General features: G+C 36.4%; 3 protein-coding genes and 2 non-coding genes across 9 annotated transcripts; 3 read left to right on the forward strand and 2 right to left on the reverse strand.

Annotated features, from left to right (window-relative positions):
* Positions 1–831: 831 nt before the first annotated feature.
* Positions 832–99,887, reverse strand: LOC149078230 (uncharacterized). The gene is made up of 17 exons (XM_089241834.1): positions 99,448–99,887; positions 70,734–70,960; positions 55,331–55,724; positions 46,220–46,504; positions 42,055–42,492; positions 41,795–41,929; positions 37,313–37,524; positions 35,721–35,858; positions 31,728–31,822; positions 29,532–29,808; positions 22,816–23,014; positions 14,203–14,325; positions 8,696–8,790; positions 8,473–8,597; positions 6,582–6,853; positions 4,290–4,359; positions 832–2,908 (listed from the first exon to the last, which is right to left on the reverse strand). Exons 1-17 carry the CDS (start codon positions 99,518–99,520, stop codon positions 1,357–1,359), a joined length of 4,710 nt encoding a protein of 1,569 aa, XP_089097960.1. The 5' UTR covers positions 99,521–99,887; the 3' UTR covers positions 832–1,356.
* A 56,805-nt stretch (positions 99,888–156,692) lies between these two features.
* Positions 156,693–156,811, forward strand: LOC149078231 (5S ribosomal RNA). The gene has a single exon (XR_016193940.1). It is a non-coding gene; the product is annotated as a 5S ribosomal RNA (ribosomal RNA).
* A 17,368-nt stretch (positions 156,812–174,179) lies between these two features.
* Positions 174,180–174,263, reverse strand: TRNAL-UAA (transfer RNA leucine (anticodon UAA)). Its single transcript has one exon. It is a non-coding gene; the product is annotated as a tRNA-Leu (tRNA).
* Positions 174,264–223,210: 48,947 nt separating this feature from the next.
* On the forward strand, positions 223,211–799,176 carry LOC149078233 (uncharacterized). 4 transcript variants are annotated; one of them, XM_089241835.1, is made up of 16 exons: positions 223,211–223,714; positions 385,125–385,215; positions 460,779–460,927; positions 525,641–525,904; positions 533,887–534,178; positions 554,149–554,539; positions 555,983–556,214; positions 558,960–559,209; positions 595,515–595,592; positions 606,427–606,503; positions 626,831–626,932; positions 654,655–654,681; positions 703,881–704,062; positions 770,288–770,429; positions 771,677–771,945; positions 793,014–799,176. In XM_089241835.1, the coding sequence occupies exons 3-16, from the start codon at positions 460,802–460,804 to the stop codon at positions 793,249–793,251; spliced, it is 2,670 nt and encodes an 889-aa protein (XP_089097961.1). In that variant the 5' UTR covers positions 223,211–223,714; positions 385,125–385,215; positions 460,779–460,801; the 3' UTR covers positions 793,252–799,176. The 4 variants fall into 4 exon arrangements, with proteins under 4 accessions (XP_089097961.1, XP_089097963.1, XP_089097964.1 ...); XM_089241837.1 differs by lacking the exon at positions 703,881–704,062 and adding an exon at positions 703,228–703,361 and having other exon boundaries at positions 223,213–223,714; XM_089241836.1 differs by lacking the exon at positions 223,211–223,714 and adding an exon at positions 322,229–322,567.
* Positions 799,177–808,461: 9,285 nt separating this feature from the next.
* COX6B (Cytochrome c oxidase subunit 6B) lies at positions 808,462–921,851 on the forward strand. Of its 2 annotated transcripts, none has more exons than XM_089241839.1 (4): positions 808,462–808,603; positions 834,931–835,019; positions 877,577–877,691; positions 921,698–921,851. In XM_089241839.1, the coding sequence occupies exons 2-4, from the start codon at positions 834,934–834,936 to the stop codon at positions 921,749–921,751; spliced, it is 255 nt and encodes an 84-aa protein (XP_089097965.1). In that variant the 5' UTR covers positions 808,462–808,603; positions 834,931–834,933; the 3' UTR covers positions 921,752–921,851. The 2 variants fall into 2 exon arrangements, with proteins under 2 accessions (XP_089097965.1, XP_089097966.1); XM_089241840.1 differs by having other exon boundaries at positions 808,542–808,677.
* The last annotated feature ends 231,582 nt before the right edge of the window (positions 921,852–1,153,433 follow it).

Here is a 1,153,433-nt window from a genome sequence, read left to right on the forward strand (position 1 = left end):
ACTTAGAAACATTTCGTCCTACATTTGATGAGTCAAACATGAGTTTCGTATTTCCAAATGGAACTCATTATTACGCAGAAATTTGTTAATGTAAAAACCGTGATTTTCATCAATTTCAGCACATGCTTTTCAGTGAAAGAACGCTAAGGAGGGTCCAGCAATGAGGTAAGCAAAGTTAGGCAAAGATCCCGTCCGTTTGTTTGAGAGCTAAACACATTTGAAACTGTGAAACAAATGTAGTTCCGATTCAAAGCAGTAAAAGTCAAACAGTTATTTAAAACAATACCAACATGCTCTCGATTTTTTGATGCCCCCTTACAATATGTTAGGTGGTCCAATGTACGAAAAGATGGATAAAAAATACCGCCCACTGATCAGGATCCCCGGCTCTCACAATTGCTATATAAGAGTACTTTAAACCTTCTGATGAATAATCCACAGCAGAGAAAGAAAAGTCAATGACAAAAAAGTTCACATCTTCCACATTCTGAAAACCAATGTAATTATATTAATTAGACTGAATTTTTTCTCAAATATTTTAATGGTTATCAATATGCGTGATAGCTTAGTGAATACTTCACTTGGGGACATGACAGAACTTTCTTCTGTTTGACTCATTATACGCAAAATAAACAAGTTATGTTGAGAGGGGTCATGTATAAGAAATGAAATAGGTATCCTAAACCCTAAATGCCATATCTTATATGTGCAAATCTTTTCTACTCGCAAGTATCACTCCATGATCAATGGTTCAAAGATCCATTTAACGGGTATATTAGGGCTTTACTTTGCACTCTGTGTGTGAGCTTCAAACAAAAAAGAATCCGAGAATACAGATTTGATATAATTTATATCGTAAGTATTTATGTACAAACATAATATATGTAAACAATGATTTCATTGCACGCTTGCTCATATTTGTGCTCATTGAGCAGTTCTGTTTTCTTCACAGAGAGTCAATTCTCACATCAATAAATGACGAGAAATATAAAAGAAAGGTAGAGTTAAGATGGATTGCTATTTACAATTGGGAAACATGACATGTTTCGAGTTTATCTAAAAGCACTTAATGAATGGCGATGGGTGGTGTACTGTTCATGTAAAGACATAAGTATAAGTCGAGTCAAGATGCATTGCTAAAACACAATTCATAGGCTCCTTGAATTACAAAAATTACTTAAGCTAATGACAAATGTACATATCTACAACAACGGTCTTCTCTCGGTCTCTCACGGCCACACGCACCCAAGTACATCTCCGAACTGTTTACTGTAATTTTGTAGGCAATTCTTTACATCTTTTTATCCCAGTAGATTCGATACACCAAAATGACACACCCTGGCGCAATAAAGCGTTTCATAGCCTGGACGCTGCGGAATCGATGAACATGGCTTTGCTCGGCGACACCAACCCTTGGCGCTCCCAAATGCTGAACGTATCTACTTCTGGTAGAATATCACAGTCTCCGAAATACCGCGAACTGAAGGTCTGGCTTTCCTCCTGGGGACAAGAAGGTGATTTAGATGAAGGCACGAGATCGGGGCAGTTTTCCGTCCACTGCACTCGACGTTCGGCAGAATGTTGTTGTGCGCTTCCTCTTTTCGAAGCATCTCCGTCATAAGACGCTGCCGAATCAAACGGAGTCCCGAGGGGAGTTGAGGAGGAGGTAACGACACAATCGTGGCAGGGCGTCGATCCCTGCGATCCCCGCTTCGTTTCCGATTCTCGACTTTTCATCGAATCCACATTTCCGATCGACGACGGGGCATAATGAGGATCACGTGAATCTGGAGTCAGCGGTTGCCTCACTTGCAGTGGAATTATCTGGAAGAAGTGTTTTTCCGGACTCTCTATCAACGGACTATTCACGGCAGGGGACACAATTCTTTTGGGAAGAGTTCCCGCGTATTTATTGTCCGACAAGAGCGATTTTTCTAATTCTTTGCCGCTTGCGAAAGAGCTCAGTGTTCGCGGCCACGAATTCAATTTGTCAGTGTCGTTGAAAATACCCTCGGGTGAAGCAGCGTTGGTGGGGCGAGAAGCCGCTTCCATGGATGTCACAATTCTCTCGATTCTGCCAGTTTCTCTGTCGACGAATCCACCAGGGGATCTGTCGGTTGAAGCATCCGTTACCGTCCCACCGTCACTTTTCAGCACGCTCTTGGGAAAACCGACGAACGAGTCGGAGGTTTTGCGAACCGGAGCTGGGAATTTTTCCGAACTCGAAGCTACACTTGAAGGATTTTCGTGGTCTTCTTCCGATTTCGCACCTCGACTGAACGTCAGAAGCTGAGACGATCGAGCCGAGAAATCCACGTCGTTCTCCGGCTGCTGGTCATCGTATAAATTATCGCCTTCTTTCGAAGAGTTCTTGTTCCAGAAGTTGGCGTTGAAAGCGACCGCACTCGCATCTGCACTGCCCAGTCTGGTGGTTGTCGAATGACCATTCTGCTTGTTTTGACTCGAGTTCGAATTTCCAGACCAGCTGCCAGGAGGTATCATTCCCCTGTACTTCTTGAAAGTTCCTGTTTTAAGAAGTTGGCACCAAGCACTACGAGCTTCAGGGTATTGTACGCATCGGACGAGGAATATCAAGAACCCCTGCAACGAATTGGCGACGCAGAACAGGTATTGGAAGACCAATCTGGCACCACCAACAGCGAACGCTCCAAACACCCAAGAGACACCTAGTAACACCATTACTGTGAAAGCACCCCTGACTTGAGCGGCAGTCACGACGACCTTCTCTTTCTTCTGGATTGTTGCAGCAGGCTTTGACACATTTCGAGGAGTGAAGAGTACTCTCGTCACCATGATGAATACGGTTAGGTTCACCAGCAGGATCAGACAGGATGGCCCCAGGTAGCTGATATAGTATACGTACGGGTTCGACGCTGAAAGCATACAACTGGAAAAAAGAAAAGAAAAGGCGATTTTAAATGACAAAAGAAAGTAAACATATAAGAAATCAACGAAACCTTTCAGCAATTAAAAAAGTTGATCAATTTAGTGAAATTTTCGCCAATCTGTATGCATTTTTTGTTCAATAAAACTTCTCTGAAGGACCACCACTATAAAGAGGTCATCTCCGAATAGAGTAAATTATTTCTGCTCCTAAAATTATTTTCCCTCTCCGAACGTTATAACACCTCCATGAAAAAGGGCCGGTTTTGTCGAGAAATAAAGGGTGGTTCGTATTTTCAATGTTATACGCATAGAAAATGGGAAGCCATCAGGTAGGTGATTGGTTATCCCACCAAACTCCCAGTTCACTTCGAGAAGAAAATTCGAGCCGATCGGTTAAAAAGTCTCACCACAAAGAGCAATACGGTACAAATATTCAATCATTTCACTTCTTTCTAAGTGTAAAATCAGATGGCAGCACTAACTTCACTCACGATTCATTACACAAACATCCTGTTAAGCACGCAAAACGTCCGACGCAACTCGCTTAACCCCTATCACTGGAAATGGGGTTAAACCGAATAGCAAACTGGTAAAATAGTAGTAAATTGCCAACAATGGCGTTAGACTTGGGTTACAATCGGCTTAGAAAAAGAAGGATGAGAAGTACTCACGTTGCTTCTGATCGTATGGGAAATAATGAAGACAATCTCTTCCACTTTTCAAGAATTTTTTTTCAGAGAGGATTCGCCGCAACATCCCAGTGAAAATGGCTGAATAAATCGGGTTTCATATGGCTCTTGAGGACAAATTATTTTAATATTAATTTTTTAATATAGCCCATATTTGAAACACTTTACAGCCCAATAGACAATGACGCTTTCTTGAAATTTAGGATTTGAACGAAAATTCCGAGAAAGGCTGTTTCATATTCTGTTACTCGTAGCACAATCAGTGCTTATCAATCAATGATAGAGTGACCTACAGTATAATACCCCAAATTAATCTGCATTTCCGAAACATTTATCATTCCATTTGTTGATATTTATTTTCATCGGGATCAACAGCTTTTCTTGTTTAACAATTTTATGCCGTCTAACTACTTCAAAAATCTCTTACACTGAGATATTGGCGTGCATACCTCTCGGTATACCATACGAGGGGGAAGGAAATAAAAACCATGGGATAATCAAACCAGAATCTGCCATAAACGACAGATCTCGCTCTGGATAATTACGTCATTTTAACCAGGGTTTATCAAGATGGCCTTGCCAGATAGTATAAGCCGTTCTAGTATAAAACTTTTTAGCATCGCTTTATTTAATTATTAATTACTTTAAATGGATAAAATAAAAGCTTTTTTTAATGTTCGTGTTCTAACTTACTATTCGTTTTGATTTTCGTAAACTCCCCAGTCAATCAACACAGTCACGCCCACAATTATGAGTGGTATACCTGTAAAAACAAAAGTAAAAATTAGACGCACATACACATATACACAGAATTGCACAGCCATAAAAATTAAATAACAACAAAAGAGCGTGCCAGATTACTTACTAAATCATTACAATTAGTTTACTATGACAAGATAGTTATAGCTATCTATTTTCAAATGTAATTAAGCACTGAATTCAAGTATTTAATGTATTCAGGGTGTTACATACAGACTTTAAACAGACGGTATTCAGTTTAATGTCTGTCTGGAGGTGGGTGTATGCAACCGGATGCTGCTCTTATGATGCGAAGAGGTTGGGAAAGGTAAAAAATAGTTCAATTTTCCTCCACCAGGTGTAAATTGCAATGCGTAGTACTTTTTTTAATGTATAGGCCTATGTACGTGCTCAAGGCGACAAACTTTTTCCTTTTTTGTTTTTTCGGTTCTTTTTAGTGCAGCGATTCTCAACTTTTGTCTCCCGCAGCTCCCTTACCCTACTCACAATGTTCCCTCGACTTCCAGAACAGTCTAACAAAACCGCTTCAAACGCTGAACAGGTATCAATCAATATCACCAGCTCGCCACGACACCCCTGGCAAAAGTTGGCGACACACACTTTGAGGAACTACTGTTTTGATGTCTTTTTTCGTTTTATTTCAATTGAACTTAGTGTACATGTATGTGTGTCACTTGCTTCGTTGAAAAGATTAAACGTATTTGAAACTTAATAGTTTTCGATACGTATTGAGATAGAAGACATGTTTACATGTCGGCGATACAAGTTATATTGAACTTTTCACGAGCAAGCATGCTCATCAGAAGAGGAGAAGGGTGCGCTATCTATATGTACTACATATACATTATGTATACCAGCGTTTCTTAACCTTTTTCAGCTCATGGCCCCCATGGATCAAATTTTTATCTCGTGGCCCCTGTCCTATCCAGGTCCCCCTCTCTACCCTCATCCAAGAGTGAGATATTTTCTATTTTTTTATAATGAATGAAATTTTAATAAATCAGATCAATCTCTGGAATCCTGAAAGTAGTAATATCTTTCAACCATGTTCCACATATAGGACTTTTCCTGTTCACAGCTCTCTATGACTCCTTACACCACCTGTCGGGGATCACCCTTGTTCTGATTTTCACCCGTGGCCCCCCCTAGAATATCCCAGGACCGCAAGGGGGCCATATGGCTCCAGGTTGAGAACCACTGCGAACTATGCGCACAGTTTATTATACACAATATGGAAAATATAGTTTTGTCCCGCATCCAGTACCGCTCCCAAACAATTGTCGAAAAAGATTGGTCCGTGAAGGGTTGAAAGAAAAAAAAAGGGAAAGACACATATTGGAATAGTATCATTACAGAGCCATATTTTCCACCTGCTAGTGGATATCAAAACTCGTTTTTTTATTCTCTTCGCCAATCTTTTCCGCATCATCTAAATACCACGTTCTGAAAATTTAATTTGTGCCGATTGCTCGCGGGGTAGTTATAACCACACTGTATAATGCACTACGCACTGCTTTTCCCGTAACAAAATAATTTATTTGTTTGACTTAAAGAAAGTTTACATATACAGGGTGTTGCGCTTTGAAGTGACAACAAACTAAGAGGGTTTGATTTTAGGCATCAAGAGGAACAAAAATTGCTATCGGTGAAACTCAGAAAAATACTTATGAAGGGTGTGACGTCGAGTGGAACAAAAAGGTCAATAATGAGTAGGAAAAACTATAGCCTTTAGAAAGAAAGCATTTATTTGACACCATGATTACAACACAGCCCGTGGTGTACAAAATAAGATACAATGTGATAAGTAAATAAAAGTAAAATAAATACGTACTAACCATATTTATTTGTAATCATGCTGTCAAGTAAATGGCTTTCGTACTTTTATTTATTTTACTTTTTTGTACACCACGGGCTGTTTTGTAATCATGCTGTGAAATAAAATTTTCTTCTACTTATTATTGTCTTTTTGTCCCACTCCAAGTCACACCCTTCATCATGCTTCATAAACATCTTTGCGATTCTCACCGACTAAACGTGGTTTACGATACCGTGTTCTAGGAAAGTTTTGTTCCTGTTGATGCCCAATATCACCTCACTGAGTCCTTCGCCACCTCAAGGCAAACATCCTGTATAATTTGTTATAAAACATATGTCGAATCTAGCAGGTGTGCTAGATTCGAGATTGGATTAAATTATGGTTACATGAAGATTATCGAATCACATTACCCCAAGCCAAGATCGATCTCTTCAGCATGAAATGCGATTCAGACGTAGCAAAGACGTGAATCAGCAACTGATACATGTTGGCGGCTTCGACCCCCATCCAAGACAGCGTGGTGAGCAAGAAATAATGGACCAAAACGGCCACGGCCACGCACACGTCGACGCCGTAGAGCTCGTGGCCTCTTTGCGATCCAGCCACGAAAGTCGCGTTCATCAGAAGCATCGAAGTGCACAGGTGAAGCAGGATCTGGCCTGGTTGGTCTCTGTTGAGGCACCTATACAAAATGAGAACGGTCTTAAAATGTACGCATCAGGTAGATAAAAATAGCTATGTATAAAATGGCAATAACAACGGTAGCAATCGCCTAATGTTAATGTACCGGTTCCGTACGAGTGCATAACATATAAAAGAAAAATTAAGCGGTAAACTATTATTCGTAACTTACATCTGAACCAAGAGCACCCTTTATACCCCACCTATATATATAGCATCCTTATATTTGTATTATTCGCTATACGCTTTTTTTATCCTCCAACATGTAATTTTACCCTTAAAGGTCCTATAATTTGAAATTTCCAATAAAACGAAAAGTGCTCTCTTAAAAGAACGAAAACAAGGCATCTTTTGGCAACGAGTGGCCCTCATATTGTCGCTGGGAAGAAATGGGCTTTGATATAATGTGTACATTCACAAAGCTACGTATCCGAGTAGCTTCTCCGAATGGCAGCCATTTATTTTATTTGAATTAATGGAGCTCATAAAATACATATCGAAGACATTTATCGACGGACATCACGCAACATAGGAATTGCCAAATGGATAATGTGAACGTTTTCGTCATTTCTGTATAAAGTAAAGGTTTGATAGATATGGTTAAAACGTGCTCCAGACTGATAATGACAGGCAAAGTTTTAGAAAATATATGATCAAACAAGCCCGTGAGCTAAATGTGGCCCCCCCAAAATCATCAGATGTGGACCGTGACCTCAAGCCTATTTTTGTAAAATGAACAAGTGACACATTTTCAGATTATTAAAGTGACGCACGGCATATTTACACATTACTTGAGGGACCTGCGGCAAAGTTACAGAGCGCTTAAGTGACCCGCGGCACATATACCAACGACTTAAGCAGCACGGTTCTAGATCACTTAAACAGATCATGTCATAGATCACTTCTGTTCTGAAGTTCTAGATCACTTCAGAACATTTACGTGACCCCACGGTGCAGTTCTATCATTCAAGTGACCTACGGAACAGTTCCAGATCATTCAAATGGCCCGCTGCACATTTACGGATCACGTATATAAGTGGCTTTCGGCATATTCCCAGATCCCTTAAGTGACCTCTGGTGCTTTTTCAGACCACTTAATTGTCCCGCGACATATTTACAGAGCACTTAAGCTTTTAAGCGGCAGTTAGAAATCACTAAACCCCTTTCAAAATGTCATATCGTTTTCAATGAAGAAGGATTTCTCCCGATGTTCTCTTCGGGGGTGCAAACTAAGGGGTAAAGGGAAATTTTTTCATCGAGAAATCAACTTTAAAAAATATCTAGGCTTGTCAATGCTAAATAAGAAGCTTTTATGGAGGCGATGTATCTCGTCATTGCCGATTAAAGAGTAAAGTGGTCCGCGGCATCATTTTAATGCCCCGTGGCATATTTATAGATCATTTGAGTGATTCGCGGCACAGTTGCTGATCACTCACGTTAATTACGTGGTCCACGACCCAGGTTCTCAATGAAATGGCCCGCACTCTCGTGAAGGCTGTAAAAACACCCTTTATTTAGAGCATATTCATTATATTTTCCGAAATTTTGAGATTTAAAATGTTTGGAAAAATTTTTAGTTTCGAAATTGATATTGTAATCAAGTCACGTGCACTGTCTCACCTGAACAACGAATACGTAATGATAGTCAATAGAAGCCCAATCATGGACAATCCACAGCCGATGTACGATATCACTGAGAGGGCCAAACGATGACCTTCGGATACACCCCTGTCAGGGGTCGGATCCTAGAAAACAGAAGCAAAATATTCACACGAATTTCGCTCGAAACTCTTCCAAGAGAAAGAAAAAATATTAAAAAATCGTATGGATTTTTTTCCCTTACCAACAATATAGAGAAGGCTGTCATGTGGGTGGAGAAACATGTCGTGGTATTGCCACTTTGGTTTGTGATCAGTCCCTCTGTGGACCAGAAGCGGTCTAGATAATAGAAATAATAACGATCAAATTATTCGTACGTACAATTTGATTCAGAAATATACACCCACTCTGTGAACCTTTATTAATTTATTTCAACAAAATAAATTTACTGCAGAAAGACCCATGAAAAATTCTGCTCTGAGCAGTGTCGGGATTACGAGGGACGGGGCTCTTTAGTCCCGATTTTATATATTTTATACGAGAAGGAAATCGGCATCCAAAAATTCATACGTACAATGTACAGGAATGGACACTATTAGGACTGGGCGATATTGAAAATTTTGCATCGTGATACATCGTCAACTTTACATCACGATGTAATGATGCATCGATATATGCAGAGCTCCCACTCAACAAATTATAAAAAGTAGGAAAAGGGGAGGGCGTACCTCTTTAAGACAACATAATCGCAGCCTTATGGGGAAAAAACCCGAAAATTTATTATTTTTTTTAATTTTTAAATTATTTTTTTTACTGTATTAATTCAGTATCCTATAAGATTGACTCCAGTCAAAGCAAAATGGCAGAAATGACTTGGTAACAAATACAATTTTAGGCCAAAACAATGTACTAGCAACCCCAAATAACTCTTTACTCTCTCTCTCTCAAAATATACCTGTATATTGTGAAGAAATGGGGGGGGGGGGCGCGTATCACTGAGTACGTGTATACTATACACAAACTCAGTACTCACTGTTTCGTAATCACAGTCCACTACATCTATATATATAAAAACGAATGCATGTCTGTCTGTTTGTCCTTTATGCATTACTACACCATTCATCCGATCACCATGAAACTTTGGGAAGTTGTTGAGCACACTCCCGCGAAGGTTTCTGACATAGCTTTTTTTCCATTTCCTTCATAATTTCCTTGAATTTCCTTTCTTCTGAGATCGCAGCAACGCGTGACGGGTAAGCTAGTTGCTTAATAAAACTATCCGCAGAATATTTACAGTACAACGTTCAGAAATCAAAGACCTGCCATTATCTTCAATCTAATTTAATCTATGCATATATAATTGATTTTCTGTTTCTGTGTGTGTGTGTGTGTTCTCTATACAAATCTACAATTTTAGATCAATCGTCGCCAAATTTTGCATATATATATCAAACGGGACCCGACTTAAACGATAGGCCACTTCAAAAGTTTCTCAGAGCAGGGAAAATGCCCGAAATGCTCGAAAACTGTCGGGCAACAATGGGTCCTGAGCTTCAACAATAACTTTCAGAATGTTTACTTTGGTTACAGTGGTTCCCTAGCAATGTGCTTCAGACATGCATATGCCTTTAGAATGGATTGTCCCTTCTTAATGCTGCCAGTATTACAACTTAGCGCCCGAGTGACGCCGTAGTAAGCTGCTCGTCTTTCACTATGAAGGTTACCATCAAGGTCCATGAGTTCGAATCCGCGCATAGAACGTTAGAAACAAGGTAGTCGCCCTACCGAGCCTAGGGTGACCACCGATGGATGGAGCCTTCATTTCCCACCAAACTCCTCTGGTTGAAAATTGCCGTATGGCGATATGTGACCGGAGTTGGTGTGAGGTAAAGTAGAAAGTATATAGTATTGCAACATACATCACAGTATTAAACTATTATGTACATAATAGTTTATTCCTTTAAAATGGTTTTTGTCACTTTTTTCAATCCTCCCAGTAATTGAAGGAAATCTGGGCAGCGGCAGGTTTTCTTCAATCACTGGGAGTTATTAAGCTAGTTATTCTAGCTAGTTTGAAATATATCTCATGACCAATGGCGTACGTGGGAGAAAAGAGGGAGGCCGAGATTGCAGTTGTTTCATTTTTAGTAAAAAATCCAAAAAAAAACCCTTTGGATGAAAAGAAAAGATGGACTCCTTCTTAGAAAATCCTGCATCGGTCACTGCCCCTTCCTTCCAGGCACTGATGGATTGACGGACTAACGGATTATTAAAGGAGGATGCCACTTTCCCCTCCCACCGAGAGGAAAAAAAAGAAGGAAATACAGTCAAACCTCGTTAATGAGTCACTCTTGGGAGAGCAAAAATATGACTTAGTAAGCGGAGTGACTCGTTAAACGGAGTAAGACATAGCTGTGCCAATTCCTGCCTGAGGACAATTGGGACTTCCAAGAAGTGACCCGGTAAGCGGAGTGACGTGTTAACCAGGTGACGCATTAACGAGGTTTCACTGTATTCTCCGGGAGATATCCCATACCATTCCCCCTTTTTGTTCACCTTCTAACCAAGAGCCCACCCCACAAAATCCGTCACTGCTTCCGGCGCCGTGGCACACTGTTAGGGAATCCACTACAGTATAACTGTTTTAACAAACTCACGTGAAGGCACGGATCTATCGGTGTGGGCCTAAGCAAAATGGTAATATTCAATGGTAATGCATTCAATCAATCCATTGAAAATCACTTATATCAACGTTTTTGATTAAATAACAAATTCAAGAAAACTTCGACTGAAAAACAGAAACGACTCAAAAAGTCGGGACGAAGAAGAAAATACGGGACCAAATGCGTGACGTAAGGTCATTATATTCAGCGTGACAATTTTTTTTTGCAATTTGTAAACTAGCCACCCCTTCCCCGCCTCCAGATCCTCTCATGTTTACATGTGCATGTGTTGAAACATTGTGCAAGAAATCTGAAAACGTACATCATAATTTATGTGAGGCAGAGTTTATCCCCCAAATCTAGTCATACCCGTTGAACACTAAATTTATCAAATGCTTTTTTTTATTACCCGTGTTTCCACCCCTCCCGTAAAGAACGCGCTATATCGGCATCGGATTCCACCGATTTTAAACATCGCGCAAGCGCACTCACAATATCGGCATCGTCATTTCAACTTCGATGTTTAATATCGGTGAAATCCGATGTAATGACATCGCGCAAGCGCATTCACTATATTGGTAATATCGATGTAACCACATCACGTAGCGCATTCGTTATATCGACATCGGCATTTCAACTCCGTTGCAGTTACATCAGATTCCTCCGACATTAGACATCGGAATTAACGATACATCGCGTTCAAAATCGTGAATAGGGATAACAATGTCGGTTATGACATCGTTGATTTATTATAAATCGATACGTCGCCCAGTCCTAGACAATTAAATTTCATTGTTTTACCCGCTGTGGTGGTCGCGTGGTCATAGTGACGGTCTCGCATCGCGAGGTCACGGGTTCGAACCCCACCGTCGCCGTAGTGGTGATCGGCTGAAGTTGGTATTCTGTGGTTCCCAGCTTCGAGGTGCGAATGCAGCGATCTCCCCATTGAAGTCTCGCCGCAGAAAGAAACGGGCCTACAACGGTAAAATCTTCTAACATCGCACTTCACTCATAGTTCGAAAAATATGTGGTAGATGGCAGCACTATATAACAAGCATTACACAGAAACAAGTTTCCCGTTAGGTGCACATTCCAACATGTACCAATTCGTTAGAAGTTCCGCAGAGGAATATGGACGAGGCGCATGTGTGTGGTAGTAGTAGTAGACACAATTAAATGTAAATTAACAAAAAAATGAAAATTTAAAATTGATGAAAAAAATACAGTGTGTTTATAACTACACCACGAGCAATCGACGCTAATTAAATTTTCACAACTCACGATATTTTTTTCAGAAAAATGGAAGAAATACTTTTACAATTGATGAAAACTCAGAATTTATAAAATAAATTATTATTACCGTCCCCTTCTCCAAATTGCAGGCCCCAGTGTGGGTGGCACCTGCCGCAAACCCCCTAAGGGTGGCACTGGCCCTTAGCACCGGTCTCTCTAACTACTCTACTACACAACATTCATTTGGAAAATATAACGAATCAGTGCCTCCCGACTTTGCAGCCATAACGTAACAAATGATGTTACAGTTACGTGTTTGATGTTCCAGATATGTCCTGCCATCTGTCAGACTATTACCACACCACACGTGTATCTCTTAAGCCACACACGCTCAACAGGCGACCCGCGGGCCAAATGTGGTCCTCGGAGTCATGATGATGTGACCCGTGAACTCAACGCTAATTCTGTAAAAATGAACTAAGCGTCAGATCGCTGAGAAATCGTGGAGCAGTTCAACGTCACCTAAGTGATCCACAGCACATTTTTAGATCACTTTCGGATCACTTAAGTGGATCATGACATGTTTTCAGAGATAAAGTGGCCTGCGATATGTTTTCTTAGAGAAAGTGTCCCGAAAGTGTCCAAGGATGCCAAAAGGTTGAGCATCCTTGTGCCTTGTATTTGTGTTAATCATTCCTCTCAGTGCGTGCCAAGACGTGGTGTATATATATATATATATATATATATATATATATATATATATATATGTTACTGCTAAAGTGCAGAAATCAGTTATTCTAAAGATTATCTAGGTATCAAATCAGTTAATCTGCAGATTAGCTAGGTAATGTTGTGTACATTAACGGCTTTCGAGCTTTAGCGGTAACATATGTACTCCTCAACGTAAAAAGTCAAACTCGGTAATAAGAACATCGTATGTTTCTCGAAATTTTGTCGTTATAAACGGAGTTGATGGTTTTAAGACTTTTTTTCGACAAAAAATATAATCAGATGCAATCAAGTACTGTATAAAGAAGTTTATATTTCATAATAGTTATTATCATATGAAATAGTTATTTACCAGCAAGGTTCAATACCACATTTGATCAATAAAAATACGGGAAATTGTGATAATTAATACGTAACATCACCGATTCTCATCATGTTGCCAACTGTCAGTGAGATTGCGAAATATTATTCATAAATGACTCTTTGCGCAAAATACAGTGCTATAGCAAGTTTGCTAAAAAGCATGTCACGGGAAAAGAACGAACATTCCAAATATGAAAGGATTCGTTCATAGCCATATTCATTATGGCACAATTTATAAATTATGTAAATTATCTTCAGGTTTCGGTAAAGATTAGGCTTCTCTGAAAAAACTGGGCATTTTTATTTCCCGTATTTTTTGCCCACTCAGCAAGGGCAAAATACGGGAATGTTTCATACCGGTAACATGTCAATGAACAAGTCGAGGCATTAGTCATGTAATAAGCTCTAAGCTTCGGAATTTCTTAGGAAAATGTCAACTGCAGTTCACGTCCAAACAAAAGTGACAAAAAAATCTGTCATTATATCCGATGTGGTTCCTTTCTATCGACATTATAAGCGAGGTTCATTACCATTATTCTCTATGGGAATCAGGACGGACCGCCAATTATTGGCGTTATAGCCGGGCTGTCGTTTAATTGACTACGTACAGTTTGCCTGAGTATCCACGTAATCATTCAGTCTGAATAGTGTAATGTGTGAGTTTGTTCAAACAGAGGATTCGAGGTCCGGTGAGTTAGTTTAATGGGCGAGTTGTCTCTTTGAGATGACAATGAGAGAAACGCACAATAGACATGGCACTGACCTCGTTCGTTCCAGAAGGCGCAATACACTCTCTGGTGGGCTGGAGACGGCAGCGTGTAAATCAACGGATCTGAGAGGTTTGACACCGTCGTGTTGGCGATGCTCACTTGCAGAATTCGTCTTTCTGAAATGCAACAAGGAAAAATCAGTTATGCTTACAGGTTACATATTTTTCGCTACCCTTGCATTAAATTCTCATTAATACACTGGTTTCCGAAAATTAGTCTTTTAAACGGTAATGGCGAGATATCTCGCACTACATAAAAGTCTCATATTTTAGCACCGGCAAGCCCAGATATTTTGTAAAGTAGATTTTTCAATGGTAACTTTTCCTATACCCTTTAGTTTGCACCAGCTGAAAATCAGAGGAGGGGGGTTAGTCAAATCTAATAGCCGTTTAAAGGGGTAAGTACGTGATGGCTTATATTATATAACAACTACACCACTTTAATCGTGTCCCTCTGGATTGAACAGTTAGTGGAACACAAACACATACTACTCGGGCGTACAGTCACTTCACGTGGGACGTTCGTCGCTTACTTTTGGAAGACAGTATATATATATATATATATAGCACGTTATATATATAAGCATATGTATGTATGTATATAGCCATTATTAATTTAAAACTATACTCCCTTAGATGAAGCAGAGGACTAAACAAGCCGAATACAAAGCCGGATCAAGAACATTGTGTCATTAATATACAATTCCGTTGGTGATTCATGTCAGAATTAAACTGCATTAAAATACTTATTGTAAACAATGGTAACAATTAATGAAATAAAGAACATTTCTAACCTGATGATGTGTTGTGTGTGTGTGTGATTTCATTCTCGTTAACATATAACCTAATGAAGCCGAAGTAAGAAAATTAGCCTATATGTAGGCGGTCTTTTTTTTTTTTATGAAGATTCAAATACAAATACAAATACAACGCCACAACAGGCAAAATGCCCAACGAGGTGGCTGATAAAAAGATGCCCATAAAAATATGGATGTCATATGTTTCAAAAATACAGCAACCCAATTAAAAATGCAATTAACACAAATTACAAACAATATATACACATGATAAAATATTATACAATGCCCATAAAGAATACTTATGGTTGTCTTATTCTAAGAATGGATAGCTTCTCGATTTACCCCAACATGTTTATCGTATTTCTTTTTAAACGTGTCAATTGTGTTACAATTTACTACCTCCGGGGGTAAGCTATTCCATTTATTAACAACCCTATTGGAGAAAAATTCCCTGCGACACCATAACCTTGCATTGTCCCTCACCAATCGATACTGGTGTCCCCTTGTAAAAGCAGTCGATTGGCGGTGTACTAAAAGTTCATGGTCCATCCTATCCATCCCATTGAAAATTTTGAACACTTCGATCATATCTCCTCGACACCTGCGTTCATCCAATGTAAACATATTCAAAAAATGAAGTCTTTCTTCATAACTCAAGCCCTGTGTGCCAATAAGGACACGCGTAGCTCTTCTCTGCACCCCTTCAACCAAGTCTATTTCCTTCTGTAGGTATGGTCTCCAAAACCTTACAGCATACTCCAGTCCAGGACGAACTAAGCCTCGAAAAAGCGGAAGAATGACTTTAGGAGAACGCGAAGAGACCTTTTTGAAAATGAGACCAAGCATTCTATTCGCTTTTTTGACAACCGCTGAACAATGTTCAGAAAACTTAAGTCGCTCGTCAATGAGAATTCCCAAATCGGTGACTCTAGTTGCATCCGGGATAGTGACACCATTCAACTCGTACCAAAACTCTTTCTTTTAAACAAGTTCTCTCATTTACTCAAAAGCAATCTTATTCCTTACCCAGATCTAGTATATTCCATCCCATCTTTTATCTTATCCTGTCACATATGCAATTCTACTTGGCCGCACTTGAATATCAATCTCCGGCTTAGATATCAATTTTTCAGTCAGGCCATTTTAGCACAGTTTCCCTTTGCAAAACATGCACATTTGTATCTTCATTGACCAGTTGGATGAAACATCGTGTACAATTACCGTGAAGATTCAAAACAACCAGACCCGACACAAAAGCCAACGAATTTTCGAATGGTGTGTTGGATGTGCCCCATGTGAAAAATAATCCGAGTTTCTTTTTTCTTTTCGTGCCCATGTCGTGACGCAACGCCATTTACCAGAAATTCCACTAGTTGGAATTTTTAAAGCATAATCTCTTCTTCCAGCGTTTGGTGTAAGAAAATTGCACGTTATATTTTCTACGATAAACATAATCTCATATCTCTTGAATACATTATACTCGCACGATATAGCTCTTTTTTTTTTCTTTCGAATTACGTAATTTATAGTTCAATTTCGTTTTCTTAATAAGAAATAAAGCGGCTCATATACACGGTTCATAGGAAAGTCCCTTTACCCTGGAATAACACACGAACCGTTAATTCTAGAGGCATACTATAAAATCCCTGAAAATATGAATGACTACGTACCAGGTCTACACGTTATTTGGATACTTTTTTCCGATTGGAAGTATGCTTCTATGATCAGTATTCATAGACTAATTCAATTATTTCAGGGTAAACAGACTTTCTCCTGCGTACTCAGAGGTGGGGAGGGGGGTGGGGTTGCTCAGGAGGCCTGTGCTCTCCCAAGTCCATTGTGTCTCCTCGAAAGGTCAATCCTGCCTAAGCCCCTGTATGTACCCTGTATATGAGAGCGTGTTAAGAATTACTGCATTTTAATTTTGTGTCGTACACAGAAAAGTGACAACAGCGGTGGCTCCATTAACCATCTTGGACAAAAAAACTACTTAGTTATTCAAAAATATATTGAAGGCTATTTTGAGCGATGCATAATAAAATATCGCTATAGAGCAGGGTGCATATCGTCCAACTCACCAACGGATTACACCCGGTCCACGAAAGGCATTTAGGTAGAATAGTATGTATACACAATAAAACCTCGAGAAGTCGTCACCGCAAGTTATCGAAAAACTATGACGGCTTAAGCGGAGTGCCGTCAGTTTCAATGTGCAATGTTGTGAAAATCGTATAAATTTAAAGTAATATGAAATTTATTAAAGTATGAATCAAAATAACAATATTAATAAAATTTATAGATCGCGAAAGAAAAAATAATAGCATTTTTTTTACCTTTTTTATCTCCTATTACTTAAATTATTGTGGTAAAATGTACTGTACATACACTTTGATTTATACTAGTAATTTTTAATTTTGACTGACAGTTGCTCTGTTAGTCTAAAGATTTAAGTAGCTTTTCTTCATAATAGAACTCCCTATTGCACATTAATTTTACATAGACATCAAATTTAATTTTTTAGTAATTTAATTCTTCATCAGTAGTTCATGATACAACTACAAAGTAATCTCGAACACTTTTGACTTGGTGGGGAAAGCCTTGCCTGGGCAGGGAAAAGTAACCAGAAGATCTCAACTTGGGAAAGAATGTCTAATTTTTTTCAACAAAGATATTTTGTTTAAATTTCAAGCCCTAAATAAGTAGAGCCAATGCTTTCTATGATTATTTATTATCCGTGCACTTTGTCTTCATTAATTTGATTCTTCGATTTACATAATTTTTGATTTCCTTGCACTATGTGTAATCTTTGACGTATCAATAAATTTTGGTTTTGCCGGAGATGCCCTGGTCCTCCCCCCTGAGGGGCCGAGGTGCTTACGTTGCTTCTTGCGACAGAGCCTGGGTGTCTCGCGGTATCTCCAGTTTCACCAGTAGTGCCCATGCAGAGAGAAATGAGATCTAGCTTGAACAGTCCCCAACGTTCCAAAAACCTTTTCGGCAAATGAACTTCCCCAGCGTAACTTTCGTTACTAAAACTGTTCCGTTTGGGTATATAGGACTTTATGGTGACTTTTAAGCATATGGCAATGCAGTTAACAAGCTATTTTTTTAATGGGAGCCATAAAAACAGTCTGTTCCTCTTTCTCAAACGTTTTCATAGTGACAACTTAACCGAAATTAGCGATGAGTAAACAAAACTAACATTGTTGTCTATGAGAGGTGGAACGGCCTGAATAAAAATGACGACTTATCAGGGTGACGACTTAACGAGGTTTTACTGTATATATATACACACAAACACCGCGGATAAATACCTAGGCTGACTACCTTCATGAAAATATGGGAAACCGGGATACATGCTGGGATATTGCCAATTATCACCAAAAAGTTGTCAAATGCAAGCTAAGTTGTCATCTTTTACTGAAATTGCTGAAAAGCTGTCAATGGCGGAGGGCTGTTGCAAGTATCAATGACTAAAAACGTAATTCACACATCAAAAAAGCGTTCATGTTTGACGAATACATGAGATGAATATATTTATATGAGTATAACTAATTATGTTAGACTTCGTAAATTATAATAAAATAATTTATAAGTCGCGAAAATAACCTTGATTCTTGACTTCAGTGAAGAATAAGATTTCGGAGTAAGCCTCGTTGAAAAAACGGGACATTTTATGTATAAGAAAAGTCAAGACGTGGCCAAAATTATGGGAATGTCCTGTCAGTGGTCAAATGGTCACCATACACACACACACACACACACACAAGTTTCTTGTCCCTTGTACTGCAAGGGTTGTGCGCTTCTGTAACCATTTCAGACCCGAGCATTTATTTTTGAAAATTTTCAAAATGTTTTTGCATTTTCGATGCTTAAAAATTGCATTAAAAACAAAAATGTCAGCAAATCTTTCAATTTAATTTACAAATTTTCAATTTTTTTTGTGAAACAATAACTCACATCGTTCATATTTTTTCAGCCAAAATGCTGCAAGGTATTTTCACATGAAAATTTTTCCCAGACTTTTATTGCTAAATTTTATGCAATATAAATCACACTTTTTCCGAAAGTACTTTCTCCTGGAAGTCATCTTAAAAACAATTGAAAACTCAATTTTAAGTGCCACCCTCTGATGGAAGTTCCTAAAGTTCATAATCGCCATATTTCCAACTCAAAATTTGCGTAGTCCTTTAAGTCAGGGTTCCTGAGGTCAAACGAAAAAATTGTATAGTGAGGAAAAACAATCAACACATTTGTGACAGCAGGTTCTAAAAGGGTTATAGAAAGATTTATCGTAGTAAAGAGTATCGTTGTATAGAGCCGAAGTCATCAGTAGATAAAAGCCAGTTTCAAACAAGATTCCAAAAAATATAGTTGTATACAGATCTTTTGTTACATTAAAAACCCGTTAGGTGTTTAACTATTTTACTGTGAATTTTAGTTAACGATAAAGTATTTTAACTCAATGCATTGAAAACCAGGATTTGGAAAAACATTATAGATCTCATACTACAGGCTGTACAAGGAAATAAAAATCGAAAATCCAATTGGAAGAACGCACTTGCAGAAAAGAGATGTGTTTTATATGCACGTGTTAAATATAATTTATGTTAAACTCTTCCTATTTTTGGAGAAAAATTATTGAAAAAAAATAAATGTCAGAATTTTTTAATTACAGAAATTACAGAAAACAATTGTGAAAAACTCATGCGCTATTGAAGACCAAAAAAAAAAAACATTCATTCAAAATGATCAATTTTTTTCATTCCCTTTGTGATACAGAATGGTTTTTTTCCCCTTTTAATTTTTTACGCTTTATTAATGCAGTTGAAATTCTCCGCAAGACACTTTATCCGATTATCGTATTAATTTTTAATTACTTTATTCATTTTGGATTCTCGAAGATCTAGATAAACATTAGAAAAAATATATATATTATCTTTTAATATTAATAAACAAGGGAATTATTATTATTTTTTTTATGATGGACAGAAAAAAGTCTTAGGACAAAATGGTCAATTTTCTGGTGTTTTTATGGAAATTTTTTTTCGTTCTTAACATCGGCCCAAAATGTTTGGAGAGGAGAGAAAAGGAAATATATCCCAACAGGGACAAGTTACGAGCACAAATGCTCAGTTTTCCCTTCCCGAGGCTTTTTTTAATTTTTCGTAGATGATATCTATGAAAAAATTAATTAATATTGATACAAAGACGATGATGGTAGGTTTTGAAAGTAGGGAACGAGACTGAGACACAGAGCTTTAGAAAAGATGTTTTTCTTCTGCCTGAAAACTAGGGAAGAACAACTGTTTTCAATGTTTCATGATTGCTCATTCACGCATGCTCATAAGATGTTCGAACTTCCAGTTCAAAATTCGATGTCATTCTACGAGTCGATGTCATTTACATCACACGACACGAAACGCATAAACGTTTGATGTGGTTCAAAATGTGGATATTTGGCTCGGACGACATTGCGCATGCGCAGAATTACGAACATACTTGTTCTGAAGTGATATAGTAAAACACCTCCTATATGACGATAAATCTACTCTATAATTTAAAATCCACTAACACGAAAAGTGCCATTTTCCATGCAACGGGAATCGGTCACGATTTTGGGTCAAGTTTTCATTTAATTCCTGAATATATCGGGAGGTTTGACCTGTCGGCACCAAGTTATGTGTATCTTCCGAGAGGTGTGTATATGTATATATCACATATCACCAGTGCTCCCAACACATATTGTTCGGGTACCCAGGACGGAGCATTTGACAGATACCTCCATGAGGAAGTTGACAGATTTCATTTCGAGGGCCCCCCCGGATGAATCTCTTTGTTTTGTTGTTACTTTAACGTTAAAAATTTTACAGCAGTGGAAGCCCTAGATTAATCCAGTTTAGGACCCCGCTAAAAATCTGTGAATTGGGTCCCGGGTCCTTGGTGGGGGCCCGGGGTTTTATTCGTTGATAAAATAAATACAAATTAAAGTTGTTCGTGGCCCTCACTGGGGGGATGTCCGACAAGACTCCGGGTCGGAACCCCCCCCCTCCCCCATGAGAAAGTTGACAGGTTTCATTTCGGAGGTTGCTTTTGATGAATCTCATTGTTTTTCTGTTGTATATAAAATTTAAAAATTATAAAATTATGAAATTTGCTTCGCGAAAGCGGAAGCTCGAGATAAATGCAGTCAGTCTCGCCCCCCCCCACACCAAAACACTGCGTATTACCTTCCCGCTCCTTGGTTGGAGGTCCTTGGATATTCTGCGGTTCCCAACTTCGAGGCGTGAATGCGAGCCAACCTCCCCGTTAAACGGAGAGCAACAGGCCTGCAACCTTAAAATTATTCATTCATTACACTTCACTCACTATGAGTTGAGAAAAAACTCATAGTTTCAAAAATTTGATTGAAGATGGCAGCACTACACATAACAAGCATTAGGTTCACTATACGTACACACACATTCCAATATGTACCAATTCGTTAGAAGTTCCACAGAGGATTATGGACGAGGTGCATGTCTGGTTTAGTAGTAGTGATTCTTGGTTAGTAGTAGTGATCATTGGTGCAATGAATACAAATTAAAAATTTCGTACTTTTCATAGCACTAACGAAGTGGGACGATATGATGTGAAGAGAAAAGGAAGGGGGATTGCCATCGAAAGCAGCAGGGGTAATTTGCCTCTCTAATTATTCTTCTCCACCAGCATCACTATCACGTTCTCGTTTGCGATTGGCTCCGCCATTTTTCTTTTTTCTGTCCTCCTCCTCTGCTCTTGTTGCCGGTTCATTTTGAATTAGACTTTTTTGTCTACAATAGCGAGTTATTCCCGCTATAAGGAGTGTTTTTTAATATTTTTCTGTGTTTCTGCTACTGATGAAGGAACTTCCTATAGTTACGAAACGCGTATAGCCGTGCTTCTTTTGCAATTTTGGGTTCAAATAACATCGGTCATCAATTGTCTCATCTCCCCAACGCATACGTTGTTCCGAAGAAAAAAGTATTCAATGTTTTACTCAAGGAAACCAGAGACCTATCACGTAACGAATTAATGTAGCGTATAGTTACGAAAGAGTTAGCATTATACAGTGGTTCCCACTTATAACGTTTGTCAAAAAACAGTCATGAAAAAACGTTGCAAACGGGAAAACTTTTGAAGGGGAAATCTTGATAAACGTTGGATCACGAAAGCAACTCATATTAAAAAGCAAAACGTTCTAAGCGGAATCGAGAGTACATAGGCGGAGATAGACTTGGAAGTCTGAGGGGCACGATGATGGTTATGTCAATTCATATATGCCTTTATACATTAGATAGGTCAACTTCACCTTTGATGCTGGGGGGGGGGGGGGCAATGCCCCCCACGTCCCCCGTATTCCGCCCATGCGAGAGTAGAGGAAATGTATCGGGTCCAGAAATAAAAAATTACCGTTATATAGGATTTTCATTGCGATTCTAACATGTTTCCTAGTAATAATGACGGTAAATTTTGCATATTCAATGGTTCTTATATAACTCTAGAATGCTTATCCATTCTAATATTTGTTATGGGCATCTTTTTCTCAGCCACCTCGTTGGGCATTTTGCTTGTTGTGGCGTTGTATTTGTATTTATAGATGCTAAGTTTGATACAATCCTCACCCAAAAGGTTAATACGATTACAGATCACACAAAACCGAATAAACTTACATAGCAATAAAAAAAAATTCATTTCTTAATTTTAATGAGCTGGTGCCGCGATTCTATTCACGGAAGCGAAACAGAATTAAAGCAATGCTTATATTAGTTAAGAAGTTTCACCTTACCTTCGATTTTGAACAAGTCCTGTAGCTGGCGATTCGTGCAACCGTACGCTGGACTCTCGTGTCGTCGCCAACATTCTCCGTACTGCTTGGACAGGAAAAACTTGTCGTTCTTGTAAGCGACGAATTTTATTCGAACGTCTTGATAAGTTTGGTTCTGAGCCATCAGCAACGCTTCGTAAGGGACTATCAATTCCGTATCCTGAGAAACGATCCAAAAAATGCGTTATATAATGAGATTACGTAAGCATCGCAGATTATCTACAACAGAAAAAAAAGCAATTTTCTCACGACGAGGATTCTCTATCAATCAGTGGCGTCACAAAAAATTCTAAGGGGCGCCAAAATCGTTTTACGTTATATAGTATTATGATGAAAGTAGGGCTAGGTCCTAACATTCATAAGTAAGTCATTCACATTCGCTCGAATGTAACCGATACGTCTATCGGTTGCATTTTCAAGTTTTATAAAAGAACTTTAATAAAACTTTAATGGTGTAATCCCGGCCTAATATATGAAATAAATAAATATATATATATATATATGTTACATTATTTTATTTATTTAATTATATTCTGATTTAAAAGATAGAATAGGCTTAGAAATTAGACGGTAGTATCAGTATCCATGGGCGCTTTTTTCCACGGGGCCAGAGGAAGCATTATAACCTGTGTAACAAAACCATCCCTTTTCTTCTTTTCCCCTCTAACTACCAAGGTTCTCTCTTGCCAGCGCGGGATCAAATGCGCCCGCCGAGCCTTGGTAGTTATGCGTCATATGCTCACCCATGTTTCTATTTTACGGAACAGTTTTCTTTTAATCATTGCTCTCGAAAATATTTCTTTTCTAATTTTATCAAATTCGTTTGATTAAAAGCAATTCAGTGCCATTAAATTGAAATCAAATCCGTATAAAGAATTAAATTAATGACTTGAATTTTTTTTTAGGGTGGCGAGTGCAATGTTTGTCCAGTCGGGCAGCCTCTTACCGACGAGAAAATCAGAGCCAAACAAGTTTTTTTTTTCTTTTCAACTATAAATTATTCCGCAACTGAAAAATTCCTTATGGGTTATTGTTTGTATGAAACATAGACTAAAGATATAATAGACAGCGCACGCTATTCATAAAACTTGTCGAACGTGAAGAAAAGATGAGCAGTATTGTCGGGGAAAGAACAGGTTCTGCGCTATTACATTTGGCTCGTTTTCGCAGAACATAGTGATTTCGTGTTAATGCTAGGATGTTGTTGTAACGAAATTTGACTCGATCGAGTTGATGTTGTTGTAACGAAATTTGACTCGATCGAGTTGATGTTGTTGTAACGAAATTTGACTCGATCGAGTTGATGTTGTTGTAACGAAATTTGACTCGATCGAGTTGATGTTGTTGTAACGAAATTTGACTCGATCGAGTTGATGAAAACTTTAATTCATTTGTTCAATGAATTTCATTCATTCTTTTGTAAAATATTTAGGGAATGTGGGATTTGAAAAAAAAAATCAATTCTATATAATATAAACAAATATTGAAAAACGAAATATTTTGATTTTCCAAAAGGGATAATTTCTAATAATTTAAGACTTGAGTTTTTAAATCTTATTATATAAACTATCTCTTATACATACAGCCTATTTCATTTATATTTTTAAATATTCTATTCTCATTCACTTTGCCACTTTTAATTTCGAAAAGTTGTTTTAACTAGGGGTTATTAAAATATAAAAATTACATTCCAAGAACATTAAAATTACTCTAATCATACATTTATTTGGAGTATATAATTATAATGCATCATATTATTTTATGTAATGTAACACATTCACACTCATACCATATTTAGTCATGAAATATTTAAATAATAAGCAAAAGTTTCATTTCCAACATTCCTGGAAAACCTTTTATAACCTTATCACACAAAAATGTAAACACTTACATAATATTTCAGGAATAAAATGAATTTTTCAAGAAAATTGTAATACCTCTCATAGTCAGTACTTTTCTAAATTATAAGAAATGAAATTTCGTGTAGCGTATATATGTAATAATTTAGAGTACGTAAATGTGTATGTTACATGTGACATATGTGTAACCTCTTCTCTCCAGAAGTATACATATGTGAATCTTCATTTTTTTAGGCGTTAAGCAGTTTTTAGAATGATTCTTTCTTCAAGTTAACATCTGAGGTGCACATAGCGACTTCAGATCTTAACTCAGATGGTCCTAATAAAGATATTGACTGAAAATTAATTAATGAATTAATAAATTGATTTTCTTGTTTGAGGGCAATTTCACATACAACAATCAGAAATTAATCAATAAAAAAAGTTCTTTTCTGTAATAGTTTTATCTCAGGCGTGAAGAGAGGTAAAAATACTATTTTTAGAGGTAGTTATACATTTTTATGAAAAACTGCCTTTGTCTAGAGAGGGTGAGTTTTCATTTCATTCTATTTAAATGAAATATTTGTCATAAATTCCTCATTCTGAAAATCATATTTTCTTGAACTTGAGCGAAACTCGAATGAACGCGCTAGTTCGCCAAATCTCGCCAAATCTTGCGAAGACGTATATTTCAGTTAAAAGTTAATAAAACTCATTACTTCAATCATTTATTACAAAAAAATTCTATTAAAACATTTAATAATGGCTTATGACATTTGAATTTTACAAAAACTTGGAACTTCAATTGAATTAAATCCAAAATGGAATCGTTAAAAACTGCGAATACGTCAGAAATCCATTGAATCGTCAATTTAATATTCCAATTTTTAATTTATAAGAAGGGGAATAAGCAAAGAAGTATTCCTTTGTGAAAGGATAGTGGTCCCCCTTACCAAAACCGTTCAGAACATCCGAAAGCTGCGCAAGTGTTGATCATTCTAATCAAAAGTAAGACAGCATGTGGATATCGTCGTATGAACAGCCATAAGGAAAGCATTGCCAGCGAGATTCCCTGACCAGCCTTTTGACAGGAGTCACGTGACTCCGATCTTTGCTTCACATTGTAACCACTCGCGCGATCTCTATATTATTCTAACTACGATTCTAACTACTTCTACTCTGTGGTATAAACAGTGTTCTATCAGAAACGCTGTTAGATAAAACTGTGATTGTACAGCCATCTGTGAAATATCTCGATCAAGTTCACATGGACATGCTTTTTATTTATTTTTTTTAACATTACAATTCTAAGAAATTTAATGTAAACATATCTCTTGTTTAACATTAAAATTCTCTTCGCCATCACCGTTCGTTGAAGGAGGAAAGAATCGACAGACTTTCGTGAAAATAATTTTTTTAGCATGGGGGGGGGGGGGGCTGAAACGAGATTATTATTAAGAAATATTTCCAGAGCGTGAAAATAAAGATGGAAGAAGCTGCTCAACGATGTGAGGTTAACGCGATTAGGCAGTACTTAGCGACACGCGACTTTTCTTTTCTCCCCAATAATTTCAGTTTGTCCTAAGAATGACATGCATAGCGTTATATGGTGTTTGCTTTTCCTACTACTTTTTACCATTTCCTCACATTGCGAAAGATCATTCATTAAATTCCCGATCGATGAATGTGTTGCGCATCTTTTTTGAAAACCCCAACACATTTGCACTGATAACCGAAGGATAAGTTCGACAAATCAACATATATTGACGGAAAATGAAATCCTAACACCCCCAAAGATAGTTGCGATGGATGCACTGTAATTATGAAGCGTATTCATACACTTGAAACATAGGTAGCGTCTATTAAAGTTTCGAAATTCCAATATACTTTCATCGAAATAATTTGCTTTTTAATAATTTAAATAATTGGCGCCTCTCAGTAGCGTCGTGTTGAACATACGTTAGAATAGAATAACCGAGTAAACTATTGCACGAATGATTTTTTTTTCATCTGACTGAGGATATACCAGACAATGGATTTCCTTTCCGTGAAAGTAGGGACGGAAACGAAAAAATGCACGTCAAATCTCGTTAGCAGGTCACTCAGATAAAGCATCACTCCATTTACCGGGTCACTTTTTGAAATACCGATTTCCCTCTCTACGGCGTTCTTATAATATTGAACTCCTGATAATGCGTCTCCCTACCCGCTTGAGTGGTAAATTTTGTGAAAGCAAGCCTTTGCAAATTTACTTAAAAATCGGAAACTCTTCATACAATATACACGACAAGCCCAATTCTCATTGTTGGTGATTTTCCTGCCGTTCAATGGAGCATTGTCCACTCCCTCCCACATAAGGAGATGGATGGGCCTTCAGCCCGGCTCTGAGATAAGAAGCCCTGTGGCAGGGATTCCCAATTTTTATGTTGATGCATTCCTTCTTTACTAAACTGTAATTGTCGGTCACCGATAATATTGGGAATGATTCCCATTCATAATATAATAATCTTGTACACGATTAAAAAAATTAAAAATTACTACAGTAAAACCTCCTCTAACGGCCACCTCCAAAGTCTACATTTTTTGGAACCGAACGCGTTCCATAAACTTAACATTACAAGGAATCTCCGAACAACGGCCACTTTGGAGATGGAGTCGGGGAAGAAATACGCATATCACGATGAGAAATAATGGTTTTAAAGCTGATTTTTAAGGGAGTTTTCCCGCTCCTTCGAACTTTATAGGGGTAGAAAGATTATGTATGCTTTCTACAAAATGTTCCTAAAAATGGTGCTTGCAAATAGGAATAGAAAAATGTCCAGCATATTAATTTTTTCAGAGGGATGTGTCTATTTTTTTTAAAACAAGAATGTATGACAGTGCCTATGTTTTAAACTATCGGATTGGACTAGGGAACGCCCTGGAAAGAAGGTCTAGTTGAAAAGGTCCAGTGTGAATAAATAACTACAGTCGAATCCCGTTATAACGAATTCCAAGAGACCAAAGAAAGCCCTTCGTTATAAAGAAATCCCAAGTTTTTGCATTGTTCCCATGCAAACTGTTCCCCAATCTGGGGAATTAGAAAAATGTTCGTTAAAACGAGATTTTCGCTATAACGGTATTCGTTAAAACGGGATTAGGAATTGTATTTAAAGTTGCTGGTACACCGTCTTTTGGTACATATCAGTTTTTCTCTCGTTGTGTTCTACCTGAGCACTGCAAGTCAGAATTTTAGGATGCCACAATAGTGCTGTGGTAGTATTACAAAACGGTCGAATCTCGTTTTAACGAACACTTTTCTAATCCCCTAGATACGTTTCATAGGAATAATACACAAAAACCTGGAATTTTTTTATAACGAAAGGGTTTCTCCGGTCTCTTGGAGTTCGCTATAACGGGATTCCACTGTATTACCAAAATGTAATGATATATTTTAATACAATCAATTATATAACTATCGTAACCAGTTATAGAATGGATTGACATTTCACATGCGTAATTTTAGGTCTCCCCCCCCCCCCCCAGAAATAAAACTACCACTTCCAATAACGACCACCTCCTAATAGCGCCCACATTTCCTCGGTCCCCTATACTTACTGTATTTTCTTTTGATTTCCTTCTCATTAATACGGGGCCCCCATATTGCCCTGGTGGGCGCATGCGTTAACACAGCTCATCAAGTATATCCACTTTGGCCCCAGAGTGAAATTTTCGCTCCTTTTGGCATTAATTTTTTTTGTAAATCAAAATAAAATTTCTTGGTGTTTTCTCCTTTGAATTTATGGTTGCTCATAATCTTGAGGATTCTCTACCAATTTTTTTTTTTTTGAAAATGAAGAATCAGGCAATCATATGAAAGTCATGAAAGTATTATTTATTATATTATCGATGATGTTTTGGTGTTTATTGCAATTTATTCCGCTTTCATGAGAAAATGACTACAAAAGAGTATTAATTCAAAATCTTTGAAAAATGAACACAAATTAGTCTGAAAACTCTTTTTCGTGTTTCTTTCTAGTGAAAAAACGGATAATTCTTTCAATTTCAATTTTAATCAAAAATTACTCGTTGAACATATTTTATCGTTATTCCCTTCAATACATTTTTACGGCCTTGAACTATTTTTCTATTATTAGTTACGAGAGTAGTTTTCAGCGTAAGTACTTTAAACAGTAGTCGAAATGACCTTATCTTGGTTTTTGAGAAATCCCACGATCTTGGGATAGAACATTAAAGTGAATAATATATGAATTGATATAAATAACTTTAATTGTGATAAATTTCCAACACTAATTTTATGAGAATAATTAAAAGTTGGTTTTATGTGCCAAAATACAGTGGGGGACAGGAAGCAGAAGGGTACGACGTACTCCGTTTATCGGGCCACTCCACTTACACCGTCATATATTTGCTCCTCCAAAAGTGACCCTTAACGAGGGTTGACTGTAGACAATAATTGCACCTATTATTGACGAATTAGTGGTCCCTAGAAAGCAGTGTTACAAGAAGAACGTGATCCGAGTGGACCCGGTCGGCAGCACGAGAAAAGATTGCGTATTCACGAGATATAACCCGATGGCATACATACGCGACTGAGATTTTAGCTTCTATGAGCAATGGCTTCTGGAAATTACCATAGAGATGTAGTGGATTACCTCACTGATTTCTGCGACAAATATAATGGGATTATATTTTATGAAGATTAAGATTATAAATACACATTTAATATATTTCTTTTACACCCATCTTTATAAAACTCAAGAGCCAAATAAGCTGTACCAAATAAATGACTAGAGGCGAATACATAATGACTAAATGATACATAAATGAGGTACTCACGTCATAATCCTCGTAGTTTTCGAGCTCATTCATATACGTGGAGTATGAGTTGAGAAGCTGAGAGTTTCGATGTTTGCTGCGTTTTCCCAGGCCACTTCTCTTTCGGGCTTTCTTGTATCGGACGTTGAACAAAAGGTCTCCGTCGCCTTCTTCCATGTATGTTATATCGGGATCCCAAGAAACAGCTTTCAGAGCGATGTTTTCTGTTTCCAGGCTGAACACTTCCCCCTTTTCGAGTTTCACTTCCGACACGAACCTCTCCACAATGCCCGTCAATCTAGAAACGCAAGACAAAAATCATTTGCGCGCTTCTATTTTTCCTCTCTTACAAACAGTACGTTTTATTTACCATAAAAAAATTCTCATCTTCGCCCCTTTTGGAAATTATGCAAAGAAACTTCGATCATAATAAATACAGTTATCCCTTGCTTTACGTGGTTTCGCTATAATGCGATTCGCAAAGTTCGTTTTAGACACGCAAAATTTGGTGTGCAGTTCGATTTTTTAGTCCTGAAAATGGGCTTGCAAATTAGAAGCTGGCGTAATTAAAATAACAAAATCCGGCGGATTTGTTGATATAGATCAGACATATATGGAAGAGACGCTCATATCCATCTCGTCAGATCTCACTAAGAAGCATCTTTTGGTAACACATCGACAATTTTATCAGAATTTTAATCAAAGAAAACTAATGAATCTATAATTGCCATATTTGCGAGAGATATTCAGAATTCTATAACTTCGCTCCCAAAGCTTTCATAAAGAAACGAAAAATGCTACTTGTCAACTGGATCTCGATTGCTTTCATTAAAAAAGTTTTTCTAAAAAAAATGCTGCTCGAAGTTGAGCTTATTTTTTTCCCCCTTATAATTTTGAAGAAAACTCCTATCCCTATTATGCCCATGTTAATTTCTACTTACTTACGCGATCATTTTGTGGAACTAATTAATCACGTAAAGCGAGGGACCTGTACTAGGCATTTGACCCAACTTTTACTTGGAGTGATATGCAGAGCTAGCATAAGTCAGCACCACGACTTTGGGTAAAATATTTCAAAATACGGGACACATATTTGTCGGAAAGTTTTTCCTGACGAATATTTCGAACGAGCTCTGAAATAACAAAACTCGAAATGGGAATTTTCGTTACTGACGAATCAAAAATTTATTCACTCATCAACCCTCCCCCCTTCCTCTGGGTGATCCCATAGGATCTTATATTATATCTTTAACTCTTACCGTCCCCCGGAACTTTTAATTTTCCCTCCAGAGGGCATTACCGCCCACTTTGAGACACACTGCTCTAAAAATTGAAACACTGGATGAACAAGTACACTTGAACATTTCTTCAAGATAGAGGTCATTGATGTTTTGTTACTCAAAAAATATATTATGTTGTTTGAATTTTGTCCCTCTAAATTTCACGGCCTCTGGTCATAGTTCTCCCCTCAAAGAGGGAGGAGAAGCTCTAATGAACCAAAGCTCTAATTTCAAATTTTAAAAAAAGTTCGCTATAAATTGAATATAATGTATATTCTTGATCAAATTGTCCCTGATAGATATGGGTCACTGAAAATCCTTGCTTAACATCCCGTCAAAAATACCAGCTTAGAAGTCAACGCTGTAGGATAGGTAGACCATGGCTTTACAAAGGCCAACACCTAGAACCTATGTTAAGAATTTTGAGCTCAACTTCTCTAAAAACCACCGTACAATACAATACCTCCGATTCGAGGAGAACGATTTCCATGTAAAATTATGTATAATAAACGTGTATGTATTTTCTTATCACTTTTCGAAGAAAATAGAAACAGGAATCGCGCGTTTATACGTCCAAATATATACTAGTAGAATAAAGCCCCCCCCCACCACCCGTAGCTGGGAAATTGTGAATATCGTCACCTCATTAAATCGATGTAGTTTCTCCTCCTCCTCCTCTCGTGAAGAGAAAGAAAAAATTCCTGCGATATATGCTAAAATGAAATATGAGCTCAAAATTGTGAGAGGGGTAACAGCTGCTATTCACTTTCGCCAAAGAAAAAGACAGCGAAAACTCGAGCTATCCTCCCTCTCCTTATACGTCTATTCTTATACATATTCATAAATTACCGGCATATTATTCAGTCCACGTTTCAAACCCGAAAATACCTCCGCTTTGGCCATTGCTCGACGAATACATACTTAATAAGACGCTCACCTCGTGGCAGTAGTTCCGTTCCGGTCCCCTTCCGAGAGAACAGAGTCATCAACATCCATCATGTTGCTGATTATTGAAATCATGTTGTGAGCGATCTGAAAACCGATACGTAAACGAAAAATAAGAATTTCGCAGCATAAAAAAAAAACAACAAGTAAATAAATAAGCGCTTTGAGAAATCTTTATGGATATTTGAAAAATCTGGCACCATTTCAAAATTTTTATTCATTCCCGATACAGGAAATAGCAACGGCTGCTTAAGTGCAACCAATTCTAATTAATCGTCATTAGAAAAGAAGTAGAAAAAGAACGACTCGAGGAATTTTCTACAAAATTCGCCACGCAAATTCATACTCAATATTACAGTAATACCTCGGCTAACGAAGATAATTCGTCAAATTTGTTAGGCATAACGCGATTTAGCACAGGTTCCTATGGAAAATCGTTTAGTTCGTTCTGTCCAAAATGTAAAGATAAGATTTTTCTCAAAACACCACGGAGCACTAAAATGAGTAAAAACTGATGGGAGGCAAAAATGAAGCGCTTTAAAATTGAATAAATGAAAATGTGTGAGGTACTAATCTTTTTATTTTACAATATAACAATTATTTATTTTACACAACCAACACCAGCTTTCACCTTCGTTCACCGAGTGATAGTGGGTACTCGTATGCCGGGCACGATGCGGATATGTGTGTTCATACCTTAAATCACGCTCAAGTGACAGTAACTCTCTGATGATTGACGTGAAAATTCAGCTAATAACGCAGATGTTTTATGGTAGCGCGTACATCCATATCAGCGAAAATGTTAGTTCATAGAGCAGCGCCTATGTTTTGGTTAGGAGAAGGAAGGAATCGAACCCATCCTTTCGCATGCCGTGCGATAGCGCTGCAGAGAAGTTACGAACTTCTTTCATCGGACCGTGTATGCGCTGAACCGACATGGACAGTCAGACATAACGGATAGCTCACATACGCAAACAATTTTGCTCTCCAGATAGCGACTTATCCTAAGATCTAAAGGAAGAAATTCGTTGTTTCTGTAGCGTAGTGATCTGACGCACTCGCCCTGCATGCAAGAGGACGTGGGTTCGATTCGTTCTCCGTAGAGGCATGTGAATTTTCTTTCTTGAATTCATCTTCGTATCATCCAGCTGTTACGAAGCCAAACTTTCGTATTAATTTTATAGCACTCGAAAATAAATAATTACGATAGATTCAAGAACATGTTTAGGGTTCACTGCACATTTGGAATGAAGTTTTGTGTTTTATATTTTGTTTTCAATTTAGAAAGAAAAAAAGTAAAAAAAAACACATGAATTTCAAAGAAACAAAGAGAGGGAAAATTCAAAAGAACAGATTTAAGCAAATGAAACTTTTTTGTAGCATCAACTCCGTACGAATCTTGCTCAGCTTGAATTAATTTTTTTCTCGTCATACGAATAAATAGTGAATGTATATGAAAGCAAATTTTCCTTTTCCTTCTTTTTTTGGTCGAGCTTTTGTTGTTTGTAAGAATGTAACAATGCACATGTGCTACTGCGTTCCTACCCACTGAGACACCGAAGCTGTCACACACAAAATTATTTGTTTTTCACTGAACACACACACGCATACAAAAACTGTAAATTTTATCCTGGTATTTCCATTGTAACTTTTCTCTCATTTTTATTTTATATTAGGATTGTTCGTCGTTATAGCTCTGTATTTTATGTCTTGCCATACATGTTACGTGCACTTGATATCTAAGCAAAACAATGCGGTGTTCGAAAATGTTTACACGACTTCGAAAGTGAATGAGGAAAAAAGAAAAAATTTAGCGACAAATTCACTTTCTTGTCGCATTTTTATTGGGGAACCAGCAGTTTTTGCACTTGTAGACTAGTTGCATATTTTGCCAGTGAATGGCGAGCTGTAGGTGAGGTTCGAAGAGATTTTATATCAGAACTTTTCTCAACCCTTTTTTGCCATGCACCCCCTTTTTTTCCTTCTCGTGACCCTCCGGCTTATCCAAACCCCCCCCCCCCATATTCAGAAGTTAGATTTTTCCATTCATGTTATTTTGAATAAATTTACAGTAAGCAAACGTTTTATGCATAAAGTCGATCGCCAGAGTCATGAGCTTTGAGCCCTGGGAAATGCTCAGATGGACCAATGGGGGCATATAATCCTAGATTGAACTTTGCAGACAGCCTAGGGAACGCCAACCACTAGTGTAGTGCATACAAACTACGAAGTTTGGCGTTTTGGTCTGGGGAAATTTCACTTGCAGGGTTTTGGACCATTGGTGTTTGTTCTTACAACCATGAAGGACGATGAGTACATTGACGTTCTAGATAATGACGTCCTTCCAGCACTTTGTAAATATTACGGAACTAACGGTTGTCTTCCCTAGGATGAGAATGCACTGTGCTATAGAGACGCAGCTATGTTTTGCTACGGGCATAAAACGATTGTTGTGGCGCGCTTAGGGTTCCGATGGTTCCCGCTAGAGTCCCTGGTCAAGTATTTTGAGGATGAATTTGAACGGCAGTTAAAATCCAGACCAAGTTCAGCAGCTCAACTGGTAATGAAGAAAAAATGGAGATAAATTCCACTTGATCTAATCCAGAAATCGACTGGAAGTCTTACTAGGAGAATGCAGTACTCTCTATAATCCTGTTTACAGAGTAGACGCCTCGGCCCTCACCCGCTCCCCACTAAAAACAATAAGAAATGTATTCATATATTTCTTTCCAGCTTGTTCTGACGGTAGTGGAAGCAGTGGATCTTTCATAACGGGGATACATCCCGTTAAAGGACACTTTTGAAGACTGTTGAACAGGGCCTTCAATGTACAGTCGGCCCCACCTCAATAGGATATCAACGATTCCAGTACACAATATCCCTTTATGCGGGGAACAATTCAATTGCCATATCACAACCACAACGTTAGTATAGTTTGTATATTTGAAAACTGATGAAAGATGAATGTTAATAAAGCTTCTCGAATAAATCAGACATAAAAAATGAAATGGAAAATATATTTAACTAACTATAACACCCGGAGCTGCCCGGGTTTTCTTCAATTGCTGGGAAGATTACGAAAGTGTCAAACCATTATAAAGGCATATAAGCTATTATACATATACTGACAGGATTAAAGAAATGACACACCATTGTAAAGGCATATACTGTATATGCCTTTGCTAGTGAACCACTGCAACCAAAGTAAACATTCCGAAAGTGATTGTTGAGGCCCGGGAATCATTGTTGTCCGGCAGTTTTTGCCCAGCTCTGACGAACTTTTAAAGTAGACTATAGTTTAATCCGGGCCCTGTTTGGTATATATGATATGCAAAATTTGGACGCGATCGATCTAAAATTGTAGATTTGTATAGAGAACACACACACACAGAAAATCAATCGTATATATATAGATTACAACGATCAACAATACCTAAGACTTTTACTTTTCATTAGGAAAGTTATCGCCGTATATTTTTCACCAGAGAATAATAATAAAATGAAGACAATTTGAATACTTGGATGCTAGTACCAACTCTTAAATGTATTTTTTTAAAACTTAGTAATATATTTTCCATTAATTTCAAATGTTCTATTCAATAAAAACATTGTGTATATTGGTTGATGTGCATTAACAGTTGACGCGTGAAGCGCAATATTCGATAAAACGAGGAAAAGTCGTTGAAATTACCATATTAGGCGGGGAATTTTAACATTATTGTCTCTATGGAAGAAATTTTGGTGCCGGAAGATTTTATCCGTTTAAGCGAAGTAAAAGTTAAAAAGTGGAGTATCCGTTTATCCCTTGTCCGATTAAGCGGGAACCGACTGTATTTAGCTTTTTTCCAACGGACACTCCCCGTTAGCGGACAAAACATTCGGTCCCGTGGTGTCCGTTATCAAGCGGTTCCACTGCATGAGTAACGATCAAAAATAAGCCAGAATATGCTGTAATAGAGAAAAATAGAAACAGCATTCAACTCACTTTCTTGTCTTGAATGGCAAAACTCAAGATGTTCTCGATCTGTTTGGCGGCTTCTTGCAACCTCACTATATTCAAGTGTTTCGGATCCTCGGTCAACATCTTCAGTTCCCCGGTCAAGTCTTCGGCGTTCTTGAATCCCTGCCGAAGCAGAAACATCATTATTCTTACTACCCCATGGAGAACTGTCCTTATGTTCGTTTTTTGACCATAATGAGGTTAAAAAAATTGATGCAAATCTCGTATACCACGCTTCCCTTTCCGTGCGGCAACTAAGAGAGGAAGGCTGCCAGTAGGGGCGGCTCTAGGGCTGTGCGATGTTTTGCCATATCCAGGGTAAGAGGAAAAACAATTACTGACAGTAGAATTTGGAAAAAATGTTTTGTCTCTGCAATGCAAAGTGTGAAAGCGTTGAACGGAATAATATACAGAAAACACCAAAAAGGTTCTCGCATTGGTGAGTTTTTTGTCTCGAGTCGCTCTTTGATGCAGGCGGATCTGGTGCTCCGAATGCTGGATCAGGAAAAGGGACTGAATCGCCCCATAACCTTCATTCAGCATTATAGGGAGACTGCCAAAATGTATGCTTCCTCGATTAACCGAGCATCTAGTTGTAATTCTCAACGTATTAACAATTTAAGTGGGTTTTCAAAATTTGACTGATGCATATTATAATTGCCACAGTGGTATGGGCGGAGATATGGAGGCATGAGGTGCATTTCGCCCCCCCCCCCCACCAGCGTCAATGACAGAGCCGGTATATGAATATATATGAATTAGCATCATCATGTCTCAGCTTTCATATTCGTACCCCCGCCCCCAATTTTTCATGTCTATCTCCGCCTATGCACAGACAGACAGACAGACATGACCACCCATACACGGTGGAAATAACTGAACTCCGTAAAAAATGCCAACTTTTTTCAAGAATATTTTTTTCCTATTTTGTGCAGCTGTGATACTCTATCTCTCTCTCTCTTATCTTTCTCATTATTTATAATTTTCGCATATATACGCCTATACTACCCCGAAAAAAAACCGCCGCCCCTATCTCTCTCTCCCTGCGTAGTCGAACTGTGAACAAATTTGACTCCACTGATTTAGTAAGTTGAACGAAAGGGAAAATTTGTCACCAGGAGAAGAAAATTTACAACGGTATCTGCGTTTGGCATTGCCAAAATAAGAGGGTTTTAAGGAAGTGGGATATCTCGTCATTTTTTGCCGCTGAGAAGGTTAAATTGGATTGATATCCCATACAATAGCAAGAAACACCATCGATAGCTGGTGTTAAATTTCGTTACTTAGAAACCTTTTTCGTTATTTTTTTACCGCAAAACTTAGTTTATAATTTCGTTGATTGCTTCTATAGCAATATACCTGGGGCAGAAAAAGGGAGAATCATGTTAATTACGTTTTGTAGTTTCGTGAAGCTAAAATCAGGGAATTAGTTGCAATGTACATTTGCAAAAATGTTGATGCAAATTGCAATGGTAGGATGAGGAAACTCTGACATTATTTTTGAAATGTATCAAATAATGAAAGTTGCGTTTGAAACTTTATATTCACGTATAACAAAAAAATATGTATTTTGTCACCTCTTCCCTGCAGCTAGAAAGATCCATGCGACCCCAAGCAACTGATCCGTTGGAAAGCAAATAGCAGCGTCTTTTGGCGTATCCTGTGGCTCCTTCCGCATCGTGGAACACCGATCCGAAAGGGCATTCGATATGGTAAGCTCGGCCGTGAATAGTAGAATTCCAACGAAACACCCCCTTACTCGTTTGAATCGTATGCGCCACGCAGTGCTCTGTGGAAAGAAACGCGGCCAGCGTGAGTCACAAAACATATATAGAAATGCAAATTTCGAGTATTTTCGGACCTTGGCATGGAAATTCACCATTGCAACTAAATTTCGTATGATCTGTCAGTTCATGGGGCGCAAGTTGGCTTTAGCGCCATGAAGCTATCGAGCGGGGCGTGGAATAAATAAACATCAGGTTCGGCACGAAACGCTTTCACGAATGAACTGGTCCTTGAATAATTGATAAAACCTCGTTTCATGTTAGTGTATGTGTTATGGTTCGTGTCACCGACTACACACCCGTGCTTTGAAGTGCTACAGAATGAGTTAGTTATCTCGTAGTATCTCTAGTCAGTGTCATAATCCTTGTTACATGATGTACGTCCTCATGTATGACGATCCGATATATTCGCTTACAACGGTTTGTGACGTGACCCTTCAAAAAGTCAGTTTCTGCTTAAGTGTTTGAATGTTTCGTCGTTCCTTGAAATAACTTTTGCCTCAAATAAACGCACTAAATGCAAAGATTCTGTCTGTCTATATCCATTAGTATATGCTCTTGACTCCAGAGGTCCACGTATGTGGACCCTCAGGTTTAGCGGTTTTAAATGGTTTTTAACGATTCTTTTTTTTTTTTTCAAGTTAACACCTGAAGTACGCATATCTCTACTTAACCCCAACGGTTAAAACCAAATTAATTTATTTAAATCAATTAAAATTAAAAAAAATGATGAATTTTTCTTTTGAAGGAACATTTCCGAGTACAATGAACACAAATTTTCCAAAAAAAAAAAAATAATCTAAGCCAGTTTTGGCTCAGGGTGATACTCAGAGGATTTACTAATTACGAGGATAGTTTGATACGTATGGTAAAAAATGGGCGTTCACCTTTTGGAAAATTTCTGTTTCATTTTTTAACGCAGTCTCCCTCAAAAGCTCCACACACTTATTACTAAAATTACTTATTATTATTATTATTATTATTATTGCTTAAAGGTTTTCATTTTTTAAAAAAAGTCATTTATATACTGCTCTGCAATGACTTCTTCATTTGATGAACAATTTTATCCACTGAGCGAAACTTTTAATATTGAGGGCGGGATAAAGTTACATGAGGCTAAATCTATCGAATTTGTGCGAAGCCTAATTCATGTAATTTGGTCATTATGTATCTTATGAGATGGAATATTGACTTTTGAAATACTGATATTTTTTTTTGGCTGTAAATTCAAATCAGCCGTTTCATCTGCAGCTGTGCTTTCAAATTTCTCAGAAGTATGGCATAATGTTTTCCAATTATGGTCTGACCATTGTGGTAGCAGTTTATACAGACAATGGTCTGAGAATCAAAAAAAAAATGTTACTATCGCTTTTCCAGCAGACAAAACATCCTTTGCTTTGTTTTGCACCGTTTCACACCGCTTTGGCTGTTGTTTTGACTCTGGTATATAGTGGTCGATCCATGTTTCATCCACGGTCGAAAACCAGTGCCGAAAGTCCTAAAGATTATGAACAGGGCTCGGATGTTGATAACATTTGCATTGTTTGAATTTTTTGGCCTTTTTTCACTTTAAGGGCATTTTTCAAGTTTCGAGGTATCGTATGGCATATTTAAGATGTTCTTCACTTTTCTAAAAAAATTACCGAGTATAAAAGGTGAAAGAAATTAAATATATGTGTGTGTGCTAATTACATTGAGTAATATTATCGAAATATCATTTATATAAAACGCTTCATTAAAACCACTTTTAATCAATTAAACTACGACTTCGGTCGGGATGAAGGAATCCAATTTAAACAAAAAGCAAAGTACACATTACAAAAAAATATTCGTCTGAATGTGGGAACCATACAGAAGGGAGCATGCTTACAATTTGGCTGCAATAACAGAGGGAGAAAATACAACAACAGATTGCATTGGTATATGGACTTCAAAAGTGTTCCGCCGGAGATAAGAAGTCAATTAAGTCGTTCATCGGCAAGAGAATGCAAAGCAAGTGCATTCTATATATTAATGTATCGAAAAGAAATTAAAAACATAGCCCACTACTTGGGAAGGGTTCTCACCTCACGATAGGTGTCTCTTGAGCAACAACATTTTTTTGCCCTCAGGGATGAGCTAGAACGCAAGGGACGATAACTTGAAATTTTTCTCAACCTTGTGTGCTGAACCAGGATTGTAGAAATTTGAATAATGCCCAGAAGCAAAACATCTAAACTTTGTCTCTTGCAAAAGCTAGAGTGGGAGGGACGTGACACTCAATCATTCCACTATCTGTCAACTTTTTTACAGAAGCATGAATGTTTTGTAGCCAAATGATGTGGAGCACAATAATATTTTACTTTTCTTGACTGATGCTACTCCATATATGATAAAAGCAGGGCAGGCGATCAGAAGTTCCTATCCAAAAGCTGTACATGTAACTTGCTCATGCAATGCCTAGCATTTGTGAAGAAATTCCATCACGTTTTTCGAACATTGACCATCTTGTGTCCAATGTGAAAAATCTCGTTATCGCAGACGCTTTTCAAGCCAAACTCCTGCATTAGCTCTGCCTCCAAATCCCGTGATTACGCGAAAGGGAACATGGCTAAATGCTTGTATATCCTATAGTGACAATTTTCAAATAGTCAAATCCATATTAAATGAATTCGATAAGTAAGTGCTGCATGCATTGAATTTTCACAAACTTTGTTTTGCCAAGGGAATATTGAAGGGCACAAGATATACAGAAGACTGGATGTTGTGAAGATATTTATTATTTGAGATGTTAATTTTTTTTAATGAAGGAAAAAACTCATCTCTGCCTCTACCGGGTCCCTCGATTGCCGGACGAGTGATCTGACCACTAAGCTACAGAGGAGATAGAGATTTTCCTTTTCTAGAGCGTATATGTGTCGAACGGAACCGTGCAATGGACGGTGAACGATCAGCTAATAGCTCATGGACGACGAGCCACCAGATGGCTATATATCTTGTATTAACAAGGGAGAGCGACATTCATGTCATATATTGAAGGACAGTTGGAGTACCTAAGATGAAACTTCGCTATTTTGCTTTCCGCTATCCAATCCTTCAGATGCGCTTTTGTCATTTTTAGAAATCTCTTTTCGAGTTTTTAGGGCATTTTTTCGAGTTTTCAGGGGTTTTTTTTTTGAATTTTCAGGGAATTTTTTCTGGTCATTTTTTTGGTCAACAACTTTGGTTATGAGCCAATATCAACAAATTTTCTTTTGAAATGTTTTTTCGTTCACTTTTGATCAATCGTCAGCAATCGCGGCGCCCATGTCCTGCACAAAGCTTTTTCATTTCGAATTTCTTATGGAGAATATTGGGAACCTGTTCCATTTAAATATCCATAACATCAGCTATCTCAAACACCTTCAATTTGCGATCTTCCATGACTGTACCATAGAATTTTTCAACGATTTCTCGAGTGGTGGCGGAACACTTAAACCGGGTGCTAGGACCTCTTCTTGGTGAATGTGCGACCCGTTCAAATCGGTTGATCCAGAAATGAACGGTCTTAAATTATGGTATCGAGTGCGGAGTTTTCATGAATTTATTTAAATTCAGCTTCGATCTTGGCAGCTTTCAGCATTTTTAGATAAAAAATGTTATATATATATATATATATATATATATATATATATATATATATATATATATATATATATATATATATATATATATATATATATATATATATATATATATATATATATATATATATATATATATATATATATATATATATATATATATATATATATATATATATATATATATATATATATATATATATATATATATATATATATATATATATATATATATATATATATATATATATATATATAAGAAAGAAACAGGGGTCCCTATTCCAGAACTTGCAAAGGCATGTTAGAAAAATCACGGCTGTTGAAATTCAAAACTCGCATCTTTCATTCTATAAATCAACTAGAAGATTTTATGCAAGATTTAAGAGCATCGAAAATATAAAAAAATGAAAGTTGAAATTTTACAAATTAAATGGTTTTCGTGATCGTTTACGTTTTATACAAACACCAGTTGCAATAACGAGAAAACTGGCATAGTGAGTGATATTATTCAGTACATTTTTATACTGATGAAATGGATAATTCGAACTTTTCTGCTGTCCCCTTTAGCTCCGTATTATCCCATTTCGACTGTAATTTAAAAGTGATCGTGCTATCTCATACAAATTGACTTTCTTATTGAACGACCCGCGTAGATGTGTCGAAAGTAACTTACCGATCAGATGGCATCTTTTTCCTCTATATCCAGGTGCACATTTGCAATGGAAACTGTTTATGCCATCCAAGCAAGTTCCACCATGTTTACAGGGAGATGAAGCGCATTCGTCCACGTTCATTTCACATTGCTTACCTGAATTGAGTTTGAGGGAAAAAACTTGATGAAACAAGACGTGATTAAGAAGTAAGAAAAAATGTCTGTTAGAATATGAATGTCTGAAAAAAAAGATCAATAATAATAATAATAACTGTTCTGACCAGTGTATCCGGGAACGCATATGCAAAGGTAATCCGTCTCCGATATGTTCTGGCATCTTCCCCCGTTGCCGCAAGGGCTGATGGAGCAAGGGTCGTACAGCTGGCAAGTGTTACCGTAGAATCCCTTCGTGCAGTAGCACTGGTAGTTGTGACTGGCGGTACTTTCGCATCGGGCCCCATTGTGACAAGGCGACGGCCTCAAGGCGCAAGGATTGAAATCACTACAGTTCTTCCCCGAAAACCCCGAAAGGCATTCGCAACGATATTCACCATCTGATATGTTGCGACACGATCCGAAGTTCTCGCAGGGGCTCAGAGTGCACGGATCGAACTTTTCACAAACCTCGCCGTAGAAACCGGTCTTACAGTCGCAGTGGTATCCAGGCTCTTCGTTAAGAACGTGACAGTCTCCGTGTTGGCAAATATTCATCTGGCAATCTGGAACAAGAAAAAAATGACGAACGTTAGAAGTACTTCGCATGCGAGGATCAGAAAGAGAAAAATGTCAGGTCACTCACTGTTGTACAATGCATCAACATAAACCAGCCCTCCAATTTTATTTCCCTCACACTTTGTCGCAAATGTATTTTTCTAAGCACAGCCCCCCCCCCTTCCTTCTCCTCCTGCAAAGGCAATCTAGAAGTTTAAGAATAAAATCTGTATGCTCTGTACCATTCATAGACCAATACGGGGAGGTCGAAAGGGATGATGCCCGTTCAATAAAAAATATTGTATTATTGACATTGGCGGGAGGTGAACATTCGCCTTCCTCCGTTCTCAAAAGACACACCAATAGTGATTCCATCCCGAAAGGGATATGATATTTCACACTTCGGGAGTTCTTGGTAGTGTTTCAGCTCAATTATTACTTCACTTCTCGGTCGAGACTGTCCCTGTACTTTACCGCACACCAACTCCGGTCATAAATCGCTACATGGTAATTTCCAACTAGTGAAGTTGGGTAGGAAATGAAAAAGCCATCTATCGGTGGTCGAACCAGGCTTGGTAGGAAAATAACTTGTTTCTGATGTTCTTCCCTGGAATCGAACCCGTGTATCTTGACGGTAACCTTCATGGTGGAAGACGAGCATCTTACCACTCGGGTGCAAGTCTAGGTACCGGCATGGTAACATAAGACTGAGCGAGAATGTAGTTTTTGTTACCGGGATGTTCTTTCACGGGTCCTCACATATTTTGATCAGTTGACAGTTGGTTAAAGCAGTCAAAAATGGCAGAAATTTCACATCACAATATGATCCGATATTGACAGCAACACAATACGATATTCAATAGTTTTTTGAAGTGCCTTCGGCACTTCCGAATATAAAAATTTGGGACTAAAGGTAGGTTACCGTTGAATGTGTGCTGGACGTGTAGGTGGTACACGCTTCTGTACTCTCAGTCTATTAAGTGTTTAATGGTGAACTCGAACAAAAACAACAGAGAAAAGGATAAATGAATGGCAGGGAAGAAAAAAGCAAGTATATTAGGGAAGATATAACTTTTGATTTTTCTCGTTTGAAACAGAACAGGCGCACATACGGTAGCGGCAAAAGAACTTGTTACCCAAAGACTCTTGCTTGCGGTGGTGGCGAACTATCGATCGTAGTGACCGCCGCATCTGGTTCCGGGGCTATAGAATTATCGTGATATTCTAAAATTTGTGTGTTGTTCTTTGATATGTCTTTTTTTCTAACATATACCGCAGCAAAACTATCGATGATGCATGAAGTTCACGCTGTATAATCCAGAAGGAAACGGGAAAGGAAATAACGTGCAAATAATATAATCGCATCGTGTGAAAGACCAAATGAGCAAACGGGATATTTCGCATTGCATGTGATGTTTGCTTACCCTTTAAGCGCCACAGCAGAAATCCCTTAACCCCCCCTATAAAAAGCTATATCTTTTTCAATTAAGTAGGCCTTCTTCCGATTTTCAGCACATGCAATGTCAGGGCGTTGAAAAAAGTGTTCCATCGAGAAAAATCAGCTTTACAAAATATCTAGGCTTGAAATAAAAGGTCTCTAAGGTCCCTAAATGAGATAAAATAATGGGTCTCTAAGGAGGTGAGATATCTCGTCAATGCCTCTTAAAGGGTTAACATGAGAAGATGCTCAAAATTTACATCGCACGTATTAAAGAATGTCTAGGTTTGCCGTAGAATGGCTAATCAACCATGATCCAAAAGCGTGATGTTGATCGCAGCATGGAGACAGACACCTTTTAGTGTAGACACTCCTGTAGTAAGTGGGCATCGCCATACCCAATCGCAATCTAAGGGTGTGAGAGAGAGGTTCTGCGAATGCCAACCAAACGGACTTCAGCGATCAGTTTGGATATGACTTCACACATTTTGGTTCGAACGTTATGGGTTTTGTGCTGTGGGTCTGTGGGCACTATGCTATGCTCCTCTTCCCCCTAGCAAGCATGGAGTCGTCGTCGTCCTCTGCAGAGTTTATGCGATTCTTACAGTTGCTGTATTTTGCAGAGAAAGGTGTGCTCTCTACTTGTTAGTACAAGATATACGGAAAACTGGCTATGTGTAGAGATGATGAGTTTTTCAAATATATATTTTTTTTCTATAGCTAATTGGTACTCGTCCGGCATACGAGAGGGCGTGGTGGCAGAGATGAATTTTTGTCTTTCCAAGAAATCAGCATTTCTTCAAATATAGCCAGCTTATCTATTTTTGTAGGGAGGGAAAGAAAAACTTTTGAACTCACACCTAAAGCATCGTCTACCAGTGGATTTTCAGCTCCATTAAAAATAATAATTCATACCTTTGAAATTGTACGAACGCTGCGACCGTTCGGAAAATGGCGAGTTATTTCATAAAATGAATGCATGACTGCTCGTGGACAATGCGAGTCACGGGACGTTCTTCGTTCGGAGGCGCGATGACATTGTTAATTATTCACAGTTGGGATACCGCGAGAGTATGTTCATCGCGTTAACCTAACGAAACGCTGATGATCATGATGGATAGTGCTCTGGAGGTGCTGACATTTATCCTGATATTTTCGCGTCGATTCATTGAAAACGCGCCCGGAATCAGCGATGAAGCTAATTTCTCTTCGTTCAGATGAGACAACGCGCGGATCAAGTTTCAAAAATTCATTATCTCTCTCTCTGTCTCCGTTTCAGAAAGCTTCGCAGATTTGAGTGAATGAGTGTCAGATTTAGGCTGTGCTAAATGAATTATCGATAGCGATACACAATAATTCCTTCCTTCCTTTCCTAGAGCAGATAACGAACCAAAAGCGGTGAAGAGTATCCTCGCTATTAGGGCCACTTCAATTCCTCCGGCACGAAATAAATGCGGATTAGAAATTCATCTCGCCGTTCTGTACCGCGTAATATCAAGAGAAAGCGCATATTGACCGACCACTTACAAGATAGCTTGATTCAAATTATAGTCCAGTGTGTTTCCAACTAAACTTCCCCGTTATTATAAATGCTAGTTTTTAAGAACCTTTTCGAGTGTGTAAAGTTCGGTAATTTTTCGGAAATCCCACTTCTACTGATGGAGTACTCGTCTTATTTAGATCTTATTCATAGTTCCGACGGGAGAGACATGACACATATCTAACAGAAGCGATAGGAACATGCTTATATTTGATTGCATCGGTATTATCCCATAATCTTATCACTCTTACCTGTGCACTGAATAGTAACAGCAGCATTATAATGTCGGCTTATACCTTAAGGTGCGTTGTCCTTGAGTGGTTTGTAGAAATTTCCCATCAACGTGCACGGATGTTACGAAATATTTCATTGTGAGCCAAGCAACGCGTACAAGACAAACGTAAAACTTGGGAGGACCCACGAACGCTCGGTACATCGTAGAGATTTGAGTTGCGCCTTTTGGATTAGGTATAGCGAATTCCATGGCGCTGCGATCAGTATGATGGGGGAGAGTAAAAAGAAAGAAGAAGGAAACAAAGTATGGTGTATTTATTAATTACCCCTCAAGGCCAAATGACTAAGCATATGGGGGTGGGCGTACCTTCAGAATGTACTGCAACGCATAAAATCGAACATGCTTTAAAACTTGCCTCGTTCAGTTTCTTTTTCGTTAACTATATGTCCTTTATAAAAGTAACAAACATGATGACGAAGAATCAAAACAAGAAATAAGAAAAGAGTACGAGACAGTACGTACAGTCTGGACGCGTTCCGAACCTCCCCACGGAGCTTCCTTGCCCAGTTTCCATAGTGTTCCACCCATAGACTCGAAACTCATAATCCGTCCACGCCTTCAGGTCGACGAGAGTCGTGCAAGGTGCTGTTCCGTTGGACGTCGTGTTGTGAAAGGATGGAGAACCGTGGGGGTCTCCGACTTCCCGGAACTTAATCAAGTAACCCAGTACCTGGCCGTACTTGGGCTTACTCCAGCAGATTTGTACGTTCTTCCCAGTGGCATTGGTGTGGCGCACGTCACGGGGCTCTAAAGAAACACAGATGATGAGAAACAAAAGTTAGAACCTATATATACAATATAGGGAAATCGTTAATATGCATATTGAAAATAAATTATAACAAAACGGTAATTTAAAAGCTTCATAGCCATTCCTATCTGTAAAAAGGAGCTTAACTCGCTCCAGTAAAGCAAAAGGGATTAAGATATTATAACGTACATTCGGATCGATTTATAGAGATTTTTTTGGTTTGAAAAAAAAATCAAGCCTTTTCTTCAAACAAGTGAATGAGTGAAATAATTCCCATTAAAGTTTATTTCGTTAAACGACTGCCTGCATATGTACCTAGAATATAATCCATAGAGAACAAGACTTAGAAGGCAATAATAATAAAAAGATAGCAAAGAAAGATCTTCAAGAGGCGTAAAAATATATAAAACCTTTTTTTTTTCTCGTTATCACATATTTCTTATTGAAATTATAAATAATATGCTACGGAAGAGTAGGTAAACTTTACCTTATAATACTAAGAAAAATGACCAACGAAAAAAGCAAATACAAGAAAGAATACAAAGCTCCTAATGCATTTCGACACGCTGTATGGGTGTCGTCTTCAGAGGATATAAAAAAATATGACGCTGACCGAGGATTTGTTAAGCAAAAAACATTAATTATCCCGCCCCTGATGGCATACGTTGAGAGTTGAGATTTCTTATCAAACGTTGTTCAGCGGAAAGAAAAAAATATACGTCTATCCGAGTCAAACGTCGTGTGAGATTGAAGCTGAGCGCTTCATTCTGGTCACCTGATTGGTAAGCAGCCAATCCTGGCATTATTACACTCAAGCGACCAGCTTCACGTTCTGGTCACGAAGTTTGACTCGGACAGACGTATATTTTTTCTTTCCGCTGAGCAACCGAGCTTTTATTGGTAAGCAATCTTAACTCTCAGCGAATGCTCGCAGGAGCGGGGTAATTAATGTTTTTTGCTTAACCAATCCAAGTGGGATCCTTGGTGAGCGTCATATTTCTTATCCTTTGAAGACCACACCAATAGCTTGTCGAAATGCATTAAGAGTTTTGTATTTTCCTTGTATTTGCCTTTTTCGTTGGCGATTCCTCTGGTGCTAAATTCAGTAAAACAAAAACAGCTTTTCTCTATGACGTCACTGCTTTCTGATGGATTGTTTCCATAGAATGTATATAATTATTTCGTTTGTTGAATAAATACGAGATGCTTTCTGACACGACCCAGCCTCCTAGGAGGTGAAGAGAGAAAGTTGGCTTGTACAATAGCTCGTGGAGTGAGCGGTGATAAATAAAACAATCTATCACGTCACAGTTCTGGGATACACAACTATCACACCAATATAAAAATGTAATATTGATTGGTTTTAAATAAGTTTTAAAAACCTCTCAGATCTTACTGATGTTTTCCAGTTAATGTTTCTGCAAAAACACTTAAATTGGTAATATATTTCAAACGTTTTAGGTACATTTGATTTGGAGAAATAAGATGAGGCTGCTTTTCTTCTTGTGAAGTGTATCATCAATCTCCCTGATTAAAAACCAACATTATTACCCTATCATAGAAATGTTCCAATGTCTCTGGATGCTGCATAGTAAGGACCCCTTGGTAAAAGCGTTCGAATTGTCCATTGCTAAAAGCACCTAAAATTTCTGAATGAAATCAGAGTACACGTGCATTTTTGGTGACATTTTGGTTCCCACGTTCTTGTTGGTATCTAACAGATCACCAACTATAGAACATAGTTATCGTCCTTTCTTTTGCCAAGAAAGCCGTAGATAACAATTTAGAAAGAGAACAAAGCAGCAAATTCATGATTTCTCAACTTGGTATCGAAAGTTGGATCTTTCAGCAGTTTACTGATTTCATGTCCAACAAATATGCTCCCTTTCGGCCTTCCCTTGGTAAATTTGAGAAATATTTCGTTCACATTATTAAAAAACTGACCTTCATCAACAGCTGTAACGAAATTCTCATTAAGGCCCAACTTGATATGAAGCGAAGGCAAAATGTTATTTGGTTTAATCAGTGGAGTATTGTGTGTTTTTCACATTATCCTTTCTAATGATATACGATTTTCTTACGGGCCACTCCTTGGCTTCTTAGTGGCTTTTGGTGTCTCTGCTGCCCCATAGACGGAGAAGAAAGCAGCAGTATTTTGTGAATCCATCCTGTAAACAGGTAAAAAGTGCAGCAACCATCGCAACATATCTGCACTCCTGATTTTCATATCTGATCATATCCATAAGAGATGGCTGTTGGTACCAAACGGAAGAGCAAGGCGAAAAAAATTTTAGTGAAAATTGTCCTGTATAATGTTTTTGAATGCCCGACATATGCCCCACTTTGGGTCAGCAAGACGATGCAAATTATTCAGAAGGCTGGCGGATTTAAGTAAGAGCTCAGATACATGTTTGACGAAATTCAATTTCTCGTCAAGATATGCCCCAGAAATTTTGTGTCGTGCTTGATTAGTTTGGGAAGTTTTATTTATTTATTTATTTTTGTTCGGCCAGAGGTATAATATAATTTCGATCATTCAATCTGTAATTGATATATGAACAGCAAATCATATATACGGGTGAGTGATATTTTTGCTCGCTCACTGATGTTTTTCAAATCGGAATCTTTAATAACAATTTCCAAATCATCTGCATATGCTCGGATATGAATATTTTCATCTGACAATTATAATAGTGAGTTTAGTGCCAAGTTCCATAAGAAGGGGAACCTCTGGAGAGATTGTGATTGACAGATTCACCATCGAAGTCTAAACTGACGGTGCGGCCTGTCAAGAAGTTCTCGATGACATGCCCTAAATTTTGATGTAATGAAGGAAAGAAAGTGAATTTTTTTTATTAGATTATGAGATATAGTTTCGAAGGCTTTAGTCTAGAGTAACTACTGCAACAAGGCATTCTTGGCGTCTGAAGTTCTCAAGTGTTTGAATTAGATGATGTAGGGATATTTCACAGGAATTTTTTGCCAGTCCTGAAATCATATTGCCTTGGGTTAAGCCAATCATTGGATTTTACGTGATAAGTCACGCTCGATCAGTACTTTTTCAAACAATTTTCCGAAGGTTGGGAGCAGTGTAATCGGTCGATACGATGACATCATTACTTAAATTTGCCATCCCTTCGAACTTGCTTCCCTTGACTATAGCCCGCTTAGCGCCCCTGTAAATGTGCCATTGGCAAGGACAAAAAAAGAAATTTGAAGCGTCCATATCCAGTACTATTTATATATAGAACGTTACTGTTTTTCATTCTATTCATCTGAGTACCGTACCTAGGAATACGGTACTCATTTTTCATCAGCTAGGTTAGATCAATAGCTGTAACACATGAAATTATGCACGATGCAACTTCTTATTCCACAATGTAATTCACGTGATCACAGTGGTGGCAGATTTTGTTTGAGGTAAAACACTATAGTTTTTGTTAGAGGTAAGTCACTATCTTTCAGATCAGTCAGGGATGTAAAATTTATCATTTTTCGCCGAAAGTCAGGAATCGTGCCAATTCGAAATTTCTTCGAGGGAAAATAATACGAAATCAGAATATTTCCAGAGCATCTATAAATTTTTCGAGATTCATCTCTTCAACATCTCCTCTCTTCTTCCATGTTTCCATTACCCACAGCCAACAAAGTAGACGACTTCGCATCTATCTTGTATATGTATACACACGTGCGCTTACGTTGCATTTTATGTAAATTCTGATCCACATCCAACCGTACAGATAATGAGATTAGAAATTAATGTTTCACACAACGCATCGGAATGAAAATAATAGCGTTGCACCGGTATAGAGAAGGAGGCATGCTACCGAATTCCCTCGTAAATTCTGAAATTTCACAGTGATGTTTGACATCGGAAATTCCATTCAAAAATCATCGAATAAACACGAGTCCTGGAAATTAGAGTCCTTTCTTTGAATTTAAATCGAATACACATAGACAATCGATTATCACATACTCAATTATTTGACACAATCTCTATTCTACGTACACTAGTATGCAAAATTCTTATATCTGAAAAAACACTGAAAACGTAGTAAAAAATTTAATTTCGTCAAATATATGCTATATATATTACTATCTTATTAAATTATATATATTAGGTAAAGAACAAAGTTCTTGCCAGAAATGATAGGTAGCGCCAGACGAGCTTCAGTAGTCGTGTTTACGGTCTAATTTGCAGTGTATTCTAGTACTACGCAGAATTTTGTTTGTTGCTTGCCACTTTCAGGTGTAACGTGGGACGTGTAAAATGTGTGTTGAAAAATCTAAAATTCGTCACATCATTTGGTTCCAATGAAAATATAAACTTAGAGCTTTCAGAGCTCCAATCGCGATAAATTCCGTCTTAGGAGAGTCCATTGTAAATGCCAGAATAGATACTGTTTCTACTATGGATATTCCTCTTGATAAATCCAGCTTGAAATTGCCCAGTGCGAGAGCAAAAAAGGTCGCCAGACGCACACTGACACACAAGAAGGCCATATTATCTACCTGGTGACATCACCGTAGACTAATCTTCTACGACTTTTATTGTGATCTGATCCGAACTGAACTGATCACGAACGAAGTTGCTGTTACGTTCCTAGACAGTAGCACCAGCATATATAAATTGAGTGTACACCCTTGTAGCTCTTATCCTGTTACCCATTCATATACTAATATATAGTAGTTCAGTTAGGGGATCATTCTTATTCCCTAAATTATTATTAAGTTATACATTGACGTTCTCTTGCCTGCGCGTTCTCGGCCGCAACTCAACAACTTTCTTCCGAAAAGCTATTTCTTGCTTTTTTGTATCTTTTTCGCAAACAATAAATCTCTGGCAACAGCGTTTTGTTCTTCACACCAAATATATATTTTTTACTTAGAGCAGTAACCAAAATTGAATATTATGTGAGTAGCTGTGCAACTCTTAAAATATACGCCCCGTGTCGGATTATATACTACAGTTATATATAACTCAAATTATATTCGACGCATCAATACGGCATGAGGGAAATTGTGTATTCCATTACGATAAGAGTTCAGTTCAAGTTAACCGAACATGCATGCATAAGTGCCGGAACCCAGGAACTGAGGCTATTTGAGCATCTCCCCCCCCCCCCCTTACCAATAATTTTAGGAAGAAAACAATACAATGCATCCTCCCTCTCCGTATACATGAGAAAACAAACAACTTTCAGCCCCCCCCCCCGTTTTCTTCATGTCGGCGCCTATGCATGCATGTATGGGGGTTTAGGAATGCATATGGAAACATTCTGGAAGTTAGGGTGCAAAAAAGCTGAATTTGACACGTATAATAAACAATGTAGGTCGCGCGCAACGCCACTATGTGGTAGATGGCGTTGAAATTGTGTGGCTGAAGTTACTGAAATGATCCCTAGCACACCAGGATATTTTCGAAATGCATGTGATTTCACAGGATTTGTGAATCGTGTTACTGTGCACCAACTGTAAGCTCAATGCATTTCGCAAACGATATACACGGTGATTCTAAATTCATGCTACAAACTTTGAAAGGTGATATAAGACACCTAAACAAGCATTTTTGGTTATAAATTGCGTTGTCGAATCACAATAGCAAAGACGGTAGAGACTTATTTTTGGTGATTTTGTGCTGAGTGCACAACAGCATTTCATCATAAGCAAATAAATTATTCTGACGGATTTGCTGCAATAAGTGTTATCAACTATTCGAGGGGTGCAGGGTATTATAATGTGGTAGGCCTTCTTATGGTACAACTTGAGTAACGTAATTTCTATCACAAGCCATTATATACGGTTTGATCATTGTTTGGCACAACAAAACCTTGATTGCTCTCGTACCAGTAGAAAACTCCAATCCATCCGAAGGTGCATGTGCACCCTCGAATGGATGATAGAATATATCGCAGCCAAAGCAGTCGGAAAAAATATGATGTTTGCTTTTGGTGAAGTGCTCCTGTGCACTCTCTAAAAACACCTTTTTGCCTTTGCTATTGCTATTCGACCGCTCGCAGACACACACACACATTCTATGATAAAAAATATCATCTCTTAAAGTTTTGTTCCATGAATTTAGAATCTACCTGTAATGTGGGACCTTTTAGCTACACCTGTGTGTGACGGCATGCGGTAAATATTTTCCAGCGCAAGCAAATTGCCTAATGCATCATGGTGTATGTGGCGCATACGGCGCTTTGAAAAAACAGTTCCACGCACACATCAAATTTATAGGGAACGTTATACAGCGAAACCTCTCGATAATGGATCGCATCTCCACACTAATATGCAAAGTCGAAGAACAAGTCGCAGAACACGTGTTGCGTGAATTTGTATATGAAAGTGGACGTGTTCTGAGACATGTACTTTTATCTATGAAAAGTCGCAGATCACCCGATTTCTTATGCGACTTTGTATATGAGTGTGGACATTTCCTAACGGGCAGTGACGTTAACACACGACCTTTTCAAAAAATTAGAACATCCCAGAAATTTACGAGTAGTTCATGTATTGCTCAAGCTGGAAAGCCCAAATTGACAGTACGGTTGTAATTTGTATTTTCATCTTCTTTGAGGTTCTTCGTAAGCATATCGGGGTCGAAAAAATTGCATAAAGTAGATTAAATGCGTCTTGAAATGATCAAATTATTTTTTCCGCTTTGTTTCAAAAAAATAAAACACCCCCAAAAATTGTTTCAAAAAATTATAACATCTGACTAAAAACGAATTATTACATGAATATTTTCATGCAAATTTACATCAACTTGATCAAATTCGAGTTTTATGTCTTTCCTCGTTATTTATGTAAACCTATATTCGTTCAATCTAAGTGATACGGGTAAAAAATAGGACATTTCTGCTAACGCAAAATTACATGTGTATATGGTAGAACAGTATGAGGAAACGCATGCTGATATCGAACGAATACATTGTAGTGTGGCCATCTTTGACATTGACCATGAATTTTATGCATCAAAACATGCCCGTTGCCAGAAATATCGTTTGGAGGGAGGGATAATTGATATAACAATATATTTGGCCATCATTTCCCCCTTCACAGTCATTTTCTCACATTGGGGGTCTAGTCCCCTTTCCCTCGCTATGGCCTTGAATCAAGACATTGAATTTATGCCTCTCTCTACACACACACACACACACCAATAAACCAATGAATAAGAAGACTTCGCTGGATGGAGGTGCATAAAGGCTGTCTACCTATTGATTCTAGAAGTTGAAGACTTGTACGGAGAAGGAGTTTCCATTTGCCCTCCAGATTTTTCCTATCTCTGTAGCATCGATATAGCTTCTTAGACATAGTCAAAATCGTGATGGCAAGTGAAATTTCCATCTCTGTACAAGTCATCAACTTCAGGAATCAAAAGGTAGACATCCTAATGTACATCTCCATCCAGAGAAGTCTTCTGATTCATTGGCCTCTATTTTTCTGGTTCCAGTTGAAGTTTGAAGGTAGAAAACGCAGATCAGATCAATAATTCGTCAATTTACACCAAACATCATCGATATATCTATTGGTGGTTTCGTGATATCTGAAGATTATACTTAAATGCTGTTCCTACCAAGAGATTGTGGTGTCATGCTAAAGAAAAAGCTAATTAATTTTGCAAACCAGCTGCTATCAGCTCTACAATAGTAAAGATAGCTTAGGTAGCACCTTCTATAGCAAAAAGCCTCCGCACGACGCTTTGACGTCACTGAAGTTGTCCATTTCACTTGTAGCTATTGGACATAGCAGTCCGACGTTTGCGAAACCTTTACCTTTTTTGCAGTATAAGGTAAAATGAGCGACTTCAGTGGCATCACGAGCTTCGCGCGGAGGCTTTCTGCTACAGAAGGTGAGGTCCAATCCGGAGGTCCAATGTCTTGATGCATAAAATCCATGGTCAAGGTCAAAGATGGCCACAGTACAATATATTCGGACGTTATCATCACGCGTTCTCTCACACTGCCCAAGCGTGTAATTTTGCCTTTGCAGAAATGTCCCGATTTTCTACCCGTATTGTGTAGATTGAACGAATCTATGTTTGCATAAATAACCAGGAAAAACATAAAACACGAATTTCATCAAGTAGATGTAAATTTGCATGAAAATATCCACGAGATAATCCGTTTTTAGTCAGATGTTCTAATTTTTTGAAACAAAGAGGAAAAAGTAATTTGACATTTCAAGACGCATTCAATCTACTTTATGCAAATATTTTGTTGCCAATATGTTCAAGAAGAACCTCTTAGAAGATGTAAATGCAAATTATACAACCGTACTGTTAATTTAGGCTTTCGCTTTTGAGCATTTCGTGCTCTGCTCTCATAAATTCCCTGGGTGTTCTAAATTCTAACAAAAAAAGTGTATATTTATAATTGAGGCTCAGTTCAGACTACAAAAATGCCCATTAACGGAGAATGCCGTTATATAGGTTGCACTGCAATGAACATTTCGCTGTCTGGCGTGTTTCTGTCGCACTTTACTTTTATGTTTTGTTGTTTTTTTCATTTTCTTTGTCTGATGCTCTACTACTTGAAGACGTCGTTTATGACCCAGCATTGCCAATTTTTCTTTGTGCATATTTTGCTACGAGTCCGAGGTCTCCGCGAAGTGATAGGCCTCTTCATACAGACAGTCTTCAAAGATCACTTTCGGAGGTAACCAACCAGTTGCTAGCTGCTTCACGAAAATGCTGGATTTCGGACATGGACCATAGCATATCTACTACCTGCACACTCCACTCCTAGTCTATTTGGCATGCATTTCTGGAACACGCTGTACATAAGAAGCAATTTAGTTTGAGAAAATTCACGATTGATTACCGGATATTGTCTTGACAAGAATTTCGATCTTGGCACTGTCAGATCTCTTCGGTGACCCTCCATCTTCGGCGACGACACCCATTTCTATGACGGGATCGAGCATCGTCGAGTCAAACCCTTTCGAAAGCACCAGGGCACCAGTCAGCGGATCGAGAGTGAATCTGCCTTTGGTGTCATCGGGATCTAATCGGTAGTAGATCTCTGCATTGTAGGGCAGTGGATCGTTATCCGAAGCTCTCACCCTGAGCACCGTGGCACCGACTTTGGTCTTGACGTGGATTTCACTCCTGTATACGTCGTGCTCCAACGCAGGGTCAAAGTTGTTATACTCCGTCACGGTTACCTGCAGTTGTCGGAGCTTCGTTTCCCCTTGACTAATAGCCACCGCTATAATCTGGAAATAGAAAATAAGAAATATGCAAAAGGTCTGAGATTACACAACGTAAAAGTAACTATGATCTCTGATATGAGTGTTTGTTGATAAGTACATTCAACACCCATCCCCCCCCCCACTAACATTAAACACTCATTAGAGCTATTTTTCGAAACAATTAAAAAAGTGGTGTGATACGTGGGTTACTTCAAGCTACCAAAAATTTTAAAACTAATTCAACTAAGATGTAAACGCTGTTTCTATGCAATCTCAATCCTTTAAGCGGTTTTTGAAATTTTCTTGATCCGCATTAAAACTGCCGCAGTTGAAATCGTTAAACTTTCTAGAAATTGCCACCTATTTTCAAGAATGTTTTTTCCGAATGTGTGTGTGGGTGGGCGTGCGTGAGCTGATAAATGCTTTGGGGCAAAGCAACACCGATAATAATAGTAATAATAATAATTTATTTATATATATATATATATATATATATATAGAGAGAGAGAGAGAGAGAAGAAATATATATACACGCGTATACACGTATATATATATATATATATATATAGAAGAGATGGCGGGAACTTTTTAAGAGGTCATAGTACACCCAAACACAAACAATTTTCATCGAAGAATGCATGGTCTAAAATGAAATTCAAACGTGCTATGGGGCGCAACATAGTAAAACCGAAGATACGAATGGAAAACGCAAGAATAACGTATACGTTATAAAAACAATTTTAGCTAGGCAACAATTCTTTCTGGGCCTCAACAATCACTTTCGGAATGTTTACTTTGGTTACCGTGGTTAAATAGCAATTCGTTTTACACATGCATATGCCTTTACAATGGCTTGTTACTGCTTTAATCCTGTCGGTATATGTATGTATAATAATTTATGCCATTATAATGGTTTGCCACTTTTTCAATCCTCCCAGTACTGAGGATTTTTGAATTGACGTCAGAATCATCATAGGCTTTAATTTGAGGGTCAGGAAAAGGATGAATAATTCAACAAACAGCACAATGGACAAAACAGACAAAAAAAAAAAAAAAATTAAACAAACACTTTTCGACCCAAAGGGATATAAATAACCTTCCATGGGTTGTATTGATACATTACATAAAGAATTTCTGGCAACATACATAGATATATTTTACTACAATTGCTGCAGGCAAGTCACACCAAATATATTACTTTAAAATGTTAAACTATAAATGTTAAACATAGTCTGATGTGACGAAATACAGATATATTTTCTTACACAACAAAGATATAAACAAATTTTACTCCTTATATCATTTGCAATTTCATTAACTATCGAACGAAACAAACCGCTCCATATCTGCTATTTGCAGTATACGATCTTTTATAGTCTTTTTAAACATATAAAACGATTGCTGTTGTCTAATAATATCATCAAATTCTCTACATATTCTTGGAGCAAGAAAACATATTTTTTGAAATCATTTTTTGACGGATGATCCCCATAGAAATCAGTGTTAAAATTGCCGATTTTACTGTAGAAATGAGGAAATTCAGTGGCGTTTTCTGTCACATCAATCATTTTAAAATTGTATTGAATTCTCTATTTTTGAAACATTGAGTTCGCTTAGAGTTATATACGAAGCTTAGGAGATTAACTATGAAGTAAATAGCCGGACCTGCTTTTTTGAGTTGGATATTCATGCACTAACATTGATTTCAACTTTTTATTTATATCTTCTCAAGCATGAAAATTAATGCCTTCGTATTGTCTTTAATTATTCACAACTGCATACATTCATACAGTTTGTTTTAAAATTAATTATGGGCCCGTAAACTACATCGAAGAAATGCCACAGCTTTAATTAAGCATTATTTTTTGAAGCAGAAGTAGGCAGATGGATAACTTGAAGTTTGGGGGGGGGGGAAGGGAAGGTGGAAATCGAAATACCTAGCGCCTCTCGAAAAAGGAAAAAAATGCAGGTTGTTTAAAAAAGAATCACCCGATTTGAAATGTGTATATTACGAAAAATATTGAACATAGATACTTAAGATTAATTTTGTATTACATGACTAATCAAAAAGTGTTTTCGAAAACTAAATTGAATGTGCTCAATACGTCCACCTTGGGATGCACGGCATATGTCTATACGGTAGTCAAATTCGTCCCAAACTTTTGCGAGCATGTTTGCATCCATTGCTTCCACGGCTGCTGTTATGCGTATCTTCACTTCGGCTAATGCAGCTGGAAGGGGAGGCACATAAACGTAGTCTTTTATGAACCCCTACACGAAGAAATCGCACACTGTGAGGTCCGGCGATCTTGGCGGTCAGTGGCGTTTAACTGAATCGTCAGGTCCCGTGCGACCGATCCATCTTTTAGGAATGCGATTGTTCAAAAATTCTCGAACGTCCAAGCTCCAGTGTGGTGATGCCCCGTCCTGCTGGAAAATGAAGTCATCCGAATCGGTTTCTAACTGTGGGAAAGACAATCTTGACAAACACTGAAGTGGCGGCCGAAGGAAGAGCGTTAGCTCTACCTGTCGAGAACTGCGTAAAACTCGAGATTTCCCTCTTTCTACGGTTACACATTATTCTTTTCATTTACGTGATCCAAAAAGCCTCATTGCAGAAAACCCGGGCAGCGCCGGTTATTATAGCTAATTTGGGGTCATTCAAGTATTACGTCAGCATCGATGGGGGGTTTCCGATTTGCTGACTCTTGATGACGGGGGGGGGGGAGGGATTTCAATGATGCTTACGTCATCAACCACCATTTATGAAAATATGAAATATTCTTAATGATGGTATCGTATTCGGTGCGCCAAAAACGAGAAAATCTTTCGCTAGTTTGTGGGCACCTGAACTAACATTCTCCCAAATATAAATCCGTTACACTGCCACTTCAGTGATCTCTAAATGTTTCACGGATCAGGAAATGTCTCAGGAAGTGTTTCCGGACAGCTTAAGTGCTCTAAGTGCTCCCCAGCAGCAGCCGAAAGTCTTACGATTAGGTGTACTTCACAGTCAACAGGAGTCTCATACACCGGACTCTTCAGCTGCCTCCACAAAAAGAAATGCAGACAGGACAGATCGGGCGATCGTGGTGGCCAAGCTACAGGACCACCTCGCCCGATCCATCGGTTTGGAAAAGTGACGTCCAAATAGTGAATATAATAACTCTCGCCCAAAATAGGTTGGAGCTCCATCGTGCTGGAAACACATTCGTCACCGGAGGGCAGTTGGAACATCCTCCAGCAAGTCTGGTGGCACCTCTTGCAGAAACGTCCGGTATTTTCCCTCGTCAAGGTGGTCCGACAAAAGATACAAAGATGCGGTCTTATTAGGTGTCGCCGATGATTCCTGCCCAAACATTCATGGAGAAGCGTCGGTGATGCGCGTATGAATTTACAGACGCCAGACATGTTTATTGTGGGTATTAAATGCACCATTTCGTGCGAAAGTGCCGCAAAACAGTTGCCGCAAAATATGGGCGTGCTGCACTCTGCTGCAGGAGCCAGCCGGTGAAGTCTACGCGACGAGCATAATCTTCATTCAATGCTTGGAATCGTTGAAAATGGTATGGGTGCAACCTCTCACCCTTCAGCACTCGCCATGTCGTGGATTGTGACACACCAAGGCTACGGCTGCCACCATCTCTAAAATCTCGTCTTCCACAACCTGCCGTTCTGGCAGTCCTTGTACCACCGGCACCAGACCGTGAAGCAAGAAAGGATCCCGTTTCGCACTGCTGCCGATGCAAGCGTGCAAAGGGTTTCGGATTGGGAAACCGCCTGTGGGAAAAACGCTCACCGTACATTCGTGCGCACCTCTGTGGTACTTCCGTTTGCAGCTCCGTAAATGAAACGCATATCTGCTTTTTCAGTATTACTAAAGTGTGATATTATTCCGTACGTTACAACTGTTTGAACGGTTGCACGCGGGAATAACTTCGCAGGGCTGGCGTCTGCGCCTTTTATTCACTGTGACACAGATTCGCATACGGTTTCTTCTTCTTCTTCTTCTCCCTGGTTACATTTGCATACGTGGTGTTCTTTTTCTCCCGATAAATTTCAACAGGATTGCCGTTTTAACGTTTGCGGAGCGGCCGTTTCGAAACACGCTAGCGCGTTTGCGTTTCATGTTATACCCATGATGACAATTACTATCATCTCTTAAAGTTTTTCCCATCTTTTCTGAATCTCCCTGTACATAACGATTAATATAATTTCAGTTTATTGAAAATCCGAGCTATAATATCTGGGCAGGTTATTAATAGACCTCCGGCAACAGAGAGAACAAATCATTGAATATAATCAACGATAATTAACTCTAACATTGTGTACGTGGAGTAAAATCGGGATATTGCTTTTGACGCAATTAACACGTTAGAAGGAGCGTAAAATACGAGTACTTATTCGAAATAGAAATACGATTCCTAAAAACGCTCTCCTTCACTTTTCCTTCGAGCTCGACTTGGAATTCGCCAAATGGAATAAATAATAATAAACAGTAGCGGCGGCGTATTTAAAATTTCCGTCTGGTTCTTCGCAATACGTTTGTTATATGGCACATGCTTTGGTGAAAAACGAATAAAAGGCAAAACACAAATGAATGGATAACAGCAATTGTGAGAGAAAAAGAAAAGAAATTTAAGGTTGTGTGGGGAGGGATAAGAAGGAAATTCTTGAGGAAGAAGCACTCAGGCGATCTTATGAGGCTTAATGGCCTGTTTTACTGCGGAAATTCAGTTTCCGGAAAACTTACACGAAACAAAAGCGACCCTCCGTCCACCCCGCCAGCCAACTTTTTCCAAGTTCCAGGCTTTACAACTACATCAAAAGAGGAGCACCAGTAAATTACTCTCGCTCCGGCAAGTCTCGCTCGCCAAAGATTTCCACATGTACTTTCTCGGTGCTTCCTTCCTTTTCTTATATAGAGCTCTTCCCCGTTTTTTCCCCAATACTAATATTATTATATTCGAGTCTATATCCGAGAGATCTTTTACGACTATCAACGAAGTAGGCCACTGCATTTTATATATATATATATGTATAATATGCCAGTTCCGGTCAGAAATTATTTTGATTAATATTGCATTAGTACGTAAAGGATGTCTGGAAAATTACAACTCTCAGGAGGCGGGGGTAACGAAACCCGGTATTTTTGGGCAGATAATACACGGGGTTTCCGTACTGAATGGATAAGCAAACAACTCATGCCCCGTCGATGAAAATGCCCAAGTAGGTGTTCTTAGTTGCATCGAAATAACTACTTTATTCAACACATAAATGAAGCGTAGGTTATTCGAACCAAAATGAGCGATCATGTACTTGTTAACGCTGAAATTCCTGTTCCATTCCATAGTCCAGTGTTTCTCGAAGTGTGCGTCACGGCTCCTAGTGGCGTCACCAACCTTAGCCAGGGGTGAGCTGAAGTTCCTCTGGAGCCTCTCCCTATCACTTGGATTCCTGTCTAAACTATTAACTTCACGTCATCTGCGAATTTGCGAACAATTCCATCGGTACTCCTGATCGAGTTTATCGATAAAAAGTGAAAAAAGTATGGGACCAAGCACACCAATTTGAGGGACTGCACTTGTTACACCTGTCCAATCGGAAAATTCCCCGTTCAGCATAACCCACTGTGCTGTATCTCGCAACCACGATTCTATCAAAATGCCACGAATCTATCATCGATGCTAACAAAAGCTGTCCCAATACCTACCTCATGTAAGAGCGCTTCAAGAGTTTACGATGTTGAACCCAATCGAATACCTTTTCCAAAACTATATAAACAACGCCGATGTTTTTGCCCTCATTTTAGTCATATGATCAGATTGGTTAGACCAGCTATCGGCAAACAGTGACTCCCGAGCCACATGCGGCTCTTTGGCCCTTTGAGTGTGGCTCTTCCCCAATATACCACGTGCGAGCGCACAAAAATTCCAGATTTTTGCAAAATCATGGTTAGACACGCATTTTGGCCATTTTGTTCCCTCTCCTTTCAAGTGAGTCATCTTTTTCACGGTTTTTTGCCGAAAAAAATAGTGAAAGCCCGACGGAAGTGACACTTCCGCAACCAATTAAAACTGGATTTTGGGTCGAAACTGGGAAGTTCGGGAAAAGTTGTCGAAAACGAGGCATTTTTCCTAAGGTACTCGGGGTAGATAGACACAAAAGACGAGTCTCCTCTCAGAACATGGGGGGGGGGGGATAGACGAAACAAGTATACAAGAAGAGTGTGGTGGGAGAGTTGGAAGGGGTCGACCTCAGCGAACGTACCTCAATCAGATTGAGGGCGTTTTTAGCAAAGGCCAGCTGAGAAGTACCTTAATTAAGTTAACTATGTATCTACCTATATACACTGCTCAAAACAATTAGGGGAGCACATGGTTTTAACAGAATTACGCAAAGAGATAGAAGACCGTTTGGGTACCTGCAGAGTCACTAAGGGTGCTTAAATTGAACTTTATCAACCTGTAAATGAATTTGAGGAGTTGTTCCAGCACCTCTTAGAGATAGAAGGCCTCCGCACGCTGCTAGTGACGTCAGCAAGTAGTCCATCCTCACTCATAATATTCAAAGAAAAAATTTCGGTGCATGTTCCAGTATCATCGTTGTGCGGAAAAAAATATTTATTTACAATAATAACCCCAGAATGCATGAAATGCATTTAAACTGGGAAAAAAATAAAAATAAATCAGCAATCGGGCGATTTTTATGCCCCCACATCCAATCAGCATGCGGTATTTATGAGCCAACCAGGAATATTCTACGCCAAAATATGAAGAAACGAAATAGGATGCTACTACTACTACTTAACCGATCATGTACCTCGTATACATTCGGAATTTCTAACGAATCGGCACATTCCGGAATGCGTGTTGTGAGTGTATGCTTGGCCCTAACGTATTTATGATGTTGAGTTGCGCTTGTTTAGTGTTCATGCTGAAAAAATGGGATGATGTGGTTCAAAATGTGGCAAACATGCTAGGTAGTCTTAATGACGTTACAGATAAACTTGACAACCCTAGCGGAGTCCTTCTATCTCTAGGAAGTGCTGGTTGTTCTCATGAATGTAACTTAAATTTATGATTAATCATGGCGATTATTTAACTTAAAGCCGTTACTTTAGGATACCTTTGTCCCGGACATACTGAATGGTTTCAATCGCAATCACTACGTGAAACTTACAGATGGTGATCAAACTTGAATTCATTCACCGTAATTGTCGTAACAATTAGGACACGTAAATTGCAAGGTTTTCAGTCTTGGAAAAGTAAGAAATAGGTTTCTTGCTCACTCGTTTGTCCTAAACACTGGAAAAAATACCATAAAATATCATCTACAAAGGAAGTTAGCGGTGGCAAAAGTGTTTTTTTTTAATATTGTTCTAGAATTTCTGATGTCTTATCCCGAACGATAAATTAAAAATATGATCACGTTACTTCACAGTCCAACTCCATTGGATGATATAACATGGGAATTGGTAAAGGGCTATTCATTACATCTATTATTTCATTTATGCCACATTAAGATAGTTTTACGCATTCGGGAACTAATTAGAAAGGAACCTACGGGGTTATTCATAATGTTGTTATTACTTTTGTTCACACAAGGAAGCGGGGATTTTTTTTCAGAACTTCACTGGTGCGGCCTTGAGCGCCAACGCGCACTTATTGGATAGTTATGGTTATTATTAACTCTGCGGGGATATTCGTGTGGCTCCAGGAAATAAACAAATCTGAACAGAAAAAGAAATTTCTTTGTACTTTGCTCACATACAAAATTAGATAGATGATGAATTTTGCTTGTTTGAACGACTCGAGGACATTCTTTCATCGATCACTCTATCAAAATAATAGATTTTTCTCCCGAAATCATTGTAACAACCGGATAAAATTCTTCTACTCTGAAAAAAATCGTTAAACTTATCTAAGAAAGTCATAAAAATTGATATAATTGTTAACCCTTTCAGCAGTATAAGGCTGGGATTACACTATAAAAGTTTTCTAAAAGTTATTTTATAAAATTTGAGAAATTCAACTAGTAAAATTATCGGTTTCATTTGCTTGAATGTAACCTATGAGGTTTATTTGCTGGATTTTTCAAGTTTTATAAAGGAATTTTTTTGAACTTTTATAGTGTAATCCCAGCCTAACAGAAATAAAATGTATAAAGACCAGTTTATAAAGATTACTTTTAAAAGGATATTAAGATTAGCGCCTAAATATTAATGTTTCTTAACCTTGTTTTTAGCTCATGGCTCTCTTTGGACCATATTTTCTTCTCCGGGGTCCCCACGGGCCCACAATTCTCATCCAAAGAAAATTGAAACTTTCTATTTATTGAATTGAATTAAGTCATAATTTAATAATGAACAAAAATTTAAAAAATTTTAATAGAGGTCGAACTCTGGAACCCTGGGTTGGCCAAGCACGAATCCCTAAGTTAGAGATCATCATCCATCCCAAGAGCTGAATTATATGTGCAAAATGATCTCGATAAAATACGGGACGATCCAACGAATCTACACAATAAATCGAAGCTCTCGATACCTCATCCTGGGTCCACGCCTACCCTGGACTATAGTTCTGTGAGCTTCCTTCTTGTGGGGGGAGGGGGGAGAGCCTTGTCAACTCATGTCATCCTAGGCGAAGTGATGTTCTGCGAGGCCCTATACTTATCTAGTAGTAACAGCTTACATATTTACATAGTATTTACACTCGGAAATCATAGTGCCAAGCATAGACGCATACGGGGGGGGGGGGGATGTCCCCAAAAACGTTAGTATTAGTAGCATAGGCAAGAGACGTCCCTCCCCCGTTCCCAATACAGCCTCTCTCTATCTCGCTACCTCTCTACGTTCCAACAGCATGTATCCGCTTATGACACCAGGTCTAATCATGCATGCCCCCTTCGAATATGCGACCCCACCCAGGTCACATCCCCATGGGCTCATGTGTTAAGATGGGCCTGTTGTTTCTGTGGACAGCTTTGCTGATTTTGAAAGTAATCACATTTTTCCCACTGTAATTCACTTGAAAGCTTTATTTCTTCACAGCTCTCTGTGATCAGTTTACTACTTGTCGTGGCTCGTCCTTCAATCTGGTTTTCACCCGTGCCTCCCCCCCTCAAGAGAATTTCAGGACCACGAGGGGACATATGATCCCAGGTTGAAAAACACTTGCCTAAATGTTGACCATTTGACTACTTTACACTACTACTTAGCCGTACATGCACCTCGTATGCATTCCTCTGCAGAATTTCTAACGTATTGGTTATATACAGGAATATTGGAGTATATTGGAGTATATTGGAATATTGGAGCATATACACTGCTGGCCACCGTAAATGCAACACCCTGAAGGAAGCATGCAAATAATATGAAATTTACAACATGCATTAGCGGAGGTGAGATATGCAAATGATTAGAATTTCAGCGCAGACGCACATCACGCGTGCCTGTGGCGCCACTTCAAAGCGCTATTTAAGGCCTGGAGATTTCGACGATAGAAAACATGTGGTCCATGGCGTGGTCCCAGATCTCCAACAATGGCGGCTACTCTGGCTACTCTGATTTTGGCAGGAACCACACTTCACAGAAGTCTATAAATTTAATCATTTGATGCTTGGTCAACATGTTATCTACAAAATAAATATTGTTGCGATATCTCTTGTCTTTCTTGGTGTTGCAATTTGGGTGGCCAGCAGTGTATATGCAAAAAATGATTGAATTTTCATAATCCGTAAGAGTATCACGTCGAAGGTCTGTCTACTGGCTGCGGAGAGATTCTTTCGAAAGGGAGGCCAGCTTGCATTCACTCCTCGAAGTTGGAAAACCACAGGAAACCAACTTCAGCCGACCACCAATGGGATTTGAACCTGGATCCTTACATATGATTAGTACTGATACTCTTGACTGTTATTGCACCTCGTACACATCTTCTGCAAAATTTCCAACGTCTTGTGTGAATGTATGTGCATGCATGGCCCTACCGTATTTATGTTGTTAGACTTGTGCTTGTTTCGTGTTCTTTCTGGTGCTGTCATCCATATTTTTAAGTAAAGATGGTAAATTCTTATATTTTCATGTCATGTAAGTATCATGTTGAAAGTCTGCCTGATATGACTAGCCCTGCAAGATATCCCGATTGGCGTGGTGGTAAGATGCTCGTCTACTACCATGAAGGTTGCCGTCACGATCCCAGGTTCAAACCAGAGGGAGGATATAGATAATATATTTCCCCCCTCTCTAATGGCCACCACCGATCGATAGCACCTTCATTTCCAACCCATCTCATAATGGCAGTATATAGCGATAGGGCCAGTGTTGGTGTTTGAAGTATTACTGCAGGATGATAAGGAACTTTACTTTATCCTTAGAGTATTTTCACTGAAATGTTTTTCAGCTGTGTCACTACCGCTGTCATGACGTCGTATCTTCGATGCTCGATAGATTGTGGACCCACCGTGTATCCACCAATTTTATTCGGCAACCATATCAGCACGCGCGGGCATATGTACAGTGTTACATTATACACGATTTTTCGGTCACATGTGGCTCGAATAAAAACTCCTTAACATTTCACAATGAAAAGACTCAGACGAGACCAGAGTCTGCGTGTGTAGAACTAACTGACAGGATTATGCTGGACGTATCGTCACTGTGAATATTGACCATCAATGATAGTATTGCAGAGTTTCTGCATCCTAGAATGGTGGAGGGGCAATTGTTGACTTTTATTTGGTGCCAACGGGACGACTCTGACGAACTTACGCAAATCGCCTGGTTCTCCCACTTATAGATTTGACCTGGTCATTCTGCTTCTCTGATCTAACTGCTACGGATTCCGCCCTCTAGTATTATCTTCGCGGACCACTGACTACTTGAAGACTGTCATGCGAGCTATTTCCACGGTATATGTTGAGACGCATGTCTGAAACCTTTCCATATCAGAGATAGGATTCTTTTTCACAGGTTGCACTGATGTCCGTAATGTACATATTATATATATTGTATTAAATGTCTGCGCAGGTGCTTTTATTTTAAAGCCATATAAATTTATTAAAAGCAATCACACTTTTCGGGTTCTAATTTGAATTTGGCAGATGAACATCCCGTAGAAAAGTCGGGAAATTTTAAGTAATCTGTATCTTCAGATTATGCCTATGCTGTCACAAAACTCACCGAATTTTGGAATTTTTTGTAGATGTACAGTGGACACTCCCCGTTAACGGACACTTTTCTGATCCTCGGTCTCGTAGAATAGGGCTTTAATGTATGTCACTCCCCCCCCCCCCCCCCGTTAGCGGACACTCTCGATAGTGGACAGTAGAATCAGGCAAATTCTAATTTTTTTTCAAATTCCAATTTGTGAGTTTTTGTTCATAAATCGAGAATTTATGATATTCAACGGTGATTATGCATAATCTCAAGCTGGTATTGGTGGATATGACAATCCGTCAATTAATTATTTGATTAACTGAACATAATATGGTCCAGAATGTTGATTCCAAATGGTAATGTTGATTTTGTTTGCACATGTTGATACGTGTGAAGAAAGCTAACATGACTGATCATGTTTGTGAACGTTATTTCTCCTTCACACTTACTTTAATTATTTATCAGACTTTATTTCGGAATTATGCATAATCACCGGTAAAAGTGATAAATGTAGTGAATTTTAATCAACCTTTTTTTTTATTGTGGCGGTTGATGATTATGCATAATCGCCGGGGTGTATCATTTTTACTCACAGTAACATGTAGGAAACGTCGTATGAATGTGAGAGTCGTATAAACGAGATTATACTGTATATCATACCTTCCATTAGCGGACAAAAGTTTTGGTCCCATGGATGTCCTTTATCGAGAGGTTTTATTGTATTCATCTTGGCATGCACACCAACATTTCAACAGAGAGAGTCGTAGAAGAAATTATTAAATAAATACATGCCACCAGTTATAAAAATGTTTTTCGAAAGCTAGCGCGACACCTGTGTCCAGGCTGGCCTCGTGTCCTCATTCGCAAATATTTTATGTATGTGGTTCCTTTATTTTCAGGCAGATGGCGCTATCATGTATCGTATTACGGCTATTGGACATTTAGGCAGTTCGCAGTACTCACCGCGTCATTGTTACGATAGTATCTGTGTAATCGTGACCGTTATCAGCATATATTTGCGTACGCTTGTAAAGAAATAGGAAGCATTGGTGACCGAGGATTAAAGAAAAAGAAAAAATACCGGAACCGTATCCGTTTCAGAGATGGTTATGCGAACTCAACCAGTAAGCACCGCACCGTTTCAGTTTCATTTTGAACAGTTCGATGAATCCGTAGAAAATTTGAGTAGCTCACCGTTCACGATGTACCCGAAGGAAATAAAGCATCGACTATGCTAAGTGTCATCGGGGCACCCATCTACAGGATCCTAAAGAGCCTGGCCACTCCGAGTCTCTGTCATGTGGAAGTGGGACCTGAAATCTGGAGACGCCATGTCGACCAAATCTGGAAATGCGGAGAAGCTATGAAGGTCGAGATAGTGATGAACGAAACAATATTCGAGATGTGCCTCCTCTTGCCACTTCGGGAGAACAGTCAATGGCCACTCGTAGTAATAATGATCAGTTTTGTTTTTCAGGTTCTCACACACTGGTATTGACAGCCGACCTGGAGTGGAAGATCGGCCACACACGGCTGAGTACGAGACGGTTGGAAATGAGACTGGTGATGTTGTGTCATCGGGTTTCGAGTCAACGCCACCTGCCCACCCTGTGCTTCGTATGTCCACCCGAAGAAGAATACCTCCGGACCGACTTGGACCAACTTTGAAGGTGACATTTGCAATGCTAAGAAAGGGAGGAGATGTTATGTATGTGGTTCCCTTATTGTCGTACAGATGACGCTACCATGCCATTGTACCGTATTAAGGCTATTGGACGTTTAGTCAGTTCGCGCCGCGTCATTGTTACGATAGTATCCGTGTAATCGTGTGTCCGTTATCATCATATACTTGTGTATGACTGTAATCAAATTATCTTAATCAACTGAATCAATAAAGAAGTGGAAAACATATTTGCTTCCAATGTGACCCCCCTCCCAACTACAACGAAGCATCATCGGCATATGCTGGCCCAATGTTTCTTTGCGAATATTTACTTCCAGAACACTTTCTATGTAGTGGCTGTTGGCGTTTTTTGGCCAACTTGGAAGATTGGAAAGGATGGTGGCTCCTTTGATACTACTACACATGATAAACATTAGCACAGATACAAACTTCCCGATAGCGAAGTTTGTTTCTGTTCACACGCTGGTTCAAACATGTACTAATTCGTTAGAAGTTCCACAGAGGAATGTGAACGAGGTGCATCTATGGCTCTGTGGTAGTAGTAGTAGCCGACAAAATTTGACGACTATTGCCAATGGTGGAGCGGCTACACCACTAGTACCAGAACATATCTTAGAACACTTAGGACTATGAGTGTGGCCCTAGCTTAAGCCGTGGAATGACAACTGCATATAACACTGCTAACTTACTACATTATCGAAATTCGATACTTGACAAACACTGATTTCTGTCAATATGTTTGAATACGTCGAATAGCGGGCTCAATAATAATAGGACCAAAAAAAATACTGATATTCATCCGAAAATGATTTTGCGAGTAAATGTATCAAATATTAGTCGCAGTTTTTTGGATGATCTTTTCCGATAGAACTCTCATAAACTTCTCTAAAACTAATTCGTTATCATGTATAGCTTGTTTCTGTTTATAATCTCACTATAAGCTGCCGTGGTTCGCACTAAACGGATGCTAATCGATAAATATAGATGGGGAACAAAAAATTCCAATCCGAAGAACTCACAGCGGGACTGAACCTAATAAATATACGGCTATACGGAGCTCATTAATATATACGAGAATAACACACACCTGACATCTGTCCGGATAAAAATTTCCCAACTTTTCCCATTTTATTTTAATACAGATATTTTCCGAGAATAACGTATCACCACGCGTATCGCTAGGACAAATATTTATCATTATTTATACCGAAATCAAGATTTGCAAGGAAAATCGAATTCGGCTCAAGGTTTCAGTTCGTCTCGTAGGAAAAAATATATTTGATAAAATTTCTCCGATTTCAGAATTATACGAGGTATGCATTTTACGTTTGCGGGATGCTTCACGAAGGGTGTTCGAAAAGAATAAAAATTTTACACAGTGATTTTTGATTCTAAAATTTTAATAATACACGGTGGACGAGATGCCATGGACAAATCAACCAATCGCCATAAAAAAAGTGTGATTTATACTAAAATACTTACGGGGGTTGGTTTTCTTTTTTTTTTTTTTGATAAGTTAGAAAAAATTTCAAATTTCACTCATAGGGGGCAGTGTAAAACGAAAACTTTTTACATAATACATGAAATTGCACACACTACATAATTAATGTTTATGACAAATTGCGTTATATAAAACTATCGCATTCCTTAATGTACGACCTTTCTAGCTCGGGCTACATCATAACTGGTGGGAGGGTGCTGTTGTTGATGTATGGATGTTTTATGTAATGCAAAAATTGTCATAAACATTAATTATACAGTGTTTGTGTTAAGTCAGCATTTTATGAGTTATGTCAAGTAGTACATTTTACAGTGTCCCCTGAGTGAAATTTGAACTCTTTTTTTTTTTTTTTTAATTTACCAAAAAAAAATTTGGGCTATTATATTAGTATGGCCATATTTTAGTGCAAATCGCACTCTTTCATGACGATTGGTTGATTTTTCATGAATTTTTAAAATGTGTGCAGGACTTCTCGTGTACCCTGTCCTCAATTAACTTTTACGGAGATGAGGTTGTTACAGTTAAATTTCCTTAGTTCTGCAATCATTCCTCATGTTTCATTTCAATCTTAGAATCAACACTAGGACACTCTCCGTGAAACACTCTGTATGCATTAACTGTCCGATACAAAATAAAGTCAGTGAAAAATCAACCACACAACGAATATATTGGGACTCACTCACTCACACTAACCTCGTAGGTGTCCCCGACTTTCCTATCGATCGGTTTGACGGTGGTGATGTTACCGGATTCGGGGTCGATGTTGAAGTACAAGTGATCCCTGACATCCAAAAGGCTGTACATGACGGATTTCTGGCTGGCTTGAGGCTCGTAGGCGTGGATCGTCGTGACGTGAACGCCGGGCAACGCACTACCGTAAATTCTGGCATCGTGCAGGGGATTCCGGAAAACGAGTTTTCCTTAAAAAAATAATGATAATAAATAACAGCATTGAAAAAATCAGAAAGTTGCACATCAGAAAGTTGCTAAATACAATATCAATAATTTTTTTCGTAATGCCCTTTAGTGCGGTAGTAAGGGATGGCAAAACAAATTCTACTGATGGAATGCCACAAATTTTAATTTCAGCAGAAAACGAAACAATTCTGAAAAAGAAGTGTGGAAACAAATACAGTGTCGACGCTCATTATAACGACCTACATGATGAGCTACACGTGATTTCCCGAAGGAGCCCACGAAGTTACAAAAGCCTTGAACAGAACCTCCACCCCAGAAGGAGGCTTACTGAAGTTTTGCTCAGGGGTCGACCGCACGACCGTTATAAATACATTTTTTTTGTTAATTAGATGCTAACTCGAAAAAATAAAATTAATAAATTGAAAGGGTTTCGCTACCAGCCAAATGAGTATTCATGTCGGGGGGAGGGGTTAAGTGATATCAAGTTCGGATGAGAGGCAAATTTAGGGAATGTGTAGCGAGAAAAATTAGATTAGAGCGAAGGAGGGCGACAAAAACACAAATTCCCCTCTGCTCCTAAATTCCTAAATGAGGATAGAGGGAAGGGGAGGGGGCTCCTGGATAAGACTATTACTACTACTTAACTGTACATGCACCTCGTTCACATTCCCCCGCGTAATTTCTAACGAACAGGTATATGTCGAAATATGTGTTCTGAGTTTGCATGTGTGGCTCCAACAAAGTATTTATAGCCCCGTTCACACATGTGCAAAGATTGCGGTAGCATTGGGAGTGCTAGGGAAGATTGACGACTTTTTCCCTTCGTAAGAAAAGAAATGGAAAGCACTAATTGGTGAAAATTCTTGAAGCGGGTTTTAAACCCGCCTTTTCTATTTCCCATGTGAACGGGGCTTATGTTGTTATAGTTGTGTTTGTTTCATGTTCTGCTAGTGCTGCCATCTGACTTTCATAGTTTGGAATGAAGATGATAAATGCGTAAATTTTAATTTTATACCTTTCAGACCCTGCATGTCCCCACACAAATGTGGTGGTAGCTTTTTTCTCACTGCAGAATTTTTTTTTAACCTCAACGAGTTAAGCCCTGACTTGAACGATTGTGTAAGTTTCGAGTTAGAAATATGGTGAATATGAACTTCGGGGACTTTCATCAGAGGGCAGCACTTGAGGGAACTTTCGGTGGTTTTTAAGATGACTTCCAAGATAAAGTGCCTCCCTTAAAAGTGTGGTTTATTTCATAAAATATAGCAATGAAATTCGGAAAAAAATAGGGTGTGTGAATATGAATCTGCATCATCTTGGCTGAAAAAATTTAAACAAAGTGAATTACTTCTTTTGTAAAAAAATCGAAATTCGAAAAATAAAAATATTTGCCGATATATTTTTGTTTTTTAAGCTTTGTTTTCTTTTCGTGTATTAAAAATGCAAAGACATCTTGAAAATGATAAAAAATTAATGCTCAGATGTGAAAGGTTAAGTAACAGGGTGAAGGTCTGGTTTCTCTCTAAAGCGAGACTTTTTTCAAATGGGAGATCTGTTCGCATTCTCGCCTCAAAGTTGGAAAAACCGCAGAAAACCAACTTCAGTCGAGCATGATTGCGGCACCGACTCTGGATCCTCATGATGAGAGTCCAGCACGATGCTCACACGAACTCACAACACGGCTTCCTAGATCAGACAAAACAGGGAAACGCGAGAAGACAAAATTTGGCCCCATCCCCAACAATAGTCAGCGACAGAGAAATTTTCTTTTGCCGTTGCTTTTTGCTGTTAGAAAGAATTTTTGGTTGCCAATGAAAAATTCCATAAAAATACAGATACGAACAAACAGAAAGATTTTTAAATGGAAAAGAAAGATTAAAAAAGTTCGAATAGAAAATTGAATTGAAATTTTGTTGAGAAGTATTTAGACATATTTTTATCTTCTTCGCAACTATCATTGTAAAAATCACTAAACCCCCCCCCCCCAAAAAATGGCATATAATGCAGGCCAGTGTTTCCCAAAGTGGGCAATATCGCCCCCTGGTGGGTGATGGAATGGTCCAGGGGGCGATAAAAGCTACAGGTTTAACATAAGATCCTATGGGTTCGCTTGAGTAGGGGCGATGAGAGAGAAAAAAATTCTGAAGAAGGGGGCGATGGAACAAATAGTTTTGAAAACTATGATGTAGGCTTTCTTCCGATTTTCAGCAATTGCAAAATAATGGGGTGTAAGGAAAATTGTTCCATTAAGAAATCAACTTTAAGAAATGACTGGGCTTATTGTGCTAAAAATAGAAGGGGAGAAGATATCGTTATGGCCGCTAAGAAGGGAAAAATTAGTAATTAGCCCTACATATGCAATACTGAACAAGAGCAATGATAAAAGGTATCACACGTCTCAATTTATGTATTGGAAAGTGGCACGTGAAAGATTTCTGACTATGATATGGGCACGGGTTTAGTGCCCATAGGGTTAAGTTAAAAAAAATTAGTGACCACTGCCGCATAGACCAATATCACGGAAACCTGGAGCGTTGCGACTTTGCGACTGACTGTTTGAGAAGCACTGTCTCTGTACCCAACGACACTCTGATTTTTCATGAGATTGAAACTGGCGCAGCCTCCCTACCTTTTCTGACTCGTTGAACTATTTCCATTTCCCATAAGACAAATGGCGTTAACACGACCACTTACTGCTGCTGCAGCTAAAATACAATACTTATCGATCTGCTGTTGTTAGTACTTACACTGAGGTGTTAGATTGCCAAACAGTTGGCGAGAGACGTGGGAAACAGCGCCGTCAAAAAGGGTTACAAACACTACTACTACTAAAACACACGTGCGCCTCGTCCATATTCCTCTGAGAAACTTCTAACGAATCGGTTCATGTTGGAATGTGCATGTTGTGAACCTAACGTGAAATTTGTTTCCATGTAATGCTTGTTATTGTGCTGCCCTTTACCAACAATTTTTGAACTATGAGTGAAGTGTAATGATTAGAGCCCGGAAGTTTAGCATCAAGGCAGTCAAGGCATTTATTATTTTCGGAAGGAAGAGAAAACAAAGATATTAAGGGTCCAAAAACTAGCTTAAAAAATTGGTTCCACTTAATTCGTCTACTGTTTTAATTATAATTCGTAATAACTGCATTATTATCCTCGTTAGATTGATTTCAAGATAAAATGTTTGTAGACCCTCAGGATTAGGCCAATTCTAGGGCCACCATTACCATACGCGAAGCCGGTAGCGAAAATGATCTGTGGGGTTCCCTCGTGTTGCGCAATAATTCTGGTTTATGTGTTGATTATTATTTTAAATAATCATTTTCATAGTTTAAACGTGGCCATCTTGTTGTATTTTTTGTAAGAAAATTTAACTTATTTTATATTACCGAGACCCCTTCAAGTGTGGGGCCCTGTGTGGCCGCATCTGTCACACACCCTTGAGGGCGACTCTGGTGAATTAGATAGAAAACTAAATATGTATGTTTAATAAATAGCCATGGCTGTTTACAGTGCATTTATGTTGCAACAAAACAACACGGGCCCCAGAGCCCTGTCTGCTCTTACCCCGTGTGAGCTATGACGTCAATTCATGACCTCTTCAGACAGTCATCCTATACACTATACAACATACACATACAACGCAGTCCAATGCCTGAGAGAGACATTATGTGAAGCATGTGGAGAAAGAAAAATTTCTAATTTTTCTCTGTTTTTCTAACACGGGCTGCTCTCCCACCCCTCTCTCTCTCTCTCTCTTTCTCTCGGAGAAGATGGAGTCATTAACAATGTAGGTCTAATCAGCCCCCGTGTGCATAAAATTGCCGTGGTGTGAAAAAAAAGACCAAATGAGTTGTGCTAAAAAATTCAACATTTGCAATTTTCTCCCTTTACCGAGATTTCCATTCCGAAGATAAATCGGCTACCTTACATACAGTTTACGTGTTGTTTACATAGCGTTGGAGAATAATGTAAATCGGTTTGAATCTCTTGTAGCTTATTTATTTATTACGTTTCATTTAGCATCTCGTGTCATTACAGTTCTCCGTATTTCAGATGTGTCACGAAAGGTAAAGAAGGAGCAAAGATCAGAGAAAGAGAGTTTTTCTTCTTGTATACTATATGGCCGTTCGAATCATCGCTCTTTACTGAACCCTAGATCACTGGCACTGAATCATAGTCAACTTGGTAGATGTATGTTGTTCGTTTCTGCGGGAAATGATTCCCAGTAAGAGATGGTTGGCCAAAAAGTGAGAAAAATTTCTTCTTTTTCTACCATTTTTTTTATTTGCTTGTTTTCCGCCAGCACTCGTGCGAGAGGCGGTAATGGATGCTTTCAGATACATACCAGGGATCGGGAACACGGATCGGTTCACTTTTTACCCGCCTTGACAAATTTGCTGCAGGCTGAAGTTTTGTGCGGCGGAATGGTGTAGTTTGTCCTCACTCTGTACGAGCCATAACTCAACGGGACAGCCGCTAATACCGGAAGCACGGAGGGAACTCCTCGAGCAAGGGAAAAGGATAGACGGATGGTGATCATAATGGTGAGTGTTCCAGCGATGACTCAGGACGCCGTTGTGATTGGGACTAATCCACCCTCCTATACATTGCAACCGATTCAGGAGGAATTTGTAACTCCTTGTCGTTGTATTTCCAAATGAGAAGCAAAAAAGAATGAATAAAATTGAACGCTTTTTTTTTCGATGTTCCTTTCCATGAAAGAAAATCATGGGCTGGGCGATGATTCACTGCGCTCTTGTTCATTTCCGCGTTATGTGTGAATTCTCAAGCAAATCACTGCGTTTATTCGTGGCATCTCCAAATTCGGAACGTTCCATGCCTTTGTAATATGGGTAATTAGGACGGCTCGACGTAGCTTTCCGCTGTGAATGCGAATCACAATTTTTTGAGATTTTTTTTTCTTTTGAGAAGAGGAAAAGGAATAAATCTAAAATCCTGCAGCACGTACAGATATAAAACGAAATAACCATAGAGACAATCGTCCGCACAAGGAAAAATTGCTCAGCCATTTGTATCATGTTTAATGAAACTTGCGAAAATTAGCGCTGTGATTTGTGTAACTGTAGAAAACGGAGGAACGCAGCACAGTCATGATTGAGGAGATGATTCTTTTTTCTTCAGTAATCCCGTCTTTCTCGTTATGGGGTCGTAAAATATACTGAATTTTCCAGAATACAAACCGATTGCAACAACAACCACTACTACTATACAATACACGGCGGTTGTTAATATTTTTTAAAACTTGGCGAGTCTCCAAGTTTAATATGTGGATTACCCACAATCTGGAGCTCAACTTTAAAAAGGCGGCAGATTATGACTGTTTCCTGAATTTTATGGTGTGTTCTTCCCAGGAGAGAAAAAAAGAATATATTTTTTGGTAGACAATATTTCCCGTTCGTTATAATTGAGGCAAAGGAGTTGTAAGTTAAATTCCGCCTGATGGTTAGCTTACCAGAAGCATGTGATACAATTTTATTTTGAATTTTTCTTGAACTGCAGGGGCAAATAGCTGAGACTTGTAGTTAGAACCATTCGGGCAAAATGTAGGACAAACATGCTCAACCCAAGGCCCGCGTTCCAAATATGGCCCTCATAGTCATCTGATATGGCCCGTGGCCTCAAATCTAATTTTTTAAAAATGAACTAGGCGGCGAATTTCCATATCACACTCAAGGGACCCGCAGCATATTCCCAAACTAATTGAGTAGCCCGCGATTCGGTTTCACATCATCTAAGTGACCCGCAACATATTTACAGACCACTTGAGTTACCCGCGGCATATTTATAGATTACTTGAGTGTAACCCCCGCTACCCGTAGTACATTTACAGATCTCTCAAGAAGCTCGCGGCACATTTACAGATCACTTACATGACCTGCAGCACAGTTCCAGAGAGCTATAGCCGCCCACGACAAGTTTTCAAACCAGGTCGTGAGTGGCCCGCACTTTCGTAAAGGTTGAGCAGAGCACCCTTGATGTAGGGCACCCTTGAACATGGATATTATATTGCAAGAGTAGTTGGGCTAGGCAAAAAAGTTGAGAAACAGGTCAATATGAGGTCTCCTAACTTTTCGAGTCACCTGCACCGTTTCTGCGCAATATATATCAGAGGCACAATAAACGGCAACTCCATCTACATATACCTGAATCCGGGCCAGAAATTTTGAAAGGGTTAGTTTTATTATGCTAGTAGTGGTTTCAGAGCAATACGACCTATTCACAGGGCTCCAATCATCAATTATAAAAGTTTTATAATTGATAATTGCTGTCCTATATGAATGTTAATTATTAAGTTGCAATTTGTAGTCATTTTACAGATCCAGGATAGATTAATTGGATAATTCGAGTATTTTTTCCCCCAGTGACTTCGAATTAACCGAGACGAACTAACTTGGATTTTTGGGTTTGTACTCTCTGGAATGGCGTAGAATCGTTGCAGATCTCAAGATGTGCTACAAACTAGTCAAGGGAATGGTTTATCTACCACCAGGAGAACCTTTCTTCGAGATCATGGATGATCTTATTGAAGATCCTTGTTCATCATACGTGTCGCTCTTGTGCACGAGAAGTTCGTGAGCTCTTTGCCATGCAACTGCTTGTATAAGTACTGTTCGAGTCCCATGTCAGGTGAAATCAAAATCGGAAAACAAAACTACCAATTTTTGCATGGGTTGCGCGTCAACATGCACTAAATGTACAAGAATCCTGACAAAAATTTGCTCCAAACTGCTCATCATAAATCCTATTTATCGGTAAGAAATCAATACTTATTTGACTGAATCATATTATAGACTTTCTCAAACTTAATTCTACAATTAATTTGGCACGCCTATTTTATATTTTTTTGTTATATTAGGAGTTTACTGAAAAACGTTTTGGTATTGAACAGTGTAAATACTGTATAGAAAATCTTATTTTTACTGAATTACATCATTTTTTAGCTAAATTTGACGCCCATTTTGTTTCCATAAACACAAATATGGGTCTCCTTTATTGAATACATAATTAAACAACGTTAAATAAGAGTAGGAAAAACCCAGGAACCGAAAATAAATTCCTGTTTTCGCTACGGAACACCGTTTCTTTACGGTTTGGGTCAATTTGACCCAATCCTCGGCTCTAGGTTTAAAGAAAATGCCGCGGGGCTCTAGTGTTAAGCGAAATAAAAACATTATAAATTTCAAATGATCTTGAATAACTCCTGAAATATGGCAGATATAGTCATGAAACTAACAATACGAGCACGTTCCAAGTGTTAAGAAAGGTTAGAACACCACCTGATTGTGTGAAAATTTAGGAACTTTTTGTCTTATTTTGAAGTTAGAAAAAAAAATTTCAACAACCAGATCGGTTGATACAGGAAAAACGTGTGGCGTGTGTGAATGTGTACATGCGTGGCCCTAACGTATTTATGTTATCAGAGTTAAGCTTTTTTCATGTTCTTGCTGGTTTATTCATCTATACTTCAGTTTGGGAACTACTACTACTTTACCTCAGGCTTGAAAAATCCTCGGCACCAGTTCACGACGGCAATTAGAAAATCGGTATTGGCGCCTAAAATGTTTCGCATTCAGTTCGTAAATTGGAGCTTGAGAATTGTGAGAAGTGAGTGGAAAGGAGATCTTAAGTGTAGAAAAAGTCGAAAATACATTATTTAAGACCATTTTTATTGAGCAAAAACCATGGTTGGCACCGAATTTTTTTTTTTTTAGATTTGTCAAGCCAATTTCTGATAAATCGGTACACGTAGTGTGTGTATGTGCACATGCATGGACCTAACATATTTATGTTGCCAGAGATGTGCTTGTTTCGTGTTGTTGCCATCGGTCTTCATATTTTGAAGTGGAGATGTTAAATGTTTGAATTTGTTTGGGCACAACAACTACTACTAAACCAGACATGCATCTCGTCCATATTCCTCTGCAGAACTTGTAACAAATTGGTACATGTTGGAATGTCTGCGTGTAGTGAACCTTCCATGCAGTTTGTTTCTGTGTAATGTTTGTTATGTGTAGTGCTGTCATCTGCCATCAATTTTTATAACTATGCATGAAGTGTTATGATTGAATAGTATATCGTTGTAGGCTTGTTGCTCTTTCCGGCGAGACGGGCTCACATTTGTGCCTCGAAGTTGGGAACCACAGGAAACCAACTTCAGCCGACCAACACTGTGGTGACGGTGGGGTTCCAACCCGGGTCCTCGCGACGTGAATCCTTCACTATGACCCCTCGACCACCACAGCCCACCACAGCCCACCACAGCAGCCTTTTTTTTTGGGGGGGGGGCAACTGCTGTACATCACACATCCTCTTTTTGAACAAGATCACAAGTACTTGCGGACCACCAGCGATCGGAAAAACACTGTTGAATAGGGAGGCTTAATATAGTATGCTGAGCCAATTTATATAGTAATAGTGTATTGTGCATAGAGAAATATTTCAGTAATTAAGATGAAAATATCTCTTTGCAAGCCTAACAGATGTCGGACACCTCAAGGTGCCATGACACACTATTTGGGAATCATCAGAATACGACTAACACGAGGGGAAAAGGGGGGAGGGACGAATGATGATTTTTCGAGCAGAGTGACTCTTTGTTTACTACGAATCAAACTAACAGATCAAGTTCCGTGAGCTTGAACTGTTTTGTATATATATATATTTTTTCGCACTCAATAGTGTACGCGGTACATGAGTGCGGCGTACACTGTATTGAGTGCTCCCGTGAACACCAGGCTAAAGACGCTCACTCTAGGACGATAGACCAAGGCCGTGGGAGTTTCACGCACACACAACGTCTTCGTCCAATAATACTCGTATTGTTTGAATAATCAATATATGACGAGTAAGCAGGAGAAATGTATGTCACGGGCGGAGAAAAGGACTGCGGTTCTTTGTTATCGAGTCGTGGACAAGGGTTTTAAGCAGATGAAAAAGATGAGTTGAGATGCTTACGATATGATATGTGAAGTTTCAGACATTTTTTTGCCTCTTCTCAACGGAACGGGAGCAAGTTGAGAAAATACCGTAGGTCCTTGTTTGGCTGAACACAAAAGACTCATAAATCTCGCGGCGCCACACAATGTGGCTGTTACCAACTCCAATTTGCAAGTCAGATAAATTCGAGGACGAACGAAACTCGCGAAATTCTGTACTACACTCGAATCAATCTCGAGATCAACGGAGACACTAAGTTTTGTTCGGAAGTTCAATCGATGAGACTTCCAGTATTATGCGACACCGGCTTTATTCAAAGAACTACCTCTTGTGTCGTTATGGCCAAACATTTGCTGTTTTGGGAGTTAACACATTTTTTTTTCTTTAAAAGAGGGAAGAAAATGTACACACACACACACACACACATACACACACATACAGTAAACTTCTCTAACAGCCTCCCCCCGACCCTACTTCGAAATCGGTCTTCTAGATAGAAGGCTCTAGTGGAGGTGAATTAATGTATAGGAGAAAAGAGTTTGAGACTAGAGATTTGCTCTATTGGTAGGTCGTTCTTTATGTAGAGTTAAGTTGGTCCTTCAGAGGTGTTTCGCTGTAATCGTTGTATAGTCGATTATGCGGGGAATCGTTCGTTTAAAATTGGGCAAATGTGCTCACGGGTAAAAACAAAATTCACTGCTAAAATAACTATAATACAATAATGACTACATTATGAGACAACCATAACTTTTTATGGACAGAAGTATATTTATATGTCATCATAATTATTTTTATTGCTCTAATTCTGTTATATTTTTGATAATGTATCCATATTTTTATGGGAATCTTTTTTCAGCCACCTCGATGGGCATTTTGCCTGTTGTGGCCTATATATTTGTATAATACTATACAGGGTGTCCTGTAAATCCTAATGTCGCCTTTATCTCATCAACCGTGCGTCGCAGAGGTATGGTTTCAGTTTAAAAAAAATTTTCAAAATGTGTTCAGAAATCACTCTGTGCTAGTCTCAAGAGTGAAAATACAGTCTGTCATAAAGTGAAAAAAAAATCTAAATTTTATACGCCTCCCCCCCCCCCTCGTCCTCTAATTTTTAAATATCTCAGCGACTATCGCAGTTAGAAAAGTGAAACTTTTTCCTTTGGCCAAACGTTGGACACAGAGGTTGGAGAACGGGAGACCGTTCGATTTCTTTTTATTTTATGTAACACTGTATTTTCCCTATTGAAACTGGTACAGCGTATTTCCTGAACACATTTTTTTTAAACATTTTTTTAAATTAGAACCATACCTTCGAAGAACGGATGATGAAAAATGTGGTTTCCTCTGTAAAATGTGGTTTTTTCTAATGATCCCACGGACCTCTTACAAAGTAGTCGCGAACCTCCGGGGTACGCGCACCACAGGTTGAAAAACACTGGTATAGAGAGCATGGATTTCCAATTGGTGTTCCGCAGAATCCTAGTGCCTCATGACAGTTTTTTTTTTAAATTCCGCATGATCAAACACCACGAAACCCTTAAAAATCACGGAACTCGGAGAGCTTTCGAAGAAAGAAACTGCTTTCTTGTGCTGATACTCACAAATCTGTTCTTTCTTTTGTATTTTACGAGACAGTATCGTTAAAAAATATCCAGTCTGCTTGGAGGGCTGACCTAGAGAGCGCGAATATGTGAGTAACCAAAAGCATGATTTAGTGAGCGAGAAACAAAAACAGCGACTTAGGGTAGTATTCACCGACATGGTTAACTTTAAACTGTAGTCACAATTTTCTGATAAGAGATCGACACGGATATTGGTTAAATTAAATTCAGGTTTTTAACTAATCTATGTTGATCACTTATCCAAAAACTGTGACTACAGTTTAAACCGCGTCGGTAAATATGGCCCTTAGAGGGTGAGAACACACGTGAACGGCCGAAAGAGTTACTCAAACACGGAGGCATAGTTAGCATAGTTAGGGCTGCGCAGACTAATTCCTGACTACAGGAAGTAGTCAATAAAAAGTAGTGAATAAAACCAGACTAGAATGGGCGAAAGGCATCAAAATTTGTGTATAGCCCACAGGCGAATACTTGCCTCTGGAGGGCGGGGACCCCTGGCGAAACTCTAATCTCAGGGAACCCGTAGAATTAGGTGGCCATTGCCAATTGTATGAATTTTTGAGTGGAAAAATGAGACTTTCACCCAAGGGGCATCTGCTATTTATCATAGTACCTGATCCAATTATCGTAGAGTGTCCATGGTTCCTATGCACCCGACAAGGGCCTAGGACCTCTAGGCCGTACTTAGTAGTTTATTAAAGTATTATATATATATATATATATATATTAGACAATATCTTTTCCTTCTTCAATTCAGAAATAAACAAATTGGTGGAACAACACTCAATGTCTGATTTTAAAATAAACATCCTCCGTTAAAAAAAAAGCTACGTGCGCAAAAGCGGTTCTGTTTTGGTTGGAAAGCAATTGTGTTGTTTAATGTTGGCGTATTGGCTTCATACGTTGTAAACACATGTAACGAACACAGCCAAATATAAGTGTGTATGTGTCCTCATGTCGAAGTTTAGGGATTTCTGTTAACTCTATACTAAAATGCTTTGTCTCACGCATATTGAGTACTTGAATAATGAATAATATCGTTACATACGCACATCGGAGACCCCCCCTGCTCTCATCTATTGAAATATAAAAAAATATCAAACTATAAAAATATAAAACCTGCTTAGAAAAATCAGCTGAGATGAATAAAAAAACTTATTTTTGTGGTGCCAAAGAGAGGTTTTTTTTCCAGATTTCCTTTTTCCAGTCCCTTTTTTCTTCAAAAAGGGTGGTTGATGACGTGAGCAACCTTCAAACTCCCTTCCCTCTTGTCATCAAAAGTCAGCAAATCCGAAACCCGATGTTGACGTAATTCTTAAATGACCCCCAACCAACAAACGAGTAAAAATAAAAATTCATCAACAAAAAATATGTCTTCTAGAAAATATTGAAAATAACTATACAGTACTGTAATTATATTGCACGTAAAAAAACAACACATCATTGAAGTAGCTCTTACTACTTCACCAAACACCAACTCTGGCCATATCGCTATATTGCAATTTACTGCCATTAGTGAGATGGGTTGGAAGTGAAGGCGCTGTCTATCGGTGGTCGCCTCGAGTTCGTTAGGGAAAATATGAACCCTGGACCCTGACAACAACCTTCACGATGGCAGACGAACATCTTACCACCATGCCACTCGGGCGCGAAGTAGCTCTTACGCTCACCTATCAAATAAAAGGCACAACTGTAATAATTAATTTAAACTGTTAAACAGTTTTTAATTAATGTGCCGAATGAAAAAAAAATGTGGTATGATAACAATACATATTTTTTGAGCAATAAATGTAAATTAAATTATCAAGTTTACTGCAAAACTTTAACAGTTGCTGTGCTTGTGTGCTGTAAAATAACATTTGTAAACTCCGGAAATATTAGTCAGTATTTATGACTTAAATGTTAGTCAGTAGTAATGTTAGTCAGTACCCTGGGTTGATCTCTGCCAGCCCCACAGACGGGACCTCAATTGAATAGGAAGTTCCACGATAAGATCTGGCGCAATGGTTAATGACAATAAATATGTATATCAAGAGGTGTGACGAAGCCCTCTTTCATTTTGCCCTATGGCTATGATGCTGTTGAGACGCCAGAAGGGACGAATTTTTTTTCGATAAATATTCAAAAACTTGTATGAGTCAAGGATTTCGCAGAGCAGTCTTCAACAACTATCAAGGATTCCTTTACGTTGAAACCCCCTGGTCTCGAATATGTGTTAATCGTGCATATGGGTGTTCTTTAACTGCCGGTCCGTGGGAATTTCCTGCTGGTGCGTGAAACTTTTCGTCCAATTCTTAAAGCCACTACCTACATGATTGTTGCGGGAAGAGAAGGATGCGTTTGAAATTTCTATTTATGAGGGGAAAAAAATGTGCAGAGAGCCATGCCATGTCGGTAATAAAATGTACATAATACGAATCGAACGAAAGTTATAAAAAGAAGCTATTTATATTCCAGAAACAACACTGAAGCCACGAATATAAAACTTCTTAAAGAAAAAAGTAACGGATATCCAACTACTAAAAAGTAATTCGGCACACCAAAAAAGAAAAATTGGGGAAATTCTGCGGCATTTAAAATTTTTTTCCTTTCTTTTTCTAGTGCTATTTTCAACATTTCTTTCTTATACGTCTTTAAACCATTACGTAACCAAAATGTTGGCCATCTTTAACCACCACCAGCCCCCCCCCATCCCCTCATTAATCAATTCCAGAAGTCATTGGCTACTTGAGTTTCATGAGCTATTAAGTTTTATTGGAAATGAGGGAAGATATATGTTCCCACTCTCACTGATGTTATTGTATCTATTAAATTCATTCATTCGATTGTCTTCAACTATAATTTTGAGTAAATATATTATTATATTATTAAATATTATTATATTTATTTCCTATTTTTATATTTTTTAACCCGATTGCTCAAGTAATCATTACGTTCGAACTTTCCCAACCCCAACTTGTCATTTAAAGTAAGCAAAGGCGGACCCTCCCTCCTTTCCCCATTGGTGCTTACGTCATAGTATTATTTGAATGGTCCACTATGAATAGAAATTAGAGATGTCTTCTGTGTTCTTCCAAAGTGCTTTTATGTGGAACCGAGCTAATCCGCATACAAGTTATCGTATTATATTTTTCAGGGTAAATTTCGAGCGAAAGTATTTAATCGTTGTGTCTGGAACCAATACTATTTCTGCAAAAATTAAAAAGAAGAAAAATGCCTCCTTATTATATTGGAAAATGAACTCGTCAAACAATTTTTACGAATGAGTGGATTCATAAAACCGGACTCTCTTTGCTTGTCCAAAGACGAACGAAGAATCTCGAACAAACAAAGAAGGGCTCGTGCGTACGAACGCACATTCCTCCACCGACGTATGTACCCAGTTCGGAGGTCGCCATACAAACTGAAACCAACCCAACCGGTAATGGTATATCGACAATGATAATTAGTATTAATTACCAGGCGCACGTATATTAGTCATGATATCGGTGCTTCGAGAAGTGTAATCGGTTCTTGTGTGAGCGAAGACAATTATTATCCAGTTTGAAAATATATCGACGTTAATGCTGATAAAAATCATTAGCCCCGCCGCTAACCTCGTTCCAGCGAAGGAATGGTCTTTCTTGTGTGACAGCTGTACGAGTTTCCTTAATTGTAATGACGAAGAGGAATAAATGTCATCATCGTCGTCATTCCTTGCCTTCTTCCTGCCACACATTTCTCGTCTTTTCTTCTTTTTTTTCCACCGACTTCCTCCGCAATCGAGTCATTTGAATGTTCCCGAGAACTAGTTATGACCCTACACGTAACTGCCAATGTATGGAAGTCATCGTAACGTAAGACATATATTTCGTAAAATTGACGAATCCTTCATTGCCAAAATAATAACGGTTATTACCTAGTTTTTTTTATCATTATTGTCAATGTTATATGCTTTCTTTTTTTTCATTCAATAAGATTTGAAATATCGGTAAAGAAGAACGCGGCTCGACAAAACAAAAAAATAATAAATCACTATATGTTTGTTGCACAGAAAAACAAGTCCTTGTGTGGATAAGCAACAAAATTCGTTGTTTGGAGCGAAAGTGTTTGTTGATACAAAAACCGGGAAGCTATGCGAACGAGATGACGTATGTGTGAACCATCAAGCGCAGATACCCGGTGGATAAACTGTAACGAAGAAATATTCTACGTGATTTCCAAAGGCAATTCCCAAAACACTCCTTCCCAATTCGCATACCTTCCAATTATTGTGAAGTATAGAAACTATCAAGTACCAACATCAATGTCGAAAACTTGGTTGAGTATGTCGGATTGGTCCGGTGACTTATGTTGAAGGAAGTATATAGGTCTAGTATTCGACAATCACAGGAAATAGCTGGAATTACTATTGATGAACACAAAAATGAAGTCTGGATCGATTATATAGAAAATTCACTTTCTTAATAGAAAGTAGGGGACCATCTATGAAAGTGGGATTTATTATATTATGTGATTTATTTATCCCCCCCCCCCCAGTTCGGGGAGGGACGAATCACCTAAGGATGCATTTTGAACGGGTGCGAATGTGCAGTTCCGCCTTCCCGCCTAGGCTAAAAATAATTCCCACTGAATGGGAGCGGATAGCCCCTTCCCCTATATCCGCATATGAGCGGCAGTATACTTGAATTCGCACTTGCGCACCGTGTGCGTATGTTTCCCGCTCTGCAATCGTGCAATTCAATATACAGCCACCTATAAGTCGCTGCACAGATTCCATCTAATCTGGCACATGTCTTGCTATAGTTACCGCGCATTCTAAGTACTTGTATGTCTAGAATATTTCATCTGTATCCCCGTGAGAACCCTTGCCAGGGACCCCCATATTTTTCTTGTGCATACTTGAATTTGCACGTGCGATGTTTTTAGTCATATTCTAGCACATATCTTGGTTTGCAAAAAATATTTTGTAATGTTTGTATGCGTAGTGTAAGTTTTTGTCTTGTTTTTTCACAAGTGTATTTTTGCACTCCACTCTGTATAATATACAAGTTGAGCATATCTCCAAGGTCACCGCTGTAACCTCCCCTAAATTCTTTTCTGCACAGAATATATCCAGAATGCACATATTCTTAACATGTTTTGGTCTCGCGTATGTTCCGCTTCGCACTTCTGTTTTTCACAATAGCTTTTTTTTGGCGTACAGATAGTTAGTTCTAAATGCATATGCCCTGTATTTTTTATGCTTTTCCACAAGTTGATCTGCTTTTTTATAGCACGTTTAATATGTATCATATATATATACATATTTGCTGTCTATAAATGTTGTGTAAAAAAGGATAATATTTTTGCGACACGCCCTCCGGGGAAATGCCCTTAAATTGCGCAAGTGACAGAGCCTGATTGTGCTCGGTAAGTAAGTATATCTAACTGATCAATTTTCTGTAAAATGCTGATAAACTTTTCGTCGTCAACGTCGCATGAAAAACAAAATCTTGGGTGGTAAGCACTCGTGTGCGTTTGAGTTGATCCTTAACGTTTCTCAAACATCGACGTTTGGAATCTTTAGGAGCTTTTTTTATTTCCTTTTACCGCGCACACACATCTGGCGATTGAGCAATCCACTCTTACTATTATTTATCCTGATAAACATTCTTCTCTGGAATTTCTAATGATTCAAATCTGTTAACCAAAATGGAGCTGGGCTGAGAAAGGTAACCGAGGCAGTTGCCACTACACAAATACATTCAGGTGTTTGACACCTTCTAAACCAGTGTTTCCCAAAGTGGGCAATACCGCCCCCCTGGTGGGCGATGGAAAGGTCCAGGGGGCGATAGAAGCTACTGGTATAATATAGGATCCTATGGGTTCGCTTGTGTTGGGGGCGATGAGAGAAAACAATTTCTGTAGAAGGGCGATAGAACAAAAAGTTTGGGAAGCTACGTTCTAAACCGACCATAAAGCCGGTCTACCGCAATTGGCAAGCCATTTAATACCGTTTCACCCACTTCCAAGAGTAAGTAAGTTGCGTGCTGGTGTTGTGCTTCAGGTTAGTGCTGCAATCTATGTTTAAAATTATGAATGACGAGTAAATATTGAATATTTGTAACCGTTGAGGGCTAGTTACGCTCTGTGGCGAGAGTTTTCAACGGAAACTTGGCTCGCGTTCACGACTTGAAGTTACGGAACCCGGTTCTGTCTCTTCCAAAGCCGCTTGTAAGTTACTCTTGATGCAGAATTGGTCTCTTCAGGGCAACGGCTAAAATTGACAACTGCGATAGTGATTGAGCCGCGTGTAGTTTGAAAGAGGGAAAGAAAATCAAGACCTCACTTCTAGCCGCAATGTGGTCGTATGGGCATCGTGATGGACTCGAAATCCCAGATTCGGTCCTCGTAGACACCACAGTAGCGATCGGCTGAAGGTGTTTTGCAACTCTGATGCATAAACTCGAGCCGATCTCCTCATTACAAAATCTCACCACAGCTAGGAGCTGACTTTAAAAGATCTAAATTTAAATCAAAAGAATATAAAAAAATAACATTTGTTGCCAGTCTTTTCTTTAGAAAACAGGTGGTAGCACCTGGAAAAAAAACCATGCACGAAACTTAATGAACAATTAGAGTCCACAATAATCAATTGCGAAACAGCCACGTCTTGAAAACTCTAGACGCACATTTCGGGAAATCTTCCAATCGAGGACGTTTACAATGTGAATATTGCCTGATTGTATAAAAAAAACTTATCCATAACCTCAGAGTAAAAATCAATGTGATCAGTATTGTCAGACTCTTTGCGCGTATATAATGACTGGTCATTCGCAATAATGTTCAGAATTATTATTTTTTTTTATAGTTTTCTCTATCAACAACAAAAAAAAAACCCCATCGTCATTTTAAGAGCATTACGAATCTTGGTGCCTTTGAGAATAGAGCCTCAGAGGCCACCACACAACATTGGCAATCTGCCCAGTTTTTCGTTAAATAAATGAGTCAGAGATCTTAGCATCTTCTTGTCTTACCACCGCTCGACTCTCGAGGCCTCAACGCCTAAAATCTGGTTTAGAAACCACGAGTGCTTATGGGTTGATCTTTTGCACCTAAAAGAAATATATACATATATATATGTTTCGCACTTGGATATTTTCCCCCATTTTGAAGAAGGGAAAAAAATAATGAGCATTTTTTTTTTTTTCGCTTTTTGTTTCGGACCGTGTGACGGTAGAGAAACGCAGAAATTCGGATTTCAGCATTTCACCACGCTGGCGAGCTCAATTCCTTCGAACACAATTGATACTAAGTATACGCCTCTCTGAATTCTCTACGGTTCTGATAACACCCTAAAATATTGTTTCGCTTTGTAAAACCTTATTTCGCTCGAGAAAGGATCAGGAACAAGTGTTTATATTCGCTCGAATTGCGCAGCTCAGAAATGTCCATCTATAATGAATAGTCGGCTTGGTCACTGGCAAAGCCTTTCTAAAGGATTGAAAATTTTCACGAAGAAACGTAGATACAGACTATTAATGGAATAGAGATTCTGCAGCTTTTGAAATGGTTTCTCCTCGACCAGATGAAAAATATTCGGACGAAAGAATTTTTATAGTATGCTGCCACTTACTCTATTTTTTCTCGGATCCATTAAACTCTCAAAATTGTAGGTGGCGGGAGTAAAGTTCATGACCATATCACGTGTGAATAGCCACTTGAACTAAAAAACACTTCTTTGCTCTTCTCCCGCTATTTATTCCTCCCTTTTCTTCTGCCTGGGCAGCAGCATCTTTTCGTGCCAACTCGTATCTGTTGCTGAAAATATTTTTATATATTGTGCTTGTGTGTGAGAAAACTGGGCCTGCTTTACGCATGACCACGGAAAAAATCTCGTTTCGAGACGCTCTTTTCTCTCTCGCTCCCAACATCCCACGCAACTCTCTTCATATTTTTTCAAGGTTTAAGCAGAAACTTTCCCAATTTAGGGTAACTGTCTAATTTGATATTTTGAGTGATATGGAGGTGAGGGCATTTTAGTGGAGGCGGAGACATCCAACTTTTACTGTCATTCTTCTCTGCCAATCACTCATCCAGAAATTTTCCCACACGTTAGGTTCTAGTTGTTTGGTCGGGTTCATTGCTTGGAACTTACAAGATGAAGTGTAATAAGAGGGTTCTGCCCCGAGGGTTTGCGGAAAGCAACTGGTATAGGATGGGAGATCGATAGATAACCTTCTGCTTTGCTCGAAGACTTTTTCTATGTTCTTCACACTGGTTTAACTAATGTTATTTGTCCTTGGAGTACATTACATACATCTGTTGGAATTTTTGACGTGAATGCGTCTTTTAAATAACCTGACAATACTGGATGCATTCTCAAAATGTTTCGAAATGCTTTAAGCGTTCGTATCTCAGGAAGTAGTCAGAATATATCAGTGTTTTTGGTGTCTGCGGGTGGATCCCAATAAGACAAATCCAATTACACACATCATTGGTTTCAATACCTCTACCGGTCTGCGCACCAGACTCACAGCCTGCTTTAGTAATGAAATTGTTTTGCACTATATCTCGGGGGGGGGGAAGGGGTGATCGAGTGGTCATAGTGACGGGCTCGCATCCCGGGTTCGAGCCCCCACCGTCACCACAGTGGTGGTCGGCTGAAGTTGGTTTTCTCTGTTTCCCAACTTCAAGGCGCAAATGCGAGCCGATCTCCCCGTTAAAAAGTCTCGCCACAGAGAACAACAGGCCTACAAACAGTACAAGTATTCAGTCATAACACTTCACTCACTTCACTTCTGAAATATAGTGGCAGCACTGAAAAAATCACACAGACACGACATTAGATACGCACGCACACTTACACTTCCGGCACAACTCACTGTGTAGTAAATTGCTCATGGCAATAGACCTGAGTTGTGCTCGGTTTAAAAGAAACACACATCTCGGGAGGTTCGTGAAGCAAGCAAAAGACAATGACGTTGTCTGATAAATATTCGTAAGACAAATCCAATTACACTACTCTTGTTTCAAAACCTATAATACAATAAAGGCGAGAATATTCCATAAGATTCGAAATAACTCTCTCATCAATGAGCTTATTGCCTTCTAGGGCTTAGTTTCGGCGATAAGATTCCTACGATATGCGTAGCAGAGCGTTTAGTTTCGATTTCTGTGAGCACTGAAACTAGTTAATATAGGTTAGTCGAGGGAAATCGTTATTCATAATAATATTTAATTTCTTTCAAAATTTCAATTTAAATATTAAATAATAATATAATTTCAATTTCGAGATTGCATTTCATATTTTCGCAATTTCATGATAAATTTCATTAAGCCAGTACCTACTGTACCACACGATTCATTCAAGACACAAAGAATTCATCTCACAACTTACGGCCGTGCCTATGGCATCGCCTACTCAATTTTTTTTTCTCAGATGACCAAGAAATTATATTGATCCTCACTTTATGTGTAGTTAATTATGAAGCAAAATGAATCGACAATAATCTTATCATAAATATTGCTAATAATCTCTGTTCATTTATTTACTTCTTTCTTCTGCCAGAGAAAGAAACGAGTTGAGGAGTGGAAGAGGAAGCGGATCCCGACAAATCCTCAATCGGACGGACTGTCGTGCACCTTGTAGTATTTATGCTATCCAAGCTGCAAATCAGATAAAAAGCGCTTAGCGCCTGGTAATCCCTTCAGAGCCGCAACATTCGCTTCCAGTTCACAAAACTTGCTATTTTCTTGTGTGTGTCTTTCCCTTCATGTATACATATATTCTTCTTCTCACGGATCCTATTTTTTTTCTTTTAGGGAAGTTTTTTTCTTACAGTCAATCCGTTTTCTTTCCTTCTGTCTGAAGCACGTACCACCTTTATATTCTTTTCTACTTTTTTATAGCTCTTGCATTGCTATGTTTATCTTGTTTTTATTTCGTTTATCGCATGAAATGAAAATTGTATAAGAAATAAAAAAATCACAAATTCATCGCAGATCAGTGTCTTATGATATTCACTATCCGTGTCTATTGTCAGTTGGACAATTCATTTGTAAAAAAAGTGAGTGAATTATTTGTTTTTTTCTGTGTGGACCCCCAACTGTGCATGCACACAACTACAGTAGGTTATATTAGTCGTTCTCATCTATCTTTCAAATCGAAAGTGAGAATTTCGGAGATAGCTTTTCACCTTCTGGAATGCATACGACGCTAAAAACTCCATTCCTAATTCTGATGTTTAGCTATAATTTTCAGTTTCATAACGTGTTGAGTGGGGGGGGGGGGGGGCTTCCAGCCTTGTCACCGACTGGAATTTTTCCCGACACAATCACGTTCCTCGGGACACAGTGTTTGAATCACTTCGGTTACAGAGCGTCTGGTCCTGCCCGGTCTACATCCCTCCCCCTATACAATTATGAGAGCATGACAATATTGCGATTCGGTGTAGTACCAAAGGATATTATGTTGATACTGTTTATTACAGATCCTTATTATAACCTTATTTATGGCTGTGTAAATATGTCCAATTCAATATTCATGCAAAATGGAAAAAAAGTAAACGTACGAATTGCAATGGTCAAATTTGAACAGTTACTCGAGCAAATCTCACTAGATGGTGGGGACCAAGGATACAATTGGGGGAGGAGGTGAATAGAAGTGATTCATTCAAATTTTGCCTTCTTTTGAATATTCGTTAAGCAATATGGTGTGTGGGACGGTGGGGGGGGGGGGGTACCAACAACACTTATACAGATAAAATACAACAGACAAAATGCCTAACGAGGTGGCCGGAAAAAAAATTCTCATAACAAATATGGATGTCATATATATTTCTAAAATACAGCACACCCCCCCCCCAACAATTAACAGTGCAATTATAAAAACTAGAAACTATATATACGTGATAAAATATAATACACTGCCCATAAAAGATATTTATCTAAGCATAGATAGCTTCCAATACGTTTATCGTGCACCTAACATGCACCTCATATACATCTCTCTATGGACTTTCGAACGAAGTAGTATAGTTTATCAGTGCCCGACAAATCCCAGGTGCCAGGTCACCATGACGACTAAAAATTGGTGCGCACATATTCCGTGTGATCACTATATCTGAGGGCAACACAAAACTTTCAAATTTTATGCCTGCACGTCGACAAGCACGGAACTGATGACTGAATTTTGAGGGAAAAAAAGGTTTACGTAGGACCATATACTTCTTCGAGAAAAAATGTTTTCTCCTGAAACATTTGGCTACACCTACATTTTTTTCTAATTTCTTAAACCATGTAATGCATACTGAAACGTGTGCTCTCAGTATATGTGTAAAGAGAAAGGGTATGAAAAAAATCATTAATTTTTTTAATAAAAATAATCAGATTTTTTTATTTGAATTAGATTTTTTTAATTTAATTCAGTTTTTTTAATCGAAATTAACTGACTGCTTATTAATTAAAACCAATTTTATTAATCATTAAGAATGCACATTTTCATATCACCTAACTCGTTTTTTCTCCTAATCTCTCAAATTTAATTTAGCATTAATGAATAAACTACAAACGAACTGTAATCAAGAAATGTGAACACCAAAAATCTGCTTATGTTACGTGAAAGGTCATTGAGCCCAAATTAACTTCATGGATTAGCTTTTTTTTGTAGAGGAAAGTGTTTTTATTCATGTCCCCCCCCCCCCCTTCATTAAAGCGAATGCGCGGTGGCAACTCAGTATTACACATATGGTGCAGGTATCTCAATTCACTCGATGTGCAACCAAATAGTCATTCGGCATTAACTAAATAAAACAAATTCTATTGTTTGTTGATATTTATTGATTGTTTTTTGCACAATTGGTGGATGTGTTTCCGACTTGGATGATGTTGCTTAATAGTTTACACATTTTTATTCTGCCACAGATTAATGAATTTTAGTAAAAATTTTAAGCTAAATTATAGCACGAAAAGTAAAGTCAAAGGCCCAATGATATTTATGTTGGTAAAGCATCTATTATTATTTTGAATCGGCAACTAGGGCATAGAATTCAAGGCTTTATACAAAAAATAATTCCACTGTTTTTTAATCGGAAAAACACACATTGTAATGCATCGAAAATTCTTAGTGCAATTTAGCTAAGTGCTAAATGCAACTCCTATATTTGCAATTTTTTCCATGCTTAAAATCTAGAGCTAGAGCAGCTTTCTTTCTGCGCAGCATCTAGGGATAAAGTTCAAGTTTATATTTGTCCCAAAGATCTTCTATACTTCTTTTAATCCTGAATTTTAACACATACTAGTAACATGCATAATAATTTGATGATTTTCTTTACATAACTTCAATATAAAACAGCCATGTCGTGAGCTGAATTCACGCGCCGATAATAATAAGAATTCCTCTCATTTGAGTCCGATTCGGTTTACTCATGTCCACCTAGGAATCTTTTCCAGATGTACCTCCTCTTCTCTTTCTGGAATTTTTCGAATCAATGAAAGATTCAGCTAATATAAAAATGCATTTGAAAAAAAAAGAGTATGTTTTCAGAGCACGCTTTCTGCCAATGTAAGTATCTGAACATCAAACTGAACAGTCTGGATATTGCAAGAGCTTATCTTTTCTATCTGCATGTATCAGGCATCTGACCACATCACAAATGGATGGGACACTACGAATTGGACTTGGTTTTGTCAACACCATCTTTAATAGGTGAAAGCTGGTGTTGGTTGTGTGGGTGCGTACATTAGTGTAAAACAAAAAGATCTTCAGCATCTCTTATCTTCCTGTATATTCTCATTTGTGCAACTTTGAGGGCTAATTTAGCCAACGTTTTTAGTCTCCAGTCAGTTTTTGTCCTCTTGATAGCGTTCCTCTGTGCTTTAAAAAACAACTTATCTTGCAATTTTGGACAAAACCTGGAATGAATCAAACAATTTTCCATAGAAACCTATGGGAAGTCACGTTTCGGCTTACGAACATGAATCCAGAACAACTCATCTTCATTATCTAAAGTATCACTGTATTGTGGTGTTGTCTGTCTGCTTTTTTCGGACAGACCGGCTCGCATTCACGCATTGAAGTTTGAAAACCGCATAAAACCAACTTCAGTAACTATCACTGTACACCAATGGGGTTCGAATGGGAATACTGAATGAAACCCATTCTTTCTACAGCTGACCATATATCTAGCAGGGACGTAGCGTGCATTCTTGGGGCCGCGGGGTAAACTATTTCTTTGGGCTCCGACTGAATGGTTTTACTCAGAAAAAGAAGGGAGTTTCTCCTTCCCCCCCCCATTTTGCAGTATATTTCAAAAAATTACCAAAATTTCTAACAAATATGCAAAATAAATGTATTTTTTGTGGGGGGGGGGGGTAGGAGGACATTGTCCGGGTTGCCCTAGCCTAGTTACGAGCCTGGCATCTAGTAATCCTTGTGGCTCTGAATGCGATAGAATGTGGAAGCTCTCGACACGAAGAACAAGCGATCTGTCCTCGGAAATATGTCGATAAACAAAAATTTGTAAATATCCTGAATCCTCGAACAGAGCAATACTGATACAAAGCAGAAACGAACTTATACCTAACGAAGGAAAAACAAGTCACGTGGCCTAGATTGATTTTTGAATAACGCTCTTTTGAGATTAACACTGCGAATGACCAACTTAACGATCTCCGTCATTAATTGTAGATTTGCAAGAGGCACGAAAATAAATCCTCTCCCGACGAGACCCAAAGACGTTGTAGAGGTTAGCATTGCTGCAAATATAAAAAGATAGAGCGGGAGTAAAAAAAGAAATGGACGTCGTCCGCAAACGACAAATTAATTGGATTTGTTATCAAACGTTGTGCGCTCCGCAATTTTTTTTTTTCCCTCGGTGTGTTGGTCGAAACGTGTACCACAAACGCCTTAAAGAACGAAGAAAAAAAATTCAAGCATTACTTAATAAATCAAGGGTGTTCAACCTTTAGAAGAGTGCACACAGGCCACTTCACTAATCTTCCAAACGTGTCGCGGGCTACTCAACTAAGAGATCTGTAACAGTTCCGCGGGTTGCTTAAGTGATCTGTAAATGTTCGCGGGCTACTTCAGTGCTCTGGAACTGTCCCGCGGTTCATTCAAGTGATCTGTAGTTGTACTGCAGATCTCTTTAGTTATCTGGGCATGTACCACGGGGCCACTAAAAAATCTGTAAATGTGCCGTAGGACACAAATTATATGAAAATGTATCACGGGACATTTAATTGCTGTTAAACTATCCGCGAGTCACTCAAGTGATCTGGGAACGTGCCGCGGATTTCTGAAATGATTTAGAAATGTGACGCTTAACTCATTTTTACAAAATTAGGTTTGACGTCTCGGACCACTTCTGACCCGCGGGCTAAGGACTACTACAACTAAACCGAGACTGAGCGTGTATGTAATGAATGAATGCCCAACTACTTTTTTATTATTATTATGTTGTGGCATCGAAGACGATTAAAAAACAAATATTAAACATCCTTGGGGTGCAATGGAACTGACTACAAGATGAATAACCAATTTGATAATTAAATCCATCAATTTTCGGAAGAAAAGAAACATATTCGTATTGCAGCGCACGTGAACAAACACAATAACAATACGGTATTCCGTTTTAAGAAAGTTTTCCCAACATTACACATTTACTTCATGTGTTGGCGACAAAGCATTGTATACCAGTCTGAACTGGTTCCACGTTCAAACACTAATGGTTTTATTCATTTTATTTTTCGTTTGGGAACGACTGATCATGAAGTTCATCTACCAAAAAATCAACATTTTTCGAGTGAAAAGAACTGGTTTTTATTGAATTGCCGAATCGATCAAAAACTTGCATTTGTGAGAGATTGAAATGTTTGCAAAAAAAAGAATCACCACGTGAAATGGTTTGTCGTTTCGTCGAATTTTGTTGGATACATTAGAAGGAGGATGTTGGATATATGTTACGGTAAATGCGATAAATCGGTTATTATGCATACTTAAAAATCTACTTGGTAAGTTTTATAAATCTATCACTTTTACCGGCCATCATGCATAATAACCACCAGTGCCGTAAGTAAATTTGATAAATACTTGAAATTTATCGCCTTTATCTGTAATTACGCATAATAAATACTCTAGTGTAATTAGTGAATCTGGTAACATGAAAAAAATTACAAATGAGTCTAGTACGTGTGATGTATATAATCCGACCCCGATGTTGACAAATTTTACGATCGTACCCCGATATAATTATACAATATATGTACGAATTATCATGTATATTATACCATATACATAGTACGATGTTTACCAACGACACGACGCTTGGATATTACGCACAATCACTGGTGAAAGTGATAATTTTTTAGTACTTATTATATTTACCACCGACGCTTGAGCATTATGCGTAATCACTGGTAAAAGTCAATTTGTGGAATTCATCAAACTTATCCAAAAGCTTGATAAATACGCATAATAACCGGTTGTTATGTAAAACAACGGGATTTATCATATTCACCGTAACATATACATTAGGAGTAAAAGAGGATGGATGGATTGACCCTTAAATGAGTATTACACGGTTTCAAGTTTGCGCACAACACCTTAATACAATCGTGAAAGAAAAATAAATGAATTCTTAACTTTTATTGAGTTTTTCGTTTTTCGTGTTGAACACGCTCCTCATTTATCTCTGACAGAGACGGGAAGAGTACGATTTTAATTACGCTTCTCTGTCTCTCTATCTCCCCCCCCCCCCCTCCCAGCTCATTTAACACTTACTAGAAAAAGAGATCCTACTCAGACGGGGTTGCATTCACACGTTTTGCACATTATTATCACAAATTTCACTTCATCCGTAACATTTCATGATACTGGGGTGCAGGTCCGTAACTTGGGGTGGGGGGGAGGCAACTGCTCCGGGCAGTAAAATTTAAGGTGTGGCAATTTTAGGTAGTAACAAAGAACACCGTTATAAAATTATCGAAATTTAAAGTTGTGGGGGCGGCAAAAATCCTATAATAGTTACGGCCCTGCTGCGGCGTATGAAGGGCATTTTAAGAGCCTGACATACTGGTGAATTGGAGAATTGTGAGGCAGAAGAATTTCCCCCAGAAAACTTTTTGAGTTACTGACGTTCAGGAAAGCATTTTTAAATCAGTAGAAATTACATAAAACAGCATATAAAGGGTTTTAAAATATTTTTTTGACATTTTTAATTTAAATCTTTGATCATCTTGAGGGGAAGCTTGCATGGGGAGGGGTACTCTTATGCGTATGAGTCTGTCATCATGATTATTTTACGCATTACGTCGGAGCTAACTAAATCGGAAGACAGTTTTGAATTGAGTCCGAACAGTCTTTGGAACCAGACCTGTCGAACCGGAAGTATGGGAGGCAACCACACTCTTCCCCAAATGCAGTAATGAAGGTTTTGAACTTAATCAGCATGAATGAAATTGACTTATATTATCATATAATATTAATAGCTAGATAGAAAAATAGCTGACGTAATTCGTTTCCAGCATTGATTTATTTGAAGACTTTGTCTCCTCGGAGTCTCGATCCTACAAAGTTTGAGTTTTTAGGAATAAGTTGGATGGTGGACCATGTGATCCATATTTTACGTAACAAAATTATTTTTTTCCATGTAATTCGGTTATCTCACGTTTAAGTGGAAACGTTCATTTCTCCAAGTTTTAAAAACTTAACTTGAATATTTTCAAATCGAGGAGAATCTCGATTCAAAATGAAATTTTAAGGAGAATCTCGCTGATATACACGCGTGATTTGTGATTGACAAAAGCTAAATGTTACAAAATATAAACTAAGATACAAAAACTATTCAGCTATAGCGAGTAGAAAACAGAAAGTGTTTGCTATAACGTCAATAAAATTCTCAAAAATGGCAAGAAGAACTGAATGGCTTTTTAAGAACTGAACATAATTACTCTTGTCATGATACATGATCCTCGTAAAAATTACTCTGAGGTGCTTCGAACAAAAAAGTCAAACTGTTTGAACCCTTTCTTCCGGATTTTAGACTTCATCACTATACACATGTGTTATGTGATGATTTTTATTCGACTTTAGTCTTTTCCAGCGATCATAAGAGACCACAGCACCAGCACTTCCAGTTTAAAGTCGTTTCCGGATGACTGAAAAAGTCGTGCTAAAAAAATATTTCCGATTAGCGGGAAAATGTGGACGACTCCATACAGCTATGGATGCAAGCATTAATATAATAATTGAAACTTTTAATTGTTCAGTTGATCGACTAAATCGCTTGGATAATACAAAATTCTATACAAAAATGTCATGGAGAATCAACTGCTCTGAGACAAAGAATTCAATTTCATGACTAAAGTTCATTCGTCAATATTGGAACGAAACGATCTAGATTTCAATGCAGATAAAGTAGTGATTAATTTTATAGCGATAATAGCGAGACAATTTTATAGCCTGACAGAGGAAACTATGGAAATTCGCTTATAACGAGAAGTGCGTTATAACGACAATATTTCATGTGATTGTGAACTGTAGTTATGACGGACTTTAACTGTATTGACAAAAATTCTATATCGATAAAATCTCCTGTTTTTTTAAATTCACTCAATTCCCCGAAAAACTGCCTCTTTTGCAAAACTGATATTATAAGATAAATAAATAATCGCCTGCATAAGATATAAATGTCGTTGTTAATTTCCCGCTAATTTTTCGGATTAAGATATCATAGAGCTAATAGAGTGCATTAGGAATATGCTTCGCAACTATTAGAAATATCCCACAAAAATAACTTAAATAAGAGTAAAGTAAAAAAAAATATCGTGCATGATAATCCAGTTGCTGCCATAAAAGAGAAGAATAGGATAACAGAAGAGGAGACAAAGACAGAGGATAGCTACTCCAGATATAGAGATAAATGTGTTTAATGGGCTTACCTAGTGTTATCCTGAGTAAACAAAGAGCGAGTAACAAGGAGAAGACGGTCACACCCGATGACGTGAGCTCCATCTCTTTCTTTCACCCACGTGCTTCTTTCCTTCTTCTTTGTTTATCGAAGAACCTTCTTCACCAAACAAAAAAAAAGATACAAAGCACGAGGTTTCTTTTATTTTATATATTTTCCTGTTACCTCAGGAGAAGTATTTGAGAGAGGCAGTGCGATTCGCGTTTTCCCGCAAAGCATGAAATAAACACCACAAACACAAACGACACATTCACGTACGAGTAACACCGTGGATGAGGATAATCCCTGGATCAGATGTAAGCCTTTCTTTTTGTAAGTTGAGAAATTTAGTTGTCCGCCTCCGCACTGAGAGAGGGAAAACTCGGTACTGAACTGACCGTGGAAGGACCCGTCAGACCAGTGACTGTATCTCAAGTTGCGAATTTCGAATTGAAGGAGGAGCGATTTTATCGCCGCGCGACATCTACCGGAAGACTTCTTCGTTTCCTTGGAATTAATTCTTTTCTTTTCTTTCATTGTTCTTGTTCCGAAACTAAATTTCAATGCTATTTTCTCATTGTTAATTTTCGTTTCGTCATTCCGCGTCCATTTTTGACAGTGGTGAAGATTTAGCATTTGAAGAAGCATCGCTTTTTTTTTCACGTGATGGGATCTCGAGTTTTTCTTTTCTTTTTCAAATGATTTAAAAAAAATCTGCTTTTGTGAACATCATCTGTATTATTTGTTGTTATGCAAATTATTTTTCAAAGGAACATCAAATGATGTTAACTCTGCTCGAAAGATCTCAGTCTTCACGACAATTAGAGATTAATCAGGGCAGGGGTTAAGAAAGTCCGAAGAGTGCTGCTCTGCTGTACAAGGTTTTACTGTTATAATTGAACTGTTAAAAATAGAACTAAAATAACAATAATTAAAATTGTTGTTGCGTGAAAATTATAATAAAATGTAAAGTATTGAATTAAAGTCCGTTTAATAAATTGTAGTTTTGAAAACTATAATAACAATGTAAAAAAAAATAATGGAAGTAATGAATGTATTAATAGGGGAAAAGTATTATTAAAAATAGAAATTTAAAAAAAATTGTCGAAAATGATAAAATATGATTGAAACATTGCAATAATCATATTGTTTGTTGATGCAAAAATTGTTGGTTCTTGATTACACGTACCTCTCGAGCACACGCAACGGCTTCCATCATTTACGGAAAATAAAACACCGCATAGCGGTCACAAAAAAAACCTGATAAGCATTTTTCTTGCCATTAAATTTTAATGTTGACTAAAAATTAATTTTACATACCTTATCGACTATCACCTATAAGTACTGTTGTTCAAGCAAGTAGCACAAGAATTCAATTTAAATCATAGTTTCTTAAAATTTTTGTTCTATCGCCGACCTTCCTTAAAAAAATGTCTTTCTCATTGAGCATGACTTTTCTTCAGCATGCTCAAAGTATGATTTAACAAAACAGTTCATGATCATCTGTTACGAAACTGTTTTCAAAATTCTACTCATCATTCTTATGCTACCAAGGAAATGTACTTTTATTAACGTACTAGCTATAATACCCGGGGCTGTCCGGGTTTTCTTCAATTGCTGCGAAAGGATTGGAAAAGTTAAAAACCATTATAAAGGGATAAACCACGGTTATACATAAACTGTATAATACATAATACTCCAACAGACCAGACACGACCCAGGCTCTGTCCCTCCCGGGATATAAGCCTTTTACCCATGCGGGTTGGGTCGCGCTGGGCGAATATTATTATTATACATAATACTGCCACCATTAAAGAAGTGATAAACCATTTGTAAGGCATATACATGTGTGAAACACATTGCTAGGGAACCACGGTATCCAAAGTAAACATTCCGAAAGTGATTGTTGAGGCCCAAGAACCATTGTTGCCTGGCAGTTTTTTTGTCCATTTCGGGCATTTGCCCAGATCTGACAAACTTTAAAAGTGGCCTATCGTTCAAGTCGGGTCCCATTTGGTATATATGCAAAATTTACCGACGATCGATATAAAATTGTAGATTTGTATAGAGAACATACACACACACACACACACAGAAAAACAATTTTATATATACCTATATCTTATATATAAATGTGAAAGTATGTATGTATGTATGTATGTATGTATGTATGTATGCTCTTTATACAAATCTACAGTTTTAGACCGATCGTCGCCAGATTTTGCATATATACCAAACAGGTCCGGGATTGAACCGTAGGCTACTTTAAAAGTTCGTCAGAGCTGGGCAAATGCCCGAAATGGGCAAAAAACTGTCGGGCAACAATGGTTTTGGGGCCTCAACAATCACTTTCGGAACGTTTACTTTGGTTACCGTGGTTTCCAACAATGCGTTTCAGACGGGAATATATGCCTTTACAATGGTTTGTCACACCTTTAATTCTGTTATTATAACAGTTTATTCTTTTATAACGGTTTGTCACTTTTCCAATTTAATTGCAGAAAACCCGGGAAGCGCCGGGTATTTCTGCTAGCCTATATACAGGTTGTTCTGTAATCCTGTAAGTGATAATGCGGCCTTTATCTCATCAACCGCCCATCGTATAGGTATAGTTTCAATTTAAAAAATGCGTAAAAGGCGTTTGAATAATATTCGCTGCACAAGCTGGACGTATGACGTCGCTAACAACAGAGAACAACAACTACGCTGACAAAACTGGGAATAAAAATGTTCAACGCCAACTGATGAACTCAATGCTTGCCTCAAATCATCAGCACTCTGGCACGAAGTTAAAAAATTATCATTATCCACCAACATGCGAGTTCAACTGCAAAATGACTCAGCACCGCTATCATTTTCACATCAGTTGACCAATCAGTAGACCCCAAGCACTGGACCGATTACGTTCCCAAATGGATTTTGCCAGTTGTTAAACTCAGTTCAAGAACTTGCAGACAAAGTCTTCCCAAAAATTACCAAAACCATGAGTGGCTTTCTGAGAGCGATTCTGGCACCGAAAAATGACAGTGTGAACAAGATCAACGAAAAAATCCTAAAAATTATTCCAGGAGACTCCACATCTTACAATTCGGTTGACACTGTCACAGACACAGCGCAGACATTTAGCTCTGTATCCTGCAGAATTTCTGAACTCCTTTGGATATTCCGGGTGTGCCACCACACAATTTGACCCTCAAAGTCGGAGCACCTATAATGCTTTTAAGAAATTTGGACACACCGAGACTCTGCAATGGCACCAGACTCTGCGTGAAGAAATTGCACAATTGCATCATTGAAGTGACGATTCTAACTGGATGTGCCAAAGGAGAGAAGACGTCTTCGTTCCACGTATCCCAATTATCACTGAAGAAATGCCATTCACTTTCAAGCGATCACAGTTCCCGATTCATTTAGCTTTTGCCATGACAATCAACAAAGCGCAAGGCCAGTCGTTAGCAGTGGCAGGTATCAACCTACTTGAGCCCTGTTTTTCACACGGACACCTTTTCGTCACCTGTTCACGTGTTGGTAATAGCAAAAATTTGTACATCTACACACCAGATGAAAAAACAAAAAATATTGTGTATCCACAAGCGATTGCCTGAAGATTTTAATTAAAATATTTAAAAATAAAAGTAATTTTTTCTTACTTGATGCAGAAATTTTTTTGAGTAAGAAATAATTAATAAGCTATACATATATAAATTTTTTACGGGGCGGGCAACGTCGCCGGGTATCAGCTAGTAGGTTATAATTTGTACTTTCAATACTTTTAATGATGATAAAAAATTCAGATTTTGAATGCTACACTTTGATCCATAGATTGAACAACATAATTCGTATCATTCTTGATGTACTCCAGCTGAACAATGTTAAAATGGGCATTAAATTATCAAAAAAAAAAAAAAAAAAGAGTAGAGGAAAAACAGGATTTTGAAACGTTTTATTAGTTTTTTAAGATTTGTTTTTTTTAACAACTTTGGTCGAGAAAAATAAAGTCTTCCTGTAGAATTTTTCAAACTGAATTTGCTCAAACAAAAACCATGATTTTCTCCCTTGATCTCCAAATTGCCCAAAAGATTCAAATAAAATTCCAACTAAACAAGAAATTTCAACATTAACTTGGGTAGAAAACTCAAGTGAAGTTCGTAAGAGTCCGTATTATCCAAAAGTATAATTTAAGAAAACTACTGTAATTAATTTAACAATTATTGTACGATATAGAGAAATGAACAGATCAGAGGTAAATTAATGGAGATTAATCACAAAAAGTAGCATTCCAAAACGCATGGGAACGACACCGTGCATTCGGTGTGAAACAGAAAAATATAGTGTTATGGTAAATCTGACAAACCCGGTTATTATACATAATAACTTGTTTTGCGTAATAATCGGTTATTATAAATATAATCACAGACCATTGTGGCAAGTTTAATATACTGTATATCATTGCATTATCACTTTTCCGGTGATTATATATAATCTCCAGCTCGCAGTATCAGTCAAATATGATAAATCGTCAATCAATTATTTAGATTTTCCGGAAATTACGCTCAAATTTCAGTTTCGTGATGACGAATTTGATCGGTTATGTTTGTTATGGTTGCACATGATAAATACTGAGAAAGCCAACATGAACAAGACCGATATGAAAAAAAAATATATATTTTTCTACTTTCTTAAGAATTGTTTCAATTTAATTTAATTTTTATGGACAAAACTGTTGAGTTAATAAGTGATAAGTGTTAATAAGAGAATAAAGTGATATACTTCTGAATCATTTCTTCCATGTTTATCAAACTTACTAACGATATTTGGAAATTATTCATAATCGTCGTAATCGTAAAAGTGATAAATGATCAAAAAACATATAAAAATCCATAATTACTGATTTATCACATTCATCTTAACATATATAGGGTAATTCAAAACTCAACGTACAAACTTTTAGAGGAGGTCGAAAACACAAAAACAAAACAGAATCACAATTTTTTTTTTGCGCATAATTGTGGATGGTAAGAAGATTCAGCACTTGCTGTGAAACTTAACGTGTGCACGTACTGTCCTCGTGTAAAGTACTGCTAAATAAATCGTTTTTCCACCAGTTATTGGCTTGTCATTTCTGTATCTTCGTTTATCCTCCAGCTGATCAGGTTGGGGTTTCCGGTCATACATTCCTATGTGATTCTGTTTTGTTATTGTGTTTTCTACCTCCCCTAAAAATTTATACGTTTGAATTGCCCTGTATATAGGAAAGCGCCTTGATGATGATACTCAAAGGACTGGAGAAACGTATGGTTATAAATGAGTAATCGTTATAGATGGAAAATGAAAACCACTATGATAAGTACATCGGAATCAAAGTGTAATATCATGACAAAAGGCTATTATCGATATAGATGGTATCGTTGTATGGGATTTCACTGTATATGTTGCGGTAACTGTGATAAATCTGTTAAATTATGCAAAATCGTCTTTACGTCTAGGCAAGTTTCATAATCTCATCACCTTTATCGGTGATTATGCATAATATCAATTTTTCGTTGGAAAATTTGATATATACAAGGATGATGTCACTCTCCGCTACCATACGAACCTTCGTATGGTAGTGGAGAGTGACGTCATCCTTGTATAAGTCGCCATCTGGTGGCAGCGTCAGCATTTGTGAGCTTGACCTGAGTCTGGTCCGGCCGTCCATGTACGGTCCAGTGTACACGAGCTCCAAGGAAAGATTGAGAGATTCGGTGCCTCTGTAGTCTAGTGGTCTAGGGCGTTCCCCGGAAAGTGAAAGGACGTGGGTTCGATTCCCCGCAGGGGCAGTTGAAAACTCACACACACCTTCGTAAATTTGATTTGGAGTATGATCGTGAAATTTGTTAAATAGAAATTCATGGTATCGGTATAGAATCGTAAAATTTGCTAAAAAAATTGGTTCGTTATATCGAGGTCCGCTTGTAGAATTCGTTAAACATGAGTTTGTTTTTAATTGGTCTGATTGTATACGCACAAAAACTTACAAAAAATTTTTAAATCGAAGAATACGTTAAATGATAGTTCGTTATATCGGGGTACAAAGGTAAAACTTGTTAAGTATGAGTTTATTATATCGGGGTGTGATTCGTTAAATAAGAGTTATTTCGAGGATGTTCGGAACAATTCTTTAAATCAGAGTTCATATCCAGTTCGGATTCTGGCTCACAAGTACGACCATAAATAATGAATCTTATCACGGCAATGGAACCGATTTATCATATGTATTAATACAAAATGGTGAATATGCATGATAACGGTGAATGTGATGAATTCAGTATGATTTATTATGTTTATACCAACGACGCTTGGATGTTATGCATAATCGCCGGTAAAAGTGATTTTTTTTCAGGAAAATTGATCAAACTTACCGAAATGTTCGGTGATTATGTATAACAACCAGATTTTTCACACATTTACCGTAACATATACATTACCATGAAGATCTTTAACACTGAAGATGAAAGAAGAACATCCAAGAAAACAAGTCAGCGCGAATCATTCATAGAAATACTTTGAGAGACAAACTTATATCCCTAAAAAAATGGTTCACCATAAAATGCTACAGAAGGCGAACTTCAAAAGGAACAAACAGAAACGGAAAAAAATATATAAAAAGGTGAAAATTCTGTTTTATTGAAGATAACTCGGGCCTCGTTTCCGATGATATTGTGCGTGTGCCCCCGTAAACAGAAATGATGACCCCACGACTTCCGCTGATTCTGTTTTATTCTCTTTTATGTGGAGAAATAGCCTTCTTCTTTTTTCCGTTAATACTTCAAGTGAAGCTTTTATTTGAGGCTTAATATCACGCTTACCATTTACTACCAACAATTTCCTCAAGAAAAAATTACGAGCGCCCATTGCTACGGTCAATCCCACGAGCGTGCTTACTACTTGGGAAGAAGACAGTGCACGCTTGCTCTCTTCCAGATACTTACTCCAATAGCAGCACTAGTACTCAATGACCATAACAGATCGCGCGGCTCTCAATGAGATATCCAGCGAGGGAAATTCGGAGACATCAATTGGAAAGGACAGCAAAAGCAAACACGATGGCGGTTTAGAGCAAGGGCATTCAACATACCATCTGAGTTCGGGCCATTTAATTGATTTAAAATGTGTCTCAGACCATCTAATTAAGTCACTTAAGCGATGTGTAAATGTGCCGCGGGCCAAATGAGTGATCTACAACAGTGTCGTGGGTCACTTTAGTAATCTGGAACTAGAGTGACCACGGGCCGCTTAAGTGATTTTTAAATATGTCGCGGGGACTCAAGTCATCTGTATCTTGGGCCCACTCAAGTGATATGGAAGTGAACCGCTGGTCACTTAAATGATTGAAAGCGGGCGTGAAAATATTGAAAAATAATTTCCCTAGAATTAGTGGAAAAAATAATTTATAGAAATTAATGAAAGAAATAATTTATAGAAATTAATGAAAGAAATAATTTCCCTAGAATTAGTGGAAAAAATAATTTATAGAAATTAATGAAAGAAATAATTTATAGAAATTAATGAAAGAAATAATTTATAGAAATTAATGAAAGAAATAATTTATAGAAATTAATGAAAGAAATAATTTATAGAAATTAATGAAAGAAATAATTCAGGATTTTTGATGAAATAATTTTAGAATGAATAAAAAGAAGAGCACACAAACATTAGAAATAATTCAAGAATAAATTAAATACTTTTTTTTTGCTACAGTCAATGAAAGGAATATTTTCGAAACAAATTGACTAAAACTCGGAATTATTGAAAATATAAATTCCAAGAAAATAACTGATACAGTAGAAATACTATAAATCAATAAGAGAAATACTTTCGTAATTTCAGATAGAAATTATTTCGCTTTCAATAAAAGAGTAATTGCATAATTATTGAAAGAAATAATTTCAAAATACATTGAAAAGGAAAATAATTTCAGAGTTTCTGCAATAAACATAATTACAGAATCATTTAAAATGATTTCAGTTTAAAATTAATCTCAGAATTAATTAATTCAATCGGTAATTGATCAAAAACTTTTCAGAATTTAGTGAATTTTTTTTTTCAGAACTAATCAAACTTCGTTATTATTATAAGAAACAATACAAATTGGATCACTTCACGTACAAATTTGGATCATCTGTATTTGATGAATCGGCGATAAATCTGGTAACCTTGTCCTAACCTGACCACACGTTAGAAAAAGGAAGAAGGGGAAAGAAAAAATACAGACGGAAAAATTATATTAGATAAGGTAGATAAGAGACTTTTTTAAAGTCCTCTTTCCCCCCCCCCTTCACCCTATGTGCTCTCTTTCGCTCTTACATGTATCGAAAGATACGTCGTATGAGTGGGGAAAAAATCAGAAGTGAAAGGAGAGGAAGAAAAAGCAAGGATTACTATAAAGCTTCACGATGGTGAAGAGAGAGGAAAGAAGACACAGAGAATTTGTTTGGATTTATTCCACTGGTTTTTGGGCGTAATATTACACCCGTGATCGTAAAGAGGTTAAGAAGAGACTAAATTGCATGAGTTGATGTCTCGCGCGCTTCGTGAAAAGTTTCAGTTAGGCCCGCTGTGCATGAAAAGTTAAGACCCCTTAGTTCAGAGAATCGCAATGCAATGTAATTTAATATATATGAATCAAATCATACTCCCGTATTCGTGAATGACACCCCAAGTCTTTGGAGTGGTGGGTGCTCGGGGATTCTCGTGGTCGCTGCCTGGGGTTGGCACTGCGTGACGCGTTGCCTGCTGCGCTGTGGCGTCAGGCGGTGGTCACTGTTGGGGCCCACGGTGGGATGTTGATCTTACATTCTGGCGGTGACCTTTCAGATTCCTTGGAGTATGGACTAAGTCACCGTTCGGTTAGTACAAGGATGTTCAACCTTTATGAGTAAATGTTCCACTTCATTGACTTGAAAGCGTTTATCGGGCAACTTTATTGCTCTAAAAATGTGTCACTTGAAAAACGGGGCACTTGATTAAGTGATCTGGAACACCACCGCAGGTTACCCAAGTGGTCTGTAAATGTGCCGTGGGCTTCTCAAGTAATCTGGAACTATGCCGTGGGCCAGTTGAGTGATATGGAACTGGCTCATTCAAGTAATCTGTAAATGTGTCGTGGGTCACTTAGTACAAATACAAGGCAAAATGCCCAACGAGGTGGCTGAGAAAAAGATGCCCATAACAAGTGTGGATGTCATATATTTAAAAAATACAGCAACCCAATTAAAAATGCAATTAACACAAATTATAAACAATATATACACACATGATAAAATATTATGCAATGGCCATAAAGAATAGTATGGTTGTCTTATTCTAAGAATGGATAGCTTTTCGATTTACCCCAACATGTTTATCGATATGTCAACAACATGTTTATCTGAAATGTGGCGCGAGTTGTTTGAATGAGCTGAGCTGTGCCGCGGATCAATTAAGTGATTTGCAAATGTGTCAGGGGTGGCTAAAAACATCTGGAACGGTGATCTGTAAATATACCGTGGGTCACACTTAAGTTATCTGGGAATGTGCCGTGAGCTACTTATATACCGGTAACTGCTCTCGGAATGCGTCATAGGCCACTCAAGTGATGTGGAACGGCACCGCGGGTCACTTAAGTGATCTGGAAATGTCCCGCGTTATTCAATTCTAAAAAATTAGTTTGAGGTAACGGCTCACGTCAGATGACTCCGGGGGCCACGAGTTGAGCATGTGTGGGTAAGAATGTATTCGTGAACGAAATATTACGGTAACTAAATGCGAAGTTCCAAAGAGAGAAATCACTTAGAAGTGTCCAAGTGCTGTAGATTGTTCTTCAATGAGGCACTTATGAGACCAGATATTTTCGGTCGTTTTTCTTTAGGCAAAGGGGGGGGGCGGCATGTGTATGCTTATCTTCAGTAAAAGGGCCATGTGTTGTATTTCCAAACGCTCGCGCGCTAATTGTTGAGGAAAAACCGAATGATGGTCGATCCACATACGAAATACTTCCAAAAATACACGCGATATGTTTTCCCACAATCTCGACGTGTTTCATAAGACAAAAAAAAAAAAAACGTGCGTGCCTAATGTAAATAAGAATCGGTAAAGTTGAACAAATAGCATCGTGGCCCACTTTCTCGCCAGTCCAGTTATAGGCTTGTGTGAAGCCAGCTTCCAATGTAATTCGATCCGACGACAGGACTTCGGCTACTCGAACATTGAAAAGTAAAACGTTCAATAGCTACTGTGCATGAGGGAATCGGAAGTCGTTTCTACTGAAATATCAAAGTAATTTCGCGCTATTACTCCTTGCACTTACAATAGCATACCGTCATGTAAATTGTTGTGCAAAATCCCTACCACTGCAAAGTTATCTTATTCGTCTTCACTTCATTATGGTGGCTTGTTTAGACTAGTTTTCCTCAACCGGAGCAAATAGTTGCGTTGTAAAGAACTCTAATATTATTTCAATACTTCCCTAAATCGGTACTACTCCAAGTATTTTCTAGGATCAAGTTTTCCACTGGAACCTTGGAGTGGCGAGAAATTTATGGATTATTGCTATCGAAAGCTATTAAAGTATTTCTTTTCTGATGTTATGGCATTCCTCATTTTTGGAGGTTATTCGTGTTGTTCTTTCTTTTTTTAGTTGCGTTGGAATATAGGTAACCATCTTGTTAACAACTTGCTACTGTGAACTAAAATGTTGAGAATTTCCGCTCTATCACCAATATTTCTCAGTTGATCCTCGAAACACATATACGAGACGGGGATTCCAGAGAACATTGATACACTGAACAACAAATTTTGACAAAGTTTACGCGTCCGAAACAAAAATAGACATTTCTTATGCAATTCAGTTTTTACATTTTCAACATAAATTTGACCATAAAAAAGGCGGATCACCTAACGGTTTTCTCTGAAACTGTTCATTTAATACACATATAATAACACAACACATTGAAATACTACATGAATATATAGAAAAAACTAAACTAACACCAAAAAATAAATATAGAATATTTATTAACGAATTGCCCTCCGCAAATATAGAATATTTATTTTTATAAAACCCATACATATATAGAAATTTCACCAACGTATGGACTGCACCAATATAGAGTGTGATTCGGAAAAACATTGCAAAATGGAAAGGCAATTCGGACATACGATAACAATCCAAAACCACGTAAGAACATAGGTGCGCAAACACCATTCGGAGCCGCTAGTTGTGGCTTTGCATACTTTTAGGGGCCGTTCAAGTATTACGCAGCAAATTTTTAGCAATTTTTGCCCCCCCCCCCCCCCGTCAGCAAAATTTCGTCAGCTCTGCTCTTACCTACCAACGCATATTGGGAGTAGAGACGTACGCGCTGGGGCATGAGGGGGGAGGGGCGCTATTTGAAAGCTAAGAACTCAAAATTAATAATAATAATAATATAATAAATTTTATTGATTTGACCAGTAGGTCCTTCAATGAGTGGCAATTCATTGTTGCCACATTTTACAATCATATTTACAAAATATACCATACATTGGGAATATAATGGAGCACATATGTTGGTGTCAGAACAGTTAATACAAGGTAAGGGGAAATAATGAATGAATGATAAGCAGACACAGAATAAGCATTATAATATACCGACAAATAAAAATAGGTAATATACATACAGAGCGGACAAAAAGCAAGTAATAACAATAGAAAAATATGAACTTCAGTCCAAACAGAGCGAGCGTAGGCGAATACATGATAAGATAAATAGATATATTGAGTATAAGTTATCAGTGATCGAAAGTAATTGAGCAATATTAGCGGGACCTGAAGAGAGATTTAAATATTTGGATCCGGGATTAGAGTAAAAAGGGCAGTGAAAAATTACATGATTCCAATCCTCAAATACCAAAAGGTTGCATGCAATACGTACAATTGCTGATGGGATCTATAGAAAAGTTTTTACCATTAACAAAAATTGATGTCTGATTAAATCTTAGTTGGGCAAAAACCCTTTTGACTGAGATATGAAAAGGGAGGAAAAAAATAGTCTTCCATCAGGAAAGTTGTTTTTATATCTTTATAGTGAGAAAAATTTTTACTATTCACAATACGGGAGAAATCAGTTTGGATACTCTGGTTTTTTATGCTCTCGATAATCAGTGGAAGATAAGCTTTTACAAGACTCGGATTTTGTTGAACCCAAATAAAACCGAAGCCAGCATTGTCAAGAATATTTTTAACGTGAAATGCCCAATTATTTTTATTATTAATGGACGAATTACAAGATTGAAATAGTTGGTCATAACTTATTCTTGTCAAACGGGATTGTTTCATTTCAAGCAAACGTATCCAGAATTTTAAAATATATTTTTTAAACGAAACACTGAGGCTTGGGCGGCCAAGTTCAGCTCTCAGAGCGTACCCAGGGATATTTCTAGAAACTATCAATAGCCTCTTAGCGAAAATACTAAATATTTGATCCATTTTATCAATAAATTGTAATACACAAATGGGAGATGCATATGAGGCTGTTGAAAGCAAGAGGGAATCAAAAAGTTTTAAAGCCGTGACCAAGGAATTATTATGAGCTCCTCTAAGTATATTTATTACTGGTAGTATAGCTGTTTTGGACTTTGCCAAAAAGTGTAAGTATGCTGTATAAAATTTGCCGGAACTTGAAAAAGGGACCCCCAAGTACATGTAAGTCGAAGTGGTGGTTAATTGTTGACACCTAAAGTACCATTTATCATATTTTGACAATTTACCTGATTTTTTGAATACAATAACTTGGGTTTTATTAATATTAAGGTCAATCAAAAAGTCGTCACAAAAACCCTGGAGTATATCTATTTTTCTTTGCAGGTTTTTTGGGGAATCTGATAAAATTACGGCATCATCCGCGTACAGAAGAGCATGTATACCAGTGGCATGATTTATAAAAACTGGTGAAATACTAGAGGAATTTAGACGGTCTGTGAGTTCTTTAATAAAAATTGAGAAAAGTGAGGGAGATAAAACTTCACCCTGCAAAACCCCTTTAGTAATATTTATTGCAGCAGTTAGCCCATCGAGGGTTCTAATTCTCACTTTTGCTTTAGCATACATGTCAGAGAGTATCTTGATAAATTTATCACTGATACCTATGGATCTCAGAACATGCCAGAGTAGGGAATGGTCAACACTATCGAAAGCCTTCTTGAAATCGATAAAAATAGCATAGAGTTTACCCCTAGGTTTAAAAATATACTTCTGTATGAGATTATTCAAAATAAAAATTTGATCAGTGGTTGAAAAATTAGAACGAAATCCAGCCTGTTCCCTTGGAATAATGTCTTTCTCATTTAGCCAGGTATTTAATCGATTATTCAAGATAGAGGTAAATAACTTGGTCGCGACTGAGATCAAAGAAATGGGTCTGTAGTTCTCGGGTTGGGTGGGGTCACCTTTTTTATACATAGGATTGACTTGTACCTCGATCCAGGAAACTGGAAAACATGATTTTTCAAAGATATCATTGAAGATTTTTAGAAGCCTTGAAAGATTCGGAGGTCTCAAACTCTTTAAATATTCAGGTTTTATGAGATCACCTCCATGAGCCTTTCCACTTTTCATATTCTTGAGGGCAAACAAAAGTTCTTCCAAAGAAAACGGGTTGTCCAAAATAGGATCCGTATGTGCAAGAGCAGGCTCGAAACTGGAGGGAAAAATTTGTACTTGATTGTTATCAGTCGGGGAAAACAGATTTGAATAAAACTGGTACCATGTTGCTGTAGGAACATTATTGAGATTCGAACGTCTAGGTTTAAAATTATTAATTATTTTCCAAAATTCAGAAGAATTTATCGCAGAAATCAACAATCTATTTTGGTTTGAAAAAAAATCTTTTTTTTTCGTTTTACAGAGTTTTTTATACCTTAATTTTAGAGCCCGAAAAGTTAAAAAAACTTCTTGAGAGTGAGATTTTCTGAGAGAACGAAGAGTTCTATGAATATATTTTTTTAAATTATGGCAGTCCGCATCAAACCATGTTGATCTGTTATGGGAAAAGTCGCGATTGTGTACGGTACGAATAAGATTCAATTCAGTAGCAACATTAAAGAGAGTCTCAACGAATATGTTAGGAGTTATTTCTAAATCGGGAATCCTAGAAAAGGAATGATTAACTTTCGTGTCAAACTCATCTGAGCAATCAGTATTCCAGAATGATTTTTTATAGCTTGTTAAAAATCTTTTGTTTTGAGGGACAGTAGCTGAGATAAATTTAGCACTAATTGGAAAATGATCGGAGAAACAATCATCCAAGATTTCAAAGTCATGAAAAAATTGTATGTATAAATCATATGAGATAGCAAATAAATCAACCGTGCTAGCAACATTGTAGGAATAATATGTGAACGCGCCATGTGTATCTCCCCTTGAATACCCATTCAATAAGATCAGGTTATTAGTTAAGAAAAAATCATAAGCAACGACCTCGCTCGTTATCTATCCTATCCATTGAAGCTCTAGTAACAGTATCATTTTCATCATGCATAATAGGAAAATATGTCTTATCAACTAATCTAGCGTTAAAGTCCCCAGCAATTATAACATTATCGAAGTTACAAATCAGTTCAGACAGGTCTGATAAAAACTGTCGAAAATTAGTGTTATATTCTTTGCCAGGAGGGAAATAGCCAAAAACTGTTAAACATTTTAGATCACTTGTCAAAGAAAATTCGGCAATAATAGAGAATCTAGTTTTCGCTACAATTTTTAAATTTTTGATTTTATCGGCTCTATAACCCAATATGATTCCTCCGCTCGCCCTGCCTGTGTTTGAAGTTTTGACACCATCAACTTGAACGGTTGAATATGCGGATAATACATTAGGGAGAAGGAAATTATCTATACTCCAAGTCTCAGCAAGACAATATATCATGAGATAATAAAAGTCTCGAAAAATCGGGAAATAAAAATTTACTAAAAATACCCGACATTGTAAAATAAAATTCCTAGATAACTTACTGTTTCATCAGATCTTGAGGGTGTCATCGGTGGGAGAATATTGCCGCCCACGGGGACCGATTTCAGTTTAAATTCGAACTTTCAATTTTTAGTTCCTCGATTGAATCAGAGTTTGCGACATATACAAATGTTTTGCCATTCACTTTAAGTTTGTCGAAATAGAGGCGGGGTTTCTGTCCAGGTAATTTAATTTCTTGTCCGATAGCCCAAAGTTTTTTTCTTATTGTACGCACACGGACACTAAAGTCATCTGATATCGAAAATCCGGATCCTTTCAGCTTCGAAGCAGATTTTTTTTATAGTTTCCTTATCCTTGAAGTTCAGGATACGACAGATAATTGGCCTTGGGCGATCCGCACGTACTCCTCCCAGTCTATGCACACGTTCGAAAAGTATGTTTTCAAGAAGCAGATATTTTTTACAAAATTCTGTGAGTGTATGTTCGGTATCACTCCATGATGTCTCATCAGCTTCAGGGACTCCAAAGAATAATAGATTATTACGTCTATTACGATTTTCTAATTCATCAATATTAAGTCATTGTATACATTAGTTGTGGGGTGAGCCGTTGATTCAATTATTCCAGTATGCTCCAGACGTTCGAATGCAGAGAGCCTTTCATCGAACTCAGTAATTTTCTTATCAATATTTTCGGCCCATGCATCGAATTTTTCCATTCTCTCTGTGAGCAGAGATAAATTTCGCTCCAGTTTTTGTGTGGTTGAAACATGCAATTTGATCAATAAATTGATTCCATCTTTCACATCACCCTCAGGGTCAGCAGCGTATTCCATCGCTTCCGTCACTTCGTAGGATTCCAAATCTGTCACCTTAGGCGAGTATTGTCCCGTTTCAAATTATCTGTAGGTTGCTCGATCGGTGAGCGCTGGAGTGAAGATTTCGGTGAAAAAACTTGGGTATAATTTTCAATCGAACTTTGATTCATGACCTTCTTTGGTGGTCCTGGATTTTGTTCGACTCCACCAATAAGCAGTAGTAGGAAAATGAGACCTCCAGGTAGTGAACCACATCTCCGTATAAACGAATTTTTCATCACATTTCTCACGATCATATATCCAGATGAATGCCGCAACCCAGAACCACGCATCGAAAGATGAAAGGTGACTAGACACTGATCAACACACGATTGATTTAAGTTCGAGAAATACGTTTTTTGCATTGATCGATCGTTTCTCACTATTAGCATTGTAGAAACACAAAAAAGCAATGCAAAACATGGTGCTAACATTATGTGTCGAGGGATCCTGCGGGCCCGAAAACACAAGAAAAATTAAAAACAGCAAAAAAAAAAAAAAAATTGGGGGGGGGGGGGGAATAGAACCATTAAATGGTGGGAGCTAAGAAAAAAACCGTGCGTTCGACACCGCTATCTCGTTGCCACTCCGATGGGGTCTTAATGTGGGGGGCAATAGGGTAATTCTTAAAAAAATCCTAAGAACTCAAAATTTCTTTTTAAGAAATTCATTGCGACCCATCCTCAAAGCCATATATGGTAAACCCTTGGCCTGCTGACCAAATGTTGCCCTAGGGGGTTAATTGATGTGGACTGCCACCTGAAACCTAATTTTGTAAAAATGAACTAAGCGGCACATATATACACTGCTGGCCACCGTAAATGCAACACCCTGAAGGAAGCATGCAAATAACATGAAATTTACAACATGCATTAGCGGAGGTGAGATATGCAAATGATTAGAATTTCAGCGCAGACGCACATCACGCGCGCCTGTGGCGCCACTTCAAAGCGCTATTTAAGGCTTGGAGATTTCGACGATTTGAAGTACGGCAATTGTGTTTTTCTTGTGGTTTTTTCAAAAAAACGATAAAGCTGCGTTATGCACCGCCACACTGGTCCTGCACCGGGTATTATGGTATGGGGCGGTATTGGATATAACTCTCGCACTCCTCTAGTACGCATTGCCGGTACTTCAAAAAGCCAGCGCTACATCTCCGAGGTGTTGGAGCCAGTTGTCATTCCTTACCATCAGGGCTTGCCCACAGCCATATTTCAACAGGATAATGCGCGACCACACGTGGCACGCATTGTCCAAAGGTTCTTCGTCAATCGCCAGATTGAATTGCTTCCCTGGCCAGCTCGCTCTCCGGATCTTTCGCCGATAGAAAACATGTGGTCCATGGTTGCTCAACGATTGACCCAAATTACATCCCCAGCTGTCACACCCCAGATCAACTTTGGCAACGCGTGGAAGCTGCTTGGTCTGCTGTACCCCAAGAACACATCCAAAGTCTCTTTGAATCAATGCCGAGGCGTGTGGCAGTGGTGATCTCCAACAATGGCGGCTACTCTGGCTACTGATTTTGGCAGGAACCACACTTCACAGAAGTCTATAAATTTAATCATTTGATGCTTGGTCAACATGTTATCTACAAAATAAATATTGTTGCGATATCTTTTGTCTTTCTTGGTGTTGCAATTTGGGTGGCCAGCAGTGTAGATCGCTCAAGTGACCCGTGGCACAATTCCAGATCATTTAATCGGCCCGGGGCACATTCACAGATCACCTAAGTGGCCCACGACACGGTTCCAGAACACTTAAGCGATCCGTAGCACATTTAGAGATCCCTGAGTGACATGTGGCACAGTTTTAGAGCCCTTAAGAGGCCCCGAGTGTGGTTCTACATCACTCAAGTTACCCGCGTGCACATTCCTTCCGCGGCACATTTTTAGGTTGCTTTAAAATTAAGTGATGCAACAACTTCCCGTAGCGGCACCCGATGGCGTTTTGCCCACCTATGTGAATAGGTGATTTTGGATTGTTATCGTATGCCTGAATTGCTCTTTCAGTGTGTCGATGTTTTTCCCAATCACCCTCTATAGAAACTTCAGCACATACATAGCGACACAATAAAAATACATAGAAACGCAAACAGCGTAATGTAGTTCATTTATCGACGCCTGAGACGTACTTGCGTTATGCATTGTGCTTGTACTGGACACAAAAGCATCTCCGTCACAATCGTCCAACCAGCAGTATAATAGTCAGCCAGCATCGAGATTGACCATTTCTGGTAACGGCCCTGGTAACGTTGTTCTATGGTCGACCTTAAAATCCCTAGTGGACTCATCGTTCTTCATTAATGTGCAATCAGGGAAATTAAATGAAAATTAATCTAGAAAAATCAAAATGTGGAGAAATAATGGCTCAGTATATAGCTTAGAATATGTAACAACGGTGAATGCGGTGTAAAGCGATAATACTGACGTCACACTTTGCACACTAATGGCGGATAATGAGTCGGTCTGAGATTTCCAATGGGTATTGTCGTTACCACTTTTACACATACCATAACGCTCTTAAAGCAATTTTAATCTGTCAATAGGGTTATGTATATTGTCACAACGATTGTATGTATAACGATTAACGAATAAATACTGTACCTATGAAAGGGGCCCTCCGATCTCCCTCCTTGTCTTTCAGAATTTTCTCCGGCACGACCGAGGCCTTCGAGGGCAATGAGCTGAAATCACGTAAGCGACAGAGCATAGTCGTGCTCGGTCTGTTCTGTCAACATGGTAATATTCCGAAAATAAGAGCTAATAAAACTTTTTCATTGTGATATTCGGACTGTAAAAAAAATTACTGAGTGTTTTTAACTCATTTCAAGTAGTGGTTTATCCACTTCACCGGTCATGCAAAATACAGCAATATTGGCTGGTTTACAAAATGTGTTTACTCTATAATTTATTAGAAAATTATGGCGTATATGGCTGTCTGCATGTCAATTCCTACTACAAATACACTTTATTTACTGTTTTCTGTGTGAACAAAGGATATAGGAAATTAATAAAGAAATTAAATTTCTAATGTTATTTGCATTGCTTTGAAGATTCGTTATGAAAATAACATTCATATAAGAGGTTTCATCCACTAAAACGTTATCCAATCTTTCGTTTTAGAATCCGAACGAGAGAGAGTTGTATATAAAAAATTTTCCACTCAACGAGCCTCCTTTTTCTTTTCACAGAGGTTCGACTGTATATCATACGCTCCCGACAACATAAAAAAGTATTTCAAGGGTTCCAAAATGGCAAAAAAGGGGCTGAGATACATTGGTTCACTAAAAAAAAACACTTGTGGAGAAGACTCCAGTCGTATACCCTCTGTCCACGTTTGATTACAATTTCGTACCACAAGTTCGATATTTAAGAACAGCCTCATCCTAGAAATCGATAGGGTCGATCGCATTTTTATCGTAGAATAAATAGCTCTACTCCTCGTGGGGATTGTGTTGTTGCAAAAAAAAGCAAAATAAAACATGGTGGAAAGGTGAAATTTATCGCGGATCGAAGTTGATTAACATTCTATTGGATACACGAGTTTTTTTGTTTGGTTTTTTTTGCACTTTTTTCCGTACAAATTTACACTATACGGACTGCAAGCGCACACACGGCATCGCTTTCTCCTATAAAGAAGACCAGTGGCTTCCCGGTCACGTAAAAACTCGCTCCGCTATTTTCCTATTGTTTTTATGCCTCTTAAGAACGGTGAGGGATGTCGTGTTCCATCTCACACGTCAGTTTCTGGTCCCAATAGACCGACCTTTCAAAAGAAATATTTTGAAGCTTGTCTCCTTTCATATAGGGTTTCTGAGTGTTAAAGATGACACCTTCCACAAAAAAAGAAAGAAAAAATCCCAATCTTGATTTGGGATAGGTTACATCCGAGGTTCTCAACCAGGATCCATATATAGGGTTACCAACCATCCTCCTTTTTGATGTAATTTCAATCGTCTTTCTCCCCGTACGTTTCAGAAAATTCACCATTATGTCCTCCTTTTCAGGTTTCCGGAATTATTTTTCTTTTTTCAATGGAGAAAAATGTGTTTTTTCTCCCTTTGAACCATATTTCTTGAACCATATTTGAAGCATTCCTTCAATGATATGAGTGTTTTTGAATTCCCCCCCCCCCCCACGCATTCACCAATAGCCGCCGAAATTACCAGAATTTTTTCTTTCTACCTTTTTTAGCAGTTCTGTTTAAAAGTTTGGAAAAATTATTGTAATAGCCGTTTTTTTTATAGGAATAGTGGTGCCATCTATTGTGAAAATTGGGAAAAGTGACGTCACTAAGGGTGTGCGGAGGCGTCCTCAGTTCAGTTTTCGAATCTGCTTCTACTAAACCAGACATACACCTCGTCCATATTCCTCAGCGAAAATTCTAACGAATTGGTGCATTATATATGCATTTAATATGGCAAGCTATTAGTAGTGTGGGAGGAGAGGCACAGAAAGCTGTGAGTAACTGTTTACTCTTAGGATCAAGATCAAGTTCACCCATATAGAACCTCTAAAAGTGGGACGTTGATGAGACTCTTGACCAGTAATTAGGAGATCGATCTTATTTACAATAAACTTGCACTATATAAATTTGATCAGAAATCGATTTTATAGAAGTAAAAGTGTTTTGTTGCTGAATGCGGAGGTAATCTGGTTAAGATAAAAGGAGCAAGAAGAAATTATAATCCGAAATGAGAGCCATGGGCTAAAAAGTTTAAGAAACACTGGGCTACACACACATTACAGATTTCTCTATATGTTTTTGACTGATTTTCTTTCTGCGTTTGCGAAGGCTGTAAAATAGTTTTCGTACTGAATGAATGAACGCCAGGACTCCACCGCCGGAATTACCTCGTTGTCGAAATTTCTTCCAGACTAGCTTCATGGCAGGGTCAGGAACAAATTTTGTGTATCTAGCAGTCTGAGTGCGTATCGAGTGTTGTGTCTGATTTTTTTGGTGCTGCCATCTATATTTCAATTTGTGAGTGAAGTATAATGTTTGAATATTTTTACCGTTGTTTTTGTACTGAGAGATGCGTTATTAACGTAGGACAATATGAATACTTTTTAACTGTTCAGGAAAACAGATGAATCTGAAACCAAATTCGAAAACCATAATTTCTGGTTCGTTGTCTTGTATTTATTTCACCTTCTATCTAATTCACACACATTCTACACATTTCAGTGCATTATAGTGAGGATCCTTCACAATCGTGGCCATTGCGCGAAATCATAACGAAATGATTCGTTAATGTAAATGAAAAGAATTATAATTTAGGAAATTACGTGTTCATTTGTCTTTCACAAGTACAAGTGGTTTCGGGTTTCTTTTTATTCTCTCTCGTTAGGTTACAGTTTGTTTTCTTCTTCTGAGATCAGCTAAATTTCCTAGAATTTTTAGCCAAAGCGAATCCACGCTGTTCCTCTATGCGCTGTCACGACGTAAAGCAGAGCTCCCCGAACTTATTCGTCCTAATGATTCCCCCCCACTCTCCAAATTCAAATCTTTTCTCTCAGGGATCATCTCAATTTTATGTGGAACCCATGATGTCCAACTCCTGTTATGTTCCAACTGTTATGTTATACAAAACGGGAAACACGGATATAACCGGACCTTATCATTCGTAATGGATGAATAAAATTTAATCGCTGTTCGACGAAAATCTCTCTCTCTCACACACACAAACAGAAAAACAAAATAGTGTCTCTATAGAACGAAAAAATTGAAGTTTAATTCAAAAACGATGCGAGAGAAGAAAAGATCGAATAACCCAGGATTTACTTTAGAACGATTTGCATTTATATTGTCTGAAGAAGCGGTTAATTATTTTGACGTCTTTAATTAGTCGAAAGTCGGATGTTCCGAGTCGGAGCTGCTGTAAATAATCAAAATCACTGTGTTGTTGTTTTCATTATTTATTATTCTTGCTGAATAAACAATTCACTATTTATCTCGATATACAGTTTCAGTTTGTTTGAATAACTCAGATTCAAACCAAATAGCAAAGCTAATTCCACACAGAGATAGCAAATGCCTATACACGATTAAATTGTAATTATGCATCACGATATTTCCAAATCACGATATTTCTAAACAAGTGTTTCTTGACCCTTTTCCGCCAATAGGCCCCATTAGATGCTTGCTACCCTTGTGGGGGGGGGGGGCATGTGCAGACCCCCTTGACAAGAGTGAGCTTCTTAAGGATGTTTTACACTATGTCTTCTGAACATCATGGGCTTGGTGATGTTCTGGGGTTCCGTACTTGACTAAAGGCAACTGCAGAAATATGTATATAATGACTGTCGGAAACCGTAGTACCAGAATTTATCGTGTAGACCCCCAGGCAGTGTATTAAGATAAGCAGGGGCCCATGTAATAAGATAACCCTGCCACATTAAACAGTTCTGCTGGATTCAGTAATGTAACTTTTTCCCGCCATATTTCATTCAAAGAAATCTATTTCTTCAAATCCGAAACTTTTTTCGCAACTTTCTGTGGTTATCGTAACCACGTGTCCTTTAAATTTTTGCGAAAATGCAAAGGACAGAAACATAATTTATAGAAAGTTTTGTCAAATGTCCTGATCGATTATCTTTCGTGCCGTGGGTGCACGAAAATTTTCAAAACACACCTTTTGCGATTTTCAAATACTTTACTTCTTCTGCTTCTAACTGCGTTGACGTTTTTGTTCTATCTGCACAGAAAGTATTCTTAATATGTTGTTACGAAGGGTAGGAATTTGAAGAGGCTTGGGGAACGCATGCAAGGTCTGCGTGGCATGCGATTGTTAGAATAGAAGAATGAGATTCTAAATGAACTCAAACAGTAGAATTCCAAGAGAGAAGACGTTTGTAATGCTGCTCTAGTTTTAGCAATATTTTTAGTTTAAGTGAATAAAGCTGTTTATTTGTTCTCGAATCTTCATTCCTGTGAGTGTCTACCCATTCTCAAGTCCTCCGCGAAGAACCCCGGGAGACATCCGTGTGACGGGACGAATCTGGTGAAGGGAGGTTTGTCCAGACCCAGCAACGGCGACGCGACACAAACTGGCGTCAGAAATGGCAAGTTGCAAGGACTTGGATGTTCAAGACAAGAAGTATGAAAAAGGAAGGGGTGGAAGAACACTTCAAGCAGCTGATGGAGCTGATGGCTCAGATGAAAGCAGGCATGGACAAACTGGAGTCAAGGAGTGCCGGCAAGAACGATCTCGCTGCTTTCCGAGAAGACGTCTCCTCATCTATTGCGAAAGTCAACACGTCCATCGCTACCGTCAAGGGGGATGTCACGAACTCCATTGCCTTCATGAAGCAAGCCATCGCTGCTGCTCGTGAAGGAAGTGCCCTAGGTCGAGTGTACCATGGCTCACAGCGGCATGGTGGGGAGCGTGGAATGTATGTAGAAGGCGAACTCGAGTTTCCGGATGGGCATCGGCCCTGGAGCCAACGTCAGAATCGTTTGGAGAGACCTGGATAGTAAATTCCAGCAGTGAGAGAGAGAGAGACTTCTGTACGTGTCACCGTCGTTGACCCTACAGGCAGTCACGGGAGAGAAGGTGACTACGCGTGGAAAGTTGGAAGTCTCAGCGAGATTGGCGTCGGTCACCTATCGTCATGCCGTCTTCGCAGCCGGCATCCAGAACTCGTACATCCTCGGACTCGACTTCCTGAAGAAGCATGGATTCTCTTTGGACACTTGGAGTGACCAGTTGCGTACAATGAAAGAACAGAACTTCATCCTACTTGGAGGTTGTTACGACGAAGTGCTTCAGCGGAAAAATGATGGCTGTTCCAGAAGAAGGAATCCCCGATGGGACGTGGACGATGGCGGGATCAGAACCGTTCTCTTGAGAAGGCCGGGGAGCCGTAAGAGACGGATCCAGCATCATAAGGGAGCATCGCGGAGAGATGCCTGCTCCTTATCGAGGAGACCATGGCCACGGAACTTGTCTCAAGGTGGAAGAAATATACGAGTCTGCAGACCCTACAGCGAGACAGCTAACGTCTCAGGACTTGAATGACGATTCTTGTAGCGATGATAACACCCGAAAGGCGCTCCGAGAAGATCCCAACATACGAGTGATCGTACACTGGAAGGAAAACAGTGGGAACAGACCAGCGTGGCAAAACGTCGTTTCTTCCAGTCCGACCACGAAGAGATATTGGACCCTCTGGGTCTCCTTGGAGAGGAAGAACGGCATGCTCTACCACCGTTGGGAGTCAGAGGCTGGAAAGACTCTCAGATGGAAGGCTCTTGAAATTTCTTTTCCAGCTTCTGTATCCTTTTTGAGAGCTTCTCATCGACAGCGGTCATGTCTGGGGAAAGTTCTTCTTTCACCCCAGCGACGGCAGTGTTTATGTCATCCTTCACCCCAGCTATGGCAGTGGCGACGTCATTCTTCAACCCGGCTATGGCAATGGCGATGTCCCCTTTACAGTGGCGACATCCTCTCCGACGGCAGCAATGGAGGTAGCAACAAGCCTACAACGATACAATTATTCAAACATTACACTTCACTCATAGTTAGAAAAAACTAGTGGTATATGGCAGCACACTACACATAACAAGCATTACACAGAAACAAACTTCACGTCAGGTTTCCCTACTCGTACGCGCACATTTCAACATGTACCAATTCTTTAGTGGTTCCGGAGAAGGAATATGGACGAGGTACGTGTATGGTTTAGTAGTGGTAGTAGCAATGGAGGTGGTGACATCTTTGACGGCAACAATGGAGTTGGTAACATCTTCTTTGACGGCAGCGATATATGTGGTGACGGCGGTTGCATCTTCTCTCATGGCTGAGCTCGTTGACTGGATCTTATCCTCAATAAAGTAATCTTCAGGACTTCACGGATTTATTTCACGGAAAACAGCTATTTACAGTTATTGACAAATAAGAATCTCGCACACTGACTACTCTTTCTATTCCTCTCATCGTTTTTAAAGAGAAATTTTCCAGAAATTCTAACGTAGTACCAGTCTGGTGGCGCCACCTATACGGTGGTCAACGAAGACCTTCAAGATCTCTCAATCTTTCCACACGATTCGAGTCTTTATCCTTGCTTTTCGGGTTTGGTAACAGGAGATTACTCTCCCGAGGGGTTCTCCGAAAATTGAGCTGCCGGTATTTTTCGTAACAGTATTTAGTTGAAAATAAGTGCACACAAAATGAATAGAAAATTTTCAACCTTCCTTCAAACACAGGGATCTTTTCATTGGATATCATTGGACGTTCCCCCCCCCCTCTTAAATAAATCAAGTTAGTTTGCAAATTGCAATGGGGAAAGTTCAATCAAAATTTCAAAGAATTTTAATCGAATCGATCAACTCGATTTACTCAAATAAAACTTTTAATTGAGATCAAAAATGAATATCACCCCAATTATTATTCCCAATTACTATTCACCAGAATTATTCCCAATGCTTGAAGCGTTGTCCGTGGAAAGAAGGAAACTGCGTTTAAAGCATTTGCGAAAGGAATGCGTCTCCTAATAAGAAACATGTATGGGGGAGACCATTGTACCTACGTGCATTTTATTTTAAAATTCGAAAACAGGTGGGAATGTGTGGGGGGGGGGGTAGTCCTATCGGATGTAAACTAGTGATAGGCTCTTGCTCACAAAATGTCGGCTCGTGGAAAACTCAATGTAAGTAAATGTAATATTTTTACTCTTTTTTTTTTTTTTTTTAAATGTCAAAGTACAAAAAAATTACATATCATCTTTGTTTTTTTTTCTTTTCCTCTAATTTTTTTATGATTATTTGTCATAGTCGTAGTTTATTATCGAGGTTTCGATGATTTATTTTTGATTTTAAAGTCATCGAAATCTTGACTTACCTGTTGCCATCTTCCTTCAGAAAAAAGAAAGAAAAGAAGACTCCCTTTGGACAAAATCGTTTGTGTCCGCAGTTACATCGCCCCCCCCCCCAATTTTTTTTTACAGTGGAACTTCGGTGAACGAGCAAAATTTTTGATTCGATTAACGAGCTATGATTCACATTACGAGCAAAAAAATTTTGGGCTTCGTTTATTCATTTTCACGTTATCACTACTGAACTCGCTTTCGGCCACATGCGTGCTTTGAAATTGTGGGTAATATTCTCCCCTAGTGTTCGGTCAGCATACCTAACTCGAAAAAAGAACACCTATACGAACGTGGCTGTTTACGATACGCAACTAGATGTAGATGTCAAATGTAGATGTAGTACTAAATGTAGATGTAGTACGGTCATTGTAACCACGCGTATGATTTGTTGATTTTTTTGAATGATTTTTTTGTTTTTTAAACTCTGCTTGGAGAAAACTGTAGGCTGGTTGCCTTATTGAACGTGACGTCAGGGCTAACTCATGAACAAGGACCATCATTTCTGAAGAGATTGTGTCATTGAGGATAGGATAGTGTATTATTTTTGGCTTTCTGTAGAATCCATATAATAACATGATTGTAAAGTTATAAATAAGTTATAAGTCCTATGAGTCCTTATAAGTCCTAAAATATATGCAAGAGGATTTTTTTTTTTTTTTTTTTTTTTTATTTCCAAATATTTATTTGTTTCCAAAGTTAAATAATACATGAAACAGTGAAATCTCAATATTTGTTGTCAAGAGGCCTGAGCCTGTACAGAGCAACTAATTAAAGATAAAGACGAAAGAAACAAAAAAATAACACAAAACTTATAATAAAAATAAAAAAAATAAAAAAATAAAGAATAGTTAAATAATGAAATGAATTTTCAAATAAATTTTTCTAATAATTATTCTGATATACAAGTTCACATTTGATATAATAACAATTGATATGAGGCAACTACAGGCGTATGGATAATAATATAATTCGCTTCTGTAATTGAAAATATACATCTATATCGTCTATTGCTATTAGAAATTCAAAAAGGGATTTTTTAAATGATGCAAACCTAGATATATTCTGCATTACCAACGGTAAAGCATTAAATAGTTTAGGAGCAAGGTAGTAAAAATGTTTGCGGAATATTTCTTTTCTAAATGAGGGTATGCGATAAATTTCGTTTGGTCTTCTCAATGATATGGACTCTCTTTGAGTGCATATTGATTTATTACGATATATGTAGAGTATGATTCGGTAGATGGCGTTATGTCTTATGGGGAGTAGATTTAAATTTCTATAAATTGAGATTTGAGAACGAGCACTGTAAATAGTTTTAAAACATCTGTTTTGAATAGAACAAATAGGCAGCAGATTTGTCTTGTAATCGCCACCCCAGATGATGATACCATAATTGACAATTGAATAAAACCAGGCATAGTAAATCTCTCTCAGAAAAGAGAGAGAACCAATTTAAACCAATTTTTTTAGCTACCAAATTGGTCGGCGATTATGTGCTTGTGATTGCTAGGAAAAAAAATTGATTATCATTTTGTGGCATTATGTGCACAGGTAAATCCGTGTGTGTCCGTAGGTACATCCAGTTGTTGTACCTTAGGACGAAAATTACACATCTCCAAATTCTGAATTTTCTGAAAATTCAGTATTTAAAAGATATGACTTCACAAAAGTTTAGAGCATAAAACACGCCTGAGCATTTTACTAAGTGAAAATTTCATGTTTCTCAGTGACTGAGAAAAATTAAAATGTGAATTTGGCCCGTAGGTTCAAATGAAACGATAAAACTCTGCTTAAAATAATTTTTTAATGACTTTTTTTGCAAAACAAACAACGGTATAAAAATGATTTTTCAAAAAATTTCAAAATTATTATTATTTTTTAAATCTTGGAACGACTATTATGGGAATACTCAAGATATTTGAGCAAAATTAATGCTACACGTAGTTTTTAGATCAATTTAAAATATGATACTTTTTTCAATTATGAGATTTAAACAAGTTTTTAATTATGATTTAAACATTTTTTTAATTATGATTGAAATTAATTTTTTTAATAGAAATAAAACAACATTTTTCAATTATGAATGAAATGAATATTTTTAAACTATGATTGAAATAATTTTATTTAAATGATTGAAACAAATTTTTAAATTAGATTAAAATGTAGTAGAATCCGACTATCCTTCTTAACGTGGCGGAAAGACGGGCCGAATAACAGGAAAAAACCGGACAGGTTGGAGTTCTATAAATGTTGACTTCCTACACCCACCATATCATCAAAAAAACACCATTTTAATACTAAAAACCACTCCCATATATTTTGTGATCTTTTGGTAAAGGTCAGTACCCCTTATACATAAATGTAATACACTTTATAAATAAATGTATGTGTTACTGCCAAAGCCCGAAATTCGAATTCGCCAATTTCATTGCAAATTGATCCCTAGCCAAAATCCGATAACAAAAGAGACATGATTCGGGGTCATCGCCAAATTTGGCGTATTTTTCGTAATAGTTATGTCCACGTTAGCTATGACAACCCATTAATAGCAGTTACGATGTGGTGATGAAAAAAAAATGATTTTCAGACGTGTATATATGCCTTTACAATGGTTTGTTACACCCTTAATTCTGACATTATAACAGTTTATTCCTTTATAACGGTTTGTCACTTTTTTAAGTTTCTAACCAATTCTCCCAGTAATTCAAGAAAACCCGGGAAGAGCGCCGGATATTTCTGCTAGCCTATGTACGGAGTATCCTGTATATAGGCTAGCCTTTATCTCATCAACCGCCCATCGTAGAGGTATAGTTTCAATTTCAAAAATGCTTTAAAGGCGTTTGAATAATATTCGCTGCAAACTTGGCAATGGAAAAATTCCCGTACAGACCCAAGCACTGGACTCATTACGTTCCCAAAGGGATTTTGCCAATTGTTAAACTCAGTTCAAGAACTTGCAGACAAAGTCTTCCCAAACATTCAACAACATCACCGAAACCATGAGTGGCTTTGTGAGAGAGCGATTCTGGCATCGAAAAATGACAGTGTGAACAAGATCAACGAAAAAATCCTAAAAATTATTCCAGGAGACTCCACATCTTACAAATCGGTTGACACTGTTACAGACACAGCGTAGACAGTTCTCTATTCTGCAGAATTTCTGAACTCTTTGGATATTCCGGGTGTGCCACCACACAATTTGACCCTCAAAGTCGGAGCACCTATAATGCTTCTAAGAAATTTGGAAATCGAAGCACCAATAATACTGGATGGGCCAAAGGAGAAGACGTCTTCATTCCACGTATGGGGTCATTCAAGTATTACGTCAGCAGCGAGGGGGAGGGGGTTTTGAATTTACTGACTTTTGATGACGGGGGGGGGGGTTTGAAGGTTGCTTACGTCATCAACCACCTCTTTTTCAAGGTATGAAATATTCTAAGCTGCTGACGAAATTTTGCTGACAAAAGGAGAGGAGTCAGTGTTTTGCTGACTTTTGCTGACAAGGGGGAGCGAGGGGGGTCAAAAATGGCTGAGAGAAAATCTGCTTACGTAATACTTGAATGGCCCCTGTCCCATTCACTTTAAAGGGATTACAGTTCCCGATTCGTTTAGCTTTTGCCATGACAATCAACAAAGCGCAAGGCCAGGTATCAGGCCAGCAGTGGCAGGTATCAACCTACTTGAGTCCTGTATTTCTCACGGGCAGCTTTTCGTCGCCTGTTCGCGTGTTGGAAATCCCAAAAATTTGTACATCTACACACCAGATGGAAAAACAAAAAATATTGTGTATCCACAAAAGCGATTGCTTCAAGTTTTTAATTAAAATGTTTAAAAATAAAAGTAATTTTTTCTTACTTGATGCAGAAATTTTTTTGATTAAGAAATAATTAATAAGCTATACGTATATAATTTTTTTACGGCACGGGCAACGTCGCCGGGTATCAGCTAGTCTCATATATAAATTTGAAAGTATGTATGTATGTGTATATGAATGTTCTTTATACAAATCTACACCTTTAGACCGATCATTGCCAAATTTTGCATATATACCAAACACGGCCGGGATTGAACCATAAGCTACTTTAAAAGTTTATCAGAGCTGGGCAAATGCTCGAAATGGGCGAAAACTGTCCGGCAACAATGGTTCCTGGGCCTCAACAATCACTTTCGGAATGTTTACTTTGGTTACCGTGGTTCCCTAGCAATGCATTCCATGCCGCTGTGGTGGTCGAGTGGTTATAGTGACGGACTCGCGATGCGAGGATCCGGGTTCGAACCCCACAGTGGCGGTCGGCTGAAGTTGGTTTTCTGTGGTTCCCAACTTTAAGGCGCAAATGCGAGCCGATCTCCCCGTTAAAAAGTCTCGCCACAGAGAGCAACAGTCCTACAACGATAAATCATTCAATCATAACACTTCACTCATAGTTAGAAAAACTGATGGCAGATGGCAGCACTACACATAACAAGCATTACGCAGAAACAAAAAAAACTTTACGTCAGGTTGCACTACACGTACACGCACATTCCCGCATGTACCAATTCATTGGGGGTTCCGGGGGGGGGGGGAAATGGCTCGGGGATCTATGAGGGTCTTAAGTCAGCCACCTCGTTGGGCAATTTGCCTGTTGTGGCGTTGTACTTGTACATGCGCATGCCTTTACAATGGTTTGTCACTTCTTTAATGCTGCCGGTATGTATATAACAGTTCATTCCTTCATATATAATGGTTTGTCACTTTTTCAATCCTCCCAGTAATTGAAGAAAGCACGGGAAGCGCCGGGTATTTTTTACAAATAATTCGTTATTAATATTCGTTATTTAGAAATAAATAACGAATTTATACAGCCATGTGATTGAGCAATTAATTCGGAAATTTGATTGTTTGGTCTCTCAGCCGAATCGATTTGAGAACACGAAATTGTATGCAAAATGTCTTTGAGAATCAACTGCTGTATGCTCCCCCCCCCCCTCCATAAGGGTGGAGATAAAAGAGCTCCCGTCTGAGGCCCATCGTTTTTTCACTCTATAAAGTGGCTACAGAGGCCCCCTCCCCCGAAAATTCTGACTTGGGATCCTGCTGAAACACGTGACGGCCATGAACTACTGTGTGACCGAAAATCAATTTTACGACCAGACACCTGTTTACTAGAATTTTTTACTAGTTTTTCCCCTAGAAATTTACTTCAGTTCTGTATTCGCTAATAACTAGAAAGAAATTTAAAACACAATTATTATGTAGATACAGTAGAAAGTGTTTTACAATTCATAGAGGCTATCAAAAGCAAACGATTTAAATCCGCTTATAACGAGGGACCCGTTATAACGACAATTTTCCTCACTAGGCTCTCGTTACAACGGACTTGAAAATGTTTCTTATTAACAAAATAAAGAACGTTTCTTTCTGTTCTATTTTTTTGTTGTGAATGTGAGACGATTTCTCACGTAGTTTCAGAAAGGAAAGTAAATACCTTGTCTCACGCGCGTGTACCAACTCACACAGTGAGTTACGTACACGACACGTTAAGAACATATTATATTTATATTTAGAATTAGAAAAAGAGAGAAAGTTGTGTGCATGACCTCGTTTTAAGTATCCCTTATCTAAATCGTGTGAGAGGCGAGTGCTAGTCCATCATTTTCCTTCGATAAGTTAAAGAGACTCTCTAATAATAGGATTTCGTCTTTTCTTCGGCACACTAATATATTATTTAACGGAGTTTTAGGAGGCTTTGCGATTTCTCCCACGAAAGTTCCGAAAAAGAGGTCCTCCACCCTTTTATCTGGAATGGCTCGCTAGCAGACCGTCACGATAGGGCCCAGCCCCGAAACTCTCGGAAAAGGCGGATTTCACAAAAGAGGCCAAGAAGCCCTTTATTCATCCGTTTCTTCCTACCTTCTCCCACACACACACAAGCTTTCTAGTGGATTTCTGTATTTTAGATTTTTTATACTTTCCTTAAGTATTTTTCCTCGCTGAAGGACGTGACAAATGAGTTAGAAATGATCGATATTTAGTGTATGTTATACGGGGTTTATCCAGTGCTAATGGGCAAGAGCGTAAATTAATGCATTATAAGATGTAACGTCACAAGGCCGAAACTAAACGAAGTTTCAAAAGATTTATTGTCTATTCCTATATGGTCAGAAATTACTCGATTACTTCTTGCTGCTCATTACTGTATATCAGAAAAATCGTATCAAACCGTACATCGATGCAAAAGATATGACTCATGGGCAACACAAGATTAAATGCATTTACTGCCACAAATGATACGCTATTTTGAGGCTAAACTATACAGCTGGCGAGGGTGCGTGAAATTTGTTACAATTCTTGTTTCGTGAACATGAAATAACGTTGTACCTCGGAGTGATAATTTCAGCAACATCGATATATAGTCCGACAGTCGGCGTAGTAAAAATCATGTCTCATAAGTACATAATTTTTTTTTCATTTAATAAAAGAAGCATACAAACATACACGAAAATGGAGAAAACTTGTCATCCGAAGTGAACATAATATGTTGCATACCGGGTGATATATTGTGTTTCTCATAAAAACATGCACAATGCGGCGGCGGGGGAATAAATAATATCTGTATATACATATATATACGGAGCAGGGAGGTTGATAATGAGTCAAACATCAAATAAGTGGATGGGTGGTGGGGGGAGGGACAGAAATAGTAATTCTCAATGTCAAGGAAATCATTACTCACTGAACGCCACTTGATATGATTACATCGGGGCTCAGGTTCCTGATAACAATAACTGATTGATAACTATATAAGAAAACCCAGGTCGAAAGTATAGGGTGACCATCATATTTACCGTTTAGTCTAACGGGACATATAGGAAAGACAACTCCGTTTTTTTCCCATATAACATATTTCAAAATGTTAAAACCTTCATTTTGTATCAGTTATGGTATTATTTCAATTACACTAAAGTATTTCGGTTTTTTTTTTTTTTTGTTATTTTGTTCACTAATTTGTACTCATGTTAGTTGTTATCATTACAAACTTGCAATGTGTCAACCAGTATGAATCTCTGGACACCTTGGCTAATATTTTTCGCCATCTGGAAAATTTATGTAAGAAATGAAATCAACAAAACGAAATCGAAACCGAAAAAAAACGGGGAAAAAAGTTTTAAATCAGGACTTCCCTTCCCCCTAAAGTACTTTTTTTATTCAGAAATGGTGAGGAGTTGAATTGTATTACGATAATTAAATAATAATAAACTAGTACTATTATTATCTGTATATATTTGTATTACTGTTTATTATCTATTGATAATTAGATAATAAACTGTATTAGGATAATTTTTTCAATGTTCGTAATTGAAGTCTTCCGGTCGAAGAACTGGGAATGTGTGTGTGGCCAGCTGCAGGAATCTGGCCACATAACTGAAAAAAGACTTTTCTTTGCTACGCGTATATGAATCATAGGTCCGATTGTGAACTGAGTACGGAAATTTTTTCAACCTTCTTACATAGTCTTGCAAATTGATAACAATAACTACACCCTTTATATCCTGACGGTACTTTATAAAGTACCGCTTCAATCAAACGCTTATATCTTTGTAATATGACCACTTTTACTGACGGTATCTACAAGGACACCATGAGTGTAGTTCCGACAGCAGGCAATAGCTGGCAGTAAAGGCACAAATCGTTTTTCTTTTTTCCTGTGGAAATTTTATTTTTGCTATGCAGCATCAAGAAGTTTTGCAGTAGAGTTGATTTGCATGACGTTTATTTGATTAAATTTAGTGATTAATTACCAGTTTATTGGTGCTATCATTTTTTTAGTTTATTATCTTCTATACTGTACAGGTAAGCATTCCCTGCATTTTATTTGAAAATTACTATTTTATTTTCTATGATAGAGTCAAAAATGTATGCCAGTACTGCAAAGTACCACCAGGAAATGAGAGTAATTGTTTTCCTATAATAAAAATTACTTTGATGTGGAAAACAAAATAATGGGGACGATTTTTTTACTAAGACAATTACATGTTGGGGTAAATCGAGAAGCTATCCGTACTTAGATCAAGACAACCATAAGTATTCTTTATGGGCATTGTATAATATTTTATCATGTGTATATATTGTTTATAATTTTTGTTAATTGCATTTTTAATTGGGTTGCTGTTTTTTTAAAATAATATGACATCCATATTTTTATGGGCATTTTTTTCTCAGCCACCTCGTTGGGCATCTTGCCTGTTGTGGAGTTGTATTTGTATTTCTATTGTCTTCGAGATCGAGATGGGACGAAAAGAAACATTGTAGCACCTATGATATTCACCAATGGGCGGAGTGGACAAGGCAGATACGCTGCGTTCAGTATATGACAGGGACGGAAAGTCAAAGAAATGACACAAACTGTTCTTCGCGATGCTTGAAATTGCATATGCCAATACCTATGTCATTTATAAAGAAATATATGGTAAACTTTCATTATCGAAGTTTCTTGGATCTATTTTTGAAGAAACTTGGCAATGCGACTCATAGCCCAAGGAAGTAGCCTACCAAAGAAGAGAGGTTGTGTCCTGCTGTCAGCACCACACCAGAACAGCCAAAAAAAAAAAAAAAAAAATGAAGAGTAAATTTTCTGTACCCAAAGACATCAGGAAACAATTTCTTGGAGCTGATTGGCCTATATTTTTTCAGCAGAGGCAGCAGAGGGGAAGATGTGAGATGTGCTCCATTTGAAAGTTACAGTCCAAACCTCACTCAAAATGTTCATTTTGCAATGCATTTCTCTGTTGTAATGAAAAAAGAATTGTTTTCGGAAGTGTCAACTCGAGCAGTGTATGGAATAAAAATGTGTGTATTTTAATTTTTTTTTCCTTACATATTACCCATATTCCTGTCCGTACTTTTAAGTACCAGCTGCATAATTAATCGCTAAATTACTGTAAAAAGTATTTTACTCTTTTTTTCCTAGGGTAATTCTGCACCAAAACTTATCTAATGACGCAAAATGAATAAAAAAAGCAATTAAAAAGTTACTGGTAAATTAATTCAGAATATAAAGGGTTAAAGGTAAAAAATAATGTGGTTCAAGCTAAGATCCAGACTATTTGAAAATAAAAAAGCTGAAAGAAAAAAACGTTGATAACATAAACCAAGTCCCTATAATTACAAACGAATTTGTTTTCTCATGTTATGATATTAGTCCTTTCCGTACATAGCGAAAGTAATAATTATACTCGAATGATAACATTATCTGTGATTCTAATAAGCGGCGGCTACTGTATGTAGCCGCCACTGTATGTGATAACTTCTTACGGATTCATATTTTATAATTGATAATAATTATCTCAGGTGGCATTCATGCATTAAGCATAAATTTCAAATATGCCTAGAAGTGAAGATATACCTGCAGCACATCTAATTTCTCCCCTCTCAAAAATTATCGTTCTTTCTCTCATCGTCAGTTCGGTTTAAAGCTATGATATGGATCTGGTGAGTTTCTCTTGTCTAGACATTGTCTAGAAAACACTGTCTCGATATTTTTTCTTTTCCTACCCCAAGTTTCCAGAATTTCCCGAATTCGGAAGAGGATATATAATATGAATGTCTATACGTCAACGTAAATTTCATCCTCGTCGGAAAATAAAATGACGGATGATCGATTTTTATGACCAAAAAAAAATTATCAACGGAGATGAAAACGTCCTCGCATATGGCAAAAATATTCCTTCATTTATTGTAGTTTTTTAAATTTTATTGTTATAATTTTTTTTCTGTGGTTTTCTAACTTCGAGGTGTGAATGCGAGTCGATCTCGTATTTGAAAAATTCTCTCCGTAGAGAGCAGTCAGACCTTCAACACGATACTTACGTACGAATAAGAATGAAACAAAAAATAAACATGCTGTTCAGTACACTGGATATAACATACGGTATTGCAGTCTCCGAATTTCGGTCTATTCACTTTCATACATGCTCGCTCCTGTTATTACATAACCCGCTTAAAATATGCACTGTGGATATAACCTAACAAAAAAAAAAACTCTTTCAACCTTGAAAATAATTCGTATATAGCATACTGCAAACGAAAACCTGGAAAAATTGAAGCTCAAAATTGACTTATTTGTGCAACATGTATAGTATGCAGATGATATCTTGATGGGTTCCTTTTTGACAAAAACTGTGAAAATTTTAATAATAATGAAAAATTTGTTGTCAAATAATTACATCACGGATAGCACTATACCGGTTTGCAGTTAAAATCATCACCTGTTGATAATATAACTATTATAATAGTAAAATATTTTGTGCCATTTAAACAAATTTCATGTTTTTCTACGAGAAAACTTCACGGATTATGGTTTTCAAATAATTATATGTTTTACTTCCAATGTTACTTGTGGATCACTTGGTGGATCGCAGTGAGATAAACGATTGTTGTTATTTTGAAAAGCTGGAATCCGCCCTGTTTCAAAAGAAATTGAATCTCTGTCTATTAAAATACTATTTAAAAGCATGTTGATTTTGATGACAATTAAAATTCATAAACATTAGCTGATTTTCCTTTTTTCAGTTTAGTGTATGAATGCCGAAAACTTCGAATAAAAACCACTGGCATGATCTCAAATAAAACCAGTGAAATCAATTGAATTAAGAAAAAATTTAAGCATATTCTACGTATCCTGGGTGTGTGTATATACTCCAATAATGTTTCAAAATTCTTCAGGAGGTATCAACCAAAACCTATATTCATACGCTATATTAAATTATAGCTATCATTACATCAATCGCACTATATTTCATGTAAAGCTAATGACTGAACATTTGTCAATCATACATACGAAGGTGACTTCGAACACTAGCCCACCACCCCCCTCCCCCTTCCGTCTGATGTGAAGACGTTGGCAGATTCCCTAATATTTGAAGTGGCATTAAACACGCTTAACCGATTGAAGGAAGGGAGCATCGAGTGGAAGCAAGAGGAAGGAACAAGTCAAATTGACCGTCAAAAACCAGTTCTGTTAATCATGCCTTTGAATAAGATGAAACTCGCGATGTGGTCGAGAAGGAAGAAAAGAACCCACAGGAATTTCTGTTGTGATGGAACAAGGTCAGGCACAAAACATGCCTCACACAGTTCAGCAACACAAAAACCGCGAGGCGTTCCTTCGTGTAGACGCGCGCCTCGGGCACCCCTCAGTCACAATACTATCATTTTTTTATATTTTTTAATTACGACTATTACTTGTACTTTTTTGTAACTCTCTCTCTCTCTATCTTTCTTAGATATATTTATTTCCTCTTAAAAACAAATCTCACTGGATTCAAGGTCATGTGGATCAGATTGAGCTGGTTTTCCGAAGAGAATCGATTTCTTTTGATCAAATTAATCGATTAATCTCAAAATACAAAACAAAGTTATTGAATAATGTTTGATCAACGTCTTCCGATGACGAAACAAGGCACGGTTCATTTTAAAAGCTCGACTTTTTTTCTTTATTGGATGTAGGTTATAAGGTAGTACTACTACTAAACCGGGCGTGCACCTCGTCCATATTCCTCTGCGGAAATTCTAATGAATTGGTTCACGTTGGAATGTGTGGGTACGTATAGTGAACCTTCCGTGAAGTTTGTTTCTGTGTAATGCTTGTTATGTGTAGTGCTGCCATCTGCAATCAATTTTTTTAAACTATGAGTTTTTCTCACTCATAGTGAGTGGAGTGTAATGAGTGAATAATTATACTGTTGTAGGCTTGTTGCTCTCGGCGGCGATTTAACGGGGCGGTCGGCTCGCATTCGTGCCTCGAAGTTAGGAACCGCAGAGAACCAACTTCAGCCGACCACCACTGCGGTGACGGTGGGGTTTGTACCCGTATAAGGTAGGCTATAGGATGTAGGGCGTAGGCTATATTTTATTGACAGGATTCTGAAGATGGTGCTCGTCTCGATTAAGGCCGTAGCGAGAGGATCGGATTACCTACCTAACCCCCCCCCCCCATCCGCCCAGAAATGCGAGAAGAAGGCTGCTATATGGGGAATAACATGGTCTATATATTGCAGAGCTGGACAAATCGCAAAAAAAGCTAGGCGATAAAAAAATTTGAACCCGAAGAAAAAAAACCCAAAATAATGTGTTTGTTTTTTACTTTTTCAGGGCATAGTGATCCCTTTTCATGTTGGCAGATATGCTTCTATAAATTCCAAACATTTTCTGTTGTTCTCAGCCTGCAATTTAGAAACTACACAAAGAAAATTTTAGGCGCCAATAGCAATTTTTTAGTCACCACGGCAACCTGGCACCTGGGATTCGTTCAGCTTTGGTCTGTTGTTCTGTAAATTTCGTCTACTCTTCCCTCAGAAAGAAATTTCTGGCTACGGCTCTGCTTGCGAAGCTGTTTGTAAGCCAGTTCTGTTCTGGCCATAAACCAGAGGGAAACTCGTCATAGCTCCTTCGTTTCGCTTTTTTTCTACAATATTTTGCGTCGTACTGTCTTCAAAAAAATATACTTTTATACGTCATTTTTTAAATAAGTAAGTTCAGGAGCACGTATATCCGTGAATTTCAAGCTGGTGTCTAGAAAAGACCACCCCACCTATTTCTCTAACTATGAATGAATCGTAATAGAGAGCCATGCACACATATTCGTTGAAACCTTCCATAACGTAGCTTCTTCCATAGCTTTCGCATTTGGAACAGTCAAGATAATAATTGTTACACGGGCTGATACCATGACGACTTTCAGCCATGGAAATTTTTCATTTCCAATACGGAAGGTAGATGACAGCAGTTCTCAAAGACGAAATGCGCATAAACCTGACATCATAAATATGTTATGGCCAGGATCAACACTTTCCAGCACACGCCAATTAGTTAAAAATTCCTCCCCCCCCCCCGGATAAAGTAGGGTTCATTCCACGATGACTAAGACAAGAGACGCAAGTCATGAAGGTTTGAGAGACTTGCCATAAATTGATCTTTGCTATATTTTCCTGTAAAGATTTGACAATTTAAGGCATAATTCATTGGTGAATGGGATTTGGATGGTTGCCTGAACAAAATTATGTTCACGCGTTCGTGATCATATTCACTTGAGTCCAATAAGTCCTCTATATGCTTAAATTTGTATCTATATTTATGGAGATAATTATAGCTTTATAGGAGATATGAAGCTGATGAAAGTCACCTAACACTGAACCTTATCCGATAATTTAAAGACAAGTATTGTACACCCACGCTGAGTTGGCCTCAGGCTACGTCATGAAACGTCCCGATGTTTGATTCCATTTGTCTTCTTTCGGTAAAACGGTCGCAGGGAGAAAGAGCAGGTTGGTATTTTCCGTTCGCGTCTTTTGCGCTGTTTTTGTGGGGTTTTTTCCCCTTTTTCGCCTCGTTTCCCCTCCTTGGAAAATGAACCCTCCCTTCGCGCGTCAAGGTCAGACGTCAAATCAGTATGGGCATACAATACTTGTTGTAGCCGAGTAGCCATTGCGAATTGATATTTTTTGTGTGTCATAGCTATTTTACACTACACGCTATCAGAGATATAACAGGACAGATACACACTATCGACCGACCAATAATTACACTCGTGATTCCTTGTGAAAAACTAATATAGAAAAGTGTTTTCCGTTTCGGGATTGGACGAATATTTAAAGGGTTATAACGTTTAAAATTTTTATAACGGTAAATTACTCACCAAAAAACACCCATCGAAATTAAATTTCTCCCCCATCAGAGGGTTTCAGCTTTTTGAAAATGAACCGAAATATAAAATTCCGTTGGAAGCCAAGTTCGATCGACTTCTTTCATGATTGGAGCTTTTCTCTCCATGTAGAAAGATGCCATAACCTTGTTATTACATGTTATCTTCACAAACTATATTGAAATTCATCATCAGATTGGAAACGTGTTAGGCCGGGATTACACTATAAAAGTTTTGTAAAAATGCTTTCATAAAACTTGAAAAATACAACCAATAAGCTGATCGATTACATTCGAGCAAATGAAACCGATCTGTTTATTGGTTGTATTTTTCAAGTTTTATAAAAACACTTTCACAAAACTTTCATAGTATAATCCTGGCCTTAGACAAAAATGAGATCTAGTTATAATGATAATAACAGTTCATTGAAGAAAAAGTAGAGGAGAAAAATCCTCTATATATATATATATATATATATAGAGAGAGAGAGAGAGAGAGAGAGGTTCATGTGTGTGTGTGTACACACAATATTCTTCTCAAGGGATCGCTTGATCCGTCCAAGTATACAAGATACAATGTTTTTGGTGGTGGCAAACACTTTCATAATTAATGTTAAGCACTAAAACAAAATATAAAATAAACACAGATATTATAATGGCCTTGATCTGACAACACTGCATACTGGGGACTGAGAAATATTTTATTATTGTAATAAAAGATTAATGCATATTCGTGGACTGTATATGTTTGATTTCCAATAGCTTGACTAGTTCTCACCAGAGACAGAGGATCGTGTCATAAGTTCTCACCACTATCTAGTAACAATAACAACTATTTAATTCCTTAAACAACAGCTTACTAAACAACTATTTTTAGATGAGCGAAGGGAGGCCCGTAAAATGCGTGCGTATCTCTCAAGGAGAAGATTTAAATTTAACGTATTGAAGGGAACGCGCTGTAAGAGAAAGAAGAAAAGAACGAACCTCCCCGGAGTGGTCGATACGCCACTCTCTCCTAACGCGCCTCCCTACGGCGAATCACTAATACATGGATGCTTACATACGGACTCTAACAATTAATATAATTAATTATTAGTTTTTTGAAACCTCTCTTAATATTCATTTTCCTATTTTATTTCATTTGGCAAGTTATTAAAATATAATGGAGCCAAATATATGAATTCGCTTTTGGGTAGATGTTTTTTAGGTTGTATAATATTATATTGAAAACCTCGACAGAGACGCGTATTTGTTGGGCATTGTCTGATTTCAAACCAAGAAGGATTTTTATAAATAAACATTAGACTTCGATATACACTGGTGAAATAAATTAAGAGAATTTGCATATTTTATCGAATTTCATGAAAAGAACTGAACTGAATGTAAAACCACTGCTTCTAGACAAAAATGCAAATCTTGTACGTCAAATACGTAAGCGTACACGTGTGTGTAGGCGGAGCCAGTAGAGAAACAGGCTTTATAAGCGCGCGTAAGTTAAGACGCATTTCGTTCGCTAGCACACCTCGGCGAATTTCTTGGTGTTATTTTGCAGCAATCGGTTAATTTCAAATTGAAACAGTAAAAATGAGTAACCACCAACGTTTAGATGATGGAATGAGGTGGCGAGTTGTGGGGATTCTAGAAGCAGGCCAATCTCAAGTCCAGATTTGTAGAGAGTTCAATTTAACGCCCAGTTCCAGGATACCGGATCCATCGAGAGAAAGCCTGGGCAAGGTCGTCCAAGAGCCACGACGGCCAGTGAAGATCGCCATTTGTCGATTATAGCGAGGTGTAACAGGAGTGCTACAGCTTCTCAGCTCTCTCGTGACTTGTATGCAGCTACAGGAACCCGTGTATGAAGGGTAACTGTTTCCAAAAGACTTCATGAGAGAGGGTTGTTTGCAAGAAGACCTGCTGTTTTCGTCCCGCTCACTTCTACGGACAGGAGAATCCGTTTATCATGGTGCAGAGAGCATAGAGATTGGAGTATGGATCAATGGGCGACCGTTCTCTTCACTGATGAGTCCCCGTTCAGCCTAAGCACCGATTCCCACCGTACGTTAATATGGAGAGAACCAGAGACCCGCTACCTACCCTCAAATGTCCGCGAAATCGACCATTATGGCGGAGGAGGTTTAATGGTCTGGGCAGGCATCATGTTGGATGGCCGCACACCTCTCTATGTCTTTGAAAGAGGCACTGTGACTAGTGTGAGGAACCCGGGAACCATCCAGGGAATGAAAACAGCGTTGCTGAACGAGTGGGATCAATTGCCACAGGAAATGATAAACTGCCTTATTTCGCAATTGAGCAATTTTAAAATTTCATTCAAACTGTTACACGCAAATCTTCAGTGTGAAAATGGTAGAAGGGTGACGGGGGTTAAAACAGTAAAATAATAACAACGATTCAACCAGAAACTTTTGATCAAACTAGTTATTGCCACCCCCGCCAGTTATCAACTTTTAAAATGAAACCTACCTAAAAAAAAAACGAACCCTGACATTGATGTGTGTCTTCAACACTTGTGTTCAACCGATTCTCGAGTACGCATCGACCAGTATGAAACTCTCATTTGATTGATAACATCATCGAACCAAAAGCGTTTCACGAAGTGCTTGCAAGTCTCCGGGACCTTTCTTATCCTCAACGGCTGCAATTCTTGGAACAGCATTTCTCTCTATAATGGCGCAGACTCATCAATGACTTGAGACTGCTGTATAAAATTATCTATGGCCTTACTATGGTCTATGGCAGTGGTACTAAACCTAGGGCCATATGGCTCCCTTGTGGTACTGGGATATTCTAAAGGGGCCACGGGTGAAAATCAGATGAAAGGGAAGCCCCGACAAGTGGTGAAGGGGGCCACAAAGAGCTGTGTAGAAAAAATAAAGCTTTCAAGTGAAATATGGTGGAAAAAAAATATGATTTCTTTCAGAATCCAATAAAGCTGTCCACAGATTCAGGACCATCTTAACATATAGGCCCATGTGGGCAGGAATCTTGTACTAGTGATTTTCAAATGTAAATATGTAAGCTGCTTCTTCGAGGTAAATATGGATCCCAGGACGTCAATTCACCAGATTGAGAGATAGATTTTGAGACGACCATACATAACTCCCCCCCCCCCCCCCGAGAAGGAAGCTCACTGAAAGGTCGCCTAGTCCAGAGTAGGCGTCAATCCAGGTTGATGTGTCGGGAAGTTCGAAAGTAGGTGTCCTTTCCATCGCCGGCTGAGGGGCGAGGGTAAACATCACTTTCGAAAACACTGGTCTAACATAAAACATTTACTCTTTCGTCGAACATAAAGTTCATGAACTTTCGCACCAGAAGTCATTAGCTACGCATACGCATTCCATTTGCGAGAAGGATTCATTTTTTATCTCGGTCGGGGCAACACCATCTATAGCAGAAGGCCTCCGTGCGAAACTCGTGACGTCACTGAAGAAGTTATTTCACATGTAGCCATTGGATATAGCAGGACGACGCAAGCGATATCTTTACCTTTTACGTAGTAAGTTCTACCGTAATGTAAGTGCAACCAAAATAAAAAAAAATATTTTTTCCCGTTTGTTCTTCTAAATATGTGTGGTTATGAATAATGTTTCATATATGCACACTCCTAACATAAATGAGGTACCGTAAAAATTTATGTATTTGTTAGACTCTATCATGATAATTTGTAATTATGATCGATATCGTTCAAAAAGCTCATTGTCTTAATCGAGTTAATATTGTTAACATTATCAACACGGCTTTTGATTGCGAGTGCCATAATTATAATCAAAAGCCGTAATATGCAACGTGTAAATCTTCGAAAACTTCTAAATTGGAAGTGGGGAAAAAATCTCATCTCAAAGTTATTAACGATACTTTTTTCATTTGAACGAGATAATTTAAGTGAACAACAGACGTTGAGCAACTTAATCAACGAGAGAAAAAAAAATTTTTTTGGGCAGAATAATCGCGTAAAAATTTGGATGCAAGTTATAAAAACCTGGTATGTACATCTTTCGTTTTCTCGATTTCTATGAAGGTTATAGCTTTATATTATCAGCTTCAAAAGGCCAAGTTGCATGTTTGGTGTACATTCGGTGAATTTGGCGGGATTTGGAAGTGACGCAATCGATTTTTAGTAAACGTAGATAATTATTTTAATCGTAATTTTAATGAATAATTATTGGTTGATTAAATGAAATTTATATTCCTTTCAATCAGGGCCGTCATTTCAACTTTTTCCAGGGGGCAACCTTTTTTTAAGGGGGGGGGGCAAACAACATGTACTGAATGTATGTATATATATACCATTTTTAGTGTATTTTCAAAAGAACCCCCCCCCCACCCCAAATGACGGGCCTGCTTTCAATACATTTTTATTTTTCTCAACCATTTTTTTATTGTTATTACTCGGGTAGTTTTTAGCACAAAACTATAAACAGTCGAGTTTTGCAAACCTTGAGCTTTTGCAAAATTCCGCGATTATATGATGGAAAGGAAAAGTAAGGTAAATAATATAAATTAATATGTGTAATTAACTTAAATTCATAAATTTTCGAGACAAGTTATTTGAATAACGAAAGGTTGATTTACGTGATCAATTGTTGAGAGGAAAAATAGCAAGATCATCATGTCATGCATTATACTTTCATCATCGGGTCACTCCGCTATAACGGGGTCATATTTTTGCCCCCTCCCCCCTCAAGACCCATCGACGTGGTTTGACTATATTCATATATTCAAATACTGTTGTCATTATTTGATACCTATCAGGACAGCTCACGTTCAACAAACTCTATAATGGAAGTTTCTCGAGTCAGCGACTGATGGGTCATTTATATATATATATATATATATATATAAGATATTATGAAAAGAATTGAAATTATGAAGAATTGAAAAATTTCAAAAAAAAAGGAAAAATATGGAACAATGAGGAAGTCGTTCTCAAGGGGGAAACCCCCACATTGCTCCAAACTGCAAAAATGTTTCTAATGATGGTGAAGCCAAATAGGCATAAAATTACCATCAGTTCCCCCGACATTTTTCCGAAGAACAAGCTTTGGAAGTCAAAAAACAAATATGAGAGTACACAATTATAACCAAAAAAAATATGAAAATCAAATGAGTAGTACAATATAAAATATATATACACAAAGTGTGTTAATATATATATACATATATATATATATATATATTATTTTTAATCGTGAACGACAATATTTCTGGGGGTTGGGCACATGCAACGAATGTGCTCTCCATCATTTTGCTTAGAAAATATGGATTCCTTTCGAGAAATTCAGTTGACATGTGAATGTTGCTATCCATCGATAAAGCATATCCGATATGCAGCATTCCGAACCCTGTATGCAACGTTCTTACCCTAGCAATGGTGGGCTTCGTGATTTTATTCTCGTGGAAAACCGGACTTGGTTCAGAGACGTTTTATTTGTTGCGAACCGATGGTATATATGAGGTGAAAAATATAGAGCATCTGAAGAAGGAATCTACGGCCGAAAAGATCAATATCATCAGCCATTTATCAGTTTCGCTTCCATTATTTCTTTTTCTTTATAACTTCTCCCCCTTTATATTTCGAGCTGTCTCCTAACACGTTATAATATAGAGAGAATGCGCTCTCTCTCTGTCTGTCTGTCTTTGCCCTTTCACGGCACTTTCATCTTCTTCCGTATAAAAGTCTGGCCAGGCACCGCCGATGGACAATTTTGTGTTTGCTCTTTCCGCAACTCCAAACAACTCTTTTCTCCAACAACTCTTACTGTAAATACGACTTATATCTCTTCTCTTCTTTTTCAGATTTTTATTGTTTTCTATTTTTGTATTTCCCGTTGCCACCTTTCTCCCCCTCCCTTATTTGTTCTTGAGAAGGGCCTTGTGGTGCCTTTTACTCGAAGACGAAAGAGTCCATTTCTCTTTTATCTCGAGATCCTTCAATTTTATCATTATACTCGGCGTTCACGGTAATGGACCAAACCAATTTTATTTCGCTCGATCATTTTTGCACACCATAGTCTTTATATATTCTACGATATATATTATTTTACTAGGGGGGCTCTGCTCCCCCACTTCTCTTCACAACATATCTTGTTTATTTCGTCCCATTTCATCAGCGTGCTATGGAAAGAGACGCGTGAAAGCACCAGCTTACTGAAGAAGCGAATTTTAATAAAAATAATGATAAAGCAACAAAAAACAAATGAGATTCATCAAGCACCCCCAGAAACTGGGGCCCCAGATTCAATTCGCTGAATTTTAGTGGGGCCCACACTGGATATATCTCGGGCTACCGATGTGTTGCAAATTTTACAATGTTATACAACAAAAATCAATGAGATACATCTAGGGCTCCGAATCAGAACCTATCAACATTCCCATGGAGCACTGACCTGGAAGCTTGTCGGACACACCCCTGTAAGAGGCCGCGAAAATTTTTCATTTTTTTCAATTTTGCAACGAATAAAATCCAGGGCCCCACATCCAGTAGCGGGAACACAATACGCAGATTTTTAATGGGGAATCCAGACTGGATTTATCTCGGTCTTCCGCTGTTGCAAATTGTATAATGTTAAAAAACAAAAAGAATCAGATTCATCCAGAGCCCCAAAATGAAACCTGTAAACATGGGGCCCCCGACTTGGAAGCTTGTCGGTCATCCCCCACTGCGAGTGCCATGAAAAATTTTCATTTGTATTCGTTTTATCAATGAATAAAAGCCAGGGCCCCCAATCAGTTGCCCGTTGTATTCGCATACTTTTAGTGGGGCCCCAGACTGTCTTTATCTCGGGCATCCGCTGTTGCAAATTCTGCAACAGAAAATAATGAGATTCATCCAAGGCCCCCAAAATGAAACCTGTAAACATGGGGGATCCCGACTTGGAAGCTTGTCAGTCATCCCCCGCTGCGATTGCCGTGAAACATTTTCATTTGTACAAGATATACAGAAGACTGGATGTTGTGAAGATATTTGTTATTTCAGATGTTAATTTTTTTTTTTTTTTTTTTTTAAGGAAGGAAAAAACTCATCTCTGCCTCTACCGGGAGTCGAACCCGGGTCCCTCGATTGCCGGACGAGTGCTCTGACCTCTAAGCTACAGAGGAGATAGAGATTTTCCTTCGCTAGAGCGTATATGTGCTCTAAATGTGCTCTCTCTCTTTCTCTGGAAGAAAAATCTCTATCTCCTCTGTAGCTTAGAGGTCAGAGCACTCGTCCGGCAATCGAGGGACCCGGGTTCGACTCCCGGTAGAGGCAGAGATGAGTTTTTTCCTTCCTTAAAAAATTAACATCTGAAATAACAAATATCTTCACAACATCCAGTCTTCTGTATATCTTGTATTAACAAGTGGAGAGCGACATTCATGTCATATTTTCATTTGTATTCGTTTTACCAACGAATAAAATCCAGGGCCCCCAACCTATTACCTGGGTCACCAATTCGCATACTTTTAGTGGGGCCCCAGACTGGCTTTATCTCGGGCATCCGCTGTTGTAAATTCTACAACAGATAAGAATGAGATTCATCCAGGGCTCCCAAAATGAAACCTGTACACATGGGGCTCCGACTTGGCAGCTTGTCTGTTATCCCCCGGTGAGAATGAGATGAAAAATTTTCATTTGTATTCGTTTTACCAACGAATAAAATCCAGGGCCCCCAACCTATTACCTGGGTCACCAATTCGCATACTTTTAGTGGGGCCCCAGACTGTCTTTATCTCGGGCATCCGCTGTTGCAAATTCTACAACAGGAAATAATGAGATTCATCCAGGGCCCCCAAAATGAAACCTGTAAACATGGGGGCCCCCGACTTGGAAGCTTGTCGGGCATCCCCCGCTGCGAGGGCCATGAAACATTTTCATTTGTATTCGTTTTACCAACAAATAAAATCCAGGACCACCCACGCAACTACCCGTGACCGAATTCGCAAGTTTTTTGGAGCCCCCAGACTGGATATATCTTGTGCTTCCGCTATCGCAAATTTTTCAACATTAAAGCAGCAAGAAAACAATGAGATCCATCAAGGGCCCCTGGAAATGAAAACTTTTAACTTTCCCATGAAGGTATACGTACAATCCCCCCGGGTACCCCGACCCTGTATGTTGGGAGCACTGTTGTTGTTGTATGTATATTATATATATCTCTCGGCATGACCCCCCCCCCCCCCCACAAGGGCAGGGCTGACAGGACCAGAACGATTCTTATCACTTTTTGATTTTTCACACTATAAATTAACCACAGAGGGGTCCTGAAAAGCTGGTTTGGGGGCTCGCCATCTGAATTCCAGCCTAAGGGCCCTGCTGTAGGATATGGGAGCCTCTCGGTACATGCACATAACATGGTTCCGATGGGTCAAATGGGTCCCAATATGTGCTAGAGTTAAATGAATATTTGACCCAAAATCGTAACCGACTTCCGTAACACAAAAACGTAACAGATTTCCGTCACTCAAAAACTTCACCCACTTCCGTCACTCGGTTGCTTAGCAACAGGCCCTTTTCGAGTTTGTGATTTTATATTATAGAATAGATATTCACGAGCTTGACCGGGTACTACAGTTCAAAGCCGGTTCCTAATTGATATGCACTTTTGTGCTGCTCATGCCCAGCTCTATACGAGCTACATCCTAACCTTCAAATACAAAGATGAAAATAGTCATCAATATAAATCTTGAAAAAACGATACAAATAGCTCGCGTTTCAGGCACAACTTAGATAACAAAACAATTTCAAACAGCTGATAAAAAAGAAAGAAAATTTGTACATTCGTGCATCTGACGCATGCGGTGGACAATATCAAGTTAGTACTTTTGCAGGGTGGCTTAGAGAGAATCACCCGATTTCAAAATTGTACATTTCTTAAAAATTAAAAACACAGAATAAAATAAGTAATATGAAAATATAAGGGGGAAAATGTGTCTACAACTCCAGTTCAAAAAATTAGAATAACTTGAAAAATGCATGACATGATTTACAAATTGATTTCATTTCACCGGAATCATAAAATGTCCACGATTTCCAAACTACGTTGACTGATTCTACATACTTTGCAGAAAAATGTAACATAAATAAAAACTGAAACTTTACAAATTTAGAAAAAATCGGCATTTCGGAAAAATCACAAAATTACAATAATTTTTAACTTGATTCAAAAAATTACGATAATGTTACGAAACTTATGAAAAGAGAAGTCATACAAAATTAATTATATTGAATATTTTGAGTCATCTCCCTTAGCTTTTATACACTCTCGCAAATGATTTTGCAAAAAAGCACTGCAAAAATTTAAATTTTGAATGAAATTTGAACTGCAGTTTCAAATCAGATGATTCTTTCTTAATCACCCAGCATACGAAAATCAAGGGCCATGCACCTAGCTACACTTCCATCTTACATAAGGGATACTAAGTACATCAAAACACAAAGTAATAGTTATGATATTAAAAAGAAACTGAGTATCTTTGGAAGTGAATGTTTCCTATATATAGTTAAAATCGAAGCAAGCGTTCCGGAAAGTGCTTCAGGGATGGCACATTTACTGGCAAAATATCGGAATGACCTGTTTTTACGGGACATATAGTTAGCCTATATAGGGGTCACCAATAAATTTTATTCTTCAAAAGGGGGATCGTGCTTGAAAAAGTTTTAACGAATAATGAGTATGTGTCAGTGTTTGTGAAGAAGTTGAGTAATACACACACAAAGCCCAAAGTTAAGCGACTAAATTTGTCCGTGTTTCACCATATTACTTATTGCGGCTTATATGGCACGGTGAAATTCCAAAGACTGGTTTCACCAAGGCGAGTTGGTGAAAGTCCGAAAAACGCTTGTAAACGTTTTCATTTCGGATTTTTACCAAGTCAAAGTCCGTTTTAAATCAATCAATTAATCAGCATTAATTTAATAGTTTCCTACCAAATAGTTGATAAATTAATGATTGTTTAATAATTTAAATTCCTAATTAGCTTAATTTAATTTTTAATTGTTTAATTACTATATTTATTTATTAATAAGCGTCAAGAACTAATAGGTTAACGATGGTTTATTGACTGAATAAAAACGGGCTTTGACTTGGTAATGAGTCCGAAATAAAAAGGTTTGCAAGCATTTTTCGGACTTTTACCATCTCACCTTGCTCCGAGCTTTTACCTTGAACCGTGGCATATGGGACCGTGATGCAGCAACTGAACATTATATTGGCCCTCGAATAGAAAGAATTTGGCCACCCCCATGCAATGAATTAGTTCAATCTAGACCATTTCAGATGATAAGTAAATAAATGTATCATTAATGTGAACCACCAAATCCAGTGATGTGATATGACAGGATTTTTCAAAGTGTGCTCCGTGGCTTCTAGGGGCGTCCCGGCGACATATATTTTGAAAAGATATTGATTTTTTTTTTGTGCCTCTTTTTCCTTGTAATTGGTTCTTTTATAAATGAAAACACCACTTAACTATTCTCGGGTGGAGCAGCAGGAAAACCATGAACTGGGAAAGTGAGCCGCGGGTAACATAAAACTCGTTTTCTATAAGGCCTTATAGTGCCTTTTCGATGGCCCCCAGATTAGACTTCTGTTTGGGGTAAGAAGGGGGGTCTATCCAGACTTTTTTTGCAGCGTCCTGTTTTTTGTGAGAATTATCCTTATTTTTGTAAAAAGGGTCATTAATTTTGTGAGAAAATTTGTACATTTTGTGAGTAATTTTGTGGGAAGTGAAATGATCTAGTTGATCTATCATAAAAGAAATGAAATTTCAAATTTATGGATTCATTATTTTTTTATTTCGTGAAGGGTTCGTTTCTCTGATAATCCGGAATTTTGTGTAGAGTCCGGAAAATGGACCCAAATTTTGGGTGAACAGACCCCTGGTAAATGAAAATTTTTGTGGGCCCCATTCGGCTCGGAGCCCTGGGACAGTGCCCTGGTTCCTCAGCCTAGTTATGTTCTTGATTTTCTATCATATTTATTGTTGAAAAGACTTTTTTGTTTGAAAAAGTTTTTTTTAATCCAAGAAATACACACAGAAGATAATCTTTTTTTTTTCTCCCCAGAGAGAAGGGAGTGGCAAGTGAGAGCAGAAGGTGACGTGGAGAGAAAAAGAACAGGTTTTTGAAGAGTTGAAGCCAGATTTTCCCAGTAGCAGGCTTCTACAATGCTAATGTGAAAACGCTGATTGGTCAAAAAACCTGAATTTCAGGCTTCATCAATTCAGCATTTTCACGCTGCACACGGCGCAGAAATTCTACTCCTAGAAAAACCCGGATTTATACGTCACAGTGTGTCATGTACGTATTCATTGATCATTTTTGTCGCACCACGGTCATTTTCTGCACACGAGGGCTAATTAGACCGGGGCCTACAATTTATTGCCGATTCCGAACGGCAGGTTTGTTTTTTTTATACTCGTCGAGGGGTTGGTGCGCTAACCCCTCGATGGGGGCTGCCTGCGGTAGCGGTTTTTTCTGCGGTCATGACGCCGTTTCTATTGTACCCGCGTCAGGAAAGTTTTCTGGCTAGGACGAAGCGGGTATCGAACTCGCGACACCTTTAAACATCCTTTGGTACTTGAGGCAAGTATCTTATCGACCTGTGCTACCGCGCCCCATGTACGTATTTCAGCGATTGAAGCCGCATTATAGGAGGTTCATCAGCATAACCATTTTCATCAAACATTGATGAGGGGGCAATATTTGATAAAAGATTTCCTACCAGATATAATGTATTGATTCCCAGTCAACCATCTCAGATGATAATGAAATAAATGTATCATCCATATGAACTAACAAATCCAGTGATGTGTTATGTATAAACAGTCGAGCCCGGATATAGCAAAGTGGCACGTGAACAACATTTGACGTATCCGATATTCGTGAAAACCGATAAACCATGAGTTTAATGAGAAAAACTCACTTCTCAACCTATTCGCGATGATGAAACAGGTGGTCCCCTTGAACAGACTTGATATAACTATAGAATTATTTACATATGTCACAAGCATTAAAGATATTCACGTATAAAATATTAATATCAATACCCGTGTACTGTAATTCAGTGGTTCTCAAAGTGTGAGTCACAGCTTCTAGGGGGTGAGTCACCAGACTTTATCAGAGGTGAGCTGTCTATGTTGATATGATACTGTTCAGTGATTTGAAGTAGTAGTTCAAGTATTCTGGGGAGCCGTGGGAAAACGTTGACTGAGACAAGAGAGCCATGGAAGAGGAAAATTTTAAAAAACGTGGCTGTACGTTGTACATCGAATTGTTGTCGATATTTTAATGGTTAAGACGTTTAGAAAGACTTTCTTACAAACCCAGCACAACTCCGGTCTCCAACAGTCATGGGCAAGTTACTACCGAATGAGTTGTGCCGGAAATGTGGGTGTGCACTTAACAGTCTGAGTGCCTATCTCTAGTGTTCTGTCTGATTTCCCAGTACTGCCATCAATATTTTAAATTGTGAGTGAAACGTAACGATTGAGTATTTGTACCGTTGTAGGCCTGTTGGTCTCAGTGGCGAGACTTTTAACGTGTGATAAACTTGCATTGAGGGATCGAAGTTGAAAACCAACTCCAGCCAACCACACGCGGTGTGTGTGCGTGTTGATTTAATTGTAAAAGTGTATATTGATATTAATTTCAGAAAATTACTGGCATTCCTATGGGGAATAGTTTTTGCCAGTTTCTTTTCTAATATTTTTCTGCACTATTATGAAAATCCAATTTGTGGAAAAATTTGTAGTTTTCGATACATAGATGACGTAATTATCTTGAATTTTTAGAATTTTCATGAAATCTGTAATAAAATATATCCGAACACATTCCATCTAAAGAAAATCAACGATGACCATATTTCAGAGAATTTTTTGGACTTGGAAATCAAAATTCACAACAACACAGCTTTCATTGGTATTTATGACAAAAGGAATGACTTCAAATTCAGAGTCAATTTTTTGATTAATTTTAATCCTAATATTAACAAAAAAAATTAAAAATATAATTTTCTCTCAACTCAGCAGAATAAAATTCATTTTTAGTAACACTGGGAATGATTTTGATGCAATAGACAACTTTAAGAAATCCATAGTTGATGTTACACCTTTCCTTGATCGAAATAAGGAGTTTCGTTGGTGATTTTTTGAGTCAAATTTGGTACTCTGGTAAATTTGGAAGTGGTAATTTGGTAAATTTGAAAATATTCAGAGAATCGTTCAACATCAGTTAGTAGTTAGGAAAAAATATGACGATATCACCGTATGTTTTTTTTTTGTCAACGAGAACTTCATCAAAATATTTTTAATAGTTATAAAATAATTATACCAGGCCTATATTTGTTTTTTCCAAAGGCGGTAAAAACTCGTCAGAGGTAAATACCGTACCAACCCCACAGTTGACATGAATCCATTTTGTGATCTGTAAGGATTTTCTGTCTTCCAAATCAATCCAACAGATTGATTAAAAATAATTAATAAATATTTCAATAAATAATTAATAACTATTTCAATAAATAATTAATAACTATTTCAATAAATAATTAATAACTATTTCAATAAATAATTAATAACTATTTCAATAAATAATTAATAACTATTATTAATTAACGAATAAAAGGTGTTTATATTAACTCAATTATTATTATTTATTTAATTGAACCTCTTCCCGAGTAAACTGGCCCAGAGTAGATAAATTGGCGATCTCTTCCCCACACTCCTTCATACTTTATGGCAGGAATGGCCAACAGCTGGCCCACGGGCCCCTGACAAGGAAAAATTAATTACCGAATTAAAATTAATAATTTACAAGGTGTTAAATCAAATTTGTTATCATTATTTGAGCTATTCTCCTTCAACAGCGGAAAATTACTTACATTTATTTATTGTTAGTGACGAAAATAATTTACTATGTTATCAGCCTCTAGAAATAGCAGTCCTTATATCCAGTCGCCTTAGTTATTGCCAAGGTCCGGATATTGTTGCTCTAAGAATCTTTAAAAATGACTCGAAAATTGTCCTAAAAATTGGAAAGAAATGCAATCAAAGTGATAAAACAAAGTTCTCTTGAAAAACTGAATATGTTCGATACGTCGAAAGAAAGTTTTGACAGCATCAAAATCATGTGTCAATTTTTTGCTCTCCCTCGTTTGGTTTCCATCAAATTAACAATTTTTCTAATAAATGAGTTACAATTCATGAATCGGTTAGGAATATTGGCGTTATGGAACCCCTTCCCCCACAAGGGTGGCGCTGACAGGGTTCCGACTTGGAGGGCCCGAGACGAATCTTATTATTATTATTTTTTTTTTCACAAGAAATTCAGTATTAAGAGTCCCGTGAAATATCTGATCAGAGTTGTTAGATTGCGGGGGGAGCATCACTGGTGTACTGGAGGAGGGAAATATGATTTTTTCCAATAAAAAACGAAAAATGAACCCCCGCCCCCAAGGAAATCCTGTGTATGCATGCCTATGCTTGGGAAGCCAAAAAAACATCTTTTATTTTTATTTTCCAAGAAATTCAGCCATATTTTTTTCATAAGGGCTCAAAATGTATAATTAGTATTGATATAATTTTCTCAATCTTTCCAATGTCCAAAAAAATTTAAAAGTGAAAAAATATCGTGAAAATGCCACAAAACTAAAAAAAATGCTCTGACAGTGGAAAAAAAAACAACATAAAATGCAAATGTCATCAACATCGGGTCGTGGGTCAACCATACCCCTTTTCAACGACACAAATTGCTAATAAAACCTGACACATAGGCAATTTGTTTTCCTATTTTTCTGCCACTTCGTTTGACAAATTGCCTAGTATGCCAAAATAAGAATTGAAAAACAATTGGAACACATGTTTCGTTGTGAGAGAAATTGAATCTATGAATAGATTTGATGAAATAATTTGCAGAAGAAACTAATTTTTGATGCATCACATGTGGCTGGAAACGAAACCAAATAAACAATGAATATTCTTAATACAACGCGTACAGTATAAAAGTCAAAAAAATCGAAACTGGCTTTCTTTTTTCTTTACGTCAGCATTTTTTTTCGATTTTTTCCCTCCCGCCGGTTTGACGATTGATAAAAAAATATACAGTATTAAAGCACAGGAGCGGAAATATCCGGCTCACACACACACACACTATGAGCACCCTCCCGGCACGAGTAAACCACATCTACTACCTGATTCGAAACCAGGATGCACTATGTTCGTGCCCTTATGTGCTCAGTGGTTCTCTGCAGGGCCATTTCCAGAAATTCATTTCGGAGGAGGCGACTAGTATTTCGGGGGGGGGGGGGATATAATATGATATGAAGAACAGCAGACTTTCTCAACCATGTTATTCCATGGAAACCAGTTATTTTCCAACATTTGGGGGTGGGGGGGGGGGAGGATTGACCAGAACCCCTCTCGTTATTTCCTTGGTTCTCGGGGAGCTCTGAGACATTAAGGAAGATGAGGGTGTTGTGGCAGGAGATCAAGGAGTCTTCAAAGTGCAGTGAGATAAAGAAAATAAAGTTTATATAATATAAATAAAAAAACTTTTGATATGTTTTTCATTTTATATATTCTACGCAGACACCCATTTACGAATTTCTGATTATAGGAGGTCACGAAATATTCGATCGGTAGATGCAGCTATGATTATCTATCTATCAAGCCTATCAGATCATTTTATTTTCATTACCCACCTTGGATTTATTTCATTTATTCAGTCATCTCACAAAATTCGCTAATTTCAATCCAGTCATTTCCGATTTGAAATGACTCCGATGAAAGAGAGGTCCCTACTGTAATAATGTCAACAAATTCGTTCGAAGCACTAATATTTTTTACTGCCAAATCGAATACTCAGATTCGGTCGAATATATGAAGGCGAGCGTCGTCCAAATGGCCATCCCATGATTGATGTAAAATAATAACACCTTAACGATTATATTCACTTCGCTCTTCTCAAATATCTTGTGGATAGATTTATAATAGTCTATAACGAGGCTATCGTTTCCCATTAAATCACATCAACGAGAGAGACGAAAATGCGTGTCTGCGGTATTATTATTATATAATACGTAATGATAATAATACGTATGTACATAACTATTAGGCTTGCTTAAAATGAGACGATCCTCATCGTAGGAAACACGAACGACAACAACACGAACATAATGAGAGCATCGCAATAAATGACCGAACCACATGGTTAATGAGTGAGGTTGTATGTGTCTGCTGTTGTTCATCGAGAGATACCAAATGATACGCGCGGTCGGGATTTGTAACTTGGGGTAAACGTGAGCCTTTCCGAAATTAAAATCGAGCAAACGACTCCGCGATATAACGAGCAGATATTCCTTCATATTAAAAGTAATCTAATACTCGTTCCATGCGCATTACTACAAAAATATATCATACATTTACGCTTATCCTTCTTTTCATTTGCGAAACCGCGGCGAATGTCTTAGGCGTATTAGCTATTCGTAAAGCCCCATGTTCAATTACGCCATGATTACGTTCTCTCCCTTTTTCCTGATCTAGTCTTTCATTATTTCTGCTGTACGATCAAAATCGGAATTATGCATATGTTTATTAAGTGATAACACGGAGCACAAAAATACAGGGTGTTTCCGGGAAACCTACTCCTGATTTCAAAATGGTATAACTCCGAAAACAGTGAAAATTAGAATTGTAAATAACAAGTGATGTTAAGAGTGAGCAGGGCGCAAAACACGGGTGTTTGAAAAATTAGTTGCGACTTCAGCCAATTGATAGCACTTATCGATCACCGTGTATTGCCAGATGAGGGTTCCACAGTTTTCAGTAAGAACGTTGAAACTTCGTAGTGACACCAGTAACAGTTTGTGCCTGACACCAGAATCAGCTTTGCTGCCTATGGGCATACATTTGTATTACATTTTGTACTAGGGCTCGACAAATCTCCAACCGGGCATGTAAATTAAATAACAGATGCTCCAATCAATATTTTACATGCCCGAAAAATATTATAGTTGGATTTACAAAAATTAAAATCAAACTGCTTTTTTTGCTTAAAAAATATCGAAACTGATCTAATTTTATTTAAAATAACCGAAATCGTGAAAAGAAATACGAACATCAAAAAAGAATGCGTCACCAAAAATCCACAAATTATGATTTTCTGCGCTGTTGGTGCTTGGAAAGAAGTCACCAATATTATTCACCTCACTCATAGTCGGTCCACGGTACGGGACCGGTTCTGGGGCAGTCACGGCCGAATACAGATAGGTTGGCCGAATACAGATAGGTTGGCCAGATCATGCGACTGAGAAACCGGGACATCTTGAAAATTTTTATTCAGAGGGCATTACAGTGTCGAATCGTAAAGCAACAGATAAAAATACTATCGACACTATAAAGCCTGGGTCTTGTACGGTTCAGTTCAGTGTTCTTCAATATTTTCTAGTTGTAAACCGCTGATAGTAAGTGAACATTTTTGTGCGATCCCGCATGAATGGGAAATATAATTTGCGAACCGGTGAAAAAAATATATCAGAAGGGAAATCTCCCGACCTTCTGACTGATATATTTCGTATTTATACTTTGCTATTATAAATACGAGAAACCGCGTTAAGTTAGGACCCCTGCTGTCATCTATCGAATAAAAACAAAATTATCTGTTTAAATTCTTAAAACGAAATGGTTGTTGTTTTTAAATTGATGTGCAGCAAGAAAATTAACAACAAGTGGTATGAAACTATGTGGTACAGTTTAAGCCTGATTACGAAGGGCAGTTTCAGCATCGTTCAAAGCAGGCATATGCAATGTTTTCTACGGGTTAGATCTGCAAGATAGCTACCGTTCAAGACCTGTACGGGATGCACTACTGCTAACGGCCATACCATGCTGAAAACACCGGTTCTCGTCCGATCACCGAAGTTAAGCAGCATCGGGCGCGGTTAGTACTTGGGAGGGTGACCACCTGGGAACACAGCATGCTGTTGGCATCACTTTACAGAGCCTGGGCCGTGACTGGTTTGTCGGATGCACTTACTATCTCCTATGGCACTCCTAAAAGTACCTTGACACAGGGCCGGAACTAGAGGAGGCAAGGTGTAACTGCCACGGGTGGCAAAATTTAAGGGGTGGCAGTGGTGGGAACAAAAATTATAAAATTATCGGATTTTAAAGTTGTGGGGGGAACGACAATATCATGTTTGCCCCGGGCGGCACTGGTTGAGAATCGCAACCCTATTGCTACGTTCGATAAGTTTATGTTCGAAATATCTATCTGCCTCACTGACTGATCTCGCGCATGCTGTTTGGGTATGACCCCCACTATGGCGGCATAGTGGTGATCAGCTGAGGCTGGTTTTGTACAGTTTTCCAGCTTCGAATTGCTTGTGAGAGCCGCTCTCCCATTTGAAGAAGTCTCTCCTCTCAGAGAGCAAGAAGACATCAACATAAAATTCAAGCATTTACCATCTTTACTTAAAAATGCAGAAGACACTAGGCGTAACATGAAACAAGCACAGTTTGGGGGGGGGGGGCACAACACATACCGATTCGTTAGAAATTTCGCAGATGGATGTGTACGAAGTGCATGTCCAGCCAAATAGTATTAGTAATTATCGACGGAAAAATCTTTTTTTTCTCTCTTTTCTTTTACGTGAAAGAGCTGGACAATAACATGAAGATTTATGTAGTCACGAAAAATAAAATCCAGGAGTAGTTTGAGAGATAGGGAAATGTTTTTTAAAGTTGTTGCAGTAGTATTTTGATGACAATAATAATTATTATTGCTTCATTTTCACGACCACACGTTAAATTAACGAGTGAGAGCAGTTTCACAGAAATCCTTAATTTACACAACTTTAGCATTTACTCATTTTACACAAGACTGAAGAAGAGTATGTAAAGATGGCTTTTTGGCCGTTCCCTCTCAGAAAAGATGAGCCAACGCTTCGAAGATGGCAGCAATTTTTGATGGTGGTGGCCCTTCTTTTTAAGTGAAGGAGAAACTTACAAGACATTTTCCTCGATTCCTTATTTTAATGGCACAACAACACGGACTGCGGGAAATGAAACTTTTGATGAGCAAGCAGAGGAGCGGGAAATTACTTCAGAAGTTTGGCGGATAACTTTTATCGTTAAGCATTTGCCAACATTTTCGGCGACGACGATGTCGACGAGGCTGGGCCCTGTCCCTACGGCAAATAGAAAACGAGGTCATTATCATTATAACTTTACTTTCGAGTTAAAACTGTTCATTCAATCTCTATGGAGCAGAAATTAAGAGATTGCGTGATTAAGCGCCATCGATTCTCAATATTCTGCATCCACGACCCCATTCATTCATTCTTTTTAGCGATTTTCTTTTACTCCTCCACATATTGCGGGAGTATAAATTTCTTTGATGGAACGTTGTATGCATGTAAAATGTGCACACACGCATCGGGCTCTCGACGATGTAAATGATATTACTCCATGATGATGATAATGCCTCACTCGCTTGCGGGTTTTTTTTAATCAAAAAAAGGAAAAAAAGACAAGATACGACAAAGTCTCTCTTCCGAGACTCGATTAAGAACCAAGTCAGAGACGCCCATCGATATCAAAGGGAATTAAAAGTATAGTCATCTTCGCTCATCCTTTGTATGACCTTTGATATTCCTGTCAAATATGTATTTCCCTTCACGGTGGGTTTACATTTGTTACTATAAATGTGATAAATCCGTTTATTATGCATATTAAAACTCAGTTGGTGAGTTTGATAAATTTATCACTTTTACCCGCGATTATGCATAATACCCAAGCGCCCTTAGTGAATGATAAATCCCACTGAATTCACATCAGATTTGCCGGTTATTCTGCATGATCGCCGTTTCGTATTGGTAGATATCTTAAATCGGTCCCATTCCTGTGATAAGATTTATTATTTAGATGACCATACGTGTGAACCAGAGTCTGAACAGGACATAATGAACCCTGGTTCAACGAATGTTTTTCCGAAATAACTCCTATAATTAACTCCTGTTTCATAATTTCTGAAACTGGATATAACTTATTCCCATTTAACGAATTTTACGATCATATCCCGATACAACGGACTCCCATTTCACAAATTCTTTAACTCAATGAATTTTTGCAAGTTCTCATTCAACAGATTCGCAATGGGGCATGAATTCAACAGAAAATCGTTAAATCGCGAAATCAATTAAATATATATAAGTTCGTTATATCCCGGTCTGACTGCATTCATCAATCACACTACCGAGACTCAGTTGGGAATTTTTTATGAATAATCACCGCGCGGTAAAAGCAATAAATTTTTCAAGTATTTATTAAATTTACCAGATACGCTTGGGGGTATTGTGTACATTCACTGGTAAAAGATATATTTTTTAGCATTTATCAAATTTTCCAACACTTGGGTATTATGCATAATCATAACCAGTAGGAGCGATAAATTTGTCCAGCTTACCAGAACGATTCGTGGTTATTATGCATGATAACGATTTATCACATTTACCGTAACATATCCAAGCTTTGATTGCATCATTCTTCTTTTGAAAAAATGTCAATTCTTCTTTTTTGATAACTTTCGTTATTGCAAAATTAATTTGGGCTTTCCGGGTTGACATGATCGATAAATTTTTCTAACTGTTTCACCGGTTCGAGTGGTAACTCCTGAACACGCGATGATGACGAGGGTGGCGCAGTGGTAAGATGCTCGTCTATCACCATGAGAACGGCCGTTAGGTTCACGGGTTCGATCCCCGGAATGGAAGTGGGAAATTCTTTCCCTATCGGAGCTGAGGTGACGACTAATGAATGGCTTCTCAATTTGCCATTTGCTTTATGCCAAAATTCCTCTCCACCCCCGAAATTTTCCACCCATCTCAATCGGTAGTAAATCGAAGTTGGTGAGCGGTAGAAAGCTCCTGAATATATATGCTCAGCCTGTATTCTCCGAGAAAAATGCATCGATAGTTATTAGATGAACAACCCAAATCACCTTTCTATGATTGAATGGCTAAGAACGTTTTAAATGCTTTGGCACTTTGTATGGTTTTGTCTGGCACTATATGGCGTGTGCGGTTTTTTTTGCGCCAGATGAATCCAGTTCAGATTTGTGTAAAAAAAGAGAATTATTTATTTATCACACAGTATAACACAGTCGTTAAAAAAAATAAATAATAATTCCTAGGTTTATATGTCGCCATGGAATCCAAAGGTTCCGCGGAACAGTGTTGGAGAAACCCTATGCAATCAGACATGGGTATGTATAACGCCACCTCTGGGGAATACTACTAAACCACACATGCACCTCGTCCATATTAATGTGCGGAACCTCTAACGAATTGGAACATGAGGACATGCGGGAATGTGCGTGTACGTGTAGTGAAACCTGACGTGATGTTTGTTTCTGTGTCTTGCTTGTTATGTGTAGTTCTGCCATCTGCCACCAGTTTTTCTAACTACGAGTGAAGTGTAATGATCGAATAAGTTATAGTTGTAGGCCTGTTGCGCGACTTTTTAATGGGGAGATCGGCTCGCATTTGCGTCTCGAAGTTGGGAACCACAGGGAACCAACTTCAGACGACCACCACTGCGGCGACGGTGGGATTCGAACCCTGATCCTCACGCTGCGAATCCGTCACTATGACCACTCGCCCACGGGGACTGGATAAAATTGACTACTTAAGCGGGATGACTTGATAACGAGTATATAAGAATACTTATGTTTATGGGCCGAGGTTATGTTTTGTAGAGCCAAGTATGAACGAACCCATGCCAGCGCAGTGCTGGTCGGCTGAAGTTTTCTGTGGTTTTCCAACTTCAAGGCTCGAATGTGAGCAGGTCTTATATTCGAAAAATTTTCTCTTCAGAGAGCGGGCACACCTTCAACACGATACATAATACTTACATAACACGAAAACATGGAAGACAGACTGTAGTGCCAGTATGGCACCGTCATTTCCGACTCTATCGGTAGTAAATTACGACATGGCGAAATGACCGGAGTTGGTGTGTGATAAAGTGGCGTAACACGAAATGAGCATAACTCTAACAATATAAATTAGTGCTACGCATGAGCACACACAACCCGACCACGTTACTGCATATCATATACCAATTCGTTAGATATTTCTTGTGCATAGTGTGACTGCAGGAAAAAAATAGACTAAGGACAAAGCTAATCTGAAAATCTGCTTGGGCACATTTTCATAAACATAAGATTGCATAGACTGCTTATCCTATTTTGCCAGTCCTCTCTTTTTTTTTTTGAAGCTCGCACACCCCCCGTCACGAGTTGAATAACAGGAACGTGGTCTTCATAACTTGGCACGGTGTCTCGGTACTTGGAGACACCTTCCTTGCAATGCACGAAGGGAGGAAACAATTTAAATTCGTTATTCGTGGCTTTATTTAAAATTGGATATGAAGCTCATATAGTATGGTTGGGTGGCAGAACGGGAAATGTAAATACGATAATTTTATCATTTTATTGTATATAATTTTTGATGAAAGATTTGAGATTTCTAATCGAAATTCGTAAAAGTAACTCTATTTTACCTTGATAAATTTCTTATTTACCCTTTTATTCGTGGTTGAATAGACAAAAGATCCAAATACAGGATTTTATAATATGGTACCGGATAATGTCTCTCCCAAGCACTCGAGATGGCAAATCACGAAGCAATTTCAACGACAACACATTTATTTTACAGAATAGCTATGTGTACACATTCACGAGCAGCGAGTTGACAATACACGCTAAACAGAGAGCCTCGTGAAAGTGGCTTTCTAAAGGTACGTCCACATTCAGCAACAAGTTGAGCAGCATATTGCGCAGTACCTGCTGCGAAACTTTTTATATAATTGGACGTGTTCCGAGACTTGTTGCTCAACTTTTCAAAGTTACCGAACACTGTTGCCTTTTCACACACAAGACATCTCGTATGCAGAAACTCAACAAGCTGCTCATAGTTGCGCTCTGGCTGTGGAAGCTTCTGGAAAGATCTTTTGGCGTCATGACATCACCAAATCATCGGGGGGAGCTGTCGTCAAATTCACCCAATTTGGCGAGATTTACTGAGAAATGCGTTAATGACTATTTACAAGTGAAAACTGACATCATAAAGGATAAATATAATGACTATTTATATAATTTTCGTAACAATATGATTTTCTGTTTTTAAAACGTCTCCTTCTTAGCTGAAACAGAATTTTTTGTATAAAAGAATACTTTTTAGAATCGTTTTTGAGAATCGAAGTTTAGTTTATAGATTCCAAAAAAATAAAAATCCCACCACCAATAAGTTAAATATATTCTCTACTCAGTGTTTTATACTGTTGTAGTTTAACCCCTTCACTCACAAGCTATTAGCAAGAAATTCAGATGCTCTTTATTTGACGAATCGGGGATGAATATAGTAACCATGTCTTAACCTAACCCCACGTTAGAGAAAGAAGGAGAAAAAAAGCGGAAGAAACAAAATGAAAGAGTAAAACAGTATAATAGATAAGTTGATAAGAATGGAGGTACAAAGTAGATTTCTCTTTTCACCCTCACCTTATCCCTGTTCTCTTCACTCTTATAAGAAAGATAGATCATACGTGGAAAAAGAAATCACTATCAGGGTACAAACAGGGTTGCAACAAAACTTCGCTATGATGAGAAGAGAGGAAAGAAAACAAAGTGAGCTTGTTTGAATTTATTCAACTGGCGTTTGAATAAATTCAAACAATTGGACGCAATATTGCGTCCTTGATAATAAAGTGGTTAATGAGCAAATTTTTGTGGGAAGAGGTCGTTTGATTTTGCCCAAAAATATCCTTCCCGCATGCATGCGCGAAACCAGAGGGGGCGATCCCTCCTCCCAAGAACCAAAAAATCAGGCCCCGTAATTTATCTGCCCCGTAAAATGCGGGATGATTCAACGCACCTGATGGTGAGTGCCTCGGCTTTATTTGCAGCTGAAGATGCCTGCCTTTGTTTTATTCGCAGCTGAAGATGCCTGCCTTTGTTTTATTCGCAGCTGAAGATGCCTACCTTTGTTTTATTCGCAGCTGAAGATGTCTGCCTTGGCTTCATTTAAAGCTGAAGATGTTTGCCTTGGCTTCATTCAAAGCTGAAGATGTCTGCCACTGCTCCATTCGAAACGAAGCCGGATCGATTTCATTCACAACTGACAGTGTCTGCCTCCGCTCCATTCGCAGTTGGAAATGTCTGCCTCCACCTCATTCAATTGGTGAAGGCGTCCACTTCGTTGCATTTATAGTTGATACTAGTAGATAAAACCTCACTTTTTGACTTTATTCACTACTGAAGATGTCTACCTCGGTACATACGCGGAACCAGAGGGGAGCGATGGACCTCCTTCCAAGAGGTAAAAAATTGAGAAATGTATCTCTTCTGTAAAATACGGGGCAATTTGAACATTATATAGCCCCTCCCCACCACATCGCCCTAGATCCGAGTGTTTATGCCCACATAAACACTTTTCTCACAAAAATGTTAAATAATTTAAAATTTTTTGGAATAAATTGGCTTTTTGAAAAACCATAAAAATTCACAGCACACGCATACATCGTAAAAAATTTAATTGAATATTTACAAAACTATATTTCTCATCAACTTCGTTTTTGGAAATGCAGAAGTTAAATATATTTTTTCATTCTGAAAGCAAGGCGTGAAAAAAAATCGCCAAATGACGCCAAAATCATATTCAGTCTCAGAATTCCGAATAGTCAATTTTAAAAATATTCATAGTGATATGATATTCAGTATAGATAGATCTGCCACCCAACCATACTATATGCGCTTCATATCTAATTTTAAATAAAGCCACGAATAACGAATCTATAATAAATTGTTCCCTCCCTTCGTGCATTGCAAGGAAGGTGTCGCCAAGTACCGAGATAGCGTGCCAAGTTATGAAAACCATGTTCCTGTTATTCAACTCGTGACGTGGGGCATGTATATTCAGTTGAAATGAAGCGCAATGATGATGATTCTAATTTACATGAATGATTCATTTCTAAGTATTAAAAGGCGAGGAACGCACTCTTTTGGAAACAAAATATCGAGCGAAGAGTGTAATAAAGAAAATTTAATTGACTAAAAATCACTGTTATTCCCAAAAAATTTAAAATGAGGCTATATATAAGGCAGTTATATATTATATCATTGCATACAACTTCAGGAAAGATACGACGCTTCTCACTTTTTGTGTCTTTCTCACGACACAACAGAAAAACTTAAGCGTGTCATAGCTTGAAGTGAAATCAGCCTCTCTTGAGAGAGAGAGAGAGAGAGGAAAAAAAAGAGAATTCAATTTTTTCCTCTCGTTTCTAAGTTGAGAGATCGATCCTGGAAAATGACTGACTTCAATCCACGAATTGTTGAACGTATTCGGAAAGAATTATCCCTACGAAGATGTAAAAAACCAAAATAAAATTAAAAACCAATAATAAAAGCATGTTATAAAGCACATTTCAAAAATGCTTTCTGTCGAATCGATGGAATCAGTTCGTGAGTGGATGGAAAGTCTTTCCTCACTGGTGTCAAGCTTTAGTCTAGACTAGGTCTAGACGAGCGACTGCTCGTGTAATTCTCCCAAACTATTGACTATCTTCTTCCCACCTGCCCCCTAAGTAACATTGCTTCACCATCGAGTTGAATGCCTTCACTTACACTCGCTTCTGTCACCTCCGTCTCTTTTTGTGATCCCAGAGAAAACATCGGATTCCCGGATTTCTTTTTACTTCGTTGTAACGTGAAATCAAAAAAAAAAAAAATAATAATAAATAAATAAAATATTTTTCAACCTACTCCCTCCTCCCAGAAAATTTGAATGCTACACGTGTATGAAAATAAACCTATGGCATGAAATTTTGAATGGTGTCAATTCTTTTACAGAATTCGAATAAAATGTTCGCACCTTTTCTTTGATGTGAAATTTTGAACAAAATTATTGTTATAAAAGGCATGATTTCTATTTTAACATAATTTTTTCTTTCCGAAATTAGTCCTTATGAATTTCCTTCTAAAATGGTCATTGCCTGTTTTAGAACAGCAGAGCCACTTAACAAAAACATGTATTTTGGGAAGAAAATACAGTATTAATGTCGAAATATTTTATGTCGGGTAAGACGATGTCTTTTTCTACTAGTCAACAGCAGCGTACCGGACCGGAGCATGAGCACTTTATGCCCTCTTGTGCGTGTGCATCTGTGTATAAGTAATGACAATATTGGGGGCATATAAATAACTTTTACATTATGTAAATATAATGCTAATTCCTTATACCAAGAAAAAGACCGTAATGAGGTGTTGAATTTATCATTCCTATCATTCCGTTCAGCAGTGAGCAACCAAACTTGAACGGCGCTATTCACTACATGATCAGAAATCGACTCGGATATGTGAGCCTCTCCTATATCTCATTCTCCTAGATATCATCACCGAATGCATAACTCCTCCCATGATACACAAACCCCGTTAACGGACACTTTCGAATCCCGTGAAACAGTCTTCAATGCTGTTTGATATGCAGCATAGTTTCCCAATTTTTTTTGTAATATCGCCCCCTTCTTCAGAAATGTTTTCTCACATCGGCCCCAACGCAATCTAACCCATAGGATCCTACGTCATACCCGTAGCTTCTACCGCCTCCCTAAAACTTTCCATCACCCCCAAGGGGGCGTTAACGCCCACGTTGGGAATTACTGTATATTATACAGGGTGGACGAGAAATCCTGGACATATTTTAAAAACCAACCGATTGACATGAACTTGTGTGGTTTGCACCAAATCGAGGCATCGATTTTTTTAAAATAATAAATAAAAAATAATAAAATTTTAATAGATTTTTAAATAAAAATAATAAACAGTTCAAAATTTCTGCATCACAAAAAACTCGACATGACGTAGAAGAAATGTGACACAAACAACATATAATTAATGCTTATTATGACTTGCATACGTTGATTTGCTACCACGTTTAATATGAACACCCTTTTCACTCGTTAAGATGTAGCTCGGGTTAGAAAATGGCGCTCATGATAAAAATTTCACGGAAAGCAATTTACATAATTATGCACTGTTTGTGTCGCATTTCATCTGTTATGTTGAGCGTGTAGTTTCAACCTATGGTGAAAAAAAAAAATTTGAACTTTTTTTCATATTATTTATTTAAAAAAAAACTCGACACCTTGATAAATATTTTGATAAAAACCGCACCATTTTACGTAGGTTTGATTTGTTAGGGTTGGTATTGGTTGATTTTTAAAATATGTCCAGGACTTCTTGTAAAAGTCAAAGGAGTTTGAAGGAAAAAATCGGTTTTAACAACCTACTAGTTTAACGAAAACCCCACATTTGCCGCTGTTAGTCCGTTCGAGCGAGGGTCTACCATTCCCCGACGTACTTCCGAAACGTTGGGGTTCTGTAAAAATCACCTCTTTCTCTTCCTTTAACTTTTATGCTCTCTTCTATCCATCCTTTGCCTTCGCTCGGGATAAGACACAACATATCACGTGACTCCAGGGCATAGGCGGAGATAGACTTGAAAGTTTGGGGGGGGGGGGGACACGGTCTTTATTTTTGGGGGGGGGGGAAGGGGCAGATGATGATGATGTCAATTCATATATACACATATACATTAGATCTGCCCACTCTACTTTTGACGCTGGGGGCAATGCTCCCCATGCCCCCCACCCGGTATCTCCGCCCATTCTCCAGGTCCAGGACATACATGTTCAACCTATAGATTGAACATGTAAACCAGTGTTTCCCAAAGTGGGCAATATCGCTTCCCGGTGGGCGATGGAATGGTCCTGTGGTGCGATACAAGCTATGAGTATAACATAGAATCCTATGGGGTGGCATGAGTCGGGGGGCGATGAGAAAAAAGAAATTTCGGACGAAGGGGGCGATGGAACAAAAAGTTTGGGAAACTGATGCAAACCGTATTGATTTTTTCCGTATTTATATTTTAAGTAAATTTATTTACGTCAACATTTAAGGAAAAAGAGCTGCAAATGATGCGCAGTTGCAAATACTTTGCAGCAAGAAATTCCGATTTTTTTTTCTTTTTTTTAACACGGGTTTAGCCACACATTCAGGAAAATACTGTGTAATTATTATTTTTTAATCTTCCGTTTCCGTTCCTTTTATGAATCGCGAATGAACCGAACTGCTGCTGCCATCTAATAAATAAGTTATGATATGGTAAAACTACCTGTTTGCTTCATGAGATACAGATGGCAGCACAACCTACTATTTGTGATCTGCTTCTTTTGATAACATGGTGATTCTAATTTAATGAAAAACCTCTGCAGCACACATGTTTTGTATCCCCTTCGACATCTTATTTCTACGCCGCTGGTTAATTAAATGAAAAACAATCGATTATTTTTTCTATGATATTATTCACATACGGGGGAGGGGGGGGGGGACTTCTGCATTTAATTAGAATCGGTCATCTAGAGGCCCCGGTGCAAGAACTGTTTTGCGGCCCTCTTTATTTTTTATATGTAGGCTGCCCCTTCCACCCCCCCCCCCTTCTACCCACGTGAGATAGGATAAGGATTACACTTAAAGGTTAACTCACTTCATTTTCGCTTACACTCATTCATCGAAAATCAATTTATAGGGCTTCTAAAGGACTGGGAATTCGGGTCCATCAAAGAACATTTCCAAGGAAGTTCCAGAGTGCAGGACCGCCTTAACAAATGGGCATAGGCCCGTGGCCCCACAAGGGTGGGGTGCGGGATCCAGCCCAGGGTCCCGGGATTGTTATTTTATTTTTTCACGCCATATTATACAGGAGCCTGTCAAAATTTTGGTCTGGGGATACACCAAAGATTCCAGTCTAGGGGGCCTTGTTGCAGGATATGGGGACTATGCATATTCCCGCTGAATAGTTCAGGTAGATAGGGAGCCTCCTGTTAGTGACACACGTAAAAAACAAAATTATGTCTAAGGCTAACTACCAGGGACGGCTCGTAATGAAGGCGTGTGCCCCATAAGAGAAGTTCTAGGCACTAGTTTGATGCTCTAATTTATCTGAATATTAATTCAATTTATCAAAACTGATATATATCCGTTGGGTTTTATTACGGTTTGATTGAAAAAAACATTCTGATGCGAAATGTGGCTTCCATTTGCAGAAGAATTATTTAGAACTTGTAGCAAGAAATTCAATTAAAACAGCAAGTTTAGTTCATATTTTCGGTGCACAAAGAGTAGCGCCTTCTTCCTCGGGGATCTGTAAGTAGGGATGTAGCAATGGAGAGGGAACTAAAAGCTCCATGTGGTTTGTTATGCCATTTCCGGCGCGTTGGATCCCGTGCCACAGTGACGGTAACTATAGTGATGAATTTTCCATATCCACGGAAATAATTGGCTAAAATTGGTATACGTAGCAATTTTCTTGACATTTGTGGAAATTTTGAGTTCAAATGTATACATATACGCTTATGCGTGTGGAGTTAGGACCCCTGCTGTCACCTATCGAATGGAAACAAAACTATGTGTTATCATCATTATAATTAAATGATTGTTGATTTTAAACCAATCTGTAGCATTAATATACACGATATATGGTGCGAAACCATACATATTTTTAAAATCTGTGCTGCACACCGACATAAATTTCATGCGCCAAAACATCGATTACTATAAGTTTTCAGAAAAGAGAAATTTTACAAATGACATATCTTTGAATCATACTTCGAATTAAACAAGTAATTTCAACATTATAATGAATGGAAAACTCAATGGAAGTTCCCAATATTCGAACAAAACAAGTTTGAATCAGCCAAGTTCGCTTGTATCTCAGTTTTAATTCCAATATATACTGTAATTTAAGTGTATTTTGACAAATTAAATAATTTAGTTATATTATTTTGTACCCCGTAAATTCAATAGAAAATTAATATATTGGACCTACTGATAATTTTAGCCTAGCTGTGAAAGCCATGGGTGAAGGACACAAAAGTGTAGAAGACCATGAATCTATCTATCTATATATATAAAATTGATTTTCTGTGTGTGTGTCTGTGTGTGTGTGTGTATGTTCTCTATACAAATCTACAATTTTAGATCGATCGTCGCCAAATTTTGCATATATACCAAATGGGACCCGACTTGAACGATAGGCTACTTTAAAATTTCGTCAGACCAGGGCAAATGCCCTAAATGGGCAAAAAACTGTCCGGCAACAATGGTTTTTGGGCCTCAACAATCACTTTCCGAACGTTTACTTTGGTTACCGTGGTTCCCTAGCAATGCGTTTCAGACGTGTATATGCCTTTACAACGGTTTGTCACTTCTTTAATCCTGTTAGTATATGTATAATAGTTTATGCCTTTATAATGGTTTGCCACATTTTCAATACTCTCAGTAATGAGGCTTTTTGAATAGACGTCATAATCATCATCAGCATCGCTTTGAAAGTCAGGAAAAGGGTGATCCTCATAGAAATCAGTGCTAAAATTGTCGATTTTAATGTAGAAATGCGGAAATTAGTGGGATTTTCCGCCCCATCAATAATTTTAAAAATTGTATTGAATTCTCAATTTTTGAAATATTGAGGTCGCTTAGAGATATACGAAGCCCAGGAGATTAAAAATGAAGTAATTAGCCGGACCTACTTTTGAGTTAGACATTCATGCAATAACATTGATTTCAACTTTTTATTTACATCTTCTCAAGCATGAAAAATAATGTCTCCGTATTGTGTCTTTTGATATTCAACTGCATTAATTCATAGTTTAGGATGTTTTAAAATGAATTATGGGCCCGTAAAGTACATCGAAGAAATTCCACAGCTTTAATCAAGCATTTTTGAAAGCTGAAACAGGCAGATGGAGAACTTAAAGTTCGGGGGGGGGGGGATCGAAATACCTAGCGCCCCTTAAAAAAAGGAAAAAAAAATATATTCGTTTCTATGTTTCTTTAAATCTAGATTTGTTTATTTCATGAAGTCGCTCAGGAAGTCGTCATATTGGTTAAATTAGACACGGTTTGCATGTCCCTCAAAGAAAGAGGGAGATATCACGTGATTCAAACAGCCTCATGGAAGAAAACCCGGGCAGCGCCGGGTATTATAGCTAGTCTTATATATAAATGTGAAAGTATATTATGTATGTTTGTTTGTTCTTTATACAAATCTACAATTTGCGACCGATCGTCGCCAAATTTTGCATATATACCAAATGGGGCCCGACTTGAACGATAGGCTACTTTAAAAGTTCGTCAGAATTGGGCAAATGCCCGAAATGGGCGAAAAATCGTCGGGCAACAATGGTTCCTGGGCCCAACAATCACTTTATCAGTTTCACTTTCGCATGTTTACTTTGGTTACCGTGGTTCCCTAACAATGCGTTTTAGACATGCACATGCCTTTACAATGGTTTGTCACTTCTTTGATGCTGCCAGTATACAAGTTATTCCTTTTATAATGGTTTGTCACTTTTCAATCGTCCCAGTAACTGAAGAAAACCCGGGTAGGGCTAGTAGTGTATGCTTCTATACTAAAATACATAGGCGGGATAGGTCATTATTTCTGGGGAGGGCACGATGATGATGATGTCAATTCATATATACATTAGATCCGTCGACTTCACCTTTGACGCTGGGAGCCCCCCCCCCCCCCTGTATCACCGCCCATGCCAAAATATTATATTTTGTATTTTATAAACTGGCGAAGAAATATTGTTTCACCAAATTAAACTCAAGTGCTTGCCAAAACTGGATCAGTTAGTTCAATTTGCTATTTAAGAAAAGAGGAGAAAAATCGTAATTTATCGGAATCGTCCATGCTAAATTGGAATTTTGTCCGCAGTAAAAACGTGATGCAGTCGCCATCTGTAGGAATCAAATAAACTCAGATACATGATTCTCAAAGTAACCTAGGGAAAATGATCGTTATTCAACGATTGATTCCATCACTGAAACTTTCGCGCAATATCAGAATTTTTTTGAAGTTGGAGAACATTGTGGTAGTAGGGTGAACACAGGGTTACAGATACTCGACAATCGTCCAGCTAAGATTTGTTTAAAACGTCAATAGCTGACATAAATATTGAGCGGCTTAAAATGAAACGTTCTCCCCCCTAAAAAAATAAAACGACTAATTTCTGTCATGAACGCCTTTTCAGCAAAAGCTGACCAAGAACCGTAACTCGCCAAGAAAAAAAATTCCAGCTGAACCATTCGCAAATAAGAAATAGTTCAACGTTGAAAGAATCTGTCAACAAGCTTACAGTGAAATGGGAGGGGAGAGTATGGAGGCTTCAGTGACTTCTGCTTGAAATGCTAAGTAGATCTTTGACGTGGTAAGATTGACCGTTGTATATTGTATGACTCACCGTGTATATTGTATGAAGAGTTCCGATTTGAATGGTAATTTTCGAAAGAGTGCTTTCACAAAAAGTGACTCTTCAAGCGGAGTGGGGTAACGCATTATCAGGAGTGTAATCACATTAGAACCCTATAAAGGGCAATTTGAATTTCCAAAAAGTGGCCCGGTAGCTGAGTGATGCGTTACCCGGGTGACACACTAACGAAGTTTGAGTACATGACGATGGAAAACACGAAGAACTTCAGAGATTGATAAAATAAAATAGGGATGTCAAGAGTTAACTTGTCATAGATCTTGTATGTCTGTGTTTATTGATAAAAATAAAGTAATGAAATTTGTGTGTGAGATACGAAAGCGAGGCAGTGAAGAGTCTTGTATCTGTGAAGATTGGATAATCAAATCTACCATCTCTAATTTTACGAACGAGAAGGAAATCAATCACTGCATATTAAAGTTGTTGAAATCTATTTATCTATGTACAAATATGTATGTGTGTGTAAAAAGCTGAATCTTACATTTAAACATACTGCAAAAAGGGGAATAAACAATCATAAATGATAGTGTACAGTAGATAAAATAAGAGTTAGAAAAGGCCGCGAAGTATTTACCTGACGCGAGCTCTCTTTCCTAAGTAAAAAACAGCGACAGCGACGACCTGGAATAATATACCGTGAAACTGGTGTGTAACGCTACTGTCTATAACGATATTTTCTTCGTTCCCGGCGGAATCAGTTCCCGGAATAATTATCGACAGGTTTTACTGTAAATATAAGTATACATGTAAACAACATAGTATGAAAGCATATAGTCAAGTAACACACAATACAATAAAAAAAAACTAAACTGATTGTAAAACAAAACAAATTCTTTGTTTTTTTATTTAGTACGATTGATTATATTGATATTTACGGTTAGTAAAATGTTACCTTACTTTTTTTTTCAGCAGATCACCAAGCCTATTCACGGTATGGTCTGTTTTATTTAAGAGCAACGTAGATAATTCCTGCCAGTGCGATGAAGAACGTTTTGAATAGAGATCACATTATGCGACGTGGTCTGGCTTCTGGAATGGAATTTGGATTAGCATATATATTGAAACCACATTCATGTGCTTTGGCCACGGTCTTAAAAAGGTATTGTCGGGATAAATTTGAAGCCAGAAACTCTGAAGACATGGGCATTAAGCAGAAGGATAAGCAACACAAACACATGAATAAATGAACGCCAGAACTTTGCCACTGGACTTATCCTGTTGCCGAGATCTCTTACGGCCCAGCTTAGTGGCAGAGTCTGGAACACTTTATTTTGTGTCAAAAAAAAAGAAAAGGAAAAACATAACATAAAAGATTTTTACAGCACAATTGGGTACTGTCGTGATTAACAAATTTTGTGGTGATTACAGACGAGATGAGATTACAGGGAGTTGGAGAAACGTTTCTGGGTTTCGTAAGACGGATGGATGTACGCATATTAGGATGGAGGTATGTTTTAAAAGCAAATGGAGGGGGGCCACATGCCATCTCATCTGTTAACTTACAATTGCCATATTATATACACAGGATACAAAAAAAAACGAAATGAGAATCCCCTATTATGAAATGTAAAATATCCATCGGAGCGAGTCATCTCGTTTAACACCTTATTGGTGAGCGAATGGGTTTGATAGCTTGCGGACTAGAGGCTAGCATCAGTTTTACTGATTTGAGCTCACTCCCTCCGGTAGATTTGATGAAAAAAATACAAACTACAAATATTGTGTGGGGGGAATATATACAATTATGAATCACCCATGCATTCTCGATTGGCACCTTATTGGGTGAGCAACATGAATACGAATGAGTACGCACGTGTGTTTTAGACATGAAATGCATGAAGAACTTGAATAGAAGGAAGAGAAATACACATATGCATAGATATAACTGCCAGGCCGGGTAGTCTCGCTCTAAACTTATTTTGGTTAACAATGTGGGATTAATTTAAATGGGAGATTGTCTGGAGAGAGCCTTAGCTGAGGATTAGCTTCGGACTTGTTGTGTTGGATGACTCGCTCTCTGACTGGTTATATTTATTAAGGGGCCGTTCAAGTATTACGTAAGCAAATTTTTAGCCATTTTTAACCCCCTCCCCCACCCCTTGTCAGCAAAATTTAGTCATCAGTTCTGCCCCTCTTAATCCTAACGCATATTGGTGGGATCAGAGACGTACACGGGGGGGGGGGGCATAGGGGAGCTCGTGCCCCCCCCCCCTCCTCCCACGATCAAAAATTGATTTTTTTAATGCAAAAAATAATAAAAAAAATTTTAAATTGAAATTCCGGAAGAAAATACCTTTATATGTTATTATTATAATAAATTTCTGTTAATTTCAATGTTATTTGAAGGCTATAAACTCATTGCCCGCGGACCAAATATGGCCCTGGAGGTTATCTCATGCGGTCTAAACTCCTCGAACCTAATTTTGTAAAAATGAACTGAGCGGCACATTTACAGATCGCTTAAGCGTCCCGTGGTACAATTCCATGACATTTAAGCGGCCCGTGGCATATTTTCAGATCACTTAAATGACCCGGGACACGGTTACAGAATACTCAAGCGATCCGTGACACATTTAGAGATCCCTTGAGTGACATGTGACGTAGTTTTAGAGCACTTAAGTGGCCCCTCCAGTGTGGTTCTACATTACTCAAATTACCCGCGGCACATTCTCAGAATATTTGTGATGCGTAACACAGTTTCAGAGCACTTGGATCTGCGAAACATTTAGACATCACTAAAGTGGCTCTGTAGGGCACTTATCAATAGGGGGAATGTTACTTCAAGTGTCCACAAACTATCGAAAGGTTTCCTCGTTTTTGGCGTACCGAGTAAGATGTCATTAAAAATATTTCATATAGGGTTGTTGATGACGTAAGCATTATCCTCCAGACCAACCATGGCCCTCGCTCTTTTCCCCTAGGAGATATAAGCTGGTTCGTCTCAGAAAAATATCCCCCTCATGTCAGGAGTGGGGTTCGAACCAACGCTCTCTTACGAGAACCAGAGCTTAAATCTGGCGCCTTAGACCACTCGGCCATCCTGACACCATAAGCGCTATCCAAACCCCCCTCCCCTTTGTCATCAAAAGTCAGCAAATCGGAAACCCCCCCACATCGATGATGATGTAATACTTGAACGGCCCCTAAAGGAAAAAAAATTAATATATATAAAATAGAAACTACATGTAATGGTTATATTATGAAACCATTCGTGTTCTCCCGCCTAGCACCCCGCTAGAAGACCTGAAAGGAGGACACTTGTATTTATAACGTTTACATCATTGTTACGGGAATGTCGTAAAAGTTCTTGTTCGGGTCCCGTTAATACATGCTATATCTTGTACAGTTAATCTTGTACATGCTATATCTTGTAATAGTTATATATTAGTAGTGGCAGTCGTGTGGATATAATTTGTGTTGTTTTATCTATTTCTGTTTTTCCCTTATATTTTTGCGAAACCTAAAAAAAATTATTTTCTAAATCTGGTGGACAGATTTTTTTGGTTTTCGTTGGCGTGTGAATATATTTGACAAGGCTTATAATCCTTGCTGCTGTGTTTTTGTTTTTGATCATTTGAGTGAACCATTGTTTTCTATTGTTTTCGGAATATTTGTACATGTGTAGATGCTTTGTAAATTTGAGCTCGGTGGCATAGTGAACTGGAGTACCCACCATACCGGAGGGACATTTGTCTGTTAGGCAGCGTTTCCGTTCATGTAGATATATAGGGAATGGGCCGTGCCCTGTTATGAACATAGTTACCTCCCTATTCTAGTTTAGTGTGTGTCAAAATCTACAGGTTCTGGTTGAATGTTTTTCCTAAACCTAACTGCGTTTTTTTTTTTTTGGAGCTGTTTTTTGTTGACTGCTTCCATTTGAAGCTTTAGTGGGCAGTTGCCTGTGATCACCTTCAGTCCGAGTGTGGCTGTTGTGTCGTAGAGTCCCCGGTTATCGTTAAAAGAAATTTCCTCTGTGTGCTATCTAGGGCCTGTGTTGTGTTTTTTTGGTTGGATGCATATACCAAGCTGTGCAATGGGCTAGGAATTTCTCGACTACCGTCCTGTAGATGGTGTTCCAAATGCTTTGTGAGATGCCCCAGGATTTTCCTGCTATTTTAGTTAGTTTAAAATGGAAGCCAGTTGCTTTTAATTTTCGTTCATTGATGTACGATTCCCAGCTTTTTGGATGGTTACGCCTAAGTATTTGAGATTGTTTACACATTTAATATTTTTACCATAAATTTTAATTCCAAGGGGGGGATGTTTATTTTTTGTGAAACAGAGAAATTGTGTTTTTCTGTTGAGATTTTGATGTTATGTTCATTAAGTTAATTCGAAAAATCGTTAAGAATTTTAGTTGCTTTTATCGCTAGCTGTGATAAATTAACTGGCCTTATCACAAAGGCAAAGTCATCAGCGAAGGCCTGGATATGGGCATCTTCCGGGTGGGGATCTTTAGGGCTTGACTGGTCACAAGATTCCACAAAGCCAGCCCTTTACACGAACCCTATGGACAGCCAATATCCTGTTTTCTGACTGTCAGGCCTTCCGGAGTTGTGCTTAAGACATGTCTATTTGCTAGGAGGTCCGAAAACATTGATTTAATGTTGTTAGGGAGAGGAGCTTGGGACAGTTCTTGGTTGATCGAGGAATAGGTCAATTTGTTAAAAGCTACTTCAATATCGATACTTGTAAAAGTAACATCCAGTTCTTTGTTCTTGAATTCGTTTATTTTAGGGAGTATTAGGTTGAGGGCATCGTCTATAGAATTGCCTGACCTAAAGCCGAATTGAAGGTTAGAGTTTATAGTTTTGGGATTCCAAGTGCAAGTTGAGTCTTTGAGTCAAAAGTTTTTCTAGACCTTCTACCGGCAAAAGGGTTATTGGGCGATACGAGTCGATTGCGTCAGGTTTTTTTTTTTTTTTTTGGTTTGTGAAAGAGTGTTACTTGCCCTATCTTGAAGATGTGGAGGAATGGTTTTATTTCGAGTCGTTCCGGAGTTGTGCTCAAGATATGCCTGTTGTTGAAAAGCGTGTGGAAAAGGGGTCATTCAAGTGTCACGTGAGCATCGATGGGGGTGGGGGGTTTTCGATTTGCTGACTTTTAATGACAAGGGGGGGGGGAGGGTCGGTTTGGTTGATGCTTACGTCATCAACCACCCTTCATGAAAATATGAAACATTCTTGATGGCATCTTACTCGATGCGAAAAAAACGAGAAAAATCTTTCGCTATTTTGTGGGCACCTGAACTAACATTCTCCTTAATTATAAATCCCTTACACAGCCACTTCAGCGATCTATAAATTTTTCACGAATCCTTCAAGTGCTCATGAAATGTTTCCGTACCGCTTAAGTGCTCTGGAAATGTTTCCGTACCGCTTAAGTGTTCTGGAAATGTTTCCGTACCGCTTAAGTGCTCTGGAAATGTTTCCGTACCGCTTAAGTGCTCTGGAAATGTGTCCGGGCCTCTTAAATGCTCTGGAACTGTGCAACGCATCACTCAAGTGATACGTAATTATGCCACGGATCACTTAAGTAATCTGGGAATGTTCCGCGGGTAACTTGAGTAATGCAGAACCGCACTGGGGGGCCGCTTAAGTGCTCTAAAATCGTGCCACATGTCACTCAAGGGATCTCTAAATGTGCCACGGATCGTTTAAGTGTTCTGGAACTGTATCGCGGAATCACTTAATTATCATTATCAGTATTAATTATCACTTAATCACTTAATTTACTTGTCTTGAAAACGTGGCAATTTTTGTATAAGTTATAAAATTTTGCTCTTTTACATTTAAAAATTAAAAAAGTCTGGGGTTTTCATCAGAGGAGGCTTTTTGTGTGCTTAGCTGTAAGGCTTTGAGTGTATTTTGCGCTGCATTTACTTGGGGTTCCACCGGGAGATTTTGATATTGAGTTTGGATGTTTTTTTTTTCCAGAGATTTATGGCAAGCCTAGAAAATGAAGTTTTCCAACACTTCAGTTTGAGCGCGTTAAGATCCTGTGAGGTTCGGCAATTATTAATTAAAAAAATAATTTGGGGATGTCCCTGAGATGCTTTAGTAAGTTTAGAGAGAGACCAAATTTACTTCTGAACCTTGTGAGTGAGATAGCGCTAGAGGAGATGTTCAGCTCTATCAGAATGTATTTATGAAGGTTGGCTGAGAAGAGAGTTTGTTGTTATTTTCAATTTAGACATTGCTTTATTTCTGTATTTGTTGAGTTTGAGTGATGGAGAAAAAGATCATGTCCACCAAAGAATTGCTCTATCTCTTTGCCTCTACCGTTAAGCCTTGAATAGTTCCATAACGGATTTTGTCCGTTTAGATCAGATCCGATCATGCGCGTTTCGGTTTGATTGCATCGAGGATAATTGCAATTTCAGCGAGTGTTTCTTTCAGGTCATCATGGGGAGGGACATACGCTTAAATCAGAGTACGCGGCTCGTTGTCGAAAAACATTTTAACGGCAACTGTGTAATTGAGGGTCTCAATAAAAATTTGTTTTATATTTTGATTAGGACAAATTATCGGGGCTTTATTTTTTTGCGAGGCAGACCGACCATGATTTTTGGGTATTGGGTATCTTTATATTGTAGATGTAGGGCTCCTGCATGAGGAATACAACACAAACAAGAGATGAAAATACGGATTTGAACAGACAACAAAGATAGAAAAGAACTTCATCAACTTTACAGAATTACACAGAACCCCTGAAACTTGAAACTCTCACTTTTTTGCACATTTTGAATATTGATACAAGCAGATTGTGTCCCGACAACATGAATATCGACGATGCAGAAATTGGTAGAATGCGAGTGAAAGATTTTGAGAATGAATGGCCCAAAAGAGTTTCTATGACCGGTTACCTCATAAAGTAACAAAAATGGTTGTTACAAAGAAGCACTTTGAAGCTGGCTCTCAAAAGATATGTGACGCCTAAATAATTTACTCTTATGTAGTTGGTCTGCAAGAAAGTTCGCCTTATATATAGTAAGAGTCCGTTATGACCCGTTATGATAAGTAAGGCTTATAACGAGAAAAACGCTATTGCGAGTAATGCGCAAGTGATGGTCAACAGCTAATCTTAAACATACAAAAAATATCCACTTATAGCGAGTTGTTTATGGATGAAAATCTCTGAATACATTCGCTGTAACGACAACGGAAATTCCCTTAAAAAAATCATGTTTTCTTTTCTCCTTTCTTAAAGAATTATACATAAAATGGACCGAAAAGAGTGGCATTTTTTAAATTTCTGCACCCTATTCATAAATGCTTATAAATGGTGCATGTCAGCTCCTCCCAATAGATAAGAGACTGGTTTGGCAGGTGGTACACGAACCCTGGTTTTGACATCACTGTTATTTCCCTTGAAAAACCCCCCCTTCCCTTTCCTGGAATCTTCCAAAACTGGACACGATAAATCGGTCTTAATCATTTTCCGAGTCGTAAGGTGTTTTTTCACTGCCAGATCTTGCGGGTGTTTTTATATCGAAATTGCACAAGTGAGATAGTCCATGATATAGGATTTTTATTTATTTATTTATTTTTAGTCATTGCTGACGGAAAATGTATCCTCTCCAACACTGTAAGTGGTGACATCTATCGCTTCATATCTGCACTCATAATCAAACTACAGTTAGGCGATGTATACTTGTTTTTTGATTAGAATAGTACTTTCAGCACCAAAGATGTTTACCAGCTATCACTGCTATCTCCACTTCCATCACAAAAAGTCACAATTACGTTAAAGCAGAAACAGTTGTTAAATCTTATTTGCAGCGATCTTGTACAAAATTATTTTCCACTAGAATTAGCAATCTAGTGGTTACAGGGAAGGACGAAATCCAAAATGAAATATCAGGTTCAAGTGTTTTAAAACGGCAAAATTTAGCACCTCTGCATGAAGAGGCAGATGTTATAAATATTCGACAAAGTTACAGACTAGGATAAAAACGAGACAGGCACAGGTGACGGTGTTGTCTGATGACACTGATGTTTTGTACCTACTTTTACCTTCTATTTAAAGTAAGGCATAACCATCCGAATGTACATGGAATTGCCTATCCGAGAAAGCCGTCTGAAAACATACTGACATTCATACCAGATATCTTGGACGGACATGCTCTGAGTGGATGTGATATCACAGCTTGCCTTTTTGGCAAGGCGGAAGGTAAAGGTATTACAAAAAAAAAGAGTCATTCCTTTTCATTGGTGGGAGAAAAATCAGTAAGCGTATTGAGGATCTGAACAACCATCAATTTTCATCTGCTATGGTTACCCAACACGTTTGACACTTTCGGATCTAGTTAGAGCCTGTGTGGCTCTCTAAAATGAGAAGAAATAACTCTTCACAACCTCCAAGACTCTGTCCACTGCCAACGAATGATGAATCTGTTTTTGAGAATGTAAAACGAGCACAACCAGAGGCGGGATAGTGGGGTTTCCGCCTGTGGGCTACATAAACGTTGTCGATTTTTTCCCATTCTTGGCAAATTTTCTTGTCCAATCATTCTTCAAATTATTTTCCACCTTCGGCTACAGTCCGCTTTGCTACTTTAGGTTGTGAATATAGTGCATCCGTATTTCCGATTCTGGAAACCTGCGTCGTCTGCGATTGGTTAAAAACCCGAATTTCAGACTAAAATAAGTGGAAATTCGGGTTTTTAACCAATCGGAGACGATGCGGGTTTCCAGAATCGGAAATACTGGAACACTATGTTCACACCCTTACGCCGGTCCCAGTAATCCGCCTCTGTGTGCTCCATAAGAGTGAATTAGAGACCTAAGTCACTCTTATAGTCACATGTTAGCAAACTTTCTTGGTCACTCATTTTCACACTCACCGACTTGGTCCTTTGCTCTCTCGATGATTTTAAGTCGGAAACAGGTTCGGTAGTAATGATCTCCTATGCTGGGACCATTTGCGTATGAGTTTACCTATTTTTTCTGTATTCGATTTGTAATATAATGTTTCTGGTTTTTTTTGTTTTGCGAGTACCATGTTTCCGGAACTATTGGAATCAAGAAGTTATAAAATTTCACCGCTCTGATAACGTCAAATGTGACACGCGATCCCGGAAAAAAAATTATATTGCAACATTGTATATATTTTTCTTTTGTCCTTCATTATTTTTCATCATTTCATGTTTTCAATATATGAAGAGTATATCTTTTTTTCGTGAAGAATATCAAGTACAAAGTTTTGCGTTAACTAGATAGAAGGAGAATTCCAATAAAATAACCCGGAAACATCAAATTATTCACTCTATGTAACGGTGTTATCCTGTGACGCGGTTTCCATTTTCAAACAGCGCGTGTTTTAGGGCATTCACGTGACTTCATTTCTTTTTATTTCTTTTAAGTTGAAAAGCGACTTCAGCAACATCTCCAAAAAAATTCAAGTCGCTAAAAAAGTGACTCGTAAGGTAATAAATTTCCACCATTTGCTCAGGTGTGAAATAATTGTTTGAAATAAAAAAAATAAAAGACTTTTTTACGTGAATAAATATAAAAAAAATAAATTCTCATTTTTTTCGGTTCTTTCTTCTGTTTTAACAGCATATACTCTCGATAAATAAAGAAATGAAATATTTTTAATACGTATAAAAAATTTCTCTAAAGAATAGCCAATGAGAAAAAAAAATCACAAAGTGTTTCGTCCCGGGGAGGACAAGAGACAAAATGGAACAAAAAAAAATCGAAGCGGTACGTGTCACGTATTTCTATTTAATCAGATTCTCGTGTGTGTGTGTGTTTTTTTTTTGCTACGAGTTGAGAAAATAAAAACTATTTAACAGTGGTTGAATTATATTTCTTTGAAGCAAATCTGCCAGGCTAGTCATTAACAAAAATATGTTTCATAAAGACTTTGTGAGCCTTCATTAGTCAGCCAAAGGAGAGAGATATTGTAATGTTGTGGGTTGAAGAATAAGAGCGGAAGGAGGAGACCACACATGCATTCAGAGAGAGAGTAAAAAGTCGGCCTCTGAAGGGTAAAAAAATGGTTGAGGGAAGAAGGAGCGGTGCCAAAAGAAAGCTTCGTGATTCAATTAATGAAGTGATTTAATTGTTCGGGTGGACCTTTTCCGTTTAAATCCAGCTTTTAATTTTCAAAAAACATTTTCTCTCTCCATGTCTTCAAAATCGCGCCTCGCAGCCGCAACTGTTTTACATACACACATGCCGTTCACCGCCACGCAGTACCCCCCCCCCCCCCCCTAAATTAGTCTAAAGAAATGACTAGCGAAAAAAATTATATATATATATATTATTTTTTACGCTATTGAATTTTAAAAAAAAATGACACGCCGTAGTGAAATATAAGAAATAAAAAAAAAAAAACTCGCACACTCGAGCATATTATTCCAAATGTGTGGCGGCGGTTCCACATAATTTTTAAAAGAAAAATTAATTTTTTTAATTATAAGTCTCCCCCCTCTTTGCTCTAGTTCACTCCCTTTATTTCTTTACGTTTCTGTAAATGAAGAGAAGAAAAAATATCAGAAGAAATATTACGCATAAAAGAAACGGACGGACTTTTTTTTTAAAGAGCTGCCTTAGCGAGCGCTAAAGTTTATCGTTTTCGAGAATCATCGAGTTTTTACGTCACGAAAACAATAAAGCAAGAGCCATTCGGAACATTTTGTCACGACAGCGAACTTATTTAATTGCGTATTTTTTAATTGCAAATTTTTACATCACGCGGGGATAGAAAAAAAGAGTGAATTTTTTCATATATAATGTCTTTTCTCTCTTCATTTTGCGTCTTTTTTATAATTCGTATAAAACGTTGGGGGGAAGGCGATGGAATATCCAAGTATTTCGAATAAGAGCACCTTTGTTCAATTTTGTTTAAAATGATTCGTTTCGAAATGAGCGCCCCTAACTAAAACTACTACTTTCCGAATACGTCTTTTATTACAATATTTTTACACCAGGCTATCCTAAAGGGTCTGCGGGATGAATTTGTAAATTCTACAACTAGGAAAGTAATACTAACATCACTGCATGTTTATGTCGTTATTTATCCTTAAACAACTTGGTGAATTTTCAGTTTTCATGCGTTGATCAAATTGATCATGATTTTCATGATTCGTCGATGTTTGGCTTTTTATTCGTCAAAGTCAATGAGGTGTAAAGGAAGAAAAGCGCCCGTAAACAAGAGCTCTGATATATATGCTTCAACTGAAATAATGATGATGCTAATCGTTGAATTATAGGGTGTACGCGGAGAAGCATTCTCAGTCAAGGCCGTAGCGGGGGAAGGGGGGGGGAGGGGAGTTGGAGGTCTGGTCTTCAAGTCCAAGACAAAATGACTGAAAAAAGGGAAAAGATAGCCAAATCTATACATCGTTCATCGCTTTTATCCCCCTCCAAACGAAATTTCTGGTCACGGGCCGGTTATCAGTCATTCTCATTCTCTAAACACACAATTTTTGTAAACTTATGCACATTAAAAAAATGATGCCTTTCTTCGTTACTTCTGTTCAGAACCAATAGACGGACTGAAATATAAAATTTTCAACAAAAAATATGCTTCTGCTTTAAAAAATATTAAAAATTAATATATAGTACAGTATTACTGTATAGTATATGCAAGAAACATCACTGAAATGCAACTCCCACCCCCTGCTGCTACATATAAAATAAACAATACAACTCTCATATATCTTCGATTTTTTTGGTGGTAAGTTTTTGATTAATGTGTCGCACGGAAAAAAAAGACAATATCACACAAAGTGTGACCCTCCTTGACTTTGAAATTGTAATAAAAGAGGATTGTGATAACAGCTCAGCGGGATTTTTTTAGGCGGGCTGATTTTTATTAAATTTATATTTCATAGAGGGCAACATGGGTTCTGTGATGTAAAGACAATATTGCTCCGAATAATTTTTCCCAAGTCCTTGAAATAAGCAGAGGATGGAAACACTTTGCAAGACGTTACAAATTCATTTACAAAACAGCAATTTTTGCATGTATTTACAAGCAGAGAGATATACGCTAAAAACGTGATCAGAGTTCTGTTATTGAGCGTCAAGTCCAACAACTCTCTCCGTTTTTATAGATACGACGAAAAAAAGTTTCTAGAATTCTATAGTTCCGGTTTTGTGGCGCCACCGTCTGGAGACCTAGATAAATCTAGAAGCTTCGAGCATATCTTGACATTTCTGTTTTGGCAACAGGAGATTATTGTCCCGTAATACTGCCCCTCCCCCTTTTAAGTTGTTCGTCCCGACAATTCAGTCCTCAAGTCGGTGGGTCGCACTTAGTCATTTACTGTGGTAGGGAGCCAGTCTGTGCAGGTGGACTACCTTGCATTTTGACAATGGAGTCGTTTGAATCCAAACTACCAAATCATTCAGTTTTTTTTCACGACTGTAGGGTTCTTCCCAAGATGTCTGGAGTTTCGGGCAAAGTCCCTTCCGACGCTTCGGGTTCCAGAGACAGACGAGATCTTTTTCCTTGAAGTTGTGGTACGTGGCCTTTGCATTGTAGCGGTTCTTCTTTTCGGAGCCGATGCTGATTCTGTCTCTGGCGATTCGCACATCCCCCCTGGAGACGCTCCTGGAGTCTCTCGACGTACTATTCTGGTGGAAGAGGAGCATGTGGCAGTCGCCCAAACAGTAGGTCACCCGGCAGCCAAAGATCTCGTCCCATGAGCATCTGCGCTGGTGAAAATCCGATGCTCTCGTGGACGGCAGTTCGGTAGGCCAGCAGGAAAAGCGGTAATTTTGAGTTTCAATCTTGTTGGTTCCGCGACACGAAGATCAAGAGGTGGTTCATGATGGTTCTGTTAAATCTTTCAACCATCCCGTCAGATTCCGGATGAAGCAGCAATGTTTGCGTCTTCTCCATTTCCAGAAGCTTACACATACCGCCGAAAACTGCTGAAATGAAGTTCCTTCCCTGGTCGGAATGGATCAGCATGGAGACTCCGAATCGAGACACACAATTTCGCACTAAAACTTCAGCCAGCGTCACTGCTTCTTGATCAGGAATGGGATACGCTTCCGGACACTTGGTGAAATAGTCCATCACCACAAGTATGTACTTGTGCCATTATGAGTTCTGGGTAATGGTCCGAGGATGTCCAGGGCGATTCTCTGGAACAGCGCACCAAAGTTCTAGCGTTGAAGGCCGGCCTGGGTACGTTTCGGAAGACCTTTGGGAGCTGTGCAGGCGTCGTACTTCTTACACCATTTTTCCACATCGGTCCTGGACTTGTCCCAGTAGAATCGTTCACGGACCTTCTGGAGAGTCTTAGTTATACCGAAATGTCCACCGGTCGGGCTCCCGTGCAACTCGTTCAAGACCTCTTTCACACGGCCTCTGGATAGGATGAGTTGCCATCTCAACGTCTTTTCGTCCTCCGACTCCCATTTGTGGTACAGCACACCATATCTCATCTACAGGAGTCCCATAGCGCTGAGTATCTTTTGGTCATCGGACTGGCGGAGGCTGCATTTTGCCACGTTGGTTTATTTCACGTGGATTCCTTCAAGTCCATTATTGGTCGTATGTCAGGATCTTCTAGTTGGGCTTTCCGGGTGTTCTCGTCGCTCCAAGAATCGTCACTTGAGACTTGAGATGTTATCTGTCTCACTGTCGGATTCACCGGGCAGTACTTCTCTTTGAGGACGAAATGAGGACAGTTCTTTTGACACGGTTTTCTTGATAGCTCGTCGGCATTTCCGTGCGATGCTCCATTACGGTGCTGGATCTCCATGTCGTACTCCTGCAGTCGTTTTATCCATCGAGCTACTTGACGCTCGGGGTTCTTGAAATTTAACAGCCAGCTCAATGAGGCGTGGTCCGTGCGGAGGAGAAATTCCCGACCGTAGATATGGTGATGGAAATGTTCTATGGCTTTGACGATTGTGAGCAGCTCCTTCCTAGTGACGCAATAATTCCTCTCGGGTTTGGACAAGGTTTTGCTGAAGTAGGCAATGACACGTTCTTTGCTGTCCACTTCTTGCGATAGAACAGCTCCAATCTCGTTGTTACTTGCATCCGTGTCGAGGATGAATTCCTTCTCTGCTTGTGGAAACGCCAATATTGAAGCCGATGTTAGGGCTTGTTTCAGTGACGTAAAAGCTCTTTCGCACTCATCAGTCCACAAAAACTTTTTGTGGAGGGGTCTCGCTGTCTTAGAGAAGCCTTGGACGAATTTCCGGTAATATGTGCAGTCTCAGAAAACTCCGAAGCTCGTGCACGTTCTCAGGTCGCTTCCAATCTTCCACGGCTTTGGTCTTCTCAGGATCCGTCCTTATTCCCTCTCGAGAGATGATGTGTCCCGAATTGTCCCAAATAGGTGACTTCGTGTCTAAGCAGACGCACTTCATGGAGCTCAGTTTTAAATTGGTATCTTTCAGCTTCTGAAGGACTTTGCTAAATTTTCTAGATGTTCCGAGAATGTTCTTCCCACTATTATTATGTCGTTCAAGTATACTAGACACGATTCGTAAGATAGTTCATGTTAAACGGTCCCCATCAGCCGTTCGATGACATCACCTTTAACTGTCACAGTCCTTGCCCGGTAGTGAAGGCCATCTTTTCTCGATCATCCGGGTGTATTTCCACATGCTAATATCCACTCTTAAGGTCCAGGGTAGAAAACTACTGATGTCCGGAAAACGTGTCAAGAGTGTCGTCGATTCTTGGCAACGGATAACTGTCTTTTTTGGTGACGTCTTTAAATCTTCTATATTCGACACAGAATCGGGTGTAACCGTCTTTCTTTCTCACCAGTACGATGGACGACGCCCAGGAATCGTTGATGGCTCGATTATGTTGTTGAGTCGCATTTCCTGTAGCAGTTTACTGACTTCTTCGTGCTTGGCAAACGGGAATCTTCTATGATGTTGTTTAATTGGTGAATGGCCCCCAGTGTCGATGTGATGTTGCGTCAAGCTGGTTCGGCTAACATCAGCTGATGAGGTAGAGAAAACATTTTTTGTAGAGAAAGAATTTTTCGATTGCCGACTGAGCACGTCTTCTCTTGTCAGGATCCAGCTGGGAGAATCCTATCAGGTTCTCGAACAATTTTACAGGATCCTCTGGCTGATTTCTCGACGATTTACGAACCACATACGTAACGGGAACACACGTAGCGATATCTTCACCCTTCCGAACCTCCTTCGGCTTTCGCTGATATTGACAAATCTGACAGGGATGACGTCCTTCGATGAATCCACCAGAGCGGCGGCTGTCAGGCCATTCTTGTTTTCGCTAGGAAAATCTACCAGTCCGAGCTGAAAGTCCTTGGCTGTCCCAGCTCTGCCGTGGATGATGCTCCCCATTCTTGGCGGAATCGTAAAGTCCCGAACAGCTAATATCTTCCGGGAAAGGACCTCTTCGTTTTTGCATGCGAATAGGGTGACGTGCTCTTTTGGCGTGTGCAGCCGGTTGTTTTTCAAGTCCAAGGAAATCCCGTATTTTCTGAGAAAGTCTAATCCGATAATGCATGGATCTTGAATATCAACCACGAAGACGGTGTGACGGTAGGAGACCGCAACGAATTTCACCGTGGCCTCCATTTTCCAATGTTCCGTCGTGTTGCCCCCAGTAACGGTCTGTAGCGTCAGGCCACGTACAGGAGTAGTTGTCGGAATTTCAGAGCCAAATCGCTCCGTACGATCCTCACATTGGCTCCGGTGTCGATGACCCTCCGGCAAGGAAATCCGTGGTTTCCCCCTTGCAGCTATGGGATGTGGTAAACATTTGATGGGGATTGCCTTGACGGCTCGAAGTTTCGAGGAGTGTCCCATTTCTAGGGAACTATCATTGGGCAGGATCTCCGCAGGTGACCTTCCTCATTGCACCTCTAGTAGACCAGGGGCTTGTCTTTCCGATTTTCACGGTCGTTCCTGGCACTTTTCAAGAGTTCTTTCAGCTCTCCGATGATACCTGTGTGGCGCGGGCAGCAACAGCACCGCTGACCACTCGTCGTTCTCTCCTCGAGGCTTGATGGGCTGCTTCGAACTTGAAGCGTAGACCAGGGCACTCTTTACGTCCTTGTATTCTCCCAGACGCAACGATTGTTGGATGCCCGGATCCTTGATGGAATCGATGAAGCTTTGCAAAGTCCATCCATCTCTGATGCCCGGTGGGCAATCAGGGTAAGTCAACTGCGAGAGCCTCTCGATGTCCATGGCCGTCAAACCGAAAAATACCCAGGCCATATGGCAATATGTGATCCGGAGTATGGCGTTTTTAGAAGTGGGCACAGCCATGTGCTTTAGATGGGCAGTTAATTTACATGTTGTCAAGTAATGGATGGGAGTACCGATTTCACCACAAATGATCTGTTCCTCGTTTTTCGAAGCGGTGAAGGTAATTTGGGAAAGGGTCCGTGATTGGTTGTAAAAAATACAAGTTCTCTGCTCCAATATTTAGCGTTGTATGAAACTTTTGGTACTATTTTGTGGACACTTCTTCCAGTTTTGGCATCATTCCATCGGTTTGCCATAGATTATTTCTTTTCTTGCCTTTTGTTTTGCTATAGATGATGATAATAATATTGGCATTGATTGTTGCTGCTTTGGCTATTGCATCTGCTTCTTCGTTCCCACACTCACTCACGTGCGCTTTGATCCAAGATATGCGAATCTGTTGGCTCTTGTGAAGGTTCTGCCGCATATCCCTAGCCATGGCATGAATAGTCATCGGGTTCTATATTGCACTAGCTATAACACCGGGTTTTTTTCAATGAGACTTTCTGGATCACGTGATATCTCCCTCTTTCTTTGAGAGACAGACAACCCGTATCTAAATTAACCAATATGGCGACTTCCTGCGCGACTCATGAAAGACACAAATCTAGATTTAAAGAAACGTAGAAATGAATACATTTCTTTTCTCGTTTTTAAGGGTCACTAGGTATTTCAATTCCCCCCCCCCCCTGAACTTCGAGTTATCCATCTGCTTGTTTCTGCTTCAAAAAATGCTTAGTTAATACTGTGAAATTTCTTCGATGGGATACTTTATGGGGCCCATAATTAATTTCAAAACATCCTAAACTATATGAATTTATGCAGTTGAATATTAAAAGACAAAACGGAGACATTAATTTTCATGCTTGAGAGGATATAAATAAAAAGTAGAAATCAATGTTATTGCATGAATATGCAACTCAAAAGTAGCTCCGTATCGGGGCTACGTATCTCTAAGCGAACTCAATATTTCAAAAATCGAGAATTTAATACAATTTTTAAAATTATTTATGTGGCGGAAAAACCCACTAAATTTCCGCATTCTTATTTATCGTAAGAATTGGCAATTTTAACACTGATTTCTATGGGGATCATCCTTTGCCTGACCTTCAAAGTGATGCTGATGATGATTCTGAAATCTATTCAAAAAGTCTCATTACTGGAAGGATTGAAAAATTGGCAAACCATTATAAAGGGATAAACTATTATACATACACTGGCAGCGTTAAAGAAGTGGCAAACCATTGTAAAGGCATACATACGTCTTAAACATATTGCTAGGGAACCACGGAAATCAATGTAAACGTTCCGAAAGTGATTGTTGAGGCCCCAAAACCAGTGTTGCCCGACAATTTTTTGGCCATTTCGGGCATTTGCCGTGCTCTGACGAACTTTTAAAGTAGCCTATTGTTCAAATCGGGTCCCGTATGGTATATTGGTGACGATCGGACTAAAATTTGAGATTTGTATAGAGAACACACACACGCAGAAAATCAATTTTATATATATAGATGTATGCACTAAAATCTAGTAAAGCAACTTCGGTGTTATGATTAACAAGAAACCCGTGTTGGGGGGGTTAGGAGAAAAAATATTAGTATGAGAAAGAAATGAGAGTATACTATTTTTCTTTAGAACAGTTTCAAAAATCTTGGAGATAGAAGATAAAATGGAGATAGGCCTATAATTACTTAAATAATCATGATTTCCCGATTTGAAAATAGGCAAAACAGTGGCGGTTCTCAAAGAGTTAGGATAAACACAATTTAGTATGCAGGTATTTATAAAATTCGTAAGTATTATAACTAAATGATAGGGAAAACATTTAAAAATCAATGAATTAATCTCATCACTAGAAACCGAATGAGATAACCGATCAGCAATAGAAATAATTTTTTCCGGGTAAGTTGGGAGAGGAAAAAAGATCTGTTAGAATAGGGGACATATTTTTTGTAGTTATCCGTAGGTGGAATATATGATGAAAGAATGTTTACAAAATGATCATTAAATTTATCAGGAAGCAATTGGGAATCAATATTATCAAGGATGGGATTGCTACGATTTTTACCAATTACCTTATCGATAAACTTCCATCGTTTGAAGGGAGTATCACATTTTGAAAACTGTTAAGAAAAGCAAAATTGTTTAGAAATTTTGATTTTGTATTTTAGGTAATGAGCCTGATCATATAGATATTTTTTAGTTTTTAAATAAAATTTGTTTGATTTCAATTAGATGTTTTATCTCTGTTGTAATAAAAGTTTTATCAGTCCGTCTGGAAAGGTCAATATCACGATATGATGCATGGAAAAATATGATGTTTATTCATGAATCTTTTGAAAGTGTACTAAACTATAATAATACCCATCTGATATAGTGCAAATGAAGCAGACACCTGTTATATCAAGTAACAAGATGTGAAAAAAAATTCATTAGAGGTTTTTCCCCCATATATATTTTTACACGATAAACATATTTTTTTCCATTCCACACGAATAATAATAGCGCCGTAAAAAAAAAACACACACACACACACATGCAACGAATAATTAATCCACGAACAAATTAGTGCAGGAAATTTGCTCGTTAACGGTATTTAGAAAAATAATGTGTGAGCCGAGATCGAGAAAAAAAAAACCATGGGAATCAGAAATTGCTTCGGCAACGATTTATTCACATCCGAAGTTTCTTGCAGGAAATTGCCTAATTCAATACATTATTTACTTTTGCTTGCAAAGATTAGTTTTTTCCCCTTGCAATACTCTTTCCGTGTTTCTTTTTTTCTCTCGCTTTAGAGCACGCTTGCCACCTGATGATGTCAACCTGGTGGTATTTTTTAAACCTATTCTTCCAATATAAAAAGGAAAAGGGCATGAGGTGGCTGATTTATTGTACGCAAATGTGATTATATATGAAGTCTAGTCACTTATATGTGAGATTTAGAGATTAACATCAATATTAAGTTACTGATAAATGGTGTGGGTGGGAAAATTCAAGTTTTGTATTTAACCAGCGGTTATAAATCGATCCACAGTCTATTCCAAAACCAATCTTGTTAACAGGAACTGCCGTTTTATATTAAAACTTCCAAAATTTCAAATATTTCTGTCTAGCTTTACCAGCATCGATACCATTACGTGGACCACTTTACTAATTCAATCGTAGCATTATTTTTAACATTATCTTCTCTCCCATCTGCAGGAGCTTGTAGAACAATTAGTGCGGCGAAAAGAAGAATCTGAATCTTTCACTTTAACCGGCACAGCAGAAATCATTGAACCACCTGTAAAATGTCAAAACCTTTTTTTTTCGCTCGAATTCATGCTAAAAAAATTGCGCTTGCTCGAGCATCCACAGTTTCAACGTCAATGACTGTAAAGACTCACTTTTCGTTTTCAGCCACCCATTAAATGGCATTTATGCTCCGTATTCTTCTCCAGAATCAAGCGTATTCATTCAATGAAACGTATCAATTTATTTATTAAAAAGTGTAACAGGCAAGCTGTTAACAAGGATGTACAGTAATACTTTATTCACGAGACACGTGAGATTTAAGTTGTATCGAGAGACGAAGACATTCTAGAGAGTTCAATTTTAACCTTCATCACGAAGGGTTGTGTGTTTCGCATGTTTATGCAGAATAAAGGAATGCTTCATGTTCGTCGCTTCGTATACACCTCACCAATCGTCACATTGGCGCCCAACGTTTAAAATAGACGCGTGAGTGTTTTAGCTAAGCGGACATCCTAATTAGGTACCAAGTGAGTGAAAATGGCATACTTGGCGAAATATCGAAAAGACGAACTCCGTCGCCTTGCCGAAGAGATGGGCGAACCTACCGAACCCGAGATGAAAGTGATAGAGCTGAAGAAGCTGATTACGTCCAGTAAAGAATACGATGAGGTCTTCGCAAAAGGAGTGCTACAGACCCTCGTAGAAGAGAGAATTCGACAAGAAGAAGCAGAAGAAAGAATTCGACGAGAAGAAACAGAAGAAAGAATTCGACGGGAAGATGCCGAAGAGAAAGAAAGAATTCGACGAGAAGAAGCAGAAGAAAGAATTCGACGAGAAGAAACAGAGGAGAGGATTCGACGGGAAGATGCCGAAGAGAGGAACCGGCGAGCAGAAATGCAGTTCGAACTCGAGAGACTGAGGATAGAAGCGGAGAAGTGCCAAGCTTCCGTTCGACCGGCTGTGACAAATCGGGACTTTCAAGTGTCGGTTCCGCGTTTTGAATCATCAGATGACATTTCACTGTTCCTGGTCCTGTTCGAACGACACATGGGATTACACCAGATTCCGGAAGAATTGTGGATTACGTATCTCATCAATAGCTTACTCAAGGTATCTCAAGGAACTGCTGTTAAAGCGATTTAAGCTACATGCGGACAGATTTCGACAGCTTTTTGTAGAGCATCGGAAGAACTCGGAGAGTTCATGGCGTGATTTTTATTTTGAGTTGAAAACGTATCTTGAAGGGTGGTTAACAGAAGTTAAGGTCACAACATTCGAGGACTTGATTAATCTAGTCATAGCTGATCAGATGAAGAAGAAGTGCCCTCCACAAGTGAAAGAACATTTCATCGATGTATGGGCCATGTTGATCTCCCCATCGGAACTAGCGGAGAAACTCGACGCGTATGAAGATGCCAGGAGTACTTTCCCAAAGAAATTCAACCAACAGTACGATGTCGAGGGTCGTCGAAAGCAAACACCGAGGAAATATCCATGGACGTCATCAAAACCAGTGATTCATGCAGATGAACAGACACTTCCCATGATCAGCCTGGATGAACAGCGACCTCTAAGCTGCTATGGATGTGGATATCCGGGGGTAATTAGAGCGCAGTGTCCGACCTGTAATCCCGAAATGACAGCGACAACCGCTCAGTTTGGTCAGTTGGAACTGAATCTATGCTCTTCTGTAACAAAACCCGTAGCATTGTTAAAAATTCATGTAAATGGCAAAGTGGGAACTGCCTGTGCCGACAGCGGTGCTACGCACTGTATCGCAAGTGATACTCTGCATCGTATTTTGAAAGAGCAAAACGCCAAATTCCATCAGGAAACTATCGAGATGCGTCTTGCAAACGGACAGCAATCAACGGTGAATGTGTGGACCACAACGGTATTGGTCAACATCCAATGGAAGCGACTAAGGACGAAATTTATAGTTCTTCCTGGAATCGTCGGTAACAGAACTCTTTTGGGAATCGACTTTCTAGAGAAAGCTGGTATCGTGTTGGATCTCAAGCGAAGGCAATGGTTCTTCGGGGAAAATACTCGGAAGCGATTCCACTTTGTGAACGAGTCTACGATTAAAACTGTTCAACATGTAGTAGAGCATGTTAACTTGAATTCTTGCCAACTACAACAAGTTGAAGGACAGCAACGGAAACAAGTGCTGAACAGGTCGTGGAAAAAGAATGAAAATTTTTTCAGTCCAGGGGGAGGAGACACTCCCGAAGGCGAAGTTCACCATGGTGATATGGCATCGGAACCTCAGTGGTGCGATCGGTTTAGACGTCTCATGAACCAAACAGGTCGCGTCCGTGACTATCCACGTCATGTTTCTGGCTATCCACGTCCTGCTGTCCATAGCGAAATCCACCGATCCGCAAGAAGCTTTCATCACCAATCGGTGCAAAGGCAACCACGAGTTACTCCGACAGGCAGGCAAGTACTAGACTTACGTTTCCGCAGGAACGAACGAGTCGAACTTTCCGGTGCCAGGCGACGCAGTCCAGGATCACCAGGATATTATCACATACTGCATCGTTGTAAAATGCCAAGCCAAACAATAACGTCTAGCAATAGCTTCCATGAGTCAAGGACCCAAACAAGTATAAGCAGTGCTAGAGAAGGGAACGATAAATGCAGGGGGAGCGGCATTAAATATTCGGATCAAAACCCTAACGCGCGTCGAGCAGAAGGTCGCAGCCATGCCCAAAGAAGTCGTGAAAACAGGTTGACTCCCATGCAAAGCCTTACAAGAGTTTCTGTGAAGCAGAAAGTGGAACAAAAACGGGATGAACGCAAAGGTTATGTTGACAACGGTTCCAAACCGAGTTCTCGAAGGAAGAACTGGTCGACAAAGTTCACGCCACAACGAGATGGACCGTACCCTGTGCTAGCCCAGAGATCGCCTACGAGGTACATAGTCGCTGATCCGGCCAAATCGGGTGTCTCTGTCAGCGTATATCGTACTTCTGCTCTCACACCATGTGCGAAACCGGATGCTGTATCCATAGTGTCATCACGAAAGAAGGGACGACCACTCAAAGTTGGAACTAACAAGAACACTGAACAACTTCCCATAACGCCTATTGCTGGTTCCTTGCCGGGACGTCCGCGAAACCAGAGGGGGAGTATGTAACAGGCAAGCTGTTAACAAGGATGTACAGTAATACTTTATTCACGAGACACGTGAGATTTAAGTTGTATCGAGAGACGAAGACATTCTAGAGAGTTCAATTTTAACCTTCATCACGAAGGGTTGTGTGTTTCGCATGTTTATGCAGAATAAAGGAATGCTTCATGTTCGTCGCTTCGTATACACCTCACCAATCGTCACAAAAGTATATTTTACAGTGAGAGATTGTACAGTGTACCTATCCAATGGATATTTTCAATTTCTATGAAATTGAAATTTATGATCGTCTCGATTTTGGTTTTGTTTTTTACCTTTTTTGATTAAAAAAATTAAACTGAAGTCCGGCACAATTTTTATCAAATCGATAATTTACTCATGACATCAATTCGTAAATAGTCAAAAAAAAAAAAAAATAATAATCGAAGGAATTGGAATATTTGAAGGCAGTTAGCAAAAAAGTTATTCTCACGTAAAGGAATATTTTTTAATTCATGGAAGAAAAATTAGTTAAAATGTCAATAGAATGCGCTGCACAGAAGTCAGGCAAGAGTGAATGGACTTGGACCCTTTTTTTTTCATTCTTTTCTGTGCCCGAAACATTCACAAGCTTCGGCCGGCGTTTCGCGGTTAAGGTAAAACAACTTCATCAAACTGCTTAATCCATCAACAACATCACAATGAAAACCTTGTGCAAGTGCCAATAACAGCATAATTCATAAATGAGCTGTTAATCGCACACTCCTCATTTTATAGCACTCCGATTCGCATATTTTCTGTGCAGTGTCCTCTATCAACGAAAATTTGAACTTTTTTCTCTACAAAAAAAATTCCTCATTCATGAGAAAGTATATTTGAATGCAGTTTGTGAAAAGGCAATTTCCTTCAATTTTTATTTATTTTTGAACTATTTACGAATTTATGTGACACCTTGTACAGCATTGCTATTAAATGTTTGAACATTTTTTCCACAAAGACAAGGAGAGAGACTTCCGGATATTAATTACAAAACTAAATTACAGTACTATGTATTTTTCATTCATATTTACCGAATATTTTGATTTTCCAATAGAAAACGTTGTGATATAGAGGAACCCTTCTGCGCAGTTTGTTAATGGTTGTCTTGCAGAGATTGGATAGGTTTTTTGTATCGAAAGCTATGTTTATCTTAGATTGCAAAGAAAATGAATAAGAATTCTTGCATAAGTGTAAAACTGCTTTCTCCTTTTCTTTTTCACTTCACGTTAGGCCTTGAATAAAATAGATTTAAAAAAAAGGTTGCATGAAAAGAAGGAAAAAAAATGTAGCACACATTGATAAAGAAAAATACATTTGTTAGTGAGTATCATATAAATTTATGAATTTTTTTTCTCTACCAGGTATGATACAGGTAAGCTGGCGCTCGAAAATAAACAGGTCTCGATTCGAGAAAGAATTCCTTCTTGTTTCTGCTTTTTTTTTATTTCGTGAACATGCACGCACGCACATACAACTGAGTTCAAGGTTATGCAGATGATCACATGATATACATATTTATTGTAGCGGAATAATAAAAAAATGAAGCAGAATCTCTGATCGCCTGCACCGTACTATATGCAAAAATGTAATATAACCATTCTTTCCTCTTCATTTTCTCGGTTGTTTAAACTCTTTCACAAGAGAAAAAATTAACAATTTCGAAGGAAAAGGTGCTTGTATAATTCAAGTAATGAACTTACCTTTCATATACGCACTGCAGAATAAAAGAAGCGAGTTTCGTAATCTTTGTCTAAGAATTTCATTCGTCCACAGGAATGGTTTGGAAACAAGCACGTCAGATGGGAGGCGTGTGCGGAAGATTCACGACAACAATTCACCGCCACGCAATTCACTGAAAGGAAAATTTACCGCTGAGAAAGTTCATCGAAAAAGTGACGTAGTGAGTTAGCAGATCACTTGACAAGTGAGTGAATAAGTGAACAGATGATTATGTCAGCGAGTGAGTGAGTCACTCATACGGTCACTCTCACATTTATGCTGTCACTCACTTTATAACTCATACGGTCACTCTCACATTTATGCTGTCACTCACTTTATAACTCATACGGTCACTCTCACATTTATGCTGTCACTCACTTTATAACTCATACGGTCACTCTCACATTTATGCTGTCACTCACTTTATAACTCATACGGTCACTCTCACATTTATGCTGTCACTCACTTTATAACTCATACGGTCACTCTCACATTTATGCTGTCACTCACTTTATAACTCATACGGTCACTCTCACATTTATGCTGTCACTCACTTTATAACTCATACGGTCACTCTCACATTTATGCTGTCACTCACTTTATAACTCATACGGTCACTCTCACATTTATGCTGTCACTCACTTTATAACTCATACGGTCACTCTCACATTTATGCTGTCACTCACTTTATAACTCATACGGTCACTCTCACATTTATGCTGTCACTCACTTTATAACTCATACGGTCACTCTCACATTTATGCTGTCACTCACTTTATAACTCATACGGTCACTCTCACATTTATGCTGTCACTCACTTTATAACTCATACGGTCACTCTCACATTTATGCTGTCACTCACTTTATAACTCATACGGTCACTGATTCATAGAATCGCTCACTCACTCGACTATTCGTGAGTTTACTGATACTGTCGCTCAATCACTCACTTATCCACTCACTCAGTTAGATACTCGATCACTCATACGGTTAGGGGTAATTCAAGTATTACGTCAGCATCAATGGGGGGAGGGGTTTCCGATTTGCTGACTTTTGATGACAAAGGGGGGAGTTTAGATGATGCTTAAGTAATCAACCACCCTTTATGAAAAATATGAAATATTCTTAATGGCATCTCATTCGGTGCGCCAAAAACGGAAAAAAACCTTTCTATGTTATTGAGCACCTGAACTAACATTCTCCCTATTGACAAGTCCCCTACAGAGACACTTTAGTGATCTCTAAATATTTCACCGATCCTTCACGTGCTCAGGAAATGTGTCCGGGCTGCTTAAATGCTATGGAAATGTTTTCGCGGATCACTTGATTGATGCGTGGCATAGTTCCAGAGCACTTATATATATATATATACGTATACATACATACACACACATATATATATATATATATATATATATATATATATACATACACACTCATGTCCATAAATTAAAGATAATGCCAGCTCCGGCAAATAAAGGTTCAGAAACAAAACAAACGTTACTTATTCATAAAGCCCATTTATTAAACAAAAGATAAAGAACAAAAACGATGGTGTATGTATGATACCATTCATAAAAATTACGATTTTTGCTCCCTGGAGCAATTGTAAAAAATATCTCCTTTACAAAAACTTACTATTACATGGTTGGTATGATGGTTAATACATTATATGTCTCCCATGCGATGAAATACAGTCCGTACAACGCCTAGGCATGCTGAGTATCCAATTATCGATCTGATCTTGGGGAAGATCACTCCACTCAGCAAGCAATGCTCTCCGAAGTTCCGGTGCACATGTAGGATGTGGTTGACGGGCTGCAACTCGTCGTCACACATGCTCTATCGGATTCAAATCAGGTGAGAATGCTGGCCATTCCATACGGGTTATATCCTCAGATTCAAGGCATTCGTTTACGATGTTTGCTCGGTGAGGACGGGCGTTGTCATCCATAAACACAAATTCTGCGCCCATGGCACCCCTAAACAAACGTACACGTTGTTCCAGAATGATGTCCCGATAAATTTGGGCTTTAATGGTTCCGGTTTGAACATGCAGATCTGTTCTGGAACTCAGTATAATTCCACCTCAAACGAGCAATGCTGCACCACCGTAACGGTGTCGTTCAATGATGTTGTCTTGGTGGTAATGGGTACCTGGCATTTTACATAAGAAAGTCCGACGTGAATCAGACTGCAGGCTAAACCTGGACTCGTCGGAAAACATCACACAAGCCCACTGTGACGATGTTCACATTACATGTTCTCTACTCCAGGCTAATCACTGCCGACAGTGAGTTGCCGTGAGCGGAACACATCTGACAGACCTGCGAGCATATAGACCAATATCTCCCAAACGTCTGTACACGGTTTGCCTTGAAACTGTGGTACCCGTGGCTGCAGATAGCTGACGAGACAGGTCGGATGCTGTGTTCCGTCTGCTTCTTTTGGCAGTTACTGCCAAATACCGGTCTTCATTCGGCGTTGTAACTCGGGGGGCGACCTGTACTGTAACGTCTACTGGCATTTCCGTTATCTTGGAATCGTTGCCAAAGCCTAGAGATGACACTTTGGGCATTTCCAAGTTCCTCGGATATTTCCATCTGAGTACGCCCACATTCCAGGCGGCCGATAATTCTACCACGTAAAAAATCATCCACATGCGTCCTCTGTGTCATAACTATTCGCTTATGGCCCTGAGCGCCTTACAGAACTCTTGTGAACAATTTTACTTCTTTGCCACCATTCCTTATATACCCCCCCTCCTTACACTCTCGTCATTGTGACGTACTATCGGCATCATCTGGTGGCTTCCTGAAATTTGCATATCATTCTTGCAGACGTGTGTGATAATTCTACAGGTGAAATTGGCACAACAGAAACGGTGACGTGAACACAGAAAAAGATTACTACCGCAGGGAGTCCCACACCGAGAGATTAGCGCTAACTTCTCGGTGAGTATAAAAAAAAGGCTGCCTTTCGGAATCAGCAATAAATTGTGGGTCCCGGTCTAATTAACCCTCGTATGCAAAAAATGACCGTGGTGCGACAAAAATGATCAAAATGATCATGATTATTTAGGTCATCCAAACATGGTTTGCTTAAATGGCGGTAGTTTAGTAATGAGAATACAGAGAAGAAAAGAGAAGCAGAAAACGATGATCGTTTGTAATGAAGTTCATGAAACAAAATTTTTGTTGCTTTACTATCAGCAAAGCTATATGGCAAGGGCTGTTTCACTCCATTGAAGTCACGCTTGTTGCCTTGGCTTGGTGGGCGTGGTCTCGGAGCTGCTGCGTGACGTCACTGCTGTGATACTTTTTTAGCTGAGTGCATCATATACGTGCTATTCATGTGCTAGTTTCTCATTTAACTGTTAGCACAGCAGTGGCTCCCAACCTGGGGGGGGGGCACACATCTAGTGGTGCGGGAGAACATTTTCGGGGGCGCGAGATGGAAGATAAATTACAATATGTTGACTGATTAATAAGGAAGATTAAAATGATGATAAAAATTAAACTTTTCAATTCCGAAAAAATATTAATCATACATATATTTTGGCGCTCTATCTTCAGACTTATGTTTGCAGAATTAGTGCCACACGAATTTTGCATTGTAAAAGTTTCTTTTTCGATTAGCGATCTTACTTGTTCTTTGTTTCGGTTGACAAAAAATACCATTATTTACCTAAACTATTTTGTGGTTTGTTATTGGTACTTCGTGTTATTAGCATGTTGTGCTTAGATTTGATACTGTCGTGAACACACGACTCGAAAAACGTCAAAAAATTCAGTCAAGTGTTAAAGAAACATCAATTTATAGTTGAGGCTAGAATCAATAATTGAAGAAATATTCAATGAATCTTTTTCCCCCAAATCTCAAAAAATGTGAAATAGTAAGTTTTTTTAGTTTTTGAATTGTTAAAAAAAAATTGAATTCGAAATTAAATATTAGCCGTAGCCGGAAATGCATTAAATAATACGTAAAATGATTCATAGGAATTAATTATTGGATAATTAATGCAATCAATTTCCGAAAATAAACCTTTTCTAACATATAAAAACGTATAAATCCAAAACCACTGGTTTATAGTGTTGTTTTAGTGTGAGTGGTTTGCGCATGTGGTATGTATTTTGGTGATTCTTACGTTAATCGGTGAGTAAGATTTGTTGTCTGAACGCATGGGTGCACCAGGGCCCGTGAAAAGTGTTCCTGAAGAATGGTATCAATGTACAAAATATGACTGGTATACCGGTTTTTGGCCAGATGCGATGCAGGGCTATATATTAGGGGGGCGAATTAACGGGGGTGTATGGTGAATATACGTCCCGTATTTTACGGAATGGAACAATTGTATTTCTGCCCCCCACCCTTCCCGGACAACCACTAAAAAGTAATACAGTAACAAGTTTTTGATATAAAATATAATTTAAAAAATAAATTTCAACATTTTTATATTTTGATGTTTTTTTCATATTTGCTTTCTATGGAATTTTATTTTCGCTATTTTATGTTTGCTTTATTGGCAGTAACAAATTCAACGTTTCTAAAAGTCACACCTAATTCAAATAAAACCGAAAAGATATTTAAATATTATGAAAAAATTCAAAAGACAATTGAAATTATGTTTCTCGAGTTTGCTTTTATTCAACCAATAAAATTTGACGTTCGTATTTCAACTGAAATGGAACCGAAAAAAGTATTCTTAGTGGAAGTTTCCTCATAAGAAAATACCGGAATTTCTTATTTTAAATGTTTAAAATGTTAAAAGAAACAAACTAATAAATATACAGATATTAATGGCAATAATCGAAAATATAAATTTGAAAAGAATTCAGCAAAGTTGGCAGTTGAGCGATTGCAAATTATCGTGATTAGCAAAGTATAGTAAAGCGGGATTACTCGGTTCTGTCAGAGCAGTGATGTCACGTGTAACATCAGTTTGTACCGACCCCGGCTCATCTTGAAACAGCCCTTATTATATCGCCCTGGCCAAGAGCTACGGATTTTAGAAATAGATTTTGCGTGCTTTCTCTTGCTTTGCTTAATCTAAATTTTAATTCTTCAAGATGAATGATATAAAAATACGAATTGAATATTAATTTTGAACGAGTAAATTGCATAAATATATTTTTCATTCGAACCATTTGTAACTGCTGTTATGCCAGAGCTCATTTTTTTCTTGTTCTTGCCTGTTTAACCATGGTTTTCAATTACCCTTGTTTGTCTTCCCCATCTGTACCCAGGATAATTGAGGTTCTACTGTATTGTGAATCTGAGGCTTTTGAACCTTGTCTATTTTCATTAATTCATTCGGTGTACCGTCACTTCACCCTAAACAAAACTTTAGTCCTGAAGTCCGATCTTATTTTCCCAAAGACGGGAGAAAAATTAAGATATTTTGATAGAGAAATTTTAATAACCTTTGAAGGGATAAAGATATGGTACACCCTTCTCTCAAATCTCGCAGGAATATTGTCCATTCAGATTTTCTTACATCCAGTAACGTAGTTACGTTCCATTGGTATTCGTAACATGAAACTGTGCATGTCTAATCGGTTTCGCTCGCGATGCTGACGTCAGATCCTCACTTCACCATATTAATCAATCAATCAACCACAAGCACTCCACCAATCATCCCGCATTTCTAAGGTATAGGAAGAATTGAACATTCAAGTAAAAAAAACATGATCCGTGCTGCACAGTATTATGAAATTTAAAAAAGAAAAAAAGAAGAAGAAAGGAATGAAAAAGCATGTGATTGAACAATACCGGCCGGTTGCATTTAGTCGGAAACTCGATTACGTTCGAGCGCGTTAAATCTTTCATCTAATCTCGAGCTAAGAAAATTTCTTTTACGTTACGAGAACGCGAGATTTGTTTTGCACCGATTGATCCATCGTTAAAAGAGTATGTAAAAATAAAATAATAAAACATTTTTTTTTTGTTTTTTTTTTCTTTTTAAATACATTATTATTAATCTTTCCAAATGCGAAAGAAAAAAATTCTCGTTAGGATTGACTTTCAAAAAGGGGAAGCACATTCAAAGATCATTTGCTTCCTCGAATGAGTTAAGACGCTTTTCTGATGTGGTTACACAACTGCCAGGCGAAATGAAGCATTTGAGAGGCATTCGCAATAAGATATGAGCCTACAGAACACTATGCAAAAATTGTTTCGCGTGCGCAGGGAAATGCTGTCCGTCCATCCACTTCTTCCATCATCAACCTCTTAAAGAACAATGAATGCATCAGCGTCTTCTTTTGACAACACACAATCTGTGCTCCCTCCTTCCTCCTCCTTCGTCCTCTTTAATTTCTTTGATATATATATATATATATATATATATAAGTGAAAAAAGAAGCAGTTTTTCGTTTTCATCACTTTTTATTACAAATTTTGCTTTCGTTTCATTTCGTTCGGATAAATATGTCGTTTTTCCTCCCTCCGTGTGAATGATTTGCATGGCGTTCGCATTTTTAATCCTTTCGAAGCGATGCCTACCTACCCTTCCTCTCTTCGCGCGCCGATTTTTACATAAAACTCGTCTAGATTATAATGACATTTGCACAAAGCTCCGGTTTCTGGGATTATTGGAAGGAAGAGAGCGGGACGCTCATACCGGGAGACGAAGGAAACCCTTAGCAAACGTTCGGTGGTCATTAAAAGGGATGGGGGAAAAAAGAGGATAAAAAAAGGAAAGAATTAAGCGAGCACAAGTACAAGCGAATGAATGAATGAACGAAAATGAAGGAGAGCTGAGCCAGCAGCAGTTTCAGTGCATGATGTGTTAGTGCTTTTTCTTATAAACGCACACCCAAGGACACAAAGATTCCAACTTAAAAAAAAAATACACATAAAATGAGAAGAGAAACTAAAAAAAAGGGCAGATGGGCCTCGCATATTTATTCATTACGAATGTTTTCTCCTTCTCAATCTTCCATTATCAACATAAATCGGATAATCGATTAAATGCAAAAGACCGTCCAATATCGTCCTTTTTCTTTCTCGTTCCCATACGACCCACCCTTTTTCTTACTTACTTCTCCACCAACCCCTTAACAAATGAAGGAATATGCAGAATGAAGAAATTCTCCCCGTGTGCAGTTAAAGGAAGAAAACGTACACACACATGTATATAAGAATAAGTAAGAGAGACCGAGAGAGTAAAGAGTGGCTGGTGGCGGACACATAGCAGATAGGACTTGTATGTATCCATGAGATTGGACGTTGTTCGTTCTTCAGGAGGTTGGTTCGGTTGTTGGTGGATATCGCGGGTGTGCAATAGCGGCGTGATGAAGAAATTTCGTTCGTTCATCGATTACGAATTTCTTCTCTTTTTAGAAGAGGAGAAAAATTGCAACGCTAAAGTGGTAGGTAAAGTAAAGAATAAGAATAAGATAGAAAAAAAGAAGCTGCTCCCGACGCTAAATAAAAAGCGTTCGTTACTGAGTCAGTCATTTTCCCTTTATGAGGAGCCGAGGGTTTTCTTCGATTAAGAGTTCCCTTCCTTTTCCTTGGCTTTTTTTTCCCGATTTCTTCTTTTCAATCTTATTTATATATATATTAGTTGCCAGACCAGTAGCAGCAGAAGCAAAACTTTATGAAATCGGAAGCTCTCAATAACCAAAGTTCAGTTTCGCGGAAAAACTCCTGACTTTTCTACTATTAATTAGAAAAAGTTTTTCCTTTTTTTTTACTTCACTTTAAGGGAAGAAGACTCGAAATGAAAAATAACAGATAAGAAGGAAGACGAAATAAACTCCAAAACTTAGTGTCGACCAAGTTTTTTTTCTTGATCTTCTTGTTTTAATTTGAATTTAGCCGTGGATCCTTTACCAAGTTTGGATTTTTATTTGTTCGTTATTTTTTTTCCTTGAGCAGTCAGTGCTACACAATTCCAATACGAAACTCTTCTGAATGCTCCCCAATTTGGACGTCCATTATTATTTCTTGTTGTATGAAGCGGTAAAATGAAAAAAAAAAAAAAAAGACTAACGGATGCGAAGCCCGATAAATCGAAAAGTGGAAAGAAGACAGCGAGAATATTGGTATAAGACAAATACATCTGACACTGAGGTGACTTCTTGATGGAAAGAGGAAACAACTATAAATCATTTGGATGATGAATATAAGAGATGCAATTTTATTCAACGTACGTATTTATTCTTTCACGGTAGATACGGAAAACGAGCTTGTTTCCCCACTGTCTTTATTTTTCCTTTCCGTCTTGGACTATCAAAAGGATCAAGTTGCTCTTAGCGATATAGCTCTTCATGATGGAGAGCTTGTGATCCCGATTCATTGTCGGTAACTCCTATGCTTCTTCCATATATTCTTCCATAGTGTCGTCACCCATCACCTTTGAAATTATCATCACTTGTGGACGGCAATATTAATTTCAAAATGAATCGGCAATTGTTTCTATGCAATTTGCGTTGAATTACTCCACATTCCGTTTCAAATAAACGCTTATAGAAAATAGAAATTTCGAAAAACCACATATTAGGCTACTTGAGATGCACAATTGAAATTGTGGCCAACCCTGAATATACTACGGTTACGAAATGGATCAATACCATAACCCGGTAAAAAATTGTTTCCAGTGGTTCTTAACATGGGGCTGTAAGATGGAAAAAAATCAACATTTTGATTGATTCAAGATAATTGAGATAATAATAAAAAAATGTTCAATTCTTAAAAAAATATGAATCATACCAATATATATCGACGCCTCTTCTCTCGGCTTTCACTTGCAGAAATATGTCACGCGAAATTTGTGCTGTAAAAGTTAATTTTTTAATTAAAGATCCTATTTTTTTTTATTTCTGTTGATAATATATATATATATATCTCATCACTTACCTAAACTACATATTTCGTTGTTTGTTTACGTTGGTGCCTGGTGTTATTAGCACGTTGTACTTCGGTTTACTACTGTTGTGAAAACGTGACTCAGGAAAAATGTCAAAAAAATAAGTCAAGTGTCAAAGAAACATTGATTTGTGGTTGCTGCGGCTGGAATCAATAAGTGAAGAACTAATCAATGAATCCCTTTTCTCAAATCTCACAAACATTGAGAATTAGTAGAATTTATTCAGTTTCGTTTTTGAAATAATTTCGCAAAAAAAGAATAAAGCCAAAATTAAATATTGACTATAGCCAAAAAAGGCATTAAATAATAATTAAAATAATTCATATCAGTTAATTAATTGATGTGTGTGTGTAATTAATTACAGAAAAAATATCGAATTTTTTAACCGAAAAAAGCGCATCCGAGAAGGTGTGGGATGGTGAGTCGCATTGCACTGGGGGTGAGGGAAGGAAAAAAAAGGTTAAGAAACCCTCCACTAGACAGTTCCATTCTTCTTCTAACACCTCCCAGTTCCTCAATAAAAGAAAGGATTTTAATTTAAGTGGCTGGAGGGGGGGGGGGTAGTTTTAAGAAGAAATCATATGCAGAAGGGCACGATTTAATATATTTTGATCTTTTTTTTCTTATCCTTTTTTTCTCTCACGTGTGAAATGATTACATAAAATGTCAGATGTAAACGTGTAAATATAATAATAGCGAAAGGTAAAACGGTCTTTAACCCTATCGCTTACAAGCGATTAACAAGAAATTCGGATGATCGCTGTTTTACGAATCAGCGATAAATATAGTAACATTGTCGTGTTAGAAAAAGGAAGGAGAAGGAAGAAAAAAGTATAAAAGTAACATAAAAAAAAAACAAATGAAAGGAAAACAGTATTATAGATAAGTATAAGAAATATACTTATTTATTATAATATACTCTCTCTCTCTCCTGTGCAATACTTATAGATAAGAAAGTAGGTACGAAGTAGATTTGCCTCACCTACCTCTCTGTTCTCTTTCGCTCTTCCATGTGTATAGTAGAAGGATACATCATGGAGGTAAAAATAAATTCCTTTTTACAGGGTTGCAATAAAGCTCCGCGATGATGAGGAGAGAAGAAAGAAAACAGACAGAACCTGTTTGAACTTATTACGCTGGCGTTTGAACGCAATATTACGTCTTTTATAGTAAAGTGGTTACGGTATGAAACAGTATTGCACTCAGATTTTACTGTATACTCCCATTTTTTCGGAGTCTCCATAACTGCACTATTCACTGCAGTTTTTCCAAAAATGAGCAAAATCCGAGAAGGGGGGATGGAACAACGAATATGTGTGGAAGTCTCTGATAAACTGGATAAGACTCAATAATCTCCTAGACGTGGTACGATTGGAAAGTAAATGATAAAATGATTAAAATGATTAAATGAAATGAAATAAAATGATTAAGTGAAATGAAATAAAATGATTAAATGAAATGAAATGATTAAATGAAATAAAATGATTAAATGAAATAAAATGATTAAAATGATTAAAATGATTAAATTATTAAAATAAAATGATTAAAATGATTAAATTATTAAAATAAAATGATTAAAATGATTAAATTATTAAAATAAAATGATTAAAATGATTAAATTATTAAAATAAAATGATTAAATGTCCGCAAGAATAGCACGCACTTGTGTTTTTTGTTCATAAGAGAGAGTATGGGGTCATTCAAGTATTACATCAGCATCGATGGGGAAGGGGGTTTCCAATTTTCTGACTTTTGATGACAAAGGGGGTTTGGATGATGCTTACGTCATCAACCACCCTTTATAAAAATCTGAAATATTCTTAATAGCATCTTACTCGGCGGGCCAAAAATTAGGAAAACTTTTCGCTAGTTTGTGGGCACCTGAACTAATATTCTCCCTAATAATATTAAAGTCCCCTACAAAGCCACTTTAGTGATTCCTAAATGTTTCGCGGATCCTTCAGGTGTCCTGGAAATGTGGAAATGTTCTGGAACTGTGCCACGCATCACTCAAGTGATCCGTTATTATGCCGCGGATCACTTAAGTACTCTGGGAATATGTGCCGTGAGGGTAACATCAGTGATGTAGAACTACACTGGGAGTAGCTTAAGTGCTCTAAAACTGTGTCACATGTCACTCAAGGGGTCTCAAAATGTGCCACGGATCACTTAAGTGTTCTGGAACTGTATCGCGGGTTACTTGAGTGATCTGTGAATGTTCCACGAGCCTACTTGAGTGACCTGAAAATTCACCATTTCTTAAATGTTCAGAAATTGTGTCACGGGTCATTTAAGCGATCTGCAAATGCGCCGATGAGTTCATTTTCACAAAATTAGCTTTGAGGGGGCTGGCCACATCAGATAACCTTTAGGGCCACATTTGGCCAAGGGTTTACCATCTATGGCTTAGAAGGTGGGTCGCAGTGAATTTCTTAAAGAAATTGAGTTCTTACCCTTCAAATAGCATTGAAATTAACAGAAATCGATTATAATAACATAAAAAGGTATTTTCATTCGAAATTTTAATTTTTTTAAATATTTTTACATTAAAAAAAAATTCGTTTCGGGGGGGGGGGGGCACGAGCCCCCATGCCCTCTTCCCGCGTACGTCTCTGATCCCACCAATATGCGTTAGGAGTGTGGGGGCGAAATTTTACTGACAAGGGGGAGGGGTCAAAAATGGCTAAAAATTTGCTGACGTAATACTTGAACGGGCCCGTATCAGCTCGATAGATAATTTCGAGCTTTTTTTGTAATTTGCAAGCAACAGTTCTCTGGTGCCTTCAAGGAATGAGAGATGAAATTCTTTCAAACATTTGGCGACAGAGACTTCTTGGCGGAAAGTTGCGGAGAAGATTCTTATAGCAGTTGGCGGAGGCCGCTCACACATACATAAAATTATAATGAGACGATCAAGGGTTGCGTAATCGAACAACAACAACAAGGCGCAGCAAATCTTCTTATAATGCCACGAAGAAAAAGAAAATGTAACTTGACACTCTGATAATCGGGAAAGGTCAATGCCAAACGGGAGGGGGAAGAAGGAGAGCTGAACTGGACTTTATTCTCAGGCAGTGTGGATATAACGTCATTTGTTTTATTAGCGACGAACAGCGCCGCCATTCGCCTGTTTGTGTTGTCAACACGCATGCATAAAAGGGGTACAGGTAAACACGGACGAAACAACTGGCTTATTACAGCGCGGCCTTGAAAAACATTTTATCTGTTATACCTCCGCCACTGCCACAATACTTCCTACTGCTGACTGCGCGCCCAGAAATAAGAAGGTCTACCGTAGCGGTCAAAAAGGAGGAAAGACAATTTTTGCATTGTGCACAACCAGAATAAAACGCTGCTCCGATAATAAACTCCAACGGCTCGATTCGCATTTCACTAGCGATTGGACCACACAAATTAATGCACACGGGCTCCCTTTTTTTCATAATTACTGGCATTTTTCAACTTTCACTGAGGGATCCTGCAAAGAAAAAAATGAATGGCAGGGGCGACTGTATTTGGGTAAAAACCAGGAGTTCCCTCTTCCTCTCACTTGAGTCAAGTAACAGAAACTCTAAAATGTACGAGTACCGAAGAGCACATGGATATCAATTCAAAGGTTCCCTTGAACATGAATAGGGTCTATTATTGTGAAGGCTCCGCAATTCGAATCGGAGGAATCCATAAGATCTTCTTCAGTTCGTGTGTTTTATCAGATTTGTGGCGAGGGTTATGATTCAAACCACAAATTGGCAGCTTTGTGAATTTTTCCATATCGCAGGAAAGGAAAAAAGTACGTACACATCATAATGGAAGGCAAGCAGTTTCTAATGAATGCGTTCATTCTATTAATCATGTGACAATGGAGGTCTCAAATACAGTCGACCTTACTTAAACTGATATCAACGGTTCCAGCAAATAATACCTAATTAAAGGAGGTATTCAATTATGCGAGAACCATTTACTTACCGTTTCACATCCCTTTAGTATATATTTTTAAATACATACATACATTAAGAAGAGTGTCTGTTTGTTTGTGTATAATTTATATACAAATCTACAGTTTTATTCACACTTGACGTTCAAAGCAAGAGGAAGGCCACTGTCTACATAAGATTTCAAACAACCCCCCCCCCCCCATCAAGTAGGGTTACCGAATTCTAAAACTGAGAAAGGAAGACGCCTGCGGATGCACCCTTAGTGACGTCACTTTCCTCAATTTTAACAACAGATGGTGCCACTATTCTGACTGATAAAAAACCGGCCATGACAATGTGGCCACATGGATGTGGCCTCAAGAAATTATTATCTAGAACCACATGCTGATAACAAATAATTTACTCATCTGACTCCATGAATTGTCACTACTCCAGATCATGATAAATCGGTTCACTTATTAAAAAACATTACTTCAAAGCAAACTGATTGACATGTTAAAAATAATTATATAACTTAAAAAGGATAACAGGGATACATAATGTTAAAAGTATAAATTGAATACGAAGAAACGAGTCGTCAAGCGCATTTTTATGCAAAACTACTGGTGACGTCCCATCGACATAACATAAGGTGTGATGACGTTACAGCAATCATGGAATTGTCACAGCGACACCTACAACACTCCCCACGAATCCGGAGGACGATATATGAAAAAATTAAATCATTTCAGTAAAAATCTAACTATATGGCAGGACCTCGTGACATAGGGTTTAGGTTCAGTAACAGTAGGATCTAAAATTATAGAATCAAATTCATTATTAAACATATAAGCAGGTTTTGACGTATCTATTGAAATAGTTTTGACTTCATTATTGATTTGAACTTTGAAAAATTTATCAGTCCTTGGAAGAACTTTGTAAGATCCTTGACGAGGTTGCTGAAGAGAACGGTGAACGGAATCTACTCGGACGAAAACGTGTGTTGATTTCGCCAGGTCCTTGTCGATGAACACCTTGGCTGAACTATGGTGGCTAGAAGGAAATGGACGTAGTTCGGACATCTTTTTGAGAAGTCTCAGAACGAAATCTGTGAGAGACAAATTTTTGCTAGTCTCTGAGGGAATCGAAAAGATGTAGAGTAGTATCATAGATCATTTCGGCTGGAGTGGAACTGATGTCCTCCTTGAAGCTGGAACGGATACCGAGCATTACCACTGGTAGGACATCTACCCATCATTCAGTAGCATAGCACATTATGGCAGCTTTGAGTTGTCGATGAAATCTTCCAACAGCACCATTGCTCTGTGGATGGTACGCTGTCGTGCGCGGTTTACACTAAGCAGTCGTGCTAGGGACATGCAGAGTTCGGATCCAAACTGAGTTCCGCGGTCGGTGGCAAGTACTCCAGGAACACCGCAGCGTGCAATCCAGTTGGCAAAAAAGACAGCAACAACAGTCTCGGCGGTTTCGTCAGGAATTGGTATGGCTTCAGGCCAGCGAAAAAATCTGTCAGAACACGTTAAGATATAACTTGCGTCTGGATAGAGGAACAGGGACGACTATATCTAGATGGATATGTGAGAATTTGACTGAAGGTAGGCCAAACTCTCCTATGGGATATCTAGTATGCCTTCCGACCTTAGAGTGTTTTCAATGAAGACATGTTCTGCACCATTCTTTGCGGTGCTTTACGAGAGACGTCCAAACGAATCGTTTTGATATTATTGCTACTGATGCCTTGTCACCTGGATGGGATAAACTATGAATTGAATCAAACACTTACCTTTCAAATGTTTTAGGAACGTAATGGCCGCGCATTTTCAGTCAAAGTACATCGGAATTAGCGAAAGTCATCGATCTAAGCTCGAGACCAGTACCGGAACAGATAAACCGGCGTTCCCAGCCTGCGCGAGCCATTTCCCTAAAATCAATTACAGTAGGAACTTCAATTTCGGCTATGCGTGAAAGAGCATCAGCGACCGAATTTTGTTCGTCTGAAACGTGTCTGATATCAGTCGAAAATTACTTATGCAATCGAGATGTCTTATTTGATAAGGGCACATTTTTCAGCTTTCTGAGTGAAGGCATATCTCAGAGGACGATGGGGAAGTTACGGGCTTCTAGCATGTGATGAAAATAAAGTACTGCTGAATAGTTCACGATCGTATACATTGTACTTTTTCTCAGTTGTTGGGAGTTTACGTGAAAAAAATTCGAGTGGTTGGACTTGTTTTTTCCACTATTTGATGTAAAACGCTCCCAAGGACGTATCCGATGCATCGATGGTAAGCGTCATGGGTGCATCTAGCACTGGGTGCGCCAAAGGGGCGCAATCAGCGATCAATTTTTTGCTCAACGAAAATGAATTTTTTGTTTCCTCTGTCCAACTGATCGATGTTAAATCTTTTTTGAGTTTCCCTTTCACAAGTTCGTGCCAATTTGCCTAGAGCATGAGCAGCGCCTTTCAAAAATCTGTGGTAAATATTGATCAAAGCGAGAAATCTTCTCAGTTCATCCACAGTTTGAGGCAAAGGATAATCAAGTAATGTTTGAACTCTATCGGGAATAGGAGAAATTCCTTCACCAGTGACAGTTATGACCAAAAAATTGATTTTATGTTCACCAAAAACACACTTTTCAGGATTAATGACCAAATCATGATCACTGAGTCGTTCAAAAAGTTTTTTGAGATCACTTTTGTGAATTTCTTCATCAGCGGATGCGACGAGCAAATCGTCTAAACACGCATAGAAAAAATCTAAATCGGATAAAATGCTGTCGATAAATCGCTGGAATGTTTGAACAACATTTCAGAGTCCGAAGGGAATGCGAATGTATTCAAAAAGTTCGTGAGGTGTGTGATCACTGCTGTTTTTGGAATATCTTTCAGTTCAACATACATTTGGTGAGAGACCTTCACGAGGTCTATCTTCGAAAAAATTTATTTTCCAGTAAGAGCAAATGGAAAATCTTGTATGTGTGGTAGGGGATAACGATCGGGTACAGTTATGGCGTTGAGCGTACGATAATCTCCACAAATCCGCCACTCACCAATCTTTTGGGTACAAGATGAATTGGGCTCACCCATGAACTTTTTGAAGGACGAACGATGCCCTCCCGTCGCACTAACGGGGGAGGGGAAGGCTAGTCTGTTTTCTCAATATAGACATGGTTGCGCGCATTTATTGGCTTTTTGACCAAATTTTTTGCGGTACAATCCCTGGTAAATATATATCCCTTTTGTGAACGATCGTTACATTTTTTTCTTCTTGCGTGAAGTTGATCGGCTGTGATCACTTCGATCTTTGTTTGAGAACGAGATGGAGAGTTGCTTAGTTGCTTTCGACTTGCTTAGTCAAGTTTTCGATTTGGCTCTGCAGTGATTCGAGAGTCGTGGGCCTACGCTGAATACAACTGAGTATGAAGGAGCAGCCTTTATAATTTTATCAGCAATAACAGCCAATGATTTGAGAGGGTCCTGGCATACCGAGAGAATTTGTTGTACATTTACTGGTAGCCGTTGTTTCCAGTGTGGCTAAAAAATAATCGGACACGATTCCCCGACAAATTTTGCATTTCGTTCAAGAGTTTTTAAGGCTTTTTATCGCCGAATTATGGCTCGAAATAACAATTTCAATCTCGCAGATTCAGAGTGTGCAAAACAACTCAAAACTCGATCTTAAAAAGTTACAGTTTTTAATGGGGGAGGAGAGTGAACCAATTACACTCACGTACGAGAGTACTTTTGCATCTAAAACTGATACCACACAATGAAATGGTGTCAGATCGGCAGTGATTCATGCTGTGATAAATTGGCTTTCAAGTTGCAAAAACCATAAGTCAGGATCTGAATTCCAGAAAGGTGGTGCGCGAAAAACGAGGCGAGCAATCCCGGGTTCTCCAACCACGTTGTCTGATTTTTCTGGCATTTCTGCAAAATAGATTTTTTTTTAATTTACCAAAAATTTAAAATTTGCGATTCCATATAAATTTATCTACGGTAGATAATTTCAGTGAGATGGACAGCGAACAAGACCGAAAACCGCTATCCGGAACGAATCGAGACCTGCACGTGTCTCGAAAAAAGACCAAAAAACTTTCACTTACTGACTAAAAGTGTCCTTCTGCAACGTTCAGCAACGTTGACGTCGGACACAGTCGCTTTAGAACTGGTTAGGGCGCGGTAGCCCGGTCGATAAGATGCTCGCCTAAAGTACCAAAGGATAGTTAGAGGTGTTGCGAGTTCGATACCCAGTTCGTCCTTGTCAGAAAACTTTCCTGACACAGGGGTACAACAAAAAACGGCGACTTGACCGCAGCAAAAATTGCTACCGCAGGGAGTCCCCCATCGAGGGGTTAGCGCACCAACCTCTCGATGAGTATGAAAAACAAGCCTGCCGTTCGGAATCGGCAATAAATTGTAGGTCCCGGTCTAATTAGCCCTCGTGTGCAGAAAATGTGCGTGGTGTGACAAAAATGATCAAATGATTAGAACTGGTTAACTTGAAGCAGCGATGAAAAGTACTCGAACTGGCTTTCCGTGGTCACCATCACAATTTGCGAGTCCGGTTTGACCATTTGGAAGTCCGGTCAATCATTTTGTGAGTCCAGGTCACCATTTTGTACCACCATGGATGTGACCTCACGAAATTGTTATTTTGGACCTCATGGAGATAACAACTAATTTACTCATCCGACTCCATGGATTGTCACTACTTCAGATTTTTTGATAAATCGAGAAAACGATTAATTTATTAAAAACATAACTACAAAATGAACTGGTTAACGTGTTAAAAATAATTATATAACTTTAAACGGATAACAAAGATACATAATGTCAAAAGTAAAAAGTTGAATATATACGATAAAGCGAAGAGCGAGAGGTCAACCGCATTATTATGTAATACTAGTGGTGACGTCACATCGACGTAACATAAGGTGCGATGACGTTACAGCAACCATAGTGTCACAGCGACACCTGCAACATTAAGGAATTTCGACGTCTATTGGCCAATGGAAAAAGAACCACAAAAGCACGCCTGTTAATGAAGATATGTGTTACAAATTGGGGAAAAAAAAGAAAAATAATTCCCGAAACCTAAAAAGGGGGACAATATGAAGCAGGGTGCTTGAAATGACATAAAAAAGGAGGACATCTGGTAACCCTACCCCCACGGAGTCCACACTCAGGGCGAACGTTACGCTCACGACACTCATCTTGGGTTTGCGTTCCCGCTATCAGTGGAAGTCATACATGCTAAGCAAGGAATTTATAATTGACATGAATGTCGCTCTCCACTTGTTAATACAAGATATACAGAAGACTGGATGTTGTGAAGATATTTATTATTTTAGATGTTAATTTTTTAAGGAAGGAAAAAACTCATCTCCTCTGTAGCTTAGTGGTCAGAGCACTCGTCCGGCAATCGAGGGACCCGGGTTCGACTCCCGGTAGAGGCAGAGATGAGTTTTTCCTTCCTTAAAAATTAACATCTAAAATAATAAATATCTTCACAACATCCAGTCTTCTGTATATCTTGAATTTATAATTGTTTTTCGAAAAAAAAATATATATATATTTGTGCAGTTTCAATTTTGAAATCACGTTGCCCGGGCAACGCCGGGTACTTCAGCTTGTGTCTTATACTGTATAAGTTAGTTTGCAAACATCATATTGTTTTTTTGCTGTCATCTGTCTCACCAGGCCAGAAATTTCGTTAGGAGGGGGAACACTTTCATTTCGGGGGGGGGGGGGGCAAAGTGATAGAACAATAGATTTGGGCATCTTTTTTTCGATCATTTTCTCACATTTCGGGGGGGGGGGGAGGACAAGACTCCAAAACCCCCCACCGCTACGGCCTTGGGTCTCATTTTGAAGCAGGAAAATTTTCGTAGTTTCCAAAATCTTCGAAGATTTTCCCCGCTTTTTGTGTAGTTGATTTTTTTATCTTTCCACATGATACAATAGAAATTAGTCGACTCACCCCATCGATATTACACTTTTCCTTCCGTATTCTGATCCAGTCTAATCTTTCATCAATCTTCTTCAATTCCACCAGAATTTATCTTAATGCTTGACACTAGAGCGTGAGAAAATCCATGCTCTTCAGCAATTGGTTTTTTTTACATAAAATTTTTTGTAAATTTTTACAAAAACTCTCAAATCCCTTCATTTCGCGATCATCTAATTTTAAGACAGGGCATGGAGCCATATGGCGTTTGAGTGAATTTTTTCTATTTTTTTTTTATTATTATTGAGGAAATTAGCACCTTATGGGCTCAATAGAGTTTTCAACTATAGTATGGGCTCAACAGAGATCAAAAATAAAATTAGATAATTAAATGTACTGAAGACAGCTTGGATTCTTCGAAGTTTTTTATAGGTCTTAACTGGAAGCATATTTGACGTAATTCTCATACGTTTTATCTAATACAAATATTATGCGCGTAGTGGTTAATATAGGGCTGTTAGAAAAGCCCCTAGGCCACATTTTATTGGTAAACCGTTGATCCTAGAGGTATATTTCCAATCAGAAAAATTATGCAAATAACGTGGGGACTTTAGATTCGTCATTCACATTGCAACGGGTTGTATAGTTATTAAAATACAAAAACCAACATTTTATACGGACACCCTGCTCTCAAAAACCCAATTAGAAAGGTGTTGCCCCGTCTCTCCTGAACCCAAAATTATGAATGACGCAAAACGAATGACGTATCGGAGGTTTACACGTTATTTGTATACGTTTGCTATGAGTAACCGTATGGGTAACTGCATGGGTGAGTAACCGCACGAGTTTACACGACAAAATAATTTATTTTCCTGTATAAATATATTATGTGATGCATTCAACATATATATATATATAAATGTGGAAATCTTCATGACGAATGAGTCGCAAACACACAAATGTGCCACTGTTCATGGGAAAAAAAAAATATATATATATATATATATATATATAAAGGAAAAATAAAAAAGAGAGACGTGTCATAAAAACTTAGCCCGAAATGATCGAGACGCCGCATAAAGAGCATTCTGATGAGAAACAAATTTGACCTGTATCGAACGAATTACACACACCACAAATATATATCCGTTCTCTTTTTCTTTTCTAATTCTAGAACTGAGAAGAAGAAAAGAAAAACACACACCAGGAGAGAAGAGCCTCTGCTTGGGGTAATGCTGCGGCAAATCTTTATTACCTGCGAGACAGAAGCAGCAAAATAACCGTTTAATGAGTAGCCAGAGATGAATATGATTGCATAATCGATATATTGTTTTCGTGGATCATTTTCAATAATTTAATACAGTTTTGCTTGTTTTCAAATGATGTTCACTCGTACGTAAGTACGGATTTAATCATGCGTGATACCGAAGACACGACCGCCTACTCTCGTGCGCTTCTCCCCCTATTTTATTCCTCTGATCGATCGATCCATCAAAAAAGATGTTTCCCCCTCCCAAATGCATTGAAATGATTATAAATATAATATGCTTATTGTGTGCCACACACGCACACACACACAGCATTACACGCATAAACTCGTTTAGAGGGTGGACACTCGTCGATTAGCATCTTTCCTTGCAAATTAAATATTATGTAAAGTTAATGTTTCCTGCGTGGGATTTCGAGGTTATATTTCCAGTTGCATATATCCCCTTGCACCACAGTGGTGGTCAGCTGAAGTTGGTTTTCTGTGGTTCCAAATAAGGCGCGATCTCCCCGTTGAAAGTCTCGCCACAGAGCAACAGGCCCACAACGATCCAGTTATTCAATCATTACACTTCCATCACACTTAGAAAACTTGATGGTAGATGGCGACACTACTCATAACAAGCATTACACAGAAACACACTTCGCGTTAGTTTCACAACAAGCGCACGCCCATTCCAACATGTACCAATTCGTTAGAAATTTCGCCACGGAATTCGGACGAGGTGCGTGTATGGTTTAGTAGTAGTAGTTGCATCTATACTCAGGGAAAATTCGTTCATGAGATTCAATGTAACTTCTTTAAGCGATTCACCTTGAATTGCATACAGAAATGTCCTCTGCACTTATCAATACACGATTCATTGAAAGACTGGTTATTTGTAGAGATGAAGATTACAAGGAAGAAAATTCATCACTGTCCCCACGGGAACTCGAACCCCGGTCTAACGCTTGCCGGACGAGTGTTCTATCATCTAAGCTATGGAAGCAGATAGAATATTTCAACCTTGGAGCGCATATATATATATATATATATATATATATATATATATATAATATATATATATATTATATATATATATATATATATATATATATATATATATGCGCTCCAAGGTTGAAATATTCTATCTGCTTCCATAGCTTAGATGACATATATATATATATATATATATATATATATATATATATATATACACACATACACAACAATCAACTAATAGCTCGTGAATGACGACTTGAATTCCCGAGTAATGCTGCCATTTCAGCTACACACGGTCCCCCTCAAATAGATCAACTAACACAAAGAAAAATCGGGCTAAAAAGAAAATTGCCTTTATAGGTTTGAGAAAGTTTTAATGTATACGACATGAATTCCACAGGTATTGAGAAAATGTCCTCAGTCAAATCGTCAAATATGCCCCAGCATAAGCAGAAAGCCTCGCGTGAAGCTCGTGACGTCATTGAAGAAGTTCGTTTCAGCTATAGTCATTGGATATACTGCAAAAAAAACAAAAAAACGTAAAGATACCGCATGCGTCGGCCTGCTATATCCAATGGCTACAGTTGAAAAGGACTTCTTCAGTTACGTCAAAGCTTCGCGCGGATGCCTTCTGCTATAGATGTGGTGTTGATCCTCCCCTTTCATTGAAATATCAAAATATCGGTTGCTTTATTGTTATATTACAGGATTATCGCGAGTGAACGCCACAATTTTTGACAGAAAAGTCCAATGGAACTATTTATTGCCCGTCGTTCTGGCGTAATACGTAAGTAACGAGATGGCTAACATCCGTTCTGTGAATGAATAGGTTGTCACGTCACAATCCTAGCGTGAACTCAAGATGCACGTAAACAACTAAACATGTACGTGCCAGATTATTTTCTCCGTTTCAACTAGAGTAAAATAAAGTGCTCTCTCTCTCTCTCTCTCTAGTTGCAACACTTGTACAATGCTCCAATCTGGGAGCAGCTGTAAGTTTCGATCGAGATCAAATCATCTGACCTCCACCAAATTGAACACTCCATTTCCTAATATTATGCCTTTCCTTTCGAGGTGTTTCCCCCCACATCATATGAAACATTCCTTTAATTTCCATTGGCTATTGCTTCTGCAAAGGCCTGTCAAACAAGAAAAAAGTTAATACAAAACTGATTTTAAGTTGATTTTCCCTTTCCTTCCATTCCCACATAATTCCACATAGATCCTAACACGTTAATTCAATTCTGTCGTGAATTGTACCGAGAGCACATCGCAGTGACAACAAGTAGGACGCTCGGCACATCATATCAAAAAGGAAGTCCTTACTGGAACACAACGGCCGCAAGTCGATCGAGTCCAGTGATTCTGCTGGTTATGCATGCAAGCAGAGTAAAAATCACGCTTAAACTCACTGTTAGGCAATTACTGCACATACATATATGTTCATACGACGTCCTGAGTTTCATGATCTAACATTGAATCATTTTTGGTGGCTACATAATCACCCCACGTCATGTTCACCATTGAATGTTTCCGCATCAATGAGCACTTTCTTATTAAAATTAATCAATAATGATTATAAATACATAAATAAATAAATTAATTAATTTATAATCATTATTGACGACAAAAAGTCTGATTCACATTTCACGCATATTATGCAACAAAAACTGCTCGTAAAAGGATGAAACCACTCAGAAGAAAAAAGAGATGAAACTTGTGTATTTTTCAATTTTTTTTTTTCGACAAGTTCCTGCATTATTTTCGCGTGGCGTTTCAAATAAGTACGTACTTTTAACTACGTACGAGAAAAAAAACACGTTTCACAACAAACTAGGACTGGAAATCAACTAAAATTTTTAACTGGTTAATCAAAAAATTTTAATCGCTCAACCGACTGATTATTCAATTTTAATCGAATATTTTTCGTGACTACATAATGTGTTAATTTCGTGCTACAAAAATATATTTTATTTAGTTTATTTTTACTTATTTGCCAGCGTTGTACACATATAGGAATAGATTAAGAAATTAAGGCAACCTGTTTGAAGCAAATTTAATAAGCTGTCATATCCATACGAAGGTTTTTAACAGTTGGTTGATGCGAAGATGAATTTAGGAAAGAAAGGAAATTCACTTTCCCTTGCAGGAAATCGAACCCACGCCCTTTCATTTTCCGCGTGAGCACATCAGACTGCAAAGGCAACGAATATATCAACTCAATCTTTCCGTAGAGCTCGTGTGAGCTGAACGGAACCATACATAGACGGTCGGACAAAACTGAGGCCGAAGCCTTTCAATCACCGACACTGCCACCAGATGGCGATTTATTCAAGGATGATGTCACTTTCCGCTATCTATACGAAGGTTTTTCACAGTTGGCTGATGCGAAGATGCTTGGAATTCATTGCCTTTGTGGTCTAGGGCACTTACACGGCAAATGAGAGGACGGAGGTCCAATTTCCCGCAAGAGCAGTTGATATTTCTTTCTATCCTAAATTCATCTTCGCATCAGCCAACAGTTGAAAACCCTCGTATTTTAGGTTAGTCACTGATTTCGAAATTGCTAGACTCTCCTCCCAAATGATACTCGGAGAGAGAGGAGTTAATGGTGATGAATACGAAAACTGCTGTTCACAGTGGAGACAATAAATTTTGATTTTTTCTTCTAAAATTCCCATCAAACTCATTTTGAAACTGAAATCATCAGTTTTAGCGTTAAATCGACTTCTAATTCCCCATGCCGAAGAATTTTATCAAAATATTGATTCAAATATTTTCAAATATCTGAAATGTTATGTATAGGAACATAATTCGCGTAACACATTTAAGTGGTTTTGTCAAACAAATCAATTTAATTTAATTAATTCTGAAGCAATTTTAACTGGATTGATCGAGTCCATTAACGTAACCACAATTTTTAACCGATATTAACAATTGATCGATTACCAAATTAATCACACCAGCCCTACAACAAACATCAACGGAACACGAGTAGAAATCCAAAAATTGTCTGTATTAGGCTGAACACATAATAAGACGGAGAGCAAAGCAATGAGGGAAGAAGAGATCCAAGCAGCGAAATCAAACACACAGATTCAAATGCGCCTGCGTATAGTGACGCGCACCGCAGCAAGGCGGGAACTTCGCAACAAGCGATAAGAGCAACGCATTCAAGATATTTTGTTTTCGCTGCTCTGCTCGCTTGTGTGTAGTTTCAAGATGGCCGTCGAAGGGCTTGTTTTCGCTGTGAAAATGCGGTGTGAGGTCAAAAATGTCACCAGAATTTTTGATGTTAAGTTCTCGACGTACTTCAAAATGGTGTGGACGATCAAATCGAAACCGAAATAATGAAAGTACCGAATAATTTTCCTACATTTCCCGTCAAACTTTTTTCGTGCGCACGTGCTTAACCAAACCGAAAATTATTCATATTTTGAGTTTATAATATTTATATTTTCAGTTTAAACTAATTTACCATGCACCGTGTGTGGGAAAATGTATTTGAGTATTTGGAATTAAAAATCATGTATGTTTCTGTGGAAAAATTTGCGAGTTTTATTTGTTTGTTTATTTTCTGTGTACCGTCAATATTTCTATATTGGAAGTGTACCGAATGTTTTTTATGCTGGATTTTTGTGTGTCAATAATTACGTTTCTTTTGTAAGAAAAAATGAAACCAACAAATATTTATACAAAATTAAGCTATTCGAGCAGGGGGAATTTTCCAATTCTACCCTCACTCCTATGCTAATAATGCAAATTTAAACGCTGGGGGCTTTGATAAACTTGATATTTTTCTCAATTTTTTACTCATAAATTTAGTAGAAAATATTTTCTATATATCTTTATAATATATATCTTTCGAGAAGTGATCGCACTCAAGTATCGCGGGAAAAGATGTAGGGAGGAAAGAGACCAAAATGTGAGGAATATTTCCGTAGTTATATTTAAAAATAGCGATATTCACACAACACCATTATTTCTAAACTGTTGTCTGAGCAATGGATTTTATAATTATGAAATTTTTGAACAGTTTAAAGCATATTTTTATTAAAAAAGGCAAGCTGATTCAACCTCACCTGTTGTTGGCTGATTACGAGTTTCTATTCGATATTCTCTGTTGTATCAAACGGCCCCACTATGTTCCTTGTTCGCAGCTTATATTCTCATCTCCCCAATCTTCCTCCTCATTCGTCGCTTTGCCCCCACTATGTTCTTGAAAAGATTTTTTAGCCTAAGAGAATGTGACGAAGATGAATATGGGATGACATTTTAAGAAGCTCTTCTTGGGTACCCTTGTACTTATTGTTCTTCTAATACCAATAACAACCCTTGTCTTTCGCCATTATGGGCGTGCAGTATGTATGTACCTAAAAATGGGCATGCTTATCTAGTGTTACACGTGAAGTTACTGTTGCTGCCTATATTTCAAATCATGAGTGAAATGACTGAATTTGTACGGCTGAGGGGTCTGTTGTACTCAATGCGAAACTTTTTTAACACTTTTGGGTCTAAGCCCGAACCTGACTCGGGATGCCGTTTTTGTTCAAGGGAGCTAAGCCCGAGTCTGACTCGGGCGCAACTTTTAACTCTCGTAGCTATAAAATGACTGAAATATATGTGTGCCAAGTGTTTTTGAACATAATCTATAAATCTTCAAGTTCCAAAAAAAAAAAAAAAAAAAAAAAAAAATATATATATATATATAATAGATATACTTATAGATGGCAGCAGCCAACAAATATAGTGTTATGAAATGATGTAGAAGTAAGTATAGTTGAAACACATTGTCTTCCTAGGTAAGGTAGCCATGTTTGTTGATGACAAGATGACTTTTTTAAATAAAAACCATTCTTAGATATTTGTACAACATTTGGATAAGTTTTTATTCAGGATTGTTTGAAATTTTATGTTAAAAAATGATGTTTTCTTATGCGGTACTTTTTTAAAACTCTAAAACACACTTTTTAATTATTTCTCATTAAATATTAATTATTAGCACCTTTAAATAGTGGCTATATTATGAAAGAAAAATTCTAGTTAAAAAAACTGTTGAGATATGTATATTTTAAGTATTTAAAAAAAATCATGAAAAGTGCCAAAAACCCTCAGTCCACAGGTACAAATATAATCGAAATATCTCAGACCCGAAAGTGTTAATGGGGCGATTAAACTCTAAACCAGTGGCTTTCAACCAGGAGTGTAAAAAATAGTTATTGATTCCCTGATTATTCTAAAGGGATGCAAGAGTTAAAATTGAAGCTCACTGTGACAGCGCGAAAATTTGAACTGAAATTCACTGGGGCGTTACCCAACGAAAAGGTTGAGAATCACTGCCACTAGAACTTCAAGAAGCCACCTCCTTCAAGGAAATACACATTTTCTAAATGTTCTGCCGAGACGAACTCAAAAAGGTAAACTCATCCGGTCTCCATCGGGAATAGCACCCATTTCCTCTTGAAAACCGGGCAAGTGCGCTACCATACACACCATTGAAGACATGATCCGGGCCTACCTTATTATACCTCTTTAATTTCAACGTTAGTAGCTTCCCTTAATTTCAACAAGTGGCCTCCAGATGCGACGGTAGAGACAGTCAGACGGCTTTCTCCCAGCCCAATTTGTCAAGGAAATAGACATTGGTAGCGCTCTTGCTCGATTTGCAAGAGGACCTGGGTTCGATTTCCGGTGGAAACCAGGTGGCATTTTTTTACCGAGTTCGCCTCGGCGTATCCAGAAAATGTCTGTCTTAATATATTGGGCCGAGAAAATGTCGTCTCGCTCTGTCTATTTCCTTCCTTATTAATTATCACGGAGACATTACCTATGTCTCCAAGCGTGCGCGGGTTTCGCAGAATCCAAGGTTGAGGAAATGCAACTCCACAGTTTCTATACAGCTTTACGGTCATCCTTAACGAAATACCACTCACTGTAAACGAACTCTTCACGGATGCACGTCTGTCATTATCTGGCTATCGGCTCAAGTTCAAAGGAAATTTTGAAGTTTCTCCAAAATTTCGTTGGTTGCCGAGCTCAATCATTCCGTACGAGCCTCGCAACTCCAGTTTATAAGTTATAAGACGAAGGAGGAAAAAAAGAACCGAAAAAAAGAGTAAGAAAAGAAAGGTATCATTCCTCGTTGAAAGCTCGTAAATTTACCACGCCATTTGAATACATACAAGAAGGAAGCATTTTCAAGGCCAGTGGCGGAAGGAGACACTCGGACAGTCCGCGTGTAGATACACCCGATAGCTGCCGGGAGAACAAGTCGTTGGTACATGTGCCGCCGCCTCACATTATAACGGACAACCACAATCATCCAGAGAACAAAATAATAAAAGAAAAGTCGGAATCCATTTTGAGAAGGGCTCTTGGAAAAATAAACCGACTTTTTCTTTTTTACGTCGCTCCAAGAAGTTTAAACAAAGTCGCAGGCAAAAGCTTAACAAAGTTTTATCATCTTCTTCCTCCTCTTTTCCCTTTACTTTCTAAAAGGAAAAGAAGAATAAATAAAATAAGGGAGAGAGAAAAAAAGAGTTGAAAAAGAAGCGTCTGCGCTGTGTGTCTGCTGCTGCTACTCCAGAGAGAGAGAGAGAGAGAGCCGTGACCTTGTATCTCTCTCTTTTCAAGCCCAGGATCTATATTCGTCTGCTGTCTCTCTCTCTCTCTCGCTTCTCTGTTTACCCAGCAGGTGCGCGTGACGTCACTGGCGCATCACGCCAAGAAATAACATTCCGCATCCGCGTCGTTATATAGTTCCTCGGTCTAAACCGTTTCATTTGCAAACGACGAATTTTTCCAAATGACGTTTCGAAAACGTTTCTAAAATCAATCGAACATATTGGCTTCGTCTTTGCTCGACGATCACCGCGACGTTGTCGTCGTTCCGTTCGTTTCTGTTTTTTTCCCCGCTCGCGAACGGATCTGTATTTTTATTTACATTCGCCGGTGGGAACACGCGAGAGGAGATCCGGAGGAGAGAGAGGAGCTTTCTTATATACAAAACCCTCTTCCTCCCGAAAGAAAATATAATCAAAAGTGCGTTCATCGCCCACGCGGTTTTGCTTCTCCCGACCGTCGTCATCTGTCTTGGTGAGAACCACCAGCGAACGACGATCCATCCGCTGTGAATTGTCGTTCCAATGTCGGTTTCTGACGAACCGGTAAGTGCCGTTTATTTTTATTCCACCTTAATTTTTTTTTTTTTTTTGAATGCTTGTTACTGAAGGAGATGATACTACCAAACTCCCACTGTCTCCGACGTCGTGTGACAGTGTCGTCGTTGTCGTGCGGCAAAGCTAACGGTTGTCCGGAGCAACCGCCGGCAACCGGGAGAAAGAAAAAGAAAAAAAAACGTGCTTCCATCTCTTGGAGCCGGCATTTAAATTATTGCGTAACTCCTTCCAAGACGCCGCCGCAGCAACGTTTCGAAACATTCGTGTTTTTTTTGTTTTTTTTGTGATTTCGCATTACATCGGCGATCCTCTGAGACGTTTCTCTACGAGAATATGATATCTCTACCGGTATGAATATCATACATACACATCAAGAGGGCATATTCTTAATGATGATGCAATGATTTTAACATTCGAAACGCAACTAGAAAAAGGAGAAAACGGGGGGGGGGGGGAAGACACAAATGTATATATTGCTCGTTGTTTGCGCATATTTTTCCGCGAGCAGGTATTGATTAATTATATCTACGCTCATCCTCGTGTTCGTCATTAATTTTCTTTGCGGGCTCATTCCAAGCGAGCAACACTGTTTTCGGAGTTACTAATACTGTCGAATGCACTGAGGGTTTGTGTTGGCGCGCGGGGGTCCAGTCCTTTGTTTGCCTGTGCAGCTGATCTTGGGGCCCCGTGGGGAAAGATGATATCATAATCCGGCGGTGACCTTTCAGTAAGAAATTCCTTGGAATATGGACTGGGTCACCGTTCGGTTAGGATGTCCAATGCATCACCTCAACCGGGTGTCCTCTCACTAGGGGTTCCACTAAAAGTGCACTCGGCGCCGCTTAATCTGGTAAAAGACAATTCCTAACTCGAATGAAAATTCTCCCATACAGACAATGTTAAAATTAATTGAAATATTTGAAATCGGTTTGATATCAGTTTAAAAGAGATCAACTGTACTTTTGGTTAGTTGAGTGTAATCATAAGTGGGGATTCAGCCCCCTCCCCGAACACGGAAAGCCAATAACAAAGTTCTTTTCACTGAATGGGGGCGATAGGAGCGATTACCACCCTCTGAACCGCCAATGGCACAGTTTCCCAAACTTTTCATTCTACATTGCCCCCTTCTTCTCATTTTTCTCTCTTATCGGCCCCCAAGACAACCCATAGGAATCTATACTAAACCCATTTCTTTCACCGTCCTCTGGACTGTTCCTTTGCAACCCGGAGCGATATTGCCCGCTTTGGGAAACACTGGCCTATGGTGACAATCAGATTTTCCCAAATCAGGCTTTTCAACGGCGTTGCTCATCACAGGCGGAGATAGACTTGGAAGTCTGGGGAGGCATGGTCATTATTGCTGGGGGCCATAACGATGATAATGTCAATTCATATATAGTCATATACATTAGATCAGTCGACTCCGCCATTTGACGCTGGAGAGGGGAGGGCATTGCCATGCCCCCCCCCCCCCGTATCTTCGCCCATGCTTGCTCATGGATGCGCTCACGATTTCTTGAAAATTATATTCATTGAGATCAAGTTTTTTGTCAAAGTTGACTGTTGGGCTTCCTGGCCCCTCCAGTAGAGAGAAAAAATTTTCACCCATGAGCTATGAATTTTGCGTTTTTCTGTTCATGATTATGATTTCAGCAACACTATTGAATGCCACTATTGATCACCCAAATCGACCCACCAGTTGGAATTTCTTATAAAATGGCTTGATTGAGATCTCACCTGATCTTTCCAAATAGTCAGAGATACATGAGAAAATACACAAACAAATGTGAAAATTCTAAGAAAAGGAGCCAAATACAAATATTATACAGTGATAAACCTCGGCTAACGAAAATGATTCATTCCGGAATCACTTTCATTAGCCGAAACTTAATTTCCCACAGGTTTCTATGGAAGATCGTTTGATTCGTTCCAGGTTCTACCCAAAATTCAAAGACACGTTTTTAAAACACCAAAGAATTCTATAAAAAAAAGAGAAAATCTGTTATCGTAATATTTGAATCGCCCTATGTACACAACCAGCAACAGCTTTAGCCTATTGAAGGCTGATGCAGACGCCACTCAATCGAGTTCGTAGGTGCCCCATCCGTTTGTGATTTGGTCTCTCCTAGAATGTCCAGACTGTTCAACTTGATGCTAAGATTCTTCCACCTTAAGAACCCCTCCCCCCCCCCCTTTCCGTGCTCTAAAAACATAGGCTCCTTTTTTTTCAACGCATTTTATATTAACTGAATCTTTCATTTTACATGAAATGGTTTGAAGAATTTCAGAAAGAGAAATGTAGGCGCATATAAAAAAAAAGATTCCGCGATGGACATGACTTCATCGGGCTCTGGTGACAGTAATTCCGATCATGATTAGTGTAAAAATTCAGCTCACGCCGCGGTTACTTTTACGTTAGCGAATGCAGCCACATATCAACGAAATGTCTTTAGCCGAGGCAGAAAAATCACGAAAAAATGTTCGTTAACCGAGAAATTCGTAAACCGAGGCGTTCGTTATCCCAGGTATTACTGCATATATCTCTTTATACACGCAACGGAAAAAAATTATTGTGTTTTTACCATAAATTGTATATGTTTATTCAAATCAATTATGAATTGAATCGCTTCGTCCACGAGCGATGAAGGCGGGCGGTTCAATGTTTTTACACTCCACATTAAACTCACTAGCTATAATACTCGGCGCTGCCCGGGTTTTCTTCAATTACTGATTGAATGGGATGATTGAAAAGATGGCACACATTATGAAGGAATAAACTATTATGCATAATACTGGCAGCATTAAACAAGTGACAAACCATTATAAAGACATATGCATGTCTGAAACGCATTGCTAGAGAACCACAGTAACCAAAGTAAACATTCCGAAAGTGATTGTTGAGATCCAGAAAAACCATTGTTGAAAAACCTCGACGGTTTTTTGCCCATTTCGGGCATTTGCCCAGCTCTGACAAACTCTTAAAGTAGCCTATCGTTGGATCCGGGTGGTATATATGCAAAAGTTACCGACGGTCGGTCTGAAATTGTAGATTTGTATAGAGAACATACATACTCACACACACAAGCACAGAAAATCAATATTTTATGTATATAGATTCACACATAGTGGATCCTGATAAGATAAGGGATTCGTCTCCTCCAGCTCCTGTAACTCCGGTACCAGCGCCGTTAAGGAGATCGCCTTAAGGCTCCGCATCCGCACATACAAGTTTTAACAATTGGGTTATTCGGAGCTATTCACGCGATGCGGATGCGGAGCGAATTCGTCCGCATCTTTGGCTACTTTTTAAAGATGATTTTGCACGGAATTTTTATAATTATTTGCAATAAATATACCCTTAAAAACACCGTACGATGGTCCCTGCTCATTAATATAATGTACCTACATACGTCTATCCCTCCGTTTCCTTCTGAGATGGAGATATAGCAACTTTAACTGCCTTTTGTCCATAATTTACAATTTTATACAATAAAACTTGTCAACAACGGCCACTGACGGGACCAAAGTTATAAGCCGTTCTGTTCATTACGAATATTTAATTGACTAAATACTTTAATAACATCAAAATTTAATGTAAAATAATTAATTAAAAAAATGCTTTTATTAAAAGTGCCGGCCCTGACTGAACACCGTACGTGGGTACCTTGAAAAAAAGTGAAATTTTATATTTCAGAAGTGACTAATCTAAAGATGGGATTTCACTTTAAAAGGTTTATGAAAGTTATTTTATAAAACTTGGAAAAAACAATCAATAAATTTATCGGTTGCATTCCAGCAAACGCAACCGATCAGCTTATTGGTTGCATTTTTAAAAGAATTATTATAAATTTTTTCTAGTGTAATCCCGGCCTTAACCCCGGATTACACTATAAAGTTTTTAAAAGATACTTTATAAAAGTTGAAAAATTCAATCAATAATAGGCGCATCGGTTGCATTCAACCAGATGCAACCGCTGATCTTATTGATTGAATTTTTCACGTTTTATCAAAGAGCTTTTACAAAACTTTTATAGTGTAATCCCGGCCTAAGACACTAATTGTGATGTGAATATTTCTAAGCACAGACATTTTGAAAGTCTCCATCCCTCCCCTTTTTTTCTACTTGCAAAGTCTTTGATATCTCTTGATTTTTGTTTTTGGAACATCGATGTTTTGGATGTTTTTGGATTGGATTTTTCGAACATTGTATGTTTTTAGAATTTTTCTTTCATACTTTTCCGAAGACAGATTTTTTTCAAAATCTTTTGAAAATATTTTAAGATATTTTCTCCCATCGACTACTTGTGAAGATCGGAATGAAAAGGCATCTTTATATCCATATATTCTATGGGGCTCGAGATTAAACAATCGAAGAATGGCTCTATGCTGCCTAGGCACGAATTTCAAATTAAAGATGCGGGCGCAGTGCTCGTGTGAAAGGGTATGCGGATCCGCATCCGCTCCGTGTGAAAGGGGCCTTATTCTCAATGGGAATCGCTGGGATCGCCGCTTATTGACGTCGTAATCAATGTGATACGATAACCGAGTTTGAATATTTATGTAAATAACAGAGATGTAGTCATATGCTATTGAGAAGACTCGAGGACGATTTAAGTGATGCCTATGAATTAGCTACAAGGTAAATGAAAAGTCAAACGATATGACAAGTTTTAGGCTGGCGATTTTTGCCAGTTTTGACTATATGTTTAATAACTAAATTTAAATTTTAATATTGTAAATATGCGTATGCCACGTTTTTAGGAATGACCATTACCTTTTAACAAATAGATACATCCACACTAGAGCAAGTGCTGTAATAAACGAGGCGCGATAAGATGCGAGTTGATACTGGCTCAATTTGTTTTTCGGGTTGCTGCCACATCGAAGTTCACGTGCGACGGTTTGAGAACTGCCTCTTGTATTGAAAGACCTTGAGATGAGTAATCAAGAAAACTGTCGATGAATCAAGGATACATAATCTGGGAGCTCAATCAAAATAGTCCCTTGTATAGAGCTTAATCTTCAAGAGTAGTAATGTGAAGATCGAAGAAAAATTATATAACCTAATTTCAAGAAATTCTTTATCTACCACATTATGAAAAGTAGAATAAAAAATGATAATAAATGAAAATAAAAATATAAATGCAATGATGATAATAATAAATAATTATCATGTAAATTATTTGGTAGGTCATTTCAGTTCGAATTCATTCAGTCATTCAGTTCAAAAACAAAAACCTTTTTCAAACAATTAGTACATAAAAATTTTTCCAACCTGGTACTTCGAAGTACCGTCAATAAATTAAAGGTTAATAATAAAGAGATGAGAAATCATATGCCAAATATTAGTCATAAAAACATAATGAATAATTTAACGATAATACTATAAATGAAGTCATATACTAATACTTATATAATACTAATGAAGTCTTTTATTTTATCGTTTCCTAAAATGGATGATATCGCCCCCGGGTGGGAAGCTCCGTAGAACGGACAGTAGGTAGTGGGCATGGTTAAAACAATAAATGCGACATGAAAATTGGCATAACCCTTCAACCGACTTAGAATAAATCGCTGAATTCCTCGTAAAATGTCATATTTTTTTATGAAGTTGACGTAATGTAAATTTTGTAAATTCATAATGTGAAATTAGAAAATCAATATATTCATCTTTGCCCTCCCCAGAGATGAATATATTATCTATGAACATATATATACATGTCGTATACATAAACCCCCTCGCTAAACCCCGGAACTTTTCTCCAACTCCCAACCCCATCTTGCCTGTAAGCACCACAAAATTTGTTAATCGCGACAGTACCCAATTGTCCGGGGAAAATATGTGGTATTTATTTATTTTTTGACACAAAATAAAGTATTCAAGACTGCCACGAAGTTGGGCTCTGGAAGAGATGATCTCGGCAACGGGATAAGTCCAGTGGCAAAGTTCTAGCGTTCATTCATACATTCGTACCTCGCTAAAGGAATTGGCGGGAAAATTCGAAATTTCGGTTGAGTCATGGAGAGCGGTTTCAAATTGATTTGTGATTCAACCAAAAAAAATATTGTACGATCGGAAGAATACGGAGATATAATAAGGTAGAAAAAACGAGTTTTCAAACATCAAAATCACAGTAGTATATTTTGAATTGTGAAGAGAACGCGCTTTTGTTATAAAATATATTTTTTGAAAATCATTCACGATGAAAAATTTCATTTGAATGAGGGTTTAAAAGAAAAAAAAAAGTACATCTGGTGAATTTACTTGTTTTTTAAACTTTTAATTTTAAGATTGATTTTCAAAATTTTCAGATTATAACTTTATTAGTTCAAAAAGATACTATATTGCCCCTCATAAGCCGGCATGCCGAATAAGATCACTGGACACCAGCTTTTTGAATGTTAGTGTCTGGGATGTGGGAAAGAACGAGACTTAATGAGAATCTCCGAATAATTCAAAACACCATTATCAATTTATATTGATCATTAAATAAATAAGCGAATCAGAATGAAAAAGGTATTTTTCACTGTAGCAAACCTATTTTGCCCAGAAATGTGATAACAATGATGAAAATTGAACATTTGGACGGCTGTTATATAAAAGAAATCAAGCGCCATTTTTAACATTATTGAGATATACCGACATCTGAACTGTTGAAAAAGAGGTGGGATTTTTCATATAAATAGAACCAAGTGACAAATAGACTGTGATGTGGTCTGTGTGCACTTGAAGCAACTATCAAACTGAAGAGATAACTGAATCGAAGATAACTTTAAATAGCTTTTTCTCAGTTTTGATTTATTGGCGCTTGGTTCCTTTTCATATAAAAGCCGTCCATTTATTTTTTTCTCTAATTTAATTATCGGCAACTTAATGCTAAATACAGATATTTCGCAAGTTTTTTTTTATTTTGCATGTTTAAAGAATTATGCCGTCAATTTTCCATTACATTGACATGTTTTGCCGTGTAATTATTTGTCTTTTTGCTGTGCTTATTAAAATTTTGCACACATGATAGAGGAATAAAAAAAAATGCTTCACACAGTCTATTTATATCTTCATTTAACTCTCTTAATCTACGCTGATAGATATGCTTAGTACCCACTTTATGTTCTTGCGACAGCAAAAGCGAACATAAAGCATAATTATCGGATTGTAGCACATAAAACAGAAAATATTTATAATATAGGTTCAAATCAGCCAATTCAACGGTTTCTTATAGTGCAGATATTTAACTTCAACGTGCTCCAATCATCCAGGGATGACGAGCGTAGTTGCGTGCTCAGAATGATCTGGGCTTTTTTTCGAGAAATTTGTTAACACACGAAGTTCTTAAAACGACGTATAGATAGCGAACGCACATATATTCTAGGTTTGCTTGTACCATGTGGGACGATTATATATTGTTAAGTGGTGGTAGAGTGTCCGCATGATTCCTATCGCTCTTTTGATGGTGATTGTGGGAACCCAGATTCTCTGTATCGCGCCTTTTTTCTCGATTCTGTTATACAATGAAACCAGTATAAAAAGGAAAGTCAAGAAACGCAAATAAGGTTTCACTTTAGACAGGTTTCCATTTTATAAAGGTGCACACACGCATGAAAGCATTAATCAATGAAGGGACTACTTTTTGATTCCATCGAAAACAGGTTTCCGTCTCAAAGGAAATTAATGTGGAAATAATATTATTTCCGTCCGTATTTGCAACGTATGAATTTGAGTACCATCTATCTTTCGCAAACGACAACTGGAAAAAAAGAGGAAGTTTTTTTAATCCGCCGTTTTGAGCATCATTTTGAGACTGTTCCCGTAGCTTAGTGGTTAAGGCAACCTAGTGGTTAAATATCCGGCATTTGCATATCGAATTTCCCGGCATGCCAGAAAACACGAGTATTTCTGGCATGCCAGCTAATGCGAGGAAATACGGTACAATACTCGGTAGATCTATATCCATAGTGCCGATCTATATTTTAGAAATCCATAAATCACTTGATAACCGTGGATAAACGATATGGTTCCAAACTTTCACTTATTACTAAACTTTTCAATTTGCTGACTATCAGTATAATTATTATAAAAAAAACATGATAAAGAATTGCTTGATGTTATGAAATGTTCTCCGATAAAAATAATTTTTACCATTTCAATAATTTTGTAGAGTAACTTTCGTAAAAAGGTCCGTAAAAAAGGCATTCGGCACATTCACATACATACACGTAAATTATACTGTATTTCTTCGAATTAGCCGGCGTAACAGAAAAATGCGATGTAGACCTTCATGCCGGGAAATACGACTTATAAATTCCTTTTAATTGTCTGAACTGTAGAATTGGTTAATTTTAGCTGATTTAAATCTTGGTGGTATCTGTGTTTGAACCTCATATTGCCTTTTGTTACCCCGTAATTTTGATTTATTAAACATACATAAATCATATGTTTTTTCCTTAAATATTATCAAGTTTCCTTATATGTTCTTAAGTTCTTGCAAAATTTTATGAATTAACCCTTTATATGCTGACAGTACTTTAAAGTACAAGGTTAGATCATTTGTTTTGAACCAACTCATTGTCTCAAAAACATTTTTTTTTTGCCTTTAATTAGAACTAAAATGACCTACCAAATTCAATGTATATACATGATAACTATTTATTATTATCATTACATTTTATACCTTTATTTTAATTTATTCTAATTTTCTTCTTATTCTACTTTTCACAATGCCATATATATAAAGGGTTAAAATAGAAAAGGAGTAGTACCGTGAAGTTTTTTTTTTTGCATTTCTCCATCACGTGTAGAAGATTAAATGAGCCACGCAAAAAAATGAAAAAATTGCAGTCCGAGCGTGATTTTGGAATGCAAGAACGGTGATACGTCAGAGCTTTTCAATATCTAAAAGAAATCTTACATCCTAAAATTAACCGAAAAAAAAAATCTTAGTTGATTCTGAAAGCAATGTAAGGAAATTATTCTCAGATTTAGATACGCTTTGTGTGTGAAACAAATGTGGAATCAAATATTTTTGCTTGCAAATGGAAATAGATTTTTCCCGAAATCCGGAAAACATATCCATCTGTTGTTTCCTTACTCGACGATATTTCAATAAATAATAGCTGCTTTTCAGAAAGTTTCTGGAATAATAGAAGAATAACTTGACGTTAACTACGGGAACAAATCAAGCCCGAATAGCGAAGAAAGTGAGTTATAGAGAACATTAAATAATTACATCTTATATTATCATGATTACTGAAGTATAAGTGCGAATGTTAAATTTTTATCAAATTCCCGGTTTAAACAAGTGCTAAAAATAAAAATACATGAACTGTTTTTCATTTCGTTTTTATTCGCGTATTTTCGATTGTCTAATTTTGTTTTCTAATATCAATTGGTATCGGTGCTTTAAATGTATTCAGCGATTTTTATAATGAACCTCGCTTTTTCCGGCATGACCCGGAGAATGCACGATGCAAAATGTGACTCAAAAATTTGGTGCCTTGGGGATGCCGGCTGATACGAGGAAATACGATTTCCGAAACAATCTTTTGTCATCAAGACACGTAATGAAGTGTTTTCCTAAACTTTGGAAAAAAAACTTTATAAAACCTCTTTGTTTTAGAAATCTTATATTGCGATTGTATCCACGTACGGGTTGATTATAAAAAAACTATCCCGACATATGGGCCTCTAACTATCATACCATTCACAGAAACTGAATGAAATTTTGGCATAAGGTATTTTGAGGTATGTGCTCAAGAATGATATGGAAAACAACGGTGTCAGTTACGGTTACAGTGAGAAAATTTCGAAAATATCAAATGGCAACACCAAGTTTTTTGTATTGGAATGCGATCTCCATACTGAAAAACACTAAATAGCGTTGGAATGGCACCTGTAGCACGAAAAGCCCCGGAGCTAGGCAAGGAAAAAGTAAAAAGGACTTTGCCGTGCACCAGAGCATTAATGTTCGTTTCATTCGTCACACCGTTTCTTCGGCTGAGATCCCAGCCTGATTAGTCCTCCACAAGATCATGTGGAGAATTTGTGAAACACAATAAAATGCTTTATTTTATGCTGCTTCTCTGTCCTTATTGGTTGTCCTCACTTTTAGCCTATTTACCGCCGGTGATTTTCATGCTACAGTTGCCGTTCGAACGCTATTTAGGGTTTTTCACAATGGAGATCACATTCCAATACAAAAAACTTGGTGTTGCCATTTGATATTTTCGAAATCTTCTCACTGTAACCGTAACTGTTAGAGTGACACTGTTGTTTTCCATATCATTCTTGAGCGCATACCTCAAAATACCTTATGCCAAAATTTCATTCAGTTTCTGTGAATGGTATGATAGTTAGGGGCCCATATGTCGGGATAGTTTTTTAATAATCACCCTGTATTTTACTCTGAAGTGAATTTATGGTACATTCAAAGTGGTATGCATATTGAATTACGTGGTACATTGGGGCAATCCTCAAGCGAGCCCGAATTTGGATAAAAGCGTCCAGCAGTTTTGGTACTTGAGTGAGCGCAGTAGTGCTCGTGAGCAACAGATTAAAACTGCCTGGTTCAAAATAGCAAACACGATTGTTTAAGGCAAATTCTACGGCTTGTTTATTACAGTAGTTAGGTTAAGACAAAAAATATTTAAAAAAGTCATTACGGAGCTTATATATATATATAATTTCTTTTTAATGAACAAGTGCTTTTTGTTTCTCGTGAGCATTTGTGACTCCACCGAACCAGTTGGCAGTTTTGTTCGTCAGATTTTCTGGCAACATCACCGAGATTATGGAAAATGCATTTTTTTCTGGGTCCTCATCTAGTTTTCTAGTCCACTTATCATCCATTCACTCATCTGTACTCTGTGTTGGCGAGATGGAAATATTCCCGCTTTCGCTTCTCTGCCAAGTTCTTGATTCTATATTTGTCGCTGCCTCTGGCTTTTTTATATCTATCTATACAGTAGCTCAACGAGGTATATCTGTAGTTGTGGAGAAACATTATTAGGATCTGGAAGTCTATAATTATAAATATTGATTACCAATAACAAAATTTTATAATAAAAAAGTTTCTTTGTTTTTCCAAAATGAAAATTTTTCTTCTTTTGTAAATATCATAGTTTTCACGTTAGTAATCATCTGCATTCTTTGGTCATCGCTTGCTTTGAGAATTCCACGGCGGCGGAAGAGAGTCATTATTCACTTGTTTCCGTATTGAGACGGATGCTGCTTAGGAAGATATTTTTTTTCACGATGAAGGTAGATCTCTCCCATCGATGGTGTAGTCCTTGGTTGTCAGAAACTCTTAAACCCGATTGCGGTCGCACCATCGCACCTCAGGGTTAATCAAAAAGGCAAAGATTGGAGCGAAATATTTAAAATTCCTAATCTTGGTTCCAAAAATATTCCCGAACGTAAAAGTGTAACGTTCTTTAATTAAAATCCTATGTAATGACGATAAATCAAATCATATTCAATGACTCTATAAGTCACTATAACGATGACTTTATAACGATAATCTTTATTACAATATGACTCTCTGTACACGATGCACTCTTCATATTTTTAATATATTTTAATATATTCTCCTATAAAGATACACTTCTCCGGTCCCTTGAGTATCGTTATTTAGGCGTTCGATTATATATATCACGACCATTTTGGTAAGTTTTATCAATTTTGTTTATATATTGCGAATTTATCACATTAACAGGTGGTTATAATCCCCAGGTCGTATTGGTAAATGCGTTATTTCCCAAAGGGTTCGTCGTGGCTCCAAGGGGAAGATATTGATCTGTGAGCCTATTTACGATTTCAAGTGGTTCTTTTAGTAGTGTGTTACTCTACTAAACTCGGATAGAGCGGAGAGTGGCATCATCCTTGCTATCTGGTGGCAATGTCAGTATTGTGAGCTCAGAGCTCAGGCAGGTCTGGCCGCCCATGTACGGTTCCGTTCAGCGCACGTGAGCTCTAAAGAAAGATTGGTGTTCGGTGCCTTTGTAGTCTATTGCGCTCACTCGACAAGTGAGAGGACGTGAGTTCGATTCCCCGTAAGGGAAGCTGAATTTTCTTTCTTTCGTGAATTCATCCTCGCATCAGTCAGCTGTTGAAAACCTTCGTAACTACTAATAACGATTTTTAACCGTCACACATTAGATGTTTTCTCCTCTGAAGACGATGGAATATTCCAGATCATCCACCTACTCCTCTCCTAAATCCGATTAAGGGCCTATGACACTCATTACAGAGGAATCAGTCTACTTTTCCTACATCCACCAAGGATCCCGCGCGAACTGTTTTGAGGACCCGCTGACGAATCATGAATCGGGAAAAGGAGGCGCGACTAGCTAAAGTTTCACTGAGTAAATGCTACTAAACCATACATGTACCTCGTCCATATTCCTCTGTGAAATTTTCAACGAATTGGTACATGTTGAGATGTGCATGTCCGTGTTGTGAACCTAACGTGAAACTTGTTTCTGTGTAATGCTTGTTATAGTGCTGCCGTCTACCATATATTTTCGAACTATGAGTGAAGTGTAATGTTTGAAGATTTTATCGTTGTAGGTCTGTTGCACTTTGCGGCGAGACTCTTTAATGGGGAGATCGGCTTTTGCATTCGCACATCAAAGTTGGGAACCACAAAAAACCAACTTCATCCGACCACCACAGCGGCACTGGGTAAATGCTATGAAACTTCAATGAAATAACGAAAATTATCCGGAATCAGATGAGAAAACAACTAAATGGCTTTTAAGTAGTTAATCCCAAAATCGTTTTAGGTCACTTTTCTCACCGACATGCTTGCATAGTGCATACTCTTTTGATTATTCATATCGCTTGCGAACTCTCTAGTTTACTCTTTTATTCGTTCAGATACTTGCACATGCTTTACGTGACACTTTTGGTCATTCATGAGACTAACCTGGTCCCTAGCTCTCTAGGTCATTTTTTTGGTCATTTACATGCTTGTACACGCTCATCAACCTGGTCCCTCTCTCTGTAGACAAAGGTAGATTTATGGTTTTCTCTTGTTTTATGTTCCCCCTGTAAATACGCCACTGTATATGATTATATGAGAGGAGCTTATTTTTTCAAAAAGAACATTTATTTCCATTTTTTAAAAATTCATTTATTGAAATTCATTTTTCCATTGAACTTTAACTTTATAACATAGTATTTAAATGTTCTTCTCTATATTGGTACCTGCATACCCAGCAGGTATTCATGGTACCTGCTGGGTTATTTCCACTTTTGAAAAAGCTTCATTCCGGAGGATTACTTTTTTACTTTTACTGTAATTTAGTGGAAATATTCCGTTTCGAAAATAGGCTATATATACACTGTTTCCAAAAGTCTGTCTTTTGTGGAGTTTAGACATTTTCTCGAATTTCTAGCAAAATATCGGGCGAATCGTTCTGAAATTTCGGTCACGTGAACCCTATGATTGTACTCATGATTTCCAGTGAAAATTTAGTCACGAGCGCATTTGGGGCGACAAAAAATAAAAAAATAAAAAAAAAGTTTTTGATCAATCCTGTATGATAAAAACTTGTGGCTTTTACAAAGTATTGTGCTAACTTTGTGCAATACTCGTGTGTATTTTCATGAGAATAGCATGGATATTCACAAAGATACAAATGTTTTCTATAAAAATTCCCATTTTCGTCTCTTGTTTTTCGCTTATAACATGCGGATTTCCCAACCAATTTTCACGTAATTTACAGAAAAAATTGGCACTGCGCATGAAACATGCTGTGTATGAATTAAGAACGTGACAATTTATCATGAGGTATGAACATTTTTAGTAAATGATTTTTATCCTGTATGCGCAGAAAATATCGACTTATTTTCATAATTTGATTGCCAAACATATGTATAATACAATGTATATAAAAATACAGTTGAATGCCGGAAAAACTCAGAAAGATATGTGTGATATCGGGATATCGGGTAAAGGGATTTTCCCCAAATTGGTATTTCCATTATTTTATGTTATTTGATTATTTTATTTTCTAATAAGAGGAATGCTTGAACTGAACGCACATGTCATAATAAAGAAACTGAAGGGAAATAATCTAATGGCAGAAAATAAATTTTTTGAAAAATCTCTTATCATCCAGGTACTTTCAACCAGTAACATAAATTACACCTCTCGATACCATATACATTTTTTTGAATTTTTACAACATTCAACTGAAATTTTTATATAGTCTCATTATATGTCTGACAACCAAATTATTGAAAATAAAATCGATATTTTCTGCGCATGCGCGATTAAAAATCATTTACTGAAAATGCTCATATGTCATTGAATTGTTACATTCTAAAATCATACAATCATACAGAGGGCGTTTCATGTGTAGTGTCAATTTTTCCGTAAATTTCATGAAAATTGATTAGAAAATTCGCATGTTATAAGTGGAGAAACACTCGATGAAAATTGGAATTTTTATGTCTGGTGGCGGAAGTTCATAATATCAAGGCAGATATTAAGAAGACACCAACGAATAAATACATGATGAATAATTTTCGTGTATTTGCCTTATTCGTTGGTGTCTTCTTAATATTCTTGGATAAAGTTAATCAACTGATCCATAAGGTATGAGACTCTGACATCTTATCAAAGTTGCACTGGGCCTGGTCCGTCCTTGCATAGTGCCAGAGCGATCCAGAATCTCCACAAAGTTAGTACAATATTTTGTGAAAGTCACAAAGTTATTTGCATTTTATTAATCATACAGTGTTTATCAAAAAACTTTTTTTCCTATTTAAGTTTTTGTCGGTCCCCCAAATGCACTCGTGACTAAATTTTCACTGGAAATCATGAGTACAAGCATAGGGTTCACGTGACCGAAATTTCAGAACAATTTGCCCAGCATTTTTACTAGAAATTCGAGAAAATGTTTAATTTACAAAAAGGACACGGACTTTTGGAAACAGTGTATAACTGAAAATATCAATTTCTCACTCGATTTCATAATCTCAAATAAATAAGAAATACTGGTATGAAAACCATTTCGGTGACTATGATGCCGCAGATGTAATTAAAGAGCACCGTGCAATGCGCATTGCATTATGTCCTCGTAGCTTCTATTCGATTTTTATTGTCGTTTAGTCACCGAAGGGAACATTGCCATCATGATATGGAGATTTTCTGCTCTATCTGCTGGTCTTTGCAACACGGGCATAATTCGCGGACGTACAAAGTGTGTGCTTCGGTAAAACTTGCTTGAGAAGAAAAACTTGCGGTATGCATAAAAGATGCGGCACTTGGATGTCTCTCCACCTCCAACTTATTTACGCCGTATCTACCCCAAAGATTGTTTTCGGGAATGTATTTCCGTTGTTGGTTATTGCTTTTACCGGAAATCCTGCAGATTGCGACAGAATAACTCAGCCTCGTTTATTTTCCTCTCTCATTCCAACGCGAGACTAAATTTGGTTCTACAAATAGCAAACATGATGCCACTTATGGGTGTTCCTGTAACTTACTCGATAGCCCACTCACGTGATTGTAGTTGGCTTCTTGTGAAACCCTAGATATGAACCAGATTCGAGTATCCACGTGCGAGTAGAGATTATGTTTACTTTTAATTTAATTTTTGTAAGGTAAACTGAGGTAAGTGGAAATTGGGGGTAAGGGAAAGCCCACGATTTCTAAAAGTTCAGTCAGTTTGTGGGAATGGTCTTCCCATGCTGAATTTTTCCCATTATTACTCCTATTTTTCAGTAAAAATGTGATTGGTACCATCGCTGTTCATACAAAGTTGGAAGAATTGTTTTTTCTTTATTTTTTTCATATGGAGAAGTTAGGTTTGTAGGTACCCACCCGTTTTGCCCTTTACATTTCGAATATTTTTAAAAGTACGAGGTGGCGTAATATCGTTTTTTGGTGTCGATTTCTTGTATTTTATCTTTCATTTCAATGTAATTATGGTATTTCTTTTGGTTACGAAATTGAGAGAGCTTCACATTTGCCTCATTGCTGAGGAAAATGGAACCAAATGCATTTACAATAACCTCGCACCTATTTGCATTGGCTTTATCAAATGTGGTACGAATGTAAAGAAAGAGATAAAGCTCTTGAATCAGCACTAACTGCAAGAGATGTGTCTTGATTTAGAGGAAGAACGAAATTTCATTGACATAATGTCATAACATTTCAGATGCAAAGGTTGGTGATTGAGTTCTCGTCGAATTCTCAAATAAAAAAGTCAGTAAAGATGTTCGTTAGGCAACTAAACCTAAGTTGAGCAAAGCGGAAGCAAAATTTGGGGGAAAAAATCGTTACCCCACATCAACCTTTCAATGGCCCAACAAAGATGGTTAAAATATCAATAGAGGTGATGAAGTTCTGTCCTTTCTTTCACCTTCCAAGTTTTATAGTTCAAAGAAAAAGTTCTCATTTCTTTTCTCATTACGTACTCCCATAGTCTTATCGTGGAGCTGATGCAGGTGGCCCCAGGAACTTGACAAGACCTATAAGGCAGCGAGAGTTCATAGGACTACCAGGGGTCCTTATCTTCCAGGCTAAGGTATGAGACTCTGTCATATTACCAAAGTTGAATTGGGTCGTCCTTGGACACTGCCTTGCATAGTGCCAGAGGGATCCAGAATCTCCACAATTACCGGCATAGTGAGTTGAGCGATTAAACCATTCTAAATAGACTGAAAATGCGCCGTGTTCTGTGACCACTGTTCACTACTATATTTTCTTTGGGCCAAACATTATGTTGCCACCTGACCAGTCGTTGGATTTTTTAGGCGTCTGTATTGGTCTGCTTCTTTAACCTTCTTATCGGTACTGACGTGATATCTCGCCTTCTTAGAAGTTGTTTTTTTTCAAAAATGATAAGCCAAAATATATTGTAAAGCTAATTTCTCAATGGAACACATTTTACTATCACCCCCCCCCCCACTTTGCATCTACTGAAAATTGAAATAAAGTCTACTTCATAAAAGAAAAAAAAAGTATTGTTCCGGATAAATACCCCCCCCCCTCCCCTCTCACAAGTCCTTGAAATAAGCAGAGGAGATGAAAGAGTTTGCAGAACGTTACAGATTTATTTAGAACAGCTATTTGCGCACAGAGATTTGACGAAACACGTTAAAAAGAGAGCGACTTCTCTCACATTCTCACATGCGAGATATTGTATTTAATTCAACTGTTTCACTAAACCGCTCTCTAGTTTCGCTTTAGCGGCGGTTTTATAGAGTCGAGAAAATTTCTAGAACGTTCTCCACGGTTTTCGCGAGATCCTAACATTTATACATTTATCTTGGCGCTATGAAGTTTATTTTAAACTTGGCGAGAGAGAGAGAGAGAATACAGAGAGAGAGAGAGAGAGAGAGAGAGAGAGAGAGAGAGAGAGATGCTTAATTTTTATTTTTACGTAAGATTATGACTATTTACAGGTGAAAATAACATAATAAGTGATAAATAAGGACTATTTACATAATTTTCGTAAAAATATAATGATTTACAAAGGGTTTAGATGTGATATTGTTTTGCTATGCCAGTCAAAAACATAATTTATTACTTTCTGCCAGTAGTCAGTTATTAAAATAATTTACTATTTATTAAAATGTACAGTTACCACTATAAATGCATACAGACAGACATAAACCATCTGATGTATCACTTAAGTGATCTACAATCGATTGTTATTCAATTCAGGATAGTGTCGAAAGAGCTTTTAAGCGCAGGGCAAATTTCTTCGTGTGCAGGAATCTGTGTTGTTTGTGTTTGTGAGATACTTACCACTATATATATATAATAATAATTAAAAAATTGCAGTGCGAGTACTGGAAACGGTGAACGCAACCAAATACGTGACAGACATTGTTACAGACCGGGGATACATAACCTTTTCAGTCCGCCGGCCAGATATGCGGAATTTTTGCTGCTCTCGAGCCAGAAACGTGTATGTGTATAGGGCAGGGGTTTTAAACTAAAAGCTTCTCCTCTGCAACCCTTGATATGAATCAATATAATGATGTTCTGCGAAACCCTTGATGATGATGAGGCTGTTTGTTCTCTGGAAATGAAACAGATTTTTGAATATTTATCCAAAAAAAGTGTCCCCACGCCATCTTCAGCAATATCAGAGCCCCCCCCCCCAGGCCAAAATAAAAGAACTTAGGGGGCACCACCTCTTAATATACATATTTATTTTCATAAATCATTGCGCCATATCTTGTCTTGGAAGCCCCTATAAAACTAAGGTTCCAGCATCGACTCTACAAGGAGAAGAGGCTGAGAGGGCTCCATCCCAGGTGCCCGAGATTATAATTTTTTTGGGGTTTTCTCTCTATAAATTTATAATAGAGGGGTCCGTGAACCTGTTGGGTCCACGAAAGATTCCAGCCTAGGGGCCCCTACTGTTTTTTTACTTTTATTTCCAGACGCACACCGCTCTTTATCCGATACAGACACCAGAGCGTTCCCGAAGGTCGGACACGCCTGAAAATCCCGCCAAATGCAGTAGGGGGGGGGGGGCTTACTACTACTAAACCACACATGCACTTCTCCCATATTCCTCCGTGAAACTTGTTGTTGCACATGTTGGAATGTGCCCGTCACGTGTCAACCTAACGTGAAGTTGTTATGAAGTTAACTATGTAATGCCTGTTATGTGTAGTGTTGCCATCTATGAGTGAAGTGTAATGATTGAAGATTATGTAGGGTTATCAGATTCGAAAACTGAGAAAGGAGGACATTTTCTCGCACACCCTTACTTCACTTATCCCAATTTTCATAGTAGATTGCGCCATTATTCTGACCAATAAAACCGACCACAGCAATAATTTTTCCGAACTTGAAAACATAACTGCTAAAAAAGCAGAAACAGAAAATATTCTGGGAATTTCGGCGGCTATTGGTGAATGCATGAGGGAAAATACAAAAAACATTCATATCAGTGAAGACATATATGTTAAAGTGGGAAAAGAGAAAATTCCGGAAACCTGAAAAGGAGTACAAAAGGGTGAATTTCCCGAAACGTAGGAGGGCGCTTGAAATGACATCAAAGAGGAGGACATATCTTCCTAAAGGAGTACGGTTGGTAACCGTAGCTTATACCACTGTAGGCCTGTTGCTCTTTGTGGCGAGACTTTTTAACGGGGAGATCGGCTCGCATTCACTCCTCGAAATTGGTAACCACAGGAAACTAGCTTTAAGTTCTGGAATCCAAGAATCCTCACCTTTGGTGTATAAAAAATTTTCAAAAAACCAAAAAAACATCCTTTTTGCAACTTATCATGACCCTGGTAAATCGGAAAATGACAAAAATTCGAATTTTATAAAGAAATGAATGGTTTTTAAACTAGACATTTTCGGGTTTAAGAGAGAAATTTACAAGTTTGGCAATGTTCTAGCATCTGTAGGCTATTTTATATTCTAAGATGGAGATACACGGCTTTTTTCCTCTACCCCAAGAATATCAAAGAAACGCATTTTTTGACTTTTCTCTCTGCTTTCCCTCGGCATGATATTCAGAAAATTATTGTTTCCTTAATATTCTGAGATGGGTTTTCTTTCCTTTGAAACTAGGATTTCAATATTTTGTAGAGTAATAAGTGAGGACTTTCGGTGCTTTTTTTAACGTACGGGCCTCACCCGGGGGCCTCGGATGCGTAGGAAGTCTTGTAATTATTTGAGATCCGGTAGTAGGATTTTCAAGAGAAAGTATTGTTACGAAGATTATGTAAATAGTCGTCGTTTTTCACCTGTGAATAATCGATAGCGCATTTTGTTGAGAACACCTCAAAAATTTCAAACTTAACACGGCTATGAGTCAGCAAGGTCTTGTTGCCAGAAGAGAAATGTGAAGGTGCAACGCGAAACATCACAGATTCTTCTGCAAGGTTAATTGTGGTTAAACAGGGTTAATTGTTTAACCAAGTGGCGCCGCCAATTTGGTACTATGAACTGGAATTCTCTCGAATTTTTTTTCTCGAGCTTCTCTCGTACCTATAAAAAGTGATATCACCATAAAGGAGTCAGTTGTTGGACTTTATCCTCAATACGAGAAGCTTATTTGTAGCGCTAGTTCGCTCTATGGTTAGCATGTTTTATCAATATCGCTGCTTGTGAATAACTGTAAAAATTGTTTTTCTGTGGATAAATCTGGGATGTCCTGCATTTTGATTCATTCTCTGCTCAATTCAAGGACTTATGTGTTACAGTATCCGGAACAGTATGTAAACTTGTAGGTTGTGAATTTTTCAACCAGGTAGGGACACTTGAGGGCATCCCGGGCAAGTGGTGTTCAAAATGGCCCTAAAGTTGATACGTAACCACGAGGTTGGGGACCTGTGAGCCTATAAGGGGAGACATATTCATGAGTTCAGAGCTTTAATTTCAACCATCACCAGAAGAAAAGCATTCGTACAAGAACTCTGACTGAAACTGAAATAATCACGATGCGAATCATCGAATTACAGGGGGTTTATCTGAGTTGTCGGTAGATAGCTCCTGATTACGAAATCAAGCAATCATCCTCAATGGTTTAAAAAAGCAACATGACTTCCCCACCCGACAAGTTAAGCCTAGAGGGACTCTAGCATGGGGGCCCGGGACAGATCTTATTATTATTTTTTTTTTTTTTTGTCTTTTTTGACACTATAAATTCACTATAGAGGAGGGTCCACCAAAGACCGAGTCCGTTGTAGGGGTCAACGGGATGCTCGCAGAAAAGGAAAAATTGCTAAGAAATGTGCCCTCTAACTTTTTCCCCCGGGGATAGCGAGCACGTTCTCTTTTATTTCACTGCTCCGACCTGTTATTTCTCTGCGCACAGAATTTTGACACCTCGGTATTTGTGCTTAATGACAAAATAACACGATACCTTATACAATATGTGGTAATTTTTTTTTTCTGCTCAGCAAAGAAATCTCTTCAAGCATTCTCAGACTCTAAACGTCCATACTTTGCAAACTCATTCACCATGAACAAATGGTACTTTTCTTTGTTACTTTTGTCCATAACCAACAAACGGGTAAAAATAAAATTTTATCAGCAGAAACGTACCTTTCTAGATTATATTGAAAGAAGTATACAGTACAGTATTATAGAAGCTGGTCTGGAAGAGATCTCGATCAAGTCCGGTCGCAGAGTCCTGGCATTCATTCATTCGGTACAGTATTATATTACACGTAGGAAACTCATAATTGAATTGGAATCATCCCTATGAAATAAAAAATAAAACTGGTGTGATTCGTCCATTGGAAATTGGTGACCGGTTTCCGATTAATGTGCCGCATAGAAAAAAATCAGTGTAGTGTGATATTAATGAATATTTTATAAGCAATAATATTAGTTAAATTTTCAAGTTTGCTTCAAAATTTTAACAGTTGCGGAACGTAAACTAACGTTAGAATGTAGCACACGTGGCTTTTGAAAGTGAGGATTATAATCCTCGCATATTACTAACATTAGTTTTCGGCCGGCAAATGACTTTTAAATTTTGAAGCAAACTTGACAATTTAACGTATTGTTTCTTATGGAATATTAATTCATATCATACTGCATTATTTTTTTTCAATGAGGCACATTAATCAGAAACCGGTCTAATCGAATATGGTCAAACTCGCAGTAAAGGTGCTCTTCTTTCGATTATGGGTATAGCCAGTGCTCGCGACTAGAAGAAGGTTGAAGACCGTTGCTCTATACATTCCACCATTGGCGATTTTTCAGCCAAATTCTTTTGGTTGTGATTGGAAACTTTCATGCATTTGATTTGACAATGTTTTATTGGCGATATCCTATATGTATCCCGATTTCCTGTATTTTTATAAAGTAAATATGGGCAGTCTAGGCATTTAAAATTGTGTTTTGTGTATTGACACTTTTCTTTCGGAACCACCTTTCGTGGGCCAGATAGAAACCCTTGCTTGCGGTATTTATCCCGCCTGCCGAGGTTGGTCGCTCCAGTCTCATTTCTAAATATTTCGTTCCTCTAGTATAGCGGTTCTCAACATTTTTTGATTTGCGGAGCTCTTTTTGGTAAAAAAATTCTATGGCGGAGCCCCGTAGGCCCATTTCTTAATTATTCATCAAAGTTACTGATTTATTTTTACTATTTGAAAATATTTATATTATTTTTTTTATTTTTCTCAAGTGGCTGAGGAGCCCCTGGAGAGTGCACAAGGAGCCCCAAGGGTCCGCGAAGCACCGGTTGATAACCGCTGCTCTAGTAGCAAAATAAGTGCATGTTACCTCTGACGAAAGATTACTACGCTCTATTTTTTTTCTCTCCTTTACATCATTTTCGTGGTTTGTTTTGACTTTCTTTTCTGTCCTTGTAGACTTGATGTCGTCTACTTGTCGGTTCACGCCAAGGCGGTATTGTGATACTAGTGATCATAGAAATGTAATCATATACGAATTTCGAACTGCCTCCGTATTTATTATTACTCTTGCTTCGGAAATTTCTCATTTATACCAAATCCATTTTCACGGTAAAAAGGAAGGATCGCAAATAATAATAATAATGCGCTCAAATGCTTGGTTTCTCTCTCTCTCTCTCTGTTTTTAATTTCTTTCATTCTTATCTTTTATTTTTTTTTGTTTTCATTATTTCTATGTTTTCATCGTAGTCTTTCCCTCATTCGTTTATTGCAATTTTACATCGTCGTTTTACTTTAACAGTATATATGCGAATATTTACCGCTCTTTCTCATTCTTCTTCTTCTGGCTATCTCGATTTCGCTCCTTTTTTTGTGATAGTGAGTAGAGGGTGTGGGAGGTTGTGATGCATATTTGCGCACATACACATAATGTGCGCGTGAACGTGATCCGTTGTTCGTCGCCAGGGCAACCATTGTTGCTGCACAGCGAACCGAATGTTTCCAATTAAAGCGGAGGGCACGGCGAAAAACTTTAATCTCTCGTCGTCTTCGTCATCTTTTGCTCAATATTGAAAACTTCATTTATAAAAATAATAACAACTAAAAACACTCTCCCTACCTAATTCGTTCTCCTCTTTTTTCTTCTACTTCGTTATTTTCTCATATATGTATATAATAGCCGTTTCTTTTCGAAGAATTCCGAGCATTTGTTCATTTGGAACTCTCTTGTGAGGAAAGAGGAAAAGTGCTAAAATGTATAACCCTATCTATGAGTGAGGTACGAGGGGGGAGGGGCATCTTACGCATGCCGATGAATTTTTAACATTTTTTGCTAAGTGTTCTTATTTCTATCCCTCTATTTTCACGTAGAAATAATATACGTTCATTTATAACGTACTCTTTCTCGTTTCCTTGAATTCACTTCGGTGTGATGTAACTTTCACGTGCTGCTTTGTAAACTCGGAGAAATTCTTTAATCAGCCTTTTTTTTTTTGCTAATTTTCAATCTTGCATCATTTCATCAAAGAAAAAAAAAATCAAGAAAATGAGGACGCACTCTGTAGAAAAAAATAAGAATTTTTTGTCACGTCATACGTAAAAATCGCTTTCTTTCACTTATAATATTCAAGGCAAATTAAATACTCGTAGATTTGAGACAAGAAGAAGCATCAATCACAGGAGTGCACAACCTTTCGCAGGTATTTCTGCCGCGAGTGAGCCAGAAACTGGTATGTACGTATGTAGGGTTGCCATGTGTGACCCGTATTTTACGGTGCATTCTCGTAATTTTGGCCGTCTTGACTTCTCTTTATAAAATGTCCCGTTTTTCCCATATTATTCCGAATTGAATTATACTTGAGCTATATTTCAAGCTTACTTGATTTCTTTTTATAAATGTTTGAAATCGAGGGTTAAGATTACTTTCACAACTTATAAATACTGTGATAATTATGGCTAATTATAATAATTAATTACAGCCGTATAAATATATTTATCTTACATATTTGTCACACATATTCATTTTTCTCATCAGTTACATTTTAATCTATAGCGACTTGCATTAGAGTATTATTTCCCGCCATTGGCAATTTTTGCAGTAATATTAGCGTTAGTTCGCTGAGAAGAAGGCACATAAACTGGGGTTCAAATACTCATTTAATTATATTGATCATCGAGAATAATTTGTGTTTTACCGTGACTTCAGTACAGCATCATTTTTGTCTTGTATTCAGGCATCTGGCATTTTCACTTCTAAATATGGAAGTGAAAAGTTTTTATTGATTTCTGTTTATTTCTACTTATTTTTTTGTACATCCATGTCGTATTGGAACATGTACGAAAATGGAAATAGTGTATTAGAGGGATGCGTGCCATCAACATTTCACAGAATGAATCGCGAGTAATAACCCGTTTATTCTCCTTAATTTTACATATGCGGGACAAATCGAGGGAGGGGTTATATTTTTCATTTCAATGAGCTTAATATATGGCGCTTTCGAGGGGACTTATTAGACCAATTTCGACTCTCGTTTTTCGTAGCCTTTCGATGTGTCTAATTTTCCAATCTTTGCCGAATATTCCTCTCTCGCGAAATGACATCAACTGTTCAAAATAAGATTGCGTATAGCTGCTATGCATAAGTAATGCAAAATAGTCCTTTTATGTCATTATTCCTTCATTCTAGTTTAGTCTCCTCAGATAGTATCTCTTTTCTGAAAATTGCGCATTAGTCCGGAAAGCGCCATTTTGCCGGGCGTCTGAATAATCCTGTGATTAACTACTACGCCAGATATTCTCTTTAATCCTGGCCCCGGTAAAAATAAGAAGGGGGTGAACGATGGGAAATAAGAAAAAAATCGAGAGAAAAACGTTAAGAAAAGCGCACATTCCTTCCCCTTCACCCCTAGCAGAAGTGTGTGGATCAAAAAAGAGAAGAGCGGCAGCAGCAGCATATAAATACTCGTTCGAACAAATTGGCCACGAGATTGAGGAGCAAAGCGCGACCCCACCCTCAACTTATTTTTTCTTTTAAACACACACACACACACATTTTTTTTGCTCTTTCTTTGGACTTTCGTCGATAATTTTTCTCTTTGGCCATTTTTTTTAACCCCTAATTTCTTCGCGTCTTTTTTTTTTGTTCGTACCTTTTTTTTTGCCCATTCCCCTTAGGTCTTACTTTTTTTTTCTTACGATTGTCGCATTTTGTCCCATCATCAGCTGCTCGTGTATCGCGCTCATCTTCATCATCATCATCATCGTCATCGAGTTGGTTGAAGGGCCATACATACCTAAATAACCTATTCGCAAGGACACGCCCTTAAAGTCGCCCTTTCCCCCCCCCCCATATATGCATACATATATTCTGTGTGCTACGGAATCATCGTGCCGCGTTCTTGTCATTATCACCACGAAAGAAAGAGAAAATTGTGCATAACCTGGGAATTAAAAGACATACGGTGAACGGCCCTTCTATAATAATAACGCAAAAAAATATATATAACGGGAAACTCAGGGCCGTCATTTCAATGACGCCCCCCCCCCCACAAATGACGGGCCTGGAAAAACTTGTTAAAGAAGCCGCTGCTTAGAAATCTTCTGTCAGAGGCGTACGCGGGGGGGGGGGGGCACGTACCCCCTGTGCCCCCAAGCCAACCAAAAATTAGGGGGGGGGAGGATAATATTTCGGTGAAAAAATTAAAATATCGAAAGAATATACCCTTTATATGCTATATTAACCAATTTCTGTTCATTTAAATGCTTTTTGAAGAATGGCAAGTGAAAATGGAATCACAGTGGGTTCGAAAAGGGCATAAGTCCACAAAAGTTAATTTTCGGAAAACAACAAAAACTACAAACAAGTTTTCAGTTAGACTTAAATGATTTCCCTTCCCCCCAATATCTATTATTATAATTGTGCATAAGATACATTTTTTAGGTCATAATAACTCTTACCGTAAGTCCGTAAAAAGACAGGAAAATGATGACATGAAAAGAGTAAATACTTTGTAACATTTTTAATATGCAATCAAAATTAAACCAATAAACAGAACAGGGAGTATGTACTAAAGATGTACGATGGAACTATATCAAAACTATGTCAAAACAAACTTTTATTCATTGTCCTCACCGTCATTAGTTGGCCAATTAGATAGTGGCTACTAATAACGGGGACTTCACTGATGGCAGAAATACAGTAGAACCTCGATTATCCTGGTTAATGTTGGGAAAGGCGATCATGGATAACCAAAAAATATGGTTATACTTTTCCTGTCACAGTTTTAAAATGTGTAATGAGAATGGCACAAATATTGAATTGCGCTGGTCCAGCCGAATAGTCATGCCGTCACGCATCTGAAGTTACCATACTTGCGCTTTGTCTTTCAGTTGTAAAAAAAAAGCAATACATTTCAACTAACAACTATACATGAGAAGCTTTTTCCAAGAATACATGAGACAGTGGAGGATTAATGTCGGTCGAGGCCACGGGCGCAAAAGAAAATATTGGGCTCTTAAATTAGAAAATAATGTGAAATTTGGTTTTTTTGGGACCCTTTAGAAATCGGGGCCCCGGGCGAGCGCCCGGTGCGCCCGCCCGCCTCTGACATGAGAATCATCACCTGTAATTGGCTGCACATCTTCAAATGTCCATCACCCCAAGGCAATACGGTTCTTGTGTGCCTATGGGGGCTGCCGTTTGAATGCGTTGACATGTGACTTCACCTCTGAGAATGGGGAGAGGGGTTTTGTAAAATAATGAAAAAATTCAGCAGTTCTACGACATAGGGAATGTGTTTTCATTACCAAAACCTTCACGAAATCTAATGTAACGAACGGAAAAAAAAATCTCCAACAACTACAACAATACGGATATGGAAGAGCCAAACATGAAATTAAAATTTTCGAAGTATGGGGAATCCGCGCCCGGATAACCGAGGTGCTACAACTGGCAGGTTTAGAAAACAGAAAACCTCGAGTGAAATAGTCTATCTTAATGGTATTCATGGAAGAGAAAAACTCAGTTTTTCATAAAAACGTAAAAATATATTTTTCCAAAAATAATATACTATATGACCCTTTTATACAACATATAAAGAGTCCGAAAGAGATAAAAATTCGGTGATTGATTCTGGAAATTATAGGAATTCGTATTAATTGTTGGGAATTGTAGGTATACTTCTTCACAAAAAATGGGGGCTCCTGTTGCCACCTACCAATGAAATACTGAACTATATGTTATAATTTTTTAGGTAAAGTCAATTGGTGGTTTCAAAGCGGTATGTACCATGAAAACGAGCAAAATGTGCTATAATACTACATATTATTTATTTTTATGCTTTCTTTTTTTCTTTCAAACCGAGCACAATCCAGGTCTATCACCATCTATGGGCGATTTACTACCTAGCGAGTTGTGCCGGAAGTGTAACTGTGTGTAACGGCCTGAGTGCTTATGTAGTGTTGTTTGATTTTTCAGTGCTGCCATCTATATTTCAGAAGTGAAGTGTGTGATCTGTTATGATTTTTTTTTTCATATTTTTAAATTTGGGTCCTTCAGAAACAACTCCTCGTGTTCCACAGAGTATGCCACGAGGCTTACAAACATGTACGGTTCAAGAAACTCAAAAATTGCAATTCAGGGTAACACAAAAGAAAGGATAAATCAGATCAGTATGCACAATAACAACATACGGATGCAATTCGAAAGCGCAGTATTGCACCAGTGAATGCCATACGGTATCAATGCAAATGTCAAAAAAAAAAAAAAAATTACAATGCACATACATGAATAGAAAAAAATACGACCACACATAAATATGTATACACACACATATACATACATACATATACACACACATACATATACATACACATATATATAAAGATAGTGAGAAAAGATAAAATTAAAAATTAAGTAAAAGGAATTAGTACTTAAATGAAAATTTGATTAATTCTTCAAAAATCAAAAAACAGCACTTGCAAGGAAAATGAGCATGTACACAAGTACACACTGTATATACAATAAATAAAATTTTTCGCAAACATATTTTGTACATATATTTTTGGAATGCGAAGGACTTCCTTTGATCTGACCAAATTGGACAATGCAGGCGGCCAAAATAGGCAGTTTCTTAAGTCCTTTTCTGAAATGAACCCTCTCCTTCGTTAGATTTTTGCATGACAGAAGAAGATGCGTAGGATCTTCTTCATCGGTTCCACATGTACACAGCGAACTATATACTGGCAAGTTTCTTCTCTCTTTACCGGCCTGGAATTTTTGGAACTGACATATTCTGTGTTCCACTGATGGATTGATTTGTGTCGATAAACATATTTATGGTGAGATTTTGGGACTTTCACACATTTTATATAACATTAAAAAGTGTAGCAAACCGTGCGAGATCATCTGCCCTCTCATTCCCAGTGATGTGTTATGATTGAATTACATTTGCACTGTTTGTAGGTCTGTTGCTCTCTGTGGCGAGACTTTTTAAAGGGGAGATCGGCTCGCATTCGCGCCTATTCCTATTCCAATACTTTATTTAGAAATTTCGATTTTTTAAAATTATATCATTTAATAAAGAGTTTGAGAGTTTAATTTAAAAAAGAAAATCCACGTTTTCAATCAAATTGAAACAATAAGTTCGATAATCTTCGTCGATATTTTGTTGTTGTTGTTGTTCCCTTTCAGAGTTCTTGCTCCCTCCACTCACCTTGTCACCTTTCGAAATTTCCCGCGATTTGTTCTTTGGACACAAATGAGATGGGCTTTCGCCCTCAACCCCACGATTTTTGCGTTATTATCTTCTCTAACAACGATTTCCTTGAAGCAACAGGTTACGCGTGCATTTTTATAACAATCAACAAAAATGAAATTTAGTCAATTTAATCATTTGAACTCGCCCTATTTTTCAATTTCCTTTTACTGAAAATTTTCACCATCGTGAAATCGTAAAAACTTTCTAATTCAAATAATTCACCAAGCACAAAGCGTTTTTATAATCAATTTTAGTTGCAATAGAAGGAATGTACATATACTTATATACGGTAACCTCTCACTTATATACCCTGTCTTTTATGCGTTTGTTTCAGTTATGAGACAATTTTCTGCATTCTAGGCCAAAGATATAAAAAAATAATGTTATTTCTTCTTTGTTTAAACGACTTTCATCTGTAAAAGGATTTTTCCATTTATGCGACTCATTTAGCAATTGAGTCTCGCTAAAAATTTCGATTTATTTTTCTCCACAAAAGACGATTGCGGAAAGATTACCAATGAAGAAGCTATTGCCTGTTACATTTGTGTCAAAAAAAATTCGTGTATCCCCTTTTCTTGGGATATACGGATCTTTACAGCTTTCTTCCCTTTCAGAGTTCTTTTACACTTTGTACACCGCAGTGTGACTGAAGTATCCATCATCATTTTGTCCAGTGGGGCTTATCTGTGTTATAGACGCGGGGTTCCTAAACTGTGTTCCGCCAAAGATTTCTTGGTGCTCCGCGAATAGATGGGAAAGTAAATAAATTTTCAGAGAGAGAGAGTATTCAAAAATTCACATTTATTCTAGGTTGAAGCTGCGAGATAGTTTTTTTGTCTTTTTTATAATCAATGAAACAAAATAATGTTATTTTTAATATAATAAAATATTTTGGATCAAATATTGGAGGTTTCGTTTTTGCACTAAACTGCATTTATCCAACCAGCGGGTGAAAAATTCTAGGGTATTTCTTCCGGTGTTGGGCACACGCGTTAAAACGGCCCTGCATCATACAAGTATGTCATCACTGATCACACTGCACTTTTACTTACAATTTTTCAAACCACTTCCTGAAAGAATTCTGAAGCTATTCATCTGAAAGGCTGTTTAAATCATATTTGCCATGATGTCCATATAGATTTTTTCCAAAATATTAAGTTCTAAGAGTTTCTATTGTGAGGTCATTGTGATCGCCATAGTTCACAAAACAATTAATGGAAACCTGACTTTCATCATTGCTCCAGAAATTTATTGAACCCAGTGGGCTAGCTCACTTCTCAGTAACATTTTCAGGTAAGAGAACTTTTTCCTATTGAGGGATGACAGGCACTGCTCGAGAATTGCGAAGTAAAATGACGATCATTTGCTTCACAGTTTTATTTCATTTATTTATTGTAAGATCTGGTTAGATTTTTTGAATCAATTGATCTCCTATGCATGAATCAAGATTTCATCGTCTTTGACGGTATAGAAAACTATTTTTAATTACCTCTGTGGGATTTCTTTAGAAGAAACTGGCACCTAACTTGTACGATTTAGATATTTTTTTCCACGGGAAAAGCGGTAAATGGACTTTATAAACAATATCTCGATGAGTTGATTCCTTATCGAAGAGTTACGAAGTAAATTTCTTTCCGTATAAAAAAATAGCACACATTTTTACCTATTGACCTCTTGTTGATTGAGGAACATAAACATTCTTCACAATTTTTATTTAACCCGCGGAACGCAATCTCATATCATTAATACCAATCTCATAATCACGAGGCCCCCTCCCCCGGGTCCCATGCATCGCCAGCCTTGTAGATAATTTTTATTAAAGGTGTTTTGGTTTCGTTTTTAATTTTTTTTTTTTCAAACCGAGCACAACTCAGGTCTATTGCCATAGGCAATTTACTACCTAGTGAGTTGTGCTGGAAGTGTAAGTCCGTGTTCCTAACAGTCTGAGTGCGTATCTAGTGTTGTGTATGATATTTCAGTGCTGCCATCTATATCTCAGAAGTGAGTGAAGTGAGTGATGTGTAGTGACTGAATATTTGTATTGTTTGTAGGACTGTTGCTCTCTGTGGCGAGACTTTTTAACGGGGAGATCGGCTCGCATTTGCGCCTCGAAGTTGGGAACCACAGAAAACCAACTTCAGCCGACCACCACTGTGGTGACGGTGGGGCTCGAACCCGGCCCCAGCGGCCGTTTTTAATTTTGAAAACAAAAGTGTAAAGGGAGAATTAGGGATCGGAAGAGGAGGCTAATTTGCTGGACGTCTCATTTGTATGAAATTCAAGGGTGGCTCCATGGATCAATTGTATATTCGTGAATTATTGGGAGAAGGGGCGAGGGGAGTACACCCTAAAAGCCTTCGAATTCCAATGTCTGCGCGCAACATATATTGTACATAAAATAAGCTTCTATCAATGCACGTTCACCTTTTACATTATGGGAATCGAATTAGTGATTGAAAAACCAAAAGAATGTTTCTCAAAAACGTGACAAAACGAGCATTTTTATGGAAACAAGAAGGCAGCCAAAATGCGAATTTAAGGCATATCCAGTAAAAGCGGGACGATATAGGCGAGTAGAAAATTATTTGCACTACGTATTGCTCATAAAATTGATTACTCCGTGTGTTTAGGTCGTATAAATGCCAGGTGCTCCGCGCTAAACTTTTTACAAAAAAGTGCTCCGTGATCTGAAAAGTTTGGGAACCACTGTAATAAGCCATACCCTTTTCACAAGTCTGAAATAGCAAGTTGAACTGATGTGATAAGACAATGGTACGAAGTTGCAACCAATAACAATCGTTTTAGAAAGTTGGGGCGTTTTCGTTTTTGCTAGGGACACTTTGAGTTCTCATGCGTAATCTCGTATTAACTTTGCTACATTAAGTTATCAATTTCAATCACAATGAACGTGATAAAAATGTTTAAAAAAGCACCTTCGGCCAAATAATAATTTTCCCATGTTTTATAAACGTATGCATTTCAAATCCATGATTAGTGATCGCCCCACTTTTACGGACGAATTTCCCTTTGTCCCGCCGGTGACCGCAAAATAAAGGCTTTACTGTAGTTGGAGGAACCTAGAAATGTCCCTCCTCCAAAGACTATGAACTTCGAATTACTGAGATAGAGAGAGAGAGAGAAAAAGTGGAGAGAGAAATTCCGCGTGGATTATGGAGCTCATGAGCCTTGAAAGTGCATGTATTGAAGAAGGCGCTGTGGGACACTGGAAATGTCATTTGCCTATTTAATTAAAGATAACCAACTCTAAAAGACATTTTTGCGATTTTTTTTTCACCCTGCAGTGTGATAGAACGTTTTTACATAATGATGTCGAGCAAAACTCAATGGTGGGAGAGAAAGTAAAGAAAGACTTACTGCTTTTTTTGCAGTGATGTAACGCTGATAGTTCTGAAAAATTTTCCCTTCTAACTTAAGGCGTCTCCGATGCTTCTCAAACGAGAAAAAAGTTACAAATCATATTAATACTTTGATGTACTTGTGTCGATCAATTTCATTTTATATATCTATATTTTTCGGTTGCATTTTTCTTGAATTTCACTTATACGCCTCTCTCACTTATGCTTCTTTTTCTCTCGTTCTCTTGCACTGGCCCGTAAGTGAGAGACTCGCTACTACTAAACCACACATGCACCTTGTCTACATTCCTGTACATAATTTCTAACGAATTGGTACATGTTGGAATGTGCGTGTACGTGTTGTGAACCTAACGTGAAGTTTGCTTCTGTGCAGTGCTTGTTATGTGTGGTGCTTCTATCGGCCATTAATTTTTTTAACTATGAGTGAAGTGCACTGATTGATTGTACCGTGTTAGGAATGTTGCTCTCTGTGGCGAGTGAGAGGTCACTAATTCTTTCACTTGACGATACTTTAAAGTGTAGAACTAACTTTTAAACCCCCCCCCCCCCCGTAAAACATTCCTGTTATACGTTGCTGCTTGTTGGTATTTTGTAATTTCAAAGCTGTATAGGCAGGGCCATATAACAAGGGATGTCTCACGAGGCGCTGGAGTCGGTACAAGCTGACGTGTACCGCGTGACGTCATTAGCCTGCAGAACAGAGTGCGACCGCTTTGCTACCTTGTTAATTACGGTGGTTCGCACGGCATTACGCTGTTATACAATTTACTGATTTTTTTCCCCAAAAATATCTTTCCGATTATTTTCATTAGAATCTGTTTATTTATTCGTTTGCTTCGTTCAGCGATTTAAACATTTAAGATATGAAGTTTTGCATTTGCTTCCACTAAGAATATTTTTCTCGGGTCCATTTCAGTTGAATCAAGTATGTTAGTAATTTTTATTGGGTTGATTGAAAGCCAACTCGAGGCAAATAACTTCAACTTTATTTCTCATAATTTTTAATTCATCTTTTTGTTTTCATTTGAATTGGGTGTAGCTTTTAAAGCTTTGAACTTCATTATTTATTACCAATGCAGCTGCAACATAAAATTTGGGACGCAAAAAAAAAAAAAAAACGTACTATAAAATGTTTGAAGTTATCATTATTTTGAATTCTATTATCAAAAGACATTAATTACTTACCAAATATTTTTTAGATTTTATCTATTTCTTTGCTATCTCTTTCTGAATCGTTACCCTATTCAAACTTTTAATTCTGATAAAAGGCTTTATCTTGGAATAAATGTGGATAGTTGAGAGCATTTTACCAGGGAACCCTTCGTGAGTCTCTCCTTCAGCTCTTTAATAACATATTTTCTGTGGTTGAATGTTGTACCGGCTAACCATGGAGAGATTTGAAAACTCTTTCAAAGCTATCAACCGTGCTTCTCCATACCTCCGACGGCACTATTTACCCACCAAAGGACAAAGTACTTATCCCAGAGAAATTTATCCGAAAATTTTTCTTGTACGTTGCTCAACAACCATGGGCGGAGATACAGGAGGAGGAATATTGCAACCCCCCCCCCCCCCCCGACTGATTCAATGTCAATTCATATGCATATGGGTCGTTCACAAAAAAGTGTACATTCCACATTTTTGAGATGAAAGATTCAAAGTTGAGTTTTTGAAATAAAGTTGATCTCAAATTATAGCTAATGACTTGAAGTTTAATATTTCATAAATATTTTTCACTTTCATTTTGTAATAATATTCTATTTTTTGGGTTTTATGATTGAAAATAATGAATTTTGTCCACTCTGTTACGAAAACAAATGTCACTGTAAAAAAATAAATATTATTATTTCTGCTTACCCCTTAAAATAATGAAATCAGCTTATTTCTTACACATAGGCTGAAAAAAAAGTAGTTAAAAATTTTTTTTTTTACTTTTTTTCTGTCGTTTTGATCGTTTTCATGATTTTTTCGAAATAGCACATAGAAAAGTTTATTTTTTACAGTTTTTCAACTACTTAAAATTAATTTTTTTTATTTCTGGCAGACAATGGGTTGATAATTAAACACCTTAGTTTGAAGTGCTTTTTAATTTTTTTGCCTGTGAAATGCAAAACTGCTTCCCGTAACAGAGTGGACAGAAATATTTATATAACTTAGAGTAAGCAATCACAATTATTCTAAATACACTTTTATTTTTTCATCAATTATATAGACAATATGAAAGGTGTCCCAGAGATTAGTCTATGACATCTGAAACACATCCACGCTATGAGGAAATTTAAAAAGCACGCCCTCCCCCCCTCGTGGTTTAAATTTTGGGTCTGGCAAAATTTTTAAAATCTGGTCAAAGTGGATGTAAGAGATATCTTTGTCATCAGCTGTGAACAGCTTCCTAGCATATTCATAGTTTTAAGGCACATAACTTTGACGTCTCCATCATCTTCAAAGTCATTTTGGGCTACAACAGCGTATCGGTATGTAGATTCATATGCATCACCAGATTCAAATTTCAAGAGCATAAGAACACCTGCTTCAATTAAACTGTTGAAATTTCTTTATTTCTATTTCCTTTGGAATCGATAGCATAGTTTTCACTATTTTCTTGAATGCCATTTTCCAGAGATTCAAACTCTGAAATCGGTTGTGGAACGTCCAGTTTTATACTTTTGCAAGAGTAAGTTTTCTTTTTGTAGACAGTTAGCATTTCTTTCACAAAAGCAAGAGACATCTCTGTATTGCAGCAATCCATTGTCAGTTGCTACTATTTGGTGTACTGCCATAGTACCTTTCCGCACAGGTTTCGGGATAATTTTTTTTGTACCTTTTATTTCTTCATTTTTGATTTCGTACAATTTTCGATTGGTGGCATCTTTGAAAATTGTGAAAAACTGAGTGACATCTGATATGTCATTCCCACATGCAACCAATCTATCAGCTATCCTTTTCAATACAGCATCAACAGCATCAACTGCTCCTTTGCCATGGTTTGCTTCAAAAAAATTCCAAGTACACCACTTGAAATATTTTGCGACATATTTGTCCAATAAGTAAACATTTGTATTTTGTTTATACTGAGCATAAGGTGCATCAGAAAAAAGTGAACCACATTTATTTGACATTCTTCTTTCATCACTTTCAAAATTTTTTCCCAATGAGCCCAAATAGATGAAGGTCCGTGCTCCAAACTCGGTGACGCTGAGCAGAACGAAATTGGCTTCTGACATTCCGCAACGTACAGCACACAGGTATGAAGACACACTTGATTTCTTGACCCACAGAAATGATGACTTTGCACTTCTTCAGATAATTTGCGATTATAATTTTCACTGAAATCCACATGAAGAACAGCTTTCATGTTTCTGTATGTTTCCAAAGCACATTTGGTAAGCTCTATATTGGTGTTAGATGTTAAAAATGAGTTTCTTGAACAATTTCATTTCTTTTTTAAAAACATTGATCAAGTCTGTTAGGTTCCACAATCTCTACTCTTTTGTTACTTCTATCATTTTGCCATTCTTTTCCACTTTTTCTTGTTTGCGCTGCCATTCTTCACACTGTACAGTGCTATTCTCATCCAGCGATTTAGAGAAATTTCATTCATAGATACCATCTTGTCATGACAATTCAAACATTTGCTATACATACAAATCACCCTGATCATTTTTGTCGCACCACGGTCATTTTCTGCACACGAGGGCCGATTCCGAACGGCAGACATGTTTTTATACTCATCGAGGGGTTGGTGCGTTGACCCCTCGATGGGGGACTCCCTGCGGTAGCAATTTTTTGCTGCGGTCAAGTCGCCGTTTTTTGTTGTACGCCTGTGTCAGGAAAGGTTTCTGACAAGGATGAACCGGGTATAGAACTCGCGACACCTCTAAACATCCTTTGGTACTTTAGGCCAGTATCTTATCGACCGGACTACCGCGCCCTGCTATATATACAGGATTTAGACTCTCTGCTGCACGTGATATCATCAACTATGGTTTCAGGAGATGTTTGGATTAATCTCAGTTTATATAGTGGCATTTAGTGAAAGTGACTTTAAGGGGTTAGCTCATGAATATTCAGATGTCGAAGACGTCGTGTCCTTGGGAAAGACCATGGAACTGGAGGTGAAAGAGACTAGTGGAGAACTAGTGGAGGAACATAGCTAGAAGCAGACCACAGACGAACTGATGGATCTCCATTGCACGTAAGAGCTTCCTCAGACGGGTTCTCGTTTGAGGAAGAGAGAAATTAGGAGGAGTTCCTCACTTCAAATGAGATTAGAAAGATGAGAAAAGCCGAGAAATTTTTTTGTAGAATAGAACTACCCAAGTAAAGTTGTAGCAGTGTGCGAGCAATGAATTTGCATTTTTTATCCAAAAATGCAATTTCTCATTTTCCCGAAATCCTCAAAAAGAGTCAAAAAGTAATCGTCATTGCATTGGTTCCTTTTCAAATTCTCTCAAAAAGATTGGTAAGCCTGGAGATTACAGTGAGTCCTAAAATATAGTCCTCCTTTTTCTCTAGTAGCTTAGAATAGGTAATTTTTTTTCAAAATTATTGTGTATTGTATGCTTGTTTTATTTTGTGTATTAGTCATTTTTATACGAATGAATAATTGTGGAACGAATCATCCGAGTTAACATTATTTCCTATGGGGACGTTTAATTCGTTATACTAGCGATTCGGATAACGAGCACGTTCACACGAAACGAATTATGCTCGTTAGCCGAAGTCCCGCTGTACATAAAACAAATTATGGTTTTCTTTGGAGTAGTAAAATAGGCGGAGATGGATTTGAAAGTCGTGGGTTGGGGGTACGACTGTGATTGCTGGGGGCATGATAATATTAATTCATATACACACATATAATTACATCAGTCGGCTCCGCCTTTGATGCTGGACAATGACTCCCCTCTCCCCCCCCCCCATCTCTACCCACGAAGTAAATACAATCGAATCCAGTTATAACGAACTCCAAGAGACCGCAGAAATCGCTTCGTTTAAATTAAATTTCTTAATAAAGGAATTCCAGGTCTTTGCATTGTTCCTATGTAAACTTATTTGGCGGATTAGAAAAGTGTTCGTTAAAACGAGATTTTTATATTTTTATATTTTTTATAAAAGCAAGTTCCAGAATACTGCACCTCTTCGGTGGTGAAATGGTAGTAGCGTCATAATCCGATCTGTGGCGATAAACACCAGGGCTATGTACTGTGAATAAATAAGTGTATAGGGGACGTCTATGATGAAGAACAAGTGGTACGTGTAAGGTTAATTTGTGTGTGTGTGTGGCCACCACTATAAGGTGATAATAGCTTATAAGATGACCTAATAGCTCCAGCTTTCTTTTTCTTTTTTTTTATTGGGACATTTTAACGTCGAAATACGTCCATCTCACTAAGAAGATGCATGCGTGAGTGTTTGATGAGCGGGGCGATGTGTTATCGTAGTTTGGCCGTCATGATCCGTAATCAAAAATGCGAAGTGACAACGCAAAGAAAATAATTTTTCGTATCAAAAAAAGAAAAAAATGAGAAGGGGAAAAAAGTGTCCCTTGACATATTGTCGCGTTCGCCAGGGCGTTAACGAGGTAGATAAGAACGTCGTCGCCCCCCAACCTCCATCTCTATTTTTTTTTCCGTTTCCACCCATCAAACATGTAATAATTCTGGGCCGAAGCGGGAAAAATAAAAAAAAGGAATAAGGTAAAAGTACAGGGTGGCAAACACCTGCTCTGATTAGAGGCGGGTGGTTCCCACAAAATTAGCCCTGATTAGTTTCATACGAGTCTTTGATGCATGCGCGTGTCTGCTCTCAATTCCTCTTCCGAACTAAATTATTTTCATTTTACATTCTCCTTTTATTTGCAATTCCCTTTTTTCTTCTTTGATATGCGCACATTTCCATCTGTTCACTTATCTAAAGATTGGGGGATGGGGCGACTCCGAATTATACGTATAACAAAACAAAAAACCAACACAATCTTGGAAAGAAGAGTTTTTATTTAATTTTTTTTTTTCGGACATCTATTCGAAATCGCATGATTTATGAATGTTAATTCCAATACTATCATCACCTTGAAAGTTAAATAAATCCAGACATCAGTATATGAATATTCATACATCTTAATCAGCGAGTTTGTTTCGTTTCAAATAATCTCCTTGGAAGTGATGTCCTTTAGAAGGCACGAAAGTGTTAATTTTTACCTCGTCACTATTTTTTTAATTTATTCGACGTGAACTCTCACGTAATGCAAGACAATAAGACAAGGAATGGGGAAAAACACAAAAAACAAAACAACAAATAAAGGAATGTCAACACTGAACACGTACGTACACTATGTTCCTCCCCGAGGGACCGCAGTCGTCCCAGGAGGCCAAAAATGGTCAATACTGTATTACATTCGCCGTACGATAAATCAATCGCGCTACATATATACGCATGTTTTATAAGTGAAATATTAATACGTATAAATAAATTCTATATTTTTATCCTCAAAACATGCTTATATTAACGTGCTTATAAAAAATGGTCATAATTCCGCTTTATTTACAATGCATATGTTACCGCTAAAGTGCAGAAATCTACAGATTATCTAGGTATCAAATCAGTTAATCTGCAGATTAGCTAGGTAATGTGCACATTAACTTTCGAGCTTTAGCGGTAGCACAATGCATTGGTTTAGGTGCAGTAAAGGAAACACTCATTTGAAATAGGTATTTATTAGTTTTTGGATATTCAAAAACATTTTAAGCCTTATTGTCGGTCTGCTCGTTCTCAAAGAGATACCTAGTCGGTTATTCTTACTAAAAAGTTAATTATTTTATATAGGTAACTTTGTAATATAAAACTGCCGAAAGTTCAGAGTATGATATTGGATATTTTGCTATTCTCACTGTCTGACTGTGTGTACATGTTGCGGTAAACGTGATAAACCCGGTTATTGTGCATAATCACCAACCATTTTAGTAAGTTTCATAAATTTTGCAAATTAATCACATTTGCCGGTGGTTAAGTATAATCCCCCGGCTCGTATTGGTAAATATGATAAATCGTCAATCAATTTTTTAAAATTTTCGGACATTATGCTTAAACTTCCGTTCAGGATGATGAATTTGATCGGTAATGTCGTATTATGTTTGTACATGTTATTGGTATGAAGAAAGCCAACGAGTTGCTCCAGACCAACTTAAACAAGATTGCAGCATGGGCAAATGAATGGAGCATGACGTTTAGCGTAGATAAGTGCATGGTCGCTCATTTTGGTTCGAACAACCAACGGTTCTCTTACGAGTTGAATGGTGTCACTATCCCGGATGCAACTAGAGTCACCGATTTGGGAATTCTCATTGACGAGCGACTTAAGTTTTCTGAACATTGTTCAGCGGTTGTCAAAAAATCGAATAGAATGCTTGGTCTCATTTTCAAAAAGGTCTCTTCGCGTTCTCCTAAAGTCATTCTTCCTCTTTTTCGAGGCTTAGTTCGTCCTGGACTGGAGTATGCTGTAAGGTTTTGGAGACCATACCTACAGAGGGACATAGACTTGGTTGAAGGGGTGCAGAGAAGAGCTACGCGTGTCCTTATTGGCACACAGGGCTTGAGTTATGAAGAAAGACTTCATTTTTTGAATATGTTTACATTGGATGAACGCAGGTGTCGAGGAGATATGATCGAAGTGTTCAAAATTTTCAATGGGATGGATAGGATGGACCATGAACTTTTAGTACACCGCCAATCGACTGCTTTTACAAGGGGACACCAGTATCGATTGGTGAGGGACAATGCAAGGTTATGGTGTCGCAGGGAATTTTTCTCCAATAGGGTTGTTAATAAATGGAATAGCTTACCCCCGGAGGTAGTAAATTGTAACACAATTGACACGTTTAAAAAGAAATACGATAAACATGTTGGGGTAAATCGAGAAGCTATCCATTCTTAGAATAAGACAACCATAAGTAATCTTTATGGGCATCGTATAATATTTTATCATGTGTATATATTGTTTGTAATTTGTGTTAATTGCATTTTTAATTGGGTTGCTGTATTTTTGAAACATATGACAACCATATTTTTATGGGCATCTTTTTATCAGCCACCTCGTTGGGCATTTTGCCTGTTGTGGCGTTGTATTTGTATTTGTATTTATTTGTATAACAAGGCTGGTAGAAAAAAAATATTTTTCTATATATCTTCTCTTCAAAATTATTTTAATTTAATTGGGTTTTTATTGCAAAATATACGTGTAGTGCATGCATCACACATACTGTATATGGGCAAAACTGCCAAGTAGTTAAATTGAAGTTTGTCAATGTGATTTCTTCCGTTTTCATTAAACTTGCCAACTCTGTTTGGAAAAAGTGATTAATGAAACGAAATTCATCAAACTTACCATGACGATTGAAGATTATGCATAATTTTTTACTGAATTATCACATTTACCGTAGCATTTATTTTTATTGTTCAATTTTTGAATGTTGCTCTGGTAGAGTCCACACCATGCACAATGCCCATAATTTATGAAATAAAAGACCCAAGCGTATAAAAAAAAATCTTTAAAAAAATTCTCATCGATTGAAAATTTCACACTTGAATGCATCTGACGACACACCAACTCCGGCCGTATATCGCCATACGGCAACTTCCAACCAGTGACGTTGGGTGAGAAATGAAGGCTCCATCCATCGGTGGTCGCTCCAGGCTCGGTAGGTAAAGATGTTCAGACCTTCTATGCCCGGTTTCGAACCCATGGACCTTGATGGTAGCCTTGATAGTGGAAAGCTATGTCTTCACTAGTGGGCCTTCTTTCAACAGATTTCAACTTTTAATCTCGTTTTTTTTACTTTACCGCTGAACACTACCGCATGCCTCAAGTTGCGTGCCCTTTTTCTGTCTACACCTATGCGGCAAAACCTTTCAATTCAGATGCTGATGCAACTGTCGTAGCGGACACAATTTCTCCATTTTAATGTAAAAAAAAGTGAGAGAAAATTGCGCGATATAAAAGACGGAAAATATAGGTGAAATCATTCAAAATGCACAACTTCGGAATAAGTTCAAATTAAATTAAGTCGTTCGTCAACTTTACCCGAATATAGTCAAGTCAAAGAAATTAATAAAATAGTATCCTTCTATTTTTTACTCACTTGCTAAGGCGTAATCACATGCGTATTTAAAAAAAAATCTGTGATGGATTTGCAGCAAAATATTCAAATCTGAATATCTGCAATTAGCATTAGGTTATGAAGTGATCTAAAAAATCTCCCCAAGGACATACAAAAAAGCCAACACAGTCATTCAATGCAACGGTAAAGTACATTATATTAGCTGATATTCACACAAACTTGTTACACAAATGATGAGATGAGAATAATTAGTAATGATGATTTTCGGAAACCTCATGTTCCACGTGGCAAAAGAAATTTACGAAAAAAAACCAATTTTTTCTGTTTTTAAAAAAAATTATTTCTGTTCATGGAAAAAAAAACCCATTCCAGATCGAAAATTAATAATTATTAATAAATAGGATAAATTTCCAAAAATTTGATTTTTGAAAAGTCATAAAAAATTAGATTTCTTTGTAAAAAAATGTTTAAAAATACCGTGGCACTCACTAAACCTTTTAATTTCCAAAGATGTTAATTTAATACAAAAAATTGGCTATTTCAGTCATCAAAACACGAATCTCATTTGGCGAAAAAATGCGATCCCCGAGTATGCTTTACATGCAATAAGGACAGCATTCAAATAAAAGGATCAAATTGCAACTAATTTCAGATATAACTTCAAAATTTAGTAGTTATTCGATTAATTATTAATAGCCTCATAAGTTAAAACAAATGTTGTTGAAAAATATGCAAGATCTTAAGACTTATCACGCTAGAAAACGCGCTTTGATGAACTTTCTTCACACGCGCGAGCTTTAATATCTTATATTTATTCAAAAACATTCACATATTTAAGAATAATACACACGTGAAAAGTGAAGAGTTTTCCTTTAACTTGTTTTTCGGAACAGCCGTAAGCACAACACGCAGTTACTATTTTTCACGAAGATTTCAAACTAATTCACACACCTCGTCCTGCTCACCACAGAAAAGGGCCGTAGAATGAAATTTACCAGCTCAGGGAAGGATGGCAGTCACGTGACAATGTTTGCGGAGAAAAATGTATATAGGGTTTCCCTCTCTCTACCCTTATTCCTCCTCTAAGGTCGCAAGCACATTACCTGTACCCATCATCAAAAAGGAAGCACCGGTACGGCAAGTTTGGCATACGGATTTTTGAAATCAGGATTGTGTTCCACAAAGTGTTTAAATTGGGACGTTTATCAAGTGCCAACAAGCATGAAATCGGACACGAGTCGAGTATTCTAGGTGCTTCAGGAAGCACCACGGTGCTCGCGAGCAACAGATTGAATGTCAGCTTTGTATTTTGAAGTTTTTAAATTGTTTCCTACGATTACATATGTTTGATAAAGACAATATAAAACTTTAAGCTATATAAAGCTAAGTATAAAGCTTTTGAGAGTTGATATACCTAAGATTATAAATCACTGATAGCATCCACGAAAGGAAACATGTTTTTTTATGAACAGTATATGTAGATGTGATTCCTCTATTCTGCATGGAAAGACTGACATGGAATTATATTCTGCTCGTCGGGGGCAATGCAGAACCTGTGTTGGGGGGAATGGAGATTTTTTTTTTGATTGTTTTAAAAAAAATGTTTTAGCTGCATGAATTTTTTTTTGATCGAGAGTCTATGAGTGCCGGGGTGAAGGGGGGGGGTACCCCCTCGGGAAAATCTCCGGATTTCTGGCACGTCGGCACATCAAATTTTTGGGCCCTAAAATTTTAAGGGCAAAGGACACATGCCCCGTTTTCCCATTCAAGAAACAGGCACTATCGAAGGGGTCCTGCATCCGGTAAGGGTGATCTTGTAACAGTTGACCTAGTATTCTTCGTGTGCTTTCACGAAATGTTTGAAAAAATGGGGAAGAGTCGAGAGTTTCAAAAGCACCATGGGTCTCCGGGGAAAGTGATATTCTGAAGGCGAACCTATTTTACATATTTCGAACAATGATAGCATTAGATCTTATTATCATAAATAGTCCTCTAGCACATATAAGGCCCTCACGTCGTGTCTGGATTGTCCCGGGCCATTGGGGAATGGCCCGTGCTCAGTTAGAAGGATTGTTTTTACTCGTGGCCAGACCTTTCCATGCCATAATACTCGCCGATGTAACTTGTGTGCATCTTTTTGATAGCATTCATCCCATGCCTTTTGCTAGTGATGAAGGAGGTTTTCATTCAGAATTCGACGAGCTTGGCAGAGTTGTCGCTTCTTTGTCCAACTTATCCGCTTTTTCATTACCGCCGATGCCAACGTGCGCTTTTACCAAAATCGAGCATATTTGCGGATTCCTGCATAATATTAGACGCATTGCTCGGACATCGAAATGCGGTGTGCGAGAATTCATAATAGAATAAAGACTGGACGCCCTGTCGGGGTATATGACCGTAGGCTCCTGCATCTGTTCGGCTCGTATAATGGCATTAAGTAATGCATAGATCTCCGCCTGGAAGACACTGTTTTCGTTTGCTATTCTTCGACTCTACTGCTCTGCTACCGATCCGTTAGCCGCCAGTATCACATATGCACTGCCAGTTGCGTTGTCAATTTTTGACCCGTCCATATAAATTTGCCGCCATTCTGATACAGCTCTCGTTGCCGCACCCCCATCCTCACCTGGTGCACGGCCGGGGAAATAATGGGATGGTGGAGCCATTGAGCTTAGCGTTGCTCATATGAACTAGCCATAATGCGTTCAGCATTCAGCATAATGTCCTTGCCAATGTTTTGTGGTGAATAAATGCTCGAAAGAGCATTTTATGGTGGCACTAACAACACTAATTCAGAAAAAATATCAATCACAGCATACATTTGGTGGCACGTGTTAATATAATGTTGCTTCTCGATAATCCCTCTACAACGCCTTTTTCCCCCTGGTTCCCAATCGTCATACTAAATTTTTCACTGGTATACACAGTCGAATGGAATTTCTTCATAATCTGAATCTCAGTTTCTTACATCAAAAACTGAAATGGCAAAATGAAATTTATCCGAGTAAATTTCATAAGAGAGAGAGAGAGAGAGACGGGTGAAAAGATCTCTCTCTCTCTCTCTGAGAAAGGTAGGGCCAAATATTAAAAAGCAAAGTATAATGAAACCAAAATGCACTTATGCACTCGCGTTCTTTGGAACAGTGTACCTTTCAGAGGCTGTGGACCATGAAAGTATTTGACAGATCTCGCGTATCGGTGAAATGTGAGAAATAATTTGCGGATCGTCAAACATAGAAGTAAACTGGAAAGATAATAAATGAATAGGAGAAATAATGTGCGGACCGGCAAAAAATAAATAGGGAAAGTAATTCGCGGATCAGAAAAAATAAATTATCGGGAGAAATAATAAATAATAGAAGTAATTTGTGGGCTGAAAAAAATAGAAAAAAATAATTTGAGGATCAACAAAAAATAAACTAATAGGAGAAATAATTTTCAAACCGGAAAAAAGTGGGAGAAATAATTTTGGGACCGACAAAAAATAATTAGGAGAAGGAATTTGCGGACCGGGAAAAAATATAATTATCAGAACTGCTGATGGCTAACACAGAAATAAAAACCAATATGGAGGCGTTATATTATATTTTAGGAAATCTAAAATTATGCAGCGGCTCCGTGAAATAGCTGAAATGTTTCACGGATAAGCAGTTGAAGAACACTGAAGAAGATATACCATCCTTGGAGAAGGACTTTGGTCGTTCTCTTACATTAAATACACCCAAACTGCATAAAATCATAATTACCACCAAGTGAACCAGCGGGATTTCACGTGGTGTGATTTTTATTCCACAATGATGATAATTTTCATTCATGTTTATTTACTTTTTTTTTTTCACACGAGAACAACAAAATTTAATCGCAAGCATAAGACGTTTATAAGAAAAACTAATTTCCTTTTCTTCAATTAGAATAGTTTCGATTGTCTCAAGTATTTGGATTGTCTCGTGCTTAAATGCCATTATAATTATTATAATGGCAGCAGTGGGCAACATTGACCTTCGATTCCCCTTTTTACCACGTACCTTTCACGGTACAAGGAAAAAACAACTTTTCCGGACTTGGGGTTTTTTTTGGCTAATCAAGCATCCACCACCACACCACGAGTCACCTGTTCTCAATTTCTTTCCCGTCCTGTTCTTGTCAAAGGAAATCCCGTCGAATGGCATTTCACGGCTAAAGAAAATCACCTTCGATATAACAGCAAAAAATTAAATACGGGATAAAAAATAATAAACTACAGTTTAAAATACACATATCTGTGTGTGGAAACAAAAAAAGGAAAAAAAGTTATAGAAATTAAAAGAAGAATGAGGAAATGAAAAAATCTCACGCAAAGGGAGGAAGCGGGAAGCAGACGCGCAGGCAGCAATTAATTCGGAGTCGCTTTTAATCAAGAAATAGCGGAAATGGGCCGGCAGTTGCAGCCGCAAAACCACACAAAAGAGCTTGTCGGTGAAAACAATGAGCCGAAGAAAAGATACATTTTGTGGGTGACGAAAAACACCCTCTAATGAATCGTAGGTGGAACAATGTGAATGAAAACAACACTATAATAATAATATGACGCCGTCCGCCGTCTTTTTTTATTTTATTATTTCAGTTTCCCTTATCAACAACATTGCACTTTTTATTGGACAAAAACCAACCTCATCATTTTGGTGGAATAAAATAAAAACGCTCAATTTTTTTTCTTTCTCTCTTGCTCTCCTCCATCTTTTTTTTTTTACCTCCCCACATCCCAGATAGAGGCGAAAAACGACAAAATGGAAAGACATTGTCAAAGAATTAAAATGAAAGGAATATTAGAGAGTGTGTGTATGATGGAGCTAAAGCTGGTTCGAAGGTTAGTAATATCTGGTTGTTCCGGCGAGGGGAGAAGCCATGTGAACAAGCTCCTTGTTCTATCCGGTCTTTAGCAAATAAACACACACACATATACTCATTCCATTTTTTTCTTTTCTTCTTTTTACATTCATTCACCTCATTTTTTATTTTATTCTTTCCTCGATCGCTCCCTCTATTATTTGATTTTTTTTACTACTCCGTGTCTACTTTTCTGCGATTATTATTGTTCTTACAATGACAATCCGCAAAATTTCAGGCTTCATCCTTTGTTCTTTTTTTTTTATCCATCGTTTTTTTAATTATTTACTTCTCTTTTTTTTTTGTCTTTTTTATCAACACCCCCTACCACTTGGAACCTAGTGTTTGGTTGTTTTATTATCGAAAACGGTGGAATTTTTCTATTTTTTTTAAAGCAAATGTATATCGCGATTTGCGAAAAACTCAAAAATGTAGAGGAGGAGGAGGCTCGAGTGAGCTTATTATGAAAACACAAAAGCAAAAAAGAAATCGAAAAAAATTTAAAAAAAAATGATTTACGTGTTCCGTATTCAAAGTGTGCGAACCCAAAGCGTTATCGTCACGACTCTTTTCTATTGTTTAAAAGCAAAACCCAGTCTCCGATCTATAAGAACTACATTAGTATTTATGCTTTGTCACTAAAGAGTATTAAAAAAAGGAGAGATCGGAGGGAGAATAAAAAAATTATATTGGTATGGGGGGGGGGAGAATGACAGGAAAATGTTAGGAAGGAGAGAAACGCTTTCCGTCTAATTTTTTGTAGCATTTATTGTTTTTTCATCTTCCTTCCATTTTTATAATTTTTTTTCCCTCTCTCTCATTCTCCTCTTTATATTTTTCTCTTTTTGCTCAGTCATTCCTGTAATGAAGCCAAAATGTAATTATCGGAACTTTTTCATTGTTCCAACAACTTTGGGCGGTAGGTGAAGGGCGCGGATCTGGGGGGTGATCTCTGTAGTCGATGCATTTACTTTATTTTCCGTCGCCCCTTTTCCTTTAACCCCCGCTTGAATTTTTGTCTGCTATCAACATTTTTTTTATTCAAATATATATACATTTTTTTTCACAATTTATTTTTTATTATTATTATCGCACACCCACAGTTTCCGCATAATTGCGGCAAACCGGAGGGGTCATTAAGGGATCTTCTATCTCTTCTGGCGATCGGACGGAAGGAAAATCAGCAAATAAAGAGTATTAATTCTGCAAAACAGCTCTTTTTAGAACTCGCACATCTCGGGCAATGATTGCTTTCTTTGCTTCAGCTGCCTTGTATATACACACGAAGTATGAGCTATATCGCGGTAGAGCAAGTAATACTACCGTGTATGGTCACTTGAATTTCTGGGCGTGCAGTCGAACCTCGTGAACGTAAAACGAGAGTATACTGAAAATTTTCCTCGTTAACCTTGTGGGAAAAAATAACACATTACCAAGGAGAAATCACATAATTTCGGATACTTGTAATTTGTTATTTGTGAACCGGTTTTCAAATATCATTTCGAAATGTTTTATACGTCTTTCTAAATGGAAAAAAATTGCATATTAGAGTTTTATATAGTTTTCAAGAGTTTCTGAGAAACTCTTCTACAGTCAGAAATATTGCTGTGCTTCACTTTTCTGATTTCAAAAAGAAAAAAAAAGAATTTTGTTGAAATATTTCAGACTGGAGAGGTTGTTTTCCTGCTCTATTACACAATTCCTTTCCTAGATGGATTTTCCAAAAATATGGTTTGCAGTTCAATATCTGATGCGCTCAGTCAGACAATGGGGTTAATATGAGCGATAATGCAGTTTTCTGTCTGAATATCACAGTCACCTTTTCGCTGATTTCAACGTACACTGACTTCCAAAAGTTAAGCACGGCACGACTTATATAACAACGGCACTACTATAATCGTGTCCCTCTGGATTGGACGGTTAGTGGAGCATAAACACGTGGTACTTCGGGCGTACAGTTCCTTCACATGAAGCCTTCGGCTTACTGGCAGATATTGTCTTACCAAGTGACACTGTAGCCATGGATGCAACAATGATTGTTTAAATATATTTTCCATGTAAAATGGTCACGTGTTAAGCGTATTACATAATATTACATCGCAATTGAAATTGACGGGATGGAAAACGTTAAACTGAATTGCATAATGAGCGGTTTCGCGTTGAAGAGGTTCAAGTGTAATATATATCAGGTTATCTGTTCAGCAGCTTAATTTTTCCTATTTAGAAGTCTTCCTCGTATGGAATATTCTGGAATACTCATATGGAATACATGGGAAGATCATAAAGAGGACATCATCCACAGCCTCTTTTTCGAATCGAATCTCCGCCCTCCAATACCTTTTTCTATAAAAGAAGAGGGGAAAACCTTCTTTCGGGAGCAAACAAATAAATAAGCGTTGGATACCTGAAAAATAGAAGTTTGAAGGTGAAGGAGCTCCACCCTTGTATGCGTTATGCACGATCGAACCATTAAAATAACTGCCATTAAACCCACATACTACGTATGCCCGTGTTAACCGAAAAAAGAGAAGTTTTTTGTGAAAAAAAGGCCAGTCAGCCAAATTAATAAATAACTGTTCACCGGGATGAGTTGGTTGTGGGCAAAGGACCGCCGTTCCCAGGGCAACCTTTGAAAAACACTGGGTGAGATGACGGTGTGTATTCACTCGTGTGCGTGCGCGAGTGTGATGTTTGTTGGATAGGCCGGGCAAGAAAGAATGGACTGAGATGGGAAAACCATTAAGAAAAGACACAACTTTTTCAGCTAGTCAGATAAGGAGAAGCCGTTCTTGTCTTGGTTGGAAATTATCCCCCAACAATATCTCTGTTAGGAGTTATTCTGTCGAATGTCTCAAATTATTGCATTCAGTTATACTGTTTCTATTTACATACAGTATATAATAATAATATATATAATTATTATATATTATTAGAAATAGAAAATATAAGGACCAATGAGGAGGTTGTTCTGAAGGGGGAAACCTCCGACATTGTTCTAGAAAAGCAAAAATGTTTCTGATGATGGCAAGCCATAGAATGACTAAAAAAAACCAAAAAACCATTCGTTTCCCCCCGACATTTTTCCAAAAAAACTAAGGCTTCGGAAAAAAGAAAATATATTTCAATTTTTTCTTGGTATATTTTTTTCTGCTTTAAATTTTTAATTTTCAGTATTTTTTATGTAATGTATCACACTACTATATATATCATTTTTTATATGAGAACAAAAAAAAATTGTGGGAACTGGAAAGCAAAAAAAAAAAACAATGAAAATTTCAAAAAGAAAAATAGAAGAATTCAAAAATGGAAAAAGTTATAGCCAATGTCTAGGGCTCTCATCAGGGGGAAACAACCTGACATTGGCTTAACACAGAACGTTTCATCAAGATGTATTGCCTTGACTTAAAAATAAACATTGCTAACAATATGGTCTTAACTGGTATCCACGACAAAAGAAAAGACTTTAATTTCAAAGTCAATTTTCTAACCATATCACAATTCAAATATTAGCAAAAGGGTTTTCAAGAATATTGTATTTTCTCAAGTTTCTCGCATCAAACAGATCTGTAATAATGCCAACGATTTTAAAAATGCTTTGAAAATAATCTAAAAAAAATCTTAATATGCAATGGGTTTCCTCCTTACACCTTGGACCCACTTCCTCCTCACACCAATAACTATAACTGTTCACTTTGAACACAACCCGGCACAGCTAGGACTAGAACATGGTATGTACTTGCACCTTGCACCTTCTGCATCTATTTTTATATTTTATATATTTTTATATTGACTGCTTTTTGACTATTTCATAAACTTGCCAAAAGACACATTTGTTTTGGCTTCTACTTTGATTTTTGAATTCAAATGTACTTTAGCAGAATGTCGGGATCGGGCATCTATATAGGCTATGAATGCCAGGATATGCTCTCAGAAACGTTCTGTGTTAAGCCAATGTCAGGGTGACCCCCCCCCCCCCCCCGATGAGAGCCCTAGACATTGGCTATAACTTTTTTCATTTTTGAATTAAATGTTTTTCTTTTTGAAATTTTCATTGTTCATTTTTTGCTTTCCATCCAGTTCATATAATTAATTTGTTTTCTGTTTTCAATATAAAAAAAATGATATTTTAACAATGTTTTTTCACTACACTGCACATTACAGCTGCCTATGGCGCTGATATTGGTGAGTTTAGACAAATTTTAAATTTTCATAATGTTCTTTTTGTACATTTTTCTATATGAACATTATGCATAATGACAGGTAAACGTGATAAATGTAAAATTTATCAAAACTACCGATTCCATCGAAAATTATGAATAATCACCGATTTATCACGTTCACTGTGAATCCTTACCCCCCTTTATTTTGTTTCATAACTTAAATGACACACATTCATAATTTAAATGAGATGTCGTAAAAATTTTAAATTGCATTTGTTAGGCTTTTTGTAACAGTCAACGATGTCATTCTACAAGCCTATTGTGTTAATCAAATTAATTGTGTTGCGGAATTACAATGAAAAGCCACGATGCAAAATGTGAATCTTCCAAAATTTTTAAACTGCAACTGGGAAAAATTTCTCATCTCCAAATTGCTCATTTCATAGGAGGAACTCAAAAACTGGAATCTGAGAAAATCGTAGTAACAATCAGATAAAAATTTGAAAAGTGCAACCCACACGAGAGAAAAAAAAAATCCTGGTTTTGGCTTTCTTGATTTTCTCATGGGGTTACTAAAATATTTATACCTTCAAAAACGCCATTTTATATATTTGGTGTAAGTTCGGTGAATTTGGCAGGATTATGAAGTCAAGTTATCAATTTTTAAAGCGTTATAACTCATTAATTACTTGTCAAATAAAAAATTAAAAGCACTTTTTTCCATATTAGTTACTCATGATAGTTACTTATGATAGTTACCACCCTGTATGCACAATATTCCACTCAAGGGATCGCTTAATCCGTCCAGAGTATACAACATAAATTTCTTCCGTGATGACAAATATTATAAACGCCGTGGTGTAACAAAACTACATACTGGGGACTGAGTATTTTATTATTATAACTAAATGTTTTGTTATTATAACTCAGTACGAATATTATTAATTATTAGTTTTTTGAAAAATCTTTAAATAAAGCATTTTATGAGTACAATAATATGAAAATAAGTAAGTCAGAAAAAGATAATGATATGAAAATTTTAAAAGCAAAATTATTGCGTCATAAAGCTAGTCGTTAACCGCAAACCGTTATTGCTGAAATTATGCAAACTGATCTCATTTTAATCTTTTATTTCCTTTGGCAGGTTATTAAAATATTTCAAAGCCATATATATATATATATGAATTAGCTTTGGGTTAAGGCAGGGGGATCTTCAACATATGTCCCTACGAGCTCCTTGTCGTGGCCCGCCTATCATTTTTAGAACATTGAAACACGATCTCAGTTCTACAATAAATGAAAGAAATAATTTTGGAATGAATGGAAGAAATAATTTCGGTCTAAAAGAAAGAAATATTACAATCTAGAATTAATGAAAGAAATAATTTTGGAGGAAATAATTTCAAAATCAGTAAAAAATAACTTGGAGAGAAAAAATCAATGAGAAAAATAATTTTGTAATTTCTAATAGAAATTATTTTAAATTAATAAAAGAATGATTGCATAATTATTGAAAGAAATGATTTCAAGATACTGTATATTGAGAAGGAAATAATTTCAGAGTTACCAAAATGTAATAATTGCAGAAGCGTTTAAAGTGATTTCAGATTGAAAATCAGAATTAATTAAATTAATCAGTGATAAGTAAAAAAAATATTAAAAACTATGAAAAAATTATTTAAACTGATAATTAATAAAATAAACAATTTCAGAAAAAATATAAAAGTCTTCAATTATTTTTCCCTGGGGCGCTTCTATTAACATGAAACTAAATTACATGAGTAAGCCCTTGTAATTATGTATTCTTCTTATACAATTAATGAATACCTGAGTGTGAGTTGTTGTCCCGCGGGCTTCGTCAGAAATTTTAATTTGACCCGCCGTGGTTGAAGACCCCTGGTTTGAAAAAAAAGGATTTTTTTAGTTTGGATAAAATATTATATTGAAAACCTCGATGGAGACGCGTATTTGTTGGGCATTGCCTGATTTCAAACCCATTATTTCATATTTTCCCATGAAAATGATTTTTCCAAACTCGTTTTTTATTGCATATAATTTATGTTTTTAAATATGATACATTGTCAATGTGAAAAAGACGAGAAACTAAATTTTTTATAGAAATACAAATTTTCGGTTTCTACCATGTTTCAAATTGGAATAATCGAAAAAATAAAATATCGTATTCTCCATTACCTGAATGTACAATATCTATATACATATATATATTTGTTTTTTTTCAATTAAAATTCTTTTCAGTTTTTAATAGTTTTTGAGAAATTAGAGAAATACTGTATTTATCTTATAAAAAAAGGAAGAGAATGTATGAAAAGGCATATGTGGTCCCCGAATTAATGGGAAAATAATATAAAAATTATTGTGAATATTAATGTCAAAGACTACATAATAATGAAATACAGATGATCTCTTATAATGTGTGGAAAAATTCAGGTAATTGTGAAAATTCTCTTCAATAACTAATATTAGTTTAAAAATTAATCACAGTTTCCAATTAATCATGTAATACATGTAATTTTCCCCAATGAAATTCGGTTGGCATGTTATTCGTTTTGACAAGGAAAGAACAGATATTTGATATCGAACCAAATGTTGTTTCGAGAGAAAACATCACCAGTCGCGTGCTTAATCATTGTGCACCCGTCTAATCCCGAGTGATTTCGTTTCCTTCCTTACAGGTCACCACCTGCAAGAGAAAATAAAAGCATTGTCACGTAAACAAACTGACAGTGGAGGGAATCAAACTCGTGCATAAAAAATGTGTTAATGACGAACGGGGGAGGAAAAAAATAAAGGAATAAAAAGGAAGAAAACTGATCAAACCCTTAACAAACACAGAAACAATTCAAATATGTGCAGTTCGTTAATATGAAGAATCTCGTTGAACGAATAAACTGTTTTTATGAAGATCTCTTAGCGCATTCTCCTTCTCCGTAACGAATGGTTCCGGTTTTTCTTACATTTGCACACTCATTCTTTCGTGTTTTTTTTTCTTTCTTTCTGTGACAATGGCCAATATTTGGAATGAAAGAGCATCAAAAATTCAGATTATATTGACAGAAATGGGATTAAAAAAAATGGCTCAATTTTTTTCTTAGTCCGTATTGTTACTCTTTGCCCCCAGCAGTTACCAAAGTTATTTACTTAAGGATTCGAAGAGCTGCGGTCGCCGGGAACAAATTGAGAGTATTTGCATTATAGTTAGCCTATCTGTGTGTGTTGGCGTGTTGACATTTTACATTCACCTGGCGACGAGACCTCTCCTTTGTTTCATTGTCCACGTCTTAAACGAAACGATATGAAACTCTTTTTTCGCTTTTTGTGGTACCAAAAAAAAAAACTTGCAGCAAAGAAGTTTACTCAGTTAATAATACCCCGAAGAAAGTTGGAAGCAAAAAAATATGGGCTTTTGTCTTTCTTTCTTTAATTTTTTTTAAAAACAATTTGTACAATCTTTGTTCTGGAATAATAATGAAAAAAAAATTGTCTGGACGTATCTAATAAACGCAACCGAATTCTATATCTGTAACTTACAGGAATTCGTTTTCTACACAGAGCAATGGATGCCCCAGAGCGGTGTTCAGAATACATATATGAGCTATTATTCCTATTATTTTTTCGAGTTGCAAAATTTTGCTTCACATATATATGTTGCGTAAATGCGACCGATTATTACGCATAGTCGCCGGCCCTTTTAATGAGTTTGATAAATTTCCCTAAATTTATCACCTTTACCAGCGATTATTCATAATACCTAAGCGTCGTTGGTGAATTTGATAAACTGTGCTAAATTCATTACATTTGCAGGTCATCATGCATTATCGGCATTTCGCATTGGTACATGTGTTAAATTTTTCCCATCGCCATGACAAGATTTATTATTTAGATGACCGTACTTGTGAGCCGTAGTCTGACCCGGATACAATGAACTCGGATCTTATGAATTTGGTCGGACAAATTGTCCGGACGAATTCTGAAATCGGACCTCGATATAACGATCTCAATTTTGTAAAAATGTAACGAATTTTTACAGTTGCATATATAAATACAGATATATCAACCTCTCATTTGATCAATTTTACGATCACACCCTGATATAATGATCTCCCATTTAACAAAATTTACGATACCCTAATACAGAGGTCTTCAACTTTTTTCTAGTCGCGAGCACTGCCTGTGCCCATGATCAAAAGAAGAGGATGCTTACGGCAAGTTTGACATACCCATACATGAAATCGGGATGATTTCAATTCTTCAGTCCGATGCAAGGTGTTTACTTGGGAAGTTGATCAAATCGTCAACGTTCAAGTGCTCGCGAGCACGAAATCAGAACATCGAGCACTCTAGATTTTTAGAGAGCACCGTGGTGCTCGCGAACAACGGGTTCAGGATGCTTGCCCTAATATAACAAACTCGAATTCAACGAATTTTACAATCGGATCCAGATATAATTAATGAATTTGAGGAATTCTACAATCGTAATCGGATATAATGAATTTAACAAATTTCACGATTTTCCCGGTATTATGAACTCCTCAAAAGTCCTTGTAAAAATATCGGAATCCGAGAACGATAAATTTCAAGTATTTATAAAAATTTATGAAGTACGCCTGGGTATATATATATATATATCTTTTTGCATTTATCAAGTTTACCAGTGATTATATACAATATATCGAAGCGTACTTGGTGAATTTGGTAAATACACTGCTCAAAACAATTAGGGGAGCACATGGTTTTAACAAAATTACGCAAAGATGTATACCGATAAGTAACATAAAATGAATCATCCATAATTTAAAGCCTAGCAGGAAACGGAAGAAGAAAACTTCATATGCAAATCAAAGTTCATGACGTCAAAAACCAGAAAAAGGAAATAAGGGCAGAAATCGGGATGTTGCAGAAACGTCTGTTTTACTGCCGTAACTGTGAAATTCGATTGCGCAGTATTTTTTTTTTTGAGACAAGGTGACTTGAGGATGTCTCAACAACGTGATTTACCGGAATCCATGGCATGGCGTGTTATAGGCAGACTGGAATCCGGGCAAACACAACGTAGTGTCGCGGACGCTGTTGGAGTCGCCAGAAGTGTTGTTGCAAAGCTGTGGAATCGATTCCAAGAAACAGGAAATGTTAGACGTCGACCAGGGCAAGGTCGGCCAGGCGCCACTCCAGCAACTGATGACCGGTATATACGGTTAACAGCCCGTCTATACAGAACAGAGAATGCTACGCAGCTGCAAAGACGGTTGCTCTTGGCAACAGGACGAAGGGTGTTCAGCCAAACAGTACGTAATCAGCTTCATGAGGGAGGGCTCTATGCACGTAGGCCAATGGTCTGCATTCCGTTGACCCCACGCCACCGTGCGGCCCGAAGAAGATGGGCTGCTGAACATCGAGATTGGGAGCAACATGATTGGAGCCAAGTGCTGTTTACAGACGAGTCCCGATTCAGTCTGGAGTGTGACACCCGATGTGTTCTGGTATGGAGGGACAGGGGCACTCGAAATAACCCCGCATTCGTTCGTTAAAGGTCACAATACAGACGAGCTGGTTGGATGGTATGGGTGGAATCAGCACAGGGGGACGTACGGACCTGCATATCATTCGGAATGGCACTTTGACGGCCCGAAGGTATGCAGACGAGATACTGCGACCTCATGTCATCCCTTACGCTGGAGCCATTGGAGATTCCTTTGTTTTCCAGGATGATAATGCCCGACCGCATAGAGCTCGTCTGGTGGAGAACATGCTTGAAGCTGAAACAATACAGCGTATGGAATGGCCAGCGTGCTCTCCTGACCTGAATCCACATTGCTGCGCTACCAAGGCCTTCTTGAGGAGTGGAACAGTATTCCCCAAAGTCTGATCGATAACCTCATCGCATCCATGGCAAACAGGTGTGCAGCAGTCTTAGCTGTTCGAGGAGACCACACGCCCTATTAAAACTCATGTTTCATGTCTAAACAGTACTTTATTTTTATCGTTTACATGTAACCAAATTGTTGCTCTAAATCATCTTCTCGTGTTTTTTCCATATATTCAAAGAATTAAAGCTTAATTCCAAATTTTTTTACGTCTTTTTGCTGTATTGCGCATTGATACGCGTGTACTATCCATTGTAGGCCAATACGTGGCTGTCTCGCACGGTTTTCTTCACTTTTTTGCTTGCTCCCCTAATTGTTTTGAGCAGTGTAGTTCCCATAACCTATCCTCCCCATGTGTATCGGAGAGAGCGTCGGGATCGAACAAAATTACATTACATTATTATTTTAATAATGTTTTATTTTAGTAAAATTATTTACATTAGGTTCAGAACACGTACACGCACATTCCATCATGTACCAATTCGTTAGAGGTTCCGCAGACGAATATGGACGAGGTACATGTATGGTTTAGTAGTAGTAGTAGCCTCTTTCATACCACCGGGGTATCTCGCGGTTTCTCCAGTTTCTCGAGCGTCTTCCATACCCATGGTACCTTCCACCATCTCACGGCGCTCGGCTGAGGCGGGACTACGTTCAAAGTGGCATTTAAGATGCCTGCCTTCAACCCCACAACATCGGCAGATTCGTCTAGAGCGATGTCGTTGCCTGTCATCATGGCTTCCAGCAGACCGACATCTCGATTGTTCAGCGAGGAATCCTGCTCAATCTACGATCAGATGACCATTGGTTCCATGTGTGGAAGGGCCGGGGCCAGCGGTCCCAATCAGCTTTTTTCCTACAGACGCAGACAGTCCTTACCCCTGGTGTGATGGTGTAGAGTGCTATCGCTTACGGCAGCTGGTCGCCTCTAGTCATCTTGCGAACAACTTTTCACAAAAGTTCAACAATATGTTGATGACATCCTGTGGCCGGTTGCGTTACTCTTCGTGGCACGTCATCCTGGGGAAACCTTTAGCAAGATATTGCCAGGCCAAATACGGCTCGCATATCTCTAGACTGTCTATGTGCTGTTGATACTCTTCTTTGGCTAGCAAGGTCTCCGAACCATTCGCCAATCAAACATTTATGGTACATGGTAAGCTACCAGATTCGGGCACCCCAAAATGTCGCAAACATGGAGAAAAGTTGATGAATGTCTGGCAGAATGTATCGCAAGATGAGATTAGGAATCTTCATCACATCGGCGTATACAAGCATGCATCGCCGCCAGGTGTGGGAAGGTTCAAGGGAAGGTTCAATTACTGATTTGAAAATTCATTGTGCAATTGCTAGCCATTAAAATACCATTTAATTATCTGTGAATGAGTTTTACACGTATTTAATTTCAATAAAAACAGTTACTTTCTCCATGGTGCTTCTTCCCCCCCCCCCTTTTTTTTGTCAAATGTGTATACAGAGTGTCTTGTTAATGGAGCGACAAACTCAGAGGGTTGTTAGTAGACATCAAGAGGGAAAAAAATTGCAATAGAACATGGTGTCGCAAACCACGTTGAGAGGGTGAAAATCGCGAAAAACACATGCAGGCTCTGAGTCCAGAGGAGACAAAAGGTGGATGTCAGTTGATCGCTGAATGCATTCGTGGATTCGCTCACCATATCTGACGTGAGCAGCGTCGCAAAACGTATGCGTTGGGAGCTGCGGACGATGTAAATTAGCGCTATTGCGATAGTAAGCACGTGTAGCATTTAGTTGTCTGTTTCAGTGAGTATCTTCGAACGCGTCCAGGAATCGTTTCTACGTCGTTGTATAGTGTGCAATGACGTCAGCGGCAGCCACTTCCAACAATTCTTGTAATAATTAATCAAATAAATATTTTTGTAGTTATTATTGTGCTTTTTTTGTCGTTCCAGCGTGACGTCGAAACCTGCATGCGTTTTTCGCGATTTTCACCTTCTCAACGTGGTTTGCGACACCATGTTCTATTGCAATTTTTTTCCCTCTTGATGTCTACTAACAACCCTCCGAGTTTGTCGCTCCATTAACAGGAAATAGGTATTAAGTACAGTTAAATAGATATAGTTGAATCCACATAGTTGATCGACTAATTAGGCTGTGTTGCAGCCTTATACTGCTCCTCGAATTCTGTGTTTATGGCATAGTTATCAATGGGAGAAAGCAGGCAATCATGCCATCTATCAGATATAAAAAAAGTTCCATTCGTGTATTTTGTTAACTTTATAGCGGCTCATGTTCCTCTTCGGTTGGGTGATATAATATGATTATGATTTTTTGTGATCCGTATTCGATCCTTATGTAATATATCTTCAGTGAAACCTCGCTACAACAATACTCGATATAACCATGAATCCCTCTATAACGATATTTATTCAAATCGTGTTTGGAATTCCTTATAGTCTAAACTCCTCTCATACAACGATATCCTTCACATTCTTCAATAACGATATTTTTTAAAAGAGAACTTGAAACTACTACAACAATATTTGTTATAGCTCAAAATCACTTTAAAAATATTTTTAAATTCCTCACAATTTTTTGTTCTTTCAAGAATGTTTTAATAACAACAGCATTTTGCACTATCTGTCCTCCGAAAGTGTTTTGCCCTGAAAGTGTAATACGCAAATGTATTGTGTAGGAAACATTTTTAAAGGAACAAATGTGAAACACTCAACTGAATTTTCATTAATCAATTGGAATATTTTGCTGCGGATAAAATGCCTGTCTATATACGCATTATATCGTGGTACTAGCAACGCCAATTTAGAAGAGATGCCACCAACAGCATGAATTTGGATATTTGACTGATGTGATAATGCTACCTCTCGATATCACGGTAACTCGCAGTATGATCTTTATTCTTGGTAGGCAGAGCATCGTTATATCGAGGTCTCACTTTATTATCCATATTTCAGGGGAAATTCCGGTATTTTTCCTTTTTTTTTGTCTTCCCGATATGTCATTGGAAATTTTAAAGGCTTATCAAGGATGAAGACGATTTTCAAGACCTGAAAATTATATCAGAATTAAAACAATTAGACTTTCGAAATAGGATCATATGTTTGATTAATTGAAAAAGAGATTCTTCTTTTTTTGAAGCAGTTATTTTTCTGAAAGCATAATACTCAATTCGGAAAACAACGACTTTATTCAATTCAGCACTTATGCCATAAATTTATTTTTCTAAAATCCCCCGATTTCAAGAAGGAATGAAATCAATGCGGTTATTTGTAATGTATCTTCTATGAAAAAGAAGGCGAGTTCTCTCAGTTTCCATGGAAGATTTTTTTCCCCCCTTAATTTATCGGTTGATATTCCCCAACTAAAAAAATCAGGAGCAAATAATGAAAACCAATACGAATCTTAATTCGGCCTCTATAAGGTTGATCCACTGTTTTTTCCCCCAACTTTTTAATTATCCGTACTACTTTATTTTTGATTAACTGGTAAATATGCTTAGTTACTTATATGTACAAAATTTAAAGTTATATGATTTTAGAATATTTTTGTATGTATCATCAGGATGCATTTTTTTTTCTTATTTTTGATTCCCATAAAAATGATTTTTTGTTGCTATAGCACTCCTTGTTTTTGTTATCTTGCGTTCCCACCCCCCCCCCCTCCCCCACCAAGGGAGGTGATCCAACCCGGGTTGAAAATTCATGTGTTGAATGAATGATGTTTGATCTTGTGTGTAATGCAAAAATCAATCTTTCTCAATCAATCTTTTGTGTAATGCAAAACGATTTCGAAATCATCGAGATGTCCTTGTGAATTTTGAAGGGACGCCTCCAATCACGTAGATATTGAATTGATTGGACAACACTCAAATCTTCGAAATATGAGGGTTTATGAACATAATGGTAATTATTTTTCTGGCAATATTCATTTGAAGTACGTCATCACGTCATCGAAAACAAGATCGATTGAGCTCAGGGCAATGTTTGTTTGCTTGTTTGTGGCTGATTTCTATGTTTGATCAGTTCTCAAAAGTTTCGGACATATATTCAAGAGAATGATCATCGTCTATCTTCTTGTATACAGTGATACCTCGGCTAACGAACACATCGGCTTGCGAATTTTTCGGCTAATGTAGATTTAGATTTTTTCGACGGCTAACGAGCATTACATTGAGATGGATACATGCTCTAACATAAAACAGTCACTTCCTGAGCTAAATTTTCGTGCTGAGCAAAATGAGTCCAAGGCGTAGCTGTCACTCGAGCCAGATTAATTTATTTTCACCTCAGAATCGCCGCTTTCCAGATATACTTACCTCTCTTTCCCCTTTCAGAAATATTTGAGAAATTTCATGTAAAAGAATGAATGAGTTCAGAGAAAATGTGTCAAAAAGAAGCCTTAGACTTGAATGGTTTCAGTGCATACTCGTAAAGGGATTCTTTATCCTGGATTTAGATCACTTGATTTTTTTTTAATCATTGATTTAAATCACAAAATTAAGTTTTTCCTCTTCATATAACTTCAGTGTTATTGAAGTAAAAGTAATCTAGTATGGTAGGCATGTTACTGATATGTGTAAAAGTTCGGGATTAAAAGAAGTATAGAAGATCTTTGTGGTAAATATAGACGTGAACTTAATCCCCAGATACGGTGCAGAAAGAAAGCTGCTCTAGCTCTAGATTTTATGCATCACAAAAGATTGCAGAGAAATATAGGAGTTCAACTTAGCACTTAGCTAAACTTTACTAAGTATTTTCAATGCATTACAATGTGGCACTAGTGTTCCCCTGATTAAAAAACAGAGGAATTATTTGTTGTGTAAAGAGCCTTGAGTTCTATGCCCTAATTGCCGATTAAAAATAATAATAGATGTTGTACCAACATAAATATCATTGGGTTTTCGACTTCACTTTTGTATTAAAATTTTGAGTTTCCTCGTTCTTTTACCAAAATCCATTAAATCTAGGAAAGAATAAAAATGTGTAAACTATCGAGCAACATCGTGCAAGTTGGAAACACATACATTAATTATGCGAGAAATAATGTCAATAGAATTTGTTTTATTTTGTTGATGCTGTATGGCCATTTGGGTGTGCATTGAGTGAATTGAGATGTCGGTACCATATGTGTGATACTGAGTTGCCACTACTCATTCACTTTAATTGAGGCTCATGAATGAAAGTACTTCTCTTTATTAAAAAAAATGTTAATCCGTGAAATTAATTTGGGCTCAATGATCTTTCATGTTACATAAACAAAGATTTTTGGTGTGTTTCGTATTTTCTGCTTATAGTTTGTAGTTAATTCATTAATGCTGAATTAAATTTGAGCGATTAGGGGGAAAATGGTCAAGTGATACGAAAATATGCATTCTTAATGATCAACGACATTTGTTTTAATTAATAAGCAGGCAGTTCATTTTAATCAAAAAAAAAAATCTGGTTTTTATAAAAGAATCAGATTTTTTTTATTTAAAAAAAAAATCATGGTTTTTTTCATACCATGCTTAAAATGACACCATATCGCGGTCCTTTGAAGGTCATTATAACGGAGTTTGACTGCATATATATGTTCAAAATTGAGTGCGTATGTATGTATGTACATGTTACAAAAAAAAAAAAAAAAAACAGCGGCCGAAAAATAAATTTTCCATCATTATCTGATGTTTTATTCATTCCGATGCGAAAGAGGAAAAAAAAACGTTATTTCCTTCTTTACCGAAAATTCGAATTTGAAGAAGAATTTTGAAATTTTCGACCATAAGAAAAAAGGAAGGAAGAGAAAGAGTTTGTTCCGTTTCTTTTTTTCTAACCACGTGCATGGAAGTAAGGATGGAATATGTAAGCCAGTTTATACATACATGGAATTCACATGCGTATACGTATATATGGACATTTCTTGTATTTTCTTTTCTTAATATTTTATAGAATTCTCGTGTGTATGGCAAAAAAAGTGACGACGTTGTTCCGCTCAGCTTAACATGCATGCATGCAATGTAGTGTGTGTGTGGTGGGTGGGGACTGGCCGTTGTGTCAACAGCTGTTTTAGAGAGCCCAGTTCTTACTTATATCAACAACTGTTTGTGGCCCGGGCGCAACTTATGTAAACATCCTGGTTGCTCAACGGAGTGACCTTAAGCACGGCGTTTCCTTTCCTACTTTGCTTATACGCCTACATACTATATTCGCTTCTAAACGACAGAGCGGACTCTCTCTCTCTCTCTCTCTCTCTCTCCTTTCTCTTTTCTTTTATTATTTCTTTTCGCATACACGGCTTCTCTTTTTCTATTTTGCTTTTTATATATATATTCGTTGTGAAGCGACACCGAATGTTCTCGCCAACTGCCGCACCATATTACAAAAGCGAAAGGGACAGAGAGATTCCGACATACACAGACACATTCGTACGTGCATAGATATATGTAATGTCGATACTCGTTATATAACTCTTAATATCTCGAACGATGCCCTTTAGAGACGCGCATACCGACACTCAAGATTAATTTTGTTCTCTAGAAACGACGAAAACCCAATTTCGAAAGCAACGCATTTTTCACCTCAGTTTATCGCAGTATCTGAAATACCAATTTCTTACTTTTATTGATTGCGATTAAACAACTGATTACTGCTATTTTTAATGTTATAATTTTAAATCCGAATTCTTATTCTGCAATGAAATTTCCATCACCCGAAAATGAGAGGAGCACTCGTACTTTCCAAATACAGTGAAACCTCGCTACAACGATACTGATATAACGATAAATCACGCTACAACGATATTTTTTTTAATCTCATTAGGCAGTGCCCTAAAAAAATGTTAAAAATGTTGAACTCCTCTCGACATAACAATATTCTCTACTGCGATATATCTATCTATAAAGATATTTTTAAGAGATTTTAAACACAGCTACAACGCTATTTTACATTCATACATTTATATTTCACTATACATTTCGCTCAGGGGGTATTTGCTAATCGCGCGTTTTCGCACAAGATTTGACTGCAGTAGCTTGGAAAAAAGGACCGAGGCTTCACTTCTCAAACTAACGTGAAAGCTCACTATAACGGTACGCGATATAAATATAAATCCTTCTACAACGATAGCTTTTGAAACCTTGATTGGATCGCCTGTAGTCTAATGTTAAACTCCTCTCGATACAACGATATCCTTTACTACGATAAAACCCTTTATAACGATATAACGATATTTTGGAGGTGATTTTGAAAAAAAAAAAAAAAAAAAAAAAAGGTCAAAACGATATTTTTTTTTGCATTGCACTCGAAACATTCTTCGATATATTTTAAATTCATCACTTATTTTAGTATTTCCGAAGACGTGTACTGATATATCGGTATATGTTACTACCTGATCATCATAAGTTTTTGGTATCGCTACTTTTTGTGCGATAAACCAGAAATGTGTGAAGATTTTGTATGAAAACCAAAATCTCCTAGACCATGGCCTAACAACCTGGAAACCGTTTGCAAGTCAAACCAGAGCAGTGTTTCTCAACCGGTGTGTGCCCGGCACCCTAGGGTGCCGCGATATCGGCTAGGGGGTGCTGCAAGATATTATAGAGATAGATAAAACACATATGACAGTCCACTTAAGATTAAAAAACAAATTAAGTCGAATTAATTACTCATCGGATAAGCCGCCATCTGGCGGCAGTGTCAGCAATGTGAGCTTTGACCTGAGTTAGGTCTAGCTGTCCATGTACGGCCCCGTTCAGCCAGCACCATCTTTAACAGAAAGCCTCCGTACGAACCCCGTGACGACAATGAAGAAGTCCATATAGTCATTGGATACTTCAAAAAAGGCAAAGATATCGCATGCGTAGGCCTGCTATGTCCAATGGCTGCAGGTGAAATGGACTTCTTCAGTGACGTCAAAGCTTCGCGCGGAGGCCTTCTGCTATATATGGTGTTGGTTCAGCGCGCTTGAGCTTAAGGAAAGAGGATTCATTGGCTTTGTAGTTTAATGGTCTTGGATGCTCACCCGGCCAGGTGAATTTTTTTCTTGGATTTATCTATCCAGCTGTCGAAACCGTCATAGTAATAGCGGAGAGTGGCATCACCTTCGGATAAGTTGAAAGACATCATTTGTCAACACTTATCAAGATTGCAAGATGCATTAGATACATACTTTGCATCTCATCTCTTTCCACTGAGAATCTCGACTGGGTTGTCTCACCATTTGATTTCGCAGGCAGTGCGGAGGAAATAAACTCACTGCTCGCGAACGAGATGAATTTATTGATCTTTGCTCTGATTCCACACTCAAAGGTAAGCGCACCAAGAGTGAGGCGTCGGTGGCTGTTTTTTTATTAGGACTGAGAGAGGAGTATCTTGATCTAACGAAGAAAGCAACTAACGCACTTTTGTCCTTTTCAACATCATATCTATGCGAGCAAGCCTTCTCTGCTATAGTGACAATAAAATACAAAGCAAGAAATTGACTACTACTACTCAACCGTACATGCAGCTTGTACACATTCCTCTATGGAATCTCTATCGATTTGGTACATGCCGGAATGTACGCGTATATGTTGTGAATCTAACGTGAAGTTTGTTTTTGTGTAATGCTTGTTATGTGTAGTGCTGCCATCTGTTAATAAATAGATTGCAAGACCTTCAGGACAATTTACGTGTTTCGTTGCCAACGCGCGCGGTAAGGAATGGTTTCAAGTATTTGTGCTATAAGCATCAATCATAAGTTTCATATTAATGATTAATCGAACAAAACTTTATTGATGTATTTTTACTCGGTGATTTTTACTGTAGTAATTTGCATTCTGTATTCAAGGAAGGGTGCCCCAAGTTTTCAATGTTATTCCCGAGGGTGCTGCGAATTTCAAAAGCTTGGGTAACACAGAACCAGAGTGTGTTGCGATAAACTTCTTTACAGGGGTGATACCTCCAACTGAATTGATGGCACATATGTTGTCTCTCGATAATCTTCTACAACGATATTTTTCCTTGGTCCACAGAATATGGTTATACAGTCGACGCCGATAATTAGAATCACTGATTCTAATGATTACATGCGGGAATAGTTTGAAAAGAACGAAACGGACCGATATCATAACGTGGGGAAAAATTTGTTTATAGTTATCAGGAGTTGGTTTATGCAGTACATTTTTTTTCATAGAACGTTCTTTTTATTTTTGTACATTTGGAAGCGAAGGTTCATCCAAACCCCACCCCTGTTTTTTATAGTTGCATTAAAACACACGCATATACACATTACTACACAAATACTGGACAAAAAAAAGATAACTCCAAAAAAGTGGAAAAACTACTCTAAAAAGTAGACTCCGGATTATTCGTCCTAATGTAGCGAAAGGGCGAGCTGGCTAACAGAAAAGCCGGATAGGCCGGAGTTCTACAGTACTCGTTGTATGGAATAGTACGCTGTATAAATACAGTACTCGTTTTCTACCTCCCCTCTCCTTACCATCAAATACACCTTTCTCATACCAAAACCAGCTCTTATTCAAATTTTTTGACCTCGAAGTACAGGTGAGTACTTAGTAAATTTTTGTTTTTCACCTCTGAACTGTTCTTCTTTGAAAATTTTCATTTTCCGGATGGACTACAAAGGCAACGAATGTCTCAATCTTTCCTTGGAGCTCTTGTGCACTGAAAGGGACCGTGCATGGACGGGCGGACCTGACTCAGGCTAAGCTCACAACTGCTGACGCTGCCGCCAGATGGCAACTTATGAAGGGAGATGACGTCGCACTCCTCTATCCATACGAAGGTTTTAACAACTGGGTGTTGTGAAGATGAATTTCTGGAAAGAGAGAAAATTCAACTTCCTTTGCGGGGAATCGAACCCCCATCGTTTCAATTCCCGGGAGAACGCCATAAACCCCCAGACAACAACTACTTCGATTCCCCGGAAAGGCGGTTGAATTTTCTCTGCAGAAATTCATCTTCGCAACATCCAGTTGCTAAAACCTTCGTATGGATTGCAGAGAATGACGTCATCCTTTCAATTAAACTGTGTCTGATATGAAAATATGCGATTCCGAATGAATTTGACCTACTGAACACGAATATTACCGTGAAAAAGTTTCATCGGCTCTTGTTCCTGAGATATCCACCATTGAGATATTTTCCTGTTGACTATTAAAAAGTGTTTTACATTGTATGGTGCAAAAGTGGTAAGGACCATAGTACAACGTCGCCAGAAAAAACAGTCAAACTCGATGGTGACTGACTACTGTTGGACAATAATTGTAAGAGAGGCTCCGTATGTCCAGTGCAAACGCAAAGCAAAACGAAGCACGTGTCGATAAATAAACAATTGGGTTATAATACAATACATTTGCGTTTCTGTGTATTTTTTTAGATATTTCTCTGTATTTGTGTTGTTTTTTCTGTATTTTTGTTTTTTGTACACTTGTGTTTTATTTTGTATGTATTTTCTTATTATATCTGTATTAAATGTGCAATATTTCAGAGAAAATCGTAGCCAATCTAAATTTTGTATGGTGAAATTCGTGTTCAGCACACCGAACCACATAAGAAAGGATTATTTCGGACGCAGAAACTTTGTCAATAAAAATATGTTGCCCGTTGTAATAAACATTATTTCGGCGAATAAGAACTCGTCTCGTGGAACTCCTAAAAAATTCGCTGTCTTTCTTAAAATAGATCTCACGTGCAGCTAAATCACTTGATGACGATGGACGAAGATACAGCGGCGAAGTTGAAATGACAAATTATATTCAGCACCGTGTGCAAATTTCTAAATTTTTTCAATTGTTCTAATAAACGAATGTCGCATTTGCCTTTCATTTGAGATTTCATTTTCCGAATGCACGTGTGTATGTGACATGATAGGTAGGAGAGCGTTTCAGATGATGTCAGTAATGGTCCGTAACTAAAACAAAAGAAATGTAGTTTAAAACAAATAACTATTTCGCAGTTTTAGGGGTTTCTTTCTAGTGGTTTTTTTTTTGCTGAAACTAAAAGAAGAGAGAGGAAAAGTATTAAATAAAGTAAAAAAAAAGTTGAGTAAACAAAGGCCGTTGGTTTATTTGCTCGCACGTGTGTGCTTGGTTGTGTTTATTCGGCAATGGCGTCGGAATTTGAGGAAGGAGTCAACCTCGACCTGTCGAAACTTTCGCGAGAGGGGCGTCGTTATTATTATTGTTATTAATATTTTATTTTTCCGAAAAGGTCTCAACACTTCGATTCGCATCTTTGAGGAATTTTCTTTTTGAAGTCAGCAGTCGAAATGCGTTGGACGAAGTCAAAGTGAGGACTATGCTCAAGTAGAGTGTGTCCGTAGAGAGTGGGAATTCTAAAACTGAAAAAAAAACTGTCAGAAAAACTTTAGCTGTGATAGTAGTCATTATCCGTAAAGTCCTGAATAAAAACAGTCAATTCTCATGTAACACGGTGTAATCTGAAAATAAAAGAAGCTGGATTGCCAACGGTTTTCTTTGTAATTCCACATTTCATACATTTGTAGTAGCACAATATAACACATTGAAACACATCATAAGCATAAAGAAAACGAAAAAAAAAATATATATATATACAAAAACCACACAAATAAATAAATAAATAAATATAAACCTCTCCGATATGTATATATAAGAGAGAGAGACAACATTAATACACATAAAAACGTACCACAAATACATAGAAACGCAAATGTATTGCAGTACACTAGGTCATTTATCGGCGTCTGACACGTACTTCAAGGAGCATCTCAAAAATTGCCCCTTAGAAATCAACCAGCATTGAGGTTTACCCCTTTCACTGGTAACGTTGTTCTATGGCCACTTTTGACTATACCATAACGCCCATGAAGCACTTTTCCAGTGTTAACATGGTAACTGTGTGTGGTAACATCTCAAAAACAAGAGGCGAATAAAACTTTTCTATGATAATATTCGTGTTCAGCTAGTCAAAATCATTCGGAATTGCATATTTTCATGTCTGACGCAATTTCATTGTTGTGTTATATAATTGAGAAAAAAAAGATTATGCAGTCAATGAAGAAAAACGAAATAATTTTTTTTTATTAGGAACGTATGGCGATTTTTAATTCATTTATTCCTACCAATCGCCACCTATTTCATTGATAATGCGGCGATCATTTGAATGAATTCTTCAATCATTTATAAAATTTTTGATTCACTTTTATTTGCACTTTGGCTTTTATTTCCAGTCAATTTTTTGAGACCATAGGGGATGGAAAAAAAAGAAGCTTCGAACAACATTTTTGGAAATCACGTCTCGGATTATTACGTGAAAAATCTCTCATACTTATGTTCTTTAAAAAACGTGTTAACGATATCTTTTGTTTGTCTTATAGATGCATTTTGACTTTTTCATTTACTTTTGTAAACTTCTAAATAATTCACATTCTTATCGAGACGAAAGCATTGCGTTGCTCACTACTACTACTTAACCGTATATGTGTTACTGCCAAAGCCCGAAATTGGTTCGTTGAATATTTCGGACGTGGCCAGCCATTTCTTAAACCCGGGGGAATTCGAGAGAGCCGGGTTCGACTCCCGGTAGGGGCAGAGATGAAAATTTGCACCCGAGTGGCGCGGTGGTAAGATGCTTGTCTACCACCGTGAAGGTTGCTGTCACGGTCCTGGGTTCGAACCCGAGGAAGAATATATAGATAAGATATTTTTCCCTAACGAACTTGAGGCAATCACCAATAGACAGCGCCTTCATTTCCAACCCATCTCATTAATGGCAGTAAACTGCAACATGGTCAGAGTTGGTGTTTGGTGCAGTAGTAGCCATTTCTCTCGTGAAGTGCCCGGTAATGTCTGGCCGAAGTTCGATAAATAAAAGACATGATTCGGGATCGTCGTCAGGTTGGCGTATTTTTCCGTGATAATTATGTCCACGTCAGTTATGGCAACCCATCAAACTGCAGTCACGACGGTAACCATTTTTTCCCCTTCAAAAATTTGGCAGAAAAAACTATATTTTTGTATATAACTATTTTTATAGTTTTTCTCTCAAATTTCACTTCATTTCCTCTCGTCTCTCATGGAGTTAATCGAATACAGCTCGTGTATATACAGTATAGACATGCATCACACATGTTGGAGATTAAAAAAGTGGATTTGGCTCCTACCGGGCCGTCTTACATCAGTACATCGAGCTTTGGCCAGGTATCTCCATCCACTTCACGAAATGACCGGCTAAAATCCAAATCATTTCTACAATTCGGACTTTGGCCAATTCATAAAGTGGTCGGCCCTGTCGTGAGTTGGCCGCACTTCGGGCTTTGGCAGTAACATATATATCTTTTGGAAGCCGAATCTTGCCTCTCGAAATACATGAAATCATACGTCTGAAAAAGTGTTTCGACTCTGGGTCCTCCGATTTCGTTACGACGGCCCTTCTAATGCATCGAAAGCTTTACTAAAGGCCATATTCACCAACACAGTTTAAATTACAATCGCAGGTTAAACGATTAGCGATTGACAAGGATTGGTTAAAATCCTAAATGTAACCAATCCGTTTCTATCTTCAATCCTTTCACCTGCGATTACAGTTTAAACTGTGTTGGTGAATACGGCCGTTAGTATCTCACAGTTATAGATACAACTACTGAACCACATGCGCACCCCGTCCATATTCCTCTGTGGAACTTCTAACGAACTGGTACATGTTGGAATGTGTGTGCGTGTGTAGTGAACCTGATGTGAAGTTTGTTTCTGTATAATGCTTGTTGCATGTAGTGCTTCCATCTGCCATTAGTTTTTAGTTATAGATACAGCAGTGCAAATTTCCAGTGGCCCGAGCTCTTTAACGATTTTTTTTTTTGAATTCATTCGTTTTTCTATGTAAAGTTGCTATTTTTCTCAAAATAGTCGGTGGGCCCCAGAAGATAAGTTCGGAGGGCCACATTTGGCAGCGGGCCATGGGTTGAAGACCCTTGGCTGCACGCTAACATAATAAATATAGTACCCCTTTTCACACGAAGCCTGCGAGCCACCAACTCATGCAATTTAGTGTCATCTTAATTTGACGGGGCCCCATTAGGCCCGAGTTAAACTGGGATAAAAATAATCGAACACTTTTATTTGTTCTGAAATTATTTCTTTCATTAATTATCAATTTTGATTAGTTCTGAAATAATTTTTTCACTTAATTCTGAATTTTTTTTGATTAATTACTGATTAAATTAATCAATTCTCAGATTATTTCAATATGAAATCACTTTAAATGATTCTGTAACTATTTGTTTTAGTAATTCTGAGAAATTATTTTTATTCTCAATATATCTTGAATTCATTTCTTTCAATAATTGTGCAATTATTCTTTTATTGATTGTGAAAGAATTTATATCAGAAATTACAAAATTATACTTATCATTGATTTATAAGTTATTTTTTTTACTAATTTTGAAATTATTTTATTTCAAAATTTCAAAAATTATTTCCTTTAAAAAAAAATTCTGAATTTTCATCAATTTGTTCTGCAATCATTTCTTTCATTAATTCTAGAATAAATCATTTTTAAATGTTTTCAACCATTTTTTGAAAATTATCGGCGGGCCACAACAAAAGCTCCGAGGCCAAATGTGGTTCGCGGGTTATGCTTTGAACACCCTTGGTATAGATGGTGCTGGAGATTCCAGGAAGATTGAAAACCCGTGGTTTAATGCTCTTCATCAGAAGCGTTGCTTCTGTATATATGCTGGAACACTATGTGAACGTTTGAATAGTAATGAAATTCATTGCGGGATTCATCAATACGTCTCGAGTAAGAAACTGAGCATAAGCATCAAGCACATTAGGATGATTCAGCGAACGCCACGAGCAACAAGTCATTTCGTGTTTTAAGTCATTCGACGAAATAAGATACTGTGTGTTTTGATTATTCTTCAGCCATTTTCAAACCTCAACGACTGAACTAATGAAGAAGAGAATGTTGTGTCACCGATGTCCTCTGTAATTCACGCGGTAGACTGAAAGATATTACCACGTGTATATTGATGATCGGTATTCATTCGTCAATCACTAGCGATATTCTGAAAGTTACTACTTTATATGTATTTTCCCCCTCCTCTATTTTTAGAGCTTTCATCTGTTGGTATTCGTACTTTGCACTCTCCCTCTCCCCCCCACCCCCTCTTGGAGGGTAATTTTTTTCCGCCCCGGAGCAACAGAAGAAAAGAGTAAGTATTTATTCTAAATGGGTCACGCTTCTTCTCTGCTCACAACGAAAAGTTTATTCTTGAGGCCGAAACTTTTTGCTCGGTGTTTACCCATTTGGTAAGCAAACGCCAGGTCAGCAGCAGCTTTCCCTTGTGTGGTGCCTCCTTCGTTGTTTTTCTTTTTTCTTAAGGCTGACGGGGTTCTCCCTCTGCTGTCGCCCCTACAAGAAAGCTTTGATGCTTTCTCTCTCTCTCTCTCTGTGCGACCCCCTTCAGTTTTTTTTTTACTTTAAAAAATTCACCAACTTCTATTCCTTTAAGAAACTCGATTTCTTTTCGCTAAGCATTCATTTGAGACATAAAACTTTATTTTTGTTTCTGGTTTTATTTTTGAATCGATTTCTTATAGGCTCAAAATTTCTACAGATATTGCATGTACAAATGCAAGGATGTTCAATCTCTAAGTGACCTGTGGTGCTGTAAGTGTACCACAGGCCACTTGACTAATCTTCAAATGTGCCGCGGGTCACTTGAATGAGCTGAACACTTAATTAATCTGGAACTGTGTGGCGGGACACTAAAGGGATCTAGAACTGTGAAGTGGGTCAATTGAGTGATATGAAACTGTGCGTAGGGTCACTGAAGTGATCTATAAATGTGGCTCGGGTCGCTTGAGTGATCTGTAAATGTTTGCCTGTCACTCAAGTGATCTGTAAATGTGCCGCGGGTCACTTGGGTGAGCTGTGTCGCTGGAATGATTCAAAATATGCCGCGGGAAACTCAACTGGTCTGAAAATGTGGCTTACACTTAAGTGACCTGATAATATATCCCAGGCCACAGAAGTGATGTAGAATTGCACCGTGATCTGTAAATATATGCTGCTTAGTTCATTTTCAAAAAATTAGGTTTGAGATTGCGGGCCACATCAGCTGACTCCGAGAGCCACATTTTGCCATGGGGTGAGCGTGTATGTCGTAATGTCTGATTGCATAGAGTACTGAAAACAAAGGGGGTGGGGGGAGACAACTGAAATTCTTTGAATTTCTTACGTCTTATTCTTTCTGATATGTCGAATATCACTCTCTCCCCAAATGTCTATAACCTCGGATAGATGGATACTAGAAGATACTTAGTTCCATAAATAAAAAATAAAAATACAGCCAACTCCCCGGCAGATATAGACATTACCGACTGATAGACTGACCGATATTCACACTAACCATCAGTGTATGTGTGTTGAGCGCCTTGCAGTTTTTTCTAGACTTTGCACCCCAGATAACTAACGCGTTCTTTCACTGTCAAATCAGGATTTGTCATGTATAATAGTGTGCAGAGCACAAAATCATTTTGTGGTCTCCAGAGACTTGTGCGCTCTCTAACTTAGAACTGACAGTCGTTTTATTGACTCTGTCATTTCACGTTAATGGTTTGTGTAATCTTTTGGAGTTTTTTCTTTTGCATTGAAGCTTGTTGCTACTCCGTACGTTGGATAAACAGCATATAAATGTGGTTTTCCCTGTTTCATCAAAAAATTATTAGTCGTGAAAAGAAAGTTTGGCTTTTTTATTGAAAATACTGTGTTCTATTCGTTTGAATTCAAGGAATTCTTGAATCGAAGAAATTTCGTGAACTTTACTGGACATCGTGAATATCAGAGAAATATTTAAAATTACTGGGAATGGTGTCTAATAAACCATCAAGGGTTCCGCAAGATATTTATGTTCGAAACCTCTGCGACAGATAATGGTTAGAAATGTGTATGGTATAGTTTGAAGGCTCTTTATCGAATGATTGTTTTAGTGAAAATAGTTGGGAGGTAGCATTGAGCATAATAATTGAGAGGATATAGATTTATTTTTTTTACAAACTACATTCGTTGAATGTATGATTGTCTTTTGTATAACACGTGATTTTGCTTTTTCGGTGTTCTGTTAAATTTAGAAAATGCCTTTCATTCTTCTAGATCAGTGTTTCTTAACCTTTCTGAGCCTAAGGACAACTAAATCATCTGAAAAAATTCGACGGACGACAAATTTACAGTTATACGGACCTAATTTTTTATTTGAACCTTTCTGAAAAAAAACATCAGTAGTACAGTGAATCCCACTTATAACGTTTTCGAGAAAAAGAATGGTATGGAGAAACGTTGTGAGGGGAAAACGCTTTAAATGGAAAATTTTAATCAATAATAGTAACAGCTGGAACCACGAAAATATGTCGTATTAAGTGGGAATACGCTGTAAGAAGGTTAGAAGTGGTTACTAGTAGTAATTACAGTTACATACAATTGGGTAATTTTCATATATATTGTATTAACTTTTCAAATGCGCCAGTGGACCATGTCTTATCTTTACGACCTACTCTTTTCCGCGGAGCACAGGGTGAAAAACACTATTCTAGATCTATTTTATGCCAGCTTAAAGAAACATTCCATTTTTCAATGTTCTAGACCAGAGTTTGCCAAAAAACTTTTTGTTTTACTTCCCTCTTTATCAGAATTTTTCTTTTTTTTTGTTCTCATTCCCCCTTCCGATCTACTCACTAACTATCTGTGTGGTGGCTTGAGGCATATCCTACGGGATTTCTAACCGTAATAGCCACCATCGGGAGTTATACGATCTACTGCTCCCCGCTGTCCCCGGATCATTCCATCATTCCCTTAGGGCGCGATATTTCTCACTTTGGGAACTTTACAGATCCACGGCACTGTTCAAAAAGGCAAGAACTGAAAATTTTATATTTGAGACATCTGCTTTTTTTTAAATATGCACTTTGTGTGGAACTGAATGGGAATCAACTCAGATTTATTTACAGTCGGGAGAGTGTAAGCAAAGTTGGGAGTTGTTGCTGTTTTGCGATATGTAGAGGCATTTTTCACCGTTGTCATCGCGTGCATAACTCAAAAATGAAATTTTCTGAGTTGTTTCCTCTTTAAAGTGGGCCGTTGACATTTATCATTGAATAACGAGACTAATTAATGGATTCATCATCTGCATGACTTTTTAATTGCCTCTATTCAAGGATGATCTTTAGAAAAATAGGTTTTTACCGTAATGCGTACACTCAGAGCTATCTTCAGAATATGATTTGGTAGATCTCTTGAGGGCGAGCATTTTCAAAAGAAGAGCCTCTCATATTCAGCATCCTCAGTGATTCTATACTTTTTTTTTATTACAAATACGAAGGAACAAAATAACCGAGCCTCAACTTCTTATGCGCATTAAGCGGTGGTTGCTGCGTTTCCTCAAACCACCTCCAATGGGGTTTTTCCCCCTTTCTTTAAAAAAAGAAGGGTTTTCTGTGTGATAAAAGAAGGGTCTGTGTGCGATATGTTTGGAAATTGGTGACGATATTGGAGACTCTGCCACCGCATGCAGAGCGTTTGTTCTTCTCGTAGAAGAAGAATCTGAAGAAAGAAAGGGACCTGCCGTCGTCGACCATTTGAAGTTAGTTGCAGCTTGACGAATTTTTCTTTTTGACTGCGGCAGGTGACGTCGATCACTGATTCCATTAAGAATCATCGTTATTAAGCGTCTTCCAGTTGAAGGAAGAAAGTCTTTAGACCAGAAGAGGAAGTAAGTGATATACCGGGAAAATTTTCCGACGCGTTTTATTTCTCGTTAAGAATTGTGGTGTGTGTGTGGGCAGTCTCCCCTCAAATGGGCCACGCGGCGCAACTGCCATCTTCTTCTCATTGGGAATTGAGCGACCTCGTTAAAATGATAATGGGTCGCGGCTTCGACGTGCACGTATAAGAGACTCTTCTTCTTCATCATCTTCTTTTTGCACCGACTCCCAACCTTTTCATCTTTTCTCCTCCTCATCGATTGATCTCAATGCGGGAGGAAATAATCATCCGCGCGATGCCTCCTCCTAATAACGTTGATGGCGAGAGAGAGAGCTCGGTTGATGGGGCTAATGCGCGTCAGACGAATTCGACTGCTTTTAGAAGCGATGACTTCCATCAAAAAAGACATACACACACTCTCTGTCTCACATATACGTATAAATATCTGCATCTTTTTTTTAAACTATCTTCGTTTCATGCAATAGAACACATTTCTTGCAAGATACAGTCATCTCTTGAGAAAAATATGATATAACATGACATAAAGTCTCAAAAGCGAACAAAAAACATATGCGATCTGAACTGTTGTTATTTTAGACCGCTCTGTAACAGACATCAGACGAAGTCCTCGTTGCCTTTCATTATCATCATCATCATCGATATGTTGTGATACGAAGAATCTTGATTTACATATTACCGTCAAGAGTGATACAAAGTAGCGGAATTGTTTTCAAATAAAGTCAGCAGATCTGATCTATGAATTTTATCTTAGATTTTGTCTTCAAATCACTACCATTTACTCCTTCACTTTCTTTGGTTTTATGCCTCATTTGATTCGGACTTGTCTCATTTAGCCATACTAGTCATTATATTTATTTATTTTGTAAATATACAAGGTACGTACTTGCAGGTTAGCACTGATTCGTAAAAAGCTGGTGAAATCAGAACAGATGGATTTTGAACTTGAAGCTGCGTTGTCGAGGCAGGTACTACAGTCGACGCTCGATTTTACGAAATTCTAATTTACGAACTACACGTTTTTATGAACTAATCTTCTGGTCCTAAATAATATATTATGTCTTTAAGCGTCTTTCTCATGTACGAACTATTTTTCACGTCGGTGGTTCGTAAAATCGAACGTCGACTGTGCAACTAGTCATCCGACTTTGATGCTTGGCTTCACTCAGGGCCTCTTCAGGCAGTGCTTCTCATGAGATTAAATTCGTTTAACTTAAATTTAATCGCTATTTAGTTGTATTTAAATTTAAAAAATTGAATTTTGTGCAGCACTGTTAAAAGTAATTTATATCTTTTTCAGTTTTAATTCTAAAATTGTGAAAAAAAAAGTTATGTTATAGTTAAACTGCCTACCTACTCTATGCAATAAAAATTTTACTGTGATTATTTTAAAAAATAAAATAACCAGGTGGTAAAAAATTTCTCCGCGCGTGCCACGTGCTTTCTTTCTTTCAAACCGAACACGGCCCAAACCGAAATCTATCGGCTTTAGACAATTTTATCCATTGCCTCCGTGAAGGTGCGGGACCGCATCGGAGAAAACTTTATTAAACACAATTTAAATGTATGTACATGGAATTTCATATATACAAAATATTATAGCAAAAAAATGAAAAACAAATTTCAAGAAAAGAATAAATACAAAAACAGGACAAAAATATAGAAAAAGTTCAAATATACAAAAACAATGAAGAAATTCGAAAATACAAAAACAGTGCAGAAATGGGAGATAATTCAAAAATACAAAAAAAAAAGGATGCATGGATTTAATGCTTAAAAAACATCTTAGTATAATTAAGAAAGCATCTAGTATTAATTAAGAAAGGAAATGTGAAAAAAAAAATGCATATAACACGGCCCCCCCTCCAAAGAAAAAAAAAAAACGGGAACGGCCCAGAAACCCACCAAAGCAGAATATGGAATGGGAGGTCTACTTTGTGCAAAAATTTGCATCTGGGTCCCCCGGGTATGCAAGAGGACCCGGAGATTCGATTCTTGAAAAATACATAACTTTGCTTTCCAAATATTCGTTTCGTTTCGGCATAACATTCAAAAAATTCAATTTCTCAGTATATTTCGGGCCGAAAAAAAACACCAATTTTTTAATAACTTGATTGTTTTATCATCCAAGCTCACGGGTCCCCTGAAATCTATATGAGAATCCCCAAGTGGCTCATGAACCTTCAAGATTTAAACGACCCCTTCGGATTGGCTTCCTTGAATGGATTATATTCCATACTAGCTGATACCCGGCGACGTTGCCTGTCCCGTAAAAAATTTATATACGTATAGCTTATTAACTATTTCTTAATCAAAAAAGTTTCTGCATCAAGTAAGAAAAAATTACTTTTATTTTTAAATATTTTAATTAAAAACTTCAGGCAATCGCTTGTGGATACACAATATTTTTTGTTTTTTCATCTGGTGTGTAGATGTACAAATTTTTGGGATTACCAACATGCGAACAGGCGACGAAAAGCTGTCCATGAGAAATACAGGGCTCAAGTAGGTTGATACCTGCCACTGCTAACGACTGGCCTTGCGCTTTGTTGATTGTCATGGCGAAAGTTAAACGAATCGAGAACTGTAATCGCTTTAAAGTGAATGGCATTTCTTCAGTGATAATTGGAATAGGGGTCATTCAAGTAATACGTAAGCAGATTTTCAGCCATTTTTGACCCCCCTCCCTCCCCTTGTCAGCAACACACTGGCCCTCCTTCCCCCGTCAGCTAAATTTCGTCAGCAGCTTAGAATATTTCATATCTTCAAAAAGGGGTGGTATGACGTAAGCAACCTTCAAACCCCCCTTCCCCCCCCCCCGTCATCAAAAGTCAGCAAATTCAAACCCTCCTCAAGTCAACGATGCTGACGTAATACTTGAATGACCCCCATACGTGGAATGAAGACGTCTTCTCCTTTGGCACATCCAGTTAGAATCGGTGCTTCGGTGATGTAATTGTGCAATTTCTTCACGCAGAGTCTGCTGCCATTGCAGAGTCTCGGTGTCTCCAAATTTCTTAAAAACATTATAGGTGCTCCGACTTTGAGGGTCAAGTTGTATGGTGGCACACCGGGAACATCCATAGAGTTCAGAAATTCTGCAGAATACAGAACTGTCTGCGTTGTGTCTGTGACAGTGTCAACCGATTTGTAAGATGTGGAGTCTCCCGGAAAAATTTGGGAACGTAATCAGTCCAGTGCTTGGGTCTACGGGAATTCTTCCATTGCCAAGTTTGATCAACTGATGTGAAAATTATAGCAGTGCTGAGTCATTTTTCAGTTGAACTCGCATGTGAGTGGATATTGATAACTTTTTAACTTCGTGCCAGAGTGTTGATGATTTGAGGCAACCATTGAGTTCATCAGCTGGCGTTGAACATTTTTATTCCCATTTTTGTCGTCGTAGTTGTTGTTCTCTGTTGTTAGTGATATCATATGTCCAGCTTGTCAGCCAATATTATTCAAACGCCTTTTAAGCATTTTTTAAATTCAAACTATACCTCTACGATGGGCGGTTGATGAGATAAAGGCCGCATTAGCACTTCCAGGATACCCTGTATATAGGCTAGCAGAAATACCCGGCGCTCTTCTCAGGTTTTCTTCAATTACTGGGAGGATTGGAAAAGTTGCAAACCGTTATAAAGGCGTAAACTGTTATAATGGCAGCATTAAAGATGTGAGTAACCATTGTGAAGACATATTTACACGTCTGAAACGCATTGTTGGAAACCAAGGTAACCAAAGTAAACGTTCCGAAAGTAATTGTTGAGGCCCCAAAACCATTGTTGCCCGACAGTTTCTTGCCCATTTCTGGCATTTGTCCAGCTCTGACGAACTTTTAAAGTAGCCTTCGGTTCAATCCCGGTCCTGTTTGGTATATATGCAAAATCTGGCGACAATCGGCCTAAAACTGTAGATTTGTATAAGGAACAAACATACATACAGACAGACATACTTTCACATTTATATACAAGATTCTACGCAGGGACACTGCTCTCGTGTCCGGAAAAAAACCTCCTAAAACAAGACTCCATTACGCAAGGCACCACTGTAACCATTGCTGAGAGAATACAAGCTAGTGATAGCTGTATCATTATCTAAAAATGTTATTGTTGCATTTTTTTTGTCAAGTTCACTGATACTTCTGAAAACCAGATTCAGCTGCTATGATTATAAATTCATCCTCATTATTATGTACATAATTAAATTTCTGTTTGTCCTGGGGAAAATATGGAATCTTCTAGAACACCTTACCGAATGTACTAAATTTTTTAGAAAAACCATGGTCAGTATTTTGTGATCTTCCGATTTCTCAGACTTGAACCCAGTCGAGCCACGTATGGTCCAATTCAATCATCTCCATAGATCTCCCATCGAGAACTTTCAAGCAGCTCTTAACGAATTGCCGACTGCCTATTCTTGGATTAATGCAAAAAAACCTTCCAGCTTTTTATGCCACTTCAACATCTTCCTGCTACACCTCGGACTGCACAAAACCGTTTTCATGGATATGCAGTCAAAATCGCTTATAACAACCTGGGTTGTGAAACACCTCGGCTATAACATCCATAATTTTAAGTTAAGTTAATGAACGTCGATAAAGATGCACCGACCTCGGATATTACGACACATTTTTCGTCATTTCGCTTCCGTTCCGCACGGAATTCCTAGAAAAATGTCCCGTTTTTTCATCAAAAGTGCTTTAATTGAGAGGTGAGTAATAAACTCACACCTTTTCTCAACTCAAAGATCCTATCTCACTCTCGAAAGAATCTGGTATCTACTTTATCCCATGCAAGAATTGCGAAAAAGGGTATATTGGCCAAACTTGGAGAAATCTCGATATTCGAGTTCTCGAACACCGAAAGCATGTTGAGAAGCGACAGACAAATAGTTCGGCTGTGCCCAACACTGTTGGCAACATTCACATAATTTTGATTTTGGGAGAGCGTCTGTTTTTTAAAAAAGCAATACATAATTCCGAACTGAATTTTCTCGAGGGATTGATTCTTCATCAGAACTTGCCAGCATTCCCTCGTTCGATGGAAGGAACACGCCACCTATTTCGTCAGCTTGGACAGGCTTTATTAACCTGTCGAGACAGAATGTTCAACACTTTGCAACAGATGGTGCCCCAACTCACATCCAAAGACCCCTCGGGCTCAGCAAATACGAAGGTGAACTCTCCGGACGACCAAACATAAACATCACCCTCCCTCAACGACTCACTTGTGTGATTTCTGACGACGAGGTCCTGATGACAGCTCTCCATTGTAGAGCCGAAACGCGTCGACCAGTCGATCAGTTACAATTGTATTTTTCTTAAAAGCGTGTCAATTTTTTGTATAAATTAAAACCGGGCAAAGTTCTAATTTTTGTGATAAAAGTGCTTTAATTCGTATGTTAGGGGCTTTATTCATATGTAAAATATATAAATCGGGGATGAACATAATTTGCATAATTTTTAAGTTATACTATAAGAACCCCCCTTCCCCACCCCCCTTGTAACATAGTTTTTAATTCCTTGACTTTTCGATTCCAAGCATCTATCTTCAACCAAGAGTAGTTATTTATAGGCAATAACTGGCAATTCCACCGAGAATTATCAACATTTTCGGCAAGAAAATGGAAAGTCTCGTGTTTATGACACCGATTTCCCGTATTTTTCTAAATAAATATGGTCACCCTGATCATTGTGAAATAACTTTTTGTTCGCGTCTGAGTATATTGTTCAAATTCAAAATGTTTCTGAAAACGTCCAACTCGGTTATAACGACAAAATTTTAAAGACTCTTCTATGTCGTTATAACCGTTTTACCTCGTCTCATAAAAATTACTCGACTGTATATATATTTTTAACGTTTTACGCAAAACGGTGTCGGTCACAGTAAATGACCACTAGAAATTTTAAAATTTGGCACAAAAAGAGGTGTTCCGTTTTCAAAATATTGGTTTTTATAACAGAAGTTTGACCAACACAAAAAAATAGTATTATATCATAATTGTTCGAGCACGAGTGATAATTGAGGAACAGAAAGGACAATCGGATGATAGCTTCCTCAACCAGTTTCGTCTACGTATATTGCATGTATACAAAGCATATTCTCATAACTGAAGGAAAATTTTGTGAATATTTAGATTGTGATTCGAGTCTTAGTTTAGGGAATCGAGAGCTCAATGGCGACAGATGCACAAAAACACACAGCAGTGAATGAATGAATGAATGATTCACGGGATTATGTTTATTTAGGGAAGCATTGCACATGGAAGGGAGGTTCGCATGCACAGGGAGTAGACAACAAATAACAGCGTTAGCATTCTTTCCTGCTCCTCCCCCCCCCTTCCCCATGCAAGTTTTAAAATTAAATTGCAAGAGGGAGTGTTACGTTGTGTGGGAAAGATCTTGCTTCGGGACGATGGAGGGGAGGGTTGGAAGAGAGCAAACGAATGCATGAGGCATCATCAGGGGTTTTCGCATGTTTGTCTGACGTCATATCGAGATTTGGGGGCCAAATGTAAGGGGCAGGTGGGGCCCTGGCTTAGGGGATCGTCCCCTTTCCCCTCAATTTTTTTTGTTGTTGTTGTTGGTGACGACCTCGGGGAATGTAGCAGAAAACTAAGCATCGACGATGGATATACAGATACTCGCTGTTTTTATACGCGCCGTGTGTATAATTTTAATGTGTATCAGGTTATTATTTACTTGCACGAGTCCAGTTCACGTATTGGCGAAGTGAATTGGCTAAGGTCCACAACACATACGAGAAGCTAGACTATTTCCGTATTTGATCGGCTAATGAGTAAACTGTGCCAGAATTCGAATCTCACCACATATACATACACATTATTTCAGCTAGAAATGTTTTTTTTATTGTACATTATGCGAAAAACATTAAAAACCATGTGATGTATTAATCAGTATTATTATATATGTTTACGTATTTATTTTTTTACAGCTTTTCGCTCTTTCTAATAATAAACATAAATAATAAGCTAGAAAAACATACAAGCTTAACTCATGGCCCTCGGGCCGAATGTGGTCCTCGGAGTCATCTGATGCCCCCGCGTTACGAAACTTAATTTTGTAAAAATGAACTGAGCGGCACTTTTCCACATCACTCGAGTTGCCCGTGGTATATGCCTAGAGGACTTGAGTGACTTCCCTGAAAGATGAATTCCCTAATTCAATACACATAATTTCTAATTTCAAATTTTAACATGAATTTTTGTGTTTTTTATTTTTTATTGGATTCTTATCCATGTTTATGTAGGTAATGATTTTTGTTTTTGTATTTTTTCCGATCACAACTAAAAGCTGTTTCAAGTGCACGCTTGAAGAAAGGAAACACAAACTTCCGGTAAGTTGTTGAAAGTAGTTGTTCCGGTAGTAGATGAAGTTTCTAATTTTCAAAGCATTCCCTCACCTACTTGTGGCAGTTGTAACGGTGTCCGTGGAATTCGTACCACGATATATCGCAAGCTTATTTGTGCGTACGGTCCCCGAGCAACATTGGGATCCGAGGGTTGATATTTCTTGGTTGTGTGTGCGTTCGCCAAAGTATGCGAGCAAGCAGGCTGTTGATGTTGAGGGGCGATGTTTTGGGGGGTCGGCCCCGAGCTGTGTTTAGGGATATGGGGCCTCCTCCGGATGTTTTGTTGCTAGGCAACCTGGGGCTCTGTGGGAAACAAGGCTGCTAAATCCCTCGCAGGACCTACGCGTATGAACAACACCAGAAGTGGACCTCTCGGCTAAAAAGTGCTCGCTCGCAATGAAATGTATTCCCAGCCACGATATGTGCCACTTTTCGCGATCCTTGATATGAACTCGGACCCTAGATATTCTTCAGACTCGGCGTATTTTCGACCTGTACGATCAACTAACTTACTGTGTGTTCGTTTGTGTCTCATATAATGCGCAGGTGAAGGATTAAAAACCGACCACTGAGGATCAGTGCGACACCCAGTTAGTGTTCCGAACGATTGTGCAGCAGGTATGTGACGATGTTTTTATTTGTACCAGCTTAATCTATTCATTTCTCAAGTTGGATGTCATGTAGTTGAAGAATTTTATTAATTTCCAATAAAAATTCGGTAATTTAAAAAAATTTGGATAATTAAAAAATTAAATAATTTCAAAATTTAAGAAACATTTTCCTTCCACTTGAATATACAGTCTAATAAAGGAGTCAATGACGAATTTATAGGGAGCGCGTGGTTTTGTAAAAGGTATTCGATGCTCACAGATTCGATTCCTCTTATTTCCGATATGCGGGTCATTTTGACTTGTAAATTCGAGTGTTTTCGACACAAAAACGTTTCCTTTAATGAAATAAATCATTACGGTACGTTCGTCGTAAAAAAGAACCCATCATCCTAATAATCGAAAGCTATTTGTTTCGTCGTGTTTCGTGTCATTTCTGAAACTCACTTCTTCCATTTCCATACGAAGAATTTATCACTTTTTTCTATTTGTATTAGTCAAATTTATCGATAAAACATGTTTTATACCACAGGTATGGTACCTCCGGCCCGTGGGCCAAATATAGCACGTCCACCAGGCCCACTAAAGGTGTTCCCGTAGAAAAATATCAATACACAAAACACGATAGATATTTGAGCTGGCCTTATTTCATTCATAAAAATACGGGATAGTGGAATTTATAAGTGATATCGCCAATTAGCGCTAAAAAATTGCCAAAGACAAGTAATATTGCCAATTACAGACAAACTTATAATCAAAAACAAGTAAAGTTGTCTATTGAAATAAAAAAATATTGTCAAAGGCAAGTATCGCCAATTAAAACCAAAAAATTGGGAAACAGAAGTAATGTTGCCAGTTACAGCCAAAAATTGTCAAAGGCAGTAAAGTTGCCATCTATTGCAACAATTTCTGAAAACTCGCTAAATGGCGGGAAATCAAGTTCTACTGCCTGTCGCATGAGGTAAAAATGTAATTCGAAAAAACGCGTACGTGACAAATATGTGCGCTGAATATATTTATACGACCATTATTAAGAATGAGTCACAATTATCAATTTATCATAATGTAAATTTATAAGTTATAAAAATAATCTTAATTCTTGATTTCAAATTTCAAGTAAGCCTCGTTGGAAATGACGAAAAATACGTTACATTTTTTCAATAAAAAAAATTGGGGTGGTCAAAATTACGGGAATGTCCCGTAAAATACGAGTTCCATTGTCACTCTATTTATACAAGTTTCTAGCCCGCGAGTGGCAGAAGTACCACATATCTGGCCCGCGGACTGGAAATGTGATGTGCAACCCTGTTTTATACGCATATCAATAATATTAATCATGATAAAAAGAAACAAAGTTGTGCAGATGTAATTTAAATGGAAAGAAATGAAGCTATCAATAAAAATAATTGCCACAGTCTCTCTTGCATTATAAAAGTCGTGAAAGTTCTGAGCGGTTTTTTTTTGTTGCCCGCGTCTCTCTTTAGCTCAGTAACATAAACATTGTTGGTAACGCGGGAAAGTTGGAAGTGCACTAAGATGTCCCGTTTTTGTTTGGATTTTATATTAATGAATGTGTATTTTGTATATATTTATGTAGGAACTTCAACAGAGCTGTTCAGAAGTTGCATTTCAGGCATTTCATGTTTTTTAACCCCTTAACAGTGACGTCCGAGGCCAGTTAGGCAACAGAAAAATTTTATAGTTGTGATTTGATTATTATATTACTCTATTTTAGAAATATATTATATATATACTATCCCCATGAAGGCCGAATTGAGTTCGGTTAATGCTTAACAAAGACAAAGAAAAGAGATTTCCATTTTTGGTGCATTTTTCAGAAATAAATTTGTCAACTGTCAACAGGGTTAATGAAGATTGATAGGATTGCTCGATTCATGGTCTTTAAACTTCAAAGCTTTGTGGATATTACAGTTTACTAGAATTATATAAGTTGGGCAGTTCGGCGACGTTTCAGTCAATCTATATTCTCGTCATTTCGTCGGAATGGAATCTTTATTGTGAGTTCCTGAGATCTTGTTGTCGGATTGATGTAAGTAGATGGATTAACTGCTACGAATGTGAGTTCTCTATGCATTTTGCAGAGCAATATTAGATTAAGTAAGATTCGGCTTGGAATGAGTGTTGATTGAAATATTCTGGTCCAGTGGTTCTCAACCTGCGGTCACAGGGACCCTCTTCGGTATTTGGATACTCTAAGAGGCCACGGTGAAAATCAGATGTAAGGGGAGTCACGACAAGTCGTGGGGGGGGGGGGTAAGGAGAGATATACGTGAAGAGAGACAGATTTCAAGTGAAATGAAATATGGTGTAAGAAGATGTGACTGAATCTAGCAGAGCTGTCAATAGAGCCAAGGCTATCTTAACCCACGGGTCCATGTGGGCATGACTCCGCGGGAGTGGGGGGGGGGTGTAACGATGAGATTTTTCAAATGTTAGTATGTAAATATAAGCTGTTATTTCCAGCTATGTATGGGATCCCGGAGCATCATTCTGCCCGGGAACCCATGATGTTGAGATTCATAAAACCCCCACCGAGAAACAGCTCACTGAACTCTCAGACTCAGGGTGATATGTCGGGAGGAATGATTGATTCAGGTTCGTCGAAGATATATTTTTTCCATATAATTTGGCTCTTGGGAGGGATGATCACCCACCTTCTGGATCCGTGCCTGGCCCAGGGTTCCAAAGATTGATCGTATTCTTAAATTTTTTGTTCATTAGAAATTTAGTTTTTATTAAATGTCAGTTGATAAGTAGAAAGGGTCTCTCTCCTTTGGATGATGGTCGGAGCCCTGTGCCTTTTACAGGGGGACCATGAGATGAAAGTATTGTCCAGAGGGGACCATGATCTGTGGCTGTTAAAGCAATTTTACATATCCTACATGAGGTAGAACATCCATATTCTGTAATAGTTTTATTACAGCTGCCTGTACAAGTGATGTTGCTGCATTTACGGTACGTACGAAAAATCACATGATAATCACTTTAGAGCACAAAATTTCACTGCAGTGACAGGAAAAGTTCAAACGTGTATTTATGGGGAATTCCGATGTCACGGTTTCACTGACCGATGAATGATGGACGTTACCCACAGAGTACTGGCGGCATGGGTTACTTCACCCCAAATTAAGAGAACCAATGTCTTTGGAAAAATTTACCCTTTATTTGGCCGTGTTGTGTTGGTTCTCTCAAGCAACATGAGTTTCTGAGTTCCTTATATATTTTCGAATAAAGGTATTTTTTTATATTTTGAGCTCGTTTCGGCATTGATGCTACAAAGCAACTCCTAAATATTCCATTTTTAATTGTGAGCTGCGCATAAGATTTCAATAATTACCAGCGGAATGGCTCAAAGGTACACACATGTGTTCCCTATTTTTTGACAAGCCAATCAAGAACGATTTTGAACCATTTTGGAGGGAGATACAATGTGTGGAAGAGACATATTGCGGTACATTATGCTCAATATAATTCGTCAAATGTTCCTTTTTCTGGGGGGGAGGGGGTTATTTCAATGCTTGCCAATTAAAAGGTTAAAGAAGCCCCTCAGATTAGTGCTAAATGAAGCCTGCAGCAGTTGAAATCACCATTAGATGAAATTCTACGTTGACTGCATCTGCTGATGCCAGTCTGCTGGAAGCTATGATGATCGGGAACGACACCACTCTAGACGACTCTGCCGATGTTGTGGGGTTAAAGGCAGACGCTTTAATATGATTTTGTAACTTTTTTCATGTTTGAGAAGCATCGGAGACGCCTTAAGTTAGAAGGGAAAATTTTTCAGAACTATCAGCGTTACATCACTGCAAAAAAGTTCGGTTAAGGTCGTTTTGAGATTGACCCCGCCTCAGCCAAGCGCCGCAAGATGGTAGAAGAGAAGGTACCGCGAGAGGCTGTAGCCCATTGGATAGCGGACAATGATGCCGTTGGGGAAGTTCGGGCCTGTCGCACAATCATCTGATCTTGCCTCACATTCATGCACCTTGGCATTACAGAGCCTTCATTCCGCTGATGAGTTCCTTGCAGCAACCATTGCTGGCAGCACCTTTGCACAGCCGTGTCCATACGGTGCAGGTATTATATACAGGCATATTGCTCGGTGTGACCAGCCAGCTTCACGCATCCCGACTATGCGACCACGTGCGAAGTCGTAAAGTCGGCTGTAAAGTCTTCGAGAACGTCGCAACGGCAGTATTGCTTGTGTGTCCAGGGTACTGTAACGCTGACAACGAGAAAAAGATGAGCCATCTGCGATTGTTACCTGTTTTATACAATGCTAGTTTCGTAGTAGAGAAACGCACGCTTTGACCGAAGTTAACATTCATTGGCCTTGAAAATTTAATCATTTAGAAACTTGGTATAATGGAGTTTGCATGTGAGATATCGAGATGATCGGATTATTTTTTAGGGGTTCTTCGTTTTTTTTGTTTTTTTTTCAAAATGTGTATATATATATATTGCGTCACTCACATAAACTTTCGATGGTGTGGGGCAAGGTCCCCATGCCCCCGCGTATATCCACCCATGTTCCGCCCCCACAGGTTAGAACCCTATCGGAATTCCTCGTGACAGAGCCCTTAATATGGATTGATGGTGCAATTTAAAGGCTGATCTCATTAATGTTTTCAAAAACTCTTGGTTGTTAGCACCATCGGTAGATTTTTTGGAAGTGTAAAAGGGGCACAATGCTTGCCTATTTAATGTATAAACGATTTTTGAATTTCTGTTTTTAAAAAATTTTAGATGCTTTCTGGCATCGAATTCCGTTTTTCCTTTGTATCGTCCAGCATTTCGTACACTTCACATTTTTTCATGAACGTGCATGTATTTTGCGAAAAACGAAATGTTCAACGGATACTTCGCGTACCACGTGCATATGAAATCCGTGCACGTGCAAATGTTAGCTGTTTTTTTATGGAAAAGCGCATATTCTGTTCCATTCGTCTCTTTCTTCCCACATCCATCATCCATTTGATACATATTTGCGTATTCAAACTTTTTTTTACTTTTTTTTTTTCCGAAATGCTCAATCGATCGATGAAACGATTCCCGACCCTCACTATTGTTCTTCTATTGGTCCACACACTCTTTTTTCGTTTCGTTTGTGTCTAGAGGTGAGAACCACTCAAAGGTTCCGGGAAAAAGGAGCCCGGTTATTTGAGAGCGCACGCAGTCATACGCATAACAAAACCCGTATTTGCATGTGGAATCGCGTATCGTTTCGAGACAAAATATGGAGATGCTTTTTCCTCCACCCTAAATGTCTGTGGCTCCTTTTCCATGGCGTTTGTCTCACTGTGTGCCGGAGCTCCATCACTTATTGCCAGTTTATTATTACCCAGTGACTACAAGACCGGAAAAAAAAGGGGAAGGCCAGTGACGCGCTTGCAATACGTGATATATAGAAGATGGACTACTTTTCCCTTCTTCCTCTTTTGTTTTCAAAACTCATATACTCAACAAGCATGAGTTGGGATATCGCTGCTCATTTTACATATGTTAAATCTTCTGGCGTATTTTGTCTCTCTTCTTCTCTCTCTGGGTCTATTTCCCTTCATTATTCTGCAAAACCCGAACACCGTTATTTCTGCCGTTCTCAAGTGCAACTGCAGGATGCCCAGTTTCTCGTATGGATTGTACATCGCTTGAAACTTTTTCAGCTATATTCATACCCCTCATACCTGATTTATGCATTGCACATGCATGAATTCAAAAATAGGGATTCAAAATATCGATTACGTTAATAAAGAGGAACAAAAAAGTATTTTAAGGAACACCATTTCACACACAAAAAGTGCCTACACGCCAGATGAATACCTACAAAAATCGGTGAAAAAGACTTATTCGATAGTTTTTTCCTGCTTTACAACTTAAGACGGTTAAAATTACGGTTCGGTAGTGTTATGCGGGAAATATTCGGTCATCGCAAAAGTTTCGTGTGAGAGGTTCTCTATTGTTCGTAATATATTCTTTATTTCCTTTCAATTTGTATCTGCAATTTCGAGTATTTTCGAAATTTTTTCGGCTTAATTTGGCTGTTTTCGAGGCAAAGAGTTCATCAATATTGGAGTTCTTAATCTTTGTGTTCCACGGATCATTTGTGCCAAAAATCTGAAAAGTCCCCCCCCCCCCCACAACCCGAACAATAAAATGGAGGCACCGGAAACCTTTATAAAGTAATATACTATTAATATGTTAATGTTTTTCTCATCAAAGCTCACGGTCCCTTTAAAATCATTCCTAAGCGCATGGTTGAGATTCATTGATTTATATGGCTTTTAAAAGCATAACATTGATGGGTGATGTTCCATAAAAAAAGAAATGATGATTGTGATGCCTTGGGTCAATTTAATGGATGCGAAAAAAAAAATATATATATATTTGTGTTTGTTTCTGTTTCTGAAAACTCTCTGTTTCTTTTTCTAACTCCTCGTGTGCTACGGAGGGGACGATGAATGAAACAAACAATGTAAAAAAACAAATATACAAGTAATAATTAAAAATAAGAAAAGCAGTTAGAGAAAAAGGAAAAAGGAAAACAGCACTTGTGAGAGAAAATGAGGATGTACACATATATACGAATATATATACTGTACATACCATAAGTAAAAATAAAGGGACCAAATTATTTTTAGCAATATATTTTGTACATATACTTTCAGAATGTGAAGGACTACCTTTAATCTCACTAAATCGGGTAAAACAGGTGGCCAAGAAATAGAAAGTTTTTCAAGTTCTCTTCTAAGAGGAACTCTCTCCTTCATTAAATTTTTGCATGAAAGAAGGAAGTGTATGGGATCTTCCTCGATTCCGCATGGGCACAGCCAATACCTTCTTGCTGTATAAGGTGTTGACGTAGCTAAACTTGTCATCAGTGATGACAAGTTTCATTCCTATCTCACGTAATTTCTTTCGGGTGACCAAAGAAAAGAGAACTTTAAAATTGGGTTCTTTTGTTGAGGTTCGTTCGATCTATGCCGTTTTCTCCGACTTATTCCAGAAAATGCCCATATAGAATTTTACGAGTATTCAGAATGTCTGCTGAGTTTTTAGTGGTTAACATTGGGACAGCGACTATTTATAGATGTTTGAGAAAAACCTTTATTATCTTGATTTAAAATAATAATAACAGTCAAGTGCTTAAAATTTAAGTTTCCATCAGCTATATTTTGAACACCTTGCATATCAATCACGATAATATCAGGATTGATCATCTAAGTCAATGATTCTCAAAGTGTGCGTCGTGGCTGTTATGCCGTTGATTTTTCTCAGTGGTGTCTTGGTGAGTTGGTATGCCCACACAATTCTTCCAAGTGGTTCTTTTCTAACCTAATCTTGGGGAGCTGCGGTTAAACGACGACAAGGAGTGGCGGGAACCGTAAAGGTTTAAGAACCACTGATGTAAATGGATTGCCAACCTCGTTTTGATACGAAATTATCACTTTAATATGATAAAAAAAGCACATCAGCAGCTGAAAAGTGAGCCTACAAGAAACGATCAGAACTTTAGGAATTACATGATGCACGCAAATTTTGGTCCGAGCAATCTAGTGAACATATGACATAGATCCAACTCGTCATTTTACTTCACTGGTAAGTATAAGAGTAATCGCCAGTGATCGATTGGTTGTTGTTGTCAATAGTAATCTATGCATAGGGTATATAGCAAACGGGACGTATGGAATTTTATAGACAAACCGTTGATCCTAAAGGCATATTTCTAACTAGAAAAAAATTTCCAAATAACGTGTAGTACTTAGATATGCCATTTATGCTGCAAGGAGTTTTATAGTTCTAAAAATAAAAAAAATAACATTTTAAATAGTCACCGTGCGCCCCAAAACTCAATTAGAAAGTTTTTTCCCTGTCTGTCCTGAGGCCACCTAAGAAAATTTTCCGTTTTTAAGTGCAGTATTCACTGAGATATTCAAATTTGAAAACAGGAAAATTGAAGTTAATTTTTTTAATTTAACATTTATACAACCCCTTCAAACATGAATTACATATAGTTACCACACGTTATTTGGAAAGTTTTTCTAACTGAAATCATGCTTTTAGGATCAACGGTTCGCCAGTAAAATGTCATACGCCTTGTTTTATGTGCAATCTGTATATAAAATGACATATCCTGACTATAACTGATTCACTATTTCATCATCACCGAGCCGAAATCCGTTGAAGTTATAAATAAGAAATTCGGTTAGTAGTATTATTCCAAGAATCACTGCGAAAGTTTTTTTTTTTTGAAATATTCGACATCTAAGGGGGGTTCAAAGGTTACATAGAAACGAAACCACTGAAGCTATAAGTATGAAATTTTGTCAGTATTATATTCTAAAATGTAAATACCCACTGAGACGGGGATTATGAAAATCAACCCTTAAGGGATTCATTAGGAAATTTTCAAATCCACGCGAGTGAAAAGCGCGCGCGGATAACACACAGCTTGTTTTTCCTATTTAGGAAATGCATTCGACAACGACGGCATTATTGGAATATACGATGTAAAAACTGCGCAATTGTCCGGTGCGTGACTGGGTACAGATGACATAAACATCGTGGCATTTGTCATTTCGTCTGAGGTCGGTGTTTCATTATTAAGTTATCGACTCGACTCGAACTGTATTCCTTTCTTCTTTTTTTTCCTGATCAATGCGCGATGTAACGTCGCAAGGAAAAAAAACATGAGTCCTGTCTGCATACGGTTGTCTCGTTGGGCTAGTGCTAATTATTTATTTCTCTCACGAGTTTGCGCTAGGAAAGACGGATTTTTTTCCGACGCCCTAAATCATCACGTTTTTTAAGAGGTTATGGGGGAGGGGAGTCCCAAACAATTGCTTCTCTTCCGCTTTTTCAGATGACGTAACAATAGATGCAACCAACAAACAGAGCGTCAGGGCGGAGGGGTCACACAATGCTTTTCCGGGCGGAGCTCCTCTTCTTTCTTCTACTCTGGTTTACTGAGATGGATTTATTTTACTACATGTAAAAAAAACTCCGGGTAGAAAGAGAGCCCTGAATCTAAAATAGCTAACGGCGGAGCCATTGAGATTTTTTCCTTTCTTTAATGCTGCATACATAACGGAATTATGAGTGAGCCTCTATCGTGTTTTCACAGAGAGATCGTTTACTTCTTCCCTCAAATGCGAGGTGCTCTGTTTGGAGATCGGGGACTAAATTCAGAGTATCCGGAAATGCTTTTCCTTTTTTTTACGAAGACCTAAGGCAAAAAAAGCCGTTTCTGTTTACAGTACATGGCTGCAAAGTACGCATTGTATACGCGCTATCAAAGGAACAAGGAGCCCGTTATGGGATGCTTTTTTTTTCTTTTGGTGGCAGATGTACTGAGTAAAGATGCAGGTGTGTGTCCACGAGGAAGACGTTGCGTATTTCAAGGTCGTTGACTCACGCTGCATACATCGTGTGCACTTTTTTTTCCATCTTCTATTTTTAGATCGTTGCATAAAAACGGCACACACACACTCGCACATTTCGTTTGCGACGAAATCAAACGACACGTTTTTTCGTGAAAAGAGAAAAAAATGCCTTTCTAAATTATCTGATCATTTCGGAAATTAAATCGTCATTTATGGCACCGAGGATAGATCAAATGAAACTCATTCGACTCAATAAAAGGAGTAAAAATATATCTGATATGTCATGGTACCGTTCAAGTATTACGCCAGAAATTTTTTAGCTATTTTTGACCCCTTCCTCCCCTTGTCAACAAAATTTCATCATCAGCTCTGCCCCTCTGAATCGTAACGCATATTTGTGAGGTGAGATCAGAGTCGTACACGGGAAGGGGGGGGGCATAGGGGGCTTGTGCCGCCAGTGACGCAATAAGTGATTTATAACAATATATGTGAGTTTGTACGACCCATCTCGGAATATCCTACAAATTAAGTTTAAGCTGTGACCTATAATTTGCTGGCTATAAGGGGTCATACAAGTATTTCGTCATATCATCGATGGGAGAGGGATTTCAGGTTTGCTTACTTTTGATGACGACGGGGTGGGGTTGAATGATGATTACGTCATCAACTACAATTTATAAAATTACAAAATATTTTAATGAAATATTACTCGGTGTTTAAATAAGGGAAAATACTTTCGCTAGTTTGTGGGCACCTCAACTAACATTCTCCCTATTAATAATCCCCCTATAGATTCACTTTAGCAGTGGCGGCTTATGGTCGGATATTTTCGTGGGGGGCGCAGATTTCCCAAAATAGATCGTTATCTATCGGTGACAATGGATGGATTTTATTATTTTAAATCATTTTTTTTATTGCGGGTGGTTTAGCCGTGTTTTTCGATTATCCGTGTTCACCTTCACAATTTACCCGGATAATGGAGGTTCTATTGTATACCAAACGCGACCCGACTCTTCGATAGGCTTTTTTAAAAGTTCGTCATATCCGGGCAAATGCCCAAAAAAAAAAAAAAAAATGTTACCAAGAATGCTTCGTAAGCCTCAGCAATGATTTTTGGAATGTTTACTTCTCACCATGGTTCTCTAATGATGCATTACAGATATGTTTATTCGTCTACTATGATTTGTTACTTTTTTTAATGCTGCTAGTATATGGAGTAAATCTGGGCAGCGTGGTGGGTATTATAACTGGTTATGCATAATTATCATCTTCCGTCAACTCAATGTTCCCGATCTTGAGCAGGAAAGACGTTTTCTGCTTACCACGAAAAAAATGAAACAATAAAAAAAATTAGAAGACACTTGATGAAAACTAGTCAACGGACTAGTTAGAACTAGTTGATCGGATTATTAACCTCTTGACAATGACGTCCGAGTCCAGTTCGGACAACAGAAAAATTTTACACTTGTGATTGATTATATTTTAAGAGAGGTTGGTGCATGATCTTGGCTTCCCATGCTTTTCTATGGGAAAAATATTCTTTTTAAGGAACATTTATATCCACACTTTAGGCACTCATTTTTTTCTCAAATACTATGGATATTTTTATAAAATTTAACGAGAGCATTTAGGGTTTCAATTTTTGGGTTTTTTTTCGAATTTTCTCTTCAACAATACGCAACTTTTTCAAAAATAACTAAATTTACTCCTACTTTGTGCCGTAAAATATCTTTGAATTATTTTAATTCGATAAAGTATGTAAGTATTGTGTTAACCTCAGTGTTGAGAGACACACAAAGTTTCAAGACATTTGAACAAGTGGTGTTGAAAAAATATCAGTGTTTTTAAGAAAAATCAGTTTATATGAGTTTATAAAAATATCAAAATATCAGTTTTTCAGAAAAGAACATTTTAATGGAAAGTTAACATTAGTGTATATAATGCTTGCTATATGACGGAAGACGTCACTCTCCCTTGTTAATACGACAGATGCAGGAAACTGTCGATGTTGCAGGTTGCCTCCTCACGGGGGCAGAGATGAATTTTCCTTTTTCCAGCAACATCGATATCTCCTCACTTAGCCAGTTATCTGCATTTGTCGTAATGCTTGCTAGCAGTTTATATTAAAACATGTTAAAAATATACTTCTAGGGCAGGTAGAACAAAAACTCGAACAGAGTTAGATGTAGAAAATTTCATAGTACAAGATTTGAAAATTGAAAAACTCAAAAATGTTTTTATAGAAAATTTGCATGCACCAACATAATAATGCTATTTTACAAAAAAAGAAGTGTTTTCTTTTCTATAAAGGCCCAAATTGAGTTCATCTTTTTTATTGATGTAATGCATAACAACAAAGAAGAAGGCTTTCCATTTTTTTTTTTTGAATTTTTCTGAAATAAATACACAGTGAAGAGGTTGAGAATATAGGAAAGTACGTTTTTTTTTTTTTAATTTTTCGAATATCGCAGGTGTTTTTCCAGACGTATTTCGGACAAAACTTGAGAAAGACGCGAAATGGGACCGGTTCAACAAAGCCTCAAGTCACCCTTCGTGTCTCGCACTTTCTGAAAAAACTTTAAAACTTTCTTCAATCCGTGGGCAATAAAATAAAAATTTGCTTCAATATATTTATCTTATCTAGTCTCATTTCCGAACCCAATGTGAAGGGAAGAAATATACTAAGAAAAAGAAGAAAAGTCGGTGTCGCGTGTCTTTGATTTGTCGCTTTTGAAATTTTAAAACCGCAATTGAGTTTTTGTCACCGATATATATTCTTCAAGGACTTTATTGATGGGAAGCATGCGTGATGTCGGAGGATGGATATTGCGTAGGATGTTTTGGGAGACCTAAAAGGATATCTTTGCGTTTCACTCGGCATGAAAACTAGAATTGCTTTCCAAAGGTAAAATAAAGAAATCGGTGTCATAGAAGTTTCTTTTCTAGAACTTCAGTTGTCTTGAAGTCCTTTTTTTTCTCTCAATCTATATCTGTATGCCGGAAGAAAAGGGGACTATGTCCATTTTTTCAAATATTGGAATGACGCTATTAATTTGTTGTACATACTTTTTTACACTACGCAAAGGATATCAAGTTCTATTTCAATAAATAACAGAAATATTCATTTTATAAAACGAGCAACGTATATACAAAGACCCAAAGAACAAACATATTTTAACTACTCTTCTGTAAAATTTCAGGTTGCACAATTTCTGGCCTATGATCTAAATTCGGCCCACCAAGGTACTTCATCCGGCTTACAAAACGTGCACTGGTAGGAAAGAATTAATGCACACGACACGATAAATACCTGGGCTGATCATATTGCCTACATAAAAATTCCGGAAATCAGGATCCATACAGGATATTGCCAAAAAAACTGTTAAATGCAAGTAAAGTTGCCAATTACAGTCAAGTAAAATTGTCAATGACAGCCAAATAAATCGTGAATGGCAAGTAAATCCAAACTATCACTAAAATGTCTAAAAAAAGCAATCGCTAAGTATAAAGAGCTACTGCGGAAGGGGTAAAAATGTAATTGAAAAAAAAACCCGAAAAAAAAACCGTATATTTGACAAATATATTTATACGACCGTTATTAATCATGATTATCATAATTATAAATTTATTATAATGCAAATTTATAAGTCATGAAAATAATGTCATAAAATTTAATAACTTAAAATTCTGGATTTCAGAAATTCAAGTGAGAGCCTCGTTGAAAACCAGTAGAAAAACGGGAGGGACATTAATAAAAAAAAATTGGTAGGGCCAAAATTACGAGAATGTCCTGTAAAATACGAGTTTCGTTGTCATTGCAATTATACAAGTTTCTGTGCCGCAAGCGGAGAAAATACCGCATATCTGACCGGAGTCTGAAACGGTGGTGTACCTCTGCTTTACATATTCATTATGAGAACCACAATAGCATGTATGTATGTACATACGTACAGTAAACTCTCACTAAAATGTCCAAACCACCCCGAATTCGCACTTTCCAGTGAATATTGTGTCACGAGTGCATTTAGGGGTTCAACAAGAAATCAGAAAAAGAGATGTAATTGGAAATGGTTTGTGACTTACACCAAATATTTCACTTCAGCAAATGCATTTTTGTTTCATTTGAAAATTCTAATTTTCTTCACAGAATTGCATCTTATACGGAATTTCCATCCACATGAAGAAAAAAATTGAAATTTGAAACGAAAAAATTGAGGTATTCTCTTTAAGCATTTATAGAGAATACTTTTAGGGCGCATGCGCGAGAATAATCAATTACAGTCGATCCCGCTTATTATAACGTGCTCCCGCTTGGTGCGACTTATTTTCGTGGTCTCAACTCTAATTCTCATTAGGATTGTCTGTTTAAAGCGTTTTCTCGCTTGCAACGTTTTTATGATGTTTTTTATTTTTTATTTTTGAAAACGTTACAAGCGGGATTCACTGTATATCTTTCTGAAATTTGTTGCCAACCATATAAGACAACTTATGCAAAAAAAAGTGTGTTGAATATCTTAGAAATTCAGAGAGAATATCGACGATGTAGTGAACAGTAAAATTGAGAATTTCTGGAAGTAGCTAGTCTCATGAGAGATTTTTCATTTTTTTTAATTTCTGCCATTAGATTATTTCTTTCTGCTCATTTTGACATCAAACACGCGTTTTATGCTTGAGCACTTCGGTCTTTTTCTTATACAGGGTGTTGCCTTGAAGTGGCGACGAACCAAGAGGAGTCATCAAGAGGCATCAATTGGAACAAAAATTACCATAGAACACGGTATCACAAACAACGTTTAGTTGGTGAAAATCGCGTGACGTGCAGTGGGCACAATAATAAAAACAAAATGAGTACAAAAAAGTAAAATAAATAAGTGCAAAATCCATTTACTTGACAGCATGATTTCAATACAGCCTGTGCAGCACAGTTCAATATCACAAAGTAGACAAAGAGAAATGATTACAGTAGTTGTTCGAAGTTGCGGCCACGACGGTTATTGCACTGCAGACAGCGACAGCCGATCATGCTGTGTTTTTTCCCTACTTATTATTGTCCTAACTGTCCCACTCCACGTCACACATAAGTATTTTTTGCGATTTTCACCGAGTAAACGTGGTTTGCGATACCGTACTGTATGATGCTCTTGATGCCTAATATCACCTCTCTGAATTTGTCGCCACTTCAAGGCGACACACTGTATGATATCAGACACGTGTTTTTGCTTATTTCAGTAATCCATCTGGATTTTCACAACATTTGACTAGAAGTTTATATAATTTGTCCTATATATAGTCGACACACACACTCACACAAACAGAATGTATCAGGCTGTGCTCGGGATGTGAAATTCAAAACAAAGAAATAACAGCGAAACTTCGTTACAACGATACTCGATATAACGATAAATCCAGAACGATATTTTTTCATATCTTGTTTGGAATTGCTATATTCGTTTAAATATCGTTGTATCACCTATAGTCTCTATACAACGATATCCTTTACTACGATTAACTTCTGTATAACGATATTTTTTGAGGAGATTTTAAAATCACTCTACGACGATATTTTTTTTTTTTTTATTTCGCGAGAAAAATACCCTTGACTATATTTTTAAACTCGTCACATATTTTTGTTCATTCGATCACATCTAATAATGTTGGTATTTGGTACCTCCTGATCACTGAAAGTGTTGATGGAGTTTTCAGTATCACCACTTTCGTGTGTGATGCATCAAAGTGTATTGCAATAAACTTTCTAACAAGGGAAATACACACATCTCAAACTGAATTTTTAGTCAAATTTTTGTGCTGAATAAGCACTCAAAAGCGCATTTTTTAGGTGGCACTAACAACGCCAATTTACAACAGATGCCACCAACAACAGCATAAATTTGGTGGGACGTGATGACAATTTTGCCTCTCGAAATAATGATAATACCTCTTCGTCGATATTGTTTCTTGGCCAGGAGAATGTCCTTATATAGAGGTTATACTCTGCATTTTAAAAGTCATGATCTGTTCTTAATCTGAATGTTAGTTTCCGGGAGTACATCAAACTACTGTAGATCGTTTATATTAATTAATTCAGGCATATTAATTAATTCATATAAGTGGTATCGCTGCTCGAAACCTTGAAATATCAACGTCTCAATTGCGCGAATTCCGAAGAGCGAGAAAAGAGCGGCGTTTCAGGAATTCGCGTTTGAAAAGCCGCTCGGACGCGGTATTTTTTATTTCGTATACTGTTTGGGAAGACTGTGTCGCCATCTATGTGTAGCTTACGCAGGTAACTGATTTGCTGTTTCTACTATTCTTTTTTTTTTTCTTAAGTGATTTCTTTATTTTTTGCAAAAGAGCAAGTAAGGTAAAACACGTAACAGCCAGCGTTGCCCCGCGAGAGTCGAGCGACGAATGAGAAAATCCTAAAAGTGTTCGGGAGAAGCGCTATTCGCTGCCGCTCTGCCTACGGGTGGGGTTTCCACGCGGTGGCGGGCACCCAAGGAGGTGGAGATTCATTTTGTTTATGTCACGATGGCTTTCCCGTTCTACTCGGCCGACGGCTCATCTTTTCTGTCGAGCCGTTTAAATTAATGTTTTTATTTATTTATTTAAAAAGTTTGGCCAACTTTTTCATTTATATATACATTTTAAATCGACTTCACGAGGCGACATGTCTTCCGAACCGGTATCTTCCACAGCGAGCGATCTCGGACTTTCGGCAAGTGAGTATCGAACCACGTGATAATATTTCTGTCATATAATACCGTTGCATGTATTCGAAATGTCTTGGAGAGAACAACGATTTTATTCTGAATGACATAAAATTACCGTATAATCCGGCAAAACACTATTGAATTCTGAGCATTCTATCTCTGAGTTTTTTCAAGGGGACTCATCTTATTATTTAAATGTAATATCCCTGCTATTAGAAGTGTTCCTCCGCGATCTTTTCGGGAATTGTTTGTTTCTTCGAGAATGCGTAATACCGTACTGACAGTCACAAGTTTTCACTTAACTCTCTGTGGTGTGATCCCGTATACATTTGAATACACATGGCCCATTTCACCCGTACACTCTTTTCTCTTTTTTTTAGTATTTTAGAAAGTACATAGCTGCATTTTAGTAAAACTTCAGCTCAAAATATGGCTATAAAAGTGCAATACTTTTTATCTAGAAAGAGTAGATTGATTCCCAGTCGGCGTCATTTTTAGAGAGTTGCTGAACTTTTACGAGTTCAAAGATGTATAAAATCGCATTGAATTGAGGGAATCTGAAGATTTTTTCCCTTGATTCAAGGTAACAACTATTTTACTTTGCTGAGTGAGATTTCATCTGTTTATAGATAACAGTAAAATGCAGGCAAACAGTATATTTCGCCCTTAATCAACCATTTTGAGTAATTAAAAAAATCACTCTGATTAATTAAATTGCAGTGTTGATGTATTGCTTCAATTAAAAATATGCCAACAGCACCAACTTACATCCGTGTGTGCAAAAGAATTTTTTTTAATACGTTTCTGTGGGGATGAACCATAGAGTGTTAATCGCCAGATCTTGACTAGGACTAATTTTTTTATCTTTATTAGCGCATTTCGAAATGTATCAGACACCGCAATAAATTATTTCCGGTACTATTTTACCATCGAAATAAATTTTCACAACATAAAAAATGAGAGGAAAGCTTTTTATACTAAAAAGTATGGCTGGTCCGATTGTTAATCGCAGTTGAAAATTTTAGTTGAGTTAATCGGCTCGATGAATCCGATTAGTGTATTTAAATTTAAATTAAAGATTAAAATTTTTATTGAAAGTTCATGAATTAACTTGATTTGTTCGAAAAAACCGATTATAGATGTCGTAGAAATTATTATTCTCATACATAACGTTTGGATAAGTGACCATATTTAACAATATCTGAATCTCTGACAAGCCGATTCAACGGAAACTGGTGGTTTTGAATTGAGTTTAACGGGAGTTTCAGAAGACCAAAATTTATTGTTTCTCCTATGAAAAGCAGTTTTTGGTATTGTTGGAGAAGCATCGGCTCCTCTCCTCACAAGTACCAGTGAATTACAGGGTTTTTTTTTATTTTCAGCGTATTTGAATTGCTTCCAGCGGGCAGCCTTAATTTCTTCATTATTCCTATACTTGTTTACATCTGCCGAATAGGTGTGTGAAATGAATAAAATTTATTTTTAATCGATTAATCGGGTGGTTAGGCCGATTACAAATTTTCTATTAACCCAGTTAGAAATTTTATCGATTCCCAGCCCTACTTTTTAGTTATGGTTTCAAAACTATCTAAGGCCAAGCCAGTTTCCAACAATTTTTAGAAACAAATGCCTTTCTGGAACCAATTTCTTCGGAGCCTCTCAGGTATGTACGTGGAGCACATGTTGGGAACCGCAGATCTGAGCAATAAGGGGTTTGATTGGGATTCTTATTATAATTGTGATACATCGAGAGTGAGAAATCGTTGTTAGAAAAGTTTTGGTTTCCATAAACATTGATTCCGTGCGTTTGTCTACGCTAATGAAGTTCGATATTTTTGGACTAGATTGTATACAGGGGTGGCTCGAGCTTACTTGTCGCCCGGGTGTACAGCTTCATGTGCCGCTTCTGAAGACGACTCTTGTGGTAGGCTGAAGGGCTTTAGTCGAAAGGGTCCTTGGATGAACCGGATGATTTTTTATTACAAAGCTGCGCACCATTGTTTATTACACAAAATATGTATGACCATACATCCCGCGCGCTTCTAAAGAAACTGTGTTGGTTTTTGGTCTAGGATTGTTTCATTGTTTTCATTATACCAGATAACTTAGTCTACATTAGAGCTCTTATTGATTATCCATTTACACTTGTCTTGTGGACAGCAAGTAAAATCAGGCGCGTCTTTTATTAATAAATTCATTTCAAATGCTTTTTCGGTTCTCCAGAGACCGGACAAGTGAGAAGCCGAATTTTTTCTTTCCATTGTACTCGAGCGTTCCGGAGAAATTACTGGGTGGGGGGGGGGATATTGCCAAAATGCATACTTGCCTTTTATGGCAGAGAACATTCTTATTTCTGGTAATACGGTTCCAGGCCTTCTCTGTTTCCTCAACATCTTCGTCGTCAAGAAATGACTCAAAACTGTGGTGTCACGTGAATTTTTACTATTGGAAAATTTCGAAAATTTTTGTGTCTAACTAAAGTCTAAGCTGCCGCCTCTTATAACCTGCCACTCAGGTACACCGCACCCATTGTTCTCTCTCTTAAGCCTCTCCGATTTGATATATATACCAACTGGCCAAAACCACAGCTCAGAAGAGCCTATGAAGAGGATACACTTAAGACTATGTTTAGCGGTTGAGGCTTGTGAATAAATGACAGAATGATCGAATAAAATTTGCCTTTGGTGGTTCCAGCAATAGAGATTCTGTAATACTATATTTTCTAGCGTATTCTCCTACAAATCTCCTTAATATCTAAAAAATATGTTTCGAATTAAATTGAAACAACAATTCTGTGCTCAGATGACATTACTTTTTCAAAATTTGACGATGTCAAATTTGTAAACAATAGTTTGCCCAAATGCGATAATGTGGCTTTTTGACTTATTACAATTTGCCTCAGTTGTTTTCTCATAAACTGAAAAAGAAAGACGAAATTTAGCTACCTTCCAAAATTTTGACGAACGAGAATACTCCCAAATGCGAACAACTCAATTTTTTTGGGAAAAGTAAATAATGGCATTTTACCATCTGAGCACAGAATTAATAACAAGCTTATAAAATTAGTAAAAAAAAAAATATATATATATATATATATCAAAACACTTAAGTAGAGCATCGCCATTATCATAGGAAGCAGAACGGTTCAATAGGCGCACTGATTATAATTGTACACAGTAGTAGTTATTGAGATTTTTTTTTTTTCACATGGAAAAAAAATTAATGATTTGCTGAATATTATTATTGTGAAATGTATTAAAATATTAGAATCTGCCAAACTGACAATCAGTACAATTGTCAATTCATTTTTTATATCGACAAAATCTTCCATTAACTTCACTCGTGGAATCCTGAGAAATGAAGTTCCATGATATATTAAAGCCTATAACCGCTATGCTTCAGATATTTTGGGTCCTAAATTTTCTATGGTGCAATTTGAGCAAAGATGAGAGTGAATCAGAATCTATTCACCAGTTGGCATGTATAGAAGATATGCCATTAGAAGGAATCCTTTCAGAACTGTCTGAATATCAAGGAAAAAAGCACTTTTCCTCTTGGAAAGGAATAATTTGGCTGCACCATAATATGTGTTACAGTCTGTGGAAATATATGTACTGTCACATGAAAAGAACATGCGTTGAAATGAGTTTGACAAAAATTGCTACAACAAGTTTCGGTACCTTATATATATATATATATATATATATATAGAGCAAAAATTAATTTATTGTCAATAGAAAGAAGTGGAAAATTGTAAAGTTTGTAATCCCCACTACTGATAGTAAGGAAATAAAACCAACATGGCTCAATTGAACGACATGCAAAGAAGTACGACTATATACAGAATTTGAGTGTATGTTCATTGAAGAAATTTTCTGTATTTTATTGGAATGATGGTGATCACATAAGAATATCTACAGTCCAATCCCGTTTTAACGAATACCGTTATAGCGAAAATCTCTTTTTAGCGAACAATTTTCTAATATCCCAGATGAGTTCACATAGGAACAATGATAACATCTGGAATTCCTTTATAACGAAATTTCATTATAACGAAGTGATTTCTCCGGTCTCTTGGAGTTCGTTATAACGGGATTCGACTGTATCTTCGTCAATATATTTGGATTTTATTTTCTGCTTCTGAACCTATTTCTGAAAACTTATCTCATTCTAAAAAGATTTTAATAATCTTTATTATGCTTCCAAAATCTTTTGAAACTTGTCATTATAACCGAGCGAATATATTCTCGAACTAAAAGTTGTCATTATGAGGTGATTATGCCACAAATTGCTTTGTTTTAAATGTTTCAGGCAAAGAAAAATTTCTTTTTCTTTCTTTCTTTCTTTCAAACCGAGCACAACTCAGGTCTGTCACCATCTGTCTGTGATTTACTACCGAGTTGTGCCGGAAGTGTAACTGTGTGTGAACCTAACCGTCTGAGTTCGTATGTAGTGTTATGTTTGATTTTTCGGTGCTGCCATCTATATTTCAGAAGTGAAGTGAATGGTGTATTACGATTGAATTACATTTGTACTTTGTAGGTCTGTTGCTCTCTGTGGCGACACTTTTTAAAGGGAAGATCGGCTCGCATTCACGTCTTGAAGTTGGGAACCACAGAAAACCAACTTCAGCCGACTACCACTGTGACAACGGTGGGGTTCGAAACCGGAGTCCGTCACTGTGACCACTCGACCACCACAGCCGCAGGCAAAAAAAAACTGAATTATGTTCCATAATTTAAACCAAATTATAAATTTTTCATTATTCAGCAAGAAAAAATATTCTTGATTATTTTCCAATTTTCGCGTCCAAGAGGATGCTGTCAGAATATTTACTCTTCTCAAATCTTTATCCCAAAGAAATATCCCCTTACTACTTATGGCAGGTGTCTTTAAATGGTTAGGAAGGCGAGATTTGTATGTGTATGGAGTTTTGTTTGTAAAATGCGTGCATAGAAGAAAGAAAAAAAAAATGAGTAAAGAAAAAGGTATAGTTGTCCTGAAACTGAAAAAAAGTAGTTTGGATTTTAACAAAGTACTGTGTCAATTCCAGTAAAGCTAAGGTGCCAAGGATCGATTGCCATTCATATGGAATTTAAAAAAAATCTATTCCAATCCATAGAAACAAGTTCGGCAAGAAAACCCTTGTTATTCAGATCTTAAAGCGGAAATATATTCAACTCCTGGAGCGTGAAAAGCGGTTTGAATATAATACAAAAGAGTATGTTCATTCAAGAGTTCATATATTTTGAGGATGTTTTATATATCACCGATCCTCTCATATGGAATTATAATTTGCGTGAAGTAGAATTTAATAGTGCAATTATAATTCAAAAGTGAATAAGAGTAATCGTATAAGAGCAAATAACACAAGCATAGGTTGAAATGAACTTGAATGTCTGGGTACCGGAGATGATGATGTCGAATCCAGTCTGCTTCGACACTGACGCTGGGGGAAAGGCCCTCCCGTATCTCCTCCCACAAACGGCAAAGAGCATATGCGGCAGAGATACACACGTTGTTTTTAAAAAATTAGAACACCCAGAAATTTAAAAGAGTATTTCATGAAATTCTGAAGCTGGAAAGCCGAAATTAAAAGTACGGTTGCAATTTTTACTTTCTCGTTTTAAAGAGATTCTTCTTGAACATCTCGGTGGCAAAAAAATTGAGCACGAAGTAGATTCTACGCGTCCTAAAATGCCAATAATATAGCCAATAATTTGGGCTTTCCAGTTGATGTGTTCTAATTTTTTGAAAAGAACTTGTACACAGCCTGTAATATGTACACTGCTCAAAACAATTAGGGGAGCAAGCAAAAAAGTGAAGAAACCAGTGCGAGACAGCCACGTATTGCCCTACAATGGATAGTACACGCGTATCAATGCGCAATACAGAAAAAAGACGTAAAAAAATTTGGAATTAAGCTTTAATTCTTTGAAAATATGGAAAAAACATGAGAAGATGATTTAGGGCAACAATTTGGTTACATGTAAACGATAAAAAAAAAGTACTGTTTAGACATGATGCATGAGTTTTAATAGGACGTGTGGTCTCCTCGAACAGCTAAGACTGCTGCACACCTGTTTGCCATGGATGCGATGAGGTTATCGATCAGACTTTGGAGAATACTGTTCCACTCCTCAAGAAGTGTAATCTGCAAGTCTCGGACAGTAACAGGCGGCCTTGGTCGCGCAGCAATGCGTCGTCCGAGCATGTCCCAAACATGCTCGATTGGATTCAGGTCAGAAGAGCACGCTGGCCATTCCATACGCTGTATTGTTTCAGCTTCAAGCATGTTCTCCACCAGACGAGCTCTATGCGGTCGGGCATTATCATCCTGGAAAACGAAAGAATCTCCAATGGCTCCAGCGTAAGGGATGACATGAGGTCGCAGTATCTCGTCTGCATACCTTCGGGCCGTCAAAGTGTCATTCCGAATGATATGCAGGTCCGTACGTCCCCCTGTGCTGATTCCACCCATACCATCCAACCAGCTCGTCTGTATTGTGACCTTTCACGAACGAATGCGGGGTTATTTCGAGTGCCCCTGTCCCTACATACCAGAACACGTCGGGTGCTACACTCCAGACTGAATCGGGACTCGTCTGTAAACAGCACTTGGCTCCAATCATGTTGCTCCCAATCTCGATGTTCAGCAGCCCATCTTCTTCGGGCCGGACGGTGGCGTGGGGTCAACGGAATGCAGACCATTGGCCTACGTGCATAGAGCCCTCCCTCATGAAGCCGATTACGTACTGTTTGGCTGGACACCCTTCGTCCTGTTGCCAAGAGCAACCGTCTTTGCAGCTGCTCTGTTCTGTTTCGACGGGCTGTTAACCGTACATACCGGTCATCAGTTGCTGTAGTGGCGCGTCGCCGACCTTGCCCTGGTCGACGTCTAACATTTCCTGTTTCTTGGAATCGATTCCACAGCCTTGCAACAACACTTCTGGTGACTCCAACAGCGTCCGCGACACTACGTTGTGTTTGCCCAGATTCCAGTCTGCCTATAACACGCCATGCCATGGATTCCGGTAAATCACGTTGTTGAGACATCCTCAAGTCACCTTGTCTCAAAAAAAAATACTGCGCAATCGAATTTCACAGTTACGGCAGTAAAACAGACGTTTCTGCAACATCCCGATTTCTGCCCTTATCTCTTTTTTCTGGTTTTTGACGTCATGAACTTTGATTTGCATATGAAGTTTTCTTCTTCCGTTTCCTGCTAGGCTTTAAATTATGGATGATTCATTTTATGTTACTTATCGGTATACATCTTTGCGTAATTTTGTCAAAACCATGTGCTCCCCTAATTGTTGATGTTTGTGCAATGCGCTCGAATTATTTGAGAGAAACATCTATTCAGCATTTTGTTTATTTGTGGCGAATCGTGTCGTGTTCCTGCCTGACCTTATCGCAGAGTGGTTGGAATTCAAATCGAATGTGAAACATAAATATAATACAAAATCAAAAATAATTAAAAAAAAAAAATCATAATTTTGTTCCTTTGTGAGACCATAAAAGTCTTGCTAATCGAACTAAAATTTGTCATTTCAATTTCAGAACTACCCGTCGGATTCCAAGTATCTGGTATAGGGGCCATTCAAGTATTACGTAAGCAGATTTTCAGCCATTCTTGACCGCCCCCCCTTGTCAGCAAAAGTCAGCAACACACTGACTCCCCCCCCCCCCTCGCCAGCAAAATTTCGTCAGCAGCTTAGAATGTTTCATATCTTCAAAAAGGGGTGGTTGATGACGTAAGCAACCTTCAAACCGCCTCCCCCCTTGTCATCAAAGGTCAGCAAATCCGAACCCCACTCCTCCCCGATGCTGACGTAATACTTGAATGACCCCATTAACAAGAAGAATCGCTCACTGAATCGTAACGAAAATTCACTGCTGACGTAGTAACAAACTTTTTTTAATGTATTAAATGATGGAATTAGCAGTTTCAAATCGTTAGCGACACACTTATCAGCAATCCTAATTAAGATTGATATTGGTCGTCATTTTATAGATGATGCGAAATCTTTTATGGCTCATATTGTCTATTATACGGGTGTGTGCATAGTAGCTGGCCTAGTTAGACTTTTTTTCGAAAGCTATTGGACTGGAAATTATGTCAGGCTTCGAGGTGAATTTATTGTACCCATCATCATCATCATCATCATATATGTGATGCATACTTTTTTTTTTCCTACATAATGCAGACCACACATTTCTAATTTGAATCAACTCAGTGTATATGTTACGATGAATGTGATAAATCCAGTTATCATGCATAGTAACCGTTTATTATGCATATCATTTTGGTAAGTTGGATAAATTGCTCTAGGTTGTGCATCCCAAACGTCCTTGGTAAACAAGAGGAATCGTACAGAATTCACCGCATTTTGCTGGCAATCGCCATTGCGTATTGGTAAATAAGATACATCGGCGTCATTGATGAGATTTTTTTTTTTATGAGATTTATTTTTTATTTATTAGAGTTGTCAACCAGAGTCTGACCCGTAATCCTTCACTTTACGCGGTTTCGCTATAACGCGATTTTCAAAAGTTTGGTAACACATTGACAGTGCCATGAGAAATGTAATCGTGAAAAGCGGTCCCAGTGAAATTAGGATTTTTATATTAGCTAGAAATAGCGAATTACTTTGGGATTTTGGTATGATAACTAAAGATTGGCTATGCTACTGAAGATTTCATAAAGAGACAAAGCTTGTCAGCCGAATCTCGACTGTTTCATTAAAAAGAGTTATCAGCCTATATCATACCAGTCTCTTCAGGAAGAAAAACACTCACACTTGAATCAATCAGAAGATGGTAGAAAAAATATTAATTTAATTCATTCATATTGCCTAAATTCACGGGATTTATTCATAAGGTTGAATGATTAATTCATTAAAAATGGTTTGCTGGTGGTTTCAATTTTTTATAATCTTTCTAGACAAAAAACCAATCCCCCTATGTCTTTCATCTCAATTTTCCGCGCCTATTTTAATGAAACAGTAATCGCGTAAAGCGAGGGTCGCCTGTATGATGAACTGTAATTTAAGGAATTTTTTCCACTATCTCCAGAATAACTCTTATAATAAACTCCTATTTCACGAATTCTGAAATCAGACTTCGATATAACGAATTTCTATTTAATAAATTTCACAATATCACACCCCAATATATAACGAACTCCTATTTACATTCCTAATTAAAACTAATCACACGAAATTCATTAAATGAGAGTTCGTTTCATCAGACGCCAACTGTAATTATCAAAGATCCCACAAACTCATTTTTAATTTTTTTTTCATATTTATCAAATTCATCAATTTCCCTAGGGTATTATGCATAATCGATGGTAAAAATTATAAATTTATCAAACTTACCGAGAAGATTGACGATTACGCATACCAACTGGATATTGTGCATAATAATCGGACACACACTTACCGTAACATACAAATTAATCGTAATTATGCGGAGAAGGCATCTGCTTTAATCAAAGCTAGTCATTTTGCCCTCGAAGAAGTAACTCGGCTCATACCTGGCTCTCGAGAGTGATAATAATAATAATAATAGTTTATTTGCCTATATGGAGCCACACCCATGCAAGGATGGTATACAAGGACCAAAAAACAAGTAATAGATCACAAATTATTAGTATATAACTCATAAAAAACAAAACACCAATTTAAAAAAAAAATTCAGGAACTTCACAATATCATTAAATATTGATCGAATTGGAAATATTTGTTTTCCAAGCTGATTCTCAGAGAGGTGCGATATTTTAAAAACAAAGTTTTGTTTGGGTTTTGGAAAATACACGATTTAAACAGGACAGCAGTCTGTAAATTAAACAATAGACATTCAAAAATAGTGTGGAATACGTGGGAAAAATGATTAAATTAATAGGATGGCAACACCTTCATGGCCGTGATCCCGTTTTTCATGCTCCTCAAAACATCTGTGCGAAGTGTTTATTCGGCCCTCAAGAGTACTCCTGGATGAAATATGGCCCACAAGCAGGAAAGCCTGTGCACCCATGCTCAGATGAGTTTTGTTTGTTCGCACATTGTGAGCCCAGTCGGATAGCTTTCGAATTTGCAGATACCCCCTCTTCTTCGACGTCGTGATGTTAAAGGAAAGAATGAGTCGCCATTGAACGCGTTGATTTAAGAAACCTTCTCCTAAGCTAAAAGTTTTTTTTTTACTTCTTCCCTTTATTACTTCTTTGACCGTTTACAGGAGGTGAAAAAAAAAGAGAAAAAAAAAAAAAGGGTGAATAGAGGGAAAAAACCTAATAAAAAATGGTGGCACAAACTTTTAAGGAACAGTTCCCGTTACATGTCGTCTAGTGGGTGTGTTCCTTGGAGTATTTGCCTCGTGACAAATGGATTAAACATTTCTTAGGCTCTCTCTGGAATCATCCTCCTCCTCCTCTTCCCTGATGCGGTGATGAGACTTGGTATCAGCCTGTACCAGCCTCTTTCCCAGGCCAGACCTTCTTCTACATGAATCGTTGTAAAGTGGTTTTGACATGCTGTTCGTATAAACTTAAAGTCTCGCTCTTCCCCCGACATGTCTCTAGTTTTCCCTTCTCTCTTCTCAAACTTACCTTATATACAATTTTTTTTCTAAGTAATTCTTTTTCTTTTTTTTAATTCAGAATCACCAATTTTTTCGGTTGCCTGGAATTTTTCATGAAAACAGAAGAAATACTTTTTTTTGTCCAATCCTCCTTTTTCATCTTTTTTCTATGCTCTTTTTTATTTCTTCAAAAGAGTGGGCGGAGGATAGTTTTGCAATTATTCGTAGTACAAGAGAACAACTCTTGTAGACATCTAGATGTTTGTGATAGTTTGATAGGATAATCGTTGTTTTGTTTTACATCCGCGGTTACATTTTTTTTTCTTTTTTTCGATCGAATAACCATTACCTTCCTTTCTTACATCCGCTAATGTTTACAGGTGGAAACTGCTCTTTTTTTTTCCTTACATGTATTTCTTTGTGGACTAACTTAATTTTTAATGCATTCAATTGTACAAAGAAAACTCGATCGCTTCTTTTTCTCTTCAAAATTTCTTGTTCTTTAAGAATTTCAAGAGAAAAAATCTGATTCCTTTTAAGTTCATTTATTTTACATCAAATGGAGTTTTTTGTGCCCTCGAATCTAATCACAATCAATTGTATTGTTTTATTAATAATCCGAAATCAGCATAAACATGTCATTCATCTTCCTTTCCCCCCCCCCCCCTCATTGAAGCCTTGTTTTGGTACAGTTCAAACTTGGTTAAAATGGTTAAATGACATCCAAGAAGCTAAATTTTCTCAATGTAACCGTGATTAAGGTTTTTAAGGCCAACTGTATTTTACACATGTGCAATCTTTTGCCTTATCATCGGCACAGATTATTAATCCATTTTTTGGCTCTTACAGAATGCTACCATTGCGATACAGCTTGGACGTCATCAAAATAAGGTTTTCTCTTTCGTTTTCTGATCAGACTTCCGTTCTTTTCAATTCTTTTCGTTCTTCCAATCTTTTTCAATTCCATCAGGATTTTTCTCAATGCTCAGCACATGAGCACTTGAATTTTCCTTCTGTTTGGCAATTTGAGTTCGATATTTTTTTTATTGTCTCAAAAACTTTTAATTTATTGTGCAAACTCAAATCATTTGTTTTCCCCATTCGTTTTTCTAGTTTCATTTCCATGAAGCCATGACGTTTGTGACGATTTTTTGCGTAGCTTTACCAAAGCCAAATCGAATCTGACTCCTGCTTCCTAAATAACGTTAAACTATGACGTCACTTTTCACACACACACAGATCTCAGATAATTTGTTTATTTTATTTATACAATATTGTTGGCCCTGGAGCCTATACAAGATGATGCGATTGAAAATGACAAATTTATTGTTTGATGTTAGACAAAAAACTAGTGATAGTGGAGGATTCGACAATAGAGCTTGGGAGTTTGTTCCATTCACCAATGGTATGAGGAAAGAAGCTGTATTTAAAGCGGTCAGTGTGTGGAAGCAAAAATAGGTTTTAATGTAAGAGGGTTTAGCTGAGATACCAGGGGTATCTATGTTGAATTGACCACGAAAAATTTTTATAAACAATGTTAATCGAGAAATGACACGAAGAGTAGAGAGAGGGAGGAGATGAAGTTCGTTTTTAAGTTCGGACACGGAAACGAAAGATGACCTGCAGTCGTAAGCAAATCCGGTGGATTTTTTTGGATTGATTCGAGTTTATCTGTAGTACTGGAAGTGGGTCCAAGATTTCAGTGGCGTAGAAAGAACGGGAGAGATATAAGTTTGGTAACAAAGTAGTCTGATATAGTGGAGTGTTTAAAGTTGCGGCGGAGGAAGAAAACCTTGTTAAGACACTTCTGGTAACTGCAGTCAACATGTTTGTTACAACGTAGATCGGCTGAGATTATGTCACTGAGGTATTTGATTTGAGAAACTTGAGATAACGTTAAATTATTGATGGAGTACGAGTATTCAAGAGGAAGTAATTTACGGTTAACTTTCATGTGTGTGTGTGTGAACCGTTTTTGAGATATTGATTGGCAAAAACATCAGTCCATAAAAAACACCAGTCCGCGATGGAAGCCAGGTTATGTTGGAGAAGTTCTTGATCAGATTGATGGTGAATGATACGGTAAATGCACAGTCATCAGCAAATTATCTAGTGGTGCAGTTGAGGGATTCTAGCCGCTGTGGTGGTCGAGTGGTCATTGTGACGGACTCGCACGGCGGCGATCCGGGTTCGTACCCCACCGTCACCACAGTGGTGGTCGGCTGAAGTTGGTTTTCTGTGGTTCCCAACTTCAAGGCGCAAATGCGAGCTGATCTCCCCGTTAAAAAGTCTCGCCACAGAGAGCAACAGGCCTACAAGCGGGACAAATATTCAGTCACTACACTTCACTCATTTTACTTCTGAAACATAGATGGCAGCACTGAAAAATCATACACAACACTAGATACGCACTCAGACTGTTAGGTACACACACACTTACACTTCCGGCACAACTCATTAGGTAGTAAATCGCCCATAAATGGTGATAGACCTGAGTTGTGCTCGGTTTGAAAGAAAAAGAAAGAGTTGAGGGATTCTGGAAGGTCATTGATTAAGAAAAGCAACGGGGAGAGGAGCAATCCTTGAGTGGTCCCAGACTTTACGGGGGTGGATGGTTGTCATAAAATGGACAAAATGATTACGATGTTCTAAGAAAGCCTCCACCCAATTAAGTAATTGTACGTTGAGGTCAAGGCATGAGATTTTAAGGAGAAGTTTACTATGGGGAGCTTTTATCAAAGGCTTTAGAGAAATCTAGGAAAACGATATCAGTTTGTAGGTGTTTATCAATGGCTCCCGAGAGGTCGTGGTTGAAGAGGGCCAGTTGAGAGGTAGTAGAGAGAGATTGTCTAAAGCCGTGTTGGTTGGAGGAGAAAAAAAAGTTGATTGAGTCCAAGTGGATCAGGATTTCTTTTGCTACAATATGTTCGAAGATTTTACAGCAGGGGGAGGTGATTGCTATTGGCCTGAAGTTAAGGGGATTGGAAAGTGGACCCGATTTGTGAATAGGAATAATTTTATTGATTTTCCAGTCGTTCGGGAGTATAGCAGTATTTAGTCGAACAGTGAACATGATTAAAAGATAGTCGGTGACTTCATTAGCACAGAATTTAAGAATAGAATTTGGGATGTCATCGTGGCCAACAGAACAGGGTTTCAGTTTTTTCAATAATTTTAGGATACCCAATTTGGGGAAAGATATTGGGGGTGAGTTGTGGATAGAATCAAAAAAGGGTATTGGGGAGGGGAGGGGTCTGTTGAGAAAACCGAGCAGAACGCTAAATTGAATTCAGCAGACATCTCTGAAGGAGAAGATACATATTTATTTGAACTTCTGAGGGAAGTGGGACCAAGATTTAGGTTTAAGGTAACTCCAGAATTTTGTTGGATTAGTGTTTAATTAATGGGGTAGAGAACGTTGATATAAGTTAACAACATAGTATAAGTTTGTCGATTGCTTCTTTTCCACTCGTAAAAATGATTTCCGTTCGCTACTTTTGTTCTTAAATGACGAACTGGAGCATTGCTTAAATTGGAGAGAGAAAAAATTCTTTTTTTTTTGCCCTTAAAAAATGCTCCCCTCTGAAAAGAAAGGTACAGTATATCATTTTTACTTCCTGTCCGATGACTCTCGATGAAATACTGTCAGACAGCTTCGTAGATGTTGTGTGGCCTCCTCACTATTTTTGTGTGTTTGGCGTGTTTGTTGGTTACGTTGTCATGGTGACGAGACGGGTCGAGCATCAATAACTCAGAAGTAGAAAGAGTAGGAAGAATAAGTAAGAAGGAGAAGTAACACACCCTCTACTTCTCTGAGAAACTTTTCCTTATTACGGGCGAATGCCGCCAGAAGCATTCCAGCAGCATTTTCATTCACGTGACGTCGTTAAGCACCGCGAGTTTGATCCCCATTTCACAAGATACACCTAACCTTCGCCGATTACTTTTATTTTGTTTCGTGAATGTTATTTATTAGCTCGAACTGTTTTTTTTTTAATAACGAAGCAAACAACTGAAATTTTAGTGGTTCCTCGCGAAACACGGTACGATGAAGAAACGATATGACCATAAAAGTGGAAACTTGTCAGCGTATTCGATGGAATAAGATAAAGGTAGAAGAGCTATCCATAAATAAAGAACAAATTGAAATAAACAATGTCGACGGTCATCGAATCATTCAACAGAACTTTTGCTGAAGGTGAATCAATAAAAATTTGCTGATTTTTTCGTTTCACCAATTAAATATATGTTCCAGTGAATGTTATAAATTCGGTTATTATGCATAATCGCCTACCATTTTGATAAGTTTGATAAATTTCCCTAAATTTATTACTTTTGCAGGCGATAATGCATAATACCCCAGCGTCGTTAGTAAAGTTCATAAACCGTACTAAATTCGTCACATTTACCGGTTATGTAAGCTATACAGGGTGGTAACTATCTACCGCCCAATAATTACACACGCGATTCCTTGTGAAAAACTAATATAAAAAAAGCGTTTTCCGTTTCTGGATCGAACGAATATTAAGTGAGCTTTTGAAATTTTGTGACGTGTCATTTTTCTAACGGTCAGTTATATGCCAAACTCCGAACGAAAGAACATTTCTTCTCCAGCGGCAGGTTATCACTTCTTGAAAATGAACTGAAGTATTCAATCCCATTAGAAGCCAAGTTCAGCCTTCTTCCTTCACGATTGACACTTTTTCTCTCCATATAATAATGTGTAACTATAGCGTTGCAATTACGTATAGCTTTCGAGTTTCTAGCGTTTCTCAGCCACCTCGTTGGGCATTTTGCCTGTTGTGGCGTTGTATTTGTACGAATGAGATCTTTGAATTTTTTTTAGCCAAATCAACACTTTTTTGCCGAAATGTGGCAATTTGTTGACCTTCACTAACAAGTAGTTGTTTGAGGGAATACAGTTCGTACGTGTTTACTGCGTGATCGTTACTTCACGCTGTCATTTTAATCAGACTAGCATGTGGATCAATGAAACGGCAATGTTTCTTTGGATTTTGTTGAATTTTCATCGAAACTGCAAGGCTTTTACGTAGTGAAGCTTCAGTGAAGGATGTAAAAATTATAGCTTGACGAATGTGTGACTGGTGGAAATAGTAAAATAATAACAATGTGGTCCAATCGGAAAGTTTTAATCAAAGTTATTATGGTATGATTTGACCTATTCAAAATAAGTTTTGGTTTCTGATTTCGTCTATTGAAATTACACTACTCAATACTGATTCCAAATCTGACATTGGTCTTATAAGATCAGCTCTAGTTTTTGGGATGAAGTGAAAGTTGAATTTCCATGTTAGTACCATAAGCCAGGTGCGGTTCTATGGGGGATGATCACACCCCCCAAACAAAACGCGATAATTCATGAAATTTTCGGAACTTTTGTGATAATATTGCTTTTTTTTCAATAAATCCGTTGAAAATTACCCGTATCAACGTTTTTGATAAAAATAACAAATTATAACCTACTCACAGACGTTTAGTTTCATGGTAGTTATTAGAGCCGTGTGCTATTCGAAAAAATAATTTTGAAAAACAACTTCATCCCTCTCGAAAAAATGTTAAGGTAATTCAGCATATAATATGCTCGTATGCTGAATGCCATCAAATTAGAAATTATAACCAAAAATATATATAAATAAAATAGACTCAGTACTTCTGGACAAAATAAATAATAAACTGTCGCTTATCTAAAACCTCTGTAAAGCTGGCGTTGTGAGATGCAAAGAACATATTCTGATTGACTTGTAAAAACAGTTTTCTTCTCTTTCCTGAAAAGTGTGAGAAAAAAAAACAGGTTTTGATATATCTCTTTCGTTTTCGGAATTTCTGTATGAGGGTGAATGATTTAAGCATTTTCAAAAACGTCAAGTAATACGTTTGGTGAATTCGGCAGGATTTTGAAGTGACGTCATCAATTTTTAAAGCGTTATAACTCGTTATTGAGGTCGAGATCATAATTATGGGTCAGATAAAAAAAAAAAACTGAAAATACTTTTCCATGTTATTTTTTCACAAGAAACTATGTGTGTTATTATTGGGCGGTCGATAGTTACCACCCTGAATATATGGTAAATATGATAAATCAGTCCCATTGCAGTGATATTTATTATTTAGATGACCGTGCCGAGCCGGATGCAACACTCTGATTTAATGAGTTTTTACGAATATCCCCGAAATAGTTGTTATTTCACGAATTCTGAAATCGAACCTCATATATCGAACTGCTATTCAAGAAATTTCGCAATAATAACCCCGATGTGACGAACTCGCATTTGACAAATTTTACGACCGCCCCGATGTAACGGACTTTTATACAGAATATTCTTGGATTTAACGCAAGTTTTTGTGTGAAAATCCTATTCAACGAATTCTACAATCGGATCTCGATATAATGAACTCTCATTTAACAAATTTCACAATCGTGTTTCTATATTATGTATCATTTTATCACATTACCAATAAGTATAATTTTTTTAGCATTCATGAATGTTACCAACGACACGAGTATTACACGCATAATCGTGATAAAAGGGATAATTTATTCAGTATTTAACCAAATTTGCCGACGACACTTGGGTATTATGCATAATCGCCTGTAAAATTGATAAATGTATCAAACTCACCGAGACAATTGGCTATTATCCAAATCGATCATTATAACCGATAATAACCGATTCATTACATTTGCTGTTACATTTTTTAAATTGAAATATTGCACTTTTATCACAAGTTTAAGATAGGTGTTGGTTTTATGTTATGTGTGTGTGGTTAAGAAAAATGATTATACCATTGCAAATGAGAATAAACTCTATGTGGTAAAAATCAATAAAATAAAATAAAAAGTGTTAAATGCAAAAAGTGTAAAATATGTTTACCATCTTTACAAGTGTTCCATGTGCCTCTTTTTGATGAGATTTGAAAGCGTCTACATCTTGAAGTTTCGGAAACATTCAAGTGATGTATTCCAGAATCGTTGATGATATAGAATCAAGGCGAAAGAATGGCAGTCGTAACAAATTAAGCTTTCGCTGCCTTTCTTTTTTTCTTTTAAGCCGAGCACAACTCTCGTCTATCGTTACGGACAATTAACTACCGCGGGAGTTGTGCCGAAAGAGTGAGTTCACCTTACAGTCTGAGTGCGTTGTGTGAATATTTAGTGCTGCCATCTTTATATATTTCATCGTGAAAAGCCGTTTTTCTTCATCTTCTGCGCTGAATATTGTCCTACATATACATGACAATCTCATACTCACATTTGAAGCCATGGGATAATAACGGTGGACTGAAATAGGAAAGATTTTACTGTGTTTAAACGAGGAATATCAGAACTCTTTTTTTGAGCTTTTATAAAACTTTTAGTATCGGGGAATATCTCCGATCTCCGTAGCACATCCGCATTTCTTAATATCGTTGTGTTCCTCCCTCAAAAAATATGTACCCTTCATACCGATTCTTGACATTCAAGAATAACGTTTCCCCTCTTTCATTTTTAACTTAACGACTTGCAAATAGTTGAGGGGGGAATGGGCGTGCTTAATCGTTTCGGTTTGGAACTGTGTAGATCGGCGGTCACAATAGTTCTGACCCTCATCCTGCTGCTCACAGAATGAAATCGTTTTTATTCTCTCTCTCCCCCCCCCCCCCCCAAGAACGTCTATTATCGCAGTGTCCGTATCAGAAACTTCCAAGAAGATACAAATGTATACGTGAGACTACTTTTTGAGTCTAGTGGTGAGTACGGTGTTTTCACAGGTGATGAAAAATTACTCGAAACTTCGTGTTGATTTAAAAATAAACATCAGTAACAAAAAACAAAGAGCCACTTGGTTAACGCAGCTGAGCTGTCTGTCGTACAGAAGATTTGAGTTTGGATCGTGGTGATAGATACCTGCTTTGATATGACTAAAGAGGCAAATATCCATTTCAAAGTCCAGACGCACATTGGTTTTCAAGAGATCCAAGGAACTTAGCATCAAATTAAAAGTTTGGTACAAAATTTTTGAAACCAAACTTTTCAGCAAATGAAAAAATTACTAGGCCAAGGGTACTTTAAAACTGAGCGGTGTTGCTGGTATCCGAACACATTAGAAGAAAGAGAATGCAAGCAGTTCAATTATAAATAAATTTACAAATTTATCAATTTCTTTACTTCGATCGAGATGAATGAAAAACGCTTTCGAAATCTGCATTGGTAAAAACATTTTTAATGTCATCGGGTTCTTTAAAGAAGCCAGGACCTGTGGATCGTAATCCAAACTTGGGTCTAAGGTGCATAATTTAGAAGAAATACGCAAATTCAATCACAATATTCAAGGTTTTAGTTGACGATCTAATCATATATAATTTTATAATGACTCCTCCAACATCTACTCTCATATATCTACCCAGTTAAATTTACAATCAAAGAAACTTTTCACTTCCAGAAAAGTGAATGCTTGAATGCCATCCTCATGCAGCCCATGGTCTTTCCCAAGCACACATCTTTTCGACAAGTAGTGGCTACTTTAATGAACAGCCCCTCGAAGTCACGTGCAATAATGCAATCAGTCCACAGTTTTCTCAAAGTAGAATTTAAAAAAAAACCTTCAAGTGCACATACGCATGAGTAGTCTTGGCAGCGCTTTACAGCGATTTACGCCATTTTCCGCCGCTAGATGGCGCCACCGGAAATATTCCCGATTTTTCGCGCGTTTTTGACCGACTTCCTTTTTTAGCCGAATTTATAGCACCAGATTACCTGTCCGATATATTTTGAACCGGACTACCTGTCGACCGTGTTTATTTTCAAAATGGCGGTATTTTTTTATGTCACTGTCGAGACGTTATCTTGACCATGGGATGTTGTCTGTGGTTATCAACTAATTTCCGATAATTACTATACGCTCTTTGGAGTTCAAATCCAAAGTAAAACTAAAAGGGGGCATGGGGTCATAGCGTTATCTTGACCATGGGATGTTGTCTGTGGTTATCAACTAATTTCCGATAATTACTATACGCTCTTTGGAGTTCAAATCCGAAGTAAAACTAAAAGGGGGCAAGGGGTCATAGCGTTATCTTGACCATGGGATGTTGTCTGTGGTTATCAACTAATTTCCGATAATTACTATACGCTCATTGGAGTTCAAATCCAAAGTAAAACTAAAAGGGGGCATGGGGTCATAGCGTTATCTTGACCATGGGATGTTGTCTGTGGTTATCAACTAATTCCCGATAATTACTATACGCTCTTTGGAGTTCAAATCCAAAGTGAAACTAAAAGAGGTATTGGGTCATAGCGTTATCTTGACCATGGGATGTTGTCTGTGGTTATCAACTAATTTCCGATAATTACTATACGCTCTTTGGAGTTCAAATCCAAAGTAAAACTGAAAGGGGCGGGGTCTTACTCGTCCAACTGCGAGGGTTCCTTGATTTAAAAAACGTCGCTCCTAATTTTGATGTGCCTATGATCGACGATCGTCCACGGAGTTATTGGTGAAAAGGGCGCATATTGTGAACCATATCTACTGTTTTTCAATTATTTTCCACGAACCATTTTTTTAAATAAATTTTTAAAAATTTTCTCAAGATGGTCGATCACGTGACCCACGTTGATGACGATACTAGATGGCAGCACTACCGATATTTAACTTCCGTGAAAATTATTCACTATGTCGTTATATAAAAAAATTTATGAAATGTCGTCCCGATTTTCTCTTTGGACATGAAGCTGTATTAGAAATGAATTTAAAAGAGAAAAAATTACGTCGCCAAATTACGGCGAAAATGTCAATTTTGGCACCAAACTAACCAAGATTTTTCTCTAGCTGTTTTCAAATCTCAAGTTTGAAAAGATATAGTTCGTTTGTGGTTGATGATGATGCTAATTAACCACTAGTGTTCAAATTATGCTGCTTCGAGAAGACCCTTTTTATAAAAAAAATATCCAAGTTAATCAAACATGATCCAAAAAAAACGCTCACTTTCCAAGCGTTATTATTTTTACCCATCGTCTTTGGATCTTTAAGAGATTAGATACCAAAAATATGCACAAAAAAAAAAACCACACACAAGTTTTCATTGTCAACATTTCTATATTTCCTTCCATAACGAAACGAGATTTGTAACTACACCCTTAAAAAGCTTATTCTTTAGACATCACTTCTTATACCACATAAATAAGAAAGATATTGTGTCTTCCCGCACTTTATTATTTTATTTCTATTTTAGTTTTTCATTATGTCACTTTATTCATGGCTTTTATTTTATTCACTTCAAACACTTAAAAATTTATTTATTTCACTTTATCCAACTTATTCTATATTTAATTATTCAAACTTTTATTCAAAAATTTTTAATATTTTCTTTATTTCATTATCTTTTTCATTTCGTTTATTTTTAATCATTCAAAATTTTATTTTTTAATGTTTCATCGTTATTATATTATCTATTTGATTTTATTATCTTTGTGTGAACATTTTATTTTCATTGATATTATTTTTTAAATTTAAACCTACTTTTAGTTTTTCATTATGTCACTTTATTCATGGCTTTTATTTTATTTTTTATTCACTTCAAACACTTAAAAATTTATTTATTTCACTTTATCCAATTATTCTCTATTTAATTATTCAAACTTATATTCGAAAATTTAATTTTTTCTTTATTTTATCTATTTGATTTTGTTATCTTAGTGTCATAATTTTATTTTCAGTGTTAGCTTATTTTTTCATTTTTATTTTATTTTTTATTCACTTCAAACACTTAAAAATTATTTATTTCACTTGTTTTAGTTCACTTTATTTCCATTGATATATATTTTTTTAATTCAAGCCTTTCCAACTTATTCTATATTTAATTATTCAAACTTTTATTCAAAAATTTTAATTTTTATTTATTTTATCTATTTGATTTTTATTATCTTAGTGTCATCATATTATTTTCATTTCGTTTATTTTTCAATCATTCAAAATTTCATTCTTTAATGTTTCATCGTTTATCTATTTGATTTTTATTATCTTTGTGTCAACATTTTATTTTCTTTATGTTTTTATCGTTACTATTCATCTATATATCGTTTTTTCATTATTTTTGTTATTTTATTTTTATTTACTTAAAATTGTTTATTTTGTCGTTTGAAGATTTTACATTTCTTAAATAATATATTTTTAAATTAAAATGTCATGTGAATAAATTTCACGCGTAGTTCAAAAAATGAGACAGACTACAAGTTTATACAGTTCAAATATTTATTCATATCAAGATATCGATAGCATGCTCGATAAGTTTATACATTTGTCTGGAATTTAAATTAATTCCTTTTATCGTCGGTGTGTTATTGACAAAAACACGAATGTCATAAATTGTATTACATTTCGTGAAAAAAACACCATCACCAAGAGGTTGGGAACGAGAACAGTTTCCTCTAAATTTGAAGCTGGGGTCGTCGTACACATTCAATGCAAGGCTAGATAACGTGATAATCACGGACACAACGATGATCCCGATCAAGGCTTTCCTGGTCTCTTCACGGCTAAAAAATTTTCTCTGGGCCGTCACAGCGCTATCCTTTGATACGTCTTGCATAACTCTGTACTTATCACGATCTCCACTGGAAATGACAAATGCTAGCGGGATTTCAGCAATTAATATGCTTCATTATGAAAAATCGACGTGGTCTTTCTAGTGTTAAACTGTATTTACGTTGAATTGGGTATGAAAACCGTGTCTCTGACATGTCTCAATGAATAAAATTTTCATAACTTAAGAAAATATTCATTTCCCGGCGTTTTATGAAATATGAATGTTTCTTACATTTCTGCTGAAAAGATTTCTAATGTTTATCAATCCGGGAAGTTACTCCGGCTTACGTACTATAAAATATTATATCTGTATGTTTATTAGAGTTTTTTTTTTCATGAATTTTACGTTCCTTAGCAGACATTGTTATAACGAGAGGCATGTTTTTTCGAATAGTGATGAGAATAACAAAAGGCTAAAAATAAACTACTGAATCCGATATGACTGGTGTCAACTAAAGAGTGGACATGACATTTTAACTTTTATTCTTTCTCGCACCAATTTTCTCAGAAGCATGTGTGTATTAAATAAAATAATAATACTTTTATAAAAAAAGGGATAAATAACATGAAAAAATGATAAAAATGTTAAAACTCATAAAAATGATAAAAATAACCCACTAGGAATTTTTAGCCAGCAAGACTTCAAAATGAAAGTCCTTTTTTTACTGTTTCTAAATCGCATGTTATATCGTGACTTAGAACGTGATCTACGTGAGTGGCACTTATTACTTTCAAAGGTCACGCTTAGAATGACCAACTGAACACATTATTCCGCCCTAACTATTCAGTGTGAATCCATTGTTTCTTTCATAAAAGTTCTCACAGTGAATGCTTTCCAAAATCAGTTTTTGGTTTCCAATCTTTAATTCCGACATATTCAATTTCTCGAGATGGACGAATTCTCAGCTGTTTTCTCTCATTCAATTTACTATCTTTTTACTAATTTTAACATATTCTATTTCAAATGAAATTAAATTTATTATTTCTATACATACAGAAAAAAAATTGAATTATGGGAAACATATATACCATCTAGAGAAAAATGCCTGTACCGACGATTAAAAAAATTACATTGTTATTAAGGGATAAATAAAATATTTATAAAATTAACAAAAAAATATAAAAAAACACAAGACAAAATTACTGATGTCAAATAAAAAATAAGCACAGAAAAAACACAATATATAAGGGAAAATTCTTAATTTATGATGAAAAATGCAAGAGAAACAAGACACTTTTACGTTCACATAAAATTCCAAGATTTAACGAAATGAAATGATTTTTTCAGCTGTTGTCGTAAAGTACTCCGGATATCACACTATAAAACGAAATGAGTTTTTATATATATAAGTTATTCTTCTTAGATTATTTTCACAAATTCAACAAAATGGGATACATGTCGTTCTTTTAGTTTTTCTTAGATTTCCACAGTGGTTTCAAAGGATTCAACCTAAACTTTGCGCTAGTCAACTAGTTGATTTGTTCTCCCACCCCCCAAACAAGAGCGACAATAGAGAAGGTAGTATGGATACAGATGATTGCAATATCAAAGATGGATAGACGAAACAAATACAGAGATGTTTGGTTTATGGTGTATGGATGAGATGAATAATGGTTTCTCAAAACTGAATTGTTCAAATGGATAAAGTATTCACGTAATTTTCGAATGATGTTCAATATGATGAGACTTAACAAACCTCTTTTATTATTTCAATGCATTAATTCCTTTTGACATATTTTCTTTGATTTCGTGATTTTTCCCCTTTTCAAATTACCGATTTTTGATTAAAAAAAAAAGACACAGTTGTATCATTTTCATCAACTTTTTTAACAGAAAATACTTTAACTACCGTGAGCTAATAAAATATGAATTCGATTATTTTACTCTTCGTATGCTCATTCAAACTTTTCCTTGGACTCATCATTCGCGACGTTTCAAAGAATTATTTTCCGATAAAACTTGCATTTTCGATGAAAAGATTTTTCGTCGAGGTTTCTTCCCGCTATCTTTCTATTGTTTATTAACCTATTGCCGCGAAGATACTTCAGCTTTAATGTTATAAAATATTATCTCTGTACATTTCTTCGTGTTTTTTCATGAATTTTACGAGTCTCAGCAAAATTACATCGGTACTTGATAACTCTCATATCGAATTGTTGAACATCAACGAGGTCACGAAACCCCCCCATACCACATTAAATACTCAATATTTCTCACCCATATGAGCGTTAATGCTGAGAGTAATACTTTGATTTAGACAAAATTTATCACTTTAAATTCACTTTGAACGTATACGCCTGATAAAAAAAATTTATTACCCATACCAGACTATTGAAAAAGACGATTAGGTCAACAAAATTTGGGCGTTCACTCTTAACTTCGAGAACTTTGATGTCCTATATTACGACACAATCTTGATCAATCGATGGGTTTGTAATCCAAGAATGTCGTTCAGAACGGGTACAAATTTAGGTGAAAAGACGGCATATATCATCAATATAGTGGAAGAGAAATTACATCAAGCACAAATATTATAGAAAGGCGTTTATTCAGTAAAATAATTATACTTTAAAATAAAAGAGGTCGATAAAAATGATTTAAAAAAACATTGAAAATGGTAATAAAGAAAAAATGGTAGAAAAAAATATTACAAATTTTAAAGAGGATGAATTTGAACAAAAAGTGTGTGGGAGACTGCCATGTGTCTTATTTTTTATACTTTTTTTATACTTATTTATTATACTTTATATCTTAAGTCTATGGCCTTATCCTTGCAAAGGACTATCAACAAAGATGGATGCCCAGAGAATGGAAGAAGGGGGTCATCGGTTGCTACAAGATCTGAGTACTATTGCTGAGTACTATCAGTACTTACTGTCATAATTTTATTTTCAGTGTTAAACTAAAAATGAAATTATGACAGTAAGTACTGATAGTACTCAGCAATAGTACTCAGATCTTGTAGCAACCGATGACCCCCTTCTTCCATTCTCTGGGCATCCATCTTTGTTGATAGTCCTTTGCAAGGATAAGGCCATAGACTTAAGATATAAAGTATAATAAATAAGTATAAAAAAAGTATAAAAAATAAGACACATGGCAGTCTCCCACACACTTTTTGTTCAAATTCATCCTCTTTAAAATTTGTAATATTTTTTTCTACCATTTTTTCTTTATTACCATTTTCAATGTTTTTTTAAATCATTTTTATCGACCTCTTTTATTTTAAAGTATAATTATTTTACTGAATAAACGCCTTTCTATAATATTTGTGCTTGATGTAATTTCTCTTCCACTATATTGATGATATATGCCGTCTTTTCACCTAAATTTGTACCCGTTCTGAACGACATTCTTGGATTACAAACCCATCGATTGATCAAGATTGTGTCGTAATATAGGACATCAAAGTTCTCGAAGTTAAGAGTGAACGCCCAAATTTTGTTGACCTAATCGTCTTTTTCAATAGTCTGGTATGGGTAATAAATTTTTTTTATCAGGCGTATACGTTCAAAGTGAATTTAAAGTGATAAATTTTGTCTAAATCAAAGTATTACTCTCAGCATTAACGCTCATATGGGTGAGAAATATTGAGTATTTAATGTGGTATGGGGGGGTTTCGTGACCTCGTTGATGTTCAACAATTCGATATGAGAGTTATCAAGTACCGATGTAATTTTGCTGAGACTCGTAAAATTCATGAAAAAACACGAAGAAATGTACAGAGATAATATTTTATAACATTAAAGCTGAAGTATCTTCGCGGCAATAGGTTAATAAACAATAGAAAGATAGCGGGAAGAAACCTCGACGAAAAATCTTTTCATCGAAAATGCAAGTTTTATCGGAAAATAATTCTTTGAAACGTCGCGAATGATGAGTCCAAGGAAAAGTTTGAATGAGCATACGAAGAGTAAAATAATCGAATTCATATTTTATTAGCTCACGGTAGTTAAAGTATTTTCTGTTAAAAAAGTTGATGAAAATGATACAACTGTGTCTTTTTTTTTTAATCAAAAATCGGTAATTTGAAAAGGGGAAAAATCACGAAATCAAAGAAAATATGTCAAAAGGAATTAATGCATTGAAATAATAAAAGAGGTTTGTTAAGTCTCATCATATTGAACATCATTCGAAAATTACGTGAATACTTTATCCATTTGAACAATTCAGTTTTGAGAAACCATTATTCATCTCATCCATACACCATAAACCAAACATCTCTGTATTTGTTTCGTCTATCCATCTTTGATATTGCAATCATCTGTATCCATACTACCTTCTCTATTGTCGCTCTTGTTTGGGGGGTGGGAGAACAAATCAACTAGTTGACTAGCGCAAAGTTTAGGTTGAATCCTTTGAAACCACTGTGGAAATCTAAGAAAAACTAAAAGAACGACATGTATCCCATTTTGTTGAATTTGTGAAAATAATCTAAGAAGAATAACTTATATATATAAAAACTCATTTCGTTTTATAGTGTGATATCCGGAGTACTTTACGACAACAGCTGAAAAAATCATTTCATTTCGTTAAATCTTGGAATTTTATGTGAACGTAAAAGTGTCTTGTTTCTCTTGCATTTTTCATCATAAATTAAGAATTTTCCCTTATATATTGTGTTTTTTCTGTGCTTATTTTTTATTTGACATCAGTAATTTTGTCTTGTGTTTTTTTATATTTTTTTGTTAATTTTATAAATATTTTATTTATCCCTTAATAACAATGTAATTTTTTTAATCGTCGGTACAGGCATTTTTCTCTAGATGGTATATATGTTTCCCATAATTCAATTTTTTTTCTGTATGTATAGAAATAATAAATTTAATTTCATTTGAAATAGAATATGTTAAAATTAGTAAAAAGATAGTAAATTGAATGAGAGAAAACAGCTGAGAATTCGTCCATCTCGAGAAATTGAATATGTCGGAATTAAAGATTGGAAACCAAAAACTGATTTTGGAAAGCATTCACTGTGAGAACTTTTATGAAAGAAACAATGGATTCACACTGAATAGTTAGGGCGGAATAATGTGTTCAGTTGGTCATTCTAAGCGTGACCTTTGAAAGTAATAAGTGCCACTCACGTAGATCACGTTCTAAGTCACGATATAACATGCGATTTAGAAACAGTAAAAAAAGGACTTTCATTTTGAAGTCTTGCTGGCTAAAAATTCCTAGTGGGTTATTTTTATCATTTTTATGAGTTTTAACATTTTTATCATTTTTTCATGTTATTTATCCCTTTTTTTATAAAAGTATTATTATTTTATTTAATACACACATGCTTCTGAGAAAATTGGTGCGAGAAAGAATAAAAGTTAAAATGTCATGTCCACTCTTTAGTTGACACCAGTCATATCGGATTCAGTAGTTTATTTTTAGCCTTTTGTTATTCTCATCACTATTCGAAAAAACATGCCTCTCGTTATAACAATGTCTGCTAAGGAACGTAAAATTCATGAAAAAAAAAACTCTAATAAACATACAGATATAATATTTTATAGTACGTAAGCCGGAGTAACTTCCCGGATTGATAAACATTAGAAATCTTTTCAGCAGAAATGTAAGAAACATTCATATTTCATAAAACGCCGGGAAATGAATATTTTCTTAAGTTATGAAAATTTTATTCATTGAGACATGTCAGAGACACGGTTTTCATACCCAATTCAACGTAAATACAGTTTAACACTAGAAAGACCACGTCGATTTTTCATAATGAAGCATATTAATTGCTGAAATCCCGCTAGCATTTGTCATTTCCAGTGGAGATCGTGATAAGTACAGAGTTATGCAAGACGTATCAAAGGATAGCGCTGTGACGGCCCAGAGAAAATTTTTTAGCCGTGAAGAGACCAGGAAAGCCTTGATCGGGATCATCGTTGTGTCCGTGATTATCACGTTATCTAGCCTTGCATTGAATGTGTACGACGACCCCAGCTTCAAATTTAGAGGAAACTGTTCTCGTTCCCAACCTCTTGGTGATGGTGTTTTTTTCACGAAATGTAATACAATTTATGACATTCGTGTTTTTGTCAATAACACACCGACGATAAAAGGAATTAATTTAAATTCCAGACAAATGTATAAACTTATCGAGCATGCTATCGATATCTTGATATGAATAAATATTTGAACTGTATAAACTTGTAGTCTGTCTCATTTTTTGAACTACGCGTGAAATTTATTCACATGACATTTTAATTTAAAAATATATTATTTAAGAAATGTAAAATCTTCAAACGACAAAATAAACAATTTTAAGTAAATAAAAATAAAATAACAAAAATAATGAAAAAACGATATATAGATGAATAGTAACGATAAAAACATAAAGAAAATAAAATGTTGACACAAAGATAATAAAAATCAAATAGATAAACGATGAAACATTAAAGAATGAAATTTTGAATGATTGAAAAATAAACGAAATGAAAATAATATGATGACACTAAGATAATAAAAATCAAATAGATAAAATAAATAAAAATTAAAATTTTTGAATAAAAGTTTGAATAATTAAATATAGAATAAGTTGGAAAGGCTTGAATTAAAAAAATATATATCAATGGAAATAAAGTGAACTAAAACAAGTGAAATAAATAATTTTTAAGTGTTTGAAGTGAATAAAAAATAAAATAAAAATGAAAAAATAAGCTAACACTGAAAATAAAATTATGACACTAAGATAACAAAATCAAATAGATAAAATAAAGAAAAAATTAAATTTTCGAATATAAGTTTGAATAATTAAATAGAGAATAATTGGATAAAGTGAAATAAATAAATTTTTAAGTGTTTGAAGTGAATAAAAAATAAAATAAAAGCCATGAATAAAGTGACATAATGAAAAACTAAAAGTAGGTTTAAATTTAAAAAATAATATCAATGAAAATAAAATGTTCACACAAAGATAATAAAATCAAATAGATAATATAATAACGATGAAACATTAAAAAATAAAATTTTGAATGATTAAAAATAAACGAAATGAAAAAGATAATGAAATAAAGAAAATATTAAAAATTTTTGAATAAAAGTTTGAATAATTAAATATAGAATAAGTTGGATAAAGTGAAATAAATAAATTTTTAAGTGTTTGAAGTGAATAAAATAAAAGCCATGAATAAAGTGACATAATGAAAAACTAAAATAGAAATAAAATAATAAAGTGCGGGAAGACACAATATCTTTCTTATTTATGTGGTATAAGAAGTGATGTCTAAAGAATAAGCTTTTTAAGGGTGTAGTTACAAATCTCGTTTCGTTATGGAAGGAAATATAGAAATGTTGACAATGAAAACTTGTGTGTGGTTTTTTTTTTTGTGCATATTTTTGGTATCTAATCTCTTAAAGATCCAAAGACGATGGGTAAAAATAATAACGCTTGGAAAGTGAGCGTTTTTTTTGGATCATGTTTGATTAACTTGGATATTTTTTTTATAAAAAGGGTCTTCTCGAAGCAGCATAATTTGAACACTAGTGGTTAATTAGCATCATCATCAACCACAAACGAACTATATCTTTTCAAACTTGAGATTTGAAAACAGCTAGAGAAAAATCTTGGTTAGTTTGGTGCCAAAATTGACATTTTCGCCGTAATTTGGCGACGTAATTTTTTCTCTTTTAAATTCATTTCTAATACAGCTTCATGTCCAAAGAGAAAATCGGGACGACATTTCATAAATTTTTTTATATAACGACATAGTGAATAATTTTCACGGAAGTTAAATATCGGTAGTGCTGCCATCTAGTATCGTCATCAACGTGGGTCACGTGATCGACCATCTTGAGAAAATTTTTAAAAATTTATTTAAAAAAATGGTTCGTGGAAAATAATTGAAAAACAGTAGATATGGTTCACAATATGCGCCCTTTTCACCAATAACTCCGTGGACGATCGTCGATCATAGGCACATCAAAATTAGGAGCGACGTTTTTTAAATCAAGGAACCCTCGCAGTTGGACGAGTAAGACCCCGCCCCTTTCAGTTTTACTTTGGATTTGAACTCCAAAGAGCGTATAGTAATTATCGGAAATTAGTTGATAACCACAGACAACATCCCATGGTCAAGATAACGCTATGACCCAATACCTCTTTTAGTTTCACTTTGGATTTGAACTCCAAAGAGCGTATAGTAATTATCGGGAATTAGTTGATAACCACAGACAACATCCCATGGTCAAGATAACGCTATGACCCCATGCCCCCTTTTAGTTTTACTTTGGATTTGAACTCCAATGAGCGTATAGTAATTATCGGAAATTAGTTGATAACCACAGACAACATCCCATGGTCAAGATAACGCTATGACCCCTTGCCCCCTTTTAGTTTTACTTCGGATTTGAACTCCAAAGAGCGTATAGTAATTATCGGAAATTAGTTGATAACCACAGACAACATCCCATGGTCAAGATAACGCTATGACCCCATGCCCCCTTTTAGTTTTACTTTGGATTTGAACTCCAAAGAGCGTATAGTAATTATCGGAAATTAGTTGATAACCACAGACAACATCCCATGGTCAAGATAACGTCTCGACAGTGACATAAAAAAATACCGCCATTTTGAAAATAAACACGGTCGACAGGTAGTCCGGTTCAAAATATATCGGACAGGTAATCTGGTGCTATAAATTCGGCTAAAAAAGGAAGTCGGTCAAAAACGCGCGAAAAATCGGGAATATTTCCGGTGGCGCCATCTAGCGGCGGAAAATGGCGTAAATCGCTGTAAAGCGCTGCCAAGACTACTCGCATGGCTACAAATTCACACTCTCACGTGTTAATTTTCCGAGTGAGGCACACTTACCGGAGACTTTAGGGAAGAATATTACCCACAATTCCATAACGTGTGTGGACGAAAGTAAAAAACCGTCAGCTAGCGCAGTTGTGATAATGCATAAAAATTTTTGCTCGTAATGCAAATCATCGCTCGTTAACCAAGTCAAAATTTGTTCAAAATTCTTGCTCGTTATACGAATTGCACGTCAACCTAACCGCTCGCTAACTGAAGTTCCAGTTCCTAACTGAAGTTTCCACTTCAGCGGTTTCGGCTCGGTGATGATGAATCAGCGAATCGGTTAGTCAGGACATGTTATTTTATATGCATAGATTATTATTATTATTATTTCCGTTTTTGATCTTGGGTGTCACTTAAGCGTTACGTGAGTAGAATTTTGGACATTTTTGACCCCCCCCCCCCCCACCCCTATCAACAAAAGTACTGACTTCCCTCTCTTTGTCAGAAAAATTAAGTACGCTTAGCCTCCTAGACTGGTACTGGTCCCTATTTTGGAGACTTCGCCAACCTCTAAAGGAGTATTCACGGGCATAGCGGGCGCTCGTCTCCAAAGCAATAAATGTTAAGATATTTTTCTAAAAAAATTGAATGTTGAAGAAAATACCGTAATATATTGTTTTAAAATGGAAATGGGGTGGGCAGTTTGGCAGAAAAGACAAAGCAACAGATGGACCACAAGTATTCTAGATTGGTAACCCCACGGTTAAACGACCGAGAAGGTGTCTTCATGTAATATGGATTGGCGAGATCCGAAAAGTGGCTGGAGTCAAGTGGATGGCAAAAACATCATACAGAGTAAAATCGAAAAATTTAGAGGAGACCTTCATCCAGCAGGGGATTGAAAACGATTGATGATAACGATGATATTGTTTTTTGATCAATTTCTGTTAAATTAAAATGTTTTTTGAAAGCTAGTAACATAAAACTTCTCTGGAACATTTACCCTCCCTTCTCCCCGAAAACGTGTGGCGACATCCACCAGTGTGCCACCCCCATAAAAAAAATCTAGAAAGACCCCCCCCCCCCAAAAAAAATCGCCTTCTAATCAAGATTAAGACCCACGACATTAATCGGGGGCCATTCAAGTATTACGTCAGGATCGATGGGAGGAGGGGGGGGGTTGATAATGCTTACGTCATCAACCACCCTTTATGACACTATAACATTTTTTTACTGGCATCTTACTCGGTGCGCCAAAAACGAGAAAAACCTCTCGATAGTTTGTGGGCACTTGAAGTACATTCCCCCTTATTGATAAGTGCCCTGCAGAGCCACGCTAGTGATCTCTAAATGTGTCGCGGATCCAAATGATCTGGAAATTTGTCCGGGCCGCTTAAGTGCTCTGGAACTGTGCCACGCATCGCTTAAGTGCTCTGGAACTGTGCCACGCATCGCTTAAGTGCTCTGGAGCTGTGCCACGCATCACTCCGTAATTATGCCACGGATCGCTTGATTAATCTGAGAATGTGTTGCGGATAACTTGAGTGATGTAGAACCGCACTGGGGGCCACTTATGTGCTCTAAAACTACGACACATGTCACTCAAGGGATCTCTAAATGTGTCACGAATCGCTTAAGTGTTCTGGAACTGTGTCCCAGGTCATTTAAGTGATCTGAAAATGTACCACGGGCCACTTAAATGCTCTGGAAATGTACCACGGAACACTTAAGCGATCTGTAAATGTGCCGCTTAGTTTACGAAATTAGGTTTGAGGAGGGCAGGCCACATCAGATAACCCCCAGGGCCATATTTGGTTCGCGGGCCAAGGGCCTTTATGCGATTTATCATTATATGGCTTAGAGGGTGGGTCGCGATGAATTTATTAAAGATAAATTTTGAGTTCATAGTCTTCAAATAACATTGAAATTAACAGAAATTGATTATAATAACGTAAAAAGTATTTTCTTCCGAAATTTTAATTAAAAAATAATAATTTTTGATCATCGGGGGCGGGACCCCCTGTGTACGTCTCACCAATATGCATTAGGATTCAGAGGGGCGGAGCTGATGAAATTTTGTTGACAAGGGGGAGGGGTCAGAGTTTTGCTGACTTCTACTGACAGGGGGGGGAGGTGGGGAAGGGGGTCAAAAATGGCTAAAAATTAGCTTACGTAATACTGAACGGCCCCTTGCCCCCGTTTTCATTAAACCCGTTTAGCCCCGATCTTGTTATAACTCATGTTGCAATCTTAACAGCATCATTGGACCCTCAGGCCAAGTGATGTTCTGGGAGCTCTTCTACCCATCTAGCTTATATGACTGGAGGGAGCATCCAGCTGCAGCGACGGCATAGACATCAAATGCAAGTAAATCACGTGACTCGGTGACTCAAAAGTTCGTTTGCCCATAGAAATGTACAGTTCGGTCTCTAAATATTTCGTTTTAAAGATTAAATCATTTATTTCTCATTAATGCTGGAATAATTTTTTTCGTTAATGCTGAAAAATTTCTTTCATAAATTCTTGAATTTTCCTTCATTAATTCTTGAATTTTCCTTCATTAATTCTTGAATTTTCCTTCATTAATTCTTGAATTTTCCTTCATTAATTCTTGAATTATGACTTTTTCATTAATGCTGAAATTATTTCTTTCATTAATTCTAGAATTTTTTTTTTCATTACTTCTGGAATTATCACTTACTTTAATGCTGAAATTACCTCTTTCATAGATTTTGGAATTATCTCTTCCATTAATTGTATAATTTTTTCTTTCATAGATTTTGGAATTATCCCTTTTTCTTAATTCTGGAATTATTTCTTAATGCTGAAATTATCGCTTTCATTTTATTTTTGAACTGAAATTATCTGTTTCATTAAAACTAGAATTTTTCTTTCATTTATTATGGAATCATCTTTCATTAATGTTGAAAGTATCTCTCATCAATTCTGGAATTATATTTAATTACTCTCATGAAAGGAATGCCACATGCGACTCATGAAAGGAACAAATCTAACTTAAAGAAACATAGAAATAAATATTTTCTTTTTTATGGGAGCTAGATATTTAGATTTTTTCTAGTTATTAAGTTCTAGTTATTGATCTGCCTGTTTTTACTTCAAAAAATGCTTGATTAAAGCTGCGAAATTTTAAAATTTTAAAAGATCCTAATCTATATGGATTGATGCAATTGGATAATGTAAGACAATACGGAGACATTAATTCTCATTTTCGTGCTTGAGGAAATATAAATAAAAAGTTGAAATCAATGTTATTGCATGAATATCCACCTCAAACGTGGGTCTGGCTCATTATTTTATGTTTAATTTTCTGGGCTTCGTATTTCTAAGTGAACTCAATATTTCGAAAATCAAAAATTCAATTCAATTTTCAAAATTGTTGATATGGTGGGAAACCCCACTAAATTTCCGCATTTTTATGCTAAAATCGGCAATTTTAACATTGATCTCAATGGGGATGGTGTTTGTTTTCACCGGGTCACGTGATCTTCCGACGGAGATGTTGGGGGAAACCGTTTTTAGCACTGCCAAGGCGGAGTGTGTGTGTGTGTGTGTGTGTGTGTGTGTGTGTTTTTTTTTTTTTTTCTAACTTTTCTTCCCGTTGGATGTTCTGATTCCATTTTCCCTCGAAACGTCCAATTTCTGTGATTCTAATTTTCCATGATTTTTAATTTTTGTTGGTACATACTTAAGATAATTTATATTACCTTTTTTTCGGAGCGTGTTGGACTACAGGGTGGGGGTTTTCTAGGTCAATAGGCCTCAACAGTCCATCAGAAATGCCCCACTTTTGCCCCCCGCAACGTAAGATTTTCTCCTTGAAGATGACTATGCAGTTGGGCTAAACATTTTACTCCCTGATCGTCGCGAGTTTGACTTGTTGGAAAGATTTTATTTTCATTTTTTGTTGGAAGTAAAAACAGCTTTAGTGCATCTAAAACTTATTGTTTTATGTATATCAAATACGAAAAAACATTCGCGTTTCAGATCGTAAGTTACCCAGGAGATGCGGCAGCAGCTGCGACAACAGCGATAGCCGAGAATGATCAACATGCCTTGTTTTTATACCTTCACGGCTATCGGGCGAGTTCTACGAAAAACGTGTGGCTAGTCTTGTGGTTATGAAAGCAGGAAAATGTGTATAACTGCCGTGCTGCGTTAGACTCGTTGCATACGCATATGATAATAACTGCCAAATATATGTATTTTAAGACCTTTCGATAAAATAAATGCTTCGATCACACACATTTTATATGTGTCGGAGCATCAGTTTCATCGAGATATAGGGTATAAACAGCTTGAGGTTATTTGTTTGCTCATCGTTACCTAAGTCTTTTCTTTTCTCTTCTTTGAAATTGCATTGCATTTAAACATTTAGCACAACGTCTCGAAAATTATAAACATCAGAAGTCGTACGCTGGCTTCCAAAAGTAAGCACGCGACGGCTTATACAACTTAACGACACCACTTTAATCTTGTTCCTCTGCATTGGATGGTTAGCGGAACACAAACACGATGTACTCGGACGTGATGTCCCTTCATGTGGAGTTCTCGGTGCAATGCACTGGCATATATTGTCTTACCAAGTGACACTACAACCATGGACCTCCAGTTGTGGAGGTGCTCATTTTTACCATAAATGTTATATGTTAATTTCATATTTACCATTTTTTTTACCTCTTTTTAAGTTTGAGATTAGATATTACGAGCCATTATTATTACAATTATCACAATTTGAGCCATGAGATAGTATCTTAGGTGTATTGCCATACTTGTATTGTCATTAGATAGTACCCCCCCCCCCCCCTTGTTAAGCCAACCCCATTGAGTCCTATATTGTATCAGCCATTTCTATTACTTCCTTCTCCCAGTCCATTCAAGTGTTTCTAAGGGGCAATATCGTTCATTCAGAAAAACACTTTGTTTTCTAGCTGTAAGGCTCCCATGTCGAGAAATCTGCTTGTTTTTACAATGGCGTAGCAAGGGTCCGGTCCTATCCGACTATTCACGCAGTCCAACCTTTTCTTGATACTGGTCAAACTTTTTGATTCTTCATCACCCTCTTGTTATATTCATCGGAAGAGGGTGGGATAAAGTAAAAGTCGGGCTTTCCAAAGAGAGAGAAATTCGAGGTACACTATGGTAGTGTGTTTGTGTATGAGTATGTGTACATTTGTATGTCGCTTCCGGTGGTTAAGGAAAAGGGGCAACGGGCATTGGAATATTTCAGTTAACTGTGGACACACCTGGCAACAGAGCGATTTATTGGAACAAAACACAAGCATTGCTGCTGGGTCCTCCTTCATTCCCCTTCCTCACGTTCCAAATCACCATTCATGCAACAAAAAAGACAATCACATGCTCTCTACTCCAAAACTACTTTCTTTTCCTTTTTTGCGGGAGCAGCGGCCATTTTGAACACAAAAAAAAAAAAAAAAAAAAAAAATTAGTAAATAAATAATATAAGGAATGCCTGTGATTTTCATGAGAATACTATTTTGTGTTTTCATCTTTTTTTATTTCTCTCGTTCGCTGTCGTCGAGTAATTTTCTCGTTGACGGACGATCATCGATTCACACATACTTCGCATCGCTTTTATTCGTCACATTAATATTAATCTCTAGGTTGCGTCTATCAATTTGCATCGAATGCAAAACATAAAAAAATGATAGAATGTTATTGATATACCTCGAACCGACAAACATTGAACACGTCATTTTATAGTGTTTCATTAGGGAGTTGAAAAAAGCTTACAGGAACAAGCTTCTACTAGCCCCAGGCGTATTCAGGGAGGTACACAAGGGGCTCCACCCACCCACCCCCCCGAAGACAATAAAAATTTAAAATGTTTTGCCATTAAAAAAAATTCGATGTCTTTCTGTGAAAAGAGCATGGAATATTCTCTTCAAATTATTGAATGTTAACTTTTTCTGATCATTTGGTTGATGACGGTGATAAATAACTGTTGTGTTCGGTAAAGGCAAAAATCTGCTGTGTTGTAAAAGCGTTAAAACTGTACCTAGTGTAAGATTGTGCAAGAGCATGTTGATAGTGTTGACGAGTGAAATTCATGAGCATTATTGTGGCTGTTTTTCGAAATCATTGCAGAAATGCCGATAAATTTGGATTAAAACCACTCCCACAAACTCAAATAACACCAGCGGAATCAATTAGATTAATAAAAAATGGTTTTATGTCCTGTAGGAACTGCACTCCAAAAAATATTAGAAATTCCTCAGGAAATATCAACCAAAAACTACGAGTATATTCACGCTACTGTGTACTGAATTTAATTACGCGCTAGAAATGTTATTCACTATAAATTTTAGTTTTGACTAAATTCAATTCAATGAGTAGAAAGGATCTCAGTCCTGGATGAGGGGGGTGCTCTAGATAAGATGGGGGCACAAGAAGAAAATGTGGTTCAAAGGGGCCATGGGCTAGAAAAGACTCTCTGGGGGATATGTGGCCTTCCTTGTGGTACTGGGCTATTCTAAGGAGGCCCCGGGTGAAAATCAAGTGGAAGGGGAGCCATGACAGTTAAAGGGTCCACGTAGACAGAGATATATATAAAAAATTCACATGTAAAGAGATAAAGCTTTCAAGTGAAATATGGTGGGTGAAGGTGTGACTATTTTCAGAATCCAGCAGAATTCCCTATAAAACCAGACCATTGATTGGAGGGGGTGGGAGGCAGGTCATTAATTAAGTTTGACATCAGGGCCCGGGGTCCTTATACCGGACTCATATGCAGTATACGTATTTCAGGTGTTTGCAAATCAAACTACGGGCAACGATTACTCATTCGCATCGATGGGTGTTTGTTGTTCAGAAACTTCTAATTTTCATGATGAACGTATATGTATATTTAGAGAAAAGCGGTTACGTATGTATTTTCTCGTTCGTTGTTAATTAGCAGAATGAGGCAAATTAAACACCGTGTCGTTTCCCCCACCCCTCATCTTCCCTTTCGTTTGAACTCCAAGGTGATGCTCGATTTCGCCGGGAGTGAGGGGTAGCCAATATACTCCGATTGAAAATATGAAAAAAGATAATTTTTTTTATTTGTTCCGTTCTCGCAGTGAGTGAGTGCATTCATTCGATAAGCCATTGGCGCGTGCTTCGTCGGTCTGTCCGCTTATATTATTCGCAATGCGAGGGAATTGGCGATACGTGCGCGTAGGCTCTTTTTCCCCAGTTTTCTTGTTCTTTCGGATGAAATTTTAGCCGATCATTAGGTTTCCATCTCTAAAGCGTGTTCTTCGAAAACTTTTATGGGAGCCACGCGATCGAACCTTCTCTAAATGACATACGAAGAAAGAATTGCCACTTATTTTCCATATCTCCTCTTGATGAGGCTGTAAATCGCTCCTTGAGTGCAATAAAAAAAACCCATTAGAGAGCGGTTTTCCCCGCTCTTGAATCATCTCTCGTTGCCGCCGCCGCTACCTTCGTATAGAGATAAACACTCGCAAGAACAATGATGAGCGGTGAACGGCAAGAAAACGATTGTGGGACGAGGGGGTTTGTTGCAAGATGAAAAGAAATTAAAAAAGAGGTATTAAAAAAAAAAATATATATATATATATATATATATATATATATATGAAAGAACCAGCCTAGCATATAAAATAAAAGAAGAGTAAAAAACCCTTTTTGCCAAAAGATATCGAGAGAGAGAGAGAGAGATCGTCCTCTTTTTTTTTTGCTCGTCGTTGCTCAAAGATTGGTTATCAGTTTTTCCCTTTCTCTCTCTTTCTCTGGTGTGTGAGATATCTCTCGCCCTCCTCAATGTAGACCAAGTAATCATTTGAGTGATGAAAGGTGCGAACGTGCCTTTCTCACTGTACGCGAGAAGAAGAGATGATGCGCTCGAACCACACCGACATCCTTGAGACTGAAAGTAGGGAGAAGATATATATATATATATAAGAAGTAATTTGCGATCGCTCTCAGATTCGAACCAGAACAGAGGCTATTTAGTTTTACTCGTGATGCACCGCACCACGATAGATACACATACGTTCGAATTTCTCGTATTTCTTTCTGTTTCGACCGCTCCTCCCCTGACCCCATCACCACCAACTTCGGTAAAGGTTTTCCTTGAAAAATTTCTCAAATAATTCGATACCAAGATTGCTGTTGCAAGTGAATATGCTAAACATGGGAAGACCGGCAACAAGAGTGCAAAGAATGAAAGATGATCTACGCGTGTTTTAAATATAAGGTCAAGAATTAGAACAACAAATGATGATGTTGAAACCCAAAAACTTGAATGAGAGGGCAAAAAGATCTATCATCGACAGGTGATGACTCGGACAGCGGGGCACAACTTTTTTAGTCTGAGAGCCAGATATGCGGCATTGCTACCGCTCGTGAACCAGAAACTGGTATATATATAGGGTGACCATACGACCCGTATTTAACGGAACATTCCTGTAAGTGTAGCCTTCTCGAGATTTTATAATAAATGTCCCGTTTTTTCGTATTGCCAACAAAACTTTTTTTCTCATTTCCTGAAATCAAGGTATCAAAGATAATTTTCACAACATGAATATTTATAAGAGAGGAAAAAATATTGATAATTATAGTCACAATTATATATTACATGTTATATTTATAATGAATCTCACATATATTTGTCAAACTAAACGTTTTTTTACCGTAAATTACATTGTAATCCACTGCGATTTAAAATAACGCTTCATTTCTTGCAGCTAGCAATTTCTCATTGATAAATAGCAACCTTTAAATTTTTGGCGGTAATAACCGTTGCTTCGTATTTTCCCATAGGCATCCTAATTTCCGCATTTTTATCAAGAAAATCTCGGCTTCTTTAAAAAACTCATTTTGAGAAGCCTTATATCGTGTAAAGTGTATTGATATTTTTCTACAGGAGCACTTTTCGCAGACCGGATAGAAAACCTTTGAGAGCCGTATTTCACTCGCGGGCCCGAGATTTGGGAACCTCTGAAATACAAATACAACGCCACAACAGGCAAAATGCCCAACGAGATGGCTGAGAACTGTAATCTTACTGTACCCTCCTTCCATAAGTAACATGGCCACAGCTTTCCGACTCACTCAACTGGTCGTAGCGAGACTCCTCTACTAAACAGAATAAATCAAAACTGGATGTTACATTGCTGCTGGTATTTTAGCGTGCGAGACTCACTCCACAAGAGCGATTCTTGTAGAGCGCGTGAATGTAAAATTTGGGAAATAGGAGTTCATTATATCGAGCTTCGACTTCGAAATTCGTCAAATAGCAGTTTATTATCAAATTCGTTAGCCCTTCCAGTGGCAATGAGAAATCACTAAATCTCTCTTCAAAATGCTATATATTTTTTTTTAACGAAGTAGGCTTTCTGCCGATTTTTAGCAATTGCAAAGTAGTGGGTTATAAGGAAAAGCTTTCCATTGATAAATCAATTCTACAAAATATCTGGGCTTGTTGATGCTAAAAAAAGACGCTTTTATCGAGGCGAGATATCTCGTCATTGCCGTTTAAAGGGTTAATTCAGAGTTCAGAGTTAGTTCATTTTCTCCGGTTCAGGCTCTGTCTCACATGTACGGTCATCTATAATGATATATCTTACCATGGCAATGAGACCGATTTATCATATTTATCAATACGAAATGGTGACTATTCATGATAAACCGCAAATGCAATGCATTCAGTAGGATTTATCATGTTTACCAACGACGCTTAAGTATTGTGTGTTATCTCCGATAAAAGTTAAATTAAAGTGTATTTCAATTTGTGCATTTTAATGAAATTTATCAAACTTACTAAAATGGTCGGTTATTATATGTATAATAACTGCATTTATTACATTCTTCGAAACATATTTCACGCTACTGAATACTAAAGCAAAAAATTGAACGCTAATTGCGTCGAAGGCAAATCTAACTAACCAATTGAATGTAACATACTGCATTTGACTATATAGCCTGCTGCACTTATACTACATTCGACCGCATCTTATGGTCACAGTATGTTTTCGAAATAATTCGATTAATTGTTGGCCACAGACAGAGATCAATAATTTCGTGACACTAAATTGCAAATACCTCTCGGTTTTACATTCACCTTTGTCACCGGGATATTAGAGTCAATCTCATTATCACACACACTTGCTGTTCAAACCATTCACAGGGATCCGGAACGAAAGTGCTCTTCCACTCTTACCCACGGGCATATGTAACCGCCTCGGTCGTGAGAAATTTCCTCTCGCCCATAGTTTCCCAATTTTTTTATTCCATTACCCCCTTATACAGAAATTTTTCTCTCTCACCGCCCCCCCCCCAACTCAAGTGAACCCATAGAATCGTATGTTAAATCCGCAGCTTCTACCACCCCCGTACCATTCCATCGCCCACCAGGGGTTGATATTGCCCACTTTGGGAAACACTGCTTTAGCCCGTTTTTTAAAACATCGGCTGGTAATCTCTGGTTTCATGAAGGAGATACAATTTGTATGTATTGTAGGTACATACAAACTGTCATTAACGAACTGTTATTTAACAGCTTCTTCAATTTAATGAATTTTTTATCATGAAATCACGATTTTTATCATTGAATTATGAAACTCGTTAAATGGGAGTTCGTTATATCGAAGGTTCGAAATACTTATCATACTAGACTCATTTAGGAGTACTTATCATATTTATCAAATTAACCTATTATACTAGGGTATTATGCATAAGGGCCCGGCTGCACAGGTCGATAAAGTACTCGCCTAAATTACGAAGGGATGTTTAGAGGTGTCAGGAGTTCGGTACCTGACGGAAGTGTGGGGGGGGGGAGGGTTTAAACAGAAACGGAAACCATGGCCGTAGAAAACGATTGCTACCGCAAGTAGTCCCACACCGAGAGGTTTGCGCACCAACCTTCGGGTAGATGGGAAAATGTCAGCAATAAATTGAAGGTCCCGGTCCGGTCTAATTTGCCCTCGTGTTCGGAAACTGATCGTTACGTGACAATAATGATCACAATGACAATGACAATGGTGATTATGCATAGCCACCGTCAAAACACCACCATCACCACAGTGGTGGTCGGCTGTAGTTGGGTCTCTGTGGTTTCCATCTTCAAGGCTTGAATGCGAGCGGATCTCCCCTTTATAAAGTCTCGTCACAGAGAGAAACAGACCTACAAAAAACAGTACAAATGTAATTCAATCAACACATCACTTCACCTCTGAAATAAGGCAGATGCCTTATTCTGAACACGGTGCTGCCATTCCCTGAAAGCAGCACCTAAAAAATCAAAAACACAACACTACATACGCACTTAGACTGTTAGGTACACACACACACACATTTACACAAGCGGCACAGATCACTAGTTGGTAAATCGCCCATAGATGGTGATAGACCTGAGTTGGGCTCGGTTTGAAAGAAAGAAAGACAGGCACCGTCAAAAGTGATAAATTTCGAGTATTTAGGGGCCGTTCAAGTATTACGTCATCATCGATGGGGGGGGGGTTCCGATTTGCTGATTTTTGATGACAGGGGGGGGGTTTGTATAATGCTCACGTCATCAACCACCCCTTATGAAAACACGAGTTAGGATTTAGAGGGGCAGAGCTGATGACGAAATTTTGCTGACAAGGGGGGGAGGGGGGTCAGCGTTTTGCTGACTTTTGCTGACAAGGGGGGGAGGGGGTCAAAAAGGCTAAAAATTAGCTTACGTAATACTTGAACGGCCCCTTATCAAATTTACCAGGTACACTTGAAATTATGTACAATCATGGGTAAAAGTGATAGTTTTTTTAGCATTTGTCAAATTTGCAATTTGCGCTTGGGTATAATGCATAATCTCCAGTAAAGGTGGTGAATTTATTAAACATACCGAGACGATTGGGTAACGATTATGTCGACTTATCACATTTACCAAAACATATATAATTAAAAAGGTACCTTTTTTTGTAAGAAGCGAAATGACTTTTGTCCGATTATGAGATTTATTTTACTTAATTTCGTTTTGTATCGTTTTTTTTTGTGAAGGCAGGAATTTAGGTACTATTCTGAAGTAAAACAAACGAGGTTGAGGGGACGAGCATTAAAAAAAATTTTTTTTGTCCACCCTTATCCTCAACCAAATTCAATATCTAGCCGGATAACAATACCGAACGTGCATCTTCTCAAAATTAGAAATTCATCTCTCTCTTCTTTTTCATTTAAGCAGAGAGGGAGAGGGAGAGGGAGAGAGAGAGAGAGAGAGAGATGAGAATGGTGAAGGGCGAACGAATTCGTTGGTGGAACGATTATGAATATTTCGCGAGGTGAAACGCGCTCGGATAAAACTGTCGCGAAACCTGGAGAAGGTCAGAGGAGAAAATTAAAAAAAATAATAACAATAAATAGTCAAAAAAGAAAGAGGGAGTTATCTGTTTTGTGCCGTTAATTATTTACGGCGGTCGAAAGGAAAACCGCAGCTTCCCGATATTATTAAGAGATATACTTATTTCAGGTTTCATTAAGTTTAATGCATAATTTTAATGCACCGAAGACAATATCAACAGCCTCGGCATTTGCAGATTAGCCAATAAACACGAAACTCGGAAACATTTGAGTTTTCGGATACGCAAACTTCAAACTAATTAACAAATTGAATAATAAGTTATAAAGCAGCCGAAAACCGACGTAATTATCTTGCCAGTGTGTTCCGAACTCGGGAGGGGGGGGGGGCTTAATTAATTTTTCAACCGATGTTTCCGTTTTTGTCGAAATTGTGCCCTTTTCCGAGCGATCTCTCTCTCTCTGTCTCTCATCCGATTACGGCCACGCTCGCCCGGGAAAAACGAACGTTTTCTATATATCTATCGCTTCTTCCATCCAATCTCTCTCTCAAACTTGGAAATCGACAAAACGAAATCCCATCCTTTCGTCCCTCGTTCATTCTTTTAACGGGGGGGGGGGGGGGATGCTTTCCTCTCACTCACGCGTGCTACTAAAACCGTACGCTCTCTCTGACTATTCCGATAATAACAATAATAATAAGCCTCTGCGGGATCACGTGTGGCGGCGTCAAAATGAAGTTTCTGTCGACGTCTCTGTCTCTACTTATATAACCTTACAAATAATGTCTTATTAGCCGCGATAGGTAGGTAACTAAGAGTAAGGGGTAAATCAGGTCTCGGATTTTCTCAATTAGACTCCAAGCTTGTGGTCTAATGCGACAAAAAAAGTTAAACCCGCAAAAAACTGGATATGCACTATGACATATCTTTTATCTTGTCTTTGGCTCCATTAGCATACTGATTTATACCGAATGCAAGTACTTGTTTTAAAACAAAATTTCTTTGGAATAGGTTTACAAATATGTTTATCGGAGTAGTATTTCAAATCTTGATTTTCTTATCGTATGATTGCACCGACAAAACTATTTTCAGTTTCATGTACAGTATTTTCTATATAACCGTTATTTCGGTTAAGTATGCAATTAATTACACATTCCAGTTGAGCTTTCATTTTTCCATTAAACAGCCTAATTTGTTGAAAATGATTAATCAAATAAACCAGAAACACCTTCTCCGAATCATCACCGCATTTCCCAATCACATCACATTTCGCTTGTCCCATCAGTTGTCACATGCTAGAAGTTTATAGTTTTGAAATCTAAGCAGCACATGCTTATCATAAGTAAATTCAACTGAGATTTATGAAAGGTGCAGTATCCTCACCGATGCAAAGAAATTTAGTAATTCAAAATCATTCAAAAAAAATTAAACTTGCTTATTAGGTGGAAAAAAACTGTGTGTGATTTTCGTCTTTATTTTTCTCTAATAATCAGGAATGGTTCACTTTTTTTTGTGACTAAAGACAGCAGATTTTAATGGTCATTCAGATATGAAAGAAATATTTGAAAAAAGAAATTCTGAAATTTTGCTTGTACGCCCCCCTTTCACTATCCTCCACCTACTTTCGCCTATATTTCATTTAATTTTTGAGACATGAGCTTTCACATGATTTTTGATTTTCGTTAAGCTCACTTTTCGCAAATACTTCCTGTTCGGTCCACAAGACGTAAAAAAAATCCAGCAAACGTCATAGAAAATATCGATAATTTCGTAGTAAAAGAAACCCACAGATCAGCTGTACATCGACGAAGTGAGTAATATTCGTGCACACATACGGTGTATCAAGCGATGCTCCCGAATATCCCTTGTGGCACTTTTTTACAATCCTTTGTTAGTATTGTCATTATTATTTATCTCGTCACCACCATTAGTGCTCAAAGATTCTGAATTTCCTTTACTGCGACAAGCCTGCTGCCAAAGCAAAAAAAAACGAAAAAAAAAAACGCACTTTGTAATGTTTCTGATGAATCGAAATTCCATTTTTCCATTCTTTGTTTTTCTTTCTTTTCATTTTTCTTTTTCGGCTGGTATCTTTCATGTCCCGTTAAGGTATGAGGACATAATCTGCGCTGAATTAGGCAAAATGTCTGTCGTTCCCCGGGGTAGAAGCATCTTGAACGGATTTTTTTTCTTCAGCTCATCCTTATCGAAGCTGTTCGATCTTCCGCCCTTGCTCCACGTTTTATTTTTAATGTTATCATCCGACAAAGATGAATTTTGTTATTGAGTTTATCAGAAATACTTTCAGAGAAAAGACGAACAATAAAGAAAATGTTGGAATCGGGTCGAATCAGTCACGTTCCACTGTTAAAAAGTGTGAGAGAAACAAAAGAGTTTACGGTCCTCCATCCCTCAATAAAAAAAGAAAAAAAGTGGCACCTTCCAAGTGAGCTTCGTCATCATTGTAGTGGTTATCTGAGTAAATTTTTGTGAGTTAACTTTATATGCTTTTCTTTCTGGTTTGTACTGCACAGCGACTCGAGTCGAACTCATAGAAAGAATAAGTTTCCAGCTGAAACCTTCCTCAGACTAGTCAAATACCCTTCAACTGAAACATATCCGACGTGAATAAACTTAACAAAACAAATAACGTGTATAATATGTTGCGGTAAATGTGATTTTATCGGTTACTAGCTATAATACCCGGCATTGCCCGGGTTTTCTTTAATGAGGCTTTTTGGATCACGTGATATCTCCCTCTTTCTTTGAGGGACATACAAACCGTGTCCAAGTTTCACAAATATGACGACTTCATGAAATAAACAAATCTACATTTAAAGAAACGTAGAAATGAAAATTGATTTTTTCTCTTTCAAGGGGCGCTAAGTATTTTGATCCCCCCCCCCCCGAACTTCAAGTTATCCATCTGCCTGTTTCTGCTTCCAAAAATGCTTAATTAAAGCTGTGTAATTTTTTCGATGTACTTTTTACGGGCCCATAATTAATTTTAAAATATCCTAATCCGCATGAATTTTTGCAGTTGAATAATCAAAAGACAACATGGAGACATTAATTTTCATGCTTGAGAGAAGATATAAATAAAAAGTTGAAATCAATGTTATTGCATGAATATCCAACTCAAAAGCAGGTATGGCTAATTACTTCATATTAATTTTTCTGGGCTACGCAGATAATTAATATTTCAAAAATCGAGGATTCTATACAATTTTTAAAATGATTGATGTGACAGAAAACCTCACCAAATTTCCGCATTTCTACAGTAAAATTAGCAATTTTAACTCTTATTTCTATGGGAATCATCCTTTGCCTGACCCTAAGCACAAATAATGACAACAATAAAAGTATTGAATGAATCAAAGCCAAAAATAGTAATACTGAAAAAAAAAATATATATATATATAACAGACACAGGTAATTACAATAACTGAAGCAAAAAACAAAGCAGAAACACAAAACATCTGAGTTGGAAAAAAAAAAGATATCTGTAAATAAAAAAGAACATGTGACATATGAGGGGATTTTACAAAAACAGGACTATTCAGGTCCAGGGGACTGTCTAGACAACTTGATGAAACTATTATATTATCACAAAAATGAGAAACTTTGCCTGGTTTTAATTTATACAAAAATTGCCACGTTTTCAAGACAAATAAATTCAATTGGACGAATGGTCGACGCGTTTCGGCTCTTCAATGGAGAGCCGTCATCAGGACCTCGTGGTCAGAATTCACACGAATGAGTCGTGGAGGGGTGATGTTTACGTCTGGTCGTCCGAAGAGTTCGCCTTTGTATTTGCTGCGTCCAAGTGGTCTTTGGATGCGAATTGGGGAGCCATCTGTTGCAAAGTGTTGAAAGTTTCTTCACGACTGAGATTAATAAAGCCTGTCCAAGCTGACGAAATGGGTGGCGTGTTTCTTCCATCAATAACGAGGAAATTCTGGCATGTTCTGATGAAGTATCCCTCGAGAAAATTCAGTTCAGAATTGTGTGTTGCTTTTTTAAAAACAAACGCTTTATCAAAATCAAAATAATGTGAATGTTGCCAACAGTGTTGGGCAATAGCCGAATTATCCGTCCGTCCCTTCTCAACATGCTTTCGGTGTTCGAGAACTCGAATATTTAGATTTCTTCTAGTTTGGCCAATATATCCATTTTCGCCATTCTAGCATGGGATGAAGTAGATACCAGATTCTTTGGAGGGTGAGATAGGATCTTTCAGATGGGAAAAGGTGAGTATATTTGTTGGCTGGAATATTGTATGGAAGTCAAATTTCTTGAAGATAGAAGAGATCATGAAACTTGAAGAATCGAATGGAAGAACAACGGTATTAGAAAACTGTTTTGAGTCAGCTGGGAGCAGGTTCGTGGTGCATGTCTGGGTCATTTTTCTGAGGATCTTGTCGATGATAAAAGGTGAAAAATCCCGATTAGAAGCGATGTCACGAAGGATATTGAGTTCATTCTGGGGGGAGGCTGAATCACTGCAAAGTTTTAGTGCTCGATGAACAAAAGAAGAAAATGCCGAAAGTTTCTGATTGGGAGGATGAAAGGATTTTGCATGAGGTGGCATGGAGATAGCGAATGGCTTACGGTACACAGATGTATGAAATTCAGTGTCTGTCTAGAAGAAATCTAAATATTCGAGTTCTCGAACACCGAAAGCATGTTGAGAAGGGACGGACGGATTATTCGGCTATTGCCCAACACTGTTGGCAACATTCACATTATTTTGATTTTGATAAAGCGTTTGTTTTTAGAAAAGCAACACACAATTCTGAACTGAATTTTCTCGAGGGATACTTCATCAGAACATGCCAGAATTTCCTCGTTAATGATGGAAGAAACACACCACCCATTTTGTCAGCTTAGACAGGCTTTATTAACCTCAATCGTGAAAAAACTTTCAACACTTTGCAACAGATGGCTCCCCAATTCGCATCCAAAGACTACTTGGACGCAGCAAATACAAAGGCGAACTCTTCGGACGACCAGACGCGTAAACATCACCCCTCCACGACTCATTCGTGTGAATTCTGACCACGAGGTCCTGATGACGGCTCTCCATTGAAGAGCCGAAACGCGTCGACCATTCGACCAATTGAATTTATTTGTCTTGAAAACGTGGCAATTTTTGTATAAATTAGAAACTATTATACATATATATGACATGAATGTCGCTCTCCACTTGTTAATACAAGATATACAGAAGACTGGATGTTGTGAAGATATTTAGTATTTGAGATGTTAATTTTTTTTTTAACCGACTGACGGTCCTGCACGTATATGTACGTGTGAAGTTGATGCCTTCCAAACGGTCTAGGCCGTATTTTCACGTGTGAACTTTTCGACTTCCAAATGGTCCTGGCCGTAAATATACTGCCTTGCTTTCCCCCCATAAAGAATCACTAAGCTGGCTTAGCATACGCCCCTCTCCTTTCTCCACAAAATGACCATTGTACTCGCAACAGCGCTGGGCGTTGAAAACGACAAAATGGCTTCTGCCTTTTCGGCGGGAGGGGGCAGTTTTCAATTAACTTAGCAGATAGACGTTTGACAAGCAGCTCTCGAATAGTCAGTTCAAAGAAGCCTTAATCCTTTTGTAAACGAAGAGGAATTTTCAGAAAGTATAAAAAAGGCTGCTCTTCAGCAAGAAATGCCCCACCTAAAAGGCACGTCTTTATCTTATTATAGAAATTCTTATCGCTTGATTGTAGGATATGTACTGACTTTTATTTTGGCATGAAAAAAAATTCATCGTACTAAACTCATTGACGGCGAAACACTGAATGCAAAATACAGATAAACTGGATTCCCCCCCCCCCCGAATTGTGACATCCTGGCTTTCCAGTGATTTTAATTTTTTACAGTATAGGCGAAATTTTTTAATTTTATTTTTCATTTGTTTATCTTTACCTCTTTATCACTACTCAAGTACGATACGGCAGAACCTCAATTATCCGATGTGATTGGAAAGCCCTACATCAGAAAACCAAAAAAATACAGTATCATGTTTATTTACGCAAAGCATAATTGATACCAGTGTTTCTTAACTCCTTTACCCTAACCCTCTTTGGACCATGTTTTCTTCTCACTTCTTGCTTTCTTGGCCCCCGCCTTTGCCTGGGCCCCTAACCTCACCCAGCAGACTAAACCATTTCTAAGTATACAAACTATTTTCTTTTTGAAAAATTATATAGTGAAAGCGAAAATTTTATAAACAAAGACTGTCATAGTCATGCCCCCCCCCAAGGGGTGGGCTGACAAGGCTCCAGCCCTGGGGTCCGGTGTGATTTTAATCTATTTTTTTGTTTTTTCACACTATAAATTCATCATAAAGGGACCCCGTGAAAGTCTGGTCGGGGGGCCCGTAAAAGATCCCAGCCTAGGGGCCCTGCTTCAGGATGTGGGGGCCATGGTCATAGTGTCTGTCAAGACTCCTGTCTCTAGAGTCCAGCGAGCTTCCCTCTTGTGAAGGTTATACGCTGGGCAGTGATGCAAAGATCACGCCAACCCACTCCCTCCCGCGTGCAAAGTGATATTCGGGAAGGGAGGTTCAGTATTTCGATGGAAGTAACAGCTTACATATTTACATACTTTCGAAAATTATTGTGTGCCAGAATTTTATCATGTAGGCCCCATGAAGACATTATACCCCCCGGACTATGCCTGAATCATCCCATACTTGTGAACCAGAGTTGGGCGAACGTACACAGAGAAAGCATATGGGAACGTATGCGCATCACATTTGTGGTAAGGCGTACATAACATGTATGAAATTCTATTAGCTTTGCAAACTATGCCTTGATAATGTTCAGTGAAATCGAGAATGCGGCTCATTTGCAATACCTAAATCCACGCATGTATTCAATCTCTGCAACATTTCATTGCTCAGTTGATAATTTTCAGCTAGTACCAGTCCTTATACAAATATATACATTTTTATATCATTGTTCATCGCTTCGCTGAGCAATGCTCTAGAAAATAAATAAGGCAAGGGCACTCGTGTGTGGCTTTTTTTTTTAATTTTATCGGTTATAGTAAGGATTTAAAAAAAAAACAGTTGGAAGTGGAAATAAATATAAGCATGTTATCACATTGTTGACCGGTCATGAGTAAATTCTAACTTTCAAGCAGGATAAACCTGTAACCCAGCGATTCTCAACCGGTGCTCCGTGTACACTTCCCAGGGGCTCCGCGGTGACAAAAGAAAATAAAACAAATCAGTAACTTTGATAGATAAATAAAAAATAAGAGGCCTACAAGATTCTACCATAAAAATTATATGCAAAAAGTGCTCTTCGAGTGAAACAGGGCTCCGCCACAGAAATTATATACTGAAAAGGGCTCCGCGAGTCCGAAACGGATGAGAACCGCTGCTGTAACCATTCATTAAGTTGAAAAACCACAGAAAACGAACTTCGGTAGACCACCACTCTGCCGCCAGTGAGGTACAAACCTGGATGCTCGTGATGAGATCCCAGAGTGATGTCCACGCGACGACACAGTAGCTCTAGAATATACACGGCCACGGGTGAAAATCCAGTAAAAAAGTATTGTGCTGTAAAAGCTGAGTCACGGCTTGATTAAGCATTCCATACAGAAAAAAGAAAAAAAATGTTCAGCTCATCTATAAATTCCTCACACTTATGTGACAGGACATGAATAAGCTTGTACGTGCTCATCAAGCACAATGCCTCAACATTGAACGAAAAAAAAAGTACATTTAAATTTAAAAATAAAATAAAATTTTTTTATTGTATCTTTTGGTCATTTATCACACTTGTTATAAAATGTGTGCTGATTTTACAAACGAAACATCCAAATGGTTGACTGACTTCTTTTTTTTCCATCTAAGATAGTGATCTGGTGGCCCAGCCATTAGATACGTCGGAAGAGTTACGAAACCGTGGGTGCTTGACATGAGCTTTACATGGAAACTATTGATCCCTGAATGAATTTTGGGGGTGCTCAGATCAGTGGTACAGAATACTGTAGGTACTCGAGCACTCACTGCACCCTCTGGCTCCACCCCCACTGCCAGTCATCCCCCTAAATGCCAGAATTTTATTTACATATTGTGAAATCTTGACTAAGTACTGCACTGTCAGTTCCCTTCCCCCAACCCACAAGAAATTTCTGGCTACGGCTCTTCCAATAGCACCATTGTCCACATAATAGAAAGGTCTTACAGGTCTTGAGGTCAAACAACCTAACATAACATTTATTTGCGCAATAATGTTTTTAGGAAGAAATTTAACGATCAAAAACAGTTCAGCTCCTGGGTGTAAAACGGGCCACAGCAATTGAATTCAATTAGTGAGGAAAAACTAATTTCTTACTAAAATAGTTACCGTACTTCCCCACATTAGCTGGCATGCTGGGAAACAGTGAGGCAGGCCAGTATGCTGAAAATATCCGTATTTTCCGGAATGCCGATAAAATTCGATTCACGGATTCTGGAAAATTCTTGAATATCTTTATTTTTTATTAATTTCTTATCAGGAAAATAGATTATACATATCGTCGGAGCCAACAATGATGGCTCTTACTGGAACAAACAGTTGAATATTTAATATTAGAATGAATAACTGAATGGGAGGAAGAATGAAATGAAACATTTCATAGAGAATCAGAAATATTGTTCAATGTCGGTACTGTAATTGAAAGAAGGTAAAATTTGATTAGTCTTCTATACATGTGTATGAACAGGGCCGCAACTAGATGCTTGGTCACACGGGGCAAGCGCGCATTTTTACGCCCCCTTGTAATGGTAAAGGAGATGTTTCAGAATGAAATTTGCACCCCCTCGGGTTCAGCGCCCGGGGTACGAGACCAGTCTGCTCCCCATAGTTGCGGCCCTGTGTATGAATGAAGGCTGACAGTTGAATTCATATCAGATGGCATAGAGTTATAAAATTCAGGAACTATGTAAATAAAATACTTTCTTTTAAAAGTTTTATGAACACAAGATAATGCATAGATTCAATTTATTCCTGAGGAAGAACAAGACAAATTAATATCTAAAGAAAACTGATTTTTTTGAAAATGAGGAAGTGTGATTTAGAAAAATATATACATATATATCAACTTTATTCGGAAAATCCACTGATTCAGCTGAATGCATGCTGTGATCCTATTATAACCTCACTTTTTCCGGCATGCCGAAAGTGGTCAAGACCACAACATACAAAAAGCTGGTGCCCCTCGTGTTTTGCGGCATGCCGGCCAATGCGTGGGAATACGGTAAGTTTATTGAAATTTTTGAGTGAAATAATTTGGTAACAGATCTTTACTTGAAAAGTAAAAAGTATGTTCGCAGAGGAATGGGAAAAAAGACGAGCCCACAAAAAGCCAAGTATTGTACTTAGTTTGAATCCTTTTACGAGAGAACACACCTTTTCTTTTCCTCTCCTACAAAGAAGCATTCAACAGTGGGCGGAACAAAAATTTTAAACCACACAACACTAAATCCGATGTCCCGCTGTTTGTACGGGGGGAAGGAAAAATTGTTGGATTTTTTTCGAAGCAGTTCTGTGACAATTACCTGAACCTTTTTCAAGTAGATTTTCTCAACACCCTCAAACCGTCAGTCGGTTAAGGAAGGAAAAAACTCATCTCTGCCTCTACCGGGAGTCGAACCCGGGTCCCTCGATTGCCGGACGCGTGCTCTGACCACTAAGCTACAGAGGAGATAGAGATTTTCCTTCGCTAGAGCGTATATATGCCGAACGGAACCGTGCAATGGACGGTGAAACCGATCAGCTAATAGCTCATGGACGACGAGCCACCAGAGGGCTATATATATGACATGAATGTCGCTCTCCACTTGTTAATACAAGATATACAGAAGACTGGATGTTGTGAAGATATTTAATATTTGAGATGTTAATTTTTAAAGGAAGGAAAAAAACTCACCTCTGCCTCTACCGGGAGTCGAACCCGGGTCCCTCGATTGCCGGACGCGTGCTCTGACCACTAAGCTACAGAGGAGATACAGATTTTCTTTCGCTAGAGCGTATATATGCCGAACGGAACCGTGCAATGGACGGTGAAACCGATCAGCTAATAGCTCATGGACGACGAGCCACCAGAGGGCTATATATATGACATGAATGTCGCTCTCCACTTGTTAATACAAGATATACAGAAGACTGGATGTTGTGAAGATATTTAATATTTGAGTTGTTAATTTTCAAAGGAAGGAAAAAAACTCACCTCTTCCTCTACCGGGAGTCGAACCCGGGTCCCTCGATTGCCGGACGAGATTAAAAAATTAACATCTCAAATACTAAATATCTTCACAACATCCAGTCTTCTGTATATCTTGTATTATACATATACCTAGTAACATGATTAGAGCAGTGACAAACCATTGTAAAGGCATATACACGTCTGAAACGCATTGCTAGGGAACCCCGGTAACCAAAGTAAACGTTCCGAAAGTGATTGTTTGGGCCCAAAAAAACCATTGTTGCTCGACAGTTTTTGCCCATTTGGGGTATTTTCTCGGCTCTGACGAAATTCTAAAGTAGCCTATCGTTCAAGCCGGGTCCTATTTGGTATATATGCAAAATTTGGTTACGGTCGATCTAGAATTGTAGATTTGTTAGAGAGAACACACAGACATACAGAAAATCAATTATATATATATATATATAGATTGTGCATAATTCCTAATCGTCTCGGTTTTTTTGATAAATTTATTACCTTTACCGGTGATCATACATAATATCCAAGCGACGTTGTTAAGTTTGATGGATACTAAAAAAGTTATGCATAATGATAATTTGAAAAAATAATATATAATATTCAAGTACGCGCGTGCGATCGTGAAATTTGTTAATTAAGAGTTCATTATATCGAGGTCCGATTGTAGAATTTGTCAAATAGGGGTTAATTACATCGGGGTCCGATTGCAGAATTCATAAAACAGGAGTTCGTTATAATGAGGCTCGATTGTGGAATTTTTCAAAAATAGGAGTTCGTTATATTACATTTGTCATATTTGGGTAGAATCGTAAAACTTTTTAAATGTAAGTTCATTAGATAGAAGTACGATCGTAAAATTTGACAATGTTGGGAAACTCGGAGTTTGTTATATCGGGGTCTGATTTCAGAATTCGTCGAATAGGAGTTATTTTGATGATGATCGAAAAAATTTGTAAAATCAGATCTCATTGTCTGGTTCAGACACTGGCTCACAAGTACAGTCATCTCAAGTGATTCAAAATGTATTTCCCAGAATGAAATTAAACGTCACAAATATGTGAGATGAAATATATATAGTCATATTAATTATAACATAATTTGTAAGTTAAGTTATGCAAATACCTTTCCCTAAATAAAAATTAAATGAATTAAAAGAAACTTCGTTGGAAAAATGGGCCATTTTTATATTAAAAAAAAAAAGGTTGGGAGGGGAATATTATACGAGGTAATACAGAAATGTCTCTCATACGGTCATATCAATGAGAAGTTAAGACGTAGACGTCAAACATGTAATAAATCTTTTCCTCAGTATTAAGTTTTATAGAATAACAAACATTTTCTCAATGTGGTGTGGGAGTTCTAATTTGTAATTCTTAATATTTCTTTCTTAATCCAGTAAAAATGGAATCAAACGCAACGAAAGATTTGTCGTTAGGAGCTGTTCAAGTATTACGTAAGCAAAGTTTTAGTCATTTTAGACCCCCTACCCCCCTTGTCAGCAAAATTCGTCATCAGCTCTGCCCCTCTGAATACTAACTCATATTTTCATAATTCATAAAGGGTGGTTGATGACGTAAGCAATCCAAACGGGGTGTTATCCAATCCCCCCCCCTGTCATCAAATGTCAGCAAATCGGAACCCCCCCCCCCATCGATGATGACGTAATACTTGAACGGCCCCTTACACAGAGGTAGAGTTGCTTTTCATTGACGTTATAATCAAAGTTAATAAGCATTATTTTCTATGTGAGTCGCCAATTACTAACATTATAGCCGAGGTGTCCTTACAACCGAGGTCGTTATCGCCGAGTTTGACTGTATTTGTTTTTTTCATTGGTTCTTTCTGAACGATTAAGTCTTTATTCAGCCTTACAATTTATTATTATCAATATTATCGAGTTTTTGTCTGGCCGTGGTTGTCCTGGTCCTACATGGAATTGCCACAGTCGTAGAAAAGGAAGAGCACTTCTCGAGATGAGCCTCGTTTTAATCAGTACAACTGTGCTATAATAAATCGTAAGATTGTAATAGAATATTCGTTGTATGCTCCGAAGGGATTTCGCGCGTCGAGATCGAGCGAGCTTTCTCGAAGTCTTTTTTTTTTCTTTGCCCTACAGTGTAGAACGGGTGGTGAAGTGACATTATCGGTAGATAGATTAGATAGATTATCATAAGTAGAAATAGTTTCATTTAAAAAGCCGCTGCCTATTTCCCACCTCACTTTTCTTCTTATTCTTATCCCTTCCCGTTCCGTGTTTTTTTTTTGTCTATACTCTTTCCCTTCCATCAATGTATGTCGTATTAATAGCGTTGGGAAAAGTTTTCCAAAGGAGAAGGCGAAAGAGACACAGAGCAAGGAAAACATATCGTTTGATGATGATAGAACAAAAAAAGAGATCGAAAAGAAGAAGAGAGGTGCCTGCGAGAGCAGCAGTTGTTGGTTCGCTGCAAAAAAAAAAAAAAATAATAATAAAAAAGAAAGAAAAGAATTAGAAAGAAAAGGGGGAAATAAAATAAAAGGAAAAAGATGGCGATTTAGATTCGCAATAAGCTGTAGGAAATTTAATATGAAGGGGTGAATTAAGAAATTAAGGGGTACCAGCATCATCTTTTTGCTCGAGGTAATTCGTTAATTAAAAGCTCGCAAAGCACACATAAACTTTTTAAATTGGTGTTTATTTTTCCTTCAGGAGGTTTTTCCACGCGCTTTGCCCTGATCATCGCTTGTGTTTGATTTTCGTTGCGCATCAGCGGCGAGTTGGTCGCTCTCTCTGTCTATACCTAGCCCTCCCATCTTTCTGCTGTATTCGTGAGAAAAAAACATCGGCTCGTTTTTAAGAGTGCGGAGAATAATTAAATGATCCACGTCAAATATTGGTACAGGCAAGTCTGTACCAACTCTACCATCGTCCCAGTTGTTCCTCATTTCCACCATCGCCCCCCTCCCAACTGATATCCCAACTAAATCCTTCTTGCTTTCTTTTTTTTATATATATACTTCGCCCCCCCCCCCTGCTGCCATCTTTTTTAAACTATTTGTTCTTTATTTTTTCTTTTTATTTCTTTTGGTGCAGTGTTTATTTTCCCTGGGTATCCTGTTCGAACATATGCCTACCTACCTTTTCGTTTCTCTCTCTCCTTTCCCTGCACTTTATTTAAAAAGAGTCACGTCTTTACGTTATTTTTCATCTTCCACTGATATTGAACTCTTCTTATCCACCATTTCTCTCCCTCTCTCTCTCTCCACTCATTTTTTTTTCTGTTTCTTATCCTATCGTGTGTGTCTCTCATTAAGACGCTGCAACCTAAGAAGTAAAACATCTGGGCCGAGTGAAAAAATAACGCGCTCGGATAAAACAACATGGCCCCCGGTGATATAACTATTATTCCTCATGTTGATCCACGCGCAAAGTTCGCGGTTTCGTTTTTGCATGCGTTAATTTTCTAATCGACTATTCCCTGACAGATATATTAAAGTAGAATAACAAAATGTGCGATATTAATCGGGTTACTCGTAAGTTTATAATGAATGTGGTTATCGGAGCTGGCGAATGTCCAGGCTCGGTTTCGGATGTTTCCGTGTTCTCGCGTTCTTGATTCCGTCTCCGCCTTTCGCGAAAAGATAAAGGGAAATGTGCGTCTGTGAGAAAAAAAAAAGATGTTGTTGCTTGTTGCGTTCAAATGTACACAAATAGAACGCTGACTTGGTTGTCGTCCAAACGGACCTTCCATTGAGTTTCCTCGTGCTCTTTTGAAAATGTCTTCCATCAGCTCGTCGTCGCCTTATAAGTTATGAATTCTTTTGACGCATTGAATATCTTATCATACTGCTCTTGTCTTTTCCTCCTCCTATTTTTTCGATTGATGCATTTATCACTTCGATGCCGAAATATTTCCAGTTTCCTCTTCTTCGAAATTAAATTTCGAATACGTTTTCGTAGGTGGTTAGCCGTCAATACACCTCTTCACATCTCTCCCCCTCACTGATATTTATGGGATGCCTTTCCAATCCTGATGCGTTGTATCCCAGTATTGACGAGTTATTTCACCTTTAAATGACTCAGGAATGGTGTTCCCCGTATTTTAAAAAGCTGATTGGCCAATGGAACATTTTTTTCCCCTTTTTCTCTTATCGGACACTTGTTGAATATCAGAAGAAAACGATCTCTTAAAAAATTATTAAGAGATGTATTATTTCAAAAGGTTTTGTGATTTCTTATGTATACCTATAAAATAAATTGCGTCAGAAAAGCGATAAGCTCGTCTGCAAAGAATCAGTGAGGAACCATCGTCATCAAACAAAACTAATACTTGTCAGTTCCATCACAAAAAAAAAACAGGGAGAGAGAAAAAAAATATAGTGACCTGAGAGAGAATCATAATGCCAAAATGCTGACCAGCCTAATGTCGAATAAATGAGAACGCGTTCCGTCGATTGAATGGTGATAATAATGCTGCATTTCTATGCATTTTCTATTCCCTCGCCGAATTACATTTTATTAATACAAGGATACCGCTGCAAACGTGAGCAAAAAATAGAAATACATATTTTTAATATCTCTCCTTGTATCTTTCATAAGTTTTACCTTTCTTCTTCTTCTTTTTTTGTTTCCATTTTTGTTGAAGAAAGAAATGTCTGAATGTCATCCATCAAATGCGGAAACTTGGCTTGTAAACTCGAAACTTTTCTACTCTTTGAATATCATCGAGGTTCGTCTCTTGTGCTACCTCCGGCAATGATTTCGAGCTCGACACACGCCACAAAATTCATATTTTCTTGTGCCAATGAATTCTCTTCTTCATCTTCCACGTGTTTAGACGAATCTCTCTCTCTCTCTCTCTCTCTGTATGTTCTGCCGTATCCTCTTTCTTACCTCGGAAAATCCCGAATCACCTTTTCTTCTTCTTGGTTTTCATCTTTTGCTCCTGATGAAATGCCAGATGCAATTATAGGGGAAAATCTAAATTTGACTTCTCATTTTATCAATGACAACGCGGAGCTTTCTTTTCTTAATTACAGCGTATGTATGCGTGTATATAAAAATACTTATCATCCGGATGTTCAGCATGTAACAAAAATGAAAAGTCATTTTTGGGAGTCCCCATTCTTTGGTTTTCCATATGTACGCAAGTTCGACTGTTTGAAGATGTGGTAATCTCTTTTAATATAATAAAACACTATACCTTAACGACGTGCCCGTCAGTACACTGACACACGTTGAAGAATAGAATTTGTGAATTAAAACACACTCAGCTATATAGAATGAGCCATGTATATGATGAGAAAGAATTTCTTTCTCAAAATGTGGGAAGAATCTTTTTAAAATGCATAGTTTTTCACACCATTATTTCAATTCGTTGACCAGGAGGCCTATGGACGCGTGCATGGCTGTGATTTCATTAGTAAAAATGTTTTGTTTGCGTTTCTTTTTTTTTTGCCTTGAAATTTACAATCCGAATTTTTTCTTAACGTAGCTTGAATCGCAAAGAACGTAAATATACAGGATGATGCCTCAAGTTCCTTGGCCTTAAATTATTGGCGAACCGTTGATCTTAGCGTCATACTTCCAATTAGAAAAAGTATCCGAATAACGTGTAGCCCTCAGATACGACATTGATGTTGTAAGGGGGTATGTAGCTACTGAAATAAAAAAGAATAAACTTCTTATTAGGTGACCTGTCTTAAAAAACCAAATTAAAAAGTCGGTCTCTTCTGAAACTAAACCATTCCACGTTTTTAGTGGGATATTCGCTGGGACAATTGAATTCGAAAAATGCTAAAAATGAGGGAAAAAACATCATAAATTAACGAACACGCACATACGTTTGATATGCTGTTTTTTTTTTTCATTTTCAGCGATTTTTTAAATTCAACTATAATCCTCAGATCACGAGAAGAGTTACGGGATGAGCCGTCCCGTCGAGCAGCCGGACCGTCCTAAGAGCATCACAGGCCTTCCCGGGCCAAGTGAACTTTTTGGGGCCCTACCACATAAATTCTGGAAAATTTCAACCAGATCTTATTTTTTGAATCTAATGCGACAATGCCTTGACACGACACTGTCGCACAGCCGGTGTTTACGTTACAAAAACACTACGATGGCGGCGTTATCGAGAGCACTGCCGTGGCGCTCTTGGTGAAATTTCTAGGAGGCCAAAATAGAGCTAACGACGCCAAACGGGAAAGCACCGTTACTAATGCGCTATTCTCGATGGGTAGTTGCTTTACCTAAAAGAAAATAATATATAGGATCGTCCGACGTGACGTAACGTGACGTAGGTGATGTTCTTCTCGTGATCGGTAGACTATATCGGTGGACTGAAACATGAAATTTATGTTTGTTAACTGGCGTCGTGGGATCATTTTCACCCCCAGCAAGTATTAATGCATTTTTAAAATAAACCAGTCTTCATAAAAGCGATGGGTTTTTACATGCCTTCATTCATCCGTCAATTCACATTCGAAAAAAATGAAAGGATGCATGACTTTTGAAATTTCTTAAAATTAGTTATTAAATTTTTTGACCGCAACTTTCATGATTATAAAATAAACAGGCATGAGTAAAATATACACAGGAAATGAAATGTACAGATTAAAATAATATTTACTATGTTTTCGCAAGCACCAAAATTTGTCTTGGAAACACAGTCCTTACAAACAACACAATGACATGCTGATCACACACATCTTACGTGCAATTCACTAGGAACACAATCCTCATCCTTACCTCGGATATCCGATGTTTCATCATTAATTTGAAACCATTATCGAGAAAACTGTTGCTCTCCCGGGACGACATTTCAATCTCAACACTACGGCCGTCAGACAAAAAATGACATGCAAATAACGGAAATTTTCACGAATGAAATAAAGGAAAGAAAAAATAGAACAACCTCATAAATTTGTCAATAACGTATAAACAACCTCATAAATTTGTCAATAACGTATAAACAACCTCCTTGAAACGTACTGATAACCGGATGTACCGAATGCATTTTTTCTCAAGGGAGTATCATGTTTAGCAACGCGTGGGGTCAAACTCACCCCACCACGCCAGTTGAGGGTTAACCTCAAAAGGAGACAGGGCAAGAACTTTCTATTTTGGATTTTTCGGGGAAGGGTCATCACATAAAAATGGAAGTTCAATTTTTTATTTTATTTTAATTACCATACAGCCCTTTGCAATATGAATAACGTATCTGAAGTCTACACGTTATTTGGATACCTTCTTTTAATTAGAAGTATGCATCTAGGATGAACCGTTTGCCAGTAATTTGCGGCCAAGGGACTCAAGGCATTACCTTGTGTGTATATATATATATATATATATATATACACTCATGTCAATAAATTAGGGATAATTCAGAATCACACGGAAATCGAAATCTAAAGTAAAAGTTTCACCTGTAGAATTATCACACACATCTGCAAGAATGATATGCAAATTTCAGGAAGCCACCAGATGATGCCGATAGTACGTCACAATGACGAGAGTGTAAGGAGGGGGGGTATATAAGGAATGGTGGCAAAGAAGTAAAATTGTTCACAAGAGTTCTGTAAGGCGCTCAGTGCCATAAGTGAATAGTTATGACACAGAGGACGCATGTGAATGATGTTTTACGCAGTAGAATTATCGGCCGCCTGGAATGTGGGCGTACTCAGATGGGAGTATCCGAGGAACTTGGAATTGCCCAAAGTGCCATCTCTAGGCTTTGGCAACGATTCCAAGATAACGGGAATGTCAGTGGACGTTACAGTACAGGTCGCCCCCGAGTTACAACGCCGAATGAAGACCGGTATTTGGCAGTAACTGCCAAAAGAAGCAGACGGAGCACAGCATTCGACCTGTCAGCTATCTGCAGCCACGGGCACCACAGTTTCAAGGCAAACCGTGTACAGACGTTTGGGAGATATTGGTCTATATGCTCGCAGGCCTGTCAGATGTGTTCCGCTCACGGCAACTCACTGTCGGCAGTGATTAGCCTGGAGTAGAGAACATGTAATGTGAACATCGTCACAGTGGGCTTGTGTGATGTTTTCCGACGAGTCCAGGTTTAGCCTGCAGTCTGATTCACGTCGGACTTTCTTATGTAAAATGCCAGGTACCCATTACCACCAAGACAACATCATTGAACGACACCGTTACGGTGGTGCAGCATTGCTCGTTTGAGGTGGAATTATACTGAGTTCCAGAACAGATCTGCATGTTCAAACCGGAACCATTAAAGCCCAAATTTATCGGGACATCATTCTGGAACAACGTGTACGTTTGTTTAGGGGTGCCATGGGCGCAGAATTTGTGTTTATGGATGACAACGCCCGTCCTCACCGAGCAAACATCGTAAACGAATGCCTTGAATCTGAGGATATCACCCGTATGGAATGGCCAGCATTCTCACCTGACTTGAATCCGATAGAGCATGCGTGGGACATGCTTGGCCGACGAGTTGCAGCCCGTCAACCACCTTCTACATGTGTACCGGAACTTCGGAGAGCATTGCTTGCTGAGTGGAGTGATCTTCCCCAAGATCAGATCGATAATTTGATACTCAGCATGCCTAGGCGTTGTACGGACTGTATTTCATCGCATGAGAGACATACAATGTATTGACCATCATACCAACCATGTAATAGTAAGTTTTTGTAAAGGAGATATGTTTTACAATTGCTCCAGGGAGCAAAAATCGTAGTTTCTATAAATGGTATCATACGTTCACCATCGTTTTTGTTCTTTATCTTTTGTTTAATAAATGGGCTTTATGAATAAGTAACGTTTGTTTTGTTTCTGAACCTTTATTTGCCGGAGCTGGCATTATCCTTAATTTATGGACATGAGTGTATTTGGGAAGTAGTACTACTTCAATACATTTATTTTACGTGGGATTTTTGAGGCGTTGCGCGTCTTCAATAAATCTCTAAATAAGCAGTAAAATGCGAACTAGATTTTTTAATGGCTTTCAATAAGCGTCATAACTAAGAAAAAAAACTATTACCTCAAAAAAAAATAAAAAAAAGAGCATTCAAGGGTTAAAGAGAAAATGATAATTTTTCCCAAGTTCAACTTCATGCGATTAATTGCCCTATTCTATGCACATAATTTCAGGATACGAGGTAGCTGTCGATTGAATGTTGTTTTTCGTCTGCAGGAGAAAAGCAAAACCAAACTTCTCTGCTGAGTAGTTGCGACTGTACGGGTAAGTTGGCACATCACTTTGTTTTTTACTTGAAATTATTTTTAAGTTTGATCTGTTACCTTGTTTTTAGGATATTTTCGTGTTTCTTTTTTATTCATTTATTTATTTTTAAATGATATGAATAGAAACGTGTGGCAATAAGACTTTTAAGGGGGCAATTCGATTTTTAATGGGAGCAATTAGGATTTATGAAAATTCGTATCTGATGAAAGAATAATTTCAGACTTGATGAAAATTTATTAATATTTAATAAGAAAATAATTTAAGAATTAATGAAATTTCATATTTATAATGAAAAAAAATCTGAGAACAAATAAAATTCTCTTATAATTTAGGGTATTCTATTTAACTCGGAGTCGTGGGCCTCCGTTAGATCTACTCGTTAAGACGCCATGGTGTGGATGGAGATGCAATAGTATCAAGGATACAGTTATTTTCCGGATATTATGCTGAGGTGAACTCGGAAAGAAAAGTCATCACCTCTCCGCCGGAACTTGAACCCAGGCCCTCTTGCATACCGGGCAAGCATGCTGCCATCTACACCACTGGAGACACCTCAGCATAATATCTGGGAAATAACTGTTTCCTTGATATCTCGAGCTGAGAAAAGCCATCTCTAACCCGTCCCACCTGGGGACCATTTCCTGAAGTTGAAAGGCTGTCTCTACTTCAGCGCCTCACGCCACAGTGCGTGAAATAAGGAAGGCAGGGTCATGTTTCCAGTGGTGGAGATGGTAGCATGCTTGCCCGGTATGTAAGAGGGCCTAGGTTCGAGTCCCGGTAGAGACGTGATGACTTTTCTTTCCAAGTTCACCTCAGAATAATATCCGGAAAATAACTGTTTCCCTGATATCTCGAGCTGAGAAAAAGCCATCTATCTCTTTAACAACATAGTATGTCTTGTTGGGCTTCAGAGAATATTTTTTCTTTCTGAACTGCACTGTCTTAAAACCCCGCTTTAGACAAGGTTGTCTTTTGCACTTCCTACACGTGGATCGCAGATCCCCTTTTTGAATAATATATATACACTGCTGGCCACCCAAATTGCAACACCAAGAAAGACAAGAGATATCGCAACAATATTTATTTTGTAGATAACATGTTGACCAAGCATCAAATGATTAAATTTATAGACTTCTGTGAAGTGTGGTTCCTGCCAAAATCAGTAGCCAGAGTAGCCGCCATTATTGGAGATCACAGCTGCCACACGCCTCGGCATTGATTCAAAGAGACTTTGGATGTGTTCTTGGGGTACAGCAGACCAAGCAGCTTCCACGCGTTGCCAAAGTTGATCTGGGGTGTGACAGCTGGGGATGTAATTTGGGTCAATCGTTGAGCAACCATGGACCACATGTTTTCTATCGGCGAAAGATCCGGAGGGCGAGCTGGCCAGGGAAGCAATTCAATCTGGCGATTGACGAAGAACCTTTGGACAATGCGTGCCACGTGTGGTCACGCATTATCCTGTTGATATATGCTGTGGGCAAGCCCTGAAGGTAAGGAAGGGCAACTGGCTCCAACACCTCGGAGATGTAGCGCTGGCTTTTTAAAGTACCGGCAATGCGTACTAGAGGAGTGCGAGAGTGATATCCAATACCGCCCCATACCATAATACCCGGTGCAGGACCAGTGTGGCGGTGCATAACGCAGCTGTTCAGCATCCTCTCTCCACGGTGTCTCCAGACTCGAATCCGACCATCGTGGTGTTGCAGACAGAAGCGTGACTCGTCAGTAAAGACAATTTCATTCCATTGTGCCATCCACATCCTTCTTTCATCGCACCATTGGCGGCGGAGACGTCTGTGGTTCTGCGTCAAGGGTAGACGAAGCAATGGACGTCTTGCGGACAGACCACTCTGCTGTAAACGGCGTCGAATGGTACGCGCAGACACTGGATGATGCGGTACAGACTGAATGTGCTGTGCTATGGTTCGTGATGTGGCTGAGCGATCCGTCACTGCCATACGCACAATACGCCTGTCATCACGTGAAGTGGTGCACTGAGGTGGATGCGATCGAACACGTCGGTCCGTCGTACCCTCCTGCATCCAACGATCACATATCCGCATTACAGTTGTTTTGTTTCGTCCAACACGACTACCGATTTCCCTGAAAGATAATCCACAATCTCGGTAGGCCACTATCCTTCCTCTGTCGAACTCGGATACTTGATCAAAAGATGATCGCTGTTTTCTACGAGGCATAATTGATCGTTTTTTTGAAAAAACCACAAGAAAAACACAATTGCCGTACTTCAAATCGTCGAAATCTCCAAGCCTTAAATAGCGCTTTGAAGTGGCGCCACAGGCGCGCGTGATGTGCGTCTGCGCTGAAATTCTAATCATTTGCATATCTCACCTCCGCTAATGCATGTTGTAAATTTCATATTATTTGCATGCTTCCTTCAGGGTGTTGCATTTACGGTGGCCAGCAGTGTGTATGTATACATATATAACATGTTCCGACTGATCTATCATCGCCGAGCCGATCCAGCTGAATTTATATTTATGAAATTTGGTCAGTATTTTTATTTCATGACATAAAGTCTCACTAAGAAGGGGTTTTCAAAAACTTGACCCCTAAGAGGGTCATAAAGGAGTTCAAAGGTTATACAGAGAAATCACGCCGAGCCGAAACGCTGGAACAATATTTATGCAATTTGGTCAGTAGTTTTATTCCATAATGTGAAAACTCACTAACGAGGGATTTTTCAAAATTCATATTGTAAGAGGGACATGAGGTGGTGGGGTTGAAATGTTATGTGGGGCAATCATCGCTGAGCCCAAACCGCTGGAAGCTATAAATATGAAATTCGGTCAGTATTATAGACTCGCCGCAGTATAGAGACTCGCCGCCAAGACGGGATTTCTGGAAATACAACACCCAAGGGTGGGTCATGAGGGATTCAAATGTTATTGGAAGGAAACATCGTAGGCAATTTTCAGATTATCAAATCCACGTGAGGGAAGCCGCGGTTAACAGCTAGTAAGAACATATAATGATATGTCATGAAAAGGGAATGGGGGGGGGGTAAGTAGGGCCTACTTTGGGGGCACAGGAAAATTTGAGATTTGAGAAGAACACAAAGAATCTTTCCAAGGATATTTTGAGTTTATAACCTTCAAAAAGCTTTTACAATTTGCAGAAATTGATTGAAACGGCATTTAATTTTCTTTTCTCGATATTTTAACGTTAGTTTTTTTTTTTCAATTTTTGATAATTTTTAAGGGGGGGCACATACACTGCTCAAAACAATTAGGGGAGCACATGGTTTTAACAAAATTAAAACAAAGATGTATACCGATAAGTAACATAAAATGAATCATCCATAATTTAAAGCCTAGCAGGAAACGGAAGAAGAAAACTTCATATGCAAATCAAAGTTCATGACGTCAAAAACCAGAAAAAGGAGATAAGGGCAGAAATCGGGATGTTGCAGAAACGCCTGTTTTACTGCCGTAACTGTGAAATTCGATTGCGCAGTATTTTTTTTTTTGAGAGAAGGTGACTTGAGGATGTCTCAACAACGTGATTTATCGGAATCCATGGCATGGCGTGTTATAGGCAGACTGGAATCCGGGCAAACACAACGTAGTGTCGCGGACGCTGTTGGAGTCACCAGAAGTGTTGTTGCAAGGCTGTGGAATCGATTCCAAGAAACAGGAAATGTTAGACGTCGACCAGGGCAAGGTCGGCCACGTGCCACAACAGCAACTGATGACCGGTATATACGGTTAACAGCCCGTCGAAACAGAACAGAGAATGCTACGCAGCTGCAAAGACGGTTGCTCTTGGCAACAGGACGAAGGCTGTCCAGCCAAACAGTACGTAATCGGTTTCATGAGGGAGGGCTCTATGCACGTAGGCCAATGGTCTGCATTCCGTTGACCCCACGCCGAAGAAGATGGGCTGCTGAACATCGAGATTGGGAGCAACATGATTGGAGCCAATTGCTGTTTACAGACGAGTCCCGATTCAGTCTGGAGTGTAACACCCGACGTGTTCTGGTATGTAGGGACAGGGGCACTCGAAATAACCCCGCATTCGTTCGTGAAAGGTCACAATACAGACGAGCTGGTTGGATGGTATGGGTGGAATCAGCACAGGGGGACGTACGGACCTGCATATCATTCGGAATGACACTTTGACGGCCCGAAGGTATGCAGACGAGATACTGCGACCTCATGTCATCCCTTACGCTGGAGCCATTGGAGATTCTTTCGTTTTCCAGGATGATAATGCCCGACCGCATAGAGTTCGTCTGGTGGAGAACATGCTTGAAGCTGAAACAATACAGCGTATGGAATGGCCAGCGTGCTCTCCTGACCTGAATCCAATCGAGCATGTTTGGGACATGCTCGGACGATGCATTGCTGCGCGACCAAGGCCGCCTGTTACTGTCCGAGACTTGCAGATTGCACTTCTTGAGGAGTGGAACAGTATTCTCCAAAGTCTGATCGATAACCTCATCGCATCCATGGCAAACAGGTGTGCAGCAGTCTTAGCTGTTCGAGGAGACCACACGTCCTATTAAAACTCATGCATCATGTCTAAACAGTACTTTTTTTTTATCGTTTACATGTAACCAAATTGTTGCCCTAAATCATCTTCTCATGTTTTTTCCATATTTTCAAAGAATTAAAGCTTAATTCCAAATTTTTTTACGTCTTTTTTCTGTATTGCGCATTGATACGCGTGTACTATCCATTGTAGGGCAATACGTGGCTGTCTCGCACTGGTTTCTTCACTTTTTTGCTTGCTCCTCTAATTCTTTTGAGCAGTGTAGTTCCCATAACCTATCCTCCCCATGTGTATCGGAGAGAGCATCGGGATCGAACAAGATGCTTAGGTGGGGCATGGCGAAAAAAAGGTTAGGTATCACTACTAATGAACCGTACATGCACCTCGTACACATTCCTCTACGGAATTTGTTATGCACCACTGCTTAAGAAACGAATCATTTCGAGACCCATTTCGACTGGGTTCTCCCTGAACCGATACAAGAAGCGATGCAACCCACAACTCGGCACGGATTTGTTCAAAAACTTGAAAAGCAGGTATGTAATCAATCCGTGTTGAGTATCGGTCGAGTGTGGACCCGGCCTTCCAAATAAGACCAACACAGCTCTGGCACTCTATAGAAAGGGTGTCCAATCAGGGATAAATGAAAAAATAATAATTGCAGAAAAAAATGCTTGCCTGAATTCAAACTATGAACTATTGGATGGAATTATTCGTAGAGAAAACTAATTTTTCATGCATTTCATCTACTTTGGGAACACAGTAAAGAGTTTTCGGAGTTGCGGCTTATACGCCTGGGGAAGCCATAGTAACATGGGTGATACTTTTGTCTCAAGTCACCCCTACGTAGATCCTACACTCGAGAAGGCGTTGCAAGCACACTGTTCCAAAAAATTTCAAGTTGTCAACTTTCAAAAATTGTCATTTAAGACTCCCGAGCGGTCATTTTGACCGCAGTTGAAAATTTCGTTTTTCACACATTCAGATTTGAAATACACACAATAAATGCCTTTTTTAGGAAATAAAATTATTTTTCTCTTCTAAAAATAGAGTATAGGATCACCCATGCTTCATTACATTTCAGAAATAAGCAAACATACCGCAGGTTTCAAGATGGGCTTATTTCTAAAAGGCGGTAGAATGCATTCAAATAAACTGTCTTCATATGTATATAATACAACTATTTTGGCATCCAAGATATACAGAAAACTGGATGGTGTGAAGATATTTATTATTTGAGATGTTGATTTTTTTTAAGGAAGGAAATCTTCACAACATCAAGTATTCTGTATATCTTGCATTAACAAGTGGCGAGCGGCATTATGTCATTTTTTTTCATCATTATACATCATTATACATAATTATATGAGAAATGATAAAATTGTTTGACAATTGTGACAGCATTTCACGTTCTTTCTGCTAGTAAATTGAGTCACCACTTAATTAGCTTTAAACGTAGAATCTCTTGACTGCTCCAGCTGGGATAGGGGTGAGGCATAGGTGACAGAACAGTATAGATTCAGGTCTCTTGATCCCCAAGAACTTTTTGGGAAGTGTGCTTTCAATAATTCCACATACAAAGCAATGCACATACCTTCCCGCATGTTTTATCGAATTCCATATATACGAAAATTCTGACAGCCCTAGTAATCCATTATTATTTTGTTCTATCGGATATAGGGGGTATCACTTGATTGTCGTGAAGCAACTTACATTCCTGAATTTCGTACGCAATGTTAATTCCAAAAAAATATGAAATTTTTTTTATGGTGTTGGGGCCCTGTGCACCCTAAAAGTTTTAGGCCAGTTTCCCTAAAAACCAGTTTCCCTAAAAACCGTCGCAATGACAATATTTCAAAACAGGAAACCCTAGTTCTTATGGCACTCGATTTAATCTGAAAATATATTGCATCATGAATTTTTGCAATAATGGTCAAAAATACCGCTCCTATAGTTCGTGTTAAAATTTTTTTTGATAATACTCAGTTAATCAGAAAATTAAAGAATACATATATTTTGACATTTTTTAAATATTTTTCATAGTCTCGGAAGGAGGGGGGGCAGTACGTGGTTTCTATGGTTCTCGTCTACTGCGTTCGCTACTTTGGGCAGGGGGGACGATCATGTGTAATAACAGAACTTCCCCTGTGTGTAAGCTTTTCCAGCATCATACGCCATCATGCGGTAGAAGCACGTGTCCACTCTGCGGTTATGTTGTTTGTCATTGTGCTCGACTCTCATCCTGAGGATTCAATTTGGAACCCCGTTGACGGCACAGGGATGGTCGGCTGAAGTTGGCTTTCTGCGGTTTTTTTAACTTTGAGGCGATCGTCCATTCAAAACAGTCTCATTTTTACCTGTCATAACGTCAATTTTGCCTGCCATATTTTTTTGCTGTAATTTGCGGCGCTACTTGCCTTCGATAATGTTGCTAATTGGCGATGCCTCGTATGGATTTAGATTTTCCGTGTTTTTGTGAAAAAAAATATGAACATCCTATGCATTCATCGTTATACGTCTCGTGGACCGGATGGAACCTCTTGGCGAGCTGCATGTGATCCGAGGGCCGGAGGTTGTCCTGGTTTACGACGTAAATGTGCGGTTTAGTAATGGCTGTCAAGCTTGTATTTTTCCTTTTCCACTTCTTTTGTGGCCCATTTATTCTTCAAAAATGGTAGTAATAGTTTTCAAAATCATCCTCTCATTTCTCAAAGAAGTTTGAAATAATTTGAAGTAAATTATAAAGAAATTGGGTGTCAAACGCGTTGTTCGTTTACGGCTCCATATTTCGAGTTATTTCGCTATTCGGGAATAAAATCTGTAATACAGGAATTTGCATCGGATAGGATATGTTATGGTTTTTTAGGTGTCAGCATTTTAACATCGTGATTTCCGTGGAAGAAAATCAAATTTTTCATCGTTAAAAATGGTTTGAGGTTGGGGTCGTGTCTGAACTACATACTTATGAACGCCGAAAACACAGTAAACGGTTCTCTCACCGTATTCGAAAACTACGAAGATTGTAAGTTCATAAAAAGATGACAAGGCTATTATTAGTGTACGGTGTTGGGTTGCAGGGGGGTACACAAAATTTACCAGAATTTCTTAAACTAGTAAATGTTGAACATTGTTAAAAAAAGGAAAGACAGTTGATCTTTCAAAACGTGGCAAGTAAGTAGATAAATAAGAAGAATGTCGCCCGAAAAAAGAAGGAAATTTCTCGTTAACCTAATGCTGTCTCAAATGAGGATCTTGCAGCGCCATCTGGCGAACATTTGGGAATATAAATATGACACAGTGATCTCCTTATAGTGTACGCGACAAAGAGGGACAAATATACATATGTGAGAAAGATGTGATTAAAATCGAAAAATAGTTCTTAAATTAAAAATACTGCATGTCAGTATGCGTAAGGAAAATTTTTGGTATCATCATTTATCAAAGAAAATAAATTATCATTTTTCTTCTTTCAATCATTTATTTAAAGAAGTTGGTGGGGCTTTCGGTCACAATTAAGAAACTTAGGGGGGTGGCCCTGGGTTCAAGATTGCCCCAACACACGAACAAATCGCATAAAAACAAGTGTTTTCGTTGTGGTCTGGAACACGGAAGCTCATTTCAAGGATATCCTTTTCGAGTGGCCTTGGCCTAAACTTAACACCTTCTCTTTCATTCCTTCGGGTGAAAACCCCCCTCAAGTAGAAAAAGAGGTTAATTTCATAGACTTCCAAGATAAAAACAAGGAAACAAACACTCTGCCCAGGGTAAGATATGCCGATGTGGCTCAGCCGAAAAAGGGGGGGGGGGGTAAACAAGATCCACAAATTTGTGGGGGCACTGAGGAAACGTCCTACCCTTCATACTTTGAATGGGGTACATGTTTCAATACTGACCTCAAAAACGGACGCCCAGGACCCACTGGTCCCATCGCTGATCGATTTAGAATCACAACGGCCGTCGTAAAAGGTTGTTGAGAGGAACGAGGACACTACTGAGCATGACGCAAATGACGTTGCTACTGCTCTAACAAATATCACAAATACCACCTTCCAAAAACTAAGGATACCGCTGATGAGAAAGATAAGCTCGCAGTTATCTGGCATAGCTTTATAGAGGTTTTCCTATTAGCCAAGAAAATCTAATTCACTTATCACTTTCTACTTTTAGCGAATCTCAAACACTAATACGATAGCGATTAGTAACAGCGCTTTTACAACGGCGCGCTCCTAAGCCTTTTAGAATCATCTGTTCCTTTTACAATCCACCACGATACCGACTCGATATCCCCTTATTAAAAGCGATATTTAGAAGCAAAGGTAATAAGCCCATATATGTAGCTGGCGATTTCAACTCTAAAAACCAACTTTTCAATAGCAACAAATCAGGATGGTAGGGTTCATGCACCGCAATCACCTACACATTATCCCTACAACATTCAGCATAGGCCGGACTACTTGACTTTGGTTTGACAAAAAACCTACTACACGGAGTCACCATTGAGGTGCTCAGTGAGGATCTGACCATAATCCGGTACTATTCAAGATTGACAGTGGTATCACTTATCAAATTCCATACATGCTTCGCATCGATTGGACTAATGTTCGTATAACACTGGAAAATGTGAACCAGTTGAGATCAATAGTTTGTCAAAAGAGAACATTAATATAGCAGCAGAAAAAATTACTGAGTTAATTCAAAATGCCGTAAATAATTCGACAAGGCTTATCAAGCCTTTTAAAAATTCTGGCATCTCTGAGGAGTTGAAGTGTAAAATTAACTTCAAAAATCAACTCTGAAGACGAGTACAGCGTACGAGAAACCCCAATCTCCGTAACATGCTGAGCCGTATGTCCAGAGAAATAAGAAATAGCCTCAAGGAATATCTCTTAGAAGAGGAATGGTTTTCTTGACGAGGCTGATGTATGAGATGGGTCTCTCTGTAAATAAATTAGAATTTGTAAGAATACATAGTACAAATGGTCCTGTATACACTGATGAAGAGATAGTGGAGTCTCATTCACTAACACGTATGAAGACCAGATTTCACCATAAAGTAACCAACCGCTTATTGTAGAAGCACACTTTGAACAGGTAGTTAACGACTTTCTACAAAACAACCAACCACATAACATCTTGTCGGCTGCTCCCACTGACCGTGAGGAGATCCTCGAGATAATTAAAAGACTTAGGGATAAAAAACCCTTGGGTATGATAATATTACGAACACAGCTTTGAAGTTCCATCTAATATTATTCAGTCCAAATCGTTTATTACAGCAGTATGTGTTTCCCACCCCAGGGGATAACACATTGCGGGTGAGTCACAAATCCAGCAACGGAAGAGTTCCACATACACGGTTTACAACGATGAACTCAAAGCGTATCAATAACCTTTGTATAATATCAATAATCTTTCTCGTCTTTAATACGCTTTGGGTGAACTGGTCGTGAATTAGGAGCGCAAGTTCTTATAACCGTCTATCTGCATATTTCCACCGAAATCGCTCGTACCAGCGTCACCTATCGGCTGTTTTTGTTTTTTTCCCCGTCTGAAAAAGATTCCCGTGACCTAGCGATGCTAACCCTGCAATCCGTATTTTATTTCGGCATTTTCCGGTTTTTATTCATTTTTAAAGTTTCTACGGACTTTTGCCCACCCTGTACAATGTACAATCAGGTCATCGTCCTTATTTTAGCATATGCATCTAGTGTTTGGGATAATTCCCTGAAAAAGAAAATCAATCGAAAATAAAGGAAATAATTTAAAAATTAATGAAAATATTTAATGAAAAAATACTTTCAGAAATAATGAATATATATTCGTATTTTCTAAAAAAATTGTATCTGAATAAATAAAATTCTCTAATAATGTAGGGCTCCGATTTGATTCGAAGCCCTGTGGCCTTGTTGTACCCACCCGTTAACACTAGGGTTTCCAAATTCCCGACATTTATCGTATTCCCCGAGAATTTTCGAGAATACCCGGAATTACCTATTCACAGTGAAATCCCCTCAACTTCCCCCCCCCCCCGAAGCCGTGGCTGGCATAAAGTGGACGCCTTATCGGCCTAAAGATGTTGAAGAATAAATATCAGAAAATGATATACTGTAGCTCGAATCTTTCTCAAATTACAATTTAGTCTTAACGAACTTTCTTTAGCCACGTGCGTTCGTCGACCAATATAAAAAAATAAAGATCTTTTTTAAAATTCTGATGTTATTTACTACGTATGTGTTTATGTATCAGATGTAAAATCGAGATGTCAGGAGAAGAAAATATTTCATTTCCTCCCAAAAAAATAAATATGTGGCATTTTATTTTCGTAATAACGAAGCGGAAGGAAAAAAAAACTAAAACATGGTAGATATTTTCTTTTCTTAACGAACGATCTTCTTGTTTAGCGTCCAATACTATACTGGTACACATTCCTTTCTTTTTAATTCTATTCCAGATTTAATTTTGTTGTCACAGCGTCGAAAAGAAAGAGAACGAATAAAAATAATAAGAAAATGTTAAAAAGAAGGATTTCATGTGTGTGTGTGTGTGTGTTTTTTTCTCCGTCTCTTAGGTGTTCAATTTCAGCAGAGGTCTGATACCAATTTTGAACTTGTCAGGTTTCGTCAGCAACGCTATTATTTTAGAAGTCCTGTTTACCTATTGTCCCACTTAAATTACTTTCATCATTTCGTACAAATAATAATTTTTTTTTATTATATATTCTTCGACCGCCTTCTTTTCATCTTCGGGATGGTGGGAAAATGAAGGACGTATTTTTGCTGTTGGGTGTGTAGAGAATGGAAGAGGGAGATGGCGGGCACTTCGTTTACTGCCGCTTTCTCCGCACCCGTCGTTGTTTTGGCAAGAAAACACCATTTCCACAAATTTCTTGGAATAACATTGGTCGTCCTCTTCTTCTCTCTTTCGCTCACCCTTTTTTCCATTTCTTTTCATCGAAGTATTTCTTCATATTCAATTAATTCCCTCCTCCGCCCCATTGCTCCTGGCATCACTCCTGTGCGTGTTGATTCCTCTTCTTCCGACCTGCACGCGCGAGCGATACAACTCTCTCTGTGTGTCTGTCTGAGGCACTCTCGGTTTAGAGGGAGCACCTCTTTCTTTGCTTTTTTACGACTTCTTTCAACCCCCTCCCCCCCCCCCCCACGAATAACAATGATTTCTTCAATTCCTCATTTTCATTTTCTTCTATTCACCACAAACGTTGCTTTCCTTTGCCGGTATATATTTTTCGAGCTTCTGTTCTGACAATGGAACGCTATTTACAAGTTCCACAGAGTGTCTGCCCCTTTTTCACCCACGCCTGAATATTTTTTTTACACAGAAGCTTCTTTGCCATTGCCATGTGTATGTAAGCGGGTTTGAAAACTATGGCTGAAACATAATTTCTGATTATAAAAAAACTTTTGCCCTGAGTTAAAAGCGCAACTTTTTTTTTATACTATTTATGTCATCTCGGTTGTTTCTGTTTACATATAATCGCTGTTTTTCCTAATGACCAATATGAACATTTATTCTGATCTACAATGATCCAAACCTAAAGCAGTTTCCCAACCTTTTTTGTCCCATCGCCCCCTTCTTCAGAAATTTTTTCTCACATCGCCCCCAACGCAATCTAACCCATAGGATCCTATGTTAGACCCGTAGCTTCTAGCGCCCGTCTGAAATATTCCATCGCTCCCCAGGGGACTTTAACGCCCACGTTGGGAATCATTGATCTAAAGTAACTGATAAATATTGTTTTTCCAGTCAAATAAAAAATAATTCTCCATTATTTACATGCACGTATATCCAAAATAACCTGCGGAGTTGTTTCCCTCCGGATTCGAAAGTTGGATGGCAGCCTTTGTTAAATCCTTACTTTAAGTACACAACATATATGCCGACTTCCAGCATGTAAAAACTCGTTAGAGGTTCTTCAGAAGAATACTTAAGACGTGCATGCGGGGTTTCGTGATCGTAATAGTGGTATCTCCGCTAAGTTCGCACCCCGCAGTTTGAGAATCACTTCAACAAGAAATGTTCGTAGAACGTGAATGCCCCAAAGGAGCCTTGACACAAAATATTGCGGAACGCGAGAGGGTACTACAATTTCAAACTTTGTTAAAATTTCCTTTTTTTATTGCTCGAGAGCTATCTTTTTAGTTGTCATTAACGTTTTGGTACGAAAAATATAAATTGGAATAATATATATATACAGGGTGATTATAAAAAAACTCTCCCGACATATGGGCCCCTAACTATCATACCATTCACAGAAACTGAATGAAATTTTGGCATAAGGTATTTTGAGGTATGCGCTCAAGAATGATATGGAAAACAACAGTGTCACTCTAACAGTTACGGTTACAGTGAGAAAATTTCGAAAATATCAAATGGCAACACCAAGTTTTTTGCATTGGAATGTAATCTCCATTGTGAAAACCCCTAAATAGCGTTCGAACGGCAACTGTAGCGTGAAAATCACCGGCGGTAGATAGGCTAAAAGTGAGGACAACTAATAAGGACAGAGAAGCAGCATAAAATAAAGCATTTTATTGTGTTTCACAAATTTTCCACATGACCTTGTGGAGGACTAATCAGGCTGGGATCTCAGCCGAAGAAACGGTGTGACGAATGAAACGAACATTAATGCTCTGGTGCACGGCAAAGTCCTTTTTACTTTTTCCTTGCCTAGCTCCGGGGATTTTCGTGCTACAGGTGCCATTCCAATGCTATTTAGTGTTTTTCAGTATGGAGATCGCATTCCAATACAAAAAACTTGGTGTTGTCATTTGATATTTTCGAAATTTTCTCACTGTAACCGTAACTGTTAGAGTGACACTGTTGTTTTCCATATCATACTTGAGCGCATACCTCAAAATACCTTATGCCAAAATTTCATTCAGTTTCTGTGAATGGTATGATAGTTAGGGGCCCATATGTCGGGATAGTTTTTTTATAATCACCCCGTATATATATATATATAGGGCATATGAATTTTTTCCTCCTTATACCACTCAGTGTTACTTTTTGTGATTTACAAGCAAGCGAAATTCTTTAATAATTGTGGTTTATATTTCGCATAAAGAAATTAACTTGTAAATATGATTAACAGGTTTTTTTTTTAATTACAGTATGCAGGGCGCATAGAAAAGGTCCTTTATCTTGGAATAGCTTGCGCACCATTGATTCCAGAAGCATACTTTCAGTTGGAAAAAGTATCAAAATAACGTGTAGACCTCAGATACTTTATTCATATTGCAAGGTGTTGCACTTGGTTAACGAATGATTCGCTTAACGAGATAAAATTTTGAAGAAATTTTGATTCCACTAACGAGCAGCATTTTTCACGAGAAAAAATTTTGCGCTTTGCTTATTTAGTTTCACGTGATCACAACTGAGCTAATGGTTTTTCTCTTTCTCTTACACACACACTGTTAAATTGTGGTTAACATTCTCTCCTACAGTCTCTAGTCAGCGTGCCTCACACGAAAAAGGAATGTACGTACGAGCGTGACTGTTTACGATACGAAACGAAATGTGGCATTATAATTACGCTTATGCGAGCTTAATTTTTTTTATTATGTGGGCTGATTGTATTATTATACGTGACTTTGAGGGGCTAGCTCAAGAACAGGGGCCACCAGTTGTCGAAGAGATTGCGTGCGTCCTTGAGAAATACCATGGGAGTGGAAATGAATGAAGGAACATGGTTAGGAGTTGACCACAGATGAACTGATGGATCTCCATTGCGCACAACAGCAAGAGCTTATGGGCGGAATGTCGTCTGAGGAAGACGGGGAGTCTCTAATTTCAAATGAGATTAGAGAGATGGGTAGAATGTGGAAATCTGTGCAAAATTTTGAAGAAAAGAGTCACTCAAATAAAGCTGTAGCAGTGCGAATAATGAATCTTATAACGATAATGCACCTTCCCATTTCCAATAATTCTTAAAAAGGAGGAAAAAGCAAGTGCCACTGCATAGGTTCCCTTTTATAGTCACAAAAAAAGAATACGTTTACAAACAACGGTGAGTGCGTAAGTTGTCCTAAACGATATCTCGTCGTTTAGACTAATTTGTAAACATTATCATGTATTGTATGGTTGTTTATGGCGTTGTTATATGATTCCATCAAGATTATTGTATTGTATTATTTATTATACGATAAGCATATTGGCATAAATCGAGAAACTATCCATACTTAGAATTAGACAACCATAAGTATTCTTTATGGGCGTTGTATAATATTTCATGTATATATATTGTTTGTAATTGCATTTTTAATTGGGCTGCCGTATTTTTTAAATATATGACATCCATATTTGTTATGGGCATCTTTTTTCTCAACCACCACGTTGGGCATTTTGTTGTGGCGTTGTATTTGTATCCTTATTATGTTGTACAGTTGAATCCCGTTATAACAAACTACAAGAGACCGGTGAAATCACTTCGTTATAGTGAAATTTCGTTATAAAGGAATTCCAGGTTTTTGCATTGTTCATATATGTAAACTTACCTGGGGGATCAGAAAAGTGTTCGTTAAAACGGGATTTTCGCTATAACGGTATTCGTTAAAACGGGATTCGACTATATTACTAGCTAAATGCCCTGTTTGTCATTTTTTTGTGAATGAATGATTGAAGAATGAATCTCATCCGACTTTCCATTATGCTATGTGGACGGTTTCTATGCGAAATTAAGCTCGTTAATTCGTTTCACTGTATAGCAGATGCGCTGATGTGAATAAAATATTGGAGGAGCCGAAATACTGGTCATCCCGAAACTGAAGCACGTACGCAAGAGGAGGAGGGTGCATTGCGTTGTTTTTTCAGAAATTATTGGGAGGGCTCAGCCCTCTTACAAAATTTATTAGGGGGGGGGGGGCTCAAATGACCTCAGCCCCCTAGGTTCCCGTGCGCATATTTTATAGTTTCTGAAAAAATAAGTAAACTTTTTATTTGGTCACACTGCCCTAGAGATCCTAATTAAAATGTTGCCTTCTCGCTCTTGAGCCAAAAAAATTTAAAAAAAATGTGTTTTTAAGTGCGACCTAGATGTTCGAAAACCGCTGAAAATGAGTTAACGAACAGCATATAAAGCCTAGAATGAGCCTGTCCATTAGTTTATGCGGTTCTTTTCTTCATTTTCTCTCTCTCTCTCTCTCTCGGTGATTCTCAAATTCAAATACCTCAGCAAAAATATTGCACTTGAAAAAAAAAAGAAAAAAGGAATTTTTTTTTTCGTTGGGCTCGGGAGATGCATCGCAGTAACTTTTTCAACTGGATTTCTTAGGACACGATGGCCATATAAAAAGTTAACTAATTTATTTATTTGAATAACTATACAACCCCTGCAGTATGAATGATTGGAATTGATTAATGAATCTACACGTGATTAAGATATTTTTTCCAATTGGAAGAATACTACTTGAATCAACGGTTCGTGAGCTATTGCAGGATATAGAAACTTTCCTATTTACATTTTGTAATGGGCCACGAGTATACATAGGAAATTCCACATTTCCCATGTATACTCCTGTATAAGCAGATTCCATTCCTTCTAAAATAGGAACGAATTTTGAAACAAATCTCTCGGCTAATATATGAGTATATATAGTATATTGAATATTCCTTACACAATAATAGCATAGATTGTGTTCATACATTTGCTTTTGAAACTGTGTAGTAGTAAAAACATTTGTTTGCATTATATTCTGTGTGAAATGCCAACATTCTGAAAAATCTCATTCAGTTTGCGAATTTTTTTCTCCATAGAGTATAGGCTCCTTCTTGCATAGATTTTTTTTACTACTGTTTCGTCATTTGCATCCTTTGTTTCAATATCAAATCTTCTTAATGAAGCAATTGGATTGGGGTAAAAGTTTTTAAAAATAGTTTTATATCAATCATGACCGTCATCATGATTAACATCAGAGATTTGTTTGAAACAAGGCTGGAAAAATCTAACAAAAATTCACATGCCCGGTCGGGCATGTAACTGAAATATAAATTCTTGCTCGAATAAATATTTTACATTCCCGTAAAGCATTGTTCAGTTTTCCCTTTTGGGAAAATTCTTCCCACGTATTAAAAACGAATGTGCTGCTATCTATTGATGAGAAAATATGCAGATAATAAAAGAAAATTAAGGGAATTGTACCGCATTAAAAAAATCCAAACTATTCCTTTGTTTGATGAAACCTCAAAATTTTCTATAACATCAAGAAATTTCCCACACGGCCCGATTTTGGACACCCCCAGTCGAATTTTATTAGTGATGGCCAAAAATTCTTCGTCTGATATTACATTAACCTTGACAAAAGCAACAAGTGAGCATATCGGTTACACTCGAGCGAATCCAACCGATAAGATCATTAGTTGCCTTCGTCAAGTTTTGTAAAAGAACTTTCATATTTTGTGTGGCTTAACGGAATTTCCATTTTATTTGTTTGATCTCTCAAAATTTCCCATAAATCCTAAAAACGTTTTCCCCTATTTTTTGGATATGCCCACGTAGGGCATATATTTTTCGTATAAAAAGTGGGGATTCGTCAAAGCAATCACCTCGTTCGAACGAAGCATTGAAAGGAATCCTATTTTATGTATATTATAACAGTTTGTTTGTTGTGCATCTGGTTATCGGATATACAGATGTTACACTCTTCTGCCTTTGTTGTTTTATTTTTCACAGATCGACATGTTCTGTGGATACCAAAAGATAAAAAAAAAAGAATAAGCGAAGTATACCGAATGAACTTATTGTTTTCGACGTTCAACAACATGTCACGCAATGTCACATGTTGCATTCTAGCTGTGCTTTCTTGGTCTGCTGTTGATCGTTTTGCTTGAGATACCACTTGTGAGTGACGCTGCCCAATTGATCAAAGGAAAAAAATAAACTATCATAAACAATCGGTTGCTTGAGGATTTCCGAAAAGAAAGGCATTGGTTTCTTCGTAATTACGCCATTCGTTAGCCTTCTTCCACAGCCAGGACGTTAATTCACCTTTTATTTTCTACGCGGAGTGGACACAGGCATCGGAATAGCGCTTGTTATTACAAACATTCGTCTTCGCTTTGAATCGTCCCGCGACAAAAGCCAGGCCACATTGAGTCTAGGCTGACTCAAATACCTTTCAATATCGGAGATTGGGCCAATATCGGGAGATTGGCCAAGTGTGGTCGCTTCGTCATTGGCAATGATGGTCGAATGTTGGAGGCTAGAAGGTATTGGACGTCTGGTTAAACAGTATGACCAGTATCTTCCAAATTCCAAGTCAATAGTGCCGCCTTCCTTCTCGATCTTCCAATCCGTCTGGCCACATATTGGTCGAAGAATAATACTAACAGTTACATCACGGAGAGTGTTCTGGAAGTAAATATTCGCCAAGGAATTTTGGCGATTTCTTCAGCTTTTTGTCTCATCATGGCGCCGGAGCCATTGATTAACGCATTTTTGGCTGTTTCAGCATAAAACCATTAAAATACAAATTAGTCGACACCATGGAAATTAAATCTTCTCTTTTGATTTTCTCACCAAGCTTCAAGTTTGTGATCAAAAGTTTCCGTTCTTTCGCCATTTTTCAATTCCATCAAAAAAATTTTTAATGCGTGACATTTAAGCTTGAGAAATTCTACACTTTTTGGCAATTCTAGTTTTTTTTTTTTTTTTGGTTTTTATTGTTTCCAAACTTTATATTTGTTGCACAAACTCACAATCGGTTTATTTTCCCCACGTTAATTTTTTCTAATTTGTGGCTCAATGCAATGGAGCCATGGCTTTTGTACAGATTCTTTGGGAATTTTTACTTTGATTGAAAAATTTAGCTTTCCTGTTGAACAAAAATAAAATAATTGAATGTACTGAAGACAGCTTGGATACCTAGAGCCCAAAATCTAAATTTTTTTATAATTCTCAACAATTGACAGCATAATTACCGTAATTTTCAATTTTTTTTTCCTACCGAAAATATTGTGTACGTAGAGATTAGTATATATTTACAGTTGTCGTTTGAATCGTAATATTCGATGAAGCTGGGAAAAGTTGTTAAAATTATTCTATTCACGTTTAACAGTTTACCTCTCCTCTAGAATAGTTTCTGTATTCTTTTTTTAAGTCCTAAAAACTGAAAGTCGAATTTTTTTCATGAAACTAACTTTTTCTTTTCTTTCTTTCTTTTCTGTTTCCTTTTTTTTTCCAGCATGGCCCAGCCCCAAGGTAGCCTGCTTATATCCCACAAGGGACAAAGCGGGACCATGTTTAGTGTTTTCATGCAACTAACTTTGAACCAAACGGTCTCTATGAATGAAAAGAGAGAGGGTACACCCAAGGACAATAGAAGGTTGGTTTACCAGTTCCTTGGCCATGTCGTATCATGTGACTAGCTATTATCATTCGAGCCGCTCAAAGAAAATTGTCATATTTAGGTCCGTGAAGGTAAAACTCAAAAGTTGGTTCCAACTTCGTAAGTTTTCTTCTCGAGTTTTGGTGAAACTGCAATTTTTCATTTGTAATGAATCCTCTTCAAGATCGATATAATACACTTCAGGAATGATTTGTTCTTTTTCTGGCTTCGAAATGAGAGGGAAGCAATAGATGCAGTACGATAGAGTTATAATGTGTCATTTGCCGGAGAAGAAATGGCTTCTTATCCGGGTCAAGAAAATAATTTATTATTTAAGGGCTCGTTGTCTTTTTGTAAACAACCAATAAAAACAAAGGAGAAACAAATTAAAGAAGGAATACAAAAGAGAGGCAAGAAGAAAAACCAGGGGGTCGCACGGGGATGAAGAGCGGGTGTGGCACAAGGTGATAGATGCGAAGGTGTTGCCGACTTGGCAGCCTGTATCTTAAAACTTTCGCTCTATTTCTGCGGGACAAATGATTAAGGAATTCGGGCGGAGCATTTTTCTTTATTTCCCCCCCCCCCTTTTTTTTTGCCCTTGCAGAACTTTCTTATTTCTTCCTCTTCAGGCACTGGCTTAGGGCTTTCATTCTCCACTCGACCGAGCCCCAGTCCTATCAAATTTGGGAAAAAATTGGGCTCATTTGGGTTTTGCGACAGTTTTTCCTCTCGGTAATGCCTCGGCTTTCTCTCCCCCTTACTCACCTCCGGCCGGCCGAGATTGTGACTGTGGGTGTCGCCTCCAATAGCTAATTTTTTCGCCTTCGTGCGCACACACAAGCGTACTTGCTGCTCTCTTCCCGACCCTTCTTTCCGTTGGATTCAAATGGCATCGGATCTACTTATTACTGCATATATTTCTATCACTTGGGAAGCTTTATTTCTTATGCGCTCACCACGTCCAACATAATAATTCGTTCAGCGTAGTCCACGTTTCATGCCCTCCAAACTTATTCGAACTCGCTTAGAGAACAATTGTAAACGTAACTACTACAGAGGTTGTTTACAAAATAGTTGGAATGGATTCGTGTTTGTTTTTATGGCTGAAGTGTTAGAGATATTGCGATTGAGTTTATTGTTACATGCAGGACTCAAAACTTTTACCTGATTCTTGTTTGTGGTTGCTAGATGGCATTCGCCCAGAAAGATAGAACAGCTGATGGCGACAGCTCATCAATAAGTTGTTTTTTTTTACTTTTTTACTAAACTGGAGCCGTGTCCGTAATATCATGAAGTTATTTATTTATTAATTTGAAGTAGGTCAAAGGAAAAAAATTCTTAAAGGTGTTGAAAAATCCTTACCGCAAACAACAAAAACATTATATGAAAAAATAATTAGTTTTTAAAATCTTTACAATTAATTATACCATGTGTAACATCAAAATAATATTATTTTATACCTTCATTATTAAAACCCTTCATCGAGAGTATATTGATGAACTGGATTTGCTCGCGCGTGTTTATTTCTTTTCCCTGTTTGCTCCAGTGTACTTTTGAATGCATTTATGTATTTATTTAGTTATTATTTTGTGTATACTGTATTTTTTTCTGTTAATTGACTTTTGGAGTGTTTCAAAAGTATGAGTGACCAGATTCAATAAAGCGAAATCGGGACGCCTATCCGATTTCCGTGAAATACAGTATTATAATTTTTCCGCCAAAAATGCGTATTCACGACGAAATTATGTCACGCTAAGTTCTTCCCGAAAAAAATTTAAAAATCGGTCGAAACATTTTGACCATCTCGATTTAACAGGGACGTCTGTTAATCGAGATCAACATCAAACACCCCCTGCCCGGAAGAGATTTAAATGAAATCGCCGGTTTTTGCAGATATGTTTCGTAAAAGTATTACGTTTAAACTAATCAACGAATTAATTTGAAAATGTTTATGTTTATAAAATAAGATCTTGTCTATAATATTAGCCTATATAGCAACATTTGTATTTCTTGAAAATTTTTGATATTTTCTTTGGTAAAATTGTTTTTCTCATTTCTACGGCTGCCAAAATCAGATTTATAACAGCCTCCTGGCTATATCAAAAAACTACTAATTCAATTATACAGGGCGTTTTAGCTAGATGCTCTTTACTATAATATTTCAGATCCTCTCGTGTTAAACAAAAAACGTTCATCACTCACAATATTATATTGTTACCAAAGGTAGAATTTGAAGAGGCTGTGAACGCATGCAAGGTAAGCGTGGTATGAGATCGTTAGAATAGAAGTACGGGATTCTAAATGGACAGTAGAATTCGAAGAGAGAAAGGGTATGTTTAAAAGGCTGCTCTAGTTTTAGCAGTACTTTTAGTTCATGTAAATAAAGGCGATTATTTGTTCTCGAATACTCGTCTCGTTCCTGTGAGTGTCTACCCATCTTCAGGTCCTCGGCGAAGAACTCGGGAGGGATCCGTGCGACGGGATGAATCTGGTGGCAGAGGTTCGACGAGTGACCCGGCGGCATGACGCGACGTAATAATATGATGAATGAAAATGATATAATAGTTATGATTGTAAAAAGCTACATTTTTATTCCTCTTTCGAATGCTACCAAGCATGTAGAGATCGTGAAATGATATCATGAATCAAAAAAAAAAAAAAAAAAATGAAGAGGGTGCGGTAGTCCAGGTGGGACAATGCTCTCCTGAAGTATCAAAGGATGTTCAGAGGTGTCACGAGGTCGACACCCGGTTCGTCCTTGTCAGAAACGTTCCTGACACGGTACAACAGAAACAGTGACATGACCACAGAAAAAGATTCTACCGCAAGGAGTCTCACATCGAAGTGTTAGCGCACCAACCTCTCGGGGAATATTTAAAAACAAAGAATTTAAAATGGCAATAAATTGTACATTCCGGTTTAATTTGTCCTCGTGGGCAGAAAACCATGGTGCGACAAAAATGATCAAATGATGAAGCTATGCGGTTGGCCGACGAGTACGTCGCTCGACTTTGAGGGGTTAAAGCAGTGTTTCCAAACCTTTTGGGGTTCACGGCACTCTTGGGAACAATGCCAAAATTTGGGGCACCCTTCCTTGAATACAGAGTTTACTCATTAATGCGAAACTTTTGATTGAGGCTTATAGCACGGACACTTGATATCAGGCCTTACAGTTGGCAACGAAACACCCATATCGTCCTCAAGGCTTTGCAGTGTATTTGTTGCTTTGTATGACGAGAAATGTAAAAACTATTGCCTCCATAATGAGAAAAGGCTTTCTCGCATATAATGATATGATGTGGAAAAGGGTGAAAGTGCGTTAATTGCTTTCATTAGATTAGGATACTCCTCTCTCAATCCAAGCCAAAAAACCGCCACCGACGCCTCACTCTTGGTAAACTTACCTTTGAGTGTGGAATCAGCGCAAAAATCAATAAATTCATCTGGTTCGTCAAGCAGTGAAATTTATGTTCTCCGCATTGTCTGCGAAATCAAACTGAGACAACCCAATCGAGATTCTCAGTGGAAAGAGATGGAAAGTACATATCTATTGCATCTTGCAATCCTCATAAGTGTTGAAAAATGAAGTCTTTCAGCTTATCCGAAGATGATGTCACCCTCCGCTATTATTACGAATGTTTCGACAGCTGGCTGATGCGAAGATAAATCCAAGAAAGAAAATTCAACTGTCTTTGAGGGAAATCGAACCTACGTCCTCTCACTTGCCGGGTGAAGGCACTAGACTACAAAGCCAACGAATCATCTTTTCTTAGAGCTCGCGTGCTCTGAATGGGGCCGTACGTGGACGTTCGGACTCAGGCAAAAGCTCACATTACTGCAACCATGGATGGCGACTTATCCGATAAGTTTGTGACGCATGAGAGTAATTTATTCGACTAGATTTGTTTTAAGACCTTAAGTGCACTGTAATATTTTTTGATTTATCTCCATAATATCTCGCGGCACACCTTAGCTGATATTGCGGCACCTTAGGGTGCCAGGGCACACCGGTTGGGAAACACTGCTTTAAAGGGTGTTTTTTTTTCTTTTCCGGAAACCTTCTCACGTTTCAGTACCAACCGAAAATGGTGGCTTTTTCAGGGCATGATCGTTCTCGGTTTCTTTTGTTCTCGATAAAACGATTTCTTCACGTCATTTTGAGCTTACAGTTTCAAGACGATTAAGGCAGAGATATGGCTGAGTGTGCATAGACCTATAAAGCCATATATTCCGAAAGTTGGTGCTCTCTCTTGGAAGGTGTAGTGGAAAAAAAATAGCCCTAGACTTATGTCGTTACTGGAGGGAATGAGTGCACGGTAACATGGTTAGAATTTCACAAATGGAGCTTCCCTATTATTAAGAGATACGTCACAGTAAATATATTCTGCTATGGCTCAAAACTATGGCATGATCATTTTTGATGAAGAGAAGTGAAAAGAAAACAGTTTGATAATCAAAAAGCCATGTATCGAGAGAGTTATGATGGTTTCAGGCATCATCATTAAATCGCCCCACGTTTCAGAATGAGACTTTGACGCCGTTTTCGCCAAGTTATAAAGGAACGTCTTTCCTTTTTTATATTTGAATTATTTATTTATTTATTATTTCGCTGGAAAGTTAAGTCGGCCATTTCCGTCCTTAACGCGGCTTATTTGCTTATTAGTAGTGGCTGTGATGTTGCCATTGCCTTGGCGCGAGCGGTTAACCGTGAAATTGCATCATTTTCATTAGGTGTTTTGTGTGAGCTGAGCGAGTGAACTCGCTCTCGCGGTCACAATGCTTTATGAGGTCTTTCCGTCAACTTTAGTGGTTGATTTTTTTCTCGATTTTATGTATTCATTCATTTTTAATCAGCGGCTTCTCCCGAAATGTCGCGTCTCAATCTTACCCACGTAATATATTTTTGCTGGAACAAGAAAAACAAGATCATCATTTCTCAAAAAGTGATTCTGTTGTTTTTGCAAATTTATAAACTACTTACGAGAAAAGAATAGGGTGGGTGAAGTTGAACAAGTCGAAATCATCTATCATCGGATTCTTCCTTTTAAGGGGTTTCGAAAATTTTGATGAGTAAGCCAGTGGTGCTCAAACTTGAAGCGCTACCTCCTTTTGACAACATTTTTTTTATCGGTGACTACATAGGCTGACAATATGTCCCACGACTCTTACATTGGCTGACCACATGTACCGGAAAACTGGGATATTCTGATTTTTTGTCAGTAAATGTGCTGACCCGGAAGCTCTTTTCGGAACTTTTGTTTCGATTTTAATTAGGCGATATCGACTTCCAAAGATGTACTTAGATTCCCTTATGCAAGATGGTTTGTGTACAGGGTGATTAAAAAAGAATCATCCGATTTCAAAATGATTCTACACTTGAAATCTACCATTAAGAAAATTTTTTCATAGAACGTAGACACATCCCCCCCCCCTATATTCACATATTACTCATCATTCTATATTCTCGAACATACGCGAAACGCTTGTATTTCTTTCTCACAATGGGTGTACTACCTACTACTTCACCAAACACCAACTCTGGCCATATCGCAATGGGTTGGAAGTGAAGGTGCTGTCTATCGGTGGTCGCCTCGAGCTCGTTTTGGGAAAATATCTTATCTATATCCTCCCTTGGGTTCGAACCCGGGACCCTGACAACAACCTTCACGATGGTAGATGAGCATCTTACCACCATGCCACTCGGGCGGGTGTACTGCCTATCACTTTCCTATGATTTCATAAAATTTTACCCCGTGACTGAAATTTCATTTCCAAAAAAAAAAAAATTTATACACCCTAAAATATGTGTAAGTGAAAGTCACGTTTTGAAGGCCTTGAATATTTTGGTAATACCCCACCTTGGTCCAACGAAAGAAATGAACTGCTCGTGTTTGTAGACCACAAAACAATTTTCACCCGTGTGCTAAATTGATGAAGAGTTGCAGACCTAGCACAATGTAAGTAATGGGTATCAATATAACATTAAACAAACTTTTTTTAAGACTAATAATAACGTTTTGTTTCAGATAAGAAATTGTGGCAGAAATCGAATAAGTCTTTTTATTCCAATCTAAAATCACAGTTTTCATCTTTATACAGGGTGTCCTGTAAGTACTATCATGGCCTTTATCTCATAAACCGTCCGTCATAGATGTATGATTCCAGTTCAAAAAATGCTCAACATAAAAAATTATCCAGTACCAGTTTTGAGAGGGCTTAACAAAATGAAAAATATAAATTCTTATACCGTCCCTCTGTGTTCTAACTTCCAATTAGAAAGTTGTTGCCCCGTTTCTCCTGATGGGAAAATAATAATAATAATTTCATGTTTCCAAGTGCAATTTATTCATAGATATATTCGAATTCGAAAAATGGAGGGAATTTGGGAAAAGAACACTGTAAAATGAGGAAAAACCGTTTAACGTTAGCGTTACCCGCATTTAACGCTGTTCTTTCCCAAATTTTTTCGAATTCATATATCTCTGTGAAAATTGCACTTGGAAACATGGAATTTATTTTTTTCTGTTGGCATCAGGAAACACAGGGCAACAACTTGCTAATTGGAAGTTAGAGCATGGGGGGGGGGGGAGTGGTAAAAAAAGTTTACATCTTTCATTTAGTTACACCCTCTCACAACTAGTACACGGTAATTTTTAAATCGCCGTTGAGCATTTTTTAAATTGGAATCGTGCCTCTACGACGGACGATTGATGAGATAAAGGCCGTGATAGCAGTTGCAGGACACCCTGTATACTGTAGACGCTCAGTTATCAGTGCAGTTTCACTTATGCTTTTCGGATTCGACGAAACAATTCTTACTTAATTAATCACTTAATGAACTCTTCTATCCCAACAATAATCGCGTGATTATACTTAAATTTCAGGAATGGACATTTTTCACAGAAAAATCGTGTAATCTCTGCAACTCGGGATAGCGTAAGTCAGGGATTATTTTCTTTGACATGTACGTGTATTAATACTTATTTTAAATATGCTTTTCCGGTGGGTAAAGTTTTAAATTGAGCTCATTGTTGTACAGACAGAGATACGCAGCAAAAAGTAAAATAACGGGTTTTTTGTTCTTTTTAACTTTTTCGAAGGTCTCTTCCGGTGAAATTACAACGGTCCGTCTTCGATCACAAATTGTCGTCTACCGAGTGCCGTACACCTAATTTTATCGGACTCCACACTCGTTCGAAGATAATGAGTCGAAGTGGCAGATACGTAAGAGGAAGCGGACAAATGCTCGCTGGCTCGCTCCTTTCGGGTTTACCACAAATTTCTACGATTCTCGTATTTGTTTCATCTTTTACGTTCACCCATGATATATTTCTTTCATATTATATATATATATATATATATATATATACGTGGTGGTCGTTGCTACGTGTGGGGCACATTATTTTTCCTTCGGGATTCGTGTGTGACGAGGAATTGGGTAGGAGTAGAGACGTTTAACTTGCTTCATAAACCTAATCCTCCGTTTTATCCCCCCCCCCCCTTTCAGCTTTCCTCTTTTGCTGCTGCGGGGTTCGGTTGAAGCTCATTTCTCGCGGTGCTGCTCATGAAGTGTTTCGCCGGTGGCGGCCGATAGCGATATAGTGCCTCCACAACCTTCCTCATTCCCTTCTCACAACCTTCGGCTACTCCTCCCCACTACTCCGCGATTCTCATACTTCCTACAATTTTTTTTTCTATAGAAGGGAAAAAAACCTATCTAAACCGTTTTCGCAAATCTGGTCCGATTGCGATTTGAAAATGGAATTAGGATCCCTGACTGATGGGATCGAAACAATGTGGGTATAAATCTGTGCTCTCGCGCGCGCGCACCGCCGAGGAGGGTAGGAGAAACGTGCAACTGCATCCCGAGAGCGTCGGAATGCAAGAAACCGAAACCTAATGACTCCGAGAAGTCAAAACGGCAAAAGGTTACTTCTTTGGGGGGAAAGAATGGAATATTAAAATCTTCTCTTTCTTCTTCGGGTTCCTCCTTCCCCATTTCTTTTCCTTTCATTTCCAGTGTCAAACGAACCGATCCTAATGCCTGCCATTCGTCACGTGTATTCCACAAGACAGGAAAAGAAAAATTCTATACGAGAAAGCCAAGCCAAATCTGGAGAGAGACTCTCATCTCTCGAGATCCTTAGCCACACTTTCGATAACAATAAAGCTGACGACTCACCACTCGCATTGACGAGTTCGACCCTTTTTTGCGAGCAATATTTATTCGAAAAGAAATCTTGCGTATTTATGTATTAGCCGGAGAGGAGACACGCGTCACTGCTCATATCGTTGGCCAGTTCAGAATAAATAAAATAACGCCTTACTTATGGGCAAAGGTGGATTCATGTCCAAATCTGTATCTCTGGTTTTTGTCTGCTTTTTTTTTTTCATCTGTATTCTGTGGTTGATATTTTACTCGGAAAATTCACCGCCAAATATTCAAGAACCCAAATATACCAGAAAATTCACATACATAACAATTCACCGCCAGAGAAATTCACCAAACATTCACCAAAAGTGACATAATTAGTGAGTGGATGAGCAGATCAAGTGACTGATTGATCAAGTGAGACAGGGAGTTGGTGAATTAGAAAAATGAGTGAGTTAGTGAGTCACTCGTACGGTCACTCTCTCATTCGCGTGAGAGTTCTGAGAGCCACTGAATTAAAGGTTTGATATCCTCGGCTAGTGCTACACTCTTGTTTGGCAAGATCTCTTGGAGCTGTAACGCACCCCTGTTCGGCTCGAAAAGCCCGCGAGACGAGAGAGAAGTTACGACAATTAATATGTTTCTTCAATTTTTGGCGCGAATTAGTCTTTTAAATCAGCTGACGATACTGGATGCATTCGCAACAAGGTGATTGAAGAAATAATTTAAACGCTCATATATCTCAGGGAAAAATTCAAAATATATCGGTATTTTGTATGTCTGCGGATAGATTGCGTTAAGATAAATTCAATGGTGCTACTCTGGTTTAAATACTTCTTCCGGTCTGGGCACCAGGTTCACGGTTCGCTTTCGTAACAAAATTGTTTTACGGCATAGACTATCTCGAAAGGTTCGCAACACAAATAGAAGACAATGGTGTCGTCTGATAGATATTTTTGAGACAAATCCAATGACATCACTTTGGTTCTAATACATCTTCCGGTGTTGGCACCATATCCGCGGCCCGTATTGGTAACGAAATTGTTTTATGCTATATTCCTTCGGTAGATTCGCGACGCCAATAAAAGACAATATTTTAATAAGAATTTGTAATTTTAATACGCTTTCGGTAATGACACCAGGCAAGCGGCCTGTGTTAGTAATGAAATTGTTTTACGTTTTATCTCGACAATTTCGCAACGCAAATAACCAAGATTGCTATCGATTGTTTGTTATTCCGAGGACAAAACGATGATACCAATTTAATTATGTCAATACCAACCACGCAAACATGGCCCAAAGAACATATTCACGTCAAAACTTACTGCCGTGTTTGTGACACAGCCTATCCCAATTTTATTAGTTTATGCTCCAATCAAAAATTTTGGCATATAGAGACGCCCCCCCCCCCCGATAAAGAACATAACATAATTTATTTGTCCCCAGTCAATTACGATAAAACTATATATAAATTAGAGTTTATAATTAAATTCCATATTTACAATATTCGAAAGGAAATACAAGGAGGGAAAAAATTATATTTTAATGGACAAGGTGGAACAGTTAATTCGTAATTCGATGAAGAAAGCTGGGACAAGGAAGAGAGCAGTGGCTAAAAGCTAGTAAAATGCTCTCGACCCTAAAAAGGCGCGAACCTCTTGTCAAGTAGAATGAAACTTGTCATGTGTCTTGACTTCATTTGTGATATGGTTGTATTTGCATAATTGTAGTTTCTACGTCAAAACGTATTCGAAACCTACCAAATCCCAGTTCTTCTCTGCCAATCGGATGAAGAAGAAAACGGGAACTTACTAAAAACACATTAATCTTATTAATAATTCGAGTCGTATACATACGATCTCGCACCAGTCCGGGGAATATCGATGGGATGTCGCGCGTACCTTGTTCTTTTGTATCGCGTTTGTAAATACCGTCCGGGAGAAGAATAGATTATTTTCAACATGCGATTGTGCTTGTACGAACGTACCGATGCCTCGCACTTGATAAATAGCTCTACGAGTACACGTATGTTTATTAAAGTAAAATGTTTGCAACATCCTGATGGATTAGTTCAATTTCGTCAGATTGCTTCACACCATTTCAATCTTGCAGCGGGTGTCATTGAATCCTAAAAAAATTGATCTGTTTAGAAATTTTGACTGAATATTAGTCACGTAGCTTCCAATACTCGGAAAACCAGTTTAAAAAATAAAATAAAAACGAAGGGAGGAAAAAGAACGAAGATTAAAAAAAAGGGGGGGGGGAAGGGAGAGGCTTCTCTCTCTTTTTATTTATTATTTCTAATTTTATTTTTTTGACCTATCTCAGCGAAATCCTCTAAAATTCTTTCAATCTCGGAATTTGTTACGTGTCATTCATTCATTTTGCCCGTGGCTCGTGACCTGTTCGTCTCGAGAACATCACATTTCATGGAGGGATTAAAGAGGAAAACTTCTACTCTTCTTCAGCCATCGTTCAGCACATACGGCTTGGTGCGCGCACCGTAACGGCTGATGATGTACACATACTTGTGTATATACTTTTTTCTTTTGTATGTGTGGAACAAAAAAGGCGATATATATATAATAAACTCTCTCACAAATCTGAAGTGAATCGCTCCGGCTTTACTGCGGTCGTTAAATGCCATGTAATTGACTAACCGCGGCAATCTTTTTCGGAAACAATATAATAATCTGTATTCGTATGGAAGTGAATAAAAAAAATTCTGGAGGCTTATGTAGGCCTATCATAAATCGAAGAGAGTGGAACAAAGTTTTTAATGCTTTGATTCCTCAAATTGGTATTGTAAAAAGGTCTGGACATTTGAATGCGCATCTGAAGGTCACGAATTCCAGTTTATTGTCGACTTGGTTTTTACGTGGTTTTCCAACTTCGAAGTATGAATGCAAAACAAGACAGCTGGCCGGCTCAAACACTATTAATGTTTCCTGCACCTGCCATTTACACTTCTGGATATAGTTGCCATTACACCCAATTTGGAAGGTAGAGGGCAGCACTTTTATCGCATAACGCGACAATCAAAAATGAGTAAGGGTGTGTACGTACAAAAATTTTTGTCATGTACCAGTTTGTTAGAAATTATCCAGAGAAATATTTGCGAGGCATGTGTGGTTCGATAGTTATCATGGCTAACGACACGCTCTTCTTCCGTAGAGACAATTTTCAACTTTTTTCTTATTTAACACAAACATTCACATAGATCAAGACAAGAAAAAAAATGAACGAATAAAAAATAAACGACAAAGAAAAGAACATTGAATACATAAATCATGTTCCCCCAACGCTTAATTTGGGAGCCGTGAAAGAAAACTCTTTTGAAATAGATATTTATTTGTTTGTGGCACTTCAAAATCATATATTGCTATTCTCCCTGTTTTCAAACATAACCATACAGTCGGTGTTTCTCATTACAAAGTTAATTATTTTAAAAATATATAGCTAACGAACATTTAGAGCATGACACGGCATATTATTACTATTTTCACTGTCTGTGTTATCATGTTTCTTATTTTGTTGTAAATACTGTAATTATTTTGTTGTTCGACTTTTGGATATTGCTCTGGAAAACCAGACCAATGAGCTCTTTTGCGATATTTCATCCCTAAAATTCGGATTATCAGCATGTCCGTATTTAGGCATGTGCAGCACGTTCACAGCGTAACAAAATTTGATGACTGCAAATTTTCAGGTTCAATTAGAAAAAAACTTGTTTGACACATAATTGGACTTTCTGAAAGTTGCGTCTCATGAGGGTCTTAAATAGTTACCTGTATAGGGGTCGTGAGAGACCCTAAATCAAATTTTTTTAATTTATGGGTAGTGACCCAAACTTGGGTCACAGGAATGAGTCTGCAAATCAACTAACCGCCAGAGGCTCTTGAGCTATGGATCTCGACCCTGACTTGATAAGGAGGGACATTCTACATGAGTCGTGTAAATCCACTTTCAGCCTCATGCACTTATTGATTCACTGGTTTCTTCCAAAAACAGGCGGTCCCATGGCCCGCTGAAGCAGATCTTGGTAATTTTGGATCGGAGCTGAAGCGGGTTAAGAAAACATGTTCTAAATAAACACCCGATTAAAAATTAAATTTACCTGTGAGCGTAACTCATGATGTTTTCAGTGTTGTTGGCTTTTTTAATATCCTCATCACGGCTGCTGTGTTAGTAAAAAGTTTATTTTTTTTACTGGTCACTGAGAAGTGCAAATATCTATACAGGGCGTTCTGTTAATGGGCCGACAAACTCAGAGGGATGCTAGCAGACATCAAGAGGAACAAAAATTGCAATGGAACATGATGTCGCAAACCACTTTGAGAGGGTGAAAATCGCGAAAAACGCATGCAGGCTCTGAGGAGACGAAAGGTGGATGTCAGTTGATCGCTGAATGCGTTCGTGGGTTCTCTCACCATATCTGACGTAAGCAGCATCGCGAAGCGCATGAGCTGTGGTAGGATCACGCGCTGCGGACGACGTAAATTAGTGCTGTTGTGGTAGTAAGCACGTGTAGCTGCCGAACGCCTGAATGGAGCAACGTACTTCGTTTTTCTGCAACACGCGTCCTCCCGGAATTGTTACAAAGTGTGCCGGCCACAGTGCAGCGAGGCATGTGGTTCGTGCATGATGGTGCCCCTGCACATTGGAGGTAGATTGGACACGTGAGACACGTTGCTTGGACTCCACGTTCGACGGATCTCAATCCGTGTGACTTTTTCCTATGGGGGTCACCTTAAATCACTCGTTTATGAGACGCCTGTGGACGCACCGGAAGAGCTCATAGTGTGGATTGTCGTCACTGCGGCAGACATCAAAAACATACCTGATATCTTCGAGTGCGTCCGGGCATATGCGGAGATAGGCTTGGAAGTCAATGGGGGGGGGGGCATTATTGCTGGGGGGCACGATGATGATGATGTCAATTCATATATACATTTATACAGTCAGCCGACTTCACCTTTGACGATTGGGGGCGGGGCAATGCTCCCCCACGCTCCTCCGCATTTCCGCCCATGCGTCCGGGAATCATTTTACGTCGTTGTAGACAGTGAAATGACGTCACGGCCACCACTTCCAACAACTTTTGCGATAGTTAAACAAATAAATCTTGTTGTAGTTATTATTGTACTTTTTGTCGTTCCAGCGTGACGTCGAAACCTGCATGCGTTTTTCGCGATTTTTACTCTGTCAACGTGGTTCGTGCGCGCGCGCGCGTGTGTGAGTGAGAGAGAGAGAGAATATGACAACATGTGCTGAGATTGCTTCACTGTTGACTAATTGACTAACTGATATACAAATGAAATTTGGTCAGTAGCTTTATTTCATGACGTAAAGACTCACTAAGAAGGAGTTTTCTGACATTCAACACCCTTTTCAAAGTTTACATAGACAAATCATGCCGAGCTGAAGCTGCAAATATGAAATTAGGTCAGTAATTCCATTCCACGATGCAAAGACTCACTAAAGAATAGGGGTTTTTTTTTTCCGAAATTCCACTTTTAAAAGGGTCACAAGGGGGTTTAAAGGTTATATAGAGGCATCACACCGAGTCGAATCCCCTGAAATTAATAATTTGAATTTTTTTGGAAAATTTGAAAAACGTTGATTTCAGTCATGTGTCACGAACAAGAGGCTAAATTTCTCCTGAAACAGAACACCGATATGGTTTATTGTAGACTCTCTCGAAAGCTGGTGCGATTCTCAAGATTTTGGTAAATTTGACTGATTGTAACTAGAATGGCGTTTGCGTAATTGGCGATGAAAATTTGTGGCGACAATTAGATTTTGAACTTGACCAATCTTTCAGCGCTTGTAGCTCGCCAATAAATTCAGATATTTCGATGAAAATGATGTTATCTTATAGGAGTTTTTCCGTTCTTTCCAAATATGTGCTAAGTTTGCGTATAAGTTTATTTAGAAACTTCACAAATGCAGTTTTTTTTTTTACTTTACACATATTTTTTCCCATAATCGATTATCCACCATAACTCGAAAACGGTTTGCGATAGGACAGATTTGGTGGGGCATTTCATGATCCGCTTGGGATCGTTTATCATTCCCCCCCCCCCACTTTCGTTTGACAAAATAAGTCGGATTCACCCTGTATATATGCTAAATAGCTCAATTAATCCTTTGAAAGGCAGAAATTTTTACAAAAAACCATAGGAAAAAATGTAAACAGGTTTGCGTGCGCACTATGAGAACACCCTCCCCCCTTCAAAAAGGAATTATTATATTGCTTTAATATATTTACTCTCACCAGGACGTTTTTATTTAGAAAATTCTTTCGTGACATCTTAAAACGCGTTACTTTCCTCCTTCCTTTCAAGGAGGGTCGTGACCAACACTTTGGGAACCACTGTATCAAATATAATAGAGGTGAAGAAAGAAAACTCTTCCGAGAAAGAAAAAGGAATTTCTAGGACCGGTCTAGGTGGGCGTCATTTGCAGTTGCTTTGTGTTTGGGTTGAAATCAGCAATTATCAAAAAAAAAAAAAACTTTACGTTTCATATCTTAGTTGTCGGAACATCCCGTCTGTTTACGAGAGTCCCTAGAACTAAAAACAGCGGGTGAAAGAGGAACAAGTTGGTAATTCGTTGTTAGTAAATATTTGATATTGTTCTGCAAGTCGTTTTGTATAGCTAGTAGTGACGAAATGTCGTACTAGATTCGCCGCCTACAGAACTCGCGGTTATATTACAGAGCTCTCTAAAACGATGGTGGTGATGATGACGACGGCGATGGTGGCAGTTCCCATGGCTACCAGCAGGAAATCGTGAACGCGTCTGTTTGGTGCTCCAAGATAAACAAGTGACGGCGGATGTCCAGACAAACAAACAAATGCCCGTGACGCTGCGTTGCTAAGGCGACGGCAAACATGTTACCTCCTGTCCCCATCTGTTTCCAGAGAAGAAGAGAAGGAGTCAGAAAAGAGATGACGCACACGACGGACGGGGTCGTGTGTCGATGTGAGTGAGATGCTGCTGCTGCTGGTGGTGTTTGTTCTTGTTTAGCACACACACGCCGTGGAATTGAAAGCATGGGCAGGGGGGCATTGAGTAAACAAACGCTTCAGTGGTAAAAAGCGTTTCCTATGGGATTTGTTACCATGGGAACCAGGGGACTACATTACTGCCTCGCTTTTGCTGGAAACATCAATTTTTGTTTATGGAACTTGGCGACGAAATAAATTCTCTCGTTCCCACCCCCCCCCCCTTCATCGAAAAGAAAAAGAAAAAAACTTTTTCTTTCTTATCCAATTCAAAATAAACTTTTCGCATGGGGTAAAATTAACGCGTCGATCAATCATCCAAAGTTTTATTTCTGTTTCAAGTAATCCAAGCGCTTTTTTTTTTTTTTTTTTTTTTTTGCCTTTGACACCCAACACCTATTTTCGATGGTTTCTCTAAGATTCCATGTTTTGTGAGCTCTGCCTTGGTTTCCGCATTTGTTGTGTTCAGTCGCAGCAATACTGTCAAAAATAAACTTTCTGTACCGTGATTTTGTCATTTTTGCTTTCCGTTCTAGCAAATTGTTTTATACGGGTCCCCCCTCCCCACAATTTTTAGTATAATGGGAATGGAAAATAGAATTTTTTATTTTCAAACTTTATTTCTTTAATAATATAGGTTAAAATTATAATATAAAAGGTTATGGAAAACAGGGGGAACTTGGGGACAGATTTTGGAAATTTTTTGTATTGTATTGTCTCCCTTACATTTAAATTTGTTACTAAAAATTGCCCACTAGAGAGAGAGAGAGAGAAAGAAGACGTTTTAGTTATTTGTTTATATATTAAGTTATTATAATGGAGAAGAATGAATGTGCAAAATCCTACCCAAATCACCCGATCTGAAGGCATGAATACTCTGTTGCTTTGCCATTTCGCTTTTCGAAACGTATATTTCCATAAATTGTACATACATTTTGTTTTTATCACAAATATAAATACAAGGAATCATTCCTTCACGTCTACAATGTAAATCTACTACTTAACTACGAATGCACCTCGTCCATATTCTTCCTCGGAACTTCTAACGAATTGATACATGTTGGAATGCGCATGTACGTGTTGTAAACCTAACAGGAAGTTTGTTTGTGTGTAATGCTTGTTGTGCGTAGTCCTGCCATCTGTAATAAATTTTTCTAACTATGAATAAAGAATAATGATTGAATAACTGTGTCGTTGTAGGGCTGTTGCTCTCTGTTACTAGACTTTTCTGATGGGGAGATCGGCTCTCATTCGCGCTTCGAAGTTGGGAACCACAGAAAACGAAATTCAGCCTACCACCACTGTGGTGACGGTGAGGTTTCGAATATTGAAATAATATGATTATAACTACTGATCGATCGCTTTGGTTGTTCCACTCCAAAATAGATTTCTTGCTGTAGTGTAGAGCCTATCATTTTGTTATATGTTCGTGGCATCTGTATAACTGTGTGTGCTTGTAGAGAATATAAAATAGTCACTCCGCAAATATTAAACATTTCACAAATGAAGCAACCAGTATTTAACTAATTAATTTTTATTAGATTAATTATTCTCCACAGTCAAAACGATATATAAGCATACTTATGAAAACAAACTTTTATCAAGACTAAGATGTAACCACGAAGCACTGTAAAAAAGTTTTGCAATGTGTTCATGAAACCTTAAAACATAGGTTATGATAAAAAGGCGGGAAAATTATGATAGATTCGCGACACAATTTACAATCATGGGGACTCGCACTGGACTTGGAAACATCTCTCTATTGACAGTGGCTGTAGCGTCACCTAAAATAAGAAATTAGAGAAGTACCCTGGTCACCCCACTTTAAACCAGGGTTGGTAAAAAAACCGGTTTTTTTTAAAAAAACCAAAAAACCGGGTTTTTTTGGTTTAAACCAGGTTTTTTTGGTTTAAACCGGTTTTTTTGTTTTAAATGGTATTAACATTAAAAACAATGAAATTTCTGAAAAATCATTCAAACTTCTAATAATTAACTAAAATGAAATGGTTATTAATGTAATTAACACTATTTCCATGTTAATTAATCAATAAATATTTATTAAATTTTAAAAAAAACCAACTTTTGCAATTTAATTATTTTTTGCTTAACTCAATGGATTACTGTGTGTTTGAAAATTCTTTTAATGTTATTATTAATCATATAATATATAAAGGTTTTTCTCCAGTTACTTTCAGTATACTTAATTAGGAAGCTATTTTGCAAAAAGTAATAAAAATTAGGTGAATATAATGCATTTAATGATGCATAAATAATGCGGCTTAATTAACGATGATTTACGATATACAGGGTGATTATAACTAAGGTTCTGATTTCAAAACACTGTAAAAAAAGAACGATTGTCAGAATGACTTGAAAATTGACATGAATATTCCTGAAAAAATTCAATTTTATTTGATAAAGGGGAAAAAATACTTAAAAATGTAAAATTAATGACATCATCCAACATGTGGGAAATTTGCTCGCAGAATGGAAACGATAGCCAGTCAAGGCAAAATTATAACTTAATTATAGCATTGCACGAGTCCATAATTCACGGAAACATCACAAAAAAAATGAAGTAATTGAAGAAATAACTACAACTTACTCAAAAAATGTTAAATATGTTGTCCACCGCGTGTTCTGGCTATGAGGTTGAAAGCACAAAAATTTTTGTTCAACAGCGGAATCGGAATATGCCATGGTCATAATGTGGATGTGCTTGCAATTCAGCTTTATTAAACCAAACGCGCCCCCTTTCCCCCGTTCATATTCCTGAGGAATGAGGAACTTCTAACGTATAGGGAATGTGCTGGAGATTACAATTCATCAAAGTTTGCAATCTGACCACTGTTTATAACATTTTGAGGTACCCCCACAGCCAGTAGTTACAAGGGTTAAGGTGCATCCTGTCAAAATGGGTCTTCAGCAGCTGCTTTGCTGGTATTGCAATGTGCATCTTGATAGAAGTTCTATCCACACACTGATGCTGTGGAAGTGCCGAAATGATGTGGTTGCACAAAATAGATTACACTGCTGGCCAAGTATAGCATCATCTACTTGCACATTTTGCACTTTTTTCTTTTGCGAAAGAAACTTCCATTGCTTCAGGAGTATCCATGCAAATTTTCAGGTCATTCCGATCAGTACTTATTGTATAGTTTTGGAATCAAAACTTAAATTATAATCACCCTGTATATAGCTGATTATTTTTTATAAATTTGTTACTACTATACAGTAGAACCTTGATTAACTGGGCTTAACAGCGTGTGTGTGTGAAAGTATAAAAAAAACAACTATTGAATATTAAGACTGGGAGATATAGAGTAGGAGATGTGCTACTTCTTATGGGAATGAAAATGTATGTGAGGTAATGTAACAACTAGTACACTAGTCTTTGTCCTTTAAGGACAGCTGGTGTCTTTATTGGATTATAGGACCACCTGGCCGTAGCATGATGGTGTCACTACTGTAGCTGCTTCTTTGTGAAGGGAAAAAGAAACCCTGTGAGATAATGCACCACTACATTTAGATGTGTGATGCAATCTGTATTCATGAATTTGCTAAAGATAGAGCATCAGAATGTAGCCAAAGGTTAGAAAATGTTGTAAGAATGAGAAGTTTTGGCTTTTATATATAACTTTAAATGACTAAGATACTTCATATGAAAAATATATATATATTCTGGCCACTTTTATGAGACTTTTTGAAAAAAACCACTTATAAAATCTTATGTCATTTAAAGATATACAGTCAGAATGTACCCCAAGGATATAAAATAAGGTAAATATGAAACATTTTGGCTAATAATGAACAAATATGATATTTTTCAGGGAAAAAAATAATATTTAGGCCACTTTTATCTGATTTTTTTTAAAAAACCAGTTGGTTAAAACCAAGGTTTAAACCAAACAACCCTGCTTTAAACTATGTATAACTTACGATCTAATGCACATTACCCTGCTAGATGTTCTAAAACACACACAGTGTGAAACCTTATTTAATCTATGGCCTACTTTGAACCTTATTCTCTTCTCGTATAGCTAGTGTCTTTTCTAACAATCCCGCATCCACGAGCAAAACCATTTCTACTAAAGAATTTATTAGTTCCTTGATTGAATTTATTGGGAACAAAAAATTTTATAAGTAAGATACAAATCTCCAGACCCCTGGGCTCGCTAAGTTGAAGGGATTCTATACAGGGCCGATTTAACAACATGGGGGGGGGGGCTCAAAGCCAAAATCATGTCCCGGGATCCCCCATTAGCAAGTAACAGCTTACACGTTTGTTTTGCATACTTGCGCTTGAAAATCATAGTACCATATCTCAACATGTAGACTCCCGGGAAATGTCCCGATTGGTCCATGCGTTGAGATGACCCTGGTTCTATATGGGCAATTCTCCTGGATTATTTTTCCTTCACTGTTCCCACGATATTTCACTTGAAAGTTTTTCTTTACATCTGAAATTTTTCTACAGATCTTTGTGGCCCCCTTTAATTACCTATCATAGCTCCCCTCTCACTTGATTGCACCCACGACCCCGTAGAATATCCCATTATCACAAAGTTCTATATGGCCCCAGGTTGAGAACCTCTGTCCTAGAAGACAAAATGAGGAGAAAAAAATCTAGTTAGCGACATAGATATGCGAGGGATTAGTTAGCTCATGTTGCAGATCTCCCGATTTACATCATTGATGCGTTCATGCAGTCGGAAAAAAAGGAAAATCTCCGCCAAATGAGTGCACATTACACAAGATGTATTCTATAACCATTGGGACGTTCGCGTGGCTTACGGTAATGAAAAAAAGAAAAACAATAATAAAACTATACGGAAGCCATATAAGGAGAGTGCCGTGCGTGTATTTCCATTCACGAAAGCACGCGTGCGAACATATCTATCTCGTCGATGGCAAGGTACACCTGAAACATAGGTGTGTGTGTGTGTTTTTTTTGGAGAGCATCACCCGCAAGAATCAAGTAGATTGAAACATGCTGGACATCGTCGTCGTGTTTTCTTGGTCTTGGTTACTATTTACACAGACACGAGAAGACGATGGCCACACCCAAATAACCATCGGGCATTGGGAAGAGCGTGTAAGTGAGAAATGGCGTGACACAGCACCGACCGGGAAGCAGTGTGTGCGCGTGCGTGGCGCGCGCCGCGTCTATCTGCCTGTCCTTCCGACATGAAACGGTAGCATCAACTACAACGTCCTGTCCATTTCATCCCGTTGTCTTTTTTCCCTCTTCTCCACGTGACAAGGCTATGTTGCTCGGATGAGCCCTCTACCGTGGCCAGGCCAGGTCCTGGACCACGTCTTCTCTTCTAGGCTTGGTGACTTGCGGCAGAGTTCCAGATGACTCAAGTGGCTCGTGGTACATTTATAGATCACTTAAGTAACCGGCGACGCTGTTTCAAATCAATCAGGGTTTCCAAATTCTCGACATTTTGAAGCTATCGGGAAATCGTATTTCCCGAGATCACTTATTTGCTGTTAAACCCCATTTACACGACTCCCCCCCCCCGTTTATACGACGTTATTTTCGGCCTCGATTTCTCTTAATACTTTTTAGTTAAAATATTTCATTTATGCGTCACACAACTTCAATTACACAGCGTTTTCATGAATCCTATATTTTATACTTAATTGATTAACATCATATCATTATCATATTTATATTATTATAATATTAATGATCCATGCAGTTAAACGTAGAAGGCTTACAAATCTTTGCGTTGAAGGGTGAATTGTCACTCGTGCTAATGTACTCGACTGTCCTGGTGGCGGCCTGGCACCAGGTCCTGAATTTCATTGCAGGGCCAGGATTCGCAAAACTTATACTTTTCCTATTGCAGATTAAATTAAATTTACGCAGCATGAAATTTTATTTTCTCAGTTTGAATAACAACTTGCCTATGCAAGACTGAGATGGCTTCATTCTAGTCATACTGATCACGTGCTTACACATTACACTTAATCACTACTGATAAATATAATAATTCATACCCACTAACACAGAATAAGCATTCAAGAATTCTGCGTTGTAAACTGAGTCTAAACGTTTGAGATTTGTAGCGTCCAGTGCAAATGCATAAAGTGATTTTTTCCCCTACTTGTACATTATGGTGTGTGTTGTTGTTGGGGTTTTTTTTTTGCATTTAAAGCCATTCAGATTGAAAGGCGATCGTGGTCAGTGGTCATCCCAATTGGAAGTAAAAAAAAAGCACCCCCTCCCTTCGCAAGGGATCTTTTATTTTAGGGTAGCATTGCTTAAAAAACAGGGAGTGTATTATGAATGACAAATTTTCCGTGGGAAGAGATTCCTGTGCACAAAATTGGGCAGCGTGAAGAAAGATAACTTCCTTTCTTAATCACTTGCAGGTGGTTAGACGAAAAAAACAAAAAGTATAAGTTTTTAAGCATTAAGGTTGGGGAGAGAGAAAGCCAAGAATGTATTGGAGGGTATTACGCAATTATTCTCCATGGAAAAAGAGACTCTTAATAAGCCCATAAAGTAAGGGGTGCTGATGAGTGGAGAAAATGTATTACGTGTTATACATGTTTTACTTTGAATAGCAAAGAGCTTCCATCTTTTTCCGAAATAATGGAGGGACCCCAAATATAGAATAATTGGGATAGCTATTGATGCGCTATAACACATTTAGAAATCGCAACAACTATGGAATCATAATACCATGCCCCTTTCCTTTTCAAATCCTATCGTCTTCGTTCATTTCCCGTGTTTCCATTTCCGGAAAACAGTATTAGGATTTCATAATAGGCAGGATTTTTTGATGGTCCACTTTACACGAACTGGGAATCCCCCCGTTTCCCCCCACGTACTCTGTCTTCCCCCTCTCCCTATCTCTTTCCCAAGCAATGCTAGGCTATAGCTATAGAAGATTAGGTGAATTTTTAACAAATATTCCCATTATTATTTTTTTTAATCTTTTATATATCATTTTAAATATGAATGTGTAGACATAGTAATTTCCCGATTTCCCGGGAATTTTTCTCGGGATTTCGGGAACAGGAAATCACAAAAAATTTCCGAGTATGGGCGGGTGGGCATTCTCGCTCAAAAAACCCTAAAATCAATAAACTAAGTGGCCCTCACTATCATGAAGGCTGAACACCTTTGATCTTTCGTCTACAGCCAATTTTCATTTGTGACTCTCATTACTCAAATACATCTAAATAATAGTGCTCTTAAGAATAGATAAAAATTACGCAACAGCACATTGGATCAAACCAACAGTTCTCCTCCCAATCACGGCCGCCGCTCTCTCAATAACAAAATATAACTACGTGGCCGAAGAAGACCTGAGCCTATGCTAGAAGTTGTGTGTGCTGTGTTGTGAACCTACGTGAAGTTTGTTCATGAATAATGCTTGTTATGTGTAGTGCTGCCATCTGTCATCAATTTTTATAACTATGAGTGAGGTGTAATGATTGAATAATTGTACTGTTTTAGGCTTGTTGCTCTCTGTGGCGAGACTTTTTAACGCGAGCTCTTCACACATTCGCCCGAAGGTGGGAACCACAGAAAACCAACTTCAGCTGACCACCACTGTGACGCCGGTGGAGTTCGAACCCCGTGTCCTCGGGTGACGCAAGCCCAGCAGTATGACGACTACCACCACAGCTTCCAACTGTTCCATCAATGGTATTATTTGTTCCCCCTTCCCCTTGTCCACTTTCAATAACCATAACCGAAATCCGCCGTATCCGCTCGGAGATTGGGAATTCGCTTATCAGAAGACGTATTTTGTTTCGTTTTTTTGAACAGATTATACACAGGTTCTTTCATAGGCTTTACAAATCAAAGTCAGTTTTTAATCCGCATTGATTACATAGCCTATACGAAAAAGTTTCGATTCTGTTCTGTTGTGTAGGTCGGTGCACAACTATTGTGTCGACTCATGGGGGAAAAATGAATTATTTGGCTGCAAAAACGGGGAAGCTGAACTAGCTCTAGCCGCGAGGCCCAGGGATACCTCTCCTCCTTGTATCTTTTATTGCAGGGGTTATTAACCTATGGTCACGACCCAAACTTGGGTCTCGGGGCTTCCGAAATTGGTAGTACAAATCCACCTACAGCCAGCGATTCTTGAGCCGTGGGTCACGACCGAAATTTAATTCACAAGGGCTTTCTAGATGAGTATTACAAATCCACTCCCAGTCCTGTTATGAATGCACTTATTGCGCCACTTGTTTCACTAATTTCGAAACAAAAACAAACAATCCTATCGGTCGCGAAGTTGATCTTGTTAACTTTGGATCGTGGCTGCAAAAGGTTAAGAACCCCTGTTTTATTACATACTTGTACTAGAAAAGCAACGGGGGGGGGGGATCTGAGAATATTGGAATGGTAGTAAATCTAAACACTGGCCTAGCTCTATGTGTGTCTCGTAATAAGGCATAAGACTCATACATTTCATACAACAAAATTGATAATATGTCAAGCTATACCTTTGTTAAACAGTGTTAAAATCGAAATAAAACGCGTGAACAATGTGTAGAGCGGTCTGTTCCCGTTTTACGGAGCCTTCTCACCGTCCTGATCGTCAGCGCAATATCTCTCGATTTACGGAAAATTCGCCGTCGGAAATTTCATCGACAACAATCCACCTCCACGTAATTCACCGATAAAAATCCGATGAAGAGTCAAACAGTTCACCGGTGGAAAAAACACAGCTGGGAAAATTCACCGACGGGAAAATTGCTGATATAATTCACTGGTGCTGAATTTTTCCGCACACGATACTTACAGGGGTCGAGCGAAAATGTAAATGTTACGACGAAAAATAAAAAAATGAATTTCCTCGCTATTATTGTTATTTTGCATTCGCTAGTGTCGTATAATCGAAATCATGTGGAGCACTGACGTTAATTGTATAAAATGTCGCAGATGTAATTCTGAAAAGAAGCACATACTTGATTGATTACATCTCTCTCTCTCCCCCTAGACTAGTAGAATGAAGAAAGAAACGATGACTCTCATTGTGACTGACGTTTATGATTTTTTCCCCCTTCTGGTCTTGCCAAATAAATGGTTCACGGGTAAAATATTGGAAACCTTGGAAAAGTTCTTCCAGGAATGCAAAGTTTGTAAGAAAAAAAGAAGAAACCGAAATAGTTTCGGCATCTCATTCCAAGACTAACATGTACCGCTGGTAATTCTTGAAATGGCTTTTTGTGTCATACTTGCTTTTCTCCAGCGATGTCTCTTTCTTTCCCTTCTATCTGGACACAGAAACTTCGATATTAACCTCCTCCCCTCCCCCTTCCCCCGAACATCGTATAGAAAGAGAGAGAGAGACACACACACACAGATTGCGTCTTTGCCATCTCTCTCTTTGGTTCTCTTTCAAATGGTACTAAAGGAAGTAGTGGTGGAAGAGCGAGTAGATGGAAGAGAACATAGAGAGAGAGAGAGAGAGAGAGAGAGTATTTTCCAAAAGTTTCCGCAGTTCAGTCCTGATGGCTGTTCGTCCTCTTTGCTTGATATTCCAAAAGGCTACTGATGTCTAATGATGTCATTGCTGCCCTCCGATGTTGCTTTCAGAGAGCGGGGGGAAAAATAGAAGAATATAAAAAAAGAACGCGGGCGAGGTCGGTAGTTGCGACGACTGCTGGAAAAAAGAGAGTGGGAAGCAAGAAGGAATTGGATGGAAGGAGGCGGTAACCTTCTGAATTTAGACATCGATTCCTGTAAAAAGAATGATGCATCAAAACTTCTATCAACTTTCTCGGTCGCGCATTTGTAACTGGTGCTGTCATCTTCTTCAATCTTTGGCGATTTCACCGTTTCTTCCCTGATAGGTCGGAAAGTTATGACAATCTGATGAACGGAGAGAGAGAAGAAGAGAGAACCGTTCGCGTTTCCAGCAATCGTGAGAGCTTCGCGGTCGATGGAACACATGAAACCACCACCAAATGAAAGGATAAGCGTACAAAAATGGCTTGCAGAACAGAGAGAGAGAGAAAGGCCCCGCTCCTTTATCCTATTCCTAGATTCCGTTTTTAAAGTTCGAAGGAAGGGTGTGTAATTTATATTTTATTGCTTCGTTTATTAAGTCGCCCTTCCTACCGCACAGCCATTGTATTGTGCCGTTTATTTTTCCTCGCGATCGCTTATCATTTCGAACACACGCGAAGAAGTCGTAATCAGAGAGCGCCTCAATTCCATTCAATTCGTGCGAAATTATTTTTTTTCCCGAAGTTTTTCGTTTGGACCAACTCGTCACAATAAAGTAATTGGTTTTTTTTTATTGAACTTGTTTAAGGAAATGTAACGGTCGAGAAAAAAATCAAACGCTCGTTCAAAACGAAAAATTATTTTTTAAGGCATTTTGTAGTACAGTGCACGCCGCTTAATGTGATCACATCAGGACTTGATTTCCTGATAACAATAATCAACTGATAACTATATCGGAAAATTCCCGGTTGTAAAAACGCCGCATATGTCCCATTCGACCATATGGGACAAATGGAAAAAGGACAATTCCATTTTTCTTTCCCTCATAAAAAGTTTCAAAATGTTAGTTCATGTTTTTTTTAATTGTTCCAAAACAGGATCCCTCCCCCTTTAAGCTAATTTTTTTAAATTCAGTAATTGTGAGGATTTGGAATGGATTTTCGTCTAATGTGTATTACGAATTACGATACTTTTTATGACGTACGAAATGAAGGTATCGACAGCTGGCTAATGCGAAGATAGATCCAGGAAAGAAGAAATTCGACTGCTTTCGCGGGGAATCGAACCAACGTCCTGTCATTAACCGGATGAGTGCGTTTGACCACTACGCTATAAAAGCAATGAATCCTCTTCTCTAAGGGAGGCACAAGTTGAGCCGCGTACAGCGTTCGCGAGCGGTCCAGGCTCGAGCGCGATGACATCAACGCGCCCCACACGTAGCGTGGGGATACGCATATTGGAAAGCAGTTCCTTCGTGAACTTTGAACGCAGCCTCCGGAGTCTACGAGCGTTTTCGGAAGAGAACGGCTCCCGGAATCAAGGCTTGAAGGCTCCAATATATAGGCCCCCTATATATAACAGTTGTTGTATAGGCCTATATACAGCGTTGTATATATTGGTAAGGAAAGTCGTTATTAAAAAAAAAAGCATAACATTAATTAAAATAGAAAGTACGGGAATGCTTAAAAACTACCTAGTCAAAAATATAAATACCTGAACAAAACAATAATAGAAAATCAGTGCAAAAAGTGTGAACTGAGTACAGAAATTTTTGTCAACTAGGGAGCCTTCTGGCCGTAGTCGCTAATCCGACAGTCTTGCAGGATTTATAACGATAACTTTTAAGGAAAAAATGAGTCTGGTTCAACATTAGCTTCAAAATATGAAAAAAGATAAAGCTTTCGACTTAAAAAAAAAGATAACACAAACCGAAGTCCTAATAACCAAAAGCGAATCTTTTCCCATGTTATGGTATTGGTCCGTTCAGTACTTTGCGAAAGTGGATAACAATACCTGAATTACATTTTTCGTGATTAATAAGTTGCGCCAATGTCAGTAATAAACAAATTAAATTCCATGTCATTGGAAATAGAATGTTTTGATAAATGATATTGTGATGAAAATTATGTAAATAGTTTTCGCCTGTAAATAACCATTAATGCATTTCTATATAAATCTCGCCATGTTGCTAACAAACTTGACCCATCTGGTGACAACGATGATTTGGCGATATCATAACGCAAAAAGAATTGTAAAAATCACGTGAGAATAATCGAGATTATTGTAGAAGGTTTCGGTGTCGGTATAGTGGTGTCGTTTCCACGGAACTAAGATCAGTTTTCTTTTAAATTTTAGTGGGAAGGTGATCTTATTTTAGGTCACTCTGTTTAGTGTGTTTCATCATCGAAACTGCTTTAATACGTGTACATAGCTGTAGGAAACGCCATAGCCATATGGAGGGGGGGGGGGAGATCGAATCATTCGCCGAACTGGCAATCGTTCCTGATCAAAGTTAATACAGTTACTTTTTAAAAATACGTAAGAATAACTTTTAAAATTTGATATTTTTTCCTGCAAAGCCTTGCGGGGCAAAGAAACCTTATAACTAAAGAAATGAAACATCGTAACATCCATACACATTCAGGAGAAGTTTCAGTAAACCACTTAAGGACAGTGCATGTACTTCACTTTAATGTAATTTTTTTTTTAATGAAATTAAATAATTTAATGAAAACTGGAGAAAATGGAGACGAGGGAGACAGGAGTCATTCACTTCTGGTGTACTGCTTTAAACCACTATGGTTAAGTAATGTATTGAATTTATACATTATTTAACGATAAAAATGTATTGAATTTTTTTTACAGAAGCGGATTTAAATAAGCATTTTTCAAAATTAAAACAATACATCAACACAACAATTTAATTTATCAGAGTGGATTTTTTAATTAGTCACAATGGCCACTTAAGGGTTAAATATACACTTTTATTTTACTCTTATCAATAAATAAACCTAATGAAATCTCTAAAAAGATGACACTGACAAGGAATCAATACTTTTTGTATAAATGTATAAAATACAAAGTATTGTAATTACACAATCGTATTTCATATCATAATGACAATAAAAAATATAAATTAAACAATACCAAAAATAAAAACTAAGAAAAAAAATTTGTATAATGGGTTTTTGACCATGTATTTTTCCCATGTATATTTCAATATAAGCTACACCATAGAGGGTTACGAAGATGATGAAGGGAATGATGTTTCATTACAAAACACAAAACCTTTCTTCCTTCATCTCTTTTCTGATACATTCTTTCTCTGCGCAAACCACATTCTGTAATTCCCCTCACTGTAGAACAATTACCTGAAAAAATGTAGAACAATTACCTGATGTGAACGAGAAAAATGTTTTTTAACCGCACCCTATGCTTGCCAGAAAAGGAGAAGCTCATATGCTTTTCTTTCAACTATATTTGAACGGATTTACTCATTCAGGAAAGTTGTTTATCTAGACTTGGTCTTATCATTCTGAATGTACTGTCGATAGAATAAGTATATTTTTTCAGCCTTGAGAGGCGTCGAAAGGGGCACGGAGATAAACATCCAGGTCTAGACTTTTATTTCTGAATAATGAACTGGACGTGAGTTTTTTTGTTCTTAATTCGTACTGATGAACGGTATTGACCACCTGTAATCCTATAGTTTTCGCTATTTAAAAACTTTTTTATACATGTGAATGCGTATTTAAAAAAAAAATCTTCACCGAAATGGCTGCATGTTAGATGTAACGTAACGTACCGGTATCTATAAAATATAACATAAAATAGTGATATCTCCTCGACTAACGAAGATAATTCGTTCTGGAATCACATTCATTCACCGGAACGGAATTTATCATAGGTGTATTTTGGAGAATCGTGCAGTTTGTTGTAAGTACTGCCCAAAATCGAAAGATAAGTTGTATAAAGCACTGTAAAAAATGTGATAAAAATTGACCGAAGCGGAACAGTTCAAGTATTACGCAGCTATGGCTTAGCCATTTTGACCCCCCCCCCCTTCAGCAAAACTCTGACCCCACTCTCTTCCCCACCAACAAAATTTCGTCAGCTCTGCTCCCTACTTCCTAACGCATATTGAGATCACACACGTACGCCCGGGGAGGGGGGCTTGTACTCCTCCTAGACGGTCAAAAATTTATTTTTTCATCCAAAAAATATTTTTAAAACAATTAAAATTTCTGAAGAAAATACTTTCATATGTTATTGTAATCAATTTATGTTAATTTCAAAGTTTATTTTTTTATTTATTTATTTAAATACAAACTACAGGCAAAAGCCCAGTTACAGTTTGCATATATGAATACAAGAAAAACATGTATATACAAAATTCAAAGTTTAAAAATATACATCATCAGTAATTTCAAGAAACTCAAAACTTCTTTTCAAGAAATTCATTGTGACCCATCCTCTAAGCCAGTGGTGCGCAAACCGTGGGTCGCGACCCTCTGGGGGAAAGTCACGTCAATGAACTAGGGGTCACGTGAGATTCTCCAAATCAAAGACTTCCAAATCAGAAATCCATTTTTATTTAAATGTATTGTTCCGGATAATTTCTCACAAAAACTTGAAATAAGTAGAGGATGTGAAGCAATCTTCAATATGTCATAAATTTATTTACAGAATAGCAATTTTACATGTATTTACAAGTAGCCATACACGCTAACCAGATCAGAGTTCAACAACTCTCTCTCTCTCTCTCTGATCTCTTGATCGCATAATTTTTATAGACTCGTCGAACGTTCGAGAAATAGAAGATTCCAGCATCACTCGTAGTTCTCGAAGAGTGGCGCTTCATGACGGGGGCAGACATTTTGCCGGAATGTTTTCGAGAACAATAGAATGATGTAGGCTCTTGAATTTTTTCTGTTCCAGCTCCGGTATTCTTTTTGAGAGCTTATCGTCGACAGCATTCACCTCTTCAGTGATGGAATTCATTTCTTGAGAGAGAGAGAGAGTTCTTTTACTCCAGCTATATGGCAATGGTGATGTCTCTTTTTTCACAGTGGCCACATCCTCTCTAAATTCAGCGATGGAAGAGTTGACGGTGGTGACATCCTCTTTGACTTCGGCAATGGAGGAGTTGACGGCAGCGATGGACGTGTTTATCTCGTTCACAATGCCCATTTTCATCTGTCCCATCATAGACATCAGTTAGTTCAGCTGTTCTCGCATATGGTCCGTTTCCATCCCTCTTCGATGGATGGGGTTTTCACCATTGCAAGGGTTTCACCATTCATGTGTTTGAATTATCCCACTTCTGACACAAATTGTTTCTTATAATTTCTCACAAGTACTTGAAATAAGCAGAGGATAAAGCAATCTTCAGGATGTCACAAATTTATTTACAGAACAGCAATTTTTACATGTATTTACAAGCCGAAATGCACGCTAAGCAGAGATGAGAGTTCAACAACTCTCTCTCTCTCTCTCTCTGATCTCTTGGTCGCTTAATTTTTATAGACTCGTCGAACGTTCGAGACATAGAAGATTCCAGCATCACTCGTAGTTCTCAAAGAGTGGCGCTTCATGACGGGGGCAGACATTTTGCCGGAATGTTCTCGACCAATAGAATGATCTCTTTCTTCTTTTCCTCATGGCTTTGTTAATTTCAGGGGTCGTCAACAACCTACACTACCGATATATTTCGTAACAGTATGTCAAATCTACTCAGCTGAGCTAATTACCATGTATCATACGATGTAACTCTATCGAATTCCACTTGTACAATAATCAATACGTCGGCTCCGCCATTCCAGAATTATCAACGTGCAATGTCCTTGCAAAAAAATAACGTCAGAAATGACTTTTGAATGGTTACTCTACCCCTCTTATTCTATCCGAAACGGGCTTTCGGGAACATTTACTGGCAAAAAATCGAAATGTCCCGGTTATGATCAGCCTTTGTGGGGGTCGCCAATTACGTTTTTTTGGTAAAGGGGAGTCGCGCTTCAAAAAGTTTGCGCACCACTGCCATGTATGCTAAACCCATGGCCCGCAGACCAAATGTGGCCCTCGGTGTTATCTGTTCCACCACCTCAAACTAATTTTATAAAAATGAAAGCGGCATATTTACAGATCTTTCCCGTGCATTTAAGAGGTACCTTTTACAGTTACAGATCGCTCCAGAGCATTTAAGTGGCACCTGGTACATTTTCAGGTCACGCTAGTTGGCCCGTGGTACATTCACGGATCACTCACGTGACCTGCGGTACCGTTCCAGAAAACTTAAGCGGTCTGTGGCACATTTAGAGATCCCTTGACGAACATGTGGCGCAGTTTTAAAGCACGTAAGCGGCCTTCGGGGCAGTTCTACATCACTCAAGTTACCCGCGGCATATTTCCAGATTACTTGCGATACGTGGCCCATTCCCAGATTATTTAAGTGATTCGGGGCATAATTATGGACACTTGAGTAACGCGTGGCACAGTTCCAGAGCACTTCAGCCGCCCTGACACATTTCCAGCTTATTTGAAGGATCCGCGGAACATTTAGAGATCACTAAAATGGCTCTGTAGAGGGCTTATCAATAGGGGGAATGTTATTTCAGATGCCCACAAACTAGCGAAAGCTATTTTTCATTTTTGATTCACCATAGTGTTGTTTTGTTTAAACCATGTTGGTTTTTAACCAAGTGGTTTCTTAAAAACGAAATAAGGTGGCCTAAATGTAATTTTTTACCCCTGAAAAATGTCATATTGGCTCATTATTAGCCAAAATGTTTTATTCTTGCCACATTTTCTATTCTTGGATACATTCAGATGGTATATCAAATGGTGCAAATGGTGTAAAATGATATAAGTGGTTTTTCCCAAAAAAATCTATTAAAAGTGGCCTGAATATAAATTTTCTTTCATATTAAGTATCTTAGTTGCTGAAAATTATATACGGTATCAAAATTTCTCATTCTTACTGCATTTTCTACCTTTGCGCTACATTCTGATGCTCTGTCTTAAGCAAGTTCATGAATGTGGATTGCATCACACATATGTGGTGGTGGTGTATTATCTCACAGGCTGTTTTTCCTTCACAAAGAAGCAGTAACAGTAGTGGCTTCACTGGCATGCTAATGGCAGGTTGGCTTATAATCCAAAAAAAGACCAGCTGCTCCTTAAGGACAAAGATCAGTGTACTAGTAGTTACATTACCTCACATAAATTTTCATTTTTTTCTATAGGAAGCCGCACATCTCATACTGTATATCGCCACCAGGCTTAATATTGAATTTTTTTAAACATATTTTAAACAATACCAATAGTTAATCAAGGTTATGCTGTACAGTAGTAAAAGCCCGAAATTAGCCAGTTCGTGCAGTGGCCGGTAATCCCTTTCCAAATAATTTTCAGTTAGAAATTTTTTGGAATATGGACTGGGTCACCGTGTTTGGTTAGGATGCATAGTAGTAAATGATTTATGAAAAATAATCAGCTATATTCAGGGTGATTGTAATTAAAGTTCGGATTCCAAAACACGAATAAAACCTGCTGGTCAGAACGGCTTAAAAATGTGCATGGCGAAAATAAAAAAATTGAAAACTTTAAAATGTACAAGTAGATGACTTGGCCAGCGGTATAATCTGTTTTGCGCAACCCTATCATTTCGGCACTTCAACAGCATTAGGGCCCTTTCACACGGAGCGGATGCGGGTCCGGAAGAAGTTTTAACAATTGGAATATACTGCGCCTTTCAGACGAGCCGAAAAATCTCTGCACCTAGGAAATGTTCATGCGGGTCCGGACGTCGTCCGCATGTGTCAAAACCTAAGTGCGGGCTCCGCATCCGCACATAGAAGTTTTGACAATAGGTTTATTCGGAGCTGTTCAGACGATGCGGATGCGGAGCGAATTCGTCCGCATCTTTGGCTACTTTTTGAAGGTGATTTTTCACGGAATTTTTTTAATTATTTGCCATAAATACCCTTAAAAACACCATATGATGGTCCCTGCTCATTAATATAATGTACCTACATACGTCTATCCCTCCGTTTCCTTCTGAGATGGAGATATAGCAACTTTAACTGCCTTTTGTCCATATTTCACAATTTTATACAATAAAACTTGTCAACAAGGGCCACTGACGGGACCAAAATTATAAGCCGTTCTGTTCATTATGAATATTTAATTGACTAAATACTTTAATAACTTTTAAATTTAATTTAAAAATAATAATTTTTTTCTTTTTAAATTTTTAAAATTATATAAAAATATAAATATCTGAAATATTATTTTAAATATTTGTTATTTTTTTTTAATTTTTAATCTGTTAATTTTTTTAAACTTAAAAAAAATACTTTTATTAAACAACGTTATCCACGTACGGTGTTCACTCAGGGCCGGATTAAGACGTTTGAAGACCCTAGCGCTTGTAATAGTTTTGGTGGTTCCCCCCGAATACCTACAAGTATATTTTACTCAATATTTAGTCTATAAACTTAAAAAAATGAAATTTTATATTTCAGAAGTGACTAATCTAAGGATGGGATTTCACTCTAAAAGGTTTATGAAAGTTATTTTATAAAACTTGAAAAAAGTAAAAAAACTTGAAAAAACTAATAAATTGCAAGTGCAACCGATAAATATATTAGTTGCTTTTTTAAAAGAATTATTATAAAATTTTTATAGTGTAATCCATACTTGAGGCCGGGATTATACTATAAGGTTTTGTAAAAGATCTTTTATAAAAGTTAAAAAATTCAACCAATAGGCGCATCGTTTGCATTCAAGCAAATGCAACCGGTGATCTTAATGGTTGAATTTTTCACGTTTTATCAAAGAGCTTTTACAAAACTTTTATAGTGTAATCCCGGCCTAAGACAGAATTGTGATGTGAATATTTCTAAGCACAGACATTTTGAAAGTCCAAACCCCTCCCTTTTTTTATACTTGCAAATTCTTTGATATTTGCTGAATTTTTTTTTTTTTTTTTGGAACATCGAATGTTTTGGATGTTTTTGGATTGGATTTTTCGAACATTGGATGTTTTTGGAATTTTCTTTCATATTTTTCCGAAAAGACAGATTTTTTTTCAAAATTTTTTGAAAATATTTTAAGATATTTTCTCCCATCGACTACTTGTGAGGATCGGAATGGAGGCATCTTTAGGCTCAATGATAAAAACCACCAAAGAATGCCTCTAGGCTGCCTATGGGCACTGAATCAGGGGTGAAGGAGAAAAATAATTACAAAAATTGCGAAAAAACAGTTTTTATGCACGAATTTCGAACTAAAGATGCGGGTGATTCGTCCGCATCTTCAGCGCTCGTTTGAAAGGGTATGCGGACCCGCGTCCGCATCCGCATCCGCTCCGTGTGAAAGGGGCCTTAGTATGTGAATAGCAGGACTGGACAAATCGCTGATGCTGGGGTGACTAGAAAAACGGTTTTGGCACCTAAAATTTTAATGCATCATTGCTAAAATGAAGTGTAAGCATGAGACATTTTGTTTTTTTGATTTCGTCGTAATGTGTCCACCAACATGAGAATGAGTCATAAAGTCCCGGAAAAGTAAAACAAAATACTGGAGAAACTGGAGAAAACAAAATATTCAGGACTGTTTTTCTTGGGGGAAAAACATGCTTCGCTCTTAATGGATTTGGCTGGCGCCTAAAATTTTTTTTCAATTTTTATCAAAATGTACATTGCGACACCAGCGAAGCAGCTGCTGAAGAACCATTTCGACAATAACAACATGGCACGGCACTTGGCCGCCATGTTCACTTGACAGGTGAACGCTACTATAACCCTTACAACTTTTGGCTTTGGAGATACCCAAAAATGTTATGTGCAGTTGTCAGATTGCAAACTTTGGTGAATTGAAAGCACATTCACATCGTTACCATGACATAGTCTGATCTGTTGTTGAACAAGCACTTTTGTTTTCCCACCTCACAGCCAGAACACAGTTGGCAACATATTTAACATTTCTTGTGTAAGTTGTAGTTGTTTGTTTAAATGACTTCATTTTTATGATGTTTCCACGAACAATAAATTGTGCCATGCTAATTGCATTATCATTTTGCCTTGACTGGCTATAATATCCATTCTGCGAGCAAATTTCCCATGTGCTGGATGAGTATTGCGTCGTCTATTTTAATGTATTTTTAAGTATTTTTCCCCCTTCATCATACAAAATTCCATTGCCTCAGGAACATTCATGCAAATTTTCATTTCATTCTGACCAGAGGTTTTTATTTTAGTGTTCTGAAATCAGAATTTTAGTTATAATCACCCTTATTATGTATCGTAAATCATTGCTAATTAATCTGCATTAATTATGTTTCCCTTTGTTCGAAAAAAGCGTGTTTGTACATCACACCCTCTATGGTTCACGGATAGCGTGCGGAACCTTTATCTTGAAAAGAAAAGAGCATTCAGAGAGTATAAAAGTGGACGAGGTGACCTATCATTGTTTACTGATAAAAGAAGACTGTTGAAGAAAGCGATAAGGGATAGTAAAAAGCAAGTTGAATCTAGGTTGGCAGATAACATTGGCTCTGACCCAAAATCATTTTTTCGATACGTCAATAATGGATGTAAGGGGACAGTTGGCCCCGTCTCGATAGGAGGCTCAAAAGTAGAGAGCAATGTAGGCATGTGTAGTGCTTTCAATGACTTTTTCGCGTCGGTTTTTAATGGAGATAATGATATTCGATATACGGGTGTTGCATGGGGTAATAAAACGCTCAACGATATTCAAGTGGAAGACGTGGAGGTCCTAAATCTTCTAAGAAATGTATGTGCAAGCAAAGCACCAGGACCAGATGATATCTATCCCAGGGTTCTCAGGGAAGGTGCTAATGAATTGTTGGGGCCAGTCGCACAGATATACAGGAGTAGTGTTGCTGAGGGTATCGTCCCGAGAGATTGGAAACTGGCTAACGTTGTTCCGATATTTAAGAAGGGTAGTAGAGAAGTGGTGTCTAATTATCGTCCAGTGAGTTTGACGAGCTCCCTCTCGAAAATTTTGGAAATTATCATCAAAAGGCAGTTTGTGAAGTGGATAGACGAGAATAATGTATTGTCGGATAATCAGCATGGGTTCAGGAAGGGGAAGTCATGTGTAACTAACCTCCTTTGCTTCTATGATTACGTGACTAAGGCTTTGGGTAAGAGCAAAAATGTCGACGTTGTTTACCTTGATTTCCAGAAGGCATTCGATCGGGTCCAACATGGCAAACTCTTGAAGCGTTTACACGAGATTGGAATAGGGGGCAACTTGCTGAATTGGATAGAATCGTGGTTAAGAGATAGGTCGCAACGAGTTATGGTGAACGGGGAATTCTCTGGTTGGACAGACGTCACAAGTGGAGTTCCTCAGGGAAGTGTCCTTGGCCCCATACTTTTTTCACTTTTTATCGACAAACTCGATCAGGGTATCGATGGAATTACTAGCAAATTCGCAGATGATGTGAAGCTAATGGGGGTAATCGGGAATGAAAGCGATAGGGAGTTGCTCCAGACCAACTTAAACAAGATTGCAGCATGGGCAAATGAATGGAGCATGACGTTTAGCGTAGATAAGTGCATGGTCGCTCATTTTGGTTCGAACAACCAACGGTTCTCTTACGAGTTGAATGGTGTCACTATCCCGGATGCAACTAGAGTCACCGATTTGGGAATTCTCATTGACGAGCGACTTAAGTTTTCTGAACATTGTTCAGCGGTTGTCAAAAAAGCGAATAGAATGCTTGGTCTCATTTTCAAAAAGGTCTCTTCGCGTTCTCCTAAAGTCATTCTTCCGCTTTTTCGAGGCTTAGTTCGTCCTGGACTGGAGTATGCTGTAAGGTTTTGGAGACCATACCTACAGAGGGACATAGACTTGGTTGAAGGGGTGCAGAGAAGAGCTACGCGTGTCCTTATTGGCACACAGGGCTTGAGTTATGAAGAAAGACTTCATTTTTTGAATATGTTTACATTGGATGAACGCAGGTGTCGAGGAGATATGATCGAAGTGTTCAAAATTTTCAATGGGATGGATAGGATGGACCATGAACTTTTAGTACACCGCCAATCGACTGCTTTTACAAGGGGACACCAGTATCGATTGGTGAGGGACAATGCAAGGTTATGGTGTCGCAGGGAATTTTTCTCCAACAGGGTTGTTAATAAATTACAAACCCCCCCCCCCCTACCCCCGGAGGTAGTAAATTGTAACACAATTGACACGTTTAAAAAGAAATACGATAAACATGTTGGGGTAAATCGGGAAGCTATCCATTCTTAGAATAAGACAACCATAAGTATTCTTTATGGGCATTGTATAATATTTTATCATGTGTATATATTGTTTGTAATTTGTGTTAATTGCATTTTTAATTGGGTTGCTGTATTTTTGAAACATATGACATCCATATTTTTATGGGCATTTTTTTATCAGCCACCTCGTTGGGCATTTTGCCTGTTGTGGCGTTGTATTTGTATTTGTATTTGTATTAAACTTATTGTATTTGCCTAGTTTTGATCATAGTTTTTGCGAAATAGTGTCCTAATTAAGCGTATTGAAAGTAAGTAGAGAAAACATCTTCATTATAGGGTTGGTGAGAGAGAGAGAGAGAGAATTCTCAAACACAAAATAATTCCTTCAGTTAAGCTACAAAATTAATAAATTCCAAAAGTTAGTTTTTATTAAAATTTAAGAAATATTTAAAGATCAATTAATATGGGAATAATGTTAATTACATTAAACTTCTAATAATTAATTTTAATTAATTATTATGATTGTTTGAATGATTTTTCAGAAATTTTATTGTTTTTAATATAAATGTTATCAAAACAAAAACAAAAAAAACACGTTTTTTTTTACCTACTCTGCCGTATAAGACGTCATTAAGAATATTTCGTACTCTTATAAGGAGTGGTTGATAACGTAAGAATCATTAAAACCCCCTGCCGCCTTGTCATCAAAAGTCATAAACCCGAACTCTTCCCCCCCCCACCCCCCATCGATGCCGACGTAATACTTGAAAGACCCCTGAAGGAGAATTTAAAGGATAATGTGAGAAAATACAGATTTTTTTATTTTAAATTGGTGTATTTAAACCTAAGCGAGCTTGTAGGTGTCCACCCCCCCCCCGTCCCCCACGTGCTGATGTGCACGATATTTCATTTTGATGCTAAGAGTCATGCACTGAAAAAGCACGCTTACGCACTGAATATTCCAGCGGGGGGGTTTTTTTTCTGCATTTTCTCTTTGCTTAATGTTTCATTTTAAAATGAAAACTTTGAAAAACTTTCTGAAAGATAGAAAAAATTTGGGAATTTTTTTTGTGTCCAAGAAGTGGATATGAATTAATTGGGATCGATGAACAGTAATTATGATGATGACGATTGAAGCTAAAATTCGGCGGCTCACAGTGCGATAGCGTATACATAAATATAACAAAAACGTTCGTTAACCGAATCCGTATTGCTTTGTTTTTGTTCTTTCTCCCGTTTAAAGGTGCTATTACTTTCTTTCACGAATTCATTACTGCTAAATTGTACATGAACTTCGCAAAAATTCAACTGGGGGATTTTGAATGAATGAGTTTATGTGCCGGAATGTTGGACATTTGGCAGACCGATCACGATCTAGACCAGTGTTTCCCAAAGTGGGCGATGGAATGTTCTGGTGAGGTGATAGAAGCTATGGGTATAGCATAAGCTCTTATAGGTTCGCTTGAGTTGGGGGGGGGGGGGCGATGAGAGAAAAAAATTTCAGAGGTAGGGGGCGATGGAACAAAAAGTTTTGGAAACTATGATCTAGACTCAACGACTGAAAGCCTATCATCGTCGTCGACAATGTTAGACATTTGGTGACATTCCGGAATATGTCTGAGTGCGTGCGTGCACTGAACGTTTTTTATGATGTTAGAGTGATGTGTGTATTGTGTTCGAGATATGCTGCCATCTCATCGAAAAAGTTCGTAAAAGCAATAATATTATTTTATTCTGAATGCTACATGTACCGAAGAATATGTACGGATAGATGTTGTTTCAGAATGATGAGAACGTCCTTAGATTTGTTTACTAGAACGGCCGCGTTACAATATAACGAGAGATGCGTTCCTGTTTGCACTTGCGGCGGGGTCTGTGATTTTTGTGAAAAACATTATAGTACACGAGGAACTACATACGTGTACCCAAGTTTGCTCTTGGAGAAAAGTGTTCGAGTCGTAGTATTTTCCATGTATGTTTGATGTTTTGACGATGCATTTATCAGAGATGTTGTTTTGTTCAGTACATGATTTCTGTTTCACGAACAAAATGTCAACAGTTATCGTTTTCTGTTGCTGATTTGGACTCTTTCCCTTAAGTGAAATGATGATATAGCGGCGGCGAATGTTTTCCAAGTGCGCGTGTGGCTGCTCTAGATTATTTTCTTCGGCTGCCCTTTCCTCCCTGGCCATCCTTTTGCTTTTCATCTCTGGAGTCTTTCTCTTTGCTCTCGTTTGGCGTAACAATACTTTTATTAAACATGGGCCGACATTAATTAAAGCGAGCCGACATCTGCAACCGGTTGCCATGGTGACGGTGATGGTCGACTGTTTATGTTTCATGTGTGGACAAACATACGGAACGTTCGAGCTGCTGGGTAAACAAAGCCCTTTCCCCTTCCTTCACCACTTAAACTCCCTTTCGCCGCCCTTCGAATTCGCTGCTGCCCTTAGATTGGAAACCCCATCCTTTCCCAAGTTGGGACCCCCCCCCCCCCTGTTTTCTTAGATGCATTTGTTGTTCTTGGCAACAGCGAGCAAACACAAGCAGTCATCCCCGCCACCATCTTTTCCACCTCACGAGCATCACTACAAACACAAACCCACCCTATACCCCGCCAACATATTCTTCTTGTTCTCTTATCCTTCCTCTTCTTTTTTTTTGTTCAATGGCCATCTCTCTCTCTCTCTCTCTCTCTCTCCCCTCAGCGTCACATATATATATATATTTGTATGCATATCCTTTCCTTTTTCGCTGTTCTGTTCGTCATTTGCAAATGGCTGTTCCTCCATCTACATATGTTGAGGTATCGCGATTTGGCTTTGAAGGTGGCAAGAACGAATTAACACTCTGGTACACAGAAGATAAGAAAGACTTTCCCAAAAAACGAAAAATTGCGCTAAAAAATGCTTAAACAAAAGAAAGTTATTCGAACAACAGAAAAGTCAACGAACGATGCCTAATAGTCTTTTCTTAGATCCAGTGAATTGCAAGAATGCGAGAAACATTTCCGCTCAACTTGTCATTGACCGAATGAATTTACTCATTCATACCATCAAGTATTTTACTTCGAACGGTTGCCACATTGTATCAACTAATTTTATCTATAAAGGCGTCCCTCCGTATTCGCGGGAGTTATGATCCAGGAGTGACCGCGATTAACCCAAGCCACAGAATCCCCCTGGCTACGGGACTGGAGTACAGTATTAAGGCTTCCTTTACCAATTTTCCCTACACATGAAAAACGCACCACAGATGGGTCTATTTCGTGGAAACAATCCCTTGCCAAATTTAAAATTACGAAACCCTTCACTATGTTGCTCATAATGAACTTGTCTTCTAATTCTCAATCTTGATAATCTTCGTGATTATCTGCTTCGGTTTCAGAAGCAGTCAGAGCTTGATTAACCCCCCCCCCTCTTTTTTTTTATTTCTGAATTGCACATCAGTGAACCCTTTCTCCATTAACAATCCAGAAAAAGTGTTTTCGTAGTCCAAGCTTTTTCATTGCTTATACAAAATACTAGAACATGTGATATTATACTCATAGATATCTCGCGGATTTGCAGATTGAGTAATGGCAGCTATATAGTGCAAGAAGGTCAGGTTTTAACCATTCTCAAACAGGTCTCTTCGCGTTCTCCTAAAGTGATCAATGCAAACACCAAACATGGCCCCCGCTCTGTCCCTTGTGGGATACAAGCTGGCTACCTTGCGGCTGGGCCATGCTGGAAAAAAAATAAAAAGCCCCGCCTGCCGGCATTGCGCCACCGGATCTCTGACCCACGAAAGGACTGCACACACTAACACCAAACATGACCCTCAATGAAGTGATTTTCTGCCCTTTAGGCTTTGTTATCACAGTCCCAATGATGATCAAGTCCGTAGACATTTCAACGTTCACTTGAATATATAAAGTTCAGTTGTGCAGTAGTGGATTCACCGGCGGTATACATTGGAACACATAAATATATTGATGAATAATAATAATTATGGTGTTTCGTATAGCAGTTGAGAAAGTATGATGTGAAAATTGCCGATCAGTGAAATTGCCGATTTTACTCGAGAAATTCGGAAATTTAGTGGGGTTTTCTCCACTACAAAAATTGTATAGAATTCTCGATTTTTGAAATATTCAGTTCGCTTAGAGATATACGAAGCCCAGGAGATTAAATGTGAAGTAATTAGCCGGACATACCTTTGAGTTGGATATATTCCATACAACAACATTGATTTCAACTTTTTATTTATATCTCCTCAAGCATGAAAATTAAGGTCTCCGTATTGTTTTTTGATATTCAACTGCATCAATTCATATGGGTTAGGATATTTTAAAATTACTTATGGGCCCCGTAAAGTATATTGAAAAAATTCCACAACTTTAATTAAGCATTTTTTGAAGCAGAAACAGGCAGATGGATAACTTGAAGTTCAAGGGGGGGGGGGATGGATTCAAAATACCTAGCGCCCCCTTAAAAAAGGAAAAAAAACTATTCATTTGTACGTTTCTTTAAATCTAGATTTGTTTCTTTGATGAGTAACGTAGGAAGTCCCCATATTGATTGTATTAGACACGGTTTGTATGTCTCTCGAAAAAAGAGGGAGATATCACGTGATCCAAAAAAGCATCATTAAAGAAAACCCGGGCAGCGCCGGGTATTACAGCTATAGTCCGTTTCAGGTTAACTTTGCAGTGCAGAGAATAGTAGAGAGTGTATTCCTTCGTCGCAAAATATAGTTCTCATATATCGGAGGCTTACGGTGATCATTTATGCAAAATATTTCAATTTTTAAATGATTGAAAAAAAAAATACTGAAAAAATATTGTTTTGAATCGATCTTTATATTCGTTCAGGAATTTTAAAGTAGAAAATTATTAGTTACCATTATACGTAAAAATAAGATTTTTCTCAGTGAGATTGGCGAGAAATCAGCATACCTTACCGCGCCCGCGCATCGATACATTGGTTGAAAGGCTTTCGTTGTCATAGCAACGTGTGATGCGGTTCCCTCGTAGCTTCCCCTTCACTGCAAAGTTAACCTGAAACGAACTATAGTCATATCTAATCCAAAACACAGAGGAAGAGTGAGCCGCGAGGAAGGAGTACCAATCCTGATCAGAGGTTGGTTGTGTGGGAGAACGGAAGGCGGATCCTTCGCAACCCCTCTTTCATCTAAGATTTATAGAAGGGTCAATATTACAACTGACAATATTAGTAACAACCTCTACTTACTTCTTAAAATTCTTTTAATCTTTTTTCATCCTTTTGTTCTTGTTTTACCTGGGTGGCCACCATTATTATTTTATTTTAGCGTACCCTCTGACGTCCTCTCGCATACCCCCTTGGGTACGCGTACTCCCGGTTGGGAACTGCTGACGTAGACGAAAGAGAGATCATACTCCGTTTTCTGTCGTTTTACTTTGTGTGATATGAATCTTATATTGTGTGTTTCTCAGCTGTATTGATACATTTATCCAAGAGCGTCCCATTAAATATTTTTATATCGTAGATGTGTGATCCTTTTCCACAGTAGTTTCTAATAAAAACGAAAGTTGGCAGTATCTTGATATGGTTATAAAACAAAAGTACGCTCAGCACAATAATGTGTAACACTGACCATCATGAAAATACCTTCCTTATATTTGATTGCACTGTTCTGAGCGATGCGGGAAGGCCTCCAAGAAATGCCAAGATCCGCTCATAGGATTTCATATATTCTATGAAGTAGCCCGTATTTTTTCTCGGCTGATGGCATTCTACAATTCGTGTGTATATATATGTGTATATATATATATATATATATAAACGTTGATATTCTGCAAAGAATGTATTCTTTCTTTCATGAGTCCCTGAAGAATTTGTCCGGAGCTGTTGATTCTGAAAAATGGAATGACCGAGTTAAGTTGTCAAAGATGGACGATTTGAAAAAGTCTGCATGCGTTAACCTGTTGTAGCGAAATGGAATTTAGCATTGCGCCGCAATTCCAGGGTGAGGAAATTCTACAACATTTCATATCAGTGGTTTCTTCGAGCAGTTGAGACTCAGAACGCCGAGCTGATCTGAAATATTTTAGCACATTATTGTGATTAGTACGTTGCACGAGTCTCATAAGAACTGTAGACCCCGAACTATTTCCCGAATCTTCACGAACACGTCGGCGTCTCAATGGATGAGCCGTATCAATTAGAAATTGATCAGCATTCGAAAGTTTAGGCGTTTTTCCAAGACTTTACGTACTACAGCATTCAAGTCGATGTCAACATAAGGCGTTGTGATGGGAGTATTTTCGAGTATTAAGTTATTTCTCCGCCCATAGTCTTCAGCTTATGTTAAGTAACGCTGTAGAGCTTGAAATTGTGCAGAGAGACATTTATTTACATTTCATTCTTTTGGTTGATTCTAGATCACTCACAATTTTCATTAAATTACTGTCGATACAGTCCAGACGACTATAAATTTTTCGCGAATTAACAATCATCAAGGATTCTAGCTCACCCATAGACACTTCGACGTCACATTCCCCAGCACCGTCAACTGGAGAATCCGGTGAGATGAAATTATTCTAGAACGCTTCGACAAACCACCCTTGTTATTGTCTGTCGAATGAATAAATTTTATCTAGTGTATAAAACAAAAATTCCGTTTTGTTCGTTTTTGCTCTTTCACATCAATGACGAAAAACTTACAAGCAATGAATGCGTCTGGTAACATATAAATCGTGCAAAAAAATTAAAACGGTTGAAAATTTACGGGAAAAAAACAAAAAAACTCAGCATCAGAAAAACGCTTGAGAACGATATCGCAGTTGTGTTACCAACAAAATCAAGCGTATTTGTTTTTCTTGAGTGCTGTTTGAAACATTTTCTCTGTGTGCCAATCCATCTGAAAATTAAAACCAATCTATCAGAGCCCTGAATAATCCAGTCTTGTGTAAATGTGGTTTTATTTATTTTTTTGTTATTTTTTCCCATAATTATTCATTGTGTGTTTCCGCTTAAATATATAAAAACCTGTATGCTTTGTTTTTATTATTATTATTTTTTTGATACAATGAAATTGTATCCTTTAAAATTTTGTCCGAAAAATTTAAATAAAATTCTGACTCTGATGATTGGTTCTGAGTGGTTCCCTATTTACGGTAAATAAATTATTACTATTAGACTGCACGGCGTGTCATAAACATTCATCTGAGGAATTTTTAATGGACTTGTGCATGCTGGAAAGTGTCGTGTATGTTTTGTAAACGCAGGCGTAAAGATGGTTGTTTTAGGCAAAGTGTGTGATGTGTTCGACGCACGGTGGAGTACATGGCCTCAGGTTGAGAACCACCGCGTTAGATTCATAAGCTTCTAGCTCATTCGTTTCAGGACATTTTTTGTACGTCGAAAGTTTTTTTGTTTTTTTTTTGTTTTCATAATTTTCGGAAACCAAAAATTGGATTGAAGTATAAAATCAAAAAGTTGATGACATCGCCGCAATTTGAAGCTCGCAAAATTTTTAACACGTTATTGGATGTCGTCTTGCATGACGGAGATAATTGCTTTCTGCTATTTTACAGAATAGCTCCGTACGAATGAATGTAGGGTGTGAAAGCATGATGTAGTCCCGTAGGCCACTGTGTTCTTGGAAACAGCATGGCAGCCCTGTGTTGTAGAGGCAGAGGACGGCAACTCGTCTGTATCATGTGAAAGCTATCATCGAATTCTTCACACCACTAATGGAATGTCTCCGTACGGACAAATCCATGGCGTGAGAAAGGAGCGTTAGTGTATAATTTTTCATTTGCTTCGAATCTACCAGGCAAATTTTTCGTAACGAAAGCAAAGAACTGGTTTGGAATTCTCATGCTGGCATGTGATCTTGTGATCTTTTTTTGTCTGACTTTTTTTGCTTCGTCTGCTGGTCAAGCAAGTGTTTTACCGATCTTGGGTGAGCATCACGGGTGCTCGGAGCCATTTTCGTCGCTGCACCATTCGAGAAAGGAGATGAGCACTCACGCGAGGAATGAGATTTCTCTCTGTCTTTTTTTTCTTTTCTTTTTTTCATTTCTTTTTGGAGATTCGAGTAGCCATCAATCAGGTCTACTGAACAAAAAGAAAAAAACAAAATTCGTCACTGGTAACGCGCATCTTCTCCTCTATCTGTGGCACATAACCGAAGCCCGCCAAATTCCTTATCTTGGCACATGGGTTTCCTATATATATACATATATATTTTACTATAACTATTCTACTTATATAAAGAAATGTTCCCTGATGCATCACCATGTTTTCCCATTCTTGGAATGTGTTTGAGGAAGTGTAAATATAGGTCATGCTGTCTGGGGGACACGCTGTATGTGCTTGAGAGTGTATAGTAGAAGAATCCCACATACACATATCAATTGAGGTTTGCTTTTGCAAAGGGTAGGCAGAAACTCTTATCTGCTCCTCCCCAATTTAAATAAATTCTCAATTTTCTTCATGCTATAGAATCGCTGGTGAGTCTACGTGCCATTATCTTCATTAAAATACTACGCGTGAATGAGGTTTGCGAAAGGTATTCTCATGAATGATACAGAAAAAAAATTAGTTTAAATTTTTGTCGGTAGAGAGCGTTGCATTTAATCAAATCACTAGAAATATGCAAATCAGAGTCCTATAAAGTACAGGGATATAATTATAGAAATAAAATACTGTCCTATAAATTAACAACACATTTCTGAATTTTCCTGTTTGACGCTTATGTAAGATTTTCATTGTGATGGTGGATACAGTGATGAAGTTGTTTTATCTCAGCCTCGAATCGCCAGCTTGACGAACGGTTTGGACTCGGAAGAGATTCAAGAAAGATTCTCTCCACACACACGAGAGCTGCGGTGGTAATTACGCTGTTTAGATTGGTGATTGATTCGTGATTGACGGTTCGAGAAATTTGGTTTTTCTCTTTCCCTCGCAATATTGCCAAGTTCTTGCCACAGGCCATGAATTTATTTATTCTTTTTTCTGTCTTTTATATATAACGTTAGTTTTTCGCCACCCGTGTAAACCTGATGCGTTCAAAGGTAAGAAGAATCAGCGATCGTGATTGAGAGAAAGTCCTCTTCTCCGACCGTGGATGGAGAAGCTTTAGAGAAAGGAAGCAGCGAAAAGAGAATCATTTGTCACAGCGGCGCACCAGTCATTTATTTTCGCGCCGGATGTGATAAATTTCCGCGCGCCACTTCTTGATGGGCCTACTTAGTTAGCCCAAGCGCACAAACGGTGTGTGGCCCCGATTCGCTCGCTCTTCTTCTTCGTCCACCTCGTTCATGCTGCTTTTGTCATTCCTTCCTTCCTAGTCTGCCTCGCCTTTCGGGGGATCGTTCAATAGATTACGCGTTACCACTTTCAGGACTTTTTAGTAATATGACATTCTCGATGGAAACTCCAGTGTCTTACCTCATCCGATTGCGTCCAAGTTTTGGCTGTAATTTTATCGTTTCGCATCTCAAATTGATGATGATAATTGACAGACAAGGGCTTGTTTGTCTATTTTATTTATTACCACTTGATTTGAAAGGTTTTTACTCCAATTTACAAAAAAATGTCATCAAAATAAAATCGCTGAGAACAGACAAACTGAGAAAGTTATAAAGCGGAAAATAGTACTGTAGTTGCGCATATGAAAAATATTTACACAATAGAAAGCGAAACACAGATAATAAAATAAATAAAAGAAACTGAATTCAAATTACAAAACAAATTACTTAAAATAACCGAATTATAATAATGAAAAAAATTGTTAAATACGTTCTCTCTCTGTGCAGTGAGATATTATACGTGTCTATGTTAACTTTAATTTTAAGAAGCCACACTAATTTTATTTTTTGAATTTCCCCCCCCCCACCCTTCCCGAATTATGCAGCTTTGTGCACATTGCACATGCCTAAGTATAGCCATGGCAACTGACATAAAAGTATTATTGATCTGACCTACCTTATTAGGTGCCACGTGCATGTGACACCAGGCATTCACACACACACACACACACTGAGCTGTCAAATACTTACCATCAACGAGAAAAAAAAAACTCGAATCTGGTGGAGAGTCAGCAATAATTTTTACCATGTTTGCGATGGAGGAAAAAATTCTGGTTAATGTTTATTTTGGTATTCTCAATTCACTAGAGAAACGCGATGATATCAATGTTCAGATGGTGACTATAAGAGCGTTAAAATGCCACCGCATGTCATTGCGATTCTCTGAACATGTTCGAAAAGATTATATTAATTTAAGATTAACTGAAAGACAATCAATAGACTAGAACATCAATATCCAGAATAGTTATCTTTTAATGCATTACAGTAGCATTCCTCAGATTGGACAATAAAAAAGCCCCTTCAGCGGTTCCTGGAAAAGACCAAGGAGTAAAAGCTATTAGCGCAGTATGAGATCGTATGCGTTAGTTCACTAAAGAGGATGTGTGTGGTGTAGAAAAACTTATACTCTCTAAAGACAGAGGCGATTCGATGAATTTTACCGCTTGTGAAACAGTTGCGAGAAACTATGTGTCCGGGATTCACCCTCGAACATATTACAGTTTTAAATCGTAAGATCATTAAAATTGGGTGGTTCATTAAAATTGAGCTTGGGTGTCAGAAATCGGAAATGATGGAACAACTTTTGGATTTACAAGGTGGGGTGTGTTTAATCAATGCTAACTAGTAATTTTACAGTTATGAAAACGAAACGACGAAAATTAATGGTCGACAAAATGGTCGAAACGACAAAAACATGGTCGAAAGTGTATTTCCAGAAGTGATGGATGCATTGATTGAAATTTACAGATGCCAAATTTTAGCTTCTCAAAATGTTAAGCATGCTAAATTTTGTACAAGGTTCAGTGTAGTAAAAAAAGTATTTATCTTTTCCCCTTTCATAGCAATTGGATTTCTTGAAAAAAAAATACCGTAGTGTCGCATTATCGATGATCTGACAAGGATATTAAACCAAGATTTTATAATTCAGTCGAAAATTTTGGTTCGACAGTTAGGTTAGGCATAGATTAAACATTTTCATGAATTTCTTTTCGGTTTCGTGTGTTATTCAACTTGGCTTAATTATTATTTTTTTTCATCTACTAGAGAGATACCATTCTCAATCAACCGTTTTTAGCTCCCGAAAGATGCGTCTCGTTCATTTAAGAATTTGCGTCGTTATGAAAATGTACGTTTGTCTTGACAGAGGTTTACAGTTGGTTGAAGTGCATATCCCCTCCCCCCGAGTATAGTTAAATACTGTACGTCGTAATCATCCCATTTCAGAAACGCGAGGCATCAGATGCTGGTTGGCGTTGGCAAACAGAGGAAGGAATATCGAAATGACAGTCTTTTGCGCAGTTTTGCTCTCGGTCCCGATTTTTATACTTAGCCTTCTGCGTTCCCTCTATTTTCCGGAAGAACGGAGGGGAAGTTTTGATAAGGCTCGTTCTTCTCTCGTAGGTGGCGGTGATGATACTAAACGGGATTTTACGCCATCTCCGAACCAACGCCACCCAGAAAAAGAGAGAGAGAGAGAGGTTGGAAAGAAGAAAGAACGATAAATTTGTCGGGAGGTTAGACTTTACCAGTGCGATTGGCTTGGGTGAACATTTATTTTTGTCAAAACGTCATGAATTTCATAACAGGATCTTCTTTACCGATTTTTATTTTACATTTCTCGCTCTGTGCCGGTGGTTTTGTAGAAGAGCCGGCGGCGCGGGGCAATCAGCGGCCCCTGAATGCGGCGATAATGCCCAAACTGTGAGGCAGAGATAGCGGCCGCAAATGACGGTTTTTGCGGTGCCCTTACTGCCACCCATCACATCCATCTATTCTACAATACACCGCCTCCCGACCCGACCGTGGCTTTGGTTCTTGGGTTTTTGAAAGAAAAAAAAAAAGTTCCTTCTCCTCTCACCATTTTTTCCGGCCATTTGTTAGATTTTTCTTCTCGCTCTCCTCTCTCTGATGCCCCACCTTTTTGATCTGCAGAAGGAAGGTGGGCGAGAGACAGACAGAAAGAAAGCTCTTTCACACACTTAAGAAGCGGCAGCTCGATTCTCTCAGCCAAAAAAAGAAATTTATTTTTCTTCTCCGAACACTCTCTCTCACACACACATTGCTTGCTGCTTTACTCGTTTACCAGTCCAAGCAGATAACGATGTTCTTCAATCTCTCTATGTGGAATCGGGTGGTCGGATAGATGAGCTTTCAATACGACCTTCGAGAGACGACGACTTTGCGTGCGACTTTCAAAATATGTGACAGTTGTATATTGTCCAGAGTGAGCAGGGTTATGAAAAAGAGGATCGCATTTTCATTTTCCGGAAGGAAAAGCACTAAATGACTTATCACCAGATATGATCTTATTCCCGAAAATTTGAAGATTCCTCGCATTCATTTCTATTTCTCTTGGATTGTCAATTTGGGAGACGCGACTTCATTCGTTTCTACTACCGTGAAAATAAATAATTCACTTCTGTAGGTGGTCGTACCACAATTTCAGCTCTTTATGAACCGTGTCACAATCAAGACTATTTTCAGTGCGCTTACACTCTCAAAATTTAAACACTCAGATAATTCGTCTCGTTTTTACGTGTCACGATCATCTTCAAAGGACAATTTCACTCAACCGTCTTTCTGTTTTTGTAGAAATGATTGCCGCTTTGCCCTTTGCCGCTTTTTTCAAAGGAATTTCTTTTCTTTTTTTCTGAATCGTAAATTTGATTATCGTGATGCAAATCGTACATGTGTGCCATGGACTCAGAGATCTTGAGGCCACAAAAACTTTGTATGGGAGCTGTGAAAAGACCCTCCTTAAGAATTAACGGAGTTGAAATGCAATGCATGTTCTTATGAGGATGTCATTGCCAATCCTGTAAATATTGGACGTCAAGCAACCTTCGCACCTCCACACGCCAAATATATTTTTCGCACCGGCATCTCTGATTCAATAATTTCAAGATGAAAACCAAACAAAAACATGTTAAATAAAAAATTATCACATAGTTATTGTTAACCGTTACATCGGCAATGACGAGATATCTCGTCTAACTTGATGACTATTTCGATTTCGCTTGTTTAAGACCCTCTTATTTCGGCAATGACGAGCCCGGATACCGTTGTTAGTTTTCGTCTGCTGATAACGTGCCCCCCACCAACCCGTGAGATCAATTGGCAATGGGTGAAGTCAACTTTTGTTCAAAATTTGATAACAGAATTACACGAACTTCCATTGTGGCATTCCTACTTTTATAAATCAATTTCCCTACTCACTAAAAAAATTCAATCTTCCCTCTCAATCTATTAAGTGAAATGGATAAATTAACATTCTAAATATTCGTGTAACACAAAAACATTGAAGAAAGACAATTTTACACATACCTTATTCCGAATGAACCTTATTATAATGAACTACCACATGATATCATTCATACCCCTTCTATACCGATACTAAAAAAAAACAAAAAAAAACGATATTCTGTGTCATAGACACGGCCGCAAATTTTGACGCGAATACATTTTTTGTGCCTCGAATCGCATGGTAGGTACTGATATAATGAAATCATGTCTATCACCGGTTTTGTCTTTGGAATAGCTAATAAACGATACCAATGTCGTCTATTTCAGTAGTGACGAAATAAAGTGGAAAATAATTTGCTACGAATCAGGGCAGTGGGCTTGGGGCTCAGACGGGAAGAAATATTGAATGGATATCATTGAATGCACCTTTGCAATTTGCATCTGACGATACTATTGCTTTTGACTTGTGTTTTGTACTTCTACTTCCTGAGATATGAGCGTTTGAAGAATTTCATCACACAACATTTTGCGAATGCTCCCAGTGTCGTCATGTGATTTAAAAAGCGTATTCACGTCAAAAACTATTAAAAAACAATCATTTAAAAAAAAAACGCTCTATCAGTCATAGTCCTAAATTTAATTTCATAAATGAGAAAACTTCCCGCTGTTTCTCTCCAATTGTCCGTCACTAACGTATCGTAACAAAAATGTTATCATTTCGTATCCTTCATCATATACGGGAGATTGTATCTGAAATGCTATTTAGTTTCTGTACCAATATCATTATACATCTGATTGAATATTTCTTCATTGTATATATATATATGCTTTAATTTCGATGTTTTTATTTCTTTCCATTCACAGCTTTTATAATGATCAATAAACTTTCGAGGGGGAAAAAAAAAGAAACGGTGTTTTTTTTCCTTCGGTCTAGTATAGGAATATAAGTATAGTGCAAATAATATTAAACAACAGAGTATTTTCTCTTCCTTGTTTTATTATTATTGCCATTCTTCGTGTTGGGGGAGGGGGTGCTATCAGCTGCACAAAATCAATATATATATATATATATTCTTCAAAAAAAATGTATGGCGTTTCGCAGAGGTTTTAGTGATTTTCATTATGGCAGTTACTACGCGGATGGCAGTTACTAAAAGCCGGGAATAGGGTTAAGAAGGAATACCATACATACCATTCATAAGAAAAAAAAATCGTTCAAAACTTAGAAAGACTTTCTTGAATTGAAAAATTAAATAGAATTTCGTTAAATTTTCAAGAGAGCCACTCCTGATACCATGGCGTGCCACTTGTAGCATGGATTGTTTGCCATCCCTATGGAGTCGTTCAAGTATTACGTCATCATCGATGGGGGGGGGGGGTCCGATTTGCTGACTTTGATGACAAGGGGGGAGGGGGGTTTGGATAATGCTTACGTCATCGACAACCCTTTATGAAAATATGAGTTATGATTCAGAGGGGCAGAGCTGATGACGAAATTTTGCTGACAAGAGGGGGAGGGTCAAAAATGGCTAAAAATTTGCTTACGTAATACTTGAACGACCCCTATGCCGTGAGCTAACCCATATCATCAAAATGTTTCGGTCAAACTTTTTTCGGAGTTCATCGCAAAGAATGACATATAACACCGTTTTAAACCCGTTTCTCAATTTTTTCCATTCTTGAAATAATATCCATCATATCGTCCCCTCTCCCCCCCCCCCCACATGCTAGAAGCACGGAGTGCAATGTCCTTGGGGGAAAAAAGACCTTGGGAAATATGATGCTAGCAAAATAAGGTATCGAACCAGCTGATAAAAAAAGGGAAAATTAGCACATTCGTGCTTCTGGCATGGGGGGGGGGGGAAAGATTATGTTCTTAATCTGAAACATAATTCCCCAAACTTTCTTTTTCCCTTCTTCAGAAATTTTTTCTCTCATTGTCCCCCGACTCATACGATCCTATAGGATCCTCTGTTATACGCGTAGCTTCTATCCCCCCCCCCCCCACAAGGATCGTTACATCGCCCACTTTGGGCAAACTGTTCTAAAATCTAAACAGTTATCTAAACCATTGAAACCGATGCATTTGCTGCTGTTATTCATTTGCTGCTTATTTCCCTTGGAACTCTTAGCGATTTCTCTAAACTTCCGTTGAGAATTGTTGTGCATACTATGCGTAGAATTTAAAAATCATAAACTTATGTGAATAAGGAACAATCCGCGATCGATCTCTTTAAGCCGGTGTTTCTCTACTTGTGGTCCTTGTGGTCCTCCTCCCCCTTGTGGTCCTGAGATACTCCAAAGGAGTCACGGGTAAGAATCAGGTTGAAGGGGAGCCATGACAGGTTGCTGGGGGGAGGGAAAAAAGAGCTTTTAAAAAAAAAATCAGATGTGGGAATATGAAGTTTCAAATTAAATATTTTGGGAAAAGTGTGACTACTTTCAGAATGAAGCAAAATTTCTCATTGAGTCTGGACCGTCTTAATACATGCACCCATCTGGACGACAAAGCCCAGGATTTTGAGTGCGCAGAAGGGTCCCACGTACCCCAGCCAGGTAGGGGTCCCCCCGATGTTGCTAAAATGGCTTTGCGTAGAACCAAAGTCATCTTAACACATGAGGCACATCTAGGCATGACCTGGAGCCTTATGTTAATAGAGGGTCTTTCATGATGAGATTTTGCACCATGATTTGCGATAGTAAGTAAATACGTGTTCTGTTGCTTCCAGCTGAGTTAGGGGCTCCAGGGCAACTTTCTGCCCGAGGATTCATGGTGTTGAGATGGCACTGCAAAGAACCTCCCTCTCACTGGATCAGAGGTAAACCTTACTTATGAAAGTCTTCTTCAATATAAATTTTCTCAAAAAATCCAATAATCAGTACGAAGGATCTCTGGATTGCAAAAAGCTCTCTGTAAGACGGGATGGGGGAGGGAGTTCTCGAGAAAAAACATGGTTTTTTCACACACAGAGACCATGGGCGAAAAAAGGTTAAAAATACTGCTCTAAGCTACCAGTGAGACTGAAAGTAGGCCAATAATGGGTCATCATTAATCCCGTCTTCGAACTTATAAACATTTGAGTTTTAACTTTTGTCCTTGGTTCTCTTTGGACAACTTTGTAAGCATATAAGAGCCTCATGGTGTGAACAATCTAAGAAGTGTAAGTGAATTTTCAGAAGCTATTTGCTTTGCGGTTTCTTAATAGGGCGTTCGATCTAAGGTTCCCATTTGCGAAAAATAAATGACGAATGATGTTGACTTTAAACCGTGGACGTGGCGATCGATACGCCTTTTTTTACCCAGGTTTGGCCGCCGTGGGTGCAGTGGGAAGTGGACTGGAGGCGGAAATAATATCGTTTTATTAGAATATGCGTACGCGCCTACCTTGCCTGTCCCCTTTACTGTCATGTGTGCGGGGGGGGGGGGGACAGCAATGAGAGCGACCGGAAAGCGGACAGCACAGACTCATTTAGAGTCAATTAAGATTGCCGGTAATCAACAATGACGTCATTAGGGGGCTAAACGATGAGCAATAAATTTCGATAAGCTGACGTCTTAAGGCTAATTAGGTAACCGTCAGCCTTCGTCTCCGCTCATTTAGTTGACGGTGTTTAGTTTCCCTTTTGCCGCACTTGGTTGAAAATCGGCATTTACCGCTCTGGGTTGGTTGGTTGGAGGCAGTCAGTCGACGAGCGATTTTCGATCGGGTGGATGGTGGGGTGAATCGGGACGAGGGCGGGATAGCAATTTTTTGACGGTACCGAGAGAGAGACGGTCTTTAACATCTCGTTCTAATTAAGCAATTCAGGTCGCGTAAATTATATCCATTGCATCTTTGGACACCGTTCCCTTAATATGCTTCGAACTGTTCATTTATATATTTCCCTTTCTCTCCTACGTCTTCTAATTTTCGTCGCAATTTCTCGGTCGGAAGGAAAAATCATTATTTGGCGGCAAAAGAGAGATTTTTACAGCGGTCTCCTTATTATACGAAAACCTTTCACTCGCTCTCCTAATAACGCCTGCCGAAAAATTATCGGAAATTTGTCGCGGATTTTCGTTTCAATTTCAACTTTCATTCGCCTCTCCTACTGAGAGAGAAAAAAATTTAAATTGTCTCTTATAAAATAAATAAAACGTTTGAATCAGGACTCGCAGCACACAGTAGTTTTCTGAACCATAGCTGAGAGAGAGAGGGGGGAGGGGGGGGGCAAAAAGTTGTGTTTGCTTTCGTAAAAAGTCGAAGAAAAGATCTCAAAATTTTTTAGAATAATTATTGTGATTGTTTATAATTTTTGGAATAATTATTCTCAGGAATAAACAAGTACATCGAGGGAAACGTAAAGATTCGTTATTTGAGAAAAAAGAAGAAAAATTGAAAAACAAAACTCGCTCCTTTCAAAACATAAGTAAATAATTAATAACAAACATATAATAATTTATTTTAAAATATACAGAAAACTGGATGTTGTGAAAATATGTATTTTTTGAAATGTTGACTTTTTTTTAACTCATCTTTGCCTCTGACCGGGAGTCGAACCCGGGTCCCTCGTTCGCCGGGGGAGTGCTCTCACCACTAAGCTACAGAGGAAATAGAGATTTTCCTTCATTGGAGCGTATACCTCTGTAGCTTAGTGGTGAGAGCACTCGTCCGGTAAACGAGGAACCCGGGTTCGACTCCCATTTTAGAAAAAATGTTTTATAAAACTTGAAAAATGCAACCAATGACTGTATCTGTTACATTCGAGCGAATGCAACCAATAAGCTTGTTGGGTTTTTTTTTTAAAGTCTTGCCAAAGAACTTTTCTCAACCTTAGCCCTAGCCAGCAAATATAGAGATGTTTTTTGAGATAAAAATGTATTGAGAAATATGGTTTTCTCTGTATGTTATGTCGAAACGAATCTTAAAAAAGAAAATTGTTTGTTTCTTCCGAGAATCGCACCTAGGTCCTCTTGCAAACTGGGCAAGGGCGCTAATCAATACACCGGTATTGATTACCTTTATTTCCATTTAATACGCATCATTACCATCGCCACCTGGAATGGCTTTTGCTGTAGTTAAAGGAGGCCGCAATGCCTCCACTCAGCATTTCACGATAATAATCCGTGTTATACAGAAGTGAAGGTTGTGCCTCTGGTGTATTGGTCAGCCCGCATAACAGGTATACAATATAACCACGGATTCGATTCCCCGACGAAACAAACAACTTTTCTTTCCAAAAATTCGTTTTGACATACTATCCAGAAAATAAAATTTCTCAACCTGCCTTCTTCAACCGTTGGACCACTGCTGGTCCGCGAAACATTTCGCTAAATTATCAAAGCCCCCCCCAGCTTAGTGAGATGAGGATGCTTTTCTCTATTTATAAGGGGAAACACTGAAAAAAAGTGTCTGTTTAGTCTTTTCAGTAATATAATCCAAATAGAGGAATCAAATAGAAGTTAATGCAATGACACTATTGATTTTCGCTTTATATCTCACAAGAAAAGGGTCCAAAAGGTGTCGTCCTCAAAAAAGGTGGAACAATTCCAGTATTCATCCCACCAAAAAACACATAAAAACCAAAAAAATTGGCGGCGGATTGCAATTAATGAAGTTGAAAAAAACTAATATAAATGACATTAGCCGGCTGCTTATCGCCTCTCGTAATTCCTGGCGAGATCTATAAAACAATTATTTTCACACTCGTGCTCGACGGTTCTCAAACCTTCTCAAACTCGCGGAGCCCTTTTTAGTAAAAAAGTTCGATTGGGCCGCTCAAGTGTTACGTAAGCAAATTTTTAGCCATTTGTGGCCCCCCCCCCCCATTGTCAGCAAAAGTAAAAAAAATTCTGATTTCTCCCCCCCCCCCCCCCGTCAGCAATTTCGTCATCAGCTCTGCCCCTCTGAATCCTAACGTATATTGGTGGAATCAGAGACGTACGCAGGTGGGGAGGCATGGGGGGGGGCTCGTTCTCTTCCCCCCCCTTCCCCCGCCGATCAAGAATTTATTATTTTTAATGCAAAAAATATTTTTTCAAGTGAAATTTCAGAAGAATATACCTTTATGTGTTATTATAATCAATTTCTGTTAATTTCAATGTTATTTGAAGGCTGTGAACTCAAAATTGATCCCTTGAGTGACACGTGATGTAGTTTTAGAGCATTTGGAACCCCCAGTGCAATTCTACATAACTCAATTTACCCGCAGCACATCCCCAGATTTATCAAGTAATCCGTAATTATATGCCACGGATCATTTGAGTGATGCGTGGCACAGTTCCAGAGCACTTAAGTTGCCCGAATGAACACAAATGTTGCTTAAAATTGAAAAACGTTGTGCTGCCTCCTCTCAAATAGAACCGAAAACATTATTAATTTTTAAATTAAATTGATTCTTATTTTGAACTGGTGTGCAGCATGAAAACAAATAATATGCAGTATAACATATTCATTTCATTCCATTCATTCGCGTGTGTCGTCTTCTAGTAATTTAATTCTCTTTTCCAGTTTTCAATCGGAAGGATAATGACATGATGGACGATCGCAACGGTGAAGTCGCCATCAATCTGTCGACAAACAAATCTTCCAGAAACTCCGACACTCCTAACAGTAAAAATTCCGAGTCATCCACCGAAGACACAGTGACCGATGTCCAGGTAATTTTCCATGAAATTCTTTCTTATTCTTGCGGATTCAATATTTCAACTTGCTTCCTTTCAAGAAGAGGGGAAAAAATCGGCCCTCACATGGGGCGGCGGCAGACAGTTACATTCTTAGTTCTACTAGAACTGGAGAAATTAGCACGCAGTGATTGGTAAAGAATATAGTAAAACGTCACTAGGGGCGGAGCGTTCCGCCAAATAACTCACTAACTTTTATATTGTGCAACTGAAAAATATCTTATAAATGAAACAATGTGTTTTTAATAATACGGTAATCAATTCTTCACTTTAATAAATTTTCATACGTTAGAAAAATCTCTGCATTTCTTGATGCACATCAAGTACGTCTGCTTATTTTCTGCGTTTTTTTCCCGAGAGGCTGAAAGACGAAATATTGTATTCAACAGAATAATAATAGTAATAGTAACAATAATTACACTGCTCACGATTTTTTTTTATGTTCTTAAGAAAATCTTAATGGCTTTATAGTAAACTAGCTATAATACCCGGCGCTGCCCGGGTTTTCTTCAATGAGGATTTTTTGGATCACGTGATATCTCCCTCTCTTTTTCTTGAGGGACATACAAACCGTGTACAAGTTAACCAATATGGCGACCTGCTCGATTCATGAAATAAACAAATATAGATTTACACAGAAACGTAGAAAGGAATATATATTTTTCTTTTTTTAAGGGGCCGCTGGGTATTTCGATCCCCCCCCCCCGAACTTCAAGTTATCCATCTGTCTGTTCCAAAAATCCGTAGTTAAAGCTGTGGAATTTTTCCGGTGCACTTTTCACGGGCTCATAACTAATTTTAAAATATCCTAACCCGCACGAATTTATGCAAATGAATATCAAAAGAGACAATATGAAGACATTAATTTTCATACTTGAGAAGATATAAATGAAATCAATGATATTGCTCGAATATCCAACTCAAAAGTATAGGTTTGGCTAATTACTTCATATTTAATCTCCTGGGCTTCGTATATCTCTAAGCGAACTGAATATTTCAAAAATCGAGAATTCAATACAATTTTTAAAATTATAGATGGGGCGGAAAATCCCACTAATTTCCGCATTTCTACAGTAAAATCGACAATTTTAGCACTGATTTCTATGAGGGTCACCCTTTCCCTGACTCTCAAAGCGATGCTGATGATGATTATGACGTCTATTCAAAAAGCCTCATTACTGAGAGTATATTGAAAATGTGGCAAACCATTATAAAGGCATAAACTATTATACATATACTAACAGGATTAAAGAAGTGACAAACCGTTGTAAAGGCATATACACGTCTGAAACGCATTGCTAGGGAACCACGGTAACCAAAGTAAACGTTCGGAAAGTGATTGTTGAGGCCCAAAAACCATTGATGCCGGACAGTTTTTTGTCCGTTTGGGGCATTTGCCCTGGGCTGACGAAATTTTAAAGTAGCCTATCGTTCAAGTCAGGTCCCATTTGGTATATATGCAAAATTTGGCGGCGATCGATCTAAAATTGTAGATTTGTACAGAGAACATACACACACAGACACACACACAGACAGACAGACAGAAAATCAATTTTATATATATAGACTAGCTTATACCCGGCGACGTTGCCCGCTCCGTAAAAAATTTATATACGTATAGCTTATTAATTATTTCTTAATCAAAAAAATTTCTGCATCAAGTAAGAGAAAATTACTTTCACATTTTTAAATATTTTAATTAAAAACTTGAGGCAATTGCTTTTGTGGATACACAATATTTTTTGTTTTTCCCTCTGGTGTGTAGATGTACAAATTTTTGCTATTACCAACACGCGAGCAGGTGACGAAAAGGTGTGAAAAACAGGGCTCAAGTAAGTTGATACCTGCCACTGCTAACAACTGGCCTTGCACTTTGTTGATTGTCATGGCAAAAGCTAAACGAATCGGGAACTGTAATCGCTTGAATGTGAATGGCATTTCTTCGGTGATGATTGGGATACGTGGAATGAAGACTTCTTTTTCTTTGTAACATCCAGTTAGAATCGTTGCTTCAATGATGCAATTGTGCAATTTCTTCACGCAGAGTCTGTTGCCATAGCAGAGTATCGGTGTCTCCAAATTTTCTTAAAAGCATTACAGGTGCTCCGACTTTGAGGGTCAAATTGTGTGGTGGCACACCCGGAATATCCAAAGAGTTCAGAAATTCTGCAGGATACAGAACTGTCTGCGCTGTGTCTGTGACAGTGTCAACCGATTTGTAAGATGTGGAGTCTCCCGGAATAATTTTTAGGATTTTTCCGTTGATCTTGTTCACACTGTCATTTTTTGGTGCCAGAATCGCACTCTCACAAAGCCACTCATGGTTTTGGTGATTTTGTTGAATGTTTGGGAAGACCAAATTTGTCTGCAAGTTCTTGAACTGAGTTTATATATATAAGCTGGCAAAATCCATTTGGGAACGTTATCAGTCCAGTGCTTGGGTCTACGGGAATTCTTCCATTGCCAAGTTTGATCAACTGATGTGAAAATGACAGCAGTCATTTTGCAGTTGAACTCGCATGTTGGTGGATAATGATAATTTTTTAGCTTCGTGCCAGAGTGTTGATGTCCTAACAAATTCGAGTCGACCACCGATAGACAGCACCTTCACTTCCAACCCATCTCACTAATGGCAGTAAATTGCAATGTAGCGATATGGCCAGAGTTGGTGTTTGGTGAAGTAGAGTGCTGATGATTTGAGGCGAGCATTGAGTTAATCAGCTGGCGTAGAACATTTTTATTCCGTTTTATCGTCGTAGTTGTTGTTCTCTGTTGTTAGTGACGTCAGATGTCCAGCTTGTGCAACGAATATTATTCAAACGCCTTTTAAGCATTTTTTAAATTGAAACTATACCTATAGAATGGCCGGTTGATAAGATAAGGGCCACATTTTCACTTACAGGACACCCTGTATATAGGCTAGCAGAAATACCCGGCGCATCCCGGGTTTTCTTCAATTACTGGGAGGATTGGAAAAGAGGGACAAACCGTTATAAAGGAATAAACTGTTATAATAACAGAATTAAAGGTGTGACAAACCATTGTAAAGGCATATACACGTCTGAAATGCATTGTTGGGAACCACGGTAACCAAAGTAAACGTTCCGAAAGTAATTGTTGAGGCCCCAAAACCATTGTTGCCCGGCAGTTTTTCGCCCATTTCGGGCATTTGCCCAGCTCTGACGAACTTTTAAAGTAGCTTACGGTTCAATCCCGGACCTGTTTGGTATATATGCAAAATCTGGCGACGATCGGTCTAAAACTGTAGATTTGTATAATGAGCATACATACATACATACATACATACATACATACTTTCACATTTATATATAAGATTGGGGCTACTGATTTCAAAACTGATGTTGATTTTGCCGAATCAGCTCTAGTTTCTGAGATAATGCATAGTTTCAACAATGTGATTTGTACACTGTTTAGCATTGAGAATTTAATTTTCACTTTATCTCAAAAACTAGAGAATCAGAAACCAGAAAACTTCGAAATCAGCTCCCCCAAATCATCCTAAACACACTGAAATGTCTTCGAGAACAAAATCAGTGTTGCCAATGATTTCTTAAAAAAAATATTAAATTCCAGTGGAAAAACTTACATTTTTCTCTAAACAGACACATGACCAAAAACTTCTCACATTCCCAAAAATTTCATTGCTAGTGAATAATATTACATTCGGATTATATCATGAACAAGTGTTCTTCAAAGTGGCGAAATTCGTGCCCTCGAACTTTATGCAGCAGCGGATCATTCGCAGTTAATTACGGTTTATATTGAAATTTAAAGTTATGAAACTATCAGCGCTGATCATGCGCATAACGGCTGGAGAAGTTTGAAAGATAAAAGTCAGGGAAATTTTTCTTATTATTTTATACTTTTTTATTATTATTTTGAATTTTTATTATACATAATTATTTTTACACATCGAAATACTCTCAAAAATTGCCTGATAAACTCTCATAAAAGTATCGTTCACACCTTCTGTCAGTTTTGAAAAAATTACGAAGAAAAATAAATCAAAGATCGTAAAAAAAACGAAGATGAAAGGAAAGAAAAAAAAAAGAGTTACTTGAGCGAATTGAACAGGATTCGAACATGTGACCTTCGTTGTCACAGTTATGTGACGAAAGACGTATGTTATACTCCCTTGTTAATACGATAGATACGAAAAACTGGCTGAGTGAGGAGATATCGATGTTTCAGGAAAGGAAAATTCATCTCTGCCCTCACGGGGACAGTTTTTCAAAACTGTCGTATTAACAAGGGAGAGTGACGTCTTTCACCATATACCGCCATCTGGTGGCCCTGATGTCATCTACGAGCTATTAGCAGAATGTTGCCACCGTCTATTGCACGGAGCTATTCAACATATACATACGCTCCTAGGAGGGGATCTTCTATCTGTCTTCATAGCTTAGTTGGTAGAGCACTCGTCCGCCAAACGAGAGACCGGGGTTCGGGTCCCCTGAAACATCGATATCTCCTCACTCAGCCAGTTTTCCGTATGTGTTAGAGTCATATACTCTACCAAGTAAACCACATCAGATATCGAATTTCAGATGCAATTAAATAGCTCAAACGAAACAAAAAGACATGCCATTCAACTTCGTGAAATAAAATTTCGCCTATAAGGGACGTATTGGTTCATTGCGACCAATCATGAGACGCGAAATTCCTCTATTACACCTGGTATATATCTAGGAATGTAAACTCTGTTTATATGGTGCCTGCTAAAACGTTTTATCTTTTATTTTGCTTTTCACATCATAAATTTACCATGGACCATATGAAATTTACCATAGCACGAAAAATCCTGCCTGCACCATCAGCCAAAAATTCCCGCTGGGACCCGAGTCAGAGACTCGAGATTCCCAATTCATCATACACATTATCAAGCCTAAACGCAGCAAAACCACCGATTCCGTCCACCTAGTGTGTATTAATCCACTTTTATTACACTGTACCGGCTCGTTATTACTCATAGCAGTACGTCTTTCTATTGAATTCTAGCTAGCTCCCTAATGGAATCGACCTCGATTGTGGCGAGGTCTCGACCATTGAGCAGGATCATTGGCATCGTGTTTTTCAACATTTATTTTCAACGATAATAATTTTAATAACATTTTCATGGAGAGAAAAATGTCAAAAAAGTTTAGTAGAAAAATATGAATATCAAGTATCGGATAAACCGTTTTACTCGTATTTAAGTGTTTTTTACCCCAAATGTCCTCCTTTTTTCGAATTCGAATATCTCAGTGAATATTGCACATAGAAAAGTAGAATTGTTTGTGCTTGCATCAGGAGAGAAAGGGGAACAACTTTATAATTGGGTTTTGGAGAACAGGGTGTCTTATAAAAAGTTAATATTTTTATTTTATAACTATACTTGCAACTTAAATGGCATATCTGAGTACTACACGTTATTTGGATACTTTTTCTGAGTGGGAGTATGCCTTTTGGATCAACGGTTCGCCAGTAATATACCATACGCGCCATGTATATCAGGTGCTACTACTATGTCAGAATATACGAATCGGGAATCCTTCAATCTCATCAATAAGGAGAGTCTTTTTCTATATAATCATTATTTGTCCTTTGTTTTGTGAAAAGACAAAATAGAATATAATATATCGCTCTTCGCAGTGTTTATGGCGAAATATTGGGGGAGGGGGAAGGATCCGCCGCCGAGTGAGTGAAGGTTCTCGGGAAGAAAGGCATCAGAATCGACTGCCGTCAGTCGTGCCATGGCATAAACAAAAGAAATCGAAAACTGCCTCATACGCTTTCGGCTTTTGTTTGATTCCGCGATGCATTCTACATCCTCGTGGAAAATTCATAATTTATTCGCACTTTGGTGCCAATGAAAGTTTCCCCGCATTCACTCACTCGCTGATAAGCCTAAAACCGGGAAGATCAATCACAATCGATCCGTAACCGATATCGACATGTCAGGACAGATTGATGAAAACGGTACCTACCTACTGCTACCGACGATGCGATGTACATACCGCCTGCTGCCATATACTTCCTCCCCAACCTCTTTCCCAACTCGCTTTCTCACTGTTCCTTCATCCCTCCGTTCGAGAAAGATCGATGGCCAGAGAAACGGTGACTCCAACATAACTTTGCTATTCGTACTCCCTCTGCCTCTTCGTCGTGCACAGGACCGTGATTTTTCGGCGTCAGCAAAATTTCTAAATTTCTTTCTCCCCCCCCCCCCCCCCCCCCACCGCGAAACTCTATGAGATTCCTTCTTTCCTCGTTTAAAGAACATTCCTCCACCCTTTTACTGCTCTACGTCTTCTTCGTCGTTGAATGCGAACATAATTTTTGAATATCATCGTGCTCGAAGAAGATTCGATATAAGGCAGTGTCTCTGATTGTTGCTGCAAAACAAATCCCCCCCTCTCTCCTAAACACGAATTGATCAAATTCTGAGGGAGAAGACAAGGTCAACTGCTGATCAAATTTGAGAATACGCGAAACGTCAGCAGGAAATTGGGAAATACCTCCTACGATGTTGATGATGATGCACTAACATAGAGTCTTGTCTGTACATCCTTATTGACATTTTTTTCAAGTGGAATGTTCAACGACAAACATAATATTATGCATAATATATCCATAATTTTAATAAATAAAAAATATTAACCTTATTTTATTAGCGAAAAGTCGTAATTTCCAGACCACTTAAGGGACCTGCGGCATTTTGATATATGGCTTGAGTGACCCACGGCACTGTGGCGTATGCACATGCAAATGAGATCCCAACATACAGATGGCGCTTGACAACAAGTTATCGGGAAAAATAGCTGCCAATAAACGAACTGTTTCGGTGTATTTAATCCACACTTTGACTTTATGTTTCAGCTGTACTTATAATAGCAACACTGATCTACAAAATTTTCTTAATGAACTTTTGGGTGTTGATTTTCCAGATCAAACCTGAAAAATGGCCATCACGTCCAGTTTTTTGTTGTATGATATATAATTTTGTATAACTTTCAAAATTTGCATATTTAGACTATACATGTGAAATGATACTAGAAATCTCATATTTCTACTCTTTGACATCTAAAACTGGGGGAGAACGGCAACACTCTTTTATCTCTAATTTCAACCTGATTCTCAGTTTTTTTGATTGAAAGAGAGAAACGAACGCTTTAAGTTTATGTATGATGTACAACCGTTTAGTCAAAAAATGGTGCTAAAAGTCAATGTCGCAGATGCATTAATGTTCCAAAGAAGTTTTGCTATATTTTTTGCTGATACCACGTCACATTAAATTGCGGCTGATCAGAGATGTACGCAGAGGGGCACGAGGGCTTATGCTCCTCCCAAGACGATCAAAAATTAGAAATATTTTTGAAAAAAATAAAGTATTGAAAGACTAAATACGAAAGACTAATAAAATTAAAATACCTTTATCAGCTATTTTAATCGATTTCTGTTAATTTAAATGTTTTTGAAGGTTTATAACTAATAATTTATGTGGAAGAAAATCATTAAATCATTGTGAATACCACCCCCCCCCCCTCCAGATCCTACGTAAACCCCTGGGCCCTGATGGAAAACATTATGAAGACTATGGACAAATCTTTCCCAGGTTTTTCACACCTAAAAGAAGATTTTTCCGAAATTAAATTAGACTCTCTTCTCTAATAGTTCTTCTAGAAGAAGTATTTGTGACTCAAATAAGGAAACTATCAGTTGTTTTGTTTTCACATAGAACGCACTGCATGGCAATAGTTTACGTCTGCAGTGAAGGGGTTTTTAGGGAATCAAGGTAGGTAAGACCCTTCAATGATGAGTGATTATTGTTGCTTTTTCCAGAAAGAAGAATTATTTTTCAAATACTGGAAAAATTGGTATAAATTTCGTTTTGTGTATATGCACGTGCACTCTATGGATATGACATATTTATGTATGTGTATGAGGGAAGAAAATATATTTTTTTTTTTTGCTATTTCTCTTTCTCTCTCTCTCTCTCTCTCTCTCATATACAACGATGTATATGGTAAAATAACCATCGTAATAAATATATTATAATTTGTTATTAAGAAAATATGTCAATTATCGCCATTTTCAAGGTATGTAAGTTTGTCATAGTGTATGTGTATTTCAAAAAAATTTTCATAATGCATACAGATAAACTGTGCGTGAGTGAGATTTTTACAATTCAATACAATTCAATTTTATTCATCACATCATAAAACTTACATTGACAAAACGAAGAAAATCCATCCAAGGGATCGTTGTCGATCCATACCGGGGGACACGATTATTATTGAGTCAATTTTCAGACAGGAATAGTAAATATTAATAATAAACTAATCATAATTAAAAATAAATAAATAAGTAACAAACAAAATAATGAAAAAATGCAAGACAGAGAGAGAGAAATTGTCTAATGAATATGACATACATACACACACATATACGCAGACACAAAATATTACATTGATTTAAAGTAAGATTAGTGATTTGTTTTATTAATATAAATAAAATAAATTATAAATGAAGCAAATAATTAGTATTAAAATAAATAATGACAACAACGGAAGATGCGATTCAGAAATTTTTGAGTGATGGGGTAGTGTTTTCATTTTTTTGCGAGAGCACAATAGGCAAAAAATACACTGCTGGCCACCGTAAATGCAACACCCTGAAGGAAGCATGCAAATAATATGAAATTTACAACATGCATTAGCGGAGGTGAGATATGCAAATGATTAGAATTTCAGCGCAGACGCACATCACGCGCGCCTGTGGCGCCACTTCAAAGCGCTATTTAAGGCTTGGAGATTTCGACGATTTGAAGTACGGCAATTGTGTTTTTCTTGTGGTTTTTTCAAAAAAACGATCAATTATGCCTCGTAGAAAACAGCGATCATCTTTTGATCAAGTATCCGAGTTCGACAGAGGAAGGATAGTGGCCTACCGAGATTGTGGATTATCTTTCAGGGAAATCGGTAGTCGTGTTGGACGAAACCAAACAACTGTAATGCGGATATGTGATCGTTGGATGCAGGAGGGTACGACGGACCGACGTGTTCGATCGCATCCACCTCAGTGCACCACTTCACGTGATGACAGGCGTATTGTGCGTATGGCAGTGACGGATCGCTCAGCCACATCACGAACCATAGCACAGCACATTCAGTCTGCGCGTACCATTCGACGCCATTTACAGCAGAGTGGTCTGTCCGCAAGACGTCCATTGCTTCGTCTACCCTTGACGCAGAACCACAGACGTCTCCGCCGCCAATGGTGCGATGAAAGAAGGATGTGGACGGCACAATGGAATGAAATTGTCTTTACTGACGAGTCACGCTTCTGTCTGCAACACCACGATGGTCGGATTCGAGTCTGGAGACACCGTGGAGAGAGGACGCTGAACAGCTGCGTTATGCACCGCCACACTGGTCCTGCACCGGGTATTATGGTATGGGGCGGTATTGGATATCACTCTCGCACTCCTCTAGTACGCATTGCCGGTACTTTAAAAAGCCAGCGCTACATCTCCGAGGTGTTGGAGCCAGTTGTCCTTCCTTACCTTCAGGGCTTGCCCACAGCCATATTTCAACAGGATAATGCGCGACCACACGTGGCACGCATTGTCCAAAGGTTCTTCGTCAATCGCCAGATTGAATTGCTTCCCTGGCCAGCTCGCTCTCCGGATCTTTTGCCGATAGAAAACATGTGGCCCATGGTTTCTCAACGATTGACCCAGATTACATCCCCAGCTGCCACACCAGATCAACTTTGGCAACGCATGGAAGCTGCGTGGTCTGCTGTACCCCAAGAACACATCCAAAGTCTCTTTGAATCAATGCCGAGGCGTGTGGCAGCGGTGATCTCCAACAATGGCGGCTACTCTGGCTACTGATTTTGGCAGGAACCACACTTCACAGAAGTCTATAAATTTAATCATTTGATGCTTGGTCAACATGTTATCTACAAAATAAATATTGTTGCGATATCTCTTGTCTTTCTTGGTGTTGCAATTTGGGTGGCCAGCAGTGTATATTGCATATTAAAAATAGCTTTCAACATCATTTATAGAGAGCAAATATTGTTTGAGACGTTTTTTTAATACAAATATTGAAGTGCAGTCAAGAATGTCAGATGAAAAATTGTTGTGAAATTTCGGAACAAGAAACAATTTCATATATGAATTCAGTGCCGCAAAATTAGTCTGGAAAAACTTATTTTTACTCATGTAAGGGAAAAAGTTAAACATTGTTGACCAGTGTAATGATTGTTCTTGTTCATTCAAGTTTCAATTAAAATAGTTTATATATACAACTTGGCATACATCTTTCCGATTATGGTGATCGTCACTACACTATAGTTTAAGATCATTAAGTGGCATGCAACACGTTTTTTGACCAACGAAGTTGCAATCTCCGAAAGGTTGATCACCCTTGTGATATAACGTTATGACATTATGCTATGTTCACGAATGGTTTATAGATGTATGAATTTTATATCTTCGGCGTTCAAAAAAGCAGAAGTCACTGAGTACAGTTTTGAGATTTTGTCAGTTTAAACTGTTGAGAGCCATTATGGAAAAATATTAGAAATTATTTTAAGGATTTCTAACTCCTACAGTAGATTTATTGATTTTTAGACGACTGGTTCGTGGTTCATACCTATTCATATCAGGGGCGTAACTAGAGGTGGGGGGGGGGTAAGTGCCCCGGGCGGCAAAATTTAGGGGGCGGCAGTTTTAGGTGGGAACAAAGAACACCGTTACAAAATTACCGAATTTTAAAACTGTGGGGCAACAAAAATCCTAGTTACGGCCCTGGTTCATATCGTGAAATAATTAATTGAAAATTTTAGTCAACTGCAGTAGTCCTTCAAAAAAACTTTTGTGGACTTATAGTGGATTTTGCTTGAACGCCGACGATATAATTCTGATTCTTTTGATTCCCGCTTTATTCTGAAACACATCCCATAGACCCTTTAGTAACTTACTTTAGCTAATAGTGGGCACGCGAAGGTCCTCCGAACACATTTTGAAATCGCTATTCTAATCCTTCGAACAACTTCGTATATTTTTGTACGTATTTTCTCTGAAATTTTTATAAGCATATTACTCTTTACTGGCAAACTCAACAATTGCCGAAGCAATGTAGAAATGAAGGGAGTTAGCCTCTCATTTCGCTTGAAATGATCCATAGACGTTATTTATTGCGAATGCGTGGGTCGTAGATCAAGAAGTGAGGGAGGAGAGTTAAGGAATGTATTGGTTCAATGAATTTTATTCAAACTAACGAGGTCTGATTTATAGGTTTTGTGTGATTGAAACCCGGCCAATATCCAAGATTCAAAAAATAATGAGAGTACTGTTTTTTGTTTGTGAGAGCAAATTTTTTATTACAACTAACGGTCTTTCTTCAACTCTGCATATACGCTCGAAAGCGTTTCTAACGTGAAAAAATTAGCACTCACCAACAAGGACTCACCTGTGGCATAGCCGTGGAGGGAAATCAATGACCATGATACAAACCCGCGAAGCAATCATTCAAGTTGAGCGCCTGCGACTAGAGGAGACACTCGTTTTGAATGTATTTACTCGTTCTAGTGCTGCCATCTTTTGGCAAAGTTTACTAAATAGTAAGGATTCTTTCTATACCTGGGATGCTGACAAAAGAAATTAATTAAATTTTAAAGCATGCTTCATTTTAGCAGAAGAAAGAATATGATTGTCTCCCCTCATCTTGTCGTTGTCTGATTAGTCTCAGAACTTCAAGTTCAACCGACAATGAAAGTCGTATATATATATATATATATATGGTCAATTTCTTTCTTTCTTTTCTTTTTTTTTTTTGCTTCAGATACAGCTTTCAATATAGCTTCTAGAGAAGAAGGAATTTGAATATTTTTTTTAAATTTATACATGTATATTGGAGCACATGGCTCTTCAAAAAAAAAAAAAAAAAGAGCCCACGATTTAACTTGAAGGCATTTTCTTTTTGTTCTTCATAGGGTTCTGTGCTATTCATCTACTAGCTCGCCGATCAGATGCCAAGTGTTTCTATTTCTGTATCTGGCCACCATCTTGCATTATAAAAGAGTAGTTTTCAAAAGGTAGTTTATGCATACGCGGAACTTCACAGAAGGCTTCTGAGGGGTCTTTGCGGAATGTTTCTCAGACCGAAGAAATGAGGGTGAAAATATAGCGAATGACTGGAAACCCACATTGTGACCCATGGTGCACATCACTTGAATGACCACCGCCATATTTCCAGATCACTCAAGCAGCTGGCGACGCATTTATAGTAACCCTTTAAGCGGTTTTTAAATTTTTTCCTGATCCGCATTATAACTGCCGCAGTGAAAATCATGAAACTTTCTAGAAAAATTGTCACCTATTTTCAAGAAGAATATATTTTTTTTTGATTGCGCGTGAGCTGATAAATGCGTCTTCCCCAGCCCAAAATAATAATAATGAAAAACAAGGAAGAGGGGAAAAACTACCGTTTTCTGTGATTTATACTTTATCCTGTACGCATAATCGTATAACCTCGAAAACAAAGGGAAACATCCTTTCTTTCCTCTTCTGTTTCCCACTGGCAGTTCATTGACACACGACAAGGAGAACATGTTATCAGGCAAAGCTCTCAGTATGAAGCTAGCCGAACGCGGGATTGCCGAAATAAGAGGGTTTTAGACAGACGAGATATCACGGGATTGACACTGTATGGGTTAAGTGACTCGACACAGTTTCGGAGCATTTAAGAGGCTCTCGGTTCAGGCCAACATCGCTTATGTTATCCTCGGTACAGTTCCAGATTACCTAGTGGCCCATGATACATTTACAGATCATGTAAGTGACCTGTGTGGTACTGTTTCAGATCATTATAGTGGCCTGCAACATATTTTCAAACCAATGAAGAGGACTGTGCTCTCCTAAAGGTTGAGAACCCTTGATCTCGGAACTTGGTCCAGACAAAGCTTGGCACTAACTCAGTGGAGACCGATTACAACCCCCTTAAGGTATCGAATACTGTTATATGCGAAAGGACAGCAAATTAATATCTTTTGCGCTCATCGCGCAAACATCCATTTTCTAGTGGTCATAGTTCACTGATTCTTTTTTTTATTTATATATATATATTTGTTGTCATTATTATTTTATTTTTTTGGAAGGTTTACTTTCGATGTACTGGACATACCGCCCGTATGACTTCTTGCGGTCGGGAATTTCTAATGCAAACAACTTGGTCATCTGAAGATAAATATTATTGGAAGAAAAAGGTTATGTTCACGCTGAAGCCCGCATAAAATACACGATTCATTACGCTTATATTGCTCCGGAAAAAATAAGGTTTCCTCTTGCATTTCATTTTTATTATTTTTCCACATTCGATGGCATACCGTTTTTTGACAGTGAGTTAGTAATTATCGCATTCCTATCATAACAAAATCACATTTTGTCTGAGAAACAGGGTGAAAATTCGAATACCTAATGTTTAATGGGAAAAATTTACTAGCTGTGTGTATTTATTTACTCAGTATATAAAAAATGTGCTAGTACTTATGATTAACTTTCGTTACGGAAAAAACATCTTTCGTGTTACGAGTGGGTGGGAAGTCCTGGGCACATTCTAAAAATTCAAGCAGTTCACGTGAAAAAAGTTCGGTTTGCACCAAAATACTCACCAAGGCATCGAGATTTTTTGATGAATGATAAAATAATAATAAATAAATTTTTGACTCTCAGGCTGTATCAGGAAATAATCGACATCACGCACGCAATACTACACAAATAATGCATATGATTTGCGTTACATAAAACTACCACGTTTTTCATTAGAAAACTTTCCAAGAAACTTTTCTCACATTATGAGAAATGTGATAGTAACCTTTCACCTGTTTAGATGTAGCCTAAGCTGGAAAGAGTGTTCGTATTAAAATGCGGTAGCCTCCTGCAACGCAAATCGTAATAAACATTAATTATGCGCTATGTGTGTGTCGTATTTTAGTTGCTATGCTGTTTTTCTCGTGATACAGTACCACTTGTGAGTGAAATTTTGAACTTTTTATTATTCACGAAAAAAAAAAAATTCAAAGCCTTGATAGCATCCTTTTTTTTGTCAACTGGTTGATTTTTTAAAGTTAATTTTTAAAATTTGTCCAAAATTTTTCGCCAACTCTTTATATTAGTCAACGTTTCTTTCGCGTGGATGTTGTGTTCGAGTTTCATCGAAGAATTCATTATTTTGTTGCATGAAATTTTTTGTTGCGGCTCATGAATCTTTTGAAATATATATATATATATATATATGCATCATTTGTTTTCTTTTTTTTTCTCTTCAAGTTCGATTATATTCTCTCTCTTTGTCCCGTGGGGGAGATTTTGTAGTGCGTGTGTGCGCATGCGCGAGCGCGCGTCCGTCCAACTTACTTTTCTTCGAGTTATCCTTTCGAAACCTCCTCCGGGACATGTTGAACCTAAAAAGAAGATCCATCATAGTGTCTTTTATCGGAGGGGTAGTTTTACAACTTTTTTTTTTCATTCTTTACCTTTTGTAAAACGGGTAGGACAAAAAAAAGCCTGTCGGTGGGGCCACACCGTGCCTGCGCATTGTGTATAGTATGAATGAGATCTTGCTATGCTGCAGCGTGTTGCTGTAGGAGTTAAAAACTTTAAACCTTCCTCACGCGAAATTTCCAGCCTGTTCTTATGGTGATAAAAAAGGAACGAGGGTAGGGGGAAACAGCGTAAAAGTGTTCGAAGAGGTTGGGGCTAAATTAGGCACAATCGAACTCTCTCACTTTTTCCGTGGTTTCGATACTTTTCAAGATCTTCGCTGTATTGCGGGGATAAATTTATTCTCCTTTAATTTTTTTTACTTTTATCATTCCGCTTGGCTATCCGAATATATTTTGAATCGCTACGGATCATTAACACAGCTTATCTGTTTTCCACCGAAACAACCCGAATGCATGCTCGCAGTTACATAACAGGTATAGATATTGTCTTGCAGTGTAAAGGTCTTTCCTTCATGTTTTTTGCATTGCGTCCTGTGCTTTTATCTGCTTTTTCTTTTTAACCCCCAATTTTTCAATTTTATCTAAATCTTCACATTTCGATAAATGGGAGAAAATAAAAAGTAAAATATTTAATTATTAGGATGAAACCACATAGAAAAGCGCAAGAATACAAATACAAAATCAGAAACAGCAACAGGCAAATTGCCCAATAAGGCGACTGGGAAAAATAAAGAATACAGATGAAATAAACATAAAAAGTAAATAATGTTAGGGAAAAACCACATAAAAATATAGTTGTGATTGCCTGAATACAGTTACCCAATAATAATAAGCCAGAAAAGTAACAAAACAATATTAGTGAAATATAAGTATACTTGCTGTATCTCTGATTTTCTCCCTAAGATTTGTTTATAAGTAGAGCCCGAAGTTCAGGCAAAATGTCATAACTACCTTTTTTTGCCTATTTTCCGAACTTTTTTGTTAAAAATGCCTTTTTTTGAAATTTTCGAGCCGTAAATGTTCAAAATTTTCAACGGGAATGATAGGATGGACCATGTACACCGTCAATCGACTGCTTTTATAAGGGGACACCAGTATCGTTTGGTAAGAGACAGTGGTTACACACACTAGGTTACAGTATCGCAGGGAATTTTTCTCTAATAGGGTTGTTAATAAATGGAATAGCTCATCCTCGGAGTTAGTAACTTCTAATAGAATTGATACGTTTAAAAAGAAATACTATAAGCATGTTAGGGTAAATCGAGAAGTTATCCATACTTAGAATAAGATAACCATTAGTATTCTTTATGGGCATTGTATAATATTTTATGTAATTTTGTTTGTAATTGCATTTTTAATTGAGTTGCTGTATTTGTGAAATACATGACATCCATATTTGTTATTGGTATCTTTTTGTCAGCCACCTCGTTGGACATTTTGTCTGTTGTGGCCTGGTATTTCTATTTAACATAGCTTTAAGTTTATTAGCGAATTTCAGAGACCATAATATGTAAAACTTGGATATTTTGACCATTGAGAACTTCAAAAGAATTGCTCTTTTTAAAATTTTCCAACTCTCAGTATTTATTGTCATCAGAAAGCCCCCCTCCCCGCCAACCCCATTTAGACGTGAATGTGAATCGTAAAAACGATCTGAGTGATTGATGTTGCCATGCATTAACTTTGCTTTGACCGGATGGTGTTAGGTGTGAATGATTTTTTTTTCAGATGAACGCAACCCGTGCTAGAAAAGCAGAGGAAAACTAGAAATTTTTGTTTCTCTCCACACGCTTTACATAATATGTCTCGCTCAGGCACTAGCATTGTATGCGTATAGTGGACCGGTGGTTGTCCCAAAAAGTCATAAATTGACGTTATGGCTTACACTTTCTTTCTTTCTTTCTTTCAAACCGAGCACAACTCAGGTCTATCACCATTTATGGGTGATTTACTACCTATTGAGTTGTGTCGGAGGTGTAACTGTGTATGTACCTAACAGTATGAGTGAATGTGTAGTGTTGTATTTGATTTTTCAGAGTTGCCATCTATATTTCAGAAGAGAAGTGAGTGATGTGTTATGACTGATTTACATTTGTGCTGTTTGTAGTGCTGTTATGGCTTACACTAGGCGGTGTAGAGCAGACAGGGCTCTAAGGCCCATGTTGTTTTGATCCTGTTTTTTTGCGCCATGAATGCACTGCAAACAGCCATGGCTATTTATATTTGAACATACATATTCAGTTTTCGTTTAAACTGCCCTCAGGGGTATGTGACAGATGCGGCCACACAGGGCCCCGCGCTTGAAGGAGTCTCGCATATGTGGTAATATAAAAGAAGTTAAATTTTCTTCCAAAAAAGAAAAAAAAGATGGCCATGTTTCAGCTATGGAAATGATAATGATTATTTCAAATAATAGTCAACAAATAAACCAGAATTATTGTGCAACCTCGAGGGAGCCCCACAGATCATTTTCTCTACTGGCTTCGCGTCTTGTAATGGTGGCCCTGGAATTGGCCTAATCCTGAGAGCCTTCTAACATTTTATTTTGGGCTTGAAATCGGTCTAATTTGGATAATAATGCAGTTATTATAATCTATAATTAAAACAATGGACGAAATATGGGAAGCCTGTTACTGGTGATATTTTTTCTACCGAAAAAACTTTCGCGAGCCGGAGCTTGTGCACCCCTGAAATAAACGGTATTAGTTCCATCGCAACGAAAAGTAAAAAAAAGAGAAAAGCGGGATGTTCCTATGTCACATAACGTGTGTGCGTTACTTATAGCTTTCGTCTGTTACCATGTCATTTGGACTTGGAAAGATCAGCTAACGTGCTTTTTTTTTCGATCTTGGTTTTCGTTGACTTTTCTGTGGGCTTTGTCTGAGGTGGCGATAACGTTGTGGAGCACGTTCATGTAAAGTATTATTATTATTTTTCTTTTCTTTTTTTTTTGTGCTCCGATCGAAGTGAGAAAAAAGAAAAGTATGAAATGGTGGAGGGGTGGTGAAGAGAGACAACTGAATACTCGGTAAGTGGAATACAGTGTTTGTTGTCAGGGGTAATAGTTAGTTTTTAGGACGAAACACTCATCAACTGTATCAAGAAGTTATCTTTAGCCTCAAATTGGTCGGCTGCGCCCCTTCATTTAGTGATGGGCTGACAAATGATGAACGGTCTCTCATTATATTTCTCTCCGTTTGTCTGAGTATCCTTCTCTGCTTATTCTGTTTTTGTGAAATTTACCGTGTTTTCTTCATTTTGTATGTTTCGGTAACATACATACATTTTTTTTCTGTCTTTCCACACACCACCTCTGTCTGTAATCGATGGAATTTCACCTATCACTAGAAAGTGCAATAAAAAAAGTCAGCCTGAATCAAAAAATGGTTATGTTTATCAGTCGCCTCTCTTTTTGTTTTAATACTTGTTCTGTGTGCGTGTGTGTGCTTGTGTGCGTGCGTGTGCGTACTTGCGTGCGTGCGTGTGTGTGTGTTATAATGTTATTGGTGAAAACCTTTAGTGCCAAAATGCTAAGCAATGGTAATTGCCGAGTTTTATCTGTAGAACTAATTTTTTACTGCCCAAAATATACCCCTCTTCACTGTATCTTCTCGAATTATGCTACTTAAGGTTACATACCTTAAGGTCAATACCTTTTCATCTCTGTTTTGATACACTTGTTTGGTTTTGTTCTTTTCGGTCAATCGACAGTGTACTTTATCCTAGACCAGTGTTTCCCAAAATTGGCAAAATCGCCATTTGGGGGCGATGGAATGGTCCAAGGGGCTGGTAGAAGCTATGTGTTTAGTGTAAAATCCTATGAGTTGGCTTGAGTTTGAGGGTGACGAGAGAACAAAAAATGTCGAAAAATGGAGGAATGGATAAACAGTTTGGGAAACTGTGTTAGAGTTCAGTGTTTCCCAAAATGGGCAATATCATCCCCTGGTGGGCGATGAAATGGTCCAGGGATGATAGAAGCTACGGATTTAACACGGAATTCCATGGGCTCATTTGAGTTGGGGGTGACGAGAGGAAAAAAATTGTTGATGAAGGGGGCGATGGAACAAAAAGTTTGGGAAAGTATGGTCTAGAGTCTAGACCATACATTCTCAACCCCGCGAACCAAATCGTCCTCGGAGTCACCTAATGTGGTCCGGAACCCCAAACCTAATTTTCTAAAAAAGGAACTAAGCGGCACGTTAGTGACTCACGGCGCAGTTCTACATCGGTTGTGTTGCCGTGGTACATACCCAGATCACTTGAATGTTTCGCTGCAAATTTCCAGATCACTCAAGTAACCTGTGGCGCTGTTCCAAATCACTTAAGTGGCCCGCGACACGTTTTAAATTAATCGAGGCCTGGCCCACACTCTCATAAAGGCTGAGCATCCTTGTCCTAGGCTATCCTTGTCTGTTGTCGGACAGTTTTTCGACGATGTTTTACATTTTTGATGCTCCGACAACGAGAACAAATAACTTATGTTTATGTTGTGTCATATTATATATATTATTATATACATGATATATTACTTAATAAAATATATTAATTGTTAATTATTTATGTTCAAAATCATTGTTAATTATTTATATTCATATTATGTTCAAAATTTTATTATGATTGGTGGAAAATTGTACATTTGTGTCAAGAACATACTCACAGAGTTACAAACTTAGAGACAGATGAAAAATAAATTCGATATATAGGGTCAAATGTCATTGTTGCAAAATAGCTATTTCCTTAACCGTTGGTCTCGTCGGACAACATCCGAAAAGCCGTTCAAGTACAAAAAAATATATATATTAACATGTAAAATGATTAAATCCAATAGATTCTGCTTATTAAAATCACGGTAAATGTTATCTCTCTCATTCGGTTATACAAAAATTAATTTATACTCATCAGGTTTGTGTTATCAATTTTTTTTTTTGGTGCGAAGGTTTTTTTTTTTTTTTTTGCATATTTTGTGAATCTAAGGTTAAACCAGACTCATATTTTCTCCGTTGAGTTATGATTATGATTATCAAGCCGCAACCTATAATATTACATGTTGATAAGGGATCGGAAGACTCCCTTAGTAAAATTATTGATGTGACAGAAAATCCCACCAAATTTCCGCATTTCTACAGTAAAATCGGCAATTTTAACCCATATTTCTATGAGAGATAACCCTTTGCCTGACCCTTAAAGCGATGCTGATGATGATTATGATCTTTATTTAAAAAGCTCTCGTTACTGGAAGGATAAAGGCATAAACTATTATACATATACGTACAGCATTGAAGAAGTGACAAACCATTGTAAAGGCATATACACTAGGGTGGAACGAAAAAGGGTGTTTTTTCACTTTTTTTGGAAATTGATGTTGCCTTAGTATTCAAAAGATGCCTTTCAAGGTTTTAAGATGTTATACCAAAATCTAGGAAAAAATTTTAATATCTTGAGGTTCCTCACGGACCCTAAAGGTCGAGCAAAAATACTTTTCTAAGTGCACATTATAAAAATCTATGTAAACATTATACTGTATATATATATAAAATAAATTCTTTTTTGGGGGATGAGGTGGGGACAAAACTATAACCATGTTCCAAATTATAAAAACAAAAAAAAAAAACATAGTTTGACGATATAGGTGTCAGGAGGATGCCTCTATATTGCTTCCTCTGTTTTCACACTTATTACATTTCACTTTTTGTAAAATAGTCAACTTTTTTTCAAACGATAGAAGAGTACTCCTTGATTTTACTCTGGCTTGAATGAAGCCTTCACGACTCTCGGTTGTTGATACAGCAAGAAATGTTTCAGTTACGAGTCGTACTCACCGTTCAACTGCTTGTGTGTGACACGGTAAAATTCGGTATAGATGGAAAAGCAGGTTCAGATAATTTTTGGGGGTCCAGTTCCTGATTTTTTATAATAGGTGGTTCAGTCACTCGCACTTGATCACGTGCAATTAGTTTCGAATAGTGCTTAGCGGAAAAGTTTATTTTCGGAACATGGAATGTACGGATTTGTGCTTCTGATAAAATCCTTCACTTCTAATTTTTAGAATTCTCTTGATTCTCAGTTTTTTTGCCCATATTATTTCCACAAGATAATCTGATCTGCACTTAAATCAGTGTTGCCACTGTCCATTATCTGAAGGTTATTAGAGATTGGTTTAAATATCACAATATATATATAGGTAATCACAATTTTCCAAACTTTTTCCGATATAACACCTTGAAGCCCGTGTGGACTGATAGAAAATCCATCTAGATGCTTCACAAAATGCCTTAGAGGTAACTCATTGAAGTGAAAAAGACAAATAAGCCATTGCAAGGGATGGCCTATTTCTTTATTAATCTGATAATACCATTTTTATAACCAGTATTGGTAACAGTTCCTTCGCATCCGATCGCCATCAATTCTTTCTTACCAAAATCTTTCTTCAAAAAGTCTAGAATTGATGACTTTATATCCCTTGCTCTACTGCTTCTTGGAGTTGCGTGACCGAGATAAATTGACCCGGGTTCCTGCAATATAGTTATGTGTTCTTCAGATATGGTTCTTCTATGGAAAGAATCACCGTCTTTGACATTAACTGAGATTTTGTCTTTTTGACCATCAAAATATATTCCTCGCACATTTTGTTCTACGAATTTTATCTTGCGAAAGAACTCTCTGTGATGCTCTTTCACGTCTTATTTTCATCCGTTCTGTTGTCATATTTGGCTTCTCTTTCGTCAATAACCCAACATCTTCCAGCACAGCATTTGCAATAATTGCAGCTAATCGATCAGATTTTGCACATCCGTTGGTGAGAAACCGTAGGAATTGAAGCAGTTTTCCAAATATTTTCTATCTTTGCACGATAATTTCAAGAATGTCTGCAATAGCTGGATCTTTTCTTGATTGTTGTGCCTTCATATTGCGTTGAGTCAGCAAATAACAAAGCATAACATCGCCATAGGTGGGCAAGACCCGAGAATCTCTCGGGATCTCTTTAGGATTTCTTAAAAAGTCACAATAAAAGCTTCTGGTCGTCATTTTGACTGCTATACACCCTGTCAGTTAAGGGGTAAGATTGCAGATGAATACTGGAAACAAGGGAAAAATATCCAGTTCACTTAACGAATCACGTGCTCGGGGGAATAGGATAGCCTCCTCCGCGTTGTCATGTTATAGAATTCCACACGTGCGTAAAACCTTTAGGGGCGATGAGGAATCTCAAGAAGTTTGAATTTTGGGAAAAAAAATTAGGAATGGCATTTCTTCACATAAAGGCATATTTTAAATTCTATTACAATAGTGATTTAGAATTTTTTTTTTTCGTTCCACCCTAATATACACGTCTAAAACGCATTGCTAGTGAACCACGGTAACCAAAGTAAACGTTCCAAAAGTAATTGTTGAGGCCCAAAAACCATTGTCTGCCAACAGTTTTTTCGCCCATTTGGGCATTTGGGGCATTTACCTTGCTCTGACGAAGTTTTAAAATAGCCTATCGTTCAAGTCGGGTTCCATTTGGTATATATGCAAAATTTGGCGATGATCGATCTAAAATTGTAGATTTGTATAGAGAACATACACACACACAGACAGAAAATCAATTTTATATATATAGATTATTTTTGTAATATGGGGTTCAAGACAAGTGTTTATTGAGAATATAAATGTATTGTGATTGGATCTTCCATTATTATTTGTATGATTAATTGTATGGTATAGATTCATCATTTTTGGGGCGGTATAACTCTTTTGGAACAACGTTTCATTTGTTTTCGGCATTTGATATATGTTATTCAATCTAGATGGGTTGTATTCAGTTTCTATTAGTTTTAAAAGGTGACTCTTTTAATCGGCGTAATAGATGATTGGTAGATCATGATTATCACATATGAGAAGAATTCGTCGATGAGCCTGTTTTCCTCAGCTTGGACTTGAAGTTAGCTTCTTTGCCTAAAGCGTATATCAACGGTGAAACCGACATACGGGACGATTAGCGAATGTGAACTTGTACCGTTGCACCAGTGATTTAACCCTAGTGCTAATAAAACTTTACTAGTATAATTCATCTTTTGCATTATGACTTTCAGCAGACATACACATGCGCTCGATACATTAATACTTACTGGTTCCTCTTTTTTTTTTTTTTTTTTTTTTGTAATTCGTACAGATCGTCCTTTTCTATCAATCCTTCTATTTCTCTATTTTCTTTTTCTAATTGGAACTTTTTTTCCCTTTTTTTTATTTGCGTTGTCGGTGGGCGATGGCCACACAACAAGATTCTCTCTCATTATAACCATGTACCGTGATATCCGTGAAAAAAGAACGAGATAGAGGGCTTCGTACATTTTTCGCTTGTACTAGGTAATTAGCGTTGAACACGAGGCCACACCCGTTCAGAAATGATTCTGCGCACAATGAAGTTCCTACGTGCGAATGAAACTCATCTCATAGGACCCGAGAAACACTTTTTATTTGTTTAGAAGTAACAGTCAATGGCTGGACTATGATTATCACATATGAGGAGAGTTCGTTAAAATTGTGTAAATAAAAATATAAATCTATTTTATTTACCCAAGCCTTTGGTTTCCCTCGCGCAGCCGTAGCCGAATTGATCTAATTCACGGGCTTAAAGTCTGCATTCAGTATTCTTCAACAGAAGCGTGTGCATTCTTCAGCATATTTAATTACAAGAAACTATGACCATAACACTTTTCACCTACCAAGTAATATAGCAACGAAATCCATCAAAAAAAAAGATCGTTTCCATGATAAAAAGAGAAAAAAAAAGGTTTGTTTAAATTCTAAATCTCACTATCTTGAAATGTTTTCGAGTACTAATTTTTTGAATGGCGATTTAAACTAACATAATCACGATGTCAAAAAACGGAAATAGATGGCATTTCAGAGAAGTTCCCAAGAGATGAACTCAATTTAGTGTGAAACCCGAATAACATAACTTGAATGTTATCACAAAAAATGAGTAACTTTGCCTGGTTTTAATTTATACAAAAATTGCCACGTTTTTGAGACAAATAAATTCAAATCAACGCGTCGACCATTCGACCAATTGAATTTATTTGTCTTAAAAACGTGGCAATTTTTGTATAAATTAAAATAACTTGAATGAACGAAAGAGACGAATGTTCTTTTCTGTAGCACCCTACAAAATACATACGTGGCAAAATTAAAGGCACAGCTTCTTTCTTAAAGCACGTTCATGCTCGCAACAAAAATTTTCCCATTCCCCTTCCCCCTCCATATGTGTGGGTGCATCTTTGCGATGTTTTAAGGGAGAATTAAGTTCGTAGAAGAACCTTGATTATATATATTTGTTGTTGATGCCATGGCCATACGTAGAGCTTCCAGAAGGTCTGGCTGTATTTTTTCCGGACATCACGAGGAATTTCGAAAATGCCTAGCCCATAGAGTTTTACAGGAGCCCCTAAATCATAGATTTTTTTATTTATTATGAATTTTTTATAAATTTCTGTTATTTACGTTGATTTTTTTTTTTTCATAATTCTTCACTAAACATTTTACTTTTTGATTTACTTATTGCCATTTTGATTTAGTATCTCACAGCTATCTATATATATAAAATTGATTTTCTGTGTGTCTGTGTATGTTCTCTATACAAATCTACAATTTTAGATCGATCGTCGCCAAATTTTGCATATATACCAAATGGGACCTGACTTGAACGATAGGCTACTTTAAAATTTCGTCAGCCCAGGGCAAATGCCCCAAACGGGCAAAAAACTGTCCGGCATCAATGGTTTTTGGGCCTCAACAATCACTTTCCGAACGTTTACTTTGGTTACCGTGGTTCCCTAGCAATGCGTTTCAGACGTGTATATGCCTTTACAACGGTTTGTCACTTCTTTAATCCTGTTAGTATATGTATAATAGTTTATGCCTTTATAATGGTTTGCCACATTTTCAATATACTCTCAGTAATGAGGCTTTTTGAATAGACGTCATAATCATCATCAGCATCGCTTTGAGAGTCAGGGAAAGGGTGATCCTCATAGAAATCAGTGCTAAAATTGTCGATTTTACTGTAGAAATGCGGAAATTAGTGGGATTTTCCGCCCCATCTATAATTTTAAAAATTGTATTGAATTCTCGATTTTTGAAATATTCAGTTCGCTTAGAGATATACGAAGCCCAGGAGATTAAATATGAAGTAATTAGCCAAACCTATACTTTTGAGTTGGATATTCGAGCAATATCATTGATTTCATTTATATCTTCTCAAGTATGAAAATTAATGTCTTCATATTGTCTCTTTTGATATTCATTTGCATAAATTCGTGTGGGTTAGGATATTTTAAAATTAGTTATGAGCCCGTGAAAAGTGCACCGAAAAAATTCCACAGCTTTAACTACGGATTTTTGGAACAGACAGATGGATAACTTGAAGTTCGGGGGGGGGGATCGAAATACCTAGCGGCCCCTTAAAAAAAGAAAAATATATATTCCTTTCTACGTTTCTGTGTAAATCTATATTTGTTTATTTCATGAATCGAGCAGGTCGCCATATTGGTTAACTTGTACACGGTTTGTATGTCCCTCAAGAAAAAGAGAGGGAGATATCACGTGATCCAAAAAATCCTCATTGAAGAAAACCCGGGCAGCGCCGGGTATTATAGCTAGTCTTATATATAAATGTGAAAGTATGTATGTATGCATGTTCTTTATGCAAATCTACAGTTTTAGGCCAATGTCGAAAGATTTTGCATATATACCAAACAGGACCGGGATTGAACCGTAGGCTACTTTAAAAGTTTGTCAGAGCTGGGCAAATGCTCGAAATGGGCGAAAAACTGTGTGGCAACAATTGTTTTGGGGCCTCAACTAATCACTTTCAGAACGTTTACTTTGGTTACCGTGGTTCCCAACAATGCGTTTCAGACGTGTATATATGCCTTTACATTGGTTTGTCAAATCTTTAATGCTGCTGTTATAACAGTTTATTCCTTTATAATGGTTTGTCACTTTTCCAATCTTCCCAGTAATTGAAGAAAACTCGGGAAGCGCCAGATAGTTTTGCTTGCTTAGGGGTCATTCAATTATTACATCAGCATCGATGGGGGGGGTGGTTTCCGATTTGGTGACTTTTGATGACAAGCGGAGGGGGGGGGGGATGATGCTTACGTCATCAACCACCATTTATGAAGATATGAAATATTCTTAATGGCATCTTATTCGGTGCGCCAAAAACGGAAAACCTTTAGATAGTTATTGGGCACCTGAAGTAACATTCTACCTATTGATAACTTCCCTACAGAGCCACTTAAATTATCTCTAAATGTTTCACGGATCCTTCAAGTGCTCTGGAAATTTTTCCGGGACACTTAAGTGCTCTGAAACTGTGCCACGCATCACTCAAGTAATCCGTAATTATGCCACGGATCATTTAAGTAATCTGGGAATGTTCCGCGGGTAAATTGAGTGATGTAGAACCACACTGGGGCCGCTTAAGTGCTCTAAAACTGTGCCACGTGTCATTCAAGGGAATCTCTAAATGTGCCACAGGCCACTTAAATGCTCTGGAATTGTGCCACGGGTCATTTAAGCGATTTGTAAATGTACCGCGTTGTTCATTTTAACAAAATCAGCTTTGAGGAGGCAAGCCATATCAGATAACCTTCAGGGCCACATTTGGTCCGCGGGTCAAAGGTTTACCATATATGGCTTAAAGGGTGGGTCTCCAATGTATTTCTTTAAGAAAAATTTTGAGTTCATACCCTTCAAATAGAATTGAAATTAACAGAAATCGACTATAATTACATATAGAGGTGTTTTCTTTCGAAATTTTAATTTTATTTTAAATATTTTTTTATATGAAAAATTTTTTTTTTCGTCTGGCGGAGAGGTAGCAGTGACAGCAATCAACCTATTTGTATTTCTCACGGACAGCTTTTCGTCGCCTGTTTGCGTGTTGGTAATCCCAAAAATTTGTACATCTACACACCAGATGGAAAAACAAAAAATAAATGTGTTAGCGATTGCCTGAATATTTTAATTAAAATATTTAAAAATAAAAGTAATTTTTTTTTACTTGATGCAGAAATTTCTTTGATTAAGAAATAATTAATAAGCTATACGTATATACATTTTTTACGGGGCGGGCAACGTCGCCGGGTATCAGCTAGTAAAAATATAAAATGCATTTTTGTTTGTTTCTTGAATAGAACCTTGATGTCTGTACTCAGGATCCAAACCTCTTCTCTTTGAAATGGCTGTGCACGTAAAAATAATCATAAGTACATTAAATAGTTATTTTTCGGTAACAAATGCCACAAAGCGTATATTTCTGTCTCAATTTCTCCAGTTAGACTGACCACTACTGTACAGAACATTTTCTCCGATGATAATCCGCGATTATATGCAACTTACAGATATTTAGCGGAGGTTTTTTTTTTTTCCAAGGTTGCAAAAATTTAGAGACATCTTACACATTAGCTATCGATTTTATTTATTTGTTTTTTATGTTGTTCCGAGGGGGAAAATATGCAGTATGTGAACCAAAATTTAAAAAAAGGGGGAAAAAAAGTGAAACAACTATGTTTCGTGATTAGAAGAATGATTTGAGAGTAGAAAAACAAAAGTGATCTGTGTTAAAATGTTCACATAGCAGTTTGCTTTCTGGAGATGCTGCTCGCGTCACCTAAAACATCAAATCGTCTACATGTCTAGTGCGAGAAAAAAAAAGAAAAAGAAGAGACCATATTCTAAGAAAGCGATGGGAGCGAGAGAGTCGGAACGGATCGGAGTTATGACTTCCAAGAGAGAGACTACCGACAAAATCTGATATCTCTCTTTTCCCTTCTGTAATTAGTCCATTTCACATGGGTGGCATTCGACCGAATCCACGGGGCTCTTTTTCGACTTCTCTTCAATACTAAATGGGCCACAGTGGACACTAGCGGTCTTTCTCCGGAGACCACTTGAGCCCAGAGAACCTGTGCCCCGGATCACTTTATTTTTCTGTGTTCGTGATCACTCCCCGCTGTACTGTCGATCATGACTGGCACATGAGTAAGAGAGAAAGACAGCACACGCCTCTTCTTTCTCCTCATAGTCGTTCTCTTTCTTTCTTGACTTTTTTTTTCTTCTGTTCTTAGTATACACACGAACAAACATTGTCGCTGAATTTTTTTTTCTTTGCTAAGCTCATTCTTTCGAGTGATATGTTCTTTCCTGCGACGTACAAGGCAAAATGGTTTGTATTTCTATGGAGAGACAGTATATAAAACACATTTGTCCACTATTTGTAAAATGTTGAACTAAAAAAAAAAACACGTCTTTCGTTGCCTTCTTATAATTTCTAGTAAATTCATTGGGTTAATTCATTCATTTATTCGGTTAATTTTTTGAGGAAAAAAACCATCAAAGAACAGAAGTTATTCGACTTTGTGCGTATTGCAAAACTAAAATTCCGACGATCTCGCATTGAAATTGCAGAAAATCGAATAATATGTATAAAAAAAATGCTTACTTTGTGTCATAACTGATGTTATGAATTCTTTAGTTGCTACACTGTCACTGATTATTTTTCGCGTATTTCCAAACAACCTTTGAAGCACCTTCAGCAATGTTTGTACCACTGGTTAGAAATTACTGATTTAGACGAAAGAAATATGAAAGAGTTATACAAACGTTTGTGTGTTTTAGCATTAGAGGAATTTCAAACTTTTTTCCAAGTTTTAATCCATTCATCCTCGTATACACAAGTATGTTATGGTAAATATGATAAATTGGTTATTATGCATAATGGCTAATTCAACTTTCAACCGGCACTTACACCGGCGATTATGCATAAAACCCAATTGCCATTGGTAAATTTAATAAATATGTACTAAAAAAATTATCTTTTACCAGCGATTATGCTTAATACCCAATAGTCGTTGGTAAATTTGATAAATACTAAAAAAATTTATCATTTTTGCCGGTGATTATACATCATTACTTAGGTAGGTGATATACCTAAGCGTACCTGGTAAATTTGATAAATACTTGAAATTTATCACATTTCCCTGTGATCATACATAACGATAGTACACAATTACTCTAGTGTGATTGGTGAATTTGATAAATATGAAAAAAATTTCCAATGAGTCTAGTATATTTGATATAATCGGGCCCAATATAACGAAACCACATATACTGAATTCAAGGATTTAACAACAAAAATCGTGATTTCATGATTGAAAATTAGTTAAATCGAAGAATTTGTTAAATGGGAGTTCTTCATATCGAGGTAGGATCTAAAATTGATTAAATGTGTTATTTCTTTTGTATGCGTGCGGTTCGATTTCAAGACTCGTCGAACAGGGGTTAATTAAAGGAGTTAGTTCGGGGGGGGGGGTGTTCGGAAAAAATCGTCAAATTGTAGTTCATTATATTCTGTTCAGACTGGCTCACAAGTACGGGAACATAAATACAGTTATACCGTAAAACCAGTCTTAACGGTCACCCTTCTTCGGCCAAATAATGTTTCCCCTTGTATAATAAAACCATACATTTCAAACCCCTGATTAACGGTCATCCCTCTTTTATGGGAATTTTTTTGTTCCGCTGGTCACCGCAAAAGAGATTCTACTGTAACAAATCTTGTCACAGCAATGGTACCGATTTATCATATTCACCAATACTAAATAGCGTTTACTATCCATAGTAACGGGCAAATGTGATGATAGTACGTTTTATCATACCAACGAAGCTTGGGTGTTATGCATAATCGCCGGCAAAAGGGGCGTAATTAGTTAAATTTATCAAACTTACCAAAATGGTTGGTGAATATAATTATTGGCAATTATTAATATAGTAACTGGATTTATCACATTTACCGTTGCATATATGCAGAACCTAAGAGTTTAGGCTACTTTGAAAGTTTTTCAGAGTTGGCAAAAACCGTCAAAAAACTGTCCGGCAACAATGTCCATAGGCATTAACAATGCTTATAAATGCTTTCAAATGCCATAGGCATTTGAAATGCTTACTTTGGTTATCGTGTTTCCCGAAACGATGCATTTCATACACGCTTGTCAGCGTATCCAATTGTATTGTCGCAATGCAATATGGTTTGACACTCCTTTCTCTCCCACCAAGCGTCTTCCTTAGAAAATTTCTGAAGAAGTACGGTTTTTCTTGACGCCTGCTGCTGTTTCCGATAGCATCTTGCGGTTTATTTCCAACAGACTTTTTGTTATCTTTTACCTTAATTATCTGAGGAGTGTGATGGATCCCAGTCATAGTGAGAAGCGGGCTTAATGCTCTGAGTCACAGAAAACCCTGGTACCATCAGGAATTATTGCCACCCAGGAACTATTTGTATATAGGTAGGGCGTATGGTATTGTAATGGCGAACCATTGATCCTAGAGGCATACTTCCAATTAGAAAAAATATCCAAACAACGTGTTGCACTCGGATATGTTATTCATGTTTCAAGGGGTTGTACAGTTATTAAAATATAAAAATTAACTTTTTATTCAGATCCCCGTGTGCCCCAAAACTTAATTAGAAAGTTGTTGCTGTGTCTCTCTTCGTGCCAACAAAAAATTTCATATTTCCAAGTGCAATGCTCATTGAGATATTCGAATTCGAAAACTGGAGAAAAATTGGTAAAAAAAGTTAAATACGAGTAAAACGGGTTTTCCGCATTTACAGCTGTTTTATAACAAACTTTTTTCCGTTTTTCGAATTCCAATATTTCGTTGAATATTGCACTTAGAAACATAGACTCTTTTTTTTGTTGGCATCAGGAGAGACACAGCAACAACTTTTAACTGGGATTTGGGGCACACGGGGACCTCATAAAAAGTTTTTTTTATATTTTAATTACTATGCAACCCCTTGAAACATGAATAGCGTATCTGGGTAGTACGCGTTATTTTGGCAACTTTTTCCAATTGGAAGTATACATCCAGGATCAACGGTTCGGCAGTAAAAAATGCCATACGCCTTATTTGCTATGCACCCTGTATATATAATTGATTGTGTGTGTGGATGCGTGCGTGTTTTTTCTATACAAATATAAAATTTTAGACCGATCCTCACCAAATTGTGCATTGATAACAGGGTCCGGCTTAAACGATAGTCTACTTTAAAAATTCGTCAGAGCAGAACAAATGTCCGAAATGGGTAAAAGAACCCATTTTGTCTGGCAACAATATTTCCTGGGTCTCAACAATGACTTTTGGGATGTTTACTTTGGTGGTTCCCTAACAATGCGTTTCAGACATGTATACACTTTCTTTTATATTGATTTGTCCCTTGTTTAATGCTGCCAGCACAAGTGGAAAATCCGGGCTGTGACAGGTAAGATAGCTAGTATAATATAATATCGAAACCTAAGTCCAGAAAAAAGGTGTTTCATTTGATTGGTCCGGAATGAAATTTTTTAGGACGCTAAGATGTGAACTTCTCGCCATCGATGCTGGCGTGTCTTCTTGTCCATTGAGTGTCGAGATTTTTCACAACGATCGAAAGAAATGGGGGAAGGGGGATCGAAAGAAAATTGAGAAATTTACATGTTAAATTTGGAGTAAGACGAAAAAAGCAATAAGTAGGTCGATTCAGAAGATATACCTAAACATTGATCTGGTGAAGATGAATGTTCCCTTGTGCGCGACCCGCTTTCATGTCATTCTTATCGTCCATGACAGTAGCAAAGGGCAAAGGGGTCAGCTTTGTTGTTGTGAGGTTAGTTGTGGCACAACATCGCCCGAAGCGCAAGCAATTACCTATATCGATATACCCTACGAAGTTTCTCTTTTTTTTCTCGGTATCTGTGTGTGCGTACAATGTCCCAACTTAATTCCCTCTGTTAACTTCCCTAAAAGGCTGCTTTATATTGTTTCGCTATTGAGAGCGGAATATTGCTTCTATTGTGATACATTTACGGAATCATTGCAACGGTCGAGTCGAACGTTTTAAAGAAGAATTATTCTATTATTCTTTTTTCCACTTTGGGTACGGCACACAGTTGAGTTTTAACAAATTTATTTTATTTCTGCATCGACATTTTTACTGTCTGTATGTGGCCTTATACACAACGTGATTTGTTATGTATAACATACCAAATAACGTGATTTTTTTTATTTATGAGTTGATAAAGGAAAGTGAGAAAATAAAACTATCTTCTGTGAGGAACGTGAGTTTAAATATGGCTCCCGCCCTTGAAGATTTTGTTTTGGAAGGTGTGCAATAAAACAATGACTCATTTCATTCAGTTTCTCTGATTATCTTTGGAAATAGTTGGAGATTCCGACAATGTTAAGTGACTACAAGTTTCCGTCACCGAGCAAGAAAGGAACTGGCACCCAATGTCGTAGCCTGAACCTAAGTTGAAGCGAAGGTGACATTCGGTTGCATTGGTAAGGTTCATGTAAGTTCTAAGAATCGGAATGGCCTACCTAGCCATAGGTAAGAAATGTGATTTGATCCTATTTCATTAGAATTACGAGCGGAGGTTCCGCGTGATTCGCGTCAAGTCGATTTGAAAAAATTATAACGAAATCCTGCAGTTACGAAGAAGAGTTTTTGAAAGCCATGCTCTCTACTATTATCGGATAAAGAGAGGAAGAGCAGCTCAGACTTGCTAAGGAAAGAGAGGAAGAGCGAGCTATGTATAGAATCATCAAGGAAAATGAGCGAGTAAAAATCGCCCAAAAACATTCTTCTGAACTCGAAAAGATGCGGCTACAACTTGAGTTTCAAAGACTCTACCTTAGGTTAGAGACATCCGTCGCTCTCAGTGATCAGCAAAAGTTTGACTTGAAGAGGTTGCTCCCGAATTTCAACCCGAGTACGGTGATACGTCGTTATTTCTAAAGTTGTTTGACAGGTAAAATTTCTGAAGGTGGAGAAGTGAATTGGGTTGCGTATTGAGGAGTTTTGCTGAACCGAATAGTGTTGCTGAACTTATTGCGCGGTAACCTGAGGATGAAGCCATGATTACGTTCACATCCGAGAGGTGCTACTAAGCCTTTTCAAACTCGGTGCGTACCTCTTTTCTACTCACAGAAAAGCACCTGGAAGTACTTCGAAGGAAGTACACTTTGAGTTCCAAAGTTACCTCGAAAGCTGGCTGTCCGAATCGAACATTAAAGGCTTTAACAAATTGAAAGATCTTATGATCACGGATCAGATGAAAAGAGGATCCTACCCGAAGTCAAAGAGTTAGGCGCTTGATTTACTCATTTTTCTTGCTACTGTATTAAGCTTCTTATGTAGTCAATTAATTGCACGTGAATCAGATGAGTCTAAAATGGTGTTAAAAATATCTTAGTGTCAGCAAGCGTTGCATATGTACAAAAAAAAGGACTGATTGGAAATGGTTGAAAACCTTCGATTTACGTAATTCTTTTTTCGAAATAACGTATTTTCAAACATGTTACAAGGTTTGCATGTTGTTGAGGGAACCATTCTGTGATAGTGTGCAAAAATATTGTTGGAGGTACCGTGGAAACGTTTCTCCCATTGTACTTTTTTCATTTTCTTTTTGAAAACAAATCGTTGTCCCTTATACTGGATAAATTGTCATTTGGATCATGTGTCGTGTACGGTCACCTTGAAATGTCCTGTCCATCAAAGGTGTGATGCGATAAAACTGACTAAATGCTTTCTGTAATCTCATGCATTTTTATGTCACTTTTGTTTTTTTCGTCTTGTAAATCAAAATTTAGCGAATAAGTGTAAAGCTTCTTGGCTTGTATAATCATTTTCAGTCAAAAACGGTTTTTAATTTTTTTTCTCATCATCTAATGCACAAGCATTGGCTGTATTACTCCACAACCAAAATGACACACTTCATAATAACAATGAGCGAATTAAAAAAACGGTAACCGCTAATAAAAAAAAACTGATTTACTTCTGCAATTTGCAATCTATTTTATATCATCTCATCTCTGAGTGACGTAGTAATTGCACTTTATCCGTTTGTGTATTTTGACAGTTTGCCGTCGACTTTGACAAAATTGATAATTCAACATCCATATTTTTATAGGCATTTTTTTTCAGCCACCTCATTGGGCATTTTGCTTGTTGTGGCCTTTGTAAATTCATGCAATATATATATTGCTTGTGGTTAATGAATTAATTTTCTGTCTCGTTTAGTTTTGCAATAAAACCATAGTGGCCTCAATTTGTCGCTACAAACATAACATTAATACATCAACTATAATTATTCAGCTGCAGTAATCGTTAAATCCCTATAATGTCTATCGCATCAACTTAGAACAACGGTGAACGCTAGAAATTTTGAGAATCATTATCGTTAAAGATATGTCTATCAGAGGTCACCTCAAAGGTTTCGAAGCAACATTGCAATCTACGATTAAGGAAACCATGTGAGATTCAAAAAGATTCAATCAATGAAAAATTCTTAGAAAAAGTGTCTTTATAAAACTTAAATTACGTTAAAAAAAATCCATTTATAAAAAAGGTCTATTCTACATACATTTTGAATGAATCGTGTATCTTCTGCATTTCTTTGTTTTACAAAAAATAATTGAATGATTCCAAACCCTCTCTTATAAATCGCATAAATCTTTTATACCAGTGTTTCTCAAAGTATGTGTCGCGTGGGGCGTCGCGGCGAGCTGGAGATATTGATTTATGTGTCTATTTATGCTTTAAAGAGGTTATTTTATTAGTGTGAAAATATCTACTAAACTATTTTATATAGGAACTCGCAGATGAATCATGAATTGGGCAAGGGAACTACGGGTGACAAAAGCTTGAGAACCACCGTCTTATACAAATACAAAGGCCATAACAGACAAAATGGCCAACAATGTGCCTGACAAAAGATGCCCATAAAAAAAGTAGATGGCCCCTGAAAATTAGATTCCTGACTATCCCCATTAGCTTCATATCTGCGAATTTGCTAACAATTCCATTGATACCCTGATCGAGTTTGTCGATAAAAAGTGAAAAAAGTATGGGGTCACGGACACTTCTTTGAAAGACCCCACCCACAGTGACCTATCTTGCAACCATGATTTTATCCAATTTAAGAAGTTTCCTCGAATGTAATACGTCATAATTCTTTTAAATACAGTAAAGAAAGGTAATTTTTTAGGATATCGGCGGAAAAGTTATCTAAAAAAACAAAAACTTTATTTTGTTTATATTAAGTTTAATGAATATTTAGTTTCAAAATTCTGCTTTGTTGAATTTTTCTACTGATTATTTACTAATAAATATAACTAGAGAGAGAGAAAGAGAAACTCGTGATAAAATTTTCTATACATGAGTTATACAGGGTGAGCAAAAAGTCCGTAGAAAAACACAGGTTTTTTTTTTTCAAAATTCTTCTCCGTATTGTGTCCAGTTGTTTGTAATTGGCGCATATATAGTGACATCATCTCTCCTTTTCTCTCTTAGAACCGACTGGTTTAAAACATGTTTTATAAACCAGAATTTCATAAATTGTATCTTAGCCTTTTCAGTAGTTTTTTAGGTTCTCCAACTACTGTTCTTGTATGTTGCAGCTGATCCTAGCAACATATGTCGTGATCACGGAAAGCAATGCAGGAAAATATAGTGAAAACTATCATTCTCTCACCAAATTTGTTTAACTTCCTACTTATGAACTTTTTAATTTCTTATTCAACTGATATTAATTCTTTGAGAAATTTTTTTTATCGTAAATAGCTTTTGTAATGTTGAGATGAGTTTCAAGAAGAACAAGTTATAGAACATTTCAGCGGAAATTTGTAAAAACGATCAGTTAGCTTCCGTTCACTATTATCACCATCGCGTGTCTCTGCTCATCTATAATAATTATAATATATAATAACTATAACAACAACGATCAATGGTGTTTGCTGGTCCCTTTCTTTACTACTAGCGCTTTGCTGTATAAAAATCATTTTTTGACTCACTACAGCAAGTTGCTGGAACCTATAGTACAACTGAGCTGATTCTCAACTGCTATGACTTGGGATTCAATTCAACTGATTTGTTTAACAGAGAGTTCATTCGACTAGCGGGTAGCGAAGTGTTTTCTTTTTTCCTTTATACAAGTAAAATTCCTATGAACTTTGAGTTGTCAGTTGATGCATTTTATTGTAACTTCCAAATTGTTGTGATCCAAGGGGTCATAAAAAGAAATGCGCACACTTAAGTGTGCGGTTAATGGTGTAATTTATAGGTTGTGGAGAGATCTGATATGGAGCATCATCATCGTCTAGTGCTACCTTATTTCCCGGTGAGAAGGAAGAGAGGAGAGAAGAGGCGTAGGAGCAAGTTTTTACTCGAAAAGGCAATTTCTCTTCTCCCGCCTCCTTCAGATCTCCTTGTTGTGTTGGACAAGCGGATCTGGAGCCGATTCTCCATTGCATCCGCCGTAATCATCGTTTGTTATCGAAGTTGGGGAAGAGTAAGTAAGTAAGTAAGTTGACTGGGGGGGCCTTGTTCTGCCCAATGATGTTCCGCGTAAGCAGCTCTCAGGTGAGAGAGATGCGCGGCCAACTTCGAAATAGTAGCGATTGGAGGCGGTTCTGCGACGGTGACATCATGAGAGTAGCTGCACTTGCTCAGTTCAAAAAATGAATTGAGGATGTGAACGGATGGCTTGTCCCATTGGCCAAGTTGTTTGCTTACGTTTTGAGGTGAAGTTGGACGCGCATGAGGCGGTAAGAGTGGGGGAGGCAGAAAGGCTTGTGTGCGTGCATGTGTGCTTCTGCTGCTCTTTTTCTGATCAAAGTAAAAACAAAGAACACAAAAAGAAGCGTATCCAGCACCGCCCTTGTCCTTTCTTGAAACATTAAGAAGAAAGAAAAACTGCATAAAGTGATGAGCTTCGGAGACAAACATAAACCATCGCCTCCTTCTTACGAAGAACCGCTGACCAACGTCTTCAAAAATTGCTCTCGCCGATTCTCGTCAACTCCTCGGAACATCTGTAAATCGGCTGCAATCCGATTCCAAGGTCAGTAGCTCTTCTCTCCATCTATTATCTACCATCCCTCTTCAAATTTTATTTAGGTATAATAAACGAATCATAAATGACAATTGGTGATTCGAATTACTTTTATCGTATTCTTTTCATTCCTGTGCTTGATTTCGCATATTTCTCATGCCTAATCAAGAGAAAATAATAATGCAAGTGCTAATTTTTTTTTTTTACGTGAGAAATTACGTCGCCAATTTATGTCCAATTAAGAAAGCTCCGTCGTTGTTGTTAGCCTGGCTTTTTTCTTCTCAAGGAGTTAGCTCAATACTGAGTGGGATGAAAGTGGTGATCAAAAGCACGTTGCTTGTGTAAGACAGGCGTATTATTGTGCTTTATTAATTTGTTTTGTGTGAAAAAATAGACAGTCTTAAGACCAACACTGTATAATGTAATTTTTATTTCCGGTTGGTAAATTACATCAGTTTGATTTCGATTTTTCATTGAGCATCTAATCGATATTTTCACGTTTAAAAAAATCATCACTCGTTTTTTTATCGACAGTGATATCTCTCCAATTCTGCTTGTGGGCGAACATTTCGGTTTCCGTGAAATATAATAAAATTAATAAACTTTTAGCACTTCAAAATGATCGTATATAATCAACATGGGAAAAAAAATTCCGTGAGAAAATGAAAATGAATTCCTTCCAATAGGCCTTCGTATGAATTAAAGAGTCACGGTTGGAGTTGTCAAAGTCATTTTACGTTGCATTTATTCCTCTTGTGATAATAATAATAACAATAATAATGATACAATGACTATGTTTCCACTGGTGCGTTCAAATACCAAGTAAGACGCCATAAATGACATTAGTTAAAAATCCATACATTCCTTATTTCCTCCCCGGACTACTTGTAGTTTGTGCGTATTCTATAGTAATTTCAGTTTGAATCGGACTACGCAGCCCCGCCCCCCATCAGAACTATTATGGGTAACTGGTGTAATAATATATGACTCCCTTGAATGGACGTAGATGACTTTTAACTTGAGGTCGCTGAGAAAGAGGAGCAAGTTTGACCGTTTTCTTTGTAATGGTGGACAATGGTCCTCTAATTGCTTACGTAAAATCATTAGAAATTTAGTTGAAATCTATCATTGTCTCAGGGTCGTTCATCATCAATCCCATCCCCAAGTCTTCTCTCTCTCAATCACTCTCTCATCTACGCAACCTTTTCACATTCTTCATTTTTTTGAAACACATGACATCTATATCCTATTTCCAAAATAAAAATTTAGTAAGTAGGCTACGCTAGTACTGCCGTTGCTTTTGTCTTTTTGTAAAGAAAAACCAACATTTAAAGTTGGTTTTTTTTTTCGGATAGTTTGAGTTTTTTCATAATCCGAGCTGATCCGTTGATCCATAATGTTACATCGATGTGATTGGTGTTGTGGCCATTGTGTGAGGCTTCTTGTTTCTGATTGTGCAGTATCGCTCAGAATCGAACCCCACCGTCGCCATAGTGGTGGTCGGCTGAAGATGGTTTTCTATAGTTCCCTACTTCGAAGCGCAAATGCGAGCCGATCTCCCCGTTGAAAGTCTCGCCAGAAAGAACAACAGGACTACAACGGTACAATTGTTTAATCATTACACTTCACTCATAGTTAGAAAATTTGATGGCCGATGGTATCACTACACATAACAAGCATAACACAGAAACAAACTTCACGGTAGTTTCACAACATGTACATGACATGCACATTCTGGCATGTTCACTAGAAATTTCCGCACGAGGTGCATGTAAGGTTAAGTAGTAGCATCACTTTATCGTTTTCGGAACGATTTTAGAAAAATGCACACATAGAAATCACGAATGCGAGCTGGTCCCTCGAGGTTTTTTTTAGGGAGAACAGCAGGCAGACCTTCAACACGATACTCACATAACATAAAAAGTCACAATCAGGCTTTTGCCATTTTCACTTCAATTTAGGGAAAGCAGATGGGAGTACCGGTATAACACAAAACAAGCATAACTCTAACAACATAAATACGCTAGGGTCACGCATAACATCACACAATACATTTCTGCATGTTACCAGTTCGTTAAGAATTATTTACATGGTGAACCCTCTCCTTTTTCTCCTATCTTTGAAGAACCAAAAGAAACACTGCGTCGAAATCAAGTTGTTAACAGAGTTGGCATGACATCAAGTTCATAACAGTGTCTATCAAACAATAAGCTAAGAAATTTTGGATGATAAATTAATGAAATAAAGTGAATATAACTCGAGTCGGAAAGAAGAAACCGAAACCGCGTCGGAAAACCAACCGGATATCGATAAGCTCTCGGTTTAAGCTGAGAGCGAAAGAGTTACAGTAACTGTTTACCACTAGAAATGTCGGCTTGAGACGACGAAAAGCTAATACGGAAGCACTGTTTACAAGAAAACGTGCTAAAATATAGCGTCATTGAAAAAACACAACATTTCTCTTCATTTTTTTTTTTTAATTTCATTCAAAATAGATGAAATAAATACCACTTGTATAATGAACTTGCATAATACCACTTGTGTATATATATATATAAATTCTGTCGATTTTCTACCTTTATTACTATATTTGCGAGTAACGAGTTCTCGAAGGTAAAAAAATCGTATTCTCCCACCGTGACTTCTCGAATCATACATATACAGCGTCACATTGCCGTTAGGGTATTGCTGTTTCTAGATCTACGGGATATTTTTTTTTTCGTTTATTGATACTACTACAATATTATTCACATGTTTTGGGATCTATTCGATCATGTTATCAAACTTTTCTGTAGAAACAGAAATCGACACTGCTTCATAATAATGTTTGAATGCTAACCAAGTTTATCTTTCGGTTGTGTATATTTTGAATAGCTTAATAAACGTATGATTTCGTTAACCCTTTTTTTTTTCCTAATTTTTTCGTCAAGTCCATTTTTATTATGTTTGGTTTCACTCCGCTGAATATGCGAAGGGATTTTTTTTATTGCATTCGTAATTTTAATAAATGCTATTGTGATGTTCACTAAAAAAATAGCTGTTGATTGTTCACTGGCTGTTTACGCTTCGGTTATTTCAAATCGAAGAAGAAATGTTTATCGATATAAAATTTTCTGGTAAACTTACCTGGAGCGTTTTCTTCTATCGTGGTGAAGTTTCATACAAAATTCGTCCAGAATCCATGGATGTTGCCGAAGATGTTGCATTTTCTACAAACTTCTTCTTTGATTATGATACACGAAAGCAACGGAGAAAAAAGGATCATCTTATCAGGTGGGAATCGATGTTGGGAGCACTTGTATCTTTAGCAAAAGAAAGGATGTTAAATAAATGGTGTCATCGTTGCTTTTTGCGTTCGACTCTTGAAAAAAACCAACGTTACTGTTTGTGATATACACACGTGCATGTACATTATTGCCAAGAGGAGATGAAGTATCACATAACAGTCGGTATCGGACCCTGAAATCTGAATTTCGGAATTGGAAAGATGTGAAACAAAGCCACTCGACAGTAAAAGAAACAAACTGCATAGTATCTTTTCTTTTTTTATACGAAAATAAAATTGCGGTGGAAATAGGCATTGAATCGATCGGCGATCTCATTTTCTCGATTCCAAGCGAACGCCATCATGCAGAAATAAATAATAATAATAAAAATGAGTGGAAATAGGTGTCGCAAGTGAGTAACAAAATGTTTCCACAAAATGCGCATTTCCGTATTGTAAAATAGGCAAAGCGATGCACATCGACAAGAGATTCTGCAGCGAACATTTTATTGCTGATATACGTCGTCTTTTTCATGTACAACAAATAAGACGATGGAAAAGGAGAAAGCCAGTTTCATAGAAATGTTTCGCGATAAATGCTATTGATTTTTGTCTCTATATATTTTCTTGGTGAGCGAGGAGATTTGGGAGATCAATAGAGACAGAAAAAAAAAGATCTGCAGAGAAATTTTTCCGGCTGAAATTTTGTTCAGTTCGTTAAACTTTTTATCAGACGGAAAAGGAATTCACATTTGATTAGTAAATCAAAAAATAAAAATTAATTCAAATATAATGAAGAATCTTTACTAATTTTAAATTAATAAAGGATTAAAAAACATTAAAAGGATAAAAATAATTTTAATTTGAATAAAACCAATCACTATCAAATAAATCGCTAAATAAGCGAGAATTATGCTTATGTGCAATCTGATATTATGAGTGATTCTTTTGTTGTTTTTGTAAAGCAACCCAGTACTATTGCTTTATTTTGTTGGCTCAAATATGTGCTAATTGCTATAGAAAAGACGAGGACGTGCATGCCATTTCATTTTTCGATATTTAGTCTCAGTTTCTTTGTCTGATTTCGACTAGAGATTCTTATTTTGTGTATACTCTTCTTTCTTTGCACTTGAAGCAATAAATCCGAGTACCTGAAAAAATAATTTGTATTCATACATGGTTAAAGTTAAACAATTATAGACTAACTTACTGCTGTTTTCAGCCTGGAATGACTCCACGAGAGCGTTGCCAGCGTACATCGAACAATGACGCTTTGATAATCACAATTTACGATACATCTGTACGTTTTTTCCTGTCTATTTGGGTATATACAGTAAAAGTTCTATACACCGAGTAATTTGCAAGTGGTTGTCAAACAGCTTATTTAAAGATACAAAAAATATTCAGTTATAGCAAATTCAAAATTATTATTTGCTGATTTTATTCGACTTTTGGCTCTTCAGTGAATAAGGGATCACGGGACAAGAAGTTGAAAGTCATTTCCAAAGGACCGAAAAAATCGCACTAAAAACTTTCCGATTTGGGGAAAAAATTTGATGAGTCCATGCACGTGAGCTGTGAGTGATATAATAATAGAAAAATTGTTCAGTTGGTCAATTGAACGGCTTTAATAACGAAAATGTGTTAGAGAATCACCAGCTGTGAGACCAAAAATCGATTTCATGTGACTAGAGTTCCGATCATTCGTTAATATTAGAACAAAATTATCTAAAATTTGTTTTAATGGAAATAAAGTGGCAGTTTTCTGCATTTCTATAACTTCACAGAGCAAAAAGTAGTAGTTCGCTTTTAAGAAGTCTCATATCTTCTTTTCGAAGATATGAGACGACCAAAAAAAATTTTTTTTTCGTTTTCTTTTGTTTGTTTCTTCTCCGAAGTTTTCAGGCGCTTTGTGCGGTTCAAAGATGGTTTCAGTTCATAGCCGCAAGCTACGGCAACTTTAAATTCATGCAAAGTCTAACTTTTGAGATATCGTCTTCTTAAACTGATCACTGATGTGACATTTATTTATCGGTGTGTTTATGTTTCTATGTGATCATCGGGCCCAAAAAAAGAGGTTAAATTTCTCAAGAAAACACGTTGATATCAACGGATGTTCAATGCATATATGATCGCATGACACTATTAGATTCACCCTGCCCCACAGCTTTCGCTAGATATAGAAGCGAATATATGAAACCACAGTTGAAAAACATCCAGCTTACAGGGAGGCATATAGGAAAGTCCTAAAAAAACATATACGGAGCATAAAGTATATAGAAAAGCATGTGTGGTGTAGCAGTGGTAGGTAGGGCCTCCAAAAAAAATGGCTCGGGGATCCATGATGTTCTTAGGTGAGCCACCTCGTTGGGCAATTTGCCTGTTGTGGCGTTGTATTTGTATATAGTGAGTGAGTGACCGTATGAAAGACCGAGTGAGTAACTTTATGAGTGGCAGTGAGTGGTCTTGTGAATGACCAGGTGAGCGAATGTGTAACCGCTTGGGAATGAGTGACGGTATTGGTAATTGAAGTAAGTGATCGAGTGAGTAACCGTGTTAATGATTGAGTGGGTGACCGTATGGGTGACCAAGTGTGAATGACTGAGCGGGTGGGTGAGTTACGGAATGAATGAGTGACCATATGGGTGACTCACTCGAGTGCTCATTTCGCAACTGCTGACTGACTCGCTCATTAACCCTGGCTCACTTGATCAATCATTAACTTGCTCACTTACTCATCCACTCACTTACAGTCGAGAGTCCTGAAAATCCGAGCCCCGAAAGTTATCCGAATAATCCGAGACACTGAAAATTTTCGAATTTCCTTCTTGAGAGAGAGAGACCCCCCCCCCCCTCTCTCTTTTTTTTTTTCCTCGAATAACCCAACTTCCTTATTTCCTCCCAGGATTGCTATGTAGTTTGTGCGTATTGTATAGTAATTTCAGTTTGAATCGGACTAGGCAGTCCCCCCCCCCCATCAGAACTATTATGGGTAACTGGTGTAATAATATATGACTCCCTTGAATGGACGTAGATGACTTTTAACTTGAGGTCGCTGAGAAAGAGGAGCAAGTTTGACCGTTTTCTTCGTAATGGTGGACAATAGTCCCCTAATTGCTTACGTAAAATCATTAGAAATTTAGTTGAAATCTATCATTGTCTCAGGGTCGTTCATCATCAATCCCATCCCCAAGTCTTCTCTCTCTCAATCACTCTCTCATCTACGCAACCTTTTCACATTCTTCATTTTTTTGAAACACATGACATCTATATCCTATTTCCAAAATAAAAATTTAGTAAGTAGGCTACGCTAGTACTGCCGTTGCTTTTGTCTTTTTGTAAATAAAAACCAACATTTAAAGTTGGTTTTTTTTCGGATAGTTTGAGTTCTTCCATAATCCGAGGTGGCATCAGTCCCATTGCACCTCGGATTATCGAGGCTCCATTGTACTATGCCACTTCGTCGATGAATTGCGTTTCGGAAAATTTTCCTTTCGGTGAATTGTTGGAGATGAATTTTCTTCGCACACGAAGTTTCAGACCCATTCCCATTAAGATGTTCTTTTATTAAATCGTATATAGCGAACCAAATATTTTTCTTTGCTCTTCGCGATCGTTCAAGGGCAACTTTTTAAAACATACACTAAACCGCATAAAAGTACGTGGGATTCATATTGCTTTTGGGGATTTGAGGCAAAGAAAAATACAATTGCAATCGAAAACTATCAAAGTAATCGTGCATCTCGTAGTATGGGAAATACATGTCCGATCGCAATCCGAAACCGCTTTTAATACGCTGCATGTAGAAATGGGGGCATTGTGCTGGCGCATCAATTGCTCCAGACTTTACTTCTTTCCTTCCACCTCTTTTGTTTATGCGACTACGCATGGAGCTACTTTGGGAATATTCACCACTCTTCAGGAATCTTCCACACTGGAAGATGGGGGACTTTGATGGCGCACTCTGTTTGTAAGGGGGTGGTGCGAAAGAAGGACAAGGAGATTCAGGAAGAGAATTTCTCTGGAGTTGAAGGAGCGTCAGAGTATATGGAAGAAGAAGAGGCTGGTTGGGTGGCTCTATTTGTTTCTGAGTGTGTGTGTATGTGCGGTGCGCGTCGTTTGCGCGACGCCTTCAGTCCAGAGTAAATATTGGGACTCCCTTGCACGTTCTCTTTCCTCTCCTCGGCATTACTTTTCTCTGTTCTCCCCCAGCTTTATTTTTCTCTCTCTCCTCCGTGTCCGTTTGCTTGCATAATCCATAAGAGGTGGGCTGGCAGGCAGCAGGTAGGTGGCAGAGGACGGAGAGGGGGCAATGGGTGCTCCGTGATTGTGTATTATGTAAGAATAAATACAAACTTGATTGGGCACTCCATTAGTTGCCATGGGAACGTCTTTGGACGGAGTTTGTTACTCTGAGATCGCGAGTAAACAAAGGACTGAGAGACGCGATCTGAAGGCTGATGATGCTCGGACCCCCTGTACATACACAGAGAGAGAGAGAGACGGTGAAAGAAAAGATAAACTGGTGGCGGGAGGATAAGAGCGACGAAGGCAAAGAGATATTTGAAGAAGTAGGGAGACGGCGACCTGTGTATGTATATGGAAGCCGAGAGTGAAAAATCCTTTCGGCAGCAGTTTGTGTTGATTTTACTCCTGGCCTACCTTCCTCCGCTTGCATTCCCTCGTTGTTGGAAGGGGCGCTGCTACCCTTACGCGATTCAGGGCAGGGTACTGATGAAACGGAGAAGGGTGGATGGAATAGGTGACACACGCATAAGCTAAGGCTCACCATGAGTGAGCACGGTGCCAACACACAAGAACAGTGAGGTTGAAGTATTCGGGATATATCTTTCCAATCATCCATCCCACGAATTCCAAGAAAAATCATCAATCGCCGACAATGATAATCACTGGGTACCTCATTCTTCTTCTTCTTCCACGTGACGTGTGCTTGTAAATGTGTATTTACAATAATACCTACTCCGAGGAACCAATCGTGAGTATATATTACGAGTTTGTTTTTTTACTTTTTCACTTGTATTATGTTCATTCGCTTGCAAATTAGACGAACGAATTATACTTGAAAATTTTATCTCTCTCGTACGATTAAAAATGTGTTTTTTGGATTCCCGTGCTGAATCTGAGGATGACGTGTAGGTGTGGGTCGAGCGAGAACCTTTCGTGTATAGGGGGTGTACCAATTTCTGATTCTTAATAACCAATCATCCATAAGTAAGAATCGGTTCGTAAGAATCGAGCTCCGAATAAAAGATATTCGTTAGGTCACGTGACGATGGACAGTCCCAAAAATATACCATTTATGGGGACTTTCGCCGTTGACCAATCAGCACCCAGCTAAAAATTTAACCAACGTGTTGACAAGATGGGGGAGAAGAAAAGAAACTTTAGAGCGACGCTAGCCTGAAAAAATGCGCAGATTATTGAAGCGAATGTGAATATGGTTAAGAAGAAATGATAAATACATAATATTTTTTTAACATGTTGCAGTAAAAAACAGAAACATATACTATACATACTTAATCATCCGATATGATTGAACCAAAGACTCATCCCAAGTTCACTGGGATGGATCCCTGCTACCCTCCATCAAGAGGGGCTATGCTATATATGTTACGGTGAAAGTGATATAGAGCTGTTATTATGCATAATCACCAGCCATACTATGAATCTATAACATTTGTAGGTCATTTTGCATAATCGTCAAACCATGTTTAATGCGACAAATGAGTCATCGTTGTGTTTACATTATGTATATAAGTGAAGCTAACATTACACGACTAACAATAATTTTTATAATATGCTTCATTTTTCTTTAGGGGTCATTCAAGTATTACGTCAGCATCGATGGGGGAGGGAGTTTCCGATTTGCTGACTGTTGATAACAAGGGGGGAGGGGGGTTTGGATAATGCTTATGTCATCAACCACTCTTTATGAAAATATGAAATATTCCTAATTGCATCATATTCGGTGCGCCAAAAACGGAAAGAAAAACCTTTCGATAGTTAATGGGCACCTGAACTAACATTCTATCTATTGATAAGTCCCCTATAGAGCCACTTTAATGACCTCTAAATGTTTCACGGATTCTTCATGTGCTCTGGAAATGTGTTTGGGCCACTTAAGGCCCCTTTCACACGAGCACTGAAGATGCGTTTCGCCCGCATCTTTAGTTTCAAATTCGTGCATAAAAACTATTTTTTTCGTAATTATTTTTCTCCTTCACCCCTGATTCAGAGAGAGGGAGTGCTCGTAGGCAGCCTGGAGCCATTATTTTGCTGGTTCTAGAGCCCCATAGAATATGGGTATAAAGATGCCTTCAGTTCGATTCTCACAAGTAATCGATGGGAGAAAATATCTAAATATATTTTCAAAAGATTTTGAAAAAAAATATCTAAGATGTATCTTTTTTTGCAAAGTAGAAAAAAGGGGAGGAATAGAGACTTTCAAAATGTTTATGCTTAGAAATATTCACATCACAATTCTGTCTTAAGCCCGGATTACACTATAAAACATTTTATAATAATCATTTTACATATGCAACCAATAAGCTGATCGGTTGCATTCGAGCAAATGCAACCGATAAATTTATTGGTTGCCTTCTTCAAGTTTTATAAAATAACTTTCTTAAACCTTTTAAAGTGAAATCCCATTGTTAGATTAGTCACTTCTGAAATTTTAAAATTTCAATTTTTTTTTTAGTTTATGGACTGAATATCGAGTAAAATAAAATATACTTGTAGGTATACAGTCAAACCTCGTTAATCAGACACTCTTGGGAGAGCAAAAATGTGACTTGATATATGCGGAGTGACTCATCAAACGGAGTAAGCCATAGCTGTGCCAATTAATGCCAATTAAGAAAATAGGGACTTCCAAAAAGTGATCCGGTAAGCGGAGTGACGTGTTAACCGGGTGACGCACTAACGAGGTTTGACTGTATATCGGGGGGCACCAAAACTATTCAAGTGCTTAGGACCTTCAAACGTCTTATTTCGGTGATGAGTGAACGCCGTACGTGGATAACGTTGTTTAATAAAAGTATTTTTTTTAAGTTTAAAACACTAATCTTTTAAAAAAATTAAAAGATTACAAATTAAAAAAAATATATTTGAAATAATTTTAAATATATTTTTTAATAATTTTTAAAATTTAAAACAAAAAAAATTAAATTTTTTAAATTAAATTTAAAAGTTATCAAAGCCAATTAAATATTCGTAATAAATTACAGAACGGTTTATAATATTGATCCCGTCAGTGGCCGTTCTTGGCGGGTTTTATTGTATAAAATTGTAAAGTATGGACAAAAGGCAGTTAAAGTTGCTATATCTCCATCTCAGAAGGAAACGGAGGGATAGACGTATGTGAGTACATCATATTTGATGAACAGGGGCCTTCATACAAATGTTTTTAAGGGTATTTATGGCAAATAATTTAAAAATTTCCGTGCAAAATCATCTTTAAAAAGTATCCAAGCATGCGAATGAATTCGACAAGCATTCATCGTGTGAATAGCTCCGAATGACCCAATGTACAACACTTGAATGTGCGGATGCGGAGCCCGCACTTAGATTTTGACACAAGCGGACCACGTCCGGACCCTCATGAATACTTCGAAGTTGCGGGCGAATTTCGCCTCGTCTGAAAGGCTCAGTATATACCTATTGTTAAAACTTCTTCCGTACTCGCGTCCGCATCCGCTCCGTGTGAAAGGGGTCTAAGTGCTCTAAAACTGTGCCATACGTTACTCAAGGAATCTCTGAATGTGCCACGGATCGTTTAAGTGTTCTGTAACTGTGTCACGGGTTGCTTAGGTGATCTCTGAATGTGAAGGTGATCTCTGAATGTGAAGGTGATCTCTGAATGTGAAAGTGATCTTTGAGGCCTACTTTGGTGATCTGAAAATGTGCCACTGGCCACTTAAATGTTCTGGAATTGTGCCACGGGTCATTTAAGTTATTTATAAATGTGTCGCTTAGTTCGTTTTTACAAAAATAGTTTTGAGGAGGGAAGACACATCAGATAACCTTCAAGGTCACATTTGGTCCGCGGATCAAGAGTTTACCATGTATGGTAAACGTCGTATGTAAAAACATGTATGGTTATGGTCGCAATGAATTTCTTAAAGAGAAATTTTGAGTGCTTACCCTTCAAATAACATTGAAATTAAAAGAAATTGATCATAATAACATATATGTTTTTTTTTGGTATTTTCTTTCGAAATTTTAATTTTTTTAAAAATATTTTTTGCATTAAATTTTTTTTTTCGTCTGGGCGGGGAGGCGCACGAGCTCGCTATTCTCCCCTCTCCCGCGTACGTTTCTGATCCTACCAATATGCGTTGGGAGGTAGGGGGCAGTGATGACGAAATTTTGCTGGCAATGCGGAGAGGGTGTTAGAGTTTTGCTGACTTTTGCTGACAATGGGGGGAGGGGGTCAAAAATGGCTAAAAATTTGCTTACGTAATACTTGAACGGCCCCATAGTTATCCCCAACCGTGAATTGAAGAGAAAGACATTCGCCCACAGTGGATACCTTGCGAACAAAACAATCGTAATCTTTGGTCTCGATTGCTTTGTTTGTGTCGATGTGCGAATACATCCGTTTGGAAACGTAAGAATTATATTTCGTTTACCTCATCTAATAATGAATTCAGCCAAACTCGGTTATAACCACCTTGGTTGTAAAAGATACCTCGGCTATAACGTCAATAATTTTCCGTCCGGGCTGATTCTCAGAGAATAATGTGAATGAACCTTTTTTATAACGTTGATGAAAACGAACTACCTCGGATATATCGGCAAATTTTTCGTCTTTTCCCCAAGAAATTCTCATGCTCAGAGCCGATCACATTCAAAGAATGTTCGTCTGTTGTTCTACCTATACCTAACGATGAAAAAAAAGATTAATTATATGTTTGACACTCTCCGGCTACTGGTCATCGACATGACCAGTATACAAAACATTCACGAATGTTTTGCTTTCCCCGGTTATTTCTTATAAAATACTCAGTTTTTCAACGAAGCTCACTTTAAGTCTTGATCTTTACTACACTGCTCAAAACAAATAAGGGAGCAGGCAGAAAAGATAAGAAAACCATGCGAGACAGCCACGTATTTGGCATACAATGGATAGTACACGCGTATCAATGCGCAATACAGGAAAAAGACGTAAAAAAATTTGGAATTGAGCTTTAATTCTTTGAAAATATGGAAAAAACATGAAACCGTCTTCGGCGACGACACCCATTTCTATGACGGGATCGAGCATCGTCGAGTCAAACCCTTTCGAAAGCACCAGGGCACCAGTCAGCGGATTGAGAGTGAATCTGCCTTTGGTGTCATCGGGATCTAATCGGTAGTAGATCTCTGCATTGTAGGGCAGTGGACGGTTATCCGAAACTCTCACCCTGAGCACCGTGGCACCGACTTTGGTCTTGACGTGGATTTCACTCCTGTATACGTCGTGCTCCAACGCAGGGTCAAAGTTGTTATACTCCGACACGGTTACCTGCAGTTGTCGGAGCTTCGTTTCCCCTCGACTAATAGCCACCGCTATAATCTGGAAATAGAAAATAAGAAATATGCAAAAGGTCTGAGATTACACAACGTAAAAGTAACTATGATCTCTGATATGAGTGTTTGTTGATAAGTACATTCAACACCCATCCCCCCCCCACTAACATTAAACACTCATTAGAGCTATTTTTCGAAACAATTAAAAAAGTGGTGTGATACGTGGGTTACTTCAAGCTACCAAAAATTTTAAAACTAATTCAACTAAGATGTAAACGCTGTTTCTATGCAATCTCAATCCTTTAAGCGGTTTTTGAAATTTTCTTGATCCGCATTAAAACTGCCGCAGTTGAAATCGTTAAACTTTCTAGAAATTGCCACCTATTTTCAAGAATGTTTTTTCCGAATGTGTGTGTGGGTGGGCGTGCGTGAGCTGATAAATGCTTTGGGGCAAAGCAACACCGATAATAATAGTAATAATAATAATTTATTTATATATATATATATATATAGAGAGAGAGAGAGAGAGAGAAGAAATATATATACTGTACAATCGGGGGATGAAGGAAATTTGCATAGTTTATAGAGTATGTAAAAGTGAATATGACTGCATCTCGAGCATTTGTCATGTTCAATTCTTTCCCGCGAAATACATTTTAACAAACTTGCTTTGGCCCTGTATTTCTCGGCAAAGGGTTATTTATAAGCAATATTTGACGATTTCACCGATAATTGGCAACGTGTTTGTTGAGAATCAGTATGATTTCATGTATTTGTTTCATCCTAATTTTCAGTATTTTTCTCGACCTAATATGATCACTGTAATCACAATGAAATGAATACTTCATGCACAGTATTTGATTTCATCTGATTATATTTTTCGTCAAAAACTCTTAAAAATGTCAACTTCGATCGTAACACCTCGGTAATAAAGACAACATTTTGTGGAATCTTGGATGTCGTTATAACCGAGTTTGACTGTATGCAGATGTAAAAGAGGTTGTCATAAATAGCCATCATTTTTATGTCGAAACTTTTATACTCGGATTTTTGCACAATCCAACTGTGCAATTAAGCGGGGTTCCGCTAAATTCTGTTTCTCGAAATTTATGCGGAGCATCACTTTTTTTTCGGGGTAGGAAGGGGGGGGGGAGTCATTTGTCTACATGTTAAAAAGAATGAAAAATAAATTTGAGATTTGAGTAAAGTAATTTGAGATTTGGTAGTTATGCTGCGGCAAGTTTTATAAATCATAAGTATGAAAGATTCCCCTAAATTTATCACTTTTATCGGCGATTGAGCATAATTACCCAAGAGTCTTTGGTAAACATGATAAATCGTACTAAATTCATCACATTTGCCGGTTATTGTGCATAATCGCCATTTCGTATTGATAAATACGCTAAATCAGTCCCATTGTGGTGATAACATTTATAATTTAGATGATTGTTCTTGTGAGCCAGGGTTTGAACGGATATAATGAACTCTGATTTAACGAAATATTCCGAATATCCTTGATATAACTCCTATTCGACAAATTCTGAAATCGGAAGCCTGTATAACTAATCAAATATAATAAATTTTACTATCATACCCCCAATATGACGAACTCTAATTTTATAAATTCTTTTATCAAACGAATTAATTCAAATTTTTGTGCGTATAAAGCAGACCCCCCCCCCCCTCCCCCAATACAACAATTTCCTATTTAACGAAACTTGCAATCAGACCCCAATTTACTCCTATTTAACAAATTTCACGATTGTATCTCGATATGATAAAATTTTATTTAACAACTTTAACTTCAACTTAACTGTAACCAACGACGCATGGGTCTCATGCATAATCACCGGTAAAGGTGATAAATGCATCAAACTTACCGACGCGATTATCGATTATGCATAATAACAGATTTATCACATTTACTGTAACAGTTACAAAGGTTTTTTTTTTTTTTTTAATTTTTATTTTAAAAGATAGACGCGTCTCGTCTCACATATCGAGATACGAGTTTGCTTTTGTCAAAGCTTATTAAGCCAATTATGATAAAAAAATTAGAATGTTTGGGCTTCATACACATGAATATCATTTATGTATATATAAAATGGATTCCAACAGTGCATGTTGCCTTCTATATGACAATTTTTTGGTGTTTTATGAGACATGGACTCACAGCTGGAGTCATTACGATTCATTTCTGACAGAACTGAATCATAGCAAAAGAAACGGCTTCAATTTGCATCAGCGAATTTTGATCGCGCCATTCGAATTTCCAATTGATTTGGACTGTGCAGTTTCACATATTTACACAAAATTTTTCCCCCATTATCCTGAAACGCAACCATTTATACTCATTTGGTTAAGAAAGAAAAACGTCCTTCAATAGAAAATATATATATATTCATTTCTACGTTTCTTTAAATCTAGATTTGCTTATATCATGAAGTCGCCATATTGGTTAACTTGGACACGGTTTGCATGTCCCTCAAAGAAAGAGGGAGATATCACATGATCCAAAAAGCCTCATTGAAGAAAACCCGGACAGCGCCGGGTATTATAGCTAGTATACTATATTATAGGAGAAGTATGGATATATAAAGAAGTATGATGGATTTCCACACAGGCTAAAAGATTTATCGACTGGTTGCGGTATTTTGAGATACAGGCTGTTCTGATTTTGAACTTCAGAAGAAAAATAATATTATTTTATGTCGAGACTTTTAGAAGGTAATTTTATTGCGGAAATTAATTTTCAGTGACGACGTTGGTGACACTTTTGAGCTAAATCCACACGACTGACCTGTTAAAAGAGGATGACATAAATGCATCATCTAGGTTCTTAGTCTCTGGTCCTTCCTTTGTTATTAACCCTTTTTTTTCTCCCAGAAATGCAATAGACGTCTCTTATTAGAATCACGGATAATGTTGTTATTCGGGTAGTGTTATCATTTTCGCAAAGTGCAGAATAGACCAATATCATAACATGGGAAAAGTTAGTTTTTGTTATCTCAGGACTTTGGTTTATGTTATCAATTTCTTTTTGTAGAATTTTCCCCCCTTTTTGCATATTTTGAAGCTAAAGTTGAGAAACAAACTCCTTTTTTCCTCCTCTAAGTTGTTTTTATCAATTTGCAAGATTATGTAGGTCAGAAGGCTCCGTTATCGACAAAAATGAAATGTCCAATAAAAGCTTACAATGTCCTAATGAGGCCGTAGTACCCGCTATGGTCTACGTACGTGTAGCGCTTCTTTTACAATTTCTTTCCTAGCGAAGGCACACATGTACAAGAAAATTAATTTACTTCAGATCATGGTCAGATCCTTTCAACTGATCACATTAACAGTTCCTTGGCCGGAAGACTTCCAGAAGTGAATCTGAAGAACGTCCTGTACATTACGAACAGCACCGTAATCGTGATACATACAAATTAGAAAGTTCCATTCTAACTCGTCCTAATTCCTGAATTTAAAAAAAAAAAAGAAAAGAATTCTGTAGCTTGAAGGGGGGAAATAAATCCTGTTTGTGAAAAATTGAAAAAAATTGAAAGATTAAAAAAAATATTGAAATTGCTCGATTTAACATTTTGAAACCTGTTATGCGGGGGAAAAAACGACGAAACTCGCTCTCATACGTCACGTTCGAATAAACGGGAAATATGGCAATTGTACTTATAACCGGGATTTTTATTGGGTATGGTTATCAATCAGTTATTGTTATCAGAAACTGTGCATCTCGGTGAGATCACATTAAACCTTCTACACACACAATGTATTTTTTTTTTTCTCACTTCTTTCAATGAAATGTATTTTTCTTCTCCCGTGTAGAAATTCACCAAAAGTAAAGACTATTCTCAGGAGAAAACGAGGAAAAAAAGAAAATTTTAGTTAGATTATTTTTTCATATGCTTTTACGTACAGAATTTACCTGTACGAACAAGTTTTAGTGATTCAATAAGAATAGACTATATGGTATATAGGACTCGGAATTTTTTGGCATACTCTGAGAGAGCAAACCTGAATATATTCGTCTTACAAGAAGCTCAAGACGAGCACCAGCGTCCGTGGGTCTAAAATACTTTCGACCAGCCCTGAATTTAATTCCTTTACTCAAACTGAGCCCATTCACCGTGCTAATTTATGTACGTAGAATGTAACAGGCCCGTAGCCAGAAATTTCGTTCGGGGTGGAAAACGACCAAAGTGATAGAACCATCTTTTATTTGGCCATCTTTTTCCCATTTTTTGGTCATTTTCTCACATTTCGGGGGGACCAGACCCCCAAGTCTCCCCTACGCTACGGCCTTAGAATGTAACATATATCAAATAAAATATTCGAAATTGCTAGCGAACAACATAATGACGAATTATTTGAGGTGTGAATTTGTATCCAGTTTACACGTAAAGTCCGAGAAAAACTAAGCCCGAGCCCACTCTATATTTGCCACAATCTCGATAATACCTATAAAAACAGTGATACCTCGGCTAACGAAGGCCTCGACTTACGAATTTTTCGGCTGATGAGTATTTTTTCGTGATTTTTCTGCCTCGGATACCGAACACCGAGGCATAACGTTGATATGGCTGCATGCGCTAACATAAAGTATCGCTGTCATGAGCTGAACTTTTGCGCCAATCATGATCAGAATTACTGTCACTAGAGCCCAATGTAGTCATGTCCATCGCGGAATCTTTTTTCATATATGTACCTACATTTCTCTTTCTAAAATTCTTTAAACCATTTCATGTAAAATGAAAGATTCAGTTAATAGAAAATGCGATGAAAAAAAAGAAGCCTATGTTTTCAGAGCACGCGTTCTTTCAGTGCAAGATTCTTTGTATCAAGTTGAACAGTGGACATTCTAGGAGATTATCTTTTCCATCTGCATGTATTAGACACAGAAATAAGCTGATCAAATCACAAATGGATAAGGGGGGGGGGACACCTACAAACTCGATTGAGTTGTATCTGCACCAACCTTTAAGTACACTAAATCTGGTGTTGGTTGTGAACATACTGGAAAATCGAAAGATCTTCAGCATCTGTCATCTTCCTGTTGATTCTCATTTATCCAATTTTGAAGATGTTTATCAGTAAGCTGTAAATCAGTTTTTTGTGTTTTTTATAGCATTCCTTGGTGTTTTAAAATACTTATATTTAAATTTTGGGCAGAACCTGGAACGAATCAAACGATTTTCCATAGAAACCAATGGTAAATCACGCTTCGGCTAACGAACGCGCTTTCCAAACGAATCATCTTCGATAGCGGAGATATCACTGTATGGCTCTACCAATATTTTTTCAATAACTTCACACGTTTACATAATTGTAATTTAATACGGCGTAATGCAGTCGACGTTGCTTATGAAAATCACAGATAATGTTATAATTCGGGTATTGTTATCACTTTTGCAAAGAATGGAACAGACCAATACCATAACATATGAAAAATTAGTTTATAGTTGTCAAGAATTCGGATAATGTTATCTTTTTCCGTCGAAAGTTTTTTTTATTGCGCATTTTAAAACTAAGGTTTAACCAAAATTATTTTTCCCTGTAAGTTACCGTTATCAGGCTGCAAGACCATGTAGGAATAAACTAGAAGGAGCGTTCTCTTCCCCCTCGCCGTTGCTGATAAACATTCCCTTACTTAATCTCGTAATCGGGTCGTAGTATTCGCTGGGATACATGTACGTGTGGAGATGCTTTTTCATTTTTCAATGGCCCTCCTATAATGAAGGGGAAACAAGCCCTTTTTCTCAGTTGACTAGATTCGAATTTATTTTTTCTGAGATCCTTTCTCAAGGGGTCTATGAAACGTATCGTACATTAAAAAAAATATCGTAATGCGTGACACTTCCATTCTAATGCCTCACAATGGTTGAATTAAAAATAATAATAATAAGGATTTTAGTTTACAGGGGAGGAGGGGAAGAAAAAAGGTCCCGTTTTAGAATAGTAATAATAATAATTAATGTAACAATTGGACATTTTGCAACCAATTATGTGAGAAAGAAAACAGAGCTGTCCCGTTTCACTAATGCCTGTTTACTATTTGTCCCTTTCAACCGAAAAACGGAATGTATGGTCAGTGTACATGCAAACGGGATTTCACTTGGATATAGTTATCATTTCATTCGGTTATTGTTATCAGTAACATTGAGCCCCGATGTGATCACATTAAACGGTGTGGACTGTAATATTTCTAATTTGATAACACAAATCAGTTTTAAATCCTCTCTTTTTATGAAATTATTCTAACATACAACCCTTCAAGCAAAAATGAGCAGAGAAACAAAGGGAAAAGAAGAAGATCTCGAGAGAAAAATATGTATTTATCTACTTACACAGAATATTCTGAAGATTTACTTCTTTTTTTCTTATCTTTACCTTTTTATTACTTCTGATTTCTTATCTCGAATCGGTGCAGACCGAAAAATACACAAGCGATAGAATGGCTTGTTCTGTATTTCTTCCACTTTACTTCCGACGTAATATTACGTGTCCTAAGAAAGATAGCCAATAATTTTTCAACGTTGCATATCCAATAATATAGAGAAAAACTAGGCTAATTCGAATTTAAGGAATTCTCTTGTGTTTCCTATTTAATTTAATGTCTAAATTACCTGTTTAATTCGATATATAAATTCGATTATTCATCATATTTGCGAAATAATGCGAAATTTGATTCAAATATGCCTATTTTCTCATAATTGCCGGCTAAAGTTTGGTTATCCTTTTCTTTATTTCGCGGTTTACCGATCTTTTCCAGGATATAACACATAGCCCTCATTGAAAAAATTACAATTGTTTTTTTTTGTGGCTTTCAGCAATAAGAGAAACAATGTTTTCATTACCAGTTCCGCATACATGCTTTTGTCTTTCCATGGGCAGCTGGAGTTTTATGAATGCACTAAAGCTACTACTCAAGAAATAGGAAAGTTTGTGCGTGCGTGCGTTCGTGCGTGCGAGAGAGAGAGAGAGAGAGAGTCACTTGTCTGGTAAAATGTGTTGAAGATTAATGTTTCTCTAGCATTATTATTCGTTGATTTTGGAATATCAATGTAGCTCAGAAATATTTTTAACCATGTTTAAACAAGGATGAGCCTATAGTTTAACTCTAGGGAAAAATACAACTCTGTTGAAGCTAGAAAATTGCATCTTTCATTCTCCAAATGAACTCCAAAAGATTATTTTTAAGACCATTAAAAAGAAATAAAATCAAAATTACGAATGAAATAGTTTTCGTGATCGTTTACGTTTTATACAGGCATAGGAAATGATATCATTCAATACATTTTTAATTAATCTTTTGTGAAAATAAGTTACGCTATATTATACTTACCAGTACATAATACTTGGCAGCATTAAAGAAGTGACAAAGCACCAAGGCATATGCATGTTCGAATTTTTAGAGAAACCACGGTAACCAAAGTAAACATTCCGAAAGTGATTGTTGAGGCCCAGGAATCATTGTTGCCCGAAAGTTTTTTTCCCAGATCTGAGGAACTTTTAAAGTAGCCTATCGTTCAAGTCGGGTTTCGTTTGGTGTATATATGCAAAATTTGGCGGCGATTGATCTCAAATTGTAGATTTGTATAGAGAACACACACACACACACAGAGACAGACAGACAGAAAATTAATTTTATATGTATAGATAATATTATATATATGGATAACTCAAACTTTTTTGCTGTTTCCTTGGGCTTCGAATTAGCCAAGTTCGACTGTATTCAACGTTATGCTAAGGGTCAATCAGGTCAGTAATTTCTTCCCCCCCCCCCATCATGAGATTTGAGATTTAACTAAGAGGAAAGATGGGTAAGCGTACGCACACAATCGTTCTGCTGTTGGCAGCACGGCAAGAAAAAGCGGCTGTTACCAATTTTACACGTTTGTTTTGGAGTGTTTTAAGAACTCGTCATTATATTGATAACATCTTTCATGCTCTCAAATTATTATGTAAAAACTGATTTTTTTTTTAATTTTTTTTTTGTTCTATCAGTGTGTAATTTTTCTGAGGATAGAAGAGTGGGGAAGACACACACTTTCAATGTTTAATCAAGTATGAATCACATTCTCAGTTAAACAGTATGAGACCTTAGAATTCAACACTATCTTAGGGTGTTGCTACTATGTATGAGTAATTTGAAAAACAATACGCTCGCATCTTAGAGTGTACACATAACGGCGTTGCGAGTTTTCTGTATTGAAATGAGTTTAAATTTGGAATTGAAGAAAGCAAAGGCGAGCTCACATAATAAGAAGAAAAAGGGTGATTTTCATCAAAATAGCCCTGAAATCACAAAATAACAGAGAAAAAAACTTTTCTCTGTTACTATTCTCTATACAAGTTCGACAGACAATTAAAAGTCCATCTGCCCAGCCTGTGAACAACGCTATCATGAAGATCGAGTTCAGTATGAAATATGCAAGGATTCGTGACATGAGAAATGCTCTAGTCACGAAATTACGAGGACATTTGTTTGCGACTACTGTTGAATCTTTGGTTGCGTACCTTTAGCTGCACAAATTTCGTACTCTTATCCGACTGGGCGGGAAAGAGTACATTCTTCATTTTTTAGAAGATTTTTAACCAGAGTTCCCAGTGACCTGGAACGTTAGAGAAAATCAAGAAATGTCAGGAGAATGAAAAAGGGTCAGGGGAAATAAGTAAAATATTCAGCAAATGACAGCAAATGACAATATACAAATATTTGATAGTAGTCAGGAAAAAGTTCTGTAAAGAGAAACTAAAATTCAAAAAACAATTTTAAATTTGGAAAAAAGGTTAAGATTTTGAATTATATTTCTTTCTTAAAGAGTTTTGGTCCGAGAATTGATCAAGATTTTTCTGGGAACCCTAATTAAATCATTTGTTTATAACGCTACTACTTTAAATTTTTTCACGATTACTTCCGATTTAATAAACTACAGTCAAAGTCAATTATAACGGCATCGAGGGTTTGTCGTTTTATACGAGCTATCTTTAAGTTTTATCTCTTTATAATTAGGGTGATCATATTTGATCACGAAAAATACGAAAAAGTTTGTACGGGACATCACGATTCTCCACAAACATGTAGCGAAATGTCGGTGAAAGAGCCAAATAACCTCGGCGAGTAATACGGTGTGCTATAGCAAGTTTCTGCTAAAATGTATTTCATTGGAAATACAATTTCTGCAAATATGTGAGATGAATATTTAATATAACATAATTTAAAAATAATATCAAATTACCTGGATTCCTGATTCTAGTAAAGATTGAGAATTTAAATAAGCTTCGTTGAAAAAACTGGGCATTTTTGTAAGGAAAAGTCAGGAACGGAAAAATACAGAAATGTTTTGTATACTGGTCATGCCAAGTCAGTGTCAAACATGTAATTAATCTTTTTTTCAACGTTAACTACCGATAGAAGAACAGACTTCTTGTATATTACTTGTATGCGATCAGCCCGAAACTTAGGGTTTTCTTGAAAAACTGTCATTGAAACGGAAACAAAAGTGACGAAAAGTTTGTCTTTATATCCGAGGTGATTGTTCTTCATCGACGTAAGCCAGGTTCATTGACATTATTCTTTACGGAAATCTGTTAAGGTCACCGATTATTAACGTTATAGCCGAGGTGTCGTTATTAACGAATTTGTATGTTTCATAAAATTTTTGAGACTTGAAGAGATAAAATTCAGTTTTTATTGTCAAGAACACAGTGTGCTTACAACCCTCCTTTCCTAATTTTAATTTATAACAGCCAACCGAAAGCAACTAACAAGAAAGGAACTGATAACGGAAAATGTTTTTTTTAATTAACCTTTTTAAAAAAAAAATATGTAATGAAGTTTGATCTCTCATTCAACGGATTGATTGATTAATTGTTATAATTCCGTTTTCTTTTCAACTTTTTTTTCATATGTCAATAGTGTGGCTAAAGCTGGATCGGTTTCTTAGATAGTACATTTTCACATGGAATCATCCCCTCCCACGCTATCCGATGGCTTATCGAAATAGCCCATTATGCACTAATCACTCAGTTATACATATAGAAATGTCCTTTCCACTTGTCAATACAAAATTCATCTAAAGACTGGTTATTTGAAATAATAACTGGAATAATTTGAATTAATAACCAGTCTTTCGATGAATCTTGTATACTCAGTTATACGTTCTTTTTAACACGCATTACAGTATATCATGGTTTTTAGCCATGGATCGTGACCCAAACTTGGGTCACAGGGCTTTCGAGATGGGTCGTACAAACACGCAGGGGATCTTGAGTCATGCCCTTTAACTTGATTCGAGGAGGCTTCCTAAATGAGTCGTACAAATCCACTTACAGTCCTGTTATAAATGCACTATTGTGCCACTGATTCCACTAACTTTGAAAAACAAACAGTCCCTTGTGTCCCGAAGTTGATCTTGTTGCTTATTTTGGGCCCCGTCTGAAAGGGATTGAGAACCCGTGTAGTATACGCGTCGCAATCGCAATAAACATAATTATGCAAGTAGAACTCCACTTTTCTCTTTTTTCCCCTGATCATGATAATACACGAAAAACCGTTCTATTATATTTCGACTCAAAAAACCTATTGCGCCACAAGCTGAACTGGCATGAATGAACGCTAGGACTTTGCTGCTGGACTTATTCCCGGCCGAGTTCTCTCTCAGCCCAGCTTCGTGGCAGAGTATGGAACACTTTTTGTCTCTAATAAATGAGTTAAAAAGAATAAAAAGCGAAAAAAAATTGCAAACATACAAATTTATGACAGTATATTTCGCCAAACAATTGGGCACTGTCACGAAACTGGCAAGTGTTTTCCCTCTTTTTTCTAGTCTATCTTCGTAAAAAAAGAAAGTTTGTAGTTTCTTTTTTTTTGTTCTTCCTTTGCTGCTGGCCAAAGAGCTAAATATGATTTCTTGTCACCCCATTTCGTGTTATTCATCTTTGTTTGCCTGAAGACGTGGTTGGTGTCATGCATATTTCCTGAAGCTAGGCATTATTCCACGGAGACCATATTTCGAACTTTTAGATACGCGCTTATCAACAACTTTTTAACGGTCTTTCGATCTTTTATCGGCTTTGGCTTGAACGTTTTTCTCTCTTTGATCGAACCGCTGCTGTATGTCGGGTGTGATTTTTCATACGATTTCTCAAAATTTTTCTTGCCTGAATATATATATTTAGCTACAAATTTAGTATAGCTACGAACTTCCTTAACTTCATTTTTGTCAAGATTGCATTAAAAAGAAGAATTATCTCACAATGCTTACTACTTTCCAACTCCATTCCTCAATGAATACTGCCTCTATTACAGTTCGAATTAACGTTCTCAAATAGTCGCTCGTTACTCGAGTACAACGTTACGATTTACCACTTCCATTTCAGCATCTGCTCAATAGATTCTAGATAGCTGCTCAATATAGAACGAATTTTTCTTAAATCGATTTTACGATTTTTTCTTCTCCTATTTTACGAATTCTAAAATCGAACCTCGATATAACAAACTCTATGCTAGTATTCTGATGAAATGAACTGCTATTTAACATATTTTACGATTGTACCCGATACAACGAATTCTTATTTTAACGAATTTCTACAAATTTTTGGCTCTTTAGATTGAATCTCCCCATTTCTCAACGAATGACTTCGACTATATACCCTTACGAATGATTGGAAAATAACACAGTGGGTTTTGGTTTTTTTGAACAACGTGATAACGTATTGCAATAACACCGAGTTCTTCATCAGAAAAACTTGTGTTTTTTCTACGTCACCTCCTCTCCGGAAGAAATGTTTTACGGTATGTATAGTACCCAAGCATCGTTGGTAAATTTGATAAATACTAAAAAAATATCACTTTTACCGGTGATGAGACATAATCCCCAAGCATACCTGGTAAATTTAATAAATACTTGGAAATTTATCGCTTTTACCGGTTATAATGCTTAATATCCTAGTGTAATTGATGAATTTGAATGAAAAAGTTCCCATATGAGTATTGGTATAGTATTATTTTCGAAATCTGACCTCGATACAGATCATTATATAGGGATACAATCATAAACTTTGTTAAATAGGAATTTTTTATGTCAAGGTATGATTGTGGAATTCGTCAGATACGAGTTTGTTATATTGAGAATGTATACGCAAAAAAATTTGTAGAAATCCGTTAAAATAAGAATTCGTTGTATCGGGTACAATCGTAAAGTTTGTTAAATAGCAGTCCATTTTACCGGAATACTAGCATAGAGTTTGTTACATCGAGGTTCGATTTTAGAATTCGTACAGTAGGTGTTGTATTGGAAATGTTAAGAAAAATTCGTTCTATATGTAGGAATCTATTGAGCAGCTGCTGCAAAGGAAGTGGTTTGTGTTTTTGTATTTTTCTTCTCTTGTCCATCTCTGTAATTGGGCAATCCTTGCCTGTTGAGACGTGAATAAATAAATAAATCGTAACTTTGTACTCGAGTAACGAGTGACTATTTGAGAACGATAATTCCAACAGTAATAGAGGCAGTATTCATTGAGGAATGGAGTTGGAAATTAGTAAGCATTGAGATTACGCATTTTCAATGTATTAAGTTCCAGCAAAGTGCGTTTTTTCTTGTTTAGAAAGCTCTGGAATACATTGCTTGAAGCCGTGGCCATTCCTGGAAGCTAACATTTCAAAGTTCAATATATTCGGTTCAGAATCTGGCTCTACCAGGGCGGTCAGCTATAAAATAAACGGCAACGAGACCGATTTATCATATTCGCCAATACGAAATGGTGATTATGCATAATAACATATAAATATGATGAATTTGGTACGACGACACATGAGTATTATGCATAATAGTAAAAGTTTGTGTGATTTTTTTTTTTTTTTTTAATTTATCAAATTCACTAACTACACTTGGATGTTATGCATAATCGCTGGTAAAAGAGATAAATTCGGCTCATCGAGCTTTGGCCAAGGATCTCCGTCCACGTCGCGAATTGGCTGCACTTCGGGCTTTGGCAGTAACATATATACTGTGTATGATGAATATATAACATATATATGATGAGGTAGTGGCTACCAGCATTAATCAAGAAGCAACCGTGGTAGGTGATATTAAGAACGTAGGCGATAATTGGGTCCCTTGCCTTATATATATAGACCCGAAGCGGAACTACGAAGCTTAGTAGGTCTAAGTTCACCCTTTAGTTGTTGTTTGTGGAAACTAGACGCACCTGTGTTTTTTTTTTTCTCTGGGAATTTTTTCTTATTTTCGTGTACGATAAGTTAATAAACCCGTTTCATTACTTTTAGTATAATCAATAAATTTCAAGTGTTTATCATTTCAAGCGTTATATCATTCGAGGCAGTGATAGCTACCGTAACAGGCTACATTTTTGTGTAGTTTGTTTCTTGGTTTGCGATTCGATTCCGAGGGTGGAGGCCGCAATGTCTGAGAGTTATGTTGTTCCCAATATCGCCCACTTGTGTGTTCCCATTATCGCCCTAGGTGATATTACGAACGCTTTCGAAGCAGGTTTTGTTTTTTCAGATGTCACATAGAAAGACGTGGAACAAGATGATGTAAAATGAAAGAGATGTAATCGCGGTAAAAAAAATAAAGACATGGGACTAATGAAATCATCGGAAGCTTTTCAGATACATACCTGGATCTACATTAAAAGACTACGTAAAAAACCTGAAGATGAACTTCGAAAATTATTTGATGTGCCACTAGGACGAAGGCCTTTTTTATCTCCTCATGTTGAAGATCAATTAGTTGAGCATTATTTACAAATGGATAAAGCTTATTATGGACTTAGGACAAAGGATGCAATTTCAACTTGTCATTAGAAATAATTTACGCCACTCTTTTTCTCAAGAAAAAAATCAGGTAGGAAATGCCTCCGTTTTTTTAACAGATACCCTGACTTGTCTCTGAAAAAAAAAGGGAAAAGCACTATCACTTGAAAGTTTGTCAACTTCTGGCAAGACACTGGCAAAAAACATCAGGCAAAGCTGTAAAGGAACCAGTTCCAAAAAACGCAAATCGGAAAAACGGAAGGAAGAAGGATCTCTTCAGAAGGTGAAGAATCTCCATATGTGTCAACTGACGACAACGACAGCAGTTGTGGCGAAGATGATAATGATGCCCAATGGCTCAATTTTTAGAGCTCTTCACCCAAACGATTGTCATGGAGAAACATGGTTAATATTTAACAAATTAACAAATGGGTCGACGAAAAATGCGATAAAAGGAAAGTAAAGAAAAGAAACGTCATGTTTGTTGTGGGTTTTTTTTTATGTTGTATTTAGGAAAAGTGTTGAAAGGGTAAGTTAATTATATTTCTAAAAGTATTAAAAAAACTGTATTGTATTACTTTCGATTTTGTTGTGTCTCAATTTTAACGTTTAATAAAGAAAGTATAATCGTAACATGAATTGAACTTTACTTCAACCTATTTTATACGTTAGGAACATATAGTGGGCGATATTGGGAGCAAGGAAAAATTCAGAGGTCGCAAAAGAAATTTTTCGGTTTGTTAAAATTATCTGTTAAAGTTCTAATTCAGTTTATTTTTAGATAACAGTCTAGACAAAAGAACAATTTTTACACAAATTTCACATGAATTAGTCCTGCAATTAGAATGTCTTAAGTGGGCGATATTCCCCCCCCCCCCCACCACCCTATATGATAACAAAATCTCGAAGACCTGGGTTTGAACCCCATCCACCACAGATCATAGTGGTGATGGGGTTGGAATGCCACAGTGGTGGTCGGCTGAAGTTGGTTTTCTGCGATTCCCAACGTCTAGACGCAAATGCGAGCGGATTTTCGCGTTAAAATGTCTCGCACAGAGAAAGCAACAGACTTACAACGGTATTATTAGTGAATCATTTCACTTCACTCATAGTTAGAAAAATTGATGGCAGATGGCAACGTAACGCAGAAATGAACATCGCGTTAGATTCTCAACACGTGCGTACGAATTCGTTTAAAATTCCGTAGAGGAATGTGTACGAGGTGCATGTACGGTCAAGTAATATAAGTAATCTTGACGGAATGAGATATTCTATAGTTACACACAAGAACGTGTTCACACTGAACAAAAATGATTGAATTTCTATTATGAGAAAAGCTGTCGTTTTTCCAATCATCTTTATTTTTTTTAACGAAAGTTTTAATCAAAAATCGCTCGCACACACACGCCTAGAGTTCCCAAATTTCCGACATTTTGAAACCTTCGGGGAATTTTCGGGAATTCCCTTATTTACAGTTAAACACCGTTTACACGACGTTTATTCTTTATACTTTTTAAACATAAAATATTTAATTTATGTGCCACACAACATTAATTACACGACGTCTTCATGACACATGAAACCCATATTTTATAATTAATTGATTAATATTATATTATCATTATTATGTTTCTATTACTATAATGTTTTTATAATTTTCTTTGCAGAATTCGAAGGTTTCTGTTTTCTCTAGGCGTGTGGCGGCGGTGGCAACAAACGAAAATAGGAACAACGAATCTCCTACAAACTCTCTGGTTGCACCTCCTCCACCTCCGCTACTGGTCATGAATTCCCAACTTCTAGCTCAGCATCAGCTCCAGCAACTTCTCCAGCAATCGTCCCCTTCTCCGACGCAACTCCAACAATTAATACAACAGCAACAATCGCTTTTCCTTCAACAGCAGCAGCAACAGCAGCAACAGCATCAACAGGTACGTCAAACCAGTAATTGAAAAGTCGGGCCCGAGTGATGCACGACTTCCACGCAACCACGATGGTTACCGTGGAGGTAAACAAGTTCAAATCCAGGGGAAGAACATCGAAGACATGTTCTTTACCTACTGAGCCTGGGTGACCCTTCATTTCCCACCCAACTTCACTGGTTGAAAATTTCCGTATGGTGATATGACCAGAGTTGGCGTGCGGTAAAGTAGTAATTGAAAAGTCCGTGTGTATATATATATATATATATATATATATATATATATATACAAGAAACCACATCTCTATTTTTTTTTCTTTCTGGGAAACAAAAAAAAAATCAGACAACGATTTTTTACTTCAGAAACTTTTTTTGTCTGTATTAATTTATTTAATCCTATATTTATTTAATCTATATACAGTAGACTCTCACTAATCCGACGCATATCAAACTAGCTGTGTCGTATTACTGGAAGTTAATTGGAAAAATCCAATTATATATTATAAAAATATGCGCACAGACATGCAGTGACATATTTTACTTTCTTACAGGCTTGAAAAAAGCCCGCCTAAAAACGCCGGATAACTAGACGGGCCTGACAAGTGCTCGCCCTTTATTATCGAGAGTCCACTGTATATAAAATTGATGTTCGGTATTTGTGCCTGTCTGTGGGAGTATGTCCTCTATACAAATCTGCAATTTTTGAACGATCTTCGCCTAATTCAGTGTATATACCAAACAAAACGTGACTTGAATGATAGGTTACTTTAGAAGTTCGTCTTAGCTGGGCAAACACCCGAAATGGCAAAAACTGTCGAGCCACAATCACTCATTGTCTTCAACAATAACTTTTGGAATTACTTTGATTACCAAGTTTCCTAAACCAGGATTTTCCAACCGGTGTTCCGTGAGACTTTTTCTTGGGGTTCCGCGGAATAAAAAAGGACGTAGCCCCAAAAATCTGGGAACCCTGCTAGCTTCAAAAATTTTCTCGTTACTTGTTGAGAACGCGTGTACTCTAAAAAAATTCAGAGAACATATTACAGAGATAATCGACCAGTAGGACACAATATTCGTTTTTTGACTCCTTTTTTTTCCTTCCTTCCTATTCTCACACACAAGTCCTTCAGGCAAAAACAGTCACGAAGACTTCCTGGTAGTCCCGAAACTTTCAAGACCTACATGCGGATTTTATGAGGGTCTTCCTTCAAAGAATCGGATTTTTTAAATTGTTCCTTTGCATTCTGTGCCGCCCCTGCCCCTCTCTCTCTTCCGGGGGATCGCCAATTGATCTTCATATTTTCGGATTCTTATCGTGTTTCTGAATAATAGAAAATCTTAAATAGCAATCCTAAGACAGAAAAGAAGGACGTTTTAACGTTCTCTTTACGTTCTAACTGGCCTGAGATTATATTTCTCCTATTCTACAGATTCGTTACAAGAAATGGAACCTCGATTACACGACGTTCAAGAGGTCACCTCAAAACGTCGTGTAAGGGTGAAAATCGTACAATTGAAACTTCTTTGAAAATTACCCCCCACCCCGTGGACCTCAAACAAAATATCACAATTCAATGGTTTCAATTACATTTTGGTTGTTGCATAATAATTCTTGAAAAAATTACCCACAACATTAAATTTTTCAAAATCATGTTATAAAAAGCTTTAAAATAACTGTTATTCGTATTACATCACCGTTACTTAAATCTTGAGTATACTTTTATTATTCTCCTGAACATGTAAAAGAAAAAAACGTAACTTTTCACTTTTTTGAATTTTTTTCTTTCTTTTTTTTCATGTTTAAGCAAAGCAGATGGAGTCCAACTCTTTAAAAGTTGTTTAAAACTAATGAACCGAAATATATACTGTACATCAATGTTTCTCACACCATGTATCGCGACTCTCAAAGGCATTGCCAACCTTTCTCAAAGGCGTCACATCAAGCTGTCGACATTGCTGCTGATTACCTGTTTATTGCTTTGAAGGGGTGTTTTTTCTAAACTATCCTAGTCAGGGCCGTAACTTGGGAGGAACTTGGGAGTTCTGGTGACCCGAGCGACGGACGAGGGGGGGGGCACAAATACCACAATGCGTACTTGCTCCGGCTGACCAAGCAACGACCTGATACCGTGTCTTTGTCAACAATCAGTCAATTAGTCAATCATCAAAGTTTAGGGCTTTTGACAATATGCAATGAAAAACTATTATAGCAACACATTTTTGTAATCCACAATAATTATATTGATTCAATGCATAGAAATGATCATTTTCCAGACATTTGGCATTTGAGTTGAAGTGAAAACGTCGAGTATAAAGTTTTTGAAACTTATAAATGTCCTGTTGTCACCTTTCGTGCTACCGACCTCGTCTGAGAGAGACTCCGGTCATGAACAACATGAAGGGGAAGATCTTTGTCGATATTTCTCGGAAGAAGGTCTCAAAGAAAGGCATTGACATTGAACTGCTTTTTTTTCTTCTAATTATTTTTGTTTAATGTTGAAAGAAAAACGTAAGGTGAATTTCCCACGAGTGACCATTATTGTATGTGGGTTAGTTCACCGAAAATTTCAAGATTTCCCCCCCCCCCCAGTAACACATAATCGCTCTCAATGTCCAATTAGTGCTGGTCATGTAACATCACATGGCAAGCAAACATTTAACATGTTCCGGGAAAAAAAACCGTACATGGCCAATTGCTAAAAACTGACAGTCCTTTCATTTTCATGTTTTTGCTCAAGTTAGAATTTTTTACTCCACTGAGACCAAGAGTTTGTGCTCTCTTTCATCAGAGAAGTGATCTAGCGATTTGGTGTAGTTTTCGCTGTATTCTTATTAGCTTGAAGCCTCAGTTCATAGAATGATAGAACCCTCAGAATAAATAGTTTTTGTTTATATTCGCTATAGCGCTGCTGCTGGTTTGACACACTGGACCGGAGGGAGGAAGGGGATTCATTTTTTCTCTTCCTTTGACCACTCATTCGACATTTCGGATGATAATGGTGTATGCCAAAATTCTCACTCTCAACTCATGATCAAGTATAGTGAGTAAGAATTTTTTTCCCTTGTTCCGTATTTTGTTATTAATGTTATTTATTTATTGTTAACATTCAGGGTCATATCTACGATTTTTGTGAGGAGGGTCAAACATGATTTTGCTGCCCTCTCCACTTTAAATTTCGATGATTTTGCAACGGCACTTGGTATTCTTTCCTGATATTTGCTGCCCCCCTAAGTTTAGCACCCGGGGCAGTTGCTCCCTTTGCCCCCCCCCCCCCAGTTACGGCCCTGATTTTTTCAAGCATTTTTATTTTACTATTTTCTGTCTGATTTTTTTTTTTTTTTGACAGCTTCTTGCATCTCGTGAATTTTAATGTGATTACTTAAACGAGATCAGTGATACTGTGTATCAGTGTTGTCATGATTAAAAACCATGGGTATTTGTGGAATACTATTTACATAACAGTGGAATATGGTTGCCCAGGTCGATAAGATACTCACGAACTGTGCCAAACAAATTTCAAAAACAGTGCCATGATGACCAAACAGCACATTGTCATTGAAGAAAGTCTGCTCTGCACAACAAGCGCTTAGCGCACGAACCTCTCGGTGAAAAACAAAAAAAAACCGTTCGGAATCGGCTGTGAACTGTATAATTAACGGTCTAATTAGTCCTATTGCGTAGAAAGTGAAGGGGTGGAGAAAAATAAAAGATTAAATGAAAATATTTTTCGTTATCCTGAAGCTATGTGTATTGGATGACCAAATCCAAATGAAAAGAAAGGAAAAAAGAAAAGAAACGGACATTTTCATCGATATTAAAATAACGAATTCGCGATTTAAAAATTCCAAAGTGAGTTTTTTTTTTTAGCAATCTTAACAAAATTAGCATTTTTATTAAAACAATGAAATGGCCGAATATCATGAAAAAAATAATACTGCCCCGTAAAATATGGATCATATGGTCACACTATGTGTAAATCACAAATATATATATTTTACCCTTTGATCTTCTGCAAGTGAGGATTCTTGTTCCACAGAGCGAATACGGACTTTTGGGACACCCTGTATATTGAAGAAATATTCAAAATTTGTTAAGGGTTCCGCGCAAACTTTCACGTTAGAAACCCCTGTCCTAAACAACGTATTTCAACGCATATCCCTTTAGAATGTTTTGTCACTTCTTTAATAACCCCAATATATAGAGAAAACGTGGGCAGCACCGGGTATTTTTATTGTAACGAATAAAAGTGCTCATAATTAATTATTGTGACGGTTAGTGAGGTGTATACGAAGCGGCGAACATGGAGCATTCCTTTATTCTGCATTAACATGCAAAACACACAACCCTTCGCCATGAAGGTTAACATCGAACTCTTCGAGAATGCCTTCGTCTCTCGAATACAACTCAAATCTCACGTCTCTCGTGAATAAAAGTATTACTGTACATCCTTGTTAACAGCTTGCCCCTGTTATATACTCCCCCTATGGTTTCGCGGACGTCCCGGCAAGGAACCAGCAATAGGCGTTGTGGGATGTTGTTCACTGTTCTTGTTAGTTCCAACTTTGCGTGGTCGTCCTTTTTTCCGTGATGGCACTAAGGAAACAGTATCCGGTTTCCCACATGGTGTGAGATAAGAAGTACGGTATACGCCGACAGAGACACCCGATTTGGCCAGATCAGCGACTATGTACCTCGTAGGCGATCTCTGGGCTAGCACAGGGCGAGACAGTCCATCTCGTTGTGGCGTGAACTTTGTCGACCAGTTCTTCCTTCGAGAACTCTGCCTGGGACCGTTGTCAACATAACATATGCGTTCATCCCGTTTTTGTTCCACCTTCTGCTTCACAGAACCTCTTGGTAAGGCTTCGCATGGGAGTCAACCTGTTTTCACGACTTCGTTGGGCATGGCTGCGACCTTCTGATCGACGCGCGTTAGGGTTTTGATCAGAATATTTAAAGCCGCTCCCCCTGCATTTATCGTTCCCCTCTCTAGCACTGCTTATACTTGTTTGGGTCCTTGACTCACGAAAGCTATTGCTAGACGTTATTGTTTGGCTTGGCATTTTACAACGATGACGTATGTGATAATATCCTGGTGAACCTGCACTGCGTCGCCTGGCACCGGAAAGTTCGACTCGTTCGTTCCTGCGGAGACGTAAGTCTAGTACTTGCCTGCCTGTCAGAGTAACTCGTGGTTGCCCTTGCACCGGTTGGTGATGAAAGCTTCTTGCGGATCGGCGGATTTCGCTATGGACAGCAGGACGTGGATAGTCACGGACGCGACCTGTTTGATTCCTGAGACGTCTAGACCGATCCCACCGCTGAGGTTCGGATGTCATATCACCATGGTGAAGTTCGCCTTCGGGAGTGTCCCCTCCCCCTGGACTGAATAAAATTTCATTCTTTTTCCACGACCTGTTCAGCACTTGTTTCCATTGCTCTCCTTCAACTTGTCGTAGTTGAAAAGAATTGAAGTTGACATGCTCTACTACATGTTGAACAGTTTTAATCGTAGACTCGTTCACGAAGTGGAATCGCTTCCGAGTATTTTCCCCGAAGAACCATTGCCTTCGCTTGAGATCCAACACGATACCAGCTTTCTCTAGAAAGTCGATTTCCAAAAGAGTTCTGTTACCGACGATTCCAGGAACAACCAGAAATTTCGTTCTTAGTCGCTTCCATTGGATGTTGACCAATACCGTTGTGGTCAACACATTCCCCGTTGATTGCTGTCCGTTTGCAAGACGCATCTTCGATAGTTTCTTGACGGAATTAGGCGTTTTGCTCTTCGAAAATACGATGCAGAGTATCACTTGCGATACAGTGCGTAGCACCGCTGTCGGCACAGGCAGTTCGCACTTTGCCATTTACATGAATTTTTAACAATGCTACGGGTTTTGTTACAGAAGAGCATAAATTCAGTTCCAACTGACCAAACTGAGCGGTTGTCGCCGTGGTTTTAGGATTACACAGTGGACAGTTTGGACACAGCGCTCTAATTACCCCCGGATATCCACATCCATAGCGGCTTACAGGTCGCTGTTCATCCAGGCTGATCATGGGAAGTGCATGAAAGGTCTGGGGAATCACTGGTTTTGATGACGTCCATGGATATTTTCTCGGTGTTTGCTTTCGACGACCCTCGACATCGCACTGCTGATTGAATTTCTTTGTAAAGGTACTCTTGGCATCTCCATACGCATCGAGTTTCTCAGCTAGTTCCGATGGGGATATCAACATGGCCCATACATCGATGAAATGTTCTTTCACTTGCGGAGGGCACTTGTTCTTCATCTGATCAGCTATGACTAGATTAATAAAGTCCTCGAATGTTGTAACCTTAACTTCTGTTAACCACCCTTCAAGATACGTTTACAACTGAAAATAAAAGTCACGCCATGAACTCTCCCAGTTCTTCTGATGCTCTACGAAAAGTTTTCGAAATCTGTCCGCATGTAGCTTAAATCGCTTTAACAGCAGTTTCTTGACATACTGATTGTCCTTGAACTTCTCGTCAGGCTTCCTGGCACAGATCCTAGCCACCTCCTTTCGGTAAGCTATTGATGAGATACGTAATCCACAATTCTTCCGGAATCTGGTGTAATCCCATGTGTCGTTCGAACAGGACCAGAAACAATGAAATGCCATCCGATGATTCAAAACGCGGAACTGAAAGTCCCGATTTGGAACAGCTGGTCGAACGGAAGCTTGGCACTTCTCCGCTTCTATCCTCAGTCTCTCGAGTTCGAACTGCATTTCTGCTCGCCGGTTCCTCTCTTCGGCTTCTTCTTGTCGAATTCTCTCTTCGGCTTCTTCTCGTCGAAGTCTTTCTTCTATTTCTTCTCGTCGAATTCTCTCTTCTATTTCTTCTCGTCGAAGTGTTTCTTCTATTTCTTCTCGTCGAAGTGTTTCTTCTATTTCTGCTCGTCGAAGTCTTTTTTTCTATTTCTTCTCGTCGAAGTCTTTCTTACTTTTCGGCATCTTCCCGTTGAATTCTCTCTTCTACGAGGGTCTGTAGCAGTCCTTATGCGAAGACCTCGTCATATTCTTTACTGGACGTGATAAGTTTCTTCAGCTGTATCACTATCATCTCGGGTTCGGTAGGTTCGCCCATCTCTTCGGCAAGGCGACGAGTGTTCGTCTTTTCGATATTTCGCTAAATAGGCCACTTTCACTCACTTGGTACCTAATAAGGGGATGTCCGCTTAGCTAAAAAACACTCACGCGTCTATTTTAAAACGTTGAGCGCCAATGTGACGGTTGGTGAGGTGTATACGAAGCGGCGAACATGGAGCATTCCTTTATTCTGCATTAACATGCGAAACACACAACCTTTTGCCATGAAGGTTAAAATCGAACTACTCGAGAATGTCTTCGTCTCTCGATACAACTTAAGCCTCACGTGTCTCGTGAATAAAAGTATTATTGTACATCCTTGTTAACAGCTTGCCTGTTACATTATTTAAATATGAAGCTGTATAGTTTTTGCACCGGTAACTTGCTCATTTGCGTTTAATAACAAAAACGACATTACATTTTCAGTACAAATGCGTGGCATTGTCGAAGTATGCAAAATATCCACTTCAAGTGAATAAGCAAATGCATTTCCTTGTTCAAAATGTGTGAGGAAACATTTTATGACGAACTTTGCTTCAAAATTCTTTGACATAATGTTGCACAAAATGGTTTAAAAGGCCTCTTTCAAAAACGGTTGATCGCTTTGTTATTAACCATCATATAACTTTAAGCACTAAAATGTCCATCTTCTTTGATAAAGTAACTGATTTTAGCGTACTGTAGAGCCAGTTCAAGGACATCTTTGAACTCCAGAAACCGTTGTAAAATTCGGTAATTTTACAACGGTGTTCTATGTGTTCACTTAAAATTTGCCGCCCCCTAAATTTTTTCTCCCGGGGCAACTGCCCCCCTTCCGTCCTACAGTTCAGGCCTCTTGTCTAGGTAGACTTTCAATTTTTTTTTCTTTTTCGTAGCATCAACAGCAGCAGCAGTTGAAGCAGCTGGAATCGCTGATTCCACACATACAGGAACAAATAAATTTAAACATTGTCCAGCAAAGTCAAATACTTCACCAACTAAATGCACTGAGCAACGGCATCCCTGCTTCTCCGAACATCGGCGAAAAGAATAAAAGTTCGCAGAGGCAGCAACATCTTCAGCTACAGCTGCAGCAGCTTGCGCTACAACAACATCATCTCATGCAACAACTTCAACTCAGCAACAGGCAGTACATGTTGAGCTTACAGCCCTTCATGTTGCCACAAGGTGAGCTGCATGTCATATTGTCATATCTATTATACCAGGAATTCTTAATCTATGGGTCGCACCAAACTTGATTCACGTACAATGCCAGGGCAGAGTTGCCAGATCGGCGTCTTCCCACCAAATTGGGCTGGTTTGAAAACGGTTCGGCGGGAAATTTTTGGCTTTGGCGGGTGACGGTTTTTTAGGCGGTTTTTCCGAAATTGTGTTCATGGCTAAAATTTTCTCCTTATTATTCTTTCTATTTCTTTGCTTGTATGCAAGAAAGTTTATCTTTTTCACTTCAGTCCCCACTTTATGTGGTGTTTTGTTCCTGACGGGAGGGGGGGGGGTGGTGGTATCTCACCAAACAAAGGAAAGTTTGAACTTTCCACCACAATGCCTTGCTTTTCTCCCCCCCCCCCCCAAAGCACAATGTCTATACCTCCACTACTTCCAAATAGTTGTAGACGTGTTTCCCACCCTACCAAGTGGCCAATATTACCCCCCACCCCCATGTATGATTTAATGATCCGGGGGCGAGGACAAACAGAAACTACAAGTGTAATATAGGAGCTATGGGGTGACGTTGGGGAGGGGGTGATGAGAATAAAATAATTGAAGGGACAATAAAACAAAAAACTTGGAAAACTGTCTTAGGTTCTAGATCAGTAGTTTCAACCTTTATGATACCGCGGCTAGTCGGTTAATAAAAATAAGACATGATTTCTATATTAATTACACACTATTTATAATTACCTAATATTACATTAATTAGCCAATTAAAAATGGCCAAGTATCTTAATGGCTTAGTATCGGAGGTCTTAGTCTTCAAGATTTGTTAGGTATGAATGATTACCATGCGGTACGTACAGGACTTTCATATAAGAGAATCATTATCCCTCGGGGATAAAGTAATTTTTTTTAGGCCCTTTTCTAGCTATAAATTATTTTTCCTTCCAATTTAAATACTCACACTCGAAACTTTTGACCAGATCTCAATCTCATGACCGCCCCCCCCCCCTACGCGGGCATGACCCTAGTAGGGTCCATGCATTAAGACGGCACGCCGGCGGTAGGATTAATGTCATGTCGATACCTGGCCCCGGTCCCAGAAAGCCTCCGCCGTTTTTCCATTGGCGCTTAGTTCATTTTTACAAAATTAGGTTTGAGCAGGGCAGGCCGCATGAGATAACCCCCAGGGCCATATTTGGTCCGCGGGCCAAAGGTGTTTATGCGATTTATTTATTCACGTCCCAACAGGCAAGGATTGCCCAATTACAGAGATGGACAAGAGAAGAGAAATACAAAAACACAAATACAACAAACTACAAAAAACAAAAACGAGTGGAACAATAGAAATACATACGGAAAAGCATAATAGCATGAATATTCAATACTCACACATAACTTTTAAGAAATTATCTTATAGTTGAATTGAATATATCGGGTTTCACATCTCACTTATTATATATATTCACATCTCAAAAATAGGGGACCGTCGTAAAACATTTGTTCGGGGTTTAGGGAGGCGAAGTATCATTATATATGGCTTAGAGGGTGAGCTATAAAGTAGAGTATAATCAATTTCTGTTAATTTCAATGCTATTATATAAAATCAAAAACTCGAAAAGGGCCCGTTTCTATGCAAAAGAAATTAGTGACGATTTTATGTAACGGAAGTCGGTGACGTTTTTGTGTAATGGAAGTCGGTGACGTTTTATTGTAACGAAAATCTGTTACGATTTTGGGTAAAGTTTTAATTCCACTCTTGCATATATCGGCACCCATTTGACCCATCGGGACCAAGTTACGTGCATTTACCGAGAGATTCCCACATCCTACAGCAGACCCCTAGGCTGGAATAGATGGCGACAGGGCCAATCTTAGACCTAGTGATCCCCTGTTCAAAAACAGTACTCAGTGCCCCAGGCGCGGATCCAGAGTGATGTGTCGGAAGAGGAAATTTTTGCTAGTATTACTGTCCCGTAAAATACGGGGCAGATTCATTCAACCATATTATCAGACTCTTAGTGTGGTGACCGTTCCCATCGCCCCCCCCCCTCGTGGTTGGATATTAAGGGACGAAGAAGTCGGAAAAGCTTTCTTCCTAGAATGAGTTTACTGCTATTTAACATGCAAACATGCATCAAAACCCAACTTGATCGATTTAAAAACATTAAAAAAAACGTCACACATTTAACACAAGATACTCATCGGGTTTATCTTCTTCATACTTATTTTAATTGAATTTTCTGGTAAAATACGTGTAGTGCACGCATCATGTACGTGCTAAACTGGTAATAAAAGTGCTTAAATTAAAGTGATATTTCAGTATGATTTCTTTCACATTTTTAAAACTCATTTTAACTTCATTTTAAAATATCCCTTTCACACCCAGTACTAAGAAACGGAAGGGGCAGACAAACACCAACTAAAGCACCGGGCCCTGCAACTTGGGCAGGCCCGTAACTATTCTGAGGCAACTTGGGCGGTGCCACGAGCCAAATGGGGGCATATAAGGTGTGGGGGTCGTGGACCCATGCGTTAAGACGGTACTGGGAAGGGGTTGTTTTTTATCTGTGTCGATTTTTTTTAACCTCAGGGACTTCGGCTTTAATCTCAACGATAACGCACAATTCTTGAAGTTTGGGCTGAATATCCCTGAGATCAAACAAATAATATCTAGAGTGAAAAGAAGCAACCCGCACACGTTTGTGCATACAGGGTCTGAAAGGATTATGCATATTCGCTAAAAGGGGATCAGTTAAAAGTGTCTAGATGTTCCATGCAGCATCATACGTAAAGGAGCCATCAGCATCGAGAATTTCATTCCTTTCGTGGTCACCAAAGATCGCTTTCACCACAGAAGTTGGCACAATGGTCTTTTGGGTCTGGGGATGCAAAGCCGGAGTCACGACATCTGAAGCACGAACTTGTTGATTTCAGGAAGTTCCTCTTGGGAACTAATCCGTAGAGAAGAGTAGCAGTCTTCATTGAACACTGGCAGCGTCGTGTTGCGTATGAGGGTGTCCCAGGCCTTCCGGATAAGTCCAAAGCATTCAAAAGTTGCGAGCTGTGGATACTGGTGAATCAATATGGTCGTCCGATGACGTGGTGTTATTCATGGCCAAGTGGTGTCGCAATTGTTCAAATTTCATGTTGATCAAAGATTTTTATTCAGTGATATGACTTTGTATTATCCTTGCTGTTGTTTGTGTTAATTTTATTTATTATACCTTATTCTAGGCAACTTTGCTTATAATAATTATGCTCGGCCTTTGAAGGAACAGTAGTGCATCTTAGAGTAATCCGCTCTCGAGGCCAGCCGAAAATAGAATTACAGAATAAGAACTCCTTTATATTACAAATAATAAGATTAGCCTTGTTATTGAATAATACATTCTCTACAATAATGCCAAATCTATGGGCTTGCATTAAAAAGGCGGGTTTCATAGAATTTATTTTGAAATCGATCGAATTTTAATTAAAAATTATTTTCGATGATAAATTTGAACCGATCATTCATGGCACACATAAAGTACACAAAAATTATTCAATCAGCCGGCATTTGATGAGTTTGAAGTGGGAGGGCTAATGCTGTATACAATGGCCGACCGATCTTCAATTCACTCGGCGCGATGAAAGTAAAGATAACTTTTCATCTCGACGCCGTAGACTCTTGCTTCAAAGTTCTAAAGAGTCCTTTCGACGTCCCCTAACTCACGGCACACCAGGAACCGTGAGCTTACAGATAGTTACGCCGGGATATGATGTAATTCCGAAGCTCCGTCAAAAGACGTACGCTGTAGAATCCATTGTCGATTCCGTAGGTATTTCCGCCGAACCAAAACCGGTATCAACCGATTTCGATATTTCTGAGAGCCATCGAAAAATCGCGCCATCTATCGTCTATAGATCATAACAATACAATACAAATACAACGCGCCACAACAGGCAAAATGCCCAACGAGGTGGCTGATAAAAAGATGCCCATAAAAATATGGATGTCATATATTTAAAAAAAAAAAACAGCAACCCAATTAAAAATGCAATTAACACAAATTATAAACAATATATACACATGATAAAATATTATACAATGCCCATAAAGAATACTCTTATTCTAAGAATGAATAGCTTCTCGATTTACCCCAACATGTTTATCGTATTTCTTTTTAAACGTGTCAATTGTGTTACAATTTACTACCTCCGGGGATAACCTATTCCATTTACTAACAACCCTATTAGAGAAAAATTCCCTGCGACAACAATATATTATTGTATACAATGCCGTAACTAGCCATTCCTGTGCCCTGTGCAAGAGTTTGCATTTAGGCCCCTTCTGGCCCCAGAGAATGACCCATTTAGGCCCATTCTGGGCCCCCTTCCAAGTAGGCCATGTACGGACGCACCTGCCTAGTTATGGCACTGATTGTATATATCATTACAAAAATTATAGTATTCAGTTATACCCCTGTTGTGTGAAATATCAGTTTTACATTCGTCAAATTATACGGTGCAAAGCCCATTCAAGTAACTTGATGCTCCGTGAAAAGCAGCCTTTTTGATGACCCTCGTACAAATATAGACGAATTTCCATTACGTTCTCTGATGGATGGGCCCTCGCAAAAAAGTTTCATTTAGGTTTTAATTAGGTTTATTTACGTTTATAAAGTTTTTTATTATTTTATATTATTCCGTAACTGGGGAAGAGAATAAAGTAGGGCTCGTAATTGGAGGCGTGTGGTTTCGGAGACCCCTTTCTTTCATAATAAATATGAAAATTTCTAATGATAAATAATTTCGTTCATGTTATATAAGGTAGTCAAAAATAACAGTTTATATTGAGAGAACCACATATATACTTAATTATGAAAGTGCTGTACCGTTGATAGGGGATTGATCCAAGTTTTCCTACATGCGTACTGCCGGCAGGTGCTTAGAGACGTCTTCCGTGACAGCTGCACTGATTGCTAGCGTGGTTGGTTTGCTGTGGTTTTTTTTTCCAACTTTAAGGTGCGATTATGAGATGATCTTCCGTTTTAAAAGAGCCTCTCTACAGTGAATCAAGCCTACAAAAACGAAATTCAAGCACAGAACGTAGTGGGGGAGGGGAACTGTCGGGTTATATGGTCCCGAATTCGGAGGACAGGTGGCAGCACTGCCGATATGATGGTCATAGTGACCACTCGATCAACTAAAGTGATCGATTAGTAGATATAATCATATTATTTCATAAAAATCAGTCGTTTTCTACCCGGGTTCGAACCCTACTGGCGCCACAGTGGTGGTCAGCAGAAGTTAGTTTTCTGTGGTTCACAACTTCGAGGCGCGAATGCGAATCGATCTCCCCGTTAAAAAGTCTCGCCACAGAGAACAACAGGCCTACAAACATAGCAAATATGCAATCATTACCCTTCACTCACTTCATTTCTGAAATATAGATGGCAGCACTGAAAAATGGCAGACTATCTCTGTAGCAATTAATTTATTAACATCTACTATGCTGCTTAACAATTGATGAGATATCAAGTGCTATTTCGACACTTGCCGCAACCAAGGGTACCACATTGACCCTTATATAAACCTGCAAATGATCTTGAGGAGGTGTCCTCTGCAATGCCACTTAAATTTATAAGTTGAGGAGCTTATTTTCAAAAGACAACATTTCCTTTTTTTTCGAAACGTACTTTTTAACGATGTCAAAATATTTGCGATGAGTTCTATCGGATTACATAACAGGGTTTATTCCAATTGAAATATTTTTAGTAAAGTTGGTCGTTTCTACCAAAAATAAACATTTTCACCTTGTTCATTCACTTCGGTGGTTTTGTGGCAGAACCTCCCGATAACGATCAGCCAAGGGATCTACAATTCTGTCCGCTAACGAGGAGTGTCCGTTAATGGATAGTAAAATACATCAAATCCCGTCCACGTAATTCAAAAAAGTGTCTGTTATCTGCTAACGAAAGTGTCTATTACCCTTAAAGACCGGAGAATTTTTGAAAACATGAATGTTTGTAAAGTATTTCATCCGCATGATCGATCGAGCTCGATCTTTAAGGGATATGGGCGGCTCCGCGGTGAAATGATCGTGTTTTTTATATTAGTGACGAGAGGGCAGGAAGGGTACCTTTTTGGACTAGGTAAAACCTTCTAAAATCAACAGGTGACATAAAAATTTCCATTTTTCAGACTTGTCCGACTCCTTATTGTAATCAAAAAAGGTACTATTTCTATAAATTTTCTTTCAAAACAGAACATTTCGAAAATTCAAATGTTTAGGTTACCGCTAAAGTGCAGAAATCAGTTATTCTACAGATTATCTTGGTATCAAATCGGTAAATCTGCAGATTAGCTAGGTAATTCAAATATTATTCTACCATTTCTACAGTATATGCTACCTGTTGGGCTATTTTGTACTTTCGTAAAGCGTTCGCCTTTCGTTTTTTACTTCTACTGTAAATTTAACAAAAGTGGAAATGTTCACTTTTGAAAATAAGCTCCTCAGTTGATTTTCTTACATACAACCCATTACTTTTGGATACCTTGAGCTCGGACACCCTTTATACCTACGACGTGTTAATAAACAATTTGACGTGAATACATCTTTTAAATGATCTGACGATACTGGGTACATTCACAAAAAGTACCGCAGAATTGCATATTTCCGAAAGGAAATAATATAAATGCACTATATATACTCATCGCTTTTAAAGCAGAATTAGGCGTTATTTGGTTTTTCTTATTTCTCACAACAACACATTGGTGGCCTACGCAGGGTCGTTTTCGAGCATTACAGAGATTTTTCTGAGTACCCCTACCCCCCCCCCCCCCCCCGTTTAGAAATGCTTACCTAATAGTTTGCTCTCGGAAATTTTAACTGAATCTCTTCATGAAGTCGCTTTTGCACTTTAGGCACCTGGAATTGCCCATGTATTACGAGGGAAATTTAAAAGTAACTGAAGATACACGCGTATACTATTTCAGGAAAAACAAAAAGTGCCCGCGAAATGTTGAGTCTACTCTTAAAAGATTATCTAGTGTTTTTCAATCAGCACTTATATGAGGGCTTACTAATTTGGACTTTACCATCGTGCGGTTTGCCAGCACTTACCCGATGCCTTCTGGTCAAACAACGAGGGGAAAAAATCAAAAATTCTTTAGTCCAGGAGCTCTCAAATTGTGTGCCGCCAACCTTTGTCGGGAGCACCGCGAAGGTTTATCAAAAAGATTATTTGTAAAATTGCTGTGAGGAGCCGCGGATAAACGTTGATTACGTTAAGGGAGTGCCGCGGATGAAAAAAGTTTGAGAACCCCTGTGCTAGTCTGTACCATTCATCACGTATTCGATATATTTTCATTCTTCTCTGATGTGTTATAAAACACCCCCCCCCCCTCATGAATTTTAGTTCACTAGGAATAAATGCACATATACTGTATGCACAATGCCTGCTTAAGTTTTTCAACTTCGAGCGGGACTCCCCTTCAAACAGTTTCTGCAAAGGAAGCCGGTTAGATTATCGAACATGAAAATTATTTCAATCGATTCATACACCTGCCACTTTTACTTCGATTCGGAAGATGAGCAGTGACATTTCAAACACGCCTCAGACATACTTAACACACATTATGTACACGTACGACAATTTTCGGCGCACACTAATTCGTTTGAAGAAGCGATTCCCAAACTTTTTTTTGGATTCATGGCACCCCCGTTGCTTGTACGTCTGCAATCCAGTAGTATGTAATACTAGATTACACCATCCACAGCTACTGTGCGATCGTGTGGGCATCATGATGGACACATTTTGCGATGATCCCGGTTTGAATCCTATTAGCGGCAGAGTGTTGATTGGCTGGAGTGAATGTTTTATTCGTTTTTCCTATTTCGAAGGTACGAATGCTAACCGATCTTTCGTTTGAAAAGTTTCCCTCTGAAAGCAGGCAGGCTTTCCCCGTGGCATATGCATAACACGAAACTTCAGGCATCTCTGCCATCTTTACTTCTTATATAGAAGACAGATGACAAAACTTCTCTGACACAAATCTCGCATAACTATGATATCATAGATACTTTATGGTGAAGCACAATATAAGAAAGAACTTTCCGGCATGCACCAATTTTTTAGAAATTCTATAAGAGAATCTATAAGAGAGAGTCTTTGAAGTACATGTACGTTGAGTAGCAGTAGTGCACATATGATCCGTGCTTACGATAAGAGTATAGCATGATGAAAGCGAATAAATGGAAGCATGAAGATTTTTCTGTTTTTTCATACTTTGGAATAATTTTAGAGAGAGAGAAAAAAAATATTTTTTTAGTTTATTCTCACACATCAATTTTTGTGTATTTTAATCGAAATTTTTTTCCAACCACCTTTTAGAGCGATTTCCCAGTTGTTTTTGGTGTTCTTATTTGTAAAAGTACACAAAACATAAAATAGAATTTACATTTTTTTTAATTAACTAAAAGATTAAAATAAATTAATCAATTGAAAAATAATTAATTTAACTTGAAAAATAACATCAACTGAAAACAAAATAAATTTTTTAATTTGATTTTTTTAATTGAAAAGTGTTTCAAGTTCTTTCTACTAATCCGATGACAAATCCGATGATACCCTACGGACGCATAACTTTAAGTTTGCGTCTAAAGCACGAACAAAAATTGTCCCCCCTTTCGAATTTCGCTCCCACACTGACCAAAGTGGCTACGCCACTGTTTATGAGACAAATCTAACGGTATTACTCTGATTTTATTACCTCTTTCCATCTTGTCATCCAGATACGCGGCCCATATTCGTAACGAAATTGTTTTACGCTATATCTCGGTAGGTTCGCAAAGCAAATAAAAGACAATGGACAATATTTGTTAGATATTCGAAAGACAAATCCGATGATACTCTACGGATTTTAATACGTCTTTCGGTCTGGGTACCCGACTCGCGGCTCCCATTCTTAACGAAATTGTTTTACGCTATATCTAGACAAATTAGCTACGGAAATAGACGACATACACATTAGTATCGTCTTATGGATATTACAAAGTCAAATACGATTATAACAATTTAATTATGGCAGTTCCTACTGCGCGATTCAACATACACAGAACCTATTCACGTCGAAACCGGCGGCCGTTTCTATGATACAGCCTACCCCAATTTTTTGGCCTACTACACAAAAGAGAAAAGATTTATGTAAAAAAACAGATTTTTAAAAATGTTCAGCCATTGTTGCTTGGTTTAAACCACATCGATTTTAACCAGTTGTTTTTTTAATTTCATAAAAGGGAGGCCTAAATATGACTTTTTTTTCCTCTAGTAAAATATCATATCCATTATTTATTAGCCAAAAATTTCCATTCTTACCACATTTTATAACCTTATGGTACATTCTAATGGTACATGATGATGCAAGTGGTTTTTTCCCCCAAAAAGTTGCATAAACGTGGGCTGAATATATAATAAATACATAACACTCCTGAATATGCAACATTTCCTGACCTGATTCATCATCGCGGAGCTGAAGCCACTGAAACTATAAATATGAAATTTTATGTTGGTTCATTTCATGATGACTCGGCAGAAGGAATTTTTCATAATTCGACCCCTAAAGGGGTCATGAAGGGGCTCAAAGTTTATATGGGCTTAATCATCGCTGAGCCGAAATCGCTGAAACTATAAAAATGAAATTTGGTGAGTAGTTTCATTTTGTAATGTAGAGACTCAATAAGGAGGGATTTTTCAAAATTCTACCCCCAAGTGGGTCATAAAGGGTGAAGTTTAAAGGTTATATGGGGGTCGCTGAGCTCAAACTGCTGAAGCTATAATTATAAAAACTACTTATATATCAGTAGTTTTATTTTTAATATACAGACACTAAGGAGGGATTTTTCAAAATTCAACCTTTAAGGGGGTCATAAGGTAAGAGGGAGGTTCAGTCATCGCTGAGTCGAAACCGCTATAAATATAGATTTGGTCAGTACTCACTATAGGATTTCTGGAAATTGAACTCCCAAGGGTGTCATGGGGGGGGGGGTTCAAATGTTATATGGAAAAATCATCGCCGAGCAAAACCACGCTGGCGAAGTAAGTGCTAGCTTCTCGTATAAAATATCTTAGTGTCTCAAAAAAATTTTACAGTAGCCAAAATTTCTCCTTCTTACCACATTTTATAACCTTGGGCTACATTCTGATGCTCATTTCTTAAGCAAATTCATGAATGAGGATTGCATCATACATTTTATATGCAGTGGTATCTCACACACTATTTTCCCCTCCAGAAAACAACAGTAATTACTTCATAATCACCTGCTAGTGATGGTCTTATAGTCCAATAAAGACAAAAGCCTCCTTGGAGGATGAAAACCAGTGTAAAGTAGTCCATTGCCTCACAAACTTCTTCGTTCCATAGGAAGCAGTACATCTCATACTGTGTATCACAACCAAGCTCATACTGTATATCACTTAATAGTTCTTTTTACACTTCCCCATTTTATCAATTTTCTACTGTACTGTAGTCAGTGATTTATGAAAAAATAATCAGCTGTAGACCTATATATATAGGATGATTATAATTAAGTTTCAATTTCAAACCGATGTAAAATAAGAACCACTTCTCAGAATGACTTGCAGATTTGTATGGATACACCTGAAACAATGAGTTGTTTGATGAAGAAAAGAAACTTTCAAAAATGTACTAATATATGATGCCGCAAGCGCATCATTTTTTTAGCAAGCGCATCGTTTGGCACTTATAGCGTCAGCGTATGGGTAGCATAATTTTTATCAAGATACACATTGTAACACTAGCCAAGTAGCTGCTGAAGAACAATATAAGGAATAACAGGATAACACAACACGTGTGCGTGTGTGTGTGTGTCCCCGTAGCATTAAAATGGATATCTGTTGTTCAGCAAGCCTTTTTTGCGCTTCCTTCTCACAGCCAGAACACGCTGAACAACATATTGAACATTTCTTGTGCAAATTATTGTTGTAAATTTAATGACTTCATTTTGGTGATGTGTCCATGAATCGTGCGATGTTAATTAAATTGTCATTTTGCCCCAACTGGCTATCACTTCCATTTTGCTACCAAATTTCCCAAGTGGTGGATGAGTAAAGTGCCATCTATTTTAAATTTTTAAGTGTTTTTTTTTTTTTTTTTTTTTGCCAACCATAATTTCATTTCTTCAGGAATATCCATACAAATTTTCAAAGTCATTCTGATAAGTGATTCTGATCTTACAGCGTTTTGAAATTGGAACTATAATATAATCACCTGTATAGCGTAAATTATTGGTAACTAATCTGCATTAATTATGCTTCATTAAACACATTTGTATTTTTACTTAGTTTTATCAGATTTTAATTCATATTGAAAGTAAATGGAGGCATTAACATCACTATTATATGTTTAATATTAATATTAAAAATGATCACAAACACAAAATAATTTCTTGAGTTAAGCATAATATAATTAAATTGCAAAAATTGGTTTTTGTCGAAATGCAAGAAATATTTATAGATTAATTAAGATGGGAGTAGTGTTAATTACATTAGTAAACATTTATTTTAATTATTTATTTATCGCAAGTGTGAATGATTTTTCAGAAATATAGGCCTAATTGTTTTTAATGTAAATGCTATTTAAACCAAGAAAAAAACGGTTTAAACCAAAAAAAACCTTTGGTGTTAGAATTTAGCGTATAAATTTCTTTCGATATTTCAATTTTTTCATCAAATATTGTTTTTTTTCTAATTTTCGATCGTCTTGGGGAAGACACGGGCACCCTGAGTACTCCCTTGCGTACGCCTCTGATCAATCCGATAGAAGAAACTGAAATGGTGGCAGTTAGTAGAATAAAATTCTCTTATGGTCTCTGAGACCACACTTCTCCAGTTGGCAGTTCAGTTACGTGGGCGCAGTTATTCATCATTAAGGTATTATGGACTTAAGAGCTGTTAGTTTCCTCGGAAAGAAATCTTCACTAATCAAAGAAAGTCGCACGCTGTCGTGCTGGTATTGCGGTACGTTTGGGCAAGCTCCCTCAGTTATATAATTTTTCAGTTTCCTGTATAATTTAACATTAATCGGAGCTCTAAGATCGCTAATGCGTTTGATGTACTTGCCATAAAAGGTTCTGAATTCTAGTTTGCTTAATCCCCCCCCCCTTTTTTCCCCTTTCTATACGACATTATTCGGATGGCGTTGTTGCATCTTTTATCATCATATTCCAGTTATTTTTTTTTCTTTCATTAAATCATTATGGTCTTTCTCTCGAACAAATATCTGCACTAAAAAAAAAACAGGCCAGGAAGTGTCACCCAAGGCTCTCAAACATATACATTTTGCCACGTATTATGTGCATACGTGAATGAGTATATGCTCTAAGCCGATCACGGTTATTTATTTTGGAAATTCATTCGGTTGGGAATCAAAGAGTCTTTAGCTGAGCACATCTAGCCTTCCAGAAGATTATCTCGATGTGAATAATTGAGTGAGGAACAGAAAGAATGAATATTTATATTTCCTTGACGGGGCCATTTCGGAGCGTGAGGTTGCTGTGTCATATCTTCTCTCATCTATGCACCTCTCTATGCATGCTTTCTTGGAATGCTCGTTATTCTTATGATTTCTGATTACCGTTTCAGTGTTTTTTATTGTTGTTTTCATCTTTAAAAAAGTATAGTAGAGTAGAAAGTTCGAGTAGACAGTAGGGAGTTCCACTTTTTTTTTTTTTTTTTTTTTTTGATTATTGCAAATTAAAATATGATAGAAACCTGAAAATTGCATTTCTATAAAATTTGGATTGCGGTTTTGCAATGACATGTGTATTGCATTTAAAAATAAATATCAGGTCTGAGAAAAAAGGCATTAAAAAATTCATTTTCGTCGAATGATATGGAAAACTAATTCGAATTGATCAAAAACAAGATTTAATGAGTGCATGACAATGAAAATTTCATCCTTCATTTTTGTAGTTGATGATGCGGTGGTATGTGATACAAGAGGCACAAATGTAATCTTCCTATTCTGTGCTAAAACAGTCAAGGTGGATCCACAAACAACAGGGCACACATTTTTTCTAGACCTTTCCTCCTCTGTCTCACTGAACTTTCCATCTTGAAGAGATATGACCCAACTCAAAGAATACTTATTGTATTCCATATTACCCGATACATTATCTGTGAAAAAAACGGAGTACATCTAACCTGAGAGAATCGCTGGCTAGAAATGAGGACAACACAATAAAATCAACAGTTATAATTGTACATTGTGCTCAGTTTCAAATTACTAGGCGCATTTCCAATAATTAATAAATACGTTTGAAAACTTGCCTGAGTAAATTTAGGGAAGTGGGAAAACAAATATTCTCCTATCGCAGCCGGGATGATGGTGACAACCGAGTGACACTGACTACAGCATCACGGGGGCATTCTGAAGTTTTTATCACTGTTCCTCTGGGAAGGGGGGGATACCTGAAGGCGGTAAAACACGGTATTCCATATTTCCCTAATATTTCATTGTACCCGTGCTTCCTATATTCAGTAGCAGTAAGAGGCTTATGCAAGAGGGTGCTCAGGCGGCCCGTGCTGCCTCCCAGGCCGTTGTCATGTCATCATGACATAGCATTATGATGACGATCATGATGCTATAGAGCCATACACGTATGACGCGGCTATAAGTATCTGTAACTTTCTAACCGAAAGAAAGAACTCATCACCCCGAATGAACTCATCTTTTTTAAAATCCCGGCATCGAATTCTGGTCAGCGAACATGACTGCTTGCAAGGACAACTCAAGAACATCATTGAAGTTGTGGAAATCATATGGCACTGAATGCGAATGATAAAGAGGGGGAAGATTCGACGCCAACTGCCAGAAAGTGACCAAGATACTGTGGGATGCTTGTTGGTTAAGCTCGTCAAAGATATAAACCAGCCGAATGCTAGATCAAAAACCTTGACGACCAACAGTAAATCTGGACTAGGTAAGGCAGCTAGTCCGAGGGTGAGGCAACAATCGATTCTTACAACTAGTAACGGTAGAAAAAATAAGACAACCCTGCAGCAATCTTCGATGGACCCTCGTGTGATAAATCAAAGCACACAGACTTTGATTAACTTAGTTGTGCTAACAATTGTTAGCACTAACACGCAAACTAACTCCCAGCGTTGACACGGAAACTCAAACGACTTCGAGTCAGTCGGGGATGTCTTGGTCTCTGGATCACAATATGAACGGAATAGTATACGAAAGCGTGTGCAATTTAACTTTACCGGTTCACCCCCCCCCCCGTCAACGACTATCAAAAAACTCAACGACGGCAAAAAAAAGTGCGATGATGACTACTACTAAAACTACTAAACCACACTTGCACTTCGGCCATACTCCTCTGCAGAACTTCTGACAAATTGGTACATGTTGGAAAGTGTGTGTTGTGAACCTGATATGAAGTTTGTTTCTGTGTAATGCTTGGTATGTGTAGTGCTGCCATCTGCCACCAATTTTCTCACTATGACTGAAGTGACTGAATAATTTTATCGTTTTAGACGTGTTGCTGTGTTTGCGAGACTTTTTAACGGGGAGATCGGCTCGCATTCACACCTTAACGTTGGGAACTGCGACAATGACTACAGGATGCTAAGAGACTCCTTAGCGGTGCTTCTTGCGAAACAGGCAAGACTCACTCCTGCTGTCATATCACGGGATACGCATTTCCAACACAAACTTTGAAGTGGAAGACAACCGATCTAGCTTGTTCGAAGGCTTAACTGATGAGGCTAGTAGGGAAGAGTCTACCAAGGATAGGGAGCGAAATGAACAACTACAAATGAGGGCTGGAGTGTCGTAAAAATATCCGGCCAAGTCCAACAGCAGTGAGGCACAAAAAACTGCCTCATTCAACTTTTTATGTGGAGGATAGTTGGAACAACAAATCGTTAATGCCATGGACACCTCCAAAGCCTCAAAGACGGCGAAGGCGAGAAATGCCAGGACCATTAAAGGATGTACAGTTGATAAAAATACAGGAACACACGATTGGCCGCCATTATGCCCAGAAGATCACTTGACGATCGAGAAAGAGAAGCCGAAGAGTACGATCCGAATGTATCAGAACCCATTAAGAAGCGACTATGATCTGACGTCACCAGAAGCGGGAAAACCAGCAACCAGTGGCTCAAACAACAAGTCACCTTAGAAAAGCAGACGATTAACAACAAATTCAAGGACGAGATCCAAGCCCAATCCTTTACGCGGACGGTACCTCATACACTTGGCCATGCAAACACTTTTTGTCCTGGGCGGACCATTTTGAAGTTTATGATCAAAAGGTGAAGATCTATCCCTAGTGACGCAAGAACTATCGGGCATGCTGCACATGCATTCCGTAATAATGCCTAAAGACGCGATATACGGAGAAGCAATGAATGATATGAGCAAAAACATTACACATAGGAATACATTCAATCGACATGATTTATCCGAGCATTATGCTTATATTGATGGTGCTAGGAGAGGGCAGTCACGCCCACATCGCATACCGTATGAATATAATAGAGGAAACTGGAGACAACGAAAGCACAGTCATGGGTAAAGGGCAGAACTGGAGATAGACTGGAACATTAGAGAGACGGCTACAACTAAAACAACATACATGGTGGAGACACCGCAGAGACTGAGCTTGGACAATATAATAAGACCGATCGACCGCAAGATCTACATAGAGCAGGTCGGATAACGGCGATAGAAATGAAGCAGCTCGGTGTGTGGATTGCGCGAGAGATGAATATAGCTCACAACTTTTGCTTCCGCTCAGAAGCAAGGCATGCCCCAGCTGCCTCCTCACTATAGGCTTGTCCAATACTCAGGGCCGCAACTAGATGCTTGGTCACCCGGGACAATCACGTACTTTAATGCCCCTTGTAATGTTGAAGGAGAGGTTTCAGAATGAAATTTGCGCCCCCTCGGGTCCAGCTCCCGGGGCACGAAATCGGCCTGCTCCCCCCCCCCCTTAGTTGCGGCCCTGCCAATACCCGACAAACATTTGAGTGTGCAGAAATATAAAAGCGATATGGATACCGTATCTCAATAAATAAGATAGATCAACTTCAGATAAAACTGCAGCCTGATGTCTAATTACAAATCCGGAAGCACAGACGGCTTATTTATGAAACAGCGAGAGGACGATAGATGTTGATATCGCGTTGACCCAGACCGTCAGCGTCGTACAGGAAATATGAAGCATTTCAGTAAAAGTAACTATACTAGTAATAATACAAAATACGGAAGGCAGGTAGATTATGATATCATATCTTGCAAAGAAGCTGATCGTTTCCGATTCTGTCTTCAACTTTATCAATATAGCTTCCCGTCGATGATCCTTAATTGCAGACCAGAAGGAAGGAGTCAATGTGTGTGCACTGCTGTTTCCAAAACCTATCGCATGGCATCAGTTTTGATGTCTATTACAGTGCCAATGATCGTATTCGCTCCAGTTTTCTTCTTGTCCAGGGTAGACGAAATATCATGAAATAGATTGGGAAATGACCAATAACAATTTACTGAGGAAGAAGTAGGGAATTAAACTACTTCAGATTAACTTGGACCGCTCTAAAGCGGCTACTTTCGAATTAGAAAAAATGCCAACGAAATGAACGTGGACATAGTATGGCCCAAGAGCCCTGGGTTCTGATCCACAGTGCAAGGTCCGGAACTCAAGGATCTCTCTTTGACCTGGTCACACTGGACATCAAGTAATGGGAAATCTACGATCATGGTTCGCAACAGAGCTCTTCATGGAGCTTTGCTGTCGGTTATGATGTTATGGGCGGATTCGCGAATATATAATATATAATTTTACATGACATTCAATTCAAATAAAACTAATGAATCTTCTTCAGTGCATTTATTTAAACACCAATTTTAATTGAGGTTGACTACTTAAGATTTATATAACAAAATAACTGGATATGGTAAATTATCCATTAATATTCTCCCTGCGGATAACAAAAAACAAACCATGGTCACTCACCCTCATCTCCTCTAAGAAGGCTTCAATTTAATGTAGGATAAATTGTTTCGTCCACTAATCACTATTAGGGAGCCATCCTCTCGGGTCGCGAGAGAGAGAGAGAGAGTCTTACAGCATTTTTAAACGCAAATTTTCCCAAGCGGCTCTATTCTCTCTGCCCAAAAAGCACGATCAGTGCTAATTCTCAATCGGTTGAAAACTTCTCTCATTGGTTGAGTATGATCGCTTGACAACCACCAATGTTTTATTACTAGATAATGAAGAAGTTGTATAGATCGGCTTGACTTTCAAAATGACTCGGAGTGACTCTTATTTCTTTACTTTTCCCTTTTCTTCATCTTGAACATTATAACACGTAGACCTAAGTATACTTTTGTGATACAGTGCACACTGCTTAATGTGATCTCATCGGGACTCGCGGTTTTAATGTATGAGATGGGATTTAAAAACTGTCGTGAATCTTCCATGGCTGCTGTGATTCAGTTTCAAATACCATGTACAGTATCAGTGTTCTTCAGCCTCTGATCCATGAAACATTCCGTCAAATTCTTAAAGCAACTACGTGATTAGGAAGTTGTGTTGAGCCGTTTTTGTGACTAAACACCAAATAGAGGAATCAAATGGAAGTTGTTGCAACGCTTTACATCTCAGAAACAACCAAAAGCCATGAATATATGTTTTTTTTATCAAAAAAATAATAATAGCGGTAAAAACGGCCAACTGCTGAAAAAAATCGAACTGTAAACCTAAATTCGTATTTCGGGGTAGCTTCGATGAGTCTATAACAGCTCACCCCTCATCATCATCGCTCTGTAATTAATTGTAGCGGTACGTTGAAACCATAGTTGCTGTAAAAAAGATACAAATGATGACGACCTAATGGTCATCTCACATTATTCGAATGATGGCGAAAGTTAAGAAGAAATGAGAACTCTGGCCGGAAGTTACCAGGTCCTCCTCCTCGTTAAGTAAATTAAAAACATGGGATAATAGGAATGCAGATATTGATGCTAGAGATGAATAAAATATGTTACTGGCTAATGTCAGAATGATAAATTATGTTGTCTAAAAAATTGATGAATGAGTTCGAATTCTATTAGCTTTTCCGATATTTTTGTATACAATAGAAATGCACATACATATTAATCGAAATAGAGAAACTTTACGCTAGGACCCCTGCTGCCACCTATTAAATAAGAATAAAACTATTTGTTATAAATTCTCCAAGATAAATTGACTGTTTTATACCAGAGTACAGCTTGAAATAGATGTTCCATGGTATAATACCATATATTATTTATCTTCATGCTTCATACCGATGTACTTTTTACGCATCATATATTACTGGTTACTATATTTTCATGTTAGTTGCAAAATTATTTTGTGGTGACCATAAAACATAGTGACCCGCAAAATATATGGCGCATAAAATTCATATCTTTTTGCACAATGAAAATAAAAAACATATGATATCATACCATATACTATTCATTTACATGCTGCAAACCGGTTTAAAACCAACAATTAATTTTACTTGAAGAATTATGACAAATAGTTTTGTTTTGATAGGTGGCAGTAGGGGTCCCAGATCAGCATGATAAAATATAATAAATTAGGAGGTTAGAGGTAATGTTTTTAAATAATTTTTCTTGTATTTTTTTTGGCTGGTTTTTTTCCTCCTGACCAAACACTCATGGTATTGGCTTCTCGGTTTCTTATGGATATTGTTAACAATTGGTATTGTTACCAGAAACCCCAATTTCCGATGTGATCGCGTTGAGTGTTGTGCACTTTATAACGAAATGAGACATCTTATTTATACTTGTTTGCAAATAAAAATTCTTGAATCACATTTAAGAAGTTTTATGAAAATCGTTCTTAGGCCAGGATTCACTGCATGATTACCGAATCGATTATTTCCCCGTTAACGAGGGTAAACATTTTGTTTCCCTGCTTAACAAAAAAACAATAATATTCTTAGAATTTTATATTCCCGGCAAAAAGTTTCACCTTTACCCTACATACAAACATAACCTCTCAAAAATTGGTGTAATTTCATCAAATATAATGTTCTTGATCGAATAAAATAATTTTTTACTTTATTATCACTTAATAATTTTCACTATATCAGCAATAATCCAGTGATTATGCTCTATTTTCAGAAAAGTGCATTTTTCACACAAAATCGCAAAACTAGGGGTAGTGTAAGTCGGGTAGTACTTACAGTGAAAACTGTACAGTGTGAAACCTCATTGCAACGATGCTCGATATAACAATAAATCCCTCTACAATAACATTCTTTTCTTCATCCACAGAGCATCATTACATCAAGATTTCATAGTATCAAGGTTGGCAAGTCTTTGTCAAAAAATCACGGTAAAAACTATTCCGGGAAAAATAGATTCATTTCCCCATATATGCATGCAAGGCATTGTTATGCATTTATTTTTCCATTTATTATGCAAATGAAAGTTTTGAACTCAAATTTTGGTTTGATAATCATTTTTATGGTTAGTAAGTTATTGTCAAGCTGTAAAAAACTAGAGTAAAAAATGTATTGACAAAAATACATTTTTGCCAAACGTAAAACAAATCGATACTAACCACATTTATTTACGTCTAGGATCACACACATTAAAAAAAAATCAATGCAAAAGAACTGTATGCCTATTTTTATAACGACCATGATCATCCCGAACGACGGTTGGTCGTTGTATCAAAAAGAAAAATATAGGATAGTTGTTACATGAAAACTTGGGAGACTTTTCCTACAGGTCACTGTAATGGAATGATCGCTATAATCTGGAGTCATTATAAAGGACATCGACTGCATCTCTTTTTATTTGTATATGTATTTTTTACCAGATTACTTCACAATGCATTATTATATAAATCTTGTGCGCGTCTTTTATATTCTTGATTTTTGTTAAACTTAAATTGCTTCACGCAGGTTTAAATTCCGTGGACCCGTGGAAAGACAACAACGGCAACAGTGGTGCTGATGATGGTTTAAACGGTGGTTTGCTCCATTCGCCATCTCCAAGTCGAAATTCTCAACCCCAGCAGCAAGTTTCAACAACCTCACAAAGGACGACAGCAGTGAATGGTGTGAGTGGTTCGCACCATCACGAAAGTGGTGGTGCTTACTCCGTATCTCCGGTGAGCAGCTCGGTTTCTTCTTCGTCCTCGTCTTCCCAGCGAAGCCTTCCCGCTACTCCAAAAGAAGAGAAAGAAGCCAGTCCTCCTCCGAACCACACTTCGGTGCAAGCTCTATATGGACACGGCGTGTGCAAGTGGCCCGGTTGTGAGACTATATGTGAAGACATGTATTCCTTCAAAAAGTAAGTCGATAATGACAAAACGTGTCTCCAAACGAATAGTATTTCAAAACTATCCTTTTCTTTCTACCTCACGCCGACTCCGGCCATACATCAATTTTCTAATTTTTACTCTCCGTGGGAAGTGACGCGAATTTCTTCACAAATGTTTCAAATTTATTTTTCAGTTTTAAACGTTCCGATCATTGTCAAACTTTTATAAACCGTAAGTAACGCTTTTTATTTCAAGTTGGTTAAAATGTCCTTCCACCTAACACACGTCAAGAGATTCAAAGCTGTAAGCCTAGTCTTTGAGTATACTTTTCCCTAATCTAAAACATCATATAAGTAGTTTACTGCTATTTCAAATGTCTTTTGCTTTTTTTTTTTTTTTTGAATGTGGAAACGTAACAGTGTAGGCTCCGTGCATGGGATATTTTCAGGTCTGCCACATATCTTCCAAATCGGAAACAATGAATGGATATTCTCATGTGTGGTTTATTCTTTCATGTTATAAAAGGTATTATCCGACGTAGCGAAATTTTTTTCGAAGGCAAGACCATCTTGCCTTTACGCATCGAAGTTTGAAAGCCACAGAAAATAACCTTTTGCCGACCACCGCTATTCCACCTGCGCAGAAAGTCTTCGATGCAAGTCTATTACAATGGACACATTACAGCGCAGCTTCCAAAAGCTGTAAACTATATAATGCAATCGAAAACATTTGATAGAATTTCAATGTCGAGAACGCAGGGAATTTAATTTTCTTCTGAAAGGCTATTCGTAATCATGTGCGGAAAATTCATCGCCAACAATTGACCACTAGAAAAATCACCGACAACAATTCAACAACACGCAATTCATCCAAAAGAAAATTCACCGACAAGCAGTTCATCGATAACGTGACATAGTGAATGAGGGGATGATCAAGTGAGTCAGCTGTCACTCATTCACTCACTTGCTCGCTCACTCACTCGGTCATTCATACTGTCACTCATTCACTCACTTGCTCGCTCACTCACTCGGTCATTCATACTGTCACTCATTCATACAATTAATCACTCAGACGATTACTCACGCACTCATTCATTCAAACGGTCACTCACCCACTCATTCACTCGGTCATTCACAGGGCTGGAACTAGGGAGGAACTGCCCCCGGCGGCTAAATTTAATTGGTGCCAAATTCAGCCGAGAAAAACGAACACCGTTATAATTGAACACTGTTATACCTCTTAACTCCGGCCGTTTTGTAATTTGATCGTACGTTCACTCGAAATCGACCCTGTTGTCTTAATTTCGATAATACACCGTGGTTTTGTTGACCTCTTTTCTTACTCTAAAGCGAGAGAGATTAAAAATGGCACACCCACACACGCAGTGCTTTTTCAAATTATTCAACGATGTACAGTTTGTCTTACGAGTCGTTTATTTCTACTTTTCCGTAAATTTTGATTGTCTGTGTCAGGCATATGAACACGGAACACCAGTTGGATGACCGGAGTACGGCGCAAGCGAGAGTGCAGATGCAAGTCGTCTCCCAACTCGAATTGCAGTTATCAAAAGAAAAAGAGCGTCTCCAAGCGATGATGCAACACCTGCACATGAAACCGTTCTCTACTTCGTCTGGTTCTAACGATGTCATCAACAGCAGGACGCGTAACAGCAGTCCCCCCGCCGTCGTCAAGATCGAAAGCAACGTAAGTCTGGGACAATGCATATAAAATGAACAGACTCATAGTACCTATCATCTTAGCATAGCAAATTCATAGCTATTACTTAAAACCATATTAATCTTTTAATTTTCATAATCACTTCAATTCTTTCGTATGAAAGAGATAACAACTATTGTCTTTATTTTTCCTTCAAAATTTGTGCAACTATTAGGAATATATTTGTCGTATAGCTTTGATATGCTACGGTAAATGTGATAAATCTGGTTGTTATTATGCATAATCACCGACTATTTCGGTAAGTTTGATTAATGCCCCTAAATTTATCACTTTTACTAGTGATTATGTATGCGGGCGTCGTCGATAAACGAAAATGAAATAATAAAAAATAATAATAAATCGAAATACGAAATGACAAATGATAAAATACGAATGACGACGTCGTAATAAATCGTGCTGAATTCGCCAAATTTGGCAGCTTATTATGCATATTTGTCATTTCGTATTGGTAAATATGAAAATCGCTTCCATTGTGAGGTTCCATCGGTTCACTTGTGAGTCAGGTCTGCACAGGATTTAATGAACACCTATGATTAAATCCTATTTGACAAATTCTGAAATTAGACCTCGATATAATGAACTTCTGTTTAACCTCTTAACTGGCATTGTGAAAATTCTGTGCGTAACTAGCATTGTGAAAATTCTGTGCGTAACTGGCATTGTGAAAATTCTGAGCGTAACTGGCGTCTTGGGGTCATTTTGACCCCAGCAAGTATTGATGCATTTTAAAAATCAACAAAAGGAATTTCCATAAAAGCAGTGGGTTTCTCTCATATGACTTCATTCATCTATCAATTAATGCACTAAATAATTTTTCAAATTTCTTTAATTATTTTTCAAAAAAAATTCTTTTATTAAGAGACATTCGAAAAAAATGGAGGGTGGAACGACTTTTGAATTTTTTTAAAATTATGTATTGATGATTTGAACTGAATTTTTATGATTAAAAATGAGTAGATATGATTAAAAAAAATGCCCTCACAAAATAAAATTTACAAATTAAAATTATATTTATTGTATTTTCACAAGCATCAAAATTAGTCTTATTCTAAGTCAGAAACACAGTCCTTACAAACACCATCGTGACATGTTGATCACACAGAACTTACGTACGTAATTCACTGGCAACACAATCTTCGTCCTCACCTCGGATATCCGATGTTTACCATTATTTGAAACCGTTATCGAGAAAATTGGCGCTCTTGCGATACGCCATTTCGATCTGAACAATCTGGCCGTCAGTCAGCTGCACTTACGCCACTCGCGTAAGTGCGGCTGACTTATGGAAACTCTGATCAATGATATAGAGGGAAGAAAAAGTAAAAAATTATCATAAGTTTGTCAAACACGTGTGAACAACGAGCTTGAAAGGTACTGAAAATAAGTACCTTTCAAGCATTTATAAGGTACAGAAGCATTTCTTTCTCAATTGGCGGCAAGTTGAAAAATGCGTGGGGTCAAAATGACCCCACAACGCCAGTTAAGGGTTAACAACTTTTACGATCCGATACCCGATGTAACTAACTTTCGTTGACAAATTCTTTAATTTAAAGAATTTTTAATCATGAAATCATTATTTTTTTATAGTTAAATCATTAAATTCATTAAAATCATTATATACAAGTCCCTTTCTCTCTCTCTCTCTCTCTCTCATCGGTTTCAGGCTATATTTATCAAACATAATAGACACATTTGGAAATTTTCTTCATATTTATTGAATTCATCGGTTACACTTGTGTATTATGCTTGTAAAGGCGATAAATTTCAACTATTTATCAAATTTACCATGTCAGTTGCTGATCACGTATAAATAACCAGTAAAAGTGATATTTTTTAGTATTCATCAATTACCACAACGACGGTTTTTATATATTATGTTTTTTTTTTTATTTTACTATCAGCTTTATATTCGTCGATTAATTTCTTTTTAGGCTACCTGGGCGTACGCTCTTTTTATATTTTTATTCCCGTACTTTATGCATTTTTAAGCTTTATTTTGATGTTATTATTATTTTTTGTTTTTTGTGCAATGTGTGTGTTCTTGAATTTTTTTCAACCCTCTCTATCTGTAACTGGATATGTTCTGTTTTGTGAATGATGAATAAATAATAGGTGGTAAAAAATATAGTGAGAGAAACCGAGAGACCCAGGCTCTGTCACAGTTGGTGATGTAAGCACATTGTCCCGGGGGGGACTCGGGTGCCTCCGGAAAACCTGCCCCTGTATTGTAACCTGAACATAATCCATTTACGTGGACAGGTGCATTGACCTTTCATGAACATCGCCAGTAAACAAGTGTAAAAACTATCAAGAATCACAAAAAGATGATAGAGGCCAGGGGCGTCGGAAGTGTTTCGAACCTGTGGGTGCTTCGAACCTGTGCTCGTCTTGAGTTCCATATAAGAAATTTCGATTTCTGAATCAATTCTGTGGGTGTTCGGACCTGTTTTACAAATTCTCGTGGGTGCTCGAGCACCCACAGCACCCCCGGCTCCGACGCCACTGATAGAGGCCGGGAATAGAAAATCTATTCACATTTATCGCCGTTAAAAGTGATAAATTTATCAAAGTTACCGAGATGATTAGCGATCATGCATAGTAACCAGTTATCGTGCATAATAAACGCATTACATTTTTATCACATTTTACCGTAGCATATGTATTGGTTCTTGATTTATTTTTGTAATTAATATATTATATATTATTGTGAAGGCTCTGAAGAGTGGGTTGCCGCCACATTCGCCACTTGCTATCGTAAGTAACTCTCCTCCGTCTTTGTCATCCGTCATGACTACCATGTCGTCCACCGCATCACCTTTGATGACCACGGGACCACCAAGAATAGCAGCTGTGCCACCACCTTCCGTTCATCCACCATCTGTCCATCCACCTTTGCCTAACACAAACATAGGGCCCATCAGGCGGAGGCTTAGCGACAAGACAACCTGTAACTCTCTATCTGGTAAGCTGTTGTTTTATCTTTATATCGTCATGCATATTTGTAAATAGGGATTTTAATTAGAGTTCATTTAGAAAGCGGGAGTAGACGTTAAGGGTGCGTTTGAAACAGGGTTGAACATAAAAACGACTTTATGAAGGAAAACATTTGACTCAATGGGTATTATATGTAACTGGCACTTGAATCATTACAATAATCAACTATATAATAATGTATTGTGAGGTAATCTGGCAGAAAATACATGTACAAATATAGATGCAGTCGATGTTCTTTATAATGACTCCAGATTATAGCGATTATTCCATTACAGTGACCTGTAGGAAGTCTCCCAAGTTTTCATGTAACAACTATCTATAACTATCCTATATTTTTCTTTTTGATACAACGACCAACTGTCGTTCGAGATGATCATGGTCGTTATAAAAATAGGCATACAGTTCTTTTGCATTGATTTTTTTTTAATGTGTGTGATCCTAGACATTAATAAATGTGGGAAGTATCGATTTGTTTTACGTTTGGCAAAAACGACTAGAGTAAAAAATGCATTTTTTACTCTAGTTTTTTACAGCTTGGCAATAACGTACTAACCATAAAAATGATTATCAAACCAAAATTTGAGTTCAAAACTTTCATTTGCATAATAAATGGAAAAATAAATGCATAACAATGCCTTGCATGCATATATGGGGAAATGAATCTATTTTTCCCGGAATAGTTTTTACCGTGATTTTTTATGACAAAGACTTGCCAACCTTGATATTATGAAATCTTGATATAATGATGCTCTGTGGATGAAGGAAAGAATGTTATTGTAGAGATTTTATTGTTATATCGAGCATCGTTGCAGTGAGGTTTCACACTGTACAGTTTTCACTGTAAGTACTACCCTGACTTCATTTCAAAATGGAATCCCAAGGCTTTTTGGTATGTGCTATTTTTAGGTCGCAATTTTATACCTGAACTCCAGTGCCAAGTTTAAAAATAATTTGTACTTTTCACACAGAGTAACATAGCATTATAGTCATAGTAAGAAAAAAAAACAGGTGTTTTTCTTTTAATTTTTCTTTCTAAAATTTGGTCCCAATTAACTAATGTGTATATGCATTTCTATGGAAAATTGTACCCCGGCCTACATGGTTGTTGCCGGTCCCACCTATCGCATAACTTCGATATATTACTGTACTTCGCCTATTTCAGAAAGAATTGGTTCACTTTGGACAAAATTTGATATTTTCGTAGCAAACACAATTGCGTGAATAGTATTGTATTCGATGTTTTGAACACTTTTGTGAAACATAATTTATGCTCATTCTTTGATTTATTATTATATTAAATAAGCCTTCATATATCATAAATTAATATAATTCTTAAGAGTTGGTGTGTTTCAAACAATTTTTTCTTAAATGCTTGAAAAAAAAGTGAGAAGTATCAATTTTTAATGCTTGGAAAAAACCCATTATTGTCAGGACATTTCCTACTGCAGTTTGTTTTTTTTTTCCAGGAATGGAAAAAATTCCCCAACTCGGAAATTTATTAATTCGTATAGTTTGTATTCAAAACTATCTTATATTTAGAGAAATGATCAAATGCACAATACTGCCTCACATTGCATAAATAAGGGAAAAATCAGTTTCTGCCACTTGGCAAAAACTTAATTTTGCCGGGATAGTTTTAACCGCCTGTGGCAAAAACTCTCCAACCCTAGTTTGAAACATATTGCCTATATGGGAAGACGCCAAGATGGCGCAAATTTTGAGTTTTTCGATGAAATATGGATATTTATTACGGTGATATTACTACCCGTGTGATATCACACGAAAAAAAAACTCAATAAAAGGCATGAGAATTGATTATTTTTGTGGCCATCGAAAAAAAACTATCGAGAAGGTTGAAGTCAACAAGGTGAAAAGCATTCCTTACTTGTCCGAAACCAGAGGCAGATTTATGGTTTTTCTTTTTGTGGACTACACAAATTTTGCCATCCTTCTTTCATATTCTATTAATTTTCTGAGATAAATTTCTACTCTTTCCTCAAATTGGCCACCCTGGGATACCCCCCCCCCCCATATAAATACGCTTCTGCATCTAACTCGATGTTTCTCAACCTGTTTTAAAGACAAGAACCGGTAAAATGTCTGAGACAATTTGGCGGATCACTTGTGACATTCGAATTACGAAACATTCTTGTAATTTTCGTTCCGATATTTTTCATATATTTGTCCCATTTTTTGACGTGAAAACGTCTTCAAAATTCACGCCGCGTGTGGGAAGACAATCGCGACGAATGAGCGACAGGTGTTGTTGAACTAATTTCAAACTTCAATAACTCCATCAAAAATATACATAGTGCTGCCATTTTAGTCTCATTTCAAAGAGAAAAAATGAAAGTTTAGGCTACTACCATTTGGATATTTGTGGCAGCCTGACATCAGGAATTGCGTACATGAAAAGTGAACCAATGATTTTCGAGTTTTCGAATTTGACACTCGTGTCTATAAACTCAATCATATCTCAAAAACTACTCAGCCAATCCCAGTGAAGTAAGTGTTAGTCTCAAGAGGAGTGTATGTGCTGTAACTTACTTTCAGGTTTGAATTTTATCTTAAACACTTTAAGAGATTCAAGGCTAAATAAAAAAAATTACTTGAACAGATACAAGGCTGTAAATTACAAAAGTATGAACAGAACCGGATTTTTTCAAAATATCGTGATATATGGGTCCAAAGTACAACCAAAATAAGAAAAATTGGGCACGAATGCGTAGAACCCAAAATGACAAGACTAATGACACCAAAAACGCCGGGCATGAACCAAAAACCACAGCGCAGTACTGCCGCGAATACAGGCAACACAAGCGCGCTCGGGCATCTGACGGGGCTGGATCAAGTATGGCTGTGGATATCGTTGCTGATGAAATGGAGGTCAACCCACACCTTCTTAGCATTCCCAATGCGGCGGTGGGGGGTCTGACATTCTTTGACGTGTAAACGTCTTTAAAATCGATAACGGGTGTAGGCATCGATTATTATTCATATTAAAATTATAAAAAAATTATGATTGAAATAAAACGATTGACGTTTTCACGAAAATAACTGCGGCAGTGTCCGTGTGGCACCTTTTTTTTCAATAATACTTATTTAAATTTGTAATATTTACTAAAAACTCGTGAATACACACACAGCGTTTTAACGATATTATGATATATACGTAATTTCGGCAAAAATTATAATTATTTATCTCACATTTATTAGATCCCATATCTTTGTTTCATTTTATTTGTCAAGTTTAAGTTCTGTCCTTAGTTTTTTTTGGAATTTTAATTACAATTGGTGATTGCACCTACTTCTGACAATTTTTTACTCCCGTATATTTTACGGATTTTAATTAAGACCCCAAGTTTACCGAATTTTATTTTTCTCAATGAAATAGGGTCATCATCATTTTTTTTTTTACAATTTTAAGTAGTTGCACTTTATTTCCGCACCCTACATTTTTTAGTCAGTATTGTCTAAAAATTTTGCTAGTCATTACTGTCTTCTATTTTACGGGACAGATTCATTCTCCCATATTATCAGGCTCTTGGTGGGGTGATCGTCTCCATCGTCCCCGTACCTGCCCCCCTCCACCGGCTGAATATAAAGGGACGAAGAAATAGGAAAAGCTCTCTTCCTAGAATGGGATTACTGCTATTTAACAAGCAGAAAAACCAACTTGTTTGATTTAATTAGTAGATTTAAAAACATAAAAAAAGCAAAACGTCACACTCTTACGAAGAATATTCATCACAAATTTATTTTCATTGAATTTTTATGATAAATTATGTGTAGTGCACGCATAACGTACGGGCTAAACTGATAATAAGAGTGGTTAAATTAAAGTGATATTTCCGTATAATTTCTTTCACATTTATAAAACTTATGAACTTCATTTGAAATTATCTCTTTCAGTCCCAGTAATAAGAAAAGGAAGGGGCAGGCCCGTAGCTAGGCAACTTGGGTGGTGCGTTAATTTCACTAATAACGCACAATTCTTGCGGTTTGGGGTGAACATCCCTGAGGTTAAAAAAAAGAGTATCTCTAAAGTAAAAATACGCAACCCGCACATTTGCGCATACAAGGTATAAAATGATTATGCATAATCGCCGGTAAATGTGTGATAAAATGTCGCGAAATTTATTAAACTCACCGAGGATTGGTGATGTATTACCGATTCAACACATGCACACACATTTACCGTAGCATACATTTAATTCTATATTTCATCAGCTTCAAAAACCTCATTTCAAATATAAGCAAAAAACATATCCGAAATTTCTCTTATTCGAAATGGATTTACCACCACCTTCCCCCCCCCCCTCTTTGTTTTGGATATGTTAGGTACTACTTTATTTCCTTATTTCCATGAAAGAAAATTCATCTCAATCGAAGCTCCCTTCGGCCATAAATATCCATATTTCACTTATCACATATACATTCAGAATAGAAAATAGTTAAGATGAAAAAGTCACAAAATGAAACACCACTCTAGGCGAAACACCACCTAGCTAGATTTGTAATCCTCAGGATATCTCAGAATACCAGATTTATTATACACTAGCTGATACCCGGTGACGTTGCCCGCCCTGCAAAAAATTTACATATATATATATATATATATATACATATATATATATATATATATATATATATATATATATATATATATATATATATATATATATATATATATATATATATACACTGCTGGCCACCCAAATTGCAACACCAAGAAAGACAAGAGATATCGCAACAATATTTATTTTGTAGATAACATGTTGACCAAGCATCAAATGATTAAACTTATAGACTTCTGTGAAGTGTGGTTCCTGCCAAAATCAGTAGCCAGAGTAGCCGCCATTGTTGGACATCACCGCTGCCACACGCCTCGGCATTGATTCAAAGAGACTTTGGATGTGTTCTTGGGGTACAGCAGACCACGCAGCTTCCATGCGTTGCCAAAGTTGATCTGGTGTGGCAGCTGGGGATGTAATCTGGGTCAATCGTTGAGAAACCATGGGCCACATGTTTTCTATCGGCAAAAGATCCGGAGAGCGAGCTGGCCAGGGAAGCAGTTCAATCTGGCGATTGACGAAGAACCTTTGGACAATGCGTGCCACGTGTGGTCGCGCATTATCCTGTTGAAATATGGCTGTGGGCAAGCCCTGAAGGTAAGGAAGGACAACTGGCTCCAACACCTCGGAGATGTAGCGCTGGCTTTTTAAAGTACCGGCAATGCGTACTAGAGGAGTGCGAGAGTGATATCCAATACCGCCCCATACCATAATACCCGGTGCAGGACCAGTGTGGCGGTGCATAACGCAGCTGTTCAGCGTCCTCTCTCCACGGTGTCTCCAGACTCGAATCCGACCATCGTGGTGTTGCAGACAGAAGCGTGACTCGTCAGTAAAGACAATTTCATTCCATTGTGCCGTCCACATCCTTCTTTCATCGCACCATTGGCGGCGGAGACGTCTGTGGTTCTGCGCCAAGGGTAGACGAAGCAATGGACGTCTTGCGGACAGACCACTCTGCTGTAAATGGCGTCGAATGGTACGCGCAGACTGAATGTGCTGTGCTATGGTTCGTGATGTGGCTGAGCGATCCGTCACTGCCATACGCACAATACGCCTGTCATCACGTGAAGTGGTGCACTGAGGTGGATGCGATCGAACACGTCGGTCCGTCGTACCCTCCTGCATCCAACGATCACATATCCGCATTACAGTTGTTTGGTTTCGTCCAACACGACTACCGATTTCCCTGAAAGATAATCCACAATCTCGGTAGGCCACTATCCTTCCTCTGTCGAACTCGGATACTTGATCAAAAGATGCTCGCTGTTTTCTACGAGGCATAATTGATCGTTTTTTTGGAAAAACCACAAGAAAAACACAATTGCCGTACTTCAAATCGTCGAAATCTCCAAGCCTTAAACAGCGCTTTGAAGTGGCGCCACAGGCGCGCGTGATGTGCGTCTGCGCTGAAATTCTAATCATTTGCATATCTCACCTCCGCTAATGCATGTTGCAAATTTTATATTATTTGCATGCTTCCTTCAGGGTGTTGCATTTACGGTGGCCAGCAGTGTATATAGCTTATTAATAATTTCTTAATCAAAAAAATTTCTGCATAAAGTAAGAAAAAATTACTTTTATTTTTAAATATTTTAATTAAAACTTCAGGCAATTGCTTGTGGATACACAATGTTTTTGTTTGTCCATCTGTTGTGTAGAGGTGCAAATTTTTGGGATTATCAACACGCGAGCAGGCGACGTAACGCTGTCCGTGTGAAAAACAGGGCTCAAGTAGGTTGATACTTGTGACTGCCAACAACTGGCCTTGCGCTTTGTTGATTGTCATGGCAAAAGCTAAACGAATCTGGAACTGTAATCGCTTGAAAGTGAATGACATTTCTTCAGTGATAATTGGGATACGTGGAATGAAGACGTCTTCTCCTTTGGCACATCCAGTTAGAATCGTTGCTTCGATGATGTAATTGTGCAATTTCTTCACGGAGAGTCTGTGGCCATTGCAGAGTATCGGTGTCTCCAAATTTCTTAAAAGCATTATAGGTGCTCCGACTTTGAGGGTCACGTTGTGCGGTGGGACACTCGGAATATCCATAGAGTTCAGAAATTTTGCAAAATATAAAACTGTCTGCGCTGTGTCTGTGACAGTGTCAACCGATTTTTAAGATGTGGACTCTCCTGGAATAATTTTTTGGATTTTTTTGTTCATCTTGTTCACACTGTCATTTTTCGATGCCAGAATCGCTTTCTTACAAAGCCACTCATGGTTTCGGTGATTTTGTTGAATGTTTGGAAAGACTTTGTCTGCAAGTTCTTGAACTGAGTTTAACAACTGGTAAAATCCATTTGGGAACGTAATCAGTCCAGTGCTTGGGTCTACGGGAATTCTTCCATTGCTAAGTTTGATCAACTGATGTGAAAATGATAGCAGTGCTGAGTCATTTTACAGTTGAACTTTTTACAAGTTTCGAATCACTCGCGTCGTCTTCATGGGGAGAACGACGCGAGTGATTTGAAACTTGCGAGCACGGGGCAAGGGAAGCCACCACTATAAATCTTTGCTAACTTTTCCGACACAACTCTGCCATTTTTTAGGTAACGGAAGTAAGGTGTTTTGCATCAGTCCGGGGTTGTGAGTGGTTCTATCTATCTATCTACAGTTGAACTCGGATGTTGGTGGATAATGATAATTTTTTAACTTCGTGTCAGAGTGTTGATGATTTGAGGCAAGCATTGAGTTCATCATCTGGCGTTAAACATTTTTATTCCCAATTTTGTCGTCGTAGTTGTTGTTCTCCGTTGTTAGCGACGTCATACGTCCAGCTTGTGCAGCAAATATTATTCAAACGCCTTTTAAGCATTTTTTGAATTGAAACTATACCTCTACGATGGGCTGTTGATGAGATAAAAGCCGCATTAGCACTTACAGGATACCCTGTATATAGGCTAGCAGAAATGCCCGGCGCTCTTCCCGGGTTTTCTTCAATTACTGAGAGGATTGGAAAAGTTACAAACCGTTATAAAAGCATATTTACACGTCTGAAACGCATTGTTGGAAACCGAGGTAACCAAAGTAAACGTTCCGAAAGTAATTGTTGAGGACAGTTTTTCGCCCATTTCGGGCATTTGTCCAGCTCTGGCGAACTTTTAAAGTAGCCTCCGGTTCAATCCTGGTCCTATTTGGTATATATGCAATATCTGTCGACGATCGGCCTAAAACTGTAGATTTGTATAAGGAACAGACGTACATACAGACAGACAAACATATTTTCATATTTATATATAAGATTACTTTCAGTGAAATTAAAAATCATCTAAATCCATTGCCTCCAATAACTTGAAAACTTTCTCATATAAGGTGTTATATGAGAAAGTCTTATACTATGAGAAATCTGCATCTAATCATTGGGTCTAATACCTTGATGAATTAACATATAAATATAAAGTGTACACATTTCTTTTGGTATAACAAAATAAAATTTTATATTTGCGGGGTGGGGGGGTCATTAAAAAATTTCGATTTTTGTTTGATCACGATATATAGATTAGCTCTAGATGTTGTAATAATCATTTCACGAGGTATCAAAACTTTTTGTTTCCTAAATATTGTTGTCTCGTGATTATTTTTCATATCTTAGTTACTAGTACCCTAGAATGGACAGTAGAATTTTATTCTTTCCGGACATATTTTTTTATGAAATTCGATATATGTCTAAATTTAGATGTACTAGAATGAAACTTTGCTACAACGATACTCGATACCACGATAAATTCCTCTACAACGGGGTTTTTTTTAATGTCTTGTTTGGAAATTATTTTAATTATTATTAACATTATTCTAATGTTAAACTGCTGCTTCTCGATATAACGATAGTCCCTCTACAATTATATTTTTTCTTGGTCCGCAGAGTATCGTTATATCAAGCTGAAGGAATCAACGTCGAAAAAGACAACAAAATATTATTGAATTTGCGCGCATCGCTATCGTTATTTTATTTAACTTTCAATTGATGTACAATTTCAAATGATTTCTAGAACTAAGCTTACTGAAGTTCGATCTTTCCATAATTTTACTCGCTGTTTATGTTTTTTTAGCAAAACATACGCACACCAAGAAAATAAGTAGAGTTTTCTTCGAGAAAGTAATTAAATATCGGTAAAACTGAATTTTTATGGTGGGGTTTTAAATGCCGGTAAAACTGAAACTTTATTTTCATTTATTTAGTGTGAACTTTGGCTTCCCCACCCTACTGCAGTGGTTCTGAAACTTTTGTCACGTGTGGCCGTGGCCCAACATCCTGGAGCAGGGCCACTAGGCTAGGATCTTTTGCGGGCCCTCAGCGCAAACTTTCACTGGCCGTCTTATAATGAATTTATGCGTGAAAAAAAAATGTTGAGAATTATCCCGAGCCTTGTCAGTTCCACCCTTGTGGGGGTCATGCTCGTGGCTCCCTTGCCCTGTTCATAGTTCATCTGTGGCTCTCAAAGCTGAAAATATATATTTTTTTAAATCAATACTATGCCTGGTGGTGATATACAGTATTGTTTCTGCTTCTGATGGAAAGAAAATAAAAAGGTCCGTGAGGTAATGTAACTACTAGCACACTGGTCTTTGTCCTTTAGGAGTAGCTGGTGCCTTTTTGCATTATAACACCACCTGCTCCAACATGATGGGGAAGTTACTACTATTGTTGCTTCATTGCGAAGGAAAAAAATCCCGTGAGATACTACACCACCACCACATATGTGTGATGCAATTGTCATTCATTAATTTGCTTAAGACAGAGCATCAGAATATAGACTTCAGATAGAATATTCGATAAGAATGAGAAATTTTGGTACTCGTGTATAACATTAAGCACACAACTAAGACTCTTAATGTGAAAATACAGTAAAATTTATATTCAGGCCACTTTTATGATTTTTTTTTTGAAAAGGCTATATACTTATACCATCTTATGCCATTTAAAAATATGTCATCAGAATTGACCCCAAGAATATAAAATGTGGTAAGAATTAAACATTTTTTTTGGCTAATAATGAACCAGTATGATATTTTTCAAGGAAAAAAGATTATATTTTGGACACTTTTACGTGATTTTTTGAAGAAATAAAACAGGATTGGTTTTTCAAAAAAAAAAACTTTTTTTTAAAGCAAGGTTTAAACCATGGTTAAACCAAACAACCCTGCTGGTTATATTTGGTGCTGATGACTTTTAGGAAATTCAACTTTCTGAAACGGGAGACTGGGGTTAGTATCCCTGTGGAGGCAGGGCCGTCTTAAGAGCATCATGGGCCCCCGGGCCAAGTGGTTTTTCTGAGGCCCTACCAGGTAAATTCTAGAAAATTTCAACCGTATCTCATTTTTGTGAGGCCCCTCTTCTCTTGAGGCCCCCGGGCCGTGTCCGGGTGGGCCCATGCGTTAAGACGGCACTGTGTGGAGGCAGAGTTGAATTTTCTTTCTAAAAGTCATCATTTCCAAATACAACCCGTCTTTCGAGGAATCTGGTAAGGTGGTTATCAACTGAAGATTTCTGCTGCATTCTGCTGCAATGGCAGATATCAATATTCTCTCTCCTGGAGATCGCCAAAATGCTCAGTATTACATACAGCCACTAGAGCATGATCTGTTACTACCTGGTGAACCTCTAGCTGGTCTCCTGTAGGAGTTTCAGCAAGATAATGCAAGCAGGTCGTAGCAGGGGTGGGAACTCTGCGCCAATTGCGCTGCACTGCGCCAAAACTAATATCTTGCGCCATCCTGCTCCAATAGCGTATTTTCGCATTTTTCTGCGCCAAATAGCGAATTTCGCTTCAGTATGCCCGGAATTTCGGAAAGGACGCCAAAAGTTTTTTTGTTCCTGCTAGCCACGAAACGTTTCTTTACGAAAAGAGCGTGTTTTATTCCACTATACTATCGGCCCCTGATCGGGCTTTCCATTGCGAAATCCCGATATTGTCCGTGATCGTGGAACTGAAGATGGTTTGCAGTGCCTTTCAGCTTTAAAGTGCAAATTCGAGTGTTTCCGTTTAAAAAAAAAAGTCGTCACTGGAAGCAGCAGAAATTACTGTAGTCGATTGTCATTGTGTTAAATCCCGATGTTTCGTGAAAAAAATTGTCATTCCTGGAGTAAAAAGCGCATGTCCGCCGAATTACGAATGTTAGTTTAGAAACTTTGCCGAATAACGAGTGTTAAATCGCCAATGTTGCCGACTAACGAGTGTTAAATCGCCAATGTTGCCGTATAACGAGCGCTAAATCGCCAATCTCGCCAAATAACGAGTGTCAGATCGCCAATCTCACCAGATAATGAGTGCTGAATCGCCAAACATCGAGTTGATACTTCCGAAATTTTCTCCCATTTTGCAACAATTTCTTTCCAAGTATAAAAAAATTAAAAACTTATAAAATTTTTTTTAGCTCATTTGAAGTGCTGCTGTTCAAGGCAGCAAATAGTGCCCTCAGTAAGCAAAAATCATCCTAAATAGACGGGTGCAAAAAATTTTATGACAGCCGCTCTTTCAAACAAGGTGTCAAAAGCCTAAAACACCAAAAACAAAAATCGAGCTGAGGAAAAGATGTTTGATAATAAAAGACAGTGCAGTTTTATTTTGAAAAGGGTTGAGGGTTAACGAAAATATTCTTGTTAATTTCACTGCTCCAATTTATAAATATCTGCTCCGAATCCCACATTTTGCTGCTCCAAAATTGCTCCAAATCCAGAATTTGCTGCTCCAAATCCAGAATTTGCTGCTCCAAACTCCAAAACTGCTCCGAATCCTGAATTTTGCTGCTCCAAAGCTGCTCCGAAATGGACTTAGTCACTTCCCACCCCTGTCGTAGTCGTAGGCAGATCGTGCGAAAGTATAGTTTAATGCGTAAAATATTGAAGTTCTCGGCTGGGCAGCATTTTGCTCCGATCTCAGATCTATTTAAAATATTTGGGGCCTTTTATCGAAAAGTTTATGAAAATAATCGATACTATTCATCTGTAAAAGATCTCGGAGCGTCAGTTGATTGTGATGTTATTGGCATAATTTTCAGCCGCAGATAATGCAAGACTTAATTTCTTCGATGGGAATCTATAAACTAACTTACTTATTAGGGAGAAAAGGCTATCCGACCAAATTTTAAATAACTTCAATTTCGCTGAAACTTTCACTTAGCTTTTATTTTAACTTTAACTACGCTTAAATTTTTGCGTCGAGTATGCATGTGCTGTTTTTGTTTATTTTGTGATTATGTTTTTGTCTATGAATGTTCTATAATCTAATTTTATTACTTCGAAAATAAAGCACACGTTCTTCAATAAGTGATAATTAATTTCGGATTTTGCAATTAGTAGTTTTATAATTTGTGGGATCTCAATTAGCGTCTAAACTTTTGAGGTGCACTGTATTTGCACGTCCAATCCAAAGGGTAGACAGGAGGGAATGGTAAATATAACTTTGGTAAATTTTCCGAAAAAACGAATCTAATCAGGGAAATAACGACAAAAAAAACAAGGTGTTGTTAAAGGAACGTCTACTTATCAAGATTCAAGATTGTGCCTTGTAAGTCCTAATTCGAGAGTCCTGGTTGGCAAAGATCCGCCTAATCTAACGAACAACACTTCTTTGTCTTATTTATGTGGTTCTTTCCCACGTTTCCTCCCATTTTAGAATTCAAATATTTCAGCGAATGTTACACTTAGAAACATGGAATTTTCTTTTATTTGTCTCAGAAGAGCTGGGCAACAACATTTTCTAATTGGGGAAGTTACAGGAGAGGGGATAGTTTAATAATTTATATTTGTTAGTTTATAACACACTGTATTTTCACTCCCGAAACCTTTATTATTTCTAGTGACGACGGTAATCAGCCATGTTCTCATCACACTGCCTTTTTGTATACACGCATTGCTCTTAATGTTTGTTATGGGCATTTTACCCCATTTATTCCTTCCACCTAGTTGGATAAGTTGATTTTTCGTGGCTTCTGTGGCCTTACATCTACAGATAGTCTGCCTTGTCCACGCGATACTAGTTTATCTCATCTCGATACCATCACTGATTTACCCATGGTAGTCAATACTATCCACACGACTGATTTTTGGCACGCTTTTCATCACAATAATCAAACTCCTTTCGAAGTCTACCGGTGCGTGAATCAATTCCTTGAGCGTCTACTCGACCCGTGCGGCACCATCGCACCGATTGCCAGATCAGGAGTAAGGGATAAAAGTAATTGCTAAAAAATTTAGAAAAAATATTTCGTATTCAAAATTCAAACTATAGATGTTTGAATTTTATGCTAAACATATATTTTATATATGTTTTTACAAATAATAGTTTAAATATATAGTTTATACAAAAAAATATATTGAACGGAAGCAAATGAATTTGCAAAAGAAACATTTTTTTTTGCATTGCATCTACTAGCTGGGAACCAGAAAAACAATGGACAAGTATCAGTTTATGAAGAAGTGAAGCTCAGGGTAAAATTTAAATAACTAATTTGCCCGTTTTTCACCATATCACTTTCGGCGGACATATATCTGCGAGTTTTCTGAGTCATTTTACTGGTGCAGCTTATACGGCACAGTGTCACCCCATTCGAGGATCAAATTGATATTTATTCACGACGAAGCTGTTTTGTAATGTCATTTTGATCGTAGAATGACGATTTCGGTTAATTTATGCGTCCGCAAACTTCGATTTAAAATACTCTTTCGGGCAAAGAAATTCTTTCTTAACGAAAGGAAAGGGAGAAAAAAAAGGCAAGAAATTTCTTCATACTTCATGATAGAGAGAGAAAATCTTCACATTTCTCTTAATAAGATTTTCGAAAGAATTTAATTTATAGGTTTATAAGAAATATTGAGTTCCAAATCAAAAAATGAAAGAAAAGAGAAAAGTGGAAAATTCAAAGTACAACACATTATTCTTCATTATTTTGTGTCGATTTCTTCATAGATGAATCGAAATTTCATCCGCTCTTTCATACTTTTTTTTTTGTTCCTTCTTCTCGTTTATAGGTATTTTCTTTCTTGGCTTTTGGTCATTAATCCTAAGATTGTTTTTTCTTCCCCGCCCCCCCCCCCCCATCTAACGCTCGTACGTTACCCTTTTCCACCCATCATTGATGATCAGTAAAAAGAAGTAAAGAAAGAGAAAAAAAATAAATAGAGACGTAAGAAACCTTCGCGATTTTCCTATTTCGATTTTTAATTGAAAACGTGCAATAGCTTTATGTGCATTAAGTTTTGATCTATTGACTGTCAAGGTTCCCGCGTGCCACTTTCTTTCTTTCTCTCCTTTCTCGCATTTTCATGATGGAGATTTCAATGGAACTCGCAATAGGAAACGAAATTGCCACTTTTTTATAGTTTTATTTCCAAGAGTGTTCTTAAATTGTAAGAACTAAAAACGAATGGGAGCAAAGGGGTGGGGAGAAGTTGGTCGGTCGAGTGCCGCTGCATTTGACGCAAACAATGCGTGATTAGCCTTTTGCATATGATGGATGATTGATAAATCGCCAACATCTTTTGCCATTACGTTATTTAATGACGTGCATGCGTGGTCTTCGTCCTCACCCTCTCTTTCCCTGCATTCATGGGTGGGGCTTTGGTTGACACTAATATGCCAACGACTAGCTCAGCAATAAATTATTTAGTGTTTTTATAAAAGCCCAGCGAAAAGCTCGTTATTTCTGTGACTGTTGCCTTCTTCTTCCTTTAGCTTCGGCCTTTTTTTCTCTCATTTATTTTTTATTTTATTTTTTTTTTTGCCGTTTTCCCCCTCTGTTTCCCCGCTTCAACACACACATACATGCACCTCTTTCCTATCCCCTCCCCTGAAATATTAAACTTACGTGAGATGTAGAGTGGCGGATGGAGAGCAGGAGATTTTGAGGCACCGTAATTTTTCGGCCTTGGACTTTTATATTTATTTCACCGAAGAAAATACCATCTTTCTTTTTCCGTTCACTGACGATTAATTTGAAAAATGAAAAACGTTGAATAAATAATAATTCTCATTTTTCAGCCTCGTGTATCGGCATATCGTTTTTGACGGTATATCGAGAATTTGTGTAAAATTTAAGATCTTTCTTCACCCTTTTCTCTCTACTTTTTTGAAACCAAATCTTCTTTCTGACTGTACAGCCTCCAAAAATAGGACATTTTATGGATTGCGGTTTAATCTTCAGCCTTTTTTCCTGCCGCTGTGGTGGTAGTCGAGTGCTCATAGTGACATGCTCGCATCGCGAAGACCCGGGTTCGAACCCCACCGCCGCCACAGTGGTGGTCTTCTGAAGTTGGATTTCTGTGGTTCCCAAATTCAGGGCGTAATTGCGAGCAGATCTCCCAACTAAAAAGTCTCGCCACAGAGAGCAACGGCCTACATTGGCACAATTATTCAATCACACTTAACTCATAGTTAGAAAAATTGAATAGAAGAATGGAAGGTGGCAGTACTACACGTAACAAGTATTACACAGAAACAAACTTTAGTTTAGATTCACAACACATACACGCACATTCAGGGATTTACCAATTCGTTACAGATTCCGTAGAGGAATGTGTACGAAGAGAGTGCATGTAAAGTTAAGTAGTAGTAGTAGTAGCCTTTTTCTATAATTGCCGTTTCCTTAAGCATATTACCGTCCGAATCGGGTTTGTGACTCTTCTGATTGTGAAGCAAAATTCGTTATTGGTCGTCATGCAAGACAGACTCTTCCGCAATGTGCTCACGCGCATAATTTCATAAAACTTGAGTGTTCACAACATGTCTTTCATATTTTATCCATAACTACCTAATCGGTAGAAAGGATTTGAACATTCGGATCGATGTGAGTTGCAATAAGTGAAGTTACCAAATTATAGGAATATAGAAAATCGACAACGCACTACCTTTTGATCTGGTCACGCTGGACATCAAGTAATGGGAAAGCTGCGATCATGATCCGCAACAGAGCAGTTCATGGAGCCGTGCTGTCGGTTATGAATAAGTCGGTAGCGGTGCAACTGCACATGGACGGCAGGGAGTTGATTGTGGCTAGCTCATACTCCTCTCCACACAAGGACATAAAAGAAGCTATCGGGGAGATGGTGAAGTATGGAAGACACGAGATCATTATTGCCGTGGGCTGGAATGAGCACAACTATGGTCTATGGGGTTACGCCAATAATAATGAAAGAGGTGAAGACATCTAGATTTCCTTACAGGCAAAGACCTCGTTCTGAATGACAATAGTACACCGACCTACGGACACGCTGGATTCTTTGCTGGCCAGATCTATCTATTAGCAATCGTCTCTAGCAAATGCCATACAATTGTCAGTAGGAGAGGAACCATCGGCATGCTGTCACTTCTATATCCACATAATGATATGCGACTCATCTCCTACTAAAAGTCCTAGTTTCAAAAAGAATTTTACATTTCTAACAACGCAAGCGTGAGCTCTTCAATTTCATTACGTAAAAAGATTCGTAAAACAAAACTAACTGCCTGGCGTACACTATGTGAAAAAAACGGCATCCGAATTTGATACCGTATATCACACTTCTACGTCTCGCAAAATGAAATCAAAGCTGACTATGAGCCAGTTTGGTAACGAAACAATTCTACAGGCGGGGAAAAACACTTAATGACATTCACCCCGATGTCGATCCTGATCTCTATGAGGATCATTTTGTGAGTTCTAGTTTGTACCTCGACACGGATCTGAATATGAGAGCAATATCTAAGCATGAGATAAGAATCTTTGACCAGCTGGATATGCGGAAAGCCCCGGGTCTTGACCGGGTGAACAACGAGATGGTTAGGGGTATAAATAAAGCATTTCCAGGTCTTTTACACTCCCTACATAATAAGTGCTTGCAGCTGGGATGTTTTCCAAATCATTTCAAACAAGGCAGACTTTTATTGAAGACTTTTATTGACACTTTTATTGAAGAAAGGAAGGCATCCAGGTGACTCAAAAGCTTACCTCCCGATTGCTTTACTCTCTAACATCGGGGTGATCAGGTGATCTGGCAGAGGAAGACTTCAGAACTCTGTCAAATTGGCTGCACATACATAAGCTCACTCTTTCTATGGCTAATGCCGAGATTACACTATAAAAGTTTGATAAAATCCCTTTTATAAAACTTTAAAAATCCAACCAATAAAGCTCATAGGTTACATTCGAGCAAATGCAACGGATAATCTTACTGGTTGAATTTTTCAAATTTTAAAAGACGTCGTATGAATTTCAAAAGAATTTCAAATATAAATGAACTTTTAGAAAACTTTTATAGTGCATCCCCAGCCTAATGTTATATCGGACCACTGGAAGAATATATATGTATGCAATTATGTAGATTTAACCCAGGTTCCTAGTGGTTCAATACACATTTAGAAAAGAAATGATGACTCACGAAAGGAAGAATCATGTTACTGTTAAATTTAAGTACCATTTAATATTTAATCAAATAATCCTGAATGGAACGATTTATATTTACACAAACAAAAAAGTCAATTAAAAAAAACCAAACATTACGATACCAAAATCTGCATAATACATAGACAGAATACTATATGTTCGATTATAATATTTTTTAACTTGATGTTGGAATAACTCTCTTTCCCTTTAAACACTCATTATATTTAATCTCACCATCTCCCTCTCTTAATCTCTCACAGTTTGGGTGTTAATTAAACCTCCATAATTTACTTAAAGTGTGGTAAGAATTTCTTTTCTACCTTTCCTCCATCCCTTTTGTCACGGATGATCCATGTCTAAAACACAAATTCTAAGTGCTACATCCTTTTCTCAACTTGATTTCTAGCTTGCACTAATCAATCTGCCTTAATTTTTCAAAATTCTAAAAAGTGAAGTTTTGAGGGGCACCAACCTCCTTTTTCCAATTGGTAGTTCGGTTTCAAAGAAAGATTATTCTATTGGGTGATGAGGATTACGTAGGTACAAAATTAGTATTACTATTAGCGTCATTGTCAAAGTTCACTCCCCTACGATCTTTCGAAACATATGGGGGAAGACGTTTTTCTCTGTGGGGGGGGGGGGGGTTGTACAAAAAAAAGAAGGAAAAGAAAGAAGAGAGGAGCAAAGAAGGCTAAATACGTAAAAACATCGCACGTAAAAACATCGCAAGTCAAAACATCGTACGTCAAAATATCGCAGGTCAAAATATCGCAGGTCAAAATATCGCAGGTCAAAATATCGCAGGTCAAAACATCGCGTCAAAATATCGCAGGTGAAAACATCGCCTGAACATGGCCCTGGAAAAAAGATCGCTTTATGAAAAATTTTTAAATTAAAAATTGTAATGGAAATCACCTCATCCCTTTTTTTTGTTCAACTGGTAACCAAAGCTGCACTAAAAGTGCATTAAACTTTCAAGCGGCTTTGGTTGTGACAAAGCCAAACTGTCATGTGTATGTCTGTGTTCGACTGTTTCCACACCTATTAGTTTTCTCTCAATCCTTCGAATTCGGGCTTTTTTTTTTGAGTAATGGACAATGAATAGAGAGAGTCCTTATAAATTCTGTATTATACAAAAAAAAAAGAAGGTTTTTTTAACAGCTAGCTGAAGCGAAGATATATTTTGGAAAGAGAGAAAATTTAACTGCCCCTCCGGGGAATCAAACCCACACTACCTTTCACTAATAGAGTGAACGCCCTAGACCAGGTTCTCAACCTTTTTTTGCTCATGGCTCCCTTTCAGACATTTCTCATTCCTGTGGCCCCCCTTGTAAATTTCCTACCCCCCCCCCCGTTTTCCCGTTAAATGACAATTGTTCAAATATTGTTTGCAGTATAAATATGTGTTTGAATCTATTTTTAATTTATGAAAATTAAAACACAGTAAAAAAAAATATATAATAAGTTATTTTCAATCAATGTAAACATTGCACTTGAAGACGGCATAATGTCATCAAGTTACTGTTCAGGATGAAGTTTGAATTATTTAGAAATTAGTTTTTCTTGGGTAAATTTGAATTTGGGTGAATCAGAATTTCAAACAAATCAGGAAGTATAAATAATCAGATTTCAAAAAAGAAAATTATCGGTTTATTGATGTCTCGCTGAATGACAAGCTATCTCCGAATGGCTTTTTGGTTCATAATGTCACCTCTCTCCCACAGGCGAACGAAGTAACGTGTGAGTTGGCTTAAACACAACACAATATTTAACATAACAGACACTACTATATGTAATGTACAGAGGGCATAGGTAACAAGACATATGGTATTTTACTTTACTGGCAAACCTCGTTCACCCTACAGGAATACTTTCAATTAGAAAAATTATGTGTAGTACTCAGATATGTCATTCATGTTGCAAGGGGGTGTATAGTTATTAAAATAAAAATGTTAACTTTTTATACGGAAACGTGTGCTCAAAACCCCAATTACAATGTTCTTGCCCCGTCTCTTTTGACGCCAAAAAAAAAAACCGTTTTATCCGCATTTAACGTTGTTTTTTGGTTGGTTGTCTTCAAATAAATGTTACTGTCAATAAAGTGACACTGTATGCATGTATACATTCATCTCGAAACCTTATAGTTATTGATAACACAAGCTTATGACAAAGGCTTTGATTTTTATGACCTAAAGAAGAAACGTAGTAGCTAATAATTTATTAGCAACGACGTTTCATTTTTAGGTAAAAATCAGAGCCCTACTTATGAGAAATCGGTTACACACACGCAAAAAAATCATTGTGCTTGTTTTTGTGAAACTCATAAAATTTTTGATATTTCAAGTGTTAAATTTCATCTTTCAACTACTCAAATACTTATGCTCGGCATTGAAATATTCTGCCCACCAATCAAAAATCAATCAAATCTTTATTACTAAATCTTTATTTACTTAAATAAGAAAAAAATTGCGAAAAAAAATATTCAAAGCATTTTGTTTAAAATTAAATTTTTTCCCCCACTCTTTTAATAAATTTCCTCATGGCCCCCTTATCAGCAGTCATTTATTTATTTACAATAACCCCAGAAGGCATGAAATGCACTTATACTGGAAGAAAAAAAAATAATAGTCAGTACGGGAAGCACTTCGCATACGGAGCCAGGTCGAAATCCCCAATAGTGGAAGCAAATCTTGCGTAGGAGGCACATACAAGTTCTGATGGAAGACTGTTCCATATTCTTTCCACACGGCATCTATATCCTTGGAAAAAACAATCCCTTCTAGCCATTGGTATTCTTATTTGGAAGCGATGCCTACGAAGGTTAACTTGCCTGTCTATGATCTCAAAGAAAGGCTCTCTCGATGGTAGATAAACATTTTGGTGGACTAGTTTGTAGCACATCTTCAGATCTGCAGTGATTCTACGCCATTCCAGTGAGTGTAAACCCAGAAATTTAAGTCTCTGGCAATAAGATAGACCGCTAAATCGATTCCCCGCATGTTGAAGTCCCCGACCAAAATCACCGGAAAGCACGCAGAGCAGTAATGCCTTAGTTCTCTCCAAAACTCACACCAATGATCTAAATTACAATGGCTCCCCTTTTGCGATATTTTCCTGCATGGCCCCCTGGAATATCCTGGGGCCCCCGGTTGAGAACCACCGCCCTAGACTATACAGAGGCAACGAATATCTCAGTCTTTCCTTAGCTCGTATGCACTGAACACGTCCTTTTACCCGGAGAGTGAAAGGTCGTGGGTTCGATTCCCCGCAAGGGCAGTTGAAGTTTCTCTCTTTCCACAATATATCTTCGCATCAACCAGCTGTTAATAAAGTTTGTATGGATAAGCGGAGAGTGACATCATCCTCGGATTTTGTATTATCTGTACCCAGAGCCGTTATTAGGCGCTTTTTCAGCCGGGGAGACATTTCGCACCACCCCATCATGGAAATATGGTTTCCAGATTCCAAAAAAAAGGGGTACGAATTTTCTGGTAAACCGTTAAATTAATAAACCTTTCACTATAGTTTTCTTCATCAAACTGCAATATTCGTTGCTACTACAATAATTGAGCTGTCGATACTCTTTCATTACGAGGATTGCTCGTAGAAGAAATTATTCAATATTATGGTGATACATATATGGAGGGATAAATAATGATCGACATATAGGGACCGGCCAAAGCTCAACGAAAGCTCGAAATTCGGACAATGGCCGTTTCAACTGTTCCGGCTAGTTCGAGAACTAGACAACTTCGGGCTTTAGCAGTAACACACACATATATAAGAGACATTTTGCAAATGACATATTATCTGCATCAAACATCAAATTATCCAAAACGTTTGGGGGGGGGGGAATCAAATTAAACAAGTAATTTCAAATTGAATTGAAATTTTTGCAAGAAACTCAAAGGGAATTCCTGATATTCGAATTAACCAAGTTCGAACTAGCCAAGTTCACCTGTACTTATTATTTAAATCTCAGAAAAATATGCGATAGTGTATAATCTTAAGGAATAAAACAATAACAAAATAATCAAGCGCAATTAAAAATATCCGATGTCTTTTTGAAACTCAAAGCCGCTGATTATATGCAAGTAAATACGATATATATATATATATTAGTTTTCGGCGATGTTTTTGTGACGGCGTTGTTTTGACGTGCGATTTTTTTGTCACGGCGATGTTTTTGTTGGCGATGATTTGACGCGATACCGTTCTTCAGCAGAGGCGCCTAATGGCCAGACCACAGACGGGATATGAGGAGATCACTCTACTTGACTGTGGTTGAGCCCGGTTCCGTTCATAGTCCCAACAGAGTCGAAATCCTGACAAGTCAAAACCCCGACACGGTCGAATTGGAAAATTTAATTTCACTGTATAAGCTGCACCGCGTGTGTTGGAAGACACTAAAGAAAGCTGGGATCAACCGATCAATGGAGATTCTCCTGGATGCCCCGTTGAAGTCGATGTCGAAGAATTCATCTCGTCGATTTTTGACCAGAAATGGGCCTTGATACGTAGGTTGCAAGGCAGAGTGTGATCTTCGTTACGCAAGAAGACATGCGACGTGGATTGTAGATCTGTAGGAACATAGGTTGGCTTAGATCCGTGAATAGTTGTACGTATGGGTTTCATTGAACGCAGTAGTTCATGAAGTTGATGGACGAAATCAGATTGTTTGATGTCTGGTATTGCGGAGAAGTACTCGCGAGGCAGTTGCAATGGTGATTCGTAGAGGATTTCGGCGCAGGAGCATTTTAAATCTTCTTTCACTGCGAATCTCAAGCCTAGTAGCGCTAATGGAAGAGCGTCAACCCAAGCTGCATGCGATTGAATTCGGCATCTTAGGGCAGCTTTCAGCGATAGGTGTTGTCTCTCGATGAGCCCAATTCGCCTGAGGATGATATGCGTTCGTCTTGTGATGTTGGAATCCGAGGTATCTGCTTAACGTCTGGAAAAGATCACTCTCAAACTGTCTTCCTTGGTCAGTAGTAATCCTTTGCGGTATACCGAATCTGGCAAACCAGGTTGCAATTAAGGTTTTAGCGACTGTTTCGACAGTTTGGTCTGGCATAGGTGAGGCTTCGATCCATCTGGAATATCTATTTTCGTTAGGAGGTACCGTGAGCCTTGGCATAATGGCAGTGGGCCAACTATGTCGAGATTGATGTGTTGAAATCGATTGTTCGATACTTTGAATTCGGCCAGAGCGGAACGAGTATGCCGGTGAACTTTCGAACGTTGGCATGCAATGCATGCTCTAGTCTACGTCTGACAATCTTTTTTGATGTTGCGCCAGATGAAGCGTTGAGAAACCAGCTTGGTAGTAGCTTTGATACCTGGATGAGCAAGCGTATGGAGTGATTCAAAAGCTTGTCTTCTGCGTGATTCTGGAATATAAGGACGGATGTGTCCCGTGGAAATGTCACAAAACAAATGCTTTGTTGTATTACTGTCCGGCAAACGAAGTTTGACGATCGTCAATGATGAGATTTTTTTGGAGTTCACGTAATTCATCATCACATTGAGAGTCGGCAATCTCATCGTAGTTGATTGGTGATGGAGAAGCAATAGTTGCGATGCGTGACAAAGTATCAGCAACTACATTGTTTGGTCCGGGAATATACCTGTTATCAGTAGTAAATTCTGCGATATAATTCAATTGCCGTAGTTGTCGAGGCGAAGCTTTGTTCATTGAAGGCATACATCAATGGACGATGATCACTATAAATGGTAAAATGACGTCCTTCTACTTGGCATTTCAAATGTTTAACTGCGCTATAAATAGCTAGAAGTTCTCTGTCACATACGCACTGTATGTTACTTGAGAGTGGGAGAGTGTGCGAGAGAAAAAACCGAGGAGTTGGATCACACCGTCATGTTCTTGCTGTAACACTGCACCGATGGTATTGTCCGATGCATCTGTTGCGAGAGAAATGTGCGCGTTTGGTTTTGGATGAACGGGCAAAGTGGTGTTGCAAAGTGCTTCCTTGTCATCGGCGAAGGCTTGTGAAGCTTGTTGAGTCCAATTGAGTGAGTGGTCGCTGCAGGTTTGCACACTTTGGTATGAAGCGGTGGTAAAAATTCAACATGCCCAGAAATCCACGCAAGGAAGTGGCGAAGTGGGTTGAATAAAGTTCTTGATGACATCTACTTAGGCGGATAACAGTTTGAGTCCATTCTTGCTAATTTCATATCCCAAGAATTTGATGGTTGGGACGCCAAATATGCATTTTGACTCATTTATGCACAGTCCGTATTGGTCAAGTCGACTGAATCGTTTATGTAAGTGTTGGAGATGAGTTTGCTCATCTGGAGAAGCAACCAGGATATCATCTAAATAACAGAATACGAATTCCAATCCTTGTAGGATCGTATTCATTAATTTTCTGAAAGGTCTTTGCTGCATTGCGTAATCCGAAAGTCATATACGGAAATTCAGAGTTCAAATGGTGTAGTAATTACTGTTCTCGGAATATCCGGCTCATGCACTGGAATTTGTTGATACGCTCTAATCAGGTCGATTGAGGAATATACTGTCGTTTCGTGGAGAATGTGCGAGCAATCTGGGAGGAAAGGAATCGGGTAACGATCAGGAACTGTGATTTTGTTGAGTACTCTATACTCTCCACACAGTCTCCAGCAGGAACGATCTTCGCGCCTAATGAGAAGGGGCGCCGAAACACGTTAGATATATACATTGCTCGAAAAATATCTTTAAGATATGTATTTAAAAAAATAACTATAAAAATGACCGAGATGAGAAAAAGAATTGGAGGTTTGAGTGTATATAATATTACGGTTATTTTTCGAAAAGGAAAGAATCGATGGGCAGTGCACCTATATACGTGCATAGCGATTTTGGTCAGATAAAAATACACTCTCTCTATCTCTTCTCTTTTCTTTATCTTTTGTTGCGCTGTAAAAAATAAAAATAACGGAGGGGGATTGCCCTCGGTCACCCAATTTTTCTACTCACGAGAACAAAAGTATTTTCCTGAGTTGTGGGGAGTATTACAGGAATTGAATGTGTCTTCTGATATGGGAAAGATTTTGAGCTAGAAAAGGCTTTCATAAACGCAGAATCGAATCGCTAACCCATTACAGTATTTCAAAAAAAAAAAAGTGCTCACACGAGAAAACCCATGCACTTTGGCTCCTCCGATCTCTCCAGTCTCCCGACTCGCCAGACCAACCAGGGGCAGCTCGGTAGCACTGGGTGCTCTAGAAGGGCGTCAAATCCAAAGTGAAAGGGTGAAAAAACTAGGAAAAATTATTTGTGCTGCTGTTGGAAGGGCACCAAGTCTGAGGTAGAAAGGGCGAAAAAAAGTTAGGGGAAATGATTTTTGCCCCCTCTAGCGGGAGCGTCAAATTCGACGTAAAAGTGTGAAAGAAATTAAAGAAAATTATTTCTGCTTGCTTTAGGAGGGGCGCTATATCCGAAGTGGAAACGCAAAAAAAAATTAAGAAAACTTGTTCGTGCCCTCTCTAAGAGAGGCGTCAAGTTCGAGGTGAAAGGGCGAAAAAGTGGGAAAATGATTTCTACCTTTTTATCAATTGAAATTTTCTAAGTTGTAAGAATTTTAATCACCTTAAAGAAAGTCATTTTAAAGATGTCATTTCTTTCTGTTTTCCTCAGTCCTCGACGTTAATCGTGAATAAGAATTAAACAAAACCTATCGAATTTTGCTGCTTATAATCCGCAGATGCAAACCTCGCAAGTGTGAGGAAAAAAAGACACCATGTATAGTCAGCAGCGGTATATAACTCACATGAGAAAATTTTATTTATCAATATAAAATAGGAGGGGAGCCAAGGAGGGGGGGGGGGAGTTATTTAACACGGTTTTGTAGAGAAAATGACTTTTTTTTTTACTGGTATCTACCCTATCTAGAAATATTTAAAAAATATATGTTCTTTTATCTGCAATTAAATTTTTAACGTAAAATGACATCAAAAAGGAGTTCGGTTGGTAACCCCTGTTATGCGAACTTTAGATTTCCAATCAACAAAAATTAGTGCTGCCATCTGTTAGTAATATATCAAAATATCAGAGAAAAATTTAGTTGAAAAACATGTACTTGTGCTGCCATCTGACGGAAAGGTTACTATTATGTGGAATTCTACCTCACAAGAATGTAACTTGTCTACTTTTCTTTTTTAAAATATCACTATACAGAGAGGAGTCCCCTAGGGATCAAATTTAGCCACTTACTTTTTATAATATTCATAAACGACTTATGTAAACTAAATATTCGTGGTACCATGATTACTTACGCCGATGATTCAGTTCTGTTATATTCTTCAAACGATTTTAATACACTAACAACTAAAATAAATCAAGACCTGGGCTTAATCAGAAAATGGTTTCTAGCTAATGATATAACCCTAAATATCTCAAACACGAAAGCCATTCATTTAAACTTAATTTATTCCGAAATTGATTTTAATCTAAAATTCCATAGTCCAATATGTCTGATAAACCTCGACTGTTGCGGCCAAAAAATTCAAAATATCAAATATCTCGGACTAAACATTAGCAGCAATTTAAATGGAAACTTCATGCACTAGAAATAGCTAAAAAACTACGTTTTATCGTATATAAATTCTATTATCTGAAACAAAAGGTATAACGGCAGAATTTCTGAGGGAAATTTACTATGCGTGGTTTTATTCGTCAATTATGGCATCATCATTTGGGGAGGCGATTACAAGACAAATCTACAACCTATTTGTTCTATTCAAAACAGGTGTTTCAAAACTTTACCATGCTCGATCTCAAATCTCAATTCATAGAAATTTAAATCTACTCCCCATAAGACATAACGCCATCTACCGAATCATAATCTACATATATCGTATCAATATGCACTCAGAGTCCATGTCACTAAGACCAAAAAAATTTACTGCATACCCTCAGTTAGAAAAGAAATATTTCGTAAACATTTTTACTACCTTGCTCCTAAACTATTTAATGCTTTACGTTGGTAATAAGGAATTTATCTAAGTGCATCATTTAAAAAATAACTTTTTGAATTTCTAATAGCAATAGACGATATTGATGTATATTTTCAATTATAGGAGCGAATTATATTACAATCAATAATTATCAATATGCCTGTGGTTGCCTCATACCATTTTTATTGTATCAAATGCTACTGTTATGTGAAAAAGTATTTTCAGTATTAATTGTTACAAAAACTTATCCAAAATTATTTTATTATTTAACTTATTTTTTTTTATTACAACTGTGTTAATTTTTTTCTTTGTTTCTTTCGTGTTTAGTTTTTGATTAGTTGCTCTGTACAGGCTTAGGCCTCTAGACGACAAACATCGAGATTTGACTGTTTTACGTGTTATTTAACTTTCGAAACAAATGAATAAATTTGAAAAAAAATTTGGAAAAAAATAGCACAGTCGCAACATCAGGGTTATCACGAGTTTATTTTGTTTCTTGATGTCATTGGATAAAATATTTTTGATGCCTCTACCGGATGCCGGAACCCACAGGCCACTATGTCATATTTAGGATTTAGGATCCATTCATTCCACATTCTTGATGCATATATATATATCTCTATATCTTTAAATCTCTACTGGGGGGCTCTTCCCCCCCTGCCGTGGCCAACCCCCCCCCTCCTTTTTCTCTTCACAGCATATCTTGTTTATTTCGTCCCACTTCATCAGTGAGCTATGGTAATGGACATATGAGAGCACCAGCTTACTGGCGAATTTTACAATGAAAAACAACAAAAAACAAATGTGATTCATCAAGTACCCCCAGAAAACTTCCCCATGGGGTCTCCAGACTCCAATTCGCTGAATTTTAGTGGGGCCCCAGACTGGATTTATCTCGGGCTACCGATGTGTTGCAAATTTTACAATTTTGGACAACAAAAATCAATGAGATTGATCCAGGGACATCTGAAATGAAACCTGTCAACATTTCCATGGGGTCCCTACCTGGAGGCTTGTCGGACATCCCCCCGGTGAGGGGCCGCGAAAATTTTCAATTTTTATCAATTTCACAATGAATAAAATCCAGGGCCCACATCCAGTACCGGCGACCCAATACGCAGATTTTTAGTGGGGGATGGATTTATCTCGGAGTTCCGCTGTTGCAAATTCTACAATGTTAAACAACAGAAAAGAATGAGATTCATCTAGAGCCCCCAAAATGACACCTGTAAACATGGGGCCCCCGACTTGGAAGCTTGTCGGTCATCCCCCCCCCCCCCCCCCCCCCGCTGCGAGTGCCATGAAAAATTTTAATTTCTATTCATTTCACCAATGAATAAATTCCAGACCCCCAACCAGTTACCCGGTACACCAATACGCAGATTTGTAGTGGGGTTCCCAGATTGGCTTTATCTCGGGCTTTCGCTGTTGTAAATTCTACGATGTTAAATAACGGAATGAGATTCATCCAGGGCCCCCAAAATAAAACGGTGCCCCTGAAGCGGAAGCTTATCGGGCATCCCCCCCCCCCGTGAGTGCTACGGCGAATGTTCATTTGTATTAATTTTACCAACAAATAAAATCCAGTCCCCCCCCCCCACCCTCAATTACCTGTGACCGAATTCGCAAATTTTATGGGGCCCCCAGACTGGATATATCTTGAGCTTCAGCTTCTGAACATTTTTCAATGTTAAAGCAGCAAGGAAACAATGAGATCCATCAAGGGCCCCTGTAAATGAAACCTTTTAACTTCCCCATGAAGGTATATGTGTAATCCCCCGGGTACCCCGACCCTGTGTGTTGGGAGCACTGGTGATATACTTTATGTATGTTATACATATACATACCTCTCGGCCTGACCCCCCACAGGGGCAAGGCTGACAGGAGCCGCAACGATTCTTATCACTTTTTAATTTTTCACACTATAAATTAACCACAGAGGTGCCCGTGAAAAAGCTAGTTTGGGGAACTCGCCATCTATTCCAGCCTAGGGACCCTGCTGTAGGATGTGGGGGCATCTCGGCACATGCACGTAACTTGGTCCAGGTGGGTAAAATGGATGCCGATATATGCAAGTTAAATGAAAACTTGACCCAAAATCATCACCAATTTCCGAAACACAAGAACGTTGCAGATTTTCGTAACAAAAACGTCACCGACTTCCGTTACATAAAATTGTCAGTAATTTTGGTTGCATAGAAACAATCCCTTTTCGAGTTTGTGATTTTTTTTTTTTTTTTAAATAACACAAAACTTATAATAAAAAAAAAATAAAGTAAAATAATGAAATGAAAAATATGATTTTATATTATAGAGTAGATAATGATATAATGATAATAATTACTCCATGTATTACCCCATAAATGTTCAATTTTTTTTTCATTGTTAATGATACATATTGGAAGCAATAAAAACTAAAAATAATTAGAATTTAAAAATTTAAAATATTGGAAGCGTAAAAATTATTTTTAAAAATTTATTTCAGATTTTTCTACTTATCTTGTTACTGAAGATGTGCAAAGCTTTAAAATTTGCACATGAAATAATAAATGTATGCAGTTTAACTTCCGTTAACGAGCAATTTGCATAACGAGCAAAACTTTGAAAAAAAAATTGACTCGGTTAACGATCGTCGATTCGCATTTACGAGCAAAAAATTGGCACTCTGCTTATTTATTTTCACATTATCACAACTGAACTTATTTTTATTTATTTTTTATTTTTTGCTTTCGCCCACACACGTGTCATGGAATTTTGGTAATATTCTCCCCTAGAGTCTCCGGTAAGTGTGCCTCACTCGGGAAATTAACACACGTGCGAGTGTGGATATTTACGATACGAGACTAGGTGCAGCGATGAGTATGTGTGCTTGTGTGCTTGGGGAAAACCATGGACTGGAGGTGCATGAAGCTGGCACTCAAGAACTAGCATTGAAAAACGTCTAGAAGTTGGCGGTAGATGAAGTTATGGATCTCTTTTGCACGCACCAGCAAGAGTTTATGGATGGTATCTCATCTGAGGAGAGAAGTCCCTCACTCACATAAAATGAGATTAGAGAAATTCACATAAAATGAGAATTTCCGTAAATGACTTTCGGATTACGCAATGCAGCAAAGACCTTTCAGAAAATTAATGAATACGATCCTACAAGGATTGGAATTCGTATTCTGTTATTTAGATGAGATTAGAGATGTGTTGAATGTGGGAATATGTGCAAAACTCTGTAGAAAAAAAGAACCACCCAAATATAGCTATAGCAGTGTGCGAGCAATGAATCTGTCCAACGAACACTGCAATTTTCTATTTCCCAGAAATCCTAAAACGGAGGAAAAGCAAGTGCCATTAGGTAAGGTTTTTTTTTTAAATTCACGTAAAAAGAATAAGTTTGCAAACAACAGTGAGTCTCTAAATCGTCCTAAACGATATTCCTCCTCTCTCTCTCGTCGTTTAGAGTAAGTTCATTTGCAAATATTATCGTATTTGTACGTGTAATTATGGATATTATGGTTATTTTATTGTGTTTAATTATTGATTTAATGCCGTTTTTATTAATCATTTTTATGTGAATGAATGATTGTGGAACGAACTATCCGAGTTATCATAATTTCCTATGGGGAAGTTTGATTCGAATAACGAGCTATTCGGATAACGAGCACGATGGTGGAACGAATTAAACTCGTTAACCGAAGTTCCACTGTATAAGTGATACGGTTCAACCTGTCTTTAACGAAAAAAAAATCGTTAATTTCAATGGCAAAATACATATTAAAAAACCTGGATTAAACGGAACCTGTCTAACACCGAAAAGGAAAGGAAAATTGTACCCTTTAAGGGAAAGTTTCACATAAACACTGTGAGTGTTTGGCAACCAATAGACAAAAGGATCATAGAAAATGTTAAGGTACTCCACCGAAATATTTTACGCAATCTATTCTTGAAATGTGAGTTCTACATCATCCACCCTTAGATTGGCGAAAACCGTTTCTGTACTTGATGCTGAGGTTTTGATAAGCCATGTAGTTGCTTTTAGGTAAAGCAGTTGCTTTCTGAAATTGTAGCAGAATTTTTCGGAAAAATCAGATTTATCCACGAAAGAAATCAACGTGAGGGTTGAATTGAAAAATGATATGCAAGACTTCAAAATTGTTGGCAAGCTGTGTATATTTCGCGTTTGCAAGGCTTAGCAGGACCGGAATTAATTAGAGAGAGGAAAAGGGCAACTGCCCTTGCGGCAAAAATCAAAGGATGGAAATTTTTGGTGGGAACAAGAACACCGCTGTAAAGTCATAGAATTTTACGGTGATGGGACGGCAAAATTCTGTTACCCTCTTTCCCTCACGAAATTCTTAGTTACGACCCTGATGCTGAGGATTACTTAAACATAGACGATAATGTAAAACCTGAACCTGACACGACATATATCGACACCCTAATGCTAACTGAAAATTTTTGAGGAAGTTAAAAAGAATGTAAATGTCGTTATTTTAGAAGAAAAACAGTGTACGTCGGAATTTTACAGATACTGCCGAAACCTAAATACAGTATTTAGCAATTATAGACTAATTATTTATTTATTTTATCTATATTTAAATTATTTACTTTATCTTCAATTAATTTATTTTATTTCAGTCACACGCGAGATCGTTACAAATACAACGACACAACAAGCAAAATACCCAACGAGGTGGATGAGAAAAAGATGTCCATAACAAATATGGTTGCCATATATTTCAAAAATACAGCAACCCAATTAAAAACAAGCACTCTAATAAATAAATGGAATTAAAACGATGCTTTGAAGTTTTTTCCATATGAAAATGAATGCTTCAATAAAAAGGACACAATGTAAATTAAATGTTATCATAACGAATTTCCTTGAATTTACTTTCTTCTGAGATCGCAGCAACGCGCGACGGGTCATCTAGTTAATTTTAAAAAAACGTCCTAAACTATATGAATTTATGCAGTTGAATATTTAAAGACAATACAGACACATTTTCATTTTCGAGCTTGAGAAGATATAAATAAAAAGTTGAAATCAATGTTATTGCATGAAAATATCCAACTCAAAAGTAGGTCCGGCTAATTACTTCATATTTAATATTTTGGGCTTCGTATATCTCTAAGCGAACTCAATATTTCAAAAATTGAGAATTCAATACAATTTTTAAAATTATTTATGTGACAGAAAACCCCACTAAATTTCCGCATTTCTACGCTAAAATCGGCAATTTTAACACTGATTTCTATGAGGATCACCCTTTTGCGATCACCCTTTTCACCTGACCCTCAAAGCGATGATGATTATGACGTCTATTCAAAAAGCCTCATTACTGAGAGTATATTGAAAATGTGGCAAACCATTATAAAGGCATAAACTATTATACATATACTAACAGGATTAAAGAAGTGACAAACCGTTGTAAAGGCATATACACGTCTGAAACGCATTGCTAGGGAACCACGGTAACCAAAGTACAAACAAACAAACAAATACAACGCCACAACAGGCAAATTGCCCAACGAGGTGGTTGACTTAAGAGCATCATGGATCCCCGAGCCATTTTTTGGAGGCCCTACCTACTACTGCTACACCACACATGCACCCCCCCCCCCCCGCGGAACCCCCCAACGAATCGGTACATGCGGAAATGTGCGTGTACGTGTAGTGCAACCTGACGTAAAGTTTGTTTCTGTGTAATGCTTGTTATGTGTATTGCTGTCATCTGCCCCCAGTTTTTCTAACTATGAGTGAAGTGTTATGGTTGAATGATTTACCGTTGTAGGACTGTTTCTTTCTGTGGCGAGACTTTTTAACGGGGAGAAACGTTCCAAAAGTGATTGTTGAGGTCCAAAAACCCATTTGTATAACCGGGTATAACTGGAATATGTATAACCGGGAAATAAAAAATTATTCATTAAAAAACTATTACAATACTTCATAGTTAGTTAGATTTTGTTAACCATATTTCTTTATCACAAAAATGAGAAACTTTGCCTGGTTTTAATTTATATTTATATATTTAAATACTGGTTTGTTTTTAAAAAAGCAAGACACAATTCTGAATTGAATTTTCTCGAGGGATACTTCATCAGAACATGCCAGAATTTCCTCGTTAATGATGGAAGAAACACACCACCCATTTCGTCAGCTTGGACAGGCTTTATTAACCTTAATCGTGAAAAAACTTTCAACACTTTGCAACAGATGGCTCCCCAATTCGCATCCAAAGACCACTCGGACGCAGCAAATACAAAGGCGAACTCTTCGGACGACCAGACGCGTAAACAACACCCCTCCACGACTCATTCGTGTGAATTCTGACCACGAGGTCCTGATGACGGCTCTCCATTGAAGAGCCGAAACGCGTCGACCATTCGACCAACTGAATGTATTTGTCTTGAAAACGTGGCAATTTTTGTATAAACCATGTTTCTCTTTCAACCGAAATATTCTTTATGCTTCTTCATTATAGCTAGCACCGAATTAATAAACGAAATATTTTTCAGGCAAATTTTCGGTTATTATTTTCCATTATTTCTTACTTTCTGATTTTTTCCCTGCAAAAAGTAAAAATTTTGCATTTACACTATTTTCAATTATAATATTTATGTTGAGGATTTGAATTCATGTTATACGCCAAATCAATAAGTGTGATAAATTTTAAAACGCACACCTTCAAACGATTTATTACAGAGGAAGTGGGAAAGTGACATAATAGTTGAATTGAAGAAAAAAAAAGTATTTAAAATATTTTGCAAACACAATGATGACTTTTTACCAGCATAAATATACAGATTTCAAATTGGCAAATTATTAGTTCATTTTATGAGTTAATTCTGATGTGTTAAAATATGCATTCAACATGATTGATGTCTAGTTGGACGACGACAAGCCATTTGTGGAAGGTTTTTTTCCCCCATCTGACCTCTCCCTCCTGACAACGACTGGGGCATCGTGTTGGCTGGATCAAACAAAGCATAATATTTAACACATAACATGTAGCAACGTATTATATTTAATATTTATACACAGGTTACGATAAAAGTGAAAAATTCGGTTATTATGCATAACCATTTTGTTGTTTCATGGATTTTGCTCATATACCAAGACTTTATCACATTTATCAGTGATTATGAATAATCCCCAGGTCATAAGGTCGTATTGGTAAATATAATTGGTCAATGAATTACTTGAATTTATCAAAAATTATGCATTCGATTGGTAATGCTGGTTTTATTTGTAACATAATTATGCTTATGGAGAAAATCTTTCGACGCTTATTGCAATTCAATTTTTATGGCAAAACATGCCGTTGATGTATCGCAAACTAATAAACTGGTTAAATGAAGAGAACAGAAGTAATACTTTTTTTAAATATTTATCAAATCTACTGACTTCAATTGAGAATTATGGATAATCACTAAGTGAAAGTGATAAGTACATTAAAATTCATCGAATTTACCGAGACGATCGGTTATTATGCAAAATCACTAATTTACCAATTTTCCCGTAACATTTAAGGGTAGTTAAGCGGACCGGGATAGCAAGTTCGGAGGGGGGGGGGGCAAATTTTAGTAATTCGTGGTCAGGAACTTTAAATTATAACGTGAAAAGGGCAGAGCAATTCGAATAGCCAGCACGTGGCAAAGCCATAAATCTGTGTCTGCAAACGGATTTAGTAAGAAGTATTTTAATGATTTCGTAAGAAGGACATTACGTTCCGTTCCCTTCGTGTCATCGCACCATCTGGAGAAAATCGTCTTCTGATAACTGATCGGGAAAAATGATAAACGAAGTTTTTATGAAGTTTTTTCGTTACCACGGTTCTTTGGGTTCATCAGAACGAATCCACTAATGATCCATTGATGGGTGTTCTTAGTATTGTTATACAGCGTTATATCATGATTGAATAAATTAAAAAAAATTTAAATTAAAGAAAATATATGGTCCAATGGTTGTCAAATTTTTTGTTAGCCAATGGCCCTTTGCACCATATTTTCTTCTCCTCCCCCCCCCCCCAACTTTTTCCCAGGACCTTCTACTCTCATCCAAGAAAGAGACTTTCTCCTTATTGAATTGAATTTAGTCAAAGCGAAATTTATTGCACAAATATATATTAAAAAAATGTTGGCCGCTGGAACTCCCTGGGACAGATGCGGATCAAAAAGGAAGGGGGCATCGATCCCTCGCTAACACCAATTGTCTCGGAACAGTACGTCTGTGTATAATATATATGACACGTTGCAATCATCAATATTTTCACGAGGTTTTCTTTTTATCCCCTTTTTGACTAACGTTGCGTTTGTGCGACGCTTTGTTTAATATTTTTTTCAGATATTTTTCACATAAATGTTTTCATGAAATGAACATAGTGTTTTTCGAAATTTGTTTACAATGAAATTTGATTTTTTAAAGTTTTTATAAAACATGAAATTCTCAAATTTCATTCCGATATTTTATCTGAATTTTTTTCCTGACCATCAACAGAAATAATTTTTTTCCTTAATTTTTTTTGTCACATGGGGTTTCCCAAAATTATAATTACAATTAATTTCCATTAATTAGAAACTTAGTTAATTGGAAATATACTTTAATTACAAAGAAAAATGTGCTAAATTCATGTCCAATTTTTTGAAATTTCAAAAATATGTTATTTGAATAGCCAGTCATCATATATAAAAAAAATTGTGCGATTTGGTCACAAATTGTAAGAGTGGTCAAAAATGGGTCCATTTTTGGGTTGTCTTTCTTCAACTCAGAATTAATTTTAAACGGCAAATATTGTTACAGAAAATTAAATAATTTAATTACCTGAAACTTTTTATTGGTATATACAGTAAAACCTCTCTTTTGCTGGACTAAAAAATTCGTCCGTAAAAGAGGGATGACCGTTAATCAGGGGTTTAAAATACATACTTTTATATATTATAAAACTGTAAATTATTATTTGGCCGTAAAAGAGGGGGGGGGGGTGACCGCATCTAAGGGGTGTCCGTTAAGAGGGGTTTTACTGCAATGCAACTTATGAGCATGAATTTGCATGATAATCGTAGCCAACTTCAGCTTGGCGAAATTAATTTAGAAAATCCCGAGATGTCACGTGACATTAAAAATATAAAGAAAACCCGGTTGCTAACAGCAGTGTGTGTTCCACGCGAAATTCCACGGTTGCTGATAAGATCAACCGCACCAGCCGAAGCGTAGACTAGCTTAACTGCACACACTTAGTGCTATAGGGTATCGGTGAGAGACTAATTTCGTTACTGTTGACACTTGAAATTCGTAAACGGGGAAGGGGGTAGCACTTTTGAGGAGATATTTTGTGGCAGATCTGCTTGGGAGTGGTCAGCTAATGAATGATCTTTCAAGCTAGAAGGTCGTAATCACAAATCAACGCAGTAAAATTTCTTCCACCGACGATTGGGATTGCCTGACAAGATATGCCAACCACCTTTCAGGCGGACCAAAAAGATCAAAAGCTTGATGGAGATGAAAATCTGGTGATCCTAGTGAAATTTTCGATTTTATTTTTGTTATACAGTATTAGTTTTCTTCAATTGTTGTACGATTTTTTCAGCATCTTAAAGTGAGTCATTTCTGTTTTTCTCTTTCGTCGATGTGAATCTTGAACTAGAATTATAAACAAACGTATTTTCCTGCGTTTAATCCGCAGATGCGAATTTCGCTAGTTTCAAAGAAAAAAAGACGTCCGCAGAATAAACCCCATTAGAAAATTTCATCCATTATTAATGACATTATGGAATGGAGGGGGAGGTGTTTGCCACGTTTTTGTGTAAAAAATGTCCATTTCTGTACTTACATCTATACCCTTCAAGAAATATTAAAAAAATTGTTATAAATCAATTTTTGTAAAGTAATTGTAACTAATCAAACCTCTGAGAAAAAAACAACTTTAGATAACTTTATCAATTTTGCCAATTTCTCTAATTTAGTTAGCTAGGAAAAAATAGGAGGATAAGCGCAAGTCCGTGGAGGGGGTGATGGAGAGACTCTCCCCCCTCAAGAGTCCGATAATATGGGAAAATACATAAATCAGCCCCATATTTTAGGGAACAGTAGGGACCAGCAATAATCAATAAATTGCCCCACCGACACATCACCCTGGATGAGCCTCTGAGGGGCGGGGGAGGACCAACTGTTCTGACTTCGGCCGGCCATTTCGCGAAGTGGCTGGAGATCCCTGGCCTAAGCTCGATGTGCTGGTGTAACACTGCCCGGTAGGAGCCAAAACCATCTTTCTAGTCGCCAAAGTGTGATATAAGTATAATTACGGTAATCACTGTATGTTTTTCAAAACCTGTGGAAAATTCAACCGAGTGAATCATCAATGTATTTTCTTTTCGTTTCTGAAGTGCTAGATGTGCCATCTCTTCCTGATTCACCAATACGAAGGCGAGTGGTGGAGAAAGCAAATCTGGATATCACTGAAGGTAAATAAATATCATCCCTCATGCAACCTTGATACAATTATCTTTATCCGTTTCAATTTTTTAATTTTATTATTATTATAGTTGTTGTTATTGTTATTAGAGACCGAGCCTTGAATTATAACAAAATACTTGAATAAGGAAAGTAATAGAGACGGCGTACACATTGGCGACATTCAGAAATTTCAGATGAAATCAATAGGAGTTTAGGTTACAGAGTACATAGAATATTTTGAATTATAAAATATCAGGAGATTAAAAACTGGTTGCAAAAGCACAACATGTTTTTAGGAAGTTAACCGATTCATACATATCGACCGCTTAATAATTTCACACGTGGTTCCTTGGGAAAAACTAATATGGAGAAGTGTTTTCAGTTTTTTGATCTGACCCATAATTAATGAGCTATAACGTTTTAAAAATTAATGACGTCACTTCAAAATCCTGCCAAATTCCCATACGTACAAATTGCTGTTTTTGAAAATGTTTATAATGTATTAACCTCATACAGAAATTCAGAAAAGGAAAAATATATAAGAACCAGTTTTTTCCCCCGCAATTTGCAGAAAAGGGGAAAAACATTTTTTTTACAGGAAAAACTTCAAAAAGTGGCACAAAGTCACCCCAGTTTACGATACCTTAAAATTAGGTTAAGGTATTGATGGTTTTTTTTATTGAATTTTGACTAACGCAACATACAACTTTTTTAAAAATCACCAAAATTTACCCATATTTTGTACCATAAATTTTTTTTACATAATTTTAATAAAAAATCCTCATGTTAAAGTATGTAACACGTAGGCAGTTAAAGTTGATGTTTCTCTCCTTTATCTCAGAAGAAAACGGAGGTATAGACGCATATGGGTACATCCAATTGATGAACAGGGACCTACACATGGTGTTTTTAAGGGTATTTATGGCAAATAATTAAAAAAATTCCATGCAAAATCATCTTTAAAAGTAGCCAAAGATGCGGGCCAGTTCGACCCAGACCCGCGTCGTGTGAATAGCTCCATATAACCTAATGTACAAAAACTGTATGTGCTGATGCGGAGCCCGCACTTAGATTTTTACACATGCAGACGCCATCAGGACCTGCACGAACACTTCCAAGTTGCGTGTGCATTTCGCATCGTCTGAAAGACTCCGTATGTACCAATAGTTAAAACTTCTTCCGGACCCGCATCCGCTTCGTGTGAAAGGTCCCTTAGCAACATAGCACGGAGAATCACGATTTTAAAGCAGGAAATGAGGAGAGCGATTCTTGGATTTTCAATAAACAAATTTGTTCGGGATCAGAATAAATATTAATTAATTAAGTTTCATGTTTTCTCATAAAAGTGCACAAAGGTGTATTTGTGTACTTTATTGAATAAGATTTTCCTTCAAATTATTTTTAGTAAATTTTATGTAGATTTTTAATGCGTTATATTTACGTACGAAATAGCTCAATTAATCCTTTGAAGGGCAGACATTTTTTCCACAACCCATAGGAAAAAATGTAAACAGTTCGCCCACTATGGGACCCACCCTGCCCCTTCAAAGAAGAATTATTGTATTGATTTGATATTTACTCTCAACAGGACGTTTTTATTTAGGTAAATCTCTCGTGACATTTTGAATCATGAACGTTACCACCCCCCCCCCTTTCCCACAAGAGGGGTACACATTGGGAATCACTGTATCAAGGTAATAGAGGTGAAGAAAAAAAAACTTTTCAAAGATAGTCATATCTTAAGGGTGGCAAAATATTCTCCTCAGGTGGCAGAATTTCTAGGACCCTGATCTTAAATATCTTGAATACTTGCATTTTTTTTTTGTATTTTTATTTTGTATTTATTTATTTATTTATTTATTTATTTTTTGCTTTTTTAATTTTTATTGGATTTTTTATGATGCCATTTTTTTTATAAAAACTCATTTTTGGGCAGCTATTTGTCATATTTTAAGCATTTTTGTGCGATCGGTCATATTTTAGGAATTTTCATTTTTGCAATAAACATTTTTTTTACCGAAAATTTTAATCTGCGGACATTTTGTTCAGACATATACATGTTGATTCAGGAAATATGGAGAAAACTTTAAGAGGTGTCAGTACACACAATACAATTGTCATTAAACATTTGTCATCTTTGTCTAACATGAAACGTAAACGTGCTAGCGCATTCCGAAACGGCCGCTCCGCAAACATTAAAAAGGCATTCCTGTTGAAATTTATCGGGAGAAAAAGAACAATATGCATGCTAGTGTAATCTGGGTAAGAAGAAGAAACCGTATGTAAATCTGCGTCACAGTGAATAAAAGGCGTGGACGCCAGCCCTGTGAAGTTATTCCAGCGTGCAACCGTTCTAACAGTTGTAACGTACAGTAGAATGACACACTTTAGTAATACTGAAAAGCAGACAAGCATTTCATTTTCAGAGCTGCAAACGGAAGTACCACAGTGACAGCTCGAATGTACGGTAAGCGTTTTCCCCACAGGCGATTGCCCAATCTGAAAACATTATCCCGTACGTCACAACTGTTAGAACGGTTGCACGCTGCAATAGCTTCAGTGCTGGTGTCCACGCCTTTTTTTCACCACGATGCAGATTTGCATACGGTTTCTTCTTCTTCCCCACGTTACGTTTACATGCATGGTGTTCTTTTCCTCCTTATAAATTTCGACAGGAATGCCTTTTTTAACGTTTGCGCAGCGGCCGTTGAAACGCGCTAGCGTGTTTGCGTTTCATGTTGGACCATGTATTCTTTGATGACAATTGTTTGTATTGGTGCGTACTATAACCTCTTAAAGTTCTCCCATCTTTTCTTAATCACCCTGTATATGTTTTGTTCCCTTATAATGAATTATTGTCTTTGCTTTTTTTTTTTTTTGGAAAAGAAACGTTTTTATTCCCAGTGGTCATTGTTTTGTCCTCGCAGGATCATTTTGCTATATTTCTGAATGACACGCCAAGCACGTGCGAAAGATGTTATTCATTCGGACCCTCGAGATTTTTACATTAATCGTATTTAGTCATTCCTAAATACGGGTATTTTTGTCGGGAGAGGCAGACTTGGTTTTGCTACCCGCACCCATCACTTTCAAACTCCAAAACTCTATAACAATGTTTTTGCTTTATGTTTTGAAGTAAAAATCATTTCTTCATTCCCTCCCCCCCCCCCCATTGAAATTTCCGCTTCCTTAGGTTTGGTGTAGCCCATCCCTCACACCGTCCCTTTCTTTGATTCTGGCTCTCTCTACAATTGAGTGTTCGGAATAAAAAGTTACGGAATATTTTCCGGAACTTTGTGGAGATCATTTTCAGCACTGATGGTAGCAGCTGTATACACACGTGGGCATTGTGAGGGATTTGCATCACGAGACCCTGGATTCGAATCCCACCAGTGGCGCAATGGTCGTTGGCTGAAGTTTTCTGTCGTTTCGAAGCTTTCTTTAGGCTTAAATGTGAGTCTGTCTGCCCGTTAAAAAGTCTCGCAATAGATCCTTCAACCATGGCCCCAGCCACAAACAAAATTTCCAGCCCTACCTACAACTGAACAAATACTTGAACTCCCGGGCGGAACCACAAGAACGTTTTGCCGCTGTGGTGGTCGAGTGGTTATAGTGCCGGACTCGTGATGCGAGAATCCGGGTTCGAACCCCACAGTGGTGGTCGGCTGAAGTTGGTTTTCTGTGGTTCCCAACTTCAAGGTGCAAATGCGAGCCGATCTCCCCGTTAAAAAGTCTCGCCACAGAGAGCAACAGTCCTACAACGGTAAATCATTCAAACACAACACTTCACTCATAGTTAGTAAAACTGGGGGCAGATGACAGCACTACACATAACAAGCATTACACAGAAACAAAACTTTACGTCAGGTTGCACTACACGTACACACACATTCCCGCATGTACCGATTCGTTGGGGGGCCGCGGGGGGGGGGGTGCATGTGTGGTGTAGCAGTATTAGGTAGGGGCTCGGGGATCCATGATGTCTTAAGTCAGCCACCTCGTTGGGCAATTTGCCTGTTGTGGCGTTGTATTTGTATTTGTATTACACTTTACTCAGAATTCGAAATACAGATGGTGACAATAACTTCACTAGCACTAGATACGCACTCAGACGGTTAGGTACATCAGGAATCAGAACATATACACACTCTTTCGGCGCAACTCACGTCTGAAGAAAGTGGATGAAATGGTAGTAAATTGCCTAATGACGGTAGACCGGAGATGTACTCGGTTTAAAAGAAGTACCGATGCCCCCCCCCCCCACACTGTGTTTTATTTTGTTAAATACTATGTTAATAGTTTCAGCACAAAACCGATTTGATGTGCAGCAACATTGCAATCAGCTTGTGGAATAATCAATAAGATTGCAGAAACACTAGACATCTGTTTAAAAAAAAAACACAAACACAAATATACACACCCTTGCAAAGTAGTTTCCTCGAACATTTGAAATTGCATCTTATATACAAATACAACACCACAACAGGCAAAATGCCCAACGAGGTGGCTGAGAAAAAGATGCCCATAACAAATATGGATGTCATATGTTTCAAAAACAAAGCAACCCAATTAAAAATGTAATTAGAAACAACATAAACAATATATACACATGATAAAATATTATACAATGCCCATAAAGAATACTTATGGTTGTCTTATTCTAAGAATGTATAGCTTCTCGATTTACCCCAACATGTTTATCGTATTTCTTTTTAAACGTGTCAATTGTGTTACAATTTACTACCTCCGGGGATAACCTATTCCATTTACTAACAACCCTATTAGAGAAAAATTCCCTGCGACAACAATATATTATTGTATACAGTGCCGTAACTAGCCATTCCTGTGCCCTGTGCAAGAGTTTGCATTTAGGCCCCTTCTGGCCCCAGAGAATGACCCATTTAGGCCCATTCTGGGCCCCCCCCTCCAATTTACTACCTATAGCTATAGCTATAGGGATAAGCTATTCCATTTACTAACAACCCTATTAGAGAAAAATTCCCTGTGACACCATAACCTGGCATTGTCCCTCCCCAATCGATACTGGTGTCCCCTTGTAAAAGCAGTCGATTGGCGGTGTATTAAAAGTTCATGGTCCATTCTATCCATTTCATTGAAAATTTTGAACACTTCGATCATATCTCCTCGACATCTGCGTTCATCCAATGTAAACATATTCAAAAAATGAACTCTCTCTTCATAACTCAAGCCCCGTGTTCCAATAAGGACACGTGTAGCTCTTCTCTGCACCCCTTCAACCAAGTCTATGTCCCTCTGCAGGTATGGTCTCCAAAACCTTACAGCATACTCCAGTCCAGGACGAACTAAACGTCGAAAAAGTGGAAGAATGACTTTAGGAGAACGCGAAGAGACCTTCTTGAAAATAAGACCAAGCATTCTATTCGCTTTTTTGACCACCGCTGAACAATGTTCAGAAAACCTAAGCCGCTCGTCAATGAGAATTCCCAAATCGGTGACCCTAGTTGCATCCGGGATAGTGACACCATTCAACTCGTAAGAGAAAATATAATCCAGTGCAATTCTTGAACATGCATAAGAACAGTTATTGTGCATAAGGTAGGCGTGGTTTTCATTTTAATCTGGTGAGATAATTTGAATTTAAAAGACATACTGATGAACTTTTTATTAATTTTCTAACTTAACAAGATAAGAAACAAAATAACTGAAAATGAAGCGATTCAGTGACGGGAAAATTATAAGGTCATATTTTTAAATTTTAAGGTAATATTTTCACGTTATTTTAGACCATAAATGCTTGCATATTTTCAGGATTTTTAGGTCATAAAAATCTGAGCCTAATGATGACCATTAAAAAAATGATTTTCCACTATTTCTTGATTTTTTTTTAAAGTGTAAAATGAAAAATTTTTAAAGACCACCTAACAGTGTAAATAAAGAGTATGTAGCGACCTCTACTTGAACTTTCACCGATTGCGGAAAAATTATGACGTCGCACTTCGCAATTTTCTGGTGCGAATATTTGTTGCCTAGCAACACGAGTTGCGATAAAAAATCGAATGTTTTTCTTCGCAGTCGGCAAGCAACCATTGTCATGTGATGTCTTTCATTTTTATGTGTCCGTATCAAATTAAACATGTATTATATAAAACCTTCTGATTGTTATTATATTTAATAATGGAGCTCAACAACCGGTCCTACAGATAGGCGCCTACACACCGGTGCCCTGCATCGGTCCCTAAACTGGGTGCCTAAACTGGCGACGCCGGACGTGATTTCGAACAGCGCCATGATTTCGAACAGCAAGCTTCTCAAGGTAAGCGAGTAATCGTTTCCTCCGTTCCAAATGGACAATCCGCCGAATGTCGATCGCGTCGCTATAAAGCCGCCTCCATTTTGGAGAAACAATCCAAACTTGTGGTTTATCCAACTAGAAGCACAATTCTCGATCGCAGCGATAACTGCCGATGCTACGAAGTTCAACCATACTATCGCTGGTATCGATGCCGATATTTTATCGAAAGTCCAAGATTTAGTTCTAGAACCTCCCCAGCAGAATAAATACGACGCGCTGAAGACACGATTGATTCAGGTTTACGCGGAGAGCGAATCATCGAAAATCCGTACGCTACTGCAAGGTTTAGAACTAGGAGATCAAAAACCATCGCATCTGCTTGCCCGAATGCGTGAGCTTGCCGGACATAACTTCAGTGATGACTTGCTGAAATCGTTGTGGTTAGCGCGACTCCCCGCTAACGTCCAAGCTATACTAGCTGCTTCGAGCGAAGGGCTTCCACAACTCGCTTCGATGGCAGATAAAATCGCCGAGTTGGCCATTCCAAATATCTGTACAGCATCCGGTCGACCTGAGAACGCAATCAGCCAGTCACTGGAGCAACAAGTCGCAGCTCTGACCAAAGAGTTGAGTGAGCTGAAGGCCGCCATTCACACTTCACAGCGACAGCCTAGACCTCGATTCCGTCATCGAGAACGGTATTCTCGCTCGCGATCCCACAGCCGAGCCCAATACAAACAAGCTGAAAATGGCTTCTGCTTCTATCACACCAATTTCGGAGCTCAGGCTAAGAAATGTCAACAGCCCTGCTCCTTCAAAACCTCACCGGGAAACTAATAAGGCAGTCGTCCACCGGCCAAGGCCACGACTGCCAATTCGTCGACAGAGTCATACTGGCCGATCCTTCCACCAACTGGACTTTTTTGATCGACACGGGCGCTGATGTGTCAGTCGTCCCGCGAACTGTCGTCAATACCCACAAGAAACCCGAGAAGTTGATTCTTACAGCCGCCAATGGTTCCTCTATCTCAACTTACGGTACAAAACTTCTAACATTGAATTTGAACCTCCGAAGGACATTTGCTTGGCCATTCATCATAGCCGACGTAACCCAACCAATTATTGGTGTAGATTTTCTATCGCATTTCAATCTGTTAGTCGATAGCAAACATCATCGCCTCATCGATGGAACGACCTTGCTATCTGCCACTTGTTCCATTGCAAGAAATATCGCAGCTCCATCTTTTTGCTTGAACGGTATCGATCTATTATCATCGCCATATCGGGATATAGTCAAAGAGTTTCCTGATATTCTCCGTCCACACATCCAAAATAAGAAAATTAAAGAGCACAATATCAAGCACTTCATTGAGACTACAGGTCCACCAGTTTTTGCCCGACCTCGACGGCTTTCCACGGAAAAGTTGAAAGCTGCGCGAAAAGAGTTCGAGTTCATGATGCAACAAGGACTTTGTCAGCCTTCGAAGAGCAGTTGGTCTAGTCCCCTCCATCTAGTGCCAAAGAAATCTGGCGACTGGAGACCGTGTGGAGACTATAGAGCACTAAACAAAATCACAGTTCCTGATCGTTACCCGATTCCTTTCCTCACAGATTGCTCGCACATTCTCCACGGAACGACAATATATTCCTCAATCGACCTGATTAGAGCGTATCAACAAATTCCAGTGCACGAGCCGGATATTCCAAAAACAGCAATTACTACACCGTTTGGACTCTTCGAATTTCCGTATATGACCTTTGGATTACGCAATGCAGCGCAGACCTTCCAGAGATTCATGAATACGATCCTACAAGGATTGGAATTCGTATTCTGTTATTTAGACGATATCCTGGTAGCTTCTCCAGACGAGCAAACTCATCTCCAACACTTACGTGAAGTATTCAGTCGACTTGACGAATACGGACTGTGCATAAATGTGCCAAAATGCATATTTGGCGTCCCGACCATCAAATTCTTGGGATATGAAATTAGCAAGAATGGACTCAAACCGTTATCCGCCAAAGTAGATGTCATCAAGAACTTTATGCAACCCACTTCCGCCACTTCCTTGCGCCGATTTCTGGGCATGTTGAATTTTTACCACCGGTTCATACCTAAGTGTGCAGACCTGCAGCGACCACTCACCGCTATGTTAGCAGGTCATGCGAAAAACAGCCGGAAACCACTCAATTGGACTCAACAAGCTTCACAAGCCTTCACCGATGTCAAGGAAGCGCTATGCAACGCCACTTTGCTCGTTCATCCAAAGCCAAACGCACACATTTCTCTCGTAGCAGATGCATCGGACAATGCCATCGGTGCAGTGTTACAGCAAGAGCATGACGGTGTGATCCAACCCCTCAGTTTTTTCTCTCGCACACTCTCCCAGTCTCAAGTAAAATACAGTGCGTATGACAGAGAACTTCTAGCTATTTATAGCGCAGTTAAACATTTCAAATGCCAGCTAGAAGGACGTCATTTTACCATTTATAGTGACCATCGTCCATTGATGTATGCCTTCAAACAAGACCCGAACAAAGCTTCGCCTCGACAACTACGGCAATTAAATTATATCGCAGAATTTACTACTGATATCAGGTATATTCCCGGACCAAACAATGTAGTTGCTGACACTTTGTCACGCATTGCAACTATTGCTTCTCCATCACCAATCGACTACGATGCGATTGCCGACTCTCAATGTGACGATGAATTACGTGAACTCCAACAAAGCTCATCATTGAAAATCGTCAAACTGCGTTTGCCGGACAGTAATATAACGAAGCACTTGTTTTGTGACATTTCTACGGGACACATCCGTCCTTATATTCCAGAATCACACAGAAGACAAGCTTTTGAATCACTCCATACGCTTTCTCATTCAGGTATCAAAGCTACTACCAAGTTGGTTTCTCAACGCTTCATCTGGCGCAACCTCAAAAAAGATTGTCAGGCGTGGACTAGAGCATGCATTGCATGCCAACGTTCTAAAGTTCACCGACACACTCGTTCCGCTCTGGCCGAATTCAAAGTACCAAACAATAGATTTCAACACATCAATCTCGACATAGTTGGCCCATTGCCATTATGCCAAGGCTCACGGTACCTCTAACGATAATAGACAGATATTCCAGATGGATCGAAGCCACACCTATGCCAGACCAAACTGCCGAAACAGTCGCCAAAGCCCTAATTGCGACCTGGTTTGCCAGATTTGGCATACCACAGAAGATTACCACAGACCAAGGAAGACAGTTTGAGAGTCATCTTTTCCAAACCTTAAGCAGATACCTCGGATTCCAACATCACAAGACGAACGCATATCATCCTCAGGCGAATGGACTCATCGAGAGACAACACCGATCTCTGAAAGCTGCCCTAAGATGCCGAATCCAATCCCATGCAGCTTGGGTTGACGCTCTTCCATTAGCACTACTAGGCCTGAGATCCGCAGTGAAAGAAGATTTAGGATGCTCCTCCGCCGAAATCCTCTACGGATCACCATTGCAACTGCCTGGCGAGTACTTCTCCGCAATACCAGACGTCAAACAATCCGATTTCGTCCATCAACTTCAAAAACTAATGCGTTCAATGAAACCCATACCTACAACAACTCACGGATCTACGCCAACATATGTTCCTACATGTCTACAATCCGCATCTCATGTGTTCCTGCGTAACGATGCACCACACTCTGCCTTGCAACCAACGTATCAAGGCCCATTTCTGGTCAAAGATCGACGAGATAAATTCTTCGACATCGACTTCAACGGGACATCCAGGAGAATCTCCATCGATCGGTTGATCCCAGCTTTCTTAAGTGACCAGCATACCCAAGTGCCTTCGACGTCACCCGTCCATCCAAGTACAGTACCAGCAACTGTGACTCGTTCCGGTCGTCATGTCCACTTCCCCGACAGATACTCGACCACGACATTTCGTTGACACTAGGGGGGGAGTGTGTAGCGACCTCTACTTGAACTTTCACCGATTGCGGAAAAATTATGACGTCGCACTTCGCAATTTTCTGGTGCGAATATTTGTTGCCTAGCAACACGAGTTGCGATAAAAAATCGAATGTTTTTCTTCGCAGTCGGCAAGCAACCATTGTCATGTGATGTCTTTCATTTTTATGTGTCCGTATCAAATTAAACATGTATTATATAAAACCTTCTGATTGTTATTATATTTAATAATGGAGCTCAACAACCGGTCCTACAGAATTGCGCCTACACACCGGTGCCCTGCATCGGTCCCTAAACTGGGTGCCTAAAAGTATATTTGTTGCTCATATCGGAAACTTTAGGGTGGGAAACTAAGGGAACTCCAGATGAGAGGGAGAGATTGACCGATAATTCCCTTCTAAGTGATTAGGATTAATTCCAGAGTGTTAATTTGAAAACATAGTTTTTTTCTGGAAAACGAAATGTGTGTGCATTTGATGTTTCAACTTCGAATAAACTATGATTTTTAATTAGGAGTGCTATAATCCAGATTTTTTTTCTTGATTAGATGCTTAATTATTACTTTTTTTTTATAAGGGATGCAGCTTTTATTTTATTTACAGAAATTCAGAGGAATCGAGAGTTCTATAGAAATGCAGATGTCCGGCCACCATTTACTTATGCATCGTTAATAAGGCAGGTAAGTAATGATTGAATTCACGAGTAAATACTTGCTGCCTATATAGATATATGGCTATATAGTATATATATGTTACTGCCAAAGCTCGAAGTTAGCCACTTCGTGAAGTGGCCAGCCCTGTTGACCCGGCCAATGTGCGGAATTTGGACTGTCGCCGGGCTTTAGACAGCCACTATATATCGATCCCTATACACTGTTGAAATTTTATATTCTACTGGTTTACAGAATGGCAACTCCTCTGTATTGTTTATATTGTGCAATTTACTTTTCATATGAGTGTCAACGCTCAGTCTTGTTTACGCGGCCATGCTGCACGGTTGTATCTGTCTATCTCTTTATACAATTAAACTTATATTACGGGATTCCCTGCGCCCAGTCAATGTGTTTGACTATGAATTAGTTTCATAATTCCCACAGGTTATGTCCCCAGCTCCGGTTGACAAGTTAAATGTAAATTTTGAGGGATTTATGTTCTTTGTGAACAAGTTATAGTTTCCGAATCCGTTAGTATATGTTTCGGATACCATGATGGCTGCAATTGAGATTTCGTCAATCACCAAACGAATTCGACGGCTCGAATTATTCCCAATGGAAGTTCTTAGTGAACTGCGCGTTGAAAGCTGTGAGGCTTGTCAGTATGGAAAGCAACATAAGTTATCTTTCACGAGAAGGGATCATAAATCGACTCTCCCAGGTGAACTAATTCATTGTGACATCTGTGGACCGATGTATGTTCAATCGGTGGGAGAATCAAATTATTTCATTCTTTTTAAGGATGATTTCACAGGCTATCGTTCAGTTGCTTTCATAAAACACAAAAGTAATGCGTTTGAACAGTTCAGAAAATTTGTTCATCTCTCTAAAAACAAATTTCAACACGTTGTCAAAGCAGTCAGAGCTGACAATAGAACTTAATTTCTAAATAACGAGTTCAACAATTTCCTTGGTCGTAAGGGCATCTTGATGGAAACAACGGCACCATACACACCCGAACAAAACGGTCGTGCAGAAAGAGACATGAGAATATTATTGTCGAAAGTGCCAGATCAATGATGTACGCAAAGCAGCTACCTAAGTACTTGTGGGCAGAAGCAGTGAATACTGCAGTGTATATTCTGAACAGAACGCCAACAAGTCAAGCTCCAAATTCTACCCCATATGAACTTTGAACTGGAAAAAAAATTGCCTGGACCATCTCAAGATTTTTTGAGGCGAAACGTTCATGTGGACGTTCCAGACTCTCAAAGAAAAAAAACTAGAACTCAAAAGTAAGAAGATGATCTTCGTAAGCTACGATAGAGACTCGAACAACTATCGATAATTCGATCCGAATAAAAGAACTGTGAAAGTGTCGAGAAATGTCAAGTTCAATGAAGTCCATGATGTGAAGATGCTTCCCTCAACATCCAAGGTACCGGATGAAAACAATGACATAAGCTCAAACTGTGATGAAGATATGCAAGATGATATGTCTGATCGCGAATCTAAGAATCCTGATCCTGGAAGAAAAACCCAGAGGTACAATCGATCTGCAATAAATTCTCCTTACTTCGAAGTGAATGTGACGGAAATTGAAACACCTGTCTCATATGAAGAGGCGAATCTCCTCAGTCGCAGGAATGGAAGAAGGCGATTAAAGAAAAAATCGATGCTCTTGAAAAAAATAAAGTTTTTGACTTTGTCAATCTACTAGATGGCAAAAGGACTGAGGTATTCAAAATTAAATATTTCCCAGATGGAAAAATTAAGAAGTTCAAAGCAAGGTTGTGTGCAAAAGGTTTTTCACAGATTGAAGGAATTGATCACTCAGAAACCTATTCACCAACTTCACGATAAGGGTTCTGTTTGCTATTGCTGTCCAACGCAATATCAAGATAATGCAATTTGACATAAATACCGCTTTTCTCCATGGTGAAATAGAGAAAGAAATATATCTTGAGTCACCTGCGGGATTAACAAGCGATGACAACAAGGTGTGCAAACTAAAGAAATCTTTGTACGGTCTGAAACAAGTTTCTCAAGATGTTGGGACAAGAGATTCTCAAACTTTCTAAAAAGTTATGGTTTCATACAATCAGTTTCAGATTCTTCAGTTTATTTTGGGACATTCAAATTAAAGACTGTGTTACTAGCCCTCTACGTAGATGACGGTTTGCTATTTTGAGAAAATGAAGGCATCCTCATCGAAATCGTCAACAATCTCAAGAACACTTTTGAAGCTGTGGTGTGTGAAAGGGACTTTTCATTGGCATATAGAGTTCATTCAAAAGAAAAACTCTTATCTTCATCCATTCGAAAAGTTATATTCAGAGAATGCTGAAGCAATTCTCTCTTGAGAATGCAAATCCTGTCAGTATCCCGGCGAATCCCAATGCTATAATCTCTGCAGACTCAACACCACTTGAAAAAGGTTCAGTACCTTACCGTGAAGCAGTCGGAACATTAATGTTTCTAGCTATCACTACTCGTCCCGACATAATGTTTGCCGTTAATGTCGTGAGCAGGTACCAAGAAAATCCTGGACTGTCTCATTGTAATGCCGTCAAAAGAATCTTTAGATACCTGGAAGGTACCCACATCATCGTACGGAATCGAGTATATACAACAGCTGTGATGAATAAACCTTGGCTTGTTATTCCAATGCTGACTTTGCGAATGATCTGGACACTCGAAAATCGACATCAGGGTACGTGTTCAAGATAAGCAATGGAGCTGTGACATGGGCTATCCAAAAACAGTCACTTGTGTCTACATTAACCACAGAAGCGGTATGCATACTTTGCTTTGGCAGCTGTTGAAGAAATTTTGGTGAAATTATTAGTGGCAATGGAGTACCTTTGTGCATTGACAACCGAAGTGCCATAAAACTCATCAAAACTCCGGTATTTCATAAGCGAACCAAACATATTGACGTTAGGTACCATTTAATAAGCGAAAAATATGAGGATAAATCCATCTGTGTGAAATATGTTAAATCAGTTGATCAAATAGCCGATATTTTCACCAAACACCTTCCAAAAGAGAGGTTTGAAAAATTGCGAAGTATGCTCAATGTGAAAATTTCATAAGTATATATATGTTACGGTAAAAGCCCGAAGAGTGGTAAAACCTAGGTTTTACCGGTAAATCCTAGGTTTTACCGGTAAATCCTAGGTTTTACCAAGTCGAGTTGGTAAAAGTCCGAAATACGCTTGAAAACGTATACATTTCGGGCTTTTACCAAGGACTTCGGTAAAAGCTGACATTTCGTAACTTTCATGAAACTTAGTGAAAATGGGAATTTTCTAATTTTCATAAATTTGAGAGCTTGTAATTTAACAATCACAACGATCTTGGTGCTAATTAAGATCATAATTAATTGGCTAATTAGTCATTCAAATTCGTGAAAATTAATTAATTTGCGAATTTACTAATTTTTATAAATTTGAAAGCTTGTAATTTAATAATCACAACGATCTCGATGCTAATTACAATATTAATTAATCAACTAATTAGTGCTTCAAATTCGTAAAAATTAGTAAAATTGCGAATTTTTTAATTTTTATAAATTTGAAAGCTTGTCATTTAACAATCACGACGATCCTGGTGCTAATTAAGATCATAATTAATTAACTAATTAGTCGCTCAAATTCGTCAAAATTAGTAAAATTGCGAATTTCCTAATTTTTAAAAATTTGAAAGCTCGCCATTTATCAATCACAACGATCCAGATGTTAATTAAAATATTAATTAATTAACTAATTAGTGATTAAAATTTGTAAAAATTAGTAAAATTGCGAATTTTTTCATTTTTATAAATTCGAAAGCTTGTTATTTAACAATCACGATGATCCTGGTGCTAATTAAGATAATAATTAATTAGATAATTAGTCATTCAAATTCGTCAAAATTGGTAAAATTGCGGATTTCCTAATTTTTTAAAATTTGAAAGCTTGCCATTTATTAATCACTACGATCCTGAAGATAATTAAAATCTTAATTAATCAACTAATTAGTGCTTCGAATTCGTAAAAATTAGTAAAATTGCGAATTTTTCAATTTTTATAAATCTCAAAAGATTTTATAGCTAATCCCAGTGGGGGGTGGGGGGGGGGGTTTACCAGTTGCAATCTGTAATACCATGGTGGCCATGGTTCGATACGCTCGCGTGATATAAATTAGAGCTGGTCTTTGAATCACGTCCATCTTGCCAGACGCCGAGTAGAGGGTAAAGAAAACCAGATGGGAGCCCCATGGGCAATCTGTCGATACAGTACAGTTCTGTAGAGGGTGTTCTTCAGATTACGATGGTATCTTCCCCCCCCCCCCCCCCCCCGCACCCAATAATCATCTGAAATGATCTAGCGTATTGGTAGCTTTTTTAAGTAAGTAATGTGAGTGTGCCAAAAAATATTAGCTTGTTGACGAACCATATTGCTAAAATTTTGAGACCTTTCCGGCAAACTTAATTTGTTCCCCGTTAGTTTTCATAGTGGGACTCTTTTTCCTCTTGTTTTGCCAGAGAAATGATGATTTGGATAGTTTCACTTGCAGATCATTTTATTATAACCATTCGGAGATCTGTGTCAACGCAGCGTTAACAGAGGCTGTAATTTCAGTGGATTCCTTAGCAGACATGAAGAGAAGGAAGTCATCGGCCAAGGCTTATGCTGTGATCCTCGTGGCCCCACTGGAGTAGAAGTAATGAATCGAATGTAGTATTCCTAGAAAGCGGGTCCGCTACATGAGCCCTGGGGGCAACCTCAAACCAACGTTTTGGATGCTGGTGCTGTACTTATATTAAGAGTGATGGGGTGCGTCCCGAGAAAATGTCCTCCAAAATTTTTCTTAGCTGAAGAGGAATAGACATAATTCGAAAGCTATTAGTTATTACCTCATGACGCACAAAATAAAAAGCTCTCTTAATGTCGATGGAGATAACGCCAGTGAGTAGATGTTCCTTCCTCAATCTGTTCCATTAGATGAAGGGCATCATCTGTTGAGCGAGCCATACAGAAACCAAATTGAAAAGATGAAGGAGGCCGTCCTGGTCAACATAGTAGGAGAATCTTTGCATAAAAAGTTTTCCAAGCACCTTTTTTTTTTCTCTTGTCCATCTACAGGATGATTCAGAAATTATGGGAAAAAACTTTAAGAGGTGATAACGCACACCAACACAAACAATTGCCATCAAAGAATGCATGGTCTAACATGAAACGCAAACGCGGGAGCGCGTTTCGAAACTGCCGCTCCGCAAACATTAAAACGGCATTCCTGTTGAAAATTATCTGTAGATAAAGAACACCATGCATGCAAATGTAACCTGGGAAAAAAGAAAACAGTACGTAAGTCTGCGTCACAGTGAATAAAAGGCGCGGACTTCAGCTTTGTAAATTTATGCCAGCGTGCAACCGTTCTAACAGTTGTAACGTACTGGGTAATGGCGCACTTTAGTAATACTGAGTCCACGACTTTTATTCACAGTGACGCAGATTTGCATACGGTTTCTTTTTCTTCCCCAGGTTACATTTGCATGCATGCATGGTGTTCTTTTTATTCCGATGAATTTCAACAGGAATGCCGTTTTAACGTTTGCGAAGCGGCCGTTTCGAAAGGCACTAGCGCGGTTTACGTTTGATGTTAGATCATGCTTATTTGATGACAATTGTTTGTATTGGGTGAACTATAACTTCTTAAAGTTTCTCTAATCTTTTCTGAATCACCTTGTATTATTCGTAAGACCTCATGTTCCTCAAATGGTGGCTATGCAAGAGGGCTATTCAGATGGTCGTTTCGGATCTGTATTGATGTACACACCTCTGGAAAAAGGCTTGCCAGATGTTTCTCTGATTTATCTTTTGGTGTGGAGCTGGACTGCATTGGAAGTTGCATCTGTGTTGGCCTAGGTCGAAATACTGCCTTATAGGGCATACCCTATTCCATAGCAGCTTGCGTGCAGAGCCTATTCCAGGAGCTGGATTGGGTTTGAAAAGTGTTCGAGCCCTTCGAAAGAAGGCCATAGTGCTTTGATAATATCCGATGATGATGTCTCTCGCCGCTATTACTACGAAGGTTTTGACTGCTGGGAGATAAATCCAGGAAAGAAAATTCAAGCGTCCTTGTGCGGACCCACGTCCTCTCACTTGCCGGGTGATCGTACTAGACCACAAAACCAACGAATCTTTTTTGCTTGGAGCTTGTGTGTGCTGAATGGAGCCGTACATGAACAGCCAGACCTAACTCAGGACGAAGCTCACAATTTCCGACATTGCCACCAGATGTAATTTATCCGAAAATGATGTCACTCTCTGCTGCGAAAGTTTTGACAGAAATCTGGCGGTCTATGTACGGTTTCGTTCAGAGCACGCGAGCTGCAAGGAAAAAGGATTCGTTGGCTTTGTAGTTATGTGTGCTCACCTGGCAAGTGAGAAGAAGTGGGTTCAATTCCTCGCAAGGCCAGTTTAATTTTCTTTTCTGGATTTATCTTAGCATCAGCCAGCTGTTAAAAAAAAACCTTCGTATGGATAGCGGAGAGTGACATCATCTTCGGAAAAACTAAACTGTCTCACGACGGTTCCAGGCGACGGATAAGCTCGAACCGCCCCTGGGAGGGGGACAGTGCTAATAAGATAATGCCTCACGCGTGAGGCCTTTCAAAATATCTATAGTAAAGCACACTTTAAAAGAGCTTCAAACTTCCCGTAGAGTAGATAACTGTCCGACAAAATTTAGCAATTTTTTTGTGAAAAAAAGAGTAAAAAGTTATTGATACAGGATAGTTCAGACAAGTGGTTTTGAATATGGCTGGCTTTTTTTTTCACACAAGATTTCTAGCAGTTCCAAAAATTGTAGGAAATAAAATTTAACAACTCCTACTCACTGCGCTTGGAACCCACGCTGCTTAAGCAATGACAATGATTTAGAGAACATTTCTTTGAACCAACTTTGATTGGAAATTCGTTTAAAGATAATTAATAGGAATAAGATTTTTGGCTATTCGAAAAACGCATTAGCTGGTACAATTACTATTAATTAAATTCAATAAATTTCCCAAGATAATCGTAATAAATCATTTTCATAATTTGTAAATTACAGTTATTACGATTGAATATATCACAACACTATATAGTTTTGGTTGTTCCAAAGATGAAAAATCCCGAAATGAGCTGTATAATTACTGTTTACTGCCAATGACCATTAAAATATCCTGAACGTGTGCACTCGATGGCGTTGAGGAAATTAGAAAAATTCATGAACTTGAATGACTAATTAGTTAATTAATTATGATCTTCATTAGCACCAAGATCATTGTGATTGATAAGTTACAAGCTTTCAAATTTATAAAAATTAAAAAATTCACAATTTTACTAATTTTGACGAATTTGAATGACTAATTAGTTAATTAATTAAGATTTTAATTAGCATGAGGATCGTCGTGATTACTAAATCACAAGGTTTCAAATTTATCAAAATTAAAAAATTCGCAATTTTACGAATTTTTACGAATTTTAATCACTAATTAGTTAATTAATTAATATTTTAATTAACATCTGGATCGTTGTGATTAATAAATGGCAAGCTTTCATATTTATAAAAATTAAAAATTCGCAATTTTGACGAATTTGAATGACTAATTAGTTTATTAATTATGATCTTAATTAGCTCCAGGATCGTCGTGATTGTTAAATGACAAGCTTTCAAATTTATAAAAATTCAAAAATTCGCAATTTTACTAATTTTTACGAATTTGAAGCACTAATTAGTTGATTAATTAATATTGTAATTAGCATCGAGATCGTTGTGATTATTAAATTACAAGCTTTCAAATTTATAAAAATTAGTAAATTCGCAAATTTATTAATTTTCACGAATTTGAATGACTAATTAGCCAATTAATTATGATCTTAATTTGCACCAAGATCGTTGTGATTGTTAAATTACAAGCTCTCAAATTTATGAAAATTAGAAAATTCCCATTTTCACTAAGTTTCATGAAAGTTACGAAATGTCAGCTTTTACCGAAGTCCTTGGTAAAACCTTGGTTTTACCACTCTTCAGGCTTTTACCGTAACATATATACCGGCTAATACCCGGTGACGTTGCCCGTCCCGTAAAAAAATTTTCGTTGATCTTGTTCACACTGTCATTTTTCGATGCCAGAATCGCTCTCTCACGAAGCCACTCATGGTTTCGGTGATTTTGTTGAATGTTTGGGAAGACTTTAACTGCAAGTTCTTGAACTGAGTTTAACAACTGGTAAAATCCATTTGGGAACGTAATGAGTCCAGTGCTTGGGTCTCTACGGGAATTCTTCCATTGCCAATTTTGACGTGAAAATGATAGCAGTGCTGAGTCATTTTCCAGTTGAACTCGCATGTGAGTGAATAATGATAACTTTTTAACTTCGTGACAGAGTGTTGATGATTTGAGGCAAGCATTGAGTTCATCAGCTGGTGTTGAACATTTTTATTCCCAGTTTTGTCATCGTAGTTGTTGTTCTCTGTTGTTAGCGACGTCATACGTCCATCTTGTGCAGCAAATATTATTCAAACGCCTTTTAAGCATTTTTTAAATTGAAACTATACCTCTACGATGGGCTGTTGATGAGATAAAAGCCGCATTAGCACTTACAGGATACCCTGTATATAGGCTAGCAGAAATGCCCGGCGCTCTTCCCGGGTTTTCTTCAATTACTGAGAGGATTGGAAAAGTTACAAACCGTTATAAAGGAATAAACTGTTATAATAACAGAATTAAAGGTGTGACTAACCATTGTAAAGGAATATACACGTCTGAAACGCATTGCTGGGAACCACGGTAACCAAAATAAACGTTCCGAAAGTGATTGTTGAATCCCCCAAAACCATTGTTCCCGACAGTTTTTTTGCCCATTTCTGGCATTGCCCAGTTCTGACGAACTTTTAAAGTAGCTACGGTTCAATCCCGGTCCTGTTTGGTATATATGCAAAATCTGGCGACGATCGGCCTAAAACTGTAGATTTGTATAAAGAACAGACAGACATACTTTCACATTTTTATATACACTGCTCAAAACAATTAGGGGAGCAAGCAAAAAAATGAAGAAAATCGTGCAAGACAGCCACGTATTGGCATACAAGTGATAGTACACGAGTATCAATGCGCAATACAGAAAAAAGACGTAAAAAAATTTGGTATTAAGCTTTAATTCTTTGAAAATATGGAAAAAACGTGAAAAGATGATTTAGGGCAACAATTTGGTTACATGTAAACGATAAAAAAAAAAGTACTGTTTAGACATGATGCATGAGTTTTAATAGGGCGTGTGGTCTCCTCGAACAGCTAAGACTGCTGCACACCTGTTTGCCATGGATGCGATGAGGTTATCGATCAGACTTTGGGGAATACTGTTCCACTCCTCAAGAAGTGCAATCTGCAAGTCTCGGACAGTAACAGACGGCCATGGTCGCGCAGCAATGCGTCGTCCGAGCATGTCCCAAACATGCTCGATTGGATTCAGGTCAGGAGAGCACGCTGGCCATTCCATACGCTGTATTGTTTCAGCTTCAAGCATGTTCTCCACCAGACGAGCTCTATGCGGTCGGGCATTATCATCCTGGAAAACAAAGGAATCTCCATTGGCTCCAGCGTAAAGGATGACATGAGGTCGCACTATCTCGTCTGCATACCTTCGGGCCGTCAAAGTGCCATTCCGAATGATATGCAGGTCCGTACGTCCGTCTATGCTGATTCCACCCCATACCATCCAACCAGCTCGTCTGTATTGTGACCTTTCACGAACGAATGCGGGGTTATTTCGAGTGCCCCTGTCCCTCCATACCAGAACACGTCGGGTGTCACACTCCAGACTGAATCGGGACTCGTCTGTAAACAGCACTTGGCTCCAATCATGTTGCTCCCAATCTCGATGTTCAGCAGCCCATCTTCTTCGGCCGCACGGTGGCGTGGGGTCAACGGAATGCAGACCATTGGCCTACGTGCATAGAGCCCTCCCTCATGAAGCCGATTACGTACTGTTTGGCTGAACACCCTTCGTCCTGTTGCCAAGAGCAACCGTCTTTGCAGCTGCGTAGCATTCTCTGTTCTGTTTCGACGGGCTGTTAACCGTATATACCGGTCATCAGTTCCTGTAGTGGCGCGTGGCCGACCTTGCCCTGGTCGACGTCTAACATTTCCTGTTTCTTGCAATCGATTCCACAGCCTTCCAACAACGCCGCTGTGGTGGCCGAGTGGTTATAGTGACGGACTCCCGATGCGAGGATCCGGGTTCGAACCCCACAGTGGTGGTCGGCTGAAGTTGGTTTTCTGTGGTTCCCAACTTCAAGGCGCGAATGCGAGCCGATCTCCCCGTTAAAAAGTCTCGCCACAGAGAGCAGCAGGCCTTCAACGTTACAGATATTCAATCATTACACTTCACTCACAATTTGAAGTATAGATGGCAGCACTGAAATATCATACACAACACTAGCTACACACTCAGACTGTTAGGTGCACTCACTTTGTTCCAGACTCTGCCACGAATCTGGGCTGGAAGAGATCTCGGCAACGGGATAAGTCCGGTGGCAGAGACCCTGGCGTTCATTCATTCAGCCTTGCAACAACAATTCTGGCGACTCCAACAGCGTCCGCGACACTAGACGTTGTGTTTGCCCGGATTCCAGTCTGCCTATAACACGCCATGCCATAGATTCCGGTAAATCACGTTGTTGAGACATCCTCAAGTCACCTTGTCTCAAAAAAAAATACTGCGCAATCGAATTTCACAGTTACGGCAGTAAAACAGACGTTTCTGCAACATCCCGATTTCTGCCCTTATCTCCTTTTTCTGGTTTTTGACGTCATGAGCTTTGATTTGCATATGAAGTTTTCTTCTTCCGTTTCCTGCTAGGCTTTAAATTATGGATGATTCATTTTATGTTACTTATCGGTATACATCTTTGCGTAATTTTGTTAAAACCATGTGCTCCCCTAATTGTTTTGAGCAGTGTATTTGATAATTATATATATATATATATATATATATATATATATATATATATTTTATCTGTAAACCATAGAATTGGTGGGAGTGTTGAAATTTTATATTCTACTTTTCTGATCGAGTTTTCTGACACCTCATCTTCGTTGTTACAAAATCATCTAGCATTTCACATACATCAGTTGGAACTGTTGATACTAGATCATATTCAACAATATCATCTTCATCCGTGTTGTTCCCATTTTCATTAGCAGTAGCATATATCTACGTCCTCTAATTCGGAATCTGAAAGAGTTTCTAAGCATCCTACATCTTCTTATGTGAGATATCTTTTTGATATGGTTACACACAGCTGAACACGATTCGTTTCCTATGACATATTGCGATAGGTGTTGAATCAATATTGTCAAACTCGGTTTGATTAGTCGGCAATTCGCAAAAACATGAATTTCTAAGAATGCAAGAATAAAAAGTACTCACCCAATATAAACAATCCATCCCAGAAAGCACATTCCACTCTGGGTGTCATATTACCCAGAATTAGCCCCTATAACCATGTCAAATGATGAAAACACCCTGATGTTCGAACGGGAAATCGAAGCAGCACACTGCTCATTAGATATACGTAGAATTCCGTTCTCTTGAATGGCCAACGTTCTATAAATGGAACATGCATATTTGAACGCGCGTAGCTTGTTAACGTGTAACAGAACAAAAAAAATCAATTGATTTACTTTGATTGCTTTATTAAGTGGTAGAAATGCGAAAAATAATTTCAAATTTACTTCAGAAATGAAATTTTGGTAAATTGTAATCGAAATGGGGAAACAATTCCCAAAAAATGCCAAATTGCAAACTTTTTTCGAAAATTTTTATATCAACCTGAAGTTTCCAAATTTACTTCAAAAAATACTTCGAACTAAAAAATACTTCGAACTCTCCTCTATATACGATAAAAAACCGGAAATGTTTGAATCAATTTTTATCTGATATTTTTGAAAATAAAAACCATGTTCCTTTTATGGAACATTGGCCTATAAACGGTTAATTGTCATATGACTGAAGTTGGTGTGCGGTAAAGTAGCTCTTAACCACGATTCTTATCCTAATAACGTGTAAAACTCAGATACGTCTTTAATATTGCAAGGGCTATAGTTATTAGTTATTAAAAGAAAGAAAAATCTTTTATACATACACCCTGTCCTCACAAAAACCTTGTTGTTATAACGTTGTTTCCCTATCTCGCCTGAGGCCAACAAAAAAAATTTCATGTTTCTAAGGGGAATATTCACTGAGGTATTTAAATTGAAAAATTAGAAAAGAACAACAAAAACTATCTGACAACGTTTCTTTACCTAATTTATGCTATTCCTTCCAGAACTTACTTCCGATTTTTCGATTCAAATATATCAGTCAATATTGCATTTAGAAACGTGGAGTTTCCTTTGTTGATTTCAGGGGAGTCACAGCAACAACTTTTCAACCCCTTTTAACATGAATGACGTATCTGAGTTCTATATACACATTATTTGGATAATTTTTATAACTGGAAGTATACTTCTAGGATCAACGTTCTCTAGTAAAATGCGGCAAGGAGAATTAAGGAATCATCCTGTATGTACAAACACATGGTGATAAGATTAGAAAGAGAATTTTTAAAATAGAAAAAATTGAATGTGTATGAGAAATTATTGATCCTATGCAAAGGTTGTTTGTCATCGGGGGAATCCTCAGGTTCAAAAAAGTAGGACTTCCTGAAAGGTAAAGTGGCTAGGCCTAATTGCATTAGAAATTTCCAACCCATGTTACCCTACGCCTGCCTTTTAAAAAATTGGAGGAAAAAAAAATTAAGAAAAATTACAGGTGTTGAATAACAGTGAACCTTCGGTTAACGAGTGATTCAGTTAACGAGCAAAAATTTTGATCAAATTTTGATTCGATATACATGTGATGATTCGCATCGCGAGCAAACATTCTCTCTCTCTCTCTTATCTCAGTTTATTTATTTTCACTTTATCATAACTGAGCCGATGATTTTTCGTTTTCGCCCATATATGTACCGTATAATTGTGGCTAATATTCTGCTCCACAGTCTTCTCTCCACCTCGTTCGAAAATAAACACACGTGCGAGAGTGACCGTTTACGATACGAAACTATAAGTGGCATTTTAATCATGGGTATGTGCACCTAAAATCTTTTTTATTCTGCGCCCAAATGTAGTGATTATGTTGTTTCAGTACTTGTATTGCAACAAGATGATTACTCCAGATTTAGTACATATTTTCCCAAACATTTTGAAGAGAATAAAGAAAAACCAAAGAGGGAGAAACCTTGCATTTTTTCAGGCGTTCAACTAAAAATTTGTTGTTAGGATTAAAATAAGAATTTATATATGAACCCATTTTTCAAAGATTTTGGGAAAAATCTTTGAAAAATATTGATAAATTGGACGTATAGTAGGTGAGAAGAATCCGAAAACAATTTTGCTATTGAATCGCCGAAAGTCTCCGATTTCCATATTCCATCCAATTTCTCATCCTGAGCAAGTAATGGATAAGAAGATTTACTTTAATTTTTTTTTTTTTTTTTTTTTGAAACACTTAACATTGGCGTTGATAAACAATGATGACTATGTGGATGTTTCTTGCTCTTCCAGATGGATGTATAGTCAGCCTTGCACGGGGCATTTCCATACATGGCGAATTTGGTGACATTTAAGCACACCTAAGGTCTTTCTTAAATTTCTTCTTTTTTTTTTTTCTACCCCAACTTTCTTTTATGCCTTTCCTTAAGTAGATAGGAGCTGCATAAGGGCTGTATCCTCATTACATTGGTAAAGTTCAACTAATTTTTTTAAATGTGGAATACTTTTGGAATGTTTCACTCCAAACTATTTTTTAACCATAAATGTTACTGGAAAAGCGGTAAATAAGTGATTATGCATAATCACCGATCGCCTCGGTGAATTTGATGAATTTCAATGCGTTATCACTTCACCGGTGATTATCCATAATTTGTAATTGTAAATTTGATAAATATAAAAGAAAATTATCACTTCTGTTCTCTTCATTTAATCAGTTTATTTATGTTCACATAAAACCAGCATTACGATCTATTGTTTTAATGGAGAATTAATTTCATATAGTACACACGATCTGAAAAAAAAAAGCAAATTTTACTCCACCTACTGTGCAAGCCTCAGAAGGAAAGCGTTGTGATTTGGGGGTTTCTAGTAGGGTAAGAAATGAAGTGAATATTTTAGCATACATGATGATGTATTCACCTATGAAAGGATGTTTTCTTCCTTGAAGACGAAAATGTGACTCCAGTGAAGACGAAAATGTGACTCTAGTGAAGACGAAAATGTGACTCCAGTAAAGACGAAAATGTGACTCCAGTGAAGACGAAAATATGACTGAATCACAGTGTCAAAGTATATTTGTTTAAAAACTATGAAAAATTAGTTGAACAAGCATGAGTCATCATTCGGGCACTAGAATTGTCATTCATCGAGTGAATCCGATCGAGAACAAATCCAAACTAACTAAATACAATCGGAGCCTTCGAAATTATTACAGAGGTATCTAAACATTATTTTTTGATTCACCAAGGGTGCTGGTGAAATATTGAAAATCTGACCAAAAAATTAAGTCTAGATAACATTTCGGGTTGATTTTACGTTTAAAAGCGCGCTACTTTCTTTTCAGAGAATCTAGACTTTTCAGAGAGTCACAAATAGAACAAAACACCGCCATCACAACAATAAAATTTCATAAATTTTATCACTTTCCCGTAATTTCAATCACGAATATGCATTAAAGACGATTTCATGTGGATACAACCCCTCATAACTTCAGGTCATTTATGGTAGAGCAGAAAAGAAGGAAGGCAGGAAGAGAGAAAAACAGAAAAAGAAAAGCAAGAAGGGCTTATGTTTTGCGAAAGTGCCACCAAATTCCCCATGTTCGGAAATGTACTGTGCGGATCTGCCACCAAAGCCTTCCGGCAACAACAGCACGGGGAACATTTTTATTGTGGCATAATTTATAAATAAACACATAAAATACATAATTGTGTGCTTATACACTGCTCAAAACAATTAGGGGAGCAAGCAAAAAAAGTGAAGAAAACCGTGCAAGACAGCCACGTATTGGCATACAAGTGATAGTACACGAGTATCAATGCGCAATACAGAAAAAAGACGTAAAAAAATTTGGTATTAAGCTTTAATTCTTTGAAAATATGGAAAAAACGTGAAAAGATGATTTAGGGCAACAATTTGGTTACATGTAAACGATAAAAAAAAAGTACTGTTTAGACATGATGCATGAGTTTTAATAGGGCGTGTGGTCTCCTCGAACAGCTAAGACTGCTGCACACCTGTTTGCCATGGATGCGATGAGGTTATCGATCAGACTTTGGGGAATACTGTTCCACTCCTCAAGAAGTGCAATCTGCAAGTCTCGGACAGTAACAGACGGCCTTGGTCGCGCAGCAATGCGTCGTCCGAGCATGTCCCAAACATGCTCGATTGGATTCAGGTCAGGAGAGCACGCTGGCCATTCCATACGCTGTATTGTTTCAGCTTCAAGCATGTTCTCCACCAGACGAGCTCTATGCGGTCGGGCATTATTATCCTGGAAAACAAAGGAATCTCCAATGGCTCCAGCGTAAAGGATGACATGAGGTCGCACTATCTCGTCTGCATACCTTCGGGCCGTCAAAGTGCCATTCCGAATAATATGCAGGTCCGTACGTCCGTCTATGCTGATTCCACCCATACCATCCAACCAGCTCGTCTGTATTGTGACCTTTCACGAACGAATGCGGGGTTATTTCGAGTGCCCCTGTCCCTCCATACCAGAACACGTCGGGTGTCACACTCCAGACTGAATCGGGACTCGTCTGTAAACAGCACTTGGCTCCAATCATGTTGCTCCCAATCTCGATGTTCAGCAGCCCATCTTCTTCGGCCGCACGGGAGCCGATCTCCCCGTTAAAAAGTCTCGCCACAGAGAGCAGCAGGCCTTCAACGTTACAGATATTCAATCATTACACTTCACTCACAATTTGAAGTATAGATGGCAGCACTGAAATATCATACACAACACTAGCTACACACTCAGACTGTTAGGTGCACTCACTTTGTTCCAGACTCTGCCACGAAGCTGGGCTGGAAGAGATCTCGGCAACGGGATAAGTCCGGTGGCAGAGACCCTGGCGTTCATTCATTCAGCCTTGCAACAACAATTCTGGCGACTCCAACAGCGTCCGCGACACTAGACGTTGTGTTTGCCCGGATTCCAGTCTGCCTATAACACGCCATGCCATGGATTCCGGTAAATCACGTTGTTGAGACATCCTCAAGTCACCTTGTCTCAAAAAAAAATACTGCGCAATCGAATTTCACAGTTACGGCAGTAAAACAGACGTTTCTGCAACATCCCGATTTCTGCCCTTATCTCCTTTTTCTGGTTTTTGACGTCATGAACTTTGATTTGCATATGAAGTTTTCTTCTTCCGTTTCCTGCTAGGCTTTAAATTATGGATGATTCATTTTATGTTACTTATCGGTATACATCTTTGTTTTAATTTTGTTAAAACCATGTGCTTCCCTAATTGCTTTGAGCAGTGTACATATACATTCGTGTTTATGGCTGAACGTTTTGAGAAAAACTCCTCCCTCTGCTGAGAAAAACATCTATGTACACTCAAAGATATAAAGTGAGACATCTTACGCAAAATCCGACTGACGAAGCTGCTGTCAAGTCGGAAGCAACGAGTGGATCCGAACAGACCCCAGGTGAGCACTGTCCACAATGACTGAAATATGGTGGAGCTACGGCATTGCATACAGTTTACTATCAAAACGTACGTGGTTTGCGAAAAAAATCTCGCGATTTATGGCTTAATTCCGCAGTAAATAACTATGATATAATCTGCTTAAATGAAACATGACTTCAAGACATTTTTGACAATAGATGCATTGTGTTTAGGCAAGACAGAAACCTTGTGCTCACAAACAAACGAACAGGAGGAGGATCTCTTATTGCAGTCAGAAATCCTCTATGTGCGAAAAGGATAATTCATGATGCGGCACCTGAAGAGTGTGTGTTTATCGAAATTAAAAATGTTAGTTCCCATGTCATCATCGGCGTGATATACATTCCTCCCGGCCCGTCCGTGGAGTTGTATCGGACATGTTTTACTTTCATTGTCCACAATCGCGAATTCTCTAAATCTGACTGCATAATAGTTGGTGATTTTAATCTTCCGTCTTTAAATTGGGTCAGTGGCGTACCTCAACACAGCTGTCTGCGAGACATTGAGCTTGAATTTTTATCATTTTTTAATTACTATGATTTTCAGCAACTGATATCTTCGCCGAATTCTAATGGGTATTACTTGGATTTATGCCTTGCGAAGCTTCTTCGTGTCGATGTAGTAGTGACCACATGTGATGATCCATTAATTAGAGAAGACTTACATCACCCCAGTTTCGAGATTTACATTTTTTGTGTAGAAAATAGTTCTCGGGGTGTTGCTAGAAAGTACGTCAGCAGTGAATACAACTTTCGTAAGGCGGACTTCTTATTATATAATCTTCTGGATCAAACAGACTGGTCTTGCCTTCGAGCTCACTGTGAAGTAGACGATGCTCTTACTTGCTTCTTAGTTTAATCTTCGCTGCATTTGACTCTGCTGTCCCTCGAAAAAGTGATTCCAAAAAATCTTTTCCTCGTTGATTCGACACTAATGTAATCAAGGCAATACGCAAGAAAAATTCTATTACAAATAAACTTCTATCTAGTAATGGTTAATTGAATCTTAACAATTTTCGTGGCCAACGTAGACTCCTTAAATCCCTGATCCGAAGTGCACGAGACTCGTATTATCGCCGCATCGGAGATGATATTCATACGGACTCTTCTACATTTTGGAACTTTATGAAATGTCAACGACGGAAACTTACACCGAGAAACTTCAATTATGAAGAAATGAGTTTTTCGGAGGATGAGAAAATTGCAAACAAATTCGCCGAGTACTTCCAGTCTGTATTTTCTTCTCAGGTTCAGAGTACATCTTGGGAAGACTACAGTAGTGAACATCAGATAGCTAATAGACTTGATATTTTTGACATTGGTGAAATAACTGAAAGTGATGTTATCGGCACTATACGGCATACGAAATCTATCAAATTCATAGGCCCAGATGGTATTCCAGCCTACATAATCAAAGCATGTGGAACTATTTTTTCAGAACCTCTCGTAATTCTCTTAAATCTCTCCTTGCGTAAAAATGTTTTCCCATCTTCTTGGAAGCTCACAAATGCCATTCCGATTTTAAAAAGCGGTCTAAATCCGAAGTCACCAACTATAGACCCCTATTTTATCCGCCGTCTCTAAACTCTTCGAGCACATCGTATATTGCAAATTGTACAACCATATCCGTCTAGAATTATCTCCGTCTCAACATGGGTTTTTGCCAAATCGCTCAACTGAAACAAATCTTGTTCTTCTCACTCACGACCTTGCTAAAACAATCGACGCCAACAAGCAGACAGATGTCATTTACACAGATTTCACTAAGGCTTTCGACAAAATAAATCACCAGACACTACTTTACAAACACCGTTCTTTCAATGTGTCCGAGGTGGACCTATGTGGTTCACCAGCTCCTTAAATTTTAGAACATCCCAAGTTGTATTTCATAACGCAATTTCAACAAAGTATGTCAGTGGATCGGGTGTTCCCCAGGGTTCAAATCTTGGACCATTGCTTTTCTTAATATTCGGGAATGACCTTCCTCGGGGCTTCAGTGCATCAAAGTGTCTGATGTATGCGGATGAGGTGAACATTTATCGCGAAGTTGGGAGTCTGGAAGATTGCATGGCTCTACAAATACACCTACAGTCTCTCCATGATTGGTGTGGGGCTAATTTCTTCCAGCTCAATGTTCGTAAATGCCACGTCATCAGCTATACACTACACCATTGATGCTTTCTCGATCAGTCGTGCTTCCATAATCAAAGACCTTGGTGTTTTCTTTGACTCCAAGCTTTCATTTACCGACCATATATATGATCTCACCAATAAATGCTTAAAACTGCTAGGATTTGTTGTGAGGAGCAGCAATAATTTCAAATCAATTGCGACATTTTTCAGGACTTATGTGCTCCCGAAACTATAGAGTACTTCACTATTATATAGGGTTCTCATAAGAATCTAGACTCACTGTTTCCAGAAAGAGTCCAAAACAGATTTCTACGTTACATGTTTTACAGGCAATTTCACGTCTACATCAATGACAGCATAACTGAACTGCGACGTTTTTTCCAATCATTGGAATGCCGAAGAAGAAGAAGTTACCTTCGCTTTTTGTATAAAATTGTCAATAGTATAATTGATGATTGCTACCTTCTTCAACTTGTTGATTTTTCTGTTCCAATTGGAAATAGGCCTGTTCGGTGGACTTTTCTCCTCCCTAAACCCCGAACAAATATTTTACGACGGTCCCCTATTTTTGAGATGTGCAATATATATAATCAGTGCGATGTGAAACCCGATATGTTCAATTCAACTATAAGAGAATTTTTTAAAAGTTATATGTGAGTATTGAATATTCATGTTATGCTTTTCCATAAGTATTTCTATTGTTCCACTCGTTTTAGTTTTTTGTAGTTTGTATTTGTAGTTTTGTATTTCTTTTCTCTTGTCCATCTCTGTAATTGGGCAGTCCTTGCATGTTGAGACGTGAATAAATAAATAAAAGGGAGAGAGAGGGAAGTGTGAAGACTTTACGTGTACTTCAATTAAAATGTTCATTTTTTTCCAGTCAACGACGCCTCCATATAGATGACGACGTCCGCCAATTTTTTTCTTCTTGCCTTTGGATGGTAAAAGTCCGCTATAACTAGAGCTCACAATAGCGAGGCGAATTATAAAAGACGTCTACACGGACTTCGCATAATAAGCGGATTTCAATTGTTTGTGTGTATGATGGAAAAGCACGAAAAATAGAAAGAAAAAATGGGGGGGGGTAAAACTGTGACTTTTCTGTGTTCATCTTATGCTAAAAGTACCTCTGATTAATGTTTATGCATGTGCGATGATAAACGTCATCCATAGTTCAACTCATAAAGAGAAGGGGAAAAAACTGGCATTTCCGAGATTTTTTGACGTTATAGCGAAAGCTATCCAATTTTCAACTCGCTGTAACCGAATTTTTTTCCCGTATCTTTAATATTAGTTCTTTGACAATCACTTGTAAATCACTCGTGAGACTTTTGTTAGCCGTACTCGTTATATCAGATTCTTACATTGTTATACATGCAAAGCTTTCCATAACATATTCTCATGACTATTGCAGGCTATAATTGAAGCACCTGAAAAGCAACTAACACTCAATGAAATTTACAATTGGTTTCAAAATACATTTTGTTACTTCCGGAGGAATGCTGCCACATGGAAAGTAAGTAATCTCTTTCTGAATTATTTTCATCTTACACTCATTTTAAAATTAAAACAATTCATAACATTTGATTATAATTAACTAAATTCCGTCAAGTATTTATTTTGAATATTAACAGGTTCTATTTTATATCAGTGAATGGCTCAGTGTTACCTGCTAAACTGAATTTCCTCTCAGCGTAAATGCTCGTTTCTTTTCTTTGTTTTTCTTCCTTGTATAAAGATGCTTTTGGTATTATCCAGCATCTTTTGTATTTTAGAATTATTTAATATGTTTACCAACGAAAGCCCAGGACTTCATGAGGGTAGACAAAATAAAGCTAGCTTCATAGTGACTAAAGAAATGGGAACAAAATCTAATGTCATGATTGATACCCATGAAATTCCCCACCTACGTAGCTGGCAATTCATGGTAAGGACCGTTTTTAAAGTGTGAGTGTATATATATAACTTTGCCTCAAAACCTAACGTAAGAGTAGTTTCTACTCTTGCGCATGCCCTAAAAACGTAATATTTTCCTGGTTAAAGTGGACTTAAAATGAAATATTCGATCACACAATAACAACTCCTTAGAAAACAAAAAAAATGTTTCGCGTATATATAAAGTTCACAAGTCATGGCAACAAAATTGATAAATCAGTTCCAACAAATGGAAAATAAAGCCAAAAATACTAAATTATGCAAAAATGCAAAAGTTATACTTCTTTAAATTTTTTAGTGACTATTAACTGTTGAGTCTTCGGAAATAACAGAAGCCGATTTATGTTTTAAATTCCGTTTTGTTTCTTCAATTTGCTTCTTAGTAAATTTTCTCTTCAAATTAAATTTTACTCCTTGTGTTCCAAATAGCCGTTACGGACAATTTTTTAAAAATATGTTTTTTTCTAAAAATAAAAATTTTATAAATTTTACTAAAGTTTTACTACTAAAATTTTTATTTTTTAGAATTGCTATAGCATGGCTTCTTTGTAGTTTGAGTATTTTTTTTTATAATTACTCCCCGGTAGAAAACTAATAGAGTAATTTGTGCCCCAGTTGAAAATTTCATCGAAACGTAATCATGTATGTGCAGGTGGGAACAAGTAAAATATAATGATCGCAAAAAATGTGAACTCCACGCCTGACTGTAATTATTCATTCACAAAAGCCAATGTTATTAAAGATGGTCAAAAACATTGGCAATGGGAGACAGTTCATAAGGGCAAGTGAGCTTTTTTTCTGCATTATGTTGTGAATCCCCAAAAAAGAAAGATGAATTCAAGATCTTGTATTTCTTGAAAATACTTTAAACATTATTCTAATTCGCTGCATATTCATCATTTCCCATGCGTTATCTCCCCCCCCCCTTTCCGTCTGTTTGTCTGTGTCTGCCTCTTAAAATTTCCTTGGGAACATTATCTCCCCCCCCCCCCCAAACTAGGTAAAACTGCTAAAAAAAAAATCAAGGAAATCAAGTTCCCAAGGAAATTTTAACGGTTTCAGGGTATATCGGGACTGCAGATTTTGACCCTTACAGCGGCAATGCCGAGATATATCGTCAAACTCGATCTGCCTTATTTCTGTTACCCCGATATATCTCTCAACACGCTTTTATTTCCAGTGTGGCAGTTGTAATGCTGATTAGGAAAACTTTAAAAACCGCTTAAAGAGTTAAAACTGGTTTGGTTTTATCGAAATTTCTCTAGTTTTTGAGATAATGCATACTCCTAACATTTCAATATAGTCTGCAGCCACTAATTTTTGCGTCGGGGATTTTTACTTTCAATTTTTCATTTAATTTCCTATTTTATTCAATATATTATTACATTTATATCATGATCTGACACATCAGTGGTCTTTATTTATTAATATTAAGTTTATCATTGATTTACATTTCGCACAGTTTCAATGTGATTTGTATGCTGCTTATGTATTACTCAAATTTACTTATCCATTACTGTTAAATCTCAAAAACTATAGCCAAACGAATAAAACCAATGCAGATTTGAAACAGTGCCCCAAAATAAATCTAAAGTCACAGATATTTTTGAGAACAAAATCAGTGCCATCAGTTATGTTTGTTATAAAAAGAAATTTGAATCCCGTCAAGTGGAAGAAACTGATCAAGAACTGACGGAAATCGCTTTTTCTCATACATTTGCCTTCACTATAAGAAAGTCATTGCAAAAGGAGCTCCACACGTATATGGATCACAGTGAATACTATCGATTGATTACAACATTTATTACGGAAATGTTTGTTAATAAGACTTATAAACCAAAAGCCAGTTTGGTTAAACTTCAGTTTCAGAATACACTAAAAAAAACTTTCGACGGAAAAAAATTGATAGCATTATCCGAACTCCCGATGACTATAAACAATTTTTTTCGAATTTGCAAAATTTATAACAACACCCGAATGATAACATTATTTGTGATTAAGTGGCGTCGATTGTATTATAAATTGAGAATTGAAACGTTAAAAAAACCGCTATTTTGTAGGAGAATTCGTTATTATCTGAATGTGTAGTGGTAGAAAAACCCCCGTCCAAGGCATGCAAATATACATTATAATATTAAGGAAGAAGATAATCAGCATTCGAAAGCTAATTAGGGCGTGGTCGATAAGATACTGAAGTACCAAAGGATGTTTAGAAGTGTCGCGAGTTCGATACACGGTTCACCATTGTCAGAAACTTTCCTGACACGGGAGTAAAACAGAAACGGCACATGACCACAGAAAAAGATTGCTACCGCATCGAGGAGTTAGCGTACCAATCAATCTCTCAGTGAGTATAAAAAAAAGAAACCGTTTCGGAGTCGGCAATAAATTGTAGGTCCCGGTCTAACTAGCCCTCGTGTGCAAAAAATGACCGTGGCTAGACAAAAATGATAAAATGGAAGCTAATTAAATGGTTTGTTAGTGACCCTTAATTGCCTACAAATTTCGCTTAGTATGGAACTTTCATATCCAGGGCCGGATTACAATGTTTGAAGACCCTAAGCACTTGGTTTTGGTGTCCCTCCCCGTCCCTAAAAGTATATATTACTCGATATCGAATCTATAAAGGAAACAACATTAAATTAAATTTCATACTTCACAAGTAACTATTCTAAGGTAGAATTATTATTTGAATATTTTTAAGCACGGACGGAGGAAAAGAAAAGAGGAGGAGAGACTTTCGACTTGCAAATTCACTGATAATATCTCTTATTATCATTTTTGTTTATTTTTAGAACACTTTCGAAAGTTTTTGGAATTTTTCTTTCGCATTTCTCAAAGATACACCTTCAATTTCTAGGCTTTTTTTATCAAAATATTTTAAAAACATTTAAAGATATTTTTCTCCCATCGACTGCTTGTTCGGATTTCACAAAGTGGCTTCAAACGCAACGACTGAATCTTGGCATGGCCGATATCACATTATTTTTGGTGAACAATAATCATTTGGTACCTGTTCTTTCAGATGCATTTTCGAGTGGCAATCTGTTACCATTTCTTTTACTACTATGGTAGATCGAACTAAAGCGTCTTCATACCTATATTCTATGAGTTCTAGATCGAACCAGAAAATGGTGGCTCTAAGCTGTGTAGCCTATGCAGAAGTGAAAAAAAAATTAATGTTTTGTGCAACATTGCAAACTATGAGCGTACTCAACTGAATGATTCGCACAGAAACTCGTGTTTTTTTTTACATTTAAACGTGATCCTCACGCACTCTCAAGAGAAGTAACTCCGTAAGATCTGTCCAGGAAATTGTTAGTGTTAGTAGAGATCGAAGAACCGGAATTTGAACCCAGACTTGTACAATCAGAGGCTAGTTCCCTAACCACTGGACTGCCAGATGGCAATTTCTAACGCATTTCATCTGTCTGAGAACATAGCGACGAGTTTTCAGGGTTATTTTACTGGTGCGACTTATACGCCAGAACTGTCGGCACTGCGCAATCTGTCTCGCACGGGTAATAATAATTAACTATAAGATAAAACCATATATTAACTGTAATATAAAATGTAAAGTCAAAGTGCCCCCATGTTGCTGTTAAAGTAGCTCAAGCTAACTTTATAGAAATTGCACGAAATCTCATTCCAAAAACTTAACTTTAACGTGATATCTAGTTTGCAATGTTATCGGTATTTTTGTATTTGTACTATCCTTTTGATGAATATCTTCAACTTATAATCAATCGAATATTTTAATATTTTCTGCCAGATGCTTGATGTTGGCAAAAAATTGTACTTGAAAAAAAATTGGCAACTTTTCGTGGTGCCCCTTTTCTCTTGATGCCTTAAGCACGTGCTTATTTTACTTCCGGCCATGTTCATATCAATACTTAACTAGAATTCTTATGTGATTAAAAATGTTATTTTCGTACTGGATGTCAAATTTTGTCATCATACAAGCGGATCACCAAATATGCAATTTTTTTGTGTTTCATGTATGGCAATTTGCGTAATTTCTCCGTATACATGTATTCATTAATGGAATCTAATGATGATAGTAGTAAGCCAATACCAATAATTTTGATCAGGTGTGTGAAAAAATCGTTTTCTTGAGTCCAAGTTAGCTCTAGTGAAAAAAACGTTTTGGATATGACGAATATATATATAAAAGCCCAAAAGAATAACAGAATGAGACTCAAAATACACTATTTTCATGAATTGGAAAATTGAAAAAAAAAATTGTAAACAGCAATCTGAATAAAACTTTCATTAAAAGAAAAGAATATTTTTCATGAATAAAAATATTGACATGAATGAAGATAAAAAAGTTCAAAGAACTTATTCTGGCTTTTTGTTCAAACCTTTTCCTACAGAACTTTCTCCAATTACATTAGAATAGAGGTTCTCAACCGGGAGCCATATGATCCCTTGTAATTTTGGGATACTCTGAAAGTGTCGCGGGTAAAAACCAAGAAAAGGGAGAACCAAGGAAAGTTCATAAGGGGTCACAGAGACCGGTGATACACGTACAGTAATCTCTCACTTATGCGTCGGTGCAAGGGAACAAGGAAAAAAGAAGTATAAGTGAGTAAGGTGCATAAGTGAATAACATTAAAATGATATTTCTTAGACCGGGAGTGCAGAAAATCGTCTTAGGTTGCGAACATAGTGCACGTGTGTTTCGGATTCCGAGAGTGGGCGTGATTTACTCGCACCGAAGGGTGCGATGTACACAGTGCAAGCAGATTATCCGCTTCCTTACTTTACACTGCATATTTTTTACTCGTCAAACCGGAGGGTGGGAAAACAGCGAGACAAAGAGAAAATACTGAGGTAAAGAAAAAAAGAGCCGTTGCGATTCACCGGGCTGCCAATAAAGTGTCTGGAAAAAGGAGTTACCATAAAACGGGAGTGGCCAACTTCTTTTTGCTTAAGGCTAATAACAATCAGCTGACGTTATGACCCTTAAACAGAAAGAAGTTGAAATTTGTTTTCGTCGCTAATAATAATGAATGTAAGTAGTTTTCCTTGTTGGAACGAGAATACCTCAAATAATGATCACAAATTTGATTTATCACCTTGTAAATTAATTTAAATTTGATAATTTATGTTTACCTTGTCGGAGCCGCATGCGGCCCGCGGATCAGCTGATGGTTACCCCTGCCATAAAGTAGGAAGGAGGAAGAAGGAGAGCTCGAATTTTTATTATTTCTCCCATCTGCTCTGGACCCGTAGGCGGTCAATTGTCTCACCTCAGTTTGTCGTGGTACAAACTCGTCGCAGTGCCAATTCGTCGCGGTACAAATTTTTCGCAGCTCCAATTCGTCGCGATACAAGTTTGTCGCAGAATCAATTCGTGGAAAAGACGATTCTTCACTGTACATGTTCCACGCTATCTTGTATGTAAGTTTTGTCTTATACGTGAAATAAGAAACATGAACAAAAGTGTACACAGTTTACTAAAAATAATTATTTTTTGTCATTGTAAAATGAAAATTTCAATTAAATTGATATTGATATTCTATTATTTAGTTATTGTAATTACCATATCAATTACAATAAAAAATTTAACTGCATATAAAAAATTCTATTTGAAAATTTAGTTATTAAAAAAATTTTAAATGTTAAATAATTGATTTTTGCTATGAAAAAAATTTCAATATTATGTGGAAAAATTTCGATGTTTATGATATTACCTAAATAACAGTGGAGCCTCTTTTTAACTGTAACCTTCCATCCACCCCATCGGTCTTGGAGTCCCCCTCCCCCTTCAGAGAGTCACTAAAAATTACCACTGCAGTATCTCCATAAGAACCTGAAATATTTAATTAATTAATTAATTTAATTCAATTAACATTTAATTTTCACCATATAAGCCACACTTTCCGCTTTTTGTTGGTATTTCTATTTCTCGCAGCGAAGAAAGTTGGGCGCAGATCAAGAGTAAAAATGTACAGTGCTTATGAATGACGATTCGATGAAGCTTCTTTCATAATGGCCACAGGATGAGCACTGACAAAGACCATATAATTGCCATTAAGAAAGACGACTATAAGTCAGTCGCATATCTTTGGCTGGCTTCTTTGAATGTTTTCCACATAGTTTTCATTCGTGTCCGGAAAATTCACCGCCAGCAATTCACCGACAACAATTCACCGACCAACAATTCACCGCTAGGAAAATTCACCGACCAACAATTCACCGCCATGCAATTCACCGCTAGGAAAATTCACCGACCAACAATTCGCCGCCATGCAATTCACCGCTAGGTAAATTCACCGCTAGGAAAATTCACCGACCGACAATTCACCGCCATGCAATTCACCACTAGGAAAATTCACCGCTAGGAAAATTCACCGACTAGCAATTCACCGACAACAGTTCAATGCGAGGGAGTGAGCGATTGAGTGACCGAGTGAGTCAGTGATTGAATGACCGAGTCAGTGATTGAGTGACCGAGTGAGTGACTGAGTGACCGAGTGAGTGAGTGACCCAGTGAGTGACTGAGTGACCGAGTGAGTCAGTGATTGAGTGACCGAGTGAGTCAGTGACCGAGTGAGTCAGTGACCCAGTGAGTGACTGAGTGACCGAGTGAGTCAGTGATTGAGTGACCGAGTGAGTGAGTGACCCAGTGAATGACCGAGTAAGTAAGTGATTGAGTGACCGAGTGAATGAGTGAGTGACTGAGTGACCGAGTAAGTAAGTGATTCAGTTACTGAGTGAGTGAGTGACCCAGTGAGTGACCGAGTGACCGAGTGAGTGACTGAGTGACCCAGTGAGTGACTGAGTGACCGAGTAAGTGATTGAGTGACCGATTGAGTAAGTGATTGAGCGGGTGAGTGAGTGACCCAGTAGTGACTGAGTGACCGAGTGAGTGAGTGAGTGACCCAATGAGTGACTGAGTGACCGAGTAAGTGATTGAGTGACCGATTGAGTAAGTGATTGAGCGGGTGAGTGAGTGACCCAGTAGTGACTGAGTGACCGAGTGAGTGAGTGAGTGACCCAATGAGTGACTGAGTGACCGAGTATGTAAGTGATTGAGTGACCCAGTGAGTGACTGAGTGACCGAGTAAGTAAGTGATTGAGTGACCCAGTGAGTGACTGAGTGACCGAGTAAGTAAGTGATTGAGTGACCGAGTGAGTAAGTGATTGATCCAGTCAGTGATTGAGTGAGTAAGTGATTGATCGAGTCAGTGATTGAGCGGGTGAGTGAGTGACCGAGTGAGTAAGTAATTGATCGAGTCAGTGATTGAGCGAGCGAGTAAATTGGTTAGTGAGAGAGGGAGTGAGTGAATTGGTTAGTTAGTTAGTTTTTAACCTAGTAGTGTCACAAATGATTAAAAAATCCGATTGTTCCGAAAACGTATTTATGATGAAGTGTTGATTTGAAGACACTTGGATCGGGCGTCCTCTTCGTCGTGGTGGTCGTCGTCAGCCGCGCTTTGGCATCGACATTTGGAACTGCTTTCAAGGAACGCGTAACGATTTACCAACAATTCTATAGAAGGATGGCATCGAGCGTTCCAACAGCAATTATCTGCTCACCACCCAGATATATGGAAGTTCATCGGTGCCATAAAAAGAGAACAGAGTTTGAATGAAGTTCGGATGGTGCAAATTGTAAGTGGACAAAACCATCACATTGATTAGGAGAAAGAAATACCGGGACTCTGCGCAGAGATTAAAGAATTTACCCTTGACCGAATTCCGAAATTTTATGGGGTCCCAGACTGGATATACCTTGGGCTTCCACTATCGCTAGGACCCCTGGAAATGAAACCTTTTAATTTCCCCATGAAGGTATATGTGCAATAACCCGGGTACCCCGACCCTGTATGTTGGGAGCACTGGTGATATATGTATATTTTACGTATACATACCTCTCGGCATGACCCCCACGAGGGCAGGGCTGACAGGGGTCGGAACGTTTCTTATCGCTTTTTGATATTTTCACACTATAAATTAAGTACAGAGGGGTCCGTGAAAAAGCTGGTTTGGGGGCCGCCATCCATTTCAGCTTAGGGGACCTGCTGTAGGATGTGGGAAACTCGGGGTATATGCACATTACTTGGTCCCGATGTGTCAAATGGGTCCCGATATATGCAAGAGTTAAATGAAAACTTGACCCCAAAATCGTAACCGACTTCCGTAACACAAAAACGTAACAGATTTCCATCACTCAAAAAACGTCACCGACTCCCGTAATAAAAAAATCGTCACTAATTTCCGTTGCATAGGAAGTATATATATACACATATAGTAAATATAGAGTACATATACTAGATACGCACTAAGGCGGGTTCCTGAAAGTTCATCACGTGAAATCGCGGGTAACAGCTAGTTCAGCATAAAAAAATCCATTGGTTACTGATGATCAGCGATGTTTTTTATAATATCAAAGTGATAACAGGAGATGATTTTAAACATTTTTAGGGGGTTGATTCATCGCGTATCCACTTACTTTATTATCTTTTAATTCTGTTATTATCCCTTTTAACATTCCATTAGAAGTTTCTGAGTAAAACCGAGTTAATGGAATTTTGTTGAATATACTATCTTGTATTGGGCAACAGCAAATTGTAATTTATACAAATACAAGGCCACAACAGGCAAAACGCCCAGCGAGGTGGCTGAGAAAAAGATGCCCACAATAAATATGGATGTCATATATTTCAAAAATACAGCAACCCGAATCCGTATCATCTGAATTTCTTCTCATAAAGTCATTATTTAAACTTTCCACCATATCTTTAGGACATGGCACTTACTCACTCAATAGATCACTCACTCACTAGATCGCTCACTCACTTAGCAGCTCGCTCACTCACTCACGGACTGACTTACTCGCTCATTGAATCAGTAACCCACTCGCTCACTGAATCACTTACTCACTCGGTCAATCAGTCCCTCACTGGGTCACTCACTCACTCAGTAACCCAATCGCTCATTCCCTCGCTAACTGACTCGCATCGAACTGTCGTCGGTGAATTGCATGGCGGTGAATTGTTGGTCGGTGAATTTTCCTAGCGGTGAACTGCATGGCGGTGAATTGTTGGTCGGTGAATTTTCCTAGCGGTGAACTGCATGGCGGTGAATTGTTGGTCGGTGAATTTTCCTAGTGGTGAATTGCATGGCGGTGAATTGTTGGTCGGTGAATTTTCCTAGCGGTGAATTTTCCTAGCGGTGAATTGCATGGCGGTGAATTGTTGGTCGGTAAATTTTCCTCGCGGTGAATTGCATGGCGGTGAATTGTTGGTCGGTGAATTTTCCTAGCGGTGAATTGCATGGCGGTGAATTGATTGTCGGTGAATTTTCCGGCGGTGAATTGTTGTCGGTGAATTTTCCGTAAACCGTTTTCATTAGTGTCTACGTTTTTCGGTAGTGAAGGTTGGTGGTTTTCTTGGTCTCATTTTCCTGTTGGCAAAAACATGGAATATTGCAAAACCAAACGTGGAAATGATATGCTGCTTTGTTTGTGTGTTTAAAAGTTTTTCCACTTAATTCATGTTCCGAAATTATAAAAACTTTTAATGCAATTGAATGATTTAGTCTTTTATTAATACTCTTTATTTGAATTTTTTGTTACACCGTAAAATAGAGCTACAGATTATACGGATGACAAAACATAATGTGGTACTTTTTAGATTGAATTTTTTGAATCCAATTTAAATTGCAATAAATTGAAATCTCTTACGTATCGTTAAAAAAACGAAAAAAAATTATGGTAGTTTAAAATAGCATTACACATTATTTTATTAATCATCATCAGGCTTTTTACTGCGATGTTCACGTTATATAAGTGTTTAAATAAAATTATACTTAATGGCACTGAAAATAAACAAAGATTTATATATTGTGGAGTGCTTATATGTACGATATGAATTTTTTTAAATTAAAATTATCTTGATACACGTAGGCTATAATCAGAGGCGGATTTATAGCTTTACCACCTGTAGGCTATTCAAACCTTCCCCCCCTTCTCCCTTTTAATTCATGTTCTTCATCACCAATTACTCACTTTCGGTTACGCCCTTTCACTTGAACGTGTCATCCTTCGATAAAGCCCGCATACCCCCAGCCCACCCAGGAAAAATATGCCTCTGAATATAATCCTATATTGTTTGTTAATGTTAGTTCACTTGTGTTGTAAGAAGAAATTTTTAATAATCGTTGACTTGAGCCGTATGAGTATCATGTACAAGAAGTTACATATAATGGGCAATGTCTGATTTAATTCTTTTTACTTGAGAGTTGTAATAATAGTAGTACTTTAGAGTTGAAAAAAAACTCAATCAAATCAAAAATCGATTGACATTTGCAGTGGTGACAGAGACAGGGATGCTGTGGGTGTACACAGTACTCCATGGAATGGGTATGGACACCCAGAGAATTGATTCAGAAATCAAAATTTCCTACTTAAAGATCAAGAAAAGGAGTTTCAAACACTTCTGTGCCAGTAAAAGGCGCCGACATGAAGAAAACATTGAGGGGGCTGAAAATTGACATTTATTCCGTACTAGCTGATACCCGGCGACGTTGCCCGCCCCGTAAAAATTGTATACATGTATAGCTTATTAATTATTTCTTAATAAAAAAAAAATTTCTGCATCGAGTAAGAAAAAATTATTTTTATTTTTAAATATTTTAATTAAAAACTTCGGGCAATCGCTTTTGTATAGTCACAATATTTTTTGTTTTTCCATCTGGTGTGCAGATGTACAAATTTTTGGGATTACCAACAGGCGACGTAAAGCTATCCGTGTGAAAAATAGGGCTCAAGTAGGTTGATACCTGTCACTGCAAACGACTGGCGTTGCGCTTTGTTTATTGTCATGGCAAAAGCTAAACGAATCGAGAACCGCAATCGCTTGGAAGACATTTCTTCAGTTATAATTGGGATACGTGGAATAAAAACGTCTTCTCCTCCGGCACATCCAGTTAGAATCGTTGCTTCAATTATTTAATTGTGCAATTTCTTCACGCAGAGTCTGGTGCCATTGCAGAGTGTTGGTGTCTCCAAATTTCTTAAAAGTGTTATAAGTGTTCCGACTTCCAGGGTCAAGTTGTGTGGTTGCACAACCGGAATATCCAAAGAGTTCAGAAATTCTGCAGGATACAGAACTACTGTCTGCGCTGAGTCCGTGACAGTGTCAACCGATTTGTAAGATGTGGAGTCTTCTGGAATAATTTTTAGGATTTTTTCGTTGATCTTCTTCACACTGTCATTTTCCGGTGCCAGAATCACTCTCTCACAAAGCCACTCATGATTTCGGTGATTTTGTTGAATGTTTGGTAAGAGTTTGTTTGCAAGTTCTTGAACTGCCAAAACCCATTTGGGAACGAAATCGGCCTAGTGCTTGGGTCTACTGTAATTCCTCCATTGTTCAATTGGCAAGTTTGATCAACTAATGTAAAAATGGTAGCAGTGCTGAGTCATTTTGCAGTTGAACTCGCATGTTGGTGGATAATGATATTTTTTTAAATTCGTGCCAGAGGGTTGATGATTTGAGACAATCATTGAGTTCATCAGCTGGCGATGAACATTTTTTTCCCAGTTTTGGCGTCGTAGTTGTTGTTCTCTGTTGTTAGTGACGTCATACGTCCAGCTTGTGCAGCGAATATTATTCAAACGCCTTTTAAGCAATTTTTAAATTGAAACTATACCTCTACGATGGGTGGTTGATGAGATAAAGGTCTCATTAGCACTTACAGGACAACCTGTATATAGGCAAGCAAAAATATCTGGCGCTTCCCGGGTTTTCTTCAATTACTGGGAGGATTGGAAAAGTGACAAACCATTATAAAGGAATAAACTGTTATACTGGCTGCATTAAATATGTGGCTAACCATTGTAAAGGCATATACACGTCTGAGACGCATTGCTGGGAACCACGGTAACCAAAATAAACGTTCCGAAAGTGATTGTTGAGGCCCCAAAACCATTGTTGCCCGACAGTTTTTTGCCCATTTCGGGCATTTGCCCAGTTTTGACGAACTTTTAAAGTAGCCTACGGTTCAATCCCGGTCCTGTTTGGTATATATGCAAAATCTGGCGACGATCGGTCTGAAACTGTAGATTTGTATAAAGAGCATACATACATACTTTCACATTTATATATAAGACTAGCTGATACCTGGCGACGTTGCCCGCCCCGTAAAAAAAATTTATGTATGCATAGCTTATTAATTATTTCTTAATCAAAAAAATTTCTGCATCAAGTAAGAAAAAATTACTTTTATTTTTTAATATTTTAACTAAAAACTTCAGGCAATCGCTTGTGGATACACAATATTTTTTGTTTTTCCATCTGGTGTGCGGATATACAAATTTTTGGGATTACCAACACGCGAACAGGCGACGTAAAGCTGTCCGTGTGAAAATCAGGGCTCATGTAGGCCACTGCTAGCACTGCTAATACCTGCCACTACTAACAACTGGCCTTGCGCTTTGTTGATTGCCATGGCAAAAGCTAAACAAATCGGGAACTGTAATCGCTTGAAAGTGAATGGAATTTCTTCAGTGATAATTGGGATACGTGGAATAAAGATGTCTTCTCCTTTGGCACATCCAATTAGAATCGTTGCTTCAATGATGTAATTGTGCAATTTCTTCACGCAGAATTTGGTACCATTGCAGAGTCTCGGTGTCTGTAAATTTCTTAAAAGCATTACAGGTGCTCCAACTTTGGGAATCAAGTTGTGTGGTGGCACACCCGAAATATCCAAAGAGTTCAGAAATTCTGCAGGATACAGAACTGTCTGCGCTGAGTCTATGACAGTGTCAACCGATTTGTAAGATGTGGAGTCTCCCGGAATACTTTTTAGGATTTTTTCGTTGATCTTGTTCACACTGTCATTTTTCGGTGCTAGAATCACTATCTCACAAAGCCACTCATGGTTTGGGTGATTTTGTTGAATGTTTGGGAAGACTTTGCAAGTTCTTGAACTGAGTTTATTTTCCCAAATGGATTTTGCCAGTTGTTAATAAGTCCAGCGCTTTGGTCTACGGGAATTCTTCTATTGCCAAGTTTGATCAACTGATGTGAAAATGATAGTAGTGCTGAGTCATTTTGCAGTTGAACTCGCATGTTACAAATACAAATACAACGCCACAACAGACAAATTGCCCAACGAGGTGGCTGATTTAAGAACATCATGGATCCCCTAGCCCTACCTACTACTGCTACACCACACATACACCCCCCCCCCCCCAGCGGAACCCCCCAACGAATCGGTACATGCGGGAATGTGCGTGTACGTGTAGTGCAACATGACGTAAAGTTTGTTTCTGTGTAATGCTTGTTATGTGTAGTGCTGCCATCTGCCCCCAGTTTTACTAACTATGAGTGAAGTGTTATGGTTGAATGATTTACCGTTGTAGGACTGTTGCTCTCTGTGGCGAGACTTTTTAACGGGGAGATCGGCTCGCATTTGCGCCTTGAAGTTGGGAACCACAGAAAACCAACTTCAGCCGACCACCACTGTGGGGTTCGAACCCGGATCCTCGCATCACGAGTCCGGCACTATTGGTAGATAATAATAATTTTTTAACTTCGTGCCAGAGCATTGAGTTCATCAGCTGGCGTTAAACATTTTTATTCCCAATTTTGTCCTCGTAGTTGTTGTTCTCTGTTGTTAGTGACGTCATATGGCCAGCTTGTGCAGCGAATATTATTCAAACGCCTTTTACGCATTTTTTAAATCGAAACTATACCTCTACGATGGACGGTTGATGAGATAAAGGCAGCATTATCACTTACAGGACACCCTGTATATAGGCTAGCAGAAATACCCGGCGCTTCCCGGGTTTTCTTCAATTACTGGGAGGATTGGAAAAGAGGGACAAACCGTTATAAAGGAATAAACTGTTATAATAACAGAATTGAAGGTGTGACAAACCATTGTAAAGGCATATATTCACGTCTGAAACGCATTGTTGGAAACCACGGCAACCAAAGTAAACGTTCCGAAAGTAATTGTTGAGGCCCCAATACCATGGTTGCCCGATAGTTTTTCGCCCATTTCGGTTATTTGCCCAGCTCTGACGAAGTTTTAAAGTAGCCTACGGTTCAATCCTGGACCTGTTTGGTATATGTGCAAAATCTGGCGACGATCGGCCTAAAACTGTAGATTTGTATAAATAGCATACATACATACATACATACTTTCACATTTATATATAAGACTAGCTGATACCCGGCGACGTTGCCCGCCCAGTAAAAAAATTATATACGTATAGCTTATTAATCATTTCTTAATCAAAAAAATTTCTGCATCAAGTAAGAAAAAATTACTTTTATTTTTAAATATTTTAATTAAAATTTTCAGGCAATCGCTTGTGGATACACAATATTTTTTCTTTTTCCATCTGGTGTGTAGATGTACAAATTTTTGGGATTACCAACACGCGAACAGGTGACAAAAAGGTGTCCGTGAGAAATACAGGGCTCAAGTAGGTTGATACCTGCCACTGCTGGCCTGATACCTGGCCTTGCGCTTTGTTGATTGTCATGGCAAAAGCTAAACGAATCGGGAACTGTAATCGCTTGAAAGTGAATGGCATTTCTTCGGTGATAATTGGGATACGTGGAATGAAGACTTCTTTTTTCACATCCAGTTAGAATCGTTCCTTCAATGATGCAATTGTGCAATTTCTTCACGCAGTGTCTGTTGCCAATGCAGAGTCTCGGTGTCTCCAAACTTCTTAAAAGCATTATAGGTGCTCCGACTTTGAGGGTCAAATTGTGTAGTGGCACACCCGGAATATCCAAAGGTGTTCAGAAATTCTGCAGGATACAGAACTAAATGTCTGTGACAGTGTCACAATAATAATTTTTAGGATTTTTTCGTTTATCTCGTTCACACTGTCATTTTTCGGTGCCAGAATCGCTCTCAGAAAGCCACTCATGGTTTTGGTCATTTTGTTGAATGTTTGGGAAGACTTTGTCTGCAAGTTCTTGAACTGAGTTTAACAACTGGAAAAATCCATCGGGGAACGTAATCGGTCCAGTGCTTGGGCCTACTGGTTGGTCAACTGATGTGAAAATGATAGCAGTGCTGAGTCATTTTGCAGTTGAACTCGCATGTTGGTGGAAAATGATAATTTTTTAACTTCGTGCCAGAGTGCTGATGATTTGAGGCAAGCATTGAGTTCATCAGTTGGCGTTGAACATTTTTATTCCCAGTTTTGTCAGCGACGTCATACGCTTAGCTTGTGCAGCGAATATTATTCAAACGCCTTTTAAGCATTTTTTAAATTGAAACTATACCTGTACAATAAGCGGTTGATGATATTAAGGCCGCATTATCACTTACAGGACACCCTGTATATAGGCTAGCAGAAATACCCGGCGCTTCCCGGGTTTTCTTCAATTACTGGGAGGATTGGAAAAGAGGGACAAACCGTTATAAAGGAATAAACTGTTATAATAACAGAATTAAAGGTGTGACAAACCATTGTAAAGGCATATATACACGTCTGAAACGCATTGTTGGAAACCACGGCAACCAAAGTAAACGTTCCGAAAGTGATTGTTGAGGTCCCAATACCATTGTTGCCACACAGTTTTTCGCCCATTTCGGGCATTTGTACAGCTCTGACGAACTTTTAAAGTAGCCTACGGTTCAATCCCGGACCTGTTTGGTATATATGCAAAATCTGGCGACGATCGGTCTAAAACTGTAGATTTGTATAAAGAGCATACATACATACATACATACATACTTTCACATTTATATATAAGATATCTTATATATAAATGTGAAAGTATGTATGTATGTATGTATGTATGTATGTATGCTCTTTATACAAATCTACAGTTTTAGACCGATCGTCGCCAGATTTTGCATATATACCAAACAGGTCCGGGATTGAACCGTAGGCTACTTTAAAAGTTCGTCAGAGCTGTACATACATACATACATACTTTCACATTTATATATAAGATATCTTATATATAAATGTGAAAGTATGTATGTATGTATGTATGTATGCTCTTTATACAAATCTACAGTTTTAGACCGATCGTCGCCAGATTTTGCATATATACCAAACAGGTCCGGGATTGAACCGTAGGCTACTTTAAAAGTTCGTCAGAGCTGAGCAAATGCCCGAAATGGGCGAAAAACTGTCGGGCAACAATGGTTTTGGGGCCTCAACAATTACTTTCGGAACGTTTACTTTGGTTACCGTGGTTCCCAACAATGCATTTCAGACATGTATATGCCTATACTATGGTTTGTCACATTTTTAACGCTGCCATCATAACAGTTCATTCCTTTATAATGGTTTGGCTCTTTTCCAATACTCCCAGTAATTGAAGAAAACCCTGGAAGCGCCAGATATTTTTGCTTGCATGTATACAGGGTGTCCTGTAAGTGCTAATGTGGCCTTTATCTCATCAACCACCCATCGTTGAGGTATAGTTTCAATTTAAAAAGTGCTTAAAAGGAGTTTGAATAATATTCCCTGCAGAAGCTGGACATATCGCGTCACTAACAACAGAGAACAACAACTACGGCGATAAAACTGGGAATAAAAATGTTCAACGCCAGCTGATGAACTCAATGCTCGCCTCAAATCATCAGCACTCTACTTCACCAAGCACCAACTCTGGCCATATCGCTACATTGCAATTTACTGCCATTAGTGAGATGGGTTGGAAGTGAAGGTGCTGTCTATCGGTGGTCGCCTCGAGTTTGTTAGGACATCAACACTCTGGCACGAAGCTAAAAAATTATCATTATCCACCAACATGCGAGTTCAACTGCAAAATGACTCGGCACTGCTATCATTTTCACATCAGTTGATCAAACTTGGCAATGGAAGAATTCCCGTAGACCCAAGCACTGGACTGATAACGTTCCCAAATGGATTTTGCCAGTTATTATATATATAAACTCAGTTCAAGAACTTGCAGACAAAGTCTTCCCAAACATTCAACAAAATCACCGAAACCGTGAGTGGCTTTGTGAGAGTGCGATTCTGGCACCGAAAAATGACCGTGTGAACAAGATCAACGGAAAAATCCTAAAAATTATTCCGGGAGACTCCACATCTTACAAATCGGTTGACACTGTCACAGACACAGCGCAGAAAGTTATGTATCCTGCAGAATTTTTAAACTCTTTGGATATTCCGGGTGTGCCACCACACAACTTGACCCTCAAAGTCGGAGCACCTATAATGATTTTAAGAAATTTGGAGACACCGATACTCTGCAATGGCAACAGACTCTGCGTGAAGAAATTGCGCAATTACATCATTGAAGCAACGATTCTAACTGGATGTGCTGGAGGAGAAGACGTCTTCATTCCACGTACCCCAATTATCACTGAAGAAATGCCATTCACTTTAAAGCGATTACAGTTCCCGATTCATTTAGCTTTTCCCATGACAATCAACAAAGCGCAAGGCCAGTAGTTAGTAGTGGCAGGTATCAACCTACTTGAGCCCTGTATTTCTCACGGACAGCTTTTAGTTGCCTGTTCGCGTGTTGGTAATCCCAAAAATTTGTACATCTACGCACCAGATGGACAAACAAAAATATTGTGTTTCCACAAGCGATTGCCTGAAGTTTTTAATTAAAATATTTAAAAATTAAAGTAAATTTTTTTTTACTAAATGCAGAAATATTTTGATTAAGAAATAAGTAATAAGCTATATATATGTAAATTTTTTACAGGGCGGGCAACGTCGCCGGGAGTCACCGTAAGGGACTCAAACCCTTACGTAGGAGGCGGAATGGTTCATTGCATTGTATATTCATTAGTTATTTATTAGGGGGGGGGGGTCTCAAATCGCATCAGCCGCCAGGTTCTGGCGCCTATGGCCGGTAGCCGGAGTGTTTGAATATTATTTCGACATAATAATTCAAGGTGATTTCAAATGTACATTCTATTGCGGAAAAAATAATTTAAAAATAAGACTTGTCGCAGCTGTTATAAATAAAAATTAGATACATTGTATATAAAAAATTCCTCAAAGGTGCATTGATTCCTCTACATTGATATTGTGATGACAGTAATAGTGAATTATGTAAATTGCGCTGGGAGGGGGCACATGGATCTCTATTTATTAACTTGATGATGATCGCCCCGACGCCCCTTGCCGCAAAAAATGGAAATCCTCCGACAGAAAGCGGGAAGCGTAGCTTATACAGTGAAAATTAAAGTTTAGAAATTTATTTAATAAATAATTTATTATCTTGGTGTGCTCCCCTACGCCGTGTCCGGAAAATTCACCGCCAGCAATTCACCGACAACAATTCACCGCCGGAAAATTCACCTACCAACAATTCACCGCTAGGAAAATTCACCGACCAACAATTCACCGCCATGCAATTCACCGCTATCAAAATTCACCGACCAACAATTCACCGACAACAGTTCAATGCGAGGGAGTGAGCGATTGAGTTACTGAGTGAGTGACCGAGTGAGTCAGTGATTGAGTGACCGAGTCAGTGACTGAGTGACCGAGTGAGTCAGTGATTGAGTGACCGAGTGAGTAAGTGATTGAGTGACGGAGTGATTGATCCAGTGACCGAGTCAGTGATTGAGTGACCGAGTGAGTGACTGAGTGACCAAGTGAGTGACTGAGTGACCGAGTGAATGAGTGACCCAGTGAGTGACTGAGTGACCGAGTGAGTGAGTGACCCAGTGAGTGACCGAGTAAGTAAGTGACTGAGTGACCGAGTGAGTGAGTGACCCAGTGAGTGACCGAGTGACCGAGTAAGTAAGTGACTGAGTGAGTGAGTGACCCAGTGAGTGACTGAGTAAGTAAGTGATTGAGTGACCGAGTGAGTAAGTGATTGAGCGGGTGAGTGAGTGATCCAGTAGTGACTGAGTGACCGAGTGAGTAAGTGATTGAGCGAGCGAGTAAATTGGGTAGTGAGTGAGGGAGTGAGTGAATTGGTAAGTGAGGGAGTGAGTGAATGGTCAGTAAGTGAGTGAGGGAGTGAGTGAATTGGTAAGTGAGGGAGTGAGTGAATGGTCAGCAAGTGAGTGAGGGAGTGAGTGAATTGGCTAGTTAGTTAGTTTTTAACCTAGTAGTGTCACAAATGATTAAAAAATCCGATTGTTCCGAAAACGTATTTATGATGAAGTGTAGATTTGAAGACACTTGGATCGGGCGTCCTCTTCGTCGTGGTGGTCGTCGTCAGCCGCGCTTTGACATTTGGAACTGCTTTCAAGGAACGCGTAACGATTTCCCTAATACCAACAATTCTATAGAAGGATGGCATCGAGCGTTCCAACAGCAATTATCTGCTCACCACCCAGATATATGGAAGTTCATCGGTGCCATAAAAAGGGAACAGAGATTGAATGAAGTTCGGATGGAGCAAATTGTAAGTGGACAAAACCATCACATTTATTAGGAGAAAGAAATACCGGGACTCTGCGCAGAGATTAAAGAATTTACCCTTCACCGAATTCGCAAATTTTATGGGGTCCCAGACTGGATATACCTTGGGTTCCCACTATCGCAAGGACCCCTGGAAATGAAACCTTTTAATTTCCCCATGAAGGTATATGTGCATTCCCCCGGGTACCCCGACCCTGTATGTTGGGAGCACTGGTGATATATGTATATTTTACGTATACGTACCTCTCGGCATGACCCCCATGAGGGCAGGGCTGACAGGGGCCGGAACGTTTCTTATCGCTTTTTGATATTTTCACACTATAAATTAAGCACAGAGGGACCCGTGAAAAAGCTGGTTTGGGAGTCCGCCATCCATTTCAGCTTAGGGGACGTGCTGTAGGATGTGGGAAACTCGGGGTACATGCACATTACTTGGTCCCGATGTGTCAAATGGGTCCCGATATATGCAAGAGTTAAATGAAAACTTGACCCCAAAATCGTAACCGACTTCCGTAACACAAAAACGTAACAGATTTCCATCACTCAAAAAACGTAACAGATTTCCATCACTCAAAAAACGTAACAGATTTCCATCACTCAAAAAACGTCACCGACTCCCGTAATAAAAAAATCGTCACTAATTTCCGTTGCATAGGAAGTATATATATACGTATATAGTAAATATAGAGTACATATACTAGATACGCACTAAGGCGGGATTCCTGAAAGTTCATCACGTGAAATCGCGGGTAACAGCAGGTTCAGCATAAAATAAATCCATTGGTCAGCGATGTTTTTTATAATATCAAAGTGATAACAGGAGATGATTTTAAGCATTTTTAGGAAGTTAATTCATCGCGTATACACTTACTTTATTATCTTTTAATTCTGTTATTATCCCCCTTTTAACATTTCATTAGAAGTTTCTGAGTAAAACCGAGTTAATGGAATTTTGTTGAATATACTATCTTGTATTGGGCAACAGCAATTCGTAATTTATACAAATACAAGGCCACAACAGGCAAAATGCCCAGCGAGAAAAAGATGCCCACAATAAATATGGATGTCATATATTTAAAAAATACAGCAACCCGAATCCGTATCATCTGAATTTCTTCTCATAAAGTCATTATTTAAACTTTCCGCCATATCTTTAGGACATGGCACTTACTCACTCAATAGATCACTCACTCACTAGATCGCTCAATCACTCACGGACTGACTTACTCGCTCATTGAATCAGTAACCCACTCGCTCACTGAATCACTTACTCACTCGGTCACTCAGTCACTCACTGGGTCACTCACTCACTCAGTAACTCAATCGCTCATTCCCTCGCTAACTGACTCGCATCGAACTGTCGTCGGTGAATTGCATGGCGGTGAATTGTTGGTCGGTGAATTTTCCTAGTGGTGAATTGCATGGCGGTGAATTGTTGGTCGGTGAATTTTCCTAACGGTGAATTGCATGGCGGTGAATTGTTGGTCGGTGAATTTTCCTAACGGTGAATTGCATGGCGGTGAATTGTTGGTCGGTGAATTTTCCTAGCGGTGAATTGCATGGCGGTGAATTGTTGTCGGTGAATTTTCCGGCGGTGAATTGTTGGCGGTGAATTTTCCGTAAACCCCCCTACGCCCCTCATTGCGAGAAATGGAAATCCCGACAGAAAGCGGGAGATGCGGCTTATATGGTGAAAATTAAATTTTAGAAATTTATTGAATCGCAAGTTATTTTCTTGATACGTTCTAACGTCCCTCGATGACTTCAATTAATACTTTTCTTCATTTGTTAAACATTAAAATAGAGATAGGGAGGAGGAACATTTCCAATAAATGAGAGAAAAAAAAAATTGTTCCATTTTTTACCCCTAAAGCAAATACCCTATTTATAAGTTCATAACAAACATTTGAATTTTAAGGCTGTTCAAATTTTTCGCGACGAAATGACTCCGCGACAAATTTGTACCGCGTCGAGTTTGTAGCACGGCGAATTGACACTGCGACAAATTGAACGTGACGAATTGACCTAGACCAATCTGGGCCCAGTAAATTCCCATTGGGAAGAGAAAAAATAACTAAGTTAATATAATGAATTTTTTATTCGTTAACTATTATTTTTCCTAGTTAATAATCAATCTGTTGGATGGAAGGAAAAAATAGTGCGGTGAATATCACTATTTTTTTAAATATAACTATACGGAAATATTTCCACAGATATTTTGGTCTCGCTTTCCTCCCTACATTTTTTCCGGCGGCACATGAGCGGAAGCATCTCCCAAAGAATCAAATACCAAGTTTATCAACGAGCCCCCCCCCCCCGTCTCACCGTCTAAATTTGTATTATTAGCATAGGTGGGTGGAGGTGGAAAATTCCTCTCCCCTCCCAATTTGAATAGCCTTTTTTGTATGAATATTTGTTGGTTTCATATTTTTTACACAAGAAGAAGCATAATTCATAATTCACAAAAAAATCCAGCATACCAAACATTCGATACGCTTCCAGTATGGAAATACTGACGGTACACAGAAAATTAATAAACAAGTAAAGGTTGCTAATTTTCCCACTGAAACAAACATACCTGATGTTTTTTTGTTTTTATTAAATAGTCAAATACATTTCCCCACACACACACGAGGCATGATAAATTAGCGTAAAACTCAAAATGTAAATCCTTTTCGGTTTGGAATCGCACGTGCCGAAGAAAAAAGTTCGAAGCGGGAAATTTATGAAAATTATTCATTACTTGCTGTTTTCATTTGATCGTCCATACCATTTTGAAGTACGTCAATAACTAACATCAATAATAACTATAAGTACGTCACTAACTATACATCAACGATTCTGGTGATATTTTTGATCTCACTACGGTTTTTTTTACAGCGAAAACAAGACCTTCGACGGCCATCTTGAAATCACATTCAAGCGAGCAGAGCAGCGAAATCAAAATATCTTGATTTCGTTGCTTTCTTGGTTCGTTGCGGAGTTCTCTCGTCCTGCTGTGGTGCGCGCCACACTATACACAGGCGCATTGGAATCTATGTGTTTGCTTTCGCTACCACGATCTCTTCCTCCCCTCGTTGCGTTGCTCGCCGCCTCGCTATTTTCAGCCTTATGTATAACATTTTTATAGGACATACATTTACCCAGAAATGAACTGTCAACTTTATCAGAAAATGTCTCTCTCCTGAAAATTGGGGGAAACTGTTTTTTTTTTCCTTTGTAGGCACTGATAGCCACATGATTCAACCGTAACCGTAGAGTGTAATGTTTCGTATGTGCCCCCCCCCCACTTCCGCAGCGAGTATTTCTTACAGCCGGTCCACAGTAAATTTTCAGTGAAGAAAAACAGAAAAAATGATGAGATATATGTACCGGGTTAGAGCCCTGCTAGTCCCCCATGTGTGTCTGAGGGGTCATAACTGTTTTACTTGCACCACAAATAACAAGCTTAACAGAAATAATGATGCAAGTATGGAGTGATATATCAGATCATGGAGTGATATATCAGAAGATGACGCATAAACAGATGCATGTGTCCAGTACCTGACCCTTTTGATTGTATGGTAAACAGGGATAGTTGGAAGTCGAATTTTTCAGCACCACTTAGAATACGAAACACGCTGACAAACAGTCTCTGACAACATAAATATGTTAAAGCCGCACATACACTCACGTCACTCGTTCAGGCAAGTACCTATTTTCGTTGGAAATTTTGCAATGTTTACAAATGTATACGGTTAAAAGTAGTAGCAGTAGTCTAAAGGCCCGTTTACACGAGGCAAGTACGATACACTGTATGCAGACGATAAGGGCCGTTTACACGGCTTTAGTTGGCAAGTGCACAAGTGATTTAGTTGGTAAGTGAGATAAGAACGGTTCTATTTTTTCGGGTTAAGTAGGCCCATGCGCATGTGCCAGTGGGCGTGACCTGCCGCTCTTGGAGGGGTCTTTTTGATCTCTTACGGAGGGGTTTATTTTGATCTCAAGCGGGAACTTGTTCATGCTCCGTTGTCTCCTGAAGTTTCGCTAGAATTCCGCGGAAATATTGGATGGTGAGGTGGCCAGAGGACACAATCTTCAAGTTTGTTGAAAAATATCTTCGCCATGAATGTTTGTTGAACTATAGAAATGAAAATTACCTTAACAAACTAGCTAAAAATTATTCGATGTTGGAAAAAGCTATGGAATAGCTTTATATATAGTTTTATATATTCTGTCGACGTGATGTCAGGAGTTGAAAAAATTTGAAGATTCAGAAATATATATCAGGTGTGGAGGATTCATATATTAAAAACTGGAGGAGGGTTTCGAATATTTCTCTCGTCCAGAACGAATTTGCTGCCATCTGTTGTAAAAATACATGATCAAATATTTAACATAAAGATATCATCTCTATAGATTAAATTAAAAAATAATAATTTTGAAATTTTGGAAATAATTTTTATGTTTAATGAATTTTGAATTTTTATTATTTAATTTTTAACCCTTAGAATTTCCTACGAATGCCAAGAATCGTCTCCCATATTTTCGGCTTACATAATTCATATAATTTATCTCCTCTTTATCTTCGATTAAAATATCATATAATCGATATTTACAACTTAGAGGAGAAATAGAGAAATCTTATGTTTCTTCTCGATGACTTACATAAGTTTATATGTTATGTATTCTTTTTTCCCCTCTTGGGTAAGTGAAAGTGAATAAATTTATATTCTTTAAACAATATATATAATGTGGCTCTGATCACAGTATTCGTAAGTTAAATCACAGTATTCGTTACGAAAGCTATGAGCTTAAAAAAAGCACCTCTCTAAATGCCAGATAAATAAAAAATTGTTACTATTATTCTCCCGCGCGTTGTGCGTCTCTCTCTCTCTCACTCCGTGAATTTGAGTAGACTGAAGTGCGCATGCGCTAACTGCGTTCACCTCCGTAAAAATTATGCAATTGAGCGTCTACTTACCACTTATCGTGTGGACACTTTCAAGTAGAATCGGTAAGTTAAAATTAAGTTACCAACTAAAGCACTTGTCTCGTGTAAACGGGCCTTAACACTCGTGTTTTGATATGTCTTTCGATTTCATCGCTTGTTGTCTCAATCAACGGATTTTCTAGAAGAAGCGAAAAGATTCAATACAAGAAATGTTATGACTTAATTAATGGTGCACAACCTTTTAAGTCTGCTGACCAGAGATGTGATATTTCTGCTAGTCCCGGGCTAGAAACTGGTATACATAGTATGACCATATAGACCAGTGATTCCCAATGTGGGCGTTAACATCCCCCTAGGGGAGTGGTAGAAGCTACGGGGAAAACATAGGATTCTATGGGTTAGATTGCGTTGGGGTGGGGGGGGGGTCGATGAGAGAAAAAAATTCCTGAAGAAGGGGCGATGGGACAAAAAAGGTTGGGAAACTATGATATAGACCATATTTTACGGAACGTATTCCCGTAATGTTTTGCCATCCACTTTGTTTTTTAATTTTTGCCATGTATTTTTTTTCTTTTTGTTTACGTATTTTCAACGAAGCTCTCGAATCTTTATTCTTCACTGAAATGAAGGATTGAGATTATTTTCAGAACATATGAAATATATTATAACTGACTTAAATTATTAAAATTAATTATAGTATATATATATAAATATGTTCATCTCGCATACTTGTCAAGCATTATTGTTTTGGTTGATTACATTTTAATCTATTGCGACTCGTAATGGCCTCCCTCTATTTCCCATCGTTGGAAATTTTTCATCAATTTTAGCGATAGTTGGTAACTTTACTTGCATTTAACAGTTATTTTGGCGATAATTGGTGATGTCCGGTGTGGAACCCGATTTTCCGTATTTTTATGAAAAGATAGAATATGTGGTCAGCCTTTTACTACTGATACTTTTCTACTGGAACACTTTTCGCGGGGTGGATGCAATCTCTTGGCGGACAGCATTTGAGCCGCGGACCGAAGGTTGTGCACTCCCTGGTTCAGATGATCCTATAGCTTCAAAACCGTATGGCCTTAATTTTTATCTATTCTTGTATTTTTTCGTGCATTTGCAAAATAGGCGCGTGTAATTAATAAAGAAACTGTTATAAACCATTCAGAATATATATATAGTTACCAATAACTTCGTTTATTGTAGATGTAGATCTTTATTCAAAACTTACCGATTAAAAATTCAGTTAATCAGTCGATCGATCGATTACAATTTTTCGATTGACTATTGAAAATTTTAATTGATTTTAATCCATGGTATCTATACAGTGTAAAAGTCCGTTATAACGACTAAGGCTTATAACGACAATCTATAACGAGTGATTTGCAGGTGAGAGTATGTAAAGCGCTAATGTTGAATGAATGAATGAACGCCAGAACTTTGAACTTTGCCACTGGACTTATCCTGTTGCCGAGATTTCTTCCAGCCCATCTTCGTGGCAGTCTTGGACACTTTGAGCTAATGTTACAAAAAACATCCGCTTAAAACGATATGCCCGTTATAACTACAATTTTCTTCGTGATTGTGAGCTATAGCTATAAAGGACTTATGTTGTATATTATTGGTTTTTGGAATATTCTTCAATTTTCGATTGCGTAATAATACAGGGTGTTTCAAATAGAGTCATCCGATTTAAAAAAGTCATAACTATTCTGCTTTTAATCCGTTTTGATCAAATAATATATAGGTAGGAAGAGAGAAATCTCGAGTTTCACGCAGTTTCCGACAGGTAGAGCTAACGCTCTTCCTTCGGCCGTCACTTCGGTGTTTGTCAACATGGCGATTGCACAACAGAAATGTGTTCTAAGCTTCAGAGTATTAGGCGATAGTATAAACAATTCCAAGACACGGGTTGTCTGCATAAAGGGAAATCCCCTGCATGTCAGACGAAAATGTGGAGCACATCTGCACGTAGTCCACAGAAATCCACTCGCAGTGGATGCACACGTGCTCGCAAAAGTTTAGGAGGAATTTGACTACCATATAGACATGTCGTGCATCCCAAGGTGGACATATTGAGCACCTTTAATTTGATTTGTAAAAAAAACTTTGATTAGCCATGTAATATGAAATTAATCTTAAGTGTCTATGTTCAATATTTTTCGTAATATACGCATTTCAAATCGGGTGATTCTTTTGGAGCTCAAGAGAATTTGGAATTCTCTATTGAAAGTCAATTTATTTACTATAATTATGTTGTATAGCTGGCAAAACTGGCAAAAATCCAGAAAAATGATTAAACTTTTTTATGCTGATTTTAACACATGAACACGTGATTAATATTTTTTGTAAGCATAAATTTTATTTAGGTTATTCTATAGATTTATATGAAATATTTTCAATAAAAAAACTTGTTCTTTGCTACATATGAAAATCTTTGTGTAAAAATTTCCCTCCCGGTTTCTCACATAAATGTTTTATGTTGTTTTTTTAAAAGAAAATCCACTGCTCATGATTTTTCTTTTCTTTCGAATGTAGTTGGAAATCTAAACTAGTTTCAAAAATCGCGACAGAATTATTGTATGCCTTTAATATTACCTTTCGGATTCGTTTAAGCAACTATCCTCTAACTTTAAAACATACCATGTTTCCGTTCAACTTCGATGAGAGTACACAAATGATACTTTTATCCGGGGTATTTCTTCGTTGATGAGATATTGTTTTCCCCATGACATACAGGCATTCCTTGTTCAGAATTCTAGGGAACTGATATTCCAGGAGAATGCTATGTACCAACTACATTCCCACTCTCGTGAAACAATCAACGTTTAATTCATGTTTAGTTTCCAAAATTTATATTAAAAAACAAAAGGTTCTAGTTCATTACCAATTTTTATTTTTATATGCAGTTCACACTGAGCATATTCTTTTTGACTTTCTTTAGTAGCTTACTTACTCTTAGCATTTTAATGAAGTTTTTGCATAAAGACATTCTTCTTTTCAGGGAAAATTCCGGAACTCTTCCTTCAAGGTATTCTATGTTTTACTTATTTCAAGTATCTTGTTATCTTTACAGTCCATACACTGACACTGCTTACTAAAAATAATTTTTGATAGATAGGTTTACCATCTGGTGGGTGCTTCCCTCATTATGTGTGTGATTGTTATACTCATTAGTGTTTGCATATGATACCCAGTTTCATTCAATCGTTTAGTATGCCTCAGTTTTAAGTATTCTGTAAGGATTTATTGCTTATGTTTATTCTGTATTTGCTATCATGTAGAAGATTCTATGAACAAAGGAACGTTGTTTTCAAAAATGAATCAAAATTTGTATGAATCGTAGTTGTATCGTATTAATGTTCGACAGTTAAAACTCATTAATACAGCGTGACTTTACGAATCCGTATCCATTAAAAAACAAAATCCAATCTATATGAGCGTTAAACAAGTGGTTCTCAAACTGGGGTTACATGCCCCTCCCCCCCCCCCCCACCTTTCCTCGGGTAGATGTGTCGACCTGAAAAAAACATTGAAGGGGAGCTGGAAATCATCATTCGTCCTGTATATACGGGACTCAAGTCCATGCTCAGACGGAATGGTGCGTTGCATTATATAGGGGAGGGGCTCGGTTTCCCTCACAAAATTTATTGGGGGGGGGCTGAAATAGTCTCTTGCCCCCCACCTATGGTCTTGGGATATATTCTAAGAGGACCACAGGTGAAAATCATATGAAAGGGGAGCCATGAAAAATGATGAACGTCTTGAAAGCAGTGAAGAAATAAGCTTTCCAATGATATATGGTGGAGAAAAATACAGCTAATTTTAGAATCCAGCAGCGTTGTCATGTTCCATAGAACCAGAGCCACCATGATTGAGCATGGCCCAAGGCTTTATGTCCATGGTGGGAGGGAGGCTTACATGAATCTGGTACATATGATCTTCGAGTGCAAATATGTAAGTACATATGTACGATGTTACTTACTTTCAGCCGGGGTTGAGTTTTGACGTCAAAAATTGGATTAGACTGTCAAAACTGGTTTAAACCATCAAAAACTGTGAAAAACCTAAACGAATGTTTTTGGATAATGTTTTGAGTACAGTAGAGGTATATAACAGAATGGAACTTACTTTCCTGTATATTACTATGTTTTATTTTTAAACATTAATTTATTACAATAATCAAAGTAAAATATTAATTATAATTTAGAATTTTGAATTTTTTTGACATAAAGAGAGTCTAAAACATAAAAAATGTAATTTTGTGGTTTATTTATCTAAACTACTCATTACATGTGTTCAATTTGCTAATCGAAATAGAGCTGTATATTCAAAATATGTGTGATAGGGGGTCAGGGTTAGGTTTTGATATCAGAAATCATCTCATTATTAAAACTTATTGTCAATGTTGTCAAGTAGTTTTTTTAACTTTATAGATATGTTAAATAACAAAACACTTACTTTTATGTAGACTAAAGTGTTTTAATTTATACAAAATATACCTGGTTTTGTATAAATTAAAACCAGGCAAAGTTTCTCATTTTTGTGATAATAAAGTGTTTTATATTTTCAATTATATATAATTACTGAGGAAAAAAAAAATATACATATATATTGATATTTAAATTTTCTCATGTGCCCAAAATTTTATTCCACGTAAAAAATTTCGCGCAGCTTTTGTTTATACACTAATTAAACTCATATATTCTCAACTAGAAAATTTCTTGTCTCAGATTGTATAAATTCAGAATTTTAAAGAGTATTTTCAATCATAGCAGAGCTGGCAGGACTTGATACTTCAAAGCATTGTTTTGCACGTTTAGATACAGCTTCAATTGGAAAACCATTGCATTATAAATGCTAGTAAATGTACCATATCATAGGCAAACTTGGTTATTCTTATTTTTTCACTAAGAATAAGTTACAGGAGTTTCTTAAGCATCATATACATGCCAGCACTGTCAAATTAAATAACATTTTAGTCCTATAATTTAGTATTTTGATTGCAAGAATATTCTTATCTTATGCACAATAAAGGTATTTTTTCAAGTATCAGTAATTATCAAGGAGTAATTTAGTAACAGAAATCAGCATTACATATATGGTCTAAAAGAACGTTTAATCGTTTAAGCACCCATCCGTTACGAAAAGAGTACAGCATATGGTTTATATCAATACACATATATAAGCAGTTAAGGAAATTTTGGTAGGTCAAGAATTACCTTGAATTGAAGAATATCAAATCATTTCATAATTATTCCTTCGACGTTTATGCTATGCCTTATTCAAATTGTTCATTTTATAAGGGTAAACAGACATATATGTTGTCCAAAATAATTTTGTAGAAAGTAAAAAATTGTTAATTTATTATTTTTAATTTATTATTTTTTAGAGAGAGAAAAGGCTTTTATTTGTATGAATAAAATACATACAATGAACATAACAGAAAAACAACACAACACATAAACTGTACACAAACTGAATACAAGAGTATGATCTCCCAAGGGACCTATGCTAGGGTCACCAACCGTCCTCCTTTTTGATGTCATTTCAAGCGTCTTCCTACGGTTCGGACAATTCGTCTTTTTGTCCCCTTTTCCAGGTTTCCTTGATTATTTTTCTTTTTTTCTGGGCAAATTTTTTCCCCACTTTGAAATATATTTCTTAATTGATATGAATGTTTTGTGTTCCCCCCTCCCCCCACACACACACACGCATTCACAAATATAACCGTCAAAATTCCCAGAATTTTTTTTCCGTTTCTGCTTTTTTTTTAGCAGTTCTGAAAAACTATTGTTGGGAAAAATTATTGTTGTGGCCGGTTTTTTATTCGTCGGAATAGCGTCATCTGTTGTGAACTGTTTCGAAACTGGTTACCCTACCTACGTTCGTCCAGAGCAGATCCATAAAAATAACACCAAAAATTTTTCGCGGGGCAATACATCATATGATTTTACAATCATATTAAGTATTTATTCTTTGTATAATATAGTCACTTTAAACATTACATGCAGTACACGTGTGTATTTCCAGTGGGAATTTTCATATTGAAAATCAATATTTGAGGTCTTTGACGTGACAGTTCAAACCGTCAAAAACCTGCCAACCCTGCTTCCAGCTAAGTATGTGGTCCCAAAACATCACTTTTTGACGGGGATCCATGATACACTTGGTTGATGCAATGAGTGAAACTAAATTAGGTAGCCGATGCAAGAAAGAAAAGAAAAGATTATGCAATAAATTTAAATTCGTTATAATTTTTCGTACATGGTTTTTTTAATAATATTATTTGGAAGCATTTTCCAAATTACTACGTAGTCGAAAATGTCTTACAATCGCAGCATTCTTGTTCATAGTACATCAGTGATTCCCATATAAAGTACCACGGCGCAGTAATACTACTTAACCGTGCATGCACCTCGTACATATTCCTCTACGGTCGACACATGCTGGAATTTATGTGTGCGTGCGGCTCTAACGTATTTATGTTGTCGAAATACGCTTGTTTCGTGTTCGTGCTGTCATCTGTCTTCCATTTACTGGTCTTTAAAGGTGGCAATGCTTGAGTTTTCATGTTATGTCAGTATCGTACCACGACGCAATCATTTATTCATACCATAACGACAATATCACAGACGTAGACGCTCATTGTTAATGATATTTTAGGGAAATCGAACGAAAGAAATAATGCAACATTTTTTTTTCGATTATGACAGATACTATAGGAAGCCAAAATCGGTCACAGCAGTTTCGATTAATCAGCAAGTGCTTATTTTGATGCAAACCACACTTCCGAATAGCTGGGTGTGGAAAAGTAGAGACCATACCGCTTATCCAGTCGGACATGCTCTGTCACTTGAATGCCCCGTGTTTAACCTTAAACTACACATTTCTCTCGAAAAATTGGAACAGCCCAAAAACTCCCGGGCGTAATTCATGAAATGCTCTAGTTGGAAAGCCCAATCTTTGTACTTTTGAATCGCATGTCTATTGAATTTTACGTTTGAAGATGAGTCTTCATTTTTTTATCCGTGATGTTAGATTGAAAGATATACAGTAAAATCTCTCATTTGCGGTCACCGACGTAGACAAAAATATTCGTCCGTAAAAGAGGGCTGAGCGTGAATCAAGGGGTATGAAATGCATACTTTTATTATAAAAGGAGAAAATATCATTTTGGCGTAAAAGAGGGGTGACTGCATCTGAGGGGTGTCCATTAAGAGAGATGTTTTACTGTACATATACTATCATGAACGACGTATAATAGTATTTAGAGACAACTAGTCCAGTATTTCTCAAACTTTTGTCACCCGTCGATTCCCAGAATAGTCTGGGGGGAAAACCGCATCAAAGCAATAGATAGGTAATCATCAATGTCAACAGCTCGCCATAACACCTTTGAAAAATGTTGGCGATGCACCTAGAAGCCGCCATGTACATTCTGAGAAACACTGCAGTAGTCGAACAAGTTGAGAAGTGATAAAATAAAAAAATTCATATATATTCATATAAAATATAAAAATATCACAGTACTTTTTTTATCTATGTAGATATGTTCTAATCCTTTCAAACTAAAAGGAAAATTATTTTGATATATCAAGAACCATTCGATTTGCTCAATTTTTTACCACCGATATGCTCAGGAAAAATGTCTTAGGAGATGTAAATGCAAATTACAGTATACAGTAAAACAGGGCTTCCAAACTAGAGCATTTCAATTACTAAACTCGAAAGCTTCTGGGATGTTCTAATTTTTATTTTTTCTATTTTTGGTATACAGTATGTACAAAGATCTCGGTTACGATGTGAGTAATATTAATTATTTTCAAGTGACATGCTAAGTTTGTAAATTTAGTGGGATTCCGGAGCAACAAATCACCGAATATGGCAGCCCAAAAAACGAAAAAAATTCCTCTAAATGGTGTCTGTTTCAGTATGTACCTTTATTATTCCGTATTATACTCTGTTATTTTCCCCGCCTTTTTGTGCAGTTGTTTGGTTGTATCGGTTCCATTCAGTCGCGTTCTTTTTGCTCATGTCTAAATAAACCTTGTAACAGGCAAGCTGTTAACGAGGATGTACAGTAATACTTTTATTCACGAGACACGTGAGATTTAAGTTGTATCGAGAGACGAAGACATTCTCGAGGAGTTCGATTTTAACCTTCATGATGAAGGGTTGTGAGTTTCGCATGTTAATGAAAAATAAAGGAATGCTTCATGTTCGCCGCTTCGTTTACACCTCACCAACCGTCACAACCTCTTATATTATTATTCGAAATCTTGCGTTTTACATTATATCGGCACGTCATCGAAGGTATAAATTTTTTGCTTTACCAGATGCCTTTGACGCCCGAAGCCCGAACAGGGACTCACTGAATATAAGCCCAGTAGCTCTGTAATCTTTAGCAAATTTTTAATAAATCCTTGTCCAAACATCCATCATGGCGAACGAATTCCTCGAAGACATTCTTGAGGCTTGCCGATATGGTTTTGATGTCCTCGTGGACGAACTCGATTGCACTTTCGATTATGTTGGATTGTTGTGATCATGGCTTTAGCTCTGCCTCGATGAGCGACAACGTTCTCGGTTGTCATGATTACAGGGCTATTATATGCAGTGATTCCTTGTTCGGGCGCCAAAAAATTTAATCCTTTGACGAACTCGCCGATATAATGAAAAACGCAAGGTTTCGAATAATAATATAAAAGGTTTATTTAGACATGAGCAAAAGAACGATTGACTCAAGCCGATACAACCAAACAACTGACTAATAAGGCGGGAAAAATAACAAAATCTATGTTGTCAGGATTCTCGAACAGTTATGTGGTCTGTGTGACCAAGATAAATATCATTGTCCTCTGTGCGACCAAATCTTTTTCGATTGTTCACTTCCACATCAAGAGACCATCCCTCATATCATGACATTATAATTGATTGCTATTCTTCTACCTCTTTGATCCATCTAATCTATCTGTACTATAGAGATTATGTAACATATAAGGCCGACATGGTTTAAACGATAGTCACAATTTTTTGGATAAGAGATCAACATAGATTGGTTAAAAGCATGAATTTAACCAATCCGTGTCGATCTCTTATCATAAAATTGTGACTATAGTTCCATGACCATGTCGGTGAATACCGCCCTTAGTGTATGTGATAGATGCAAAAAAATATTTGTTTTAAATCTTTTTTATATTTTTATACTGTTTAAAAATCGTATGAACTAATTTAGTTCATTGAGACGAAAACTTGGCTTCAGTATAACGTTGACCATGTTCAACGTCATCTCGCCTATAACGTCAGTTTTTTCAAGTCCTGCTAGTGTAATTGGTAAAAATATTTATTCGTTATTAAGTCACCCCGCTGATGAAGTCCTTTTTTTTATTCGGTCTCCAAGGAAGATGTCATACCGAAGCCTGGCTGCAATATCAATTAAGACAGTCGTTTTCGACGGTTTGTCGCGTGGCACTTTAGAGAACATATAGATCTGAAAATGTTACCGCCAAAGTCGTCAGATATTCTTTTTCATAACTTTGGATTTTCGCACAACAAAAAGTTTGTGTATAGAATACAAAATTTGAAAAACTCAGCCCATCCAGGGCCGCCTTAAGAGCATCATGGGGCCCCATTCCAGGTGATTTTTCTGAGGCCCTACCAGGTAAATTCTAGAAAATTAGAAAATTTCAACCAAATCTAATTTTTGTGAGGCCCTTTTTTCTTGAGCCCCCCCCCCCCCCACCCAGCCGTGCTCTGGTGTGCCCATGCGGTAAGACGACACTGAGCCCGTCGCATCGTTTGACAAGCTGTACTCGCTAAAGACTCCAAAAACAGCTGTGGTAGTTTCCAAACTTGATGAAAATGAGTAAAAATGTAGGTCGAAAGTTTATTATCCGTTATATATAACATATTTGATGATTTGGATGAGAAAAATGACTAGTTCAGTGTTTTATAAATACTTTCGCCGCAGACCATTTTTCCTTAGTTAACATACATTGTGTCAATCACTTTAATCATTACCATTAACAATCGTTACAGTTTTAACAAAAGTTAACAAATATGGCAGTATATCAGGCAATAGTAAGATGTCCATTCACTTGAAATTATTCTTTTTCAAATATGTGAACGTCGTTATTGACATTTTTTTGTAATTTCAAGGGAAAAATAACAGAAAAAAGTTTACATTTGAAAAAGGAAAAATTTTTCCCCATTCCTATATATCAATTTTGTGGAAGCTCGTGAATAATGCTGAACACGTTCACAAAGTGCCAAGTAAATTTAACTTTTGGAGTAATTTATAAGTAATATATTCGGAGTAATATTTCTTAAATATCGGACACCTCACTGAATTGGCCGTATTTTAAACGCTCGTATCATCTAGTGCAAGACAGAAGTTTTTTGTTACAGATTCATACACGGTGGCCAGATGTCCCGATTTTTTACTAACTAATGCACTGTCACGAAGAATGCTTTCGGGACATCTGTTTGTTTTGGTTTTTTCTTCACGTAATCAAAGATTTAATGAAATGCAATTATTTTTAAATATTTACCTGTTTCATTTTGACATTTTGAGCTACTACAAAAATCACAGTAAAAAAAAATTTATATGTATATATTTGTTTATTTTACTGTTTCCATATTCGCGGTTATCCTATACGCGGTTTTTTTCCCTTCATCGGAATTTTTTTTAAACACTCAGAAATCATCATTCATGTGTTTTGTTTACAAAATTTGAGTTGTGCATGTTTAGGATGGCTCGTTAATGACATTACTGTCATCACTAGAGCCATGGCAGCTCCCAAGAGAGAAACCTTGGGTCGAATTAACTTTTGGGCCCGATGGGCGCTAAAGGACACAACCATTTCTACAGAGCCAACTGAAGAGACTTTTTTTTTTTTTCAAACCGAGCACAACTCAGGTCTATTGCCATAGGCAATTTACTACCTAGTGAGTTGTGCCGGAAGTGTAAGTGCGTGTACCTAACAGTCTGAGTCCGTATCTAGTGTTGTGTATGATTTTTCAGTGCTGCCATCTATATCTCAGAAGTGAAGTGAGTGATGTGTAGTGACTGAATATTTGTACTGTTTGTAGGACTGTTGCTCTCTGTGGCGAGACTTTTCAACGGGGAGATCGGCTCGCATTTGCGCCTTGAAGTTGGGAACCACAGAAAACCAACTTCAGCCGACCACCACTGTGGTGACGGTGGGGCTCGAACCCGGGTCCCCGTGATGCGAGTCCGTCATTATGACCACTCGACCACCACAGCAGCAAACTGAAGAGACTATAAAAGACATTGTCACGTTAGCGAAACAGATTGGTGGAGAAGGGTTCAATCATGTGGATATAGAAGTCGAACAACTAATTAATAGCGATTCAGAGGCATTGACCGAGGAGGAATTAATGCAGTTGACTGCTCCTGAAACTGAAGCAGTACCAGATGAAGAAGATCAAGATAAACAAGTAGAAGGCAAGTTCACCATGAGTAACATAGCGGAAGGGCTTCGGGCGTTCAAATCAGCAATAGATTGTTTTCATGACATAGATTCCTCTATGGTAGGCTCTTCACATGTAGAAAAATTGGCAGAGGAAGCCTTGTCATCATATTCCGACATACTTGATGATATGAAGAAGAAACGGCAAACAGAAATCACAATGTTCTTTCAGAAAACATCGCCAACAATCACTGCATCCTCTTTCACATTCCCTTATACCTCGGCGTTACCCTGCTCTTCTCATGCTGTTCAATAAATTCCGTATTTCCCGTATTCGCAGTCACCCTCGGAACGTAACCCCCGCAAATACGGGGAAGCTGACTGTATATATATACAGGGTAGACTAACCCAGGGGGTTGTTAGTAGACATCAAGAAGAACAAAAATTGCAATGGAAACAAGGTGTTGCAAACCACGTTGAGAGGGTGAAAAGCGTGAAAAACGCATGCAGGTTCGACGTTACGTTTTGTTCTACAATTTGTTGCCATTTTAAAGGTAGCTTCATAATGCCTCTCTCATAGAAGTCGTAGTCCCTATTGGCGAAAAACTCCAGTAATCGATTTTCACAATCTTCTCTTGATGCCAATTTCTTATCACTAAGGAAGTTTTCCAATGCAAGAAAAACATGGTAATCGCTTGGTGCCAGGTCAGGACTATATGGTGGATGCATTAAAACTTTCCAACCAAGCTCCCAGAGTTTCTGGCGAGTCATTATAGACGTGTGTGGCCTGGCGTTGTCCTGATGGAACACAACAGCTCTCCTGTTGGCCAATTCTGGCCGTTTCTGGGCAATCGCTAGCTTCAAACGGTTGAGTAAGTTGTAACTACTGTCAAAAACCGGACCGTTTGAAGCTAGCGATTGACCAGACTATTACAGTGATGTCGTCATCATAAGCCTGAACCCTAACGTTATTAGGCCACTTTTGCTAAGGGTAGGTCATTTATAAACAGGTTCCACATCAGGAGACCAGAACATGATCCCTGCGGGCATCCTTTCGTCATCTTGTGTGAGACTGGACCTAGCGGAGTGTTGATTTGAACCATTCTATTCTGCAAAAGGCTCTTCATTGTGTCCACAAGGTTGGATGGGATAGGGAGCTCAGACATCTTATGACCAATAATCAATGTTGTCAAAAGCTTCCTGAATATCCAGAGTAATAATCACGATGTTATGCTGTTTTGCCTTTTGTTTATTGATCTCCATAAAGATTTGAAACAAAGCCTGGTCAGTCGATCTGTCATGAAGGAAACCATATTGAAATGGGCTGAAAACAGAAGATTTATCGAGAAAGAAAGAAATTCTTTAGCACAAGATCTCAAAAAGTTTCCCATATGTAGACAGTAGGTGTATAGACCTATATGAATTACTTAGAGAGGGATCTTTATCTTTTTTCTAGAAGAATAAAACCTTGCTTTGCTTAAAATGACTGGGAAAGAATGAGAGTTGTAGACATTTATGACATGAATGTCGCTCTCCACTTGTTAATACAAGATATACGGAAGACTGGATGTTGTGAAGATATTTATTATTTCAGATGTTTATTTTTTAAGGAAGGAAAAAACTCATCTCTGCCTCATCTCCCGGTGGAGGCAGAGATGAGTTTTTTCCTTCCTTAAAAAATAAACATCTGAAATAATAAATATCTTCACAACATCCAGTCTTCCGTATATCTTGTATTGTAGACATTTGTTGAATAAATTTACAAACATCTCTGAAAATCGTTTAAGCAAGGCTAAAAGCAATACGTTGTTTATTGAGTCAATTCCCGGTGCTTTACGTTTGTTCAGATGGACCGCTATGTGCCAAAAATCGAAATTTTCCGGGTATCAGGTTCAGTTCTATTTGATTTCGGTTGTGAAGATTTAATTGAATTTGATACATCTGGAAGTATCATTGATTTCTCCGGGAAGAAGAGTTGAAGTTGCCTCAATGCTTGATTCTTAATAGATAGATTTTCCTCTGGATCAGTTGTGTAGAAAATTTGTGGTGATAGGGACGATTGCTTGACACAGTGGCATTATAAAACGTACCCTAGGGATTGGTCGCAGCGCTACAGACATTTCTCCATGAATCCCTCTTGGTTTTTCGGAGCAGTTTAGTATTAAGCGCTCTATTTCTATGGAAAATTATTCTAAGAACTTCCCTATTATTATCATTAGCAGTAAGAAATCTTCTTTTACTGGCTCTAGCCTTTCTCCTGGCCCCCTCCAGATCCTTGGTCCACCAATTGTCAAAATACCTGCTTCTTTGCCTCTTGACTTCTATGTGAAGGTTACCTTTATCTTGAATATTATTGACAAGATCGCAAGTATACTGATCCAATTGTTTTTCATTCTCAGCCGATTGAATTTTATTGAGATGTTGATGACTGTCGTTTTATAATGATTTCAAGAATTTATAAATTCGACGTTGAAAATTTGAGAATTTTATCGTATAACTGAGTATCGGTGATTCTTGTATAGAAATTTCTATATAATGATGAGGGTTGGGTGATTTATCTTCCTTAAGAACTCTCCAAGTCAACTGATCCAAGGGTGAGACAAAATTAGAAAGTGTGACGTCAGGCTCCGAAGTGCTCATAAGTCGTGGACCCATCATTATGGAAGACTAACTGATGAGCATAGTCCAATAGCAACCATCCTCTTGGATTATTGTCTTCATACCTCCAGCTTTGATGGTGCGCATTCAAATCCGCAGATATAAGACTTGGGATATTGGTTAATGAACCGCATACAGAGTTCAATTCTTGAATAGTATCTTCGAGTTTCTTGTATGGAGATGAGTATGCTAAGATAAGAATAAGTTCACCTTTGGGAGTAGATATCTTTATAGCAATACAATTGTGGGTTCTTGCATATGTACCTCCCATTATATATTCGTTAGCTATTACAATGGCCGCTTTGTTATTTAGTGAAGTCCATATCGGCCATCTTGCAGGTAATTCCAGGAGTTTACCATTTCTCTGAAAAGGTTCTTGGAACATAAAAATATCCCATTCATTTTTAGAAGACTGAAGGGGAATTGGATTTGTTGCTATTCTGCTTTTATTAGCATTAAACTGCAGAAGTTTTATTGCTTTATTCATTATGCAAATTATACGATGAAAAAGATGAAGATATATTAATTATTTATTTGTAGGTGATTTTTTATTTTGAAATTATTACAAATTTCTCTACTTATGGCCGCTTGGCCGTATAATGATGTACATTTAATCCTGAGACCTCCTTGATATCTATAAATTTGTCGTAATAGGTATTGAAGACCAGCATATGTTATCTGTTCTTCGAGGTCTTTTCTCAGAGTACCGTAATCTCTTGCACTAATTTTTTTTAGATGTATAGAAAATTCTTCTTTAGCATATTTCTGATTATTCCATGTATCATATCTTGTTTTAACGGTTTTTCTATTTTGTCGGTTGAATTGATCAATCTTGACAAATGCTATAGCATGATTTCTTAGAAAACTATGAGCTGCCAAACTGTTCCTGATATTATGACAAGTTTGTATAGATTTGCATTTAATTGCAGTACCATTCCTAATTGGAGTCGAAATTGTCCAAAAATTTTGTTATATATAAGCTGATTGTTTCATCATCCATAGAGTGTCTTCTTATGTAAATACGAACGGCACCTGTTTTTTGAACATTAGATTCATTATTTGATGTATTTGAACTGGTTGTTTTACTTATTTTCGAGATATTTTCATTAGGGTTACTTTGTATTACTGCTGATTGTTTAATACTGCTTCTTTCCTCAGAATTTGCTGATTCTGTAAGCACTGCATAAATATTATCACTAGTTAATTTCCTAGAGAGGATCTCTGTTTTAATCTCAAAACAAGTGCCGTTCTTATAACAATCAACTGCATAACCCTTACTAATTTTACGAGTTTGACATATTTTCCTGTGGAATTTGTTCACAATTGTTTCAAATTCGTAGTATATGTCTTGTTTCTTAGATTTATGATTTTGGATGAGAAGAATAGTATGAAGTTTTCCTGAGACATTATTTCCCAGTTTTTCCTTCTTCTTCTTACCCGGTTTCTCCCTTTTCTTTTCCCGTTTCTTACATTTTACCTCTTTAAATTCTTCAGGTGACGTTTCTGTCGATGTTGCATCCATATCGTTGATTTCATCGACTATTTCAAACTGATCTAGTTCATCTTGTACGATGACATTTTCAGATTTTTTCGTTTTCCTTTGGAGGAAAGGCGGCATCACTTGAGTTCCTCGAGTCATAGATGAATTTGTCCTGCCCTCCTTCCTATTTTTATCCTTGTTGACTTCATCGTTTCTAGTCCTACTACTCAGTTGATCACTTCTGCCCCTGTTCTTTTTATTTCCTAGAGTACGTTCTTGTTCCTGTGTCCCAGTTTGTGTGGCCTTATCAGCTTGGGCTATGGCTTGCTGTACGATGCTAATTTTTTCCGTTGGTTGTTGTGTGTCGGTTCCCCTACGAGCGGTCTCGTAGGTTCACAGCTCCTCTCGATCCACTCCCCCACCTTTGTTATTAGCATATTTGCCCTCTTTCTGGCTGCTTTGGGGAGATTGAAGCGATTTTCATTGTTATGGCATCCGGAAGACAGGACAATGTCCTTGATACAGCTGAGCATCTACAAGACATTGGTGTATTTCCCATTTCTGCTATATTCCTTGAAGTGTATTTTCTCCCTTTCCAGGTGCATACGTAGTACCAGCTCCTGTGCTACCAAGACTCGATCTCTGTAATAGGCTTCCCAGTTTTCTTGTGGTTCCACCCAGTGCAGTCCAGCATATATATCCTCAGCCTTTCTAATCGCGTCTTCCAAGATATCCTTTTTACATCGGTGGCAAATGGGTTTTCCTGTCTTTTGACTTTCCTCATCCAAAGATGTGCTGTGTCCATCTGAATCCAGAGGGTTCAATTGACAGATGGTCTTGATCTCTTGATTGATGCGATTTTGAACTTTATGTGTGTTCTCTTTCTGCTTGCCCTGTTTCTTCCCGCTCTTTTTCCGAAGTCTACTTGATGTTTCACAGCCATCAGTATTCACCTTGGATCCATTTTTTCTGAAGACCCGTGGGTCTTGTATTTCGACTCTGGTCGGCCTTTCTTCCTCCTCAGTTGAGACATCAGATTCTGGGCTCCAGAAATATATTGACCATAGAAATGGACCACAGAAATGTATTGACCTTCCTTGGCAAGGCTTTTCCCTTGCATTCGGTGTCATGACGCAAGTTCCTTCCTCCTTATTTGATCGCTTGTCCTCTTTTATTGGGACTTGTATTCTCTGCTCCTCGTTGATCCTCTCACCTTTTCCAAATAGCATTTCTGTTCCGGTATTATTTTCGTATCCGTTCCCGTCCTTCACCGGCTGAGTCATTGCTATCTCTGGGGGGCTGGAGAAGAAACCGTTGGTGATAGAGAACTTTGAAAAACAAATTATATATAGTCGACAAGAGCGTCGCAGACTTCATTAGAAAATTATTATTATTATTATTATTATTATTTTAATTGCACCTTGGCGCAATTATCAGATCACAATTAAATCACAAAAATATAACGTTTGACAATACTAAAATAATAATCATGAACATGAAAAATGCATAATGCAATTAATTCAAATACTGAAACAGGCCCGGAGAAAATATTATATGCATTGGTCAAGTATGTGCCGTGCCAAAGACAAATTATGTAGAAACTGTAACATAAACAGTTAATTTGTTATAACATAAACAGTTAATTTGTTATAACATAAACAGTTAATTTGTTATAACATAAACAGTTAATTTGTTATAACATAAACAGTTAATTTGTTATAACATAAACAGTTAATTTGTTATAACATAAACAGTTAATTTGTTATAACATAAACAGTTAGATTTTCACACACAAATTAAGTTCCTCTACCTTTCACAATACAAATATTAAAATAAGTATAAACAGTCAACGAAAAAAAAAAACAAAAAAAACCCCAAAATATATATAGTAATTAGGAACACACTTCTAGTGTCAGAATATACTATTGATCATAAGGTGACTAATCTCAAAGATTGTCAAAATCTGATAAGTGGTTCTTCTTAATTATCGTTGAATCCACCAATTGGTAAATATCTCAAGAACCAGTAGGGATATGATGGAAGTCTTGGCAGCAACTTGAAAATATCCTTACAAAGAAAATTTTGAGTTATAATACAAAATGAAAAATTCACCGAAACAATTAATTTAAGCACAAAACAAATTGTCAAAATGGTAAATTAATTGTATACAAACCAGTTGATAAAGTCACAAACAAATGAGGTAAACAGTGATTTGCAACAACCAATGTATGGAGAAGAAAGTGACGGTTATGAATATGTGTTAATATGATTATATATATAAAATTACTCCTTAATTACGCTTGTTTACTTTTGTGCAATTAAGGATTATATCTTGAATGGAGAGAGATATTGACTCCGGACAACTTCCAAAAAACATATATTTATACATAGTGAACATGAATGTCATATGAAAATCTCAAAAAGTCCACTATTATAATTATTATAGGACAATAATTATTTTTTCCTTTACCAATGCTAGTTGCCCTCGAATGTCATTTTCCAGAAAAAGATTAATAACTTCGGAAATGGTTGACGGATTTTCACGAAAAAAAGTTTAAAATACACGAAAAAGTCTGGCCGACAACAGTGCAGTGAAAAAATGTGGGGTGGTCATTGAAAAATCAAAGTTATTGACCCTGAAATCTAAGAGTACTCTCGTATTCCGGCGCCCGTGTTAACCCGATCATAAAGTCAAAAATTACAACAATCACTATGTTTCACCAGGAAAATTAGTATGAGACAAACAAGAGTCAGGGCTATCCACGGTGCCCTTCCTCTTCACAAAACACACGCAGATGGGCACACAACAAGCACACAAACACAACGCGACTGACCAGCTTGAGTTATCGGCTTGGAATCGAATACAAGGTATGATCTGATACGAGTAAGAAAAACTCTCTGCGACACCACAACCTGGAGAATTGTTCCCCTACTTACACCAATGTATGCACATTGTGGGACTTACACCTTGTTACTTACACCTTGTGGGATATAAGCAGGCTACCTTGCGGCTGGGCCATGCTGGGAAAAAAGAAAAAGCCCCGCTAGCCACCAAGACCACGGACCGACCTCCGACCCATGCAAAGGACTACAGACACTAACACCAAACATGGCCCAGCTCTGAAGCAGATTACCTAGCGGCTGGGCCATGCTAGAAAAACTCTCTTGATGTCCGGGCCCGGCAGGCATCCCCGGCCCGTAAGCCACAGGACCCAACCCCGCCGGGCCCCCCATCGCCTCCGACTCATGGCAATCACACTCCCAAAATTCCCGGAGACCCCCGCAAAGGACCCCGGGTGAATCGCCCGCAAGAGGCCAACGAAAACATCCCGAGCCATCCGCCTTCATCACTGTACTCTGTCCCCAACCATCAGCCAATCTGCAACACCAACTTCCCTCATCTTGTCTTCCGTTGGAAGTGTTTGTCATAGGTCCGAATCTGAAAATAGAACATGAAAAACAGGATACACACATGTACAAATTCAGGTCCAATGAACTATAAATATGTAAGTGGGAATTATCGATATTGATCAATTGCTGGTATTAATTCAGCTTAACAAGACTGAAGGAGCCGGGGGTCGCTTTTCATTGTCAGTTAGAGACATATTTAGATATGGATATTATAGTCCTAATGATGAGATCAAGTCCGGAGAAATTACAAAGTTCACTTGAACATACAAAGTTCAGTTACGCACTAGTGGATTCACCGACGGTATTCATTGGAACACATGAATATATTGATGAATTAAAAAAATTATGGCGTTTCATAGCAGTTGAGAAAGTGTATATAATGTGATTATAAGCAGGTGTCCGGGTGCAACGTCAGAGTTTTTATGACAGATGGGCTCTGGGAATGATCTAGACAAAAAGCGATGCCACGAAACGTAAGATATATAGCATACATACATGATGATATGATGTAAACATTGTATAGTATATAACATTCATAGTAAATATATGTGAAATGAGATAAAATTTAATTATGCGTATAGGACAACATCTACAAACTACGCATGATTCAATAATAAAAATTCAGTTAACAATTCATTCAAAAATAAAAATTCAATCGACAATTCAATCAATAATAAAATTCAATCAATAATTGCGCTCAGCCCATCAAAGCAGAGTAGCAAAATTCAAACAGGATATTATTAAACATTTAATCTGAAGTATATGCTTTGGATAAAAAAATATCTCATATATGAACATGGAAAGAATACATATTGGCATCACGGACAATGATAAATTTCATCAAAATATCACTATATATATTTTATAGCTCATGGGGTTAGGAAAGACGTCGCAATTATGGTACATAGTCTGAGTCCGAATCGGAGTCCAAGGGATCTTCTCTGTCTTGATTATTTTCCATAAAGTTGATAAGATTTTTAATCTTATTATACTAACCAGGATTTTGGAAGACCTTCAACTTCCAAGACTGCGTATCAATAACATGGATTTGTAAGTGGAAGTCTTTGGTCAACGGGCAGGCTGTAGCGTAGCCGTGCCCTCCCCGCCGCATTTGCATTTCTCAGTCTGTCGATGAAATCTCGCCAGATGTGCTGGGAAAGGACCATGTTTGGAAAAGAATATAACCATTTCCCTGATGCATTTCCTATATTTGTATTTAGCTGTGGGGCGGAGGGCATATATTTTCCTGTCAACTTTGCGTTCTGTCTGCCATCGATTTTGCCACTTATGCATCATTTCCTCAGATAAGATATTCTTTACCCATGACTTAGGGAAGAGCAGCGAAAGGTCAGACGTCATGTCATCCTTGCAGTCGCAGCTTTTACAATTTGGTCTGCCTGTTCATTCCCATATGTGCATGCATGAGCTTTCACCCAATTGAGACTGATTTGAGAATTGGCACACAGAACCTTTCTGATTTGCCAAGCGATGAGGTGTTGAGACAGGGGATCCCTGATTGAATGGAGTGATGAAAGTGAATCTGTGAAGATAGATGTTATCTTCTGGAGTTCTTCCGCTTTCTTAATAGCCATAAGTAAAGCAAAAAGTTCGGCATGGAATACTGTGTTATTGGTATTCAATTTACAAGACCATCCGTAGAAGATGTCATCTTTCTGAAGGATAGTAAAAGCCGCTGCAGCTCCATTTTCCATCTTTGAACCATCGGTATAGATGCGAAATAGGATTTTTTAAACAGTTCCGTGTCAGTCGAGTCTGTAGATATTTGTCTATCATCAGGATATTCTGCCGGGTGTCTCGTCCATCCGGTGATTTTCCTTTGGAGTTGAGTGTGACTGATGTGAGTTGCATCTTGTAGTTGGATATTGCGTTTGTTTCGAAGTGCCCCTGTTTTAGCTTCGTACTCCACGATATATCTTAATGGAGGCAGACTAGCCAAGATTTGCAGGGCGTTTGTTGGTGACGTCGAGTAAGCTTTGAGGATGTACAATAAGCAACCACGTTGGATAGAATCAAGAAGTCTACCCTGTTCCTCCGTTAATGTGATGCCCCAGGCTGGGGCACCATATGCGATGATCCTCTCAGCCACTGTCATTTATAGGATTCTTCGCATTGACGTGGTGATGCCCCATTCTTTTCCGGTAGAGCACCATAATCTTGGCATGAGGGCATTAATTTTGGTCGAAATTGTAGCGAAATGGCTGTACCAATTCAGTTGGTCATCAAATGTCACCCCGAGAATCTTGATATTAAATCGTTTCTTGATGAATTTGTAGCCAATTTTTACCGATGGTGGTCTCTTGGAAGAGAGCCACAAAAAGTTGGTTTTATCCATAGCGATGCTGAGTCCGTGTTGGTCTAACCAATGATGGATTTCATTCAGCACATATGTGGTTAGTCTACCTGTGCCTTCTACCTTAGGGCTCGAGGGCATTACCGTAATGTCATCGGCGTAGACACCAATGTATGACGAGGATGATTCATTAGGGGAAATGGTCACTGTGAAGAGAACTTGGACCCACGACAGCTAAATACAGTGTTACCTCGGCTAACGAAGATAATTCATTCCGAAATCACTTTCGTTAACAGAAATCTTCGTAAGACGAAACGCGATCCCATAGATTTCTGTGGAAAATCGTATGATTCGTTCGAGGTTGTGCCCAAAATTTAAAGATAAGTTTTTAAAGCACCAAGGTATGCTATAAAAAAAGTCTAAAAACTGATTGAGGACTAAAATAAACAGCTTCAAAACTGGATAAATGAGAATCCACAGGAAGATGACAGATGCTGAAGATCTTTATATTTTCCAGAATGTGCATACACAACCAACACCAGCTTTAGTCTACTAAAACCTTATGCAGACATAACTCAATCGAGTTCGTAGGTGTCCCCATCCATTTGTGATTTGGTCAATTTATTTGTGTCTGATACATTGTAGAAAAGATAATCTCCCAGACTTGTCAGCTTGATGGTAAGAGTCTTGCGCTAAAAGAACGAGTGCTTTGAAAACATGCCTCCTTTTTTTCAATACATTTTATATTTGCTGAATCTTTCATTTTCCATGAAATGGTTCGAAAAATTTCAGAAAGAGAAGTGTAAAAGCCGAGGTGGTTGATCGGGACAATAATTCTGATGATGATTGGCACGAAATTTCAGCTCACGGCGTAACAATTTTATGAAATGTGATGTGAATCTGAAATGTTCGTTAGCCAAGGCAGAAAAATCATGAAAAAAAGCCGAGGTGTTCGTTGGTCGAGGTATCACTGTATTATTTTATGCGCCAAAAGGCGCGTATATATTATCGCTTTTATCGTGCAACGTGTGGCAGCGGTTCTAATCCGTTCGTGAGTAGTTTTTCTTTGTGTTCCTTTTAGCGCAGTCAAATTATACATGGTTCCTTGAAAAAGGTCGGGTATTTCCAATTTTTGGATATGTGTAGGGGCCAAAGCCACTAGTAAAAAAACCAAGTTTGCAGAAACGAAAGGCCTGTGCAATTTGATTTATACTGAAAAAAAAGTCGAAATTTTCAGACTTTTTCGAAAATTGCTCAAATATATCTTTGTTTCTATACATAAAAAAGCAAGTGTAAATTACGATATAATAGATGACAAAATTTGCTACAACTTTTGTATTTATCGTTTTCTTTTCTACGGGCTGTAGTTATCGAGCATTGAAAGTGCTATAAGTTTTGCAAAATTACGAAACATGCACATTTTGCTGAAATATTGATCCAGAATTTTATTGAATATTGGTGATTAAATACTATTGATTTATTACACATTAATTATATAATCATTGAATACTAATAAATTTTCAAAGTAAATGCAAAATTCAAAAGTAGGTAAATACAAATACAATCAAATGTTAAATGTTATTTTATAATGATGTAAAAATCGCCTGTTAAAGAAAGACAAATTTTTCACTACAATTTCACTTCACAAAAATTTTTATTCATTACCGATCTATAATTTAGCTCGCTTTGAAGGTCCCGGTAATGAATGATCCTCGTTGTCACTCATCACTGCTTTTCCTTGGCCAAAAATGGCGGATGTGGTGTCACATCCACTGACGGCATGCAGGAAAACGACAGTACCTGGTGGGCAGCTTGATGAATCATATTTGAAGAGAAACTACAATACAATAAACCAGCAAACTCACCCCTTCCACTCTTGTATAGGTACACATTGTTCACATTAGGAGCAAAATCAGTGAGAAGTCAGTCCACAGATCGGTATCTTCCCCAATGATGATGACTTGCTTATTAGTCTGAGGCCTTGTAAAGTGCTGTGTTCATAATGCCGACATCTGCATTTTCCATAGTCTACATTACGTCAATGCTATGTAGCTGAAATGCGTTGCAAAGCAAAGCGATGAAATGCCATTTATTTCCTTCATTAGTAAGAAATTTCTCTTGTTTCACTGATAGTGATAGGAACCGAGAGACACCCAGGCTCTGTCACACTCAGTGATATAAGCACATTGTCCCTGGGGACTCGGGTGCCTCCGGGGAAACCTAACCATTAATTGATCTTGAGGAAGATATATTACACACATGGGCAGGTGCCATTACGCACCTCGCCAGTAAACAAGTATAAAATTTGTAATCGAAAAATGGTGATTCATGTAAATAAATCACAGGTTATAAATCACATAATAATCGTCATAATCGGGAATAGTTCTTGATAAAATTTGATCTGCTACTCTTCAGGGATTTTCATTGGATCAGTAACTATCACATCAATGAAAGCTGTCAATCTGCTGCTGGGGTGATCTAATCGCTGCACCGTGTAGTTTGATTTGGTCCAAAGGCATTCGTCAGTAATTGCTGCCTGTATCCATCTTTTCGATAAGCCAGCGTGGATCAAACTATTCTCGACTACTCAGGCTCCTCTTCTTCTTCCTCTTCTTTAAACAGATGTACGAGATCGCTGTGTGGGTGTAGTTGACGTCGCAGTCTAGTGGATCACTGGGACGAGTGCTGCTTCGTCTTATACACTGTTTCCCAAAGTGGGTAATATCGCCCCCTGGGCGAGATGGGACTCAGGGGGGCGATACCAGCTTCAGACACGATTGGAGGGCTATGAATGGACACAAGAGGCGATGGGAGGACGAGAGGAAAAGATCAGTTTTCGAAAAGTCAGACCATTTGCGGAATGCGAGGATTTTTTCGCCGAGTCCTGCCGTTAGGGCAATATCAACGGCCTGGCCTGCAGAAGGCCTGGCGAGCTAATGAAAAACTCATAATTTTATGGACGCCGACATAAGTAGGGAAAATCCGCTTAAAGTTTTTAACACATTTTTGCAGGTGATTTCGTACGTTAAGTAATGGTTCCACTTGGATCAATGCGACAAAAATTTTGAATAGGTGAAGTCATCAAGAAATTAAAAATTTAATTTCGTGGCAGAGATGAGAAATGCCACCACAACCTCAGGTGGTTATTCGTGTTATAATGAAGAAAAAATCGCAAAGTGAAGAAGGCCGGAGAGATTGGTCCATTCGGTAAACCTCTGTGATTGGTCGATTCCTTCTCTACAGCGTAGGGCCTGAAATGAGAAAAATGTGGAAAAACAAAGTTCCTAGACGGTAGGGAAAGTTAGTTAAAAAGCAAAACGTTAGTTTTTTAATGAAAATTTTTTCATTTTTCTGAAAGGGTAAAGCAGGAAGTAAAGTGAAGAAAGATAGAACCTGAAATAAAAATTTAGGCCTGGGCCTAGGTTTCAGCAAGAGTTCCACAAAGCTTCTCATTTATGTTGGAAAATTCACGAAAAAGTGAGATTCCGTTACGTCAGCCAGCTTGTCTTCTGCGATAATCGAGACGAGAGCTCTGAGATGACTCACTGATTTCTTCGCCAATTTTTCAACGTTCTTGGGGACCCTGGGTGTCGGAGGGGGTTCGACAGTAACGGAGCTGGAACCGATGGTGGTACCGCTGTCAATGTGGCGGATGATGCCGTCGGTCTTGCTGCTGCAGAACTTTTTTGTCGCCGTAAGAATTCGTTGTATTTGAGTTTGTTCGAGGACAGTTCGAATGTCTGAGATCGAGGTGCTGTCTTCGAGGCCCCGGAGGAGCAGTGCGAAAAAATCAGTCTTTTTTTCTTTCGGTTTGGCGATCAGGTGCTCTGACTCCAACCATTTTTGTGCGGTCTTTCTATCATCAGCTGATTGAAACGTGATTTCAATTTGATTGCCGTTGAGCTTCGCTGACAATGGGCTGAGGCATAGACGGGAGAGCTGAACGTCAGTATGCATCCATTCCCCGTTGCTGATGACGGAGAGAGAGCAGTTTTCCTGAGAGACATCTCATTGATTGCCGGTCAAGCTCGGGCCAATGCCGGTTGAGCTTACTTTTCCCGATGAAGTTGGGATTTTCACAGCATCTGAAAAGGGGTCATTCAAGTATTACGTCACCATCGAGGAGGGGAGGGGGTTTCGAATTTGCTGACTTTTTATGACAAGGGGAGAGGGGGGGGGGTTTAAGGTTACTTACGTCATCGAACACCCTTTTTGAAGATATGAAATATTCTAAGCTGCTGACGAAATTTTGTTGACAATGGGGGGGGGGGTCAAAAATGGCTAAAATTTTTCTTGCGTAATACTTGAACGGCCCAAAGGAAAGGGAGACCGTGGGCAGCTGATTCTCGCCTTCAGTTGCGATATTAGTGATTTCCATCGGTTGCACGGTATCAGCGATTTCCTCTATCACAGGGACAGGCAAGAGATTTTCAGAGACAGCGATTTCCTCGGAAAATTTTTTTCGATCTGTTCACCTGGAAAGAGAAAGAGGGGGAATTTTCCTGCAGCAGTGTGCACCAGGTGTCCCGTAGTCACCGAAACTGGAAAGCGCTTGTTCTGTGACCGCCAGAGTTAGACTCGTTCAGTATTTTTAAGAACTTTTTACCATGAGGGCAGGCAGTCGAGTCCTGGGCTGAGGTGTTAGTTCCAATCGAGTTGAGAGAAAGGTTTTTGCGGCATTGTAGCTTTGAGTGAGAGCGGCTTGGTGATCAATGATGCCGGCATCCACGCTTTGTTCTATTGCATCCAGTCAACGAGAAGATCCCAGTCAAAGATGTTCTTGACCACGGTCACCGTGGTGCAAATGACAAAATCCTTTAGGCCTAGTAGAGGCTGAAGCTGCTTCGGCATTTTTTTTTCTGGGTGCCCGTTTGGTCCTAGCCATGTCAGGATATTGGCAGATCAGGAGCAGCAAACCTGAAAATATAAGAAAATTCCGTCTAGTACGGAGCATCAAAAAACATGACCGTCCCCTTCAGAGATTGGGGCTCGAATTAAAAAAAACCAAAAAAAAAAAAAGAAAACTCAGACCATTTTCCCAATTAAGCCTTCCTAAATATTCACGTCTTGGGCGAAAAAAAAACCAGAACCAAAGTGTTTCCCCTCCTTCCAATATGCGCTATACATTCCAGATATACTGTAATTGATCAGTATAGCCTACTGTCACAGATTTCAACACCATTTGAAGAAAAGGTCCAACATCCCCCCTAGGCTGGTTTTACTAATAAATAGGTCATTATTAGAGCTATGGCCTCCCCACAAAGGTGGGGCTGGGATCAGGGTTCTGGTTTCAGGGCCAAGACGATTCCCTTCTTTTTTCTTCACGTTATAAATTCACCACAGTGGCGGCCGGCAAAGAGCCTAGTCTCGGCGCCCTGTGGCAGAATGTAGGTAGGGAGGGGTATGATTTTATATACCATCACTGCTCATTCACCTGCGTCTACGGAATTATTTTATGTTGTTTTTTTATACGTAATGACAGTCATTGTCATCGCCGTATGCAGTGATTACCCGCGGCTCCCTTTAAGCGAGGATCCCACGATTCGTGGTTCGCAACGTAGTGTAAGATAATTAAAGTAAAAGATAACAAAAAGTCTTTGTTGGACATAAACTGCAAAATGCTGTCGGCAACAGCAGCCGGCGTGAGGAAGATCCCGTACTTTTCCGGAAATTTCAAAGGAAGACGCTTGTTGGGGAGAAACAATTCAGGGAGTGTATAATAATTTCTCTGTGTAATCTCTGCTGTATGACAATGTCTTTTATCTTCGCCTCTTTTATTTGACACCTTATTTTTTGTTTGGAACTTTTTACCCATATTTTTAGTTGCATTTGTACTTCGAATTAGTTTCACAATTTACTAAGATAACAAACCAAAAACAAAAATGAATGTCTCACAAGCGGCTTGATTGAAAATTTCAGTAACTAATTTATTTTATTGATTAAATTTTGATTTTTTTTTTTCATAAACATTACTGCTGAACATTTGGAGTTCAAAGCATTTATAAGTGTTACTGCTAATCAAAATAAATTATTACGTATCGCATTTTATTCAATCACCAATTTTGTATATATGAGAAAAGTAGGCCGCTGTCAGAATGCCATGTGAATGACCCACTTGATTCGGACAACGGCTCTGACTGGAACTGACGTATTTTTCTTCAATGTGCTTAATATTTGGTAACAAACCCAAGTGGGATCCCCGGTCGGCGTTGATAGTGTTTGTATTCATCCTATGAAGACACCAGGGCCGCAACTAGGAGGGAGCAGGCGGATCTTGTGCCCCGGATGCTGGACCAGAGGAGGGTGCAAATTTTATTCTCAAACCTCTCCTTCAACATTACAAGGGGGTGCGAAAATGCGCACTCGCCCCGGGTAACCAAGTGTCTAGTTGCGGCCCCGACAGACCAGTCACGACCCGGGCTCTGTCCCTCCCGGGATATAAGCCTTTTACCCTTGCGGGTTGGGTCGCGCTGGGGAAATAGGTATATATATATGTGTGGTCACACATAAAAAAATTGTAGTTGCGGCCCCGGCACCCATAGTGCATCGTAACACTTCAGGAATTCATTGCTTTTTTCCTCCTTATTTGCCTTTATCGTTAGTTACTTCTTTGATTTACCAGGATAAGATTATTACTATTATAACTTGTCAACGTGTTTAATTGCAAACGTAGAAGATTTGTAAAAGTCCAATCGACAGTTCGAAGACAAAACTAAAATACTTTTTTGACAGTATTCTGGTATTTAAAAAAAAAAAAAAAAAAATAGCTGGAACTCATGCCCCATCGGAATCGATATCCGATAAGGAAAAAAGTCAATAAAGCAACAACAGATTGCCAGGTAAATTTGATTGCCGACCCATGCTCCAGAGAGAGAGTGAACACGATTGTGTATCAAGTACGTTACAACAACACTAATTTTCATTGGATAGTCATGTGCGTATATCTCTAAGACGGCCACTATAAGATCGAAATCACCCAGTAGGTTGCATCAATTCAGTGGCGATCCACGCAGGGACAATGGGGACGATTCCCCCCCCCCAGGAGCCTTCAAACAATAGACGAAGGAGCGACCGCCCCTTACAAGAGCCTTCAAGCAAACATAATTCCAGTTACCTCTTTTTTTTTCCTCTCAATCAAATATTTTTTCCCTGAAATTTGTGCACACTGACCTTGAGCTTTCTTCTTCCGGTGGTAATGTCTAAACAGAATAGAAGAAGCAATAGCCGGAGGAAGTTCAGGTATAAACCGTGTGGGTTGGATCATCCCCCTAGTGCTCAAGTGCATGCGTAATTTTTTTGCGAGGCGAAAGGGCAAACGTATACCCGTATATATTCTAGAAACCTTGCGTATACCCTTCAGTTTTCATGGTAACGCACAATGAAGCAGAAGCCAATGAGTCAGTCCACACTCTTACCATTCATTTTTTCCTCATTTTTTTTGCGTCCGTCCTTAAACATGCAAGCTTAACGAAGAACAAAAATTGTGTGACGGTCAAGACCGACCGTATCCGTTAATATAGGTGGCGCGCCCGAGATTCGCTCTCGTGGCAGTCGTGTTCGAGAGTAATTCGAACGAGGCAGTTGTTGTGATGTCGCCCACGCGGTGTATGTTTTGTTGTAGACAGGATTTTTTCCCCCAGATGTAAATTTCTAGTCCCTTCTTGGAAATAAATATAGTAGTTTCAACCCTACGAGGCTAAAAACGGCCTTATAAAATAAAAGCTATCTTTGGTAAGTGAAAATGTAAAAAAAAAATAGGTTGGTGAAGAAAATAAATTCTACAACTTTGTTGCACATCTGAAGTTTTCCCTGGGAATGAAGCTGGATTCGCTTGCGGATTCACTGATAATGACAATAATAATAGGGGTCCAGAGGCGCCTTTATGATTTTTCCGCTTGCGGGCTACTCGAATTTTGCTTCCTTTTCCCAAATCTAGTCTAACTACATTTTCCTCAAATTGGCCACCCTGTGCAATAACCCGTTCGCCCTCCCTCCACTCCTGCAAGTACACCTGTGATTCTAAGACACTCTTTTGGACACTCCTATACTTACACACTCTTTGAGTCACTCAATTAGTCATTCACATTCTTTCACTGTTCTGGTCACTCACATGGTTCCTTGCTGGGTTACTCTTTTGATCATTTACACATGTTCTAGGTTATTCTGATAGTCATTCACAAGCTTGAACATGCTCCAGATCACTTTTTTGTTCAGTGGAATGCTTTCATACTCTCTAGATCACTGCTTTAGTCGTTCACAAGTTTGCACAATCTAGATCACAGTTTTGGCCATTGACATCCCACACTTTCTAGGTTACGCTTTTAGCCATTCACATGCTTGACCTAGCCTCTAGCTATTGATGGCAGATGGACGCACTGCACACAACAAGCATTACACATAAACAAACTTCGTCAGGTTCACTACACATACACACACATTCCAACATGTACCAATTCGTTAGAAGTTCCGCAAAGGAATGGGGACGAGATGCATGTCTGGTTCAGTAGTAGTAGCCTATAGTTATCTAGGCAGAGGCGGAGTTATTGAGAGTTATAAAAATTTTGCCGCCCTTCTCCCAATTTTCTTGGCCAATCATTCTTCAAATTTGACGCCCCTTTGAACTTTCTGCCCTGCCCCTTGGCCCGCTAAGCCCCCTATAAATACGTCACTGCATGGGCCCTCACATGGTGAGGCTAATAAGGCTCAGGATTATTCTCATCGTTTCTTGATTTTCAAGTCTACAAATTCACTATACTGGGTACTAAAAATCTGAGCAAACCCCCGCCCCCCAAAAAAGGAACCTAGCTCAAGAGCTCTGCTTGAGAAGGTGGGTGTTTGAACATAGCCTCTCTATAATATCTGAAAATATAGCCCTCGGCCCCATCCAATAATTTGAAATATTTCAGGTGCGAATAAATATCTGGATTAAACGTTACAAGCAGAGCCGTCTTAGGAGTATCATGGGGGCCCCCCTGGGCCAATTGATTTTTCTGAGGCTCTACCAAACATATTCTCGAAAATTTCAACCAGATCTCATTTTTGTGAGGCCCCTCTTCGCTTGAGGCCCCCGGGCCGTGCCCGGGTGGGCCCATGCGTTAAGACGGCACTGGTTATAAGTGGATCCCGCTCTCTCCAAACATTTCTCCAAAAACCATCATAAAAAACGTTGTAGGCTAAAAAACGCTTTATACGGGAAATATCAATGGATATTACTGAAAGTGGAATCACGAAAATGAGTCGTACTAAGCGGGAAAAGGTTCTAAGAGCAGTCCCTCGATCAGATACTTGGTCAGCATTTTTCCCACTCCCACCCCTTATAAAGTAGAGAGAAAGAGAAGGGAAGTAAAAGGGTGACATACGCTCCCCTCCGTTCCTGCGCCCGGGGCACCAAACCCACCCACCCCTACAAGTTTTGGCCCTGAGGAATATTATAAACGAAATCCAATATATAAAACTGATTATGTGGTGTCGGATGTTCTGCGGGAATTAAATTTAACCATGAGAGAAGAATCTTTTCAGACAAAAATCTTAAAATTAATATTGTGCCCTTGATAATCATGATAAATTATTATTTAAAAAATGTTACTCATTCCGTTTTGCATGAACGTAAGCTTGTGTTATTTAACGTATCTGTTGCGGAAAAACATGTTTTTGAATAGGTTTGTGACAACCCTAGTCTGCACAAAATTGAAAGAGAAATTCATTATTTTAAATCATGCAATATTAGAATTTCACTATGCAATTTTTTTACTCTTAAATTTTTCTTAATTTTGCAGTCCAACTAATACCCACATATTTTATTGAAACATGCACCAATTATTTCTTGTTATCGAAAACAGTCTACACTTATTTCTGTAACTTTTCTATGTTTATATTTTAATATCTATAAAATACTTCATTATTTATCTTGACTTCCTACTCGCATAAGCCCGATTCAGTATTTTGTGTATTTGACCTATATTTGATTCTATCGACCACGAAATTCTATGGGGCGTCCTTAGAAAACTTGGAGTAAGTGAACATTTTGTCAAGGTGATCCAGAATATGTACTTAAGGGCAACATTGCAGTTGAGAACTGCCTCAGGTTTGACAGATAAAATATCCATCACAAGGGGAATATTGCAGGGGGAAATATCTCCAACCCTATTTAGTCTGTATTTAATCGATTTGATTAATAATCTGAATAATTTCGAAACTCGCCCATTGCACATTGGCCAACCAAGAGCGATTCATTGTCTGTTTTACGCAGATGACACAGTACTCCTCTTTGATAATCCAGTAGACTTACAAAAGAAAATAAAAATTCTAGATTCTTTCTGCATAGAAAATAAATTAGAAATTAACATCTCTAAAACTTAGGTTATGGTCTTCAGAAGAGGAGGGAGACTAAAAGAATCAGAAAAAGGGTATTTCTCTAATATCCCAATAGAAATAGCTTCGTCTTATACATACTTGGGAATTCCATTTTCATCTTTCGGAAAATTTCGGACAGCTAAAATCAAATTCATCTCCCAAGCAAAAACGCAATAAGCTCAACCTGGCCGATTCTTATCCAGTCTAGGATTTCATCAATCAATATTGCACTCAGACTCTTCTCTTCTCTGGTTGTATCAACTATGTCATATGGTGCACCGACTTGGAGCCCAGAATATTTGGATGATTTCTATGTTGTATTAAATTTTTTTGCGAGAAAACTGTTGCACTTTCCGCTGGACACGCCAAGCTATATAATCAGATGTGAACTTGGTCAACCAAGAATGTCCATATTACTCAAAAAGTTTATCATCTGCTTCTTTGTTAGAATCCAATAGCCCACGTTGTGATAGTGTGTCCAATAGCCACATCAATGTGAAAATCAAACGCTTTGAACCAGTCTAGTCCAAAAATATTACATCCTTCTGCAGTATTTGCAACAAGAAGAGGAAGGTCCATGGTTTTACCCTTATATTTTACTATGACCAGAATTTTTCCTTTTAGCGGAACTTCAACACAGCCATATCCTTTCAGCTTTGTAGTAGATGGACTGCAGTGTGGTGACCTAAGAGCTTTGTATCCACTGGTCCCAACTAAGGAACATGAAGCACCCGTATCTAATTGAAAAGGCATCTCTTGGTTATTAACCATCAATGAAATTACTAATTTGTTATCTGTACAGTCCACGCCAGCATTCACAGTTTCTGTAATCTGAAAAGAGGTATTAGCACGCTGATGTTTCTGATTTGGAGAATTTTTCTTTGCATTAGATTTTTTTCTTGAATAGCAAACGGCAGAAATATGGCCTACTTTTTTGCAAAAATTACAAGTGGCCTCACGAAATTTACACTCGGACCTCCGGTGTCTGCCGCCACAGCCATAACAGGTACCAGGTTTTTTCGAAGACTGAATTTCACTTCTCTTGGAATTCTTCGACCGCGACTTTGAGTATGAATTTTTCATTTGCAGAACTTCACACGGCGGAGGATTATTGAAAGTTGATGGACCATTAGGATTCTCTTTCAAAGTCCGCACGGTGCGCTGGGTAGCTTCAAAAGCTCCCGCAATTTTGAGGGCATCTTCAAGACTGGGGTTCGTATGCTGGAGAGCCGCAGAGCGAACTTGGTCATGAGGAGTATGAAAAACTATGGCATCACGAATTAGAGAGTCCACGAAAGATTGGGAACATCCATCACGACTACATACAAATCTACAGTCCCTTGCAATTCCTCGTAAGTCAGCGACCCATTCCGCGTACGTCTGGCCTGATTGCATATGACATCTGAGAAATTCACATCTAGCAGCAAGTACATGGGTTTTAGATTCGAAATAAGAAGTAAGTTTCTGTACAATGTCCGCATACGAACGAGTTGCGACATCGGCTTCCGCGAACAGTTTCTGAAGTAATTCAAAAGTTTCAACACCGACCCATGACAAGAAATATGCACGTTTCTGCTCGTCTTCGGTGACGCCGTGGGCTTCGAAATGTTGATTCAGGCAGCACAGGTACTTTATATTTCAGAAGTGACTAATCTAAGGATGGGATTTCACTCTAAAAGGTTTATGAAAGTTATTTTATAAAACTAGAAAAAAGCAACCAATAAATTTATCGATTGCATTCGAGCAAATGCAACCGATCAGCTATTGGTTGCATTTTTAAAATTTTTATAGTGTAATCTGGGCTTAAGGCTGGGATCACACTATAAAATTTTATAAAATATCTTTTATAAAAGTTGAAAAATTCAACCAATGGGCGCATCGGTTGCATTCAAGTAAATGAAACCGGAGATCTTATTGGTTGAATTTTTCACGTTTTATCAAAGAGCTTCAACAAAACTTTTAGTGTAATCCCGACCTAAGGCTGGTATTACCCTATAAAACTTTGATTAAAAATTATTTTATAAAACTTGAAAAATGTAACCAATAAACCCGATTTCGGGCATTTGCACTAATCGAGCCCTATTTTGTCTATTTGCAAAATTTGTTGAAGCTAGGTCTAAAATTGTAGATTTCTATAGAGAACATACACACAAAGGCAGACAGAAAATCAATTTTATGTATACAGATTTATTCGCGTGGATAGTATGATCTACTTATACTAGTTATAATACCCGGTGCTGCCCGGGTTCAATTACTGGGAAGATTGAAAATATGACGAACCATTATAAAGAAATAAATTATACATATTCTGCCAGCATTAAGGGAGTGACAAACCATTGTAAAGGCATATACATGTCTGAAAAGAATTGTTAAGAAACCACGGACACCAAAGTAAACATTCCAAAAGTCATTGTTGAGAACCAAAAACCATTGTTGCCCGACAGTTTTTTGCCAGTTGCGGGCATTTTCCCAGCTTTGAAAAAATTTTAAAGTAGCCTATCGTTCAAGTCGGCTTCGTTTGGTATACAGTCGTCCCTCGGTATGACCGTGACCGTGAACAGTGATGTAGAGCGCCAATATAAATTGGTTAAGGGTATTTCACTCTTCATCTCTTTCATCATAGAGACCACTATTGGCGTGATCACTATTAAAAATTTTAAGGGATGTCCCTCAAGTTTTTATCATGCATAAATCTATATATATATATATATATATATATATATTACTCTGCTTTCTGCCATTCGCAAGACTCCCCAGGAAATATTGAATTACTTTTTAATTATCCTAAATTTTCTATCTTTATCCTCTTTTAATTTTTGTTTTACCCCTTGCACACAGCCATTATACGTAGAACAGGTTTCATCCTTTATCTTTCAGTTTCTCTGACTTTTCATAAATGCCATCTGTTGTTTTTTTTTGACAACCATCATTTGTATTTTATTCTATGAAGATGCAATTTTGCATATCCTGAAATCTTGCATTTCTATCTTCACCATCTCTTACGTAAAACATTGTTTCTATTTTTTATTTTCCACATTGTGAATATATAAGTTCCAGTATTCTATTTTTACCATTTTCCACTTTATGAATAAAATATACATTATTCTACTATTTTCTCTAAACTCAATTCTTGATATGAAAATATATATAATGCATTCTGCATTCCCATAATATACTTCAATAAGAATATAATGATAAATAGTGCCATTATGACTGAATAGGTTCCAATACTCTATTTTTTTTTTTAGATTCATTTCTAATATAATAATAAATAAATGCACTTTTGCATTTCTAGAATTTCTTCAGTATCAAAATAAATAGGTTCCACTATATTACATTATAATTATGCAAGGCCTTAGGCTAGTATATGAGAAATGAAATTTTGCATTTCTTGAATATTGCATTTCACTCTTCACCTTCTCTTACATTAAACATTGTTTCTATTTTTTATTTTACAATCTTCCACATTATGAATATATAGGTTCCGGTATTCTATTTTTGACCATCCTGCTCTTTATTTTCTTTTTTTCTTTCTTTCAAACCGAGCACAACTCAGGTCTATCACCATCTATGGACAATTTATTACCTAGTGAGTTGTGCCGGAAGTGCAACTGTATGTGTGTACCTAACACACAAGTCTGAGTACGTATGTAGTGTTGTTTGATTTTTCAGTGCTGCCATCTATGTTTCAGAAGTAAAGTGAGTGATGTGTATGATTGAATTACTTTTGTACTGTTTGTTGGTCTGTGGCAAGACTTTTTAAAGGAGAGATCGGCTCGCTTTCGCGCCTTGAAGTTGGGAACCACAGAAAATCAACTTCAGCCGATTCGTCATCACTACCCCCTACCTCCTAACGCATATTGGTTGGGGGCTCGTGGGCCCCCCAAAACGAAAAAAAAAATAGTTTTATAAAAAATTTCGAAAGAAAATACCATTATATGTTGTTATAATCAACTTCTGTTAGTTTCGATGCTCTTTGAAGTGTAAGAACCCAAAATTTCTCTTTAAGAAATTCATTGCGACCCACCCTTCTAGTCATATATGGCCCTAAACCCTTGAATCGCGGACCAAATGTGGCCCTGAAGGTTATCTGATGAGCTTGCCCCCCCCCCCCCAAACCTAATGGTGTAGAAATGAACTAAGCGGCAGATTTACAAATCGCTTAAATGACCTGTGGCACAATTCCAGAGCATTTAAGTGGCCCGTTGCACATTTTCAGATCACTGAAGTAGGCCTTAAAGATCACTTTCACATTCAAAGACCACCTAAGTAACCCGCAACACAGTTACAGAACACTTAAACGATCCGTGGTTTTAGAGCACTTAAACGGCCCCCAGTGCGGTTCTACATGTCTCTCAAGTTACCCGCGGAACATTCCCAGATTACATAAGTGATCTGTGGCATAATTAAGAATCACTTGAGTGATGCGTGGCTGAGTTCCATACTTGAGCGGCCCGGAAATATTTCCAGAGCACTTGAAGGAACCGTCAAACATTTAGAGATCATTAAAATGGCTCTGTAGGGGACTTATCAATAGATAGAATGTTAGTTCAGTTGCCCAATAAATATTAAAAGGTTTTTCCCGTTTTTGGTGCTCCAGATAAGTTGCCATTAAGAATATTTCATATCTTCATAAAGGTTGGTTGATGACGTAAGCATCATCCAAACCCTTCCCCCCCCCCCTTGTCATCAAAAATCAGCAAATCGGAAACCCCTCCCCCCATCGATGCTGACGTAATACTTGAATGAACCCTAATATAATAATATGTAAATGCACTTTTTCATAGAGAAGTCCATCAAAATCACTTTTGCTTTTTCTTATTTCACTGAGATGTCACTTCAAGTCTTACAATTGTACAATTTTGTTACACTTCAAATCTCTGCATATATTGCAACTTGTATTTGAAAACAATTTTTTGAAGGTATCATCTATACAGTAATGAACATCCCAAATTACTTATAAATTTCTATACAATTTACACAATTAATTTATTGCAATTAAGACAAAAATTATACAATGAAAATTTGCATATGTATTTTTAAGGAAAAACTTAACTATAAAAACTGTGTATAATTATTTACAATCTATTCTTCTCTAATGTGTGTTGATATTTACAAATTTTTTCATTGTTATTTTAAAATTCATTTGTGTACTGTGTCATTAGTACATTTTTTTACCTTAAATGTCTGAGTCTTTAATCATGGTTGTATACTACCATATTTCTGAAATTGGCCAACATTGGATTTCTATAGTTTTACGGAAAATCCGCGAATTTCTCAGGCACGGGAAAACAGAAGTCCGGCCACTGATAAGAGAAACCGTATCCAGGAAACGAACACGTATATTTCTATGTAAATCTTCACACGAGGATATTGGCCTATTGGCGACGAAAAATCTAACGCGACGGAGTCTTTTGGCGAGTGTCATGCTAGCCGAATACTAACATTATTTGCGCAACCGTATAGCATTCCTTCATTTTTTCGCGGGTTAGCTTGTTCGATGGGGTGACGAAGCGTTGGATTTAAAGTATTTTTAAAAGAACGTCTTTTTTATATCTGCTTTGTGCGGCAGAAGTAGAAAGGGCGCCCAGTGATTCTCGATGACTTCGTTTCTCTTCGATTCTCTTCTCGTTCTTTTTCGAAAGAATATTAAATGTTTATTAGTCATTTCTTCTTTATTTCAGTTAACTTGTTAGAGTATGGTATCTTTCGACACGATCCCGTCCTTTGAAAATTCGGCAATGGCTAAAATTGGCAAAAGTCGATAGAGCCTGGGCCGTGTTCGGTTTGAAAAAAAGAAAGAACGGTAACAAGGCTTCCTTTTCCAATTTTTCTACTCGTGGAAAACGTACCACAGTCGTGGAAATAATCCATTGCTGATTTAAACTTTCGATTATTACGGTGCTTATAATGAACTCCTCTTCCTCTTCTTCATCTTGTTCATCATGCTGTATCGTTTCGGTTTCAAGAGCAATCGGCTCGATTCATCCCTCCCTCATCGATTTCTGAATTGCTGTTAATTAATTTTCCAATTCCTTTAATGCCCACATAATTAAACCATTCTCCATCCACCTGATTCGCTAACGTGGCAATATCTTTCATAACCTTTTTGGCTGACTCCATAGAAATGGATGCGTCTTCAGGCACACATTGTGACCAAAAGTTCTTCCAACACGAGATGACTGTTCCGATCTTTATAGCTCCACAGCTCTATTAATGATGCTCTAATGGCATCGTTAAAGTTCATCTATCAACGTCTCTCTATGAGTCGTTCCCTGCATTTGCATCTGCGTCGATTGCCTACACACAATCATCGTTGAGTAATGTGTATAGCGAGCCATAAATGTTCGCATAACATCCGACAAAGCAGCTGAATGCTAGTGGAGTTGGAAAGCATATGGACGACTTAAAGCACCATAAATAATTCAGGAGTGGTTTATTGTGCTCCGGTACAAGAATTAGCACTATACAATACAATACAATGGTGTTTTTAGAAAACTGGGAATGAGACAGTGATTATATTATTACTGAGTGGGCAGACTGTATATGCAAAATTTGGCAACAACAGTAGCCAAATTTTGCATATACAGTCTGCCCAGTTGCCTATCTTTATAAAATTGTTGATTTTTATGGAGAACTTCCACAGACACACAGAAAATCAATTTTACGTATGTCACTGCCAAAGCCCAAAATTGGCCAATTCGCGACGGCCCCGCCACTTCGCGAACTGGCCGATTTCTTTAAATATTGACCCGGACGTTGATCCCTGGCCAAAGTCCGATAACAAAAGACATATTCGGGATCATCGTCAAGTTGGCGTATTTTTTCGTGATAATTGTGTCCATGTCAGTTATGGTAACCTATCATATCAAACCATAGTCACGATGTAGTGATCTCCAAAATTCGGCAGATAAAACTATATTTATAAAATTATTTTTATATTTTTTTATATTCCGGGGGTAAGCTATTCCATTTATTAACAACAACCCTATTAGAGAAAAATTCCCTGCGACACCATAACCTAGAATTGTCCCTTACCAATCCATACTGGTGTCCCCTTGTGGAAGCAGTTGATTGACGGTATACTAATTATTCATAGTCCCCTCCTATCCATACCGTTGAAAATTTTAAACACTGTGTTACTATATGCAAGTCATTTTTTTACATCACTGGATTAACAAACCAATAAAAATATTTCCTTTTTACAACTACCTCATCAATAGAAAAAATGCCACGGGGTACAGAGCTGCGAGAAAGTGAAATATGGCTATTGCATGACACCGGCGTTTCTAAAGCATATATCTGTAATAGCTGTTATCCGCGGCTTCGCTTGCGTGGATTTGGTAATCTGAAACATGCTTGGCGATGATTCCTTCCGATAACATTTGAATCCCTCATGACCCCCTTGGGTGTTGCATTTCCAGAAATCCCGTCTTAGTGTGAGTCTCTATATTATTAAATATAATACTGACCGAATATTTCATATTTATAGCTTCTAGCGGTTTAGGCTCAGCGATGATTGCCCCACATAACTTTTTAGCCCCCCCCCCCATGTCCCTCTTACAGTATGAATTTTGGAAAAAATGGAATTGTGTTTCTTTAATTTTTGAAAAGCGTTCGTGTGCCATCCGTCGTTAGTGAGTTTTCACATTACAAAGTAAAACTACTTACCAAATTTCATATTTATAGTTTCGGCGATTTAGGCTCAGCATCCCATTTGTCCCACGTAACATTCGAGCCCCTTTATGACCACTTTACGGGCCGAATTCCGAAAAAAACCCTCTTGGTGAGTCTTTACGTCATGAAATAAAACTACTGACCAAATTTCATAAATATTGCTTCAGCCCGGCATGATTTTCTGTATAACCTTTGAATTTCGAAAAATCCTTTCTTAGTGGGTCTTTACTTCATAAAATGAAATTACTAATCAAATTTCATGTTCATAACTTCAGTGGTTTCGGCTCGGCGATGATGAATTTTTGAATCAGTCAGTCAGTCAGGACATGTCATCTATACGGGGTGTTCCGGTTGCTTTAAAAATATTAAAGTAACCGGAAATTATCATCAAACACCAGCCGTAAAAGCAAAAAAAAAATTGAAATTAAAAATTAAAAGTAAGAGTATTGTGCCTATGGCAGCTGTATACATTTATCATGAAAATATGCAAATGAAAAATAAGACTTAAAATTTTTAATTTGTATGTATATCTTATATATAAATTGAAAAGTATTTATGTATGTTTGTTCGGTATAGAAATCTACAATTTTAGACAGATCATCGCCAAAATTTTGCACATATACCAAACAGGACCGGGATTGAACCATGGGCTACTTTAAAAGTTCGTCAGAGCTGGGAAAATGTCCGAAATGGGCAAAAAAAACCCGTCAAGTAACAATGATTCCTGGGCCCCAACACTCACTTTCGGAATGTTTACTTTGGTTACCGTGGTTACATATAGGCCTTCACAATAGTTTGCCTCTAGTTTAATGCTGCCAGTATTATGTATAGCAGTTTATTCCTTTATAATGGTTTGTCACTTTTTCAATCGTCCCAGTAATTGAAGAAAACCCGGGCATTGCCGAGTATTATGGCTAGTAAAGTATAAATGTGAAAGTCTGTCTGTCGGTATGTATGTATGTATGTCTGTTCTTTATACAAATCTACAGTTTTAGGCCGATCGTCGCCAGATTTTGCATATATACCAAACAGGTCCGGGATTGAACCGTAGGCTACTTTAAAAGTTCTTCCGAGCTGGGCAAATGCCCGAAATGGGCGAAAAACTGTCGGGCAACAATGGTATTGGGGCCTCAACAATTACTTTGGTTATCGTGGTTTCCAACAATGCGTTTCAGACGTGTATATATGCATTTACAATGGTTTGTCACACCTTTAATTCTGTTATTATAACAGTTTATTCCTTTATAACGGTTTGTAACTTTTCCAATCCTCTCAGTAATTGAAGAAAACCCGGGAAGAGCGCCGGGCATTTCTGCTAGCCTATATACAGGGTATCCTGTAAGTGCTAATGCGACCTTTATCTCATCAACCGCCCATCGTAGAGGTATAGTTTCAATTTAAAAATGGCTTAAAGGCGTTTGAATAATATTCGCTGCACAAGCTGGACGTATGACGTCACTAACAACAGAGAACAACAACTACGACGCCAAAACTGGGAATAAAAATGTTCATCGCCAGCTGATGAACTCAATGGTTGCCTCAAATCATCAACCCTATGGCACGAAGTTAAAAAATTATCATTATCCACCAACATGCGAGTTCAACTGCAAAATAACTCAGTTTCTGATCTCTTTGGATATTCCGGTTGTGCAACCACACATCTTGATCCTCAAAGTTGGAGCACCTATAATGATTTTAAGAAATTTGGAGACACCGATACTCTGCAATGGCAACAGACTCTGCGTGAAGAAATTGCACAATTACATCATCGAAGCACCGATTCTAACTTGGATGTGCCAAAGGAGAAGACGTCTTCATTCACGTATCCCATTTATCACTGGAGAAATGCGATTCACTTTCAAGCGACTGCGGTTTCCGACTCGTTTAGCTTTTGCACGACAATCAACAAAGCGCAAGGCCAGTCGTTAGCAGTGCCGGGCATTAACCTACTTGAGCCCTGTTTTTCACACGGACAGCTTTACGTCGCGTGTTGGCAATCCCAAAAATTTAGCATCTACACACCAGATGGAAAAACAAAAAATATTGTGTATCCACAAGCGATTTCCTGAAGTTTTTAATTAAAATATTTAAAAATTAAAGTAATTTTTTCTTGATGCAGAAATTGTTTTGATCAAGAAATAATTAATAAGCTATACATATATAAATTTTTTACAAGGCGGGCAACGTCGCCGGGTATCAGCTCTAGTCTATTCTATATATATATAAAATTGATTTTCTGTCTGTGTGTGTGTGTGTGTGTATGTTCTCCATACAAATCTACAATTTTGGATCGATCGTCGCCAAATTTTGCATATATACCAACCCGACTTGAACGATGGGCTACTTTAAAATTTTTTCAAAGCTGGGAAAATGCTCGCAACTGGCAAAAAACTGTCGAGCAACAATGGTTTTTGGGCCTCAACAATCACTTGCGGAACGTTTACTTTGGTTACCGTGGTTTCTAGCAATGCGTTTCAGACGTGTATATGCCTTTGTAATGGTTTGTGGGCCCTTTTTTCAATACTATCAGTAATAAGGCTTTTTGAATATACGTCATAATCATCATCAGCATCGCTTTGAGTTTCAGGAAAAGGGTGATACTCATAGGAATCAGTGTTAAAATCGCCGATTTTACTGTAGAAATGCAGAAATTTGATGGGATTTTCCGCCACATCAACAATTTTAAAATTGTATTGAATTCTCGATTTTTGAAATATATATTAAGTTCGCTTAGAGACATACGAATCCCAGAAAATTAAATATGAAGTAATTAGCCCTACCTACTTTCGAGTTGGACATTCATGCAATAACATTGATTTCAAGTTTTATATTTACGTCTTCTCAACCATGGAAATTAATGTATCCGTATTGTCTTTTGATATTCAACTGCATAAATTCATGTGGGTTAGGGTATTTTAAAATTAATTATGGGCCCGTAAAAGGTACATCGAAAAAATTCCACAGCTTTAACTAAGCATTTTTGGATGCTGGAACAGGCAGATGGATAACTTGAAGTTCGGGGGGGGGGGGATTCAAAATGCCTAGCGCCCCCGTAAAAAAGGAAAAAAAACTATTCATTTCTATGTTTCTTTAATCTAGATTTATTTCATGAGTCGCGCAAGAAGTCGCCATATTGGTGAACACGGTTTGCATGTCCTTCAAAGAAAGAGGGAGATATCACGTGATCCAAAAAGCCTCATTAAAGAGAACCGGGCAGCACCGGGTATTATAGCTAAGCATTTGGCCAAAATCCTTATTATTTAGATTACAGGGTTTAATCTATATCTATCATCCAGATTTATATTCCGCATTTTTGTAATTATACAAATCCACATTCCTCTACCATTTTGGCAATGTGCTAGTTCGAAATATGTTCCCTTATTTATTTTTGTAATTATGCAAATTGCAAAATGTTTTTCTTTCATTTTTGTCGTTATACAAGTTCGTAGCATGTTTTCTTTCCCATTTTTGTACTCGGGCAACGCCGGGTATTATAGCTTTGTACAGTATATATAAAATTATCGAATTAAATGAGGAGGAATGCAAAATCCTGGAACTTCTTTATAACGAAATTTCGTTATAACGAAGTGATTCCTCCGATCTCTTCGAGTTCGTTAAAACGGAATTCGACCGTATATGTATGTAATAGTTTATAGGCCTTTATAATGGTTTGTCATTTTTCAATCCTCCCAGTAATTGATGAAAACCTGAGCAGCGCCGGGTATTATAGCTAATCTTATATGGAATTATGAAAGTATATATGTATGTACGTTTGTCCTTTATACAAATCCACAATTTTACACCGATTGTCGCCAAATTTTGCATATATACCAAACAAAACCGGAATTGAACCATAGGCTACTTTAAAAGTTCGCCAGAGTAAGGCAAATACCCGAAATTGGCAAAAGACCTTCGAGCAACAATAGTTTCTGGGCCCCAGCAGTCACTTTCGAAATGTTTACTTTGGTTACCGTGGTTCTCAAACAATGCATTTCAGACATGCATATATGTCTTCGCAATGGTTTGCCTCTTCTTTAATGTTGCCAATATTATGGTTTATTCCTTTATAATGGTTTGTCACTTTTTAGATCCTCCCAGCAATTGAAGAAATCCCGGGCATTGCGGGGTATTATTACTAGTAGACATATAAAATTGATTTCTTGTCTGTGTGTCTATATGTTCTCTATACAAATCTACAATTTTAGATTTATCGTAGCCAAATTTTGCATACATCCCCATCGGAACTCGACTTGAACGATAGCCTACTTTAAAAGTTCATCAGAGTTGGGAAAATGCCCGAAACGAGCAAAAAAACTGTCAGACAACAATGGTTCCTGGGCCTCAACGATCACTTTCGGAATGTTTATTTTGTTTACCGCGGTTCCTTAAGCAATGTGTTTCAGACGTATATATGCCTTTACAATAGTTTGTTTCTTTATAATAGTTTTTCCACTTTTTCAATTTTCCCAGTAATTGAAGAAAACCCGGGCAGCGTTGGGTATTATAGCTAGTAGCAAATAAAATTGCACGTTCTCGATGTATCGTTACAAATTTTTTTAGACCGTGGAATATGTGGCTTTGTAAAAAAAAAAAATTTGGGTGCAACCCATGCTTGTCTGCCCGATCAAAGCAAAATATTTTGCTCTAGCATAAGGTGCAAAATGTCATCCAGAAATATATAATTATATAATCTGCCTTATAACTGCAGTGCTCACAGCGAACAATTTCAAGAATTACTAGTTCTACATGTAACATTAAACTCAAAAAATTTAGAAAAACCTAACTTTGATACACAAACAGGATCATTTGATTCTCGCAAAACTTATTATGCCTTGGAAGTGATATTCTTCTCTGTTTTCCATAAAAAGAACTCAATCTACATGGTAATTAATGAACCATCAAATGGGTGGTGGTTCATTGATGGATTGGAGAGCATTTTCTGCTCAAGGAAAGAAGGATGTAATTTTCCTCCCCTCAAGGATGAACTCAAAAAGCAATATAGAACTTTTGCAGGAGGAGCTTGGTGTATTTAAAGTTCTTTGTGGCGAAGATTGCATATTCCTACAAGATAATGCATCAATTCACACATTCACACAATGCAGTTGTGGTTCAAGCAATAAAACACCAGTGTTCTTTTATGGCCGGCTCGTTTCCCTGACCTCAACTCCATGGAAAACTTGTTGGGCATTCTTTGCAGATAAGTATACGCTGATAGGAGGCAAATTTCTACTATCGAGCATCTAAAAGCCGCCATACCATGCTTGAAACATGTCAAATCAAATCAAATTTATTCAATTCCAACATACAGAAATTTAGATTAGTTAAAAAAACATATTTATCATCCAGATGCTGTGATGCCTGTGCGGATGATTGAAAATTTACATGATAATTAATGAATAAAATATATAAAGCATACGACATGAACAGAAACAAAAAAAAGACACATATACAACATAAATTTAAAAGAGATAAAATTATCGCTGTCAAATAAAAAAGTAAAAAAAATAAAGAACGGAAAAACATACACAATACAAAAAAACAAAGATCTTAATGCATGGCGAGAAATGTAAAATAAAACAAAACATTAGATAAAAAGTATATGAAAAAAAATGAAACTCGCACATACACTGCTGGCCACCCAAATTGCAACACCAAGAAAGACAAGAGATATCGCAACAATATTTATTTTGTAGATAACATGTTGACCAAGCATCAAATGATTAAATTTATAGACTTCTGTGAAGTGTGGTTCCTGCCAAAATCAGTAGCCAGAGTAGCCGCCATTGTTGGAGATCACCGCTGCCACACGCCTCGGCATTGATTCAAAGAGACTTTGGATGTGTTCTTGGGGTACAGCAGACCAAGCAGCTTCCACGCGTTGCCAAAGTTGATCTGGTGTGGCAGCTGGGGATGTAATCTGGGTCAATCGTTGAGCAACCATGGACCACATGTTTTCTATCGGCGAAAGATCCGGAGAGCGAGCTGGCCAGGGAAGCAATTCAATCTGGCGATTGACGAAGAACCTTTGGACAATGCGTGCCACGTGTGGTCACGCATTATCCTGTTGAAATATGGCTGTGGGCAAGCCCTGAAGGTAAGGAAGGACAACTGGCTCCAACACCTCGGAGATGTAGCGCTGGCTTTTTAAAGTACCGGCAATGCGTACTAGAGGAGTGCGAGAGTGATATCCAATACCGCCCCATACCATAATACCCGGTGCAGGACCAGTGTGGCGGTGCATAACGCAGCTGTTCAGCATCCTCTCTCCACGGTGTCTCCAGACTCGAATCCGACCATCGTGGTGTTGCAGACAGAAGCGTGACTCGTCAGTAAAGACAATTTCATTCCATTGTGCCGTCCACATCCTTCTTCCATCGCACCATTGGCGGCGGAGACGTCTGTGGTTCTGCGTCAAGGGTAGACGAAGCAATGGACGTCCTGCGGACAGACCACTCTGCTGTAAACGGCGTCGAATGGTACGCGCAGACACTGGATGATGCGGTACAGACTGAATGTGCTGTGCTATGGTTCGTGATGTGGCTGAGCGATCCGTCACTGCCATACGCACAATACGCCTGTCATCACGTGAAGTGGTGCACTGAGGTGGATGCGGTCGAACACGTCGGTCCGTCGTACCCTCCTGCATCCAACGATCACATATCCGCATTACAGTTGTTTGGTTTCGTCCAACACGACTACCGATTTCCCTGAAAGATAATCCACAATCTCGGTAGGCCACTATCCTTCCTCTGTCGAACACGGATACTTGATCAAAAGATGATCGCTGTTTTCTACGAGGCATAATTGATCGTTTTTTTGAAAAAACCACAAGAAAAACACAATTGCCGTACTTCAAATCGTCGAAATCTCCAAGCCTTAAATAGCGCTTTGAAGTGGCGCCACAGGCGCGCGTGATGTGCGTCTGCGCTGAAATTCTAATCATTTGCATATCTCACCTCCGCTAATGCATGTTGTAAATTTCATATTATTTGCATGCTTCCTTCAGGGTGTTGCATTTACGGTGGCCAGCAGTGTACATAGATAAACACAAATAAGAACAGTTTTTTTAATTGAAAAAATATACATAATTTAAGTGGCAAAGCTAAATTGAATAAATTTTATTGCTCCTCCTACAGGTCAAAATAAGAGTCTACATCGTCTGTTGAAATTAATAATTTGAATAATGCCTTTATAATATATAATTATATAATTTCGGAGCTAAATAATAAAAATTTTTGCGAAAAATTTATTTCCTAAAAGTAAGAATACGGTAAATCATATGAGGTTTTCGCTCGGAAACATTATCTTTTAAACTGCATAAGCCTTTATTACGGTGTAAGAAAAGAATAATACGAAAAAGAGCATTATGGCGTAAAGGAAGATTAAGATTTCTAAAAATTGTAGAAGCATGAGACTGACCCGGATTCAAAATTTTGAAAACTCTTTTTTGTATTTAAAATAAAGGCAATAAATTAGTTTTATAATCACCACCCACTATAATTGTACCATAATTTATAAGTGAATAAAACCAAGCATAGTAAAGGTCTTTTAAGAAATTAGCGAAATCTTTCTTACTTATATAATACAAATTATATAAAACAAAACGAAGTTTTTTAAGTAGTTCATGAACATGAGATTTCCATTTTAAATTGCTGTCTACATTTAAATGCAAGTATTTACTTCTTGAATTGCATCGCGATGACAATGAGGTTGAAAATCACAAGCGAGGGTGTGAAATTTCAGATTAAGATATAAATCAGATTGCATATGATTGAAATTAACGTATTTTGTCTTCTGTAAATTTAATTTTAAATCATTAGCATAGAACCATTTTTTAATTAATATTAAATCGTGGTTAATATGATTCTTAAGGCTGTCAAGATCATCACATGAATACATTAATACAGAATCATCGGCATAAGTGATCATGGACCCGTAAAATTCTAAATTACAAAGATCATTAATGAAAATCAGAAAAAACAAAGGACCCAATGTAGATCCTTGTGGGACTCCTCTATTTATATGGACATAATTACTCAAATTATCCCGTATTTTGACTCTTTGTTCTCTATTATATAAATATGAAGTGAACCAATTTAAGATATGCCCACGAATACCAGCTGAATTTAGTTTTTGAATGAGAATATAATTGTTCACATTGTCAAAAGCCTTTGAAATATCTAAAAGTATTGCAACAGTAAATTTGTTCTTGTTAATGCCGTTAAATAAATAAATTTAATATAAATAAATTTCGAAAAGGACAAAAGGGCATTTTCAGCATCTCGTCCTTTTATAAAACCAAATTGGTTTTTAGCAAAAAAATTCACAGAATACAAAAAATTATAAATTCTAATTGAAAGAATTTTTTCAATAAGTTTAGAAAAAACCGGTACAATTGAGATAGGCCTACAATTCAGCAGAGACTTTTTATGGCCAGCTTTAAAAACAGGAGTAATAGTGGCTCGTTTCAGTGACTCAGGAAATACAGCAATTTGAAATGAGGTATTTATGAACTTCGTGATAAATTCGACATTATTTGCAGCAGACTCTTTAATCAAGTATATATTAATTCCATCTCGTAATTATACGAATTAGTTTTAGAAAAAGAATTTAAGAGATCGACTACATCAAAAAAGGCAATTTTTTTAAAATCATCATTGTTACCGAATAAAGACGTATTGTGGCTTATATGATCAAAGTGGGTGTAGAATTGATTTGCAAGTTCTAGGCTAGAGTATCAGCAGAATCTGGCAACACAATAGGTTTAGTTTGGTTTTTCACAATACTGTTAATAAATTCCCATTTCTTTTTATTTGTATCGCATTTCATAAACCGTTGCTTGTAATATTCATTTTTAACTAATTTAATACGCATTTTAAGCTCATTGGCTGTGCTTACGCTGTGTGTACGCTGTTCTATAGATTCTGTCAAATGGATATTTCCGCATTTTTTTTATACAGTTTTTCTTTTCTACGAACCATACGTAGCAATTCGTTTGTCATCCAGTTATTATTACATTTATTTGTTCTCCTAGTGCGATATTTGAAATTATTTTTAATAGAATTCAATACAAATGCAAAAATTTTATATTGCGTATCGATATCAACGTTATCCCTCCAATTGTATTTATAATTATTTAGAAAATTAGAAAGCATATTTTTGTCGATTACTGTAAAATACCAACAATCAGAAATTTTTGAGCTTGGAATTGTATCATGGCTCAATTTCATAACTATGGGAAAATGATCAGTTAGATTGTTAATAATTATTCCAGAAGAAGTAGTGGATGGGTTATTTTGTGATTTAAAAGAAGTATGATCGCGCGCGATGCAAGTGGATCACTCTAGTAGGTTTATTGATCAGACACTTAAAATCATATTGGCTTAGACAGTTCAGGTAATCATGGACGTCAATACTGTTTGAAAAAATGTCTATATTTAAATCCCCAATAATATTATCGAAATTAAGGTTGGATAAAACAGATTGGAGCTCATTATTAAATTCAGCTATTGTGAATTGGTGAGAACGATAGATAGATAAGAGTGCAATATTAAATTCCCTACTGAATAATAGGATATATTCAGCCGTAGTGAAATGAATACCAATCTGATTAAAAATCAGGTTTTTCCGTACAAAGACTGCGATTCCCGCCGACCTGCTATTTTCTCTGCAACAGAAAAACGAGTTGAAATCATCCAACTTATTATACAAGTTCACTTCATTACAATAAATCCAGATTTCAGAAAAAATTAATAAAGATATTGTTTAAACAACCTGAAAATTCTGCTAAATATCTCTTGTGACACTCTCATTGATTTGCTTGAATCCATGCCAAATCGCATTTTTTTTCTTTGATTAGCAACAGAGGTGGTTCTACAAAATATCGATTTTGATTTGGTAAATATATATACAATTTGTTTGAATTTTATTTTATTTTTCCCTCAGAAATCAGTAGGTGTCTTTTTTAATCTTTTTTTAAATTTCCAATATTTGGTAAAAAGTTATTTTGCACCATCATAACCAGCTTAGAATTTTTGATAGCTTTTACTTCGCTCCTTCCTGTGATTTCTCTACAATTTGAGTGTCTTATAATTATGTCTCGAACTGAACAAATTTCATATTTATAGCTTCAGCGGTTCTCCATGTCAATTTTTTTTCATGGGTTAGGGGTTGAATTTTGAAAAATACTTTTTTAGTGAGTCTATATTATGGAATACTGACCAAATTTCATATTTATAGCCTCAGTAGTTTTGGCTCGGCGATGATGAATGAGTCAGTCAGGACATGTTATTTTATATCCAGGCTGTCCTATAAGTTCTAAGCGGCCTTTATCTCATCAACCGTTCGTCGCAGAGGTATGGTTTTAATTTAAAAATGCTCAAAATTCGTTCAGAAATCACTATATCAGTTTCGAGAATGAAAATAGGCTACAGTGTCCCAAAATATAAATTAAAAAGTCTAAATTTTTATACGGTTCCCCTATTTTCTAACTTCCAATTAGAAAGTTGTTGCCCTGTGAATTCTTCGGCCAAAAAAACTTTCATGCTTCTAAATGCACAATATTCGCTGACATATTTAAACACAAAATCCGGAGAAAAGTTCGGAAAGAACAGCATAAATGAGGGAAATAAGCGTTTTCCATTAGTTTAACCTGCTCTCCAACTTTTCCCACTTAGAAGTATGGGGATTTTTTTTTTCTTCTTTTGGTCTCAGGAAAGAGAGGACAACTTTCTAATTGGAAGTTAGAGAACAGGAGGACCGTATATAAATGTAAATTTTTCGTTTTAGGACATTCAATATTTTTACTCTCCAAACTGGTACAGAGCACACATTTTCACAGCCATTTTTTTAAATTGAAACCATACTTCCCCGACGAACTGTTGATGAGATAAAGGACGTATTATAGGATTTACAGGATACTCTGTATATAGATTTTTTTATTTATTTGTTCATCCGAGTCTTCTCCCGCAGATGTTGTTATCGATATGAGGAAAAACTATACGGCATGTACCAATACCGTATACACCGAGAGCGGTTACCGTCATGCATTTTAATGATAAGTGGTTGCTTTAGGGTAGGTATTGTTATTTATTTTCCCATTATAACGGAAATTAAGTTTTTTGTGGGAAAAACAGTCTTTTTTTTTTCTTTCAAGTTTATTCTCTTTCAGTATTTTGGTATTTGTTATTTCTAGGAAAAGATTGCATATTGATTCCAATAATTCCAATACCATTTCTTAGATGCGACAAAATTTCAATTTGTTCTTCCGTTGACTTACTTAATATCTCGCACGAGGTGGTTGTTTGAGGAGAGTTCGTTCAGTGTGATAACATGAAATGCAAAATTTTGTCCTCAATATATTTTCGGTATGATGAACATAACTATAATAAAATATACTTATAATAAAATTTATGAAATTAGCTCTAAAATACCTCAAGCTGCAAGTAATGACTAGCAAGATACAGTTCACTATTGAACATTAATCGAACTAAAAATAATACCTGCTCGTATAATCCAGGGGATGTGCACAATCTTCCCGAAGGGGGGGGGGATATATGAGATGGTCACCAATCACGGGCCACAATCGTGGTTTTACGAACAGCTTTCATAAACAGGAGGTTGTGCACCCCTATGATTATCAGAACAAAGATCGATGCCTTGTTGGTAGGATTAGCCGAAGTAGAAATTTATTTAAATATTTTGTTTCCTTGTATATACCCCCCACTCTAATGTTTTCTTTGGCGAATGTACCAATGCTATCCGAAAATTGTGTATATCTATACTTGATTGCAATTCATATCTTTCATGAAAAAATGCTATTATTCTCTATCAAATTCATTACAAAAAAAAAGCCTAAACAGCATCAAGCAGTAGTTCCAAATTTTTTTTAATGTTATTTATGAAAAAAAATAGTTTCTGTCGAATGCTACGTCATGCATATGATAATTTGCTTTTGAAAAATCGATGATTTCCTGTCAGTAAATGTCGAAGTCAAATACTTTACGCATACTTTCCTTATTTTCATTTCAAGAGTACTTCTGAATCTTTTGAACCATTTAGAGCCATCGTACCTTTATAATTGGGTTATCTTCATGCATTCAAAGTCTGGCGAAACTTATTTCTTTTATTTACGCTGAGAAAGGAAAAAAAAATTAAAATTATGTTATATTTAAATAAATATCTCAGGTCTTTCAGTTAAAAAAAATAATTCAACTATGATTTTGACTAGCTCCGTATTCATTATCTCGTTAGAATGCAGTTCGACACAACCTTAGTCTTCACAAATGTTTTATGCGTGTTGAAAATGTAAAGGGGGCTGTCTGGACTGTGGATGAACTTGAATTCTACAAACGCCGTCCTCAGCGGCTCCAAGAACGCATGGCTGGGTATGTTTTATTGAATGTTGTTTGTTTCTCTATTTGTTAAACTGTCAGCATTTACTTATTTTTCCTTTCTCTCTCTTTCTCTCTCTCTCTCTCTCTCTCTGTTTTTAATCCTCTCCCGGTTCCACTCCATCTGTAACTTATCCTGAATGCTAATTTGGCATCTGATTATGTTCTATGTGGGCCTTTTGCTTTAACTTTTCTTTCTTGTGTGTGCGTTTTTTATTTATTTCATTTTAACATTGCTTGATTATGTTTATTTTTTATTTTACTTTTTTTTTCATACGTGTTGCGTGTGTATATATCCATTTGTGCCTGCTTATTGCTTGATCCATTGCTAAACAAAATTATCTATGCATCCTTCCTCATGCGCAAAAAACCTGATTCTTTATAAATTTTGTTTTCATGGAATGTGCTCTTTCTTGCTCACATTCTTTAAACGATCCTTATTTCTTGGTTTTATCCTACCCTAACCAAATCCCTCAACTTGAACCTTCCACCCATTCCTTGTTCTCTGCACAGAATGCTATTCGCACCAATCTGTCTCTCCATAAATGCTTTGTTCGCTATGAAGATGACTTTGGATCGTGGTGGAGGGTGGATGACCAGGAATTTGTGAGGCGTCGACATTTGAGTCGGGGTAGACCAAGAAAATATCTTGACTCTGACTGCAACCCCACCACCAGTTCCTCTGCACCATTACAGTAAGCCTTGAATGCATTGCTTTACTTTTGTTTCTCCTATATTGCACTCAAAGCTTGGCTGTTGCAGTGTTCAAAATTTTCCTGTATGCTCTTGCTTATACCTGCATGTCAGTTTCAGCATGTTATTGGCAGTTACTATGTATATATTTAATGCTTTATCCTTCTGTCATGTAAAAATTATTGGAAATAAATATTTTGTAGTCGCATACTATTTTAGAGCATATTTATCCTTAGACATTTTTTAAAGTGATTATTTTTCTCAAGTTATATGTGCCACAATTTTCATGTTTCATTGCCATAATTAGAATGGGTAGCCCATTGTTTTTTGAAAAATGTCGATAATGATTTCTATTTTAAAAAAATGTATGTACTACTCCATAGTGAAGTATCATTGCTTATATAAAATATGAATTGTGTTTAACTCTCTTATTTCCATCAAAAGGGGCTGTCGCAAGCTCAAGTTTTAGTCGAGAATAAATAGAAATTTTGTGATGACTGATCGTCACTTCTGTCTTAGTTTAGGCGCAGAAGTCTAGAAAACCCGCAGTTATCTACTGCTTGTTTTCATTTTCATCAAAGTGAGAGTGAATCAAATATGATATAAATAAGGTACAAAATTAAATTTTCTTCGTTTTGAACTTTCTGTAGCTGGCTTTCTTTTCGTTCAGAAAGCTACGAAACTCTAAGAATGTTTCATACCGGGATTACACTATAAAATTCAGTAAAAGGTCTTTTGCATAACTTGAAGAAAAAAAAAACAACCAATAAGCATATTGACTACATTCGCTCAAATGTAACCGATGTGCTTAAGTTTTATAAAAGAACTTTCATAAAACTTTCATAATGTGATCTCGGCCTTAGTACAGGGGTGGGAAAGAAATTACTAGTAAAATAGGTTTCTACATTACCACTAAAGGGTGTTTTCTATGCAACATGTGGTGTACATCCTAAATTTTTCGCAAACATGTGACCAAATTGCTGAAATCTCGTGGAAGAGTATCTAAACATTTAAAACAAACATTTTCTTCCAAATGAATATGACATTAAGTTAAGAAGAATGTGCTTTGCTGTTGAATTCTTATACGAATAAATGCATTTTTGTGATTTCGCACAAAAATCTATGCGAAGATTTCCGGTCTTTAAAGGACTCCCAAAATTCCCCATTCCCTTAACCAAAATATTCCTAAAGTTTCATACATTTCTGATGTGTAATTGAAGCTGCAGACAGCTTAGAGCAGAGGAACTTTAATTATGCGTATATGATGTCTAATCAAAGTTCCTGCTGTTGAGAGAAGCTCTCGGTAATCTTCTTCTTAACTGGCATGGAACTTTACGCATTCATCATCCGTAATGTGGCTGAGAAGAGGAATTTTTAAATAAAATACTCTGTATTGCTTGAAGTTAGTTTTTTTTTTTTTTTTTTACTTTCTGGCTGCTGCAAATAAAATAACATCTTCATCTGAATAATATAATCTCTAGAACAGGGCTGGACAAATCTCAAAAAGTCTTGGCGCCAGTAAAGATTTTTATGTGCCAAAAACGTTTTAGCCGGAAAAAAAGATCTAAAGTAATGCTTCTTTTGACTTTTTCGGGGCATGGTGACCCTTTTTTATGTTGGTAGATATGCTGCTATAAATTCCAAACATTTTGTGCTGCTCTCAACCTGCAATTACTAATAACTACACAAAGAAAATTTCAATATTAATTTTCAGTCGTCATGGTGACCTGATGCCTGAGATTTGTCCTGCGCTGCTTTAGAATTATTTCTCAAGACTGAATTAAAACTATCGAGCAGTTATGCGCTCATGTTTCACTTGCATCTTGGGAACTTTTATTAAATTTTTTATGATTTAATTTTGTAGCTCTTATAGCTAGTAGAATAGTAGTTTTCTTTAATTTTGCAATCATAAATTTGTTAAAACATCAGTCTTACTTTGAACAGCTATATAGATTTTTAGTTCTGGTGCCAAATAGCAGAAAGAAGTTTAATCATCATTTTTGACTGCTGCTGTTGTTCACATTTCTATATACGTACATGGTAGAAAAAATTAAATTGCAATTTTGTTAATTTCTATATTTTCTACTGCCTGTTTTGTCATTATTTAACGTCGTATTGTCGTATTTAATCGCAGAAAAAAGTTTAACTTAAATTATAATTTTTTCACATCATGCACTCTAATCGTTTGTATAGGTAAAAATAAAAATTAAGCTTTATTTCACTGTCTCTTCAATTTTTCAGTGGATTGTGAATTCGTTGTGGTCATATGAATTTGCAGGAACAGGGAATTATAGAATTAGATTAAGAGTCAATTTATTGTATTTTAGCCATTGTGAAATTATTGTCATATCGTTTTCAGCTTTATATTTGAGGTTTAGGTTATCATTATCAGAAATGAAAAGCACTGTGTCATCTGCATAACTTATAATATTTCCATTCATTTGTAAGTGTTATGTAAATATAGATGATATTTTCTCAGCCACCTCGTTGGGCATTTTGCCTGTTGTGGCGTTGTATTTGTATTTGGAAAATCAGAAGTTTTCTTACCTAGACCTCTCTGCAGATTTTGTCAATTTTCTTAGCCTAATTCAGAGTTTCCTGTTATGAAATTACGGTTAACGCTAGTTATAACTATCAGATAACGATTATGCGTTATTGCGACCATTATGATACGCATAGCCGATACGAGAAGTCCCAAATGTTTTTCTATTCGTCCCACGTTAGTCTAATACAGCAACCTACAATGATCATTCAATTGAATACAAAGCCGGAACATATCTATGCTCCCCGTCTTTTCTGTTCATTTTTTTGATTGAACGAAATACGTTTTCAAGTGCGTTTGAAATCAATGTTTCATATTTTTTCTTTCCGGATACAACTCCGGTCTATCACCGTGGGCAATTTGCTGCCGAGGTGCTATACCGGAAGTGTGTGTACCTAACAGTCTGAGTGCTTATCTATAGAATTGTGTACGGATTTTCAGTGCTGACATTTGTGAGTGAAGCCAATCTGTTTTGAGTCAAATTAAGAATGAAGTAAAATGATTAAATATTATTTGTGCCGTTATATGGTCTGTCGATCTCCGTGGTGAGACTTTTCACCACAATATGTAATGCATCACAATACGCGATGTATTACAATAAGCAAAGAACCTCAACACGCAATACATTACAATAAGCAAAGAACCTCAACACGCAATACATTACAATAAGCAAAGAACCTCAACACGCAATACATTACAATAAGCAAAGAACCTCAACACGCAATACATTACAATAAGCAAAGAACCTCAACACGCAATACATTACAATAAGCAAAGAACCTCAACACGCAATACATTACAATAAGCAAAGAACCTCAACACGCAATACATTACAATAAGCAAAGAACCTCAACACGCAATACATTACAATAAGCAAAGAACCTCAACACGCAATACATTACAATAAGCAAAGAACCTCAACACGCAATACATTACAATAAGCAAAGAACCTCAACACGCAATACATTACAATAAGCAAAGAACCTCAACACGCAATACATTACAATAAGCAAAGAACCTCAACACGCAATACATTACAATAAGCAAAGCACCGAAATACGTAGTTCACCACAATACGCGATATAGCGCAAATATATAGTGCACCACAATATTCAAGAGAGTATAATACATGATGCACAGCAATTCCAAACGCACCACCATCGGCAAAATACGCAATGCACCACTATTTTTAGTGCACCACATTAAGCAATACAGCACAATACACCATCATCTTCAATACAGAACAATAAGCAAAGCACCACAATACCCAAGTGAACACAATGCACCACAATACCCAAGCGAGCACAATGCACCACAATATGCAGTGTACCATAATAAGCAATAGAGCACAATACGCAGTACCGCACAATCACCAATGCACCGCAATGAGCAGTGCACCACCATTGGTAATGCAGTACAATACGCAATGCAGCGCAATATGCAATGAAACAGAATGTCCAATGCAGCACAATACAAAATATGCATAATCAGATTACCAGTGACACAGCGCAATACCAAAGCAAACGCAATGCAAAACAAATAAAATGCATCGCAAAACGCGATGTACTAAATCTCAATACAGCCATGTGCGCAATAAACAATGCACCATGATCAACACATATAGCATGGTTTGTTCTCTCACGCGCATATCAATTTCTGAAATACGGATACGGTGGCCCTGAGGCATGGTTAAATACTAAAAAAGAAAACGATGTTCATTATCCAAATGGGGGAGGGGGGGGGGAGAGAGAGAGAGAGACAGAATTGAATTTTTCACAGGGTCCCTTCTGTAGGCAAGGTACAATGTGAAAAATAAGAAACGATAACATTCAACCCGAGCCCCGTCTGTCCTAGAGTTAATTAAATGGAAACCACTGTACCCCCTAAGTACATTGAATAAATCGTCATGAAACCCAAAAAAAAGTTTTCCTATCTTTGTCGACTTCGAACACCTGTCGTTAGGTAGGATCATGGCCGTCTTCATGGGCTCCCGGCTCAAGTAATTTTTTTGAGGCCCTACCTGGCTAATTGTCGAAAATTTCAACTAGTTTCACGTTTTTGTGAGGTCCTCGGGCCGCGCCCGGGTGGACCCATGCGTTAAGACGGCACTAGGTAGTATACTGTTAGGTGCATACGCGAAAACTTGGTGTTTTTAGGTCGAACGGATCCCGACATGTTCGGGAGTTGCATAACAGAAAATCGTCTGCGGCAGATTTATATAAAATTGATTTTCGGTCTGTGTGTGTCTGCATGTTCTCTATACAAATCTACAATTTTATATCTATCGTATTCAAATTTTGCATATACTGTATACTAAACGGGACCGATTTGAACGATAGCCTATTTTAAAAGTTCATCAGAGCTGGGCAAACACCCGAAATGGGTAAAGCAACTGTCGGGCAACAATGGTTCTTGGGCCTCAACTATCACTTTCGGAATGCTTACTTTGGTTATCGCGTTTCAGACAAGGGTTTACAATGGTTTGTCACTTCTTTAAAGCTGTCAGTTTTAAAGTTTATGTATGACATGAATGTCGCTCTCCACTTGTTAATACAAGATATACGGAAGACTGGATGTTGTGAAGATATTTATTATTTGAGATGTTAATTTTTTAAGGAAGGAAAAAACTCATCTCTGCCTCTACCGGGAGTCGAACCCGGGTCCCTCGATTGCCGGACGAGTGCTCTGACCACTAAGCTACAGAGGAGATAGAGATTTTTTTTATATACGCTCTAGATATATACGCTCTAGCGAAGGGAAATCTCTATCTCCTCTGTAGCTTAGTGGTCAGAGCACTCGTCCGGCAATCGAGGGACCCGGGTTCGACTCCCGGTAGAGGCAGAGATGAGTTTTTCCTTCCTTAAAAAATTAACATCTCAAATAATAAATATCTTCACAACATCCAGTCTTCCGTATATCTTGTATTAAAGTTTATGCTTTTATAATGGTTTGCCACTTTTTCCAATCCTTCCACAAATTGAAGGAAACTAGGGCAGTGCCGGGTATTATAACTAGTTTTATATACATAACAAATATGTATCGATTGATGACTGAAGACGCGCCTCGTGCAAAAACGCGTAGTTTGCGTAGGAAAAAAAGAGAAAGTACGAGAGGCGATAAAAAAGAAGAAACGTTCAAAAGTCTCGAAGTACTGAAGTATTGAAAAACGTTAGTTATCCAACTTAGATCCTTTATTCGCGGATGTAGAAACCGAACTAAATAAAAATACGAACTTTTTTCTGATCCAGTAGCGGTAGGATAATATGAGTGCCATCTGGCGCTGATGATGAATATAACAAATATATACACATAATATTTAACAATCCCCCGCGATTGGAATTCCAAGGTCCCAATAGCAACGCACATAATCATATGAATAAATCGTATTGTGATACAAAAAACAATAACAAATTCCGCATATTGAATACAATTTCAACAATGTACTGCAATGTCAAAAAAAAAATGTTACAATATTTTTACATTTTATGCTAATAGATAATTTCAAATTGACAACTCTTACTGTGTTGTCACTACCATGAAACACGACAGTAATTCTAACTCTTAACCATTGAGAGCTTGGTATATAATCTTCTTTGATTAACACCAGGGTGCCAATTTTGGCATTGTTCTTTTCGAATTGTTATTTATTAGGCTGTTGTGAATTGTGTAGGTAGTCCTTGGGCCATAAATTCCAAATTTGCTGTTTAGCCTTGAAAACTCTCTCCCACCTTAGTAGTCTGTTCTCACAAAGATTTAGACCTTCTGGTTCAGGTAGCGCTGTAATGGGTCTACCTATCAAAAAGTGTCCTGGGGTCAGGACTTCGAAATTATCAACGTCTGATGACAAGGGAGTGAGTGGTCTTAAATTTAAGACTCCCTCTATTTCAGTTATGAGTGTCAGGAATTCTTCAAGGTCAAGTTTAGCATTGCCAACAACATGTTTCAAATGAAATTTGAATGACTTAATCCCTGATTACAATATGCCACCAAAGTTCGGGAAAATAGGAGGAATAAATTGCCAGTCAACAGCTTCTCCTGAGAGATAGTCAGTTCGAGTTTCATCTGGATGTTTTACCATGTTACACAGTTGTTTCAACTCTGCACAGGTACCCACAAATTTCTGGGGGCATTGTCGGTGAATATTTTGGAAATTTTCCCTCTTCTACCAAAGAAATGTTTCAAACTGTCGATAAAACCCTTAAAGAGGTCAGATCGCTTGCAAAGTCAGGGTGTATAGATCTGGTACATAAACAAACAAACGGATGCATACACTTTATTCAAAATGCCCTTTCTATGGTTCTTGAATTTGATCAGAAATGGCCCACAGAAATCCACACTCGTAATGTTAAATGAATACGAGGGTTCTTTTAGGAGATTCCCCATTATTTGTTGAGCCATTATGGATTTGTTTCTAAAGCAAGACAAACATTCATGTACTAGCTTTTAACACATGCATTTGCCATCAACGGACCAAAATTTTTGACGCACATGACATAATAAAGCTTGTGGACCAGTATGTAAATAATTCAAATGATAATATTTGGATACAATCAATGTGAATAGATTATTCGCAGGTTATAAATACTATCGGAAATTTAGCATTCAAACTTACATTAGAGTTAGGTAATCTTCCACCAACTCGAAGGACACCAGCATCGTCACTAAAGCAGTTTTCAACGATGCTAATTTGCTATTACCTCCAACAGGTTTACCCTTCCTAATGTCACTTACCTTTTCTCCAACTCACATCTATGAACAACAATTTTTACTAGAAAATTCTCGGCATAGGCGATTTCTTCTGATGTCAGCGATCCGTTCCTCTTGTCACCAAGTTTTCTGATATCTTATATATAAATGTGAAAGTATGTATGTATGTATGCTCTTTATACAAATCTACAGTTTTCGACCGATCGTCGCCAGATTTTGCATATATACCAAACAGGTCCGGGATTGAACCGTAGGCTACTTTAAAAGTTCGTTAGAGATGGGCAAATGCCCGAAATGGGCGAAAAACTGTGTGGCAACAATGGTTTTGGGGCCTCAACAATCACTTTCGGAACGTTTGCTTTGGTTACCATGGTTCCCAACAATGCGTTTCAGACGTGAATATATGCCTTTACAATGGTTTGTCACTCCTTTAATTCTGTTATTATAACAGTTTATTCATTTATAACGGTTTGTCACATTTCCAATTTAATTGCAGAAAACCCGGGAAGCGCTGGGTATTTCTGCTATCCTATATACAGGTTGTCCTGTAATCCTGTAAGTGATAATGCGGCCTTTATCTCATCAACCGCCCATCGTATAGGTATAGTTTCAATTTAAATATGCGTAAAAGGCGTTTGAATAATATTCGCTGCACAAGCTGGACGTATGACGTCGCCAACAACAGAGGACAACAACTACGACGACAAAACTGGGAATAAAAATGTTCAACGCCAACTGATGAACTCAATGCTTGCCTCAAATCATCAACACTCTGGCACGAAGTTAAAAAATTATCATTATCCACCAACATGCGAGTTCTCTTACTTGATGCAGAAATTTTTTTGAGTAAGAAATAATTAATAAGCTATACATATATAAATTTTTTACGGGGCGGGCAACGTCGCCGGGTATCAGCTAGTTCCATATAAACCTGAAAATATAACTACATATTCGAAGAATGGTATTATACCTATTACTCTTGCATTAATAATATGGTGATAAATTGGATTATTATTATACATAACAGAGAACCGATCAGTGCCACCATCATCGCATATTTTGGCGGATGACTAATTCTTTTTCAGAAAAAACTTTACTATTGTTTTCAGGCCATCGATCTGGTTCACGTGCTAACCACGAAGCAGCATGCCACAATACATGGTCAGTCACTAGGAAAAACAGTCACACTAAGGGTAACTTTGTCCGCGAGATTATCCCCGTGTATGCCAGGGCCATTGGCATACACAGGGGAGGGGGGGCTCTAACCCCCCTCAAGCCGAGATTACAGTGTGATTTTGCAGGAAGAAACGTAACCCCCCCCCAGAAGGTAAAAATTTCGAACACCCCCCCCCCAGCGAGAAAATCCTGCGCCTTTATCCAATGGATTACGATGAGAGAATCCGTCCAAACTATCAGTTCCAGACGCGGCAGTGTCAATTTTCTCAACAGTGTCACTCTGGCTTTCGCCATCACCAAAGTACCAGGATTCTTAGATTCTAGAAACTTCACATACACACCTACTCCATATGTATGTTGAGACGCGTCAAAAAAAAAGTGTAGTTCGAGATTCCTGTCATAAAAACTGTTACCTCTATCGGAATAATACCAGCGCGGAATCTCCATCTTCGGAAGATCAAACAACTTTTTCTGCACACGTTCAATACGTACGCTCATCATTGCAGGAATATGGCCCCATATCACTGAGACATACTCACGTGAGGGTGACATACTCACGTGAGACATGCGAAATACAGTCGAACCATCGCTGGAACTGAGGTGAATGACCCAGACGACGTAACGAGAGAGCAAAGTGACTTGTTGGACTTTGACAGGACGCTTTCTGCGTGAGCGCTCAAGGTCAAATCACTCTTGAAAATTACACCTAAATCCATTATGATGCTGTTTCTTTCTATAGCTGTTGTATCTACGGTGTAATCGTAAAGCAGTGGATGTAATTTTCGCGTGAATGAAACGACACTGCACTTTGAAACATTCAGACCGAGATTGTTGTCACGACACCAATCATTCAGATGAAATATATCATTTTGAAGAGCCAAGCAGTCTTCTATGGATTGAATTGATCGATGAAATTTTAGGCCATCAGCGAACATGAGGCAACGGCTATTTTGAAAATACAACGGTACGTCATTTACAGAGATGAGAAAAAGTAACGGACCCCTGAGGAACACCAGACATACTTGTATATGGTTTAGAAAGATGTCTTGATGGTAGCCTAACGATGCTTGTTCTGTCACTCAAATAGGAAGCGAACCAACCTACAGATTCATTTGACAACGTTGCGAACGTAATTTCGTTAAGAGTACATGATGATTTACTCGATCGAAAGCCTTTTCGAAATCTTCGCATATGGTATCTATCTGTTCCCCATTGTCAAGAGCAAGCGACAGATCATGGGTGATGTTCGCAAGGTTAGTTACAGTCGAGCGTTTGCGAACAAAACCGTGATGAAACGGACTCAGTGAAGGCGCAAAGTGATTGTACAGTTTTTCATAAATCAATGATTCTAGAGCTTTGACGAACGAACTTAGAATCGAAACTGGTCTGTAGTTAGTTACATTTGATGGGACGCCCTTTTTATGATTGGAACTATGCTTGCCAATTTCCATGACGAAAGGAAGCAACCTATATTCAATGATTTATTAAATATAATTGTTAACGGACGTGCCAGTAATTCGCCACAACCGTTGACTACGTAAGCCGGAATACCATCTGGATCGATAACCCTAGATGACTTGAGCTTCCTTATAGCGCATAAGACGTCAGCTTCCCTAAACTGTATATGGGCGAGACGGAAGAGGTCAGTTTCAGCCAAAAACTGCCCTTGTGAAATCGATTGTAAAGAAATATTGCTATTCGTAAACACAGATTCAAAGTAATCCGCGAAGGCATTAGCGGTTTCTTGGCCAGTTGAAGAAGTAGAGCCATTCAAGTGCATTGTGCTTGGAATATGCCACGTTTTCGTTTGGACTTTATGAATTGCCAAAGCAATGAAGGATCCCGTTGAAGACCATCTTCAATATGTTTTAAGTAGTTCCTATATGCAGTTTGAATCTTTTCCTTGCATAAGCGTCTGACCAAACAGGGGCGTCGGAAGTATTTTCAACCAGTGGGTGCTCACACGGGCGTTCGCCGGATGGGGAGGGTGCCCCCCCCCCCCCACTTGAAGGATATCAAAAATTGAAAACGTATTTGTAAAAATAAGTATTAAAAAAACACAAATATATTTTTTATATAAATTCTGTATATGATGAGTGACTTGAGCCTCGGGGCAAAAGTCTCACCATGCGAAACGACATTGGTTACGCGTCACTTTGGCGTATAAGCCGCATTAGTGAAGCGATCCCGAATAATTCGCAACTGTGTTCCTAGCTAGATAAAATGCATAAAAAATTAGTTTTCTCCGAGAGAATAATGCATTATAGTTCGAGTGTTTTTACAGACACGAGAGAAACACATTCTTTCTCTAAACTTTTCAGTAATTATATTTCTCTTTACTCCTGATTTATTACTTTTCCTTATAGCAGTGCACTGTGCCGGTGGCACAACCCAAATAATTTCTAATAATTCATTATTGGATTCTTATATAAACAAGTCATGGTTTTTTCTTTATAATTATTTTTGCTACGAGCCTAATCTATGAAAATATTTTATTACGCAAATCTTTGAATTTATACAAAATGCTTTCAATGCATGCTTACTTGCATGTAATTATGATAGGGTAAGGTAATTAAGGTAGATGGATACTTTCGGAATAACATACAATAATTAAAACCTGAAAGTGTTGACTGTGAAGAGGTCAACTAAAAATAGGGTCTTTAAGTAGGCTGCCGAGCCATCGAGAGTAAATTAAATTTCAAATAATTTGGCAAGTACCAACAAAATTTATTGTGGCACTAATCATAACCAATTGAATTAGTATTTAGTCATGCCAGAGCACTGGTTATAAATTTTTCTACAATCCTATGAGGGAGGGAAGAACAACAATTACCGCTTATTTTTCAAATAATAGGATTAATAATGAAAATTATAATACACAAACTCACCCTGATGTATTTTCATCGAAGAAAAACTTTTCTTACACACTCGAGCACGACAGTTTCAATTGTAAATCGATCGATTCAAGTCCGGTAATTAAGAGAAATAACACTCTGCCGTTAAGTTTCGAAACAAGATCCTATGAGAAACAGTTTCTATACGAAAAATCTACAAAGATATCGCTGATAAGCTTTGTTTAACAATTGGCCTGTTGAAAAATCCAAATATGAAATGCCTAGATCTTTTCGATAGAGTAATTATGTTTGTACTTTATGTTCACTGTTTACACCAATGGTTCTCAAAGTGTGCTTCGCGACTACTAGAGGCACCGTGCTGAGCCGTCGATATTGATGTGTGGCAATCATTCTGGCCAGCAGTAAACATAGTTAGTACTGTACTTTTACTCGCTATCTAACATGCAAAAAAAAAAGACGAAGACTAAGGCAATTAGCACAATGCCGTTGCTGTAGGCACAACCATGCTAATAGCATCCAATCACAATAAAGAATTGGCCATTGGCAAAAATCGGACAACCAAAAAAATCTACCTCACAAACTTCTACAGCTGGTTGTCGGCAAACTTCACTGATCGTTTAATAGCATTTTTAGCGTTTTGGAAAATAAAAGAACTTCGGAAAAAAAAGAAAGAGTAATATCAATGGTTTCAAAATCTTCTTTCTTTCCTTGGAGTTACATCCACCTCTCACAAATATATCCGCTGCTACTTCCGCTTTCTGGCACCCAAGGGGATGTCGGTCAAACTGAAAGACCCCGTCCTTGCACATGCTCTTTGGAATTCCTTCACTAATTGTAATGGCCACGAGCATTTTTTGATGTTATCAGGGTTTGAAACTGAAAGCTGTTTCTTCTCCCACGAAATGTAAGTTTCAGGAAGGAAAAAAAATCATGTTTTCCATTTCAGAAGAAAAGGATTTATTTTACAAAAATTGCGGTCCCCCTAAATTTTGCGACCTGGGGGTCTATTACGCTCACGTCGTTATACAACGAGGTCGTTAGTGACGTCACGCCCTTAACGCAAATTCTCAACGAGCCTCATAACGCAAATCTCAGCGACCATCGTCAAAAACTTGATTTTTCTCAGCAACCCGCGGTATGTCGTTATCTATTTTACGAAAAACTCCCTGGTCCGAGAGTTGCGTTAGCTCCGAAAGGGATGGACCAATCGGATAATTTTCTCCGCTGCTGATAATCATCATCACTATCAACGAGTGCTGCAGCACGTGCGTTATTATTATTTTATTTATTTGTGCGCGTTAGTGTGTGTTGGTTGTCCCTAAATTTCTAAGCTGCATTTTTTTTTAATTCATCCGGATTATTTTTTATTTTCATCAAATATTTGAGAAGAAGGTAGGCTATGCCGTCACATGATACTGGCGCGGGGAAATTTTCTAAATTATTACGTTTAAAAAATGATTTTCTATTGAAGTTCAATGATGTTATGGATTTCCAAAGCGACTATCAAAAATATCATCATATCTTACCATGTTCTTAACACATTTATCTACCGTCTTGATATTAAGTCAAAATCAAGAACAAGTAACCTTTTATTTACATCATTAATTAGAAAATTGGTTTCCTTGTTTCACACATGAAAATGAAGTACCACCAAATTTACACTGCTGTTATCTTTTTTATACTCCGATCAGAAAATGCACTCAAGGATTAGAAAAAATTTATTTGTTGATTAATAAAATTTACTTTGATTTTTTTATAGTGTACTTAGAGTGTGCGCAGAGTATAGTGTGTGTGTGTGTAATGGTGTTTACTGCATTACACTTCTGTGTACTGCACAGAAAGTAGCAATACTTAATTGATATCACAAAATATCAATTTTATTAAACGAATTAAGAAGGGGAAAATCTGGAGTCGTTTAAATATATATTGACGTCGATTTTGAACGAGATGTGAAAAAAATATTGAGCAAATTTCAAAATGTCTTGAAAACATCGCGATAGAGAGATTTACCAGTTAAATAATATTCTTATATTGAGATGAGTTTAAGATTAGAATAAAGACATTTCCATACAAGATTTAAAAAAATAATAACGTTGTGTAGTGATTTATCTTTGTACCGAGTATAATAATTTATAACGATTTACCACTATGAATAATTTTTTCCAATCAGTATGTGTACAGATAACATTTTAAACGATAATGCTGTCTCTGAATCATGTTACTAAATTAAGGAACGTAATTCAGAGAATTATTATTCATTATAATGAACAACTTGATAAATTAATAATGAATGAATAATTTCCAATTGTAACTAATTTGTCTCCGTTGCTCTCACCATCGAAAAATGTACGCGCGAGCGGCCATGTTTATTTCCGTAACGCGAACATAACGAGTGGTCTCCGGTTCTCGTTAGTTAACGTTTTACGTAGCGATGTCGATAACGAAAATCGCTAGTAACGATGTGAGAAAAATCAACCTTTAGCGATGGTGACGTAAATCTATCCCACAATGCACCGCAAACCCCAAACACGTTTGAAACGCGGGCATAACGACATGAGCGTAATAGACCCCCAGGTGGGACCGCACCTTTCGCAACTGCCTAGGTCTGGTCTGCTTCAACAAAATGGAAAATGAAAAAACAGCGAGATTACTATCGGTTTGAGAAAAGGGTCTTCCTTCTGTCACACGAAACCCATGTGATGGTCACAGATGCATACCCCTTTAAAGAATAATATTCGGTATATAATAGAAGAATAAAAAGTGAATCGTTTCCTCATCCAAGATCACTGACCCTTCTGAAATCCTTCGGAAGAACCGAAATAAAAAATGTTCGAGACCGCGTGATCATGCGCAGGGTTACCTTTAAACAGAGATCTAAAAATCATACCCCCAACTGATACGGGGGGGGGGGGGCTAACAGGGCTCCTACCAAGAATGAAAATTTGTTTTAGCACTTTCCCCCAAATTTCCCACCGCGAGCCGCCAATTCTACCTTGGAAATACTGTATACAGCGGCACCCTGTCTTGGCCGATCTCGTGACACACCCCTTTCAATTAGGAACCGTGGCTGTACTCGGCACTGTTTGATTTCCAAACAAAAATATTGCTCCTGAAGAGTGCGCAGGAAGGGGCGAAGACTGGGCCTCCACGTGATCAGAAATAGATAACTAAAAAAAAGTTCAAAATATTAAGAAAATGTAATTAAAATATCATATTGGTATATAGAGAAAATACCCATGTATGATATTTTAATTAAATTCTTTCATCTTAAAATGCTAATTTTTAAGCGCAGAGCCTCCCGCAGCAGAGCCTCAGACTAAACTTTTCATGTGCCCTTCTATAATTAATTTGCAATGTGCAAAACAAAAAATGATAAGAGAATTGTCCCGGGCTCCCGCAGGACAATGGGCTCCCGGACTGAAACCCTGTTAGCAAGCTGCTCTTGCCCAATATAGAGTCTTTTGCTATACATTAATGCAACGAAGTTTTTTTACATAAACAAATTTAGATATCAGTGGTTCTAAAAAGTGCACGTTGCGGTTCCCAGTGGGTTCACTGTGACTTTGCAACATTGATGCGTGCCTGTTCCGTGCTCTAAATTGATTTCTTTCAGCACTTCTAAAAGGCGGAGGAGAAACGATGGCTAGGACCAGGGCCCCACAAGGGTGAGGCTGACAGGGCTCCAGCCCTGGGCCCGGGACGATTCTCGTCATTTTTTGTTTTTCCCCCCTATAAATTCATTTTAAAGGGGCCCGTGAATGTCAGGTTGCGGCCCCCCGCAAAAGATGACAGAGCTCCATAGATTCGTCTCTTTTATTTATTTATCAAATTTACTGATTTATTTTATTTTCTTCCAGTGACTGCGGAGCCCTTCCCGAAGTGCACATGGAGCCCCAAGGACTCCGTGGCGCACCAATTGAGAACCTCTGGTCTAAGGAAATAAATGCACGCATAATTGCACCACTGTCAAGACTTGTAAACAAATTATCCCATATCTGTCGGCATAGGCGTACGCTGAATTTTCTCGAGGGGGAGGGGTCAGATTTTTTTTCCTTCGGGGGGGGGGGGGGTTTACGTTTTTTCCTGCAAAATAACACTATAATTTTGGCTGAAGGCAAAGTGGGGGGGGGTTCTAACCCCCTTCTCCCCCTCCCCTCAATGTGTACGCAAATGTCTGCCGGTATCAGTCATAAACAAGGAGACAAATTTTCTTTAAAAAATCTTTGCAGGCATTCATATATTCGAGTGAAACGTGTGTCTGCATCACCCCATTAATGCAGAATTTCATTTATTGTAAAATACTTTTACCCTGAGGTAAAGGAAGGATGCCTGCGGGCAGGGCCGCAACTAGATACTTCGTCACCCGGGCAAGCCGGAATTTTGGCACGAAGAATGAATTCGGTGCCCCTCCTGGTTCAGCATTCAGGGCACCAGACCCGCCTGCTTCCCTCTAGTTGCGCCCCTGCCTGCGTGGACAGAATCGTAAAAAGCGGGTGTGGGCTCCAAAAATACCCATCGTAGGTGCCTGAAGCTGTAGGAATAACCACTAGATAAGTAGAGCAACAGGACAGAACAAGAGGTATAGGATGAAGAAAAAAGATTTTTCATTTTTTGTTAGATTTTTGTTTACTGCAAAACACTATATATATATATATGGGTGCTCCAGCAGCAACAGCACCCCCTCCCCGGTAATGACGCCACACCAAAACATATGCATGTGGATACCCTCCATCCCTTAGGCAAAACGGACACAAGCAGAAATGTGAGAATGCGCGGGGGGGGGGGGGGGGGGAGAACACTACAGTAAAATGTTTGCTGTATCGGCGCCTAAAGGCTCTATCAATTGTGATGGCAGTGGGGACTCCAGCAAGATTCAAGACTCATAGAGAGGAAAAGCAGGCAGTTTTTCCTTTAATTTTTTTTCCGTGTTCGATATTTACGGAAAAAATCGGTAACCTATATAGAAGGTTTTTATTCCTGAATCAATTCTGTGGGTGCTCTGCCCCGTTCTACAAGAGAGTGTGGGTTCAAAAATTCCAGCAACGACTTCTCTTCGTACCACCATCGTTGACGGTGTAGACAGTCACCGGAGAGAATGACTGTGCGAGGAAAAATGAAAGTCTCAGTGAAGTTCGCAACGGTCACCTATCGGCACACCGTCTTCGTGGTCGACATAAAAGACCCGTGTATCATCGGACTGGACTTCCTACAGAAACATGGATTTTCCTTGGACATGAGAAATAACCGCTGAGGGAAAACATCGCGCTACTTGATTGTGGTCGTGACGAATTTCCTCCACAGAAAGTGATGGCCGTTCCGGAAGCAGTAAAAAGATTTATCGCCGATGGCATGAAGATGATCCAGCCTCGGAAAGAAAAAGCGCATAAAAATGCCGACGCCCCGGGTCCACAGAACCGTCGTCATTGCGTCAAAGCTGAAGAAAAGTACGGGCCAGCGAACCCTGTAGTGAGTCAGATAACATCCCAAGTCTCAAGTGTCGATTCTTACAAATACAAATACAAATACAACGCCACAACAGGCAAATTGCCCAACGAGGCGGCTGACTTAAGAACATCATGGATCCCCGAGCCCCTACCTACTACTGCTACACCACACATGCAACCCCCCCCCGCGGAACCCCCCAACGAATCGGTACACGCGGGAACGTGCGTGTACGTGTAGTGCAACCTAACGTAAAGTTTGTTTCTGTATAATGCTTGTTATGTGTAGTGCTGTCATCTGCCCCCAGTTTTACTAACTATGAGTGAAGTGTTATGGTTGAATGAGTTACCGTTGTAGGACTGTTGCTCTCTGTGGCGAGACTTTTTAACGGGGAGATCGGCTCGCATTTGCGCCTTGAAGTTGGGAACCACAGAAAACCAACTTCAGCCGACCACCACTGTGGGGTTCGAACCCGGATCCTCGCATCACGAGTCCGGCACTATAACCATTCGACCACCACAGCGGCAACAAGAACACCCGGAAGGCACAGCTAGAAGATCCCGACATACGATCGATAATGGACTTGGAAAAATCCACCGGAAATAAACCAGTGTGGCAAGACATCGCCTCTTCCAGTTCGACGACCAAAAGGTACTGGGCGCTCTGGGACTTCCTGGAGATGCGAGATGGCATGCTGCAAATGGAAAGACGCTCCAGTGGCAACTGGTCCTGCCAAGGAATCGTGTGGAAGAAGTGTTTAAAAGAATTTCACGAAAGCCCGACCGGTGGACATTTCGGCATGATTAAGACTCTCCAGAAGGTCCGTGGAAGATTCTGTTGGGACAAATCCAGGCCGATGTGGAAAAGTGTGAAAATTGCGACGCCTGCGACGCTCGCAAAAATCCTCCGAAGCGCACCTGGGCCCGTCTTCAGTACCACAACGTTGCAGCGCCGTTCCAGGGAATCGCCAGGGACGTCTTGGGACCATTACCGAGAACTGCCCACGAGAGTGCTGAATTCTCGCCATCGCAGGTGCTTATGGGACGAGATCGTGGAATCGCCAAAGACCGGATCAACATCGGCTCCGCGAAGATGAAGAACCGCTACTATGCGAGGGCTACGTCTCATGACTTCAAGGAAAGAGACCTCGTCTGGCTGTGGAACCCGAAGTGTCGAAAAGGACTGTGCCCGAAACTTCGGTGGTCATGGGAAGGACCCTACAGAATCGTGAAGAGACTGAACGACGTCGTAGCTCGGATCCAGAAAACACTATCCTCGAAGTGCAAGGTGGCCCTCTTCACCAGACTGGCCTCTTATCACAGTGAATACAACCCACCGACTTAAGGACTGAATTGTTAGGACCAACAATTCTAGGGGGGGGGACAATGTTACGATCTATAGATGATAGATGGTGCGACTTTTTTTAAAGAGGCTCTCAAAGAAATATCGCAATCTTCTTGTGGCAACGGCAGTTGATACCGGTTTCTGTTTATTGCAAAGATGTGCAATTGGCCGAAAACATTCCAAAAGATTCCCCTCTCCAGATAATGGCGCCATTTTCCTGGAACCACGTAGTCCGTTTCAGGTTAACTTTGCAGTGAAGGGGAAGCTATGAGGGAACCTCGTCACTCGTTGCTATTTGAACGAAAGGTGTTAATCAACCAATGTATCCAATGTGTATGTTCATTTAACCAATGTATCGATGTGCGGCCTTGGTAAGGTATAGCCGATTCTCACCAATCTCACTGAGAAATATCTTTTACGTGTGACGTAATGTGTAAAAAAATTGCACAGTAAATTAGTAATAATTATAGAATTAAAAAAAAAAAAAACTGCCGATATTTTCAGAAATTAAAGGGAGGTTTTTGAATTTTTTTTTTTCATTAGAAATGTTTTAAAATTTAGAAAAACGAATTATCAAAATTAGAAAAACTATATCAGTGTGTCACTTACTCTTTCTTCATTGATGTGCCGTAAGTAACACTAAAAATTTCGAAAAGCATAGTAATATTTTTCTGAAATATTTCCCTTCCCCCAGCTGAAATTTATTTATAAAAAAAAATTCCAAACAATAAATATGAAAGCAACGTATAATTTTAAAATACTGTATATTAACCATGGCTCCCAAAAAAACTTGGGGATTTTGTTTTTCTTCAATTTATATGGAAAAAATGAACATTAAATAAAATTTTTGAGGCCAATCACACACACACAAATAAAAAAATTAATTAATTTGAGACCAAGCAGATTAACTCTGTTTTCACGTGTAAATGCAGGAATAGCACCAAATAATAGGCCTAATAACGATACGGAAAAGTTTAGAATTTTTTTACTCACTTTTCTTGCCGAAATTTCTTTTGCTCACCCCCTTCCCCCGAACGGTATACGTCGATGCCACTTGTTTTCACGAGAGTTTTAGTCTTTTGTTGCGGTTGATGTGCTGCTCATGGTTATTACGGATGATTCTTATCGAGTTTTGTTTACAGCGAGTATTAAAAAACCAAAAATATAGTATTCAGGAATGAAAGAGCAGAGAACTTTTTAGCGTAGCTATTTCCCGGTGAAAAGAAAAATAGAACTGTCACCAACTGCCACATGAAAACCTAAACTATTGTGTGTGTGTGATCCCCCGTCACACTAAAGGCAAGGGGCATCAAGAGAAACAGGCGGCCCTTGTTGTGAGTGGAAGATGCGATTCGTGTCAACACTCTCCGTGATCGGAATCCACTATCCCATGAACATGGCAAAAAATTAATAATTTAAAAAAAAGGAGGACCTAACACCAAAACTTTTGTACCCATAAAGAGCCTCTCACAATAGTATCGGTGCGCACTTGTGGAAGAGAAATAATTCCTGTAATCTATGAATGTATATCTGAACTCACTGAAGCCTATTTTCGAGAGAAAATAAAATAAGGAGCTATAGGAGTAAGCCTATAACTCCATGTAAAACTGATTAAAAAATTTTATCGTTATGGAAAATTCAACTAAATAACGATATATATATATATACATATATAAACGGTATATAATTTTGTAACGAAAAAGACAAGACAGTGATATTGGCGGAGAAAATTTCTAGAATACCGTGCCAGAATGTTGTTGCCGTTGCTATGGATTTCCGATATGATGGTATAACCAATATTTTTTCTAATTTAAAAATTTTAAACACATAAACATCGGTTCAAAACGATATTATTTTTAAAAAAATTTTTTTTCAAAATCATAAAAATAATTGAAATATTCCGTATAAAGTATATATAATCGTAAACCGCCGATGTACGAGAACTACATTTTGCGGCGAAGGAATAAACTCTCTATCTTTCTCTTCACTGCGAAGTTAAGCTGAAACGAACTACAGAAATTTCTCTGAGTCTATAAAAAACGATACTAGCACGACAGCAGGAGAGAATTGAAGATAAGAGAGTGACTCTAAGAAAAGTCAATTGTGATTGAACTTTGTGATTTGAACCGCTTCCTGTTTTGCAATCTCGAAGTCTTGTGAAAATTGTCCTGAACAGTAATAATCATAACCCATTTCCTTTCAGTTTTCAGGGAACATATATCCAAAAAAATAATAAAAATGATACTTCTTCACCTATATATATATATAATAATAATAGTCACCCTTTTCTGCGACCTCACCCATATGTGAGCATCATTGCCACCTTACATCTTCAATTTTTCCCATTCTCCATAATATAATGGTATCTGGATACTGTTTGTTGAACTTTTCAAATGATGTCTGATGCAGGAATCGACTTCGCTCCAAACATGACTCTTCACATTTGATATTCTTCGATTTTTGGCTTCAGCAGATTCGAATCTTCCACGAACCACAAAAACCTCATGGCATGTCGGTCTTGGGGACACATTGAAATCTGATGAAATACTTTCTGTACGTCAGCAGTCAATGAAACTTGATACATCCTGAAACTTAATAGAATCTTCAAAAGTTCAGGAACTAAGTTGGTCCTTACATTAACAGTCATTCATTGAATTATGATTGATTCCTGCACTACGCCACATGCTGTCCAGAAACGATGCCCTTTCACTTCCGGTGGCCCATCTACACAAACCATGAATGTTTGCCATACTACGTCGAGAGGAATCAAAAGAAAATATAAGGAAAATGGTGAAATTCCTTGAGAGAGAGGAGCAACATCCCGAAAAGATAAGGAATCCGACTTCTCCAGCTCCTGTAACTCCGGCACGAGCTCCTTCGTTAAGGAAATCGCCGCGTCTTCACCCTGATCGCGCTGGTAGCACTGTTTGCAAGGGAGGAACAGGATGTATCCCTAATATAATGAAGTCCCAGAGAAATTTCCAATATCTTCAACAGTCATCAAGAATAAATTAGACTGGGTGGATTGAACAGTCCGAGCTCAATGGGGTGCTCAGCCCTTCTGTCATACAATACGTCATCGATCAAAATTTGATTGCGCTTTTTGCGAAATGATTTTATACAATTATCTATAATTGTTTATTATCGGTGCCAGTTGCACTTTGACTTTAACTTGATTCATTTGATTCGATTTACATAATTTTAATTACGAAGCATTATAAGTAATTTTTGACGTTTTAATAAATTTTGGTTTTGCCGGAGATGGGGTCGAAGTGCTTACGGTGCTTCGTGCGCCAGAGCCTGGGTGTCTCGCTGTTGCTCCAGTCTCCAGTGAGTTATGATCTCTTTCCTTCGAAGACGCATAAAACACAATCCTTAGTTTTGGGAAACTGTGGTCTTCCCGAATTACAGCACGATGAGGTAATTAGAAATTTCTATTTTCGGCAGATGCTTCTGGGCCGCTGTGGTGGTCGAGTGATCATAGTGACGGACTCACATCGCGAGAATCCGGGTTCGAACCCCACCGTCACCACAGTGGTTTTCGGCTGAAGTTGGTTTCCTGGGGTTCCCAACTTCGAGGCGCAAATGCGAGCCGATACCCTCATTAAAAAGTCTCGCCACAGAGAGCAACAGGCCTACAACGATAAATCATTCAATTAATACACTTCACTCATAGTTAGAAAAACTGGTGGCAGATGGCAGCATTACACAGAAAGAAACTTCATGCCATGTTTCACTACACTATAGCTGCCACGTCTCCCGAATTTTAGCTTCATCGCTCGACCTCCCGAAAAGTTCTTAAATCTCCCGAATTTTTAAGAAAATCACAAAAAATCCCTAATTGCCCCCAAACATTCCTTACTTCATTAAAAAAAATCCCCGCTTATGAAATCAATCCCTAAGGAATTTCTTGTGGAGCATGAAGACTCTTTTTTCCCCCTTTCGAAATGCCGTCACACGTCGTAAATTGGGAAATTCCCTTTTTAAGGAAGTTTTACAAACCCTCTGATCGTAACGAGAATGCTGTTTGTCTTATCGCGCAGGGAAATGGCTTAGCAGCCAGTAGTCCTGGATAATAATTGAAGATTTTAGTGACGCGCGTATGGTCAAAATTTCTTTTGTTGAAGTTACGTACGTGCGATATAACAAAACATGAATACTGATGAACAAAAACATATTTAATCAATTTTAAAGATACTTATTCAGATTAATTTCCTTTCATCAAACGTTCCAGAAGAGGGCCGACTTATCCTTTTTGTACAAATTGTGTTACGGACATAAACATCGGTCATGGAAAGACTGCCATCATCACTCATGTGAAATAAAAAAAAAAATCAAGGAAGTGTCACAAAAAGTCAGTGTTCTTCAAAAATTGACGCTTTTTTCACTTCATCTTCCGATGATTTTGGGGTAATTCGCGCAGAATGTTTGTTTGCCGCGTTTCTGATTGAACACAATATTTATTTTTACATCATTGAAGTTTTGGCCTCCAATTTCACTTGTTTTTCGCGTAGGAATTTTATTCCCAAAGGTTTAACTTCCATGTGTGTAAAATCCCTATTTTAATTTGACTTCAGTTTTTGAGTAGGGATTTTATTCCTTACGCTTTAACTTTTATGTTTGGAAAATCCCTATTTTATTTGGAAAAATCCCTATTGTATTTATTAGGGAGGGGTTTAAGCATAAAATACGGGTTTGCGCGAAAATCTCCCGAATTTTCATTTTCAAAAGTTGGCAGCTATGCTACACGCCCATTCCAACATGTATCAATTCGTTAAAGGTTCCGCAGAGGAATATGGACGAGGTGCACGTCTGGTTTAGGCCCCTTTCACACGGAGCGGACGTGGGTCCGCATGCCCTTTTTTCACGAGCACTAAAGATGTGGGCGAATCACCCGCATCTTTAGTTTGAAATTCGTGCATAAAAACTATTTTTTCGTAATTTTTGTAATTAGTTTTCGCCTTTATCTCTGATTCAGTGCCCATAGGCAGCCTAGAGCCATTCTTTGGTGGTTTAATCTAGAGCCCCATAGAATATGGGTGAATATGCCTTCATTCTGATCCTCACAAGTAGTCGATGGGAGAAAATATCTTCAAAATATTTTGAAAAAAAAAACTTGTCTTTTCGGAAAAATATGAAAGAAAAATTCCAAAAACATCCAATGATGTTCCAAAAAAAAAAAAAAAATCAGGCAGGAGATATATCAATGACTTTGTAAGTAGCAAAAAAAAGGGGAGGAATGGAAACTTTTCAAAATGTCTGTGCTTAAAAATATTCACATCACAATTCTTAGGCCGGGATTACACTGTAAAAGTTTTGTAAAAGCTCTTTAATACAACGTGAAAAATTTAACCAATAAGATCACCAGTTGCATTTGCTTGATATTTTATATAATATCAATATAGTATTATAATATTTAATTGACTACACACTTTAATCATTTTTCTTTTTAAACATTTAAAATTATTTTAAATAAATAAATATATATAATTTTAATTTCTAATCTTTTTTAAACTTAAAATAAAATATTTTTATTAAATACGTTATCCACGTACGGCGTTCACTCAGGGCCGGATTAAGACGTTTGAAGGCCCGAAGCACTTAAATCCGAATCCTACTAGTATATTTTACTCGATATTGAGTCTATAAACTAAAAAGAAAAGTGAAATTTTATATTTCAGAAGTGACTAATCTAAGGATGGGACTTCACTCTAAAATATTTATGAAAGTTATTTTATAAAACTTGAAAAAAGCAACCAATAAATTTATCGGTTGTATTTGCTCGAATGCAACCGATAAATGTATTGGTTGCTTTTGTAAAAGAATTATTATAAAATTTTTATAGTGTAATCCGGGCTTAAGGCCGTGATTACACTATAAAGTTTTATAAAAGATCTTCTATAAAAGTAAAAAAATTGAATCGATAGGCGCATCGGTTGCATTCAAGCAAATGCAACTGGTGATCTTATTGGTTGAGTTTTTCACGTTTTATCAAAGAGCTTTTACAAAACCTTTACAGTGTAATCCCGGCCTAAGACAGAATTGTGACGCAAATATTTCTAAGCACAGACATTTTGAAAGTCTCCACGCCTCCACTTTTTTCTACTTGCAAAGTCTGATATCTCCTGACTTTTTTTTATCATTGGATGTTTTTGGAATTTTTCTTTCATATTTTTCCGAAAAGACAGATTTTTTTTTTCAAAATCTTTTGAAAATCTTTTAAGATATTTTCTCCCATCGACTACTTGTGAGGATCGGAATGAAGGCATCTCTATACCCATATTCCATAAGGCTCTAGATTAAATCACCAAAGAATGGCTCTAGGCTGCCTATGGGCACTGAATCAGAGATAAAGACGAAAAATAATTACAAAAATTACGAAAAAATAGTTTTAATGCACGAATTTCAAACTGAAGATGCAGGCGGGCATGTAATCCCAGTCTTAGACCTGTGGGTACTCATGTTTTAATTTGGTGCAAAAATTCAATTTATAAATCCCTTCCGGATATGCTCGGCATAGTACTTTCTTTCAAACTGCGCACAACTCAGGTCTATCACTATCTATGTGCGATTCACTACCTAGTGAGTTGTGCCGGAAGTGTAACTGTGTGTTTACCTAACAGTCTCAGTGCGTATGTAGTGTTGCGTTTGATTTTTCAGTGCTGTCATCTACGGGGTGATTATAAAAAAACTATCCCGACATATGGGCCCCTAATTATCATACCATTCACAGAAACTGAATGAAATTTTGGCATAAGGTATTTTGAGGTATGCGCTCAAGAATGATATGGAAAACAACAGTGTCACTCTAACAGTTACGGTTACAGTGAGAAAATTTCGAAAATATCAAAGTTTTTTGTATTGGAATGTGATCTCCATTGTGAAAAACCCTAAATAGCGTTCGAACGGCAACTGTAGCATGAAAATCACCGGCGGTAGATAGGCTAAAAGTGAGGACAACCAATAAGGACAGAAAATTCGAAAATATGAAATGGCAACACCAAGTTTTTTGTATTGGAATGCGATCTCCATACTGAAAAACACTAACTAGCGTTGGAATGGCACCTGTAGCACGAAAATCCCCGGAGCTAGACAAGGAAAAAGTAAAAAGGACTTTTCCGTGCACCAGAGCATTAATATTCGTTTCATTCGTCACACCGTTTCTTCGGCTGAGATCCCAGCCTGATTAGTCCTCCACAAGGTCATGTGGAAAATTTGTGAAACACAATAAAATGCTTTATTTTATGCTGCTTCTCTGTCCTTATTGGTTGAAAATATCCTTTGGTTGAAATTGGTCCTTATTAGAGAAATGGATGAAAAGAGGATATGAAAAAACGATAGAACGGATAGAGTTATATTAATTAATAGAGTATATTAAAATATATATATGCCATGTATTTGTAATTGATATGGGTCTTATACGCTCTACCCAATATGGTTTCATATCGGGCCGCTCGTTACCTGTTTAACAACAAGTCGTCCACGACAGTTGGTCTAGATCTATCGACGAAGGTCACAATGCTGTGACCTATGTGGATTTTAATGAGGCCTTCGATAAAGTCGACAGATCAATTCTCTTTAGAAAGCTAACCGATATGGGCGTTCCTGGCAAAATAGTCAAGACGATTCCTGTCCTACTGTCAGACAGAGTCCATCGTGTTTAAGTTGCTGGGGCTGTGTCAGCGAGTCATCCCGTACCAAGCTGTGTCATCCAAGGATCTGTGCTGGGTTCTATTCTATTCACTTTGTTCACTAATGACATAGCTCAAGTATCGTCTTTCTCATTCCCATTCTACAATTCGCAGACTATACAAACTATTCTCAACGACGAACAAGACAATGGGTCTTGAGACAGCCTGCTTTCGTCTATTCCGTTGGAGTAGACAACAATCTTCCTTTTTCTATCGTCAAGAGTGGCTCTATGCGTCTAGGCAGACCCACCGACCCTGTCTGCTATCAGATGGGTCCTGACGTTTTGCAATACTTGACCATATGCTTCGATTTGGGTATTTCGATATCCGGTTCTCTTGACTTCACTGATCATTATCGTAATGTGGTCTGCAGAGCCAATAAAGTCGCATATATGATATGCACGGCGTACAGTAAGTGCGATATGCATACCCTGACTTTCCAGGTTGTACGAAGAGCGAGTTTTACAGGTCGGTTTTTTTATGCTCTATCTTTATAACGTTATAAAAGATTTTTAAATAAGCATGAAGTGTCACGATATGTCATAAACTGTAAGTGAACAAACCGTGTATCAAGTGATTTTTACTGCGTGAGTCTACAATGCGTGGTTGCAAAACTAATTGTGATGTTATGAACAGCATGGCTGTCTACGGGGTTTGTGTACTACTCAACGCGCGCGACCGGACTTAGTAAAGATTTTTCTCCTACAAGAGATGAGCGAATCCAGAAATTGAGTTCATATTCGAATTCTTCGGGTGGCTTTCTATGTAAAACAATGTTGATAGAAAATTTTAGCCGTTACGAATTTTTGAATCGAATTTTTGAATATTGAGCCGCTTTAAATGCCAATTTAAATGATTTAAGATGCCATAAATTAAGATGCCAATTTAAATGCATATATATTCTGTAGCCTATACATAGTGCTCCACCATCAATATTTTGAAATTTGGAGTTGTATATTAATGATTATGGACATTTTAATTCCCATAGGTAATGGCGTCTATGCAAAATTAATATGTGAAATTTTGAAATTTAATTTCGAAATGTTTTTATTTTTCTAAAATTATTGTTTTTGAATATTAGGAAGATTGATTCATATATTTTGCTCCGCCGCTTATTTTGCAATTCTATCTTCATTAGCTTAATTGATATAATTTTTTGAAATTTAAAAAAAAAGTGTAAACAAAGTACTCTTCACTAACACATTTATATAGGTACTTGGCGTAATGGTCTCAATCATTTTATATATTTTTTTTGAGCTCAAAAATATATATAAAAAAGTCCTAAATAGTGCCTTTTTGTCATAGATCATATCTTGATTTCTTTTTTCGGAGCATGTTTTGTTTTCAGTGTGGCCAGATATACATTATAGACGTTCCAATGTCCCGATTTTTGATTTTAGACCATATTCTGTATTGTATCTTTTGGGACTCGTAGAATTTCGCCCATAGCGTTGTCAGATCATCATTATAATAGAGATTTCTATACTGTTTGTTGCGTTTAGTCATAATTTGGAGTCTTATTGATTACAAAAAAATTTTATTGCATAATTTGAAAATAATTATTTTAAATCAAAGGATAATGGAAAAAACCTGACAATAGCTTGCAGGGGACAAGTGAAAAACCCATATATAATTTTGAGCTTCAGAGTGATGCTTCGGTGATAAAGGATAGAGAGGAAGATCATTGGGGCGATCTTGAAGAAAAGTCAGAAGAGGGTGCTACTGAGGGAAATTCAGAAGATAGTACTACTAAGAAAAGAGTTGCTGAGGGAGACTCACCAAGCTCAGAGAATACAATTAATTTCACAAATACCAGGGCACCATTATCAAGTACCAAGATAAGGAGGAGCAAAAGAATACAATTGAGACATCGGATGATGGAGGAATCAACACGACTGTAGGATATGACACAGAAAGTAAATCAAGACCAAGGTAATCAGAAGATGTCAAATTCAGAGGGAAGAGTGCAACACGAAGATTTTCAAGGACTTGGAAATGGGAAGAAGATACGAGCACTGGAATATCTACAAACATGTAGTCGCGAAGGTAATGGGAAAAACAATAATCAAAAGGACACACAAAAAAAGGAAATCGGACAACTGCGGTCAACGGATGAGATAGGAAATCAAACTCAAGATCAGGGGCATGAAAAGATGCGCGGATTAGAGGTGTGCAGCAGAATGATCATCAGGGACCTGGAAAAGAGTCAAGAACAGCAGAGTGTCTACCAATATGCAGATACGAAGATAATGGAAATAGTAAGCACAAGGAGGACGCATCAACGAAGGAATCAGGACGATTGTGGGCAACGATAGAGAAAAGTGGCCGGAATCAAGATCAAGGACATGAGAAGATGCAAGATTCAGAAGAAGGAGTGCAGCAAAATGATATTCAAGGATTTAGAAAAGAGCCAAAAGCATTGGATTTTTTTACAAACACGTGGAGATGAAAGCAGGAAAAAGAACAAAAAGAAGAAAAAGAAAAGAGTATTAGAAAATGACAAAGGTAATAATAAAAATTTTAAACAGGATGGTCTAGAGCTACCATCAATACAGCAAATAGAAAACAAAAAATAATTTACAATCAGAAATACATGAAAATGACTTTAATTTTGAAACAGAGGTTAGCAATGACAGCCCGACAGAGATAGGTAACCTAGACGAAGAGGTGGTATTCAGCGAAGAGGAGGAAGTACAAACTAAGAAGCAAAAGGTTAACATCACGCATCTACTAAGGAAAGTCAAAAACATAGTGAACTACAATACCACAAATAATAATAGAGGATCAATCAGATACAACTTACCCAACAGCCAAAAAAAAGAGCTAATAGAATCTTACTGAATATTATGGAATGGATAGAAAACAACACGGATGAAAATTGAGTTTTTTGCGTGGGAAAGATAGAGATTAGACAAGATACCAGCGATACGGAAAATTATCTTTGTCTCAGAAAATTCCTTCAAATATGTGAACTATGTAAAGACTATTGAAGAAATGGAAGGACAACTGGAAAAGGACAGGGAAAGAGATGAATTTCAAGAAGAAGTCAGGAATAAAAAGAAGAAGGTCAATGACATTAAAGTTAAAGCACAGGAAAGAATTGCAAGAAATGGTCATATAAAAGAGAAGGGAAACACAATTGATAAAGCCAAGCACATCACGGAAACAAAGGATAAGGAGAAGTCGAATAACAGGCATTGCTTAATGTTGTATCCCAACATCAAAGATAGAACACAAACATTCCAAGAAAAGAAGCAGTATTTAACCAAACAGCTTATAGGAAATATGGTTGTTGAAACAAGGGAAATGAAAAATGGAATGGTGATATATTGTAAGAACGATCAGCAGAGACACGAGCTCCGCATAAAAGTACTAACGGACTTCTGGAGAAATACGGTCTACGCATGGATCCCAGGGAATCAAAATAACAGAAATAAGGACAGGCCAAGGTATGAAAGAAAAGGTTTCCAACAACAGTGCTATAGAAGGAATGACAATAGCGATTACTGGAGAAGACAGGAACAAAGAGGAAACTGGGATGACAGGGAAGGAGGAAAGCAGCATAACACCAAGGCCCTTTCAAGAAAATCATATCAACACGTACAGCGAGATACATATAATTACCGCAATTACAACAGCACTCACGGGATAATACATCAAGATATCAGAATGAGGTGGCCGAATGGCAGGATCAGTTACCCAAGACGTCAGACATGGGAAAGATGTAATAAAGTCTGGGAAGGACAAACACGTGGATATGGTCAAAGAAAGATATGGCAAAATAGATCAAATGATGAACGGAGTAGAATGAATAACATTAGGTATATATCAGTCAGCAACAACACACGGAGAGCAGAATGGATGCAGCAAAGAAGGAAAAATGGTTTTGAAGAAGATAAGAAACAAACGACAGAGATCCAAGGTGCAGAAGAGCATTTTCCAGTACAAGAGGAGAGAAAGCACAGCAGGAACTTTGCACCGTAAGGAGAGATTACCGAAAAAGAGGACAGAGGAATAATTGTTACAAAGATCTTTTGAAACAGCGTGACAAAATTAAGAGGGATTGCTTAGGACAATCGCAATTAATCCAACACTAAAGACAACACAGTGAACTTCAATTAAATAGAACAATTTAAATATCGATACAATGAGGATAATAAAATTTGTGCAGATAAATCTCCATAACTCTTACGATGCTACAATACAGCTCAGTTCAGACACAATCAACAAAAAAATAGATGTAATTGGAATCAGTGAACCATATCTTTTACGAGGTGAGATTTGCGGATTTCCACGAAATAGTAGACTAATAAATGCTTCACAAGAGCAAAGTGCATCAATATGGATAACAAATTCACAAATAAAAGTAATGGAATTGTATAAAATTAGAAATGTAGCAGCCGCACTGATAACAATTAATAATGACCAAATTATTTTCATCTCGGCCTATTTCTCCCCAACAGAAGACTTAGAAGAACACACACAAGAATTACAAAAAATTCTAGATGGAAACAAGGATAAATTTACTATAATAACTGCGGACTTCAATGAAAAAAATACATAGCTGCCAACTTTTGAAAATGAAAATTCGGGAAATTTTCGCGCAAACCCGTATTTTATGCTAAAACCACTCCCTAATAAATACAATAGGGATTTTTCCAAATAAAATAGGGATTTTCCAAACATAAAAGTTAAAGCGTAGGGAATAAAATCCCTACTCAATAACTGAAGTCAAATTAAAATAAGGATTTTACACACATGGAAGTTAAACCCTTGGGAATAAAATTCCTACTCAAAAAACAAGTGAAATTGGAGGTAAAAACTTCAATGATGTAATAATCAATATTGTGTTCAATCAGAAACGCTGTGAACAAACATTCTGCGCGAATGACCCCAAAATCATCGGAAGATGAAAGAAAGCACCGTCAATTTTTGAAGAACACTGACTTTTTGTGACACTTGCTTGATGTCTTTTTTTAATTTCACGAGTGATGATGGCAGTCTTTCCATGACCGATGTTCATGTCCGTAACACAACTTGTACAAAAAGGAAAAGTCGGCCCTCTTCTGGAACGTTTGATGAAAGGAAATTCATCGGAATAAGTATCTTTAAAATCGATTAAATATGTTTTTGTTCATCAGTATTCATGTTTTGTTATATCGCACGTACGTAACTTCAACAAAAGAAATTTTGACCATATGCGCGTCACTATAATCTTCAATTATTATTATCCAGGACTATTGGCTGCTAAGCCATTTCCCTGCAGGATAAGACAAACAACTTTCTTGTTACCATCAGAGGGTTTGTAAAACTTCCTTGAAAAGGGTATTTCCCCATTTACGACGTGTGACGTCATTTCGAAAAGGAAAAAAAAGAGGCTTCATGCCCCACAAGAAATTCCTTAGGGATTGTTTTCATAAGCGAGGATTTTTTTAATGAAGTAGGGAATTTTTAGGGACAATTAGGGATTTTTGTAAAAATTCGGGAGATTTAAGAACTTTTCGGGAGGTCGAGCGATGAAGCTAAAATTCGGGAGATTCCCGAAAAATTCGGGAGACTTGGTAGCTATGAAAATAGAATATGGGGGGCCAAGATCATCTTGTGCGAGAGGAAGGAAATTAATGGAATTCATAAATAGGAATTTCGTTATTTGTGCCAAAAATCCCCATGACATTGCTACATTTTCTTCAAGAGGGAAATCTTGGATCGATTTGACACTTGTCAAAGGCTAACACGAACTCATTAAAAACTGGAGAGTCAGCGACAGGTGTACGCGTGCTCTCAGTGACCACAGACTACTACTTTTTGAATACTAACAACAGACTCCAAAAAGAGTTATTACGAAGTACTTCATTCAAAAGAATATTAATGATCAAGTCTTCATGCAAAAAGTCGAAAATATGTGGGAGCAACACGTAGGAGTGAGAGATGATGCTGATCTTGAACAATACGTACAAAACATGCATACAGCAATTATTAAAACACGTCAATCATCTACAATAAAAAGAATAAACAAGAATAAACAAACTCCACAGTGGAGCAGCAATTTACAAATACAAAGAAGTAAAGTACTAGCCCTGCGTAGAAGATATCAAAAGATTAAAAACATGGAAGAGAGAAACCGACTTCTGCTTCTCTATAAAGCAGAATATAACAAGTACAAGAAACTGATCAAAGTAAGTAAAAATAATTCTTTTAAAAAATTCATCGGAAATATAACCAAAAATAATCTGTATTCTCAAGGGTATGGAATACTGATGAACAAGAAACCGTTAAGAAGAAACCGTTTAAGAAGGTGGTGCTTTTACTAAACGACTTCCAGGTGTTGATGGAAGATCATACCTAGAGAGACTCGAGATACTTGGCTTCCAATCCTTGGAATGAAGAAGGGCTCGAGCTGACCTAATAATGTGCTATAAACTGGTACACAATATGATATATTTGCCTTCTGATAATTCTTTTTTTCGAAATCTTGGACAGACGACCTAACCTCCGCAGACACAGTCTTTAATTAAAAATTCCAATGGCGAGGCGACCGCTACTTTTATGGCTTTAGATGCCGTTCAGCTAGACTGTGGAACAGTCTTCTACGTGACCTCGTTTCTGCCCCATATGCTGGATTCGTTCCTTCCTTGGACGATTTTAACTTTACACCTTATAAATTAGGCATATGAAGTGTTTTTCCTATTTGATTTATGTTCTTGGTTTTGAATCTTAGTGTAAGTGCAATTTTGCCTACTGGGTTGTGTGTGATAAATAAATAAACAAAATAGAACTCTTCGCAATGAGATTCGAAAGTGTTTCTTAACCTTTTTCAGCTCATGGCCCCTGACGGATCACATTTTTTTCTCGTGGCCCCCCTGTCCTATCCAGCGCCCCCCCCCCAACCTTTATCCAAGAGAGATACTTTCTATTTTTTTATTATGAATGAAATTTTAATAAATCAGGCCAATCTCTAGAATCCTGGCTAGACTCGGATTCAAATGATGGATTATCATCTCTCCCACGAGCCAAAATTATATGGTAAAAATGGGTCTGTGTAAAATACGGGACGATCCAACAAATACAACAAAAATATATAACCCTCAAATAAATCAACAATAAATCAACCCTCCCAACACATCAACCATTGCTCTGGCGGCCCTCCATACTAAGCTGGTACTAGATTTGGTACTATGATTTTCACATGTAAGCTGTTCTTACATATGAAAATCATATAGTACCAGATCCCATATAGTGCAGTCCCTCTCCCTCCATTATAGACATGAAGACCCTGGTCATGCTCACATAGACCCATGGGTTAAAATGCTCCTGGATGGATCTGATGAATTCTGAAAGTAGTAACATGTTTTAATCTTTTAAAGCTTTTCTCTTCACAGCTCTCTATGACTCCCTTCACCACCTGTCGTGGATCACCTTTCTTCTGATTTTCTCCCGTAGAATATCCCAGGACCGCAAGGGGGCCATATGGCCCCAGGTTGAGAACCACTGACCTAGACAACCAAAAAATTATCAAGATAACCACTTATACAAGAAAAGAATATAACCCTACAACGATGGTTGACGAGAATGAAAAAAAAAATAACTGAAGCCTCAGCTAAGGCTGAAACTTGGTACCGATATGTTGAAAAGTTTTATTGTGACCCGTATGCTTAGCTGATTAATATTGAAGTCCCCGCACTGAGGAAGATGAAAACTAACCGATGTTGCAAAGTGAGTTCGAAGATGGAATAAGATAGAGGTCTTCAACATTTTTCTAGTAATCGCGAGCACTGCCTGTACTCATCATCAAAAGAAGAGTACCTTTACAGCAAGTTTGGCGTACGAATGCTTGAAATTAGTAGGATTTCAATCCTTCAGTGTAATTTGTACAAGGTGTTTAATTATAACGATGATCAAGTGCTCGCGAGCACAAAATTTCACGAGCATCGAGCACTCTGGGTGGTTCAGGAAGCACCGTGGTGCTTGCGAGAAACGCGTTGAAGATGCCTGCAATAAGAGCACTACCAACAGTGAAAGCGGCAGGATTGGATGGCATTCCCGTGGAATTATTAAGAGAAAGTGGAGACACTGTCAGAAGTCAGCTCTGATAGCCGAGCTCCTGAACACCGTGGAAAGAAGGTTATACGTCTGTTTCATTGATTATGAGGCTACGTTCGATCGTGCCAACTGGAACTATTCCCACTACACAAAAAATCGGATGTCTAGAAAAATTATTAAACCTGATTCGTAACCTATATACAAGACAATAAGGTTAGAAGGCGACACTAAACCAGCTCGCATCTGTCTCGGCGTCCGACAAGGATGCCTACTAGATTACGTGCTCTGTGCGACCAAGGAAAAATCATGCTCTGTGCTACCAAATCCTTCGTATTGTTCAGTTTTAGAACAAGGCACCATCCTTCATTTTGTGGCATTATAACTGATTGCTACAGAGTATTCCATCTCTGTAATCCATCTACTATAGAGATTACATAACATTTAGTGAAGTATATGATGGAAGCAAAACTTTTGTTAATTTAATTTTCGTTTTTTTCTTAATTATTTTTATATTTTTTGTACCATTTCAATCGTATGAATTAAATTATGTCTCTTCGAAATTCGAATTTGTAAATAAAATGAATTATTTGCAAATTTAAATTTCGAAGAGACCTAATTTAGTTCATCGAGACGAAAACCTGGACATCAATTGATAATAAGCAAACGAACAGGGTTTTCAAAAAGGGGAACCGCTGCATTTGAGGGGGCTACGAGATATCTTCAGAGTAACATTATACAGTAAGACTTCAGCATAATGCTGACCACTTTTAACGTCACCCCGCCTATAACGTAAGTTTTCTTTAGGTCCTGCTAACATAATTAGTAAAAAAAAATTATTCGTTATCAAGTCACCCCGCTGATGAAGTTATCTTTATTAGGTCTCCAGAGGTGAAGTTATACCGAATTCCGTCTGTAATATCAGTTAAAACAGTAGTTTCCAACAGTGTGTCGCGTGGCACTATAGGGAACATGGGGATCGGAAAGGGTTACCGTCAACTTCGTCAGATATTCTTTTCATAACTTCGGATTTTCGCACACCAAAAAGTTTCTGTATAGAACGCAATATTTAAAACTCAACCCATCGCATCGTGTGACAAGTTGTACTCCAACGACAAGTTTCCAAACTTGATGAAAATGAGTGGAAAAGTAGGTCGAAAATTTTTATTCTTTTATTAATTATTTATTCGAAAATTTATTATTTAAAACATGATTGTATTTGACGATATTAGTTCAGTGTTTCCCAAACACTTTCGCTCTAGGTTATTTTCCCCTTAGATAACATAATATGGAAAAAACTGTCACATTAGTCTCTCTCGCTCTCACACACACACACAGACTACAATTAACACGTTATAGTTTTGTGAAACTTAACATAAATATGACAGTGTAAGTAAAGATAGTAAGATGTTCATTCAGTTGAAATTATTAAATTTTTACCCATGTGAGCGTCGTTTTTTTCCCCTTTTTTTTAAATTATTTGGAGAAAAAAATAACAGAAAAAAAATGTTTTAAAATTCGAAACAGGAACTTTTTTCCACATTCCTACATTTCAATTTCGCGAGTGGAAGCTCGCGAACAATGTTGAACGCGTTGACAGAGTGCCAAGTGAATTTAATTTTCGCAGTAAATAAGTCTTAATTATCGGATACCTGACTGAATTGGTCGCATTTAAATACTCGTATCATCCAATGCAAAACAAAAGTTTTTTTGTTAAAGATTCATAAAAAGTTGCCAGATGGTCCCAGTTTTAACTGATTAAAGCACTGTCACGAAAAATGCTTTCGAGCATTTGGTCTTGGTTTTTTTATTTTTGGTTATCACGTACTCAGGGATTTAATGAAATACAATTTTTTTACAATATTAACATGTTTCATTTTGACATTTTGAGTTACTACAAATCATAGTGGAAAAAAAAGTATTTCAGCAAAAAAATCGTTCGTTTGGCATGGTGGTCATATTTTGTTGAAAAAAGTATGGAAAATTAGAATTTTTATAAATAAAAATACGGGACACATCACTGAAAATTTTAGCAACATTACCAACTGTACTAAAATTTCTGAAAAATTAACGAGGGATGAGAAATAACTTGATACTGAAAATCGCAGTGAATTTAACTGTAATTAACCGGAAAAATGTTGAACATGACAAATACACGAAATGAGAATTCGGTAATTATAGACATAAATATCAAAATATGTTATAAATTATGTTAATAATCATAAATTATGTTAATAATCATAAATTATGTTAATAATCATAAATTATGTTAATAATCATAAATTATGTTAATAATCATAAATTATGTTAATAATCATAAATTATGTTAATAATCATAAATTATGTTAATAATTTCACTCCTCTGCAAAGTTTTCAGGAGTACTTACAGTTTACTATATATGTATATACGAAAACATATTCATTATTTTTTTCTATCAATATGTAAAACTTCAATTTTGAGAATATCATTCAAAATACTATAGACCAACGAGTATTAAACAGTGACATGCATATTATTACAGTATTTTGAATTTTTTTCATGTTATTTCAAATTACTACACATTTGAAATTTCATACTTAATGCGCAAATAGTTAAACTTCATTATAAAACGCTCTCCTGAATAGTGATAGAATGAACACTTACTTATGTCAAAAGTGAAAAGAAAATTATTATTTAAATTAAAAATAATTGAGAAATGACGCATACCCTTTTCAAAATAGTGACAGTGTTATCAACAACCAATAACCTTTGTGAGAGAAATATTATACATTTCTGGCCATATTTACATTATCTATACGTGAATTATTTTTTGAAATAACCAAGTACAGTTTTCTGTACCGACAAACCAGTCGCGGCCCAGGCTCTGTCCCTCCAGGGATATAAGCCTTTTACCCTTGCGGGAAGTTTTCTGTACCAGCGCCGTTCTCACAATACGGTTTTCCGCAAACATTCGAGCACTGTTTATCATGCTCAAATGCTCCATGTCATTTTTATAAGATGCAAAGTCCTGTAAATTCGTAAGGAACTGAACTCCACTTGTGTACGAGTTTATCTTAAGGTCTTTTTCTGCAACTGTGTTGGATTTCTCTTCTTCATCACTGCTGTTTTCATCGGTAAGCTTCCTCGAAATAGCAGTTTCAATACAGTTTTCGTGCTAGTTTTCATCATCCACTGTTACGAATTCTATTGCATGTAATCCTACTTTTGCTAAAAAAAAAAAAATGCGTCTTGTAGATTATCAATTTCATTATTGACTGATTTCGTCGGGGAAATTTTTTTTCACAAAACAGAGTTATGTTAGTTTCATTATCAACTTTTTTCCATGCTTTTGAAAGCCACAATATCGCATCATGTTAGCCCGTTCGGGTTTGGTACCGTTCTCGTAAGTACGTAAGCGAATACCGTTCCCTGATTTCAATTGCGTTGTGTTTATAAAAATATAACCCAGGCAAAGTTTACACAAAGTAGTCATACACGAGATGCTGGAAGTTAATTAGTTTATTTACACTGTAGTTAATTGAATTCATGCAAATTGTATTTCTCATATTACCATCCTTATTAAAAGAATTCAACTTCGTTGGTCCCCTTTATTTTCTTCGATTCCCCGCTTTTTCTCCAAGAAAACACTCCTCGGACGATCCCTTTTGCCTAGGGCACCCCTGAAGTACAACCGACCAGATGCTTTGTGACGGTAACTAAAAGATTCCCTAATGAATGGCGATTGCCCCATCTACTTACATCGGCCTGTGATTGTATTTCTTTTAATTGGGACTATGTTCCCACCGCTTGGACAAAGCTTCTTCCATCGACATGACGCCACTTACTTTAAACCCTCACGAAATATGTCTACCATCCATAGACAACCATTCTTATTTACGTTCCCGTTATTCAATTATTTGTTTGCTGTACTATAGTAGATCGGTTACTGTCGCCTGCTATCGGCGCCTGACCTACAGCTCTAAATAGTTAAATCCAAAAATACAAATTTAAATACTCCAAACTATCAGTTTTAAATATATCTGAAAATAATAATTTTAAATATATTCCCTCTATTCTTTATTTCTATTTTAACTAGCACAAGCTAGTTAACAATCAAGTAGGTCGATAGATTTTCTTAATTCCGATGTACTTGAGCATTTTTCATCTTTGCCAGCAGTGATTGCATTACAAAGCTCCTTTAATTTGATTTTACGTTGCGAATCACTCCTTGATCCATTGGCTGTGTAACATTAGTTGTGCTAGGTGGGAAAAAAGCCAGTCTAACATTAGAAATCTTAACGTGAGAATGACAAGTCGCATTGTCAAGAAATAGCAGAACCTGTCGTTTTTGTTTCTTCATTCTGGCATTAAAGGCAACAAGCCACTCTTCCATGATTTTAGCTGTCAACAACGCTTTATTGTTTGCTTTCTACTCAACTAGTAGAGTTTTTGAATTTATATTCCTCTGAAACAACATGGTTTGATGGATTTCCCAACAACCAGAGGTCTTTCCTTCGACTTTTTGCCTCCAGCACAACTTTCTTCCAGCAAAGAGTTTTGTTTGGTAGGGCCCAGTAGAACAATCCGGTATCATCTCCATTTACTGTCTATAACATTGTATCCTTCAATTAAATTCAAAAGTTTTTTATTCTTCATCAACATCAGCAATTTCACCTCATACTTCTTTGAATTTTATGGAATGTTGTCGTTTTCAAAAACTTTCTAACCACATTGGATGCATGGAAATCTTCCTTCCCACAAGTTGTTTGGCTTTTTTTTTTTCTTCAAATTGAACGATTGGCCCAGATATCGGCAGTTTTCTAGACCTGATGTCCACAAACCATTCCCATACAATTTCGTTGATTTGTTTATTTCCAGTCTTGCGCATTTTACGTTTTGTTTCTCCATTTCCATTCAACTGAAGCTAGAGCGGTACGGGAATGAATTGTGTTATTTATTTAAATATTTACAAAGAACGGGAAATGCGACGGCGTCGATGGCACATGGCGAACTCAACGGTTGAAAACGAACTGTTATCAACGTTCGTAGATTAGAGGTGTCGACAGATATATTGTCCTCACAGAAAGACTTTCTCCTTCTGCCAGTATCCGGGCTGCCATGCAGCCCCCCCCCCTTGGAGTTTTACTTGACGTCAAACCCCACACAACCATTCTTCTCGAATTTCATGTTTTCTTTTGATAATGCCATACCAATGGACTTTCCAATAGCGAACTTTTGTGTTATCTCTGTTACACTTAAATTTTGCATCTATGACCTCCATTTTTGTGTTCAAATCCAAGCCGTGTTTCTTGTGACTCGTGGTCATCTCTATCTACACCGAATGAAATGCGAAACACATGAAGACTCCTCCGCACTCAAAACATTTTCTTTCTCATCGCATGTCACACTTTTTCTTTTTTTTACGCGCCCACGCGTTTTTTCACACGGCGCGTCTTTAGTCATCAATCACTGGGCCGCCGCATCAAGGTACTGTATCGCATAAATTGTGAGAGACACAATTTCTCTCCCAAACTACTTTGAATGGAAATTATCACATTTTTCTTAGAAACAGAAGTGCTTTCTAACGAAAGCCATCATTTTCATCATAAACGAAACCAGCTTTTAATAAATCTGCTTTCATCCAAACCCAATCCCTTGCTCCCAAAACCAGGGGATGTACCACCTTCTGATTCTTAATAAGAATCTGCTTCTAACTATGGATTTGATCTTTAGTTAAGAATCGAGAGCGAGAGGGAATTTTGCTACCACATTCATAACTAAGAATCGTTTTTGTTCCGTAGTTAAGAATGGAGTTAAGAATCGAAGCTACACATTTCTTAGCTCGATTCTTAGTAAAAAATTTTTTTCTTCCATGCGAGATAACTTATATTCTTATTTATTATACTTATTCTTATATTATTCTTCTTTAATGGGGTTTTTTTTTATGATTCATATTTTAAAAAATAGAGAAAAAAATTTAACAATGCATTTTTTTATTTCCAAATAAGGAATTCGTCAGACTTTTTAAGTCATATCGAAAAGTTATCTGAAGGTTGTGTGGGAGAGTTGAAAACATTGTTGGAGTCTATATTCAGCACATATATGTTGATAATAGTGATAAAATATCGGATTACTTCGATAAAGTTTGATACATTTTGCTACATTTATCACATTTACCAGTGATTATACATAATTCTCAAATTTTCAATCCATAAATATCATGTGATCGATAAGTCGTAAATACAATTTTTTTCATATTATGAGAACTTGTAGATTTGAAATTTTTTATTAGTTTAAAACTTGGGAGAAAATTGAATTTCTTCCACAAAATACGTGAGATAAAGCTCTAATCGGCCGAAATATAATTGTACATAAATTAAAAATCATTATTAACCTGCTACTGCGTTTGTTTTTTTCACATGCTTTGGTGTACGTAAAAAAACCAACATTACAAAAGCGATGACCATTTTTAATATTGATGTATCTGATCACTATATTATTTTTATTTGACCACGAAGCAGCTATGCAATACATGTACAGTACCACGTTCATTTCACCATGACAATTTAAAGAAACATGAAGCATATTATAAAAATCATTGTTAGTCTTGTAATGTTCGCTTTACTTACATACATAATGTAAACACAACGATGACTCATTTGTTGCATTAACCATGGTTTGATGATTATGCATAATGACCTACAAATGTGATAGATTCACGGTGTATGAGCAAAATTTATCAAACTTACCGAAATAACCGGTGATTATTCACAGTGGCGTCGGAGCCGGGGGTGCTGTGTGTGCTCGAGCGCCCACGGAAGTTTGTAGAACGGGTTCGAGCACCCACAAAATTGATTCAAAAATCGAAATTTCCTCCATGAATCTCAAGACGGGCACCCACAGGTTCGAAACACTTCCGACGCCCCTGATTATTCATATAATAACAGCTCTCTATCACTTTCACCGTAACATACATGGCATAGCCCCTCTTTATGGAGGTTGACAAGGGATCCATCCCAGTGAAAGTTGAATGAATCTTTGGATTCAAATCATACCGGATGATTAAGTATGGATATGTTTGTTTTTTACTGCAACATGTTAAAAAAATATATTATGTATTTATCATTTCTTCTCAACCACATTCATATTTGCTGAAATAATCTCCATTTTTTCAGGCTACGCTCTAAAATTTCTTTTCCTCTCCCCCATCTTGTCAACAACAAGTTGTAGTTAATTTTTAGCTGGGTGCTGATTGGTCAATGGCGAAATTCCCCAAAAGGGAAATTTTTCGGCCTGTCCATCATCACGTGACCTTAAGCATAACTTTTAACAATCACACCGTGGTTGTATTCGGAGCTCGATTCTTAACGTCATTCTTACGAGCCGATTCTTACGTATGGATGATTGGTTATTAAAAATCAGAAGGTGGTACACCCCAGTTCAGATACAATAGTAAGCATTCATCGTTTTTCTAAGAAGTAAGAGTTTCCTAACAAAACGGAAATCAAACACGATTTAATTTTTTCCCATTCAAGGGACAAAAACTTGCACTTGGCCAAAGAAAGTCCTTTCCGTTTCAGCAGGTTTTTTTTAAAATCGAAAATAGACTAAATATGCCTTCCGTTTCCGCGTTAGACAGTTTCCGTCTTAAAGAGGTTTCCCTATAATGGAAAAAGCATTTATTATCCACTAGACCATAGTTTCCCAAACTTTTTGTTCCATCGCCCCCTTCTTCAGAGAAATTTTTCTCTCATCGCTCCCCAACACAAGCGAACCCATAGGATCCTATGTTATACCCGTGGCTTCTATCGCCCCCTTGGACCTTTTCATCGCCCACCAGAGAGCGATATTGCCCACTTTGGGAAACACTGCACTAGACTATGTCTCTGTTCCGGTCAAGACAGGTTTCCGTCTTAGACAGGTTTCACTGTATAAGACGGATCACCGTATATACAGTGAGTATATATTTTTTAATGAAAAACAGAGAAATAACTCTATTTAAAAAAGTAATCTAACCTAAAATTTGAAGAAGTATTTTCATTCCTCAGCGAATTTTGGAGGAGTAAAATTGAATTTTAATTCGTGAATCACGCATCTAGAAGAGTATTGACAAGCACTGATTGTGACCGAAGCTAAACATCCGCATGGTATAAATGTGAAAGTCCCATAAAGAAGATATACAAGAAGGTCGTATAAAAGTTGTATCCACTACATTCCCACCTGTATTGGTGATATGGGAGAAGTTTTAATACACAAAAGAAGAAAGGAACTCTAATCGAAAAATTACTCTATTGACCAAGATATCACAAAAGAAAGAATTTGTCGAAGTAAAGAATGGAGAAGGATTTGGTCGCTCAGAGCACGACGATATCCATCTTGGCCGCACAGAGCACGACACTGCCAACTCACCAGGGTTATTTAATGCCTTTTCAGAACTATATTTACATACCCTTCCGCCTCGCGACAGTTTCCCACCCCGGGGGGGGGGAGCGGGTGACGGCCCTGGGGTCTAGGTCAATTCGTCGCGATCAACTTGTCGCACGACAATTCGTCGCAATCAATTTGTCGCAGCGTCAATTCGTCGTGCTACAAACTCGTCGCGGTACAAATTTGTCGCAGAGTCAGTTCGTCGCGGTACAAATTTGTCGCAGAGTCAGTTCGTCGCGGTGAAAATTTGTCGCAGACTCATTTCGTCGCGGTACAAATTTGTCGCAGAGTCAGTTCGTCGCGGTACAAATTTGTCGCAGAATCAGTTCGTCGCGGTACGAATTTGTCGCAGAATCAGTTCGTCGCGGTACAAATTTGTCGCAGAGTCAGTACGCCGATCAAATAAATTTTCAAAATTAAATTTTCACCGTATAAGCCGCACTCCCGCTTTCTGGCGGGATCTCCATTTCTCGCAGCGAGGGGCGTTGGGCGAACACACCAAGATGATAAATTACGATAAAATAAATTTTCAAAATTAAATTTTCACCGTATAAGCCGCACTCCCGCTTTCTGGCGGGAACTCCATTTCTCACAGCGAGTGGCGTTGGGCGAACACACCAAGATGATAAATTACGATAAAATAAATTTTCAAAATTAAATTTTCACCGTATAAGCCGCACTCCCGCTTTCTGGCGGGATCTCCATTTCTCGCAGCGAGTGGCGTTGGGCGAACACACCAAGATGATAAATTACGATAAAATAAATTTTCAAAATTAAATTTTCACCGTATAAGCCGCACTCCCGCTTTCTGGCGGGATCTCCATTTCTCACAGCGAGTGGCGTTGGGCGAACACACCAAGATGATAAATTACGATAAAATAAATTTTCAAAATTAAATTTTCACCGTATAAGCCGCACTCCCGCTTTCTGGCGGGATCTCCATTTCTCGCAGCGAGTGGCGTTGGGCGAACACACCAAGATGATAAATTACGATAAAATAAATTTTCAAAATTAAATTTTCACCGTATAAGCCGCACTCCCGCTTTCTGGCGGGATCTCCATTTCTCACAGCGAGTGGCGTTGGGCGAACACACCAAGATGATAAATTACGATAAAATAAATTTTCAAAATTAAATTTTCACCGTATAAGCCGCACTCCCGCTTTCTGGCGGGATCTCCATTTCTCGCAGCGAGGGGTGTTGCGGGAACACACCAAGATGATAAATTAGGATCAATGCCCATCCCAAAGCACAATTTGCCTAAGGGGTCATTCAAGTATTACGTCAGGATCGGGGAGGGAGTTTCGGATTTGTTGACTTTTGATGGCGGGGGGGGGGGTTGAAGGTCGCTTACGTCATCAACCACCCCTTTTTGAAGATATGAAATATTCTAAGCTTCTGGTGAAATTTTGCTGACGGGGGAGGGGATGGGGGTCAGTGTTTTGCTGATTTTTGCTGACAAGGGGGAGGGGGTCAAAAATGGCTGAAAATCTGCTCACGTAATACTTGAATGGCCCTAATTCACTATTGAATATGTATCTGCCATGTAGGGAATACATCTTTGAGGAATTTTTTACCGACAATATATCTAAGGCTAGCATTACACTATGAAAGTGTTCTAAAAGTCCTTTTATAAAACTTGAAAAATTCAACCAATAAGATTATCGGTTGCATTTGCTCGAATGTAACCTATGAACTTTATTGGTTGGATTTTTTGAGTTTTTAACTTGAGCAACTTATCCGGTGCAAATTAAATTTTGAAAATGTATGTGATCGCAATTTATCATCTCGGTGTGCGCCCCAACTCCCCTCGCTACGAGTAATGCAAATCTCGAGAGAAAGCGACAAGTGTGGCTTATCCGGTGAAAATGAAATATTAATTAAATTAAATTATTAATTATTTCAGGTTCTTGTGGAGATACTGTAGTGGTTAATGTTGGTGGGAGTCTCGATTCCACATGGGACAGATACAAGTTTACACTTAAAGACAGCCTCCGCTGTACTGTAATTTGGGGAATATCATAAACACCGACATTTTTTTACAGAATTTTAAAATTTTATCATAGAAAAAATGATTTTTTTAACATTTACAATAATTAAATAATAAAACATTAATATCAATTGTAATTTTAATTTCGATGTAATTTCGATGATTTTTTTCGAAATGACAAAAAAAAAAATTTAGTAAACTGTGTGCATTTCTTGATGGAAAAAAACTTTTCTTCATGTTTATTTTTTCACGTATGAGACAAAAAAACCTACATACAGATTGCGTGACGAGTTGACTCTGCGATAAATTGACGTCCCGACGAATTGGTTACACGACAAATTGTCACTGCGACGAATTTGTACCGCGACGAATTGGCTCTGCGACGAATTTGTACCGCGACGAATTGGCTCTGCGACGAATTTGTACCGCGACGAATTTGTATCGCGACGAATTTGTACCGCGACGAATTTGTATCGCGACGAATTGGCTCTGCGACGAATTTGTACCGCGACGAATTGGCACTGCGACAAATTGATGCGCGACGAGTTGAGCGCGACAAGTTGATTGCGACAAATTGACCGGCTACGCGGCCCTGCTCTGGAGGATTAACCACAAAGTTCAGAAGTACGGGGTGAAGATGAAAAAAAGCAAAACGAAAACAATGTCAATGGGCAAGAAAGCTCATCGCTTCACAACAAAAATGAAAAATCAACAACTACAACAAATAACATCGTTTAAATACTTGGGGAGCTTGATCACGGAAAATGGATACTGCAGCAATGACATAAGATCTAAAATCACCCTTGCTAAACAAGAATTCCGCGCTAAACAAGGATTGTTAACGAACAAAAACTTACCGATTAAACTATGAAAACGCCTGACTAAGGTATATGTGTGGTCCACGCATATACGGATCAGAGACATGGACCATAAACAAGAGGGACGCGAAACGATTGAAAGCGCTGGAGATGTGGTGCTGGAGACTCATGAAACGCATAAGCTAGTCATTGAAAAGGTCAAATCCACAAGTATTAACACAGGTTTTAGGACACACCCAAATCCTGGAAAGGATTAAATATAGACGCCTACATTGGGTGGGACCCCAGGACCGTCATTTCAACTTTTTCCAGGGGAGGGGGGGGGCGAAGCACATGTACTCAATGTATGTATATATATTTGTGTGTGTATATATATATATATACCATTTTTAGTGTATTTTCAAAAGCCGGGGGGGGGGGGCAACGGCCCCCTGCTTCCCCCCCCCCCTAAATGACGGGCCTGGGTGGGACATGTCCTCCGCACCGCAGGAACTATCTCGCAGCAATCCTCCGTGACGGAGGATTGCTGCGAGATGAATGGAGGGCAGGATTAAAGGGAAAAGGCCCTGTTGAAGCCTCAGAGCAACATCTCCTAGAGAAAGAAGGCAGCAGTCTGCTTGTGACGTCAGTAAGTAGTCCATTTCCCTGATGACAACACAGGTGTACCGGAGGTGGTTTCTGAAAGTAGAGAAAAGCTGGAAAATAAGATTTTGAAAATATGTGCCGATCATCTAGGTGTCGTTCATGTGTCTTTCGATAGGGTCCATAGAATCGGTAGGAAAGGTGATAAATATCCACGACGTGTGATTTGTAAGTTTTCAGTTTTCAAACAGAAAGAGCTGAAAACCGATTGAAGCTCAAAGGAACACATATATACATCGACGAGGATTTTTCTGCGCATACCCGCCTGGCCCGGAGTAAGTTGCGATCGTACGCCCGTGAACTCAAAGACAAAAGTGAGACTAATATTCGTTTGAATTATAACAAACTCTCTTTACTGTGGTGATCGCATATTTATGTATGATAGTCACTCTGATCGTATTGTTGACATCGTTGGTAATCGTGATCAACAGACGCCAACCGAACTCGATGATCAGTCGTTAACTGATACTCCAAATTTGGAGTAAATGGCCGTCCCCGGTCAAAAAATTCTAATGTTCCTTCCAGAATAAGTAGCAATGCCTTGAAATCTAAATTTTTAGATTACCAGTGTATACGAAATAACCATGGTGTGCCGGTTCAAATCTTTTGTTGGAACATTAATGGTTTACTGTCCAAAAAGATAGATTTACTAAATCAGATATCTAATTTTGATGTATCCATTTTGACTGAAACATGGGTACCAATTATTTATACTAATGATTTGATTTGGTATAATTTTCAAGTTTTTCAGAGCCCGGCATCCAGATCTCATAAATTTGTCCTACACTCGGGGGGTATCATCGTCGCCTTTCGTAAATGGAGGGCGAGGGTAATAACGATTACTGATAATTGGATCGCGATAGAAGTAAGTTTGGACATTTTAACATTTGTGCTGATTGCTGTTTACTTTCCCCCTTCATCCGATTTTACTCAGATTATTTATCAAACTACAAATATTAATTTTTGATTTGAATGAGAGAGGAAATCGGGTATTTTTATGAGGTGATTTTAACGCAAGGACAGGGAACGATGGTGATTTTCCCCCCAGAATGCTTGGACGGATTTGCTGCTGAAAAGCTCAAAGTCAGATGCTGTTCACGTGATCGTGTTAAAAATAACAGCGGGAGACTTTTTTTGGATTTCTTGCAGGAATGTTTCCTTAGTATTCTTAATGGTAGAATAACGGGCGACCTTGAAGGTCATTTTACATTTGCGAAACAGCAAGGGAACAGTGTAATAGATTATGTGGCTGTATCACCGTATTTACTTACTAATATTACAAGAAGAGTTGATCCACTTTGCCCAAGAATATTGAGAAGACACCAACGAATAAGGCAAATACACAAAAAATAATAAAGTCCTAATGCATTTCAACACCAATGGGTGCCGTCTTCAGAGGAAAAATTTAACCACTTGTCTCGCTGACCGAGTTTCCCACTTGGGTTGAATACCAAATCTTCACGCTCGGTTGCTCAGCGGAAGAAGTACGTCTGTTCACTTCAAACGTCGTGGTCAGAATGAAGCTGTGAGTCTGCGTGAGATACTAATGCAGCGTCCTGATTGGACATTTGCGGAATAGTGCTATTCGATTGGTCCATTCGAATTTTCTTGTAATTCCCGCTCGAAATGAATTTAAGCCATAGTGGTGCGATCGGGGGTGTAGATTTATTATCGTTCACTAGTATATTTTTGAAGGCCCGAATATATGTGCCTTCGTAGAAATCTAGATCAACTGTGGAGTTGACTTTGTGAAAAACTCTCGCTTCTTGAAATTTGAATTTATGGCCTTCTTGCCAACAGTGAACGGCGATGGTCGATTTTTCACATTCCTGATTCTTAACACAGCGAGCGTGTTCATTTAATCTTGCTTTTATGGGTCTCCTTGTCTGTCCTATATAACCAAGAGAGCAATCACCACATGGAATGTAATAAATGCCCCATTGTTTATTCTGCGGTATAGCATCTTTAGGAGGCATGAAACCAAAGTTTTTAGTGAGCACCTCTATGGTTGTTAGATTAAACTTTTTAAGAATCAGTTTGATCTTCAGTGAGAGTATTGGATCGTAGGGTATAACTACACTTTCTCTGAGTGGTCTCTCTGTAATATTTTCCAGAGTGGTTCCTCGTGCCGGTTTCAAGAATTATCTACTTAATTCGTCAACGATCTTGGTGTTGAACCCCCTGTCTATCGCAATTGCTCTGATGGTTTCAAGTTCATGGTCTAATGTGTTCCGATCTGAACAGATGTTAAATGCTCTCGCTACATAGGTGCGAAAAGCCGAAAGTTTCTGTTGCATGGGATGGCAAGATCTGAAATGAGGTGGTAATGAGACCGCGAAAGGCTTACGATAGACCGAGGTTTGGAACTGTGATTTCTGTTTCGTTACTAATACGTCCAAGAAAGAGAGTTCATTGTTAGTTTCAAATTCGGCTGTGAACTGAACATGAGGGTCTATGTCATTATAGCGAGTATGTCCTCATATATGTATATGAGGACATATACATATGTAGGACCTCCATACATATGTCCTCATAACGAGTAACAATTGTTCCAAGTCATCTTTAGAGCCGTCCCAAAGCACAAAAGTATCGTCCACGTATCTTCGATAAAATGAGAAGGGCACAACGTTCAATAGCTTACTCTCAAAGTCGTCCATATATATATATCACACAAAATCGACGAGATGGGATTGCCCATTGCTAGACCATCTGTCTGGGTGTAAAACTTGTCATCGAAACTGAAGGCTGTTTGTGAGATACATGTGAAGGTGAGATAGCAAATTTCTTCTACTTCAGGCTGTGAAAAATTGTGGGTTTTAAGTCGTCTTTCTAGACAACTGATACTACCACCTATGGGAATGTTAGCCATTCGTCATTTCGTCATGGATCTATGGCCTACCCAAAGTGCACAAACCAACACTATCTCTCCGTCCCGTATTCTCTAACATTGGTACAGCGTCATACAAGCTCGCTAAATTCCTTGTCCCAATTCTCTCTCCACTCACTAAATCAAATAATAATACGGTTGAAATTCATCTAGCTTCGCTCAAATAATACGTACAATTGAACCCAAACAGCTCAACATGGTGTCTTTCGACGTAGTGTCAATGTTTGCTAACATTCCCGCAAATGTCCAATCAGGACGCTGCATTAGTATCTCACGCAGGCTCACGGCTTCATTCTGACCACGACGCTTGAAGTGAACAGACGTACTTCTTCCGCTGAGCAACCGTGCGTGAAGATTTGGTATTCAACCCAAGTGGGAAACTCGGTCAGTGAGACTAGTGGTTAAATTTTTCCTCTGAAGACGGCACCCATTGGTGTTGAAATGCATTAGGACTTTTTATTATTTTTTGTGTATTTGCTTTATTCGTTGGTGTCTTCTCAATAATATTACTAGGCTGGAAATTTTGGATTATCCCGATTCTGATCATTTTCCGACCCTCACCACTTTTCTTATAAACCAGTCGAATAATTTCTCAATAAATTCATCCCGAAAATCTTTTCGCTCGACTTGAAGGAAGAGTATTGTGAGATATTCTCGAATAAGTTAGATGAAAATTTCAGCGAAAATGCCTCAAAATTAGATGATTATTTCAACTCGCATGATTTGGACCATGTCGTAAATCTTTTCAATGATGCTGTGATAACCACAGCAAATCACTGTGGTGTTATTAAGGTGAGTAGTGGTATAAAAAGTAAGATTAAAAATCCGTGGTTTGATCAAGACTGCCAGTCACTCAGAAAAAGTTTAAGAAAATTGCTAAGAATTTTTCGGAACACTAATACTGAGCGTGATCTGAATGAATACCTTCACACTAAAGCTCTATATGCGAAAATAATTAAGATAAAAAAGTTCGAGCATTTACAGAAGACGATATTTAAACTTGTGTCGGTGAAAACCTCTGCTGAATTTTGGGACATAGTCAACAAGTACAGGCGGAGAAGCAGCTATATGCCAGATATACCGATGCAAATGTTAATAAATTATTTTTCTTCCCAACTTTCAACGATGCGACTCAATTGTAATTTAAATTATCGCTTTTTTCCTGTAGATCCTGTTTTAGATGGAGAAGTTGTTTATGAGGGAATCGATTCTATTTTTCTTAAATTAAAAAATGAAAAGTCGCCGGGATTAGATAATATTTTAAATGAATATATCAGCCTTTTCTTCCCTGACACCCGCTTACTCTTGGTGAAAATTTCCAATAGTTTAATGCATGCATCATTTTTTCCTGCTGCATGGAAAAAATTAATAATTAATCCTGTTTTTAAGAAAAGTGATCTGAGTGATCCCTTTAATTATAGAGCTATCTCGTTGGCCTCCTGTCTTGCTAAACTTTTCACTTCTGTATTGAATAACAGACTAAATAAATGGTTAAAATATAACGATATTATTGGTGAATGTCAAGCTGTATTTAGTGAGGGGTATGGAGCAATAGATCATATTTTTACTTTGAGTAGTTTACTTGGCATTCAGCTCCAGCACAAGCGAAGAAAAGTCTATGGCGCTTTTATCGACCTAAGTAGAGCATTCGATTCCGTCCCATATGATATACTCTGGGAGAAATTGAAGAACTATGTTCTTAGTTAGGGCAGAATTGGGACGTCCGCTTTTGAAAGTTATAGTAATTCGACTCATAATAAAATTCTGGACGAGATTACTGAAAATGCCCGAAACCAGACTTCCGAGAATCTGCCTCGCTAAACTAAGTAACATGTGTGATAGAGCTTCTGATCATTCCCGGAACTGGGTACCACACCTAAATGCTATGTTATCTGAATGCGGTTTCCCATTTCTTGTTAATTGTAATGATCCCCGGACTATTTCTAGATCTCTTCCCTGTTTACTTAAAGCAGTGGCTGATATTGGATTTCAAACTGATTTTAACAAAATTCACAACTCTACTCATTTTCTTCATTTTAAACATTTCCGTTTCTCTATTCTACCGGCAGTTCATCAACTTTTCATCAACCTTCCAATTAACATAATTAGGTTTTTTATGAACTTAAGATTAACCATGACAAATCGACATCCTACTGGCAGAACCTTGTTTTTTATAAATAACTCAGAGTGAAATGTCTGCAACAGACGTGAGGCCAATGATCTTGTCCACGTAATTTTTTGTTGCCCAATGTACATATCTTTCCGCCGGAAACGTATCTCACAGTATATTAACTCCCTAGAATTAAATGAGCAGTCTCTCATACGCTTGCTAGATACCCATGTTTCTGATCGACCTTTTATTTTCGGATTATTTAATTTTTTTCGAGATGTGCAAATTATTTTTGAATTTGAAATTTATGAATGAAGCTTATTGTGCGATCATTTTTGAGACTTTTTGAGATTTTTTATTCTTTACCTTGTGGATTGTTATGTGTAATTGATTTTCCCCGATGATAATGATGATATTTATATTTTTATATTTATTAGATACAAATGTAATCTTTTTTTTCTGTTTTTGTACCATTTATTCTAATAGGCCGACGGCCTTTAATACAATTAATAAATCTATCTATCTAGTCCATTTTCCTTCAGAATATTTAGGGAAAAAAAATTCCCTGCTCGTATCATCGTTGTGAGGAAAAGAAATGATCGGACTCAGAAGTGGCGATTTCTATGCCCCACATCCAATCACTATGCGGTATTTGTGAGTCAATCAGGAAAATTTTACGCCAAAATAAGAAGAAACGAAATAGGATGCCGTGTTTCAAATGTGGAAAACTTGCTAAGTAGTCTGAATGACGTTTGTGGCAAACAGTGCAGAGGTCTTCTACCTCTAGGAGGTGCTGCTCAGAGTCCCCTGGATCTCAACGCTACGAAATGACGCAGAATATTCAAGTCTCCAGGTCATTCTAAACCCGCTCTCTGAAAACGCAATGGTGAGAAAGATAAGGAGTATACTTGTGTCTCACCCATCAATACGCATCTCCTGCGTAAAAGCCCACAACGGCTAGTGGGGAAACGAACTAGCGGATGCGGCGGCCAAAAAAGCGAGCAATACTGGAGTCTTTTACGACGAACTCTTATATTCAGCTTCTTACGCAAAATCACTCATCTGGAGGGACATGATAGCAAATTGGCAATTCCATTGGGATATGCCGGATGCATCAGGCAGATCAACTCATGAAGTTATAAAGAAAGTGGATACGAGGAGCAGGGGCTGGTCACGAGAGCTCATCTTATTTGTCACCGGTCATGAGCCTTTCCCGGCAACGTTACATCGCTTTTAAGCGATTGCCAGCGATAGATGCTCTTGTCTTGAGCGTGGCACGCCCCTGCGCTACGCCACATGCTGTCCAGAAACGACGCCCTTCCACTTCTGTTCGCCGGCTCCACATCTACACAGACCATGGATGCTTGGCATACTACGTCGAGAGAAATCAAAAGAAAAGATAAGAAAAATGGTGAAATTCCTTGAGGAACATCCTGAGGAGATAAGGGATTCGTCTCCTCCAGCTCCTGTAACTCCGGTACCAGCGCCGTTAAAGAGATCGTCTGCACCCTGACAGTGCGCTGGTGACACTGTTTGCAAGCGAGGAGCAGAATGATCCCCAAATCTAATTAATGAAGTCCGGAGAAATTTTAAAAGATCTTCAACAGTGATCAAAAGCGAATTAGACTGAGTATATTGAACTGCCCGAGCGAAATGGGTTCTCTGCTCTTCTGTCATACAATCCTTGATGAATCAAATTCCTGACTGCGCCTTTTGCAATAAGATTTTATGCAACTTACAATGATTATTTATTTCCGTGCCCGTTGCACTTTGATTTTAACTTGATCAATTTGATTCTTCGATTTGCATAATTTTTGATTTCCTTGCACTATATGTAATCTTTGACGTATCAATAAATTTTGGTTTTACCGGAGATGCCCTGGTTCCGGTATGATGCCCGAAGTGTTTACGTTGCTTCTTGTGACAGAGCCTGGGTGTCTCGTGGTTTCTCCAGTTCTCCAGCTATAACCAACTAAAGAACGAAGCCCAAGGCAGAGATGAGTGACGGCTGCTCAGCATGGGGACGAACGTTTCATGATTGATGTACCATTGATGATGATATGTCAGTCATTAATTTTCAGTAGTTACCCAAGATGACTAAAGATAACTCAATGTTGATGAAGGATTGTAGGGGTAATATCTGTACTAGGTAATGTAGCACTTGTACAATTGTAGGTACTATACCTGCATCTCAGGAACGTAACTGAATTTTTGTGAGCACTGTAGAATTTGACGATTTTTCACGATGTTTTTTGTTTCCACCCAAAATTTTCCCGCTTTAGTTCCGGCTCTGCTGTATTGATATAGTGCTGTATGGCTCCTTCATTAAGTGTGATAGACCTTTGTCTAAAGCGTTCTCACTCCCACGGAAACTTATTTACTCCCGAAAATATGTGAAGAACGACAAAGTTCCATCTTATACAAACATGTATTAATGTTTTGTAATATCTCTTGCTTGTTATTAATTAAAAATTAAGCTAGGGAGCCTCTTTTCGATCGTCCAACAAACACTAGTATAATGCATTTTTTACGCGTACTTACTTTCCACAAACAGGCCGTTTATAATAGAAGTTCCCGTGTACTCTAAATGTATAAGCAGTTTTTGAGAAAAACTACTTATATTCGGACAAGTAGTTTTGAGAAAAATTACTTGCCCGAATGCAGTCAAATTTTCAGGATATCTCAATAAGACCATGGAAGACAGATTCGTTTGATAAAAATACTTCAAAGTTTCACTAAGAGATGGTGTTTTTCCAACTACAAAACGCTCCAAATATAATATTATGCTTTTTGTTTCCGCCCTTTCCATGCACAGTGGAAAATTCATTAAATCATTTCAAGAGATATTCAATATGCTTGTTACCATTACCTGACACCATTTGAAGCCTTCAAATAGTATTCGTAACAGTTGAACACAACGTGCCAGTGTAAATGTTCCGCGCGGCGCACGTGCCGCGATATGCTATCTGTAAGAACTCTCAAAGTAGCCACATTATCACGAAAGACAAAGCTTTTAGATACTCCACAACCCCAAAAAATCACATGCACTCAAATCTGGAGAGCGTGGTGACCAAACAGTTGGAAAGTGCCGGCTAAGTCTCGTTCATGGATGAAATGTTATCTGATCACCCAGGGCCGTAACTAGGATTTTTACCGCCAGCACAACTGTAAAATTCGATCATTTTTTAATGGTGTTCTTTGTTCCCACCTAAAACTGCCGCCCCCTAAATTTTTCCGCCCGGGACAGTTGTCCCCCCTCTAGTTAAGGTCCTATGACAGGGGTGGCCAACCTTTTCCCACAAGCCGTGCCACAATCATGATTATTTACGACGTTCGCATTACTCTAAGAATTGTAACACTCAGACCATACGTCCTGTTTTTACGGGACATTAGCATTCTCAGCGTTCCTGCTAAATATTGTGCGACTGTCTTCTAATTTTCCTAAAAATTCCAGTGTGCCACTCTTTTGAGTTCTAAATTTTTTTAGAATGAATAATTCAAGTTTTACCCTATTTAATCAAAATACTTTTTTATTTTATTAAATTTTAGTTAAAGATTGAAAACGCGTTGAATAAAAAGCCATGACACAGTTATTATTTTAAGAGGACTACACTAATAATATGGGTTTGGCAGCCTATAATTTTTGAAAAGCGTTCGTGTCCGATACCATGGCCGTGCCACGGGTTAGCCCAGCACCTCCTTGAGATAGAAGGCCTCTGCACTGTTTGCCATAAACGTCATTCAGTCTACCAAACAAGTTTGCCACATTTTGAAACACATCATCCTATTTCCTTTCTTCTTATTTTGGCGTAGAATCTTCCTGATTGGCTCACAAATACCGCATCGTGATTGAATGTGATTGAATATGGGGCATGGAAATGGCCAATTCTAAGCCTGATCATTTCTTTTCCTCACAACGATGATACTGGCATGAGCAGGGAATTTTTCCCCTGAATATTCTTAGGCCGAACACATTACTGGGGAGTCGAACAAAGAGAGCGATTTCAAAAGAGAAAATACATCGAGATCAGCATCGATGTTCCCTAACATACTGAGAAGGCGAAGGAGAGCGAAAATGACCGCAGGCGTTCTGAAGGGTAAAGAAGAAAAGCCTTTGAGCGGGAAACGTGACATCTCGCCAACTAGTAACCCTACCAGCCTGTTCATGCCAAATCAATCAGTTTGGCAATATTGGAGGATTCCGATAAACTAGCGGTTCTCAACCAGTGCCCCGCAGATCCCTTAGGGCTCCGTGTAAACTCCCAGGAGCTCCGCGGCCACTCGAGGAAAATAAATAAAAAAACCAGTAAATTTGAAAAAAATAATTAATATTTTTGAATAATAAAAATAAGTCAGAAACTTTGATGAATAAATAAAAAAAATAGGTGTCTGGCCTCCGCCATAGAAATTACATACCGGAAAAGGGCTCCGTGGATCAAAAAAGGTACAGAAGCGCTGCAATAAACGCGTTAATCCTCAAAAGACTACAAGTCTTGTTTATATATGTTTTTAATGACTTCTTGTATCAAACCGTTGTTTTGAATATCATTGCACAATATGTATAAAGATTGAAATAATTATACTTCAATCAAGATAGAGAGACAATACAATTAGTTAGACACTGAATAAAAATACATGCCTACAATCCGCAGAAGCTAATTTCGATACTTTCAAAAGAAAATATCACCGTTAATGAGATGAAGCGAGAAGTTATCCATACACCTCGATGATGAAACCGTAATTTTTTTATGGCCAGCGTATCATTATGAAAATGATTATTATTAGCGATAAATGTACACGTGGTCGTTAAGCACAAATTATCAGTGTGGATCCATTATTTATGTAATCCCAGAATTACAGATTCCTCCTATATGCAGGGCCGTCTTAAGAGCATCATGGGCCCAAGGGCCAAATGATTTTTCTGAGGCCCTACCAGGCAAATTCCCGAAAATCTCAACCACATCTCACTTTTGTGAAGCCTTTTTTATCTTGAGGTCCCACGGTCCTTGCCCTGGTGGGCCCATGCCTTACGACGGCACTGCTTATAACCGGCATGTTCTGTGCATAACCAATTTCAATGAACGCACGGATGCTGCAATCAACTGGTTTCGATTTTTTAAGAAATACAAAAATATGTATTGTGTGTGAAATGTTCATTATTTCTAACCCCCCCCCCCCCACCCCTTAAGCCAAGATTATAGTGTTATTTTGCCGGAAAAAAACGTAAACCCCCCAGAAGGAAAAACAAATTTGAACCCCCCCCCCTCCCCGAGAAAATTCTGCCTTACGCCTATGTGAAGAGCAGTTGACCACTGCGAAGCTGCACCCCTGACGAAGGTTGGCGCGCACAGTTTAAGAACCCCTGCTAATCCATCAACGTGTTGACAAACCCAGGGCCGTCATTCGAGGGAGGGGAGCTTTTGAAAATACACTAAAAATGGTATATATATATACTAGGGGCTCTGCGCCCCTGCAGCCTTTGGCGGCCGACCCTCCCCCCCCCCTTTCTCATCACAACATGTCTTGTTTATTTCGTCCCACTTCATCAGCGTTATGGAAAGGGACATGTGAAAGCACCAGCTTACTGAAGAAGCGAATTTTACAATAATACGTCAATAGTATTGGCTCACGAAACTTCCCACTAAGAAAACTTGGTGTACCACTTATAATACTTCAAAGCAAAGCTTATTCTTCGACAAAACTTCCAATAACCAAAGTAAAAGGGATGACTTGAATAAAACAAAAAATACATCCCAATGGAGTATAACAATTTTTGGTACCAGATTTTTAGTGCACCCACCATTAACTCATTAGAGGCAACCGGAAGAGGAGTACTTTTGATCCCCGTCTAATAGAAAGTTTGTATAGTATAAAAAGCCTAAATAAAGTTTGTTTCATTGCTTACATTACATTTGTTTATTTATGTGTTTTCCTGAGACTTTTCATTAGAGAATTGGGGCGCTAAAATGTTTAATTGTAAAAAGGGGTCATGGCCGTATCAGATTTTACTCTCTCGTGGCTATTCTTAAGTAATAAAAATTTAAAATCCTCTCTCAGGGCTTCATTAAATGCATTCCACAGACACTGCAATTAAATTTTTTACTAAAAAAAATTATTGGAGAAGATATACGTTTTTTGCCTCTCCTGAAAACTTGAGAAAATGTGATATGACCCCTTTTTTTAGATTTAGCGATTCAAATGAACAAAGTGCAGATTTTTTGCTCGTAATGCCGCTCGTTAACCGAGTCAAAAAGGAATTCAAAATTTTTGCTCGTTATGTGAATTGCTGTTAAACCGTATTCCACTGTATTTGCGAAACATCGATAATTTTATTAATTTATTTCAGTTTTCGTCAGCAATGAATGTAGTGTTATAAGACGTAAATTCAGGCAGTTGAAAGAAAACCTATTGTATACCGTATATACTCGTGTATAAGCCGAGTTTTTTTGTGGAAAAATTCGTTCCCCAAGGGCTTATACTCGGGTTAGTTTTTGGTGAGAAAATATCGACCCCTCGCAATCAGTCAATTTTGTAGCAGTGTTCGACAAACCGGCATTATTGGTATGGGATATGTTCCAACCCCACAGAACCGATAATGTAAATATAGAAATAAAATAAAATAAAGAAATCCAACACATCATTGGATGGTGGTGGCTAGTGTTGATTGTACAGAGTTTAGATGTGAGCATCAGCAAGCCTCTCAAAGACTATTTGAGGAATTTGTGGATCCGAATGGATGAGTTCCGATGATAAAGAAACTACGAAAAAGTAGTGCCTTGAAGAAACCTGACATTGGCTTAGTGTGGCAATCACAGAGTAAGAATAATATAGAGAGCGCGCGAGGGGTTACTATGTGAAGCAAAGATCCGGAGTCACGTGACTCCGGTCAAAAGGCTGGTCTGGGAATCTCGTTGGCAATGCTTTCCTTAAAGGCCGGTTTACACGCACCGTTTTGGGGAAAAGAGGGAGTGTCTGCGATAAGATGGTGTCGTGTAGACGGAAAAATCGAAGGTCAAGTGGTTCAAGGTCGCGTCAAAAAATCTGGTGGCCGAGCAATAGTTTTCCGTGAAATCCTACGATAAAAGGGTGCGTGTAAACGCGTTTCCGTTTTGTCGTCAGTTTTTTCCCTGCTGGCACACTTTTTTATGGAATGAATTTTCGTGTACAGTCGATCCCGGTTATAACGTTTCCATTTATAAAGTTTTCCCGCTTGATGCAACTAATTTTGGGGGTCTAGGTAATTCTAATTGAGATTTCCCGTTAAAAGCGTTTTCCCGCTTACAACGTTTCCTCATGGCGGTTTTTTTTGAAAAACGTTATAAGCGGGATCCATTGTATTTTATTTTAATTTCCTGAATTTATTTTTCCCATTCAGACTTATTTATAACGATCGCGGTTTCAATGACAATTTTTCTATAACAACAATTCTTGGCGGAATGACTAATTCCCATACAGAAGAATTTTCATGAACGTTGCTTACAACTAGTTGATAAGGTTTTCGCGGCCATCATTTGATAAAAATTGTTTTTTCGGGTTCGAAGACCGTCGTCCGTTTGAGTTGGTTCTCAACGTTTCCCCAACACTAGTGGTTGGCATCATCAGGAGAATTGATAAACTGGATCAAAGTCAAGTTTTGCGGAATGCAAGGATTTTCTCGCCGAGTCCTGCCCTCAGGGCTATTACAGCGGCTTACGAAAGGCCTGAAGTCAAGTTTTGCGGAATGCAAGGAATTTCTCGCCGAGTCCTGCCCTCAGGGCTATTACAGCGGCTTACGAAAGGCCTGGCAGCTAAAAGTCAATGGGCCAAGAAATAAATTTCCTGACCCAAGGGCCATGGTCAAAGTTGGGTCGAATCCGCTAATGAAGTTTAAATTTCGTAATTTTTTGCAGTGTTGCACAATAGTGCCGGGGGATAAAAATTTAGTAGACAATGCGACAGGAATATGCGCTGAGATGAATTTGGAAGAGTGGTTCTGAAGAGCGGAGCTGAATAATGCCGTCACAACCCCAAAAGTTAGTCGTTTTAGTGAAGAAGTATAGCTGTTGAAGAAAGCCGGAGAGACTGGACCTCGGTGATTGGACCGCTGCTTCGAGCCCTGGGATTGGCTGGACCTCTCTGCTATCCAGGATCTGAAAAGATAAAATATGGGAAGGCAAAGTTCCTAGACGATAGGGAAAAGTGTTAAGAAATAAAATAAATGTTAGTTAAATAAAAAAGATTTTTTTTTTTTTTTTAATTATAAAGTTTTTTTGAAGAAAATTTTTTTTGAATTTTTGGAAAGAGGATACCAGGAAAATAAAGGGAGATTTGATAACTTAGAATAGGCCTAAGTTATCTCCAGCGTCCATCTTTTTTTCAGTCGCTCCGCTTGATGGAAAAAGGAGCGAAGTTCGTCGAGCGCAAGTCCATCCATGATGTTGTCGGCAGCCATGTCGCTAACGATGGAGGTGAAGTCATCTATTACTTTTCCAAGCGATCTCGACTCACTTCTCGGGCGAACTGGCGAGACGGTTCGACTGGAGTTAGCTGTCGGAGGTCTGGACGGGGGTGGCCCGGTTGCCCTAAGGCCGGGGGGTCCCCTGGTAGTGGCCGTTGGCGGAGGTGTCGATTTGTCCTTTAGGTAAAGTTCAAATTTGGCCAGAACTTTCACTGGGAGCACAGACTTGGAAGAGTGCCGGTTGCTCCTGGAAAAAGAAAGGGAGGGAATGATGGATTTTCCTCCTTGGGTCTTGGTTTTATTTTTTTTTTTTTTTGCGACGCAATTTCGAGAAAGACTGGACATTTTTTGAAGTTGGCTGGGTGCGGTCCGGAACACAGGACGCACTCCGGTGGATCGGATCCCGGCACCTTGCAGCATTTTCCCGGCTCGTGGGAGGTCGTGCACTTGACACATCTGTATGGCAGTGTGCAGGTTGCCGCAAAATGCGAAAATCCGAGGCACCGGTGGCACTGGAATGTGTGGAAGTTCCGGATGTACCGCTCCACTGTGATGTCAAGATGATGAATTCTTTTTAGAAGCAGAATTTTCCTATTCTGTTCGGTTTTAGGGAGCGTGATTCTCCAAACGCCTGGCTTGGTTGGATTTGCCTTGCGGAAGAGTTCGGCTTTCCTTATTTTGAAACCTAGGGTTTCGAGGGCCGACTTTATGTCGGTGGCTTTGGCTGCTCTCTCGAGACCTCTGAGGAGGACTGTGAAGAAACCTGAGCGTTTTTCTTTTGGCTTGGGTGTGAGCCCTTCGTTGTGTAGCCAGTCTTTTGCCGCCAGAAAGTCTTTTTTTTTCCTGAAAAGAAATTTTGATCTGACCATCTATTATGGTCGCGGAGAAATGTTCAGTGCAAATTTCGGATAGATGAGCATCTATGCCGAACCAATTTCCCTTGCTGTCAACCATGATTGACCAGGCCTCAGAGCCTTGCTCTGGTTGGCTGTCGGAGGGCGCTGGACCAATGGGCGACGTTTCAGGGATCTTGGGCTGAACAGATGTGTCCTGAGACGGGAACGTTGGATCTCTGTCTGGTTGAGGGGATGCCATACGTCCTTCAGTAGGGGCATACGGGACGGGTTTGTCTCGTAGTTCCAGATGCTGGGAGGAAGATTCAGCGTCCGGGAGAGGCGTCGGTTCTTTGGCAGCGATTACCTCGGGTGTCTGTGTAACAGCACCCGGACATTGAGATCTGAAAATAGAGGTGACCTCGGGCGGATTTGGCAAGGCCTGATCCGGGAGGGTTTCATTTGACGGTTCGTCTTCGTAGAGGAGACATGAGGTTCCCTCGAAGTCCTTTAGCCTGACCACGACATCATTCTCATACGACGATGTTCGATGAGATTGAACAATTTCCAAGAATTGTCGTTCAAGTTCGCATCGGATCTCGGTGGTGATCCTGGAGTTGATGCTCGTCGAGACGTCTATGAGAAGAATCACGGCCTGGCTCTGGAGATGGGGGTCATTCGCTGTCTCCTCCTTGGAGCGAAGTTTGTATTCCCGCCGAGTACAGTCCACTTCCGTGAAGAATTTTCGCCATGCAATTGAATTCCTAGCAAAGGATTCGTGATGCAGTAGGCAGTGGTGCTTCTTCACGGCAGCAGGCGCTGGCTTGGCTGCAGCTTGCCTCGGCTTCTTTTTTGTCCTAGCCATGTCTGGACCTGTAATGAAAAAAGAAATGGCTCCCTAGTTGGAGCGAGCAAGAAACACGACCGTCCCCTTCAGGATCTGGGGCGCGATTGTTGATTGATTGAAAAGTTTTCCGGAATCTCAGGTTGTATTTATGCACATAAGTGGCTTGAACTACACTATTCTTTTGCGATTGGTCAGTTGATTCTATGGCTGGCAGCGTATTGTAAACAGTTGTTATGCTGGTAGAACCCGATTGGCCGAGAGATGTGGAGTTATCTGATTGGCTGTTGTCGTCATTCTGCTGCTGGACCTTGAAGGGGAAGGTTCTTGTTCTTCTGAGAGCTGGTGTCCAGGATCTGCTCAATTTCAAAGTTTCTTCTCTTCTATTATAGCTGTTTTTGTGCTTGTATATTTCAATAGCCTCTCTGTAGATTCGTGGGAAGAAATGGTCAACATTAGCTATTACCTGTGTTTTGCTGAACTGTACACTGTGGTTGTCGTAAAGCGCATGCTCTGCCACCGCCGACTTTTCTGTTTGGCCCATTCTGCAGCATCGTTCGTGCTCTTTTATTCTCGTGGCCACAAATCTTTTTGTGGTTCCAATATATACCTGACCACAGGTGCACGGTATTCGGTAGATCCCCGGTGTTGATAGAGGGTCACGGTTGTCTTTTGCTGATCGGTGGTCTTTTGCTTACAACGTCGAAGAAATTCAACGCCCTCGGTTACAACGATTCATTTTTTTGTCACTCTTTCTTTTGTTTTTATGGCATGTCTTTTTAAGAAAATTCTCCATTTTTCCAATTTTCGATAATTCTACCTACAATCGGTTATATTTTTAGCAAAAATTGGTGATGTCTCGTATTTATGATCCCAATTCACCGTACTGTTCTAGATCAATTATGGTCAATGAACACTTTATTTACATTATATTTGATTTCATCTGATTACATTTTTGATCCAAAAAATAAGTACGTCAGCCTCGCTTGTAATGACTAGAGCCCGGAAGTTTAGGCACTAAAGATGGTCGAAATAGGCAGGCAAAAAGGCACTAAAAATGAATAAAATAGGCACAAAAAAAGACATAATTTTAATGGAAAAAAAAACTACAAATAACTAAAAACTAAGGTATTGAGGGCCCAAAAAATAGCTGAAAAATCGATTGTACTTAATCCGTCTATTATTTTAATTACAATGTATAATAACTGCATTATTATTTAAGTTAAATGGATTTCAAGTCAAAAATAAAATGTTACTAGACCGTCAGGATTAGGCCAATTCCAGGGCCATGATTACCAGACGCGGGATCGGTAGGGATAATGATCTGTGGAGCTATCTCGAGTTGCGAATGATTCTCGTTTATTTGTCGTATTATTTTGAATAATCATTATCATTTCTATAGTTGAAACATGGCTATCGTGTTCTATTTTTGTAAAAAGAAAAAAAATATTTTTATATTACTACGTATACAAGACTACTTCAAGCGTGGGGCCTTGCATGACCGCATCTGTCACACCCATGAGGGGGAACTCTTGTCAATTTAATCGATTTTAAATGTGCATGTTTAATAAATAACCATGGTTGTTTGCAGCGCATTTATGGTGCAAAAAATAAAGCCAAACAACATGGGGCCCCAGAGCCCTGTTTGCTCCTATTCCGCCTTCCATAAGCCATGTTGTCAATTCAAGACCTCTTCGGACAATCATCGGTCCACTATACACATACAACGCAGTCCAATGCCTGAGCGAGACATATTATATGAAGCCTGTGAGGAGAAACAAATTTCTAACTTTCCTTCGCTTTTCTAACACGGACTGCGTTCATCTGAAACAAAATCATTCACGGCTAATATCATCCGGTCAAAGCAATATTAATACATGCCAACACCAATCTCTCAGATCACTTAGTTGCGTCTAAATGGGGCTGGGGAGGGCGGCTTTCTGACGATAAGTAATACTGAGATTGGTGAAATTTTAAAAAGAGCGATTTTTTTTGAAGCTTTCAATGCCCATAATGTTCAAGTTTTACAGATTATGCCTCTGAAATTCACTAATAAACAAAACTGTTAAAAAAGGCATTTATAGCACGATAATTTCAAAAAAGGCATTTTTACTGGAAAAGTTTAAAAATAAGTAAAAAAAAGCATTTATGGCATTTTGCCTGAACTTCCGGGCTCTACTAAGGACGAATCGTTTGTACCAAAAAAATTTCGCAGAATCTTCGATATCATTTTAACCGTGTTTGGCTGTATAAATAAAGTACTTTTTTTAATTATAACTTTGCGATCTGCAATTGCTGAACTGGTCAAAAACCTTTTTGATCAGTATTTGGCACCTAAAACTTTTTTTATGTAGATACGGAATTTCAGGCTGAGGGCAGTACGAAATGTTTTGCACGCCATAATCCATTTTGCTTATCGAGAAACTTCTGAAAGTGGTATTTTAACTCAAGTAGAGAGTTACGGTAGTCTCTCGATAATTCGAGGAGGATCGGACCGAGGCCACCTCGGATTAAGTAAACAATTACGAAGAAAACGGTCAAACTTCTTGCACATCTCTCGGCGACCCCCGAAAGTTGAAATGGTCTGCGTCCATTCAAAGGAGTCTATAAAATCCCCGTATCAGAAGGCATATTTCAGGGCACTTTTTGCCTTTTACCGACCTCAGTTGTACGTATTTTTCTTGCCCTGCGCATAGGCGGAGATAGACTTGGAAGTCTGGGGGGGGGGAGCATGATGATGATGCCATTCATACATACGCATATACATTATATCTGTCGACTTCAATTTTGACGCTGGGGGTGCATCCCCCCCAGGCGTATCTCCACCCATGGCAGTGCGCCAACGTTTTTTTTGTTGGGTAATTTTCGTTTTTTGTGAATAGTTCGGGGTTTTTTTTTTGTTTTTTTTTTTTTGTATTTTGATTTTATATTATGTTCCGTCCACTTCATCGATTCTTATGTCTCTGACCTGCGATTTCTTTTATTTTTCTTCCTGCTCTTCTACAACTGATATAATTGGTAAGGAGGTAAAGAGTGAATAGCAAGAGCGCGTCTTCCATTGTGGACATCCATCAACAGTCACAAGCTGGGCTGGATCGCAAGATAAAACGGTTGAAAAATCGTTACGTGTAGACACCCCCAAAAAATGACACGATTTTCAGACCGGTTTGGTCCACCCCAGAACGTACGATAAAACGGTGTGTGTAAACGCGCCTTTATGGCTATTCGTATGACGATCGACACGCGCTGTCTTATTTTTGATTAGAATGGCCAACACTTGCGCAGCTTTCGGATGTTCTGAACGGTTTAGGAAAGGGGGACCAGTATCCTTTCACAAGGGAATACTTTTTTGTTTATTCCCCTTCTTATAAATTAAAAATTGGAATATTAAATTGACGATTCAATGGATTTCTGACGTAGGCTCAGTTTTTTACGATTCCATTTTGGATTTAATTCAATTAAAGTTCCAAGTTTTGGTAAAATTCAAATGTTATGAGCCATTATTAAATGTTTTAATAGAATTTTTGGCAATAAATGATTGAAGTAATGAGTTTTATTAACTTTTAACTGAAATATACGTCTCCACAAGATTTGGCGAGATTTGGCGAGCTAGTGAGTTTATTCGAGTTTCGCTCAACTTGAAGAAAATACGCTTTTCAGAATGAGGACTTTATGGCAAATATTTTATTTAAATAGAATGTAATGAAAACGCACCCTCTAGACAATGGCAATTTTGCAATGGTATGTATAACTACCTCTAAAAATAGTATTTTTACCTCTCTTCACGCCTGAGATAAAACTATTACAGAAAAGAAATTTTTTTATTGATTAATTTGTTTTTGTTGTATGTGAAATTGCCCTCAAATAACAAAAATCAAGTAATTAATTGATTAATTAATTTTCAGTCAATATCTTCATTAGGACCATCTGAGTTAAGATCTGAAGTCACTGTGTACCTCAGATGTTAACTGAATGAAAGAATCATTCTAAAAACTACTTAATGCCTAAAAAAAAATGAAGATTCACATATGTATACTTCTGGAGCGAAGAGGTTACACATATGTGACATGTAACATACATTTACGTACTCTAAATTATTACATATATACGCTACACGAAATTTCATTTCTTATAATTTAGAAAAGTACTGACTATGAGAGATAATGCAATTTTCTTGAAAAATTCATTTTATTCCTGAAATATTATGTAAGTGTGATTTTAAGTGTGTCATTTTTATGTGATGAGGTTATAAAAAGTTTTTTCAAGAATGTTGGAAATGAAACTTTTACTTATTATTTAAATATTTCATGACTGAATATGGTATGAGTGCGAATGTGTTACATTACATAACATAATATGATGCATTATAATTATATACTCAAAATGAATGTATGATTAAAGTAATTTTAATGTTCTTGGAAGATAATTTTTATGTTTTAATAACCCCTAGTTAAAATAAATTTTCGAAATTAAAAGTGACAAAGTGAATGAGAAGAGAATATTTAAAAATATATAAATGAAATAGGCTGTATATATAAGAGATAGGTTATATATAATAGGATTTAAAAACTCAAAAGTCTTAAATTATAAGGAATTATCCCTTTTGGAAAATAAAAAAATTTCGTTTTTCAATATTTGTTTATATTATATAGAACTGATTTTTTTTTTCGAATCCCTCATTCCCTAAATATTTTACAAAAGAATGAATGAAATTCATTGAAGAAATGAAGGAAAGTTTTCATCAACTCGATCGAGTCAAATTTCGTTACAACAACATCCTAGCATTAACACGAAATCACTATGTTCTGCGAAAACGAGCCAAATGTAATAGCGCAGAACCTGTTCTTTCCCCGACAATACTGTTCATCTTTTCTTCACGTTCGACAAGTTTTATGAATAGCGTGCGCGGTCTATTATATCTTTAGTCTATGGTGGCAATGGGTACATGAGGCGTGGAATTCTGTTTCCACCGAAATTATCAACCGATCCTTCAAAAAGTGTTGCATCAGCAATGCGATGGAACTGAAGATGATATCCTCTTTGAAAGTGACAATGGCGATGACAGCCCAGATGAGAAGATAAAAACGAAGATGCCGCATTCCCTATGATGATCTGATGGATTTCCATGAGCTTGGACACTTAGAAGAAACGTATTAAAAAGTTTAAACCATTTTCTATTGTAAATTTCTGTAAGCTTATATTTTCATTTTGCATGAAAATATAAGATTTTTTTTTTCTCTGAAATGCACGTATTTTTTGGGGGTCGGCTTATACACGGGTTTTCAATTTATTGCGGTTTTGGTGGTCCCGAAGTGGGGAAGGGGGGTCGGCTTATACACGAGTATATACGGTATTTATCTTGGTTCTTTTCAGTGCGATAGTAAAATTATAAACCATAAATTGTATTTATGGTTTAGTGTTCCTTTCTTGACCCTCCTGATACTATCATTCACTTGATTCTTTCAGTGGCTTGCAACTTTCTCCTCAGGCACTTCTTCCACAGAGTTTGAATCAAATGCACAACTCATGCAGCATGGGATCACCACCAACTATGCCTTCCCAGCACACACCTGTTTTGTATGGAGACACTCTCAATGCTTCACTGCAGGTACAATGCGTGTATAATGTGCTAACATATTAAACGCCACTTTGTGGAGATATAACTATGTGTACATGTTCCATCAAAATATTTGGTTCACACAAAAAGATACAGTTCATAGAATTTTTTATGTATCATCTATGTATTTATTTACATATTTATGGATATTATTTCGCTAATCGCTGAAAGCATTTTTACGGAAGTTTGAAAGGGACCACAAACATTTTTTATGCCTCGTGATCTTGAGCTCATTACAATGGCCATTGTTGAATAGAATTATTACGTCTTTAATTCTAATGTAGTACGTTGCATTACCATTGTCATTAATTTTTTTTTTTTAAATCATGTTAAAAAAATGAACTTCGATCCCAATTAGTTCGGATTAACGAAGTTTTGCTGTTGTGTTATTGATCTCTCTGCAGAGATCATGTTCAACGCCGATACTTACATTACATGAAATTTTGCCATTTCCACTTCAAAATATGGAAAGCAGATGGCAGTACCACCATAACACTAAACAAGCCCAACTCTAACACCATAAATGCGTTATGGCCTCGCATATACGCACACACAAAACGAACCTTCGTTTAACGAATTTGTTAGAAATTCCCTAGGGAAACAATTACGAAGTGCTTGTACGGTTAAGTAGTAGTAGTAGTAATGCATTACTCTAGTACATGATATTAATTTCATTTTCCCAAGATCCTATGCGGTTAAACTATACATAATTTATGCATTGACATGATTGAAAATAACTTACTTTTTATTTTTTAGCCACTCATGACTAATAACAATAACACACACACATTTACTAAAGTTATTATTATTATTTTATTTTATTTATTTATTTTTATGATCATTATTTTTATTTTTATTTTATTTATTTATTCATTTTGTTTTATTTATTTATTCATTTTGTTTTATTTATTTATTCATTTTGTTTTATTTATTTATTCATTTTGTTTTATTTATTTATTCATTTTGTTTTATTTATTTATTCATTTTGTTTTATTTATTTATTCATTTTGTTTTATTTATTTATTCATTTTTGTTATTCTTACTAATGTAGCATGAGCGTGCATAATGAATTCAATTCGATGCAATAACTTCCTCCAAACAGCATTTAAAAACATATTTTTTATTTTATTTTTCTCCTCACTGTATGTACTTCAGTGAGTAGATTTTACAATTTATGATCCAGAATTGTGAAATCCCTTTATGGCTCCAAATGATACACACTTTTTCCCTTCTTCTAGGCTGCATTAGCTGAAAGCAACATGTCATTTTTGAGTGCAGCGACTGCTCTGGGGGGAACACCTACAACTCCTACATCTACACCTACTCCAGCTGCTACACCAGATTGTATTGTGACATCGCCATCATCATCTACATCATGTGCTAACACTCCTTCTATACCATCTGTGAATGCTATAGAAGCAGATTGTTATGTAGCGGATATGCTAACTCATCGCATGTGTAACCAGAGTCCATCATCAAGATCACCACCTTCATTAGGAACTCACAGGTAGATTTGATAAAATTTCCTTCCCACTGAGCTATATAAAACATTCGGGGCTTGCTTTCAAAAAGTAAATGATAGGAGAGTCATTTTAAAGTTCAGAAAAACTAAAATGACACTGCCTAGAGTCTCTGAAGAAAAAACAAACTAAAATGTTGATCGTAGGGGTAACAAATACCAATAGGCGTCAAAATAAGTTTAATAAATTTTCAGACCGTTCTATTTTTCAGATCTTGTAACAGGCAAGCTGTTGACAAGGGCGTTCGGCAGTACTTTTTATTTATGAGACACGTGGGGATTAAGTTTTATCATAGACGAAGTCATTCTAGGGCAGTGTTTCTCAACCGCCGGTCCCTAACACACCGGGCCGTGAGTGATTCGCACTTTCATTTTCCCATTAATTTCTCGTTAGTTGTGTATATGACCGGGCAGTGTAATTACAGTCCTTATATTCTTAGTAACACAAGTGGCATTAGCACGCCGTTTTTGGCGAAAGATAATTTCGAAGATAATTAACGAAAAATGAAAGCATTTTTTAGTGAATCAGTAATTCATACCAAGGCCCAGCTTCGCGAGCCGTTATTATTGTCATCTTGATGTACCTGAACCACATTTGATTAAATCAGAATATAAATGAAAACATTTTTAGTAAATCAATAAATGGCAGCAAAAATGGAAGGGAAAAACTTCGGGTATTTTATCCATCTGAGATTTCCCCCCCCCCATCCCCATCCCCATCCATCCATCCATCCATCCAATCGAGCACACAATCTTCGGCACGCTCATCCCGTGCTCTAACCATTGCTCCACCTGCGCATGTCGGATTCTGTTGAAGTTTTATATTCTGCTGGTTTACAGAATGGCAACTCTTCTGTTTATCTTGTACAATTTACTTTTGATATGAGTGGCAACTATCAGTCTTGTTTACGCGGCCATGCTGTACGGTTGTATCTGTCTATCTCTCTATACAATTAAACTTATATTACGGGATTCCCTGCGCCCAGTCAATGTGTTTGACTATGAATTAGTTTCATAATTTTCATAGGTTATGTCCCCAGCCCCTGTTGACAAGTTAATTGTAAGTTTTGAGGGATTTATGTTCTTTGTGAACAAGTTATAGTTTCCGAATCCGCTAGTTTACGTTTCGATTACCACGATGGCTGCAGTTGAGATTTCGTCAATCAACAAATTCGACGGCTCGAATTATTCTCAATGGAAGTTCTTGGTGAACTGTGCGTTGAAAGCTAAAGGAGTCTACGACGTGGTTGTAGGCAAGAATGCTAAACCGGATGTAGGTCCTGTCCTCGCACGATGGGAGAAAGCTGACGCAACAGCGATGTTTGTTATCACCTCGGCGATGGAGATGACCCAGATATCCTTGGTGCAGAACTGTCGTTCCTCCAAAGAAATGATTGACAAACTAGACTCGATTTATCAGCAAAAGTCCGCCTTCAACAAAATGTTATTGCTGGACAGATTTCATCAGCTGAAAATGGAAAGCAGCGAGTCAGCTGTGGAGTATATAGCGAAAGTTGAAAACCTCGCTCGTCAAATCACGGACGCCGGTGAAAAGGTGAGTGATGTTACAATCACAACGAAAATTCTAAGTACTTTGCCGACAAAATACAGGAACTTTCGTCAAGCCTGGTTGTCTATGGATTCAAGTAAACAAACCGTCGCCAATCTAACGGCACGTCTCATCGATGAAGAGCTTTCGATTTCGCGCAACGAACAGAGTGAAACTGCGTGTGTCTCAGTTTCTAAGCCGAAGAAGTACTATTCGTCGAAAAACAAAAATTTTCAGAGTCGTGAAAAATCCAAAAAGCGTCTCGACAAGTCGAAAGTGATCTGTTATTCTTGCCGAAGGAAAGGGCACTATGCCTCCGAATGTAAACAACGAAAGCACGACTTCAATCGTCGTTCGTCCAAAAATGATGGTGCGTCCAATTTTACCGATGTGAATCACGATTTGCTCAGTGCTGAAAGTGTCTCCAGTGCTCTTCAATCAGGTGAAAATAAGTGGATTCTTGACAGTGGCGCATCTGCTCACATGACGTGTATTAAAAAGTGTCTTAGTGATTATCAAGAGGCAGATGGTCAAATTAAGCTCGGCAACAACACTGAATTACCCGTTCTTGGTAAAGGTAAGGTTTTGATTAAGAAATTCGTGAATGGTACATGGAATAATGGGGAGATCCATGAAGTATTATATGTCCCTGGTCTGAAAAGAAATTTACTGTCGGAAGGTGTACTGGCTGCCAGGAACATGAAGATAATTAAAAAAAATCACTATGTGAAAATTTATAATGACAATAGATTAATTGCTGAAGGTATTCGTACTGCAAATAATTTGTATAAAATGCTTTTCAAAGTCATATTTAGTGATGAGGTAAATATTACAAGTAACAACGACTTGCAATTATGGCATGAAAGAACTGGTCACATAAATATGAAAGCTCTTAAAGAGCTATGTGAACGAAATATTTTGAAAGAAAATATTAATTTTTCTGATGCCGAAAAATTCTTTTGTGAGGCTTGTCAGTATGGAAAGCAACATAAGCTATCTTTCACAAGAAGGGAACACAAATCGACTATCCCAGGTGAACTAATTCATTGTGATCTTTGTGGACCGATGTCTGTTCAATCGGTGGGAGGATCAAATTATTTCATTCTTTTTAAGGATGATTTCACAGGCTATCGTTCGGTTGCTTTCATAAAACACAAAAGTGATGCGTTTGAACAGTTCAGAAAATTTGTTCATCTCTGTGAAAACAAATTTCAACATGTTGTCAAAGCAGTCAGAACTGACAATGGAACTGAATTTATCAATAACGAGTTCAACAATTTCCTTGGTCGTAAAGGCATCTTGATGGAAACAACGGCACCATACACACCCGAACAAAACAGTCGTGCAGAAAGAGACATGAGAACAATTGTTGAAAGTGCCAGATCAATGCTGTACGCAAAACAGCTACCTAAATACTTGTGGGCAGAAGCAGTGAATACTGCAGTATATATTCTGAACAGAACACCAACAAGTCAAGCTCCAAATTCTACCCCATATGAACTTTGGACTGGAAAGAAAAATTGCCTGAATCATCTCAAAATTTTTGGAAGCGAAGCGTTCATGCACGTTCCGGACTCTCAAAGAAAAAAACTGGAACCCAAAAGTAAGAAGATGATTTTCGTGGGATATGATAGAGACTCGAACAACTATCGATTATTCGATCCGAATAAAAGAACTGTGACAGTGTCGAGAAATGTCAAGTTCAATGAAGTCCATGATGTGAAGATGCTTCCCTCAACATCCAAGGTACATATCATTCCGGATGAAAACAATGATATAAGCCCGAACTGTGATGAAGATATGCAAGATGATATGTCTGATCGCGAATCTAAGAATCCTGATCCCGGAAGAAAAACCCATAGGTACAATCTTCGAGATCGATCTACAATAAAGGCTCCTTCTTACTTCGAAGCGAATGTGACGGAAATCGAAACACCTGTTTCATATGAAGAGGCGATGTGTTCTCCTCAGTCACAGGAATGGAAGAAAGCGATTAAAGAAGAAATCGATGCTCTTGAGAAGAATGAAGTTTTTGACTTTGTCAATCTACCAGATGGCAAAAGGACTGTAGGTTCAAAATGGGTATTCAAAATTAAATATTTCCCAGACGGAAAAATTAAGAAGTTTAAAGCAAGGCTGTGTGCAAAAGGCTTTTCGCAGATTGAAGGAATTGATTACTCAGAAACCTATTCACCAACTTCAAGATACGACACGATAAGGGTTCTGTTTGCTATCGCTGTCCAACGCAATCTCAAGATAATGCAATTTGACATAAAGACCGCTTTTCTCCATGGTGAAATAGAGGAAGAAATATATCTTGAGTCACCTCCGGGATTAACAAGCGATGACAACAAGGTGTGCAAACTAAAGAAATCTTTGTACGGTCTGAAACAAGCTTCAAGATGTTGGAACAAGAAATTCTCAGACTTTCTAAAAAGTTATGGTTTCGTACAATCAGTTGCAGATTCTTCAGTTTATTTTGGGACATTCAAATTAAAGACTGTGTTACTAGCCCTTTACGTAGATGACGGTTTACTATTTTGTGAAAATGAAGACATCCTCAAAGAAATCGTCAATAATCTGAAGAACACTTTTGAAGCTGTGGTGTGTGAAAAGGGACTTTTCGTTGGTATAGAGTTCATTGAGAAGAAAAATTCCATCTTCATCCATTCGAAAAGTTATATTCATAGAATGCTGAAACGATTCTCTCTTGAGAATGCAAATCCTGTGAGTGTTCCTGCGGATCCCAATGCTATAATATCTGCAGACTTAACACCACTTGAAAAAGGTTCAGTACCTTACCGTGAAGCAGTCGGAACATTAACGTTTCTAGCTATCACTACTCGTCCCGACATAATGTTTGCCGTTCATATCGTGAGCAGGTACCAAGAAAATCCTGGACTGTGTCATTGGAATGCCGTCAAAAGAATCTTTAGATACCTGAAAGGTACATCATCGTACGGAATCCAATATACACAACAGAGCTGTGATGAATCAACCTTGGTTGGTTATTCTGACGCTGACTTTGCGAATGATGTGGACACTCGAAAATCGACATCAGGATATGTGTTCAAGATTAGCGATGAAGCTGTCACATGGGCTACCCAAAAACAGTCAGTTGTGTCTGCATCAACTACAGAAGCGGAATACATCTCTGCTTCGACAGCTGTGAAAGAAACTCTGTGGTTAACTCAACTTCTCAAGGATTTTGGTGAAATTATTAATGCCGATGGAGTACCCTTGTGCATTGATAACCAAAGTGCCATAAAACTCATCAAAAACCCGGTATTTCATAAGCGAACCAAGCACATAGACGTTAGGTACCATTTCATAAGAGAAAAATATGAGGATAAATCCATCTGTGTGAAATATGTTAAATCAGTTGATCAAATAGCCGATATTTTCACCAAACGCCTTCCAAAAGAGAGGTTTGAAAAATTGCGAAATATGCTCAGTGTGAAAATTTCATGATTATATATACATTTTTTTGACAATGTTTGTTTTATATATATTACCTGTAAACCATAGAATTGGTGGGAGTGTTGAAGTTTTATATTCTGCTGGTTTACAGAATGGCAACTCTTCTGTTTATCTTGTACAATTTACTTTTGATATGAGTGGCAACTATCAGTCTTGTTTACGCGGCCATGCTGTACGGTTGTATCTGTCTATCTCTCTATACAATTAAACTTATATTACGGGATTCCCTGCGCCCAGTCAATGTGTTTGACTATGAATTAGTTTCATAATTTTCATAGATTCAATCAAGTATATCTATCGTTAAACGTCACCAGCAAAGATTTCACTGAGTGACGTAATGGTTCATCAATTATTTCGGCCAATCACGATGCGCTAAATTTCTATAATTTAGCTAGGAATGTAGGATTTGTTTATAAGTGGACCGAGCCTTTCACTAACACAAAATAAATTTACTGAGCCTTCCAAAGGTTAAAAATCAAAAAATCACTGTTCTAAGGAGTTCGATTTTAACCTTCATGGTGAAGGGTTGGTCGATTTAGAATATTATCGTAGAGGTGTTATATATTTAAATAGAGTAAAGGAATTTTACATGTTTGTGTTGCTCCGTATACACCATTAGCGTTCAACGTTTTAAAATAGACGGTTGAGTGTGTTTATCTGAGGATGAGATGTCACTCTCCGCTATCCATACGAAGGTTTTAACAGCTGGCTGATGCGAAGATATATTTTAGGAAAGAGAGAAAATTCAACTGTTCATTCGGGGAATCGAACTCACGTGGACGGAGCTCAATGCCTTGCACGATGAAATCGTCATCTTGTCAACGGCTGATGACCCACGAAGCGAAACTCGACGATTTGGCAAGTCGGATCGACGATCTTTGCTTCAGCATGGCCCAGGCATGGGATCAACGAAACTATCAGGTACTCTAAATTCAGAAGCTAAACTGAAGAGCCAAAAAAACTGGCACAGGCATGCGTATGCAAATAAAGAGATATGGGACCAATCAGAGTAAATCGCTGCGGTCGGCAACGCCTATGTAACACAACAAGTGTCTGGCATAGTTGTTAGATCGATTACTGCTGCTACAATGGCAGGTTATCGAGATTTAATTGAGTTTGAACGTGGGGTTATAGTCGGCGCACGAGAGATGGGACATAGCATCTACGAGGTAGCGATGAATTTTGGATTTTCACGTACGACCATTTCACGAGTGTACCGTGAATATCGGAAATCCGGTAAAAAACTAAATCTACGACATCGCTGCGGCCGGAAAAAGATCATGCAAGAACGGGACCAACGACGACTGACGAGAATCATTAAACGTGACAGACGTGCAACCCTTCCGCAAATTGCTGCAGATTTCAATGCTGGGCCATCAACAAGTGTCATCGTGCGAACCATTCAACGAAATATCATCGATATGGGCTTTCGGAGCCGAAGGCCCACTCGTGTACCCTTGATGACTGCACGACACAAAGCTTTACACCTCGCCTGGGCCCAATAACACAGACATTGGACTGTTGAGGACTGGAAACACGTTGCCTGGTCTGACGAGTCTCGGTTCCAATTGCTTCGAGCTGATGGACGTGTACGGGTATGGAGACAAAATCATGAATCCATGGACCCTACATGTCAACAGGGGACTGTTCAAGCTGGTGGAGGCTCTGTGATGGTATGGGGCGTGTGCAGTTGGCGTGATATGGTACCCCTGATACTTCTAGATACGACTCTGACAGGTGACAGGTACGTAAGCATCCTGTCTGATCACCTGCACCCATTCATGTCCATTGTGCATTCCGACGGACTTGGACAATTTCAGCAGGACAATGCGACACCCCACACGTCCAGAATTGCTGCAAAGTGGCTCCAGGAACACTGACTTTAGACACTTCCGCTGGCCACCTAAATCCCCAGACATGAACATTATTGAACATATCTGGGATGCCTTGCAACGTGCTGTTCAGAAGAGATCTCCACTCTCTCTTACTCCTGCGGATTTATGGACAGCCCTGCAGGATTCATGGTGTCAATTACCTCCAGCACTACTTCAGACATTAGTCGAGTCCATGCCACGTCGTGTTGCGGCACTTCTGCGCGCTCGCGGGGGCCCTACACGATATTAGGCAGGTGTACCAGTTTTTTTTGGCTCTTCAGTGTTGTTCCGTGCGCTTACCGAAAATTGAATTGCCTTCGTTCAATAGTGAACTTAACGATTGGTCGCCATTTCTCGATATGTTTACAACGACCATCGATCAAAACAAAAGACTAAGTGGCATTCAAAAGTTACAATATTTGAAACTATATGTCAACGCCGCTCAAGTAATTCAAGCTATCCCGCTCGCAAAGCATGGGGTTTTTGTACGATCGGTTCAACAACGAAACAGATGTTCAGGCAAGTCTGGACAAGCTGTTTTCGCAACCGAACATCGCACATGAGTTAGCAACATGACTACGTTGTCTTCTAGATGCCATGAATCAGTACCTGGAAGCTCTACAATCGCTCCAGCAACCGGTGCAACATTGGGACAGTATCCTGATGTAGTTTCTGTCCGATCTACTACTGATTATCTGTGAATGATGCTATGATCACAATTTTTATTCCAGATTCTTTATTGTATATATTGTTTGTTATTTTTACATAAATTAATAAATTTTTGGATACCCCCATCCCCCGGGAAAGCTTCGATATCTCTCTGAGATGGGAAGCGATGTGTGTCTGGTCCTTCAATGTTCAATATACTTCCTGTCCAAGAAGCTGGATCCTGAAACTTTTCTTTTTTTAGTGAATGGCGGGAACTCATCGTCAATCGAGCTCGCGCTCTTGCAGTTGTAAACACAAGCAAATCATCATGTTCAGCCAAGTCGAAGACGCAAGGTGACCCGACAAATTCATTCTAATCACGAAAATCAGTATTGATAAATCATGGTGTGTCTAGCACATGTTGGGTTTGCAAAAGAAATCATCCCATCTTCAGATGTTCGAAATTCTTCCGCCAGACTGTTTCAGCTAGAAAAGCAACAGTCGAAAAGCACCGACTGTGTTTCACTGCTTCGGATCATCACATATGGTTAGGAGCTGCTCTGCATGACACTGCAAAAAATGCAACGGTTCACACAACACATTACTGCATGAAGCGGATGTCGATACTACAAATGTCAAAACGACTTCAGTCTTTTCGTCAAAGTTGTCAGGTACAAGAAAGACATCGACTTCTAGTTGTGTCATCTTGCCAACGGCCATCGTCAAAGGGTTCGATAAAATGGGTCAAGTTCACATATTCAGGACACTTCTCGACTCCGGAAGCCAATCAAGTTTTATCCGGGAGGCATGCGTTCAAACACTTGGTCTCCGACGACATAATTGCAACTTGAATCTCTCTGGATTATCGTCAACACCAAGCTAGGCAAGGTAAGAGAGAGAGGACTGGTTCATTTTAACATATCTTCATATGAAAACGAATCGACTGAACTGATTAATGCTCTTGTGTTGCCCAAAATATCTTCCGTACTGGTCCTGTGGACGTACTATTGGGTGCAGATATTTTTGGAAAACTGTTGCTATATGATTCATTGAAAGACTGGTTATTTGTGGAGATAAGTACTGTTGTTGCCTGGACGAGTAGCATCTCCCAATGGTTCACTTCATGCTCTCGAGACAGTGTTCGGCTGGGTCATCTCGAGGAAGGTACATACCACAGACATACCGAGACCTGTTTCAACAACACTTCTCGTACAATATAGAAGCTTCGATCTCAATAAGTTCTGGGACTTAGAGGAAGTTCTTCCACAATCTTTATTGTAAACAGCCGAAGAACAAGCATGTCAAGAACACTTCGACACAACTCACACACGTAATTCATCGGGAAGATTCATCGTCAGACTTCCTTTCCAGAACATCAATGTAAAATGTCATGATCAAGAGATGTAGCTGAGACACGACTTCTACAGAATGAAAGACGTTGGAGACACCAGCCAAAAGCTCAGGAAATGTACTGTGAGTTCATGCAACAGTATGATACTCTGGGAAACGAGAAACAGTTGGAAGCAACAAATTACAATCAAAACTAGTATTATCTATCTCACCCACGCAGTTACGAAGCCAGAGAATCAAGCCAAGTTTCGTGTGGGTTTTTGGTGCTTCAGCAAAATCATCATGGGGTTTGTCATTAAATGATAAGCTGATGGTTGGACCAACATTGCAAGACGATATTGCACTCTTCTTCTCGGCTTCCGAACTCACAAGGTCGCAATGACAGCAGACAGTGTCAAGATGTATCGTCAGATCCTTGTTCATCCGGACGACACGAAGTACCAAACAATCTTGTGGAGAGAATCGCCAGACATACTCATCAGGAGTATCAATTGCTGACTGTGACATACGTTACTGCATCAGCACCTGCAACAGTTAACTGAGGATGAAAAAGATGAGTTTCCCAGATCTTCTGTCATAGTCAAGCAGGATTTTTATGAGGATGATTTGCTCACTGGAGAAGATTCCATCGGGAAAGCTATCCACATTCAACAAGAAATCGTTTAACTTCTTCAAAACGGTGGATTCGTCATAAAAAAGTCGGCATCAAATGAAGAAAACGTTCTTGTATCTCTACTGAATTACTTTCGTGGAACAAGTACTACGTTCGAAATATAGATTGACATCACATCAAAACTTTGGGCATTTTATTAATTTATTTTTTAAATTAAACTTTTGGGAAGCCAAAGGATGATGTATTTGTTTTCAATTCAAAATCACTACCGGTGAATATGCAACAGCGGACCAAGTGCCCTGTTCTATCACACATCTCCACGGTGTTCGACCCACTTGGATGGCTGGCTCCTGTTGTAATCAATGTCAAGATTCTAATACAAGAAATGTGGAAGGCTGAACTGTCTTTGGGATCAGAAATTGCCAGAGAACATTCACAATTGATGGACAGCATTTTGTTAAAACTTCATGTAAGTGGGGAGCATTCTAATTCCAAGATATATGATGCAAATCTCTCCACATATGGTAGAAATTCACGGTTTCAGTGGTGCATCAGAAAAGGCGTACTCCGTGGTTGTGTACATTCAAACAGTTTCCAATGAAGCAGTTGCGAAGGTTGAATTAGTAACAACAAAGACACGAGTGGCCTCTGTGAATCCAACAACCTTGCCTCGACTTGAACTTTGTGGAGCAGTGCTGCTTGCAAGACTCATCAAGTTTACATGCAATGCACTACGTCTAGTCAACACAAACATATGGTGCTGGACTGACTCTGTAATAGTTCTCTCCTGACTCTCTTCACATCCAAGCCGGTGGAAGACGTTTGTGGCTCATCGAATGACAAAAATTCATGAGCTCCTCTCTGGGGGTCATTGGAATCACATTGATGGAACCAACAATCTCGCTGATTGTGCGTCACGAGGAATACCAGCCAACAAATTGAAGGCATTTCCCCTATGGTGGTATGGTCCAGAGTTCCTTTCCAAGCCAGGTCAACAAATCTGTGTTGTGCAGCTTCGTGGATGAAGTTTTGACTGAGAAGAAAAATATTTCTTGTAACCAATCTGTGTTTGTTGGTATTGCATACTACATGGAAATTATCGACAGGTTTTCCTCATTTACTTCTCTTCAGCGAGTCACAGCATATACCTTCAAATTCATCGACAACTGCAAACTCGCTGAACCTGAAAGGAGCACAGGGTTTCTTACCACTCAAGAACTGAAACATGCATTATGGGGGCGGGATATTGCGACATGTACATTGATTGGGAAGTCAGCGACATCCGATCTTTTTTCCAAAAGAGCATCATTTCACTCAGGTGATTATCCAGGATTATCATACAATGCATAACCTGCGTTCGCTATCGTGGTGCAACAGCTCCAAAAATCATAGGCGATCTACCGGCTGCAAGAGTAACACTATCTCGAGAATTTATTCGCTATGCTGTCGATTATGCAGGACCTTTCGCCATCAGGATGTCGAAGTTTTAAAGGGAAACATCAAGGAACTAATTCCTGCTTCCAAACATAAAACTTTTATGTATCAAACTCTTTGGATTTGTAAATACGACGCTTTATTACGATTCCTGGAGATGTACGTTGCAATTGTTCTCCCACTACAAAGTTTGCAAAATCCGCCCAAAATGCCCATCAATTGTTATGCGCTCTCACCAATGGTCAGTTTGTGATTGTTCTATGCATACTTTATCTCATTTTCTCCTGGACCCTGCCTCTGTCTAAAAATTTGCATTCTGTGAACTGTGATTTTGTATCAGCACTGGAGCACGTCGATCTGATTTTGACCTCACTGAACCAACCAAGGGATAATGCGGCAGAAAAGTTCAGTGCAATTTTCAACGAAGCTTCGAAATTTATCTCCGAGGTGAACAGAGAAATCAAGGTGCCCAGAAAAACATCGATTATGACTCAGAGGGGAAATGTTGCATGCAGTATTCCGAAAGAATACATCCGAATAAACTTGTTCTCCTACCTTTTGTCGACCATGTACAAATGCAGATAACAGATCGATTCAATACTCACAAATCATTGGTAGTCCAATGCAAATATTTCTCCCTCGTTACATCTATTCAAATTGTGGAAAACTCACCGTTTGCAAAGACTTTTATGATAGTGGTCCTTCCAGAAAGTAGAACACTCGATGCCAAGTATTCTGTATGGCGGGATAAATTGATTAAAACTCACGAAAATTTGAGACCGGGAAACGCAATGGAAGCCCTTTTACAATGCGACGCAAATCTTTATCCGAATATCCATACGTTACTGCGAATTCTTTCTGTACTGCCGATTTCCCCAACTACTCCAGAGAGGACATTTTCTACTCTTAGACGACTCAAAACCTATTTGAGAGAAATACAACTGGTGAAAATAGAATTACCGGCTTAGCCCTTTTAGCCATACATCATGATATTGATTTTGTGCACCCACAAGAAATCCTTGACCAATTCATCAAAAGCTCAAGACGCACAAATTTCTGAGGTAAGAAATTACTAAACTTCTCGATTTTTTAAATAAGATTTGTCACCATGAACTTCGTTTCTGTCAGCTTGATAAATCGTAATTTTTCTTCCAATATCTGAATTATGATAGGTTATTCCACAATTGGAAAAATATATACAGTTACATACCGGTATATACTGTTACGAACTATCGACGATAGATGGCGCGATTCGTTCGATGGCCCTCAGAAATATCGAAATCGGTTATATACCGGTTTCGGTTTGGCGGAAATGACTGTGATTGGTGGAGAACTGGCAGGGCGTGTAGAGAAAAATCTAGAAAGTCCCGCCCCTCCAAGCAGTGATTCAACGCCCCTCCAGGCAGTCCGTATCCAGGCGTCCAGGTGGCGCCGTCGACTAGGAAACTGCAAAATAGAATTTTGTGGAATGTTCTTTTTCTCGAAGTTTCTCCGGGGTTATAAATAGTGTGGCGCTCACAAGAGGGCAGGCTCAGACAGGCACAAGGAGATTCAGTCAGTTGTGTTTAAACTTTGCGAGAAAGTTGTTAGCTCTCTGATTAGCCTGTAAATACGTGTAAATTGCTGTTCTGTAAATAAATCTGTGTTTGTTCGTCGAACCGCTTCTTGTTTTGCAATCTCGCAGTCTTGTGAAAATTACCCGGAACAATACTTATAACTTGTTGTTGACAGATAACAACGCTCAAGGTTATGTATTTGAAAGTTTGAAAAAAATCAATGTAATTACTACAATATGATCCTCATAATTGACCGCAGCTTGCGAGAAACTTTCTAGAGGAAAAAAAGATATTTTCGTAATAATCAGGAAAGTACTCAGCGATCAACCTCCAGAGAGGGCACAAAAATTTTCTAATGGACAAATTTTGAGCATTACAAACCTTCAAAACGTAATTACAGAAATTCTTTAATCCTTTAAGCAGCACAGCAAAAATCATTAAACTTTATTCAAAATGCCATCTTTTTTTAACGAAATGAGCTTTCTGCTGATTTTCAGCAGGTGCTAACTAACGGGATATAGGGAAAAGTGTTCCACTGAGAAATCAACTTTACAAAATATCTGGGCTTGTCAATGCTAAAATAAGAGGCTTTTAAGAAGGCGAGATATCACGTCAATGCCACTTAAAGGGTTAAAATAGCATGTAAAACGTACATATTTCTTTTCGATATTTTAATTTTTACCGAGATATTGAATTTTTTTTTAAGTTTTTAATTGGTTGGGGGGGGGGTCACGGGCTCCCTTCTTCCCCCTCCCCTCCTCAGCGTACGTGTCTGGTAAAATGGATATCGATATGGAGAGGGGAGATTTACAGAAATGTGCGTTTTAAAAAAATGATCCCACCTTCTCCGAAATTCCGGAGAAGGTGGATTGTTGGTTCCCTCATAAAATAAATTTGGAATAATTATCAGATTTTTCATTGGCATGGAATAGAAATTCATTAATAGCTGTCACACTGCTATACTAATTTGTTAAATTCTACACCGAAGAGCCAAAAAAACTGGTAAACCTGCCTAATATCGCGAGCCCGCAGAAGTGCCCGAATACGACGTGGCATGGACTCGACTAATGTCTGAAGTAGTGCTGGAGGTAATTGACACCATGAATTCTGCAGGGCTGTCCATAAATCCGTAGGAGTAAGAGAGGGAGGAGATCTCTTCTGAACAGCACGTTGCAAGGCATTCCAGATATGTTCAATAATGTTCATGTCTGGGGATTTAGGTGGCCAGCGGAAGTGTCTAAAGTCAGAAGAGTGTTCCTGGAGCCACTTTGTAGCAATTCTGGACGTGTGGGGTGTCGCATTGTCCTGCTGAAATTGTCCAAGTCCGTCGGAATGCACAATGGACATGAATGGGTGCAGGTGATCAGACAAAATGCTTACGCACGGTACACTCGTGAAATGGTCGTACGTGAAAATCCAAATTTCATCGCTACCTCGGAGATGCTATGTCCCATCTCTCGTGCGCCGACTATAACACCACGTTCAAACTCAATTAAATCTCGATAACCTGCCATTGTAGCAGCAGTAACCGATCTAACAACTATGCCAGACACTTGTTGTGTTATATAGGCGTTGCCGACCGCAGAGCCGTACTCTGATTGGTTCCATATCTCTTTATTTGCATACGCATGCCTGTACCAGTTTTTTGGCTCTTCAGTTTATATATATATACATAGAGAGAGAGAGAGAGGCCTGACAAATCTTAGTGCCAGGTCACCATGGTGACTAGAAAAGATTCTTTGCATGACTGTGCCGAAGGCCTAGCTGTTATAAAAAAAGGGTACAGCAGATGTTTATATCTGTACACATTTATGGGTGTAAAAAACCCTAAAAAAAGAGTCAACATTCCACATTTTTGAAATAAAAAATTCAAAGTTGAATTTTCAAAATAAAAAATTGATCTCAAATTATAGCCAATGACTTGAAGTTTAATTTCATAAATATTTTTTTCTTTTATGTTGTAATAATACTTTATATTTTGGGTTTTATATATGTATGACTGAAAAACATGGATTTTGTCCACTCTATTACGAAAGCAAATATCGCTGTAAAAAACTATTATTTGAAATAAGTTTATTTCTTACTAATATTTATTATTATAATTATACTTACTATTATTTACTTATTATAATTATACTTACTATTATTTACTTATTATAATTATACTTACTATTACTTACTTATTATAATTCCTTACTATTACTTACTTATTGTAATTCCTTACTATTACTTACTTATTATAATTCCTTACTATTACTTACTTATTATAATTCCTTACTATTACTTACTTATTATAATTCCTTACTATTACTTACTTATTATAATTCCTTACTATTACTTACTTATTATAATTCCTTACTATTACTTACTTATTATAATTCCTTACTATTACTTACTTATTATAATTTCTTACTATTATTTATTATAATGAAATCAATTTATTTCTTACACATATGCTGAAAAAAAAGTTTTGAAAACATTGACCTTTTTTTTCTGTCATTTTGAGAGTTTCTCATGATTTTTGAAAATAGCGCACAGAAAAGTTTATTTCTTATATGTATTTTATCAACTCAAAATCAAAACTTTTCATTTCTGACAGACAATGGGGTAGTAATTTATAATTTAATAACTTGGTTTAAAGTGTTTTTAAAATTTTTTGTCTATGAACTACAAAAATGCTTCCCGTAACAGAGTGCACAGGAATGTTTAAGTAAGAAAAAGATGTCTCAAATATTCGAAATAGGCCCAGCAAATAAAATTTTATTTTCTAAAATTATATACAAAATGTGATAGGTGACCCAGAGACTCCGTAACCTTTTAAAAATATCCACCCCATGAGCAAATTTGAATTCTAAAAGCACATCCCCCCGCTTCATAGTTTGAATTTTGGTCTGTTAAAATTATTAAAATCTGGTGGACACTGGACTTGTTCAGCTGTATATTATATCAACAGGATGATTTTTCTTAATTAAAAGTTTTTTGTTGAAAGTGAATAGTAATTTGCTGTTGGTATAAATCTCGCGTTTATGCAGCACCTCCTAGAGATAGAAGTCCTCTGCACGGGTTGCCATAAACGTCATTCAACTACCTACAAGTTTGCCACATTTTGAAATACAGCATCCTATCAATCTTCGTGTTTGGCTCACAAATATATTTTCTTTCCTTTCTACATATTTTCTTTCGATATGTTATTTTTTACCGAGATATTCAATTTTTTTTAAATTTTTGATTGGTTTGGAGAGGGGGCACGGGCCCCCAACTCCCCACCCCCCAGCGTACGTCTCTGGTAAAATGGATATCGCCATGGAGATATGGAGAGGGGAGATGTACAGAAATGTGCGTTTTAAAAAAAAATGGTGCCCCCCCCCCCCCGAAGTTAATTCCTGGCTAAGCCCTTGTTCAGTTGGAATTGAATTTATGCGCTTCTGTAAAAAAAACCTGTAGCGTTGTTGAAAAATAATTTGAATGGCAAAGTGGGAACTGCCTGTGCCGACCGTGATGCTACGCACTGCATCGCAAGCGGCTATGGATGAAATTTATAGTTCTACCTCGAATCGTCGTCGGTAACAGAACTCTTCTGGAAATCGACATCCGAGAGAAAGCTAGTTTTGTGTTGAATCTCAAGCAAAGGCAATAGTTTTTCGGGGAGAATCCCCAGAAGCGATTCCACTCCGTAGTGTCCGAGTCTAGGATTAAAACTGTTCAACATGTGATAGAGCATGTCGACTTGAATTCCTGCCAACTACAACACGTTGAAAGACAGAAACAAAACGTTAGCGGAAAAGTTATTCTAACGGAGGAGATTTGCTTTTGGTACAGAAAAAAGAAATTCAAATTTTTCTCGATAGAGTGTGCTGCATGCCAGTTCGGCAGGAGTAACTGGACTTGAGCCTTTCTTACTCTTTGCTGTGTCCAAAACATTCGTAAAGCTTCAGCCAACGATTCGTGGCTCATGTAAAACAACTTCATCAATAGTGCTTTGTCCACCCCTATGCCATAGTTGTAATGGCATTGGTGTGTGTTTATTTCTGAATTTTGAAAATTCAGAAATAAACTGTTAATCGTATACCCTGCATTTTATAGGACTCTGATCTTCCATTTTCTCCGGTGATTTGATTCTGGTACAGCGTCATCTATCGACAAAAAATACCCCATCTGACGATACACGTTTTTGAACAAAGACAAAAAAATGGGGAGCTGTTATATAATATTAAATCAATAGAATATACAAGATATGCAGAAAACTGGATGTTGTGAAGATATTTATTTTTTGAGATGTTGATTTTTTTAAGGAAGGAAAAACTCATCTCTGCCTCCACTGGAGATGAGTTTTTTCCTTCCCTAAAAAAATCAACATCTTTAAAATTAAATATCTTCACAACATCCAGTTTTCTGTATATCGTGCATTAACAACTGGAGAGCGACATCATGTTATATACAATAAAATAAACTGAAGAGCCAAAAAAACTGGTACAGGCATGCGTATGCAAATAAAGAGATATGGAATCAATCAGAGTACGGCGCTGCGGTCGGCAACGCATAAGCATCCTGTCTGATCACCTGCACCCATTCATGTCCATTGTGCATTCCGACGGACTTGGACAATTTCAGCAGGACAATGCGATACCCCACACGTCCAGAATTGCTACAAAGTGGCTCCAGGAACACTCTTCTGACTTTAGACACTTCCGCTGGCCACCTAAATCCCCAGACATGAACATTATTGAAGCCTTGCAACGTGCTGTTCAGAAGAGATCTCCACCCCCTCTTACTCCTACGGATTTATGAACAGCCCTGCAGGATTCATGGTGTCAATTACCTCCAGCACTACTTCAGACATTAGTCGAGTCCATGCCACGTCGTGTTGCGGCACTTCTGCGGGCTCGCGATATTAGGCAGGTTTACCAGTTTTTTTGGCTCTTCGGTGTAGAATTTAACAAATTAGTATAGCAGTGTGACAGCTATTAATGAATTTCTATTCCATGCCAATGAAAAATCTGATAATTATTCCAAATTTATTTTATGAGGGAAACAAGTTTTTGAAAAAAATAAATAAATGGATATTAATTTATTTTACTTATTAAATATTACTTATTAATTATTATTACTTAAACGAGATTTCTCGTTTCCATGCTGTGACGTAAAAGACCGGCAACGAGATTTCTTGATTTTTAATTTCCTATATGTTGTGACGGAGTCGACTGGGGAAGGGGCATAAAAAGGAAAACAATTAAATTTACGATTAAGGAATCTTTTGCGTTTTGTTTTAACGTCCGTCAACAAAGAAAATGACCATTAAAAACTAATAGAATACACGTAGAGGGGTTAATAGTAACAAATTAATTTATTAAATTATCAAATAAAATAAGGGTTATTCAAAAAGATCCACATCCAGCATGTTATAATATCATTGCAAATATATGAACTTGACATGCCGAATATCAAATGGTTAAGTATCTCGGTTAAATAGACATAAATTATTAACTGAGAGAGATAATTCCGACTATATTGATACGGTACTCACCACCAAATCTTTCGTACCCATCTCAGTCCTGGTCGTTCTCTCTCTACCGCGACCTCTCACCTTCTTACATTCAACTCCGGGGAAAAAGATCCCGTTTTTAGCAGCGCCTCACACCTTATATAGGCCCGATGGTACCAGCGGTTCCTCAGAAGAATTGCTTCTCGGAACTCGCCGGTTCCCTTCATGTCGGCGGCTCTATTATTTTGAAAGACCGTCGAGGCGCCAGATACTGTAACACCGTCTGCGTCTCGCGGTGTTACAATGTATTTGTTTTCCATTTCCAGGCGCGAAAATCGCCGGCCATTAGTAAGCCTACGGGAAATAATATGCGGTCATTTGAGTGTTAATATTAAAAAAAACGCACACACACACACGGAGACAGATTGGGACGGTAGGTGCTGTGTATCCGGAGAGACGAACGCGGAAAATTCCTTTATTCTACTTCAGTGGTTCCCAACCTTTTTTTCCTTCCCGCAATCCCAGAGCATTGCGACTTACCTTCCCGCACCCTCTTGGATAATACGTTTTTTATCTGTTAGAAAATTCAGATTGTTTTCCTGTAATTGATTAGATTAATTATCCATGAATTATTTTATAGTATCCATTTGAATTATTTATGAATTATTTCCATGAATTATTTTACCTTTTGTTTAATGTTTTTTCTCGGCTATTGCTAATACTTACTTTTGGCTTCATATATGTATATTTATTTGAAAATTAATCCAAAAATGAAACTAAAAAAACTTACTATTTTTCACCATTTTTTTTTTGAAAAAAAAAAGAAAAGGTTTATTGAATAGTTTTTTACTTATATTGATCCCATCCGTAACAACTAGAAATCAATATTTCTTTGACATTTGTGTAAAGTTTTCGACGTTTTTTCTGAGTCATGTATATTCACGATAGTATCAAATATGAGCACAACATGCTAATAATACGAGGTACCAATGTAAACCAACCACGAAACAGTTTAAGTAAATAATAGTATTTTATCTAAATCGAAATGGAAAACAACTATGATCACTAACCGAAAAAGAGACTTTTACATCGCAAAATTCGTTTGACACATTCCTGTGAGCAGAAGTGAAAAGATTCAACTTCAAAATATTGGTATGATTCATATTTTTTTAGGAATTGAAAAATTAAATTTTTGCCATAATTTTGATTTTTGTGAATAATCAGTCGACATGTAATTTTTCCCCATCTCGTACGCCAAAAATTCTCTCCCGCACCTCCTGGGACTACCTTTACGTTAACATACGAAACCGACAACCCTTCGCTATGAAGGTTAAAATCGAACTCCCTAGAATGTCTTCATCTCGATAAAACTTAATTCTAACGTGTCTCGTGAATAAAAGTATTATCTTTGTCAACAGCTTTGCCTGTTACATACTCCCCTCTCTGGTTTCGTGGACGTCCTGGCAAGAAACCAGCAAAAGCGTTGTGGGAGGTTGTTCAGTCCCTACTCACTCCAACGTTGCGAGGTTGCTCCCGCTGCCGTAACGGAACTGTGGAAATAGTATCTGGTTTCTGGTTTTCTACATAGTGTGAAAGCAGAGGTACGGTATACGCCGAGAGAGACCTGATATTGTCGGATCAGCAATAGCGTATGTGTTAGGCGATCTTGACTAGCACAAGGTTACGGTCCGTCTCGTTTGTGGTGTGAACTTTGCCGACCAGTTTTTTCTTTTATGGCTGTGGGAATGCAAAGCGACGTGAACCTCTTGTAAGACTTTGTAGAAAGTCAACCAGCTTTCACGACTTTTCTTGTGATGACTGCGACCTTCTGATTGACGCACGTTAGGGCTTGATCAGAATCCTTAACGCCACTCCCCCTGCATTTATCGTTCCCATCGGTTGTACTGCTTATACTTGTTTGGTTTCTTGACTCAAGGAAACTATTGCTAGATGATATTGTTTGGCTCAGAATTCTACAACGACGCTATATGTAATAGTATCCTGATAAACCTGGACGACGTCACAGCCTGGTACCGGAAAGTTGATTCGTTCGCCTGACATAACCTCAGGGTTGCCCCTTCAGCGGTTTTGATGATGAATCTATCAAGAATTTTTTAAAAATGTTTAAAATAAAGCCCTGTAAATAACACAATAGTTTCAAAAAAATACAGTGAAATCTTGATATAACGATACTCTGCGGACCAAAGAAAACAAAGAAAAAACGTCATTGTAGAGGGATTATCGTTATATAGTGTGGCAGCACAGTTTAACATTAGAATATAGACATTTCCAAACAAGATAGCGTTGTTGTTATAATAAAAATGTTATTCTTCTATAAAAAAAATGTGCGCTTTGCACATTGCTTTGGTATACCAGAACTTTTGCGTTGCATACCAGAGTCAAATCTTGCTGGGCTGCCCAATTCTCAAACTTTTCCCTGTCTGTTAGTCTGTGTCTGTTAGTTTATGTTGTTCTTTCCCACCTTTTCTCAGTTTCTCCAATCTACATATTTCAGCGGATATTGCACAAAGAAATGTAGATTTTTTTTCTCCTCAGGAGAGACAAGGCAAAAACTTTTTGAGTGGGATTTCTAGGACAGGATGACCAAATAAAAAGTTAATTTTGTAATTTTAATAACTATATAACCCCTTACAATACGAATGGCGTATCTGAAGTCTACACGTTATTTGGAAACTTTTTCTAAGTATCCGATAGTATGTAAGTATATGCTTATATAAATACAAACAGAAATACCACAGCAGGCAAATTGCCCAACGATGTGGCTGAGAAAAAATTGAATGGTGGCTGAAGTATCCAATTAGAGATAGTATAAAACGAAGTTAACTAGTTAAGTTAACTAAACGAAGTAAACCTAGTTACTTACTTCGAGTAAGTAACTAGGATCAACGGTTCGCCAGTAATTTGTGGCAACTGTCGCGTACTTTATGTGCACCGTATTTCCTGTTTATATGAACAATTATTATCTGAAAGTTGACGGAAGTTTTATATTTATGTCTGTGTGTGTGTGTGTGTGAATATACTTTCTTTTTTTCACTTTTTTTACAAATAGGAGTGGTATTGTACACATGAAAAAAGAGTCAGGCCAAGATGCTTGTGGAGATCCTGATAATCATCAGTACATAAACAAAGGACTTGATCCTGCATCAAATGTTAGCACAAGTCATTCTAATATAGAAGATGAAATGGAAGAGGATGAAGATGATATTGATGATGAAGAAGATGAAGCTGAAGATCTTTCTCTCCCATCATCTCTAATTTCAGAACCACAAACTGCTACTTGTCCATAAAACCGAGCCATAAAATATTGTGAAGTATCCTGAGATGGCCTTCATCCGTTGCTGCTGTTGAAGCAAGTCTATATACATTTATATATATATTATATATATATATATGAGCATAGACATATTCAAAAACTGATAGTAGTAGTAGTAGTGCGTGCTGCTCGAGGAGAGAAAAAAAAAAGTGGTGATAAATATTACTTCCGGCCAGAATTTTTAGAGTGATTCCTTCTTTAGATATACCTCATATTTCTAATATAAACACAAGTTATTGTGTTTGGTATTAGAAAATACCTCATCCGGTGTCATAACCAGAGACTCCCAGTTTCTAGTACAAAAGTGACATGACTGTGTTAAAAAGATTTATTGTGTTTTTCTTTTATTTTGTAATAAAAAAGGTTGCATGTATATGTATTATGTATGTATGTATGTATATAATATATATCATACTGGTGGAGAAATTATTATTAATTTCTGCAAATATAGTGAGGAGCAAATATTTTTTGCTCTTTTCATTGTGTTATACATAAAACTCGTCATCAAACTAGGCAAATTTTCCCATTCTAAAGCAATAATTTTCCGATTTGACCACCATGTAGAAAATATGGATAATCAAAATTTTTGTGGTTAAAAAATAATCCTTGCTTGCGAAAGAATCAATCTCTCGGCAGAGTATCAATGAAAATCCAGAAACTATAATTAAGTTATTATATGGTTCTTAGGCCAAATATCGTAAAATTAATTTGTACATGAATAATATGCACTGTGTATAGGATCTAATAAAAAAACAGATTCTGTTTAAAAAACACTTCATCTTGCATGAAAGATGGCGAAAAGAAATCATATTTTCTACTTTAGTGGAATAAGTTGTCATTTTTATTGCCTGCTCTTGTTCCTTGAGTCACATTGATAATAGTTAATTACATTGATGGTCTATATTAGGATTGAATGCATTGCCGGTTTCTGTATTTAGTGTAAATTTTCATGTATCGCCAAACACATATCAACATATTCATGTGTCATCTACAAACAGTGGGCTTATAGATAACCACATACCACAATATTTTTTGCAAATGAGTAAAATACAGTTTTTTGTACAATTAATGTCTTTATCATGAATAACCATTAACTGTGAGTCATAACGTTAAGATAATTCAAATAATAATAATCTAACTCCTAACAAACATTTATAATCAGTTTTGTGAAAAATTCAATCTGAGGTTTAGAGATCGTGCAGCAAAATATATTCGTTATGTATTCCTACATAGCATTTAACCTGTTAGTGCACCTCATTGGTTCTTGAAAATATTAGTGATTTGTTCTACTAATTTATTACAACTTGAGGAAATTTTCCTTAACATCTATTTTTTAAAGATATAAGCATGATCGATTGGGACAGACAAAATGGAGGCTTCGTCCTAATACTTTGATAACACTCTGCGCGTTTAGCAGAAAAGTTCGTTTTTATGTGTACTTGACTTAATGTGTGATTTATCATGATATTTTGTTATTTGTGTGTTTATGCTGAAGTTTTTTTTTATTTAGGAAAGAATTTTTCCTTTTATTTTCTCTTGAGAAAAATTTCTCTGGGGAAAAGACCAACTTTTCGATACTCAAACGAGTTCACGCTGGAGAATTTATTAATTTAAGTGAATTTATATCATGTACCTCAATCAACTCGATCATCCCAAGATTGTAAAATTTTGTAAAAGTTTAGGTTAGGGTTATTTCAAGATCATCAGAAATTATTAAAAAAAATAATAACGAAATTTATGGAGTATATATAAGTAAAGGTATTAATTTGATCTGTGAGAAGAACACATAAAGACATAAGATTGACTTATATTAGCTTGGTTATATTATACATATGGAAGAATGAAATATATATCTCGCATCTTCTTACTCCTCTTTTATGCTCAAGTTGATTTTTTTGTTTTGCGGTTTCACTGGCTGTAGCTTCGTCTCCTTTGGTTTGCTATCTTTCTGGAGTTTTCTTTTTTTTCTTCCCATAGCATCGTTCTTATTGGACCCTCTGTCAGGATTTCAGATTTTCTTTTTACCCCTGTTTGATTCTTTTCTGGCTGGTGCCATCGAAAGTGGTAGTATAAAAAAATATATATTATAATTTTTGTTGAAAAATGAAGAAAACATTACTGCTTGAGGGTCACACTAAATTTGATGACGTAGAGCTTGGAGTAGCTTGCAAAATGACGACACTTTGCTCAGCGACCTCTCCAGAGCGTACACTCGTTGTTCTTATCTCATCTGGAGCCAGGGCCGCAACTAAGGGGAGCAGGCGATTCTCGTGCCCCGGGCGCTGGACCACAGCGGGCGCAAATTTTATTCTTAAACCTCTCCTTCGGCATTACGAGGGGGCGCCAAACTGCGCACTTGCCCCGTGTGACCAAGCATCCAGTTGCGGCCCTGTCTGGATCAAAGTCTTCAGCACTTGGGGCTGGGTGGCACATTTCCAATTTTTCCCCATTATAAGCCAACCAACCCCAAACAGGATTTTTGAATGTGGAGTTAGAGGTGACCAGTCATCTGAAATTGTAGAACATAATACACGAAAATCAACACTGTGGCTACTCGTTTCAGCTTGCTAGCAGAAATAACATCTTCCCATACGTTTACCACGAAAAAAAAATTATTGAAATGCGAAAATTTACTAACCAAATCGAAAAACAGAAAATTCTGGCTGGTAGTGAGAGGGATCACGTGAGTCGACTCTGGCACCCATGAGAGGATTCTAGTGGCAAGCAGAAGTTGCTGGCTGCAGACCCTATTGCTTTACACTCAATGCATCGACATTTATCGAACCGATTTATGGAAAAAAATGGCGGATATTTGGACTTGTACTGTTTTTCTTCTTGCCGATTCAATTAAATTATTAATTGAATAAATAAATCAATTAAAAAACGACTCAACTACTCAAGTTTAAAACAAAAACCCTAAAAACAAAAAATACAAGTGTAAAAAGTAATTTGTGCTCATTTTCTCAAAGATTTTGAATTATTTACGCTTTTGTATCACTATCACAATGGAGGAATGAAACAGTAGCATCAGTTCTCTTTAATAACCACTATTATTTGAAAATTAATAATTTTCATTAAATATATTCGCCTGATTAGTCTGTTCAAAAATATATTTGGACGTTTTGAAAAATATAAAAAAAATTATTATTCTTTCTAGAAATCTTTTCCTATTTTTGATTACATTTCTGCCTGGAACACGGTATAAAAAATGCTTCTTTTTCCTTCGGTTCAGAAAATACACGCTTGTTAATTTTGATTTACGGTGAAAATTTATTTCTCTCTGAGTCAGACTATTTTGTTTATGAAGCGTTTCTAAATACGTATTTCCAAAAAATTGGAACATTACAGCTAACATCAGACATTTCGTTTCCTGTTAGCATAATCCCGACTCTATTACTCGGCCTTGCGTTGATCCTGTCAGTCCAGTTATCCGGCGGTTAGATTTTTTTTTTAACTAATTCTTTTCTAACCAATATTTCAGTCTAGTAATACTGCCTGCCCTGATACGTTTCGGATCACACAGAGCACTGTACCTGAAATTGAAAAGAAATATATATATTATTAAAATATATATATACATACACGCATGAAGAGAAAATTAGATTAACGTTTTTTGTGGGTTTCGTAAAAAATCCTCAATTTCTAACAAAGATCTGTTTCACAGATTGAACAATGCAAAGCTACGAAACTTCAGAGGTTCATTCAAAATATTGTTGAGAAATTCCATATCATATATACAGAGTGTCTACAAAACATGAATCAAGACTCTGTTTCCTCAAGTTCTGTTACTAGTCCTATACAGAGCTTATAACAAGAAAAACAATTCAATGAAATTCATATGCAAGATGGAAAATTTTCAACTTTGGATGATAAAACTTTTAGCCGTTGTTGAGTTTCTGATTTTAGAAATTTGGCTCCCAAAATGCCACCACTGTTATATTTTTGTGTGTGTGACGCATTATCATCTTTACCACAAGAAGGAAATCAATGATTTGCTTTATATAAAAATGCTTTGTAACAGATAATAATGAGATTCGATTTCAACAATTAAATCTTTTAAAATATGTGTGTCTCAAATAATTTTTGAAGAGCAGGCCAATCTATGATCGAATAGAGAAGATAAATTTTCATGGTAGGAATTTATCGAAATATTGTAATTTCTCGGGTTGCTATGCCGTGATCAGGTTGTTCTAGTTGCAAACGTTTCGTCTACTACTAATGTAGATCATCATTATACAAGTGACGTACAAGTGACGGCGAGCAAAGAAACAATAGGACTTGCTCGGTGGACTGCGTATCCGTTTTATTCAGGACTCAAATGAAAAAATCAGAAGTCATCCACCCCAGAAGATCAAACATAATAGCCCTTAAAAAATATATCTCAGCTTTCCCCCCCCCCTCTCCGCCCGGCCTCTGGAAAGGCTGAGCACAGTCAGCCTCTCGTGCGTAAAAAAAGTCACCAAACTAATAGGATCTATATTACGAAACAATGTCGTCTTCACGATTTTCAATTTCATTCAAGCAATATGCGTGCGATCTTTTCCGATCAGCCAAAAACCACTAAGATCCACTCTTATAAGTGAGTCCACAGGATTCCTTGTTCCCATGGATCTGTCTATATCGACACACACTACTTTGCTCTCTAAATCGGTATCTCTGAACACTAACGCCATAGCCGCCAGGGAAAAATTCGCTGTCGTTGAACACGCTTTTCTAAAAGACCAAGACATCCTTCCTTGTAAATCACCTTGTACACCCGAGTCTTAACTGTCAGGCAATAGCGATATAGGAACACAAAAAATCCCAGTAGGAAGAATTAGGACTGTACCAAAGCCTCCTAGATACTACTAGGAGTACTTCTAGGAGGCTTTGACTGTACGCTTAATTTAGACGTAGCGCCCAGTTTTACTGAAAACGAAGATTAAGACAATAGTGAAGCTCACCGCCTTAAATTCAAATCTCTGATGAGAATTGGAAGCCTCCGAACCAACCACTCGGAAGCCATGTCGTCAATATGTCATACTACCACACCAATACGTAACTCATTTCACGTTACGCCAACAATATAAATTCTAATGCGCCTTAGAGGGAGCTCGTCATCCACATCTTTCAGCTAATTACGGGGTTTTCGCTCCAAATAATGATATCTTGGATATTGTTGGGAGAGGGGGTGTGAGAAGTAGTACAAGGAAATGCGATTGGCTATAGCAATAATACTGACGTCACAATTTTGCTCAAAGATGCCGGATAAAATCAGGATAGTATTTAAGAAGCTCTAGTTAATTCCTTTTCATCTTCAGCGCAGGTGCCGGTAATTCCAGTCCTCAGAGGATTTCACCACCTTGTCCGCCATCATCTTCATTGAGAATACTCGCTGCAGTAGTGGACGAAACGCCTGCAATTATCATGATTTGAACACGGCATAACAATAACCTGGAAAGTTAGCTCAATAATCTTCGATTTGTTATTGCCGGAGTTTCCTCTTTAGACCATTCATAGAGAATTTTGATCCTTTTTTTTAAATAAGTTTTTTCTGCATGTGTCTAAAGAGAAACAGTATTTAAGAAGACAGAGCCTTGTGTTCGATGTAGCTATGACACTATATATGTATAAATAAATAAATACATATAAGTATATTCTGAATCAGACTTCGCTCGTGGAATTTAATGTGTATATTGTTGTAGAACAAGATGACGGAAAAGTTATAAAGTTATTCCCTGATTTCTTCATTGTATATTATATTGATTATGTATGTATGAAAGCAATAAAATTCAGTCTGAACATAGTTAACGATATAGTGTTGTTTGTTAATAAGAAAAAAAAAATATGTACATTGTGAAGAGTATGCTATAGCTCATGTAATGTCATATTGAAGGACCAAAATAAAGTATCAAGTTGATATGGATTTGTTTCATTTAAAAAAAAGAAAAACTTTATTAAGAGATAATATGAAAGAGAAGTCTTGGGTCTCTCTCTCTTATTAGTAAAAAGAACTGAAAAATTAAAATAATCCAATTCACTTATAAGTTGAGGATAAATTCTATGCTTATACATCGCATTGAAGCAAGCAAACGCTTCAATTTCAATTCCTAAAGAGTTGGGTTGTAAAACATTACAGAGCAAAAGCAGAAAAATGTGTGTGTGTTAAAAGCTTATTTTTTTCATATATTTCCAAGGAACGTCAGCAAATGTCAAGTGCTTATAAATACCAGGAAAAGTTATAAAACCATGATAATAGCTAATAATGCATTATAACATCCGGCAGAAAGATTTATTCAGTATATATAGTATTTTCTAACCTTTAATTTACCATTATTTTCAACAAAATCTCTGCTGGATCACGTTGTTTAAATTTCAGTTCTCAAATAAACAGTTGTGTGACTAAATTTGATTTTAATAAAATAAAATTTGTTGATAATTGAGAATTGTGCCATCTATAACGATGTGTATGTAATGAAATATAAAGGATATAATAAATATCGTGTCATATAATATAAATACCGATAATCAGAAGATGTAAGAAATAAGTTCAATGAATAAAAAAAGATGCAATGAATTCTTTGAAATACGTTTGAATAAAAAAAATTATATGCAAAAAACTATTTGCGTTATTTTACAAAAATAAATAAAAGAAAAGACAAAAATTACCAAATTCAACATTATCTCGAGGGGCAAATACGAAACCATGTTCCTTTTAAAAAAATCTCGCCAAAGCGAAAAACACACAGACTCAAGAACATTTAACCCTTCATCAACCAAATTATGAAAAATGCCGCTGCGCGCTCGAAGGTCATAGTGACGGACTCACATCCCGAAGATCCAGGTTCGAATTCCACCGGCAGCGAGGTGGTGGTCGGCTGTAGTTCCCAATTTCGAGGCACGATTGCGCGCCGATCTACCCGTTAAAAAGTCTCGCCACAGAGAGCAACAGACCTACAGCGGTACAAATATTCCATCATTACACTTCACTCTAAGTTTGAAAAATAGATGGCAATACTGACTTAGAATCATCAAATGAAAAGCTCAGAAATAAAACATCATTATGAAATTGAAAAGTTTGAAAATTCGCTTACCTTCACATTTGTCTTTAACTTTTTCATCGGTGGTGGTGAAACATCAGGACCGTAGCACATCTTACGGAACGTCAGGCTGACTCTTGCTTCCTTTACCTCGGGGGCGGCAGGAATCCCGTGTGTCCAGAATCGATTCGTTGGCGCTTTCATTGTTAGTAGGGAGTTGTCCTGAAGAGTGTATGCAACGGGGTCAAAACCTTTACGGGTGAACATCATCTTTCTTTCAGCTCCAAGTGATACCGTTGCTATCGGATAATCCCGATTCGACGAGTCCCGTCAGCGTAGCGGTTGATGAGGACGAAATTGAATAGGCATCCCGTAGCTGTTTGTATAACGTCTCTCACCTCTTGGAGAACTGGCAACGCTTGGCTGTCAATCTGAGACCACTAAAAGAATACGTAAGTCCGCTATCGCCATAAGCGGCATGCTGTCGGGGTATTGGGTGCTCTTTCCCACAGACGACGACTTTGGAAAGTTCTGGTGGCAAATACTCGACTTCTTTTTCTAATGTATCTAAGATTTTTTTCGGAGATTTCAGAATTTGAGCCTTGTAGTCCACGTTCAGATCCATCTTATCAACTACAGAACACGAGCAGAAATGATGAGAAGCACAGACTACGAACAAGGTTTCAAAGAAACGGGGTCGCACTGAGTGGAATCAAGGATTTGAACTCCAATGAGCGTATAGTAATTATCGGAAATTAGTTGATAACCACAGACAACATCCCTTGGTCAAGATAACGCTATGACCCCATACCCCTTTTAGTTTTACTTTGGATTTGAACTCCAATGAGTGTATAGTAATTATCGCGAAGAACCCCGTGAGAACGGAAATTAGTTGATAACCACAGACAACATCCCATGGTCAAGATAACGTCGGAAAGTTTAACGTCCCGACAGTGACATAAAAAATACCGCCATTTTGAAAATAAACACGGTCGACAGGTAGTCCGGTTCGAGATCCTGAAAATATATCGGACAGGTAATCTGGTGCTATAAATTCGGCTAAAAAGGAAGTCGGTCAAAAACGCGCGAAAAATCGAAAACATTTCCGGTGGCGCCATCTAGTGGCGGAAATTGGCAGTATCGCGGTCAAACGCCGCGTACACTACTAACAACTGACTTGCAGTACACGGGTATTAATATTTTATTCAAAAGCTACGTGAACATCTTTAATGTTTGTGATACATAAGTAAATAATTTTAATTTTTTAAAATTTTTAAGTCTGTTCGAGGACCACCTCTTCCATCATCGCGAATAGGTTGAGGACTCAGTTTTCTTCATTAAACTCGAATATTTACGTTGTATCGGTTTTCACGAACATCGGATCTGTCGAATTTTTTTCACGTGCCACTTCGCTATATCCGGGCTCGACTGACACATCACTGGATTTGTTGGTTCATTTAGATGATACATTTATTTCATTATCATCTAAGATAGTTGACAGTAAACCAATATCAGGTGGGAAATCTTTTATCAAATATTGCCTCCTCATCAATGTTTGATAAAAGAGTTATGCTGATGCACTTCCTATCCTGCACTGTGACGTATTAACTCTTCAAAAACCTGTTATTTCTACGCAGGGCCGCAACTAGATATTTTGTCACCCGGGGCAAGTCGGCATTTTGGCGCCCCTTGTAATGTAGAAGCAGTTAAAGGGTGAATTCGGCACCCCCTTCTGGTTCAGCGCCCGCGGCACCAGACCCGTCTGCTCCCCCCTATTTACGGCAATGTTGCTACGTTACCTTCTCCTCTCACTTACCACTCCCTTCTCTGGGGAGAAAAAAAGATTCTTTTCCGTGTGTATTTCTTGGATTAAAAAAAAACAACTTGGTTTTCTATCATATTTATTGTTGAAAAAAAACCCGCAAGAACCTATAACTAGGCTGAGGCAATCGGGGCACTGTCCCAGGGCTCCGAGCCGAATGTGGCTCACAAAAACTTACACTTACTAGGGGTCTGTTCATCCAAAATTTGGGTCCGCTTTCCGGACCCTTCACAAAATTCCGTATTCGAAAAACGAACCTTTCACGAAATAAAAAATAATGAATCCATAAATTTGAAATTTCATTTCTTTGCTACAGATCAACTAGAATATTTCGCTTCCCACAAAATTACTCATTTCATCCAGGTTTAGGTTCACGTGTATTCAAGACCATTAGTTAGGGTCCCGATATTTCCAGAGGGGTGCGGGGTCATCATGCGCTCAATGCGTGGAGAGGCGGATCAGTGGGCAAAGCGCACTCGGCATCATAGGCGGAGATAGACTTGGAAGTCTGGGGGGCACGATGATGATGATGTGTCAATTCATCTATACATATATGGATTAGATCAATCGACTTCATCTTTGATGCTGGGGGGCAATGCTCCCCATGCCCCCCCCGTATCTCCGCCCATGCTCAGCACCCCCCCCCCCCGCGCGCCATCTCATGAAGAAATAAGTTTTATTTCAATACTTATTACTATTAATTCATCAATAAGTATCATTCACACTAGTAATTATAATTATTAAACAATTATTAATTAATCAAGATGGTTGGGGGAACGATTGAGTTAATGATGTTAAATTAATTAAAACGGGCTTTGACTGGTAGGAGTAAATTAATTATGAGCATCAATTACTTAAATAGCATCCAAAACTCATCATGGTGGTTATTTCGTTTGTTAATTCATTATTTGTTTATAATTAATGAATTATTATTCATAAACTAATCATCATCAGGAACTAATAAGTTCGTGATGATCAACTGATTCATTTAAAACGGACTTTGACTTGGTAAAAATCCGAAATGAAAACGTTTACAAGCGTTTTTTGGACTTTCACCAACTTGCTTTGGTAAAACCCGAGTCTTTGGGATTTCACCGTTACATATAAGACGCAATATGATGAAACTATTAATATGATGAAACACGGGCAATTTAGTCGCTAAACTTTTACTCTGAGCGTTGTATTTCTCAACTTCTTCATAAACTGACATATTCATTATTCATTAAATTACGTTCCTGGCTAAAGATGTAATGCATCAAAATAATTAGCTTCTTCCGCAAATTACTCCATCCAATACAATCATCCACATAAGTTTCATGTTTTTTAAAACCGAGGCCATTACAGAGGTTGCAAATGATAAATTTCCTATAGCAAATGGTAAAAAAATTTCTTCATCCATAACTACTACCAGCAACAGCACAAGACTAAGGCCGGGATTACACTATAAAAGTTTGATAAAAGTTCGTTTATAAAACTTCAAAAATGCAACCAATAGGCGAATCAGTTAAGTTCGCTCGAATGTAACAGATGTGTTTATTGGTTACATTTTTTCAAGTTTTATGAAAGAATTTTTATCAAAGTTTTATAGTGTAATACCAGCCTCACGAAGACTGACAAACGGACGAAAACTTTTGCAAAAACAATTTCATATAAATCTTTTATATAGTGTAATGTGGTCCATTTCCTTTATAAAATAATTAAAAAAAAAATTGAATACAAAATTTATAAAAGATCTTTGCCAAGTTTTATAAAAGAAAATTTTATCAAACTTTTATAGTGTAACGCCGGCCTTACGCTCTAACCACTGTACTAATTGCGGTTATAAAACATTTGTAAAATTAAGCATATCTATCATTAAACGTCGCCAAGTATGTTGGCGTCAATCAACAATCGTGCCAAATAACCAAGATCATATCCTGCGAGCAAGCTCTAGTGAAGATGAGAGGAAAAAACCTTCTCCACTCCTTATTTACTGACGTCATAAAATGCTGCTTTTTGATTGGTTGCTGGTTTTGGGTCTACCGCAGGCTCTAAGACGCCTTCATATACGAGCGGAACCATCAGGCATTCTGGTCCTCGCCGAAGGGTTGCTGCACGAAATCGTCGCTTCGGAAATGACCGCCAAACAGAGGGGAAAAAAAATCGCGTCGGTAAATCTGGCATAGCAACCTAACAGAATTCCCCGCGCGCTAAAAATGCTTGGCAAAAGTGTATGGAAAATTCAATTTGTGGGAGAAACGAGGAATTTCCGGGTACGGATTTACTATGGGAAATAAACCACGTTTCACGAAATTATGATTAATCACGAAATTATTGGTAAACAACAGGTTGAATTCGTAACAGTTCGTGTTATGACGATCAAGTAATTAATCTTAAATACAAAAGTATATAGCAAAAAAAAAAATTCTCAACTTTTTTTCAGGTTTTTAGTGAAAATAAAATATTCCTATATATCCCTTACCCCGATCCTTAATTTCAGGGTAAAAGTGGCATACAAAAATATATATAGTCAATTTAGATTACATTAAGAAAATTTCTTCTGGATATTAAATGATTGTGTGAAGTTAAGGATTTGATGAACTACTGCCTCTAGATATTGGAAATTTAGTAAAAAAATTCTTAAATATTTTAGGAGCATTTATTTTATCAGAATTTTCTTCAGTAAATTACAAATTCTGAATAGCACACACAGGTTCAATAATGTCAATTGACGAGCTCAATGAGTGAATAAATTTATTTATTAAAAAAATATTGAAACAATGTACATAACTGATGAAAGCAAGATTTTACAAATATCATTCACAATTTCACATATTTTTCTACACCATGTAATCAATTATTACGCTGCTTTAGAGTACCAGTAAACTTTGGGAATTACAAAAAAAATATGCTTAAATAACAGAAATATAGTTTTTCTTGAAACTGCGTGACCCAACAGCAATTAATCTGGAAATATATATATATATTCAAAAGCAATACTTTAAGAGAGCCAAGATAAAAACTCTACTGAAAATTACAATTATGGCAAAAAAATAGTCTACGCGTACATGATAAATACCTATATTTCGTTATCTTTGACCCTAGTAATAGGTCAATACAGGGGCGCAACAAAATACTTTGTCCCCCGGGCAAGCCAGAATTTTGGAACCCCCTTGCATGTAGAAACAGTTAAAGGGTGAATTCTGCACCCCTTCTGGTCCAGCGCCTGGGGCACCAGACCCACATGCCCCCCCCCCCCCCCCAGTTGCAGCCATGGGCCAATAATAAGCTTATTTTAAAATCCTAATAAATGTATAAAAAGTTTACCTGGGTCTACCTAAGACGCCTTAATATGTATTAAGGAGTTCTAGGTCTACCGCAGGCTGTAGACGCACGTCAGCCCGTTGCTTGACTTGACTTGACTTGTTTTACATCCTTTTGTACCAACCTAGGGTTTTAGGACGGGTAGAAAAAAGAAATATACAAGGTTAATGTGTTAGTTTGTTAGTTTTTAGGGTAGGAAAAAAAAATTTGATACATCAACATATATGGAAAATACCATACATTTAGAAAATTATAAAATAACTGAAACATATATATAACTATACCCATTCACTTTGTATATACCACCTATACAAAACCCATACCAGTACACAGCCTTTTCACAAATTGTACAAATATTAAATCAAATTCACAATATATCCAGCACAAGAAATTTTCTCGCATCAAACCAAATAGCTACATACAAGAAAAACAATCATACTTGTATGATCCAACATAATTATTCATAACAAAAATCGCAATACATTAAGCAAAAAAAAAAATTCCATAAAATAAACAAATGTATTATAAAAAAATATATACAAGAATTATAACGATGTTTGCAAGACATGAGTAGATGGGAAAAACAAATCAGTGATATTTACATCAGATTAATCAGGGACTTGAGGGGAAGAAGAAGAGAGAGAAGGAGAGAAGAGAAAAAAAAAATTGACCATTCAAAAAGGGATGTATATCAAATTTTGAAAAAAAAAAAAAAAAATCAGAATCTATTACATTTAGATAAATACACTTCCAATCCTTTGACAAATAATTTTGGAGGAGCAATAAACATAGCTCTCCAATTACAATTCTGATTATTTCTTATACCAATACTTTGGAAAAAGGTATTGCGATATTTATTCCAATGTTTGCATATAAAAAAGAAGTGATCATTTGATTCTTGATCATCACAATAGTGCAGCCCGTTGCCCGAGAATGCTTCCAAGCAAAGCGCCGAGACACCCACGGCCTCATCCACAGACAGCAGCGCGGACTCCTCGGACGCGGACTCGATGAACAGTAACAACTCGACGTTTGAGATGTTAGAATTTGCTAAAACTTGTTTTGAGGACATCATGAAAATTAACTCTAGAAAAGATAGGAGAGCTATCATCGATAAATTCCTTGTTGAAGCGGGGAATATTCTGGTGAAAGATTAACATCACGAGCTCTCATAAATATTTTATTTCAGGAATTTTCTCTACTTTTCCTTTCACCCATCTTTAATATAATGGTATATTAACATGGTAAATAACATCATTCTATAAAAAATTGAAAAAAAAAAACCCTTCTCCAAAAAAAATCTCTATATTTGTGAAAAAAAACCGTAATTTTTTGTATTTTTGACTTCTACTATTTATTTCCGAACTTTGAAAAATACTAATTCTATCTCTGTATTTTCCCTTCTTGTTACTAATCTATATCGATTACAGGTCCAGCCAACCAGGGATCGAGAACACATGAGCCAATCCCGTGCGAGAAGAGGCGAAGTTACCTTGTCGCTTCCGAGCAAAGCCAATACCTTCTAAAGCAGAGAAAAGCCAATACCTTCTAAAGCTTGCTCTAGAAGGTGTTGGCAAAGCTGCATTAAGAGTCTTTCAAGCGGCTTTGCTTCCGAGCTTTCTTCACAGCGAAGCACAATCGTAATAGAACTAACACCTAACACAAGAAGGTTGCTGCCGGCATTTCACCTGCAAAAATTAAGTTTAAATTTAAAATTAATTTTAAACGGGAAAATGACCATATCTTCTTTACCGATTGTGACAAAAAACTCTTTCTAAATACACATGCACTTTTTTACACATACTCTCTTGTCTTTCTTTTCATACGTAGTCTCCGTAGCTACAGTTTGTAAGCCCGCAGATGGCTCCTTTGAGCCAGGCCGGGGAGAAAAAGTTTAAGTCTGGTCTGGTAAATATGTATAAAGATTGCAACGATTGAAGATTGAATAAAACACGTGAAAACGAAATAAACACGTGAGAACGCAATAGGCTCCATCAACAGGGTCGATAGAGACAGTGTTGATCATCGAGAAGAAATATAAGGTTTTATATTTCCCTAAGGTCCTTTATTTCTCCTCTTAGGTATTAATCCCATGTGCTGCTCATCAAAGCGTCAAAGGTGCTCATGGTAATAACAGTAATGAATCAAGTAGAGCGCATGCACAGAAAATTAGAGCAAAAAGTGGGATCGCAATTACGCATGCGTGGTGCAAATGATCAAAAGTAGTGTTTCTGCGACTATATGCTATACAGAGCACCTACCAATGGTTACCTTCACAGAATTAATCAAATAAGTTCACCTAACTGTATCTGTGGCAACAATTGTGAATCTAACAATCATTTCTTATTTACGTGTCTTAAATGGTCAATTTTTAGGGAATGCTTTCTGCAGAATGTAGGCCTTGGTAATAATCAGATATCTGACTGACACACACTCATTGAAGTGACTCCGGGCACTTTGATCAAGGAATTTTGAAATTTTCATGGGAAAATGTAATCGTTTTTGACACTGGCTGCTTTCATTTTTTCTAAGAGCTGAGATTTTTGGGTTTTTTTTCCTTTTCTTTGCATCATCTACCAGTTTGTTTGTTTTTTATGCCGAGACTGTTTCTTCATTGTACTTCTTTGTTCCACACAGTTCTGTTCTTCCTGATCATCTTCGCAACTGTTTTTGTACAAGATTGCACTCTGAAGTTATGAACTAAGCTGTCCTAGAGCCTAAGAAGGCATAGACGACGTTAATCTATATCGGCTCGCGCACATCTGTGTATAGGAAGTCGTCTTCACTTCAGTTTACTTAGCTCCATGGAACTAAATCACTTGCCTCATGTAAACGGGTTCAATCAATCAATGGTTTTGTTTTAGCAGGGTTTTTGGCTACAGCAAGGCCCTCTCCCTGGTAAACGGGCCTTGAGTGTAAGAGCAGCGGTTCTTTTTTCAAGAATCGTCGCTCACTCGCTCTTTGAAAAGAGCCGCTCTTCTAGAACACATTTTTATTTTAAATGAAACGTTGGCTCTTCTAGACGGCTCATGAGCAGATCGTTCATCTCTAGCAAAGTGCTTTGATCTCTAGTTGAGGGAATGGTCTCTGCAGCCGATAGCCCTGCTTAATTCAACTGTAACTGTATCTCTAGTTGACTGAATAACCTTGCTGTGCGTCGCCGAGCAGTAGGCAATTTTCTTGTAAGGGTTATAATTAGTTCTTGAGTTAATTTTGAAACGTTATTGTTGTAAAACGCACCCAGTTTCAATTCTAGGCATGTATTTGTTTTTCATCACTCATAGGTTGTTCCAAAAAAATGTTTATTATTTCTTCACTTGGGGATTTCTGGAATGATTATTTCGTGCTGAAATAATTATTAATTATTTTAGGGTTGATTGTGTGGGATAATTGCAAAACGCATACGATATTTTTAACTATGGGGTGAATCAGATGATGAGAATCGATCCCTAGTGGGGCGCCATGGAAGTGTCATGATATTACCTTGTTTCTAACCAAAAAACAATATTATAGCCTCCTACTTTAGATCACCGCAATAAATAAGTAATTATTAGCATTAAATTGCACCCTTCCCCCTCTGGTTTAGGGGTAAGCAACACAGATGAGGAAATATTTCTTAAAATTGTTTTATTTTTAAACTTCCAAGGTAGTCTAAGAGATGAGACAAATTTGGGCACTAAATAAAATGTTTGTGTCTAAAATTGTCTGGTTTCCAAAGTAAAAATGCTCAAATTCAGAGCTTTTTTTTAAAAGGGATAGCCAGCTCAAAGTTGGAAAACCTTAGGAAATCGTATTTAGCCTACCACACCACTGAACATTAGCAGCTTAAAAGGTCTCAAACCTGGATCTTTGTGACATAAAACTCATGACCCCGTAGCAGCTAGATGACAAGATGGGATATTTGTTCGTTTTTGCAGGTTTCTTTTCTCTTCAATGATCTTGGAAAAATTTTATAACTAGAATGGGCGATTCAATCATACAATTTTTCAAAAAGGTGCATGTGTAATCTTGTGAGAATGAAGCGAATTTACCTGATAAATTTGCTGCCTGTCATGAGTAGGTAGAAGCAAAACTACTGTAATTTCCAATATATAAATATATTTAATATATATATATTCCAATATATAATATATATACTTGCATGAGGAAAAACACTTAGAAATTGGGAGTTTAGCCGCTCATCCAGGGATACAACTTGATATTTCATCAGCCTTATTCGTGGTAGCCTGTTAGGTAATATGGTTATATATTTTATACCAATACAGTATAATACTTTGTATTTAAAAGTATTGGAACTATTCTTCAAGGTCATGACAGCTTAGCTCAATCATGATACAGTGAGTAAGAAAAATAAATTGATTTAGAGGTTTTTCCCTCCATACACTTTCCTCAAAACTTGACCTGTGTAGAAGCGTGAACAGAATTTTTATGTATCCTTTCCTGAAAATCTGGGTATTTGATGCATTACAGCGCATCTGTGGCGACGTATCTGAAGATATTCTCCACTATCGATAGAAAGGTTTGGCTGTCCATGTACTGTCCCATTCAACATACACACACTCTAAGGCAGGGTTGTCAAATTTGCTTCCCAGGTAGATACCCATTTCCCCCCCCCCCCCCCGGGCTGGGTTTTTTTTGGGGAAAATGGGTTTTTTTAGGGAATATTGTTTGTTTTCGAAGAAAATGTGTTACTTTCAGGTTAAAATTTTAGTTTGAGCTTAGTTTTTGTATTCTAAAAATTGCTGCATAGTGCAGTGTTTAGAATATGTATATTTTGAAATATTTTTTAATGGTTTTTTAGGAACAAAAATGTGATAAATAATTTCTTGGAATCACAAACACCCTTTTTTATAATTCTTCTACCTTTTTATGTAAGCATTTAGGTATGAGATCCACATAATAAAATATTTTACAAGAAATCGCAAACAGAAAATTGTAACCATGGACCTTAGTTTAAAAAGTATACCTGATGGATGTGATAAGTATACCTACAGAAATTTATAATACACAATAATTTTTCACACACACACACAAATCCTTGTATAAATAAATTGAAGCATCTGTGAAGAAGTAAACCAATGTATATAAACTGTGTTTTCATTCAAAAAATATTTACATGTTTTTGCAATACTTTTTTATAAGTTTTATACAGGTACATCAGACTTTCATAACTGAAATATCAAGAGACAAAAATAACATTATCTCATAATGAAAAGAAAATAACTGTGGGATTCTTGAATTGAACATTGGCAACAAACATCTTCAATTGAAACAGAACAAAAAGTATAGTTTTTCTTAAGTGAAAATAACACCTAAGCAGAAAATAAGCCTTAGCTTGATTTTTCAAGATGCTGATAATATAAGCCCGACCCAGAAAATTTGCCTGTTAAAATCGTCAGCCAGATGAAGGCATTCTGTAGGTCTGTTGCTATACATGACAGGTTTCTTGTATAAAGTGATATTAATGTATAATAATGTTATTGACATTTATGTTTGATAATTCAAGTTATTCTGTAGTTTTAAGTTCCCAAAAAATGGCTAATTTGGACAAGCGGTAAACACCTCCAGAGTAAGAATCCTCAGAATGACTTATCTCCTCTTCTTAGCCAGATCAGTTTTTAATTATCACTGCTCCTTTAAAAATATTTCAGAATTTAATTTAATGAAGTAGGGATATTCTTTAACAGTGAGGAATTTAAGAAAAAGAGAAGCATGAGACTTTAGCTCCTGAAAGTTTGGGTTCGATTATAAAAAAAAACTGTGGTTCTGGTTACATAGCTGAAAGGTTTTATTTTTGACTTATCAGGACACTTTTGGTTACATTTTCTGCGGGGTCTGAAAAATTTGGAGAAAAAAAAAAACAATTTTCTTGCTGCATTTCTGCATACAACTCAAGGTTCAGATATAATTACACAGAAGTGGGTGTGTTTGTGTGTGAACAATTATTCCCTTACTTATCATGGTCAATTTTATTGATCAAATACATAGTTTAACATTCACCAAAAATGTATATTTAGACATAATATAAGATGTAGGCGTACATATAAAGAATGTGCATTAGATTGGGTCGAAAAAAATATTTTATTTGCAAATTGCTATAGTGCGGAAAAGTAGCCTCCTTTAATAAAAAGAAAAATGACGTAAAAATTTTTTTAATCTATTGACATCTTCCGGTCATGCATTGTACTTGAAGTTTATGAAAATTGACAAAATTGAACATTTTTCTTAAATTTTTTTAATATTGCTTAAAATTTGATGATCGATGTGCAAAAGTTTCTTATGCCTATTTTATGGTTCAATAAAGTAAAATAAATTAAAACATCATTGATGTTTCAATGTTTATCGATCGCACAATGTGCTCGAAAAACTGGAATTGACCAAATTTTTGTGTCATTGTGCAGCTCTTCGCATGCTTTGTCAGAACAAAATGACCCAGAATTTACCATGAAGAGGTGGCTGCACATCGAGTTCCACCTACACTCTATCCAATCAACCATCCAAAGTAGGAGAGTGTATGCAATTGACATTATAGTTACCAAAATTGTGTGACTAGGATTTACTGGTTTACAGTTTCTTCTATTGTTTCTTTTCCAAGTGTTCACGTTTAAAGTCTAACTTTTGCACAATGAAACTTACAAAAATTTGGTCAATTCCAGTTTTTTGAACACATTGTGCAACCGATAAACATTGAAATATCAATGATGTTTTAATTTATTTTACTTTATTGAACCATAAAATAAACATAAACTTTTGCATGTCGATTGTCAAATTTTAAGTAATATTAAAAAATTAAGAAACATATTCAATTTTGTCAATTTTCATAATCTTCAAGTAGTATGCGCGACCGGAAGATATCAACTGATCTTAAAATTTTTTGTTGTTTTTCTTATTTAAAGGGGCAACTTTTCCGCACTATAGCAATTTGAAAATGAAACTTCATTTTTTTTTCAAACCACCCTGTTGTACATACATGTTTAAGTTACATATTTTGAAGTTGTGGAAAAAGAAAATTAAATTTTCCTCCCATTTTGCCCAAAAAACCTGCCTAGGCTGTAAGTGAACAAATTATTCTCTTATTTTATTATTCCCAATTTTATTAATCAAATACATAGTTTAACATGCACTAAAAATATATATTTAGGCATAATGTAAGATGTACACATGTTTAAATTAGATATTTTGTGGTTGTGGAAAAAGAAAAATCAATTTTCTCTATTTTGCCCAAAAAACCCAAGTTTTCTACCCAAAAAACACAGGTTTTTTTAGAAAAACCCACCCGGGCTGGGTTTTTTTACAACCCTGCTCTAAGGAGAGGGGATTCTTTGCCTTTGCAGCATAGTGGTCTAGCACACTCATTCAATAAGTGAGAACATTTGTTCGATTCCCTGCAAAGGGAATGTTGAATTTTCTTCAAGGGATTTATCTTCGCATCTGCCAGTTTCCAAAGCCTTTGTATTAATAGCAGAGAGTGATGTTTTCAGATAACTTTTTTCATCAAATTTTTGGTCACTGCCAAACACTGATGTTTCCCAACATCCTCCCTGGTGCTAAACATTGATTTTTTTTTATGTTACTGTCGTCCCACCTATGATCCCAGTAAGTAGTGCTGAATCGGGTCTAGCAGTAGAAAAACTATCAAACGAGACTAGATAGTATAGCAGATAAACTTCAGAACTTAACCCCAAGAGTTCAAAATAATGGTAGTATAAAAATTGATCATCATGACTGAAAGTCTCTTAACCAGCTGGGGAGCCGCGTGACTGTAAAGGAGTTTTTCGTGATTGAAAAATAATTCTTTGAAAAAATTCATCATTTGAACATTGGTGATAAAGGGTCCATAGGTGGATCCTTTGATCTCAGATTAATTTTCTTGTAATCTTACACATAGTCATGAGCAGAGATACGGAAGTTCATGGAAAGGGGTGCGACTATAATTTTTAAGAATTTATTCAGCTTTATTAGCTTTTTATTATATATTAGCTTTGCGTTGAGATAAGTAGAAGACCATTCTTCAAGTACAGATGAATACCCCGTATTACCTGTACAAAAAACATTCCATTATACTGTAAGACCAGACATGGTCCACACTCTGTCCCAAGAGGGATGTAAGCATTTTACCACGAGGGGCTGGACCACGTTGGGGAGATTTCATTATACTAGCAAGTTTGAAAGAAACACATCACAACAAGCAAGTGAGAGATAAAGTTTTTCCTTTCTCTGTAAAATCCTCTTCCATAGTAAAAGTTGGAATTCTTTTTTTTTTCTTTTATTGTTAGCGAAAACTGTTTCTTTCCTGATAAGAAACTATCTCAAAAACGGTTATTCAGTTGTCTATTATCAATCAACTGCTTCATCACCTTCATTTTTGCTTGCAACAATATTTAAATAAAGTAAAAAATTTGTGACAGCAAAGAGCTTTTATCAAGCTCAGAAAGCTCATCTGAATCATCCCTTTCTGAGTTGGGAGAAAGACATAAATGATGTAATACGGACTGGTGCAAAGTTAATGCAAGAAATCCTCGAGAAATATGCGAGAATATTATTAGTATTGTAAATGTGCTGCTAGTTCTCAATGCCTTGCAATGCTTAACATTTTACTGAATTTATGTATTGTATTTTTATGGGGACTTTTTCTCATTATAATTTTCTAGTACTTCGTTTACCCCACATCTGTATGTTAGAAAAAATACTTCATTGAAAAGCTATCAAAATTCATTTTGTGCGAATGGTATGAACTCGTGTATATGCTGTAGTAAATATGAAAAATCGATGATTACCCATAATTGCCAGTTATTATGCGTAATCACCAATCGTGTCGGTAAAGTAGATTAATTTTCTTACATTTATCACTTTTACCAGTGATTACGCATAATTCCCGAATGCAGGGCCGTCTTAAGAGCATCGGAGGCCCCTGGGCCACTTGGTGACCTGAGGCTCCCCGAGCGTAGGTCCCAGTGAAGAATTAACTCTCTATGTTTGGCACAGATGGCGCCACTATACTGGCAGAGGATACAATACCCTTATTTAGGTTATCTCGTCTTACTTGCAGAGCCCTTTTCCTCTTTTTTATTTACTTAACAAATTTACTGATTTATTTTCTTCGAGCTGCCGCGGAGCTCTTGGGAGGTGCACACGAAGCCCCAAGCAGTTGAGAACAGCTGCCTTAGAGAGTCGCATAAAAAAAAGACAAATATACCAAAAAATTGAATTTTCTGGATGTTATGCCGAAACTAATATTTGGAAAGAAAAGTGACTTGCTTCTCCGGGGATCGAACCTCGATTCCTTTGCATACCAAGTGCGCTAACCAATACACCTCAGCGCTTCTCACTACTAATGCGTGTTATAAGGAATTAAAAATTGTGTCTCTGGTGTATTGGTTAGCTATATAAACCCCCTAGCTCAAACTCATTGTCTTAGGAGATGAGCTACCAGGGTTGCAACGTAGCTTATATCCTAAATTTTCGGGCTTTTGTGTTCTAAATGTATGCATGAACTCGTATTTCATGAAAAAAAAAAATCTCTTAATATAGGTACTGTACTTTTCAAATAATTAAATTTGGAAAAAGAAAAAATCAGAGATAAATGCCCTATCTTTTTTTCAGAAGTTCAGTGGTAAAAAATTGTCAAAATTTAGAATTTATATATTGTATATCCGTATTCCTAAGCATGCTGGAAGAAGCTTTTCACTGATGAAAATGAAAAATGTAGGCTGTACGGCAGAGGAGAAGAAACCAAAAGCTACTCGAACATTTAAATAGTTTTGTTTGTGAATTTGTATAACAATATTTTGTCAGCATCTCTGGCAGCTTCTGCATAAGGCAGAAAGTATGAAGACGACAAAAAAAAACGAGGAATCAAATAGCTTGCAAACAAATGGAGGTCTCTTTTCGCTTTGAATCAGTCGGAATGTTTGATCAGTCATAGTTTGAGCCAAGAACAGTGTCTTTTTTGACATTTCAGCTTTTGAAACCTGATAAAGATTAAAAGCCCTACCCTCGAAATTCGGGCAGGAATGAGGGCGGGGGGGGGGGGGGTCATCATCTGTTCATTGGAGATACTTCCTATTACACTCCTTAATCCATTTTTGAATAGAGGAGACACCCCTATCTCTCTTCCCTTTTCTCTTGTGCGGCTTTTTAGCTGTTGTAGATGTTATAGAACGATGCTATCCTCCAGAGGGCTGTTGTGGTTTTGTCCATTCATATGTGTTTTTTTTTTATTTAGTCTGTGTATTTTATTCTAGCCTGAAGTAACAGGTCTTTTTCCCAGAAGGCACAGCTCTTTGAAACTCTAAGATGTTTGCTGCGGTTGGTCAAATAATGAAAATTTTTATATAAAGAACATGTATACACACCCTCACGGATAGAGGCGATATATCTGTGTCTCACACTGTAATTTTCTTTTTCCCTCAAGAAAGAAAACGAAAATTGTTTCCAGGAAGCTAAAACTGTGAACAAAATGAAAAAATCGTATAAATTATTAGAGTCCAAAAATATCTAGCAGATATACCCCCCCCCCCCCATATTGGCAATGACCGTGTGGTCACTTGACGTGAAACAGTAGTTAGAGGGGAGAAAATTTTTGGTTTCGAGAGTAACAGATCTCTAACCAATCGGGATGCCGTTTGAAGCCTACAACTACTACTAATTATTTAATCGTTTTTCCGCAGTGGGTTGTGGCAGCGATTTCATGTTTACAAACAAACATGTTGTAAACAAACTTTTTTTTCCGAGGGACTCGCCATACATTTTTTTGTCACCTGTGTTTTGCAATTTTTTTACTCTAATATCGCTGGCTAGTTTAATTATTTTGTAAACATTTGAGGACGTTGCATTTTTCATCTTGCGACTTTTTTTTAGAATAAGATTCAGTATATAATAATAGTCAAAGTATTTTTCTTGTCCGAGCTCATGGACCCCACTTTTGGATGTTTGAAGATGCGAGTATATGGGACCCCAGCTGCATATAAGTGGGTCGCATACTGATGAAATCAAAATTTGAAAAAAAAAAAATTCTTACAACAAAATGTAAGATTTTAAATTAAGGTTACCGGCACTAGTTGAGCCTATGGCCGCAGTGTGCCTTTTCGGGGCAGACTTTCCCTTTTTTTTTGGGGGGGGGGCCCTCTTCTTGAAAGGGTTATTATGCAAAATAATTATAGATATTTGGGCCCCCTATTCACCTCGGGAGCCGTACTTGAGGCCCCAGCTGAATACTATTTTTAATATAGAGTGCCACTTTTTTTTAAAGACCAATTTGTTAAATGATTTTTTATTATCCATTTTTATTCCTTTTAAATTCATCGAAACAACAAATTTCAAATTATTTTTGGAGCAACTAAAATGATAAATTATTGATAATTTATAATTAAAAGAATTAACTGCCTTGCTGTGTATTGTAGTTCTGTATTTTAAACTATGGGTTTCTCCTCAGTATTAAATATTATCAGAACATGATTTTCTATGAATGAGCACTTACCTGTTAATGCAAGTGAATACTTCAATATTTAAAAGATATATACTTCTATATTAAAGATCTTTCATCAATTTATCTGTTTCATATTTAGCTTCCAACAAATAACTTCACCTGATAACTTTCATTTGATCATATATTTCATTTCAGTTGATTAGAAGATGAATGATTGAAGTTGATTAATAGAAACATGAATTGAATAACAACTTGCACACGATTTGTCATACAAAAACATTTTATTTCAAACATATGTTCATAGAAAGTTATCATAATCACAATTTATATGTTGTACTTTTCTTAGAAATCGCACCTTTCAAGAATATAATTTTTTGAGATTCATTAATTTTCATCTGCATCTTCAAATGTTGATTTACCTGAAATTAGAAAGAGGAAGAAAAAAACACTTTTATTATGCTTATCAATCTTTAAATGTACTGTATATTTGATTTCAGATTATAAGTCTTTAGTTGCATAAGTAGAGATATAATTCGTGCACAATAGCACTTTGTCGACTTGCCACCATTTTATCACAGTAGGATCCAAAATTCATCAACTGGGCAATTCCATGTAAAACTGGACATCACGTGTGAAAAAAAAATTCTTCTTTATTTCAATATTTTTATATTTATAGCAAGGGTGAAACATATACTTTCAGAATAAATCAATTAAAATGCTTTTTGTAAAAGTTTTGTTTCTGTTTTTGGCAACACTTTCAGCCTCACTCCCTATTAGTGATTGAAGCACTTTTTGAAAGCTCACATCGTTACCACTTTTTTTAAAAGAAGCAAATCAGGTATGTAATTGTGGTTATTAATTTTTGTTAATTAACTAATTTGTAATATAACTGTATCAAACATAAACCTTTCTAAACAAAAGCTTTGAAAATCAAGAGCTTTAAAACTAGGCTTCACTGTTGTGTAACATCAGTCACAAAATATTCCAATTGTTTCAATTGGAATATAAACAAAGCAACAAAAGTTGACAAGTTATATTCTCCTTATTTATGTGAATAGTTTTAATATTACTGTCTAATTTTTTGAAAATATGTATTACCATTTACCCAAATTTCATTTAAAATGCGTAACATCAGTCACAAAGTAAAACATCAGTCACACTTTCTTTTTATTTTTTTCAAGGTTTTATTTAAGGAAGAATATTAAAATGGCCATGACTGCAGCAGAAAGACAGAAAAAAAGAGAGAAATTAAAGGAGGAAGGAAAGTATGAAGAATCTAAAGAAAAAAATAAAGTAGAAGCAGCTAAAAGTCGTAAGGAAAAGAATGAAAATTTATCAAAATTACTAAAATCAGTACAAGCAAAAATAAAACGAGACAAGACAAAACATTAAAAAAAGAGTGGCAAAATGCAGAGCATCAAAACGAAAATCAGATACATCTGTAAACCTTAATTCACCCTACATCAACTCCAGTGCATTGGGAAATGGCCACATCTCGCGCTAAACGATTTTTACCATCTTCTCCTAGGAGAACAAAAAGCAGTAATAAGACGATTGTTCCAAACAGAAATAGGATTGGAAACCAAAGTTGATACCTCTGCAATTGATAATCAACCAATTTCACTAACTTCAGAAACAAGAGAAATGGTCAAACATTTCTATGAACAAGATGAAATAAACAGACAGGCTCCAGGTCGTAAAGACATAGTAACTGTTCGTGAAGATAATGGAATGAAAAAGAAGATACAGATTAGACATCTGCAGTTTTCCATAAAAGAAGCATATGTCATGTTTAAAAAAGAATATCCACACTTAAAGATTGGAAAAAGTAAATTTGCTGCTTTACGCCCTAAGCATGTACTGCTTAGTTGCAAACTTCCACACAATGTTTGTTTATGTAAATACCATGAAAATTTCATTGCTGCTGTAAATTGTTTACATAAATATTTTCCACAAATTTCCTGAGCACACATTTGATTTCCCTTCTACTGATGGTCCAGCATCCTAATTCAAAAATAAATTTATTGTTTCTGCTTTGCCTACACTACAAGAAAAACATCATTTGCACATAACATGGAATTTCTTTGCAACATCTCATGGAAAAGATCCTGTCGACGGTATTGGTGGATCTGTAAAAAGGCAGGTGTGGCAAGCTGTTAAGAAAAGAAGCCATATAGTTCAATGTGCAGGAGATTTTGTAAAAGCTGCTATTTCAACATCAAATGTTAATGTCTTTGAAATGACCCCAAAAAATTTAAAAGAGAGGATGGAAAAACTAAAGCTTAAGGAAATTTTTGAAAATGCAGATCGCATTGAAGGACTGAAAAGTTATCATTTTCTTGAAGTGGTGAATGGTAAAAGTGTTGGAAGCAGATTCACGGAACTTTCCCAAATAGCTAATCAAAGTTACAGTATAGTCAGTCCCATAGCATCTATTGGAGACTGGTATGAAGTTGAATATGATAATGAACATTTCCCAGGGGAAATTAAATCTATTGAAAATAATGAATATTTAGTGAATGTAATGATACGAGCTGGGAAGTACTGGAAATGGCCTCAGCATGTGGATGAAATTTTCTATCCTCAAGAGCGATTGATAAAAAAATTAAACCCACCAGAAGTTGTAAATGCTCGAGGACATTTTAAATTTCAAGAATTTTTTTAGATTTTATCCATATATTACCTTAAAAGTATTTTGAAGGACTTTTAGATACCTAAGTTTTGCATACAAAAAACATTTTTCATATGTAACATCAGTCACACCAATTATTTATTTTTTAATTAAATAATTTCACTATTGTTTGTGATTTATTGATTTTGCACCTTTTATTTGAAATCTATTATGTACTAAAAAAAATTAAAAATGTAATATTTAAATACACATGAAGGAGAATATCCAAATGTTTTGAAGGTATTCTATGTCTTTTTTAACGTAACGTCAGTCACACCATTTTGAATGGGCTCAAAGTAATAATCTTTTCAATTTTATGTTCCTAATATTGTCTAACCTTGAAGATATTTTATCATAAATTTCAAATAAATCAAGAAACTTATGTTTGTGTTATTGCAATTATTAACTTCTAAAAAAATTCAAAATGTAACATCAGTCACTGTGGAATTGCCCAACTGTGTTTTACAAGGGAGGCCTGGCATTGCACACAGATGCACTTGTTCACGTCTAGATGTATTTACCTAGGGCTTGACAAATCTTAGGAGCCAACATTGCAAAAAAGAAAATCGTACTGACACCTAAAATTTTCTATGCAGATCACAAAATATTTGGAGTTTATGTCTGCATCTTCCATTATGTGAAGATCATCACTAAGTGCTGAAAAAGTTGAATATAATTTGTTTTTACTTTGGATTATTTCTCCTAAAAATATGCTTGGCTGCCAAGAAATTTGGCTGGTGCCTAAAATGTTTTTCAATTTTTCGAGCCATGTTTCTACCCTAAAATTTTGGTCGGACAGATGAAGTGAAAAAACCTATTGGCACGCAGCTTACTTAATATTTTCCCTTTACTTTCAGCTTCGCTCTAAAACACATCCTTAGCAACCTCTTGTGGATCGGGAAACCCCTATTTAAATTAACATAGAAATTTTGCTGTGTTGTATGGTCTCACTAGTTAAAAAGTATATTATTTGTCATCAATTATATTAATTTTAATATTTCCATTCATAAAATTTGCTAATCAGTAAATATAATAACATTTTCAAAGAATTAATATTGCTTTTCAGTTGGAAAAGCTTCTAAAGTTTTTTTAATGTCCTCCGTCTCATTTATATAGCCAAGACAAGTTTTTCAACAGTATATATGTTTTTACTTGCACTGGTCAAATTTTGAGTGGTACAGGTAGCCATTAAGAAATCTATCCTAGTTTTCTCAATTCAATTATGTCAAAAAGAGTTGTTCTTTCAATAGTATCTGAAAAAATTATGATTATAAAGAAAATTACTCATAGCAAGATATTTCTCGAGAAAAACGAATATGGTATGGACTACTAAAAACAATGCCACCTTCCCCCCACCTATTTATTTTGTTTTTGCACACATAAAATGTGTTGCTGAAATTACAATAATTTCAGAGGGAAGTATGTTTCTGTTAAGTTTTATATTGAGAAATATTCAAGTGATTTTACAGTTTACAATTTTTATGAATATTCTCAACTTAAAATTGAATGTGTATAAAATAGGTTATTTTATTCATCATGGAACATAAATGAGACACTGAAATATATTTCTTAATAAACATGTGAATTTATGTAATACAGCCTCTCCGAAACGCCATTGTCTGCGATCTGATATAACGCCAAAATTCTTTGGGTGGGATGGTGGCGTTAAATCGGGGTTCGACTGTATTTGTTCCACTAGGATTGTTGATACAAATGAAATCAGTGAAAATGATGCGACATAATGTTAAAATTTATGTCATCAAATCATGCATGGAAATATTTTATTTTACATGAAAATAATAATGGAAACTGTTGCTCAAAGTCAAATACAAAGAATTAAAATTACCTTTGTTTGCACTGGTAGAATTGTTTGGTAACCTTCAAAACCTTCACATAACTTCGTAGCTACCTACAGCCAAGTTCCTGGGAAACAAAATTTTTCAAGAGTTAGAAAAGTCTCACAAATGTATATACAATATATATATATATATATATATATATATATATATATATATATATATATATATATATATATATATATATATATATATATATATATATATATATATATATATCAATCAGCTGTTTACTAACAACATCGTTAAAAAATAAATGCTTGTTAAAAGTTAAAAGTTTGAATGTTAAAAGTTTCAGTTCCATAGCATCTCAAAATGTTATATTTTAAAGTTCTTAAGTATTCGACATGGAAATTTTTTTTGTCGTTACCCATACACACAAAATCAAAAACAATTTTTGGCAAAAAATTAAATTTGAACACACACAGCAAGGCCATAACCCAAATACTGAAGTAGTAATATGTTTCAAACACTAATCTGCTTCCTTTCATTATAATGTATATACCTCAACACTAAAAACTGTGCCTGAAATTAAAACTTTGTTTTTTGGTCCCATTGTACGAATTTCATTTTTTATATCGACAAAACAATATAATGATTCCTTATTAAATATTCTTCATCTCAGAGCGAGTTACAGAGTGCAATTTTTAAAGTAGTAGCACATGATTTTTTTCTGGAAACTTAACTTTCACCAAGTATTACAATATTGTTCATTTGAACAGTTCAAAATATCAAATCTATATTTTAATCCTTTACATCAAATTTAGTGCATGAGTTTTGCAAAATTTAATATTTAACAGTACTGCCAATTTTTACCATGCTTTATTTCAATTTCACCATTACTCATCACAAAAAAATAATTAAAATTTTTGTAATTTAGGTGCTATAATTTATTATCAATGAATTGTAGCTTATTAGTTACTTTGTGCATTGAAGGGAGGTTGATCTAAAACACAAATTTTCAATTTACTTATTTATAAGCGATTATTTATAGCATAGTCATCCAAGCACAATTTTTATTGTGCCAACAATATTCAAATTATTTATTTACGCATGTGCTCAATTTATTTAGACATAATTTTTCATTAAAAGAAATTGATGTAGCAAAACACATAGGATGTAAAATTTCAATTTGATATTATCGTAATTGAAGATTCATGTTGCATTCGCCATGTAAATATTTTCAATACAACCCAAAATATACATGGGCTATTTGATATTTTTCAGCATTGCCAAGTGGGATCCACTCCCCTATTGATTGCGTGACATTATGTCCATTTATGTTTTTAAATAACGCATTTACCGAGCAAAAAAAAAAAAAAATATCTCTAACACTTTTCTTATATAGCTCGATAGCAATAAAATAATTCTTACCTCAGTAATGAACATGCTAGCATTTCGTGGTGGCTTCGATCGCCGATGTCAACATACTCGTATACCATAGGTTTTGGGGGATATAACGATGAATCACTTCAACTTTGATGACACCGAAGATATAATCCAAGTTTTATCTGTCATTATTATCATAAAAAAATTTTTTAATTCGGAAAAAAAAAAAAAAAACATATTTCATCGCTAAATATCACAGCGAGAGCTCGCGGCCAGGCGAAATTTCCTCTTTTCCAAGATGGCCGCCGTGAACTACTTCTCTTGCTGCTTTAGAACTGGTGCTAGGCAGTCCTTAGCAGCGGTCCTAAGTAAATACTAAAAAAAGTCCTTAGCTTAGAGATAGTACCAAAAGGGCAATTCCACAGTGACTGACGTTACATTTTGAACTTTTTTAGAAGTTAATAATTGCAATAACACAAACATAAGTTTCTTGATTTATTTGAAATTTATGATAAAATATCTTCAAGGTTAGACAATATTAGGAACATAAAATTGAAAAGATTAGGAAAAAAGATTATTACTTTGAGCCCATTCAAAATGGTGTGACTGATGTTACGTTAAAAAAGACATAGAATACCTTCAAAACATTTGGATATTCTCCTTCATGTGTATTTAAATATTACATTTTTAATTTTTTTTAGTACATAATAGATTTCAAATAAAAGGTGCAAAATCAATAAATCACAAACAATAGTGAAATTATTTAATTAAAAAATAAATAATTGGTGTGACTGATGTTACATATGAAAAATGTTTTTTGTATGCAAAACTTAGGTATCTAAAAGTCCTTCAAAATACTTTTAAGGTAATATATGGATAAAATCTAAAAAAATTCTTGAAATTTAAAATGTCCTCGAGCATTTACAACTTCTGGTGGGTTTAATTTTTTTATCAATCGCTCTTGAGGATAGAAAATTTCATCCACATACTGAGGCCATTTCCAGTACTTCCCAGCTCGTATCATTACATTCACTAAATATTCATTATTTTCAATAGATTTAATTTCCCCTGGGAAATGTTCATTATCATATTCAACTTCATACCAGTCTCCAATAGATGCTATGGGACTGACTATACTGTAACTTTGATTAGCTATTTGGGAAAGTTCCGTGAATCTGCTTCCAACACTTACCATTCACCACTTCAAGAAAATGATAACTTTTCAGTCCTTCAATGCGATCTGCATTTTCAAAAATTTCCTTAAGCTTTAGTTTTTCCATCCTCTCTTTTAAATTTTTTGGGGTCATTTCAAAGACATTAACATTTGATGTTGAAATAGCAGCTTTTACAAAATCTCCTGCACATTGAACTATATGGCTTCTTTTCTTAACAGCTTGCCACACCTGCCTTTTTACAGATCCACCAATACCGTCGACAGGCCCTTTTCCATGAGATGTTGCAAAGAAATTCCATGTTATGTGCAAATGATGTTTTTCTTGTAGTGCAGGCAAAGCAGAAACAATAAATTTATTTTTGAATTGCGATGCTGGACCATCAGACCAGATGTTCAAAATTTCTACTTCTCTTGGAATTTCTTCTAAAATTTTATCAACATAAGGCAGTACTGTATCCTTGGAATGACTCAATTCATCTGAAACTATTACTATAGGGTGAATAATTCCAGAATGATACAATGCGGCTGTGAACAGACTTATTTGAGATTGTACCCAGTGTGCACTCTGAATTTCATCTTGTGAAGCACATTTGTAATTTTCAGCAAAGTCAACCTGAAGTAATACTGTATTTTGGGGAGGAGACATGCTAGTTACTAGACCATGTTGTTGTCTATAAATTTTTGATTGGTGTCTTTTTGTAAAACAATGTTCAAGAAATTTTGGGATGAGTTTATGAATGTACTGTATTAAATCACTTGAAGTCCCATCCTCTACAGTCTTACTTAGACGGTCATTTTGACTGTTCTTCCACACATGCCAAGTAATTTCCATTGAATCAAAAGTTTTCATGTGATCTTGAACTAACTCCATGAATAACTTGCCATCTTTGCAATTTGCACATTCATTTAGCCAACAATCTGGTGATTTTTTTGCACAGAGTAAAGTAGAAGGGAAATCAAATGTGTACTCAGGAACCTGTGGAAAATATTTATGTAAACAATTTACAGCAGCAATGAAATTTTCATGGTATTTACATAAACAAACATTGTGTGGAAGTTTGCAACTAAGCAGTACATGCTTAGGACGTAAAGCAGCAAATTTACTTTTTCCAATCTTTAAGTGTGGGTATTCTTTTTTAAACATGACATATGCTTCTTTTATGGAAAACTGCAGATGTCTAATCTGTATCTTCTTTTTCATTCCATTATCTTCACGAACAGGTACTATGTCTTTACGACCTGGAGCCTGCCTGCTTATTTCATCTTGTACATAGAAATGTTTGACTGTTTCTGAAGTTTGTGAAATTGGTTGATTACCAATTGCAGAGGTATCAACTGTGGTTTCCAATCCTATTTCTGTTAGGAACAATCGTCTTATTACTGCTTTTTTTCTCCTAGGAGAAGATGGTAAAAATCGTTTAGCGCGAGATGTGGCCTTTCCCAATGCACTGGAGTAGATGTAGGGTGAATTAAGGTTTACAGATGTATCTGATTTTCGTTTTAATGCTCTGCATTTTGCCACTCTTTTTTTAATGTTTTGTCTTGTCTCATGTTTTATTTTTGCTTGTACTGATTTTGGTAATTTTGATAAATTTTCATTCTTTTTCTTACGACTTTTAGCTGCTTCTACTTTATTTTTTTCTTTAGATTCTTCATACTTTCCCATAGCTGCCAAGTCTCCCGAATTTTTCGGGAATCTCCCGAATTTTAGCGTCATCGCTCGACCTCCCGAAAAGTTCTTAAATCTCCCGAATTTTTATGAAAATCACAAAAATCCCTTATTGTCCCTAAAAAGTACCTACTTCATTAAAAAAAATCCCCGCTTATGAAAACAGTCCCTAAGGAATTTCTTGTGGGGCATGAAGCCCTTTTTTTTTCCCTTTCGAAATGATGTCACACGTCGTAAATGGGGAAATTCCCTTTTTAAGGAAGTTTTACAAACCCTCTGATGGTAACAAGAAAGTTGTTTGTGTTATCGTGTAGGGAAATGGCTTAGCAGCCAATAGTCCTGGATAATAATCGAAGATTATAGTGACGTGCATATGGTCACAATTTCTTTTGTTGAAGTTACGTGCGTATGATATAACAAAGCATGAATACTGATAAGCAAAAACATATTTAATCAATTTTAAAGATACTTATTCCAATGAATTTCCTTTCATCAAACGTTCCAGAAGAGAGCCGACTTTTCCTTTTTGTACAAGTTGTGTTACGGACATAAACATCGGGCATGGAAAGACTACCATCATCACTCGTGAAATGAAAAAAAAAAACATCAAGCAAGTGTCACAAAAAGTCAGTGTTCTTCTAAAATTGACGGTGTTTTCCTTCATCTTCCGATGATTTTGATGGCATTTGCGCAGAATGTTTGTTCACAGCGTTTCTGATTGAACACAATATTTATTTTTACATCATTGAAGTTTTGGCCTCCAATTTCACTTGTTTTTTGCGTAGGAATTTTATTTCCAAGGGTTTAACTTCCATGTGTGTAAAATCCCTATTTTAATTTGACTTCAGTTTTTGAGTAGGGATTTTATTCCCTACGCTTTAACTTTTGTTTGGAAAATCCCTATTTTATTTGGAAAAATCCCTATTGTATTTATTAGGGAGTGGTTTAAGCATAAAATACGGGTTTGTGCAAAAGTCTCCCGAATTTTCATTTTCAAAAGTTGGCAGCTATGCTTTCCTTCCTCCTTTAATTTCTCTCTTCTTTTTTTCTGTCTTTCTGCTGCAGTCATGGCCATTTTAATATTCTTCCTTAAATAAAACCTTGAAAAAAATAAAAAGAAAGTGTGACTGATGTTTTACTTTGTGACTGATGTTACGCATTTTAAATGAAATTTGGGTAAATGGTAATATATATTTTCAAAAAATTAGACAGTAATATTAAAACTATTCACATAAATGAGGAGAATATGACTTGTCAATTTTTTTTGTTGCTTTGTTTATATTCCAGTTGAAACAATTGGAATATTTTGTGACTGATGTTACACAACAGTGAAGCCTAGTTTTAAAGCTCTTGATTTTCAAAACTTTCGTTTAGAAAGGTTTATGTTTGATACAGTTATATTACAAATTAGTTAATTAACAAAAATTAATAACAACATTTACATACCTGATTTGCTTCTTTTAAAAAAAGTGGTAACAATGTGAGCTTTCAAAAAGTGCTTCAATCACTAATAGGGAGTGATGCTGAAAGTGTTGCCAAAAACAGAAACAAAACTTTTACAAAAAGCATTTTAATTGATTTATTCTGAAAGTATATGTTTCACCCTTGCTATAAATATAAAAATATTGAAATAAAGAAGAATTTTTTTTTCACACATGATGTCCAGTTTCACATGGAATTGCCCAAACTACTGGCCAGCTAAGGACAAATTGGCGCTTAACTACTTTTTTTCGGCTAAGGACCGCAGAGATAGTTCACCCCCAGGGTTGGTAAAAAAACCGGTTTTTTTGGTTTAAACCAGTTTTTTTTTGTTTTAAATAGTATTAACATAAAAAAAAATGATATTTCTGAAAAATCGTTCAAACTTCCAATAATTAACTAAAATAAAATGTTTATTAATGTAATTAACACTATTTCCATGTTAATTAATCAATAAATATTTATTACATTTTAACAAAAACTTTTGCAATTTAATTATTTTTTGCTTAACTCAATGGATTACTGTGTGTTTGAAAATTCTTTTAATGTTGTTATTAATCATATAATATATAAAGGTTTTTCTCCAGTTACTTTCAGTATACTTAATTAGGAAGCTATTTTGCAAAAAGTAATAAAAATTAGGTGAATATAATATATTTATGACATGAATGTCGCTCTTCACTTGTTAATACGAGATATACGGAAGACTGGATATTGTGAAAATATTTATTATTTGAGATGTTAATTTTTTTAAGGAAGAAAAAACTCATCTGATCGTTCATCAAATCTCAGCCGATCGGTTCACCGTCCATTGCACGGTACCGTTCGGCACATATATACGCTCTAGTGAAGGAAAATCTCTCTCCTCTGTAGCTTAGTGGTCAGAGCACTCGTCCGGCAATCGAGGGACGCGGGTTCATCTCCCGGTAGAGGCAGATTTTATCCTTCCTTAAAAAAATTAACATCTCAAATAATAAATATCTTCACAACATCGTCTTCCACTGACAAACATTGTCACACATAATGTATTTAATGAAGCATAAATAATGTAGATTAATAGCAATGATTTACGATATACAGGGTGATTATAACTAAGGTTCTGATTTCAAAACACTGTAAAAAAAGAACGATTGTCAGAATGACTTGAAAATTGATGTGAATATTCTTGAAAAAATTCAATTTTATTTGATAAAGGGGAAAAAATACTTAAAAATGTAAAATTAAAGACATCCAACATGTGGAAATTTGCTCGCAGAATGGAAACGATAGCCAGTCATGGCAGAATGATACCTTAATTATAGCATTTCACAATTTCATAATTCATGGAAACATCACAAAAAACGAAGTAATTGAACAAATAACTACAACTTACTTAAGAAATGTTAAATATGTTGTCCACCGGGTGTTCTGGCTATGAGGTTGAAAGCACAAAAATTCTTGTTCAACAACAGAATCGGAGTATGCCATGGTCATAATGTGGATGTGCTTGCAATTCAGCGTTATTGAACCAAATGCACCCCCTCCCCCGTTATTATTCCTGAGGAACTTCTAGCATATAGGGAATGTGCTGGAGATTGCAATTCACCAAAGTTTGCAATCTGACCACTGTTTATAACATGTTGAGGTACCCCCACAGTCAGAGGTTGCAAGGGTTAAGGTGCATCCTGTCAAAATGGGTCTTCAGCAGCTGCTTTGCTGGTATTGCAATGTGCATCTTGATAGAAGTTCTATCAACACACTGATGCTGTGGAAGTGCCGAAATGATGTGGTTGCACAAAATAGATTGTACTGCTGGCCAAGTACAGCATCATCTACTTGCACATTTTGTACTTTTTTCTTTTGCGAAAGAAACTTCCATTGCTTCAGGAGTATCCATGCAAATTTTCAAGTCATTCTGATCAGTACTTATTGTATAGTTTTGGAATCAAAACTTAAATTTTAATCACCCTGTATATAGCTGATTATTTTTCATAAATCTGTTACTACTATGCAGTAGAACCTTGATTAACTGGGCGTGTGTGTGTGAAAGTATAAAAAAAACTATTGAATATTAAGACTGGGAGATATACAGTAGGAGATGTGCTACTTCTTATGGGAAAGAAAATGAAAATGTCGGTGAGATAATGTAACAACTAGTATAGTCCACCGATCACGAGAAGAACACTGGCTACGTCACGTTACGTCGGACGTTTCTATTATTTACTTTTAGGTAAAGCAACTGCCCATCGAGAATAGCGCATTAGCAACGGCGCTTTCCCGTTTGGCGTCTTTAGCGCTATTTTGGCCTCCTAGAAATTTCACTAAAAGCGCCACGGCAGTGCTCTCGATAACTTTGTCATCGCAGTGTTTTTGTTGCGTAAACACCGGCTGTTCGACAGTGTCGTCTTAAGGCATTGTCGCATTAGATTCACAAAAATAAGATCTGGTTGAAATTTTCCAGAATTTACGTGGTAGGGCCTCAGAAAAATCACTTAGCCTGGGAAAGTCTGTGATGCTCATGAGACGGCCCGGCTGCTTGAGCACTTACGGGCACATTATTTTAAAACAAAAAATATATTTTTTATTCCTCAGAAGGGATCGAAAACTCCAGCCTTTTTTAAATAATCAGTTCCATGCATCAAGCTGAAGCCGAACACTCCTCGTATAAAACATTTTCGACCATGGCCATGATACTACACAGCACACCACCTCCGGTCATATATCGCCATACGGTAATTTCCAACCAGTGGAGTTTTGTGGGAAATGAAGGCTCCATCCATCTGTGGTCGCCCTAGGCTCGGTAGGTAAAGAAATTGCTTCGAATGTTCTATGCCCGGATTCAAACCCATGGACCTTGATGGTAACCTTCGTAGTGGCAGACGAGCTGAAGACAAAGGATGGGCTGACAAAATCCAGCGTATAGGAGAATTCTTATAATTTTCTTCTTTTTTTTCCACATTGTAAATTCAGAATGGACGGCCGGTGAGAGATCCCAGCCAGGATCCCTGCTGCAGCATGAGAGGACCATTCTTCCGATGTCCTTAAACATGGCCCCCACATCTTGCAGCCGGGCTCTCAGATTGGAATCTTGACAGGTCACTATAAAATGAATTTATAGTTGTAAAAAATAATTAGAATCATCCAGGGCTGGATCCCTGTCAGCCTTGACCTTGGGGGGGGGGGATATGCCCTTAAGGTGGCTATAGACGTAACTGCAAACTTGCAGGCATGACAAGCAGGCATGCTCAATCTTTTCATTTGTCACCTATTTAAAAAGGCCATATGAGTAGCTTCTGCGGAGAAAGTAAAAAAGACAATATGTCATGGCTATAAGAGAAGGTAAACAGAAGAAGAATGGCTAATTGCTTGCAGATGGCATATAATTTACAGTAGTAATAAATTATTATTATGTTAATATTCCTTTTGTATTAAATTATTAATTTAAAGTAATTTTACTCCCTTTATTACTACATGATCACTACTCCCTTCAAATTTTTTTTCTGTATCAAATATTTCAGTTCAAAATATTAAATTTAACAAATTCAAATTTTTTAAATTAAAAAATTAAATTCACTTTAAAAATTTATAATAATTTTTGAGTACATCTTTTAACAAACGCCAACACAAAAAGTGCAGCTCACTCAAGCGTGAAGACTGACGGGGGGAGGAAAGTTCACTGAAACGTGAAGAATACCCGCATGCAGAGATTTGTGTCAAGACAGCCTTTATACTGGCAACCCGGGATCATTTTTATCCTTTCCCGCTCCGACCCTCTCTCCATAGAGGAGCGTTCACGCAATCACAATTATTGTAAATAAACTTTTATTTTTTCAAAAATTATATAGACAACTAGCTATAATACCCGGCATTGCCCGGTTTTTTTTCAATGAGGCTTTTTTGGATCACCTGATATCTCCCTCTTCTCTTTCTTTGAGGGACATGCAAACCGTGTCCAAGTTCACCAATATGGCAACTTCCTACGCGACTCATGAAAGAAACAAATCTAGATTTAAAGAAACGTAAAAAAATATTTTTTTTTCTTTTTTCAAAGGGTGCTAGGTATTTTGATTTCCCCCCCCCCCCTGAACTTCAAGTTATCTATCTCTGCCTGTTTCTGCTTCAAAAAATGCTTAATTAAAGCTGTGGAATTTTTTCGATGAACTTTTTACGGGCCCATAATTTATTTTAAAGCAACCTAAACTATATGTGAATTTATGCAGTTGAATATTAAAAGACAATACGGAGACATTAATTTTCATGCTTGAGAAGATATAAATAAAAAGTTGAAATCAATGTTATTGCATGGATATCCAACTCAAAAGTATATATATATATATATATATAGGTCCGGCTAATTACTTCATATTTAATCTCCTGGGCTTCATATATCTCTAAGCAAACTCAATATTTCAAAAATCGAGTATTTAATACAATTTTTAAAATTATTGATGTGACAGAAAAAGCCCCACCAAATTTCCGCATTTCTACATTAAAATCAGCACTGATTTCTATTGGGGGTGGGGGGGAATCATCCTTTGCCTTACCCTCAAAGTGATGCTGATGATGGTGTCTATTCAAAAAGCTCTCGTTACTGGGAGGATTGAATAAAGTGGCAAACCATTATAAAGCCATAAACTATTATACATGTACGTACAGCACTGAAGAAATGACAAACCATTGTAAAGGCATATACACGTCTTAAACGCATTGCTAGGGAACCGCGGTAACCAAAATAAACGTTCAGAAAGTGATTGTTGAGGCCCAAAAACCATTGTTGCCCTACGGTTTTTTGCCCATTTGGGACATTTGCCCTGCTCTGACAAAATTTTAAAGTAGCCTATCTTTCAAGTCGGGTCCCATTTGGTATATATGTAAAATTTGGCGACGATCAATCTAAAATTGTAAATTTGTATAGAGAACACACACACAGAAAATCAATTTTATATATATAGATATGAAAGGTATCCCAGACACTCCTCTATGACATCTGAAAAACATCCTCGCTATGAGGAAATTCAAACCCCCCCCCCCTCGTTGTTTGAATTTTGGCTCTGGTAAAATTGTTTGAATCTGGTCAAAGTGGATGTATGAGATATCTTTGTCATCAGCTCTGAACAGCTTCCTAGCATTATTCATAGTTTTGAGGCACATAGCTTTGACCCACCATCATCTTCGATGTCATTTTGGGCTACAACAATGTATCTGTATGTAGATTTATATACACTACCAGAATCAAATTTCATGGGCATATGAACACTTGCTTTAATTAGACCAGTTGACATTTCTTCATTGCTATTTCCTTTGGAGTCGATAGCATAGTTTTCACTATTTTCTTGAATGTTATTTTCCAGCGATTCAAACAGAGTAAGTTTTCTTTTTGTAGCATTCACAGAGATTAACATTTCTTCCACAAAAGCAAGAAACATCTCTGTATTGCAGCAATCCATTGCCAGTTGCTACTATTTGGTTGACTGCCATAGTGCCTTTCAGCACATTTGGGCACAAAATAATACCTTTCATTTCTTCATTTTTGATTTCATACAATTTTACATTGGTGGCAACTTGTGAAAAACTGAGTAGCATCTAATATGTCATTCTCACATGCTATCAGCTGTCCTTTTCACCATCAACTGCTCCTTTTCAATGGTTTGCTTCAAAAAAATTCTAATTACACCACTTGAAATATTGAGACATATTTGTCCAATACGTAAAATTTTTTCTTTTGTTTGTACTGAGTACAAGATCCATCAGAAAAAAAGTGAACCATATTTATTTCATATTCTCGTTTCATCACTTTCAAAATCGGTTTCAAATGAGCCCAAATAGATGAAGGTGCATGCTCCAAATTCTGTGACACTGAGCAGAACAAAATTGGCTTCTCAAATCCCGCAACATACAGCATAGAGGTATAAAGACATACTTGATTTCTTCACCCACTAAAATGATAATTTGTACTGAAATACACATGAACAACTTCATGTTTTTGTATGTTTCTAATGCACATTTGGTAAGCTCTATATCAGTGTTGGATGTTAAAAATGTGTTTCTTGAACAATTTCATTTCTTTTTGGGAAACATTGTGGAACCTAACAGACTTAATCAATCTCTGCTCTTTTGTTATTTTTGTAACTTCTATCATTTTGTCATTCTTTCCATTTTTTCTTGTTTGCGATGCCATTCTTCACACTGTACAGTGCTATTCTCATCCAGCGATTTAGATATTTCATTTATAGATACCATCTTGTCATGACAATTCAAATATTTGCCATACATACACGATTTAGACTCTCTGCTACACGTGATATCAACAACTATGGTTTCAGGAGATGTTGTGTGGATTTATCTCAGTTCATATAGTGCAATCAATTTATATTTCAAATTACTGTGCTGCCAACATAAGCATGTTTCCCTATTTCCAACTTTCTTGTACTTCCAAAATTTTTTGTTGAAATTGAATGGTATTTTGATGTTGGTATAAATCTCACATTTTTGTCTCCACATTAGTGATCCAGTATATCCACTTGAGGGATAGAGCCAGAAAACAAAAATAATTATTCTGTCCCTTAAAATACAGAATGTATTGCCATATTGTGATATAACGAACCTTTATTCATACTAAAATGCCCCTTTCTGCCAAATCGCCCTGGATCTGTTCCTGGCAGTGATTTTGACGATTTGTACTATTTAATTTTCGTATTTAACTGAAAAAAATATGAGATGGGAAGAATGTGGTAAAGGGTTTTAATTGAGTAGAATAACTTATGAAATTTAACTTAAAACTTCCAAAACCTCTTAACTAAGAAAACTTTATTTTAAATCATAGTTTCCATTCTGTTGCGCTGTTTGAGTTTTTGGAAGACGTAACAGAGTGGACAAATTAGCCTAAATTATTATTTTTTTTCCATTATAAATTTAAATTATTTGTGAAAACTGTTATTATATTTTGAAGCGTATCTCCATGTGCTATCACTAGATGCTGATATAGATGGTCAAAAAGATGCAAAAGTCAAATCCAAAATTGTTGATCAACCATTTAAAGTAAACCTTCCAATGAGCTCAAAAGTGTTATCAGATTTAATCTGGTATAAAAATATATTTCCCAAATGGGCGTAACAAAGTGGACATTTTAAAATGTGAAAAACTTCGGGACATGAACAAAAAAATAATTTTTCATAAGGAAAAAAAAAATTTTCAAAATTTTATTGTCAGTTTTATTCATCTATGTCACATATATAAAATGTGATATTCCAGGTTTTCTGAAAAAAATTTCCAGGTTTGCACCACGTCTCTTTGTTTAACACTTTTTTGAAGCTGACAGCCAGATTTTGACGTTTTGCTACAAACCATGATTTAAAAAAAAAATTTGAAACATCTGAAACAAATTAAGAAACACTGCATGACAGAGAATTAAATGAACTAGAAAAAAATTTAAATTATATATCGCCAGAGTGCTCTGAAATTTTGTAAAAAAAAATACAAAGTCTCGGAAACAGTTTGTACACTTTTTTTGGGAATGACCCATATAAAACATTGTTTTAAGGTTTTATAAATGCATTTTTAATTTGGCTGCTTTATTTTAGAAACATGTGACATTCATATTTGTTATGGGCATCTACCTCGTTGGGCATTTTGCCTGTTGTGGCCTTGTATTTGTATTATATAGTATTAATTATTAGTTTTTTATTTTATATGTTTTTTTTTTATATTGGGTTGATACATTCTGGTTATATTTGACATCCATATTTTTTTAGCCTCCTCGTTGGGCAATTTGCCTGTAATGGCCTTTGTGTTTGTATTTACATTTGTTGGTGCAATAGTGGATTTCAATTTTTGTTTTTGCTTCAATTTTTCACACCTACCTGTCTTACTGGTCTATGACCTCTAGTTTGTAAGTTTTTATTTAATTTTATTTTTCTTTCTACAGATTATGGCGTCTGCATTAGTTGGAGCTGATGGTAGAAAGATTTGGACTCCCCCATATGATCCACGCTTTCCCAATACCAATCAAACAAGGTAAGATTTTCATTTGTGTTTTGGTTTTCTGTTATGATTATTCTATGTATTAATGGAGCAATAGTTTCCACCATTACAGACCCATTTTCTTTTTATTTCATAATTTTTTTGACATGGGATAGAGGAGGAATAAGAACACTTCACAAAAAAAAAAAATTCCATTAAATATAAGATGTTGCAATTGATTAAATTTTTTATGAGAAATTTAAATATACAAATAATTTGTCCCATTTCTCGCTTCCATATGCAATGAATGGGACAATAATGAAAAAGTAAAACTTTAACGTTGAAGTGCAATAAATTTAAACTAAATTTATACTTGAAAGAACTATTTAAAGCACCACTGCAATCAAGGTTTGACAGTTTTGTTAGAAGCGAAAAAAAACCATGGAAAAACCGGTTGGAGGAAATAGGTTTCTTCCGAGTGGAAGAAACTAGTTTTCCTTCAATAATTTATCGTATAAGTTAGAATTTATGCTTTAGAAATAGCAAATGTTTTTTTAATAACAATAAGTAAATTTAATTTCACTAATTTAATTATATATGGAAATTAATATCCAAGAAAAGATTGAGATATTCGTTGCCTCTGTAGTCTAGTGTGTTCACCCGGAAAGTGAAAGGACGTGGATTCGATTTCTAAAAAAAGCACATTTTTTTTTAATTAAATATATTCATCGGTTATCTTAAGAGCAATTGGAATATCACATAAAGATGAGGCCTATGATATTATCCAATCTGAATTTTGCCATCAACAGCATGAAAAAATTCGATGAAATTCTCAAATTAGAACGAGCTTGACATTCAATGGAAATTCATAGGCGAACTCAAAAGTAATGATGGTGCATTAAAATAAAAGAGTGTCAAGCTTAATGCTGCTTGTCCTAACAATTCCTCACAGCAATACCCAATGTGAGAGAATTTTTAGTTATGTAACAAAGACAAACACTCAGTTTAGGTCAACCATTTCAAAAGAAACATTGGAAAATTTATTAGTCAAATCTAACCAGCAAGCACCATGTTTTAAACAAAGTTTGACAATGATTTTTTGAAGAGGGGCTAGATCTTCCACAACAAATGCATTACATAAAATGTAGTCACATTTGTAAATAGCTTGTGAATCGTTTTGTTTTTGCATTGGTTATTTAAGTGTAGATTTTCAGTGGTAATACTTTTCAAATATGATTGTGATGGAGCATCAAAATTAATATGAAAGGTAAAATAATCGAATCATCATATTTAATGTAATAGTTCTAGAATAAATATTTTATACCCATGAATATTTCAAACATGCAAAAAACAGTTTACTGCAATAACTTGCACATTGGCATTTCGTTACTTTGAGAACAAAAAAATGTCCTGTAACCTTAATGAAATCTCAATTTGAAGAAAGTAAATATATATTTGATTTTCAGAGAAAATCCTGCTTGTACTAAATGTCGCATCCATGCACAGTCTGTTACCTTATAAAAATATACCCATATTTTACATTTAATTCTTTATTTTGCCTTTTACTCCGCGGATTATGCACAGAAAGTTATCCTATGCTTGCAGGATTTTTGTGTGGAAATTACAGGACTTTTGCCTTTTCGAGGTTGGCAGGTCTGGACGCCCTAAGAGAGAAGCACACAAACCATGGGTGACAGAAGAAACACTTAACTGGATGAATGAAAAGAGGATATACAAAAACGATAGAATAGATGGAGGCCAAGAAAAATGTAGAACACTTCACAACAAGATTCAGAAGAAATGCAGAAAAGTGCATGAGAAGTAGTGGGAGGAGCAATGTAGAGAAATACTCTTGACCGCCATGGTCACAGTGACCTAGTGTATAAAATGCAAGACCCATATAAATGTGTATAAATGTTCAATTACCTATAGATGAAAAGGATATAACCCTAGAACGATGGTTGATAAGAAAGGAATAAAAATAACTAAAGCCTCAGCTAAGGCTAAAACTTGGTACCAATATGTGGAAAAGCTTTATAGTGACCTGTATGCCCCACCGATTAATGTTGAGGTCCTCCGCCCAAAAGAAGATGAGAACCAACCAATCTTGCGAGTGAGTTCGAAGATGCAATAAGAGCACTACCAACAGGGAAGCAGCAGGATTGAATGGCATTCCTGCAGAACTATTAGGCCGAACTCATACTGGGGAGTGGAACAAAGAGAGCGATTTCAAAAGAGAAAATACATCGATGCTCATCTCGATGTCCCCACACATACTGACGATGTAGAAGAGAGCAAAAATGACCGCAGGCGTTTTGAAGGGTAAAGAAGAAAAGCCTTTGAGCGGGAAACGTGACATCTCGCCCACTAGTAACCCTACCAGCCTGTTCATGCCAAATCAATAAGTTTGGCAATATTAGAGGATTCCAATAAAATAAACGTGTTAATCCTCAAAACAGTAAAATTCCTGATATGTTTTTAATGACTTCATGTATCAAGCCGTTGTTTCAGATATTATTGCTTAGTATGTGTAAAGATTGAAGTAATTATACTTCAATCAAGATATGGATTCTGAATGCATGAAATACATGCCTATAATTTGCAGAAGCTAATTTCGATGCTTTCTAAAGAAAATATCGCCGTTAATGAGATGAAGCGAGAAGCTATCCATACACCTCGATGACGCAACCCTGATTTTTTTTGTGGGCACTGTACATTATTTTATAATTTTTTTTTTCAATCACATGGTCATCGCTCTCCATATGAGGTTACTGCATAGCAGATATATTAACATCCATAATTTTTTACGGGCATCCTGTTTCAGCCCCATCGTTAGTTATTTTGCCTGTTGTTGCCTCTGAATATGTATCTATTTACAAATCTGTGAAAAATTATGTTATTGCAAATTAATTTTTGGAACATTTATTTCCATTTCAAATTCTTGGAGGAAAAAAAACTGTATATAGTACTCATCCCTATGCACGGCATCCTAGGGAAGAGGCGTACGCAAGAGAAGGGCGTAGGGGGTTCATGCATTGCTCCCTAAGCTAACCAAGAATTAGAAACAATTTCAATGTATCGATGAAAGAAAATACCTTTTATATACTATTTGAATCTATTTGTTAATTTAAATGCTTTTTGAATGGTGATTACTCAAACTGCTCGGTAAGAAAATTTTTTGGCCTCTTCCAAAGGTCAATTATGCGTATGCCCCTGCCCTGGAATGCAGTGCTGCGGCATGGTCGGGAATAGGATTCCCCCCCCCCCCCAGACTTTAAAATTCGATAATTTTAGAAAGGTGTTCTTTGTTCCCAGCTAAAACTCCCACCCCAAAATGTTACTGCCCGGGGCAGTTGCACCTTCTCATCCCCCTCTAGTTCCGGGCCCTTTGTTGCGGAGCCACTTTTTTTTTGTAATCATTTTTTAAATGAACGTAACAAATTTTGATGAATTCACAATAAAAATTTCAAAATTAGACTTTCCTGAAAGTATGGTCAAACTTCTTGGTAAATTGGAATCTATTCCAAATTGTAAAATTTTGGTTCCAAAGAGATGCTTCCATGGTTGGAAAAAATTCCCATTAAAAAAAATGATGAACACTCAATGTTTGTGCAATGAAATGCTGCAACGAAAGCGTTATTGCAGCACAGCAGACGTGTTACATTCTGTGGCACCTGAGCGCCGGACGGTACCGTCCAGATACAGATGTGTTAATGAAGTGTTAAGTTCACAAAGGGCCCCAATGGTAAAAAATTCTTTCATGCGGCAAAAAGACTTCAAAAGGGTAAGAAGAGTTGGTTTTTCTTTCATTATTAGTAGAGAAATAGTAGTTGCTCTTTCAAAAAAAAGTAGAGTGTCGGTAATATCAGTGTAAAAAACATGTTTACTGTTGCGCTAGAAAAACAAGAATCAAATCAAAAGTTTTCCTACAACAATATATTCCTTCAGCTTTTCCCTCTAATAAACAATATAAGAACCTTTACTGGATTCCGATCATTTGACATTTGTAAGAGAAGACAATGAAATGCTCATTATTCTTAATACTCACCTGTATTTAATAATTTTAGAATAGTTTCTTACACACACAACACAAATGATACAAATACATATGCCGCAACACACAAATTGCCCAACAAGGTGAATGGCTGAAAACGATTGTTATTAGCCATAAATGTATACGTGGTTGTTAATCACAAATTATCAAAGTGGATCCACATTATTTATGACATCCCAGAATTATAGATTCCTCCTATATGCAGGGCCGTCTTAAGAGCATTATGGGCCCCAATGATTTTTCTGAGGCCCTACCAGGCGAATTCTCGAAAATCTCAACCAGATCTCATTTTTGTGAGGCCCCTTTTTTTCTTGAGGTCCCCGGGCCATGCCCGAGTGGGGCCATGTTAAGATGGCGCTGGCTATATCCGGCATGTTCTGTGCATAACGAAATTTCAATTAAAGCACGGATGATGAAATGAACTGGTTTCGATTTTGTAAGAAATACAGAGATATATTGCATAGCTGCCAAGTCTCCCGAATTTTAGCTTCATCGCTCGACCTCATTAAAAAATATCCCCGCTTATGAAAACAATCCCTAAGGAATTTATTGTGGGGCATGAAGCCTCTTTTTTTCCCCTTTCGAAATGACGTCACACGTCGTAAATGGGGAAATTCCCTTTTTAAGGAAGTTTTACAAACCCTCTGATGGTAACAAGAAAGTTGTTTGTCTTATCGTGCAGGGAAATGGCGTAACAGCCAATAGTCCTGGATAATAATTGAAGATTCTAGTGATGCACATGTGGTCAAAATTTCTTTTGTTTAAGTTACGTACGTGCGATATAACAAAGCATGAATAATGATAAGCAAAAACATATTTAATCAATTTTAAAGATACTTATTCCGATGAATTTCCTTTTATCAAACGTTCCAGAACAGGGCCGACTTTTCGTTTTTGTACAAGTTGTGTTACGGACATAAACATCGGTCATGGAAAGACTGCCATCATCACTCGTGAAATGAAAAAAAAACATCAAGCAAGTGTCACAAAAAGTCAGTGTTCTTCAAAAATTGACAGTGTTTTCCTTCATCTTCCGATGATTTTGGGGTCATTCGCGCAGAATGTTTGTTCACAGCGTTTCTGATTGAACACAATATTTATTTTTACATCATTGAAGTTTTAACCTCCTATTTCACTTGTTTTTTTGCGTAGGAATTTTATTCCATGTGTGTAAAATCCCTATTTTAATTTGACTTCAGTAGGGATTTTATTCCCTACGCTTCAACTTTTATGTTTGGAAAATCCCTATTTTATTTGGGAAAATCCCTATTGTATTTATTAGGGAGTGGTTTTAGCATAAAATACGGGTTTGCGCGAAAATCTCCCGAATTTTCATTTTCAAAAGTTGGCAGCTATGATATTGTGTGTGAGATGTTCATATGTAATCAGAAAAAAAAATCTGGTGTCTCTTTCATAACAAACGGCATTCAAATTCACAGAAAGAACAGATATTCAGAACAATAAAATACAAGCAAAAAAAAAAAAACAGAAACCATGTTTCGATAATGGTAGTAAGCGATGGGCAATCATCACTGTGTTTATCCGTTTCCCTAAAACCCAGGAGGTTCTCAAACATTTTCCACCCGCGCCACCCCTTTCCCTTACGAAGAGCAGTTATAAACAAAACATTTCTTCGAAATACCTTTGTCAGGACCACTGCGCCGCTGCTCCCCTGACAAAGATTGGCGTGCATAGTTTGAGAACCCCTGCTAATCCATCAACGTGTTGACAAATCACTACAAATCTGTTGAAATTCTAAGAACATGTTCAGTATTGAGTAGAAAATGAGTGTCAACCAGCAATTCTCAATCTTTTCTGACTCGCAAGAGCCTTTTTTCGTATATAATTTATGAATATATGAATTATGTATACCGTGAATATACTGAAACGAGCGTTTCGCCCAAAATGGAACAATTTCCTGCTTTTCTGCTGACTTTTTTTTATGGCGAGTTACAATATACACCATTTTTTTTAATATCATTACCGTCTTTCTAGCTAAGATTAAATGCAAAATTTGATCGCAAAATATATTTTACATTAAATTATATAAGAAGTGCTAATTAATAAGTGTTGCGTTGATGTCAGGACAAATAAATTTAATTGCCCACTGTGAATGAAAACTTCGTATTTTGAAAGCTTCGTATCACGTAAACTATGTGAAATTAGTCTATAAAATTGAATATTAAGACGTTTCGATTAATTTGCGATCAATTGCATTTTCTAATGAGGCAGAGGCGCCGAAATGAGAAAACATTGCAGGGGCTGAAAGTTTCCATTTGTCTCGTATATACGGGCTCAAGCCCTTAGAGGAGAGGGAGTGGTGCGTTGCAATGTATATTAATTTATTATTGGGGTGGCTCAGCCCCCTTGTAAAATTTATTGGGGTGCTCAAACAGCCTCAGTACTCAAGTTCCGGTGCCTATGCAATGAGAAAGTTTACTGCAGTTGCTGATGAAACGCTTCGTTTATGTTTTGACTTCTGCACTTATTAATATTGTACCAAAAAGGGAAAAAAAAAAATTTTACATCCGTCCGTCAGATAAATAATGGATTCAATCGATTAAAATAATTTTAATTAAAATGGTTTAAATTAATAATTATTAATAGAATTATTTGATAGAATAATTAAAAATTCTTTATGGTTTAATTAATCGAATGTTAAGGGGATTTAAATAATTAGCTCATAATTAAAAGGTAGTTGGTTATTTTTCAATTATTTATCTTATGAACGAGTAAACTATTCCACACTGGGCCGTAGACTCATAGAAATTCGATTTACCGGGCCGCGGTTCCGAAAAGGTTGAGAACCACTGGGTTAGGTTAATCACAATGGGAATTGAAAAGAAGCGCCAAAAGTAGAAAAAAAATCCGAAATGCTCCCTCCAAACTAAATGGGTGTGATGATGATGATCCCCCCCCCCACCCTCTCAGAAGTTTTTTGTTCCAAGAGAGCCGAGGAGAAAAAAAAAGGGGAGAAAACTGACCAATCCCCAAATAGCGTCTGATTTTACCTCGCGATGAAAACAAACCGGCTTGAAGGAGTCGCGTACCTCTTGAGCTGCCTCTTTCTCCTCCTCGTCTCGCTGCCCGAGTATGTGAAGCGCAGAACAAAACAGTACATTTGTTTTTGCCGTTATTTCGTACCTCTCTGTTCACATCCCCAGTATGTGTTCGGCCTTAAGAGTAAGTGGAGACACTGTCAAATGTGGGCTCTTTGTACTTATTCTCTTGCTGTGAATAACCGAGACAGTGGTATGTTTGAAAAATTGTATGTTATCGATATTTAAACTAATTTAAAAAACAAATTCAAGAATTTTAATATTTAACAAGAAATTAATAAAGTTTTTTTTTTTAATTTTAAAAACACCATAATCTCAGCTTAAGAACTCCCCTCTCTCTGTGTGCCAATAATAACTGTATCAGCAACAAAAATAATTTGCAGATATAAGAATCAAAATGACTGAACAAAACATGATTCTTATAAGTGGTGGCTACTCTATTTAATTTTACAATACAGCACACAAAAGTATTAAAGCAAATTATTTCAATTATTGCACAAAATTTTAATGTAAAAAATATTATGCGATATAAAGTACGATTAGTATATGTTTGTGGTGTAGAAAATAATTATATTGCATAAAGAGATTTTATGGTAAAAAATGTGTTAAGAACTTGAACAAACTGATCACATTGGCTTTCTCCACGAGTTAGTTTCATATGGTCAGCACATTTTTTCTAATTACTTGGCAATATTTAACTTTAAGGAGTATTATGTCACATGTAACAAAAGTGTAAAAAGTATTTTATGAATTATCAGAGGTAGGATGGGATGAATATTCTGCCACTATTCGGTATTCTGCCTTTTGCCGAACATTCCGTTTGGCTGAATAATGCTTAGGTATTCGGCTAAATATCTGTGTAAATCTAATCGCAACAAACTAATTTTAAAAAACTGTATTAATTGGAATTATTTACATAAATTAAAAATTTGTTGATTATATTTTATTGTATGGTGTGATGAAACATGAAACTGAAAATAGAATCATACTACAATAAGGTGGAAGTGAGCATGAATTACACAAGTTCATTAACTGAAGGATGTACCTAGACAAGAAACATTAAGCTACTGAAAGAAGCAAAAGGGGCAAAGAATGTTTAAAGAGGAAAAATAAGGAAATAAGTCGTAAATTTTATGATGCATCACTAATTGAGAGTAAATAATAGTTGCAATTTTTTTATTAAATGTAAAATTGCAACAAGTGTTGAAAAAATTGATTCTTTAAGTGATATATATATTAAAATACAATACAGTAGAACCTGGCTAATTCAGACTTGATTAATTCAAATTTTAGATAATTCTAACTTTCATGAACTCCCTTTGAGTTTTCTGTTCCACATTTTCTTGTTTAATTTGAATGTTTTGGATAGTTCAAAGTTGGAGGGAAAAATTATGATTTTTGTATCAGCAAATTTAGTTTAGAAAAATTCTAAAGAAGTCACACAGACTTTGTTTTATTTGACCAAACAAAACAAATTTTCAAAACATAAGTTTTAAATATTCTGTTTTTCTCTATTCTTTCTATGATAAATTAAATGATAAATTAGACATTAAATGCCTATTTTGATATTGGTCATCTGGAGTGCATTGAGAATGATGCCATTCATTTGATACCAATTATGTTGTTCAACCTATGGAACAAAGTATGCCATTCAAAATATGAATCTTTTTATAGTCAATGTGGAAATTGTAAAACGTTACTGAAAGTGTTTTTCATTGATAGCATAAGAATGAAAAGCAAAATTCGGAAAAGAGTTTCATAACTGGTGATCATGAATTGTTTCTGTAAATAAGGCTTTAAGCATGGTTAATAAATTCTGCAGGGATGTTGATTCCAGAACAGTGGCTAAGATCAATTATTATAATTACTAATAATTAAAATTTGGGAAACACATTTGTAACTGATAAAATTTTAATTGATAACTATTATCCCCTCCCCATATGAATGTCAATGATTAAGTTGCAATTTGTAGCCTTTTTACAGGTCCAGGATAGATTAATTAGATAAAAGTATGAATGTATATTATAGTTAAATTTGATTGTCATGACAATAAAAATCTTTCATTCAGTTTTTAATATTTATTTAAATAATAAATTGCGTAATTGAAATGCAATATTTAACATTACCAATAATTTCATTTTTAATTAAAACACCAATTTTATTAATAATTTTGATGAATTCTTAGAAAATCGGTATTCAGCCAAATCACTATTCGTCCCATCTCTAGGTTTCACCATGGTAAACTCTTGAAGTGCTTAAATGAAATTGAGATTGGAGGCAACTTGTTGAATTGGATAGAATTGTAGTTAGGTTGAGAGTTTTTAATCATGAAAATTGTATTAAAAAAATTTAATATGTAATTAAAAAATATTTTCAAAATTTTCACATATCACTTTATTTTTTGGAAAGTGTCTTGATAAAATAAAATTTTTGGGAAAATAATTAGACATTTGAAAAATTATTTAGTGAACTGATTGACGAATGAATGAAGATAAGTAAAAAACCCATTGCTTTTATAGAAACTCTTTTTGTTGATTTTTAAATTGCATTAATACTTACTGGTGTCAAAATGACCCCACAACGCCAGTTACGTGCAGGATTTTCACAAAAGCAGTTAAGGGCTAAACAAGCAAAAACAAACATTAACCATTAAAAAACGGCAAGCACGTGTGTGCTAACGGCCGGTGGTGAAATATTGTTAAAAGGTGATGTTAAATAATAAAATGGTGGATTTGTCACCAGAGTGGAGAATACCTGAATAGGGGGGAAGAGGTAAAAAATGGCAAGACAAAAAAAAAATCAAGAATTACTTCTATCCGGAAACCCCGTGTGGTTAACAAGACTTATAAAGATCACATTTATTTTATCGTTGCATATGGGAGATTCTCACAAAAAGAAAATGCTTGCATATATATGATTTATGTCTATTTATATCATTGGCTCTGCATTAAGTTGATAAAAATGTGTATTAAAAAAAATCTGATGAGGTACCTCATAAATATTATTGTCGATCGTCGTAGGAAGAAGTTTTCAACCAAAGTTCATGATGGGAATTTCCTATGCTGATGATCGTCGGGGCCGATGCAAACCAACAATTGCAGATGGATTACAGGAACATCATCACCATTAATCGTCGTTACATGTTTCTGATCAAAGCTTAATGTTCTGTCCTCTTAGTGACATCAACTGCATTTTTAGTTGCACACTCTCGAGATTTTGCCAAGGGAGATTTGCCACGATCATCAGGAGGTCCCGCAAAGAGAACCTCGTAGATAAAGTCTCACATCATGAATCCTCTCACGCTAGATGCCTGGTTTTTCTCAGCATTTTCACACCTTAACAATGACTAGCTCGCCGCTGGTGTACGTGACTGTCCTTTTGTACCGTAGCGGTCACTGTAACCAGTGCTTTCTGATGCTTACCGTGCCTGTACAAAGGACCTGGCGTTGAATTAGCGATGATAGTGCGCCCTGAGTTGGTAGAAGGTTGGCAACCCCTATTTGCTACGGAGACATGCAGTCTGGTTGATTGTTGCGAGTTTGAGAGCGATGTATACAGTTGAATGCCGTTTTGTGCCGACAAAAGGAACCGTTCTCTGTAGCGACCACACACACATTCTTGGGGGGAGATGTATGAGTAAATTTTGAGATCGGGGTCGAGTACGAAAATAAAAATGCAAATTCATGCCTGTGATGGCATGACACGGCAGTTGTAATGGGGATCGTCAGGCACAGGCAGCTTTTCAGTCTGGAGAGAATGCCAAAACATGATGACATCACGGCATCAAAAATATTGCGAGCGAAGGCTTCCTGCTTTAGCTGGTGTTGCCATAACTGATCCATTGTCTGGATGGTGATAATGATTGTTATTGCATAAATCCTATAGGATAGTGAAATAGTGCTATGGGGGCATTCAAGTATTACGTCAGCATCAATCGGGGGGTTTCCGATTTGCTGACTTGATGACAAGGAGGGAGGGGGTTTGGATGATGCTTATGTCATCAACACGTCACAAAAATAGGAAAAAAACCTTTCAATAGTTATTGGGCACCTGAACTAACATTCTACCTATTGATAAGTCCCCTACAGAGCCACTTTAATGATCTCTAAATGTTTCATGGATCATTCAAGTGTTGTGGAAATGTTTCCAGGTCGCTGAAATGCTCTGGAACTGTGCCACACATCACTCAAATGATCTGTAATTATGCTACAAATCACTTAAAGAATCTGGGAATGTTTTGCGGGTAACTTGAATGATGTAGAACCTTGAATGATGTAGCAGCTCCCAGCGCGGTTGCGCTGGGGGCTGCTTAAGTGCTCTAAAACTATGCCACATGTCACTCAGGGGATCTCTAAATGTTTCATGGATTGTTCTGTAACTGTCACAGGTTACTTAGGTGGTCTTTGAATGTGAAAGTTAAGGCCTACTTCAGTGATCTGAAAATGTGCCATGGGTCATTTAAGCAATTTTTAAATGTTCTGCTTAGGTCATTTTTACAAAATTAGGTTCGAGGGGGCAAGCTCCATCAGATACCCTTCAGGGCCACATTTAGTCTGCGGGTCAAGGGTTTGCCATATATGGCTTAAAGGGTGGGTCGCAATGAATTTTTTTAAAGAAATTTTTGAGTTCCTATCCTTCAGATGGCATTAAAATTAACAGAAATTGATTATTTACAATAACATATAAAGGTATTTCCTTTTGAAATTTTAATTTTTTAAAAATATTTTTTGCATTAAAAAATATTTTAAACATTTTATTAAAAAAATTCTATATAATAGAAATTTTTTTCATCTGGGGGAGCGCGAGCACCTCTATGCCCCCCCCCCTCCCGCATATGTTTCTGATACCACCAACACGCGTTAGGAGGTAGGGGGCAGTGATGATGAAAGAAATTTTGCTGACGAGGGGGGTTAAAAATGGCTAAAAATTTCCTTACTTAATACTTGAACGGCCCCTACGTCAGCATCGATATGGGGTACTGATTTGCTGATGAGGGGGTTTGGATAATGCTTACGCGTCATCAACCATCCTTTATTAAAATATGGAATATTTTCAATAGCATCTTACTGAGTGTGCCAAAAGTGAGAAAAACCTTTCAGTAGTTTGTGAGCACTTGAAGTAACATTCCCTCCTATTGATAAGTGCCCTGCATTGCCACTTTAATGATCTCTAAATGTTTTGCTGATCCCAGTGATCTGGAAATGTGTCCGGGATGCTTAAGTGCTCTGGAACTTTGCCACTCATCACTTAAATAATCTGAGAATGTGTTTCAAGTAACTTGAGTGATGTAGAACTGCACTGGGCGGGGAATGCCACATGTCACTCAAGGGATCTCTAAATGTGTCGCGGATTGCTTATGTGATCTGAAAATGTGCCACAGACTGCTTAAATGCTCTGGAATTGTACTACAGGTCACTTAAGCGATCTGTAAATGTGACTTAGTTCATTTTTACAAAATTAGATTTAAGGAGGGCAGGCTGCATCAGTTAACCCCCAGGGCCATATTTGGTCTACAGGCCAAGGGCCTTTATACGATTTACCATATATGGCTTAGTAGCAGGGTTGTTTGGTTTAAACCTTGGTTTTAACCAAGCGGTTTTTTTCAAAAAATCAAATAAAAGTTGCCTAAATATCTTTTTTTTTTCCTTGAAAAATATCATATTGGTTCATTATTAGCCAAAATGTTTCATTTTTACCACATTTTATATCCTTGGGGTACATTCTGATGGTATATCTTTAAATGACATAAGATTTTATAAGTAGGTTTTTTTTTTCAAAAAGTCTCAAAGTGGCCAGAATATATATTTTTCATATGAAGTATCTTAGTTATTTAAAGTTATATATAAAAGCCAAAATTTCTCATTCTTACAACATTTTGTAACCTTTGGCTACATTCTGATGCTCTATCTTTAGCAAATTCATGGATAAGGATTGCATCACATCTAAATGTAGTGGTGTATTATCTCACAGGGTTTCTTTTTCCCTTCACAAAGAAGCAGCTACAGTAGTGACACCATCATGCTAGGGGCAGGTGGTCCTATAATCCAATAAAGACACCAGCTGTCCCTAAAGGACGAAGACTAGTGTACTAGTTGTTACATTACCTCACATACATTTTCATTTTTTTTCCCATAAGAAGTAGCACATCTCCTACTGTATATCTCCCAGTCTTAATATTCAATAGTTGTTTTTTTATACTTTCACACACACATTGTTAAGCCCAGTTAATCAAGGTTCTACTGCATAGTAGTAACAGATTTGTGAAAAATAATCAGCTATATACAGGGCAATTAAAATTTAAGTTTTGATTCCAAAACTATATAACAAGTACTGATCAGAATGACTTGAAAATTCGCATGGATACTCCTGAAGCAATGGAAGTTTCTTTCGCAAAAGAAAAAAGTGCAAAATGTGCAAGTAGATGATGCTGTACTTGGCCAGCAGTGTAATCTATTTTGTGCAACCACATCATTTCTGCACTTCCACAGCATCAGTGTGTTGATAGAACTTCTATCAAGATGCACATTGCAATACCAGCAAAGCAGCTGCTGAAGACCCATTTTGACAGGATGCACCTTAACCCTTGCAACCTCTGACTGTGGGGGTACCTCAACATGTTATAAACAGTGGTCAGATTGCAAACTTTGGTGAATTGCAATCTCCAGCACATTCCCTATATGCTAGAAGTTCCTCAGGAATAATAACGGGGGAGGGGGGTGCATTTGGTTCAATAACGCTGAATTGCAAGCACATCCACATTATGACCATGGCATACTCCGATTCTGTTGTTGAACAAGAATTTTTGTGCTTTCAACCTCATAGCCAGAACACCCGGTGGACAACATATTTAACATTTCTTAAGTAAGTTGTAGTTATTTGTTCAATTACTTCGTTTTTTGTGATGTTTCCATGAATTATGAAATGATATAATTAAGGTATCATTCTGCCATGACTGGCTATCGTTTCCATTCTGCGAGCAAATTTCCACATGTTGGATGTCTTTAATTTTACATTTTTAAGTATTTTTTCCCCTTTATCAAATAAAATTGAATTTTTTCAAGAATATTCACATCAATTTTCAAGTCATTCTGACAATCGTTCTTTTTTTACAGTGTTTTGAAATCAGAACCTTAGTTATAATCACCCTGTATATCGTAAATCATTGCTAATTAATCTACATTATTTATGCTTCATTAAATACACTGCTGGCCACCGTAAATGCAACACCCTGAAGGAAGCATGCAAATAATATGAAATATACAACATGCATTAGCGGAGGTGAGATATGCAAATGATTAGAATTTCAGCGCAGGCGCACATCACGCGCGCCTGTGGCGCCACTTCAAAGCGCTATTTAAGGCTTGGAGATTTCGACGATTTGAAGTACGAAAATTGTGTTTTTCTTGTGGTTTTTTCAAAAAAGCGATCAATTATGCCTTGTAGAAAACAGCGATCATCTTTTGATCAAGTATCCGAGTTCGACAGAGGAAGGATAGTGGCCTACCGAGATGTGTGGATTATCTTTCAGGGAAATCAGTAGTCGTGTTGGACAAAACCAAACAACTGTAATGCGGATATGTGATCGTTGGATGCGGGAGGGTACGACGTGTTCGATCGCATCCACCTCAGTGCACCACTTCACGTGATGACAGGCGTATTGTGCGTATGGCAGTGACGGATCGCTCAGCCACATCACGAACCATAGCACAGCACATTCAGTCTGTACCGCATCATCCAGTGTCTGCGCGTACCATTCGACGCCGTTTACAGCAGAGTGGTCTGTCCGCAAGACGTCCATTGCTTCGTCTACCCTTGACGCAGAACCACAGATGTCTCCGCCGCCAATGGTGCGGTGAAAGAAGGATGTGGACGGCACAATGGAATGAAATTGTCTTTACTGACGAGTCACGCTTCTGTCTGCAACACCACGATGGTCGGATTCGAGTCTGGAGACACCGTGGAGAGAGGATGCTGAACAGCTACGTTATGCACCGCCACACTGGTCCTGCACCGGGTATTATGGTATGGGGCGGTATTGGATATCACTCTCGCACTCCTCTAGTACGCATTGCTGGTACTTTAAAAAGCCAGCGCTACATCTCCGAGGTGTTGGAGCCAGTTGTCCTTCCTTACCTTCATGGCTGGCTCAGCCATATTTCAACAGGATAATGCGCGACCACACGTATTGTCCAAAGGTTCTTCGTCAATCACCAGATTGAATTGCTTCCCTGGCCAGCTCGATCTCCGGATCTTTCGCCGATAGAAAACATGTGGTCCATGGTTGCTCAACGATTGACCCAGATTACATCCCCAGCTGCCACACCAGATCAACTTTGGCAACGCGTGGAAGCTGCTTGGTCTGCTGTACCACAAGAACACATCCAAAGTCTCTTTGAATCAATGCCGAGGCGTGTGGCAGCGGTGATCTCCAACAATGGCGGCTACTCTGGCTACTGATTTTGGCAGGAACCACACTTCACAGAAGTCTATAAATTTAATCATTTGATGCTTGGCCAACATGTTATCTACAAAATAAATATTGTTGCGATATCTCTTGTCTTTCTTGGTGTTGCAATTTGGGTGGCCAGCAGTGTACATTATGAGATATACGGAAGACTGGATGTTGTAAAGATATTTATTATTTGAGATGTTAATTTTTTTAAGGAAGGAAAAACTCTGCCTCTACCGGGAGACGAACCCGGGACCCTCGATTGCCAGACGAGTGCTCTGACCACTAAGCTACAGAGGAGAGAGAGATTTTCCTTCACTAGAGCGTATATATGTGCAGAACGGTACCGTGCAATGGACGGTGAACCGATCAGATGAGTTTTTCCTTCCATAAAAAAATAAAATTGCATTTTTTCAGGAATATTCATGTCAATTTTCAAGTCATTCTGAAAATCGGTCTGTTTTTAGTGTTTTGAAATCAGAATCTTAGTTATAATCATCCTGTTTATTGTAAATCATCGCTAATTTATCCTCATTATTTATGCTTCATTAAATACATTATATTCACCTAATTTTTATTACTTTTTGCAAAATATCTTCCTCATTAAGTATACTGAAAGTAACTGGAGAAAAATCTTTATATATTATATGATTAATAATATTAAAAGAATTTTCAAACACACAGTAATCCATTGAGTTAGGCAAAAAACAATTAAATTGCAAAAGTTGGTTTTTGTGAAAATGTAATAAATATTTATTGATTAATTAGCATGGGAATAGTGTTAATTACATTAATGAACATTTTATTTTAGGTAATTATTGGAAGTTCGAATGATTTTTCAGAAATTTCATCAAACCGGTTTGTTTACCAACCCTGTTCAGAGGGTAGGTTTTCTTTATGAATTTATTAAAGATTAATTTTGAGTTCATAGTCTTCAAATAGCATTGAAATTGAAAGAAATTGATTACTATAACATATAAAGCTATTTTCTTTCAAAATTTCATTTAAAAAAATATTTTTTTGCATTAAAAAAAAAAATTTTATTGTTGGGGGGACACAAGCAACCTATGTTCCCCAGTGTACGTCTCTGATCTCACCAATATACGTCAGGATTGAGAAGGGCAGCGCTGATGACGAAATTTTGCTGATGGGGGGGGGGTCAAAAGTGGCCAAACATTTGTTGACGGCCCTATATACTAAGACGATTACTTGAACGGCCCTATAAATTTTTTTTAATTAAAAAAAAAAAATTTCATGATTATGTAGTCTAAGGGGGTTACCTACTCATCTTTTTATAATTTTCTGAGTGGGTGCCATATATACATATTAAAATGCATGCAATGGTTGAAAAATTTTGCATCCAAAAGCCCATGTAAATTCCAAAGTCTTTTTTCATATAAGTGGTAACAGGCACATTTCAGGAATGAATGTCCTGGAACCATATATGTTTCTGGAAAATATCGTGAACAAATGTCCTGTAAAGACAGCTACATCCACATCTTGAAAAGTCTGGTCTTTTTTCTGTGGGACCCTTGTAATTCCTCCTCCTAATCAGATCATTACCCGCTGTTGTCTCCACGAAGATAAATAAGCAGGAGGCCTAAGAAAATGGGCCATGATGGTTTTCATTCATTTTTGAATCTCTTCATTTAAAACTAAAACAGACTTAGGCTGGGATTACACTACAAACGTTATAAAAGTGTAATACCGGCCTTATGAGTGCTGTTTGAATTCGAAATTCCAACTTAGACCAATTTTTCAAAAATGTTGAAAGAGTAGATGGAATATGCCATATTTTGTTACGAAAAATATCAGTAGCGTATTTCTTGAGAACCCCCTCAAAATTAACAAACTTGGTGATGTCCTGTTGCCAAATGAGAAATGCGAAGGTATGGCGTTAAACATCCAGATTTTTCTGGAAGGTTGATTTTCTGCCCGTCTGGTGGCACTGTCAATTTTGAAGCAGTTAGTAGTTTTAGTTTTCTGGAATTTTATTTTTTTCAAAGGTTTGACCGTACCTATAAAAAGTGATGTGATCACAAGAGGGCAGTCAGTGTTGTTGGACTTGAAGCTCAGCATGTTGTTCTTATTTGTAGATCACGTTCTGTCTGCTTTTGTGTAAAATAGCTGTTTTCTGTGTATAAACCTGCGTCATCCTGTAAATTTTTTCATTCTGTGCTTATTTCAAGAACTTGTGAGAAGTTATCCGGAACAATATTTTAATGCCACATTGCTTTTATTTACTCCAGCATCAACTTCCAAAATGGTCTTGAGTTTTTCGTTAATCAAAAACTTTACTTTCCAGGCCACTCATTTTGAAACAAATATATATATATATGAAACGTTGCTTATGCGTAGCCATTGGCTTACCACCGATTTTATTTCTTTCTCATGCACCGTATAAGTTAAAATTTATTGCCTACAAGCCATAGAACAACACAGCCCTTCTCCAACAGTTTAGCAAATTAATTCTCTGAAACAAATTTTACAGGATCATTTTTGACATTTTGTACTCTTGTTGATTTTTATAAACTTTTTTTGAATTTATAAAAGATTTTTCACTTTGTAATATCGGAAATTTGCAATACATTGTTTCTATGTAAACTTATTCAAAGATTAGAAAAGTTTTGCTACAATGTTTACTGTAACATTCGTTAAAATGGGATTTGACTGTATAAAGAGCTAAACTTAAAACTACTACTACTTAACCGAACATGTACCTCATACACATTCCTCTACGAAATTTCTAACGAATCGGCATATGCCTGAATGTGTTCTGAGTATGCTTGACCCTAAGGTATTTATGTTGTTGATTTGCGCATGTTTCGTGTTCATGCTGCCATCTGGCTTCCATTTTGTGAAGTAAAGATGGAAATGCTTGGATTTTCATGTTTTGTCAGTCTCGTGTTGTAGGCCTGCCTGCTCTTTGCAGAGAGACTTTTTCAAATGGGACACTGGCTGGCACACACACATTCGTGCCTCAAACTGGAAAACCGCAGAAAACCAACTTTAGCCGGCCACCACTGTGCCGTCAACAGGGTTCGAACCTGGATCCCCAGGATGAGAGTCCAGCACGATGCCCACACGACAGCACAACAGCTAAACTTAGAACTGCACTATGTATTTGCAATGCATTGGAATGGGCATAAGATTCTCCTGATAAAAAAACAAATTTTTTGCATAAAGTTTCGAATTCTATGCCCTAATTGCTGATTTAAAATAATGATTGTACCTACATAAATATTGTTAGACTTGAAATTTTTTAATTTGAAAAGTGTAAAGTGAAAATTTCGTTTTTTACCAAATCTGAAAGAATAAAAATGTGTAAATTATTGAACTTCATGCAAGTCAGAAACACATTGTAATAAATGCATCCATCAATTGTACAAGGAAACAATTTTGTCAAACAATAGAATGTTTTATGTAGTTGATGCTGTAGAATAGCCGTCTGGTTGAACATTAAGTGAATCAAGAAATCTGCATCATATGTGATACTGTTTTGCCACCAAGCATTCACTTAAACCCTAAAAAGCCGTAAAGGGTTTAAGTGGCCCCCATAGCATTTTCCTGTAGTTTTTGAACATTTTTACATTTTGAAGCATAATATTTTTAAGAGAAAATAGCATTATAACAGTAATAATTAATAATGAGACAGCAAATCTATTTAGTTTCTGAAGCATTTTCTGTGAAAACAGCCTCTCTTTATCTGCGTCAGTATGGAGGGAACTAGGGACTGGAAGATTTTTATTTTCTCAGATTGCAGAGATTCAGAAGATTGCAGTTTTAAATTTTTTCCAGGTTTTGAATAGGGTCGAGTGCATGGTGTCTACCATCATGGAAAAGTCATGAAATTTAGGCGAAGGTCATGGATTTTTTACATCTTTTGGTTTTTTTTCCGAATCACTATTTTTCCAGGGCATTCAGTATTTTTTTCTTTCTCCATATTTTTTTTTATTTTGCTGGGGTAAGGGATGGGTAAACAAAAAACAAGAAATTCACTATCTGTCAGTGTGTATATTGGGGAAGATGATGGGTGGGGGAAAAGCTTTAACTGGATGAACAAAAAGAAAAACTTTTTCTTTGTTTGTTGGGACCTTTCAACATCTCTGCAATATTCCCCTGAAGCAGTGGACTTATAGTCCGTTTCAGGTTAACTTTGCAGTGAAAGGGAAGCTACGAGGGAACCGCATCACTCGTTGCTATGGGAACGAAAGCCTCTTAACCAATGTATCGATGCGCAGCCTCTGTAAGGTATGGCCGATTCTCGCCAATCTCACTGAGAAAAATATTTTTACGTGTAACGTAATTGCACAGTTAAATTAGTAATAATTATATAATTAAAAGAAAACCATTGCCGATACTTTCAGAAATTAAAGTGAGGTTTTTGAAATCATTTGTTTTGTATTTTGATTAGAAAATTTTTTAAAATTTAGAAGAAAAAAAATTATCTTCTATCAGCGTGTCACTTACTCTTCATTGATGTGCCGTAAGTAACACTAAAAATTAAAAAAAAACAAACATATTTTTCTGCAATATTTCCCTTCCCCCAGCTGAAATTTATTTACAAAACAAAAATCCATACAATATTATGAAAGCAACGTATAATTTTAAAATACTGTATATTAACCACTGCTCTCAAAAACTTGGGGATTTTTAATTTTTTCTTAAATTTAAATGGAAAAAATTAACATTAAATAAAATTGAGAAGAAGCAGATTAACTCTGTTTTCACGTGTAAATGCAGGAATAGCACCAAATAATAATAATGATACGGAAAAGTTTAGAATTTTTCTACTCACTTTTCTTGCCGAAGTTTTCGTCGCTCGACCTTACCCCCTTCCCCGAACAGTATACGTCGATGCCACTTGTTTTCACGACAGCTTTAGTCTTTTGTTACAGTTGATGTGCTGCTCATGGTTATTATGGATGATTCTTATCAAGTTTTGTTTACAGCGAGTATTCATAAATCAAAAACATAGTATTCAGGAATGGAAGACCAGAGAACTTAAGCATGGCTATTTCTGGTGAAAATAAAGACACAACTGTCACATAAAAGATGAAAGCCCAAACCACTGTGGACCCCCCCCCTCATTTGTTTTATCTGAAGGGACACTAAAAGCAAGGGGCATCTGGAGAAACAGGTGGGTGGAAGATGGCGTCCGTTCGTGTGAGTGAAAGTGATCGAAACTAAAACTATCCCATAAACATAGCAAAAAATAAGTAATTAAAAAAAAGGACATAAAACCAAAATTTCTGCACCCATAGAGGGCCTCTCGTAACAATATCGGTGCTCTTGTAGAAGAGAAACACTGAAACACTTCTTGTTATCTATGAGTGAATATCTGAACTCACTGAAGCCTATTTTTGGGAGAAAATAAAACTGATTGAATATTCGTTTTATGTAAGCTTATAACTGCATGTAAAACTGAATGAAAAATTGTATCGTTATGGAAAATTCAACCAAATAAGGAGGAAAAAAAAAAAATATATACAGTATATAATTGTGTAACAGAAAAAACACGACAGTGATATTGGCGGGGAAATTTTTCTAGGATATCTCGCCAGAATGTCGTTGCTATGGATTTTTGATAATGGTAACCAATATTTTTTCTAATTTAACAATTTTAAACGAATAAACATCGTTTTGAAACTATATTTTTTCAGTATTTTTATCAACATCATAGAAAAAATTGAAAATTTCTGTATAAAGGATCATCGTAAACCTCCGATATATGAGAACTATATTTTGTGGCAAAGGAATACACTCTCCACCTTTCTCTTCACTACAAAGTTAACCTGAAGCAGACTATAGATCTCTTGGGAACAGTATTGGTTTCCATATGAGAAGGACATGACCCCTATATTGCGGAGCAGGTCCGCTAGTCTGGGATCTTTGGCGGGTCCGCAAATCCAGATTTTTCATGGTGGGGGGCTCTATAGTGAATTTATAGCAGGAAAAAACAATGATGGTAATTGTCCCGGGCCTCAAGGCTCTAGCCCTACCTTATGAGAGTCATGAGAAAGGACAGGACACCAATTTTTCCCCCAGAAGGAAGGTTTTTTTTTTTTTTTTTTTTTTGCAATTATATCTTTTTTTTGTCTCTCCGATCTTTACTGACTAGCTATAGCAAACAACAAATGGTGCAGTAAGCACATGTGACTGAATGAGACAGTTTGAGAAGGTAAATCCTGAACTATGCCTGTGATTGAATTGGTGAATCAATCGTCATTAATTTTTGTCAGAAAAATTACGTAGAGCTGGTATACGAGGACGAATATTGGAATGGTTCAAAACATATTACTTTGACAGACAACAAGCAGTAGTTATAAATCAGAAAATGAGTAGTTACCTCCAGGTTCAAAAAGAGGTCCCCCAGGGATCTGTTTTGGGTCTCACATTATTTCTCATTTACATAAACAACTTCTGTTAACTGAAACTAAACTGTCATTTAATTTCATTTGCCGATGACACAGCTCTGTACATAGAGGATGACGACATATCAACTTTAATAACAAAGACAGAGGATGATCTGAGACGTATTAATCAGTGGATGGTTGCAAACAAACTTGAATTGAACGTGCAAAAGACCAAATATCAGATTACTAAAACAAGAGGCTTAAATTCCGACACAAAAATCCCCATTAAAATTCATATCGGTCATCCTCAAGCACAACAAAATTGCACCTGCCAAGGAATCCAAAGAGTGTATGAATACGAATACTTAGGGGTAACAACACAGAATGACTTGAAATGGAATATTCATTGCGATAAAATAAAAAAAAAATTCGATTTTACACAGCTCTTTTGTACAAACTCAAGTATTTGATAGGGGAGGATTTTTTGAAATATGTCTTTTACACGTGGGTTTTCTCAATTATAACTTATGGTTCTTAATTATGATTATATTCTCAATTATAACTTATGGTTTGTGTGCGTGGGGGGGAGCATATCATTGTAATATCATACAACTAAGTAACACATATAACAAGGTAAGAAACGCGCTGACACAATCCTATACTGGAAACGATTGAAAAATTAACTGTCACACTCTAGACATCAGACAATTATATATTAACCGAACGATAAACTTTGCGAGGAAAAATAAAAATTGGCTTCAGAGAAAAACAAATAGAACAGCAACGAGATTCAAACATGATTTTGAAGTGCTGAAAACAAACATCTTTTTCAAAAGTGTTTCTCATTTACTTCTCCTAAACTTATGAATTCATTTCAGTCAAAAAAATCAACTACAAATACTACTAACCACAAATATGAAATTTACAAATATGCAAAAAGCATTCAAAATTATATACAAATACAACGTCACAACAGGCAAATTGCCCAACGAGGTGGCTGACTTAAGAACATCATGGATCCCCGAGCCATTTTTTTGGAGGCCCTATCTACTACTACTACACCACACATGCATGCACCCCCCCCCCCCCCGCGGAACCCCCCAAAGAATCGGTACATGCGGGAATGTGCGTGTACGTGTCGTGAAACCTGACGTGAAATTTTTCTTGTTTCTCTGTAATGCTTGGTATGTGTAGTGCTGCCATCTGCCACCAGTTTTTCTAACTATGAGTGAAGTGTTATGATTGAATGATTTATCGTTGTAGGACTGTTGCTCTCTGTGGCGAGACTTTATAACGGGAGATCTGCTCGCATTTGTGCCTTGAAGTTGGGAACCACAGAAAACCAGCTTCAGCCGACCACCACCGTGGGGTTCAAACCCAGATCCTCGTATCGCGAGTCCGTCACTATAACCACTCGACCACCACAGCGGCGAACAGTTCTGAAACTGTTCATAAAAAAGTTACATAAATATAAAATCAATTTTTTTTTTTCCATATAGAACTCACTTAAAACTATAGGTCAGGTGGGGTAAAATGGTCATAAAAAGAGGTATTTTCATCTTTGAAGTGTGATGACTTCACACACATGAATTTTTAAAAAATTATATTTTTTTTTGGCTGATATTTTACATTACATTCTTAGAGAGTACATTGGCTCACACTTCAAAAATATTTTTTTGAGTGCAACACCTTTTTTTTCAGTAATTTTTAGACCCTACTTTTATGACCACTTTACTCCATGGGGTGGGGTAAAGTGAGTAGTGTATGGGGTAAAGTGGTCATATACCAAATAATAATCAAATTAAAAAAAAATAAAGTAGGCATTGATATTTTATTTTAAAATATTTATTCAACATCCTTTTGCTTTGATTAAATTTCGAACTTATAATGTCCTCTTTGGTCAAAAGCTGGCTCAGATAAGACTTTCACCACAGCAGACTCCTCTATTTCGTCCATATTGTCTTTTTCTGGGAAGGTGTAAAAAATCCCCTATTTCGGATTTTTCAAGATATTTCACAGTTAAGAGATCCCCATCTTGATCAATTACTTGTCCAATAAATTTCTTCATTGATTTTTTCCCTTCATACTCAACGAGCACCCAACATCTTACATATATCTTTTGCGGAGTGTGAACATGTATGGCTGGCTTAAGATCTTTCGGAAAGCTTTTTTGTTTTTTAGTTACAGGAGTTTTGCAAGGTTTTCGCATATTTCTCCCTTCTTGCTCATTTTTTAATCGACATAAAACTGTTTCTTCAGTTAAGACTTCTCCAGTCTTAGCTTGAACTCTTTTTCGCTTTGCCATTCTATTTATTGTAGACATTGATGGAGACAATGTTGTGAGTATTGCTCGCTTTAGGTCCTTCATTGGGGACACAATAGTGGTATCAGCGATTCTTGATACTTCTTCTGCTTCCAAGTTCAAGTTGCCCAATCCGGAGGTTGAGGGTCTTAGATCTTCATTCTCAATTTCTTCCAAACGTGAAAATTCAGCATCAGAAACTCCATTAACCACTATTCGTTTTTCCACTTCTTGTTTATTTATTGGGTACAACCCACTGCCGAGAAAACCTTTCACTGCATTTTGTGGCCGTAAACAATCCACCAACTGCTTCAACAGAAATGGAAAAACACTTTTTGATACATTTTGAAGTCGACTTTCACGAAACCATTTTTTTTAGAATCCCTTTCCACGCTTTCTTCAAAGGAGAAAAAACACCAACATCTAGTGGCTGTAAAGCATGACTTGTATGAGGTGGTAAGCACAATATTACAATGTCATTATCTATGGCTTTTTTTACTGAGCCGTAAGTCATATGACTCCCATGTCCATCATAAATTAAAGGAACAGGCTTCTCTATGTTTTTGGTATGGTTAACGAAATTGTCCATCCATGATTCAAATACCAAGTCTTGCATCCAGCCAGATTCAGTACATGTATATAACGCACCAGGTGGGCCACCTTTGGTCCAAGCTTCATACAAATGAGCTCCCTTATAAATTGTGAATGGTGGCATATAGTGGCCACTTGCTGAAACACAAAAAAGGACACTGAACATAATTTTCCCACATGTTGCTGACTTCAAATAAGCGTTGTGGGATGATTTTGGAACAAATACTGGACTATCTCTGCTGTCTGTACCCATACCAGCCTCATCTAAATTAAAAATTCTATCAGGACTTTCATGAAGACCATTTTTCTCAATAACGTGTGAGTAAATATCAAATAAGGTATTTAGTGTTCTTGCCGTCAAATTTGCTGCTCTAGCTTTTGTAAGTAATTCAGGCTTGCGCTTGGTCAATTCATTTGCCCATCGCTTTTCAAAATTCCTGAGATAATCAGGTCCTGGCGACTTTTCTCCGAAAGGACTTTCTCTGGTGTTTGGATATCTGAAATAGGTTTGAATTAAGTAGGATATATCTGAACGATCGAAGGGGTGTCCACACTGTGAAAGAAATTTTAATTCTCAACAATGCAAGATTCTTCTTCAAATGTCAGCCACGATTCTCTTCCTGAACCCTTATGTTTTGGCTTGTTAATTACCCATCTTCTCAAAGTTTGATATGGAATGTTATATTCATGGGCTGCAGCATGCATTGTCTTTCCATTTTCTACAACAAGCAATGCTAACTGTAGTGTCTCATCAGAATACTTTTGTGTAGCATTTTTAATGTAGTTTCTAGGCATGTTAAGTCTGAAAAAGAGAAAATTGAACTGTTTACAATCAAGAAATGATGTATTTTTCAAAAATTTCCAAAAAATCCAACTGTTAATTATTATATTAGGCAAAAATAATCTATGGTGACTGTGGGATAGCTAAGCCTAATGCTATGACCACTTTACCCCATATTACTAAAACTACTGTAAAATGTAAAATATACTGAATGAAACTTACCATTGAATAAAATAATGTTCTTGAGATGTTTCTTGAACCTTCTGCAGAGCTAATCTAATGAAAAATTGATTGACTAAAATGATAGAGAAGTTACTGAAGCACTCAAAAGGTGTGACTTGATCATCAACAAAGAAAATAGTTGTTTGCTGCCACTGCAGTGTTGCCAGATATGAAATTCTGAGTGAAAAACTTTTCTACTTTCAAGTGAAAGCTAAATCAGAAATTTGGTAACAATATCAATTACAGTTCTAAAGTTATGTTGTTTTTTATTCAGTATGACCATTTTACCCCACCTGACCTATATTTTTATGTGTATTAATGTTGTACCCAGAACATACTTGCATCATCTTGTTTAAATTTCACTAAATATAGATTGTCATTTTACATTGAACTGTTATACATCATGTCTTAAATTTCTTATAAGTTTTTTCTATAACTACACTGCATACTTGGCGGCTCACAATGGCAGCAAAAAAATTGTAATACAATGTCTTTTTGGCTTCTTGGAAGGACTTAGTGTCCCTTGGAGTCACATAGTGTATATTCGTTATATGTGTGTGTATTTGTTTACAATAAAAAAAAGCCACCAATAAGATTATCGGTTGCATTTGCTCGAATGTAACCTATGAGCTTTATTGGTTGAATTTTTTGTTTTAGAAAAGAGATTTTATTAAACTTTTATGGTGTAATACCGGCCTTAGGCCGGGATTACACTTTAAAAGTTTTGTAGAAGCTGTTTGGTAAAACGTGAAAAATTCAACCAATAAGATCACCGGTATCACTCTTAATGCAACCAATAAGCTGCCCTAATCGGTTGCATTTGCTCGAATGCAACCGATAAATTAATTGGTTGCCTTTTTCAAGTTTTATAAAATAACTTTCATAAACTTTTTAGACTGAAGTCCCATCCTTAGATTAGTCACTTCTGAAATAAAATTTCCCCTTTTTTTTAGTTTATAGACTCAATATCGAGTAAAATATACTTGTAGGTATCGGGGGAACCACCAAAAATATTCAAGTGCTTAGGGCCTGCAATCGTCTTAATCCGGCCCTGAGTGAATGCCGTACGTGGATAACGTTGTTTAATAAAAGTTTTTTTTTTCAAGTTATAAAAAAATTAAATGATAAATATTTTTTCTTATTTTTTAAATTTTTGAAAATTTAAAAAGAAAAAAATTAAAATTTTTAAATTAAATTCTAAAGTTATTTAAGTATGTAGTCAATTAAATATTCGTAATGAACACAGACCTGCTAACTCTCTCAATTTAGACGGGAGACTTCGGATTTTTCATCTTTCCTCCCGCTTTCTGGATTTGTTAAAATTTCTCCGGATTTTGGCAGAAAATTATATTTTACGCGTGCTTTCACGTTGTCGTGGCATCAATGATTACCGTCGTCGTTAGGGAAAACACCCATAGAAGGCAGCCGTAGTCATTTCCATCGAGCAGCCTTAAAGTCTCTGTGACCGCATTTAAGCAACTGACAAAGACACGACTTCATTTTCGTAGTGTTTATCTGCAATCATTTATCAGGAGCATGACCTTGGTTGCTGAAATTCCTGTATAATCGTTATTGTATTCCATTAACAGCCGTGTGGTGAACACGTTTTTTTGTCGGCAGCTTTGTAATTTTAATTTTTTTTAACTGTTTCTTCCAATTAAACATTTCAGAAAGAAAATATAAAACTTTAAGCTATATAAAGCTAAATATAAAGCTTTTAAGAGTTCATATACCCAAGATAGAATCACTGATAGCATCCACGAAAGCAAACACTTATATTTTATGAACATTATGTATATGTGATTTCTCTATTCTGCATGGAAAGACTGACATGGAATTATATTCTGCTCAGGGACAATGCAGAACCTGCCTTGGGGGGAATGTAACTTTTTCTTAATTGATTAAAAAAAAAAAAAAATTTCAAATGTTTTTTGTGAATTTTTTTTTTTATGAAGTCTATGCGTGCTAGGTGGAGGGGTCTCTTTCTTGGGAGAATCTCCGGATTTCAAAAGTTGGCACGTCTGTGAACAGAACGGCTTATAATTTTGGTCCCGTCAGTGGCCGTTGTTGACAGGTTTTATTGTATAAAATTGTAAAGTATGGACAAAAGGCAGTTAAAGTTGCTATATCTCCATCTCAGAAGGAAACGGAGGGATACATGTATGTGGGTACATCATATTTGATGAACAGGGACCCTCATATGGTGTTTTTAAGGGTATTTATGGCAAAATAATTAAAAAAAATTCCATGCAAAATTCTGTTAAAAAGTAGCCAAAGATGCAGACGAATTTGCTCTGCAACCGCATCATGTGAATAGCTCAGAATAAACCTATTGTCAAAACTTCTATGTGCAGATGCGGAGCCCGCACTTAGGTTTTGAAATATGTGAACGACGTCCGGACCCGCATGAACATTTCCTAGGTGCAGAGATATTTCGGCTCGTCTGAAAGGCTCAGTATATTCCAATTGTTAAAACTTCTTCCGGACCCGCATCTGCTCCGTGTGAAAGGCCTCTAAGGCCCCTTTCACACGGAGCGGATGCGGACGCGGGTCCGCATACCCTTTCAAACGAGCGCTGAAGATGCGGACGAATCGCCCGCATCTTTAGTTCGAAATTCGTGCATAAAAACTGTTTTTTCGCAATTTTTGTAATTATTTTTCTCCTTCACCCCTGATTCAGTGCCCATAGGCAGCCTAGAGGCATTCTTTGGTGGTTTTTATCATTGAGCCTAAAGATGCCTCTATTCCGATCCTCACAAGTAGTCGATGGGAGAAAATATCTTAAAATATTTTCAAAAAATTTTGAAAAAAAATCTGTCGTTTCGGAAAAATATGAAAGAAAATTCCAAAAACACATTCAATGTTCGAAAAATCCAATCCAAAAACATCCAAAACATTCGATGTTCCAAAAAAAAAAAAAAAAAAATTCAGCAAATATCAAAGAATTTGCAAGTATGAAAAAAAAGGGGGGGGGGAACTTTCAAAATGTCTGTGCTTAGAAATATTCACATCACAATTCTGTCTTAGGCCGGGATTACACTATAAAAGTTTTGTAAAAGCTCTTTGATAAAACGTGAAAAATTCAACCATTAAGATCACCGGTTGCATTTGCTTGAATGCAACCGATGCGCCTATTGGTTGAATTTTTTAACTTTTATAAAAGATCTTTTACAAAACTTTATAGTATAATCCCGGCCTCAAGTACGGATTACACTATGAAAATTTTATAATAATTCTTTTAAAAAAGCAACTAATAAAATTATCGGTTGCACTTGCAATTTATTAGTTGCTTTTTTCAAGTTTTATAAAATAACTTTCATAACCCTTTTAGAGTGAAATCCCATCCTTAGATTAGTCATTTCTGAAATATAAAATTTCATTTTTTCAGTTTATAGACTAAATATTGAGTAAAATAAACTTGTAGGTATTCGGGGGGAACCACCAAAACTATTCAAGCGCTAGGGTCTTCAAACGTCTTAATCCGGCTCTGAGTGAGCACCGTACGTGGATAACGTTGTTTAATAAAAGTATTTTTTTTAAAGTTTAAAAAAATTAAAAGATTAAAAATTTAAAAACATAACAAATATTTAAAATAATATTTCAGATATTTATGTTTTTAAATAATTTTAAAAATTTAAAAAGAAAAAAATTAAAATTTTTAAATTAAATTTAAAAGTTATTAAAGTATGTAGTCAATTAAATATTCGTAATGGCTTATAGTTTTGGTCCCGTCAGTGGCCGTTGTTGGCAGGTTTTATTATATAAAGTTGTGAAATATGGACAAAAGGCAGTTAAAGTTTCTATATCTCAATCTCAGAAGGAAACGAAGGGATACACGTATGTAGGTACATTATATACTTGTATTAATGAGCAGGGACCATCATATGGTGTTTTTAAGGGTACTTATGGCAAATAATTAAAAAAATTCCGTGAAAAATCACCTTCAAAAAGTAGCCAAAGATGCGGACGAATTCGCTCCGCATCCGCATCATCTGAATAGCTCCGAATAAGCCTATTGTCAAAACTTCTATGTGCGGATGCGGAGCCCGCACTTAGGTTTTGACACATGCGGACGACGTCCGGACCCGCATGAACATTTCCTAGGTGCGGAGATTTTTCGGCTCGTCTGAAAGGCGCAGTATATTCCAATTGTTAAAACTTCTTCCGGACCCGCATCCGCTCCGTGTGAAAGGGCCCTAAGGTGTCACACCCTGTTGAGGTGTGAGCTAGCTCTGAAACAATGAATTGAAATTGTAGAGGTGTGCCCTTGGCACCTCACCAGTCTCATCACTGGACTTCATGTGAAAACCCAATGTCGTCGTGATCTCGTCGCCTGCGGATTGGTTAGTGGCCAGACCAGCTACCCATGGACGTTCACCTCCAGTTCCCTACGCAGTGGCTGAGCTGTGATCTCGACGTGTGTTTGGAGACACCAAACCCGTCTGAAGCTGGTGTCGGGGAGTCTTCTGCTGTGAGGTAGACACCTGGGAGTGTCTATCAGACGATGTGAACTAATACATTAAAACCTGGACATGGTGGTGAGACCGTTCAGTTTTATTGTTCTGTTATAATATTGAGAGAAAGGTTTAATTGTGATAATTGTTAATGAATATTAACGTGGGGGTGCGTTTGGTTTAATAAAGGTGAATTGCAAGTGCATCCACATCATGACCATGGCATACTCTGATTTGTTGTTGAACAAGAATTTTTTGTGCTTTCACCTCATAGCCAGAACACGGTGGACAACATATTTAACATTTCTTGAGTAAGTTATAGTTATTTGTTCAATTACTTTTTTTTTTTAATGGTTTCCATGAATTATGAAATTGTGAAATGCTATAATTAAGTTATCATTTTTCCATGACTGGCTATTGTTTCCATGCTGTGAGAAAATTTCCCACGTATTGGATGATGTCATTAATTTTACATTTTTAAGTATTTTTCCCCCTTTACTCAATAAAATTCCATTTCTTCAGGAATATTCATGTCAATTTTCAACTCATTCTGACAGTCATTCTTTTTTTTTAGTGTTTTGAAATCAGAACCTTAGTTACAGGGTTGTAGTGATTTAAATCATGATTCAAATCAACTGATTTTTTTTAAAAAAAATCACTGATTTAAATCAATTTTTTCCAGATATGAAAAATTATCTGTTGTAATTGAATAAAAATTATTTATGCAGCTCTAAAGAGTGATTTAAATTTTTATTAAATTATTTTAAATATCAATTAATTTAAATATTATATTTTCAAATATTTTTATAATATATATATTAATATGTATATCAAATATCGGAGATACCATAGTCATACCAATTTGTACGACCAATAAATGGTTACCCAAGATTTACAATGATGAAGTTAGAGGATGTAAAGTTAACAGAAAATCAAAAATTGCATGGCGATGGATGGATATACATAATGAATAAATTCTATGTGTTATCAAATGTGGTAAAGCCATCCATGTTGGTACTGTTGACACATCCAGCTTTCACATGCTGAAAATTATTAGCAAATGTGGTTTTTAGTTCAGCGAATTCAACAGAAGAAAACTTCAAATGTAACATATCAAGTGTTGTTACTGCAAATATGGTTTCTTCCAAAAAGACTCTAGATGAAAAGCTTGGCTTTTCATCTAGAGTCTTTTTGGAAGAAACCATATTTGCAGTTACTTACATATTGCATGACTTACATATTGGTACAGGGACTTACATACTGGTACATTTTAAACTTGAGCTGAAGATTTGGTTAAAACTGATGTAACTAAGTATGCTACAAGTACATTTAGAAATCATCGTACATTTACAATCATCTCTCAAAAGCATGGTATTATGTGTAAGGTGGAAATGCATTGATCTTCCTGCAGAGGTATGATGGAATACTTATAGTGATTCTCTTGAATCTTACGTTAAAAATTTGTCAGTTGTTACCAAAGTTTGTGAAGACCACAAATCTCAGTAACATCTTTAGTGTTCTTAATATTGATCTTGAATATTGATTCAAAAAAGAAATGTCAAGGACATGATTGCAATTCTGAAACCAATAGCCAAAATTAACGATTTTATACAAAGGAACATGCACAACTGCTATATACTGGAATGTGTATTGGCATGGAAAAAGCTGCAATTGAAGATAAAAGAAGCATCGACATCAAACAATAAAAAGGTTTTGTCATCAGAGTATAAAAATATGTATGAACAATCATTAACAGATTCACACTTTTATGCATTTATTCTAAGCTCATCAGTGTTAACTTCTAATAGGGAATTAATGTCACAAAAGAAGAGAGAAATAAGGGTCTTGAGTTTATCAAACAAAAATGTGGCTCTGGTTTCTTGCCAATTTACATTAAAGTTTTTGGGAAAGTTGAAACCATTTCATACTAATTTTTTTTTTTTTACCCTAAGGATGTTGATACAATATCTGATTTGGAAGGGTGGAATAGTTTTTATAATGTTTCGGGTAAAGATAGTGATTACGGAGAGCGATGTGTGATTTGTAAACATGAGACTACAGCCAAATCATTGATGCCTGCGTTGAATGGATTTTTTCAAGGTGCAGTTCATTCCCAATAGCAAAACATTAAGAGTAGGCAAAGCATTCAAACCAATATTTCTAATGAAACAAATGAACAATTATGCACACAGGGTAAAATTATTTAATACTTGATGTACGATATCTATTCAAGAAGTGTTTCCAGCCCCTTTTCTTAATAAAATGTTCTGAAATATTTCACAAGTATACGATTCTTTATCTTTAGTTTACAAATATTTTTTAAATAGTCATTATTTTTGTTTTGAGAGGAAGGTTAGCGGAAGTTTTCAAAGACCAGTTGGCATCAGTAGGGGTGGTAAGTCAATGGGAAGAATTTAGTACGAAGCTGTCCTCTGTTTTGCATGACGTCATACCCTTTCAAGGAAACAGTTATTTTTCGGATATTATGCTGAGGTGAGCTCGGAAAGAAAAGTCATCACGTCTCCGTCATACCCTTTGTTCGAAAAAAGCGTGTTTGTACATCGCACCCTCTATGATTCACGGATAGCGTGCAGAACATTTATCTTGGAAAGAAAAGAGCATTCAGAGAGTATAAAAGTGGACGAGGTGACCTATCATTGTTTACTGATAGAAAGAAGACTGTTGAAGAAAGCGATAAGGGATAGTAAAAAGGAAGTTGAATCTAGGGTGGCAGATAACATTGGCTCTGACCCAAAATCATTTTTTTGATACGTCAATAATGGATGTAAGGGGACAGTTGGCCCCCTCTCGATAGGAGGCTCTAGGGTAGAGAGCAACGTAGGTTTCTCATCTATTTTGGTCGTTTTGTCTTCCTCATATTGAATTCACAATGTTTGCTTCCGTTGCGCATATATATTTTTGTATTATATAATTCTTGATTTTTTCTTTAACGTGTAAATTATTATTTGCTTTTCTATTGATTTCCATTACTTTTCCCATCTCTGTAATTGGGCTCAGCCTGTTGAGGTGTGTAAATAAATAAATAAATAAATGTGTAGTGCTTTCAATGACTTTTTCGCGTCAGTTTTTAATGGAGAGAATGATATTCGATATACGGGTGTGGCATGGGGTAATAAAACCCTCAACGATATTCAAGTGGAAGACATGGAGGTCCTAAATCTTCTAAGAAATGTATGTGCAAGCAAAGCACCAGGACCAGATGATATCTATCCCAGGGTCCTCAGGGAATGTGTTAATGAATTGTTGGGGGCCAGTCGCACAGATATACAGGAGTAGTGTTGCTGAGGGTATCGTCCCAAGAGATTGGAAACTTGCTAACGTTCCGATATAAGACGGGTAGTACAGAAGCGTTGTCAAACTATCGTCCAGTGAGTTTGACGAGCTCCCTCTCGAAAATTTTGGAAATTATCATCAAAAGGCAGTTTGTGAAGTGGATAGATGAGAATAATTTATTGTCGGTTAATCAGCATGGGTTCAGGAAGGGGAAGTCATGTGTAACTAACCTCCTTTGCTTCTATGATCAGGTGACTAAGGCTTTCGATAAGAGCAAAAATGTAGACGTTGGTTACCTTGATTTCCAGAAGGCATTCGATCGGGTCCAACATGGCACTCTTGAAGCATTTACACAAGATTGGAATTGGAGGCAACTTGCTGAATTGGATAGAATCGTGGTTAACACTAGAACCGTGGAGTGGGTCAATTTGACCCAAATCGAACTTTGTTTTCATTTATCTCAAAAACTTGCACGCAGATGTTAAAAAAATTTCCTGACTTTTCATGATATCATTTGAATATTAATTCACGAAAATTTTATCACATTTCGTGTTTCAGAGCTATAAGCACTTATACCTAGAACCGCGGTTTGGGTCATTTTGACCCAACGTACTATTCTGTAGGAAAAATAGCGTATAGAATTCTCTTGGAAGTGGTTACCCGTCCTAAAATTTTTTGTAAATGAAGATAGTGAAGAATAAAGGTCTTTCAAGGTCAAGGCCAACTCATTGTCAGAGTAGATTATCTTTTTTTCAATGGGGTAATGGCAAGTAGAGCTAAATATTTTTTTTTCTTTGTAAACTTGAATACCTGGAATTCTGACGGGTCTCAATAAAGATTTTGGGAGAGTAAAAGCTTAACTCTAGAAAAAAGGTGTAGTTGAATTTCGGTAGGCAAACGATGTCACAGAAAAAGAGTAAACTTCTGGCTTGCACCAAATATGTTTTGCACGGATTTCGAAACCTTGAAGTATCAGCGTTCAACGAATCTCTCTTTCAGAGCAAATAGTGATACAACTGATCAAGCCATTTGAGAACAAGGGCAGAAATACCTCAACCGACACTTTTTCACTACACTGAAGCTTGCTCAAATGCTAAAAGCCAAGAAATACGAGCTTAGTAGAGACGATATCGAAGAGCAATATTATCTCGTACAATAAAGATAGTGAAACTACAGTTGTATGGAACAATGATGCCACAATGACAATTTATCAAGGAAAAGACTATATAAGTTTTTCATTACTCATCATGCTTCATCTGGTAGTCGATATTGGCAGTAGTAGCCACAAAAAGCTTCCACACACACAGAAACTATTTCACACTACAATTCAACAAAGTGTAACGATCGTAGTTGTAGCGATCAAATGCCCAGAAAATATTCGACATCATAGACGTTTTCTATAACATCCTGGATCTCACTATAAAGATATTCCTGTATTTTGTATAGAGCAGTACAGAAGGTCAGAACTATTTTTTGAAAGCAGTTCCTCTAAAATCATATTGAAGATCTGCGTTCATCATACATGTTGTCCTTGCGCAAAAGTAACGCGTGCTCTTGATCATGTATCTGTTCGTGAGCGATCAAAATAATAGTAATAAATAAAACTAAACGAGTCTGATGTCAGGTAATAATGTGGAAACAAAACTGTTAATTTTTGCATGGGTTGTGCAACTTCAACATGCGATGAATGTGCAAGAATAATGAAAAACAAATTGCTCAACTGCTCATCATAAATTCCATTTATCAGTAAGAATTCAATACTTATTTGGCAGAATCATATTGTAGTGACCTTGTGTTCTTCTAAAAGTGAGCACTCATCATGACAAACATAAACAGAAATTTATTAATAAAAACAATTAGAATAAGAATGCAAACATGAGACTACGATCTTACTCGATCGCTTTCACACACCATTCTCTCTCCCTGTTTATTTTCGAATGTCCCCCTTTTTGTTTTTGCAATCTTCTGTCTCCCAAGGCTTTTCTTCTTGCACTCTCGAGTCTTATACCATATTGTTTCGTCAAGGTTCTCAACTGAGAGACTCGCTACAGAATACGTAAAATTGGGTTTACCTAACACAAACTGAATTCTCTTTTTTGTTCTGTTCTTTGACAAATTCCAACAGCACGGCTTGAAGTATCTCAGCAACGGTCCAGAATCAACTCTCCAGATGCCCTGGTCGTTATCATCTCGATGATTTCTACGTCGTCTATCACCGAGATTCAGAAGTAATCCGTTTGGAGGAGTTTCTTGAGCATCTTTCCGGTCGCCGCGTCCCTGCAATCTATGGTATACTCGCAGAACTTCTCGGACGTCAACTCGTCGGACCGATTGGCATGGACCAGGCCGCTCACGTCGATGCTCAGAAACGACCACAAAACGTCGGACATCAACGTGAATCCACCCTCGTGTTTTATGTCGAAGCCCTTTATCAACAGCAGGACGAGGATGTCCCCAGTGGCCTCGTGGAAACCAGGATTCGTTCCGCCTCAGAAAACATGAGGCAGATGCACGTACTGCATGAAGCACTAAATGTGTCCCATCTCATGATGAATAGTGATGAAATCGCCCTTGGTTCTGTCTGCGAACATTTTGATCCAGAAGTCCAATCCATCAGACAATTCGTGGGCAGACGCGTGGCAAACCATCTTCTTGCCTTTGGATGTGTCGAATATAGATTTCATCCAGTACGACTTCGTCATCGGCTTCAGTCTCAGCGAAGTGAAAAACCCTTCAACCATCTTCATTTTCAGCATCATCATACTTTTCGCTTCTAATGTTGGAGCTATGTCCACCGATGGCTTCTCGGTAAATAACTTCTCGTGGTCCATAATGCTACCCCATTGCTGGGCCCACACGTCCTCTAAAATATAAGCCGGAACAAATCCGCGTTCTTGAATCTTGTCGCTACCATAACAGTTCCTGAGCTTGCACTGGACATAAGCGTGGAGTTGCTTGCGTGGTGGCTTCACCTGATTCCACAGCTTGGATACGCCGTGTTCGGGTATGTCGCACTCGTATCTATCCCTCCACATGGATATGGTGTCTTCAAAGTCATTAAGCTTCGCAGTTTCGTTGCTGAGCTTCTCGAATTCCCAGAAATGTTTCCTGATGGGTTTACCAGTGACACCTCTCCAAGATGTCCACAAGTATGCCATTTCGTCATAGTCACAAGCTTCCACTATGATCCTCCTTACATCCAGTTCTATTTTTAGGTTGCACTCTTCCGATTTGCTTCTGCTATCGGTTGTATTGAGATGGTGAGTTTCTGCAACCTTCTTGCGTTTGAATTCGCAGATTTTGGTGGTAGCGAAATGCTCACTCAGGTCATGCACCAGCTCAATCTGCCTTTTGTATTTGTCCTCAGGCAGAGATGACACCCAGTCATCTTTTTCAATATTCGCACTCGCGCCCTCCTCACTTTGCTCCGTCGCAAGAATCTTGTGCTTTTCCCTTTCAATGGAGAAGGGCATTCGCCTTTCTTCAGTGTCTGCGGCCTCGCAAAGTAATCCATGTACGTTTGGTGGAATAATGCACTGTTCTTGAATTTTATCTGTTACTGCAGCGAGAATTCCAACAGGTTTACAAAAATCTTCATTATTTCCTATTTCCAATGAAGCACTGATATTCACAAGTGATGCTTCACTTCTTTCTCCAAATGCACTCGCTAAGAGGATTGTCCCTTTCTTAGTTATTGGCTCCTGTATACAGTCAGAATGAATCACAGGAATTTGACAACCAGAATCCACTAAGCTTCTGATTTTTCTATCACTTATGCAAATATCAGCATAACGTAAAGGGTTCAAATCCAGACTCGATTCACTGGAATTAAATAATTCCGATCGAATTTCTGCGATCAACACATTATCTTCTGGTTTCTCTTTTGTGTTAGCCTTATATCTTCTGTCACAATCTTGAGCAAAATGGTTCAGTCCACAGATGTAACACTCCTTTGGGCTTTTTCTGATATTCGTGTTTTCGGTCTTGTTCCAGTCCTTATTGCTACGATATTTCTGAGTTGGTGGTTGATATGCTGTTCTTGTCAATGTTCCTCGTCCCTCTTTATAACTGAAGTGTTGTTGCTACGACAATAATTTTTCTTCTCCGTAGAAAGCTTTCTGCCCCTTGCCGATGTCTGCCCTGACGTTCTCATAATCATCCAACTTATTAGCAAGGATGTCGGGTCGCTTGAATTGAGACCAACTCGTCAATAAAATGATCTCAAATCTCTGACGGTACTTTCCGTTTTATCTGATCCGTAATAATCAAATCAGACAGTTCTTCAATTGTTTTAATCTCCAGGCCTCGGATCCATTCAGTGAAGAAGTTTCTGAGTTCATAAGCAAAATCACACCACGTTGCTTCCGATCGTTTACTGTGCTTCATGAACATCTGTCGAAACCTCTCGGGAGTAAGCTTATATGTCTTAAGCAAAATGGATTTGACTTGGTCATAGTCATCTGTTGTCTCTTCATTTTCTCTAGCAATGACTTGCTCCACATCATAAGGTAATAGTCCAATCAGATATGAAACCCAATGTTCCCTTTTTATTTCGGCTCTTTTCGCTTGCCGTTCAAACAGCACCAGGTAGAGGCTGATCTCGTTGCTCTTTGGATCGAACTTTTGCAAAATGTTCTGTAGCATGTTCTGGCCTTGCCATTGAGTTAATCGGGGATTCACCTGCCGCGCTGATGCAAATCCTTTCATTTTCTAGTTGCATATTTCTGAGTTCGAACTCCATTCATCTCTCCTCACTTGCTTCCATCTCTGACCGTTTTCTCTCCTCGATTACGGTGTTTAAAAACTGTTCGATGAACTCTTTGTCATAGCATTCTGCCTCCGTTTTTGCGGATTTGAGTTGAAATACTTTCATCTGCATAACATTTTCAAGTCCCATTTCCGCAGCAACTTGCTGTAAGTTGTCTTTTTTGCCTCTGGCTAAGAAAGCCATAATTCTTTCAAAGAAAAGCAGTGAACTTTCTTATGAGGGGGGGGGGGGGAAAACGCTCACCGTACTTTTCCTCCGTTCTTTCAACACTCTTCAAGTGCTCTTTGTATTGTCTCCTCACGACGAAAGTTCTCTTCACGTCGCCTTCTCATAATGAAAGTTTTTCCCGTTAAATATTGTCCGATCTATTGCTCACTATCCTACCGACTGCGCCAATGTAGTGACCTTGTGTTCTTCGAACAGTGAGCACTCATCTTGACAAATATAAACAGAAATTTATTAATAACAACAATTAGAATAAGAACGCAAACATGAGACGACTATCCTACTCGATCGCTTTCACACACCATTCTCTCCCTGTTTATTTTCGAATGTCCCCCTTTTTGTTTTTGCAATCTTCTGTCTCCTAAGGCTTTTCTTCTTCTTGCGCTCTCGAGTCTTATACCATATTGTTTCGTCAAGGTTTTCAACTGAAGGACGCGCTACAGAACACTACACATATTATAGACTTTTTCATGCTCAATTTGACACGCTTATTTTACATCTTTGTCATATTATGGGATTACTGAAAAACGTTTTTGGACTGAATTGAGTAAATAATGTATAATCTTATTTTTACTGATTTACATCATATTTTCGGTTAATTTTGAAGCCCATTTTATATTCATAAACAAATATAATTTTCCATTATGAATACGCAATTAAACGACATTGAATAAGAGTAGGGAGAAACCCAGAAACCGAAAATAAATATTCTATTTTCACTATGAAACACTGTTTTTTCAAAGTTTGGGTCAATTTGACCCAGTCCGCGGTTGTAGATATATCGAAAGTTGCTGCGGTTCTAGTGTTAAGAGATAGGTCGCAACGAGTTATGGTGAACAGGGAATTCTCTGGTTGGAGAGACGTCACAAGTGGAGTTCCTCAAGGAAGTGTCCTCGGCCCCATACGTTTTTCACTTTTTATCGATAAACTCGATCAGGGTATCGATGGGATTACTAGCAAATTCGCAGATATGAAGCTAATGGGGGTAATCGGGAATGAAAGCGATAGGGAGTTGCTCCAGACTAACTTAAACAGGATTGCAGCATGGGCAAATGAATGGAGCATGACGTTTAGCGTTGATAAGTGCATGGTCACTCATTTTGGTTCGAACAACCCACGGTTCTCTTACGAGTTGAATGGAGTCACTATCCCGGATGCAACTAGGGTTACCGATTTGGGAATTCTCATTGATGGGCGACTTAGGTTTTCTGAACATTGTTCAGCTGTGGTCAAAAAAGCGAATAGGATGCTTGGTCTCATTTTCAAAAATGTCTCTTCACATTCTCCTAAAGTCATTCTTCTGCTTTTCCGAGGCTTAGTTCGTCCTGGACTGGAGTATGTTGTAAGGTTTTGGAGACCATACCTACAGAGGGACATAGAATTGGTTGAAGGGGTGCAGAGAAGAGCTACGCGTGTCCTTATTGGCACACAGTGCTTGAGTTATGAAAAAAGACTTCATTTTTTGAATATGTTTACATTGGATAAATGCAGGTGTCGAGGAGATATGATCGAAGTGTTCAAAATTTTCAGTGGGATGGACCATGAACTTTTAGTACACCGCCAATCGACTGCTTTTACAAGGGAACACCAGTATCGATTAGTGAGGGACAATGCAAGGTTATGGTGTCGCAGGGAATTTTTCTCTAATAGGATTGTTAGTAAATGGAATAGCTTATCCCCGGAGGTAGTAAATTGTAACACAATTGACACGTTTAAAAAGAAATACGATAAACATGTTGGGGTAAATCGAGAAGCTATCCATACTTAGAATAAGACAACCATAAGTATTCTTTATGGGTGTTGTATAATATTTTATCATGTGTATATATTGTTTATAATTTGTGCTAATTGCATTTTTAATTGGGTTGCTGTATTTTTTAAATGTATGACATCCATATTTTTATGGGCATTTTTTTCTCAGCCACCTTGTTGGGCATTTTGCCTGTTGTGGCGTTGTATTTGTATTGTATTGTAAGTTTAAATTTCTTTAATTTTATATTCTTTAAAGAAAGCGTAGACTAGTGTGTTAGTAATATATATATATAGATAGATATATTTCATTTAAAAAAATCAATAAATTCAAAAAAAATCGTGATTTTAAATTTAAAAAAATCAACAATCCTGCTTAGTTATAATCACTCTGTATCTGTATATCGTAAATCATCACTAATTAATATGCATTATTTATGCTTCATTAAATACATTATAGTCATCTTTAATTATCGATTTTTATTATAGTTTTTGCAAAATAGCTTCCTAATTATGCATACTGAAAGTAACTGGAGAAAACATCTTTATATTATATAATTAATAATAACATTAAAAGAATTTTCAAACATACAGTAATGCATTGAGTTAAGCAAAAAATAATTAAATTGCAAAAGTTGGTTTTTCTAAAAATGTAAGAAATATATATTAAGTAATATGGGAATAGTGTTTATTACATTAATAAGCATTTTATTTTAATTAGTAGAAGTTTAAAAACAAAATTTCTGAAAAATCATTCAATGTTAATATTATTTAAAACAAAACACTGGTTTAAACCAAAAAACCCAGTTTTTTACCAACCCTCCTAATGATAATGAAAAAGCTTTGTACATTAAGAACCTGATAATTCAGAAAAAGTCTAGAAATTTTTAAGGCTTTTTTTCTCGAGATATGAGAACAGAAAGAGTATGCAGAGTCACACAGACCCCTGCCATCTTTCTAGTGTAAAGGGGGGCTCATGAAAGAAGCTTTTTTCTGTTCAAGAAAAATGTTAATCCATAAAGTTAATTTGAACTATATGACCTTTCAACAAACAAAATTTTTGGTCAAGGAAAGTTATTTTCCGGATATTATGCTGAGGTGAGCTCGGAAAGAAAAGTCATCACGTCTCCGCCGGGACTCGAACCCAGGCCCTCTTGCATACTTCTGGCTGAGAAAAAAGCCATCTAAATCTCTCTAAACCGTCCCACCCGGGGGCCATTTCCTGAAGTTAAGAGAGGCTACTAATGCCTCTACTTCAGCGCCTCACGACACAGTGCGTGAAATTAGGAAGGCAGATTCATGTGTCTCCAGTGGTGTAGATGGTAGCATGCTTGCCCGGTATGCAAGAGGGCCTGGGTTCGAGTCCCGGCGGAGACGTGATGACTTTTCTTTCCGAGCTCACCTCAGCATAATATCCGGAAAATAACTGTTTCCTTGATATCTCTGGCTGAGAAAAAAGCCATCTAAATCTCTCTCAAAATTTTTGGTGTTTATATTTTTTGCTTCTAGTTTGTGTGTAGTTTATTCATTGATGCTAAACTGAATTAAATTTGAGGGATTAGCTAAAAAAAAATAGATGGGGAGTATGAAAATATGCATTCTTAATGATTAACAAGATTTTTTTTTTTAATTTATTAGCAGTCAATGTAAATGAAAAAAAAAAATCTGGTTTAAATAAAAAGATATCTTGATTAAAAAAAATCTGTTTTTGATTTAAATAACTTTTTCATGCCTTACATGTATCACACGTTAGCAATAAAAGAAATGTATATGGAGCCTAGCAGAGACAGTCTTGCATCATCAAATATTGTCCAGGGATTTCCAGCCACATCAGGAATTGGCTAGTCAAAGCATGAATCATTTCTGCAAATCAGATTTTAGCCAAAACTCTTGGCCAATTTGTGAATTGACCACACTTCAGGATTTAGCAGTAACATATACAATTTGTTTTTTGAAGGTGGGGGGGAAGGTAAAAAATTCTGTCTGCTGTTTTTTTCAATGGTATAAGAAATGATATAATTTAGAGCAATTTTGGATGTTTTCGGATTACATATATTCATGACAGTATATACATTTTGGGTCAAGGGAATTTTTGAATTGCGGTCAGGTGAGTCTGGGAAATGATCAGATTTTACTGGGAATGCTATCTTAGTTAATTGAATCTCTAGTTTGTCAGACTTATGATCTTGCCTTAAGTAATTTTATGTGACTCTTCCATGACTTACATCTGGTGTCAAAAAAGATGTCTGATAATTATATTTTCCCATTAGAGATTTATTTAATACATATAATTTTTTTCATTTTCAGGAACTGCTATCAAAATTATCTTGATTATTATCGTTGTCAAAAAGCTAAGGGCAAAGATTATGAGCCATGCACATATTTCAAGAAGGTATATAATGCCCTTTGCCCCAGAGAATGGGTAGGTATATTACCTTTCTAAATTTCTTTCATTGCTCTAATCAAAAATTTGAGTCGAAACCAATAAGATTCTGTCTCAATTTTGATTTTGACATAGTGAGTTTGGCAACTATAGGAAAATAGTTATTAAATAAGTCAATAAATAAATATTTGACACTCGGGGGGGGGGGGGGGAAAGAGTATAAATTTGATTCATGCATCTCCCAAGTCTAACTCGGTTGGAAATTATTATTCCATCTAAGCCGAGTTCATGCATGCAATAGGCATGCACAGAATTTTCTTGGGGGGGGGGGTGTGGTTACGTGTTTTCCTCCAAAATAACACTATAATCTCTGTTTGAGGGGTGGTTAGAATCCCAAAATTCCCCCCGTTTGTGTATGCCAATGCATGCATGGCATATCATTACAAAATTTGGTTTCCCCCATGCTGAAGAAATTCCCTGTATTTTATATTATCAGGGGTTTTCCTGTTTTTTTTACCCGTCTTAAAATTTTGGATTTAAAAAATGGACTTTTTCATTCAATGGATCTTAAAAATTAACCTCCACAAAATACAAATCGATAAAACCATAAATTTGGCATTTCATTTCTGATAATTTGATTATTTTACTTCTCACAAAACTACTATTTTTCATAAAATTACTGACCCTTTTCACTGAAATAAGGAAAATTTTCATTAAAGCAGGCCTTACAGAAAAGTTTGGACAAACCCCTGATTATAGACCAATGGTTCTCAACCTTTGGAAGGCCCGGTCAAACACATGATTAACAGAGCATGAATGGGGGGAAAGGAAACGGCAGATCAGTTGCGGCCCGGTAAGAATGATGTCACGGCCCAGTACCGGGCCGCTTCCCGGCGGTTGAGAAACATTGTTATAGACAGCCAGATGTCTAAGTTCTGCTTGTGGAGCAGTCCAATCTATTTTTTCGCTATGTTCTTACCTAAGCATATTTTAAAATCTTGATAAACCCCCCCCCCCCTTTTAAAAAACACTCAGGGAGACGTCAATGCAACCCTCCTCCCAAGATGATCAAAAAAATCTTTTAAAAACATGAAAGGTTGAAATATTTTAAAAAATGTATTAAATGCTTTTTAAAACCTTTTTTGTTTTATTTTTGAACACTTTTTAAAGGTTAAAAATTCAAAATATCCTTCAGAAGATTCGCCGAGCTTCAGTTAAACCTCAAATTAACCTGTGGGCTTCGCATCCCCTCCCCAAAAAAAAGGTAGGTACTGCTGACATCCCTGTCCCCTTTCCCTGTCATAGTTTTTTGAAAAAAGGGAATTTCTATCCACTGGGATGAAGCCCCAATCTAAAGCAGGAGTTTCAAACCTTGAGACAACGCTGGCCAAAAAAAAAATTCTATAAGAAGCCCAATGACCAAGTCTTATCTTAATTCACAGTGACGTTTCAAGCGATTGGATCCAATGAGGCCCAGTGTTCCGAGTCAAATAGGAAGCCCTACAATTCTGTATAATTGTATTTATTCTGAGATCATTTTTTCATTGAATAAGAATTTTCATTAATTCTGACATTAATGAAAATTAATATTTGATAAGAAAAATAATTTGCAATTTCTTTTTACCATTGGATATGAATTGTCATTGATTCTTAAATTATTTCTTTATTATTATTAGATTTATCAAATACTAATTTTCATTAGTTCTGAGAAAATTATTTTCCATCAAATATGAATTTTCATATATCCTGATTGCTCCCATTGGAAATCAAATTGCCCCCTTAAAAATCATATTGCCCATTAATCATGGATGTAGAGCAACAACAGGTCTGCACTGGTGAAAAAATAAATTAGTGGACAATTTTGAAAAACCTAGGTTTTCTAACAACCTAGATTCCAAGGACCTACGCAAATTAGAATAGTGCCAAAGTTATTTACTTTGAGTCTAAAAATGAAATAAAGAATAGTGTACAGGGTTACGAGCAACCTGGAAAGTCAGGGAATCGGAAAACGGTCAGGGAAAGTCAGGGAAAATATGAAATATTTGTCAAAAGTCAGGGAAAATTCTAAATACTTGGGAAAAATCAGGGAAAATTTGAAGGGGAAAAAATCAGAGGATAAATCTACATTCAAATGGTTTACCTTCACTTTTTTCCATGGAAGATTATTTTTCAGATCCCCAGGGAGAGGAAAAAAAAATCCTTATCAGTATTTTTCTCCAGATCCCCTACTGAGAGAAATGTCTTATCAGTTGGAGAGGGATTTTACAATGTTGGCCAAGAAACAATCTGCCCTCTGAGTAAATAGATGAAGGGATCTAAAGTGGATAGACCCTCCTTTTTCCATTGTTGAAAGCAAAGCCAATATACCAGCGCTTAACTTCTTTTCTATTTCTTCTGAAAAAACATTTTATTTTCTTGTTTTTTTTTTCCTGCCTGTGGGTAGAGAACCTTTAGGCCCATTTCACACTGAGTGGACGTGGGTCCAGATCCCAGATCCGCATGCCCTTTCACACGAGCACTAAAGTTCTAAAAAATCTTTAGTTTGAAATTTGTGCATAAAAACTTTTTTTCCCCAATTTTTGTAATTTTTCTCCTTCACCCCTAATTCAGTGCTCATAGGCAGCCTAGAGCTATTCTTTGGTTTAATCTAGAGCCCCATAGAATAATCTTAATAGTTTAATCTTAACATAAAGATGCCTTTTTCAGTTTGATCGTCACAATTAGTCAATGGGAGAACATATCTCAATATTTTCAAAAGGTTTTGAAAAAAAAATCTAAGATCTGTCTTTTTAGAAAATATGAAAAAAAATTCCAAAAACACATCCAATGATGTTCCAAAAAAAAAAAATCAGGAGATATCAAAGACTTTTTCAAGTAGAAAAAGGGGGAGGGGTGGAGACTTTCAAAATGTCTGTGCTTAGAAATATTCACATCACAATTCTGTGTTAAGCCTGGATTACACTATAAAAATTTTATAATTCTTTTACAAATGCAACCAATAAGCTGATCGGTTGCATTTTCTAGAATGTAACCAATAAATTGATTGGTTGCTTTGTTTCAAGTTTTATAAAATAACTTTCATAAAACTTTTAGAGTGAAATCCCATCCTTAGATTAGTCACATTTTTTTTTAAGTTTATAGACTGAATATCATGTAACGTATATATGTAGGTATTGGGGGTGGGACACACACACCAAAAACTATTCAAGTGCTTAGGGCTTTCAAACGTGTTAATCCAGCCCTGAGTGAACGCCGTACATGGATAACGTTGTTTAATAAAAGTATTTAGTTTTAAAAATAAAAAATAAATAAATATTTAAAACAATTTTAAATATTTATATTTTAAAAATTTAAAAAGAAAAAATTAAAAATTTGTAATTAAATTTAAAAGTTATTAAAGTATTCAGTTAATTATATTTGTAATGAATTACAGAACGGCTTATAATTTTGGTCCCGTCAGTGTTCGTTGTTGGCGGGTTTTATTATATAAAATTGTAAATTATGGACAAAAGGCAGTTAAAGTTGCTATATCTCCATCTCAGAAGGAAATGGAGGGATAGACATATATGTGGGTACATCCTATTGATGCACAGGGACCTTCATATGGTGTTTTTATATTTATGTCAAATAATTAAAAAATTCCATGCAAAATCATCTTGAAAAAGTAGCCAAAGATGTGGACTAATTTGCCCGCATCCGCGTCGTGTGAATAGCTCCAAATAACCTAATGTACGATACTTGTATGTGCGGATGTGGAGCCTGCACGTAGGTTTTGACACATGCGGATGCCATCCGAACCCACATGAACACTTCAAAGGTGCGGGTGCATTCCACATCGTCTGAAAAGCTCTGTATATACTTATTGTTAAAACTTCTTCCGGACCTGCGTCCACATCTGCTCCGTGTGAAAGGGCCCTTAACCTTTATATGTTGAAGAATGATTTGAATTCAGTTATCTCTGTGAAATTTCCAAGGAAACTAATGTTGTGTACAAGATCATATACACCGTTTGATTTTGTAAGGAGTGGTGGGGGTGGCAAAATATTAGCAAATGTCTGTAATGTGCTTTTCAATGGTGTATTACCATGAAATGATATACAGTCACCCCACCCCGTATTCGCGGTTCCCGTATTTATGGTTTTTTTCCCTTTATTGGATTTTTTCCTCGGCAATCAATCGTCATTTACATGTTTTGTTTACAAAATTTGAGTTGTGCCTGTTTAGGATGGCTCATTTGTCTAGTGCTACTGATAATGCTCCGAAAATACAAAAAAAAAATATATATATATATATTTTGACTATGCTTGGCGAAAGTAAGTCAGTTGCTGCTGTGGCTCACCACCAGATGATTTTCATGATATAGATCCCCCTCTATATTACGTTCTTCACATGTAGAAAAATTGGTAGAGGAAGTCTTGTCATACTCCAACATACTTGATGATATGAAGAAGAAACGGCAAACAGAAATCACAATGTTCTTTCAGAAAACATTACCAACAATCAATCGCTGCACCCTCGTTTATATTTCCTTATAATTTTGCGTTACCCTGCTCTTCTCATGATGTTCAATAAACAAAAAATCTATGGTTTCAGTTATTTGCAATTTCCCGTATTTTCCCCACCCACAGAATGTAACCCCCACAAATACGGGATAGGGGGTCGACTATAATTTAAAGCATAATTTCCTAATCTTTTTTGGCCCATCACCACCCTTCAGAAATTTTTTTTCACCCATCTCCCCCAACGCAATCTAACCCATAGGCTCCTATATTAAACCTGTAGCTTCTACCGCCTCCTGGAACATTCCATTGCCCCCAAGGGGGCGTTAACGCCCACGTTGGGAATCACTGATTTACTGATATTAGATGGTTTAGAATTATATATGCGTGTTACAGTGTACGTGCATTTGGTCAGGGAAATTTTTGAATTTGGTCAGGGAAAGTCAGGGAAATGATCAAGCGGATTTTGCTGGGAACCCTGGTGTATCAATAACGAATAATCAACTTTTCAGCTTTCAAGGAGCAACAAAAGAGCTTCTATACCAGATGAAAAATATGGTCAGAATATGAGTGAGTATCTGCATGGTGAGAGCTGTTCTTTTGGTTTGGTTTATTTTTGGCAGCGTTATCTTTGGTTGTTAGTGGCATATGACATCAGTAATTTCAGCTGCCTTCACATAATCAGGGGGGTGAACAATCCCACTTTCCTTATATAACGCCCGTTCCGCGCTTGTCGTTAGATAAGGAACGTGCTAAGGAAAATTCCTTAAGCAGCACTCTCCCCTTTGCGTTGAGCATTGTCCTTAGGATCACGTGACGGGTTGCGGAGGAAAAAACCGGTCTTTCGGTTCATTCGTTCGTTTCTACGGTTCAGCTCACTATTCAACCAATCAACGTAAAGCAAAAAGTGTACAACTACTACTATGTATTAAAAATCAATATTTTTTCAACATTTGTGGCAACAATTGCTTTATTTACTTTATTTTCACATAATATATATATTTTTTTTACATTGGCATGCGCAAAAGTTTCCTCTTATTTTTAATAATTTTTTATAAGATATTTTAATAATTTTCTTACCGGACGTATAAATTTGTTTTAGAGACAATTCAAGTTTTTTTGAATAGAAATTTTAAATTACAATTTTTTCTGAAAGATAATAATTTTAATTTCTCATGACATATTACCAATTAGAGGTTAATACAGCAAGTGTCATGCTCAATCATGGGGGGAAAAATATTGATCTTTCAGGTCTATGAGTTTTAATGGCTCATGTTTTAATGTTAACGATTTTCTCACTCAGGAAAATGTATTGAGATTTCTTATCCATCCACTCTTGACATGTTGGAACTGTTGCTATTCCCCCTTATATACATGTTTGGCAAATATTATTTGATACTACATATTTTGATATTGCTTGAGCCATGTCATTCACCATATCTCACAATAAAATTTTAATTTCTTTCCAATCATTTCATTAAATTTTCTGTTAACATAAGTAATCAACTGCAGTGAAACGCTTTGGACAGAAAATTTTGATAAGTCGACAAAATAAGTCATTCTAAATGGAAATGTTATTCGTTTTATGATTTCAGATGCATTTAATCAAGAGAGAAAATAAATTATATAACTCTGGTTAAAATAAATCAACTTCATTCCACGGAGCTGTTTAAATGTTTGTATAGAAAACTGTTTTCTAGACAACTAATTCTAGATTTAGTGTAGTACAAAAATGTAACATTCATAAACATTTTTAACTAATTATAATCACAAAGAAAACACTTATTTACTGCTTACAATCATGGATAAATTTATTAGATAAATGTGTGAACAGTAATTCATACACATATATGATTGCGGCTGTGTATGAATATACATATAAGTGCTAGTTAATAGAGTTGTTGCTCAAAAAACAATTTCTAGTTTTACACTGGTAGGCCATAACTTGTGTCATTGCATTGAACATTTTCACCTGAAATGAAAATGGTAAATTGTATGATAGTTTTGAGTGCATGTCATAAAAAATTCTAAAGAAAAATGAAAGGGATTCAACTTACCTGCGAAATCTATGGTTTAATCCATCAGCGTACATAAGTACACACCATGAGCACCGATTTCTGTCTTCAACAGGCATGTGATGTCTCCATTTTGCGACTCTCATTTCAGTAGATGGTCAAGAACCTAATAAGCATTTCAAATAGTATATAACAAAGTACCAAAATATATAAATAATAGTACCAAACATATTTCAATGTATCAGCAGTGTGATGGAATAAAATAACATGTTATTTTATCACAAAAAAATGAGTAACTTTGCCTGGTTTTAATTTATACAAAAATTGCCACGTTTTTAAGACAAATAAATTACACTGGTCGAATGGTCGACGCGTTTCGGCTCTTCAATGGAGAGCCGTCATCAGGACCTCGTGGTCAGAACTCACACGAATGAAGAGTGATGTTTACGTCTGGTCGTCCGAAGAGTTCGCCTTTGTATTTGCTGCGTCCGAGTGGTCTTGTCTTTGGATGCGAGTTGGGGAGCCATCTGTTGTAAAGTGAACATGCCAGAATTTCCTCGTTAATGATGGAAGAAACACACCACTATTTCGTCAGCTTGGACAGGCTTTATTAACCTCAGTCGTGAAAAAACTTTCAACACTTTACAACAGATGGCTCCCCAATTCGCATCCAAAGACCACTCGGACGCAGCAAATACAAAGGCGAACTCTTCGGACGACCAGACGTAAACATCACTCTTCATTCGTGTGAGTTCTGACCACGAGGTCCTGATGACGGCTCTCCATTGAAGAGCCGAAACGCGTCGACCATTCGACCAGTGTAATTTATTTGTCTTAAAAACGTGGCAATTTTTGTATAAACATGTTATTTGTCAACTAAATTTGCCAACTGCTAATACTACTAAACCACATGTACAAGTGATATATTTCTGAGGAATTTCTAATTGACATGTTTTGGAAAGTGTTATGTGTATACCTAAGTTTTTGTGTCCCTAGCAAATTTATTGCAATGTATGAGGTATGCCTGTTTCATGTTTGACTTACTTCCACTATTTTCGATACTGAAAGTGATGATAGGTGCTTGAGTTTTTGTGCTCGAAGTACTATATTAAGGGTCAATCTGTTCTCTGTGGACAGATATATACAGGGTGATTATAAAAAAACTATCCCGACATATGGGCCCCTAACTATCATACCATTCACAGAAACTGAATGAAATTTTGGCATAAGGTATTTTGAGGTATGCGCTCAAGAATGATATGGAAAACAACAGTGTCATTCTAACAGTTACGGTTACAGTGAGAAAATTTCGAAAATATCAAATGGCAACACCAAGTTTTTGTATTGGAATGTGATCTCCATTGTGAAAAACCCTAAATAGGGTTCGAACGGCAACTGTAGCATGAAAATCACCGGCGGTAGATAGGCTAAAAGTGAGGACAACCAATAAGGACAGAGAAGCAGCATAAAATAAAGCATTTTATTGTGTTTCATAAATTTTCCACATGACCTTGTGGAGGACTAATCAGGCTGGGATCTCAGTCGAAGAAACGGTGTGACGAATGAAACGAACATTAATGCTCTGGTGCACGGCAAAGTCCTTTTTACTTTTTCCTTGCCTAGCTCCGGGGATTTTCGTGCTACAGGTGCCATTCCAACGCTATTTAGTGTTTTTTTGTGTGGAGATTGCATTCCAATACAAAAAACTTGGTGTTGCCATTTGATATTTTCGAAATTTTCTCACTGTAACCGTAATTGTGAGAGTGACACTGTTGTTTTCCATATCATTCTTGAGCGCATACCTCAAAATACCTTATGCCAAAATTTCATTCAGTTTCTGTGAATGGTATGATAGTTAGGGGCCCATATGTCGGGATAGTTTTTTTATAATCACCCCGTATATTTCAGCCACCTCGTTGGGCATTTTGTCTGTTGTAGCCTTTGTTTTTGTGTATATTTGTTAAATAGGAGAAAAAATATACCTAGGAGAGCAATTACTAATGAATAACCTACCCTCAAGTGTCAATTATACCATTCGAACAACTGCATTGAACACTTGTAACAGTGTTTCTACTTAATAATTAATAAGTATAACAAAATAGTACTGACAATTATTGTTTTCTTAAATTTCTTTATAGACCCTTTAATATAAAGAATTTGTTCTTTATAATTTATTATGTTTTTATGCTTATATCTCATGGGGGAAGGAAATATGGCAAATATGGGGGAAGGGCACGAAAATATGTTCTAACAGAAACATAAAATGTGACCTTATCGATCGGATGGACCATGAACTTTTAGTACACCGCCAATCGACTGCTTTTACAAGGGGGTACCAGTATCGATTGATAAGGGACAATGCAAGGTTATGGTGTTGCAGGGAATTTTTCTCTAATAGGGTTGTTAATAAATGGAATAGCTTACACCCGGAGGTAGTAAATTGTAACACGACTGACACGTTTAAAAAGAAATACGATAAACATGTTGGGGTAAATCGAGAAGCTATCCATACTTAGAATATATCGTGTGTATATATTGTTTATAATTTTTGTGATTGTGTGGGTTAATTGGGTTGCTCTATTTTTGAAATATATGACATCCATATTTGTTATGGGCATCTTTTTCTCAGCCATCTCATTGAGCATTTTGCATGTTGTGCCGTTGTATTTGTAAGCAAAAATATAATATCAAGAAATAAAAATCAAATTGTACTTGTACAACATTGGCAGAAACAGAATGACATCCATATCACACTGTGCGAGTTGAAAACGCATTCACTAGTAGGGGGCCGTTCAAGTATTACGTAAGTAAAGTTTTAGCCATTTTTAACCCCCTCCCAAGCAAAATTTCGTCATCAGCTCTGCCCCTCTGAAAACTTGTTCCAGACTCTGCCACAAAGCTGGGCTGGAAGAGATCTCAGCAACGGGATAAGTCCAATGGCCAAGTTCATTCATGCTCCTCTGAAACCTAACGCATATTGGTGGGATCAGAGACGTACACAGGAGAGAGGCATGGGGGCTCGTGCCCCTCTCCCATGATCAAAAAAATATTTTTTTAATTGAAATTTCGGAAGAAAATACCTTTATGTGATTGTTGTTATAATCAATTTCTGTTAATTTCAATGTTATTTAAAGGCTATGAACTCAAAATTTATCTTTAATAAATTCATTGCGACCCACCCTCTAAGCCATATAATGATAAATCGCATAAAGGTCCTTGTCCTGCGGACCAAATATGGCCCTGGGGGTTATCTGATGCGGCCTGCGTTCCTCAAACATAATTTTGTAAAAATTAACTAAGCAGCACATTTACAGTGTAAAATACTAAATGTGTCGCGGATTGCTTAAGTGTCCCGGGACACAGTTGCAGAACACTTAAGCGATCTGTGACACATTTAGCGTGACATGGTTTTAGAGCACTTCAGTGGCCCCCCAGTGCAATTCTACATCATTCAAATTACCCGCGGCACATTCTCAGATTATTTAAGTGATGCAAGGCACAGTTCCAGATCACTTAAGCGGCTCGGACACATTTCCAGAGCACTTGGATCCGCGAAACATTTAGAGATCACTAAAGTGGCTCTGTAGGGCACTTATCAATTGGGGGATGTTACATCAAGTGCCCACAAACTATCGAAAGGTTTTTCTCGTTTTGGGCACACACCGTAAGATGCCATTATACAAATACAACGCCACAACAGGCAAAATGCCCAACGAAGTGGCTGATAAAAAGATGCCCATAAAAATATGGATGTCATATATTTAAAAAAAAAACAGCAACCCAATTAAAAATGCAATTAACACAAATTATAAACAATATACACTGCTGGCCACCCAAATTGCAACACCAAGAAAGACGAGATATCGCAACAATATTTATTTTGTAGATAACATGTTGACCAAGCATCAAATGATTAAATTTATAGACTTCTGTGAAGTGTGGTTCCTGCCAAAATCAGTAGCCAGAGTAGCCGCCATTGTTGGAGATCACCGCTGCCCAGGGGCGTAGCCAGAAATTTCGTTCGGGGGGGGGGGGGGGACCAAAGTGACAGAACAATTGATTTGGCCATCTTTTTCCCTTTTTTCGGTCATTTTCTCACATTTCGGGGGGGGGGCCAGACCCCCAAGTCCCGTCCCCCCCCCCTGGCTACGCCCTTGCCGCTGCCACACGCCTCGGCATTGATTCAAAGAGACTTTGGATGTGTTCTTGGGGTACAGCAGACCAAGCAGCTTCCACGCGTTGCCAAAGTTGATCTGGTGTGGCAGCTGGGTATGTAATCTGCGTCAATCGTTGAGCAACCATGGACCACATGTTTTCTATCGGCGAAGAACCTTTGGACAATGCGTGCCACGTGTGGTCGCGCATTATCCTGTTGAAATATGGCTGTGGGCCAGCCCTGAAGGTAAGGAAGGACAACTGGCTCCAACACCTCGGAGATGTAGCGCTGTCTTTTTAAAGTACCGGCAATGCGTACTAGAGGAGTGCGAGAGTGATATCCAATACCGCCCCATACCATAATACCCGGTGCAGGACCAGTGTGGCGGTACATAACGCAGCTGTTCAGCATCCTCTCTCCATGGTGTCTCCAGACTCGAATCCGACCATCGTGGTGTTGCAGACAGAAGCGTGACTCGTCAGTAAAGACAATTTCATTCCATTGTGCCGTCCACATCCTTCTTTCATCGCACCATTGGCGGCGGAGACCGCTGTGGTTCTGCGTCAAGGGTAGACGAAGCAATGGACGTCTTGCCGACGGACCACTCTGCTGTAAACGGCGTCGAATGGTACGCGCAGACACTGGATGATGCGGTACAGACTGAATGTGCTGTGCTATGGTTCGTGATGTGGCTGAGCGATCCGTCACTGCCATACGCCTGTCATCACGTGAAGTGGTGCACTGAGGTGGATGCGATCGAACACGTCGGTCCGTCGTACCCTCCTGCATCCAACGATCACATATCCGCATTACATTTGTTTGGTTTCGTCCAACACGACTACCGATTTCCCTGAAAGATAATCCACACATCTCGGTAGGCCACTATCCTTCCTCTGTCGAACTCGGATACTTGATCAAAAGATGATCGCTGTTTTCTACGAGGCATAATTGATCGTTTTTTTGAAAAAACCACAAGAAAAACACAATTGCCGTACTTCGAATCGTCGAAATCTCCAAGCCTTAAATAGCGCTTTGAAGTGGCGCCACAGGCGCGCGTGATGTGCGCCTGCGCTGAAATTCTAATCATTTGCATATCTCACTTCCGCTAATGCATGTTGTAAATTTCATATTATTTGCATGCTTCCTTCAGGGTGTTGCATTTACGGTGGCCAGCAGTGTATACACATGATAAAATATACAATGCCCATAAAGAATACTTATTGTTGTCTTATTCTAAGAATGGATAGCTTCTCGATTTACCCCAACATGTTTATCGCATTTCTTTTTAAACGTGTTAGTTGTGTTACAATTTACTACCTCCGGGTGTAAGCTATTCCCCTATTAGAGAAAAATTCCCTGCGACACCATAACCTTGCATTGTCCCTCACCAATCGATACTGGTGTCCCCTTGTAAAAGCAGTCGATTGGCGGTGTACTAAAAGTTCATGGTCCATCCTATCCATCCCATTGAAAATTTTGAACACTTTGATCATATCTCTTCGACACCTGCATTCATCTAATGTAAACATATTCAAAAAATGTAGTCTTTCTTCATAACTCAAGCCCTGTGTGCCAACAAGGACACGCGTAGCTCTTCTCTGCACTCCTTCAACCAATTCTATGTCCCTCTGTAGGTATGGTCTCCAAAACCTTACAGCGAACTCCAGTCCAGGACGAACTAATCCTCAAAAAAGCGGAAGATTGACTTTAGGAGAACGCGAAGAGACCTTTTTGAAAATGAGACCAAACATTCTATTCGTTTTTTTGACCACCGCTGAACTATGTTCAGAAAACTTGAGTCGCTCGTCAATGAGAATTCCCAAATCGGTAACCCTAGTTGCATCCGGGATAGTGACACCATTCAACTCTTAAGAGAACCGTGGGTTATTCGAACCAAAATGAGCGACCATGCACTTATCAACGCTAAACGTCATGCTCCATTCATTTGCCCATGCTGCAATCCTGTTTAAGTTAGTCTGGAGCAACTCCCTATCGCTTTCATTCCCGATTACCCCCATTAGCTTCATATCATCTGCGAATTCGCTAGTAATCCCATCGATACCCTGATCGAGTTTATCGATAAAATGTGAAAAACGTATGGGGCCGAGGACACTTCCTTGAGGAACTCCACTTGTGACGTCTCTCCAACCAGAGAATTCCCTGTTCACCATAACTCGTTGCGACCTATCTCTTAACCACGATTCTATCCAATTCAGCAAGTTGCCATTAAAAATATTTCATATTTTCATAAAGGGTGGTTGATGACGTAAGCATTATCCAAACCCCTCTTCTTTCCCCCTTGTCATCATAAGTCAGAAAATCGGAAACCGCCCCCCCCCCCATTGATGATGACGTAATACCTGAACAGCCCCTAGATGAGAAAGAGAAAAAGATTATCTTTGCATGCTAAAAATTATCCTTAAAGTTCAACCAAACGGGTCGTCAGTTTTGGAAGAGATACACGACTCTAAATTATGACACATCTCTGAATTAAAAAAATACATTATTTAATCAAATTTTTGCTGTAAGAATTTGATTTTAACATATAAATTTTGATGTGTCTGATAGCACAGCACAAGCATGAATGACAAAAACATATCAAATAACAGATTCTTTCTTTGAAAAAAGGCTTGGCTCTTTTCGAAATCTGCCCCAGCAGTTGGTGAGGACGTCACTGTTCGTATTTACAAGCAAGCGGGCTAAACAAAATGAAGAAAGGGAAAAAAATGAGTGTGTGTGTGGGGGGAAGAATAGATCCCCACAAGTATAAAATTACAGCGCCATTACAAATGTTTTCTTTTATTTTTTCTGTAGCTATTACAAACTGTGCTTGCACATCACAGGTATGGTTAAAACTAGCTGTATGATCAGAAATATTCATTAGTGCTTCTCTTCCGTAGCAGAATGTTTTGCATTGGTCTGTAACAAGCCTTGAGCTGATAAAAAAATTTCTGTTAATAAAATTACCCTGAGTATTTTTTTTCTTTCTCAAAATTCTTCCAAAGATTGTTCTGTTGTACATCACAATTTTTGGTATATTCTGCTTAGGGTTCCCAGGGCTCTTCCCTCTGGGTATTATATTGGAATGGAATTCATTCAAAGAATTGAATGCTATGTATAAAATTTTCTTGGAAGGCGCTGTACTTCGCATCTCCTTCAAGAGCTGCCCCCTGGGTTTTGTTTGGTTCAATTTATGAACTTAATGAACTATGAGAGAGAGAACATCTACAGACCTCCTACTCGTCCTACTTTTCCTATTTTTTCATAAAATGTCCTACTTTCTCGGTTTTGTCCTGTATTCTAGTTTTTGTCCTACTTTTCGTATTTTCTTTACCAAATCCCATCAACGAAATTCGTATAATTGATTTTAATTGAGCAGGGAATCATTGATATATTGCCAAATATTACAAATGTTACAGATTTATTTATACAATATTGTTGGCCCAAGGCCTGTACAAGAGAATGCTGTAGATTACACATATGCTTTGAAGCATTTGACAAGAAATTAGAGATCGTGAGGGAGTTAATTATAGTAGAGGGGCGTTTGTTCCATTCAATTGTGTTTTAAATTCAGTTTCTTTCCCAATACCAATCTGTAGAGGCAAAAATAGGTTAATTTTTTGGGGTTGGTCAAGTTTATTGGAAACATAGGAAGACCCAGACAAAATACCGGACGTATCGAAATTTAAATTACCATGAATAATTTTTAAAGCATGGCTAAGCGGGAGATAAGCCGGAGAGTAGTGAGTGGGTGGAGATTAAGTTCGAGTTTAAGATCGGAAACTGAACGTAAAGATGACCAGCAGTCGTGAATAAAGCGGGCGTATTTATTTTGGATAGATTCAAATTTGTCTATGTTACTAGAGATGTGGGGGTCCCAGACCTCAGCTGCTTAAGAAAGAACAGTGTAACATCCCTTATTGTGATTACGTGCCCGGTTCGAATTATCCAGTTAAAGGCAGACAACAAGCAGGAAACAAACAAACCAGTTGTTTTGTATCACTTCAAAAGGCTTTATTACAGTAACGGTTATTTTACATGAATTTTTAATGAACGAAGTTAGACTTCGTTCATTAAAACAATATTTTTTGCTTTAAAGTCAATTATTCTGACATCAATTTTAGTTATAAAAAAAAGGCGTGGTTCTCACCGCAGAAGTCCATGTCCATTTAGCCGGACATCACCTTTCTTCACGCAGACCAAGAGATGCAAATGCACTAGATACGATAGCGATGTAGATCCGTTCACGTCGTTGGAACCAACCGAAGAACAGTGTCCCAAGTTTCAGAGCGAGTCGTCAGCAGCCAGTTTTCAGGTAGACCTCCCAGCAATCATCGATGACAGTCCATCAGAGCCCAGCCAGTTGAACGTCGAAGATCGAGATACTGGACGTTTCTATAGCGTTAGACCAGAAGTTTCGACAAGAACCAAACCATTCAAGGTTTCATCTGCCAGAGGGCAACTAGTCACGGGTTGAACTGCAAGACTCGTTAATTGATTATTTAGTTTTCATAAAAACATTTTCACCGGACCCGCCGGGATCAAAAGTGGTAGTTATTTAGATCATATTATTTTGAAATTTCACGACCGAAGTCGAGACCAAGCTACTCAAGTAGCCAAAGCAAGAGGTGAATACTTGAATGAACGAATGTGTGAATGAATGCGATTAGTGAGATCGAGAGATGCGCTTTTATACATCGAAAACCGGCTTTAACTTTAGGACCATTCGTCCACCGGCAACACTCCGTCTCTCGATAAAAATTCAATAATTCACAAAAATAATTTGCATACAAAGTCAAAAAATATTTCAATTTTTCTTAGTGGCAACGCTAAACGTAATCGAGCGAGCTGGCCAGTCTCTCCGATCACACCTGATACGTCAAACACTGAAAAACACAAAAACAAAATAATTATTCCAGCGGAAGTCTGTAGCCAACCGCCGAAACAGGTAAGTAGAAAACGCAACATTACAACGAGACGATGTGATATCTCCCCCGGGAGAATCCCCAAACTAAATAACTAAGCGTAACGGAGAAGGATGCTATCCTGATCCGTTACATTCCCCCTGACTGGCGGAAGAATTTTCCCCAGGAATTTTTTTTTTTTAATTCCAAAAGGGAACTATCATTTTTTTCTACATTGCAACATATTATCGGAATCACCTGGTATGTGAAATTTACCTCTGAAGGAAAAATTGTCGGCTGACAAGTCGGAATTCTGTGTTTCGAGAAATCGAGAGATTTCAACCCCACTTCTAAACCTCTGACCATCGGGAGAATAGTAGTAGGCATCTGTTCGAGGCTCTTTCTTCCTTTTAATAAGCACTCTTTGCCAACCTTGCTGAATAGGAAGTAAAAATTTTGAAAGTCCAAAGGAAGACTTAGGACTTTGGGTTCGAGCTACTTTAGGAACTGTTTCTTCCTCGGAGTTGTGGGCGTTAGAAAAAGCACCCAAATCGGAAGCTTGAATACCACTACTCTGCCGGATGGAAATATTTTGGTTTCCATTAACTTGGCTGGTAGATTGAAGAATGGTGGAACTCTCGACAATCTCAATACTCTGAGAATCTGCTACGGGCACATCGTAACTGCCATTGATAAATTTTTTTGATATTGCAAGCATTAACTTTGCGAGTTTCACTACTATTTAAGTTTACGACTAAGACAACGGGAATAATTTTTCTTTTTTTTACATGGTCCTTCCCATCGTGGCTTCAATTTTGCCACTACATTACCCTGGGCACTGGAACGAGAATGTGTACGTATTAAGACAAGATCGCCAACAGAAAAATCATGTTGTACTCTCTTCTTGTAGTAAAACTTCTGTCGACGTTGTTGTCTCTTAGCGTTTTCCTTAACCTGTTGGCGTAACTTTTCGGGTAAGCTAACCCTTTCCCAGACAGGTAGATCCATGGCCCAGTCAAATGGCAACACCAACTCGCTTCCGAGAAGCAATGTTGCGGGCGATTGACCGGTGGTTTCGGAAGGAACGGACCTAACTGCCAGCCCAAAAAAGGTTAAATATTTGTCGCAATCTTTGTGTGTTGGAGACAAAACCATAAAACAAATGATTTCTTGTTATATTAACCCTTTCTGTCAAGTTAGACTGCAGGTGGTACGGGGTTATGTAACGTTTATTAATTTGTAATGTTTTACACGTCTCTTTCATTAAATTTGAGATAAAACAGGGTCCATTATCTGACACTAAGTTTCTTGGAAAACCATGTCGTAGGCAATATTCATGTACAAACTTTTTTGCTACTACGTTAGCGGTGATACGTCTCAAGGGAAACAACTCTACCCACTTCGTGAAATAATCTACTACAACCATTAAATGAACATTTCCGCGATAAGAAATGGGAAAGGGACCCATGGTGTCAATGCCAACCACTTCTCCAGGATAGTTAACAGAAGTTGACACCATGGCTCCCCACCGTTTTTGATTATCGAACTTACAGGTTGGACATATTTTGCAAGAGAGGACAAATTTTTTCACGTTTTTTCTTATACCTTGCCGACAACGCTGAAAAGTTTTATGAACACCCGTGTGTCCCGAAACACTGTGGTTATGCATTTCGAAAAGAAATTTATCTCTGCAATTTGGAGGAATGACCAACAATTTTTTGTTTTTATGAAGCATAAATATATCATTTTCAAAAACATATTTCTCTATTTTTTCATTGGGACAATTTTTTCCCTTCGTTCATTAAAACAATATTTTTTGCGTTAAAGTCAATTATTCTGACATCAATTTTAGTTATAAAAAAAATGCGTGGTTCTCACCGCAGAAGTCCATGTCCATTTAGCCGGACATCACCTTTCTTCACGCAGACCAAGAGATGCAAATGCACTAGATACGATAGCGATGTAGATCCGTTCACGTCGGTGGAACCAACCGAAGAACGGTGTCCCAAGTTTCAGAGCGAGTCGTCAGCAGCCAGTTTTCAGGTAGACCTCCCACAGGTGCGGATCCAGGGTGATGTGTTGGGGGGGGGGCGATTTTTCACAATGAAGATGTCGATCGGTGAGACCCAACCTAGTGTCCGCAGGTGCCAAACGTACTTAAAATAAAAAAACTAATAAAAAATTAATTAAGAATTAAAATTATTTAAAACTTTCAATTAATTTTCATTTAAAAAATTAATTAAAATTAACATTAACATTAAAATTAATTACGATTACATTTTAATTGAAAATAAAAATTAATTAAAAATTGAAGGCAGTTAAAAATTAAATCTAAATTAAAATTTATATTTATAAAAATTATATTTTTTCAATATGCAGCATACTTATTTAAAAACTTGCTTGCAGCAACTGGTGTTACAATTAATGAATAAGCTGTTTTTGATAATAAATTTGAACGTTTGTGCCGGCTACCCTCGCAAAAAATACCGTACGAAAAAAAAGGTTGAGGTGCAGACTGAATAATGTGTGTTATATTTATAAACATTGTAAGGAATTCTGATGCACATTACCAGTTAAAAATGTTTTTTTATTAACAGTATCATGAGCAATTGCACAAATAAATAAAAACTTTGCAGATGAAAAGAGAGCAGAATATGAAAAGCGTATGAAGAATTGGTATTTTAAAATGTTCCTAGAATACTACTTCTTCCTCCTTCGCTTGATAAAAATTAAAAATTAAGGCTCACAGTTAACCGGACAAAACAATGCTCACAAATAAAAATTCATCCGAATGTGTTCGATAAATGCTTTTTTCCAGCTTTTCAAGTCAAAGTAGAGAGCTACTTTCCGTTTAAATTTAATTTTTTTGATCCCTGTGAAAGTGTTAAACGTTTCTCTTTGTGACGTTATGATAACAATTAGGCAAATTAATATGAATAAAATAAGGATCTCGGTCAACCAGAGGAAATGAATTCTAAGCTAACTCGGATACAAGAAACCTCGTTTAAGAGAGACGATCCTTGAACATTTGAAGGAAAAAAAAATTATCTAAAGCCCTGACCATGGCCTCCACATCCAAGAGCGGCCCCCCAGACCAGACTTTTCACGGGCCCCTTTATAGTTAATTTATAGCTTAAAAAAACAAAAAAAATGATGAGAATCGTCCCCGGCCCTGTCAGCTCCACCCTTGGGAGCATGAACTTTACGCACAACAACAAAGTAGATATCAAATAAACAGGTAGGCTACTACGCGCACACCGACAGCCCCCTTACCCGTAACGGGTCGCACTGAGCTTGCGAAAAATTCTTGTGACCGCTCAAACTTTAAATGACTTCATGGCTTCAGATAAAAAGCTGAACCTATGCGGCGCAGCTTTTGTCCTCTCATATGTAGGGTCCGTGATAAGGCAGTTTCGGTTTCAGTACAGCACAGGGTAGATGTTTTCCCTGTTCGGATTTTGAATGCCGGTGATGGGATCGGCCAAATGAGCTTTGTTTACATCAGTGATTCCAGGTGAACCCTCTGTGGTCTGTCTCGTTCGATAGAGAATTCTATCTATTTGCCGGCAGATCCATGTGGGGCCCTCAACTGGCTCTGCTTGTCTCGTACTAATTCATATCAGCTCAGTACTCCCCACTCGGCACTGGACCCGACCAAAGGGACTTTGTTTCCATCCAAGGGGTCCCTAAGGTGGTCCCTCTTGTTTCGCTCAATACCTTGTTTAGTATTTACTCATGATCTGCTTGGCGTATGCACTGAAAAGGTTCGGAACCGCTGCTGGAAACTCGAGCATCCAAAGTCGAGCTACACTCACTCCAGCAACTTTTCGTGTTCACGTATATGCTTCGAGGACTCAGCGATTGGTGTAGAGAATATTAAGCAGTCTTCTTTCAGTTACTCACGTTCTAGACAGTCAATTTTTCTTTCTGTGAACAATTTTATAGCACACCAAACTTCTATCCTTTCTTGAAATGAAAATAAGTACTACACACAATAAAACACCCATTTATGACATGTCTGTATTTACAAATAATACCTTTAACTTCCTCATTTATCACTTATGATTTTCAAACGAGACGATAAAATTAAAAAAATTACAAATTTCCAGCTTTGTATATCCGATTTATGAAAATATTTTGCGTCTGAAACTCATTTTTGTCTTCAAATAAAGTTTCCCATCCTACTACGTATAGAGTCAGACTTTCAATAATCCCTCCAGTAATCCGGTGTTTTTAGGCCGGTTTTCTCCGAGCATAGAAGAGGAAAACATAGTGCGCACATGTTTATGAGCAGAAGTTTGTTATTTAAATGGACCTTTTCAATCAATCTGCAGTAATTCGGCGGTTTCGTTAACCCAGTACACCCTGGTGTGATATGTGCCAGATTAGCGAGAGTCTACTGTACTAATAATTCATATCTCTATTAGTTCTAGAAAAATTGAATTCCATCAGCCTTTTTTTTTTTGCTGGTAATTTTTCAGTTTTTCCCCTCAATTTTTTTTTTGCAACACTGATTTTAACCATCCTCATGTCCCGTTACTGAAGACAATGTCCTATTTACAGAACTAAATGGGCTATAGCCCATGGCGGCAAGTTCAGAAGGTCGGCAAATTTGAGGATTGAGTGGCCAAGAAAATTAGCAAAATGGGAGAAGGGCGGTGAAATTTTTATAACCCTCAAGTAAACCCACCTCTTCCCAGACAGCAAGTGACCGTGTCAGTGAGTGACCTAGAGAGTTTGCAAGCACGTGAATGAGCAAAAGCGTGACTTAGAGCGGGAGTAATGAATGATCAAATGAGTGACATAAAGAGTGAGGGACCAGTTCAGTGAGTGGCCTAGAGTCAGCCGTCAGAAGCGTATACTGGGCCCTCGGAAAAAGTAATTTTTCTGAGCCCCCTACCTGGCGAGACACGTTTACTTTTAAAATTTTAAACCAGAGGCCCCTTTGCATTTGAGGCCCCCGCCCGCGGGGAATGCGTTAAGACGGTATTGTCTAGAGCGCGTGTAAGTAACGAAACAATTACCAAAACCAGCGTCAAACACGTGTGTGACCAAAACAGGGTGCAAACATGTAAATGACTAAAAGGTCCGTCCCACGAGAGTTTGCTAGGGGACGCTGGGTAAGATAATTAAAGTTAATAAAAGTCTTTGTCGGACATAAACCGCAAAAATAATAGCCGGCGTGAAGTAAACCGTGCTTGTTCGGTCATTCACAAAGGAAGACGCTCGTTCCTCTGCCTTTGTATTGAAAGCCTTAAAAATTATTGCTTCCCCGAGGCCCGAGACGACCGCGGATCCTGACAAAGACTTTTATTATCTTTAACTTTAATTATCTTATCCAGCGTCACCTAGCAAACTCTCGTGGGACGGACCTTTAAAAGAGTGACTTTAATACAGGTGTACTTGCACGAGTGGGGGGGAGGGCTATAACATGGGATGGAAAATTCGTGGATAGAGTGGAAGGGCGGTGAAATTTGAATAGCCTTCAAATCGGCAAAACCGTAAATGCGCTTCTGACTGAACATCAAAATTACTCTCAATCTCCTAACCTGAATCTCTGGTTCAGTTTCAAATAAACAACTCATAAAGGATGAAAACTTTAATTTGGAACCACCTTAGCAGGAGTTTCAGAGAATTACTAATCAAGAAATATAAAATCTTGGAAACACAAATACACGAAATACGAAATGGTAAATCTTGCTTAATCGAATAGGACGTCAAGATAAAATATGAAAATGTTTTTAAATATGAAAATATAGCATTGAAAAGTTATTGAAACAAGTATAGACTGTTTTCGATAACAAGAAATAATTGACGCATATTTCAATAAAATATGTGGGTACTAATTTGTCTTCATAATTAAGAAAAATTTAAGAGTAAAAAAACTTCCTAATGAAATTCTAATATTGCGCGATTTAAAATAATAAATTTCTTATTCAATTTTGTGCAGACTATATGGTTGTCAAAAACCTATTCAAAAACAGTTTTTCGCCACAGATACGTTAAATAGAAAAACCTTACTTTCATGCAAATTGGAATGATTTTCATTATTATTTAATTATGATTATCGAGTGCACAATATTAATTTTCAGATTTTTTGTCTGAAAAGATGGTGATTAAATTTAATTCCCGCAGAACATCCGACTCCACACAATCAATTTTATATAGTGGATTCCACTTATAACGTTCCTCAAGGCCGAAACATGGGAAGAGGAGGTAGGTTTGGTGCCCCGGGCGCTGGAGCGGAGGGGGGGGGCGTGAATTTCAACATTTTACCTGCCCTTTAACATTACAAGGGACACCAAGATACTGACCAAGCATCTGGTTGCGGCACTGCTCTTAGAACCTTTTCCCGCTTAGTGCGATTCATTTTCGTGGTTCCATCTTCAACTAATGCTCAGACCATAGAGACGTTGCAAGCGGAAAAACGCTTTGAACGGGAAATATTATTTCCCGTTTAAAGCGTTTTTCCGCTTAAAACGATTTTATGGCGGTTTTTGGAAAAGCATTATACGTGCGATCCACTTATAATGTTTAATCCAGGTACTTATTTCAAATTACAAAGGCTTTAATTATTAGATGGGGCCGAGGCCTATATTTTCATAGATATTATAGAGAAGCTACGTGTGTTCAAATGCTCACCTTCTGGCGCAGGTCTTTTGAGCTACGTTTTCAAGGAGGGGGGGGGGGCTTTGCTGAGATTTTTCACACTTTTAGGCCCCACTATAGTGAATTTGTAGAGTGAAAATCAAAAAATTATATAATCGTCCTGAGCCCTGTTTGCCTCACCCTGTGGGGGGAACCCCCCGTTAATGTCATTATCAGTGAATCCGTAAGCGAATGCAGCTTCATTCTCTGGGAAAACCCCAGATGTGCTACAAAAAGTAATAGAATTAATTTTCTTAACATCCATTTATTTTAAAATTTTAAAATTTTTGCTTACTGAAAACAGTTTTTTTCGAAGACATGGTCATTTTTTGATCCACGTCAAGCTTGCGGGTTTCAGGACTGAATTTTAAAAAAAAGAGATAACAAAGGCTAGAAAACGATGATTCATCTTATTGGATGGCTTGTGCTTTATTGCGCGTTACCAAGAAAACTGAAGAGTGTAAATTTTTTTGCCTCTCTACACGAGCCCTTAGGCGCTAGGGGGTAAGCGAAAAGGCAGCGTGACAGCCGAATCGTATGGAATCCCTGTAGAACCTTGGTGGGAATACAATTGACCCTCCTCCGGCTATGACTTCTTTATTTTTTCGACCTTACCAGCAGAAGAAATCTCAAGGTGAAACTTGGGGAACAAATTTTAGGGAAAGGAACTTTGAGAAAAAAAGGAAATTAATTAAAAAAATTAAGGATTAATAAAGAAAAAAAGTAAGGTAACTGGAGTTATGTTTGCTTGAAGGCTCTTGGGAGGGGCGATCGCCCCCCCCCCCCCCTGGATCCGCCACTGACCTCCCAGCAATCATCGATGACAGTCCATCAGAGCCCAGCCAGTTGAACGTCGAAGATCGAGATACTGGACGTTTCTATAGCGTTAGACCAGAAGTTTCGACACGAACCAAACCATTCAAGGTTTCATCTGCCAGAGGGCAACTAGTCACGGGTTGAACTGCAAGACTCGTTAATTGATTATTTAGTTTTCATAAAAACATTTTCACCGGACCAGCCGGGAACAAGAATGGTAGTTATTTAGGCCCCTTTCACGCGGATGAGGACGCGGGTGCGCATACCCTTTCCATAGCTGCCAAGTCTCCCGAATTTTTCGGGAATCTCCCGAATTTTATCTTCATCGCTCGATCTCCCGAAAAGTTCTTAAATCTCCCGAATTTTTACGAAAATCACAAAAATCCCTAATTGTCCCTAAAAATTCCCTACTTCTTTAAAAAAATTCCCGCTTATGAAAACAATCCCTAAGGAATTTCTTGTGGGGCATGAAGCCTCTTTTTTTTCCCTTTCGAAATGACGTCACACGTCGTAAATGGGGAAATTCCCTTTTTAAGGAAGTTTTACAAACCCTCTGATGGTAACAAGAAAGTTGTTTGTCTTATCGTGCAGGGAAATGGCTTAGCAGCCAATACTCCTGGATAATAATTGAAGATTATGGTGATGCACATGTGGTCAAAATTTCTTTTGTTGAAGTTACGTACGTGCGATATAACAAAGCATGAATAATGATAAGCAAAAACATATTTAATCAATTTTAAAGATACTTATTCCGATGAATTTCCTTTCATCAAACGTTCCAGAAGAGGGCTGACTTTTCCTTTTTGTACAAGTTGTGTTACGGACATAAACATCGGTCATGGAAAGACTGCCATCATCACTCGTGAAATGAAAAAAAAACATCAAGCAAGTGTCACAAAAAGTCAGTGTTCTTCAAAAATTGACGGTGTTTTCCTTCATCTTCCGATGATTTTGGGGTCATTCGTGGAGAATGTTTGTTCACAGCGTTTCTGATTGAACACAATATTTATTTTTACATCATTGAAGTTTTGACCTCCAATTTCACTTGTTTTTTGCGTAGGAATTTTATTCCCAAGGGTTTAACTTCCATGTGTGTAAAATCCCTATTTTAATTTGACTTCAGTTTTTGAGTAGGGATTTTATTCCCTACGCTTCAACTTTTATGTTTGAAAAATCCCTATTTTATTTGGAAAAATCCCTATTGTATTTATTAGGGAGTGGTTTTAGCATAAAATACGGGTGTGCGCGAAAATCTCCCGAATTTTCATTTTCAAAAGTTGGCAGCTATGCCTTTCAAACGAGCACTGAAGTTAGTTCGAAATTCGTGCATAAAAACTTTTTTCTCAATTTTTGTAATTATTTTTCTCCTTCACCCCTGATTCAGTGCCCATAGGCAGCCTAGAGGCATTCTTTGGTGGTTTAATCTAGAGCCACATAGAATATCGCAATAAAGATGCCTTTTCATTCCGATCCTCAGAAGAAGTCGATGGGAGAAAATGTCTTCAAATATTTTCAAAATATTTTGAAAAAAAAAATCCGTCTTTTCGGAAAAATATGGAAGAATAATTCCAAAAACATCCGATGTTCCAAAAAAAAGAAAAAAAAATTCAGGAGATATCAAAGAATTTGCAAGTAGTACAAAAGGGGAGGGGTAGAGACTTTCAAAATGCCTGTGCTTAGAAATATTCACATCACAATTCTGTCTTAGGCCGGAATTACACTATAAAAGTTCGTTTAAAACTTGAAAAATGCAACCAATAGGCGGATCAGTTAAGTTCTCTCGAATGTAACAGATGTGTTTATTGGTTACATTTTTCAAGTTTTAAAAAATAACTTTCATAAACCGTTTAGAGTGAAATCCCATCCTTAGATTAGTCTCACTTCTGAAACACAAAATTTCATTTCTTCAGTTTATAGACTGAATATCGAGTAAAATAAACTTGTAGTTATCGGGGGACCCACCAAAAATATTCAAGTGCTAGGGTCTTCAAACGACTTAATCCGGCCCTGCGTGAACACCGTACGTGACCAGACCAGAATTGAACGTTTCCGTCGCTGCCCAGCCTTTGCAGGCTGTCTGGCGACTTACAGATCACCAGTGGTGGTATGAGAAGGAAAAAGACAAGTTTGTGCATGTGTGTAAGGTATGTGTGTGTGTAGAGAATGAATGAGCCAGGAGAGTATTGTTTACAAATCTTCGCGAAATGAATGCTCATCGAGATAAAACACAACACATTCGAAGAACAAGGGGGAAATGTCTTAAGGGAAGTAGCTGATGATATGCTACCCAAAAACCCCAACATTATAAATATTTACATAATCGAGAGACACTAACCAGAGATGTTTGAGGTACTGTTGAACCGTCATCAGTCATATAACCATAACCAAGAACGTCAAAGAAAAAGTTATAATGAAGACATGACACATACCATCTCTGTATTGTAATAACATCAGTTTCAACACGACACGAACCCAATGCACCATTTTATGCAAGCGCAAATTATGAAAAAATGAGAAATTATTAATTGCGGAAAAAAAAACAAATGCCTCTGAATTGCGATCACAGCATCCGCAATATCAAACAAAACTGATATTAAATTGATAAATTGTTTTGAATAAAAAAAAAAAATCAAAATCATGAAAATGTTCTGAAAATTACATCAATTCGTCACCCAATCCACGCTCAGCAAGTTCATTGGCCTAGAGTGTACTGTGGGTATTCTAGGGTCATAACAGACAATTTCTCTAAGATGCGGGTGTTCAGAAGATCGTAGCCTGTCAAAATGAGCATTTGCAAGCTCCTTGATATAGTCCAAGATTAGTGGTAAGTCAAGATCTTTACGGATGTTTTTTCCTTTCACATACCAGGGGGCTCTGGTAAACTGACGAAGAATGATGTTCTGCTGTGTCTGTAAACGTTTCATATTTGCAAGACTGGCATGAGCCCACACTGGGGCAGCATATGTCAGAATAGGACGAATAATAGTTTTAAAAAGAATTACTTTATTCCCCAACGTTAGTCTGGCCTGTGGGAATGTGATTCTGGATAGCATCCCAACTGTTTGTGAGGCCTTATTTCTTACGTACATCACCTGAGGAGAAAATGAGAGCGACTTATCTAGTATGCAACCTAGATATTTGACTTGGAGTTTTCTTGTCAACACCGTATTGCCGATGTATATGGGAGTTCTTGGAAACTTGTACCGTCTTGTGAAGAGAATATATTGACATTTTTGATGATTCAACTTTATATCGTTGTCTTGGCACCAGTCCTCAACGTCTTCAGTTGATTCTTGTAAATTTTCAATACATTTTTTCCCTTTTTTGTGATTGGTCAACAGGATGGCATCGTCAGCAAGTAGACCAAGCATTCTGCGCTGAGGAGCTGGGAAGTCATTGATGTATAGCGCAAAGAGCAGTGGTCCCAAACAAGAACCCTGCGGGACAGACGCTCTTATTGGTCTAACAGTTGAGAGACAGTTGCCATTTTTGACTTGGAATCTTCGATTGGAAAGGTAACTGTTTAAAAAGATGATGAAATAGTCAGGCAAACCCAGGTCAATTAGTTTGGATAATAAGGTCGTGTGATTCGTTTTGTCGAAGGCCTTGCATATATCCAGACAGAGAGCACAGGCATGTTCCTTGTAGTTGAACGCAGTCATCACGAACTCGGTAACTGTGCAGCTGAGTAACGCAAGAATGCCGTCGCCTGAATCCGTGCTGCTCACTTCGAAGAATGCTGTTGAAGGACAGGAAAGCGTCAAGACGTGAAATATAGATACGTTCAAAGACTTTAGAAATATTACTGAGTAAGCTGATAGGTCTGAAGTTTTGAGAGAAAAGTGGGTCAGTTCCAGATTTATGAAGAGGTTTGACAATAGAAAGTTTCCAGACATTAGAAAAATAGCTTGTCTGAAGCATGCTATTAAATATATTAGTGAATGATTTGAGGATAGAAAGAGGAAGATTTTTAAGAGCGAGATTTGAAATTTCATCATGACCAGAAGCTTTTTTAGTTTTGAGTTTGTTAATCATGCCCCTGATTTCGTCAACATTGGTCAAACCGGCAGCACCCATTCCGCGCAAGGCATCCGAGCGAACTCTATCCAGGAATTCTTGAACTTTTCCATGATGAGCTGAAGCAATACTTCGATATTGCAGACTGTTTGGCATGAATTGCTTTTCATAGTTATCAGCAAACGTTTCAACAATCTCTTCATTTGTATACAACAGTTGACCTTGTTCGTTTGTAATTTTGTCCACCGCTGGAGATTTTCGTTTACAGATTTTCCACGCCTTCCAAAGTGAGCCATCGGATGCTGTGGCCTCCTCAATGAAGTGGGTGAATCTCTCATTGACATATTCAGTTGTTTCTTGTCTTATTTCCTTTTCTAGTCTGTTTAGAGTGGTTTTGTCAGACCGTCTTCTAAATCTTTGCCAGAGTTTTCGGACCCGGTTTTTTAGTCTGATTTTGTCCCGTAATTCTTCCGAAATGCCAAATCTGTTTTCTTTTGCCTTAATCTTCCTGGTAGAGGCTTGAATAGCTGTTTTAATTTGTTCAGTCACATCAACTACTGCATTTTCAATACAGTTCGTTGTCAATTCCGCTGAGTTCAGCACTGGTAATGTTTCCAGCGTAGAGCGGAAGATTTCCCAGTTGGTAACCAGTTGATATGGAATATCCTTTGGTCTAGTTATATCGATGGTGAAAATAATAGGGTTGTGAGTTGAATTAAGTTTGGCAGTTGTTTCGAAAAAGATGTTGTGCCTAAAGTTTTTGGAGATTCCATAGTCCAGAACATCGGGTCGATAAAATCGACTAGTAGGATAATTGGTTGGAATGTTCGATGAATGAATGCACAAGCAATTATTCCTACAAAATCTTCCTAGAACTCTACCTTGTCTATTTGTGGAATGGCTGAAGAATGTAGGGCTTTTACAGTTCCAGTCGCCAGCAATTAGTACCGGATTGTTGATATTAACGAGATAGTTTAGGAGATTGATATCAACATGGTTATTAGGTGGTTTGTAAATTGCACAAATGGTTATTGGTGATCTGTTGATGAAGATGTTTACTGCTAAAGCTTCCATTTCAGTCGAAGAAGGAATCGAAAATTTTTGGTGAGGAATGTCCTTTTTAACGAACACCGCAATTCCACCACCCCTTCCATGTAGACGGTCTTCACGTAAACAGATAAAATTAGAGATATTGGAAGGATGAGAAGGTTTTAAAAAACGTTCACAAACCAGTGCTACATCAATTTGTAGGTCATAGAGTAACTGTTTGAATTCTTGTAGTTACACCGTACGTGGATAACGTTGTTTATGAAAAGTATTTTTTTTAAAGTTTAAAAAAATTAACAGTTAAAAAATTTAAAAAAATAACAAATATTTAAAATATTTCAGATATTTATATTTTTAAATAATTTTGAAAATTTAAAAAGAAAAAAATTAAAATTTTTAAATTAAATTTAAAAGTTATTAAAGTATGTAGTCAATTAAATATTCGTAATGGCTTATAATTTTGGTCCCGTCAGTGGCCGTTGTTGACAAGTTTTTTGTATAAAATTGTGAAATATGGACAAAAGGCAGTTGAAGTTGCTATATCTCCATCTCAGAAGGAAACGGAGGGATAGACGTATGTAGGTACATTATATTAATGAGCAGGGACCATCATATGGTGTTTTTAAGGGTATTTATGGCAAATAATTAAAAAAATTCCGTGAAAAATCACCTTCAAAAAGTAGCCAAAGATGCGGACGAATTCGCTCCGCATCCGCATCGTCTGAATAGCTCCGAATAAACCTATTGTCAAAACTTCTATGTGCGGATGCGGGGCCCGCACTTAGGTTTTGACACATGCGGACGACGTCCGGACCCGCATGAACATTTCCTAGGTGCGGAGATTTTTCGGCTCGTCTGAAAGGCGCAGTATATTTCAATTGTTAAAACTTCTTCCGGACCCGCATCCGCTCCTTGTGAAAGGGCCCTTAGATCATATTATTTTGAAATTTCACGACCGAAGTCGAGACCAAGCTACTCAAGTAGCCAAAGCAAGAGGTGAATACTTGAATGAACGAATGTGTGAATGAATGCAATTAGTGAGATCGAGAGATGCGCTTTTATACATCGAAAACCGGCTTTAACTTTAGGACCATTCGTCCACCGGCAACACTCCGTCTCTCGATAAAAATTCAATAATTCACAAAAATAATTTGCATACAAAGTCAAAAAATATTTCAATTTTTCTTAGTGGCAACGCTAAACGTAATCGAGCGAGCTGGCCAGGCTCTCCGATCACGATCACGCCTGATACGTCAAACACAGAAAAAAACAAAATAATTATTCCAGCCGAAGTCTGCAGCCAACCGCCGAAACAGGTAAGTAAAAAAAGCAACATTACAACGAGACGATGTGATATCTCCCCCGGGAGAATCCCCAAACAATAATAACTAAGCGTAACGGAGAAGGATGTTATCCTGTTCCGTTACAACAGGAGAAATATAAGTTCCGTAGCAGAGAAGTTGGACGTCACGAGTAGAATGTTTGAGGTTGCAGCGAAGGAAAAAAGTTTGTTGGGGCATTTCTCTGGTAGACATAATCGATATGATTATTCCAATAGAGATCAGCCGAGATTATGAATCCCAGATATTTAAATTTTGAAACTTGGGATATGATTATTGACCGAGTATGAAAATTCGAGGGGAAGAGTTTTATGTGCAGCTCTCATGAAAACTGTTTTAGATAGGTTAATAGGCATGTGCCAACATGAGCACCAATCTGAGATGGAAACAAGATTATGTTTTAGAATTTCTTGATCAGATCTGTCATTAATTGTGTGGAAGATTACACAATCAGCTGCAAAAAATCTAGTGGTGCAGTTGAGGGTTTCAGGGAGGTCATTTATATATATTAAGAACAGTCAAGGCGAGAGAACCGCTCCTTGAGGAGTACCTGAATTTACAGTGGAAAAGGGTGAATCATGATCTTTAAAATGAACGAATTGTTTACGATTTTTCTAACCATTTGAGCAATTGTACATCAAGACCAAGATTTGAAAGTTTAAGGAGGAGTCTATTGTGTGGGACTTGATCATAGGCTTTAGAGAGATCCAAGAAGATGATATCGGTTTGTACCTTCCCGTCAATGGCTTCGGAAAGGTCATGGATGAAAAGGGTCAGTTGGGATGCAGTAGAAAGGGATCGTCTGAAGCTGTGTTGGTTGGGAAAGAAAAAATGAAATGGAGTTTAAATGAGCATGGATTTCCTTTGCTATAACATGTTTGAAAATCTTACAACAGGATGAAATAGGCCTAATAGGTATTGTTCTGAAGTTAAGGGGGTCAGAGAGGGGACCAGTTTTGTGAATGGAAATAATTTTATTGATTTTTCAATCGGTTGGGAGTATGGCGGTATTTAGTGAGACGTTAAATAAGATTAGAAGATAGTCAGAAATTTCTTTCACTCCATATTTGAGAATGGAGTTTGGTATGTCATCGGGGCCTACAGAATGGGGGTTTCAGTTTTTTTAGTAACTTCTTTAGTAAAAAGGACCAGATTTGAGTTATGGACGGAATCGACGAATGAGTATTGTGGTGAAGTGGGGGGAAAAAAAGAAAAACAGAGAGAGAGAAAAAACTCAGCAGAAATTCAAATTGAATTCAGTAGCAATATCTGAAGGAGATGATGACGTTTTTATTTGAGATTTTGAGATAAGTGGGTCCAGCAGATTTAGGTCTGAGGAAGTTCCAAAATTTGGTAGGATTTGTTTTAAAGTAATTTGATAAGGAGTGGGATAGGTACTTGGACTTTTGTGTAGAGATGAGGTTCTTGAGACTCCGAGTGTAGGTAGAAATTGAGGATTTGAGTGAATTGGATTTGTTGAATTTACTTTTGAAGGCAGCATGCCAGATTTTCCTGTTAAGGTGAATGTCTCTGTTGATCCAAGGACTGTGGAGAAACTTGGCAGGAACTATTTTTGTCGGGACTGGAGCTACGCATTTGTCTATAGTAAGTTTGAAAATTGACCAAAGGATATGAATATCATTGGAGAGGGATATCGATAGAAAATCATTGATATTGGAGCGAAGAATAGACTGCATTAAAGAATAATTGGCTTTGTTAAAATTACATGCTTGAAATTGATGTCAGAATAATTGACTTTAACGCAAAAAATATCGTTTTAATGAACGAAGTCTAACTTAATGTAAAATAACCGTTACTGTAATAAAGCCTTTTGAAGTGATACAAAACAACTGGTTTGTTTGTTTCCTGCTTGTTGTCTGCCTTTAACTGGATAATTCGAACCGGGCACGTAACCCCAATAAGGGATGTTACAAATTGGGGGCTCGACCGATTCTTAAAGGTTAAATTGCAGACAACAAGTTCGTAATTTCACTTCGATTTGCTTTAAAAAAAAAATTTTTTTTTGAATCATGGGCAGTAATTTCCAAAGTACACCCCAGCGTTCGGGTGATCATGTGACCATTCAAATGGAACCAGAGCTGAATGTGTCTCAGCCTAGTGTATCGGTTCCAAATTTATCTCAACCGAATATGTCATTTACATATCCTTTTAACGAGACATGTGATATTGCCTCCGGCACTACCTCTTAATACTCGTAACGCATTAATCCCCTTAGCTCAACGTATTACAGGTAGCCTGGTTTTTTCGGGTAATGGAGTAGACAAGACGTTTTTGCTAAAATTCGAGTTATTTTAATTTGTAGTGTTCCAAATCAAATTGAACTGGTAGTAAGTACATTCGAAGGTCGTGCACAAGCATGGTGGCAAAACATAGGAAGACATGAATGGGAAAAATGGGGGCCACCATAAGTCTTGGGTGAATTTCAAAAATTTACTTTTACAGACATTTTCTAAGTATCATACTCGAGTGGAATTAGCTCGCGCCTTGTTTTCCAAAAAGTATACATCGGGATCGTATTTGGATTTTGTATTACATAAATTGGATCTCTTTCAATCATTCGATCTATCGGTTCCAGAGTCGGATAAAATTGAATTGATAATTTCACAATTTCCTTATAGTGACCTATATTGAGGTCAGGAAACCCTAAAGCAGTTACTTATTCTCCTTGATCAATATGCGACATCACGTAATTTTCAATCAAATTCCCAATCGAATAGTTCACGAGAAAATTCGACTAGACAAAGACCAATCAGCTCTAGAAATTCAAATTTCCAGGTTACGTGTTATGGCTGTGGCCAAACCGGACATATTCGCCGATTTTGTCTGCAAAATCGTGGGCAAGGAAACGGGCCCTCGGATACATAAGAGGGGGTAATGTATCCGTGGATCACAAATCCTCTAAATTAAATTTACAGGAGTGAATTCGTAAGAAGGAATAGTTATGAAGACAGAAATCAATAAATTATATATTGTGATCTGAACAACCTTCGAAGGTGTAAGTATCCAGAATTTGAATTTGGTTTGAGGTGACGATAAGATTGAGGGTGGAGCTGGAGTGAACAGTAGTTCTTGTTGGTACTAAAATGTTTTGGACATGATCAAATTTATGGAAAATGTCCAAGACTTTATTGTTGATTCAGTGGTTGCCAGACACTGATTTCAGATATTTCCAGTCGATTCCTAGGAGGTTCCAGTCTCCATAGATAAGAAGAGAATTTTAAGGAAACTTTCAAGGATTGATTCGAGTTTGACAAACAAGTGAAAATCGGAAGCTGGCGGTAAATATATCGAAAATAAGGCCAGTGAGAAACTGGTTGGCGCCATTCGGCCCCAATGATTTCTAGGTCAGAATCTAAAGGAATTTTAGTAAGGGGGATAGAATTATTGAAAATTAAATACAACACCCTCTCCCCGAGAGTTTGTCTTTTCGAAAAGCATTGAAACCAGGAGGTAAAATTTCACAATTAAAGATCGTATTGTCTAACCATGATTCTGTAACCGGAAGGAAGTGGGGATTATGACTCAGCAAGATTGATTCCAGAAAATCAACTTTATTTCTTCAACTTCTAATGTTAATGGTTCCCAACTTGAAGACTTTATTTTTCAATTTTGGGATTCGGTGAATGATGTGAGTGTTCTGGGAGAGGGGTGGCCTAAAGGGGGTGCTGTTATGGTTTGAGAGGAGTGGGAAGGTGAAGGAGGGTTACTACTAGATTGGGTGTGGAAGATGGGGACAATATCGTTGGTAGTGAGAGCCCAAACTTATTCACAGTTATTGATAAGAGCAAAATTATGATAAAGTTTGACCTTCACGCCCCATCATGAAATTTTTGAGAAGCGTTCCAGATTTTCCCACGAAGCTTGTGTGTTTCGGATGAGAAGTCTTCCAAGATTGATGTTACTATTTTTTAACTTAAAGGCATTTTTTTAGAATGTCATTTTAATTTTGAATTTGTTAAATTTGATGATGGAGAGTCTGTACCAGAGGGACCTTTTAGGGCCTATTCTGTGACAACGAGCTATATCACTAGGTAAAATGTTTAAGATGGTCGGAGCAGCATTGAATGATTTTGGATTCCAGGGTGGAGGGGGGGGACTCAAAATCAACTTCTTCGGGGATGTTACGAAATATCAGGTTGTCCCGGTCGGAACGGTCTTCCAAATCGGAAATTTTGTTGGTGAGGGAGGATTGTAGTTCGAACAGATTTGAGGAGAAATCATATACTTGATTTTGGAGTTCCTCTATGGGAAAAGTTTCTCCTCAACTGCACTAAGACGCTCGCATAATCCATTAAGCTGATGACTGAGTCTTGTTTTTGGGTGAGAAGGGTGAGTTGGTTTAGAATAGTTACTTGGGTATCTTGAATATTACAAAGAATGGATGAATCGGAGGAATTATCTGATGGTCTGGTAGTTATAGGCGGAAAATTTGATCTGTTTTCTCCAGTCAATAAAAGCAAGAGAGTATATAGGATATGCAGGTAACACGAAAGTGGTGCTGAATGGAACAAATTCGAATTGAAGATTGTATGGGACTGAAAGGAATTTTTCAATGAACAATATACTAAAGAGGAGGTCGATGGGGAGGAACAAATATAAGTGCATTGTACAAAAAAGATTCAAATGCCAGATCAAGACAAAAATTAACCAATTGATGTAAATTAAAAAACAGTGTAAAGTAAAAATGTGAAAAGAACTAACACCTGTAGAAATAAAATGAATATAACATCGTATTTGAAAGAATATCGATCCCGTATCTTGACTGTCCATGGAGAACGTTGAATTTATGCCAGCAGTGATACACCCACTTCTTGATCAATAATGAAAATCAGGTGGCACCAGGAGATGGGGAACTGTCAACCACATTGCAATTAATGATTTTTTCAAAGCAGAAATTGTATTCTGAATTTTATTTGTGGGAGGTGTATGTGGACCATTTGGTTTATTAATTTTTCATTTGCTTAGTTTGAGGGTTCAACAAGTAGAGTAGAAGTCATTAAAAACTTCTGTCTGAATGGAAAAAATAATTTTGTATTTACTTCATGGTCTTGAACAGTAACTAGCACACACATTTGTCATTCAAAATTATAGTCCACATTTTGTGTATAGGTGAAACAACAATTTGCATTACAAAGCAGTTGGATACATAGGCCTATTTTAGGTTTGCTGATGCTGCCCAATAGCATTCAATTGTCTTTTCTATTTGTAAGGCATGAAGAGACATAAATAATATTTATAATGTTCAGCAAAGAGCAGGAAATGAGTGCTTTATTTGTCAAACGATTACACTGGTAAATTACAATATTTAGTTACAGTAGAATGTGGACAAATCCCTTTAAAAAAGGGGGATGGACAATGCAGTTGCCATCTTTTTTTGGAAACCATTCCGTTCACCTTGCCTTTACATCTTATCTTGTAATTTACAGGGTTCGTACGGTGCTTAAAAACTCCTTAAAAAGTCATTAATTTTCGTTTCCTTTTTAAGGGCCCTTAAAAACTCAAAATCCTTCCAGCTGTTTCTAAAAAAAAGTCCTTTTCCCCGCTCTCGATTTTATCCCCGAAAATCGGATTGTGGTAACTGCAGCTCTTTATTCAAATTATCGGGCTTTTCATCGTGAAACCCCGATCATATCCTTGATCGTACAGCTGAAGATGGTTTACTCTAGTCCAGTGATTCTCAACAACCGACCGAGGTTTCCGTTTTCAAAAAAAGAAAGTCTCCACTGCAAGCAGCAGAAATTACTATGGTCGATCGTCATTGCGTCAAATCCCGATCTTTCGTGGGAAAAAAAATTCATTTCATGATTAAGAGTTAGTCCGCCGAATTATGAGTTAGTTTGTAAATTTCGCCAAATAACGAGTGTTCAGGGGTGGGAAGTGACTAAGTCCATTTCGGAGCAGCCTTGGAGCAGCAAAATTCAGGATTCGGAGCAGTTTTGGAGCAGCAAATTCGGGATTTGGAGCAGCAAAATATGGGATTCGGAGCAGATATTTATAAATTGGAGCAGTGAAATTAACAAGAATATTTTCGTCAACCCTCAACCCTTTTCAAAATAAAACTGCACTGTCTTTTGTTATCAAACATCTTTTCATCAGCTTGATTTTTGTTTTTGGTGTTTTGGTTTTGTTTGTTTGGCTTTTGACAGCTTGTTTGAAAGAGCGGCTGTCATAAAATTTTTTGCACCCGTCTATTTAAGATGATTTTTGCTTACTGAGGGCACTATTTGCTGCCTTGAACAGCAGCACTTCAAATGAGCTAGAAAAATTTTATAAGTTTTTAATTTTTTTATACTTGGAAAGAAATTGTTGCAAAATGGAAGAGAATTTCGGAAGAATCAACTCGATGTTTGGCGATTCAGCACTCATTATTTGGCGAGATTGGCGATTTAACGCTCGTTATTCGGCAACATTGGCGATATTCGGCAAAGTTTCTAAACTAACATTCGTAATTCGGCAGACATGCGCTTTTTACTTCCGGAATGAAATTTTTTTTTCACGAAACATCGGGATTTAACACAATGACAATCGACTACGGTAATTTCTGCTGCTTCCAGTGACGACTTTTTTTTTTAAACGGAAACACTCAAATTTGCACTTTAAAGCTGAAAGGCATTGCAAACCATCTTCAGTTCCACGATCAAGGACAACATCGGGGTTTTGCGATGGAAAGCCCGATCAGGGGCCGATAGTCTAAGGCGATAGTTTAAGTATAGTGGAATAAAACACGCTTTTCTCGTAAAGAAACTTTTCGTGGCTAGCAGGAACAAAAAATTTTTAGCGTCCTTTCCGATATTCCGGGCATACTGAAGCGAAATTCGCTATTTGGCGCAGAAAAATGCGAAAATACGCTATTGGAGCAGGATGGCGCAAGATATTAATTTTGGCGCAGTGCGGTGCAATTGGCGCACCCCTGAGTGTTAAATCGCTAAACGCGTTGAATGTCCTGAAATTTGCTCTCTCATTTTGCAACAATTTCTTTCTGAGTGAATATAACTCTGTTATGAGTAATATTTTTGACCGAAACTTCAAAGTTTTAGAATACTTTGGTAACAACAGAAAAGTATGTATGTAGATTGATTATTTTATGAATTCTTGTGATGCTGGGTAACAAATCAAAAGTTGTCATTTCTGAACCACTTCTACGTCTGTATTTTTGAGAAGAGGGGGGAAAATTTGGCAAACAAAAAATAAATTTGCATATGTGCCCCCGCCCCTTTTTATTGCTGTAAAAGTTATGAAGTTTGCCATGATTCCTTAAAAACTGCTTGAAACTCCTTAAAAACCCCTTAATTTTTATTTAAGAAATTTTGTATGAACCCTGATTTACACATTTTGCACTGTGCTTATGAAAGTGGTCTCGAAGGAGCATCATTCTTGATAAACATACATGGATTCATAATTTGCTGTGCGTTTAGAGAGTTGGCAGACTCTACACTTTAGAAGACTCAAAAAAAGAATGTAATATATATTGTGAGGAGAGACAGAAAAGGTTTATCTGTGGTTGCTAGTACATTGTTTCGGCCAAAAATTGTTTTCGTAACTGTCATTTCTGTTACTTTGCTTTGTCTTGAGTCAATCTTCCAGGATAAAAAAAAAATTAATTTTGAAATTTTTCAAAAAACTTTTTTGGGATTTTTTATCATGCTATGATTTATATATATATATATATTTGTCTAAGGCAGGGGTACCCTCCACTGTCCTATTTTTTTTTCCTGCTTTTTCTGATTTTTTGAGTGGGAGCCCTGCATCTCACTGATCTAATAACATAACTCCAGTCATAATTTTAAACACTAACAATATTTGATTGTTCATTCGAAAAGTTGAGTACAAAAAACATTGTTTCTCTGGAGCACACGCACATCATAATTATAAGAAAACCCGTCGACACTTGTCACCAGAAGCAGCCCCATGTATCTTTTTCTCTTCCTCTGTGCCCCCAACAACTAGAATTCACTCTCCCTGCAGTTTATTTTTTCCCGATCAGTTCTTTCTTGCACTTTAGGCCCCTTTACATGGCACAATTAAATAGAATTTTCAGTCAAAAAATATCAATAAAAAATGAGCTCTTCTTTCAAACTAATATAATGCATCCAGTGCCGTCTTAACGCATGGGCCTACCCGGGCACCTCAGAAAAATGAGAAGTAGGGCCTCAGAAAAATCACTTGGCACAGGGGCCCATGATGCTCTTAAGATGGCCCTGAATGCATCTGTATAGTATTTATCTTTTTTGTATTCATACATGCATACATTCCCATTGTGAGGAAAGACAGAATATATGTATAGGTCATTCTCACAAAATTGGGCAAAAGTTATAAAAAATATGTCGACAAAAATATTTGAAAAAATTCTTAGGGTCACTTCTTTACCTGCTAATAAATGAAATATAGTCAGCAATGAAGTTTGTTAAAAATTTAAAAACCAAATAATTTACCTCGAGCTGTGCAGATGCTACACTGCTCAAAACAATTACGAGAGCAAAAAAATGAAGAAAACCATGCGAGACAGCCACGTATTGGCATACAATGGATAGTACACGCGGATCAATGCGCAATACAGAAAAAAGACGTAAAAAAATTGGAATTAAGCTTTAATTCTTTGAAAATATGGAAAAAACGTGAAAAGATGATTTAGGGCAACAATTTGGTTACATGTAAACGATAAAAAAAAGTACTGTTTAGACATGATGCATGAGTTTTAATAGGGCGTGTGGTCTCCTCGAACAGCTAAGACTGCTGCACACCTGTTTGCCATGGATGCGATGAGGTTATCTATCAGACTTTGGGGAATACTGTTCCACTCCTCAAGAAGTGCAATCTGCAAGTCTCGGACAGTAACAGGCGGCCTTGGTCGCGCTGCAATGCGTCGTCCGAGCATGTCCCAAACATGCTCGATTGGATTCAGGTCAGGAGAGCACGCTGGCCATTCCATACGCTGTATTGTTTCAGCTTCAAGCATGTTCTCCACCAGACGAGCTCTATGCGGTCGGGCATTATCATCCTGGAAAATAAAGGAATCTCCAATGGCTCCAGCGTAAGGGATGACATGAGGTCGCAGTATCTCGTCTGCATACCTTCGGGCCGTCAAAGTGCCATTCCGAATGATATGCAGGTCCCTACGTCCGCCTATGCTGATTCCACCCCATACCATCCAACCAGCTCGTCTGTATTGTGACCTTTCACGAACGAATGCGGGGTTATTTCGAGTGCCCCTGTCCCTCCATACCAGAACACGTCGGGTGTCACACTCCAGACTGAATCGGGACTCGTCTGTAAACAGCACTTGGCTCCAATCACGTTGCTCCCAATCTCGATGTTCAGCAGCCCATCATCTTCGGGCCGCACGGTGGTGTGGGGTCAACGGAATGCAGACCATTGGCCTACGTGCATAGATCCCTCCCTCATGAAGCCGATTACGTACTGTTGTTTGGCTGGACACCCTTCGTCCTGTTGCCAAGAGCAACCGTCTTTGCAGCTGTGTAGCATTCTGTTCTTTTTCGACGGGCTGTTAACCGTATATACCGGTCATCAGTTGCTGTAGTGGCGCGTGGCCGACCTTGCCCTGGTCGACGTCTAACATTTCCTGTTTCTTGGAATCGGTTCCACAGCCTTGCAACAACACTTCTGGCGACTCCAACAGCGTCCGCGACACTACGTTGTGTTTGCCCGCATTCCAGTCTGCCTATAACACGCCATGCCATGGATTCCGGTAAATCACGTTGTTGAGACATCCTCAAGCCACCTTGTCTCAAAAAAAAAATACTGCGCAATCGAACTTCACAGTTACGGCAGTAAAACAGACGTTTCTGCAACATCCCGATTTCTGCCCTTATTTCCTTTTTCTGGTTTTTGACGTCATGTACTTTGATTTGCATATGAAGTTTTCTTCTTCCGTTTCCTGCTAGGCTTTAAATTATGGATGATTCATTTTATGTTACTTATCGGTATACATCTTTGCGTAATTTTGTTAAAACCATGTGCTCCCCTAATTGTTTTGAGCAGTGTATTTTAATCATGGTTCACCTTGCTTCACTCTAATATGAGAAAGAGTCTGAAAAACCTCAGAAGAACAAAACCGCAAATCAATTTTAGAATACCATTGCTTGCTCACCAACAGTTAATGCCTCTTCCATTCAGAATTGAAGAAAATGGGATGCGCAAACAACACTCAATGCTCTTATGGTGAAATTGCCTCAGGAAAAAAACAGCAATGTTCCCGAAATAAAAAAACCTGAATGTAGAGAAAAGCTTCAGTCCCACGAAAGTGGGCTGGAGCACTCTTGGTAAGTTAATTAAAGTTAAAATAAAAGTCTAAAGATAATAGAAGTCTTTGCTGAACATAACCGCAAAAACCACAGCCGGCGTGAACCCCGGCGTGAAGCAATCCCTACTTGTTCGGTTATTCACAAAGGAAGACGCTCGTTCCGCTGCCTTTGTATTGAAAGCCATAAAAATTATTGCTTCCCGAGGCGACCGCGAATCCTGACAAAGACTTTTATTATCTTACCAATAGTGCTCCAGCCCACTCTCGTGGGACCCTCGCAAAAGAAAACCTTTCACCCCCGGTTCCAAGCAAAGTAATAAAACTGACCAGACAACAATTCATTAAAAGCAAGACGGGACTTATTATTTGTTCTTTTTATTATCTTCCATTTTTAGAGGTTCTGTTTAAGGCTGCCGGCACACTACGGTTCGGCTGGCGCGGTTGATCTTATCAGCAACCGTGGAATTTCGCGTGAAACACACACTGCTGTTAGCAACCGGGGTTTTTTTATTTTTTAATGTCACGTGACATCTCGGGATTGGCTAAATTATTTTCGCCAAGCTGAAGTTGGCTCCAGTTAGCATGCGAATTCGTGCTCATAAGCTGCATTGCAGTAAAACCCCCTCTTAACGGATACTCCCTCTTTTACTCCCCTACAGTTGTATAATATATAAAAGTATGAATTTCAAACCTCTTTTTAACGGTCACCCATTTTACATGTATTTAATTTTTTTGTCCTGTCCGTGTTCACAAAAAGGAGGGGTTTTACTGTATATACTAATAAAAATATTCATGTAATGGAATTTAATTTTCTGTAACAATATTTGCCGTTTGAAATAAATTCAAAGTTGAAGAAAGACAGCCTACAAGTTGGCCCATTTTTTATGCTTTTACGATTCGTGACCAAATCGCACAAATTTTTTTATATATCATGACTGGAATCATCATAATTTATTTAAATAACATATATTATAAAAAACTATTTAAATAACATATTTTTGTCGTATAAAACTGGTCTTTTTTCAACCGCGCTTATGATTTTTTCGGAATAACTATCGCTTTAATGTAATTTTTTTTTTAATTTATTCAATCACACATGATACAGTATAACGCTATATAATAATACTAAGAACATCCATTAACGGAGGATTAGTAAATTCGTTGGATGAACACGAAGAACCGTGGTAACGAGAAACGTCATAAAAACTTCTTCGTTTATTATTTCTCCCGATCAGTTATCAGATGATTTTGTCCAGATGATGCGATGACACGAAGGGAACGTAATGTCCTTATACGAAATTATTTACATGCTTCACACTAAATCCGTTTCCAGACACAGATTTATGGCTTCGCCACGTGCTGGCTATTCGAATTGCTCTGCCCCCATTCACGTTATAATTTAAAGTTCTTGACCACGAATTACTCAAATTTGCCGCCCCTCTGAACTTGCTACCCCGGCCCGCTCAACACCCTGTACATACGGCATCAGGGCCGCAACTAGAGACGAGCAGGTGGGACTGGTGCCAGGGTCGTCTGTCTTAACAGTTTTATGGGCCCCCCCCCCCGGGCCAAGTGGTTTTTAGGAGGCCCTACATGGTAAATCCTTGAAAATTTCAATCTTATCTCATTTTTGGGATGCCCCTCTTCTCTTGAAGCACCCGGGCCGTGCTCGGGTGGGCCCATGCGTTAAGACGGCACTGACTGATGCCCCCGAACTCCGAGCCAGACAGGAGCGCAAATGTTAACCCTTCATCTCTCCTTCAATATTGAAAGGGTGCGCCAAAATGCGTGCTTGCCCCGGCTGACCACGCATGTCGTTGTGGCCCTGTTCATCAGTATGTATGTTGCAAGGTTTAAGGTACATACAGGGCCGCAGCTGGATACTTTTTTAACTGGAGCTAGCAAGCTTTTGGCGTCCCCGTATAAGGAAAGGTTAGAAGGAGTGGTGTTAAAGGGGCAATTCGGCGCCCCCTCTAGTTCAGCACTCGATACAGTGGACCCGCTCTCCCTAGTTGCGACTTTGTGTGTGTATGTAAATTAAAAACTGTTTGAAAAGAACGGTAGGTGTGAAAATTGTTTTAGTGCACTCTTCGATATTACCCGCATACAACGTTTTGCCTAGATCAGCGGTTCTCAATCTTTTTTGACCCACGGTGCCCTTTCCAGTATATAATTTCTATGGCGGAGCCCCGTAGGCCTATTTTTTATTTATTCATCAAAGTTACTGATTTATTTTTATTCAAAAATATTAATAATTATTTTTTTCAAATTTACTGGTTCTTTTTTTATTTTCCTCGAGGGAAGCCCTTGGGAGTTCACACGGAGCACCGGTTGAGAACATCTGGCCTAGATGGGTTTTTTTTCATTGCAAAAACAACAGATAGACAGCCACATTCATATACGATGCAAAAATAAATACCAAAAAGACAGAATAATGAAAGCAATACACACAATGCAGCTCTTAGGGACATATTTCATCCCCGGTTCATACATAGGCTTTTAATAAATGTTTCAAAAGTTTGATATGGAGAATTTGCAAATATAAAAATATATTCCTTCAGATGTCTGATTATTTTTACTTCTAATTTTTTATGAATTTATTATAAATGTTATCACAAAAAATGAGTAACTTTGCCTGGTTTTAATTTATACAAAAATTGCCACGTTTTTAAGACAAATAAATTACACTGGTCGAATGGTCAATTAATTTTTCAACCGACTCTTGATACATGGATTTATCAAGTACAACAATTTGGCCACCTTTGTCAGCTTGAGTGATGAAAATATTGTTGTTTCTTTTTAAGTTCTCGAATGGCAGAGATCTCAGATTTCTCAAATGGTGAAGAAATGGTTTTTCGATTGGCCGAAACTGAAGAGGAAACCAAGTGCCGAAGAGATTCTTTCTGATCAGGAGAAATTTTACTGTTGAGGAACGACCGTTCGATGGGCACAAGAAGTTTTGTAGGACAAAAATGAGGCCTAGGTGATGCGAAATTAAGTCCGTATTCAAGTACTTTCAAATGGGCACCAGACAATGTTTCACTCGAAAGATTGACAACTTTTGGAGCATTCGAGAAGTCAGAAAATTTATGAGAACTTTTTTTCGAAGAACTTTTTGCAAGAAGCTGAGTGAACTTATTATCCAAAATTTCTTGATGTTGGCGATACACGTGAAGTGCCTGGTGGAACGATCTTGCGTCAAGCTGGGCGAAATCATCACGAGAATGTGCGACCAGTGTAATTTATTTGTCTTAAAAACGTGGCAATTTTTGTATAAATTATTATAAATGGTTGGGCCCCCGGTAATTTGTACTCTTTTGGAAGAGGTAAGTAATTGGTTTTTTGCTAAAACGTTATAATCGGGATCCAATGCATTTCATTCAAGTGTTCTAAAATATACATCTCGGTTTTAGCGTAATCACGTTAGTTTATGAATGTCATTATAACCGAGTTTCAATGTATGCTCATGTAGGAAAGCAAAAAAATTTCACTAGTTAGAAAAATTTAATTTTTTCTTCATTGGCTTTTTTTATTGTTATCAGTGCAAAAGCGCCAAACAAAGAATTAGTTTCCGTCGCATGGAACTTCACCATACAGTTCCTCGAATTTGTCTTCTCCTCTCATTTTTTTATGGCAGCCTGAGAAGGAGAGCAATTCCTTTGTCCAGTGCATCCGAAATCGCATCACCCTCCTTGTCAAACCACTTAATAGACAATGGAAGAGAGCAACCGCAGGTCCAGCCGAACCGTCATCAGGGAGCGCAAGCCTTTGCAATACATGATGGCAGCTTTCCGGTTACCCCAACCGTCCCAAAAAATGTGGATTTTCTCGGTTGAAAAAACCGCGCTCAGCGGTTGCAGTTGTATCTGTGCGTTGACAGAATAAAACTATAGATGATGCCTTCCCCCCGAACCTCAACCGCGCCGTAGTCAGGTCCCAGCCTAAGTTGTGGAAAAATGTGGCGGTGCCTGTTGTGGATATTGTGAAAAGTGACATCACTTAATTGTGTGCGCACAAGCGTCCTCCTTTCTCAGTTTTCGAATCTGGGGACCCTATTTTAGGATAAAAAGTTATTTTAAATTTGAAAAATGGGCCGAGGACAGCTAGGAGAATGACATTTCCTTAACAAATGAAAAAATTAAATACACAGTGGTGGCATTTTGGAAACTGGAATATAAATACAGTGTGTTATATCAAATATATTTAATGTGAACTGCTGGGAACAAAATTTATTCCAATTTCATGAATGACCCATATAGTATTGTATTTTTAATTATTTTTTTCATCCTAAGTTTATTCTATTCATGTAAATTATTTTTAGATTGAGAACTGGGACAATCAGCGAGAAAATGGCACTTTTGCTGGTAAAATTTAGCTCTGAATCTAAGCAGAAAGTGAAGTTTCAGCCTGTCTTTGTATTTGGTTAGGATAGATTATGTAATTCTTGAAGCTTAATAAATTTTTTTAGAATTAAATGCCTTTTTTTCCTTTGTACTTTTCACTTTTTTTTATCATAGTTGGCTTCAGTAGCAGAAATGCCTCTTGGTTTTTGCTAAACTCTCATTATTAACACTAGAAAGATCAAGTCGGTCATTTTTGACTATTTTTTAACTTCTTGCTGTTTTCATAATAAACCAGATTTTTTAGGTGGTTGAAATTTCACGATTTTACTTATATTTACTGGACAACTTACTGTAATTAATAAATAACATTAATTGGCTGAGATAATTTTAGTTTCACCTAGAAGGACCATTACAGCTCAATTTGACTGGTAATATTATAGACATTTTCATATTGCATGGACACACGGGTGGAATGAAAGAGGCCAAAAAAACTTTCAAATTTTTCCATTTTCTGACCCACCAAATGGTTCAATTCCACCAAGTATAGTTCAATTTTGCCAAAATTGCAGTTAACATCAGTAACCTACAAACTAACTTCTGAAGGACGAGGAGGTCAAAAAGGCAGAAGAGGAACTCTTTTGTTTTCAGAACAGGACAGAAAGAATTAAGGTTCAACTGGACAGGCTTCTCTTGGATGAAGTGAGCGTGGGCTCAAACAGAATCATCTGCGAAGGCTCAAGGCAGGCAAGGGCTACAAATGAAACTTCCTGAGCTCCAGTTAGCCAAATTTTCTGGTTCATTCGAAGAGTGGGATACATTCAAGTGCAATTTTACTGCTATCATCTGCAACAATGATGGACTTTCGGGTGGACAAACTGCTTTACCTACGATCATCACTAGGAGAGGCGAAACATGTAGAAACGCCAGATGACACCTACTTATCATTGATATAGGCCTTAGAAATGAGATACAAAACAAACGATTCGTGGTAAACAGCCACATCAATGCTATTATAAGTTTCCGGTTAGAATGAGAATCCGCAAGGGATCTTAGAACGTGCGTCTAGAGCCTGCTAGAACTCCTTAATATACTTTTGTATTTAAGATTAATTACTTGATCGTCATAACACGAACTGTTACGAATTCAACCTGTTGTTTACCAATAATTTCGTGATTAATCATAATTTCGTGAAACGTGGTTTATTTCCCATAGTAAATCCGTACCCGGAAATTCCTCGTTTCTCCCACAAATTGAATTTTCCATACACTTTTGCCAAGCATTTTTAGCGCGCGGGGAATTCTGTTAGGTTGCTATGCCAGATTTACCGACGCGATTTTTTTTCCCCTCTGTTTGGCGGTCATTTCCGAAGCGACGATTTCGTGCAGCAACCCTTCGGCGAGGACCAGAATGCCTGATGGTTCCGCTCGTATATGAAGGCGTCTTAGAGCCTGCGGTAGACCCAAAACCAGCAACCAATCAAAAAGCAGCATTTTATGACGTCAGTAAATAAGGAGTGGAGAAGGTTTTTTCCTCTCATCTTCACTAGAGCTTGCTCGCAGGATATGATCTTGGTTATTTGGCACGATTGTTGATTGACGCCAACATACTTGGCGACGTTTAATGATAGATATGCTTAATTTTACAAATGTTTTATAACCGCAATTAGTACAGTGGTTAGAGCGTAAGGCCGGCGTTACACTATAAAAGTTTGATAAAATTTTCTTTTATAAAACTTGGCAAAGATCTTTTATAAATTTTGTATTCAATTTTTTTTTTAATTATTTTATAAAGGAAATGGACCACATTACACTATATAAAAGATTTATATGAAATTGTTTTTGCAAAAGTTTTCGTCCGTTTGTCAGTCTTCGTGAGGCTGGTATTACACTATAAAACTTTGATAAAAATTCTTTCATAAAACTTGAAAAAATGTAACCAATAAACACATCTGTTACATTCGAGCGAACTTAACTGATTCGCCTATTGGTTGCATTTTTGAAGTTTTATAAACGAACTTTTATCAAACTTTTATAGTGTAATCCCGGCCTTAGTCTTGTGCTGTTGCTGGTAGTAGTTATGGATGAAGAAATTTTTTTACCATTTGCTATAGGAAATTTATCATTTGCAACCTCTGTAATGGCCTCGGTTTTAAAAAACATGAAACTTATGTGGATGATTGTATTGGATGGAGTAATTTGCGGAAGAAGCTAATTATTTTGATGCATTACATCTTTAGCCAGGAACGTAATTTAATGAATAATGAATATGTCAGTTTATGAAGAAGTTGAGAAATACAACGCTCAGAGTAAAAGTTTAGCGACTAAATTGCCCGTGTTTCATCATATTAATAGTTTCATCATATTGCGTCTTATATGTAACGGTGAAATCCCAAAGACTCGGGTTTTACCAAAGCAAGTTGGTGAAAGTCCAAAAAACGCTTGTAAACGTTTTCATTTCGGATTTTTACCAAGTCAAAGTCCGTTTTAAATGAATCAGTTGATCATCACGAACTTATTAGTTCCTGATGATGATTAGTTTATGAATAATAATTCATTAATTATAAGCAAATAATGAATTAACAAACGAAATAACCACCATGATGAGTTTTGGATGCTATTTAAGTAATTGATGCTCATAATTAATTTACTCCTACCAGTCAAAGCCCGTTTTAATTAATTTAACATCATTAACTCAATCGTTCCCCCAACCATCTTGATTAATTAATAATTGTTTAATAATTATAATTACTAGTGTGAATGATACTTATTGATGAATTAATAGTAATAAGTATTGAAATAAAACTTATTTCGTCATGAGATGGCGCGCGGGGGGGTGCTGAGCATGGGCGGAGATACGGGGGGGCATTGCCCCCCAGCATCAAAGATGAAGTCGACTGATCTAATCCATATATGTATAGATGAATTGGCACATCATCATCATCGTGCCCCCAGACTTCCAAGTCTATCTCCGCGTATGATGCCGAGTGCGCTTTGCCCACTGATCCGCCTCTCCACGCATTGAGCGCATGATGACCCCGCACCCCTCTGGAAATGTCGGGACCCTAACTAATGGCCTTGAATACAAGTGAACCTAAACCTGGATGAAATGAGTAATTTTGTGGGAAGCGAAATAATCTAGTTGCTCTATAGCAAAAGAAATGAAATTTCAAATTTATGGATTCATTATTTTTTATTTCGTGAAGGGTTCGTTTTTCGGATACGGAATTTTGTGAAGGGTCCGGAAAGCGAACCCAAATTTCGGATGAACAGACCCCTTCTAAGTGTAAATTTTTGTGCGCCACATTCGGCTCGAAGCCCTGGGACAGTGCTCCGATTGCCTCAGCCTAGTTATAGATTCTTGCGTTTTTATTTCAACAATAAATATGATAGAAAACCAAGTTGTTTTTTTTTAATCCAAGAGGTACACACGGAAAAGAATATTTTTTTCTCCCCAGAGAAGGGAGTGGCAAGTGAGAGGAGAAGGTAACGTAGCAACAGGGCCGCAAATAGGGGGGAGCAGGCGAGTCTGGTGCCCCGGGCGCTGAACCAGAAGGGGGTGCCGAATTCACCCTTTAACTGCTTCTACATTACAAGGGGCGCCAAAATGCCGACTTGCCCCGGTGACAAAATATCTAGTTGCGGCCCTGCGTAGAAATAACAGGTTTTTGAAGAGTTAATACGTCACAGTGCAGGATAGGAAGTGCATCAGCATAACTCTTTTATCAAACATTGATGAGGAGGCAATATTTAATAAAAGATTTCCCACCTGATATTGGTTTACTGTCAACTATCTCAGATGATAATGAAATAAATGTATCATCTATATAAACCAACAAATCCAGTGATGTGTCAGTCGAGCCCGGATATAGCGAAGTGGCACGTGAAAAAAATTCGACAGATCCGATATTCGTGAAAACCGATACAACGTAAATATTCGAGTTTAATGAAGAAAACTGAGTCCTCAACCTATTCGCGATAATGGAAGAGGTGGTCCTCGAACAGACTTAACAGAACATTAACGATGTTCACGTAGATTTGAATAAAATATTAATACCCGTGTATTGCAAGTCAGTTGTTCTCAAAGTGTGAGTCGCAGCTTCTATGGGTGAGTCACTGGCCTTTATCAGAGCCAAGCTATCTATATTGATGTGTAACTGTTCAGTGATTTGAAGTAGTACTTCAAGTATTAAGAGAGCCGTGGGTAAACCGTTGACTGAGACAAGGGAGCCATTGAATTGTTATCAATATTTCAATGGTTCTAACGTTTACGAAAACTTTCTTTCAAACCTAGCAAAACTCCGGTCTATCGTCATGGGCAAGTTACTACCGAATGAGTTGTGCCGGAAATGTGGGAGTGTACCTAACAGTCTGAGTGCCTATCTAGTGTTGTCTGATTTTCCAGTGCTGCCATCGATATTTTAAATTGTGAGTGAAGCGTAATGATTGAATATTTGTACTGTTGTAGGACTGTTGCTCTCAGTGGCGCGACTTTTTAACGTGAGATCGATTAGCCTTCAGGGCTCAAAGTTGAAAATCGACCAACGCTGTGGCGCATTGGCTTACGAAGAGTGAGGACCTCTAACACAAATCTGTAGTTACGTCGATCCTTGTTTGAGTGGTTATATGGGAATGAACAGAATCAGAGCGTTATCTAAAGCTAGAGATCGCCATCTAGCTATCGCGTTGACAAAACACACCCGACATCGATTCTCGCAATAGTACGGTAGTGCTTCAGAGAGATATTCGGGCTTTTTTCTTGAAATACAACTTTCGATTTTATGGAACTTAATCTATTGAAAAAAAAATCGATCCACCAGTGTTAGCTCCCCAAAGAAAAACTTGGAAACAACCCCGCCCCCTAAAATTTGCGGACTCGTAGATTGTCACCCGCGACATGTAAGCTTCATTGACCCATCCAACCCCAATCTTGCTATAACCCATGTCTGTAAAACTTAAGAGCATCATAAGGCCCCCCACATCCTGAAGCAGGGCCCCTAGGCTGGGATCTTTCACGTTCCCCTTTATGATGAATTTATAGTTGAAAAAACAAAAAAATGATGAAAATCATCCCGGGCCCCAGGGCTGGAGCCTTGTTAGTCCACCCCTTGTGGGGGCCACGGCCCCAGACCGAGTGATGTTATAGGGCTCCCACTACCTGATTGCAAGTACCAGAAGTATAGGGCCTAATTTACATAAATACTTTACTTTCGGAAATAATATACCATTTCATATATACCAACCAAAAAAGCAGAAAAAATACAAATAGAAAAAACATAAAACTTAATTGTTTCAATATTTAAATTGCAAAGGTGATTAATAAACTAAAAAAAGTAAGGGTTTTAACGCAGATTTCGCATGAATAGCGAGTATGAAATGACTTATAAAATTTATTTTTTTGTTTCATAGATTTTTTTTTAATTATAAAAAAATCCATGTTTATAATTTTTTTGAAGGAAAACTCATTTGTTCTTGATGATTATATCCTCGTAACAGAATGCACTTCTTTCAAATGTTCTGTAATCACAAAATGTTCTAAACTTTGCAGAACAGTTCTCTTCAAAGCAAGAAATGGAACCTTCACATAAAATTTTGTGGACATTTCTCACGTGTTTCCTTAATAAGGGGGGGGGGGGGATTTACTTTTGAAATCCTTTTTTACAGACGCCACAAATTTCTCTCGCCAACATGACATACAAGTCCTTTATATATTCTAGAAACCTTGATACAAGTCGCCAAGCAGGACAAGTCACCGCTAAGCGAGGAAGGGAGGGGAATCTCCCTTTTTGGTGACGTCAAAATGTTGCTTTTTGATTGGTTGCTGGTTTTGGGTCTACCTACGTGATCTTAGAAAGGTGGTGGATGAACTGTGCAAACATCTAAGAGCAGGGACGCCGGAAGTCAAAAATGATTGGTATTGCTCAAAGTTTGTGGGGACATTACTCAGTAGGGGGGGGGGGATTGGTCATAACACATTTCCCCCTGACCATACGTCCCTTTTTGAACTGGAATGTCCCGTTTTTTATCCTCAAACTATTTGATTTCAGCGATGACTGGTAATTTAACCTACTTTTGTGAAAAAGATTTTTGCCGCCTCAGTAAAATATGGTAAATCTATGGATGTCTGCCTCAAGATGATCAAAAATTTAGAGTGTTTTTTTTAGATAAATTATATAAAATTTCGACAGAAGTTGCATATGCATTTTCTTTCTATTTCGGTTTGTTTTAAATTGTTTTTAAAGGTTAGTGATTCAAATTTTTTCTGGGAGAGATACCCCAGTCTCTCCCACAAAGTTTGGTTCTGCGCACGTCCTTGAGCCTGCGTACAGTATATGTAGGTTTATTAATGTTATACATAAGCTCAAATACATGAGCAGGGATTGACAAATCCAAAAAAAAATTTACGTGCCAACAAAATATTATAGGCGCCAAGATTTTTTCCCTACAAAATCCGTCCAAAAATGAGTATTCTGACTTGTTCAGGACCCCTTTCATGCTGGCAGACAAGTCGACGTAATTTCCGATAATACTGTACTGTCCTCAGACTTCAATATAATTATCAGTTATCATACATAAAAATATTAGGCGTCAAAGGCAATTTCTTAGTCGCCATGGTGACCTAGTGCCTGGGATTTGTCAAGGCTTGTATTTTTCCATCAGATTATTTTGAACAGAAATTTTTTGACAAAGAATTTTGGAATCTAATTATATAAATTACTATTATATGCCAGAAGACACTCTCTGAAATAAAAAGCGTGGGTTTTTTTTTCTCTCCAAAAACCTTAACGACGTCTTTTCCGTCGCTTAGAAATAAAATTTAAGTTGACTGAATTTAGTACTGATAAAAAGATACAAAAATGCATAATAATAAAATAAGAAATAATAAAAAAATAATAGGTAATAATAAATAACAGAATTGATAACATTTTGAGAAATAACATGAGGAAACATAACGGCAGGCCACGACGAAAAGCTTCGAGAACCAAATCTGGCCATGTGTTGAAGACCCCAGGCTTACAGGGAGTCTTGGCTATACGTAATACAGAAGGCTTTAGCCAGGGGTCTTCAACACATCAGATTTGGCCCTCGAAGCTCTCCTTCAACATTACAAGGGGGCGCCAAAATGTGCACTTGCCCCGGATGACCAAACATCTAGTTGCGGCCCTGCGGCGGAACCGACTTTCAAAGGGGGCATAAGGAATTTTTTTCAGAGAAATTTTGATTTACCAACCCTCAAATAAAATTTAAATTAACCTGAAGTGGTTTAAATAGCATATTTGAATATCTGGCCAGCGTAAAGGATTACGGCCAAAAACCCTCTAAAAAAAGAAATATGAACTCTGTCAAATAGCATATAAAAAGTATTTATTTCGATATTTTAATTACTATGATATATTTCAATTTTTCCAAATTTTTTTATCAGCTTGGGGGAAGCCCCTTCACCAACCCAATTCCTTCGTATGCATCTGCCCCAGGGCTGTAATGTGCAATCTGGTTACCTCTGGTATTGCACAAATTTGATCGTACATAGTTAAAAAGAAAATATGGTCAGTTTGCAGACGATATCTAACACGAAGTTAGTCAAAATAAAAAAGGAAAGTTCTGATAAAACTTGTTTATATAAAAGTGAACTTACATGAGGTGCGATCCGCTTCTTGATAAATGCCGATATGAAATTTCTTTAAGGAAAAAAATTATAAATTTTTCTTTCAACTCTGTGCTTTCATGTTACAAATAATGCATTCTACTGGGCAGGGAAAGTCCAAACAAAATGAAGGAACATGTTTTCAACAACAGCAGCAATGTAGGTTTTTTTTTACTATATACATTCACCAAGAAAAGGCAGGATATATGAGCAACAGTCTCCAATCCCATACTGATCAGCGGCACTCTTTTTACTTTGTAAAAAATGCATTGCAATACAATTACTGAGTTCAGACGCCGACCTAGGGGTGGATGTGTCGTGACATTGGGTTTGGGTGCATGCTTTTATGTGCATGGATAGCCATCGGCAAAAGACAATCACGGACATTAGCTGCAAGGCCGTGGCGAGAGGGGGAACTGGGTGGTCTAGTTTCGCCCCCAACATATTAGAAAAAAGCAAAGAAAAAATCTGTTGTTCTGTCGCTTCAAACCTCCTCCGAAAGAATTTCAGGCAATGGCTCTGATAAGCTCCTTCGAATTGTTCAGAAAATTTGTTCATTCGTTTAAGAAATTAAAATGTAAGGCTTCAAAAGGATAGTAATTTTTTAAACCTATAAAATTTTATGATTGAAGTAAAATAGGCATAAAAAAAAAATCATTTATAAATAAAGGAAAAAAATTAAAACCTAAAATTAAAGATTTAGAAGCTGACAAGAAAAACAAAAATATCACACTTATGCCACATACTATCAGGTGCCGTAGCCAGAAATTCCTTTCGTGAGGGGACGACCAAAGCGACAGTTTTTCCGCGATCCCGCACCTAGAATTCAACCGGGAATTTCCCTGGAATCTGAACTCATTTCCTGGAATCAGAATAAGGTTGAAGCACATCACATTTCCGTACTGACTTTGACATGTCTAAGAAATTTTTATCACTATAGAAGCATGCATTTTATAAACTGTTATTTTGCAGGGAAAAAAAGTGAACCCCCCTCAGAAGGAAAAACTGAAACCCCCCCTCGAGAAAATTCTGCATACGCCCATGACTAATCAATAAATTTTGAATACAATTAATAGTATTAATAGATAAATTATTAAAATAATGAAATACATGCCGTATATCCAACCCTTTAAGCGGAAGTAACAAAATATCTCGTCAATCTCTCTCCTCTAATTTTAGCGTTTACAAGACCAGACATTTTGTGAAGTTGATCTCTCAAAAACTTTTCAATTTAACTTATTATTTGTGTTATTGTTTTTTTTGTTAGGTTCTCGTCTAATTTTTTTAAATACCAAAATGTGTTTTTTTTTTAATTCCAAAAATAGCTTGCAAAAAAAATCTATTGATGTCTGCTAAAGAGTGGGGGATTACACACCCCCACACTCGGAAGGGGCAGAAAAGGAGCGCAAGGAATTTCTTCCAGAAAAATTCCGAGTTACTAACTTTCAAAAAGCATTTAAATTAAACGAAAAAATAATTAAGAATTGTCCTGTCTCCCCAGGCTGGAGCCTCTCAATCCGACCCTCGTGGAGGCCATGGTTTCGTTATTCCAACAGTGCAAATTTGTGATTATTTCATAATTCATTAATTTAATCATTTATCTATCTATGAGACAAAAAGAATTGCACAGGAACGGCATAAAAGGTCCATGCTATGCAGCTGGGTTACAATCAAGGACGAGTTGAAAAATTTGCCACACCATAGCTTCTAGTCTAACTTTTTGGTAAGTATTTCTATGGTCCCCACATTCTGAAGCAGGGGCCCTCTTAAACTGGAATCTGGCGGGCCCCCATAGTGAATTTATAGCATGGAAACAAAAACAATGTTAGTTATCTTGGGCCCCAGGGATGGATCACTGTCAGCCCTACGCTTGTGGGGAGGGGCCGTCTTAAGAGCATCATGGGCCCTCGGGCCAAGTGGTTTTTCTGAGGCCCTACCAGGTAAATTCTAGAAAATTTCAACCGTATCTCATTTTTGTGAGGCCCTTCTTCTCTTGAGACCCCCGGGCCGTGCCCGGGTGGGCCCATGCGTTAAATCAATAAGAGGGGAATTTGCGAAATCAATAAGAGAAATAATTTCGTAATTTCTGACAGAAATCATTTCACAATCAACAAAAGTGTAATTGCATAATTATTGAAAGATAAATAATTTCAAGATATTTTGAGAAGGAAAATAACTTCAACATTACCGAAATAAATAATTAAAGAATCATTTAAAGTGTATTCAGATCAAAATTAATCTTGTAATTAATTAATTTAACCAGGAATTAATCAAACTTTTTTAGAATAAGTGAAAAAAATTTCAGAACTAATCAAAATTGATAACTAATAAAACAAAATTTCAGAACAAATAAAAGTCTTCAAATATTTTTCTCCGGGTTCAACCCGGGCCTATTGGCCACTTCTATTAAGATGTCACTAAATCAGAAGATTTGGTGGTCCGTGGGCTTCAAGGGACAATCAATTGTGTCTGAAAAATTGAAGACCCCTACTGTAAGCTGTTATTTCTAGCTCGGAACCCCAGAACAACACTTTGCCCAAGGATCCATGTTTTGAGACAACCTTGAATAGAACCAGGACAATTAAAGGACGACAACAACAAGGGAGGATTGTGAAGCTCAATAAACTCGAGAACCCGAGTACTTGAGTACTTTTGGATTGCACCAAGGTCTTTTTTGTCAATTTCGGACAGAGCAGCTGGAAGAGAGATAAAACATGTTGGAAAATGGCTGATTCACTGGAACCTAGGGGCTGAGGCCATTTGAGCTCCCCCTCGCAGTAAATTTTGCAAAGGGGACCGAGCCCCCCCCCCATAATTTCTGAAAAAAACAATGAATTGCTGCACCTTCTCTCTCCTGCGTACGCGCTTGAGTCTCGTATATAATCTGCGCATTTATGCCTTTACAGGCCAACTGTGCAGGGCTAGAGATGGGCGATCCTCTCATGAACCGTCCAGAAGAGCGGCTCTTTTCAAAGAGTGAGTGAGCCACGGTTTTTGAAAAAAGAACCGCGGCTCTTACACTTCCATCGCATACAAGAAACTACCAAGAACAAGCAGGCTTTTGAAAACGTTGTGAAAAGAACCGTGACGGCTGACGGCTCATTTTGCCGTCTCCTATTGGCTACAAATGAACCGTGAAGAGCCGTGAGCCGCAGAAATGAAAATGAACCGTTGCCTGTTAAAACGCCTCCTGTAATTGGTCGAAAATGAGCCGTGAATCACTTCTTTTTTCGCTTGTGTTGCCTGCTCCTATTGGCTACAAATGAACCATGGAAATTCAAATGAGCTGTGTCTTGTTAAAAGGCCTTCTGTAATTGTTAGAACTGGTTTCTTCCCATGTCCCACACCTTCCCCTCTAAGAAGTAAGAACGCGTTGGCCACTCTTTCTCCACCCCCTCCCCTTTTGCTTGTTACATATATTTTTATTTTTTTACGTTTTTCTTTTTTTGCTCTTTCACCTCGGACTGGGTGCACCTGTTGGAGAGGGGACGGAATTATTTTCCTTATTATTATTGTTATTTTAATTGTTAACCAGTGCAGTCTTATGGGGCGATCCCCGGAAGATCTCAGATGTAGAGGCTTCGTGAGAATGAGATAATAAAATTTTCAAAAGTAAAATTTGCAAAGACTTTAAAGTGGTAGGCAGGAATTTTTAGCCCGATAGAGCCGGGTCGCAACTAGGCGGAAGGTGGGGGAGTAGGTGGGTCTGGTGCCCGGGCGCTGGACTAGTCGGGGAGAGGGATGCACCCTTTTAACTGCTCCTTCTACATTACACGGGGCGCAGAAATACGAGCTTGCCCGGCTCAAAAAGTTCTAATTGCGTCCCTGGATTGGGGGTCCCAGGACTACTGTCAAGACGGTCTGCTGTTCACCTAGTTGTTGCCATTCTTGAACTGATAGAAATCATTTTTCCTAATTTTCTCCCTTTTGATCAATATTTATTTTTTTAGCCCTTCCACCTCGGATTTGGCGCCCCTCCTCGCGAAAGGACAGAAATAATTTTCTTTAAATTTTTCTTTCTTTGGTAATTTAAAATTTTTTTCTCGCCTTCTCACTTCGGATATGGCCTTTCTCCTAGAGCGGAGTGAATCCATTTTCCCTAACTTTTCTTTGGATAATAAGATTTTCTTCATTTTGCCCTATCTCTCCTCACGGATTTTTCGCCCCTCCTACAGCAGTGAAAAATCATTTCCCTAATTTTTTTCGACTTTCCTAAGAACAGATAGAAATCGTTTTCCTTAATTTTTTGTGATTCTTTAATTTTTTTTCCATTCTTCCTCCTCGGTTTTGTCTCCCCCCTTATAGTGGACAGAAATCATTTCCCCAAATTTTTTGCGCCGTTCTTTAAAATTGCACCCTTGCACCTCGGATTTGGCGCCCCTCCTAAGCGGACAGAAACAATTTTCCCTAATTTTTTTTGCAGTCAATAAACTTTTTTTTGCCCTTTCTTCATGATTTTGGCGCCCCTCCTAGAGTAGACAGAGATCATTTTCATTTTCTTGTTTTTTTTTAATATTCCCTCTTTCACCTTGGATATGGTGCGCCTCTTGGAGGGGACACAAAATCATTTTCCTTATTATTATTTGCCTATTCACCAGTGCAGTCGTACGCACGGGCCTACCCGGGCACGTCCCCAAGGTGGGGGGGGGGAGGTTGTTCGTGAGGTCCCTCAGAGGAAGTCTCATGAAAATGAGATGTTGTTGCATTTTTTAAGAGTACGCGTAGGCAAGAGGTAGGCATAAATTTTTAACCAGATGGAGAAGGGCCGCAACAAAGGGGAGGGGGAGTAAGCGGGTCTGGTGCCCGGGCGCTAGATTAGTGGGGAAGCCGAGAGAGAATCCACCTTTTAACACTGCCCCTTCTACATTACACGGAGGCACAGAAATGTGAGCTTGTCCCGGCTCAAAAGGTATCTACAGTAGTTACTGCTCTGCATTGGGCTGGGAGTACCAAGATGCTCTCAAAACGGCCTTGCTCTTCACCTCGAATTTATTGCCCCTCTTAAAGAGCAGACAGAAATCGTTTTCCCTAATTTTTCTCTTGATCAATATAATTTTTTTTTCGCTCTTTCACCTCTGATTTGGCGTCCTCTTAGAGCGGCGCCTCCTGTGGTCGTACGGTTGTGCAACCCAGCGGCCCTTGCATAATTTTTAATTGAATTTTAATCGTGATTTTTTTAATTCAAATTTTAATCGTGATTTTTTTAATTCAAATTTTAATCGTGATTTTTTTAATTCAAATTTTAATCGTGATTTTTTTAATTCAAATTTTAATCGTGATTTTTTTAATTCAAATTTTAATCGTGATTTTTTTAATTCAAATTTTAATCGTGATTTTTTAATTCAAGTTTTAATCGTGATTTTTTTAATTCAAATTTTAATCGTGATTTTTTTAATTCAAATTTTAATCGTGATTTTTTTAATTCAAATTTTAATCGTGATTTTTTTAATTCAAATTTTAATCGTGATTTTTTTAATTCAAATTTTAATCGTGATTTTTTTAATTCAAATTTTAATCGTGATTTTTTTAATTCAAATTTTAATCGTGATTTTTTTAATTCAAATTTCACATGTATATATATATAATTTGTATTATAATTTCAGTCATAATTTTTTTAGTCACAATTCCACATATAATTTTCATTGAAATTTCTGTCATTGTCTTCAAGTTTCATGCTTAATTATACTTATATTTCACTCACAATTTTTAAAATTACAGTTTTACACAATATTCCATTTCACTTACAATGTCTTAAATATATTTTTTTTCTATTGAAATTTCTTTCATAACTTGAATTTTACTCCATTTTACATTCGTCAAATCATTCAGAATTTGTTTTTACAGTGGATCCCGCTTATAACTTTTTTCAAAAAACCGTCATGAGAAAACATTGTAAGTGAAGAAACGCTTTAAACAGGAAAAATCTTTACGCGAATTACTTAATGTTGATACCACGAAAATAAGTCGTACGAAGCGGTAGAAAATTGTAAGTTGGAATGTTATAAGCGGAATCGACTGCATTTTTTTATTTTTCAGGAATTTTTCCACAGATTCATTCTGTTTTTATATTCTTATTTTTGTTGGCGTTTTTGACCAGTTTCTCCATGAGTGGGTGATATCCCCTTCCCATGAAGTGACGGGGGGGGGGGGGGGTTCATAGCTACGAATACAATATAGCAGCATTTCTCAACCTCTGGTCCGCGACGATGGCATAAGTGGTCAGCGTGGACACTCGATAAAATTATTCACCCTTTGAAATAGACGTTAATAATAACAATACGGCTTCAAATAAAATTATACCTTCGTACCGAGGTTCCCCACATCATCGAGGGGGAATGCAACAAAATTGCAATCATGAACACGGCATATCACTACATTTAGTCAAAAGTTGCCATTCATTGCTTCAAATGTAATTTGCTAATTACTGCTAAAATTGCTGAATGGTGTGGAAATAAAGGGCTGCTGTGCAAATCACAGTAAACAAAAATGTATTTCACGAAAAAAATATTCAAATATGACCTGATGATCATATTTCATTGAGAAAAATAAAATTCGGTATAAACTGGCATCTTAAATAATAATCTGTACAAAACGGGACATCATCAATTGCCATCAGAAACATTGTTCGAAGTAGGCACAATCACCGGTCGTAATTTAAATTCCAAAAAAATTGCTACAAAAAATTAAACCTGATTTATGTCGGCATTACACTATAAACATTTTGTGAATGTGCTTGTATAAAACTTGAAAAATACAACGAATAAGCTGATCGATTACATTCGAGCAAATGTGCAATCGATCCGTTTATTGGTTGTATTTTTCAAGTTTTATAAAAGCACTTTTACAAAACTTTTATAGTGTAATACTTACTTTATATATATATATAAACCTGACAAATATGCCAGATAAATATTTACAAGTTTTTTTCCATAATTATCATATTATAGTTTATATAATGAAAACACTGTGTGTGTGTGTGTGTGTGTGTTTGTTCACGACTTTAGTAAATATTACAAATTCAAATTAGTATCGTTGACAAAAACGAGACAAATGTATAACAAAAAATCGAAACAAAGAAAATTACAGAGATGTCCCGTAATACGGGACGCAATTGGTCCGTAAATTTAATGAAAGTAAGTAGTGCTATTCGGACATTTTATTGGTCCTTGTTTTCAAAAAGGTTGAAAAACTGCGATGGAGAATTTTTTCTGTGGGATCGTTCGAAACGTTTCAGACCTAACCAGAATGAAATTTTGCCTCCCGGGACTGGCCCTTACGGGCCAACTGTGGGCTTTCAAATTGTAGCCTCGTGAAGACTACGTGTGAGGAGAAAGGCAAGTGAGTATAAGGCTGCCGGCACACTACGGTTCGGCTGGCGCGGTTGATCTTATCAGCAACCGTGGAATTTCGCGTGAAACACACTGCTGTTAGCAACCGGGTTTTTTTTATTTTTTAATGTCACGTGACATCTCGGGATTGGCTAAATTATTTTCGCCAAGCTGAAGTTGGCTCCAGTTAGCATGCAAATTCGTGCTCATAAGCTGCATTGCAGTAAAACCCCCTCTTAACGGATACTCCCTCTTTTACGGACAAATAATAATTTACAGTTGTATAATATATAAAAGTATAAATTTCAAACCTCTTTTTAACGGTCACCCATTTTACATGGATTTAATTTTTTTGTCCTGTCCGTGTTCACAAGAAGGAGGGGTTTTACTGTATATACTAATAAAAATATTCATGTAATGGAATTTAATTTTCTGTAACAATATTTGCCGTTTGAAATTAATTCAAAGTTGAAGAAAGACAACCTACAAGTTGACCCATTTTTGATGCTTTTACGATTCGTGACCAAATCGCACAAATTTTTTTATATATCATGACTGGAATCATCATAATTTATTTAAATAACATATATTATAAAAAACTATTTAAATAACATTTTTGTCATATAAAGCCGGTCTTTTTTCAACCGCGCTTATGATTTTTTCGGAATAACTATCGCTAGCCATTAACGAATCAAAATCTGCTGAAGACATGGTGGCACAAAAAAATTTCGTTGACACAGCTGACTAATGGAACTGGTAAATAAGAAATGAGATGGATAAAATATGATTAGTAGTGTACTGCAACACTGTGCAAGCGCCCTCACGCGTTCCAATAATAATCGTAGCTGCGGCTTCAGATTGGCTTACTGATACCAAAACCTGTCTGAAGTGGACACCTCTACGGTTCCATTACAATTAAATTAAGCCGTTCGGTATTGCCGACATTCTGTGTTGTAGGATTGTGACGGTGCCTTTCAAAGTTGCCCCATGTAGGAGATGTCCGAGTTGACAGGTTCCACGAAATTTGTTTTATGTTTCGCGAAGTCCCTTTTTTTAAAAGACCATTCGTTTTCCCAAGGGCGTGTATCGAAGGCTAGTCAATTGGGCTTAAATGGAAGTACAGTATCTAAATTTTATTACTTTTCCCAACAGGTCTATTGCCCTTAAAATAGATAATGGTTTTTCTTATAATTCTCAGAAATCCGGATGAAGGCAAACAAACTGAAAAACGGTTACCGACTGGTATACCCGTTTGGAAGACCTTGGCAGGGGTTGCCGAACAACAAGGCATTTCTGAAGTTATTTCACGAAAAAAATCGATAAAAACAACTACAAACACAATAAATTTAACTAATATATAGGAGCGTTGAAGGGACCCTACAATGCGATGATAGTAAGCAGTGCTACAAAAAGGACCAGAATGCCGCATGCGCCAGCCTGTGTATTAAGGAGTTCTAGCTCCAACATATTACGCGAGGATCGTAGGGAGGGGACCGAGTCCGAACGCGCTTACTAATAACGTAGTCCGCGAAACGTTTTTTTTTTTTGTTGCGATATTATATATTATTGCGATATTAATAATTATGATCATTATTTTACACATTACTTTTAAATTATATGTCATTGTAATGTTACCGCACGAGCAGTCATGAAAAAGTAAAAGCGAAATCGTTAACGAACGGCCGTTTGGCGATAAGTTGCCACACATAACAGCCAGAAGCACACTTTAAACCCGAAGAAAAGTAACTCTACTCATATTGCACATGCTCAAGAAATGCATCAAAAGCATTCTTTTTTGCCTAAGGTCTTGTCTGAATGTGTGCATATATTTAAACCATTTCTAGTGTATTTTTTAAAGTCGGGGGTGGGGGCTGGGCCGTCGTAAGAGCATCATGGACCCCGGGCCAAGTGATTTTTCTGAGGCAAATTCCCGAAAATTTCAATCTGATCACATTTTTTTTAGACTTATTTTCTCTTGAGGTCCCGGACCCTGCCCTTCAAACGGTACTGGGTGGGGGCAAGCGCCGACCCTTTCAGTGACGGGCCTACTAGTGGTATTGGCAACTAAAGGCTCTTTCCCTGCGACAGTGTTTCTTGAAGTGTTTGTCGTATTGGGCTGGAGACATTAATTCTTTAAAGTTTTTTTAAGTGAAAGCATCCACTAAACCATTATGGCGAGCCGCACTATACGATATTTAAATAAGTATTAATAGCGAGCTAATATGAAGCCTCCCTTCAGCCAACAGATAAAGCAGTAATAAAATTCAAGTTCCGGAACTCGTGAGCTGGTGCGTTAGTAAGACACTCGAATTGCGGTTATATATGTTTTGCAGATGTGATTATTACAAAGAAAATAAATCTCGGTCTTCACGGGGACACGAACCCCGGTCTCTCGTTTGCTGGGTGAGTGCACTACCAAGTGGGTGCGTGTTCCAGTAGAAGGATGAATTTTTTTCCTTGTAATAATCAGCTCCAAAAAGTCTCGTCACAGAGAGCAACAGACCTACAAACAGTACAAATGTAATTCAATTAACACATCACTCACTTTACTTCTGAAATATAGATGGCAGCACTGAAAAAACAAACAACACTGCATACGCCCCAAGTAGTCGCCTGACATCAAATATGACGTGAAAATTTGGTCATTTTCTCTGAATGACGTCAGTCAAAAAAAAATCACGTCATTTAATGACCACGAACAGTAAAGGTCAGGAAATAACGTGATTCTTGATGGCCTTAATGAAATATCAGGTCATTTCATGACCTTATTAGCCATGAAGGTCATTAAATTGCGTGATTTTTTATGGCGTAAATGATTTTGCGTTATAAAAATCACGAATTTCTTTCCAACTGAAAAATTCTGTTCCGGATGAAAATATCGAAATTATCCAAAATGTTTATCAATGAACCTTCAGAGGGTGTTTCAAAATTACCCTAGGCGTATTCGTTACTGGTTGTCACAAGATAAATGAAGTACTTTTAATTGCGATTTTGTTTTGAATGGAAATGCAAAATTTTTCAATGAGTAATTGTTCATATAAATTTATCAACACGTTATATAAATTATAATTGCATCCATATCATTTTTACGGAAGATCAGAGAATCTGTGAATCTGTCAACAATTGAAAAAGATGCAACGAATTCTTTGACGTGTACGTTGAACTAAAAAAATGAATTACCGTTTAATTTCTTGCTGAGTTTAGCCGATGGCAGTTATTTTTTCGTTTTCATTTATTTTTTTTATCCTTGAAAAATAAAAGAAAACGAAAAAATAATTGCCATCAACTAAACTCAGCAAGAAATTAAACGGTAATTGTAATATAACTAATCAATACTTTTAAAGTCTTCATTAAATGACACCCGGTGGTTACCGCTATAATAGCGCGATCGGTAGAGGTATGGCGTGAGATACATAGGGACAATCCTCGAATGAACTGAGTTGGAATCCGACCTGCGCCAGAAAATCATACTTTTTTTCCCCTCCCGTCTCTTCAAATAGCGTCATCTACCTTCTGAAAAACGAACTATTTGCAAATGGTCATTTTTTGACGTTATTTTTGACGTTTGCAGCATGGACATAATGACCATTTTATCACCTCATGTTCGAGACATTTTATGACTTCCAAAAAACGTTTTTATTGACGTCAGGCGACAACTTGGGGCACTCAGACTGTGAGGTACACACACGGTTACACTTCCGGCACAGCTCACTAGCATGGGCGGAGATACGGGGGGGGGGCAATTGCCCCCACCATCAAAGGTGAAGTCGACTAATCTAATGTATATATGTACAGATGAATTGACACAGGGACGCCGGAACATATCTGCTCGTATTGCTAAAGCAATACCAATGCTCAGCAATACCAATCATACCAATCACCATTTGAACATAGCTCAAATATTGCACTGAAAACGCTTTTTTTTTAAATTAAAATTTTTGAAGACATGTCCATGGGACCCTTTCCTTGTGAGGAGTTGCATTGCTGCAGCTCTTTTTGTTTGCAAATCCTTTCAGGTCTAAGGGACTTTCTCATACACCCTATACGTCCATTAAGCATGAGAATAAAATGAGCATCATAGAATCTCAATTCCACAACGGTAGTCACAGCAATAGACTTGAGACAGTACGTTTCATCGCTGATTTCAAACGGATCTCAACCCTTTCAGCGGCATTGACAAGATACCTCGCCTTCTTCTTTTAGCATTGGCATTTTGTAAAGTTAATCCCTCTTTCACTGGAACACTTTCCCAATACCAGCGGTTCTCAACCTTTTTTGACTAGCGGACTCTCTTTAGTAAAAAAATTCTATGGAAGAGCCTCGTAGGCCTATTTTTAATTATCCATCAAAATTACTGATTTATTTTTACTATTCAAAAATATTTATAATTATTTTTTTAAATTATACTGGTTTTTTTTAATATTTTTCTCGAGTGGTCGTGGAGCCTCTGGGGAGTGCACAAGGAGCCCCAAGGGCTCCACGGAGCACCGGTTGAGAACTGCTGCCCTATTCCAATGGTTCACAAACTTTTGTCACCCACGGCTCCCTTGCCTAATTCACGATTCGTCAGTGGCTCTTCAGGATAGATTAATAGATATTTTCCGTATAAAAAAACTTCTTAAAAGCATAAACAAATCAATATCTCAAGCTCGCCACGACACCCCACGTAAAGGTTGGCGATGCCCCTAGAAACAGCGACGCACACTTGGAAAAAGCTGATCTATACCCCTTACTTTTCATTACTTTATATACTCATTTACTGCTGAAAATCATAAGGAAGCTTATTGCTATTATGCCATGTAAAGAGTTAAAAGGCATCAATCAATAGTCTCATCGATGTAGTTAAAAAGTACAAAAAAAGTCGCTGAGAAAATAAAACTTGTAAAATAAAACAAAAAATAATAATAAATGCAATAATGGCATAGCTTTGTTATCTGAAGTTTCTACCGCAAAAAAAAACACCACCATACTACAGAATCGTTTATTCCAGTGCTATTATCAAAATTAACATTCAAAGCTCAACATAAGTTTAAATAAACAAATACGGACATAGAAACAAGTATTAAAAAAAACATCCTAGTGAAATGAGATGCTGTACATTGAGATTCAAAGAGGAAAGAGGTTCGACGTTTGTTTTTCCATTTTCCACGACTTCTGGCAGTGTGAGGGAGAATTTGTGAAGGAAAATAAATACATAAATGACTACAAATATATATATATATATAAAAGAAAAGATACACGACGTTTTAATTATCACCATGAAGTTATCGTCTAAAACAGTGTTTCTCCACCGCCGGGCCGCGGCCCAGTACTGCGCCGTGACATCAATCGTATCAGGCAGCTATATTCATTACCCTTTCATTTTTCAAGCATTTCCACGAATAACTAATTGGTTTATTTCACTATTATGGTACATATTATTTAAATTTTTTAGTCTAAAAATAATTTAGAAGGGGAAAGATAAAAACCCCTCCCAGAATAAAGGCTTGCAACCTCATTTGTAAATTATAAGAATTTGGAGGATCCCTCTTCTCCTTATCACACTGAAAATCCTTCGTTTTGTTGCAAGGCCCAAAGGAAGGGAAACATGTCTCTGGTCGTCCCCCCCCCCTCCCACCTCGAAACTAGTATTTTTAATTGTATTTTTTTTTTACTTTTCGTATTTTTGAGCATCCGTCTTCATGAGACTCAAATAACACAGCAGGGGTGAGAAATGTTTTTCCATACTCTCCATTCCTTTTCCTACAGAAAATATCCTACTGCTTCAGGGCTCTGTTGACAACAAAATGACAATAATGCCATGAGAAAACTCGGTATCCCACCTTCCTTGGAGACTGAAAAAACATCTGTGCTACAGTGACCAAGCTGCATAACTTCAAAAAAAAAGGGGCGTCTTTTTTTCCTCGGAACCAAATATTTCTATAGGGAGAGGAAAAAATCGTTTTGCAGACCCATTCAACAAATGCGTTCAATTAACAATATTGAAGCTGTCGGTCTTTTTTTACTCAGCGAAAAGAGAGCCGCTGATAGCATGCAATTAGTGTGCGGCTAAAATTCCCCAGCTGTTTCTTGAATAGATATACAGTATACCTATACCACACACATACACACACACATGAGGGGGGGAAAATCGTTTCTGCTGTACAGCAATACGGATTCCTATGCTGGACTCAGGGCCACAACTAATGCTTGGTCACCCGGGGCAAGCGCGCATTTTGACGCCTCCTTTTAATGTTGAAAGCGAGGTTTCAGAATCAAATTAGCGCCCCCCCCCCTCCGGGTCTAGCACGCGGGGTACGAATCCCGTCTGCACCCCCCCCCCCCCGTCTAGTTGCGGCCCTGGCTGGACTTCCTATGGTGTGTAAATTTCTTTTTTCCGCTCAGTGTCTGTCGGATGACCAGCTGCATTGTAGAGAATCGAACCATTCCCCCCGCCGTTCGTGTAAGATTGAACTATTTATATCAGATAGTAGTAATCACAAATTTGCTCTATTGGAATAATGAAACGCTCCTATGTGAGCAAAAAAATGCTTAAGATTTGTTTTTTTTCAAAGTTCAAAGGATTTCATAGTGACATATCGATGAACTAGATTCTACCCCACGTAAGTTTGCTTTTATCTAAATGATATTTTTTTTTTTTTTTTGCTTTCTTTTGTGTAATTAACTGTGGAAAAACCATCCGCTGATGTTGCCAATAACTTTTAAGTTCACCTCTTAAATTCCGTAAAACTGTTGTGCAGATGTCGACGCCCGATTTCCGTATGGTCAAGTTCGGCCTTTGACCCCACAAGGGTAAGGCCGACATGAAAACAGCCCTGGGGTCTGGGACAATTACCATAATTTTTTGGAGTGTTTTTCAAGCTGTAAATTCACTACAGAAAAACCCGTGAAAAGTTTTGCTTGGGAGGGGGTGGGGGCAGATGCGGATCAAAGTCAGTTGAGGCCCCGGACGCAAAAGTAAATACTGGACCCCCTAAATTAGAAAAAAGTGTAATGTTTGGGGTTTTACGTGGCCCAGGGTGTGTGCCTGGTACGCCCCAGGCCCGTCATTTAGGGGGGAGGGCAGGGGAGGGCTTTTGAAAATACACTACAAATGGTGTATATATGTATATATATATATGTTACGGTAAAAGCCCGAAGAGTGGTAAAACCTAGGTTTTACCAAGTCGAGTTGGTAAAAGCCCGAAATACGCTTGAAAACGTATACATTTCGGGCTTTTACCAAGCACTACGGTAAAAGCTGACATTTCGTAACTTTCATGAAAATTAGTAAAAATGTGAATTTTCTAATTTTTATAAATTTGAAAGCTTGTACTTAAGTAATCACAACGATCCCGATTCTAATTAAAATTTTAATTAATTAACTAATTAGTCGTTCAAATTCGTAAAAATGAGTAAAATTGTGAATTTTTTTTTTTTATAAATTTGAAAACTTGTCATTTATTAATCACAACGATCCCGATGCTAATTAAAATCTTAATTAATTAACTAATTAGTCGTTCAAATTCGTCAAAATTAGTAAAATTGCGAATTTTCTAATTTTTATAAATTTGAAAGCTTGTAATTTAGTAATCACAACGATCCCGATTCTAATTAAAATCTTAATTAATTAACTATTTAGTCGTTCAATTTCGTCAAAATTAGTAAAATTGCGAATTTTCTGATTTTTATAAATTTGAAAGCTTGTAATTTAGTAATCACAACGATCCAGATGCTAATTAAAATATTAATTAATTAACTAATTAGTGATTAAAATTCGTAAAAATGAGTAAAATTGTGAATTTTTTTATTTTTATAAATTTGAAAGCTTGTCATTAATAAATGACAAGCTTTCAAATTTATCACAACGATCCCGTTGCTAATTAAAATCTTAATTCATTAACTAATTAGTCGTTCAAATTCGTCAAAATTAGTAAAATTGCGGATTTTCTAATTTTTATAAATTTGAAAGCTTGTAATTTAGTAATCACAACGATCCCGATGCTAATTAAAATCGTCGTTCAAATTAGTCGTTCCCATTTCGTCAAAATTAGTAAAATTGCGAATTTTCTGATTTTTATAAATTAGAAAGCTTGTAATTTAGTAATCACAACGATCCAGATGCTAATTAAAATATTAATTAATTAACTAATCAGTGATTAAAATTCGTAAAAATGAGTAAAATTGTGAATTTTTCTAATTTTTATAAATTTGAAAGCTTGTCATTTATTAATCACAACGATACCGATTCTAATTAAAATCTTAATTAATTAACTAATTAGTCGTTCACATTCGTCAAAATTAGTAAAATTGCAAATTTCTTAATTTTCATAAATTTGAAAGCTTGTCATTTATCAACCACAATGATCCTGGTGCTAATTAAGATCATAATTAATTAACTAACTAATCATTCAAATTCATAAAAATTAGTGAAATTGCCAATTTTCTGATTTTTATAAATTTGAAAGCTTGTAATTTAGTAATCACAACGATCCAGATGCTAATTAAAATATTAATTAATAAACTAATTAGTGATTAAAATTTCTGAAAATTAGTAAAATTGTGAATTTTTTAATTTTTATAAATTTGAAAGCTTGTAATTTAGTAATCACAACGATCCTGATGCTAATTAAAATATTAATTAATTATTTAATTAGTGATTAAAATTCGTGAAAATTAGTAAAATTTCGAATTTTTATAAATTTGAAAGCTTGTAATTTATTAATGACAATGATATTGATGCTAATTAAGATCATAATTTATTAACTAATTAGTCATTCAAATTCGTGCAAATCGGTATAATTGCGAATTTTCCAATTTTCATAAATCTCAAAAGATTTTATAGCTAGTCCCGGGGGGGGGGGGGGTTACCAGTTGCAATCTGTAAAACAAATGGTGGCCATGGTTCGATACGCTCGCGTGGTATAAATTAGAGCTTGTCTTTGAATCACGTCCATCTTTGCCAGGCGCCGAGCAGAGGGGGTAGAAAACCAGATGGGAGCCCCAAGGGCAATCTGTCGATGCAGTACAGTTCTGTAGAGGGTGTTCCCCAGATTACGATGGTATCCCCACCCTGCACCCAATAATCGTCTGAAATGATCTAGCGTATTGATAGCTTTTCTAAGTAAGTAATGTGAGTGTGTAAAAAATATTAGCTTGTTGACGAACCATATTCCGAAAATTTTGAGACCTTTTTCGGCAAACTTAATTTGTTCCCCGTTAGTTTTCATAGCGGGACTCTTTTTCCTCTTGTTTTGCCAGAGAAATGAGGACTTGGATGGTTCCACTTGCAGATCATTTTGTTGTAAACATTTGGAGATCTGTGTCAACGCAGCGTTGACAGAGGCTGTAATTTCAGTGGGTTCCTTAGCAGACATCAAGAGAAGGAAGTCATCGGCAAAGGCTTATGCTGTGATCCTCGAGGCCCACTGGAGTAGAAGTAATGAATCGAATGTAGTATTCCTAGAAAGCCGGTCCGCCACATAAGCCCTGGGGGCAACCTCAAACCAACCTTTTGGATGCTGGTGCTGTACTTATATTAAGAGAGCGTCCCGAGAAAATGTCCTCCAAAATATTTCTTAGCTGAAGAGGAGTAGACATAATTCGAAGGCTATTAGTTATTACCTCATGAAGCACACAATTAAAAGCTCTCTTAATGTCGAGGGAGATAACGATGTGAGTAGATGTTCCTTCCTCCTATTCTCAATCTGTTCCATTAAATGAAGGGCATCATGTGTTGAGTGAGCCAAACAAAAACCAAATTGAAAAGATGAAGGAGGCCGTCCTGGTCAACATAGTAGGAGAATCGTTGTATAAAAAGTTTTTCGAGCACCTTTCTTCTGTCCATCTTCAGGGTGATTCAGAAATGATGGAAAAACTTCAAGAGGCGATAGTACTCACCAACACAAACAATTGTCATCAAAGAATGCATGGTCTAACATGAAACGCAAACGCGGGAGCACGTTTCGAAACGGCTGCTCCGCAAACATTAAAACGGCATTCCTGTTGAAAATTATCTGGAGATAAAGAACACGATGTGTGTGCATGCAAATGTAACCTGGGAAAAAAGAAGAAACAGTACTCAAATCTGCGTCACAGTGAATAAAAGGCGCGGACTTCAGCCTTGTAAATTTATGCCAGCGTGCAACCGTTCTAACAGTTGTAACGTACTGGATAATGACACACTTTAGTAATACTGAGTCCAGGCCTTTTATTCACTGTGACGCAGATCTGCATACGGTTTCTTTTTCTTCCCCAGATTACATTTGCATGCATGAATGGCGTTATTTTTATTCCGATAAATTTCAACGGGAATGCCGTTTTAACGTTTGCGGAGCGGCCGTTTCGAAAGGCACTAGCGCGTTTACGTTTGATGTTAGATTATGCATTCGTTGATGACAATTGTTTGTATTGGGTGAACTATCACTTCTTAAAGTTTCTCCCATCTTTTCTGAATCACCTTGTATTATTCGTAAGACCTCATGTCCTTCAAATGGTGGCTATGCAAGAGGGCTGTTCAGATGGTTGTTTTGGATCGGTATTGATGTACACAACTCTGGGAAAAAGCTTGCCAGATGTTTCTCTGTTATAGCTTTTGGTGTGGAGATGGACTGCATTGGAAGTTGCATCTGCGTTCGCCTGGGTCGAAATACTGCCTTATAGGGCATACCATATTCCGTAGCAGCTTGCGTGCAGAGCCTATTCCAGGAGCTGGATTTGGTTTGTATTATTGCTCGTTTGAAAAGTGTTCGAGCCCTTCGAAAGAAGGCCATAGTGATTCAAGTCCAGCCATTTGAGATTGGCACATTCTAGGAGGAAAAGGGAGATTAAAAAGACAGCATCTAGCTGTCTTTTAACAGGGCCGGATTAAGATGTTTGGAGGCCCTGAGCACTTGAATGGTTTTGGTGTCCCCCACCACCCGGTCCTTACAAGTATATTTTACTCGACATTGAACCTATAAATAAATAAATGAAATTTTATACTTCCGAAGTAATTAATCTGAGGCAGAATTATAGTGTGAATATTTCTAAGCACGGGCATTGAAGGTGTTTCCCCCTTTTCGCTAACGCTTTTCTTTTCCTACTTTCAAAGGCTTTGATAATATCCGATGATGATGTCTCTCGCCGCTATTACTACGAAGGTTTTGACTGCTGGAAGATAAATCCAGGAAAGAACATTTAAGCGCCCTTGTGCGGACCCACGTCCTCTCACTTGCCGGGTGAGCGTACTAGACCACAAAACCAACGAATCCTCTTTGCTTGGAGCTTGTGTGCGCTGAATGGAGCCGTACATAGACAGCCAGATCTAACTCAGGCCGAAGCTCACAATTTCTGACATTGCCACGAGATGGTAATTTATCCGAAAATGATGTCACTCTCTGCTGCGGAAGTTTTGACAGCAGTCTGGCTGTCTATGTACGGTCCCGTTCAGAGCACACGAGCTGCAAGGAAAGAGGATTCGTTTACTTGTACTTTGTAGTTCAGTGTGCTCACCCGGCAAGTGAGAGGAAGTAGGTTCAATTCCCCGCAAGGCCAGTTGAATTTTCTTTTCTGGATTTATCTTAGCATCAGCCAGCTGTTAAAAAAAACCTTCGTATGGATAGCGGAGAGTGACACATCATCTTCGGAAAAACTAAACTGTCTCACGACGGTCCCAGGCGGCGGATAAGCTCGATCCACCCCTGGGAGGAGGACAGTGCTAATAAGATAATACCTCACGCGTGAGGCCTTTCAAAATATCTATAGTAAAGCACACTTTAAAAGTGCTTCAAACTTCCCGTAGAGTAGATAACTGTCCGACAAAATTTAGCAATTTTTTTGTGAAAAAAAGAGTAAAAAGTTATTGATACAGGATAGTTCAGACAAGTGGTTTCGAATATGGCTGGCTTTTTTTTTCACACAAGATTTCTAGCAGTTCCAAAAATTGTAGAAAATAAAATGGAACAACTCCTACTCACTGCGCTTGGAACCCACGCTGCCCAAGCAATGACAATGATTTAGAGAACATTTCTTTGAACCAACTTTGATTGGAAATTCGTTTAAAGATAATTAATAGGAATAAGATTTTTGGCTATTCGAAAAACACATTAGCTGGAACAATTACTATAAATTAAATTCAATAAATTTCCCAAGACAATCGTAATAAATCATTTTCAGAATGTGTAAATTACAGTTATTACGATTGAATATATCGCAACACTAGATAATAACATACTTTTTCCAAAATTTGCCGATTGGTTTTGGTTGTTCCCGAGATGAAAAAATCCCGAAATGAGCTGTATAATTACTGTTTACTGCCAATGATCATTAAAATATCCGGAACGTGTGCACTCGATGGCGTTGAGAAAATTAGAAAACTTCATGAACTTGAATGACTAATTAGTTAATTAATTATGATCTTTATTAGCACCAGGATCGTTGCGATTGATAAGTTACAAGCTTTCAAATTTATGAAAATTAAAAATTCGCAATTTAACTAATTTTGATTAATTTGAACGACTAATTAGTAAATTAATTAAGATTTTAATTAGCATCGGGATCGTTGTGATTAATAAATGACAAGCTTTCCAATTTATAAAAATAAAAAAATTCACAATTTTACTCATTTTTACGAATTTTAATCACTAATTAGTTAATTAATTAATATTTTAATTAGCATCGGGATCGTTGTGATTAATAAATGACAAGCTTTCAAATTTATAAAAATTAGAAAAATTCACAATTTTACTCATTTTCACGAATTTTAATCACTAATTAGTTAATTAATTATTATTTTAATTAGCATCTGGATCGTTGTGATTACTAAATTACAAGCTTTCCAATTTATAAAAATCAGAAAATTCGCAATTTTACTAATTTTGATGAATTTGAACGACTAATTAGTTAATTAATTAAGATTTTTTTAATTAGCATCGGGATCGTTGTGATTAATAAATGACAAGCTTTCAAATTTATAAAAATTAGAAAAATTCACAATTTTACTCATTTTTACGAATTTTAATCACTAATTAGTTAATTAATTAATATTTTAATTAGCATCTGGATCGTTGTGATTACTAAATTACAAGCTTTCAAATTTATAAAAATCAGAAAATTCGCAATTTTACTAATTTTGACGAATTTGAACGACTAATTAGTTAATTAATTAAAATTTTAATTAGAATCGGGATCGTTGTGATTACTAAATTACAAGCTTTCAAATTTATAAAAATCAGAAAATTCGCAATTTTACTAATTTTGACGAATTTGAACGACTAATTAGTTAATTAATTAAGATTTTAATTAGCATCGGGATCGTTGTGATTAATAAATGACAAGCTTTCAAATTTATAAAAAAAAAATTCACAATTTTACTCATTTTTACGAATTTTAATCACTAATTAGTTAATTAATTAATATTTTAATTAGCATCTGGATCGTTGTGATTACTAAATTACAAGCTTTCAAATTTATAAAAATCAGAAAATTCGCAATTTTACTAATTTTGACGAATTTGAACGACTAATTAATTAATTAATTAAGATTTTAATTAGAATCGGTATCGTTGTGATTAATAAATGGCAAGCTTTCAAATTTATAAAAATTTGAAAAATTCACAATTTTACTCATTTTTACGAATTTTAATCACTGATAAGTTAATTAATTAATATTTTAATTAGCATCTGGATCGTTGTGATTACTAAATTACAAGCTTTCAAATTTATAAAAATTAGAAAAATTCACAATTTTACTCATTTTTACGAATTTTAATCACTGATTAGTTAATTAATTAATATTTTAATTAGCATCTGGATCGTTGTGATTACTAAATTACAAGCTTTCAAATTTATAAAAATCAGAAAATTCGCAATTTTACTAATTTTGACGAATTTGAACGACTAATTAGTTAATTAATTAAGATTTTAATTAGCATCGGGATCGTTGTGATTAATAAATGACAAGCTTTCAAATTTATAAAAAAAAAAATTCACAATTTTACTCATTTTTACGAATTTTAATCACTAATTAGTTAATTAATTAATATTTTAATTAGTATCTGGATCGTTGTGATTACTAAATTACAAGCTTTCAAATTTATAAAAATCAGAAAATTCGCAATTTTACTAATTTTGACGAATTTGAACGACTAATTAGTTAATTAATTAAGATTTTAATTAGCATCGGGATCGTTGTGATTAATAAATGACAAGCTTTCAAATTTATAAAAAAAAAAAATTCACAATTTTACTCATTTTTACGAATTTGAACGACTAATTAGTTAATTAATTAAAATTTTAATTAGAATCGGGATCGTTGTGATTACTAAAGTACAAGCTTTCAAATTTATAAAAATTAGAAAATTCACATTTTTACTAATTTTCATGAAAGTTGCGAAATGTCAGCTTTTACCGTAGTGCTTGGTAAAAGCCCGAAATGTATACGTTTTCAAGCGTATTTCGGGCTTTTACCAACTCGACTTGGTAAAACCTAGGATTTACCGGTAAGGTTTTACCACTCTCCGGGCTTTTACTGTAACATGCGTACCTTTAGTACATGCTCTTTGCCCCCCCCCCCCGGAAAAAGTTGAAATGACGGCCCTGGTGCCCTTAAATCCGCCTCTGCTACGGGCTGACAAAAATCCCAGCCAACAAAATTTAAACAACAGATATTCACTGACAAACGGTTGAGGCTGCCAAAGAGAAATGAGGAAAAGTGATTTCCGCTGTGAAAGTGAGAGCTGCTCTCAGGCATGTGCGACAGGAGCGGTCGCACTGGGCACCTTGCTTTGTGGTCCCCCGCACTTACGGTAAACTATTTGAGGCTTTCATAAATTCTGAAATTACTTCTTGATTAATTCTGAAGTTTCATCAATTCTGGAATTATTTCTTTCAAGAATTCTGAAAATTTTTTCCCCCCGTAAATTCTGAATTGGTGTAGGAATTATTTCTTTCAATTATTTTTGATTCATAAAGTCCAAAATTTTTATCAGTTTCAGGATTTTATTTTCTTTCATTAGTTTAAAATTACTTTGTGATGAATTTTCGCCGGTTTTTATATTAATCTATTGAATTGTGTATTTAGCATTTTCTGTATGGATATTTCACAGCATTTTTGTATATTTTGAAATAATGGATGCCGATTCCTCAGGAGCGTAGCCTCAAATTTCGTTTCGGGAGGGGGGGGGGGGAATGAAAGTGATAGAACAATAGATTCGGCCATCTTTTTCCCTTTTTCTCGGTAATTTCGGGAGGGGACCAGAACCCCAAGTCTTCCCCTCACTATCCCTTGCTATTCCTACCCCAAAATATATAAAATCGGGCAAATATTTTTCATGTGAGAAACTATTGAGACGCACCAGGCCAACACCCACTAGAGAATAAGGCCGCAACACGAGCTCGTGACGTCACTAAACTTAGGCGACTGCTTGCGCTACGCACTGTGGAATCGACTTGATATATGTACCGTACTCATTTATTATTCCGCGAGTAAAATTGGTGCTATGAAATATTTCTGCCTTAACGTTTTACTAGATGAATTTAGGTTATATATATTTATATTTTTTTATTTTAATCACCCCCCCCCCTCCCCATTTTTCAGTTCAGACAAAAATACAAAAAATTCCCTGTACTTGTCTAGGTTCACAGAACCATTGAAATTATCCTTTTCCTCCTTGAAAATGGGTTTTAGGAAAATAAATTTATAACTTAAATATGAATATTTTTTTTCTCAATCAAGTTTCACATCACACACCTACAGAGAAAAAAAAAAATCAACAGAAAGTGGAAGTTTTTTTTAAATTAATATTTTCAAATATATTTTACGAATTGGGAAAACACTATCTGCTTAAACATTGTCTTCTCAAACAATTTAAGCAATAATTTAAAAATTTCCTTCAAATGTTTTTCATTACACACAAGCAAGAATTTTAATATTCAAAAGCTAATAAAATGGTTCTTAATAACAGTATTAACAGTACAAAATATCCACTATTTCTGATGAAGCGATAAGCATGTGGTGATATTGAAAAAACCAATGAACAAAAAATTAACAATGAAGATGAATAACGTCGTTGAGTTGAGCAAGATGAATTGATTAATGACAACTGTTCTAATAAGAAATCGACAACATAGTCATTTTCTTCTTTCAACCCCTTCAAATTTTCAACAACATTTTTTGCCAACTTAATTATGGAATCAAACTTACAACTCTCTTTCGGGCAAACTATGAGTTTGGTAACTTCTTTTAAAAGAGAAATTATTTCAAAAATATTTTCCATTTTTCGAGGAAACTGTTTGCCATTCACATCATTGAGTACCAAGTTATTATGATGCACTGATACACTCGAATTTTGGTCGATAGTCACACAATAAGAAACTGCAGGGCATGGGAAATACACTCAGATGTACAAACAAAGCCATATCGTTTTTGAAAATAACATCATATTCCTGTGGAACATTTACCTTTTCCAATAGCTTTTGAAGGTCTTCCACAGATTTGAAGTGGTTTTTGTTTTTATAGTCATTTTCAGAAATGACACTTTGAGCTATGCCTTCTTGAAGATGATCATTTTCGAGCCTCGTTCTTCTTGGCATTCTCCGGGAATGAAAATACTGATACTTTGGGACCTTTAACATAGTTTCCCCGACAATAAGGTACACAACATTTATATGGCATGATTGTTAAATTTTTTTAGGTGTTCAAATTCACAGAAACGAATAAAAAAGAACGATTTTAAGAGCTTCGTTTTCGCACATGTCTGACAATAACAACGTGGAAGATACAAGGTAGAAGCCAAGCAACGTGCTTTGTTGGCGAGAAAACAGCGTGCCTACATACGTTGAAGAAAAATAGCTTTTTATCACTTGGCGCGTTTTTTCGAATAACTAATGGCTTATCGTAGGCTGATGGCAACCATTCCATTTAATTCTTCGGCCTAACTATGCTACGTCACAACTACTTTTGGGTTACCGTGTACAGGCCTTGTTTTCTAGTGGGTGTTGACCAGGCCCCTTAGGTAAGGGGTCATTCAAGTATAACGTCAGCATCGATGGGGGAGGGGGTTCCCGATTTGCTGACTTTTGATGACAAGGGGGGAGGGGGGTATGGATGATGCTTAAGTCATCAACCACCCTTTATGAAAATATGAAATACAGTATTTTTAATGGCATCTTACTCGGTCTGTCGAAAACGAAAAAAATCTTTGGATATATTGTGGGCGCCTGAACTAACATTCTCCCTAAAGATAAATTCCTTACAGAGCCTCTTCAGCGATCTCTAAATGTTCCACGGATCCCTCAAGTGCTCAGGAAATATGTCCGGGCTGCTTAAGTGCTCTGGAACTGCCACGCATCACTCAAGTGATCCGTAATTATGCCACAAATCACTTAAGTAATCTGGGAATGTTCCGCGGGTAACTTGAGTGATGTAGAACCGCACTGGGGCTACTTAAGTGCTCTAAAACTACGTCGCTGATCGCTTAAGTGTTCTGGAACTGTGTCCCGGGTCATTTAAGTGATCTTAAAATGTGCCACGGGCCGCTTCGCTTAAATGGGGGGGGGGTGCACGACCCCCCCTTGGCTCCCCTCCTGCGTACGTTTCTGATCCCACCAATATGCGTTAGAAGGTAGGGGGCAGTGCTGACGAAACTTAGCTGACGGGGGGGGGGGGTCAAAAATGGCTAAAAATTTTCTGACGTAATACTTGAACGGCCCCTAAGGGTGGGAGTGTCACCCAGGCACGGCTCGAGAGTCCAAAGAAGAAGAAACCTCACAAAAATTAGATGTGGTTGAAACTTTCGATGCCTAATAGGGAGGGCCTCAGAAAAATCACTTGGCCTGGAGGCCCGTCAAAGATCCCAGCGCAGGCAGCGTTGGAGGATGTGTGGGACCTCTTATACACTTACTCTGTCAGGGGTTCTCAAACTTTTTCCACCCGCGGCACCTCTTTTCTAATCATCGCTTATCCGCATCTCCCCAGAGCATTTTACCAGTCTCTTCGGAAAACCTTTTCAGGGTGCCGCGGCACACAGTTCGATAACCCCTGCATTATGTATTTGCATTATTTTCTGTTTTCAATGTAAGCTTCCCCAATATTCTGAAACCACTTTACTCAAATAACCCGCAACGTTACTGTGTGGTATTGGTTGTCAATTTAAATGATATCGGGGAACTTGAAACGCGAATTCAACTAAATTATCAACAATCCAATCCAATTATTGATTAAAAACTGTAAAATACATACGATAGAACTATTGGATTTCAGAATACGCATTACCAGGGTTTTAAAGAATTGATGATCAAAACCATTATTGATTGATGATTAAACGTGTTTTCCACCACTATATTTCGGTTTATAATAGAATTTCACAGTTCTATGTAAATATTATGGGAGGGGCCCAAGGCATCTGTTCCAGGGACATTTTTAATTCATTACCTTCAAAAAACATTTTAAATTTACAGAAATTGGAAAAATATAGCAAGTGAAGGTATTTTCTATCAATATTTTAATTTATTCAAAAAAATAATTTTAATTTTTGTTTGCATTGGGCAGGGCCGTCTTTAGAGCATCTTGGGCCGCGGGGCCAAGCGATTTTTCTGAGATTCCCACTTGGCAAATTTTCGAAAATTTTAACTGGTTCTCATTTTTGTGAGGCCCCCAGGCAGTGCCCAGGTGGGCCCATCCATTAAGATGGCACTGGTCTTGGGGCAGACACGGGACCCCTATGCCCTCTCCTGCATAGGTTTGTTACATTTTACTATTGTGAAAATTTTACCACTACTAGAAAAGTAGGTTGAAGAACGGGTTATCGGTAAAATCCAATAGATTCGAAAAAACGGGACACCCTACTTCAAAAAGGGACGTATGGTCAGGCAAAATATATGTAAATATTATGGTGCATACTTTGAGCAACAACAATCATTTCTGACTTCCAGCGTCCCTGAATTGACATCATCATCGTGCCCCCCCCCCCCAGACTTCCAAGTAAATCTCTTTCTATGCTCACTAGATAGTAAATCGTCCATAGATGGTGATAGACTCGAGATGTGCTCGGTTTGAAAGAGAACAAGCTCCAAAAAAATATAACCAGTCTTTCGAGGAATCGTGTATTAACAAGTAGAGAGGAAGTTTCTACATACACACAAAACGTGAAATATTCAAAGAAAATACAAATACATATGCCACTAAAAATAATGTCTACTCGTTTAACACTCGATAATAGATGACGTATGAAAATTACTTGCAACAGCGTTTTTGGTGACAGTAACAAAATTCAAGTGAACTCCGGACAGCGACAACAACCGGACAAAGCTTGCAAGTACAGGACGTATGGTCACAATATTTTTTGCAGACGAGTTTACACCTCTGGCAATGATGAACTAGTGGGAGTGAGGGAGAGTCCACCAATAAGAGGACTTCGCATTTCCCGCCGAATATAACAATAAGCAGGTGATCCAACTGTTCACAGTAGAACTGCCGATTTCCCACGACGTAATACGCTTCTAGGTGAGTTTTTTAAATTATTATGGATTAAGTTTTAGTGAATAGTGAAATTATTTACAAAAGAAATACTCAGAATTCAGTCTAGTAGGTGATCCACCGTTTTTAGGCCGACTCCCTTTGTGTCTGTAAGAGAGGCAGGCATCGCCCCCTACATTTTTTGTTACCTCCCTCGATAATGGTGTATTTTTTCAGCAAAAAAAAAAAAAAATCCCAAAATTATTCCATATTTCTGTCATTTGTTCATAGACGGAGAAATTTCCACAAATCTGTCCTAACTTTCATGTTTTAAAATAGCAAGGGCCGGTACTGTCAATTTTGCAAAAAAACTTTTTTATTGCTATTCAAAATTCATAATGTGCATTTTGTAGAGAATTTCATTTCGAATAAGGAAAACTAATCCATATCTGTCTGTCATTTGCTCATAGACTGAGAAATTTCCACAATACTGTCCAAATTTTTATGTTCCAAAATCGTAAGGGCCGGTACTGTCAATTTTGCAAAAAAAACTTTTTTAATGCTATTCAAAATTCATAATGTGCATTTTGTAAAGAATTTCATTTCGAGTAAGGAAAACTAATCCACATTTCTGTCGTTTGTTCTTAGGCGGAGAAGTTTCCATATTTAAGTCCAAATTATGTTTTAAAATTGCAAGGGCCGGTACTGTCAATTTTGCAAAAAAAACTTTTTTAATGCTATTCAAAATTCATAATGTGCATTTTGTAGAGAATTTGATTTCGAATAAGGAAAACTAATCCATATTTCTGTCGTTTGTTCTTAGATGGAGAAATTTTCACAAATGTGTCCAAACTTCCATGTTTTAAAATTGCAAGGGCCGGTACTGTCAATTTTGCAATAAAACTTTTTTAATGCTATTCAAAATTCATAATGTGCATTTTGTAGACAATTTCATTTCAATTAAGGAAAACTAATCCATATTTCTGTCATTTGTTCTTAGACGGAGAAATTTCCACAACTCTGTCCAAATTTTTTTGTTCCAAAATCGTAAGGGCCGGTACTGTCAATTTTGCAATAAAACTTTTTTAATGCTATTCAAAATTCATATGTGCAGTTTGTAGAAAATTTCATTTCGAATAAGGAAAACCAATCCATATTTCTGTCATTTGTTCATAGACGGAGAAATTTCCACAAATCTTTCCTAACTTTCATGTTTTAAAATTGCAAGGGCCGGTACTGTGAATTTATACATTATATTTCCACAACATGTATTCATATGTGTATTCTATATCACATTGAAAGAGGTATTTGACATGTCAGACATAGCATGATCTTTTGACATAGTTTACATGTTTCTCTTATTCACAATGACATACATATTGTTATATTTGTGTATTCTATAACATATTGATAGAGCGACATGATTGTTACACATATTTCTGTTTGTTAGATTATTCAGGGTCTGAAGAGTCCTCTTCTGAGGTTGATTGTATCTGGGCAACTGGTCTCTGTGACGGTATGTTCTTATATTAAATTTTCCTTGATCATAGACGGAGAAATTTCCATAAATGTGTCAAAATTTTCATGTTTTAATATTGCTAGGGCCGGTGCTGTTAATTTTGATAAAAAACATTTTCAATGCTATTCAAAATTCATAATGTCCATTTTGTAGACAATTTCATTTCGTATAAGGAAAACTAATCTATATTTCCGTCATTTGTTCTTAGACGGAGAAATTTCACCAACTCTGTCCAAACTTTCGTGTTTTAAAATTGCTAGGGCCGGTGCTGTCAATTTTGGAAAAAAACTTTTTCAATGCTATTGAAAATTCATAATGTGCATTTTGTAGAGAATTTCATTTCGAGTAAGGAAAACTAATCCATATTTCTGTCGTTTGTTCTTAGGCGGAGAAGTTTCCATATTTCAGTCCAAATTATGTTTTAAAATTGCAAGGGCCGGTACTGTCAATTTTGAAAAAAAAACTTTTTTATTGCTATTCAAAATTAGCAATGTGCATTTTGCAGAAAATTTCATTTCGAATAAGGAAAACCAATCCATATTTCTGTCATTTGTTCATAGATGGAGACATTTTCATAAATCTGTCAAAATTTTTATGTTCCGAAATCGTAAGGGCTGGTACTGTCAATTTTGCAAAAAAACTTTTTTAATGCTATTAAAAATTCATAATGTGCATTTTGTAGAGAATTTCATTTCAAATAAGGAAAACTAATCCATATTTCTGTCATTTCTTCTTAGACGGAGAAATTTCCACAAATCTGTCCTAACTTTCATGTTTTAAAATTGCAAGGGCCGGTACTGTGAATTTATACATTATATTTCCACAACATGTATTCATATGTGTATTCTATATCACATTGAAAGAGGTATTTGACATGTCAGACATAGCATGATCTTTTGACATAGTTTACATGTTTCTCTTATTCACAATGACATACATATTGTTATATTTGTGTATTCTATAACATATTGATAGAGCGACATGATTGTTACACATATTTCTGTTTGTTAGATTATTCAGGGTCTGAAGAGTCCTCTTCTGAGGTTGATGGTATCTGGGCAACTGGTCTCTGTGACGGTATGTTCTTATATTAAATTTTCCTTGATCATAGACGGAGAAATTTTCATAAATGTGTCAAAATTTTCATGTTTTAATATTGCTAGGGCCGGTGCTGTTAATTTTGATAAAAAACTTTTTCAATGCTATTGAAAATTCATAATGTGGATTTTGTAGAGAATTTCATTTCAAATAATGAAAACTAATCCATATTTCTGTCATTTGTTCTTAGACAAAGAAATTTTGATAAAAACTGTCAAAATTTTTATATTCCAAAATTGTAAGGGCCGGTGCTGTCAATTTTGGAAAAAAACTTTTTCAATGCTATTCAAAATTCATAATGTGCATTTTGTAGAGAATTTCATTTCGAATAAGGAAAACTAATCCATATCTGTCTGTTATTTGTTCATAGACGGAGAAATTTCCACAACTCTGTCCAAATTTTTTTGTTCCAAAATCATAAGGGTACTGTCAATTTTGCAAAAAAACTTTTTTAATGCTATTCAAAATTCATAATGTCCATTTTGTAGACAATTTCATTTCGTATAAGGAAAACTAATCTATATTTCTATCATTTGTTCTTAGACGGAGAAATTTCCACAAATCTGTCCAAACTTTCGTGTTTTAAAATTGCTAGGGCCGGTGCTGTCAATTTTGGAAAAAAACTTTTTCAATCCTATTGAAAATTCATAATGTGCATTTTGTAGAGAATTTCATTTCGAATAAGGATAACTAATCCATATTTCTATAGTTTGTTCTTAGATGGAAAAATTTCCACAACTCTGTCCAAATTTTTCTGTCCAAAATCGTAAAGGTACTGTCAATTTTGCAAAAAAACTATTTTAATGCTATTCAAAATTCATAATGTGCATTTTGTAGAGAATTTCATTTCAAATAAGGAAAACTAATCAGTATTTCTGTCATTTTTTTCATAGACGGGAAATTTTCACAAATGTGTCCAAACTTTCATGTTTTAAAATTGCAAAGGCCGGCCGGTGCTGTCAATTTTGGAAAAAAACTTTTTCAATCCTATTGAAAATTCATAATGTGCATTTTGTAGAGAATTTCATTACGAATAAGGATAACTAATCCATATTTCTATCGTTTGTTCTTAGACGGAGAAATTTCCACAACTCTGTCCAAATTTTTCTGTCCAAAATCGTAAAGGTACTGTCAATTTTGCAAAAAAATATTTTAATGCTATTCAAAATTCATAATGTGCATTTTGTAGAGAATTTCATTTCAAATAAGGAAAACTAATCCATATTTCTGTCATTTGTTCATAGACGGAGAAATTTCCACAAATCTGTCCTAACTTTCATGTTTTAAAATTGCAATGGCCGGTAATGTGAATTTATACATTATATTTCCACAACATGTATTCATATGTGTATTCTATATCACATTGAAAGAGGTATTTGACATGTCAGACATAGCATGATCTTTTGACATAGTTTACATGTATGTTTCTCTTATTCACAATGACATACATATTGTTATATTTGTGTATTCTATAACATATTGATAGAGCGACATGATTGTTACACATATTTCTGTTTGTTAGATTATTCAGGGTCTGAAGAGTCCTCTTCTGAGGTTGATTGTATCTGGGCAACTGGTCTCTGTGACGGTATGTTCTTACATTAAATTTTCATTGATCATAGACGGAGAAATTTCCATAAATGTGTCAAAATTTTCATGTTTTAATATTGCTAGGGCCGGTGCTGTTAATTTTGATAAAAAACTGTTTCAATGCTATTGAAAATTCATAATGTGGATTTTGTAGAGAATTTAATTTCGAATAAGGAAAACTAATCCATATTTCTGTCATTTGTTCATAGATGGAGACATTTTCATAAACCTGTCAAAATTTTTATGTTCCAAAATCATGAGGGCCGGTACTGTCAATTTTGCAAAAAAACTTTTTTAATGCTATTCAAAATTCATAATGTCCATTTTGTAGACAATTTCATTTCGAATAAGGAAAACTAATCCATATTTCTGTCGTTTGTTCTTAGACGGAGAAATTTCCACAACTCTGTCCAAATTTTTATGTTCCAAAATCGTAAGGACCGGTACTGTCAATTTTGCGAAAAAACTTTTTCAATGCTATTGAAAATTCATAATGCGGATTTTGTAGAGAATTTAATTTTGAATAAGGAAAACTAATCCATATTTGTCATTTGTTCTTAGACAGAGAAATTTTCATAAATCTGTCAAAATTTTTCTGTTCCAAAATCAAAAGGGCCGGTACTGTCAATTTTGCAAAAAAATTTTTTTAATGCTATTTAAAATTCATAATGTGCATTTTGTAGAGAATTTCATTTCGAATAAGGATAACTGATCCATATTTCTATAGTTTGTTCTTAGACGGAGAAATTTCCACAACTCTGTCCAAATTTTTCTGTCCAAAATCGTAAAGGTACTGTCAATTTTGCAAAAAAACTATTTTAATGCTATTCAAAATTCATAATGTGCATTTTGTAGAGAATTTCATTTCAAATAAGGAAAACTAATCCATATTTCTGTCATTTTTTCATAGATGGGAAATTTTCACAAATGTGTCCAAACTTTCATGTTTTAAAATTGCAAAGGCCGGTACTGTCAATTTTGCGAAAAAACTTTTTTAATGCTATTCAAAATTCATAATGTGCATTTTGTAGAGAATTTCATTTCGAATAAGGAAAACTAATCCATATTTCTGTCATTTGTTCTTAGACAAAGAAATTTTCATAAAAACTGTCAAAATTTTTATGTTCCAAAATTGTAAGGGCCGGTGCTGTCAATTTTGGAAAAAAACTTTTTCAATGCTATTCAAAATTCATAATGTGCATTTTGTAGAGAATTTCATTTCGAATAAGGAAAACTAATCCATATCTGTCTGTCATTTGCTCATAGACTGAGAAATTTCCACAAATCTGTCCTAACTTTCATGTTTTAAAATTGCAAGGGCCGGTACTGTGAATTTATACATTATATTTCCACAACATGTATTCATATGTGTATTCTATATCACATTGAAAGAGGTATTTGACATGTCAGACATAGCATGATCTTTTGACATAGTTTACATGTTTCTCTTATTCACAATGACATACATATTGTTATATTTTTGTATTCTATAACATATTGATAGAGCGACATGATTGTTACACATATTTCTGTTTGTTAGATTATTCAGGGTCTCAAGAGTCCTCTTCTGAGGTTGATTGTATCTGGGCAACTGGTCTCTGTGATGGTATGTTCTTATATTAAATTTTCCTTGATCATAGATGGAGAAATTTCCATAAATGTGTCAAAATTTTCATGTTTTAATATTGCTAGGGCCGGTGCTGTTAATTTTGATAAAAAAAAATTTCAATGCTATTCAAAATTCATAATGTGCATTTTGTAGAGAATTTCATTTCAAATAAGGAAAACTAATCCATATTTCTGTCATTTTTTCATAGATGGGAAATTTTCACAAATGTGTCCAAACTTTCATGTTTTAAAATTGCAAAGGCCGGTACTGTCAATTTTGCAAAAAAACTATTTTAATGCTATTCAAAATTCATATGTGCAGTTTGTAGAAAATTTCATTTCGAATAAGGAAAACTAATCCATATTTCTGTCATTTGTTCTTAGACAGAGAAATTTCCACAACTCTGTCCAAACTTTCATGTTTTAAAATTGCTAGGGCCGATGTTGTCAATTTTGGAAAAAAACTGTTTCAATGCTATTGAAAATTCATAATGTGGATTTTGTAGAGAGTTTCATTTCGAATAATGAAAACTAATCCATATTTCTGTCATTTGTTCTTAGACGGAGAAATTTCCATAACTCTGTCCAAATTGTTATGTTCCAAAATCGTAAGGGCCGGTACTGTCAATTTTGCAAAAAAATTTTTTTAATGCTATTTAAAATTCATAATGTGCATTTTGTAGAGAATTTCATTTCGAATAAGGATAACTAATCCATATTTCTATAGTTTGTTCTTAGACGGAGAAATTTCCACAACTCTGTCCAAATTTTTTTGTTCCAAAATCGTAAGGGTCGGTGCTGTCAATTTTGCAAAAAAACTTTTTTAATGCTATTCAAAATTCATAATGTGCATTTTGTAGAGAATTTCATTTCAAATAAGGAAAACTACTCCATATTTCTGTCATTTCTTCTTAGACGGAGAAATTTCCACAAATCTGTCCTAACTTTCATGTTTTAAAATTGCAAGGGCCGGTACTGTGAATTTATACATTATATTTCCACAACATGTATTCTATATCACATTGAAAGAGGTATTTGACATGTCAGACATAGCATGATCTTTTGACATAGTTTACATGTTTCTCTTATTCACAATGACATACATATTGTTATATTTGTGTATTCTATAACATATTGATAGAGCGACATGATTGTTACACATATTTCTGTTTGTTAGATTATTCAGGGTCTCAAGAGTCCTCTTCTGAGGTTGATTGTATCTGGGCAACTGGTCTCTGTGATGGTATGTTCTTATATTAAATTTTCCTTGATCATAGACGGAGAAATTTCCATAAATGTGTCAAAATTTTCATGTTTTAAAATTGCTAGGGCCGGTACTGTCAATTTTGCAAAAAAACTTTTTTAATGCTATTCAAAATTCATAATGTGCATTTTGTAGAGAATTTCATTTCAAATAAGGAAAACTAATCCATATTTCTGTCCTTTTTTCATAGACAGGAAATTTTCACAAATTTGTCCAAACTTTCATGTTTTAAAATTGTGTTGTGGTGCAAAATTAAGTTGAGTACTATTTATGTTGACAGTACTCGAAGAAAGAAAACTTTTGGCCTGGTGATCATATTAGTGGGGTACCATTTTTGAGTTGTTACCGTGTCCGCAATAACCCTTTGTGTGTCGGTGAGTAATTCTCCTGAATAAATATGTACTAGAGCATTTTAACCGAAACAATTAAGTCACAAAGAAAAAATAATATGTCAACACACAGAGGTCTAAATGCACATTAGGTTCTTTAATTCTTAATTCCAAAAACAAAATACCAAAAAAAAACAACGATGCTGAAAACCTTATTTTACTTATCGAAAAATTATTTGATTGCAAAAGACAAGAAACTAAATATTACTGCAGTTTGGCTTTTGCCCAACCACTCAACAAAATTTGTAAGAGAAAACTTACTATCTCTTATATTAAGGTCACTTCATTCTTGACAACCGGATTTCGATGAACAGTTCTCTTTAACTTGAACACTCAGTACGGACAGTTCGTTTTCTCATAAGTCATCCTTTGACTGGCGAATCTGCTTGGCGAATTGAACGATTAATGTCCTCTGTATCTGCTGAAGCAACGGTCCGTGTACATACTTTACGATGTCGGAGCATCAAAGTTCTCCATCTGTACTACCACTCGGGGTAGTGTGGTCGAAGTGCCATCCTTGGACTGGACTGCAAGAGACAGCTGCTGGGCTTCATCTTTCTGGCATGACAGTAAGCCTTCCTTCATGGATCAGTTTGGAGCAACTGATATAAAGAGACGATGCTTCATACTGTTTTTTTTTTTTTTCTTACATCTTCAAGTAAAATATTACGACTTTTGGCAGTTCAGAACTAAATGGGGTTTGAGTGACTTGACTTGGGATTTGAGTTTCAGGGGCTCTTCAAGTTACGTGGGGGGGATTCTTCAATGGCGGGACCGCGCTTTCTTGTGCAACTGGTCCCGATGAACTGCACACCTCCAAAGTTTTTCAGTGATAATATGTAAATTGAGTGATGGGCGGGGCTTCAGAAAGCGCACCCTCTAATTCGTCGCGCAAACTGCGTCATCCAAAATTTTACCCAATTGTATCCCGAGGCGCGAACACAAACATGAAACCAAAAGAAAAACATCTTCTCTCAATATGGGGTCGATTTAAGAAAATGAACGGCTTTCAGCAAAGTTTATAATTACAACAATAATTTTCAATATAAGATTTCCGGATTAAATGCAGAAATATTCATCAAAATCAAAAAAAATTAACATCATTGTGTGGAGAAAAAAATTAGCTTTCCAACGATATGCGACATCATATATAAATATTCTTGTTTCGCGACATGCCGAAAAATTTAAATCTAAACAAAGGAAATTCTTAAAAAAATTCAAATTCAACACTTTCTCGATGACAGAGAATAATTTCAAGCATATATAACATTATAGTTTCTCTCCCTCAAAATATTTTACAACACAAGCCTTTTTTTTTTTCTTCAAAGCATTGGAAACAGTGTAGAGAAAAAGAAAAAAATATATAAATTTTTAAAATTGAAATACTCACACGGTCTCAAAATTAAACTCTTGATTAACAAAAATGTTTGTTTCCCTTATTAAAAAAAAAAACCATCGACTCAGAATATGCAAAAGGCGAAAAATCGGCTTTTCAAGTATAAAAAAAAATATACAACAGATTACCAACAGTGAGAGAGAAAGGGAAAAAAAGAAAAGGAATCTTATCTTCCTTTTACATGTACGGGAAGCATTCGCGTTCGTGCGGGAACAAGAAAACTGACTCATCAAGATGGCGATAATATCTTTGATTATCAGTGGATCATTAGGTGTGTCTCTCTCACAAAAGAAAGAATATATTATTCAAAAGAACACACATTTTCTCGTTCAATTTAACTCGGAATTTCTCAAAATTTTACAGGAAGAATCAGAAAAATTCAAGGAATTTGTTGTTGAGCTCAAATGATTGAGATGTCAAAGCAAAGCATTTAATATTTAGGATTTTCCGACAAACACATACAGTGTGATGCATAAAGAGTGTGTGTCCACTCTATACAAACAATCTGTGGTTCAGATCTCGGGCATTTTATGAATATCAGACAGAATGATAACACAAGAGGAAAGGAACTAGACAACCACGAGATTCGGTTCAGCTTTCCACAATAATATAAAGACAGAAGCTCAAATATTTTCCACGCTACAAACACAATTATATTTACATTTAGCAAATTTCACTTATTTGACATGACAATTCTGGGTTAAAATTATGTCAGGCATCTTTGTCAAAGGGGGGGAAAGTGTCCTACTTTTCCCACCGTGACAATTGCAAAGGCCGGTACTGTCAATTTTGCAAAAAAACTTTTTTAATGCTATTCAAAATTCATAATGTGCATTTTGTAGAGAATTTCATTTCAAATAAGGAAAACTAATCCATATTTCTGTCATTTTTTCATAGATGGGAAATTTTCACAAATGTGTCCAAACTTTCATGTTTTAAAATTGCAAAGGCCGGTACTGTCAATTTTGCAAAAAAACTATTTTAATGCTATTCAAAATTCATATGTGCAGTTTGTAGAAAATTTCATTTCGAATAAGGAAAACTAATCCATATTTCTGTCATTTGTTCTTAGACAGAGAAATTTCCACAACTCTGTCCAAACTTACATGTTTTAAAATTGCTAGGGCCGATGTTGTCAATTTTGGAAAAAAACTGTTTCAATGCTATTGAAAATTCATAATGTGGATTTTGTAGAGAGTTTCATTTCGAATAATGAAAACTAATCCATATTTCTGTCATTTGTTCTTAGACGGAGAAATTTCCATAACTCTGTCCAAATTGTTATGTTCCAAAATCGTAAGGGCCGGTACTGTCAATTTTGCAAAAAAATTTTTTTAATGCTATTTAAAATTCATAATGTGCATTTTGTAGAGAATTTCATTTCGAATAAGGATAACTAATCCATATTTCTATAGTTTGTTCTTAGACGGAGAAATTTCCACAACTCTGTCCAAATTTTTCTGTCCAAAATCGTAAAGGTACTGTCAATTTTGCAAAAAAACTATTTTAATGCTATTCAAAATTCATAATGTGCATTTTGTAGAGAATTTCATTTCAAATAAGGAAAACTAATCCATATTTCTGTCATTTTTTCATAGATGGGAAATTTTCACAAATGTGTCCAAACTTTCATGTTTTAAAATTGCAAAGGCCGGTACTGTCAATTTTGCGAAAAAACTTTTTTATTGCTATTCAAAATTCATAATGTGCATTTTGTAGAGAATTTCATTTCGAATAAGGAAAACTAATCCATATTTCTGTCATTTGTTCTTAGACAAAGAAATTTTCATAAAAACTGTCAAAATTTTTATGTTCCAAAATTGTAAGGGCCGGTGCTGTCAATTTTGGAAAAAAACTTTTTCAATGCTATTCAAAATTCATAATGTGCATTTTGTAGAGAATTTCATTTCGAATAAGGAAAACTAATCCATATCTGTCTGTCATTTGCTCATAGACTGAGAAATTTCCACAAATCTGTCCTAACTTTCATGTTTTAAAATTGCAAGGGCCGGTACTGTGAATTTATACATTATATTTCCACAACATGTATTCATATGTGTATTCTATATCACATTGAAAGAGGTATTTGACATGTCAGACATAGCATGATCTTTTGACATAGTTTACATGTTTCTCTTATTCACAATGACATACATATTGTTATATTTTTGTATTCTATAACATATTGATAGAGCGACATGATTGTTACACATATTTCTGTTTGTTAGATTATTCAGGGTCTCAAGAGTCCTCTTCTGAGGTTGATTGTATCTGGGCAACTGGTCTCTGTGATGGTATGTTCTTATATTAAATTTTCCTTGATCATAGATGGAGAAATTTCCATAAATGTGTCAAAATTTTCATGTTTTAATATTGCTAGGGCCGGTGCTGTTAATTTTGATAAAAAAAAATTTCAATGCTATTCAAAATTCATAATGTGCATTTTGTAGAGAATTTCATTTCAAATAAGGAAAACTAATCCATATTTCTGTCATTTTTTCATAGATGGGAAATTTTCACAAATGTGTCCAAACTTTCATGTTTTAAAATTGCAAAGGCCGGTACTGTCAATTTTGCAAAAAAACTATTTTAATGCTATTCAAAATTCATATGTGCAGTTTGTAGAAAATTTCATTTCGAATAAGGAAAACTAATCCATATTTCTGTCATTTGTTCTTAGACAGAGAAATTTCCACAACTCTGTCCAAACTTTCATGTTTTAAAATTGCTAGGGCCGATGTTGTCAATTTTGGAAAAAAACTGTTTCAATGCTATTGAAAATTCATAATGTGGATTTTGTAGAGAGTTTCATTTCGAATAATGAAAACTCGTAGCCGGTCAATTTGTCGCACTCAACTTGTCGCGCATCAATTTGTCGCAGTGCCAATTCGTCGCGGTACAAATTCGTCGCAGAGCCAATTCGTCGCGATACAAATTCGTCGCGGTACAAATTCGTCGCAGAGCCAATTCGTCGCGGTACAAATTCGTCGCAGAGCCAATTCGTCGCGGTACAAATTCGTCGCAGAGCCAATTCGTCGCGGTACAAATTCGTCGCAGAGCCAATTCGTCGCGGTACAAATTCGTCGCAGTGACAATTTGTCGTGTAACCAATTCGTCGGGACGTCAATTTATCGCAGAGTCAACTCGTCACGCGATCTGTATGTAGGTTTTTTGTCACATACGTGAAAAAATAAACATGAAGAAAAGTTTTTTTCCATCAAGAAATGCACACAGTTTATTAAATTTTTTTTTTGTCATTTCGAAAAAAATCATCGAAATTACATCGAAATTAAAATTACAATTGATATTAATGTTTTATTATTCAATTATTGTAAATGTTAAAAAAATCATTTTTTCTATGATAAAATTTTAAAATTCTGTAAAAAAATGTCGGTGTTTATGATATTCCCCAAATTACAGCACAGCGGAGGCTCTCTTTAAGTGTAAACTTGTATCTGTCCCATGTGGACTCGAGACTCCCACCAACATTAACCACTACAGTATCTCCACAAGAACCTGAAATAATTAATAATTTAATTTAATTAATATTTCATTTTCACCGGATAAGCCACACTTGTCGCTTTCTCTCGAGATTTCCATTACTCGTAGCGAGGGGAGTTGGGGCGCACACCGAGATGATAAATTGCGATCACATACATTTTCAAAATTTAATTTGCACCGGATAAGTTGCTCAAGTTAAAAACTCAAAAAATCCAACCAATAAAGTTCATAGGTTACATTCGAGCAAATGCAACCGATAATCTTATTGGTTGAATTTTTCAAGTTTTATAAAAGGACTTTTAGAACACTTTCATAGTGTAATGCTAGCCTTAGATATATTGTCGGTAAAAAATTCCTCAAAGATGTATTCTCTACATGGCAGATACATATTCAATAGTGAATTAGGGCCATTCAAGTATTACGTAAGCAGATTTTCAGCCATTTTTGACCCCCTCCCCCTTGTCAGCAAAAATCAGCAAAACACTGACCCCCATCCCCTCCCCTGTCAGCAAAATTTCACCAGCAGCTTAGAATATTTCATATCTTCAAAAAGGGGTGGTTGATGACGTAAGCGACCTTCAACCCCCCCCCCCCCCCGCCATCAAAAGTCAACAAATCCGAAACTCCCTCCCCGATCCTGACGTAATACTTAAATGACCCCTTAGGCAAATTGTGCTTTGGGATGGGCATTGATCCTAATTTATCATCTTGGTGTGTTCCCGCAACACCCCTCGCTGCGAGAAATGGAGATCCCGCCAGAAAGCGGGAGTGCGGCTTATACGGTGAAAATTTAATTTTAAAAATTTATTTTATCATAACTTATCTATCATCTTCGTGTGTTCGCCCAACGCCCCTCGCTGCGAGAAATGGAGATCCCGCCAGAAAGCGGGAAGTGTGGCATGAATACCATGAAAACTGAATTTTGAAAATTTATTTGATCGGCGTACTGACTCTGCGACAAATTTGTACCGCGACGAACTGATTCTGCGACAAATTCGTACCGCGACGAACTGATTCTGCGACAAATTTGTACCGCGACAAATTGACTCTGCGACAAATTTGTACCGCGACGAAATGACTCTGCGACAAATTTGTACCGCGACGAACTGACTCTGCGACAAATTTGTACCGCGACGAGTTTGTAGCACGACGAATTGACGCTGCGACAAATTGATTGCAACGAATTGTCGCGCGACAAGTTGATCGCGACGAATTGACCTAGACCCATGAAAACTAATCCATATTTCTGTCATTTGTTCTTAGACGGAGAAATTTCCATAACTCTGTCCAAATTGTTATGTTCCAAAATCGTAAGGGCCGGTACTGTCAATTTTGCAAAAAAATTTTTTTAATGCTATTTAAAATTCATAATGTGCATTTTGTAGAGAATTTCATTTCGAATAAGGATAACTAATCCATATTTCTATAGTTTGTTCTTAGACGGAGAAATTTCCACAACTCTGTCCAAATTTTTTTGTTCCAAAATCGTAAGGGTCGGTGCTGTCAATTTTGCAAAAAAACTTTTTTAATGCTATTCAAAATTCATAATGTGCATTTTGTAGAGAATTTCATTTCAAATAAGGAAAACTACTCCATATTTCTGTCATTTCTTCTTAGACGGAGAAATTTCCACAAATCTGTCCTAACTTTCATGTTTTAAAATTGCAAGGGCCGGTACTGTGAATTTATACATTATATTTCCACAACATGTATTCATATGTGTATTCTATATCACATTGAAAGAGGTATTTGACATGTCAGACATAGCATGATCTTTTGACATAGTTTACATGTTTCTCTTATTCACAATGACATACATATTGTTATATTTGTGTATTCTATAACATATTGATAGAGCGACATGATTGTTACACATATTTCTGTTTGTTAGATTATTCAGGGTCTCAAGAGTCCTCTTCTGAGGTTGATTGTATCTGGGCAACTGGTCTCTGTGATGGTATGTTCTTATATTAAATTTTCCTTGATCATAGACGGAGAAATTTCCATAAATGTGTCAAAATTTTCATGTTTTAAAATTGCTAGGGCCGGTACTGTCAATTTTGCAAAAAAACGTTTTTAATGCTATTCAAAATTCATAATGTGCATTTTGTAGAGAATTTCATTTCAAATAAGGAAAACTAATCCATATTTCTGTCCTTTTTTCATAGACAGGAAATTTTCACAAATTTGTCCAAACTTTCATGTTTTAAAATTGTGTTGTGGTGCAAAATTAAGTTGAGTACTATTTATGTTGACAGTACTCGAAGAAAGAAAACTTTTGGCCTGGTGATCATATTAGTGGGGTACCATTTTTGAGTTGTTACCGTGTCCGCAATAACCCTTTGTGTGTCGGTGAGTAATTCTCCTGAATAAATATGTACTAGAGCATTTTAACCGAAACAATTAAGTCACAAAGAAAAAATAATATGTCAACACACAGAGGTCTAAATGCACATTAGGTTCTTTAATTCTTAATTCCAAAAACAAAATACCAAAAAAAAACAACGATGCTGAAAACCTTATTTTACTTATCGAAAAATTATTTGATTGCAAAAGACAAGAAACTAAATATTACTGCAGTTTGGCTTTTGCCCAACCACTCAACAAAATTTGTAAGAGAAAACTTACTATCTCTTATATTAAGGTCACTTCATTCTTGACAACCGGATTTCGATGAACAGTTCTCTTTAACTTGAACACTCAGTACGGACAGTTCGTTTTCTCATAAGTCATCCTTTGACTGGCGAATCTGCTTGGCGAATTGAACGATTAATGTCCTCTGTATCTGCTGAAGCAACGGTCCGTGTACATACTTTACGATGTCGGAGCATCAAAGTTCTCCATCTGTACTACCACTCGGGGTAGTGTGGTCGAAGTGCCATCCTTGGACTGGACTGCAAGAGACAGCTGCTGGGCTTCATCTTTCTGGCATGACAGTAAGCCTTCCTTCATGGATCAGTTTGGAGCAACTGATATAAAGAGACGATGCTTCATACTGTTTTTTTTTTTTTTCTTACATCTTCAAGTAAAATATTACGACTTTTGGCAGTTCAGAACTAAATGGGGTTTGAGTGACTTGACTTGGGATTTGAGTTTCAGGGGCTCTTCAAGTTACGTGGGGGGGATTCTTCAACGGCGGGACCGCGCTTTCTTGTGCAACTGGTCCCGATGAACTGCACACCTCCAAAGTTTTTCAGTGATAATATGTAAATTGAGTGATGGGCGGGGCTTCAGAAAGCGCACCCTCTAATTCGTCGCGCAAACTGCGTCATCGAAAATTTTACCCAATTGTATCCCGAGGCGCGAACACAAACATGAAACCAAAAGAAAAACATCTTCTCTCAATATGGGGTCGATTTAAGAAAATGAACGGCTTTCAGCAAAGTTTATAATTACAACAATAATTTTCAATATAAGATTTCCGGATTAAATGCAGAAATATTCATCAAAATCAAAAAAAATTAACATCATTGTGTGGAGAAAAAAATTAGCTTTCCAACGATATGCGACATCATATATAAATATTCTTGTTTCGCGACATGCCGAAAAATTTAAATCTAAACAAAGGAAATTCTTAAAAAAATTCAAATTCAACACTTTCTCGATGACAGAGAATAATTTCAAGCATATATAACATTATAGTTTCTCTCCCTCAAAATATTTTACAACACAAGCCTTTTTTTTTTTCTTCAAAGCATTGGAAACAGTGTAGAGAAAAAGAAAAAAATATATAAATTTTTAAAATTGAAATACTCACACGGTCTCAAAATTAAACTCTTGATTAACAAAAATGTTTGTTTCCCTTATTAAAAAAAAAAACCATCGACTCAGAATATGCAAAAGGCGAAAAATCGGCTTTTCAAGTATAAAAAAAAATATACAACAGATTACCAACAGTGAGAGAGAAAGGGAAAAAAAGAAAAGGAATCTTATCTTCCTTTTACATGTACGGGAAGCATTCGCGTTCGTGCGGGAACAAGAAAACTGACTCATCAAGATGGCGATAATATCTTTGATTATCAGTGGATCATTAGGTGTGTCTCTCTCACAAAAGAAAGAATATATTATTCAAAAGAACACACATTTTCTCGTTCAATTTAACTCGGAATTTCTCAAAATTTTACAGGAAGAATCAGAAAAATTCAAGGAATTTGTTGTTGAGCTCAAATGATTGAGATGTCAAAGCAAAGCATTTAATATTTAGGATTTTCCGACAAACACATACAGTGTGATGCATAAAGAGTGTGTGTCCACTCTATACAAACAATCTGTGGTTCAGATCTCGGGCATTTTATGAATATCAGACAGAATGATAACACAAGAGGAAAGGAACTAGACAACCACGAGATTCGGTTCAGCTTTCCACAATAATATAAAGACAGAAGCTCAAATATTTTCCACGCTACAAACACAATTATATTTACATTTAGCAAATTTCACTTATTTGACATGACAATTCTGGGTTAAAATTATGTCAGGCATCTTTGTCAAAGGGGGGGAAAGTGTCCTACTTTTCCCACCGTGACAATTGCAAAGGCCGGTACTGTCAATTTTGCAAAAAAACTTTTTTAATGCTATTCAAAATTCATAATGTGCATTTTGTAGAGAATTTCATTTCAAATAAGGAAAACTAATCCATATTTCTGTCATTTTTTCATAGATGGGAAATTTTCACAAATGTGTCCAAACTTTCATGTTTTAAAATTGCAAAGGCCGGTACTGTCAATTTTGCAAAAAAACTATTTTAATGCTATTCAAAATTCATATGTGCAGTTTGTAGAAAATTTCATTTCGAATAAGGAAAACTAATCCATATTTCTGTCATTTGTTCTTAGACAGAGAAATTTCCACAACTCTGTCCAAACTTTCATGTTTTAAAATTGCTAGGGCCGATGTTGTCAATTTTGGAAAAAAACTGTTTCAATGCTATTGAAAATTCATAATGTGGATTTTGTAGAGAGTTTCATTTCGAATAATGAAAACTAATCCATATTTCTGTCATTTGTTCTTAGACGGAGAAATTTCCATAACTCTGTCCAAATTGTTATGTTCCAAAATCGTAAGGGCCGGTACTGTCAATTTTGCAAAAAAATTTTTTTAATGCTATTTAAAATTCATAATGTGCATTTTGTAGAGAATTTCATTTCGAATAAGGATAACTAATCCATATTTCTATAGTTTGTTCTTAGACGGAGAAATTTCCACAACTCTGTCCAAATTTTTCTGTCCAAAATCGTAAAGGTACTGTCAATTTTGCAAAAAAACTATTTTAATGCTATTCAAAATTCATAATGTGCATTTTGTAGAGAATTTCATTTCAAATAAGGAAAACTAATCCATATTTCTGTCATTTGTTCTTAGAGGGAGAAATTTCCACAACTCTGTCCAAACTTTCATGTTTTAAAAATGCTAGGGCCGATGCTGGAAAAAAACTGTTTCAATGCTATTGAAAATTCATAATGTGGATTTTGTAGACAATTTCATTTCGAATAATGAAAACTAATCCATATTTCTGTCATTTGTTCTTAGACAAAGAAATTTTCATAAAAACTGTCAAAATTTTTATGTTCCAAAATTGTAAGGGCTGGTGCTGTCAATTTTGGAAAAAAACTTTTTCAATGCTATTGAAAATTCATAATGTGGATTTTGTAGAGAATTTAATTTCGAATAAGGAAAACTAATCCATATTTCTGTCATTTATTCTTGGACGGAGAAATTTCCACAAATCTTCAAAATTTTTATGTTCCAAAATCATAAGGGCCGGTACTGTCAATTTTGCAAAAAAACTTTCTTAATGCTATTCAAAATTCATAATGTCCATTTTGTAGACAATTTCATTTCAAATAAGGAAAACTAATCCATATCTGTCTGTTATTTGTTCATAGACGGAGAAATTTCCACAACTCTGTCCAAATTTTTTTGTTCCAAAATCATAAGGGCCGGTCATGTCAATTTTGCAAAAAAACTTTTTCAATGCTATTCAAAATTCATAATGTGCATTTTGTAGAGAATTTCATTTCGAATAAGGAAAACTAATCCATATTTCTGTCATTTGTTCTTAGATGGAAAAATTTCCATAAATGTGTCCAAACTTCCATGTTTTCAAATTGCAAGGGCTGGTACTGTCAATTTTACAAAAAACACTTTTTTAATGCTATTCCATATTCATATGTGCATTTTGTAGACAATTTCATTTGAAATAAGGAAAACTAATCCATATTTCTGTCATTTGTTCTTAGACGGAGAAATTTCCACAACTCTGTCCAAATTTTTTTGTTCCAAAATCGTAAGGGTCGGTGCTGTCAATTTTGCAAAAAAACTTTTTTAATGCTATTCAAAATTCATAATGTGCATTTTGTAGAGAATTTCATTTCAAATAAGGAAAACTACTCCATATTTCTGTCATTTCTTCTTAGACGGAGAAATTTCCACAAATCTGTCCTAACTTTCATGTTTTAAAATTGCAAGGGCCGGTACTGTGAATTTATACATTATATTTCCACAACATGTATTCATATGTGTATTCTATATCACATTGAAAGAGGTATTTGACATGTCAGACATAGCATGATCTTTTGACATAGTTTACATGTTTCTCTTATTCACAATGACATACATATTGTTATATTTGTGTATTCTATAACATATTGATAGAGCGACATGATTGTTACACATATTTCTGTTTGTTAGATTATTCAGGGTCTCAAGAGTCCTCTTCTGAGGTTGATTGTATCTGGGCAACTGGTCTCTGTGATGGTATGTTCTTATATTAAATTTTCCTTGATCATAGACGGAGAAATTTCCATAAATGTGTCAAAATTTTCATGTTTTAAAATTGCTAGGGCCGGTACTGTCAATTTTGCAAAAAAACTTTTTTAATGCTATTCAAAATTCATAATGTGCATTTTGTAGAGAATTTCATTTCAAATAAGGAAAACTAATCCATATTTCTGTCCTTTTTTCATAGACAGGAAATTTTCACAAATTTGTCCAAACTTTCATGTTTTAAAATTGTGTTGTGGTGCAAAATTAAGTTGAGTACTATTTATGTTGACAGTACTCGAAGAAAGAAAACTTTTGGCCTGGTGATCATATTAGTGGGGTACCATTTTTGAGTTGTTACCGTGTCCGCAATAACCCTTTGTGTGTCGGTGAGTAATTCTCCTGAATAAATATGTACTAGAGCATTTTAACCGAAACAATTAAGTCACAAAGAAAAAATAATATGTCAACACACAGAGGTCTAAATGCACATTAGGTTCTTTAATTCTTAATTCCAAAAACAAAATACCAAAAAAAAACAACGATGCTGAAAACCTTATTTTACTTATCGAAAAATTATTTGATTGCAAAAGACAAGAAACTAAATATTACTGCAGTTTGGCTTTTGCCCAACCACTCAACAAAATTTGTAAGAGAAAACTTACTATCTCTTATATTAAGGTCACTTCATTCTTGACAACCGGATTTCGATGAACAGTTCTCTTTAACTTGAACACTCAGTACGGACAGTTCGTTTTCTCATAAGTCATCCTTTGACTGGCGAATCTGCTTGGCGAATTGAACGATTAATGTCCTCTGTATCTGCTGAAGCAACGGTCCGTGTACATACTTTACGATGTCGGAGCATCAAAGTTCTCCATCTGTACTACCACTCGGGGTAGTGTGGTCGAAGTGCCATCCTTGGACTGGACTGCAAGAGACAGCTGCTGGGCTTCATCTTTCTGGCATGACAGTAAGCCTTCCTTCATGGATCAGTTTGGAGCAACTGATATAAAGAGACGATGCTTCATACTGTTTTTTTTTTTTTTCTTACATCTTCAAGTAAAATATTACGACTTTTGGCAGTTCAGAACTAAATGGGGTTTGAGTGACTTGACTTGGGATTTGAGTTTCAGGGGCTCTTCAAGTTACGTGGGGGGGATTCTTCAATGGCGGGATCGCGCTTTCTTGTGCAACTGGTCCCGATGAACTGCACACCTCCAAAGTTTTTCAGTGATAATATGTAAATTGAGTGATGGGCGGGGCTTCAGAAAGCGCACCCTCTAATTCGTCGCGCAAACTGCGTCATCCAAAATTTTACCCAATTGTATCCCGAGGCGCGAACACAAACATGAAACCAAAAGAAAAACATCTTCTCTCAATATGGGGTCGATTTAAGAAAATGAACGGCTTTCAGCAAAGTTTATAATTACAACAATAATTTTCAATATAAGATTTCCGGATTAAATGCAGAAATATTCATCAAAATCAAAAAAAATTAACATCATTGTGTGGAGAAAAAAATTAGCTTTCCAACGATATGCGACATCATATATAAATATTCTTGTTTCGCGACATGCCGAAAAATTTAAATCTAAACAAAGGAAATTCTTAAAAAAATTCAAATTCAACACTTTCTCGATGACAGAGAATAATTTCAAGCATATATAACATTATAGTTTCTCTCCCTCAAAATATTTTACAACACAAGCCTTTTTTTTTTTCTTCAAAGCATTGGAAACAGTGGAGAGAAAAAGAAAAAAATATATAAATTTTTAAAATTGAAATACTCACACGGTCTCAAAATTAAACTCTTGATTAACAAAAATGTTTGTTTCCCTTATTAAAAAAAAAAACCATCGACTCAGAATATGCAAAAGGCGAAAAATCGGCTTTTCAAGTATAAAAAAAAATATACAACAGATTACCAACAGTGAGAGAGAAAGGGAAAAAAAGAAAAGGAATCTTATCTTCCTTTTACATGTACAGGAAGCATTCGCGTTCGTGCGGGAACAAGAAAACTGACTCATCAAGATGGCGATAATATCTTTGATTATCAGTGGATCATTAGGTGTGTCTCTCTCACAAAAGAAAGAATATATTATTCAAAAGAACACACATTTTCTCGTTCAATTTAACTCGGAATTTCTCAAAATTTTACAGGAAGAATCAGAAAAATTCAAGGAATTTGTTGTTGAGCTCAAATGATTGAGATGTCAAAGCAAAGCATTTAATATTTAGGATTTTCCGACAAACACATACAGTGTGATGCATAAAGAGTGTGTGTCCACTCTATACAAACAATCTGTGGTTCAGATCTCGGGCATTTTATGAATATCAGACAGAATGATAACACAAGAGGAAAGGAACTAGACAACCACGAGATTCGGTTCAGCTTTCCACAATAATATAAAGACAGAAGCTCAAATATTTTCCACGCTACAAACACAATTATATTTACATTTAGCAAATTTCACTTATTTGACATGACAATTCTGGGTTAAAATTATGTCAGGCATCTTTGTCAAAGGGGGGGAAAGTGTCCTACTTTTCCCACCGTGACAATTGCAAAGGCCGGTACTGTCAATTTTGCAAAAAAACTTTTTTAATGCTATTCAAAATTCATAATGTGCATTTTGTAAAGAATTTCATTTCGAATAAGGATAATTCATCCATATTTCTATCGTTTGTTCTTAGACGGAGAAATTTCCACAACTCTGTCCAAATTTTCTGTCCAAAATCGTAAAGGTACTGTCAATTTTTCAAAAAAACTATTTTAATGCTATTCAAAATTCATAATGTGCATTTTGTAGAGAATTTCATTTCAAATAAGGAAAACTAATCCATATTTCTGTCATTTTTTCATAGATGGGAAATTTTCACAAATGTGTCCAAACTTTCATGTTTTAAAATTGCAAAGGCCGGTACTGTCAATTTTGCAAAAAAACTATTTTAATGCTATTCAAAATTCATATGTGCAGTTTGTAGAAAATTTCATTTCGAATAAGGAAAACTAATCCATATTTCTGTCATTTGTTCTTAGACAGAGAAATTTCCACAACTCTGTCCAAACTTACATGTTTTAAAATTGCTAGGGCCGATGTTGTCAATTTTGGAAAAAAACTGTTTCAATGCTATTGAAAATTCATAATGTGGATTTTGTAGAGAGTTTCATTTCGAATAATGAAAACTAATCCATATTTCTGTCATTTGTTCTTAGACGGAGAAATTTCCATAACTCTGTCCAAATTGTTATGTTCCAAAATCGTAAGGGCCGGTACTGTCAATTTTGCAAAAAAATTTTTTTAATGCTATTTAAAATTCATAATGTGCATTTTGTAGAGAATTTCATTTCGAATAAGGATAACTAATCCATATTTCTATAGTTTGTTCTTAGACGGAGAAATTTCCACAACTCTGTCCAAATTTTTCTGTCCAAAATCGTAAAGGTACTGTCAATTTTGCAAAAAAACTATTTTAATGCTATTCAAAATTCATAATGTGCATTTTGTAGAGAATTTCATTTCAAATAAGGAAAACTAATCCATATTTCTGTCATTTTTTCATAGATGGGAAATTTTCACAAATGTGTCCAAACTTTCATGTTTTAAAATTGCAAAGGCCGGTACTGTCAATTTTGCGAAAAAACTTTTTTATTGCTATTCAAAATTCATAATGTGCATTTTGTAGAGAATTTCATTTCGAATAAGGAAAACTAATCCATATTTCTGTCATTTGTTCTTAGACAAAGAAATTTTCATAAAAACTGTCAAAATTTTTATGTTCCAAAATTGTAAGGGCCGGTGCTGTCAATTTTGGAAAAAAACTTTTTCAATGCTATTCAAAATTCATAATGTGCATTTTGTAGAGAATTTCATTTCGAATAAGGAAAACTAATCCATATCTGTCTGTCATTTGCTCATAGACTGAGAAATTTCCACAAATCTGTCCTAACTTTCATGTTTTAAAATTGCAAGGGCCGGTACTGTGAATTTATACATTATATTTCCACAACATGTATTCATATGTGTATTCTATATCACATTGAAAGAGGTATTTGACATGTCAGACATAGCATGATCTTTTGACATAGTTTACATGTTTCTCTTATTCACAATGACATACATATTGTTATATTTGTGTATTCTATAACATATTGATAGAGCGACATGATTGTTACACATATTTCTGTTTGTTAGATTATTCAGGGTCTCAAGAGTCCTCTTCTGAGGTTGATTGTATCTGGGCAACTGGTCTCTGTGATGGTATGTTCTTATATTAAATTTTCCTTGATCATAGATGGAGAAATTTCCATAAATGTGTCAAAATTTTCATGTTTTAATATTGCTAGGGCCGGTGCTGTTAATTTTGATAAAAAAAAAATTCAATGCTATTCAAAATTCATAATGTGCATTTTGTAGAGAATTTCATTTCAAATAAGGAAAACTAATCCATATTTCTGTCATTTTTTCATAGATGGGAAATTTTCACAAATGTGTCCAAACTTTCATGTTTTAAAATTGCAAAGGCCGGTACTGTCAATTTTGCAAAAAAACTATTTTAATGCTATTCAAAATTCATATGTGCAGTTTGTAGAAAATTTCATTTCGAATAAGGAAAACTAATCCATATTTCTGTCATTTGTTCTTAGACAGAGAAATTTCCACAACTCTGTCCAAACTTTCATGTTTTAAAATTGCTAGGGCCGATGTTGTCAATTTTGGAAAAAAACTGTTTCAATGCTATTGAAAATTCATAATGTGGATTTTGTAGAGAGTTTCATTTCGAATAATGAAAACTAATCCATATTTCTGTCATTTGTTCTTAGACGGAGAAATTTCCATAACTCTGTCCAAATTGTTATGTTCCAAAATCGTAAGGGCCGGTACTGTCAATTTTGCAAAAAAATTTTTTTAATGCTATTTAAAATTCATAATGTGCATTTTGTAGAGAATTTCATTTCGAATAAGGATAACTAATCCATATTTCTATAGTTTGTTCTTAGACGGAGAAATTTCCACAACTCTGTCCAAATTTTTTTGTTCCAAAATCGTAAGGGTCGGTGCTGTCAATTTTGCAAAAAAACTTTTTTAATGCTATTCAAAATTCATAATGTGCATTTTGTAGAGAATTTCATTTCAAATAAGGAAAACTACTCCATATTTCTGTCATTTCTTCTTAGACGGAGAAATTTCCACAAATCTGTCCTAACTTTCATGTTTTAAAATTGCAAGGGCCGGTACTGTGAATTTATACATTATATTTCCACAACATGTATTCATATGTGTATTCTATATCACATTGAAAGAGGTATTTGACATGTCAGACATAGCATGATCTTTTGACATAGTTTACATGTTTCTCTTATTCACAATGACATACATATTGTTATATTTGTGTATTCTATAACATATTGATAGAGCGACATGATTGTTACACATATTTCTGTTTGTTAGATTATTCAGGGTCTCAAGAGTCCTCTTCTGAGGTTGATTGTATCTGGGCAACTGGTCTCTGTGATGGTATGTTCTTATATTAAATTTTCCTTGATCATAGACGGAGAAATTTCCATAAATGTGTCAAAATTTTCATGTTTTAAAATTGCTAGGGCCGGTACTGTCAATTTTGCAAAAAAACTTTTTTAATGCTATTCAAAATTCATAATGTGCATTTTGTAGAGAATTTCATTTCAAATAAGGAAAACTAATCCATATTTCTGTCCTTTTTTCATAGACAGGAAATTTTCACAAATTTGTCCAAACTTTCATGTTTTAAAATTGTGTTGTGGTGCAAAATTAAGTTGAGTACTATTTATGTTGACAGTACTCGAAGAAAGAAAACTTTTGGCCTGGTGATCATATTAGTGGGGTACCATTTTTGAGTTGTTACCGTGTCCGCAATAACCCTTTGTGTGTCGGTGAGTAATTCTCCTGAATAAATATGTACTAGAGCATTTTAACCGAAACAATTAAGTCACAAAGAAAAAATAATATGTCAACACACAGAGGTCTAAATGCACATTAGGTTCTTTAATTCTTAATTCCAAAAACAAAATACCAAAAAAAAACAACGATGCTGAAAACCTTATTTTACTTATCGAAAAATTATTTGATTGCAAAAGACAAGAAACTAAATATTACTGCAGTTTGGCTTTTGCCCAACCACTCAACAAAATTTGTAAGAGAAAACTTACTATCTCTTATATTAAGGTCACTTCATTCTTGACAACCGGATTTCGATGAACAGTTCTCTTTAACTTGAACACTCAGTACGGACAGTTCGTTTTCTCATAAGTCATCCTTTGACTGGCGAATCTGCTTGGCGAATTGAACGATTAATGTCCTCTGTATCTGCTGAAGCAACGGTCCGTGTACATACTTTACGATGTCGGAGCATCAAAGTTCTCCATCTGTACTACCACTCGGGGTAGTGTGGTCGAAGTGCCATCCTTGGACTGGACTGCAAGAGACAGCTGCTGGGCTTCATCTTTCTGGCATGACAGTAAGCCTTCCTTCATGGATCAGTTTGGAGCAACTGATATAAAGAGACGATGCTTCATACTGTTTTTTTTTTTTTTCTTACATCTTCAAGTAAAATATTACGACTTTTGGCAGTTCAGAACTAAATGGGGTTTGAGTGACTTGACTTGGGATTTGAGTTTCAGGGGCTCTTCAAGTTACGTGGGGGGGATTCTTCAACGGCGGGACCGCGCTTTCTTGTGCAACTGGTCCCGATGAACTGCACACCTCCAAAGTTTTTCAGTGATAATATGTAAATTGAGTGATGGGCGGGGCTTCAGAAAGCGCACCCTCTAATTCGTCGCGCAAACTGCGTCATCGAAAATTTTACCCAATTGTATCCCGAGGCGCGAACACAAACATGAAACCAAAAGAAAAACATCTTCTCTCAATATGGGGTCGATTTAAGAAAATGAACGGCTTTCAGCAAAGTTTATAATTACAACAATAATTTTCAATATAAGATTTCCGGATTAAATGCAGAAATATTCATCAAAATCAAAAAAAATTAACATCATTGTGTGGAGAAAAAAATTAGCTTTCCAACGATATGCGACATCATATATAAATATTCTTGTTTCGCGACATGCCGAAAAATTTAAATCTAAACAAAGGAAATTCTTAAAAAAATTCAAATTCAACACTTTCTCGATGACAGAGAATAATTTCAAGCATATATAACATTATAGTTTCTCTCCCTCAAAATATTTTACAACACAAGCCTTTTTTTTTTTCTTCAAAGCATTGGAAACAGTGTAGAGAAAAAGAAAAAAATATATAAATTTTTAAAATTGAAATACTCACACGGTCTCAAAATTAAACTCTTGATTAACAAAAATGTTTGTTTCCCTTATTAAAAAAAAAAACCATCGACTCAGAATATGCAAAAGGCGAAAAATCGGCTTTTCAAGTATAAAAAAAAATATACAACAGATTACCAACAGTGAGAGAGAAAGGGAAAAAAAGAAAAGGAATCTTATCTTCCTTTTACATGTACGGGAAGCATTCGCGTTCGTGCGGGAACAAGAAAACTGACTCATCAAGATGGCGATAATATCTTTGATTATCAGTGGATCATTAGGTGTGTCTCTCTCACAAAAGAAAGAATATATTATTCAAAAGAACACACATTTTCTCGTTCAATTTAACTCGGAATTTCTCAAAATTTTACAGGAAGAATCAGAAAAATTCAAGGAATTTGTTGTTGAGCTCAAATGATTGAGATGTCAAAGCAAAGCATTTAATATTTAGGATTTTCCGACAAACACATACAGTGTGATGCATAAAGAGTGTGTGTCCACTCTATACAAACAATCTGTGGTTCAGATCTCGGGCATTTTATGAATATCAGACAGAATGATAACACAAGAGGAAAGGAACTAGACAACCACGAGATTCGGTTCAGCTTTCCACAATAATATAAAGACAGAAGCTCAAATATTTTCCACGCTACAAACACAATTATATTTACATTTAGCAAATTTCACTTATTTGACATGACAATTCTGGGTTAAAATTATGTCAGGCATCTTTGTCAAAGGGGGGGAAAGTGTCCTACTTTTCCCACCGTGACAATTGCAAAGGCCGGTACTGTCAATTTTGCAAAAAAACTTTTTTAATGCTATTCAAAATTCATAATGTGCATTTTGTAGAGAATTTCATTTCAAATAAGGAAAACTAATCCATATTTCTGTCATTTTTTCATAGATGGGAAATTTTCACAAATGTGTCCAAACTTTCATGTTTTAAAATTGCAAAGGCCGGTACTGTCAATTTTGCAAAAAAACTATTTTAATGCTATTCAAAATTCATATGTGCAGTTTGTAGAAAATTTCATTTCGAATAAGGAAAACTAATCCATATTTCTGTCATTTGTTCTTAGACAGAGAAATTTCCACAACTCTGTCCAAACTTTCATGTTTTAAAATTGCTAGGGCCGATGTTGTCAATTTTGGAAAAAAACTGTTTCAATGCTATTGAAAATTCATAATGTGGATTTTGTAGAGAGTTTCATTTCGAATAATGAAAACTAATCCATATTTCTGTCATTTGTTCTTAGACGGAGAAATTTCCATAACTCTGTCCAAATTGTTATGTTCCAAAATCGTAAGGGCCGGTACTGTCAATTTTGCAAAAAAATTTTTTTAATGCTATTTAAAATTCATAATGTGCATTTTGTAGAGAATTTCATTTCGAATAAGGATAACTAATCCATATTTCTATAGTTTGTTCTTAGACGGAGAAATTTCCACAACTCTGTCCAAATTTTTCTGTCCAAAATCGTAAAGGTACTGTCAATTTTGCAAAAAAACTATTTTAATGCTATTCAAAATTCATAATGTGCATTTTGTAGAGAATTTCATTTCAAATAAGGAAAACTAATCCATATTTCTGTCATTTGTTCTTAGAGGGAGAAATTTCCACAACTCTGTCCAAACTTTCATGTTTTAAAAATGCTAGGGCCGATGCTGGAAAAAAACTGTTTCAATGCTATTGAAAATTCATAATGTGGATTTTGTAGACAATTTCATTTCGAATAATGAAAACTAATCCATATTTCTGTCATTTGTTCTTAGACAAAGAAATTTTCATAAAAACTGTCAAAATTTTTATGTTCCAAAATTGTAAGGGCTGGTGCTGTCAATTTTGGAAAAAAACTTTTTCAATGCTATTGAAAATTCATAATGTGGATTTTGTAGAGAATTTAATTTCGAATAAGGAAAACTAATCCATATTTCTGTCATTTATTCTTGGACGGAGAAATTTCCACAAATCTTCAAAATTTTTATGTTCCAAAATCATAAGGGCCGGTACTGTCAATTTTGCAAAAAAACTTTCTTAATGCTATTCAAAATTCATAATGTCCATTTTGTAGACAATTTCATTTCAAATAAGGAAAACTAATCCATATCTGTCTGTTATTTGTTCATAGACGGAGAAATTTCCACAACTCTGTCCAAATTTTTTTGTTCCAAAATCATAAGGGCCGGTCATGTCAATTTTGCAAAAAAACTTTTTCAATGCTATTCAAAATTCATAATGTGCATTTTGTAGAGAATTTCATTTCGAATAAGGAAAACTAATCCATATTTCTGTCATTTGTTCTTAGATGGAAAAATTTCCATAAATGTGTCCAAACTTCCATGTTTTCAAATTGCAAGGGCTGGTACTGTCAATTTTACAAAAAACACTTTTTTAATGCTATTCCATATTCATATGTGCATTTTGTAGACAATTTCATTTGAAATAAGGAAAACTAATCCATATTTCTGTCATTTGTTCTTAGACGGAGAAATTTCCACAACTCTGTCCAAATTTTTTTGTTCCAAAATCGTAAGGGTCGGTGCTGTCAATTTTGCAAAAAAACTTTTTTAATGCTATTCAAAATTCATAATGTGCATTTTGTAGAGAATTTCATTTCAAATAAGGAAAACTACTCCATATTTCTGTCATTTCTTCTTAGACGGAGAAATTTCCACAAATCTGTCCTAACTTTCATGTTTTAAAATTGCAAGGGCCGGTACTGTGAATTTATACATTATATTTCCACAACATGTATTCATATGTGTATTCTATATCACATTGAAAGAGGTATTTGACATGTCAGACATAGCATGATCTTTTGACATAGTTTACATGTTTCTCTTATTCACAATGACATACATATTGTTATATTTGTGTATTCTATAACATATTGATAGAGCGACATGATTGTTACACATATTTCTGTTTGTTAGATTATTCAGGGTCTCAAGAGTCCTCTTCTGAGGTTGATTGTATCTGGGCAACTGGTCTCTGTGATGGTATGTTCTTATATTAAATTTTCCTTGATCATAGACGGAGAAATTTCCATAAATGTGTCAAAATTTTCATGTTTTAAAATTGCTAGGGCCGGTACTGTCAATTTTGCAAAAAAACTTTTTTAATGCTATTCAAAATTCATAATGTGCATTTTGTAGAGAATTTCATTTCAAATAAGGAAAACTAATCCATATTTCTGTCCTTTTTTCATAGACAGGAAATTTTCACAAATTTGTCCAAACTTTCATGTTTTAAAATTGTGTTGTGGTGCAAAATTAAGTTGAGTACTATTTATGTTGACAGTACTCGAAGAAAGAAAACTTTTGGCCTGGTGATCATATTAGTGGGGTACCATTTTTGAGTTGTTACCGTGTCCGCAATAACCCTTTGTGTGTCGGTGAGTAATTCTCCTGAATAAATATGTACTAGAGCATTTTAACCGAAACAATTAAGTCACAAAGAAAAAATAATATGTCAACACACAGAGGTCTAAATGCACATTAGGTTCTTTAATTCTTAATTCCAAAAACAAAATACCAAAAAAAAACAACGATGCTGAAAACCTTATTTTACTTATCGAAAAATTATTTGATTGCAAAAGACAAGAAACTAAATATTACTGCAGTTTGGCTTTTGCCCAACCACTCAACAAAATTTGTAAGAGAAAACTTACTATCTCTTATATTAAGGTCACTTCATTCTTGACAACCGGATTTCGATGAACAGTTCTCTTTAACTTGAACACTCAGTACGGACAGTTCGTTTTCTCATAAGTCATCCTTTGACTGGCGAATCTGCTTGGCGAATTGAACGATTAATGTCCTCTGTATCTGCTGAAGCAACGGTCCGTGTACATACTTTACGATGTCGGAGCATCAAAGTTCTCCATCTGTACTACCACTCGGGGTAGTGTGGTCGAAGTGCCATCCTTGGACTGGACTGCAAGAGACAGCTGCTGGGCTTCATCTTTCTGGCATGACAGTAAGCCTTCCTTCATGGATCAGTTTGGAGCAACTGATATAAAGAGACGATGCTTCATACTGTTTTTTTTTTTTTTCTTACATCTTCAAGTAAAATATTACGACTTTTGGCAGTTCAGAACTAAATGGGGTTTGAGTGACTTGACTTGGGATTTGAGTTTCAGGGGCTCTTCAAGTTACGTGGGGGGGATTCTTCAATGGCGGGACCGCGCTTTCTTGTGCAACTGGTCCCGATGAACTGCACACCTCCAAAGTTTTTCAGTGATAATATGTAAATTGAGTGATGGGCGGGGCTTCAGAAAGCGCACCCTCTAATTCGTCGCGCAAACTGCGTCATCCAAAATTTTACCCAATTGTATCCCGAGGCGCGAACACAAACATGAAACCAAAAGAAAAACATCTTCTCTCAATATGGGGTCGATTTAAGAAAATGAACGGCTTTCAGCAAAGTTTATAATTACAACAATAATTTTCAATATAAGATTTCCGGATTAAATGCAGAAATATTCATCAAAATCAAAAAAAATTAACATCATTGTGTGGAGAAAAAAATTAGCTTTCCAACGATATGCGACATCATATATAAATATTCTTGTTTCGCGACATGCCGAAAAATTTAAATCTAAACAAAGGAAATTCTTAAAAAAATTCAAATTCAACACTTTCTCGATGACAGAGAATAATTTCAAGCATATATAACATTATAGTTTCTCTCCCTCAAAATATTTTACAACACAAGCCTTTTTTTTTTTCTTCAAAGCATTGGAAACAGTGTAGAGAAAAAGAAAAAAATATATAAATTTTTAAAATTGAAATACTCACACGGTCTCAAAATTAAACTCTTGATTAACAAAAATGTTTGTTTCCCTTATTAAAAAAAAAAACCATCGACTCAGAATATGCAAAAGGCGAAAAATCGGCTTTTCAAGTATAAAAAAAAATATACAACAGATTACCAACAGTGAGAGAGAAAGGGAAAAAAAGAAAAGGAATCTTATCTTCCTTTTACATGTACAGGAAGCATTCGCGTTCGTGCGGGAACAAGAAAACTGACTCATCAAGATGGCGATAATATCTTTGATTATCAGTGGATCATTAGGTGTGTCTCTCTCACAAAAGAAAGAATATATTATTCAAAAGAACACACATTTTCTCGTTCAATTTAACTCGGAATTTCTCAAAATTTTACAGGAAGAATCAGAAAAATTCAAGGAATTTGTTGTTGAGCTCAAATGATTGAGATGTCAAAGCAAAGCATTTAATATTTAGGATTTTCCGACAAACACATACAGTGTGATGCATAAAGAGTGTGTGTCCACTCTATACAAACAATCTGTGGTTCAGATCTCGGGCATTTTATGAATATCAGACAGAATGATAACACAAGAGGAAAGGAACTAGACAACCACGAGATTCGGTTCAGCTTTCCACAATAATATAAAGACAGAAGCTCAAATATTTTCCACGCTACAAACACAATTATATTTACATTTAGCAAATTTCACTTATTTGACATGACAATTCTGGGTTAAAATTATGTCAGGCATCTTTGTCAAAGGGGGGGAAAGTGTCCTACTTTTCCCACCGTGACAATTGCAAAGGCCGGTACTGTCAATTTTGCAAAAAAACTTTTTTAATGCTATTCAAAATTCATAATGTGCATTTTGTAAAGAATTTCATTTCGAATAAGGATAATTCATCCATATTTCTATCGTTTGTTCTTAGACGGAGAAATTTCCACAACTCTGTCCAAATTTTCTGTCCAAAATCGTAAAGGTACTGTCAATTTTTCAAAAAAACTATTTTAATGCTATTCAAAATTCATATGTGCAGTTTGTAGAAAATTTCATTTCGAATAAGGAAAACCAATCCATATTTCTGTCATTTGTTCTTAGACGGAGTTTCACAACTCTGTCCAAACTTTCATGTTTTAAAATTGCTAGGGCCGATGCTGTCAATTTTGGAAAAAAACTGTTTCAATGCTATTGAAAATTCATAATGTGGATTTTGTAGAGAATTTCATTTCGAATAATGAAAACTAATCCATATTTCTGTCATTTGTTCTTAGACAAAGAAATTTTCATAAAAACTGTCAAAATTTTTATGTTCCAAAATTGTAAGGGCCGGTGCTGTCAATTTTGGAAAAAAACTTTTTCAATGCTATTGAAAATTCATAATGTGGATTTTGTAGAGAATTTAATTTCGAATAAGGAAAAGTAATCCATATTTCTGTCATTTATTCTTGGACAGAGAAATTTCCACAAATCTGTCAAAATTTTTATGTTCCAAAATCATAAGGGCCGGTACTGTCAATTTTGCAAAAAAACTTTTTTAATGCTATTAAAAATTCATAATGTCCATTTTGTAGGGAATTTCATTTCGAATAAGGAAAACTAATCCATATTTCTGTCATTTGTTCTTAGACGGAGAAATTTCCACAACTCTGTCCAAATTTTTCTGTCCAAAATCGTAAAGGTACTGTCAATTTTGCAAAAAAACTATTTTAATGCTATTCAAAATTCATAATGTGCATTTTGTAGAGAATTTCATTTCAAATAAGGAAAACTAATCCATATTTCTGTCATTTGTTCATAGACGGAGAAATTTCCACAAATCTGTCCTAACTTTGATGTTTTAAAATTGCAAGTGCCGCCGGTACTGTGAATTTATACATTATATTTCCACAACATGTATTCATATGTGTATTCTATATCACATTGTAAGAGGTATTTGACATGTCAGACATAGCATGATCTTTTGACATAGTTTACATGTTTCTCTTATTGACAATGACATACATATTGTTATGTTTGTGTATTCTATAACATATTGATAGAGCGACATGATTGTTACACATATTTCTGTTTGTTAGATTATTCAGGGTCTGAAGAGTCCTCTTCTGAGGTTGATTGTGTCTGGGCAACTGGTCTCTGTGACGGTATGTTCTTATATTAAATTTTCCTTGATCATAGACGGAGAAATTTCCATAAATGTGTCAAAATTTTCATGTTTTAAAATTGCTAGGGCCGTTACTGTCAATTTTGCAAAAAAACTTTTTAATGTTATTCAAAATTCATAATGTGCATTTTGTAGAGAATTTCATTTCAAATAAGGAAAACTAATCCATATTTCTGTCATTTGTTCTTAGACAGAGAAATTTCCACAAATCTGTCCTAACTTTCATGTTTTAAAATAGCAAGGGCCGGTACTGTCAATTTTGCAAAAAAACTTTTTTAATGCTATTCAAAATTCATAATGTGCATTTTATAGACAATTTCATTTCAAATAAGGAAAACTAATCCATATTTCTGTCATTTGTTCTTAGACGGAGAAATTTCCACAACTCTCTCCAAACTTTCATGTTTTAAAATTGCTAGGGCCGTTGCTGTCAATTTTGGAAAAAAACTGTTTCAATGCTATTGAAAATTCATAATGTGGATTTTGTAGAGAATTTCATTTCGAATAAGGAAAACTAATCCATATTTCTGTCATTTGTTCTTAGACGGAGAAATTTCCACTACTCTGTCCAAACTTTCATGTTTTAAAATTGCTAGGGCCGATGCTGTCAATTTTGGAAAAAAACTGTTTCAATGCTATTGAAAATTCATAATGTGGATTTTGTAGAGAATTTAATTTCGAATAAGGAAAACTAATCCATATTTCTGTCATTTGTTCATAGATGGAGACATTTTCATAAACCTGTCAAAATTTTTATGTTCCAAAATCATGAGGGCCGGTACTGTCAATTTTGCAAAAAAACTTTTTTAATGCTATTCAAAATTCATAATGTCCATTTTGTAGACAATTTCATTTCGAATAAGGAAAACTAATCCATATTTCTGTCATTTGTTCTTAGACAGAGAAATTTCCACAACTCTGTCCAAACTTTCATGTTTTAAAATTGCTAGGGCCGATGTTGTCAATTTTGGAAAAAAACTGTTTCAATGCTATTGAAAATTCATAATGTGGATTTTGTAGAGAATTTCATTTCGAATAATGAAAACTAATCCATATTTCTGTCATTTGTTCTTAGACAAAGAAATTTTCATAAAAACTGTCAAAATTTTTATGTTCCAAAATTGTAAGGGCCGGTGCTGTCAATTTTGGAAAAAAACTTTTTCAATGCTATTCAAAATTCATAATGTGCATTTTGTAGAGAATTTCATTTCGAATAAGGAAAACTAATCCATATCTGTCTGTCATTTGCTCATAGACTGAGAAATTTCCACAAATCTGTCCTAACTTTCATGTTTTAAAATTGCAAGGGCCGGTACTGTGAATTTATACATTATATTTCCACAACATGTATTCATATGTGTATTCTATATCACATTGAAAGAGGTATTTGACATGTCAGACATAGCATGATCTTTTGACATAGTTTACATGTTTCTCTTATTCACAATGACATACATATTGTTATATTTGTGTATTCTATAACATATTGATAGAGCGACATGATTGTTACACATATTTCTGTTTGTTAGATTATTCAGGGTCTCAAGAGTCCTCTTCTGAGGTTGATTGTATCTGGGCAACTGGTCTCTGTGATGGTATGTTCTTATATTAAATTTTCCTTGATCATAGACGGAGAAATTTCCATAAATGTGTCAAAATTTTCATGTTTTAATATTGCTAGGGCCGGTGCTGTTAATTTTGATAAAAAACTTTTTCAATGCTATTCAAAATTCATAATGTGCATTTTGTAGAGAATTTCATTTCGAATAAGGAAAACTGATCCATATTTCTGTCATTTGTTCTTAGACTGAGAAATTTCCATAAATGTGTCAAAATTTTCATGTTTTAAAATTGCTAGGACCGTTACTGTCAATTTTGCAAAAAAACTTTTTAATGTTATTCAAAATTCATAATGTGCATTTTGTAGAGAATTTCATTTCAAATAAGGAAAAATAATCCATATTTCTGTCATTTGTTCTTAGATGGAGAAATTTCCACAAATCTGTCCTAACTTTCATGTTTTAAAATAGCAAGGGCCGGTACTGTCAATTTTGCAAAAAAATTTTTTTAATGCTATTTAAAATTCATAATGTGCATTTTGTAGAGAATTTCATTTCGAATAAGGATAACTAATCCATATTTCTATAGTTTGTTCTTAGACGGAGAAATTTCCACAACTCTGTCCAAATTTTTCTGTCCAAAATCGTAAAGGTACTGTCAATTTTGCAAAAAAACTTTTTTAATGCTATTCAAAATTCATAATGTGCATTTTGTAGAGAATTTCATTTCGAATAAGGAAAACTAATCCATATTTCTGTCATTTGTTCTTAGACGGAGAAATTTCCACAACTCTGTCCAAACTTTCATGTTTTAAAATTGCTAGGGCCGATGCTGTCAATTTTGGAAAAAAACTGTTTCAATGCTATTGAAAATTCATAATGTGGATTTTGTAGAGAATTTCATTTCGAATAATGAAAACTAATCCATTTTTCTGTCATTTGTTCATAGACGGAGACATTTTCATAAATCTGTCAAAATTTTTATGTTTGAAAATCGTAAGGGCTGCTGGTACTGTCAATTTTTCAACAAAACTTTTTTAATGCTATTCAAAATTCATAATGTGCATTTTGTAGGGAATTTCATTTCAAATAAGGAAAACTAATCAGTATTTCTGTCATTTGTTCTTAGACGGAGTTTCACAACTCTGTCCAAACTTTCATGTTTTAAAATTGCTAGGGCCGATGCTGTCAATTTTGGAAAAAAACTGTTTCAATGCTATTGAAAATTCATAATGTGGATTTTGTAGAGAATTTAATTTCGAATAAGGAAAAGTAATCCATATTTCTATCGTTTGTTCTTAGACGGAGAAATTTCCACAACTCTGTCCAAATTTTTCTGTCCAAAATCGTAAAGGTACTGTCAATTTTGCAAAAAACCTATTTTAATGCTATTCAAAATTCATAATGTGCATTTTGTAGAGAATTTCATTTCAAATAAGGAAAACTAATCCATATTTCTGTCATTTGTTCATAGACGGAGAAATTTCCACAAATCTGTCCAAATTTTTCTGTCCAAAATCGTAAAGGTACTGTCAATTTTGCAAAAAAACTTTTTTAATGCTATTCAAAATTCATAATGTGCATTTTGTAGAGAATTTCATTTCGAATAAGGAAAACTAATCCATATTTCTGTCATTTGTTCTTAGACGGAGAAATTTCCACAACTCTGTCCAAACTTTCATGTTTTAAAATTGCTAGGGCCGATGCTGTCAATTTTGGAAAAAAACTGTTTCAATGCTATTGAAAATTCATAATGTGGATTTTCTAGAGAATTTCATTTTGAATAATGAAAACTAATCCATATTTCTGTCATTTGTTCATAGACGGAGACATTTTCATAAATCTGTCAAAATTTTTGTGTTTGAAAATCGTAAGGGCTGCTGGTACTGTCAATTTTTCAACAAAACTTTTTTAATGCTATTCAAAATTCATAATGTGCATTTTGTAGGGAATTTCATTTCAAATAAGGAAAACTAATCTATATTTCTGTCATTTGTTCATAGACGGAGAAATTTCCACAACTGTGTCCAAATTTTTATGTTCCGAAATTAATGCTATTCAAAATTCATAATGTGCATTTTGTAGAGAATTTCATTTCGAATAAGGAAAACTAATCCATATTTCTGTCATTTGTTCTTAGACTGAGAAATTTCCATAAATGTGTCAAAATTTTCATATTTTAAAACTGCTAGGGCCGTTACTGTCAATTTTGCAAAAAAACTTTTTAATGTTATTCAAAATTCATAATGTGCAGTTTGTAGAAAATTTCATTTCGAATAAGGAAAACTAATCAGTATTTCTGTCATTTGTTCTTAGACGGAGTTTCACAACTCTGTCCAAACTTTCATGTTTTAAAATTGCTAGGGCCGATGCTGTCAATTTTGGAAAAAAACTGTTTCAATGCTATTGAAAATTCATAATGTGGATTTTGTAGAGAATTTCATTTCGAATAATGAAAACTAATCCATATTTCTGTCATTTGTTCTTAGACAAAGCAATTTTCATAAAAACTGTCAAAATTTTTATGTTCCAAAATTGTAAGGGCCGGTGCTGTCAATTTTGGAAAAAAACTTTTTCAATGCTATTGAAAATTCATAATGTGGATTTTGTAGAGAATTTAATTTCGAATAAGGAAAAGTAATCCATATTTCTATCGTTTGTTCTTAGACGGAGAAATTTCCACAACTCTGTTCAAATTTTTCTGTCCAAAATCGTAAAGGTACTGTCAATTTTGCAAAAAACCTATTTTAATGCTATTCAAAATTCATAATGTGCATTTTGTAGAGAATTTCATTTCAAATAAGGAAAACTAATCCATATTTCTGTCATTTGTTCATAGACGGAGAAATTTCCACAAATCTGTCCTAACTTTGATGTTTTAAAATTGCAAGTGCCGCCGGTACTGTGAATTTATACATTATATTTCCACAACATGTATTCATATGTGTATTCTATATCACATTGTAAGAGGTATTTGACATGTCAGACATAGCATGATCTTTTGACATAGTTTACATGTTTCTCTTATTCACAATGACATACATATTGTTATATTTGTGTATTCTATAACATATTGATAGAGCGACATGATTGTTACACATATTTCTGTTTGTTAGATTATTCAGGGTCTCAAGAGTCCTCTTCTGAGGTTGATTGTATCTGGGCAACTGGTCTCTGTGATGGTATGTTCTTATATTAAATTTTCCTTGATCATAGACAGAGAAATTTCCATAAATGTGTCAAAATTTTCATGTTTTAATATTGCTAGGGCCGGTGCTGTTAATTTTGATAAAAAACTTTTTCAATGCTATTCAAAATTCATAATGTGCATTTTGTAGAGAATTTCATTTCGAATAAGGAAAACTGATCCATATTTCTGTCATTTGTTCTTAGACTGAGAAATTTCCATAAATGTGTCAAAATTTTCATGTTTTAAAATTGCTAGGACCGTTACTGTCAATTTTGCAAAAAAACTTTTTAATGTTATTCAAAATTCATAATGTGCATTTTGTAGAGAATTTCATTTCAAATAAGGAAAAATAATCCATATTTCTGTCATTTGTTCTTAGATGGAGAAATTTCCACAAATCTGTCCTAACTTTCATGTTTTAAAATAGCAAGGGCCGGTACTGTCAATTTTGCAAAAAAATTTTTTTAATGCTATTTAAAATTCATAATGTGCATTTTGTAGAGAATTTCATTTCGAATAAGGATAACTAATCCATATTTCTATAGTTTGTTCTTAGACGGAGAAATTTCCACAACTCTGTCCAAATTTTTCTGTCCAAAATCGTAAAGGTACTGTCAATTTTGCAAAAAAACTTTTTTAATGCTATTCAAAATTCATAATGTGCATTTTGTAGAGAATTTCATTTCGAATAAGGAAAACTAATCCATATTTCTGTCATTTGTTCTTAGACGGAGAAATTTCCACAACTCTGTCCAAACTTTCATGTTTTAAAATTGCTAGGGCCGATGCTGTCAATTTTGGAAAAAAACTGTTTCAATGCTATTGAAAATTCATAATGTGGATTTTGTAGAGAATTTCATTTCGAATAATGAAAACTAATCCATATTTCTGTCATTTGTTCATAGACGGAGACATTTTCATAAATCTGTCAAAATTTTTATGTTTGAAAATCGTAAGGGCTGCTGGTACTGTCAATTTTTCAACAAAACTTTTTTAATGCTATTCAAAATTCATAATGTGCATTTTGTAGGGAATTTCATTTCAAATAAGGAAAACTAATCTATATTTCTGTCATTTGTTCATAGACTGAGAAATTTCCACAACTGTGTCCAAATTTTTATGTTCCGAAATTAATGCTATTCAAAATTCATAATGTGCATTTTGTAGAGAATTTCATTTCGAATAAGGAAAACTAATCCATATTTCTGTCATTTGTTCTTAGACTGAGAAATTTCCATAAATGTGTCAAAATTTTCATATTTTAAAACTGCTAGGGCCGTTACTGTCAATTTTGGAAAAAAACTGTTTCAATGCTATTGAAAATTCATAATGTGGATTTTGTAGAGAATTTAATTTCGAATAAGGAAAAGTAATCCATATTTCTATCGTTTGTTCTTAGACGGAGAAATTTCCACAACTCTGTCCAAATTTTTCTGTCCAAAATCGTAAAGGTACTGTCAATTTTGCAAAAAACCTATTTTAATGCTATTCAAAATTCATAATGTGCATTTTGTAGAGAATTTCATTTCAAATAAGGAAAACTAATCCATATTTCTGTCATTTGTTCATAGACGGAGAAATTTCCACAAATCTGTCGTAACTTTGATGTTTTAAAATTGCAAGTGCCGCCGGTACTGTGAATTTATACATTATATTTCCACAACATGTATTCATATGTGTATTCTATATCACATTGTAAGAGGTATTTGACATGTCAGACATAGCATGATCTTTTGACATAGTTTACATGTTTCTCTTATTGACAATGACATACATATTGTTATATTTGTGTATTCTATAACATATTGATAGAGCGACATGATTGTTACACATATTTCTGTTTGTTAGATTATTCAGGGTCTGAAGAGTCCTCTTCTGAGGTTGATTGTGTCTGGGCAACTGGTCTCTGTGACGGTATGTTCTTATATTAAATTTTCCTTGATCATAGACGGAGAAATTTCCATAAATGTGTCAAAATTTTCATGTTTTAAAATTGCTAGGGCCGTTACTGTCAATTTTGCAAAAAAACTTTTTAATGTTATTCAAAATTCATAATGTGCATTTTGTAGAGAATTTCATTTCAAATAAGGAAAACTAATCCATATTTCTGTCATTTGTTCTTAAACGGAGAAATTTCCACAAATCTGTCCTAACTTTCATGTTTTAAAATAGCAAGGGCCGGTACTGTCAATTTTGCAAAAAAACTTTTTTAATGCTATTCAAAATTCATAATGTGCATTTTGTAGAGAATTTCATTTCGAATAAGGATAACTAATCCACATTTCTATAGTTTGTTCTTAGATGGAGAAATTTCCACAACTCTGTCCAAATTTTTCTGTCCAAAATCGTAAGGGTACTGTCAATTTTGCAAAAAAACTATTTTAATGCTATTCAAAATTCATAATGTGCATTTTGTAGAGAATTTCATTTCAAATAAGGAAAACTAATCCATATTTCTGTCATTTGTTCATAGACGGAGAAATTTCCACAAATCTGTCCTAACTTTCATGTTTTAAAATTGCAATGGCCGGTAATGTGAATTTATACATTATATTTCCACAACATGTATTCATATGTGTATTCTATATCACATTGAAAGAGGTATTTGACATGTCAGACATAGCATGATCTTTTGACATAGTTTACATGTATGTTTCTCTTATTCACAATGACATACATATTGTTATATTTGTGTATTCTATAACATATTGATAGAGCGACATGATTGTTACACATATTTCTGTTTGTTAGATTATTCAGGGTCTCAAGAGTCCTCTTCTGAGGTTGATTGTATCTGGGCAACTGGTCTCTGTGATGGTATGTTCTTATATTAAATTTTCCTTGATCATAGACGGAGAAATTTCCATAAATGTGTCAAAATTTTCATGTTTTAATATTGCTAGGGCCGGTGCTGTTAATTTTGATAAAAAAAATTTTCAATGCTATTCAAAATTCATAATGTGCATTTTGTAGAGAATTTCATTTCAAATAAGGAAAACTAATCCATATTTCTGTCATTTTTTCATAGATGGGAAATTTTCACAAATGTGTCCAAACTTTCATGTTTTAAAATTGCAAAGGCCGGTACTGTCAATTTTGCAAAAAAACTATTTTAATGCTATTCAAAATTCATAATGTGGATTTTGTAGAGAATTTAATTTCGAATAAGGAAAACTAATCCATATTTCTGTCATTTATTCTTGGACGGAGAAATTTCCACAAATCTTCAAAATTTTTATGTTCCAAAATCATAAGGGCCGGTACTGTCAATTTTGCAAAAAAACTTTCTTAATGCTATTCAAAATTCATATGTGCATTTTGTAGACAATTTCATTTCAAATAAGGAAAACTAATCCATATCTGTCTGTTATTTGTTCATAGACGGAGAAATTTCCACAACTCTGTCCAAATTTTTTTGTTCCAAAATCATAAGGGCCGGTCATGTCAGTTTTGCAAAAAAACTTTTTCAATGCTATTCAAAATTCATAATGTGCATTTTGTAGACAATTTCATTTCGAATAAGGAAAACTAATCCATATTTCTGTCATTTGTTCTTAGATGGAAAAATTTCCATAAATGTGTCCAAACTTCCATGTTTTCAAATTGCAAGGGCCGGTACTGTCAATTTTACAAAAAACACTTTTTTAATGCTATTCGATATTCATATGTGCATTTTGTAGACAATTTCATTTGAAATAAGGAAAACTGATCCATATTTCTGTCATTTGTTCTTAGACGGAGAAATTTCCACAACTCTGTCCAAATTTTTTTGTTCCAAAATCGTAAGGGTCGGTGCTGTCAATTTTGCAAAAAAACTTTTTTAATGCTATTCAAAATTCATAATGTGCATTTTGTAGAGAATTTCATTTCAAATAAGGAAAACTAATCCATATTTCTGTCATTTCTTCTTAGACGGAGAAATTTCCACAAATCTGTCCTAACTTTCATGTTTTAAAATTGCAAGGGCCGGTACTGTGAATTTATACATTATATTTCCACAACATGTATTCATATGTGTATTCTATATCACATTGAAAGAGGTATTTGACATGTCAGACATAGCATGATCTTTTGACATAGTTTACATGTTTCTCTTATTCACAATGACATACATATAGTTATATTTGTGTATTCTATAACATATTGATAGAGCGACATGATTGTTACACATATTTCTGTTTGTTAGATTATTCAGGGTCTGAAGAGTCCTCTTCTGAGGTTGATTGTATCTGGGCAACTGGTCTCTGTGACGGTATGTTCTTATATTAAATTTTCCTTGATCATAGACGGAGAAATTTCCATAAATGTGTCAAAATTTCCATGTTTTGATATTGCTAGGGCCGGTGCTGTTAATTTTGATAAAAAACTTTTTCAATGCTATTGAAAATTCATAATGTGCATTTTGTAGAGAATTTCATTTCGAATAAGGAAAACTAATCCATATTTCTGTCATTTATTCTTGGACGGAGAAATTTCCACAAATCTGTCAAAATTTTTATGTTCCAAAATCATAAGGGCCGGTACTGTCAATTTTGCAAAAAAACTTTTTTATTGCTATTCAAAATTCATAATGTGCATTTTGTAGAGAATTTCATTTCGAATAAGGAAAACTAATCCATATCTGTCTGTCATTTGCTCATAGACTGAGAAATTTCCACAATTCTGTCCAAATTTTTATGTTCCAAAATCGTAAGGGCCGGTACTGTCAATTTTGCAAAAAAAAACTTTTTTAATGCTATTCAAAATTCATAATGTGCATTTTGTAGAGAATTTCATTTCAAATAAGGAAAACTAATCCATATTTCTGTCCTTTTTTCATAGACAGGAAATTTTCACAAATTTGTCCAAACTTTCATGTTTTAAAATTGTGTTGTGGTGCAAAATTAAGTTGAGTACTATTTATGTTGACAGTACTCGAAGAAAGAAAACTTTTGGCCTGGTGATCATATTAGTGGGGTACCATTTTTGAGTTGTTACCGTGTCCGCAATAACCCTTTGTGTGTCGGTGAGTAATTCTCCTGAATAAATATGTACTAGAGCATTTTAACCGAAACAATTAAGTCACAAAGAAAAAATAATATGTCAACACACAGAGGTCTAAATGCACATTAGGTTCTTTAATTCTTAATTCCAAAAACAAAATACCAAAAAAAAACAACGATGCTGAAAACCTTATTTTACTTATCGAAAAATTATTTGATTGCAAAAGACAAGAAACTAAATATTACTGCAGTTTGGCTTTTGCCCAACCACTCAACAAAATTTGTAAGAGAAAACTTACTATCTCCCATATTAAGGTCACTTCATTCTTGACAACCGGATTTCGATGAACAGTTCTCTTTAACTTGAACACTCAACTCACATTTTTATGTTCCAAAATTGTAAGGGCCGGTGCTGTCAATTTTGGAAAAAAACTTTTTCAATGCTATTGAAAATTCATAATGTGGATTTTGTATTTCGAATAAGGAAAAGTAATCCATATTTCTGTCATTTATTCTTGGACAGAGAAATTTCCACAAATCTGTCAAAATTTTTATGTTCCAAAATCATAAGGGCCGGTACTGTCAATTTTGCAAAAAAACTTTTTTAATGCTATTAAAAATTCATAATGTCCATTTTGTAGACAATTTCATTTCGTATAAGGAAAACTAATCTATATTTCTGTCATTTGTTCTTAGACAGAGAAATTTCACCAACTCTGTCCAAACTTTCGTGTTTTAAAATTGCTAGGGCCGGTGCTGTCAATTTTGGAAAAAAACTTTTTCAATGCTATTCAAAATTCATAATGTGCATTTTGTAGAGAATTTCATTTCAAATAAGGAAAACTAATCCATATTTCTGTCATTTTTTCATAGACGGGAAATTTTCACAAATATGTCCAAACTTTCATGTTTTAAATTTGCAAAGGCCGGTACTGTCAATTTTGCAAAAAAAACTTTTTTAATGCTATTCAAAATTCATAATGTGCATTTTGTAGGGAATTTCATTTCGAATAAGGATAACTAATCCATATTTCTATCGTTTGTTCTTAGACGGAGAAATTTCCACAACTCTGTCCAAATTTTTCTGTCCAAAATCGTAAAGGTACTGTCAATTTTGCAAAAAAACTATTTTAATGCTATTCAAAATTCATAATGTGCATTTTGTAGAGAATTTCATTTCAAATAAGGAAAACTAATCCATATTTCTGTCATTTGTTCATAGACGGAGAAATTTCCACAAATCTGTCCTAACTTTGATGTTTTAAAATTGCAAGTGCCGCCGGTACTGTGAATTTATACATTATATTTCCACAACATGTATTCATATGTGTATTCTATATCACATTGTAAGAGGTATTTGACATGTCAGACATAGCATGATCTTTTGACATAGTTTACATGTTTCTCTTATTGACAATGACATACATATTGTTATATTTCCACAAATCTGTCAAAATTTTTATGTTCCAAAATCATAAGGGCCGGTACTGTCAATTTTGCAAAAAAACTTTTTTAATGCTATTAAAAATTCATAATGTCCATTTTGTAGACAATTTCATTTCGTATAAGGAAAACTAATCTATATTTCTGTCATTTGTTCTTAGACAGAGAAATTTCACCAACTCTGTCCAAACTTTCGTGTTTTAAAATTGCTAGGGCCGGTGCTGTCAATTTTGGAAAAAAACTTTTTCAATGCTATTCAAAATTCATAATGTGCATTTTGTAGAGAATTTCATTTCAAATAAGGAAAACTAATCCATATTTCTGTCATTTTTTCATAGACGGGAAATTTTCACAAATATGTCCAAACTTTCATGTTTTAAATTTGCAAAGGCCGGTACTGTCAATTTTGCAAAAAAAACTTTTTTAATGCTATTCAAAATTCATAATGTGCATTTTGTAGGGAATTTCATTTCGAATAAGGATAACTAATCCATATTTCTATCGTTTGTTCTTAGACGGAGAAATTTCCACAACTCTGTCCAAATTTTTCTGTCCAAAATCGTAAAGGTACTGTCAATTTTGCAAAAAAACTATTTTAATGCTATTCAAAATTCATAATGTGCATTTTGTAGAGAATTTCATTTCAAATAAGGAAAACTAATCCATATTTCTGTCATTTGTTCATAGACGGAGAAATTTCCACAAATCTGTCCTAACTTTGATGTTTTAAAATTGCAAGTGCCGCCGGTACTGTGAATTTATACATTATATTTCCACAACATGTATTCATATGTGTATTCTATATCACATTGTAAGAGGTATTTGACATGTCAGACATAGCATGATCTTTTGACATAGTTTACATGTTTCTCTTATTGACAATGACATACATATTGTTATATTTGTGTATTCTATAACATATTGATAGAGCGACATGATTGTTACACATATTTCTGTTTGTTAGATTATTCAGGGTCTGAAGAGTCCTCTTCTGAGGTTGATTGTGTCTGGGCAACTGGTCTCCTGTGATGGTATGTTCTTATATTAAATTTTCCTTGATCATAGACGGAGAAATTTCCATAAATGTGTCAAAATTTTCATGTTTTAAAATTGCTAGGGCCGTTACTGTCAATTTTGCAAAAAAACTTTTTAATGTTATTCAAAATTCATAATGTGCATTTTGTAGAGAATTTCATTTCAAATAAGGAAAACTAATCCATATTTCTGTCATTTGTTCTTAGACGGAGAAATTTCCACAAATCTGTCCTAACTTTCATGTTTTAAAATAGCAAGGGCCGGTACTGTCAATTTTGCAAAAAAACTTTTTTAATGCTATTCAAAATTCATAATGTGCATTTTGTAGACAATTTCATTTCGAATAAGGAAAACTAATCCATATTTCTGTCATTTGTTCTTAGACGGAGAAATTTCCACAAATCTGTCCAAATTTTTATGTTCCAAAATCGTAAGGACCGGTACTGTCAATTTTGCAAAAAAACTTTTTTAATGCTATTCAAAATTCATAATGTGCATTTTGTAGAGAATTTCATTTCGAATAATGAAAACTAATCCATATTTCTGTTATTTGTTCATAGACGGAGACATTTTCATAAATCTGTCAAAATTTTTATGTTTGAAAATCGTAAGGGCTGCTGGTACTGTCAATTTTTCAACAAAACTTTTTTAATGCTATTCAAAATTCATAATGTGCATTTTGTAGGGAATTTCATTTCAAATAAGGAAAACTAATCTATATTTCTGTCATTTGTTCATAGACGGAGAAATTTCCACAACTGTGTCCAAATTTTTATGTTCCGAAATTAATGCTATTCAAAATTCATAATGTGCATTTTGTAGAGAATTTCATTTCGAATAAGGAAAACTAATCCATATTTCTGTGATTTGTTTTTAGACAAAGAAATTTTTATAAAAACTCAAAATTTTTATGTTCCAAAATCGTAAGGGCCGGTACTGTCAATTTTGCAAAAAAAACTTTTTTAATGCTATTTAAAATTCATAATGTGCATTTTGTAGAGAATTTCATTTCAAATAAGGAAAACTAATCCTTATTTCTGTCATTTGTTCATAGACGGAGAAATTTCCACAAATCTGTCCTAACTTTGATGTTTTAAAATTGCAAGTGCCGCCGGTACTTTGAATTTATACATTATATTTCCACAACATGTATTCATATGTGTATTCTATATCACATTGAAAGAGGTATTTGACATGTCAGACATAGCATGATCTTTTGACATAGTTTACATGTTTCTCTTATTGACAATGACATACATATTGTTATATTTGTGTATTCTATAAAATATTGATAGAGCGACATGATTGTTACACATATTTCTGTTTGTTAGATTATTCAGGGCCTGAAGAGTCCTCTTCTGAGGTTGATTGTATCTGGGCAACTGGTCTCTGTGACGGTATGTTCTTATATTAAATTTTCCTTGATCATAGACAGAGAAATTTCCATAAATGTGTCAAAATTTTCATGTTTTAATATTGCTAGGGCCGGTGCTGTTAATTTTGATAAAAACTTTTTCAATGCTATTCAAAATTCGTAATGTGCACTTTGTAGAGAATTTCATTTCGAATAAGGAAAACTAATCCATATTTCTGTCATTTGTTCTTAGACGGAGAAATTTCCACAAATCTGTCCTAACTTTCATGTTTTAAAATTGCAATGGCCGGTACTGTCAATTTTGCAAAAAAACTTTTTTAATGCTATTCAAAATTCATAATGTGCATTTTGTAGACAATTTCATTTCAAATAAGGAAAACTAATGCATATTTCTGTCATTTGTTCTTAGACAGAGAAATTTCCACAACTCTCTCCAAATTTTTTTGTTCCAAAATCGTAAGGGCTGTACTGTCAATTTTGCAAAAAAATTTTTTTAATGCTATTCAAAATTCATAATGTGCATTTTGTAGAGAATTTCATTTCAAATAAGGAAAACTAATCCATATTTCTGTCATTTGTTCTTAGACGGAGAAATTTCCACAAATCTGTCCTAACTTTCATGTTTTAAAATTGCAATGGCCGGTACTGTCAATTTTGCAAAAAAACGTTTTTAATGCTATTCAAAATTCATAATGTGCATTTTGTAGACAATTTCATTTCAAATAAGGAAAACTAATCCATATTTCTGTCATTTGTTCTTTGACGGAGAAATTTCCACAACTCTGTCCAAATTTGCATGTTCCAAAATCGTAAGCGGCGGTACTGTCAATTTTGCGAAAAAACTTTTTCAATACTATTCAAAATTCATAATGTTCATTTTGTAGACAATTTCATTTCGAGTAAGGAAAACTAATCCATATTTCTGTCATTTGTTCTTAGACAGAGAAGTTTGCATATTTAAGTCCAAATTATGTTTTAAAATTGCAAGGGCCGGTACTGTCAATTTTGCAGAAAAACTTCTTTAATGCTATTCAAAATTCATAATGTTCATTTTGTAGAGAATTTCATTTCGAATAAGGAAAACTAATCCATATTTCTGTCATTTGTTTTTAGACAAAGAAATTTTTATAAAAACTGTCAAAATTTTTATGTTCCAAAATCGTAAGGGCCGGTACTGTCAATTTTGCGAAAAAACTTTTTTAATGCTATTCAAAATTCATAATATGCATTTTGTAGACAATTTCATTTCAAATAAGGAAAACTAATCCATATTTCTGTCATTTGTTCTTAGACGGAGAAATTTCCACAAATCTGTCCTAACTTTCATGTTTTAAAATAGCAAGGGCCGATACTGTCAATTTTGCAAAAAAACTTTTTTAATGCTATTCAAAATTCATAATGTGCATTTTGTAGACAATTTCATTTCAAATAAGGAAAACTAATCCATATTTCTGTCATTTGTTCTTAGACGGAGAAATTTCCACAACTCTCTCCAAACTTTCATGTTTTAAAATTGCTAGGGCCGATGCTGTCAATTTTGGAAAAAAACTGTTTCAATGCTATTGAAAATTCATAATGTGTATTTTGTAGAGAATTTCATTTCGAATAAGGAAAACTAATCCATATTTCTGTCATTTGTTCTTAGACAGAGAAATTTCCACAACTCTGTCCAAACTTTCATGTTTTAAAATTGCAAGGGCCGGTACTGTGAATTTATACATTATATTTCCACAACATGTATTCATATGTGTATTCTATATCACATTGAAAGAGGTATTTGACATGTCAGACATAGCATGATCTTTTGACATAGTTTACATGTTTCTCTTATTCACAATGACATACATATTGTTATATTTGTGTATTCTATAACATATTGATAGAGCGACATGATTGTTACACATATTTCTGTTTGTTAGATTATTCAGGGTGTGAAGAGTCCTCTTCTGAGGTTGATTGTATCTGGGCAACTGGTCTCTGTAACGGTATGTTCTTATATTAAATTTTCCTTGATCATAGATAGAGAAATTTCCATAAATGTGTCAAAATTTTCATGTTTTAATATTGCTAGGGCCGGTGCTGTTAATTTTGATAAAAAACTTTTTCAATGCTATTCAAAATTCATAATGTGCATTTTGTAGAGAATTTCATTTCGAATAAGGAAAACTGATCCATATTTCTGTCATTTGTTCTTAGACTGAGAAATTTCCATAAATGTGTCCAACTTTTCATGTTTTAAAATTGCAAAGGCTGGTACTGTCAATTTTACAAAAAAAACTTTTTTAATGCTATTCAAAATTCATAATGTGCATTTTGTAGACAATTTCATTTCGAATAAGGAAAACTAATCCATATTTCTGTCATTTTTTCTTAGACGGAGAAATTTCCACAACTCTGTCCAAATTTTTTTGTTCCAAAATCGTAAGGGCGGTACTGTCAATTTTGCAAAAAAACTTTTTTAATGCTATTCAAAATTCATAATGTGCATTTTGTAGAGAATTTCATTTCGAATAAGGAAAACTAATCCATATTTCTGTCATTTGTTCTTAGACGGAGAAATTTCCACAACTCTGTCCAAACTTTCATGTTTTAAAATTGCTAGGGCCGATGCTGTCAATTTTTCAACAAAACTTTTTTAATGCTATTCAAAATTCATAATGTGCATTTTGTAGGGAATTTCATTTCAAATAAGGAAAACTAATCTATATTTCTGTCATTTGTTCATAGACGGAGAAATTTCCACAACTGTGTCCAAATTTTTATGTTCCGAAATTAATGCTATTCAAAATTCATAATGTGCATTTTGTAGAGAATTTCATTTCGAATAAGGAAAACAAATCCATATTTCTGTCATTTGTTCTTAGACTGAGAAATTTCCATAAATGTGTCAAAATTTTCATATTTTAAAACTGCTAGGGCCGTTACTGTCAATTTTGCAAAAAAACTTTTTAATGTTATTCAAAATTCATAATGTGCAGTTTGTAGAAAATTTCATTTCGAATAAGGAAAACCAATCCATATTTCTGTCATTTGTTCTTAGACGGAGTTTCACAACTCTGTCCAAACTTTCATGTTTTAAAATTGCTAGGGCCGATGCTGTCAATTTTGGAAAAAAACTGTTTCAATGCTATTGAAAATTCATAATGTGGATTTTGTAGAGAATTTAATTTCGAATAAGGAAAAGTAATCCATATTTCTGTCATTTATTCTTGGACAGAGAAATTTCCACAAATCTGTCAAAATTTTTATGTTCCAAAATCATAAGGGCCGGTACTGTCAATTTTGCAAAAAAACTTTTTTAATGCTATTAAAAATTCATAATGTCCATTTTGTAGAGAATTTCATTTCAAATAAGGAAAACTAATCCATATTTCTGTCATTTGTTCATAGACGGAGAAATTTCCACAAATCTGTCCTAACTTTCATGTTTTAAAATTGCAATGGCCGGTAATGTGAATTTATACATTATATTTCCACAACATGTATTCATATGTGTATTCTATATCACATTGAAAGAGGTATTTGACATGTCAGACATAGCATGATCTTTTGACATAGTTTACATGTATGTTTCTCTTATTCACAATGACATACATATTGTTATATTTGTGTATTCTATAACATATTGATAGAGCGACATGATTGTTACACATATTTCTGTTTGTTAGATTATTCAGGGTCTCAAGAGTCCTCTTCTGAGGTTGATTGTATCTGGGCAACTGGTCTCTGTGATGGTATGTTCTTATATTAAATTTTCCTTGATCATAGACGGAGAAACTTCCATAAATGTGTCAAAATTTTCATGTTTTAATATTGCTAGGGCCGGTGCTGTTAATTTTGATAAAAAAAATTTTCAATGCTATTCAAAATTCATAATGTGCATTTTGTAGAGAATTTCATTTCAAATAAGGAAAACTAATCCATATTTCTGTCATTTTTTCATAGATGGGAAATTTTCACAAATGTGTCCAAACTTTCATGTTTTAAAATTGCAAAGGCCGGTACTGTCAATTTTGCAAAAAAACTATTTTAATGCTATTCAAAATTCATAATGTGGATTTTGTAGAGAATTTAATTTCGAATAAGGAAAACTAATCCATATTTCTGTCATTTATTCTTGGACGGAGAAATTTCCACAAATCTTCAAAATTTTTATGTTCCAAAATCATAAGGGCCGGTACTGTCAATTTTGCAAAAAAACTTTCTTAATGCTATTCAAAATTCATATGTGCATTTTGTAGACAATTTCATTTCAAATAAGGAAAACTAATCCATATCTGTCTGTTATTTGTTCATAGACGGAGAAATTTCCACAACTCTGTCCAAATTTTTTTGTTCCAAAATCATAAGGGCCGGTCATGTCAGTTTTGCAAAAAAACTTTTTCAATGCTATTCAAAATTCATAATGTGCATTTTGTAGACAATTTCATTTCGAATAAGGAAAACTAATCCATATTTCTGTCATTTGTTCTTAGATGGAAAAATTTCCATAAATGTGTCCAAACTTCCATGTTTTCAAATTGCAAGGGCCGGTACTGTCAATTTTACAAAAAACACTTTTTTAATGCTATTCGATATTCATATGTGCATTTTGTAGACAATTTCATTTGAAATAAGGAAAACTGATCCATATTTCTGTCATTTGTTCTTAGACGGAGAAATTTCCACAACTCTGTCCAAATTTTTTTGTTCCAAAATCGTAAGGGTCGGTGCTGTCAATTTTGCAAAAAAACTTTTTTAATGCTATTCAAAATTCATAATGTGCATTTTGTAGAGAATTTCATTTCAAATAAGGAAAACTAATCCATATTTCTGTCATTTCTTCTTAGACGGAGAAATTTCCACAAATCTGTCCTAACTTTCATGTTTTAAAATTGCAAGGGCCGGTACTGTGAATTTATACATTATATTTCCACAACATGTATTCATATGTGTATTCTATATCACATTGAAAGAGGTATTTGACATGTCAGACATAGCATGATCTTTTGACATAGTTTACATGTTTCTCTTATTCACAATGACATACATATAGTTATATTTGTGTATTCTATAACATATTGATAGAGCGACATGATTGTTACACATATTTCTGTTTGTTAGATTATTCAGGGTCTGAAGAGTCCTCTTCTGAGGTTGATTGTATCTGGGCAACTGGTCTCTGTGACGGTATGTTCTTATATTAAATTTTCCTTGATCATAGACGGAGAAATTTCCATAAATGTGTCAAAATTTCCATGTTTTGATATTGCTAGGGCCGGTGCTGTTAATTTTGATAAAAAACTTTTTCAATGCTATTGAAAATTCATAATGTGCATTTTGTAGAGAATTTCATTTCGAATAAGGAAAACTAATCCATATTTCTGTCATTTATTCTTGGACGGAGAAATTTCCACAAATCTGTCAAAATTTTTATGTTCCAAAATCATAAGGGCCGGTACTGTCAATTTTGCAAAAAAACTTTTTTATTGCTATTCAAAATTCATAATGTGCATTTTGTAGAGAATTTCATTTCGAATAAGGAAAACTAATCCATATCTGTCTGTCATTTGCTCATAGACTGAGAAATTTCCACAATTCTGTCCAAATTTTTATGTTCCAAAATCGTAAGGGCCGGTACTGTCAATTTTGCAAAAAAAAACTTTTTTAATGCTATTCAAAATTCATAATGTGCATTTTGTAGAGAATTTCATTTCAAATAAGGAAAACTAATCCATATTTCTGTCCTTTTTTCATAGACAGGAAATTTTCACAAATTTGTCCAAACTTTCATGTTTTAAAATTGTGTTGTGGTGCAAAATTAAGTTGAGTACTATTTATGTTGACAGTACTCGAAGAAAGAAAACTTTTGGCCTGGTGATCATATTAGTGGGGTACCATTTTTGAGTTGTTACCGTGTCCGCAATAACCCTTTGTGTGTCGGTGAGTAATTCTCCTGAATAAATATGTACTAGAGCATTTTAACCGAAACAATTAAGTCACAAAGAAAAAATAATATGTCAACACACAGAGGTCTAAATGCACATTAGGTTCTTTAATTCTTAATTCCAAAAACAAAATACCAAAAAAAAACAACGATGCTGAAAACCTTATTTTACTTATCGAAAAATTATTTGATTGCAAAAGACAAGAAACTAAATATTACTGCAGTTTGGCTTTTGCCCAACCACTCAACAAAATTTGTAAGAGAAAACTTACTATCTCCCATATTAAGGTCACTTCATTCTTGACAACCGGATTTCGATGAACAGTTCTCTTTAACTTGAACACTCAACTCACATTTTTATGTTCCAAAATTGTAAGGGCCGGTGCTGTCAATTTTGGAAAAAAACTTTTTCAATGCTATTGAAAATTCATAATGTGGATTTTGTATTTCGAATAAGGAAAAGTAATCCATATTTCTGTCATTTATTCTTGGACAGAGAAATTTCCACAAATCTGTCAAAATTTTTATGTTCCAAAATCATAAGGGCCGGTACTGTCAATTTTGCAAAAAAACTTTTTTAATGCTATTAAAAATTCATAATGTCCATTTTGTAGACAATTTCATTTCGTATAAGGAAAACTAATCTATATTTCTGTCATTTGTTCTTAGACAGAGAAATTTCACCAACTCTGTCCAAACTTTCGTGTTTTAAAATTGCTAGGGCCGGTGCTGTCAATTTTGGAAAAAAACTTTTTCAATGCTATTCAAAATTCATAATGTGCATTTTGTAGAGAATTTCATTTCAAATAAGGAAAACTAATCCATATTTCTGTCATTTTTTCATAGACGGGAAATTTTCACAAATATGTCCAAACTTTCATGTTTTAAATTTGCAAAGGCCGGTACTGTCAATTTTGCAAAAAAAACTTTTTTAATGCTATTCAAAATTCATAATGTGCATTTTGTAGGGAATTTCATTTCGAATAAGGATAACTAATCCATATTTCTATCGTTTGTTCTTAGACGGAGAAATTTCCACAACTCTGTCCAAATTTTTCTGTCCAAAATCGTAAAGGTACTGTCAATTTTGCAAAAAAACTATTTTAATGCTATTCAAAATTCATAATGTGCATTTTGTAGAGAATTTCATTTCAAATAAGGAAAACTAATCCATATTTCTGTCATTTGTTCATAGACGGAGAAATTTCCACAAATCTGTCCTAACTTTGATGTTTTAAAATTGCAAGTGCCGCCGGTACTGTGAATTTATACATTATATTTCCACAACATGTATTCATATGTGTATTCTATATCACATTGTAAGAGGTATTTGACATGTCAGACATAGCATGATCTTTTGACATAGTTTACATGTTTCTCTTATTGACAATGACATACATATTGTTATATTTCCACAAATCTGTCAAAATTTTTATGTTCCAAAATCATAAGGGCCGGTACTGTCAATTTTGCAAAAAAACTTTTTTAATGCTATTAAAAATTCATAATGTCCATTTTGTAGACAATTTCATTTCGTATAAGGAAAACTAATCTATATTTCTGTCATTTGTTCTTAGACAGAGAAATTTCACCAACTCTGTCCAAACTTTCGTGTTTTAAAATTGCTAGGGCCGGTGCTGTCAATTTTGGAAAAAAACTTTTTCAATGCTATTCAAAATTCATAATGTGCATTTTGTAGAGAATTTCATTTCAAATAAGGAAAACTAATCCATATTTCTGTCATTTTTTCATAGACGGGAAATTTTCACAAATATGTCCAAACTTTCATGTTTTAAATTTGCAAAGGCCGGTACTGTCAATTTTGCAAAAAAAACTTTTTTAATGCTATTCAAAATTCATAATGTGCATTTTGTAGGGAATTTCATTTCGAATAAGGATAACTAATCCATATTTCTATCGTTTGTTCTTAGACGGAGAAATTTCCACAACTCTGTCCAAATTTTTCTGTCCAAAATCGTAAAGGTACTGTCAATTTTGCAAAAAAACTATTTTAATGCTATTCAAAATTCATAATGTGCATTTTGTAGAGAATTTCATTTCAAATAAGGAAAACTAATCCATATTTCTGTCATTTGTTCATAGACGGAGAAATTTCCACAAATCTGTCCTAACTTTGATGTTTTAAAATTGCAAGTGCCGCCGGTACTGTGAATTTATACATTATATTTCCACAACATGTATTCATATGTGTATTCTATATCACATTGTAAGAGGTATTTGACATGTCAGACATAGCATGATCTTTTGACATAGTTTACATGTTTCTCTTATTGACAATGACATACATATTGTTATATTTGTGTATTCTATAACATATTGATAGAGCGACATGATTGTTACACATATTTCTGTTTGTTAGATTATTCAGGGTCTGAAGAGTCCTCTTCTGAGGTTGATTGTGTCTGGGCAACTGGTCTCCTGTGATGGTATGTTCTTATATTAAATTTTCCTTGATCATAGACGGAGAAATTTCCATAAATGTGTCAAAATTTTCATGTTTTAAAATTGCTAGGGCCGTTACTGTCAATTTTGCAAAAAAACTTTTTAATGTTATTCAAAATTCATAATGTGCATTTTGTAGAGAATTTCATTTCAAATAAGGAAAACTAATCCATATTTCTGTCATTTGTTCTTAGACGGAGAAATTTCCACAAATCTGTCCTAACTTTCATGTTTTAAAATAGCAAGGGCCGGTACTGTCAATTTTGCAAAAAAACTTTTTTAATGCTATTCAAAATTCATAATGTGCATTTTGTAGACAATTTCATTTCGAATAAGGAAAACTAATCCATATTTCTGTCATTTGTTCTTAGACGGAGAAATTTCCACAAATCTGTCCAAATTTTTATGTTCCAAAATCGTAAGGACCGGTACTGTCAATTTTGCAAAAAAACTTTTTTAATGCTATTCAAAATTCATAATGTGCATTTTGTAGAGAATTTCATTTCGAATAATGAAAACTAATCCATATTTCTGTTATTTGTTCATAGACGGAGACATTTTCATAAATCTGTCAAAATTTTTATGTTTGAAAATCGTAAGGGCTGCTGGTACTGTCAATTTTTCAACAAAACTTTTTTAATGCTATTCAAAATTCATAATGTGCATTTTGTAGGGAATTTCATTTCAAATAAGGAAAACTAATCTATATTTCTGTCATTTGTTCATAGACGGAGAAATTTCCACAACTGTGTCCAAATTTTTATGTTCCGAAATTAATGCTATTCAAAATTCATAATGTGCATTTTGTAGAGAATTTCATTTCGAATAAGGAAAACTAATCCATATTTCTGTGATTTGTTTTTAGACAAAGAAATTTTTATAAAAACTCAAAATTTTTATGTTCCAAAATCGTAAGGGCCGGTACTGTCAATTTTGCAAAAAAAACTTTTTTAATGCTATTTAAAATTCATAATGTGCATTTTGTAGAGAATTTCATTTCAAATAAGGAAAACTAATCCTTATTTCTGTCATTTGTTCATAGACGGAGAAATTTCCACAAATCTGTCCTAACTTTGATGTTTTAAAATTGCAAGTGCCGCCGGTACTTTGAATTTATACATTATATTTCCACAACATGTATTCATATGTGTATTCTATATCACATTGAAAGAGGTATTTGACATGTCAGACATAGCATGATCTTTTGACATAGTTTACATGTTTCTCTTATTGACAATGACATACATATTGTTATATTTGTGTATTCTATAAAATATTGATAGAGCGACATGATTGTTACACATATTTCTGTTTGTTAGATTATTCAGGGCCTGAAGAGTCCTCTTCTGAGGTTGATTGTATCTGGGCAACTGGTCTCTGTGACGGTATGTTCTTATATTAAATTTTCCTTGATCATAGACAGAGAAATTTCCATAAATGTGTCAAAATTTTCATGTTTTAATATTGCTAGGGCCGGTGCTGTTAATTTTGATAAAAACTTTTTCAATGCTATTCAAAATTCGTAATGTGCACTTTGTAGAGAATTTCATTTCGAATAAGGAAAACTAATCCATATTTCTGTCATTTGTTCTTAGACGGAGAAATTTCCACAAATCTGTCCTAACTTTCATGTTTTAAAATTGCAATGGCCGGTACTGTCAATTTTGCAAAAAAACTTTTTTAATGCTATTCAAAATTCATAATGTGCATTTTGTAGACAATTTCATTTCAAATAAGGAAAACTAATGCATATTTCTGTCATTTGTTCTTAGACAGAGAAATTTCCACAACTCTCTCCAAATTTTTTTGTTCCAAAATCGTAAGGGCTGTACTGTCAATTTTGCAAAAAAATTTTTTTAATGCTATTCAAAATTCATAATGTGCATTTTGTAGAGAATTTCATTTCAAATAAGGAAAACTAATCCATATTTCTGTCATTTGTTCTTAGACGGAGAAATTTCCACAAATCTGTCCTAACTTTCATGTTTTAAAATTGCAATGGCCGGTACTGTCAATTTTGCAAAAAAACGTTTTTAATGCTATTCAAAATTCATAATGTGCATTTTGTAGACAATTTCATTTCAAATAAGGAAAACTAATCCATATTTCTGTCATTTGTTCTTTGACGGAGAAATTTCCACAACTCTGTCCAAATTTGCATGTTCCAAAATCGTAAGCGGCGGTACTGTCAATTTTGCGAAAAAACTTTTTCAATACTATTCAAAATTCATAATGTTCATTTTGTAGACAATTTCATTTCGAGTAAGGAAAACTAATCCATATTTCTGTCATTTGTTCTTAGACAGAGAAGTTTGCATATTTAAGTCCAAATTATGTTTTAAAATTGCAAGGGCCGGTACTGTCAATTTTGCAGAAAAACTTCTTTAATGCTATTCAAAATTCATAATGTTCATTTTGTAGAGAATTTCATTTCGAATAAGGAAAACTAATCCATATTTCTGTCATTTGTTTTTAGACAAAGAAATTTTTATAAAAACTGTCAAAATTTTTATGTTCCAAAATCGTAAGGGCCGGTACTGTCAATTTTGCGAAAAAACTTTTTTAATGCTATTCAAAATTCATAATATGCATTTTGTAGACAATTTCATTTCAAATAAGGAAAACTAATCCATATTTCTGTCATTTGTTCTTAGACGGAGAAATTTCCACAAATCTGTCCTAACTTTCATGTTTTAAAATAGCAAGGGCCGATACTGTCAATTTTGCAAAAAAACTTTTTTAATGCTATTCAAAATTCATAATGTGCATTTTGTAGACAATTTCATTTCAAATAAGGAAAACTAATCCATATTTCTGTCATTTGTTCTTAGACGGAGAAATTTCCACAACTCTCTCCAAACTTTCATGTTTTAAAATTGCTAGGGCCGATGCTGTCAATTTTGGAAAAAAACTGTTTCAATGCTATTGAAAATTCATAATGTGTATTTTGTAGAGAATTTCATTTCGAATAAGGAAAACTAATCCATATTTCTGTCATTTGTTCTTAGACAGAGAAATTTCCACAACTCTGTCCAAACTTTCATGTTTTAAAATTGCAAGGGCCGGTACTGTGAATTTATACATTATATTTCCACAACATGTATTCATATGTGTATTCTATATCACATTGAAAGAGGTATTTGACATGTCAGACATAGCATGATCTTTTGACATAGTTTACATGTTTCTCTTATTCACAATGACATACATATTGTTATATTTGTGTATTCTATAACATATTGATAGAGCGACATGATTGTTACACATATTTCTGTTTGTTAGATTATTCAGGGTGTGAAGAGTCCTCTTCTGAGGTTGATTGTATCTGGGCAACTGGTCTCTGTAACGGTATGTTCTTATATTAAATTTTCCTTGATCATAGATAGAGAAATTTCCATAAATGTGTCAAAATTTTCATGTTTTAATATTGCTAGGGCCGGTGCTGTTAATTTTGATAAAAAACTTTTTCAATGCTATTCAAAATTCATAATGTGCATTTTGTAGAGAATTTCATTTCGAATAAGGAAAACTGATCCATATTTCTGTCATTTGTTCTTAGACTGAGAAATTTCCATAAATGTGTCCAACTTTTCATGTTTTAAAATTGCAAAGGCTGGTACTGTCAATTTTACAAAAAAAACTTTTTTAATGCTATTCAAAATTCATAATGTGCATTTTGTAGACAATTTCATTTCGAATAAGGAAAACTAATCCATATTTCTGTCATTTTTTCTTAGACGGAGAAATTTCCACAACTCTGTCCAAATTTTTTTGTTCCAAAATCGTAAGGGCGGTACTGTCAATTTTGCAAAAAAACTTTTTTAATGCTATTCAAAATTCATAATGTGCATTTTGTAGAGAATTTCATTTCGAATAAGGAAAACTAATCCATATTTCTGTCATTTGTTCTTAGACGGAGAAATTTCCACAACTCTGTCCAAACTTTCATGTTTTAAAATTGCTAGGGCCGATGCTGTCAATTTTTCAACAAAACTTTTTTAATGCTATTCAAAATTCATAATGTGCATTTTGTAGGGAATTTCATTTCAAATAAGGAAAACTAATCTATATTTCTGTCATTTGTTCATAGACGGAGAAATTTCCACAACTGTGTCCAAATTTTTATGTTCCGAAATTAATGCTATTCAAAATTCATAATGTGCATTTTGTAGAGAATTTCATTTCGAATAAGGAAAACAAATCCATATTTCTGTCATTTGTTCTTAGACTGAGAAATTTCCATAAATGTGTCAAAATTTTCATATTTTAAAACTGCTAGGGCCGTTACTGTCAATTTTGCAAAAAAACTTTTTAATGTTATTCAAAATTCATAATGTGCAGTTTGTAGAAAATTTCATTTCGAATAAGGAAAACCAATCCATATTTCTGTCATTTGTTCTTAGACGGAGTTTCACAACTCTGTCCAAACTTTCATGTTTTAAAATTGCTAGGGCCGATGCTGTCAATTTTGGAAAAAAACTGTTTCAATGCTATTGAAAATTCATAATGTGGATTTTGTAGAGAATTTAATTTCGAATAAGGAAAAGTAATCCATATTTCTGTCATTTATTCTTGGACAGAGAAATTTCCACAAATCTGTCAAAATTTTTATGTTCCAAAATCATAAGGGCCGGTACTGTCAATTTTGCAAAAAAACTTTTTTAATGCTATTAAAAATTCATAATGTCCATTTTGTAGACAATTTCATTTCGTATAAGGAAAACTAATCTATATTTCTGTCATTTGTTCTTAGACAGAGAAATTTCACCAACTCTGTCCAAACTTTCGTGTTTTAAAATTGCTAGGGCCGGTGCTGTCAATTTTGGAAAAAAACTTTTTCAATGCTATTCAAAATTCATAATGTGCATTTTGTAGAGAATTTCATTTCAAATAAGGAAAACTAATCCATATTTCAGTCATTTTTTCATAGACGGGAAATTTTCACAAATGTGTCCAAACTTTCATGTTTTAAATTTGCAAAGGCCGGTACTGTCAATTTTGCAAAAAAAACTTTTTTAATGCTATTCAAAATTCATAATGTGCATTTTGTAGGGAATTTCATTTCAAATAAGGAAAACTAATCCATATTTCTGTCATTTGTTCATAGACGGAGAAATTTCCACAAATCTGTCCTAACTTTGATGTTTTAAAATTGCAAGTGCCGCCGGTACTGTGAATTTATACATTATATTTCCACAACATGTATTCATATGTGTATTCTATATCACATTGTAAGAGGTATTTGACATGTCAGACATAGCATGATCTTTTGACATAGTTTACATGTTTCTCTTATTGACAATGACATACATATTGTTATATTTGTGTATTCTATAACATATTGATAGAGCGACATGATTGTTACACATATTTCTGTTTGTTAGATTATTCAGGGTCTGAAGAGTCCTCTTCTGAGGTTGATTGTGTCTGGGCAACTGGTCTCCTGTGATGGTATGTTCTTATATTAAATTTTCCTTGATCATAGACAAAGAAATTTCCATAAATGTGTCAAAATTTTCATGTTTTAAAATTGCTAGGGCCGTTACTGTCAATTTTGCAAAAAAACTTTTTAATGTTATTCAAAATTCATAATGTGCATTTTGTAGAGAATTTCATTTCAAATAAGGAAAACTAATCCATATTTCTGTCATTTGTTCTTAGACGGAGAAATTTCCACAAATCTGTCCTAACTTTCATGTTTTAAAATAGCAAGGGCCGGTACTGTCAATTTTGCAAAAAAACTTTTTTAATGCTATTCAAAATTCATAATGTGCATTTTGTAGAGAATTTCATTTCGAATAAGGAAAACTAATCCATATTTCTGTCATTTTTTCTTAGACGGAGAAATTTCCACAACTCTGTCCAAATTTTTTTGTTCCAAAATCGTAAGGGCGGTACTGTCAATTTTGCAAAAAAACTTTTTTAATGCTATTCAAAATTCATAATGTGCATTTTGTAGAGAATTTCATTTCGAATAAGGAAAACTAATCCATATTTCTGTCATTTGTTCTTAGACGGAGAAATTTCCACAACTCTGTCCAAACTTTCATGTTTTAAAATTGCTAGGGCCGATGCTGTCAATTTTGGAAAAAAACTGTTTCAATGCTATTGAAAATTCATAATGTGGATTTTGTAGAGAATTTCATTTCGAATAATGAAAACTAATCCATATTTCTGTTATTTGTTCATAGACGGAGACATTTTCATAAATCTGTCAAAATTTTTATGTTTGAAAATCGTAAGGGCTGCTGGTACTGTCAATTTTTCAACAAAACTTTTTTAATGCTATTCAAAATACATAATGTGCATTTTGTAGGGAATTTCATTTCAAATAAGGAAAACTAATCTATATTTCTGTCATTTGTTCATAGACGGAGAAATTTCCACAACTGTGTCCAAATTTTTATGTTCCGAAATTAATGCTATTCAAAATTCATAATGTGCATTTTGTAGAGAATTTCATTTCGAATAAGGAAAACTAATCCATATTTCTGTGATTTGTTTTTAGACAAAGAAATTTTTATAAAAACTCAAAATTTTTATGTTCCAAAATCGTAAGGGCCGGTACTGTCAATTTTGCAAAAAAAACTTTTTTAATGCTATTTAAAATTCATAATGTGCATTTTGTAGAGAATTTCATTTCAAATAAGGAAAACTAATCCTTATTTCTGTCATTTGTTCATAGACTGAGAAATTTCCACAAATCTGTCCTAACTTTGATGTTTTAAAATTGCAAGTGCCGCCGGTACTTTGAATTTATACATTATATTTCCACAACATGTATTCATATGTGTATTCTATATCACATTGAAAGAGGTATTTGACATGTCAGACATAGCATGATCTTTTGACATAGTTTACATGTTTCTCTTATTGACAATGACATACATATTGTTATATTTGTGTATTCTATAAAATATTGATAGAGCGACATGATTGTTACACATATTTCTGTTTGTTAGATTATTCAGGGTCTGAAGAGTCCTCTTCTGAGGTTGATTGTATCTGGGTGGGCAACTGGTCTCTGTGACGGTATGTTCTTATATTAAATTTTCCTTGATCATAGACAGAGAAATTTCCATAAATGTGTCAAAATTTTCATGTTTTAATATTGCTAGGGCCGGTGCTGTTAATTTTGATAAAAACTTTTTCAATGCTATTCAAAATTCGTAATGTGCACTTTGTAGAGAATTTCATTTCGAATAAGGAAAACTAATCCATATTTCTGTCATTTGTTCTTAGACTGAGAAATTTCCATAAATGTGTCAAAATTTTCATATTTTAAAATTGCTAGGGCCGTTACTGTCAATTTTGCAAAAAAACTTTTTAATGTTATTCAAAATTCATAATGTGCATTTTGTAGAGAATTTCATTTCAAATAAGGAAAACTAATCCATATTTCTGTCATTTGTTCTTAGACGGAGAAATTTCCACAAATCTGTCCTAACTTTCATGTTTTAAAATTGCAATGGCCGGTACTGTCAATTTTGCAAAAAAAACTTTTTTAATGCTATTCAAAATTCATAATGTGCATTTTGTAGACAATTTCATTTCAAATAAGGAAAACTAATGCATATTTCTGTCATTTGTTCTTAGACGGAGAAATTTCCACAACTCTCTCCAAATTTTTTTGTTCCAAAATCGTAAGGGCTGTACTGTCAATTTTGCAAAAAAATTTTTTTAATGCTATTCAAAATTCATAATGTGCATTTTGTAGAGAATTTCATTTCGAATAAGGAAAACTAATCCATATTTCTGTCATTTGTTCATAGACGGAGAAATTTCCACAAATCTGTCCTAACTTTGATGTTTTAAAATTGCAAGTGCCGCCGGTACTGTCGATCTTGCAAAAACACTTTTTTAATGTTATTCAAAATTCATAATGTGCATTTTGTAGAGAATTTCATTTCAAATAAGGAAAACTAATCCATATTTCTGTCATTTGTTCTTAGACGGAGAAATTTCCACAAATCTGTCCTAACTTTCATGTTTTAAAATAGCAATGGCCGGTACTGTCAATTTTGCAAAAAAACTTTTTTAATGCTATTCAAAATTCATAATGTGCATTTTGTAGACAATTTCATTTCAAATAAGGAAAACTAATCCATATTTCTGTCATTTGTTCTTTGACGGAGAAATTTCCACAACTCTGTCCAAATTGTTATGTTCCAAAATCGTAAGGGCCGGTATGTCAATTTTGCAAAAAAACTTTTTTGATGCTATTGAAAATTCATAATGTGCATTTTTTAAAGAATTTCATTTGGAATAAGGAAAACTAATCCATATTTCTGTCATTTGTTCATAGACGAAGAAATTTCCACAACTCTGTCCAAATTTTCATGTTCCAAAATCGTAAGCGGTACTATCAATTTTGTGAAAAAACTTTTTTGATGCTATTCAATATTCATAATGTGCATTTTGTAGAGAATTTCATTTCGAATAATGAAAACTAATCCATATTTCTGTCATTTGTTCTTAGACAAAGAAATTTTCATAAAAACTGTCAAAATTTTTATGTTCAAAAATCGTAAGGGCCGGTACTGTCAATTTTGCGAAAATACTTTTTTAATGCTATTCAAAATTCATAATGTGCATTTTGTAGAGAATTTCATTTCGAATAAGGAAAACTAATCCATATTTCTGTCATTTGTTCTTAGACAAAGAAATTTTCATAAAAACTGTCAAAATTTTTATGTTCAAAAATCGTAAGGGCCGGTACTGTCAATTTTGCGAAAAAACTTTTTTGATGCTATTCAAAATTCATAATGTCCATTTTGTAGAGAATTTCATTTCAAAAAAGGAAAACTAATCCATATCTGTCTGTTATTTGTTCATAGACGGAGAAATTTCCACAACTCTGTCCAAATTTTTATGTTCCAAAATCGTAAGGGCCGGTACTCACAATTTTGTGAAAAAACTTTTTTGATGCTATTCAACCTTCATAATGTGCATTTTGTAGAGAATTTCATTTGGAATAAGGAAAACTAATCCATATTTCTGTCATTTGTTCATAGACGAAGAAATTTCCCCAACTCTGTCCAAATTTTCATGTTCCAAAATCGTAAGCGGTACTATCAATTTTGTGAAAAAACTTTTTTGATGCTATTCAATATTCATAATGTGCATTTTGTAGAGAATTTCATTTCGAATAATGAAAACTAATCCATATTTCTGTCATTTGTTCTTAGACGGAGAAATTTCCATAAATGTGTTCAAACTTTCATGTTTTAAAATTGCAAAGGCCGGTACTGTCAATTTTACAAAAAAAACTTTTTTAATGCTATTCAAAATTCATAATGTGCATTTTGTAGAGAATTTCATTTCGAATAAGGAAAACTAATCCATATTTCTGTTATTTGTTCTTAGACGGAGAAATTTCCACAACTCTGTCCAAACTTTCATGTTTTAAAATTGCTAGGGCCGATGCTGTCAATTTTGGAAAAAAACTTTTTTAATGCTATTCAATATTCATAATGTGGATTTTGTAGACAATTTCATTTCGAATAATGAAAACTAATCCATATTTCTGTCATTTGTTCTTAGACAAAGAAATTTTCATAAAAACTGTCAAAAATTTTTATGTTCAAAAATCGTAAGGGCCGGTACTGTCAATTTTGCGAAAATACTTTTTTAATGCTATTCAAAATTCATAATGTGCATTTTGTAGAGAATTTCATTTCGAATAAGGAAAACTAATCCATATTTCTGTCATTTGTTCTTAGACAAAGAAATTTTCATAAAAACTGTCAAAATTTTTATGTTCAAAAATCGTAAGGGCCGGTACTGTCAATTTTGCGAAAAAACTTTTTTGATGCTATTCAAAATTCATAATGTCCATTTTGTAGAGAATTTCATTTCAAAAAAGGAAAACTAATCCATATCTGTCTGTTATTTGTTCATAGACGGAGAAATTTCCACAACTCTGTCCAAATTTTTATGTTCCAAAATCGTAAGGGCCGGTACTCACAATTTTGTGAAAAAACTTTTTTGATGCTATTCAACCTTCATAATGTGCATTTTGTAGAGAATTTCATTTGGAATAAGGAAAACTAATCCATATTTCTGTCATTTGTTCATAGACGAAGAAATTTCCACAACTCTGTCCAAATTTTCATGTTCCAAAATCGTAAGCGGTACTATCAATTTTGTGAAAAAACTTTTTTGATGCTATTCAATATTCATAATGTGCATTTTGTAGAGAATTTCATTTCGAATAATGAAAACTAATCCATATTTCTGTCATTTGTTCTTAGACGGAGAAATTTCCATAAATGTGTTCAAACTTTCATGTTTTAAAATTGCAAAGGCCGGTGCTGTCAATTTTGCAAAAAACCTTTTTTGATGCTATTCAGAATTCATAATGTGCATTTTGTAGGGAATTTCATTTGGAATAAGGAAAACTAATCCATATTTCTGTCATTTATTCTTGGACGGAGAAATTTCCGCAACTCTGTCCAAACTTTCATGTTTTAAAATTGCTAGGGCCGATACTGTCAATTTTGGAAAAAAACTTTTTTAATGCTATTCAAAATTTATAATGTGAATTTTGTAGAGAATTTCATTTCGAATAAGGAAAACTAATCCATATTTCTGTCATTTATTCTTGGACGGAGAAATTTCCAGAACTCTGTCCAAATTGTTATGTTCTAAAATCGTAAGGGCCGGTACTGTCAATTTTGCAAAAAAACTTTTTTGATGCTATTGAAAATTCATAATGTGCATTTTTTAAAGAATTTCATTTGGAATAAGGAAAACTAATCCATATTTCTGTCATTTGTTCATAGACGAAGAAATTTCAACAACTCTGTCCAAATTTTCATGTTCCAAAATCGTAAGCGGTACTATCAATTTTGCGAAAAAACTTTTTTGATGCTATTCAATCTTCATAATGTGTATTTTGTAGAGAATTTCATTTCGAATAATGAAAACTAATCCATATTTCTGTCATTTGTTCTTAGACAGACAAGTTTCCATATTTAATTCCAAATTATGTTTTAAAATTGCTAGGTCCGAATGCTGTCAATTTTAGAAAAAAACTTTTTTAATGCTATTCAAAATTCATAATGTGCATTTTGTAGAGAATTTCATTTCGAATAAGGAAAACTAATCCATATTTCTGTCATTTATTCTTGGACGGAGAAATTTCCAGAACTCTGTCCAAATTGTTATGTTCCAAAATCGTAAGGGCCAGTACTGACAATTTTGCGAAAAAACTTTTTTAATGCTATTCAAAATTCATAATATGCATTTTGTAGAGAATTTCATTTCGAATAAGGAAAACTAATCCATATCTGTCTGTTATTTGTTCATAGACGGAGAAATTTCCACAACTCTGTCCAAATTTTTATGTTCCAAAATCGTAAGGTCCGGTACTCACAATTTTGTGAAAAAACTTTTTTGATGCTATTCAACCTTCATAATGTGCATTTTGTAGAGAATTTCATTTGGAATAAGGAAAACTAATCCATATTTCTGTCATTTGTTCATAGACGAAGAAATTTCCACAACTCTGTCCAAATTTTCATGTTCCAAAATCGTAAGCGGTACTATCAATTTTGTGAAAAAACTTTTTTGATGCTATTCAATATTCATAATGTGCATTTTGTAGACAATTTCATTTCGAATAAGGAAAACTAATCCATATTTCTGTCATTTTTTCTTAGACGGAGAAATTTCCACAACTCTGTCCAAATTTTTTTGTTCCAAAATCGTAAGGGCGGTACTGTCAATTTTGCAAAAAAACTTTTTTAATGCTATTCAAAATTCATAATGTGCATTTTGTAGAGAATTTCATTTCGAATAAGGAAAACTAATCCATATTTCTGTCATTTGTTCTTAGACGGAGAAATTTCCACAACTCTGTCCAAACTTTCATGTTTTAAAATTGCTAGGGCCGATGCTGTCAATTTTTCAACAAAACTTTTTTAATGCTATTCAAAATTCATAATGTGCATTTTGTAGGGAATTTCATTTCAAATAAGGAAAACTAATCTATATTTCTGTCATTTGTTCATAGACGGAGAAATTTCCACAACTGTGTCCAAATTTTTATGTTCCGAAATTAATGCTATTCAAAATTCATAATGTGCATTTTGTAGAGAATTTCATTTCGAATAAGGAAAACAAATCCATATTTCTGTCATTTGTTCTTAGACTGAGAAATTTCCATAAATGTGTCAAAATTTTCATATTTTAAAACTGCTAGGGCCGTTACTGTCAATTTTGCAAAAAAACTTTTTAATGTTATTCAAAATTCATAATGTGCAGTTTGTAGAAAATTTCATTTCGAATAAGGAAAACCAATCCATATTTCTGTCATTTGTTCTTAGACGGAGTTTCACAACTCTGTCCAAACTTTCATGTTTTAAAATTGCTAGGGCCGATGCTGTCAATTTTGGAAAAAAACTGTTTCAATGCTATTGAAAATTCATAATGTGGATTTTGTAGAGAATTTAATTTCGAATAAGGAAAAGTAATCCATATTTCTGTCATTTATTCTTGGACAGAGAAATTTCCACAAATCTGTCAAAATTTTTATGTTCCAAAATCATAAGGGCCGGTACTGTCAATTTTGCAAAAAAACTTTTTTAATGCTATTAAAAATTCATAATGTCCATTTTGTAGACAATTTCATTTCGTATAAGGAAAACTAATCTATATTTCTGTCATTTGTTCTTAGACAGAGAAATTTCACCAACTCTGTCCAAACTTTCGTGTTTTAAAATTGCTAGGGCCGGTGCTGTCAATTTTGGAAAAAAACTTTTTCAATGCTATTCAAAATTCATAATGTGCATTTTGTAGAGAATTTCATTTCAAATAAGGAAAACTAATCCATATTTCAGTCATTTTTTCATAGACGGGAAATTTTCACAAATGTGTCCAAACTTTCATGTTTTAAATTTGCAAAGGCCGGTACTGTCAATTTTGCAAAAAAAACTTTTTTAATGCTATTCAAAATTCATAATGTGCATTTTGTAGGGAATTTCATTTCAAATAAGGAAAACTAATCCATATTTCTGTCATTTGTTCATAGACGGAGAAATTTCCACAAATCTGTCCTAACTTTGATGTTTTAAAATTGCAAGTGCCGCCGGTACTGTGAATTTATACATTATATTTCCACAACATGTATTCATATGTGTATTCTATATCACATTGTAAGAGGTATTTGACATGTCAGACATAGCATGATCTTTTGACATAGTTTACATGTTTCTCTTATTGACAATGACATACATATTGTTATATTTGTGTATTCTATAACATATTGATAGAGCGACATGATTGTTACACATATTTCTGTTTGTTAGATTATTCAGGGTCTGAAGAGTCCTCTTCTGAGGTTGATTGTGTCTGGGCAACTGGTCTCCTGTGATGGTATGTTCTTATATTAAATTTTCCTTGATCATAGACAAAGAAATTTCCATAAATGTGTCAAAATTTTCATGTTTTAAAATTGCTAGGGCCGTTACTGTCAATTTTGCAAAAAAACTTTTTAATGTTATTCAAAATTCATAATGTGCATTTTGTAGAGAATTTCATTTCAAATAAGGAAAACTAATCCATATTTCTGTCATTTGTTCTTAGACGGAGAAATTTCCACAAATCTGTCCTAACTTTCATGTTTTAAAATAGCAAGGGCCGGTACTGTCAATTTTGCAAAAAAACTTTTTTAATGCTATTCAAAATTCATAATGTGCATTTTGTAGAGAATTTCATTTCGAATAAGGAAAACTAATCCATATTTCTGTCATTTTTTCTTAGACGGAGAAATTTCCACAACTCTGTCCAAATTTTTTTGTTCCAAAATCGTAAGGGCGGTACTGTCAATTTTGCAAAAAAACTTTTTTAATGCTATTCAAAATTCATAATGTGCATTTTGTAGAGAATTTCATTTCGAATAAGGAAAACTAATCCTTATTTCTGTCATTTGTTCTTAGACGGAGAAATTTCCACAACTCTGTCCAAACTTTCATGTTTTAAAATTGCTAGGGCCGATGCTGTCAATTTTGGAAAAAAACTGTTTCAATGCTATTGAAAATTCATAATGTGGATTTTGTAGAGAATTTCATTTCGAATAATGAAAACTAATCCATATTTCTGTTATTTGTTCATAGACGGAGACATTTTCATAAATCTGTCAAAATTTTTATGTTTGAAAATCGTAAGGGCTGCTGGTACTGTCAATTTTTCAACAAAACTTTTTTAATGCTATTCAAAATACATAATGTGCATTTTGTAGGGAATTTCATTTCAAATAAGGAAAACTAATCTATATTTCTGTCATTTGTTCATAGACGGAGAAATTTCCACAACTGTGTCCAAATTTTTATGTTCCGAAATTAATGCTATTCAAAATTCATAATGTGCATTTTGTAGAGAATTTCATTTCGAATAAGGAAAACTAATCCATATTTCTGTGATTTGTTTTTAGACAAAGAAATTTTTATAAAAACTCAAAATTTTTATGTTCCAAAATCGTAAGGGCCGGTACTGTCAATTTTGCAAAAAAAACTTTTTTAATGCTATTTAAAATTCATAATGTGCATTTTGTAGAGAATTTCATTTCAAATAAGGAAAACTAATCCTTATTTCTGTCATTTGTTCATAGACTGAGAAATTTCCACAAATCTGTCCTAACTTTGATGTTTTAAAATTGCAAGTGCCGCCGGTACTTTGAATTTATACATTATATTTCCACAACATGTATTCATATGTGTATTCTATATCACATTGAAAGAGGTATTTGACATGTCAGACATAGCATGATCTTTTGACATAGTTTACATGTTTCTCTTATTGACAATGACATACATATTGTTATATTTGTGTATTCTATAAAATATTGATAGAGCGACATGATTGTTACACATATTTCTGTTTGTTAGATTATTCAGGGTCTGAAGAGTCCTCTTCTGAGGTTGATTGTATCTGGGTGGGCAACTGGTCTCTGTGACGGTATGTTCTTATATTAAATTTTCCTTGATCATAGACAGAGAAATTTCCATAAATGTGTCAAAATTTTCATGTTTTAATATTGCTAGGGCCGGTGCTGTTAATTTTGATAAAAACTTTTTCAATGCTATTCAAAATTCGTAATGTGCACTTTGTAGAGAATTTCATTTCGAATAAGGAAAACTAATCCATATTTCTGTCATTTGTTCTTAGACTGAGAAATTTCCATAAATGTGTCAAAATTTTCATATTTTAAAATTGCTAGGGCCGTTACTGTCAATTTTGCAAAAAAACTTTTTAATGTTATTCAAAATTCATAATGTGCATTTTGTAGAGAATTTCATTTCAAATAAGGAAAACTAATCCATATTTCTGTCATTTGTTCTTAGACGGAGAAATTTCCACAAATCTGTCCTAACTTTCATGTTTTAAAATTGCAATGGCCGGTACTGTCAATTTTGCAAAAAAAACTTTTTTAATGCTATTCAAAATTCATAATGTGCATTTTGTAGACAATTTCATTTCAAATAAGGAAAACTAATGCATATTTCTGTCATTTGTTCTTAGACGGAGAAATTTCCACAACTCTCTCCAAATTTTTTTGTTCCAAAATCGTAAGGGCTGTACTGTCAATTTTGCAAAAAAATTTTTTTAATGCTATTCAAAATTCATAATGTGCATTTTGTAGAGAATTTCATTTCGAATAAGGAAAACTAATCCATATTTCTGTCATTTGTTCATAGACGGAGAAATTTCCACAAATCTGTCCTAACTTTGATGTTTTAAAATTGCAAGTGCCGCCGGTACTGTCGATCTTGCAAAAACACTTTTTTAATGTTATTCAAAATTCATAATGTGCATTTTGTAGAGAATTTCATTTCAAATAAGGAAAACTAATCCATATTTCTGTCATTTGTTCTTAGACGGAGAAATTTCCACAAATCTGTCCTAACTTTCATGTTTTAAAATAGCAATGGCCGGTACTGTCAATTTTGCAAAAAAACTTTTTTAATGCTATTCAAAATTCATAATGTGCATTTTGTAGACAATTTCATTTCAAATAAGGAAAACTAATCCATATTTCTGTCATTTGTTCTTTGACGGAGAAATTTCCACAACTCTGTCCAAATTGTTATGTTCCAAAATCGTAAGGGCCGGTATGTCAATTTTGCAAAAAAACTTTTTTGATGCTATTGAAAATTCATAATGTGCATTTTTTAAAGAATTTCATTTGGAATAAGGAAAACTAATCCATATTTCTGTCATTTGTTCATAGACGAAGAAATTTCCACAACTCTGTCCAAATTTTCATGTTCCAAAATCGTAAGCGGTACTATCAATTTTGTGAAAAAACTTTTTTGATGCTATTCAATATTCATAATGTGCATTTTGTAGAGAATTTCATTTCGAATAATGAAAACTAATCCATATTTCTGTCATTTGTTCTTAGACAAAGAAATTTTCATAAAAACTGTCAAAATTTTTATGTTCAAAAATCGTAAGGGCCGGTACTGTCAATTTTGCGAAAATACTTTTTTAATGCTATTCAAAATTCATAATGTGCATTTTGTAGAGAATTTCATTTCGAATAAGGAAAACTAATCCATATTTCTGTCATTTGTTCTTAGACAAAGAAATTTTCATAAAAACTGTCAAAATTTTTATGTTCAAAAATCGTAAGGGCCGGTACTGTCAATTTTGCGAAAAAACTTTTTTGATGCTATTCAAAATTCATAATGTCCATTTTGTAGAGAATTTCATTTCAAAAAAGGAAAACTAATCCATATCTGTCTGTTATTTGTTCATAGACGGAGAAATTTCCACAACTCTGTCCAAATTTTTATGTTCCAAAATCGTAAGGGCCGGTACTCACAATTTTGTGAAAAAACTTTTTTGATGCTATTCAACCTTCATAATGTGCATTTTGTAGAGAATTTCATTTGGAATAAGGAAAACTAATCCATATTTCTGTCATTTGTTCATAGACGAAGAAATTTCCCCAACTCTGTCCAAATTTTCATGTTCCAAAATCGTAAGCGGTACTATCAATTTTGTGAAAAAACTTTTTTGATGCTATTCAATATTCATAATGTGCATTTTGTAGAGAATTTCATTTCGAATAATGAAAACTAATCCATATTTCTGTCATTTGTTCTTAGACGGAGAAATTTCCATAAATGTGTTCAAACTTTCATGTTTTAAAATTGCAAAGGCCGGTACTGTCAATTTTACAAAAAAAACTTTTTTAATGCTATTCAAAATTCATAATGTGCATTTTGTAGAGAATTTCATTTCGAATAAGGAAAACTAATCCATATTTCTGTTATTTGTTCTTAGACGGAGAAATTTCCACAACTCTGTCCAAACTTTCATGTTTTAAAATTGCTAGGGCCGATGCTGTCAATTTTGGAAAAAAACTTTTTTAATGCTATTCAATATTCATAATGTGGATTTTGTAGACAATTTCATTTCGAATAATGAAAACTAATCCATATTTCTGTCATTTGTTCTTAGACAAAGAAATTTTCATAAAAACTGTCAAAAATTTTTATGTTCAAAAATCGTAAGGGCCGGTACTGTCAATTTTGCGAAAATACTTTTTTAATGCTATTCAAAATTCATAATGTGCATTTTGTAGAGAATTTCATTTCGAATAAGGAAAACTAATCCATATTTCTGTCATTTGTTCTTAGACAAAGAAATTTTCATAAAAACTGTCAAAATTTTTATGTTCAAAAATCGTAAGGGCCGGTACTGTCAATTTTGCGAAAAAACTTTTTTGATGCTATTCAAAATTCATAATGTCCATTTTGTAGAGAATTTCATTTCAAAAAAGGAAAACTAATCCATATCTGTCTGTTATTTGTTCATAGACGGAGAAATTTCCACAACTCTGTCCAAATTTTTATGTTCCAAAATCGTAAGGGCCGGTACTCACAATTTTGTGAAAAAACTTTTTTGATGCTATTCAACCTTCATAATGTGCATTTTGTAGAGAATTTCATTTGGAATAAGGAAAACTAATCCATATTTCTGTCATTTGTTCATAGACGAAGAAATTTCCACAACTCTGTCCAAATTTTCATGTTCCAAAATCGTAAGCGGTACTATCAATTTTGTGAAAAAACTTTTTTGATGCTATTCAATATTCATAATGTGCATTTTGTAGAGAATTTCATTTCGAATAATGAAAACTAATCCATATTTCTGTCATTTGTTCTTAGACGGAGAAATTTCCATAAATGTGTTCAAACTTTCATGTTTTAAAATTGCAAAGGCCGGTGCTGTCAATTTTGCAAAAAACCTTTTTTGATGCTATTCAGAATTCATAATGTGCATTTTGTAGGGAATTTCATTTGGAATAAGGAAAACTAATCCATATTTCTGTCATTTATTCTTGGACGGAGAAATTTCCGCAACTCTGTCCAAACTTTCATGTTTTAAAATTGCTAGGGCCGATACTGTCAATTTTGGAAAAAAACTTTTTTAATGCTATTCAAAATTTATAATGTGAATTTTGTAGAGAATTTCATTTCGAATAAGGAAAACTAATCCATATTTCTGTCATTTATTCTTGGACGGAGAAATTTCCAGAACTCTGTCCAAATTGTTATGTTCTAAAATCGTAAGGGCCGGTACTGTCAATTTTGCAAAAAAACTTTTTTGATGCTATTGAAAATTCATAATGTGCATTTTTTAAAGAATTTCATTTGGAATAAGGAAAACTAATCCATATTTCTGTCATTTGTTCATAGACGAAGAAATTTCAACAACTCTGTCCAAATTTTCATGTTCCAAAATCGTAAGCGGTACTATCAATTTTGCGAAAAAACTTTTTTGATGCTATTCAATCTTCATAATGTGTATTTTGTAGAGAATTTCATTTCGAATAATGAAAACTAATCCATATTTCTGTCATTTGTTCTTAGACAGACAAGTTTCCATATTTAATTCCAAATTATGTTTTAAAATTGCTAGGTCCGAATGCTGTCAATTTTAGAAAAAAACTTTTTTAATGCTATTCAAAATTCATAATGTGCATTTTGTAGAGAATTTCATTTCGAATAAGGAAAACTAATCCATATTTCTGTCATTTATTCTTGGACGGAGAAATTTCCAGAACTCTGTCCAAATTGTTATGTTCCAAAATCGTAAGGGCCAGTACTGACAATTTTGCGAAAAAACTTTTTTAATGCTATTCAAAATTCATAATATGCATTTTGTAGAGAATTTCATTTCGAATAAGGAAAACTAATCCATATCTGTCTGTTATTTGTTCATAGACGGAGAAATTTCCACAACTCTGTCCAAATTTTTATGTTCCAAAATCGTAAGGTCCGGTACTCACAATTTTGTGAAAAAACTTTTTTGATGCTATTCAACCTTCATAATGTGCATTTTGTAGAGAATTTCATTTGGAATAAGGAAAACTAATCCATATTTCTGTCATTTGTTCATAGACGAAGAAATTTCCACAACTCTGTCCAAATTTTCATGTTCCAAAATCGTAAGCGGTACTATCAATTTTGTGAAAAAACTTTTTTGATGCTATTCAATATTCATAATGTGCATTTTGTAGAGAATTTCATTTCGAATAATGAAAACTAATCCATATTTCTGTCATTTGTTCTTAGACGGAGAAATTTCCATAAATGTGTTCAAACTTCCATGTTTTAAAATTGCAAAGGCCGGTACTGTCAATTTTACAAAAAAAAACTTTTTTAATGCTATTCAAAATTTATAATGTGCATTTTGTAGACAATTTCATTTCGAATGAGGAAAACTAATCCATATTTCTGTCATTTGTTCTTAGACGGAAAAATTTCCATAAATGTGTCAAAATTTTTATGTTCCAAAATTGTAAGGGCCGGTGCTGTCAATTTTGGAAAAAAACTTTTTCATTGCTATTGAAAATTCATAATGTGGATTTTGTAGAGAATTTAATTTCGAATAAGGAAAACTAATCCATATTTCTGTCATTTGTTCATAGACGGAGAAATTTCCACAAATCTGTCCTAACTTTGATGTTTTAAAATTGCAAGTGCCGCCTGTACTTTGAATTTATACATTATATTTCCACAACATGTATTCATATGTGTATTCACATTGAAAGAGGTATTTGACATGTCAGACATAGCATGATCTTTTGACATAGTTTACATGTTTCTCTTATTCACAATGACATACATATTGTTATATTTGTGTATTCTATAACATATTGATAGAGCGACATGATTGTTACACATATTTCTGTTTGTTAGATTATTCAGGGTGTGAAGAGTCCTCTTCTGAGGTTGATTGTATCTGGGCAACTGGTCTCTGTAACGGTATGTTCTTATATTAAATTTTCCTTGATCATAGACAGAGAAATTTCCATAAATGTGTCGAAATTTTCATATTTTAAAATTGCTAGGGCCGTTACTGTCAATTTTGCAAAAAAACTTTTTAATGTTATTCAAAATTCATAATGTGCATTTTGTAGAGAATTTCATTTCAAATAAGGAAAACTAATCCATATTTCTGTCATTTGTTCATAGACGGAGAAATTTCAACAACTCTGTCCAAATTTTTATGTTCCAAAATCGTAAGGGCCGTTACTGTCAATTTTGTGAAAATTTTTTAATGCTATTCAAAATTCATAATGTGCATTTTGTAGAGAATTTCATTTGGAATAAGGAAAACTAATCTATATTTCTGTCATTTGTTCTTAGATGGATAAATTTCCACAACTCAGTCCAAAATTTCATGTTTTAAAATTGCTAGGGCCGGTGCTGTCAATTTTGCAAAAAACCTTTTTTGATGCTATTCAAAATTCATAATGTGCATTTTGTAGGGAATTTCATTTGGAATAAGGAAAACTAATCCATATTTCTGTCATTTATTCTTGGACGGAGAAATTTCCGCAACTCTGTCCAAATTGTTATGTTCCAAAATCGTAAGGGCTGGTACTGTCAATTTTGCAAAAAAACTTTTTTGATGCTATTGAAAATTCATAATGTGCATTTTGTAAAGAATTTCATTTGGAATAAGGAAAACTAATCCATATTTCTGTCATTTGTTCATAGACGAAGAAATTTCCACAACTCTGTCCAAATTTTCATGTTCCAAAATCGTAAGCGGTACTATCAATTTTGCGAAAAAACTTTTTTGATGCTATTCAAAATTCATAATGTGCATTCTGTAGGGAATTTCATTTGGAATAAGGAAAACTAATCCATATTTCTGTCATTTGTTCATAGACGGAGAAATTTCCACAAATCTGTCCTAACTTTGATGTTTTAAAATTGCAAGTGCCGCCGGTACTGTCGATCTTGCAAAAAAACTTTTTTAATGGTATCCAAAATTCATAATGTGCATTTTGTAGAGAATTTCATTTCGAATAAGGAAAACTAATCCATATTTCTGTCATTTGTTCTTAGACGGAGAAATTTCCACAACTCTGTCCAAACTTTCATGTTTTAAAATTGCTAGGGCCGATGCTGTCAATTTTGGAAAAAAACTATTTCAATGCTATTGAAAATTCATCATGTGCATTTTGTAGAGAATTTCATTTCGAATAATGAAAACTAATCCATATTTCTGTCATTTGTTCTTAGACAAAGAAATTTTTATAAAAACTGTCAAAATTTTTATGTTCCAAAATCGTAAGGGAATTAATTTACTGTACTGTCAATTTTGTGAAAAAACTTTTTTGATGCTATTCAACCTTCATAATGTGCATTTTGTAGAGAATTTCATTTGGAATAAGGAAAACTAATCCATATTTCTGTCATTTGTTCATAGACGGAGAAATTTCCACAACTCTGTCCAAATTGTTATGTTCCAAAATCGTAAGGGCCGGTACTGTCAATTTTGCAAAAAAACTTTTTTGATGCTATTGAAAATTCATAATGTGCATTTTGTAAAGAATTTCATTTAGAATAAGGAAAACTAATCCATATTTCTGTCATTTGTTCATAGACGGAGAAATTTCCACAACTCTGTCCAAATTTTCATGTTCCAAAATCGTAAGCGGCGGTGCTGTCAATTTTGCGAAAAAACTTTTTTGATGCTATTCAATATTCATAATGTGCATTTTGTAGATAATTTCATTTGGAATAAGGAAAACTAATCCATATTTCTGTCATTTGTTCTTAGGTGGATAAATTTCCACAACTCAGTCCAAAATTTCATGTTTTAAAATTGCTAGGGCCGGTGCTGTCAATTTTGCAAAAAACCTTTTTTGATGCTATTCAAAATTCATAATGTGCATTTTGTAGGGAATTTCATTTGGAATAAGGAAAACTAATCCATATTTCTGTCATTTATTCTTGGACGGAGAAATTTCCGCAACTCTGTCCAAACTTTCATGTTTTAAAATTGCTAGGGCCGGTGCTGTCAATTTTGGAAAAAAACTTTTTTGATGCTATTGAAAATTCGTAATGTGCACTTTGTAGAGAATTTCATTTCGAATAAGGAAAACTAATCCATATTTCTGTCATTTGTTCTTAGACTGAGAAATTTCCATAAATGTGTCAAAATTTTCATATTTTAAAATTGCTAGGGCCGTTACTGTCAATTTTGCAAAAAAACTTTTTAATGCTATTCAAAATTCATAATGTGCATTTTGTAGAGAATTTCATTTCAAATAAGGAAAACTAATCCATATCTGTCTGTTATTTGTTCATAGACGGAGAAATTTCCACAACTCTGTCCAAATTTTTATGTTCCAAAATCGTAAGGGCCCCGGTACTGTCAATTTTGCGAAAAAACTTTTTTAATGCTATTCAAAATTCATAATGTGCATTTTGTAGAGAATTTCATTTCGAATAATGAAAACTAATCTATATTTCTGTCATTTGTTCTTAGACAAAGAAATTTTCATAAAAACTGTCAAAATTTTTATGTTCTAAAATCGTAAGCGCCGGTAATGTCAATTTTGCGAAAATACTTTTTTAATGCTATTCAAAATTCATAATGTGCATTTTGTAGAGAATTTAATTTCAAATAAGGAAAACTAATCCATATTTCTGTCATTTGTTCATAGACGGAGAAATTTCCACAAATCTGTCCAAAATTTCATGTTTTAAAATTGCTAGGGCCGGTGCTGTCCATTTTGCAAAAAAACTCTTTTAATGCTATTCAAAATTCATAATGTGCATTTTGCAGAGAATTTCATTTCAAATAAGGAAAACTAATCCATATTTCTGTCATTTGTTCATAGACGGAGAAATTTCCACAAATCTGTCCAAAATTTCATGTTTTAAAATTGCTAGGGCCGGTACTGTCAATTTTGCGAAAATACTTTTTTAATGCTATTCAAAATTCATAATGTGCATTTTGTAGAGAATTTCATTTCGAATAAGGAAAACTAATCCATATTTCTGTCATTTGTTCTTAGACAAAGAAATTTTCATAAAAACTGTCAAAATTTTTATGTTCAAAAATCGTAAGGGCTGGTACTATCAATTTTGCAAAAAAACTTTTTTAATGCTATTCAAAATTCATAATGTCCATTTTGTAGAGAATTTCATTTCAAATAAGGAAAACTAATCCATATCTGTCTGTTATTTGTTCATAGACGGAGAAATTTCCACAACTCTGTCCAAATTTTTATGTTCCAAAATCGTAAGGGCCGGTACTGTCAATTTTGCGAAAAAACTTTTTTAATGCTATTCAAAATTCATAATGTGCATTTTGTAGAGAATTTCATTTCAAATAAGGAAAACTAATCCATATTTCTGTCATTTGTTGTTAGACGGAGAAATTTCCACAACTCTGTCCATGTCTCAAAGTTTCATGTTTTAAAAATGCTAGGGCCAATGCTGTCAATTTTGCAAAAAAACTTTTTTGATGCTATTAAAAATTCATAATGTGCATTTTGTAAAGAATTTCATTTCAAATAAGGAAAACTAATCCATATCTGTCTGTTATTTGTTCATAGATGGAGAAATTTCCACAACTCTGTCCAAATTTTTATGTTCCAAAATCGTAAGGGCCGGTACTGTCAATTTTGCGAAAAAACTTTTTTAATGCTATTCAAAATTCATAATGTGCATTTTGTAGAGAATTTCATTTCAAATAAGGAAAACTAATCCATATTTCTGTCATTTGTTCATAGACGGAGAAATTTCCACAACTCTGTCCAAATTTTTATGTTCCAAAATCGTAAGGGCCGGTACTGTCAATATTGTGAAAAAACTTTTTTGATGCTATTCAACCTTGATAATGTGCATTTTGTAGAAAATTTCATTTGGAATAAGGAAAACTAATCCATATTTCTGTCATTTGTTGTTAGACGGAGAAATTTCCACAACTCTGTCCAAAGTTTCATGTTTTAAAAATGCTAGGGCCGATGCTGTCAATTTTGCGAAAAAACTTTTTTAATGCTATTCAAAATTCATAATGTGCATTTTGTAGAGAATTTCATTTCGAATAATGAAAACTAATCTATATTTCTGTCATTTGTTCTTAGACAAAGAAATTTTCATAAAAACTGTCAAAATTTTTATGTTCTAAAATCGTAAGCGCCGCTAATGTCAATTTTGCGAAAATACTTTTTTAATGCTATTCAAAATTCATAATATGCATTTTGTAGAGAATTTAATTTCGAATAAGGAAAACTAATCCATATTTCTGTCATTTGTTCTTAGACGGAGAAATTTCCACAACTCTGTCCAAACTTTCATGTTTTAAAATTGCTAGGGCCGATGCTGTCAATTTTGCAAAAAAACTTTTTTGATGCTATTGAAAATTCATAATGTGCATTTTGTAAAGAATTTCATTTGGAATAAGGAAAACTAATCCATATTTCTGTCATTTGTTCATAGACGGAGAAATTTCCACTAATCTGTCCAAAATTTCATGTTTTAAAATTGCTAGGGCCGGTGCTGTCCATTTTGCAAAAAAACTCTTTTAATGCTATTCAAAATTCATAATGTGCATTTTGCAGAGAATTTCATTTCAAATAAGGAAAACTAATCCATATTTCTGTCATTTGTTCATAGACGGAGAAATTTCCACAAATCTGTCCAAAATTTCATGTTTTAAAATTGCTAGGGCCGGTACTGTCAATTTTGCGAAAATACTTTTTTAATGCTATTCAAAATTCATAATGTGCATTTTGTAGAGAATTTCATTTCGAATAAGGAAAACTAATCCATATTTCTGTCATTTGTTCTTAGACAAAGAAATTTTCATAAAAACTGTCAAAATTTTTATGTTCAAAAATCGTAAGGGCCGGTACTGTCAATTTTGCGAAAAAACTTTTTTGATGCTATTGAAAATTCATAATGTGCATTTTGTAAAGAATTTTATTTGGAATAAGGAAAACTAATCCATATTTCTGTCATTTGTTCTTAGACAAAGAAATTTTTATAAAAACTGTCAAAATTTTTATGTTCCAAAATCGTAAGGGCCGGTACTGTCAATTTTGCAAAAAACCTTTTTTGATGCTATTCAAAATTCATAATGTGCATTTTGTAGGGAATTTCATTTGGAATAAGGAAAACTAATCCATATTTCTGTCATTTATTCTTGGACGGAGAAATTTCCGCAACTCTGTCCAAACTTTCATGTTTTAAAATTGCTAGGGCCGATGCTGTCAATTTTGGAAAAAAACTTTTTTAATGCTATTAAAAATTTATAATGTGCATTTTGTAGAGAATTTTATTTCGAATAAGGAAAACTAATCCATATTTCTGTCATTTGTTCATAGACGAAGAAATTTCCACAACTCTGTCCAAATTTTCATGTTCCAAAATCGTAAGCGGTACTATCAATTTTGCGAAAAAACTTTTTTGATGCTATTCAAAATTCATAATGTGCATTTTGTAGGGAATTTCATTTGGAATAAGGAAAACTAATCCATATTTCTGTCATTTATTCTTGGACGGAGAAATTTCCGCAACTCTGTCCAAATTGTTATGTTCCAAAATCGTAAGGGCCGGTACTGTCAATTTTGCAAAAAAACTTTTTTGATGCTATTGAAAATTCATAATGTGCATTTTTTAAAGAATTTCATTTGGAATAAGGAAAACTAATCCATATTTCTGTCATTTGTTCATAGACGAAGAAATTTCCACAACTGTGTCCAAATTTTCATGTTCCAAAATCGTAAGCGGTACTATCAATTTTGCGAAAAAACTTTTTTGATGCTATTCAAAATTCATAATGTGCATTTTGTAGAGAATTTCATTTCAAATAAGGAAAACTAATCCATATTTCTGTCATTTGTTGTTAGTCAGAGAAGTTTCCATATTTATGTCCAAATTATGTTTTAAAATTGCAAGGGCCGGTACTGTCAATTTTGTAAAAATACTTTTTTAATGCTATTCAAAATTCATAATGTGCATTTTGTAGAGAATTTCATTTCGAATAAGGAAAACTAATTCATATTTCTGTCATTTGTTCTTAGACAAAGAAATTTTCATAAAAACTGTCAAAATTTTTATGTTCAAAAATCGTAAGGGCCGGTACTGTCAATTTTGCGAAAAAACTTTTTTGATGCTATTCAAAATTCATAATGTCCATTTTGTAGAGAATTTCATTTCAAATAAGGAAAACTAATCCATATCTGTCTGTTATTTGTTCATAGACGGAGAAATTTCCACAACTCTGTCCAAATTTTTATGTTCCAAAATCGTAAGGGAATTTACTGTACTGTCAATTTTGTGAAAAAACTTTTTTTAAGCTATTCAACCTTCATAATGTGCATTTTGTAGAGAATTTCATTTGGAATAAGGAAAACTAATCCATATTTCTGTCATTTGTTCATAGACAGAGAAATTTCCACAACTCTGTCCAAATTGTTATGTTCCAAAATCGTAAGGGCCGGTACTGTCAATTTTGCAAAAAAACTTTTTTGATGCTATTGAAAATTCATAATGTGCATTTTGTAAAGAATTTCATTTAGAATAAGGAAAACTAATCCATATTTCTGTCATTTGTTCATAGATGGAGAAATTTCCACAACTCTGTCCAAATTTTCATGTTTTAAAATTGCTAGGGCCGGTGCTGTCAATTTTGCGAAAAAACTTTTTTGATGCTATTCAAAATTCATAATGTGCATTTTGTAGGGAATTTCATTTGGAATAAGGAAAACTAATCCATATTTCTGTCATTTATTCTTGGACGGAGAAATTTCCACAACGCTGTCAAAATTTTTATGTTTCAAAATCATAAGGGCCGGTACTGTCAATTTTGCAAAAAAACTTTTTTAATGCTATTCAAAATTCATAATGTGCATTTTGTAGAGAATTTCATTTCGAATAATGAAAACTAATCTATATTTCTGTCATTTGTTCATAGACGGAGAAATTTCCACAACTCTGTCCAAATTGTTATGTTCCAGAATCGTAAGGGCCCCGGTAATGTCAATTTTGCGAAAATACTTTTTTAATGCTATTCAAAATTCATAATGTGCATTTTGTAGAGAATTTAATTTCGAAAAAAGGAAAACTAATCCATATTTCTGTCATTTGTTCTTAGACGGAGAAATTTCCACAACTCTGTCCAAACTTTCATGTTTTAAAATTGCTAGGGCCGATGCTGTCAATTTTGCAAAAAAACTTTTTTGATGCTATTGAAAATTCATAATGTGCATTTTGTAAAGAATTTCATTTGGAATAAGGAAAACTAATCCATATTTCTGTCATTTGTTCATAGACGGAGAAATTTCCACAAATCTGTCCAAAATTTCATGTTTTAAAATTGCAAGGGCCGGTGCTGTCCATTTTGCAAAAAAACTCTTTTAATGCTATTCAAAATTCATAATGTGCATTTTGTAGAGAATTTCATTTCAAATAAGGAAAACTAATCCATATTTCTGTCATTTGTTCATAGACGGAGAAATTTCCACAAATCTGTCCAAAATTTCATGTTTTAAAATTGCTAGGGCCGGTACTGTCAATTTTGCGAAAATACTTTTTTGATGCTATTCAAAATTCATAATGTGCATTTTGTAGAGAATTTCATTTCAAATAAGGAAAACTAATCCATATTTCTGTCATTTGTTGTTAGTCAGAGAAGTTTCCATATTTATGTCCAAATTATGTTTTAAAATTGCAAGGGCCGGTACTGTCAATTTTGTAAAAATACTTTTTTAATGCTATTCAAAATTCATAATGTGCATTTTGTAGAGAATTTCATTTCGAATAAGGAAAACTAATCCATATTTCTGTCATTTGTTCTTAGACAAAGAAATTTTCATAAAAACTGTCAAAATTTTTATGTTCAAAAATCGTAAGGGCCGGTACTGTCAATTTTGCGAAAAAACTTTTTTGATGCTATTCAAAATTCATAATGTCCATTTTGTAGAGAATTTCATTTCAAATAAGGAAAACTAATCCATATCTGTCTGTTATTTGTTCATAGACGGAGAAATTTCCACAACTCTGTCCAAATTTTTATGTTCCAAAATCGTAAGGGAATTTACTGTACTGTCAATTTTGTGAAAAAACTTTTTTTAAGCTATTCAACCTTCATAATGTGCATTTTGTAGAGAATTTCATTTGGAATAAGGAAAACTAATCCATATTTCTGTCATTTGTTCATAGACAGAGAAATTTCCACAACTCTGTCCAAATTGTTATGTTCCAAAATCGTAAGGGCCGGTACTGTCAATTTTGCAAAAAAACTTTTTTGATGCTATTGAAAATTCATAATGTGCATTTTGTAAAGAATTTCATTTAGAATAAGGAAAACTAATCCATATTTCTGTCATTTGTTCATAGATGGAGAAATTTCCACAACTCTGTCCAAATTTTCATGTTTTAAAATTGCTAGGGCCGGTGCTGTCAATTTTGCGAAAAAACTTTTTTGATGCTATTCAAAATTCATAATGTGCATTTTGTAGGGAATTTCATTTGGAATAAGGAAAACTAATCCATATTTCTGTCATTTATTCTTGGACGGAGAAATTTCCACAACGCTGTCAAAATTTTTATGTTTCAAAATCATAAGGGCCGGTACTGTCAATTTTGCAAAAAAACTTTTTTAATGCTATTCAAAATTCATAATGTGCATTTTGTAGAGAATTTCATTTCGAATAATGAAAACTAATCTATATTTCTGTCATTTGTTCATAGACGGAGAAATTTCCACAACTCTGTCCAAATTGTTATGTTCCAGAATCGTAAGGGCCCCGGTAATGTCAATTTTGCGAAAATACTTTTTTAATGCTATTCAAAATTCATAATGTGCATTTTGTAGAGAATTTAATTTCGAAAAAAGGAAAACTAATCCATATTTCTGTCATTTGTTCTTAGACGGAGAAATTTCCACAACTCTGTCCAAACTTTCATGTTTTAAAATTGCTAGGGCCGATGCTGTCAATTTTGCAAAAAAACTTTTTTGATGCTATTGAAAATTCATAATGTGCATTTTGTAAAGAATTTCATTTGGAATAAGGAAAACTAATCCATATTTCTGTCATTTGTTCATAGACGGAGAAATTTCCACAAATCTGTCCAAAATTTCATGTTTTAAAATTGCAAGGGCCGGTGCTGTCCATTTTGCAAAAAAACTCTTTTAATGCTATTCAAAATTCATAATGTGCATTTTGTAGAGAATTTCATTTCAAATAAGGAAAACTAATCCATATTTCTGTCATTTGTTCATAGACGGAGAAATTTCCACAAATCTGTCCAAAATTTCATGTTTTAAAATTGCTAGGGCCGGTACTGTCAATTTTGCGAAAATACTTTTTTAATGCTATTCAAAATTCATAATGTGCATTTTGTAGAGAATTTCATTTCGAATAAGGAAAACTAATCCATATTTCTGTCATTTGTTCTTAGACAAAGAAATTTTCATAAAAACTGTCAAAATTTTTATGTTCAAAAATCGTAAGGGCTGGTACTATCAATTTTGCAAAAAAACTTTTTTAATGCTATTCAAAATTCATAATGTTCATTTTGTAGAGAATTTCATTTCAAATAAGGAAAACTAATCCATATCTGTCTGTTATTTGTTCATAGACGGAGAAATTTCCACAACTCTGTCCAAATTTTTATGTTCCAAAATCGTAAGGGCCGATGCTGTCAATTTTGCGAAAAAACTTTTTTAATGCTATTCAAAATTCATAATGTGCATTTTGTAGAGAATTTCATTTCAAATAAGGAAAACTAATCCATATTTCTGTCATTTGTTCATAGACGGAGAAATTTCCACAACTCTGTCCAAATTTTTATGTTCCAAAATCGTAAGGGCCGGTACTGTCAATTTTGCGAAAAAACTTTTTTAATGCTATTCAAAATTCATAATGTGCATTTTGTAGAGAATTTCATTTCAAATAAGGAAAACTAATCCATATTTCTGTCATTTGTTCATAGACGAAGAAATTTCCACAACTGTGTCCAAATTTTCATGTTCCAAAATCGTAAGCGGTACTATCAATTTTGCGAAAAAACTTTTTTGATGCTATTCAAAATTCATAATGTGCATTTTGTAGAGAATTTCATTTCAAATAAGGAAAACTAATCCATATTTCTGTCATTTATTCTTGGACGGAGAAATTTCCGCAACTCTGTCCAAACTTTCATGTTTTAAAATTGCTAGGGCCGGTGCTGTCAATTTTGGAAAAAAACTTTTTTGATGCTATTGAAAATTCATAATGTGCATTTTGTAGAGAATTTCATTTTGAATAAGAAAAACTAATCCATATTTCTGTCATTTGTTGTTAGACGGAGAAATTTCCATAACTCTGTCCAAAGTTTCATGTTTTAAGAATGCTAGGGCCGATGCTGTCAATTTTGGAATTCATCATGTGCATTTTGTAGAGAATTTCATTTGGAATAAGGAAAACTAATCCATATTTCTGTCATTTGTTCATAGACGGAGAAATTTCCACAACTCTGTCGAAATTTTCATGTTCCAAAATCGTAAGCGGTACTATCAATTTTGCGAAAAAACTTTTTTGATGCTATTCAATATTCATAATGTGCATTTTGTAGAGAATTTCATTTCGAATAATGAAAACTAATCCATATTTCTGTCATTTGTTCTTAGACAAAGAAATTTTTATAAAAACTGTCAAAATTTTTATGTTCCAAAATCGTAAGGGCCGGTACTGTCAATTTTGCAAAAAAAACTTTTTTAATGCTATTCAAAATTCATGATGTGCATTTTGTAGAGAATTTCATTTCAAATAAGGAAAACTAATCCATATTTCTGTCATTTGTTCTTAGTCAGAGAAGTTTCCACAACTCTGTCCAAAGTTTCATGTTTTAAAAATGCTAGGGCCAATGCTGTCAATTTTGCAAAAAAACTTTTTTGATGCTATTGAAAATTCATAATGTGCATTTTGTAAAGAATTTCATTTCAAATAAGGAAAACTAATCCATATCTGTCTGTTATTTGTTCATAGATGGAGAAATTTCCACAACTCTGTCCAAATTTTTATGTTCCAAAATCGTAAGGGCCGGTACTGTCAATTTTGCGAAAAAACTTTTTTAATGCTATTCAAAATTCATAATGTGCATTTTGTAGAGAATTTCATTTCAAATAAGGAAAACTAATCCATATTTCTGTCATTTGTTCATAGACGGAGAAATTTCCACAACTCTGTCCAAATTTTTATGTTCCAAAATCGTAAGGGCCGGTACTGTCAATTTTGTGAAAAAACTTTTTTGATGCTATTCAACCTTCATAATGTGCATTTTGTAGAAAATTTCATTTGGAATAAGGAAAACTAATCCATATTTCTGTCATTTGTTGTTAGACGGAGAAATTTCCACAACTCTGTCCAAAGTTTCATGTTTTAAAAATGCTAGGGCCGATGCTGTCAATTTTGCGAAAAAACTTTTTTAATGCTATTCAAAATTCATAATGTGCATTTTGTAGAGAATTTCATTTCAAATAAGGAAAACTAATCCATATTTCTGTCATTTGTTCTTAGACAAAGAAATTTTCATAAAAACTGTCAAAATATTTATGTTCAAAAATCGTAAGGGCCGGTACTGTCAATTTTGCGAAAAAACTTTTTTGATGCTATTGAAAATTCATAATGTGCATTTTGTAAAGAATTTTATTTGGAATAAGGAAAACTAATCCATATTTCTGTCATTTGTTCATAGACGGAGAAATTTCCACAACTCTGTCCAAACTTTCATGTTTTAAAATTGCTAGGGCCGATGCTGTCAATTTTGGAAAAAAACTTTTTTAATGCTATTAAAAATTTATAATGTGCATTTTGTAGAGAATTTCATTTCGAATAAGGAAAACTAATCCATATTTCTGTCATTTATTCTTGGACGGAGAAATTTCCAGAACTCTGTCCAAAGTTTCATGTTTTAAAAATGCTAGGGCCGGTACTGTCAATTTTGCAAAAAAACTTTTTCAATGCTATTGAAACTTCATAATGTGCATTTTGTAGAGAATTTCATTTCAAATAAGGAAAACTAATCCATATTTCTGTCATTTGTTCTTAGACAAAGAAATTTTCATAAAAACTGTCAAAATTTTTATGTTCAAAAATCGTAAGGGCCGGTACTGTCAATTTTGCGAAAAAACTTTTTTGATGCTATTGAAAATTCATAATGTGCATTTTGTAAAGAATTTTATTTGGAATAAGGAAAACTAATCCATATTTCTGTCATTTGTTCATAGACGGAGAAATTTCCACAACTCTGTCCAAACTTTCATGTTTTAAAATTGCTAGGGCCGATGCTGTCAATTTTGGAAAAAAACTTTTTTAATGCTATTAAAAATTTATAATGTGCATTTTGTAGAGAATTTCATTTCGAATAAGGAAAACTAATCCATATTTCTGTCATTTATTCTTGGACGGAGAAATTTCCAGAACTCTGTCCAAAGTTTCATGTTTTAAAAATGCTAGGGCCGGTACTGTCAATTTTGCGAAAAAACTTTTTTGATGCTATTCAAAATTCATAATGTCCATTTTGTAGAGAATTTCATTTCTAATAAGGAAAACTAATCCATATCTGTCTGTTATTTGTTCATAGACGGAGAAATTTCCACAACTCTGTCCAAATTTTTATGTTCCAAAATCGTAAGGGAATTTACTGTACTGTCAATTTTGTGAAAAAACTTTTTTTAAGCTATTCAACCTTCATAATGTGCATTTTGTAGAGAATTTCATTTGGAATAAGGAAAACTAATCCATATTTCTGTCATTTGTTCATAGATGGAGAAATTTCCACAACTCTGTCCAAATTTTCATGTTTTAAAATTGCTAGGGCCGGTGCTGTCAATTTTGCGAAAAAACTTTTTTGATGCTATTCAAAATTGATAATGTGCATTTTGTAGGGAATTTCATTTGGAATAAGGAAAACTAATCCATATTTCTGTCATTTGTTCTTAGACGGAGAAATTTCCGCAACTCTGTCCAAACTTTCATGTTTTAAAATTGCTAGGGCCGGTGCTGTCAATTTTGGAAAAAAACTTTTTTGATGCTATTGAAAATTCATAATGTGCATTTTGTAGAGAATTTCATTTTGAATAAGAAAAACTAATCCATATTTCTGTCATTTGTTGTTAGACGGAGAAATTTCCATAACTCTGTCCAAAGTTTCATGTTTTAAGAATGCTAGGGCCGATGCTGTCAATTTTGGAATTCATCATGTGCATTTTGTAGAGAATTTCATTTGGAATAAGGAAAACTAATCCATATTTCTGTCATTTGTTCATAGACGGAGAAATTTCCACAACTCTGTCGAAATTTTCATGTTCCAAAATCGTAAGCGGTACTATCAATTTTGCGAAAAAACTTTTTTGATGCTATTCAATATTCATAATGTGCATTTTGTAGAGAATTTCATTTCGAATAATGAAAACTAATCCATATTTCTGTCATTTGTTCTTAGACAAAGAAATTTTTATAAAAACTGTCAAAATTTTTATGTTCCAAAATCGTAAGGGCCGGTACTGTCAATTTTGCAAAAAAAACTTTTTTAATGCTATTCAAAATTCATGATGTGCATTTTGTAGAGAATTTCATTTCGAATAAGGAAAACTAATCCATATTTCTGTCATTTGTTCTTAGACGGAGAAATTTCCACAACTCTGTCCAAACTTTCATGTTATAAAATTGCTAGGGCCGGTGCTGTCCATTTTGCAAAAAAACTTTTTTGATGCTATTCAATATTCATAATGTGCATTTTGTAGAGAATTTCATTTCAAATAAGGAAAACTAATCCATATCTGTCTGTTATTTGTTCATAGACGGAGAAATTTCCACAACTCTGTCCAAATTTTTATGTTCCAAAATCGTAAGGGAATTTACTGTACTGTCAATTTTGTGAAAAAACTTTTTTGATGCTATTCAACCTTCATAATGTGCATTTTGTAGAGAATTTCATTTGGAATAAGGAAAACTAATCCATATTTCTGTCATTTGTTCATAGACGGAGAAATTTCCACAACTCTGTCCAAATTTTCATGTTCCAAAATCGTAAGCGGCGGTGCTGTCAATTTTGCGAAAAAACTTTTTTGATGCTATTCAATATTCATAATGTGCATTTTGTAGATAATTTCATTTGGAATAAGGAAAACTAATCCATATTTCTGTCATTTGTTCTTAGGTGGATAAATTTCCACAACTCAGTCCAAAATTTCATGTTTTAAAATTGCTAGGGCCGGTGCTGTCAATTTTGCAAAAAACCTTTTTTGATGCTATTCAAAATTCATAATGTGCATTTTGTAGGGAATTTCATTTGGAATAAGGAAAACTAATCCATATTTCTGTCATTTATTCTTGGACGGAGAAATTTCCGCAACTCTGTCCAAACTTTCATGTTTTAAAATTGCTAGGGCCGGTGCTGTCAATTTTGGAAAAAAACTTTTTTGATGCTATTGAAAATTCATAATGTGCATTTTGTAGAGAATTTCATTTTGAATAAGAAAAACTAATCCATATTTCTGTCATTTGTTGTTAGACGGAGAAATTTCCATAACTCTGTCCAAAGTTTCATGTTTTAAAAATGCTAGGGCCGGTGCTGTTAATTTTGATAAAAAACTTTTTCAATGCTATTGAAAATTCGTAATGTGCACTTTGTAGAGAATTTCATTTCGAATAAGGAAAACTAATCCATATTTCTGTCATTTGTTCTTAGACTGAGAAATTTCCATAAATGTGTCAAAATTTTCATATTTTAAAATTGCTAGGGCCGTTACTGTCAATTTTGCAAAAAAACTTTTTAATGCTATTCAAAATTCATAATGTGCATTTTGTAGAGAATTTCATTTCAAATAAGGAAAACTAATCCATATCTGTCTGTTATTTGTTCATAGACGGAGAAATTTCCACAACTCTGTCCAAATTTTTATGTTCCAAAATCGTAAGGGCCCCGGTACTGTCAATTTTGCGAAAAAACTTTTTTAATGCTATTCAAAATTCATAATGTGCATTTTGTAAAGAATTTCATTTGGAATAAGGAAAACTAATCCATATTTCTGTCATTTGTTCATAGACGGAGAAATTTCCACAAATCTGTCCAAAATTTCATGTTTTAAAATTGCTAGGGCCGGTGCTGTCCATTTTGCAAAAAAACTCTTTTAATGCTATTCAAAATTCATAATGTCCATTTTGTAGAGAATTTCATTTCAAATAAGGAAAACTAATCCATATCTGTCTGTTATTTGTTCATAGACGGAGAAATTTCCACAACTCTGTCCAAATTTTTATGTTCCAAAATCGTAAGGGCCGATGCTGTCAATTTTGCGAAAAAACTTTTTTAATGCTATTCAAAATTCATAATGTGCATTTTGTAGAGAATTTCATTTCAAATAAGGAAAACTAATCCATATTTCTGTCATTTGTTCATAGACGGAGAAATTTCCACAACTCTGTCCAAATTTTTATGTTCCAAAATCGTAAGGGCCGGTACTGTCAATTTTGCGAAAAAACTTTTTTAATGCTATTCAAAATTCATAATGTGCATTTTGTAGAGAATTTCATTTCAAATAAGGAAAACTAATCCATATTTCTGTCATTTGTTGTTAGACGGAGAAATTTCCACAACTCTGTCCATGTCTCAAAGTTTCATGTTTTAAAAATGCTAGGGCCAATGCTGTCAATTTTGCAAAAAAACTTTTTTGATGCTATTGAAAATTCATAATGTGCATTTTGTAAAGAATTTCATTTCAAATAAGGAAAACTAATCCATATCTGTCTGTTATTTGTTCATAGATGGAGAAATTTCCACAACTCTGTCCAAATTTTTATGTTCCAAAATCGTAAGGGCCGGTACTGTCAATTTTGCGAAAAAACTTTTTTAATGCTATTCAAAATTCATAATGTGCATTTTGTAGAGAATTTCATTTCAAATAAGGAAAACTAATCCATATTTCTGTCATTTGTTCATAGACGGAGAAATTTCCACAACTCTGTCCAAATTTTTATGTTCCAAAATCGTAAGGGCCGGTACTGTCAATTTTGTGAAAAAACTTTTTTGATGCTATTCAACCTTCATAATGTGCATTTTGTAGAAAATTTCATTTGGAATAAGGGAAACTAATCCATATTTCTGTCATTTGTTGTTAGACGGAGAAATTTCCACAACTCTGTCGAAAGTTTCATGTTTTAAAAATGCTAGGGCCGATGCTGTCAATTTTGCGAAAAAACTTTTTTAATGCTATTAAAAATTCATAATGTGCATTTTGTAGAGAATTTCATTTCGAATAAGGAAAACTAATCCATATTTCTGTCATTTATTCTTGGACGGAGAAATTTCCAGAACTCTGTCGAAATTGTTATGTTCCAAAATCGTAAGGGCCGGTACTGTCAATTTTGCAAAAAAACTTTTTTGATGCTATTGAAAATTCATAATGTGCATTTTTTAAAGAATTTCATTTGGAATAACGAAAACTAATCCATATTTCTGTCATTTGTTCATAGACGAAGAAATTTCCACAACTGTGTCCAAATTTTCATGTTCCAAAATCGTAAGCGGTACTATCAATTTTGCGAAAAAACTTTTTTGATGCTATTCAAAATTCGTAATGTGCATTTCGTAGAGAATTTCATTTCAAATAAGGAAAACTAATCCATATTTCTGTCATTTGTTCTTAGTCAGAGAAGTTTCCATATTTATGTCCAAATTATGTTTTAGGATTGCAAGGGCCGGTACTGTCAATTTTGCGAAAATACTTTTTTAATGCTATTCAAAATTCATAATGTGCATTTTGTAGAGAATTTCATTTCGAATAAGGAAAACTAATCCATATTTCTGTCATTTGTTCTTAGACAAAGAAATTTTCATAAAAACTGTCAAAATTTTTATGTTCAAAAATCGTAAGCGCCGGTAATGTCAATTTTGCGAAAAAACTTTTTTGATGCTATTCAAAATTCATAATGTCCATTTTGTAGAGAATTTCATTTCAAATAAGGAAAACTAATCCATATCTGTCTGTTATTTGTTCATAGACGGAGAAATTTCCACAACTCTGTCCAAATTTTTATGTTCCAAAATCGTAAGGAAATTTACTGTACTGTCAATTTTGTGAAAAAACTTTTTTTAAGCTATTCAACCTTGATAATGTGCATTTTGTAGAGAATTTCATTTCGAATAATGAAAACTAATCTATATTTCTGTCATTTGTTCTTAGACAAAGAAATTTTCATAAAAACTGTCAAAATTTTTATGTTCTAAAATCGTAAGCGCCGGTAATGTCAATTTTGCGAAAATACTTTTTTAATGCTATTCAAAATTCATAATGTGCATTTTGTAGAGAATTTAATTTCGAATAATGAAAACTAATCTATATTTCTGTCATTTGTTCTTAGACAAAGAAATTTTCATAAAAACTGTCAAAATTTTTATGTTCTAAAATCGTAAGCGCCGGTAATGTCAATTTTGCGAAAATACTTTTTTAATGCTATTCAAAATTCATAATGTGCATTTTGTAAAGAATTTCATTTGGAATAAGGAAAACTAATCCATATTTCTGTCATTTGTTCATAGATGGAGAAATTTCCACAACTCTGTCCAAATTTTCATGTTTTAAAATTGCTAGGGCCGGTGCTGTCAATTTTAGAAAAAAACTTTTTTGATGCTATTGAAAATTCATAATGTGCATTTTGTAGAGAATTTCATTTTGAATAAGAAAAACTAATCCATATTTCTGTCATTTGTTGTTAGACGGATAAATTTCCATAACTCTGTCCAAAGTTTCATGTTTTAAGAATGCTAGGGCCGATGCTGTCAATTTTGGAATTCATCATGTGCATTTTGTAGAGAATTTCATTTGGAATAAGGAAAACTAATCCATATTTCTGTCATTTGTTCATAGACGGAGAAATTTCCACAACTCTGTCGAAATTTTCATGTTCCAAAATCGTAAGCGGTACTATCAATTTTGCGAAAAAACTTTTTTGATGCTATTCAATATTCATAATGTGCATTTTGTAGAGAATTTCATTTCGAATAATGAAAACTAATCCATATTTCTGTCATTTGTTCTTAGACAAAGAAATTTTTATAAAAACTGTCAAAATTTTTATGTTCCAAAATCGTAAGGGCCGGTACTGTCAATTTTGCAAAAAAAACTTTTTTAATGCTATTCAAAATTCATGATGTGCATTTTGTAGAGAATTTCATTTCGAATATGGAAAACTAATCCATATTTCTGTCATTTGTTCTTAGACGGAGAAATTTCCACAACTCTGTCCAAACTTTCATGTTATAAAATTGCTAGGGCCGGTGCTGTCCATTTTGCAAAAAAACTTTTTTGATGCTATTCAATATTCATAATGTGCATTTTGTAGAGACTTTCATTTCAAATAAGGAAAACTAATCCATATCTGTCTGTTATTTGTTCATAGACGGAGAAATTTCCACAACTCTGTCCAAATTTTTATGTTCCAAAATCGTAAGGGAATTTACTGTACTGTCAATTTTGTGAAAAAACTTTTTTGATGCTATTCAACCATCATAATGTGCATTTTGTAGAGAATTTCATTTGGAATAAGGAAAACTAATCCATATTTCTGTCATTTGTTCATAGACGGAGAAATTTCCACAACTCTGTCCAAATTGTTATGTTCCAAAATCGTAAGGGCCGGTACTGTCAATTTTGCAAAAAAACTTTTTTGATGCTATTGAAAATTCATAATGTGCATTTTGTAAAGAATTTCATTTAGAATAAGGAAAACTAATCCATATTTCTGTCATTTGTTCATAGACGGAGAAATTTCCACAACTCTGTCCAAATTTTCATGTTCCAAAATCGTAAGCGGCGGTGCTGTCAATTTTGCGAAAAAACTTTTTTGATGCTATTCAATATTCATAATGTGCATTTTGTAGATAATTTCATTTGGAATAAGGAAAACTAATCCATATTTCTGTCATTTGTTCTTAGGTGGATAAATTTCCACAACTCAGTCCAAAATTTCATGTTTTAAAATTGCTAGGGCCGGTGCTGTCAATTTTGCAAAAAACCTTTTTTGATGCTATTCAAAATTCATAATGTGCATTTTGTAGGGAATTTTATTTGGAATAAGGAAAACTAATCCATATTTCTGTCATTTATTCTTGGACGGAGAAATTTCCGCAACTCTGTCCAAACTTTCATGTTTTAAAATTGCTAGGGCCGTTACTGTCAATTTTGCAAAAAAACTTTTTTGATGCTATTGAAAATTCATAATGTGCATTTTGTAGAGAATTTCATTTCAAATAAGGAAAACTAATCCATATCTGTCTGTTATTTGTTCATAGACGGAGAAATTTCCACAACTCTGTCCAAATTTTTATGTTCCAAAATCGTAAGGGCCCCGGTACTGTCAATTTTGCGAAAAAACTTTTTTAATGTTATTCAAAATTCATAATGTGCATTTTGTAGAGAATTTCATTTCGAATAATGAAAACTAATCTATATTTCTGTCATTTGTTCTTAGACAAAGAAATTTTCATAAAAACTGTCAAAATTTTTATGTTCTAAAATCGTAAGCGCCGGTAATGTCAATTTTGCGAAAATACTTTTTTAATGCTATTCAAAATTCATAATGTGCATTTTGTAAAGAATTTCATTTGGAATAAGGAAAACTAATCCATATTTCTGTCATTTGTTCATAGATGGAGAAATTTCCACAACTCTGTCCAAATTTTCATGTTTTAAAATTGCTAGGGCCGGTGCTGTCAATTTTGGAAAAAAACTTTTTTGATGCTATTGAAAATTCATAATGTGCATTTTGTAGAGAATTTCATTTTGAATAAGAAAAACTAATCCATATTTCTGTCATTTGTTGTTAGACGGAGAAATTTCCATAACTCTGTCCAAAGTTTCATGTTTTAAGAATGCTAGGGCCGATGCTGTCAATTTTGGAATTCATCATGTGCATTTTGTAGAGAATTTCATTTGGAATAAGGAAAACTAATCCATATTTCTGTCATTTGTTCATAGACGGAGAAATTTCCACAACTCTGTCGAAATTTTCATGTTCCGAAATCGTAAGCGGTACTATCAATTTTGCGAAAAAACTTTTTTGATGCTATTCAGTATTCATAATGTGCATTTTGTAGAGAATTTCATTTCGAATAATGAAAACTAATCCTTATTTCTGTCATTTGTTCTTAGACAAAGAAATTTTTATAAAAACTGTCAAAATTTTTATGTTCCAAAATCGTAAGGGCCGGTACTGTCAATTTTGCAAAAAAAACTTTTTTAATGCTATTCAAAATTCATGATGTGCATTTTGTAGAGAATTTCATTTCGAATAAGGAAAACTAATCCATATTTCTGTCATTTGTTCTTAGACGGAGAAATTTCCACAACTCTGTCCAAACTTTCATGTTATAAAATTGCTAGGGCCGGTGCTGTCCATTTTGCAAAAAAACTTTTTTGATGCTATTCAATATTCATAATGTGCATTTTGTAGAGAATTTCATTTCAAATAAGGAAAACTAATCCATATCTGTCTGTTATTTGTTCATAGACGGAGAAATTTCCACAACTCTGTCCAAATTTTTATGTTCCAAAATCGTAAGGGAATTTACTGTACTGTCAATTTTGTGAAAAAAATTTTTTGATGCTATTCAACCTTCATAATGTGCATTTTGTAGAGAATTTCATTTGGAATAAGGAAAACTAATCCATATTTCTGTCATTTGTTCATAGACGGAGAAATTTCCACAACTCTGTCCAAATTGTTATGTTCCAAAATCGTAAGGGCCGGTACTGTCAATTTTGCAAAAAAACTTTTTTGATGCTATTGAAAATTCATAATGTGCATTTTGTAAAGAATTTCATTTAGAATAAGGAAAACTAATCCATATTTCTGTCATTTGTTCATAGACGGAGAAATTTCCACAAATCTGTCCAAATTTTCATGTTCCAAAATCGTAAGCGGCGGTGCTGTCAATTTTGCGAAAAAACTTTTTTGATGCTATTCAATATTCATAATGTGCATTTTGTAGATAATTTCATTTGGAATAAGGAAAACTAATCCATATTTCTGTCATTTGTTCTTAGGTGGATAAATTTCCACAACTCAGTCCAAAATTTCATGTTTTAAAATTGCTAGGGCCGGTGCTGTCAATTTTGCAAAAAACCTTTTTTGATGCTATTCAAAATTCATAATGTGCATTTTGTAGGGAATTTCATTTCGAATAAGGAAAACTAATCCATATTTCTGTCATTTGTTCTTAGACTGAGAAATTTCCATAAATGTGTCAAAATTTTCATATTTTAAAATTGCTAGGGCCGTTACTGTCAATTTTGCAAAAAAACTTTTTAATGCTATTCAAAATTCATAATGTGCATTTTGTAGAGAATTTCATTTCAAATAAGGAAAACTAATCCATATCTGTCTGTTATTTGTTCATAGACGGAGAAATTTCCACAACTCTGTCCAAATTTTTATGTTCCAAAATCGTAAGGGCCCCGGTACTGTCAATTTTGCGAAAAAACTTTTTTAATGCTATTCAAAATTCATAATGTGCATTTTGTAGAGAATTTCATTTCGAATAATGAAAACTAATCTATATTTCTGTCATTTGTTCTTAGACAAAGAAATTTTCATAAAAACTGTCAAAATTTTTATGTTCTAAAATCGTAAGCGCCGGTAATGTCAATTTTGCGAAAATACTTTTTTAATGCTATTCAAAATTCATAATGTGCATTTTGTAGAGAATTTAATTTCGAATAAGGAAAACTAATCCATATTTCTGTCATTTGTTCTTAGACGGAGAAATTTCCACAACTCTGTCCAAACTTTCATGTTTTAAAATTGCTAGGGCCGATGCTGTCAATTTTGCAAAAAAACTTTTTTGATGCTATTGAAAATTCATAATGTGCATTTTGTAAAGAATTTCATTTGGAATAAGGAAAACTAATCCATATTTCTGTCATTTGTTCATAGACGGAGAAATTTTCATAAAAACTGTCAAAATTTTTATGTTCAAAAATCGTAAGGGCCGGTACTATCAATTTTGCAAAAAAACTTTTTTAATGCTATTCAAAATTCATAATGTCCATTTTGTAGAGAATTTCATTTCAAATAAGGAAAACTAATCCATATCTGTCTGTTATTTGTTCATAGACGGAGAAATTTCCACAACTCTGTCCAAATTTTTATGTTCCAAAATCGTAAGGGCAGATGCTGTCAATTTTGCGAAAAAACTTTTTTAATGCTATTCAAAATTCATAATGTGCATTTTGTAGAGAATTTCATTTCAAATAAGGAAAACTAATCCATATTTCTGTCATTTGTTCATAGACGGAGAAATTTCCACAACTCTGTCTAAATTTTTATGTTCCAAAATCGTAAGGGCCGGTACTGTCAATTTTGCGAAGAAACTTTTTTAATGCTATTCAAAATTCATAATGTGCATTTTGTAGAGAATTTCATTTCAAATAAGGAAAACTAATTATATTTCTGTCATTTGTTGTTAGACGGAGAAATTTCCACAACTCTGTCCATGTCTCAAAGTTTCATGTTTTAAAAATGCTAGGGCCAATGCTGTCAATTTTGCAAAAAAACTTTTTTGATGCTATTAAAAATTCATAATGTGCATTTTGTAAAGAATTTCATTTCAAATAAGGAAAACTAATCCATATCTGTCTGTTATTTGTTCATAGATGGAGAAATTTCCACAACTCTGTCCAAATTTTTATGTTCCAAAATCGTAAGGGCCGGTACTGTCAATTTTGCGAAAAAACTTTTTTAATGCTATTCAAAATTCATAATGTGCATTTTGTAGAGAATTTCATTTCAAATAAGGAAAACTAATCCATATTTCTGTCATTTGTTCATAGACGGAGAAATTTCCACAACTCTGTCCAAATTTTTATGTTCCAAAATCGTAAGGGCCGGTACTGTCAATTTTGTGAAAAAACTTTTTTGATGCTATTCAACCTTCATAATGTGCATTTTGTAGAAAATTTCATTTGGAATAAGGAAAACTAATCCATATTTCTGTCATTTGTTGTTAGACGGAGAAATTTCCACAACTCTGTCCAAAGTTTCATGTTTTAAAAATGCTAGGGCCGATGCTGTCAATTTTGCGAAAAAACTTTTTTAATGCTATTCAAAATTCATAATGTGCATTTTGTAGAGAATTTCATTTCAAATAAGGAAAACTAATCCATATTTCTGTCATTTGTTCTTAGACAAAGAAATTTTCATAAAAACTGTCAAAATATTTATGTTCAAAAATCGTAAGGGCCGGTACTGTCAATTTTGCGAAAAAATTTTTTTGATGCTATTGAAAATTCATAATGTGCATTTTGTAAAGAATTTTATTTGGAATAAGGAAAACTAATCCATATTTCTGTCATTTGTTCATAGACGGAGAAATTTCCACAACTCTGTCCAAATTGTTATGTTCCAAAATCGTAAGGGCCGGTACTGTCAATTTTGCAAAAAACCTTTTTTGATGCTATTCAAAATTCATAATGTGCATTTTGTAGGGAATTTCATTTGGAATAAGGAAAACTAATCCATATTTCTGTCATTTATTCTTGGACGGAGAAATTTCCGCAACTCTGTCCAAACTTTCATGTTTTAAAATTGCTAGGGCCGATGCTGTCAATTTTGGAAAAAAACTTTTTTAATGCTATTAAAAATTTATAATGTGCATTTTGTAGAGAATTTCATTTCGAATAAGGAAAACTAATCCATATTTCTGTCATTTATTCTTGGACGGAGAAATTTCCAGAACTCTGTCGAAATTGTTATGTTCCAAAATCGTAAGGGCCGGTACTGTCAATTTTGCAAAAAAACTTTTTTGATGCTATTGAAAATTCATAATGTGCATTTTTTAAAGAATTTCATTTGGAATAAGGAAAACTAATCCATATTTCTGTCATTTGTTCATAGACGAAGAAATTTCCACAACTGTGTCCAAATTTTCATGTTCCAAAATCGTAAGCGGTACTATCAATTTTGCGAAAAAACTTTTTTGATGCTATTCAAAATTCATAATGTGCATTTTGTAGAGAATTTCATTTCAAATAAGGAAAACTAATCCATATTTCTGTCATTTGTTCTTAGACAAAGAAATTTTCATAAAAACTGTCAAAATTTTTATGTTCAAAAATCGTAAGCGCCGGTAATGTCAATTTTGCGAAAAAACTTTTTTGCTGCTATTCAAAATTCATAATGTCCATTTTGTAGAGAATTTCATTTCAAATAAGGAAAACTAATCCATATCTGTCTGTTATTTGTTCATAGACGGAGAAATTTCCACAACTCTGTCCAAATTTTTATGTTCCAAAATCGTAAGGGAATTTACTGTACTGTCAATTTTGTGAAAAAACTTTTTTTAAGCTATTCAACCTTCATAATGTGCATTTTGTAGAGAATTTCATTTGGAATAAGGAAAACTAATCCATATTTCTGTCATTTGTTCATAGACAGAGAAATTTCCACAACTCTGTCCAAATCGTTATGTTCCAAAATCGTAAGGGCCGGTACTGTCAATTTTGCAAAAAAACTTTTTTGATGCTATTGAAAATTCATAATGTGCATTTTGTAAAGAATTTCATTTAGAATAAGGAAAACTAATCCATATTTCTGTCATTTGTTCATAGATGGAGAAATTTCCACAACTCTGTCCAAATTTTCATGTTTTAAAATTGCTAGGGCCGGTGCTGTCAATTTTGCGAAAAAACTTTTTTGATGCTATTCAAAATTCATAATGTGCATTTTGTAGGGAATTTCATTTGGAATAAGGAAAACTAATCCATATTTCTGTCATTTATTCTTGGACAGAGAAATTTCCGCAACTCTGTCCAAACTTTCATGTTTTAAAATTGCTAGGGCCGGTGCTGTCAATTTTGGAAAAAAACTTTTTTGATGCTATTGAAAATTCATAATGTGCATTTTGTAGAGAATTTCATTTTGAATAAGAAAAACTAATCCATATTTCTGTCATTTGTTGTTAGACGGAGAAATTTCCATAACTCTGTCCAAAGTTTCATGTTTTAAAAATGCTAGGGCCAATGCTGTCAATTTTGCAAAAAAACTTTTTTGATGCTATTAAAAATTCATAATGTGCATTTTGTAAAGAATTTCATTTCAAATAAGGAAAACTAATCCATATCTGTCTGTTATTTGTTCATAGATGGAGAAATTTCCACAACTCTGTCCAAATTTTTATGTTCCAAAATCGTAAGGGCCGGTACTGTCAATTTTGCGAAAAAACTTTTTTAATGCTATTCAAAATTCATAATGTGCATTTTGTAGAGAATTTCATTTCAAATAAGGAAAACTAATCCATATTTCTGTCATTTGTTCATAGACGGAGAAATTTCCACAACTCTGTCCAAATTTTTATGTTCCAAAATCGTAAGGGCCGGTACTGTCAATTTTGTGAAAAAACTTTTTTAATGCTATTCAAAATTCATAATGTGCATTTTGTAGAGAATTTCATTTCAAATAAGGAAAACTAATCCATATTTCTGTCATTTGTTCATAGACGGAGAAATTTCCACAACTCTGTCCAAATTTTTATGTTCCAAAATCGTAAGGGCCAGTACTGTCAATTTTGCGAAAAAACTTTTTTAATGCTATTCAAAATTCATAATGTGCATTTTGTAGAGAATTTCATTTCAAATAAGGAAAACTAATCCATATTTCTGTCATTTGTTCTTAGACAAAGAAATTTTCATAAAAACTGTCAAAATATTTATGTTCAAAAATCGTAAGGGCCGGTACTGTCAATTTTGCGAAAAAATTTTTTTGATGCTATTGAAAATTCATAATGTGCATTTTGTAAAGAATTTTATTTGGAATAAGGAAAACTAATCCATATTTCTGTCATTTGTTCATAGACGGAGAAATTTCCACAACTCTGTCCAAATTGTTATGTTCCAAAATCGTAAGGGCCGGTACTGTCAATTTTGCAAAAAACCTTTTTTGATGCTATTCAAAATTCATAATGTGCATTTTGTAGGGAATTTCATTTGGAATAAGGAAAACTAATCCATATTTCTGTCATTTATTCTTGGACGGAGAAATTTCCGCAACTCTGTCCAAACTTTCATGTTTTAAAATTGCTAGGGCCGATGCTGTCAATTTTGGAAAAAAACTTTTTTAATGCTATTAAAAATTTATAATGTGCATTTTGTAGAGAATTTCATTTCGAATAAGGAAAACTAATCCATATTTCTGTCATTTATTCTTGGACGGAGAAATTTCCAGAACTCTGTCGAAATTGTTATGTTCCAAAATCGTAAGGGCCGGTACTGTCAATTTTGCAAAAAAACTTTTTTGATGCTATTGAAAATTCATAATGTGCATTTTTTAAAGAATTTCATTTGGAATAAGGAAAACTAATCCATATTTCTGTCATTTGTTCATAGACGAAGAAATTTCCACAACTGTGTCCAAATTTTCATGTTCCAAAATCGTAAGCGGTACTATCAATTTTGCGAAAAAACTTTTTTGATGCTATTCAAAATTCATAATGTGCATTTTGTAGAGAATTTCATTTCAAATAAGGAAAACTAATCCATATTTCTGTCATTTGTTCTTAGACAAAGAAATTTTCATAAAAACTGTCAAAATTTTTATGTTCAAAAATCGTAAGCGCCGGTAATGTCAATTTTGCGAAAAAACTTTTTTGCTGCTATTCAAAATTCATAATGTCCATTTTGTAGAGAATTTCATTTCAAATAAGGAAAACTAATCCATATCTGTCTGTTATTTGTTCATAGACGGAGAAATTTCCACAACTCTGTCCAAATTTTTATGTTCCAAAATCGTAAGGGAATTTACTGTACTGTCAATTTTGTGAAAAAACTTTTTTTAAGCTATTCAACCTTCATAATGTGCATTTTGTAGAGAATTTCATTTGGAATAAGGAAAACTAATCCATATTTCTGTCATTTGTTCATAGACAGAGAAATTTCCACAACTCTGTCCAAATCGTTATGTTCCAAAATCGTAAGGGCCGGTACTGTCAATTTTGCAAAAAAACTTTTTTGATGCTATTGAAAATTCATAATGTGCATTTTGTAAAGAATTTCATTTAGAATAAGGAAAACTAATCCATATTTCTGTCATTTGTTCATAGATGGAGAAATTTCCACAACTCTGTCCAAATTTTCATGTTTTAAAATTGCTAGGGCCGGTGCTGTCAATTTTGCGAAAAAACTTTTTTGATGCTATTCAAAATTCATAATGTGCATTTTGTAGGGAATTTCATTTGGAATAAGGAAAACTAATCCATATTTCTGTCATTTATTCTTGGACAGAGAAATTTCCGCAACTCTGTCCAAACTTTCATGTTTTAAAATTGCTAGGGCCGGTGCTGTCAATTTTGGAAAAAAACTTTTTTGATGCTATTGAAAATTCATAATGTGCATTTTGTAGAGAATTTCATTTTGAATAAGAAAAACTAATCCATATTTCTGTCATTTGTTGTTAGACGGAGAAATTTCCATAACTCTGTCCAAAGTTTCATGTTTTAAAAATGCTAGGGCCGATGCTGTCAATTTTGGAAAAAAACTTTTTTAATGCTATTCAAAATTCATAATGTGCATTTTGTAGAGAATTTCATTTCAAATAAGGAAAACTAATCCATATTTCTGTCATTTGTTCTTAGACAAAGAAATTTTCATAAAAACTGTCAAAATTTTTATGTTCAAAAATCGTAAGGGCCGGTACTGTCAATTTTGTGAAAAAACTTTTTTGATGCTATTCAATATTCATAATGTGCATTTTGTAAAGAATTTCATTTGGAATAAGGAAAACTAATCCATATTTCTGTCATTTGTTCATAGACGGAGAAATTTCCACAAATCTGTCCTAACTTTGATGTTTTAAAATTGCAAGTGCCGCCGGTACTGTCGATCTTGCAAAAAAACTTTTTTAATGGTATCCAAAATTCATAATGTGCATTTTGTAGAGAATTTCATTTCGAATAAGGAAAACTAATCCATATTTCTGTCATTTGTTCTTAGACGGAGAAATTTCCACAACTCTGTCCAAACTTTCATGTTTTAAAATTGCTAGGGCCGATGCTGTCAATTTTGGAAAAAAACTATTTCAATGCTATTGAAAATTCATCATGTGCATTTTGTAGAGAATTTCATTTGGAATAAGGAAAACTAATCCATATTTCTGTCATTTGTTCTTAGACAAAGAAATTTTTATAAAAACTGTCAAAATTTTTATGTTCCAAAATCGTAAGCGGTACTATCAATTTTGCGAAAAAACTTTTTTGATGCTATTCAATATTCATAATGTGCATTTTGTAGAGAATTTCATTACGAATAATGAAAACTAATCCATATTTCTGTCATTTGTTCTTAGACAAAGAAATTTTTATAAAAACTGTCAAAATTTTTATGTTCCAAAATCGTAAGGGAATTTACTGTACTGTCAATTTTGTGAAAAAACTTTTTTGATGCTATTCAACCTTCATAATGTGCATTTTGTAGAGAATTTCATTTGGAATAAGGAAAACTAATCCATATTTCTGTCATTTGTTCATAGACGGAGAAATTTCCACAACTCTGTCCAAATTGTTATGTTCCAAAATCGTAAGGGCCGGTACTGTCAATTTTGCAAAAAAACTTTTTTGATGCTATTGAAAATTCATAATGTGCATTTTGTAAAGAATTTCATTTAGAATAAGGAAAACTAATCCATATTTCTGTCATTTGTTCATAGACGGAGAAATTTCCACAACTCTGTCCAAATTTTCATGTTCCAAAATCGTAAGGGCCGGTACTGTCAATTTTGCGAAAAAACTTTTTTAATGCTATTCAAAATTCATAATGTGCATTTTGTAGAGAATTTCATTTCAAATAAGGAAAACTAATCCATATTTCTGTCATTTGTTCATAGACGGAGAAATTTCCACAACTCTGTCCAAATTGTTATGTTCCAAAATCGTAAGGGCCGGTACTGTCAATTTTGCAAAAAAACTTTTTTGATGCTATTGAAAATTCATAATGTGCATTTTGTAAAGAATTTCATTTAGAATAAGGAAAACTAATCCATATTTCTGTCATTTGTTCATAGACGGAGAAATTTCCACAACTCTGTCCAAATTTTCATGTTCCAAAATCGTAAGGGCCGGTACTATCAATTTTGCGAAAAAACTTTTTTGATGCTATTCAATATTCATAATGTGCATTTTGTAGATAATTTCATTTGGAATAAGGAAAACTAATCCATATTTCTGTCATTTGTTCTTAGGTGGATAAATTTCCACAACTGAGTCCAAAATTTCATGTTTTAAAATTGCTAGGGCCGGTGCTGTCAATTTTGCAAAAAACCTTTTTTGATGCTATTCAAAATTCATAATGTGCATTTTGTAGGGAATTTTATTTGGAATAAGGAAAACTAATCCATATTTCTGTCATTTATTCTTGGACGGAGAAATTTCCGCAACTCTGTCCAAACTTTCATGTTTTAAAATTGCTAGGGCCGGTGCTGTCAATTTTGGAAAAAAACTTTTTTGATGCTATTGAAAATTCGTAATGTGCACTTTGTAGAGAATTTCATTTCGAATAAGGAAAACTAATCCATATTTCTGTCATTTGTTCTTAGACTGAGAAATTTCCATAAATGTGTCAAAATTTTCATATTTTAAAATTGCTAGGGCCGTTACTGTCAATTTTGCAAAAAAACTTTTTAATGCTATTCAAAATTCATAATGTGCATTTTGTAGAGAATTTCATTTCGAATAAGGAAAACTAATCCATATTTCTGTCATTTGTTCTTAGACGGAGAAATTTCCACAACTCTGTCCAAACTTTCATGTTTTAAAATTGCTAGGGCCGATGCTGTCAATTTTGCAAAAAAACTTTTTTGATGCTATTGAAAATTCATAATGTGCATTTTGTAAAGAATTTCATTTGGAATAAGGAAAACTAATCCATATTTCTGTCATTTGTTCATAGATGGAGAAATTTCCACAAATCTGTCCAAAATTTCATGTTTTAAAATTGCTAGGGCCGGTGCTGTCCATTTTGCAAAAAAACTCTTTTAATGCTATTCAAAATTCATAATGTGCATTTTGCAGAGAATTTCATTTCAAATAAGGAAAACTAATCCATATTTCTGTCATTTGTTCTTAGACAAAGAAATTTTCATAAAAACTGTCGAAATTTTTATGTTCAAAAATCGTAAGGGCTGGTACTATCAATTTTGCAAAAAAACTTTTTTAATGCTATTCAAAATTCATAATGTCCATTTTGTAGAGAATTTCATTTCAAATAAGGAAAACTAATCCATATCTGTCTGTTATTTGTTCATAGACGGAGAAATTTCCACAACTCTGTCCAAATTTTTATGTTCCAAAATCGTAAGGGCCGGTACTGTCAATTTTGTGAAAAAACTTTTTTGATGCTATTCAACCTTCATAATGTGCATTTTGTAGAAAATTTCATTTGGAATAAGGAAAACTAATCCATATTTCTGTCATTTGTTGTTAGACGGAGAAATTTCCACCACTCTGTCCAAAGTTTCATGTTTTAAAAATGCTAGGGCCGATGCTGTCAATTTTGCGAAAAAACTTTTTTAATGCTATTCAAAATTCATAATGTGCATTTTGTAGAGAATTTCATTTCAAATAAGGAAAACTAATCCATATTTCTGTCATTTGTTCTTAGACAAAGAAATTTTCATAAAAACTGTCAAAATATTTATGTTCAAAAATCGTAAGGGCCGGTACTGTCAATTTTGCGAAAAAACTTTTTTGATGCTATTGAAAATTCATAATGTGCATTTTGTAAAGAATTTTATTTGGAATAAGGAAAACTAATCCATATTTCTGTCATTTGTTCATAGACGGAGAAATTTCCACAACTCTGTCCAAATTGTTATGTTCCAAAATCGTAAGGGCCCCGGTACTGTCAATTTTGCGAAAAAACTTTTTTAATGCTATTCAAAATTCATAATGTGCATTTTGTAGAGAATTTCATTTCGAATAATGAAAACTAATCTATATTTCTGTCATTTGTTCTTAGACAAAGAAATTTTCATAAAAACTGTCAAAATTTTTATGTTCTAAAATCGTAAGCGCCGGTAATGTCAATTTTGCGAAAATACTTTTTTAATGCTATTCAAAATTCATAATGTGCATTTTGTAGAGAATTTAATTTCGAATAAGGAAAACTAATCCATATTTCTGTCATTTGTTCTTAGACGGAGAAATTTCCACAACTCTGTCCAAACTTTCATGTTTTAAAATTGCTAGGGCCGGTGCTGTCCATTTTGCAAAAAAACTCTTTTAATGCTATTCAAAATTCATAATGTGCATTTTGCAGAGAATTTCATTTCAAATAAGGAAAACTAATCCATATTTCTGTCATTTGTTCATAGACGGAGAAATTTCCACAAATCTGTCCAAAATTTCATGTTTTAAAATTGCTAGGGCCGGTACTGTCAATTTTGCGAAAATACTTTTTTAATGCTATTCAAAATTCATAATGTGCATTTTGTAGAGAATTTCATTTCGAATAAGGAAAACTAATCCATATTTCTGTCATTTGTTCTTAGACAAAGAAATTTTCATAAAAACTGTCAAAATTTTTATGTTCAAAAATCGTAAGGGCTGGTACTATCAATTTTGCAAAAAAACTTTTTTAATGCTATTCAAAATTCATAATGTCCATTTTGTAGAGAATTTCATTTCAAATAAGGAAAACTAATCCATATCTGTCTGTTATTTGTTCATAGACGGAGAAATTTCCACAACTCTGTCCAAATTTTTATGTTCCAAAATCGTAAGGGCCGATGCTGTCAATTTTGCGAAAAAACTTTTTTAATGCTATTCAAAATTCATAATGTGCATTTTGTAGAGAATTTCATTTCAAATAAGGAAAACTAATCCATATTTCTGTCATTTGTTCATAGACGGAGAAATTTCCACAACTCTGTCCAAATTTTTATGTTCCAAAATCGTAAGGGCCAGTACTGTCAATTTTGCGAAAAAACTTTTTTAATGCTATTCAAAATTCATAATGTGCATTTTGTAGAGAATTTCATTTCAAATAAGGAAAACTAATCCATATTTCTGTCATTTGTTCTTAGACAAAGAAATTTTCATAAAAACTGTCAAAATATTTATGTTCAAAAATCGTAAGGGCCGGTACTGTCAATTTTGCGAAAAAACTTTTTTGATGCTATTGAAAATTCATAATGTGCATTTTGTAAAGAATTTTATTTGGAATAAGGAAAACTAATCCATATTTCTGTCATTTGTTCATAGACGGAGAAATTTCCACAACTCTGTCCAAATTGTTATGTTCCAAAATCGTAAGGGCCGGTACTGTCAATTTTGCAAAAAACCTTTTTTGATGCTATTCAAAATTCATAATGTGCATTTTGTAGGGAATTTCATTTGGAATAAGGAAAACTAATCCATATTTCTGTCATTTATTCTTGGACGGAGAAATTTCCGCAACTCTGTCCAAACTTTCATGTTTTAAAATTGCTAGGGCCGATGCTGTCAATTTTGGAAAAAAACTTTTTTAATGCTATTAAAAATTTATAATGTGCATTTTGTAGAGAATTTCATTTCGAATAAGGAAAACTAATCCATATTTCTGTCATTTGTTCATAGACGAAGAAATTTCCACAACTCTGTCCAAATTTTCATGTTCCAAAATCGTAAGCGGTACTATCAATTTTGCGAAAAAACTTTTTTGATGCTATTCAAAATTCATAATGTGCATTTTGTAGGGAATTTCATTGGGAATAAGGAAAACTAATCCATATTTCTGTCATTTATTCTTGGACGGAGAAATTTCCGCAACTCTGTCCAAATTGTTATGTTCCAAAATCGTAAGGGCCGGTACTGTCAATTTTGCAAAAAAACTTTTTTGATGCTATTCAAAATTCATAATGTGCATTTTGTAGAGAATTTCATTTCAAATAAGGAAAACTAATCCATATTTCTGTCATTTGTTCTTAGTCAGAGAAGTTTCCATATTTATGTCCAAATTATGTTTTAAAATTGCAAGGGCCGGTACTGTCAATTTTGCGAAAATACTTTTTTAATGCTATTCAAAATTCATAATGTGCATTTTGTAGAGAATTTCATTTCGAATAAGGAAAACTAATCCATATTTCTGTCATTTGTTCTTAGACAAAGAAATTTTCATAAAAACTGTCAAAATTTTTATGTTCAAAAATCGTAAGGGCCGGTACTGTCAATTTTGCGAAAAAACTTTTTTGATGCTATTCAAAATTCATAATGTCCATTTTGTAGAGAATTTCATTTCAAATAAGGAAAACTAATCCATATCTGTCTGTTATTTGTTCATAGACGGAGAAATTTCCACAACTCTGTCCAAATTTTTATGTTCCAAAATCGTAAGGGAATTTACTGTACTGTCAATTTTGTGAAAAAACTTTTTTTAAGCTATTCAACCTTCATAATGTGCATTTTGTAGAGAATTTCATTTCGAATAATGAAAACTAATCTATATTTCTGTCATTTGTTCTTAGACAAAGAAATTTTCATAAAAACTGTCAAAATTTTTATGTTCTAAAATCGTAAGCGCCGGTAATGTCAATTTTGCGAAAATACTTTTTTAATGCTATTCAAAATTCATAATGTGCATTTTGTAGAGAATTTAATTTCGAATAAGGAAAACTAATCCATATTTCTGTCATTTGTTCTTAGACGGAGAAATTTCCACAACTCTGTCCAAACTTTCATGTTTTAAAATTGCTAGGGCCGGTGCTGTCAATTTTGCGAAAATACTTTTTTAATGCTATTCAAAATTCATAATGTGCATTTTGTAGAGAATTTCATTTCGAATAAGGAAAACTAATCCATATTTCTGTCATTTGTTCTTAGACAAAGAAATTTTCATAAAAACTGTCAAAATTTTTATGTTCAAAAATCGTAAGGGCTGGTACTATCAATTTTGCAAAAAAACTTTTTTAATGCTATTCAAAATTCATAATGTCCATTTTGTAGAGAATTTCATTTCAAATAAGGAAAACTAATCCATATCTGTCTGTTATTTGTTCATAGACGGAGAAATTTCCACAACTCTGTCCAAATTTTTATGTTCCAAAATCGTAAGGGCCGATGCTGTCAATTTTGCGAAAAAACTTTTTTAATGCTATTCAAAATTCATAATGTGCATTTTGTAGAGAATTTCATTTCAAATAAGGAAAACTAATCCATATTTCTGTCATTTGTTCATAGACGGAGAAATTTCCACAACTCTGTCCAAATTTTTATGTTCCAAAATCGTAAGGGCCAGTACTGTCAATTTTGCGAAAAAACTTTTTTAATGCTATTCAAAATTCATAATGTGCATTTTGTAGAGAATTTCATTTCAAATAAGGAAAACTAATCCATATTTCTGTCATTTGTTCTTAGACAAAGAAATTTTCATAAAAACTGTCAAAATATTTATGTTCAAAAATCGTAAGGGCCGGTACTGTCAATTTTGCGAAAAAACTTTTTTGATGCTATTGAAAATTCATAATGTGCATTTTGTAAAGAATTTTATTTGGAATAAGGAAAACTAATCCATATTTCTGTCATTTGTTCATAGACGGAGAAATTTCCACAACTCTGTCCAAATTGTTATGTTCCAAAATCGTAAGGGCCGGTACTGTCAATTTTGCAAAAAACCTTTTTTGATGCTATTCAAAATTCATAATGTGCATTTTGTAGGGAATTTCATTTGGAATAAGGAAAACTAATCCATATTTCTGTCATTTATTCTTGGACGGAGAAATTTCCGCAACTCTGTCCAAACTTTCATGTTTTAAAATTGCTAGGGCCGATGCTGTCAATTTTGGAAAAAAACTTTTTTAATGCTATTAAAAATTTATAATGTGCATTTTGTAGAGAATTTCATTTCGAATAAGGAAAACTAATCCATATTTCTGTCATTTGTTCATAGACGAAGAAATTTCCACAACTCTGTCCAAATTTTCATGTTCCAAAATCGTAAGCGGTACTATCAATTTTGCGAAAAAACTTTTTTGATGCTATTCAAAATTCATAATGTGCATTTTGTAGGGAATTTCATTGGGAATAAGGAAAACTAATCCATATTTCTGTCATTTATTCTTGGACGGAGAAATTTCCGCAACTCTGTCCAAATTGTTATGTTCCAAAATCGTAAGGGCCGGTACTGTCAATTTTGCAAAAAAACTTTTTTGATGCTATTCAAAATTCATAATGTGCATTTTGTAGAGAATTTCATTTCAAATAAGGAAAACTAATCCATATTTCTGTCATTTGTTCTTAGTCAGAGAAGTTTCCATATTTATGTCCAAATTATGTTTTAAAATTGCAAGGGCCGGTACTGTCAATTTTGCGAAAATACTTTTTTAATGCTATTCAAAATTCATAATGTGCATTTTGTAGAGAATTTCATTTCGAATAAGGAAAACTAATCCATATTTCTGTCATTTGTTCTTAGACAAAGAAATTTTCATAAAAACTGTCAAAATTTTTATGTTCAAAAATCGTAAGGGCCGGTACTGTCAATTTTGCGAAAAAACTTTTTTGATGCTATTCAAAATTCATAATGTCCATTTTGTAGAGAATTTCATTTCAAATAAGGAAAACTAATCCATATCTGTCTGTTATTTGTTCATAGACGGAGAAATTTCCACAACTCTGTCCAAATTTTTATGTTCCAAAATCGTAAGGGAATTTACTGTACTGTCAATTTTGTGAAAAAACTTTTTTTAAGCTATTCAACCTTCATAATGTGCATTTTGTAGAGAATTTCATTTCGAATAATGAAAACTAATCTATATTTCTGTCATTTGTTCTTAGACAAAGAAATTTTCATAAAAACTGTCAAAATTTTTATGTTCTAAAATCGTAAGCGCCGGTAATGTCAATTTTGCGAAAATACTTTTTTAATGCTATTCAAAATTCATAATGTGCATTTTGTAGAGAATTTAATTTCGAATAAGGAAAACTAATCCATATTTCTGTCATTTGTTCTTAGACGGAGAAATTTCCACAACTCTGTCCAAACTTTCATGTTTTAAAATTGCTAGGGCCGGTGCTGTCCATTTTGCAAAAAAACTCTTTTAATGCTATTCAAAATTCATAATGTGCATTTTGCAGAGAATTTCATTTCAAATAAGGAAAACTAATCCATATTTCTGTCATTTGTTCATAGACGGAGAAATTTCCACAAATCTGTCCAAAATTTCATGTTTTAAAATTGCTAGGGCCGGTACTGTCAATTTTGCGAAAATACTTTTTTAATGCTATTCAAAATTCATAATGTGCATTTTGTAGAGAATTTCATTTCGAATAAGGAAAACTAATCCATATTTCTGTCATTTGTTCTTAGACAAAGAAATTTTCATAAAAACTGTCAAAATTTTTATGTTCAAAAATCGTAAGGGCTGGTACTATCAATTTTGCAAAAAAACTTTTTTAATGCTATTCAAAATTCATAATGTCCATTTTGTAGAGAATTTCATTTCAAATAAGGAAAACTAATCCATATCTGTCTGTTATTTGTTCATAGACGGAGAAATTTCCACAACTCTGTCCAAATTTTTATGTTCCAAAATCGTAAGGGCCGATGCTGTCAATTTTGCGAAAAAACTTTTTTAATGCTATTCAAAATTCATAATGTGCATTTTGTAGAGAATTTCATTTCAAATAAGGAAAACTAATCCATATTTCTGTCATTTGTTCATAGACGGAGAAATTTCCACAACTCTGTCCAAATTTTTATGTTCCAAAATCGTAAGGGCCAGTACTGTCAATTTTGCGAAAAAACTTTTTTAATGCTATTCAAAATTCATAATGTGCATTTTGTAGAGAATTTCATTTCAAATAAGGAAAACTAATCCATATTTCTGTCATTTGTTCTTAGACAAAGAAATTTTCATAAAAACTGTCAAAATATTTATGTTCAAAAATCGTAAGGGCCGGTACTGTCAATTTTGCGAAAAAACTTTTTTGATGCTATTGAAAATTCATAATGTGCATTTTGTAGGGAATTTCATTGGGAATAAGGAAAACTAATCCATATTTCTGTCATTTATTCTTGGACGGAGAAATTTCCGCAACTCTGTCCAAATTGTTATGTTCCAAAATCGTAAGGGCCGGTACTGTCAATTTTGCAAAAAAACTTTTTTGATGCTATTCAAAATTCATAATGTGCATTTTGTAGAGAATTTCATTTCAAATAAGGAAAACTAATCCATATTTCTGTCATTTGTTCTTAGTCAGAGAAGTTTCCATATTTATGTCCAAATTATGTTTTAAAATTGCAAGGGTTGGTACTGTCAATTTTGCGAAAATACTTTTTTAATGCTATTCAAAATTCATAATGTGCATTTTGTAGAGAATTTCATTTCAAATAAGGAAAACTAATCCATATTTCTGTCATTTGTTCTTAGACAAAGAAATTTTCATAAAAACTGTCAAAATTTTTATGTTCAAAAATCGTAAGGGCCGGTACTGTCAATTTTGCGAAAAAACTTTTTTGATGCTATTCAAAATTCATAATGTCCATTTTGTAGAGAATTTCATTTCAAATAAGGAAAACTAATCCATATCTGTCTGTTATTTGTTCATAGACGGAGAAATTTCCACAACTCTGTCCAAATTTTTATGTTCCAAAATCGTAAGGGAATTTACTGTACTGTCAATTTTGTGAAAAAACTTTTTTTAAGCTATTCAACCTTCATAATGTGCATTTTGTAGAGAATTTCATTTGGAATAAGGAAAACTAATCCATATTTCTGTCATTTGTTCATAGACAGAGAAATTTCCACAACTCTGTCCAAATTGTTATGTTCCAAAATCGTAAGGGCCGGTACTGTCAATTTTGCAAAAAAACTTTTTTGATGCTATTGAAAATTCATAATGTGCATTTTGTAAAGAATTTCATTTAGAATAAGGAAAACTAATCCATATTTCTGTCATTTGTTCATAGATGGAGAAATTTCCACAACTCTGTCCAAATTTTCATGTTTTAAAATTGCTAGGGCCGGTGCTGTCAATTTTGCGAAAAAACTTTTTTGATGCTATTCAAAATTCATGATGTGCATTTTGTAGGGAATTTCATTTGGAATAAGGAAAACTAATCCATATTTCTGTCATTTATTCTTGGACGGAGAAATTTCCACAACGCTGTCAAAATTTTTATGTTTCAAAATCATAAGGGCCGGTACTGTCAATTTTGCAAAAAAACTTTTTTAATGCTATTCAAAATTCATAATGTGCATTTTGTAGAGAATTTCATTTCGAATAATGAAAACTAATCTATATTTCTGTCATTTGTTCATAGACGGAGAAATTTCCATAACTCTGTCCAAATTGTTATGTTCCAGAATCGTAAGGGCCCCGGTACTGTCAATTTTGCGAAAATACTTTTTTAATGCTATTCAAAATTCATAATGTGCATTTTGTAGAGAATTTAATTTCGAATAAGGAAAACTAATCCATATTTCTGTCATTTGTTCTTAGACGGAGAAATTTCCACAACTCTGTCCAAACTTTCATGTTTTAAAATTGCTAGGGCCGATGCTGTCAATTTTGCAAAAAAACTTTTTTGATGCTATTGAAAATTCATAATGTGCATTTTGTAAAGAATTTCATTTGGAATAAGGAAAACTAATCCATATTTCTGTCATTTGTTCATAGACGGAGAAATTTCCACAAATCTGTCCAAAATTTCATGTTTTAAAATTGCTAGGGCCGGTGCTGTCCATTTTGCAAAAAAACTCTTTTAATGCTATTCAAAATTCATAATGTGCATTTTGTAGAGAATTTCATTTCAAATAAGGAAAACTAATCCATATTTCTGTCATTTGTTCATAGACGAAGAAATTTCCACAAATCTGTCCAAAATTTCATGTTTTAAAATTGCTAGGGCCGGTACTGTCAATTTTGCGAAAAAACTTTTTTAATGCTATTCAAAATTCATAATGTGCATTTTGTAGAGAATTTCATTTCAAATAAGGAAAACTAATCCATATTTCTGTCATTTGTTGTTAGACGGAGAAATTTCCACAACTCTGTCCAAAGTTTCATGTTTTAAAAATGCTAGGGCCAATGCTGTCAATTTTGCAAAAAAACTTTTTTGATGCTATTGAAAATTCATAATGTGCATTTTGTAAAGAATTTCATTTCAAATAAGGAAAACTAATCCATATCTGTCTGTTATTTGTTCATAGATGGAGAAATTTCCACAACTCTGTCCAAATTTTTATGTTCCAAAATCGTAAGGGCCGGTACTGTCAATTTTGTGAAAAAACTTTTTTGATGCTATTCAACCTTCATAATGTGCATTTTGTAGAAAATTTCATTTGGAATAAGGAAAACTAATCCATATTTCTGTCATTTGTTGTTAGACGGAGAAATTTCCACAACTCTGTCCAAAGTTTCATGTTTTAAAAATGCTAGGGCCGATGCTGTCAATTTTGCGAAAAAACTTTTTTAATGCTATTCAAAATTCATAATGTGCATTTTGTAGAGAATTTCATTTCAAATAAGGAAAACTAATCCATATTTCTGTCATTTGTTCTTAGACAAAGAAATTTTCATAAAAACTGTCAAAATATTTATGTTCAAAAATCGTAAGGGCCGGTACTGTCAATTTTGCGAAAAAACTTTTTTGATGCTATTGAAAATTCATAATGTGCATTTTGTAAAGAATTTTATTTGGAATAAGGAAAACTAATCCATATTTCTGTCATTTGTTCATAGACGGAGAAATTTCCACAACTCTGTCCAAATTGTTATGTTCCAAAATCGTAAGGGCCGGTACTGTCAATTTTGCAAAAAACCTTTTTTGATGCTATTCAAAATTCATAATGTGCATTTTGTAGGGAATTTCATTTGGAATAAGGAAAACTAATCCATATTTCTGTCATTTATTGTTGGACGGAGAAATTTCCGCAACTCTGTCCAAACTTTCATGTTTTAAAATTGCTAGGGCCGATGCTGTCAATTTTGGAAAAAAACTTTTTTAATGCTATTAAAAATTTATAATGTGCATTTTGTAGAGAATTTCATTTCGAATAAGGAAAACTAATCCATATTTCTGTCATTTATTCTTGGACGGAGAAATTTCCAGAACTCTGTCGAAATTGTTATGTTCCAAAATCGTAAGGGCCGGTACTGTCAATTTTGCAAAAAAACTTTTTTATGCTATTGAAACTTCATAATGTGCATTTTTTAAAGAATTTCATTTGGTATAAGGAAAACTAATCCATATTTCTGTCATTTGTTCATAGACGAAGAAATTTCCACAACTGTGTCCAAATTTTCATGTTCCAAAATCGTAAGCGGTACTATCAATTTTGCGAAAAAACTTTTTTGATGCTATTCAAAATTCATAATGTGCATTTTGTAGAGAATTTCATTTCAAATAAGGAAAACTAATCCATATTTCTGTCATTTGTTCTTAGTCAGAGAAGTTTCCATATTTATGTCCAAATTATGTTTTAAAATTGCAAGGGCCGGTACTGTCAATTTTGCGAAAATACTTTTTTAATGCTATTCAAAATTCATAATGTGCATTTTGTAGAGAATTTCATTTCGAATAATGAAAACTAATCTATATTTCTGTCATTTGTTCATAGACGGAGAAATTTACACAACTCTGTCCAAATTGTTATGTTCCAGAATCGTAAGGGCCCCGGTACTGTCAATTTTGCGAAAATACTTTTTTAATGCTATTCAAAATTCATAATGTGCATTTTGTAGAGAATTTAATTTCGAATAAGGAAAACTAATCCATATTTCTGTCATTTGTTCTTAGACGGAGAAATTTCCACAACTCTGTCCAAACTTTCATGTTTTAAAATTGCTAGGGCCGGTGCTGTCCATTTTGCAAAAAAACTCTTTTAATGCTATTCAAAATTCATAATGTGCATTTTGTAGAGAATTTCATTTCAAATAAGGAAAACTAATCCATATTTCTGTCATTTGTTCATAGACGGAGAAATTTCCACAAATCTGTCCAAAATTTCATGTTTTAAAATTGCTAGGGCCGGTACTGTCAATTTTGCGAAAAAACTTTTTTAATGCTATTCAAAATTCATAATGTGCATTTTGTAGAGAATTTCATTTCAAATAAGGAAAACTAATCCATATTTCTGTCATTTGTTGTTAGACGGAGAAATTTCCACAACTCTGTCCAAAGTTTCATGTTTTAAAAATGCTAGGGCCAATGCTGTCAATTTTGCAAAAAAACTTTTTTGATGCTATTGAAAATTCATAATGTGCATTTTGTAAAGAATTTCATTTCAAATAAGGAAAACTAATCCATATCTGTCTGTTATTTGTTCATAGATGGAGAAATTTCCACAACTCTGTCCAAATTTTTATGTTCCAAAATCGTAAGGGCCGGTACTGTCAATTTTGCGAAAAAACTTTTTTAATGCTATTCAAAATTCATAATGTGCATTTTGTAGAGAATTTCATTTCAAATAAGGAAAACTAATCCATATTTCTGTCATTTGTTCATAGACGGAGAAATTTCCACAACTCTGTCCAAATTTTTATGTTCCAAAATCGTAAGGGCCGGTACTGTCAATTTTGTGAAAAAACTTTTTTGATGCTATTCAACCTTCATAATGTGCATTTTGTAGAAAATTTCATTTGGAATAAGGAAAACTAATCCATATTTCTGTCATTTGTTGTTAGACGGAGAAATTTCCACAACTCTGTCCAAATTGTTATGTTCCAAAATCGTAAGGGCCGGTACTGTCAATTTTGCAAAAAAAACTTTTTTGATGCTATTGAAACTTCATAATGTGCATTTTTTAAAGAATTTCATTTGGTATAAGGAAAACTAATCCATATTTCTGTCATTTGTTCATAGACGAAGAAATTTCCACAACTGTGTCCAAATTTTCATGTTCCAAAATCGTAAGGGCCGGTACTGTCAATTTTGCGAAAAAACTTTTTTAATGCTATTCAAAATTCATAATGTGCATTTTGTAGAGAATTTCATTTCAAATAAGGAAAACTAATCCATATTTCTGTCATTTGTTCATAGACGGAGAAATTTCCACAACTCTGTCCAAATTTTAATGTTCCAAAATCGTAAAGGCCGGTACTGTCAATTTTGTGAAAAAACTTTTTTGATGCTATTCAACCTTCATAATGTGCATTTTGTAGAAAATTTCATTTGGAATAAGGAAAACTAATCCATATTTCTGTCATTTGTTGTTAGACGGAGAAATTTCCACAACTCTGTCCAAAGTTTCATGTTTTAAAAATGCTAGGGCCGATGCTGTCAATTTTGCGAAAAAACTTTTTTAATGCTATTCAAAATTCATAATGTGCATTTTGTAGAGAATTTCATTTCAAATAAGGAAAACTAATCCATATTTCTGTCATTTGTTCTTAGACAAAGAAATTTTCATAAAAACTGTCAAAATATTTATGTTCAAAAATCGTAAGGGCCGGTACTGTCAATTTTGCGAAAAAACTTTTTTGATGCTATTGAAAATTCATAATGTGCATTTTGTAAAGAATTTTATTTGGAATAAGGAAAACTAATCCATATTTCTGTCATTTGTTCATAGACGGAGAAATTTCCACAACTCTGTCCAAATTGTTATGTTCCAAAATCGTAAGGGCCGGTACTGTCAATTTTGCAAAAAACCTTTTTTGATGCTATTCAAAATTCATAATGTGCATTTTGTAGGGAATTTCATTTGGAATAAGGAAAACTAATCCATATTTCTGTCATTTATTCTTGGACGGAGAAATTTCCGCAACTCTGTCCAAACTTTCATGTTTTAAAATTGCTAGGGCCGATGCTGTCAATTTTGGAAAAAAACTTTTTTAATGCTATTAAAAATTTATAATGTGCATTTTGTAGAGAATTTCATTTCGAATAAGGAAAACTAATCCATATTTCTGTCATTTATTCTTGGACGGAGAAATTTCCAGAACTCTGTCGAAATTGTTATGTTCCAAAATCGTAAGGGCCGGTACTGTCAATTTTGCAAAAAAACTTTTTTGATGCTATTGAAACTTCATAATGTGCATTTTTTAAAGAATTTCATTTGGTATAAGGAAAACTAATCCATATTTCTGTCATTTGTTCATAGACGAAGAAATTTCCACAACTGTGTCCAAATTTTCATGTTCCAAAATCGTAAGCGGTACTATCAATTTTGCGAAAAAACTTTTTTGATGCTATTCAAAGTTCATAATGTGCATTTTGTAGAGAATTTCATTTCAAATAAGGAAAACTAATCCATATTTCTGTCATTTGTTCTTAGTCAGAGAAGTTTCCATATTTATGTCCAAATTATGTTTTAAAATTGCAAGGGCCGGTACTGTCAATTTTGCGAAAATACTTTTTTAATGCTATTCAAAATTCATAATGTGCATTTTGTAGAGAATTTCATTTCGAATAAGGAAAACTAATCCATATTTCTGTCATTTGTTCTTAGACAAAGAAATTTTCATAAAAACTGTCAAAATTTTTATGTTCAAAAATCGTAAGGGCCGGTACTGTCAATTTTGCGAAAAAACTTTTTTGATGCTATTCAAAATTCATAATGTCCATTTTGTAGAGAATTTCATTTCAAATAAGGAAAACTAATCCATATCTGTCTGTTATTTGTTCATAGACGGAGAAATTTCCACAACTCTGTCCAAATTTTTATGTTCCAAAATCGTAAGGGCCCCGGTACTGTCAATTTTGTGAAAAAACTTTTTTTAAGCTATTCAACCTTCATAATGTGCATTTTGTAGAGAATTTCATTTGGAATAAGGAAAACTAATCCATATTTCTGTCATTTGTTCATAGACAGAGAAATTTCCACAACTCTGTCCAAATTGTTATGTTCCAAAATCGTAAGGGCCGGTACTGTCAATTTTGCAAAAAAACTTTTTTGATGCTATTGAAAATTCATAATGTGCATTTTGTAAAGAATTTCATTTAGAATAAGGAAAACTAATCCATATTTCTGTCATTTGTTCATAGATGGAGAAATTTCCACAACTCTGTCCAAATTTTCATGTTTTAAAATTGCTAGGGCCGGTGCTGTCAATTTTGCGAAAAAACTTTTTTGATGCTATTCAAAATTCATAATGTGCATTTTGTAGGGAATTTCATTTGGAATAAGGAAAACTAATCCATATTTCTGTCATTTATTCTTGGACGGAGAAATTTCCACAACGCTGTCAAAATTTTTATGTTTCAAAATCATAAGGGCCGGTACTGTCAATTTTGCAAAAAAACTTTTTTAATGCTATTCAAAATTCATAATGTGCATTTTGTAGAGAATTTCATTTCGAATAATGAAAACTAATCTATATTTCTGTCATTTGTTCATAGACGGAGAAATTTCCACAACTCTGTCCAAATTGTTATGTTCCAGAATCGTAAAGGGCCCCGGTACTGTCAATTTTGCGAAAATACTTTTTTAATGCTATTCAAAATTCATAATGTGCATTTTGTAGAGAATTTAATTTCGAATAAGGAAAACTAATCCATATTTCTGTCATTTGTTCTTAGACGGAGAAATTTCCACAACTCTGTCCAAACTTTCATGTTTTAAAATTGCTAGGGCCGATGCTGTCAATTTTGCAAAAAAACTTTTTTGATGCTATTGAAAATTCATAATGTGCATTTTGTAAAGAATTTCATTTGGAATAAGGAAAACTAATCCATATTTCTGTCATTTGTTCATAGACGGAGAAATTTCCACAAATCTGTCCAAAATTTCATGTTTTAAAATTGCTAGGGCCGGTGCTGTCCATTTTGCAAAAAAACTCTTTTAATGCTATTCAAAATTCATAATGTGCATTTTGTAGAGAATTTCATTTCAAATAAGGAAAACTAATCCATATTTCTGTCATTTGTTCATAGACGGAGAAATTTCCACAAATCTGTCCAAAATTTCATGTTTTAAAATTGCTAGGGCCGGTACTGTCAATTTTGCGAAAAAACTTTTTTAATGCTATTCAAAATTCATAATGTGCATTTTGTAGAGAATTTCATTTCAAATAAGGAAAACTAATCCATATTTCTGTCATTTGTTGTTAGACGGAGAAATTTCCACAACTCTGTCCAAAGTTTCATGTTTTAAAAATGCTAGGGCCAATGCTGTCAATTTTGCAAAAAAACTTTTTTGATGCTATTGAAAATTCATAATGTGCATTTTGTAAAGAATTTCATTTCAAATAAGGAAAACTAATCCATATCTGTCTGTTATTTGTTCATAGATGGAGAAATTTCCACAACTCTGTCCAAATTTTTATGTTCCAAAATCGTAAGGGCCGGTACTGTCAATTTTGCGAAAAAACTTTTTTAATGCTATTCAAAATTCATAATGTGCATTTTGTAGAGAATTTCATTTCAAATAAGGAAAACTAATCCATATTTCTGTCATTTGTTCATAGACGGAGAAATTTCCACAACTCTGTCCAAATTTTTATGTTCCAAAATCGTAAGGGCCGGTACTGTCAATTTTGTGAAAAAACTTTTTTGATGCTATTCAACCTTCATAATGTGCATTTTGTAGAAAATTTCATTTGGAATAAGGAAAACTAATCCATATTTCTGTCATTTGTTGTTAGACGGAGAAATTTCCACAACTCTGTCCAAAGTTTCATGTTTTAAAAATGCTAGGGCCGATGCTGTCAATTTTGCGAAAAAACTTTTTTAATGCTATTCAAAATTCATAATGTGCATTTTGTAGAGAATTTCATTTCAAATAAGGAAAACTAATCCATATTTCTGTCATTTGTTCTTAGACAAAGAAATTTTCATAAAAACTGTCAAAATATTTATGTTCAAAAATCGTAAGGGCCGGTACTGTCAATTTTGCGAAAAAACTTTTTTGATGCTATTGAAAATTCATAATGTGCATTTTGTAAAGAATTTTATTTGGAATAAGGAAAACTAATCCATATTTCTGTCATTTGTTCATAGACGGAGAAATTTCCACAACTCTGTCCAAATTGTTATGTTCCAAAATCGTAAGGGCCGGTACTGTCAATTTTGCAAAAAACCTTTTTTGATGCTATTCAAAATTCATAATGTGCATTTTGTAGGGAATTTCATTTGGAATAAGGAAAACTAATCCATATTTCTGTCATTTATTCTTGGACGGAGAAATTTCCGCAACTCTGTCCAAACTTTCATGTTTTAAAATTGCTAGGGCCGATGCTGTCAATTTTGGAAAAAAACTTTTTTAATGCTATTAAAAATTTATAATGTGCATTTTGTAGAGAATTTCATTTCGAATAAGGAAAACTAATCCATATTTCTGTCATTTATTCTTGGACGGAGAAATTTCCAGAACTCTGTCGAAATTGTTATGTTCCAAAATCGTAAGGGCCGGTACTGTCAATTTTGCAAAAAAACTTTTTTATGCTATTGAAACTTCATAATGTGCATTTTTTAAAGAATTTCATTTGGTATAAGGAAAACTAATCCATATTTCTGTCATTTGTTCATAGACGAAGAAATTTCCACAACTGTGTCCAAATTTTCATGTTCCAAAATCGTAAGCGGTACTATCAATTTTGCGAAAAAACTTTTTTGATGCTATTCAAAATTCATAATGTGCATTTTGTAGAGAATTTCATTTCAAATAAGGAAAACTAATCCATATTTCTGTCATTTGTTCTTAGTCAGAGAAGTTTCCATATTTATGTCCAAATTATGTTTTAAAATTGCAAGGGCCGGTACTGTCAATTTTGCGAAAATACTTTTTTAATGCTATTCAAAATTCATAATGTGCATTTTGTAGAGAATTTCATTTCGAATAAGGAAAACTAATCCATATTTCTGTCATTTGTTCTTAGACGGAGAAATTTCCACAACTCTGTCCAAACTTTCATGTTTTAAAATTGCTAGGGCCGATGCTGTCAATTTTGCAAAAAAACTTTTTTGATGCTATTGAAAATTCATAATGTGCATTTTGTAAAGAATTTCATTTGGAATAAGGAAAACTAATCCATATTTCTGTCATTTGTTCATAGACGGAGAAATTTCCACAAATCTGTCCAAAATTTCATGTTTTAAAATTGCTAGGGCCGGTGCTGTCCATTTTGCAAAAAAACTCTTTTAATGCTATTCAAAATTCATAATGTGCATTTTGTAGAGAATTTCATTTCAAATAAGGAAAACTAATCCATATTTCTGTCATTTGTTCATAGACGGAGAAATTTCCACAAATCTGTCCAAAATTTCATGTTTTAAAATTGCTAGGGCCGGTACTGTCAATTTTGCGAAAAAACTTTTTTAATGCTATTCAAAATTCATAATGTGCATTTTGTAGAGAATTTCATTTCAAATAAGGAAAACTAATCCATATTTCTGTCATTTGTTGTTAGACGGAGAAATTTCCACAACTCTGTCCAAAGTTTCATGTTTTAAAAATGCTAGGGCCAATGCTGTCAATTTTGCAAAAAAACTTTTTTGATGCTATTGAAAATTCATAATGTGCATTTTGTAAAGAATTTCATTTCAAATAAGGAAAACTAATCCATATCTGTCTGTTATTTGTTCATAGATGGAGAAATTTCCACAACTCTGTCCAAATTTTTATGTTCCAAAATCGTAAGGGCCGGTACTGTCAATTTTGCGAAAAAACTTTTTTAATGCTATTCAAAATTCATAATGTGCATTTTGTAGAGAATTTCATTTCAAATAAGGAAAACTAATCCATATTTCTGTCATTTGTTCATAGACGGAGAAATTTCCACAAATCTGTCCAAATTTTTATGTTCCAAAATCGTAAGGGCCGGTACTGTCAATTTTGTGAAAAAACTTTTTTGATGCTATTCAACCTTCATAATGTGCATTTTGTAGAAAATTTCATTTGGAATAAGGAAAACTAATCCATATTTCTGTCATTTGTTGTTAGACGGAGAAATTTCCACAACTCTGTCCAAAGTTTCATGTTTTAAAAATGCTAGGGCCGATGCTGTCAATTTTGCGAAAAAACTTTTTTAATGCTATTCAAAATTCATAATGTGCATTTTGTAGAGAATTTCATTTCAAATAAGGAAAACTAATCCATATTTCTGTCATTTGTTCTTAGACAAAGAAATTTTCATAAAAACTGTCAAAATATTTATGTTCAAAAATCGTAAGGGCCGGTACTGTCAATTTTGCGAAAAAACTTTTTTGATGCTATTGAAAATTCATAATGTGCATTTTGTAAAGAATTTTATTTGGAATAAGGAAAACTAATCCATATTTCTGTCATTTGTTCATAGACGAAGAAATTTCCACAACTGTGTCCAAATTTTCATGTTCCAAAATCGTAAGCGGTACTATCAATTTTGCGAAAAAACTTTTTTGATGCTATTCAAAATTCATAATGTGCATTTTGTAGAGAATTTCATTTCAAATAAGGAAAACTAATCCATATTTCTGTCATTTGTTCTTAGTCAGAGAAGTTTCCATATTTATGTCCAAATTATGTTTTAAAATTGCAAGGGCCGGTACTGTCAATTTTGCGAAAATACTTTTTTAATGCTATTCAAAATTCATAATGTCCATTTTGTAGAGAATTTCATTTCTAATAAGGAAAACTAATCCATATCTGTCTGTTATTTGTTCATAGACGGAGAAATTTCCACAACTCTGTCCAAATTTTTATGTTCCAAAATCGTAAGGGAATTTACTGTACTGTCAATTTTGTGAAAAAACTTTTTTTAAGCTATTCAACCTTCATAATGTGCATTTTGTAGAGAATTTCATTTGGAATAAGGAAAACTAATCCATATTTCTGTCATTTGTTCATAGACAGAGAAATTTCCACAACTCTGTCCAAATTGTTATGTTCCAAAATCGTAAGGGCCGGTACTGTCAATTTTGCAAAAAAACTTTTTTGATGCTATTGAAAATTCATAATGTGCATTTTGTAAAGAATTTCATTTAGAATAAGGAAAACTAATCCATATTTCTGTCATTTGTTCATAGATGGAGAAATTTCCACAACTCTGTCCAAATTTTCATGTTTTAAAATTGCTAGGGCCGGTGCTGTCAATTTTGCGAAAAAACTTTTTTGATGCTATTCAAAATTGATAATGTGCATTTTGTAGGGAATTTCATTTGGAATAAGGAAAACTAATCCATATTTCTGTCATTTATTCTTGGACGGAGAAATTTCCGCAACTCTGTCCAAACTTTCATGTTTTAAAATTGCTAGGGCCGGTGCTGTCAATTTTGGAAAAAAACTTTTTTGATGCTATTGAAAATTCATAATGTGCATTTTGTAGAGAATTTCATTTTGAATAAGAAAAACTAATCCATATTTCTGTCATTTGTTGTTAGACGGAGAAATTTCCATAACTCTGTCCAAAGTTTCATGTTTTAAGAATGCTAGGGCCGATGCTGTCAATTTTGGAATTCATCATGTGCATTTTGTAGAGAATTTCATTTGGAATAAGGAAAACTAATCCATATTTCTGTCATTTGTTCATAGACGGAGAAATTTCCACAACTCTGTCGAAATTTTCATGTTCCAAAATCGTAAGCGGTACTATCAATTTTGCGAAAAAACTTTTTTGATGCTATTCAATATTCATAATGTGCATTTTGTAGAGAATTTCATTTCGAATGATGAAAACTAATCCATATTTCTGTCATTTGTTCTTAGACAAAGAAATTTTTATAAAAACTGTCAAAATTTTTATGTTCCAAAATCGTAAGGGCCGGTACTGTCAATTTTGCAAAAAAAACTTTTTTAATGCTATTCAAAATTCATGATGTGCATTTTGTAGAGAATTTCATTTCGAATAAGGAAAACTAATCCATATTTCTGTCATTTGTTCTTAGACGGAGAAATTTCCACAACTCTGTCCAAACTTTCATGTTATAAAATTGCTAGGGCCGGTGCTGTCCATTTTGCAAAAAAACTTTTTTGATGCTATTCAATATTCATAATGTGCATTTTGTAGAGAATTTCATTTCAAATAAGGAAAACTAATCCATATCTGTCTGTTATTTGTTCATAGACGGAGAAATTTCCACAACTCTGTCCAAATTTTTATGTTCCAAAATCGTAAGGGAATTTACTGTACTGTCAATTTTGTGAAAAAACTTTTTTGATGCTATTCAACCTTCATAATGTGCATTTTGTAGAGAATTTCATTTGGAATAAGGAAAACTAATCCATATTTCTGTCATTTGTTCATAGACGGAGAAATTTCCACAACTCTGTCCAAATTTTCATGTTCCAAAATCGTAAGCGGCGGTGCTGTCAATTTTGCGAAAAAACTTTTTTGATGCTATTCAATATTCATAATGTGCATTTTGTAGATAATTTCATTTGGAATAAGGAAAACTAATCCATATTTCTGTCATTTGTTCTTAGGTGGATAAATTTCCACAACTCAGTCCAAAATTTCATGTTTTAAAATTGCTAGGGCCGGTGCTGTCAATTTTGCAAAAAACCTTTTTTGATGCTATTCAAAATTCATAATGTGCATTTTGTAGGGAATTTCATTTGGAATAAGGAAAACTAATCCATATTTCTGTCATTTATTCTTGGACGGAGAAATTTCCGCAACTCTGTCCAAACTTTCATGTTTTAAAATTGCTAGGGCCGGTGCTGTCAATTTTGGAAAAAAACTTTTTTGATGCTATTGAAAATTCATAATGTGCATTTTGTAGAGAATTTCATTTTGAATAAGAAAAACTAATCCATATTTCTGTCATTTGTTGTTAGACGGAGAAATTTCCACAACTCTGTCCAAAGTTTCATGTTTTAAAAATGCTAGGGCCGATGCTGTCAATTTTGCGAAAAAACTTTTTTAATGCTATTCAAAATTCATAATGTGCATTTTGTAGAGAATTTCATTTCAAATAAGGAAAACTAATCCATATTTCTGTCATTTGTTCTTAGACAAAGAAATTTTCATAAAAACTGTCAAAATATTTATGTTCAAAAATCGTAAGGGCCAGTACTGTCAATTTTGCGAAAAAACTTTTTTGATGCTATTGAAAATTCATAATGTGCATTTTGTAGAGAATTTTATTTGGAATAAGGAAAACTAATCCATATTTCTGTCATTTGTTCATAGACGGAGAAATTTCCACAACTCTGTCCAAATTGTTATGTTCCAAAATCGTAAGGGCAGGTACTGTCAATTTTGCAAAAAACCTTTTTTGATGCTATTCAAAATTCATAATGTGCATTTTGTAGGGAATTTCATTTGGAATAAGGAAAACTAATCCATATTTCTGTCATTTATTCTTGGACGGAGAAATTTCCGCAACTCTGTCCAAACTTTCATGTTTTAAAATTGCTAGGGCCGATGCTGTCAATTTTGGAAAAAAACTTTTTTAATGCTATTAAAAATTTATAATGTGCATTTTGTAGAGAATTTCATTTCGAATAAGGAAAACTAATCCATATTTCTGTCATTTATTCTTGGACGGAGAAATTTCCAGAACTCTGTCGAAATTGTTATGTTCCAAAATCGTAAGGGCCGATGCTGTCAATTTTGGAAAAAAACTTTTTTAATGCTATTAAAAATTTATAATGTGCATTTTGTAGAGAATTTCATTTCGAATAAGGAAAACTAATCCATATTTCTGTCATTTGTTCATAGACGAAGAAATTTCCACAACTGTGTCCAAATTTTTATGTTCCAAAATCGTAAGGGCCGATGCTGTCAATTTTGCGAAAAAACTTTTTTAATGCTATTCAAAATTCATAACGTGCATTTTGTAGAGAATTTAATTTCGAATAATGAAAACTAATCCATATTTCTGTCATTTGTTCTTAGACAGACAAGTTTCAATATTTAAGTCCAAATTATGTTTTAAAATTGCAAGGGCCGTTACTCTCAATTTTGCGAAAATACTTTTTTAATGCTATTCAAAATTCATAATGTGCATTTTGTAGAGAATTTCATTTCGAATAAGGAAAACTAATCCATATTTCTGTCATTTGTTCTTAGACAAAGAAATTTTCATAAAAACTGTCAAAATTTTTATGTTCAAAAATCGTAAGGGCCGGTACTGTCAATTTTGCGAAAAAACTTTTTTAATGCTATTCAAAATTCATAATGTGCATTTTGTAGAGAATTTCATTTCGAATAAGGAAAACTAATCCATATTTCTGTCATTTGTTCTTAGACAAAGAAATTTTCATAAAAACTGTCAAAATTTTTATGTTCAAAAATCGTAAGGGCTGGTACTATCAATTTTGCAAAAAAACTTTTTTAATGCTATTCAAAATTCATAATGTCCATTTTGTAGAGAATTTCATTTCAAATAAGGAAAACTAATCCATATCTGTCTGTTATTTGTTCATAGACGGAGAAATTTCCACAACTCTGTCCAAATTTTTATGTTCCAAAATCGTAAGGGCCGATGCTGTCAATTTTGCGAAAAAACTTTTTTAATGCTATTCAAAATTCATAATGTGCATTTTGTAGAGAATTTCATTTCAAATAAGGAAAACTAATCCATATTTCTGTCATTTGTTCATAGACGGAGAAATTTCCACAACTCTGTCCAAATTTTTATGTTCCAAAATCGTAAGGGCCGGTACTGTCAATTTTGCGAAAAAACTTTTTTAATGCTATTCAAAATTCATAATGTGCATTTTGTAGAGAATTTCATTTCAAATAAGGAAAACTAATCCATATTTCTGTCATTTGTTGTTAGACGGAGAAATTTCCACAACTCTGTCCAAAGTTTCATGTTTTAAAAATGCTAGGGCCAATGCTGTCAATTTTGCAAAAAAACTTTTTTGATGCTATTGAAAATTCATAATGTGCATTTTGTAAAGAATTTCATTTCAAATAAGGAAAACTAATCCATATCTGTCTGTTATTTGTTCATAGATGGAGAAATTTCCACAACTCTGTCCAAATTTTTATGTTCCAAAATCGTAAGGGCCGGTACTGTCAATTTTGCGAAAAAACTTTTTTAATGCTATTCAAAATTCATAATGTGCATTTTGTAGAGAATTTCATTTCAAATAAGGAAAACTAATCCATATTTCCGTCATTTGTTCATAGACGGAGAAATTTCCACAACTCTGTCCAAATTTTTATGTTCCAAAATCGTAAGGGCCGGTGCTGTCAATTTTGTGAAAAAACTTTTTTGATGCTATTCAACCTTCATAATGTGCATTTTGTAGAAAATTTCATTTGGAATAAGGAAAACTAATCCATATTTCTGTCATTTGTTGTTAGACGGAGAAATTTCCACAACTCTGTCCAAAGTTTCATGTTTTAAAAATGCTAGGGCCGATGCTGTCAATTTTGCGAAAAAACTTTTTTAATGCTATTCAAAATTCATAATGTGCATTTTGTAGAGAATTTCATTTCAAATAAGGAAAACTAATCCATATTTCTGTCATTTGTTCTTAGACAAAGAAATTTTCATAAAAACTGTCAAAATATTTATGTTCAAAAATCGTAAGGGCCGGTACTGTCAATTTTGCAAAAAACCTTTTTTGATGCTATTCAAAATTCATAATGTGCATTTTGTAAAGAATTTTATTTGGAATAAGGAAAACTAATCCATATTTCTGTCATTTGTTCATAGACGGAGAAATTTCCACAACTCTGTCCAAATTTTTATGTTCCAAAATCGTAAGGGAATTTACTGTACTGTCAATTTTGTGAAAAAACTTTTTTGATGCTATTCAACCTTCATAATGTGCATTTTGTAGAGAATTTCATTTGGAATAAGGAAAACGAATCCATATTTCTGTCATTTGTTCATAGACGGAGAAATTTCCACAACTCTGTCCAAATTTTCATGTTCCAAAATCGTAAGCGGCGGTGCTGTCAATTTTGCGAAAAAACTTTTTTGATGCTATTCAATATTCATAATGTGCATTTTGTAGATAATTTCATTTGGAATAAGGAAAACTAATCCATATTTCTGTCATTTGTTCTTAGGTGGATAAATTTCCACAACTCAGTCCAAAATTTCATGTTTTAAAATTGCTAGGGCCGGTGCTGTCAATTTTGCAAAAAACCTTTTTTGATGCTATTCAAAATTCATAATGTGCATTTTGTAGGGAATTTCATTTGGAATAAGGAAAACTAATCCATATTTCTGTCATTTATTCTTGGACGGAGAAATTTCCGCAACTCTGTCCAAACTTTCATGTTTTAAAATTGCTAGGGCCGGTGCTGTCAATTTTGGAAAAAAACTTTTTTGATGCTATTGAAAATTCATAATGTGCATTTTGTAGAGAATTTCATTTTGAATAAGAAAAACTAATCCATATTTCTGTCATTTGTTGTTAGATGGAGAAATTTCCATAACTCTGTCCAAAGTTTCATGTTTTAAAATTGCTAGGGCCGGTGCTGTCCATTTTGCAAAAAAACTCTTTTAATGCTATTCAAAATTCATAATGTGCATTTTGTAGAGAATTTCATTTCAAATAAGGAAAACTAATCCATATTTCTGTCATTTGTTCATAGACGGAGAAATTTCCACAACTCTGTCCAAATTTTTATGTTCCAAAATCATAAGGGCCGGTACTGTCAATTTTGCGAAAAAACTTTTTTAATGCTATTCAAAATTCATAATGTGCATTTTGTAGAGAATTTCATTTCAAATAAGGAAAACTAATCCATATTTCTGTCATTTGTTGTTAGACGGAGAAATTTCCACAACTCTGTCCAAAGTTTCATGTTTTAAAAATGCTAGGGCCAATGCTGTCAATTTTGCAAAAAAACTTTTTTGATGCTATTGAAAATTCATAATGTGCATTTTGTAAAGAATTTCATTTCAAATAAGGAAAACTAATCCATATCTGTCTGTTATTTGTTCATAGATGGAGAAATTTCCACAACTCTGTCCAAATTTTTATGTTCCAAAATCGTAAGGGCCGGTACTGTCAATTTTGCGAAAAAACTTTTTTAATGCTATTCAAAATTCATAATGTGCATTTTGTAGAGAATTTCATTTCAAATAAGGAAAACTAATCCATATTTCTGTCATTTGTTCATAGACGGAGAAATTTCCACAACTCTGTCCAAATTTTTATGTTCCAAAATCGTAAGGGCCGGTACTGTCAATTTTGTGAAAAAACTTTTTTGATGCTATTCAACCTTCATAATGTGCATTTTGTAGAAAATTTCATTTGGAATAAGGAAAACTAATCCATATTTCTGTCATTTGTTCTTAGACAAAGAAATTTTCATAAAAACTGTCAAAATATTTATGTTCAAAAATCGTAAGGGCCGGTACTGTCAATTTTGCAAAAAACCTTTTTTGATGCTATTCAAAATTCATAATGTGCATTTTGTAAAGAATTTTATTTGGAATAAGGAAAACTAATCCATATTTCTGTCATTTGTTCATAGACGGAGAAATTTCCACAACTCTGTCCAAATTGTTATGTTCCAAAATCGTAAGGGCCGGTACTGTCAATTTTGCAAAAAACCTTTTTTGATGCTATTCAAAATTCATAATGTGCATTTTGTAGGGAATTTCATTTGGAATAAGGAAAACTAATCCATATTTCTGTCATTTATTCTTGGACGGAGAAATTTCCGCAACTCTGTCCAAACTTTCATGTTTTAAAATTGCTAGGGCCGATGCTGTCAATTTTGGAAAAAAACTTTTTTAATGCTATTAAAAATTTATAATGTGCATTTTGTAGAGAATTTCATTTCGAATAAGGAAAACTAATCCATATTTCTGTCATTTATTCTTGGACGGAGAAATTTCCAGAACTCTGTCGAAATTGTTATGTTCCAAAATCGTAAGGGCCGGTACTGTCAATTTTGCAAAAAAACTTTTTTGATGCTATTGAAACTTCATAATGTGCATTTTTTAAAGAATTTCATTTGGAATAAGGAAAACTAATCCATATTTCTGTCATTTGTTCATAGACGAAGAAATTTCCACAACTGTGTCCAAATTTTCATGTTCCAAAATCGTAAGCGGTACTATCAATTTTGCGAAAAAACTTTTTTGATGCTATTCAAAATTCATAATGTGCATTTTGTAGAGAATTTCATTTCAAATAAGGAAAACTAATCCATATTTCTGTCATTTGTTCTTAGTCAGAGAAGTTTCCATATTTATGTCCAAATTATGTTTTAAAATTGCAAGGGCCGGTACTGTCAATTTTGCGAAAATACTTTTTTAATGCTATTCAAAATTCATAATGTGCATTTTGTAGAGAATTTCATTTCAAATAAGGAAAACTAATCCATATTTCCGTCATTTGTTCATAGACGGAGAAATTTCCACAACTCTGTCCAAATTTTTATGTTCCAAAATCGTAAGGGCCGGTGCTGTCAATTTTGTGAAAAAACTTTTTTGATGCTATTCAACCTTCATAATGTGCATTTTGTAGAAAATTTCATTTGGAATAAGGAAAACTAATCCATATTTCTGTCATTTGTTGTTAGACGGAGAAATTTCCACAACTCTGTCCAAAGTTTCATGTTTTAAAAATGCTAGGGCCGATGCTGTCAATTTTGCGAAAAAACTTTTTTAATGCTATTCAAAATTCATAATGTGCATTTTGTAGAGAATTTCATTTCAAATAAGGAAAACTAATCCATATTTCTGTCATTTGTTCTTAGACAAAGAAATTTTCATAAAAACTGTCAAAATATTTATGTTCAAAAATCGTAAGGGCCGGTACTGTCAATTTTGCAAAAAACCTTTTTTGATGCTATTCAAAATTCATAATGTGCATTTTGTAAAGAATTTTATTTGGAATAAGGAAAACTAATCCATATTTCTGTCATTTGTTCATAGACGGAGAAATTTCCACAACTCTGTCCAAATTGTTATGTTCCAAAATCGTAAGGGCCGGTACTGTCAATTTTGCAAAAAACCTTTTTTGATGCTATTCAAAATTCATAATGTGCATTTTGTAGGGAATTTCATTTGGAATAAGGAAAACTAATCCATATTTCTGTCATTTATTCTTGGACGGAGAAATTTCCGCAACTCTGTCCAAACTTTCATGTTTTAAAATTGCTAGGGCCGATGCTGTCAATTTTGGAAAAAAACTTTTTTAATGCTATTAAAAATTTATAATGTGCATTTTGTAGAGAATTTCATTTCGAATAAGGAAAACTAATCCATATTTCTGTCATTTATTCTTGGACGGAGAAATTTCCAGAACTCTGTCGAAATTGTTATGTTCCAAAATCGTAAGGGCCGGTACTGTCAATTTTGCAAAAAAACTTTTTTGATGCTATTGAAACTTCATAATGTGCATTTTTTAAAGAATTTCATTTGGAATAAGGAAAACTAATCCATATTTCTGTCATTTGTTCATAGACGAAGAAATTTCCACAACTGTGTCCAAATTTTCATGTTCCAAAATCGTAAGCGGTACTATCAATTTTGCGAAAAAACTTTTTTGATGCTATTCAAAATTCATAATGTGCATTTTGTAGAGAATTTCATTTCAAATAAGGAAAACTAATCCATATTTCTGTCATTTGTTCTTAGTCAGAGAAGTTTCCATATTTATGTCCAAATTATGTTTTAAAATTGCAAGGGCCGGTACTGTCAATTTTGCGAAAATACTTTTTTAATGCTATTCAAAATTCATAATGTGCATTTTGTAGAGAATTTCATTTCGAATAAGGAAAACTAATCCATATTTCTGTCATTTGTTCATAGACAGAGAAATTTCCACAACTCTGTCCAAATTGTTATGTTCCAAAATCGTAAGGGCCGGTGCTGTCAATTTTGTGAAAAAACTTTTTTGATGCTATTCAACCTTCATAATGTGCATTTTGTAGAAAATTTCATTTGGAATAAGGAAAACTAATCCATATTTCTGTCATTTGTTGTTAGACGGAGAAATTTCCACAACTCTGTCCAAAGTTTCATGTTTTAAAAATGCTAGGGCCGATGCTGTCAATTTTGCGAAAAAACTTTTTTAATGCTATTCAAAATTCATAATGTGCATTTTGTAGAGAATTTCATTTCAAATAAGGAAAACTAATCCATATTTCTGTCATTTGTTCTTAGACAAAGAAATTTTCATAAAAACTGTCAAAATATTTATGTTCAAAAATCGTAAGGGCCGGTACTGTCAATTTTGCAAAAAACCTTTTTTGATGCTATTCAAAATTCATAATGTGCATTTTGTAAAGAATTTTATTTGGAATAAGGAAAACTAATCCATATTTCTGTCATTTGTTCATAGACGGAGAAATTTCCACAACTCTGTCCAAATTGTTATGTTCCAAAATCGTAAGGGCCGGCCGGTACTGTCAATTTTGCAAAAAACCTTTTTTGATGCTATTCAAAATTCATAATGTGCATTTTGTAGGGAATTTCATTTGGAATAAGGAAAACTAATCCATATTTCTGTCATTTATTCTTGGACGGAGAAATTTCCGCAACTCTGTCCAAACTTTCATGTTTTAAAATTGCTAGGGCCGATGCTGTCAATTTTGGAAAAAAACTTTTTTAATGCTATTAAAAATTTATAATGTGCATTTTGTAGAGAATTTCATTTCGAATAAGGAAAACTAATCCATATTTCTGTCATTTATTCTTGGACGGAGAAATTTCCAGAACTCTGTCGAAATTGTTATGTTCCAAAATCGTAAGGGCCGGTACTGTCAATTTTGCAAAAAAACTTTTTTGATGCTATTGAAACTTCATAATGTGCATTTTTTAAAGAATTTCATTTGGAATAAGGAAAACTAATCCATATTTCTGTCATTTGTTCATAGACGAAGAAATTTCCACAACTGTGTCCAAATTTTCATGTTCCAAAATCGTAAGCGGTACTATCAATTTTGCGAAAAAACTTTTTTGATGCTATTCAAAATTCATAATGTGCATTTTGTAGAGAATTTCATTTCAAATAAGGAAAACTAATCCATATTTCTGTCATTTGTTCTTAGTCAGAGAAGTTTCCATATTTATGTCCAAATTATGTTTTAAAATTGCAAGGGCCGGTACTGTCAATTTTGCGAAAATACTTTTTTAATGCTATTCAAAATTCATAATGTGCATTTTGTAGAGAATTTCATTTCGAATAAGGAAAACTAATCCATATTTCTGTCATTTGTTCATAGACAGAGAAATTTCCACAACTTTGTCCAAATTGTTATGTTCCAAAATCGTAAGGGCCGGTACTGTCAATTTTGCAAAAAAACTTTTTTGATGCTATTGAAAATTCATAATGTGCATTTTGTAAAGAATTTCATTTAGAATAAGGAAAACTAATCCATATTTCTGTCATTTGTTCATAGATGGAGAAATTTCCACAACTCTGTCCAAATTTTCATGTTTTAAAATTGCTAGGGCCGGTGCTGTCAATTTTGCGAAAAAACTGTTTTGATGCTATTCAAAATTGATAATGTGCATTTTGTAGGGAATTTCATTTGGAATAAGGAAAACTAATCCATATTTCTGTCATTTATTCTTGGACGGAGAAATTTCCGCAACTCTGTCCAAACTTTCATGTTTTAAAATTGCTAGGGCCGGTGCTGTCAATTTTGGAAAAAAACTTTTTTGATGCTATTGAAAATTCATAATGTGCATTTTGTAGAGAATTTCATTTTGAATAAGAAAAACTAATCCATATTTCTGTCATTTGTTGTTAGACGGAGAAATTTCCATAACTCTGTCCAAAGTTTCATGTTTTAAGAATGCTAGGGCCGATGCTGTCAATTTTGGAATTCATCATGTGCATTTTGTAGAGAATTTCATTTGGAATAAGGAAAACTAATCCATATTTCTGTCATTTGTTCATAGACGGAGAAATTTCCACAACTCTGTCGAAATTTTCGTGTTCCAAAATCGTAAGCGGTACTATCAATTTTGCGAAAAAACTTTTTTGATGCTATTCAATATTCATAATGTGCATTTTGTAGAGAATTTCATTTCGAATAATGAAAACTAATCCATATTTCTGTCATTTGTTCTTAGACAAAGAAATTTTTATAAAAACTGTCAAAATTTTTATGTTCCAAAATCGTAAGGGAATTTACTGTACTGTCAATTTTGTGAAAAAACTTTTTTGATGCTATTCAACCTTCATAATGTGCATTTTGTAGAGAATTTCATTTGGAATAAGGAAAACTAATCCATATTTCTGTCATTTGTTCATAGACGGAGAAATTTCCACAACTCTGTCCAAATTTTCATGTTCCAAAATCGTAAGCGGCGGTGCTGTCAATTTTGCGAAAAAACTTTTTTGATGCTATTCAATATTCATAATGTACATTTTGTAGATAATTTCATTTGGAATAAGGAAAACTAATCCATATTTCTGTCATTTGTTCTTAGGTGGATAAATTTCCACAACTCAGTCCAAAATTTCATGTTTTAAAATTGCTAGGGCCGGTGCTGTCAATTTTGCAAAAAACCTTTTTTGATGCTATTCAAAATTCATAATGTGCATTTTGTAGGGAATTTCATTTGGAATAAGGAAAACTAATCCATATTTCTGTCATTTATTCTTGGACGGAGAAATTTCCGCAACTCTGTCCAAACTTTCATGTTTTAAAATTGCTAGGGCCGGTGCTGTCAATTTTGGAAAAAAACTTTTTTGATGCTGTTGAAAATTCATAATGTGCATTTTGTAGAGAATTTCATTTTGAATAAGAAAAACTAATCCATATTTCTGTCATTTGTTGTTAGACGGAGAAATTTCCATAACTCTGTCCAAAGTTTCATGTTTTAAAAATGCTAGGGCCGGTGCTGTTAATTTTGATAAAAAACTTTTTCAATGCTATTGAAAATTCATAATGTGCATTTTGTAGAGAATTTAATTTCGAATAAGGAAAACTAATCCATATTTCTGTCATTTGTTCTTAGACTGAGAAATTTCCATAAATGTGTCAAAATTTTCATATTTTAAAATTGCTAGGGCCGTTACTGTCAATTTTGCTAAAATACTTTTTTAATGCTATTCAAAATTCATAATGTGCATTTTGTAGAGAATTTCATTTCGAATAAGGAAAACTAATCCATATTTCTGTCATTTGTTCTTAGACAAAGAAATTTTCATAAAAACTGTCAAAATTTTTATGTTCAAAAATCGTAAGGGCTGGTACTATCAATTTTGCAAAAAAACTTTTTTAATGCTATTCAAAATTCATAATGTCCATTTTGTAGAGAATTTCATTTCAAATAAGGAAAACTAATCCATATCTGTCTGTTATTTGTTCATAGACGGAGAAATTTCCACAACTCTGTCCAAATTTTTATGTTCCAAAATCGTAAGGGCCGGTACTGTCAATTTTGCGAAAAAACTTTTTTAATGCTATTCAAAATTCATAATGTGCATTTTGTAGAGAATTTCATTTCAAATAAGGAAAACTAATCCATATCTGTCTGTTATTTGTTCATAGACGGAGAAATTTCCACAACTCTGTCCAAATTTTTATGTTCCAAAATCGTAAGGGCTGCTGGTACTGTCAATTTTTCAACAAAACTTTTTTAATGCTATTCAAAATTCATAATGTGCATTTTGTAGGGAATTTCATTTCAAATAAGGAAAACTAATCCATATTTCTGTCATTTGTTCTTAGACAAAGAAATTTTCATAAAAACTGTCAAAATTTTTATGTTCTAAAATCGTAAGCGCCGGTAATGTCAATTTTGCGAAAATACTTTTTTAATGCTATTCAAAATTCCTAATGTGCATTTTGTAGAGAATTTAATTTGGAATAAGGAAAACTAATCCATATTTCTGTCATTTGTTGTTAGACGGAGAAATTTCCACAACTCTGTCCAAATTTTTATGTTCCAAAATCGTAAGGGCCGATGCTGTCAATTTTGCGAAAAAACTTTTTTAATGCTATTCAAAATTCATAATGTGCATTTTGTAGAGAATTTCATTTCAAATAAGGAAAACTAATCCATATTTCTGTCATTTGTTCATAGACGGAGAAATTTCCACAACTCTGTCCAAATTTTTATGTTCCAAAATCGTAAGGGCCGGTACTGTCAATTTTGCGAAAAAACTTTTTTAATGCTATTCAAAATTCATAATGTGCATTTTGTAGAGAATTTCATTTCAAATAAGGAAAACTAATCCATATTTCTGTCATTTGTTCTTAGACAAAGAAATTTTCATAAAAACTGTCAAAATATTTATGTTCCAAAATCGTAAGGGCCGGTACTGTGAATTTTGCGAAAAAAATTTTTTGATGCTATTGAAAATTCATAATGTGCATTTTGTAAAGAATTTTATTTGGAATAAGGAAAACTAATCCATATTTCTGTCATTTGTTCATAGACGGAGAAATTTCCACAACTCTGTCCAAATTGTTATGTTCCAAAATCGTAAGGGCCGGTACTGTCAATTTTGCAAAAAACCTTTTTTGATGCTATTCAAAATTCATAATGTGCATTTTGTAGGGAATTTCATTTGGAATAAGGAAAACTAATCCATATTTCTGTCATTTATTCTTGGACGGAGAAATTTCCGCAACTCTGTCCAAACTTTCATGTTTTAAAATTGCTAGGGCCGATGCTGTCAATTTTGGAAAAAAACTTTTTTGATGCTATTGAAAATTCATAATGTGCATTTTTTAAAGAATTTCATTTGGAATAAGGAAAACTAATCCATATTTCTGTCATTTGTTCATAGACGAAGAAATTTCCACAACTGTGTCCAAATTTTCATGTTCCAAAATCGTAAGCGGTACTATCAATTTTGCGAAAAAACTTTTTTGATGCTATTCAAAATTCATAATGTGCATTTTGTAGAGAATTTCATTTCAAATAAGGAAAACTAATCCATATTTCTGTCATTTGTTCTTAGTCAGAGAAGTTTCCATATTTATGTCCAAATTATGTTTTAGGATTGCAAAGTACTGTCAATTTTGCGAAAATACTTTTTTAATGCTATTCAAAATTCATAATGTGCATTTTGTAGAGAATTTCATTTCGAATAAGGAAAACTAATCCATATTTCTGTCATTTGTTCTTAGACAAAGAAATTTTCATAAAAACTGTCAAAATTTTTATGTTCAAAAATCGTAAGCGCCGGTAATGTCAATTTTGCGAAAAAACTTTTTTGATGCTATTCAAAATTCATAATGTCCATTTTGTAGAGAATTTCATTTCAAATAAGGAAAACTAATCCATATTTCTGTCATTTGTTCATAGATGGAGAAATTTCCGCAACTCTGTCCAAACTTTCATGTTTTAAAATTGCTAGGGCCGGTGCTGTCAATTTTGCGAAAAAACTTTTTTGATGCTATTGAAAATTCATAATGTGCATTTTGTAGAGAATTTCATTTTGAATAAGAAAAACTAATCCATATTTCTGTCATTTGTTGTTAGACGGAGAAATTTCCATAACTCTGTCCAAAGTTTCACGTTTTAAAAATGCTAGGGCCAATGCTGTCAATTTTGCAAAAAAACTTTTTTGATGCTATTGAAAATTCATAATGTGCATTTTGTAAAGAATTTCATTTCAAATAAGGAAAACTAATCCATATCTGTCGGTTATTTGTTCATAGATGGAGAAATTTCCACAACTCTGTCCAAATTTTTATGTTCCAAAATCGTAAGGGCCGGTACTGTCAATTTTGCGAAAAAACTTTTTTAATGCTATTCAAAATTCATAATGTGCATTTTGTAGAGAATTTCATTTCAAATAAGGAAAACTAATCCATATTTCTGTCATTTGTTCATAGACGGAGAAATTTCCACAACTCTGTCCAAATTTTTATGTTCCAAAATCGTAAGGGCCGGTACTGTCAATTTTGTGAAAAAACTTTTTTGATGCTATTCAACCTTCATAATGTGCATTTTGTAGAAAATTTCATTTGGAATAAGGAAAACTAATCCATATCTGTCTGTTATTTGTTCATAGACGGAGAAATTTCCACAACTCTGTCCAAATCGTTATGTTCCAAAATCGTAAGGGCCGGTACTGTCAATTTTGCAAAAAAACTTTTTTGATGCTATTGAAAATTCATAATGTGCATTTTGTAAAGAATTTCATTTGGAATAAGGAAAACTAATCCATATTTCTGTCATTTGTTCATAGACGAAGAAATTTCCACAACTGTGTCCAAATTTTCATGTTCCAAAATCGTAAGCGGTACTATCAATTTTGCGAAAAAACTTTTTTGATGCTATTCAAAATTCATAATGTGCATTTTGTAGAGAATTTCATTTCAAATAAGGAAAACTAATCCATATTTCTGTCATTTGTTCTTAGTCAGAGAAGTTTCCATATTTATGTCCAAATTATGTTTTAAAATTGCAAGGGCCGGTACTGTCAATTTTGCGAAAATACTTTTTTAATGCTATTCAAAATTCATAATGTGCATTTTGTAGAGAATTTCATTTCGAATAAGGAAAACTAATCCATATTTCTGTCATTTGTTCATAGACAGAGAAATTTCCACAACTTTGTCCAAATTGTTATGTTCCAAAATCGTAAGGGCCGGTACTGTCAATTTTGCAAAAAAACTTTTTTGATGCTATTGAAAATTCATAATGTGCATTTTGTAAAGAATTTCATTTAGAATAAGGAAAACTAATCCATATTTCTGTCATTTGTTCATAGATGGAGAAATTTCCACAACTCTGTCCAAATTTTCATGTTTTAAAATTGCTAGGGCCGGTGCTGTCAATTTTGCGAAAAAACTGTTTTGATGCTATTCAAAATTGATAATGTGCATTTTGTAGGGAATTTCATTTGGAATAAGGAAAACTAATCCATATTTCTGTCATTTATTCTTGGACGGAGAAATTTCCGCAACTCTGTCCAAACTTTCATGTTTTAAAATTGCTAGGGCCGGTGCTGTCAATTTTGGAAAAAAACTTTTTTGATGCTATTGAAAATTCATAATGTGCATTTTGTAGAGAATTTCATTTTGAATAAGAAAAACTAATCCATATTTCTGTCATTTGTTGTTAGACGGAGAAATTTCCATAACTCTGTCCAAAGTTTCATGTTTTAAGAATGCTAGGGCCGATGCTGTCAATTTTGGAATTCATCATGTGCATTTTGTAGAGAATTTCATTTGGAATAAGGAAAACTAATCCATATTTCTGTCATTTGTTCATAGACGGAGAAATTTCCACAACTCTGTCGAAATTTTCGTGTTCCAAAATCGTAAGCGGTACTATCAATTTTGCGAAAAAACTTTTTTGATGCTATTCAATATTCATAATGTGCATTTTGTAGAGAATTTCATTTCGAATAATGAAAACTAATCCATATTTCTGTCATTTGTTCTTAGACAAAGAAATTTTTATAAAAACTGTCAAAATTTTTATGTTCCAAAATCGTAAGGGAATTTACTGTACTGTCAATTTTGTGAAAAAACTTTTTTGATGCTATTCAACCTTCATAATGTGCATTTTGTAGAGAATTTCATTTGGAATAAGGAAAACTAATCCATATTTCTGTCATTTGTTCATAGACGGAGAAATTTCCACAACTCTGTCCAAATTTTCATGTTCCAAAATCGTAAGCGGCGGTGCTGTCAATTTTGCGAAAAAACTTTTTTGATGCTATTCAATATTCATAATGTACATTTTGTAGATAATTTCATTTGGAATAAGGAAAACTAATCCATATTTCTGTCATTTGTTCTTAGGTGGATAAATTTCCACAACTCAGTCCAAAATTTCATGTTTTAAAATTGCTAGGGCCGGTGCTGTCAATTTTGCAAAAAACCTTTTTTGATGCTATTCAAAATTCATAATGTGCATTTTGTAGGGAATTTCATTTGGAATAAGGAAAACTAATCCATATTTCTGTCATTTATTCTTGGACGGAGAAATTTCCGCAACTCTGTCCAAACTTTCATGTTTTAAAATTGCTAGGGCCGGTGCTGTCAATTTTGGAAAAAAACTTTTTTGATGCTATTGAAAATTCATAATGTGCATTTTGTAGAGAATTTCATTTTGAATAAGAAAAACTAATCCATATTTCTGTCATTTGTTGTTAGACGGAGAAATTTCCATAACTCTGTCCAAAGTTTCATGTTTTAAAAATGCTAGGGCCGGTGCTGTTAATTTTGATAAAAAACTTTTTCAATGCTATTGAAAATTCATAATGTGCATTTTGTAGAGAATTTAATTTCGAATAAGGAAAACTAATCCATATTTCTGTGATTTGTTCTTAGACTGAGAAATTTCCATAAATGTGTCAAAATTTTCATATTTTAAAATTGCTAGGGCCGTTACTGTCAATTTTGCGAAAATACTTTTTTAATGCTATTCAAAATTCATAATGTGCATTTTGTAGAGAATTTCATTTCGAATAAGGAAAACTAATCCATATTTCTGTCATTTGTTCTTAGACAAAGAAATTTTCATAAAAACTGTCAAAATTTTTATGTTCAAAAATCGTAAGGGCTGGTACTATCAATTTTGCAAAAAAACTTTTTTAATGCTATTCAAAATTCATAATGTCCATTTTGTAGAGAATTTCATTTCAAATAAGGAAAACTAATCCATATCTGTCTGTTATTTGTTCATAGACGGAGAAATTTCCACAACTCTGTCCAAATTTTTATGTTCCAAAATCGTAAGGGCCGGTACTGTCAATTTTGCGAAAAAACTTTTTTAATGCTATTCAAAATTCATAATGTGCATTTTGTAGAGAATTTCATTTCAAATAAGGAAAACTAATCCATATCTGTCTGTTATTTGTTCATAGACGGAGAAATTTCCACAACTCTGTCCAAATTTTTATGTTCCAAAATCGTAAGGGCTGCTGGTACTGTCAATTTTTCAACAAAACTTTTTTAATGCTATTCAAAATTCATAATGTGCATTTTGTAGGGAATTTCATTTCAAATAAGGAAAACTAATCCATATTTCTGTCATTTGTTCTTAGACAAAGAAATTTTCATAAAAACTGTCAAAATTTTTATGTTCTAAAATCGTAAGCGCCGGTAATGTCAATTTTGCGAAAATACTTTTTTAATGCTATTCAAAATTCCTAATGTGCATTTTGTAGAGAATTTAATTTGGAATAAGGAAAACTAATCCATATTTCTGTCATTTGTTGTTAGACGGAGAAATTTCCACAACTCTGTCCAAATTTTTATGTTCCAAAATCGTAAGGGCCGATGCTGTCAATTTTGCGAAAAAACTTTTTTAATGCTATTCAAAATTCATAATGTGCATTTTGTAGAGAATTTCATTTCAAATAAGGAAAACTAATCCATATTTCTGTCATTTGTTCATAGACGGAGAAATTTCCACAACTCTGTCCAAATTTTTATGTTCCAAAATCGTAAGGGCCGGTACTGTCAATTTTGCGAAAAAACTTTTTTAATGCTATTCAAAATTCATAATGTGCATTTTGTAGAGAATTTCATTTCAAATAAGGAAAACTAATCCATATTTCTGTCATTTGTTCTTAGACAAAGAAATTTTCATAAAAACTGTCAAAATATTTATGTTCCAAAATCGTAAGGGCCGGTACTGTGAATTTTGCGAAAAAAATTTTTTGATGCTATTGAAAATTCATAATGTGCATTTTGTAAAGAATTTTATTTGGAATAAGGAAAACTAATCCATATTTCTGTCATTTGTTCATAGACGGAGAAATTTCCACAACTCTGTCCAAATTGTTATGTTCCAAAATCGTAAGGGCAGGTACTGTCAATTTTGCAAAAAACCTTTTTTGATGCTATTCAAAATTCATAATGTGCATTTTGTAGGGAATTTCATTTGGAATAAGGAAAACTAATCCATATTTCTGTCATTTATTCTTGGACGGAGAAATTTCCGCAACTCTGTCCAAACTTTCATGTTTTAAAATTGCTAGGGCCGATGCTGTCAATTTTGGAAAAAAACTTTTTTGATGCTATTGAAAATTCATAATGTGCATTTTTTAAAGAATTTCATTTGGAATAAGGAAAACTAATCCATATTTCTGTCATTTGTTCATAGACGAAGAAATTTCCACAACTGTGTCCAAATTTTCATGTTCCAAAATCGTAAGCGGTACTATCAATTTTGCGAAAAAACTTTTTTGATGCTATTCAAAATTCATAATGTGCATTTTGTAGAGAATTTCATTTCAAATAAGGAAAACTAATCCATATTTCTGTCATTTGTTCTTAGTCAGAGAAGTTTCCATATTTATGTCCAAATTATGTTTTAGGATTGCAAAGTACTGTCAATTTTGCGAAAATACTTTTTTAATGCTATTCAAAATTCATAATGTGCATTTTGTAGAGAATTTCATTTCGAATAAGGAAAACTAATCCATATTTCTGTCATTTGTTCTTAGACAAAGAAATTTTCATAAAAACTGTCAAAATTTTTATGTTCAAAAATCGTAAGCGCCGGTAATGTCAATTTTGCGAAAAAACTTTTTTGATGCTATTCAAAATTCATAATGTCCATTTTGTAGAGAATTTCATTTCAAATAAGGAAAACTAATCCATATTTCTGTCATTTGTTCATAGATGGAGAAATTTCCGCAACTCTGTCCAAACTTTCATGTTTTAAAATTGCTAGGGCCGGTGCTGTCAATTTTGCGAAAAAACTTTTTTGATGCTATTGAAAATTCATAATGTGCATTTTGTAGAGAATTTCATTTTGAATAAGAAAAACTAATCCATATTTCTGTCATTTGTTGTTAGACGGAGAAATTTCCATAACTCTGTCCAAAGTTTCACGTTTTAAAAATGCTAGGGCCAATGCTGTCAATTTTGCAAAAAAACTTTTTTGATGCTATTGAAAATTCATAATGTGCATTTTGTAAAGAATTTCATTTCAAATAAGGAAAACTAATCCATATCTGTCGGTTATTTGTTCATAGATGGAGAAATTTCCACAACTCTGTCCAAATTTTTATGTTCCAAAATCGTAAGGGCCGGTACTGTCAATTTTGCGAAAAAACTTTTTTAATGCTATTCAAAATTCATAATGTGCATTTTGTAGAGAATTTCATTTCAAATAAGGAAAACTAATCCATATTTCTGTCATTTGTTCATAGACGGAGAAATTTCCACAACTCTGTCCAAATTTTTATGTTCCAAAATCGTAAGGGCCGGTACTGTCAATTTTGTGAAAAAACTTTTTTGATGCTATTCAACCTTCATAATGTGCATTTTGTAGAAAATTTCATTTGGAATAAGGAAAACTAATCCATATTTCTGTCATTTGTTGTTAGACGGAGAAATTTCCACAACTCTGTCCAAAGTTTCATGTTTTAAAAATGCTAGGGCCGATGCTGTCAATTTTGGAAAAAAACTTTTTTAATGCTATTAAAAATTTATAATGTGCATTTTGTAGAGAATTTCATTTCGAATAAGGAAAACTAATCCATATTTCTGTCATTTATTCTTGGACGGAGAAATTTCCAGAACTCTGTCGAAATTGTTATGTTCCAAAATCGTAAGGGCCGGTACTGTCAATTTTGCAAAAAAACTTTTTTGATGCTATTGAAAATTCATAATGTGCATTTTTTAAAGAATTTCATTTGGAATAAGGAAAACTAATCCATATTTCTGTCATTTGTTCTTAGTCAGAGAAGTTTCCATATTTATGTCCAAATTATGTTTTAGGATTGCAAGGGCCGGTACTGTCAATTTTGCGAAAATACTTTTTTAATGCTATTCAAAATTCATAATGTGCATTTTGTAGAGAATTTCATTTCGAATAAGGAAAACTAATCCATATTTCTGTCATTTGTTCTTAGACAAAGAAATTTTCATAAAAACTGTCAAAATTTTTATGTTCAAAAATCGTAAGCGCCGGTAATGTCAATTTTGCGAAAAAACTTTTTTGATGCTATTCAAAATTCATAATGTCCATTTTGTAGAGAATTTCATTTCAAATAAGGAAAACTAATCCATATCTGTCTGTTATTTGTTCATAGACGGAGAAATTTCCACAACTCTGTCCAAATCGTTATGTTCCAAAATCGTAAGGGCCGGTACTGTCAATTTTGCAAAAAAACTTTTTTGATGCTATTGAAAATTCATAATGTGCATTTTGTAAAGAATTTCATTTAGAATAAGGAAAACTAATCCATATTTCTGTCATTTGTTCATAGACGAAGAAATTTCCACAACTGTGTCCAAATTTTCATGTTCCAAAATCGTAAGCGGTACTATCAATTTTGCGAAAAAACTTTTTTGATGCTATTCAAAATTCATAATGTGCATTTTGTAGAGAATTTCATTTCAAATAAGGAAAACTAATCCATATTTCTGTCATTTGTTCTTAGTCAGAGAAGTTTCCATATTTATGTCCAAATTATGTTTTAAAATTGCAAGGGCCCGGTACTGTCAATTTTGCGAAAAAACTTTTTTGATGCTATTCAAAATTCATAATGTCCATTTTGTAAAGAATTTCATTTAGAATAAGGAAAACTAATCCATATTTCTGTCATTTGTTCATAGATGGAGAAATTTCCACAACTCTGTCCAAATTTTCATGTTTTAAAATTGCTAGGGCCGGTGCTGTCAATTTTGCGAAAAAACTTTTTTGATGCTATTCAAAATTCATAATGTGCATTTTGTAGGGAATTTCATTTGGAATAAGGAAAACTAATCCATATTTCTGTCATTTATTCTTGGACGGAGAAATTTCCGCAAATCTGTCCAAACTTTCATGTTTTAAAATTGCTAGGGCCGGTGCTGTCAATTTTGGAAAAAAACTTTTTTGATGCTATTGAAAATTCATAATGTGCATTTTGTAGAGAATTTCATTTTGAATAAGAAAAACTAATCCATATTTCTGTCATTTGTTGTTAGACGGAGAAATTTCCATAACTCTGTCCAAAGTTTCATGTTTTAAAAATGCTAGGGCCGATGCTGTCAATTTTGGAAAAAAACTTTTTTAATGCTATTCAAAATTCATAATGTGCATTTTGTAGAGAATTTCATTTCAAATAAGGAAAACTAATCCATATTTCTGTCATTTGTTCTTAGACAAAGAAATTTTCATAAAAACTGTCAAAATTTTTATGTTCAAAAATCGTAAGGGCCCGGTACTGTCATTTTTGTGAAAAAACTTTTTTGATGCTATTCAATATTCATAATGTGCATTTTGTAAAGAATTTCATTTGGAATAAGGAAAACTAATCCATATTTCTGTCATTTGTTCATAGACGGAGAAATTTCCACAACTCTGTCCAAATTTTCATGTTCCATAATCGTAAGCGGCGGTACTGTCAATTTTACGAAAAAACTCTTTTGATGCTATTCAATATTCATAATGTGCATTTTGTAGAGAATTTCATTTCGAATAAGGAAAACTAATCCATATTTCTGTTATTTGTTCTTAGATGGATAAATTTCCACAACTCAGTCCAAAATTTCATGTTTTAAAATTGCTAGGGCCGGTGCTGTCAATTTTGCAAAAAAACTTTTTTTATTGCTATTCAAAATTCTTACTGTGCATTTTGTAGAGAATTTCATTTCGAATAAGGAAAACTAATCCATATTTCTGTCATTTATTCTTGGACGGAGAAATTTCCACAACGCTGTCAAAATTTTTATGTTCCAAAATCGTAAGGGCCGGTACTGTCAATTTTGTGAAAAAACTTTTTTGATGCTATTCAACCTTCATAATGTGCATTTTGTAGAAAATTTCATTTGGAATAAGGAAAACTAATCCATATTTCTGTCATTTGTTGTTAGACGGAGAAATTTCCACAACTCTGTCCAAAGTTTCATGTTTTAAAAATGCTAGGGCCGATGCTGTCAATTTTGCGAAAAAACTTTTTTAATGCTATTCAAAATTCATAATGTGCATTTTGTAGAGAATTTCATTTCAAATAAGGAAAACTAATCCATATTTCTGTCATTTGTTCTTAGACAAAGAAATTTTCATAAAAACTGTCAAAATATTTATGTTCAAAAATCGTAAGGGCCGGTACTGTCAATTTTGCGAAAAAACTTTTTTGATGCTATTGAAAATTCATAATGTGCATTTTGTAAAGAATTTTATTTGGAATAAGGAAAACTAATCCATATTTCTGTCATTTATTCTTGGACGGAGAAATTTCCGCAACTCTGTCCAAACTTTCATGTTTTAAAATTGCTAGGGCCGATGCTGTCAATTTTGGAAAAAAACTTTTTTAATGCTATTAAAAATTTATAATGTGCATTTTGTAGAGAATTTGATTTCGAATAAGGAAAAATAATCCATATTTCTGTCATTTGTTCATAGACGGAGAAATTTCCACAACTCTGTCGAAATTGTTATGTTCCAAAATCGTAAGGGCTGTTACTGTCAATTTTGCAAAAAAACTTTTTTGATGCTATTGAAAATTCATAATGTGCATTTTTTAAAGAATTTCATTTGGAATAAGGAAAACTAATCCATATTTCTGTCATTTGTTCATAGACGAAGAAATTTCCACAACTGTGTCCAAATTTTCATGTTCCAAAATCGTAAGCGGTACTATCAATTTTGCGAAAAAACTTTTTTGATGCTATTCAAAATTCATAATGTGCATTTTGTAGAGAATTTCATTTCAAATAAGGAAAACTAATCCATATTTCTGTCATTTGTTCTTAGTCAGAGAAGTTTCCATATTTATGTCCAAATTATGTTTTAAAATTGCAAGGGCCGGTACTGTCAATTTTGCGAAAATACTTTTTTAATGCTATTCAAAATTCATAATGTGCATTTTGTAGAGAATTTCATTTCGAATAAGGAAAACTAATCCATATTTCTGTCATTTGTTCATAGATGGAGAAATTTCCACAACTCTGTCCAAATTTTCATGTTTTAAAATTGCTAGGGCCGGTGCTGTCAATTTTGGAAAAAAACTTTTTTGATGCTATTGAAAATTCATAATGTGCATTTTGTAGAGAATTTCATTTTGAATAAGAAAAACTAATCCATATTTCTGTCATTTGTTGTTAGACGGAGAAATTTCCATAACTCTGTCCAAAGTTTCATGTTTTAAAAATGCTAGGGCCGATGCTGTCAATTTTGGAAAAAAACTTTTTTAATGCTATTGAAAATTCATAATGTGCATTTTTTAAAGAATTTCATTTGGAATAAGGAAAACTAATCCATATTTCTGTCATTTGTTCATAGACGGAGAAATTTCCACAACTCTGTCCAAATTTTTATGTTCCAAAATCGTAAGGGCCGGTACTGTCAATTTTGCGAAAAAACTTTTTTAATGCTATTCAAAATTCATAATGTGCATTTTGTAGAGAATTTCATTTCAAATAAGGAAAACTAATCCATATTTCTGTCATTTGTTCATAGACGGAGAAATTTCCACAACTCTGTCCAAATTTTTATGTTCCAAAATCGTAAGGGCCGGTACTGTCAATTTTGTGAAAAAACTTTTTTGATGCTATTCAACCTTCATAATGTGCATTTTGTAGAAAATTTCATTTGGAATAAGGAAAACTAATCCATATTTCTGTCATTTGTTGTTAGACGGAGAAATTTCCACAACTCTGTCCAAAGTTTCATGTTTTAAAAATGCTAGGGCCGATGCTGTCAATTTTGCGAAAAAACTTTTTTAATGCTATTCAAAATTCATAATGTGCATTTTGTAGAGAATTTCATTTCAAATAAGGAAAACTAATCCATATTTCTGTCATTTGTTCTTAGACAAAGAAATTTTCATAAAAACTGTCAAAATATTTATGTTCAAAAATCGTAAGGGCCGGTACTGTCAATTTTGCGAAAAAAATTTTTTGATGCTATTCAAAATTCATAATGTGCATTTTGTAAAGAATTTTATTTGGAATAAGGAAAACTAATCCATATTTCTGTCATTTGTTCATAGACGGAGAAATTTCCACAACTCTGTCCAAATTGTTATGTTCCAAAATCGTAAGGGCCGGTACTGTCAATTTTGCAAAAAACCTTTTTTGATGCTATTCAAAATTCATAATGTGCATTTTGTAGGGAATTTCATTTGGAATAAGGAAAACTAATCCATATTTCTGTCATTTATTCTTGGACGGAGAAATTTCCGCAACTCTGTCCAAACTTTCATGTTTTAAAATTGCTAGGGCCGATGCTGTCAATTTTGGAAAAAAACTTTTTTAATGCTATTAAAAATTTATAATGTGCATTTTGTAGAGAATTTCATTTCGAATAAGGAAAACTAATCCATATTTCTGTCATTTATTCTTGGACGGAGAAATTTCCAGAACTCTGTCGAAATTGTTATGTTCCAAAATCGTAAGGGCCGGTACTGTCAATTTTGCAAAAAAACTTTTTTGATGCTATTGAAAATTCATAATGTGCATTTTTTAAAGAATTTCATTTGGAATAAGGAAAACTAATCCATATTTCTGTCATTTGTTCATAGACGAAGAAATTTCCACAACTGTGTCCAAATTTTCATGTTCCGAAATCGTAAGCGGTACTATCAATTTTGCGAAAAAACTTTTTTGATGCTATTCAAAATTCATAATGTGCATTTTGTAGAGAATTTCATTTCAAATAAGGAAAACTAATCCATATTTCTGTCATTTGTTCTTAGTCAGAGAAGTTTCCATATTTATGTCCAAATTATGTTTAAGGATTGCAAAGTACTGTCAATTTTGCGAAAATACTTTTTTAATGCTATTCAAAATTCATAATGTGCATTTTGTAGAGAATTTCATTTCGAATAAGGAAAACTAATCCATATTTCTGTCATTTGTTCTTAGACAAAGAAATTTTCATAAAAACTGTCAAAATTTTTATGTTCAAAAATCGTAAGCGCCGGTAATGTCAATTTTGCGAAAAAACTTTTTTGATGCTATTCAAAATTCATAATGTCCATTTTGTAGAGAATTTCATTTCAAATAAGGAAAACTAATCCATATCTGTCTGTTATTTGTTCATAGACGGAGAAATTTCCACAACTCTGTCCAAATTTTTATGTTCCAAAATCGTAAGGGAATTTACTGTACTGTCAATTTTGTGAAAAAACTTTTTTTAAGCTATTCAACCTTCATAATGTGCATTTTGTAGAGAATTTCATTTGGAATAAGGAAAACTAATCCATATTTCTGTCATTTGTTCATAGACAGAAATTTCCACAACTCTGTCCAAATCGTTATGTTCCAAAATCGTAAGGGCCGGTACTGTCAATTTTGCAAAAAAACTTTTTTGATGCTATTGAAAATTCATAATGTGCATTTTGTAGAGAATTTCATTTTGAATAAGAAAAACTAATCCATATTTCTGTCATTTGTTGTTAGACGGAGAAATTTCCATAACTCTGTCCAAAGTTTCACGTTTTAAAAATGCTAGGGCCAATGCTGTCAATTTTGCAAAAAAACTTTTTTGATGCTATTGAAAATTCATAATGTGCATTTTGTAAAGAATTTCATTTCAAATAAGGAAAACTAATCCATATCTGTCGGTTATTTGTTCATAGATGGAGAAATTTCCACAACTCTGTCCAAATTTTCATGTTTTAAAATTGCTAGGGCCGGTGCTGTCAATTTTGCGAAAAAACTTTTTTGATGCTATTCAAAATTCATAATGTGCATTTTGTAGGGAATTTCATTTGGAATAAGGAAAACTAATCCATATTTCTGTCATTTATTCTTGGACGGAGAAATTTCCGCAAATCTGTCCAAACTTTCATGTTTTAAAATTGCTAGGGCCGGTGCTGTCAATTTTGGAAAAAAACTTTTTTGATGCTATTGAAAATTCATAATGTGCATTTTGTAGAGAATTTCATTTTGAATAAGAAAAACTAATCCATATTTCTGTCATTTGTTGTTAGACGGAGAAATTTCCATAACTCTGTCCAAAGTTTCATGTTTTAAAAATGCTAGGGCCGATGCTGTCAATTTTGGAAAAAAACTTTTTTAATGCTATTCAAAATTCATAATGTGCATTTTGTAGAGAATTTCATTTCAAATAAGGAAAACTAATCCATATTTCTGTCATTTGTTCTTAGACAAAGAAATTTTCATAAAAACTGTCAAAATTTTTATGTTCAAAAATCGTAAGGGCCCGGTACTGTCATTTTTGTGAAAAAACTTTTTTGATGCTATTCAATATTCATAATGTGCATTTTGTAAAGAATTTCATTTGGAATAAGGAAAACTAATCCATATTTCTGTCATTTGTTCATAGACGGAGAAATTTCCACAACTCTGTCCAAATTTTCATGTTCCATAATCGTAAGCGGCGGTACTGTCAATTTTACGAAAAAACTCTTTTGATGCTATTCAATATTCATAATGTGCATTTTGTAGAGAATTTCATTTCGAATAAGGAAAACTAATCCATATTTCTGTTATTTGTTCTTAGATGGATAAATTTCCACAACTCAGTCCAAAATTTCATGTTTTAAAATTGCTAGGGCCGGTGCTGTCAATTTTGCAAAAAAACTTTTTTTATTGCTATTCAAAATTCTTACTGTGCATTTTGTAGAGAATTTCATTTCGAATAAGGAAAACTAATCCATATTTCTGTCATTTATTCTTGGACGGAGAAATTTCCACAACGCTGTCAAAATTTTTATGTTCCAAAATCGTAAGGGCCGGTACTGTCAATTTTGTGAAAAAACTTTTTTGATGCTATTCAACCTTCATAATGTGCATTTTGTAGAAAATTTCATTTGGAATAAGGAAAACTAATCCATATTTCTGTCATTTGTTGTTAGACGGAGAAATTTCCACAACTCTGTCCAAAGTTTCATGTTTTAAAAATGCTAGGGCCGATGCTGTCAATTTTGCGAAAAAACTTTTTTAATGCTATTCAAAATTCATAATGTGCATTTTGTAGAGAATTTCATTTCAAATAAGGAAAACTAATCCATATTTCTGTCATTTGTTCTTAGACAAAGAAATTTTCATAAAAACTGTCAAAATATTTATGTTCCAAAATCGTAAGGGCCGGTACTGTGAATTTTGCGAAAAAAATTTTTTGATGCTATTGAAAATTCATAATGTGCATTTTGTAAAGAATTTTATTTGGAATAAGGAAAACTAATCCATATTTCTGTCATTTGTTCATAGACGGAGAAATTTCCACAACTCTGTCCAAATTGTTATGTTCCAAAATCGTAAGGGCAGGTACTGTCAATTTTGCAAAAAACCTTTTTTGATGCTATTCAAAATTCATAATGTGCATTTTGTAGGGAATTTCATTTGGAATAAGGAAAACTAATCCATATTTCTGTCATTTATTCTTGGACGGAGAAATTTCCGCAACTCTGTCCAAACTTTCATGTTTTAAAATTGCTAGGGCCGATGCTGTCAATTTTGGAAAAAAACTTTTTTGATGCTATTGAAAATTCATAATGTGCATTTTTTAAAGAATTTCATTTGGAATAAGGAAAACTAATCCATATTTCTGTCATTTGTTCATAGACGAAGAAATTTCCACAACTGTGTCCAAATTTTCATGTTCCAAAATCGTAAGCGGTACTATCAATTTTGCGAAAAAACTTTTTTGATGCTATTCAAAATTCATAATGTGCATTTTGTAGAGAATTTCATTTCAAATAAGGAAAACTAATCCATATTTCTGTCATTTGTTCTTAGTCAGAGAAGTTTCCATATTTATGTCCAAATTATGTTTTAGGATTGCAAAGTACTGTCAATTTTGCGAAAATACTTTTTTAATGCTATTCAAAATTCATAATGTGCATTTTGTAGAGAATTTCATTTCGAATAAGGAAAACTAATCCATATTTCTGTCATTTGTTCTTAGACAAAGAAATTTTCATAAAAACTGTCAAAATTTTTATGTTCAAAAATCGTAAGCGCCGGTAATGTCAATTTTGCGAAAAAACTTTTTTGATGCTATTCAAAATTCATAATGTCCATTTTGTAGAGAATTTCATTTCAAATAAGGAAAACTAATCCATATTTCTGTCATTTGTTCATAGATGGAGAAATTTCCGCAACTCTGTCCAAACTTTCATGTTTTAAAATTGCTAGGGCCGGTGCTGTCAATTTTGCGAAAAAACTTTTTTGATGCTATTGAAAATTCATAATGTGCATTTTGTAGAGAATTTCATTTTGAATAAGAAAAACTAATCCATATTTCTGTCATTTGTTGTTAGACGGAGAAATTTCCATAACTCTGTCCAAAGTTTCACGTTTTAAAAATGCTAGGGCCAATGCTGTCAATTTTGCAAAAAAACTTTTTTGATGCTATTGAAAATTCATAATGTGCATTTTGTAAAGAATTTCATTTCAAATAAGGAAAACTAATCCATATCTGTCGGTTATTTGTTCATAGATGGAGAAATTTCCACAACTCTGTCCAAATTTTTATGTTCCAAAATCGTAAGGGCCGGTACTGTCAATTTTGCGAAAAAACTTTTTTAATGCTATTCAAAATTCATAATGTGCATTTTGTAGAGAATTTCATTTCAAATAAGGAAAACTAATCCATATTTCTGTCATTTGTTCATAGACGGAGAAATTTCCACAACTCTGTCCAAATTTTTATGTTCCAAAATCGTAAGGGCCGGTACTGTCAATTTTGTGAAAAAACTTTTTTGATGCTATTCAACCTTCATAATGTGCATTTTGTAGAAAATTTCATTTGGAATAAGGAAAACTAATCCATATTTCTGTCATTTGTTGTTAGACGGAGAAATTTCCACAACTCTGTCCAAAGTTTCATGTTTTAAAAATGCTAGGGCCGATGCTGTCAATTTTGGAAAAAAACTTTTTTAATGCTATTAAAAATTTATAATGTGCATTTTGTAGAGAATTTCATTTCGAATAAGGAAAACTAATCCATATTTCTGTCATTTATTCTTGGACGGAGAAATTTCCAGAACTCTGTCGAAATTGTTATGTTCCAAAATCGTAAGGGCCGGTACTGTCAATTTTGCAAAAAAACTTTTTTGATGCTATTGAAAATTCATAATGTGCATTTTTTAAAGAATTTCATTTGGAATAAGGAAAACTAATCCATATTTCTGTCATTTGTTCTTAGTCAGAGAAGTTTCCATATTTATGTCCAAATTATGTTTTAGGATTGCAAGGGCCGGTACTGTCAATTTTGCGAAAATACTTTTTTAATGCTATTCAAAATTCATAATGTGCATTTTGTAGAGAATTTCATTTCGAATAAGGAAAACTAATCCATATTTCTGTCATTTGTTCTTAGACAAAGAAATTTTCATAAAAACTGTCAAAATTTTTATGTTCAAAAATCGTAAGCGCCGGTAATGTCAATTTTGCGAAAAAACTTTTTTGATGCTATTCAAAATTCATAATGTCCATTTTGTAGAGAATTTCATTTCAAATAAGGAAAACTAATCCATATCTGTCTGTTATTTGTTCATAGACGGAGAAATTTCCACAACTCTGTCCAAATCGTTATGTTCCAAAATCGTAAGGGCCGGTACTGTCAATTTTGCAAAAAAACTTTTTTGATGCTATTGAAAATTCATAATGTGCATTTTGTAAAGAATTTCATTTAGAATAAGGAAAACTAATCCATATTTCTGTCATTTGTTCATAGACGAAGAAATTTCCACAACTGTGTCCAAATTTTCATGTTCCAAAATCGTAAGCGGTACTATCAATTTTGCGAAAAAACTTTTTTGATGCTATTCAAAATTCATAATGTGCATTTTGTAGAGAATTTCATTTCAAATAAGGAAAACTAATCCATATTTCTGTCATTTGTTCTTAGTCAGAGAAGTTTCCATATTTATGTCCAAATTATGTTTTAAAATTGCAAGGGCCCGGTACTGTCAATTTTGCGAAAAAACTTTTTTGATGCTATTCAAAATTCATAATGTCCATTTTGTAAAGAATTTCATTTAGAATAAGGAAAACTAATCCATATTTCTGTCATTTGTTCATAGATGGAGAAATTTCCACAACTCTGTCCAAATTTTCATGTTTTAAAATTGCTAGGGCCGGTGCTGTCAATTTTGCGAAAAAACTTTTTTGATGCTATTCAAAATTCATAATGTGCATTTTGTAGGGAATTTCATTTGGAATAAGGAAAACTAATCCATATTTCTGTCATTTATTCTTGGACGGAGAAATTTCCGCAAATCTGTCCAAACTTTCATGTTTTAAAATTGCTAGGGCCGGTGCTGTCAATTTTGGAAAAAAACTTTTTTGATGCTATTGAAAATTCATAATGTGCATTTTGTAGAGAATTTCATTTTGAATAAGAAAAACTAATCCATATTTCTGTCATTTGTTGTTAGACGGAGAAATTTCCATAACTCTGTCCAAAGTTTCATGTTTTAAAAATGCTAGGGCCGATGCTGTCAATTTTGGAAAAAAACTTTTTTAATGCTATTCAAAATTCATAATGTGCATTTTGTAGAGAATTTCATTTCAAATAAGGAAAACTAATCCATATTTCTGTCATTTGTTCTTAGACAAAGAAATTTTCATAAAAACTGTCAAAATTTTTATGTTCAAAAATCGTAAGGGCCCGGTACTGTCATTTTTGTGAAAAAACTTTTTTGATGCTATTCAATATTCATAATGTGCATTTTGTAAAGAATTTCATTTGGAATAAGGAAAACTAATCCATATTTCTGTCATTTGTTCATAGACGGAGAAATTTCCACAACTCTGTCCAAATTTTCATGTTCCATAATCGTAAGCGGCGGTACTGTCAATTTTACGAAAAAACTCTTTTGATGCTATTCAATATTCATAATGTGCATTTTGTAGAGAATTTCATTTCGAATAAGGAAAACTAATCCATATTTCTGTTATTTGTTCTTAGATGGATAAATTTCCACAACTCAGTCCAAAATTTCATGTTTTAAAATTGCTAGGGCCGGTGCTGTCAATTTTGCAAAAAAACTTTTTTTATTGCTATTCAAAATTCTTACTGTGCATTTTGTAGAGAATTTCATTTCGAATAAGGAAAACTAATCCATATTTCTGTCATTTATTCTTGGACGGAGAAATTTCCACAACGCTGTCAAAATTTTTATGTTCCAAAATCGTAAGGGCCGGTACTGTCAATTTTGTGAAAAAACTTTTTTGATGCTATTCAACCTTCATAATGTGCATTTTGTAGAAAATTTCATTTGGAATAAGGAAAACTAATCCATATTTCTGTCATTTGTTGTTAGACGGAGAAATTTCCACAACTCTGTCCAAAGTTTCATGTTTTAAAAATGCTAGGGCCGATGCTGTCAATTTTGCGAAAAAACTTTTTTAATGCTATTCAAAATTCATAATGTGCATTTTGTAGAGAATTTCATTTCAAATAAGGAAAACTAATCCATATTTCTGTCATTTGTTCTTAGACAAAGAAATTTTCATAAAAACTGTCAAAATATTTATGTTCAAAAATCGTAAGGGCCGGTACTGTCAATTTTGCGAAAAAACTTTTTTGATGCTATTGAAAATTCATAATGTGCATTTTGTAAAGAATTTTATTTGGAATAAGGAAAACTAATCCATATTTCTGTCATTTATTCTTGGACGGAGAAATTTCCGCAACTCTGTCCAAACTTTCATGTTTTAAAATTGCTAGGGCCGATGCTGTCAATTTTGGAAAAAAACTTTTTTAATGCTATTAAAAATTTATAATGTGCATTTTGTAGAGAATTTGATTTCGAATAAGGAAAAATAATCCATATTTCTGTCATTTGTTCATAGACGGAGAAATTTCCACAACTCTGTCGAAATTGTTATGTTCCAAAATCGTAAGGGCTGTTACTGTCAATTTTGCAAAAAAACTTTTTTGATGCTATTGAAAATTCATAATGTGCATTTTTTAAAGAATTTCATTTGGAATAAGGAAAACTAATCCATATTTCTGTCATTTGTTCATAGACGAAGAAATTTCCACAACTGTGTCCAAATTTTCATGTTCCAAAATCGTAAGCGGTACTATCAATTTTGCGAAAAAACTTTTTTGATGCTATTCAAAATTCATAATGTGCATTTTGTAGAGAATTTCATTTCAAATAAGGAAAACTAATCCATATTTCTGTCATTTGTTCTTAGTCAGAGAAGTTTCCATATTTATGTCCAAATTATGTTTTAAAATTGCAAGGGCCGGTACTGTCAATTTTGCGAAAATACTTTTTTAATGCTATTCAAAATTCATAATGTGCATTTTGTAGAGAATTTCATTTCGAATAAGGAAAACTAATCCATATTTCTGTCATTTGTTCATAGATGGAGAAATTTCCACAACTCTGTCCAAATTTTCATGTTTTAAAATTGCTAGGGCCGGTGCTGTCAATTTTGGAAAAAAACTTTTTTGATGCTATTGAAAATTCATAATGTGCATTTTGTAGAGAATTTCATTTTGAATAAGAAAAACTAATCCATATTTCTGTCATTTGTTGTTAGACGGAGAAATTTCCATAACTCTGTCCAAAGTTTCATGTTTTAAAAATGCTAGGGCCGATGCTGTCAATTTTGGAAAAAAACTTTTTTAATGCTATTGAAAATTCATAATGTGCATTTTTTAAAGAATTTCATTTGGAATAAGGAAAACTAATCCATATTTCTGTCATTTGTTCATAGACGGAGAAATTTCCACAACTCTGTCCAAATTTTTATGTTCCAAAATCGTAAGGGCCGGTACTGTCAATTTTGCGAAAAAACTTTTTTAATGCTATTCAAAATTCATAATGTGCATTTTGTAGAGAATTTCATTTCAAATAAGGAAAACTAATCCATATTTCTGTCATTTGTTCATAGACGGAGAAATTTCCACAACTCTGTCCAAATTTTTATGTTCCAAAATCGTAAGGGCCGGTACTGTCAATTTTGTGAAAAAACTTTTTTGATGCTATTCAACCTTCATAATGTGCATTTTGTAGAAAATTTCATTTGGAATAAGGAAAACTAATCCATATTTCTGTCATTTGTTGTTAGACGGAGAAATTTCCACAACTCTGTCCAAAGTTTCATGTTTTAAAAATGCTAGGGCCGATGCTGTCAATTTTGCGAAAAAACTTTTTTAATGCTATTCAAAATTCATAATGTGCATTTTGTAGAGAATTTCATTTCAAATAAGGAAAACTAATCCATATTTCTGTCATTTGTTCTTAGACAAAGAAATTTTCATAAAAACTGTCAAAATATTTATGTTCAAAAATCGTAAGGGCCGGTACTGTCAATTTTGCGAAAAAAATTTTTTGATGCTATTCAAAATTCATAATGTGCATTTTGTAAAGAATTTTATTTGGAATAAGGAAAACTAATCCATATTTCTGTCATTTGTTCATAGACGGAGAAATTTCCACAACTCTGTCCAAATTGTTATGTTCCAAAATCGTAAGGGCCGGTACTGTCAATTTTGCAAAAAACCTTTTTTGATGCTATTCAAAATTCATAATGTGCATTTTGTAGGGAATTTCATTTGGAATAAGGAAAACTAATCCATATTTCTGTCATTTATTCTTGGACGGAGAAATTTCCGCAACTCTGTCCAAACTTTCATGTTTTAAAATTGCTAGGGCCGATGCTGTCAATTTTGGAAAAAAACTTTTTTAATGCTATTAAAAATTTATAATGTGCATTTTGTAGAGAATTTCATTTCGAATAAGGAAAACTAATCCATATTTCTGTCATTTATTCTTGGACGGAGAAATTTCCAGAACTCTGTCGAAATTGTTATGTTCCAAAATCGTAAGGGCCGGTACTGTCAATTTTGCAAAAAAACTTTTTTGATGCTATTGAAAATTCATAATGTGCATTTTTTAAAGAATTTCATTTGGAATAAGGAAAACTAATCCATATTTCTGTCATTTGTTCATAGACGAAGAAATTTCCACAACTGTGTCCAAATTTTCATGTTCCGAAATCGTAAGCGGTACTATCAATTTTGCGAAAAAACTTTTTTGATGCTATTCAAAATTCATAATGTGCATTTTGTAGAGAATTTCATTTCAAATAAGGAAAACTAATCCATATTTCTGTCATTTGTTCTTAGTCAGAGAAGTTTCCATATTTATGTCCAAATTATGTTTAAGGATTGCAAAGTACTGTCAATTTTGCGAAAATACTTTTTTAATGCTATTCAAAATTCATAATGTGCATTTTGTAGAGAATTTCATTTCGAATAAGGAAAACTAATCCATATTTCTGTCATTTGTTCTTAGACAAAGAAATTTTCATAAAAACTGTCAAAATTTTTATGTTCAAAAATCGTAAGCGCCGGTAATGTCAATTTTGCGAAAAAACTTTTTTGATGCTATTCAAAATTCATAATGTCCATTTTGTAGAGAATTTCATTTCAAATAAGGAAAACTAATCCATATCTGTCTGTTATTTGTTCATAGACGGAGAAATTTCCACAACTCTGTCCAAATTTTTATGTTCCAAAATCGTAAGGGAATTTACTGTACTGTCAATTTTGTGAAAAAACTTTTTTTAAGCTATTCAACCTTCATAATGTGCATTTTGTAGAGAATTTCATTTGGAATAAGGAAAACTAATCCATATTTCTGTCATTTGTTCATAGACAGAAATTTCCACAACTCTGTCCAAATCGTTATGTTCCAAAATCGTAAGGGCCGGTACTGTCAATTTTGCAAAAAAACTTTTTTGATGCTATTGAAAATTCATAATGTGCATTTTGTAGAGAATTTCATTTTGAATAAGAAAAACTAATCCATATTTCTGTCATTTGTTGTTAGACGGAGAAATTTCCATAACTCTGTCCAAAGTTTCACGTTTTAAAAATGCTAGGGCCAATGCTGTCAATTTTGCAAAAAAACTTTTTTGATGCTATTGAAAATTCATAATGTGCATTTTGTAAAGAATTTCATTTCAAATAAGGAAAACTAATCCATATCTGTCGGTTATTTGTTCATAGATGGAGAAATTTCCACAACTCTGTCCAAATTTTCATGTTTTAAAATTGCTAGGGCCGGTGCTGTCAATTTTGCGAAAAAACTTTTTTGATGCTATTCAAAATTCATAATGTGCATTTTGTAGGGAATTTCATTTGGAATAAGGAAAACTAATCCATATTTCTGTCATTTATTCTTGGACGGAGAAATTTCCGCAAATCTGTCCAAACTTTCATGTTTTAAAATTGCTAGGGCCGGTGCTGTCAATTTTGGAAAAAAACTTTTTTGATGCTATTGAAAATTCATAATGTGCATTTTGTAGAGAATTTCATTTTGAATAAGAAAAACTAATCCATATTTCTGTCATTTGTTGTTAGACGGAGAAATTTCCATAACTCTGTCCAAAGTTTCATGTTTTAAAAATGCTAGGGCCGATGCTGTCAATTTTGGAAAAAAACTTTTTTAATGCTATTCAAAATTCATAATGTGCATTTTGTAGAGAATTTCATTTCAAATAAGGAAAACTAATCCATATTTCTGTCATTTGTTCTTAGACAAAGAAATTTTCATAAAAACTGTCAAAATTTTTATGTTCAAAAATCGTAAGGGCCCGGTACTGTCATTTTTGTGAAAAAACTTTTTTGATGCTATTCAATATTCATAATGTGCATTTTGTAAAGAATTTCATTTGGAATAAGGAAAACTAATCCATATTTCTGTCATTTGTTCATAGACGGAGAAATTTCCACAACTCTGTCCAAATTTTCATGTTCCATAATCGTAAGCGGCGGTACTGTCAATTTTACGAAAAAACTCTTTTGATGCTATTCAATATTCATAATGTGCATTTTGTAGAGAATTTCATTTCGAATAAGGAAAACTAATCCATATTTCTGTTATTTGTTCTTAGATGGATAAATTTCCACAACTCAGTCCAAAATTTCATGTTTTAAAATTGCTAGGGCCGGTGCTGTCAATTTTGCAAAAAAACTTTTTTTATTGCTATTCAAAATTCTTACTGTGCATTTTGTAGAGAATTTCATTTCGAATAAGGAAAACTAATCCATATTTCTGTCATTTATTCTTGGACGGAGAAATTTCCACAACGCTGTCAAAATTTTTATGTTCCAAAATCGTAAGGGCCGGTACTGTCAATTTTGTGAAAAAACTTTTTTGATGCTATTCAACCTTCATAATGTGCATTTTGTAGAAAATTTCATTTGGAATAAGGAAAACTAATCCATATTTCTGTCATTTGTTGTTAGACGGAGAAATTTCCACAACTCTGTCCAAAGTTTCATGTTTTAAAAATGCTAGGGCCGATGCTGTCAATTTTGCGAAAAAACTTTTTTAATGCTATTCAAAATTCATAATGTGCATTTTGTAGAGAATTTCATTTCAAATAAGGAAAACTAATCCATATTTCTGTCATTTGTTCTTAGACAAAGAAATTTTCATAAAAACTGTCAAAATATTTATGTTCAAAAATCGTAAGGGCCGGTACTGTCAATTTTGCGAAAAAACTTTTTTGATGCTATTGAAAATTCATAATGTGCATTTTGTAAAGAATTTTATTTGGAATAAGGAAAACTAATCCATATTTCTGTCATTTATTCTTGGACGGAGAAATTTCCGCAACTCTGTCCAAACTTTCATGTTTTAAAATTGCTAGGGCCGATGCTGTCAATTTTGGAAAAAAACTTTTTTAATGCTATTAAAAATTTATAATGTGCATTTTGTAGAGAATTTGATTTCGAATAAGGAAAAATAATCCATATTTCTGTCATTTGTTCATAGACGGAGAAATTTCCACAACTCTGTCGAAATTGTTATGTTCCAAAATCGTTAGGGCTGTTACTGTCAATTTTGCAAAAAAACTTTTTTGATGCTATTGAAAATTCATAATGTGCATTTTTTAAAGAATTTCATTTGGAATAAGGAAAACTAATCCATATTTCTGTCATTTGTTCATAGACGAAGAAATTTCCACAACTGTGTCCAAATTTTCATGTTCCAAAATCGTAAGCGGTACTATCAATTTTGCGAAAAAACTTTTTTGATGCTATTCAAAATTCATAATGTGCATTTTGTAGAGAATTTCATTTCAAATAAGGAAAACTAATCCATATTTCTGTCATTTGTTCTTAGTCAGAGAAGTTTCCATATTTATGTCCAAATTATGTTTTAAAATTGCAAGGGCCGGTACTGTCAATTTTGCGAAAATACTTTTTTAATGCTATTCAAAATTCATAATGTGCATTTTGTAGAGAATTTCATTTCGAATAAGGAAAACTAATCCATATTTCTGTCATTTGTTCATAGATGGAGAAATTTCCACAACTCTGTCCAAATTTTCATGTTTTAAAATTGCTAGGGCCGGTGCTGTCAATTTTGGAAAAAAACTTTTTTGATGCTATTGAAAATTCATAATGTGCATTTTGTAGAGAATTTCATTTTGAATAAGAAAAACTAATCCATATTTCTGTCATTTGTTGTTAGACGGAGAAATTTCCATAACTCTGTCCAAAGTTTCATGTTTTAAAAATGCTAGGGCCGATGCTGTCAATTTTGGAAAAAAACTTTTTTAATGCTATTGAAAATTCATAATGTGCATTTTTTAAAGAATTTCATTTGGAATAAGGAAAACTAATCCATATTTCTGTCATTTGTTCATAGACGGAGAAATTTCCACAACTCTGTCCAAATTTTTATGTTCCAAAATCGTAAGGGCCGGTACTGTCAATTTTGCGAAAAAACTTTTTTAATGCTATTCAAAATTCATAATGTGCATTTTGTAGAGAATTTCATTTCAAATAAGGAAAACTAATCCATATTTCTGTCATTTGTTCATAGACGGAGAAATTTCCACAACTCTGTCCAAATTTTTATGTTCCAAAATCGTAAGGGCCGGTACTGTCAATTTTGTGAAAAAACTTTTTTGATGCTATTCAACCTTCATAATGTGCATTTTGTAGAAAATTTCATTTGGAATAAGGAAAACTAATCCATATTTCTGTCATTTGTTGTTAGACGGAGAAATTTCCACAACTCTGTCCAAAGTTTCATGTTTTAAAAATGCTAGGGCCGATGCTGTCAATTTTGCGAAAAAACTTTTTTAATGCTGTTCAAAATTCATAATGTGCATTTTGTAGAGAATTTCATTTCAAATAAGGAAAACTAATCCATATTTCTGTCATTTGTTCTTAGACAAAGAAATTTTCATAAAAACTGTCAAAATATTTATGTTCAAAAATCGTAAGGGCCGGTACTGTCAATTTTGCGAAAAAAATTTTTTGATGCTATTCAAAATTCATAATGTGCATTTTGTAAAGAATTTTATTTGGAATAAGGAAAACTAATCCATATTTCTGTCATTTGTTCATAGACGGAGAAATTTCCACAACTCTGTCCAAATTGTTATGTTCCAAAATCGTAAGGGCCGGTACTGTCAATTTTGCAAAAAACCTTTTTTGATGCTATTCAAAATTCATAATGTGCATTTTGTAGGGAATTTCATTTGGAATAAGGAAAACTAATCCATATTTCTGTCATTTATTCTTGGACGGAGAAATTTCCGCAACTCTGTCCAAACTTTCATGTTTTAAAATTGCTAGGGCCGATGCTGTCAATTTTGGAAAAAAACTTTTTTAATGCTATTGAAAATTCATAATGTGCATTTTTTAAAGAATTTCATTTGGAATAAGGAAAACTAATCCATATTTCTGTCATTTGTTCATAGACGAAGAAATTTCCACAACTGTGTCCAAATTTTCATGTTCCGAAATCGTAAGCGGTACTATCAATTTTGCGAAAAAACTTTTTTGATGCTATTCAAAATTCATAATGTGCATTTTGTAGAGAATTTCATTTCAAATAAGGAAAACTAATCCATATTTCTGTCATTTGTTCTTAGTCAGAGAAGTTTCCATATTTATGTCCAAATTATGTTTTAAAATTGCAAGGGCCGGTACTGTCAATTTTGCGAAAATACTTTTTTAATGCTATTCAAAATTCATAATGTGCATTTTGTAGAGAATTTCATTTCGAATAAGGAAAACTAATCCATATTTCTGTCATTTGTTCTTAGACAAAGAAATTTTCATAAAAACTGTCAAAATTTTTATGTTCAAAAATCGTAAGGGCCCGGTACTGTCAATTTTGCGAAAAAACTTTTTTGATGCTATTCAAAATTCATAATGTCCATTTTGTAAAGAATTTCATTTAGAATAAGGAAAACTAATCCATATTTCTGTCATTTGTTCATAGATGGAGAAATTTCCACAACTCTGTCCAAATTTTCATGTTTTAAAATTGCTAGGGCCGGTGCTGTCAATTTTGCGAAAAAACTTTTTTGATGCTATTCAAAATTCATAATGTGCATTTTGTAGGGAATTTCATTTGGAATAAGGAAAACTAATCCATATTTCTGTCATTTATTGTTGGACGGAGAAATTTCCGCAACTCTGTCCAAACTTTCATGTTTTAAAATTGCTAGGGCCGGTGCTGTCAATTTTGGAAAAAAACTTTTTTGATGCTATTGAAAATTCATAATGTGCATTTTGTAGAGAATTTCATTTTGAATAAGAAAAACTAATCCATATTTCTGTCATTTGTTGTTAGACGGAGAAATTTCCATAACTCTGTCCAAAGTTTCATGTTTTAAAAATGCTAGGGCCGATGCTGTCAATTTTGGAAAAAAACTTTTTTAATGCTATTCAAAATTCATAATGTGCATTTTGTAGAGAATTTCATTTGGAATAAGGAAAACTAATCCATATTTCTGTCATTTGTTCATAGACGGAGAAATTTCCACAACTCTGTCCAAATTTTTATGTTCCAAAATCGTAAGGGCCGGTACTGTCAATTTTGCGAAAAAACTTTTTTAATGCTATTCAAAATTCATAATGTGCATTTTGTAGAGAATTTCATTTCAAATAAGGAAAACTAATCCATATTTCTGTCATTTGTTCATAGACGGAGAAATTTCCACAACTCTGTCCAAATTTTTATGTTCCAAAATCGTAAGGGCCGGTACTGTCAATTTTGTGAAAAAACTTTTTTGATGCTATTCAACCTTCATAATGTGCATTTTGTAGAAAATTTCATTTGGAATAAGGAAAACTAATCCATATTTCTGTCATTTGTTGTTAGACGGAGAAATTTCCACAACTCTGTCCAAAGTTTCATGTTTTAAAAATGCTAGGGCCGATGCTGTCAATTTTGCGAAAAAACTTTTTTAATGCTATTCAAAATTCATAATGTGCATTTTGTAGAGAATTTCATTTCAAATAAGGAAAACTAATCCATATTTCTGTCATTTGTTCTTAGACAAAGAAATTTTCATAAAAACTGTCAAAATTTTTATGTTAAAAAATCGTAAGCGCCGGTAATGTCAATTTTGCGAAAAAACTTTTTTGATGCTATTCAAAATTCATAATGTCCATTTTGTAGAGAATTTCATTTCAAATAAGGAAAACTAATCCATATCTGTCTGTTATTTGTTCATAGACGGAGAAATTTCCACAACTCTGTCCAAATTTTTATGTTCCAAAATCGTAAGGGAATTTACTGTACTGTCAATTTTGTGAAAAAACTTTTTTTAAGCTATTCAACCTTCATAATGTGCATTTTGTAGAGAATTTCATTTGGAATAAGGAAAACTAATACATATTTCTGTCATTTGTTCATAGACAGAGAAATTTCCACAACTCTGTCCAAATCGTTATGTTCCAAAATCGTAAGGGCCGGTACTGTCAATTTTGCAAAAAAACTTTTTTGATGCTATTGAAAATTCATAATGTGAATTTTGTAAAGAATTTCATTTAGAATAAGGAAAACTAATCCATATTTCTGTCATTTGTTCATAGATGGAGAAATTTCCACAACTCTGTCCAAACTTTCATGTTTTAAAATTGCTAGGGCCGGTGCTGTCAATTTTGCGAAAAAACTTTTTTGATGCTATTGAAAATTCATAATGTGCATTTTGTAGAGAATTTCATTTTGAATAAGAAAAACTAATCCATATTTCTGTCATTTGTTGTTAGACGGAGAAATTTCCATAACTCTGTCCAAAGTTTCACGTTTTAAAAATGCTAGGGCCGATGCTGTCAATTTTGGAAAAAAACTTTTTTAATGCTATTCAAAATTCATAATGTGCATTTTGTAGAGAATTTCATTTCAAATAAGGAAAACTAATCCATATTTCTGTCATTTGTTCTTAGACAAAGAAATTTTCATAAAATCTGTCAAAATTTTTATGTTCAAAAATCGTAAGGGCCGGTACTGTCAATTTTGTGAAAAAACTTTTTTGATGCTATTCAAAATTCATAATGTCCATTTTGTAGAGAATTTCATTTCAAATAAGGAAAACTAATCCATATCTGTCTGTTATTTGTTCATAGACGGAGAAATTTCCACAACTCTGTCCAAATTTTTATGTTCCAAAATCGTAAGGGCCGATGCTGTCAATTTTGCGAAAAAACTTTTTTAATGCTATTCAAAATTCATAATGTGCATTTTGTAGAGAATTTCATTTCAAATAAGGAAAACTAATCCATATTTCTGTCATTTGTTCATAGACGGAGAAATTTCCACAACTCAGTCCAAATTTTTATGTTCCAAAATCGTAAGGGCCGGTACTGTCAATTTTGCGAAAAAACTTTTTTAATGCTATTCAAAATTCATAATGTGCATTTTGTAGAGAATTTCATTTCAAATAAGGAAAACTAATCCATATTTCTGTCATTTGTTGTTAGACGGAGAAATTTCCACAACTCTGTCCATGTCTCAAAGTTTCATGTTTTAAAAATGCTAGGGCCAATGCTGTCAGTTTTGCAAAAAAACTTTTTTGATGCTATTGAAAATTCATAATGTGCATTTTGTAAAGAATTTCATTTCAAATAAGGAAAACTAATCCATATCTGTCTGTTATTTGTTCATAGATGGAGAAATTTCCACAACTCTGTCCAAATTTTTATGTTCCAAAATCGTAAGGGCCGGTACTGTCAATTTTGCGAAAAAACTTTTTTAATGCTATTCAAAATTCATAATGTGCATTTTGTAGAGAATTTCATTTCAAATAAGGAAAACTAATCCATATTTCTGTCATTTGTTCATAGACGGAGAAATTTCCACAACTCTGTCCAAATTTTTATGTTCCAAAATCGTAAGGGCCGGTACTGTCAATTTTGTGAAAAAACTTTTTTGATGCTATTCAACCTTCATAATGTGCATTTTGTAGAAAATTTCATTTGGAATAAGGAAAACTAATCCATATTTCTGTCATTTGTTGTTAGACGGAGAAATTTCCACAACTCTGTCCAAAGTTTCATGTTTTAAAAATGCTAGGGCCGATGCTGTCAATTTTGCGAAAAAACTTTTTTAATGCTATTCAAAATTCATAATGTGCATTTTGTAGAGAATTTCATTTCAAATAAGGAAAACTAATCCATATTTCTGTCATTTGTTCTTAGACAAAGAAATTTTCATAAAAACTGTCAAAATATTTATGTTCAAAAATCGTAAGGGCCGGTACTGTCAATTTTGCGAAAAATTTTTTTTGATGCTATTGAAAATTCATAATGTGCATTTTGTAAAGAATTTTATTTGGAATAAGGAAAACTAATCCATATTTCTGTCATTTGTTCATAGACGGAGAAATTTCCACAACTCTGTCCAAATTGTTATGTTCCAAAATCGTAAGGGCCGGTACTGTCAATTTTGCAAAAAACCTTTTTTGATGCTATTCAAAATTCATAATGTGCATTTTGTAGGGAATTTCATTTGGAATAAGGAAAACTAATCCATATTTCTGTCATTTATTCTTGGACGGAGAAATTTCCGCAACTCTGTCCAAACTTTCATGTTTTAAAATTGCTAGGGCCGATGCTGTCAATTTTGGAAAAAAACTTTTTTAATGCTATTAAAAATTTATAATGTGCATTTTGTAGAGAATTTCATTTCGAATAAGGAAAACTAATCCATATTTCTGTCATTTATTCTTGGACGGAGAAATTTCCAGAACTCTGTCGAAATTGTTATGTTCCAAAATCGTAAGGGCCGGTACTGTCAATTTTGCAAAAAAACTTTTTTGATGCTATTGAAAATTCATAATGTGCATTTTTTAAAGAATTTCATTTGGAATAAGGAAAACTAATCCATATTTCTGTCATTTGTTCATAGACGAAGAAATTTCCACAACTGTGTCCAAATTTTCATGTTCCAAAATCGTAAGCGGTACTATCAATTTTGCGAAAAAACTTTTTTGATGCTATTCAAAATTCATAATGTGCATTTTGTAGAGAATTTCATTTCAAATAAGGAAAACTAATCCATATTTCTGTCATTTGTTCTTAGTCAGAGAAGTTTCCATATTTATGTCCAAATTATGTTTTAGGATTGCAAAGTACTGTCAATTTTGCGAAAATACTTTTTTAATGCTATTCAAAATTCATAATGTGCATTTTGTAGAGAATTTCATTTCGAATAAGGAAAACTAATCCATATTTCTGTCATTTGTTCTTAGACAAAGAAATTTTCATAAAAACTGTCAAAATTTTTATGTTCAAAAATCGTAAGCGCCGGTAATGTCAATTTTGCGAAAAAAACTTTTTTGATGCTATTCAAAATTCATAATGTCCATTTTGTAGAGAATTTCATTTCAAATAAGGAAAACTAATCCATATCTGTCTGTTATTTGTTCATAGACGGAGAAATTTCCACAACTCTGTCCAAATTTTTATGTTCCAAAATCGTAAGGGAATTTACTGTACTGTCAATTTTGTGAAAAAACTTTTTTTAAGCTATTCAACCTTCATAATGTGCATTTTGTAGAGAATTTCATTTGGAATAAGGAAAACTAATCCATATTTCTGTCATTTGTTCATAGACAGAGAAATTTCCACAACTCTGTCCAAATCGTTATGTTCCAAAATCGTAAGGGCCGGTACTGTCAATTTTGCAAAAAAACTTTTTTGATGCTATTCAAAATTCATAATGTCCATTTTGTAGAGAATTTCATTTCAAATAAGGAAAACTAATCCATATCTGTCTGTTATTTGTTCATAGACGGAGAAATTTCCACAACTCTGTCCAAATTTTTATGTTCCAAAATCGTAAGGGAATTTACTGTACTGTCAATTTTGTGAAAAAACTTTTTTTAAGCTATTCAACCTTCATAATGTGCATTTTGTAGAGAATTTCATTTGGAATAAGGAAAACTAATCCATATTTCTGTCATTTGTTCATAGACAGAGAAATTTCCACAACTCTGTCCAAATCGTTATGTTCCAAAATCGTAAGGGCCGGTACTGTCAATTTTGCAAAAAAACTTTTTTGATGCTATTGAAAATTCATAATGTGCATTTTGTAAAGAATTTCATTTAGAATAAGGAAAACTAATCCATATTTCTGTCATTTGTTCATAGATGGAGAAATTTCCGCAACTCTGTCCAAACTTTCATGTTTTAAAATTGCTAGGGCCGGTGCTGTCAATTTTGCAAAAAAACTTTTTTGATGCTATTGAAAATTCATAATGTGCATTTTGTAAAGAATTTCATTTCAAATAAGGAAAACTAATCCATATCTGTCTTTTATTTGTTCATAGATGGAGAAATTTCCACAACTCTGTCCAAATTTTTATGTTCCAAAATCGTAAGGGCCGGTACTGTCAATTTTGCGAAAAAACTTTTTTAATGCTATTCAAAATTCATAATGTGCATTTTGTAAAGAATTTCATTTCAAATAAGGAAAACTAATCCATATTTCTGTCATTTGTTCATAGACGGAGAAATTTCCACAACTCTGTCCAAATTTTTATGTTCCAAAATCGTAAGGGCCGGTACTGTCAATTTTGTGAAAAAACTTTTTTGATGCTATTCAACCTTCATAATGTGCATTTTGTAGAAAATTTCATTTGGAATAAGGAAAACTAATCCATATTTCTGTCATTTGTTCTTAGACAAAGAAATTTTCATAAAAACTGTCAAAATATTTATGTTCAAAAATCGTAAGGGCCGGTACTGTCAATTTTGCGAAAAAATTTTTTTGATGCTATTGAAAATTCATAATGTGCATTTTGTAAAGAATTTTATTTGGAATAAGGAAAACTAATCCATATTTCTGTCATTTGTTCATAGACGGAGAAATTTCCACAACTCTGTCCAAATTGTTATGTTCCAAAATCGTAAGGGCCGGTACTGTCAATTTTGCAAAAAACCTTTTTTGATGCTATTCAAAATTCATAATGTGCATTTTGTAGGGAATTTCATTTGGAATAAGGAAAACTAATCCATATTTCTGTCATTTATTCTTGGACGGAGAAATTTCCGCAACTCTGTCCAAACTTTCATGTTTTAAAATTGCTAGGGCCGATGCTGTCAATTTTGGAAAAAAACTTTTTTAATGCTATTAAAAATTTATAATGTGCATTTTGTAGAGAATTTCATTTCGAATAAGGAAAACTAATCCATATTTCTGTCATTTATTCTTGGACGGAGAAATTTCCAGAACTCTGTCGAAATTGTTATGTTCCAAAATCGTAAGGGCCGGTACTGTCAATTTTGCAAAAAAACTTTTTTGATGCTATTGAAAATTCATAATGTGCATTTTTTAAAGAATTTCATTTGGAATAAGGAAAACTAATCCATATTTCTGTCATTTGTTCTTAGTCAGAGAAGTTTCCATATTTATGTCCAAATTATGTTTTAGGATTGCAAGGGCCGGTACTGTCAATTTTGCGAAAATACTTTTTTAATGCTATTCAAAATTCATAATGTGCATTTTGTAGAGAATTTCATTTCGGATAAGGAAAACTAATCCATATTTCTGTCATTTGTTCTTAGACAAAGAAATTTTCATAAAAACTGTCAAAATTTTTATGTTCAAAAATCGTAAGCGCCGGTAATGTCAATTTTGCGAAAAAACTTTTTTGATGCTATTCAAAATTCATAATGTCCATTTTGTAGAGAATTTCATTTCAAATAAGGAAAACTAATCCATATCTGTCTGTTATTTGTTCATAGACGGAGAAATTTCCACAACTCTGTCCAAATTTTTATGTTCCAAAATCGTAAGGGAATTTACTGTACTGTCAATTTTGTGAAAAAACTTTTTTTAAGCTATTCACCTTCATAATGTGCATTTTGTAGAGAATTTCATTTGGAATAAGGAAAACTAATCCATATTTCTGTCATTTGTTCATAGACAGAGAAATTTCCACAACTCTGTCCAAATCGTTATGTTCCAAAATTGTAAGGGCCGGTACTGTCAATTTTGGAAAAAAACTTTTTTGATGCTATTGAAAATTCATAATGTGCATTTTGTAGAGAATTTCATTTTGAATAAGAAAAACTAATCCATATTTCTGTCATTTGTTGTTAGACGGAGAAATTTCCATAACTCTGTCCAAAGTTTCATGTTTTAAAAATGCTAGGGCCGATGCTGTCAATTTTGGAAAAAAACTTTTTTAATGCTATTCAAAATTCATAATGTGCATTTTGTAGAGAATTTCATTTGGAATAAGGAAAACTAATCCATATTTCTGTCATTTGTTCATAGACGGAGAAATTTCCACAACTCTGTCCAAATTTTTATGTTCCAAAATCGTAAGGGCCGGTACTGTCAATTTTGCGAAAAAACTTTTTTAATGCTATTCAAAATTCATAATGTGCATTTTGTAGAGAATTTCATTTCAAATAAGGAAAACTAATCCATATTTCTGTCATTTGTTCATAGACGGAGAAATTTCCACAACTCTGTCCAAATTTTTATGTTCCAAAATCGTAAGGGCCGGTACTGTCAATTTTGTGAAAAAACTTTTTTGATGCTATTCAACCTTCATAATTTGCATTTTGTAGAAAATTTCATTTGGAATAAGGAAAACTAATCCATATTTCTGTCATTTGTTGTTAGACGGAGAAATTTCCACAACTCTGTCCAAAGTTTCATGTTTTAAAAATGCTAGGGCCGATGCTGTCAATTTTGCGAAAAAACTTTTTTAATGCTATTCAAAATTCATAATGTGCATTTTGTAGAGAATTTCATTTCAAATAAGGAAAACTAATCCATATTTCTGTCATTTGTTCTTAGACAAAGAAATTTTCATAAAAACTGTCAAAATTTTTATGTTCAAAAATCGTAAGCGCCGGTAATGTCAATTTTGCGAAAAAACTTTTTTGATGCTATTCAAAATTCATAATGTCCATTTTGTAGAGAATTTCATTTCAAATAAGGAAAACTAATCCATATCTGTCTGTTATTTGTTCATAGACGGAGAAATTTCCACAACTCTGTCCAAATTTTTATGTTCCAAAATCGTAAGGGAATTTACTGTACTGTCAATTTTGTGAAAAAACTTTTTTTAAGCTATTCAACCTTCATAATGTGCATTTTGTAGAGAATTTCATTTGGAATAAGGAAAACTAATCCATATTTCTGTCATTTGTTCATAGACAGAGAAATTTCCACAACTCTGTCCAAATCGTTATGTTCCAAAATCGTAAGGGCGGTAACGGCAATTTTGCAAAAAAACTTTTTTGATGCTATTGAAAATTCATAATGTGAATTTTGTAAAGAATTTCATTTAGAATAAGGAAAACTAATCCATATTTCTGTCATTTGTTCATAGATGGAGAAATTTCCACAACTCTGTCCAAACTTTCATGTTTTAAAATTGCTAGGGCCGGTGCTGTCAATTTTGCGAAAAAACTTTTTTGATGCTATTGAAAATTCATAATGTGCATTTTGTAGAGAATTTCATTTTGAATAAGAAAAACTAATCCATATTTCTGTCATTTGTTGTTAGACGGAGAAATTTCCATAACTCTGTCCAAAGTTTCACGTTTTAAAAATGCTAGGGCCGATGCTGTCAATTTTGGAAAAAAACTTTTTTAATGCTATTCAAAATTCATAATGTGCATTTTGTAGAGAATTTCATTTCAAATAAGGAAAACTAATCCATATTTCTGTCATTTGTTCTTAGACAAAGAAATTTTCATAAAATCTGTCAAAATTTTTATGTTCAAAAATCGTAAGGGCCGGTACTGTCAATTTTGTGAAAAAACTTTTTTGATGCTATTCAATATTCATAATGTGCATTTTGTAAAGAATTTCATTTGGAATAAGGAAAACTAATCCATATTTCTGTCATTTGTTCATAGACGGAGAAATTTCCACAACTCTGTCCAAATTTTCATGTTCCAAAATCGTAAGCGGCGGTACTGTCAATTTTGCGAAAAAACTTTTTTGATGCTATTCAATATTCATAATGTGCATTTTGTAGAGAATTTCATTTCGAATAAGGAAAACTAATCCATATTTCTGTCATTTGTTCTTAGACGGAGAAATTTCCACAACTCTGTCCAAACTTTCATGTTTTAAAATTGCTAGGGCCGATGCTGTCAATTTTGCAAAAAAACTTTTTTGATGCTATTGAAAATTCATAATGTGCATTTTGTAAAGAATTTCATTTGGAATAAGGAAAACTAATCCATATTTCTGTCATTTGTTCTTAGACAAAGAAATTTTCATAAAAACTGTCAAAATTTTTATGTTCAAAAATCGTAAGGGCCGGTACTATCAATTTTGCAAAAAAACTTTTTTAATGCTATTCAAAATTCATAATGTCCATTTTGTAGAGAATTTCATTTCAAATAAGGAAAACTAATCCATATCTGTCTGTTATTTGTTCATAGACGGAGAAATTTCCACAACTCTGTCCAAATTTTTATGTTCCAAAATCGTAAGGGAATTTACTGTACTGTCAATTTTGTGAAAAAACTTTTTTTAAGCTATTCAACCTTCATAATGTGCATTTTGTAGAGAATTTCATTTGGAATAAGGAAAACTAATCCATATTTCTGTCATTTGTTCATAGACGGAGAAATTTCCACAACTCAGTCCAAATTTTTATGTTCCAAAATCGTAAGGGCCGGTACTGTCAATTTTGCGAAAAAACTTTTTTAATGCTATTCAAAATTCATAATGTGCATTTTGTAGAGAATTTCATTTCGAATAAGGAAAACTAATCCATATTTCTGTCATTTGTTCTTAGACAAAGAAATTTTCATAAAAACTGTCAAAATTTTTATGTTCAAAAATCGTAAGCGCCGGTAATGTCAATTTTGCGAAAAAAACTTTTTTGATGCTATTCAAAATTCATAATGTCCATTTTGTAGAGAATTTCATTTCAAATAAGGAAAACTAATCCATATCTGTCTGTTATTTGTTCATAGACGGAGAAATTTCCACAACTCTGTCCAAATTTTTATGTTCCAAAATCGTAAGGGAATTTACTGTACTGTCAATTTTGTGAAAAAACTTTTTTTAAGCTATTCAACCTTCATAATGTGCATTTTGTAGAGAATTTCATTTGGAATAAGGAAAACTAATCCATATTTCTGTCATTTGTTCATAGACAGAGAAATTTCCACAACTCTGTCCAAATCGTTATGTTCCAAAATCGTAAGGGCCGGTACTGTCAATTTTGCAAAAAAACTTTTTTGATGCTATTCAAAATTCATAATGTCCATTTTGTAGAGAATTTCATTTCAAATAAGGAAAACTAATCCATATCTGTCTGTTATTTGTTCATAGACGGAGAAATTTCCACAACTCTGTCCAAATTTTTATGTTCCAAAATCGTAAGGGAATTTACTGTACTGTCAATTTTGTGAAAAAACTTTTTTTAAGCTATTCAACCTTCATAATGTGCATTTTGTAGAGAATTTCATTTGGAATAAGGAAAACTAATCCATATTTCTGTCATTTGTTCATAGACAGAGAAATTTCCACAACTCTGTCCAAATCGTTATGTTCCAAAATCGTAAGGGCCGGTACTGTCAATTTTGCAAAAAAACTTTTTTGATGCTATTGAAAATTCATAATGTGCATTTTGTAAAGAATTTCATTTAGAATAAGGAAAACTAATCCATATTTCTGTCATTTGTTCATAGATGGAGAAATTTCCGCAACTCTGTCCAAACTTTCATGTTTTAAAATTGCTAGGGCCGGTGCTGTCAATTTTGCAAAAAAACTTTTTTGATGCTATTGAAAATTCATAATGTGCATTTTGTAAAGAATTTCATTTCAAATAAGGAAAACTAATCCATATCTGTCTTTTATTTGTTCATAGATGGAGAAATTTCCACAACTCTGTCCAAATTTTTATGTTCCAAAATCGTAAGGGCCGGTACTGTCAATTTTGCGAAAAAACTTTTTTAATGCTATTCAAAATTCATAATGTGCATTTTGTAAAGAATTTCATTTCAAATAAGGAAAACTAATCCATATTTCTGTCATTTGTTCATAGACGGAGAAATTTCCACAACTCTGTCCAAATTTTTATGTTCCAAAATCGTAAGGGCCGGTACTGTCAATTTTGTGAAAAAACTTTTTTGATGCTATTCAACCTTCATAATGTGCATTTTGTAGAAAATTTCATTTGGAATAAGGAAAACTAATCCATATTTCTGTCATTTGTTCTTAGACAAAGAAATTTTCATAAAAACTGTCAAAATATTTATGTTCAAAAATCGTAAGGGCCGGTACTGTCAATTTTGCGAAAAAATTTTTTTGATGCTATTGAAAATTCATAATGTGCATTTTGTAAAGAATTTTATTTGGAATAAGGAAAACTAATCCATATTTCTGTCATTTGTTCATAGACGGAGAAATTTCCACAACTCTGTCCAAATTGTTATGTTCCAAAATCGTAAGGGCCGGTACTGTCAATTTTGCAAAAAACCTTTTTTGATGCTATTCAAAATTCATAATGTGCATTTTGTAGGGAATTTCATTTGGAATAAGGAAAACTAATCCATATTTCTGTCATTTATTCTTGGACGGAGAAATTTCCGCAACTCTGTCCAAACTTTCATGTTTTAAAATTGCTAGGGCCGATGCTGTCAATTTTGGAAAAAAACTTTTTTAATGCTATTAAAAATTTATAATGTGCATTTTGTAGAGAATTTCATTTCGAATAAGGAAAACTAATCCATATTTCTGTCATTTATTCTTGGACGGAGAAATTTCCAGAACTCTGTCGAAATTGTTATGTTCCAAAATCGTAAGGGCCGGTACTGTCAATTTTGCAAAAAAACTTTTTTGATGCTATTGAAAATTCATAATGTGCATTTTTTAAAGAATTTCATTTGGAATAAGGAAAACTAATCCATATTTCTGTCATTTGTTCTTAGTCAGAGAAGTTTCCATATTTATGTCCAAATTATGTTTTAGGATTGCAAGGGCCGGTACTGTCAATTTTGCGAAAATACTTTTTTAATGCTATTCAAAATTCATAATGTGCATTTTGTAGAGAATTTCATTTCGGATAAGGAAAACTAATCCATATTTCTGTCATTTGTTCTTAGACAAAGAAATTTTCATAAAAACTGTCAAAATTTTTATGTTCAAAAATCGTAAGCGCCGGTAATGTCAATTTTGCGAAAAAACTTTTTTGATGCTATTCAAAATTCATAATGTCCATTTTGTAGAGAATTTCATTTCAAATAAGGAAAACTAATCCATATCTGTCTGTTATTTGTTCATAGACGGAGAAATTTCCACAACTCTGTCCAAATTTTTATGTTCCAAAATCGTAAGGGAATTTACTGTACTGTCAATTTTGTGAAAAAACTTTTTTTAAGCTATTCACCTTCATAATGTGCATTTTGTAGAGAATTTCATTTGGAATAAGGAAAACTAATCCATATTTCTGTCATTTGTTCATAGACAGAGAAATTTCCACAACTCTGTCCAAATCGTTATGTTCCAAAATTGTAAGGGCCGGTACTGTCAATTTTGGAAAAAAACTTTTTTGATGCTATTGAAAATTCATAATGTGCATTTTGTAGAGAATTTCATTTTGAATAAGAAAAACTAATCCATATTTCTGTCATTTGTTGTTAGACGGAGAAATTTCCATAACTCTGTCCAAAGTTTCATGTTTTAAAAATGCTAGGGCCGATGCTGTCAATTTTGGAAAAAAACTTTTTTAATGCTATTCAAAATTCATAATGTGCATTTTGTAGAGAATTTCATTTGGAATAAGGAAAACTAATCCATATTTCTGTCATTTGTTCATAGACGGAGAAATTTCCACAACTCTGTCCAAATTTTTATGTTCCAAAATCGTAAGGGCCGGTACTGTCAATTTTGCGAAAAAACTTTTTTAATGCTATTCAAAATTCATAATGTGCATTTTGTAGAGAATTTCATTTCAAATAAGGAAAACTAATCCATATTTCTGTCATTTGTTCATAGACGGAGAAATTTCCACAACTCTGTCCAAATTTTTATGTTCCAAAATCGTAAGGGCCGGTACTGTCAATTTTGTGAAAAAACTTTTTTGATGCTATTCAACCTTCATAATTTGCATTTTGTAGAAAATTTCATTTGGAATAAGGAAAACTAATCCATATTTCTGTCATTTGTTGTTAGACGGAGAAATTTCCACAACTCTGTCCAAAGTTTCATGTTTTAAAAATGCTAGGGCCGATGCTGTCAATTTTGCGAAAAAACTTTTTTAATGCTATTCAAAATTCATAATGTGCATTTTGTAGAGAATTTCATTTCAAATAAGGAAAACTAATCCATATTTCTGTCATTTGTTCTTAGACAAAGAAATTTTCATAAAAACTGTCAAAATTTTTATGTTCAAAAATCGTAAGCGCCGGTAATGTCAATTTTGCGAAAAAACTTTTTTGATGCTATTCAAAATTCATAATGTCCATTTTGTAGAGAATTTCATTTCAAATAAGGAAAACTAATCCATATCTGTCTGTTATTTGTTCATAGACGGAGAAATTTCCACAACTCTGTCCAAATTTTTATGTTCCAAAATCGTAAGGGAATTTACTGTACTGTCAATTTTGTGAAAAAACTTTTTTTAAGCTATTCAACCTTCATAATGTGCATTTTGTAGAGAATTTCATTTGGAATAAGGAAAACTAATCCATATTTCTGTCATTTGTTCATAGACAGAGAAATTTCCACAACTCTGTCCAAATCGTTATGTTCCAAAATCGTAAGGGCCGGTACTGTCAATTTTGCAAAAAAACTTTTTTGATGCTATTGAAAATTCATAATGTGAATTTTGTAAAGAATTTCATTTAGAATAAGGAAAACTAATCCATATTTCTGTCATTTGTTCATAGATGGAGAAATTTCCACAACTCTGTCCAAACTTTCATGTTTTAAAATTGCTAGGGCCGGTGCTGTCAATTTTGCGAAAAAACTTTTTTGATGCTATTGAAAATTCATAATGTGCATTTTGTAGAGAATTTCATTTTGAATAAGAAAAACTAATCCATATTTCTGTCATTTGTTGTTAGACGGAGAAATTTCCATAACTCTGTCCAAAGTTTCACGTTTTAAAAATGCTAGGGCCGATGCTGTCAATTTTGGAAAAAAACTTTTTTAATGCTATTCAAAATTCATAATGTGCATTTTGTAGAGAATTTCATTTCAAATAAGGAAAACTAATCCATATTTCTGTCATTTGTTCTTAGACAAAGAAATTTTCATAAAATCTGTCAAAATTTTTATGTTCAAAAATCGTAAGGGCCGGTACTGTCAATTTTGTGAAAAAACTTTTTTGATGCTATTCAATATTCATAATGTGCATTTTGTAAAGAATTTCATTTGGAATAAGGAAAACTAATCCATATTTCTGTCATTTGTTCATAGACGGAGAAATTTCCACAACTCTGTCCAAATTTTCATGTTCCAAAATCGTAAGCGGCGGTACTGTCAATTTTGCGAAAAAACTTTTTTGATGCTATTCAATATTCATAATGTGCATTTTGTAGAGAATTTCATTTCGAATAAGGAAAACTAATCCATATTTCTGTCATTTGTTCTTAGACGGAGAAATTTCCACAACTCTGTCCAAACTTTCATGTTTTAAAATTGCTAGGGCCGATGCTGTCAATTTTGCAAAAAAACTTTTTTGATGCTATTGAAAATTCATAATGTGCATTTTGTAAAGAATTTCATTTGGAATAAGGAAAACTAATCCATATTTCTGTCATTTGTTCTTAGACAAAGAAATTTTCATAAAAACTGTCAAAATTTTTATGTTCAAAAATCGTAAGGGCCGGTACTATCAATTTTGCAAAAAAAACTTTTTTAATGCTATTCAAAATTCATAATGTCCATTTTGTAGAGAATTTCATTTCAAATAAGGAAAACTAATCCATATCTGTCTGTTATTTGTTCATAGACGGAGAAATTTCCACAACTCTGTCCAAATTTTTATGTTCCAAAATCGTAAGGGCCGATGCTGTCAATTTTGCGAAAAAACTTTTTTAATGCTATTCAAAATTCATAATGTGCATTTTGTAGAGAATTTCATTTCAAATAAGGAAAACTAATCCATATTTCTGTCATTTGTTCATAGACGGAGAAATTTCCACAACTCAGTCCAAATTTTTATGTTCCAAAATCGTAAGGGCCGGTACTGTCAATTTTGCGAAAAAACTTTTTTAATGCTATTCAAAATTCATAATGTGCATTTTGTAGAGAATTTCATTTCAAATAAGGAAAACTAATCCATATTTCTGTCATTTGTTGTTAGACGGAGAAATTTCCACAACTCTGTCCATGTCTCAAAGTTTCATGTTTTAAAAATGCTAGGGCCAATGCTGTCAGTTTTGCAAAAAAACTTTTTTGATGCTATTGAAAATTCATAATGTGCATTTTGTAAAGAATTTCATTTCAAATAAGGAAAACTAATCCATATCTGTCTGTTATTTGTTCATAGATGGAGAAATTTCCACAACTCTGTCCAAATTTTTATGTTCCAAAATCGTAAGGGCCGGTACTGTCAATTTTGCGAAAAAACTTTTTTAATGCTATTCAAAATTCATAATGTGCATTTTGTAGAGAATTTCATTTCAAATAAGGAAAACTAATCCATATTTCTGTCATTTGTTCATAGACGGAGAAATTTCCACAACTCTGTCCAAATTTTTATGTTCCAAAATCGTAAGGGCCGGTACTGTCAATTTTGTGAAAAAACTTTTTTGATGCTATTCAACCTTCATAATGTGCATTTTGTAGAAAATTTCATTTGGAATAAGGAAAACTAATCCATATTTCTGTCATTTGTTGTTAGACGGAGAAATTTCCACAACTCTGTCCAAAGTTTCATGTTTTAAAAATGCTAGGGCCGATGCTGTCAATTTTGCGAAAAAACTTTTTTAATGCTATTCAAAATTCATAATGTGCATTTTGTAGAGAATTTCATTTCAAATAAGGAAAACTAATCCATATTTCTGTCATTTGTTCTTAGACAAAGAAATTTTCATAAAAACTGTCAAAATATTTATGTTCAAAAATCGTAAGGGCCGGTACTGTCAATTTTGCGAAAAATTTTTTTTGATGCTATTGAAAATTCATAATGTGCATTTTGTAAAGAATTTTATTTGGAATAAGGAAAACTAATCCATATTTCTGTCATTTGTTCATAGACGGAGAAATTTCCACAACTCTGTCCAAATTGTTATGTTCCAAAATAGTAAGGGCCGGTACTGTCAATTTTGCAAAAAACCTTTTTTGATGCTATTCAAAATTCATAATGTGCATTTTGTAGGGAATTTCATTTGGAATAAGGAAAACTAATCCATATTTCTGTCATTTATTCTTGGACGGAGAAATTTCCGCAACTCTGTCCAAACTTTCATGTTTTAAAATTGCTAGGGCCGATGCTGTCAATTTTGGAAAAAAACTTTTTTAATGCTATTAAAAATTTATAATGTGCATTTTGTAGAGAATTTCATTTCGAATAAGGAAAACTAATCCATATTTCTGTCATTTATTCTTGGACGGAGAAATTTCCAGAACTCTGTCGAAATTGTTATGTTCCAAAATCGTAAGGGCCGGTACTGTCAATTTTGCAAAAAAACTTTTTTGATGCTATTGAAAATTCATAATGTGCATTTTTTAAAGAATTTCATTTGGAATAAGGAAAACTAATCCATATTTCTGTCATTTGTTCATAGACGAAGAAATTTCCACAACTGTGTCCAAATTTTCATGTTCCAAAATCGTAAGCGGTACTATCAATTTTGCGAAAAAACTTTTTTGATGCTATTCAAAATTCATAATGTGCATTTTGTAGAGAATTTCATTTCAAATAAGGAAAACTAATCCATATTTCTGTCATTTGTTCTTAGTCAGAGAAGTTTCCATATTTATGTCCAAATTATGTTTTAGGATTGCAAAGTACTGTCAATTTTGCGAAAATACTTTTTTAATGCTATTCAAAATTCATAATGTGCATTTTGTAGAGAATTTCATTTCGAATAAGGAAAACTAATCCATATTTCTGTCATTTGTTCTTAGACAAAGAAATTTTCATAAAAACTGTCAAAATTTTTATGTTCAAAAATCGTAAGCGCCGGTAATGTCAATTTTGCGAAAAAAACTTTTTTGATGCTATTCAAAATTCATAATGTCCATTTTGTAGAGAATTTCATTTCAAATAAGGAAAACTAATCCATATCTGTCTGTTATTTGTTCATAGACGGAGAAATTTCCACAACTCTGTCCAAATTTTTATGTTCCAAAATCGTAAGGGAATTTACTGTACTGTCAATTTTGTGAAAAAACTTTTTTTAAGCTATTCAACCTTCATAATGTGCATTTTGTAGAGAATTTCATTTGGAATAAGGAAAACTAATCCATATTTCTGTCATTTGTTCATAGACAGAGAAATTTCCACAACTCTGTCCAAATCGTTATGTTCCAAAATCGTAAGGGCCGGTACTGTCAATTTTGCAAAAAAACTTTTTTGATGCTATTGAAAATTCATAATGTGCATTTTGTAAAGAATTTCATTTAGAATAAGGAAAACTAATCCATATTTCTGTCATTTGTTCATAGATGGAGAAATTTCCGCAACTCTGTCCAAACTTTCATGTTTTAAAATTGCTAGGGCCGGTGCTGTCAATTTTGCAAAAAAACTTTTTTGATGCTATTGAAAATTCATAATGTGCATTTTGTAAAGAATTTCATTTCAAATAAGGAAAACTAATCCATATCTGTCTTTTATTTGTTCATAGATGGAGAAATTTCCACAACTCTGTCCAAATTTTTATGTTCCAAAATCGTAAGGGCCGGTACTGTCAATTTTGTGAAAAAACTTTTTTGATGCTATTCAACCTTCATAATGTGCATTTTGTAGAAAATTTCATTTGGAATAAGGAAAACTAATCCATATTTCTGTCATTTGTTGTTAGACGGAGAAATTTCCACAACTCTGTCCAAAGTTTCATGTTTTAAAAATGCTAGGGCCGATGCTGTCAATTTTGCGAAAAAACTTTTTTAATGCTATTCAACCTTCATAATGTGCATTTTGTAGGGAATTTCATTTGGAATAAGGAAAACTAATCCATATTTCTGTCATTTATTCTTGGACGGAGAAATTTCCGCAACTCTGTCCAAACTTTCATGTTTTAAAATTGCTAGGGCCGATGCTGTCAATTTTGGAAAAAAACTTTTTTAATGCTATTAAAAATTTATAATGTGCATTTTGTAGAGAATTTCATTTGGAATAAGGAAAACTAATCCATATTTCTGTCATTTGTTCATAGACAGAGAAATTTCCACAACTCTGTCCAAATCGTTATGTTCCAAAATTGTAAGGGCCGGTACTGTCAATTTTGCAAAAAACTTTTTTGATGCTATTGAAAATTCATAATGTGCATTTTGTAAAGAATTTCATTTAGATTAAGGAAAACTAATCCATATTTCTGTCATTTGTTCATAGATGGAGAAATTTCCACAACTCTGTCCAAATTTTCATGTTTTAAAATTGCTAGGGCCGGTGCTGTCAATTTTGCGAAAAAACTTTTTTGATGCTATTCAAAATTCATAATGTGCATTTTGTAGGGAATTTCATTTGGAATAAGGAAAACTAATCCATATTTCTGTCATTTATTCTTGGACGGAGAAATTTCCGCAACTCTGTCCAAACTTTCATGTTTTAAAATTGCTAGGGCCGGTGCTGTCAATTTTGGAAAAAAACTTTTTTGATGCTATTGAAAATTCATAATGTGCATTTTGTAGAGAATTTCATTTTGAATAAGAAAAACTAATCCATATTTCTGTCATTTGTTGTTAGACGGAGAAATTTCCATAACTCTGTCCAAAGTTTCACGTTTTAAAAATGCTAGGGCCGATGCTGTCAATTTTGCGAAAAAACTTTTTTAATGCTATTCAAAATTCATAATGTGCATTTTGTAGAGAATTTCATTTCAAATAAGGAAAACTAATCCATATTTCTGTCATTTGTTCATAGACGGAGAAATTTCCACAACTCAGTCCAAATTTTTATGTTCCAAAATCGTAAGGGCCGGTACTGTCAATTTTGCGAAAAAACTTTTTTAATGCTATTCAAAATTCATAATGTGCATTTTGTAGAGAATTTCATTTCAAATAAGGAAAACTAATCCATATTTCTGTCATTTGTTGTTAGACGGAGAAATTTCCACAACTCTGTCCATGTCTCAAAGTTTCATGTTTTAAAAATGCTAGGGCCAATGCTGTCAGTTTTGCAAAAAAACTTTTTTGATGCTATTGAAAATTCATAATGTGCATTTTGTAAAGAATTTCATTTCAAATAAGGAAAACTAATCCATATCTGTCTGTTATTTGTTCATAGATGGAGAAATTTCCACAACTCTGTCCAAATTTTTATGTTCCAAAATCGTAAGGGCCGGTACTGTCAATTTTGCGAAAAAACTTTTTTAATGCTATTCAAAATTCATAATGTGCATTTTGTAGAGAATTTCATTTCAAATAAGGAAAACTAATCCATATTTCTGTCATTTGTTCATAGACGGAGAAATTTCCACAACTCTGTCCAAATTTTTATGTTCCAAAATCGTAAGGGCCGGTACTGTCAATTTTGTGAAAAAACTTTTTTGATGCTATTCAACCTTCATAATGTGCATTTTGTAGAAAATTTCATTTGGAATAAGGAAAACTAATCCATATTTCTGTCATTTGTTGTTAGACGGAGAAATTTCCACAACTCTGTCCAAAGTTTCATGTTTTAAAAATGCTAGGGCCGATGCTGTCAATTTTGCGAAAAAACTTTTTTAATGCTATTCAAAATTCATAATGTGCATTTTGTAGAGAATTTCATTTCAAATAAGGAAAACTAATCCATATTTCTGTCATTTGTTCTTAGACAAAGAAATTTTCATAAAAACTGTCAAAATATTTATGTTCAAAAATCGTAAGGGCCGGTACTGTCAATTTTGCGAAAAATTTTTTTTGATGCTATTGAAAATTCATAATGTGCATTTTGTAAAGAATTTTATTTGGAATAAGGAAAACTAATCCATATTTCTGTCATTTGTTCATAGACGGAGAAATTTCCACAACTCTGTCCAAATTGTTATGTTCCAAAATAGTAAGGGCCGGTACTGTCAATTTTGCAAAAAACCTTTTTTGATGCTATTCAAAATTCATAATGTGCATTTTGTAGGGAATTTCATTTGGAATAAGGAAAACTAATCCATATTTCTGTCATTTATTCTTGGACGGAGAAATTTCCGCAACTCTGTCCAAACTTTCATGTTTTAAAATTGCTAGGGCCGATGCTGTCAATTTTGGAAAAAAACTTTTTTAATGCTATTAAAAATTTATAATGTGCATTTTGTAGAGAATTTCATTTCGAATAAGGAAAACTAATCCATATTTCTGTCATTTATTCTTGGACGGAGAAATTTCCAGAACTCTGTCGAAATTGTTATGTTCCAAAATCGTAAGGGCCGGTACTGTCAATTTTGCAAAAAAACTTTTTTGATGCTATTGAAAATTCATAATGTGCATTTTTTAAAGAATTTCATTTGGAATAAGGAAAACTAATCCATATTTCTGTCATTTGTTCATAGACGAAGAAATTTCCACAACTGTGTCCAAATTTTCATGTTCCAAAATCGTAAGCGGTACTATCAATTTTGCGAAAAAACTTTTTTGATGCTATTCAAAATTCATAATGTGCATTTTGTAGAGAATTTCATTTCAAATAAGGAAAACTAATCCATATTTCTGTCATTTGTTCTTAGTCAGAGAAGTTTCCATATTTATGTCCAAATTATGTTTTAGGATTGCAAAGTACTGTCAATTTTGCGAAAATACTTTTTTAATGCTATTCAAAATTCATAATGTGCATTTTGTAGAGAATTTCATTTCGAATAAGGAAAACTAATCCATATTTCTGTCATTTGTTCTTAGACAAAGAAATTTTCATAAAAACTGTCAAAATTTTTATGTTCAAAAATCGTAAGCGCCGGTAATGTCAATTTTGCGAAAAAAACTTTTTTGATGCTATTCAAAATTCATAATGTCCATTTTGTAGAGAATTTCATTTCAAATAAGGAAAACTAATCCATATCTGTCTGTTATTTGTTCATAGACGGAGAAATTTCCACAACTCTGTCCAAATTTTTATGTTCCAAAATCGTAAGGGAATTTACTGTACTGTCAATTTTGTGAAAAAACTTTTTTTAAGCTATTCAACCTTCATAATGTGCATTTTGTAGAGAATTTCATTTGGAATAAGGAAAACTAATCCATATTTCTGTCATTTGTTCATAGACAGAGAAATTTCCACAACTCTGTCCAAATCGTTATGTTCCAAAATCGTAAGGGCCGGTACTGTCAATTTTGCAAAAAAACTTTTTTGATGCTATTGAAAATTCATAATGTGCATTTTGTAAAGAATTTCATTTAGAATAAGGAAAACTAATCCATATTTCTGTCATTTGTTCATAGATGGAGAAATTTCCGCAACTCTGTCCAAACTTTCATGTTTTAAAATTGCTAGGGCCGGTGCTGTCAATTTTGCAAAAAAACTTTTTTGATGCTATTGAAAATTCATAATGTGCATTTTGTAAAGAATTTCATTTCAAATAAGGAAAACTAATCCATATCTGTCTTTTATTTGTTCATAGATGGAGAAATTTCCACAACTCTGTCCAAATTTTTATGTTCCAAAATCGTAAGGGCCGGTACTGTCAATTTTGTGAAAAAACTTTTTTGATGCTATTCAACCTTCATAATGTGCATTTTGTAGAAAATTTCATTTGGAATAAGGAAAACTAATCCATATTTCTGTCATTTGTTGTTAGACGGAGAAATTTCCACAACTCTGTCCAAAGTTTCATGTTTTAAAAATGCTAGGGCCGATGCTGTCAATTTTGCGAAAAAACTTTTTTAATGCTATTCAACCTTCATAATGTGCATTTTGTAGGGAATTTCATTTGGAATAAGGAAAACTAATCCATATTTCTGTCATTTATTCTTGGACGGAGAAATTTCCGCAACTCTGTCCAAACTTTCATGTTTTAAAATTGCTAGGGCCGATGCTGTCAATTTTGGAAAAAAACTTTTTTAATGCTATTAAAAATTTATAATGTGCATTTTGTAGAGAATTTCATTTGGAATAAGGAAAACTAATCCATATTTCTGTCATTTGTTCATAGACAGAGAAATTTCCACAACTCTGTCCAAATCGTTATGTTCCAAAATTGTAAGGGCCGGTACTGTCAATTTTGCAAAAAACTTTTTTGATGCTATTGAAAATTCATAATGTGCATTTTGTAAAGAATTTCATTTAGATTAAGGAAAACTAATCCATATTTCTGTCATTTGTTCATAGATGGAGAAATTTCCACAACTCTGTCCAAATTTTCATGTTTTAAAATTGCTAGGGCCGGTGCTGTCAATTTTGCGAAAAAACTTTTTTGATGCTATTCAAAATTCATAATGTGCATTTTGTAGGGAATTTCATTTGGAATAAGGAAAACTAATCCATATTTCTGTCATTTATTCTTGGACGGAGAAATTTCCGCAACTCTGTCCAAACTTTCATGTTTTAAAATTGCTAGGGCCGGTGCTGTCAATTTTGGAAAAAAACTTTTTTGATGCTATTGAAAATTCATAATGTGCATTTTGTAGAGAATTTCATTTTGAATAAGAAAAACTAATCCATATTTCTGTCATTTGTTGTTAGACGGAGAAATTTCCATAACTCTGTCCAAAGTTTCACGTTTTAAAAATGCTAGGGCCGATGCTGTCAATTTTGGAAAAAAACTTTTTTAATGCTATTCAAAATTCATAATGTGCATTTTGTAGAGAATTTCATTTCAAATAAGGAAAACTAATCCATATTTCTGTCATTTGTTCTTAGACAAAGAAATTTTCATAAAAACTGTCAAAATTTTTATGTTCAAAAATCGTAAGGGCCGGTACTGTCAATTTTGTGAAAAAACTTTTTTGATGCTATTCAATATTCATAATGTGCATTTTGTAAAGAATTTCATTTGGAATAAGGAAAACTAATCCATATTTCTGTCATTTGTTCATAGACGGAGAAATTTCCACAACTCTGTCCAAATTTTCATGTTCCAAAATCGTAAGCGGCGGTACTGTCAATTTTGCGAAAAAACTTTTTTGATGCTATTCAATATTCATAATGTGCATTTTGTAGAGAATTTCATTTCGAATAAGGAAAACTAATCCATATTTCTGTCATTTGTTCTTAGATGGATAAATTTCCACAACTCAGTCCAAAATTTCATGTTTTAAAATTGCTAGGGCCGGTGCTGTCAATTTTGCAAAAAAACTTTTTTTATTGCTATTCAAAATTCTTAATGTGCATTTTGTAGAGAATTTCATTTCGAATAAGGAAAACTAATCCATATTTCTGTCATTTATTCTTGGACAGAGAAATTTCCACAACGCTGTCAAAATTTTTATGTTTCAAAATCATAAGGGCCGGCCGGTACTGTCAATTTTGCAAAAAAACTTTTTTAATGCTATTGAAAATTCATAATGTGCATTTTGTAGAGAATTTCATTTCAAATAAGGAAAACTAATCCATATCTGTCTGTTATTTGTTCATAGACGGAGAAATTTCCACAACTCTGTCCAAACTTTCATGTTTTAAAATTGCTAGGGCCGATGCTGTCAATTTTGCAAAAAAACTTTTTTGATGCTATTGAAAATTCATAATGTGCATTTTGTAAAGAATTTCATTTGGAATAAGGAAAACTAATCCATATTTCTGTCATTTGTTCATAGACAGAGAAATTTCCACAAATCTGTCCAAAATTTCATGTTTTAAAATTGCTAGGGCCGGTGCTGTCCATTTTGCAAAAAAACTTTTTTTATTGCTATTCAAAATTCTTAATGTGCATTTTGTAGAGAATTTCATTTCGAATAAGGAAAACTAATCCATATCTGTCTGTTATTTGTTCATAGATGGAGAAATTTCCACAACTCTGTCCAAATTTTTATGTTCCAAAATCGTAAGGGCCGGTACTGTCAATTTTGCGAAAAAACTTTTTTAATGCTATTCAAAATTCATAATGTGCATTTTGTAGAGAATTTCATTTCAAATAAGGAAAACTAATCCATATTTCTGTCATTTGTTGTTAGACGGAGAAATTTCCACAACTCTGTCCAAAGTTTCATGTTTTAAAAATGCTAGGGCCGATGCTGTCAATTTTGCGAAAAAACTTTTTTGATGCTATTGAAAATTCATAATGTGCATTTTGTAAAGAATTTTATTTGGAATAAGGAAAACTAATCCATATTTCTGTCATTTGTTCATAGACGGAGAAATTTCCACAACTCTGTCCAAACTTTCATGTTTTAAAATTGCTAGGGCCGATGCTGTCAATTTTGGAAAAAAACTTTTTTAATGCTATTAAAAATTTATAATGTGCATTTTGTAGAGAATTTCATTTCGAATAAGGAAAACTAATCCATATTTCTGTCATTTATTCTTGGACGGAGAAATTTCCAGAACTCTGTCGAAATTGTTATGTTCCAAAATCGTAAGGGCCGGTACTGTCAATTTTGCAAAAAAACTTTTTTGATGCTATTCAAAGTTCATAATGTGCATTTTGTAGAGAATTTCATTTCAAATAAGGAAAACTAATCCATATTTCTGTCATTTGTTCTTAGTCAGAGAAGTTTCCATATTTATGTCCAAATTATGTTTTAAAATTGCAAGGGCCGGTACTGTCAATTTTGCGAAAATACTTTTTTAATGCTATTCAAAATTCATAATGTGCATTTTGTAGAGAATTTCATTTCGAATAAGGAAAACTAATCCATATTTCTGTCATTTGTTCTTAGACAAAGAAATTTTCATAAAAACTGTCAAAATTTTTATGTTCAAAAATCGTAAGGGCCGGTACTGTCAATTTTGCGAAAAAACTTTTTTGATGCTATTCAAAATTCATAATGTCCATTTTGTAGAGAATTTCATTTCAAATAAGGAAAACTAATCCATATCTGTCTGTTATTTGTTCATAGACGGAGAAATTTCCACAACTCTGTCCAAATTTTTATGTTCCAAAATCGTAAGGGCCCCGGTACTGTCAATTTTGTGAAAAAACTTTTTTTAAGCTATTCAACCTTCATAATGTGCATTTTGTAGAGAATTTCATTTGGAATAAGGAAAACTAATCCATATTTCTGTCATTTGTTCATAGACAGAGAAATTTCCACAACTCTGTCCAAATTGTTATGTTCCAAAATCGTAAGGGCCGGTACTGTCAATTTTGCAAAAAAACTTTTTTGATGCTATTGAAAATTCATAATGTGCATTTTGTAAAGAATTTCATTTAGAATAAGGAAAACTAATCCATAATTCTGTCATTTGTTCATAGATGGAGAAATTTCCACAACTCTGTCCAAATTTTCATGTTTTAAAATTGCTAGGGCCGGTGCTGTCAATTTTGCGAAAAAACTTTTTTGATGCTATTCAAAATTCATAATGTGCATTTTGTAGGGAATTTCATTTGGAATAAGGAAAACTAATCCATATTTCTGTCATTTATTCTTGGACGGAGAAATTTCCACAACGCTGTCAAAATTTTTATGTTTCAAAATCATAAGGGCCGGTACTGTCAATTTTGCAAAAAAACTTTTTTAATGCTATTCAAAATTCATAATGTGCATTTTGTAGAGAATTTCATTTCGAATAATGAAAACTAATCTATATTTCTGTCATTTGTTCATAGACGGAGAAATTTCCACAACTCTGTCCAAATTGTTATGTTCCAGAATCGTAAGGGCCCCGGTACTGTCAATTTTGCGAAAATACTTTTTTAATGCTATTCAAAATTCATAATGTGCATTTTGTAGAGAATTTAATTTCGAATAAGGAAAACTAATCCATATTTCTGTCATTTGTTCATAGACGGAGAAATTTCCACAACTCTGTCCAAATTTTTATGTTCCAAAATCGTAAGGGCCGGTACTGTCAATTTTGTGAAAAAACTTTTTTGATGCTATTCAACCTTCATAATGTGCATTTTGTAGAAAATTTCATTTGGAATAAGGAAAACTAATCCATATTTCTGTCATTTGTTGGTAGACGGAGAAATTTCCACAACTCTGTCCAAAGTTTCATGTTTTAAAAATGCTAGGGCCGATGCTGTCAATTTTGCGAAAAAACTTTTTTAATGCTATTCAAAATTCATAATGTGCATTTTGTAGAGAATTTCATTTCAAATAAGGAAAACTAATCCATATTTCTGTCATTTGTTCTTAGACAAAGAAATTTTCATAAAAACTGTCAAAATATTTATGTTCAAAAATCGTAAGGGCCGGTACTGTCAATTTTGCGAAAAAACTTTTTTGATGCTATTGAAAATTCATAATGTGCATTTTGTAAAGAATTTTATTTGGAATAAGGAAAACTAATCCATATTTCTGTCATTTGTTCATAGACGGAGAAATTTCCACAACTCTGTCCAAATTGTTATGTTCCAAAATCGTAAGGGCCGGTACTGTCAATTTTGCAAAAAACCTTTTTTGATGCTATTCAAAATTCATAATGTGCATTTTGTAGGGAATTTCATTTGGAATAAGGAAAACTAATCCATATTTCTGTCATTTGTTCTTAGACGGAGAAATTTCCACAACTCTGTCCAAATTTTTATGTTCCAAAATCATAAGGGCCGGTACTGTCAATTTTGCGAAAAAACTTTTTTAATGCTATTCAAAATTCATAATGTGCATTTTGTAGAGAATTTCATTTCAAATAAGGAAAACTAATCCATATTTCTGTCATTTGTTGTTAGACAAAGAAATTTCCACAACTCTGTCCAAAGTTTCATGTTTTAAAAATGCTAGGGCCAATGCTGTCAATTTTGCAAAAAAACTTTTTTGATGCTATTGAAAATTCATAATGTGCATTTTGTAAAGAATTTCATTTCAAATAAGGAAAACTAATCCATATTTCTGTCATTTGTTCATAGACGGAGAAATTTCCACAAATCTGTCCAAAATTTCATGTTTTAAAATTGCTAGGGCCGGTGCTGTCCATTTTGCAAAAAAACTCTTTTAATGCTATTCAAAATTCATAATGTGCATTTTGTAGAGAATTTCATTTCAAATAAGGAAAACTAATCCATATTTCTGTCATTTGTTCATAGACGGAGAAATTTCCACAAATCTGTCCAAAATTTCATGTTTTAAAATTGCTAGGGCCGGTACTGTCAATTTTGCGAAAAAACTTTTTTAATGCTATTCAAAATTCATAATGTGCATTTTGTAGAGAATTTCATTTCAAATAAGGAAAACTAATCCATATTTCTGTCATTTGTTGTTAGACGGAGAAATTTCCACAACTCTGTCCAAAGTTTCATGTTTTAAAAATGCTAGGGCCAATGCTGTCAATTTTGCAAAAAAACTTTTTTGATGCTATTGAAAATTCATAATGTGCATTTTGTAAAGAATTTCATTTCAAATAAGGAAAACTAATCCATATCTGTCTGTTATTTGTTCATAGATGGAGAAATTTCCACAACTCTGTCCAAATTTTTATGTTCCAAAATCGTAAGGGCCGGTACTGTCAATTTTGCGAAAAAACTTTTTTAATGCTATTCAAAATTCATAATGTGCATTTTGTAGAGAATTTCATTTCAAATAAGGAAAACTAATCCATATTTCTGTCATTTGTTCATAGACGGAGAAATTTCCACAACTCTGTCCAAATTTTTATGTTCCAAAATCGTAAGGGCCGGTACTGTCAATTTTGTGAAAAAACTTTTTTGATGCTATTCAACCTTCATAATGTGCATTTTGTAGAAAATTTCATTTGGAATAAGGAAAACTAATCCATATTTCTGTCATTTGTTGGTAGACGGAGAAATTTCCACAACTCTGTCCAAAGTTTCATGTTTTAAAAATGCTAGGGCCGATGCTGTCAATTTTGCGAAAAAACTTTTTTAATGCTATTCAAAATTCATAATGTGCATTTTGTAGAGAATTTCATTTCAAATAAGGAAAACTAATCCATATTTCTGTCATTTGTTCTTAGACAAAGAAATTTTCATAAAAACTGTCAAAATATTTATGTTCAAAAATCGTAAGGGCCGGTACTGTCAATTTTGCGAAAAAACTTTTTTGATGCTATTGAAAATTCATAATGTGCATTTTGTAAAGAATTTTATTTGGAATAAGGAAAACTAATCCATATTTCTGTCATTTGTTCATAGACGGAGAAATTTCCACAACTCTGTCCAAATTGTTATGTTCCAAAATCGTAAGGGCCGGTACTGTCAATTTTGCAAAAAACCTTTTTTGATGCTATTCAAAATTCATAATGTGCATTTTGTAGGGAATTTCATTTGGAATAAGGAAAACTAATCCATATTTCTGTCATTTGTTCTTAGACGGAGAAATTTCCACAACTCTGTCCAAATTTTTATGTTCCAAAATCATAAGGGCCGGTACTGTCAATTTTGCGAAAAAACTTTTTTAATGCTATTCAAAATTCATAATGTGCATTTTGTAGAGAATTTCATTTCAAATAAGGAAAACTAATCCATATTTCTGTCATTTGTTGTTAGACAAAGAAATTTCCACAACTCTGTCCAAAGTTTCATGTTTTAAAAATGCTAGGGCCAATGCTGTCAATTTTGCAAAAAAACTTTTTTGATGCTATTGAAAATTCATAATGTGCATTTTGTAAAGAATTTCATTTCAAATAAGGAAAACTAATCCATATTTCTGTCATTTGTTCATAGACGGAGAAATTTCCACAACTCTGTCCAAATTGTTATGTTCCAAAATCGTAAGGGCCGGTACTGTCAATTTTGCAAAAAACCTTTTTTGATGCTATTCAAAATTCATAATGTGCATTTTGTAGGGAATTTCATTTGGAATAAGGAAAACTAATCCATATTTCTGTCATTTATTCTTGGACGGAGAAATTTCCGCAACTCTGTCCAAACTTTCATGTTTTAAAATTGCTAGGGCCGATGCTGTCAATTTTGGAAAAAAACTTTTTTAATGCTATTAAAAATTTATAATGTGCATTTTGTAGAGAATTTCATTTCGAATAAGGAAAACTAATCCATATTTCTGTCATTTATTCTTGGACGGAGAAATTTCCAGAACTCTGTCGAAATTGTTATGTTCCAAAATCGTAAGGGCCGCTACTGTCAATTTTGCAAAAAAACTTTTTTGATGCTATTGAAACTTCATAATGTGCATTTTTTAAAGAATTTCATTTGGAATAAGGAAAACTAATCCATATTTCTGTCATTTGTTCAGAGACGAAGAAATTTCCACAACTGTGTCCAAATTTTTATGTTCCAAAATCGTAAGGGCCGATGCTGTCAATTTTGCGAAAAAACTTTTTTAATGCTATTCAAAATTCATAACGTGCATTTTGTAGAGAATTTGATTTCGAATAATGAAAACTAATCCATATTTCTGTCATTTGTTCTTAGACAGACAAGTTTCAATATTTAAGTCCTAATTATGTTTTAAAATTGCAAGGGCCGGTACTCTCAATTTTGCGAAAATACTTTTTTAATGCTATTCAAAATTCATAATGTGCATTTTGTAGAGAATTTCATTTCGAATAAGGAAAACTAATCCATATTTCTGTCATTTGTTCTTAGACAAAGAAATTTTCATAAAAACTGTCAAAATTTTTATGTTCAAAAATCGTAAGGGCCGGTACTGTCAATTTTGCGAAAAAACTTTTTTAATGCTATTCAAAATTCATAATGTGCATTTTGTAGAGAATTTCATTTCGAATAAGGAAAACTAATCCATATTTCTGTCATTTGTTCTTAGACAAAGAAATTTTCATAAAAACTGTCAAAATTTTTATGTTCAAAAATCGTAAGGGCTGGTACTATCAATTTTGCAAAAAAACTTTTTTAATGCTATTCAAAATTCATAATGTCCATTTTGTAGAGAATTTCATTTCAAATAAGGAAAACTAATCCATATCTGTCTGTTATTTGTTCATAGACGGAGAAATTTCCACAACTCTGTCCAAATTTTTATGTTCCAAAATCGTAAGGGCCGATGCTGTCAATTTTGCGAAAAAACTTTTTTAATGCTATTCAAAATTCATAATGTGCATTTTGTAGAGAATTTCATTTCAAATAAGGAAAACTAATCCATATTTCTGTCATTTGTTGTTAGACGGAGAAATTTCCACAACTCTGTCCAAAGTTTCATGTTTTAAAAATGCTAGGGCCAATGCTGTCAATTTTGCAAAAAAACTTTTTTGATGCTATTGAAAATTCATAATGTGCATTTTGTAAAGAATTTCATTTCAAATAAGGAAAACTAATCCATATCTGTCTGTTATTTGTTCATAGATGGAGAAATTTCCACAACTCTGTCCAAATTTTTATGTTCCAAAATCGTAAGGGCCGGTACTGTCAATTTTGCGAAAAAACTTTTTTAATGCTATTCAAAATTCATAATGTGCATTTTGTAGAGAATTTCAATTCAAATAAGGAAAACTAATCCATATTTCCGTCATTTGTTCATAGACGGAGAAATTTCCACAACTCTGTCCAAATTTTTATGTTCCAAAATCGTAAGGGCCGGTGCTGTCAATTTTGTGAAAAAACTTTTTTGATGCTATTCAACCTTCATAATGTGCATTTTGTAGAAAATTTCATTTGGAATAAGGAAAACTAATCCATATTTCTGTCATTTGTTGTTAGACGGAGAAATTTCCACAACTCTGTCCAAAGTTTCATGTTTTAAAAATGCTAGGGCCGATGCTGTCAATTTTGCGAAAAAACTTTTTTAATGCTATTCAAAATTCATAATGTGCATTTTGTAGAGAATTTCATTTCAAATAAGGAAAACTAATCCATATTTCTGTCATTTGTTCTTAGACAAAGAAATTTTCATAAAAACTGTCAAAATATTTATGTTCAAAAATCGTAAGGGCCGGTACTGTCAATTTTGCGAAAAAACTTTTTTGATGCTATTGAAAATTCATAATGTGCATTTTGTAAAGAATTTTATTTGGAATAAGGAAAACTAATCCATATTTCTGTCATTTGTTCATAGACGGAGAAATTTCCACAACTCTGTCCAAATTGTTATGTTCCAAAATCGTAAGGGCCGGTACTGTCAATTTTGCAAAAAACCTTTTTTGATGCTATTCAAAATTCATAATGTGCATTTTGTAGGGAATTTCATTTGGAATAAGGAAAACTAATCCATATTTCTGTCATTTATTCTTGGACGGAGAAATTTCCGCAACTCTGTCCAAACTTTCATGTTTTAAAATTGCTAGGGCCGATGCTGTCAATTTTGGAAAAAAACTTTTTTAATGCTATTAAAAATTTATAATGTGCATTTTGTAGAGAATTTCATTTCGAATAAGGAAAACTAATCCATATTTCTGTCATTTATTCTTGGACGGAGAAATTTCCAGAACTCTGTCGAAATTGTTATGTTCCAAAATCGTAAGGGCCGGTACTGTCAATTTTGCAAAAAAACTTTTTTGATGCTATTGAAACTTCATAATGTGCATTTTTTAAAGAATTTCATTTGGAATAAGGAAAACTAATCCATATTTCTGTCATTTGTTCATAGACGAAGAAATTTCCACAACTGTGTCCAAATTTTCATGTTCCAAAATCGTAAGCGGTACTATCAATTTTGCGAAAAAACTTTTTTGATGCTATTCAAAATTCATAATGTGCATTTTGTAGAGAATTTCATTTTGAATAAGAAAAACTAATCCATATTTCTGTCATTTGTTGTTAGACGGAGAAATTTCCATAACTCTGTCCAAAGTTTCATGTTTTAAGAATGCTAGGGCCGATGCTGTCAATTTTGGAATTCATCATGTGCATTTTGTAGAGAATTTCATTTGGAATAAGGAAAACTAATCCATATTTCTGTCATTTGTTCATAGACGGAGAAATTTCCACAACTCTGTCGAAATTTTCATGTTCCAAAATCGTAAGCGGTACTATCAATTTTGCGAAAAAACTTTTTTGATGCTATTCAATATTCATAATGTGCATTTTGTAGAGAATTTCATTTCGAATAATGAAAACTAATCCATATTTCTGTCATTTGTTCTTAGACAAAGAAATTTTTATAAAAACTGTCAAAATTTTTATGTTCCAAAATCGTAAGGGAATTTACTGTACTGTCAATTTTGTGAAAAAACTTTTTTGATGCTATTCAACCTTCATAATGTGCATTTTGTAGAGAATTTCATTTGGAATAAGGAAAACTAATCCATATTTCTGTCATTTGTTCATAGACGGAGAAATTTCCACAACTCTGTCCAAATTTTCATGTTCCAAAATCGTAAGCGGCGGTGCTGTCAATTTTGCGAAAAAACTTTTTTGATGCTATTCAATATTCATAATGTACATTTTGTAGATAATTTCATTTGGAATAAGGAAAACTAATCCATATTTCTGTCATTTGTTCTTAGGTGGATAAATTTCCACAACTCAGTCCAAAATTTCATGTTTTAAAATTGCTAGGGCCGGTGCTGTCAATTTTGCAAAAAACCTTTTTTGATGCTATTCAAAATTCATAATGTGCATTTTGTAGGGAATTTCATTTGGAATAAGGAAAACTAATCCATATTTCTGTCATTTATTCTTGGACGGAGAAATTTCCGCAACTCTGTCCAAACTTTCATGTTTTAAAATTGCTAGGGCCGGTGCTGTCAATTTTGGAAAAAAACTTTTTTGATGCTATTGAAAATTCATAATGTGCATTTTGTAGAGAATTTCATTTTGAATAAGAAAAACTAATCCATATTTCTGTCATTTGTTGTT

This window comes from Pholcus phalangioides, unplaced genomic scaffold, assembly GCF_987345545.1.
Source record: "Pholcus phalangioides strain wild (caught in Gottingen) unplaced genomic scaffold, Ppha-v1.0 ptg000014l_1, whole genome shotgun sequence".
NCBI classification, from domain to species: Eukaryota; Metazoa; Arthropoda; class Arachnida; order Araneae; family Pholcidae; genus Pholcus; species Pholcus phalangioides.

Bases quoted from the DNA above. Each gene is read 5' to 3' on its own strand.
- LOC149078230 (XM_089241834.1), bottom strand. From the start codon at position 99,520: ATGGAGCTCACGTCATCGGGTGTGACCGTCTTCTCCTTGTTACTCGCT. The intron at 42,493-46,219 runs GTACGTACTGTC...TTCTTGTTCCAG, and splicing joins GTTCGGAACGCGTCCAGACT to ATTGCCAGATGAATATTTGC. The intron at 37,525-41,794 runs GTAAGTTACTTT...TTCTTTCCACAG, and splicing joins AAAAAGATGCCATCTGATCG to AGCACTGCGTGGCGCATACG.
- LOC149078233 (XM_089241835.1), top strand. From the start codon at position 460,802: ATGATGGACGATCGCAACGGTGAAGTCGCCATCAATCTGTCGACAAAC. The intron at 554,540-555,982 runs GTAAGTCGATAA...TGTCTGTGTCAG, and splicing joins GACATGTATTCCTTCAAAAA to GCATATGAACACGGAACACC. The intron at 654,682-703,880 runs GTATTCTATGTT...TTCTCTGCACAG, and splicing joins TCCGGAACTCTTCCTTCAAG to AATGCTATTCGCACCAATCT.
- COX6B (XM_089241839.1), top strand. From the start codon at position 834,934: ATGGCGTCTGCATTAGTTGGAGCTGATGGTAGAAAGATTTGGACTCCC. The intron at 835,020-877,576 runs GTAAGATTTTCA...TTTCATTTTCAG, and splicing joins CCCAATACCAATCAAACAAG to GAACTGCTATCAAAATTATC. The intron at 877,692-921,697 runs GTAGGTATATTA...AATTATTTTTAG, and splicing joins CCCTTTGCCCCAGAGAATGG to ATTGAGAACTGGGACAATCA.